Consider the following 1,153,433-nt stretch of genomic DNA (forward strand, 5'->3'; position numbering starts at 1 on the left):
GGCACCATATCTGCACTGGCACTATCGGTATTACAGAAGGGGCCACACAAACGTCTGAGGCCACCTCTTGAATACCAAGTGCCCCAGGTGCGCAAAGTAGGCGCAAACATCCGTAGCACCCACGGGGTATTTTGTGGAATACGGCCCTAGAAGTGGAAATGGCACTGCTCAGGCCTGTCTCTAGAAAGACGACAGCGATAGCGGATCTGTGGTACCGCACTTTTAATTTAATATGTTGGCCCCCTTTGATGCTTTTATGATGGGAAGCTCACTGAAGTCCCCTCCTGAAGCCTCTTGTGAGGGTCACGCCTCAAACATTCCTCCCACTGCCCATATTCGTGACTACGGTTTACAATTTTACATGGTAATAGGTGTCACATGACCAAGGATCAGTGCTTAATTTGAGCCAGTGTTTTCCGGTGCTCAGCACCGGCACTTAATCACCAACACCAGCACTTATGACAGCGTGGCACAAGGCGCTGCTTGTTTGATTTTGTAATGAACACAACAATACTTATTTAATTAATAATGCTATATACATTACAGATGACTAATACTTGCCACCCAAAGCTATACGAATATGTTGATTGGCTGGTATTAGTCACTTTTAAAGTATACAAATTCTGAATTGTCATTACTAACGCTGACAGATACAGTGGGTGGTGCCGGCTATACTGGTCTCCTGACAAGGGCCCCGGCACTTATTTTTATTTACAAATGAAGGACTGCTAAGGAATGGAAAATGTCCCCACATCATGCCCCAGTCAGTAGGTGCAGGCGATAAACCTACTGAGCTATGTCACCCGCTAGCTTCTCAGTCATCCTCCGAGCTCCCTCTGCCCCCTCCCCCCCCCCCCACCAACCCCGCACTGGTCGCTTGTCAGGCCCGCGTGACGGCATTCTGTTTTGATTGGAATCGGGTCATCCCATGAATATTTATTGAGCTTGATTTCATATAATGAATTAGAAATGTGAACAGTCAGACGAACTGCGTCAGTCAATCAATCGCTTCTCATACCTCATCAAATCTTATTTACCCCCTGCTTCTCCGGTGTCTGGGAGAGAGGTGTCTCCACGGGGCACAACAGAATACAACAACCAATCAGGCACTGCAGTCCGCAGATTATGCTGCTTGTCAAAATTTAAGAAAAATATGCTTTTAATCTGTTTGGAATATTCAGACTTCCCTGCGCAAGTTCCTCCCTGTAGGTCATGCACTTAAGTACATACTATGGCGAGAGAGAGGGTTGGTGTCTCTCTGGCTCCAAAGCCGTCATTCAGTGCCTGAATGCACCACACGGGTAAAAGTTGACAGACAACCACAATGGCACACAGGGTCAGAGTTATCAAACTTTCACGCGGCACATCGCAGCAAGCCACCGTGTTGCACTGCGTGACATCATACTTTAACATCATACAGTGCATTCCTGTCCTTTCCTTGTGCTTTCGCACTTTTGGCTGCTAGTGCCAATGTATGGTGCAATGGTGCCTGTGTTGTAAGCAGGATTGGTTTTGTGCAGGAAGGGACTCCTGAGAGACATTTTCCTCCTTCTATGTGTGCTAGTTAATGCTCACACATAGAAAGAGGAAAAAAAATGATGAGAAATAAAGATATTTCTCCGCGTTACGCCTCTCATGTGGAGGCGTAGCATTTTGACACATTTCCAGGTCTACCACTAATGGTAAGTCTGGGAATGTGCCGAAATCTGTGGGTGGATGTGGGGAACACGCACGATCCACCCCTGGAAGGCGTCCTGGGGGCAGAGCAACCTAAGGCAGAGATTTGTGCTGCCTTGTGTTACTCTAGATTTATCAAGCCGTGCAGGGCAATGTATTTTGGCACATTCCCAGATTTACCATTAGTGGTCGGGAAAAATATGTTACTATGTTTATTTCTCAAGGTTTTATCTCTTTCTACGTGTGCTGCACACATAGAAAGAGGAAAATGCCTCAAAGGATTGTTTTTTGTGCACAAAGGTGTTCCCTCCTGCACAGAAACAATCCCACCTACAATGCAGGCCCCCTTTGTTAGAAATGGGGTCTTTGGTTGGCAGTCAGGTTACCCCCTGTCCAAGCAAGGACCCTCACTCTAGTCATGGTAAGTCACACACAATCCAAATTATCCTGTGCCCACCCTCTGGTAGCTTGGCACTGAGCAGCCAGGCAATGTGTAAAGTATTTGTGCAATAAATCATACAATACCACCATATAGCACCACAAAATACACCACACAGTGTTTAGAAAAATATATAATATTTATCTGGATAAATACAGGTCAAAACGATCAAAGATGCAATAAGATCCATCTCCCACCTCGCCGCCAAAACTTGGAACTCCCTCCCCACCAACCTACGCAAGACCCAGGACCTCCTAACCTTCAGAAAGCACCTAAAAACATGGCTTTTCGAGCAGTAAACCTCCCCCCCCAGTGCCTTGAGACCCTACTGGGTGAGTAGTGCGGTTAAGATTTTTTTGATTGAATGATTGATTGATAGAGATATCACTGAAAAGTGATATAGTGTCACGTCTTTTAAAAGCAAACAAAGTCTCTTTCAAGCACAAAGTACCTGGTTCGCGTGAAAAATCTCTGCAAAGGGCCGCAGAGGAGGAGAAGCGTGGAAACAAAGGGGTGTGCGTCGATTTCTCGGGCCGCACACAGCGATGCGTTGTTTAGTTTCCATGCAGGGACGGCTGTGCGTCGATTTCCGGCGCTTGGTCGTGGATCCTCTTCAGGTTGCGGGGCTTTCAGACACCCTGGGGACAGTGTGTGGATTTCCTGCGCTGGCAGGACGAAGTCACAAGAGCTGCGTCGATCCGGTGGGCGTTGCGTCGAATTTTCTACTGCACGGCAGGCGCTGTGTCGGTTCCTCTCTGGAAGTCGGGCTGCGTCGTTCCGGCTCGGCTATGCGTCGATCCAGTGGGCCGTACGTTGACTTTCCGGTTGCTACGTTAGTGCTGCGTCGATCTTCTCGTTGGGAAGTTGGGCTGTGTTGTTCCGGTTCGGCATGCAGTGAAATTTTCACTGCGGTGCAGGCTGTGCATCGTTTCTGGCAGGCTGTGTGTCGAATTTCGCCACACGAGGAGTCCTTCTCGAAGAGATTAAGGGGGTCATTTTGACCCTGGCGGTACGAGACCGCCAGGGATAAAATGACGGAAGCACCGCCAAAAGGCTGGCGGTGCTTCCAGGCGGATTACGACCGCCGGGGTCGGCAGTATTACGCCACTTTTGCCCCGGCGGTGATAATCCGCCAGGGCACCGCTGCTTGCAGCGCTGCCCAGGGGATTACGAGTCCCCGACCACCAGCCTGTTCCGGTTCGGCATGCAGTGAAATTTTCACTGCGGTGCAGGCTGTGCATCGTTTCTGGCAGGCTGTGTGTCGAATTTCGCCACACGAGGAGTCCTTCTCGAAGAGATTAAGGGGGTCATTTTGACCCTGGCGGTACGAGACCGCCAGGGATAAAATGACGGAAGCACCGCCAAAAGGCTGGCGGTGCTTCCAGGCGGATTACGACCGCCGGGGTCGGCAGTATTACGCCACTTTTGCCCCGGCGGTGATAATCCGCCAGGGCACCGCTGCTTGCAGCGCTGCCCAGGGGATTACGAGTCCCCGACCACCAGCCTTTTTCTGGCGGTTTGCACCGCCAGGAAAAGGCTGGCGGAACGGGGAGTCGTGGGGCCCCTGGGGGCCCCTGCACTGCCCATGCCGCTGGCATGGGCAGTGCAGGGGCCCCCTGACAGGGCCCCATGCACCTTTTCACTGTCTGCTATGCAGACAGTGAAAAGCGTGACGGGTGCAACTGCACCTGTCGCACGCCTGCAACACCGCCGGCTCCATTTGGAGCCGGCTCCTATGTTGCGGCCGTGATCCCCGCTGGGCCGGCGGGCGGAAACCAGATTTCCGCCCGCCGGCCCAGCGGGGATCTCCAAATGGCCGTGGCGGGGGTGCGGTTGCACTGGCGGCCGCACGGCGGTCAGATCTTGGCGGGCGGCTGATGCCGCCCGCCCAGGTCGTAATGACCCCCTAAGTCTTTTTGGTCCTGAGTCTTCAGGGAACAGGAGGAAAGCTCTATCCAAGCCCTTGGAGAGCACTTCTTCACCTCAGCCAGAGAGCAGCAAGGCGGCAGGGCAACAGCAAGGCAGCAGTCCTTCACAGAAAGCAGTCAGGTGAGTCCTTTGGGCAGCCAGGCAGTTCTTCCTGGCAGGATGCTGGTTCTGGTCACAAGTTTCTTCTCCAGGAAGTGTCTGAGTTGGTAGGGGCAGAGGCCGTGTTTATATACCCAAATGTGCCTTTGAAGTGGGGGAGACTTCAAAGAGTGGCTTAGAAGTGCACCAGGTCCCCTTTCAGTTCAATCCTGTCTGACAGGGTCCCAGTAGGGGGTCTGGCAGTCCTTTGTGTGAGAGCAGGCCGTCCACCCTCCCAGCCCAGGAAGACCCATTCAAAATGCAGATGTATGCAAGTGAGGCTGAGTATCCTGTGTTTGGGGTGTGTCTGAGTGAATGCACAAGGAGCTGTCAACTAATCCCAGCCAGACGTGGATTGTAAGGCACAGAAAACAGAAACATTTAAGTGCAGAGAAATGCTCACTTTCTAAAAGTGGCATTTCTAAAATAGTAATATTGAATCCAACTTCACCAGTCAGCAGGATTTAGGCCCGTATTTATACTTTTTGATGCAAACCAGCGCCGGCGCTGGTTTGCGTCAAAACATTTACTGCCAGCTAACGCCATTCCTACGCGCCATGCGGGTGCCTTATTTAAGGATTGACGTTAGCCGGCGCTGTGGGCTGGTCAGAGTAAAAAAAAATGACTCAAACCAGGCAGCGTAGGGGAAAATGGGGGTTGTGCGTCAAAAAATGGTGCAAGTCAGGTTTGAGTCAAAAATCATGGCTCAAACCGGACTTGCGCCATTTATTGACGCACAACCCCCATTGGAATGACTCCTGTCTTAGCAAAGACAGGAGTCATGCCCCAGTGCACAATGGCCATGCCCAGGGGACTTCTGTCCCCTGGGCAAGGCCATTGGGCACAGTGGCATGTAGTGGCAAAATAAAAAAATAATACTTACCTCAACTTACCTTTCCTTACCTGGGATGGGTCCCCCATCCATGGGTGTCCTCCTGGGGTGGGCGAGGGTGGCAGGGGGTGTCCCTGGGGGCAGGGAAGGGCACCTCTGGACTGCTTCCATGGTCTGAGACCATGGAAGTGAGCCCACAGGTCCCTTAACGAATGCCCTCACCCAGGCGTTAAAAAAAGGTCCGCCCCCTCCTGTGCGTCAAAATGACACAGGAGTAAAAATAAGGCGCACAGGCCTTAAAGTCGTTTTTTGGACGGGAACGCCTACCTTGCATGTCATTAACGCAAGGCGGTTTCCCGCATCCAAAAAATGACGCAAAGGGAGGTTGTTTGACGTCCGCGGGGTCGGGCGTCATAGTTTAAATATGGGGCAAGGTTTGCGCCAAATGTGCGTCAAAATTTTTGATGCACATTTGGCGCAAACAGAGTATACATATGCCCCTCAATGTCACCATTCTGGCCATACTAAATATGACCTCCCTACTCCTTTCAGATCAACAGCAACCACTCAAACAATGTATGAGGACAGCCCCAATGTTGGCCTATGAAGGGGCAGGCCTCACAGCAGTGTAAAAACAAATTTAGGAGTTTTACACTACCAGGACATGTAAACTACATAGGTACATGTCCTGCCTTTTGCCTACACGGCACCCTGCTCTATGGGTTATCTAGTGCATACTTTAGGGGTGTCTTATATATAGAAAAAGGGGAGTTTTAGGCTTGGCAAGTACTTTTAAAAGCCAAATCGGATTGGCAGTGAAACTGCACACACTGGCCTTGCAATGGCAGGCCTGAGACAAGGTTAAGGGGCTACTGAAGTGGGTGGCACAATCAGTGCTGCAGGCCCACTAGTAGCATTTAATCTACAGGCCCTGGGCACACATAGTGCACTCTACTAGGGACTTACCGCAGAAGGCCTGGAGGTAAAGACCGCTATATCACAAGTACTGGGAAGGCACCTGTAGAACACAGCCAAGTTACCATTCGGCCCTCCACAGTGGAGGGGCTAGCGCGGCTGGCGGCAGCCATCGCCAGGCCTGCGGTCAGGCAGTATCCCACGACCACATTAAGAGGTTGCATACCGACAGGATTACCGGGGCGGATCCACCGCCACCAAAAGCCTGGCAGAAACGAAGAATATAAAAGGGAACACCCACCTTCAGGAACACAGGCACGTCCGTAGGCGCCATGGCACGCGAATTGCAACTCCTCCGAATGCTCTACCTGGCCATGCAACTCCCGGACTAAGATACCAACAGTAAATACACCAGCCTAGCACACACACACGACATGAGAAGACACGCCCACACGCAAACAAACTCCTGTACCAACACACACATACACACACGCATATATGCTAATACCCACAACCACCACACATACATGTGGAAGGAAAGCAAGGACTAGTAGGTACCATCGACACGAACAGTTTTGTGCCGCTTATCTATTATAAATTTTAAAATAATTAATAAAACTATGAACACACAGGCCCAAGGGCCAGTCCAAAAGTCCCACAGTGCCCCGAGTATACTGGGCACAAGGTGACGCCCCAACTTGACTCTTGACTGTAAACTGCAGGCCTCCACAGGGCAGGGGCATCAGTGTGGTATGCAGACACCTCAGGGGTGGGGCAAGGTGATCTTTAGGCTTGGAGGGGGGGTCCCTTGGTCTGGGCTTGGAGGGGGGGGGGTCCTTGCACTTCCCCTTGGAAGGGTGAAGGGTTGGTTTGGCTTGTCCTTAGAACTGGAGGGAGTGGGCTTGGCCTTGGAAGTGGAGGGAGTGGGCTTGGGCTTGGAACTGGATGGAGTGGACTTGGCCTTGGAAGTTGGAAATGGATGCAGCGGGCATGGGCTTGGGTTTGGCAGGAGGAGCAGTGGATGTGACAGGGGTGAAAGTGGCAGGTGGTGGAGGGGAGGGGCAGTGGTGGACTGAGAGGCGGAAGGCGGGGGCTCGGAAGGGTAGCAGGGCGCTGGGGGAACAGGGACTGGGGCAGTGGTGGGGAACAGGGAAAACTCTCTGAGGAAACTTTTTTGGGGGGCACAAGGGAGGTCAAGGTAAGGACGTCTGGGAGTGGAGGGAGTGGGTATGGTTGTGAGGTGTGTACGTGGAGGTACCTTGGATGCAGGTGCATGAGTGTGATGAAATGTGTATGCTGGGGGACTGTTGGGTGGGTGAGTGCAGGTGTTTAGATGTACTGGGAGGAGATGCAAGGGGATGGCAGGGGGGACGTGAGAGTGCCTGTTGGGGTGGTGTCTGCAGTTAGGGTGGATGTGCTGCATGTGGGTGTATTGACAGTAGTATCTGCGCCAGTGGTGTAAGGGGTGCATGGGGGGCATGAATGGGGGTCAGATAATGTGGTGGTGGTGGCAGTGAGGGCACATGTGGCAGGATCAGTGACTGCGGTCTTCCGGGGCCAGTGTCTCAGGTTCTCCCACCGCTTTCTGCAGTGGGTGCTCCGCCGGGCATGGAGTATCAGGGTCTGCACTTGCTTGGCGATGGCATGCCAAATCCCCTTCTTCTAACCTGGACGCTGACCTGCATGGGAGACATAGACAGAAGGACACAGTCATGCAGAGTGGCATTCCTGCGACAGCAGTGGACAGCACACATCACACTTCCACACACACACACACTGTCCACCAATGCAGCCTTAGGCCCCTCACCCATGTCTATGCTTCAGACATGCTGCCACCCGCCAAGGCCCCCATCCCCATGCGCACAACTTACATAGGGACAGTGACATTGGGCTCACCTGCTGCTCTGGTGCCCCATACAACTGTCCATACAGGGGCAGGACCCATCCATGAGCTGCTCAAACTCTTCCTGGGTGAAGGCTGGGGCTCTGTCTCCTGCAGGATGTGGCATCTTGGCTACCAGAGTCAGAACACAGCAGCACACACAGTGGAGGTCTTCAGGGCACGAGGGTCAGGAGTCAAGTGAGCATGAGCACATGAAATGGCAGTCATGGACGCCGCGGACATCACCGTCATTTCCGGCAGCGATCACCCTTGTCTCCTGACTCTCCTAGGCAACACTATTAACCAATGGTGAGTTGCACGGCAGTCGTGACCACCTACCTCCATGACGTGTTACGCCGGCGGGATGAGCTCACTTCCACATGTCCCATGCAGGCAGGACAGGCGGCTGCCATTTTACATGTCCAATGTGTGTTGTAGTTGAAATGTTAGTGCGTCATGGGTGACATTTGGTGACCTATGGCCACATCAACACCGTATACACAGTCTATGGTGCACAACATAATACCCACTCTCTCCTGTTCCCAGGTACGATGTAAGGTTGAGGATGAAGAATGCACCGGTGTACAGACCCCTAGTCGACCTTGCCACCCTGGAGGATCGACACGTCATCCAGACCTATTACCTGAACCATGAGGCCATCATGGAACTGGTAGCCCAGTTGGAGCAGGATCTGTTACCTACCATTCGCCATACAAATGCCATCCCTCCCACTGTGCAGGTGTTGCCAGCCACCCACTACCTTGCCTCACGCTCCTTCCAGGTCACAGTGAGCCTGGCAGCAGGGATGTTGCAGCCCATGTTTAACAACGTCCTGAGGGATGTACTATGTGCGTTGCTCAAACATCTGGCCAGCTACATCCGGTTCCCCCAACGTGCAGAATTGCCCACTGTCAAGGCTGCATTCTACGTAGTGGTACACATCCCTCATGTCATTGGGGCCATTGATGGCACCCACATTGCCCTGGTGCCACCCAGGAGAAGTGAACAGGTCTATAGGAACAGCAAAATCTTTAATTTGGTTAACGTGTAGGTGGTGTGTTTCGCAGACCAATAAATCTCCCAGGTGACGGCCAGGTTCCCAGGCTCTGTGCATGATTCCTTCATCCTGCGAATACAGCATCGTCCTACACATGATGGCACCACTTACGAGCGACCGGGCCTGGCTCATCGGTATGTACCCATGCATATGTGCGCCCCTTAGCTCTCCGCACTCTTGTGTCCCTGCCATATCGTCCTACCGGTCTTGACATGCCTCTACCTCTGTGCACACAGGAGACTCTGGCTATCCCAACATCCCCTGGCTCCTGACACCCGTGAGGCATCCAACTACAGATGCAGAGGACCGTTACAATGAGGCCCATGGTCGTACCAGAGATGCTTCGGCCTACTGCAGGCCAGATTCCAGTGTCTGCATATCTCCTGGGCTGCCCTGCTCTACAACCCACAGAAGTAGTGCCAGATCACTATGGCCTGCTGCACAATCTGGCCCTGAGGTGTCACATCCCATTGTGGGATGCAGAGAAGGGGGTAGCTGTACCAGTGGCTGATGAAGGGGACATGGGAAGTGATGAAGAGGAGGATGATAAGGATGCAGCTGATTCCAGGGCAGAGCTGATCCAACAGTACTTCCAATGAGATGCAGGTATGTGTCAACTGTCTGGTATGTGTCCTCTACAACTGCCTGCCTTGTCCCTGCTACCACCTGTTGTCTGCGACCACTGACGGTATTGGTTTCAGCTTGACCTCTGGCTAGTTTGGGGGGGTGTCACATGTGCCCATAACTTAGGTAGTCACAGTGTACAGGTCAGGCCTATAGTCAGGGAGCAGTTGTGCAGCTGCACTAGTGCCATCAATGTGTATGTACAATGTTCCCTGAGCTGCCACTTCAAGTGCTATGTGTGTGCCACACAGGGTTGTTGCATCTGTGCAGCATCTATCCTGGGAGTCGACATTGGGTGGCAGTGCTGCATTGTTGTTGGTGTCAGTCGTTATGGGGTCAGGTCTTGGGCCGGGTGCAGTGAGGGTAGTACCATAGGGTTGGTATGTGTTGTGTTTGTGTGTTGGTACTGGCCATATGCTTGTGGACTTGACTGCCATAACTTCCTTGGATACCTGTCCCTACAGTGAATTTGTGAATTTGTGTTGACTTGGCATCTGTGGCTCCTACAGTGATTTTTGTCCCTGTATTGCTCTACTTTCAGGACATTGTAGTGGTTTACTCTGGTCCCTACCTGGCCTGTTGCCTCCCTTGACACATATCTCCAGCCACTGGCTGCTCCACGATCAACCTCCCGGCATTTTGCTCCCCCCTCTGTCACCCTCCCATGCATGTGCTGGGCGATGGGTTGCCAGTTGCACATGTATTGGCAGTTCCATTTGTACTCATGACAAATAAAGACGTAGGCAGTAACCGTGCTCAATGGTGTTTTTTTGGGAGGGACAAGTGCAAGGGGTGATGAGTGGGGTCATGGCGGCTGAGATCATCAGAGTGTTGAGTCCAGCTGTGGGTAGTCCAGGTCCAGTATGCTGGCCATGGGAAAACGGAGACATGACAGTGGATAGGGTGTCTCAGTCACACACAAGGGAGAATGTTCAGAAGAGGGTCACTTCCTGGCAATGGTCGTGGTCTTGGCATCATGTCCAGCTGGATGTCTAGATGGACATCCTCCCTTGCGTGGGGGTTCCTCAGCTACACGGGTAGGGGTGCTGGAGTCCTGCGGGTCCTGTGGCGGGGCCTCCATACCAAGTGGAGGGCTCTGATGAGATGTGGCCAGTGGAAGGGACCTGCTGGTGGGTCGTGGATGCATGATGGTGGTCAGATCCTTGAGCACCCCTGCTATGGTGGCCATGGTGGCATTGTGGGTTTGCCACTGTTGCATGGCCTCCTGATGGTATTCCCCCTGCAGCCTCTGGATCTCCTGCACAGTAGTGAGGATCTGGGCCACTGTGTCCTGGGTCTGCTTGTAGACACCCAGGACTTGGTTGAGGGCCTCCTGGGGAGTCAGTTGGTGTGGTTGACCCGAACCTTGGACCACACCACTACCCCTGGCCCTCTGTGCCTGTGCCCCTGGCACAGCCCACTCCCAGTAGCAGCCGGGCCTTCATTGTCTGGGGTGTGTGCCCTTGACTGTGGCCCCTGTACTATGGGGCACACCTCTGATTTTGAGGTCCCTGGGGCACAGATTTGGGGTTCAGGGGCTGGATGCCATGGGTGCAGGTGCATGAGTGTGATGAAATGTGTATGCTGGGGCACTGTTGAGTGTGTGAGTGCAGGTGTTTAGATGTACTGGGAGGAGATGCAAGGGGATGGCAGGGGGGGCGTGTGAGTGCCTGTTGGGGTGGTGTCTGCAGTTAGGGTGGGTGTGCTGCATGTGGGTGTGTTGACAGTAGTATCTGCGCCAGTGGTGTATGGGGTGCATGGGGGGGCATGAATGGGGGTCAGATAATGTGGTGGTGGTGGCAGTGAGGGCACATGTGGCAGGATCAGTGACTCTGCGGTCTTCCGGGCCCAGTGTCTCAGGTTCTCCCACCGCTTTCTGCAGTGGGTGCTCCGCCGGGCATGGAGTATCAGGGTCCACACTTGCTTGGCGATGGCACACCAAATCCCCTTCTTCTGACCTGGACACTGACCTGCATGGGAGACATAGACAGAAGGACACAGTCATGTAGAGTGGCATCCCTGCGACAGCAGTGGACAGCACACATCACACTTCCACACACACACACTGTCCACCAGTGCAGCCTTAGGCCCCTCACCCATGTCTATGCTTCAGACATGCTGCCACCCGCCAAGGCCCCCATCCCCATGAGCACAACTTACATAGGGACAGTGACATTGGGCTCACCTGCTGCTCTGGTGACCCATACAACTGTCCATACAGGGGCAGGACCCATCCATGAGCTGCTCAAACTCTTCCTGGGTGAAGGCTGGGGCTCTGTCTCCTGCAGGATGAGGCATCTTGGCTACCAGAGTCAGAACACAGCAGCACACACAGTGGAGGTCTTCAGGGCACGAGGGTCAGGAGTCAAGTGAGCATGAGCACATGAAATGGCAGTCATGGCCGCCGCGGACATCACCGTCATTTCCGGCAGTGATCACCCTTCTCTCCTGACTCTCATAGGCAACACTATTAACCAATGGTGAGTTGCACGGCAGTCGTGACCACCTACCTCCATGACGTGTTACGCCGGCGGGATGAGCTCACTTCCACATGTCCCATGCAGGCAGGACAGGCGGCTGCCATTTTACATGTCCAATGTGTGTTGTAGTTGAAATGTTAGTGCGTCATGGGTGACATTTGGTGACGTTTGGCCACATCAACACCGTCTACACAGTCTATGGTGCACAACATAATACCCACTCTCTCCTGTTCCCAGGTACGATGTAAGGTTGAGGATGAAGAATGCACCGGTGTACAGACCCCTAGTCGACCTTGCCACCCTGGAGGATCGTCACGTCATCCAGACCTATTACCTGAACCATGAGACCATCATGGAACTGGTGGTCCAGTTGGAGCAGGATCTGTTACCTACCATTCGCCATACAAATGCCATCCCTCCCACTGTGCAGGTGTTGCCAGCCATCCACTACCTTGCCTCACGCTCCTTCCAGGTCACAGTGGGCCTGGCAGCAGGGATGTTGCAGCCCATGTTTAGCAATGTCCTGAGGGATGTACTATGTGCATTGCTCAAACATCTGGCCAGCTACATCCGGTTCCCCCAACGTGCAGAATTGCCCACTGTCAAGGCTGCATTCTACGTAGTGGTACACATCCCTCATGTCATTGGGGCCATTGATGGCACCCACATTGCCCTGGTGCCACCCAGGAGAAGTGAACAGGTCTATAGGAACAGCAAAATCTTTAATTTGGTTAACGTGTAGGTGGTGTGTTTCGCAGACCAATAAATCTCCCGGGTTACAGCCAGGTTCCCAGGCTCTGTGCATGATTCCTTCATCCTGCGAATACAGCATCGTCCTACACATGATGGCACCACTTACGAGCGACCGGGCCTGGCTCATCGGTATGTACCCATGCATATGTGCGCCCCTTAGCTCTCCGCACTCTTGTGTCCCTGCCATATCGCCCTACTGGTCTTGACATGCCTCTACCTCTGTGCACACAGGAGACTCTGGCTATCCCAACATCCCCTGGCTCCTGACACCCGTGAGGCATCCAACTACAGATGCAGAGGACCGTTACAATGAGGCCCATGGTCGTACCAGACGGGTCATTGAGAGATGCTTTGGCCTACTGCAGGCCAGATTCCAGTGTCTGCATATCTCCTGGGCTGCCCTGCTCTACAACCCACAGAAGTAGTGCCAGATCACTATGGCCTGCTGCACGCTGCACAATCTGGCCCTGAGGTGTCACATCCCATTGTGGGATGCAGAGAAGGGGGTCGCTGTACCAGTGGCTGATGAAGGGGACATGGGAAGTGATGAAGAGGAGGATGATAAGGATGCAGCTGATTCCAGGGCAGAGCTGATCCAACAGTACTTCCAATGAGATGCAGGTATGTGTCAACTGTCTGGTATGTGTCCTCTACTACTGCCTGCCTTGTCCCTGCTACCACCTGTTGTCTGCGACCACTGACGGTATTGGTTTCAGCTCGACCTCTGGCTAGTTTGGGGGGGTGTCACATGTGCCCATAACTTAGGTAGTCACAGTGTACCGGTCAGGCCTATAGTCAGGGAGCAGTTGTGCAGCTGCACTAGTGCCATCAACGTGTATGTACAATGTTCCCTGAGCTGCCACTTCAAGTGCTATGTGTGTGCCACACAGGGTTGTTGCATCTGTGCAGCATCTATCCTGGGATTCGACATTGGGTGGCAGTGCTGCATTGTTGTTGGTGTCAGTCGGTATGGGGTCAGGTCTTGGGCCGGGTGCAGTGAGGGTAGTACCGTAGGGTTGGTATGTGTTGTGTTTGTGTGTTGGTACTGGCCATATGCTTGTGGACTTGACTGCCATAACTTCCTTGGATACCTGTCCCTACAGTGAATTTGTGTTGACTTGGCATCTGTGGCTCCTACAGTGATTTTTGTCCCTGTATTGCTCTACTTTCAGGACATTGTAGTGGTTTACTCTGGTCCCTACCTGGCCTGTTGCCTCCCTTGACACATATCTCCAGCCACTGGCTGCTCCACGATCAACCTCCCAGCATTTTGCTCCCCCCTCTGTCACCCTCCCATGCATGTGCTGGGCGATGGGTTGCCAGTTGCACATGTATTGGCAGTTCCATTTGTACTCTTGACAAATAAAGACGTAGGCAGTAACTGTGCTCAATGGTGTTTTTTTGGGAGGGACAAGTGCAAGGGGTGATGAGTGGGGTCATGGCGGCTGAGATCATCAGAGTGTTGAGTCCAGCTGTGTGTAGTCCAGGTCCAGTATGCTGGCCATGGGAAAAGGGAGACATGACAGTGGACAGGGTGTCTCAGTCACACACAAGGGAGAATGTTCAGAAGAGGGTCACTTCCTGGCAATGGTCGTGGTCTTGGCATCATGTCCAGCTGGATGTCTAGATGGACATCCTCCCTTGCGTGGGGGTTCCTCAGCTACACGGGTAGGGGTGCTGGAGTCCTGCGGGTCCTGTGGCGGGCCTCCATACCAAGTGGAGGGCTCTGATGGGATGTGGCCAGTGGAAGGGACCTGCTGGTGGGTCGTGGATGCATGATGGTGGTCAGATCCTTGAGCACCCCTGCTATGGTGGCCATGGTGGCATTGTGGGTTTGCCACTGTTGCATGGCCTCCTGATGGTATTCCCCCTGCAGCCTCTGGATCTCCTGCACAGTAGTGAGGATCTGGGCCACTGTGTCCTGGGTCTGCTGGTATACACCCAGGACTTGGTTGAGGGCCTCCTGGGGAGTCAGTTGGTGTGGTTGACCCGAACCTTGGACCACAGTTCCCTCCCACTACCCCTGGCCCTCTGTGCCTGTGCCCCTGGCACAGCCCACTTCCAGTAGCAGCCGGGCCTTCATTGTCTGGGGTGTGTGCCCTTGACTGTGGCCCCTGTACTATGGGGCACACCTCTGATTTTGATGTCCCTGGGGCACAGGTATGGGGTTCAGGGGCTGGCTGTGGTGTTGTTGCCACATAGGTGCAGCTGTCTGGTGTGTCCAGGGTTGGTCTGCTGTTGGTGGACTGTCCATTGGCCCCAGATTTTTCAGGCAAGTCATCCCCATCCAGACATCCAGTGGGGCCTTTATCCTGAGGAGGGCTGTCTGAGCCTGGCATCCTCTGCAGGGTAGCAGTGGCACGGGTACCTGTGGATGGTAACAGTAGAGATTAGTTGTGTAACTGTAGTTGTTATGTCCCTGTTGTAATACATGCAGTGGTTCGACATCCCAGTGATGGCAATGACAGGTGCTGCACTGCAGACATTGATTTGGTGCAAGCGTTTGTATCATGGTTTCCATGTGTCATTATTCTATTTTACCCTTACTCATTGTTTTTAACCATGACAGAGGGTTTCGCTTTTTTCAATAAACTGTTTCATTGTAATTTTTCCATCTAGTCATTTTTAACAGCATGTCTTTTTTACCAATCCCCACATAATTGCACTCACACACCAGCAAATATTTGCAATAAAAGATCTCCGCCTTTTGAGGGGCCCGTCGGGCATTGCAGCGCCGGCCCGACAAGGAGCAAAGCCCGATGATGAAGCATGTCACCAATTGGTGAGTGAGGGCTCTTGTTCCAGAGTTTGGGTATTCACAGGGACCGTTTTCCTCTTTCCCTTATTGAGTTTAGCTTTCTCTATATTTTCTGTGGAACTGTGCATCTAGGAGTTTTGTGATTTATATGAGAGTAACATACACAGGACCATTTTTTCGCTTTCTTTAAAATCTCCCACAACTTAGGCCCTTTTTTAGTTTTTGTTGATGGCTATCTATTGCCTGGACGCCATGGAGAGGACCTTCCCCTGAGGTCGTTCCACCTCTTCCTGATGTCCTCCCTTGTGCATGGGTAGGTGCCGACTGCGTTGACCCTGTCAACGAACCTCTGCCACAACTCAGTTTTCCTGCATATAGATGTTTGCTTCACCTGGACTCCCATGAGCTGTGGCTCTACTCTGATGATCTCGTCCACCATTACCTGCAACTCATTGTCGGTGAACCGTGGGTGCTTCTGGCGTGACATGTTGTGAAGTGGGTATGTGGTGTGCGTGTAGGCTGCAGTGCGGGGTGTGTGGTGATGTGGGGGTGTTTGGCTAGGGGTGCTGGTGGGCTATGGTGAAAATGTATACAATGTGTGCAGTATGATTGTCTTTGTTGTGTTTGGGGTGTGCTTCATGTCAAGTGTGTGGTGCTCTAATTTCTCGCTAGGGATTGTGGGTATGTGTGTCGAGGTGTTATATGGTGGCGTGTGTGTGGTATGTGTATGAGTTTCAGGTGGGGGATATTCGAACTGGCCAATGTGGTGTTGGCTACTTTGGGCGGTGCCTTTTCGTACAGCCGCAGTGAGACCTGCCAACAGTTTTCCGCTGTGCATGTACTGCTGTGCTGGAGTTTGCCTCTGAATATGACGGTCGCAGTGGTGTTGGCGTGGCGGGCATGCGATTGTTCAGTCACTCTTTCGCCTTGGGTTGGCCTGGTGGTGTTGGTTTTGTGTATGTTTTTGGGTGGTTTATGTTTTGTGACTCGTGATCTGGCGGTAGCTATACCGCCTCCACTGGCGGTATGGTGGCACCATTTCACACAGTGGACCTGCCCGAAAACCGCCAAACTCATAATAAGAGACAAAACCTGCAAAAATTCACCCCTACCCTTTAACATTTCTCCTTTTCTTGATTTGTCCTTAGTCTGCCTTGATCCACATACAACATACACATTTTCATGTAAGAGGACCACGTGTAGCCCTTTATGGGACTATGATATATTGCTAACATTATATCACCAAAAAGATGTAGAATTTTACAGATTTGAATATGCAAATATATACGCTAAAAGATCACATGACCTTTAACTTCAGATCACAGAAGTCACTACAGGACATATGGCTTGGAACAAACCAATGGAAAAAGAATAGGGTCCCAATTTAGAGTTTTGTGGATGGAGTAAAGACAGTCAGGGTGGGGTTGAATTTACGTCCAACATCCTGCCTTTACTCTGCCCACCAAACCTAGGTCCATGTTTATGGGCTTTTTATGCAGTGCAGCGCAACAAGTCACTTTGTTGCCCTGCCCTGTGTCAGAGGTGAAGGGCAGAAACAGTATGTTCCTGTCCTTTCCCCCTGCTCTGGCACTGTTTTGGCTGCACAGCACCAATGCAGGCACCCTTGCACCATGTTGCAAGGGTGCCTGAATTGTAGACAGGATGCTTTCCTCTTTCTTTCTGAGCTGCAGAATTCAGCAAACAGAAAAAGGAAAAAAAAGGAGAAATAAAGATACTTCTCCTCGTTGCACCTCCTCTGGGGAGGTGTAAGGTTTTGGCACATCCCCATGTTTACAAGGTCTTGTAAAACTGGGGATGTGTCAAATTTCATGGGCGTTGCGGGGAACACCCATTACAGCACCCATGGAACGCCTCCCTTGCGCAGAGTAAGGCACACAACAATTTTCGCTGCCTTGCCCTACTCCATACCTATGAGGCCATTCCAAGCCACACAAATTGGTTTTGCATGGCCTCCAAGATATGAGTTCAATATTTGCAGTGCAATTGCGTCACAAAAAGTAACACCAAGTTGGAGCTAGGGGATCATAACTTTTCCCCTTAGAGTTAACTGCCAGTCCTGTGGTGAACTCTATGAGTTTTATGAACTACTGTCACAGTGATTCAGACAAAGCCATTTAAAAGTTTGGTATGTGTCTGTCATTGGTGACGTACACTTACAAAGCACACACCAAAAAGGGGAAAGAGTAAACCACTCCTTAACCGTCCTCCCAGATACTGACACTAGCATACACAAAATAGGACAAGGAGGAGAGGTGGATACCTCATAAAACTCATCAAAGTTCAGTCTTAGTGGGAAACCATGCTGGATTCTTAAAAATGCCCTCACCCACTAATTGTGGCATGCTTCATCATCGGGCTTTTGCTTCAACATCCCCGCGATAGCCGTCAGGGATGGAGCAAACAAGAGAGGTGTTTAGACAATACACAACATAAAACTAGGGATCTTCTTTGCAGAACATATATACGTCAAACTATCTCATGGGGACCCTGATCTTATTTATTCATGGCTGCCCCGGATAGGGTTAAAAACCTTATATTTCGGTGGTGACACTGGGGAATTATCTCCCATTCACTCCTGTCATCTGCTATTGTGTCAACATGTTTTGGCCCTTCCATTTTGGCCTTATAGGTCTGACGGACTTCATCAGGACATTGGATCCCTCTATCATCACACCGTACCTGATTTTGTAGATTATTTGGCAATGTTATATACTGGACTCATTGGTCCCTTACCAGTACAGACACACACAGAAGTACCAAGTTTCATAGCCCCAGTCTCTAAAATTGGTGTCCCTGTGGGAGTACCTCCCTGTAGTCACACATTCCTCAAGGGACCAGCGGCTCCTCCCCATGCCACTTGCGGCTCAGTGAAGACCAAAACTCTGTACAGATGACGCTGTAGTGCAAAGATCCTATTGTCGCTGCAGACATTCAGGCTTGGGCTTTACAATTCCACTCCCTGCAAGCGGTTGATGCTGTGACGCGAAGGGTCAGGTTGAGGAAACTTCCCTTTGGGGGGCAGTGCGAGTGACAAGGTTTTGGCTCTAACTGGCCTGTTCATAGTTGCAAAGAGTCAAAAAACTTAAATTCCACTCCACTGAGGCCACACCAAGGGACCAGGACCTAAGTGGCACCACTTTGGGGTCAAGTGCATACTTTAGCTGGATATAGGTGCTGGCTCAGGTAGCTGGGAGACAGTTATGTCTCTGTGGCTCTGAATAGGAGACCACCAGACTAGTCCCTGGAGTCACTCTATGAGTACTGGGTTCAGGTGCAGGTCCAAATCCCTCTGACTCAGGCAGGAGGGCACAATCCAGCAAGGCGGCAGTCCAGCAAGGCAGTATCATGGGGTCTTCTTGGGCCCACTTTGCTTCTCCATTTTAGTTCAGTTTAACATCTTACAATTTACACCTTTTAGGCTGACATTGCTTTTAAGCAATGACATTTCACCTACTTTATGTTTGCTCTATATTATTCTGAGAATATGCTGTACATGCTGCTTGTTTTTAGTAAGAACAAGATACATTTGCTTGCGGTGGCCATTTGGAGCTAGTTCCTAAAACCTAGACACATCATTGCATCATAGCTGTACCTCTAACACAGTTTTGATTCTATAAATGGTGCTCTGCCCTGCAGGGGTCAGAGGAGCACTCCAGCCAACCCTTTCCTGAAACAAATCCTGTGTCTGATATGCAGCTCAGCTGATGCTGATCTTCCATCTTGCAGAAGAGAATTGCCAACTTCACTCTAGACCAGCTCCCTGGCACAACTAATCAGGTATGGGTGGGGGTGGGGTTTCAGACTATCTCTTAGATCGGGCAGACGGTACTTCCACTATGCTCTCAGAGTGTAGGTAATGATAGGTAGGGATATATAGAAATTTGATTGTCATGGTTGGAGTATTTATTTTATTCAACATGTCAGTATTGTTGATTATATATTTTTTTCATCTGCCCAATACTCACAGCTCATTCTCTCTGAGAGAATACAATTATTTCAACAAATGTTTGAAAACCTTTATCCGTATCTTTCTTGTGTTTACCCCGGGCATGCATTAGTAAACAACGAAAGGGGTATTATCTGTTTCCAAGATATCCTTGGGAACAGATAGGGTCATGATTAAAGTTCCTGGAATCATCTTCTACGCCGGTAAGGTTGGGGGCTCAGGTGAAGCACTACAAGCTAGCTGGGAGTCGAGCTGACATTTCCTGGTGGTGTAGATGAATTCAGGGGCCCCTTTACAAAAAAGTAGCGCAGGGCAGCGCAGCAAGTCACTTTGCTGCGCTTCACTGAATCACTTGGAAAGGGCAGGAATGCGAAGTATTTAAAGCAATATGGCATATTGCTGTCCTTTCCCCTGCACTGGCACACAATGGGTTGGCTAGCTCCAATGCAGGCATCTTTGCACCATGATGCAACGGTGCCTGAGTTGCATGCAGGATAGTTTTTGGACATATTCCTACACAAAAACAATCCCCATGCTGCAGCACACATAGAAAGAGGAAAAACCGAGGATAAATAAAAATGTTTCTCCTCGTTACACCTCTCCTGGGGAGGCATATCTTATTGGGCGCATTCCCAGGTTTACCACTTCTGGTACATATGGAAATGTGTTGCATGGGAGTTGCGTGGGAACGCCTCCCAATCGCAAAGTAAGGCAATGCAGCAATTTACGCTGCATTACCTTACGCCAGATTTATGGAGCCACTCAAGGCCACACAAAGTGGCTTCATAAATCTGCCTTAAAGTTTGCGTCACTTTTGCACCATGTTGCGTGGTGCAAGAGCGACGCAAAGGGGCTCATAAATATGCCTTTCAGTCCCTACCTCCTAAAGTTCTGATACACAGTCCTACCTTTTAGTGGGAAGTTCTTTCAGAAGCACAGCTGTTCTTCTTCCTGGTGGAGTCTCCACAGGTCTAGAAGTGTACTGTGGAGTTGGTGTCTGAGGTCCATTATTTATACCAGGTGCCTACTTTGAAGTGAGAGAAGCTTCTCCAGGTTTCCATTTCAAATGCAAGGATTTCCTGCCTCCCCTGTCCTGTTTCCAGACTAACTACGGGGAGTATCCAGCCCTTTGTGTGAAGGCAGGACACAGCCTATTCAAATGTAAGTAGGACTGTGCCCACCTCTGTCCTCCCATCCTGCCAGTGATGGCCCATCCAGGTACATCTAAGCCCTCTATTGTGTGTGGCTTTCTAGGAGGAGTACACAAAGCCCAATTGTCAGCTACACCCAGTCATGTGACCCAGAGACTGGCTGCAGGCACTAAGGCCCATATTTATACTTTTTTAGCGCTGCCTTTGCATCATTTTTTGAAGCAAAAAACGGCGCAAACTTGCAAAATACAACTTGTAAATTTGCACCATTTTTGCGTCAAAAAGCAGCGCAAATGCAGCGCTAAAACAGTATAAATATGGGCCTATGGGCCAGATGTAGGAAGCGTTTTGCATGGCGCAACTGCGAAAATCGCAGTTTGCGCCATGCAAAACGCACATCGCGATGCACATTCTCATTTTGCGAGTCGGTTCGCAAAATGGGAATGCGATTCGCAAATAGGAAGGGGTGTTCCCTTCCTATTTGTGACTCGCACCGCGATGCAGAATTGCTTTGTGACCGCGAACGCGGTCGCAAAGCAATTCGCAGTTACCACCAGTGTCACACTGGTGGTAACCCATTCGCAAAAGGGAAGGGGTCCCCATGGGACCCCTTCCCCTTTGTGAATGTCGCCATTAATGTTTTTTCAGAGCAGGCAGTGGTCCAATGGACCACTGCCTACTCTGAAAAACCAAAACCAAATGGTTTCGTTATTTTTTTGTATTGCAACTCGTTTTCTTTAAGGAAAACGGGCTGCAATACAAAAAAAAAACTGCATTATTTAAAAAGCAGTCACAGACATGGAGGTCTGCTGTCTCCAGCAGGCCACCATCCCTGTGAGTGCAGGGAATCTCAATGGGGTCGCAAAATGCGAACCACCTCATTAATATTAATGAGGTGGGTCTTTGCGACCCCATTGAGATTCGCAGACGGTGTCTGAGACACCGTTCTGAATCTGATTTTGCGAATCAGAAATTGCGAGTCGCACCGACTCGCAATTTCCGATTCGCAAAATCGGAGTTTACTATATCTGGACCTAAATGCGTAAGACAGGAAAATGTAAACTTTTCAAAAGTGGCAGTTTCAAAATTGCGATTTACAATCTGACTTTACCACAAAAGAGGATTTTTCAATACACTTCCAAAGGCACCAAACATCAGGAACTGGTTACCAGTTCCCATTTGGAAGTTACATGTTAATAAATACAACAAGGTCACTCCAGTGTTATCCTATGGGAGAGGTAGGGCTTGCAGTAGTGAGAAATGAACTTAAGCATTTTTATTATCAGGACATGTAAAACTTGAAAGTACATGTTCTATTTTTTAAGTACACTGCATCCTACCCCTGTTTACAACAATGAGACACATCATTAAAGTGTACCAAAAATGCTGGGTGTAGACTGTATTTCATGACTGGAAAGTGTACTCCCCTGCTTTTGGCAGCCAGTCATTGATCTTCCTTGCTGGGAGACCAGCCTCTTATCCAGGGACGATCACAGTCCTTGCAGAGAAATCAGGTCAGTGTGCAGTGGTGGTTTCTTTAGACTGCTTCTGAAGTTACCCCGTCTCCTCTCCCTTAATGAGATTTTTAAAGGCTAATTGAGCTCCAGGTACCCAGGCAAGCCTAGTCTCATCTACAGACTTTGCTCCCGCTGCAGACAAAACAGCAGTATACCAGTAGAGTTTACCTGATGCTGACATGGCGTGAATGTGCGGGTATTAAGTTGCTGCACTTCTGCAGTTTGAAAGAGTAGTAACATCTCTTAGCAAGGGATTTACACATTAATTGGACAGTACTCCTCATCAGCGAACATATATTCTGGCATTGGATGTTAAGGTGTCCATGCCTTTCAGCACAATTCATCCTAGCACCACAATGTTGTTCGGTTACTTTAGCTATTACACAGGCACGTTATTTTAGCTTAGGCCTGCAGCTTGTGCTCGTTCACTTCGATACATTCATTTTTACGTGCGAGTGCAAAGCGCTCGGTTCCGTATTGTTATCTCTCTTTGGGCTTCAAACTATGCCCATGTCACGTCAGTGTCTTTCATTGGTTCGTGGGCTTGCCTTTTAAAATCTGCTTGCTTTCATTAGTGGAAGGCACGCATACGTCATGCCTTTTCCGGTGGTTAGCCCTCCTCGAGCGCAGCGACCAAGTACTGAAAACATACGAGTAGTTTGTGGACTACTTTTTCTCTTTTTTCGCAGCGTGATCTCGCTTGGCAGAGGTCGAGCGCTTTGCATGACATTGACCCTATTACATAGTTAATTGCACTTTTGCTGGTTACGTAGATAATTGCACTTTTGCCGTTAGGTTTCACTACGAGTGAACTGTTATTTCCGTTTGTGTGTCTCCTTTGCACTGATGGCGGCCGCCAGCTCGCTTATGTGAAACTTTTACTTTTCAGTTTATATGGCAAGAAAAGGTCCAGTTAGTTATGTGAAACTGTTTTATTTTCATTTTCAATTTATGTGGCAAGAAAAGTCTGGTTAGGAGTTTACAATGCTAATTGCTCGAGCTCAAGCAAAAGCGAGACCGTTTGCATTACAAGTGCTTGTTATTCTAATTATTATTTTAGCAAATGCTTCATTCTAGTAGAGATGTGTTTATTATTTTATCAGTTGTCCTTTTGCACAGAATTCTGTTATTCATTTCTCTGCACAACATTTTCACTCTGTGCTTCACTCAAGGCTGAACTTGATACGTTTATGAGTTATTTCCGGCACAAAGTGTTCATCATGTCCCCAACTCTTATACACAGAAGTATACATGTTGTCACGTCAGGGCAGTTTTCTCAGAACATCAGATGTTTTATTATAAAACACCTCACTGTCCCCTACACAACAGAGGGGGATTCCAGCCAGTTGCCATCATCCTTGCAGTTTCTGCTGAGATTTGACACCTTTTCTGCCCCAATGTGGGAGGCCTCTCAGTACACCAACAGACCTCTTCTTTACCCACAAACACAGGTATTGGGGATGAGTTCCTTCTGGGAGGGGCTGTTGGGAAGATTAGGGCTTACACTGCCATGCTCTTGAATAGAATAATAATAGTGCAGGTAAGAATTCTAGAATCATTAGTGTGACAGTATGGTGGGACTTTTCCTATGTTTCACTTTCCTTGTCACTGATTTGCTTTTATTAGGTTTTATCATCCTTATATTCGTAATATATGCCTTTTTACATAGAACACAGTTCATACAATAAAACTTATTGAACCGAGTCCTGCTTCTGTTTGCCTTTGTATGTATGAGACATATGTGACTGACAGAAAGGGATAAGATCCGTTCCACCATGGTTTTCCCGAGAAATCTAGTTGTCATGCGAAGGGCTGCCAAAAATCACCTTTACTCTTGGGTACTGGTGAGATGCTGCTAGCTGGATGGAAGGATTAGGCCGACAGCTGTCACACGGTGCAGGATCAGACTCAGTCCCCCACGCTCAGTGGAGCTGCCGCCCAAATCCAGCAGTCTTGTTACTAAAACAAGAGTTTCTACGACAACACAGTAGTACACAGATTGAAATAGGGATTTCTGAATACCAGATGAGCTCCTGGGCAGAACCTTAAGTACCAAAGGGAGTTCTGAGAGAACAGTACAGTGAAAACATTAAGGGCCAGATTTACAAGGCCCTAGCACCACCGGAGCAACACTTGTAGTGAACCCCCATTGGCGCTATCCACTGCACCATATTTACAAGGAGCCCTTAAGCCACTTTTTGTATCTTAACACCTCCTTGTAAATATGGGCCCCTCGTATGCAGTTTTCTGCATCAGAGGGGCGTGCAATGGGTGTTGCTGTGGGCGTTCCACCCCAACACCCATTGCTTTTGACGCTGCCCCAGATTTACGAGAAATACAGGGGTGGAGTTAGCATGGCGCAACAATGAGGAATACTTTTATTCCTCCTCGTTTTTGCTTTTTCTGTGTGTGCTACATTCTGCAGCATACATAGAAATAGCAAAAAGACATGAATGATTATTTATGTGCAAACGGTGTCCCTTCCTGCACATAAACAATCATTCAAAAATTATTATTTGGTACGTCTATGTGTGCTGCATTGTGCAGCACACATAGAAGTGCCAAATCGCCATTGTTGATTGTTATGTGCAGGAAGGGACGCCTTCCTGCACATAAAAAATCTAGCTCCTCAACACAGACACTATGCTGCAAGGATGCCTGTGTTGGCGCTGGCAGCCACATTTTGCGCTGGCGTAGGGGGAAACACAGGGGTGAACCATATTTTTGTAAATACGGTGCATCCCTGCGTTTAAAAAGTGGTGCAGCGCAGCTCTGCAGATTTTGTCGCAGCGCTGTGCAGCCCCACTTTTTTGTAAATCTGGGTCAAAGCTTCACTTCTAGGGGCTCACAGAATGGGCATATCTGGTCAGGGAGGCATGCTTAACTGCCTCAGAAGAAAGAATGCCAAGCGCGTACTGCTATCTACAGCATCATTTGTGGGACTGACTGCATCCTCATGTACTTGACTGATGAAACCAACTCCAAAGTACAACAGCCAACAATCAGTGTGAACATTAGAACAGTAAATAGCTAGGTAGGCATACCCCCTCTTTCTCACTGTTCAAGTTCACCTTAGATACCTGCTGACCCAAGAACTCAACCATATTTTACCATGTATGTTTGGTTTCTAAATCAATTTTGGTACAGTATGCAGTGTTTAACTCACTAACCTGGCATATCCTGCTATTAAGGGATCATGTTTATTACATTGATGCTTATGCTTCAGCTATGTACCTTTTATGTAAAGCACTCTGACACCTTAGTTTGGGTTAAGTAGCACCAAGGTTTCTATTGGTTCTGGGGCTTAGGGCTAGGGTTTCTATTGGTTCCTAGGCTAGGGTTTCTATTGGTTCCAGGTCTTAGGGCTCAGGTTTCTACTGGTTTCTAGGGTGAGGGTTTCTATTTGTTGCCTAAAAGTAACATACAGCTTTGTGCTGCTTTGCCTTACTTCGTGGAAGTGAAACCTTCCTTCTAGAAAGCTCAGACTCTCATATCTGGATGATGGTAAGGCCCTGCTTTATGGCCTCTCAGACTCCACACAAGCACCCCTTAAGGGCATCCTAACCTCCACAGCATGTTATCTTGACGGAGGTGCATTGTCTCCAATTGCCAGACAACAATATTTTCAAAACCAGCTGCATTTATTTGTGAAGCCATCATGAGCAAGACAAGCTCGCCCTATCTGGTGGTTCTTGGCACACTCACAGCCGGGCCACCAACAGACTTGAGACTAAAAAGTGTAAAAAAGAATAAATAAGACACTCAGGGGCATATTTATACTCCGTTTGCGCAGAAATTGCGTTGTTTTTTTTGACGCAATTTCGACGCAAAACTAACTCCATATTTATACTTTGGCGTTAGACGCGTCTAGCACCAAAGTCCATTGAGTTAGCGTCATTTTTTAGCGTGGACACCTACTTTGCGTTAATTATATGCAAGGTAGGCGTTCCCGTCTAAAAAATCGACTCCGAGGCATGTGCGTGGGATTTATACTCCCGGGCAAAAATCACGCCCGGGAGTGGGCGGGTCAAAAAAAATGACGTACGGCCGCTTTTGCGCCGTTTTTTAGCGCCTGCAAAAGGCAGGCGTTAAGGGACCTGTGGGCTCTGAAGGAGCCCAGAGGTGCCCCCCCATGCCCCCAGGGACACCCCCTGTCACCCATGCCCACCCCAGGAGGACACCCAAGGCAGGAGGGACCCATCCCAGGGACATTAAGGTAAGTTCAGGTAAGTGTTTTAAAAAAAAAAAAAAATTGGAATAGGGGGGCCTGATTTGTGCCCCCCTACATGCCACTATGCCCAATGACCATGCCCAGGGGACAGAAGTCCCCTGGGCATGGCCATTGGGCAAGGGGGCATGACTCCTGTCTTTGCTAAGACAGGAGTCATTTCAATGGGGGTTGGGAGTGAAAAAAAAATGGCGCAAATCGGGTTGAGGCGATTTTTTTGCCTCAGCCTGACTTGCACCATTTGTGGACGCCCATACGCCATTTTCCCCCTACGCCGGCGCTGCCTGGTGTACGTCGTTTTTTTTCACGCACACCAGACAGCGCCGGCGGCTAACGCCGGCTAACGTCATTCAATAAATATGGCGCCCGCATGGCGCTTCAGAATGGCGTTAGCCGGCGCTAATTTTTTTGATGATATGGGCCTCAGGATACAGAATAACATGTCTGTAATCATAAGGACTTTAGGAAAGAGTTGAAGAACACTACATCACATTGTAGCAATACCCCATTAACCAGCTACCTTTCCCATCACTCGACTGAATGCATGCCTTTGACCTTTATAGCGCTGCACTTTCTTTTAGGCTAGTTTTGCTCTGTACTAGTACCACATACATATATACATACATACATGCATGTATGCATCTACTAACAATGGCAAACGGGGCTGTGTCCCAAGCATTTACACCTCCTTGAGGTAGACGCAAAGTAGTTCTCTAAAAGTTTCAAACTTTGCATGTGTGCTGCACTGTATAGCACACTACAAGTGAGAATAGATGTATTGTTAGTCTAAGCATTTTACCTTGTACTGCAAGAGTGCCCTTTCAGTACAAAACCTATACTGAACTCACATCCACATCTTTGTACTATGGTGTGCAGGTGTGTGCGTGTTGCTCAGCAGCCTAATTGTGAGCCAGTGCTTGGGAAGAGAGCAACAGCCCCCATATCTCTGCAGATATGGCACTTTCCTGCTCTCTGTCTTTCATCAAATGCAGCAGAGCAACTTTGGTTGCTGCCCTGCATTATGTGAAATAATAGTAAATTTGCCCCTCCGAGTCTCCTGCCAAAAAAGCATATTTCAAATAAACCATTCTGAGCAGGACAGTAATTGTGAGGAAAGTCGCACTCGTCTCACCATTAGTCGAACCACAATTTGAAGTTCCTTATCGTATGCACAAAAGGAACAAATCCCATTTAACAACAATACCATAACAGGAGGTAAAGCTTTCCCTCCACAACAAAAAGCTACTCCTTGATCTACTGACAGATATGGAACTAGACATCCTATTTTTCCATAGAAGCCCGGGGCCAAAGTTATGGGCATTTGGTGTAGGGCAGCGCAGCAAGTTATCTTGCGGTGCTGCCCTACGCCAGAGTGAAAGGGCAGCAATGCACCGTATTTATTCAATCACTCCTGTGCTTTCCCCCTGCGCTGGCGCCTTTTTGGCAGCCTAACACCAACGCAGGCACCCTTGCACTATGGTGCAAGGGTGCCTGCTTTGAATGCAGGATTGTTTTTGTGCAGGAAAGGGCACCTTCCTACACAAAAACAATCCTGAGAGGTGCTTTCCTCTTTCTATGTGCACTGTAGAATGTAAAAATATGTCTCCTTGTTACGTCTCACCCCGGGAGTCATAAGGTTTTGACACTTCCTGAGGTTTACGTGATTTTTTAACTCTGGGGCAGTGTCAAAATCCATGGGTGTTTCATGGTAAACCCACAACAAAGCCCATGGAACGCCCCTCTGGCACAGAGTAATGCAAAACAGCGACTTGCGCTGCCTAGCCTTACTCCATATCTATGAGTCTGCCCCGCTGAAGCATAAAAAAAAGTGACTCTCCGGGGCCGCACGGGGCTCATAAATATGACCCTAGGTTGAGAAAATATATAGCTCCAGTACGTCATGAATCTACCCCACCTGGATATTGAGCCACTACCTACAACAGACAAAGAGAGAAAGGAATCAGGTTGGCTCATGTCATTAAGGAGACCATATCACTCACCAAAATGGAAGAGGGTTGTGATGCCCTTGTTACTAGATGCAAACCTAGCCCCGAGTTCACTTGCAATGTCCTCTTGCTCTACAGACCCCAACCCAACAACAGAGCCTTCATGAATGCTTTATTGGACATAGTATCAATTCGATCAACAAAAGTGTCCAATACATATATATTTCAAATATGTCTCAATCCAATGGAATATCAGCACCGAACACATACAACTTACAACAGATAGGCCCAGATTTAAGAGGGACCAGCGCCATATATTTCCAAATAAGCGTAGTGTTTTTACGCTAATGTGGTGATATTATGGCAAAAACGCCATGCCATATTTACTAAGTGGTGCAATGCATGTATTGCACCACTTTGTAACCCTTTGCATCACATTATGCCTCTGCCAGGCATAATGTATGCAATGGAGCATTCCTTGGAGAGGTGCAAAAAATGGCGCAATGAAATCAAAAAGATTTCTTTGTGTCATTTTTAGCACCATTTTTAACGCCTGCACACAGAAGGCGTTAAAAGGGGGCACACCATTGCTTTCAGTGGACCTCAATGCGCTTTGCAGGATTAGCATCAACATTTTTGGTGCTAATCCTGCAAAGCAACAAACTAGTGTCAAACATTTTGACGCAAGTTCCCTAACTACCGCCATGGTGCGCGTATGTTAAATACCGCGCACACATGGTGGCGTTGGGGGGGGGGCGCAAGAAAAGTGGCTCTGCATTGGATCCAGCGCCACTTTTCTTAAATTTGGCCCATAGTGTCTGGGCCCACCCATAGACCAGGCCATTCCTTTGATGTCTTCTTCTCCAACCCGGAATCAAGCTCTCATCAACAAAATTCACGAGTCACATGGACCAATCATCAGATCAAAAACATCATCACCTTTTCAGTGAATATCCAAAATAAAATATTAACTAAATCTCACAACACCACAACAACTTGCAGATAAATAAACCAATTAAACACGCAGGAGCTGGAATCTCACCTACCCATAAACACTCAATTGGAGACAATACACTCAGTAGAAAATCTCTACGAATCGATGACTGGAGCCTATGACATACTAATCCTAAAATGAACATTAAAACAAACCAACAAGAAGAAGGCGGCTCCTTGGATGAATAAAGAGCTGAAAAAGATAGGAAGACAAATCTCAACACTCAAGCCAAAACACATCTACAGAGACACAACCAAATGTATAAATCACATTTAAAGAAGGCCAAAGATCCTCTACTCAAGCAGGATTAACAGTGTCAGGTGTCGAGCACAAGAACTCCATAAACTTCTATCAGAATTTTGCAATCTAGAAAACTGTCAAATCTCAACCTATTTTAACAAGGCTTCTGCAATTAACTAGTGATACATTATTTAACCAAAAATACATACTGGATTCTTATGTAATCATCAAGAGAAAAAAAACTGTTCATCTTATATACAACCAAAATTAATCAAAGAAGAAAAAACAATCTCCATCTATATCATGCATCCAAGAAATTACAATCTCCGAATTTGAAAATCTGGTGAAAGCCAGGAGACGATGTGGCTGCCCTCCATACAGTTTCAAAACATTCTTCTATAAACATCTGCAGCTATCCCAATTAAAAATGTTATCAATGACTCTTTAAACACAGGACGTTTTCCAGAGGTTTTGTAGAAGGCCCATTACGTAAAAAAGAGCAACTTGGACCCACAAAACCTTCTCAACTACAGACCAATCTCAAGTGGACCTTTGATCAAACTTATAGAGCAGAGTTTTGCCAACCCCTGGAATTAATAGAACAAACAAGCTACTCTCAGACTGGCAAATGTGACAACAGCCAGGAAGAAGTACTAAGGGGCATATTTATACTCTGTTTGCGCCGGATTTGCATCATTTTTTTACGCAAATCTGGTGCAAACTTAACTCTATATTTATATTTTGACGCTAGACACGTCTAGCGTCAAAATATTGGAGTCAACGTCATTTTTTTACTGTGAAAACCTACCTTGCATCAATGAGATGCAAGGTAGGCGTTCCCGGGCAAAAAATGACTCTAAGGCCATAGCGCATTATTTATCCTCCCGTACCTATCTTGGGCCCCCCTACATGGCACTGTGCCCAATGGCCATGCCCAGGGGACACAAGTCCCCTGGGCATGGCCATTGGGCAGGGGGGCATGCCTCCTGTCTTTACTAAGACAGGAGTCATGTCCATGGGGGTTGTGCATCAAAAAATGACGGTTAGCCTCATTTTTCTGACTCTAACCTGACTAGCACCATTCTTCGACACACAACCTCCTGTTTCCCCTACACCTCCCCCACCCAGTTAGCATCATTTATTTTGACGCTAACCGGGCCTTACCACCGGCTAGCCTCATTCCTTAAATATGACGCCCGGCTGGCATCCAGGAATGGCGCTAGCCGGCGGTAAACCTTTGGCATGGCCACTGGGCAGGGGGGCATGACTCCTGTCTTTACTAAGACAGGAGTCATGTCCATGGGGGTTGTGCATCAAAAAATGACGCTAGTCAGGTTAGCGTCATTTTTCTGACTCTAACCTGACTAGCACCATTCTTCGACGCACAACCTCCTGTTTCCCCTACGCCTCGCCCACCCAGTTAGCGTCATTTATTTTTACGCTAACCGGACCTTACCGCTGGCGTGCGTCATTATTTAAATATGACGCCCAGCTGGCATCCACGAATGGCACTAGCCGGCGGTAAACTTTTTGACGCAAACCTGCGCTAATGCAGGTTTGCGTCAAAAAGTATAAATCAGGGCCTAAATCTGTCTTAATCACAATTTTATTATGACCTATTAAAACATATTTGACAAAAATGATGTAGCTGCATTACTGCTCCTGGACTGTTCAGCAGTTTTCAGACTCGTCAGAGGTAGTAAGCAATATTTAAATGCAATTACAATAAGTAAAATGTAAAAATTAAATAAATACAAAAGTTTTTAAAAAATAATGATAATTATGACTGACAATTTATTCACATTTGTCACCATTCAAGGGAATTCCATGCTGGTGACTACGGCATGCTTTCACTCATTTATTCACTGCAAGTAACCAGTGATTTTATTATTCTTTTGTAGTGTTATGTTTTTAAGAAAGAAATATAAAAATCTCTGTGCTCACTGATCCTCGTTGTTTCTGTGAGGTGCATGCATGTGGTGGTCGCACATGCGTGTAACAGACTGTTTTCTTTTCATTTCATGCTCTCATGCCTATTTTTAGGTCGCGCGCAAGCGCTCTGACCTGTTGTAATCTATCTATGGCCTTTTAACCATGCCCACCGCACGCCCATCACTATGAATCGTTTGTGGGCTTGCTTTTCAAAAATCCTTTGTTATCATTGGTATATGCTTTACGTTTGTCCCTCCTTGGGGCGGTTTGGGTACCCCCTAGGACAGCGACCCTGTAACATGGGTAAGTGCATGATTGCTGATACGTTTGACTGCAAGCCAACTTCTTTTTCCTTTTGTGTCTCTCCTTGGCGCTCATGCTCATGGCGGCCATGGGCCTTTGAATCGGCTCACTTATGTCAACTGTTTTACTTTTCATTTTCAATTTAATTGGCAAGAAAAGTCCAGTTAGCAATTTACAACGTTAACAGCTCTAACTCGAGAAAACGCGAGACTCATTGTATTACAAATGCTTGTTTAAGTCAGTTACTGATGCCAAGATCAAGAGATTTGTCAGTCAGTGGCACTGTTCTTTCATGTTAAACAGAAGAACGTGTGTAGGCTGTCTCTTACAGATGGCAAAAAAGTGCATTTAAGAAATGTTAATATAGGCTGCACAATGTGTCTATTACACGTTATTGCAAAACATCATCTGTCAAGTATATAAATCTCTGTAATTAATTCATAATAAGATTGTAATGTGGTGCTTTATATTTATATGTAGCATGGCAATTGGCCTTTCCACATTTTATAAATGACAGACATACACACACTTTCCAAAACCCTGACAAGGGCACAAGTAAACAAGGCATATTCATAGCTTGACCTTTTCACAATTTGTATGGCATCAGTGTCATGGCAACAGCACTAGGTGTAGTTTTAAATGTGCTAATGCATTCAAACACAAATGTTTTTATGCATTAGCACAATTAAGCCAGTCCTATTTGGATATGCTAATGCTTCTTTTCTGTTGTTGTCAAGGCTTTGTCTTGGAAGCAGGGCCAGTCAAGCAGGCAGGCGCTTTGCTTGTCTGTTTTTTTTAACAAAACCTTATATTTATGGTTTAGGTATTTGTAAAGCAATAACTACAGAGAAGGGAAACCGTCTATAAGGAATACTGAAGAGAGATTATAGCTATAAAGAACCAGAAAATACTAAAGAAAAGACATACAAATTCACCAAGTTAACTTGAAGTGAAAGGTCTATAGGGCTATCTGAAATGTAAAATGGTTTCTAATTTGATGTCAGTGGAGTGGGATGTTCTTCCACAGATAATAAAAGGATCTCCAAGACTGCTCTACACTGGCTGTTGTAACAAACAAAATGGTTGGTGGACCTCAGGGTTCTCTGTGGCTGACAGTGCTACAAAAGGTCAGACAAGACGGAGGAGTGGAGACTGTAAAGGGATAAGTGAACAAGGCACAAGGTGTGTTTATCTATACTGTGGTGTTTTTCAGTGAAGATATTACCTAGTGGTGGTTGCCACTAGGTAGTTATAGTTAGGACCTAGTTTCTATAGAAAAAAAGCTGTTTTTTGCTTGCCTATATCTTTGGCATCACTTCACAAAATTTTCCAAAGAATTCAACAGTCATGTGAGCCGCTGTCTGGAAAATTTCGGGGTTATCTGGCAAGCGGTGCTGTGATAAACGGGGGGGGGGATGAAATTTAGAGCTTTTCCAATGTTAATTTCCATAGGAAAAATTTAATAGCAATAGCGCAAAAACCACTGGATGGAATTACACTAAATTTGGCAGGAAGGTAGCTCTTGCGCCCAAAAGAGCCCTTTTACTTATTTGGTGTAAATCTGTTCATTAGTTTTTGAAAAATTTAAGAAAATCCAAATTTTTAAATTTAGGGACACTAAGGACTTGTGACCCCCAACGATCTCATGCAGAGCTAAGATTGGCTAATAACACTTCAACAACAAAAGTGTTGTCAACCATCTTGGAAGGTGGTGGTCTTTTAAAAAAAAATATTTGCCCCATGGGGTGGTGATCCCTAGGGCACGGGGGGCAGAGATCCCCGCATATCATTTATTAAACACCTTAGGAAGGTGGTGGTCCCTAGGGCAGCTGGAGGGGGCCAGAAGGCCCCCCTGCATTTCTAAAGAAATGCCCACTGGACTTGGGCCAATAGGGGTCTTCGGTCTTCAGGATAACGAAGCGCTTCCATTTTCTTTTTTTTTTCTTTTACAGCGGATCTGCCACGGATCGGACCGTAAAACAAAAAAAAACATGATTTTTAGCCCGGATGTGGGGGGTGGTGGGTCCCACCACCAGTGCTAAGGGGGTCAGGGTGTTCGTACCCTGGCCCCTTTTGCATTTTTTTTATATTTTTTCCTGAGATGTCATCAGTGATGTCACTGACCATGTCATGAGTTATATAATCTGTGAGGTCATAACAGGTGCTTTAGGAGGGCGCAAGTTATAGTTAGCTAAGGTAACTATAACTGCTGAATTTTGCTTGAAATGCTTGAAATGTGAGCCTAACTATAAAGTCTCTCTAACCTTTGTTTTTTTTCAGCAAATTTATATATATATATATAAATTCACTGGAAAAAAACAACAAAGGTTAGAGAGACATAGTTAGGTTCTGAATTTACTCGTACAAAATCATAGAAATTCACCTGTTATAGTTGGAGTTATCTAAAGTAACTATAATTTGCGCCGTTGCCATGCATTTTTTTCATAAAAAAATGTACTGCATCTGACAGAGACTTCTAGCTGCAGATTCCTTACCTTTGAATTCCCTGGCATTAGCTTTGAATCCAGAATCTTTTTGCAGTGCAATACCCTGCGCGTGCCATTGGGTGACGTCGTTCAGCTCAGCGTGCGTAGTCCGGCTCCGCGTGGCCTCGTCAGCGTTGTTGGAGCCGTCTATCATGTCATGGTTGTCTATATAGAAGCCACCTTGGCGAGCAAACGTCAGTTCTTTTCCTTCTGCGCTGCTTAATCGCAGATCTGGGATCAAGCTACCCTTTGACTTTTTTGGCAAGCCTTTTTTTGATATTTTATCAAAGATTTTTTGTCGTCTGTGCGAGGATGTCCTCTAGGAAGACGGGTTTCAAATCGTGCAGCACATGTCATTGCGCAATGTCGGTTACGGACCCCCACGAGGTATGTCTCTGATGCCTCGACAGGGACCACGACTTAAAGTCGTGCTCCGACTGCCTGGCCATGGCCCCAAAAGCTTTGAAGAAGCGGTCCCTAAAGCTCCTGGTGGCCCGTCAGTCGACTTTGGTCGGTGCGACTCCTCAGAGGCCACGGTCCCGCTCAAGGAGGAGGTCACGGAACCCCGTCAGGAGCCGCAGGTCCTTTTCATCCCATTCAAGGTCCTCGGGGCACCCGGGGAAGAGGCACAAAAAGAAGAAGTCCAAGCGGACTTCGGCTTTAGCACGCCTGTCAGCAAACGAGGCATCTCGGGAACTTCGATGTTCCGAGCACGGTTCCGCTGAACCCTTTCCGGGAGCCAAAGCAACCCCCGCTCAATTAAGAGAATTTTACGGGGCCATGACTTGTCTTTGAGCGGGCTGCACCCTCGGGTGGGTATTTGGGCCCGTGGGGTCAGCAGGGGCCCCAAGGGATTCATGCCGGCAGCTTTGGCCTCTGCACCTTGGGGACCCGAGGATCCGATAGCAGATCCAGACTGGCGCTGTGTTCTCACAGTTGTCCTCCTCCGGTGCCGGGCCCAAAGACGACACTCCCTCCACCACCGGCGCCCACTTTGTGGTAGCCCCATCCTCATTCCGGATGATCCAGAGCCAGAACGACATTGTACGATGCCAATTCCGACTTCGACAGCGCCGATTAGGCCCAGATCAGTGCCCGAGGCTTATTTAGAACAGCCAGGCACAGGTAAGGAGTGGGAGGGGTCTGAGGACCCTTTAGAATACGGATTGCAACATGGGCAGGACTGGTATGAGGATCTAGAGAAAGCCAGTGGACTGGATACTTCTCCAGATGCTAGCATGCTCTCACCTCCCGCTGTGGCTACGGAGGAGGGGGCATCTTATGCCATGGTGATGCGTAGGACAGCTGAGGTCTTGGACCTAGACTTGCCTATGGTGCCAGTCAGGACTAATCTCCTGACAGAGGTGCTTTAGCCAGGGGTTGCTACATCAGAGCTGATGTTACCCTTCAATGAAGCCCTCACAGATGTCCTTCTGGGAACGTGATCCAAACCCAGCACAAGGGCTCCTGTGAATAGGGAAATCGGCCGCTGCCATAGACCAGCTCCAAGCGACCCTAGTTTTCTCACCCAACACCCCACCCTGGAGAGCTTCCCATGGTGCCTTCCCTTCCGCTCCCCCGGATAGGGAATCAAAGAGACTGGACCAACTTGCGAAGAAGATGCTTTCTTCCTCCAGCCTGGCATTAAGGTTGGTAAACACCTCCTTCCTATTGGGCTGTTTATTTTCATACTTTATGGGATACAGTGGCACAAGTGCTGCCCCAGGTCCCGGAGGGCATACGAGACACTCTCACCTAGGCTGTCAAGGATGGGAGAGATGCAGCCAAGTTTACCATCAGGTGTGGCTTGGACATGACCGACTCGTTGGGCAGAGCGATTTCTTCGACTGTGGCCCTCCGACGCCACACCTGGCTACGTACCACTGGCTTTTCGGAGGATGTTCAGTCAAACTTGATGGACATGTCTTTCGATGGCACAAGCCTTTTTGGTGAAAAGGCAGACTCTGCACTTGAGAGATTCAAGGATTCTCGAGCTACGGCCAGATCCTTTGGTCTTTCAGTGCCTGTTCGACAGCAGTCTGTCTATCGCCCCTTTCGAGGCTTCCGGAGGGGCGCGGAACCATGCCAACAACAGGTTAGCCACCGTCCTCCAGCATCACAACATCCAGTGTGAGGACGTGGTTGTGGTACCTTCAGATCCAGAGGGTCTAGCCAGAGGTCGGCCATCACCCAGCCCCACTCTTCCGCAACACCCAAGCCCTCCTATAATGGTTCCGCAAAACCAGGTCCGTCCAGTTGGAGGGAGGATTCAATTTCATCTCCCTCACTGGCAATCTATAACACCGGACAAATGGGTCTTGCAGATCATACAGAAGGGCTATTCCCTCCCCTTCCAGTCTTTCCCTACCTCTATCCCTCCGGTAAAAGAACGGCTGATGGGACATCATTTGATCTTACTCCGTGAAGAAGTTACGGATCTCTTGGCCATGGGAGCCATAGAAAGGATCCCAATATCAGAAGTAGGCAGTGGTTGTTATTCCTGCTACTTTCTGATTCCCAAAAAGAACAAGGGTCTTCACCCTATTTTGTATTTAAGGGATGTCAATATCTTCCTCAAAAAGGAGAAATTCAAGATGCTCACTCTTGCTCAGGTTTTGTCTGCCCTAGACCACGGAGACTGCATGGTAGCGTTGGACTTGCAGGATGCATATTTTCACATCCCTTGGAGATTCCAAGGCGGCAATCGCTCAGCTACGCTTTTTGACGCAAGTAGAATTCAGGCCTCCTATATGCATTTTTGCCCATACCACTTCTGCCCAGAGTTCTCAAGAAGATCAAGAATGACCGGGCCCAAGTCATCTTAGTGGCTCTGGATTGAGCACGGAGAGTTTGGTATACCGAGCTACTCAAAATGAGCATCAATCCTCCAGTCACGCTGCCCCTTCGAGAGGATCTTCTGTCACAGCAGCAGGGGAGGGTTCTCCACCAAACCTGTCAACTCTGCGCCTTCATGCATGCAGTTGATGGCTTATGACCTTCCCCACTAAGGCCCTCATTCCAAGTTTGGCGGGCGGCGGTTGCCGCCCGCCAAGCGGGAACCGGCAATTGGCCGCTCCGTGGTCAAAAGACCGCGGGGGCCATTCTGACTTTCCCGCTGGGCCGGTGGGTGCCCGCCAAGGGAGCGCCCGCCGGCCCAGCGGGAAAGGGCCTGTAACACAGAAGCCGGCTCCGAATGGAGCCGGCTGTGTTGCAGGTGTGCGATGGGTGCAGTTGCACCCGTTGCGCTTTTCACTGTCTGCTAAGCAGACAGTGAAAAGCATACTGGGGCCCTGTTAGGGGGCCCCTGCACTGCTCATGCCAGTGGCATGGGCAGTGCAGGGGCCCCCAGGGTCCCCAGGACACCCATTCCCGCCATCCTGTTTCTGGCGGTGAAAACCGCCAGAAACAGGCTGGCGGGAAGGGGGTCGGAATCCCCATGGCGGCGCTGCTTGCAGCGCCGCCATGGAGGATTCGCCCAGCCGGAGCTAATCCGGCGGGAAAACGCCGGACCCAGTTTTCCGACCGCGGCTGTTGGCGGTGCTTCCATTGCCTGCAGCCCTGGCGGTCTTTGACCGCCAGGGTCGGAATGAGGGCCTAAGTCTGTAAGGTTATTTTGTCAGCCAGGCGTCCCTCTACTAAGACAGTATACGCCTGCCGTTGGAAACGCTTTGTATCATATCGTACAGAGAGGTCTATTGAGCCTCTTTCTGCTTCTCTTTCAGACATTCTTCTTTTCAGTCTGTCTCTAGCCTAGCAGGGTTCTTCCTTAGGGACTCTAAAGGGCTATCTTTCTGCCTTATCGGCATTTCTTCGGCTACCTGACCAGCCTTCCTTGTTCAAATCTCCCATTGTAAATAGATTCCTCAAAGGGCTTGTTCATATGTTTCCCCATACTTGTTTTTTTTTTTTTTTTTAATCTTTTTATTTTATATTCAAACAATGCAGGTCATTCAACTCATGCCCAGTGTGTCAACATACATCAGGTTTCTTGGATCACAAATACCAATTCGTAGCAAAAGCAACAATATTACAGGAACTGTAGCAATGGTATCCCTATTTGTAACTGTTATTGATTAGTGGACATATATTTGTGTCTACACATGACATTTAATGTGATAGTCGCCATCTGTTGAGCAAATCTCATCGCGTACTAGCGCCTCTAGTCGATGTTGGTACATTGCCGGATAGCTAATAACACTTATCATAGAGTAATCCCTGTGCAGCGCTGTGCGGGAATACACCTTAAATGCAGTGTAACTTAACACAAAAGAAAGAACATGCTTGGCTTATATGGGGGGGGGAACATCAGGATCTTCATCTATGTCTACTATAGCTCCTCGGCTTCTGGCCTTTGCTTTCAGTTACCAAGGACGGAGGGGGAGAGGTAGGGGTGAGCGGCTTAGGCTCCATGTTCTCATTTCAAAGGTAGGGCAAATTTGTCATACGTTTGTAGGGCAATCTAATGTTGAGAGCTCGCAATAACCCCAGCTCTCGCTATGGGGTCGGACAGGGTGTTGTCAATATTCGGCGGACGGGAATTGGGGTTAAAGGAAAATAGCTATGGGGTACAGCCCATGTGGACGGGTCACGTGGTGACCGCTTAACGGGGGTGTTCTGGTGTCGTCTCTCTGCCAGTCTCTTTTGCGCTCAATTTATCTTCCAGTTTCGCTAGGTAAGTATCCCAAAGTGTTACCCCTCCATCTCCACCCTCTGCATGCCTATCTCGGTCTAATGCATTAACCTCTGACGTGGTCCAACGCAAAAACCACCCGAAGCCAGGCTTGTACATCCGGGGGGTGTGTAGCCTTCCAAGCCACGGAGATCATTCGCTTAAACAGTGCTAGGGCAAGATCAACAAATTTAATATAATACTTGGATCATTTATTCCGCTTGGTCACCCCCAGTAGGCAAAGGAGTGGGTCCAATGTGAGGGACACGTCTATAATGTCAGATATATGCTGCATGATGTGTCCCCAAGTACTGTGTATCTCAGGACATTCCCAAGTCAAATGCAGGACAGTGGCGTCATCGTGACCACATCGCGGACACCTCGGGTGGCTTCTGTAAACATGCGATGAAGTCTATGTGGGGACAGGTATGTTTGGTGGACATAGTTAAAATGCGTAAATTTCAGTCTAGCATAGGATTTTGTAATCAATATTGAGCATAGAGAGGGGACGATAGGAGCTCACTTCCAGAGGGTCCTTACCCAGCTTAGGAAGCGCCACAATGAGGGCCTCATTCATAGAGGTGGGGAGTCCCCCTCACTGGTATGATGCCTCATATAGGGTCATTAGCTGAGGTGCGAGACGGGTCTCATATGTAGCGTAAAATTCAATAGGCAACCCATCTAAGCCTGGGGTCTTTCCTCTATCCATTTGTTCTATTGCAAATTGCACTTCAACAAGTTGTATGGGCTGCTCCATGTCTTGCTTTTGCTGCTGTGTAAGGGTGGGGAGGGGGAGATCGTGTAGTAGTGGGTGACTGTCAAATAAAGAGGGGGTCGTTTGCCCGTATATAAGGTTTTGTAGTATTGAACAAAGGCCTCATTAATCGCCTCTTGAGTATTGACCACTTCCCCTCTGTCGTTCCAAATCGCACCTAGTACCGTTCGAGGCACCTCAGAGCGCAACAGCCAAGCCAACATACGTCCAGGTTTGTCCCCCTCCCTGTGTTGTCGGGTCAAATATTCTTTGTAGTCTAATTTTCCAAGTCAATTTAATTCCTCTCGATATTGCTTACGCTGAAGTGTCAGTGATCGTCGCGCTGAGGGATCAGTTATAGCTGTTTTCTCCAGCCGACATATTTTCTGTTCCAGGTTCAATATAGTGCGTGTAAGGGCGGTTTTCGCTCCTCAGGAGAAGGTCATACAATGACCTCGTACAACCACCTTCATTGCATCCCTTTCCACTCTAGTGTCGCCCACCGAACCTTTGTTGTGTTGAAAGTATTCCGTAATAGCTGTACATAATTGTATTCTATAAGGCACATCTTGTAGGGCTTCCACTCTCAGTCTCCATGTCGGTGTCTTTGGTCTGGGCCGTCCCCGTTTAAAAACCACCCACAGGGGGTTATGGTCAGATAGGGTTCTACCCAAGTACTCAGAGCTATGGATATTAGGCCACATAAGTGGGTCACAAAAATATAATCCAATCTTGTGTGTATGTGGTAGCCTGGCGCATAGTAAGAATACTCCCTATCTTCAGGATGGTGTAGATGCCAGATATCATGTAGCCGCATAGCTTGCGTCCATTGATGGAAGTGTTCGGTAAGGAGGGAGTCAATAGATCCAAATCTCTATTGTGGATACAATTAAACCCCCCCCCCCCATAAACTAGGAGTGTTCGGATCCTGTAATAAAGACGGGGATAGCCCATTGAAAAAGGATCCTTGCATTGTATTGGGACCATATATGGAGATCAGGAGAATGGGATGACCATCTAAGTGTCCTTCTAGCAGAACATATCTTCCCTCCCGGTCAATATGTATCTTAGTTTTAATGAACAGTACCTCTGGAGCTATCCAGATTAAAGTGCCTCTGGCGTATGCGGAATAAGCGGTGCCATAAATCTGACCCCTCCAGCGACGGGCAAGCTTAGCTAGTGCTCCCTGTATCAAGTGTGTCTCTTGTAAGCAGGCGAAATGTACCCGGCGTCTCCTAAAATAGGAATATATTCTGTACCGCTTAATGGGATTACCCATGCCCCAAATGTTCCAAGTCAACATAGTATATTCAGTAGCCATTATTGCCTAGGTTTAAAATTGTATGCATCTTGTGTCCCCCTCCCTTTCGACCATCAACAACTGACCCAACTGTGGCCTCCTCGATCACCAAGCATTTACATGTATTAACAACAAACAAAACAACTCCCAGAGCCCAAGCTTGATCCGGAACAAGTATCATGCCAAAATCCCACAAACATACTTCTAGGAAGTATAGAACTACAATGTATATATATCCGTTTGGTGAAAGCACGCCACATGGCGTCCCCTGCCTTCGTGGAGGGGGGGGGGCGGGAAGAGCCATGTTGTAGGTGGGAGTCCACACCGTGGACCCATAACATCTCAATGAATCCTCGTCCCGAGCCCCTGGAGATCGCCCCAACAGGCGACACACGGTTCTACATCGTGGGGATCCACAGAATCCAGCAGCCCCCTGTACTCGCAAGATCCCTGCATTCATGGGTCATCTGCTGAACGTGGGGTCAGTGTCGGGCCCTCATCATCCAATGATCCCCGCAAGGGCGGCGGGGTCCCTGTATCAGTGTCGGAGGGAATCTGAGGGTTCTCTGTTAAAGCATAGAAGGAGTTGGTAGATAGTTGAGATGCTTCCTTTATGGCCTCCTCCCGCTCTCTAACTGCTTGGGCTCGTGAAGGTCTTGCTTTGCTAGGTTTTCGCTTGCGTTGCTTCGTACGTGGGGTCAGCCAGGTGGAATCTTCTTGGTGGTCCGGAGTCGTATGCATTAGTCCTTTTGCATGCAGCCAATTCCATGCGTCCTCTTGCGAGTGGAAAAGTCGCGTCGCCTCGCCATCAATCACCCGAAGTTTTGCAGGAAATAGCAGTGGATATTTATAATTCAGTTCTCGTAGTCGTTGTTTCACCTTGGTAAAGGAGTTGCGTTGTGTCTGCACTTCTACAGTGAAATCTGGGTAGGCTGAGACTTCTGCGTTCTCATACCGCCACGGGCCATTAGATCGGGATAGCTGTAGAATTAAGCCCCTGTCTCGGAAGTTTAAGAAGTTTAAAAGTAGAGCTATTATAGGTCGTGGAGGTGCACCTGGCCGGGGGGGGTCTACCTGAGACTCTATGGGCCCTTGCAACAGAAAAGAACTTGGAGGGATTTCCACCCAATACAGTGTTGATCAGCCATTGTTCTACAAATAGTTCCGTATTGGGCGATTCCACTTGTTCGGGGAATCCCACCAGCCTAATGTTATTGCGGCGTGATCTCCCCTCAGGGTCCTCCACTCGTTTATGCAAAGCCGTCAGTTCCAGCTTTACTTGCACCATATGAGTCTGCACGTCCTGCACTGTGGGGCGGATGGCCGCCAATGAGCATTAAGTTCCCTCTACCCGGTCTGTCAGATTTCGATGATCCACGCGAAGTAAGTTGACCTGTGTGGCTATTGCATCAATCCTCGATTCCAGTGACGTTTTTGTATCTAGTATGGCCTGGAGGACTTTATCAAACTGAGTGGAGTGTGACTTAAGCGTGGCATCTAAGTGCACCAGCGTTTCCAACGCTCCTCCTTCCTTCAGGGTGTAGTCCAAATCGGGCCCTGTATTTCTGGAGCTCTTAGATTTGCCCATCATTTCAGAACTACAGGGAGCCCTGATAACGGTGAGAAAATCCTTCAAGGAGTAATCAGGGGGCCTTAAAAAGTATTGTGGGATATCAGACACGTAGTTTTATGGTCCCTGTCTCCTTCTCAGTCTTCCCCAGTTGACTCGCAGATCACTGCTCGTGAACAAATCACTTCCATAGTACAGCAGTCACACACAGTATCTCAGGCCCCTGGGGAAGCAGCGCCATATGGCTCACCTGTGCCATGAGCGGCCATGTAGGCTTATATTTCGGGAGTGTTCCCAGTTAGTCGTCTTATCTGAGGCGGCGGTCTTTATTTGACTGGCGTTCTCCCCATTCGCTTCAGAACTCCGGGGAATGTCAATCACCAGATCTGGGCATTCCTCTTACGTGTGGGCCTTTGGTCGAGTTCCCCCTTCACTGCCACGGGCCCGGTAATCATCAAGTGTCGCTGCCGCCGCTTCGATGTGTCGTGGAGGCAACTTGGGTCTCCGCAGCCCTTCTGACTCAAGCTCCGCCAGCGCCACCGACTGCGCTGTCCCCTGTTTGCTCGCTCCAAGGGCTTCTCTGTGGCTGGGTAGTATATCACGGCCGGTAGTCAGGCCGCACTTCTCCCTTAACCGGCCGTGCGTCTGAGGCTCCGGCTCCCTCTTTCGGCACTCCGATCCCCTCTAGCGCTCTTCAGCGGGCGCTCACCTCTATCTTGGTGACCGGGCTGGTTCAGCATCCACGTCTCCTGCGGATTGCGGCTCCGTCGCGCTCAGCGGCAGCACAGTGCGTCACAGGCGAGGCCCGACTCTGGGGCCTACGGGCTCGTGGCTGCCGCTCCTCCGTCGGGTCGCATTGAGCATCTCCATCGCTCTCACAGGCGTCAGACGTCTCTCCGATGCCTCCACTCAGTTTTTCACTTGATTCCCCCGAGGCTCGGGTAGCGTCTGGTTCTGTATCAGGATATTCTTTCGGGGCCCAAGCGGAGCTCTGATTCAGGTGTCCGCTCCGGCCGCCATCTTGACTCTGCCCCTGTTTCCCCATACTTCATTATGCCTCAATGTGACCTAAATCTTGTCTTCACTTTTCTCATGTGTGCTCCTTTCGAGCCTTTAAACAACTGTCCCCTACAGCCGCTCACCATCAAGACAGCCTTCTTAGTGGCAATAACATCTGCCATGAGGGTGAGTGAGATGCAAGCACTGTCATCAAGGCCGCGTATCTCACTATCCATCCAGATAAAGTAGTTCTCAGAACTCGTGCCTCTTTCCTCCCCAAGGTGGTGACCGCATTCCATCCGGGTTAGAATATCACCCTGCCCACCTTCTTTGCTCCACCGCATCGCTCTAAGGAAGAGGAGCGACTCCATCAACTGGACCCAAAAAAAGCATTGTTGTTCTACCTTGACCGCACAAAAGAGTTCCGGGTGGATGACCAACTCTTTGTGGGGTATGTGGGAGCAAAGAAGGGTCGGGCAGTGCAGAAGCGGACCATTTCACGCTGGGTTGTTCTCTTCATTAAGATATGCTAAGCATTGGCAAGGAAGCAGCCTCGTGAGGGCTTGCGGGCTCATTACACCAGGGCCAAAGCTGCTACCACTGTGCTAGGTTGAGGTGTACCAATCCTGGAGATCTGTCAGGCGGCAACGTGGGCATCCTTGCACACGTTTGGGAAACATTACTGCCTGGACAGTCAGGTACAATGGGATGGGTACTTTGCCCATTCAGTCCTGCAGGACTTTCTAGTGTAAGGAGTGGTATCCGCAGCCCACCGCCAGGAGGTTATGGCTTGGGTATCCATTCAAAGGTAAGGAATCTGCAGCTAGAAGTCTCTATCCGATGAACAAGTTACCTATCTTTGGTAACGCATTATCTGTAGATAGAGTCTCTACCAGATAATGCGTTACCGAAGGTAAGTAACTTGTTCAAATATTACATTGATATAATTAGTGATGTTATCAAAGATGTCATGAGTGCTGTAATTTCTGGTGTAATTAGGAGTGCATGGCAAGGGCGAGAGTTATAGTTACCTTAGGGCAGGAGTTATAGTTACTTTAGACAACTCGGACTATAACAGGTTAATTTCAATGGTTTTGTACGAGTAAATTCAGAACTTAACTATAACGTCCCTGAAACCTTTGTTTTTTTCAGTCAATTTCTATGTTTGTTTTTAATTCTATTTTCTAACTATAACTTCCCTGTAACCTTTGTTTTTTTCTGTGAATTTCTATGGTTTCTAAAAATCTATTTCCTAACTATGATGTCCCTGTAACCTTTGTTTTTTTAGTGAATTGCTAAGGTTTTTTAAATTCTATTTCCTAACTATAACATCAAAGTAACCTTTGTTTTTTTCAATGAATTTCGATGGTTTCTTGAAATCTATTTCCTAAATATAACGTCCCTGTAACCTTTGTTTTTTCAGTGAATTTCAATTGGTTTTTTTAAACCTATAGTATTTTCATTATTATCACTTAATCCAACCACCGCCACGCACAGCCTTTGGCCGTGCGCACCAGGGGTTGCCCACAAGGCCTTGCCTGCAGCCAGTCCCTGCAGCCAACCCCGCCAACTTCCCAACCCTACTCTGCAACAGTCCTTTGGCAGTGCGCTGCAGGAGTTGGCCACAGCCTATCTCTCTAGGTGTGAGAATAGGTGTAAGAGGGTGGACCTGGGGGGTGAGAGTGGCTGTGAGAGTCTCTGTCTGGGTGTGACAGTGTGTACTTAAGTGTCTTAGTGGGTGCGTTAATATCTGTGCAGATCTGTGAGTTGGTAAATGAGGGTGTCAGTGGATCTGTGAGTGGGTGTGTGAGAGTTTGATTGGGACTTTGAGTGGGTGCGTGAGTGTCTGAATGGGTCTGTGAGTGGGTCTGTGAGGGTCTGAGTGGGGCTGTAAGTGGGTGCGTAAGGGTCTGAGTGGGCCTGTGAGTTGAGAAAGAGATTAAAAGAGGGAGAGACAGAGAGTGAGAGGGAGATAGTTTTTTAGGCTTTGATTGATGACATATTTAGAATTAGATATCTCTGCACTATTTAAAAAAATATATATATATTTGTCAATAAAAAACAGAAAGATCATATTTTAGTACGACCCTTTAACATTTGTAGTTGAAAACAAAATGAGGGAAACGAGTCTGACTCGACTCGAACCCTCAATGCTCAGTGTGAAAGCCTGTGACCTTCACACTGAGCTATTTGTTTTATTTTCTACATTTTTCTTTAGACCTTTGTGGGCTATCTGAGACTACCGGGAAGGGCTCCCCCACAGTCCCAACATGTTTTTTTTTAATACATTTTTTAAATTTTATAACAAGCCCTTTACAAACAATCTGGGACCAGGGGGGAAGCCTCAAGCCTCCGTGGTTGCTGAAGCAAACCTTTCATCTCTGTTCCCTGCTCGCATACCTGCGTGCAAGTGAAGGAGATGAAAGCTCCAGTTTCTGACAGCGGGACCTGTTTGACAGGTCCCGCTTTCAGAAACGGGGGTGTTTGCTGTAACTTGTCTGCAGCTTCAAAGCTGCAGCCAAGCCATAGCAAGCAGCTATGTCTCTGGGTGGGAACCCCAGGACATAGCAGAAGCTATGTCCCCTAGGGACTGATGGTCCCCAGGGCCATCAGTGGCTCCTTGAGGGGGGCACTGCAGCCCCCCCTCCAACGTGGAAGAAGCCCGGGGGAAGTGGTGGTCCCCAGGGTTTGGGGGTCCTGAAAGGACCCCCTTTCTAGTTTTAACTATTTGCCCCAGGGAGATGGTGGTCCCCAGGGTTCAGGGGCCCGCCCAGCCCCTGCACATATTTCAGGAATAGCCCCGAGGAGGTGGCGGTCCCCAGGGCTGTAGGGGGGGCCAGAAGGCCCCCCCTGTTAAAAAGAAAAGAGCGTCCCCGGGACCTGGCCCACCTGGGGGCTTTTTTTAAAACAAGTGTGGGAGCCAGCGCTTGTTTTTTAAAAAAAAAAACCTTTTACTGTGGATTTGTGACCCTGTCGCAATTCCACTGTAAAAACAATTAAAAAAAATATTTTTAGCCCTGGGGGGGTCCCTTTAGGACCCCAGCACCAGAGCTAAGGGGTCAAGGTGTTCATACAATGGCCCCTTTTTTATTTTTTATTCTTTTTACCTGGGACTCGGCACAATCAGAGTCCCAAGATGGCTGCCAACACTTCCTGGTTTGAAGTGTTGGCAGCCAATCAGATCTCAGCTCGAGATCTGGAGGTGTCGCAAATCTTTTGCATCCCTAGATAACCAAATTTGGATTTCCTTAAATCTCTCAAAAACTGCTGACCTGATTTACACCAAATAACAAAAAGGGCTCTTTCTGGACCAAGAGCTACCTCTCTGCCAAATTTGTGTAATTCCGTCCAGTGGTTTTAGCGCAATGGCTTTTCATTTTTTCCTATGGGAATTAACTTTGGAAATTTCAACTCCCCCTTATCTTGGCCCCTGCTTGCCAGATCACCCCGAAACTTTCCAGACACGACTGTTGATTTTTTTTTAATTTCGTGAAGATTCATCAAGCAGTGCCACAGATATAGGCAAGCAAAAACAGCTTTTTCTATAGAAACTAGGTCCTAATTATAAGTACCTAGTGGTGACCGCCACAAGAAAATATATATATATGTATATATATAAATATATATACATATATATATATTTCACAAAGAAACACCACAGTATAAAAGTAATGCTTGAGGCTCCAACATGGAAAACCAATTAAATTTGCCAGTTATGTTTTAATACGCACACAATGCATGAAATAAAACATGGTCATCCGCTATGCTGTTCTTGAGTCTACTGGTTTTTGCGTATGTGTGGCTTTGCCAAAGAGGTGTTTTTTTTGCATGGCTAGCGACGACCAAAAGTTGTGTCATGTGTTTTAAAACAGAACTGTCAAATTTCAGTGGTGTTGTGCATATGAGCCTCAAACATAGCTCCCTTTTTATTTTGCATAAAAATAGACATATGGGTAGAGTATAATATGCTCTTTATTGCCATTACTGAGGCACTGCTAAGGCAAGGGAGGGGCGTCATAACTTCATCTGAAGCGTCACCTGTCATGAGCCATGGCCCTTTGCCAGAATCAACAATATTAATAAATAGTATAGTGCATTGTATACATCTACATACGTACTATGGCCCAGATTGTTGGGGATTTGGTGCAGGGCTGGGCAGCATGTCGCCTTGCTGTGCTGCCCTGAATCAAAGTGCAAAGGCAGGAGTGTGCTGTATCTAAGGCATCCAATGCATTCCTGTCCTTTTGCCCTGCGCTGGTATCATTTTGACAGACTATCGCCAACTCATGCACCCTTGCATCATGGTGAAAGTTGCCTGCGTAGAATGCAGGATTGTTCTTGTGAAAGAAGGGGCACATTCCTGCACAAAAACATTCCTGGGAGTCTTCTTCCTCTTTTTATGTGTGCAGCACAATGCAGCACACATAGAAAGATGAAAGAACGAAGAGGGATAAGGATATTTCTCCTCGTTGTGTCTGGAGAGGCATGAGGTTTAGATGCTTCAAAATCCATGGGTTTTGCATGGGAACACCCACCTAAACGCTCATGGAATGCCTCCCTGATGCAGAGTAAGGTCATGCAGTGATTTGCACTGCGTTACCTTACTCCATATCTATGAGGCCATTCAAAGTCACGCAAAGTGGTTTTGCGTGGCCTCATAGATATGGTTGAATGGTTTGCACCGCCGCTGTGTACTAAAAGTGACACAATGGTGGCGCCAGCCTCTCATAAATATGCCCCTATATGTATATATGTGCAACTAGCACCTCAGAAAAAACTAACATCTAAAGGGATGCTTTTAGACACATTTCTCCTAATTAATATGTTTTGAAGGCAACAGCAAACAAGCAGGGGCAGCCCAAGAGTGTTCTATAGTGTGGTCTTTCTTTTTGATCCTCAGTCAGTTTTGACTATATGCAGATACATATTGACATGTTTAATATTATATGCAAGTTCAAATGATAAAGATTGCAATAATTCATAGTGAGTAGCACATCAAGTAAGAGTACCAATGGTTGATTTATAATACCAGCTTGAAGGAGAGTGCTACTTAGATGCTACACACAATGATGGAGCTTGATAATGAGGACAGTAACAAGGGTGAGCCTATTCTTAACATGGCAGATATTGGTAGAGTGTTTGACAAATGTAGTTCCATGGGTTTAAACTCAAAGTCACCTTTTCACATGTTTTATCACATGCTGATATTGATACTTTTCATGACTTTGTAATTCAGAGTCTTAAAAAATTGAGGAGAGACTTAAACAAATACAAAGGAAACCTAAGTCGGGGTATGTTCAAAGCTTTAAAAGCCATTGAATAAGACTCTGTCGTCATTATCAGACCTCTTGATAAGGGTGATAGTTTTGTTATATCATCTAAGGACATGTTTTTAAAGAAGGCCCCAGACAATTGCCCGATGTACAATGTTATGAAGTAATTAGCAAGGATGAGTATGCAGGCACTATTATATGCTACTATGATCTTCCTGTGGACTGGAGAGATCTGGGTTAATTGCAACAGAAAAACTTTGTTTTCTAAAAAGTAATCACTGCACACTCCCTATTCTTTATTTTCTTACTAACACCCATAAGTCTTTGGCCGACCCTCCAAGGAGGCCAATTATCTAATCTAAGGGTAATTTACTAGCTTATAAAAGTATACTGATTTCTTTTCATTTCCCTTTGTTACTACTTTCTCCTCTTACATTAAGGACATTCATGGGCTCCTGATGCACATTAATTGCATCATGTGGGAAGAGGATTTTCTTTTGATGACCTTGGATATAAGCACACTCTTTGCACCACCATTAATCACAAACAAAGGATCACTGCATGCAGGAATTTCTTCAGGGCCAAGATGCTTATTGACATTATCAAGTTCTGCTTGAGGAACAGCATTTTTTCAATACCAAAATCTTCAAGCAAATATAAGGCACTGTCATGGGCACCTACGTTGCCTCCAGTGTTGCTGAATTGTTAATGAGCTAGTGGGAGAAGCAGGTGGCCAGCATGAATAATATTTATGACAATCACTTTGTGATGTGGCTATGTTTGAATTATTAACAATTTTTACCGGGTGGGGTTGTAACAACTGTCAAAGGATTTTGTAAAATGGCTCAACACAATGACTTGATCTTTCATGAGTACCATCAGTATTTCTAGAATTTAGATTTCAAAATTGGTTGGTAATGGTTGCTAGTGACATTCTGTGTACTAGCCTTTACTGCAAATCTATGGCTGTCAGCAGTCTGCTCCATGCTAGAGGAAGTTATCCCAAAAGGTGTATTCTCTATGGGGAATTCCATAACGCTAAGAGAAAATATAGTGATGGGTCTCTATTTGAGTCGAACAGAGAATGATGGTGGAGAGGTTCAAAGAAAGAGGTTATTTCCTACAAGTTCTGGAAACAACCATGAAGATGATTATAGTACAAACCACACAGTGGTTTTGTTGAACTCTAACATACCCCTACGAGTACACTTTAGATTTATAAAGTTTATTTCCTCAATAGTAGGTGCTTAAGAAGGGAAGGTAGCCTCCATTACAGCCTTTTAAAAACAAAAGTTCTACTATGAATAATGCCTCAGTGCACACAATCCTACCAAAATCAATAAACAACAAAGTACATTTATAACTTCTTGTATCTTTTAATTTCAACATTTGCATAGATCCTCTAGCCAATATGTAATTCATTCTAGTGTATTGTATGCCTTTGACTTTCCTCATGGCAGTTCTGAGTATCTCAATTAAACCCTTTTGTAACCCTTTTAGTGTCGCTCTGCTAGCACAAACTACAAAATCATACCCATGAGGCCATGCAAACCCACTTTGTGCGGCTTTGAATGGCCTCATCGATAGGGTGTAAAGCAAGGCAGCACAAATCTCTGTACTGCCTTACTCTGCCCTCTGGAGGCGTTCCATGGGTGTTGCGGTGGTTGTTCCCGAGCAAAACCCATGGGTTTTGGCACATCCCCAGATTTTCAAAACTATGTAAACCTGGGGATATGCCAAAACATTACGCCCCCCAAGGTGAGGCGTAACAAGGAGAAATAACTTTATTTCTCCAATTTGTTCCTCTTCCCATGTGTTCTGCAGCACCCATGAAAGGAGGAAAATGCCTCTCAGGATTGTTTTTGTGCAGGAAGGTGCCCCTTCCTGCACAAAAACAATACTGCCGACAACACAGGCACACTTGCACCATGGATGAAGGGTGCCTGCGTTGGTGCTATGCTTTGAAATGGAGCAAGCGCAGGGGGAAATGACAAGAATGCACTGTATTGGCTAAATAGGGTGCAGTCCTTCCCTTTCACTTTGGCACAGGGTGGCACAGCTAGGTGACTTGCTGCGCTGCCTAACGCCAAATCCCCATGAATGAGGGCCCTGGTTTCTTCAATTATGGGCCCTGATTTATACCTTTTGGTGCAAAACTGCACTAACGCAGTTTTGCAACAAAAAGTTTAGCGCCGGCTTGCACCATTTCTGAACACCAGCCGGGCACCATATTTATGGAATGGTGCAAGCTAGTGCAAAGGGTAGGCTAGCGTAAAAAAAAAAAAATGACGTTAGTTGGGTGGGGCTGGCGATATGGAAGAAGTGAATTTTGCACCAAAAAATGACGTTAGGCAGGTTAGAGTAAAAAAAAAAAATGACTCTAACCAGCCTAGGGTCCTTTTCTGACGCTAAACCATCCATACCACATGACTCCTGTCTTAGAAAAGACAGAAGTCATGCCCATCACCCCAATGGCCAGCACAGGGGACCCGGGTCCCCTGGGCATGGGCATTGTACCCAGTGCCATGTAGGGGGTCCATATCAGGGCCCCCAATGGCACTTTTAAAAAAAACAAAGGGGCATATGTATACTCTGTTTGACCCATCTAGCGCCAAATTTATGGAGTTAAAGTCATTTTTTGGACGTGGAAACCTACCTTGCCTTAATGAGATGCAAAGTAGGCGTTCCCGTGCAAAAAATGACTCTATGGCCCTAACGCCATATTTATACTCTAGTGCAAAAATGGTGCACGGGAGGGAGGAGGGGTCAAAAAATAGTGCAAAGCTTGCTTTGCCCCATTTTTTCACACCTGGTCAGGACAGGCGTTAGGGGACCTGTGGGCCTATTTCCATGCTGGAACACCATGGAATAAGCCCACAGGTGCCCTCCCCAGGCCCCAGGGACACCCACACCAGAGGGACAGCGGAGGATGGGGGACCCCATCCCAGGTAAGTACAGGTAAGTATTTTATTTTTTAAAGTGCCATAGGGGGCTCTTAAAATGGGCCCCCATGCATGGCACAGGGTGCAATGGCCATGCCCAGGGGACCCTGGTCCCCTGTGCTGGCTATTGGGGTGGTGGGCATGACTCCTGTCTTTTCTAAGACATGAGTCATTTGGTATGGATGCTTTTGAGTCAGAAAATGACTCTAGGCAGGTTAGAGTAATTTGTTTTACTCTAACCTGCCTTACGTCATTTTTTGGTGCAAAACCCCCTTCTTCCATACTGACAGCCCCACACGATTAACGTCATTTTTTTTTACACTAGCCTACCCTTTGCACCAGCTTCCACCATTCCATAAATATGGTGCCCAGCTGGTGCACAGAAATGGTGCAAGCTGGTGCAGTTTTGCCCCAAAAAGTATAAATCAGGACCAAAATACCTACCTGTGCTTACCTATACTTACATGGGATGGGGTCCCCATCCTCCGTTGTCCCTCTGGTGTGGGTGCCCCTGGGGAAGGCACCTGTGGGCTTATTCCATGGTGTTCCACCATGGAAATAGGCCCACAGGTCCCCTAACCCCTGCCCTGACCCAGGCGTTAAATAATGGTGCAAAGCAAGCTTTGCACCATTATTTGACCCCTCCTCCCCTCGTGTGTGATTTTTGCACGGGAGGATAAATAAGGCAGTAGGGCCTTAGAGTCATTTTTTGCCCAGGAACGCCTACTTTGCATCTCATTGACGCAAGGTAGTTTTTCGCAGGCAAAAAATGACTTTATCTCCAATATTTTGGCGCTAGACATGTCTAGCTCGAAAATATAAATATGGAGTTAAGTGTGCGCCGGATTTGCGTTAAAACAAAATTACGCAAATCTGGCGCAAACAGAGTATAAATATGCCCCTCTGTGCCTTGTTAATCCCAACTAACATTTTGAGTCATGGCTGCACCAAAGAAGTGGCACAACCACAATGCAAGATGTTATTAAATCTGGGCCTAGGTGCAAGAAGAAAAGCGCTGGCTTGAGTTACTTTGCGTTGGGGTGGCGTTCCATGGGTGGAGTAGCAGCATTCCTGTGCACCCACCCATGGATTTTGATCCAAACCCAGTTTTACTAAGGTGAGTATCCCTGGATCATGCCAAAAAGCTATGCCTCCCTGAAGCTGGCGTAATGAGCCTTTACTTCTCCTTGTTACCTCTTCTTTTTATGCATGTTGCATTCTGCAGCGCACATAGAAAGAGGAAACTGCTTCTAAGGATTGTTCTTGCGTAGGAAGGTATTCCTTCCTGCACAAAAAGAATCCTGCTGTGAGGCAGACGCGAGGGTCCTTGCATCGGTGCCAGGCAGTCCACAGAGCACCACATATCCTCGCAGATATAATGCATGTCTGCTGTCCTCCTTTGCCACAGGTGCAGCGAAGCCACTGTGCGTGCTGCCCCCGTCGTGTGCAGTGTATGTACATCTGCCCCTCCATTCTCATGGTACCCCTTGTTTAGCTGTGATAAACAGCGGACTCGCCGGCTACTGTTAATTTCACAGTTCAGCTGATTTCTTTCTCAGTATTTACGGCAGGAAATGAAATTGGCCAACACTGATGAATTCTTATCAGTGTCATTCAGCAAAATAAAATGTCTCCCTCGACCTCTAGCGCTCTCTGTGGGGGACCTGGAAAGAATCGATCAGGAGGTCGCAGGGCCGACATTTGTTACTCGTCTCCTTAAATCGTCTAAGAAAATTGCCCGATGCCCTTCAGAGTATGGAACATGGGGCCAGATGTAGCAAAGGGTTTGCGCCTCGCAAACGGCGAAAATCGCCGTTTGCGAGGCGCAAAAGCCTCTTTGCTATTCAGAAATGCATATTGAGAGTCGGGACCGACTCGCAATATGCATTTCAGAATCGCAAATAGGAAGGGGTGTTCCCTTCCTATTTGCGATTCGGAGTGGAATGCAATTCCATTTGCGACCGCATATGCGATCGCAGTTACCATCCACTTGAAGTGGATGGTAACCCACTCGCAAATTGGAAGGGGTCCCCAAGGGACCCCTTCCACTTTGTGAATGGACCCAAAAATATTTTTTCAGGGCAGGGAGTGGTCCAAGGGACCACTCCCTGCCCTGAAAAAAACCGAAACTAAAGGTTTCGTTTTTTTTTTAAGTGCAGCTCGTTTTCCTTTAAGGAAAACAGGCTACACTTAAAAAAAAAAAAACTGCTTTATTTAAAGCAGTCACGAACATGGAGGTCTGCTGACGACAGCAGGCCTCCATGTTTGCGAGTGCCTAGACTCGCTTTGGGGCCGCAATTAGCGACCCACCTCATGAATATTAATGAGGTGGGTCATTGCGACCCCATAGCGAGTCGCAGTCGGTGTCTGAGACACCGTACTGCATACCAATTTGCGAGTTGCAAATTGCGAGTCGCAGGGACTCGCAATTTGCAAGCCGCAAATTGGCGTTTTGCTACATCTGGCCCATGGTTCGGTATCATTCACAGTTAGATGCTTCACCGACTCCCGGCTCTAGAAGCGCCTTCTCACGCTGCGGTGCACGTGGCTGGGGCGGCTCTCTGTGCCCTCCCAGTGGTTTTGTTGCACAGCTCACTTCCTGTGTCTGCCATCAAGTTGTAATCCTCTAGCGCAGAGGTCTTCAAACTGGGGGGCGGGCCCCCCTAGGGGGGCCTCAAGTGATCCCAGGGGGGGCCCCAGACTCTGGACAAAATAAACATTATACAGATAACAGGCCTTTGTTTTAAGCAGAAGCATGTTATTGCAGTTTTAAAAAGGTAGCAGTACTTAACTGTAATGTTTAAATAGGTTTAGGCATATTTAAACATTGCCATGTTTATAAAATAATTGTGAAAAATTCTGAGGGGGGCCCAATGATTTTTATTTTTCAATTGGGGGGGGCACGGCATTAAAAAGTTTGGAGACCTCTGCTCTAGCGTGAGCGGGGCACGGCCCAGCGCGACAGAACGGCTGCTGTTATCTTTCTAGGCGGTGGTGTCCGATTTGTGAAACACCCACTTGACATGTGAGGCACTCCTGCTCTACTGGGGCTTTGGGGGTCCTGGTGAGATCTGGGGGGCAGAGAGGAGGCCCCGGCTGTGTGTAGACTTTGATATCACGAAGGAGAGTATTAAGCATCGGTTTGATTGAGACACGTTTGAAGAAAGACTAACCAAGGCCTCCTGGTTAATTAGACAGATAAATATGACTATCTACAAGGACATTGGTGACAGAAATGAGACTATGTTGTTCAAGAGTATACTGTGTCCTGAGAAGGTAAAAAAATACTTTCCTTACATTTGTTCAATTGTGATGTTAAGATATAACATTCAGGCCCAGATTTACCGACAAGTAGCGTGACAATTTGCACGACGCAAAGAGTCACAAAGTCACACATGAAGTTACAATAATGTGCAACAACAGATTTGCAACACATTTACATGCTTGTGTGGTTCTAATCAAATTTGGCGTTGTTTTGTGTGACATTCATGCAAATGTATGCAAATATGTGAGGAAGGGTGTTTCTCCTGCAAAATGAAGATGAAATCAACGCTAACACATTTTACAAAAGTCATGTAAATCCCCTCGAAGTAGCTCATGTGTCATTTTTGCCAGAAAAATAGCGCACTGAGGCCCAGATTTACTACATTCTTATGTAGCGCAGTGGCCAAAAAATCTGCGTTGCGCTGAATGAAAAATAGGGAGAAGGAGAGCGCCATATTTACAAAAATAGGGCACGCTCTTTCCCTCTCCCTAGCGCCGGTGCAGAAATCTACTGCTGTGCGCCCCACACACACATTTGCACCATAGTGCAAGGGTTTGTGCGTGAGTCTAGCACAGGTTTAGTACTGGAACGCTAGCCTTCCAGTACAAAATACTATGCTTGGACTAACGTTAAAACTTCTCCCACCTTACATGTGTGCGCTATAAAGCCAGAAAATAAATGAGAAATGACAGCATTTCTCTGTGATTGCGCCTGGTTGAAGTGGGCGCTGTTTTCTGACGCTAAACCTTGTCTACTTTTTAAGTAAATAGGGCTTAGCACCAGAAACCTTGGGTGGTTGCATGGAAACACTCATGCACCACCCATGGTACGCCCCCTTAGTGCTAAGTAATGCAAAGCAGCGCTACGTTTGAGTGATTTTCCAGCACAAGTTTAGCTCTGAAAAGTAAATTTTAAAAAAAGAAGACTTTGTATCCATTTTTCTTTACTTTTGTGATGCAAACACAGCGCTAAAACTTAGTCAATATACTCCATACAAAGCAGGGGCAAAAGTAGTCTTAACAAAACAAGGTGAGAATGCTAAAGGAACATCATAGAAAGATTTGTCATAAGGAAGCCAAATGGAGATTCTAATTGCAATACATAGGCTTCGTCTAATTGCGCAAGGAGGAAGAAGACAACACAAGGAGAATATTTTCGAACAGATTGTTTGACCAGCATGAGGAAGAAATAATAAAGAAATATAGACTAAGCCGGGACATGACTGTAGGTCTCCTTCACCAAATTGCACCAGCACTTGAACCAGCAACTGCAAAATCACATGCCATACCAGCACACGTGAAACATCTGTGAGCCTCTGGATCCCTCCAGAATACAGTAGCTGCAGTGGCTGGTGTGTCACAGGGTGCCTTGCCTGCCTTCCTGCCCACAGTTCTGGAAGCCATCTTGAGACAAACACCGCAGCACATCAGCTTCCCCAAACCTGGTCCACAACCACAACAAGTAAAGCAAAATTCCATATTTTGCTACAGATTCTGTCATTTCATCATTGTTTCTTTGTGGATCTTGGTTTCCTCCTCTGTGTTCCATTTTGCATTGGTAAATCAGCTTTGCGGTGTCTGTTACACTTGTGCGCTGCCTCATGTCATTTCTTACCGCTAACCTGACACTACATTGTTTTGCGTTGCGTTGCGTCTCAATGCTATTTCTGTGCCTGCGTGCCTTCGCGTTCATTCTGGACTGATGCCGTTAACCAGTGCTAACACGCGCTATTATTTTTGGCACCAAACATCACCAAAATGGATTTTAGTAAATATACTCCTCAGTTAATAGAACAGCGGGGTTATTTGGCATTCATGCAGTGCATATTATTCCATGTACTTCTGTTACAAAATGCACCATGTTTCCCACTGCCTGTGAGGTTCATTAGATTGAAGAACAGTTTGATTGGTAATTCTTACAGAGTGACATGTGTCAAGTACATCTTATTGGTAATGAATGTTTTAGGTTAATAGGTTTTGATGCAAGCTGACTTCCTGCTGTTTGGGAATTGCAGTTTATATGAGTGGGTGTGGTGTGCTGAATGGAAAGTTTAGATTATCCACCTGCAGGTTGTTGTGGGAGTACAGTGTGAGCATTTCCTTTTGACTCCACATGGATCCTAATTATCAGGTTGGTGAGACAGGGTAGTACTCATCTGTGTGTTGTTGTGTAGGTATGTGCTGATTGCGCGAGTCCAAGGGCCATATTTATACTTTTTGACGCACAACTGCGCCAACGCAGTTCTGCGTCAAAAATGTTACCGCCGGCTAACGCCATTCCAACGCACCATGCAGGTGCCTTATTTATGGAATGACGTTAGCCGGTGCTGCGGACTGGTCTGCGTAAAAAATCAATGACTCACACCAGGCAGCCCCGGCGTATGGGAAAATGGGGGTTGTGCGTCAAAAAATGGTGCAAGTCAGGTCTGAGGCAAAAATCAGGCCTCAAACCGGACTTGCACCATTTTTTTTTACGCCCAACCTCCATTGACATGACTCCTGTCTTGGCAAAGACAGGAGTCATGCCCCCTTGCCCAATGGCCATGCCCAGGGGACTTATGTCCCCTGGGCATGGTCATTGGGCATAGTGGCATGTAGGGGGGACCCAAATCAGGCCCCCCTCATGCCATTTAAAAAAAACTGGAAAAAATACTTACCTGAACTTACCTTTACTTCCCTGGGGTGGGTGGCTGGGGGTGTCCCTGGGGGCAGGGGAGGGCACCTCTGGGCTCCTTCCGAGCCCACAGGTCCCTTAACACCTGCCCTGACCCAGGCGTTGAAAAACAGCGCCCATCAGGCTGTGCGCCGTTTTTTAAGGCCCACCCCTTCCTTTGCGTCAAAATGACGCCAGAGAATAAATAAGGCGCACAGGCCTTAAAGTCATTTTTTGGAAGGGAACGCCTACCTTGCATATAATTAACGCAAGGCAGGTTCCCCCTTCCCAAAAATGACGCACATGGTGGGATTTTGATGTCCGCGGGGTCGGGCGTCAAAGTATAAATATGGGGCAGGGTTTGCGCCGAATGTGCGTCAAAATTTTTGACGCACATTCTGCGCAAGCAGAGTATAAATATGCCCCCAAGTATCTTGGATTTGGAGAGGAGTAGTAGTACCCTGTCATCAGCGATACAAGTGTAGTGTGTTGGCACAAATTGGAGAACAAGTGGTACCCTGTTGCTAAAGAGTAATGGGGGAGTACCCCATGCTATGCAAAGTTTAGGAAACGCAGTACCCTGTTGTGAAGAGCTGCATTGGGGTGCATCCCATGGTGTGCTACATTGGGGGAAGGGTACAAGCCTGTCGTGAGAAGTTGCACTGGGGTGCATCCCATGTTGTGCTAAGTTGGGGGAAGGGTACAAGCCTGTCGTGAGAAGGTGCATTGGGGTGCATCCCATGGTGTGCTACATTGGGGGAAGGGTACAAGCCTGTCGTGAGAAGGTGCATTGGGGTGCATCCCATGGTGTGCTAAGTTGGGGGAAGGGTACAAGCCTGTCGTGAAGAGCTGCATTGGCGGGCATCCCATGGTGTGCTAAGTTGGGGCAAGGGTTCAAGCCTGTCGTGAGAAGTTGCATGGCGGAGTGCCAATGGATGTGATGTGGCAGAAGAGAAGGGAAGGGACATCTCGGAAGAGGCTGCAGTAGGAAGTACCCTGTGGAGTGAAAATGTGGGCAAGTGATGGCCTCATGTCGTGGTGGGTAGTGTAAATCCTTAAACACAAATAGTTCCCTAGAATAATTCTCTAAATGCAGTTGTGTCTTTTGTCGACCTACAAGGATAATAATAGCCTGTGAATGTTCAACACTCTGTCAGCAAGGTCCTGGCTGCAGCAACAGAGTACCTCAATTGCCTAACAAGGACACTCTGGACCACAAAATGTCGTATATGAAATCCTGACATGAAGTGAAGTCTCCCTTTAAGTGACGCCAACAATCCGTGACACTGTCAGACATACCTGCTTTCAAATGCATGCACGGCCATGCAGTTGGGAATATTGTGCTGCCACACAAGTCGAGTACAAGGAGGTAAGTGTGTATCAGGGATCATGACAGTGGATTTGAAGTAAGCGCAACACATTTTTGAAGTCTACATCTTGGTATTTGGTGCGCATGGTCTATATACACCATGGCAGTGCATGCCCAACTTTACTGACTCCTTCTTTGAGTTAATATGCAGCCTCGGTACCTCGTATAACCATTAGTTGGTCCTTGGGGATCTAAACGTTTGATGCAAGAACCCTCCCTTAAATTCCAAGGACAAAGAGTTCTTTGACCTGGCGTCACCTTTATTGTTCATGCAGCAGGTCCAATCACCCACCCATGCTAAGGGCCATATCTTGGATTTGGTATGGTCACACCAAACATCTATCAAGAAGTTGTCTGTCCACCCTTGCTTTTGGTCAGATAATCACCTCATTACATTTGAAGCATTTCTAAGAACTGGCACTACCTTGAGTAATGTGTGACCGACTACCTTCCTCAACTCAAGTAGGGGGAATCTCCAGGATATGGCTAAAACCCTCGGTTAAACCTACCCAGGTCCCACCCCCGTCGTTGAACAGACTTCTGTGGGTGTTTTTTTAAACTAGCTGCAGATCGCCCATGATGTATGTGTCCCAGAACATCCTTTAATAATGCACTCAAACACTCTGTGATTCAATGATGAATGGAAGGCGGCAAAGCTCAGACTTCGCCAGCTTGGATGGCTGTGGTGTAGGAGCCGTGGCACTTTGGTAAGAGGATATTTTAGCGAGGGTTTGAGGTAGTATATAAACGTGCTCCTCACTACCAAATCCTCTTTTTATTTTAACCAAATTAATTTAACGACAAATAAAAGGAAACTTTTAAGATATTAAGGCCTATATTTATACTATTTTTGCGCCACATTTGCGTAATTTTTTTTACGCAAAAGTGGCGCAAGCTTACAAATCACAATTATATTTTGTACGTTTGCCCCACTTTTGCCTCAAAAAATGATGCAAATGCAGTGCAAAAAAGTTTAAATATAGGCCTAAGTGAACTCACTTGTCCCAAGCGAGAACTCTGCAATGCACTCAGCTCTTTTTTCTGTGAGAAATCAAATCAATTACGGATAACATTCCGACCACTTCTCTGCCTCAACAACCGGGGGAGAATGTGGACTGTGGCGCCATCAATTCTCACTCCTTGGTTCAGTTTTCCGAGCTCCAGCAGGAGTCTGTCATTTCTCTCATGCATAAGGTCAAATATGGCTCTTGGTTAGATCCTTGGCCTTCTACCACTATGCAAGCTCTGTCTGTCATGCATGCCAACCCTCTGTTAAACCTTCTGAACAAGTCATTTGCTCAGGGCACTGCCCCTGACAGGTTTAATGCTGCGGTGATACTTCCCTTGCTGAAGCGACAATTCTAGGCTGCAGAAAAAGGATCTCTCCATTTCACTTCTCACCTATGCAGCCAAAAGTTTAGAAAGTAACGCTGCTCAGGAGCTACGAAGGTTCCTTTATTCATCCAATTTTCTTCAGCCATTGCATACTGGCTACCGCCAAGCTCACAGTACAGAAGCATTGATGCATTTTGTCCTTGATGATCTACACTGGGCATTGGATTCGGGACATATGTCTGAGCTAATTCTACTAGATCTATTGGCCGCCTTCAATACTGTGGACCACACGATTCTGCTGAATCTCCTGAAGGCAAACGGTCTATCAGGCCAGGCTCTGAGTTGGATATTCTCTACCCTAGGAGGACACACACCGGAAGTATGGTTAGGCCTGCTTTCCTCACATAAGACCCATGTCATCTGTGGAAACTCACACAGTGCCATCATGTGTCACACAATTTTGGCTCCTTTCACATGGTCACTTGGTGAGGAGCCGACATCACACGGTGGCAGGCAAGGCGAGCTGGAAACCACTGCAGAGAGTGGATTTCCAGCTCGTCTTTTGAGGCTGCAGTCGGGCAATGTCCATTAAGTGGTGCGGAAACACACCAGGTATGGTTGTGGATTCTACAACTATACTGATGATTCTCAGCTCATCTTCGAGCGTGAGGCTGCTGCGCAATCCCAACAGAAATGTCAAATACCTTGAATTTAATTTGAGATGAAATGGATAGGCACTAACTCCCCCAAGCTAACTGCTGCTAAGACTGAGCTGGTTATTCTTAATAACAAGATAGATCTCTGGGCCAACACTTACTGGCCCTCCGACCTCAGAACCGCTCCTGTCCCATCTCTCTCTGGCAAGAACCTGGACATCACGTTAGACAATCAACTGACCATGATTCCCTAGATCAAGGCAGTCATGGCGCAGGCCTTTGGCCTATTGAAATCCATTAGGAAGGTCGCCTCTCTTCTGTCACCTAAAGCTTTGCAAGCAGCTGCTGCAGCGGTAATTGTGTCCTGCTTGGAGTTTGCAAACTCCCTGTTTTTGGGTCTCCATGCAACTTCTTTACACAAACTACAAACCATCCCAAGTTGGAGCTGTGAGCATAATCTGTAAATTGCATAGACATGTGCATAGCACTCCTGCCTTAATGAAGCTTCTCTGGCTCTCTGCCAAACAGAGAGCACTTTTTAAAAACAACTTGTATTATTTACAAATCCATTCATGACCAAGCTCCAGCCTTGGTAGCGAGCAGAATTTAAAGTATGTTGCTACTCAAGCTCTCAGATTCGCTCTTGCCAGCCAGTTCTGGATCCCTCGGTTGAAGCCACAGAGAGCAGGGGGCAGGAGCTTCTCTGTCCTGGCCCCCATCTTATGGAACTCTCTCCCCTCCTCCGTCAGTCTGGAACAAAACTTCCTATTATTCAGGAAGCTTTTGAATGCCTGGCTGTTTAAGCAAACTTTTAGCCCTCTCCCCCTTTCCCTCCAGGTTGCTGCAACACCAAGAAACCCTTAGGGGCACATGCACTCTATAGTTTTTTTAACTTAACAGAACAAAATATTTGTTTTCATTACACCTCAGAATTACCAAAAACGTGCTTCATTTGTGCTTTCCTAACTGCTAAAATATTTTTTTAAATGTAGACAGTTCATGTACAGGTATTTAAATGTTGGTGTGTCAGAAAAAAACTGGCATCCTGCAACCTCTTCATTCATACTCCCGGTACCCCAGAAAGATTGTCAGATAGATCAGCATTTCAGTTATAGAAAGATAAACCCATTCTCCATGTTAAAAGAGTAAGCAGCAGTTTGTCAGAAAAGGTAGCCTGATTTTAGACCTCTGTCTTTGAATGCACTAGGAATGTGTCAAAATAAAAAAAGGCCTCTTTAATGCGCATTCACCTTCTGAACTCCAGCAGGGTTATTTTGGTGGTGCTGCTGCACCCTCTGTCCCCCTACCTTCCAGAGCCTATGCATCAGGGGAAAATCACATGGAAGAGGGAAGTGAAGGAAGCAGGTTAAAGGTCATGGAAGAGCCCAATGAAATAACCAAGACCAGTTGGAACGTGCGGAATGGAGTCAGGGAGGGGCAGGAAGGCACCGGGAGAGAGGCTGAGGCAATAGGACAAAATCAAGGAATGAGCAGAAATTAGTTACTGAGAATGAGTGTGTCAAGGACCTGTCACGAACAAGCATGTTCACAGAGGTACCTTCTTTAAAGAGGAGCTTAAAGGCGTGGTTAGCCCAGTGCTTAATTTGAGCCAGTGGCTTCCGGTGCGGGGCACCAGCACTTATTTTTGAGGGCCGGCACTTATTCTTCTGCTTCAAGCATTTACTGCGAGCAAAATACACATATGGGAAAGACGGAGGAAGAGAAAAACGAAAAAGCATAACAAAGGGAGAAAGCGGAAAGCTGCAAGAGTGCGCTGAAAGGCAGGGAGTAGCTGCAAATGAATTAAAGAGGCCCGAGATGGCTTCAGAGCTAGCTGCCTCAGTATTACGTGCTCGCACATTTAAGTGCAGCGAGTTTCAGAGGAGGGCTTTGGGCGCGGCACGTTTTTTTTTACAAATTAAGCACTGGGTTATCCCTAAAGCAGTGGGGCTCACTGTGGTCTGCCCATGTTATCACTGCAGGCAGATAGAAGCAAAACTGAAACAGTCATTTGGAAGAGACAATGAAATAGAATCAGCAGGACAGGATGTCAGATAGGGCCTGATGCCCACACAAAGGATAACTCAAGAAGTAGATCTAGAAACACAAGAGAGTCTAGAATTAGGCAATTAGGGCTTGGCTCAAAAGAGAAGTCCAGTCATCACATCATCCCAGTAGTGAAATCCCTCCACTGCCTTCCAGCAATGCAAAAGACCAAATGAAATAAATAAATAACAGCCCTAAGAAAGGGACAGGGATTCAGTGCCGTCCAGCCGATGCAAGGTGCAGAGACGTGGACCAGTAGGAACCAGTAGTCCTCTGATGCTGCCCAGGTCTTTGCAAGGCTTGAGATGAACATCATCCTGAAGAGTTGGGTTGAGGTTCTTAAGGCCAGATGTACGAAGCATTTTTCCGGGGTCGTTTGTGATCGGAAAAATATATTTTTTGTATGTACCAAAGCAAAATGTAACTTGTTTACCTAATCACATTTTGCTTTTGCAATTCGGTATTAGGAAGGGGCGTGTTTAGGGCGTCCCTTCTTAATACCGAATCACATTGGCATGTAAGATTGTTTTGTGACTGTTAATGTGGTAACAAAACATTCACAGTTACCATCAACTTCAAGTTGGTGGTAATCCATTCGCAAATGGGAAGGGGACCCCCATCCCTTTGTGAACGGAAACCTAAAAAAAATTTCACAGCAGGTAGTGGTCCCACAACCACTGCCTACTCTGAAAAAATGAAAATAAAACTTTTCTGTTTTTTGTTTGAAATACATTGCATCCCGTTTTCCTTTAAGGAAAATGGGCTGCATTTAAAAAAAAAATGCTTTATTTAAAAGCAGTCACAGACATGTTAGTCTGCTGTCCCCAGCAGGCCACCATCCCTGTGAGTGCAGCCATTCCCAATTGGGTTGCAAATTGCAACCTACCTCATGAATATTGATGAGTTAGGTCTTTGTGGCCCCATAGGGAATGACTAAATGTTTCTGAGAAAAATTTGTACATTTCATTTTGCAAGTCTCTAATTGCGACTCGCAAAAATTCACAATTGCAGACTCGCAAAATGAAATGAACATACATCTGGCCCTTAGTTTCTGCTCTGGGATTGACAGTGCTCTCAGGCTTGGATTTATAGTGCTCTCAGGCTGGGATTTACAGAGCTCTCAGGCTGGGATTCACAGTGCTCTCAGGCTTGGATACACACTGCTCCCAGGCAGGGATTCACAGTGCTCTCAAACTGGGATTCACAGTTTGCTCAGGTTTGGATTCACAGTGCTCTCAGGCTGGGATTCATACCCCTTTCAGAGGAATCACAGTGCTCTCAGGCTGGAGTTCATGGTGTTTCAGACTCTTTGGGAATTTGTTTGGATAACATTTTCAATAACGATAATGCATTGGTTGGCCAATCATAGGTTTCTGGCTGGGGTTTACTGCTGAACTGGATTTTGCATGTAGTCAGTCTTTGTGAAAAGATTTTTAATTTGTCCCTCTACTTCACGTTCAATCAGAGGGTACAGTTAGGCATAATCCGCGTAGTAGTTTTACTTAAGATTTAGGCAATGTTTGGGTACCTGTTAATTATTTTCATGGGCCAGCGGTTGACCAGTAGTTGGTTGTGGTTTGTGGTTTTCTTTTTGGTTTCTTAGGGGGTCAGTTATGGAATATGCAGGGACAGCATGAGCAGACTTCCTCTCAGTTCCCGTAGAGAGGAGTCTGATTATGTTGGTGCAAATGCAAAACGTATTGTTTCAGAGCATGGTTCCATCTCCATAACCTTTGTCCTGTCCTGAAGCAGCAGGCGCATTACACACAATAGAGTGCAACTAACTTATCTGAAGACTGGTTACCGGCTGAATTATGGCCCTCATATATAACCCCCCACCTTGGGGTGAGTTATAGAGTATCATGTGTGACTGGCTCATCTTCACGTGCATTACCAAGCGAGTCCTACAGTATCATATATCACCATCTCTGTCTTCACGTGCATTACCATGTGAATTATATAGGATCATATATTTCCATCTGTATCAAGGAGGCATTTTCAGGGGAGCTCTACATTATCATATATATATCATGCTCTGTTCTTGCATACTTCACCAAGTGAAATGAGGCCATCATACGTAAGTGTGTCTACTTCTGAATGTATTACCAGGTAAGCCATATAAGATCCTTGACATTATCCTACATTAGGAGATGAGTTAAATAAATTTTCATGTGAGCCTTCTATCTTGGCACGGTTCAGTGGGTGACTGGAAAACATCTTAGCATCTCCATCCTGGGTGCATTACAGTGATTTACACAACCTCATATTACACCTGCTTCATCCTAGGAAGCCTGGTGTATGAGCTACACCCCATCCTATGAACCTCCTCCCTCTGTCAGTGCAGCCTGGAAGCTCCCTCCTCCTTAATACCAGAGGCATCTCCTGGTGGAGTACTCTCTGATGGCTCGCAGTCGTGCACTCCTGACTGTGGCAAGGCTGTTCTCTGCTGCTAGGAGGCAGGGGCTATTAATAGGCTTTATTTGCCTGGTAAAGTCATAGGCACCTGAGGTCATTCATTATTCATAATCAGAAGATGTAAACAGCTAGGGTGCCTAAATAATAACACTGAATCCCTGGCAAGGTGAAACGATTTTTATCCGGATTATTTGTTTGCTTTTATGCAAGGAGTACAGTATTTTATCTTCCTTCATGTTCGTGTTTTTTAGGGAGGCTCTGTTAACAAAGTTTGTGAGTGTGTGAACAGTTAGGAGGACAGGGCATTTATGCAGCACAGCCTGCTCCTCATTGTGGCACACCCAACACTTCCTGCGCCCCAGTGAAATTCCAAGCACTTCCTGCTCATCTTTGGTAATTTTCGCTACTTTCAATCAAATCAGGAAGTGACTTTCTATCCCAAAATCCTTTTCGCCAACCTTCTCAACTAATTACGTTTCACAGTTGTCCACCAATCCATTCGCGACCCTTCCCACTAACCAACCTATTCCAGTGTGGCTTCAATGACGTCACACTCACACGTACAGTGGCTGACAAAATCTTTCGGCTTGCCCTCCTCAATTTAGATCCGCGCAAAACTAAATGCACTTATTGCGAGCACTAAACAACATCAAACCCCAAATGTGTCTGTTTACTACAGGTAGGGTAACACAGTCGCTTCAGAAATCTTACTGATTTTTCACTGTGGCCTTTTGCTCTAACAGCTACTCTTTCTATGTGAGTTTCCCTGACTCACAAGCAAAATTACAAATTTCACACTCAACTGATCATTGGGTCTGTCCTGGTGCACATAGGACTCGCCAGATCTCAGTTGAAAACCTTTCACTCACTTAAACATGCACTCTCGAGTTTGTCAACCAAGCCCGATTGATCAATAAATACAACAAAAACCAAGTGTCTCCTACACTTATTCAATACTCCTAAGGCTTGGACCACGCAGGGTCCGAATACCAACAACCACTTGGACAATGTAATTTTTGAAGCTCAAAGTGCCACACACGTGAAGTTCGACAACTTCCCTACTCTCACACTTTTTTAGTATGCAAACTCCCTAAACAACTTCATCTGGAGTACGCAGACTCCCTAAACCCTCACAAACATCACAATCCACCTGCGATTTGCTTAAGCTGTGCAAGCGCAAAACCTATTTCATTCACACTGTCACTATAATGCCGAGAATATCCTCAAACAAGCATTGGGAAGCTCCAAGGTTATGGGAAAGTCATGGTAAGTTCTTAGGGAGACATTTTCTCTCCACATTGTATCATCGAATCTGAAGATCTCAACCTTTACCTATTTCTCTTACCCATTCTGTGAACTATTTTTTGCTCTCTTAAGGAGACTACCCATCAGACTCTTACCACTTCTGAGAAAACAGATGCAAGGAACCTTATGATTACCTCATACGGAGACAAACCATCAATATTCTATAACCATTTTCTCTAAACTTTATGATGGCCTCTTAAGGAAACAAACCATTCAGGGGTCTTATGATGGGCTCTTAAGGAGACAAACCATCCTATTCTGCTACCATTTCTGTTAGCACATTGGTTCTTATTTGGTCTCTCATTGTTAATTTATAAGGGGACGCGTTAGAGGTTCGATGGACCTTTTGACTACACTTAGAGTGATTCCCACCATAAATCTAAATTCAACACAATTTCATCAACAACCTCAATAAACAACATCAAATACCTTTGGAGTCAGTAATCTTCACACACCATGACCCATTTGGTCACAAATAACCACACCTTTATGTAAACGTTAGAATGTTTCTTTCCCCATATTAACAATGCTAATGTCACGTAAATTAGTCTCAAAATCAACTGATAAACATATAAGAATAACACTGGTTGACCTAATCTTCTAAAGAATCTCATTTTAACTAATGCATTGGTTACTAAACGTTCAATAGTGACAGTACAAATTAAAAGCAAGAACAATTGTGCAACAGAAATAACATACTTCTAGGTTCAGCAAATGAGCAACATCAATTGTTATTAATAATTTGTGAACATTCTCTGGGTCTCCTAACTCACCTTCGGATAAGAATAGCACGTTTGGGCTTCAAGCAAAACAATTTTAGTCAAAGTTAATTTGAAAAAACATCTAGCTATGGCTCTATCAAAACAACGGTTGGTATCTAGAAACAAAGAACATAACCTACAACAAATACATTAGCATTTTGTTATACCTCTCCTTTTATGGAACAGCAAGCTGCGATTCTCTTTGTCAGTTGAACATCATTTCGGTCAGCAACGGGCAGTGGAAGGAAATGGTTCAGAAAGGGGCTCTAAGCTATCTGAGCCATTTAAGAAACAACATCTAAGGGATCAGCATTCAGCACCAAAGTTAAGCAATAAAGTTAAAGACAGAAATAAATCATCAGGAACCTGTTCAGCTCCTCAGACAGAATAGAATAAGAACTCCCCTCAGGAGGAAATCTAAGTGGATATAGCCTCTCTCCTCTTGGTGCAGTATGGCTAAGTTAGAATCATCTAAAAGACTACTCACGTTGTCATTGGTCAAATAATCATATGTATACTATTAGTCTAATAAGGATAAAACTTCAAATCTAAGAATTTTCTAGCAAGCAGTTCTCATGAGAAAGTCAAAAACATCTGCTAAAGTTTGGTCAATTCAGTGCGAACAATACGTGTATTAATTTCTCTAAACATACATTCCCACGATTGTATTAAACAGTGCAGCTTAACATGAGGCTGTGTAACAAGGCTCCAACCTCGCTAACTTAAGGCCTATTATTAATAAAGCAAATACATAACATGTAATCATTAGTATAACACATCTTTACGTTTTTCTAAATATGAGCACTTCAATTAATATTAACATGCATTTTAATAATGACACTTCATGATTAATGACGGCCACTTAGGTGGGCACATTTTCCAAATCGCACATTATTTTCTATGTTAGTCAAAATTCTATGCAAACTCTTAACTCAAAATACACGAATATTTATTAGTAATCTCGTGAGAAGCACACACACACTTCACGGTAAAGTGCATCCCGTAAGAGACTGTTTTACACTGCTGCTTTTAAAATGGAAGCAGCACAAAAAACTGTAATTTCCTGGTTGCGGGATATGAAGGAGCAGTGGCAGCGATCTTGAGCAGAGGAAAAGACCATGAAAGAGCCTGTCATGCTTCTAGACGGCGCTGCTATTTTGTGGCTTTTTAAATATATTAGTGATTATGAAAGCTGTGCTACCTCGCTTTCAAAATCAATTATATATTTAAAAAGCCACAAAACAGCAGCTCATCTAGAAGCATGACAGGTGCTTTTATGAGGAGGAGTACTTTCAAAAGGCCACACAATCTGCCTCGCAGCCGTGTTCCTGTTAACAAAAGGAATGCAACCAGTTCCAAGTGCAGGAGCCACTTGCTGCTGAACTTAGGTCCTGATTTAGATATTGGCGAAGGGGTTCCTCTGTCACAACGGTGACGGATATCCCGTCCGCTGAAATCTAAATCCCATAGGACATAATGAGATATAGATTTCATCGGACAGGGTATTCGTCACCGTTGTGATGGAGTAACCCATCCGCCAATATCTACATCAGGCCCCTAGTCTGTAAATTGTATTTTTAGCACTTGTGGCACAATAATAAAGTCAGGTCAGAGGTTCTGCCAACAATGCCATGCAGGGTGGACAAGGCCGGACTGGCAGTACCAGGCATCAGGAGTTTTCGGAGACTGGAAGAGTGGGGGCTTTTATTACAGGAGGTGTATAGGGGGGTTGTAGCAGTGCAGCAATGCAGCAGTTTTAAAAGCACTGCAGAGGTCCTGGTATCTCAAACAGTTTTTAGGCAGAAATAAAAGTGCTAATATAACTCTGGTGATTAAAATACCTGCTGGAGAGAGATTGGTGTTTTGTCTAGTGGCAGTTTTGACTCTGCTAAAGCAGCGCAGGGGGTTAATATCCCTGATGCAAAGAATGTGTACTATGCAGATCACAGGACAGTTTTCTATGTGCATAGCTCTGTAGTATACTGCTTTTGTCATAGAGCTCCTTTTGTTACTGTGCAGTTCATCAGTTGCCTTCATAATCTAGCACAGTGAGCTATGAACTGCCATCAAAGAGCTGCAGGCAAACTGCTTGGTACAGGTTAGAAAGTAATGTTTTTTCCCAGGCTTTGATTTTTAATTTTTCTAGAAAGGGTTTGTTTGGGTAGAATTACATTGATATTAGTAAAGTCAACCCTAACCACCTTATTACATTCAGAATCCTGAGTTTATGCTTCCCTGGATCAAGCACTCTTAAAAAATGCCTACCAGTATGGGCGACGTGAATCCCACAACTTGTATTCCCCTTTGTCTTGTATACCATTTTCTGTACACTGATTTGCACGCGTATGATTCATTGTCTCTGTATGTGTATGTGATGTAAATTGCTCTAACACCCTGTGCTGGTAAGAGAGGTGCTGTAAAAACAAATGAAAGACATGTGAGAGTGGGGCTATGGAGAGATGAGAGGCACTGTTAGAGGCTGATGGTGAGGGAATCATTGAAGAAACCCAACAAAGATTGCTGTAGCCTGGTGCACTTTAACGTCATAATTGACTATGCTTTAAAAACAAATAGATTTGAATATATTATCAAAAATGTGTTGTAGAATTCACAGTTTTTGCCATTTGTCTGCACATTTTCCTGAGAGGGGAAATCCCCAAGCCCCACTGCAGTGTTCAGGCTGACTCGCTTTGGTCTGACAAAATTAGCAAGGGCTGCTTTGGGTTCCTAGTCCAGCCCTGAGGATGGGAGGAGAAGGAAAATAAGGGCAGGCAACAACTTCCTTAGCAGTACAACTTTGCAAATAAAAGAGTGAGTGGGGGTGGCAGATAACATGTGTGTATGGAACAGTATTCTTATTTTTGGGGGTTCATCGTTGTTATGATCCCTACCTAATGCATTTTGACAATGTACTGTTTCCACATTATAAGCCTGTCTTGGCAATGGGGAAACCTGCCATTTTAATTCTTCAAAGGCCTGGAGGGGGTGTTTAAGTAAAACTTCATTTGAACTGGCTGTGTTAATTTGTAACAGGACTTTTCGGCTTTTGTTTACTTTTCAGTCGGGGATCATTATGTCTTTTCAAGTTTTTTAAGCAAATGTTTGGAGTGATTGCACTGATATCTGTCGCTGCACTTGCATGGATGGTCGGGGTCTTGGCACACATAGCCTTGGGTGCAGCGCACAGAGACCTTACACTGCCACACACAGAGGAAAAGAATTAGAGGGAACATTGGTGAGGACCAATGTAAAAGATTGTAAAATGGTGGAATATCATCATCTACACTTTTACATTGGTCTTGGATGCAAGAGATAATGTATGCAGTATGGCTATGTGTCACATTACAGTGGGCACAGTCTACACATGTGTATGCAGAGACCTAAGTGTGTGTGACATAGTGAGTGACAGTGTAATGGAAGTGAATATAAGTATATGTTGGAATGTGAACTGGAAATACATGTGTTACCTACCTTATGTGTTTATGTGCACTTGCTCATACGGTGTTCTCAAACATGTGTCCAACCTGCTATTACAGGTTTGTGTGTGCGCAAGGGCACGTATGCCCAGGAAGTGAAGAATACACATGTGTGTTTTCACTACATATGAGAGTTGCTCTGCCCATAGGTTAACATGGGAGAAGTTTACAATTACTCCTGGCTGCAATAGTGGATTACAATCATCCTGACAAATCCCTTCCTATGGGAAAGGTGGTTTTGTGAATAATAACTTAGAAATGCCACTTCTAGAAAGTGGGCATTTCTATGCTCTAAAACGCTTTGTGTGCCTTTTTAAATTCAACTCTAATCCACACTGGAGGATGTGGGAGCACATCTGTGCATTTCCCAGCAACAGCTATAAACCTTGGGCACACAACTGGAATGACAGACCTCCGCCATTTGAGGGCCTGGCTGGATAGATCGGAGGGAGAGGTTTTGATACTTGGCCTCTCTGAGCTAGATCATGGCCCAATAACGATTAAGATCTGCATTTCATGGCCTCATAACAAACAAGACTGAAATTTAGGGGAGACATCTGTGGTTCAAAGGGGAATCCTCTGAACCTCCCCCAACTTCAAAGGCACATTACAGTATAACTATTGGTGCCAGGCTGCAGCAAGCTAGAGATAGACGCAGGACTGGAGTTACTGGACTGCGTGGTGCACACAGCCAGAGGAATCTGTTGTGCACAAGGAGTAATTACTGCCCTTAAAGGAACCGTGCACAGTTCCTGAATGGTGGCTGGTCCAGGCTGATTGTCTGCTGCTGTGTGGCACCCCAAAGTGTGCTCTCCAAGGTCTTGTCAGCTTGCCCCCAGTCCCTTTGAGGTCTCAGGGACATCAAAGACCTCTCGTGAGGGATCTTCACCTTCTACCCTTCTATCTGGAGAACTTTGTCCTCTTAAGTGCCCACATCATCTGTTGGGTCCCATCTAGTAGCAGCGGTGTGAGCGTGGAACCAAGTATTGTGCCTGGAGACCGGTTTGCCTGGTGCAGAGCCCTCGAATTATGCCTGCATTCAAGATGTGTGGCCCTTCATCATGGGGCCTTGACAGGCATAAGCGTCTTGTTGGTGATAAGCAGAGTCACTGGTTGCGAGATCCCGGTTGGCCCACTTCGACGATCGTGCTGTATTTCTCTTGTGTGACCTGCCGACTGCATGTTCATTCAGATTCCATTCAGAGGTTGCGGCCCTCGGAGGTGGGGGCGTAACCGTAGCTGTGCCGCATTCTACCTCATGTGGCACTGCTGAACGTGCGTCTATGTTTGTGACCAGAATTGTCTGGTGCAACTCTAGTCAAAGCACACCAGACATTGTGCCTCATTCCAGGGAGGTACAGAATTGGTAACTCTTCAGGTGTGATCGGAATGGTCTAGTGCGACTCAAGTCATTGCACACCAGATGTTATGCCTTATTCGAGGAGGGTACAGAAATGGTAACACTTCGTGTGTGATCGGAATTGTCTGGTGAAACTCAAGTCATCGCTCACCAGATGTTGTGCCTCATTCCAGGGAGGGACAAATTGGTAACTGTTCGAGTGTGACCAGAATTGTCTGGTGCGACTCAAGTCATCACGTACCGGATGTTGTGCCTGATTCTAGGGAGGTACAGAGCTGGTAACTCTTTGTGTGTGATTGGAATTGTCTGGTGCGACTCAAGTCATCATGCACCAGATGTTGTGCCCCATCCCAGGGGGACATGGAATTGGCAACTCTTCATGTGTGAAGGGAACTGTCTGGTGTGACTCAAGGCATCACCCACCAGATGTAGTGCCCATTTCCAGGGGGGCTCAGAGGAGCAGATTTGTGTACTTGAATGCCTGGCTTGGCTGGGCGATAATGTAAATGGCTTGTGTCTTATGGTGACCCTCTTTGCAGAACAGGGCCCATGCCAGAGACCTTTGAGTGAACTTCCTGAGTATGGACCAAACCTTCATTTGTTGACTGCTGCCTGATCAGCCTGTTATTTATCTCCCCTCCCGCCTAACCCCCTGTCCGTGATCAGCCCAGTACCCAGGGAAAGGTATTTTTCATCTCCAGGCCACGGGGTGGGATAGTAGGGGTTGGATAAAGGGTGAAGCAAGGTTTGGGCCCATGGGGTCTGCAAGTACATTAACAACTGACCTGCCAGATATCAGTGTGCTATATTAGGGTGTTGGTAGAGAGTGTGTGCAAGTGCATGCTTTATGAGACTGTCTGATATCCGTGGTACTGTGTAGCAGTGTGAAGTGAGTGTGTGGGAGTGACTGCCTTGATCAACTGCACCGCACAGTGGTGTTGCCATACATGTTGTTTCCTTTGCTTAAAGATTATAATGGTTGTCATTGGTTTTTACCCATGCGGCCTAGGCCCACGCAACTATTCAAAAGTGCTGTAATTATCTGTGTGTACACATTGCTGCTATTGTTGTGAACCCATGTGCTCCCTAAAACTGTGTGGTATTGAATTTGAATAATTGCTAGGGTGGGTCTCGTGCTGACAACATTTTGCACCGTATGAGGGTGTTGGGAGGGAAAGTAGGATTTTTCCCAAGTGTACAAATGTTTTAACATGGTTGGGTCTAGTACTGGTAGTGTTATTTCCGAACATGATTTATGCCCAGAAGAACATCATGCACTTGTTGTGTTAGTTAATGTGTGTGTTGAATACAAATCTTCCTTACATACACAGCATGTGAAGTCTCTTTTGTGATGCTCAGTGTATTTATTGTATAAGAGTGCTGTGCCAATGCTTTACACATTGCCCCTGTGTTAAGCCTGACTGCTCAATGGCAAGCTGCCCAAGAGTGAGTGAATGTTATGCAGTGAGTGTAATCCCCCCTACCTGGCGGAAGTGGTAGGTACTGCCTGGCTATGGCCTTGCCTCACCCAACCAGAGAGTGCCCCCTTCAACACCAGCAAAGTATTGTATTCTAGCTCTGGAGGTGCAGTGAGTGAAAGAACTGGTTTTAAGCCAGTTCTAGCTCAGGCGGCCTATATTTTACTAAGTTACTTTTCTGTTTAAGTTATCAAAAATCTGATTTCATCTTTAAGGCAGATTTTAAAAACTAAGAAGGAAATATTTTTGAAGCATCTTTCTATCCCTTACCTAAGCAAATGTGGAAAATAAAAATGTCAATCCCAAATAGACCTTTTAGAGTAAGGTTGAGCCAGTCCTATCAAGTGAAATAGCTTTTTGCATTTATTTCACTGTGAGGGCACACTAACACCAATATGTAGCGTGCCCTATTTTATATATTTAGCAGCCTGCCCTGTGGGCTTTGGAGCAGACTTCTTAATATATAAAAATAATAGGCTTTATGTACATGCAGTGACACATTACTTTTTCTGCGATGTGTCACTGCAGTGTATTTAAATGCAGCCTAGCCGCCAGAGTGCAGTGGTTCTCCTGCCAAAAATATATTTTTGTCATGAATGTGGGTGGTGTAAATATATAATGAAGCCCACATATGACATTTAACTTTCCATACTATGTTCATACTTAAGGCACCATTTAGGGCGGACTTATACGAATGTTAAGCAGGTCAACTAGGGAGTTCCAATGTGCAGCACATGATTTAGAAGGGAAGCTCGGGCACTCTACTACTGTTTACCAGTGTTAAAGTGCACAGAGTCTTAACACCAGCAAAAATAGGGTCCAGAAAGAGGCAAACAAATATGGGGTGACCATGCAGAATTTGCTACAATGCACAAGTCACGAGTGTCACTTACCTCCAATGGGGATCATCACCTTCACCTCTGACCTACAAAGAGCAGCACTAGTCCTTCAAGCATCACAAAGCATCAAAGTCCGAATTTAAGTAAGTCATGGTGATTTAGAAATAATTTTTAAAATCACCAAACTTTCCATTCTGCTAGGCTTATAACTTCCTCCAACCCCCAGAGATCAGTGTTCCACATAATTAAAGGACCCTCAGATGAAGCTAGTAGTACTCAGAAAGTTGTCCATCACAAAACCTCTATAATGCATAAAATAACTTCTTGATTGATGGCATCTCACAGATAGGAGTGGAGAAAAAGAATGAACACTCCAAAAGTAACACTGACCTTGATCCAACTACACCCACAATCCCATCTTTTGTGCCTTTTATCTCCAAAGGCCTCTGCGAGGCCCATTTCAAGCTAAATTCTGGAGCTCTCTCCAACTCTTGTCCATAAAACAACTATTAACCCCTTTTAGACACTGCTTAATGCTGCTCTCCAACAAGGATTCGTGATCACAAACACTCTTTCTTAAAAAGTCAGATGCAGATCCCACCATCATGAAAAAATGTCCTGTATCTCTCTAGCCGGCAACTGGCATATGATACTGTTGATCACAGTAGCCCGCAAGAACCTTATCTGCAGCTGGATCTGAGGAAACCACCTCCTTGCAAAGCACAAATGCTTCCACTGAAATCTGCCGTGCTACAGAAGTCAGCTCTACCCCTTCACCTATATGTAAGCCCTCAGGGCAGATTAATTTAGTCAATTGGGATAAAGCTATCTATGTATCTAACTACTAATCTGTTTTGATGGTGGCTCGACTTCACTTCCAGCCTGCTGTTCCAGCAACACAAGGGCTTTGGGGAACTGATGGGAAGTAAGTGGCTTAAACTTAGGGGTAGATTTACTAAAAACTTGCTGCGCTGCATTGTGTGAGAGGGAGGGAGCACGCAAGCATCACATCTTTTAAAATATGGCACTGTCCTCTCTCCCTAGTGCTGGCACTCAATCAGGCTACCTAGTGCCACATACACCCTTTACAGAGAAAGAGAGCAGCAACTGTGCTCATCCTGGGCATCACTGGCTACAAAAGCCACACCTGTACCATGACTGACCGCTTGTTATCTTTTAACTCACCTGAAAAAAGCAGCTTGGTGGATCGTGGAGTAGACGTTTAGGTCTCCTTGCACCATGGTTCATCTTCGGTGACTTCTAGGCTTTGTTTCTTGGAGACCATCAATTCGATGACGGCCTTCCAAACAAAAAAAACAACAAATCAACAAGCATAAAACTATTCTACAGTAACAAAGAAACGCATAAAAAGAGGTAAAATGGAGCACATCTGGAGGAGTCTAAAAAGTTGAATCTGAAAGAGAAGAAAGAGAACCTTGGTTAGATAGTGAATCTCTGAGAAATGAGGGGCATATTTATACCTATAATTTATAGCACCTGTTTGTGCTGAATTAACGTCATTTTTTTTACGCTAATCCAGTGCAAACTCAACGCCAAATTTATATTTTGACGCTAGACACGTCTAGCATCAAAATATTGGTGTTACGTCATTTTTCAGATGCATGAAACCTCCTTGTGTCAATGGGATGGAGGGTAGGCGTTCCCATCCAAAAAAGGACTCAAACATCCTTGTGCCATATTTAACCACCCGGGCAAAAATGGCAAACAGGTGGGAGGTGGACCCAAAAAATTACGTTAACTCCGAATAGCGTCAAACTTTAATGCCTGGGTCAGGACAGGCGTAAAAATTAGGCAAACACATCACTACTTAAGGAGAACACACAGAAGCAACATTACAACCGACAGGAGAAAATGGAGGTGATACTGATACAGCTTGCTAGACTGCGCAGAGGACAGCAACAACTCCTGCACACACCACCACAACAACGCGGCCCACAAAGGCAACGCAGAAATCAGGAGAGGGTCTTCAGAACCAGGACAACATTCCTTGCCCTTAGGGACCTGGACATAATTAGGACCTTCAGACTCAACCGTAAAGCCATACAACACCTACAGCACTACATTGAGCCACAAATTGCAGCCAGCCTCCAAACCCCACACAACATACCACCTATGACAAAGCTGCTTGCTGTCCTGCACATGCTGGCAAGTAGTTCCTTCCAAACAATGGGTGCACTGGTTGCTGGTGTCTCATAGCCGTCGTTCTCTGCATTCCTGCCAAAGGTATTAGATGCTATCATCTCCCTGACACTCCGCCACATCAGCTTCCCCATCACCCAGAAAAAGCAGCAGGAGAACAAACAGGGGTTCAAATCCATGGCTTCTCATATGTGCTAGGTGCAATTGGCTTGTAACACCTGCAGCAACAGAGCACTTATACCCGAATCGCAAGCACACGCATTCCGTTAATGTGCAGGGCATAGTGGACCACTGCGGAATATTTATGAACATATTGGCCAAGTATCCTGGGAGTGTCCATGCTGCTTACATATTTCGGCACAACAGGATCAATGAACAATTCCAGGATGGACAATTTGGAAATGGTATTTGACCTCTGATTTAATCTTTTGCACTTATTTAATAATTCGCCTTCTATTTCTCTTCATCAATTAAAATTTTAGATGTACCTTTTGGCCTGCACAATCATTTTTACTTTAAACAGCATGGTTTGCCCACTTGGTAGGCTGCATACTGTGTGCATATCGGTGCACTATTACTCCATGGTGTTGGGCTCTGTCTCACTCCCCTACTCTTATTCGTTTGTTCATCATTCTCATATTTTGCACTTTTCTCTGTGCATTGCTGTTCACCTGTGGTGCGCATCCCTCTAATTATGCTACGACTCATGAACTTTTCAGACACTTATAATTTCTTTTATGTTAGAATTTTAGTCACACCGGGTTAGTTGGCTTGGCCTTCCCCCGTTTTTTCTAAAATTGAAATTGATGTTGGATATCCAATTATTTAATATCCCATCTCATCTATTTGTATATATTGTTCATCTATTTCACAGCCTTGACAAAGTCTAGGAGATAAAACACGTGTCGGCTGTTTGCTGTTTGGACTTGTGTTTGATGTGGTCATTGACTGGAACAATGACCACTTTTTCTCACCTGTAATAAATATCCAGTGTCACCTTTCATTGGACTTCGACTCAATTCTTGAATTACCACTTGGATCCACCACACAGAGTTTTACTTTGGGTGTGCCCTGGCCTTTTTGTTCACATTGTACAGGCAACCACTCACTGGTTCCAGTGTGTGGTCCTTGACGCCTGAGGTGGCAGGTGCATGGCTAGCCTGGCACCCACAACTAGCTGTTGCTTGAAAAAGACTACTACTGATGGACATTAGATGAAACCTGTGTTGATGTGCGAGCGCCTTTGGCATTCTCCACCTTCTTTCGCTTATATTCTGCAAAAAGGAAGTAGACTGTGCTATGAACTCAGATGAATGTGGCACAAATGCTTGCTGCAAACTGCTGCACACACAGAAAGAGCCAATTGGCCATCAAAAAAGCATATGTACAGGGTGGTGTACCGTCCTGTAGTATCAGGGCACGGCTGCACATGAGCAACTGGCGTAAGGGACAACAAAGGGTTGCCAAGTAACATGTCACACATGGGGTATTCTTGCATAGTCAAAATGTTGCAGGACAGTGCAGCCAATTTTGGAGACATGTAGTGCATTTCACTAACCAATTTCAAAGCTCCTAAGTGTCACACCTCATCTGCAATGACACATGTCAAAAGGGATGGGATGTCCAGGCTCTGTACCACTACCATGTTGCCACCACATCTGACCCCATTGTATTGTGAGGATGTCATGTCCCCTCTGGTGATAGCACACTGATACAAAGGTGCACTACACAACGCATTGTACATACATAATGACTATCAGTGTGGAATCCAAATCATATGTTCCAGGTCCTGAGCCAAACACAAGATTGTCATGTCCAACAACCTAGTGCTGAGGAAATATTACACAAGGATAGTAACCACAAATACATATGAGCCACAATCAGTATCTCAGACCCAGTGTAAGAGTGCAGATGTGTGGCTCTCCCTCACCTAAGTATCAGTCTCATTGTGAGTTTGCAGTGGTGTGTATGTTGCACTGTCTACAACCTGGATAATTATCTAACTCCTCTGAAATAGTACACACTGCAATATGTTGTACACTAGTAGTGACAGTGATATGATACTAACCATGGTTTTCCATCCATATATTTCAGGTAGATCTGCCCCCTACACCATAGCCGAAGTGGCAAGATTTGAGGACCCAGATGTATCCAGTAAGTGTGATTTTGTCTGTCCGGTGTAGTGTTTAAGGGCCAGATGCAGGAAAGGTTTTGAACGTTGCAAACATCGAATTTCGCTGTTTGCGACGTGCAAAATCCACATCGCGATGCCCAATTCCCGTTTTGCGAGTTGGTAACCTGGTTACCGACTCGCAAAACAGGACTGCAAGTCGCAAATAGGAAGGGGTGCTGCATTGCTTTGTGACCGCGAACACGGTCGCAAAGCAATTACAGTTACCACCAGTGTCACACTGGTGGTAACACATTCGCAAAAGGGAGGGGGTCCCCAGGGGACCCCTTCCCCTTCGTGAATGGCCCGGAAAACATTTTTCCAGAGCAGGCTGTGGTCCTATAGACCACTGCCTGCTCTGAAAAAATGAAACTGAAATGTTTCATTTTTTCATTTTGTAATCCATCTCGTTTTCCTTTAAGGAAAACGGGCTGCATTACAAAAAATAAAAAACTGCTTTATTTAAAAGCAGTCACAGACATGGTGGTCTGCTGTCTCCAGCAGGCCACCATCCCTGTGAGTGCTGCGAGTCGCAAATTGCGACCCACCTCATTAATATTAATGAGGTGGGCCTTTGCTACCCCCTTGCGAGTCGCAGATGGTGTCAGGGACACCATCCTGCATCCTGATTTGCGACTCGCAAATTGCAAGTCACTCTGATTCGCAATTTGCAAGTCGCAATTCAGGATTTTCCTACATCTGGCCCTAAGTGTTTTGTGTGAGTGAGTTGAGTGTTGCACCCAATGCTAGAAGTGATGAGCTGTAAAATTATCAGAAATCAAAGTAGGCTGGATGGTGACACTGTGTCACATTTGAGTGGTTCCCCATGTACATGCAGAGAGTCATATCTTGAGAGGCTTGTGGTGCTCAATGGGCAGCATTGTGTAAACAAGGTGATGACAAGCCACATGTAGGCTCATATGTGACCTAGGTGTGCACTGTTGTGAAAATAATGGCACTGGAACATACCGTCATTCTCACAACACAGTGATGCACCATTTTGTAGACAAATTGGTGCATCCACGTATTGTAATGTACATGTAGGACTGGGTGGGCTATTGTCCCCCGCATGGTGCCACTAATTTTGTACTCCACTTACGTGACACTTATATGGAACGTAATAGGCGTGTATGCAGGTGAAGTCCAATCGTGTGCTGGCATGGTTAAGGGTGTGTGAGGAATGGCATTGGCTGATCAGGTATTGATGGGTGTCTACACCTGGACACATAAATGTAGATGTGATAGACCTATGGATACCAGCTTCATATTTGTCATCACCTAACATATGGTCCACTCCCTGACTCCATGTATGGGTAGGCATGCCCTGGTGGATGACCTGGACAGTTGCGATGATGATCTGCATGGCCATAACCCCTGAGGCACATGGGGTGATGCTCACAGTGTAGGTGAGAGTAATTTTGATCAGGCTTTCTTTGTACCTATCAACACTGAACCCTTATGGTTACCAGCTGCATCCCATGCTCCCAATAACAGATACAGGTTCCTAGTGATGTGTGTTTGAAAATGTGACACAGATGATGAGGAATAGAGGCCCTGATCAATGTGAAGTGAATGCTGCCTTTGCATTGTCACACATGGTACACCATCTATGCTGATCTAATTTAGTTTGTTTCATAATCTTGTTGTGTGTGGCTATGGTGTCAAGGAAATGGTGCTAAGGCAGTGCTGTCATTTCATCCATCAGGGCCATTGTATTATCCGGAATGTGAGTAGGAGTGCATGTGCAAATCGATGTAGATAGTAAGCTAATTTTCTGTACCTACTCCACACAATGCTGACACTGATGGTTGCCTGACTCATTTTGACAGCTGCCAACATCAATAACAACGAACTCTGTGCCTTCCAGAAGAGGGCAGTGCACTACCGGCACGTATTGGCAGTGGAATCTGGGTTCAGGAGGATGGCATGCTGCTATCGCTCAGAGCGATCCACTGGTGAGTGGTGGGCATTCAGCCAAGGGGGACCCACACTGCCCACACAGGGTGGACCAAGCACCACAGCTGTGCAGGGGCCCACAGCTGCCAACATCATTTTTGCTCCAGCTGCTGCACCCTCTATTTCTGTCCCACAGCCAACCACACCTGCTGCAATAGACATGAGGGCCATCAGAGACTTACAGAGGGATGTGACACAGGTCCTCAAAAAGTTGGACTCTATAGAAAAGGAGGTGGCTAAGAACACAAAGACCCTCAAGTACATAAAGAGAAAACTCAAAAGGGCCAACCTCTGAATGTCATGATGTCACTCTTCCCAAGTGCAGTCCCCTCCCTCCTCATTTTTTATAGGTTTTTAGTAGGTATTAGGGGGTTAGTTGTAGGTAAGAATAGGTTAGTGGGTTAGTTAAGATAAGTAGGTTTGGGCGGTGGGTTTTCTACTTCTCATGTTTTACTATGTGGGTGGGTGGCTAGCGGGTGATGTTGGGGCTTTTATGTGTTTATTAAAAAAACAATTTAAAACTAAAAAATCAAAGATACCGAAAAAAAATATATTTGTTTAGTAATAGTTAGTAAATGTGTAGTTTAGTTTATGTTGTCCTGCTTGCGTCTTGTGATATAAAGGGGATGCGGGGTGAATGTTTTGAGTGTGTCTTTAAATGTGTCAGGTAAGTGTAACATAGAGTAGTTAGGGTCTGTTGTGGGTTATGTATAGTTAGGATAGGTTAGGTTAGGATAGGTGTTCATAATTATTTTAAGTTTTTTGATTATCAAAATAAATAATTCTGGGTACTCCCTTACTTCATGTGTCATATGCTTGGGTCTCAGGGTCTCCCCATGGGTGCACAGTGAAAATTGTGTGTTGTCCTAGGGACTGCGTCCTGCATCCAGATCCCTCTCTTGACATGCTAATCACCTCCTTATGATTGAACTGTCACATTGGCAGCTACAACACATCTACTTATCTGTGCATCTGCCATCCAGTGTACCCACCACTCAAGGTGACTATGTTGACCATGTATAGGACAGGTAGGTGTGGTAATTCAGCGTTCATTGTATGGGTTTTTTTACAGAATGTTGGGCACTGTGGGACATTTGACAACATTTCATTCCTATCCTGCTAAACTGACCAGTGGCAATAATAGATGAGGTTGAGTCCCTCTGTTTCACACCGATGTGTTCTACTGGTACTCCCAGCCATTCCTGCCATATGTATTGGGTGTGGCATACATGTTTTCAACATGTTTCACATACTCAGTGAATTGCTTGTAGGGGATGAGACCAGCATTGACGTACATCATGTAGGTACCATGTGCATAGATATGTGCCTGCATATTCATGCAGTCTTGTACTGACACTCTGTGATTTGAGGAAAGAGCAACCAGGGCACTCCAAGATAAATGAGTCCAAAGTCGGGTGACTTAGTATATAGTGTTTAATCCTCAGTGTTAGTTAGTTGAATCATACATCAAAGATGTTAAAGTCCACATCTAAAAAAGTAAATGACAAGTTGCAATAGCAGTCTGCCTCCTCAGAGTGAACAGGCAGCGCTATCAGACGCTGCGTGGCAAGGACATACGCCGTCTTTTCTTCTTATTGCTCGGACTCTTTGGGGAGGTACAGGCAGGGTCTACTTAGACCTCTTTTTATCTACATGACCCAGATTTGGGGTCATGCTTCTTGAGTCTTTGAAACCAGTACGCGTAAGGAATACCTGGCTTTGATTTGGAAGGAACGCAGATCCATTACCTTGGATTCTGTTCAATAACAAAAATTCCTTGGTCTACCTCTCCTCACTTGAGATCCTTTCATCATGTGGATAGAAAATTGAACACCGTCAGATATTTTTCTCCAAAAAAATCTTTCTAGAGCCTTGAAAAAGTCCGAGAGGACGAAACACGTGTTGGCTGTTTTGGTTCTCAAGTTTGCCTGTTCACTCTGAGGAGGCAGACTGCTATTGCAACTTGTCATTTACTTTTTTAGATGTGGACTTTAACATCTTTGATGTATGATTCAACTATCGAACACTGAGGATTAAACACTACATACTAAGTCACCCGACTTTGGACTCATTTATCTTGGAGTGCCCTGGTTGCTCTTTCCTCAGAATCTGTAACTTACAGCTCATGACATAGGTGTTTTCTGATATCCACCTGTGTTAGTGTGCACCTCGGAACCCTTGGTGGTTGGGTTTCTTGCACCAGGCTGGCACCCGCCACAAGACTTGTTGTTTATGTACTACTGTGTTCATTTTTGGTAACAGATGTGCATTGCTAAGCATCAACCACCTTGTTTTTAGTGTTATACTCTGTGATTTGAGACATATTACACACATCACAAATCCTAGGCATAGTAGATGTGTCACGAAACACATAAATATGCTGGTTGTGTAGATGGTGTTTAATAACAAGAGTAATAGTGCAATATTTACAATGTCCAGGTCTTTGATCCCATTCGTGGAATCCATCCAATTGTGACACAACACAAGTCCAGGGTTGAGGCACATGCCATGGGACATGTTTGGGTAAAGTGTCTTTCAGTGCAGGGGAACATAAATTAGCAATTGAAAAGTTAGAGATAATAGTAGTCCATTGCAGAAAGGTCAACAGTGTGTTGAAGAAGAGTGCTTATCTGCAACATTGCTAATACTGGCATGATGTCAACTACAGGATAACGGAAAATACTGCTCAAGTGGCATGGGCTGGTGCTACCGGTAACTCCTACGGGTAAAGACGATATGTTCCACATCTTCATCCTCCGATGTGTGTGGTGCCTCCTCTACCCTTGCTGGTGTAAGTGGGGAGGTAGAGGTGGCCACACACACTTCAGTGGTTGGAGATGTGGACTTCCAATTCGCTGCAGCTGCCATCTGCGGCACTACATATGGCATCACTGCAGCAAGGAGGAGCTGCTGATTTTTAAGTATGGCTGCAACATCCCTGTGGTAGGCAGCCATGTCTGCCCTGAGGGAGACCATTTCCCGGTGCATAGGATCCATTTATCCTCAAGCACGCTGATACCAGTTTGGGAGGGCAGATGTTGTGGCCTCTCCCTCATGGCAGCAGCTATGTCCCTCAGACACTCCTGGACTCCATGCATTGGGGAGTGTGTGTGTCGGTTGGCTGCAGTCTGTTCTGTTGCCGTGACCATGCACATCCGCATCCCCTTAAGGCTGGCTGCCATAGTTGCATCCCCATCCGTACCTCCTTGGCCAGCTCCCGCTGAACTCCTACCACTGTCCTCTCAAAGCTGGTGCTTGGGTCCTTGAGTCTTCTGCTGGCTGTTCACACTATTGGGGTGCTAAGTGGGGCCTGTGGAATGTCTGCTACATCAATACTCCTCCTTGCGACTGGAGGTGGTGTCTGCAGGTTTACAAGGATGTCTTGGAGGGTCTCTTGGGTGATAGTTGCCAGCTGGTCATCCATGTCATCAGGGTACTCCGGGACAGGAAGATCCGCAGGAGAGCCATCATCCTCTGCAATGAGATGGTGCAAAATCAGTCTAATTGTGTTGTGGCAGTTGACAAGTCACGTCACTGACTTGATATTTGAGGTTCATTGTCATATTAGGGCCATATTTATGTAAAAGTGGTGCAGCGCCGTGCAAAAAAATTTCAGCGCCACGCTGTATCACTTTGGTAGCACAAGGATGCGCCGTACGTAAGTGAATAAGGGGCACCCCTGTGTTGTCCCCCGCTCTGGTGCAAGATTCAGCTGCAAGGATGTATGCATTGAGGGGTGACTGTTTATGTGCATGAAGGTGTCCCTTCCTGCTTATTAACAATCACTAATGGCACTTTGGCACTTCTGTGTGAGCTGTAGAATGCAACACACACAGAACACCCAAAGCGTCATTTACATATGATTGTTTATGTGCAGGAAGGAACACCTTCAAGCACATATACAATAATTTCTGGCATTGTGCTCTTCCTATGCATGCTGCAGAATGAAGCACACATTGGAAATTCAGAAAAGGAGGAGGTATAAATGTATTCCTCCTAGTTGCACCCTGCTAATGCCATCCCTGGGGCTGGCGTTAGAGTTTTGGCCCTGCCTCAAGTTGGAAAAAATTCAATTTATCTGGGGCAGCATCAACATGCAACACCCACTGCACTACCTTCCGCGCACAGTGATGAACAGGAGGGTCCGTATTTACAAGGTGATATTAAGCCACAAAAAGTGGCTTGATGCTACCTTGTCAATACCGCACAGTGCTTAGCGCCACAGTAGCGTCACTGAAAGTGACGCTCCTATGGCACTAGGGGTCTATGATGCACCCCTTAATTCCAAAGGATTGTTCCAGTACATTATAGCTGCAGTCTACAGCTCTATGCCCCACCTGCATGTCACATGAATGGAAGCCCAGTTGGCACAATTGGCTGCCTCATATCTTCTAAGTGTGTTGTCTATCCTTTTTGTGGCATGACGCCATCTTTTCATTTTCTACCCTCCCTTTGCATCCATTTGCATGGTGAGGCCTTGCAATGGGTGTTGCTGTGCTCATGCCACAGCACCACACATGGCAATTTTCACCTGTCACAGACTTACATGTTTCACATACACCCATACTGTGCTGAGACCTTGCACCACTCCAGGGATGGCATTGCCGGGACACTGTGCTCTTGTTGCCACTGATGGCTCCTCATGTTGTAGTTTGTGTTTGTGTCCTACATTGCATGGCACTCATGGACCTAGCAGAGTCCTGTTTCAACTCCTGTCTGTGTAGGTGTGTTTGCCATACAAAACACCTATGTCCTCCCCCTCAATGCAGCCCTCCTTGCACTATGATACATGAACGCAGCATGATGACAGTACAGCTCATTTGACACAAGCACAATGTTGAACCCAGGGATGGGCAGTATGGGTATGAAATTTCTGCTGTGTACATCATTCTGTATGTGACTGTGCCTGATGGCAACTGTGTCTATGAACATAGCCATTTGACAAGAGTTGTTATTAGGTCAGCGCCTGAAGCAAGTTCTCATTTCATGTGCATCAGTCCAAGGGGCACCTGACTGCCATTGTGTATTTGACCATCCCAACAGCACAAGTGGTAGTGGCAACTGTTGTCAATGTGGAATGCCCCATGGGCCAATGACCTGGACATGGAAGGTTACCAGCTGCTTACAGACTGGCTAGGGCATTTGTTCTATGACACCAGACCAGTGATACCTTCAACACTACCCTCCAGGTCTGTTTCTGCATTTCCACCATCCTTTGCATCGCGGTGTAACACCCATGAAATGGTTGTTGGTGATGTGGTGTGGTGTAGGTTGGCAGGGGCTCCTGTCCTTCCCGGACTCTTCTTTGACTTCTGGACTTGGTCTTCTCTCTTCAGGTCCAGGAATCCATCATTTGTTGCTTACAGTCTTGCTTGGTTCTTGCAAAATCCTTTATCACGACGTGTAGTTTGTCCTGAGGAAACTTCCTGCTTTCCTGGGCTCTGGGGTGGGGTACTTTACTTATCTTTGGTGTCGTCTTACACTCCTAGCACCCCTCTACACACTACACATGCCTAGGGGGGAATCCGACATTCGCATTCCACTATTTTAGTATATGGTTTGTGTTGCCCCTAGGCCCATTGCAATCCATTGTATTTTCTACTGTTTGCACTATTCTATGACTGTTTACTTATCTGATTCTGGTTACTAGTGAATATATTGTGTATAATACTTACCTCCAGAAGGAGTATTGCCTCTAAGATATTTTTGGCCTTGCGTCACTAAAATAAAGTACCTTTTTTTTTTAGTAACACTGAGTATTGTCTTTTATTGTGTATAACTACTGTGTAACTATAGTGGTATTGCAGAAGCGTTACATGTCTCCTAGTTCAGCCTAAGCTGCTCTGCTACAGCTACCACTAGACAGCCTAAGCTGCTAGAGCACTGCCTACATTTCACTAGTAAGGAATAACTGGACCTGGTATAAGGTGTAAGTACCCTAGGTACCTACTACAATCCAGGCCAGCCTCCTTTACCCATTCTCTCTCCCCTGTTGGGTTGACCTCAAGTGACCCTTAGGTGTTGAGCCGGCCTCTGTGAATCCACCTTGCTCCCACAGCATCTCACATAACCAGGTTAGTGTGGAAAACGTTGACAGAGTCTGGCTGCTCTTGAATCTGCAGTGCTGAAAGTCATTCACAGAGCTAGGGAAGGTAACCTTCTTGACATCCAGGGGTGCCCTCACACACAGGTACTCTGCACCCAGCCTTCAAGGTTGGAAGGCCTTACATATAGGTGACTTATAAGTGACCTGGTGCAGTGAAAATGGCTGTGAAAGGGTGTGTGCACTATTTCACGCAGGCTGCAATGGTAGTCCTGTGGAAGCCTTTGCATAGCTTAGCCTGCTTTAGCTCCTCAAAATCCTTCTGACAGCTAGCTGTCCATAATAACCTTTTTAGACATCTTCTTTGAGGTGAGGTCATTAAGAGAGGCAACAATGGAGCCATCATTTGTAAGGAACCTCCTGTAATACCCAGTGAAACCAAGAAAGGCTGTGACCTGGGTCTGTGTTGTAGGGGGAGACCAGTCTAAAATAGTCTGGATCTTTCCTTGTAGTGGTTCGATTTGTTGTCCACCTACCAGGTGTCCCAGATAAACCACCTTCCCATGCCCTATCTGGCACTTTGAAGCCTTGCTAGTGAGGCCTGCCTTTTGCGGGGCCTCCAAAACTTTCCACAGGTGGACCAGGTGGTCATCCCAGGTGAAGCTGAAGACAGCAATATAATCAGGATATGTTGCACCAAAAGCTTCCACACCTTGGAAGACTGTGTTTACCAGCCTCTGAAAAGTGGCAAGTGCATTCTTCAAACCAAAGGGCATAACAGTGAACTGATAATGCCCTCCAATGGTAGAGAAAGCTGTTTTGGGTTTAGCTTCTTCTGATAGCTTGATCTGCCAATACCCTGCAGTCAAGTCAAAAGTGCTGAGATACTTGGCAGATGCCAGTGCATCAATAAGCTCATCTGCCCTGGGAATAGGGTGAGCATCAGTCTTAGTGACTGTGTTGAGCCCTCTGTAATCTACACAGAACCTCATCTCCTTTTTCCCATTTTGAGAATGAGGCTTGTGTACTAGCACCACTGGGCTGGCCCAGGGGCTATCTGAGTGCTCAATCACTCCTAAGTCAAGAATCTTCTGAACCTCAGATTTAATACAGTCTCTGACATGGCCAGGCTGTCTATAAACCTTACTTTTGACAGGTAAACTCTCCCCAGTATCTATGGTGTGTTCACACCAAGTGGTCTGACAATGTGTCAGAGAGAAAAGTTCAGAAAATTGACGTAGGAGGTTCCTGCAATCCTCCTTCTACTCTTCAGAAAGACAGTCTGCAAGAATGACTCCTTCCACTGAGCCATCAGATGCAGTGTTGGAGAAGAGATCAGGGAGAGGGTCACTTTCATCTTCTGGTCCCTCATCAGTGGCCATGAGTAGGGTTAAGTCAGCCCTATCTTAGTAGGGTTTCAGGCGGTTCACATGAAGTACTCTAAGAGGACTTCTGGGAATGCCTAGGTCCACTTAATAAGTGACCTCACCCTTCTTTTCCACTATTAGGTGTGGTCCACTCCATTTGTCCTGGCGTGACCTGGGTGCCAGAGGTTCTAGTACCCACACCTTCTGTCCTTGGTGGTACACTGTCAGGACAGTCTTCTGGTCATGCCATTGTTTCTTGTAACTCCTGGCTTGCCTGAAGGTTTTTAGTTGCCTTTTTCATGTACTCAGCCATTCTAGATCTTAAGCCAAGTACATAGTCCACTATATCTTGTTTAGGGGGCTTCAAGGGTTGCTTCCACCCCTCTTTCACAAGAGCTAATGGACCCCTATCAGGGTGACCAAAAAGGAATTCAAATGGGCTGTAGCCTACTCCCTTCTCGGGTACTTTCCTGTAGGCAACAATGAGGCATGGTAACAGGATATCCCAACTCCTTCTGAGCTTTTCAGGTAGTCCCATAATCGTACCTGTGAGAGTTTTATTAAATCTCTCAAACAACCCATTTGTCTGGGGATGATAAGGTGCAGTGAACTTGTAGGTTACACCACACTCTTTCCAAGGTATGCAGACATGATGTTACTACCGCTGTCTGACACCACATCTTTTGGAAAGCTCACCCTGGAAAATATTTCCAGGTGGGCCTTTGCCACTGCAGGAGCTATAACGGTTCTCTGAGGTATTACTTCTGGATATCTAGTAGCATGGTCCACTACCATCAAGATACACCTATTGCCAGAAGCAGTAGGAGGGTCAAGGGGGCCAACAATGTCAACCCCTACCCTTTCAAAGGGCACCCCAACCACTGGCAGTGGGATCAAGGGGGTCCTTTGGGGTGCCACCAGTCTTACCACTGGCTTGGCAAGTGACACAAGAGCGACAAACCTCTTTTGTGTCTTCTGACATGTGAGGCCAGTGAAAGTGAGGGACCAGTCTGTCCCAGGTCTTGCTTTGCCCCAGAAGTCCAGCAAGAGGAATGTCATGTGCCAAGGTCAAAAGAAACTCTGTATACTGCAAGGGAATGACCAGTCTCCTGGTAGCAACAGGTTTTGGGTCTGTTGCCTTTATGTATAGGAGACTATTTTCCCAGTACACTCTGTGAGTGTCACTGACTTCCCCTTACTGTCTTAAAACCTCAAGTGTGGGGCAGGTTTGCTGAGACATACGTACCTCCTCCTTGGCAGGCCCCCCTGCACCCAAAGGCTCAGCTGTGTCAGCATGAAGCTCCTCTGGTGTAGGTTCTGCACAGGGAGTAGACTCCTCCTCCTCAAAAGGGGAATCTTCAATGGAGGGAGGGGTAGTGGATAACTTTTTAGCCTTTCTACCCCTGCTTTTGGGAAGCTCTTCGTCCACTTTTCCAGGATCCAAGTTTCCCTGTCCTCTTTGCTTTTTGGCCTGAGCCCTTGTTAAAGCAAAGATATGCCCAGGAATGGCCAGCATTGCTGCATGAGCCTCCAACTCCACCTCACCCCAAACTGAAGCCTCCAGATCATTGCCTAGTAGACACTCTACAGGTAAGTCTCTGAATAACACAACTTTCATTGGACCAGTAACCGCCCCCCCCCCCCCCACCAGTTGAGATCAACAACAGCCATGGGGTGGTAACAGTGTTATTATGCACGTCAGTCACTTGGTACTGATGACCAAGTAGGTGTTGCTCAGCGGCTACCAGTTTTTCCATCACCATTGTGACACTGGCACCTGCATCCCTGTAGGCCTCAACCTGAACACCATTTATTAGGGGTTGTTGCTTTTACTTATCCATATTAAGGGAACAAGAGTGGCAAGGTCAATGCCACCATCAGAGACTAAAACAGCCTCAGTGGTTATCCTAACTAAACCAACCCCCACTACATTACCCAGAGTGAGCCTTGATAGACTCTTGGACTGGCTATTTGTAGTGTTGTTTTCCCACCAACACTGCTATTATTAGCTGCACTAGTGGAAGCAGTGGGGGTTGTGGTGGTGGGAACTTTGGTGTTTTTCTTTGGACAAGTACTGTCACTTGCCCAATGGCCTTTGTTTTTACACATATAACACCAAGGCTTTTTATTATCTTGGTTAGAAGAGGATTTAGACCCACCCCTAGAGGATTTTTGTGGGCCTGATGAAGACTCCATGTTTTTATCTTTGTCCCTACCTTTGTCATGTGACTTACCATCCTTCTTCTTGTCTTTGTCACCCCCTGTATGAGCTTTCCTGCTCACCCTTGTTCTGACCCATTTGTCTGCATTCTTTCCCAATTCTTGGGGAGAGGTCAGATCTGAGTCTACCAAGTATTGGTGTAACAAATCAGACACACAGTTACTCAAAATATGCTCTCTCAAAATAAGATGATATACACCCTCATAGTCAGACACTTTGCTGCCATGTAGCCAACCTTCCAAAGCCTTGACAGAACAGTCCACAAAGTCTATCCAATCTTGTGAAGACTCTTTTCTGGTTTCTCCTAACTTAATTCTGTATTGTTCAGTGGTTAAGCCAAATCCATCCAAGAGTGCAGTTTTAAGAACACCATAGTTGTCTGGATCTTCTTCTCTGACAGTGAGAAGTCTATCCCTCCCCTTTTCAGAAAAGGGCAACCACAGAATAGCAGCTCACTGCCTTTGAGGGACCCTCTGAACTTTGCAGGCCCTCTCAAGTGCAGCAAACCACTTGTAAATGTTATCCCCCACTGTGTATGGGGGAACAATCATATGCACGTTTCTAGAGTCAATGGTGTCCTCCCTAAGTCCATAATTCCTGAAACTCCTGCTGCCACCATGTGGAACTAACCTCAACCCCTGCCTTTCCCTCTCCACAGCCAAGGCCTCCCTATCTATGGCTAGCTGTTGCTGCTGCAGCCTCAGCCTGGCCTCCTCCAGTCTCAGTTTCCTGAGTTCCCTGTCGATGGAGTCATCACCTGGAGTTGCACCATGGGATCCCTCAGAATCTGTGGTGATATGGGAATGGGCAGAGGTAGATTTTCCCCTAACTTTACTAACCCTAGTAACCTGACCTCTAGGTGTGAAGGGAGCACTCCCAGAGTGACTACCCCTGCTACTGCCAGCTACACTAGAAGGTTTGCTAGGGGTAAGATCTTTGGAAGAGCCCTCCCCTGAGTCTTCAGGATGATTCTCTGACTCTAAGGGTGTGGAATCTTCCTCCTCCTCCTCATCCTGGTTACCAGTATGTTCCTGGTCATCCTGAATAAGGAGGCTCAGAAGAAAAATTTTGTTAGGGTTCTGCCCTACATCTAAGCTTCTCTCTGAGTACCTTCAGTTCTTTGAAGGCCATGCCCTCATAAGGAGTAACCATGACCTCAGAGCTAGGCCCAGCAGTAGACATGATGTAGTGTGAGTGTTTGTGTAGTATAAGGAGAAACCTTCCCTACCTAACCTCTAGTCTCTTAGAAAGGAAGGTAAGAGACTAGACCCTGTAACTAGGTATATGTATGTATAGCTCTAGGTACAGAGTATTCTTTCCTGTGCAAAGCACCAGTGACAGAGTGATAAGGCAATTGCAAGTACTTATCCCACCGCTGGACCACCACTGTAGGAGGCTGGCCTGGTTTGTAGTGGGTACCTAAGGTACTTACACCTTATACCAGGTCCAGTTATCCCTTATTAGTGAAATGCAGACAGTGTCTAGAAGCCCGGCTCTCTAGGGGTAGTGTGGATGAGCAGCCAAGGCCTAACTAGGAGACATGCAAAGCTCATGCAATACCACTGTACTCACCCAGTACTAACACACATGAAAGAAAATACTCAGTGTTACAAAAATAAAGGTAATTTATTTTGGTGACTCAAATGCCAAAAATACCATTGAGACTATACTCCCTCAGGATGCAGGTAATACACAAATTATACACATTAGTATGCAGAAATAGCTGTAAAAACAGAAAACAATGAAAATAGTGAAAATCACAATAGTTAGAAATGGGCCTAGGGGGAACACAAACCATATACTAAGAAAGTGGAATGCGAAAGTCGGTTTCCCACCTAGGCCAGTGTAGTGTGTAGAGGGGTGCTGGGAGTATTAGAAAAAAACAAAGGTGAGTAATAGAACCCACCCCAGAGCCCAGGAAAGCAGGAGTAAATCACAGTAACTTTCCTAGAACACACAAGAACGCGGGAAAGAAGATTATGCAAGGACCAGAAGAGACTGCAAAACACCAACAATGGATTACTGGACCTGAAGACATGTGGAAGAAGGGGAACAAGTCCAAGAAGCACTGAAGGTTTCAGGGGGAACAGGAGCCCCTGCTAACCCGGATGAAGGTGCAAAAGAGGAACCACCATTGAGAAACAAGTCAGTATTGCACCCAAGAAGAGAGATGTGGGCTCCTGATTGGTGCAGAAGATGTCCCACACCAGATGGATGAATGCAGTCTGGTTTGCGCCTCTTGATTCCGCCAACAAGCCTTGGCACACGCAAAGCACATGGTTAGCGGAAAATAGTGTTGCCCGGGACCAGGAGGGACCTGGTGGACTCTACCCAGGAAAGGAGTCAGAGGGGGCTCTCAGCAACTCAGAGAGCCGTCAGAAGACCAGGCAGTGCGCACAAGAGTCCCACAGCACAGGGACAAAGAAGGTGCAAAAGGAGGCCCACGCAGCACTACAGAAAGGGATCCCACGCTACCGGAGAACCACACAGGAAGCTGTGCATCACAGGAAGGAGTGCTGTGGGTCGGAGCTGCATGGTGCACGAAGAACTTCATGGACGAATGCCAACAAGCCTTGGCAACTGCAAAACACGCAGTGTACGGGGGTACTGTCTTCCGTGGGGAGGCAAGCCACCAAAGTTGGACAGTTGGACGTCTGGACTGTCGGGACCACTTCAGCCCACCACTGTGTTGCTGATCCACACACTTCTTCAGGAGAGGAGACCCAAGCCACTGGTCGTCACTGCAGAGGGATGCCTGCCTAAGCAGGGAAGTGACTCTTTCACTTCAAGGGAGAGTCCTTCGTTCTTCTGGTGCAGGCTGAAAACAGTCAGTCCTCAGAGGATGCACAACCTGGAAACAGTTGCAGTTGCTGGCAGGAGCTGAAGATACAATGTTGCAGAAGTCATCTTTGCTTTTTTGTTGCAGTTTGTAGAGTTCCTGAAGGGTCGAAATGCAGTTTCTTTGGTAAGAAGGTGAAGTAAAGGATGCATAGGAATCCTGCTGGAGTCTTGCAATCCGAATCTGAAGAACCACCCAAGAGAGAGACCCTAAATAGCCCTGAAAGGGGGACTGGTCAGCTAAACAGGTGAGCACCTATCAGGGGAGGCCTCTGACGTCACCTGTTGGCACTGGCCACTCAGATGCTCCCAGAGTGCCCTGCCAACTTGGAATCCAAGATGGCAAAACCCAGGGACACTCTGGAGGAGCTCTGAGAACCACTCCCCTTTCCTTTGTCCAGTTTCACGCCAAAGCAGGGACCGGGGGTCCCTGAAACGGTGTAGACTGGATTATGCAAAGAGGGCACCATCTGTGCACTTCAAAGCATTTCCAGAGGCTCTGGGAGGCTACCTCTCCCATGCCTGAAACACCTATTTCCAAGGGGAGAGAGTGTAACATCCCTCTCCCAAAGGAAATCCTTTATTCTGCCTTCCTGGGATTGAGCTGCTCAAGCAAAAGGAGTGCAGAAACTAGTCTGTGAGGTGGTAGCAGCTGGGGCTGACTGGAAAACCTCAGAAGGCTGTAGTGGCAGTCCTGGGGGTCCTCTCAGGAGCCCCGGAAGTGCATGGAATCCTACAACCAATGCTTGCAAAAGCCTTGGAGTATGATTCCAACATGTTTGATACCAAACATGGCCATATTCAGAGTTACCATTGTGAAGCTGTTCATAGGTAGTGACCTACTTCCAGTGCATGCGTAAAATTGCATCCCTGCACTCACAAAGTCTGGGAAAATGGTCCTGGATGATGTGGGAGCACCTCTGCTAGTGCAGGGGTGCCCTCACACACCTCTGCACCCAGCCCTCAGGGTTGGAAGACCTGACATATAGGTGACTTATAAGTGACCTGGTGCAGTGTAAATGGCAGTGAAAGGGTGCATGCACCATTTCACACAGGCTGCAACGGCAGTCCTGTAGAAGCCTTTGCATCAGCTCCATATGGGTGGCAAAAGAAATGCCACAGCCCATAGGGATCACCTGGAACCCCAATGCCCTGGGTACCTAGGTACCATATAATAGGGAGTTATAAGGGGTGACCAGTATGCCAATTTTGGGTGAAATACTGGGTTACCAGTATGCAGTGACAAAATGTAGAGGAGAGAGAGCATAATCACTGGGGTCCTGGTTAGCAGGACCCCAGTAAACATAGTCAAACACACTGACATCAGGCTGAAAATGGGGGAATGATGCCAAAAAGAGGGTACTTTCTTACAGCGTGCTGTTTCTCCAGCCGCGTTGTGTCGATCTTCCAGCCGCGATGCAGGTGGAGCGTTGATTTCAGCTCTGAAGCCGGCGGCGCGTCATTTATTAGCCGCATCACAGAAGGTGCATCAAAAATGTCCCCGCACAGCGGTCTGTGCATGGATATTCAGTTCTTGTCTGCCAGCTTCACCTTTCAAGGGCCCAGGAACTGGGGAGGACACCACTTGGCAGGGCAGGAGTCTCAGCAGACAGTCCAGGTGCTGGCAGGGGAAGTCTTTGATGGCCCTGAGACTTCAACAACAGGAGGCAAGCTCAGTTCAAGCTCTTGGAGATTCTTCTCAAGCAGAAATGCACAACAAAGTCCAGTCTTTGTCCCCTTTCACAGGCAGAAGCAGCAACTGAAGGATAACCCAACAAAGCACAGTCACAGGCAGGGGCAGCACTTCTCCTCAGCTCTTCCACTTGGCAGAGGTTCCTCTGTCCTCCTAGCACAGATGGCTCATTGGGATATGCAGGCTACACCCCAGCTTCCTTTGTGTCACTGTCTAGAGAGAGGTGCAAACAGCCCAACTGTCAAACTGACCCGCACAGGGAATCCACAAACAGGCAGAGTCACAGAATGGTTTAAGCAAGAAAATGCCTACTTTCTGAAAGTGGCATTTTCATACACACAATCTAAAAACCAACTTCAATAAAAGATGTATTTTTAAATTGTGAGTTCAGAGACCCCGAACTTCACATGTCTACCTGCTCCCAAAGGGAATCTGCACTTTAATAATATCTAAAGGCAGCCTCTATGTTAACCTATGAGAGAGATAGGCCTTGCAACAGTGAAAACCAAATTTGGCAGTATTTCACTGTTTGGACATGTAAAACACATAAGTACATGTCCCACCTTTTACATACACTGCACTGTGCCCATGGGGCTACCTAGAGCCTACCTTAGGGGTGCCTTACATGTATTAAAAGGGAAGGTTTAGGCCTGACAAGTGGGTACACTTGCCAAGTCGAATTGGCAGTTTAAAACTGCACACACAGACACTGCAGTGGCAGGTCTGAGCCATGTTTACAGGGCTGCTAATGTGGGGGCACAACCAGTGCTGCAGGCCCACAAGTAGCATTTGATTTACAGGCCCTGGGTACCTCTATTGCACTGTACTAGGGACTTACTAGTAAATCAAATATGCCAACCATGGAAAGTCAATTACACATACATTGTACGTAGGAGCACTTGCACTTTAGCACTGGATAGCAGTGGTAAAGTGCCCAGAGTTACAAAAACAGCAAAAACAGAGTCCAGCACACATCAACAACCTGGGAAGCAGAGACAAAAAGTTAGGGGAGACCACGCCAAGGATGCCAAGTCTAACAGGGGAGTTTTCCCATTAACCCTCAATTTAATCCCCCTCCCCAGTCCTATCAATTTCCTCACTTCCTTTAAACCCTCACTTGTGCTGCTCTATTTCTCATTTCACCATCTCCCAACAACATCCCTCCCCCTGCCTAGTCCACCCCAAACCATTATTCTCAACACCCATTCCCCTCTTACCTTCCTCTCGCTTTCTTCTTCTTTCTTTCTGTCTCATCTCGTCTTTTTATTTGTTACTTCTGGGTTGCGTAAGATGTAAAAGGAAGAGTACTGCGACCAACAACTTAAAAAAAAAAATCCTATTATAATCTGTCCACAAAAACAAACTATTTTCATGGGAAAGGATTTTTTCCACATTTTCCTAAAATGAAGTTTTGTCAGACTGACTTTGTGAGGCTGATTTTCTTCATTTTAGGAATTCGTCAAAATTACGCAATTTAATGAAAAATATGTAGAGCACAATATTTATGCCAAAGTATATTTCTGCATTATATATTCTGATGTTCAAGCTTCCAACCCATCCGCACATCACTCACACATCGCTATAATGCAATGGATTGCCAAGCCACATCCACACATGGACACACACACATTAATACACATAATACACAGTCACACATGCATGCAATCTGAATAGTGAATCCTAATGAAAGTTCTTATAGTAGTTGGTGACGCTTGCAGCTCAGAAAAGCACACTGCCCACTGCAACACTGAGCCCCCTACATAGTTCACTCAGTTGCGTAAGGAACAACATCACCAGTGCTTAATTCGAGTCAGTGGTTTCCAGTGGGGGGCACCAGTACTTATTTTTGAGGGCCGGCACTTTTTTTTTTTTTTACATCAAGCATTTACTGCGAAGAAAAGACACATATGGGAAAGACGGAGAAAGAGAAAAACTGAAAAGTGACACAAAGGGAGAAAGCTGCAAGAGTGAGTTGAAGGGGTAGAGGGTGGCTGTAAATGTATTAAAGAGGCCCAAGATGGCTTCAGGATTATGCTGCCTCAGTATTCACTGTGTGCACATTTAATCGCAGCAGATGCATGTTTCAGGGGAGAGCTTTGGGCGCAGCACCCTTTTATTTACAAACTAAGCACTGGCACATATGCACAGCCATGGACATTTAAATCCTTCTGGACAAATATTACATTCCCTATAAAAGCAAAACATATCCTAGGATAGCATTGCCTAAAACAAAAACAACCACAAACTTCTGTTTAATGAAATTGTACTGTCCTACATCTGAGGTACAGAAGCCAGCACATGTGTGGAATGTACATTCCATAGATAGTGTAGGGCCTTGCTCATTAGCTTCTTCATGTGTCCCCCCATACAGCAACAATATTTTATTTATTTGCCCTTGTAGCCTAGAAGTGAGAATAATAAGCCTGAGATGATTGCATCAAGTATAGTGGAAGACTCATTGACAAGAGCAGTTTCTTTTCAGTTTCTAAATATATTCAAGTACATTTTCTGTGACCTTTTTAGGATGCATACTTCTCAAGAAGGAAGCAGGTCTCTGACACTCTCACATAGCGAGCTTATCTTGGGTCTGTTGAGACATTGTTCATATTAATGCAGTGCATGTTTCTCTACCAGGCCCTATTCCCCGATTTATTAAGGCGTTGCACCACTTTTTGTAAAGAGGGGGTTACTGGTGTGGACTAGAGCAAACACCCATAGGTTTTGATGCATAGCCCGATTTATTAAATTAGCCAGACCCTCCTTTAAGGCATGCAACATCTTGTAACAGGTAACATCCTGTAGTGTGAGAGGTAGTGTTTTTCAAGAGATGTGTCATTGACTGCTGAAATGCAGAAGTATTTGTGATGTCTAATGGTGATAACTTGCTTTCTGGTCATCTGCTTCTCGCGTTTCTCCAGATCTAGGAACTGATTTAAAGTCTGGTGGATGAGCTTACTCCGTCAAAAACGTGACAGACATCCCATCTGCCGTATTACAATTTCCATAGTATATAGTGGGATCATTATGCGGTGAACGGGATATCTGTCATATTTGTGACAGAGCAACCACATCTGCCAAACTCTAAATCAGGCTTTTGTTTTATGGTGTCCTGACTGGTTAGTTTCTCAGCAAAATATAAAAGGGCATGGTTTTTGAGGGGCTCATTTACAAGAAACCGATGCATCATCATTGATGCATCAGATTTCTTGCACCTGCCACACATCCCATAACGATGCCATGGATGCACTGTATTTACAATACAGAGCTCCATGGCGTACGTTTTTGCTGATGCGTAATTCTGACGCATCTGTTGGTGCTAAAGTGATGCATTGCTGGAGTTGCACTGTGTAGAAAAGTGCCACTGTAGGCATGGTTACCCCTCACTTTTTGCCTAGTGTTGATGCCAACTTTGATTGAAAGTGTGCTGGGATCCTGCTAACCAGGCCCCAGTACCAGTGTTCTTTACCAAAAACTACCTCTGTTTCCACAATTGGCACATAGTTAAGTATCCTGTAAAAGGTACCCATGGGACCAAGGGCCCTGTGGTCAGTGAAGGTCCCTGAGGGCTGCAGCATGTATTATGCTACCCTAGGGGACCCCTCATCAAGCACCTGTACACTGCCTTGCAGCTTGTGTACGCTGGTGGGGAGAAAAAGACAAAGTCAACATGGCACCCCTCTCAAGGTGCCATGCCCACAAACCACTGCCTGTGGCACAGGTACGTCACCCCTCTAGCAGCCTAAGGTAGGGTGTACTATACCACAGGTGAGGACATAGCTGCATGAGCAATATGCCCCCACAGTGTCTAAGTCCATTCTTAGACATTGTAAGTGCAGTGTAGTCATATTGAGTACATGGTCTGGGAGTTTGTCATTACGAACTCCACAGCTCCATAATGGCTTCACTGAATACTGGGAAGTTTGGTATCAAACTTCTCGGCACCATAAACCCACACTGATGCCAGTGTGGGATTTATTGGAAAATGCACATAGAGGGCATCTTAGAGATGCCCCCTACATGTTAGACAAACTGCTAGTGTAGGACTGACCAGTCTGTGCCAGCCTGCCACTTTCAGACAAGTGTTTGACCATATGGGGTGAGTGCCTTTGTGCACTCTGTGGTCAGAAACAAAGCCTGTCCTGGGTGGAGGTGCTTCACACCTCCCCCTAAAAGGAACTGTAAAACCTGGTGATGAGCCTCTAAGGGTCAAGCCTCGGATTACAGTGCCCCAGGGCACTCCAGCTAGTGGAGCTGCCTGCCCCCCAGACAAAGCCGCACTTTTGGTGGCAAGTCCAGCGGAAAAATTAGGGAAAACAGGGAGGCGTGACCACCCCAGCCAGGACCACCCCTAAGGTGCCCCCTTCCTGCAGAATCTTCCATCTTGGTTTGGAGGACAGGGACTAATAGGATTAGATTTGTGTCCCCCTCCCCAAAGGGAGTGGGCACAAGGAGGGTCTAGCCACCCTCAGGGACAGTAGCCTTTGGCTACTGCCCTCTGACCCCTAAAATGCCCCTACATCTAGGATTTAAGGGCCTCCCTGAACCCAGCTCTCCAGATTCCTGGCGACCTACAAGAAGAAGAAGGACTGCTTAGCTGAAACCCCCAGCAGAAAAGAAGGAAGATGAAAACTTCTTTGGCCCCAGCCCTACTGGCCTGTCTCCAGCTTCAAAGAACCTGCAAAAGAACAGCAACGCATCCAGCAGGACCAGTGACCTCTGCCCAGCTCCAGAGGACTGCCCTGCACCCAAAGGACCAAGAACTCCAGAGGACAGCAGCCCTGTCTAAGAAAAAGCAACTACCAAGAACTCCCACCTCACTCCGGATGCATGAGTCCTGACCACTCTGCACCCGATGCCCACGTGGTTCCAAAAATAAATTAAGAAAAGATGTTTTTGCTATATAAAAAACATTGGCCTGGAGTTAAGTCATTGAGTGTGTGCTTCTTCTATTGTCTGTGTGTGTGTGTACAACAAATACTTTGCACTACCTTCTGATAAGCCTAACTGCTCGACCACACTACCACAAAAGAGAACATTAGTATTATGTACTTTAGACCCTGTTAAGCCTCTGGGGAACCCCTGGCTCTGTGCACACTATGGCGGTCATTATGAACATGGCGCGAAACACCGCTTCAAAGAACCGGCAAAAGAACAGCAACGCATCCAGCAGGACTAGTGACCTCTGCCCAGCTCCAGAGGACTGCCCTGCACCCAAAGGACCAAGAACTCCAGAGGACAGCGGCCCTGTCTAAGAAAAAGCAACTACCAAGAACTCCCACCTCACTCTGGATGCGTGAGTCCTGACCACTCTGCACCCGATGCCCACGGCCCATGTCCAGGTGGTCCACCCAGCTAGAGAGAGTCCCTAGGCAATTGTGACTTCACCACCCCTCCACGACGATGCCTGCAGAGGGAATCCAGAGGACCCCTCTGACCGCGTAAGCTCTGGAAGAAGATAACTGATGGCCAAAGACCCACTGCACCCACAGCCCCAAGGCCTTGGAGAACCCGACCGCTGGTGCAACAGTGTTCAGCAGGCGGCCCTTCTCTCTGTCTAGCCTGTGGCCTGCCCGAGACGACCTCCTGGACCTTGCCTGCTGCATCTGAGTGACCCCCGGGGTCCCCTCATAGACCAGTTTTGAAAACCCGACATCCTGTTTGCACCCTGCACCCGGCCGCCCCTGTGCTGCTGAGGATGTGTGTTTGGTGCCTACTTGTGGCCACTTCAGTGCTCTTCTAATCCCCCCTGGTCTGTCCTCAGAGTCGCAGGTACTTACCTGCAGGCAGACCGGATTCTGAGCATCCCCTGTCTCCATAGAAGCCCACGTTAAAATTGCTCATCTTTGATCTCTGCACCCAGCTTGCCCCGTGTTGCTGGTGGTGGGTGTTTGGGGTTAACTTGAACCCCAACCGGTGGACTTCCTAAAACCCAGAGACTGAAACTGTAAGTGTTGTACCTACCTGCAAATCAAACTAACATTTCTTCCCCCCAGGAGCTGTTTCTAAAAAATTGCAAAGTTTCCATTTTAAAAACAGATGTTTGCCCATATTTCAAAAAATGTATAACTTATTGATTTCAAACAAAGTACTGTTGATACATGTGTGAAATACGAATCTATTGAAGTACTTACCTGCAACATGAATCTTGTGGTTCCAAAAATAAATTAAGAAAATATGTTTTTGCTATATAAAAAACATTGGCCTGGAGTTAAGTCATTGAGTGTGTGCTTCTTCTATTGTCTGTGTGTGTGTGTACAACAAATACTTTGCACTACCTTCTGATAAACCTAACTGCTCGACCACACTACCACAAAAGAGAACATTAGTATTATCTACTTTAGCCCCTGTGAAGCCTCTGGGGAACCCACCCCTGGCTCTGTGCACACTATGGCGGTCATTATGAACATGGCGGGAAACACCACCGACCGCCGTGGCAGTGGTGAACAGAATGCTGCCGTTGGCGGTGAATGGAAACCCACCATATAATGAACGAAATTCCCAACCCTGCCAAAAATCACCAGATCACCACTCTCCGCCATAACCCTGTCGGCGGGAATCCCGGACCTCCCCACCCCGCCACCGCCGAGCACACCCACATCCCGCCCTCCAAATAATGATGCACAAATCACCTTGGCGGACAGTGGAGGCCGAACAACCATTGGCGCCTCCGATCGCCACGGACGGCAAGAAGTGCACACATTGGATAAGCGTGTAACCCACACACCTGACACACATCCATAACCCCATAAAACACCCCCAGACATATCCCACAATCCTTTGCAACGAAACCAGGCCTAGAAGACAGAGAGCACCAGAGGCAGACATCGAACACCAGCATACAGGAGACGCACACCAACCCACAGAAGAGCAACCTCACCCCGTTCCCAGCCCCGACACCATTCACCACACTCACCATGTCACCCCCCAAACATCCACGCTTCACCGAAAGGGAGTTAAGGACCATGGTGGATGAGATCCTGAAGGTGGAGCCACAAGTATTCGGGCCGAGGTGCAGCACACACCCATCGCAAGGAAGATGGAGCTATGGCAGACGATTGTGAACAGGGTCCATGCAGTGGGACACCATCCACGCACCAGGGACGACATCCGCAAGAGATGGAACGACCTGTGGGGGAAGGTCAGGGGCATGGCATCAAGGCACCACATCGCAGTGCAGAAGACTGGGGGAGGACCGCCACCAACACCACCAGAATACACAGACTGGGAGGAAAAGGTACTGGCCATCCTGCACCCTGAGGGACTCACTGGAGGAATGGACTCGGGTAAGTCATCAACATATACCCCATATACACCATACCTGTAATGCATGCACCACCCCACCCCACCCCACCCACACCCACCAGGACCAACACCCCACCCAGGCCTCAGCCACTAAATCCACCCCCCCTGCATGACCACAAACCCACTAACAGGCCCACATCCCTCCCCCTGTGCACAGTCACCTAACCCTGCAAGTACCCACAATGGAACGACACCCCCCACCACAATGCAACCCCACAGTCGATGCCAAATGCAGTGTCAACCTCACCAAGGCACCCTGTAAGGCCACTGAAAGTAACCCCAGCACAAAATAGCCCAGTCCTGTTCACCTCAAACGTTCATGCAGCTATAACAGACGTGTCTATGTCCCCCAACAGGCACCACCACCCATGCAACCCTAATGGACGGGACAAGGAGTGCCACTGCCCCCCCAGGGAGACAGAGGCACCTCACAGGACACTGGGGAATGATCCATGGACACTGATGAGCAGGCAGGCCCCTCACACAGTCCTGGACTCTCACCATGCAGCAGCCCCACCAAGGAAACCACTGTCACCCCTACCACCCAGTCAAGACCAGCAGCCCAGGGCAAGCGTCCCCACACCAGTGTATCCAGGCCACAGACTGGTGGAACACAGGTACAGAGGCCACAGTCTCCCACTCCCAACATGCAGCAAGGCGAGGGCCCCAGTACAAGTGGTACTGCCAGACCTGTGCAGGGGACACAGGCACAAGGGGCTAGGGCAAGTGCAAGGTTGGCAGTGGGCCAGGGGAGAGGTCACAGGATGGATGCAGCAGCCCAGGACGTGATATCTGAGATATTGGCATGCCCATAACAGGTTGGCACAGATTGTGTCTACCCTGGATGCAGCAGGAACACCACCAACAGGCCATGGGGCAGTGGAAACAGCACAACGCCACAATGGCCACCATAGCAGGAGCACAGCTGCAGCTGGTCCAAAACCAGTCTGACAACCACAGAGGACAAGAGGACCCCACTACAGCACCAGACACCCACCATGAGATTACACCATCAGCAGAAACATCACAGGAACTACTGTAGGAAGGTAGCCTCTTTCTAGCATTGTTACCCCCACTTTTGGTCTGTTTGTGAGTATATGTCAGGGTGTTTTTACTGTCTCACTCAGATCCTGCTAGCCAGGGCCCAGTGCTCATAGTGAAAACCCTATGTTGTCAGTGTGTTTGATATGTGTCACTGGGATCCTGCTAGCCAGGACCCCAGTGCTCATACGTTTGTGGTTTATATGTGTTCCCTGTGTGGTGCCTAACTGTATCACTGAGGCTCTGCTAACCAGAACCTCAGTGTGTATGCTCTCTCTGCTTTTAAAATTGTCACTACAGGTTAGTGACTAATGTTACCAATTCTCACTGGCACACTGGAACACCCTTATAATTCCCTTGTATATGGTACCTAGATACCCAGGGTATTGGGGTTCCAGGAGATCCCTATGGGCTGCAGCATTTCTTTTGCCACCCATAGGGAGCTCAGACAATTTTTACACAGGACTGCCACTGCAGCCTGAGTGAAATATTGTCCACGTTATTTCACAGCCATTTTTCACTGCACATAAGTAACTTATAAGTCACCTATATGGCTAACCCTCACTTGGTGAAGGTTAGGTGCCAAGTTACTTAGTGTGTGGGCACCCTGGCACTAGCCAAGGTGCTCCCACATTGTTCAGGGCAAACTCCCCGGACTCTGTGAGTGCGGGGACACCATTACACGCGTGCACTACACATAGGTCACTACCTATATGTAGCATCACAATGGTAACTCCGAACATGGCCATGTAACATGTATGAGATCATGGAATTGTCACCCCAATACCATTTTGGTATTGGGGTGACAATTCCATGATCCCCCGGGTCTCTAGCACAGAACCTGGGTACTGCCAAACTGCCTTTCCGGGGTTTCCACTGCAGCTGCTGCCAACCCCTCAGACAGGTTTCTGCCCTCCTGGGGTCCAGGCAGCCCTGGCCCAGGAAGGCAGAACAAAGGATTTCCTCCCTTTGGAAATAGGTGTGAAGGGCTGGGTAGGAGTAGCCTCCCCCAGCCTCTGGAAATGCTTTGATGGGCACAGATGGTGCCCATCTCTGCATAAGCCAGTCTACACCGGTTCAGGGATCCGCCAGCCCTGCTCTGGCACGAAACTGGACAAAGGAAAGGGGAGTGACCACTCCCCTGACCAGTACCTCCCAGGGGAGCTGCCCAGAGGTCCTCCAGTGTGTCCCAGACCTCTGCCATCTTGGATTCAGAGGTGTTGGGGCACAATGGACTGCTCTGAGTGGCGAGTGCCAGCAGGTGACGTCAGAGACCCCTCCTGATAGGTGCTTACCTCTTTCAGTAGCCAAGCCTCCTTTCTTAGTAGCCAAACCTCCTTTTCTGGCTATTTAGAGTCTCTCCTCTGGACTGCTACTCAGATAACGAATGCAAGAGCTCACCAGAGTTCCTCTGCACTCCCCTCTTTGACTTCTGCCAAGGATCGACCGCTGACTGCTCCAAGACGCCGGCAAAACCGCAACAAAGTAGCAAGACGACTACCAGCAACATTGTAGCGCCTCATCCTGCCGGCTTTCTCAACTGTTTCCTGGTGGTGCATGCTCTGAGGGCTGTCTACCTTCACCCTGCACTGGACGCCAAGAAGAAATCTCCTGTGGGTCGACAGAATCTTCCCCCTGCCAACGCAGGCACCAAACTTCTGCATCACCAGTCCTCTGGGTCCCCTCTCATCCTGACGAGCGTGGTCCCTGGAACACAGGAGCTGGGTCCAAGTGTCTCCCACAGTCCAGTGGTCCCTTCTGTCCAAATTTGGTGGAGGTAAGTCCTTGCTTCCCCACGCCAGACAGCAAACCTGTGTACTGCGTGATTTGCAGCTGCTCCGGCTTCTGTGCACTTCTCCAAGGATTCCTTTGTGCACAGCCTATCCTGGGTCCCCAGCACTCCGTCCTGCATTGCCCAACTCGCTGAGTTGGACTCCGACGTCTTGGGACCCTCCTTTTGTGACTCTGAGTTCACAGATCTTCTAAGTGCCTGCTCCGGTACTTCTGTGGGTGCTGCCTGCTTCTGCGTGTGCCTTTTCTTCCTCTGTGGCCTCTCCTCATCTCCTGGACGCTTCCCCTCTGCTTCTCAGGTCTCTCCTCTTCTGCCTGACTCTTCTTCTTGACTCTTCTCTCTTCTCTCTTGACTCTTCTCCTCTTCTTCTTTACTCTTCTTCTTGACTCTTCTCTCCTCTTCTTCTTTACTCTTCTTCTTGACTCTTCTCTCTTCTCTCTGGACTCTTCTCTCTTCTCCTCTTCTGTTCTTCCTGACTCCCCTCCTCCTCTGTAATCCCCCCTCCCCTATCTTTTCTCAACTCCCCTCTACCTGACCCCCCACCCTCCGCTTTCCCGCCGCCACCTCCTGCTCGGCCCCGCCCCCCCTGCTCCCATTCGTCGCCCCCCTCCCGCCCCGCCCCCAGCTGACCCCTCCTCCCCCCTTCTCCCTCTTATGGCGGCCGCTGCGCGGCAGAGTTAGCAACCCTTGACCCGAGGGTAGGTCGCTCCCCCTGCCGCTGCAGCTCCACCAGCCCAGGCTCCTGACACCTGCCTGCAAGACCGGCTAAAACAGTAAGTACTCCCCCCGCCCTGCCCCTCGCCCAGCCCCGCGCCACTCACCTCTCTTTTTCCTGTACCTCTGTCTTCTGCCTTCCGCTCTCTCCTCCAACCTCTCTCCGCACCTCTGCTGTCCATTTCCCTTCTCTCTCTGCTCCTCTTCTGCAGCCCACTTGCTGCGTGTTCTGCTCTTCCTCGGCCCTGCTCCTCTTCCTCTTCGCGTTTCTCTTCCTGCTTTACTCTTCATCTGTGTTCTTCTTCCTCCTCTGCACCTCGACCTGCGTGTTCTTTCTTCTTTCTTCATCTGTGTTCTTCTTCTGTGTTCTTCTTCCTCCCCTGCACCTCGACCTGCGTGTTCTTTCTTCTTTCTTCATCTGTGTTCTTCTTCTGTTTTCTTCATTTCTCCTCTTCCTCACCGCGTTCTCTTCCTACTTTGCTCTTCATCTGTGTTCTTCTTTCTCCGCTGCACTCCGACCTGCGTGTTCTTTTCTTCTTTCTTCATCTGTGTTCTTCTCTGCACCCCGACCTGCTTGTTCTTCTCCTCTTCTGTACTTTTCTCTGCGTGTTCCTTTTCTTCCTCTGTGGCCTCTCCTCATCTTCTGGACGCTTCCCCTCTGCTTCTCAGGTCTCTCCTCTTCTGCCTGACTCTTCTTCTTGACTCTTCTCTCTTCTCTCTTGACTCTTCTCCTCTTCTTCTTTATTCTTCTTCTTGACTCTTCTCTCCTCTTCTTCTTTACTCTTCTTATTGACTCTTCTCTCTTCTCTCTGGACTCTTCTCTCTTCTCCTCTTCTGTTCTTCCTGACTCCCCTCCTCCTCTGTAATCCCCCCTCCCCTATCTTTTCTCCCCTCCCCTCTACCTGACCCCCCCACCCTCTGCTTTCCCGCCGCCACCTCCTGCTCGGCCCGCCCCCCCGCTCCCATTCGTCACCCCCACCCGCCCCCAGCTGACCCCTCCTCCCCCCCTCCTCCCTCTTATGGCGGCCGCTGCGCGGCAGAGTTAGCAACCCTTGACCCGAGGGTAGATCGCTCCCCCTGCCGCTGCAGCTCCACCAGCCCAGGCTCCTGACACCTCCCAGCAAGACCTGCTAAAACAGTAAGTACTCCCCCCGCCCTGCCCCTCGCCCAGCCCCGCGCCACTCACCTCTCTTTTTCCTGTACCTCTGTCTTCTGCCTTCCACTCTCTCCTCCACCCTCTCTCCGCACCTCTGCTGTCCATTTCCCTTCTCTCTCTGCTCCTCTTCTGCAGCCCACTTGCTGCATGTTCTGCTCTTCCTCGGCCCCGCTCCTCTTCCTCTTTGCGTTTCTCTTCCTGCTTTACTCTTCATCTGTGTTCTTCTTCCTCCTCTGCACCTCGCCCTACGTGTTCTTTCTTCTTTCTTCATCTGTGTTCTTCTTCTGTGTTCTTCTTCCTCCTCTGAACCCCGACCTGGGTGTTCTTTCTTCTTTCTTCATCTGTGTTCTTCTTCTGTCTTCTTCATTTCTCCTCTTCCTGACCGCGTTCTCTTCCTGCTTTGATCTTCATCTGTGTTCTTCTTTCTCCTCTGCACTCCGACCTGCGTGTTCTTTTCTTCTTTCTTCATCTGTGCTCTTCTCTGCACCCCGACCTGCGTGTTCTTTCTTCTTTCTTCATCTGTGTTCTTCTTCTGTGATCTTCTTCCTCCCCTGCACCTCGACCTGCGTGTTCTTTCTTCTTTCTTCATCTGTGTTCTTCTTCTGTGTTCTTCATTTCTCCTCTTCCTCACCGCATTCTCTTCCTGCTTTGCTCTTCATCTGTGTTCTTCTTTCTCCTCTGCACTCCGACCTACGTGTTCTTTTCTTCTTTCTTCATCTGTGTTCTTCTCTGCACCCCGACCTGCGTGTTCTTCTCCTCTTCTGTACTTTTCTCTGCGTGTTCCTTTTCTTCCTCTGTGGCCTCTCCTCATCTTCTGGACGCTTCCCCTCTGCTTCTCAGGTCTCTCCTCTTCTGCCTGACTCTTCTTCTTGACTCTTCTCTCTTCTCTCTTGACTCTTCTCCTCTTCTTCTTTACTCTTCTTCTTGACTCTTCTCTCCTCTTCTTCTTTACTCTTCTTCTTGACTCTTCTCTCTTCTCTTTGGACTCTTCTCTCTTCTCCTCTTCTGTTCTTCCTGACTCCCCTCCTCCTCTGTAATCCCCCCTCCCCTATCTTTTCTCAACTCCCCTCTACCTGACCCCCCACCCTCCGCTTTCCCGCCGCCACCTCCTGCTCGGCCCCGCCCCCCCTGCTCCCATTCGTCGCCCCCCTCCCGCCCCGCCCCCAGCTGACCCCTCCTCCCCCCTTCTCCCTCTTATGGCGGCCGCTGCGCGGCAGAGTTAGCAACCCTTGACCCGAGGGTAGGTCGCTCCCCCTGCCGCTGCAGCTCCACCAGCCCAGGCTCCTGACACCTGCCTGCAAGACCGGCTAAAACAGTAAGTACTCCCCCCGCCCTGCCCCTCGCCCAGCCCCGCGCCACTCACCTCTCTTTTTCCTGTACCTCTGTCTTCTGCCTTCCGCTCTCTCCTCCAACCTCTCTCCGCACCTCTGCTGTCCATTTCCCTTCTCTCTCTGCTCCTCTTCTGCAGCCCACTTGCTGCGTGTTCTGCTCTTCCTCGGCCCTGCTCCTCTTCCTCTTCGCGTTTCTCTTCCTGCTTTACTCTTCATCTGTGTTCTTCTTCCTCCTCTGCACCTCGACCTGCGTGTTCTTTCTTCTTTCTTCATCTGTGTTCTTCTTCTGTGTTCTTCTTCCTCCCCTGCACCTCGACCTGCGTGTTCTTTCTTCTTTCTTCATCTGTGTTCTTCTTCTGTTTTCTTCATTTCTCCTCTTCCTCACCGCGTTCTCTTCCTACTTTGCTCTTCATCTGTGTTCTTCTTTCTCCGCTGCACTCCGACCTGCGTGTTCTTTTCTTCTTTCTTCATCTGTGTTCTTCTCTGCACCCCGACCTGCTTGTTCTTCTCCTCTTCTGTACTTTTCTCTGCGTGTTCCTTTTCTTCCTCTGTGGCCTCTCCTCATCTTCTGGACGCTTCCCCTCTGCTTCTCAGGTCTCTCCTCTTCTGCCTGACTCTTCTTCTTGACTCTTCTCTCTTCTCTCTTGACTCTTCTCCTCTTCTTCTTTATTCTTCTTCTTGACTCTTCTCTCCTCTTCTTCTTTACTCTTCTTATTGACTCTTCTCTCTTCTCTCTGGACTCTTCTCTCTTCTCCTCTTCTGTTCTTCCTGACTCCCCTCCTCCTCTGTAATCCCCCCTCCCCTATCTTTTCTCCCCTCCCTTCTACCTGACCCCCCCACCCTCTGCTTTCCCGCCGCCACCTCCTGCTCGGCCCGCCCCCCCGCTCCCATTCGTCACCCCCACCCGCCCCCAGCTGACCCCTCCTCCCCCCCTCCTCCCTCTTATGGCGGCCGCTGCGCGGCAGAGTTAGCAACCCTTGACCCGAGGGTAGATCGCTCCCCCTGCCGCTGCAGCTCCACCAGCCCAGGCTCCTGACACCTCCCAGCAAGACCTGCTAAAACAGTAAGTACTCCCCCCGCCCTGCCCCTCGCCCAGCCCCGCGCCACTCACCTCTCTTTTTCCTGTACCTCTGTCTTCTGCCTTCCACTCTCTCCTCCACCCTCTCTCCGCACCTCTGCTGTCCATTTCCCTTCTCTCTCTGCTCCTCTTCTGCAGCCCACTTGCTGCATGTTCTGCTCTTCCTCGGCCCCGCTCCTCTTCCTCTTTGCGTTTCTCTTCCTGCTTTACTCTTCATCTGTGTTCTTCTTCCTCCTCTGCACCTCGCCCTACGTGTTCTTTCTTCTTTCTTCATCTGTGTTCTTCTTCTGTGTTCTTCTTCCTCCTCTGAACCCCGACCTGGGTGTTCTTTCTTCTTTCTTCATCTGTGTTCTTCTTCTGTCTTCTTCATTTCTCCTCTTCCTGACCGCGTTCTCTTCCTGCTTTGATCTTCATCTGTGTTCTTCTTTCTCCTCTGCACTCCGACCTGCGTGTTCTTTTCTTCTTTCTTCATCTGTGCTCTTCTCTGCACCCCGACCTGCGTGTTCTTTCTTCTTTCTTCATCTGTGTTCTTCTTCTGTGATCTTCTTCCTCCCCTGCACCTCGACCTGCGTGTTCTTTCTTCTTTCTTCATCTGTGTTCTTCTTCTGTGTTCTTCATTTCTCCTCTTCCTCACCGCATTCTCTTCCTGCTTTGCTCTTCATCTGTGTTCTTCTTTCTCCTCTGCACTCCGACCTACGTGTTCTTTTCTTCTTTCTTCATCTGTGTTCTTCTCTGCACCCCGACCTGCGTGTTCTTCTCCTCTTCTGTACTTTTCTCTGCGTGTTCCTTTTCTTCCTCTGTGGCCTCTCCTCATCTTCTGGACGCTTCCCCTCTGCTTCTCAGGTCTCTCCTCTTCTGCCTGACTCTTCTTCTTGACTCTTCTCTCTTCTCTCTTGACTCTTCTCCTCTTCTTCTTTACTCTTCTTCTTGACTCTTCTCTCCTCTTCTTCTTTACTCTTCTTCTTGACTCTTCTCTCTTCTCTTTGGACTCTTCTCTCTTCTCCTCTTCTGTTCTTCCTGACTCCCCTCCTCCTCTGTAATCCCCCCTCCCCTATCTTTTCTCAACTCCCCTCTACCTGACCCCCCACCCTCCGCTTTCCCGCCGCCACCTCCTGCTCGGCCCCGCCCCCCCTGCTCCCATTCGTCGCCCCCCTCCCGCCCCGCCCCCAGCTGACCCCTCCTCCCCCCTTCTCCCTCTTATGGCGGCCGCTGCGCGGCAGAGTTAGCAACCCTTGACCCGAGGGTAGGTCGCTCCCCCTGCCGCTGCAGCTCCACCAGCCCAGGCTCCTGACACCTGCCTGCAAGACCGGCTAAAACAGTAAGTACTCCCCCCGCCCTGCCCCTCGCCCAGCCCCGCGCCACTCACCTCTCTTTTTCCTGTACCTCTGTCTTCTGCCTTCCGCTCTCTCCTCCAACCTCTCTCCGCACCTCTGCTGTCCATTTCCCTTCTCTCTCTGCTCCTCTTCTGCAGCCCACTTGCTGCGTGTTCTGCTCTTCCTCGGCCCTGCTCCTCTTCCTCTTCGCGTTTCTCTTCCTGCTTTACTCTTCATCTGTGTTCTTCTTCCTCCTCTGCACCTCGACCTGCGTGTTCTTTCTTCTTTCTTCATCTGTGTTCTTCTTCTGTGTTCTTCTTCCTCCCCTGCACCTCGACCTGCGTGTTCTTTCTTCTTTCTTCATCTGTGTTCTTCTTCTGTTTTCTTCATTTCTCCTCTTCCTCACCGCGTTCTCTTCCTACTTTGCTCTTCATCTGTGTTCTTCTTTCTCCGCTGCACTCCGACCTGCGTGTTCTTTTCTTCTTTCTTCATCTGTGTTCTTCTCTGCACCCCGACCTGCTTGTTCTTCTCCTCTTCTGTACTTTTCTCTGCGTGTTCCTTTTCTTCCTCTGTGGCCTCTCCTCATCTTCTGGACGCTTCCCCTCTGCTTCTCAGGTCTCTCCTCTTCTGCCTGACTCTTCTTCTTGACTCTTCTCTCTTCTCTCTTGACTCTTCTCCTCTTCTTCTTTATTCTTCTTCTTGACTCTTCTCTCCTCTTCTTCTTTACTCTTCTTATTGACTCTTCTCTCTTCTCTCTGGACTCTTCTCTCTTCTCCTCTTCTGTTCTTCCTGACTCCCCTCCTCCTCTGTAATCCCCCCTCCCCTATCTTTTCTCCCCTCCCTTCTACCTGACCCCCCCACCCTCTGCTTTCCCGCCGCCACCTCCTGCTCGGCCCGCCCCCCCGCTCCCATTCGTCACCCCCACCCGCCCCCAGCTGACCCCTCCTCCCCCCCTCCTCCCTCTTATGGCGGCCGCTGCGCGGCAGAGTTAGCAACCCTTGACCCGAGGGTAGATCGCTCCCCCTGCCGCTGCAGCTCCACCAGCCCAGGCTCCTGACACCTCCCAGCAAGACCTGCTAAAACAGTAAGTACTCCCCCCGCCCTGCCCCTCGCCCAGCCCCGCGCCACTCACCTCTCTTTTTCCTGTACCTCTGTCTTCTGCCTTCCACTCTCTCCTCCACCCTCTCTCCGCACCTCTGCTGTCCATTTCCCTTCTCTCTCTGCTCCTCTTCTGCAGCCCACTTGCTGCATGTTCTGCTCTTCCTCGGCCCCGCTCCTCTTCCTCTTTGCGTTTCTCTTCCTGCTTTACTCTTCATCTGTGTTCTTCTTCCTCCTCTGCACCTCGCCCTACGTGTTCTTTCTTCTTTCTTCATCTGTGTTCTTCTTCTGTGTTCTTCTTCCTCCTCTGAACCCCGACCTGGGTGTTCTTTCTTCTTTCTTCATCTGTGTTCTTCTTCTGTGTTCTTCATTTCTCCTCTTCCTGACCGCGTTCTCTTCCTGCTTTGATCTTCATCTGTGTTCTTCTTTCTCCTCTGCACTCCGACCTGCGTGTTCTTTTCTTCTTTCTTCATCTGTGCTCTTCTCTGCACCCCGACCTGCGTGTTCTTTCTTCTTTCTTCATCTGTGTTCTTCTTCTGTGATCTTCTTCCTCCCCTGCACCTCGACCTGCGTGTTCTTTCTTCTTTCTTCATCTGTGTTCTTCTTCTGTGTTCTTCATTTCTCCTCTTCCTCACCGCATTCTCTTCCTGCTTTGCTCTTCATCTGTGTTCTTCTTTCTCCTCTGCACTCCGACCTACGTGTTCTTTTCTTCTTTCTTCATCTGTGTTCTTCTCTGCACCCCGACCTGCGTGTTCTTCTCCTCTTCTGTACTTTTCTCTGCGTGTTCCTTTTCTTCCTCTGTGGCCTCTCCTCATCTTCTGGACGCTTCCCCTCTGCTTCTCAGGTCTCTCCTCTTCTGCCTGAATCTTCTTCTTGACTCTTCTCTCTTCTCTCTTGACTCTTCTCCTCTTCTTCTTTACTCTTCTTCTTGACTCTTCTCTCCTCTTCTTCTTTACTCTTCTTCTTGACTCTTCTCTCTTCTCTTTGGACTCTTCTCTCTTCTCCTCTTCTGTTCTTCCTGACTCCCCTCCTCCTCTGTAATCCCCCCTTCCCTATCTTTTCTCCCCTCCCCTCTACCTGACCCCCCCCACCCTCTGCTTTCCCACCGCCACCTCCTGCTCGGCCCCGCCCCCCCTGCTCCCATTCGTCGACCCCCTCCCGCCCCCAGCTGACCCCTACTCCCCCCCTCCTCTCTCTTATGGCGGCCGCTGGATCGCCGCAGGCAAGCCCGTCTGTGCCCGTCCGTGCCTGGACCGCGCCCAGCGCCACGACCCCTGGTCCCCAGCACTCCCAAACCCCTCAGCACCGCTACGACCCCAACACTCTCTACGCCCTCAACCCGGGGCGCTCCAGTACCTGCTTCCAAGCCAACCCTAAACGCACCCATGGACCCTTCGCATGCCTCACCTGCAAACTCACCTTCCACCGCGAAACCACCCCGCCCGCCAGCCCACGCGCCAACAACCACCTCAAATGAATCCTGATCAACGCACGCTCCGTCCACAAGCACGCCATTGAACTATGGGACCTCCTGGACTCCACCGCACCGGACGTCGCCTTCATCACTGAGACCTGGGTGAACACCTCTTCGGCCCCCGACATCACCATAGCCATCCCTGACGGCTACAAGATCTCCAGGAGAGACCGCACCAACCAAGTCGGTGGAGGAATCGCCATCGTCTTCAAGGACTCCATCAACGTCACCACCTCCACTGAAGACACCCCCCTCGCCGCCGAACACCTGCACTTCCAGAGCCACACAGACCCCAGGACCACCCTCAGAGGAACTCTCATCTACAGACCCCCTGGACCACGCGCCCTCTTCAGTGACTCTATCACTGACTTCATCTCCCCGCACGCCCTTGCCTCGCCGGACTACATCCTCCTCGGTGACCTCAACTTCCACCTGGAACAGAACAACGACCCCAACACCACCACCCTGCTCGACAACCTCGCCAACCTCGGTCTGAAGCAACTGGTGAACACCCCCACCCACATCGCCGAACACACGCTCGACCCCATTTTCTCCACCAGCAACCACGTATCCTTCAGCCACTCCTCCGTAATACACTGGACCGACCACAGATGTGTCCACTTCACCTTCCGACGCGAGACTCGCCACCTCCGCACACAATCCATCCCACGCAGACATTGGAACAAAATCCCAGCGGAACAGCTTCTCTCCACTCTCAGCGACAGCCAACCCACCTTCTCCACCGACCCCAACGACGCAGCCCTCAGCCTCACGCATTGGATCACCAACTGCGCAGACAACCTCGCACCCCTCAGACGCCTCCCAAGACAGACCAACACCAAGAAACCTCTTTGGTTCACAGACACCCTCAAGGAATCTAAAAAAAACTGCTGCACCCTCGAGAAAGCCTGGCGCAAGGACCACACCGCAGATAACATATCTGCCCTCAAAAACGCCACCCGCGAACACCACCAACTGATCCGCGCCACCAAAAGAAATTCCTTCACAGACAGACTGGACAAGAACACTCACAACAGCAAAGAACTCTTCAACATTGTCAAAGAGCTCTCCAAACCTAACACCAACGCCAACGCCATCACGCCCTCACAAGACCTCTGCAACTCCCTCGCCACCTTCTTCCATCATAAGATCACCGACCTACACGACAGCTTCGGACACCAGACCCAGCCAACCACCACAGAACCTACAACCCCAGCCATCACCCTCAACGCCTGGACTCACATCAGCACGGAAGAGACCAAAGCTACCATGAACTCAATCCACTCCGGTGCCCCCTCTGACCCCAGCCCACACTTCATCTTCAACAAAGCCGACGACATCATCGCCCCGCATCTCCAGACCATCATCAACAGCTCGTTTGCTTCTGCCACCTTCCCCGAGAGCTGGAAACACGCAGAAGTCAACGCCCTACTGAAGAAACCTACGGCGGACCCCAGCAACCTGAAGAACTTCCGCCCCATCTCGCTCCTCCCCTTCCCTGCCAAAGTCATAGAGAAGACCGTCAACAAGCAACTTACCAACTTCCTTGAAGACAACAACCTACTCGACCCCTCTCAGTCTGGATTCCGAGCCAATCACAGCACAGAAACCGCCCTCATCTCAGTCACAGACGACATCAGAACTCTGATGGACAACAGAGAAACAGTCGCCCTCATCCTCCTCGACCTCTCGGCTGCCTTCGACACCGTCTGCCACCGAACCCTAATATCCCGCCTACGCTCCACCGGTATCCAAGGACAGGCCCTGGACTGGATCACCTCCTTCCTCTCCAACCGCTCCCAAAGAGTCTACCTCCCACCTTTCCGCTCAGACCCCACTGAGATCATCTGCGGCGTCCCACAAGGCTCCTCGCTCAGCCCGACTCTCTTCAATGTCTACATGAGCCCCCTCGCCGACATCGTACGCAAACACAACATCACCTCCTACGCCGACCACACGCTGATACTTTCCCTCACCAAGGACCCCACCATCGCCAAGACCAACCTGCAAGATGGAATGAAAGACGTCGCAGAATGGATGAAACTCAGCCGTCTGAAACTGAACTCAGACAAAACGGAAGTCCTCATCCTCGGAAACACCCCGTCCGCCTGGGACGACTCCTGGTGGCCCACGGCCCTTGGCACCGCACCAACCCCCTCAGACCACGCACGCAACCTCGGATTCATCCTGGACCCACTTCTCACCGTGACCAAACAAGTCAACGCCGTATCATCCTCCTGCTTCCTCACCCTCCGCATGCTCCAAAAGATCTTCCGTTGGATCCCCGCCGACACCAGAAAGACCGTGACCCACGCCCTCATCACGAGCCGCCTGGACTACGGCAACACCCTATACGCAGGAACCACCGCTAAACTCCAGAAACGTCTGCAGCGAATTCAAAACGCCTCTGCCCGCCTCGTCCTCGACATACCCCGCAACAGCCACATCTCCGCCCACCTGAGACACCTGCACTGGCTTCCCGTCAACAAAAGGATCACCTTCCGGCTCCTCACCCACGCACACAAAGCCCTCCACAACAAGGGACCCGAATACCTCAACCGTCGCCTCAGTTTCTACACGCCCTCCCATCAACTTCGCTCCGCCAACCTCGCACTCGCCGCCGTCCCTCGCATCCGCCGCACCATGGCAGGTGAGAAATCCTTCTCCTACCTGGCGGCCAAGACATGGAATTCCCTTCTGCAACCTCCAGCACGCAGTGGGACATCTTCCATCCAAAGGAGAAGTTCCTAGTCCTTTTCGTTGTTTCGTTGTTGCAGAGTCTTCGGCTTCTTACACCTGGAGGCAGCCCTTTTGCACCTTCATCTGGGGTTGGTGGGGGGGACATGACCCCCCTGGACACTTTCGTGACTATTGGACTTGGTCCCCTTCCTTTACAGGTCCTCAGGTCCAGGAATCCGTCTTCAGTGCTTTGCTGGTGCTTGGGGTTCTTGCAGAATCCCCTATCACGACTATTGGGTCTTTCTGGGGTAGTAGGGTAACTTTACTCCTACTTTTCAGGGTCTTGGAGTGGGGTATTTTCGACACCCTTACTGTTTTCTCACAGTCCCAGCGACCCTCTACAATCTCCCATAGGTCTGGGGTCCATTCGTGATTCGCATTCCACCTTTGGAGTATATGGTTGTGTTGCCCCTAGACCTATGTCTACCTATTGCATCCTATTGTGATTCTACATTGTTTGCACTACTTTTCTTACTGTTACTTACCTGTTTTGGGTTTGTGTACATATAACTTGTATATATTACTTACCTCCTAAGTGAGGGTATTCTCTGAGATACTTTTGGCATATTGTCACTAAAATAAAGTACCTTTATTTTTAGTAACTCTTAGTATTGTGTTTTCTTTATGATATATGATATAAGTGGTATAGTAGGAGCTTTGCATGTCTCCTAGTTCAGCCTAACCTGCTTTGCCATAGCTACCTCTATCAGCATAAGCTGCTGGAAACACCTCTATTCTACTAATAAGGGATAACTGGACCTGGCACAAGGTGTAAATACCACAAGGTACCCACTATAAGCCAGGCCCGCCTCCTACACTACCCATCACTGTAAATAGCACTATTCACTCACTTCAACCAATAAAACACATATCACACTTGTAACACTGTCCCCTGTGTTAAATTGTGAACAAAGTGAAGTATGGATGCAACTGGCTGATAACTAATTTATTGTCAAATCTGTGCATGAAGGGAGTCCTCTGTGCCTAAATGTTGGCAATAAGTAAATGCTGAAAATGCAGACATGCAGAAGTGGACCATGTTTCAGCTATCATTACCAGCCCCCCCATATGACTGAGAACACTGACAGTATGTGTCACAAACCCCAATGTCAGGCCCAAGTCCCACACAGTTACTGGAAGTAGAGTTGTATCAGTTGGGTCCTGGAATTGACATCTTCCCCTTCCTCATCATCACCATCACTCTCCTCACCTCTCTGAGGTAGCTGGTCAGGACATACAGCACCCTCCACCTCCAAGAGGGGGGATAGAATATCTCACTGCCACGTTGTGCAGCATGCAGTAGGCCACCACTATTCTACACACCTTTTCAGGTCCATAAGCCAGGGAACCCCCAGAAATATGTAGACAACGAAATCTAGCCTTCAGGAGACCTATAGTTCGCTCTATAACCCTCCTAGTACGTCCATGGGCCTCATTGTAATTCCTTTCTGCATCCGGCATGGGATTCCTCACTGGTGTCAGGAGCCAACTCAAGTTTGGATAGCCAGAATCGCCTAGAAAAAGGTGCAATACAGTCGTCAATGTTATGCCCCTTAGTCAGACAGCCTGGCAGTCTGCTATGTGTCAGTTAGTGACAGGCACACTTACCTATGATCCACCCTCTGTCCTCTTGGAGTTGTTCCATCCTGTGTGGCACACTACTGTTCCTTCACACAAAGGAATCATGGACTGAACCTGGGAACATGGCATTCACATGTGAGATGTATTGGTCTACAGTATATACCAATTGGATGTTCATGGAGTGAAAGTTCTTTCTGTTTCTGTACACCTGTTCACTCACTCTTGGGGGGATGATAGGGTATGTGGGTACCATCAATGGCACCTATAACATGGGGTATGTTGGCAAAGGCATAGAATTCCGACTTGATGGCAGGGAGGTCAGTACTTTGGGGAAACCTCACATAGGACTGCAGGTGTCATACAAATGCATTCAGAAATCTTGTCAGTACCATGCTGAACATTGGCTGTGAAAATCCAGCACCCATGCCCACTGTCACTTAAAATGAGCCCGTTGCCAGGAAATGGAGCGTGGAGAGCACCTGCACTTCAGTAGGGATGGCATGCTGATTACGATTTCCCGGAGTTAGTGCAGGATCCAGTAAAGCTCAAAGTTCCTGAATTGTTGCACGTGTGAGTTGGTAATTGATTATGATCTGACGCTCCACCATGGTCCTCATATCCACAAGTGGTCTGTACACCGATGGTGCCCTTCCTCGCCACAACGGTCGGTACCTACGAGGGGTTTCAAAAAGGTGTGATGAAGACACATACATAGGCACACATTTCATCATTTGTGCACTGCATAGTTCATTGTAGTGACTCTACATTAACTGCTTCCTGACAGATCAACATTTACATCACAATGAGGGAACAGAGTATTTCATGTGTGGTATATTATGGAATGGACACATGCTTAGGTGCTTCATGAGGCTAGTAGGGCCTGCATTGTGCAAAGTTTTATTTACAGATGCGTAGGTCCAGCCAAAATGTCTGCCCACTGTAATCCAGGCCTTTCATTGTGGAAGTGACCTCATACCGCTAGCGGTTGACGTTACAGCATAAGGCGGTGTTTACCACCATTCGCACCCTCATTGGTTAACATGGATGCGAATGGGGAATCCTGGCGTATCATGATCGCCGCCGGCGGTGACGGTGCACGCCGCCGTGGAACGTACGCAAATTCGTCATCGATTATTCACTTGACTACCTGATCTCGTGCGGACAGGTACTCCACTGTGTGTACTGCTGTGGCAATAGATGTGACTCGTGTTGCAGGGGAAAGGGCCCCGGCCTGCATCTAGGAGGAACTGGCGAGGCTAGTGGACAGGGTCCTGCCCCTGTACGCAAAACTGTACTGATGGCCAGAGGTACAGGTGAGTCTGGGTTTGGGGGGCACTGTTTGTGTGTAATGGATGGTGTTGAATGGACATATGTGTGCACCTCTGAGCCTGCATGGGCCGTGATGCATGGCATGCTGCGTGCATATGGCCTGTAAGTCTGAGAGTACTGTCCGTCCCATGGTGGAAAATTAGCCAGCTGTACCTATCTTGCAAGTGCCTGACTTCTGTGTTCCATATCTGTGTCACCCTTTTAGGTCAGCGCCCTCCAGGCATAGGCAGCCAGGAGACTGAGTTACAGGTGAGCCATCACATTACTGAAATATGCTACATATGGAAAGTGACAAGTTGGGCAGATTGCTGGCCTGGATGCTACGACAAGAGAGATTGCCCCCACTCATATTATCTTTGAAACTCATGGATGGAACAAAAGTGATGACACAAGACGGTATAAGCAGACTACTGAGAGACCATCTGGCGGGTATGTACGGGGGACTGGGCTCATCACTATCGGAGATACGAAATTATCTAACAGACTTAGATCTCCCATGCCTCACAATGACACAAATTAAAGAGCTAGATGAGGACATCCAGTTGGAGGAAGAGGCGGTCAGGGACATGGCATGCCATAAAGCCCGGGGCCAAGACGGTTGGCCGGCTGAATATTACGAGACCTACGGAGACCTCTTGCTGCCCAAACTCCTTGAAACTCTTCAAGAATCAAGGGACTAGGTGCACGACCTCAGTCAATGCCAGAAGCGCAGATTATCATGCTCCTCAAACCTGGCAGGGATCCAAAGGATCCGGGCTCCTATTGGCTCCTCTCTGTTATGTGATGACGCTGGCGGCTATGGTCATGCTTGATATTGAAAAAGCATTTGATACAGTTGAGTGGGAGTACATGTGGACTGTCCTGGAGAGGATGGGCCCGGGGCATAACTTCCTTGCGTGGATCCGTCTCCTATATACCCACCCGGTGGTACGAGCGTGCATGGTTACGGTGGTCTCTAAAAGCATACCTATATCATGAGGACCCGGGCAGGGATGCCTGCTATCCGCGCCTTTTCGCATTGGTGGCAGAGCCACGGGCACAGAAATTGCAGAGGGAGATGGCGGAAGGGGGAGTAACAGTGGGAGGGTGCACACATGTTGTCTCCCTCTATGCGGACAATATCTGATTTACCTGACAAGCCTAAAACGCTCTAGACCTACGCTGCTGGACATCTTGACAGAGTTTGGTAACGAGTCAGGCTTGAAAGTCAACCGACACAAATCACTCCTATTCCCGATGGTCAGTCTTGTGGGACAGACCGTTGCAGACCACTCTCAGACGCTGTGTACCTGGGAGTGTGATCACATCCGCTACCTGGAGATGTAAATAGCACACTCGGAGGCTGCCAATTATGAATTGAACAAGGGTGCCGCTATGAGATATCTAGAGGATTCAGTCAGTTTTCAGAATATGCTTCCAGTCTCCATTATGGGAGGGCGGCGCTGAGCAGAATGGTCCTGCTCCCCCGCTGCCTCTATATACTATAAACCTCAATATGCCTTATGCCCCAGGGCACCTTTACAAAACTCAACAAACTCCTGGTCTCCCTCATATTGGGAGGTAAAATGAGAAGAGTTAAACTGGAGGTGATAAAACTTGACCCTGAGCTGGGGGGTCTGGGCATCCGGGATCTGCAGTTATACTACTTCACAGGGGTTCTGCTGTACGCCATGCAGTGGTGCAGAGATGAAATTACAGCCTAGAAAAAACAGCTGGGAGATTGGGCAGGGGTGGAAGATCTCCCTGGGTATCTGATGAGGGGTCGGGTGTGCCTGGTAGCGCTCCATTCCTAGTCCGCCAAGTAGCAGAGGTCTGGGAGCGGGCGGTCACAGTTGTGCTCAAGCGTGCCCCATATGGAATGTTATTGCCACTACAATGGCTGCCAAGCTTCCGGCAGACACAAATGGTTATGGACCTAACAAAATGGTATGATGGTAGCTGTACAGCTGTAGGGGACTTATATCAACATGGGACATTCCTCACAATCAATGAGGCTTGGGATAGTTATCGGTTACCCTCAGGCCAGCACCTGCAATATGCAAAAAGTTCTCACATAATTAGGGATCTATAGCCCTCAATCCTGAGGAGCAGGAGGAGTCCCGCGTACTACGGATGCTTCTGAACCCAGGAGTAACTAGAGGTCTGACATCGAGGAGAATATATAAAGGACTAACAGCAGATTGTACAGTGGACATGGCGATGATACGGAACAGATGGAATCCAGATCTGTAGACCCCGCTTGTCGACTTGGAATGGAGGCAGGAGTTTGCGCAGGTCCATGAGGTGGCGAGTAATGCTTGCTTTAGATGAACCCAATTCCAATATTTACATCGTACATACCTCAGCCCCCAAAGACTGCGCCTGGGTGCCCACGATGTGGGTTCACACCGGCCTCCTTTATACATATGACATGGTAATGCCCCTGACTACAACCGTTTTGGGCGATCAACATTGATGATTTGAGAGAAATCACCATAATACAGATTGAACCTTTGCCCAAGCATTGCCTATTAGGCATACTCCCCCTCCCAAAAAAGGGGAAAAAATTAATTGCCTGCTTGCACTGCTAGTGTTGGTTATGGCTAAACACTGTGTTGTAATTCATAGGACACAGGGGAGGCCCCGTAGGCCGGGATAATGGAGGGCCGACCTCTGAGAATGAGGTATTGCGGAAGGGAGGAGACTGAAACTAGTTCGCACTGATGAAAATGCTGAATAAAATTTAGAATTGTGGGGTGACATGTTAGAAGACCTAGACCTCTGGGAATCCCGCCAGCCCACGCGGGAAACACAAACACTGGAATTGGACACAGAGGGATCTCAGGGTGAATTTACAGACTCTGACAGTTAGGGAAGAGAATAGATAATAGTTACAGAGTACTCCCCCTGGTTTTTCACCCTCGCATATAGAGCCTTCATGCAGGGGAATGGTACATATGGGGGCAGATGGGTCGCCCACCGCACCAACATGCACTTCCACTTACCTGATGTCGCAATACGGCACACATAACTCTTTCGATAAGATATGCTGTCACTGATTGACCCACACAATGAATAGACAGTAACTGGTTTTAGCCATGGTTCTTTGTGTTGTTGCTAAATAGTTAATTCAATGATTGACTGCATAATAACTTTCACTGCATATAACCTGCTGTATATAAGGGAAACATGGTAGAAAATGCTACAACGAGATACCTCCCTAGGAGGGTCCCCACTCAACAGAGAGACATGGGGCCGCATGTACGAATGCTTTTTTCTATGTACCAAAGCAAAATGCGACTCAATAACTTATTTACCGAATCGCATTTTGCTTTTGCGATTCGGTTAAAGGAGGGAACATGTTTAGGGTGTCCCTTCCTAATACCCAATCTCACCAACATGTAAGAATGTTTTGCCAACATGAATGCAGTCGCAAAACATTCAAAGTTACCACCAACTTGATCCATTCGCAAAAGGGAAGGAGTACCCAGGGATCCCTTCCCCTTTGTGAATGGAAGTGTAGATATTTTTTCAGAGCAGGTAGTGGTACCACAGACCACTGCCTAGTCTAAATAAAAGAAAAGAAAACTATTCATTTTTTTGTTTGAAATGCATCCCATTTTTCTTTAAGAAAAACGGGCTGCATTAAAATAAAAATGCTTTCCTTAAAAGCAGTCACAGACATGGTGGTCTGCTGTCCCCAGCAGGCCACCATCCCTGTGAGTGTGGCCATTCCCAATGGGGTCGCAAATTGCGACCTACCTCATGAATATTGATGAGGCAGGTCTTTGCAACCCAACTGGGAATCGCTAAATGAATCTGAGAAATATATGTACATTTTATTTTGGGAGTCTCTAATTGTGACTCACAAAAAGTCTCAATTAGAGACTCGCAAAATAAAATGGACATACATCTGGCCCATAGTGCTGCATTGGCTGAATGGTATTATACAATCTGGACTGACCACGATTGACCGGGATGGTTCTTCGTGGAGCACGCGATTTGGGACTTAATATATGTAATGCTCTGATACACACAACGTCCTGCAGTACTCTGTACAATTCAATATGAGATAAAAGGATCTGTGTTCACAAAACTGTCTAAATGCGAATAAAGACAAGTTTTTTTTTAAAAGGTAAAGGAATTTCAAGGCAACTTGTAATCAGTGCTTAATTTGAGCCAGTCGTTGCCTGTTGGGGGGCACCAGCACTCATATTTGATGACTGGCACTTATTTTATCGCATCATACACAGGGGTGGCTCCTGTGCTATGGCGGAGGAGCGTCACCCCGCATGCAAAAGGCAAGAGGAGCTGCAAACCTTTAAAAAAATAAACTAATAATAAACAGTGTTTATTATCATTTTATTTTTAAAGGGGCAGGGCCATGGGGGTCACGAGGAGTGAGGGGAGTGCACAGAGCACTGCCCCCAGTGCGCATGTATGTTTGCCGGCCGGCTCGGGATGGCCAAACACACATGCCCACCAGGGCTCTCTCCAACTTGGCACTATGTTGCTGGATTGGAGAGAGCAAGCCCAGGCTCCCAGACTGCATTGGAGCGCCCAGCCAGGGTGCTCCAGCCAATCATAACGCTGCTCTGAGCAGCGTCATGATTGGTGCAGGGCAGGCTGGAAACCTGTGCCTGGAGTGCGGCGGCGGTATGGCTGCGCGGCGGCGACCTTAAGGTAAGTTTAATTTTTTTTATAATTTTTTTTTTATTTACCGAATCGCATTTTGCTTTTGCGATTCGGTTATAGGAAGGGACATGTTTAGGGTGTCCCTTCCTAATACCCAATCTCACCGACATGTAAGAATGTTCTGCCAACATGAATGCAGTCGCAAAACATTCAAAGTTACCACCAACTTGATCCATTCGCAAAAGGGAAGGAGTACCCAGGGATCCCTTCCCCTTTGTGAATGGAAGTGTAGATATTTTTTCAGAGCAGGCAGTGGTACCACAGACCACTGCCTAGTCTAAATAAAAGAAAAGAAAACTATTCATTTTTTTGTTTGAAATGCATCCCATTTTTCTTTAAGAAAAACGGGCTGCATTAAAATAAAAATGCTTTCCTTAAAAGCAGTCACAGACATGGTGGTCTGCTGTCCCCAGCAGGCCACCATCCCTGTGAGTGTGGCCATTCCCAATGGGGTCGCAAATTGCGACCTACCTCATGAATATTGATGAGGCAGGTCTTTGCAACCCAACTGGGAATCGCTAAATGAATCTGAGACATATATGTACATTTTATTTTGTGAGTCTCTAATTGTGACTCACAAAAAGTCTCAATTAGAGACTCGCAAAATAAAATGGACATACATCTGGCCCATAGTGCTGCATTGGCTGAGTGGTATTATACAATCTGGACTGACCACGATTGACCGGGATGGTTCTTCGTGGAGCACGCGATTTGGGACTTAATATATGTAATGCTCTGATACACACAACGTCATGCAGTACTCTGTACAATTCAATATGAGATAAAAGGATCTGTGTTCACAAAACTGTCTAAATGCGAATAAAGACAAGTTTTTTTTAAAAAGGTAAAGGAATTTCAAGGCAACTTGTAATCAGTGCTTAATTTGAGCCAGTCGTTGCCTGTTGGGGGGCACCAGCACTCATATTTGATGACTGGCACTTATTTTATCGCATCATACACAGGGGTGGCTCCTGTGCTATGGCGGAGGAGCGTCACCCCGCATGCAAAAGGCAAGGGGAGCTGCAAACCTTTAAAAAAATAAACTAATAATAAACAGTGTTTATTATCATTTTATTTTTAAAGGGGCAGGGCCATGGGGGTCACGAGGAGTGAGGGGAGTGCACAGAGCACTGCCCCCAGTGCGCATGTATGTTTGGCGGCCGGCTCGGGACGGCCAAACACACATGCCCACCAGGGCTCTCTCCAACTTGGCACTATGTTGCTGGATTGGAGAGATCAAGCCCAGGCTCCCAGACTGCATTGGAGCGCCCAGCCAGGGTGCTCCAGCCAATCATAATGCTGCTCTGAGCAGCGTCATGATTGGTGCAGGGCAGGCTGGAAACCTGTGCCTGGAGTGCGGCGGCGGTATGGCTGCGCGGCGGAGACCTTAAGGTAAGTTTAATTTTTTTATAATTTTTTTTAAATTTGTGTTTCGTTCCCCGTGCCACTTAGCCCAGTCGCCAGCCACGACTGATCATACATTTGCAGAGCGCAGGAGAGAGAAAAACACATAAAGGGAAAAGAATGAGGATGGGAAAGACAGAAAAAACGCCAAAGGGAGAAACCAGTGACCTGTACAAGTGAAATAAAGGGGCAGGGAGTGCCTGATAGTTGATAAAAGAGGCCTGAGCAGGATTGAAGACTACCTTTTCAGCACTGACATTTAATACCACTGGCCACAGCCTTCAGAGTAGAGCTTCGGGCACCAGCACTTATTCTTGCAGGCATCCATGTATTATATTTCTATTTGAGCAATATTACAATATTTCTTCCAAGCACATTTAACATTTCTGCATACTCAGTTCTTATGTAGCAATGCATGTGTAGAACGTATGAATAAATGATCATTCTGCCTCACCAATTTCTAACATCTGTCTGAGGTGTCAGCATGAAATATATACAGTCAACCATTGAATTATACAACCAGTGGTTTCTTTTATATTGATGTATCTTGGGAGCTGAATTGATGATTGTGCCAGGCATAAGTCTAATTACTTTTCCCTATAGTTTCCATATTAACAGTGTGCAGCTCTGAACAAATGCCTTTCTGTATCATTTTCATCAATGTTACCTCTAACATCAATCAGATAATTATATATGTTTACCGATCGGTGTTTGTAAATATCAATTCTACCCACAGCCACCCCCCACTTCCTTGACCCTGTGCCATTTTGCACTCTTACCCCTGAGTGTGACTTCTTGCCCTGCAGTCCCAGAAGCACCCACAGTTTGAAGGGTGTTTTCTGTGATGTTGTTCCTTATTCTGAGCAGGGGAGACTGATGGTAACTGCCCCATCCAGTCCTAGATTGGATTTTTAAGTCTCAGTCCAATGGCTCAAACAGGTGTCTTGTGGAAGGGATGCACAATTAGACACTGTGCTTGTTCTTGTCTATCAGGCAGTGTTCTGTTGCTGCCTTTAATTATCACTCACCATCCAGTATTATCCTTTGTATTAGACTAACCACACCTATAAGCGTGAAGGAAGCTGTGAGGGAATCCAGCCACAGAGTGAGAGGCCAGAATCCTAATGTGACTGTGGTTTCACACCACATTTTATATAGTTCAAGCAGTACGGTGGTTGTGAAAAATTGCAGCACTGCATTGTACGAACAAGGGAAAGTTGAGCAGTGGCAGTTCTACAAGGCATCATAGACCAATGATGTAATCACTGCCACTTGCGTCTAAAATGCACGTTTTGCATGACACTAAGGGGCAGATTTATGGAAAATGGCGCTACATCGAGTGCAGCACCACTTTCCCTGCGCCCCTTAGCGCCCCCCTACCACCACCATGTGTGCGCCATATTTAAAATCCAGCGCACCATGGCGCAGTGTAAGGGGCAATAGTGTCATTTTACATTACGTTATTGATATACTCTGCAGGAGTAGCGCCACAATATTGGCGCTACTCCTTCAGAGTACATAGGGGCCCATTAAAAATAAAGGAAGCATCCTTTTAATGCCTGCTTTGAGCAGGCGTTAAAAGTGCCGTAAAAATGGCACAAGGAAATCTCACAGATTTCCTTGCGTCATTTTTTCAGCCCCGCCGACGAGGGAATGCCCCTTTTGCATACATTATGCCTAGCACAGGCGCAAAGGGTTACGGAGGGGTGCAATGATAAGATTCAGACTGACCTGATCCTTGGTCAGTTCTCCCTTCATGAAGGTCCGGGGTATTTGTGGATCTAGAGGGTTCTGATGATCTGTAAAAACGGCGCAGGGATTTCGGCCTCGTTGGGCCACATTAATGCCAAAAATGATGACGTTAATGTGGTGCACAGTGGCGCTAGGGGACTATAAATATTATAAACATTATGCTCCAGGAAAATAGAGAGGCAATAGTGTCTACTACAGCTTCCTACACAATGGCAGTAGGCAATGGAGTAAGCCATGTAAAATGTGTACATTTGCCTATATACATGTTTTATATTGTTTTCCTTTGTTTGACACACAATCTTATGAATACTCAGTATAAACAGTCACCATTATTCAATCAGAACAGAAAAAAACAACAGTCAATTTATTCTAAAACTAAAGATGTAGAACCAATATTTTTAAACGTTACCATTTTATTTTGTCCACAATGTATTATTTAGTTTCATTAACAGATGACACAAGAAAATAAATTCCAATGAAATGTGTGCAAAAATCTGAGCAGCATAACTGCATCATCCACAATATCTATTCTCTGCTTTCATCTTAATCGTTGTATCTGGGATAACCTAATTCAAATTAGTTTCTTGGTTACACTAGGACACGTTAAAGCATCACAAAGAGGGAAGGGAGGTCTGCTCCTCTTCTTGTTATTATGTTTGTACCTGGTTTGATTTGGCGTTAGACTTTCTTTCAAAAAACAAATGCTGATATTCTAGTAGGTGCACCGCACAAAGCATTATTCGCTCTGCAGCCACATCATCCTTTGGTGAAACGTTACCATTGTCACTTGCTCCTTTGTGTCCGCGTCGTCCACCAGAGCGTAGCCCCGCGCATTGTCAGGGAGATCCACATTGAAAAAACTATGCTTCTCTAAGAGGATCCTTGCTTCAGTTGTGGTAACTTGGCCAAGGAAACAAGGTAATCTTCCAGACAAATATTTGTGAAGTGAGTGATGTGATAAAACAATTAAACAACAATACAGGTAAAGACATACCTAAATGAAGGATCCACAGAAATTTAAATTTATGTTAAAGGAACACAGCATTTAAAAATAAATCTAAAAAATGGAAGATAAATCGGGGGGATGTTTAATAAAAAATAATTAATATAAGAGGGCAATGCAAAACGTAATTTTAATTCAACATCATAGGCAAAAATCCTGATTAGGCACCTCTTTAGTGAGGTTTACCCATCAGTGCACACAGTTGTATAGATGATGGGACTGTTCCACTCAAGGTTTGCATACTAAAGGAGAGTTTTGCTCAGCGAGCCAGCTTTGAAGTTAGATATATTAGATTTCAGATCTGAGTGAACCATATGCAGACAAAATTAAAAGGTCCAACAGGAAGATGGTGTCCTTGACTGGCTCCAGATGATAAGATTCAGACTGACCTGCTCCTTGGTCAGTTCTCCCTTCATGAAGGTCCGGGGTATTTGTGGATCTAGAGGGTTCTGATGATCTGACAAGGTCTCTAGCAGATTGCCTGCAGCTCAAGCTGGACAGGTTTTACTGAGCTAGGTTTTCTCCTGGAAGGACAGGGTGCTTCTTCTCTCTGATAAGGATGTGTTGCATGGTCTCCTACGTCCTACAATGGAAGTCGTGCTGGTTTTGAAAATAACACCTGAGCCTGCAGCAGAGGTGGTGCCAGATTACTGACATAATATCGATGCATACAATATCGAAAAACACAAAAATAAATACAATTAACAAAATTATTGCCTTCCTATATTTAACTAATAAAACCGCAAATATCAAGAACACAAATATCATTGTTAAAAATATTGCTTTTTACTCATATCGAAAACACAAATATCATAAGCAAAAATATTGCCACCTTTAAATAAACGTATAATATGCCCACAAAGTATCAACTACAATAATATCACCAAAATAATGACATTATCATAAATAAATAAAAAAAGCACTTTTTACTAAAACAATTATTTAAAATAAACCTAAAACACTGTATACACATGTTTGAATTAAAAATAAATATATTACATCGCCAAAATATTTATAATTCCCCAATATATATATATATATTTATATATATATATATATATATATTATATATATATATATATATATATATATACATACATATATATATTATATATATATATATATATATATATATATATATATATATATATATGACCGCCAGTAGGTAGTTATAGTTAGTACCATACCATGTGTCCATTGGAAAAGTGTTTTTTGACTTGCCTATATCTTTGTATCTTTGACAACATTTGACAAATCTTCACAACATTTTCCAAAAGCGTGTTGTGGTGATTCTTGTTGTGCACAAAAAGTTTCAAGGTGATTCGTCAAAGGCGGGCCGAGCAAAAGGGGGCTAAAAAAACAACACGTTTCCCATGGTTATTCCCATAGGATTCTTTAGACACGACTACAGGTGGAACTACTGGACGGAATTACACCAAATTTGGCAGCTAGCTAGCTGTCAGTACGCAGATGATGCTTTTGCTTATTTGGTGTAAATCCGTTCAGTAGTTTTTGTATATATCTGGCAGCAAAGTATTCGCGAACAAAGACAAGCTCGTGCAGGTAAATGCAAAGCTCTGATTGGCTGTCAACACTTCAAACCAGGAAGTATTGGCAGCCATCTTGGGACTCAGCTTGAGCCGAGTCCCAAAGAGTAGAGACACCCCGAGATAAAAAAAAAAGTTTTTTTTAAAAACAAATTCTGCAATTTTGTGATATTCACAAATTTGTGGCACAAAAAGTAAAAAAAAAAAACAGAGGCTCCCACACTTGTTTTTTTATAGGCCCCTGGGTGGGCATTACAAATTTAGTGTGGGGGACCACCACCTCCCCCGGAGTTTTCATTTTTTTCAATGCAGGGGGCCTGTGGTGTCCCCACTGCCCCCCCATGGAACGTCACCTCCCCAGGGATTTCCTTTTAAATATGCAGGAGGGACTGTGGCCTGCCGCTGCCATGGGGACCGCCACCTCCCCAGGGCTTTCATCTTAGAATATGTTGGGGGTCCCACACCCCCTGCTGCCCTGGGCACACCCACCTCCCCAGGGCTTTCCTTTTAAAATATGTGGAGGACCCCTCAGTACCCCCACTGCCCCGGGGACCACCAACCCCTGCGGCAAAAATTTAAAAAAAGAAAGGGTGTCCCAAGGGACCACCACGCCCTGGGGACCACCACCCCCGGGGCTATGTAAACATTGAAGGGGGTCACCTGGCCCTCTCTCGTGGAGCCACTGATGGCCGTGAGGACCGTCACACACCAGGGCCGGCTCCTGCTATTTCCTGGGGTGCCCAACTTCCGCCGTGCATGCACAAAGGGCCTTGCACAGCATCAGGTGGGGTGTTAGGGGGTTGGCTGCAGGGACAGGCCACCCCTTGCGTGCAACCCCTACTGCACACAGGAGAAGGCTGTGCACGGTGCAAGTTTGGGTGCTTATAGTGGGTTGACCTCAGGACGTGGCCGTGCATGGCGGTGGTTGGATTCACGTATAGCAATGAAAATTAGCATACGTTAGAAAAAGCCCTAAATATTTCAATGAAAAAAACAAAGGTTTCCAGGACGTTATAGCTAGGTTCTGAATTTACTCGTACAAAACCACAGAGATTCAGCAGTTATAGTTATAGTTCTTTCAAGTAACTAAAACTCGTGCCTTTGCCATGCACAGCTAATAACTCTACGTTATATCATTGATGACATATTCTATGCCATCTTTAATATTCTCACTGAAACATTTGTAATAACATTATTGATGAGTCAACTGTGTATGGCAAGGGCACAAGTTATAGTTACCTTATGGTGCACGTTTTAGTTACATGAAAGAAAAGAACTCTAACCATAACTGCTGAATTTCTATGGTTTTGTATGAGTTATGCACTAAATATTATTCTAATGCATGCTATGGGAGGGTCACTACAAAATATGATGTTGTAATGAATGTACGAGAGCGCAACCACCCCCCCAAATATGACAGAAATAGAAGTAAGGCAAGCACTAGTTCCCTGGAACCCACAGCCAAAATCCTAAAAGATATGTTCCCTAAAGTCCCCAAACACATCACAGACCAACTAACAGCTATGCCCACTTTAAAACATATAATTGCATGAACTAAAAAAGACACCAGTGATGCTCCTCCTGCCTCTAGAAGATACCATAGAAATACTTCAACATTTAAAAATGACACATAATGGGGAACCTTTCTTGTTATATGACAACCTAAATATTTCCTACAGCAGATAACTTACTAAAACTAAGCCATTGTCAAACCTGGATGATGCATGGGACCTGCAAAATGTGTCCGAAACCATTCACTTAGATATATGCCATAGATGGTGAATATTAAATCACACATATTACTTTTATAAATGTCCTACTACCAAATAAACAAAGCAGCACTTACTACAAACTCTTAAACCACATTAAACATGAAAGAAATTATTACTGCTCTCAAAATATTAACATAATAATAGACTTTGAACAAGCCATGATTTCAAACTATTAAAAATGTTTACCTCCACACAGCCATACAAAGCTGTTGCTACCATTTCAATCAATGCATATGGAGACACGCCCAACAAACAGCACTAAATTCCTCATTACGAGTCAGACTTCCGCAACTCTGGTGGTCCGACCTCCATATTACGAGTTTGGCTATGGGGCCACCAAAAGAATGACATCGGTCCGCTGGCCCGGCCATACTGACTATCAGTCAGTATGGTAGGGACTACGGTGGTCCTTCACCGTGGCAGTCAATGTTAAAGATCCCGGCATCAGGACCACCATGGCTATTACGACCTGCTGGACCGCCAAGTTTTCATGGAAAGCTTGGCTGTCTGGCAGTTAAGGGGCTCAAAATGGGGGGCCCCAAGGGGTACGGCTGCATGGAGGTGGAGGTGGGGGCCCATGTGGGCCCCCCCAAAAGAAATCGAGGTTCGCAGGTGTGCTGTGTCCCATGCATGTCATGGTGCATGGGAAACAGGCTGCCCATTGTGCTGACCGGTAGGAGAGCATGGCCGGCAGTAGCTCCATTGTATTGCCCCATGCCTCCACCGGCCAGTCACTCCAACTCGTAATATGGTGGTCCTAGGACCGTCGACCAGACACTGTTCAGACCGCCAAACTCATAATGGGGCCCTAAGTGTAGAATATGCTAAAAACTGCCAATTTCCTTTGACAAAAACAAAATGATAGCACTAGCCTATGTCCCTGTCACAGAGGAAGCCAAACACTATAGTTTACTAATAGAAAGCCCCTTCTACAAACAAAATGAAAACAAACTAAGCCCCCTAGTGGATTATTTCGAAGACACTTAGGTTGGCACTCTGCATCGCTCCAGACACAAGTGCCAACCCAATTTCCATATACCATGGTGGAATGTCTATGACAGCACCTTGGCATAGGAAGCCAAAACCAACAACACAGTGGAAGAATGGCACAATCCCTTCCAATCCGCACTAGGCAGAATTCAACTTACACTCTATATATTTATAGAAGCATTACCAAAAGAGCAACAACTCCGAATAGCGCAATCTGTTATCCAAATTAGACTTAGGGCATTATGACCACCAGACATGTGGTGGCGGTCGAACCGCCGCATGCCAGGTGGTCCGACCACCTAATTACGACCCTGGAAGTCAGACCTCCAGGGGACTGCCATCCCCGCCAGGAACGTCATTCCAGATGGGGTGACGGTGGTCAAAGTCGTGCTCAGCCACAGTGGCACTGAGTTCGGCGCCGTCGTGCTGATCACAACTTCACTTTCCGACAGTCTTTTCATAGTGGGGACCCTGCCATCAAAAGGCTGGCAAAAAGACAGTGCAGGGGGGCCCCCTGCCCAGCACCCTCAGAATACACACTGTCTGCTACTGGGTGCTGGTAGCATCCACATTGCGACAGCTTTGGCCTTGGCTCCACTGCGGTCTCTTCTCCACGGGGCTGGCAGCCCCTGGTCAGCACAGCAGCCTCAGAATGAGGCCCTAAAACTTGGCAAACAAACCAAAAGAATGCATGCCATGCCACAATGTAAAATCAAAATCTTCCTAAACAAAAAAGGAATAGTTTACTTAAAAATAATAGCCAAAAGCATATTATAAAAATAAATAGTAACCTACAAAATTCCCAAAAAACTGTCACAAAAACTAAACCAACATCACAAATCAAATGTATATAAATAATAAACAATATTTTATTGCATCAGTCTAAACACTAAATAAAAATCCAATGTTAAATAAGATTGAGATAATAAAATAATATATAAATAATTTGCATGAAAAATCTAAACTTCACTAACCAAAAAGCTCAAAGACAAACACAATCCATTATGTCAAATAACTACAACACATAAACCACACATTTCCAAATAACAATCATATAATATTTACACAAACAATACATTACAACATTTCCCACCCATAACAAATAAAATATGACTTACTGTTCTGTATCTGCAGATCTTCCACTGTATTCACATAGTCAAAAATAATAATGCACCAAAAATGGGAAAAAGATTTTCCAAAAAGCTCTCCCCCCAAACAATGCAAAAATAAAATTAATCCAGTAGAGATCCCTTGAAGCAATCCAAAATATCTAGGAACCATAAAAAAAACTGGAAAGGTGTTTCAAAAATAAATACTTCTGGAACCGTAAAAAAGCAAATCAAATTTAAAAATATTGGTTTATTATAAAGCAAAATTGATTTCTGTTAAAAAAAAAACTGTCGCTCCCAATGCCCGTAGGACAACAAGAAAATCCACCTGCAAAAAAACAGTACATTCCCAAAAATACATATAAATTACACTTAGGGCCTCATTATGAGTGTGGAGGTCTGGACCGCCGCCTATGCGGCGATCTGACTGCAACATAAGGGAACCACCAGCTCTGCCAAGATCTTGAACCCCAGCAGCCTGGCGGAGATCCTAATCACATTTACAAAACCCTTTCCACTCTAAAACAATTTGGAGAAGGTGTTGGACACTAGAGGGGTGACATTTACTTTTCTCACTCCAAAGTACACTATTTTGAAGAAAGTGTTGGACACTAGAGGGGTGGCATTTATTATTCCCAATGCAATCTAAAAGAATTTGAGGCAAGTGTAGGTCACTAAAGGGGTGACATTTACTATTCTCATTCCACTTTATACCAGTTTGAGGAAGGTGTTGGACACTGAAAGGGTGACATTCACTATTTGCACTACAGTCCAAATCATTTTATGCAAAGCACTACAAAATAAAAATTTAATATACACAATCAATATTTCATACTTGCACTACTTTGCTATTTCCACTCCAATATATACTAAAGCCAGGAATGTGTTAGACACTAAAGGGGAAACATTTACTGTTCCCACACCAAAGTAAACCAATTTGAGGTAGGTGTTAATCGCTAAAAGGGTGACATTCACTGTTCCCAAACCAAGTTATACCACCTTTGGGAAGATGTTGGACACTAAAGGGGTGGCATATACTATTCCCACTCCAATATATACAAATTTGGGAAAGGTGTTGGACACTAAAAAGGTGACATTTACTATTCCCACTTAAATCCAAACCAATTTTGGGAAGGTGTTGGACACTAAAGGGATGTCATTTACTATTTGCACTACAATCTGAAACAATTTATGCAAGGCACTAGGCACCAAAGATTTAATATAGACATTTAATATTCCATACTAATATATTTATATTTTAGCTATTAAATAAATTAAAATTTACTTCAAAAACACTCTAACCCAAAATACAAACCTATATATTTCTGAATAAACATGTACATATAATAGATTATTCTTGTCACTAATAATAATCGATATATTTTTTAAATATTTACTACCATTCCTAACATTTTAAAGTAAAATAAAAATCATTCTCCAAAATTAACATCATAAAAAAGTAATTTTTTAAAAGAAATGTAAAACAAAATGAAATTTATTAAAAGTTAGAAAATATATTCTCAACAACAGAAAGTATTCAAATATTAAACATGATACAAATCTGATTATTGAGTTTTGTTTACAAAGTTTTTATAAATAAACCAATAACATGGAATACAACACAATATACATTTATCTGTCATAATTAATGCATATTTATATTTGTTTGATATCATAATTAAACACTTCAAAAATGTTTCAAATAAATGTTAATATAATTTTATATAATGTTAATATTGAAATTTGTCAAAAAAAGTTTCTACACTTACATTATAATTTTCAACATAAAAATAATTGTGAATATTTGTATTTCGAAAACAGTTGTATTTGTTAAAACACTTAACCTAAACACTTTATTTAAAAAAAATATTTCACAATACTGAATTCATGTTTGATATATTTTAATTTTTGATAAATATACCATCATTGTATTATTTATTTTAAAATGTACAATTCAATAATATGTTAATATAAATAATATATATTCAAAATTATTATGAACTTTTATTAAAATGTGTTAATGTAACAAAATAAATTTTTTTAATGTACTATATTAATTTGCATATCATTAAAATAATAAACATTATTTAAATTAAACTATCCGCTTTATTTTTGTCCTCATAAGTAAATCCCACCACACTGCAATAGGGTCATCAACCGACATCAAACATGGTAACCCAGTAAACCAGGTTAGAACCCAAGTAGATGCAGCACTTCACCTCTCCCAGGCCCTCCCAATGCTCTTATCCAACCGCAAATCCGTGAGCGAGGAGGAGAAAGCAGAAGGGAAGAGGGGGAAAGGAGGCAGAAATAATCATTGGACTACTTAGTGTGGAAAGAAGGCAAAAATAATCATAGGGCTACATATCAAGAGTAATTCAATTTTGCCGAGCATTTTCCCAAATGGCCCAACATTCATCATTGTTACCCACTGGACCACTACGTTCTAAACAAGAAAAATAATCTAATGAAAACAGCCAATCCAAAACATTCGGAGGTAGAGGGCTGACCCACTTTAGGCATATTTGTCTCCTGGCCAATAGCATCAACAAAAACAATATACCCTTATACGGCCTAGATAACTTCTGTTCCCCTATAGACCCAGGGGAGACACCAAAAAATACTAGAGGGGGGGTCACTTCCATATCAGTACTTATAAATTGCTTAAGGAAACCATTAATCCCCGACCAGAAAATACCTAGATTTGGGCAGTTCCAAAACATATGTACATCGTTTGCATTAGGCTCCCCACATCGCGGACACTTTTTTTCTGACTTCCTCACAGTGGACAGCCTCTGAGGAGACCAATAAACCCTATGCATCGTAAACAGTTGATTTTTTTTTCAAAGCGGCTGATCTAGTTACCGACCATGGCATAGAGCTTGACATTTCCCAAATATGCGCTAAATTCAAATCTGGAAAGACCTCTCCCCATTTCTTCTCAAGAGGCAAAACCGCTGAATCTGACGCATCAAGCAATGCCTGATACCAAACAGAAACTTCTTTATGTGCCAAGATCGAGGATAATTTCTCTTCCCAAGGATTATACACTCCCCCTTTCTCCTGAAGAGATGCCGCCCAACTTGCTAATTGTAAATACTTGAATCTTGAAAGCTTGTGGTCTGTTAATTCCTCCAATCTTGACCAGGGCACCAGCTTTGCATCCTTCAAAAGTTGTCCCCACTTCGTCACCCCCTTTAACACCAAAGCCAGTTTATCTAGAAGAAACTCAGGAGTACCAGGGGAATCCCAGACCGGAGCCCTGGGACTGTAATAGTAAATGTGAAGAACTTGGCATACCAACCACCATACGCTAGCAGCGTCTTTAAGAAGCTTGAATCGGATCTTTTTGAAGAATTTCGGGTGACTGAATTTATATAAGAAAAAACTACCAGCCGCTGAAAACTCTTGAGTCACTGCGCCCCAAAGGAACGTATATTCAGACCTATCCCGTAGCAAGATCCTAAAATCTTTCAAGTGAAAAGCTAAGTAATATTTGTTAAAATTAGGAGCTGCAATCCCCCCCTTCCCCTTAGGCCTACATCCTAGCACCTTTTGAAGACCAAACAAACGAAGTTAAATCGGCTTGCATCTTCTGAAACCATCTCTTCTTGAATTCCAAGGGGATTGTGTTAAACAAGATTGTAAATTTAGGAAGAATAATCATTTTAAGGATATTTACTCTACCTATAAAAGACAGAGGGAGCCCGGCCCAGGTCTTAAGTAAGTTGCGAGTTTCCTTACAGAGCTTATCAAAATTAACCCTAGCCAATTCATTGAGATTAGAAATAACTTGAATACCCAGGTTACTAATCTGTTGCTTAACCTGCGGACTATCAAAGGTAGTATTCCAACACATAATCTCAGTTTTCTCTGGGTTAACAGAATAGCCCGAAACTTCTCCATATTCCTTTAAACGTAATAAAATTCTAGAAAAAAACCTGCGTCAAGTCCCCCGTGTATATCATAAGATCGTCAGCATATAAAGCAATCTTCTTCTTCCAGCCCATACATTGAAAAGGAGGGATCGCTCTATCCGCCCTAATTCTGGCTGCTAACGGTTCGATATATAAATTGAAAAGAAGAGGAGATAGTGGACAACCTTGTCGCGTCCCTCTCTGAATGCTAAATCTGGAAGATAACTTATCATTAATCAAGATACAAGCTGATGGATCTTTGTAAATAACCTGAATTGCCTTAATAAATTTCGGGCCCATCTCAAAGGCCTCCATTACGCGCTGTAGAAAACGCCAATTTACGCGATCAAAAGCTTTAGCTGCATCAAACGTGAGGACTGATAGGGGAACTTTTTCAGAGGTCGCCAGATCAACTGCACCCAGTAAATCATGATTCAATTCATGCAAGTATCTACCTCTGACAAACCCTTTCTGGTCCTCATGAATCAAATCGCAAATCACACTCTGAAGCCTGTTAGACAAAATATGTGTGTAAAGCTTATAATCTGAATTCAGCAAGGAAATTGGCCTATATGAATTACAGAGGGCCGGATCCTTCCCTGGTTTCGAAAGGAGGCTTATGACTGCCTCACCCCAAGACCTGAGCATATCCACCGCCTCCTGTAAAAGTAAATTGAACAATTCTGTCACAATAGTAACCAACTCCTCGCAAAGATTGCCATATAGTTCTTTAGGCAGACCATCTGGACCCAGAGCCTTCCCCTTCTTTAAATTCAAAATCGCTGCTCTCACCTCCCCAGGATCTATTTCTCTCACAAGTTGGTTCTGATTTGATGCTGTTAACTGAGAGAGATGAAGCGCTTCCAGATACTCCTTTACAGACATTTCAAACGTTACAGCAGAGTACTGATCTTCTGTATACAAGTTCTGAAAAAAAAAAACACAAAAACCTCCTCTATCTCGGGATTAGTTATGCATACAGCTCCCGTAATCTCTGACTTGACAAGTGAAATTACATTCTTAGAGCGGTCTTCTGGTTTTCCATGCCAAGAGTTTTCCACAGTCTTCCCCATATTCATAGTGGGCGAACCTACTGCATTCCCATGCCCTTCTCGCTTTCCCCTCTAAGAATAGACCCAGCTCCGATCTGGCAGATTCTAACTGAGCTTTGAAGAACCCCTTCTGTTTTTCCTCCGCCCTTGAGGAAGCTTCCTGCAAGGAAGCCACCTTGAGCTCAAGTTGTTTCAACTGGTCTCTCTCTGCTCTATATCTACAAATGGCCAACCCCGCAAGCCTACCTCTAATAAAGGCTTTGTAAGCATCCCACAATGTCTGCAGTGTGGTGGATCCATAATTCAATTCAAAGCATTCATTAGTGTCTGTCCTCAACCCGTCCACCAATAACTCATCCAAAAACAAGGAACGATTTACTGTCCACCTGGGAATAGAAACTTGACTATTAAGGGAGACTTGCATTATCACTGCTGAGTGATCTGAAAGAGGTGCAGGGGCATGACAAACCGATATTACCATGTCTCTTAACTGATGTTGAATTAAAAAGAAATCTATCCTTGAATGATGACCATACTTCTTATTATTAAATGTGTACCTAAACCCCCCCACCCTTCTGATGCCAAATATCAATTAAACCAAGGTCCAACATTCCTTGTTTTATCCTTGACCGAGTTCTAGGTAAATTAACCGTTGGTCTTGGTGTGGACTTGTCTAAAGAAGGATTCAATAAAATATTAAAATCTCCACCAATTATAATCGGATGTTTAACAACCAGTAGATGGGCAAAAAGATCTTGAAAGGGTGAAGGATCATCAACGTTAGGACCATAATAACCAGCGATCGCAAACCAGGTACCATGTAAGGCGGCTTCCAAAATCAGCCATCTACCCCTAGGATCTTTCTCAATATTGACAACCTTCACTCCTACTGACTTCTTTATCAAAATTGCCACCCCCTTGATCGCGCATGATTGATTAGTGCACGCACAATAACCCACCCAATTCAGATATTTAAGATATGCCTTCCATTCGGACTCTAACAAATGGGTTTCTTGTAAGATAATTACTTCCTCCTCTACCCTTTTTAAAAATTCAAAAATTCTCCTCTTCCTCCCCAGAACCCATAAACCATTTACATTCCATGATAAAAACTTCAAAGGAGCTCCTGTCTGCTTAGCCATTGACAGGTATAGAAAAGTTATCACCGGAAGACCAGAAACTCAACAAAAAGTTAAGGCCCCTCATACAAACACATAGCATACTACTGAGAACATTTTCAAACATTGCATAACTCCCCCCCCCCTGCTGCTCCCCACCCCACCCCCACCTCCCACACCATGTGAAGAAAAAACAAAAAACCTCCTGGCTTGTACCCCAAACACACCCAATACCTCCTCCACCCAAGGGAACCCTCCCTCGTCTTTCAAGGGTGACTATTACCAACCGTGTGAGCTCGAGCCGGTCGGCTCTTCCCAAAAAGAAAAAAAAAGATCAACATCAATTTTTCATTTTCTCAATTAGTGCCTGGACTTCCACGGGTTCCCTAATATTGTTTCATGGTATTATTCCACATAATCTTCAAAAAAGCCAGGAACCTCATCTGAACTGTAGTGCCATGGGACCGGAGATCTTGCATGTACTTCCCCAGTTCCCATTGCCTATCTAAAGTTGTTTTAGAAAGATCCGAACAAATCCGAAATGACAAATCGCCCATTGAAAAACTACCCGCCTTGAGAGCATCAGACAAAATTCTTTCTTTTACAGAGTAAGTGCCAAAATTAACCAGGATCTTCCTGGGGGTCTTCCTCTATCAGGCTTCCTCCTAAAGGGATCCCGATGAACCCTTTGTATATCCTCTTTCAACTTTGTCTGATCCATTGCGGGAAAAACTTTCTCAAGCAGAGTTAGTACAAAGGCCTTGATATCATCTCCTTCCAGCCCCTCAGGTACATTCAGTAGACTAATGTTATTCCTCTGTAAGTTGTTCTCCAAGGACTCTAGCTTTTCCTGGACCATCTTGCCGTCACGTGTCAACTGAGAGATGCCCTGGGTATTGGACAGCACACAGGCTTCCTGCTCTGACACTGCCATTTCCAAATTACTTATCCTCTCAGTCAAAGCATTAAGTTTAGTCTCCAGAGCGGCGCAGCACTCTCTGATTTTCCCTTGGTTATACTCGGATACCTCAAATTTACCTCTGATCTCCTCAGATAAGGAGATCAAAAGGTTCTGTACCGCAGAATCATGAGCAGGTAGACCCGACTCTAGTGCCTTCATACCCAAGGGGCCCTGCGCCCCACCGCAACCCACAGATTGAGTTTGCGCTGACTCATTCTCACCAGCCTGCTTCCCATACCCAGGTGGGGAGGCTGAGGGGATCCAAGAACGAGGGGAGTCCTCTAAGGACTGTGGGAGCTGCATCTCTGCGCAGCGTGAGGTCTTCCTCAAAAAGGGTGCAAGGGGAGAAACGAACTTGTCTTTCTCAGAAAGTAAACCTTGAACGCACAAAGCCTTACTGATTTTGCTAGACTTATTGCTGTGCCTCTTTCTAGGCTCCAAATCAGACAAGGGGGGTACAGACAAACTCTCTTTGTTAGATTTTCCAATCCCCTTCACTTGCACCCTCTTATTTCCGCCCCCCCCCTTGCTAGAAACTTGCAAACAGTTAGTTGCGCTTTTCTGAAGGGCCTCCTCACCCTTCCCAACACTAAAGTAAACTTTCTGGCTTTGCACCAGTAGGGGGGCCCCTAGAAGACGCCCGTATTCTTAATTTAACTGGCGTCATATAAACAGAGCCTCCCAAAATAATAGAAGAATACTTGCTGCGATCAATAGAAGCATTAGTGTCTTCCTCCAGTTCCCTCCTATGAGTACCAAAAGCTGCTCCAAACGTGGCCCCCGGAAGCAGCTATAAAATAGTAAACGTCTCCCTCGATTCAGAAAAAAGGCAGCCTCTGGCCAAAATCCTGAAAGTGGAGCGCCGATCCTTGGAGTCTCCGCGGAAAACAGCAGCCCCTCGTCTCGCCCTGACTCACGCGAAGGGCAGGGGCATGACGCGAGGTTCATCGGGCTTGCGGCGTCGAGGCTTGGTGTTTTGGCGTCAACAAAGTCGAACGCTGGCCGGGAAAGAGCTTGCGACCGCGGTGTTACGCGGCCACCATGTTCCCCAAGTTCAAACTATCGGCTTTTTAATAATTCCACACAACCCATCACCTAAAAATGAAATATCTGGTTGTGAAAAAGAAAAATAGGAATTCATTATTTTTACACATAGAAGCAACTAAAAGTAGTCCTTTCAACACTTTCATAAATAATAAATGATCTTTCTAAAAACACAAATAAAATCAGTTATTAGACATATATTGTCAAGCACACTATAATAAATTACATACAAAATAAAACTTAGAAACTATATAAAATACAATATTTTCAAAATCAATATTGTTTTACAACAATATTAAAAACAATATTTAAAACAATATTCTTGGCTACTATATTCCTGTCGATATTTGACATGATATTTTTGTATTACAATATGTTTAAATCAATATTTTGTCCAAACACCAGTAGTACCAGTACCACCTTGCTAGCCTACTACAGTTTCTTGCATAACAATGGTACCAACAAATCCAGTCTGCTTACACAGCTACAGAGGGATCAACACAAGCGAATATGTGATGGAACAACTAGGTCCTTAACAACTACTTGCCTAAACCACTACTGCTTAGCTACTAAAAAGTCTCTACAACGAAGTACTGAACAACTACAGTTTAAACAATGATTTTGCCTGAATAACGATTGCCTGAACAACGAATTTTGAGGTAATTTTTTTTTTATTTTTTTTTAATGGTTTATTAGTTGTTTAGAATATATATATATATGTTAGTTGTTTAGGACCTAGTTGTTCAGGATGTTTCCCAACACAAGCTGCTACACCATTTGCCAAGAAATTCATTTTCCTATACATACACAGAGAGGAGAATTCTTCTAGTGATTGCAAATTACTCTCTCAATCCTCTTCAGATTTCAAGCACTCACAGACTCGGATGGCAGAAGCAACAGCAGACAAGCAATTTTACTGTGCCTGAGAGTTACAGAGCAGCAAGTAACCTTGCTGCGCTGCACTGATGGCAGAGAATAGGCTGGAATGCACCGTATTTAAGGCATACAGTGTATTCCTGAGTTTTCACCCTGTGCTGGTGCACAAAGGGGCTGCCTAGCTTCAACGCAGGCACCCTTGCACCATGGTGCAAGGGCGTCTGCAATTCAAACAGGATTGTTTTGTGCAGGAAGGGACACCTGCCCGCACAAAAACAATCCTGGGAGGCATATTCCTCTTTCTACATGTGCTGCAGAATTCAGCACACATACATAGAAGAAAAAAACTAGGATAAATAGAGATATTTCTCCTCGTTGCAACTCCTTTTGGGAGGGGTTAGATTTTGACAGATTCCCAGGTTTACAAGTTGTTGTAAATCTGTGGGTGCATCAAAATCCATGGAACAACTCCCGAGAGCAGAGCAAGCACAGCGATTTGTGCTGTCTTCCCTTACTCTAGATTTTTGCAGCCACTCAGAGCCACGCAAAGTGGCTTTAGGTGGCTTCAAAAATCTCTCTTAAGGTTTGTGTCGCTCTTGCACCACGTTGCATGGTGCAAGAGCAATGCAAACCAGGTTATAAATATGGTCCCCTGGTCCCTTCAATCCGGGTGATTCAGCGGAATTGCCCTTGTGCTACCTTTGTGACTGCATATCCCTGTCTGTTGCCGTTAAGACATCTTGTAATGAGGCTCTGCTGCTCATTCAGTGTTGATTGAGTCCATGCACTGAGCTCTCAATGCCCTTCATAAAGAAGGCAACAGCCATCTTTCCTGCTCAGGCAGCTGCGAATCACACCACTGTGGTGTGCAGGGTTGACGGGACTTGAAAGCCCGCCAGGTTGTCACATGGGCACTCCCCTGGCTCGGATCCACACCGGACATGCTTTCTATGCTGACTGTAAGTCAGTTGTGGGTCTCAGACTCCCCACACCATACTCAACAAAGGCTCATGCACAGGGAGCTCTCCCCAACTTCGTGGCATAGCTCTGACAATTCCTAAGATGGCGGCCATCTTGTATTCACCTTGAGGCAGACGTTGAGGGATTTATCATTGGTAATGTCTCCAGTGGAGACCGGTTTCTGTCCTGCTGACCATGCATTGGGGCACTGTGCTTTCCAGTCTCTTATTCAATGTTCAGTGCCTCCTGGGCCCTACCTAGACCGGAGGAATGCAAAGGAGTTATATCGAGTGTCACAGAGTTCAGGAGCTAGCCGCCGCCGCCATATCTCTGGTGGGCTGAATCAGAAAGTGATGGAGGTTGATTTAGACATCCCACACTGCCTACAGCATACATGAGATAAACACGGTTACAGTGGCATAACTCAAGATGATAGGACCGCCTTGCAGAATGTGATGGAGGACACATAGGCACTCATTACAACCCTGGCGGTAAATCCCGCATACCGCCGTGCTGAAGGCCGCCAACACACCGTGGCCGCGGCGGAAATCTGCTACAGGTATTACGACCCACATCTCGTAATCCGCCACAATACAGACACCCACACAAGTCCGCCACACCAATTGTCAGTGATACCAAAACCTACACCGTCACGCAAACAAGAATACGCCCACACTATCACGACCCACGAATCAACGCGGCGGTCTTTCAACCGCGGTAAACCATTGGCGGTACACACCACCGCGCTCAAAATACACACACATTTACAAAACACAACTACATTGGACAATTCGAAATACACACACCTGATACACATACATACACCACACCCACACCACTACAAAACACACACCCACATTACCCACAAACCCTTACCACGACATTTTGATGAAGAAGCACAGAGCGAGAATAGCCAACACTACACCAGCACCCACAAGCACACCACACCATCACTCATACAACATCCACGCACCTCAAACAACACACACCAACACAACATTTCACACATCACAACAAACATCACCTCACACATCACCCACACCACATCATGGCACCTCAAAGGCACCCCAGGTTTTCTGAGGAGGAGCTCAGGGTCATGGTGGGGGAAATCATCCGGGTAGAGCCACAGCTATTCGGATCACAGGTGCAGCACACCTCCATTGCTAGGAAGATGGAGCTATGACGGAGAATCGTCGACAGGGTCAATGCAGGAAGAGGTGGAACAGCCTACGGGGGAAGGTGCGTTCAGTGGTATCCAGACACCAGATTGCTGTACAGAGGACTGGCGGTGGACCCCAACCTCCTCCCCCACAACTAACAACATGGGAGGAGCAAGTCTTGGCAATACTGCATCCTGAGGGACTCGCAGGAGTAGCAGGAGGACTGGACTCTGGTAAGTCAAATCTTAATTACCATATCCCCCCACCCCACCTGCATGCCATCACATACCCCCACCCATCCCCTCACCCCCATCACTCCAACACCTCACATATGCCCCACTATCACAATCCACCCATCCCAATACCAAGGCCTGCATGCAACACCAAAGCATGGACACCCATTGCCAAAGCATGTCCAGTACAGACACCCACACAGACCCCAAAACACTAATCACACAATGGCAAACACAACAAGGCAAGCACAGGAGTAGAGGGTAACTCACCCAATACATAAGATGGCATACACAGATACTAAAACTATGCATTTACACCCCAACAGGACCCATACCCAACGTCACCGGACAGGAGGTTCCAGACATATCCATTCTCCCCACAGAAGAGGCCCACAGTGATGACAGCAGCTCTGCATGTCTGGATCAAGATGACTAACCCGGCCCATCAGGGACCTCTGGACAGTCGGTTCCCCTACCACAGTCACAAGCCACCACAGACCCTCCCCCTCAGGAAACACCACCACAGCACCCACCAAGTGGGCCCATACCACTGTCCCCAGGACACGTTAATCAGCAGTGTGTCCACCACTGCAGGGACCTCAGGCAAACCCACCAACCTAAGACAATCAGGGACCTGGGGTCAGTGGCAGTGGGCACACGATTCAGGGGACAGAGGCACAGGATAACAGGGAAGCTGGGAGGACTGCTGTGTGACAGGGGAAGGACAGGCTCAGAGAGCCCACTCTCCACAAGGCACTTTCCAACATCATTGGAGCATACTACCATTTCCAGGAGACCATGGGCACGGTACTGGCCAAGTTTCAGGAGACCCAGCGGCTGCAGGAGGAACACTACCCGGGGACCAGGGAGGACTTGAAGTCCATCAACACCACCCTGGTCACCATTGCAGGGGTGCTGGCAGACCTGGCCAACACCATGAGGGACACAGTGGCACACAAACGGGCCCCTGACACTAGCCTGGACGATGAACAGCCCTCCACCTCTGCCGGCGCTAGTGGACAGGAGGCCCCGCCACAGGAACAACAGGCCACCAGCACCCCACCCCCTGCAGAAGGAGAACCACCCCGCAAACGGTCCCTGAGATCCAGGAACAAGACAGAGAACATTGTCAAACCCCCACCAGGAAATAAGACCCTCCTGATTGTCACCCTTCTGTCCCACTTTGTCACCCTGTCCACCTTAAACTGCCATTGCTCCCCTTCCTATGCCCCCATGGACAATGCACCTATGAGACCAAGAAACTGAACTCTACCATGGACATTCCTCCACCATCACCCAAGCCCATTGCACACCCCCCTCCACTTATTAGCACAGAAATAAACACCCTTGAATCACAAATCAATCTGGAGTCAGTTTGTACTTTTACAAATGTGTAATAGTAACCTTTTGGAAATCTAGCAATGTCAATGTTCATGTTCACATACCATGGTTACACAGTTGTTGGGCAGCATGAAACATAGCAGAGGGCACAAAGTGGGACCCAGATCTGTGAAATGGAAAGCCAAAGTGACATGTCAGGGTAAAAAGGCAGATTTATGCTATGTCCTACAGTAGTATGAGATGTGAGAAGCAGTGCCATCCTCTTACCTGTGTCTCACTGGAAGTATTGCATGATGATGTTGTTTTGGTTGTCTATATCTTCTTCACAAGACCAGCATCAGGCCCATCCTCCTGCAGAAAAGGCACTTGGCGTCGCAAAGCCAGGTGTGCACATACAGCATGCCATGATTATCTGGCACACCTTCTTCGGTGAGTAGTATAGGGAGCCACCTGTCAGATGGAGGCACCGGAATCTGGTCTTCAGGCCAAAGGTGCACTCTATTATCCTCCTAGTTCGCCCATGTGCCTCATTGTACCGTTCCTCTGACCTTGTCTTGGGATTCCTCACTGGGGTCAGTAGCCATGACAGGTTGGGGTAACCAGAGTCACCTGCAAATATCGAGGGGCAACTGTTAGATATCCTCCAACCATTAGGGACTCTCCCATACCCAGACACCTATTTAAACTGTGTGGGGACCTTGGGCTCACCTATTAGCCACACCCAGTGCCTCTGGAGTTGCCCCATCACATAAGGGATGCTGCTATTCCTCAAAATGTAAGCGTCATGCACTGAGCCAGGATACTTGGCACTCACATGGGAGATGTACTGGTCTGCCAAACACACCATCTGCACATTCATAGAATGGTAGCTTTTCTTACACTTGTTCATTCCTGCGGGGGGTGGACAAATGCCACATGTGTACAATCAATGGCACCAATGATGTTGGGGATATGTCCCAGGGCATAGAAGTCACCTTTCACTGTGGGCAAATCCTCCACCTGAGGGAAAACGATGTAGCTTCGCATGTGTGTCAGCAGGGCAGATAATACTCTGGACAACACGTTAGAGAATATTGGCTGTGACATCCCTGATGCCATGGCCACTGTTGTTTGAAAGGACCCACCTGCCAGGAAAATGAGTACTGACAGGACCTGCACTAGAGGGGGGATTCCTGTGGGGTGGCAGATAGATGACATCAGGTCTGGCTACAATTGGGCACACAGTTCCTGGATTGTGGCATGATCAAGTCTGTAAGTGATAATGATATGTCTGTCTTCCATTGTCGACAGGTCCACCAGGGGTCTGTACACCAGAGGATGCCGCCAACTCATCACTTGCCCCAGCGGACGTGCCCTATGGAGGAGAAGGGTGAGCAGAGGGTCATGCACCACATAGGTTTCACAAGGCTGTTTAGCACAATTGTGAAATAATCTCTGTGTGCCTTTGTCTGTCCGTATTCCTGGCCACAATTGCTGTGATGCAGTTAGTTGGCCTGCCATGTGGCCCCCTGAAATGGCGCCTGCCTGACCTGTAAGGAGAGACAAGGGGAAATGAGGTAACTGCGCTGGCGTTGTGCAGCGTTGCGGTAGGCGGTCAAAGACCGCTGCACAATTCAGCATTGGTTATCATTGGGCCCTATGGGTTCCAGGAGCCAATGACAATGTACGCCGGTGGTGACGGTACGCACCGCCGTAGGCGTGACCGCCAATTTCTATCAGTTCCCTCACTTGATACCTGACCTTCAACAGGAGAGGACCTACACTGCAAGTGCTGCTGTGACCTGCGTCTGGAAGTGACAATGACTACAGCGTCTGTGGAAACGGCCCCTGCCTTCACTGCGGAGGAGTTGGACAAACTGGTGGATGGGGTTCTCCCCAGTACATGCTACTCTACGGTCCTCCAGACAAACAGGTGAGTACACTGTGTGTATGGTGGATGGCACATGATTGTATGGAGTGTCGTGGATGGAAGAGACAGGGGGTGTGACAGGCCAGCATGTGAGGATGGTGAGTGTATGTTTTTCTGGGCCAGGGTGGGAGGTTTGTGGCCAATGTGTGAGAAGAACAGTTGGGGGAGTAACATCCTTTTTTACTTCACTATTCCTCTAGGTCAGCGCCCACCAGAAGAAGGGTATTTGGCGTGCCATCGCCAAGGAAGTGCAGACCCTGGGGGTCTACCATAGACGGCGCACCCACTGCCGTAAAAGATGGGAGGACCTGCACCGCTGGAGCAAGAAGACGGCAGAGGCCCAACTGGGGATGGCCTCCCAACGTGGAAGGGGTGCCCGTTGCACCATGACCCCCCTGGAGTACCAGATCCTGTCGGTGGTATATCCTGAGTTAGATGGGCGCTTGAGGGCATCACAGCAGCCACAAGGGGGTGAGTACAGTCTCATTCAGCTAACTCTGGGCGCTTTATGAGGTGTCTGGCTGGGGGAAGTGGGCTGTGGGTTCCCCTAGGCCACGGCAGATGCGCCAAGGTAGATCCATTGTTTTGCAGGCTCACTGCCACTCCAACCCCAAAGGTGGTAGTTGCCCTCTACACCTAATCAGGCTCCTATGGGTTCCAGATGTGCATGAAATGGGTCTAGACAGAGTCCCCCATGGGCATGTGCTCTTCCCCTGCACTGTTAGTGCATGCGCTAGTGCATAGGGCTGCTCACTGTGTGTTGTGTTCGCCAACGGTAGTGGTGTTGTAGGCATTGACCATGTGTCTCTTCTGTCTTTCCCACCCTTTTTGTTTTGTCACCCTGTCCTTGTGTGCATTAGCATCATCTGGCGGAGGAGCATTGGCGCCGGAGCAGGAGGGGGGTGCAAACCACATGGCCCTGGAGGGTGAATTTATGGAGTCTGAAGGCACGACGGGGACAGGAGCAGACTCCTCCTCTGATGGGAGCTCCCTTGTGGTGGTGGGCACCTCTGTGCCCACCGCAACAACAGGTACAGCCACCAACCCCCCTACCAGCACTGCCCTCCCAGCAGCCCCTCATCGAGTTTCCTGTGCACGCTCACCCAGAAGGGTGGGCATCTCCTTCGCCCGAGGCACCTCAGGCCCTGCCCCAGTGAGCCCTGCTGCCCTCAGTGAGGAGGCTATTGACCTCCTGAGATCACTCACTGTTGGGCAATCAACCATTTTGAATGCCATCCAGGGTGTCGAGAGGCATTTGCAGCAAACAAATGCATACCTGGAGGGCATTCATTCTGGCGTGGCGGCCCAACAGAGAGTATTTCGGCTCTGGCCTCAGGACTGATGGCAGCCATTGTCCCTGTGTCCAGCCTCCCCCCTCCAACTTCCTCTACCCAGACCCAATCCCTGTACTTCAGCCTATCCCAAGCACACCATCAGACACAAGAGTGGACATGGCAAACATCAGCACCACACATCCCACCGGCACTCACACAAGCACCATCCCCATGCAGACACACCAACATCCACTGCCTTCACTGTGTCCCCCTCCTCCACGTCCTCCTCCTCCCTCCCTGTCTTGTCTCCACTCACACCTGCATGCACTACATCTTCATCCACTACCTCCATCACCAGCACGCCCATCACCACACACCGCTCACGTGCAATCACCACCCCCACTACCATTCACACATCCCCTGTGTCCTCTCCCAGTGTTTCTGTGAGCCCTCCTCCCAAAATACACAAACGTAGGCACACACACACCCAACAGCCATCCACCTCAGAACAGCCTCCGGCCCATGCACCTTCACCCAAATTCAGCAGACGTACACCTCCTACAACCACTACCTCTTCCTCCACTCCCAAACCCCCTCCATCTTCCCGTCCTAGTGTGTCTAAGAAACTCTTCCTGGCTAACATTGACCTCTTGCCTACACCTCCCCCCCGTCCTTCCCCTAGGGCCAGAATGTCCAGGTCCTAGCCCAGCACCTCAGCCACAAACTCCTCCAGCACTGTGGTCTCAGCAAGTCCGGTCACATCGCTGGCGGCACCCATCAGGGCTGCCAGTGTGCCACCTAGCGAGGCCAAGGATCATCCCATTCCGCCACCTGCCAAGGTGAAGAAGGTGCCCACATGCCGTAGGGAAAAGCCGCAGCAACCACACAGCAACGGCTCCTCCAAGCCAAAAGGGGACAGTGCCAAGGGACCAGCAGCGTCATCCAAGGTGGGGACGGGACACAAGGTGAAGGGTAAGTCAGAACAGGGCACGGAGCCTCCGGCTGAGGGACCAGAGTCACCCCTTCTGGCAACCAGAACAGCAACCTGTACGGCGGTGGACACCGCCACCTGCACCGCCACCTGCATGTCTGCTGCCCCAGCAACAGTCCCCAGCATCATCCCCAGTGGGCATCCGTCCCAGGCTGCAGGAGACGTCCTGCTGTCTCCCTCCACAGGTGCTGACACATTCACCACCAGCAGCATCTCCGCCACAGACACCGCCGCAACCACCGCCACCAGCCCCGCGACGTGCTCAGACAGTGCCACCACAGCTGACATGGCTAACATCCCCAGTGGGCAGCCGTCCGAGGCTGCAGGAGACGTCCTGGACCCTGCACAGAGTACATGAGGCACCACACCCAGCACTGTTTGTACATGCAGGTGGCAGGCAAAGTCGCAGCAGGGTGGAGTGTGTCTCTGCCTCCATGGAGTATCATGCTACCTGTTTCTAGGCAATCTTGTGGCACACACACCCTGGTGAGGGAATGGGACCTGCCACACTGCATGTGAAGGACTCTGGGCACCAAGCCCCCTCAGAATCAGTGGAGAAAAGCATCCACTCACACAGTCCTTGGCAGGATGAAGCACTCTGGGCACAATGCCCCCTCCATAACCAGTGGAGAAAAGCATCCACTCACACAGTCTTTGGCAGGATGAAGCACTCTGGGCACAATGCCCCCTCCAGAACCAGTGGAGAAAAACATCCACTTGAGAGACTGTGGCTTTGCACTCCCCAGGATAAAGCAGTGGGCAAACCACCCACTTGAGAGACTGTGGCTTTGCACTCCCCAGGATAAAGCAGTGGGCAAACCACCCACTTGTGAGACTTGAGAGACTGTGGCTTTGTACTCCCCAGGACCAAACTGTGGGCATGGAGCCCCCTCGTGGAGCAGTGGTGTCGTCCGTTCATCCGGCTGAGGTGCCCCCCCTCACACTCCTCCTAAGGTGCCTGTTTATTTTCGATCTGATGCCCCAGCAGTGTTCTCTCCGTTTCGAGTCAGGTATCATGTGTGGGCTTTGCCCATGCATTTTGGGACCACTGGACCACTGGTCCACGGACAATGATTGCAATACTATCCGGACTTGTGTAGTTGCTGTACATATTTGTATATACTGATGATTTACATTTTGGACTATCTGATTTTTAAATTTTTACACTCGTTACAATCATTTCATTGTGTCCTTATGTTCTTCCAGAGGGTGACAGGGTGTAAATGTCAAGTTTCTGCATGTGTTTGTGTGTATGTTGTTCTAGGTGAGGTTGGGGGTGGGGGTGGGACTGTTGCATGTGTGTGTGTCACTCTCCTTCCCCCCCCCTCCCCTGTGTGCTAGGTGCAGTACTCATTGTGGTCATCGCCAACATCTTTGCTGCTCCTGGTAGAAGAGGAGGTAAACCAACATGGACAGGACCTGTAGCTCGGGCTCCATGGCATCCTGGTTCCTCGTTGGGTGTCGAGAGGTGAGTGGTTTCCGTTCCAAGTCCTGTGTCGTGCTTTTGATGGCGTTGGAACCGCCCCGGAAAAGGTGGCGGATTGGTGCCTTGTAATACAGTGGGCGGTACATTGTGTTCCGCCTGTCTGTTGGCGGTTACCGCCACAGTGTTTGTTTCTACCGCCGTGGCGGTTGGAATGTTAAAGTGGCTGTCTGTGTTGGCGGTTTCTGCCATAATTGTGATTCAATTTTTTTAACCGCTGGCCTGTTGGCAGTATTACTGCCGCTTTAACACCGACCGCCAGGGTTGTAATCAGGGCCATAGTTTTACCATACCTCATAGATGTTCATTAGATTTGTGCTGAATGGGGCCCCCATGAATTTTGGGGGGCCTTCCTGTATCCCAGGGTTGCATGGGCCTGCGTTACTCCCCTGACCGGTTGTGTCTGGCAAATTCAATTCATAGGACGAAATCCAAGATGGCGCTGTGAGTTCCATGCCGAGAGGGAAGTTGTAAACACCACACAGACAGATAACAGGGCACTTTGAAACTAGGAGGCGACTATTCTGTATATTTAACACTACGCAGCGTGCTTACTTATTTAACAGGTACGATACCCGAGAGTATGTTCCACCAGTGACCAGAACAACCGAGACAGGCGAAAGGAATATATAGGGGATCGGTAACAGTCACAGTAGGCAGTCAATGAAACGATTGCATATGAAATCATAAGGCAACAAAAACAGAAAAAAGACATGCACGCAAAGTGTCCTGTAAAGCACAATGAAGTATACCTGAAACCATAGTTAGAGAATCGCCAGTTGAAGAAAGTGACAAATAAGTAGTAGAATACGCATAAAACCAGTGGTGATGCAAGGGCCCCAGCCCTCGGCTGCCTCCTGGCTTCGGTGTGTATGTAATGATAGATCTATATTGCACAAAGCGCCCCATTGCTGGGAAGCAATGGAGCGTTGCACATTGAGGATTAGGGAACAGTACAAAATGCATGCACACAATTGGGAAAAAAATGATTAACACATTCACAATTTGAGGTACAAGGGCATTACAGGATTTGCCAACCACACATTCAGTCAAGAGCCAAAGCCATGATCAGAACCCAGGTCCAGTGGTTCCAGAGTTAGTAGTTCAACCACGAGACAAACCTCCGCCTTGGTTGATGACTTCTGCACTGAGTTCTGTAGCAGTAACTGACTGGCTGCCTGGTGTCCTGCACTATTACCTTGTGATGCTCATTTGAGAATACTCTCTGTCTCGCCGGTCACACAGAGCACATTTAACATTGATTCAAAGGGGCAGATTTATGAAAAGTGGCGCTGCACCTAGTGCCCCCCTTAGCGCCCCACTAACACCACCATGTGTGCGTCATATTTAAAATAACTAGCATCATCATTTTTTACACTAGTTCGGCGCTTTGCAGGATTAGCGTAAAAAGTTTGATACTAATCCTGCAAAGCACTCAGAGGCCCATTGAAACCAATGGGAACCTTCTTTTAACGCCTGCTCTGAGCAGGCATTAAAAATCCCGGAAAAAATGATGCAAAGAAATCTGTTCAATTTCTCTGCGACATTTTTACGGCCCCTTTATTGGGGGAACGCCCCCTTTGCATTCATTATGCCTGGTGCAGGCATCATGTAGCGCAAAGATTTACAAAGTGGTGCAATGCATGCATTGCGCCACTTTGTAAATATGGCACAGCATTTTTTGCCTTCTAACCCCACATTAGCGAATGGCGCTAGGCCCTCTTAAATCTGGGCCAAGATGTATGACTGATGTTGCTTAGTTGCCCTTTCTGAGTCCCATGGTCGCCTGCCAATAGGGTTGGAATGCTGACCCAACCGGTCTGAATTGCTATTTAGCTAGTGAACTAACCAATAACCTTTTAGACAGTGACTTTGTTAAGCTTTCAAAAAACTTGTTTCTACGTGGACGTGCCCACAGCACAGTATTGTACACGCAGGGTTAGATGTATCATTGTATTGTGTTACCCTTGCGTCATGCATGGTGCTCACAATCTTATGCCACCCCTTCCCCCTTGAGAACTCAACCCTCTCTTCTCGCTTGCTTTCAGGGAACCACTGAAGACACAGTTATTCTGTCAATGGCTTGGTTAACTCCCTGTCTATCAGATATTAACTATGAACAAGTAACTTAATTATTATAAACTATAAAAAGTTGTTTGGTCCCAACCCCTACAATGTGCCTGTACACATAGCTCACATTTCGTAAGAGCAGGTTAAGGAAAACAAGCATGTCAATAGCCTACATGAAAACTAAACATAGATGTGCATATATCAGACCATGCATGACTTTCGAAATGTGTATGTGTAGCAAAAAATGCATTACTCACGTCCATGCAAATGCAAAACATGCACTTTTTCAACCAAACTTTGAAAATGTACCCCTCTGTTTATATGACTTTTCAAAAAACTCGCTGGCCTAAGTCTGCTGAACAGGGGTGTAGAGGGGTTGCCACGGGCCCTAATGCGAGCATGAAAAATACTCCTTCCACGAGCAGAGTTGTAAAAGGCAGCACAGCTGGGTGTAGTAGGGCTCTTAGAATCCAGGGCTAAACTCAGTAGCATAAAAAACTTGGGGGGCCCTCCTGCAAATAACATGAAGGGGCCCCCTTCAAACTAACTCAGGAGCTTTCAGGCCAGGGTACTGTGCTGAGGGGTCCCCTCGTACCGCAGAGGCTGTGGGGCCCTTTGTTACGCCATTGGCTATACTGAGTGCTACGGGTCTGACAGTGAACATGTCAAACAGCTCTTGGTACCATCTTCTGCCCAGCGTGCAGTTTGGCTGCATCCAATCACTCGAAGCCACAGCTTCCTGCAGTACCTATCTCTGCCTGTAGGGGCGCAGCTGTCAGGATGCTGCTCCACCTTCTCCTGGTAGACACCACTGCAGCGGGTCACCTCACACAGCGTCAAACAAGCACAGCACAATCCCTCCAGTGCCAGCGTACACAGGGATTCTCCAGGAGCCATCAAGGTGCAGCTGCAGCCGGAAGAGCAGGAGCCCAGTTAAGTATACAGGATCTGCATCCAGGAGCAGCCTGACAGCTTTACAAGTCCATTAAGTTTAATGAGGCATTTGATTATTGAATTTAATGCCCAACTATTATTAAATCACGGCAATACATTAAGATAATTGATGTCAGTATGGGCAGTCTAGAAAACGAATTGTTGTTGTATATTAATCCACGGGATAAGCATGTTAAGCACAGCTGTGTGCATAATGGTAATGGGCTCCACTCTGGGCCCATTAAGGCACCTTTTACAAAGATGCTCTTCAGAGGGGGAGACATGCACAGAGGAATCTCTGCATCAAGCATCTGCTTGTTTAGAGGCTCGCATTTTGTGCAAAACCATGCAATCGACCTCAAACGAACATGAGGGCCCAGAACTGCGAACGTGTCACCCAACGCAGCACAGCAGCCAAAAATGCACGGCGCTCCACGACAGGGATGGAGTAGGAGCGCGCCACATCGACAGAGATATGACTGTCTCCTGCCCTCTCCCTAATGCCGGTGCAGAAGTTTGCTGCAGAGTGACACACACACACCTTTGCGCCTACTGCAAGGGTGTGTGACTGAGTCTAGCATAGGTTTTGTGCTGGAAGGGTTGTCTTCCATTCCAAAATGCCATGCCTAGCCAACTTTTCCTACTTTGTATGTGTGCTCTACAGTGCAGCACACATGCAAAGTCGGAAAAGAAAGGAAAAATTAAAAAAAGAATCAAACTAACGCCTGCTTTCAAGTGGCATAATTCTTGACGCAAGCCCTGTCTACTATTGTTTGTAGACAGAGTATTGCGTCAAAAAGCATGGGTGGTTGCATGGGAGTGTCATTGTACCACCCCTTGGCGCTAAGTCATGCAAAGCAGTGCATTACTTTTAGGAAACTTTCCAGCTCAATAACAAACAAAAAAACATTTTGCGCTGGTGTACGTCAGTTTTGTGACGCAATTACAGCACAAAATATTTGTAAATCTGGCCAAGGTTTGAATAAGGCTGTTTTAATGCAACAGGTCTGAGCTCTCAAACAAAGCTACTCATGGCTTGACGCCCGACGCAGCTACACTACAGGCAGGGTCCCTGGAAGTTTGCTGCAGGGAGGGCCAGGCTGGGCAGCATTGTTGATTAAATTATGTACTAAAAAAAGGCAAATTACGCAGCACAATGTAACACGTTTGTGACAGCATTACTTCATTATTTTTCATTTTTTTCTAAGTAACACTGAGCAAAGATTGCACCTCATTAATACCTGTTTAACAACCACATGCTACCATAAGAAACTGGAAGATGACTAGTCGACCTTTGCAGAGGGCCTTCTATTGCGTGGGAACACACTGTGCCTCATTTTTTGTAACTTTAGATCTGTTTGAGCTAGAAACAAAATGTATATTTTGTTAAAATTTGCAAATGATGCAGTAGATGATGGATTTTTAGGGCAACGGCAGCAGATCCCTATTTTTGTGTAAAACGCCACAAACATCACCCACAGGTCCAACAGCCTTTCTCCCCTGTATTATGTCAGAGTCTGTACCCTGCTTCCTAATTTCCCTAACCCCTTTTTTATTTCCTATTCCAAGCATACCAGCATGGACGTCATTTAGGGGTCGCATTTACGACCCCTGGGCTCCCTTTTGCGACCCCTGAGACTGTCCTTGCGACCCCCGGTGGCTTCAGAGGCTGCAAGGGCAGCGTCAAAACAAAGCTAGAGAAGGCTCTAGTGAGCCTTGTATGCCTTTCGTGTCCCCCCCGGCTATGTTGTGTGGACGAGGAGGCATTTACACTCAAAGCTGCAGCCAGGCCTCAGCAAACACTCTTGTAAAACAATCATTTAGCTTACAAGTGGATCCGACCCCTGCCAAAGGCATCTAAGTTCCTCCTGCTGCTCCTGAGCAAATGAAGAGGCAAGAATTACAGGAGAGAGAAAGGTTAGAGGGGAACAACTATGAGGGGAAAAATAATGCAAGGAGTAGAGAAAGAGGTCACTTGATACAGGCAGGTGAGAGACAGATAAAGGCAGAGACTTGTGCGAAAGACAGATTAAAGAGAGCGGTGACAGTTTGAGAGGAATATAAACAGATGTGAGCGTGGCGCAGTAAAGGGACAGGTGATAGACACATAGGCATGTGACAAAGAGCTAAAACTTGGAGGGAAAGACCGGTGAGAGGGGATGATAGCATGAGAAATGTGACATAGAGAAAAATAAGAAAGAGATATATACGGGAGATGGAGAGGGGTGTAGGCAGGCTTGAGAAACGTTATAAAGACACAGGGGTGGTAAACAACCTAGAGGCAAAAATGGATGCAGGTGAGACACTGGAAAGATAAAAGCTCAGACGGACAGATAGGAGACAAGAAAGAGGGGAATCAAAAGGGGGAGGGATATGTGAGAGAGAGGTGAGAGGCTAGTGAGAGTGTTCAGAGAGAATGAGAAGGAGATGATGGAGGGTGGAGGGAGGCTTGTGAGAGGTGAGAGAGAAAAGGATGAGAAACAGCACAGAGAAGAGAGGCGTAGGAGAGATACACAATAAAGAGACATGTTACAAAGCTGGGTGAGAGAGATGAGGAGGTACTTAGATGAAAAAGTGACAGCTAAAAGAATTGAGACAGTCAGAAAGTGGTGATAAAGTGATAAAGTAGAATGGGAGAGAGAGAGATTATACAAGTTGGGAAGTGAGACAAAGTGGTGAGAAGGAGACAGATAAATTAGAAGAAGACAGCTGAGGACAGGGTAGTCGGTGAGAAAGAGACAGAGTAAGAGAGGTGGGGGACAAGTGACCGAGACATGTAAAGGAAAGATAAGAATGTTAAGTGAGAGAAATAAGAGTGAAATATGATAAGACCAGTGAAAAAGACTCAGTTGAAACAGAGGAAGAGACGGGGTGAGGAAGAGACAGCAACAGATGAGAGAGATAAACAAAATAGCTGAGAGAAGAGACAGAAGAGGTGAGTGTGAAAGCAGGTCAAAGGTTACTTTCGCTACCTCTAACATTTTGGTGAATCAACACCCATAGATACCAGTTATGCTTCCAAAATTGACTGACGTTCCCAGAACATAAACTGTGGAACTCCCAGTCCTTCTTCATCCCCTTGACCCACAGATCATCTTTAGTCAACCTGGACTGCTCCTGCATCTGTCCCTCAGCCTATCAGCTTTCATGCTATCCTGCATACGCAGACAAGCAGGTATTGCCCCCTTACACCTCAGAGTCCACAATCCACCTCCTCTTTACCTGAGCCTACTAGAGGTCCAGAGCCTCAGCAGCATCCCAGCAGCCCTGCAAGCCTGTCCATCCTGGATGCAAGGCCAACCTTTGCTGTAACCCCTCTTTCAGAAGAACCCAAAACTAATAATTAACTCCTATGAGATCTAGGCAATTCCGGTCACAAAAGATCCCCATCATATGTGGATTTCACCAGTGTTCCACACTGTCTCCTGTCATCTTCACCTTTACATGGAGCCACTTGGTGCTCTACTCACAGATAGCAGTATCCACATTCACCAATCTTAGATGATACACAACTCTTCTTGAGAGTCAACTCTGCTTCAGACATCCAATGCCTCAAACACTGCCTCCACACCATCCAGGCATGGATGTCCAATGCCTACCTGAAGCGCAACGCAACCAAGACAGGATTCCTGTTATTTGGCAAGAACAACAAACAAGATATAGTACAAGCCTGGCTCAATGACATGAACCTTGATGGCTTCGAACCCTAGCTATCACTGAATGCCAAGTCACTTTGATTCCTACTGGACACCAAACTCACTCTCAAAGAACACATTGCCAAAAAAACAAAGCTGGCCTGGTACCACCTCTCCCTTCTAAAGAAAACCAGTCTTGTACAGAAAGCAACTCTATAATTGCAGTTGAAGCCCTAGTACTCTAGCATCTGAATAGTGGCAATGCCTTATTCTATTGCCCTCCAGAGTCCACATGGGAACCCTTTAGGGGCATGCTACACTCTGCCGCTTGTCTCATCCAGGAGCTGAAGAAATATAGTCACATCACCCCATCTTGATGAAACTCCATTGGCTCCTCTTGCAAGTCCGCACCATCTTCAAAACCAGCTGCATCACTTACCATGCCATTACGACCAGCACCCCAGCTTATCTTGCAGACAAGCTCACCATCTTTGGTGCTTTTCGGCATACCAGCTACCAGGACACATCAGACTGCCAACTAAAAAATGTAAAAAAGAAAAAACAAAACAAAGGTCCTTTTCAATCTATGCTCCTCGGATCTGGAACAACATCCCTGTATCCAATGAACCACACTAATGCTGCTCCAGTGTGCAAAATAATTGAAAACTCACTTCTTTAAAGAATGGTACATCACAATGCAATAACTGTTGTGTCATGTGAATATGTATGATGGAACCTTTTTGGATCCTGAAAGCCTCCATAGAGTGATGATGTACGTTTTAGAGTGTAGTGAAGTGAATGCAGGTTTAGACTTTTGAGTTTGCGGGTACACGCTGAAAAATAAAGATGTGTAATACATAGCTCCATGTGTGGCATATTCAATGGCGGGCACCTAGGCTGGGGAGGACGCTACACCGTCCACAAGCTAACTTCCTCTCCATTTACTCTTTGGCTTTATGCTTGTCTTTGACCATTTACAGCACTCCACTGCCTTTTGGTTAGGTTCAGGCTATAGAAATGCCATATTCATACATACATACACATGCAAACATTCTTTAAACAGCATTTTTCAGGAGCATCTCACACCAATCAGTAAATGTCAGTATAAAATAATTAGAGGAAATAGGTCCAATGGGGCGTGGTTAAATGCACTGACAACTAAGGTGTGCTCCAACGATGGTCAGTATCGCCCATTCTAGCATACCTAATTATCCTGGCAGATGGAACCTACAATTAAAGCTGGGCAGCGGGGGATGCCCCGGAGATAACTGACAGAATGCATTTGAAGCAAAGAATTTGTCACTGACTACTGGGTGGTGTCAGATTGTGGGCGTAGGAGTAGACACAATGAAATCAATTGGGGGCCAGGATCTTCCAAATGCTCCATTGAAGCTGGGGATGCAGACGCAGCCGGCTGAGAGTCTGGAAAGGACTTCTTCTTCTGGTAGCTTTCTCCCTCCCACTCAACTCCTGGGTCCTTGATACCCGACGAAGAGGCCCTGGCTCAGATTTATGAGCCACAAATTGGTTTGCAGGAGAATGGAAAAACTGCAGCACCACCTCCCACACCAGGCAGAAAGTTCAGACCACTATGGCATGACTGGCTGAAGGGCTTTGGTGAGGCAAATACTGGGACAAACTGCACCTGGAAGTCACAACCCAAAGATAAATAATTAAGTGGTGAGTGGTGGTGGGAGTGCTCAGCCATAATCTCTATCAGAGCAGCTGGCCTGACATACATATAAATGCGGTGTATGAGAGGACTGGTGACAAGCCAGGGTCAACTTCACTGAGACTCCTGAAACAAGGGACCATCACTGATAATCAATAAGTAGTTTGGGACTAGAAGGAGATAGTGATTCTCTACCTGATTGGTCTTGGAGCACGTAGTGTGCCTCTGCACAGGGACTACTGAGAAGTGCTACAGGGCTCCCTGAAATAAACAGCAAGTATAATCATCTTATTTTGTTGCAGTGAGACACTACAACTCCCAGAAGCTGTAACAAGGGAAGTGGTCATGGTGAAACCAACAGCACTGAAGGGCCACCACGGCAATAAAGTTGCTGATCCAAATATTGACTCTTGAACTGATGTGGAAAGTAGGCTTAGCAGTGTGGAAACAATGTTTGGGCACACAGAAAAGTGTGATGCTATTTTACAGGCTGTACTGCACACGAAAACCATTCTAGAACAAAAAAATGACTCTGTCGCAATAGATATAAATCTGCCTGGGACAGATCACCAAAGGTTTATAGGCAGAGTTACTGAGACTAAATTCAGCCTGGCAGCGCTACATCCTAGTGTAAAGGAGTTTTAAAAAAAGGGGGTTTGAACTACTTCACCCCAGGGTGGAAGATGCAGAAGAGCACTCTAGGCTCCAGAAGATATCCCTGGTGGGGCTTCCTGAGAATGTGGAAGGACAGACACATTTTTGGCTGAAGGAAAATATATACGGAGGAAGTTTCCCAAAAATGTTAGTGGTAGAAAGGGTACACAGAGCGCTGGGATGGTCTCTGTTACACAAAGTGCTCCCATAATCCATAGTGGTCAGGGGCTGGAACTTTAGGGACTGTGACCATATAATACATAGTTTAAGAGAACATGGGCACTAGGATAGAAGAAATAAAAAGATGGATATTTTTTCAGATACACCACACTGGTGTAATACCGAAGAACAACCTTTCTTCAGTTAATCAAGAACTACGAAAAGAGACATTAAGTGGCATATTTATGAGTCCCTTGTGCTGCCTTTGCATCACTTTTTGTGACGCAATGGTGGCGCAAACCTTGAAATTATATCTATGAGGCCACGTAAAGCTGCTTTGCGAGGCTTTGAATTGCCTCATAGATATGGGGTAAAACAAGGCAGCCCAATCACTGTAGTGCCTTACCCTGGGCATTGCGGTGGGTGTCCAATGCAACATCCATAGATTTTGAAGCGTCCCAAGATTTACAAGGACTTGTAAACCTGGCGATGTGCCAAAACCTTACGCCTCCCTAGGGGAGGAATAACAAGGAGAAATATCTTTATTTCCCCTTGTTTTTTTCCTCTTTCTGAGTATGCTACGCTCTGCAGAACAAACAGAGGAAAAAGACACCCAGTATTCTTTTTGTGCAGGAAGAAGCCTAAATTGGCCCTAGGCAGCCCATTGTGCACAAGTGGAGTGAGAAAGGACAGGAATGCACCGTATACTATAGATACAGCGCATTTGTGCCCTTTCCTTTTGATGCAGGGCAGCGCAGCAAGGTGACTTGCTGCGCTGCCCTATGCCAAAAGCGCATAAATATGTGCCTGGGTATACTCTATTATACTCTATCATTTTTAAAATGTAATTACAAAAAAAGCCAAGAAAAAGTAAAATTGCAATGATAGTCAATGCTTGTAGTAGGCAAGAACTCAGGTGCAATTTCAAGCCAACCAAGATGGAGCCTGGGTCAGATAAACTGAGTGGATGTGTCAAAAGTCGAATGGGAATCCAAAAGTTCAAAAAAGTTTCTAAGTCCTAGTGTTCTGGAAGAAAAGTTTTCAAGTTTCCAAATTTTCATCTGGTGCCCACATAACCCTAGGAGGACACTTCTAAAGCCCAGGGGGCCTTAGAGGAATCACTTAGACTCAAAGGATGTCACACAGAGGCCAACGGCAGGGTCCAGTCCAGGTCAATGTGTCACTGGTCAGCTGGGTACTTCCAGAAAAAAGCTTGTTGCAGCTTATTGCGTCCAAGTAGCCACACAGGAGGTCAGCCAACTGACCGGTGGAGTTGATTTCTTTGCATTGGGTACACAAAGAACAGATTCGGGACCAGATGTAATAGAAAATAATGGAGCACGGTGCTGTGCCAAATTTGTCAGCGTTGTGCGCTGTCATTTTCAAAACGCAGGGATTCGCCATATTAACTAGAATACGGCGCACTCCTGCGCAATCTGCTGCTGTGCGCCAACGCAGCCACCCTTGCACCATAGTGCAAGGATGGCTGTGTTGAGGAGGAGATTGTTTTTGTGCAGGAAGGAACAACTTCATGCACACAAAAAAGGCAATTTGCTCTTTCTATGTGTGCTGCAAATTCAGCACACATAGAAAGAGTAAATAAAAGAGGAGAAATTAAAGCATTTCTCCTCGTTGTGCCACTCTAACACCACCCCTGGGGTGGCGGTAGATTTTGGCGCTGCCTCAGGTTTATGAAAACTCATAAATCTGAGGCAGCGTCTAAATGTAATGGGTGTTGCTGCTGCCTGCCTACAGCAACACCCATTGAACGACCGTGCTGTAATTACAAGGTGGCGTTAAGCCACAATAAGTGGCTTAACGCCACCTTATAAATACGGCATAGGGCATAACGCCACCAGAGCATAACGAAGAGTCATTCTCCGGTGGCGCTAGGGGTTCTTAAATATGCCCCTCAGTCCTTCTGAGAATCCTCTCAGATCACAGACAGCAAGTCCAGACCTCTTCTGCAGGTCCAGGAATTGTTCTGCCTAGGTGTCTTGGGGTGCCTGGCACCAGCTATTGGGAAGCAGTGACTCCTGGTCACTCCCTAACCATTGGAGTAAAAGTTCCATGAGGGCTACCCTACCCAATTTTTAAGTAGTTCCTGTTTGCCTTACTGCAAACAGGCCCACAATGTCATGTATCAAGGCATTTTCAAGATGGAGAAAACTTTGGGCACACTAAACTTGGGCTCTGAGGATTGTGGCTGAGTAGGGGAGTGCACTATGATAACCACTAGCATCCTACCACATCTTACACTAAACCCCAATTTGAAGTAGGCACCCTACCCATAACAAATCTTTAAACAGAATTCTGGCAGGCAAAACAGGGGGTCCTTCAGCAACCAGACAGGGGATACACAAAAATTGTCCTGGCATCCCGTTCTCTCCCTTTCAAGTGTGCCAAAGGGTGCATGTGGCTCAACAAGACTGGTCAGGCAGGAATTGACACTGTGTGGTCAATAGAATGCCCACAGCCTCCACCCTGCATATCCTATTGAGCTCAAAGGAGTCATCTCTGGCAAATCAGGGCAGCCTGTTGTGTGCTCCTGGGAGGAATTACACTGCTATCTCACACTTCTTCCTGAGATTAGCACAGGCTAGGAGTTGCTGAAGAGTTAATGCAAATTAGCCTCAAGGAACTTCAATATACAAAAAAGTGAAGGATGGAATGCTTGAATTAATCTCAGCCATTGATAATCACTTTGTGATGCACCCCAGTTCATTTTCTTTTGCACATTATGCAACCTCAGTTTGGACCCAGCCATATGCAAATCAGTCTTGACGCTGCAAACTGCTAGTTAAGGTCAGTCCAAACTGCCAGTTAAGGTCCTCCCTGAAATGGAACACAAGAAACCCAAAACTGGTTTTGCCCAGATTAGGGCTTTTCAGTTGAGAATAGCTTGGTTCCAGGGGCACAGTGAGCATGGGGCCCAAATAAATAAATAACTAAACATATGTGTGTGTGTGTGTGTGCATATATATATATATCTCACAGAAAAAACAAAGGTTACAGGGACGTTATAGTTAGGCTCTGAATTTACTCATACAAAACCATAGAAATTCAGCAGTTATAGTTAGAGATTTTTCAAGTAACTATAACTCCTGCTTTAAGGTAACTATAACTTGCGCCCTTTGCCACACACAGTTTTCTTATCACTAATGTTATTGCAAACATTGCAGTGATATCAAAGATGCCATACAAGATCTCATCAATGACATAATATGTGGAATAATTAGCCGTGCATGACGAAGGAACGAGTTATAGTCACCTTAGGGCGCGTGTTATGGTTACCTTAAACAACAGAAAACCAAATTTGCAAGTTTTTCATTACCAGGACAATTACAACTTAAAAGTACATGTCCAACTTTTTAAGTACAATGCACCCTTCCCTATACTATGTTTAGGGCCTACCGCGGGGATGGCTTAGATGTATTAAGCCTGGGCAAAGGTTTTATATTGCCAAGTCAAATTGGCAGTTTAAAACTGCACACAGGCTGCAATGATAGGCCTGAGACATGGTTAAAAATGCTAATAAAAGGGTGTCACAATAAGTGCTACAGGCCCACTGGTGGCATTTAATGTATACGCCCTTGCTACATGTAGGGAATTACAAGTAAGAGAAATTTGGCAATTGTGTGTAAGCCAATTTTACTGTATTTAAAAGAGAGCACAAGCACTTTAGCACTGGTTGGCAGTGATAACGTGCACAGAGTCCTAAGGCCAACAAAAACGAATCCAGCAAAACATGAGGGGTTAAGCCAAAACGTTTGGGGGTGACCCAGCAGAGAGGGCCAAGTCCAACAACCTTACAATATCGGAGGAGGGGGCAGAACTGGCTCAACCTTTCATGGATAGCTTTGGCAGCTAAATCAGACAGTAGGCCTCCATAACAGTGTAATATTAGCAATGGGCACATGATACCACAGTCATGTGATCGGTTTACTCAACAAAACATTCAGGACATGATAATGACACAGGGGCTGGCAGAGGATGGATGATGTGGCACCCCCAGTTACCTTTTGTTATGGATATGTAATGTTTCCTGTCTCGGACATGACCTTGATTCATGAAGAAGTCATATACTGATATTACTTTTGGTGCTTGTTTTGTATTATTTAAAATAATCAATAAAAAGCAACTTGGGAAAACGTATTCAAAATAAAAACATAAAAATATATGAAATAATACAATGTAATGTAAATAAATTAAAATGTAATAAAAATGAAATTTAAAATAAATACATTTCCCTCTCCAGTATTTAAAAATAACCATGTACATGCCCCCAAAAATAAAACAATAAAAAATAAAACAAAATTAAAATAGTAATTAAATAATACAGCTAACATGAATAATTAATATAACGTACATTTGATGAATATAATAATTACATTCACTTAACAAGAAAAAGGCAATTAATTACCACCAAATAAATCACATAAATTATCAATTTTACAATTTACATGATTAAATACCAAATAAACACATAAGGGAAAAAAATATAATTCAAATTACTTTCTACCCTAGACCCGTATAATCTATACAACCAACACACTACTAAGTTATAAATTTTTATTAGTAATTGAACTATACAGAAAATTAATTACATTTAAAAACACAAAATACCCTTAAAAAATGTAAAGAGAAATCAATCAACTTACATAATTATTTACCATTTAAATATTTTATTAACATAAAAAACTGTTACATTTAAAAAACAATACTTTGTAATTTAAATAACTGCTCACTCTATTCCTCTACAAGGCCAACAACCCAGTACCATATTATAGATTATTACATTATTTATTTAATATTTTAATTACATATTAAAAGTTAAACAGTATATATAAACAAATTTAAAACAATTATGTTAATAATACTAACACCTAAAATTATTATAGCTTCTAATTTAAACTAAATAAACTAAAAAACTAAATAACTACAACTAATTTAAAGTAAATAATACTATAAACAACGATATTGAAAAAACGATATTATAAATATATACAAAAACAATATTCTTACCTTTGATATTCTGATCCACAATATTTTAGTAGTGACAATATTTTGGCACAAAATATAGGCTACACATTATTTTTAATCAATATTTGAGTCATCCACCATGACAAATATTTTAACATATTGAAACAAATAGACGGGTGAAGCTTTTTTGTGACAGTTCAAATTAATAATACAACAGCAACTACAGCCTAGAGCAGAAAAGGTACTATAACTTACACGTATTTCATCACAGAGTATAGTTTCAAGCCTGCGGAGATATAAAAAAGGAAGGGTACAAAAAGTAAAGAATATACATGATGAGCAGCATGTTAAAGCTATACGTCAGATGACCAGAGAAGATCCCAGTGTGCTAAGCAACCAATAGCAGAGTTTCCTGGGGTAATATCAGGCAGTAGAGAAGAGCACCACTATAGCCATAAAAAAGAACAAAAGGTCAATAAGAATTATGCAGAAATTGTGTTAATAATTGTGTTAATAGATGTGACACCATGATGAGATAGTAAGCAGACAGCAAAGTTCAATGCATATAACGCAAAGAAAAGAGAAAATGAAAGAGTAAATAGCATGGTTCAAGTCTTCCAAATCATTTACTCCATTGCAGGAAAAAAATGTAATGTGATCCAATGGTATATCAAAATAATAAAGTGAAGCCCTAGGGGGATATAGTCAATTAGAGCTGATAATGGTAAATACTGACACTGAATAATGCCTAGACATACACTTAGCAATTAATTGAGAGTCTAGGTAATGTTTAACTGAATGGATGTTGTGATTTAATGAAAGAACCTAAAATAAATTAAGAGAGAGAACAGGACGATGGTAAGTGAAGTATTATTTTCCTAGGTAAACAAATATGTATAACAGCTTATAGAGACAATCGGCCTGATTAGGATGACCCGTCCATCTAACTTCTGTCGGGGAGGATGCCGCCATACTGGCTACCTCCCCGCTGGACCCATTACAACTTTCCCGCTGGGCTGACGGGCGGAAACCAAGGTTTACGACCGTCAGCCCAGTGGGAAAGTGGCAGCAGCATTGTCATCAGCTCATAGTCGAGCCGGCAGCAATGCTGCCGCCGCAGGGGGCCCCAACGCCCTTGCAATGCTCACTGTCTGCACAGCAGGCAGTGAGCATTGCGAGGGTGCTGGACAGGAAGAATCCCTGCACTGCCCATGCAAAGAGCATGGGCAGGTCAGGGCCCTCCCTGTGGCACCCTGCACCTGCTTTCCGCCAGTGATACCGCCATGACAAGGGTGATTCAGACCTCTGCCGCTATGAATGTTCATTGATCCCAGTGGAGACGGCAGTACCCTGGCGGCTTGACAATCAGGGTTGTAATGTGGCGGTCAGACTGCCACAGCAGCGGCAATCCTGATTGCCACCGAGAGGCTGACGGTCTCAAGACCACCAGCCTCGTAATGAGGCCCTATATGATAAACTTTGAAAAATATATTTCATGTAGTTTAAAATGTATTTTTCCAATTGGTGCAGTAAAGGTGTGATAATCTGTACCACCTATGAACTTGAAAAAGGGTGAATCCAAGAAGTGCAATGTTGATAAAATGGGACACCCAACAGTGGTAAAAGGTGTCTGTTGGACTTTTGCTTATGCAGGGTCATCCCCAGTCTTTTTCGCCTCCTGCCTCCTATGTTTTTCTGACATGTTGCTGTTGGCTTTTCAACTCTGAGCACTTTACCACTGCTAACCAGTGCTAAAGTGCATATGCTCTCCTGTTTAAATTGTATGTAAGTGGTTTATCCATGATTGGCATATTTGATTTACTAGTAAGTCCCTAGTAAGGTGCACTAGAGGTGCCAGGGCCTGTAAATCAAATGCTACTAGTGGACCTGCAGCACTGGTTGTGCCACCCACATAAGTAGCTCTGTAATCATGTCTCAGACCTGCCACTGCAGTGTCTGTATGTGTATTCTTACACTGTAAATTCGACTTGGCAAGTGTACCCACTTGCCAGGCCTAAACCTTCCCTTTTCTTACATGTAAGGCACCCCTAAGGTAGGCCCTAGGTAGCCCCAAGGGCAGGGTGCAGTGTATGGATAAGGTAGGACATATAGTAATGTGGTTTATATGTCCTGACAGTGAAATACTGCCAATTTCGTTTTCACTGTTGCAAGGTCTGTCTCTCTCTCATAGGATAATATGGGGGCTACCTTTAAATATGATTAAAGTGTAGATTCCCCTAGAGAGTAGATGGACATGTGGAGTTTGGGATCCCTGAACTCACAATTTAAAAATACATCTTTTAGTAAAGTTGATTTTAAGATTGTGCGTTTGGAAATGCCACTTTTAGAAAGTGAGCATTTTCTTGCTTAAACCATTCTGTGACTCTGCCTGGTTTGTGGATTCCCTGTCTGGGTCAGTTTGACAGTTGGGTTGTTTTTCACCTCACACCAGACAGTGACACAAAGGGAGCTGGGGTGTGATCTGCATTTCCTGATTAGCCATCTCTGCTAGGAGGGAGGGGTGGAGTGGTCACTCTCATCTGAAAGGACTGTGCCTGCCTCTGACAATGCTGTCTCCAGCCCCCTGGTGTGTGTCTGAGGCCTTGCCTGGGCAAGGCAGGATTTCACAAGAAGGTGTGAGTCCCCTTTGAAGAAAGGTGACTTCAAAGACTAAAATGGGTATAAGAAGGGCACCCAAACTTACAAACTTTAGAAACACTTCTGGAATCAAGGGGAACCTCTGCCTGGAGAAGAGCTGATCGCTGAGGAACAAGTGCTGCCCTGCCTGTGACTGTGCTTTGTGGAGCTTTCCTGCAGTGCTGCTTCTGCCAGAGTAAGAGGGCAAAGACTGGACTTTGTGTGCCTTCCATCTTGAAGAAGAAATCTCCAAGGGCTTGATGTAGAGCTTGCCTCCTGTTATTGAAGTCTCAGGGATAGCAAAGACTTCTTCCTGCCAGCACCTGGAGTCTCTGGAGAGACCCCTACTCTGCTCTGTGGTGCCCTTCCAGTTCCTGGGACCCTGAAAGGAGAGGCTGGCAGCCTAAGGACAAAAATACACGCACCGAGCGCCGTGCGGAGAAAAGATCGACACGAATCCGATCGCGGCTGAGAAAACGACGCGACGCCGGCTCCGCAGCTGAGAAACGACGCCGCAGGAAACGCGACCGGAGAATCGACGCCCGGAGCAGGAGAAACGACGCGCAGCATCGCTGACGAAGGCTGAGAGATCGCAACCAACGCCGCGGGACTTTCGGACCGTCGCATGGCTGGCTTTTTCGACGCGCCTCGCCGTGCCGAGCTGTTTTCGACGCATATACCCGTGCAGGGTTATTTTCGACGCACACCGCCCGTGCGGGGTTATTTTTGCCGCAAACCAGGTACATTTACACGCTAGCAGCGCTAGTGTGGTGTTACAACTACCTAAAGACTCTTTTTATTTTAAACCTTTAAAAAATCATAACTTGACTTGTGTATGTTGGATTTTTGTCGTTTTGGTCTTGTTTTGTCTAGATAAATATTTCCTATTTTTCTAAACTGGTGTTGTGTCATTTTGTAGTGTTTTCATTAAGTTACTGTGTGTGTTGGTACAAATACTTTACACCTAGCACTCTGAGGTTAAGCCTACTGCTCTGCCAAGCTACCAAGGGGGTAAGCAGGGGTTAGCTGAGGGTGATTCTCTTTTATCCTAACTAGAGTGAGGGTCCTTGCTTGAACAGGGGGTAACCTGACTGTCAACCAGAGACCCCATTTCTAACATTGGTGACCAGCGGTCGGGATTGGACTTGTATTTGTACTTGACATACAGTAATTAAGTGTACACTACTGTTTTGAGTTCAGACCACTACGTGACCACATACTACTTGTCTTGTGATTCTGCTTTTTGTTCTCTGATGTCCTCCTGGAAGTATTGCTAATATTTTTGGACTTTGTTTTTTGGTTGTGAAGCCTTTGCAGAATGGAAGTCCATTTCTGGCACCTATTTATGTATAAAAAGTGGCAGCTTAAAGCATTCTGCATGGAAAGGGGACTGGCTGTGAACAGGAAATCCAGAAGGGAGGATCTTGAGTCAGCCCTGTTTCAGTATGAATTGAAACGTTGTCAGGCAACACCACCAAATGAGTCTGAGGAGGATAACTACTCTGAGGAGGAGGACTACTCCAAAGAGGAGGGCAGTGGCCCTGAGGAGGGAACAGAAAGAGATGATTGGCTCCTAGCTCTAATCCGGAGTCTGGAAGAGCTAGATGCAGAGCTTGAGAGGGCTGAGGAGAAGAGAGCCTTAGTCCTGGAAAAAGAAAGGATTGCAGCTCAAGAGCTGAGCTGTGAAGAGCTGAAGCTGGAGGCCATGAGGGCTGAGTCCAGTTCAGATGGTGGCAGCAAAAATCTTGTATCCAGTACTGCTGAAGAAGTGCACATGCCCAGAGATGTGGTGCCCTACTTGAAGGAGGGAGTTAACACACGCCAGGAGGTTCAGGGGTATGAGGTAGCTCCAGTGATGCACAGGGTCCCTGAGGTGGATTGGGGAACTGGCATGGGGAGTCATATTCCTACTGGTGGGAGGGACACTCTACTGACTCTAGTTGAGAGTGACAGGGAGAGGGGTTCCCCCCAGGTAGAAGTCCTGGTTATGGAGTGTGAAAACATCCCAGAAGAGTGTGGGTTGAGTGTCAGGGACAGTCAGGTACTGTCTCACCAGTCTCAGGAGGGTGATGTGGGGTGCTTTGTCAAAGCAGAGTCACTGGATGGTTGGGTGAAGGGTACTTTGGTTAATTCATGTGAGGGGCTGAGTGATGTAATTGCTGGAGAGCATATGTCTAGTCCTTATTTTCCAGAGCTATGCCAACACCAGGTGGAGTGTGAGTTCTCTGACCCCAGGGAGCTTACAATGGAGGCAGACTTCTGGGTGAGTACCAGAGAGTCTGAAGAGGCATTTGGGGGTGCTCCTGAGAGGAGTGGTCTAGGTAGTTCCCAACCAGGTGAGGTAGGGAAGGATTGTAGTGTCCCAGGTAGGTCCCAGTGTAGTGGGATGGGTGAGGGACCCCATGTCCAGTCTCAGAGGAGAGGGAATGGGGATGGGTTGAGGCCCAAGGTGCCCGAGATCCGGTCCCAGGTCCTGGAGGGTTCCCTGCGGGAACACCAGGAGGGGAGCCTAGCCTGTACCATAGGGCCATCTGTTGAGGGAGACCCCACAGTGTCAGGAGAACTTGGGGGGGCGGCTGTAGCCAGCGTCCCACCAGTTCTGGTGTCTGGCAGTACCACTCCTAGTGAGGGGTTGCAGAAGTCCAGACAGAGGGTTGAGAGGGGGTTGCGGACCCCAGTGGAGAACCTGGAGGGTCAGGGGTCAGCTCTGAGAGCAGAGCCCCCCATGAATGACCTTGGTGAGACCATTTCTGGGTTGGGGGGAATCCAGACTCTGTCAGATGGGCAGAGGTCAGGAGACCTGCGCCAGCCAGACTCTTGTGTGGCCCTTCGGGACAGTGTGTCCCTTGAGGGGGGTAAGTGTGCCCCCCTGGAAGTCCTGGTGTGCCAGGCAATGGTTCAACCGCAGGGTGGTGACTCTGGGTTGAATGATCAGGTTCAGGGGGTAAACTCTGACTTGATGGGGGGTAAGTGTGCTCCCAAGGAAGTCCTGGTGTGCCAGGCAATGGTTCAACCGCAGGGTGGTGACTCTGGGTTGAATGATCAGGTTCAGGGGGTAAACTCTGACCTGATGGGGGGTAAGTGTGCTCCCAAGGAAGTCCTGGTGTGCCAGGCAGTGGTTCAACCGCAGGGTGGTGACCCTGGGTTGGATGACCAGGTTCAGAGGGTAAACTCTGACCTGGTAGGGGGTAGGTATGCCCCCCAAGAAGTCCTGGTTTGCCAGGCAGTGATCCAGTCTGTGGGTACAGGCCCTGGATTGGGAGGCCAGGTTAAGGGTGTCCCCCCTGACCTGGAGGAAGGGGCTACTGCTAACAGTGCCCCTACCATGTTGTCTTCTGGGGGGGCCGCTCCTAGTTGGGTGGTTCAGGACCCCAGAAGAGAGGGCAGGGGGAGGGAAGCCTCACCCCTGGCCCTGGTCCAACCTGAAGGTACAGACCCCAGGTTGGAGGATCAGTTGCAGGTTAACATCCCTGCACTGATGGAAGAATTGTGCAGGACTGCTTCTACAAGCACCCTGACAGTTTTTGACTCTGGGGGTGCCGCTTCTGCGGAGAGGGTACAGAGCCCCAGAGGGGAGGGCCAGGGTCAGGTTAACATCCCTGACCTGGTGGAAGAGAGAGTGGTCAAAGGGTGCCAGGCACCTGGGGCTACCACCCCCCATTCTCCACAGTCACAGTGGTTAGAGAGGCCTGAGGTCGGGCTCTCATCCCTGACAGTTGTCTGGGGCCACTGTGGCTTGCTGTCCTGGTGGACAGAGTTGCCCCTGGGGGGGGGAGGACGAGAGTCACACCCCGGGGGTGGAGTGGGCAACACCACTGTGTTGGCCCTGGTGGTACTATCTGCCCACTGCAATACATCTGTGAGCAAAGTAAAGTTAGGTGTTGCACAGATGGTGTCTGTAGATGTGGAGAAGGGTTCCCCATGGGTTTGCTTAGTGGGCCCCGAGAGTATGGACAGAGGGATCCAACTGGAGTCAGGAAGGCGTAGAACTGGAACATGCCCCTGCTGTTGTGGGCCTGGGTCCCTGTTCTATCGCCCCAATCAGGGAAGTACATCAAGGTATTGATTGTTCTCCCCTGGCTTTAGGCTGGTAGGGGGTCGTGTTGGACTTTTGCTTATGCAGGGTCATCCCCAGTCTTTTTCGCCTCCTGCCTCCTATGTTTTTCTGACATGTTGCTGTTGGCTTTTCAACTCTGAGCACTTTACCACTGCTAACCAGTGCTAAAGTGCATATGCTCTCCTGTTTAAATTGTATGTAAGTGGTTTATCCATGATTGGCATATTTGATTTACTAGTAAGTCCCTAGTAAGGTGCACTAGAGGTGCCAGGGCCTGTAAATCAAATGCTACTAGTGGACCTGCAGCACTGGTTGTGCCACCCACATAAGTAGCTCTGTAATCATGTCTCAGACCTGCCACTGCAGTGTCTGTATGTGTATTCTTACACTGTAAATTCGACTTGGCAAGTGTACCCACTTGCCAGGCCTAAACCTTCCCTTTTCTTACATGTAAGGCACCCCTAAGGTAGGCCCTAGGTAGCCCCAAGGGCAGGGTGCAGTGTATGGATAAGGTAGGACATATAGTAATGTGGTTTATATGTCCTGACAGTGAAATACTGCCAATTTCGTTTTCACTGTTGCAAGGTCTGTCTCTCTCTCATAGGATAATATGGGGGCTACCTTTAAATATGATTAAAGTGTAGATTCCCCTAGAGAGTAGATGGACATGTGGAGTTTGGGATCCCTGAACTCACAATTTAAAAATACATCTTTTAGTAAAGTTGATTTTAAGATTGTGCGTTTGGAAATGCCACTTTTAGAAAGTGAGCATTTTCTTGCTTAAACCATTCTGTGACTCTGCCTGGTTTGTGGATTCCCTGTCTGGGTCAGTTTGACAGTTGGGTTGTTTTTCACCTCACACCAGACAGTGACACAAAGGGAGCTGGGGTGTGATCTGCATTTCCTGATTAGCCATCTCTGCTAGGAGGGAGGGGTGGAGTGGTCACTCTCATCTGAAAGGACTGTGCCTGCCTCTGACAATGCTGTCTCCAGCCCCCTGGTGTGTGTCTGAGGCCTTGCCTGGGCAAGGCAGGATTTCACAAGAAGGTGTGAGTCCCCTTTGAAGAAAGGTGACTTCAAAGACTAAAATGGGTATAAGAAGGGCACCCAAACTTACAAACTTTAGAAACACTTCTGGAATCAAGGGGAACCTCTGCCTGGAGAAGAGCTGATCGCTGAGGAACAAGTGCTGCCCTGCCTGTGACTGTGCTTTGTGGAGCTTTCCTGCAGTGCTGCTTCTGCCAGAGTAAGAGGGCAAAGACTGGACTTTGTGTGCCTTCCATCTTGAAGAAGAAATCTCCAAGGGCTTGATGTAGAGCTTGCCTCCTGTTATTGAAGTCTCAGGGATAGCAAAGACTTCTTCCTGCCAGCACCTGGAGTCTCTGGAGAGACCCCTACTCTGCTCTGTGGTGCCCTTCCAGTTCCTGGGACCCTGAAAGGAGAGGCTGGCAGCCTAAGGACAAAAATACACGCACCGAGCGCCGTGCGGAGAAAAGATCGACGCGAATCCGATCGCGGCTGAGAAAACGACGCGACGCCGGCTCCGCAGCTGAGAAACGACGCCGCAGGAAACGCGACCGGAGAATCGACGCCCGGAGCAGGAGAAACGACGCGCAGCATCGCTGACGAAGGCTGAGAGATCGCAACCAACGCCGCGGGACTTTCGGACCGTCGCGTGGCTGGCTTTTTCGACGCGCCTCGCCGTGCCGAGCTGTTTTCGACGCATATACCCGTGCAGGGTTATTTTCGACGCACACCGCCCGTGCGGGGTTATTTTTGCCGCAAACCAGGTACATTTACACGCTAGCAGCGCTAGTGTGGTGTTACAACTACCTAAAGACTCTTTTTATTTTAAACCTTTAAAAAATCATAACTTGACTTGTGTATGTTGGATTTTTGTCGTTTTGGTCTTGTTTTGTCTAGATAAATATTTCCTATTTTTCTAAACTGGTGTTGTGTCATTTTGTAGTGTTTTCATTAAGTTACTGTGTGTGTTGGTACAAATACTTTACACCTAGCACTCTGAGGTTAAGCCTACTGCTCTGCCAAGCTACCAAGGGGGTAAGCAGGGGTTAGCTGAGGGTGATTCTCTTTTATCCTAACTAGAGTGAGGGTCCTTGCTTGAACAGGGGGTAACCTGACTGTCAACCAGAGACCCCATTTCTAACAGTGTCCATCTAAGATTTTGTTAAAAGTAGAATGCTACATTGTTAAGATATCTCTAGTAACATGACTAGAAATACATAAGGCTATACTTGACCCGTAAAGTCATGGATAACGTTCACTGAAATTAGGCAATCTCAAAGATTCAGAACTGTTAGGTTTTTGTTCAAAATCTTGCAAGAATGATTAGTCATAAAAATATTGAAATTTCACTATCAAAAATAAAAATATAGGTGGAAGCCCAACAGGGTCCTGTAAATACAGCTAAAGCCGAAACAATTGGGGCAATATTGCATGTAGGTTAGATGTATTGAGCCTGATTTAGACCTCAGTGGACGGGTTACTCCATAGAAGATACCGGGATTTAGATTTCAGCAGACATCATCGTGACGGAGTAACCCTTCCGCCGAGGTCTAAATCAGGCCTTTAGTTGACGAAAAGTAAAATTTATACTCTGCGTATAATTTTGCTTATGATTGCAATTTAATCTTCTCATCTGTGGCTACGTGTCCAGTGTCACCTGACCTTTTGCTTTGTCAAGAAGCGAGAGATCTACTGGCCTCTTTCACGTGAAGTATATCTGCTGTCTGAGCTGCTATCTTCCTGTTTCAGATAGGATGCAGTTTAGCCTTGAACAACCCAACCCTTGGGATACCAACTGTATGGACCACTCGGCTGTTTCCTAGTAAATGCAGCAAGATAAATGTCATTTGGCACACACCTGTGGACCAAACCACTGGCCTGGACAGAACATGCTTACAGCTACAAATATCCAGGTCTCACCGTACGCCCAGGATCCCCAGGAGGTGTAGTCGGTGGAGCTGTTGATATGTGACCTACTGGGAGTGAGGCTAATGCTTGAAGGTGCTGATGAGTGTGAGTTCCAAAGCCAACTGGGTGAAGCGGCCCATGTGAGAAACATGTATGTGCCTGGATGGTAGCAAGGCAGAATGCTATACTTGAATTCTATCTAGTCTTTTTCCTAACCGGATGCTTTCATTTCTCACTGTTCAGGTTTCTCCGTAAGAAATGGACTTGTTTTTTACAAACAGCAGCATCTTGCCTAAAATCACCATCTGATGACAAAGTGAACACGGACATCACATCCTGTGAAGGATCGGATTGCTATGCTGATGTTAGATTGTGAATGTTCAAATGATATATATATATATTTGTCCAGTAGAAGGCGTTCTGCCGAAACGCGTTGACATCTTATTTCAGGACTCTGTGTTACCCCTATAAGAAATAAATTCAATGAACTGAATTGGCTCTTGCTCCATACGATGTTGTTTCAATAATTGGGATCTGACTCACGGGATTGGTGCAGCCGTCAGATGGTTATTGTTCCATCTGTTGAAGATTTTATATATATATATATATATATATATATATATATATATATATATATATATATATATATATTTTGTCTAGAATATTGTTTGCAAAAATATAATCTCATTGGGTGTAGGTGTTCTATTTTTAACTAGCAAGTGTGGTATTTTTGTAAACAATATTTAGGACACAGTACTTTTATCTAATGATATTTAGTGCACAATATTCTGGTGTCATACCTGGATGCACCCACAAGCAGGGGAGAACCTTGTACACCTCGTTTAGGCTAAATCTTGTGGAGAAACACTGAGGGGCATATTTTTAAGTCCCTTACACCGCTGGTGTGTCACTTTTTGTGATGCTTCGGCAGCGCAAAATGCAGATCCATATCTACGAGGCTACGCAAAGCCACTTTGGCCCATATTTACAAGCGTACTGCGCTGCCAGTGCATCACTTTTTGTGGCGCACCGGCAGCGCAGGCTGCTGACCTATATCTACAAGGCTACGCAAAGCCACTTTGCGTGACTTTACATAGCCTTGTAGATACGGAGTAAGGTACCGCAGCGTAAGGCGCTGCATTCCCTTACTTTGCGCCAGGGAGGAGTTTCCATGGGTGTTCCCGTGCAGCATCCATGGATTTTGATGCATTCCCAAATTTACAAGGTTTTGTAAACCTGGGACTGCATCAAAAGCCTGTGTCACCCCAGGGGTGGCGTAAGAGTGGCGCAACAAAGATAAATATCTTTATTTTGCCCTGTTTTTTCCTCTATGCGTGCTGCATTTTGCAGCACACATAGAAAGAGGGAATCACATCTATTGACTGTTTTTGGGCAGGAAGGTGTTCCTTCCTGCCTAAAAACAATCACCCCCACAACACAGGCACCCTTGCACCATGATGCAAGGGTGCCTGCATTGGCGCATGGCAGCAACTGGTGTGCCAGTGCAGGGGGAGAGAACAGAAATTTGCCGTATCTTGTAGATACAACGGAATTCTGCTTTTTCCCGGTGGTGCAGGGTGGCACAGCAAGGCACTTGCTGCGCCATCCTGCACCATGGACCGTGTAAATATGGCCCTTTGTGTGGCTTTTCATGGCCTTGTAGATATGGTGTAAAGCAATGCAGCGCAAGTCGCTGCATTGCCTTACACTGAGTCAGGGATGTGTACCATGGACGTTGCTGTCGGTGTCCGCACCAACACCCATGGATTTTGACGCATTCAGAGATTTACAAGAAGCTATAAACCTGGGAATGCATCAAAACTGTACACATCCTCAGGGCAGGCTCAACAAAGAGAAATATCACGCAGCGTTGTATGCCACTGGATCTAATGCCACTGCACTCTATGCCGGTATACTCTGCAACACTCTACACCAATGCACTCTACACCAGTCCACTCTAATCTATGTCACTCCAGTGAATGCCATTCTACATGACTCCACCCTATGCCACTCCAATACACAAACCTCCATGCCACTCCACTCTACAACAAGGTACTCCACTCTTCGCCATTCCACTCTGATACTCCAAGACATCTCCTCTAATCCACAAACACTTAGCCATGGTGAACAGCAGCCACGGTGGTGTACCACCTGGCTAAACCACATTAACAATGCCAATAGCTCTTGCATAGGTGAGAACCAGGGCTGGCTCTAGGGCGGTGTGATGGGTGCTGCTGCACCGGGTGCTGACTTTGGGGGGGGGGGCATGTTTGCAGGCATATTATAGTTTTATATGCCCCTGCTGGAGCATTACTTGCCTCCAGCAGTTTTCAGACAACAATAGAAATGTCAAGATAACTCTAGTGACTAGTGTCCTGCCTCGAGAGAGTTCGAGTTTTCTCTTGTGGAAATGTTAAGGTAGCAGAGGGGGTTGATATGCCTCCTGCAATGAGCACGTACCAGGCAGATCGCGAAGTGCGTATAACGCAAATGGAACAATGGGTTACTGCTTTTGAAAGAGAGGTCCTTTTGTTACCTAAAGTTTATAAATTAAAATCCTAATATAGAACAGTAAGTTATTAACTGTCATCAAAGAACTGCATGCATTCCGCAAGGTATAGATTAGTGCCATTATTTTTTCCCCAGTCTTTCATTATCCTAATGTTGCAAAAACGGTTAATTTGGGCATAAATCAATTCTCATTATTAAAGAGAACCCCCCCACCATGGTGTTACATTTTAAATTCTGAGCCTGTGCTTCTCCGGACTAGGCACTTTGAAACTATACACCCTACCAGTGTGGATGACAAGCGTCTCCTGCATCGTTTGGTGCTCTGCTTATGTAACATTTCTTTTACACTGATGTACACACGTATGATTGATTATGTGTAATGCGTGTACCATGTAAAGTGCTCTGACACCCTACACTGAAATAAATTGGGCTGCAAAGCTAATTAAATGCTTCTGAGAGAGCGTGGTTCTGGAGACTTGAGGGGCACTGTTAAAGGGTGATAGTGAGGGAAGATGTGGCGGAGATGGTCATTTAGGGGCGCCAACAAACATTGTCGCACAGGGCGCCACCAGCGCTAAGGCTGGCCATGCAGATACCTATTGGCTTTACCAGTGTTTGTTTTAAAAGCTACTGTTGGGTGAACCACGCCTCTGTCCTGTCTCGGATCCCTTGATATGCTGCTGCTTTATTTTGGGGTACTGCCCCCGATTATGAAATCATTTCTACGGGCTCCAGTAGCTTGGGTGACATTGCCCATGTGAAAAGGCTCAATTTGACGCACATGAAAACAGACAATTGCCCATATTTATACTTTGTTAGCGACGTATTTGCGCCACTTACAATATACAATTGTATTTTGTAAGTTTGCGCCGCTTTTTGCGACAAAAAATGACGCAAATGCGGCGCTAACAAAGTATAAATATGGACCAATGTTTGCTAAAGCTGTCTCGCCTTTAATCCACCCCAGTGAGCCTTCTTTTATCCGGTCCCAAAATGTGTCACATTTATTAAACTTTCTATAATTTATTTTATTCCGAACCCGATATCCTTTCCCTGCAGAAGCATATATACAATCACACTGCAATAAAACCTGAAACTTGAACCTGAAATTCCATTTTCTAAAATAGCAGGTGGAACAGCTCGCTGTGTAAAACAGATTAAACACCAGGGAAGAGTCCGCTCGGCGCACACTGGCATTACCTAACTGGAATGACATACTATTCATAGAAAATATAGGTATTTAAAAAAAAAATATATATATATATATATATATATATATATATATATATTTATATATTCATTAGGTTGGGAAGGGGGGGCTTGATGGATTTTACCGTGTGTACCAGATTAGCATAACATTGACATTGTTTTCTGCAGGTTTCCGTTTAAAAAAAAGATAGTGTTTTGCTGCCACCTACTGTCCATGAATGGACGACCAAAACCAGGCACACTCTGAGTCACTCATGCTGCAGGGTTATCCAGCGCTGCTAAAGTCAACGGGTTTGGCCTTTGACCTGTGGATGCGGACAGCTATATCACATGATGCACATTGCAACACAGATGACATGTACATGTGGACATACCGGTTCCTGTTCAAACGCACCACGAAAGGAAGAGAGAGGGAGAGTGGAGAGAGTGGCTTGGTGTGTGTGTGAGTGAATAGAGGATGTGTGCATGTGTGTGTATGTATGTGTGAATGTATGAAAAAGTGCACGGAGGACAAAAGGCATACAGTTCTCTGCCTACGCGGGCAAGCACAAACAGGCGTTCAGGTAGCTTTGGACCCAGACCAACAAACTTACAGACCTCTATGAACACAAACCAAGAGACAACCGCACGCCCCGCACAAAGTGAAACACTAAGGGCCAGATTTAAATTTAAAGAAAAGTGACGCAGCGTGGTGCTGTGCCAAAATTGGCAGCGCCCCGCCACGTCACTTTAGAAACGCAGGGATGCACGGTATTTAAGAGAATACAGATCACCCCTGCATTTCCCCCTGCACTGGCGCTAAATTCAGCTGCCAGCGCCAATGCAGGCATCCTTGCACCATCGTGCAAGGATGCCTGTGTTGAGGGGTGTGATTGTTTATGTGCGGTAAGCTGTACCTTCCTGCACATAAACTATCACTAATGGCGCTTTGGCACTTGTCTGTGTGCTGCAAAAAGCAGCACACACAGAAGTGCCAACACGTCATTTTCAAATGATTGTTTATGTGCAGGAAGGAACACCTTCCCGCACATAAACAATCATTTCTGGCATTTTGCTTTTTCTATGCGTGCGGCAGGATGCAGCACGCATAGAAAAAGCAAAAAATTAGGAGGAATAAAAGTATTCCTCCTCGTTGCGCCCTGCTAACTCCATCCCTGGGGGTGGCGTTAGATTTTGGCGCTGCCTCAGGTTTACGAAATTTCATAAATCTGAGTCAGCGTCAAAATGCAATGGGTGTTGCTGTGGCACGCCCACAGCAGCACACATTGCACGCCCCTTCCACGCACAGTGCTGTGTGGGAAGGGGCCATATTTACAAGGTGGAGTTAAGCCACAAAAATACTATAAGTGACGCTCCTGTGGCGCTAGGGGCCTATAAATACAGCCCCCAGTCTTTTCCCAAAGTGGGCTTTGGCTGACAGGATTCAAGGCTGGCACTGTGGGCCTCAAGGTCGAGATGAAACATCAACTTCTGAATCCTTCAGCAAGCAGAGTAGTATCCTTACCTATCCTGGACGGATAAGATGGACAGCGCTCATTCAATGGACAGACAAGAGCCTCTGAGGATCTCCTGGCGCGAGCTTGGCTCATAGAATTTTGTAAAGACTGTTCATTTTCTCAAATTTATTCTAAACCACTACCAGATGATAATAGTTATCGACAATCTTTCAACTAGAATAATAAGATTTTGTCAGGTGACCAAGATGGCGGAATGGTCTCTTCCGCTCCAATCTTCGATTTAGCAAAGGAGTGTCCCTCCACATACCCGGAGGTCCACCTCAGAAGACATCAGGGATGGGGTCCCACTACCACCGGGAGCCGAAAGAGGTCGCCGGCTGGTATGCATTCCTGCTAGGTGGCAGGGCTGCTGGCTCGGGCGTCGGTCACTCACAAAATGGCAGCTGTGCCCATATGAAGGCCAACCAGTGGTAGAAGTGGGCGGGATCGAAGGGGCACGATGTGCCCTACTTTTTTAATTTATGAAAACACGTTCCCCTACTTCTTATTAAAAGACAAGTGTACCGGGACAGTAAACTCCGACCCTGCAAATGCTTCAGCTTAAGTTTCATTCAGGGAGTCTCGTGTGCTGTGAGACCAAGGAAGGGGCAGGCAGCTTAGCAATAAACAGGCCTTCTTGCCAGGGTGCCTCCTCACCCAAAGAAATGCAAATACACATCTACAAATGTAAAGGGGACTTGGGGGTAGGTACTTTGGGGCATATTTATACTCTGTTTGCGCCGGATTTGCATCGGTTTTTTTGACGCAAATCCGCCGCAAAACTAACTCCATATTTATACTTTGGCGTTAGACCCGTCTAGCGCCAAAGATCTTGGAGTTTGCGTCATTTTTTAGCGTGGACACCTTCCTTGCGTTAATGATATGCAAGGTAGGCGTTCCCTTCTAAAAAATGACTCCGAGGCATGTGCGCCATATTTATACTCCCGGGCAAAAATGACGCCCGGGAGTGGGCGGGTCAAAAAAAATGACGTCCAGCCGCTTTTGCGTCATTTCTTAACGCCTGGTCAGGGCAGGCGTTAAGGGACCTGTGGGCTCGGAAGGAGCCCAGAGGTGCCCTCCCATGCCCCCAGGGACACCCCCTGCTACCCTTGCCCACCCCAGGAGGACGCCCAAGGATGGAGGGACCCATCACAGGGAACTTAAGGTAAGTTCAGGTAAGTATTTTTTTTTTTTTTTGTGGCATAGGGGGGCCTGATTTGTGCCCCCCTACATGCCACTATGCCCAATGACCATGCCCAGGGGACATAAGTCCCCTGGGCATGGCCATTGGGCAAGGGGGCATGACTCCTGTCTGTGCTAAGACAGGAGTCATTTCAATGGGGGTTGGGAGTAAAAAAAAATGGCGCAAATCGGGTTGAGGACAAAATTTTGCCTCAGCCTGACTTGCCCCATTTTTTGACGCCCAAGCTCCATTTTCCCCTACGCCGGCGCTGCCTGGTGTAAGTCATTTTTTTTGACGCACACCAGTCAGCTCCGCCGGCTAACGTCATTCCATAAATAAGGCACCCGCATGGCGCAGTTGTGCGCCAAAAAGTATAAATACGGCCCTAAGTTTAACTGATCAAATCACATTCTTTTGGACTGGTAGTGCCAGGGAGTTACCAGCTGAGCTGTTCAGTGTGTGCTTTTCAGGGCAGTTAAATAAAAATAAACCATTACCTACAGTCTGGGTATTATTAAAACCTATATTTTGGAAGCACCCTTTTATCTGAAACCTTTTTGCACCTTTGGTAGCAGTCTGTCGTATACTGTGTGTAATGCTAATTTAACATGATGACTTACATTTTCTTAGTGCTTCCTGTCACAGGCTGGGCACTCGGAGCACTAACAACACACAAGCCACACTTCTCCACTGCACCAACCAAGATTGCGTTCTTTGGCTTTCTGGTTACACACACACCTCTCAGTGCATTAACTAACAGAGGTTTCATAATACACGAAAGAAAAAAGTTATTGAAACATCTTTTTGTCTCTATGCAGATCCGTTCTTGCAGACAGGCGGTGATTAGTTGGCTAAACAGAAAATCAATCCCCTTCGTTTGTAAAGGAGTGAAATTTTTAAAACCGCTTTTAAAAGAGTTAAGACTGAGACTGGGCAATTTATTACCCGACTAAGCATCACCAGTGGAGCAGTAGAGAGCCCCAGATTTAAAATTTGAGCTGACTTATGCTGCAACGATATGATGGTCCCATTATTTCAGCCCGGCGTAATCTGGAGAGAGCTGCTTGTTTTGATATTACGTACTGCTATTACGCGTACTGCTATTACGCGTACTGCTATTACGTTTCATACGCACTTTATACTTGTCAACTTACATGCCACGCCTGACTCCTTGCTGCACAGTAGTGCACTTTAACATGAGTTTCTCATAACTATTAGCCTGTTTTTATTGTCAGCAGCTTGTTCTGACATGAAATCACATACAGTTAGTACGTTTCATAAGCACTTTATATCTGCTAACTTACCTGCTGCACTTGACTTCTTGCCCTTAAGTATCATGATTTAATGTGAGATTTTTATAATTGTTAGTCTGTTTTTATTGTGTTTTTTTTTCAATATTGTAATGGTTTTATTTAACTGCATACAATAAACATCATCAAGCAGTAGTGGGTATGGATGATGAGTGGCCTCAATTGAATTAAGAACAGCTCCAACCTTTCCATTAACCATTTTTTTTTTTAAATGTATTTATTTGTGAATTAGATCAATTATTTCTTCATTTGTATATTTGACTGATGAATGTTTGTGTATTTTTTCTCTCTAGTTTTGTGGTTCAAATGATCAAAAATGGTAGTTTTGTGGTTCAAATGATCACAAATGGTAGACTGGGGGTCCCCAGCCTCTAGTAATGGCTCGGTGGGGGCCCCCAGATTCCAGTAATGACTTGGTGGGGGTCCCTGGGTTCCAATAGTGGTTAAGTGTGGTCCACATAATTCCAAAGGTGAAGAACCATTCCCCCAGAGGACAGCAAGCATTCCCCAAAGGAGCCCTGAGGGGTCGGGCTGGGTTCTGCTGGGAAGGAGGAGCCCGGTGCACAAAGAAGGGCACGCGCGGTGAAAGGCCTCTCGGTTGCATTCAGCCAAAGGTCAGTGCGCTGGGCCTGGTTCCAAAACGAGAGGCCTCCTAGCTTGTGACAAGCATTTCTGCTTAAACAACTATGATGCTGCCTCAGAGACAGGTGGGGATTAAACCAGATGCCCCCTTGGGCTGCATTGGCACCGGGGGCTAGTGCATTGCTTTAAGTTGTGAAGTGAGAATCATTCACGAATTACAACAATTATTTTCTGAAGAACTCTAACAGTGAGAAGTTGGGGTCCCACAGCAGGGGTGCATGCAAAGTGAGAGCTCACCCTGCTAGGAACAGCTTTCTTGCATAAGTAAATAAGAGATTGCCCAAGAGGACAGGGGTGAGTAAAAAGAGATCCCTTCCAGACTGCATCAGCAGAGGGGGGCTGTGCCTTATTTCTGGGGATTCCCCCTGATCCCTAGAGGGGGCACTCCTCTGCTGGACCGGGACTGGCTCTGAGGAGTGCCCCGGGGGGACTGTTGGAGACTCAGCACGGAGTGCAGTCAAGGTGAACAAAATAGAGACTATGCGTCAGTGACGCGAGACGCGATAATACAGCCCAGTCAATAGTAAAGCGAAAGTCACCCTCAGATGACGACAAGCAGAGCTCGAGACAGCCTGTCGAGCAGGGGCCAGCGTACCGGGGCACTGAATCTTTGTGGCAAAGCTAAACCTACAACAGCGATCCAGAGTGAGGGCCCGCAGGTGCAGCAGAGACCTCGGCATATCGATCAGACGTGGCTTCCAGCAAATCCAAAAAACACCACACTAAAGGGCCTGCCATCCAAGAATACTGTAAAGAAAGCTGATACCTCCTCAGAGTAACATGAAAGTGGGGGCAAAGCTCAGGCTCTTCAACAGCCAATGCAGGAAGATACAGAGGCCTCCATCACCTGCTTCTTCTTGGTGGGCTTCTTCTTTGGCAAACCTAAATACAATATATCGGCCTCAAAGGACGAGTTAGAGGAGGAGTTCAGGGAGGAGAAGCAGGACCTGTTCGAGCTTAGGCAGCATATCTTTACACTGTGAGACACCAGGGAGGAGGAGATGCAGTCCTTGCAGCAAGAGATGAGCACACTCAAAGAACAGAATATACACCTACATAGACATCTAGAGGGCCTTGAAGCAGATCCGGAAGGTCTAGCAATAGAATTAGTAGCGCCCAACAGGACACTGAGAAAGGCGACATTGAAGAATATGTGCAACAGTTGTTCAGACAGATGCAGCTGGAGCTGCAAGAATGAGATATCCAACTAAACAGAACAAATCAAGTGGGCCTGGTCTCTAAAGCCACAGAGGTAGCCCCGGAGATTCCACCCTGTGTGCATTACTACAGATAGAAGGAAGATCCTGGTACTGGCACAAGATGCAGGCGCACTAACCTTTGAGGGGGGCCAAGCTGTGGCTGTACTAGGACTTGTCTTCAATCATCTTGCAGAAACACTTCCTTCTCCACTCGGTGGCTAGCTTTTTCAGGTGCTGATCTGGGGGACAGAGGCATCCTCCTGGGGTGAGTTGTGATACAGCCTATAATTAAACTGACAAGTAACTGGAATGAAGTAAACACAATTCTTAGATAACAGGGGGGGAAGTATGGCGCATTAGTATAATTGATATGCTCAGAGCAGGGCCACTGGAATTATGCGATTGTGTGGCAATTTTCGCATAATTATAGATGTGTCACAATATCCATCACCTGCCACATAAATTAACAAAAAAATGTGTTTCTAGCTCAAAAGGTTTAAATGTTACAGAAAATGCAGGTTTCATGGGCTCTAGTGCAAGGAAGGAAATGGGCTCATGGAGAAAACATTGAGGCTCAGTGGGCCCCTCAGGCTTCTGGGCCCTGGTGCCGCTGCACCTGCTGCACCAAATAACACTGCACCCCAGGAAAGCAGAAAAGGGTAGACCTGCAAAAACAAGTAAAGAACTTGGAGGTAATTGTTGTGACTTGAATTGCTGCTTTGCATTATCTCCTTAGTTACCAGTTCTCTGCTGCTCAGCCAGTGTGCGTGTGTGAGGTCACAGAATGTTGATCAGTGCCTAGTTGGTGTGAATGGTCAGTTGGGGAGAGTGGGCTAAGCAGCAAGAATGCTGCTCCTGATGGGGTGTTACATGTAATCTGTAACTAGGTTGACTAAACCTACATTTTATAATCTACAAAGGATCAATCTTTAATTACAACACTGGCGACGACTGGAGAAGGAATCTACGCGTTGGAAGAAATTGAAGAGAAACTGAACCTACAGAAGAAACTAAAAGGAAGAGTAAGAGAAAAGGAAATTTAAGCCTGAAGTGAATAAAACGCCCTGGAAGCCTGTAGCATTTCTGATGTGAAGTTAACCAGCATCAGCCACTTGAGGAACTAAAGTGCAGCTTTATTGACATATGCTGTGAGTATGAACCAGCATAGAGCCAGCATTTGATAAAACATCACAGCGATGGTGTTTTGGGAGGATTTAACTCGATTACGGCGAGAGCTCATGCTGTTGTGCGGGAGTTATTTTTCAAGAAATGTACTTAAATAGCATGTGTAATTAAGGTGCGCGCTATTGAATTAAGGAGGACTTGCTTAACGGTCACTGAGGCTCAAGCTACAAGTAAAGGCCTCTGTGAATGAGGGCCAGCTTCTCCTTCACCCCTTCTGTGCCGGGGACGTAATGGTTACGTCCACCGGCACAGTGCTCCTGTGCTGAGGACGTAACCATTATGTCCTCGGCCATGAGCTCGGAGGGAGCGCTAGTGTTCCCTCCGTGGCTTCCCTCCCACCCCCCCCCAAGGCAGGAATGGAAGGGGAAGCCCTTCCCCTTCCACCCCTGACACCCCAACCCCCCTGACACCCCCAGTGACGTTTGATGACGGCGCGCGATCGCGCGCTGACCTCATCAGAGGCCACCTCCCCATCACGCTGGAATCTCAGCATTTCTCTTCCAATCATGTGATGGGGGCCTGAGAGGCTTCAAAGGGAAGGAAAGGAATTTCCTTCCCTTTGAAGTCTCTAAGAGCATTTCAAAAGCTGGATCGTGAAGTGAAATGCCCACAAGACACCAGGGATTTATGTAGCAATAGAAATTGGCATAAGGGGAGCGACCCCGGGGGGTAATTTATTTCAAGGCTTTTTCTGCACCCCCCCCCCGGGGAAAATCGGCCTATTGTTATTAGGCCGATCTGCCCCCGGGTGGGTAGAAACCTCTAGGCGCCAGGGATCATTTTTGTTTATTTTTTTTTATTTTTTAGAGGTAGGGAGTGACCCATTAGGGGGGGGATTTATTTTAGGGCATTTCTGCCCCCCCCCCGGGGCAGTTCAGCCTATTGTTATTAGGCCGATCTGCCCCCCGGTGGGTAGAAATTTCTAGGCGCCAGGGATCATTTTTGTTTATTTGTTTTTGTTTTTTAGAGGTAGGGAGTGACCCATTAGGCAAGGGTCGCTCTCCTAGAGGGCAAATGTCCCTTAGGAACAGATTTTTATGAGGCCAATCTGCACCCAAGGGGGGCAGAAACCACTAGACACCAGGCAGGTTTTTTTTAAGGCAAATTCACGCACGGGGAGGGACCCCTTAGGCAAGGGTCACTCCCTGGGAGGGGGGGAGGAATTTATTTTAGGGCATTTCTGCTCCCCGGGGGCAGATCAGCCTATTGTTATTAGGCCGATCTGTCCCCAGGGGGGGGCAGAAAACTCTAGGCGCCGGTGATCTTTTTTTTGTTTGTTTTTTCTTTTTTTTTCTTTTTTTTCTTTTTGTTTGGTTTTTAGAGGTAGGGAGCAGCCCCTTAGGCAAGGGTCGCTCCTGTACTTCATTTACAGCTGTAGAAATGAGTCAAGGAGCGAGGCGGCAGTATTAGTGATTCATAAAGCCGGGAAAAGCCAGACTGGCTGTGCCTCATACAAACCCTCCTCATTATGGAACATGGATGCCAGAATCTTCTCTGGGCTATTAGCTAAGAGACTGGGACCATACATGCTAGGGCTAATTATCCTAGATCTATACAGGTTTATACTTGAGAGGGGTTCTGAAGAACACACTAAATAGGTTCTAAAAATCTTGAACAAAAAAAAACACACCTGCAATGCGATCGACACAGAGAAAACCTTTGACAGGGTGCGCTGGCCATTTCTGACAAGAATTTTAGATATGATAGACCGAGGCTTCAGATTTAGGGATTGGGTGTTGAGTGGATATGCTAGGCCCACATCTAATGTAAGGGTAAATGAGGTGACTTTGAAACTTTTTGTGTTGGTGAGGTGTATAAAACGGTTGCCCCTTGTCACAGCTTCTCTTCACACTATGGCCTAGATTATCAAAGCTGTCAGGCTGCGCAGCGCAGCACCCAAAGATGTTGCACTGCGTTGCGTGACAGTGAGAGAGCAGGAAAGTGACATATTCCCATCGATATGGCTCTCTCGTCCCCTCTCCCTAGCGCTGGCGCTGATTTCAGCTGCCATGCACCACACACACACCCTAGCGCCATAGTTCTAGGGTGCGTGGCTGAGTCTACCATAGGCTTTGTAAAGGAAGGGTACCCCTCCTGTACAAAATTCTAAGGCTAGACAAGTGAAAAACCTTTCCCTACTTTGTGTGTGTGCTGTACAGTGCAGCACACATGCAAAATCAGAACAGTAAAGAGAAATGAAAACATTTAACGCCTGCTTTCAAAAGGCGTTAATTTTTGGTGCAAAACCTTGTCTACTAATGTTAGTAGATAGGGCTTAGCGTCAAAAAGCATAGGTGGTTGCATTGGAACGCCAATGTACCACCCATGTCATACCCCATTGACGCAAAGTAATGCAATGTATTGGTGCTGCTTTGCGTTACATTTCCATACAAACCAATGTAAATACTAATTTGTGTTGATTTGTTAACCCCAAAAAAGGTTTAGCATCAGTTTAGCATTAAACATGTAACGCTAACCTGGCGCTAAACCTTTGTGAATCTGGCCCTATATATGAAACCCATAGCAGAACAAGTACAAAACAACCTAGACATTTAGGGACCAGGAATGGGCTCATAGGCCCACAACGTAGCGCTCTATGCTGATGATACTTACAGATTCCCTGCTATTGATATCTGCCCTCCGGTCAGTGCTTGGAGCTTTTGGATCAGCCTCGGGCTTTAAAACAAACATAGAGAAATCTCAGATCTTCTATCCCCAGCTGAGCAGCAAAAGTGCTGCAGGTAAACTTCACACTGGCATAGGCCACATACAACACCCAGGTGTCAAAATGAGGTCCTCACTAGATAAAAAAGCAGCCATTAATTGTACAGCATTCCTGACCATGATCCAAAAAGACCTGCAGACCCGGCAAGCGAGTGAGGAGACTAGAAACAATTCAAACAACTCTCTTCTCAAGAATGAAGAATACTATATGTAATGCAGACACTTCCACTGCAACCTCCCTCACCACACCAGTAATAGGTAAATTACAGAGATTAATAGAAAGATGTATTTGGGAAAGCAAGAACCTCATGCCTCAAAGGAATATGCTTAGCTACCACCTGCTGGGGAGGGTTTTGGGTCCCAAAACTAATGAACTAATGAATTACTGTCAGGTGGCTCAGCTCTGTTTAATAGCACAATGGAATAAGAAATAGTCTGAAAAACATTGGTGTTCCATGGAGCAGACAATAGGTGGAACTCATATCTGAAAAGGGGCCTAGCTGCCACAAAGGCATAGACCATGGGGCATGTACATTTCCCCGGATACCAGAGCAGCCCTGGCCACCTGTGAAGGGGAGGACAATCCTGAAGGAGCTCTCTACGGTCCCCTGTCTGCTAACACTTATCATAGGTAACCAGGATTTCTCTCCAGCCACAACATAATGTTGCACTGTAAGACCTCTTAAAATTCACATTCAAGAACACTGTAGAGCAGAAGTCTTCAGTCTGTGGGGCGCAACCCCCAGGGGGACCATGGAGTCATGGGAATGAGGGTGCGCATTCCCCAGCCCTCACTTCTGCCTGGAATCCAAAGCCTTTGCTCTTCGTTTTGGAAAAAGACAACCATCACAGGACGGGTAGTTCCGATAGTTAAAACGCTTCAGCTGGCGTGTCATTCAGGGAGTGCCCTGTGCTATGGTACCGTAGCCGGTCAGACAGCTAAACAAGGCTTCCTGCCAGGGTGTCTGCTTGCCTGAAAGAAATGCAAATGTGGGCTACAAGTTAATCTGCCATTGTAAAGAGTAATCTGCAAATGTAAAGGATGATTGAGAGCCAGTACTGGCTTTAATTGATCAATTCACTAAAAGCTTTGTGATAAGAAAAATTTAGAGCCAGATTTAAGAAAAGTGGCGCTGCACCCAGTACAGTGCGACTTTTCTTGGGCCCCTTAGCGCCCTCTTAACGCCACCAGTTGTGCACCGTATCTAAGATACAGAGCATCATGGTGGTAGTTAGGGAACTAGCGTCAAAAAATGTTATGCTGGTGCGGAGCGTTGCAGGATTAGCATAAACAATTTTTACGATAATCCTGCAAAGCCCATTGAGGCCCATTATGAATAATGGTGTGCCTCCTTTTAACGCCTTCTCTGAGCAGGCGTTAAAAGTGCCAAAAAAAACAAGCATTTGAAATGCAACGGGTCTCACGTTTGCTCGTGTTAGAGCTGATAGCGTTGTAAACTCCTAACCCGGCTTTTCACCTATCGGCAAAAGTACATTTATGTACGTAACCCGAAAAAGTGCAATTAACTGTGTAAAGCGCTCGACTTCTGCCAGGCAAGATCGCTCTGGGAAAATAGAGAAAAAGTAGTCCACGAGTCGGACAGAAAACAGCAAGCCTCGCATGTTTTCTGTACTTGGTCGATGCGCTCGAGGAGGGCTATCCACCGGAAAAGGCATGACATGTGCATGCTTTCCACTAATGAAATCAAGCAGGTTCTAACAGGCAAGCCCACAAGCCAGTGAGAAACACTGACGTGACGTGGACAGGGCTCCAAGCCCTTTTTAATTACTAAAGTGCCTCGCATAGCGAAACGCATGCGACGCAGGCTCGACCCTAATGACGCTAAGAAATCTCTTAGATTTCTTTGCGCCATTTTTTTCGGTCCCCCTAACAGGGGAACACCCCCTTTGCATAAATTATGCATTGCGTGTGCATGATATAGCGCGAAGGGTTGCAAAGTGGCACAATGCAAGCATTGTAATTCTGGTGCAGGGTTTTTGGCCATCTAACGCCACATTAGCGTAAAATAATTACGCTAATGTGTCGCTAGATTGTGCAAGGGGCTCCTAAATCTGCATCTTATTCTTTTTGAGTGATAGTGCAAATAGCTAATAACTGAGCTATGAAATGCGTTCTTTTAATTGTAATTGTATTTACATAGAGTTTACTAATCTTGAGGAGGCGTTGAAGGGACATTTATGTAAATAAATTGTTTATTACATACGGTCTGGGTATTACTAAAATCTATATTTTGGAAGCACCATTTTATCATAAAATGTTTTGCACATTTTGTAGCAGTCTATCTTATACTGTGTGTAATGCAAGTATAAATTAATGACTTACATATTGACATTGCTTTCTGTCACAGGCTGTGACCTCGTAGCACTAAAAATACACAAGTCACTATTCTTCACTCCCCCACCCAAGATTTAATTCTGTGGCTGTGTGTTTATATACGGACCTCTGCAGTGTATTAACTAATAGAGGTTTCATTATTTAGTCAGCGGCGGCTCCCCCGCTAAGGTGGAGTCACCTACTTGGACCTTACAGTTAACTGCTTTATGAAGTGGACGAAAGTGAAAAATAAAATGATATAAACGTAATGTTATTATCATTTTATTTTTCCTCTGGGAGCCAGGTTAGGGCAGAGCAGGGCTAGAGGAGGAGGAGGGCTGGAGGCAGGGTGGTGAGTGCACATAAGTGCGCATGACGCTTTGGCCGGTCGTGTTCGTCTGGCCAAACAGTCATGCGCACTTTGCGTTTCTCCACCCGGCTGTATTGAACAGCCGGGAGGAGAAAGTGCACAGAGCCCTACTCCCTGTCCAAGTGCTGAAACAGGACACTCAGACAATGAGGATGCTGGTCTCATGCTGTTGACAGCAGCGTCATGATTGGAGGGGAGTCTGGAAGCCGGGTGCTTCCAGGAGTCCGAGGAGGATGGAGGGAGAGACCGAACCGTCTCTCCCAACATAGAGGTAAGTTGGTTTTTTAAAGTTTTTTTTTTAATACCCCCCCCCCCCCCGGCCCTGCCACACCCATTGACAATTGGCCGCTACTGAATTTACTATAGTTTATTTCCCAACAAGTATCATATGTTTTATTTATTTTTCATTTAAGCTGCTATTTTATATGTAACTACCTGATGGTAAAAGGCCTCAAAACTGAAGCCAACAACAGCAGCAAACTAATAAAACAGGAGTCAGATTTTGCTAAAATAGAAGCGTCTATTTAAATAAATAAAAACCTTTTTAGAAAAAAACAGGGTGAAAGAAGATTAAGGGACCACTTCCTCCCCTGAAATCACAGAAAGCATCCTACTTGGACCTTACAGTTAATCATTAATGACTGTAAACGGTATGTTTTAATTATGATGAATGACATTCAGCAACCGCCAGTTCCATGCAGCTGTAAAAGCCAAGCCATCAGAATCCCATGAAATATAGTATAGTTCTCCTCAGATGCCGTGTACTAAAGTTTCAGCCCATGCATTACAGCCATTATACCCAGGACCACTGGAATTATGTGATTGTGTGGCCACAGCGATTTTTGCATAGTTATAGATTTGCCACATCATCGGCTGATTTTAACAAAAAAAATGTGTTTATAGCTCAAACAGTTCAAAAGTTACTAAAAAGCAGCGACATGTATTGCTACGCAGTAGAAGGCCCTTTGCAAAGCTGGACTGGCCACCTTTTTGTTGCTTTTTGCTATATTTGGGAGTTAAACTGGCACTAATGAGGTGGAACCACAGATTGACCATCCCTCTGTAGGAAAACAGACACACCGATCTCATTAGTTCAGAAAGGTGTTTTCATCCAAATAAGTTTTGTCAAATTATGTTTTGTTTGTGAAAAATAAAGTACCATTGTGCATTGCTGGCTAATTCTTTTTGGAGACTTTTTGTTTGCGCTGTGTGATAAGTCTCGGACACTGAACCACAGTCGGGGACTAACCTTTAGTTTGCTAAAAACTCTTTATTAATATTTCCCCACCGTAAAAAGGATTTACAGTGGGAATTGGGGGCGTTTATGGTTGGCGATGGTTGGTGATGATGAGGAGCACCAGTTTCTATGTTTTTTTGCCAGGAGGGGGTCCTTACACCTAAAATATTTTGACATGCTAATTGGCACTTTTTTCGAGAGCCTGAGGGTGAGTGATACACGGATGTTAACTTGTGAGTATGAATCTAGGTAAATGAATATTGAGTTTGTTTATTGTATTGGTTAATGTATGGTGAGTTCTCTAGATGTTGATCATGACACGATGGCGACCATTTTTGCAGACACAAATGTGATGTAGGGTCCACGGTAACTCCTGCTCATTGGTTTCAATTGGTCATTTGAATCAATAGGTGGTTTGCTCGGCACCCTGAGGGTGGGTGATACACAGGTGGTAACTTTTGAGTAGGAATGTAGGTAAAAAAATATTGAGTTTGTTTTTTGTAATAGTAAAAGTAGGATGAGTTGTCTAGATGTGGACGAGGATAGGATGGCAACCATTTTTGCAGACACGAATGTGATGCGGGTCCATCTTCTGCTCTCACTCACTGGCTTGCAGTGGTTACGTGGCGCATTCCCTTTGATTATTTAAAATCTAGGCGTGCTAACTGGCAACTTACTTCATAGCTCGAAGGGAGTAGTTACACATGTTTGTAAAGGTGTTGTTTACTTCAGGTAAAGAACCTTAGACGTATACTTATAAAGAAAAGATGGCACACTTTGAAGTTAGTGATTATTTTTTACATCTGGATGTGAGAATGATTCATGTTAAAAGGTGGTTCATGTCTGGCTTGAGGTGACAAAATTTTTATGAAACTGCTACAGTAAGTCTGGATTTGTATTTGTCTGTTAATTTATGTTGGTGTATTTATACGAATTGTGTGGATGACTATGGTAACTACGCAATGTGGTGACTTTGGCCTGGAGTGATGTTTGACTATTGGTATGAGGAGAGTCTCGCCCTGCCCAAGCAGGCGCTGATATTCTTGTGATCTGTGATTTGAGTTTAAAGTTGGGATTCAGACATGAAGCAGACTTGCGCTGTCCGAGATAGTGTTGGCTCCTTGTGTCTAGATGTCCAAAGTACATGGCAATGAGCAGTTGGGGTTGGCTTTAAGACGGACTGATAGTGGTTTCTATTGTTTCTAATACAGGTCACGCATGAATGGCACATCGCAACAACATAACAAAGATGGAATAGGAGGATGGATTTTCATTTGATTGCCTTATGATTAATATGATATAAGGTTCTGCCATCATTAATTATGAATTATACTGTGTAAGTCATGATTGTTAAAACAGTTTTTAGGCAAGCAAGAGGACTGATACTGTAATGTTATGAATTTGTACATTATCATTACAGAGTGTTTTCTGATTAGGAGATGGCCTGTGCAACAAAATTAACTGTTGTGCAATATTATGAATTACTAGTATGAATATGAAAAATGTTACTCAGGTCCTGTGTATTTAGGAATTAACAAAAAGATTAAGATGCATATGTATAGCGGAACAATTAGAAGACAATTTAAGTATAGCAGAATATGAACTGTAATAATGAATTGCTAAATATTTAGGAGTAGCAATGACGAAATCCAAAGGGAACAGATGTTAGTGACATGAACAGATATTTTAGTTGAGGCTATCTGATGTTACAAAAACTGTACATTTGTTTTTAGTGCTTCGAATTGTAGGGTATATTTTCAATGGTGTTTGTGGTGTACATATGGTTTCTTTCAGCCCTGATGAAGTCCTAGGTTAGATGAAACGCATTGGCGGGGCTGGTTGTCCTGCATTTGTTTCAGAAGGAATGAGAATGAACAATAAATAATTTGCTTCCTACATAAAAGATTGAAGCTGTTTTCTTTGGATGAAGTTGGGAGAATGTACTATGAAAGAATCATAAAACAATTTGTAATTAAAAGTATTGGACTCAAGAAAGGGTCACATGGACTACTTTACAATTCAACGCATTTAGAACCTAAGCTATGTTAGAGCACAGCATATTAAGCTCTGATTCTGCCCTTCGAGGTTCCCCCTTGGAAGACATCATCCCTCATACCTGAGCAAGAGGCCTGTAGTCTACATTAGCAGCTGCAGCGAAGCACTTAGCGATCAGCCTAAAGTCGTGGTCATCTGGCTGGAATCTCCCTCTAACATACATGAGTCAAAGTAGTGTTTTTATAATAAAACAGCTGACGTTCCAAGAAAGAATCCCCACGTAAGAGTGTGTATGTTTCTGTGAACAGTGGAGACAAAGCGTTCCACTTTTGCCAGCAACCTATCTCACTGCAGCCTTGAGAAGGTACAGAGTGAAAGAAATGTCTTTATTGAAGAACGCAGTGCTGACCTAGGCGAGGAGCAACTAGATAGAGAAAATAAAACAAGACCGCAAATGTGGCTGTTATTAAAATAATATAAAGAAGCTAGAATAAAAACATTTCTTGGTTAAAGTGGACAATGGCAGGCCTAGTTTGCTAAAATAACATGTATGAAGCTGTAGCTAAAAAGGCTACACAACACCCTCCCCTTGCTGGTTCAAAGGTGGTTCAAAACCTAATTATGTATGTAAAAGTTACTAACATGGCATCCTAAGGCATATGTATGGGAATGTCAATAATTACAAGTCGAAAGACACATGAGCATGTAATAAAGGGACAATTTAAAATTTGTGGTGTCAAAAAGCCGAATTTTAAAAGTCAGAGTCATTTTTAAAGTCGCCAATTGAATCCTGTATTATTGAAGACAGGAAATCCTCCACTTCGGCAGGTGGTAAAATAGGAAGATCATTGCCAAGGAAAACCAAGGAGAATTAGTGTTCCAAAGCCTGAGCTCCAGCCGAGGCAGCAGCATTCCGTTGTGTGCCCAACAATGAGTTTAGAGCTGCATAATCCACAAAGGGCAACTCATAAATGGCTTCCCATAGCAAACGCACCCTCAACGCGCATGTCTGGTAATAAGTCCTCAGCGAGAACATCAACAGATCAGCATCCAATGAAAGCAAACACTGCGTAGAAAGACAAACTTTCAGTGCACATTCAAAAGTGCAGCAGAGGCACCGAAACACGGCTGCACACAATGCAAAATCAGTCTGAATGACAGAGATCAGTCATACTCCAATCGTTCCCGGAGTGAGGCTCCAAAGTACTGCATCATGCGTTCACGACACAGCTGCGCTGGTGGAAGCGCTTTCAATCCTCCTTGTTGTAAAGGGACAGCCACTGCGCAGAAAAAGTAGTGACAGCAAGATGCCACCTAATATAGCCAAAGTTATCGAAAATCCCCCGAAAATATTGGAGAATAATGAGTGGATGGCTGAAGGTATTAAGCTGAATATAGAGGAGAAGGTGTGAATGAAACCAGAACCAACAGCCTTAAAGAAATTAGCGATTCCAGTAGTACTGGACACATTAAATATCCGTCCCACTAGTTCAGTGTCTCGGAAAGTTAGTTCTTAAAAGGGACTGTATCTCTTCGGATGACCTCGCAACCTCAAGCGCATAGGTCTCGCATGCAGATGTAAGCACTACATGTTTTTGAAACAATAAAGCCTTGAGTCTGCTCAACTTGTCAAAATTCACATTTGAAGTAGTGATATGAGGCCAAATCTCAGGTACTTTCCTCTGTCGCGTAGGAGTAAAAAGTACATTCCCGCAGCATGTATCAATTTTGGAGACCAAAACGATGTAAAATATTCCTGCTCACATCCCACAACAGCTCTCGCAATTAAGGAGCACATAGCTGCCATTCAAGAGCACCTGGAATGCAGGTCTAATCCAGGGGACTGGGACTCCCTTCAGATAACAAGCCAAGTTTGCTGCAAAGCGTTACATGACCTGTGCAAGGACAGCTGTTTACAAATCACTGAATGGCTGACAGAAGTCTTACATTCAGTACGGCTAAGAAAGACCTCTTTCATGCCACTGAGTCATTTGTATGAGAAGGGTAGCTCCTAGACCTCATGGATGTAACTATCTCCGAGCCTTTCATATCTGCCCACTGGAATGTGTTTTAAGCAGGATGTGAATTGAAGTGTTGTAATAGGCAGATTAATGACCCCGTGTATTAACCACTCAGCAGATAGTATTTCAGCCACAGTAAAAGGCAACTTTTCTAATTTCTCAATATTTAACATGACATAAGTCGCTTCTTTTTTAGCCATTAGTAGTTGTTGTCGAGTTAAATTAAATGTGGAAAATCTGTCCCTTGCGCTAACGTGTTGCCAGGGAACGCGACCTGCCTTTAGCGTTTGTAGTGTCCAACTCAACTGCATAATGGACCTTAGTTGACTTCGTCCGTGGTGTAAAGAGGACATGTCGCTTTGTATTATGTCTATTGCAGAAGAAACAATGTTGTTTAAGGTGTACATCCGGTCGAACAGGGTATTACTCCCATTATCTACAACAGATAATGCCTTCTGTACGTTTTCCTGATCTATTTGCCTTAACCGGGTGGCTGCTTCTTGTTGAGAAAGCTTCCAAATTTCATTATAGACTGCATATAAGAAGCACTTTCTGCATTGTTTTATGGGGCCTAACAGGGAATCTTGTACGTCAGTGTTATTAAACAGGAGACTGGGGTGTTCTCTAACAGCATCTAGTGAGGAACTCTTCAACCAGTGCTGGCATAGTTTCCCTACACTGTATGTTGTTACTATACCTGCATGTTCAGATGACACATAGTGAGGGTCTGGTCTACTTGTTCTAAAACCCCACATGGAGTTTATGACACCCATTGTTATTTATTGACTACAATAACCACCCACCAGGACGTGAAAGTGAAGCATCAAACGTGCCATTCTGGAGCCATTAATGGAGCTGATCTTCAGTTGCATTTATATACGTTTGCCATTTGTAAAATTTTGCAGGAACACTGTGCGCTTTCAAATCCTTAATTTGCTAAGCCTAAACATCTTGTCTGTTGTACAGTTTCATTTGAACAGGTATCAGGCATGCTCTAAACAAAGCTTCCTTCCCCCTTATTTGCCAATGTTTTTGTTGCCCACACACTTTTTAAGTCAATCGACTTTAACCAATATTCATAGCCTTCTATAGCTAACTGGGAAACCAAATAATCTGAATAAATGAACTTTGTATCTGTCAATAATATATGTATATTTTCCACCAATGGCAATTAAAAATAATATGACTCCGCATTTTTAACATTGTGCCCAGAAAAATATGCAAATTTTTCAGAACATGGTTTAGAACTCTGTTGTGGTGGAGTTGGACAATGTTCTCATTGTGTGTAATTAAAAATAGTCTTTGGGGTACTTGCTCTGTGAATGAAATGATGTCCATAATAATTATAGCAGAACATGTCACCGTAAGTTTCTTTGGATTGATAAACATCCTCAGTTTCAAATACAGTAAAATACTGCAATTCAGTCATCATAGAATCAACTGTTTTTACATCCCAGTCATCAGAAACAGCTCCGGGTATTACTACATCATTCATAGAAAGTTTAAACACTATGGCATTTGAATGACCTCCGTACAGCCGTATATATCAAATATGACTTTATCCCAAACAATACCATCAAGAAATGGTATAGCTGAAATGTTCACGAAAGACAAGTCTCTGCGGACCTTGTGAGAAAAGAAATGGGGTTTTAGGACCTCATCCACCAGTTGCCCTGTTGGTGGTTCAGGAAGGTAATGACCATGTATTAATAGAAAGAAAGTAATAACAAAGCCAATCCAAAGGAGGAAAGCTAATACAGTCAAGAAAAGCCACAGATAGTTCCATGGGAAAATGAAGCAATTTGTTTTAAGCCAAGTTATCAGCTTACATGTTTTTGGCAGTTCAGGCGTAGAAGAGGCAAATGAGTCTGAAAAGGTGTCATTGATGTCGGCAAAGTATCCAGAAGCAGTTCATACAAAAACTGGAGCCGTATTTGAAGGAGGCGAACTGGTAGGGGTCTCCTGTGGTGGTTCACTGTAAATGACGCCATCTGTTAGTGTCGAAATCGAGTCAAATCGATCCGCAATTTCCATGTTGTTTGTTGTAATAGATGTTAGTGGAACTAATGCAAAATCATTTTCCATCCTCCCCAAGCTCAGAGAGATGTCAGGGTTGCTGCTCAAAACTTGTAGAGGGACATACTGACCAGTAGTGAGAGGGATTCAGGAACTACTGGTTGTTCCTCTTGGTCTGCTGTGCATGATCTGCAACATGGTGTAACTTGACATTGTCGATGGACACAAAGCGGAACCAGGCAGCGGTGGTAGAATAACTGTTCTGGTACCGTGTATTCCCAGGACTGGGATCGGTGCACGATAGGAGGGACCAAACTCCTTTTTCAGAGCAACTTTTTCATGTACTAGATCTCCAACCTTTGAAAGCCAGACGATAGGTGTTATTGGTACATCCTTAATTCCTAAGGAGGCAGCACTGGCAGAAGCATTGTCACGGAACTGTTGTAATTCCTGCAAGACAGTGACACGTTCATTTATGTCAAAAGGTGTTTCTGCCTCCTCCAAGCCGGGACCGTCAATATCTGGAACATACATTTGAGTTCCAAACAGGCAGTCGTATGAAGTACGACCCCCCCAGGGACATTCTAGGAAGATTATTAAGTGCTCTTTGGACTACATACAGGTGGTTAAGCCAAATACGACCCGTACCTAGTACTCTGGCTGTTAAGGATTGCTTTAAATCTCAGTTTCGTCACTCCACAACACTATTTCCCTCTCGATGAAATGGAGACAAGTAATGGAGTAGGACCCCTAATGAAGACATGGCATCCCTGAATGCCCTGGAGGTGAAAGCAGGGCCATGGTCCGAGTGGAAAGCCGCAACTGCATATGTACCGATAAAGACTTGCAAATCTTTAATAACAGTCCAAGCATCAGCCGAGCGTTGTGGCCACACTCATAGAAATCTGGAGCAGGAGTCAACAGCGACTAAGATGTATTTGTATGCACTGTCTGGTGTTAGGGGACCGCAATGGTCCAAGTACACACATTGTAATGGTTTGTTTAAAATTAGGAGGGGTGTGTGCGGTGGGCGTTTGACGGTGGACCCATTAATTTGTTGTCAGATGTCACAACAAAGGACATACTGCTACGTCTGTTTGTATAGACCTGGCCACCAAAAACGAGCCTGTAATAATGATATTGTAGCCGCCACTCCAGCATGGGCAGAAGCAACTCCCTCATACGGTGCTTTAATCAACTCTGGTCTTAGTTCTTTATTGGGAATTACTCGCACTCCAACGCCTGGTATTGCTACTTCTGCATTAAGGAAGCCTCCCATCCAGTAGGAATATTTATCAGGGAATGATTTTGGTAACAGTGTGTCTTCAGCCGTGGCTATAACAGCAGCCCATATGTCATCGCCCGGTTTCGTTCTAGAACGAGTTACTGCAGCAATAGAAGCCGTAACTGTGAGAAAGTAGCCTCTTTCTAGCCTTGTTACCCCCACTTTTGGCCTGTTTGTGAGTGTATGTCAGGGTGTTTTCACTGTCTCACTGGGATCCTGCCAGCCAGGGCCCAGTGCTCATAGTGAAAACCCTATGTTTTCAGTATGTTTGTTATGTGTCACTGGGACCCTGCTAGCCAGGACCCCAGTGCTCATAAGTTTGTGACCTATATGTATGTGTTCCCTGTGTGGTGCCTAACTGTCTCACTGAGGCTCTGCTAACCAGAACCTCAGTGGTTATGCTCTCTCATTTCTTTCCAAATTGTCACTAACAGGCTAGTGACCAATTTCACCAATTTACATTGGCATACTGGAACACCCTTATAATTCCCTAGTATATGGTACTGAGGTACCCAGGGTATTGGGGTTCCAGGAGATCCCTATGGGCTGCAGCATTTCCTGTGCCACCCATAGGGAGATCTGACAATTCTTACACAGGTCTGCCAGTGCAATAATGGCACGTTATTTCACAGCCATTTACCACTGCACTTAAGTAACTTATAAGTCACCTATATGTCTAACCTTTACCTGGTAAAGGTTGGGTGCTAAGTTACTTAGTGTGTGGGCACCCTGGCACTAACCAAGGTGCCCCCACATTGTTCAGGGCAAATTCCCCGGACTTTGTGAGTGCGGGGACACCATTACACGCGTGCACTATACATATGTCACGACATATGTATAGCGTCACAATGGTAACTCCGAACATGGCCATGTAACATGTCTAAGATCATGGAATTGTCACCCCAATGCCATTCTGGCATTGGGGAGACAATTCCATGATCCCCTGAGTCTCTAGCTCAGACCCGGGTACTGCCAAACTACCTTTCCCGGGGTTTCACTGCTGCTGCTGCCAACCCCTCAGACAGGTTTCTGCCCTCCTGGGGTCCAGCCAGGCCTGGCCTAGGAAGGCAGAACAAAGGACTTCCTCAGAGAGAGGGTGTTACACCCTCTCCCTTTGGAAAAAGGTGTCAGGGCTGGGGAGGAGCAGCCTCCCCCAGCCTCTGGAAATGCTTTGATGGGCACAGATGGTGCCCATCTCTGCATAAGCCAGTCTACACCGGTTCAGGGATCTCTCAGCCCTGCTCTGGCGTGAAACTGGACAAAGGAAAGGGGAGTGACCACTCCCCTGACCTGCACCTCCCCTGGGAGGTGCCCAGAGCTCCTCCAGTGTGCTCCAGACCTCTGCCATCTTGGAAACAGAGGTACTGCTGGCACACTGGACTGCTCTGAGTGGCCAGTGCCAGCAGGTGACGTCAGAGACTCCTTCTGATAGGCTCCTTCAGGTGTTGCTAGCCTATCCTCTCTCCTAAGTAGCCAAACCTCCTTTTCTGGCTATTTAGGGTCTCTGCTTTGGGGAATTCCTTAGATAACGAATGCAAGAGCTCATCAGAGTTCCTCTGCATCTCTCTCTTCACCTTCTGCCAAGGAATCGACTGCTGACCGTTCTGGAAGCCTGCAAAACTGCAACAAAGTAGCAAAGACGACTACTGCGACCTTGTAACGCTGATCCTGCCGCCTTCTCGACTGTTTTCCTGGTGGTGCATGCTGTGGGGGTAGTCTGCCTCCTCTCTGCACTAGAAGCTCTGAAGAAATCTCCAGTGGGTCGACGGAATCTTCCCCCTGCAACCGCAGGCACCAAAGAACTGCATCACTGGTCCTCTGGGTCTCCTCTCAGCACGACGAGCGAGGTCCCTTGAACTCAGCAACTCTGTCCAAGTGACTCCCATAGTCCAGTGACTCTTCAGTCCAAGTTTGGTGGAGGTAAGTCCTTGCCTCCCCACGCTAGACTGCATTGCTGGGAACAGCATGTTTTGCAGCTACTCCGGCTCCTGTGCACTCTTCCAGGATTTCCTTTGTGCACAGCCAAGCCTGGGTCCCCGGCACTCTAACCTGCATTGCACAACCTCCTGAGTTGTCCTCCGGCTTCGTGGGACCCTCTTGTGCAACTTCGGGTGAGCTCCGGTTCACTCCACTTTGTAGTGCCTGTTCCGGCACTTCTGTGGGTGCTGCTTGCTTCTGAGTGGGCTCTTTGTCTTGCTGGATGCACCCTTTGTCTCCTCACGCAATTGGCGACATCCTTGCCCCTCCTGGGCCACAGCAGCATCCAAAAACCCTAACTGCGACCCTTGCAGCTAGCAAGGCTTGTTTGCGTTTTTTCTGCACGAAAACACTTTTGCACGACTCTTCACGACGTGGGACATCCATCCTCCAATGGGGAAGTTTCTAGCCCTTGTCGTTCTTGCAGAATCCAGAGCTTCTACCATCCGGTGGCAGCTTCTTTGCACCCACAGCTGGCATTTCCTGGGCATCTGCCCACTCCCGACTTGATCGTGACTCTTGGACTTGGTCCCCTTGTTCCACAGGTACTCTCGTCAGGAAATCCATTGTTGTTGCATTTCTGGTGTTGTTGTTTCTGGCAGAATTCCCCTATCACGACTTCTGTGCTCTTTGGGGAACTTAGGTGCACTTTGCACCCACTTTTCAGGGTCTTGGGGTGGGCTATTTTTCTAACCCTCACTGTTTTCTTACAGTCCCAGCGACCCTCTACAAGGTCACATAGGTTTGGGGTCCATTCGTGGTTTGCATTCCACTTCTAGAGTATATGGTTTGTGTTGCCCCTTTCCCTATGTGCCCCCATTGCATTCTATTGTGACTATACATTGTTTGCACTGTTTTCTATTGCTATTACTGCATATTTTGGTATTGTGTACGTATATCTTGTGTATATTTGCTATCCTCATACTGAGGGTACTCACTGAGATACTTTGGCATATTGTCATAAAAATAAAGTACCTTTATTTTTAGTATATCTGTGTATTGTGTTTTCTTGTGATATTGTGCATATGACACCAGTGGTACTGTAGGAGCTTCACTCGTCTCCTAGTTCAGCCTAAGCTGCTCTGCTAAGCTACCTTTTCTATCAGCCTAAGCTGCTAGACACCCCTCTACACTAATAAGGGATACCTGGTCCTGGTGCAAGGTGTAAGTACCCCTTGGTACTCACTACAAGCCAGTCCAGCCTCCTACATTGGATGTGCAGCGGTGGGATAAGTACTTTGCAACTACTTACCACTTTTGTCAATGTACTTTTCATAAGAGAAAAATATACAAAACAGGTTCAGTGTATGTACACCTAACCAAAAAGTTTTGCTTTTCTTCTCTTACTCTTTTTCTAAGTGCTGAAAAGTACCTCTAAAAACTTTCAAAAAGTTCTTTAAAAGTTTTAAAGGTTTTTTTCTGTTCTTTAAAAAGTTCTGAAACTTTTTCTTTCTTTTTCTGTCCCTTAAACCTTTTCTGTCATGTCTGGTACAGGCCAAACTCTTGATCTGGCCAGCATAGCTTATGACAACCTTAGCTGGAAGGAAGCAAGGAGTCTCTGCATAGATAGAGGTTTAGGGGTAGGGAAGAATCCCTCAAGACAACTGTTGGTTAATATGCTCATTGAACAAGATAAGATCTTAGTTGGCACTTCTGGTGAGAAATTAGCTGATGGTTCCCACTCTGATTCTGGGGCACCCCTAGCAAAAGATTTGGGAGTGAATCTTTCCAACCTGCCCCTTAGCAGGCCACCTAGCATAGCTGGTACTGATGTGAATTCACATCACACTAATAGTGATGTTTCTAATCACAGTAGAAGTGTTACTTCTGTAGGCCAGAATGTTAGTGTGCCATCTGTTAGGGCCAGGTCTCCCTCTGTTCATTCACACCATTCTTCTGTTTCAAGGCATGCCCAACCCACCCACCCTGATGACAGAGTGTTAGAAAGGGAGCTCGATAGATTGAGAGTGGAACAATCCAGGCTGAAGCTCAAGAAGCAACAGCTGGATTTAGATAGGCAGTCCTTTGATTTAGAAAAAGAAAGGCAGAGGTTGGGGTTAGGACCCCATGGTGGCAGCAGCAGTATTCCAAATAGTCATCCTGCAAAAGAGCATGATTCTAGGAATCTGCACAAGATAGTTCCCTCTTACAAGGAGGGGGATGACATTAACAAGTGGTTTGCTGCACTTGAGAGGGCCTGTGTTGTACAGGATGTCCCTCAAAGGCAGTGGGCTGCTATCCTATAGCTATCTTTCAGTGGAAAGGGTAGGGAAAGGCTCCTTACTGTTAAAGAAAGTGATGCCAATAATTTTACAGTTCTTAAGAATGCACTCCTAGATGGTTATGGCTTAACCACTGAACAGTACAGGATGAAGTTCAGAGAAACCAAAAAGGAGTCTTCACAAGACTGGGTGGACTTTGTTGACCATTCAGTGAAGGCCTTGGAGGGGTGGTTACATGGCAGTAAAGTTTCTGACTATGAAAGCCTGTATAACTTAATCCTGAGAGAGCATATTCTTAATAATTGTGTGTCTGATTTGTTGCACCAGTATCTAGTGGACTCAGATCTGACCTCTCCCAAAGAATTGGGAAAGAAGGCAGACAAATGGGTCAGAACAAGAGTGAACAGAAAAGTTCATAAAGGTGGTGACAAGGATGGCAAGAAGAAAGATGGTGAGAAATCTCAAGATAAGCATGGGGATAAGGGTAAAACCAAAGATCCCACTTCAAATCTTAAACACTCTTCAGGGGATGGGGATAAAACAAATTCTTCCTCTTCTTCTCAACCTACACAATTTAAAAAGCCTTGGTGCTTTGTGTGTAAAAACAGAGGCCAAAGGCCAGGGGATAAGTCCTGTCCAGGTAAACCCCCTGAGCCTACCACCACTAATACATCAAGCTCTAGTGCCCCTAGCAGTAGTGGTACTAGTGGCGGGACTGCTGGCAACAGTCAAGTTAAGGGTGTAGTTGGGTTCACTTATGGGTCCATAATAGAAACTGGGGTAGTCAGTCCCAAGACAGTTTCTGTTACACCTAGTGGCATTGGCCTTGCCACACTAGCTGCTTGTCCCCTTACAATGGATAAGTACAGGCAGACAGTTTCAATAAATGGTGTTGAGGCCTTGGCCTACAGGGACACAGGTGCCAGTATCACTTTGGTGACTGAAAACCTAGTGCATCCTGAACAACACATCATTGGACAACAGTATAAGATTATTGATGTCCATAACTCCACTAAGTTTCTTCCCTTAGCTATAATTCAGTTTAGTTGGGGTGGAGTTACTGGCCCTAAGCAGGTGGTAGTATCACCTAGCTTACCTGTAGACTGTCTCTTAGGTAATGACCTAGAGGCCTCAGGTTGGGCTGATGTAGAGTTTTATGCCCATGCAGCCATGCTGGGCATCCCAGAGGAATTGTTCCCTCTCATTTCTACTGAAATGAAAAAGCAAAGGAGAGAAGGCCTGAAAACTCAGGATCCCTCTCCAACAACAGGTAAAAAGGGTATCACAATATCCCCTAACCACCCTGCCAATCAGGATATCATTCCTGTGGTGGGAGAAACCTCTCCTGGGGTGGCACCTGTTCCAAGGGAATCATCAGCTGGCAAAGCTGTACTCCCTGAGGTAGAAGTACCTCTCTGTGGGATAACTAACATTGGTGACAAAAAGAGCACCATTTTAGTTAACATGGAGCATCCCTCCAACCCTCCCAGAGAAACTTTAGTGAGAAACCCTGCACCGCCTCACAACACTTAGGACAGCATCCCTGCCCTAGTGTGGAGCTCATAGGACAGCATCCCTGCCCTGCTCCAAATCAAGAGAAACAGCATCCCTGTTCTCTCTTTCAGCCATATGGACAAAGTTTTTGCCCAGCTATGGCTTTATTGAGACAGTATCCCTGTCTGGCATTTTCATCACTACAAATAGGTTCAGTGGACAATTCCCACTGCTCTAAACTAAAACTTATTGATAGAAACTCTGAAAATATATCTTCACATTGTTGCATAGCTAAAAAACTTCAAACAGGGTGGTTTACATCCCCACATGGAAGTAACCATATAGTGGATGATAAAGGGAGTAACCAGTCTATTGCAGAGCTACTCTCTACTTATCACCACTTAGACAATAAAGTCTCAACTGGCCAAGGTTAGCCTTATTGTCCTTCGTTGGGGGGGGGGGAGGTTGTGTGAGAAAGTAGCCTCTTTCTAGCCTTGTTACCCCCACTTTTGGCCTGTTTGTGAGTGTATGTCAGGGTGTTTTCACTGTCTCACTGGGATCCTGCCAGCCAGGGCCCAGTGCTCATAGTGAAAACCCTATGTTTTCAGTATGTTTGTTATGTGTCACTGGGACCCTGCTAGCCAGGACCCCAGTGCTCATAAGTTTGTGACCTATATGTATGTGTTCCCTGTGTGGTGCCTAACTGTCTCACTGAGGCTCTGCTAACCAGAACCTCAGTGGTTATGCTCTCTCATTTCTTTCCAAATTGTCACTAACAGGCTAGTGACCAATTTCACCAATTTACATTGGCATACTGGAACACCCTTATAATTCCCTAGTATATGGTACTGAGGTACCCAGGGTATTGGGGTTCCAGGAGATCCCTATGGGCTGCAGCATTTCTTGTGCCACCCATAGGGAGATCTGACAATTCTTACACAGGTCTGCCAGTGCAGCCTGAGTGAAATAACGTACACGTTATTTCACAGCCATTTACCACTGCACACAAGTAACTTATAAGTCACCTATATGTCTAACCTTTACCTTGTAAAGGTTGGGTGCTAAGTTACTTAGTGTGTGGGCACCCTGGCACTAACCAAGGTGCTCCCACATTGTTCAGGGCAAATACCCCGGACTTTGTGAGTGCGGGGACACCATTACACGCGTGCACTATACATATGTCACAACATATGTATAGCGTCACAATGGTAACTCTGAACATGGCCATGTAACATGTCTAAGATCATGGAATTGTCACCCCAACGCCATCCTGGCATTGGGGAGACAATTCCATGATCCCCCGAGTCTCTAGCTCAGACCCGGGTACTGCCAAACCACCTTTCCCGGGGTTTCACTGCAGCTGCTGCTGCTGCCAACCCCTCAGACAGGTTTCTGCCCTCCTGGGGTCCAGCCAGGCCTGGCCCAGGTAGGCAGAACAAAGGACTTCCTCAGAGAGAGGGTGTTACACCCTCTCCCTTTGGAAAAAGGTGTCAGGGCTGGGGAGGAGCAGCCTCCCCCAGCCTCTGGAAATGCTTTGATGGGCACAGATGGTGCCCATCTCTACATAAGCCAGTCTACACCGGTTCAGGGATCCCTCAGCCCTGCTCTGGCACGAAACTGGACAAAGGAAAGGGGAGTGACCACTCCCCTGACCTGCACCTCCCCTGGGAGGTGCCCAGAGCTCCTCCAGTGTGCTCCAGACCTCTGCCATCTTGGAAACAGAGGTGCTGCTGGCACAGTGGACTGCTCTGAGTGGCCAGTGCCAGCAGGTGACATCAGAGACTCCTTCTGATAGGCTCCTTCAGGTGTTGCTAGCCTATCTTCTCTCCTAAGTAGCCAAACCTCCTTTTCTGGCTATTTAGGGTCTCTGCTTTGGGGAATTCCTTAGATAACGAATGCAAGAGCTCATCAGAGTTCCTCTGCATCTCTCTCTTCACCTTCTGCCAAGGAATCGACTGCTGACCGCGCTGGAAGCCTACAAAGCTGCAACAAAGTAGCAAAGACGACTACTGCGACCTTGTAACGCTGATCCTGCCACCTTCTCGACTGTTTTCCTGGTGGTGCATGCTGTGGGGGTAGTCTGCCTCCTCTCTGCACTAGAAGCTCCGAAAAAATCTCCCGTGGGTCGATGGAATCTTCCCCCTGCAACCGCAGGCACCAAAGAACTGCATCACCGGTCCTCTGGGTCTCCTCTCAGCACGACGAGCGAGGTCCCTTGAACTCAGCAACTCTGACCATGTGACTCCCACAGTCCAGTGACTCTTCAGTCCAAGTTTGGTGGAGGTAAGTCCTTGCCTCCCCACGCTAGACTGCATTGCTGGGAACTGCGTGTTTTGCAGCTACTCCGGCTCCTGTGCTCTCTTCCAGGATTTCCTTTGTGCACAGCCAAGCCTGGGTCCCCGGCACTCTAACCTGCATTGCACAACCTCCTGAGTCGTCCTCCGGCTTCGTGGGACCCTCTTGTGCAACTTCGGGTGAGCTCCCGTTCACTCCAATTCGTAGTGCCTGTTCCGGCACTTTTGCGGGTGCTGCTTGCTTTTGAGTGGGCTCTTTGTCTTGCTCGATGCCCCCTCTGTCTCCTCATGCAATTGGCGACATCCTGGTCCCTCCTGGGCCACAGCAGCATCCAAAAACCCTAACCGCGACCCTTGCAGCTAGCACGGTTTGTTTGCGGTCTTTCTGCACAAAAACACTTCTGCACGACTCTTCACGACGTGGGACATCTATCCTCCAAAGGGGAAGTTTCTAGCCCTTGTCGTTCTTGCAGAATCCAGAGCTTCTACCATCCGGTAGCAGCTTCTTTGCACCCACAGCTGGCATTTCCTGGGCATCTGCCCACTCCTGACTTGATCGTGACTCTTGGACTTGGTCCCCTTGTTCCACAGGTACTCTCGTCAGGAAATCCATCGTTGTTGCATTGCTGGTGTTGTTGTTTCTGGCAGAATTCCCCTATCACGACTTCTGTGCTCTTTGGGGAACTTAGGTGCACTTTGCACCCACTTTTCAGGGTCTTGGGGTGGGCTATTTTTCTAACCCTCACTGTTTTCTTACAGTCCCAGCGACCCTCTACAAGGTCACATAGGTTTGGGGTCCATTCGTGGTTCGCATTCCACTTCTAGAGTATATGGTTTGTGTTGCCCCTATCCCTATGTGCCCCCATTGCATTCTATTGTGACTATACATTGTTTGCACTGTTTTCTATTGCTATTACTGCATATTTTGGTATTGTGTACGTATATCTTGTGTATATTTGCTATCCTCATACTGAGGGTACTCACTGAGATACTTTGGCACATTGTCATAAAAATAAAGTACCTTTATTTTTAGTATATCTGTGTATTGTGTTTTCTTGTGATATTGTGCATATGACACTAGTGGTACTGTAGGAGCTTCACTCGTCTCCTAGTTCAGCCTAAGCTGCTCTGCTAAGCTACCTTTTCTATCAGCCTAAGCTGCTAGACACCCCTCTACACTAATAAGGGATACCTGGTGCAAGGTGTAAGTACCCCTTGGTACTCACTACAAGCCAGTCCATCCTCCTACAGTAACTACTGCTGATTTGGCTGCTTCATCAGCCAGTCTATTTCCAGCAACGTGTATTCCAACGCGCTGGTGTCCAAATGTATGTGCACCATGGACATTTGGTAGGGTTTCATTTAGATCCGCTACTTTTCCCCACAGAAGTCTGTCTTTGATGGGTGTTACCTTTGGAATCTCTGAACCCATTCTGGCGCCAGTAATGCAGATATTCATTGAAGGACTGGACACAACAGTATGAATCACAGACAATCAGCGTTAGCTGGTCAGGATCCATATGTTCCAGTGCCATCACCAGAGCCTTTAGCTCTGCTAGTTGTACAGTATAATCCCCTAAGGTTTGCGTGAAAGATTGTTGTGGATAGAATTTACTACCCTCCATATAGCCGCTTATGTCTCCGCAAGCAGCGGAGTATTGATGCTTAGTGCCTATAGCAGGTTGTGCTGAGCCATCAATGTACATGGCTCTTTGATATTGATCAATAGGGAGTGTATCTGCCGGAACTGGGTATTCAAGTTCATATTGCAAAAACTCTTGAGTTTGTAACTTTGGGTCGAAGATATAGTCAACATCAGTGGCTGTCAGAGACACTGCTCATTGGATCCAACGTGGATGTAATGCTTTAGCGTTTGGAACGCTATCTTTGGTAACAGCCTCAAGGGCTGGGATTTGAGATACAACAATAATGCGTTTCCCCTGGGCTAGTGGTCTTTCTTTAATGACAGCCATCTGAACAGCAGTGAGGATTTTCTCGGTGGGAGCAAAGAGTTGTTCTGCTGCTGAATACAAATGTGATTTGTATCCAATCAGGATCGTCTCACCCTCATTGAATGTTATATAGGTGAAACCAATGGCACCAGGAATTACTCTGATGACCAGATGTTTTTTATTGTCCCTTGTGTGTAGATGTTGTGTTGCAAGCATGTCTGTTTGCAAAACTCTGAGAATGTGTGTGTGTTCAACTGTCCAGAATTTACTGGAAAAGTCAGGATGCATTAAGTCATATAAAGGTTTTAAGCATGATATATAATCAGGAATGTAAATTCTGCCAAAATTTGGGAAATCCAGTAGGGATTGGAGTTTTGTTTAATCGTATTTGGAGGTTGTAACTGTACGCATTTTTCTAAGAATTGTGGCGCTAAGCTCTTTCCTTCACTTGATAATTCGTATCCCAGAAACAGGACACTAAGGAAGGCTATTTTTGTTTTCTTGAAGTTGGACTTATAGCCGAGTTCGGCAAATCCTACAACAATGCGGGCTACCCATCTTAGATGTTTCAGTAGTTCATCATCCGTAAGATAGATATCATCTACATAGGACAATGCTTCAGGGTCAATGTCGTGCAATATTGAAGTCACATGAGTCGCAAACAGACCTGGACTGTTCTTGAATCCCTGTGGTGAATGACAGAATTGTTTCTGAGAGCCTAGTGCGCTGAAACTTGTTAGGTCTCTACTCTCAGGTGCTACGTTTTGGCAGAAGAAACCGTTGGAAATGTCCAGTGTTGTTTTGTATTTTTTTGTGCACTATGTTGCTCATGAGTGCTGAGCTATGAGAGTTTTGTATAGCATATGTGTGTGTATGACTGTTTAAGTGTCTGTAGTCTAAGACTATTCTATATGAATGGTCCGGTTTAGCTACTGGGAATAAAGGATTATTCATCGGTGAGACACAGGGTTTGATTACACCCTGGTACTCTAGTTGTGTGAGGATTTCCCTCACGTGTGCTTTAGCATCATGTCTTATTGGATACTGGGGTTGAGGATGGGGTTGATTCTTAATTGGAATTACATGATAGGGGGAATCTTTATCTCACCCTACGTGGTTGCGATATAACGCGGGTGAATGCGCCAATGCCCAATCAATGGCGTAGGACTCTGCGAGCCCATCGGGAACAAGGGGCAAGAAAAAAGGTTTGATAACCTTTTCCCATATTGGCAGGTACGGACAAATTCAGGTGGCCAATCCTTTTCGGCCAGTAGAAAATCATATATGTTTACGACGCGGTCCCAAATGACCAAACATTGGTGGCACCATATCGCGTAGGCTCTCATTATCGTAATGAGACAACTGGATTTGTGTGGCAGAATTGCCTGGACTGTTGGGGAGTCTGAACCTGCTCCAGGTGACACCTGTCAACCTAATCCAGGTTTGTTCCGGCTAGCTAGCAGTGACTCATCTCTACCCAAGAGCAGGGATGATTTGGACAACCAGGCGCATGACATAAATGCCTCCTCAGGGGAATCCTGGTCACTCAGATCTCATCCGTTTCTCTCAGTTACATTAGTCTCACATATGCAAGGACAATCAGAGGCAGAGTAAAGTTCAATAGGGTTTTATTGCAGCAACTGCATCTTGGATATTAAAGCATGTATTGCAATACCTAGGACGATGAAGCACAACAGGATTTAGAAAGTGACAAGGAGAGTAAAACACAAGAATAATGCTACCATATTGTCACTAGGGTTTGTATAGATAGTCCCTACCTAGGCTATGTTAGAACACAGCATGTTAAGCTCTAATTCTGCTCTTTGGGTTCCCCCTGGGAAGACATCATCCCGCATACTTGAGCCAGAGGCCTGTAGTCTACATAAGCAGCTGCAGCGAAGCACTCAGCAATCAGCATACAGTCGTGGTCATCTGGCCGGAATCTCCCTCTAACATACCTGGGTCAAAGCAGTGTCTTTATAATAAAACAGCTGATGTTCCAAGAAAGGATCCCCACATAAGAGTGTGTATGTTTCTGTGAACAGTGGTGACAAAGTGAACACTTTTGCAGGCAACCTATCTCACTGCAGCCTTGAGAAAGTACAGTGTGAAAGAAATGTATTTATTTAAGAACGCAGTGCTGACCTAGGTGAGGAGCAACTAGATAGAGAAAATAAAACAAGACCGCAAATGTGGCTGTTATTAAAATAATGTAGCGAAGCTAGAATAAAAACATATCTAGGTTAAAGTGCACAACGGCAGGCCTAGTTTGCAAAAATTCCCCTGCTATGTCTCTTTTGATTCTTAAACATTGCAAGTGAACAGGTAAATACATGTGCTGGACACTGCTTCATGCTCCCCAGCTACATGATGACTTCTCTGAACCCAGGGATGTTTGTTATCAAACATCTCGTATTAATAAACCCTCACTGATTCAAGGGTATGGGAGGGAGGCAGGGACACCTCCTCCAGGCAAAATGGACATTCCAGGGCAGGAAGCTTCAAATGCCTAGCTGCCTTTGTAATGCAACCCAGGTGTCTCCAGATGGCAGAGATGACCAACCCCCCGTCCTGACCACACTTCTTGGCAGCATTACAGGTGGGAAAATTATTTACATTATTAGGTGTGCCCACTTCATGCCAGACCCACCCCTAAGGTGGATGCGCTAAAGTAGACACCACTTTTTAAACTCCTCCATCTTGTTGTGGGTGGAATCAGATCTCTAGGGTTAGGATTATGCCTACTTCCCAACAGAAGTGGTAATAGAAAGGGTATAACCCATTGGCTGTCACCTGGCACTCCCTGTACTGCCCCTAAACTGAGTATTTATGTGGCACCCCTAAGCCCAACAACTCAGACCCTGATGACCTAAGAAGCCCAAGGACACAGAAGAGTCGCACCAGCAGAAGAGGAGAAAAAGAAGCAGCTGACCTGGTACAAACCCCGCCGGCCTGTCTAGAACCCTCAACCGACTCTGCACCAAAAGATGACTCTTCCTGCAGCTGAGCCTCCAGAAACCCAGGAGGAATACTTGCTTTCAAAAAAGTCTCAAGACTTCTGTGAACAATGGACCTGCTCCCCAACAAACTCTAAAGAAAGGACTCTGCAGCCTCCGGAACCGCAAAGACCGACACCTGAAGTCACCTCTGCACCCTCCGTCACCGACCCAAGTTGGAGTGGACCACCGGTGCCAACAAGGTACTCCAGCTCCCCAGAGTCCAAGTCCATTGTGGTTTCACCCCTCACATACCCCCCAAAATCGCCTGCAGCCTCTGTATGCAGGCCTCCTCTCCCGCAGCCTTTATGGTGAGAGAAACCCGTCCCCTAAAACAACCACTGTACTCATCACACATGGCCCGATCTGAATATTTTTAAAGATGTCCCCCAGCTCACCTGAGCTCAAGTTCACTGTGGTTGCTCCCCTCCTGCACTCCAGAACGACACCTGCAGCTTCAGACCACAGGACCGCTCAACAGCGAGTGCTCCCAGACATGGAAATCCAACATCAAAGGACATACCTGCATCTGTCACCCCTGGGCCTTGGAGAAGAGGACCAATGGTGCACCTACGTCCCTGAGCACCCCATGTTCGTTGCGTTCCTGTTGGTTGTCCCCATCTGGCTTCCTAGCCAGAGCCAGCAGCCTTTTTCTATGATGACCAATCCCCTTTGAATTACAATTGGCACCCAATGACACACTACACCTCTGCACCCGGCCGCCCCAGTGCTGCCTGGTGTGACCTGTTGCTGTGGTCCTGACCCTTTCCCAATACTTAGCTCAAGTGTCTGAGATTGGTCTTGTAAGTCGTTGTTAAGTGCATGTTTGATGAATATTGTTTTCTTCCCATAGGTTAACATTGAAAAACTTGAAAATTTCACTGTATCCACTTTTGCAAATTAAATGTATTTATGCTTAAAAACGTGCTTTCATTGTAACAAAGTTCTTGGGGCCAGATTTACAAGGCCCTGGTGCCTCCTTGTGCCACACTAGTGTCATTTAGTTTTAAGTTAATGTGGCTCAAGGAGGCATTTTTCGCTGCGCCATATTTACACAGTGGCGCAATGCCTGCATTGCGCCACTCTGCGACCCCTTGTGCCACATTATGTCTACGTCAGACATAATGTATGCAAGGGGGGGTGTTCTGGCATTAGGAGGACCGCAAAAGTGGTGCAGTGAAATCTACAAGATTTCACTGCGTCATTTTTGCCACCATTTTTAACCCCTGCTCAAAGCAGGCGTTAAATTAATACACCCATTTTAATCAATGGGCCTCCTTGCACTTTGCTGCACTAGTGTGAACATTTTTTGATGCTAGTGCAGCAAAGAGCCACAATAGCACCAAAAATGTTGACGCTTTTGACCTAACGTGTGCCATTGTGTGCCGTATTGTAAATACAGCACACCCATGGCGTCAGTAGGTGGGGCAGGGCCAACACAAGAAAATTGGCACACCAGCACTGATGCACCAGTTTCTTGTAAATATCTCCCTTAGTTTCTAAATACATATAAAAAGAAGTGCATTTCTCTAAATTGGTCTCTGATTTATTCTTTGAGTGTGTGTCTCATTTATTGCCTCTGAGTACAAAAAATGCTTAGCACTACCCTCTGATAAGCCTAACTGCTTGCTCACACTACCACAAAATAGAGTGTTAGTACTATCTTCTTTTGCGTCAGCAAACCAATTAGGGATCCACTGAATTCTCTGCACAGTGTACTTTTTTTAGGGCACCATTTAAAGAGCCAGCTTCCGACAGGGAGTTTGAAGCATGTGTAGCATACCTATACTTAAACCTTTTGAAAGGCAGGACGTAATGGGACTGGGGGTGTAGAGGAGTAGGGTGGGGTGTATGTTACACGTTGTTTCCCAACCAGCCACTGGTTGTATGTGATTTAAATTACACGCTCCGAATAAAAAAGAACTGAACAATAAACATAAAATGTATGGATGTGTATTACTGAACTAAATGAGTGTAAATATTATTTTAAAGATGCTGTACTTCAAAAGAAAGGGGACGCTTATGACAGGTAAATATATAGACAGGTATGCATATTTTGGGGGTTCATGTAGCAAAAACTATTCAACAGAGCACTGCTCATCAACAGTGTTAGAAATGGGGTCTTTTGTTGGCAGTCAGGTTACCCTCTGTCCAAGCAAGGACCCTCACTCTAGTTAGGGTAAAGGAGAATCACCCTCAGTTAATCCCAGCTCACCTCCTTGGTAGCTTGGAACAAGCAGCGAGGCTTAACTTCAGAAGCAATGTGTAAAGTATTTGTACCAACACACACAGTAACTCAGTGAAAACACTACAAAATGACACAACAATAGGTAATATTTATCTAAACAAAACAAGACCAAAACGACAAAAATCACACATACACAAGTCAAGTTATGAATTTTTAAACAATAAGGCCCGTATTTATACTTTTTTAGCGCCGCATTTGCGCCGCTATTTGACGCAAAAGCGGCGCAAATGCGGCGCTAAAAAAGTATAAATACGGGCCTAAGAGTCTTAAAGCCTTTAGAAAACAGTGGGGACACTGTTAGCGTGAAAAAGTACCTGGGTTGCGTCAAAATAACACAGCATGGGCGAGTGTGCGTCGGAAAAGGCCAGCGATGCGTCCATTTTTCAGTCGCAAGCGACACCGTGCAGCATTCCTCCTCTGGTCGGGTCAACGTGCACAGTTTTTCCTCTCTGCAGGACAGTGATATGTCAATCCGGACAGACACCCTCGGGTCCAGACAGGCTTTGCGTTGTTTTTCCTCGCTCAGTGAAGTTGCGTCGAAAATCCGGTAGAACGGTATCACAAAAACGCGATGCGTGGGGTTTGCATCGTTATCAGCTTCTATTAGCGGGTGTTGTGCATCGTTTCTCCAGCCACGTTGCGTTGATCTTCCAGCGCGTCGTTTCTCAGCCACATCTCGGAAGGTGTGCCGAACATTTCCCCGCATGGTGGTCTGTGCATGGATTTTCAGGCTTGGACTGCCAGCTTCACCTTTCGAGGGCCCAGGGACTGGATAGGGCACCACTTGGCAGGAGTCTCAGCAGAGAGTCCAGGTGCTGGCAGGTGAAGTCTTTGATGGCCCTGACACTTCAACAACAGGAGGAAAGCTCAGGTCAAGCCCTTGGAGATTTCTTCACAAGCAGGAATGCACAACAAAGTCCAGTTTGTATCCCCTTTCACAGGCAGAAGCAGCAACTGCAGGATAGCTCCACAAAGCACAGTCACAGGCAGGGCAGCACTTCTCCTCAGCTCTTCAGCTCTTCTCCTTGGCAGAGGTTCCTCTTGATTTCCAGAAGTGATCTAATTTTCAGGGGTTTGGGTGCTCTTCTTATACCCATTTCTGCATTTGAAGTAGTCCTACTTCAAAGGAAAGTCTCTCTTGTTTGTGAGATCCTGCCTTGGCCAGGCCAGGCCCCAGACACACACCAGGGGGTTGGAGACTGCATTGTGTGAGGGCAGGCACAGCCCTTTCAGGTGTTAGTGACCACTCCTCCCCTCCCTTCTAGCACAGATGGCTTATCAGGATATGTAGGCTACACCCCAGCACCCTTTGTGTCACTGTCTAGAGAGAGGTGCAAACAGCCCAACTGTCAAACTAACCCAGACAGGAAATCCACAAACAGGCAGGGTCACAGAATGGTTTAAGCAGGAAAATGCCTACTTTCTAAAAGTGGCATTTTCAAATTCACAATCTCAAAACCAACCTTATTAAAAGATGTATTTTTTTATTGTGAGTTCAGAGACCCCAAACTCCACATGTCCATCTGCTCCCAAAGGGAATCTACACTTTAATTATATTTAAAGGCAGCCCCCATGTTAACCTATGAGAGGGATAGGCTTGCAACAGGTGAAAACGAATTTGGCAGTATTTCACTGTCAGGGCATATAAAACACATTAGTATATGTCCTACCTTAAACATACATTGCACCCTGCCCTTGGGGCTACTTAGGGCCTACCTTAGGGGTGTCTTACATGTGAGAAAAGGGAATTGAATTGGCATTTTAAAACTGCACACACAGACACTGCAGTGGTAGGTCTGAGCCATGTTTACAGGGCTAATAATGTGGGTGGCACAACCAGTGCTGCAGGCCCACTAGTAGCATTATATTTACAGGCCCTGGGCACCTCTAGTGCACTGTACTAGTGAATAACCAGTAAATCAAATATGACGATCGTGGAAAGCCAATTACACATACAGTTTACATAGGAGCACTTGCACTTTAGCACTGGATAGCAGTGGTAAAGTGCTTAGAGTAATAAAAACAGCAAAAGCAGAGTCCAGCACAGCAACCTGGGAAACAGAGGCAAAAAATTAGGGGAGACCACACCAAGGATGTCAAGTCTAACAAACGGGGGAAGCGCAATGATACTATGTTAAGTACATCAAGTGTGGTTTGCCATATTGTTATTACACATTTTTATATGCACAGCTTTATAGTTTGAGACACAGAAAGATTAGGTTAATTACCCAGAATCACACGATTTTTGATTAAGTGCAGAAGTCAGGATTATGAACAGTGAGCCATTTACAAGCTGGTTTGCTTCGCTCTTGCACCACGCAACGCGGTGCTAAAGCGATGGCAACCTTAAGTCAGATTTATGAAGGCTCGCAAGGTCACTTTGTGTGGTATTGGGTGACTCCATAAATCTGGGGTAAGGCAACGCAGTGCAGATTGCTGTGTTGCCTTACTCTGCTCTGGGAAGGCATTCCATGGGTGCCGTGTGGGTGTTCCTGTGCAACTCCCAAGGTTTTTGATGCATTCCCAGATTTACTAGAACTGGTAAACCAGGGAATGTCCCAAAAAGAAATGCCTCTCAGGAGAGGCGTAACAAGGACAAATATCTTTATTTCTCCTCGTTACTTCCTCTTTCTATGTTTGCTGCATCCTGCAGCAGACATAGATAGAGGAATATCATTCATGCACAAAAACAGTCCTGCATGCAACACCATTGTGCAAAAGTGCCTGTGTTGGCATTAGGGTGCCAAAAGGGCACCAGTGCAGATGAAAAGCCAGGAATGCGTTGGGTTGGAAGGCGATTTGCTGTGCTGCACTGCGTGACGTTTTCATAAACAGGCACCATAGTTCTCAAGGTCAGAAAGTCAGAAATGCCACTGTACCACATCTCCTCCTACTGGAAAGAATAACTAAGTGCGGGAAGCAGCCTGAACCACAACTCCCAAACAACAAAGTAGTGGACAACGAAAGCGGAACAGCGCTTTTGTTAACCACGACTTCCTTGTTCGGTGCCTTAACCACGCATGTGCTGAAACACGCACATGCGTGGTTACGGCACAGAAGAAGGAAGTCGGCTGAGGAGGAGGACGTGATCAGGTAAGTGGGTCTGGGACTGGGGCTATTTTAGGGGTGGAGTCAGGGTATTTTTAGTTTTAGGGGTGGGGGTCGGGGTGGTTTATATTTAGGGGCGGGGGAGGGAGGGTCGGGGCATTTTTAATATTAGGGGCGGGGTGGGGAGTTGGGGTATTTTTAGTTTTTGGGGGTGGGGGTTGGGGTAGTTTAGGTTTAGGGGCGGGGGGGGTCAGGCATTTTTAGTTTTAGGGGTGGGGGGTTGGGATATTTTTAGGTTTAGGGGTGGGGGCCCGGGGTATTTTTAGGGGTTGCGTCAAAATAACACAGCATGGGCGAGTGTGAGTCGGAAAAGGCCAGCGATGCGTCCATTTTTCAGTCGCAAGCGACACCGTGCAGCATTCCTCCTCTGGTCGGGTCAACGTGCACAGTTTTTCCTCTCTGCAGGACAGTGATATGTCAATCCGGACAGACACCCTCGGGTCCAGACAGGCTTTGCGTTGTTTTTCCTCGCTCAGTGAAGTTGCGTCGAAAATCCGGTAGAACGGTATCACAAAAACGCAATGCGTCGGGTTTGCATCATTATCAGCTTCTATTAGCGGGTGTTGTGCATCGTTTCTCCAGCCACGTTGCGTTGATCTTCCAGCGCGTCGTTTCTCAGCCACATCTCGGAAGGTGTGCCGAACATTTCCCCGCATGGTGGTCTGTGCATGGATTTTCAGGCTTGGACTGCCAGCTTCACCTTTCGAGGGCCCAGGGACTGGATAGGGCACCACTTGGCAGGAGTCTCAGCAGAGAGTCCAGGTGCTGGCAGGTGAAGTCTTTGATGGCCCTGACACTTCAACAACAGGAGGAAAGCTCAGGTCAAGCCCTTGGAGATTTCTTCACAAGCAGGAATGCACAACAAAGTCCAGTTTGTATCCCCTTTCACAGGCAGAAGCAGCAACTGCAGGATAGCTCCACAAAGCACAGTCACAGGCAGGGCAGCACTTCTCCTCAGCTCTTCAGCTCTTCTCCTTGGCAGAGGTTCCTCTTGATTTCCAGAAGTGATCTAATTTTCAGGGGTTTGGGTGCTCTTCTTATACCCATTTCTGCATTTGAAGTAGTCCTACTTCAAAGGAAAGTCTCTCTTGTTTGTGAGATCCTGCCTTGGCCAGGCCAGGCCCCAGACACACACCAGGGGGTTGGAGACTGCATTGTGTGAGGGCAGGCACAGCCCTTTCAGGTGTTAGTGACCACTCCTCCCCTCCCTTCTAGCACAGATGGCTTATCAGGATATGTAGGCTACACCCCAGCACCCTTTGTGTCACTGTCTAGAGAGAGGTGCAAACAGCCCAACTGTCAAACTAACCCAGACAGGAAATCCACAAACAGGCAGGGTCACAGAATGGTTTAAGCAGGAAAATGCCTACTTTCTAAAAGTGGCATTTTCAAATTCACAATCTCAAAACCAACCTTATTAAAAGATGTATTTTTTTATTGTGAGTTCAGAGACCCCAAACTCCACATGTCCATCTGCTCCCAAAGGGAATCTACACTTTAATTATATTTAAAGGCAGCCCCCATGTTAACCTATGAGAGGGATAGGCTTGCAACAGGTGAAAACGAATTTGGCAGTATTTCACTGTCAGGGCATATAAAACACATTAGTATATGTCCTACCTTAAACATACATTGCACCCTGCCCTTGGGGCTACTTAGGGCCTACCTTAGGGGTGTCTTACATGTGAGAAAAGGGAATTGAATTGGCATTTTAAAACTGCACACACAGACACTGCAGTGGTAGGTCTGAGCCATGTTTACAGGGCTAATAATGTGGGTGGCACAACCAGTGCTGCAGGCCCACTAGTAGCATTATATTTACAGGCCCTGGGCACCTCTAGTGCACTGTACTAGTGAATAACCAGTAAATCAAATATGACGATCGTGGAAAGCCAAGTACACATACAGTTTACATAGGAGCACTTGCACTTTAGCACTGGATAGCAGTGGTAAAGTGCTTAGAGTAATAAAAACAGCAAAAGCAGAGTCCAGCACAGCAACCTGGGAAACAGAGGCAAAAAATTAGGGGAGACCACACCAAGGATGTCAAGTCTAACAAACGGGGGAAGCGCAATGATACTATGTTAAGTACATCAAGTGTGGTTTGCCATATTGTTATTACACATTTTTATATGCACAGCTTTATAGTTTGAGACACAGAAAGATTAGGTTAATTACCCAGAATCACACGATTTTTGATTAAGTGCAGAAGTCAGGATTATGAACAGTGAGCCATTTACAAGCTGGTTTGCTTCGCTCTTGCACCACGCAACGCGGTGCTAAAGCAATGGCAACCTTAAGTCAGATTTATGAAGGCTCGCAAGGTCACTTTGTGTGGTATTGGGTGACTCCATAAATCTGGGGTAAGGCAACGCAGTGCAGATTGCTGTGTTGCCTTACTCTGCTCTGGGAAGGCATTCCATGGGTGCCGTGTGGGTGTTCCTGTGCAACTCCCAAGGTTTTTGATGCATTCCCAGATTTACTAGAACTGGTAAACCAGGGAATGTCCCAAAAAGAAATGCCTCTCAGGAGAGGCGTAACAAGGACAAATATCTTTATTTCTCCTCGTTACTTCCTCTTTCTATGTTTGCTGCATCCTGCAGCAGACATAGATAGAGGAATATCATTCATGCACAAAAACAGTCCTGCATGCAACACCATTGTGCAAAAGTGCCTGTGTTGGCATTAGGGTGCCAAAAGGGCACCAGTGCAGATGAAAAGCCAGGAATGCGTTGGGTTGGAAGGCGATTTGCTGTGCTGCACTGCGTGACGTTTTCATAAACAGGCACCATAGTTCTCAAGGTCAGAAAGTCAGAAATGCCACTGTACCACATCTCCTCCTACTGGAAAGAATAACTAAGTGCGGGAAGCAGCCTGAACCACAACTCCCAAACAACGAAGTAGTGGACAACGAAAGCGGAACAGCGCTTTTGTTAACCACGACTTCCTTGTTCGGTGCCTTAACCACGCATGTGCTGAAACACGCACATGCGTGGTTACGGCACAGAAGAAGGAAGTCGGCTGAGGAGGAGGACGTGATCAGGTAAGTGGGTCTGGGACTGGGGCTATTTTAGGGGTGGAGTCAGGGTATTTTTAGTTTTAGGGGTGGGGGTCGGGGTGGTTTATATTTAGGGGCGGGGGAGGGAGGGTCGGGGCATTTTTAATATTAGGGGCGGGGTGGGGAGTTGGGGTATTTTTAGTTTTTGGGGGTGGGGGTTGGGGTAGTTTAGGTTTAGGGGCGGGGGGGTCAGGCATTTTTAGTTTTAGGGGTGGGGGGTTGGGATATTTTTAGGTTTAGGGGTGGGGGCCCGGGGTATTTTTAGGGGTGGGGGATTGGGGTGGTTTTAGGGGTGGGGGTGGGGGGTTGGGGTAGTTTAGGTTTTAGGGACGGGGTGGGGGTTGGGGTGGTTTTATTGGGGGTGGGGAGTTGGGGTAGTTTAGGTTTTGGGGGGCGGGGTGGGGGGATTGGGGTGGTTTTAGGGGTGGGGAGTCACGGTAATTTCGGGATGGGGTGGTAGTTGGGGTGGTTTTAGGGGTGGGGTGGGGGTCACTGTAATTTTAGGGGCGGGGTGGGGTAGTTTTAGGGGCAGGTGTGAGGGAGTGGGGTGGTTTTAGGTTTTAGGGGCAGGGTTGGGGGGTCGCGGTAATTTTTAGGTGTGGGGGATCAAGGGGGGCTCGCATGTTGGAACCATGCATGCCGTTCACTAATGCCTTTACAATGAAAAATCGTTGTTAAGGCATTTGTGGTAAAGGCATTGGTGGTAACAAAACGGTTGTTGCTCCGACCGCATTGTTCAGGCTTGCGTGGTTCCAGCATGCGTTGTTCTCACATACATTCACTACGTGCATGTAAATTGTACAAAATGTTAATCGTGGAATGACGGATAGGTTTGTCTAAGGTTATGGGGTCATTTGCATAAGAGTGCACATTGGAGAATAAGAGGATTATTGAGGAGGTCAGCGGTGCAAGGTTGACTTGATGGGCCTAACCGCATATAAAAAGTGGCCCATTGTGCGGATGCGCCACGGGCGTGCCAAAGGCATGCAAAAGGCAAGCCCATCTGTGCCTGTCTGCACCTGGAAGGTGTCAGGGACCGGGGAGGCTGCCTGTTGCACCACAGAGGGTAAGTCATATGTTTACTCTAGGACAGAATTATTGGGGTGGCAGCCGGAAGGGGGGAAAGAGGATTGTGAATTGGTAAATCCTGATCATATGGAATATGCAAGATGCTCGCATTGTGACTGGGACCCAAAGACTGCTTTGAATCTTGGTGGTTCTACATACAACTTTAAGAAATACCAGCGAGTGACGGCTGAGATGACTCAAGGGGGTATTAAATGTGCTTTGGTAAATGCCAGGTCCATGGTTAAACATAGCCTTGCAATAGATTCATTGACTGAGTGGTATAAAATGGTTGCCTATTTGTTTCTGAATCTTGGGCTAAGGAAGATTCAGGGTCAGAGCTATTAGTTGCTACCACTTCTAGGTACTCAATTACTACAGTAGATTGTCTCTCCTCGAGAGGAGGGGGACTGGTGATAATCTTGAAAAATTATCTCAATTGTACCCTGAAATCCACTGGGACGGAGTTAGCTGATACCTGTGAAATAGCACATTTTAGATTAAAAGACAATTGGAGAGTCCTTCTCTCTGTGCTCCTTATATAACATCCCCCCTTCCCCGATCCCCGTACCCAGTAAATTGCAACATGGGATCAAATTATTGAACCTTTTATTGCCAGCCACAATTTACAATATTGGGCAACATCAACCTCCATCTGGAAGACAAGGAATGCAAAGATGTTGCCACATTCCTCGCACTTATGAATGATTTTGGATTCACTCAGTTGGTAAATGCCCCCACACATAAAGCTGGACAAACTCTTGACAACTTACAAACTCCCCAGACTTGTAGATTGGAGACCGTACCAAGGATGCCAAGTCTACCACCCACGGAGGAAGGGCATTTGTATGCGTGCATTCGCGTAACGTGCTTAGAGACCAAAAACCTAGCTGGAAAGCACGAAGCGCCGTACAGAAGGCAGGCGCCCAGAACCATTCAGAGTTGTTTACAAGGGCAGGTACTAGGTGAATTCTACTGTGGAGGATGGTGGTGCTTCTTGAAGAGATGTGTCTTCAGTTTCTTTCCGAGCTGTAGGGGCTTCAATGCTCAACTTTTTTTTATTTTTTTTGTGTTGTATTTTTTTATTATTAATTTCACAATCTTACACAGTTTACAGAAAATATTCTGTTCCATTCCTATTTCCAATCGTATCTTCTCTTAGCGCGAGCTACAGTTACAAGTATAAGTTCTGTGGTTCAGTATTAATATACATGTCCTCTTTTTTTAAACAGTGCGTGCAGGTATTTACATTTCCAAATCTCAATTATCTTCATCCATGTTATTTGCCAAAGCAGAGACAGTTCTCGTATAACAATACAAATACAAACAGGAATTCGTTTGGCGTTTCATTATAACAATCTTGTCAAAGAAAAAAAGACAAGAACCCAGTCACTCCATGATGTTCTCTTTATATAACCCCATTGTAGTAGCAGTCGGAGTCAATACTAGTCAGATGACCTAATAGTCTTCTCCTCGAGTCTCTCAAAGGTGTACTGCTAGTGGTTGAGGAATGTAAGTCGCAATGTTTTGTAATAAAGATGGGAAGTGGTCAAGGGTGGGGAGAGAACAGTATGAATTCACTGAGAAATATAAGGAAGGGCCATGGTTAGGATGAGGTACAAAAATAAAAATAGAAAGAGGGGGTGTGGGGACAGGAATATAAATCAGGGAGGGGATGGGGGAGGGAAAAGGGAAAGAAAACAGAGAGAAAAAAAGTAAAAGAGAAAGACCTGCATATGGATTATGTTAATATCCATGACAACAAATAAATAAAAAGAACCATAATAAAATAACAACAATAATAATAATAATAATAATAATAGTGACTGAGGGGGGAGTCATATATATTTAGAAAGAGAATTATTGTGATGACAGTGTCAGCATGAGGGAGATAGAGCAAAGTTACAGGGTATTGTAGGGCATGGAGGCAGGGGGGCGGGACGGCGAGATGGGCGATGGCAATATGTCGCTAAGGATTGGAATGAAGATAGAGATATGAGTTACAGCGAAAGGCCAGTGTATAATGGATTTACCGTGAGTTACGTGGTAGTTTGCTACCGGGGAGCTCACCTGAGTTCTGGAAGAAAGGCGTGATAAGTATTGGAGGGGATGGCTGCGTAAGGCATGGTATCGGGGATGACATATTCCCGCCGTGTGGTGTGGTGTAGAATTCTTTGAGGGGGATCTAGTCCTGGGGTCCCGAGAGAAAGGGTGACCAGGTCTGAAGAAACACCTCTGTCCTATGCTGTAAACTATAAATAAGTCGCTCATGTGTGGCTGCTTGGTACATTGCTACCAGCCATTCGTCATGGGAGGGAACGGTCGCTGCACGTCAATGTCTAAGGACCCATAGTTTGGCCGTTGCTAGCGCGGTGTGTAGCAGTCTGCTTTGTGTTTGAGAAACCTTGTAGAGTTCTCCAGTATCATCTAGCAATAGGAGAGATGGGGTAAGAAGTGGTGGGAGAGGTAGAGCTTCCCAGAGGGTATTTCCCACTGACCGCCAGAAAGGTTGTATGGCCGGGCAATCATGTAGAATGTGAAGTAAGTCGCAGTGCGAGTGAGGGCATCTCTGGCAGTTTGCATGGGGGAGAAGTCTTGCCGTATGTAGTTTCTGTGGGGTCCAGTACCAGTCTTGTAGGGTCTTAAAGAGACAGAATTTTAGGCGAGCCTCACGTGTTCCGCGATCTCTGGCTTCGATCAAATCAGCCCAGTCCTCTAGGTCATAGTCGGTCCATAGGCGCGTCTGCCATTTATTCTTAATGGAGGTCAGGAGTGGGAGTGAGAAAAGATGACGACTCAACAATGCCTGAAGTCCCGATACCGCCCCTTTCACTTGCCCCTAAATTTCCAGATAATTTAATACAGGAAAGAGTGGGAGTTGTCGGGATTGGGAACCTAATCTTTGTCTCAGACAATGTCGGAGTTGGAGATAGCGCCATGAATAGCATTCCGGGAGACTGAATTCCACCTGGAGATCCCTGAATGTTTTCCAGGTATCCCCTGATATGAGTTGGTCTATTCGCATGATACCTTGTTGATACCAGTCCTTCCAGATAATGGTTTTCCCCCCAATCTGGAACCCTTTGTTGCCCCATAGTGGGGCTCTGTTATGTAGATGAGGGTCTATTTTGAGGAATCGTGTACCCGTTGCCAGGTTTTCCTCATGGCTCCTATCATGGGGTTAGTGGTTCGGGGGTGCCTCTGGCCCGTATCGTAGAGTATCTGGAGGCCATTGGGGGCTCCTGTAAGTGCTCGTTCTACGTCCACCCACAGCGGCGGATCTCTTGCATTCTGGAGTAGGAGGACCATTTGTGAGAGGTGTAGTGCGTAAGCATAATGTTTGACCGAGGGGAGATCTAGTCCGCAGCACTCACGTCGGGCTAATAGGGTGGTTCTGGGTAGTCGCGGGCACATGGATCCCCAGGCAAAGGCGCGGATACAGTGGTCTATCTCTCGTAGCACAGGTAAGGGGACCTGCAAAGGGATCATACCTAGGACATATAGAAACCTTGGTAAGGTCACCATCCGCACCACTTGTACCCTGCCCCACATGGAAAGCCCTAGTTGGCTTCACTTCTCAAAATCCTGTTTCATAGCACTGAGCAGTGGGTCTAGGTTATCTGTTACTACGTTAACTAGCCCTGTATTTATTTCAATACCTAGGTATCGTAGTCGGGATTGTTTCCATTTGACCGGTAGTCCTTGTATGGATGAGCTAACTGTGACTGGGGAAAGTGGTAGAGCTTCACTTTTATCCCAATTGATCCGGTATCCTGATATGTGTTCAAATTCCGTTAGAATCTCTCTTAAAGCTGTAATGGAGTTGGGTAAATTGGGGAGGGTAAGTAGGATGTCATCCGCATATAGGTATATGGCAGAGTTTCCGCCTGGCAGCGGAATTCCTAATATAAGGTTGGAACTACGGATGACCGCTGCTAAGGGTTCCAGCGCAAGCAGAAATAGGAGAGGGGACAACGGGCATCCCTGGCAGGTCCCTCTACAAATCAGGAAAATGCCCGAAAGGAACCCTCCACAGTTTACCTGGGCCGTTGGGGAGTCATATAATAGGCGCACTTTATTAATGAAACCGTCTCCTAGCCCGAAACGTTTTAAGATTTCAAAAGGTACCACCACTCTATTCGGACGAATGCTTTCTCTGCATCTAACGAAAGGGCCAAGGCTTCCTCTCGTGGATCACGTGCTGCCCAGATAGCATGAAACAGTGTGCGGAGATGATTCCTGGAGGAGCGGCCCGGAACAAAGCCTACTTGGGTGTGGTGGATTAGAGAGGGGATAACTTTTTTGAGACAAGTAGCCAGTATTCCCGCCAGTATTTTAATATCTCCATTCAAGAGGGAGATAGGACGGTAGCTTCCGCTGAGAAGTGGGTCTTTTCTGGGTTTTGGCAAGACTGTGATGGTGGCTTTATTAGATATAGGGTGTAGGAAACCCTCCTTCTCTGCCCCTTGGAACGCCTCGTATAAGGCATCCACTGTGTCGGTTTCCGTCCATTTATAGAATTCAGATGTGAACCCATCTTCGCCCGGCGCTTTGTGATATGATAAGTTGGCTATTGCCTGTTGTATCTCTACCTGCCTCCTTCTAAAAGTGCTCAGCCCTCATCTGAGAGGCGGGTATTTGTGTCCTCTGTAGGAAGGCGTCTAGTCGGGTAGTATCCTCAGATGTTCCTGAAGTGTACAGGGCTTGGTAGTACCAACTGAATTCCTCCGCGATCTCCTGGGGGTGCGTGATGAGCGTGTTATCTTGGGTGCACAGGGCCGGTATGGCCAGCGCTGTTTCTCGTTGACGTAGTTGGGCAGCTAACAAGCAGCCTGCTTTCTCTCCGTGCTCATAGTGTCGTCCCTTCAGCCTTTGTAGGGCATATTCTGCCTGTGAGGTATTTTGGCCTGTTCCAGGTAACGGCGGTTGGGGGGAGTAGTTACTGAGCCCCTATTATCATTCAGGTATGTGGCAATATGAGTCTTGAGTTGTTCCTTCCCTTTTGGGGATCGGTATCTGGGGTTAGGGAAGCGCCAGGGTTTGCGGCCAGGCGTAATCATCCCGAGTTCAAGGGTTATTAATACCGTAGAATGATCTGATAGTGCGGCCACCAGTATTTCTGCTGATCTAAACAATTGTATCATTCTGTGGTTAAGTAAGAAATAGTCTAGCCGTGATTGAGTCCCGTGGACAGAGGAGACAAAGTTATATTCCTTATTGGAGGGATGGAAGAGGCGCCAGCAGTCTATTAAACTATGGTCTGAGAGGATGTCTTTTAGCACGGCTCTATCTGTGTTGTTGCCCGTATCAAGACCACTTGATCGGTCTAAGATAGCATCTTGGACTATGTTCCAATCCCCCCGAGAATATATTGTGAGGCGCCTATCTGTGTCAGTAAGCGATTAAGAGAGAGGACGAAGGAGCGCTTGGAGCCAGTGGGGGAGTATATTGAGCCTACACAAATTGTGGAGGATCCTACCACTAGCTTGGCTAGGACGTAGCGGCCCTCCATCCCTCCGGGTCATGCCATGTCTTAATTAATCGGAATTGCAGTGAGCGACGGAGAAGTATTGCCACTCCACATCTACTCCCCGTTCCCTGTGTACCTTCCAGTGTGGGTGGTGTTCCGCTGTATAATGTCTTCCCTACCCAGTCCCTGTGCAGCTTCTCTGATTACGCCGGGGAGAGATGTGTTTCCTGTAATAGGGCGATGTCGGCGTGTTTGGAGCGGAGATAAGACAGTATCTTTTGTCGTTTAATATAGTGGGTCATACCGTGCACATTCCAGGAAAGGACTGTGAGTGGGGTTGTCGATCCCATAGATGCAGGGTGTGTCATGGTTTACGGTGTATTAAATGTGTTAAGGTCCATGAGATAGGTCTAAGGAGTGGATGAGGGCAAGCCTGAGATGCGAGCAATGAAGGATTCTGTTTAAATATGTCGTGGAAGGGGGATGGAGGAGGGGGTGATGTAGAAATAATACTGAAAAGGACCCCCTCGGTCACGAGGAGAGGGATATTAAAGAGAGAGAGGAGGAAGGTAAGGGGGGTAGAGTAAAGTGCTTAGGAAAGCGAACAGTGATTACTACGTGGATGTAGAGGCGGAAATAAAGCGGGTCTAGAAACCGCAATAAAAACAAGGGAGTAAATAATAATAATAATAATAAATGAATAAAAAGGATAAGAGGGGGGTATTGGTCGAGGTGAGTAAACACTCAGTACTTAAAGCCTTTTAACCTGCGGGTCTTAACCTGTAAGGCCCGCGCGCCGGGGAGGTATTATATCATTGGGACGTAATGAGGGAGCACATGCTTTGTTCATAGTTTCGTAAGACCTCCTACGGGGCCCCCCAGCCGTGTGGGCGTGTACGTGGGTGTATAAAGAGTTGAGGGGTCCGAGTACGGGCACGGGGCAAGCATTGGGGCCTTAAAGGGGGGGGGGCCAGGGGCGGCGAGTCATGGGATATCTTGTAATACGTATTCCGTGCATGCTAGTTGTTAAATTATTGTGTAGAAACTTGCAGTATACTATGATATATGGTGCTGCGTTCCGTGTGATTGTCCGTGAGTACGTTCCGTTGGGCTGTCCCAGAGCTGCCACAAACGGGGGCGCATGGGCGCGGGCCTGTGGGGCTATGATAATCTTATTACTCCCTTCAAGATGCTTAGTATGTGGGGGGGGGATTTGCTGTGATGTTCGACGGGCGTGCCTTCAGTGGTTTGCCCTCAGTAGTGTTAGGGGCGTGGTGCTATCTGTTAGAGTCGTCTGCAGGCTCTCCTGGGGAGGTGGGGGGTTTCGCCTGGGAGGTGTTATTAGTACTGATGAGCGTGGGATGCTTGGGCAAAGGGTACTGAATGTTCTGCCAATCCGCTCTTGGTATGGGAAGGGGGGGGGGGGGCAGTAGCTAGTAGTAGAGTGACTTCCCCTGTGGATTGTATGTATGATATATAGTATTCGGGACGATACGGTGCGGGGGCGCAATGCATGTTTTCACGTTTATGTGCGCCTGCCTTAGGGGGACACTCAAATGGTTTAGATATGGCTATGTTGGGAACCCCCTGTCATGGAGGTTGGGAATCATGTTGTGCGTTACCCAATGAACAGAGACGTTGTTCTTAGTATGTTTTTTTTTTCTCCCCCCATTTCTATTCTTTCCCTGTTTTTTTTTTTTTATAAAAACCCCTCTGTTCTCCCCCATCCTCCCCTTCTCCTCCCAGCCCTGCACCAGGACCCGGGTTGACCTGGCTACAGTGGTGGAGCTGGCAGTCAATTAATGTGTTTTTTCCTGTATGCTACGTTGCGTTAAGCGGCATTTAGTGGGCATATTTCTGGCAGTTCCCCTCCCTCTTCTAAACAATCAACAGGTAGAGCAGGTGAGCTCGTCACTTAGCTGTCCGAAGGTAGAGGATAACTGGTCTAGGAGCAGGTTTGGGTCTCCGATTCGTCTGTTCCGCTATGGCATTAGTGTTCTGCATGGTGATCATCTGGTAAGGGTTTCAAGGGGGAGCGGGATTTATCTCTGTCCGCATCCTGTGTGTGATCAATTACTGCTTGGAGGATGTGTTCACAAGCTTCTTCTGACTTTGGGGGTCCGTCATACATCCGGCCTCTTTTTTGTGAAGAGGGACGCTGAGACTGAGGCCATGGAGATGGTGGGCTGAGAGCAGTCTCTGTATGTGGCGATGTGGATTCCAGATGTCCGCGGGTGGTGTCCATAGATTGCAAGGTCAAGTTGTTCAAGTAAGCGCTGAGGTCATCGGGGTCAGTGAAGTCTCTGGATGCGCGGTGATATATGATCCACATACGTGCCGGCTCAAACAGGCCATACTTGATGTCCATGGATCTTAGTTGTGGGCGAAGAGCAAGAAATGCTCTTCTCCTGTCATTCATTATCCTCGAGAAGTCTGCCGCCACTCTAATTTCATGTCCATCCAGTGATACCAGTCTTTGCATTTTGGTTGTGGAGTTAACCTGGCGGGCTTGTTCATGGCGCAAGAAACATGCAACAATAGGATGTGGTTTATTTGCAGACGCTTTATGCGGGGGTCAATTCTGTGCACCCTCTGGAATTCTGAAGGCGGTGAGAACTCTATGCAGAAGTGGTCAGTCAGAAGCGAGCTGAGGAAAGCTTTGATGTCGGATCCTTCTCTTTGTTCAGGGATGCCAAAAAAGCGTACATTGTCTCTACGACTTCGGTCCTCCAGGTCAGTGAGTTTTGCTCTGAGTGACCTTAGTTCCTCTTCCTGATCTGGATTGCCGCTACATGGTCTTCCGATGTCGATAAACGTTGGTCCAGGTTGGTTACTGTCTCTCTGAAGACAGCTATGTCAGCGTGGATTGAGGAAGAGGCCAAAGTAAGATCTGTTATTTTTCGGTCCATTACCTCTAGACGCCGTCCAACCGAGGCGATCTCTTGCAGTATGCGATCTGTGGCTTCTAGCGGGGGTGAGTCTACCAGGGGTAATACGTGCCCCTGTGGCGCCGTTTGTGCCGTCATGGTTTTGGGTTGTGCAATGGCTTCCGAGAACAGCAGTTGGCGGGAATGTTTGCCTGCGGTCTTATCGTTGGGCATTGCTCTCGTTGAGTGGAGGTTAGATAGGAGATACTTTTAAGAAGCACACGTAAGATGGTTCCAGGGCATGTTGCTTGTATGAGTCTGTTCAGACCCACGAGTGGTTTCCTCGTCTGCCGAGGGTGGGTTGATCGTTGGGTTGTAGGGTCCGTGGGTAAGGTTCCCACTCGGTTCTCTAGCCTGTTGGAACCCGCGTTGGTCTCAGAGCGTGAGCTATCGAAGACAGCCTATAGCAGTGGTGTCCAAACTTTTTAATGCTGCGCCCCCCAGTTGAAAAATCAAAATCATTGGGCCCCCCCTTCAGAATTTTTCACAAATATTTTATAAAGATGGCAATGTTTAAATATTTCTAGATATATTTAAACATTGCAGTTAAGTACTGTTGCCGTTTTTAAAATGCAATAACATGTTTATGCTTAAAACAAAACACTGTTATATGTGAAATGCTTCTTTTGGCCAGAGCCTGGTGCCCCCCCCGGGATCACTTGAGGCCCCCCTAGGTGGGCTCGCCCCCCCAGTTTGAAGACCCCTGGCCTATAGCATGATCAGTTTCCGAGAATCCGCCAGTGGATGATAAAAACTGGTGAAGCATGGGGGAGAAATATGGTCACTGACAGAGGGCTAACGGGAGGGAGAGGTGTCTGCGGGTTCGGGTAAGTTGCGGCGTATACCAGTGGGGAATTTCTCATCTATGCATTGTCTTAGAAGGGTCCCCTGTTTCATTGCCCAGTACTGTGGTCTCTTTGGGGGCAATTGAGGTAGGAGCCGGGTTAGTTAACGGAGAGAGTTCCGTTTGGGGTCCTGTTCCCCTCTTTGCTTGTTCTGTCCTTCTCTCTCCTTCTTATTCCGACCTTCCTCTCCTCTCTTTTCTCCTTGTTTTATCACTTGTTTCTCCTTTTCAACTTCCATTTCTCTCTGTTGTCCTCTTGTTGTCCCCTCCTTACTTCCCTTCCCTTCTCCCTCGCTCTCCTTCCGGGTGTCGATGGTGTGTTGGCGGTCTTTTTCTTTGCTCCTTCCTCCGTTTGGTAGGTCAAGGAATCGGGGGTCCTGGAGGATGTTCGCTCATAGGGGTGTTCTCTGGGCCAATACTATCATGGGCCCTGGTCCCTCAGTCTTCCGCGTCTTATAAGAACAAAGCTGTAATTTGAGGCTGGGTATGTGGTCTTTTTAACAGGTAGAGCTGGGGGGTCATTTAGGGGAGCGGGGGAGTGGGTGGGTATGCCCCTTATTTTTCACTTGAGGGCTTTCTTGCTGGGTATTAATTATTGGGAGATCTCACCCATGTGGCTCTCTGCTTCTGTATGCCATTATTGGACCCCTGTAGATGTGACTTAGGCCCCCACCGCAGGTCGTATTCTCGCCGGTTCTCAGCAGCGTTGCAGGATCTGCTCCAAGCATCGGCGCCTCGCCACTCCTCAGTTTTTTCCCCCCCGTAGGTCCGGAGGGGGGGGGTTCTGCAGTTCCTGTGGTATAGCTCAGTTCTCCGCCATATGGCGCCTCTTTGCCGATGCGCCGGTTCCAAAGGTTCACAGGTTCAAACTCTAAACTTAGACCAAAAGTGCAAACTTAGACCAAAAGCATAACTTTACTCCGAGTAAAGTTACAAATGAGGTCTAAACTTACACTTTTGGTCTAAACATTGGGCCCGATTCCCAAAGGTAAACTTAGACCAAAAGCCTCAGGCCCAGATTTAAGAGTGCCTAGCGCCACTTTAGCATCATTTTTCTTTACACTAAGGCGGCGCTAAGGTGGCCTTTTCCCAGCGCCAAATTTACAAAGTGGCGCAATGCATGCACTAACCCTTGGCGTGAACCCTGAACAGTACATAAATAGTGTCAGAAATTCTGATGCTATTGCCCCCTACACTGTGCCATGGTGCGCCGTATTTTAAATATGCCGCACACATGGTGACGGTAGGGGGGTGCAAGGGGCCGCAAGGAAAGTACAGTAACATGTATTGTAGCTCCACTTTTCTTAACTCTGGCCCTCAGTTTAGACCAAAAGTTTAAACTTAGACCAAAAGTCTAACTTAACTACGAGAAAAGTTAGGGGCAGATTTATGAAAAGTGTGCTGCAACTAGTAGTGCAGCGCCATTTTTCTTGCAGCCCTTAGAGCCCCCCTAACGCCACTATGCATGCACCATATACCATGGAGGTAGTTAGGGAACTAGCATCAGAATTTTCGACGCTAGCACAGCACTTTGCAGGATTAGCGTCAAAAATTCTGACACTGGTCCTGCAAAGCACCCAGAGCCCACTGAAACCAATGGGAGCCTCCTTAGATTTCTTAGTGCCATTTTTTCAAACCCGCCCTCCCCCCCCCCCAACAGGGCAACGCCCCCTTTGCCTTCATTATGCTTGGTGCAGGTATAATGTAAGGCAAAGGGTTACAAAGTGGTGTAATGCACGCATTGCGCCACTTTGTAAATTTGGTGCTGAGATTTTGGCCTCTTTGGGCCACATTAGCATAAAAAGCTGACGTTAATATGGCGCAAGGAAGCGCAAGGGGCTCTTAAATCAAGTTTACACTTTTAGTCTAAGTCTAAGTCTACATAAGTGAATTGGGTCCAATCTGTTTAATAATTATTCAAGGTCATCCAGGCAAGACTCTCTGCAAACAGAGCCAGCTCTATCAGAGGTCCCTTAAACACTGGGGCCCGAGGCCACACCCCACTTTGCCCATGCCTTAAAACGCCTCTGTTGTTGTTACCCCTTAAATGCATAGTGCGCAGTTTAATGGTAGTGCAAAATAATGTATACATTATATATTATTGATTGGTTGGCATAGCTGTAGCAATTTCCTGATGTAAATATCCGTGTGCGGCCTCCCACATGTTACCTTTTATTTTTTAATTGCTGCCCACAAATCCTTGAGGGAAAGCACCTGACGCCTATTACATTTTGTGAGTTTACAGTAAAAAAGAACGAAAAGTCAGATTGATACTGGATAGTGAAAATTGTATAATACACTGGGACATTTCCCTCGTCATTGACCACACAAGGTAGGAACTGAAAGGTTCTATTGAGAGTCCCAAACCCTACAATGCCCCAGGTTTCCTCCTGCCCCCGGGGCAGTACAGGGAACAGATGGTCACAGCCTCTGGTACATCTGAGATAGAAGGACTACTAAAGGGGAGTGGAGAAGGGTTACCAAGTCATAAATAGAGGTGAATGCTAGGGAGGGGGCAAGGGGATTAGTTGAAGCTGATTTCACTAATGCATTGTTTGATATTTCACTGCAATAATTTCACAGCGGAAAGAGAAAGTGAGTCACAACAACTTACTCTGCGCAAGGGAAGCATTCCATGGGTGTTGCAGTAGGTTTTGCCATGCAACGCCATGGATTTTGACGTTGCCCCAGATTTACCATTATCACATAAACCTGGGGCAATGCCAAAACCTAACAGCTCCTAAGGTGAGGCGTAACGAGGAGAAAGATCTTTATTTCACCTCGTATTTTCCTCATTCTGTGTAAAAGCCCTCTCTGTATTGTTTTTGTGCAGGAAGGCGCCCCTGTCAAGACAATGCATGAAACACAGACACCGTTGCACCAGGGTCCAAGGTTGCCTGCACTGGAGCTAGGCAGTAAATTGTGCACCAGCTCAGGGCGAAAGGAGAGGAATAATGTGCTGTATTTCATAAATACAGTGCATTCCTGCCCTTTCACATTGGCGTAGGGCAGTGCAGCAAGAACACTTGCGGACCTGTCCAACACCAATTCCCCAAAAATATTTGGCCTGGGTGATATATCCTGAAATGCGAAGGGTCTAAATTCTAACACAAGACATACACCACTATTCAAGGCAGTAAAGAAATCTAACGCTGAAGGCTTCCTGCTGCAAGAATCCCACAGCAGGAAAAGAATCTAATAAGCAATTAAGCACAACATGAGCCACAACAGCAGCATCTACCATGCAAACAACATGTATGGGGCATCGCTATGTTAAAAGGCAGCCATATGAAGCTATGAAATTCAAATCTAACATGGAAGATGGGCAAAGATGGAAATGGATGGTACAGAAGCCGTACTGGCTGTCCTCCTCCCCCCACTCTTATTCCACTAGATCCTGTTCCAAAGCAGCTGCACACTACCCACCCTATTCCCTCCATCCACTGTACACTGACTGCTCTATCCCAGCCCTCAACATAGTGAGTACACAGTGCAAAAGGTGAATTATCATGTGTGTCAGGAGAAGAGCAGTACCTACTGATCACCCCCCTGGTCCTAGAAGGGACATCTGATGGGAATGAGACAGGAGGATGGAGGGACACTGGATGAGGTACTGCTGTATACTGACTGCTCCATCTCAGCCCTCAACTAGGTGTGAGTACACAGTGCTGTAGGTGGATAGTCATGTGTGTCAGGAGCTGAGCAGTACCGGCTAGAGCCTCGATGGACCATATGAGGGGAAAGAGATAGGATGGTGGAGGGACTGCTGGACCTTGCACAAAGCCCAGCCATTTGGAGCAGTTTCATCTCCCACCTTTCTAGGACTGTGAGTTAGTTTTAGAATGAAGGACCAGCTGGTACGTACACCTGGGAATGTGTCAAAATACTACGCCTTCCCAGAAAAGGTGCAACAAGGAGAAATATCTTTATTTCCCCTTGTTGTGTCTCAGAGGATTGTTTAGTGCAAGAAAGTGTACCTTCCTGCAGAAAAACAATCCTTCTAGGCTGTAATACCAGTGGTTCAAAACACGCTCCCTCACGCAACGAGAGAACAATCATTTCACCTTAGAATTTTTACTACACTAGGATCTTGCTGTGGCTTTTGGGCTGGTTTAGGTCATAATGTGGCTTAGCAGTTCCTTCTCCAAGACTTCATATTATGCCTGGTCATTGCCTGGATCCTGGAGTTGGAGCAAGGCAATGGATTCAAGGCCCCTTTTACAGATTATTTATTTTCTTGCCTTTACTTCTTATTTTGGGCATGTATTGTTCTTTATCATGATTTGCAAACATGAAACCAATTTCGGTATTCCGTGGCTTCGCTCTCTGCTCTTCAGCTTGTATGTGTTGTATGTGAAATCGCAGTCTCTGAGTTTTTAAGCATAAGTTTTGCCCATGGTAAGAGGGGGCCGAATAAAGGTACCCGCAATTACTGGTGCACTCAAATCTCACTACACAAATACATTTTCAGAGCACGGAAAACACAAAGAAGAATCCCTCATACGCCCTACCAAGTAACCATGCCCTTCTTTACCCGCCGCCTTGCACTCAGGCTTCTTTAACCATGAGAGTATGTGATGTCTGCATCATGTAGAGCAGTGATTCCCAACCTGTGGTCTGGGGACCCCTCCTCAGTGGGTCCACGACTGCTTAGAAACTTAAATAATATTAACAGATTACGGGCAGAGCTTTGAGTATTGACTCAGTGGGGGGTCCCCAGATTCCACTAATGATTGAGTGGTGGTCCCGGGTTCCAGTAATGATAAAGTGGGTGTCCACAGAAGTCAAAAGGTTAGGAACCACTGATGTAGAGATATAGGGGGATCTGCCTGGGTGATGCATGGAAGGCTCTGCTGAACATTTTAAATGTAAAGCTTTTGTTATGAAAAAAAAACCTGTTTTCTGGAAAGTAGATGCGCCTCATACTTCGTTGTGGGGCCACAAGGCACATTACTGCAGCTTCTTGCATTGGGTGTGATCCTATGTGGTAAGCGGTTTTTGTGTTGAGCATGAGTCCCCAGGGAGCTGCTCTTAGATTGCATCACCTCGCAGCGTGATGGGAGCAAAGGTGTGAGAGATAGATGTGGAAATCATAATTGTAATCAGCTGGAGGCAGCTCTCAAGAAACAGCATTTGGATTGTTCGGTTCTGATGGCTACTACTTGATGGTACATAGTTTGTAGAGTTTAGTATGACAAGTCTTTTGTAGTTACTCAGCCCTCTGACCTTTCTTTTTACTGAACTAGACTCCAGATACACAGAAGTACCATGAAGTGGGAGTCCGTGGCACAGTAACAATTTTCAGAGAGGAGGTGCTGCATTAGGAGTACATCACTGAAGTCACAGAGATTATGAAACATTCAAGCATCACACAAAGCACAAGTGTAGCAAATGAGGCACAGCATCCTGAAGGAGAGTGGTGAGGGTGTGGTAGGTAGTGGGTGGTGCCTTTTGGAGCACATTGTCGCAAGTCAATTTCTAAAGCATTGTGTGGGAGTTCACTGTCATTGACACACAGCACATCTTCCATTGGAATGGCCACTAAATTTGCACAGGTGCAGTTTTGCTGATAAGACTACATAGCACACAAACAATAATGTGTGGTAATCAGGTTTCATCAAATATCTATCATTTGTGCATCCCCAAGTTTAGGGTCTTGATTGTTTTGATCTAATTAAAATCTATCAAAAAAGTGTTCCATATGTATTTTCCTTACTGCTAATATATTTTGAAATATTTGTACAGATGATTTACAGCAATATTAGCACACAGCTAACTTTACAAAATACACTTACTGCAGGAGGCTGGCTCGGCTTATAGTGGGTACCTCGTGGTACTTACACCCTGTACCAGGTCCAGTTATCCCTTATTAGTAGAATAGAGGTGTTTCTAGCAGCTTAGACTGATAGAAGGTAGCTATGGCAAAGCTTAGGCTGAACTAGGAGACATGCAAAGCTCCTACTATACCACTTATATCATATAGCACTATATCATAAGAATCACAATACTCAGAGTTACTAAAAATAAAGGTACTTTATTTTTATGACAATATGCCACAAGTATCTCAGTGAGTACCCTCAGTAAGAAAGTATATAATATACACAAGTTGTATGTACACACCCCCAAAACAGGTAAGTAAGAGTAAGAAAAGTAATGCAAACAGTGTAGATTTACAATAGGATGCAATAGGTGAACATAGGTCTAGGGGCAACACAAACCATATACTCCAAAAGTGGAATGCGAATCACGAATGGACCCCAGACCTATGGGAACTTGTAGAGGGTCACTGGGACTGTAAGAAAACAGTCAGGGTGTCCAAGATACCCCACCCCAAGACCCTGAAAAGTAGGAGTAAAGTACCCCTACCACCCCAATAGGACACAATAGTCGTGATAGGGGGATTCTGCAAGAACCACAAACACCAGCAAAGCACTGAAGATGGATTCCTGGACCTGAGGACCTGCAAGGCAAGGGGACCAAGTCCAAGAGTCGCGATAGTGTCCAGGAGGGGCAGGAGCCCAGAAAACCCCTGATGAAGGTGCAAGGAAGCTGCCTCCTGATGGAAGAAGCTTAGGATTCTGCAACAACGAAGAGAGCTAGGAACTTCTCCTTTGGATGGAAGATGTCCCACGGTGTGCTAAAGGTTGCAGAAGGGTTCCCATGCAGAAATACCGCAAACAAGCCTTGCTAGCTGCAAGGGTCGCAGTAGAGGTTTTTGGGTGCTGCTGGGACCCAGGAAGAACCAGGATGTAGCCCCTTAGAGGAGGAGACAGAGACGGCACTCAGCAACTCAGAGGGCCCCCACAGAAGCAGGCAGCACCCACAGAAGTACCCGAACAGGCACTTAGAAGATTTGTGAACCGGGGCTGGCTCAGATTCACAAAGGAGGGTCCCACGACGTCGGAGGCCAACTCAGAGGGTTGAGCACTGCAGGACGGAGTGCTGGGGACCCAGGCTAGGCTGTACACAAAGGAAATCCTGGAGGAGTGCACAGGAGCCGGAACAGCTGCAAATCATGCAGTACACAGGTTTGCAGTCTAGCGTGGGGAGGCAAGGACTTACCTCCGGCAAACTTGGACTGAAGGATCACTGGACTGTGGGAGTCACTTGGATAGAGTTCCTGTGTTCCAGGGACCACGCTCGTCAGGATGAGAGGGGACCCAGAGGACCGGTGATGCAGTCTTTTGGTGCCTGTGTTAGCAGGGGGAAGAAACCGTCGGCCCACGGGAGATTTCGTCTTGGCTTCCAGTGCAGGGTGAAGGCAGGTGACCCACAGAGCATGCACCACCAGTAAACAGTCGAGAAAGCCAGCAGGATTAGGCGCTACAATGTTGCTGGTAGTCGTCTTGCTACTTTGTTGCGGTTTTGCAGGCGTCATGAAGCAGTCAGCGGTCGATCCTTGGCAGAAGTCCAAGAGGGAAGTGCAGAGGAACTCTGGTGAGCTCTTGCATTCGTTACTGAAGAATACCCCAGAGGAGAGACGCTAAATAGCCAGAAAAGGAGGTTTGGCTACCAAGAAAGGAGGATTGGCTACCAAGAAAGGTAAGAGACTATCAGGGGGGGTCTCTGATGTCACCTGCTGGCACTGGCCACTCAGAGCAGTCCAGTGTGCCCCCAACACCTCTGTTTCCAAGATGGCAGAGGTCTGGGACACACTGGAGGAGCTCTGGGCACCTCCCCTGGGAGGTACTGGTCAGGGGAGTGGTCACTCCCCTTTTCTTTGTCCAGTTTTGAGCCAGAGCAGGGCTGGGGGATCCCTGAATCGGTGTGGACTGGCTTATGCAGAGATGGGCACCATCTGTGCCCATCAAAGCGTTTCCAGAGGCTGGGGGAGGCTACTCCTCCCCAGCCCTTCACACCTAGTTACAAAGGCAGAGGGTGTAACACCCTCTCTGAGAGAAAATCCTTTGTTCTGCCTTCCTGGGCCAGGGCTGCCTGGACCCCAGGAGGGCAGAATCCTGTCTGAGGGGTTGGCAGCAGCAGCAGCTACATTCGAAACCCCGGAAAGGCAGTTTGGCAGCACCCAGGTTCTGTGCTAGAGACCTGGGGGATCATGGAATTGTCCCCCCAATATCAGAATGGTATTGGGGTGACAATTCCATGATCTTAGACATGTTACATGGCCATGTTTGGAGTTACCATTGTGACGCTATACATAGGTAGTGACCTATGTATAGTGCACGCATGTAATGGTGTCCCCGCACTCACAAAGTCCGGGGAATTTGCCCTGAACAATGTGGGGGCACCTTGGCTAGTGCCAGGGTGCCCTCACACTAAGTAACTTGGCATCCAACCTTCACCAGGTGAAGGTTAGACATATAGGTGACTTATAAGTTACTTATGTGCAGTGTAAAATGGCTGTGAAATAACGTGGACGTTATTTCACTCAGGCTGCAGTGCCAGGCCTGTGTAAGAATTGTCTGAGCTCCCTCTCCCTATGGGTGGCAAAAGAAATGCTGCAGCCCATAGGGATCTCCTGGAACCCAAATCCCCTGGGTACCTAAGTACCATATACAAGGGAATTATATGGGTGTACCAGTGTGCCAATGAGAATTGGTAAATTTAGTCACTAGCCTGCAGTGACAATTTTAAAAGCAGAGAGAGCATAAACACTGAGGTTCTGGTTAGCAGAGCCTCAGTGATACAGTTAGGCACCACACAGGGAACACATACAGGGTACATACTATGAGCACTGGGGTGCTGCCTAGCAGGATCCCAGTGACACAGGGGCTAAAACATACATACATACATACAGTGAAAATGGGGGTAACATGCCAGGCAAGATGGTACTTTCCTACACTTACTTTGCAGTCAGAGAAAGAAAAGTAAACCTCAGTCTGCATGTTACTGCATGTAAAAGAATAAGCAGCAATTTGTCAGAAGACATAGGCTCAAATTTAAGAAAAGTGTGCTGCATTATATGCAGAGCCTCTTTTCTTGCGCCCCTTAACACCCCCCTAACGGCACTACGTGTGCGCCATATTTAACATACGGTGCACCATGGCGCAGGTTAGGGACAATAGCGTCAAGATTTTTTACGATATTGTTGTATTTTGCAGTACTAGCACCAAAAATATTGGCGCTAATCCTGCAAAGTACATGGAGGCCCATTATAAATGATGGTGTGCCTCCTTTGAAGGCCTGCTCTGTGCAGGCTTTAAAAAAGGCCGCAAAAAATAGCCCAGTGAAATCTCGTAGATTCCACTGCGCCATTTTTGTGGTTCCTCTAACGGGAGAATGCCCCCCTTGCATACAATATGTCTGGCGCAGGCATAATGTGGCGCAGAGGGTTACAAAGTGGTGCAATGCATGCATTGCGCCACTTCGTGAATATGGCGCGGCAGATTTGCTTCGTTGAGCCACATTAGCATCATAAAGAATTATGCTTATGTGGCGCAAGGAGGCGATAGGTCCTCTTAAATTTGGGCCATAGTCTGGCATTTGACCTCTGTCTTTGAAGGCACAGTAAATGTAACAATATAAAAGTAAAAGGCTTTGTTATTGCTTATTCACCTTTTAATATCCAACATGGTTATTGTGGAGGTGCATTAGCCAGAGATGTTTTAAGGCATGGGCAAAGTGGGCTCTGGCCCTGGGCCCGAACCTTGCAAGGGGCCCCATGATAGACCCAGCTCGATTCTGCAGTGTGTCCTCCCCTGATGACCTTGAATAATTCTTAAACAGATTGCTTTAAATACCATTTTCCTTTAATGTATTTTAAATGTGGATGATGTATGAAAGTCTATTACAGACATTTTGCAGAGAAATGTTGTTTCATGCAACATCCATAAAAAGTTTCTTTTAGATCAAAAGAGGACCTCACATATGAAAAATGGGAGACTGTATAGAGATTATTTGTAGTAACGTTAGTGAGCTCCTGTGTTACAACATTGAAAACACACATCAATTCCTGAATCTTAGATGTAAACACATGACCTGGTCAAATAGGACAGGATAGAGCTGAAATTGGATCATAAATTCACAGCTGCTCCAAACAAAGGCCCCAGAAAAATGTTTGGCCCAGGGCCCCAAAAATCCTTAAGATGTCCCTGGATGTAGCACCCCGCACCCCTACTTCCAGCACATATGGTGGAAGTACCGAGAGGAATAGTGCCAGCTGGGAGCCCCTTTGTAATCCAGGGGCCCTCCTCAGGCTGGCTCTCAGCAAAATACTAACCAGAGAATTGCCAACTAGGAGTTTCAGGAATGCCTGAATTTTTGGTAGCCGTAGACCCTGACACTGACCCATGTTTTCCCGCTTTGCCTCACTGCTTACTGGTTGCTACTCCCAGGAAAGACCCTCCTGAGTTCCTGATGGGGAGGGCAGAGGTTGCCGTGGTGCTGAAACGAAGATCAAAAACATTATTAAGATACCTCAGTCTGGTAAGAGAGCCACCAGATGGAGAACTCTGACTGAGATCTGTCCCCATGTGTGATTCAGCTATCCAGATCGGCTGTTGATGTTATATCAGCTGTTCCTGGAGCCAGCTAGATGGCTTATGAGCCCCCTCTTCCCTTTATTAAATAAAGACCAGAGTACAGCACCCAGCCTCCCAAGGGTAAGTTTTCACAGGCTGCATAAACTTGGGCTCTGGATCTGATACCTTGTGCAACAGTCTTTAACCATTTGAGTTCTTCCCACTTAATCATTACAGGAATCCGGGGACCCCACTGAGTCATTATTGGAAGACGCAGACTTCTGATCTAAACAATTTCTATGATTTGAATTTTGCTTATTTGTATATACTTAATTCATTTTCATTTTTTTATATTATTTAATTTTGTTAAACAGTGGCGGACCCCCTGAGTAGGCCTTGTTGTCCTCCAGGGGTGCTTGGACCACAGGTTAAAGACCACTGCCTTAGCAGGAGAATGAGTACATAGTGAGTCAAGCTATAAATTGGCACAGTTATGCCAGCCAGGTATACACAGGAAGGTACCCTGGCCCAACACGTTTCCAACAACACTCCGAACTAGAAACAGGAGGGGGGGCACTCCTAAAGGAGAAATAAGGGCTATGTTCTGGAAAATAATGCTGTGGTGACGCCCGACATCTGAGCATACACGGAGAGACAACAAGGACAAACGGTAATCAGAGATTATGACAAGCCACACAGTGGGCCTGATTCACAAAGGCGGATTTCCGGTCGCCCCACTGATGCTGCCACCACGGGCTGCATCCCAGCTGCCCGCCCTTGCCCCCTTCCCGGGTTAAGCAGTGTTTGTCAGCATCAGAGGCAAACATTGCGCGTGTATCTCGCGCCGCCAGCTATCTCCGCGCGCGCCGCATTAGCATGTTTGATAGGCCGCAAATGAACTCGGCACCTTGACTTGTAATGAGTCGCGTCTAATGGGCGCTGTCAGGACTCCAGTCCCGGGTGTTAGTTCAGCTGTGGACGGGAGATAAGGCAGGTGCTAAGACAGAGCCAAGTGCAGCTGAATAATTCATGCCGCTTGGGTTCGCCTCCACTTCCTGCATATTTCTCGGAGATTCTCATTTGTCCTGAACAGCACGGGCTTATTTGTGAGCCCAGAAAGCAGTGGCAATGCCACCCTGTGATTTAAGTCTGGATACATGGAGTTAGCTGGTCTCATAATGCTATCACATTTTTCTGAGCCCGGTTAAGGTTTATTGCTTATTATTTACTGAACTAGGTAAAGAAAATGGATTAATCTAAAGCTTCGTTCTCTGAGCCTGGGCTGTGCAGGGCGAGAAGTTTGAATGATACAGAATGCGGGAGTTTGAGAAGGGAAAGCAGAATGTGTGCAGTGAAGAGGTTTGAACTGGAGTCACGTGGAAGACGGCTTCCTGGCTGCTGGGCCTGTGCTTGTTTTCTTTTAGCATAAAACATAGAGCCCACCTGATAGGTTGGGGGAGAGGGGACTCCTTCGCACCGGTAACAGAGTACCCACTCTGTTAACATAGAACTTAGGGCCTGATTTAGATCTTAGCGGATTTTGTCCCGCCGTCTCTTTTCCGTCAGCATATCCATCCGCCTACTAGGCGGTCTACCCGCGTTATTTAGATGCTGGTGGGTCTATGGACAATAGTTCATCCGCGTCCCGCCGTCTCTGCCAGATTTTTCCATCCGCGTCATAGGCAAAAGTAGCTGTCGGAGGGAGTACAGCCGGTTTGTCCACTAGGCCAGTCACGATGTGCCTTCCCCCTGATGAAACTGAGGTGGGAAACTGCCACACCTGAGTTGGCCGATTCAAAGGGACATAAGGCGGAAACTTGCCTTTTTTCCCTTCTGCACTTCCGTTTCCGTCATGAACCTGATCATCCAGGTCCTTCCTGTGCTACTGCTGCTTGGCCACAAAGCAAATCAACCCCGTTGTCACCGAAATAGAAGGTGAGCTTCTCATTTTACTTGTTTCCTGTTGAATTGTCTGCTAACATTTGCTCTAGACCCGTGAATTTCCAAATATGTCCTACAACTACATTTTTATTACTTGTGAAATGCATATGTGTGATACTGTTGTTTGGGAAATGAAAGACACCTGTATTAAAATTTAAACATAAATATATCTATTGTATTTTTTGGTGTAAGTGTTCATTACCCTGATGAATGCTTGCACCAAATTTTCAAAGTCTATTACAATTGAAATTATTGCTAATGTTTGGACTTTACAAATATGACATTTCAAAAATATTTTGTATTTACTGTTATGAATGTGAGTAAGAATATGTATCTCACATTTACATCAATAACATTCAAAAACAAAAGATTTCTAAATGAAAAATCAAGTCAGGCAAACTTTGTGAAAGTAAACCTTTTAATCATCCATTAAATACTTCTCCCAGGTATATTAATTTGGCAATGTAACACCAATATGACAGTAAATAATGTTTGGAATAAACAATTTCTTCTGGCTTTGTGTAGTGAAAATAAGTATGTTTGACCATTGACTTTGTGTTTCACAACTGTACATATTAGTTGTTCAATGTTCACCAGTTGCACATTACATTTTGTATTCAGTTTAGCTGCCTATTGGCTTTATCGTGGTGTTAGACATTACATTTTGTATTCAATTTAGCTGCCTATTGGCTTTATCGTGGGGTTAGACATTGCAGTTGAGACATTGCATATGAGCTGTGTTTTTCCACTTGGTAAACTAAGCTTGTGTTTTTCATATTTTCCCTTACCGAAGACGATAGCATGATAAGGAAGCGCATATTTTGTGTTTTTCTTTAGTGCAGGGAAGAACTCGGCCTTGGGAGAGAGAGCCTTGAAAACTTGGCCAACTTTCAACGTTGTTTCTTCCAACTCTGGCCTACAGTAGCCAGCATGTTTTGAATATTCACATCTGAGAGGGAAGGGCCTTTCTGAAGGCTTTTTCACATGATTATTTAATCTATAAAAGGTGTCCCTGGGCAGCAGCAAGGGGAATTTTCCGAGACTTAAGTCCCGTGAGGGTGGAAAATCTCTTTCTCACAGTTGAACAGGGGTCATCAACTTGCTGGCATGAGAAAGATGAAGAGCAGTGACAGGCCCTATGGTGATGAATTTTGACTTTATTCTTTGCTTTGCAGTTATGCTATAATATAATCACATATATTTGCTGTGTACACTGCAGTTGAGAATGACTTTGCTATATTTTCCTTTCATTGCTGTGGCTATTTTTATACGTGTGGCTCCAACCTACCAAATTTCTTCTCTCAGGAACCTCGTGGTGAAGTAATAATAAATGTCTTCTTTAAACTAAGAAGTGCATTCCAGAGATTTTTGTCAGCTCGGTCATTAGTGAAAGCAAAACACTCTGGGGCATATTTATACTCTGTTTGCGCCGGAATTGCGTCGTTTTTTTTGACGCAATTCCGACGCAAAACTAACTCCATATTTATACTTTGGCGTTAGACGCGTCTAGCGCCAAAGTCCATGGAGTTTGCGTCATTTTTTAGCGTGGACACCTACTTTGCGTTAATGATATGCAAGGTAGGCGTTCCCGTCTAAAAAAGTGACTCCGAGGCATGTGCGCCGTATTTACACTCCCGGGCAAAAATAACGCCCGGGAGTGGGCGGGTCAAAAAAAATGACGTCCAGCCGCTTTTGCGTCGTTTTTTAGCGCCTGGTCAGGGCAGGCGTTAAGGGGCCTGTGGGCTCGGAAGGAGCCCAGAGGTGCCCTCCCATGCCCCCAGGGACCCCCACTGTCACCCTTGCCCACCCCAGGAGGACGCCTAAGGATGGAGGGACCCATCCCAGGGAACATAAGGTAAGTTCAGGTAAGTTTTTTTTTTTTTTTTTTGTGGCATAGGGGGGCCTGATTTGTGCCCCCCTACATGCCACTATTCCCAATGACCATGCCCAGGGGACAGAAGTCCCCTGTGCATGGCCATTGGGCAAGGGGGCATGACTCCTGTCTTTGCTAAGACAGGAGTCATTTAAATGGGGGTTGGGAGTCGAAAAAAATGGCGCAAATCGGGTTGAGGCGAAAATTTTGCCTCAGCCTGACTTGCCCCATTTTTGGCGCCCAATCTCCATATTCCCCTACGCCGGCGCTGCCTGGTGTACGTCATTTTTTTTTACGCACACCAGGCAGCTCCGCCGGCTAACGCCGGCTAACGTCATTGAATAAATACGGCGCCCGCATGGCCCTTCAGAATGGCGTTAGCCGGCGTTAGATTTTTTGACGCACAACTGCGTTGGCGCAGTTGTGCGTCGAAAAGTATAAATATGGCCCTCTGTTGCCCATTACTTGCATCCTGCATACAGTCCAGGGGTAACCGCCTCAGGAAGGGGCATCTGTCGGGTACATATCAGGCACCACAAGACTTTTTCTTGGGAGGGGTGGGTTTAGGTGTGGTTGGGGTCAAGTTAAGATAAGATTTGGGTGGTAGGAGTAAGGGTAGGAGGGGTGGGAGTGGATTGGTTGGTTGAGGTAGAGGGAGCTGGAGTGGGTGATGTACTTGTGTCTGTATATTTGGCAGTTGCTTTGTTAGTCTGCTTGTGTGTCGGTATATTTGGCATTTGCTTGAGTGTCTCATGTATATGTTTGTATGTGTGTTGTTTTGCTGGTGTGTGATATTTATGTGATATTTATGTGAATGTGAACATTTGGTTCTGGCTGGTGTTGTTTTGTGTGATGTGCTTTTGTGTGAGTGTTTTGGTTTAGATGAGTGTGGTGTTGTGGTGGTTGGGGTGTTTGTGGGTGTTGTTCTTGTGGTGTATGTGGGTATAATGTCAATAATGTGTGTATGTCGTTTGTGTGTTTTCGGCTGTAAAATGTGCTGTGCTGGAATGGCAAAGGATCATGACTGGTGTGTGTTTTATAGCGTGGGATGCAGGTGAAAACAACTGGCCAAAAGACATCAGGGGCCCGATTCACAAAGGTAAACTTAGCCCAAAAGTCTAGGTTTAGACCAAAAGTGTAAACTTAGACCAAAAGTCTAACTTTGTTCATATTATAGTTAGACTTTTGGTCTAAGTTTACACTTTTAGTCTAAACTTAGACTAAAAGTGTAAACTTAGACCAAAATTCTAACTTTACTACGGTTATATTGATTTAATATATTTATGTTTCTCACCTTTATTTGACTTGTTTCCCACAAAATAGAAGGAGCAGTTACATGTGTGCAGTACATAAGCCTCTCCCTTGGCATTACATTAGCCCGTTTGTAATATTGCGTGCCGTAGGGGTGTTCCCCTACACATCCATCGCGTTGTGTGCCATTGATGGTTTCTGCCTGAGGTCACATGACCTCGAGATATAGATAAACGGAAGAGAGCCGCAGAGCGACAGAACCACACCAATACCATTCTACGTGTGGTTGTCCTTTTCTGCGCGTAAGAGCCTGCACGTACATAAAAGGGCCGACACAACAACTGGCGACAAGGACGGCTTTCTCCTCACACTGCCACGCCCCTCGTATCGGCAGCATGTTGGTCTCCGCACTGTCACCTCTAGAGCTCTTCCTCCACGCTCGTCAGCGTGACGCCTGGGGTGTCGGGTGCCTCCCAGCTCCTTGGCAGGAGAAGGGCCGCAGTGGTGTGCCCACATCATCAAATGGTCTGCACAGCAGTGGGTCTGCCGTGACCTGGCACCGCTGCAGCAGCAGTGCTGCCTCGGTTTGGGTGCATCTCCTAGAGGCCTGCACACAGGTGTGTTGGCCGCGATCCGGCCTCGAGCCAGGAGCAGGGCCGCTTTTTGGGTGCCCTAATGTGCAACAAGGGTTGTGAGGCCCCATAGTGAGAGTGCCCACGCGCGGGCAGCCAAGGTGCAGCATCGTGGGAGGAGGAGGTCTCAGATGTTTAAGTCAAGGTCTGTTGTCGTACTTTTGGCCAAGACGGTGAGCCATGTTTTGTTAGTTTGGCTGCATGTTTGTCTGCCTACGCTGGGAATCAAGGTGCTGGGGAGTGCCTCCGGAAGAGACATGTTGAGGAGGTGACATGGCATTTCACCACATTGACAGAGTTGCCTCTGACCACAGCATCACCGCAGCTGTGTTCCAGTGCCAGAGCAGTGGTGACTAAGGAGGCAACATGTTGTCTCGTCCTGCCATTGAGCCATTTGTCATCTCAGGTGCCCCTTGCATGCAAGCAGCAAAATTAGCCACATGGGGGGACCACCTGGAGACAGTTTGCACCCTTGGGACTAGAAGGCAGACAGACGCAGCTTCTAGGCAGAGCTCATATACATGAACTGTTGAAGTTTGTGGCTGAGGCTGGTCTGCCTTTTACATATGCTACACTCAAGGATGCATTGACAGCGCATTTTGCTCTTTTGGCCAACCTGGATTATGAGCGATTCCTGTACTGAAAGGCCTGCCAGAAACCTGAGAAATCGTTGGATGAGTTCAGTGTGAGACTCGGAGAACTTGCAAGCACCTGCACCTTCACCAATGAACTTGATGAGATCCGGGCACAGTTCATTTGAGGTTGCTCCTTGGTCAAGTTACAGGAGCGAATTCCACTGGTCCCGGGCATGAGCATGGCAGACATCCTCACTTTCTCACTTTGGGCACGTCAAAGGAACTGTCGAAAGCTTGTGCGGCTGATGTCGAGACTGCGCTCCAATGCATCATCAAGACGGAGCCGGCAATCGAGTGAGTAGCGATGCCAAGGCAGATGCCAGCATGCGTGAGTGCCTGAAGTCCTCCCAGCCCTGTTGGCCGTGTCGGTGGTGATGGGGTGCTACCCCACATGCTGGTGAGTGCCCAGCCAATGGGAGAAAATGCTCAGCATGCAGTAAGATGATACATTATGCCAAAGTATGTTGGTCAACCCTGTAGGAAAGTACAATCTTGACTGGCATGTTACCCCCATATTTCACTGTATGTATGTTGTTTTAGCCCTTGTGTCACTGGGATCCTGCCAGGCAGGACCCCAGTGCTCATAGTATGTGCCCTGTATGTGTTCCCTGTGTGGTGCCTAACTGTATCACTGAGGCTCTGCTAACCAGAACCTCAGTGTTTATGCTCTCTCTGCTTTCCAAATTTGTCACTGCAGGCTAGTGACTAAAATTTACCAATTCACATTGGCATACTGGTACACCCATATAATTCCCTTGTATATGGTACTGAGGTACCCAGGGTATTGGGGTACCAGGAGATCCCTATGGGCTGCAGCATTTCTTTGGCCACCCATAGGGAGCTCTGACAATTCTTACACAGGCCTGCCACTGCAGCCTGCAGCCTGAGTGAAATAACGTCCATGTTATTTCACAGCCATTTACCACTGCACATAAGTAACTTATAAGTCACCTATATGTCTAACCTTCACTTAGGGAAGGTTGAGTGCCAAGTTACTTAGTGTGTGGGCACCCTGGCACTAGCCAAGGTGCCCCCACATCGTTCAGGGCAAATTCATTGTGAGTGCGGGGACACCATTACACGCGTGCACTATACATAGGTCACTACCTATGTATAGCGTCACAATGGTAACTCCGAACATGGGCATGTAACATGTCTAAGATCATGGAATTGTCACCCCAATACCATTCCTTGCACCTTCATCCGGGGTTTCCTGTGCTCCTGCCCCCCTGGACACTGTCGCCACTATTGGACTTGGTCCCCTTGCTTTGCAGGTCCTCAGGTCCGGAAATCCGTTGTCAGTGCACTGCTGGTGTTTGTTGTTCTTGCAGAATCCCCCTATCACGACTATTGTGCTCTCTTGGGGTAGTAGGTGTACTTTACTCCTACTTTTCAGGGTCTTGGGGTGGGGTATCTTGGACACCCTGACTGTTTTCTTACAGTCCCAGCGACCCTCTACAAGCTCCCATAGGTCTGGGGTCCATTCGTGATTCGCATTCCACTTTTGGAGTATATGGTTTGTGTTGCCCCTAGACCTTTGTTCACCTATTGCAACACATTGTAATTCTACACTGTTCGCATTACTTTTCTGACTCTTACTTACCTATTTGTGGTTTGTGTACATATAACTTGTGTATATTACTTACCTTCTTACTGAGGGTACTCACTGAGATACTTGTGCCATATTGTCATAAAAATAAAGTACCTTTATTTTTAGTAACTCTGTGTTTTGTGTTTTCTTATGATATTGTGCATATGATATAAGTGGTATAGTAGGAGCTTTGCATGTCTCCTAGTTCAGCCTAAGCTGCTTTGTGTAGCTACCTTCTATCAGTCTAAGCTGCTAGAAACACCTCTATTCTACTAATAAGGGATAACTGGACCTGGCACAAGGTGTAAGTACCTTTGGTACCCACTACAAGCCAGGCCAGCCTCCTACAAACCCCCATAGAGAAAACTCCAGTAAAGAATGCAGCTACCCTTGTGAAGACAGAGTCGGTGAGGGCTGATGATGATGAAGATGGCATGGATGATAAAGCCACAGAAGACACAGTGCATGCGATACATGTTGTAGGACGACCACAGGGGCGAAGCCCACATTGGCCATGTTGCTGGGTCCAGGTAGTGGGTCAGTATATCACAGCATTAGTGGACAAAGGAGCCGCCATCAATATTTTGCTATGGCCATTACTACAAGCTATGCCCAGGCCTGCAACTCTTCGATCCACAACCACCCAAGTGTATGCATTTGGCACTACCACCTCTCCCACACTTGCAGGAGTCTTCACATCGGTCACTGAGCATTAAAGCTGAGCCACCAAAGCCATGGTCAACATCACAGAAAGGGGTACCAACATGCTTCTCAGCAGTTAGTTACCCTGTGGAACGACTCCAGTTAGCACCTTTCATTTTTGGCTTCCACGTCAGTGCCGTGGACTCTCTTGGAAAGTTTGAATCTTTATTCAGGGGGATTGGCTGCCCAAAGCACCATGTGGTGCACCTGCATATCAATCAGTTTGTGCAGTCAGTTGCCCTGGCTCACAGAAAGACTGCTTTCCGCCTTCGTCCCAAGGTCAAGGTCGAGCTTCAAAAGTTGGAAGCAGAAGACATAATTGAAAAGGTGGAAGGGCCAACCACTTGGGTCTTCCCGATTGTTTTCACACAAAAGCTGAAACAACCGGAGGAAGTGCTGATATGTGCAGATATGTGCCTCTCCAATACAGCCATAACAGTCGAGAGACATAAAAAGCCAATAGTCAACAACATTGTGGGTGATGCTGTTGGGATCCAGATTGTTCTCAAAGATGGATTTCTGGTTGGGCTACCACCAGATCCTTTTGGCACCCGAGTCACATCACATAACAACGTTCTTGACCACACTGGGCTACAGTGCTATAAACGCCACTGTTTCGGCATTTACAGTGCAGCGAAAGTGTTTCAAGACATAATTTGAACAGTAGTGGCAGGGATCGAAGGGGTGTTAAATGTCAGTGATGACATCCTCGTACATGCCACTACCATGCATGAGCATCTCTGTAGACTGAGGGTGGTGTTCAAGAGCATTCAAGAAAGTGGGCTCACTCTCCACTGTGAAAAGTGTGAGTTCCACAAGGAGGATATCTTTTTCTTTGGCTATCATCTTTCAGCGCATGGTGTCACACCTGAGCCAGCCAAGGTCCAGGACATTCAAGTAGCGCCTACTCCTACTACAGTCACTAGTATTTGACGTTTTTTGGGGATGGTGCAGTACTGTGGTTGCTTCATGCAGAACCTCTCACATCTCACAGAACCACTCCGGGCAACTCAACAAAGCCCCAGTCTTTCGACTGTGGGGTGTGGAGCAGAAACAGGCATTTGTTGCCACGAAACAAGCACTATCTGATGACACTACATTGTCATACTTTGATCCAGCTAAAGTCACTGAACTTTTTGTGGTTGCTAGCCCCACGGGTCTAGGTGCGGTTCTCGCTCAGAAAAAACTGTGTGGAGAATGCCTTCCTTGGCCTATTCCAGCAGGGCGCTCCTCCTGAACGAGCAGAGGTATTTACATATAGTAAAGAGGCCAGCGCCATCCACGGGTGGTGCCATTGTTTTCATGTATAGTTGTATGAACAGCTGCTTAAAATACACACTGACCACATTTCACTATTTATTCGCTACACATTTCATTTCACTATTCAAAATGTTGGCAACAAAACCTCCTCCAAGGATTGAGAAGTGGATCCTCCAGTTGCAGGAATATAATTTCTCTGTGTATTATAAACCAGAGTCCCACAATCCAGCAGACTATTTATCAAAACATGCTTGACCTGTCACTCCACAGGAAGCTTGAGATGCTCTGGATACGGAGGAGTATTTAGGACGGATGAAGCATGCTGGACCTGTTCCGTCCTCTTTGGCCGAAATCATTAAGGCGTCAGGGACTGATGACTGTCTTCAGGCTGCAATTGCTGGCATCCGCACTGGGAAATGAGACAAACTTCTTGCCAACCTGCCCAGCAACATATTGGAGGCCCGACACAACTTATAATCTCTGTACAATGTGCCGGGTTACTTTTCCCCTCGTGAAAGATGGATGTCCACTCCAAGGACCTCGTCTGGTAATAACTTCATATCTGCCGCAGCAGATGGTTGATCTTGCCCATGGGTCACACCAAAGAATGGACTGAACCAAGAGTAGGTTGCGATGCAAGGTGTGGTTTTCTTGCCTCGATAATGTGGTGAAATGCATAGTCAGGCAATATGAATTGTAGCAAGCAGCAGGAGGTCCAGATCCTCCCCTGCTAATAGTCACTGAGCCAAACCCAGACACCACTGGCACAGTGCAAGTGGGGATTTTGGCAGTATCCCGGATGGGTGTTACTTGTTAGTCATCATAAATGATTTTTCAAAATATCCTGAAATGGAGTTTGTGCCATCCACCTCCGCCGAGGAGACTATCCCAAAGTTTGAAAAGGTAATGGCTACCCATGGTCCCATAAAATAATTACACACGGACAATAGTCCCCCATTTAATAGCCAGGATGTTGCCAGCTATTTGCTGTCAAGAAATACCAAGCATCTCAAATTAACTCCTCATTGTCCCCAAGCAAATGTAGAGAGGAGAACTCTAAACAAGGTGGTCAGGATTGCTCAAGCCGAACAGCAGAGAGTGGAGACTACTGTCTATAGGTTTCTAAAGAACTACTGGCTCACATCTCACCCTACAACTTGGTTAGCCTCCAGTATCCTCTGTTTTGGAAGGAAAATGGAGGACGTAATACCACATCATCCTTTCTGAGAGGAAGCCCCTGTTGGCATTAGCCTGGCCACAACAAGGAGGCAGTCCCAAAATCACAGGATGTCCCAGCGTTGACGGGCAGTTGTCCTTACAATCCAAGTCTCCAATAATATGCTGGTACGTGATTGTCATCCTGGCAGCAAATTCTGCCTGCCATTTTAGAGTTCCCCTTGGCGAGTCACAACCGTAAAAGGGACAATGGTGATGGCTACCAGGGGCATGAAAGGGTGATGAGAAATGTGTCATATTTCAAAAAATTACTATGAAGACTTGGTCAATCCATCAGTATAAGAAGGGTACTCCTTCTGGGTGTCTGCAGACCATAACACACCCTGAGGATGAAGACAACATTGGGGAAGTAGGGGATCTGCCTTTACCTATTAAGGAAGTGCCACAGGCTTTATGCCTGAGCCCCAGTTCACAGACACCAATCTCCCCCACAGTTGAGGTCTGGGTGCAGTCTACCTCGCTATAACCTCAGACGCAATCCCACTCCCTCAAAGCATTTTCAGGTCTATATAGTGGGTTGACTGTGTTGCATGAAGCCAAACAACACCCTAGAGTTTTCTGTCATGTTGGAGTGGCTACGCAATGGAGCCCGGAACATTTGCTAGACACCAGTTTTTTGTTTTGTTAAAGTACTGTTTTGACATCATGGTTGTGTGTTCATCTCAAGTTAAGGAGATATGTGATGTCACAGGAGCAGTAAGAGTGTTTCCCAACGCACCCCTTACGTTGTGTACCATTGATGGCTTTGCCCTGAGGTCACATGACTTTGAGATATAAACAAATGGGGCGGAGCCATGGAGCGGCAGATCCGCACCCAGCTCCATTCCTACACACAAGGAAAGTAGGAAAGCAAAGTAGGTTACTGTGGATGGAAAGGACCCTGCCAGAGCTCCCATATTTCACAGTGTTTCTGTGGGCAACTACAAGTTTCACAGAAGGGTTTCCCTAAGAGCATGTATCCACTCAACCAAGCTGAGGGAAGTGTCTGCACTCTACTGTTGGGCAACATCTTGTTAAGGTAACAACAGCCCGGGGAGTGTGGCCACAATGTTGTCCAAGATGGTCGCCTAGCGCACAGATCCAGGACCAAACCTGCTGCTTCTGCTAATAAACGGGGCAATCCAACCCCATCTTTGCCCATGAAGGTGGGCACCACTCCTCTGTATCCTGAAGTTCCTGTGTTGGCCCCATTGGAGCGCGCTGGTCTGATCGGCACTCACGGACAGAAATCCGCAACCATAGGCCCTACGGTGACAGGGGCCGCAGGTGAGCCCGGGGCCCTGTCCACGGGTCTCCTGCTGTGCTAGGGGGGTTGGTGCTGCTCAGGAGTCTGCGCCCAAAGGGTACTGGGGAGCCTTACTGTGGATGTGCCTCTCGCTGAGCGGCGTGTGGCCCGAGTGTGACCTTGATATCAGCTGTGCGGGGTCGCTGGCTGTCGAGCTCTGGGCCTCCTGTTTGGAATTTGTTGTTGCCACCCCACCCTGCCCGAGCAGATGCCCGCTGCGCAGAGGGGGCATTCCTTACCACCTGAATACAGCCGTGAGGCGAGAGTGGTCACGCACAGTGGCTTTGAGGTGAGACGCTGGTGCCCCCTTGTTCATAGACAGCGGGCCTACTCCACGTGGAAATGCAACTACGTGAACCTGTGACTTTGGTACATTGCTGCTACTAGGTATGATTTGCTTCCTGTTGTCGGCGCTGTCATGTGGATGGATGAGCATTGCTAAACCCTTAGACTTAATGTCCATACCTGGTACAAACCCGCTGATTTACCCATGTTGGACACACTACCCTGAGCACCTCTTGCCCACGGATGGTGGGGCTGACCCAGCGATTGTGTTGAACTGCAGGCAGTGCCCATCCCGGTCTGCAAAACCTGCTCCCTTTCTACCAAGCTGCTGCCAACTTGCTATTTTGACCCCCACCAGACACAGAAGCAGCTCATGGCCTTAGGGATAGGGGACCTTAAAAAGTCTGCTCGCAAATCCATGCATGACTCTGGTGCTGAAGAGGGGACCGCTGAGACCCCGGTCCATGGGGCTGTAGATACTTTCCTGGTGGAACTGCATGGTAGCATGCAATCCATTGGCAGTAAATCAGACCCCTTGGCTACTGGGATCGATAAACTAGCAGAGACAGAACAGACAGGCAAGTATTGATAGTGCAGGGTGTCGGATCTGGAGGAGGGCAATGCCACTCATGCTACCCATTGAAACAAATTGGAAAAGCAGCTCTCCCAGGCAATGACTAATAACAAGGATTTAGTGGCTTGATCCTTCTTCAAAAGCATACGCATATCTGAGATAGCTCAGACCACGGCTATTGTTCACCCAGATAGGTTTGTGGATCAGCTGCTATTGGGTCTGTGCAGTGCCTTAGAGTTTGCCTCAGTATTTTTAGTTGAACATGCCCATACGTCTTTGGGGCAGAGGCTGCCACCAGGAGCTTCACTCCACCCTCTCATAGCCCAATTATTGAACTACCGTGACTGGGACATGGTGCTCTGCTTGGCGAGAGAGAAGGGTTCACTTCACTTACAGGGGACTGTGATATCCACCTTCCCAGAAGTCACCCAGGCAATGCAAGACCCCCACAGGAAGTTCACGGATGTGAAGAAACTGGCACAGAAAGAGATTTGGTATGGCATGCTGTACCCAGCTCAGCTGTGGACTTACGTTCATGGCAAGACGCACATCTTCAGTAACCCTGTGGACATGGATTTGTTCTGCAAAAAGCATCTTAAAGAAAAAAAGCCAGAGCACCCGCTCGGAGACAGATATGGGATCCGACCCCAGGGAGAATAGTGGATAGTAAGTGGCCACTTGTCACCAAAACACTTATGCCCTGATTAAAGAAAAGTAGTGCACCCCTTAGCGACCCCCCTAACGCCACAATGTGTGCGCCGTATCTAAAATACAGGTGCACCATGGCGGTAGTTAGGGGAACTAGCGTCAAAATTTTTGATGCTGGTTTGGAGCTTTGTAGGATTAGCGTCAAAAATGTTGATGCTAACGCTAATCCTGCAAAGCCCAATGAGGCCCATTGTAAACAATGGTGTGCCTCCTTTTAATGCCTGCTCTGAGTTGGCGTTAAAAGTGCTAAAATAAATTACGCAAAGAAACCTTTTTGATTTCTTTGCTCCATGTTTTCGGCCCCCCTAATGGTGGAATGCCCCCCTTGCATACATTATGCCTGGCGCAGGCATAATGTAGCGCAAAGGGTTACAAAGGGTCACAATGTATGCATTGTACCGCTTTGTAAATTTGGCACAGCGACTTTAGCTTCATTTGGCCACAAAAAGACACTAATGTGGCTAGGGGCTCTTAAATCTGCCCCTTAGCCTGCTACATCACAGTTAACCTCTTAAAATATTTTGGGGCTGGACTCTAATTAAAGAGCTTTAGTCATCTTATCATATGCTCTTTTTTGTTTGACAATGTTTCTATTAAACTGCCGAGTGGGAATGGTTTTACGTAACATGGCCTTCGCCCATGGTGTGTACCACCTACTTGATATTTTGGGATACTAACAGGCAATTGTTACTGAAAGTTGGGGTTGTCAGTGTGGGAGTGGGGAGGTGGGTTGGGTTTTTGGTTTGCCAAATTGGTTTCTTTGCTTTATTTAGTTTACAACAGGGTCATGTAAAAAAGCCATTCTCACAGAGAGCAGCACAGACTAGTCAAACGGCACATTACTCATTTCTCCCTCACACATGACTGCCAGGGCAGTTGATATCTAGTGCAGTTATCCTGGAACATCCGTGGCATAAACAACCCGCATAAAGGGAAGCTGGTATTGGCATATTTGGAACGACATGGAATAGGTATTGGTTTTCTGCCTGGAAGGATGTCCATGTTCGTTGTCAAATGGGGATCCCATTAATTCTACTCATCATACAGTACTGACACGTGTGGTGTCTGCATCTTTGTTCACAAGTGCATCAATTTTGTTATGAACAAAGTACACACAGACCCACAAGGGCACAATGTTCTGCTTTAGGGTGCACTTGAAGGCCAGAAGGTAGTGATGCACCTGAATTTTTGCAGTCCCTTTAATGGTCCCTAGAAAGCGTTGATGCTGCCCCAATAATATGGGGGGGACATCTCAATTATAGTCCTCGACTCTGACAAAGACTGCACGGGGACCCGATTCATTGGGAAACCTCATTCCGTTAGAGCGTTGATAGAAATTATGGACTTACTGGACCTGATGGATGCACGGAGACTCAAACATTCCACTACTCCCTATGCACATTTCATTGAGCCCCTCATGGGACTCAGTCGCGCATTGACTGTTGGCTAGTCACTCGATCAATCACTTTTGAGGATCAAAGACGTCACCTATCAGTTGCGTACACTGTCTGACCATTCCCCTGCGAAAATGGTTCTCCAAATTCCTGATCGAGGGCATCACTACCCTCCCCCCCCCCCCCCAATGCCCCCACCAAGCCCCAGCGGTTCCCGAGTGGGTCCCTCAAGGACAAGCTCTTTCGGGAAGAGCTTTGAGGCAATAGAAGACTATTTCTGACTTAAAGAGGGGACGGTGACCACTCATTCCTCACTGTATGAGGCCTTTAAGGTTTATATTGGATGTATCACTGCATCTAAACATACAGGAGTGTTGAAATCTATACGTACCCAGATCACTAAACTTGAACAAGACCTATTGGGGTTGAACACAACTGCTGCAACCCCTCCCTTTCTGCTCCGCACCTACATGATCAACATCACTTGCTCTGGCAGTACAGATAATTTGTCCGTAATGAGGTAGCGCTCTTGGGTAAGCACACCCGTGCCCGGAAATATGGAGCAGATGACTGGCCGAGTAGGATATTAGCTCAACTATTGCCAGGCTACTAGCATAGAGCACACATAACCCATACATGCAATGAGGCTGGAGACACTAAATTCACCAAAGAAGAAATGTAAACTGAATTTACCCGCTACTGCAGCAACCTATACAGGACTCAAATAGTTGAATCGTCCACCCCTATCCAAAACTTAGTCAATGATACTCCACTGGTGAGGTTGGAATGGGTGCATCAACAATTCCTAAGTGCCCCCATCACTGTGGATCAAATAGTGTCAGCTATTGAATCCGTGCCTGGGTTTCAGTAGCCTGGGCTGGATGGACTGAATGGAGAATTCTACAAGGCCTTTAAGCAAATTCTGCCCTCTACTCCCGTCTGCTAGAGGTTTGTGCCAAAGCGGTGCACACTGGGACCCTCCTTCCCACTCTCCACAAGGCTGTGATCACACTATTGCCTAAACCCAGTAAATATCCTGCATACTGCGCCTCATACAGACCACTGTCGCTTATAAATCTTGATAATAAAATCTTAGCAAAAATACTTGCAGCACGAGTATCCTTGCTAATAGAACACCTGAACTAGTCCATTTGCTCTAGCTTTGCTCCCCATAGGTCCAAATCCATCAACCTGTACCCTGTTTTTGCAGGACTTGATAAGATCTCCCTACCGATTCCTTCAGCGGTGATCTTTTTAGACCTGGAGAAGGCATTTGATTCGTTGACGTGGCCAATCCTGTTCCAGGTGCTAATGAAGGTGGGCATTCCCAATGGGCTTTACTGCACTCACCAGATTACATAAATACGACAGCCCCTATCCTAGTTAATGGCTCTCAGATTGACTCTAAACCAATATCTAGATGTACCAGGCAGGGGTGTCCCCTATCACCTTTGTTGTTCATGCTGGCTAAGGACGCTATGACCGGCCAGTTGCAGGAACACCATTCCCAAAGGGGCCTCGTCTTTCGCGCATGGCCCCTCCTCCTGTCTATGTATGCAGACAATATTTTGCTGTTCGTTTGTGACCCTATGTCCCATCTTTCTGCCATTATCGGTGAGATTAAATAGTTAGGTTGTTATTCTAGCCTAGCTAGCTATTAGGCAAAATCTGCAATTTTTTCACTTATAGACTGCACCTTACAGGTACCTCTTGAATACCCCATTCGTTGGGTAGACAACACAGTGAAGTATTTGGGGTAATATTACATCAATACAAAAAGATGATTGCACAACAAAATTATGGCCCTGCGCTTGAACGACTTCAGGCACAGATGGAGCTGTGGGTCAAGGTGCCTTTAGCCATGGCCGGCAAAATTGTCATTAAGATGGTGGATCCTCCCCTGTTTTCTCTCTCTCTTTATCAACATCCTCAGCTCACTCCTTTGAACCTTTTTCAACATGTTCCATAGGATTCTACTGAAAATGATATGGACTGGTTAGCAATCATGCATTAGTTGGCACACTCTCACAGTAGCATATGAGAAGGGTGGGCTAGAGGTTCTGGATCTGGAGCTTTATTATCTAATGGCACAATGTCATTATTATTGTCCCGATGCCAGACTCCCTTACTTGCAACCGGAGCATGACCAAGCCGGTAGCATAGTCCTTCCAACGCTCCTCCCGGTGGGCTTACCTAGGGACACACAAACAGTGAAGACCACTGTGACGACTTGTTGGGCCTGGAAAAGACTTAGCTGATGACTAGGCCACCCTAGCTAATATACTCCAACCATACCTATCACCAGCAACCCACTAGGGCCACCCAAGACCGACAAACTGCTACAGTGTGTATTGACAAAATGGGAGGTGAGGGAACAGGGAGACTTTTACCCCCCCAAATAACTTCACAACATTGGAGTAACTTACCAGTGGAGATACTCTCCTTCCGCTAGATCGTTTCCTGTACCTTAGGGTGCAGCATGCTGCCCAGGTGCGTTTGCCCAGCTTTCCTGATGAGCCCCCAGACTTTGCCCCCTTGACCATGATTATCCGCTTTACCAAAGACGCCAAATGGGTATCCCGCCTTTACAAAACCCGCTCCACTGCATGACCAACCACCCCTGGATGGCTGCAGAGCTGCATGGAGCAGGGACTCAGGAAATGACATAATTAGTTGCCAATGGACATACTGCTACATGCAAATTTGACTAATGTCACTGAACCACAACCTCATACACTTCAAATATTTGCATTGCTTCTATTCCACGCCTGCCGGAATAGACCCCTCCTGATCGCATTGCTGTCGGCGGTGCTCTCATGATCATGCAGACTTTCTCCACCTGGTGTGGGGCTGTCCTGACATAACGGCCTTTTGGGAAGAGGTGGTGGACGTGATAACAGATATGACTGAGTTCTGATTGAAGCTTACACCCCTGGATTCCCTGCTGGGCTTTGTGAAACAGATCCCAAAGGCAGTGCATACATTCATTGCGATAGCTCTGCTGTTGCTCAAGAGACGTATAGCGATGGGCTGGGGGAGTCTTGAGACTGCCGCACAGACGGGACTGGATAGGAGATTTGGTGCATTGCAATACCAATACCTATTTTTAACTTTATGCACAGCTACAGCTCCTGACTTCTCGGCCAAGAGACATCTGGGAACCCCTGACAACTTATTTGGCTTGAAATAGGGACTCGGATACCCACCCAACTAAACAAAAGATGAGGAGGAGTTGACCCCTTGCTCACCCTCAGATCCACATAAGTGATTTTGCTGGTGTGGGCACCATTGCAGAATGCCTAAACTTTTGCTCTTTGCATGTTTCCCTATCCCTATTTATCCTGAAAGGAGGGCTGCTTCTAGACTAACAGCACTGTATTACTTCCATATGTGTACTCATGTCTCCTAATCATTCCACAGCATGTTAAAATGTGACCCAAATATACTGCAGTACGTTCTTGTACCTGTTTGTAAACACAATAAAAACTTATAAATAAAGGAAAAGGGTAACAGCCAATTGTGTAAGAAGGCCTTCATATACTGGTTCACCTCCAGATCCTCAGGTAGATGTAACAAAGCTAGCTTGGAAGATGGTGGGATCAGCAAACAGTCAATCACCTTCCCCTGGAATACCTGAAAGATCAGGCAACCCCAAGTCATGTGAAAAAAAGTACTGTTCTCAGAGTGACACCTCAGATTTAGCGGGAAAGAGTCACTGCCCTTTTTCCATAACCCTACACAGGTATAGCACACCCCGGGAAGAGACTTAAATTGTATCAGTTGATAATGAGTGCTAACATCAACATCTCTATGGGACATAAGGACATCACACAAATCTTCCTAGGCAGATCCCTCCAACCATCCATTTATATCTACCAGGCCTCCCGCAGGGACGGGCAAGGTATTTGAGGAACTCTTGACCAGTGACCTATAGAGCCAGAAAACCTTTTTCTTTCAAATGGACCCCTTAATATGTTTGGCCTTCAAGGGGGTTGAAGTCAACAATGTGGCCAGAATCTCTCAGATAGGGTGAGATGGCATGTCTCAGTAAGACGGTAGACATGTTCTTAGGGGACTACCATTTCCTTGTGACCTTTTTCTTTTGCGGAGCTCTGCTTAGTTAATATTAAAATATCTCTTCTTCTGATAATACATTTCTGGTCTATTGCGAACTGCACAGCCCAGACAATTATCTTTTTTGTGTTTTTGGATCCAACTTCCCAATATATTAAGGTAATTCAACCTATGGTTGGAGGAGCCTTCCAAATCAGGGCCAAGATTCTAAATGATGTCACGGAACGCAGCGCAGCAGCCACAAAAGCTGCTCTGCATTGCGCGACACGGAGAGCAGGAGAGAGACATATTCACATAGTTATGGCTCTGTCCGCCCCTCTCCCTAGCACTGGCACTGATTTCAGCTGTTGTGCACCACACACACACACCTTAGCACCATAGTGCTAGGGTGTGTGCATGAATCTAGCTTCTAGGTATCCTTCCTGTACAAAATACTATGCTTAGACAAGTGAAAAACATTTTCCTATTTTGAATGTTTGCTGTACGGTGCAGTACACATGCAAATTCGGAAATGCATGGAGAAATGAAAACATTTCCCAGTTTAACTTCTGCTTTTCAGCCACGTTAGTACTAAACCCTGTCCACTTATGTTAGTGAATAGGGATTTGCGTATAAAAGCAAGGGTGGTTGCGTGGGACCATCCATGTTCCACCCATGTAATGCCCCATAGACGCAAAGTAATGCAAAACAGCGTTTCGCGCTGCTTTGCGTTACTTTACGTAAATAAACCAACACAAATACCAATTTGTGTTGGTTTGTTAATCCCCAAAAAGTTTTAGCGCCAGTTTAGCATTAAAAAGGTGATGCTAACCTGATGCAAAACCTCTGTGAATCTGGCACCGAGTGTCTTACCAATTTCTGACATACGAAGGTCCTGGTACAGCTGATCTCAGCACCGAAATATAGTTCTCAACACATCTAGACCTGCTTTTCCGGACAAATACTTCCAACAAGTTCATCAAAGCTTTACTTGTCCCAGGACACATTCACATTGAAGTCAATAATATCAATCAGCACGTACATCGACACCACAATATTAACTAATTATATATTTCCAAGATATGCTTATATATGGAAGTGCAGATTTAATATTATACTTTTACATCTACTTATCTATGTTATGTAGTGGTAGGTGATACCCTGGAGTCCATATACGTGCATGTTGATATTAAAACTTTGCTATTGTGAGACCCTACTGGCAGGACAATGGGCACTTTGGCTCAGCCGCTTGATTAAGCGTCAGTGTCTCACCGAACCCCCTAGTGCCTTTCCTTGTTGCATATTGTCCAAGGCTGTAGGAAAGTACCATCTTGTCTGGCATGTTACCCCCATTTTTCACATGTATGTAAGTTTGTTTTTGCCTGTCTCACTGGGATCCAGCTAGCCAGGACCCCAGTGCTCATAGTTTGTTTGCCTGAATGTGTGTATCTGTGTAGTGACTAACTGTGTCACTGAGGCTCTGCTAACCAGAACCTCAGTGCTTATGCTCTATCTGCCTTTAAAATTGTCACTAACAGGCTAGTGACCATTTTCACCAATTCTGATTGGCACACTGGAACACCCTTATAATTCCCTAGTATGTGGTACCTAGGTACCCAGGGTATTGGGGTTCCAGGAGAACCCTATGGGCTGCAGCATTTCTTTTGCCACCCATAGGGAGCTCAGACAATCCTTACACAGGACTGCCACTGCAGCCTGAGTGAAATAACGTCCACATTATTTCACAGCCATTTTACACTGCACTTAAGTAACTTATAAGGTTAGGTGCAAAGTACTAAGTGTGAGGGCACCCTGGCACTAGCCAAGGTGCCCCCACATAGTTCAGGGCAATTTCCGAGGACTTTGTGAGTGCCAACCCACAGACAGGGTTCTGCCCTCCTGGGGTCTGGGCAGCCCAGTCCCAGGAAGGCAGAACAAAGGATTTCCTCTGAGAGAGGGTGTCACACCCTCTCCCTTTGGAAATAGGTGATAAGGGCTGGGGAGGAGTAGCCTCTCCCAGCCTCTGGAAATGCTTTGAAGGGCACAGATGGTGCCCTCCTTGCATAAGCCAGTCTACACCGGTTCAGGGAACCCCCAGCCCCTGCTCTGGTGCGAAACTGGACAAAGGAAAGGGGAGTGACCACTCCCCTGTCCATCACCACCCCAGGGGTGGTGCCCAGAGCTCCTCCAGTGTGTCCCAGATCTCTGCCATCTTGAATCCAGAGGTGTGAGGCCACAGTGGAGGCCTCTGAGTGGCCGGTGCCAGCAGGTGACGTCAGAGACCCCTCCTGATAGATGCTTACCTCACTAGGTGGCCAATTCTCCTCTGAGAGCTATTTAGGGTCTCTCCTGTGGGCTTTTCCTCAGATAACGACTTGCAAGAATTCACCAGAGTTCCTCTGCATCTCCCTCTTCGACATCTGCCAAGGATCGAACGCTGACTGCTCCAGGACACCTGCAAAATTGCAACAAAGTAGCAAGAAGACTATCAGCGACATTGTAGCACCTAATCCTGCCAGCTTTCTCGACTGTTTCCTAGTGGTGCATGCTCTGGGGGCTGCCTGCCTTCATCCTGCACTGGAAGCCAAGAAGAAATCTCCAGTGGGTCGACGGAATCTTCCCCCTGCTCCAGCAGGCACCAAACTTCAGCGTCACCGGTACTCTGGGACCCCTCTCATCCTGATGAGCGTTGGCCCTGGAACACAGGTGGTGGACCCAAGTGACCCACACTGTCCAGTGGTCCAACTGTCCGAATTTGGAGGAGGTAAGTCCTTGCCACCCCTCTCCAGACAGTAATCCTGTGTACTGCGTGATCTGCAGCTGCTAGGGCTTCTGTGCACCTTTGCAAGGAATCCTTCATGCACAGCATAGCCCAAGTCCCCAGCACTCCGTCCTGCATTGCTGAACTTGCTGAGTTGACCACCGGCTTCGTGGGACCCTATTTTGTAGTGTTGAGACGACCGCCGTGCTCAGTTTTCTTGAACCCATGTTCAAGTACTTCTGCGGGTGCTGCCTTCTTGGGCGTGGGCTCTCTGTGTTGCTGAGGGCCCCCTCTGTCTCCTCTACCAAGTGGCGACCTCTTGGTCCTTCCTGGGCCCGGGCAGCACCCTTTTTCTTCAACCGCGACCTTTGCAACTAGCAAGGCTCGTTTGCGGTCTTTCTACAAATAAACAGCTCTGCATCCTCCAGCACTCCGTGGGACATCTTCTGCACAAAGGAGAAGTTCCTGGCACCTTTCGTTGTTGCAGAATCTTCAGCTTCTTCCACCGGGAGGGAGCCATTTTGCACCTTCGTCTGGGGTTTAGTGGGCTCCTGCCCCCCCCGGACACTTTCGTGACTTTTGAACTGGGTCCCCTACCTTCACAGGTCCTCAGGTCCCAGAATCCGTCTTCAGTGCTTTGCAGTCTGTTGTGATCTTTGCAGAATCTCCTATCACGAGTTTAGTGTGTTTCTGGGAAAGTAGTATCACTTTACTCCTACTTTTCAGGGTCTTTGGGTGGGGTATCTTCAACACCCTTAGTGTTTTCTTACACTCCCAACGACCCTCTACACACTACACTAGGCCAGGGGGCCCTAAGTGGTTCGCATTCAACTTTCTTAGTATATGGTTTGTGTTGCCCCTAGGCCTATTGCATCCTATTGTATTCTACAGTGTTTGCACTACTTTTCTAACTGTTTACTTACCTGATTTTGGTTTGTGTGTATATTTTGTGTATTTTACTTACCTCCTAAGGGAGTATATCCTCTGAGATATTTTTGGCACATTGTCAATAAGTACCTTTATTTTTATTAACTCTGAGTATTGTGATTCTTATGATATAGTGGTATATGATATAAGTGGTATAGTAGGAGCTTTGTCTGTCTCCTAGTTCAGCCTAAGCTGCTCTGCTATAGCTATCTCTATCAGCTTAAGCTGCTAGAACACTACTAATCTACTAATAAGGGATAACTGGACCTGGCACAAGGTGTAAGTACCCTCTGGTACCCACTATAAGCTAGGCCAGCCTCCTACAAAGGCCTCTTCATGATGCCTCTGCCTTCCCCCTGTAATTGAAGGGATGCTGAGACCTGTTCTGCTAACCTTATGTCCAGGATCACTGAGGCTTTAGACAGCTTTACTTGAAACTCAGCAAATTAAAAGTGCCAGTCAGGGCGGGCCAATTTCACAGTGTTTAAGGGAAAGAGCAAACACACTTTACCTCTGGTGTGCAGGGGTAAAGTGCACAGAGTCCTAATGCCAACAAAAATGAGTTCAGCTACAGAAGGCAAAAATCTGGGACAATACCAAGCAAAATATGGTAATTTCCAACAATCACTTTCACTGAAGAACGTAAATCCTGGATGTTCCCCACTTGGGCTTCCAACCCTCTCACTGGACTAAGGCAGTACTGGTCTCCATCCTCAAAGATCTTTGTGGCTTGTATGACAGCAGAGAGGCCATACATGCCATTTTATACCCTTGGCAGCCTCTTATTCTGAATCCATGTCATCTTCCAAAAACACTGAGAAGAAAAAGGGCTATGAGATCAGTCCTTGTCTTAGTTTGCATCCTTCTTGGCTAATCACGCTCAAGCATCTTCATCTTTGCTTTTCAGGAGGAGCCCACCACAATTTTAATATCAGGAACCTAAGTGCAAAATGCTTTATGAAACCAGCACAATGCCTAGAACTGGATTCTTTAGGCTACTGGAAGCTGATGACATGAGGACAGGACTGCTGAGGCCCTTAAACAAAGCACAGTATAAACACTTTTGAGCAAAGGCATTTACAGCTGCTATCAGAAACTGAATACACCTGAAGCTCTACGGAGAGAGCACTGTCTAGAAGAGAGAGCACTGTCTAGGATGATTCTCATACTTTTGACCATGTGATCTCAGAGGGGGCAATAGCTCCTAGAATTTGGTGACAGCTTCTGTTGGACCTGGCCCTTTTTACAGGGTCCAGAGCCCTAGCTAGTCCTATAGGCAGGGCACTGTGTACATAAAAGGTAGGATATATGTCTTTATATACTACATGGCCTAGTAGTGACAAACAGCCTATTCAGTTTCTAACTACTGTGAGCGCTGGTCCTCTCATAGGATTGCATGGGAAACGCCCCGACATATGCCTAAGTGGTATTGTCTGATCCATGAGGGGTGGCGTAGCCATGTTTGGTGTAGTTGGAATGGTAGTGAGACATGCTGCTTACTGGTGTAGGTGGATGTTTTATTACCATTATAGAAATGCTACTTTTATAAAGTGGGCATTCCTCTGTGCAGTTAACTCTGGTGTTTTGCACCTTGACTCCAATCCACGTCTGGGGCAGAGTGACAGCTGGGCTTTGTGCATACTTCTCAGACACCTGTACACAGGGAGGTTTGAGGCATAACAAGAGTACATCTGCTTACTCAATGGTCTTCCTGGGCTGGGAGAGGTAGAGATGGGGCACACATGCATCTGTATAGGCTTCACCCTGGTTTCAGACAAAAGGGCTTATTTACCCCCTGCTGATGTCTGGAGCCAGTGCTGAAAGAGAAAGAGGACATTCCTGGAACCGGTTGCTGGTGGTTGGAGCCCCCTCTCTCCCTTTTGTGAAAGATGTGTGAAATGAGTATAAGTACAGAGGGCTGTCCCCCTCATTTGGAGACACTGAAGAACACTTTATGGACTGTACACTGGATGTTGTTGGAGGGACTTGCCAAGAAACACCTTGGTACTGCCCTACTGTTGGATTGACCTGTGACCTGCTAGGTCACTATCGGGACTGCCACTGCTCTCTTCTGGACCCTTGTGCTGGCCTGCTTGCCTGGGCCCTGCAGCTTTGTGCCCCAACAGCTGTATCCAGGAGCTGCCCCCCACGCTTTCCTGCATTTCGGGTGCTCTGGTGCTGTTACCTTTTGCTGGGCATGAGTAGAGTGCCACCTGGCTATTGTGGAGAGCGTTCTGAGGACCCCAGCGCGAGAAGAGCACTTTACCCCTTTTTCCTTGGCCAGCCGTGAAGAGATCTCCAACCTTTTCCTTCTACAGCACATGAAGAGCATGTTTTTCTTTTATTAGCAGGGGTGTGGAATTTAATAAAATATCTACTTGCCCATGGGACAGGTTGTTTCTTAAATCTACTTGTCCTGTAAAAAAATATACTTGCCCCTTTGGTGCCATGTAGTGCGGCGACAAATTATGGCAGTAGTCTCATTATGTAAGAGCTATGATAATAGCCTCTCTGATTATGCAAGGGCTACTACTATAGTAGGGCTTGAATACTTGCAGTTTCAGTCCCTACTATAACAATTTTCTTATTTTGCTACCATTCCGCAGATCTATATACTGGGCCTGGAGGAAGCAGTAAGCAATAGTTCCAGGGCTGGAATGCCTTTGAGTCTGCAAACATACTAGCTTGTATGTATTAAGGATTTTCACCAGCTCTTCTCTAATCTCTTCCCAAAATGAGAAAGGTTGGAAATGTACTCCTGACAATGGCAGAAGTAGAACTTCTTCCAGGGCTGAGAAAAAAGTGGTTGAAGGGAACATGAACTTGTAAACGCTCAATAGATTTTCACATGGGCAAATCTACACATGCATATTTGCTCATGCTAAAATATGCTTCACAAATATTTTCTAGGAGTACGATTTCCTCGTCTACTTCTGTAAGTTCTTGTGAATTCATGAAAGCCACTTATTCAAAGACATATACCATGGGTGTGCTTTTAGACTTTCTTTGAGAATTGGGTCCCTAATTAGGTCTGGCCTTAACAAAGACACTTTGGGACATATTTATATTCTGTTTGCGCCATTTGTGCATCTTACGCATAAATGGTGCAAACTTAACTCCATATATATATTTTGAATCTAGACCCATCTAGCATCAAAATATTGGAGTTTGCGTCATTTCTTGGATGCGTGAACCCAACTTGCGTCAATGAGATGCAAGGTAGGCGTTCCAATCCAAAAAATAACACTAGCCCCATAGCACCATATTTATCCCCTGTGCTAAAATGACGCACGCATGGGAGGCAGACCCAAATAATGGTGTTAAGCTTGCTTCGTGCCATCATTTGTACACCTGGTTAGACCAGGCGTTAGGGGACCCATTTCCATGGCTAAATGCCATGGAATGAGCCCAGAGGTGCCCACCCCAAGCACCAGGAACACCCACACCCACACCAGAGGATGGGGGACCCCATCCCAGAAAAGTAGGGTAAGTATAGGTAAGCATTTGTTAGTAAAATTTTAAGTGCCATTGGGGGCCCTGACATGGGGTCCCCTGCATGGCACTGAGGGCAGTGGCCATGCCCAGGGTCACCGGTTCCCCTGTGCTGGCCATTGGGGTTGTGGGTACTACTCCTGTCTTTTATAGGACAGGAGTCATGTGTTTATGGATGGTTGTGGGTCAGGAAATTACACTAAGCTGGTTACCGGCATTTGCTTTGCCTCTAACCAGCCTAGCGTCATTGTTTGACGCTCAACCTCCATCTCCTCTACCGCCACGCCCACATGGCTAGCATCTGTTATTTTGACGCTAGCCCAAGCTTAGCGCCGGCTTGCACCATTCCATTAATATGGCACCCGGCTGACGCTGTAGAATGGCGCAAGCTGGCGCTAAACATCTTGATGCAAAACTGGGTTAGCGCAGTTTTGCATCAAAAAGTATGTGAGAAAACAGGGCTGATTGCACTGGCCCCCTAACTTTTTGCCCCCATTTTCCACTTTTTGCTGGTGTTTTCCTGACTCTGATGGTGCCCTGGGTACTGCTAACCAGTCCCAGGGCCTGTGCTCTGTGTAAAATGGATATGCAAATTAGGCTAATTATAATTGGCTAAGTTACCCTACCTATAAGTCCCTAGTATATGGTAGGGCATGTAGGTTTAGGGACCACAGCATAGGTAGTGCACCCATTGGTGCACTGCTGAGGTGACCAGTGTCATTTTAAAGACAGGCCTGCCTTGCTGGCTGCTTTTAAATTAAAGTTATATGCAAATTCGACTTTGGAATTAAAAGTAGTTCTAAAGTCTTAAACTACCTTATTTGTACATTTAAGTCACCCCTAAGGTGTGCACTATGTGCCCCTAGGGCTGGGTGCCAGGTAACTATAAGCAGGGACTTTATAAAAATAGTTTTGTAAGCCCTGGTGGGGTAAAAACAGCCAAATTCGTTTTTACCTCATTGTAGTGAATGGCCTTCCTAGGCTAGAATGGGGAGACTTTATTTTAACTTTTAAAGTCTCCTTAAATGATGCATACCAAGAATTTGGTATCACATTAATTGTTGTAATAAATCCCACAACTTCCAGTTGTGGGATTTAATATAACTTGTTCAGGTAAAGAGTTTTAAACTTTACCTGAAAAGTTGCCAATTTCAGCCCTGCATTGTTTTTGATGCTGTGCTCTGATTGGCCAGCCTTTAGCAGTCTGGCCAGGCTGCCTTGATGAGGTGTGAAGTGGCCTGGCTTCACACAAAGGAATGTGCCTGTGGGAGGGAATCTCCCCTCAGCAGATGGGGAGGCAGGAAGGGGGAGGGCTGCCAAACTGGTCTTCAAAGGCAGAGAAGGACATTTGGAGCAACCAGCAACACCCCCACATCCTGCAACCCCAGACAACTAGGTGCCTCCTTGATTAGATTAGGAGAGGGCAGGAGAGGGGTGTGTTTATGATTTTTAGCCACAGCAGTGGGTGGGCTCAGCCAGATGTAACCTCCAAAAATCAGATTCAGCCATGATGGATTTTTGGAGAATGTTGCCTCCTGGGATTGATTTTTGCCACACTTCCCAGGAAGTGGTCATCACACGGGGAAGGACCCTGCACCTGATTGGTGAACCAGGACCCCCCTGCATTTCACCCAGGTGCAAGGATAAAACTGGCAGACCTGCACCCACACCTCAGTTCCCTACCACATCCAACAAGGAAGAACAACAGAAGAAGAAGGACTGCTCTGCTGGACCCCTGGCCTGCACCTGGAACCTGCACTCAGAAGGACTGCACCAGCTGCACACTTGGGCTTCACCACAAGAAGGACTTTGCCTGGCTTCAACTGGTTCAAGGAGGGACTCCCTGTTTGCTACAGGTGAAAAATTGCTATCCAGAGTCCCCTGCACCAACTCCTTAAGAAAGCGACCAGCTGACCACTGTCCAGTAGCCAAAAAGGAGTGTGCGCCAGGTGCATTCTGGGAGTTGTAGTCCGCACCCCCCAAGGACCATCTCAGAACTTCTGGACCCTTGGGGTGAGCTGTGGACCCCAAAAGAACCTTAAAAGGACATCTGGGAGAAGCCCAAGAAGTTTGGACAACTTTTGTAAAAAAAGCTCCATAGAGGGACCGACCCGCCGCGGCAACTCTAGCCGGCTTGCCTCAACCACGACCCGGCCTGATTTGCTGGTTCGTCCCGGTAAAGAAAATCTCTGAAAAAGAGACTAAGTCCGAAGGTAAAAAGTTGACCGGGACCTCCCAGCCAGCGTATCGAGGAGGGCTCCATGGACGTCGGATCCAGATCCAGGTTTACCCCGGTCGAAGGATTTTCACCTCGAAAAAACGACTAAGTCCAAAGGTAAAAATCTCCACCGAGGATTCCAGCATCGCGTATCCGGAGAAGGGCTCCAGGAGGTCGGATTGGACTGGCAGGTTTGTCCCGCTGAAGAAAATCTTCGAAAAAGAGACTAAGTGTGAAGGTAAACTTTTAACCGAGGCCTCCCGCGGCCTGTAGCCAAGCAGGGCTCCATCGCGGTCGGCCTGAAACTTTGACTTTGTCCCGGTTGAGGTACAACCAGATGACCCGATTGGCACTTTTTGTTTCTAGTCGCTAAAAAAATAATAATTCTTTAAAAATTCATATCTCCGGTTCCCCTTATCTGATTTTATTCGTTTTGGTGTCATTTTAAAGATAAAAATATAATCTATTTTTATAAATTGGTTTTGGATTTTTAAACTGTTTCCTGTGTTTTATTTAATTACTGTTTTGTGATATTTGAATGCTTTACACTCTGTCTCCTAAGTTAGGCCTTGACGCTCGTTGCCAAGCTACCAAGGGTTGAGCTGGGTTTAATTTACTGAGACCTAACTGGACCTTAGTTGAGGTTAGTGGCCTATTGCTAAGTGTAGGTACCTACCTGCCCTTACCAATAGCCCATTTTCCAACAAAGTATAAATATGCCCTTTTGTTTTTATTAAACTTCTATTTTATGTCTCTATCTATCAGTTGGCTTTACTGTGAGTGATCACTTCTGCTCTTCCACAAGGGGCATATTGGCATACACAGTAGTTTTGTTCAATGCCAGGAACTACTGTAATAATCAGATGCGTAAGGAAACTGGAGGGGGGGGGCCCTTGAAAAGAACATGGAGGGGTCCCCCCTCCGGACTCAGGGCAGGTGCTGTGCTGAGGGGGCCCTTTAAGGGGGGCAGTGGGGCCTTTGTTACACCACTGGTGGCAACGTGTGCTTTTTGAGACCAAAAACATTTTTTTCTTTTTGCCAGTGTTTGGGACAGTGGCGAGGGCCTGTCAGCTCCCACAACAATAAAATGTTACAAAAGCCATGTCAAAACAAGACACACACTGATGAAACCAAAAGACTCACAAAAAATGTAAGATCGGTTGGCTTTGCCAGTGCTTGTTTATTTTCCTACTTCCTATAAATCATGTTGGAAATGGTTACACTGATTTTCCATTAGGAATATTTTTGGGGAATTCTAGCATGCATCAACACATTTTACTAAATGATTTCAAAGAAATAGCACCTAAAGTTTGATACTAGCGAAAAAAAAAAAATCCTACTTGCATTTGTTTTCTGAATTTTTTTTTTTAAAACAAAGAATATAGGGCCCTAACTATTTTCTGCTATTTCTTACCAATGCTTGTTTTTTTTCTGAAAACATTTGCATCTAATCAGAGAGCATTCTGTGAGTATTATACTTAGCCTCATATTGTTAAACTTTTCAAACGTGTGTACACTTTTTTTTTTTTTTACTGGAACCACTGTCAGTAGTGCAGTGTGACCTTAATTTACAGCACCCACCCCAATAATGAAGGCTTTTCATTAGTGAACCATAAATACAAGTTTGAACAGCATTAACACATGGACACAAATATTACCTCAACTGCAGACCCTCTCAGTAAACTGGCAGACAAAGGGTTTGTGCTGCCCGGGGTTGGGCCTATTTGTCCCAACGACAGTATTAAGAATTCCACATCCCTGCTGAATTAAAGTACCCGGGTCAAATTGTGTGTACCACTATCAGGGTCTCTGGTTACAACAAATCATTTTGCAGGAATTGCTATATCAGGGATTTATTATTCTCAGAATCATCCATAGGTGGCATATCAAGGACCTTCAGTTGTGCCACTCTGACCACTTGTTCGGCATCTCCAGTTCTATCTCTAAGTGAACCACAGCAGGAATTGCACAGTTTTTTAATTGATTCTGCTGCCTTGGGGCTTTACTGTGTTCAGCCTCATAAGACTCTAGCTTCTAGCCTCTGGCTCAGCCATCCGAGTTTAGTTTACGCTTGTGCCGCCTTCTCTTTCAGATTCTCCATACCCCATACAGTAGAGGGCAGTTTTTTTAACAAAACATCTAGTCATAGCCTTTAACTTATTCACTAATCCTCAGGGACTCCCCTTGATCATACCAATGGAATGGGAATGTTTGACCATCTTCCACCAGGCCTTGCGCGAGTGCCATGTACACACAAAAGACTCAGGGGGACATTTATACTCCTTTTTTTTTTATTTACGCAAAATCGACGCAAAACTGACTCCATATTTCTATTTTGATTTTAGACATGTCTAACGTCAAATATTTTGGCGTTTGTACCATTTTTAGATGCATGAACCTACCTTGCATTAATGAGATGCAAGGTAGGCGTTCCCATCTAAAAAATGGTGCCATCCCCATAGCCCCATATTTATCCCCCGTGCTGAAATGACGCAAGGGTGGGAGGAGGGGCCAAATAATGGAGCAAAGCTTGCTTTGCACCATTATTTAATGCCTGGGTCAGACCAGGCGTTAGAGGACCTGTGGACCCATTTCCATGGTCAGACAACATGGAATGGGTCCACAGGTGCCCTCCCCAAGCCCCAGGAACACCCCCACCACCACCAGAGGGATACCAGAGGATGGGGGACCCCATCCCAGGTACGTAGAGGTAAGTATTTTTAAAACCTTTTTTAAAGTGCCATTGGGGGCCCTGAAATGGCCCCCCTACATGGCACATGATGCAATGTCCATGCCCAGGAGACCCTTGTCCCCTGTGCTGGCCATTGGGGTGGTGGGCATGACTCCTGTCTTTTGTAAGACATGAGTCATGTGGTATGGATGGTTTTGCATCAGGAAATGATGCTAGGCTGGTTAAAGGCATTTTTTTTGCCTCTAACCAGCCTTGCGTCATTTTTTGGTGCAAAACCCACTTCCCCCATGCCGCCACCCCCACCCGGCTAATGTCATTTTTCCCAGATGCTAGCCTACCCTTTGCGCCGGCTTGTGGGATTCCATAATTTTGGCGCCCGGCTGGCGCTCTGAAATGACGCAAGCCAGCGCTATACTTTTTTAAACAAAACTGCGTTTGTGAAGTTTTGTGTCAAAAAGCATTAATATGGGCCTCACTCTTCTCCCTAGTTCCTGTATTCCTGCAGTGCTTGTCCTTGAGCAGGATGTTAATTAGAAGTGGCCTTCCCCCAAAGACCAGATTTTCACCTCTGTCTGGAGTATCAGGCTTCAGAAGGTGGCACTATATGGGCTGACACCCTATATTCATTCAAAATTTACATGCAAAATCAGGGGTAACTGGACAGTTGGACTTGAACCGCCTGTGCCATACAGGTTCATGCACTTAAGGGAGAAGAATTGTTCAAGACTACTATTTCCCTGCTACCGTGATGTGGAAGTTTGCTGGAGCTCCACAATGATGTAGAAGTTGCACTGAAGCCCCATACAGGAACGTTCCCCCAGGTGTGTTACTGCCCCTCAAACAACTCAATTCTGAGGTCGACCACCACAGTCAGTGATTCCAGAACAGGTCCTGGTACCACCTGGTCTGTCGGCTCTGTTTCCAAGATGTCCTTCTCTTGCCTTCTATCTCACTGAAGCTAAAGGAGACTTGCTGGTCTGATACATTAGAACACTCCCAGAACTGGGATTCAACACTTCACTGATTTCCCAGGCAGATGCAGCAAACCATTATAGGCCTTCCTCCCACAAGGACCCTATTTGATATCAGCATGCCAAATATCTAGATCTGTGCCATTCTACCTGCTGTTCCAGTCCCCCTCACATTCCAGATATTTGTCAGTGCACGGCGTGCAACAAGCTTCCTCCCCCTTCCTGCCAGCAGATCAAGCCTATTGTTCTCAATCAGGAAAGTTATTTCACATCCCATCAAAAAATTACTGCCACTGGAGAAGGGAGAGCCTGGTCTACACGGCATTAACTTCTGGCCAGGCTTTCAGGAAGGGAAAAGCAAATGTTCAAAAAATCAATCTTACAGCATTTTTAACAAAAAGCTAAGGGCCTGATTTAGAGTTTGGCGGAGAGGGTTACGCCGTCACAAATGTGACGGATATTCTGTCCGCCATATCATGATCCCATTATAGCCTATAGGAATCACAATACGGCGGACGGGATATCTGTCACATTTGTGACGGAGGAGCCTGTCCGCCAAACTCTAAATCAGGCCCTAACTTTAAAACTGAATCAAATTTCTGGTAAATATTACAATAGTGCATGAATGATTTCTGTAGTTGTTTCCTCACCTGACTTATGAAAACTATGACTTAAGTTTACAGACAGAGTTTTAGCATAGGTGAAACATTACAACAGTCTACGTGTTTTTTTATCCTGTCACTGTAGACACATATCGATCTAAATATCAGGCACATGTTACCTTTAAATGTTATTCTCTCACACCTTGCAGGAATCAAGGCACTGCTTATAGGTGACTTACCTAATACCAAAATATACTTTAAGATATGACAAAAGCAGTTCTTTTTGACGCCTGCTTGCTGCAGAAGTCCACACTGCATGCCAGGCCTGAGTCAGACTTTTAAAGTCGCTTATTAGGTTAGTGTAAGCCAACATTGTGGCCATCTCTCTGCCACTGTTGCGCTTCCTGACCCTTATTACTGTGGCCTTCAGGAAATGATAAATATGGCATTTAGGAATAGTCAAGCTTGCAGTATCTGTAGGGGTCGGAGAAGACGCACTTGAAACTGTTTACCAGTCTCCTAGCGCACAGTCCAAACATGCCAGTAGGTCAAGTCCCATATAACAGCAAATAACTTGTGGAGCCCCCCTGAAAAGGCATTTCCCCTGTCACAGAGGAAGACTAATTAATTCCTTGGCAGAGTTCCTTGTACATGGCACAACTCCAACTTGGCAGGCTTAACTATTAACAAAACAAGGGTTCCTTTGGAAACAGTAATTATTAAAACCTTGTAGTTCATGGAGGACATGAGGTCCACACTTATGTGCATCTGAAGTGTGTAGGGATCTAGAATCGTCTGGTGATCAAGTTCACAAAACTCACAACCAATTTAGGATTGAAAACAGCCACGGCCAAAAGTGATTACTCAGGCAACAAATATGTTGTATTGTTGTTACGCTTTCAAAGACGCTGCAAGTAGGGTTGTGGGAGGTGCAGCAGCACCCACAAAAATAACCAGGCTGGAGTTCAGAAGGTGGAGGAGCCATTAGGAGGCCTTCAGCTTTTGTGTTTATCACATTTGCTGCGCGTTCAAAGACAAACGTCAAATGTCAGGCTATGTCTTACTTTTATTTGTCTAACTGAAAAGTGAGGGGATTTTTGTAAAAGTGCCCTAGGTAACAAATTTGGCAAGTGAACAGAAAGACTGTAGGATGTCAGGTTTTGTTTAACACAAAACAACGTTTAATTACCTGTAAATGAACTATAGATGTATTCCAAACTATACATCAGTGTAGTATAGTGCCACTGTTGGCATAATTTAGCCCCCCACACCTTTTGCCTTTTGATGATGCCAACTTTGACTGAAAGTGTGCTGGGATCCTGCTAACCAGGCCCCAGCACCAGTGTTCTTTCCCAAAATCTGTACCTTTATTTTCACAATCGGCACACTCATGGCACACAGTTAAGTCCCTTGTAAATGGTACCCCTGGTACCACGGGCCCTTTGGCCAGGGAAGGTCCCCAAGGTCTGCAGCATGTATTATGCTACCCTGGGGGAGCCCCTCGCCAAGCACATGCACACTGCCTCACAGCTTGGGTGTGCTGGTAGAGAGAAAAAGGCAAAGTCGACATGGCACCCCTCTCAGGGTGCCATGCCCACAGACCACTGCCTGTGGCATAGGTAAGTCACCGCTCTAGCAGACCTTACAAGTCCTAAGGCAGGGTGTACTATACCACGGGTGAGGGCATAGCTACATGAGCAATATTCCCCTATAGTGTCTAAGTCCATTCTTAGACATTATAATTGCAGTTTAGCCATATTGAGTATATGGTCTGGAAGTTTGTCATTACGAACTCCACAGCTCCATAATGACTTTGCTGAATAGTGGGAAGTTTGGTATCAAACTTCTCAGCACAATAAACCCACACTGACTTAGAGATGCCCCCTGTATTTTATCCAAACTGCTAGTACAGGACTGACCAGTTTGTGCCAGCCTGCCACTTCCAGACGAGTTTCTGACCACATGGGTTGAGAGCCTTTGTGCTCTCTGTGGCCAGAAACAAAGCCTGTCCTGGGTGGAGGTGCTTTTCGCCTCCCCTCTGCAAGAACTGTAACACCTGGCGGTGAGCCTCAAAGGCTCAAGCCTTGTGTTACAGTGCCCCAGGGCACTCCAGCTAGTGGAGTTGCCCACTCCCCAGACAAAGCCCCACTTTTGGTGGCAAGTCCGGTGGGGAAATTAGGAAAACAGGGAGGAGTGACCACCCCAGCTGGGACCACCCCTAAGGTGTCCAGAGCTGAGGTGACCCCCTCCCTGCAGAATCCTCCATCTTGGTTTGGAGGACAGGGACCAATAGGGTTAGGTTTGTGCCCCCCTCCCGAAAGGGAGTGGGCACAGGAAGGGTGTAGCAACCCTCAGGGACAGTAGCCATTGGACTACTGCTCTCTGACCCCTGTAGCGCCCCTAAATCTTGTATTTAGGGGCTTCCCTGAATCCAGTTCACCAGATTCCTGGCAACCTGACAAGAAAGAAGGATGGACTGCTTAGCTGAACCCCCAGCAGAGAAGCAGGAAGACGATAACTGACTTTGCCCCAGCCCTACCGGCCTGTCCCCTGCTTCAATGAACCTGCACAAGAACAGCGACGCATCCAGCGGGATAAGTGACCGCTACCAAGCTCCAGAAGACTGCCCTGCACCTAAAAGAACCAAGAACTCCCATTGACAGCGGCCCTGCCAAGAAGAAACAAAAATCAAGGACTCCAGCACCACTATAAATGTTTGAGTCCTGACCACTCAGCACCCGGTGCCCACGGCCCATGTCCAGGTAGCCCAACTGACCAGAGAGGGTCCTTAGGCGATTGCAAGCCAGTGCACACCCTGGGTTGACCTCTCCACCCCTCCACGATGACGCTTGCAGAGGGAATCCCGAGGACCGCCCTGACTGTGAAAGCTCTGCACCAAGATATCCGATGCCTAAAGACCCACTGCACCCGCAGCCCCCAGGCCTTGGAGAACCCGACCTCCGGTGCAGCTACGTTCAGCTGGCAGCCCTCCTCCCTGTCCAGCCTGTGGTTTGCCCGAGACAGCCCCCTGGACCTCGCCTGCAGCATCTGAGTGACCCCAGGGGTCCCTTCATAGAGAACCATTGGAAACCGACACCTTTTTTACACTCCGCACCCGGCCGCCCCAGGGCCACTGAAGGTGCGTGTTTGGTGCCTACTTGTGACCACCCCCAGTGGTCCTCTTAACCCCCCCGAGGTCTCCCCTCTGAAACACGGGTACCGACCTGCCTGCAGATCTGATTCCGAGTGTCCCTTGTTTCCATAGGACCATTGTCTTCCTACAATCAGCAATTAGGAATGCAGAAATGAAGCACAATTCTTTTTAAATCTGAAGTGTGATAGAAACAACAATTGTAATAGGAACAAAGCAAATCAACATGTTACTTGGTGTTGAGCAAATGATAAAATTTACTGAAACCAATTACCACATGTGAGAAAGTAGCCACTTTCTAGCATGGTTACCCCCATTTTTGGCCTGCTTGTCAGTATGTTTAACTGTGTCACTGGGATCCTGCTAACCAGGAACCTAGTGCTTATGCTCTCTCCCTTTAAATGTGGTTGTTGGATACTGTTAACACAGTATTCCACTCATAATTGGCATACTGGTGCCCCCTTATAAGTCCCTAGTATATGGTACCTAGGTACCCAGGGCATTGAGGCTCCAGGGGATTCCTATGGGCTGCAGCATTTCTTTTTCTACCCAGAGAGAACCCATACAAAGGCTTCTACAGGACTGCCATTGCAACCTTTGTGAAATGGTGCATGCACCCTTTCACTGCCATTTACACTGCACCAGGTCACTTATAAGTCACCCATATGTCAGACCATCCAACCCTGAAGGCTGGGTGCCGAGTACCTTTGTGTGAGGGCACCCCTGCACTAGAAGAGGTGCCCCCAGGTAATCCAGGACCATTTTCCCAGACTGCATGAGTGTGGGACGCCATTTTACGTGTGCACTGTACACAGGTCACTATGTACAGCTTCATAATGGTAACTCCGAATATGGCCTTGTTTGGTATCAAACATGTTGGAATCTTACCCCAAGGCTTTTGCAAGCATTGGTTGTATGATTCCATGCACTGTGGGGGGTGCTGGGGGCTGTACTGCCATTACAGCCTTCTGAGGTTTTCCAGGCAGCCCCAGCTGCAGCCACCTCACAGACAGGTTTCTGCTCTCCTGCTCTCCTGTTGCTTGAGCAGCTCAAAGCCAGGAAAACAGAACAAAGGATTTCCTTTGGGAGAGGGATGTTACACCCTCTCCCTTTGGAAATAGGTGTTACAGTCATGGGAGGGGTAGCCTCCCAGAACCTCTGGGAATGCTTTGAAGGGTACAGATGGGCCCTCCTTGCATAATCCAGTCTACATTGGTTCAGGGACCCCCAGTCCCTGCTCTGGCACATAACTGGACAAAGGAAAGGGGAGTGATCACTCCCCTGTCCATCACCACTCGAGGGGTGGTGCCCAGAGCTCCTCTAGAGTGTCCCTGGGATGTGCCATCTTGGATTCCAAGTTGGCAGGGCACCCTGGGGGCATCTGAGTGGCCAGTGCAAGCAGGTGACGTCGGAGCCCTCCCCTGATAGGTGCTTACCTGTGTAGCTGTCCAATCCCCCTTTCAGGGCTATTTAGGGTCCCTCTCTTGGGTGGTTCTTCAGATTGGGATTGCAAGAGTCCAGCAGGAATCCACTGCATCCTTTACTTCACCTTCTTACCGACGGAACTGCATCTGGACCCTCAAGGAACTCTACAAACTGCAACAAAGAAGCAAAGACAACTTCTGCAACATTGTATCTTCAGCTCCTGCCAGAAACTGCAACTGTTTCCAGGTTGTGCATCCTCCGAGGACTGCCTGTCTTCAGCCTGCACCAGAAGAACGAAGGAATCTCCCTTGAAGTGAAGGAGTCACTTCCCTGCTTCAGCAAGCACCTCTCTCTGCAGCGACGACCGGTGGCATAGGTCTCCTCTCCTGAAGATGTGTGTGGATCCAGCAACATGAGTGGTGGAATGAAGTGGTCCTGACTGTTCAGACGTCCAACTGTCCAACTTTGGTGGAGGTAAGGACTTGCCTCCCCATGCAAGACAGTACCCACATGCACCGCATGTTTTGCAGTTGGCATGGCTTGCTGGCATCCTTCCATGAAATTCTTTGTGCACCATGCAGCTCAGGCCCTCAGCACTCCATCCTGCAAGCACAGCTTCCTGCGTGGTTCTCCGGCTGCATGGGATCCTTTGTGTAGTGCTGCGTGGACCTCCTTTTGCACCTACTTTGTCCCTGTGCTGTGGGACTCTTGTGCACGCTGCCTGGTCTTCTGAGGGCTCTCTGAGTTGCTGAGAGTCCCCTCTGTCTCCCCCTCCTGGGTAGAGGTCACCAGCCCTTCTCCTGGTCCCAGGCAGCACCATTTTCCGATAACCGTGAGCTTTGCGTGTGCCAAGGCTTGTTGGCGGAATCCATCAACGCAAACCAGACTGCAATCATCCATCCATCGTGGGACATCATCTGCACCCACCAGGAACCTGCATCCATCTTCTTGGGTGCAGTACTGACTGTTGTTTTTCACCGGTGGTTCTTCTTTTGCACCTTCATCCGGGTTAGCAGGGGCTCCTGTTATCCCTGGACTCTTCTGTGCTTCTTGGACTTGGTCCCCTTTTTCAACAGGTCTTCAGGTCCAGGAATCCATTGTTGGTGTCTTGCAGTCTCTTCTGGTTCTTGCAAAATCTTCTCTCACTTGTTCTTGTGTGTTCTAGGAAAGTTACTGTGATTTACTCCTGCTTTCCTGGGCTCTCGGGTGGGTTCTATTACTTACCTTTGGTGTTTTCTAACTCTCCCAGCGCCCCTCTACACACTACACTCGCTTAGGTGGGAAACTCATTTTCACATTCCACTATTTTAGTATATGGTTTGTGTTCCCCCTAGGCCCATTTCTAACTATTGTGATTTTCACTATTTGCATTCATTTCTAACTGTTTTACAGCTATTTCTGTATTCTAGTGTATATACTGTGTATATTACTTACCTCCTAAGGGAGTATAGTCTCTAAGGTATGTTTGGCAATTGTGTCACCAAAATAAAGTACCTTTATTTTTGTAACACTGAGTATTTTCTTTCATATGTGTGAGTACTGTGTGACTACAGTGGTATCGCATGAGCTTTGCAAGTCTCCTAGTTAGGCCTTGGCTGCTCATCCACACTACCTCTAGAGAGCCTGGCTTCTAGACACTGACTGCATTTCACTAATAAGGGATAACTGGACCTGGTATAAGGTGTAAGTACCTTAGGTACCCCCTACAAACCAGGCCAGCCTCCTACACCATACATTATTGTGTTTGCGCTCTATGGTTCTACCAGTAAAATTGTAGGTCTATGCAAATTTAGTGCAATTTCAAACCAAAATGGGCTGTCTGTAAATTACCGTACTCTACCTCACCAGTGCCCCAAAATGCACCACCGGCTATATACTACATCCTTACCACTCCCCTGCTGAATGGGTGTGGTACAGACTTGCTACACTTGGTTTTTTTTGTGACACTTGGATTTTTCACAATCCCTACGACTTCAGTGATATACCATTAATGACAGCACCACACTCTGAAAATTCTTCCAAGACCACTGTATGCTTTAATTTTCATCCACAGCAATCCAAAGAATAAGTTATTACAAAAGTGCTTCAAGTGCACAAACTATGCAGTGCAACACAAACTGTTTGTAACAACAAATAAGGTCCAGATTTAAGAGGGCCTAGTGCCACTTTAGCGCCGCCTTCAGTGTCTTTTTTTTACTAAGGCGGCGCTAGGGTGGCCTTTTCCCTGTGCCAAATTTACAAAGTAGCACAATGCATGCATTGCGCCACTTTGTAAACCTTTGCGCTACATTATGCATGCCCCATGCGTTCCCTCATTAGGGGGGATGAAAAAATGGAGCAAAGAAATCTAAGATGGACAGGCTTGTAATTCAAATCGAATATATTATAGTATATCGAGAAGTGAGGGCCTCATTTACTAGATCGTACCGGTGGCGCAGTGTGCCAGACCATATTTACAAGGCCACGCAAAGCCACCTTGCCTGGCTTTAGATGTCCTTGTAAATATAGGCCCCTTACACACATAAAACTGCGTAAAAGGGGCGCTCCATGGGTGTTGCTGTGGGTGTTCCCATGCAACACCCATGTAATGCTAAAGAATTTGACGCATTCCCAGATTTACACATTTGGGAATGCGTCAGATTTGTACGCCACCTCAGAGGTGGCATAGAAGTGATGCAACGGGGAGAAATATCTTTCTTTCTGCCCGTTTTTCCTCTTTCTATGTGTGCAGCATCCTGTGATGTTCATCCTGTGAGCTGGCCAGCCCCAAGCAGGTCAGTTCTGAAGAATGGGTATCATTCTTTTGCAGTAAGGAGGCCATTTTAGCTGGGGCTTAATCCAGCTGACTAATATGAAATGTAAGTGTTGTCGTTTTATTTTGTGAACTGTAGTAACCACCCTCTGTTAAGGGCAGTGCTGCTGTTTCCAACACTTCGAGCGCCATAAACTGTTCCTGTAGAGGGGCAGGTATCGGTGCACCTTGGTAATTGCTAGAAACAGACTTGAGAGATGAGCTCGCCGCTTACTGATGGCTGATCTGCCATCTTTGTCACTGGGTGGCTCCAATAGCCCAGGGACTGTAAAGAAGAATGAACCAAAATTAGAATGACACTTTCAGCAAAGTAATCACTTAAGAAGCCAAATCCACTGCCCACTTTAAACATGCAGGTCTGGGGTCTGCTCAAGATGTGAATGCCACTTTCAGGACACAGTGGCTAGCAAAAGTTCACTCTTAATTCCTTGCTGTAGTTTAGTAGCATTATAATGCATGAAGGGCTGCAATGGTTGGATAAAAGCAAGTCTCAAATGTCCTCATTATGGGTGAATTGTAACATCTCTAGCCACCTGTAATAACGCAATGAGGTACATCTTCGAATGTAACAATTTATTACAGTATAGTTATGACATCATAATATCTTGTGGCAGCAGCCGAGTTCAAAAGCAGGTCATAGAGCATGATTAGAGATGCAGTTTAAATAAATTGAGAACTGTTTTGCCTTCTTCTGATCGGTTTTTCAAAACTGAACACTGATGAGCAGAAAGGAGATATTTTTGACAACATGTTTATTTTTTGCACACAATGGGGTCATTACAGGAAATAAAGAATCTCTCTGCATGTTTCTACACATTTTGAGCTACGGGTTTTAAAAAAAATCTCACTTGCATTAGCGGATTAACCACTACTTGGTGTGTTTAGTCCGGAAGTACAGATTTCGCTTTTACTCTTCATGTCTGCAACCACACTATTTTATATGAAAGAGCAGAACACCAAGAATGTAAGCAGTTTCTGGACAGGTTGATTGTGTGACCATGAATTATAAGGAATAAATTATTTTTGCATAACTTAAGGCAGCAGATACTTTACCCCATATTTATGTATTTTTTTTTTATTACAAAAAGTTCTGGAAAACAGCTAAAGCTGATTGAAGCCAAGAGCTTAAAAAGAAGGCAGAGGATGTCAATGTGCGTCTCCTCAGCACTGATGACACAAGCAGGCTGGAGTCCTGCACAATTAATCATGTGAGACCCAAGCAGGTTTCCTTGCCTTTGGTTGTTAGATCTTGTTAAAGCTGGGAAGGAACTCCCCTGTGAGGCTGTAATGCTGCAGAATCCTCTAAATCCGCTCCAGCACTATAGAAGCTCAGGGCCCGTGAAGGAGGAAAGCGTCTGATCACCCCGCCGCTACAGCTCGGTGGCCAAGGCCTACGCTGCTGCCAAGCAAAGCGCAATGCTTCCTCTACAAGTGCTGCTAATCTCTACAACCACCCTGAAGCTCAGTAGGACCTCTGAATGGAGGTCTAGCTGCTTCATGGAGGCTACATTTAAGCTGGTTTTAATCACCCTTCTGCATACAAATGAACTGAACGAGCTGAATGATGTCCGTGGAGGAGCGTCCGTTGAGTACTGCGCATGATGCTGATCCGCCCTGGCACATCACTGAGCAAGCCTACCCCGACTGCATCAGAGCATCATCTCTCTTCAGGACCAAACACATTTAACCACATTTTCTGCTTATGATTTCCTACAGAGGGAACTTGGCCATGCAGGGTGGGCTGGACTGTTCCTACTGGCGCACAACTGAGGCCACTTTACCTATGGTGTATCCTTGTCTGTAGTGGCAAGAGAGAAAAGAATAAGAGAGACTAAGGGGCATACTTACAAAAAAGTGGTGCATCGGTCCTGATGCGCCACTTTTCTTGCGTCACCCCTGCCCCACCTAACGACACCATGGTTGCTCCTTATTTACAATGTGGTGCACCATGGCAGTCGTTAGGACAATAGGGTCAGCATTTTTGATGCTACTGTGCCACTTTGTTGCAGTAGCGTAAAAAAATTTACACTAGTGCAGCAAAGCACAGGGAGGCCCATCGATTAAAATGGCTGCATCATTTTAACGCCTGCTTTGAACAGGCGTTAATAATGACAGAAAAAATGGCACAGTAAAATGTTGTAAATTTCATTGCGCCATTGTTTCGGGCCTCTCTGCATCGTAACGCCCCCACCTTGTATACATTACGCCTGGCACGGGCACAAGGTGGAGCAAGGGTTTACAAAGTGACGAAATACAAGGATTGCGTCAATTTGTAAGTACAGTGCAGGGGAAAGCCCTCCTTAACGGCGTCTTAGTGTAAAAAGGTGGCGCCAGGTGCTTGTAAATTGCCCCTAAATGTGGACCCAGTGACTAACAGTGCCAGAGACTAATGCAGGAATTCCACTTTTCTCATTGACGCTTTTCACTTCACCTGTTACTGTCATTTACCGATGTATTGTTGAATTAACATTCTTTTATAGTGCACCGAACATCTTAAGCAACAAAGAAACATAAAAACATTTACCTTTGTCCGGGGACCTGCACCCTGACAGAGCTCCACGCGTTTGGGCTAGGTTTGTGCTTTAGATATAGTGCGCACATACATGCAAATATCTATAAATACTTACATATGTACGTACATACACATATAAATACAAAGTAATGCAAATTAAACAATTTCAGGCAAGGGAATGGCTTGGATCAAAGGCTTCGAATGAGATCCAGAATTAGAGTGCTAAACTGACATTGGTCACATGCAAATGAACTTACAAACAGACCGGGATGGAGTTGGCATTTAAATAAAATCACGGGATGCCTACTACATGCCCTTTTACTGAATGTGGTCCTTGGAGAGCTTCTGACAGGTAGCACATTGGAGATCACTTCTAACAGGACACAAAAATATGGAGCGGCTCAAAGACCAGCGCTAAAGGTTTTTTCTTTTCTTTTTTTTTTTTTTTTTTTTTTTTTAAAGAGTATGTCTGGTTTTAAGATTTTTTTGTTTTGTTAGGAATTGTGTAAGCTGATGATGTTCAGAGGATCCCTTCACTCCTCCAGATGCATCAAAGGTTGGAGATGTGCTTCTAGTACTGTCCCGATTAGACTAGGGTGATGTAGTTTATACTGACACTCTGAAGAAGGAAGTACATAAGTAGCTGAGAGTTCAGAACTGGTAGTTGGTCTCTGCCCAGATATAAAAGAATGACCATATTTTGTCAGCCCTGCAAGAATTTCACTGGCTTCCAGTGGAACAGAGAGAAAATTTACATTTCCTGTGCTGCTTACAAATGTGACAGATGTACAGGCCTGTGTACACGACACCTCAGACTTGGTGGCACCAGTCGCACTACCACTTATGCATATTGTGGTACCTCACCACTCGCCATTACTAGTGTGGTCATTACCAGCGTTACTATAGAGGGAAAATTCTTTGACACTCAAACTAATGAAAGTACTCTGTTCCAAAGCTACTGACAGCTTATCACATTCGCTTTTGGGATCATGTTTTGTGAGTTTGAAGGCACACTGGACATATTTTAAGCTCCCTTCCAAGCTATAAGCTGCCTGAAAGGTAAAAATGCAGCAAGCTACATATTGGCTCATTAGAACACACATTAGTTCTGCGTATTAGGATATTTCTGTACAATGTGAGCTGTCATGTTAAGGCAAAACTTGAAAAACTGAAGCTCACAGAAATATGGAAGAGGTGGATGGGTGCACTTCTTGGGCTACACCAACAGTTATTACAGGGAATCCTAAGCAGATGGGGAAGTTTGTATACGCAGGGATATGTGAAGCCGAGACATCAGAAGGAAGAGGCACATCGGGTCCACCATGGAGGTCCTGAAGTGGAAGGTCAACTGGTCCAGATAACCCCAAGCCTCCCCGAAAGTCCTCTAGGTGATTCACCACCTTCTCAACCTGAGTAGGACTCTGGTGGAACAAAAGCATCAATTATGGCATCTCATATGCTAGTAACCAGTTTCAAATGTAATTAAAAATGCACACTTGCAACTGCTGTGTTCAATGAACTTCTGGACCGGCATGTCAGTTCAACTTGACTGAACAACATCATGACCATTGGTGGACTGTCCTCAAGAGATTCTATGACAAAGCATCACAGCGGGTGCAAGTTTCTAAAATCAGTAAAAACATTTTTTAGATATCAGTTCTCCATAGAACAGGTTGCTACTGGTCTTACATAAGTTCACAATGTCAGGACAGCAGCTTGTCCTTTCATCAGAGGTTCATAGTTTTAGGGGGATTTTAAGGTCATATCATAGAGAATTTAAGGTCAATAACAAAATGGATAGAGACTTCCTAAAATCAGAAGCCATGTAAGGATGGATAGATAAAGCAGCTCCATTCCAGACCAGTCAAAACACATGGTCAACTGACAAGCATTAAATGTGACCGAGCAAGGGGGCGTGTCCAAGACGGCGGCCGGAGCGGACGCTTCCTAAGAGCTCTATAATTCTTCCTCCCTGACCTGCCCCAATGCCCGGTGCCTCAACAGAACTGGCGGCTCCGGGGTGGGGGTGGGGGGGGTGGGGGGGAGGGTGCGACGATCAGCTGTTCGGCGGACCTCCAGCTGCACGACGAGTGGTAATCGACTCCGGGCCAAGCGGAGCGCTGAGTGGCGGTGACGCTGGGCCGGCGATAGCGGTGTCCCCGCCGAAGATGCAATGATGACCCGGAGCTGGGCTGTGTGATCGCCTTCGGAGACGTGGGGGTTTGATGGGCAGTGAGGTGCGGAGGGAATGGATCGACAGGACCCTCCGGTTGAGAAAGTAACGGTCCGCGGATCTGACAGATGAAACCACGCAGCAGGCTCATAAAAGCGTGGAGCTTCCCGCGCTCTGTTGGGATCGCCCCGTGGGACCTGATATTGGTGTCTGAGTACTTAGAACCCAAACTGGTTCCACACACAAATACTTAACTGAATCAGCACAGTTCCAACTCCATTGTGTGGGGAAGCGCCGCTGCGCTCTAATGTTTCCTTTGCTGGGCCCAGCGATCGGCAGATCGCGGACTGATGCATAGGGGCCAGCGGAAGACGGCGACTCTCTTGATGCTGCCTGCCGGAGAGCGTGAGCGCCTAGGTGAACACAGGGCACTAGCAGGTTTGGCAGATGGAAGCAGGGGGCCATTGCGTGAAGCAGATGAACGTACCATGAACAGTGAGTGAACACAAGGCCAAGTTAGAAGTCAGAGCTATCACCATTTATCAGCCGGGCTGACCACGAAGCGGGACGGTTGCCCTACATAATTACGCAGTTCTCCCTGCCGTCTATGAGCAGGCTGCCTCAAGGGGCCTAGCGCTACTGCCCATACAGGAGGTAACCACTGTGGAAATCGCCATTTTCTGGGGACTGTGCAGAGAGTGGGCGTTCAACAAATATGCAGCAAACTGGCCTGAGAGAGCGCTGCTTGGCACAGCAGGCCGGCAGAGCTACAACCTTGGCGCTTCTCAACAGCGCACGAAGTAAGACAACTAGGCTGGCACAGTCAGGATCAAACTTTTGTGAATAATGAACACACAGTGACCAATAGAGCTGGAAAACGAGCTGCTACTTTATACTGTAACCTTACCTATGACACTGGCACAAGGGGTTTAAAAGGCAATTCTTAGCACTACTTCTATGGTTGCCTCATTCCGCAGCTGGATTGATTATTTGCTAGACGGTTCAGTGGGTCTCGGACCAGTTGACGTCATTGGCCACGGCAAACATCCGGTGCAACCACAGTCAAGCCAAAACCGCCTAGGCAGCAGCCAACAGCTGAAATGGATGAGCAGACACCGGTCGGACCGGCAGAAACACAAGCAGCTGCGCTGCAACAAACGAATCTAACGCTTCAAGCGCACTCAGCACAATTCGACAAATTACTACAAGCAGTATTAGACACGAAAACTACCTTGGAAGGGAAGGTAGCTGAAGTGAATTTGCTAAGAGCAGACCAACGCAAACTAGCAGACAGGGTCACTGATAATGAACGGTCTCTCAAGGAAGCGTTACCAGACAAAAAGGAGTAACGAGATCAGGTGCAACGCATGGACACAGAGGTCATCCACCTGCAGATACGGGTAGAGGGACGCTCGAGGAGAAACAACATAAGATTCATGGGGTTCCCGGAACAAACTGAATCACCATATGCTGAAATATTCCTGGAGAAATGGCTCCTAGATAAGGTGATAACTACCAGTGCATCACCCATGTTCGCGGTGGAGCGTGCTCATTGGATCCTGAGTGAATAGCCACGCACAGGAGTCCCCCCACGACCCCTGATTGGGCACTTGCTAAACTTCCATGATAGAGACCTGATCCTCCAAAGTTTTAGGACACAAGGCCCGATACAGATAGACAACAATGTAATAACGGCCTACCCAGATTACACAGTTGAGGTACAGCGCAGACGTGCGTCCTTCACTAGAGTGAAACAATTATTGCGAGAAAATAATTTTTCTTACTCCCTGTTATTTCCCGCACGACTCCGGGTGATAGATGGGGAAAAGATCCACATCTTCCCATCCCCAGAAGACGCTTGGACCTGGCTTCATGCCAAGGGGCTCGCCCAACTTAAAAATGATGACTCTAAACAGGGAACGTGGCTTACCCCACAGCCTCGCTGAAGAAGAAAGAAATCAAAGACTGGCACACGCCCATCCAAGGAACAAGTGGCTGAGAGTCAAAAGCAAGCTTTAAAGGAAGCCAATTGGTTTGCTTCACCGTAGAACCGGATCAACCCGGTCGCTGGGAACGCGGCATTAGATCACTCGATGGATCATTCCAGAGGCTCTACTTCTCTGTCGATGTTCGGCCCAGAACTCACGCCACGTATGGCGGATGACATTTAGCGCAGAATAAGAATGTACACCAAAGTACCACAGAATACGATTTAACCGAACGATCCATTGGAACTTATGATGGATCGACGCTTCCCTGCTAGCCGACCCCCTTGGAGATCTCTTCTTGGAAGGGGACATATACGTCAAGGGACATGAGAGTGGTGGGGAGGGGGGTGGGAGCGGGTAGTGTCAAAATCTGGCAAGGGCTGTCATAACTGGACCTCCCATCCCCGACTCTCACGCACCCCCACGCCCTACTGGGTCACCTAATGGACTATACCATGTTGTTTACCACGAGTGCCACCAGTTGTGCCACCGGGTCCCAAATTGGCTACCGTCACAGGAGCCCTTTGTTTGTTTATCTTCCTTTTTTCTTGATATCCTTTTTCATACGCACTAGACGGTGAGAGCCCGGGACGAGGAATAGGGAGGGGAGCAGGGAGCCAGGTTTATGCAGCACAGCACTTTCACACCAGGTGGACACATATTGCTATACTGCAGGAAACCCATCTCACACAAGACGAACTGCACAGTCTCACAAACAGATGGCGTGGCTTGGTTTTTGGTACCGTGACATCTGCATATGCCAAAGGAGTATTAGTATGGATTGCTCCAGAAGTACCCTACACAATAGAACACCAAAAAATTGACATAGATGGATGGTTTGTACAGCTGGTGGGATTCCTGGATGGTAGGCCGCTCACCATAAGCAGGTTTATACGCTCCCAATTAAAAGCAAGGAGACTTTCTCCTATCGCTCACACCCCGGCTGTTTCAAGACCCTACAACTAATTACATTTGAGGTGGCGACTGGAACTGAGTGCCGGACATATACAAAGATAGGTCACGCCCCCCCATTGGATGGCGCTCTCAGTAGGAAAACCTTACAGTTGTTTCAGACCTGGATCTCAGAGTGCAGACTTGTAGATGTGTGGCGTACACTATATCCCCACGACAGGGAATATTCCTTTTTCTCCCCGGTCCACCACCTTCACACCCGCATAGACTTGCTACTTTGTTCTACTGAGCTTATTTGTAGCTTTTCAGAGGCTTTCTACCTAGCTAAAACTATATCGGACCACTGCCCACTATTGGATGTCCTTGGCTGGGGAAGAGCGCTGACGCGCATTCCTACCTGGTGACTGCAACCGACTTTGCTGTTAGACCCACCATTTCATCAAGAGCAGATAGAACACATCACCGACTATTTGACTATTTCAAACTCAATAATGGAACGGTGTCATCGCGGGCCATGGAGTGGGACGCCCACAAGTTGGTGATCAGAGGCCAATATATGTCGGCAGCAGGGGGGGCACGTCGAGCGCTGACGAATGAGCTGGTGAGGGCGGAGGCTGTGCTCCGTGATGCGGAGCGCGGATCTGTGACAGGCGCGTGACCCCAGAAGCACGTGTGCGTACGAGCGAGTTTAATACTCGCTTGCGGAGATTTGACTACCGTCGTTATGTAGCCAGAACAGATTCTGAGGGGGATCGCTCGGGTAGACTGTTGGCCTGGCTGTTGCGAGGAGAACAACAGCGCAGTCCAATAGGGGCAATAAAACTAGATTTGGGCGAAGTGGTCAACTCCCAAGCAGAAATAAACAATACACAATACAATACAATATTACAGCACCTTATACGCGCCCCCAACCACTGCCAGAGCAGCTAGGAGAATTTTTTCAGGTACTCCCCCAGGCCCGTCTTTCTGCAGCGCAGCAAAGCGGGTTGGACAAAATAATAGAGGTAGAGGAAATACAGATAGCACTACAGCAATTAGCCAGCAACATAGCGCCAGGCAGTGACGGTCTCCCAGTAGAGTACTACCGTACATGCTCTGGGCAACTAATCAAGCCGTACATAGAAATGTTACATGAAGCATTCGAGAAGGGCAGGGTCTCGGGGTCACAGCGAGAGGCGGTGATAGTTGTTCTCCCGAAACTGGGACGAGACCCCCTAGATGTGCGTTCATACCGACCCCTCTCCCTTCTGAACCTGGATTGCAAGCTTATAGGTAAGATCCTGGTGAACCGCCTACTGCCACTGATGCCCTTGTTGGTACACGACAACCAATCGGGCTTTATCCCAGGTCGTAACACTTCATAAATATTAGGTGTCTATTACAGCTCATACATGATGCACCTATGTTCGACCACGACCGAGTAGCGGTCTCCCTAGATATTGAGAAGGCGTTTGATACGGTGGGTTGGCCCTTCTTGATGGAGACGTTACATCAAATGGGGTTTGGACCGATATTCACAAAATGGATTAGCATCCTGTATGCCGACCCGGTTGCTCGTGTTAAAACAGGCGGGATAATTTCTGATGGGTTTCCTACTGGGAGGGGTACGAGGCAAGGATGCCCATTATCCCCGCTCCTGTTCGCTCTAGCGATCGAACCATTGGCTGCACAACTCAGAAAAAGAGCTCAGGACTAGGGCATCATGCATGGCACCAGCCACCAGATTGTTTCATTATATGCGGATGATGCGCTGATATAGCTGTGTAACTGCACAGCTGCACACCCGGGTCTGCTGCAACTACTAAGCCAATTTGGAGACCTATCGGGTCTGCGGGTTAATTGGTTAAAGTCCTGCCTGTTTCCCCTAGCACCATCTCCAGAGGGGCTTCGCTCTGTTGCCCCGATACACGCACTCCTGGGGTCTTATACCACCTTTAAATATTTAGGCACTCAAATATATCATGGTATTGATGACCTGAGGGAAGGCAATCTGGGACGCGCACTACGATCAATCAAAGGATCTTTGCCTTCCTGGAGATCACTTCAGCTCTCGCCCATGGGTAGGGTGGTGATCGCCAAAATGATTTCCCTCGCTTGCTGTACCATTTCAGTGCTCTCCCAGTACTAATCCCTTGTGATTTTTTCAAATTATTGAGTGGCCTCACGACGGAGTTGATTTGGGGGGAGGGCCGCCGGCACGTAGCACTTACTTCCATGCATCTGCCGCTTGAAATGGGTGGATTAGGCACCCCGCACTATGTATTATGCTGCTGCCCAGATACAGTGGGTGTGGTGTTGGATGCAGACTCCCCCGAATTCAGAGGCAAAATCAGTACACGCCAATCTGGGAGATATGGGGGTGTTACAATGGCTGATGGATCGTAATGATCTGACTGGTCAGCGTCATATCCTGATGCATGTAGTCCACAGGTGTTGGCGCAGGTACATAACTGGTGGCAATCAGAACCCTCCATTCTCACCCCAAATCATGCTGCTTTCCATTCCATGGATCTCCAAATTAACTAGACAACATAGGTTATCTCAGTGGTCCACGAAGGGAATACTAACGATTGGGGACATATTTACAGAAGACCGCATGATGACATATGCATAACTCGTGTCCGCATATGAGGTGGACATGGGATGGTTCCTGACTTATTGCACACTACAACAACTTACGCGCCAGACATGGTAATGTGGAGACAAGGAACTCCAGACATCTCCTATACCGCACGAATTATTAGCTGGCCCAGGAGGTCATTGCAGCATATCTCACATATACAAAGCCTTATTGGGTAATCCAGAGGTAGCCCAGCTCCATGCGAAGATAAGATAACACCAGGTACTACCTGCTCCGCTAACTCAACAAGAATGGAGCACTGCGCTCAATCTAACATGCACAGTATCTCGCAACCCCAGATTCCACTTCACGCAATTTAATTATCTGCACCAGACTGATCTGTCTCCGGGTAGGCTGAAGCGCATGTTTCCTAAGTCTGTCCAGGAGTGCCCCAGATGTGGTGATTCCCACGGCACTTTTTACCACATGATATGGGAATGCCCACAGATACATAGGGCCTGGTAGGACATCACTGCGTTGATAGTTGAACTGATTGGGCGCCGGCTTTCTCCCACGCCGGCATCCTGTTTATTGGGCCCAAAATTGAAAGGAAAGAAACAAGTACAAAGATGCATCGAATTGGCATTTATACTATTCAAACGCTTAATAGCGATGCAATGGAAAGCCCCAAATGCGCTGGATGCCCGTCAGTGGACGAGGGATATGCTGAAGTGGGCGAGAGCGGAAGCACAGGTGCTGCACTCGCTCAGGGATAGAGGGGTGCTGAATAAAGAACTAGATATATGGGACACACTAGTCATATCATTCGAAACCAAAGATGACACGCGTCCACCTTGAATCTGGGGGCGGCCCTAGTTCACACATAATTGTCTTAGTCATGTGACTAGCTCACAAGATGACTTGAAGCTCTTGACGCTGTAATGACAGTAAACTGGACAGGGAGCGCCAAACACATACATAGACCCTGAATCAAACAACATTTGCGACACACCACATGATATTTATTGTACAAGCAACGCATAAGAGACACTATGGAATGGGTGAGGAGGCCTTGTCTAGAAGTGGACTCAACCGTGATGTGTCGGTGGGAGGAGTTGGCGAGGGAATTTCACGACGACTGACAGGTGTAAATGATCAGCACTGGTATCCTCTTTAATTGCCCCCCCCATAATGTAATATATTAAAGTCACATATACAATTACTAAGGAGACGCTCTCCTTCCTTCAGTGCTGCAACTCCTTATTCTGTCCCCTCGTGCCTCTCCCTCCCCTTCTTTCACCATAATCCACGAAGTTCACCCCACGGTTCATGGTGCCGTCAATGATCAGTTGGCTGGCTCGCTCCCCACCGCCCGACCTTAGTAAGCCTTTCAGACCCTCGCACACCATCACCGCCCCCTAGTATGTTCCGGATTGATACATTTTTTCCTTTTCTTTTTCTTCTTAATTCTTCTTGTTTTGGATCATTGGACAATACATTGTCATGTCATTTTGGTAGTGCCAAGGCGCTTGATTGTATATGATAATTGTGGTTATTTCATTCAATAAAGAGATTCCAAAAAAAATGTGACCGAGCAAAATCTACTGAGCTACCCGTCAGTGTCAGCCCATCCAGGTTGTACACTGTCCTTCTTCAACAACAACAGAACTGTGGGCACAAATTAATTCTGCTCTCAACAACAACAAAAAGGTATTCTCATATAGAGGAAAAAGCACACCAAACTTCTGGTACTGTTGCCATTCTCGTACATATATCTGTAAGGCAATGCCTTCCAGGTGTGTACTAACCAACAATATGTATATTTTATAGCTCCAATAGTACCCTTTTTAAATGATTTACAGGTTTGAAGCAGGCAATCCAACTACCTGGTGCATCAACTAAGAGATGGCACACTTCAAGAGAACAGCCAGGCAACTGAAACTGATGAGTGCGCGCAGACTGCGCCGGGCACTCGGGCTGCACCACTTACCTCCAAAACAACACATTGCTGCAGGACAGCGAACAAGGAATCCCCACTACTGTCTCAACAGTTAAAGGGGAACATAAATGTCTACAAATTGAACAAAGTAAAAGCAAAATGTAAAGTGAGTGTTGAGAGCGACCACGGCTGCAGAGCGGTTGCACTGTGGACTGGACAACGGAAAGGTCTGTGAAGTGTCCTTGTTGACTGCCCGAAAGAGCCCAACTCCACCCTCCAGCCACAGGGCCCTGCGGAATCCTACACACCGCCTGTGCGAGAAGCGCATGGTCTTCTCTTGAATTCTTGACATTTCTGGTACGCTCTTTCCACAGATGTACGATTGACACATCTGGGTCACCAGGGGGTGGTAAAAACAAAGACGTGGATGGTCTGGTTACATAACATTGACCAACAAACGGAAAATCTCAGATGTCACTGTTTTATGTGCTGACTGGCTGGACTAAAGTGGCTGCCACCACAGAGGACATTTTTGTCTCCATGGTCTTGCATCTGCGTCAACTTTGCTTGCCTATCCAGCAGGAGCAGATTGTGCAAGAAGTGATAACAAAACTGTAGAAGACCAGAATTCAGACAACTGTCCACCCTCTAAAGGAAAGCGTTTATTTCCTACCTTACATCCCTCAGAATTCATCATTGAAAATCACTCCTTGATGAGTCCATGCTAATAGGAAGCACAGAGATTTATGAGAACTTTGAACAATGTTCTGAGTATTGCAGGAATGAAACAAGATAAAAGAGAGTAGGACATTTAAAAAAACAAGCATTTGCAATGCAATGGGTCTTGCGTTTGTGAGAGTTAGAGCTATTGACGTTGGAAATGGCAATGCCTTTTACACATGTGTTTTGGTTTGGAGAGGAGTGGATGTATGTGGTGTGGAGTGGAATTATGTGGGCTGAATTGGAATTGTTAGTTGTGTGATTGTGTATGTTAGAATTGTGCGGTGTGGAGTGGATTTGTGTAGTGGAATTGTGTGGCACTGTGTACAGTGGAATTATGTGGATAGTAATTATGTGGTATTGATTTTACTGGAATTGTCAGGAAGTGTAATTATGTAGAATGGTATTTTGTGTTGTGGAGTGGTATGTAGTAGATTTTAATTATGGGGTGCGATGTTGAATTTTGTGCCCTGATGTGGAATTCTGTGGTGTGGTTTGGATGTATGTAGTGTGTTGTGTGATTGTGTTGTTGAGTTGAATTATGTGGTTTGTTGTCAAATTATGTGGTCTGGAATGGAAATTTGTAGAGTTGAATTGTGTGGCGTGGAAATGTGTGGCGTTGAGTGAAATTATGTTAATTGGAATTATGTGGTATTGTGTGGAGTGTAATTGTGTGGATTGAGCTACCAAGTTTAAAAACAAGGAAAACAGATCAGAACAACGTGCTTTCACAAACATAGCTCTTGCATTCTGGCAAAACAGCGAAATGTATCCTAATTATTTGCATTCACGATGCAGCCACACAGGAAATCCATAATTACCCTTAAAATGCACTAACTCGACATATGCTTTGAGGACGATACTTTAATTTCTTGCTTTGCGATGTTCACTACAAACTGAAACATTCTGGGCATGTTTCCGATCAGGCTCAAATCTTTAAAACTGTAATGGGTTTTACTGCATTGATTGCGCCCTACACAAAAACACAAAGCCACCCTCAAAATAAGTAGTTAGGGGCCATTGCTCTCAAACATCGATAGATTACTAGCACCACCCCAGCCTCTCCACACACATCACATTTTGCCCGCAAGTATTCAGTAATACGCAAAATAGCTAGTGACTTGCACTGATACTGTCTTTTCCTGCTGTCCCTTCCCGCTCATAAGTGCAGGTACCCAGACACCTTGCAGTGCCGGCCCAGTCAAAGCACTGGCCACCCTTCAAGGCAAAGTATCAAAGGAACATACTGCCGCAGTCACTACTGGGAGGGACGGGCAGACGAGCCGTGCAAACACAAGACTTCTTTATTCTGCGGTGCTCCCTGTTCCATCCCTGATGTTTGTACACTAGGCTGCATATTCACTGAGCTCGAGTATAGTGAATTCATGCTGTCCAAAGGCCAGCTGTGACTCCAGGGTGACCAAGTGAAGGCGGCGCAGTGCATTAGACCTTCAGGGTTTCAACTTACAGTTAATATAGTTGTAATGAAAGAAAAAAAAAAAGGCCAGAGCTAAAATGCCAAATGACGAAAAGGAGACAATACTGTGATGCTCATTGTAGAAGGACACGTCATGGATAGGAACAGTGTAACAGGAAAGCTCATCGAGGTCATACTGAGCAAGCAACGACGTGGGAAGGGTGGTGGGGACGGGCAGACATGAACAGGAAACTCAGGGACAGGCGGAAGGTGTTGGGGGATGGCAGTGCGAGCCGATTCAAAGAGCCAGGGTCGCCATAAACGCGAAGGAGAGGGACAAAAGAAAAGATAAGTATTTCACTCACAGTAAAACATACCGCCAATCGTGCAATTTTCTATGTAACTGGATCAGTCTGGAAGGCAGTAACTAACCAGCCTCAAGGCCGGACAAACATGAGGCATTAACCAACAACATCAAGGTATTTTTGAAAGGCAAGCCCAAGAACGAATGAAAGTGATGGGCGTGAGGTGGGCTTGGTTAAAGTCCAAAGATGGATAACAACACGTCGAAAAGCAGCGCTTGTGCGTTGCTACGCTCGACCGAAAAAATGTGAAGCAGCGTTACAATACCCGTTTCTACTTGCATTACCCAACCACTGACTGATCGGCTGCACCATCTTCACTCATTGTGTTTGGCCTCCCGCTGTCAACCATTCTGATGCAGTTTAAGGTAAGCGCTGTAAGAGAGGGAGACAAGAATGTTCCTGCATGACCATTTCCATGGAAGGAAGTTCAGGATCCCCAAATGCCAGCAACCAAGGAGTGTTGCCTCTCCTAATGGAATAATGGTGTCTGCTGAATGAAGAGACGCAAGGGTGCCACGAAATACGTCACATTTAAAAAAAAAAACTCAGGGCCTGATTCACAAACTGCACATTGTAGTATATTTTGTAGTACTACAAAGAGCTTTTCACAAACTGTACTACTGTACAAATGTAATGCTTTTGAGTATCTGTGGACTGTTTGCAGTAGGTCCGAGCCTCTGGTAATTGCCCTGGAAACATTCTAGTCCACCATTTTTCTCCCACTATCCCACTCCAGACACAGACCACATATATGTAATTCATCCATGGTCCTGCTCTGGTGGAACACTTCATCCCAAACTGCCAGGCCAGGCCCCTTTGAACAGGAACACATACAACCCCAGACCTGTTTCGGCGAAGCCTTGCCAGTGCGACACAGCTTCACGAGTTGCAGGGACCCGGCTGAGATCAAGGGTGTTTAGCTCCAGAGTGGTCTTGTCTGACGTGATGTCACATACTTAATAAAAGGGTTAACTGCACCACAAACACAAGTGCCCTCTTGCACTTCAGTACCTGTGGTTTATGAGTGGTGTAACAAAGGGCCACGCAGCCCCCGTGGTGCCGGGGCCCCCTCAGCACATTACTTGGGCCTGACCGCTCCTGCATAAGTCTGGAGGGGCTGCCCTCAAGTTTTGTTATGCCACTAGCTCGTGTATTGGTATTTCGTCAGTACTCTGATAGCATGTGTTGCCCCAACACAGGAACAGAACCAGAGCTTTAAATGGAAATACTTAAGTGCTGTACTCACTGTCCAGAGTGTCCGGCTCCTCCTGAGAAGTGCTTGTACTCACTGTCCAGAGTGTCTGGCTCCTCCAGAGAAGTGCTTTTACTCACTGTCCAGTACTCACTGTCCAGAGTGTCTGGCTCCTCCGGAGAAGTGCTGGTACTCACTGTCCAGAGTGTCCGGCTCCTCCAGAGAAGTTCTGGTACTCACTGTCCAGTGTGTCTGTCTCCGCCACAGAAGTGCACCAGCACTGTACAGTGTCTGGCTCCTCCTGAGAAGTGCTTGTACTCACAGTCCAGTACTCACTGTCCAGAGTGGCTGGCTCCACCAGAGAAGTGCTGGGACTCACTGTCCAGAGTGTCTGTCTCCTCCTGAGAAGGACTGGTACCTACTGTCCAGTGTGTCTGTCTCCGCCACAGAAGTGCTGGCACTCACTGTCCAGTGTCTGGCTCCTCTAGAGAAGTGCTGGTACTCACTGTCCAGAGTGTCCATCTCCTCCAGAGAAGAGCTGGGACTCACTGTCCAGTGTCTGGCTCCTCCAGAGAAGAGCTGGGACTCACTGTCCAGTGTCTGGCTCCTCCAGAGAAGAGCTGGTACTCACTGTCCAGAGTGTCCATCTACTCCAGAGAAGAGCTGGGACTCACTGTCCAGTGTCTGGCTCCTCCAGAGAAGAGCTGTGACTCACTGTCCAGTGTCTGGCTCCTCCAGAGAAGAGCTGGTACTCACTGTCCAGAGTGTCCATCTCCTCCAGAGAAGAGCTGGGACTCACTGTCCAGTGTCTGGCTCCTCCAGAGAAGAGCTGGGACTCACTGTCCAGTGTCTGGCTCCTCCAGAGAAGAGCTGGGACTCACTGTCCAGAGTGTCCATCTCCTCCAGAGAAGAGCTGGGACTCGCTGTCCAGTGTCTGGCTCCTCCAGAGAAGAGCTGGCACTCACTGTCCAGTGTCTGGCTCCTCCAAAGAAGAGCTGGGACTCACTGTCCAGTGTCTGGCTCCGCCAGAGAAGTGCTGGCACTCACTGTACAGTGTCTGGCTCCTCTAGAGAAGTGCTGGTACTCACTGTCCAGAGTGTCCATCTCCTCCAGAGAAGAGCTGGGACTCACTGTCCAGTGTCTGGCTCCTCCAGAGAAGTGCTGGGACTCACTGTCCAGAGTGTCCATCTCCTCCAGAGAAGAGCTGGGACTCGCTGTCCAGTGTCTGGCTCCTCCAGAGAAGAGCTGGCACTCACTGTCCAGTGTCTGGCTCCTCCAAAGAAGAGCTGGGACTCACTGTCCAGTGTCTGGCTCCGCCAGAGAAGAGCTGGCACTCACTGTACAGTGTCTGGCTCCTCTAGAGAAGTGCTGGTACTCACTGTCCAGAGTGTCCATCTCCTCCAGAGAAGAGCTGGGACTCACTGTCCAGTGTCTGGCTCCTCCAGAGAAGTGCTGGGACTCACTGTCCAGTGTCTGGCTGCTCCTGAGAGGTGCTGGCACTTACGCATTAAATGTATAGGAGCAGTGCTGAGAAGTACAGGTACTCTCCCTTTCAAATTAAAGTGCTAGTTCTCAGAACCTGCCCATTTAAAGCACTGAGTAGAACACGCTTTTCGATAAAAACCACGAAGAACGGCATCACGAGTTAAGCTCACATGTATTTTACTTTATTCCCTAATGATCTGGGTCCCGTGGACAAAAAAAACAACAGAACCCTAAGTAGCCGATTTGTGTCAAGCAATGTCTAGCAAACATTAAATCATTCTCCCACTCCAACAGAAATGGCCGAAAGAAGGCCCACGCGACCAAGGAGATAGTTAATGGGACTGGGTGGAAGTGACATCGATAAGAGCCGGAGTCCGCCCGGCTCGCGCCGCGCTGCATCTTAATGGGTTCCGGCGCTAATGAGGATGGAGGTGGGCTCGCGGCGGCGCGAGGCTAACCAGCTGCGATTGATTGCTGGCGCCGCGCGCGCAGCCCCCGCTTCCCGCCAGCTGCGCGCGCTCCCTGGCGGTGCGAGCGCCTCGAGCACGCCCACGCCAGGCCCCGATTAGGACGCCTCCCTACAATTTAAATGGAAGGCGAAGCCTGGGTTTAACAAAACTCTCGGGAGTGGAGGAGACCCACGGAGACTTACTGCTCCCGGTGCAGCAGACCAGTCTGCTTACTGCACCGTCCTCAGGGGCGCGGCTTGGTCAATAAGCTCAGGGGGCCGTGAGCTTCAGATTTCCCAACTACCACGCTGGCATATGTTAAAACACATCACACGACAGGGGCTTAAGGGGCACTGGAAAGGGAGAGGGATGCGAATTGGTAGGAACACTTAAGTGAGAGAAAACAATATTTTTAAAAATGACCAATTTTTTTCAGGAGTTTCAAAACAGGGAGAGCAAGTGTGCGTTTTTTTGTCTGTTTATGTAAAAATTCCTGGTGAAATCCGACAGGCAGCTCACCATACCCGACTGAAAGCACCGGTACCCAAATATTTATCAGAAAAGGCACTGATTAGAGCAGTGGTTCCCAACCTGTGGTCCGGGGAACCCTGGGGGTCCGTGAAGCCTTCTCAGGGGGTCCGCGAATGCTTAGAAAATGTAATAATATTAACAGATTAGGGGCCAGATGTACCAAAGGATTTTACCCATTCTGTGTCTATGGGAAAAAGCTTTCGTACATATGGCCCTAGGTCCCCTGCTTTCAGTAATGACTTAGTAGGGGGTCCCTGGATTCCAATAACGATTCAGTGGGGGTCCCCGGGCTCCAGTTATGATGAAGTGGGGGTCCACAGAAGTGAAAAGGTTGGGAACCACTGGATTAGGGGGTGCAACAGCCCAAACACCCCTTTTGAAACTACGCCCCTGACTGTCCTGAGCTGGTCCTTGGGCACAGATGCTCAGGGAAGGTCGGCTAGTGTTGCTAAACAGACGGGGGCGGCGCACTTGACACAAAACGATCGCCGACCCCGGGTCTTCCAGACCTGGTCACGCCCACGGGGGTATTTGGTGTTTCCTTCCCGTTACTCCGGCCGGAAGTCATATCTAATAAATAGGAGCGGTGAGCGTGGGAACGGGGCTATTGCAGAGTCCCGATCGCACTGACTGCATCGCAAATGCTAATTGGTCCAACAGTTTATTGGTCCTCAGCCTAGCCCTAGCGTGCGGTGCACCCCAACACCCCCCGTTACAATCCTGTTGAGAGGCCAACACACATTTTCATTTATAAGTCTTTCTGCCCTTTTAATTTCAAGATCTAGTATTCTTGCATGCTGTGGTCAGTCTGTGTGGTCTTGTTTTTTCTCTTAAGCGATCATGTCTCAAGTCTGCCTACAAAGCAGTGGGTTTCAGTATTAAGTCTTATGTGAATGACAAACCAAGGCCTGTGTCATTTAATAACCGCCCTACATCCCCCAAGGTGTGGGTATGTATGCTTCCTCTGTGCATTATGGTAATGGCTGAGACGATTTAATAAAGGGATGAAGACAGACTGTATAAGCTACTCACCAATGGACCTAGGAAACCTGGGCACTCTACAGCACAAACCCTGCTGTACCTCACCCCCGGCTTCAGCGTGTGCCCTGCTGCACCACTTCCATGGGGAGCGAAGACACTGCAGGGAGAGGGGTATGCCCACCTTGATACAGCTTCAGTCCCTCATTTAAGGGGATTTGGCATAGGGCAGAGCAGCAACTCACCTATTTCTCCATTGCAATGCATTCCTGTCCTTTCCCCCTGCGCTGGTGCCGTTTCAGCAGCCTAGCGCCAATGCAGACACCCTTACACCTTGGTGCAAGGGTGCCTGTGTTGACGGCAAGATTGTTTTTATGCAGGAAGGGGCACCTTCCCGCTTAAAACAATCCTGAGAGGCATTTTCTTCTTTAAATAACAGGTATATATAAAGCGCAGCTGTCACTCCAAGAAGCATCCTGGCGCTATGTTTAAAGTAATTACTACAGATCCAGAAAGAAATAACAAATGCACTTAAATGAGTAATACAAGGAATCTGGGGCATGAAATAACTAAGGTCCTCATTATGACTGGCGTGAGTAATAAAGTGGCGGTAATTACCGCCAAATTATGACCATGGCAGTGCTAACTCCCATAGACAGCCAATGTACCCCACCAACCGACAGGGCTGAAACAACACTCACCACGGCGGTAGCAGTCAACAGCCAGGTGGAGACAAAGTACCGTCCACCATATTTTGACACATCAATCCGCCATGTTTTCTGGGGCGGTACCAACGCCATCAAAAGCTTGGTGGGAACGCATCACAGAAGAGAAAGGACTCACCATCGGAAACACAGGGAAGAACAACGCCTCCAAGGAACTGGAACTGCAAGTCTTCCAGATTCTCATCTATGTTATGCTCCACCTGGAACACCAACGCAGACGAAGACAACGGTCAGTATAGCCGCCTAGCACACAAGAGAGGGAGGGAGGAAAATGAGAGTGACACACACACGTGCGACACACACCTGCCACACACACACACAATACACACAACTAGCTGCACACAAAAAACAATGGCACAAGATACACAGCACAATAATGCAAGGACAACAAGATTACACTAATGAGAATGTATCGATATTAACAGCTACTAAATAATCCAATTGTACGTGAAACAGATATGTACAAATGTGTACAAATGTACACAAAGGGCCACTGCCCAGTCCAAAGTACTAAGGGCCCACATGGCCACAGGGCACAGTCCAAGGCCCAACTCGAATCCTGACTTAATCCGGATAGAACTCTGCAGGGGCATCAGTTTGCAAGTGGGCAGGCACCTCAGGGGGATGGGGGCGGGGGCACCTCAGCCGAATACGGGAACAAGCCCACTGGTTTTGGAGGGGGCTCCATGCCCAAATCTCTGTGCTGTGGAGTGCAAGGCCACAATCTCTGGAGTGGGTGACTTTCCCACTGGTTCTGGAGGGGGCGCCATGCCAATTTGTCAGTGCTGGGGAGTGCAAGGCACAGTCTCTGGTGTGGGTGACTTTCCCACTAGTTCTGCAGGGGGATCCATACCCATTTCTCTTTGCTGGGGAGTGCAAGGCCACAGTCTCTGGAGTGGGTGACTTTCCCACTGGTTCTGAAGGGGGCTCTGTGCCCATTTGTCAGTGCTGGGGAGTGCAAGGCCACAGTCTCTGGAGTGGGTGACTTTACCACTCGTTCTGGAGGGGGCTCCATGCCCATTTCTCTTTGCTGGGGAGTGCAAGGCCACAGCCTCTGGAGTGGGTGACTTTCCCACTGGTTCTGGGGGGGGCTCCATCCCCATTTCTCTTTGCTGGGGAGTGCAAGGCCACAGTCTCTGGTGTGGGTGACTTTCCCACTGGTTCTGGAGGGGTCTCCATCCCCGTTTCTGTTTGCTGGGGAGTGCAAGGCCACAGTCTCTGGAGTGGGTGACTTTCCCACTGGTTCTGGAGGGGGTTCCATGCCCATTTGTCAGTGCTGGGAGGTGCAAGGCCACAGTCTCTGGAGCAGGTGACTTTCCCACTGATTCTGGAGGGGGCTCCATGCCTATTTTTCTTTGCTGGGGAGTGCAAGGCCACAGTCTCTCAGGTGGGGAACATGCCCACTGCTCCTGGAGGGGGCCCCTCGTACAGCAGCCCGTGGAGTGTGGCCTACATGCCCTCCGCTGGTGGTGATGGCTGCACTGTGGTGGCCAGTGGAGGTGCCTCCTGGGCAGCCTCTGCTGGTGGTGAGGGCTGAACTGTGGTGGCAGGTGAAGGTACCTCCTGGACAGCCTCTGCTGGTGGTGAGGGATGCACTTCCTCAGCTGGCAGTGGGGGCCCTGTGACCACTGGAGGTGGTTGAGGTGTCACCCGGACAGCCTCTGCTGGTGTCGGGGGCTTCTTCCCCTTCATGGCATGAGGCGTGGGATCTTTACCCTTCCTGGCAGGGGTTGAGGGCTTCTTCCCCTTCATGGAAGGTTGTGCATGTTCCTGAGCCTTCCGGGCAGGAGTCAAGGGTTTCTTCCCCTTCTTGGCAGGAGGTGCAGGCTCCTTCCCCTTCATGGCAGAAGGTGTGGGATCCTTCACCTTCTTGGATGGTGGAGTGGGATCCTTCACTGACTTGCCACCACGACTAGGTGGTGCCACCACTCCATGTGGACTGTTTGGCTGATGTGCTGGGCTGGGTCGTTGCGACCCTGTTTTTACTGGCAGGATGGGAGGGATGGGGGAGGGACGATGTCAAGTTGGGCAAGGAAAACTTAGGGACGGTGGGGCGAGAGCGGGGATGGGAGGGGAGGTTGAGGGAGTGGTTGTAGGAGGTGTATGTCTACTGGATTTGGGTACAGGTGCATGGGCAATATGCTGATGTGAGGTGGATGGCTGTTGGGTGTGTCAGTGCTTGCGTCTGTGTCCTTTGGGGGGGGACAGACAGGGTGGGAGAGGACACTGGGGACATGTGCATGGATTATGTGGGGGTGTATGCTAGTGAGGTGTGTGTGCTGCTTGGTGTGGTGATGCTGGTGGTGGATGCTGATGCAGTGCATGCAGGTGTGAGTGTGGATGTGACTGTCAGGGAGGTGGTGGAGGGGGAGACAGTGGTGGCAGTGGATGTGGTTGTGTCTGCAACTGTCTGGTGTTTGCGTAAGTGCTTGTGGGATGAAGTGTGGTGCCTGTGTTTGCCTCTGCCACTCTTGGGTGTTGTCTTGTGTGCATGCTCGTCTGTATGTGTACATGGGATGGGTTGGGGTTGAGGAGACTGGGACTGGGAAGTGGTAGTTGGAGGGGAGGGCAGTAGGAACAGGGACAGTGGCTGCCATCAGAGAGGAGCCCAGAGCCTGAATCGATCTCTGTTGGGCCGCCAATCCACTGTGGATGCCCTCCAGGAATGTATTGCATTGCTGCATCTGGGATGCCAGCCCCTGGATGGCATTCACAATAGTTGACTGCCCTACAGAGATGGATCTCAGGAAGTCAATAGCCTCCTCACTCAGGGCAGCAGGGCTCACTGGGGCAGGGCCTGCAGTGCCTGGGGCGAAGGAGATGCCCACCGTCCTGGGTGAGCGGGCACGGCCAACTCACTGAGGGGCTACTGAGAGGGTGGCGCTGGTACGGGGTTGGCGGGTGTACCTGCAGCTGGGTTGGTCACAGAGATATCCGCCACTACCAGGGAGCTTCCATCGGAGGAGGTATCTGAGCCTTTGTTGTTACCTCCTGTCTCCGCCTTGGTGCTCCACTCGCCTTCCGTCCCACTGGTTCCCTCGATGTCGGTGGACTCTGCCTCCTGGATCCTGTGGGATGCAGCTCCCTCTGTCGCCGGTGCCCCTGCTCCTCCGCCAGATGATGCTGATGCACACATGGACAGGATTACAGAAGAAAAAAGGGGGGGAGATAGAAAAAGGAAAAACTGGGTCAATTACTTCACCAGCACCACAGTTGGCATACACATCACAGTCACACACAGGGATCAGGCTTCAGCACTATGTATTGCACTGCCAGTGATTTGGGTAGATGCCACGGCAAGATGAGGGCCACACACCACCAACTGCACCCCTCCTGGGACCCACAAAGCCCTAACTGACATGGAATTCTAACAAGCTAGGTTACCTGCATTTGCCATACACCCAATACCCTAGAGTTGACTCATGCTGCAATGTCTGGCCTGGCCTTAGGGGCACCCACTAACTCACATCCACCACCCCGATCCCATGCTACATGCCAAATTTTTTTATAATGCCCACTGTACTCACCTCCTTGTGGCTGCTGTGATTTCCTCAAGCGCCCATCCAGCTCTGGGTTGGCCACCGCCAGTATGCGGGCCATCAGGGGGGGTCAGCCTAGATTAGCACATACCTCGCCATTCACACTGTCCCATCACATAAATGCACTATGTACACTGAAGTTGTGGTTCCATTGTTCAAATTGTGACAGCCTACTCACTCTTGTGTCCCTTAGACACCTACCGCTGCGGAGGAATAGGAGGTGGAGACATACCCCATGTACAGACCGCTTGTGGACTTGGCTACAATGGAAGACAGGCACATTATACTCACCTATAGACTGGGCAGGGCCACAATAACTGAGCTGTGTGCCCAACTGGAGCCCGACCTGATATCTGCTATCCGTCATCCCAGTGGGATCCCCCCTCAGTGCTATCAGTGCTCCATTTCCTGGCAACAGGTTCTTTCCAAGTGACAGTGGGCTTGGCAGCAGGAATGTCACAGCCAGTGTTCTCAATTGTGCTGGCAAGAGTGTTGTCTGCCCTGATAAAACACATGTGCAGCTACATTTCTTTCCCCTGGGGGGAAGATTTGGCCACAGGGAAGGCCGGATTCTGTGCAATGGGACATATCCCCAATATTATTGGGGTGATTAACGGAACAAATTGCGTTTGTACCCCCGTAAGAATGAACAGGTGTTCAGGAATCGGAAGAGTTTCGACTCACTGAATGTGCAACTGGTGTGCCTGGCGGATCAGTACATCTCCCACGTCAATGCTAAGTATCCTGGGTCGGTGCATGACGCCTTTGTTCTGAGGAATAGCAGCATCCCAAATGTGATTGCCCAACTACAGAGTCACACAGTGTGGCTAATAGGTGAGCCATGGTCCCCACCCATTGTATGCTAGTGTATGCCTTCAGGTATCATCCCTATAGCATTGTGTGAGGCTAAATGTTGCTCCTCAGTAGTCGCAGGTGACTGTGGCTACCCAAACCTATCGTGGCAGCTAACCCCTGTGAGGAATGCCAGGAGAGGGACAGAGGAACATCATAATGAGGCACATGGGCAAACCAGAAGGATCATCGAGAAGACCTTCGGCCTCCTGAAGGCCAGGTTCAGGTGCCTCCATCTGACAGGTGGATCCCTGTGCTTCTCACCCGGGAAGGTCTGCCAGATAGTAGTGGCATGCTGCATGTTGCACAACCTGGCCCTCAGAAGGAATGTACCCTTTCTGCAGGAGGAACAGACTAGAGATGCCCCTGTGGCAGCAGTAGATCCTGAGGACATGGAGGATGAAGAGGCTGAGGATGAGGACAACAGAACATCAGTTATCCGCCAATACTTCCAATGACTCACAGGTGAGACAGTGCAACTGACCATTCCTCTGACTATTGGTGTATTCTGTGTGGCTGTTGCATGATGACATTAACTTCCTTTGCATCTCAACTTACTGTCACCTATGGCTTGTCATTTTACAGATGTTGGTGATATAACAACTGTGTACTGATGTGCTGACAACAGACAGCTACAGGTCATTTCTATGCTCTCACTGTGTTCAGATAATTTGCACTAGATGTGACTTTTTCCATAAATGCACATTTTCAAAACATAAAATACTAGTAGTCAAGTTGTGTTCAAGGGTGTTTATTGTAGTGCTATGAAACTGAGGGAAAAGTGCAATGGAATGGGGTGATGATGGAGGAATGTCCAGGGTATTGTTCCAGTCTGTTTGTGGCACAGGTGCAGTGTCCAAGGAACCATAGGAAGGGGAGAAAAGGCAGTTCAAAGTGGACAAGGTGACAGGATGGGACACAAGGGGGACAATCAGGAGAGTGTCATTTCCTGGCAGTGGTCTTGGCAAGTGTAGGAGGCTGGCCTGGCTTTTAGTGGGTACCAGGGGGTACCTACACTCTGTACCAGGTCCAGTTATCCCTTATTAGTGTAGATGAGTTGTTTCTAGCAGCTTAGGCTGATAGGAGGTAGATATAGCAGAGAAGCTTAGGCTGAACTAGGAGACATGCAAAGCTCCTACTATACCACTGGTGTCATATGTACAATATCATAAGAAAACACAATACACAGATATACTAAAAATAAAGGTACATTATTTTTATGACAATATGCCAAAAGTATCTCAGTGAGTACCCTCAGTATGAGGATGCCAAATATACACAAGATATATGTACACAATACCAAAAATATGCAGTAATAGCAAAAGGAAGTAATGCAAGCAATGTAAAGTTTCAGTAGGTTGCAATAGGAGCACATAGGTATAGGGGCAACACAAACCATATACTCCAAAAGTGGAATGCGAACCACAAATGGACCCCAACCTATGTGAGCTTGTAGAGGGTCGCTGGGACTGTAAGAAAACAGTGAGGGTTAGAAAAATAGCCCACCCCAAGACCCTGAAAAGTAGGTGTAAAGTGCACCTATAACCCCCATAGAGCACAGAAGTCGTGATAGGGGGTTTCTGCAAGGAAGACCAACACCAGCAAAGCAACCAAAGTGGATTTCCGGACCTGAGTACCTGTGAAACAAGGGGACCAAGTCCAAGAGTTGCGACAATGTCGAGAGTGGGCAGATGCCCAGGAAATGCCAGCTGAGGGTGCAAAGAAGCTGCAACCGGATGGTAGAAGCTGTGGATTCTGTAAGAACGAAGAGGGCTAGAAACTACCCCTTAGGAGGATGGATGTCCCATGTCGTGAAGAAGCTTGCAGAGGTGTTCCCACGCAGAAAGACCGCAAACAAGCCTTGCTAGCTGCAAGGGTTGCGGTTAGGGTTTTTGGGTGCTGCTGTGGCCCAGGAGGGACCAGGATGTCACCACTTGGATGAGGAGACAGAGGGGGCGCCCAGCAAGTCAGGGACCCCTCACAGAAGCAGGCAGCACCAGCAGAAGTACCGGAACAGGCACTAGGAAGAGGAGTGAACCAGAGTCCACCCGAAGTCAGAAAAGGGAGTCCCACGACGCCGGAGGACAACTCAGAAGGTTGTGCACTGCAGGTTAGAGTGTCGGGGACCCAGGCTTGGCTGTGCACGAAGGAAATCCTGGAAGAGTGCACAGGAGCCGGAGCAGCTGCAAATCACGCGGTACCCAGCAATGCAGTCTAGCGTGGGGAGGCAAGGACTTACCTCCACCAAACTTGGACTGAAGAGTCACTGGACTGTGGGAGTCACTTGGACAGAGTTGATGAGTTCCAGGGACCACGCTCGTCGTGCTGAGAGGGGACCCAGATGACCAGTGATGCAGTCTTTTCGTTGCCTGCGGTTGCAGGGGGAAGATTCTGTCGTCCCACTGGAGATTTCTTCAGAGCTCCTGGTGCCGAAAGGAGGCAGGCTACCCCCAGAGCATGCACCACCAGGAAACAGTCGAGAAGGTGGCAGGAGAAGCGATAGATGGTTGCACTAGTCGTCTTTGCTACTTTGTTGCGGTTTTGCAGGCATCCTGAGCAGTCAGCGGTCGATCCTTTGGCAGAAGGTGAAGAGAGAGATGCAGAGGAACTCGGATGAGCACTTGCATTCGTTATCTAAAGAATTCCCCAAAGCAGAGACCCTAAATAGCCAGAAAAGGAGGTTTGGCTACTTAGGAAGGAGGATAGGCTAGTAACACAGGTAAGAGCCTATCAGAAGGAGTCTCTGACGTCACCTGATGGCACTGGTCACTCAGAGCAGTCCAGTGTGCCAGCAACACCTCTGTTTCCAAGATGGCAGAGGTCTGGAGCACACTGGAGGAGCTCTGGGCACCTCCCCTGGGAGGTGCAGATCAGGGGAGTGGTCACTCCCCTTTCCTTTGTCCAGTTTCGCGCCAGAGCAGGGCTGGGGGATCCCTGAACCAGTGTAGACTGGCTTATGCAGAGATGGGCACCATCTGTGCCCATCAAAGCATTTCCAGAGGCTGGGGGAGGCTACTCCTCCCCAGCCCTCACACCTTTTTCCAAAGGGAGAGGGTGTAACACCCTCTCTCAGAGGAAATCCTTTGTTCTGCCTTCCTGGGCCAGGCCTGGCTGGACCCCAGGAGGGCAGAAACCTGTCTGAGGGGTTGGCAGCAGCTGCAGTGAAACCCCGGGAAAGGCAGTTTGGCAGTACCCGGATCTGTGCTAGAGACTCGGGGGATCATGGAATTGTCTCCCCAATGCCAGAATGGCATTGGGGGTGACAATTCCATGATTTTAGACATGTTACATGGCCATGTTCGGAGTTACCATTGTGACGCTATACATAGGTAGTGACCTATGTATAGTGCACACGTGAAATGGTGTCCCCGCACTCACAAAGTCCGGGGAATTTGCCCTGAACGATGTGGGAGCACCTTGGCTAGTGCCAGGGTGCCCACACACTAAGTAACTTAGCACCCAACCTTCACCAGGTGAAGGTTAGACATATAGGTGACTTATAAGTTACTTAAGTGCAATGGTAAATGGCTGTGAAATAACGTGGACGTTATTTCACTCCGGCTGCACTGGCAGGCCTGTGTAAGAATTGTCAGAGCTCCCTATGGGTGGCAAAAGAAATGCTGCAGCCCATAGGGATCTCCTGGAACCCCAATACCCTGGGTACCTCAGTACCATATACTAGGGAATTATAAGGGTGTTCCAGTATGCCAATGTGAATTGGTAAAATTGGTCACTAGCCTGTTAGTGACAATTTGTAAAGCAGAGAGAGCATAACCACGGAGGTTCTGGTTAGCAGAGCCTCAGTGAGACAGGCATCACACAGGGAACACATACATATAGGCCACAAACTTATGAGCACTGGGGTCCTGGCTAGCAGGGTCCCAGTGACACATAACAAACATACTGACAACATAGGGATTTCACTATGAGCACTGGGCCCTGGCTAGCAGGATCCCAGTGAGACAGTGAAAACACCCTGACATATACTCACAAACAGGCCAAAAGTGGGGGTAACAAGGCTAGAAAGAGGCTACTTTCTCACAGCAAGTGTCTCTGGCTTCTGTCTGGTTCGCAGGAAACATTTGTGGGGTGGTTCACCTTCTGCAGGGGGTGGCCTGTGGGTCCTGTGGCGGGCCCTCCTGCCCGCTAGCTGCAGTGGAGGGTTGGTCAATGGACTGGCTAGTGGTAGGGGCCCGCTGCTGTGCTGTTGCCTCCCTCATGATGTTGGCCATGTCTGCCAGCACCCCTGCTATGGAGATCAAGATGGTGTTAATGGCCTGCATGTCCTCCCTGATCCCCTGATACTGTCCCTCCTGCAGCCACCTGTTCTCCTGCACATTGTCAAGGATCTGGCCCATCGTGTCCTGGGAATGTTGGTAGGCTCCCAGGATCTCAGGGAGTGCCTCCTGGAGAGTCAGTTCCCTAGGCCTCTCCTTCCCCCTGGCACACAGCAGTGCTTTCAGTGTTCCTGTTGGCCTGTGCCTCTGTCCCCTGAACGGTGTACTGCTACTGATCCCAGGTCTCCTATTGTCCTGGGTGTGTGGTGTGGACTGGGGTCCCTGTACAGGTGGGCACACTGCTGATTGACGTGTCCTGGGGACAGAGGTGTGGGTACGCTGGGTGGGTGCTGTGGTGTTGGATATTGATGCAGGAGGCTCTGTGGTGGACTGTGAGTGGGCTGGGGTGACCACCTGTCCAGTGGTCCCTGATGGGCCAGGTTGCTGGTCCAGATCCTGAAGTCCAGAGTTACTGTCATCACTGGGGGCATCTTCTGTTGGGGGACTGGTTTGTCGTGGCACTTCCTCTCCACCGACATTGGCTGGGGCACCTGTGGGGATGTAAGTGATGTATTATGCTTCATGTCTGTGATATATTGTACATCCCTGGATTCCCCTCTATCGTTGCTGTTGCCCTGCCATCTTTCGCTTGTGTATGGTGATGTATTGTATGATTGTTAGTTTCCCTATGCTGTGCATGCTTTGGTGATGGGTGTCCATGCAGGGCTGGGAGGGGTGTCCATGCATTGGTATGGCATGCAGGGCTTGGTATTGTGGTTAGTCATATGTGTAGGTGCAGTGTGTGGGATGGAGTGGAGTGGTGGGAGTGAGAGTTAGGGTGTGAGATGGCATGCAGGTATGGGGGCTGCTAAGTAGTAAATGTTGACTTACCAGTGTCCAGTCCTCCGGCTACTCCAGCGAGTCTTACAGGATGCAGTATTGCCAAGACTTGCTCCTCCCATGCTGTGAGCTGTGGGGGAGGAGTTGGGGGTCCACCGCCAGTCCTATGTATGGCAAGCTGGTGCCTTGCTGCTATGGAATGTACCTTTCCCTGTAGGTCGTTCAACCTCTTCCTGATGTCGTCCCTTGTTCTTGGGTGCTCTCCTACGGCGTTCGCCCTGTCCAGAATTCTCCGCCATAGCTCCATCTTCCTTGCAATAGATATTTGCTGTACCTGTGCTCCAATCATCTGTGGCTCTATCCTTACAATTTCCTCCACCATGACCCTTAACTCCTCATCAGTCAAACGGGGGTGCCTTAGTGGGGATATGGGTGTTGTGTGTTGGTGAGAGTGTGTTGAGTAATGTGGTGGGGTGTGTGATGTGGGGTATGTGGGGTGCATGAGGGATGTATGGGTGTAAGTGGTGTGTGTGTCTAGTTGTCTCTGTGCTGTTCTTGTCAATCTCCTGGCAGTAACTGTTGTTTGTAAAGGGTTGTGGGTAGTGTGGGTGTGTGTTTTATAGTGCTGTTGTGGTGTGTGTATGAGTGTCAGGTGTGTGTTTTTCGTATTGGCCAATGTAGTGTTGTTTTGTATGTGGGTGTCCATTGTGAGCACGGCGGTGTGTACCGCCGTTGAATGTCCGCCGCGGTGATTCGTGGGTCATAATGTGGTGGGCGCTGTTTTGTTGGCGTAACGGTGTGGGTGTTAGGACCACCACTTTATCACTGACCTTTGGGCTGGCGGATTTGTATATGTGGCAGTATTCTGTCGGATTGGTGTGTGTGTGTGTGTGTGTGATAATATGGCAAACAGATATTCGCCACCGCGGCGGTAAGCGGGATTTACCGCCAATGTCATAATGAGGGCCTACGTTTTAAAATCCTTTTCCAACTTGGCTTCAGCTTCAATATATCACAAGTTATGAGGATGGAGGTTCCATGCTTTTGTGCCTAGAGCGGCAAAAGACTTTCTGCCTCTAGATTTTAGACGGAAAGGGGGAGGAAGCAGAAGGTTCTCAGAGTCTGACCTTAGATCCCGCTGGGGAACATATTGGGTAAACCGTACACTGAGGTACTTGGGGACAATTTTTTTGAAGCTCTGTAAAACGGGGAAAAGTATTTTAAAAAAGACCTTTTTATGAACTGGGAGCTAATGCAGGGTATACAGCACCTGAAGCAGAACTCCGACTAGTAAGAAAAACCACCAGTGTTGCAGTTGCATTCTGTATCATTTGCAATTTATGGCTAAGATGTTTAGCACTGCCGGCATAGAGGCTATTACAATAATCTAGCCTTGACGAAATCAAAGCAAAAGCCACCGTTTTCCTGGCCGCTAGAGGTAAAAAAATATAAGCATTTTCTCCGAGAGTTTATAAGGCTGAAACACCTCCCTGCCACAGCCGAAGCCTGTGGCAGGAAGGAAAGATCGGACTCAAATTTAACCCCTAATTGTTTTGCAACACTTACCATGGAAGGAGGAGGAGGGGCAGTAGTTGGCCACTACTATGATGGGGAAAAACTATTATAGGACCTCCACAAATCTAAGCAAAGCTGCAGAAGACTCGAAAGAAAGTGGCGCCAAGATCAGACTCTGGATAATCTCACAGGCCTCAAAAATGCCATCTGCAGACACCACCAACTCATCTGAGCCGCCAAGAGAACCGCCTTCAAAGACTGAATCAACAACAACGCACACAGCCACAAGGAGCTCTTCAACGTCGTGAAGGAACTCTCCAACCCCAGCTCCAACGCCAACAACATTCCGCCATCCCAAGACCTCTGCAATTCCCTAGCCTCCTACTCCCACCACAAGATTGCAGACATCTACGACAGCTTCAGCATCCAGACCCCCCCGGCAACCACCAACACCACAGATTCACCTCCGACCAACCTCCTGCTCTCCTGGATCCCCGACAACAACACCATTGAAATCATGAACACCATCCACTCCGGCTCTCCATCTGACCCCTGCCGTTACCACATCCCCCACAAAGCAAGCTCAGTCATCGCACCCCAACTACGGAAGATCATCAACAGCTCCTTCGGGTCCGCCACCTTCCTGCAGAGCTGGAAACACACGGAGATCAACGCTTTCCTCAAAAAACCCAAGGCGGACCCATAGGACCTCAAGAACTTCCGGCCTATCTCCCTGCTCCCCTTCCCGGTAAAAACTATTGAGAAGGCTGTCAACAGACAACTAACCTGCTTCCTCGAGGAGGACCACACCCTGGACACTTCCCAATCTGGGGTCGGAAACAACCACAGCACCAAAACCACCCTCATCGTTGCCACCGACTGTAGGAGGCTGGACTGGCTTGTAGTGAGTACCAAGGGGTACTTACACCTTGCACCAGGCCCAGGTATCCCTTATTAGTGCATAGGGTGTCTAGCAGCTTAGGCTGATAGATAATGGTAGCTTAGCAGAGCAGCTTAGGCTGAACTAGGAGACGAGTGAAGCTCCTACAGTACCACTAGTGTCACTTGCACAATATCATAAGAAAACACAATACACAGATATACTAAAAATAAAGGTACTTTATTTTTATGACAATATGCCAAAGTATCTCAGTGAGTACCCTCAGTATGAGGATAGCAAATATACACAAGATATATGTACACAATACCAAAAATATGCAGTATAGTCTTAGAAAACAGTGCAAACAATGTATAGTTACAATAGGATGCAATGGAGACACAAAGGGATAGGGGCAACACAAACCATATACTCCAAAAGTGGAATGCGAACCACGAATGGACCCCAAACCTATGTGACCTTGTAGAGGGTCGCTGGGACTGTAAGAAAACAGTGAGGGTTAGAAAAATAGCCCACCCCAAGACCCTGAAAAGTGAGTGCAAAGTGCACTAAAGTTCCCCAAAGAGCACAGAAGTCGTGATAGGGGAATTCTGCAGGAAAGACACAAACCAGCAATGCAACAACAATGGATTTCCAAACTAGGGTACCTGTGGAACAAGGGGACCAAGTCCAAAAGTCACAAGCAAGTCGGAGATGGGCAGATGCCCAGGAAATGCCAGCTGTGGGTGCAAAGGAGCTGCTACTAGGCAGTAGAAGCTGAGGATTCTGCAGGAACGACAAGGGCTAGAAACTTCCCCTTTGGAGGATGGATGTCCCACGTCGTGAAGAGTCGTGCAGAAGTGTTTTCCCGCCGAAAGACCGCCAACAAGCCTTGCTAGCTGCAAATCGTGCAGTTAGGGTTTTTGGATGCTGCTGTGACCCAGGAGGGACCAGGATGTCGCCAATTGCGTCAGAGGACAGAGGGGGCGCCCAGCAAGACAAGGAGCCCTCTCAGAAGCAGGCAGCACCCGCAGAAGTGCCGGAACAGGCACTACGAAGAGGAGTGAAACGGTGCTCACCCGAAGTTGCACAAACGAGTCCCACGCCGCCGGAGGACAACTTAGAAAGTCGTGCAATGCAGGTTAGAGTGCCGTGGACCCAGGCTTGGCTGTGCACAAAGGATTTCCGCCGGAAGTGCACAGAGGCCGGAGTAGCTGCAAAAGACGCGGTTCCCAGCAATGCAGTCTGGCGTGGGGAGGCAAGGACTTACCTCCACCAAACTTGGACTGAAGAGTCACTGGACTGTGGGAGTCACTTGGACAGAGTTGCTGGATTCAAGGGACCTCGCTCGTCGTGCTGAGAGGAGACCCAGGGGACCGGTGATGCAGTTCTTTGATGCCTGCGGTAGCAGGGGGAAGATTCCGTCGACCCACAGGAGATTTCTTCGGAGCTTCTAGTGCAGAGAAGAGGCAGACTACCCCCACAGCATGCACCACCAGGAAAACAGTCGAGAAGGCAGCAGGATCAGCATTACAGAGTTGCAGTAGTCGTCTTTGCTACTTTGTTGCAGTTTTGCAGGCTTCCAGTGCGGTCAGCAGTCGATTCCTTGGCAGAAGGTGAAGAGAGAGATGCAAAGGAACTCTGATGAGCTCTTGCATTCGTTAACTAAGGAATTCCCCAAAGCAGAGACCCTAAATAGCCAGAAAAGAGGGTTTGGCTACTTAGGAGAGAGGATAGGCTAGCAACACTTGAAGGAGCCTATCAGAAGGAGTCTCTGACGTCACCTGCTGGCCCTGGCCACTCAGAGCAGTCCAGTGTGCCAGCAGCACCTCTGTTTCCAAGATGGCAGAGGTCTGGAGCACACTGGAGGAGCTCTGGGCACCTCCCAGGGGAGGTGCAGGTCAGGAGAGTGGTCACTCCCCTTTCCTTTGTCCAGTTTCGCACCAGAGCAGGGCTGAGGGGTCCCTGAACCGGTGTAGACTGGCTTATGCAGAAATGGGCACCATCTGTGCCCATGAAAGCATTTCCAGAGGCTGGGGGAGGCTACTCCTCCCCTGCCTTAACACCTTTTTCCAAAGGGAGAGGGTGTAACACCCTCTCTCTGAGGAAGTCCTTTGTTCTGCCATCCTGGGCCAAGCCTGGCTGGACCCCAGGAGGGCAGAAACCTGTCTGAGGGGTTGGCAGCAGCAGCAGCTGCAGTGAAACCCCTGAAAAGGCAGATTGGCAGTATCAGGGTCTGTGCTACAGACCCGTGGGATCATGGGATTGTGCCAACAATGCCAGGATGGCATAGAGGGGGCAATTCCATGATCTTAGACATGTTACATGGCCATATTCGGAGTTACCATTGTGAAGCTACACATAGGTAGTGACCTATGTGTAGTGCACGCGTGTAATGGTGTCCCCGCACTCACAAAGTCCGGGGAATTTGCCCTGAACTATGTGGGAGCACCTTGGCTAGTGCCAGGGTGCCCACACACTAAGTAACTTTGCACCTAACCTTTACCAGGTAAAGGTTAGACATATAGGTGACTTATAAGTTACTTAAGTGCAGTGGAAATGGCTGTGAAATAATGTGTGCATTATTTCACTCAGGCTGCAGTGGCAGGCCTGTGTAAGAATTGTCAGAGCTCCCTATGGGTGGCAAAAGAAATGCTGCAGCCCATAGAGATCTCCTGGAACCCCAATACCCTGGGTACCTCAGTACCATATACTAGGGATTTATAAGGGTGTACCAGTATGCCAATGTGAATTGGTAAATTTAGTCACTAGCCTGTTAGTGACAAGTTTGGAAAGCAGAGAGAGCATAACCACTGAGGCTCTGGTTAGCAGAGCCTCAGTGAGACAGTTAGGCATCACACAGGGAACACATACAGGGCACATACTTATGAGCACTGGGGCCCTGCCTGGCAGGGTCCCAGTGACACATAGACTAAAACAACATATGTACAGTGAAATATGGGGGTAACATGCCAGGCAAGATGGTACTTTCCTACAACCTCTCACTATCCATGACCCAGCAAGTCAACGCCATCTCCTCCTCCTGCTTCAACACCCTCCGCATTCTCCGAAAGATCTACAAATGGATACTCACCGAAACCAGAAGAAGTCACCCAAGCCCTCGTAAGCAGCAAACAGGACTACGGCAATGCCCTCTACGCAGGAACCACAGCCAAACTCCAGAAGAGGCTGCAACGCATCCAGAACGCCTCCGCATGCCTCATCCTGGACATCCCCCGCCACTGCCCCATCACAGACCACGTGAAAAACCTGCACTGGCTCACAGTCAACAGAAGAATCACCTTCAAACTCCTCACCCTCGCTCACAAAGCACTGCACAACACCGGACCAGAATACCTCAACAGACGACTCTCCGTCATCTCCATTCCGCCGACCTCACCCTCGCAACCATCCCACGCGTCCGCAGAACTACAACCAGTGGTAGATCATTCTCGCCCCTCGCCGCCAAAACGTGGAACACTCTTCCCACTCTTCGCTGTTCGAGCAGTAGCAGCATCAATCCCCCACTTCTCCCCCCTCCTCTCCTCAGCAGCCTGAGACCCTCACGGGTGAGTAGTGTGCTTTACAAATACCTGATTGATAGATTGATTGATTAGACTTCCCAAACAAGTGGGCATCTTCTGTTGGGGGACTGGTTTGTCGTGGCACCTCCTCTTCATTGACATTGGCTGGGGCACTCATTTATCATTTGAATTTTATTTATATATTTAATTTTATTGATTTTTATTTCATTTTTTTTGTACAGTAGGATTAGAGTAATAAATAAATAGATATGGGAATACATGTTCAAGGAATATAATGGGTATAATAATATGAGAAGAAAAGTAGTATTGTATAAACACAGACTTTCAGGATTTGTAATATTTGAAATTAATTAATAAGTGTACCTTTCTAGCATTTATTTATCTTTCCTCAATTTTTGAATTCTGGAATGCTTATGATAATAAAACATGTGATCAGTGTGATATAAAAAAGAGAGCAGGGATTCATAAGTATTGAATATAACAACTTACCTATGAGCTATACAATGACCTATGAACATGTTAAGCATAGAATAACATACACACACAGATACATACAGACATGCATACACACACACATATATTATTCGTACACAGATCCCGGAATGCAGGTGCTCCACACAGCGGTCCAGGGTGGGCTCCGAGAGGCCCAAATATAACCTTCAACGCTCCCTTCAATATCAGGAGAACCAGGACACCTCCAATATGAAAATTCATTTTATTTCAGCACAGATATCCAACGCGTTGCGGCAACAGAAATATACATCTGTTAAACAGGTTTAAAGAGTATGTGTGTAATTTATTGTTATGACATAGTAGCAATACATATTTCCTAAAGAACTATACATATCTAGAATATATACATAATGAGATTAAAAATATTTAGCAACAAAGGCATATGCAGTCCATTGCTGTTTGAATATGGTGGTTATGAAGGAAAGAGCCAACTCTTGACTAGTCTTCTGAAAACAAGATAGTTAACCGTGGATCTTATATTTGGGGGTAATGAATTCCATAGTTTGGCTGCTTGAACGGAGAAGGATGTACCACCTATAGTCTTTTTCTTGTATGGTGGTGTTCTAAGGCGGGTGCCAATCTTGAACAGAGGTTTCTTTGTTGAATGTATTTGGTTATTTTGTTTCTGATAAAAAGTGGTCCTGTTCCATGTATAGCTTTGTGGGTGAGACAAAGCAGCTTGAAGGTGAATCTCCTGGCAACGGGTAACCAGTGTAGTGCTGTCAAGGCAGGGGAGATGTGGGCTTGTGGCTTTATATGGAATAGTAGCCTGGCAGGGGAGTTCTGAATACGTTGTAGTTTTCTCATAATAGATAGAGATGATCCATTGTAGAGGCCATTGGCATAATCCAGTTTGGATAGTACAAGAGAGATAGTAGCCTGCACCTTGTGTGGAAATCCGAGGTGAGGGAAAATGCATTGCAGAGTCTTCAAGGTGATGAAGCTTGTTCGTGCTAATTTGTCCACTTGGGCATTCATTGTTAACTTGGAGTCCATGGTAATTCTAAGGTTTTTAACTTCCTCAGATAATTGAGGAGGTGGTCCGAGATCATCAGGCCAGGCACACAGTGGGTCATAATTTTTTCCAGTCACCACATGTGAGTCTTTCTGTTTTGGAAGAATTTAGTTTGAGATGGCTCCAAGTCATCCGCTGACCAACGGCTCGGAGGCAACTGAAGATTTGTGAGTTTTCAATGTCTTTGGGGAATTCCAATTTAAGTAATATTTGTGTGTCATCTGCATAGTTGTAGGATGTGAGTTGAAAATCATTGATCAGTTCTGGTAATATCACGTAGATGTTGAAAAGCAAAGGTAAGATGATTGATCCTTGGGGGACCCTTGTTTTTGTGAGGTACGGTTTGGATGAGAAGGGGAGCGAATAGATAGTATTAGTTCTGTTTTGAAGGTAGGATGTAATCCAGTCAAGAGCAGTCCTTTCTATGGCGGCTTCGTGGAGTCTTTGAATGAGGGTGTCATGGTCAACCGTATCAAAGGCAGCCGAGAGGTCCACTGTGTCTTTAAGATCATCCCAGATTGCTATGAGTGCTGTTACAGTGCCTCTTCCTGGGCAGAATCCAGTTTGGTAGTCTGAAAGTATGGAAATGTCTTCAATGAATTGTGACATCTGGGCGAATGCTGCTCTTTCTATCAGTTTGCCCAGGAAAGGTCCATTTGTGATTGGTCTGTAGTTGTTGGGGTCCTGTGGGACTAGGTTTGTTTTCTTTAATAACAGACATATGTATGCCTTTTCCAGGTCTTCAGGAAAAGTTCTTGTATTTAAAGAGTTGTTGATGATTCTTCTTACACGTGTGGCAGCAGAAGTAGATAAAAGACTTTTCTTGAAGATGTGTGGTGCACAAGCTTCAGAAGGGCAACCGTAAGGCCTTCTAGCTTTGACCAAATCCATAAATTCACCTTGTGATATTTGTTTGAAGGACTGTGGATTGCTGTTCAGCCTGGCTAAAAGGTATGGGCAAAGCTAATTTTAAACAATCGCATTCAACTTTCTCTGTAATAATGGAATGTTTTTGATTTCATCAAGGGATAAAGTAAAAGTCATTATGAGGAAATTTAAGGGAAGGACAAAGAAGGATCAAGTGACAGGCAGAAGAAAGAGAAACTTTATTAGAGTAAAATGGTGAGGATAATTTTATAGGAGACAGTGCACCAAAGATGGGAAGGGAGGCACAATTATGTTGAAAGGAGAGAGGAAGAGCAAGAGTACTAACTGGAATACACACAAACCTCTGCTTAAAAAGTAAATCGCAGTCGGTGCACTGGCAGCCACCTCACCATAGAGGATAAGCATTCACCGACTAGGAGGTCCAAACTTCATGCGCTGGCCTGTAGACCAAGTCTGATGCCCACCTGACAGCAGTTCAAGGAGCTGGTAGTCGGTGGTTAGAACGAGGAGACCGACATTGAAGTTAAAAATGAATGCAATGGCCTGTAGAACAATCTGATGCACACCTGACAGCAGTGCAAGGAGTTGGTGGTAGGTGGTTAAAACAAGGAAACCGACTATAAGGTTCAAATTTCATGCGCTGGCCTGTAGAACAGTCTGATGTACGAGGGCAGTGCAAGGAGCTGGTGGACGGTGGTTAGAGCAAGACTGACTGTGAGGTTCAAGCTTCATGCGCTGGCCTGTAGAACAGTCTGATGCACACCTCACGGCAGAGCAGGAAACTGGTGGTTAGTGGTTAGAGCAAGGAGACCGACAATGAGATTAAAACTTCTAGCGCTGGCCTGTACTCCAAGTCTGATGCACACTTGACAACCATGCAGGAAACTGATGGTCGGTGGTTAGAGCAAGGAGACAGACTATTAGGTTCAAACTTAATGCACCGGTCTGTAGAATAGTCTAATACACACCTAACAGCAGTGCAAGGAGCTGGTGGACAGTGCTTAGAGGAAGGAGATGACTAAGGTTCAAGCTTCACACGCTGGCCTGTAGAACAGTCTGAAGCACACCCGACATCAGTACAAGGAAATGGTGGTCATTGGTTAGAACAAGGAGACAAACTATGAGGCTCAAACTTCACATGCTGGACCGTAGCACAATGTGATACACACCCAACAGCAGTGCAGGGAGTTGGTGGTCGGTGGTTAGACAAGCAGACTGACTATGAGGTTCAAGCTTCACGCACTGGCTTGTAGAACAGTCTGATGTACACCTGACAGCACTGCAGGGAACTAGTGGTCGGTGGTTAAAGCAAGGAAGCGGGGCGTGGCCAGAATGGTGGTGTGAGCGGACGTGTTCCATCCTTGCTCCGCCGCCCGGGCCTTAAAAATAGCGTTGCGGCCCCAGAGGGGGTGAAGCCGGGGGTCCGACGGAGCGTGTCGGACGCCCCAGGCGGTGAGGAGCCCCGGAGGGCTCGGGACGCCTGCGCTTTCCCCGAGAGAGATGGCGGAGCCGCGGGGCCTGTGCTGACGTACGGAGCAGGCGGGTGTGGCCTGTGGTGGCTCGGGCTGCGCAGCGGCCTTTGAGCCTTGCAGCTCCATGACCAGGGAGCGGTGAGGTAGCGTCCCAGGAGGGCGCGGTGCCGCTGGTGCCCTGGCGGGGCCGTTTTTAGCACCTGAGGGGACCAGAGAACTGGTGCCTGGGACGGTGGGAGCTGGGCCCACGGCGGGAGACACAGGTCGGCTCCCGCTGAACTAGGCATCTGGTTTGGGGCAACGAGCAGCCCTTGAGGAGGTGGGGCCCCGGGCCCGTGCATCGGCGGTGCAGGCGGCCGCGGGTGATCTTACCGGCACCATGATTTGAGGAGCGGCCGGGCAGTGAGGTGAGCCACCATTGTGCAGTGGTGATTGGTGGCGAAGCTGGATCAGGCATCTAGTTCATAAGCGATGGGCAGCCCCTTGTGAGATGGGACCCGGAGCCCATGGATCGTCAGGGCGGGTGGCCCATGGAGGTCCCTATTGGCGCCAGGAAATAAGGAGCGGCTGAGAGGTGAAGTGCATCGCCACTTTGAGAGGAGGTGTGGTGGTTGGCCCCTTCGTTGTGCCTGAGGTGATCCGCGGGCGTATTTCTGAGAAGGCTTAGATTGACCTTGACACCCGACACGACAAGGGTGCTGGAGCGATGGCGTCTACTAAGGGCAAGAGAGAGCGGACGGTGAGAGATATGCTCACGGGGGCCCGTCCGGTGCCGGGCGGGGCTCCGGAGAAGCCACCTGCTGAGAGGGTTCCGGAGGAGAGGGGCGAGGTGGAGGACGACGAGGGGGCCCCGGTCACAAGGGGTTTTCTTGCCTCCCTGTTCGACTCGCTCAGGAGCGATCTTCAGGAGCTTCGTCAGGATATCTCCCATGAGCTGAAAGAACTGAGAGCAGAAGTCACCTCCCTCGGTGAGCGGGTGGCACAGGTGAAAGATGGTGAAATCTCCCGGGGAGAGGAGGTGGCGGATCTCCAACAAGAATGCATCTGCTTGCAGGAGCAACAGGATCTCCTCCAGATTACGGTGGAGGACCTAGAGAATCGCTCACGCCGGCATAATATCCGCATTAGGGGAGCACCGACTGGAGCGGAGAAGGGCGACATTGGAGAGTTTGTGGTGGAACTATTTCGCTCAGTTCTTGGCCTAGAGGAGACCCGAGAGATCACGCTGGATAGAGAGCACCGGGTGGGTCGGGCTCGGGGTGAGGGAGATCGCCCTCCGGACATTCTGGGTTGTGTCCACAATTATGGGCTTAAGGACAGTATACTGCAACGGGCACACAATCTGCCGCAGATCCAATTCAGAGGGCTTCAGCTTCAATTATTTCAGGACCTTTTGGTGCTCTGCAGAGGCGTCATGAATTTAAACCTATTACGGAACATTTGCGAGCTCAGGACGTGTCATATTCTTGGGGCCACCTGTTCCGCCTTATCTTTCGCTGGGAGGGACAGCTCCATCAGGTGAAATCCATATCGGAAGCAAACCGGATCCTGGGCCTGGCGGAGGGTGGTCAGGACTTGAGCGTGCAACCGGGCCCGAGTGGAGAGGTCCGACCGAGTTGGAGGAGAAAGGAGAAAAGGAGGAAGCGACAGAGACCTACCGCGTCGGAGCAGTTATCGGAGCGGAAGTCGGCAGTTAATAATGTGGCAGCTGGGACTAATTTCTGAGTCTGGGGCGTCTGGTGACAACTGCTTAGCATGGGGTTGCTTACTTGTTTGCCTATGGGATGTCAGGGAGGGGCCTGGGTGGCGGGGTGGACGGGCTTGGCAGGTGAACTGAGGGGGACCCACGGCCCAGCGGAGACTTTTTCCTCTTTGGAGAAGAGTATGAGAGGACTATATGGTTATGAGCACCTGTTGTGCGCAATGGTTGTTTGTTGTTGTGCTTCCCTGGGAGTCCGGTCTAGGAGTAATCGTGGATGTGCACCCTTGTGTCCCCTTGCTTTTGGGTGACCTACCCTCGGTGACGACATGACAGGTAAATGTATAAGTTTGAATGTTCGGGGGTTGAACAAATCAACCAAACGGCTAGCGATTCTGTCAAGTCTAGAGAAGTTGGGGGGGTCACATTTGCCTATTACAAGAGACTCACTAGTTACATAAAGATACGTTCCGCATGCGCTCACGATGGTTCCCTAGGCAGCTTTGGTCCTCAACTACTACGAAACATGCAGGGGTGGCGATACTGCTTTCGAGGACGTTCCCCGGGGAAATAGTTGGAAATATACATGAAATTCCAGGTAGGCTCTTGGCCATCAGAATGCGGCTTGGGGCGTTTTTCTTTACAGTTGCTTCCCTTTATGCCCGAACGCCCAGCAGGAGGCCTTTTTGAGACGGTCAATCTCCCCTGTCCTTAGCTCGCCAGATAGCGCCATTTTAATAGGGGGGGGATTTCAATCTTGTAATGGACAATGAGCTTGATCGCTCGGGCCAACGCTTTGGACAGTCTGGGGCAGTGTCGTAGATGGGGCGTCAATGGTTGGCAGAGTGTGGGCTTGAGGATGTCTGGGGGAAGTCCCATTCGACTCTGCGAGATTATTCTTTCTATTCTGCGGCGACCAAGACCTATGCCCGGCTTGATCTTTTCTTGGCTTCGCAAGAGTTCATGTCCCGGGTTAGAGAGGCTACGATGGAGCCCAGGGCCTTGACTGATCATGCCCCTATTACTGTTGAGCTGGCTATGGAGGTAGGTCACGGCGGCACACCGAACTGGCGCATTAAGGACTCCTTGCTCCAGAGTGAGTCAGCAGTGGAGTCGCTTCGTTGTGCGGTTGTGGACTATATTGCTTTTAATTATGACGGCAGCACCTCTATGGAGATTGTTTGGGAGGCACTGAAGGCAGTGGTGTGGGGAGAGGTTATGGCACTGTCAGTGAGGGATAATAGAGCGAGGAGAGAAGTGAGAGAAAGGCTAGAGCAGAGAGTGGCTGTCCTAGAGCGTTCCCACAATTTGACTGGTGCGCCTAGAATTTGGCGAGAGCTAGAGAAGGCGAGACAGCAGCTGAAGCGATTAGACTGGGATAGGGCAGAGTACGCAATAGCACGTCTTAAGCACAAGTATTATATTGGGAGTAATAGATGTGGAAAGTTGTTAGCGCACCGGTTGCGAGCACAGCGCGCTGCGTCCACAGTTAAGCTGATTCGTTCCCCCTCTGGTCATGTGGCCTGTGTGAGTGATCAGATTCCGGAGTCCTTTGCAGGGTTTTACCGGGGCTTGTATGCGGGGGATGCGCGGGACGAGGTGGCTCTGGATTCTTATCTGGAGGGGGTGGCGGTCGCCCCTCTTGTGGAAAGGGAGGCGATGTCTCTAGACCAGGAGATAAGGCTAGAAGAGGTGGTATCAGCGATTTCCCGTCTGAAGAAAGGGAAGTCCTCCGGCCCAGATGGGTTCACGGCGTTGTTTTACAAGACCTTTTGTTTTGAACTTGCCCCGCTACTCACCCGACTTTTTAATTCCTTTCGGACGACAGGGACCCTAGCGCCTAGTATGCTGGACGCCACTATTACTGTTATACATAAAACGGGTAAGGACCCAGAGGATTGTGCTTCGTATAGGCCGATCTCGCTTCTGAACATAGATGCCAAATTATTTACGGGGATGTGAGAAGGTAGCCTCTTTCTAGCCTTGTTACCCCCACTTTTGGCCTGTTTGTGAGTGTATGTCAGGATGTTTGTCACTGTTTTCCCTGTCTCACTGGGATCCTGATAGCCAGGCCTCAGTGCTCATAGTGAAAACACTATGTTTTCAGTATGGTTGTTATGTGTCACTGGGATCCTGCTGGTCAGGACCCCAGTGCTCATAGGTTTGTGGCCTATATGTATGTGTCACTGGGACCCTGTCACACAGGGCCCCAGTGCTCATAGGTGTGCATGTATATGTTCCCTGTGTGGTGCCTAACTGTCTCACTGAGGCTCTGCTAACCAGAACCTCAGTGGTTATGCTCTCTCATTACTTTCAAATTGTCACTAACAGGCTAGTGACCAATTTTACCAATTTACATTGGCTTACTGGAACACCCTTATAATTCCCTAGTATATGGTACTGAGGTACCCAGGGTATTGGGGTTCCAGGAGATCCCTATGGGCTGCAGCATTTCTTGTGCCACCCATAGGGAGCTCTGACAATTCTTACACAGGCCTGCCACTGCAGCCTGAGTGAAATAACGTCCACGTTATTTCACAGCCATTTTACACTGCACTTAAGTAACTTATAAGTCACCTATATGTCTAACCTTTACCTGGTAAAGGTTAGGTGCAAAGTTACTTAGTGTGAGGGCACCCTGGCACTAGCCAAGGTGCCCCCACATTGTTCAGAGCCAAGTCACTGAACTTTGTGAGTGCGGGGACACCATTACACGCGTGCACTACATATAGGTCACTACCTACATGTAGCTTCACCATGGTAACTCCGAATATGGCCATGTAACATGTCTATGATCATGGAATTGCCCCCTCTATGCCATCCTGGCATTGTTGGTACAATTCCATGATCCCAGTGGTCTGTAGCACAGACCCTGGTACTGCCAGACTGCCCTTCCTGGGGTTTCTCTGCAGCTGCTGCTGCTGCCAACCCCTCAGACAGGCAGCTGCCCTCCTGGGGTCCAGCCAGGCCTGGCCCAGGATGGCAGAACAAAGAACTTCCTCTGAGAGAGGGTGTGACACCCTCTCCCTTTGGAAAATGGTGTGAAGGCAGGGGAGGAGTAGCCTCCCCCAGCCTCTGGAAATGCTTTGTTGGGCACAGATGTGCCCAATTCTGCATAAGCCAGTCTACACCGGTTCAGGGACCCCTTAGCCCCTGCTCTGGCGCGAAACTGGACAAAGGAAAGGGGAGTGACCACTCCCCTGACCTGCACCTCCCCTGGGAGGTGTCCAGAGCTCCTCCAGTGTGCTCCAGACCTCTGCCATCTTGGAAACAGAGGTGCTGCTGGCACACTGGACTGCTCTGAGTGGCCAGTGCCACCAGGTGACGTCAGAGACTCCTGCTGATAGGCTCCTTCAGGTGTTAGTAGCCTTTCCTCTCTCCTAGGTAGCCAAACCCTCTTTTCTGGCTATTTAGGGTCTCTGTCTCTGGGGAAACTTGAGATAACGAATGCATGAGCTCAGCCGAGTTCCTCTGCATCTCCCTCTTCACCTTCTGATAAGGAATCGACCGCTGACCGCGCTGGAAGCCTGCAAACCTGCAACATAGTAGCAAAGACGACTACTGCAACTCTGTAACGCTGATCCTGCCGCCTTCTCGACTGTTTTCCTGCTTGTGCATGCTGTGGGGGTAGTCTGCCTCCTCTCTGCACCAGAAGCTCCGAAGAAATCTCCCGTGGGTCGACGGAATCTTCCCCCTGCAACCGCAGGCACCAAAAAGCTGCATTACCGGTCCCTTGGGTCTCCTCTCAGCACGACGAGCGAGGTCCCTCGAATCCAGCGACACCGTCCAAGTGACCCCCACAGTCCAGTGACTCTTCAGCCCAAGTTTGGTGGAGGTAAGTCCTTGCCTCACCTCGCTGGGCTGCATTGCTGGGAACCGCGACTTTGCAAGCTACTCCGGCCCCTGTGCACTTCCGGCGGAAATCCTTCGTGCACAGCCAAGCCTGGGTCCACGGCACTCTAACCTGCATTGCACGACTTTCTAAGTTGGTCTCCGGCGACATGGGACTCCTTTGTGCAACTTCGGCAAGCACCGTTTCACGCATCCTCGTAGTGCCTGTTTCTGGCACTTCTCCGGGTGCTACCTGCTTCAGTGAGGGCTCTTTGTCTTGCTCGACGTCCCCTCTCTCTGCAGGTCCAATTTGCGACCTCCTGGTCCCTCCTGGGCCCCAGTAGCGTCCAAAAACGCCAAACGCACGATTTGCGTGTAGCAAGGCTTGTTGGCGTCCATCCGGCGGGAAAACACTTCTGCACGACTCTCCAAGGCGTGGGGGATCCATCCTCCAAAGGGGAAGTCTCTAGCCCTTGTCGTTCCTGCAGTATTCACAGTTCTTCAGCCTAGTAAGAGCTTCTTTGCACCAACCGCTGGCATTTCTTGGGCATCTGCCCATCTCCGAGCTGCTTGTGACTTTTGGACTTGGTCCCCTTGTTCCACAGGTACCCTCAGTCAGGAATCCATCGTTGTTGCATTGCTGATTTGTGTTTTCCTTGCATTTTCCCTCTAACACGACTATTTTGTCCTTAGGGGAACTTTGGTGCACTTTGCACTCACTTTTCAGGGTCTTGGGGAGGGTTATTTTTCTAACTCTCACTATTTTCTAATAGTCCCAGCGACCCTCTACAAGGTCACATAGGTTTGGGGTCCATTCGTGGTTCGCATTCCACTTTTGGAGTATATGGTTTGTGTTGCCCCTATCCCTATGTTTCCCCATTGCATCCTATTGTAACTATACATTGTTTGCACTGTTTTCTAAGACTATACTGCATATTTTTGCAATTGTGTATATATATCTTGTGTATATTTCCTATCCTCTCACTGAGGGTACACTCTAAGATACTTTGGCATATTGTCATAAAAATAAAGTACCTTTATTTTGAGTATAACTGTGTATTGTGTTTTCTTATGATATTGTGCATATGACACTAAGTGGTACTGTAGTAGCTTCACACGTCTCCTAGTTCAGCCTAAGCTGCTCTGCTAAGCTACCATTATCTATCAGCCTAAGCTGCTAGACACCCTATACACTAATAAGGGATAACTGGGCCTGGTGCAAGGTGCAAGTACCCCTTGGTACTCACTACAAGCCAGTCCAGCCTCCTACATTGGTTGTGCAGCGGTGGGATAAGTGCTTTGAGACTACTTACCACTCTTGTCATTGTACTTTTCATAAGAGAAAAATATACAAAACAAGGTCAGTGTATATACACATAGCCAAAAAGTTTTGCATTTCCTCTTTTCACTCTTTTCTAAGTGCTGAAAAGTACTTCTAAACTTTCAAAAAGTTCTTAAAAGTTTAAAAAGTTTTTTCTGTCTTTCCAAAAAGTTCTGAAAACTTTTTTCTCTTTGTCTATCACTTTAACTCTCTCTAAAAATGTCTGGCACAGGCCAAAAAGTTGAACTGTCCAAACTTGCATATGATCACCTTAGCTGGAAAGGAGCAAGGAGTCTCTGCATAGAGAGAGGTTTGAGTGTAGGGAAGAATCCTTCCTTAGAACTGTTAATTAATATGCTTAGAGTACAGGATAAGGCCATAAGTGCCCAATCTGTAGAAAAAGTAGCTAATGGTTCTCAATCTGATCCAGGGACTCCCCCAGGAAAAGGTTCAGGAAAGAAACTTCTCAGCCTGCCCATTACTAGACAGTCTAGCATAGTTGGTACAGAGGTTGAATCACATCATACTGATGATGTGCTCTCACATTATGCTGGTAGCCAAGCTGTTAGGGTGCCCCTTGTAAGGGACAGGTCTCCTTCTGTTCATTCCCATCATACCTCTGTATCTAGAAATGTCCCTCCCACCCACCCTGATGACAGATTGTTAGAAAGGGAGTTCAATAGATTGAGAGTGGAGCAAACCAGACTGAAGCTCAAGAAGCAACAGCTGGATTTGGATAGACAGTCTTTAGAAATAGAGAGGGAAAGACAGAAGTTGGGTTTAGAAACCCATGGTGGCAGCAGCAGTATTCCCCATAGTCATCCTGCAAAAGAGCATGATTCCAGGAATCTGCACAAGATAGTTCCCCCTTATAAGGAGGGGGATGACATTAACAAGTGGTTTGCTGCACTTGAGAGGGCCTGTGTTGTACAGGATGTCCCTCAAAGGCAGTGGGCTGCTATCCTATGGCTATCATTTAGTGGAAAAGGTAGGGATAGGCTCCTTACTGTGAAAGAAAATGATGCCAATAACTTTACAGTTCTTAAGAATGCACTCCTGGATGGTTATGGCTTAACCACTGAACAGTACAGGATAAAGTTCAGAGAGACCAAAAAGGAGTCTTCACAAGACTGGGTTGATTTCATTGACCATTCAGTGAAGGCCTTGGAGGGGTGGTTACATGGCAGTAAAGTTACTGATTATGAAAGCCTGTATAACACAATCCTGAGAGAGCATATACTTAATAATTGTGTGTCTGATTTGTTGCACCAGTACCTGGTAGACTCTGATCTGACCTCTCCCCAAGAATTGGGAAAGAAGGCAGACAAATGGGTCAGAACAAGGGTGAACAGAAAAGTTCATACAGGGGGTGACAAAGATGGCAATAAGAAGAAAGATGGTGAAAAATCTCAAGATAAGCATGGGGATAAGGGTAAAACCAAAGATCCCACTTCGAATCTTAAACACTCTTCAGAGGGTGGGGATAAAACAAATTCTTCCTCTTCTTCCCAACCTGCACACATTAAAAAGCCTTGGTGCTTTGTGTGTAAAAACAGAGGCCATAGGCCAGGGGATAAGTCCTGTCCAGGTAAACCCCCTGAGCCTACCACCACTAATACATCAAGCTCTAGTGCCCCTAGCAGTAGTGGTACTAGTGGTGGGACTGCTGGCAACAGTCAAGCAAAGGGTGTAGTTGGGTTCACTTATGGGTCCATAGTGGAAACTGATGTAATCAGTCCCAAGACAGTTTCTGTCACACCTAGTGGCACTGGCCTTGCCACACTGGCTGCTTGTCCCCTTACAATGGATAAGTACAGGCAGACAGTTTCAATAAATGGTGTTGAGGCCTTGGCCTACAGGGACACAGGTGCCAGTTTCACTTTGGTGACTGAAAACCTAGTGCACCCTGATCAACACATCATTGGACAACAGTATAAGATTATTGATGTCCATAACTCCACTAAGTTTCTTCCCTTAGCTATAATTCAGTTTAGTTGGGGTGGAGTTACTGGCCCTAAGCAGGTGGTGGTATCACCTAGCTTGCCTGTAGACTGTCTCTTAGGTAATGACCTAGAGGCCTCAGGTTGGGCTGATGTAGAGTTTTATGCCCATGCAGCCATGCTGGGCATCCCTGAGGAATTGTTCCCTCTCATTTCTACTGAAATGAAAAAGCAAAGGAGAGAAGGCCTGAAAACTCAGGATCCCTCTCCATCAACAGGTAAAAAGGGTATCACAGTATCCCCTAACCACCCTACCATTCAGGATACCATTCCTGTGGTGGGAGAAACCTCTCCTGGGGTGGCACCTGTTCCAAGGGAATCATCAGCTGGCAAAGCTGGACTCCCTGAGGTAGAAGTACCTCTCTGTGGGATAACTAACATTGGTGACAAAATGAGCACCATTTTAGTTAACATGGAGCATCCCTCCAACCCTCCCAGAGAAACTTTAGTGCAGAAACCCTGCACTGCCTCACAACACTTAGGACAGCATCCCTGCCCTAGTGTGGAGCTCATAGGACAGCATCCCTGCCCTGCTCCAACTCAAGAGAAACAGCATCCCTGTTCTCTCTTCCAGCCAAATGGACAAAGTTTTTGCCCAGCTATGGCTTTATTGAGACAGCATCCCTGTCTGGCATTTCCATCACTACAAATAGGTTCAGTGGACAATTCCCACTGCTCTAAACTAAAACTTACTGATAGAAACTCTGAAAATACATCTTCACATTGTTGCTTAGCTAAAAAACTTCAAACAGGGTGGTTTACATCCCCACAGGGAAGTAACCATATAGTGGATGATAAAGGGAGTAACCAGTCTATTGCAGAGCTACTCTATACTTTTCACCACTTAGACAATAAAGTCTCAACTGGCCAAGGTTAGCCTTATTGTCCTTCGTTTGGGGGGGGGGTTGTGTGAGAAGGTAGCCTCTTTCTAGCCTTGTTACCCCCACTTTTGGCCTGTTTGTGAGTGTATGTCAGGATGTTTGTCACTGTTTTCGCTGTCTCACTGGGATCCTGATAGCCAGGCCTCAGTGCTCATAGTGAAAACACCATGTTTTCAGTATGGTTGTTATGTGTCACTGGGATCCTGCTGGTCAGGACCCCAGTGCTCATAGGTTTGTGGCCTATATGTATGTGTCACTGGGACCCTGTCACACAGGGCCCCAGTGCTCATAGGTGTGCATGTATATGTTCCCTGTGTGGTGCCTAACTGTCTCACTGAGGCTCTGCTAACCAGAACCTCAGTGGTTATGCTCTCTCATTACTTTCAAATTGTCACTAACAGGCTAGTGACCAATTTTACCAATTTACATTGGCTTACTGGAACACCCTTATAATTCCCTAGTATATGGTACTGAGGTACCCAGGGTATTGGGGTTCCAGGAGATCCCTATGGGCTGCAGCATTTCTTGTGCCACCCATAGGGAGCTCTGACAATTCTTACACAGGCCTGCCACTGCAGCCTGAGTGAAATAACGTCCACGTTATTTCACAGCCATTTTACACTGCACTTAAGTAACTTATAAGTCACCTATATGTCTAACCTTTACCTGGTAAAGGTTAGGTGCAAAGTTACTTAGTGTGAGGGCACCCTGGCACTAGCCAAGGTGCCCCCACATTGTTCAGAGCCAAGTCACTGAACTTTGTGAGTGCGGGGACACCATTACACGCGTGCACTACATATAGGTCACTACCTACATGTAGCTTCACCATGGTAACTCCGAATATGGCCATGTAACATGTCTATGATCATGGAATTGCCCCCTCTATGCCATCCTGGCATTGTTGGTACAATTCCATGATCCCAGTGGTCTGTAGCACAGACCCTGGTACTGCCAGACTGCCCTTCCTGGGGTTTCTCTGCAGCTGCTGCTGCTGCCAACCCCTCAGACAGGCAGCTGCCCTCCTGGGGTCCAGCCAGGCCTGGCCCAGGATGGCAGAACAAAGAACTTCCTCTGAGAGAGGGTGTGACACCCTCTCCCTTTGGAAAATGGTGTGAAGGCAGGGGAGGAGTAGCCTCCCCCAGCCTCTGGAAATGCTTTGTTGGGCACAGATGTGCCCAATTCTGCATAAGCCAGTCTACACCGGTTCAGGGACCCCTAAGCCCCTGCTCTGGCGCGAAACTGGACAAAGGAAAGGGGAGTGACCACTCCCCTGACCTGCACCTCCCCTGGGAGGTGTCCAGAGCTCCTCCAGTGTGCTCCAGACCTCTGCCATCTTGGAAACAGAGGTGCTGCTGGCACACTGGACTGCTCTGAGTGGCCAGTGCCACCAGGTGACGTCAGAGACTCCTGCTGATAGGCTCCTTCAGGTGTTAGTAGCCTTTCCTCTCTCCTAGGTAGCCAAACCCTCTTTTCTGGCTATTTAGGGTCTCTGTCTCTGGGGAAACTTGAGATAACGAATGCATGAGCTCAGCCGAGTTCCTCTGCATCTCCCTCTTCACCTTCTGATAAGGAATCGACCGCTGACCGCGCTGGAAGCCTGCAAACCTGCAACATAGTAGCAAAGACGACTACTGCAACTCTGTAACGCTGATCCTGCCGCCTTCTCGACTGTTTTCCTGCTTGTGCATGCTGTGGGGGTAGTCTGCCTCCTCTCTGCACCAGAAGCTCCGAAGAAATCTCCCATGGGTTGACGGAATCTTCCCCCTGCAACCGCAGGCACCAAAAAGCTGCATTACCGGTCCCTTGGCTCTCCTCTCAGCACGACGAGCGAGGTCCCTCGAATCCAGCGACACCGTCCAAGTGACCCCCACAGTCCAGTGACTCTTCAGCCCAAGTTTGGTGGAGGTAAGTCCTTGCCTCACCTCGCTGGGCTGCATTGCTGGGAACCGCGACTTTGCAAGCTACTCCGGCCCCTGTGCACTTCCGGCGGAAATCCTTCGTGCACAGCCAAGCCTGGGTCCACGGCACTCTAACCTGCATTGCACGACTTTCTAAGTTGGTCTCCGGCGACGTGGGACTCCTTTGTGCAACTTCGGCGAGCACCGTTTCACGCATCCTCGTAGTGCCTGTTTCTGGCACTTCTCCGGGTGCTACCTGCTTCAGTGAGGGCTCTTTGTCTTGCTCGACGTCCCCTCTCTCTGCAGGTCCAATTTGCGACCTCCTGGTCCCTCCTGGGCCCCAGTAGCGTCCAAAAACGCCAAACGCACGATTTGCGTGTAGCAAGGCTTGTTGGCGTCCATCCGGCGGGAAAACACTTCTGCACGACTCTCCAAGGCGTGGGGGATCCATCCTCCAAAGGGGAAGTCTCTAGCCCTTGTCGTTCCTGCAGTATTCACAGTTCTTCAGCCTAGTAAGAGCTTCTTTGCACCAACCGCTGGCATTTCTTGGGCATCTGCCCATCTCCGAGCTGCTTGTGACTTTTGGACTTGGTCCCCTTGTTCCACAGGTACCCTCAGTCAGGAATCCATCGTTGTTGCATTGCTGATTTGTGTTTTCCTTGCATTTTCCCTCTAACACGACTATTTTGTCCTTAGGGGAACTTTGGTGCACTTTGCACTCACTTTTCAGGGTCTTGGGGAGGGTTATTTTTCTAACTCTCACTATTTTCTAATAGTCCCAGCGACCCTCTACAAGGTCACATAGGTTTGGGGTCCATTCGTGGTTCGCATTCCACTTTTGGAGTATATGGTTTGTGTTGCCCCTATCCCTATGTTTCCCCATTGCATCCTATTGTAACTATACATTGTTTGCACTGTTTTCTAAGACTATACTGCATATTTTTGCAATTGTGTATATATATCTTGTGTATATTTCCTATCCTCTCACTGAGGGTACACTCTAAGATACTTTGGCATATTGTCATAAAAATAAAGTACCTTTATTTTGAGTATAACTGTGTATTGTGTTTTCTTATGATATTGTGCATATGACACTAAGTGGTACTGTAGTAGCTTCACACGTCTCCTAGTTCAGCCTAAGCTGCTCTGCTAAGCTACCATTATCTATCAGCCTAAGCTGCTAGACACCCTATACACTAATAAGGGATAACTGGGCCTGGTGCAAGGTGCAAGTACCCCTTGGTACTCACTACAAGCCAGTCCAGCCTCCTACATTGGTTGTGCAGCGGTGGGATAAGTGCTTTGAGACTACTTACCACTCTTGTCATTGTACTTTTCATAAGAGAAAAATATACAAAACAAGGTCAGTGTATATACACATAGCCAAAAAGTTTTGCATTTCCTCTTTTCACTCTTTTCTAAGTGCTGAAAAGTACTTCTAAACTTTCAAAAAGTTCTTAAAAGTTTAAAAAGTTTTTTCTGTCTTTCCAAAAAGTTCTGAAAACTTTTTTCTCTTTGTCTATCACTTTAACTCTCTCTAAAAATGTCTGGCACAGGCCAAAAAGTTGAACTGTCCAAACTTGCATATGATCACCTTAGCTGGAAAGGAGCAAGGAGTCTCTGCATAGAGAGAGGTTTGAGTGTAGGGAAGAATCCTTCCTTAGAACTGTTAATTAATATGCTTAGAGTACAGGATAAGGCCATAAGTGCCCAATCTGTAGAAAAAGTAGCTAATGGTTCTCAATCTGATCCAGGGACTCCCCCAGGAAAAGGTTCAGGAAAGAAACTTCTCAGCCTGCCCATTACTAGACAGTCTAGCATAGTTGGTACAGAGGTTGAATCACATCATACTGATGATGTGCTCTCACATTATGCTGGTAGCCAAGCTGTTAGGGTGCCCCTTGTAAGGGACAGGTCTCCTTCTGTTCATTCCCATCATACCTCTGTATCTAGAAATGTCCCTCCCACCCACCCTGATGACAGATTGTTAGAAAGGGAGTTCAATAGATTGAGAGTGGAGCAAACCAGACTGAAGCTCAAGAAGCAACAGCTGGATTTGGATAGACAGTCTTTAGAAATAGAGAGGGAAAGACAGAAGTTGGGTTTAGAAACCCATGGTGGCAGCAGCAGTATTCCCCATAGTCATCCTGCAAAAGAGCATGATTCCAGGAATCTGCACAAGATAGTTCCCCCTTATAAGGAGGGGGATGACATTAACAAGTGGTTTGCTGCACTTGAGAGGGCCTGTGTTGTACAGGATGTCCCTCAAAGGCAGTGGGCTGCTATCCTATGGCTATCATTTAGTGGAAAAGGTAGGGATAGGCTCCTTACTGTGAAAGAAAATGATGCCAATAACTTTACAGTTCTTAAGAATGCACTCCTGGATGGTTATGGCTTAACCACTGAACAGTACAGGATAAAGTTCAGAGAGACCAAAAAGGAGTCTTCACAAGACTGGGTTGATTTCATTGACCATTCAGTGAAGGCCTTGGAGGGGTGGTTACATGGCAGTAAAGTTACTGATTATGAAAGCCTGTATAACACAATCCTGAGAGAGCATATACTTAATAATTGTGTGTCTGATTTGTTGCACCAGTACCTGGTAGACTCTGATCTGACCTCTCCCCAAGAATTGGGAAAGAAGGCAGACAAATGGGTCAGAACAAGGGTGAACAGAAAAGTTCATACAGGGGGTGACAAAGATGGCAATAAGAAGAAAGATGGTGAAAAATCTCAAGATAAGCATGGGGATAAGGGTAAAACCAAAGATCCCACTTCGAATCTTAAACACTCTTCAGAGGGTGGGGATAAAACAAATTCTTCCTCTTCTTCCCAACCTGCACACATTAAAAAGCCTTGGTGCTTTGTGTGTAAAAACAGAGGCCATAGGCCAGGGGATAAGTCCTGTCCAGGTAAACCCCCTGAGCCTACCACCACTAATACATCAAGCTCTAGTGCCCCTAGCAGTAGTGGTACTAGTGGTGGGACTGCTGGCAACAGTCAAGCAAAGGGTGTAGTTGGGTTCACTTATGGGTCCATAGTGGAAACTGATGTAATCAGTCCCAAGACAGTTTCTGTCACACCTAGTGGCACTGGCCTTGCCACACTGGCTGCTTGTCCCCTTACAATGGATAAGTACAGGCAGACAGTTTCAATAAATGGTGTTGAGGCCTTGGCCTACAGGGACACAGGTGCCAGTTTCACTTTGGTGACTGAAAACCTAGTGCACCCTGATCAACACATCATTGGACAACAGTATAAGATTATTGATGTCCATAACTCCACTAAGTTTCTTCCCTTAGCTATAATTCAGTTTAGTTGGGGTGGAGTTACTGGCCCTAAGCAGGTGGTGGTATCACCTAGCTTGCCTGTAGACTGTCTCTTAGGTAATGACCTAGAGGCCTCAGGTTGGGCTGATGTAGAGTTTTATGCCCATGCAGCCATGCTGGGCATCCCTGAGGAATTGTTCCCTCTCATTTCTACTGAAATGAAAAAGCAAAGGAGAGAAGGCCTGAAAACTCAGGATCCCTCTCCATCAACAGGTAAAAAGGGTATCACAGTATCCCCTAACCACCCTACCATTCAGGATACCATTCCTGTGGTGGGAGAAACCTCTCCTGGGGTGGCACCTGTTCCAAGGGAATCATCAGCTGGCAAAGCTGGACTCCCTGAGGTAGAAGTACCTCTCTGTGGGATAACTAACATTGGTGACAAAATGAGCACCATTTTAGTTAACATGGAGCATCCCTCCAACCCTCCCAGAGAAACTTTAGTGCAGAAACCCTGCACTGCCTCACAACACTTAGGACAGCATCCCTGCCCTAGTGTGGAGCTCATAGGACAGCATCCCTGCCCTGCTCCAACTCAAGAGAAACAGCATCCCTGTTCTCTCTTCCAGCCAAATGGACAAAGTTTTTGCCCAGCTATGGCTTTATTGAGACAGCATCCCTGTCTGGCATTTCCATCACTACAAATAGGTTCAGTGGACAATTCCCACTGCTCTAAACTAAAACTTACTGATAGAAACTCTGAAAATACATCTTCACATTGTTGCTTAGCTAAAAAACTTCAAACAGGGTGGTTTACATCCCCACAGGGAAGTAACCATATAGTGGATGATAAAGGGAGTAACCAGTCTATTGCAGAGCTACTCTATACTTTTCACCACTTAGACAATAAAGTCTCAACTGGCCAAGGTTAGCCTTATTGTCCTTCGTTTGGGGGGGGGGTTGTGTGAGAAGGTAGCCTCTTTCTAGCCTTGTTACCCCCACTTTTGGCCTGTTTGTGAGTGTATGTCAGGATGTTTGTCACTGTTTTCGCTGTCTCACTGGGATCCTGATAGCCAGGCCTCAGTGCTCATAGTGAAAACACCATGTTTTCAGTATGGTTGTTATGTGTCACTGGGATCCTGCTGGTCAGGACCCCAGTGCTCATAGGTTTGTGGCCTATATGTATGTGTCACTGGGACCCTGTCACACAGGGCCCCAGTGCTCATAGGTGTGCATGTATATGTTCCCTGTGTGGTGCCTAACTGTCTCACTGAGGCTCTGCTAACCAGAACCTCAGTGGTTATGCTCTCTCATTACTTTCAAATTGTCACTAACAGGCTAGTGACCAATTTTACCAATTTACATTGGCTTACTGGAACACCCTTATAATTCCCTAGTATATGGTACTGAGGTACCCAGGGTATTGGGGTTCCAGGAGATCCCTATGGGCTGCAGCATTTCTTGTGCCACCCATAGGGAGCTCTGACAATTCTTACACAGGCCTGCCACTGCAGCCTGAGTGAAATAACGTCCACGTTATTTCACAGCCATTTTACACTGCACTTAAGTAACTTATAAGTCACCTATATGTCTAACCTTTACCTGGTAAAGGTTAGGTGCAAAGTTACTTAGTGTGAGGGCACCCTGGCACTAGCCAAGGTGCCCCCACATTGTTCAGAGCCAAGTCACTGAACTTTGTGAGTGCGGGGACACCATTACACGCGTGCACTACATATAGGTCACTACCTACATGTAGCTTCACCATGGTAACTCCGAATATGGCCATGTAACATGTCTATGATCATGGAATTGCCCCCTCTATGCCATCCTGGCATTGTTGGTACAATTCCATGATCCCAGTGGTCTGTAGCACAGACCCTGGTACTGCCAGACTGCCCTTCCTGGGGTTTCTCTGCAGCTGCTGCTGCTGCCAACCCCTCAGACAGGCAGCTGCCCTCCTGGGGTCCAGCCAGGCCTGGCCCAGGATGGCAGAACAAAGAACTTCCTCTGAGAGAGGGTGTGACACCCTCTCCCTTTGGAAAATGGTGTGAAGGCAGGGGAGGAGTAGCCTCCCCCAGCCTCTGGAAATGCTTTGTTGGGCACAGATGTGCCCAATTCTGCATAAGCCAGTCTACACCGGTTCAGGGACCCCTAAGCCCCTGCTCTGGCGCGAAACTGGACAAAGGAAAGGGGAGTGACCACTCCCCTGACCTGCACCTCCCCTGGGAGGTGTCCAGAGCTCCTCCAGTGTGCTCCAGACCTCTGCCATCTTGGAAACAGAGGTGCTGCTGGCACACTGGACTGCTCTGAGTGGCCAGTGCCACCAGGTGACGTCAGAGACTCCTGCTGATAGGCTCCTTCAGGTGTTAGTAGCCTTTCCTCTCTCCTAGGTAGCCAAACCCTCTTTTCTGGCTATTTAGGGTCTCTGTCTCTGGGGAAACTTGAGATAACGAATGCATGAGCTCAGCCGAGTTCCTCTGCATCTCCCTCTTCACCTTCTGATAAGGAATCGACCGCTGACCGCGCTGGAAGCCTGCAAACCTGCAACATAGTAGCAAAGACGACTACTGCAACTCTGTAACGCTGATCCTGCCGCCTTCTCGACTGTTTTCCTGCTTGTGCATGCTGTGGGGGTAGTCTGCCTCCTCTCTGCACCAGAAGCTCCGAAGAAATCTCCCATGGGTTGACGGAATCTTCCCCCTGCAACCGCAGGCACCAAAAAGCTGCATTACCGGTCCCTTGGCTCTCCTCTCAGCACGACGAGCGAGGTCCCTCGAATCCAGCGACACCGTCCAAGTGACCCCCACAGTCCAGTGACTCTTCAGCCCAAGTTTGGTGGAGGTAAGTCCTTGCCTCACCTCGCTGGGCTGCATTGCTGGGAACCGCGACTTTGCAAGCTACTCCGGCCCCTGTGCACTTCCGGCGGAAATCCTTCGTGCACAGCCAAGCCTGGGTCCACGGCACTCTAACCTGCATTGCACGACTTTCTAAGTTGGTCTCCGGCGACGTGGGACTCCTTTGTGCAACTTCGGCGAGCACCGTTTCACGCATCCTCGTAGTGCCTGTTTCTGGCACTTCTCCGGGTGCTACCTGCTTCAGTGAGGGCTCTTTGTCTTGCTCGACGTCCCCTCTCTCTGCAGGTCCAATTTGCGACCTCCTGGTCCCTCCTGGGCCCCAGTAGCGTCCAAAAACGCCAAACGCACGATTTGCGTGTAGCAAGGCTTGTTGGCGTCCATCCGGCGGGAAAACACTTCTGCACGACTCTCCAAGGCGTGGGGGATCCATCCTCCAAAGGGGAAGTCTCTAGCCCTTGTCGTTCCTGCAGTATTCACAGTTCTTCAGCCTAGTAAGAGCTTCTTTGCACCAACCGCTGGCATTTCTTGGGCATCTGCCCATCTCCGAGCTGCTTGTGACTTTTGGACTTGGTCCCCTTGTTCCACAGGTACCCTCAGTCAGGAATCCATCGTTGTTGCATTGCTGATTTGTGTTTTCCTTGCATTTTCCCTCTAACACGACTATTTTGTCCTTAGGGGAACTTTGGTGCACTTTGCACTCACTTTTCAGGGTCTTGGGGAGGGTTATTTTTCTAACTCTCACTATGTTCTAATAGTCCCAGCGACCCTCTACAAGGTCACATAGGTTTGGGGTCCATTTGTGGTTCGCATTCCACTTTTGGAGTATATGGTTTGTGTTGCCCCTATCCCTATGTTTCCCCATTGCATCCTATTGTAACTATACATTGTTTGCACTGTTTTCTAAGACTATACTGCATATTTTTGCTATTGTGTATATATATCTTGTGTATATTTCCTATCCTCTCACTGAGGGTACACTCTAAGATACTTTGGCATATTGTCATAAAAATAAAGTACCTTTATTTTGAGTATAACTGTGTATTGTGTTTTCTTATGATATTGTGCATATGACACTAAGTGGTACTGTAGTAGCTTCACACATCTCCTAGTTCAGCCTAAGCTGCTCTGCTAAGCTACCATTATCTATCAGCCTAAGCTGCTAGACACCCTATACACTAATAAGGGATAACTGGGCCTGGTGCAAGGTGCAAGTACCCCCTGGTACTCACTACAAGCCAGTCCAGCCTCCTACAGGGGATACTTACCTTCCGCCTAAATCCTTATATGCCGGGCCTCATTGATCCAGATCAGTCAGGTTTCATTCCAAATCGACAATGCAGTGATAATACGAAACGGCTTTTACATCTGATAGACAAAATGGATAGATCTAGTAGAGAGGCGCTTTTTCTCTCAATTGACTCTGAAAAGGCGTTCATTAGGGTCCATTGGCCATATCTGTTCTCGGTCTTGAAGCGTTTCAGCCTGGGTCCGGGATTTCGATCTTGGATCCAATGTGCTTATCGTTCTCCTAGGGCGGCGGTTCGAGTCAACAGTGTGCTCTCTGCGTCATTTCCAGTTGAGCGTGGGACTAGACAGGGATGCCCACTTTCCCCCCTATTATTTGCGCTATACATGGAGCCCTTTGCACAGCACTTGCGAGATAGCCCCCTGGTTTCTGGCATGAAATTTGGTGGAGATCACCACCTTATTACTTTATATGCAGACGATGTGATTCTCACCCTTGCGGAACATGCAACCTCTTTGCCTGCGCTTATGGAGTTGTTGGGTGAGTTTAGCTGGGTTTCGGGATTTAAAGTGAATATGCAGAAGTCCCAGGTTCTTAGTCTGTTTTTGAGCACGGATCATGAGGAAGATCTGCGAGCGCGGTACCCCTTTATTTGGTCGTCTTCGCATCTTTCCTATCTGGGGTTTGAGTTAGCGACATCTGCTGCAAAAAAACGGTGGCCCTAAATTACAAGAAACTGGTACGAGATATGCAGCGGGATCTGGAGGCATGGGGGAAACACAAGCTATCTTGGTTGGGAAGGGTGGCCACGGTTAAGACGACAGTATTGCCACGAATATTATATATATTTCAGGTACTCCCGTTGACCCCGCCCCCGGGACGATTGCTACCCTCCAATCTGCGGTTTTGAGATTCATATGGGAGGGTCACCCGCCGCGCTTAGCGCAGCAGGTTCTATACCATCCCAAGAGCAGTGGGGAGCTGGCGGTCCCGTGCCTCCTGAGATATTTCCAGGCTGCCCAACTCCGCTTTCTTGTAGAGTGGAGTCGCCCACTTACAGAGAAACATTGGTGTTTTATGGACCAGGCGGTGGCTGGCTCTCATATTTGGAAGGAGCCTTGGCTCCGGCGTAGGCATAGGGCTAGAGGTCTCTATACACCCCCGATTACTGGGACAACGCTGCGAGTGTGGGATGCAGTGGCTTGTCACTCGGAGCTGACTTCTTTTCCCTCCCCGATGACCCCCATAGGTGCGAATCCTGATTTTGAGCCTGGACTGTGCCATGGAAAGCCTTAAACGTTGGTATCAAGGGGGCTGTAGGAGAGTGGGAAGTCTCTTTGACGAACATGGGGTTTTGTCCTTTGACCAGATGAGAGAGTCCTATGGCTTAGTTGAGGCGGATAGGCTAATGTATTACCAGGTTCGGCACTGGGCGCTCTTGCCGGCAAACAGCGTTGATGGATAGGCCTCTCACGCCATTTAAGAAATGGCTGTTCTTAAAGAAGGATGATAAGAGAATTATCTTGGAGCTCTATCGCCTTCTACAAGGAGCGAGCCGTCCGCTGAAGTCAAAGAGCCAGTTGAGGTGGGAGAGGGAGCTAAAGAGGGATCTCTCGGACGAGGAATGGGACAGCATATTCTATAGAACACACCATACAGCCTATAGCGCGGCAGGGACAGAGACATCATATAAGATCGCCTCCTACTGGTACTATACTCCGGCACGAGTGCATGCATGGGATCATGCTAGGACAGACCTTTGCTGGAGAGGCTGTGGAGCTACGGGCACACTGGTACATTTGCTTTGGCATTGCCCCAAGTTACATCGTTATTGGTAAAGTATTATAGATGAGATAGATGTGGGGGGGGACAGATGGACGACACGGTCTCTTTGGGAGGTACTGTTGTAATTTTTTGTTGTTTTATTTATGTTTGTGTGGTTCTTAATTGCGGGGCTGATATTATTGGGGTCTATTGGTTATTGCCATCGGATATACGACTTAGTAAGGAGGGGACCCTCCGGAGGTCCATATTAGCATGGTTTGGGGATTTTAGAGAGGATCCTTTATATGAAACTATGATGTGTCATTGTGCTGATGTATATCATTTCGGCCCTGTGCTGTGCGATGTTTTGTATGTTTTGGTTTTTCTATAAAACATAATAAAAAGATTTGATCCTAAAGCAAGGATGCAGACTATGAGGTTCAAACTTCATGTGCTGACCTGTAGACCAAGTCTGATGCACACCTGACAGCAGTGCAAGGAGATGGTGGTCGGTGGTTAGAGCAAGGAGACCGGCTATGAGGTTCAAGCATCATGCCCTGGCCTGTAGAACAGTCACATGCACACCTGAGGGCAGAACACACATGGTCCCGTACAGCATCAACAAGTGCCAGACATCATGCGCCGTGGACCTAGTTTGATGCACACCTGAGGGCAGTGCAAGGGCCGGTGCGGGGGGATGGGGGGAAGACGGTCAAGAAGATCTACTGTGAGGGCCAAGATTCAGATACTGGCCTGTAGCGGAAGCACACCTCAGGGCGGTGCAAGGTGCTAGTAAGTGGATGGAGATGCTAGTAGACAGTGCGATCAGATAGTGCTGTGGGGGAGGGGTCAGTGCAAGGAGTCGGTACTAAGCCCAGTGCAAGCAGCAGGGGCAGGGCAGCCATTGCGAGACACTAGACGCTAGTATGAGGAGCCAGTGCTGGGCAGTCAGCACGAAGGGCCAGTCCTGGTCAGTAAGTACGAAGAGCGAATGCTGGGCATTCAATGGAAGAACCCCAGGGGCCAAACTTCACACAATGGAGACAATGCTGGGCAGTTAGTGTGAGGGGCTGGTGCCAGCGAGGGGGAGGTCAGTGTGAAGAGGTGGTACTCTGTGTCTGGTGGGGTAGCAGGGGTCAGAGTGAAGAGCCACTGCTGCTGGCTCACAGGAAGGAGTCACTGCTGGGAAGCAAGTTGAGAAGCCAGGTGTGGGGCGGTCAGTGTAAGAGCTAGAGCTGGGCAGCTGGTGTGTGAGAAGACAGATTGTAAGGGGCCAATTTCGCACAATGTCTTGTGGTCAACTTTGATGCATACTTAGGTTTTGCAAAGAGCGGGGTGCTGGGTGGTTAGCGTGAGGTGTTGGTGCGAAGCGGTGCATGCAAGTAGTAAATGGCATTGGCTGTCAGTGTGAAGAGTGAGCTCTGGTGGACAGTCCAGTCTAAAAGTCTGTAGTAACGGCTCATTCACCCTGGCACAAAGTGGTGAGCGCCTTGATAACCTGCCACAGATTGGTAATGTGAGGGGCTGGTACTGGTCACGGTTTTGAATGGTCTTCACACCAATATTCAACAAGACCCTTTGCTCAAAAGTTCTTTATCACGTTTTTAGGTCTGGCTTTTGAGACAACTTAATATACAATATATATGTAGAGGGGCTACCAGTCAGCAGTCTTCACCCATAGGTCAGATAAACTGCCATTCACATCTTGCTTACACACACCATAGTCAAAGGACTACCTACATAACACCATACTCAGGACACAAATTTACAGCATAGGCATCTTGTACATAAACGTATAATTTGATTTTATATATATATATATATTTTTTTTTTTATATATAAATATATAATCTACTTATAGTTATTTAGATATTCCTATAGGTCTGCTTAAAAATGTACGTCACTCATGGTTAAAAAAACATATATACTATTTTATGCTTAACGTGTATACAGATCACTGAATAGTTTATATGTAAGTTATTTGATTATTATCTTTAAGGGTCTCTGTTTTATTTTATGTATCACAATTTGTAAATATGATCATAACAATTGCATCTATAAGGGTTTCACCACTGAAATATCAGGGAAAACGTAAAATAAAAATACATTAAAAAAATAAAACTAAACAAAAATTATAAAAATAAAGTAGCTTTATGTACAGCAATACCTGAAAGTCTGAGTTTCTAAATAAGTAGCCAATCAGGTACATATTGTATAATACAACTTTATATCTCTTATTTTCCATAAGCGTGTTTACCTTTTTATGTAGTTATGTAGCTAAATATGTATTACTTTACTCGCACTGTAGAAAAAGACCTTCAATTCTCTCCAACTCAGTACTCTATGACTCATCTGACATTTCTTTCAATATCTTCTACCTCCACTCTGTGACTCATCCCAAACCTCATTTTACTACTATAATCTCTCTAATAACCCTTTCGACACTCTTCCTTCTCCTTTCCCTTCTTTGACTCACACCAAACCTCATTTTACTGCTATGATCTCCCAAATAACATATTCTAGACTCTTTCCTCCTTTACCCTTTACCCTATTTAATCCAACGAAGAGACTCACATGTCCACCACCCCACTTAACAGCTTACAATTCACCATACTATTCCACTTTGGGTTCAAGAGTAGCGTGCTACTTGCCGAAAAGCTCTTCAGCGTCTCATCAGGAGTAGTAAGCGCTATATAAATACAGATATAATAGCATGTGTATTTGAGAAATAGGTCAGCCTACCTTCGGCCATTGTCTTCCCTCGATATGAGTGGCCGCATTGTGGTTGTGCACTTCTGGCATCAAAGTTGTTCCATTCAGGGTGTGTTAGGTCAGTGTGGTCTTTTTATAATACATTATTTTTACTTTTGTAAACATTAATTAACCTTTTTTTCTTCTTTCCACTAGGGCCCACCTGCTCCCTTCCCAACGCTGTACGATTCTTAAATTGTTGAATGAACTCTTCGCTAGGGATAACTGACAAATAATTTCTTAATCTTTGCCCTGGCCGGAGCATCCTTATGTGTACCTCTCAGGGGATGTTTTTATACAACGCGAATGTTAAAAAAAATGTTTAGGGTTGTGAGTGAAGACTATGCCTGGGAAGAACTCGCAGAGTTTAACTTCTTGGAATTCCACAAAGTTAGCAAAAAACTCCATAAGAGTCTAAAGAATTATGTAAATGGACAGAAAAAGGCATGTCGCACCGCTCCTGCTGTGATTTAGTGCCAGGAGCTCGTTCTGCACTGGAAAAAATCAGCGCAAACAACGGCACACCAGACGGCGCAGCTTCGCGAGTTGATTTTGTTACTGCTTGAGTAGCTTTCTGTCTGTGAATAGTCATAACCTCCCGCGACTGCCCACGTTGGAGAAATCTCCCTCGGTGTCCTCTGAACAACTGATAATGGCACTTGGGGAGGCCAAATCTCACGAGTTGTACGCTAGATAAAACTCCACCATGCGGTGGTTGGCGGAATTTGGCTGGAACTCCGCCTTACAAGCATAAATGTGGAGTGGCCAAAACTCCGCCATCTCTGTCACTGGAGGGGAATTTATCGTCCACCCGCCGCAAAGACAAGACTCGAGCCTGGTTCCCAGATGCAGCGTCTGCAGATGCGCTGCTAAGGCACATCTCCTCCAAACACAGAGTTCCTCCAACAAATAATTTATTTATGGTGGCATGAACACCGAGCAGTTTTAAAAGCCAATATTTATTTCTCAAGATGTAAAACGTCAGCCACTTAAATAAATTCCATTCGGGTTAAAATGCTCATGTAATATTTTAAATACATTTCTATTTCTTGCCATCTTAGCGCCAAAGATCAGATGCAATTCCACAATTATTTAATTATGTGTTGCTCTGATAGTGCTTATCTGTTTATAACTGTCAGAACCTCAGATGAACTCTAGTTTCACTCAAGAGTTGTATGACCCTCAAACATATGGCACTTTAGTCCTATTTTCCTTCAAGGCGCTTGCTCTGGCACTGGAGTGGCACAGGCATGCCAGCTGCAGGACGGTGTGCGGCTGTCCTCGCAGAGCATGGTTGGAAAGGTGGAGTCCCGAGGGCCTCTGGGGTTGTTTTCTGGTGTGAAAGGTGGAGTCCCGAGGGCCTCTGTGGATGTTTTCCGGTGTGAAAGGTGGAGTCCCGGGGGCCTCTGTGGATGTTTTCCGGTGTGAAAGGTGGAGTCCCGGGGGCCTCTGTGGATGTTTTCCGGTGTGAAAGGTGGAGTCCCGACGGCCTCTGTGGATGTTTTCCGGTGTGAAAGGTGGAGTCCCGACGGCCTCTGTGGATGTTTTCCGGTGTGAAAGGTGGAGTCCCGAGGGCCTCTGTGGATGTTTTCTGGTGTGAAAGGTGGAGTCCTAAGAGCCTCTGTGGTTGTTTTCCGGTGTGAAAGGTGGAGTCCCGACGGCCTCTCTGGATGTTTTCCGGTGTGAAAGGTGGAGTCCCGAGGGCCTCTCTGGATGTTTTCCGGTGTGAAAGGTGGAGCACTAAGGGCCTCTGTGGATGTTTTCTGGTGTGAAAGGTGGAGTCCTAAGAGCCTCTGTGGTTGTTTTCCGGTGTGAAAGGTGGAGTCCTAAGAGCCTCTGTGGATGTTTTCCGGTGTGAAAGGTGGAGTCCCGACGGCCTCTGTGGATGTTTTCCGGTGTGAAAGGTGGAGTCCTAAGAGCCTCTGTGGTTGTTTTCCGGTGTGAAAGGTGGAGTCCCGACGGCCTCTATGGATGTTTTCCGGTGTGAAAGGTGGAGTCCCGACGGCCTCTGTGGTTGTTTTCCGGTGTGAAAGGTGGAGTCCTAAGAGCCTCTGTGGTTGTTTTCCGGTGTGAAAGGTGGAGTCCCGACGGCCTCTCTGGATGTTTTCCGGTGTGAAAGGTGGAGTCCCGAGGGCCTCTGTGGTTGTTTTCCGGTGTGAAAGGTGGAGCACTAAGGGCCTCTATGGATGTTTTCCGGTGTGAAAGGTGGAGTCCCGAGGGCCTCTGTGGATGTTTTCTGGTGTGAAAGGTGGAGTCCCGAGGGCCTCTGTGGTTGTTTTCCGGTGTGAAAGGTGGAGTCCTAAGAGCCTCTGTGGTTGTTTTCCGGTGTGAAAGGTGGAGTCCCGAGGGCCTCTCTGGATGTTTTCCGGTGTGAAAGGTGGAGCACTAAGGGCCTCTCTGGATGTTTTCCGGTGTGAAAGGTTGAGTCCCGAGGGCCTCTGTGGATGTCTTCCGGTGTGAAAGGTGGAGTCCCGACGGCCTCTGTGGATGTTTTCCGGTGTGAAAGGTGGAGTCCCGACGGCCTCTGTGGATGTTTTCCGGTGTGAAAGATGGAGTCCAGACGGCCTCTGTGGATGTTTTCCGGTGTGAAAGGTGGAGTCCCGAGGGCCTCTGTGGATGTTTGCTGATGTGAAAGGTGGAGCACTAAGGGCCTCTCTGGATGTTTTCCGGTGTGAAAGGTGGAGTCCCGACGGCCTCTGTGGATGTTTTCCGGTGTGAAAGGTGGAGTCCCGAGGGCCTCTGTGGATGTTTTCCGGTGTGAAAGGTGGAGTCCCGAGGGCCTCTGGGGTTGTTTTCTGGTGTGAAAGGTGGAGTCCCGAGGGCCTCTGTGGATGTTTTCCGGTGTGAAAGGTGGAGTCCCGACGGCCTCTGTGGATGTTTTCCGGTGTGAAAGGTGGAGTCCCGACGGCCTCTGTGGATGTTTTCCGGTGTGAAAGGTGGAGTCCCGAGGGCCTCTCTGGATGTTTGCTGATGTGAAAGGTGGAGTCCCGAGGGCCTCTGTGGATGTCTTCCGGTGTGAAAGGTGGAGCACTAAGGGCCTCTGTGGATGTTTTCCGGTGTGTAACTGTGTAGGCGCATGCTGTGACACCTTGTACTCTACACCACAGAAATGATCCCTCGTTTTACCAATCCCAGCGTTGCTGCTGCCGCTCATCTGATCTTGGCGAGAGAGTAGCAGCTGCAGATGCTGCCTACGGAGCTCAACAGTGACCTCACGTCCGATGCCAGCTCTTTTGCTTTCTTAATTTTCTCTTTTCTGTGAACGGCAAAACTCCCTTTGTCGGCTGCAACTGGAGAAATTATGGGTCTGAAACCCACCTCAAGAAAAACGTATTTTGTTTCCTGGACTAAGTGGAACATGCATGAAAGAGGTAATTTGTCTTCCCAGATAACGCTACTAGTTGATCAGAACTGCAGTGATGTTAAGGCCTGTAAGTGAACTCACCTTTTTGTGAAATTATTTTTCTCTTAATTTCAGTGCATTTACGTATGGCGCTGTCTCCGTTCTTATGACCATTAATGTTCCTCTTTTTGCTTTTTATACGCATAATGTTGTGCTGTCTTGACCCCCGACGTGGCTGGGCTTTCAGTCCTAAAGGTATCCACGCAGCCTCTTGAGAGTGGCCCTAACAAGAGTGCAGTGGACAACAGCACGCACTTCACACTGCTTACTTCAACCTTACTGGAAACCTACATTGCTTCTGCCTGTGGCAGTACTTTCTTTTGTACGCAGGGCTTGCTCTACTGTCACCCATGCACCCTTTACAGTTAAAGCAAGCTTAACCTGTGATTGCCAGCAATGTATGGTCTCAACAAAACCAGCGGTTCCCTTTGGTGGAAGCTAGCGTTCTTCTTGTGCGGCCAAAATGCACTCCACTGTCTCTCCTGGGTCCAGCAGGCTTGGATGCAAATTTTAAGTGTCATGGCTCAGTCTCCGGGGCTGCCCATCGGCAACCAGTGGTTAAGCGATTGTGGGTACTCACTTGCCATGGCAGGTTACTTTAGCTATTGTGGCCGTGCAGGTGTAACTGGAAGTCAGCCAATTGACTCTTGGAGTTCACCTCTTCTGTCTGGAGCTTGGGGACAACTTTTCCTTAAACAGGGAGGCACAGTCCTCTATTTGCTAGCCTAGAAGCAGCAGGTCCAGACCAGTCTTTGGTGAAGCCTCTCTTTACCAGGACCAGGGAACAGCAGAGCAATCCTTCTTTGGTCCTCTCACCAGAAAGTGCCCTGGGGGATACGGCGGTCACTAGGTAATGGGCTACGAGATCCCTTCCTACCTGATACAGACTGCCTGCGATGTGTGCCAGTTAGCTATCCCAGAGTACAGCATTCTGTCCACTCCAAAGATGGTAGAACCCTTCTCTCGGTGAGTTGAGCTTGATAGCACATCCTAGAGGTGTGGCTAACTGAGGGCTACATGCCCACAAGAATTTTTTTGGGCAACTGTTTTCCCCTCTCTGTACCAGTTGCCAACCTGTCAACCAGAACAAAAGAGCAGCCCCTCTTGTGTGTGTCTATCATTTGCCTTTCAAAGATGGCTTCTACTCTGAAGCTTGCAGTTTGAGCTCACAGCCTTAGTGGTCTCCTGCCAGGGAGAGGTGACACCTTTTCCAATGGTAGGCCTCTATTGTTTACTTTATTGGGAGTCATTCACACTTCTCCCCAGGAGGGCAGAAGGCTGTCTTGTGGCCAGCATCTTTGAACGGCCATTGGAAAACCTAAGCAACAGAGTGGCAACTTTTTAAAGTTGGTGTTCACCTAAAAATATGTTTATTGGATTTAGGCATCCAAGCTGGTTAAAGGTAAAAAGTATGTTGATCCCTTGAAGTACCAACTTTAATAGTCTCATTCAGAAATTATCACAGCTGAGGTGTAAGTGTGCCACCCTGCACTCGCCAATGGGGCTACTAGCCCTTCACCAGCAAAAATAACAATGTGGGGGTTTTTCTGTTAGGACGTACAAAAATATATGTCCTATCTTTTAGTATACAGCACCATGCTTTAGGACTCGATAGGTCTACTGTAGGGGTGATATATGTAATCAAAAAGGGAGGTCTGGAACTTTGTCATTAGCCTAGATGGCGAGTTAGCAGTGGCGGGCAGATAGACATGTTTTACTTTGTCATGGTCAGGGTGGCACAACAAGTGCTGCAGCCATGAGGGACAGCTAAATTTGCATGCCCTGGGTACCCCTCGTACGATATACTAGGGACATATAAGTAAGTTAGCTCATTCCAATTTGGTATAGCCAATCAACCAGACACTTTTAAGGGTCAAAGCACTGGCATCGAAGTTTGGTTAGAAGGCTGCACTGCACTCTCTCAGTCAAAAAACCAGCAGCATCAGTCCAAAACTTTGGGGTGATCATGCAAAATGAGGCATTTACTTACAGCGGCCATCTTGGAATGGTTTTTGCCATAAATTGTGGTAAATGCAAACAAGCACTGGCAAAGCCAGTATCTCTGTGGTCAAATATTACAGGCCAGGCCTACTGGCTTTCCCAGTGGTTGCTTATGAACCCTGTCGTCCTCAACGTAATTGGTATCTGCATCGCTAAATACTGCCTAATTCACCCCCTTTCTTCTAAGCCTCATCTGTGATAATATATTGTATGTATAATGAGTTGCTTAGACTCTACTGATGGTACTGGTCTCTATGGTGAGAAAAAGTTCATTTGAAATGAAAAATACTGCAGATTCTAGAATATGATACTAGATGCTCTTTCATCATGCACTGGGCTGATTTACACACCAGAATCTATGGACACTTTGTGAGGAAACACAGCTTATGTGCCCTAGAGGGCAATGTGTAATCAGGCCCCCATCGCCATGAGAACACGTCTCATTCATCTGCCTCACTTGGCACAGCAACTATCCAAATATGCTGCTGCTCTGACAGAGGCAGAAATCCTGGGAAAGCAGCTGGACTTGTACAGAGGTCAGGACAATGTTCACACACTCTGGGCTCCGAACAACCACCGCAAAAGGCTGGAAAGGGCAGTTTGATTAATGCCACTTCTAATTAAATTCATGGATCCCCTCCTGTTCCTTACAGTTTCCCTCTTGGTAGAGTTTGCTGCTGATTCAAAGGATTTATCTTAGTTGTGGTAAATAGTGTGAATCCTGGCTCAGCCTTCAACTGCCCTTGAAACAAAAACCTAACGTACAATTCTTTGAACCAACCACTTTCAGGTACGCTGAGGTTGTACACTCTCTCAGTCATTAGTGGATAGGATTCACAAACACATGTGATCCAGGCCACAGCATGGGCAGAAGGAGGCCACAAGTGGTCAAAGTAATGAGTTACCAATATGCCTGGTCAAAGCTTCAGATTTTCATACATCATACCTCCATACTGATAACTCAACCCAACTCTTCAATGCATATAAGATCCCTCTGGCCAATGTCATCTGCACACACAACATCCTCTCCTACGCATATGACATGCAACTCATTCTTTCCCTTTCGGACAAGTCCCCGAACTCAAGAAACAAGTTCAGAGCCTGTATGACCAAAGTCACTAACTGGATGAAAGCTAATTGTCTCAAGTTCAGCACTCACACAACAGAAGTGGTGATGTTCGGAAAGAGCATCTCACCATAAGGCTCTGACTAGTGGTCAGCCAAACTCAGTCTGACACACCCAAAACCCACACCGGAAATCTCAGAATAAACATCAATAACAAACTGGTCACGGCCACACAAGCAATGGCATCACTGCCTCCTGCTTCCACACACCCTGAACATGCACAAGAAGATCTCCAAATGTCTCCTTACCAACACTAGAAAAACTGTCACCCAGGCCCTAGACACCAGCAAGCCCCTACACCGGGATTGCCAAGCAACTCATTAAAAGTCTACAAACCATCCAGTGCTCTGCAGCCAGACTCATCGTCAACCTCCCACAAAGAACTCACATCACACCTCACTTCAGGGCTACACTACACTGGCTCCCGTTACACAAACATGCTCAATTCAAACCCCCTACACACACACAGTTCAGGCACTACACAAATTAGGCCCCACCTACATGAATGTTCACATCTCCTTCCACCAACGACCCAGGCACCCCTGCTGACACCTGCCACACATTCACAAAACTGATGCAGGAGGAGGGGCGTTCTCTTCCATCGCTCCTAAAGCACAGAAGGACCTCCCACTCCACATCACAGCCTCTTCCTCTCTTCTTGAATTCTGTAAGAAGCTGAAGACATGGCTTTTTAATTAATCATTCTACCATAGGCAGGGGTAGGCACACCCACCTGCTCAGCACTAGAGTGAATGTGCACTTTACAAACACACAACGTATCATCCGAGCCTGCTCCAAATATAGCATTTAATAGATGTTCTCTAGTGCCCATGATCCGGTCATTGGAGGCCAGATGGGATCCAGGCTGAGCTGCTTGTTCGTTCGTGAAGAGGCTTCTTTACACAAGGTGCAGGAACATGTATACACTGCTGATGTGACTGATATATGGTATGCTGGGTGTGGGCTCTCAGGCAGGAACCACTGGGGGTGAATGTAAGTGGAGGAAAACCCAGGGAGAGCAGGCAATGAGAAATGCAGGGAGTGTGAGAACTGGCAAAGGAAATGAGGGAAACCAAGAACTGATAACGGCAAAGGGAAGATAAAGAGGGGGTTATGGGAGAGAAAGTAGGAAAGCAGAACTCATGGAAGGAAGGAGACCTCGAGGACTGTTAGAGGACGTAGGCCAGTACTGCCAGAGTACTTCATAGGTGGCTTCAACAGCACAGCCAGCAGCAGTGCAAGCTTTCTTCATGAAAACGCCAGGTACAAGCTGAGTGCCGCAGGTGTAACCTTACCATCAATACAGACCTGGATCAGTATAACCAGTAGCAGCGCAAGCTTCGCAAAGATACAGACCACAGGTACAACAGACCCACAAGCACTGCAATCTGAAGACATACAGAAAGCATAAAGTACAAATATAATCAGCGCAATCTTCTTGTAAGGACATTTAATAAGAACAGCACAGCCAGCAGCAGTGCAAGATTGCTTCACTGAAACGCCAGGTACACCTTGGGAATCAGCGGTGCAGGGTTGCCATACTTACAGAACAGGATCAGTACAGCCAGATGCAGATCAAGCTTCACAAACAGACACAGCAAAGCACAGCAGGCTGAAACCATAGAGAAAAGATGCAGTACACCCACAGCCAGTGGAAGCTTCTCAAGGGCACATAAAACAAGATCAGTACAGCCAGCAGCAGTGCAAGCTTCACAAACAGACAGCAAAGCACAGCAGGCTGGAGCCATAGAGAAAAGATGCAGTACACCCAGAGCCAGTGGAAGCTCCTCAAGAGCACATAAAATGAGATCAGTACAGCCAGCAGCAGTGCAGGCTTCACAAACAGACACAGCAAAGCACAGCACAGCAGGCTGGAGCCATAGAGAAAAGATGCAGTACACCCACAGCCAGTGGAAGCTTCTCAAGGGCACATAAAACGAGATCAGTACAGCCAGATGCAGATCAAGCTTCACAAACAGACAGCAAAGCACAGCACAGCAGGCTGGAGCCATAGAGAAAAGATGCAGTACACCCACAGCCAGTGGAAGCTCCTCAAGAGCACATAAAACAAGATCAGTACAGCCAGCAGCAGTGCAAGCTTCATGACACAACTGAAACCACTGCAACACAACTGAAACCACTGCAAGCACCAGACACATGGGAGAGGTACAGTACAACCAGAAGTAGGACAAACTCCACACAAGTACACAACAGGTACGGTAGAGCCAGCAGCAGTGCTGCTCAGACACAGGCAGCAACAACTGCAGTGTTCCCTCACACATAGCACAATTACAGCAGAGGTAACAGCAATACAAGCATCCCTCAGAGGACACAACATACACCACAGACTGCTGAGGGCTGAAACAACCGAGGACAGGAGCAACATTTGTACAACACAGAGAAAAAGGACACAGACAAGCAGGCAAACGTCCCTCACCCAAAAACAAGCAACAGCCTTGACGACAGTGGTTGTGGTACCCATAGGTGTGCATCCTGATCCAAACTGATGGTATGCTCTGGCAAGATGCCATGCTATGCTATACACAGCAGTGATGCCCATAGCAGGACTATTCTTCAGGAGGGCAGGACATCCGGGAGAAAGGACATCAGGTCCCTTGTGTCTCCCCGCTGTCATACACAGCAACAGTATGTCACTAGATGCCAATATATAAAAAACAACAGGAGCAAAACCTGCAAAGGACACAGCTTTGCTCAACTGTGGAAGTCAGAGGGAAACACAGTATGTTTTCAGGAAATGTTAAGGAGAAAGCATAGAGCCGAGTAGCAGAAATGCAAGGAAAGAATAGAGAAAAACGGGGGTAAAGCAATGGATCAGGGGCAGAAAGTGGGAAATAAAAAATAAAAGGAGCTGCAGAGAGACGAATAGCAAGTGGAAATGAGAAAGAACACGTAAGGACACACTGGGTGGGCAGAGGTGCTGATGGAGAGCAGGAGCTCCTGAGGACACAATCGAATGAGAGGCGGAGCACGACACGATTTCTTGATGATATAACATGAGCAGGAAGGGCAGTAACAGCCGAGGACACAGTGGGATGAGATTGAGAGCAGGATTTCTTGAGGGTAGAGCATGGGTAGGAGGGGTAGTAACAGCCGAGGACACAGTGGGATGAGATGGGGAGCAGGATTTCTTGAGGGTAGAGCATGGGCAGGAAGGGTAGTAACAGCTGAGGACACAGTGGGATGAGATGGGGAGCAGGATTTCTTGAGGACAGAACATGCAGGGGAAGGGCAGTAACAGCCGAGGACACAGTGCTCATGGGCAGGAAGGGCAGTAATACCTGAGGACACAGTGGGATGAGATGGAGAGCAGGATTTCTTGAGGGTAGAGCATGGGCAGGAAGGGTAGTAACAGCCGAGGACTCAGTGCTCATGGGTAGGAAGGGCAGTAATACCTGAGGACACAGTGGGATGAGTATGGGGAGCAGGATTTCTTGAGGGTAGAGCATGGGCAGGAAGGGTAGTAACAGCTGAGGACACAGTGGGATGAGATGGAGAGCAGGACTTCTTGGGGGTAGAGCATGGGCAGGAAGGGCAGTACCAGCTGAGGACAAAGTGGGATGAGATGGAGAGCAGGTTTTCTTGAGGGTAGAGCATGGGCAGGAAGGGTATTAACAGCTGAGGACACAGCGGGATGAGATGGGGAGCAGGATTTCTTGAGGGTAGAGCATGGGCAGGAAGGGTAGTATCAGCCAGGTAGGTCCATCCATCCATCCATCTATACTTCTAACAGTCCATGCCTCCATCCATCCATCCATCCTTCTAACCGTCCATGCCTCCATCCATCCTTCCTTCCTTCTAACCGTCCACACCTTCATCCATCTATCAATCCTTCTAACCGTCCATGCCTTCATCCATCTATCCTTCTAACCGTCCATGCCTTCATCCATCCATCCATCTATCCTTCTGTCTATCCTTCTAACCGTCCATCCATCCACCTATCCTTCTAACTGTCCATGCCTCATCCATCCATCTATGTATCCTTCTAACCGTCCATGCCTTCATCCATCCTTCTAACCGTCCATGCCTTCATCCATCCTTCTAACCGTCCATGCCTCCATCCATCCATCCATCTAACCGTCCATGCCTTCATCCATCTATCTAACCGTCCACGCCTTCATCCATCTATCCATGTATCCTTCTAACTGTCCATGCCTTCATCCATCCTTCTAACATCCATGCCTTCATCCATCCATCCATCTAACCGTCCATGCCTTCATCCATCCATCTATCCTTATAACCGTCTATGCCTTCATCCATCTATCCTTCTAACGTCCATGCCTTCATCCATCCATCCATCTATCCTTCTAACGTCCATGTCTCCATCCATCCATCCAACCGTCCATGCCTTCATCCATCCATCCTTCTAACCGTCTATGCCTTCATCCGTCTATGCTTCTAACCGTCCATGCCTTCATCCATCCATCCTTCTAACCGTCCATTCATTCATCCATCCATCATCTATCCTTCTAATGTCCATGCCTTCATCCATCCATCTATCGTTCTACCCGTCCATGCCTCCATCCATCCATCTATCCTTCTAACCGTCCATGCCTTCATCCATCCATCCATCTATCCTTCTAACCTTCCATGCCTCCATCCATCCATCCTTCTAACCGTCCATGCCTTCATCCATCTATCCTTCTAACCTTCCATGCCCCTCTATTCCGCTCTCTATTCCGCTCTGCATCCAACGTTACCCCATCAATACATCCCCAGCTGTGCATTTAGCCATTCTTCTACTCCACCCATCCTTCTCTCCATCCCTCCTTCCACTGCGAGGGGTCTGGGCTTCTTGTAGACCAGGGTCTCCATCACTGAAATGCTCCATATTTACAGAAGCATCCTCTGACAGCCTCCCTGCCCTCGCTGCTGAAGTGGGGGTCACTGACAACCCGGGTCAGAGAGGCAGAGAGACTAGCAGGGAGGCCAGGCCTGACGAGGAAGAGGAGCGCGAACTAATCAGGGCAGACAGTGCAGTGGGAGAAGGTGCTGATAACAGGAAGAAGAGCCGAGGCCAGCCAGCAGAGACGGGGAGACAGAGAAGCGGAAGGGGCGGGGGCTGAGAAGAACTTTGGCGAACAGGAACTAGACATGCCAGAGTGGACAGAGATGAAGGGCAGATCCTGCGAGAATAGCAGGGAGACGGGGATTAGACCGTGGGTGTGTGGGGGAGTGGGGGTTTACGAGCGGAGACAGAGGCAGACAGCAAATACTGATGAGCAGAAAGGGGGCATGAACTGATAAAGACAGGTGATCTGGAGCAGAAAGGGGGCATGAACTGATAAAGACAGGTGACCGAGAGCAGAAAGGGGGCATGGACTGATAAAGACAGGCAAACAAAGCAGAAGGGGGAGAAAGAACTGTCAATGATAAGCGGATAAACAGAAAATAGAAGGGGAGCATGAACAGATTGTGACAGATAGGTACAAAAAGAACAGGAAGCGTAAAAACCGACAGACAGAGAAAGACAGGGATAGGAAGGGCAGCGAGAACCAATGAGCACAGAAACTGACTCCAATAATAGAGGGATCGAGAACTGATTAGGGTAGACGGAGAAAAGAAAGGGAAGCAGAATTCAATAAGGACTGAAACAGACGGATCAGGTGAGCTGGAAATCATCAGGACGGAAGTAGGAATAGGGCAGAATGAGAACACAGCTTGATATAGACAGAAGTGAACGAGAATTCATAATGACACAGACAATTCTGATACAACAGGGGGCAGAGACCGAAGAGGGAACAGGCGTGGAGTAGGGCAGAGTGAGGTAGGATGAATGGGCTACTGAGGCCATACTTCTAGATCTGGCTGAGATGTTCAATGGCGTTCAAGGAGGTAACCCCCGTTGAATGGGTTGGACACCTGGATTCATGTATCGGTGATGTGCCTGCTAAAGACGAAATTTCACAACGATCTACAGAAACCAATATTTTTTTAAATATCACATTTTCATGACTGTCGAGGCAGTAAAACTGCTATTAGTAACAGGGAAAGTCAAGGCAACAGGGTAGAGTCGCTCATCAAGGGTTCTTCAGCAGATACTGACCCAGGCTTCGGGGACAGTCGCAGCACGGCGTGCCTCGCTCGATCTGCCTTCAACAGACCTACAGCCGCGTCACAAACAGGTTCACAAGACGTAAAGCATGATGCGTCAAACAACTTTTTATTTCCCATGTAGGATCTGAATCCAAACAAAAGTAGCTTAAATAAATCCAGCGTTGCATGTGGCTGAAAGAAGCAGCACTACAAAAATGTATGTGTCTAGCAGGCATGGAAATGTGATCTTCAATCAGTCTTAACCAGACCGAAGCATCTGTACCCACAATAAGTTCCTCTACGTCGCGACTGGCGCAAAGTCCTCAGGCACCAGACTGGGCTCCACAGGGCGAGTACCTTCTGAGAAGAAAGCTCTCTGGAGATCTGGCAAGACACTGCTACCTAGTCTCAAGTGTCATATTCAGTAAATACAATTCTGGCTCTTGGAACAAAAGGTCTAATGGGTCAACATTAGGTACAAAAATAGGCCAGAGCCAAGTTCTAGCAGTTACGTGGAATGCCAGCTTGTGGTCCACATGCAAAGCTCCACAACGGAGTGGTTGTGTTTTATTTTTAACACTCATACCTTCCTGGTGTGATACTTCTGGGTGGATTTGTTTTTAATGTAAACTTCTAGGTTTACAAGGGTGAAAAGGGGAAAGCCTATGGCTCAGGAGCTCTGTATCTCTTCTTCACACACAGCACAAGACTGTTTACTTTTTAACAATATAAATCTCTGTACCCTATTCAATCCTGTTTTTGAGGCATTGGACCACACTCCTTATAAGCTTCTCATCTACTGGGCACCAGTGTCTTGAACCACACTGGGAGCGGCAAGGCTAGCGGACTATAAGCCCGGCATTAAACATCCACCAGGCATTACACTTGACAGGCAGCTCCTTTGGAGTGTTCCTCATGTCTGTGTCCTGCTGATAAAGAGGCTATGCTGGCTAAAGGTCAGTACTGTGATTCTTCATTAGGTAATGCGTGGGGCGCAGTAGGCCGCACACACCGTCATTAAATCCACGGCGGTATTAGAGAGACTTATGAGTCAATGCCACCCTACAGCCCTGAAAGGTGACATCTAACCAGAAATGTACCCAACCAGGAGGCCGAGTGGGACGGCTGGATTAGGACTGAGTTAGTGATCAGCTTCTATGCAGGAACCCACGAGTGAGAGACTCTGGAGACTACCGAGGTGGGTACTAAATGATGTTTCAAGCCCTCAGGGCCAGAAATGGAGGGGCACATTCCCTTACTGCGGAGTAAACTTGAGACAAATCAAAAGGACAACATGAGGTGGATACGGCTCCAATTCTGCTGCAGTCAACAATGGCCTGGAAAATGCCACTCTCCAGCAGTTATTAGAGAGATTTATGGAAAACAAATTGCTTTTTCGAGGCTTAAATGAGGACCATGTGTCATTATTTACTTGCCGTCCTTTGCAACTTTAAAGACGGCCTCCCACTTAGGAGGAGCTCAGGAAATGACGGACAAAGCGCTCTGCTTGCAAAGCCACAGCGGCGACTCAGCAATTGCTTCAGCGCTGCTGAAGGTACAGCGGCCATTATGTGTGGGTCCTCCATGGGTGATCTGCTTCTCGCGGAGTCCAATCAGCGTAGAGGGCCTAATGAGCAACGACAGAGCAGCAGAACAGATCCAGGAACATGACAAACAGCAGCATAAGAACAAATCTGCAAATGCACACATTATAACTTAAGAAAAAGGTCAAATAGTAGGACAGCGCCACATAAACGTGAACATTTCCGCAGCAAATCCTGCCCCAAGGATTGATGTAAAGTACGGAGTGCCTCCGACTGTCTCACTTAATTTGTCCATTTGTGTGGCTTGTATTTGTATTCCAACCCTGGTCTGCCAATTACAATCCCTTGCGCCCCTTTGCCTTGTTGCGATTAGGGAGGTAAGGTATTAATGGACAACTTGATGAAGATTGAAGACCAATTTTCTCCCACCACTGGCCGGGCTGATTTGCACTGATTGAGGAGGGTGTCGCAGCCTTCTGGTGTCCTTGAGAAGCCTTTCCAACTCCAACAGCTCTTGCCAGGCTCCAAAGTACTGTGAACGTCAGAAAGGGCCTTCAGCGGAGGGATCACAAGACTGCGCACTCCATCCTCACCAGGTTCAGGCCCGCTCTGGACCCATGCATCACTGCTGCTGACCTTGTGATCGAGACATTGAATTTGCAGACAAAAGCAAGGCAGCTATGCCTTGCTGACCACCAGAAAGCTGCTCAGCCAAAGCCCCCTGTTCACTCTTCTCCTCCTTCGGCGACGGGGTGGGGGCGGATATCTGGGCAGGACACTCAAAGTGCACGCAGTGAAACACCTGGATAATGAAAGAACAGGAGAAAAATTTAGATCCTGGATCTTGGACAGAGGCTTAGGCTGCTACATGCTGGCATCTTTCTTGGTAATCACACCTTCAAAACAAAACAAGCTCAAACTATGGAACTTCTTCCACTTATATCTACTCTACTAGACAAGCTAATGTTCATCAATGCACTGCTGAATCTTGCAGCAAGAAATACTGGAAAAATACACACAGCAGTCAAACTTGGGAATTCATACAGTATGTGGAAGATGCAGTCAGCTCTATAGCAGGGGCAGTGATGGATGCTATAACGTCCACATAATGCCTTACACCATCAGGCAAGACTATGGAATGCAGATGGCAGTGCCCAGGAGAAGGCATAGTTTAAACATCTTCCAAGGATGTAGAAAATATGCGCGGAGGTAGCGGGGAAGAGCGCCACTAGCATTGTATTGCATATGGGAATGTAACAGGGTCCGAGACGAGCATAAGTGAGGGAATGGAGCTAGCCAATGGAAACCCCAAAATTTCCGAGGTATTTGTTCGGTTGTGCAGTCGCCCTTTTCAAGTGCCATTTTTGGCTGGTGTGTTTGTGGCACCAGATTAGTAACAGCAAACAGATCAGCTTAAGGGGGGGGGGGGGGGGGGGGGGGGGGGGGGAGGGGGCTCTACTGGTCAGAAAGGGAAGAAGGCAATTCCCCATGAGAAAAAAAATCTAGTACTTGATAGAGTGAAAGGCGGCAACCTCAATGTCCTCATGGAAACTGCAGCCTAGGCCAAGCTAAAGGGAGAACTAGGTTAGCAAACTAAATAACGAAGCAGGTACTGAAACCTGGTAGTGTTCAACCCAGTGTGGTCTGATACTGCGACTGGGTGCAGGGGGTGTGGGGATCTTAATTGAATCCAGTGAGCCCTTTAAATTATCATTTATTTGTTGGAAATAACTTGATGCCAGCTCTTAGGTACACATTCTGAGACACCTTTCTAAAAAGTGACCATTCTTTGAGGTTATATTCCTGCAGGAAGAGCTTTACAACAATAATAGCATGCAGAAGTGTGGCTGCCTACACAAAAGCGGAATGCCAATGCTTGCCTGAGAGGCAGCACCAAACTGCATGCCTGCACTTCATGGCTTCTACACTGCATGGCTGGTGTGAAAAAACAGGGCTGATTGCAGAGGCCCCCTAACTTTTTCCCCCCATTTTCCACTTGTGACTGGTGTTTTCCTGACTCTGATGGTGTCCTGGGTACGGCTAACCAGTCGCAGGGCCTGTGCTCTGTGTAAAATCAATATGCCCATTAGGCTAATTATAATTGGCTAAGTCAACCTACCTATAAGTCCCTAGTATATGGTAGGGCATGTAGGTTTAGGGACCACAGCATAGGTAGTTGTAGGAAAGTACCATCTTGCCTGGCATGTTACCCCCATATTTCAATGTATATATGTTGTTTTAGTCTATGTGTCACTGGGACCCTGCCAGACAGGGCCCCAGTGCTCATAAGTGTGCCCTGTATGTGTTCCCTGTGTGATGCCTAACTGTCTCACTGAGGCTCTGCTAACCAGAACCTCAGTGGTTATGCTCTCTCTGCTTTCCAAATTTGTCACTAACAGGCTAGTGACTAAATTTACCAATTCACATTGGCATACTAATACACCCATATAATTCCCTAGTATATGGTACTGAGGTACCCAGGCTATTGGGGTTCCAGGAAATCCCTATGGGCTGCAGCATTTCTTTTGCCACCCATAGGGAGCTCTGACAATTCTTACACAGGCCTGCCAGTGCAGCCTGAGTGAAATAACGTCCACGTTATTTCACAGCCATTTACCACTGCACTTAAGGAACTTGTAAGTCACCTATATGTCTAACCTTCACCTGGTGAAGGTTGGGTGCAAAGTTACTTAGTGTGTGGGCACCCTGGCACTAGCCAAGGTGCCCCCACATTGCTCAGGGCAAATTCCCCGGACTTTGTGAGAGCGGGGCACCATTACACGCGTGCACTATACATAGCTCACTACATATGTATAGCGTCACAATGGTAACTCCGAACATGGCCATGTAACATGTCTAAGATCATGGAATTGTCACCCCAATGCCATCCTGGTATTAGGGGGACAATTCCATGATCCCCTGCGTCTCTAGCACAGTACCCGGGTACTGCCAAACTGCCTTTCCGGGGTCTCCACTGCAGCTGCTGCCAAACCCTCAGACAGGTTTCTGCCCTCCTGAGGTCCAGGCAGCCCTGGCCCAGGAAGGCAGAACAAAGGATTTTCTCTGAGAGAGGGTGTTACACCCTCTCCCTTTGGAAATAGGTGTGAAGGGCTGGGGAGGAGTAGCCTCCCCCAGCCTCTGGAAATGCTTTGATGGGCACAGATGGTGCCCATCTCTGCATAAGCCAGTCTACACCGGTTCAGGGATTCCCCAGCCCTGCTCTGGCGCAAAACTGGACAAAGGAAAGGGAGTGACCACTCCCCTGACCTGTACCTCCCAGGGGAGGTTCCCAGCGCTCCTCCAGTGTGTCCCAGACCTCTGCCATCTTGGACACAGAGGGGTTGGGGGCACACTGGACTGCTCTGAGTGGCCAGTGCCAGCAGGTGACGTCAGAGGCTCCTTCTGATAGGCTCTTACCTCTCTTGGTAGCCAATCCACCTTCCTTGGTAGCCAAACCTCATTTTCTGGCTATTTAAGGTCTCTGCTTTGGGGAATTCTTCAGATAATGAACACAAGAGCTCACCAGAGTTCCTCTGCATCTCCCTCTTCACCTTCTACCTAAGGATCGACCACTGACTGCTCCAGGACGCCGGCAAAACCGCAACAAAGTAGCAAGACGACTACCAGCAACATTGTAGCGCCTAAGCCTGCCGGTTTTGTCAACTGTTTCCAGGTGGTGCATTCTCTGGGGGTAGCCTGCCTTCACCCTGCACCAGAAGCTCCAAAGAAATCTCCCGTGGGTCGATGGAATCTTCCCCCTGCTAACGCAGGCACCAAAAGACTACAACACTGGTCCTCTGGGTCCCCTCTCATCCTGACGGACATGGTCCCTGGAACACAGCAACACTGTCCAAGTGACTTCCACCGTCCAGTGACACTTCAGTCCAAGTTTGGTGGAAGTGAGTCCTTGCCTCCCCACGCTAGACTGCAAAGCTGTGTACCGCGTGATTTGCAGCTGCTCCGGCTCCTATGCACTCTTCCAGGATTTCCTTTGTGCACAGCCAAGCCTGGGTCCCCGGCACTCCATCCTGCAGTGCACAACCTTCTGAGTTGTCCTCCAGCATCGTGGCACTCCCTCTTGTGACTTAGCGTGGACGGCGCTTCACTTTTCTTCTAAGTGCCTCTTGGGGTACTTCTGCGGGTGCTGCCTGCTTCTGTGAGGGCTCCCTGAGTTGCTGGGGGCCCCCTATATCTCCTCCTCCAAGTAGCGACATCCTGATCCCTCCTGGGCAACAGCCGCACCCAAAAACCTCTACCGCGACCCTTGCAGCTAGCAAGGCTTGTGTGCGGTCTTTCTGTGTGGGAACACCTCTGCAAGCTTCATCGCGACGTGGGACATCCAGCCTCCAAAGGAGAAGTTCCTAGTCCTCTTCTTTCTTGCAGAACTCCAAGCTTCTTCCAACCAGTGGCAGCTTCCTTGCACCCTCAGTTGGCATTTCCTGGGCTCCTGCCCACTCTCAACACTGTTGCGACTATTGGACTTGGTCCCCTTGTCTTACGGGTACTCAGGTCCAGAAATCCACTGTTGTTGCATTGCTGGTGTTTGTTCTTCCTGCAGAATCCCACTATCACAACTTCTGTGCTCTCTGGGGGTAGTAGGTGCACTTTACACCTACCTTACAGGGTCTTGGGGTGGGCTATTTTTCTAACCCTCACTGTTTTCTTACAGTTCCAGCTACCCTCTACAAGCTCACATAGGTTTGGGGTCCATTCGTGGTTCACATTCCACTTTTGGAGTATATGGTTTGTGTTGCCCCTATACCTATGTGCTCCTATTGCAATCTATTGTAATTCTACACTGTTTTCATTACTTTTCTTGCTATTACTTACCTAATTTTGGTTTGTGTACATAACTTATCCTCATACTGAGGGTACTCACTGAAATACTTTTGGCATATTGTCAAAAAAATAAAGTACCTTTATTTTTAGTAACTCTGTGTATTGGGTTTTCTTATGATATTGTGCATATGACACCAGTGGTATAGTAGGAGCTTTGCATGTCTCCTAGTTCAGCCTAAGCTGCTTTACCATAGCTACCTTCTATCAGTCTAAGCTGCTAGAAAGACCTCTTCTACACTAATAATGGATAACTGGACCTGGCACAAGGTGTAAGTACCTCTGGTACCCACTACATGCCAGGCCAGCTTCCTACAGTAGTGCACCCATAGGTGCACTGCTGAGGTGCCCTGTGTCATTTTAAAGGCAGGCCTGCCTTGCTGGCTGCTTTTAAATTAAAGTTATATGCAAATTCGACTTTGGAATTAAAAGTAGTTCCAAAGTATTAAACAACATTGTTTTTACATATAGGTCACCCCTAAGGTGTGCCCTATGTGCCCCTAAGGCTGGGTGCCATTAACTATAAGTAGGGACCTTATAAAAATATTTTTATAAGCCCTGGTGAGGTAAAAACAGCCAAAGTTGTTTTTCCCTCATTGTAGTGAATGGCCTTCATAGGCTAGAATGGGGAGACTTTATTTTAATTTTACAAGTCCCCTTAAATGACAGATACTAAGAGTTTGGTATCAAATTAATTGTTATAATAAATCCCACAACCTCCAGTTGGTGGATTTAATGTGACTTGTTCAGGTAAAGAGTTTTAAAATATACCTGAAAAGTTGCAATTTCAGCCCTGCATTTTTTTGCTGCTGTGCTCTGATTGGCCAGCCTTTGGCAGCCTGGCCAGGCAGCCTTGATGAGGTGTGAAGTGGCCTGGCTTCACACAAAGAGATTTGCCTGTGGGAGGAAATCTCCCCTCAGCAGATGGTGAAGCAGGAAGGGGGAGGGCTGCCAAACTGGTCTTCAAAGGCAGAGAAGGACATTTGGAGCAACCCAGCAACACCCCCACATCCTGCAACCCCAGACAACTAGGTGCCCCCTTGATTAAATTAGGGGAGGGCAGGAGAGGGGTGTGTTTATGATTTTTAGTCACACCAGTGGGTGGGCTCAGCCAGATGTAACCTCCAAAAATCACTTTCAGCCATGATGGATTTTTGAGGAATGTTGCCTCCTGGGACTGATTTTTGCCACACTTTCCAGGAAGTGATCATCACAGGGGGTAGGACCCTGGCCATGATTGGAGAACCAGGACCCCCTTGTTTTTCACACAGGAGCAAGGATAAAACTGACAGACCTGCACCCACACCTCAGTTCCCTACCACATCCCTACCAGGAAGAATTACAGAAGAAGAAGGACTGCCCTGCTGGACCCCTGGCCTGCACCTGGAACCTGCACTCAGAAGGACTGCACCAGCTGCACACTTGGGATTCACCACAAGGACTTTGCCTGGCTTCAACTGGTTCAAGGAGGAACTCCCTGTTTGCTACAGGTGAAAAATTGCTAACCTGAGTCCCCTGCACCAACTCCTGAAGACATCAACCAGCTGACCACTGCCCAGTGGGCAAAAAGGAGTTTGCGCCAGGTGCATTCTGAGAGTTGTAGTCCACACCCCCCAAGGATCATCTCAGAGCTTCTGGACCCTTGGGGTGAGCTGTGGACCCCAAAAGAACCTTAAAAGAATATCTGGGAGAAGACCCAGAAGTTTGGAGAACTTTTGAAAAAAAGCTCCATAGAGGGACCGTCCCGCCGCAGCAACTCTAGCTGGCTTGCCTCAACCGCGACCGTGCCTGATTTGCAGGTTCGTCCCAGTGAAGAAAATCTCCAAAAAAGAAACTAAGTCCGAACGTACAAAGTTGACCGGGACCTCCCAGCCAACGTATCCGAGGAGGGCTCCAAGGACGTCGGATCAAGATCCAGGTATACCCCGGTCAAAGGATTTTCACCTCAAAAAAAAACGACTAAGTCCGACTGTAAAAATCTCCACCGAGGATTCCCGCGACGTGTATTCGGAGAAGAGTTCCAGGTGGTTGGATTGGACTGGCAGGTTCGTCCCGCTGTAGAAAATCTTCAGAAAAACGACTAAGTGCGAACGTAAACTTTTGACCGAGGCCTCCCGCGGCCTGTAACAGAGCCGGGCTCCATCGCAGTCGGCCTTAAACTTTGACTTTTCCCCGGTCGAGGTGCAACCAGATGACCCGATTGGCACTTTTTGTTTCTAGGCACTAAAAAAACAATAATTCTTTAAAAATTCATATCTCTGGTTCCCCTTATCCAATTTTATTAGTTTTTGTGTCATTTTAAAGATAAAAATATAATCTATTGTTATAAATTGGTTTTGGATTTTTAAACTGTTTCCTGTGTATTATTTAATTACTGTTTTGTGATATTTGAATGCTTTGAACTCTGTCTCCTAAGTTAAGCCTTGACGCTCGTTGCCAAGCTACAAGGGTTGAGCTGGGTTTAATTTACTGAGACCTAACTGGACCTAAGTGGAGGTTAGTGGCCTATTGCTAAGTGTAGGTACCAACCTGCCCTTACCAATAACCCATTTTCCAACAACTGGTCAACATGACAAGCCGCGGTATGGTTCAAGGAAAACAGGAAAGGGATATTACATTGAGTTTAAGATTCATCCCCCATAGACCTCTGCTCCTTCCAGTCACATGCAATGTCAAGCACCTTCTCTTCCAGGTCCATGAGAGGGGAAGTCATGTGAGGCTGCAAAACAATACTTACAATGAAAAAGCTCAAACGTGTGGAAAACTCTTGCCCTATGCCGAGGAAGACTGTCTTAGAACCTTGCCTCCTGGTTGAACATTTTGAGGTTTCACCCAGCATTAGGCAAGAGCACAATCAAAGATGAATTCAGAGTGAACGTGTCCTCAGCATGTCAAAGCAATTCTTTACCCACAGGGGAGAACATGGGAAACTTTGGGCCTGATTTAGCTCTTGGAGGAGGGGATTATTCCCTCATGAATGTGACGTATTTCCCATCCGTCTTATTACGATCCCATGATAGGCAGATGGGATATCCGTCACATTTGTGACAGACTATTTTCTCCGCCAAGATCTAAATCAGGCCCTTTGTCACAGCTGTATGCACTTCGGAGAGATTCACCTTGGACTGGCTTTAAATATTTGATTTTATTCTGGAGAATCTTCCAACAAATACAGTTTTTAAAAAAAAATTCAAACTGAATGCCATCCAAGGATGTTAGATCCACAGTGGTAAAATCGTACATGTTGAAAAACATCTGCAGACCCCCTTTTTACCAGATGACAGATCGCTTGTTTCCCTGTTAGGCAAGGAAAGCCACTGCATCCTGCACTGATCTCCTCCGTGTACATTTCTTGCCTTTGCATCACCTGTGGGCGGAGAAATCTCGTCCCTCCACTCTTTCTCTCTTCCACTCTTCATCCAGCTTTCTACAACCAAGTCAGGTCCTCCACCTTTCTTCACTGTCTTTTTGTCTCTATCCTATTCTACCACATATTCCATCATCTGCTGCATAATCTGCAGATTTGAATTAAAAAGAAAATGTTCTTTCTAAGTAAAATGGTTTACAAGTTGCTAGAAGTGCACCAACACGTGTTTCCACACGGTGAAAGGCCCTTTGCAAAGCTGGACTCGTCACTTTTTGTCACTTATTGCTATATTTGGGTCTTAAAATGGTAGCAATGAGACACATCCAATGCCCTGACAGTGTTACCAAGTTAAAAAATTAAGTAATACTATTACAAAATGTGCCGCATCATGCCACATAATTTGCCTTTACTTGCTGCATAATTTACTTTAAACTGCTGCATAATTTACTCAACACTGCTGCATAATTTACTCAACACTGCTGCATAATTTACTCAACACTGCTGCATAATTTACTCAACACTGCTGCATAATTTACTCAACACTGCTGCATAAATTACTCAACACTGCTGCATAATTTGGCCCTCTCCTGACACATAATTCCTGTGGCCCTGCTTATGCTTCATTCATACTAGGATGCTATACAAATGAGTATGGAAAGTGATACACCTATACGAAGAATACTCTTCATGCGCTTCTAGGCAGTGGTGGCTCCTCCGCAGTGGCGGAGAAGAATCGCTCCCTTGACGAACAGCCAGCAGCCAAAAAATAAACAATACTTTATTATTTTATTTTTCTGCTAATGGCTTAGTCAGCATGTGAAGGGAGGGGCGGGCCTGGGCCATGGGAGGGGGGGAGAAGGAATGGAGTGCACTAAGTGTGCATGTGTGCCATCTTAGGCCAGCCAAACACACATGCGCACTTAGGTTTCTCCAACCTGGCTGTGATGAATAGCTGAGCTGTACAAACTGCACAGGCCCCAGGGCAGTGTATGAGCAGAAGTCCAAGCCACTTAGACCAATCCTGAGGCTGCTCTCATGCTAGGTTTAGCACAAGAGCAGCGCCACAATTGCTGGAGAGCCTGTGCTGGTGTCCCAGTGAATGCTGGGACACCAGAATAGCAGAGGAGCGAGGCAGCAGGAGATGGCTGTGGGAAGGATAAGTCTTTTTATTATTATTATTATTTGTCCTCGCTGTCCCTCCCCTGGACATTTGCGGCGGCCTCCGCTGCTTCTAGAATTCCTCTAAAGGTCCGCAGTGGGGCTATAGTGAAGCAAGAGAGGTCACCTGAGGCCCAAAGAACCACAGAAACCAGGTTAGGAAATCCAAGTGGCTCAGCAATGGAAGGATCATTCAATGTGGAGTGTGGACTTTGTGCTGCATTTACTAGCCCGAAGGACGACATTTCGCCACCTGCACTGCAGTACTTAATTACACAGCGCTGAGTTTGTAGGGAGCAAAATGACAGTGGACAGGCAGGGTGGGGAGGGCGGCAGGGGTAAGGGGCACACCAGCTAAAAACAAGCATTTGCAATGCAACATGTCTGGCGTTTGCTCATGTTAGAGCTGATTGCGCTGTAAACTCCTAACCCGACTCAGCAAAAGTGCTTTTATGTACGTAACCCGAAAAAGTTAAATTAACTGTGTTAAGCGCTCGACTTCTGCTAAGCGAAACGCTAGTAAAATAGATAAAAAAGTAGTCCACGAGCCGGACAGAAAACAGCGAGCCTCGCAAGTTTTCTGTGCTTGGTCGATGCGCTCGAGGAGGGCTAGCCACTGGAAAAGGCATGACGTGACCATGCCTTTGACTAATGAAAGCAAGCGGATTTTAATAGTCAAGCCCATGAACCAATGGTTAGCACTGATGTGATGTCGACAGGGCTCCGAGCCCTTTTCTAATAACTAAAGCGTCTCGCTGCGATACGCATGCGCAAGCGCATGCAACGCAGACTCGACCCTAAAAAACCAAAAGAACAAAAACAACGCTATTATTGCGGGGCAAACACCAGCGTTGAGAGCAGAGATGGCCTCAGCTAAGCTACCACTCTGGACGGTGAGAACTTTGGCGCCCTTGCGAATAATAGTGAATGAAATGAGGCAGCAGGCGCTCCTTTTGTGTTTGCCAGTACCTGGATGAGCAGCGACTAGTCCCTGAACACAAACATCCCAGGACCTTCCCCAGCTCACCAACATCACCCATAGCTCTGCAGCCTCACGCGGACGATGGATTTGTTGGCGTGGGCTAAGGGGGTGTTAAAAACGTCACCGGCGGTATGATAATGAAGGACTAAAACCACATTAAACTGGCAAAGCACACAGAAACGAACAGACCGGGAAAAGGCTAGAGGGTGCTGCTGTTGGCATAACCTTAACGCACACAGCTCCGGGCGCCCTTCAGAATACTGTGCCCTGGGCCGGGTCCAGCGCGCCCATGCTACAGGCCGGCCCTGGTGGAGAGTGTGTCAGTGTTTGTCCCATGGTGAAACGTCTTCGATCAGCATCATACGCGAGCCCGCTGCGTGCGCCATCACACCTTATGAAGGGGAGGCAGACACAGGAGGCGGACCAGTGGCCAAAAGGGCCTTATCCGCAAGATTCCCTAAAGAGACTCTGCAAGTTAGTGGCGCATCCACACATCTCAGGAAACATTTCTACTAGCGGACAAGATGTCATTATCAAGTAAGACTAAATGGAATGATGCCGTGTGCTTCCTGTCAAATATTTCTTATGAAATATTTTTTACAGTTAGTCTGGATATAGAGTTGAAGACTGTTTTGCCTCAATCCTCAAAGTTTTTCCCGCAGTTATCACCTGAAACATACATAATTCTCAGGTAACCTAAATGTTATTTCTCGGGCACTTCTCAGCTTCGTCAAGAGGAAACGCTGCATATTAAGGGAAAGGTGCTGTAAAAAAAATCACGAAATACACAAACGATAATAAAACAAAAAGATATTTTTTGTAATCACTTCGTCCAGAATAAAATAGGTCACATATTGTTTTAAAAAGGAACAAAAACAGAGCAGAGGCAAAATAATAAAATGAGATATAACGAACAGGAACACAGCAATGATGGGTAGAAAAGCAACATTTTCCTCTTAATGAAATGCTTGTAAAGGAATGCTGTTTTATGATCATTTTCTTCTCAGTGCCTCAGTTTGGTCGGTCAGCAGTTTTATGCTGAAATGAGCAACACTGACAATGTACCCTGCAATAACTGCTAGCATAGTCGCCCCCCCCCCCCCCGTCCCCTTTTCCACATTGCTATGGGGGCACCAACAGGCACATAAACAAATTCGTGCATTGCAATTTACTGCGAAATGGCGCTGGTGTGAGGCTGTAAATGATATTTAATGTAAAATTGCTCAGATATGCTGGGAATCAGCTATTTTCTGCAAGGGTCGCACATAATGAGAGGAACTTAGCTCAACATGCCATCACACCTTAGTTGCAGGGAATTGAACGTCTGTAATAAGATGGTACTGAAATGAGCAGAAGAGAGCCTGGCCGAGCACTGTTGAAGTTATGGCCTTATGCGCAAAAACGACCAGAAATCTGACATCCAACCCTCTTTAGTTACTGACTCCTGGGATGTGATGGCGGGGCAGCAAACCCAGCAGGTGATGGTAGCATGGGCCAGGCCACCTATAGGGGGAATAGATAACAAAGACACCTTAAGGGTGCAAAGAGGGTTGCGTTCCCAGAATGCAGTGGGATTGCCCACATGATCCTCACACTGATCGCAGAAACAATCCTCGGACAAGTTACAAGGTTCCCTTTATGTAGTGTACTCGTCAGACAACATCTAAGCGATGGGGGACCTCTAGTGTGCTGTGGGAGTGATACACACTTGCTCAATATATAAAAACCTCTCAAGAAAGTGCCTCGATTCCTCAATAAGATCAATCGAAAACCTTAGCCCATATCTAACTCAGAGGATACAAATGATCCTCTGCCCTGGAGAAACGTGACATACGAAGACTACATAGAGTAACACCTTTGTGTGTAAAGATGGAAATCTGAAATCACTGTTGATGTCTCTTTTCAGTTGTCTGCTGATGTCTGTTTCTAATTGTCTGTTTTAAGACTATGTCCGTACCACCCTGAATGCGCCCAGTCTCATCTGTTTTAAGTGCTTTCTTTTGGACTTGATCATAGGTTTGTTGGCACACCTGAAAGGAGCAATTGAAAAGAGGGCCTTAGTCTGCCAATGGCAGATTCTCCAGCATAAGTCAATTTTAGAGCCTACTGAAAACGTGGATCCCTCTCAGGAGGAAACAGATGTTGGAGTCCATCATGATGTGCAACCACAATGACGTTGGATCCAGGGAAATAGCCCTCACGGCTGGTAAAGTGAGCAGCTGGTGAATATTTCCTGCTGGTCCCACTTGGGCTACTATTTGAGCCGGAGAGTAAACAATGTGCATCGACCAAAACACAAGTAAGGGGAAGTACAAAACCAGTGGAGTCTTTCCTACCAAACATCAAGACAGAGTCAGGTGCATGATTGCCAGTTTTTAAAGAACAAGGTATTTATATCTCGGAATAAACACAAGTGATGGACCTTTTACCTCAGGACAAGAGTTTGAATTAATGTGGAAAAGTATAAGATTCTGTTTCTCCCTATGGAGAGAATAAAATAACTTGATCTAATCTCCCCAGTTGGGGATCTCAGAATGACTGCGGAGACCTTATGGCCTTTTCAAAATACGAATGTATGTTCTTGGAAATGTCGGCAAGTTATATCCTTGCTCCCCAAAATGTCCTGCAGAGTTACTGAACCCCAACTCTTGCCTCTTCAGGATGAACTCTGCTAACACCTGAGATATTTCTGAGACCAAAGAGGTTGTCTTGAATGCGATGGCAGAAGCTTCAGATCCACCATGATGCACAGACAATCTGTATCAATTTGAATCCATGTGAATAAAATATGACTGCTTCCTGATTCCTCTTGCCTCCTACTTTGTACTGTAATATTGGCTGTCGTACAGGTGACCTTCCATAGCGCCACATAACTATATGTCATCATTAACCTCTTTAATAATGTCTCCGCTTCATGAGTAAATAATGCCAAACTGTAATTGGTCTGTTCGCATAAGTGATAAACTTGCATGATCTCAGGATCCTCCCAGGGTGAGCTCATTTGCAACTGAGATCTAAACGGGTGTGCAAAATGATGGCCATGAATGATGTTTCAGTCTGTGAAAATGGGCCTTCCAAGAATGAAAATACTGTTCTACCCACACTGCAAATTCCATTATGAGTTAGTGGAGTTACTCTCCTCAGCAGAGGGCATGAACAGTAAGCATGGTGAGGGTTCTTGACCCCAAGCTGGGTTAGTAAAGAGGAATATTAACAAACACTGAGAAAGGCCAGCAGAGTAAAAAAAGGCTGTAACCAGTGAACACATCACTATTGAGCCAGTGAAGCCTCATCTGCAAAATAATAAGATCAACTGTAGGCAGTCCAAAGATATGTGACCAAATGGTGATTACGTAAAGTTCAAAACAGACATGGATTGGGGCCAAGAATCAATATGGATATAAAGGAAGAACAGAGGAATAAGACAGCAAAATTGAAATTCCTGACAGAAGCCTAGTACAAGAGGTCACACTTTCAGCAAACTCCTAGAGATATCATTCATGACAGCTGATCAGGCGATGAGTATAATGAAAACATGCTTTTGACTGAGCTGATGGTGAATACATGAAACAATCTCCCAACAGAGAGTACATACAAATGCAGTAAAAGACTTGAGTCTTGGAACAAGAACATGGGCACAACAGTAACTAGAAGGCAGTGCTCAGGCTGGAGACCATGTCGCATCTGTATGCTAAAAGTGGATTTGAAATAACACACTGGATGGAATATTCTATATTTCCAATAAAAGAACTCCCACATGTGGATATCTCAGAGAGGGATACAGAAAATTAAATACCTTATCTAAAGAACAAGGTTTCTGAAATGTCTGTCTACCTACTTGGCAATCAGATTTGCAAACAGTATGAAGGCAATCATATTAAGAGAAGGTAAGCATTGACCTCTATGTAGCGGATTTGTAAATGCTATGAAACATGACCACGAGTGCCCTTGTGATAGAATTGCCATGAATACTACTGGTTGTTAAGCTACCGAGAACTACACTGTCATCCTTCTTAAAGTGAAAACTGATGCAAACTACAATTCATCTAGAAATCACTCAACTAAAACCTCCCCAGCCGGCTAATCAAAAAAAAAAAACACTGGTAGCATGATGAACTGATTACTATGAAATTCAGAGACTACTAAGAGAACAAGTGAGGAGTGTTCTGGGCACAACAAATAAGGAGAGTTCTGGGCAAAATGTATTTGAAAAATAGCGAGATACTGATGTCCCTAAGCTAGAAAGCAAATATACAGCAACATTTGAAGTAGAAGGTAAAACTATTGTAGGGGCCAATACCTAAAAGGGTATTACTCATAAATGTTGACTACACTACATTAAAATCTAAAAAACAAAGATGTTTCCCATACGTTTCCATGTTTGTGATGAGAGATTACTAGCTGCAAATGATAAAACTGTTATGATATTGATGTTTACTGCTTCAGATATCTGAATTTGTGACAGCTCTGAGCATGAAAGGCAGTGTCAGAAAAAGGGAGAGAAAATGGTTAGTGCATTTAAACAAAAAAGTGTAACCCAATAAGCCACATACTGCAAACACTTATGAAACGTGGGTATTCCGGGTCTTCTTTGGCAGCAATTCCATTTATATAAATAGTCCACCACAACAAATATATTTGTGGCTACTCCTTGCTCCTCTGCGAGCTCCAGAAGTCTTTCTGATTAGGGTATTTCATTTTCTAGCCTGTGAGAGTCGATGCCCCACAATTATTTTTTTATAAAAAGCAATGCTCCCTGCTGCAAATATGATTGCCAGGTTGCCTATTTCAATTTGAACATTCCTGTTTTGAAGACCAAAAGATAATGGCTGACGACTCAGTCTAATGGCTCTCTTTTCAAGAACAGTAGTGTGTAGACTTCCTCAGTCCACCTGCACACTGAGTCAGATTTCCCCGACGTGAGCCTTTAAGATCAGAGTGAAGCACTCAGCCCTATCTTCTATGGATGAGGAATATCCTCTCTGAGTGGCAGATTCATCATCAAGATATTTTGCAACTATAGCAGAGAAAAGAATGTAGCATGTGACACTTTTTTCCTGAAATAATCTTGCTGTTAAAATGAAATCTGAGCTTAACAAAGGAATAAGCAATCCTACCGTATCTTTGGCTTATTGTGGCTTATATACATGACTGAAAATAACTTGAACTGAACTGATCAAACAATTTCTCAATGCTGAGCAATGGACAGACAAGGTTGATCTCAAACTGAATGAAATTGTAAATGTGACTCCATAATGATCAAAGTGTGGCCCCACTGGTGTAATCTAGCAGTCCTCAAACACTCTGCCTATGATGGTGCTGAGAGATTGAGTCATACAGGAGTGATGCAGGGACCACAAGAATCCGATTATCATCCTATCAGGTGACCGATGCATCCTATGTTCTGTATCCATAACTAAACCTGGATGTATGATGGAAGGCTGGCCAGGAGCACACATTGAGGTGGACACTGCAGCCAATTCACCTTTAACTATTGCAATTGCTAGATCCTACTGGGAAAGAACCAGATACATTGCAGGAAGTGAGAAAGATGGGACTAAAAAGGAATTAGGCCTTCCAACTTGCATCACTTAGTACATTTGTTGCTGCGACCCACAAGAATAGTTTTCATGGGATGTTTCCTGTCAGCCGAGGTAATATCGGCTGATTCAGACAGAAGGCAAGCGGATTATCGCTGGAAATGCTCAATTTCTACATGTGCAGTGGCACAGTTCAGGGAATGCAGTGGAGGTCCTGGAAATCCATCTGCCAAAACAGGTCTACTCTGTACTTGGGAAAAAAAGAGGCTGAGAGTGTCTTTTTTTATCCAACTTGGAGCAACACGGATCAGTTGTGCTTGATCCTCCCACACCTTTGGCAGGACCTATGACAGAATCAAATCAGTGGAAACACGTACATGCCCTGAGACCAGCTGATCTGTAAAGCATTCCCCAGGGAACCATTCAAAGAGAATTATATGGCACATAGCTAAAGACACTTTCTATTCTGGCCTGTGGCAAAAGATCCACATATGCACATCTCAATTTGGACAAGATCCTCTCCTTCACATCTGGACGTGGTCCTGCAGTGGGAAGGACTGAGAGCATTCACTTTCATGTTGAGGGAACCTGCAAAGTGAGCTGCTACTGGAAAACTCCCTATCACGTTACATACTGCCACAAGGGAATTGCTTCCCAACACAGTTTCCACAATCTCGCACCACTCTGTTGATATGCTGGACAGGGGTGGTGCCAGAATGATGTGCCCTGAAATAGAAGGAAGCAGTGCCTTCATGGGAAGATGGACCTTTTCCAGCTCCATCGCGTTTATGTGCAGATGCTGTACGACAAGGACCAAAAACCTCACATTATCCTTTCACTCAGATAGGCACCTGAGCCCAGCTAGGAGACATCCATGATCATGGAAACCTAAGCTTGCAGAGGATTGAAAGGATGACTAAGTAAACGGTTTGGATGTTCCATTCACCACTACAGATAAACTAATTGGAAGACCTGCTCCTGAGATGGGAGGCTCCTAAGTTTTGGAACCAATGTTCCCTCAGGAACCACTGAAGGGCTTTCATCCACCACCCTGCATGGAACACCAACAAGAAACACAAGTTCATGAGACTGAGCAGATGTTACATCTGTGGACATGGAGAACTAGCAGATAGAAGTAGAAGGTATGGAAGTTTAGAGACACCAACCAATTCCCTGTATTAACGGCTAACAGAACTTGGTGCAGGGACAGCATCTTGAACCTGCCCTGCTGAGTTAAAATTTTCAAGAGGTTTCAGACCTTTTTGGGGGAAGAGGAAGTAAGGAGAATAAAATCCCATGTCTTTCTTCAAGAGACGCTCCCTCTTTGGCTCATATGTTCCAAAGGAAGCAGCCGTTCACCTCTAAAATCAAAGCATGTCCTGCAGAGCAGATCCTAGAAAAGCAAGTGCAGTCTGGAGGGGAGGAAATAAAGTAAACCTTGTGAAATGGTGTAACCCTTGTGGGTTTTTTGGATGACCCAGCAATCTGTAGCGTACTGATGTAGGATGTGTATTCCAATTGGTCGAAATGTGTATGACCCTCACCCCCACTGGAAGATAATGGCGTAATGAGGTGAGTCAAGGACTTGTATATTTGTTGTGTCATCCAGATCAGTTAACAGCGTTGTCTCTGCCGGGATTGTTATGCCCGGGATTAGCCTAGAAATTGTCGGTACTGCATGTGCAATGGGCTTGATGGAGATACTAATAGGATAAGTGAGTGACCAGATTCTCTCCAGTTCTTGAAGAGATACAGGGAGGAGTCAACATTATTTCCGAGCAGCCACTCACAATCAAAAAGGGCGCCCATGCAGGTTGCCTGGATATTTCTTGAGAAGCCAGAGGAAAGCATTCTTGTGTGAGGGGCTGTAAGAAACTAGGTTGGTGGTTGAGGGGGTTATGAGTCCTTCTCAAACAACAGCCAACATCTTTGTCAGGGTGAACCACAAAGAGTCACTAAATGAACCTGTGCTTAACCCTCTGGTAGCTTGCCGCAAAAGCAGTCAGAGCTTAACTTAGTCTCAATGTGTAAAATATGTATGCAGCGCTTAAACAATAAAAGTGAAAACACAACACTAGAAAAAGCCTACACAAGTTTAGAAAAACTTTAATGCATTATTTGACATCAAATACGACAAAAATCCAATCCGTAGAACCACAGATATGCAATGTCAAAAAATTAAGGTAAGTATAGCGCCTAAAAGCACAAAGCGCAACTCGTGTTTATCAGCTTGGGTGAGACTGGATGAAAATCTAAAGTTCAGGCCGACCACGATGTATTGCAGGCCAGATCCATGGACCAGGTCAGTCCTGCTTAATAAGTTACCTTCTAGAGTCCAGCGTGAAGAGTACTGCTTGCGGTGGAGGATGACGGGAGGAGCAGGGACAGTGTCATGGAAAGTCATTTCTGCAGCGCGAAGAGCAGGCTGGGTTTCGCAGATGGTCGTCACTTTAGCATGAAGAGCCTGTTGTGTGTGGCGTACAGTCGTTGCTGTTGATTCATGTTGGCATTCACCGCTGGCTGTCAATGTTGTAGCGTGAACTGCAGATCTCATGTTGCTGGTCGTCGCCAGCTGTCGCTGTAGTGCAAAGAGTAAGGTTGTGCTTTGCGTTAGTGGTTGGCAAGATCTAGTCGCGAAAGGGTCCGCTTGCGGTCGCAAAGAGACCAAAACTTCGGAATTTCTTCTAGAAAGAGCTTAACTGTTGCCAGAACAAGAGTCCAGGACCTGGTAGGCACTTCTTGGGGATCATGGACTCACTCCAGCAGAGGCAAGCAGGTCCAGTGTACCAGGTCAGCTGGGCAGTTGCAGAAAGGCCTCTGAAGCTTTTCGTATCTCTGTAGCTTGGAACAGGACGTCAGCCTGGGCTAAAGGGTGCTCCAAGTCAGCAGGGCAGGCCTCAAGCACAAGGGTAGTCCTTCTTTTGTAGTATTCACATGTTCTGGAGTGTACTGAAGTGCTGCCGAGTGAGTCTGAGGGCCCCATCTTTATAACTGGTGCCCACTTTGAAGTGAAAGAGACTTGTGGAGTCTTCTCCCTACATAAGTGTCTGGAATTTCCTACCTCGTTGCCCTGGTCCCAGTCTGTCTTCAGGCACACTAGACTAGTGTGAAGTTCTTTGCGAGTCAGCTGAGACAGTGTCTTTGAATTGCAAGGGTGACATCTCAGCCCCTCTCATCAAGTCAGTATGGCCCTTTCTGCCACCACCCAGACTCTTTATTGTGTGGCTGTGTGAGAGGAATACATCATGTGACCCAGTAAACAAGAATGCAGACACAAAGTGGTTAGGACAAGAAAATGCCAACTTTCCAAAGGTGGCATTTTCAGAATTGTGACTTAAAATCTGACTTTACCTTTAAAGAGGGCTTTAAATTACTATTCCTCAGACACCAAACATGATATTCCTACCAGTTCCCAAACAAACGTTATCACATATTAAATGTAGTGAAGCAACTTCATTATCCTATGGGGAAGGTAGGCCTTGCAACAATAAAAAATGAACTTGAGAGCTCTTCACTTCCACAACATGTAAGACTTAAAAGTACATGTCCATCATTTTAAATACAACGCACTGTGCCCTTTTGAGAAATTCATAAATCGATTCTAGCAGTGACATGTATTAAAAAGAAAGGTTTAGGCCTGGTACCACAGGGAAGGCATTTGGGTTCTGTCTTCAGCAAGACTGGACCACTAGGCTTTTCGGTGAAAGAAGTGTGGGATCGTGGATCTCCCAGGACAGGGGCCAGATCTATTCCAGAGCCACAGGATTTGCCAAGCTCAAAGGATCAGTCTCGCTCTTGGGGAAGGTCCAGAGGATAACAAACCATCCTGAATAAATCCAGCATTTTGAGATGGAAGGGCTCAACCTGTGCACAGTTTTCTGATGGACATGGGAACTCTAGTCTCATTTTCTTCAAATTAGGATTTTCTCACATGAGGAGAAGCATGGCACTGAGACTCGGAATGAAGCTGAAATATTTTCCTAAGGAAGGAAATAATTTCTCTTTCCTGTGCTGCTTTTTGAGCTTATTGTGTGAAGATCTTAGAGACATACCAGACTGGAAAGGGGAAAGCTCAGGCATATGCCTGCTGGCTTTTGCCAAAAACAATTTGCCCACCCATTCCCTCATGGCTTTAGGATACACAGATGCACAGGAGTCGCAGGTCATGGTGCAGTGTTGTGAGCTCAAACAGCACATACCAATATTATGTGGCTCTTCTTGCAGATCCTACAGCAGAGCTCAACCCTGAAATGTTTGACACTGTTGCAATGCTGAGGAATTTCAGTGATGAAGCACAGAGAGAGCACAGAACCTGTGCCAGTGATCTGCAGAAAAGCATGAATTGATGCTAGCATGCCTCCTGGCAGCTAATATACTATGCAGCTATCAAATCTGATGGGAGCAGTTGCAGTTGAAGGTGCATGGCGACATCTGGTGAGCTGCAGAGCTTTTGCTGGAAAAGAGTTTTCAGACCAATCTGGCACCTATAGGATATTAGGCTGAGCAATTTGTGGGAAATATCCAATAGATGCGTGACAGCAGGACTTTTGATCAACACAAACTTGAAAAGCTTAACGAGTAGATCATAGTGAACAAGAAAAAGGAGAATAGAACTTAGTTCCAAATGGTGGCAGAGTGCTTAAAGTAACTCAATGCTTAGGTGCCTATACTTGGAGGTTATAGAACCTTGAACGAAAATTTGCAAATTACATTTCTGATTTATGATAGTCACAATTTATATGTTTAACATTTATAATGGCTGAAAATTTCACATTCTTTCTATATAAGATGTTTGCACTTGTGACCTCCATATATTTTATGTTTCCTGATATGCTTCCTTAATAAGCAAAAAACATGAACATACATGCGTATTAGCTTCTCCCATGAACACCTTCAGTAATGTCTTCATATGTGGGTCTTCCCAAGAATAAGAGAATTACTTGAGAATATCATAGGCAGGAGACTTGAAGATCAGGACATTACCGTGAGGGATCAAGAACAGGGAGCCACCCAGCTAAAGATGTTACACCAGGAGATCAAGGGCAGAGGGGCTAACACATACGTTTTTTCTTCTGTACATTTGTCGAAGTAAGACCCACATATGTGGACAATGGGCAAGCAGTGTAATGACAAGGAGACCCACAGACGAGGAAGTTAGCTGAGGAGATTAAGGACAGGGAGACCCCTAGATGAAGGAACTACTCAATGGCATTGTGAGCACGGAGACTTAGAAATGAGCATCAAAGGCAGAGAGATCTACAGATAACAAAAATTCTTTTTTTTAAAACAAGAACAGAGACACACATGATGAAACTACTCAACAATATCAAAGGGAGGGGGAATGAGAGATGATGGAAGCACTCAAGGGGACATGTGCAGGAAGAGAAACATATGAGGGAATCACTCATCAGGTTTAAGGTACGAGTCACACAGATGAGGGCATTACACAAAAGAGCAAGGGATGGGAGTCTCACAAATGGAGACATTACCAACAGCAGGAAGACACACAAAACAGAGGAGACTCAGGGAAGGGATTTACAAAGATGATAATGTTAATTAAGAAGAACAAGGGCAGACGAACACGAAACATCTGTCAGGGAGGGTAATTATTTATTTGTAAAAAAGATGCATCAGAGTCTGTGGTGTCTTCAGGGCCATTGACGTCAGACTGGAAGCTGCAAGTTGAGCGATTGGGAACACAAAAACATTTGATTTGTCTCATTCAACCAGCAATAAGCCATCCCTCATCTAAGAGAAAGAACTCGGCTAGGAGTAATAAAAACTAGAGAGTAAATATGTCTAGATCATCACTTTGCTCAATATCATCTGCAAGATGATGGCATATTATTGAAGCATACTATTTTTACATTTTTTAATGAAAAATGCTGTTTACCGGTAAAGCGTATGAGGCTATGTTCCACACCCATGGTTCATGAACTGTGAAAAGCGATACAGCAAGATAGTCGTGATCTGCCTTCGCCCATCCTCTGCTGACTGTATATCTGAAGGCTGATGAGCTTGCCGCTTAGGTGCTTCAGTATTCGTCCACATGACTATCCCTATTCCAGCTAAACGATATGGCTCTTCATAAAATCGCTTAATATTTGCTTTGCTTCTAGTTGTGCGTACATCCGCGATTAGATCTATATTTCATCTACTGCTTTCAAATTATGCCCCTCCAAAGGGAGCGTGATGAGACTGAAAGCTTTTAGGAAAGCAATAACAGAGCAGAAAGGCTGATACCTCACAGGCATGGCCGCCACGTGATGCAGAGCTGTCACTCTCCTCCTTGGCAGCCTGACAACAAATTCATTGGCAATGTATAGAAAGTTTTGGGATGCATCCTCTTCATCTAGAATCGGATCTAAATTCAATTTTCTAGAAAGCAGCGGTCACCGCTTTCCAAGTGTCTCCTCTCATCCTCACAGAGTGTTGCAAAGCGATGAAATCAATACAGATGTAGCGCGGGTCCAGGTGTTAATAGCTGGGATATCGCAGTAAAACCACAATTTTCAACAAGCAGTTCTCCCAAAGAAACATAACTCAATAGAAGCCAGCAGCTCCATAATGGAGATGCCGTGGACTCAACCTTCCCAAGAGCTATACTTCAAGCTGCGATGTCCAAGGGACTCCCAACACCTTTTCCTCCCTCATTCTTTTTTCTTGATGTCCTGAACTAATGATTTCTTCTGCTATTCAATCTTTCCTTGACGGGACAACACAGAGGGCTAGTTGGCTGTTGCTGACAATCCCTGAAGGGAAGCAGTGGATGTCCTTTTTTATGTCAGTATTCAGTGGACTGGAGAAGCAGCAAGGAGTAGATCTGGGCAAATCTCAGGCGGGGGCGCAGATTAACACTGATTCTCTCTCTGTACTCCTTCAGTCAAACTAACAGGGCATCAACCAAAAAGCGATTGTAAATCAAAGACACCAAATGAGACAAAGTCAACGGATGCAAAAACACGAGTTCCCATTATGCTGCCATATTTAGGGGCACTATAAGAACAGCGAGTTCCACTATGCTGGCGCATATAGGAGCACTATAGGGACAGCCGAGTTTCTGCCCCACAGAAACAGCAGAGTTCCCACTATGACACTATATATAAAAGCACTATAAGAACAGCGAGTTTCACTATGCTGCCACATATAGGAGCACCACAGGGACAGCTGGGTTCCCACTATGCTGCCACATTCAGGAGCACCATAGGAACAGCTCTTCCTATGCATGTTCTACTGTCTGTATGTGGACATCAGCTGAAGGTGCTTTAGGTGTGAGGCTTCCTCCTCTCCACCTCAGTTGCCTTTAGTTACAACTCAGGGGAGAATTCTGGGGCCCGTCAACTAACAGGATGTAGTAAGAACAGGATGCACAAAGACCTGTGGACTCACCATTTGTCAACTGTCCAGAATGAGCCGCAGTTTGTCTCTGCCCAGCCTCTTCAAGTACCTGCAATGTAATCGGCTTGATGCATCCGCATCTAAGCACAATCTGTTGATGGCCTCTGGCTCGTGAATACCACTTAACACAAATACCTTTTGCCCTTCTGAGAGGCAGAAATCGAGAGACAGATGTTCTCACTCCTTTATCAGTAGTCATATTTTTTTTTTTTTTTTTTTAGAAATCTTGTTTATTGATTTTTTTTTTCTAAACCATACAATACAACAAATTACTGTTACACATCCAAAAAAATACGATGAAAGCAGCGAGAGCGTACATGATACAGTGGTAGACATCGCAGGACTCATTATCCATAGCTGATCCATTACATAACAGTAGTCTTGAACCTGACAGCCGTGGTGTGGTTTTCCTCCTAACGTTTTTGCCTTACACCCCCCTGGTTTGCGGACTTCGTTATTTGCTGGCCTTAGGACTCTGCACGCTTTACCACTGTCAACTAGTGCTAAATTGCTTGTGCTCTCTCCTTAAACCATGGTAGAATGGGCTTATACCCAATTGGCCTATTTAATTTACTTCTAAGTCCCTAGTAAAGTGGCACTACACCTTCACAGGAACTGTAAATTAAATGCTATTAGTGGGCTTGCAGCACTGATGGTGCCATCCACTTAAGTAGCACTTTAAACTTATCTCAGGTCTGCCACTGCAGGCTGTGTGCAGTTCTAGATTGCCATTTCGACCTGGCAAAAATAAACCTTTTGCCAGGCCCAAACCTTCCTTTTTAATACATATAAGACACCCCTAAGGTAGGCCCTGGACAGTCCAGAGGGCATGGTACAATATATTTAAAAATTTGGACATGTACTTTTAAGGTTTACATGTTCTGCTGGTGAAACCCTCAAATTCATTTATTTTACAACTGCAAGGGATAACTCTCTCTCACAGGATAACATCTGAGTTACCTTATTATATTTAATAAGCTTTAACTTCCAAATGGGAACAGGTAACCAGTTCATGTGTGGTGTCTTTGAAATTGTAATGAAAAATACTCTCTTATTGTGAAGCCAGGTTTTAAATTACAATTTTCAAAAAGCCACCTTTAGAAAGTTGTTATTTTCCTGCTTTAGTCATTTAGTGCCTGCAGCCTGTCTCCGGGTCACATGACTGTGGTAGCTGACAGTTTGGCTTTGTGTATTCCTCCTAGACAACTACACACAATAGAGAGCTTAGGTTTGTCTGGATGGGCATCACTGTAGGGCGGGAGGATGGAGGCAGAAAAAATGTGCAATTCAAAGGGAAACATCTAGAAGCTTCTCTCACTTCATAGAAGGCACATGGTATAAATACTGGACATCAAACACCAACTCTTCAGTACACTTCTGGACCTGTGAAGAGACTGCCTGGAAGAAGGACTTCTGTGCTGCTGAAAGGACTGGCCAATCTAGCTTATTACTAGAAAGAACCCTCACCCACCTTTAGGTGGCATGTTTCATCATTGGACCTTTTCCTCGTCTGGCTGGCACTGCAATGACCGACAGGCCCCGCAAGGGGACTTTTTGCTGGAGATATTCTAGATGGGCGCTAAAAAAAACTGGAAGTTCAAAATGTGCCCCAATGTATAATGTAGTGAAAGACTGGTAAATGTGTGAGGTAAAATTAGCTATAGGTACTAGAATTGCAATTTTACTGTGAACGTTGGTACCTATGTCAAACCAACAAGGAGCAGGCCAGATGATGAAGCATGCCACCTAAAGGTGGGTGAGGGCTCTTGCTCCTAATAAGCAAATGCCTCAGGTGTCTGTTCCTCCTCTACTTGGTAATGGGAAGTATCTACCATGGAACAGTGTACTCATATGTTTTTGAAGGTTAAGAACACACAGACCTCCAAACTACAGTGCTTTTTTTTAACAAACAAACAACTGGACAACCAAACATTTTTTTTTTTTTTTTAATGGAACACTACCACTAATGGCATAATTTCATTTTTTTGCAGTCTTGCCACAGACAACTTCAGCTGTCTGTCACAGAGAGCGGTGTATACAATACTACAATGGGCTTGGGTCATCTCCTTGCTCATGCCTGGATGGCCTTCTTGTGCATCTCAGTTGCCTGCTTCTAATCCAATGCATTTTCTCTATATTCTTGTGTTTGTGCCACTCCAAGTGTTTCTTATTTACTCTCACTTTTGACTGGCTGAGTGATACTCTTTCAATACTGACATCATGGAACTATTTTCCTTTCTTTTTTTGCCACATTCCATTTCCTATTTTAGCTCTCTGTTGGAGGCCATGTTCAGCTCCTTCCTGTGCTCTGTGCACTTAGAGCAGCTTTGCTATCTTTACCTACTACTCCGAACGTTCCCAGCCCTGTCTCTCCCTTCTGTATACTGCATTGACTGCACCCTCCTCTGCCTCTCTTTTCCCTTCCCCACTCGAGGATGACCTTGAGCACCCCGCAGATCTCCTTGAAGATGAGGCTGGAGATGCACTGGACTCCTCTAGGATGTGGCAGACACCAGATGGCTGGCTTGGTGATGACGTGGATGTTGTCCTACACTACTGTCATATGTTTGCTGGCATTTATTTTCACAGTATTCTCTTGCTCCCCCATAGTCCCTTCCATTTCCATTTCCATGCCATAACACAACAGCCATCTTGAAGAATAGAAACAGTGTCCTTCTTTCAGATGGCCACCACATTGCTTGATGAAATGTAGCAGCCTTCTTGAAAGTATGAAAACCTTACTTTTCATACTTTTGAGATGGCTGCTATGTCACACCACATTGCATCCACAATGTACTAGCCATCTCGATCTTTAAGAAACAGACTTTCAATAAGTCTAATTGTCACATTAGGCAGTGAATCCCTAATGCTGTTTTTGTAAAACGAAACAAGTACCAAATCTAATCCCATTTATCATTCAAAGTCTTTAACATTGGTGAAGAACGTATAATGTCTACAAAATACACCTTTCAACAAGATGTGGAAGACAGTTTCAGATTTGAATTTACAAACATGTTAAACATTGGGTTTCTGGCAAAAACAATCATAAGACTACAAGAACTAATGGGGGCGTGGCTAAATTGGCAACCGGAGCAGGCACAATGTAGCAAAGCTCCAAACACTGAGCCAGCCTGACACTATCCTGACGGCTCCTGGGCTCTGCAGTGGGTGCCGGAGTGCCCAGGACTCTCACAAGTGGGTCAGTCTTGCTGCAGCACCACTGAATGCACTCCCGCCTGCAACACAGCTGCCTGTGAGCTGCAGTTCATCTGGGCCCGAAGTGTCAGTATCTCCTGCTCGAGCCACCCATACTGTGTGGGACTGGCGTGGGGAGCATATGCTGCTAGTCACACTTTGATGACGTCCTTGACTTGTGACTGGGCCTATAGTGGAGTGCCCCCCAAATTAAGGAACACGGGCTGTATTCTGTGCAAGGTTGGGCAGAGGGGGGCCACCCTGCAGGCAGAGGCTGTAACCAAGGGCCTCCTGAAGTACGCTCTATGCTGCATGTGCCAGAGCGCTGTTGGCTCAGGGGCTTCTCTAACCTCCACACCACAGCCCGTTAACAAGGCGGAAGGGGGTTTGGGAGGCTGCCCGGCTCATGGGGAATCAACAGTTTATTGCGCCTGGCTTACAGTGCCCATAATAGGAACTGCTAGGGGTGACCTCTGCAAGACTTCATCTGCTGGTGTAGAGGGCTTTCGCACTGCCTGAGGAAAACCATGGCCTCAGACATTGGCCCAAATGCACGCTGGACTGTGAGCACAGCCCTGGCAGGCACTGTGCCTATTGTGTCCCATTAGAAAAATTCAGTCTCAGGCTACCTGATACAGGTGATGTGTGGGCTCCAGGCAGAGGCTACCGGGGACACGCTAAAGTGCAGAGTGTGACTGTTTAGAGGGGAACTTGAGGAGTCCACCTATAGACCTCTCTCCAACCCTGCAATGATCAGTGACATAGCAATGGCACCCCATGATGGAGAACTGGTAGAGAGCACAGGCCAGCGGCATCCGCAGAGGACGATTAGAACCTGGGTATAGCGCCTGGGTCCCCCCTTTTGGCCCGGCTCCAGCAGCCTCCTTTCTACATGCTTGTACCTATGCAAAAATGGTGAAACTGCAACTCGCAAGAGTGACAGGGAGGTGCTCTTGCCTGCATTTCCCCTATTCCCCCCCCACCCCTACAACACACACACACCCACCACAGGGCCGTGGCTAGATGCCATCCTGCCGGCTCCACAACAGCAAGGTGAGAGCTTTGATGAACTCTTGAGGGCCATTAAGGATGTGAAAACTGCCCTGGAACCTAAGCTGGACACAGTGGTGGTTCATGTGGACCTACTCAGGGCCGACCAAGCTAAGCTCAGAGACAGGTTGGAGGCAAATTAATCTACATTAGCTGGGAAGCATCCGTCACTAGTGGAGATGCAGTCCCATATTAAAGCGCTCCAATCAGAAGTTTCTCATTTGCGAGACAGGGTCGAGAATGCAGAAGGCTGGTCGTGCTGGAACAACATTCGACTAGTGGGCCTCCTGGAGGAGGCTGAGGAACCCAACAAGTAACTGCTTCTTGAGGACTGACTCCTGCAGACATCGCTGTGTGAAGAAAGCTGAGGGACTGTAGGGTCCCGGGCAGAGGCTGTCTGACTCTGGGGGCACCACTCCGGGGCATGAACGAGCCCTTGCAACAGAGGACATCCCAGCAGAGCTGCGATCAGTACCTGTCTCACCCTGATGAAAGTGGAGCAATTGATGTGACCACTGATACAGTATGAGGCCTGTTGGTGCCCAATCTGCCAGGGTGTTGGAGCAAAGAGTTCTGCCCCCCCCCCCCCCCTTGCCCTGAGGGAGGGAGGGTATATGTACTCATAAATGGGCTTCGGCTCCATGCACCGCTATTTTGTTACTGAGGCTCATCCTGAATCCAGAAGTAACACACTATTTAAAACCTAGTTTTGGTTTGTAATTGGTTGCAGGTTAGTTGTGGCCCTGACCACGGAGTGGGAGTTGGGGATCCTGAGTTGAGGTTAGGTTCACTAGAGCAGCAGCACATAATTCTACATTTCAACAGTGGGAAGCAGCTGGATCGGAAGGGGAGGACTGACATATGGGACTGGTAAGGGGTGGCTTGGGAACACATCACCATGGCAACTCACCTGCACATGCAACTGTCTACATATAATGTTATTACTTGCAATGGCTAGGGGATGACGACCCCTAGGCGGAGTCACCTGATATATTCCTACCTCAAGTGCAGGCAAGTCAACATTGTGTACTTGCAGGAAGGAAACACACGACCACAACGGAAGCTCCGTAAACTACAGAGGTCAAATAATTGGCACTACCAATTCGGACTACGCAAGGGGATCATCATCTGGGTGGCTCTGGGGGTACAACTACAAATGGACCACACGATGGGGGCCCTAATGGCAGATATGAGATGAGCAGGGGGTCTTGGACTGAGCCCTACTGGCAATTTATGAACTAACACTAACCAGCAGCAGTTTTTAATCTAATGGTACCTAATATATTGTGTTTCGGAGTTTAATGTTGTGCACGGCATCACTTTAGACAGGGGCTTCCCTCCTCTACAGGGAATGCTAGCAATAAGGACGGCAAACGCCCCGCAAGACTGGCTCACACATGGGCAAATGCATGACAACTGACAATCTATGCATCTAGACACAAAGAAATACTAATTTGTCTCCCTACTCCACCAACTACCGTCCAGAATAGATCTTTTCCTCTGCAACTTTCACATGGCACCCAAGGTGGAGACCTCTGAATACCTCAGCTGTGCACCTTTCAACCACAATCCTCTCTAACTGACACTGCAACGGGGCAGACGGATGGCATCGGTACCCACCTGGTAACTGCATACTCTGGCACTGAAGGGCAGAGTTTTTAGCGGCACTGTGGGAACACATGTCACTACTTCACTGAAAATGAGGGAACTGCCACCAACACGGGCATCGAATAGGATGTCTTTAAGGTGGTTACACAGGGCTTGATCATTAAACTTCATGGGGGTAAAACACACTGTGGACTAGAATTGTTGAGCTTGAATGAGATATATGGATGGCAGAGGTAGAGGTGAGGACAGACGCAGGGAACAAAGAGACCCCCCCCCTCCTATGTGGAACATGTGGCATGGCAACACGTAGAGAGAGAAGACTGGGCGAGGACTGGGGTGGCTCCTGAAGTAAGAGACACCGAGGACTCACATGAGTGCTATCAGGTCCCGACGTGGTGGGTGCTGAATACGCAGCCCGAAGTTAATTAAGCCTTTTTTCAATTATTACACCTCACTATACAGAGCGGAGGAAGATCAGACAGGTTCCACCCCACAGGAATTCCTAGATGGCGTACCTGTCCCACACCATGACCATTTACCGTAGCACACATTTGAGGGGGCCCTGCCTGTGGACAGGATCTGACTCACAATTGGTCAATTAACACATAACAAGCCCCACATCGAGATAGATGGATTCCCAGTGGAATTCTGTTCAGCATAGTGTGTGACCCTAACGCCAAAACAACACAAAATGTTCCTATGGCTGAGAGATAAGGGAGCCCTCCCAGTATCTCTGCGAGAAGCATTGATCGTGGTTCTGCCAAAACCAGGCAAAAACACACTGAAGTTGCGATCGTACAGACCGCTTTCACTCCTCAACTCGGACTACAAGGTGCTGGGGAAGGTTACTGCAAATAGATTACTACCATGACTCTCCACATTGGTTCACCAAGAACAGAATGGTTTCATCCCTGGGAGAAACACATTCCTAAATCTAAGACGCCTCTTCCGATTGATGGAAGAAAATCTGCAGGTAACCCAAACTCTTACAGCTCTTTCTCTAGACATCAAGGCGGCATATGACACTGTGAGGGGTTTGGGGGGGGGGCGCTACTGGATGGAAGTAATGAATAGAATGGGACGGGGCACAGAGATAATGCAGTGGATATTGCTACTCTACACTCTCCTAGTGGCCCAGCTGTGAATGGACGGTGAGCTCACCGTCACATTTGCAGTTCACAGGGATAGAAGACGGGGGTGCCCAATATCGCCGATCATCTTTGCACTGGCTGTGGAGTCCCTTGAGTGCCTTTTTCGCCTGTGGAGCCCACAGTGGAGGGTTCCAAGAGGCACCTCCTGGGAGATCATCTCACTGTACACAGATGACACATTATTGTACCTCAGAGGGATGTGGGCAGGGACATTCTGAGAGTGATGTACAAGTTACTTACCTTCGGTAACAAAATATCTGGTAGAGACATATTCTAGTTGCAGATTCCTTACCTTAGAATTTCCCACAGGCATCAGACTGGATCAGGAGATTTTTCTTCGAGCAATACCCTTGCGCGCCGGCAGGTGGCGTCGGTCGACTCTGCTGGCGTCGTTGGCGTTGTGGTCGCCGTGATGATGTCGGGAGTAGTATATAGATGCCGCCCTTGCGCAGTGACATCAGTGTCTTTTAATGACTTTCCACGCCAAAGCGCAGAGCCACTAAGAACACTGAGATTGGTGCACCAGAGCTAAGGACCTGAAAGGGGGAATCCCTGTCCCTAGACATCAGTTTTTTAAGTGGGGAGGATGGGTGGGCGGTAAGGAATCTGCAACTAGAATATGTCTCTACCAGATATTTAGTTACAGAAGGTAAGTAACTTGTACATCTGATAGAGACTTCTAGTTGCAGATTTCTTACCTTAGAATAGATACCCAACCAATGCCATCCTCAGTGGTGGGCTACGAACCAAGATCATACTAGGAAGTCCTGCAGGACTGAACGACCAAAGTAGCCATCCCGACGGACCTGACTGTCCAGGCAGTAGTTGTAAGGAAATGCCTCCTTGGCATAGTTACCCTTTAACATTTGCCTTTGCTGATGCTAAGTTATGATTTGAAAGTGTGCTGGGACCCTGCTAACCAGGCCCCAGCACCAGTGTTCTTTCCCTAAACTGTACCTTTGTCTCCACAACTGGCACAACCCTGGCACTCAGGTAAGTCCCTTGTAACTGGTACCCCTGATACCAAGGGCCCTGATGCCAGGGAAGGTCTCTAAGGGCTGCAGCATGTCTTATGCCACCCTGGGGACCCCTCACTCAGCACATGCACACTGCCTCACAGCTTGTGTGTGCTGGTGGGGAGAAAATGACTACGTCGCCATGCCAACCTCACATTGCCTGTGGCATAGGTAAGTCACCCCTCTAGCAGGCCTTACAGCCCTAAGGCAGGGTGCACTATACCCCAGGTGAGGGCATATGTACATGAGCACTATGCCCCTACAGTGTCTAACCCCCATCTTGGGTTTGGAGGATTCCCCCAATAGGATTAGGGATGTGCCCCCCTCCCCACTGGGAGGAAGCACAAAGAGGGTGTAGCCACCCTCAAGGACAGTAGCCATTGGCTACTGCCCTCCCAGACCTAAACACACCCCTAAATTCAGTATTTAGGGCCTCACCAGATCCCAGGAAATCAGAATCCTGCAACCTGAAGAAACAAGAAGGACTGCTGACCTACAAGCCCGCAGAGAAGGAGGAAGACGACAACTGCTTTGGCCCCAGCCCTACCTGCCTGTCTCCAACTTCGAAAACCTGCTCCAGCGATGCATCCAACAGGGACCAGCGACCTCTGAAGCCTCAGAGGACCTCCCTGGACTAAAGGACCAAGAAACTCCAGTGAACAGCGGCCCAGTTCAAAACCAGCTACTTCTTTGCAACAAAGAAGCAACTTTCAAAGACTGCACGTTTCCCGACGGAAGTGTGAGACTTCACACTCTGCACCCGACGCCTTCGGCTCGAGATACAGAGAACAAACACCTCAGGGAGGACACCCCGGCGACTGCGAGCCTGTGAGTAACCAGAGACGACCCCCCTGAGCCACCACAGCGACGCCTGCAGAGAGAATCCAGAGGCTCCCCCTGACCGCAACTGCCTTTAACAAGGGACCTGACGCCTGGAACCAACACTGCACACAGCCCCCAGGAGCTGAAGGAACCGAACTTCAGGTGTCCCGAGAAGCCCCCGTGCCTGCCTGCGCCGCCAGAGTAACCCCCGGGTCCCTCCATTGTTTCCTACCTGAAACCCCGACGCCTGCTTTGCACACTGCATCCGGCCGCTCCTGTGCCTCTGAGGGTGTGTTTTGTGTGCCTACTTGTGTCCCCCCCAGTGCTCTACAAACCCCCCCTGGTCTGCCCCCCGAGGACACAGGTACTTACCTGCTGGCAGACTGGAACCGGAGCTCCCCTCTTTCTCCATAGGCGCCTATGTGTTTTGGGCACCTCTTTGACCTCTGCGCCTGACCGGCCCTGAGTTGCTGGTGTGGTAACTTTGGGGTTGCCTTGAACCCTCAACGGTGGGCTGCCTATGCCCCAGAACTGAGACTTGTAAGTGTTTTACTTACCTCCTAATCTAACCTTCACTTACCTCCATGAACTGTTGATTTTTGCAGTGTGTCCACTTTGAAAATAGCTTATTGCCATTTTTACAAAGACTGTACATGATATTGCTTTCATTCAAAGTTCCTAAAGTATCTATGTGAAGTACCTTACATTAAAGTGTTAAATGTAAATCTTGAACCTGTGGTTCTTAAAATAAACTAAGAAAATATATTTTTCAATATAAAAACCGATTGGCCTGGAGTAAGTCTTCAAGTGTGTGTTCCTCATTTATTGCCTGTGTGTGTATAACAAATGCTTAACACTACCCTCTGATAAGCCTACTACTCGAACACACTACCACAAAATAGAGCATTAGAATTTGCTACTTTTGCCACTATCTTAACTCTAAGGGGAACCCTTGGACTCTGTGCACACTATTTCTTACTTTGAAATAGTATATACAGAGCCAACTTTCTACAGTAGTGCTTAGCAAACGTGTGCAGGGACGCCCACGTAGCTGCCTGGCAGATATCCAGGACAGGAACTCCGCGTGCTAATGCAGTGGAAGCAGCAGTTGCTCTGGTGGAATGAGCACGTAAGCCTTGAGGAGGTTGCTTCTTGGCCAAAGCGTAGTACATTTTGATGCAAAGAAGCACCCATCTAGAGATGGTACGCTTTTGCACCGCCTTCCCTTTTTTCGCACCCACATACCCAACGAAGAGTTGATCGTTCACCCAGAAATCTCTAGTACGATTGAGGTAGAACGCCAACGCTCTTTTTGGGTCCAGACGGTGGAGTCTCTCCTCCTCCTTGGAAGGATGTGGGGGGGTGTAGAAATTAGGCAGAGTGATGGACTGGCCTACAAGAAAGGGTGTAATCACCTTAGGAAGGAAGGAAGCCCTAGTGTGCAACACTACTTTGTCAGGGTGCACAGACAAGTATGGAGGTTTAGAGGAAAGGGTCTGATGCTCACTCTCCCTGCGAGCAGAGGTGATAGCAACCAGAAAGACAGTTTTGAAGGTGAGGAGCCGCAAGGGACAATTATGCATTGGCTCAAAGGGGGTACACATCAAATAAGTAAGTACAAAACTAAGATCCCACTAAGGCATGATAAATGGAGTAGGAGGAAATAAAAGGGTGAGCCCTTTTAGGAATCTACTCACAATAGGAGATTTAAATAGTGAGGGCTGATCAGGAAGCCTAAGAAATGCCAAAATGGCAGATAAATACCCTTTAAGGGTGCCCAAAGCATAGCCCTGCTGGGCCAAAGAAAGAATTAATAGAAGAACCTCGGATAGAGGGGCAGAGAGGGGATCAACAGATTTGTTGGTACACCATGCCACAAATTTATTCCAACGACAGACGTATACAGTTTTGGTTGATGGACACCTGGCTGCTAAGATAACATTGCAGACTTCGAGTGGAAGGGCAAAACCAGTCAACTGTCGCTGCTCAATCTCCACACATGAAGTCGGAGGTTGGACAGGTTCGGGTGAAGAACCGTCCCCTGGTGCTGCGACAGAAGATCCGCCAGAAGGGGCAGTCTGAGTGAAGGATCGATGGACATGCTAAATAGCTCTGGATACCAGACCCTAAGTGCCCAGTCCGGAGCCACCAAGATGACTTGGGCCCGGTTATTCCTGATTTTCTTGAGAACTCTGGGCAGAAGAGGTATAGGCGTAAAGGAGGCCGAAGTTCCACTCAAGACGAAAAGCGTCTCCGACCGAGTGCAGCCTTGGAAACGCATTAAACAGCTGACATTGCGCGTTCTCTGCAGAGGCGAACAGATCTAACCAAGGCTCTCCCCACTGCTGAAAGAGACCTTGCACCACCTTCGGATGGAGACGCCAGTCGTGATCGGCTGTGCATCGACGGCTGAGTTTGTCTGCTCTGGCGTTGAGGAAACCCCCCCAGATGTTGAACCATCAGGGTAATGCTCTGATGTTCCAGCCATTTCCAGAGATGTAGTGCCTCCCGATAAAGGGTCCAGGACCCTACTCTGCCGTTGCAGTACCACATGGCGGTAGTATTGTCCGTGAACACCTGCACCACCTTCCCTTGGAGAAAGGGAAGGAATGCTTTCAACACAAGCCTGATCGCCCAGAGCTCCAGCAGATTGATACAGAGCCCAGACTCTGCTGGAGACCAGAGTCCTCTGATCCCCGCCTCTCTCATGTGGCCACCCCAACCCACAAGTGATGCACTATAGAGAGATCTTGGTTGGGGAAGGGAGAGGGATCTGCCATGGACCCAAAGCGGATTTGAAAGCCAACACTGCAGGTCTTTCGCAGTCCCCTCTGAGATCTGGACCAGGTCGGAGAGATTCCCCTGATGCTGTGCCCACTGGAACTTCAGGTCCCACTGCAGAGCCCGCATACGCCATCTGGCATGTGTTACTAGCAGGATGCAGGAGGACATGAGGCCCAGCAGCCTCAGTCAGTCTCACTGAAACCCAAGACAGAGGTCGAAAGATCGGAATCATAGCCTGAATGTCTTGGACTCGCTTTTCAGGAGGATAAGCCCGAAATTGCACTGTGTCAAGAACCGCTCCAACGAAAGGGAGCGACTGAGAGGGGGTCAGATGCGACTTCGGCACGTTTATAGTGAACCCCAGCATGCGCAGGAGGTTCGCCGTTGTCTGAAGGTGGGAGACAACGTTCAGGGGACAGTCCGCCTTCAACAGTCAGTCGTCGAGGTAAGGGAAGACTGAGACCCCTAACCTGCGCAGATGAGCTGCAACCACCACCATCACTTTTGTGAACACCCGAGGGGCGCTGGCAAGGCCGAAGGCGAGCACGGAAAACTTAAAGTGCTCGTGACCTACCACGAATTGTAGGTAACATCTGTGGGCAGGCAGGATGGGGATGTGGAAATAAGCGTCCTGTACGCTCAACGCTACCATCCAGTCTCCTGGGTCTAAGGCAGACAGAACTTGAGCAAGGGTGAGCATTTTGAATTTCTCCTTCTTGAGGAAGTAGTTTAGGCCCCGAAGGTCTAGGATAGGATGCAAGCCCTTGTCTTTTTTTGGCATCAGAAAGTAGCGGGAATAAAAACCACGACCTACTTCTGGCACAGGGACCTTTTCTATAGCTCCTTTGGCCAAGAGGGCTGCGATTTCCTGGCGGAGAAGTGCCAAATGATCCTCTGGAAGGTGATTGAAGGATGGTGGCATGGTTGGTGGAGCACATTTGAAATGGAGCGAGTAGCCCTTTTGAACGATCTGCAAAACCCACCTGTCCATGGTGATATTTTCCCAATGGGGCAGGTGATGGCGAATCCTGCCACCAACTGGACGGGAGTGAGGGGACGGACTAGGAGGGTCTGGAGGCTGCAGTGGGGGGCAGAGGTGGACTGGGCAGACCGCTGGTTCCCTGTCCCACGGCCACGCAGGATTCCACGTCCCTGGACACGCAGAGGCTGACCAGCATGCGCGGCATGGTGGCTGGGTGTAGGACGCGACAGGGAGCCCATTCCATGGCCACGAAAGGGGCAAAAAGCGGACTGTGGTTGGCGAGGGGCAAAGGAAAGACCGAGGGACCGAGCCGTAGCCAGGAATCCTTGAATCTCTCCAAGGCGAGTCAGGTTTGTCTCCATAGAGACGGGAGCCATCAAAGGGCATGTCCACGAGTAACTGTTGGACATCCCCAGAAAAACCAAAATTACGTAACCAGGCGTGGCGTCGTAAGGCCACCGTCGTAGCAACCGATCTTCCCAGAGAGTCTGTTGTGTCCAGCCCACAACGGATTGTGAACTTTGCCACATCACTCCCATCGGTCACAACTTGGGAGACGATAGCACGGGCCTCCTCCGGTATCTGCGGCAGGACTTGTGCAACCGTATCCCACAAAGAGTGGGTATAGTGGCCCAAAAGGCATGTGGTGTTGACAGACCACAGCGTGAGACTGGAGGAAGAAAACAACTTCTTGCCAAACTGTTCCAGTCTTTTGGATTCCCTATACGGGGGTGCGGAAGGGAATGCGCCTGAGAAAGAGGAAACCTGGATAACAAGACTCTCAGGTGTAGGGTGTTGGGAAAGGAATTTAGGGTAATTCGGAGTGGGCCGATGGCGGCGTGCGATAGTCCTATTCACAGGAGCCCCTGTGTTGGGTTTGGACCAGGTACCAAAAAGGACATCGGTGAGGGCTTCATTAAATGGTAAAAGGGGTTCTGAAGTAGAAGCCCCAGGCTGAAGCACCTCCGTCAGGAGATTAGACTTGACCTCAACAGTGGGAAGCTGGAGACCAAGGACCTCAGCTGCCCTACTGACCACCATACTATAAGTTGCTCCCTCCGCCGTAGCCATGGTAGGAGGAGACAGCATGCCAGCGTCTGGAAAAGTATCCAGACCAAGACCAGTGGCTTTGCCAGATTCCTGAGCCCAGTCCTTAGAAGGGTCTTCCTGGTATTCATAAGGGTCCAGGGACCCCTCCAATCCCTCCCCATGTTCGTACCCATAAGAAAAAAGGTCCCAATCCGACCTGGGGCGAAAAGGCCCTATTGAAGTCGAAGGCAGCGGTGGTCTACGCCGGTACGACTGAGTCGTCGGGGATAAGAATTGGGTTGATGTCGATAGTGGGCACTACCGACGTCGGGAGCGACGACAATCGACCCATTGCCAGGGAAGGTCTCAAAGGTGCAACCGGCACCGGTGTGGATCCGGAGGTGACCTCGGCGGCCGGAGCCGAAGCCGCAGAACCCAAAGGTCCCTCAGCCGAACCCTTTGGGCCCGAAGGCACCGTATCGGGGTCGGACCGCCCAAAGATGAGATGCATGGCCGCATAAAACTAAGTTGGGCGGGGGTCGCTCTGGCTCCGGGAAACTCAAGGAAGCGCGAAGCTGACCCAGACGCAGGCACCGAGGACGGAGGGCGAAGTCAGAGAGCGATGGGATTTCTTCGACTTCTTCTTACCTTGACCTGAGGATTTTGAAGAAGACAAGTGGTGATGACTCCGCGACCGATCTCGAGACCTTCCTCTCGAGCGAGACTGGGACCTACGCGGAGTCGAGTGCCGGGCCGCCATAAGCTTTAGGTACCGCTCCCTCAAAGCCTTCTGGTGCATGGCCTGGCACTCGGAGCACAACTTCGGGTCGTGGTCGCGCTCGAGACACCACAAACAAAACCGATAAGGATCTGTCACCGACATCATACGATGACAGTCCTCGCATGGCTTGAACCCGGTCTTCAGGACGTCCTCGACGCACCAAAGTTTCACAGAAAAACTCGACAAAACTGTTGAATTCGGCTAAAAAATAGCCAAGGTCGCTCTCTCCGGATCAGCGTATGGTGTGGAAAGAAAAGAACTGACGTCACTGCGCGATGGCGGCGTCTATATACTACTCCCGACGTCATAACAGCGACCACGATGCCCGCGGAGTCAACTGACGCAACCTGCCGACGCGCGTGGGTATTGCTCGAAGAAAAATCTCAGGATCCAGTCTGATGCCTGGGGGAAATTCTAAGGTAAGGTCTGCAACTAGAAGTCTCTATCAGATAGAGGCACTAGACTTTGGAAGACCCTCAAGGCCTATGGCTAAACAGGGCAAAATCCAGCCTATTCCCCATGCGGTCTCTCACTCAAAGGAAAGGAAAGGAAAGAACTACCTACCTTGGCGAAGGCCTGGCATACGAGCAAGTTCTGGTATCTGGTTGTGAACATATAACATTCAGATAGCGACCTCATGCATGGGAACTTGGTGGTAGTTGTAGTGAGTATGCACAACTCTTTGGTGTTCTGAAATTCCCTGCTGCTGTCAACAATGTGTAGGGTGGCGATAGCTAAGATGCTGGTGCTGCCTAGATTACTGTATTATTTTGCAGCTTCCCCCAGCTAGTCCTTCGTGGCACTTCATGGAAATGGACGCTATTGTTTCTGATTTAGTTTGGGGGTCCGGCCGAAAGAGTGGCGCTGCACAAAATATATGCCCCCATGGAGCAAGGCAAGCACGGTGAACCAAATTATGAGCTATACTATGCGACAGTCCAGCTGCAGTGGCCGATGCACTGGCTTTCAGACACTCGCAGCCCTGGGCAGGCGGTCGTGAAGAGGGGGCAGGGGGAATACATGATTATAGGCTGGTTGATGGATACTTGGGCAGCTCCACTGCGCCTTGGCTGGTTGCCCACAACTACCAAGTGCTACTGGCACAGATATGTTCAGCTTAAGCACTGCCCTACTTACTGAACTTACTGATATGTGTACAGCCGACTCTCGGTGGAATGATTTCACACCATAATGTCGGACCATGGAGGGACACTGGCCTTACTGCGATGAGAGACCTTTATGTTCATAAAACCCTTCTCACCTTCCGAGAACTTTAGAAACAATATCCTTGTGGGGGGGCAATTCCTGTCCTACTGTGTGTTTTTGGCTGCTAGAGGGCACCTCTGCCAACCCAAGTGCCTGGAATCCGACCCCGCTGGGCCTCTGCACACCCTGCTCATTCATGGGACTGCCGAATGAGTAATTATGGTGTTGTACAGGGCACTATTAGAGACCTGCATCGTTGATTTACTACGCTTAGAAACAAACGTGCAACTGTAATGGACCAGGCCCTCACAGACAGGCATAGGACCATAGTGCTCGAGCAGGTGTGCATTGTCTAGAAACCCTTGGCTGAAGTCAACACAATTTAACTGCCTGCACCAGACTTAATTAACACCCATGCGCATCCACTGCATGTTTCCGACTGCAGCCCCTGGGCGCCCCTGCATATAGTATGGTCTTGCCCCATTACTGGATGCTTCTGGAGGATAGTAGTGGATACACTGTTGGACCTTATGGAACGGACATTACCTGCTGACCCTTTGCGGTGCATACTGAGGATCTCCATGCACACGTGCAAGATTAAGTATTACTAGAAATGTATAGGTCTAGCATATATGTTGGCAAAACTCTGCATTGCCATGGCCTGGAAGTCTACAGAAGCTTCACCCATGCAATAATGGCTGCAGGACCTGCTTAAGTGGGCGACGAAGGAAGTCTTGATGTGGCACTCATTGCCGAGACAGCAGGGGAATCTTCTGCAATGGGACGCCTGGGACACATACTAGGAGAAGCTGGTGGCCAAGACAGACGATAGGCCTCCATGAGAAAAACTATAATCACCCGGTTTCACAAACTGACTATATCACAGGGTTCCCTCAGCCCCCCAAATATAACACATAAGGGTCGTATATCCCATGATTCTTGCTGCCCTTTGCTCCCCCCCGCCTGACCCGTTAGATCCTTGCCCCTGAAGACATCCTCAAACTGGCCATAACATCTTACCCCTCCCAAATCTATCCAACCCCTCATTAACTGCAGTATCGTCGCTAGCACTCCACAAGCTGTCAGGCTGCCTCCACTGAAACATGGTTTGAAAATGTACACCCCGGTTGGGCGTGTCTTTCTTTTTTGCACCCTCTCACCACATGAGGTTCTAGAGAACAGATGCTGGTGGACTCTGCCATGAAGCAGGATAACAAGAGTGGCACAGGGCATGTAACATGCAGCGTGACTATGTAGTGTTGCTATGATGGTGTCAAAGACATACATGTCACTTCCAGGTCATTTAATGGTAGTGTCCTCCGGTTTTCTGGCCCCTATGCGCTCTTTGTCCATCTCATTTGTATTGTTTATCAGCGTAAAATGTGGTGTAAAGGTCCAATGATTAGGCGCCTCTCCAGGGCACGTGGTGACACATCAGGACATCTACACAAAAGAACACCAAAGAGTAGGTGGAACACTTAGTTCTGCTTAGTCATCAGTTTACTCTCTTGCTGTGGTCATTCAGGTTTCCTAGGAATTTACTGTCCACAGTGTGTGCCACGCAGTAAATACCTGCCTGTAGAAATCATGACAAAGGAGCTCACTCTGAAAAGCTCTGCCAATGTTTTTACTGCCTTAAAAAACGCACGGTTGTGACATGAAGTGGAAATAGTGAATGAATTTAATGATATCAGTATTGAAATGAATGTGTTACTTTAACTATATTTTCAAAGATTCCAAGCCCAAAATGTCAGTAGAACCAGGGCATCCAGGACTCACAACCTCTGACCACAGGCTACTTAAAGACACTCCACCTCTATAGAGGGCTGTGCTTCATGCTACTGTCAGGCTCCTGACCCGCCAATCAACAACTACTACACTTGATATTCCTTCCAGCAATACCCGAACGATTCTAGTGGTGAAGAAAGAAGGAGGAGCATAGGTGGCAGGTACACGTGTTTTGTAAAGCAAAGACTATGAACTGGTCTTTCTCTGGAGCCAACATCACTGAATGGAACTCGTGTCCCAATACCTGAAGGACCAACTCATGAGTGTGTAGATGAAGGGAATAATTTAAGATTTCCGAGAGGTCCTAACAACTACCATGCAATTAAGATATTCAGGTTTACAGGACTACGAGTCAGGCAGCTTAGATGGCATTTGCTTTACAGGTCTGTCAAGTCACCAAGTCCGCCACTTGTCACATGATGTCAACTCTCTTCACCCGGTCACCTGGTGACAAGTCGGTATCACACAATGAACAGGAGGTGTGCAGGGGACCCCTCCGTACAGAAGGCTTCCAGCTTGTTTGTGGAGGCTCATCACCTCTATTAAAAACCTTACAGGGTTTTAAACTTCCCCAGGAAGCGGGAGGGGTTCAAAAGCCTGTACTTATGTATGTTGGGGAGGGAGAAGACACTACTCAAGCCCCGTCGCCTCCAGGCCCAAACCCCTCTCTCACAGGGATAAAGGTTGTTGTGGATGGCAGGTCTGCCTTTGCATTATCTCATGGTTGTCCATACCTGTTCATTACCATGATGTGCTTTTCCTTTTGTGACTTGCGAGTTCAGCAGTGAACACAGTGCTCCACCCCAGATGAATGTAGTGGTATAAGCTGTAAGCCACCCAAACTCTGTACATCCAGGCACACAAAAGAAGTCTGTGCAGAACAGTGTATTGGACTTGTTAATGTTGGCTTCAGGCAAATTCCTCCAGCCAGGTAAGGAAAGGACTTCCATGTTCCTGAGAGCACAGCACTCAGCCAAAATCTCACTCGCTTTCGGCTATTAGTTAAGTAGGATTATGGAAGGTCAACACATCCAGCAGGGTACACTTGATGAGGCAGGTGGTGTTTGTATGGCAGCACAACCAGTGTTAGGACAAGGCAAACACTTCATGTCCCCTTCCATGAACCAGCCCTGAAGGCTGAGGGTCGAGTATGCGGCTCTCTAATGTATCATGCTTAAGTCACTGCATAAGAGTTAAACATAGATCGATCTTTATCACATACCTCATTTGCTGTGTTATTAGTACCAACAATCCTGATGAATGATGCAGGTTTTCTGTCAAAAGTGACTGTCTGCCAAGATCTACAAAAAAAAAGGCATAGAGAGATTCAGAACTACCAAGAAAGGGTGATAAATGGAAAAAACATAACCACCGTTTTGTGACCACAAGAAGAAAAAGCACCACTTCTAACATTTAACACGGATTCATATTTGAAAAGAGAAAAGGTATTACCTGAAATCACGTTTAAACTATTACCTCAGTTTCTGTGAATGTTTCATATTCAGAAATCATATTCTCTCTTTTGGTTACAATTAAATGTGACCTGCCCATCACCTGTCTGGACAAACAATTTTGTTCTGCTGTGATGATAAAAATAGAGAAACTGTACCATCCAGAGTCCATTTCTTTTTTAATCAGCCATAAAGAGGGACCATGTCCCCAGCAGATCCAACGCATTTACAAAAGTTCCAAATTAACTCAGACTTGGATGTGGAAAGGATAGTTATTCAAGATTAAGGGTCCTATTTAAAGGAAGATATACCAAAGAAATAACATCAGGCTCACTTACCAAGAAACCCAAGAATTCTGGAAACACATTTGAAATAAAATGCCGTAAATACCAAGGATTGAAAAGAGAAGAGCCGTACTCCAGTCAAAGGCCTCTTCAGCCCCAGCAGTGCCCAGAAAGCAACAGAAGAAGATGGAGCACCCTGCAAGATTCTATCCAGGAAACTGCTATGGGTCCTGGGTGATCTGCTCCAACAGAGGACTAGCTGCTTCTTCCTGGAGACCATGCACCCCAACCTGCTGGTCGTAGAGGAAGAGGCCTACAGGTCACACCTAACGGCTGTAAATTGCATCTACAGGTCTCGCTTTTGCAAAGCGTTTGCAGACTAGCAGAGGTAAAGGAATACTGTTCTGGTGACGTCCTGGTGATGGGGAAGAGTGTCAGCAGAGTGAGGGAAATGGCACTTACAGCACAACCTCTTGTTCCTGATGGAATACAGAACTCACTTTCAGTAAAACTCCAGGATCCAATGGTGGTGCTGGTGTGCCTGGATAGATACTCAAATTTGGGGGTCTTGGAGAGAGAGACCTCCAACTCCCACGGCTTGCAAGATGACATGACGACCATCGAAATGAAATCTTAGTAAAATAAAGAAGCAGTTCCTCTAACTGCTTCCAAAGAGCCGCAGCTCCTTCTATTGGGAGAACCAGTTACTTCTGACCCTTTCCAAAGACACTGACCCAGCGCTGCTGCTACTGACTGTCCCAATGAATAAAACAAGGTCCTTTCTCCGAGGCGGCGGGTAGAGATGCACTGTGACTGGCTACCTCTGCTGAGATGTGAGGGGAGCGGGTGGGAGGGAAAAGGAGACTCCCAATAGATGAAGGGATTCTGCTACTATCCAACTGTTACTCACTGCTGCATTGTGAAATGTCATGTCATGATACTGTGTTTTATTTGCATTAAAAAGTTTTTGTTTTTTTAAAGAAATAAGGTTCTGTCAATCAGATTTCATTATCTATAAATCACAGTATGTGAATCAGATTAATGTTGTAAGCAAGTTGTAATGTTGCAATGCGGGCAACTTATTGTTCATGCGCTGGACACTTACACTAAGGGATCGGACTGTCAAGGACAACGCCATCAACTGTGAAGCGCCTAACAGAGTTTGGACACGAGGGTTGGGGATTAAGTTCACCTTGCTCGAGATCTCATACATTCTGAACAACCCATCTACAAGCCACCACGGCTAGGGAGGCCCTAGTGCGTGGTAAGCACCAGATCTTACCAGGAGTGGTGGGTCTGTCTGGGCTGCACCCAGATAAGGAAGGGGTCAGGCTGTCTATCAATGAGGACCACCATCAGAGCCGAAGCCCTGCGGGCCTGTCTGGGCTGCAGCCAGCTAAGATACGAGTCAGGGGGTCTGTGAATGAGGACCACCATCAGAGCCGAAGCCCTGCGGGCCTGTCTGGCTAGATACGAGCCAGGGGGTCTGTAAATGAGGACCACCATTAGAGCCAAAAGCCCTGCTAGCCTGTCTGGGCTGCACCAAGCTAAGATACGAGTCAGGGGGTCTGTGAATGAGGACCACCATCAGAGCCGAAGCCCTGCGGGCCTGTCTGGGCTGCACCAAGCTAAGATACGAGCAAGGGGGTCTGTGAATGAGGACCACCATCAGAGCCGAAGCGCTGCGGGCCTGTCTGGGCTGCAGCCAGCTAAGATACGAGCCAGGGGGTCTGTGAATGAGTACCACCATCAGAGCCAAAGCCCTGCGGGCCTGTCTGGGCTGCAGCCAGCTGAGATACGATCCAGGGGGTCTGTGAATGAGGACCACCATCAGTGCCGAAGCCCTGCGGGCCTGTCTGGGCTGCACCAAGCTGAGATACGAGTCAGGGGGTCTGTGAATGAGGACCACCATCAGAGCCAAAAGCCCTGCGGGCGTGTCTGGGCTGCACCCAGCTGAGATACGAGCCAGGGGGTCTGTGAATGAGGACCACCATCACAGCCGAAGCCCTGCGGGTCTGTGAATGAGGACCACAATCAGAGCCGAAGCCCTGCGGGCCTGTCTGGGCTGCACCCAGCTGAGATACGATCCAGGGGGTCTGTGAATGAGGACCACCATCAGTGCCGAAGCCCTGCGGGCCTGTCTGGGCTGCACCAAGCTGAGATACGAGCCAGGGGGTCTGTGAATGAGGACCACCATCAGAGCCAAAGCCCTGCGGGCCTGTCTGGGCTGCAGCCAGCTAAGATACGAGTCAGGGGGTCTGTGAATGAGGACCACCATCAGAGCCAAAAGCCCTGCAGGCCTGTCTGGCTAGATACGAGCCAGGGGGTCTGTGAATGAGGACCATCATCAGAGCCGAAGCCTTGCGGGCCTGTTTAGCTAGATACGAGCCAGGGGGTCTGTGAATGAGGACCATCATCAGAGCCGAAGCCTTGCGGGCCTGTCTGGCTAGATACGAGCCAGGGGGTCTGTGAATGAGGACCACCATCAGAGCCAAAAGCCCTGCGGGCCTGTCGGGCTGCACCAAGCTAAGATACGAGTCAGGGGGTCTGTGAATGAGGACCACCATCAGAGCCGAAGCCCTGCGGGCCTCTCTGGGCTGCACCGAACTAAGATACGAGCCAGGGGGTCTGTGAATGGGGACCACCATCAGAGCCAAAGCCCTGCGGGCCTGTCTGGCTAGATACGAGCCAGGGGGTCTGTGAATGAGGACCACCATCAGAGCCGAAGCCCTGCAGGCGTGTCTGGGCTGCAGCCAGCTAAGATACGAGTCAGGGGGTCTGTGAATGAGGACCACAATCAGAGCCGAAGCCCTGCGGGCCTCTTTGGGCTCCACCCAGCTAAGATACAAGTCAGGGGGTCTGTGAATGAGGACCATCATCATAGCCGAAGGCCTGCGGGCCTGTCTGGCTAGATACGAGCCAGGGGGTCTGTGAATGAGGAATACCATCAGAGCCAAAAGCCCTGCGGGCCTCTCTGGGCTCCACCCAGCTAAGATAAGAGCCAGGGGGTCTGTGAATGAGGACCACCATCAGAGCCGAAGCCCTGCAGGCCTCTCTGGGCTGCACCCAGCTAAGATACGATTCAGGGGGTCTGTGAATGAGGCCCACCATCACAGCCGAAGCCCTGCGGGTCTGTGAATGAGGACCACAATCAGAGCCGAAGCCCTGCGGGCCTGTCTGGGCTGCACCCAGCTAAGATACGAGTCAGGGGGTCTGTGAATGAGGACCACCATCAGAGCCGAAGCCATGCGGGCGTGTCTGGCTAGATATGAGCCAGGGGGTCTGTGAATGAGGACCACCATCACAGCCGAAGACCTGCGGGCCTGTCCGGCTAGATACGAGCCAGGGGGTCTGTGAATGAGGACCACCATCACAGCCGAAGCCCTGCGGGTCTGTGAATGAGGACCACCATCACAGCCGAAGCCCTGCAGGCCTGTCTGGGCTGCACCCAGCTGAGATACGAGCCAGGGGGTCTGTAAATGAGGACCACCATCAGTGCCGAAGCCCTGCGGGCCTGTCTGGGCTGCACCAAGCTGAGATACGAGTCAGGGGGTCTGTGAATGAGGACCACCATCAGAGCCAAAAGCCCTGCGGGCGTGTCTGGGCTGCACCCAGCTGAGATACGAGCCAGGGGGTCTGTGAATGAGGACCACCATCACAGCCGAAGCCCTGCGGGTCTGTGAATGAGGACCACAATCAGAGCCGAAGCCCTGCGGGCCTGTCTGGGCTGCACCCAGCTGAGATACGATCCAGGGGGTCTGTGAATGAGGACCACCATCAGTGCCGAAGCCCTGCGGGCCTGTCTGGGCTGCACCAAGCTGAGATACGAGTCAGGGGGTCTGTGAATGAGGACCACCATCAGAGCCAAAGCCCTGCGGGCCTGTCTGGCTAGATACGAGCCAGGGGGTCTGTGAATGAAGACCATCATCAGAGCCGAAGCCTTGCGGGCCGGTCTGGCTAGATACGAGCCAGGGGGTCTGTGAATGAGGACCACCATCAGAGCCGAAGCCTTGCAGGCCTGTCTGGGCTGCACCCAGCTGAGATACGAGTCAGGGGGTCTGTGAATGAGGACCACCATCAGAGCCAAAAGCCCTGCGGGCCTGTCTGGGCTGCACCCAGCTGAGATACGAGCCAGGGGGTCTGTGAATGAGGACCACCATCAGAGCTGAAGCCCTGCGGGCCTGTCCGGGCTGCACCCAGCTGAGATACGAGCCAGGGGTCTATGAATGAGGACCACCATCAGAGCCGAAGCCCTGCTAAAGCAAGTGCCCACACCAAATCAACAGCGAAGAAACGTCGTAGCAAGGGTGCCATGGCCCCTCATCACAGTCGGACAATAGGAACCCCTATTCTGCTGCTGGAAAGTAAAAACCTTCAATAACTAGGGCGCAGGGGGCCCGTCACAGCTCTGTGACTGTACCTGACACCTACTGATCACTATGTCCCTAAGGAGTCAGTCAACTGAGCGGGACACTGAGTAGAAGGGGGTTAGGTAAAAAGAGGAATCCTCACTATACACACCTTGGTCACGCATGTCAAATGCTTTCTACACACCCCATGTTGGACTAGTATGATGCAGTTGTTGGTTGGCGCATCGGTTGGCATCGGAGAGCACAAGGTTCACTTGGCATGGGATGCCATATATCTTTGCATTCATTTATTTCTTCTTGCAATGCAAATACAATTACTAACATGAATTTGAAAAAAAAGATATGAAGGAACACTGAAAGTGAACTTCCCCAAGAATGGGCACCCTGCAACAGAGGTACCTTACCAGGGAAAGGCTGGCATGGACAGGCTACCTTGGAGCTTCAAGCCACTTCTTAAATTAAGGCAAATACACTTTTTAGAGCAGAGGTTCCTAACCTGCGGTCCGGGGGCCCTTGGGGGTACGCAAAGCCTTCTCACGGGGTCACGACTGCTTAGAAAATTAAATAATATTAACAGATTAGGTTCCCAGCTTTCAGCAATGACTCAGTGGGGTGTCCCCAGACTCCAATAAGGAGTCAGTGGGGGCCCCTGGCTGGACATAATGATAAAATGGGGGTTCTCAGAAGTCAAAAGGTTAAGAACCAATGTTTTAGTGCACATGCCACTTCCACAGAAAGTCCCTGAACACTTTATATCTTCATAAGGAAATTATTTTCAGCGAATTCCTTCATGCATGTGAGGGTTGCTTCATAGATACGAAAATATACATATGTTACAGTACAGTTTTGACATCACTAATGGCCTGTAATAAGAAAGGCAGTACGATGCTAGGCCGCAGTAACTTATGCTAGAGGTCAAAGGTAGTTGCTTGCACCATTCCGTTCCCAAAACATTAGCCCCCGCTTGCTGACGGCATGTACGTCAGCATGGAGTAGGGTGAAACAATAGCAAGAGAAAACCAAAAGATGTGCACATTAGGGGTGAGGGGGCTGTATATGGTGCTATGAACTGCAAAGTGCTTCATTCATAGCCCCAGTTGTGCAGAACTATCCTACCACAGTGCCAGTGAAGCCTCATCCCTGAGAACATGCACAGCCACACAACACACACGTTTTACTCTCAGCCTGTGAATATCAAACATCTTGTAGCGTGCACTGAGTGGTATTGTGCCACTATGGTCTATAATGGATAAATTAACCTCAACAAAGTATGTGTTCAGTACGCTGCCCGTCCTTATAAAGACACTCCTGGCAGTCTCTGTGGGACTCCTTAAAGTCCTGTGACTAGAAACCTCCTGCTTGAGTATAACGGGGATGTTATATCTGTATATATATTATCAGAGAATTAGAAATCTATAGTTTGAGTAACTACTGCGGGATCGAAGATGCAAGCATGTGAGTATCAACAGCAAAGAGTAAACGTGATAACTAGTAATGCCATGGTCGGACCATCATGCATTGCACAGACATGCAGAACTATTGAAGTTTCGCACTATATTAATATTATATTTGTCTAAAACAGAATCTAATGTCCGTACAAACTATAATTACAGGCAAGTTACAACACAACAAGATAATAAATTAGTAAAACCCGAAACTAATATTGCTGCTTAATATAACACTTTTTAATTAAATCCCAATCCATCTTGCAATATTTATTTCAGACACGTAAAATAACCAGCATTAGCAAAGCCAATATGACCCACCTTTAGGACCTATTGTGCTTTCCAGATGCTTTTAGTGAAGCTATGTAGCATCCCCAGTGCTATCCATCATGGCTAAGGAGAAGGGAAACAAGTAGCCTACTGTGCGGCCAGGCGCGTCACTATGAAGGCATGCACACCACACATGCCTACAAAGTGATAATCAGAGTTAGATCAGAGCAACATGGACCACATGGGCGACAAAGCCATTTGGAAGCAGTGAAGCACACAGGCAAGAAAGCAATGCGGAGGGAAGATGCACATGAGGGTAACCACAATGCAGAATGTAGCAGGGAAGAAGCAACTGGGCGAGAGAAAGCAACATGGAGTGTGGAAAGTGGAAGAGAGTAAAAGGAGGGAGACTGCTGGTAAACACATGCACTCTCATGGAGTGCTTAACCAAAAAAGAAAAAGTAGTGCTTGAAAAGTAAGCAATGAAAAGACACAAGAAATGAAGCCATGCTCCAAGGGAAGGACAAACAAAAGAAGAAGAAAACCCGCCCACACTAATGAATAAAAAGCAAACAAGACTGACATTAGAGCCAACCAATGGTAAGCAGTGGACTCTAAGCCCACTGTAAGCTAGCAATAGGGTTTTCACAAACAGAGAGCTTGCGCTTTCTGGTAGGTGAGATCTAAAAAGGTTACTGCTTTGTCTATATCGCAAAATTATAGCTATAAAAACAGATAATATTAAATGGATGCAGTTACAGATCTATACTGATGCCTCAGAACAAGGCCTAATCTGGCCATCAGTCAAAAACAACAAGTTCACTTACTGGGCACTAAACTGAAATTCTTGTCACAGCTCACATTTGGCTAAGCGGGTGCATTATTACATTCATAGTTTGTTTTTATTCTAAACCAATATAGCTAAAGCCACAGGTTAAGGAACACATTTGCCCATAAGATCATGGATTTCTTTCTTTCATACTTTTTGTACGTAGGTTTGACGTGCGAGCCCAGTCAGGATAAGGGTCATTTATGTAGTATCAGAAAATACTATGAAGGAATATGACCAGGGACAGGACCTGAATTTTAGCACAACACTGCACAAGCCAGATTACCATAAAATGGGGCTCCAGAAGCCACATTAACATGCATCCTGCTACGTATATTTTAGTGAACAAATGAAAGCAGCACTTACGAAGTACATTTAGATCAAAGCAGGGGTAAAAATACAGACCTTTTGGGTTCTACAATGAGGAGACTTTAGAGAACAAAGGTGATAAAGTGGCAGCCAACTTAGGAATACTATAGGAGAGTGTTATTTCAGGGGTTGGCTGTATGGGTGTGTGTGGTATTTATGTAGTAGAAACCTAGGCCAAAGGCAGTGGAGCGCTGTACTGAGGCCAAGGCAAAGACAGGGCCAACGTGCGATTGGAAGGATCGCAGGTTACGAAGACCAAAAGTGGATAGTTGCTGCATCATGATGAAGTTTTCGTAAAAGTACATGGGAGCAGGGTTGGGGGACCCCCTGATGGATATGGGGATGTTGTTCCAAACCCACTGCACAGATGGTAAAGTGCTCTTTGATGGCCAGGCCAATCCGAAAGGCCTGAAGTCGTGGTTTGAATCCAGCCAGGTTAATTTCATTGATCTATGTCCGGAATATACCATGCTTGTTGTTCCTGGCAAACATCAGGACTTCTTAGAGTTAAGCTTCCGTTTGGTGCAAGACATCCAGGTCTTTACACTAGCAGCTTACTTCTGGGACAGAGCAGATACAGGGAAATAACTGGTCCAGACAAATCCAGTTTTGATGCCAAACAAAGGTTATCTGCAAATCAAACCCCCATTACCTGCACAAGACAGAGGCTGCAAAGCGTCACCTTGAGATTTCAGACCAGGGGTGACGACTTACACCCTTTTCTGGACGAAGGGCTTATTATTTCAGATGACCACACTGGTCCATCACACCTCAGATATGTTGGGGCGACAGTCTCAGCAGTGGGCGGTTCGGACACTGGCAAGCGATACTATGGGTTAGAAATCGCTGCGATCCTTTCCAGCAGCAGGAGTATAAAACTGAGCGTAAAAATAAATTGCCTTCTCGCTCTGTTCTGAACTCGAAATAAGATGCTTTCCTTCAGGAGTAAATCAGCATGATTAACAGTAGATAGGAAGCATTAACTGTGGAAACCTCTCTCCCTCCCGACTCCAAGCAAGAGCGCTCCCAGGTCCACCCTCTGAATGCATGATGGATCTCATTAGGGTGGAATAAATGTCCCCTTCTTCTGTCATCGTGTCTCACTTTCTCTCGCTCCATTTACGCGGCCAGCAGAGGACGTGTGCCTAGGCCTGGCTCTGACGGGGCCTTGCACTGAGCGGGTTTATTTGATGGACGCGGCCAGCAGAGGACGTGTGCCTAGGCCTGGCTCTGACGGGGCCTTGCACTGAGCGGGTTTATTTGATGGACGCGGCCAGCAGAGGACGTGTGCCTAGGCCTGGCTCTGACGGGGCCTTGCACTGAGCGGGTTTATTTGATGGACGCGGCCAGCAGAGGACGTGTGCCTAGGCCTGGCCCTGACGGGGCCTTGCACTGGGCGGGTTTATTTGATGGACGCGGCCAGCAGAGGACGTGTGCCTAGGCCTGGCTCTGACGGGGCCTTGCACTGGGCGGGTTTATTTGATGGACGCGGCCAGCAGAGGACGTGTGCCTAGGCCTGGCCCTGACGGGGCCTTGCACTGGGCGGGTTTATTTGATGGACGCGGCCAGCAGAGGACGTGTGCCTAGGCCTGGCCCTGACGGGGCCTTGCACTGGGCGGGTTTATTTGATGGACGCGGCCAGCAGAGGACGTGTGCCTAGGCCTGGCCCTGACGGGGCCTTGCACTGGGCGGGTTTATTTGATGGACGCGGCCAGCAGAGGACGTGTGCCTAGGCCTGGCCCTGACGGGGCCTTGCACTGGGCGGGTTTATTTGATGGACGCGGCCAGCAGAGGACGTGTGCCTAGGCCTGGCCCTGACGGGGCCTTGCACTGGGCGGGTTTATTTGATGGACGCGGCCAGCAGAGGACGTGTGCCTAGGCCTGGCTCTGACGGGGCCTTGCACTGGGCGGGTTCATTTGATGGACGCGGCCAGCAGAGGACGTGTGCCTAGGCCTGGCCCTGACGGGGCCTTGCACTGGGCGGGTTCATTTGATGGACGCGGCCAGCAGAGGACGTGTGCCTAGGCCTGGCCCTGACGGGGCCTTGCACTGGGCGGGTTCATTTGATGGACGCGGCCAGCAGAGGACGTGTGCCTAGGCCTGGCCCTGACGGGGCCTTGCACTGGGCGGGTTTATTTGATAGACGCGGCCAGCAGAGGACGTGTGCCTAGGCCTGGCCCTGACGGGGCCTTGCACTGAGCGGGTTTATTTGATGGACGCGGCCAGCAGAGGACGTGTGCCTAGGCCTGGCTCTGACGGGGCCTTGCACTAGGCTGGTTTATTTGATGGACGCGGCCAGCAGAGGACGTGTGTCTAGGCCTGGCTCTGACGGGCCTTGCACTGAGCGGGTTTATTTGATGGACGCGGCCAGCAGAGGACGTGTGTCTAGGCCTGGCTCTGACGGGGCCTTGCACTAGGCTGGTTTATTTGATGGACGCGGCCAGCAGAGGACGTGTGCCTAGGACTGGCTCTGACGGGGCCTTGCACTGAGCGGGTTTATTTGATGGACGCGGCCAGCAGAGGACGTGTGTCTAGGCCTGGCTCTGACGGGGCCTTGCACTAGGCTGGTTTATTTGATGGACGCGGCCAGCAGAGGACGTGTGTCTAGGCCTGGCTCTGACGGGGCCTTGCACCGAGCGGGTTTATTTGATGGACGCGGCCAGCAGAGGACGTGTGCCTAGGCCTGGCTCTGACGGGGCCTTGCACTGAGCGGGTTTATTTGATGGACGCGGCCAGCAGAGGACGTGTGCCTAGGCCTGGCTCTGACGGGGCCTTGCACTGAGCGGGTTTATTTGATGGACGCGGCCAGCAGAGGACGTGTGTCTAGGCCTGGCTCTGACGGGGCCTTGCACTGACTCTGACGGGGCCTTGCACTGAGCGGGTTTATTTGATGGACGCGGCCAGCATGTTAATCGGAGCCAGCAGTATTTCTCGCTGACTCCCCTTCCAAGCAGGGAGCCTGCGTCTCGTTTACTCCACCCGAAGATGTCCCACGGTAAATTTGTTTGTCATCGCTTGCCAGCCCCGGCGGGAAAGTTGCTGATGTGCGTTTCAGCAAACCTTAAAATTGGAAATCATACTACAATTTACGGCCTCCAGTGTGTCGAACACCTGAATAACGAAATCCATTTCGGAACGCAGCAGAAACGGACACCCTAAAAGGTTTAACACGCAGTGGGAGCTGCTATCGCGTTTAATGCTCAGTTCGGCGCAACAACATTTACTACATTTCTTGACTAAAAGGACTGAAACGTTCACACAGATTCAATTGACAAATGTCGCTAAAATTACACTGAGGCTTACATTTACACCCATGAAAAGAGGACAAACTGATGTCATCGCCAGCAGCATCCAAGAATCAGCGCCAGGAAACCCCCGTGGGTGATAGAGCGCTTTACAAATATAGACCACATCACTGAGCATCACACGCCTGCCAAGGGACCTCAGACCTCTCGCATCCCAAGGTATTACTGGCGGCCACCAGACGGTATACTTACAATATTATAGTGCCTGGGCGCCACTCTCGAGTTTCACGGTTCTTGTGACTGAGACTGCAAGATACCCAAGATCCTCTGCAGCTGGAGGCGACTGGAAGACGCAGGACAGACGCCCGCCCCCTGCAGGCGCTACACGCCCTAATACATGTATTTTCCGATGAATAGTTGGGTACGGGTGCGCCCAGCCGGGTGTGGAGAGGCCTCTGTTGGATTCACCTGGGATTTGTACATAAACGCAGACACCAACCCACACACACTCTCCTTCTCTGCTTCAAAGACTTGAAAATGTTGTTTATTTTACAGAATATCGGCTTTTCTCTCTCAGTGCTGCTACCAATCTGTATTCTTCTCCCTTTCCACTGCCCCCTGGGCCCCTCTCACGCGCCCTGCTTGTTTTATTAAGTGTTTTAACATTATATGACTCCGACTGTCGGAAAACCGGAAGCTTACACCCCCTCTCCCCCAAACATCTTAGACACCAAGGTACGCCCCTGGGACTGTTTATTTTAACTTTAGTCCTCAACATACATCGGCGACCAAAATTCAAACTTGTGTGTAAGTCCAGCCGCGACGAGCTGATCAGCTACTCACTTCTGGCACATAAGTGCCCCACGCCGAGCAGATCACACGTGAAACAAGCCACATCTAGGCGCACAGACGGTACATGGATGTAGAAACACACGGACTACAGGCTCCTCCATCCAAGGCTGCTACCCCACAGCTCACAGCAGAGCTCAGACCCTCGGAGATTAAACACAGCAACATCAATTAAGGAATTAATCAGGTCTTTTGGGGTTTTCAAAAATCAGGCATGTCTCAAAAGCTCTGAGAAGAAAATGTACAGCTTGAAGGCGGCGGGGGTGGGGGGGGTGGGGAGGGAAGGTAGGAAAGTGAAATATTTGACACTAGATTGACGCTGTCCTACCCTTGAATTCCTGGAGAATGCAGATGACCACAGAGGCCTGCAGTCTGTGGAAGCATCTTTAATAAACATCCATGCAGGCCTCGGGGTCCAGCTCGGTAAGATACTGAGGCTAGCCTCGGTGCATCACCTAAGTACCATCCATATGAGAAGAAACAAATTATACTCCATATGGAAGAAGTTCACAAACTCTCCTTATGGGAAAGGCACCACAGGCCAGGGGTAGAAGGACCGTCCCCCTCCAGCACCACAACGTGGGCAGCTGTCCGGTAGTGTCTCGTGCAATGAAAGTCTTTGGGAGATACATAGGTCCTGTGCAGGAAATCATCGCGCACCAGCTTAAAGCAGGCGTTGCAAGAGACTGTGCGAGAAAATTCACAGACGCACCCAGTCCCAATCTTCCAGCGGGGTTTCTAGGTCAGCGTGCTACACGTGCCCGCGCTTGCCTTCCCGCTGCATCAGTCCGCATAGCTTTATATAATAATGTGATAAGATCCATACCTGTCGCACATCACATCAGGATCCCCAGTGAGTCGGTTGTCCCGGGCGCGTCATGGTAGGAGACTTGGCTATCTCGGCCAAGCTTGCGTGGCGTAGGAAGTGCCCTGGTCTCAGAGTAAACTCTGCGCAAGACTCCTCAAATGTGATAAAATTCTCTCCGGGGTACATGTCCCCAAGTAAGGCACTATCGCCCTCCTTTCATGTTTAGAAGGACATATTGCCCATCATTTGCCTTATCGACGTAGCATCCGAACCAGGAGTTCTCGGTGGAATGGGGCACATTTCAGCACTGCTTCAACAAAGCATTGTCATATTCTCGCTGTCTGTCAACCTACATCTGTCTTTTGAGACCCTCGCACCCTCCATTAACCTATTTTTCATATTTACTTCTCTTAACTCCACACTTTGTGGTCACTGTGATGACGTTGCGGTCGTATACAGGGACCACCCTGGAGCGCTGACGTCAGTTTCTTTTCACGACTTTCCACGCCAGTAGCGCGGAGCCATGAAGATCACTGAGAATGGTGCGCCAAAGCTAGGACCCTTAGAGGGAAGTACCTATCCCCAGAAATCAGTTTGCAGTCCAGGGAGGATGGACGGGTCGGTAAGGAATCTGCAACTAGAATATGTCTCTACCAGATAGATTGTTATCGAAGGTAAGTAACTTGTACATCTGAGAGAGACTTCTAGTTGCAGATTCCTTACCTGAGAATAGATACCCCAGCAATACCATCCCCAGTGGTGGGCTGTGAACTAAGATCACACCAAAATGTCTTGCAGGACCGAACAGCCAAATTAGCCGTCCCTGCGGACTGACTGTTCCTGCAGTAATGGTTGGTGAATGTATGTAAGGACGTCCATGTTGCGGCCTGGCAGATATCCAGGACTAGAACTACGCATGCTAACGCTGTGGTACCAGCAGTTGCTCTGGTTGAATAACTGTGCAAACCCTCAGGGGATTGCTTTTTCACTAAAGCGCAGCACATCTTGATGCAGAGGACTACCCATCGTGAGATGGTCCTCTTCTGCACCGCCTTCCCTTTTTTAGCACCCACATATTCCAGAAAGAATTGATTGTCCACCCGGAAATCTTTGGTATGATCTAGCTAGAACACCAACGCTTTTTTTGGATCCAGATGGAGTATCTCATCCTCATAAGAGGGATGTGGGGGTACGTAAAAAGTAGGCAAAGTGATAGATTGGCCTACATGGAAGGGCTTTACCACTTTGGGCAGAAAGGAAGCCCTGGTAAGAAGCACCACTTTGTCAGGATGCACTGCTAGGAATGGTGGCTTCGAAGAAAGAGCCTGAAGCTCACTTATTCTGCGAGCAGAGGTGATGGCTATCAAAATAGCTGTTTTAAGGGTTAGGAGCCGTAGAGGACAGTTGTGGAGCGGCTCAAAAGGGGAACACATGAGGTATGTGAGGACCAAGTTCAAATCCCACTAGGGCATGATGAATGGGATGGGAGGAAACATACAAGTAATGCCTTTCAGAAACCTCCCAACAATGGGAGATTTGAAAGGAGAAGGTTGGTCTGGTAGCCTTAAGAAGGCAGAAATGGCAGACAAATATCCTTTGAGGGTGCCCAGAGCAGAGCCCTGCTGGGCAAGAGAGAGAATAAAGAGGAGAACCTCTGAGAGAGGGGATCAACAGATCTGTTGATCCACCATGCCACAAATTTATTCCAATGGCAGGTGTATACAGTTTTGGTGGAGGGATGCCTGGCTGTCAAGATGACATCACAGACTTCGGGTGAAAGGTCAAAAGCCGTCAACTGTCACCGCTTTATCTCCACGCAAGGAGGCAGAGACTGGACAGGTTTGGGTGGATAACCGTCCCCTGCTGCTGCGACAGAAGATCCTCCCGAAGGGGCAGTCTGATTGGAGGATCGATGACCATGCTCAGTAGCTTGGGATACCAGACACTTCGTGCCCAGTCCGGTGCCACCAGGAATACTTGGGCCCGGTCTTGCCTGATCTTCTTCAGAACCCTGGGCAGAAGTGATATTGGCGGGAAGGTATACAGGAGGCCTGAGTTCCACTTGTGACTAAAAGAGTCGCCAAGCGACTGCCGCCTTGGAAACTCCAACGCGCAAAACTGCTGACATTGTGCGTTCGCTGCGGAGGCAAACAGATCTAACCAAGGTTCTCCCCACGGCTGAAAGAGACCTTGCACCACCTCCTGATAGAGACGCCATTCGTGATCGACAAAGCATCAACGTCTGAGTTAGTCTGCTCTGACGTTCAGAGAGCCCGCCAGATGTGGAACCACCAGGGAAATGCCCTGGCGTTCCAGCCATGTCCAGAGGTGAAGAGCCTCTTGACGAAGGGTCCACAACCCCACTCCGCCCTGCTTGTTGCAATATCACACGGAGGTGGTGTTGTTGGTGAACACCTGCACCACTTTCCCTTTGAGAGAGGGAAGGAATGCTTTCAATGCAAGTCGCTTCGCCCGGAACTTCAAAAGGTTGATGTGGAGTCCGGAATCCGCTGGAGACCAGAAGCCTCTGATCTCTGCCTCTCCCGTATGACTGCCCCATCCCAGGAGTGATGCATGTCACTACTGTGAGATCTGGTTCGGGAAGGAAGAGAGATCTGCTGTTGACCCAATTTGGATTCGACAACCACCACTGCAGGTCTTTCGCAGATCCCTCCGAGATCTGAACCATGTTGGAGAGATTCCCCTCATGCTGCGCCCACTGGAGCTTCAGGTCCCACTGCAGAGCCTGCCTATGCCATCTGGCATGTTGGACAAATAGGGTGCAGGAGGCCACGAGGCATTCAAGTAAGATCAGCTTCGTTCTGCAAGGACGGTCTGATTGGTGAGATAGGAACATGCCCTATGTGCATCAGTAGCGTCCCACGGCTTGCATGACCTGAGCTATGGACAATTATTACAAGTTCAGTTTTATGAAACCATATGAGAGGATTCATCTCCCAGGTCAGGCCTCAGGCTACCCACAGACTTAGTACCTGGGACTCCCAAGGATCTGTCTCCATGTGTAAGCTATTTTAAAAACCCCAGCTCCTTTGGTGATGAGAAGCGCTGCGGTAGAGGGAGAGCTTCTGGTTGGGAAGTAGGAGGGCTAAAGACAGTAGGTGTTTTGGAACTTTCTGCAGCAAGGGCTGTGGACTGGATTCCAAAACTGAACTAATTCATAAGAAAAGTTTATTAAGAAATGTACACGTCCCACTAGATCGGCATTCTTGCAATGGTTTAAGCGGTGCTACAGGAAACCCCCCAAAATGAAAGAAGCTCCACATGGAAATGAAAAGAAAGCATGACCCAGTCTGAAGCCCAGCATTATTATATCAACAGCACCAACTGAAACACAACTCAAGAGCCTGAAAGGATGCCTTTGAACAGGCTTACTAGTCATCCAGATCGGCTAAGAAGCCAAAGAATCAAATCTGTTTATTACAGTAAATTAATAACACGGATTGCAGGATCCCCACGTAAAAGCCTTGAAGCCACAGAGAGTTAGTTATATCTACAGTAAAAGTTTCCACAGACATAGTACGGCTCATTGTGCATGATCAGCTGATGCTGGTCAGATGATACTGCACCGGCTCACAGAAGCCTCCGAGGTCTTCAAGCATCACTGCAGGTGCTTAGCTAACCGAAGTTCCTCGCCACAGGATCTTCACCTTGCGAAAGGGAATAATCTCAGTTTCACCCTTGGGAGCTTTTTGAATACCCAACAAGCACCTCTTACCCGCCTAGGCTACATCCTTGTGCACAGCTACCCAAGGGAGATGCAGTAATTGAAGATTAGGATGCAAAAGCCACAATTACATTCTAAGCCGGTCATATCTAATTACGTTTTAACTATATTAATTTCCATAAGAGCACGAAGTTAATTTAGATGCTATCTCCCACTATCTTCATTTCTAGCTGTTAGTTATAAGAATCTTCTTGTAACAAACAATTCATTCTCGGTTCAAATACAGGACCAGACACTTGGGCCAAGTGATTACCTTTATCCCTCTAACTTACACACTTGTCACTCGCCAGCGCTTGCAAAGCATTTTCATTTTTATTTCTCCAACTTTTCTATGTGCCAAGTCCGCAAGCTGGAGTAAACAAATGATTATGAGATGGTGGCCAAGCATCAAGAGATCTGGGGGTACCACCCATGCAATCTGATTACAAATAGGTGTCTGTGTGAACGATAGGCTCTACACGGATGCTCTCCATCGGAGTATACCATACGGGCATGACTGCTGACAAATGTGAAAGTCCAATATGGACATATGTTAAGAGCATAAAAGTGACACTGTCACAATCGCCTGTAAGCAGGGAGAAGCGATAGCTCAAGCAGCTAAAGATATGCGAGCATCTGCAAGATTACTATTAACAAGACCTTTCACTGCTTCAAACTCAAAAAAGAGTACACAGAATTGGGATAATATACAGGATAAAACTCCCCTTATTGTACTCCATAAAACTTTTGCAAGCCAAAAAGGAGTTGTTTTTGTGGTTGGAGATATTCCTGCTCTAGATGTTCACCCGGTGAGTATAATTTTTAGGTCTGGCCTTTCAGATAGCTTTAGCGGTTTTGATAGACTATACCTGTTGTAAAATATTCATACATAGTACACAAAGATACAGAGAGTGGCTTTTGGTCAGTAGGCTCCATCTTCTCATCTGTTAGTCTTGTTCACATTATGGTTTCACCATCCAAAGCACGTGGTGAGGAGTAAAGGATCAGCCCACTTTTCAGATTTTGGCTTGTGCACATTGGTCACATGAGCCTAAAAGTAGTTTCCTTCTCTTCACTGACATAGCTGTTGAAATAGTGCCTCATTATTTCATTTTTATCTTTAAATAACGACTATTTATTTTGCCTGCACTTTGGGTGCCCAGTTGGATGGTGATTTATTTTCCGTCTCCTTTTTAAAACTGCTGATATGAAGTGTGTAATAACACATGGCACAATTGAAATTCTTGTTGATTAAAAAACACACTACTAATAAGGGCACATCAGTGAATGTTTAATTTGACTTTGTATTGCCAAAATATAGCAGCCATATTTAGGTGGCAGCACGTATTTTATTTTTGTTGAAACAAAACAATAACATTAATAATAATTGCACCAGCTAGCCAAGGAACATCCTTTTGGCTTTGCACAGTTTATCATTCATGGACCTAAAACTATGGTTTGACCGTCCTTTTATGCTAAAATTCGGTTTAACAACATTTAATACAAGTGGGATTCAATCACGCATACAGGTTCAGTGTAATCATATTGCTAACACCACATTCAAGTTTCCACTTACACCCACCACAAACCAGACAAACTGATGTCAACGCCACTACCGTCCAAGAATCCCCGCGCATGAAAGGTTCTGCTCAGTGACCATCAGAGTACCGCATGTTTTAAAGCCTTTGTGGAAGAATCCCAAGTCGGGGTTGGGACAGCCGTATCTCCCTAGATGCTGCCTTGTTAGGCGGAGCCTGCCGGCATGCGCGGTTGCATGCCGACCTAAGGTCTACCACAAATCCTCCTAAAGAGGGCTTTTAGCATCATTATCACTCTTCTTTGCTGCCTTCTAATTCGGTAGCGAGAGCCCCTTTCTGCGTCACTTCCTCTTCTCTCTGTGGCGCTTGGACCAAGTACACATTAATAAGGCTTAAGTGCGTCTACATTCGCTCTGCGACTGAGGTACTATTTCTTTCACTGCAGCCACCTGGCTCCATCTCCTTTATCGACAACCTGTATGATGTATGTTGCTTCCTCGCTCACTAATTTGACATGACTTGGTTCGGAATTACCTACGTAAAGAAATCGCTGATTTGCCTCCTATCCATGACTCAAGATAAGATGCAGATCAGCTAAGAGAGCACCGTCGTTATCCATAAATCTGATTTTAAATCGCGGCGGTGCTTTTCCCGCTGGCTGTATTGCTGTATAATCGTATATGATCGGCACCACTTCCTTTACATTTCCGTTGCGGTCTCAAATGCAGTGCTCGCATATCCCCGTTTCTTGGCTATGCTAGCAGATTTCTGAGAATATGCGTTTTCCTGTTTGCATACCATCGCATAAGATGGCAGCACAAATGTGTTTGCGTTCTGCTTCCCCTCTCCCCCAGTTTGTAGTGTTGATAGGATTATGCGGAGCTCCAGACTTGATAATGCCTTCATTTAAGGTTCTCCTGCACACCGCTTGCACTTTGCTTGTGAAATCTATGGTATTTATTATAAATCTTAAAAGGGGCTTACATCTCGCCCTTACTTTTCATTTGTTTGTGTGCTTGCCACTTACTTTTCCTCCATTTCTATTGGTTGTAGCATGCGGTTTCCTGTTGTCCTTCGTGTGGAGATTGGCCCATCCACTCTTTTGCATCCACTTTTGTCGAACTACTTTATTATCTGTGAGCAAGCATGTTTGGTGGCTGCATATGATTTAACTTTTGTCCTCTGCCATTCACCTAATCTCCCCGATTGCTGTCTGTCACACTCCCTTGTATTTTTACCAACCACCTCCTGCTGTTCATTCTTTTATTTTATCAATTTAAGATAGTGTGAAGGAATTGGAGAGCTTTAGATGAGCACCAGTTGAATTATGAGATTTGCCCAGAATTACAGGATGTTGGGCCTGTTCCCTAGCATCAAGGTCAGCGCTCTAGCCTTACGCTACATTCTCTGCTAGAATCAAGATGATAAGGATTTAAGACGGCTGGCACTCCTTAGGCACGCACAATTAAAATGCATTCTTATTATGCTTTCCAAAGCAGTGCATAGACATATTTCTTTCTTTTGTTTTTGTTTTTTTGGTCACGCTTGTTTTATATCTGGCCACCCTACCTCTGCTCAGCCAGCTCCTGGCGCCTTAGAAAGCCTCACACAAGGAAAGAAGGTATTTTCAATTGCACAGGTTTGAAGTAACTTTGCCATAAACTGACCCACTGTTTTCAGAGGCCACTTTTTGTTTTAAGTCTAAAAGCGCCCAGGCCACAGCTTCTGTTCAGGGTTTGAATCTAAGGATGGAGTTCTTCACCGCAGCTTTTGGAGTTATGTAATATGATTACATGTTGCTCTGATGAATGTTCTTTTACTGTGTTTGTTTGGGAGACAACATGCCCTTCTCTCTGTGCTTTTCGTGGCACAGATGCTTTTTGTTGGCTGTTACACTACCACGTACTGTGTTGCTAGAGGTGGGCGGGCCGCCCAGAGCTCGAGCCAGGCTCGACGTTCAAGCGTGGATGTGGCTCAGCGGAAGGTCCCGTTCAAACATGGAGCACATAACAAAACGAGCTTCCATGTGGCTTCTGCCTGCCACCCTCGCTCTGCCCTCATGCAGAGAGTCAAAAACAAAGCATTAAGATATGAGGTAGAAGGAGAGACAAACAGATACCAATTTAGGTGCTAAATCGCAGCTTCCTCTGTTGATCAAATTGAGTGATCTTGTGCAAATATTTTATTTTACCAGTCCCCTTTTTTCTTTACTATCTACATGATTCACAGCAGTCGAGCTTGGAGTAAAAAAAAAAAAAAAAAGCGTTCTGATGTGGCCAGCACTGACTGCATCCTATTGCTTTTTTTCTTTAAGACATGCTGCGCAGAAGATCAACTGTTGTGCAACATGTAAAACAAGCACTTGCAATGCAATGGGTCTTGCATTTGATTGAGTTAGAGCTATTGGCATTGTAAATTCATAACTGGACTTTTCTGGCCACATAAATTGGTCAAGCCTGTCTCATAATTTGGTATTTTCCTGCCACATCATTCAAGAGGCCCTACATATAATTACATCACTTCCATTTACCTATTGCCTCTAACTGCAGCCCAAAATGAAAATATTGCAATTTAGCATCCTAATTTAAATCTGCCAGGTGAATTCCAACAGAATGACACTTTCCCCACCTGAATAAGAATAATAATGAGAGAAGACACTGCTACAAGACTGTAAAGGCAACAGGCGCGACCGGCAGGGCTGCTGCTCAGTGCTGTGTTTGCACAGTATCTGCAGTGTGACGGCCACTTGTTAGAGTTTTACCTCATGTACTAATCTAGAGCAATATACAGAAGCAGTTTACAAGGATTTGCAGAAATTCTATTTAATTCATATTCAAGAGGCAGAATTCCTCTAAAAATCCTTGCCGATGGGGGAGACTGAAGCGATGGAGCAAGCGCCTTGAGACCCCACTGGTGATAAGCCGTGCTCTACAAGTACTGACTGACAAGCAGCTCTAGCTGCTGTGTAGCATGGTTTTAAAAAATGAAAGTGTTCCAGTGTAATGTAAAAGCACCCCAAAAATTAACCAAATAAAAAAAGTTACAATAACATGTTAACATTTAATTAATTGTTGTGGCGCTTTAATATAAAACAAACTCAACACGAAGGTACTGACATGCTTTACATGAGCCCCACTTACATTACATGGGAACACATTCATTTTTAAAAACATGTGTGGCTTAAAGTAAAAAGAAAAAACCCTATAACACGGTCAACGCTGGCCGCGTCATAGCGCTTTCATTAAAAAAAACTTTAAGCCATGTTGTACAGCAACTTGTGCTGCTGTCTAACAAGTCTAACTAGACATTGCCAAAACCAATAGAATTCTCAAAGGCAAACCCTATTGGCTTTGCCACTGCTTGTTATTTCAATGTGGCACTTCTTTGTTGCCCTGAGGGATTTCCTGAAGCACTGATCAAACCACTGCAATAATGCCCATTTAGAGGGACACGTGCGTTTCTTAATGCATTTTACTTATGAGTTACTTTAGTTTTGGAATGAAGGCCATACAATTAAAAAAATACTTATCTGCAGGCACCAGATGTTTTTGCACAACCAGTTTTTGAACATCTACAAAATGTCACCATGACACTGTGTAGAGCACTATCGCTGCCCGAGTGATGCGTGCAAGTACGAGTGGACATTCGTTCCCTGGAAACCTGAGTGCTGCTGCTGCTGTCAACATGGATGATAAACACACTGACTAAGTCTATAGAACTCTTATAGATGAGACCCAGGGCTTTGCCAATGCTTGTTTCTTCTAAACTTCTACTTGCTAACTCAGTGGGGGCTGGTTTGACAATTGCTGATCATTCACTTTGGATATATACTGCGCCACATGTTCATACTTTCAGTAAGTTAAACAAATGCAACAGCTTATATTAATGATGTGCAACAACAGACACAATGCAAGTTTTCATCAACATTTGGAGGCGGCGTTGGTATCCTTTACGTTCTGCTACTTTTGGGCCGGGGATTGTCAGGACACAGATGCAGGGTTTGACAAAGGTCGGGGATCACTTTGTCCTAGCAGGCCACGATGTTCCTCACCTAGGGAGAGAGGCGGTGAGGGACGAATGTCCATGTCAGCAAACTGTGCCACACGACCACCAGTTTCTGCAGATATGAGCACCACAGGATGGCAGAAAGCACCTCTGATACAGGGGCATCTTGGGACACAGTTGCAAGGTTTGGCAAAGGTCGGGGATCCCTCCTTCCTAGCAGGCCACGATGTTCCTCACCTAGGGAGAGGTGTGGTGAGGGACGAATGTCCATGTCAGTACACTGTGCCATACGACCACCAGTTTCTGCAGATATGAGCACCTCAGGATGGCAGAAAGCACCTCTGATACAGGGGCTCCTTGGGACACAGTTGCAAGGTTTGGCAAAGGTCGGGGATCCCTCCTTCCTAGCAGGCCACGATGTTCCTCACCTAGGGAGAGGTGTGGTGAGGGACGAATGTCCATGTCAGTACACTGTGCCATACGACCACCAGTTTCTGCAGATATGAGCACCTCCGGATGGCAGAAAGCACCTCTGATACAGGGGCTCCTTGGGACACAGTTGCAAGGTTTGGCAAAGGTCGGGGATCCCTCCTTCCTAGCAGGCCACGATGTTCCTCACCTAGGGAGAGGTGTGGTGAGGGACGAATGTCCATGTCAGTAAACTGTGCCACACGACCACCAGTTTCTGCAGATATGAGCACCACAGGATGGCAGAAAGCCAGTACCTCTGTGTACAAGGAATCCACGGAGGGGTCGGTATCGTGGGTACGGCCTTGACGTTTATTACTGAGGTGCCGTCAACAAATAAACACATACTGATGTTCCACAGAGAATAGTAACAAACAAAACAACAAAGGAGAGCTACGTTTTCGTCTGTGTATAGTTTACAGTTGTTATGTGGTCCGTTTTCTGTTCCCTTTTCCTTCCTTTTCTTATGCGCTGTTTCTTTTCCCAGTTAAAGGAATTTCAATGGTCCTCCAAGGTCCTCGTCACCCGGGATCATGGGGAAAAAAAAGAAAATAAAGGCCCTGACCCAGGTAAGTGTTATCTAGATTTCTTCTTCTATTTATATCTTTTCTTATGGGCGCGCAATAAAAGGGGTTCCGTTGGGATGGGGAGGAATTTCGTTAGGATGAGAAGGGGATAATAGAGTGCAATATACCCGGGTGTCGTATGTCACAGATAAAAGCAAGCAACTATTGGATCACCTTAGTGACAACTTCTCAACTACAAGACAACATATACATATGTGGAGAATTAGAATAGTGCCTGGTATATCTCTAAGTACCTACCTCTTCCCCGCTTCTCCCCTCCCTCTGTGCCCAACCCTGAATCCGACCGCGTAAGTGATCGCATACCTGTAGCAGCCATGCCACTCCTGGGACGTGGCGGGCCTCAGCGTTCCTCCCGGGGATTCTGGGTCTGCGGACGTCTCCGATCCTGCTTCCTTTGTCCTTCAAAGGTGCTGCGTCTGATGCCGTTCCTTCTGGTTGGCTCTCCTTGGGTCTTAGTCTCCTCTCTCCTTGGGTCTTCGTCTCCTCTCTCCTTGGGTCTTCGTCTCCTCTCTCCTTGGGTCTTCGTCTCCTCTCTCCTTGGGTCTTCGTCTCCTCTCTCCTTGGGTCTCCGTCTCCTCTCTCCTTGGGTCTCCGTCTCCTCTCTCCTTGGGTCTCCGTCTCCTCTCTCCTTGGGTCTCCGTCTCCTCTCTCCTTGGGTCTCCGTCTCCTCTCTCCTTGGGTCTCCGTCTCCTCTCTCCTTGGGTCTCCGTCTCCTCTCTCCTTGGGTCTCCGTCTCCTCTCTCCTTGGGTCTCCGTCTCCTCTCTCCTTGGGTCTCAGTCTCCTCTCTCCTTGGGTCTCAGTCTCCTCTCTCCTTGGGTCTTAGTCTCCTCTCTCCTTGGGTCTTAGTCTCCTCTCTCCTTGGGTCTTAGTCTCCTCTCTCCTCTCTCCTTGGGTCTTAGTCTCCTCTCTCCTCGGGTCTTAGTCTCCTCTCTCCTCTCTCCTTGGGTCTTAGTCTCCTCTCTCCTTGGGTCTCCGTCTCCTCTCTCCTTGGGTCTCCGTCTCCTCTCTCCTTGGGTCTCCGTCTCCTCTCTCCTCGGGTCTCCGTCTCCTCTCTCCTCGGGTCTCCGTCTCCTCTCTCCTCGGGTCTCCGTCTCCTCTCTCCTCGGGTCTCCGTCTCCTCTCTCCTCGGGTCTCCGTCTCCTCTCTCCTCGGGTCTCCGTCTCCTCTCTCCTCGGGTCTCCGTCTCCTCTCTCCTCGGGTCTCCGTCTCCTCTCTCCTCGGGTCTTCGTCTCCTCTCTCCTTGGGTCTCCGTCTCCTCTCTCCTTGGGTCTTAGTCTCCTCTCTCCTCGGGTCTCCGTCTCCTCTCTCCTTGGGTCTCCGTCTCCTCTCTCCTTGGGTCTCCGTCTCCTCTCTCCTTGGGTCTCCGTCTCCTCTCTCCTCGGGTCTCCGTCTCCTCTCTCCTCGGGTCTCCGTCTCCTCTCTCCTCGGGTCTCCGTCTCCTCTCTCCTTGGGTCTCCGTCTCCTCTCTCCTTGGGTCTCCGTCTCCTCTCTCCTAGGGTCTCCGTCTCCTCTCTCCTCGGGTCACCACCTCCTCTCTCCAGTACGTTTTATCATGCGTACTGATGTAACCCATCTTATCGTGCCCCCGGAGTATGGGTCCCGCAGACCCAGGTCTTCCAGGCTTATATCGCTTGTCCCCGGTACGGCCACCATGTTACACTATGGTAAAGGGGATTCCAGGAGGCGGACGCTTGCATTAGTGCTCCACATCATTACTTGCCCAACTGGGGAATCAAATTTATATTTTTTTTGAGGGAGTTGAGGGGGTGTCGTATGCTGCTGCGGGTGCAGCAATCCCTTATATGTGTGAGCATTCTAAAAGGAACAAACTGACAAACATTTCATAGCAGTCAGTGTGCGCCTGGACACCCATAAGGTAGGACTGGTTGAACGAAAATGGCTTCAACTCTGGGTCAATGGGGGATTCGATTGGCACCTGAAGTCTGGGTTGAGCAAGCTGCAGGCACCTGGGCGTTTACAGAAGAGGTACCCGTGGGGCACCGGTGGAGAGGAGGTTAGGCTTGCATAGCATCATTCAATATTCTCAATCATGAAGCATGGTGCGGCCCCCCTTTGCACTAGTTGAGTGGTGTGGTTCTTTCTGGAGATCTAAATAAAGGAAAAAAGTAGTGCCGTACAATGGTTAGAGCAGCAGACCCTGCTGCAGAGATCTGGCCTGGGACCAGGGTTCAATTCCCGCCTTGGCGGGTCTTGGGCTCAATTCCCTTGGACCAGATAATTCTCGCCTTGGTGCCTAATCTAATTAATGGGTCCCACTATGTAACTCTGGGCAATAGCTTGCCTAATCTCCACAACGGCCCCAACAGCGCTTGGATGCCTGCTTCACCCTGGGGGTTGCCCAGGAGTGGGCGCCTCACAGGGAACAGCCAGGAGGGGTTCCACAGCTGTATGCGTACAGCGCCTTGAGACCCTAACGGGTGAGTAGTGCGCTATACAAGTGTGAAGTTTAAGGTTTTAAGGTTTAAGGCTTGGGACGAAGGCGTCCCAGGGTATGCAGAGCACGGGTAATGGTTTCTTTAGGTTTTCTGTGTTTGTTTGCTTGGACATGCAGCCTGGATGCCCTGCAGGTTCACAAGATATCAAGGAACTTATGGTGACTATTAACTCATTAGTGGCCTTCCTGCTGGACGCGTGCAACTGTGGTGGCAATGGATGGGGTTTCAGGCAGTGCAGCAGAGAGCAAGACGACACTGGGAGCTTCCTGAATAGGGTTCCCATTTTAATAGAGCAGAGTTCCCAGTTTTAAAGGACTAGACTTCACTCAGAGGATCCTGCCATCTTTTGTTGCATCTCTCTGCTGATGACTATGGCAAAGCTGCTTGAATATGTGGTTTTATTGCAGACTCAGAACTTCCTAGCATTTCTGTGTGCTGGATGATTTCCGCATTAACCGGCACCCTCCCCTGGGTCACAAAAGTGTACTGGATGACCTGGATCAGGCTGTGAACGGCAATGTATGACACCATCAACCACAATATCCTAGATTGGTTTATCAAGCCCACACAAGGCCAAGACTCTGCTCTTCACAGTTTTTCCACACAAAGATATCTAGCTGGCTTTCGTACCCACCACAACTCTGGTGCCCAACATTTATGAAGTTTTCCACAAGGTCATCCCTGTTGCCTGTTCAACGCATACATGAGTGGTCTTCAAAATGTTTAAGCTCCCCCGCACCCCCAGCAAAAAATGAAATAAATCATCAGGTGCCACCGCAGCCAGAATTTTTCACAATTATTTTATTCAATTGGCAATGTTTGAACATGTCTAAACATGTTTAACCATTATAGTTCTGTTACCCCTTTGAAAAATGTAATCAAATACTTGACTGCCAAACATACTATTGTGGTCTGCCAGGCCTTACTAAAATATAATTGTACCCACAGTGTGACTATCAGTAGTGGTGGTGGTGGTGGTGGGGGGGGGGGGGGGGGGGGGGGGGGTGGGGGGGGTAGTACTGTTTGTGGAATATTTCTTCAACTGAAAATAAAACACTCAGCAACATGATTCTTGTCTTAGAGCCTGCACCGCACCCCCCCCCCCCGGGGGCCCACACCCCGACTTTGAAGACCTATGACATACATCGAGGGGGGCACATCGCTTATCCGGGCCCTGCCCTTCCTCCTGTAAGCCGCTCACGCTTCCAGGTCGTTCAGGAGTTGCGTGTAGTTTACATACATGTGCACAACACAAATCTGAACCAATAACATGCATCGAGTTCTCAGAAGAGTCTTTCCATCAGCTGGCCTGGAACAGTGACGGAGCATGGGCAGACAGGAAGCGGCCAAAGGAAAACTGATGACGAAAGCCAAGGATTCCAGCGCGACCCGGTCACGAAAATATCTGCAAAAAGATGGAAGGCGCTGGAAATGCAGAGTTTGCGTGTAGACAAATCTTTTAATGAACAAGAAAACGGCGAGAAGACAGATGTGGGGCGAGGTCCGAAATGCGGCTTCCAATGCTGACGAAGAAGGAAGCTTGTTTTCGCTGCCGCACCCTCAGGCAGCCCCCTGCTCACGCACACACTCCGGGCAGAAGCCTGGTTACCTCTGGAGACGCGCAGGCGCACGAGGGGCCTCGGACATCAAGTAAGCACCATATACACACATACATGCACTTGGCCAAAAAACGGGCCCGAGGGCCTGACCAAGAGAAGATAACTGCATTTCCACTTACACGCATCGTAACCACGAAGTGAAATCTTTTCTATCTTAGATAAACAGCCCGCGCCCTCTCACAGCTGACCGTAGGCACAACCTGTTCAGCGGTATCAAGGGCATCACACAGGCCGCAAGGAAAGTCCCCCTGCATAGCACTAGGATCTAATCAGTGGCCTTGGGAAGTTCTTACAGAGCACCTCGACCCTGACAAACAACACGTTGACTCCCCATCGAGGTCTGTAACCTCTTCAAGAACAGCAGCAAGGGCAACAGAACAGTACTGGTGTATACCCGACCAAGAAAATAGCTGCAAGGGGACAGTATCAAACTTGAAGATGGGACTCCAGCAGATTAAAATAAAAAAATGTAAAAAAAAAAACACAAAAAACAACCCAGAAGACTGACTAGGCTCAGAGATTCTGGAACATCCCTGTCAGTATCCGTCAGAATGGTCCCAGACTTTGAAGAGTTCAGGAAGGACCTGAAAATGCACTTCTTCAAAGAACAATACATCCCCGGATGAAAGGAATACCTCCAAGTATATGCTACGTATCATAAATGATCCTTCATCATATTCTACGGCTCTCACCTACATAGCAGTTATCAGGCACTACAGCTATAGGTTTGCGCCTTACACATAAATGTATACCCTCCCATAGTCTGTTTTCTGGTGCACGGCTCTCATTGGTGCACATCATCACAATGAGATCTGGAACAAGGGAGGAGGGTGCACACCATCACAATGAGATCTGGAACAAGGGAGGAGGGTGCACACCATCACAATGAGATCTGGAACAAGGAAGGAGGGTGCACACCATCACAATGAGATCTGGAACAAGGGAGGAGGGTGCACACAGAAACAACACCGATGCTGCTGATCACTTGGAGTAATCCTAGGGCCCATCATACTCCGCTAATCAGAAGGTTTCACGTTTTTTGGTGAAAAACTAACAACAAGCAAATGGTTGTGACAAATTATTTTTGCCTAACCGTTCTTTACAAAAAGTTTATTTACCAATGGTTTTCATCAGGCTTACAAAACCCATTTTTTAAGATTATTTGTTTCTTCATGTTAGTCTTAATTTTGAGTCTTTTAGGACCCTCCCCAAACCTTGTCCTTTTTTCAGGGTTTGAGAGGTCTCCCTTTCCGTCCTTGATTCACCTTTGCACCTATCTTAAATAATCCTACTGCTTCTTGCCCTACGACTTTAACATCCGATTAAAAAATATATATTTAATCTCTCTTAACAACTCCTCCCACCCTTTTCCCACAAAAACATGTTTTTGTGGATAATGTATTTTGTCATTTCGGCATTTATTCAAAAAATGTTTTGTCTGCCTGATTTTATCAGACTAGCTTTCTTCATTTTTGAAATTCGTCAAAATGATGAAATTTCAGTCAGAAAAAGCTTATTAGCTCAAATCCTCCTCGGTCATCAGCAATGCCAATGGATGAAAAGCGCGCTTGATTAGAAAAAGTTAAACCGGGGCCCCAGGAGAGAATATGTTAATCCATCACCTTAAGAGTTTAATAAAAGGGTGTTAATGATCTTTTAGGTAAGAAGCAAATATACTTCCCGCTATGTATAAAACCATCAATAGTTGGAATTCATGTGTGTATTAACTCAGAAATAAACACAGAAATCTTTCTGAACTAAGGATCGGAATAAGCAAGACAGAGACCGGTTATAGTTAGAGACTTCAGGAGAGGACACGGATAACATGAAGTAGACTTAGGAATCTAATAATTAATGAAACAGTTTAATTTAGCAAATTCATAATTCTGTTAGATCCAAGAAAGCAAGATCAAATAGCACTCTGAAGTAACAGCAAATCCTCAAATGTCACTGGCAGGGTGGATAACACCTGGTTAATACACTTGGGTTAACTAAGTGAAGAACAAACACAAGGCGCTGTTGGTTCCAAGTGAGGAGACACCAAACCATAACGCAGTAGTGCGAGGATTAATACGTAGTGGGCTGCCTCCCAGACAGGCCCAGACTCGTACTTTGATTCTAACACTTATCAATTGAATACAAACAAAATCTTGAGTAGAGCGATCCACGTTCTTCTTTACAAACCAGTTGATGCCAGAAGAATTCCCCCTTCTGCAGAAGTTGGTGAGATCCTGACGACTGATGCCACCTATCTGGATCTAGCATGAGTATCACTGCACCACTGACATCTTTAGGCCTTATTCCTGCACCCAAGGGCTCATATGCCAGTGAGTGATGTTGGTCATCAAAAGACTGGCTGACATTAGATCACTTAAAATTCTTTAGCCGTTGAGGGAGAAACTTAGCAATCATTCAAAAGGATATGTGGACAGAAAGATATTAAATGCCACAAAGATGAAACCGGCACGGTGCCCAAGCGGTTTTCGCCTCAGTTTTTTCATAACTCCCAGATTCATCTCCTGGGAAATTGAATTTAGTCTGTTAAATGTTTCATGTGCTTCTTTGGGAATCAAGAAAGGGGAAAGAAGGGTTCGTTGAAGGTCATCACACATCCAGTATGTTCAATAAATAAGCGAGTAACCGACTCAGACTGAAGCTGCGCCAACCCTCATCCACCAACACAGCATCTGAATGATCTGACCTTTTAGACAATTAGAACAGAAGGTGGGATTGGCCAGACACAAATAATGTTTCAGGGTAGGAGATACAATCACGCGCCATATCAATCCGATCCATTGCTGGTGTGCAGAGGTGCCATGATATTTATCGCTCCTCCTTGTTACATTCCCTTGGGGTGTCATTTCACGGCCTGCCCGTAAAAACATCACATTTACAGTGACTGCCCCTCTATTACTGTCGATAACATCTAATTGATATGTCAACCCTCCAAGGGATGCAGTAAATTGTAGCACCACCAGCAGTGGAAATAAACTGCATGGGAAGTAAATCAGTCCCAGCTTCCCTGTAAAGACTGCTCAATGCAGCACAACCGCTGCAAAAAGGGAAGGCACACATTTCCACTTGACTGTTGCAAACAGCCTCATACATATGATACTAAACACAAAATCTAGAATCTACTATGTGCTCAATGTCTACTTCCCTCACAGCAGCCAGCAGTGCATTCTTGTGATGGAAACTGGACAACTGGGGCGCAGCGGCTGCAACTGAATAAAAGGGCCAGCGAGCTCCTGCATAGACGTGACACTAGCGTGTGCACTGTATGCAACCTAGCATCAGTCTGAAACAACATAGTTCAACGGCACTTTCTAGCGCCAACCACACCCCTTATGCCAAAGGGCACTGCATTTTTAAATTCAAGCTTCAGTCCACCAAAATCTCATAGACTACTATTGACGGTTGCCAAGCCCCGCGTATCGTGCGTGGATTCAGCCTGGCGCTGCAAGTTTGGATTCCAGTGCCTGTACATCACCAACACCTCAATCCCTTATATCCAGATATATGCCACAGCAACTACCTTCAATAGCTTCTTAGAGGAAGGTGAGCGTTAACATGCAATCGGGTTGATTTACAGGAGCAAAAGAATGGTTTGGATTTTTAAAATGTAATTTATTACTCTTAAGAACAAATGTACTGTTGAACCCTCACCGCAGTGCGCTGACTCCCATGGTAAGCAGCAGATATTTGTAAAACTCCATTTTTGGCTTCCACAATGGGATGACTGCTACGAGGCGAGGCAGCTTCAACAACGCTCACCCAACGAGGAATGGATATTGGCTTGGAATGGCACAAAATGTGCACTGACCAAACTGCTGGGTCCAGGGAACGAGGGCTTGAGATCTTCCATGGAGCATCGTGGTTCATAACATCTCCTTAAAGTGCTGGACAATGCTGACGGGAAACAGTAGATAACCCTTAACACGGATCTGCATGTTTACAGGGGACTGCGGCCAATTACTCCATTCAAACACTGAGAATAGGTGCAGGCCTCCTCAGGAATGATTGGGCATACAGATAAGGTAGAAAAGCCATAATATGGTTATGCTAAGGAAAAACAGAGGGGACACACTGCTATAATTCAAAGTATAGAGATTGGGCCATCAGCTGAATGTAACTGACTGCTTTAGCACCAGAAATATCATCGCCCGGCCAACCTGAAGGTAACACTGAGGACTTGCTGTTGAATCGAACTTTAGTCTCAACATCTGCATGGTCACACTCACTGGGCTCACTGCTCAATCGAGTCACCAAGGTGTGGAGCTTAGGGAAAGTGATTCACATCAGCCCTTCCTTGCTGTACCGTGATATGGTTGAAGGATGCTGAGACAGCTTTTTTCATTTGTTTCCTGCTCCTAGTCTCTACCAGACGACAACATTAAATAGTAGGAGGCAATGTTGTCTATGCCTGGGCTCCTCATATGGAATTTGAAGAATGAGCTGGAGGCTGAGGCCATGCAGCGAGATGAACATCCTTGACATGAAAGGGACAACCACACCCAGAGGTAAAATCATGCCAATAGTGGACACGGACTTTGTGCGGAGACTTTGAAGACCTTGTGCTATGCCTACGATGTTCTATGGTGAACCGCTATTTTATTCAATCGACATTCGTCCTCCTATCAATCTTCAGCATGGCTGAGACTCAAAGCTCCTGGAACACGGAGCAACAAGACCTGGGTTTAGGCACCTTTCCTTGAGGGATGCCACAGTGCGGAACACACAGGCGCTGAAAAGACCAATAGTGCAACCACCTCAAATTGAATCAATCAAGCCACTCCATCAGTTCCATCCTCTTTACTTAAAAATACTACCAGGGCTATGAATATTGTTTTTATTTTCCACCACACGTAAGGCTTTTATTTGCTGAAACTGTAAATGCAAATAGTGATGCATATAAATCTTTTTATACTTTTTGCATTTGCAGTATTCACGGATTACAATTCTGGGAGAATTCTGTGCTACATCATCAAATATCCTCCCTGAAAAGAGCATGCAGATCCAGGAGCTTGTTAGCCCTGCACATGCAGCCAATAAACTGCGTCTTCAGACACCTCCTCCTCCAATGAGAAACCGCAGCTGGCGGCTCAGAAGCTTTACCACCAGAAGCCTATAGCTTCGTCTTTATCTACACTTTATTATGCATCTAGAAACCTACAGCAGTAAAACCCATACTTTCTGTAAGGGGGCGCCAGCGGTTAGCATAGTCTGCACTGCTTGATCATCCGAGGAGAAATTGCAGCTTTCCAGGGTGAAATGAAATCAGAAGCTGGATCCAGAATTAATTAAGACAATCTCTGAGCAGAGAGCAGAAAGACACACAGCCCACGATGCATTAACCCCGGACATCCCCTTGTTAACTCAGAATGCTGCAAGGCTTCCTGATCACTTCCAGCGCCCCCTGCAGCAAATGGAGCCTCCAAGCTCTGGTAGGAGAAGTAAATGGCAAGAGTAACAGCAGATGTGGCCAAGAGACTGAGGTCCTGGGCTCGAATCCTGGCTTCAGCACTTGAGCTGAGCAAAATACCTAATCAACCCTCAGCGAAGCAGAACATACCCTGAACTAACCTATTATTTTCATAAGCGTTAATGGGCACCTAAAACCTGACTGCATCAGGGTACCTCATAAATAGATACTACCAGCAGACCAAATGTGAGCCAGTGTACCTCATACATAGATACTGCCACCTGGCCAAGTGTGGGCCTGTGTACCTCATAGATAGATACTGCCACCAGGCCAAGTGTGGGCCAGTGTACCTCATAGATAGATACTGCCAACTGGCCAAGTGTGGGCCAGTGTACCTCACAGATATATACTGCCAACTGGCCAAGTGTGAGCCAGTGTACCTCACAGATATATACTGCCAACTGGCCAAGTGTGGGCCAGTGTACCTCACAGATAGATACTGCCAACTGGCCAAGTGTGGGCCAGTGTACCTCACAGATAGATACTGCCACCTGGCCAAGTGTGGGCCAGTGTACCTCATAGATAGATACTGCCAGCTGACCAAATGTGAGCCAGTGTACCTCATACATAGATACTGCCACCTGGCCAAGTGTGGGCCAGTGTACCTCATAGATAGATACTGCCAGCTGACCAAATGTGAGCCAGTGTACCTCATACATAGATACTGCCACCAGGCCAAGTGTGGGCCAGTGTACCTCACAGATAGATACTGCCACCAGGCCAAGTGTGGGCCAGTGTACCTCATAGATAGATACTGCCACCTGCCAAGTGTGGGCCAGTGTACCTCACAGATATATACTGCCAACTGGCCAAGTGTGGGCCAGTGTACCTCACAGATAGATACTGCCACCTGGCCAAGTGTGGGCCTGTGTACCTCACAGATATATACTGCCACCAGGCCAAGTGTGGGCCAGTGTACCTCACAGATAGATACTGCCACCTGCCAAGTGTGGGCCAGTGTACCTCACAGATATATACTGCCAACTGGCCAAGTGTGGGCCAGTGTACCTCACAGATAGATACTGCCACCTGGCCAAGTGTGGGCTTGTGTACCTCACAGATATATACTGCCACCAGGCCAAGTGTGGGCCAGTGTACCTCACAGATATATACTGCCAACTGGCCAAGTGTGGGCCAGTGTACCTCACAGATAGATACTGCCACCTGGCCAAGTGTGGGCCTGTGTACCTCATAGATATATACTGCCACCAGGCCAAGTGTGGGCCAGTGTACCTCACAGATATATACTGCCACCTGGCCAAGTGTGGGCCAGTGTACCTCACAGATAGATACTGCCACCTGGCCAAGTGTGGGCCTGTGTACCTCATAGATATATACTGCCACCAGGCCAAGTGTGGGCCAGTGTACCTCACAGATATATACTGCCAACTGGCCAAGTGTGGGCCAGTGTACCTCACAGATAGATACTGCCACCTGGCCAAGTGTGGGCCTGTGTACCTCATAGATAGATACTGCCAGCTGACCAAATGTGAGCCAGTGTACCTCATACATAGATACTGCCACCAGGCCAAGTGTGGGCCAGTGTACCTCACAGATATATACTGCCACCAGGCCAAGTGTGGGCCAGTGTACCTCACAGATATATACTGCCAAGTATGGGCCAGTGTACCTCATAGATAGATACTGCCAACTGGCCAAGTGTGGGCCAGTGTACCTCACAGATAGATACTGCCACCTCGCCAAGTGTGGGCCAGTGTACCTCACAGATATATACTGCCAAGTATGGGCCAGTGTACCTCACAGATGTATACTGCCACCTGGCCAAGTTTGGGCCAGTGTACCTCACAGATATATACTTCCACCAGGCCAAGTGTGGGCCAGTGTACCTCACAGATATATACTGCCAACTGGCCAAGTGTGGGCCAGTGTACCTCACAGATAGATACTGCCAACTGGCCAAGTGTGGGCCAGTGTACCTCATGGATAGATACTGCCACCTGGCCAAGTGTGAGCCAGTGTACCTCAAAGATAGATACTGCCACCAGGCCAAGTGTGAGCCAGTGTACCTCACAGATGTATACTGCCACCTGGCCAAGTGTGGGCCAGTGTACCTCACAGATATATACTGCCACCTGGCCAAGTGTGGGCCAGTGTACCTCACAGATAGATACTGCCACCCGAGCCTGTGATAGGTGGGGCCTAAATTAAACCCAACTTACTACCTGACCAAAACCACTATATCGGGCTCTATGTTCATGTCCTTAACTTTACAGGTAAAAACAAACTACAAAAATCCTTACGGTAATTCACCTCAGCGATGCAATTCCTCTTTACATTTCACATGTTTAACTTCATCTTGCATTCTGTGAGAATATTTGCTTTTCTATAAGATGTGTTTCTGTGTGTTTCCATGTAACATATGACCCTTGCATAGTGCATACTGTGAGCTGAGTCACCACTGGTGTCAGAGGGAGCTGAGGTTTTGGGTGGGGGTTTCTGGCGATGCACGACTGAGAGCATGGAAGTTGAAACTCAGGGCAGTGTGAGCTTCTCATAGGCCAGTGCTTGTCAGTGGGCTGCAGAGGTGAGCAGACTACATCCACATCCAGTCCTCAGCCTCTCTGCAGAGTGCACAGAGCTGTGGTCGCATATGGCCCATTGTGGGAAAGAGTGAGAGATGCAGATGGTGAACATCAGAATGCGCGGGTGGGAATGCTGTAGGTGTCTAACACATGAGAGACTGTAGACAAAAGGGGGTGACGGGGAGAACAGAAGTGATTAAGACACTGAGAAGACCACTAACCCTTCCACTGACCTTAGTAATGTCTAATTCAATGTGTCATATTTTCTTAATGGAAACATTTATTTTTTCAATCTAATTATTTACAACGAAGTCATTATTGTTATTCATATTTTTGATACTGATATCAAGCCCAGTCAACAAGTCTGGCTTATTTTACGTATGTTTTGGTTGTTGTGTGATACCTTGACACAATAACAGAAAGCCCATGGAGACACACTCGGATACTAAGGTGGCACTGTTCGTGAAGCACAGGATGTTATTTCACACAGTTTAAGCCATGTCCTTAATGACACAGGCCATGCGTCTTGGAAAGGCTTTCTAGTTATGCTTCTCTGGCCAAGCACCTTTTTGGAGACCATCCATCATTTTCATCCCACTTAAAGCTCTGACTCTGTCAGTATCCTCCCCCTTCCACCTGTGCTGCACTGGATCAACTCAGAGAACCACGTTGAGTCACATCCCAACTGCAGAGATCACGGTCCATCTCAGCGTTGGCCTAAAGAGTGGGACCCACATCACCCCCCTACAACCATACTGTAGAGATTCCTAAATTTAACTTTAAAGCATTAAAAAAATTGTGCGGGCAAGCCCCCTACTACTTGATTAAGGGCTTTATTTAGGTCTTGACAGAGAGAATACTCCGTCACAAACGTGATGGATAGCCCGTCCATCGTATTACGATCCCCACAGGATATAAAAGGATCGTAATATGGCAGAAGGGATACCAGTCACATTTGTGACAGAGTATTTCCCTCTGCTAAGACCTAAATAAGGCCCTAAATGTTTCTCACCTTACCAACTGACAAGTATTTAAGATCATCCTCCCAAAACAAACTGCACCTTTAATGTGTAAGGGTCAAATGTACAGGTGAAGATATCTGCATGTAGGAGGCCCCAACCAAGACACCTCTGAATTGAATTAGAGCTTGTGCTGTTTAAGCAAGAACAAAAGGCCCCCCAGTTCAGATTCACCTACCACATATAAGTACACCAATCCCTGCCCCCACAGTCACTCAAAATTCCTGTTCAGATGCACCTACTTTATGTAATCACACAACTCGCACCTCCTGCTCAGATCCACCCACTGTGTACTATCGCGTCACTCAGTGCCTCCACAGCCTTCACCTTCAGCAAGTAATCACATCCCTCACTGCCCAAAGCCACTCAAACCTACTTCTCAGACCCACATATGGTACATAACCACAGCTCTCACTGTCCCCAGCCACTCAGACCTCCTGTTCAGATCCACCTACTTTATGTAAACACATCTCTCACTGCCCCACAGCCACTCAGACCTCCTGCTCAGATCCACCTACTTTATGTAAACACATCCCTCACTGCCCCACAGCCACTAAAACTTCCTGTTCAGATCCACCTACTTTATGTAAACACATCTCTCACTGCCCCACAGCCACTCAAACCTCCTGCTCAGATCCACCTACTTTATGTAAACACATCCCTCACTGCCCCACAGCCACTCAAACCTCCTGTTCAGATCCACCTACTTTACGTAAACACATCCCTCACTGCCCCACAGCCACTCAAACCTCCTGTTCAGATCCACCTACTTTAGGTAAACACACCTCTCACTGCCCCACAGCCACTCAAACCTCCTGTTCAGATCCACCTACTTTATGTAAACACATCCTTTACTGCCCCACAGCCACTCAAACCTACTTCTAAGATCCACATATGGTACATAATCACAGCTCTCATTACCCACAGCCACTCAAACCTCCTGTTCAGATCCACCTACTTTATGTAAACACATCCCTCACTGCCCCACAGCCACTCAGACCTCCTGTTCAGATCCACCTACTTTACGTAAACACATCTCTCACTGCCCCACAGCCACTCAAACCTCCTGTTCAGATCCACCTACTTTATGTAAACACATCCCTCACTGCCCCACAGCCACTCAAACCTACTTCTAAGACCCACCTATGCCCACAGCCACGCGAGCTTGTGTTCCGATCCACTCGCTGTACATACAAAGACCTCATACAAGGCTTTCAAGAGGGAGATGAAAGTGCTCTTGCTAAACGCTGCTAACGATAACAAAGGGAGAATCTTCCTGACATGAAGTATGAAAGAAGGAGTATCTTAGTATGACTGAGGATCACACGTCAATAGAATGATATGAAAAACAAGATGGGCAAAACCTACCTATGGTTCGTTACAACACTGTTACTTCTTCCTCCGAGGATACCGAAAGACACTCACAGTTTATGGAAACGTGAACGATTCTCATTGTTTGTGTATATTTATCTCAATCTTGTATGCCCTTTATATAAATCTGATTGCAATTCTATATTTTTGGAAATAATTATATCTTCTTAGAATGAATCTCTCTGATTATCATCATTATAACACATGGAAGCTGCTAATTTTTACTTTCAATCTTATTTTGATATGTTGTCATGAGTGATGTGGGCCACACTATATATTACTTTTAAAATAAATAAATCAAACACATAAATGGCCCTCAGCCACTCAAACCCCACTAAATCAGAGTAGACTATAGTATTTAATCACATCCCTCACTGCCCCATAAAACTATGCCATGTATGGTATTTAGGTACACTCCTCAGTGACCCGCAGCCAGTTACACAGAGATGCTGGTCTGGCCATCATCACCAGTCTTTGCAGATTCGGATGATGCTCTGTGAAAGACTGTCCTAACCTTTTAGTCTAATTTCTTTCTGGCAACTTCCTGCCCTTCCCCGCGGGTCTCGCAAAAACATTTTCAAGTAGCTTAAGCGTTGTTGGGATGGGAGGTCACCCTGTATTGTAACAGACGTGTGTCCCCGTCCTGCGTTTCTGGCTGCATGTAAAAGTGCTAGATTGACTTTTATTTTGGCCCTGGGTCACAACATAGAGGCTTAAGCTGTTCATGAAAATGCAAGGTCCAGGACCTGTCTTGTGACCCGGAGAGGTGCACCAAGCATCGACTAAGGCAGTGGACTATCCTTTTCCAGTGCTTAGCAAGTAAGGCGGTAACAGCATTGCGTTTTGTGATGAATTGTTTGACCAGACCTTTTTTCTCTGTCAGTTTTGTCCCGGACCCCCCTTGGGTTAAGTTCCACAATGATGTGAAACCCAGAACCTTGCAATGACACCCCATGTGCATGCGTCTCGGTGTGCAGTGAGCATGTGATACCTGTATCCTAGCAGGGTTGTGCGTATGTTTGTGTGGGAGTCGGAGAATGAACACTAGAGAGATTCATCTTGGATGGGGCTTGTTTGGCATAAGACGGAGGATGTGGACAGCTTCCCCAGACATTGGACATATACTGCCTGCATTCCTGTGAAAAAGGGCTGAAATACAGACACTGAAGTGAGGATTATGGAGACAGGGCTACCTTTAGAAGTTCCATGACGACTTTGTAAGTAAGGGGCTTCTGAATGTTTCTTCCTGTTCACTGCCATTTGGTTGACGGTAGTGGTAAGCCGTGGGACTTCTGTTTCTGTTCGAGGGAGCGCCTAAGGAGGGCCTGTACTTATGACTATCTTTGAGTAATGCTTCAGGAAGACTGATGTCAGCCAGGTGCAGAGATCTTACACTGCACTGAGCCTTTGTTTTGAATACTCCTACTTAAAGCCAACACTATTGCTACCTGCTGTAAGAGCCATCACCCAGCAGAAAAGGGGAGTCTGAGGAACAGTCTGCCAAGGGCATAGAGAAGTTTGCCTGCTGAGAGAGGAAAGGAATTCGCCTGATCAGGAGAGACACTAGAGGAGAAGAAGCCAAAAGTGCCCACTGTGGGGAACACCCAGAGAAAGCAGGCTATTTGAGAGAGTAAAACCAGAAGTGACTAGAGGTGTAACAGAGAACGACTGCAGGCTGTGGTGCGAGCCCCACCCCAACAACTCAATTCCCTCGGTCCTAGTGCGGGAGGACCCCCTCAGCCCTAGTGCGGGAGGGCCCCCTCAGCCCTAGTGCGGGAGGGCCCCCTCAGCCCTAGTGCGAGAGGGCCCCCTCAGCCCTAGTGCGGGAGGGCCCCCTCAGCCCTAGTGCGGGAGGGCCCCCTCAGCCCTAGTGCGGGAGGGCCCCCTCAGCCCTAGTGCGGGAGGGCCCCCTCAGCCCTAGTGCGGGAGGCCCCCTCAGCCCTAGTGCGGGAGGCCCCCTCAGCCCTAGTGCGGGAGGCCCCCTCAGCCCTAGTGCGGGAGGCCCCCCTCAGCAAAACAACAAGTTCTTGTTTCAATCTGGCCATGGTCAAGTAGAGGTCGAGGCCTGCTCATTTCAGGAGTGGGTGTGGGGAAATATAGGTTTGCTGTTGAGTGAGTAAATCTGGCCCCTGGGTCAGTGTTTGCCTGTAGAGATGGCTAAAAGCAAGGGTCGGTGCTTGGATTTCGTGTCCTGTCTCTGGTTTACTGAACAGCAGCAGCTCTCTCCTAGTTAATGATGGCCTTGATGTATGGGACGGGGCAGCTGATGAACAGGTAAGCACATTGTAGACCATTTCTTCCTGGCTATCACCTTGTTTCACCCGCAACTGCAAATTAAAGGGAGCCCCGGCTGGCACTAGCATGGGGAGAACACTTTGTGCTGCGTGGGGTGGGTGGGCGGGGTTGCTTTAGTGGTGTAGCTAGTGCTTCATGAGTCCTATTGCATGGAAGTAAATGGCTCCTCGGCGATTGTTTGAACTGTGGACTACAGCTACAATCAGGGCTCAGTGGGCCCCTATGGCCTCTGTTCCTTGGTGCCACTGTACCTGCTGCACCAATGGAAGCTCCACCCCTGGAGGGCGTCAGAAAGTAGGAATATTTATGTACAATTTAACAAAATAGTTTTCCCAACGCCAGAGTCAGGTTAGGCATTGGGCTTCTGCTCATCAAACATTCTTCCAGATTATAATTCGGAGGGGTGGGGAGCTGAAATTGAGCACTAAGGCAACCTATTGTTTGTGGAACCCCCTCTACAGACGTTGGGATATCCCACTTGCAGGACAGGCACAATAAAAATCATACCTTTTGGTCATATGTTTCATCTCAACAAACACCGTTCCTACAGGCATTTGGTTAGTTAAACAGCACAGCTGGCTCTTGACTGGCCAGGAACTATCCACTGCAGAGGCGTGCTTCAGGCTACACAGCAGTTACAGGTTCAGGGCCTGACTCCCAAAGGTAAGTTACACTTCTGAGTAAGTTTACATTTTATAGTAAGTTTACTACTTTTGGTGTTCACAAACTCTGAGAGTAAACTTACTATAAAAGTGTAATGTCTCCACCCACAGAATAATGCACTTGGCTAACCCGTGTCGGTGGGTGACATCCTGTCCTAAACCCCTCCCTGACCTCCATGCACCCTGTACTTCTCCCCAATACTATCCCCTTCAGTAGTAAGTCTCCTCCTTTTCCTACCCATTCCCCCGTGTCCCTCCCACGTTTCCTCTATGGAGACTCTGCAGATGGGTCAGAGGATTGCGCACATAGAAGTATGGGCAAAGCTCACACTTTGTAGCACTACAAAGTGCAGTTTGATAATCAGGCCCTCAGAGTTTAGAAAGCAGAGCCTCAGACAGATGTGCTACCTCACAGACTACACTACTCCATGCACTGACTGATTAAACACAGCATGCCTCAACCAAGAAAGAGGCTCAAGATCCCATGGAAGCTCAGCAGGGAACTGGAAACTCCTCACTTGAAGCTCAGCGCCCGACTTGCTGGTCTCTCATACGCGTGACAGACCTATGATGGGTGATCTGTCCCAGATTATTTCTATTGAGAGATTCACTTGGGGATGAATACCTCCTCTCTGCACAGGAAAACGCTGCCAATTAGAAGGAGCTTTACACTCAGGGAAACTGCAGTGGTCAAGTTTCTACTTGTTATTGCCCGCCTTTGTAATATCACAATTACTGATTGTGCTAACACAATTATCAGCATTCTCAAATTCCCAAAAATGGCCTTACGATCTCTGAAAAAGTCCATAACTGTTTATGCACTGTCTCTCTCAACCTGATCATTTTTCTCACATCTTTATCTTTCACTCGTTATTTTTTGCAGACACTCTCCTTGGCCTGCCTCACTGATCCTAGCACCATGTTGGAAAAAAGACAGTTTCTTTACCCTGGGCACACGCCTATCCCAGGACAGAATTATGCCTGATCATGACCTGGTTGCAAATCCTGTTTTGAATACACATTCCTATTTGCAACCATAAAAGCCAGCTACCGGCTAATCCAACTAAAAGTCCTCCATAGGACATGGTACACCAGAACACGGATCCACAAAACTGGGAGGGTGGTCCATGCTCTGTGCCTCAGAAAGTGTAGCTTGGAGGGTACATTTATTCACACATAGAGGATCTGCCCTAGGATACACCACTTCTGGGAACAGATAGTAAAATCCCTTGAGGGTGCAGATGAGGCTAGCATGACCTGACGCCCCAGATGGCGCTGCTGGTATATGGAACCCTCACAAGATACCAGAAGATCCTAGTAAATATGGGATTTATGGCAGTGAAACAAGATATTACCCAGAATTGGGATGTGAGTCACCCCCACTGCTTATAGACTGGGAAACTGGGATGGAATGCTGTAAAATTCTAGAACAAAAGGTATACAGGGACAGAGGATGTGAGGAACAATTTGAGAAGATCTGGGGGTCTTGGACCACAGTGGAAGCATGTTAGATACCGTGGGGACAGAAGGGTACGACATCGGGTGAAGTCAAGGGTGGACACACGGAGAGAGTTCACAGAGAGTAAGGGCAGGATTTGTCTGTCATGAATAATCACATTTTGGGAATTAAGGTAGTGATGTAGGGATGGGTGATTGGAGGGGGAAGAGATCTCTAATGTCCAATTGGTACTGTGGAGTTGCGGCAGTATGGTCTTAATGTACTTGTTGTTTCACAATAACTGAAAAAAAAATGAAAAAAAACTGGTGTGGAAATCGCGTGTCACGCTCCTGTGATTTGTGCCATATGAAATCTTGTACAAATGGAGGGAACAAAAAGCACAAAGGTGCTGTTTGCACAAGTGCTTATGGGTATAAAATACACCATTCATTCCTGTAGTAACTGGTGAACCAGTGCACTCTTTGCTCTGGTTTTAGTGGCTCGGTGGTGACTGAGCGAGAAGTGGAAAGGAGAGAGTTAGAGACACTGTAGGGCTGCGGGAATCACCCAGGCTTTGTCATGATAAAAAGCCAATGAGCACAGATTGGCAAGTATATATATTGCTAAGTGAGTATTTTTGCTATTGCTACCAGGCGCTTTAAAATCCAGACATACAGAGGAAATATGAAATCAAAAGACGACGAAAATTATTTGGGATGCGTATCAAAATCCTGATTGGGCAGTCAAAGGATTAGTTTACGCTGCTTAATGAAACACGCATCTTAATGTGTTCAATGTACAGTGTTTTCACAAATGGGAGCTGTGGGGAGCTCTGAAGATCTACAGTTGCACCTTCCTACCACTCCAGGAGCACTATCCACCCATTTCTACAACCATGCTGGAATCCATGCCCAGCCCTGGCACTATGCCACACCCTTCAACTGCAGCAGCGTAGCCCCCTCTGCTCTGCAGGGCCTGGATCCGTTCAGATACTGGTGGGATCCTCATGAAGCGCTACAATGTATCCGTCCTGGCCATCAGCCCTGCAGTGCTGCCCCCTCCTGAAATCCAAAGGAAGCGCTCTCGGTGCACCCTTGTGCTGTCACCAGTGAGATCCACGCTCAGCCCTCACCTCCTCAGAGGTGGGGCACTTTGTGGTGTGTCATTTCCTATCATTTGAAAATGCCCATGTTGTATCTGCATGGCGCACAACAACGCTGGTGTTAAAGAAGAAGTTACTTACCTTCGGTAACACATTACCCGGTGGAGCCCCTACCTAGCCGCAGACCCCTCCCCGGGGGTAATTCCAGGGTCAGGAATCTGTGGTTAGAGGCCTCTGTCACATTGTGAACAAGTGGGTGCATCAACACACCGACGGAGAAGCTGAAGCGACTTGAGTCCGGATCACACGTATTTGAGGGTGAACGCTGGAAAAGGGGGACCGGCAGAGGGGGGGGGGGGCGGTATTCATCGGGACAGGAGGGTTAGGAAACAGTAACTCTGCAGCAGAGAAGCTTTAGAGGCAACTCTTTCTGCCACGACATGTGGCACAGCAGCTCTCCACGGCAGTCGCTGGAATTTTGGGGGGCACTTAATTGCTAGCCCAGACCTTCTGCAGTGTAATTGTACAATCATAAAAAATGCAATTAATGCTGCTGTGCCAAAGGATACACGCACTGTCATTTTTCAGAGAATGTCAGAATATGTTCATTAGAGTTGCTGTAACCGAGAGTTATTTTCCTTGAAATGGTAATTAGTCTTATAATTTTTAAGTTACATTTTTTTTTGCCACCGTAAGTGACAGTAGTAATTCATTATAGGAATGATTTCTGTGATGGCTCAATGTTTTAATTAAGCACTCATTTTTCTATGTCACAGCTATTTTCTGCTGGACACATTGTGGCAAACATGCTTGCATGATCCTTTTCCATGCACAGTAACACACGCAGAAGTGTGCACGCCTCCCCCCCCCTCCCCCAGAAAGGCTAGAAATCATAGTTGGCCACAACGAAGTTCAAACCTGCAACCTTCAAAGCACACAATGCACTGAGGGGGAACTAGACACATTCTGGTACCAGCCTCTATTCTTAAACTGAAACCATAATCCTTTCAGCTCTGGTGCCACGACCAGGGCACATGCACCGCTGCTTGGATATTCAGGAATTCTGTGTTCAGTATATGCTCCTTCCCCTCCCAGAATGGCTACAATGCCCATCAGTGATGCCTCTTGTCCAAGGAGCTCCTGGACCTGCAGGCAGCGTTGGTTGTTAGAGCTTCGCTGGATTCTCACACGTTGTTTCCAGATCCAGCAATTCAATCTGGCAACGAAGAACACACTTCAGAAATTATTAATCGATGAATTGAGATAGGAAAGTGATTTCTGACTCACAAAAGTTCCATATTTATGTGAACGGTCGGCGTGTCTGTGTGTGAATTTACAGTCATAACTATCGACCTAGGATACAACTTTTTAAATATAACACTTCAGATTAGACTTCTGCCGCTTCTAAGCCGCATTCTTAGTAGGTGCCACTATACCCACGTAAAGGAGTATTAGTAACCCCACTACACTGGCTAAGGTAACTCACTGAACTTCTTGGCCAGGAATGAGACTTGTCAGCAGTGGGGTTGAGCAGGATCTCCACAGTAACCCCTTAAGCAGTCTTGCACATAACACTAATAATATGAGACCTAGAGATGACGCTGTGCTTTAGGAACATTGACCTGCTACGTGTTCTGTGTGATTCAGATCTGTCACCTGAGATCACACTGAAGGAAGTGCACTGACACCTGATCATTCTTACCAGTGTTCTACCCTGAGACTTGCAGAATTCACAGATGCACCTGGAGCAGCTTCACGAACTCCTAAACTATCTTACATGCAACATTCGTCACAAATGAAGTCAGGCTCAACAGCTTCACTATCACATTTTCTTTCTCAATTTGCTTATGGGAGGAGAATGTACAAGTAACACACTTGCTGATGAACCATACCTCTCCTTATGTTCATGGTGCCGCCCCCTCGTGACTCTGCCCCATTTTGTCACACATCTCTGCCTCAGTCCAATTATGAGACTCCAAAGTAAGAGTTTCCCCTTCCCACATTGGTCCACGAAGCGCTAGCACAGGCTAGATCTTCTGACAAAGTGCATCCACCAGACATGTAGCTCAGTGGGTTAGGGTGCATGCACAGGTGTGTGTGAGTGTGTGTGACCAGCTTGTCCCAGAATCTAATGCCAGTAAGGCACATCAGGTGGTTAGAGTGTTTGCAGTAGATATCTATGAGTAACCTGCACGTCACACTTTTATAAAAATAATGCTAATAAAATATCTCAGAATGTTATTGGACAATTACTTATGACCTGTAGGTCACAAGTATGAATCCGAATAAGAAGGGTAAGCAGGGAAGACGAAGATAATAAGGCAAGGGGGTGTGGGGTGCGACGCTGGTAGCACTGGGATGGGTTCTGCGGATGTTTTGTTAAGCCCCCGGGAGTGACCGGTAGTGAGAGGCGGTCTCCTGGTCTCGTTACGTGGTTCCTGGTGAGAACAACACCGAAATGACTGCAGACATGAATTCAACCACCACGTCCACCCTATGAACAAGACTCGTTGCTATGGAGGCTGGTCATACAGTCTGAGCGCTTAGACCTTTCTTTGAGGGACCGTGAATGATGGTCCCTGGCACACAAATGATGGCTCATCTGTGTGCTACTGTGTGCACAGTGACATTACTAGCCTTTTTATTATGAACCTTGTGATGAGCGAGCAAGCGGCTGCAAAGACTCGACTCAACCACAGCAAACAACCCGAGCCATCAAGAGTTTTTAATAAAGGTTGAAAACTCTGATCAGAACCAGATCCCATGTCTTGTTTCCTTCAGGAACTGAAATATCTCCCGCCTTCCCGTGCAGAAAGACGTCTGAGTTTAACTCACTTCTTAAAGTGTTTGTCTTACAGACTTATGTGCACAGTCACCAGATCAAGGCAATGCTGCGCATCATCACAGACACCATACAAATGTGCACGTGGGGTTCATCTATACAGGGTTCGACAAGAACAACTGATGGTTTATGGAAGTCCCGTCCACTAAAAGGCAGAATATAGTTTTCAAACAAACAGGGCCCCACCCCATAAAGAACCGCTAGAGCTAGTCTTTAGCAGGGCAATAGCTTCAGTGGGGTGTTTGGGGTGTGGCACCCTTCTAAGAAATAGATTCTAGGCTTGGTAGTTGGGTCTGGGGGCCCCGAGTAGGGTTTTCTATGTCTATGTCGGTTTTTCTTGTAATTCCGATTTTACTAAGAGGTTTTAATTTTTTTATTTTTGGATCAGGAACTTAAATATATTTAAATATATTTAGGCCTGGATTTACAAATATTTAGTTTGAGAGGCTGTATCACTTTTTTTTTTACGCAGCCCATTTGCAAAACCTATTTGGTATTTACAAAGCCAGGCAATTGTCTGGTTCTGTAGTTTTGTATGAAAACGTGATGCAACAGACTGGATTGTGCGCCTTGCATTAGTTTACGTCAGGTAGGAATTCTGGGAGTGGTGCAGGGGGTGTTCCTGTGCATCCACCCATAGATCTTTATCCCCCCCCCATATTTACCATGTGACATGGATCTGTGCTTAAATGATGTGCCGCTGTAAGGATGGCGTACAAGGAGAAATAACTTTGTTTCTTCTGGTTATTTCTTCTGTAAGAAAATTAGCTGTTGGTTGACTTGGGTGTGATCCAAGCAGCAACCACAATCCTTGTCAGAGTAAGGCACAAGCAACCCCCAAATGAACCTGTGTTCAACTCCCTGGTAGCTTAGCACAGAGCAGGCGGGCTTAACTTAGAGACAATGTGTGAAAACACAACACAAAAAGATTCCACAACAGGTTAGAAATATAGAGCGTAATTTAATAAATAAAACACAATGAAAACAACAAAAATCCAATCAGTAGAATAAAATTTATGAATTTTCAAAGAATAAACTGCAATATAGTGCCTAAAAGCATAACCCGCTAACTGCAGCAATCTGGTCGCACTTGACAGGGTCAAAGTCAAAAGTTCAGGCTGACCGCTGTAGGAGGCTGGACTGGCTTGTAGTGAGTACCAAGGGGTACTTGCACCTTGCACCAGGCCCAGTTATCCCTTATTAGTGTATAGGGTGTCTAGCAGCTTAGGCTGATAGATAATGGTCGCTTAGCAGAGCAGCTTAGGCTGAACTAGGAGACGTGTGAAGCTACTACAGTACCACTTAGTGTCATATGCACAATATCATAAGAAAACACAATACACAGTTATACTAAAAATAAAGGTACTTTATTTTTATGACAATATGCCAAAATATCTTAGAGTGTACCCTCAGTGAGAGGATAGGAAATATACACAAGATATATATACACAATAGCAAAAATATGCAGTATAGTCTTAGAAAACAGTGCAAACAATGTATAGTTACAATAGGATGCAATGGGGAAACATAGGGATAGGGGCAACACAAACCATATACTCCAAAAGTGGAATGCGAACCACGAATGGACCCCAAACCTATGTGACCTTGTAGAGGGTCGCTGGGACTATTAGAAAATAGTGAGAGTTAGGAAAATAACCCTCCCCAAGACCCTGAAAAGTGAGTGCAAAGTGCACTAAAGTTCCCCTAAGGACAAAAGAGTTGTGTTAGAGGAATAATGCAGGAAAGACACAAACCAGCAATGCAACAACTGTGGATTTCCAATCTAGGGTACCTGTGGAACAAGGGGACCAAGTCCAAAAGTCACAAGCAAGTCGGAGATGGGCAGATGCCCAGGAAATGCCAGCTGCGGGTGCAAAGAAGCTTCGACTGGACAGAAGAAGCTGAGGTTTCTGCAGGAACGAAAAGGGCTAGAGACTTCCCCTTTGGTGGACGGATCCCACTCGCCTTGGAGAGTCGTGCAGAAGTGTTTTCCCGCTGAAAGGACGCCAACAAGCCTTGCTAGCCGCAAATCGTGCGTTTGGCGTTTTTGGACGCTGTCGGGGCCCAGGAGGGACCAGGAGGTCGCAAATTGGACCTGAAGAGAGAGGGGGCGTCGAGCAAGACAAAGAGCCCTCACTGAAGCAGGTAGCACCCGGAGAAGTGCCAGAAACAGGCACTACGAGGATGCGTGAAACGGTGCTCGCCGAAGTTGCACAAAGGAGTCCCACGTCGCCGGAGACCAACTTAGAAAGTCGTGCAATGCAGGTTAGAGTGCCGTGGACCCAGGCTTGGCTGTGCACGAAGGATTTCCGCCGGAAGTGCACAGGGGCTGGAGTAGCTGCAAAGTCGCGGTTCCCAGCAATGCAGCCCAGCGAGGTGAGGCAAGGACTTACCTCCACCAAACTTGGGCTGAAGAGTCACTGGACTGTGGGGGTCACTTGGACAGAGTTGCTGGATTCGAGGGACCTCGCTCGTCGTGCTGAGAGGAGACCCAAGGGACCGGTAATGCAGCTTTTTGGTGCCTGCGGTTGCAGGGGGAAGATTCCGTCGACCCACGGGAGATTTCTTCGGAGCTTCTGGTGCAGAGAGGAGGCAGACTACCCCCACAGCATGCACAAGCAGGAAAACAGTCGAGAAGGCGGCAGGATCAGCGTTACAGAGTTGCAGTAGTCGTCTTTGCTACTATGTTGCAGGTTTGCAGGCTTCCAGCGCGGTCAGCAGTCGTTTCCTTATCAGAAGGTGAAGAGAGAGATGCAGAGGAACTCGGATGAGCTCTTGCATTCGTTATCTAAAGTTTCCCCAGAGACCGAGACCCTAAATAGCCAGAAAAGAGGGTTTGGCTACTTAGGAGAGAGGATAGGCTACTAACACCTGAAGGAGCCTATCAGCAGGAGTCTCTGACGTCACCTGGTGGCACTGGCCACTCAGAGCAGTCCAGTGTGCCAGCAGCACCTCTGTTTCCAAGATGGCAGAGGTCTGGAGCACACTGGAGGAGCTCTGGACACCTCCCAGGGGAGGTGCAGGTCAGGGGAGTGGTCACTCCCCTTTCCTTTGTCCAGTTTCGCGCCAGAGCAGGGGCTAAGGGGTCCCTGAACCGGTGTAGACTGGCTTATGCAGAATTGGGCACCTCTGTGCCCAACAAAGCATTTCCAGAGGCTGGGGGAGGCTACTCCTCCCCTGCCTTCACACCATTTTCCAAAGGGAGAGGGTGTCACACCCGCTCTCAGAGGAAGTTCTTTGTTCTGCCATCCTGGGCCAGGCCTGGCTGGACCCCAGGAGGGCAGATGCCTGTCTGAGGGGTTGGCAGCAGCAGCAGCTGCAGTGAAACCCCAGGAAGGGCAGTTTGGCAGTACCAAGGTCTGTGCTACAGACCACTGGGATCATGGGATTGTGCCAACTATGCCAGGATGGCATAGAGGGGGCAATTCCATGATCATAGACATGTTACATGGCCATATTCGGAGTTACCATTGTGAAGCTACATATAGGTAGTGACCTATATGTAGTGCACGCGTGTAATGGTGTCCCCGCACTCACAAAGTTCAGGGAATTGGCTCTGAACAATGTGGGGGCACCTTGGCTAGTGCCAGGGTGCCCTCACACTAAGTAACTTTGCACCTAACCTTTACCAGGTAAAGGTTAGACATATAGGTGACTTATAAGTTACTTAAGTGCAGTGTAAAATGGCTGTGAAATAACGTGGACGTTATTTCACTCAGGCTGCAGTGGCAGGCCTGTGTAAGATTTGTCAGAGCTCCCTATGGGTGGCAAAAGAAATGCTGCAGCCCATAGGGATCTCCTGGAACCCCAATACCCTGGGTACCTCAGTACCATATACTAGGGAATTATAAGGGTGTTCCAGTAAGCCAATGTAAATTGGTAAAAATGGTCACTAGCCTGTCAGTGACAATTTAAAAGTAATGAGAGAGCATAACCACTGAGGTTCTGGTTAGCAGAGCCTCAGTGAGACAGTTAGGCACCACACAGGGAACATATACATGCACACCTATGAGCACTGGGGCCCTGTGTGACAGGGTCCCAGTGACACATACATATAGGCCACAAACCTATGAGCACTGGGGTCCTGACCAGCAGGATCCCAGTGACACATAACAACCATACTGAAAACATAGTGTTTTCACTATGAGCACTGAGGCCTGGCTATCAGGATCCCAGTGAGACAGTGAAAACAGTGACAAACACCCTGACATACACTCACAAACAGGCCAAAAGTGGGGGTAACAAGGCTAGAAAGAGGCTACCTTCTCACAACCGCGATAGAGCCCGGGTTGGATACAGTCCCAGATTAGTATAACTGAAGATTTACTTTCCCAAATTTTGTGCAAAGAGTCCTCTTTTGGGCGGTCCTCCGCGGGCAATCGATGTTTGCTCCGCAAGGAAAGCGTCACAGTTCCAGTTTGAACTGGCCTGTTTGCTAGTGCAAAAAACCCAAAAGCTTGATTTAAGAGTCCACTGAGCCACACTAAGGGCCAGGACCTGAAAGGCCCCACTTGCTGCAGCTGGGTCCGGGAGCTGGTTGGTGAGCCTTTTTGGGTCCCTGCGGCTCAGATCAGGAGGCCAGCAGACTAGACCTTGGAGTCCCTCTGAGGCGCTGGGTTAAAAATGAAGTTGCAGGTCCAATTCTTCGTCCCCAGGCAAGAGGGAAGGAGGCAGCAGGTCAGCAGTTTCTTTAGAGCAACAGTCTAGCAGAGTGCCAGTCCTTGTACCAGCACATCAGTTCTTTGGCTTGGCAGTAACTGCAGGTCAAGAATTGTACTGGATGTTGGTGTGTGAGGTCCAGTATTTATAGACAGGTGTGCTTTGAAGTGGAGGAGAAGCTTCTAGAGGTTTTTGAATGAAGTCCCAAGGAATCCAGCCTTCCTTGTCCTGGGTCCTGACTAACTACAGGGGGTATGCAGCCCTTTGTGTGGAGGCAGGCCACAGCCTGTTCAAGTGTAAGTAGGGCCATGCCCAGCTCCTCCCTCCCAGCCTGCCACTGATGGCCCGTTTAGGCACACTCAAGCTTCCTATTGTGTGTGACTGTCTAGGAGGAATACACATTCTCAACTGTCAGCTATGCCCAGTCACGTAACAGGCTACAGGCACTAAATGGTTACGGCAAGAAAATGCCAACTTTCTAAAAGTGGCATTTTGAGAATTGCAATTTAAAATCTGACTTCACCACATTAGGATTTTAAAATGTGACTCCAGAGACACCAAACATGACCGATAATCCCTTCCCATTTGGAAATGACACTTATAAAATGTAATAAGGCAACTCCAATGTTATCCTATGGGAGAGATAGGCCTTGCAGTACCAAAAAACAAATGTAAGAGTTTTTCACTACTAGGGCATCTAAAACCTTAAAGTACACGTCCTGGTTTTTAATACATTGCACTCTGCCATCTTGACTGTCCAGGTCCTACCCAAGGGGTGGCATGTATATTAAAAAGAGAAGTTTGGGCTATGTTTATTTTGTCAGGTCAAAATGGCAGTTTAAAGCTGCACAAGCAGGCTGCAGTAGCCGACCCGAGACCTGTTTTTCAAGGGCTACGTAAGCGGGTGGAACACAACATTTAATTTAAAGTCCCTGGGGACATGTAGTACCACCTTACTGGGGACTTAAAAGTAAGCTAAATATGCCAAATGGTTATAAGCCAATATTACTATGTTTAGAGGCCAGAGCACAGGCACTTCAGCAACAGTTAGCAGTGGCAAAGTGCACAGAGTCCTAAGGCCAACAAAAACAAATTCAGCAAAAAGTGGAGGGTAAGGCAAAACGTTTGGGGATGACCCTGCAGAAAGGGCCAAGTCTAGCTTCCTCTTTCCACATGTTCTATGTTCTGCAGCAACAAAGAGGCAAAGGTTTACAAATATAAATTGTGTGCAGGAAAGAACTCCTTCCTGCACAAAAACTATCCTGAGCATAAAGTAGACACCCTTGCACCATGGCACAAGGCAGCCATAAGTGCTCCAGCAAGTGAAGAGAGAAGACGACCTGCACCATTTCTTTGAAGGGATGCCACAGTTCTACTCTCTTTGGGTGACTCAACAGCAACATAGCTTGCTGTGCTGCGTCGTTTCTTTGTAAATATTCCCCGTAGTAACTGGTTTACAAAAAAAGTAGCAAATAAGCAACCATAGAAATACTCCTTAAATGGATGCAAATGTACTACTTTTTAAAATCCACAAACGCTGGCAGTAGTAGGCTTGGAAAGCTACACCTGTTGAAGGTTTCCAGGGATACTACTGGCAATCAAACACCCAAACTATGGTGGGAGGAATGCTTGCAAATAGACTTAAGCACTGGCAATGCCTGGGGTAGCATTTCAAAACATTGTTTTTCGCCTACTGTGTGACTCTATATACATATAGCACAACTAATAAGACAGTTGTAATGACTTGTGTGACAGCAGCAGTCCATAGAAGACACGTCACTTTAAAAGACACTCAGTGATTCCTTTTACAACATGCTGGGAAGATGTATTTCAATTACTGAATTTACAGCACTGCCATCTTAGGCTAGTGAACTTGTCTGCAATTGGCCTTGCTCAAATTATTACTGTATGAGAATCACAATTGTACATTTCTGTAGCAGTCTTCTAACCCTTATGACTTAGTGACATATTTATTAAATATGTGTGATGTATTATGTATGGATGGTAGAAAGTTTACAGTCTCTTCAAAGTGTTTTCAAACGAAGTATCAAAGTCAGACTACAAAATATGCCTTCTATAAGAATTCACTCACATCATTTTGAATAATGTTATACACGTGAACACATAAATGACCATGCTTCTCTTTTGAAAAAGAGGTTTAAGATAATTTCCTTCCAAAGTGCTCGGCTGAGGTTCTCATAATGTTCAGATGCCATCACAATTGGGGCCAATGAAAATTGCCTGCTGTAACAATGTGTGTTTTTTTACAGGTAACTGGTCTAACCTCAGCTTTATATCCTTAAGAGGGCTACAAAATGAGTACTACTTAATTGGCTAATAAGTACATAAGTTAACAGCAATGTCACTCTGTGGCTGCAATGTTTAACAAGCCGTATTTACACAACAGAATACACGTTTACTTGTCTGATCCGAGTCCAAAGTAAAAAGAGTTTAGTTTATGGCTGGGTTTCTGATGTCTGGGACGCTCTACGACAAGGTCTCTTACCTCCTGCACCTCTGATAAGCTGCCATGAAATATCATATGCAGATTAACCCTCACTCAGTTCTCTCTTACAAAGGCACACAAAGGACACCAAAGGGCTTGACAATAATCAAGCACTCTGCACTCCTCATTCAGCCTAATGACACATTTCTGTGTTTGGACCCTGGGCAAACTACCCACAGAACATCCAAGGCATGTGGGTGACACCACCCACTCAAAATCCTAATTGCAACTGTCAGTTTCAAGATGCAAGACACTAAAGATACATTCTTACCACTAAGGATCATCCATGGGTGCCTCTGCCACTGGGCACTAGCAGTTCCCATGGAGAACAATTCACTAGGGCAACCAGCTGTAAGCCCCAACTAGTCTTATGCATCTGCGTCCAGAATCCCAGACTCCACACTTCATCCTCCACTTCCAAATGTCATACCACTAAAATGCATGACATTGGGAATAAGCCCTGGGCTCACTAATTACATATGTAGTGACCTAGGCAGGATTCATGTTCTTTTGGGGTGACGGAAGACTGTTTTGCGGATTCTCTGTAGCCTGAACTCAATCCACTGACAACTTGCACCCATAGGCACAGAGAGATGTATCATAGTAAATGAATTCGGTCTTGCACCTCTGGCCCACGGAGTGTTACTGGTAAACAGCTTAGCCCCAGGAGTTGCTCAGGCATTCTGTTACCTATCGCTTTTGATAATACATTGTTACACAGAAATAAAAGATCCATCAACATATGTATAAAATGTTTAAGCTGAAAAAATATAGGACAGTAGAAAGCTTTTAAGCACATAATTTAACATTGATTTAATGACTTCTGAAGGGTCCATCACTTTTTTCACCTGTGCACATCTGCCTTAGGCCCTTCTTTACTTCAGTCATAAATCTTATGACTCACAAATTTTGTTTGTCACTGTGCTCAGAGGATGTTGCGCAGTGGTCAGAGTGACCGGCTTGTGAGCCGGAGACCCGGGTTCAATCCTTGGCGTAACGTCCGCTGATTCTGGGCAAATCACTTAATTTCCCTGTGCCCGTTGACAACACCTTGAGACCCTCACGGGCGATAAGCGGCACTATATAAATCTTCATTTTACTCAAACATACCCGAAAATCACTTTTACATGGTTTAACAACATGGTCAGCGGCCTCAGCATGGATCAACCCAATCCCACAGACAACCTCAACAAGGACATCGCCAACTTCAACAATTGGATTAAGAACTGCAAGGACTCTCTTGCACCGATCAAACCTAAAAAGCAAAGAACATCCAAGAAGCAGACCATCAGGTACAGAGAGGACCTTCAAGTAAACAAACAGCACTGTAAAGAGGTAGAGAGGAAGTGGAAAGCCAGCCACAAAACCATTGATAGAAACATCTACAAGGCTGCACTCATACGCTACTACCAGCAACTAAGAAACACAAAGAAAAAAGCACTAGCTGATCACATCAATGGAAGCTGCAAGGCAATCTTTTTGATCGTAAACCGCTTCACCACACCCTCACAAGAACTCTGCGACAACGTATCAAACTTCTTCCTCAGCAAAATCGCAAACATCTACTACGCACACCAACCTGACCCTAGCAAACTCATCGCCAACCAAAAAGGACATCAACCCAATAGATAACCCTCACCAGAGACGAAACAGCAGCAATCGTGTGGACCACCCACTCAGGGGCCAGAGTGGATCCATGTCCCCATCACATCTACAACCTGGGAGCACCACCAAACAGCACCACTCTCACTCATATCATCAACACCTCCATCACGTCCCCCATATTCCAGGATGACTGGAAACATGCCTACGAGTCAACCCTCTCCTTAAGAACCCATCAGCTGACTAGAACCAACTAAGCAACTTCTGACCCATCTCCCTTCTCCTGTACCCAGCCAAAGTGATTGAGAAGGCCATTAATAAGCAACTCTCAACCCACCTCGAGATCCACCATTGGCTGGGCAACACCCAATCAGGGATCAGAAAAAAACACAGCACTCATCACAGCCACCAAGACATCAGACCATTCTGGACACAAGAGAAATAATGGCCCTCATCGTGCTCGACCTCTCCGTGGCTTTAGACACTGTCACTCTGCTCCGATGACTCCAAGAGATGGGCATCCAAGTATCCACACTTAACTGGATCTGCTCCTTCCTCTCTAGGAAAGTACCCAAAGGGAAAGATTGACACCCTTCACATCAGAGACCTAGAACCTGATCTGTGGGGGCCCCGCAGGGATCATCCCTCAGCCCCACCATGACACCGCTTGCCAACATCATCAAATGCCAACGACACCCAATCTCCCTGACAGAAGACAACCACCACCAGAAGCAACCTCATCAACTGCGTGACCATGGTAGCTGAGAGGATGAGTACCAACTGCTTGAAGCTATATTTCGACAAGATGGAAGTACTGGTCTTCAGAAATAAGACCTTCCCACGAGACTCCATTTGGTGGTTGTCGGAGCTAGGACCAACACCCACCTACCATGCAAGAAATCTGGAGATCATTGTAGACAACAAGCTCATCAGGACGGTACAAGTCAATGCAGTGAGCAACTCATGTTTCTACATCCTACACATGCTACGCAAGATCTTCAAGTGGGTGTGACAGAACACCAGATGGAACGTCGCACAAACACTCATCACAAGCAAGCTTGACTACAGCAACAAACAGTATGCCAGAATTTCCAAGCAACTCCTAAACAGACATCAGAACAGCGCTGCAAGACTCATATTCAATCTCCTACATTAAACCCACATCGCACCACACCTCAAGGAGCTTCACTTTCACAAGTGCAGCCAATTTAAACTTCTCACGCACACATACAAAGTCTTAACACTGGACCAGCATACCCAAACAGCCACATGCACTTTCACCAGTCTGCCAGATACCTATGCTCTGGCTCGCACTCATTCGCACACACCAGCCGCTTTCACAAAAGTAGAGCAGGTCATCGCTCATTCTCCTACATCACACCCAAACCATGGAGCAAGCTTTCTCAACACGTAAGAACCTTCTCCTCACTTGCGTTCCGCAAGAGGGTGAAGACCTGGATCTGGAAGGACTACAGACTTGCTCAAGCACCTGGATACCCTCATGGGATTTAAGTGCAAGAAACAAATTGTCATAAATAGCAAATAGGTAGATGCTTTGTGCAAGATATTGTGATGACATATTTTAAGGATTGTATTTCCAAATGGCACAAACAACAAATTTTATTTAAATATACTACACTTTTTTTCAATGGTCCAAATACACCAACAGGTCCATTTGGGGGAATCAAACTTTTACAAAATAATTAATGTGTCATATTAAACTGGAAGTTTATGGCCAAAGGGATAGTGAACAAGAACTAGTGACTAACGGTGTTCACTTTAGAAATCTTTTCTTAACCTATGCTTTTGACACTTTGTTAGATCAGAATCATATATATATATATATATTTATACTGTAGCTTATAGCTTTTCTTTTAAAAAAAAAATAAGTCTGCAAATGTAATTTAAATCTCCTGGACAAATTTACCTCCTTTTTTTTTTATATTAAAGGGTGTTATTAGTGCTATTTCGTAGCTGACTCCAATGCAGATGTATCCCCTTGTCTGCTCTTTTTCAGTTAGGTGGAATTTGTAGCTCTCTTCGCATAGGACCATGTTGCGTCAAAGGACAGATATTAAATAGATTAAATAATTTACGAAGCCCCTTACCTACAAACCCATCCAATAGATCTTTGCTTTTAAAACACGATCAATACAGCAGAACAACAACACGGAGACACCTGTGCTTCAAACACTTTCATGGATGCTAAGTTTGACCGATTCACAGGGTGTGAAAATGGCCAAATGGTTAAAACATGTAGCCACGCTAACAGAAAGATCCTTCGGATGGTTCCCAATGTAGAGAATAATTATGAGCAACCTCTAAATACATACTGAGTGAACAGTGCAAGTTTATCACCATATGCAAACCAGGAAAACTTATTTTTTATCGCCTGTAAGTCATAACGTTCATTTTCATATTATTAGCAGGTTTATTACTTTTACTGTAGTCCGTTACGGGGCTCATAAGCCTTTCAAGTAACAGGACCTCTGGTCCATTGAAAGTAGATCACCTACCTACCCTCATAGATATCTGAACATTACCCACAGGAAAAGACAATTTATCTTAATTAAGTGTTCAGTTGAATTGGCCATGTAGAGATTAAAAAGGCAGGCAGCAAGAAGGTGCCCTGCTTGAGACTCTCACTGTTTTTAATTAGGTGGCCCTCATGTTGGTCTGTACTTGAAGCCATGTCTCGCAATGCAGGGCTAATATTGAACAGAAGCCGAGGATGTCCATACCCATGTTTTCCAGCTTGCCCTACAACCACGGCCACTCCATCTTATCAAGAACTGCATTGCAGTCAATAATACAACAGTGCAGCCTCCTTTCGTCAGCCATCGCAGCCGAGGCAGCCACGGGCAGTGCTGTAATATTAGCAGCCACAGACGGCTCCATCCAAAGGCCAGGCCGCACATTGGGAGTCAGACTTTTCCCCTTAATCTAGTCTTCCAGATCGAGTAGAAGAGCGTTTCCAATCAAACTGCTTTCAACGTTACAAGGGGCAAGTAATCTGTAGTGAGCAGTTACTGGCCCATCACCTGTCTTATGAACGGCACCATTATACAGCCCGCAAAGAGGGGGCAGTTAAGGGTTGTGAAACCACCCTTATGAGAGGCAATAATCAATGCACATCAAAAATAGGGTTACTATTCTGTTAAAGCACTAGGAATCCTGTTTGGTGCAAGTGCCCTGGACGCTTTGGATTTAATCATACAATTCTAAATAACTTTAACAGTTCAAGTATGTTCCAGACCAGTAGGAAGTCACCTCTTTTTATTCAGCATCAACTGCAGTGGCATATAGCAGGGACACTCCAAGTGCGGCTCTACTGCCCTTTAGTTGCGGCCCGACTGCTGTTCACTTGAGAGAACAGGAACATTCAGAAAGCTGTGAAACGGGCATAGCTTATTTACACCTTAACTAAAGTAAGAGTAAAGAAGCAAAGAAGGTGGCCTAGCCAACCTGTCTCTAGGAACACCTTTAGTCTGCAGAGATTTATTTTATTAACATACATGAGCGTTTTACCTTAGTAGATAAGGTTATATCACTACATTTAGAGGCATTTAATAGCAGTTGTGTTTTCAAACATGATCTTAGAAACATTCATGCCTCTCCCGTTCAGAAAACAATGCCATTAGTAAACCAAGAGGCAAGTCGTTTGTCAGGTGCACCTTCTGTGTAGCTTTGGTTTTTATATAATTGAAACAACAGTATAGTTTATTAAATAAAACACAAGAGAAGATTTTGTACAGTACACATCCTGAACCCGTGTATTTCAAGGGGCTCTCATATGTGGTAATGAAGAAAAAGGAGGCAAAGTGAAATTAACCAATTGTCTATGATCACACAACTTGGTCAAGTGGGAAAGCCAAGAATGATACCGTGTATCTCTTTCCCTGTCATGTTTTACATTAGAAGTTAATGCTTTGACTTTAATTCTTGGTGAATGAGAATAGAGCATTGGTGGCAGGCAGAATTCACAGAAGGTTCGGTTTGTTGTCTACATCTGCTTCGCGTCTCCCTAGGCCCACCTTTCATCACCCTGACCCTCGCCCTGCTGCAGATGCTGCCCTCGGGCATTCCACAGACAGGACTTTGTGCCCCCAGGGAAATGTTCGCGAGTACCCATGCCATATAGTGTGGAGATATGAAAATGAAAGCTTTGCACACTAATGCTGTATCCCATCTTATTTGCTCCACTCCTAAACTTTACAATGAACATAGTTTCCAACTACTAGTTTATAGTGTTGAGCGTGCAAGCGCTCTAGCCTGCTGTAATCGGCCATCACTTTAGTTTGTTCGTGGGCTTTCCTTTTAAAAATCGCTTGATTTTATTTGTGAAAGGCATGCATACGTCATGCCTTTTCCTGTGTTTAGCCCTCCTCAAGCGCACCGGCCAACTACTGAAAACCAGAGCCGGCTCCTCTATTAGAGCGGAGGAGTGTCATCCCCGCAGCAGTAGCAGCAGCTGCAAAACCTTTTCAAGTAAACAATAATAAATGGTGTTTTTTATCGTTTTCTTGAAAAGGGCCAGGGCATTGTGGTGACAGGCACTTGAGGGGAGTGCACAGAGCACTACCCTCGAAGTGCATGTATGTTTGGCTGTAAATATGTATACCTTCTTTAAGCTCCACACTCTATAGTATAAATATTTTGTCAATAAATGACTGGCAGCCTTTCGTAAAGACCCCTTTAAACTTTGAAGCCCTAACATGATCACTTTCTTTTAAAAGAGGCTTCTTTACCTTTGCAGCGAAACGGCTCCCAGACACTGTTCTCCACACAGCTAAGGAATTATTGGTCATTATCTATGCGGGAGATATTTTGATGGTTCAGTTATAACTGGTATTAAAAGCATCTATAAACCCCTGTAGAACATCCACATCTTGGTAGGTTGAGAAATATTTCCACATCTTAGATTTTAAAGTTCTGTTAAAATGGTCTATAACAGCAGCTTTTACCTTTGTGTGTGTTACAAAATGATGAGCAGTGCGCCGCTTTAACAATTTCTGAAACTAACTTGTTTTTGTGTCCTTTTGCAGTTTTTGAGGGATTCGCCTTTTCCTGAAGATGGCTTTAAAGGCTGTGGCAACGCTGTTACCAGTGTTATCGATTAGCGCTACCGTTAATATATATCGAGCTCCCTTATTTTGCTCGGCTAGATCTTGAAGAATGATTATTTCTGATTGCCACTGATAATCTAGCTGAGCATTATTGATGGTCAGTCTCCTCTTAGAGCACTTCCTGGGTGGTTTGTGGAGTGAAAATGCCTCTTCCCCAGCTAACCAGGTCTTCACCTGCGCTCTGTTTACTGGCTAATTTTTTAGCTAAAGCCAAACACACATGCGCAGAGGGCTCTCTCCAGCCCAGCAACACAGTTGCTGGGCTGGACAGAGCCTCCACAGGCTCCCAGTCTGCCTGGGAGTGCCCTGGCTGGGTGCTTCCAGCCAATCCTGATGCTGCTTTGAGCAGCGTCAGGATTGGCCGCAAGACAGGCTGGGAGCCTGTGTCTGCATGGCCTGGAGACGAAGCAGAGGAGCAGCATGGCGCAGCAGAGAAGGTAAGTGGTTTATTTAATTTTTTTTAATATAATGTTATGTGTCCCCCCCCCGCATGCATTCCCGCCCCTTTTGCGAGCCACGACTGCTGAAAACATATGAGGCGCCATGTTTTCAGCATGGTTTCTGGACTACTTTTTTGACTGCAAACGAACTTCTGTTTCATTTTATGTGCTCCTTCACACTCATGGCGTGACACTCTAAATCGGCTTGCTTATGTAAAAATGTATTACTTTTCTTTTTCATTTTATGTGGTAATAAAAGTCTGGTTAGGACTTTACAATGCTAATGGCTCTAAGTCAAGCAAATGCAAGACCCACTGCACTGCAAAGGCTTGTTTTAGTTGCTTCCCACATGAGGTACCAAAGTTGTTCAGAAAAAGATATTCTTACATCAGAGATCGCACCTTGTTTCTCCATCTGCCAATTTTTATCACCATCTTATTTTATGACCGAGATCTAAAAAATCAATCCGGTATACTTACCTAAACATAACTAACCCACTGATGGGCCGTGCTACTGAAGTTTAATGTCCACTTGATCATCTTATGTGCAAATAGGGGTGAAACTGGCAACAGTGTGAAGAGTATTGATATAACTAAAGGATGCAGCGGTACACTGTAAGTGATCACTTGAATAACAATTCAATACACAGAATTCAGGTGCAAGATCAAGCGAGTCACTATAGTAAAATGCAACCAAGGACTTCAGTTATCCCACAGCATGCTGTGTGGGTTGGAAACTGGGGGAGCCGTTAAGATATCTACCATTCAGTTTCCTAAATTGCATAGTGCAACACCTCTTGTATAGAATTTTGTTGTTATTGATTTGAGTACTGAAGTAGGCGGGAGTATATCCCAGAAAGAGTTACGAATAATGAACCATGGGTCCACTGGATCTTCCATAAATACATCTGCATTCAAGTCCCCAGCGATAATAACTGGCATATTGGGAAACCTATTGATTGAGCAAGTTTGCCCTGTCACAAACCCCTAGTAAATCTGGCCCTAAGTTTCTGCTAGGCATGCTTGGCTTCAAGTTAGGAAAAAAAGTTGTTTTTTATGATCAACATTGTTATCACAGGAATTTTAACTATCCAATTTACGTTACCAGTTGGCCCCTTGCAAAATGGGGGCCCTGGGCAATTGCCCACTTTGCCAATGCCTTAAAACATCTTTGTATATCATCTGTCTGCTTTGTGGTGCCAGTCCAGGTTTTGGTGCCCTGCTAGGAGCAGAGGATGATGATGATGTGGTAGGTGGATGAGACAACAATGGAAGATATTAAAAAGGTAAAAGAAAGTATAATTATATAATAGTGTAATTTCAAGGTTATATTTGACTTCAATTAACAGCCAGTCCAAAACACACTGCCAAATACAGTGTTACGGTTTAACAAAACAAATGACAAATCATCTACGGCGTGTTGGTCAGACTGTTAACATAAGGACACACCTATGTGTGTGGGTGGGATGCATTCAAAGTCCTGCTGCACTTGCAACGACTCCTGCCCCAGCTGACACAACCAACAGTGTGCTATTGAGTGGCTATACGGAAAGTATACAAAATAAATAAATCTTAACACAATGTGTAGGAATGTTTTTAGGTTGTTGAAGGGAATGGGGTCAGGTGTGTATGCTTTCTTTCAGGTGCATATAATTCGCCTATCCACTGCCATGTGCGCCGTGCCCCCCCTCCACTGCCACGCGAGCAGAGGCCCTGCAAAGTGTACTGAACGCAAAATACAGTCTGCCCTAAGTTACGTTTAATTTGACTCCACCTGTCTATACTGAAGGGTGAAGACTTGTAAATCTGCCCTTTGTAGCTAATTTACACTCTGAAATGGTAAATAGCCAAAAGCAGCATATTTACTACAAAGTGTAAGAGTGAACGCACACATTAAAAGTCACTTGTGTATGTTTACCTTTGTGAATACCTCTCAAGGTGTGTTTTGGTCTTCGCTACAGGCAGCATTAGCTGTGTGCTGGCAACCCTACTGTTACCAATACATACCTTGTACTTGGAGTGGACTTTGGGAAGTCCTTGCTCATGACGGGATGGCACTGCAGTCTATTGCAGGTGTCTGCTCTTGATTCAGTGGCTTTCCTCCCTATTCTTGGGTATGTCCTGCCCAAGAGCATTTCAGTCCCCCAGTGACCTGACTGGATGAGTTGTATCCTTCCACTGCTGACTTGAGGACTCTTCAGCAGTGGACTCCATGTGAGTGAACCAGTTTCCACTTTCTCCAACCGGCTTCTCTGCCTTTCTCACTATGTGCTCTTTTTAATCTCCACCCCTGTTTTCTGGTTCTCTCTAACCTGTTCCCCATTTTAAACATAACATTTTTGTTGTATTTTTTAACAATGGACTAGAAGCTGACAAACAATTAGCTTCTTTTCATGCATACACTTGTTTATCCCTTTTTTGAAAAATTTAAATTGACTGTCCAACATGGCAGCTTGTCATGTTGGAACAATAAATAAAAAATGCTCCCCATGCATCAGGATACATGCGCATACATCGCGACGCCTGTGTATTCACTGATGGTCATCACGGAATGGATTTTCCTTAATGGCTTAATAGGGAACCCAATACAAGATGGCCAGCAAGGTGTTTGCATTTGAACACGAGTTCACATGTGCGTGCCAATGTAAAAAGCATTGGCAAAGTCAACAGCTCAGTCGTTTAGAACTGAGACCCATTGGCTTTGCCAATAAGTATTTTTGAGCATGTGTAGGGAATCTGTCCATTAACTCTGCAGAGTGCATTACTGTCATACTGCAAAAAAGAACACCGCTCCACAAGAGGACTGTTTATCAGGGCCCTTTAGTACATAGGTTGGGCACCCCTAACGTAGCTTAGTTCTCCGGTTTGTGCCTTTTACACGCATACACCTTTTATTCATATTTTTTATTAAGCCTGCTTTTAACAATTGTTTTATATATTTTATCAGCTACCTCTTCTAGGAAGGCAGAGTTCATGCAGCACATTTTATCAGCCATTGTACGACGTGTAATCTGTAACTTTGTCCAAGGATGCCAAATACAGTATTTGATATGCTAAGTTGTATTGCCAGCTCAGGAGCCCGTTTCTATCCTCGAGAGACAGCATTACATCAGGCCTGTTGTCTGAACACTGTATGGGTTGTTATAGAAACAACAGATAGGCCCAAGGGGGACAGAGGGCATTCCGATCATGACCCACAGCTTTGCTAATCCTGGCGCTGACCCTTCAGCTCCCCGAGAAGAATACAATCCGGACAACAGGCAGAGCCCTGCTACTGTGGTCAAGTATGGGGCTGGGGCGGTGCTGCTGTCCTGAACACACAGTCTTATTACCAACATAGGAACCGCATCACAGGACTAGGGGAAAAACAAAGTGTTTTCACACTTTGTACTCAAAGCAGACAATGTAGCCCACCCTCTTGACTGCACCTGATAGACTTATTAAATCCTGGTTTATACTAAACAGGATCCTATAGTATTTAAGCGAACGGACTGTGACATGAGGGGAAAGGAATACTTTTTCTTTTAGATTAAAAGTGTCTGTACAGTATGTGTGTGCTCGTGAGCGAGCGTTTCTGGCTGAAAGGATTAATATATGCGCTTGTCAGGTTGGTAAAATGAATACAGTAGCCACTAAATCTCTCAAGAAGGAATCCTCAGAGGTCTGAAAGAGTGAACTATCTTCTCGCTCGACCCGCAGAGCACCGGCTCATTTGTACTTCAAATGGAACCTCTTGTAGGAAATTAAACAACAATAGCGTGACAGCAGCTGCTTTCATCCTCCGAGCTGGATGGTAAACTCTCAGATGAGTGTCTCACGAGAGAGGGGGCCAGAGGCAACCGCAGAAGAAGCACTTCATTATACCAGAGCCATGTAACACTGAGATTCTTTAGAAGAAAGTCTTATGTGCGAACCAACACTTTCACCTTCAGAGAATCACTCAACTAAACACAATGCATCAGAGCATGCAGAACACCACAGCAGTAGCACACACTGTACGGCCAAGACCCTGCGGCCAACAGGTGCTCCTCAGAGGACCCCAGGTACAGTGAAATGGTAACGGACAGTTCATGCATGAGCTGCAACAGGTGCTCTTCAGAGGACCCCAGGTACAGTGAAATGGTAACGGACAGTTCATGCATGAGCTGCAACAGGTGCTCCTCAGAGGACCCCAGGTACAGTGAAATGGTAACGGACAGTTCATGCATGAGCTGCAACAGGTGCTCTTCAGAGGACCCCAGGTACAGTGAAATGGTAACGGACAGTTCATGCATGAGCTGCAACAGGTGCTCCTCAGAGGACCCCAGGTACAGTGAAATGGTAACGGACAGTTCACGCATGAGGGCCAACAGGTGCTCCTCAGAGGACCCCAGGTACAGTGAAATGGTAACGAAGAGATCATGCATGAGGACCAACAGGTGCTCCTCAGAGGACCCCAGGTACAGTGAAATGGTAACGAAGAGATCATGCATGAGGGCCAACAGGTGCTCTTCAGAGGACCCCAGGTACAGTGAAATGGTAACGGACAGTTCATGCATGAGGGCCAACAAGTGCTCTTCAGAGGACCCCAGGTACAGTGAAATGGTAACGGACAGTTCATGCATGAGCTGCAACAGGTGCTCTTCAGAGGACCCCAGGTACAGTGAAATGGTAACGGACAGTTCATGCATGAGCTGCAACAGGTGCTCCTCAGAGGACCCCAGGTACAGTGAAATGGTAACGGACAGTTCATGCATGAGCTGCAACAGGTGCTCTTCAGAGGACCCCAGGTACAGTGAAATGGTAACGGACAGTTCATGCATGAGGGCCAACAGGTGCTCCTCAGAGGACCCCAGGTACAGTGAAATGGTAACGGACAGTTCATGCATGAGGACCAACAGGTGCTCTTCAGAGGACCCCAGGTACAGTGAAATGGTAACGGACAGTTCATGCATGAGCTGCAACAGGTGCTCTTCAGAGGACCCCAGGTACAGTGAAATGGTAACGGACAGTTCATGCATGAGGGCCAACGAATGCTCTTCAGAGGACCCCAGGTACAGTGAAATGGTAACGGACAGTTCATGCATGAGCTGCAACAGGTGCTCTTCAGAGGACCCCAGGTACAGTGAAATGGTAACGGACAGTTCATGCATGAGGGCCAACAGGTGCTCCTCAGAGGACCCCAGGTACAGTGAAATGGTAACGGACAGTTCATGCATGAGCTGCAACAGGTGCTCTTCAGAGGACCCCAGGTACAGTGAAATGGTAACGGACAGTTCATGCATGAGGGCCAACAGGTGCTCTTCAGAGGACCCCAGGTACAGTGAAATGGTAACGGAGAGATCATGCATGAGGGCCAACAGGTGCTCTTCAGAGGACCCCAGGTACAGTGAAATGGTAATCCAGTGAAATGGTAATGGACAGTTCATGCACGAGGACCAACAGGGGCTCTTCAGAGGACCCCAGGAACAGTGAAATGGTAACGGACAGTTCATACACGAGGGCCAACAGGTGCTCTTCAGAGGGCCCCAGGTACTGTGAAATGGTAACGGACAGTTCATATATGTTCATGCATGAGGGCCAACAGGTGCTCTTCAGAGGACCCCAGGAACAGTGAAATGGTAACGGACAGTTCATACACGAGGGCCAACAGGTGCTCTTCAGAGGGCCCCAGGTACTGTGAAATGGTAACGGACAGTTCATATACAGGGAGTGCAGAATTATTAGGCAAATGAGTATTTTGACCACATCATCCTCTTTATGCATGTTGTCTTACTCCAAGCTGTATAGGCTCGAAAGCCTACTACCAATTAAGCATATTAGGTGATGTGCATCTCTGTAATGAGAAGGGGTGTGGTCTAATGACATCACCACCCTATATCAGGTGTGCATAATTATTAGGCAACTTCCTTTCCTTTGGCAAAATGGGTCAAAAGAAGGACTTGACAGGCTCAGAAAAGTCAAAAATAGTGAGATATCTTGCAGAGGGATGCAGCACTCTTAAAATTGCAAAGCTTCTGAAGCGTGATCATCGAACAATCAAGCGTTTCATTCAAAATAGTCAACAGGGTCGCAAGAAGCGTGTGGAAAAACCAAGGCGCAAAATAACTGCCCATGAACTGAGAAAAGTCAAGCGTGCAGCTGCCACGATGCCACTTGCCACCAGTTTGGCCATATTTCAGAGCTGCAACATCACTGGAGTGCCCAAAAGCACAAGGTGTGCAATACTCAGACATGGCCAAGGTAAGAAAGGCTGAAAGACGACCACCACTGAACAAGACACACAAGCTAAAACGTCAAGACTGGGCCAAGAAATATCTCAAGACTGATTTTCTAAGGTTTTATGGACTGATGAAATGAGAGTGAGTCTTGATGGGCCAGATGGATGGGCCCGTGGCTGGATTGGTAAAGGGCAGAGAGCTCCAGTCCGACTCAGACGCCAGCAAGGTGGAGGTGGAGTACTGGTTTGGGCTGGTATCATCAAAGATGAGCTTGTGGGGCCTTTTCGGGTTGAGGATGGAGTCAAGCTCAACTCCCAGTCCTACTGCCAGTTCCTGGTAGACACCTTCTTCAAGCAGTGGTACAGGAAGAAGTCTGCATCCTTCAAGAAAAACATGATTTTCATGCAGGACAATGCTCCATTACACACGTCCAAGTACTCCACAGCGTGGCTGGCAAGAAAGGGTATAAAAGAAGGAAATCTAATGACATGGCCTCCTTGTTCACCTGATCTGAACCCCATTGAGAACCTGTGGTCCATCATCAAATGTGAGATTTACAAGGAGGGAAAACAGTACACCACTCTGAACAGTGTCTGGGAGGCTGTGGTTGCTGCTGCACGCAATGTTGATGGTGAACAGATCAAAACACTGACAGAATCCATGGATGGCAGGCTTTTGAGTGTCCTTGTAAAGAAAGGTGGCTATATTGGTCACTGATTTGTTTTTGTTTTGTTTTTGAATGTCAGACATGTATATTTGTGAATGTTGAGATGTTATATTGGTTTCACTGGTAATAATAAATAATTGAAATGGGTATATATTTGTTTTTTGTTAAGTTGCCTAATAATTATGCACAGTAATAGTAACCTGCACACACAGATATCCCCCTAACATAGCTAAAACTAAAAACAAACTAAAAACTACTTCCAAAAATATTCAGCTTTGATATTAATGAGTTTTTTGGGTTCATTGAGAACATGGTTGTTGTTCAATAATAAAATTAATCCTCAAAAATACAACTTGCCTAATAATTCTGCACTCCCTGTATGTTCATGCATGAGGGCCAACAGGTGCTCTTCAGAGGACCCCAGGTACAGTGAAATGGAAACGGACAGTTCATGCATGAGGGCCAACAGGTGCTCTTCAGAGGACCCCAGGTACAGTGAAATGGTAACGGACAGTTCATGCATGAGGACCAACGAGTGCTCTTCAGAGGACCCCAGGTACAGTGAAATGGTAACGGACAGTTCATGCACGAGGGCCAACAGGTGCTCTTCAGAGGACCCCAGGTACAGTGAAATGGTAACGGACAGTTCATGCACGAGGACCAACACGTGCTCTTCAGAGGACCCCAGGTACAGTGAAATGGTAACGGACAGTTCATGCACGAGGGCCAACAAGTGTTCTTCAGAGGACCCCAGGTACAGTGAAATGATAACGAACAATTCATGCATGAGGACCAACGAGTGCTCTTCAGAGGACCCCAGGTACAGTGAAATGGTAACGGACAGTTCATACACGAGGGCCAACAGGTGCTCTTCAGAGGACCCCAGGTACAGTGAAATGGTAATCCAGTGAAATGGTAATGGACAGTTCATGCACGAGGACCAACAGGGGCTCTTCAGAGGACCCCAGGTACAGTGAAATGGTAACGGACAGTTCATGCACGAGGACCAACAGGTGCTCTTCAGAGGACCCCAGGTACAGTGAAATGGTAACGGACAGTTCATGCACGAGGACCAACAGGTGCTGTTCAGAGGACCCCAGGTACAGTGAAATGGTAACGAAGAGATCATGCACGAGGACCAACGAATGCTCTTCAGAGGACCCCAGGTACAGTGAAATGGTAACGAACAGTTCATGCACGAGGGCCAACGAATGCTCTTCAGAGGACCCCAGGTACAGTGAAATGGTAACGGACAGTTCACGCATGAGGTGCAACAGGTGCTCTTCAGAGGACCCCAGGTACAGTGAAATGGTAACGGACAGTTCACGCATGAGGGCCAACAGGTGCTCTTCAGAGGACCCCAAGTACAGTGAAATGGTAACGGACAGTTCACGCATGAGGTGCAACAGGTGCTCTTCAGAGGACCCCAAGTACAGTGAAATGGTAACGGACAGTTCACGCATGAGGGCCAACAGGTGCTCTTCAGAGGACCCCAAGTACAGTGAAATGGTAACGGACAGTTCACGCATGAGGTGCAACAGGTGCTCTTCAGAGGACCCCAGGTACAGTGAAATGCCAACGGACAGTTCATGCATGAGGGCCAACAGGTGCTCTTCAGAGGACTCCAGGTACAGTGAAATGGTAACGAAGAGATCATGCATGAGGACCAACGAATGCTCTTCAGAGGACTCCAGGTACAGTGAAATGGGAACGAAGAGATCATGCATGAGGAGCAACACGTGCTCTTCAGAGGACCCCAGGTACAGTGAAATGGTAACGGACAGTTCATGCACGAGGGCCAACAGGTGCTCTTCAGAGGACCCCAGGTACAGTGAAATGGTAACGAACAGTTCATGCATGAGGACCAACAGGTGCTCTTCTGAGGACCCCAAGTACAGTGAAATGATAACGGACAGTTCATGCATGAGGACCAACAGGTGCTCTTCAGAGGACCCCAGGTACAGTGAAATGGTAACGGACAGTTCATGCATGAGGACCAACGAGTGCTCTTCAGAGGACCCCAGGTACAGTGAAATGGTAACGGACAGTTCATGCATGAGGACCAACAGGTGCTCTTCAGAGGACCCCAGGAACAGTGAAATGGTAACGGACAGTTCATGCATGAGGTGCAACAAGTGCTCTTCAGAGGACCCCAGGTACAGTGAAATTGTAACGGACAGTTCACGCATGAGGGCCAACAGGTGCTCTTCAGAGGACCCCAGGTACAGGACCCCAGGTACAGTGAAATGGTAACGGACAGTTCATGCACGAGGACCAACAGGTGCTCTTCAGAGGACCCCAGGTACAGTGAAATGGTAACGGACAGTTCATGCATGAGCTGCAACAGGTGCTCTTCAGAGGACCCCAGGTACAGTGAAATGGTAACGAAGAGATCATGCATGAGGACCAACAGGTGCTCTTCAGAGGACCCCAGGTACAGTGAAATGGTAACGGACAGTTCATGCACGAGGACCAACAGGTGCTCTTCAGAGGACCCCAGGTACAGTGAAATGGTAACGGACAGTTCATGCATGAGCTGCAACAGGTGCTCTTCAGAGGACCCCAGGTACAGTGAAATGGTAACGACAGTTCATGCATGAGCTGCAACAGGTGCTCTTCAGAGGACCCCAGGTACAGTGAAATGGTAACGGACAGTTCATGCATGAGGGCCAACAGGTGCTCTTCAGAGGACCCCAGGTACAGTGAAATGGTAACGAACAGTTCATGCAAGAGGGCCAACAGGTGCTCTTCTGAGGACCCCAAGTACAGTGAAATGGTAACGGACAGTTCATGCACGAGGACCAACAGGTGCTCTTCAGAGGACCCCAGGTACAGTGAAATGGTAACGGACAGTTCGTGCATGAGGGCCAACGAGTGCTCTTCAGAGGACCCCAGGTACAGTGAAATGGTAATGGACAGTTCATATATGTTCATGCATGAGGGCCAACAAGTGCTCTTCAGAGGCCCCAGGTACAGTGAAATGGTAACGGACAGTTCACGCATGAGGGCCAACAGGTGCTCTTCAGAGGACCCCAGGTACAGTGAAATGGTAACGGACAGTTCATACACGAGGGCCAACAAGTGCTCTTCAGAGGACCCCAGGTACCGTGAAATGGTAACGGACAGTTCATATATGTTCATGCATGAGGGCCAACAGGTGCTCTTCAGAGGACCCCAGGTACAGTGAAATGGTAACGGACAGTTCATGCATGAGGACCAACACGTGCTCTTCAGAGGACCCCAGGTACAGTGAAATGGTAACGGACAGTTCATGCATGAGGGCCAACAAGTGCTCTTCAGAGGCCCCAGGTACAGTGAAATGGTAACGAACAGTTCATGCATGAGGACCGACGAGTGCTCTTCAGAGGACCCCAGGTACAGTGAAATGGTAACGGACAGTTCATGCACGAGGGCCAACAGGTGCTCTTCAGAGGACCCCAGGTACAGTGAAATGGTAACGGACAGTTCATGCATGAGGACCAACACGTGCTCTTCAGAGGACCCCAGGTACAGTGAAATTGTAACGGACAGTTCATGCATGAGGGCCAACGAGTGTTCTTCAGAGGACCCCAGGTACAGTGAAATGATAACGAACAGTTCATGCATGAGGACCAACGAGTGCTCTTCAGAGGACCCCAGGTACAGTGAAATGGTAACGGACAGTTCATGCATGAGGGCCAACAGGTGCTCTTCAGAGGGCCCCAGGTACAGTGAAATGGTAACGGACAGTTCATGCATGAGGGCCAACAAGTGCTCTTCAGAGGACCCCAGGTACAGTGAAATGGTAACAAACAGTTCATGCATGAGGACCAACGAATGCTCTTCAGAGGACCCCAGGTACAGTGAAATGGTAACGGACAGTTCATGCATGAGGGCCAACAAGTGCTCTTCAGTGGACCCCAGGTACAGTGAAATGGTAACGAACAGTTCATGCATGAGGTGCACCACGGCTATCAGAAGCGCCTCATTTTCAAGCTTCTCATCACAGGTGCCAAAGACACGCTGCCACAACGGGTTGCAAATAGAGGCATTAACCAGTGTGGTAGCTCCTCCATTATAAAATGACACCCATGTACATGCCTAGCTTCTACTGCATGTACATGCCCGCCAACATGGCACTGGTTCATATCAACTTAGCAGCTGCATGCTCTACCTCGTATGTAAAGCAATACATTTGCCTTCACATGCCTGCCAGCAAGTTGGTTTCCTGTAGACCTCTGGCTGCTCATTGCACTTCCTGGTTCCTATGGCTGGGAAACTGTCTCCTGTGTGTCGGTTAGACCCTCTCCTGCTTGCCTGTGACAGCAGCTACACTCCCTGAGGTATGGCAGCGGCTCTGTGACTCTACTGCAAGCGTGTGGCAAACCAACTCTATCCCGCAGGTTAGTAGCAACTATACTCTCTACTGCAGCAGCAGCACTCTACCCCATGCCCATGGCAGTGGAACCTCTTACCTTAAGCCTGTGACAGCTCCATTTTCTACAGCATGCCTTTAGCAGCTGGACTGTCTACTGCATGCCTGTGCAGATTAACTCTCTATCGCTTGCCTTTGGCAGAGGGACTCTCTACCAAATGCCCGAGGCATGAGTGATAGCTAGGCTCTTGACCGCAGATCTGCGGCAGTTAGACAGCCAGCTGCATGTCTTTGATAACATGTCAGTGGTGGTAAACTGTTCCACACATCTGTGACAGCTAGGAAATTGTCTATGCCTGTTTGTGTCTTCAAAATTCTCCTTGCTGAGGAGGAACTGGTATGGCTAGTTTTTTTGACATTGGAAGGGAATTGGGGGTCAGGTGTTGTTAGACCTGGCATCCTTAAGGTGTTCTTACCACAGACCTTTTGCCTTCACCTCCTGTTTTACTGTGGTAACTTTTTGTTGGCCTTAGGACTGCTAATCATTGCTGAAGAGCATAGGCTTCTCCCCCAAACCTGGTAACATTGGTGTATCCACAATTGGCATATTTATTTTATATGTAAGTCCCTTGCAAAGTGGTATACCATATACTCAGGGCCTGTAAAGTAAATGCTACAAGTGGGCCTGCAGCACTGATTGTGTCACCCACTAAAGTAGCTCTGCAAACATGTCTCAGGCCTGCCAATGCAGAATCTGTGTGTTCAGTTTCACTGCCACCTCGACTTGGCATTCTAAACCACTTGCCATGCCTTAAACTACCCGTTTCTTGCACATACATCAAACCTAATGTAGGCCCTAGGGAGTCCATAGGGCACGTTGCCATGTCTAAGTAAAAGGCAGGACATGTATTTTATAGTTTTACATGTCCTGGTAATAAAAAAACTACTAAAGTCATTTTCATTACTGTCAGGCCTGCGCCTCTCATAAGACAGCATCAGGAATTATACTTTTAAGCTGGGAGGGAGTTGGGAGTCGGGGCTGCATAAGTATGGAGCTCCCGCTGAAGCGGGCAGAGTGAGTGGCAGTATTACATCTATTCCCTATCCCTAACCATCAAAAGGTATGTGAGACATTGATGGGAGGCAGCGATACACGACAGCATGGCAGATGGCCGAAATAAAGCCCCCAAACCCTTACATTTGGCTGGTGGACATCGTGGACAGCACTGCCTCGGAGGCCCCACGGTGACAGAGGCCGCGGGTGAGCCGGAGGACGGGACTATTGAGTCCTGCGCTGCTCGTCTGATCCCGCCCTTCCTTCCTCCTGGGACTCGCCTCCTATCTGCTGTGGAGCCATGGGGATGGCCTGAAACCGGTCCCACATCAACGACTTCACCGCCGGACCCGGAGGTACATGCTGGGCCTGCTGGGGAGAAGCGTGAGCTAAAGCATGGCCCTCTCTCCTCTCCCTCTTTGCCCGAGCTGTTGCAGGGGGACTGCTGTGCGGGCCTTGCTAGGCCATGACTGGCAGCCTGTAACTACTGCTGCCTATTTCTGGCCTGCCCACCTCTGCTGCTGTCACCGCTTGGCACTCCATCCTCCAATCTGAACATGGCCTTCGGAATGCGCCGGACCTCCAGAGCCTGTAAATACTTTCCTGCCTAAAGGTCCTGCACACAAGGCGCTTTCAGGGACGATCAAGGAATTTCCACGCCGCAGGCGTCCCTTTCCGCATCAGTAGTTGGGGTGAAACTGGCTCGCATTCGCTCCGTTGGTTTGGCTCTACTGGTATTCACAACATAATTAACTTGAGGGACATCTGCAATTTTTAACCTTCTGAGTAACTGCAGCATTTCACAAGCTTGTGAGGAGAACCTGGGAAGCTAACAATCCCATACATTTACTGGATCACCCATATCTTACCCCTTGAACACACCTGGATGACTCTAACTAGGCGCCAACCATCATCCTCTGCAACACCTTACTCATGTCCATCATACATGCTATGCAAGATGGGCCGCAGAGATCCAAAGCAGCCCAAATTACTTTCTATACAACCTTGCTCCCATAAACACCCGGACACTCACTCTGACACAGAGGAACCAGTGGATACTAGCGCAGCCTTAGATATTTCCACAAGAGCTGTTGTTATAATGGCTGAACTGTGTTCCAGGTTCTGGTCCATAGACGCCTGGTTTGACGTTCTCAGCAATCACTTTGACAATGTTGGTGAGCACCTGGAGCACCAATCCTCCAGACTGGATGAAGCACAGGAAAGGATTTCAGGCCTGGAAGATGACCCTGGTGCCATGAAAAGGCACTTTGAGCGAATCCTGAAATCGGATCGTATCCTGAAATCGGTGGCACAAAGAACAAAGATTTGGAGGCGTGCTCGTGCCAAAATAAAATACTTATCAAGGGTGTCGTGGAGACAACCAATATGGGCCGCCAAGAGACCTTTGTGGAACAGCTCCTTATGGAACTCTTTGATCACTGCAATTTCACTTCCACGTTCTTGATGGTGTGCCCATAGATCACTGGGACTGAAACTTCCTGTAGGAGCGCCGCCTCACCCACTCATAGCACACCTGCTTAATTATAGGGATAGAGACACTGCATTGTGATCAGCCCGTGAACATGGCCCACTACAGTACCAGGGCTCCTATGTCGCTATTTATCTGGATTTTACAGCTACCGTACAGGAAGCACTTCGCAAATACACCAACACTAAGGGCCTGATTACGACCTTGGCGGACGGGATACTCTGTCACAAACATGACAGATATCCTGTCCGCAATATTATAAATTTCATTATATCATATGGAACTTGTAAAACGATGGGCAGGAGTATCCCATCCGCCAAAGTCCATCCGCCAAAGTCGTAACCAGGCCCAACATCTGCTCTGCGTAAACTTGGCCTCAAATATGCTATGTTATGCCCCGTTAGACTGCTGGTGGTGGCCAGCAGTTGCACCCAGATTTTTGATGCACCTGCTGACATCAATCTTTTGCAAACAACACACCGCTATTGGAGGTTCCCCTCGCCACAATACCTCTTCACAGGTCCCATTCGCTATCATCGCTGCAACAATCAGTGACCTGAGAAATGGCTTCCTCTTTTAGCCTCCTGTTGTGTCTCTGACCTTAAAGTCCTGAACACTCCTCATAAACAGTTTTTTCCCTCCTCCTTTACCCCTTTAAGGCTCGAGAACTGGGAAATTTTGTGACTTGCCTAACCTTAACTCCGTATGCCCTCTACGGAGCTTTTGTTTTTTGCGCTTCAAGTTGTAGTTCTGCTATCTTACCTTAATTAGTATTAACGTACAGATGTCCTGCACTGCCGGAGCGTTGCCTCCCCCGATGGTGTACATCACTCTGTTACCTTTTGGATAGTTTATATTTGTGTTGGAGGTGATTTGTATGAGGGCTGTGGGTTCACCGGACGCTCTGACATCCTGTGTGGGTAGGGTTGATCATTGTTTGATAACTGTTCGTTTACACCCATGAGCACTGCATATTACCTGTACCAGACAGTTTCCTTCTTATTATCCTCACAGATTACCTCAAGCAGCAATAGACACAACCAGGCAGACATCACCTCCCTTACTTGGAATATTCGTGGTCTCAACAACCCCTGTAAGAGAAAACAGGTCCTTTCCTACCTCTCCCACCAATTAAAGTGGCCTTCCTTCAAGAGACACACGTCCCTCCTCGCCCTTCTCTCACATTAACTGCCTCCTGGGGAGTTCACCGCTGCTTCTCTTGTTAGAACTCTTGTTCTCGGGGGGCAGCACTCTCATTCACAAAAGTGTACCATTCTCTCTCACCACTAGCTTCCTAGATCCTGAGGGCCGCTATGTCCATTCTCTCTCACCACTAGCTTCCTAGATCCTGAGGGCCGCTATGTCCATTCTCTCTCACCACTAGCTTCCTAGATCCTGAGGGCCGCTATGTCCATTCTCTCTCACCACTAGCTCATAGATCCTGAGGACCGCTATGTCCATTCTCTCTCACCACTAGCTTCATAGATCCTAAGGACCGCTATGTCCATTCTCTCTCACCACTAGCTCATAGATCCTGAGGACCGCTATGTCCATTCTCTCTCACCACTAGCTTCCTAGATCCTGAGGGCCGCTATGTCCATTCTCTCTCACCACTAGCTTCATAGATCCTGAGGGCCGCTATGTCCTGCTGTTCCAGTGCTGGGGGGCTCCCACCTCCTTTTAGGTAACATGTACAGCCCAAATGTAGACATGCCTGATTTCTACCAATTCATACATTCCCTTATGGGCCTGTGCAGATGTCATCGTTATGGGAGGAGACTTTAATATGATACAACGCCCCCACATAGATACTACCAGGTCTCACATGCCCAGTAAAACCCAGTCTCGATCTGCCCTCCTGGATATTATAGAGACATACGCTACATGACGCGTGCCGTATACAACATCCGATGACAGCGGAATACACGTTTTATTCCTCACCACATAACATCTGGATGCGACTGGATTACTGGCTACTTTCTGCCAGGTCTCGGAGAGCATACACTTACCCACTGCCCGGGCTGATTGGCAAATGCGATTTCCATACGGGAGGAGTGGCATGAACAAGGCGATTCCCGAACGAGGCGCTACATGAACCACTGTTCCGCTCTGAACTCCATGCCGCGGTACAAGAATACTTTTCCTTTAATGTGGGGACTGTAGACATGCAGGCCACCCTTTGAGAAGCTTTTAAAGTGTATATTCACGGAGTCTGTATTCCCAAACAAGCTGGAATCTTACGTGATATTATATCACAATTAACACAACTTAAGTCAGAATTGAGAGACTTTGACTGTGAGGACACTGAGCATAAAAACGTCCCCAGCTGTATTGCTGAGCATCCCTTATGACGGACTTTAAGGAGCTTGCAGGAAGAGAGGTGAAATATTTGGGTAGGCACGCCACGGCTAGATGTTACAGTGAAGGTGAACGTCCCCGCCGTACACTGGCACGGCTACTACACCCTAAGCGTTCTAGTCGACACATTGCTCAGTTGCGATCCCCTCTGGGGATCCCCTCTCCACTAAGATTGAAATAATAGCTGAACTCCTGCACTACTACACACAGTTCTACTTCTCTTGTGCCTCAGCAGACCCGGAGGTACGTGCAAACTACTTGGAGGAAGCAGTTATGGTCTGGCTCACTACTGGCCAGCAGACATTTCTTAGTAAGTCCATCCCACATGATGAAAGTCTTCAGACTATTGACTGATTGCTGGGAGTAAACCCCCTGGATTAGATGGCCTTACAGGAGAATTCTATAAGGCCCATAAACAACTACTGGTGCCCCATCTTCTTAAATCGTACAACGAATCCCTCGAAACCGGGATAGTTTACGTGAAGTGGTCATCACGCTTCTCCCCAAACCTGGCAAAGACCCCTGCCCATGTTCCCAGGGGCATAGGAGACACTACATTTCTGGGGGGGGGGACAGGGACACCCTTGAGGTGGGCCCCCTGCACAAAGTTTGCACCCAGAAGGGTTGCCGTGGTGGGGGGAGATGGGAAAGGAGGTCGCTTCCAGTTGAATCCTGTGTGGCCTGCAATTCCCTGTCTGCTGGGCCCTTTGCTGCTTGTAAGGCAGCGACAGGCTCTGTGATGCTGTTCGCCTGTGTGAAGTCCTAAGAGGCCTGTACTGCCTGCTGGGCGCAGTGCTTCCTGTCGATTCCTGTGCTGCCTGCCATGCACTGTGCTGCCTGTTGGGAGCTTTCTTACTAGTCAGGCTGTGTCAGTCTCTGGGCCTCCGCCTGCCTATGAAGGCCAGTGAGGCCTATGATTGCTGCTAGGTCCTTGTCTGACTGTCAAGTGGCAGTCTCTGTGCTGCCGCGTTCCTGTGAACTGCTGTGCTGTCTGATAGGGCCGGCCTTAGTGCTGGTGGCGCCCTGTGCGACATTGTTTGTTGGTGCCGTCTAGTGACCACCTCTGCCACGGATTCCCTCACTACTATCCATCACCACTCTCTCTCAGATGCATTTCATTCGTTTTATAGCACCACTCATACCGGGAAATATCCCTTACAACGCAATCAATGCAATGCAATGCATTGACCACGCTGCCATTACCACAAATATGGGTCTAGCACGCATGCCTTTACCACACATATCTTTACCACACATATGCGTGGTTACAGCATAGAGAGCGGTCTAGCTGTCCGGGTGGAACAGGAAGAAGCAGAGGAGAGAGAGGTAAGTAGGGCTGTGGCCGGGTTTAGAGTGGGAGGTTGGAGTCATTTTTAGGGCAGGGTAGGGTCGGGTAGTTTTTAGGACAGGGTGGGGTAGGTTTTAGGGGTCAGGAGTAGTGCATGGAGTTCAAGTAGTTTTAGGACAGTGTGGGGTAGGTTTTAGGGTACAGGGTGGGGGTCATGTAGTATTTAGGACAGAGCGGGTAGGTTTTAGGGTTCAGGGTGGGGGCAGGGGCATCAAGGTAGTTTGTAGAGCAGTTCAGGGTAGGTTTTAGGGTTCAGAGTGGAGGTCGGGGTAGTTTTTAGGACAGGGCAGGGTTACTTTTAGGGCTCAGGGCAGGGGGGTTTAGGGCTCAGGGCTGGGGCAGTTTTAAGTGCTTGGATGGGTGGAGTATGGTATCAGGTGTAAGGGGGCAGGGTAGGGAGAATTTACCACGCATGTTCCTTTACCAAACATGCTTTTACAATGAAATTCGTTGTAAAGGCATGCGTAGTAAAGACACGGTCATTGTTGAGACCGCGATGTTAAGGGATGCACGATATACGCATGTGTTGTTCCATCATTCATCCCTCATACCAGTCTAGGGTGTCAAAGCACTTTACATCACACAGACATTACGCAGAGGCAATCATCATATATGTGTAAATCAGTGTATATGAAATGTTACATAAGACAGAGGACTACAAGGTGTAGGTGTCACAGGTCATCCATACTGGTAGCAGGTATAATTTTAGAGTGCTTTATCTGGAGAAGCGCAAACTCAGAATTTAAAACATAACACCATGGTTGGGGGCTCTCTTTAATAATGAGAACTGATTTGCGCTCAAATCAACTTGTTTTGCAACATTAAGTTAATCAAAAAGTGGGGGGAAATCATGACGCTCTAATCTATACCTTGATGTTTGCATGCAGCTCTTTGATGAGTTCATTGCTCACTGTTCTATATTCAGTTTTCATTTATAAATTGCAGGGGACAAAAAAGGAGCTCTGGTGTAGGAAGCTGGCCTGGTGTGTGGTGAGTACCTATGGTATTATCACCTTATACCAGGTCCAGGTATCCCCTTATTAGTGAAGTGTAGGCAGCGTCTAGAAGCCAGGCTCTCTAGAGGTAGCTGTGGATGAGCAACCAAGACATTAATATAGGACACATGCAAAGATCATGCAATACCACTGTAGTCACACAGCACTTACACGCATGAAAGAAACACGTGTTACGAAAATAAAGGTTCCTTTTTACAGTAACACAAACACTAGATAGGCAATACTCCAATAGGATGTAAGTAACACACTATTATATGTACAGCAGCAATCACAAATTGGGATAAAAAGCAATAGAAAACAGTGAAAAGCAATAGGCAATACTGAAGGCCTAGTGGGGACCAGACCATATACTAAGAAAGTGAAATGCGAAAGCTGGGTCCCCACCCAAGGAAGTGAAAATGGTAGAGGGGAGCTGGAGGAACTAGGAAATCCCAAAGGTAAGTACCAGAGTGCCCCCCAGCGACCAGGAGAAAAGAGGTAAGTTACTGTTTTTTCCCTGACCCACCAAAAGGACTACAGAGAAGGATATTGCAAAACGCAGACAAGACTGCAAGAAACTAGAGGTGGATCCTGGAAGAGTAAGACCTGGAAAAGAAGGGCACCAAGTCCAGTTTACGTAGGATGGTCCGGTCGTGGCAGGAGCCACTACCCACCCATCTGTGGATGCAGGAGTTGGTCGAAGGGGAGATGAAGATGGTCAGCAATGCAGCACTGGAGCAGATGAAGAGTTCCTAGGTGATGCAGTCGAAGTCCCATGCCAGATGAAGAATTGCAGTCAGTCTGTGGTGTGGAAAACCCACCAACAAGCCTTGGCAAAAGCAAATGTCGCAGTAGGAGAAAAGTGGAGCTGCTGGGGACCAGCAAGGTCCAGGGGGACTCAACCCATGGAGGGGAGTCCCAGGTGACCATCAGCAAGGCAGAGAGTCTGGAGGAGGAGAGACAGCCCCCACAGAAGACCTACAGGGAAGGAGCCCAGGAGCTGTAGAGAGGCCCACAGCACACCTGAAGAGAGGTCCCACTTCACAGATGAAGCACGTTGAGGGCTGTGCTTCACAGAGAAGAGTGCCAGGGGCTGAGGCTACACGGAGCCTGAAGATCCCTTGGAGGAGATAACAACAAGCCTTGGTATCTGCAAGAGACGCAGTGCATGGGGGTACTGTCCTGCATAGGAAGGCAAAGACCTACCTACTCCAAAGTTGGGCAGCTGGTAGAGAGGACCGAGGAGACCACTCCAGACTACCACCCCTGATGCAGGATCCACACAGCTCAGGAGGAGAGGACATCCACGCAGCCGGTTGTTGTTGCAGTTGGTGCCTGCGGATGCAGGTAAGTGACTCCTTCACTCCAAGGTATTTTCCTTCTTTCTTCTCATGCAGACTGAAGACTTGCTGCCCTCAGAGGAAGCACAGCTGGGCAAATGTTGCAGTTGCTGGAAGGAGTCGGAGAAACAATGTTGCGTGGCGAAGTCGTCGCTGGAGCTGCAGATTGTAGGTTCCTGTGAAGTCCAATTGCGGTTCCGGTGGCCAGAAGTCAAAGTAAACATTGCAGAGGAGTCCTGCTGGAATCTTGCACGTCAAATCTGAGGACCCACCCAAGAGGGAAACCCAAAATAGCCCAGAAAGGGGGATTGGTCACCTAGCCGGGTGACCACCTAGGAGGGGGCTGTGATGTCACCTCCCTGACCTGACCACTCAGATTCTCACAGAGGCCTCTGCCAACCTTGGATTCAAGATGGAAGAATCAAGTGGCCACCTGGAGGAGCTCTGGGCACCACCCCTGGGGTGGTGATGGACAGGGGAGTGGTTACGCCATTTCCATTGTCCAGTTTCACGCCAGAGTAGGGGCTGAGGTCCCTGAACTGGTACAGACTGGTTTATGCAAGGAGGGCACCAAATGTGCCCTTCAGAGCATACTAGTAGCTCGGCGAGGCTACCCCTCCCAAGCCTTGTAACGGAGAGGGTGTTGCCTTCCTCTTCCAAAGGAAATCCTTTGTTCTGCCTTCCTGGGCATGATCTGCTCAAGCAGCAGAAGGAGGGCAGAAATCTGTCTGAGGGGTGGGAGCAGCGTGGGCTGTCCGGAAGATCCCTTAAAGCTGGTAGGAGCAATGCTGGGGATCCTCTAAGGAGCCCCCAAAGTGCATGGAATCATACAATCAATACTGACAATAGTATTGGGGTATGATTCTGACATGTTTGTTACCAAACATGCCCAGGTTCGGAGTTACCATTATGTAGCTGGACATAGGTAGTGACCTATGTCCAGTACAAGCGTAAAATTGCGTCCCCGCACTCACGAGGTCCAGGAAAATGGAGCTGGAGTTCGTGGGGGCACCTCTGCTTCTGCAGAGGTGCCCTCACACACAGGTACTTGCACCCTGCCCTCTGGGCTAGGAGGGCCTACCATAGGGGTGACTTACAGTGACCTGGTGCAGTGACCTGAAGTGAAAGGGTGCATGCACCTTTTCACACAGGCTGCAATTGCAGGCCTGCAGACACAGTTTACATGGGCTCCTATGGATGGCATAATACATAATAAATGCTGCAGCCCATGGGGAACCTCTGATCCCCAATGCCCTGGGTACCATTTACTAGGGACATATAAGGGGCACCAGTATGCCAAGTGTGGGGTGTGTGTGGTCCAAGTAACCAAATTTAATGGGAGAGAGCACTGGGGTCCTGGTTAGCAGGATCCCAGTGAACAAAGTCAAAACATACTGACAACAGGCAAAAAGTGGGGTAACCATGCCAAAAAGAGGGTACTTTTCTGCATCTGACAAAAGCAGTAACCCACTGACCTATTCACATTATATACACTTTGTGATCTGCATGTAGACGGCCTTTGTAGCAGGCATAGTAACCCTGTACGGTATGATGAGTCAAAACTTCCACTAGACAAAACTTCAATCTCTCTCCAGAATGACCATTAATCACCGGAATTATCTTAAGATTTTTATTGTTGCCTGAAAACTGTTGGTGGCAAGGAACATCCAGCAGGTGCTTTTAAAGTCACAATATACTTGCAAACACAGCACCCCCATCCTAAGTCCGCACCCAGTGCGGCAGCACCGGTTGCATCACCCTAGCTGCCTTACCTAGCCCTGTCCATCTCTCAGGCCATCTGGTTCTTCCTGGGACCCATGCTGTGTGCTGGTCTCTCCGCTGTCTATCCAGCAGTGCCAGACTCTGTTCCACCACAGCCTGTGAAGTCCTGTAAAGCCTGTGAGCTGCACAGTGCTGGCTTCGCATCCACAGGCCATTGGCAGGAAATTAGGTTTACAGACAGCCCTTGGCCTTCAGAGCGGGCTTTCACAAATACCAGGAAGGCTGAGGGAGAGACAGGGGACCGAAATGTTGGGGGGGGCAGGATGTCAACTTAGGGGACAATAATTAGCACTGGGGCAGGCAAGCTGGAGACAGAGGAGGGAAGAGAGTGAGAGAGAGGCAACAGAAAGGGGAGCCCTAACAAACATTGGCGCACAGGGTGCCACTAGCACGCTAAAGCCTGCCCTGCTCATATCTAACAGTAACTCAACAATACTGTTTTTAGAAAGGGAGATACTCTGCAACACAGCGCTGTATTTAAAAAGAAAGGGAGTTACTTGGCAATACTTTATTTAATTACCCAAACCTCGTTACCTTCTTCAAATCTTGCTGCTGTCTTCAGGGTTCGATCTTCAAGGGACAGGAAGGGTCAGGCTCAGGAGGGACGGGATGCAGACAGCAATCAACAAAGGGCCTCTCGTCTCCCTTTGTTCTCAGAAGTGCAGACTGCTGAGGGGCAAGGTGAGAAAGAATCCCTTGTGTGCTGCAGCACAACAAAAGTGCAGAGGGCGAGTGTCCTGGAGCCAGGTCACAGGTCAAGTGCAGGGCCAGTATAGGTAGCGTTTTCATGCGCTAATGGCCCTGCGAATTACAGGAGAAGGGAAAATTCTCCTGTCCCCTCGTCCCCCCCACTCCAAAATCTGGGGGGGGACATATCCCCTGCGTCCCCCACACTTCCTACGCCCATGCGTGTTCCTCCTATCGCCCTCTCTCCCTACTCAATTTCAACAACAAAATATTAGCCAATGTCATTGCTACCCGCTTGTCCTTGTTAATGCAACACCTTATTTTGCCTGTCCAATCCGGATTTGTTCCCCATAGGTCCACCTGGATCAAACTGCTGCTGTCTACGGCTGGCTGAATAACCATTTTAAAAATAGTCATTCTCCCTCGCCTGCTTTATTTGTTTCTTAATACTCCCCTTCCCTTGACGCAGCATTTCTTCGCCACATTCCGTGGTCTAATTCTAAGGCTATTATGGACTGATGGACAGCCCCGCACTCGCTGGGAAATCTTCTCTCCCCTATGAGCGAGGGGGCTACGGGGTTCCCCAACCATTGTTTTATTATCTTGCTGCACAATGCCAATATACATACCGCTGGTATCTCGATGCCCAGATCCCCCTACCTTAAACTTGAAAGATTCCAGACTGCTTCCAGGATGGACAGCTTCTTATTTACCTGCTCACACTATACTCTGTGTTCCAAAGTACCCTCCTACTCATTGGCACCTGACAATTTCCCACCTTTGACACAGCTTGTTACCGACGCTGATGGCAACCATTTAGTTTCTCAGCAATATCGTCCTGCATCACTATCACCCCCAACACCATCACTAGAACACAGACGGCAAGGGAAATCGACCTGGGGGCTCCCATCTCGGACAATCTTTGGTCTTATTGCTGCTCCCAAACCAAGTTAATCTCCATAAATTATTACATTTTAAATTCTTACACCGTGCATACAAACCGCCTAAACAACTTCCACGCATTGATCCAACACGTACATCCGAATGTCCAAAAAGTTAGATGGTGGATGCTGACTTCGTCCACCTCACTTGGACGTGCTCATTCCTTAATCCTTAATCAGTATTGAACCATCATTTTTTCCCTTGTGTCGATCATGGTAGGTGTTACCTTAGAACCTATCCCATTGCTGGCCCTCTTGGGGTACATGCAGGACATCCCTCCTGGTATACAGCAATTTGTGTTATTGCTCTGCTGCTCGTAATAGCTCTATACTGAGGCAGCAATATTGTACCTAAGAGTTCTGCTTGGCTTCCACATATGTCCAGCTGCAAAAAAATCAGCGATGACTATGCACAACTCCAACCACAGAGACGTACCGTCCAAAAGATGTCTGGTCTCCCCTATGAAACTACCTCCTTTCCTTGGAACCAGAAGTAGCGGACTGAAAGTTGTATTACCTGCAATTGTGATCTGCCTTATTGATGCTGTATCCAACAAAACCAATTAGTGCCTATATTGTAATAAATGTGAAATGCCGCCACACCCATATTTTATCTTTTGACTTTTTTTTGTTTTTTGCATTGTTGACTGTTCTAAAACCTTAAATAAAATTTGCAAAAAAATAATAATACTTTTAAGGTGTAATTCCTGATCAGATAGGAATCCCTGCATCATGTTTAGTATCATTGGATTGGTAACAATAAATCCTCTTTACTAGTAAAGCTGGATTTATTATTACTATTTTAGAAATGCCACTTTTAGATAGTGGGCATTTCTCTGCCCTTACTGTTCTCTGTGCCTACAGCCTGTCTCCAGTACATGTCTGGCCTGGGCTACGTGACAGCTACACTTATGCATTCCCTGTAGACACCCACAACACAGGGTACTTAGTGCATCTGCATACTGATGGGTCTTTCTGGGGAGGAGGTTGGGAAGGGCTCCCACTTCCTTCTCAAAGGGTAGTGGCCAGAGCCCACACAAAGGGGCTGATCATCCCCACTGACAGCCTGGAGCGCGTGCTCAGCTGAAAGGGGGGCCTGTGCACTTCATAAAAACCTTTTGAAGTCAACGCCCTCATCAAAGGCACTTTTAAATATAAGTCCTGGGTCCATGACTCACATCTCGCATCCGCCTGAGACCCCCTTTTGCTGTCTTGCCTTGTCTACCTTCATATGGTTTCTTCCCTTGTTTTTCTCTCCCTGAACCTTAGAGTCTGACTATAAGGGGACGCTCCCTCTCCAGGATACCAGAGGCCATTAGCCTCTTTTGTTAGGGTAAGAATTACTTTCCCTTACTTGTTGTCCTCCACGTATCTGCGCGCAAAACCAGTAATTATGCGATTTTGCGCATAATACAACGAGAACTTCTGTGTCCTGCATGTATTACATCACGTGTGCTGTGGTTTGCTGTGAATTGCCTTATCACTGTTACCCTCATTACTGGTCTGTTTTATTCCATTTCCTGTAGGTCCTCCCCAGGTATTTCCTTGGCAAAGGTAGGCCCACCCCCCACCCATTTAATTGCTAATTGTTATTATTTATACAGAGCTCACTGAGCATGTGTAGCAGGGATCCAACGCCCTGATGAATGCCCAGAGACTTTCCAGAGCTCATTTTTAAGGGCAGAAACATGTCGGCTTCTTCCTTTAGATAGGTGACCTTGTGAGTCATTGCTCTCTATTGGTTTCCCAGTCTTCTTTTTAATCACACCAAACGGAACCTTCTATTAAAAACTCACATGGGTATCTGTTTAGGTGTTTTTATTTCCTAGTTTAGCTGGATCCCTTTTCCAGAAACAAGAATTAATTTACGCACTCCCTCCTGTTCCTTTAACAGTGAGGTTGAGTCCGCCCAGGTGGCACTGTCCTACCTGGGTGGGGCTAGGTGGTCATATGATGAAGCATGACACTATATAGTGTGTGAGACCACCTAGTCTGTAAAGGAAATTTCCCCTCCCAGACCCCACACCACACCACAGTTCACCCACACTTCGCCTCTAGTTGAGGTTCACGAATGGTCCAGTGTTACAATTGATACACTACTGACCCGCCTTCGTTACAAGAACCCCGTACTCTCAGTTGTGATTTTGTATTGATTTCGGCAGTCGAGTACGGTTGTGTTCTTCTTCTGTCCCCCTCATCTCCCATATACTCTCTCTTAGTGTGTTGTCACTAAAGACAGTACGCTTCTGGACTGAAGAAACCTGCTGGTGTGAAAACTGCTGTCTGCCAGGGTCGCCATTTTGCCAGGACTGACTGTTTCCAGGAATTGCTGCTCTGTGTGCTGCCTGCTGATCTCTGCCCTGTGGCCAAAGACTCAAATGCTCAGCCCCAGAGTGACTCCAAGGGCTTGCTGACTTGACTCAGGTTCTACTAAGGGTCTCTGGGACATCAAAGACCCGAGCCATTTCTTTGCAAACTACCGCCCGCTTTTATCAAAAACTCAGAGCGACTTCCGTGCAGCCCGCTTTGTCAAGGATCAGAGAACGGCTTCCCTGCAAATCGTGCGCTTTATCAAGGATCGCAGAGCAGCTTTCCTGTCGGCCGATAGCAGAGCGGCTTCCCACTGCCAATTAGAGACCCAATTTCTAACAGGTGTGTATGATTTCTTTCAGTTGTATGTAATTCGCCTATCCACTTGCATGCTGCCCCTCTCGCCCCTCTTCCTGAGTGAGGAAGGGGCATTGTACGGAATGTAAAATGTAGTCTGTCATAAACTACGTTTAATCTCACTCCAACCCTATACGTAGGGGGTGGAGATATGTAAGTACGCACTTTAATAGCCAACCGTAGTCCATCAAATTGACAGTCCTAACATGGCCCCTAGCCATGTTAGAACAATACATTTTTTTTTTAAATGGCCTCTGTGCATCACGATGCATGCTCGTGCATTGTGACGCCTGTGTATTCATGGATGATCACCTTTGGATGGATTTTTCTTAATGGAAAAACCAATGCAAGATGGCCAGCTATGTGTACTCGTGAGTTCACATGTGAGTGCCAATGGAAAAAAAGCAATGGCTTAGCCTTTTAGAACAAGCATTGGTAAATCGAATATGCCCTGGCTCTAAGAGGCAGAGCAATCAGCTTTGGACAGGCATGCATTTGGCAAGGCATGCATAAGCATGCATGACTGGAAATCTTAAAATTGGCTTTGTACTACAGAAAACCTAAGGTAGTGTCCATGCACATGCATGCACATGTGCCCCTGACTCATGTGTTGAGATGCAAGCGTCAAGATGCATGGTAGCCATTTTAATCAGGGGTATAGCATTTGTTAGAACAGTACATCAAAATCCTAAAAAATATGAAAAATTGTGCCCAAAGTGCAAACAAATTAAGTGAACGGTCCATCAGGAATTTGAAGCTGTTGCATCCTGTAAAACTAAAAATGAACAATTGAAATACAAGGAGCAGAATGAGGTGGTGGGGGAGGGGGGGGGGGAGGGTGATAACAGAGTGCAACAAGGAGAGCTTAAAACTACATTTAATAAATGTGCCCCCTCAAGAACGCACTTGAAGGCTAAAACTCAATCTGTCTGAACACTGCATGACAGAAATAATCCTGGGTCGGACAAACACAGGAATGGGGAAAAGTAATCGAACCAAGAGTAGAGTTCTGAGATTGACAGCAAAGACATCCAATGACGATGAAAGGGCAGACCCAAAGATCACGCTAAGTGTATGTTATGTACTGGAAACAACAGGTCTGCCAACAAACAGTCAACTCTGCCTGTAGAAAATGCCTAGGAGGTCTTCCTTCTTATGTCTTTTCTTTTCGCATTATGAAGCACTTTCACATCCTTTCCCTCTTTTTATCTCTTCACAGGCAGACGCAACCACTCTAGTTAGTGGTGCTAGTTCCTGTGTGGAGGTTTGTGTAAGTCACACTAGGTAACCTTCCCTTGACAGGGAATTTACTAGCCAGGGGTACATGGTATACCACTTTGCTAGGGACTGATAAGAAGTGAAATGTGCCAATCAGATGTAATCTAACTTTATCGTGTTTAGGGAGTGATTGGTTAACAGTGGTAAAGTGCAAAGGTCCTAAGGTCAACAAAAACAAATTCAGAAAAATAGGAGAGGAGAAGGATAAATTAAGTTCTGCTGGCGGAGTTTTGGCCACTCTGCATTATGATTGTAATGCGGAGTTCTGGCCAAATTCTGCCAACTGCCGCATGGCAGACTTTTTAATCACTTGCTGCACGCCAACGCTAAGTTGGCGAGCGAGAATTGGCGTCCCATAGCTGAGACTTTTGGGTGCTAGTCGGGCACTCAGTGAGATTTTCCCAACGCGTGCGTTTGTGGGAAGTCCCGTTCGCGGACTCTTGCGGAGTTTTCATGTAACTCTGTGGATTTTTGAAGAGTAAAACTCCACGAGTTCCGCCCACCTCTAGTATTTATCAAGCTGGATCTCGTTATTTTTTCTGGGAGTCATAATACAAACTTGCTTGGGCAGGAGTGCCAGGGATTCACAGAGTATATCAAAATGATGAATAAAGGTAATCCATTTGCAGAGATTGATCAAGAACGTGTAGAGTCTCCTCAGGTTTTTAAGGTTTCATCAGAGTGATGCACTTTGGAACATTACCATACAGTCCGGGATCCTATAAGGACGCTTCGGTTTGCTTTTACTTCATCAAGAAGCAGATTTTTTTCAATTTGGTAGATTTCAATAAGTGTGTCGAGATCAATAATAGTGGATACTAAGTGTTGTAGTGATCTATAAGTATCAATTTCTATAACTTATAGAGCATCTATATTGTTGTCAATACTTTTACTTAAATGTTGTCATATTCAGAGTTACATTTGTGTCCTATGACATTACAGTGTCAACACGTCTTACTTACAATACATCAGTCCTTAATCTAGCGTCCACTGGGACAACAACCTTTTCCTTATGATTGGTAGCCCAGAACTAAGTACTGTATTTGCCGTAAGGGCAGACACAATCACCTCTGAACATACAGTGCTTCAGGCAGGTGTGAGTGTGCTGGTGTATCCAAGCGGAGTTCGCCTCACCTTTGTGACGGGGATGTTCGGTCTGTGTACTGCTGTCAGTGCTTTGGTGCACCGGTTTCCCCACAATGGGTACCAACAGTCCTTCAGGTTATTCAGCGAAGGCAGTGTTACAACGCATCACGTCTTTAATATCATCTGCACAGAATGGAGCCTTTGGGTTCATCCATGTTCTTGCAATTGTCCTTTTTCAAATCATCATGGCAATGGTCATACATTTGCTGTATGTTTTAGGTACATCTGCCATGTATCCTAGCAATACATCTAGTGTAACCAGGTCACGTAAGTGGAACCACAACACACATGATTTCCTGCTCCAAGACACTGCACCGGCCACTCTACTCTTGATATAGATTTATATACATGCGCGCTACTTGAACTGCTTTCTGCACCAATCACAGATTCATGGGGATACTGGGACAAAGTTAAACACTTGCCTTGATACATGTTCACCATAAGGATAGCTCTGTGCCACAGCTAGCAGAGGGTTGAGCTCAGCTTCATTTAGTGGCTTTGAAAGTTCACTGTGACGTGCGTTATTATTTCTTGAGGTGGGTAGTCCTCCAACCAAATAATACAACTTCTTACATTGTTTATCAGATTAAAAGCAAGCTCTATTTGCTTTGCAATGCTGGGGGGAAATGCAGGGGGCGCTCAGAAGTCAAAATGCTGTTTGGCCCAGAGTGCTAAAAATCCCTTAAGTCCTGAACGCATCTTTTGTACAGCAATTTATTTCTAATAGAGTTTGTCTTAATGAAGAGTTTTGTTCAGAACACAGTTCTGCAAAATAAAAAGCGGCTCTTGGGGGGGAAGGGGCGGGCAGAGAGTCGGCGTGCAAGATGGCCGCACTTCTGTGATTGGCAGCATTTTGAGCCCTAATTCGGCACTCACTGGTGTGTCCTGATCTGCTGATACCCTGCAACCAGAGATGTGAAGGCGGAGAACGAAAGAACACTTGTGAGCCTGAAACTAGCAGAACTCACCAGTGGTCTGAAAGATGGCAGCCGGCATGTGATGTGATCAGAGGAGAAGCTAGAAGTTGTGAGCGGGCGGAGAGGTCGGGCGATGCTCCGTCGCCCATGTGCAGGATCTAGGGAGTGCTGCGGCCTGCAGAAGGAGGTGTCTGCCGACCCCAAGAGCGGAGAGGCCGAGGTGCGGTGGGTGAGCCTCCGGGGATGCAGGCAGGATGGGGGCAGCCGCGGGTGCGGGGCCACCCTGGGGTGCTGGCGGGGTGAGAGCTCTCGGTGCCCGGGTGGAGCCGCGCCGACCGCTGGGCCTGGGCTGGGAGACCGCGGAAGGAGACATGTATGAGCTCACCTTGACAGGCATGACGCCCACATGGCCCCATTACAGGTGACGCACTTTGCACCAAAGCAGAAGACCCATATGTAGGCAGTTCTCTGTATTCCTCTTATGCTTGAGGGGTGGTTGTAGTTATCCGTAGAGGGGTACCATTCCGACTCCCGGGGTCACTCAGTAATGATCAAGGCCAATACACTATAATCTGAGGCCGGCCGCGATCTCATGCAGTCATGCGTCCCGGCCCCAGCACAGACGACCATGCTGTCTATGACAGGCTGTGGGCGCTGACTGCGGACATTCGTACTTATACTGTGGAGAGGAGACTTTACTCTGGCCCTAAATGCAACAGTGGACAGATCGGGCCGACTCCGTGCGTAAGCAGGGAGGCTGCAAAACATGTTCTTGCTATCATGGAGGAAAATATTTGAATAGTTGCATGGAGGCTGACTAAACTTGATGTCCGAGAGGGCACATACTACTCAAGCGTACATAATAGCTGGTCACGCATTGATTACTGGCTGCTCTCCAGAGGGGAGCACTGTCATCTCACGAGAACGTACACTGATCATTCGCCTGTGCTGCTGGTACTGGATGTGCCCAATGCGGGAAGCGCCAACACATAGAGACTCATCTCGCGAGAACGTACACTGATCATTCGCCTGTATTGCTGGTACTGGATGTGCCCAATGCGGGAAGCGCCAACACATGGAGACTCATCTCGCGAGAACGTACACTGATCATTCGCCTGTGCCGCTGGTACTGGATGTGCCCAATGCGGGAAGCGCCAACACATGGAGACTCATCTCGCGAGAACGTACACTGATCATTCGCCTGTACTGCTGGTACTGGATGTGCCCAATGCGGGAAGCGCCAACACATGGAGGCTCAATTCAGAGATATTTCTGGATGTACCTTTCCGTCAGGAACTACAAGAAGAAATCACAGACTGAGTAGAAATGTTGATTCTGTCCCCAATATTAGCACAGTTTGGGAAGCTTTAAAGGTTACTATTAGAGGTGTCTGTCTTGTCAAGAGCTGTAGAGTTCGTGCTCTGTGTGCTGAGCTTAGGAACTTGGAGGCAAAGATAAGAGCCTTGAGCCTCTCCGGGGAGACCTGGTGGATCCTGCAGCGATGGCCGCCTTCGGGAGACTCTACTGGAGTATAAAGAGGTCACGGAGAGGGAGTGTCTATATCGAGGTAAATATGCCAGGGCTCGGGGCCTGTGGGGAAGGTGAAAGACCACGCCATGTCCTGGCTACTCTAACTCGCAAAACCCAGCAGGACATGATATTCTAGAAATTAAAACATCAGAGGGCGATATACACAGAGACATGGCAAATATACTTTCCAGTGTGGTGCGCTTTGTTGCTGAGCTTTATGGTTCGCGCAGGGAGGCCCAACTAGACTTCAATCGCCACTTTGATAACGTTGTACTATGTTGGATAAGCGACGCTCAACGTGAATTCCTAACTGCACACTTCACTGCGCATGAAATCTGAGAAGCAGCTAGAGGCGGGGAAGGACCTGGATCCAGAAGGCCTACCGGCAGACTTCTATAAGGCTTATGCAGAGTTATTAATACCTGTATTAAATAAGGTATACAATGAATGTAAGGAATTAGGCCAGCTTCCCTCTACCATGCGGGAGGCCCTGATCAGTGCATTGCTGAAGCCCGCAAGCCCTCGGACGCATGTGACTTTTATAGAATGCACTCTCCGGTCGACTGCGATACCACAATATTAGCAAAAATGCTTGCAAATTGCCTCTCCCTGCTCCTCCCATTCCTGGTTAGACCACAGCAGTCTGCGTTTCTTTCGGGGAGATCCACCTCGCACAATTTGAGAACTTTGTTTGCAGTTATGCAGTATAGCGCTTGCGGTCTTTTTAGACGCAACCAAGGCTTTTGACTCCTAGGAATGGGATTACCTGTTGGCAGTGCTACACCGCATGGCTTTCTGGCACGAATAGGCCTTTTATACACTGAGCATACATTGGGAGTGCGCATAAATTGTGCACTGTCGGACTCAATACGCATCTCTAGGGGCACCAGGAAGGGGTGTCTGCTGTTGCCGCTACTCTTTGCGTTGGCAGTGGAGCCTCTGGCTGCTAAACTCCGGCAAAATCACAGAGACTGTGCTCTCCATTACCTTTTGGTGTCCCTCTATGCGGATATGACCTTGTAGCTGAGGGAACCTCGGATCAGCCTGAATGGACTGCTCCGGGAGTTTGTCCATTTTGGGGCCTTCTCTGGCAGACAGATTAATTGGGGGGAGTCACATATTTTCCCACTGACACCATAAATGAAGCCCTTCAATCCTGACTACCTCCTACAATGGTGCGACACAGAGTTTAAGTATCTGGGAGTAAAAATAACACTGGATAAGGATGAGGCCCTTAGGGCTAACTATGGGGTGGCAATCTCAGCTATTACGGATTGCGTCACTAGATGGATATCCTAACTGTTGTCATTGGCGGGCCGGATAGGCCTAATGAAGATGGTTGTACTGCCCAAACTACTCTACTTCTTTTTAAACATACCATACCAACCCAGGCCGGCCGTGTGCGTCTGACATGGGGAGTGGGGTAGGCGCAAATTGGTTGGGACACACTTAGCCTTCCCTTCAGCCAGGTTGGATCTGAGGCCCCAAACGCTGAATTATATTATAGCTGCACACAAGCCCATTATGCTATACACTGGTTTAGGCCCACCCCATTTATGCCACACTTGACCATGGAAGAGGGGTACCATAATCTCCAGATTCAGCGGACTCAACGGTGGCATGCATTTCTGCAGCATGGCACAGCCCTGCGTGACACGCAGGAGCACCAGTAGTACACTCTCTACTAGTCCATTACCTTACAATCCTATGTTGCCAGTCACCCATGACGGGGCCTGCCGAGCGCTCCTAACGAGGGCGGGCAGTGCATGTTGGGGCGCCTTGTAAATACAGGGCTCATTTAAAACAAAGGAGCAACTTTTTATGGAGGGTGAGCTACTCCACTAGATCCATTCCTGTATATCAGGATTAGGCACAACACTAAAGCGGTCACCCCTGACTTCCCAGTGGAACCACGAACTTGGAACACTTTACATGTCTTATTGCAGGCAGAAAGTCACGTCGCCTGGTTTCTGCCCTGTAGAGTGCCATACAAGAAGAGTCCACCCGAGATACGTCCGGGCTCGAGCCAGGTGGAATTGACAGATGCCATCTGGTCGGCATGTTGCGCACACGCTGTTGAGGTAGCCTCCAGCAGCTGACTTCGCATAATACACTAAGTATCTACGCAGGGCTCACTATACACCATGCAGATTATATAGATGTGGGCTAAGAGATAATGACAGATGTCACCACTGCTATGCGGGAGGGGCTGATTTCCTCCACTTGGCATGGGAATGTGGCTGTATCCGGGAGTACTGACATGACATGGAGAAAGCATTGAGAGAAATGACAGACCCAGTGCTCACGGTCAACCCCACAAACCTCCCCCACATGCCCTACTGGGATACACAAAACAAATTGAGTTCTGCTACGGGAGTTCATGGGACTGGCGTTACTGCTAGCGAAGTGGAGAAATGCATGTAGATGGGGAAGAGGGCAAGCACCTAAATTTAAGGAATGGCTGACTGATCTTGTCTACCGTAATGATCAAACGACACTGTTTACGGACACCCTGCCTCGGAACTCTAGGCCCGGGGATATCTGGGAATCCCTGTGCGCCTATCTGCTGTCACATCCTGATGACCATTGTCCTGATCGACCAGTCAGCCACTGAGCTACGAGCACTCCTCCAAGGAACCTCCCACAAACGACTGGCGCGGTGGGGTGGGTTGTGCCCAGAGATGATGCAGAGGCCAGGTAAGCAGAAATCTAATGCGAGTCTCTGCTTGTCTGCTACTTGTATGATCAAATAAATGATGGACATTGAGCTTGTAGAGCGCATAGTGAGCGATATGTTGCGCAACAGGGGTAGCACTGTATTTGAGTTTGTGAACTTTCCTTGTGGCCAATTTATGTATATAGTGTCCAGGCTGTTACAGTTGCCCTCTCAATGAAGGGCCTTAACTCGATGTACCTAATTTTGCTTTGTTTTCTTCTTCTTTAAAAATCAATAAATATTGGAGAAAAAAAAAAAAAAGGTTATTGCTCCTCCATCTTAAGGAACCAAGTACAACAGAGAACTTAGATTAATGAAATCCCCAGTGGTCTTGCCAAGGGTGGTGTTAAGGTTTGGTAGAGGGGGCACGGAAAGAGTGTTGTATACTTGTAGTACAGTTCATCTGGCTGTGATTGTGGAGCTCCCAGGGATAAGCTATTCCAAAGGTATAGATGGGAGACTCCACTTTCCAGGAGTGTGGACTGGGTTTGTCCAGGGGTGGGGTAACTTGGTGTTGAGTGATTTTCTTACCTCAGGCCACAGACACAAGGGTTAGCAGCAGTTCTGTGTCTACTAACCGTGATCTGTCTGCCTGTTTGGAGTACAGAGGAAGAAAAATGTGTGAAAATTAAGAGCGACAAAATATTTCCTACGTTCTTCCTTTTACACAATGTGCTTCTTCCTCAGGACCAGGGTCTCCAGCTTCCTTAGGGCCTCGCTCATGGTCTCGCTCCTGGTGGCCCATGTGCTGCGTTTAGTGAGGAGGTGGGGGCGGTAGTGAAGATCAGTACTCTGTGGGTTGGCCCAGAAGCAGATGTGTGGAGAGAGCTAGGGTGGGAGACAGTGCATTAGCTGCGCTAGGGGCCCTATGGTGCGGCCACCGCCACCAGGCCCAGAGAGCTGGGCGTGGCTTAAGATCATGGTCTCGCTGCTGGTGGCCCATGTGCTGCTTTTAGTGAGGAGGTGGGGGCGGTAGTGAAGATCAGTACTCTCTGGGTTGGCCCAGAAGGAGATGTGTGGAGAGAGCTAGGGTGGGAGACGGTGCATTAGCTGCGCGAGGGGCCCTATCGTGTGGCACCGCCACCGGCCCCAGAGAGCTGGGTGTGGCTTAAGATCACGGTGTCGCTTCTTGCTGCTGCTTCGCTCCCTATCACCTTTAAGGTGGCCACTTCCAGAAGAAAGGGGGAAGCGGCTCTCACCAGCAGCTGGGCACTGACTGTGTCCTGTCTTTAAACCCCCCATACACGGTTTCCACAGTGCTGTGCATCCAGCACGGCTAAGCCAGCACTGTGCGCTACACTGTGGTCGTGCACATAGTTGGAAGTGGGCTGCGTATTTACAGATCCCCTCAAAATAATGGAGCTCGTTTGACACAGTCTCTTGGTCAGGGATAAACATAAATCACAGAGAACCAGAAATCATGCAAGCAACACCATGTAGCACCCAACATCCAATGCAATGCACATCTGCCACTGGCTGCGGATGCAAACTGTCACGTGCACCCTAGATGTGACCTATGTTTGGGATCCAGATGCAGCACAATTGCAGCCAGCTTTTGTTCCTGTACAGCGGATATCCTGAATTGATGTATTTGAAGGTGTTCTTAATAGTGATGATAAAGGAAAAAAGAAGCGAAGTGAAATATGGTAATTGCCTTGGATGACACAATTTGGTCAAGTTTCACCCCAGGGTCCTGCTTGCACAGTTCGGTCACTGGGTGGGTATTTCGTCATCCTGTTTTACATCAAAGATTAAGGCTTTGCTTTTAATTCTCTGAGGAGCTACAAAACTACATTGTATTTTATTGCATTTTTCTAGTGCTTACTACTCTGGAAGAGTTGATGAAGCACTTGGCCAAACGCTGGCGAGCCCCCGTCAGAAGACCCCAACAGAAGCCCTGAAGGCCCCTCCCTCGTGTCTGCCGTGGGCTCCTCCTTCATCCGTGTGTAGCGTGAAGAGCCCCCTTCACAGCCAATCTTGACTTTGACCAGCAGAAAATAAGAAGACAGAAGTGCCCTCTGCATCGCGAGGGTGCTTAATGAGCTCTATGATTAAGAAGTAATTCTGCAGGATGGACGGCTGTGCGCCGCTCTCAGGGCCTGTCACGGAGCTAGGGACGGTTCACAGGCTTTATGTACCATAAATGTGCGATGAATTGTGTAATTACCACTGCGGAAACCAAAAGCAAACAGAAACACGATCATAAATACGCCGGAGTTTTTGGCATTGACAGTGCGGGGCTAATTACTTAGAATATAGAGCACTACAACCTGCCTAATAGATGACTGGCACTGCGAGGTCTGCCAGGAGCGAACCCTGTCCACCGAGAGGGCGGGGTTCAGGGTCATAAGGGGGCGGCACTTCAATATCATTCGCCATCACTGGAAGAAAGGATGTGACTGCTCTTAAATAACAAATGCAAATGGGAGAGATGCTGAATAAATCAAACATTCACCCTCAGTAACAGATCTGGGTTAAATCCATTGTTTTATTGCGTGCCACGCCACCCCAGTTTGGACCCAACGGTATGCAAATCAGTCTTCACCCCGCTCCTCTTTGGGAACAGTCCAGCCTCAACTGCCAGGGCAGGTCCTCCCTGGACCGGAAACAAGCATGCTAGGACCATAGGGAGCCGGGTCAAGACTGATTTGCATGAGGCTGGGTCCAAACTAGGGTGGCATGGTGTGTGAAAGAATGATGGATTTAACCCAGATCAGCAACTGGGGGGACTGCTTGAAAGTTTCATCACTCACTCCATCATTCTTTGTGTGTTGCTATGATTGCCCTAAGTGGTCAGGGTATGCCCAGGCGTGGGTACCTTTGCTTGCTGTGCCACTGTATTAAAGCTAGCCTGGCTGATGAGGTAATAACCCAAAACCAGTCTCAGGATGCTTGATTCTGGTCCAGGGAGGACCTGGCCTGGCAGATCGAGCTGGACTGTTTCTATGAGGAACAGGGTTGAGACTGATTTGCATATGGCTGGGTCCAAAATGGGGTGGCATGGTGAGCAAAAGAACAATGGATTAAACTCAGATCTGTGACGGGGGATGTGCTTGAAAAGTTTCAGCACTCCGTCCATCATCTCTTTGGGTGTTGCTATGCTCTTAAATAACATACACCGCCATGGCGATGGTAGCGGCTAAACGAAGCCCACAGCTCTGCTTAAATATCATATGCTGTCACTCACACGGCACTCGCTAAGTGGCAGGCTGTAACCGTGGTTGAATATCATACGTAATCATATGGGGTGAAAAATCACTAAACGTAAGCCAGTACCTCGTTCAAAGATCATACATCACTCGACAGTACTCGCGAAATGGCAGTCTAACTGTACTTAATGTCACTCACAGTGGCGGTACTAGTTACACGTAACCTGTTCTTGTCCTCAAGTAATGTTAACCTGTATCCGTTTTAAACAGCTTACATCTTCACAGTCAAAACTATGGTGACGCCAGAAAAACAGTGACTATTAAAACATTGTACGGTATTGTATGGTGAAAGAAAAAAACGCAAAACTAAACGGTCTTGCATTTAAGGCAAACCTTTCTGCAAAAATCAGATGGCATGCACGGGTGCAGAAGGTAATCTCCCTCCCCCCCCCCCAATAGAAGGATCACCTGCCATGGAGACAAATTCTGCACTGTAGGTGTAAAACTTCAGGACAAAGGGTCAAAATTCCGGCAAAAAATCAGGACAAAGGGTCAGTTTGAATGGACACATTAGTGGAATTCACACAATATTATGCTAAGTAAGTAAATAGACTCCTAAGATTTGAAAATTTAAAAACTAGCAAACATGCACACTAGTCATAATTATCTGAGGTCACCTAAGAGGTCATCCCCCGTGGGGGCGGGGGGGAGAAATTAACCCGATCTGATTAATTAACAATGAAGGAAAACATATCCATGAGGTGTAGAAAGTTGGAACTTTGATGAAAGAGTGCTTGAGGGTTTGATTCACCACTCCAAACTAGAGCTCACTCACAGCCAAAGGACAAATCAGGACTCTGACAATATTTGGCATATTTAACTTGTGCTAATTAATCAAATCTGGTCCATTTATCTCACCCCACAGAGAATGAAATTCCACAGGCCCTCCAGATTTTGCAAATGCAATTTGTCCTGAGGATGGTCTCACTTACTTAACACTATAGAGACCGAAACATCAGCACAGTTCTACTACTCTTCTGTAATCTACTTACCATTAGAATTAATTCTACAGCTCGCGGATATGTTCATTTTATTTGTTTTTTCAGAGTGGAATCGACATACATTTGTCTCACACAAATTCACTGTAATGTGAAGCTTTGATTTTTACACTCTCACTCACTCATAATTTTCCACTTTCTGGATCCCTGATTTATCACCCCCTGGGGTGCGTTGGAAAGTGGTGTACCTACTTACCCAACTTATTGGCTCCTCATATTCTGAGAACTGCAAATTTCATTTTACTTGGGGATATTCATCTCCACCTTGATAATGTGCAAAATAATTTGAACACATCCTTCATTGAGGATTTGAGTGCACTTAATAAGGCACTCCTCAAATCTGCACCCACTCATGTGGCGGGGCATCTCTTGGACCCAATTTTTTCCAACATAAAGGATCTGATAATAGGCCTTCCTCTCCCACTCTGCTGGTCTGATCACCTTGCTCTGCCTTTCAAGCTTAAAGTTTACCCTCATCATTCTACACACACGGTCTAACTCCAAAGTGAATATTAGTAACTGGTCCAAACTTAACATCTCAGCACTCAATGAACAGTTGTTTAGAGCTCAGCCTACTGGACAACATCAGGTCGATCTGGACCAGGCTATGAACCATCACTAGCTCAACAAGGCTATTGATGTCACCTTGCTAATTACTGCCGAACGCGCTGCCAGAATTCACCCTCATGCTTCCTGGTTTACTGATGCACCTAAATTAGAAAACGCTGCAAAGCGTTAGAAAGACTCTGGAGGAAATCATATACAGGCAAGGCCAAGATTAAATATAGGGAGTCTTTCAAAGTCTACCACGCCTTTTTAAGTCTGCTCATGCTACATTTTACACCGAAAAAATGACTAACGCCCATAATTGCCCGCAGACACATTTTAAGGTGGTGAAAGAACTAGCAGATGCTAGTAATGTTTCCCGTTTTAGCCAGTGTGATGAGCTAGCTTCTTTCTTCACTCCAAAGGTTGAAAACACTCACAGTTGGCTAGAGACTCTTTGAAAATAGATTCCGACTTTGTCATGAACGTGCTGAATTACCTGTCATAGCAGACAAGATGCGGCATTAAATGAAGGAACTGGCCTCTTCTCGATTTCACATCCTTCTTAGCTGTCCTGAAATCCATTAAATCTGGATCCATGCTGGATCTTTTACCCCCCCAAATTATTTATACATCATAAGGCAACATAGGTGAAAGCAAAAAAACTATTTATTCATATAAATATACATATATTCATTTATTTACATATACAGGGAGTGCAGAATTATTAGGCAAATGTGTATTTTGACCACATCATCCTCTTTATGCATGTTGTCTTACTCCAAGCTGTATAGGCTCGAAAGCCTACTACCAATTAAGCATATTAGGTGATGTGCATCTCTGTAATGAGAAGGAGTGTGGTCTAATGACATCAACACCCTATATCAGGTGTGCATAATTATTAGGCAACTTCCTTTCCTTTGGCAAAATGGGTCAAAAGAAGGACTTGACAGGCTCAGAAAAGTAAAAAATAGTGAGATATCTTGCAGAGGGATGCAGCACTCTTAAAATTGCAAAGCTTCTGAAGCGTGATCATCGAACAATCAAGCGTTTCATTCAAAATAGTCAACAGGGTCGCAAGAAGCGTGTGGAAAAACCAAGGCGCAAAATAACTGCCCATGAACTGAGAAAAGTCAAGCGTGCAGCTGCCACGATGCCACTTGCCACCAGTTTGGCCATATTTCAGAGCTGCAACATCACTGGAGTGCCCAAAAGCACAAGGTGTGCAATACTCAGAGACATGGCCAAGGTAAGAAAGGCTGAAAGACGACCACCACTGAACAAGACACACAAGCTGAAACGTCAAGACTGGGCCAATAAATATCTCAAGACTGATTTTTCTAAGGTTTTATGGACTGATGAAATGAGAGTGAGTCTTGATGGGCCAGATGGATGGGCCCGTGGCTGGATTGGTAAAGGGCAGAGAGCTCCAGTCCGACTCAGACGCCAGCAAGGTGGAGGTGGAGTACTGGTTTGGGCTGGTATCATCAAAGATGAGCTTGTGGGGCCTTTTCGGGTTGAGGATGGAGTCAAGCTCAACTCCCAGTCTTACTGCCAGTTCCTGGAAGACACCTTCTTCAAGCAGTGGTACAGGAAGAAGTCTGCATCCTTCAAGAAAAACATGATTTTCATGCAGGACAATGCTCCATCACACGCGTCCAAGTACTCCACAGCGTGGCTGGCAAGAAAGGGTATAAAAGAAGGAAATCTAATGACATGGCCTCCTTGTTCACCTGATCTGAACCCCATTGAGAACCTGTGGTCCATCATCAAATGTGAGATTTACAAGGAGGGAAAATATTACACCTCTCTGAACAGTGTCTGGGAGGCTGTGGTTGCTGCTGCACGCAATGTTGATGGTGAACAGATCAAAACACTGACAGAATCCATGGATGGCAGGCTTTTGAGTGTCCTTGCAAAGAAAGGTGGCTATATTGGTCACTGATTTGTTTTTGTTTTGTTTTTGAATGTCAGAAATGTATATTTGTGAATGTTGAGATGTTATATTGGTTTCACTGGTAATGATAAATAATTGAAATGGGTATATATTTTTTTTTGTTAAGTTGCCTAATAATTATGCACAGTGATAGTCACCTGCACACACAGATATCCCCCTAACATAGCTAAAACTAAAAACAAACTAAAAACTACTTCCAAAAATATTCAGTTTTGATATTAATTAGTTTTTTGGGTTCATTGAGAACATGGTTGTTGTTCAATAATAAAATTAATCCTCAAAAATACAACTTGCCTAATAATTCTGCACTCCCTGTACATAAATATCAATTTAATATATTCATCCTATATGGACAGCCCATCTACTAAAACAACACACGGAAGGACAGATAGTGTGAGGAAAAAGTGCTTGTGATCGATAAAAAGAATAATAATACATATTCCAGTGAATCAAAAACCTATATAAAAAAAACATTGTATGTAATGATTATCTTCTACCCAGCCAGGTCGGGTTTTTGGGTTACCCTCTGTGGTTCATAAGGATCTTTTACCCCCTGCAAGCTCTGGTTATTGGAGAGGCCTTGTCTAACTATGTTATTGTGTTACAGACTGTATGTTTCAGGTCTTTTTGGCTGATGCAAAATCTAAGCCACAAGCCCTGACTTGGAGTTCAAGGCTCCATCTTGAGCCCACTGCTATTTAACATCTATGTCCGCCCTTTGGCAGACACAGAGAGTTGCAGGCCCACCCTCTTCTCATACGCTGATGACCCCTCGTCCTCTTCTCATACACCAATGACACACAGATAAATTATTCCCCTGTCATCGGATCAGAACACGGACCCATTGACCTTGAACCTGTGTTTGAGTACTATCTCTGGATGGATGAATAAAAACTCTCTCAAGCTCAATGGGGATAAAACAGAGGTCATGGATCTGGGCAAGAAGGCCTTTCTCTGGGGCCCTAGACATTGCCCAGAATTTCTAGGGACCCTGCACACCGCGCCCCCAAAGGTGAAAAACCTGGGCTTTCTTGTTGATGATAAGCGGTCTATGAACCGGCAGGTGACTAAAGTCCCTGCCACCTGCTTTACCGTTCTTAGATGGCTAAAAAAGATCATCTGGTTAATTACTCCTGCAGCCCAGAGAACCGTACTCTAAGCTCTGATTATATCTAGACTGGATTACTAAAAACATGCTCTACTTAGGTGCTAATAAGTCAACGGTTCACTGTTTACAGATAATCCAAAACGCTGCCGCCAGGAAGCTCTTTCGTTTACTCAGATCGGCCTCAGTATCTCATCTGTTACAGGAACTACACTGGCTCAGGATCATGAAGCAAACTGCGTCCAAGGCACTTAACTACATGTCCAAGCCCACACAGGGCAGAGGAAAATGTTACTTTCAGAAATTGGTGAGACCCTATCGGCCCATACGCTCTTAAAAGATCCTCAAACTAAACTGCTTGAAGCTCCGAGATTTCGTCTAACTCATATGAAAGGAAGTCCTTTTTTGTACCTAGGACCCAACTTCCGGAAGCTCTAAGGAACTGTAATTCATTACTGACATTTCGCAAAAGCCTGAAGACCTGGTTATTCTAAATAACTATCTACCTGCACCCAGCATGCACCGGGAAACACTTCTGGGGAGCTGTGCGCATTAGGACACTAAAAATAACAACAACAAACTACACACTGGACGTGTGTGTCTAACTGCTTTTCTCTGTTCCCTGTTATTGCATGTTACCTTCTAATATACATAAAGTAAATAAAATAGTGTTATTTTTCTTTGCCTGTTTTCCATTTATTTTTTCATAAATTGTGTTATCCGTGATTGGTTTTGTTTATCCAATGTAACTGTTTTGTGTATTTCCTTTAGTACGTTGAAACACATGATTGCATTTCATTCTAATGGTTTGATTCAATCTGACATGTGTCATAGATGCCTAAATATCTGCACTAAGTATACTCTGGTTTGTGAATCACCTCCTTGTTGGCCACTGACTTCAGTTGATTCTGTTATCCAAGCTTGCAAGAGGCTATGGGTTGGCCTTCCTTTCTAGCATGTGCTATTGAGAGATCCACACCTTCTCTGAGAAAAACTTCATGTTCATGCCTACTGCTTGGCAATAATGTTTGCTTTTCAGAAACAAACCCCCAAACATCCTGATGCGAAGGGACTTTTCCTCACATGGGGGCCACTGCTTGTTATTCCTGCCTAGGACGGCAATTACAGTCCTGGGATTCACAATTATATATTGAGAGGACAATTCCAAGCAGGGCAGACTCACCAATTCATTTACAGACAGCAACTGTGATGTTTTACTGCTTTATAGGAGATGGTCCTGCTTACCGCCGAGGCACCAGGGCTGAGTTTCTGGATTCTAGGACTTTAGAAGTCAAGCTGCTATGTTCACTGATGCCAATAACAATTATAGTCTAGAAGACACCAGAGGAAAGTATGGCTGAGCTGGAAAACAACATCTGCCATGACTCAAATGTTCAAACCTGCCCCACACTGAAGAAGGCTGCAATGAGAATGAAGCTTTCATGCTTGGGTCATGGCAACTCACCCAGCTCTGAAACCAGCCCTCTGGGCTGCAGACCGTCAGATAATGCCCGCCCGGTAGAATGGTAGACCATGCATCCTTCGCGCAGATTTGATTTTTTATTCTTCTACTCCTAATCCCCCAAATACCTGATGGTCACAAGATATTTCAGCCCCAACTGACATCCCTTCACGGGCATCAGTCAACCTACCGTAGTCTTGAGCATCTGACTGTGCTGGTACTTCTGTCATACATTGGACAAGGTCACGATCTTACTTTCATGCTCATTCAGCCTTGTCATCCCTTTGCTGTAGATCTTTCATGGCCTGATCAAGTTTTAGATCTGGTGGTGCCCAGTACGACAATCATCTTGACCTCCTCCTTGGATTCTCTCACCACCACCAGGCAAAAGTGTCTCTCATCTCTCCCTCTCTCAAAAACATCTCATTTTTTTGAAAAACACTGGTAAAGGCTGGCTTTACTAATAAGGATGTATACCCACCCAAACGAACCCATTTTAGCAACATTAGGAATAGATAACAAAAGACTGGGGGGAAAAACATAACGTCCCAACCTATTTTATGCAGCTTGCCTGCAGCTCTTTGATGATTGTAACAGTCACTGTTCTATATGAGGGATATCTTATGAACTGAAGTAACAAAAGAATCTGTGTGACAAGAGCAGTAATCCAATCAGTTGCCCACATAAAATACAGATCTGCACGGTACACGTTCTTTGCAGCAGGCATATTCACCCTCTGCACTACTTTATAGAGAGTCAGACTTGCCACTAGACAAAGCTTCAATCTCTCTCCAGCAGCAGCGTTGATCATAAAAGTTACCTTAACATTTTTATTGCTATCTGAAAGCTGGAAGCACAAGGAACTCTGCAGCAGGTATTTTTAAACTAAGTTATTGCTGTGGTCAGCGCCCAGTGCGGCTGCACCAGTCGCGCTGCCCTAAAGCTGGCCCTGCGGTGACGGTAGCCTTGCTTGGCTCCCCCACCATAGCAGTGTTCAGTGTGGTAGTGTAAGAGGTGGCTGTTCTCTGCCCAGAGGCCCACAACCCTTCACTTGTGGCATCTCCAATGGTACCAATACTTGTCTTTCACTGGACCCTTTCGCGCACTCCTATCAAGCACAACCCTGGGACGGTGCGCGTCCGGCCCTCAAATGCTGCTCCTCCGTGTGAGCTGGAGTTTGTGCGTCTCTCTCTTTAACGAGGACGCTGCAGGAGCCGCTGTTCAAGATCACAGGCTCAGGGACAAGCTTGCCCTTTCAAAGGGAGACGAAACCAACATCACTGCTTTAATTACTGTCACCCACTGAAGGGAAAACTTGCACCAAGTCAGATGTAGGAGAAATGGGACCGTTTGTGGCCACTTAAAAATGACAATTACATAAGCTTGCAGTTAATTGGGCTTTGGTGCAGAAGTGGGAGCGCTGGTGCTCCGTGAGGATAACAAACAGCCTGTCCGGGTCTTGTCCTGAGAGGGAAGAGGTGGGTGTAGGAATTGAAAAAATGCCTGTCGAGTCAAACAGTGAATTATTAATGCTGAAGACTCCTGGAGCCTTGACAAGCAGTCACATAGCAGGTATTCATACTTTTTATATCACCAGAAAACTTTAATCAGCAGTGAGCTGACCGGCCTGGCCGCTGTCCTGTTTGAGATATGCGCTTACGACACACTGCCGCCCTTTGGTAGGATGTACCTGGTTACAAGCTGAAGAACAGCGACACATGGAGCACGATAACGTTCACAAATAGCAATTTGCTACACTTGAGGCGACAAAAGGCATTTCGGTGTATGGATTGCACCAGACGTAGGAGTCTGGACGTGATAAAATCCTTGGCTCCTGATATATTTATATAGATCTATCTATCTATCTATATATACCAATATCTATGTAGCTATATCAATATCTATATATATATATATATATATCTTTATCTACATATATACCTACCCACTGGAAAAACAAAGGTTAGAGGGACACTATAGTTAGGTGAAAATGTCAGTTAAAACTTGAAATGTAAAACAAAAAAAACACTGAAATTCATCTGCCCCCCGTTATACTTTACTGAACTAACTAGAACTTGTGCTCCCACCATGTCCACTGATGTCACTGAACATGTCAGAAGTGATGCAATCTGAGGCCATACACTATAGTGGAGGCACAAGTTCTAGTTAGCTTAGTAATCTAGAACTGGTGAATGCCAGTGTTTTTTGTTTAGATAAAATGTTACACTTTAACTAACATTTTCACCTATAACATCAATTTAACCTTTGTTTTTTTTCAGCGAACTTGTACCTTTTTTTTGTTTAAAAACTTGGATGTTATTACCATAACTAACTATACCATCACCGTAACCTTTGTTTTCTTCAGTGAATTCCTAGGGCTTCTTTAATGTAAATTAAGCTCTTTTTACCATACCCAAGCTCCAGAGGCCCTTCAAAGCCCCATCGAGCAAGGCCTCCATAAAATCCCGCCCTTCCATCCCCTAAACAAGCTCAGGGGTCAGGTTATACCCAAAATGCCACTTTATTTCCGATTTCAAAAACCATTTAAGGACCTGGGATCATGTCCCGGAGTCCTGTGATGGCCACTGCAACATTTCTTCTCATGTTGGGATCAGCTATTCAGAAGGCTCTGTCTCAAAAAGCACCTTCAGCCAACCAAAAGCTTCAACACAGTCCAAATATCTATACATTTTGAACTTTAATGAAGTTCCTTCACATACTGAATACAGACAATAAATATTGGTGCACTCAAATGAATGATATAAGCCATTCAGTCAAGTGAATTTACCAATACAGTATCCGAAAATTACAGACGGACATCCGTGTGAGGTCAGTCCTGAAAACCCCCAGCTTGCTCCTCATAGGCTGGTCGAAGCAGAAAGGAAGCAGCACATGACAGCAACGCCAAAACAACAAGGCAGGCATGAAATAAGCAAGAGAAAGTGTGTAAACAGTACATATATAAAAACGAAATAACTCTAATGTAGGGGAGTCAGGAGTTATTAGTGAACTTGTGATGTTTTTTTAATCTTAAGGCAATCTTAGGGAGTAAAATCAAAATCAAAGCTAACAATATGAACAAGTATATTTGTATTGTAAGCGCAACAGACACTGGAGGTATCCTGGCCCTGGTGAAGCTGATAAGAAAGGAAGAGAACACGAACAAGAACCTTCTCAAAAGGAGTTTACATCAGATGCAAAGAAGAATTAATACTCTGAGCGAACAGATCATGCTTCAGTTTTCAGTCAAATGCTGTGTGATCTGAAAGTGGACGGCGAGTCCAGGCTTTAGAAGCTAAAACAGAGACCGGTAAGCCTCCGAATCAAGCTCACTTGGCGTGGAGTGCTAGTTATAACCTGAGATGCAGAAGGATGAGAGCTGGATGGGAGGCATCTGGTTCCTTCAAGCCTGAGCCGCAGGAACCCTGATGCAATATAAGGCTCGATGGACCAGACACAACAACTTAAACCAAGTTCCTTGCTCTGCTGCCACTCAAGGTAGTTTAAACTAAGCATCAAAAACATGTGGAATTCAGGCAGATGAAACGCCAGTCTCATGGCCATGTCCTGAAGCGATAGCAATCTAGAAAGGAACTGTGCTGGAAGGGCAGAATGAGCTTTGAACAGGCACAACCAGCTTAAACCTTGTTATTCTTGAGGAATAACCATTACACTTTTGCTCAAATGCTTCAGTTTATTGAGGCATGCTGATACCGAATAATGTACTTGTGCTTCGAGCAGAAGCTCCTTGTCCCACGGGAACCCAAGACTCCACCAAAGCCCCGGTGTATTGTATCCCACAGGCAGCATTGCACAGGCAGCGAGGCCCAGCAGCTGCGCCCGAGTCTGCCAGTGTTCGGTTTTAGCATGTGTCTGCTCGTCTAAGATTTGATAACTAGGAGGTATGTGTAAAGACTGAAACGGAATCCGGCAAGTAAGTAAACTTGTTTAAATGTATTTGTTGTTAAGAAACCACCCTGAAGACATACAATCTGGAAGCTCCTTCTCCGCAGCTTCCTTCAAACGCCCCGTTTTTTTCCGACCGTTTTTCCGCTCTCGGAACGTTCCGATACCGAAATTAGCAATGAACACAAAATAAATGCGAGAAATGAATGCATGGCGATGAGTTTTAAAACTGGTTAATGCCTCCTTTACAGATCATTGAAACACAAACCGACATCACAGGAAAGGATTCGGTTTCATCTTGGATTGGGAATGTCATGCCGAAATCTCTGAACTGACCACCATCTTGTAAAAACCTAATTCATCAGGATGAACCACGCCAGGATGCCCGGCCGCACGGCGGGGACTGTGTCCTGCAACACGCTGCCTGCCTGCGCGCTGCCACTAAAGGTTTGCAGCCCTGGTAAGATCTTGATGTGTTTGTAACAATACAGCAGTTTAATTGCAAAAAAATAAAAATTAGGTTTATGGAAGGGCACATACAACTGGGATATGTTTGGCAAGCTAAACTGGGCAGGGGCCAAAATACTACAAAGTCCAAATAATATCAAATTACAAAACATAGGGATCTATGACAAAAGATATTAGTTTCCAAAAATACTAAATATGGATTTATCTACATCTATGTGCTAATGAAGAAAGTGTCACTGAGTGTTGAAAGAGGGATATGGAACTCAGAGACCAAATTAGTCAAGATGCTCAGATGCATTTGGAGAAGTGGTTTATAACTTGGGTCACTGTCGCTCTTGTGAATTAAAGATATTAGGGTGAATTACATATTTCTCGCTGATAGCATGGCAATAGATTACTCTTCCAGTTTCAGATTTCCTATCACGCATTTACACCTGCCATGAGCCAGGATAAGATAATTGCAGTATATGAGTGGTCTGCAATCTATTCGATTGACAGACCGTTTCTTTTAACCCCAATATATATATATATATATTTTTAAAGAGAGACTCGCGCAACACAAGCATTAGACGATGGTAGACTAGCCACACGTTGCACACCCCACTAACCCAACACCCCCTCCCACGGTCTGAGCAGGCCTGTGAGACTAGCCCAGTGGAGGTCTCCCTCTGGTTCCGACTGGGTTGTGCTGTATTTGCGCTACATAAACGGCTGCCCAGAGATACATTTCGCCCAGACAGGAAAAAAGCAGAACACGGATGGAGCACGTGATTCGTTGGAAACACCCAACATGGCGCCCACAGCCTCACGAGCTGAAGTCTTTTTGTGAACGCTCCAAGGATATTTATTACCCTGATTCTGACCTATCCCTATAGAAGCAACTGCCATGAAATGTGCTTTACTTCACTCTAAATGTCTGAAAGAAGTTTTTCCTTTATGTGTTCAAAAGGAGTTCATGTAGCTTAGCCCAGGGCTGGGTTGGGTACGTGGCCCTTCATAATATGGTCCCTAAGGCCTAACCGAGCTCCTCATTTCCTAATCCCAGTCGCTGAAACAAACTTACTGGCTTCAATTAACAAGCCATGTGAGTGACGTACAAAACAATTCACTGATCTGATAGCCAATGTCTTCCAGAAAAGGTCCACCAACAAAGGCCCATTTGGAGAGCTCATGTTTACAATTAGCCGAGCCCTGGAAGGCACTGCCCATTTTAGGCCTGAAATACTCTGCTAACTGCACCATGCCGTGGTCTCATTATACCTGCCCATGATGAATCATCTTCAAAATCAGCGTAAGTGCGAGGTATGCTGCCACAGAGCACTGTACGAATGAAAACACCAGCACAATCCAGGCAGCAGCAGTGCAAGCTTCCCTCTCAGACAGTAACAGAACAAGTGCCATCCTACGTGAGCGACAAGGACCTGACTGCTTTCATGCTATCCTCATATATTCTAGGTATGGCTGGACTGTCACAGTGGCTAGCTCTTAACAGTTCCATTATCAGATGGGCAAAGTGGCCCACCTCCTTTGTCTTTCAGTGTAGCTGAGGATGCTCAATTGTGGGGTGACTTCTCTTACGTCTTCCTACCAAGCTTGGGACCAGTCTGCGTCCTGGCAGGGTGAGTGGCCGAAAGGCAAACAACCCCTGCACCATGAACTTTATCCCTCTCCCAGTATCAATGCTCTGAATTCAGACCCCTGTTGAGACCGAGATGGGAAAGGTGATTCTAGTCTTCTAACCATCAACCCCCTACACTAGCTTCTACAGCGCACGCATGCAGATTTGTCTAATTACAACAGGCTCCCCCACAGTGTCTGTAAGCAAGGGGAAGAGAAGGGCTGGACATGATAGGCTGCCCGCTAAGCAAATCACGAAGTAGTAAATACAACAGAGCGCCAATGTCTCTAGGTTTCTGCCTTTCATTTGGTGCTGAAGCAGAGGAGAGAAAAGCCTACCCACCTCTTCCCCAACAGGTACCTATGATTCCCTGCAGGGGTCCTAGAAAGCGGTCTGATGCCACAAAACCACAGAACCCAACTAATCTTGTGGGTGTGGCTTCAGATGGCAAAGGATGTGAGACACCTACCCAGAGTTTGATGGTGACAAATGGAAATGTGGGCTCCCACGGGGGTGTTGCTCTTCCACTGTCCTGCAAATAGTGAGCCATCCTAGCAAATGCTAAGAACAGCAGAGCTTACAACAAAGCTCCAGTTAACTTCAGCCAGCCCCCTGGACACAGGATAAAATGCATAAAATAGGAATCGCGCACCATGTTCAAATCAGTACCAACTAAACAATGGATGTATTTTTTAGCTAAGGCAAAAACTGTAAATCATAATGTTAGGTATGGCTTCAGATCACGCTGCTGCACAGAGACTACCATCTTACACATCACAGATGATCCCCTCATGACTACAGAATAAGATTACCCGCCTCCTCTAATTGCTGGACCTCTCCATCTGCTTCCAACACAGTTGACCATCCCACCCTCATACACATTAACCAGTAGCGAATGTGAATCACTGGCTATGTCCTTCAAGAGTTCTCCTCATACCTCTCCAACCAAAACCCCGTTTGTTCACATGGGCACCTCCAGCTCACACAAGAACCCTATCACATGTGGAGTCCCCGAGAGTTCTATACAATATTCTGTCACCTTCAACCTTTACATGGAGCCGCTTGATGCCCTACATACAGATAACAGCGTCACGACTCACCAATATGCTGATGGTACACAACTCTACTTAAGTCTCTTCTGCTTCAGACATCCAGCGCCTCAAACACTGCTTGCACATCATCGAGACCTGGATGTCCAGTGGCTACCTGAAGATCTGCCCAACCAAGACAGCATTCCTGCTATTTGCCAAGAAAAATAAACAAGATGTAGTTCAAATCTTGCTTAATGAGATGAGCCTTGACAGCTTTGAACACAAACTCTCACTGAACGCTAAATCACTTGGATTCACCCTGGACCTCAAGGAACCCATTGCCAAAAAAGAACGACCTGGTACTAGCTCTCTCTTTTAAAGAAAGACAAACCATTTGTAATAGACAGCTACTTCAGACCTTTTGTTCAAGCAATTGTACTCTCTCATCTGGATGGTGGTAATACCCTACTACATGGCCTCCCAGCCTCCACAATGGCCCCCCTTAGGAGCACCCACGTTTCATCCACAGCCTGAAGAAATATGATCACATCACCACCACCCTGATGATGGAACTCCACTGGCTCCTCTTGTCAACCTGCACCATCTTCCAAACCAGCTGTATCAATTACAAAGATATCCCAACCAGCACTTCAGTTGATCTTGCATACAAGCTCACCACTTCTGGTAGTTCTCTGCACATGGGTAACCAGGGCACCATCAGACTGCAGATTAAAAAGCATAACAAAAATACAAGGCAGCAGGCCTCTTCCATCTGTGCACCTAGGATCTCGAACAACCTAGTGTTCACCAAGACTGCCCCAGCGCTGCTCCAATTGAGAAAAGAATTGAAGACTCACCTCTTTAAAGAACACATGCATCACCTCTGCCTAACTCAGCTCCCACTCATATCACTCAGTGAATTTAAGCTTGCTTTTGACCATTTGCAGTGCTCTGCTGCCTTTTTGCAACGTCCAAGCTACAGAAATACTCTATAGATACATACACACACACAGTGGAAACGAAACAAGAAAGTTTTGATTTAATTGGCATTTGGTCACTAGGGGAAGCACTGCAGCGGCCAAACCAAAGCAAGAGAATGGAGGGTGATGGTTTTCCCATCCACCTACCTTCTCACTCCTCTCTCGGGTCTGCAGACCAAAGAGTGGTTGAAGAATGCTTTCCTGCACCAACGCTGACGGGGGATGTCATGCTCTCAGACCATGCCTTCAGCTGGGCATGGGGAAGGAGCAGCATAGGGTGATGTGGGAGGTTGGTACAATGTTGGGTATTTTTTCTTTTTGACACTGTATTGGTGCTTTCGAGGGTAGCAGGGCTCTGAGTGATGGGTTATTAAATACTGGGGTGGGGGAGGCAAGGTGTTATTAGGGTAGTGCAGGACACTGACTAGGGCGGTGGGGGTTACAAGATAGGAGGTTAATGCTGTTATTAAAGCACAGTATGTGAGGGGCTGATGGAGGTGAGTCATGGCTTCCCCTTTACTCATATTCACATCAGCAGCTAATCCACAGTGACAAGTGTTCAGGGGAAGAAAACTGGGTGAAGCAAAGATGAAAATGGTAAATGTGCAGCTTTCAATAATGGGTCTGGCTTCAAGCTCGAGACTGCAAGCAGCATCACTGGATGTCAAATGGAACCCACTGGTGGAAAACAACCCTAATATTGGCAGCTACCCGCTTATACCTGTGCACGGTGTTACTTCTCTTGAGCTTCAGTTTTTAATACCTCTGAAAAAGGTCACCCCTAGTAAGGAACCATCACAGCCAAAAATAAAAACATGGGAACTATTTTTACCCACCATAGAAACAAATCTTGAAATGGTATGTGAACGTCAGGATTGGCGGATAAACGTGCACTGGGATACATACACTATTGTCAGAAAAGTTGCAGTTTTGCTGTATTGAATAGAGATTCCTGGCCTGAAAGAACAAAACCGAAGATTGGTGTAAATCTGCGGTAATACTGGGAACTCACTTGCAGGACACCTTGGTTCGGTCTACCACCATGAGCCACTGCTGCTGATTGGTGGAAACCTCGATGTAGTAGCTGTAGCTTCGGTCATCACAGTCCCACAACAACAACCTGTAGAGAGGAGAGAAAATCAAAAAGAAGCCAGTGTGTAAGGGACCCCTCAAGAATCAGCCACTTGTAATCTGCGCCCACATCAGATGCTGCTGAAACTCTCCCACACGCGGCTGCCGAGCTCAGACATGCAACCTTCCAAGAACTGCCCAACACCTTCTCTCTTATTACCAAGACCCAAGAAACTTGTTGTTGCAGAGGAAGTGTTTATTGAAAGATGTCATCATCTGCAACATGCATTTCAGAACTAATGAGTTTCTTCCAAGACGTCTGTCGCCTGGACAAGCTGAGGCTGGTCCTCAGACCTCATGATGAGACCGAGGATGCAGTTTCAAGCCGCCCTTCTTGATGAACAGAAACCTCCTCCACGAGGTCACTGGTGTGTATTTTAAAGATGACATCCTCCTCTCTGTAGACATCTGACAGTATCGGAGGCTGCCATGTCCCCCATGCTTATCTTTACACAGGCATCATTCCCACTGCCAGGCATGGCATTCTCTCATCAGATTCAGAATCCCACCTGCCCTGGGTTCCATGGAAGAAGCCGCCTTGAAATCTACTTAGCAAAAAGGTGCATCGTGTTTTAACCTAAGGGAGGGGGTTGTTTATGGCCACAACATCTCTGCATTTTTACTAATTTTAGAGAGAACAAACCCAGAGATTCACACTAAAATGAAGAAAGTTACGTATATTGATGAATTAGAGGTCAAGCCTGGAAATATGAAGATACTGTGGCTACTGTACTACCAGTGGGGAAAGGTGATGCTCTCATTGGGACATGAATACTTGGATAACCACTTGTATGACTTGCTGATTCCATTCCATGTATGAGTCGAGGCATCCCTGTGCTGTCCTCCGTCCGTGTATGACGCTTATGAGAGGAGCACAGCGAACGGAGTCCACTGTTCCCGGGGGCCCCAACGTGATCAGCGATGAGGAGTTTAATGTAGAAAGTGAGAGAAACAGGCATAAGCATGCAAACTCTTGCTATTGGTGATCGAGCAACTAGGAGGAGAGTATGCATTTCATTTCATAGCTGCAAATCATGGACAGTATTTAAGACACCGTTTCATAACTGTCATGGATGCTTCGTATATTCTGTTGACATTAGAGCCTTGACAAAGCGGTACTGATGCTGCGAAACAGGGGTCATCTGTTGCTGTGGAGATTACAACTGAGAGGATTTCAGTAATCCAGAGGGGCCCCTATGTCATATGTGGCAGCTTCTCTGGGAATGGGTGCACCTAAGCCAGGAATCAAGTAGGTCATAGATTTTTGGCATCTTCTTAACTTGGCGCATTTAGGGAAACATATAAACACCCTTCCTGCAAACAGCACTGGTTTTTCCATATTCCATGATGATAGAAGATTTTAATATTTGTTTAAATATGAATCCAAGGGAAAGGTATATTCTCACCCGACAGAATGACAGTCTACAGCGTAACACTTGTGAGATAAACTCCAGTGGGCTCGATGGGTATTCCCAAATGCCTGGTATATGTAAACAAGATGTTTGTAGGTTTCCCTGAGTGCAGAAGTACATTGCCTGAACTCCGTAAAACAAATGTGTACAGTAGGTCACATTAGCATGGTTGCCTTTGGGCCTTATGGTTCTTTCCATATAGACAGCCACATAAGGGATATCATTGGGGAAAGAATCAATGCAGAATGTGCAACTACCCAGAGCAGAAATATTAACACAGATCTTCAGAAATGTGTAAAGGGAAAGAATGGGGGTTCTTATGGCAGGGACTGCTAACACGTGGTCATGCTGATGGTGAGACCAATGGATTTCCTTTGAAGACCACTTTCAGCCATGGTTGACACCTGTATATACCCGTGAGGAAAGGACGACCCTGAATGAGGATCTGTAAACAGGGGTGTGGTTTTCCTATTGCGCGACGGCCAGGACATAGCGCTTGGAGTCAAGGACTTCAAGTTTGATGTTTACTTTGTACTTTTCATAAGGCCCAACCCTCTGCAGCATAAACCAATTGGCTGCCAGTTCACAGTAGCACATTTACCCATATGTGAAACAGCAGACTGAGGTGGAGGTAAGATTTGTATTCAGTGTTCATGCTGTTAGAACTCGCTACCAGAATGCTCTGTGATTAAGTGAAAATGCTCGCAGAAGCCTGAAAGCAAGACAAGATTGACGATTCTTGGATTTGATAATGAAATGTAAACACAAAATAGCAACTAGAAGAAAAATGTTTTGCCAAGCTGTGCAATTTTGAGTAACATTTCTCTGAGGCATCCTTTAGTAAAATGTGTTTGATACATGATACCATTAAAAAATATATATTAATAGTAGAAAATTAGTGTAAAACCAGTTTGGCAAGGTTATAGGAAACAGGGAAATAAACAAGCAGTGGTAAAGACAATTGTTTGGGCGGTGGGTACCAGCTTTTTGCTTTTGTCAATGTGTGTTTTATTTTTACACAGTTTTTGTAAAATGCTATTGTTGTTAGAGCTGCCAGGGCAACACCAATGTGAAAAAAGCATTGGCTATAAGCAAAAATATTTTTGGTCTAAAAATGCACATATTGCTGCAGTAGAGCCTGGAAGTGAAGGAAATGACTGTGTACTGATATGGATACATATACAAAGTTAATAAAAACAAAAGGCCTTGGCTTATGCCAGATGTAATTATGTCCCAAAATATTAAAGAAAGCCACAAAAGTGCACCCATGGTATATGCCTTCGCATTCGTGCAGATTTATGACTTTCATGAATTCACAAATATTTACTGAAGTAGGCATAGAAACTGTACTCCTTTGTGAACTGCATTTGTGCGGGAAGAAATATACGTGTAAGTCTGCTCAGGCAAGAATCTGCCGAGCGTTCGCAAGTTCACTTTCCTTACAAACCCTTTTTCCCCCCAATGCTGCATAAAGTTTTACTTCTGTCCTTGCCAGGAGTACATCTCTATCATGCCACATTGTGGGAAGCAATTACATTTGTAAAAGCCCTTAAACATGCAGGTTTGCAGAGACTCGAGGATATTCTATATCCCTGGAAGTACTACGTCTCGCTACTTCCAGCTTCAATATGTAGAGGTGGTAAAACCAGCCGACTGCTAGAACACAAATCCTGCTATAATACGAGTTCTGGCATCATCAAAGAGGCTATTGTTAGAGCCGTGATTCAGTGTGAATGCTGCCATCATCTGTCACCTTACTGCATAGCCCCAAAGGGACAGTGGATTTTTTGCAGGACAAGTAGATTTATGAGGCATCCCATCTCATGGAAGCAGAAAATTTAGAAAATTCCACACCCTTGTGCAAACATCTCATTAATGGGATTAGAAGAAACAATATGTATCAAAACCACACTAGGCGTGGCTCAGGTTCTCTGGACATATGCGTAGCTACAATAACATGCACAAGGTTAAGTGTAAGAATAGTCAGCACAACAGACAAAAAAAATCCAGGGTGCTGATTACAATTGCTAAATATATACTAACAAAGTCGGAATAATACATCTGTTCGAGCCCCTAGGTGGAAAACCGAAACATTGGGGCAATGCAATCTGAATATAAAATAGGCAGAGAAGGATAACCCAAGTATTCATGAGACTGAGCATCCAGGAGGGTCTTAGTGCACAGCATAGATTCATCTGCTCACACAAGCTTCTGTAAAGTTACACCTCAAGAGCCTGGAGTGAAATAACCCAGTGGACTGGCACATGTCTGATGCCAGGAAGCACAGGCAGAGATCAGGGCACCGAAATATTGGCGCACATGAGTCAATGCGCTAAACTGAAGCCCAGATGTTTTTAAGGCTCCATTGCCTTCCTCACTCGCTCCTCAGGAAGAAGGTTCCTTAATATGTCTTAACTTTGAGCATCTAAATTAAACCGTATGATCAGCAATATCTTCCTTATTCTAAAACTATTCTGGTGGTATGTAAGAGTTACATTTGTATGTATGTGTGCACAACCATATTTTTACAAAGCAGGACAAACAGAGCATTGTGAACATTCTCCGTTTTTAAGAGGGTAGATGCTCTCTGTCCCTCGGAACTCACAAACTTGTCTACTTTTCTGAGATGGAATAATTCTTCTGGTGCTTCTGAGAACGTTTCCTTGGACACCTGAATGGTTTGGTACCACCTAGCCGGGCCGTCTTCCATCAAACACGCCCACACATGTAGGTGTGTGATAATAATAGCTCTTTTAAAATTTGTCAGTTAATGTTGTAGTTTTTTCCTCAGTAAGAGATTTTAAGAAATAGAAGCTGCCACTATCAACAGATATACTGCTATTCAACTGATCAGCCTCGGAGGAAGGAAATTAGGATTGGGATTGTGAAACTCAAAGGTGTGACCGGCAGTCTATGCACATTACAGCAGACAGTGCTGAGCTGGTTGAGCTGTCTTGGGAGTACAACAAACCCAACTCCCCAACACTCAGTTAAAGTTCTACGATGAGTGCTGAGGAGTGAGGAGCTGTCAGATATGGACTGTGATCCATGGCTCTTTCCCAGCCTGCTGCTCCAGGACACGTACCAAGAAGCCCTGCCGAGAGCTGGCAATGGGTCGGCACCGCTTCTGCAGCACGCCGAGCTCTCGCCTCCAATTCTGTAGAATTGATTTGCACTTTGATGCTCCCAAACACTCCGGCAGGCCGGCTCCCACTGATCAGCACGGCTTCACTTTACAGCAGCTAATTGCTCTCCTCGGCCGGACCGCTCAAATATTCAATAGCAAAATGCAATCTGAACCTTCTCCTGCGCAGGAGCGCCTGGAGGCGAAACCAGCGGATTGTGCTGCCCCTTCTTTAAAATAATTGCCATCTCATCAGTCTGCGAACAAAGCTCCTAAATGGTGCCACTCTAATTGGAAGGCTTGCATTATGCATGCCATGACAAAGTGGGTTGCGCTCAATTAGACTGTTATCCCCAGCTTCCTCGCACGGGGGATTATTTCAGTACCAGAGCGCATCGCTTCACCCCTTAAAAATATACAACAAAAATAGGCTTTTATGAAGCACTGCCTGGCTGAGGAGCCTGGATCACCAGAGACCTCCGCTGGACGCAAGGAGGAATTCAAAGCCAGTCTGGGGCTACCAATGAAACGATGCGAAGAGGTGATCTTAAGAAACATTTAAGGGGAGAGAGACAGAGACCGGGAGAGAGACAGAGACAGAGACAGACAGAGACAGAGACAGAGAGAGAGTGTGTAGTTATAGTTAGGACCATGTTGTCACAGAAAAAAGCGTTTTATGACTTGCCTATATCTTTGGCACAGTTTGACGAATCTTCACAACATTTTTTTTTTTTTTAAAGTGGCCTGGTGATTCTTGTTGCGCACGGGAAGTTTCGGGGTGATCTGATGAGCAGGGGCCGAGAAAAGGGGTGGGCTCAAGAAACATTATGTTTTCCATGTGAATTCCCATAGGACCTGTCAACACGTCTACAGCTCAAACCACTGGACGGAATTACACCAAATTTGCCGGTACACAGATTATGCTTTTTGTTATTTGGTGTAAATCCGTTTAGTAGTTTAGGAGATATTTAAGGGCAAATTCATTTTTCTATCTCTGGCCATGATTAATCGCTGCTAAATTCCCAAATTTGCTGGAATACACGTGCAAAAAGAAGTGCTGCAATTGGCTGACCGCAACCTGATTAGAAAGTTGCAACCACCATTTAATTTCACAGGACACGGTCCACGGGGTGAAAATTTTAATTGAAAGTGGCATAAGGGGTCAGCGTAAAGGTACTCTGACCACAGCGGGGGTGATTTAGGTGTGGTTTAGGGGCAAATTATAGGTTTATTATAATTTTGCATCACTGCTCATGATATTCGTGAAAATGTTTACATTTTTGCAATTTATTTGCAGTATATTCATGATTATGGAAAAATGTGAAGAAAAATAACAGACTCATTCATACACTAATTCATTCACTCATACATGCACTCAGAGGGTCATGTGCCCACTCACACACGCCCCTCAGACAATCATGCACCTACTAAGACCCCCTGATAGACTCACACACCCACTTTCAGACCCACTCAGACATTCATGCATCCACTCCAACATCCACTGACAGAGACAGGCCCTGTGGACAACCTGCACTGCACACGGCCAAAGGCCATGCGTGGTGCTGGGCTTGGTGGTTAGAAGGGCTTGGCCCGTGTGCGTCGGAAGTTGGAATAACGTATAGTAATTAAAATTACTATAGATTAAAAAAACATGGAAATTGAATGAAAAAAAACAAAGGTTACAGGGACGTTATAGTGAGGTTCTGAATTTACTCGTAGAAAACCATAGAAATTCAGCAGTTACAGCTAAGAGTTCTTTAAAGTGACTGTAACTCGCGCCCTAAGGTAACTATAACTCGCGCCTTCTCAGGAGATTTTAATATTTCATTAGGCAGGATGTGCTACCAGGGAAAACTTTCTTGAATCGTCAGTATTAACTATTTGTTGCATCACTGCTGAAATAGGACACTGTGCATGGTTTCTATTTGCACATTCTTGTTTTTTTCTCATGATACTTCATATACATCTAAGTGACACACTGATGTAAATGTCAAGTGTATTCTTCATTTTCTGATTAAAGCTCAATTTAAATTGGGGGTCAGACCAACCTAACTGATTCTGGCATACAGCTATACTGGACTTGATGCTAATTCCCTGCAGAGAAAATGTTTTGTTATTGCACATTTTGTCTATTTTTTGTACTAAAACATTTTCGGCAGATATGCAATTAGAGAATTTGCCTGCTGTGCTCCTGTAACGTGAGCATTTTTGCCTTTGTGATATTGCAAATTCGCCTCTAGAGCTGAACGTTAAACCTACTGGATTCACTGGCTCATCATGCCCCCTCCTTATCATACCAAGGAAGGTGTCCTTACATTTTGGTGTGGATGCACATATTAAACTATTCTGCCATTATATACGTATGTTGACTGGCAGCCATCCTTGATTAAGACAGAAGTGCTCACTGCCAGAAGATACTCTTCGAACCGCAGGTTTACACAAATGCAGGTATTGTTTATTTTCCAGAAGTCTAACCTGTGTATTGCTAACTTTGGCTTAGCGTTCACCCTTCTCTGATAACTGTTAGAGAACACTGGACAGAATACCCCAAAAAAGGAGCTCAAACAAGATAATCCCCAAATCTTTCTTTGTTATAATCTGTGTTAGTAAAAGTCACGCCAAGAGGAAAAAACCCAGCAACTAGTGGTCTACTGCCATTGCTGACCTTTGTCTTATCATGAAGTCACGTTGCAGGACAAGAAAATTAGTTACTTAGCTGTAACTGTGGTTACCCAGTATTAGTATCTTTCATAGATTCACATGCTTGAGTCATCCTTTTCGTCACAGTGAGAGTCCCACAGTACCTTTAATAAAGCAGTAGGTGAACTACTATAGGCCATAATGGCAATGGAAAGTCACTGCCTTAGCGCATTATGTCCTTTTTAAAAAAGAACCAAACTTGAAGTACAGCCAGTCAGGCGACAGCATCCTCTAGAATACTCCCAGCAGAGGTGGGGCGCCCTCCGATTTGCTAGTATGAGTGTGAAATAATTACTCATATGTCTGAGGGGAGCCTGTAAGGGGAGGAGGGCGAATCACATGTGGATCTATTAAAGATACCAATACTGGAGAACCACAGTTACAGGTAACTAGTTTTCTTCTCCAATATTGGATCTTTCAGAGAATCAGAATAACAAGCAACACTGAAAATAATAATCTTAATAATAACAATAATAATAATAATAATAATATCTATCATGATAAATGTGTCATTGTAGCACACATTTAGTGGATGGTGGGGGAAAAAATGATAGAGGTTCACCTTAATGAAACAGATGTGTTAGCACTGCTTGTATAACTGCTGTATCAGCCTTTTGCGTCTCATTCGGACAATAAGGCTTCATAAACGTGTCTACTGGGCTACGTTGCTGCACAGCAGATATGCTGGATAGGTATCCCAGCAAAAAGAGCTGTAGGTGTCAAAACAGCCCTAGTGGAAAGGGTTTAACTTTGTCCTGTCACAGCTTCCCAGCTTGCAAGTGGCAAAATTGTATAGTTAGTCCAATCCATCTAGCAATGGACTGTTTGGAGACAGGAAAACATTTCCTGACACCACCATATGCTATAAACAGTTTATCTGCTTTCCGGATGTCATGGGTCCTGTTTAAGTAAAATTTCAGGCATCTTTTGACTTCCAGAGAATGTAGAGATTTTTCTGCAACTATTTGTGGATTTGGAAAAAGAATTCACAAGACCACAGGTTCATTCAGATGGCAGTCTGATGGAAGGATAAATTTAGGATTAGTTCGAAGTATAAAGCTGCTTGATGTAAATTGAAGAAAAGGTTCTTTGATGAATGGCACTTTCTCTCATGGTGGATGTGAGAGCCACTAAAAGCGATATTTTCCAAGTAAGGTAGTTTATTTCTGCTTTGTGAATGGGCTCAAATAGTGGTTTCATGAGCTGCCTCAATTCTACATTGAGGTACCACAATGGTGGAGGCTTTCGTACCAGAGGGAAACTCTACAGAGGCCTTTGAGGAATTGTTTCACAATGTGACTAGACCATAAAGAAGATGCATCTTTGGAAAGTCTGAACCTGGAAATTGCCGCCAGGTGCACTCTTACGAATGAATGAGATAATCTACATTTAGCCAGGTGAAGCAGATATGGGACTATGTGTTCCGGTGGTGATGTGAGGGTGGATTTTTGAATGTATACACCACAGGCAGAAACAGTTCCACTTACACTTGTAAGGTTTTGTTGGTTGTATCTGCTCTCGCTTTGACAAGTATTTCTCTACGCTCTATTGGAATGTCTAATTTGGAGAATTCATTGAATTCAGAAGTGAGGCCGATAAGTGTAGAGATGTCGGGTCCGGATGTCTGACCTGCCTTGGTTCGTGGTCAGTAAAGCTGGTGTCTGTTTGAGTTGGACGTGTGGTTGTTCTGATACAAGGAACAGTTCCTGGGAACCAGAATTGTCTGGGCCGTCCGGGGGCTGTGAGAAGGAGGCTTTTTTTTTTTGCCTTCACTTTGTTGAGAACTCTGAAGATCAACAGGATCAAGGGAAAAGCGTAAGCATAAATTCCTAACCATCTAATTGAAAACGCATTCCCCCACGATTCTTTTTGAGGATGTCAGCTTTCATAGAATAGGAATTTTTTGTTCTCCTTATTGGCCAACAGATCTAACTTCGCCCTGCCCCATCTTAGGAAGAGTCAGTCGAGAACTTGTTGGTCGTAATACGGAATGCTTGTTCTGCTTAGTGAGTATGCTAGGAGGTTGGACACTCCCAGAACATGTTCTGCTTTGAGAGAAATTTGATTTTGTAGAGCCCAATTCCAAATGCGCTGTGCCTGATGAGACAGTGCTAGTGTTCCTCACTGTTTGTTGAGATATAACATACTGGTGGTATTATCTGTTTGAGGACTGCTGATTTCTGTATCTTGGGTAAAAAAAAAAAAAGCTTTGAGTGCAGCTCTAGTCGATTTATGTGACGCTTCATTTCTCTTGGACCCCACTTGCCACTGATTTGCAAATCACGAAGGTGGGCACCCCAACTGTCCAGGAAAGCGTCTGTCGTTATGATGAAGTTTGGGATTTGTCGCAGATACGAGAGCCCCTTTGATAGATTTGACTGTACTGTCCACCAAGACACGGCTGTTTTCATCTTTGATGTTATCGGAATGCTATCCTCGAAGGAGCTGTGCGCTTGGAGCTACTGTTTGTCACCTTCTTCTTGAGGTGGACATATCTGTAGATGGCAATTTTGGATAAGAGGAATGCAGATAGAAATCGTTTCCATGAATGACTTGTAGGTCAAAAGAAATGCACTTTCTTATAGAGAGCTTGTAAGCTGTCTCTCCTGGGAAGAAAATGCTTTGTTTTGTATCGTATCCAGAACCAACCCCAAGAACATCAACTTTGTTGTGGGGTGGAAATGAAATTTCTGATAGTTGATCGTGGAGCCCAGGTTTTCGACAGTGAGCGGCAGATGGACGTGTCCGTTGCTGCTTGTTGGTGTGCTGAAGCCTTTATAAGCCAATTGTCCAAGTATGGAAAATCTTGGATTCCTAGCTGTCTTAGATGAGCCGCAACTCGGACCAGCATTTTGGTAAATATTCTGGGGGCTGATTTTAGTCCAAATGGCAGGAGCTTTAATTGCAGATGGCTAACTGGAAGCGAAGAAATGTGCGATGGTTAATGATGTATTGGAATATGGAAATGTGAGTCTTGGAGGTCCAGCGATGTCATTCAAGAGGTGTAATATATCTTAAAGTGCTACCAAATGGAATGTTTGGTTCTTTAGGTCGGTGTTTAATGTTCGCAAAACTAGAATGGGACGAAAACTCTCCAATGGTTTCCATACTAGCAAGAAACAGCAGTAGAACCCCAGACCCTTCTGAAGTGGTGGAACAACGTTTAATGCTTATTTTTTCTTTTTTTTTTTGCATGCTGGATACCTCCTTGAGGAGTTCTATTAACCGTGGGGGGTGACGGATGGTCTGACGTAGGGGTATTTGGAGGTTTCTGGAAGAATTCCAGGGTGTGCCCTCTGGATATCATATCTAGAACTCAGTTGCCCGATGTTATTGTGAACCGCTGATGGAAGTGGTTTGCAATGCAGCCTCCAATTCTGGTTATGGGAGAGGGGAGGGTAGTCGGTGCAATCGTGTGGTCATCGCTTTCTATTTGCATCTCTGGTGCGGGTAGAACGTTTTCCTCTTGTGGAGTATTTGTACGCTGCTGGCTGTGGTAGCCTGTACTATTGTCGTTGCACGTATGGGGGGTGATAGGATGTCTGACCTGATTTAAATTGCTGCCTGTAGGGTTGATAGCCACCTCAAAATGAGTAAAATCCTCTCCCTCTAACTCTTCGTGCCAGGAGAGTTTGCTGTATATGTGTCCACCTTGGTGGACATTAAGGCCTCATCCACATGTTTACTAAAGAGAAATTCCCAATGAATGACATATACAATATTTAGCTTTGTATCACTGGTCGGAAAGAGGTAGACTTTAACCATCCCTGCCTACGGAGAACTTCCGCCCCTGCAAGTTTTCTGAAGCCCATTGTTGAGATATCTTTGGCACAGCAATTATTTCTGCCACAATCCGTTTCTCTTCCTGGAGTATCTTTCTAGCCTCCAATTTGGCTTCTTCAGGACTATGTATGTGGAGATATCAGACCACATTTGGCGGCTGTAGCGGCCCAATATGGCCAGAGAATTTGCTGCCTTAACAGTCATGGCTGCCATAGTCGAACATTTTTTACCAATGTTGTCGAGTCGACATCCATCTCTAGCGGGGAAAGGAAATTGGTGTGGAGGGATTCTTTGAGCGACGTTGCGCCGCTTCTGACACCACGGAGTCTAGTTTAAGGTGTCCGATGACACAAGTTGGGAAATCTTCTGGAGCTTTATATTTTTCTACAAATGTGGAATCTGTGCGGATACTGTAGCTGGAGTTTTCATGGCTTTAAGTCCCTCCTGCCATCTGAAGTCTATAATCGGGATAGCTCTCACCGATTTCTTAGCTGTCTCTTTAAAGACGTAAAGAAAACAGTTTATTTCTTTAGTAAGGAGTGGTAATTCAAAACGCTTTGCAGCTCTCTCCATTAAATTGTGGAACCCGCCTATGGCTTCTGGCTGAGAATCCACTGGCGACGCTACCAGTGGGGATAGGGTGGATCCCCCTCATTAAATAATCGGCCCACTCATTAGCTTGTGAGGTGATATCATGTATCTCTCACTCCTACCTGTCGTCATCTGTAGAGTGAGGATCATCTTGTGGAGGTTGGGCTAAGGGAGGAGATAGTAGAGTGAGGATCATCTTGTGGAGGTTGGGCTAAGGGAGGAGATAGTAGAGTGAGGATCATCTTGTGGAGGTTGGGCTAAGGGAGGAGATACCTTTGGTACAGGGGCAGCTGCCATGTCCATAACACCTAATTGTACAGATGTAGAGGTTTGAAGTAGTCTTACCGGCCTAGGTGTTTAAGTCATAGGCGCTGCAAGAGTGGAGGGTGGAAAGCTACAATAATAATCCTAAGCATATTTTCAAAGTTTCTCATAAAAGACACTGGTACTGGGACAGAGGAATCTTGTTCAATACATTGGGGATGAAAAGGCTCTGCATGCTCCCTCGCAAAGTAATATTCATCCGGATACTGATCCTTGTTATCTAAATCTTGGCATTTAACTTGAAGCGGAGATGAACTGCTGGCCACTCCAAAAGGACCCTTGTCCTCAGAATCCCCATCGTCCTCCTCATCTAAGAGGTGTGCAGAAGGGTATGCTAATACCTTACTTGGAGAGGTATGGATTGGTAATATTTTTGATATAGACTTTCCCTTTAGTGGAATCAAAGATAATGAAGGAAACCTGATCTTTTCCAATTTTCTTTCTTCTGCAGATGGTTTCTTCGTCGATTTTAAAGACATCGTTAACGGCATCGTCAACGGTAGTGTCGTCGACAGTATCATCAGTGATGCCGTCAACGTTGTTGTTGTTGCCGGTGTCACCTTCAACAAATACATCATCAACAGGTTTAAGATCGTCAACAGATCCATCGGCGGCAGCACCTGGGAGTACGTGGACAATACTTGCATCATCAACGAAGATTTTTCTGCCGATGGAGAGTCCAGAAGGATGGCCGCCGACTGATTTTTTAATAGATTTTTTATGAGATGATCATCATCGATAATAGTGGCACGAAGTAATTATCGTGGGAAATACTTCTGGGATGAAGGTCAACGTAGATGTAGACGCGGTCGTCGAAGGTGCCTTTGTCAACAATGTTATTTCAATTAATTCTAGTGGGAGTTTTCTCACCTTTGTTGATGACGGTATAGAATGTGAGGCACTTTTTGGAGATTCCTTCTTTAGGGAAGGAGAAGTAGGGTCAGAGCGATCTTTTCTGAGGCAACAGAATGCTTTTTTGAAGATGAAGGAAGGTCTTCATGCCTCTTTTCATGCCCAGCTGAAGTGTGCTTGGATTTTTTTTTTTTAACAACCTTTGCAAGTGGTTCTGATGCGATCTCTTTTGTTGCAGTTCTCTTAAGGGAATCCCTGTGAAGAGGCATCACTACCCTCAGAAGAGAGACACTCTCCGGAAGGAGGCAATATATACATTTCTTGTGTGGGTCATCAGTATGAAGTCTTTTCTTCCCACAGGTGTCACAGGTTCTGAAAGTCCTTTTTTGGTGAGTTAGGAAATATTGTTCAGTCAAAATCTGTAGGTACTGAAAAATGGTAACTCATTTGGTGCCAGATTACTGAGAAAAAAGTAGACATCTGAGCAGAGCTCAGAGAGATGGCACATCACATGCCGTAGAAAATCTGAGTGATTCAGCCTCTTCTGGGAGTATTCTAGAGGGTGCTGTTGCCGGAATAGTTGTACTTCAAGTTTGGTTCTTTTTTTTTAAAAGGACAGAGATAGGCTATGGCAGTGACTTTCCATTGCCGTTAGGCCTATAGCAGTTCACCTACTGCTTTATTAAAGATACCGTGGGACTCCCACTGTGACGAATGGGATGATTCAAGCATGTGAAACTATGAAAAATCCTATACTGGAGAACTGTTTCCAAGTTATCAAAATAACGACAGATTTACCTCAAAGTTGGGAGAAGACACTACGGCTCAAAACACTAGCATGCCAGATTGGCTGAGCATCACCCTTTATTTATTTGTACCTTCATATTTCTTCAGTCCTGATGAAAGTGGTAGACACAATGTTTAACTGGGGGCTTGAAACTAGTCATTTTTGAGTCACTAACAAAATAGATAATGGCAGAAGTGACCACAAGTTTGTAAAACTGTGCCATTTAGTATAGATGAATAAAACTGAACTTGTCAGACCCTGTTCAAGGAGCCACGGGCGGACAGGGGCTCCTGGGACCCATCCATGGTGTTTGAGGTCATTTGCCACTGGTGTCTTGAGGTCTGTCATGCTACAGCTCTGCAAACTGGTCCCAGTGCACCCTTTCCAAACTGGATTCTCAAGGTAGCGAGGGTGAAAAGTCAAAGACTTCTGAGGGACATATTGTGAGTGGAAAAAGTTCCCAACTCAATAGTCAACTAACAGATACAATAAGATACTGTGCAGTCCAGTACTTGTCTTTAAATTAAAAGAAAGAAATTTACTTAAACAGCATTACATAATACTACACAATGCAATTAGGGGAATCAGATGATATGTGATCCTAACTGTGATCTTCCTACAGGTGCTACATGCTGCGGTACCCTCCCCGGCCAAGTGGGTTCTCCTGCCTATAATCCCTGGCATATAACTCAGCCAAGACACTGATTAGGCAGTCCCAACGCTCTAATACAGAAACCGCACTGCTGCCTCTACATAACAAATTTTCTCAGGTTAGCCACGAGTACATAAGAAATATTGCAGCTGTGGCCTCGCCCATATTCCAACACACCTTAGAGTGCTTGTCCGCCTCACCATCTGGAACATTTGGCACAGGCACCAGTAGGTTCCTCCTCAGAGTCTGCATTTGCTTTTTACTATGAACTATCCTGTTCCATTATTCTATCTGTTATAGCGGAATCGCTACCACACTATGAGGTTGATAATCAGCATGTACCTTGATAAGCACAGCTGAGGTCTTCTAGGTATTATCCATAGCATCTACGTTACGCTCTATAGCACCCTTACTGTTGCCAACCCCAACGAAAATACCAAACACAAAATAAGGATCCACAAAGATAACCAGAACTCTCATGCTCCTTCCAAGCCATAGATCTGACCCTAAATGTTACTGAAGTGTTTGTTGCGCTTAAATTTCTCCTTTCCTTGGCATCTATGGTTAATGTTAATCTATGGAGATGTTCATGGTCACGTCCGGGTTTCACAAGAACAATATAAACTAATTTTGTAAGCACATGACTAATAAATAGACTATTGCCTATTTGCTTGAATGGGGGACAGTTTACACTCTGGTTTTTATTCATGGCCGACGAGTCAAAAATGCAGTGCACAACCTCGGATTCTCACTATGTACAGTTTGACGCAGCCACTATTCAGCCACCGATCAATTTGATACACTTCGGCCAGAAATGTGTATGTGTTTATTCTGCTGAAACGTGCCACTGCTCAAAATCACAATGGTTTTAAAAGTTTCAGTACATCTACTACAAAACAGCCCAGGGTCAAAGCAATGCTCACAAGCCCGCCTCAAGCCTAGAAGATTAGAGAATCGCTAAAGAGCCATAGGGGCACTATCCACTGCATGACCAGAGTCTATGGGAGTTCAATAGGCCGAAGGGTACTGAGGTGAGTACAGCTGATTTTTATGTGACTATACCAAATACCCTTGCTGAGAGCACATATATTTCACTTGATCACAGCTGAGTGCTAATATGTTTCACTCAACCGCAGCTGTGATGCATCTGTTGGGATGACAGCATTTGGGCTGGATGTTTTGAGTAATTTGGCCTTCAGCATGTCACCACTGTTCTACCACTATAATAAATTTTGTACCTTGTTTGCTAGAACCACTAGATCCTCTCAGTTCTCACCTACTTGAGACCACTGACTACTCATCTATCCTTGAATTTGTCTCATATGAAGTGTTGCATTTCGGTATAAAAATGAATATGTAAAGACATAGGCCCTCAGTACAACCTTGGCAGGCGGCAGAGGCCGCACGCCAAGGTTGAACCGCCGCAAACCCGCTGGCTGCATTACAACATCCACCCACCGGCCCAGTGGGGATGTCGGCCGTAACATTGCAGCAGGCGCCTGGTGTTGCGGCGGTGCGACTGGTGCAGCTGCACCCGAAGCGCTTGTCACTGTCTACTGTGCAGACAGTGAAAAGCAGGGTGGGCCAAGTGCATGGGCAGTGCAGGGACCCCCAGGGGCCCCGCGACTCTTCTTCCTGCCAGCCTGCCATGGACAGGCTGGAGGGGAGGGGAGTCATAATCCCCAGGGCAGTGGTGCCCTGGCAGTTTGAAACCGCCGGGACAACGATGACGGAAAACCACCGGTCGTGGCGGTGCGACCGCAGCACTAACGGCGCAGTCAAAATATTGCGATTTGTACCGCCATACTGTTGGCGGTATGATCGCCAAAACAACCCTGGCGGTCTTTGACCGCCAGGGTTGTAATGAGGGCCATAATTCCTAATCTTCATTACTGTTCTAACGGTCAGAAACTGAATCTTCTGGCATAGACAAGTTTCTTCCTGCAGTGCCAACACTTTTTAATGAATGAGGTTTACCAGTGTCACTTATGTATTGATGGTGGCGCCAGAAAAGAAAATATGTTCTTAAGGAAATGGTGTTGACCTTTTTCAAATTGACTGTGAACTCCAAATTATATTGATCTTCTAATATCTGGAGAGTTTGTTGATACGGATGGAACATCCAACTAGAGGTGCACGCGAATGCCTCTGCTTCTGAGATGAGCTGCAACCAACACCAGTGTCTTGTAAAGACTCTTGGGGCAGATTTTATCCCAAAGTGTCTAACCGTGAACTGGCAAAGAGGAACCTTTACTTTGAATCTAAGAAACATCCAGTAAATTAGATGCATTTAATATACTGAAATAAGTGTCTTTCAGATTTGCGGTGGCCAAATAATCATTTGTGATAAGGCCTCCTGTAAAGTAGTCATTTGAAATTGTGACTTGATTAATTTGTTACCCACTCCTAGGTTTAGTATTTACATTGATGTCAAGTCACTTGTCTAAAGAACTGGCACCTCTATTGGTTTGTCCTTGAGGAAATTGACTGTCTGCCCTGGTTGTTTTATCGTCATTATGACTGACCTTGGAAATTTGTCTTTAAGGCACTCTATTTTAAGGTAATTTACCCTGTACCTTTCTTGGCAATGAGTGTCCTATTTGTTAAAAACTCCTCATCTGTAAAGCTCCAACTGCTTTTACCTATTCATTTGCTCTATATTCAGATCAACTGCTGAACCAAATAAATGCTCCCAGTAAACGGTGTGCCTATCACATTTGCTTGAATGTCACACTTTTGAAAGCTGACATTCTTAGACAGGAATGCCTTTCTAAAACAGCACCTGTGCATATATTTACCTACTGGCTGCATCTGCTGTGTCTAGAACCAACTTTAAGCATTTGTTGCAATTATTCCTGCCCTCTTTCACTTTTTATAGTGTTCTGGAAGGTTTTCAAGTATAACCTCCATATCTTTCCAGTGTTAGTCATTATGTTTATTCAACGGGGCACTGAGTTTGCTACTAGACACTGTATAGCTGCTTTTTTCTACTTGCTGATACCAGAGGTTTGCTTTCATCAGGTGGAACCCGTGTCTGTGTATGGTGCTTTCTATGTCAGGAGTTTCTTTTTCTGATTTCAACTGCTTTATTAACTCTATCATGTATGTTGAGGTTGATAACCTTGGTGACACTCATCAGTCTTTCAAGATCATCAGCTTTTGTTTCTTATGTTTATCTTTCAAAGTCCAGGGCCTCAGAGTTTATTTTCCTTCTTTCCAAGTAGACAGTCTCAGCTTTTCTTCATTGGTGGTACTATAATCAAAACTCCCTACCTACAACAAGGGGTTTCCATTTATGCAATGTGAAAATTCTTCGACGACTCATGTGATCTTTCCAACGGTTCCTTGATCCCTGTATTTGAGGCACTATAGGGTCTCAGTCCTTTGTTTTAGGAGTCTACAAACGCTTTCATGGACAGACTGTGCTTTGGCACAAAAAGTGCCTACTTCCGTAAGGTCTGAATCTGGCCGATGTTCTCACTGAGTCCCCTCTGCTTTGAGATCTTCTTCCTCTGAAGCTAACTCCATCTCCACCATGGTTGGAGCCAGTCTCTTTTGGCTGCAGCGTGTGGATTCTCCAGACTGCTCTATTTTAGCCAAGAATTCCAAAATAATGTTGTATTTATGTACGTATTTAGCTTGAAGAAAGAATAGATATCAGTCTTCAGATGCAGTCTTGAAAAAGAAAGAGCAAGCATACTGTGTGTTCTACCACAGGAAGCAAACTTACGGCTGCAGTTCGGACAAAACTTGAATGAAGTAGTGGTGCTATGAAATGGTGTTGAGGATACTCAAAGTAATGAGCTACCCTGAAATACATCTTCAGACTTAGACGAAGTGTCCGCAATGTCAAACTGTCTTCCTCTGGCAATTGGAGATTCACAGTGAAAAGCTGACACCTTCCAGCTCTCTCCTACATCGTCACACCCACTGGTGGCAAAAAACTTCACATTTTTGCGAATTTAACGTTTATCGGCATAGTGAGTCCTATGTTCTACCTTAAGTTAATGACCACCTTATTAGTTTCAAATACTTCCTTACCTAACCACTAGATTGTGGAATAATGAATGTGTGAATCAAAGACATATCAGGCTGCAAACTAGACATATGCATCTAAAACCTATACATTTTTATGTGGCAGACAATCTGCTTTATCCCCCTCTCCCCCAAAACAAGATCTATGAGTAGCAATATAGAATATGTTCTCACAGAGATTAGACAATATTTGTTAAAACACCAACAGCGGATCAAAGCACGGATGCACCTGTTGACCACTGAATACTAACTAAAGATATTTGGTCTCTTTGAGGACACGCCTTGGGGTTCCCTACTCGCGGTATGAGGAAAATCCTGATTTATGATAATCAGTTTATTTCAAAGGTCACAGAAAAAAAGGAAATTACATTTTGAACCAGGTCATTCCATAGCAGCAAGAGGGCCAAGCTACAAGTCTACTTGATATGGATTGAAAAACAAAAGGAAAGAAGACCGAGATAAAGGAAGTGCTGGCTAATAAACCCTATGGAGCACTGCAAGGTACAAATTCACAATATGCAGCACGGTACCAACTCCACACAATACCTTTGTGATACATGGTGTCTTACCTTATTGATCCAATCATATAAGGCTGTGCAAGCTGCACCACAATGGCTCCACTGCCCAGCTGATGGCATGTGTACCCGGAGTCCCAGTCGTAGTTCTTGGTGTCTCCATTCAGTAAAGCGTTCCGGCTGCGACTCACCCCTTCGATAACACTGGCACAGTCAGCAATCGTCGCAACATTCTCTTGCGGAACTGATTTGATGAAGGAGAAATAGAATGCCATTACAAAGACGCATCAGAAGGACTTCCATCGAACAATAAACATAACATGTAGTCTGGGTTGGAGCAGAAAGTCGCACACGTACATGGGGACAATCTCTGGTGTGTGGCAACTTTGCAGGCTTTTTGGTTATCTGGATTTCGACAATTCACTTGTGCTATCTATGAGGATACAGTTAGCGCATTGCTGCTCTCACCGACTCACTGTTCCACGGCTGTCAGCCTGCCTGACCCACCTGTTACACTTGGACTTTCCTACTTATTATTCATGTCCACCTTCTCTTGCCTGTTCACTTCCTGCCAATTCCACAATAGGTGGCTGTGTTTGGTAACTGAAGAATGATGGTGATGAGCCATCGTATGTTTCACCACTAGCAGCAGGCAGATGAAATCTACACACACAATGCCTGGGTTGACCACATACATCAAGCTACTGCTGCTGGGGGCTGGTTACTGGAACGATATTGCTACTTTGAAGCTAATTACAGACTAATTAAAGTGACAATCTTTCTGCATTATGAGCGCCTCTGGCCAGTTTGAAGAGAAGTGCATATACTTCCACATGAACCGAGAGAACACAATGTTAAGTATGCAGGAGTAGCATGTATTTCAGTGCTCAAACCATGCCGCATTATGGTTTGCTATGGGATATTTGGAATGTCAGTGGTGAATTAGTTCTTTCTGAGCACCGCTGTTTGGTAGATGGTAGGTATGAGGGATGGGACTGCAGTTTCTGTTGTTCAAGTCAAGGACGTTCCTGGACAGGGCTTGTCCTTTTGTCTTGATACTGTTCCAGGAAGGCTGATAGCAGCCGGATGCCGAGATCTCACACCTCACTGTGCCTTTGTTTTGTATGCTTCTGCTTGGAGACAGCAACAATGCTACTTGCTCTGAGAGTCAACACCTAGCACAAAACCTGTGTCTGATGTGCAGCCAGAAAATTACATTTGTGATAGATCCAACCCTAAACCGTTCTAAAATTTTGCTCCATTTCCAAGTTCCTCATGACTAAGAAAGGGGGTGCTCTGCAGAGTCACAGAAGGTTTGATAGCCAGACACTCATAGGTGAGGGGACATCACCTGAAATCTGCACGTTCTGCTGGAGGAACAGAGGGCCTGCCCAGAGTCTAGAAGCCTGCCTGCTCTGCATGAGGAGAGACTGTCCAGTAGGAGAAGCCCATAATGTTGCCTACATGGAGAAATAGCCTGAGAGAGCAAGCAACTGGAAGGGACAAAGCCTAAGGAGACCCTTGTGTGGAAGGAGTTCCCAAGACTCCTGAGACGTGCCTGGTTTTTAACCCTATCAAGAATTCTGCAAAACTCAAGTAAGAAGTCTGAGCTGCATCCCACTGTGACTGAGTGGTACTGCCCCTACCAACATCAGAGTCACAATGCTCTGTCAACAACATGATGGGAAACCTCATTGGCCAGAAACGGCAACTGCCAAAGTCATCCAGATGCTTGAGATTAGCATGAAGGGCACGCCTGGCACACAAGCACCCCGTCTGCACCTGGCCTAGGAGGGTTAGAAGTACTGAAGACGAACACTGCCTTCAACGTCACTGAGCTTCCTGCAAAGCCAACATCATGGCTGAGAAGCCACCGCTGAATCTACTGCGCGACCACCCTGACCTATGTGCTAAGGCTGTTTCTGATGGTATGTGCATGTATGCTGAAATGTATCTATAGAATAAAAATCCACAAATCTTAAACGTGTTTATTTCTAGGCAGAAAGTGATATATTTGTTTGAATCTGTTGACGAGTATACTGAAAAAAGTTATTCAAGATGGGAAAGCAACCATTCCACTCAAATCAGTACAGGGAACAGAGAGTTGGCAGTGTCAAGGGTCATATACATTAGTATCATCATGTCATTTCCAGAATACCTTACATTTGTGAATGAAACAGTTTCGCAAATATTGTGCAGTTTTCACTGATGTAAATGAATTAGTAATAACTTCGAAGCTAGAGAAATCATCATTTCTCAAACTGGAAATGGGAAAGAGCACTGAATGACATGACATGTAAACACTGATTAATAATGATACCTCGGTATCTAGTAAAGGTATCTCCAGGATCGAGGAAAACTTGTAGATGAAATGTACAAAGTAATCAATGTTATGATGGATTTGAGAAGGAGTAACGGGCCCATTCGCTAATGAACCAGATCCTAGGTATAGCAAAGTATGTCTTGGCGAACGAAGTATTGGTGAGCTACGTCAGGAGTTGGTAAATGACTCTTCATTGGAAACTATAAGTCAACACGTAGCATGGAAATGTTAATGTTTATGGTCCAGAGCAACAGAGAATAATAAAACAAGATTCACCTGGAAAAATGGTTCTTCCTAGAACCCACCGCGAGAATGCACTCGTCTCACGAAGCAATCAAGTGCTTCTGAGCACGCGTTATCTTTCTGTAAGTACATGACGGCTGAAACTAAGCGCTACCCTCCCTACCCACTGAGAAGGAATCCTGGAATAAAATGGCCTGTGGCACTGAGCATCACTGCCAGCCCAGGGAGCTAGTCTCTTGCTCATCACCCCGATTCTAATACCATATACACAGATTACATACGCACAGTGAGGATTACAGGATTAGATCAATTAGAACGTCTCAATAATTTTAACAAAATGCTTGTCAATAAGTATTTTTTAAAAACCATACAAGAAGGGGTTATGTATGGATCGCCGCACAAGATGGGGTGACGTTTATGTTAAGGCTATTTCTGATTACATGCATGTAACATGCTATTCAGGTCTTATTCTAGGACATGGGTACTCACAAACTTTTTCTCAGGGGCCAAAATTGCAGTATGGGTTGCGGCCAAGGGCCGCACTGAAGTGACAGCGGGGGGCGGGGCTTAGAGGGGGAACAACCACCCCACCCCATTTTTCAAAACAATGCCCCTACCCCAGTAACACACACAGCGCGCACACATACAGCGCCATCTGCTCTCACCCCTACCCCAGTAACACACACAGCGCGCACACATACAGCGCCATCTGCTCTCACCCCTACCCCAGTAACACACACAGCGCGCACACATACAGCGCCATCTGCTCTCACCCCTACCCCAGTAACACACACAGCGCGCACACACACAGCGCCATCTGCTCTCACCCCTACCCCAGTAACACACACAGCGCCATCTGCTCTCACCCCTACCCCAGTAACACACACTGCGCCATCTGCACACAGCGCCATCTGCTCCCACCCCTACCCCAGTAACACACACTGCGCCATCTGCTCTCACCCCTACCCCAGTAACACACACTGCGCCATCTGCACACAGCGCCATCTGCTCTCACCCCTACCCCAGTAACACACACAGCGCCATCTGCTCTCACCCCTACCCCAGTAACACACACAGCGCCATCTGCATACAGCGCCATCTGCTCTCACCCCTACCCCAGTAACACACACTGCGCCATCTGCACACAGCGCCATCTGCTCTCACCCCTACCCCAGTAACACACACAGCGCCATCTGCACACAGCGCCATCTGCTCTCACCCCTACCCCAGTAACACACACAGCGCCATCTGCTCTCACCCCTACCCCAGTAACACACACTGCGCCATCTGCACACAGCGCCATCTGCTCCCGCCCCTACCCCAGTAACACACACAGCGCCATCTGCACACAGCGCCATCTGCTCTCACCCCTACCCCAGTAACACACACAGCGCCATCTGCTCTCACCCCTACCCCAGTAACACACACAGCGCCATCTGCATACAGCGCCATCTGCTCTCACCCCTACCCCAGTAACACACACAGCGCCATCTGCACACAGCGCCATCTGCTCTCACCCCTACCCCAGTAACACACACAGCGCCATCTGCTCTCACCCCTACCCCAGTAACACACACAGCGCCATCTGCATACAGCGCCATCTGCTCTCACCCCTACCCCAGTAACACACACAGCGCCATCTGCACACAGCGCCATCTGCTCTCACCCCTACCCCAGTAACACACACAGCGCCATCTGCACACAGCGCCATCTGCTCTCACCCCTACCCCAGTAACACACACAGCGCCATCTGCTCTCACCCCTACCCCAGTAACACACACAGCGCCATCTGCATACAGCGCCATCTGCTCTCACCCCTACCCCAGTAACACACACAGCGTCATCTGCACACAGCGCCATCTGCTCTCACCCCTACCCCAGTAACACACACAGCGCCATCTGCTCTCACCCCTACCCCAGTAACACACACTGCGCCATCTGCACACAGCGCCATCTGCTCTCACCCCACCCCAGTAACACACACACACACACACAGCACACACACAGCGCCATCTGCTCTCACCCCTACCCCAGTAACACACACACACAGCGCACACACACAGCGCAATCTGCTCTCACGCCTACCCCAGTAACACACACTACATTAAAAACAAATAAATAAATAACCAAAGAGCCTTACCTGACTCAAAGCACTGTAAAGATGCCACAAATGTGGAACAGCAGGCAGGCAGGCGGGCATGCTCCCGCGGCCCTCTTCTATGTTTACATACTGCTGCCATTATGATATGGCGTTTGGTGTGCGTCTCGCGGGCCGCCAAGCTAGGTCCGTGGGGCCGCTGGCGGCCCGCGGGCCGTACTTTGAGTACCGTTGTTCTAGGACAACATTTACAGCACTAATCTTTATATTGTGTATGTAAGCGGCTTAGGGCCAAGAAAACCGGATATAGTGGCTTGTGAAAACAGCTAACAGGGTGTGTGAGACTGCCACATCATCTCACAAGGAGGCTGACTGACTAGCACTAACAGAAATAACAGAAATGCGGGAAATACATTCTTTCTGCGACATTTAGGACGCTATTGAGGTGAGCAGAGCACGGAGCACACGTGGAATGAAAGATGTCTATCTCAGGCAGCGCCCTTGCAGTGATGGGGATGCGAGGAGCCGAGCGGCGCCCTGCAGTGATGGGGATGCGAGGAGCCGAGCGGCGCCCTGCAGTGATGGGGATGCGAGGAGCCGAGCGGCGCCCTGCAGTGATGGGGATGGGAGGAGCCGAGCGGCGCCCTGCAGTGATGGGGATGCGAGGAGCCGAGCGGCGCCCTGCAGTGATGGGGATGCGAGGAGCCGAGCGGCGCCCTGCAGTGATGGGGATGCGAGGAGCCGAGCGGCGCCCTGCAGTGATGGGGATGCGAGGAGCCGAGCGGCGCCCTGCAGTGATGGGGATGCGAGGAGCCGAGCGGCGCCCTGCAGTGATGGGGATGCGAGGAGCCGAGCGGCGCCCTGCATTGATGGGGATGCGAGGAGCCGAGCGGCGCCCATGCAGTGATGGGGATGCGAGGAGCCGAGCGGCGCCCATGCAGTGATGGGGATGCGAGGAGCCGAGCGGCGCCCATGCAGTGATGGGGATGCGAGGAGCCGAGCGGCGCCCATGCAGTGATGGGGATGGGAGGAGCCGAGCGTTGCCCTGCAGTGATGGGGATGCGAGGAGCCGAGCGGCGCCCTGCAGTGATGGGGATGCGAGGAGCAGAGCGGCGCCCATGCAGTGATGGGGATGCGAGGAGCCGAGCGGCACCCATGCAGTGATGGGGATGCGAGGAGCCGAGCGGCGCCCATGCAGTGATGGGGATGCGAGGAGCCGAGCAGCCCCCGCCCCCTCTCCACCAAGAGTAACTGGGAGGAAAGCTAGAAAGAAACCCAACACGCTGGAAGGGGCAGGCACTGGGTGTGCGGGAGAATACTGGGGAGACCCTCTCCGATGACACGCCTGAAGGCTTCTTAGAGCTATGATGGCTTGGCGAAGAGTAAGGCGGGAAGATAGTAATCATTCAGCAGCAAGAAAGCTAGGAGACTAATTACAGACATACAAGTGACGCAGAGGTAGATCCATCCTTAAAGTCAGCAGTGATATGCTTTGGGTTCTACAAGATGCACCTGGTTTCATATTATGACTGCTGAAGTACCAATTACAGCTCGTATGGTTCTGACACACAGCTTTTGTGCTAACTGTACACTATACTGGTTGTATGATGTTAAAACATATACCTTTACCACACATTCTTTACTGGGTAATAACTTTACAACGCAAAGTAATTACAACGCAAAAGCCTTATTACAGATATGCCTTTTCAATGCAAGGTGTGTGTGTATATTTATTTATATATAGGTGAGTGTATACATAAATATATATATATATATATATATATATGTGTGTTTAATATATAGCGATTCCTGTACAAACTTCCATCTCTAATTTCTTTATAATCGGCAACTGGCAATGCGCACAGTCGCCAAGGGAGTGCGCAGTTTCTAGCTCTATGGAGGTTCTCTTTCATCAACGCCTCCAACTTTCCCGAGTTGAACCAAACAAACGCATCTTACAGGCGCACACCTATCCAGGGATTGCTCAGGGAAGCTGATCTTTGCTGTCCTAAACCAATGTAGGCTGGTTACGCTGTCTAAGGTAGGTGAGGGATAGCTCTGCCGTCTGCGCTGACTGAGATCTCAGCCAGCAGAGGAAAGCACTGATCTGCCTAAGGTGAGGGATAGTTGTGCCATCTGCACTGAGCGAGATCTCAGCCAGCAAAGGAAAGCACAGATCAGCCAAAGGTGAGAGATAGCTGTCCTGTCGGCACTGACTGAGATCTCAGCCACCACAGGAAGGCACAGATCTGCCTAAGGTGAGGGACAGCTGTGCTGTCTGCGCTGAGTGATATCTCAGCCACCACAGGAAGGCACAGATCTGCCTAAGGTTAGGGATAGATGTGCTGTCCGCTCTGAGTGAGATCTCAGCCACCACAGGAAGGCACAAATCTGCCTAGGTGAGGGATAGCTGTCTGCACTGAGTGAGATCTCAGCCACCACAGGAAGGCACAGATCTGCCTAAGGTGAGGGATAGCTGTGCTGTCTGCGCTGAGTGAGATCTCAGCCACCACAGGAAGGCACAGATCTGCCTAAGGTGAGGGACAGCTGTGCCGTCTGCGCCGAGTGAGATCTCAGCCACCACAGGAAAGCCCAGATCTGCCTAAGGTGAGGGATAGCTGACTGCACTGACAGATCTCAGCCACCACAGGAAGGCACGGATCTGCCTAAGGTGAGGGATAGCTGTGCCGTCTGCGCTGAGTGAGATCTCAGCCACCACAGGAAAGCCCAGATCTGCCTAAGGTGAGGGACAGCTGTGCCGTCTGCGCTGACTGAGATCTCAGCCACCACAGGAAGGCACGGATCTGCCTAAGGTTAGGGACAGCTGTGCCGTCTGCGGTGAGTGAGATCTCAGCCACCACAGGAAGGCACGGATCTGCCTAAGGTTAGGGATAGATGTGCTGACTGAGATCTCAGCCACCACAGGAAGGCACAGATCTGCCTAAGGTGAGGGATAGCTGTGCAGTCTGCGCTGAGTGAGATCTCAGCCACCACAGGAAAGCCGAGATCTGCCTAAGGTGAGGGATAGCCGACTGCACTGACTGAGATCTCAGCCACCACAGGAAGGCACGGATCTGCCTAAGGTTAGGGATAGATGTGCCGTCTGCGCTGACTGAGATCTCAGCCACCATAGGAAGACACGGATCTGCCTAAGGTTAGGGACAGCTGTGCCGTCTGCGGTGAGTGAGATCTCAGCCACCACAGGAAGGCACAGATCTGCCTAAGGTTAGGGATAGATGTGCTGTCCGCTCTGAGTGAGATCTCAGCCACCACAGGAAGGCACGGATCTGCCTAAGGTTAGGGATAGATGTGCTGACTGAGATCTCAGCCACCACAGGAAGGCACAGATCTGCCTAAGGTTAGGGATAGATGTGCTGTCCGCTCTGAGTGAGATCTCAGCCACCACAGGAAGGCACGGATCTGCCTAAGGTGAGGGATAGCTGTGCCGTCCGCGCTGAGTGAGATCTCAGCCACCACAGGAAGGCACAGATCTGCCTAAGGTGAGGGTTAGCTGTGCCGTCTGCGCTGAGTGAGATCTCAGCCACCACAGGAAAGCCCAGATCTGCCTAAGGTGAGGGATAGCTGACTGCACTGACAGATCTCAGCCACCACAGGAAGGCACGGATCTGCCTAAGGTGAGGGATAGCTGTGCCGTCTGCGCTGAGTGAGATCTCAGCCACCACAGGAAGGCACGGATCTGCCTAAGGTGAGGGACAGCTGACTGCACTGACTGAGATCTCAGCCACCACAGGAAGGCACGGATCTGCCTAAGGTGAGGGATAGCTGTGCCGTCTGCGCTGAGTGAGATCTCAGCCACCACAGGAAGGCACGGATCTGCCTAAGGTGAGGGACAGCTGACTGCACTGACTGAGATCTCAGCCACCACAGGAAGGCACAGATCTGCCTAAGGTGAGGGATAGCTGTGCCGTCTGCGCTGAGTGAGATCTCAGCCACCACAGGAAGGCACGGATCTGCCTAAGGTTAGGGATAGATGTGCTGTCCGCTCTGAGTGAGATCTCAGCCACCACAGGAAGGCACAGATCTGCCTAAGGTGAGGGATAGCTGTGCCGTCTGCGCTGAGTGAGATCTCAGCCACCACAGGAAGGCACGGATCTGCCTAAGGTGAGGGATAGCTGTGCCGTCTGCGCTGAGTGAGATCTCAGCCACCACAGGAAGGCACGGACCTGCCTAAGGTGAGGGACAGCTGACTGCACTGACTGAGATCTCAGCCACCACAGGAAGGCACGGATCTGCCTAAGGTGAGGGACAGCTGTGCTGGGTGAGGAGCTGGACTCGCGGATCACGTCCTGAACCAGCTGCTGGTGTGTGCTCAGAGCTCTGCCAACGAGGACTCCAGACGGGTCCAGCTTCGCACCGGAGGCGTCCTTGCTCCTTCAGCCAGCTGACAGATGTAACCGTGGAGGCCGAGTTCAGGAGCCTGAGCTATGGATGCCGTCACCCAGAGAGGTGCAGGCGTCAGCCAGCTTCCATCCAGGAGTTCTGCCTCACACTGACTATAATAAATAAATGAGTAACACTGTTATTTCTCACAACAGTTCCCTTAGTTTGGTTTTAGCATTTTCTCTTAGGTGCACACTCTGCCGATGAGTAAGGCAGCTTCTGCCACGGCCAGTTCAGGCGGTGCAGAGAAGTGTGCTTTGAAGCTCAGTAGGCGTTATCCAAGCGCTGTCTGTTCTGTTTCTTCACAGGCAGGAGAGAGCCTCTAATTGTATCAGACAGGAGCAGCCGTGCTGCCCCTCCTCTTCCCCTCCAGGGGGCGCTGGCCACTCCCCCGTTTGAAGTTCATTACCATCGCTCATACCAACTTGATGCATTTATTAAACGCGCCATCTGGCAGGGCCCGGCTCGGAGCGCTTTCTGTCTTCCCGCTCTCTCTTTCCCAGGGGAGGGGGGGCTTCCATTTGTGACATTCTGTTTGCAAAAACGGTGCCAGGACCAACAGTGGCTGGTTTTTCCCATCGCGAGTACATTTTCTGTTCCTGTGAACTGTCCAAATATTAGAGAAGTGAGAAGCAGGACAAACAAACAGCATCTCGGGGCGGACGTGGCACAGAGCGCGCCCCAAAGAGTTTACAGTGAACAGAGGCAGGCGAGTCCCGGACCGGAGGGGCTCACGGACGAGAGCAGCCCCCGAGAGCTGGGAACACGCCACACTCAGTTCTACATATCTATAATTTACTCCACGTACTATAAATATTAAAGAAGATCTCTGTACCCCCGAGAGCCGGGGGACTTAAGGCGCGCCTAGAGGTCGGGTTGGCTGCCAAGAGCCAAGCGCACAGGGATGGCACCACAGAGTGGGAACACGCAAATGCCATCTCCGTTGGACCACTCAAACTAGAAAGAATCGGAAATTCCTTTCAGTATTTTATTCAGATGTTTTATACATACAAATAAACTTCATATAGTTTGCGCAGAAAGGGGCAAGGCCTCTGGGAACATCTAGCCAATCCCTCACAGGGCACTGCAGTGAACAATCTCATGGTTTCTTACCTCCAGCAATGGGTTTCCAACATTAACTTAGATATTACAAATACTCTTCTACAGATCTATCGCAAGGTGGTGGGGGGGGGGGTGGGGGGGGGGGGGTGGGAGGGGGCAGAAGTCAGAGGGGCTTGAGCCCCCCCCACCCGCTCCTGGTACACGGTCTATTCATTCAATGTAAACACTGAGGCAGCCTGCATGGCACTGCCACCAGGCACTACTGCTGCCACGCCTTCTCTTTTCATGGACGACACCTTTTATACTTAGAATGATGCGCTTATAGCGCCTAAAACACAGAAGCGACCAATTGGCCCCACTTCAGGTTTTGGACCCAAATTGCACATTAATGTATGATAAACCAGCTCCCTTATAAAGCCGCCATCCAAAATATTTAGCATTTTAACACTTGATCCTTCAAACTTTGATGGAACTTTTTCAATGAGGGTGTGTGAAATTAAAGGGGAGCGAGAGGCCAAAAGCAGACTCTTACTAAAGAATATGTGTAAAACTATGAAGCAAAAACCTCTTAACAGATTTGAACTATTCTGGACCAAGATATAGCATATATTCCAAAGCTTCATTTAGTGTTGATCCATTGGGTAATTTTTGAGAAAATGAAAAAACTAAAACAATGCAAAATTTACTAATAACTAGATCATTTAGTTTGTGACCCGCAATTTTGAACGAAAATCAAATCTGACTGCATCAGTAGAGTTTATTCTATTTGAAATCTTGTGCTCCACAAAACAAAACGTCCAAAGCGTAAACCTGAAGCAATCTGATTGGTTGAGAAGGCCTTGCCTACCAAGCACACGCAAGCTGCTGGATTGTGAAAGAGCCTTGTGGGCTTCCAGCCCGCCCTCTGCTTACCTTTGGGCTGACGTTCTTGTTGCTTTCTGATATGCTTACTTCTTATTCGATGTCTTGCCTTCCTCCCCTTCCATTGGTCCCGACTGTGTAGCACAGCATCTTTACCATCTTTTTAATTGGCTGACTTGTATCCGTCCACAGCTCAGTATTAGGGAACTACTTTTTCTTTAGCACCTCCATGATCCTTTTAGGTTGAAGCTGTAAACGGCTGCCAGGCTAGGTGCCTTCCAAAAAAAGTCCTTTTACGCTACTCCAGTTTCATGGTTTTGTTTTTATTTACCAATCCCTCTTGCATTTCAGAGGCACATACGTGCATGCATGGTGACACATGTCGGGGCCTGTGTCACGACGCACAAGTCACCATGCATGTGCACGCTGAAGAAATTAAGCAGCCGAATCAAAGCACATGCTATTTAATTATTTATGGATATATTTTGTTTTGGGTGATGCTGCACAACATCAGCAAACAATGCCAGGTACCGATGCTATGCAGTATTGCCAAAAAAACACTGGCAAAGCCAATACGTCCCAATAGGTCACAAACCAATTAACTTTGCTAATGCTTGTTGTCTTGACTGTTATTACAAGGTGGACAAACCGGCTCACCTCATTCATAAAACTGGAGAATTTCCTGTCTGGGTCGCATGGGGGTGAGGTGAAAAAACAAACACTTTGCCTTGAAAAACAAGTGCGCTCTACGGCGGAAGCACGGCTTGTGAATCAGTCTGCAGATCCAGGAATCAATATGCTTAGTTTGGTGCCATTTGCTCACTGTTGAACCTACAGGTCGAGCCAGCTAGACGATGCGTTAGATCTGTTTATAGTGAACCAATGACTCCCAAACTCGCCCATGCGTCAGTGTCGGTAAAGGAGTGCGCAGTTTCTACTGGGAAGATGAATGTCTGACCGCCCCTGCTCAGCGCTATGGTCACACCTCGACTTAAGAGTGGACATAAGAGGTGCCCTCACCAGCCTATGGCTACTAAGGACCCGCTTCAGAGACCTAAAGTTATCTTGATCCTTGGGTCTACAGATACCTCGGCTAAGGTGATAACTAGTTATTTCACTAGTCCATGAACAGGTCAATATGTACAAGGAGCCCGTGCGCTGGAGGCTTCAAAACCAACCAATCAGGAAGATGAGGGATGCCAGGAATGAACTGGGAACACTTAGCAGATGATGGAGCAGGCAGTAAGCGGGAAACAGCTCCCTTCCGATGGTGCTGCTGGGATCACGGCCTCATCGAAGAGGTCGAGTCTAGCATCAAGGTTGTGAGGATGTCGGCGAGGGAGGTAAGTCACCAAGATAGGACTCAAGAGGATCTGTTAAACCAAACACTGCGGCCCTCTCTCTGGCAGAGCTGCTTTAGTGTCCGAAGCGACACATGGCACCTACAGGATCACTAATGGCACTGGAAACTGGAATGATAGTTAAGGCGTCGCAGACCGAAAGGTCAGTTTTACCCCTGCTTTTTACAGACGTTCGCTTTAAATACGTGACTAGTTCCAAGGATATTCATGTAATTTTATAACTAAAATGTGAAACGTGGTGTTACATGGAGAATGCAGGTGTACTGATGTAGGCACAAAGAACGTAAAATCCTTGGACCTATCATAAGGATTGATTTACACAGTTCAACGAGAACTGGTACTCTTAAAAAGCTTACACATGGGTGGGTAGGTAGAAAGAGCCTTTAAGGCATGTGAAGGCCAGAGAGTATATACTGAGAGAGACGCACCCAGGAACAGATCAGCGGGAGGCGGGGGAGTATGGTGGAGGGGGGAGGGCAGACACATATTTGCACTGTTTCCAAAAACTGCTCATAATTTGAGACCTGCATGGAAAATTGGAACTGAACTCTCAATCAATCAGGATTTATAAAGCGTGGCAAATCACACGTGAAGGTCTCAAGGTGCTGTAGTTTCTAGCTGCTTCGTGGTGCTCTGATCATTAGAACACCAATGTCTTGAGTCTTTTTCTGAATTTCCGGAGTGATACAGCATTCCTGACGTGCAGGGAGTGTCATTCCAGGCTTTGGTCACCAAGTGCGAGGAATAGGGGGGCAAGGGTGGGGGATGGGGGAGGGGATTTGGAGGAGATGGGCAGGGGTGGGGGGAGGTGTTGTCTGCAAGGAAAAGGGATAAAGGGAAGCAGATCACAGATGTCTGGTCGGTTGGTGGAATATCATTCATCTGTCGATGTATGCTGGTCCTTCATTGTGCTGGGCTTTGTATGCAGGCAGCATCTTGAACCTGCATCTCTTCAGAACAAGAGCCAGTGTAGCTGCTTGCGGTGCAGGTGATGTGAGTTTGTCTGGAGAGGTCAAGGATGAGTTTTGTACTGTCTGTAGTCTGTGCAGTGATTCATATGTAGAGTGTTACTGTAGTCCAGGCTGGTGGTGATGAGGGCTTGAGTGACGGTCTTTCTGATGTCCACTGGGAGCCACCTGAAGATCTTACGGAGCTCTGTACTGATATGTCAGTGTACTAAGTTCCCACTCAGAGTTATGCAGAAGGATTGAAACTGCTAAAATAAATGGGAAGGTAGGTTTGGATTGCAATGTGAAGTCTTTCTACGAACGGTTGAGTTTGAAAGCTTATACAATTAAGATATTAACGGGAGGGACAGAGAATGGATTATAAAATGAAGTTTTCTATAAGCAGATATGCTTGAGAGCTGCAGAGCTTAGAACATGAGGCTATGAATGGGAGGGGCAGAGAACAACAGAGGCGTGTGGGATTGTTGTGATGGGGTGAAAGAGAAGTGCCTGTGAGAAATGGGAAGTGGCTGCCCTGGAGGGGGGCAGAAGGGAGGTAATTGGGCCTCATGCACTTAATTGTATGTATTGTTTGGAAGATAGCACTTTAGACTCTGAATAGGTACATCTCTCCTGAGCCTTAAATAATAGTGGCGCTCACTGAGCTCTAAGCAATTACGGGTACATTGTAAAGGGAATGAGGCTAGGGATGAAACACTTGGGAACTTTGAAAACCCTCCTTTTTGGGTTCTTTTGTGTCTTTTTCCACAGAAAGAATGTGTTCATAAGAGGACTCACAATTTTGATAACAGGACTAGATTGAATGAGACCTGACACGGCTTTCGGATAATTTGCTGTTTCAGTGAGGTGGGTGTGATAACTGTCAGAGATGAAAGCAGAAATATGACCCATGGGGATAGAGACATCTTAAGGAATACAAACACATATGGAGTAGGGGGTCACAAAACAATGTGGTGCAACAGGACATCTGTTGAACTAAAAATCATGATACCATGAGAACTTATAATGTTTGAATAATGTTTCTGCTATAGCTCGGAAAGCGTGGACTTCTTTATCTTGAATAAGTCTAATTGAGGATTGATCCAATGTTGTGTCCAAACCGAATGGAGGCGGGTTATAAAAGATAGAGGAAAAATGATTGCAAATGTAGGTTCCTTGAAGAGAGAGCTTTGGATCATATCTAATATTGTGGATGGACTGATTCCCATGCTGTATTTTATTCTTCTGTTTCCAGCCTTGAAGAAGTGGCACTCAAAGCTACGAAACACGTGTTGGCTGGAAGTTTCAGTTTCCCTGTCTAGAATCAACCGTGGTTTTCAGAATAAGGCTTGAGGCACTTGTAGTAAGCATATGCAAAGACAGCACATGCACAGGAAGCTATTTACGTGGAATTGTAGTATGTATGAATGATGCAGAATTGCGAACCCCCATTTAAGATAACAAGGTTTTTGTTGCTAATAAGTGTATCTTTTTGCACTTTGGCAATAAATGTGTTGATGAATTGAAACATACTCAAGTGTATATGCTCTCCACGAAATTTGTGTTTGTTTTGTATATATCAAGTGGGTGGGCACCGTCGAATAGGGCAGCCTGTGCAGAGCCACTATTATCTTCCCTCATACTTTAATGCGCTTCAAAATATTCAGTCACATTATTTTACATTTGTGTTAGGAAAGACCCATATTTGCTCCATAAATGCTTGGTGTTTTTGGATAGTTCAACTCTAAAGGCTGGATCCCATAACTAGTAAAGTTTAGCCTGAAAACAGGTTTTGTTATCCATTGTTCAAAAAACTCAGAACCTCAGCGAAAATGGGTTATTTGCAACTGGGAAGGAACATGATATTGGGGTACAATCAGATCAGCCACAGCATCATTTGGTTAGAGTACTCAAGAGACCTGCAGGTCACACACAGATGTCAGCAGAGAGTGTTCAACTTTCCAAGGCATTCTTTTGCCTCAACCAGACTAAGGGAACTGTCAACATTTCCATACACTAGCATTATTGTATTGCTTCACTATTGTGAGCCTGGTCTCAGATCATTCTGTAGCACTTTCTGTGAGAGTTCACTGTCTAACAGTCCTCTGCTGTGGTGCTGCTTCTGTTAACTCATTAGAATACAGTGTAATTAGAAGCCAAATCCTGAGTCCGAGAACACTTTCTTAACCTGCTTCATGTGCAGTACTTATGTGTTTATTAAAAATCGATCTAGACTAATGGTAAGATGAGTCCTAACAGTTTAAAGCCTGCAGCTAAATGTATACAGTAATCACAGCATTCTTTATTTGATATTTGGCAGTCACGTGGCCAGGCAGATTTTACACTTAGGCCCCCTAATATGGGTTTTCGTCACAATTAATTTACAGGGTGTCTAGTGTTAGTCACCACTGTCAACAATGTTCCCAAAATAGGATGAATTAAAGCCATGAGTTTAGCAGCGAGAGAGAGAGGCACAGCCAGAACTTTACGCATACACACAATACTCAGCCATTAATCCTCATGCATACCAGTGCGCACCTGCACACAAATTCACTTTTTGAATACTTCCGAGCACTTAAGATTCATGGCTCCACTTGGGTGGCAAGGGCTGGCTCCAATGAAGGGCTCAGAGTAAGCTAGGCATTATAATTTCATTATTGATTTTGTATTTAAGTAACGCATGGCAGCTTTCAAGGGAAACACAGCGGAACAAGAATTAGGAAGGAGACAATGAGCCTGCTAGGTAACAAAAACAGTCAAGTAATTCAAGATTCCTGCGTCAGAAGCCACTGGTCGACAGCGGAAGAAGCTAGGTGCGCTTGTGCTCCTCACGGCGTCCACCAGAGCGTTCTGTGAAGCGGTTCCTGTCCTACCTACACTTGGGTTGCGGGAAGGCAGTGGGCTGTTGTTATTTGCCCTGTCGGGTGGAGAGCAGGTTGGAGCTCTGGCGTGAGGCGTTTAGTGAGAAGGAGGCCCTGGTGCATCTTGCAATCTCACCTTTGCTGGCGGTTTAGTACAGAGAGTGGGCCGAAGACAGAAGATCATTGGCCTGGATCAATGGCCGTGACAGCAGGCAGAGAACAGGGATCCAGGTGCTGAAGACCGGGGCGTCAATACTAATCAGTGCTGAGCAAAACAGGAGCAAAGTGGGGGCCAAGAAAGTAAAGGTATTTATTTTACTAACAAAGATGCAAAGCATAAGAACAAAATATATTATTGTGTGCTGAATCTGTGTTCTGCGTAACTGCATGCAGCCGCTGTGACTGCTGTTTTCTCGACTACCTTAAGCCTTCTGATAAAGTTTCCTCACAACAAAACAATTTCATCTTCATCGAGCTACCTCAGCCAGCCCCTAATTAATGAAACTGAGCTATACGCCGCAAATTGTAAAATTGCGTTGATACATTAGCTAGCATTAAGTTACTGCGGTGGCCTCAGGTCCGAGCCCTTCTCTGGTCCTCTGCAGTGTCGTGGGCCAGAACCTGCTGGCTCTTGCTTCAAGTCAGCAGGACCCACCCCACAAGATCAACACCATGAAGAGTCTAAACCTGGCCTAAGCAGGACCGGTGGAAGGCCGGGGCCAACCTCTAACACTGTACGAAGAAGTGCTGGTAAAGCAGGTCTCGCACATCAACACTGACAAAGATTCACCACCTCTTGAGTGGAAGCAGTGCCTTATGCTTCATGGTCCTTCTCCCTAACCGTGGGGTGAAGCCCAAACCATCACAGTCAAATAAAATAACTTACTTTAAAAGTGGGAAACAGTCTGGTAAAATTGCAGACTCAATGAGTACTGAACCAGCAAAAGGTAAAACCGATATCCCCGGCAAATCGTAGTGCTTTAAAACAAATCCTTTACAACAAATAGATGATGAACCAAAAAGGATGCATGAAAATGTAAATCAGTCAGTGGAGTTCCACAATGATAAGATGCGCTTCAGTAGCTAAACCAACAGCAAGTGACATAGTCACAGCTGAAACACAACAGGCAGTTTTAAATCACTTTCTTACCTCTTTGCTAAACATTGCCCCCACCTAAACCGGAAAGGGAAAATGTGAGCGTTACCCATGCTACTGTCCTCTGGTTGAAGGATTTACTAAAGGAGGAGATCAAGGGGACAAGCAATGTAGATGACTCGTTCCATATGAACGAGGATGATATGGCCATGACGGACACTTCACTTCTCCCTGGAGTACTCCCTCCATCATTAACATCATCAACAAAACTCTGAATTGTTTTGACAACACCGGCAACATCAAAGGATAAATGAATACAAGAAAACTGGACCTCACAATACCTAAAACCTCACTGGCCCAACCAGTTCTCTCAATAATTGAGAGCATGCGCAGAACTCTGGATATAAAATCAGGAGCATTGAACTCCCAGACAATGAAGCTAGATGCAGAAATCGAGGTCATGCAAGAAGGGGCTTTCTATATTCCTGCCAGTGATAGGAGAATGGAAATAATGGAAGGGGTGGTGACCAACACTAAAAAACCAACTCATCAAAAGCGAAACCTGTAATTGCTCAGCAATCCTCTCTAAGCTAGGAGAAGTGCCAGAGACCATCCAATCAATACTAGGAGACTGCAAGAAGACTATACCAAGTCACTGAAAAACACCAGGCAAGTCAACTATTAATAAAAATGATAAGAGCATCTCTTTTATGCCAAATCCACCAATAATAACGACTTAGGTCGACCAGAATCGGTCACTACTGAAACAATGGAAGTAGACACTGAAGAAGCCTTAGAAGTCAAGCCGGCCAAGCAGGATTTAAAGATATTACAAAACTGCGAATTCAAAAAAGGACTGAAAAACACCAGGAGAAGACTATATAAGAAAGTTAAGAAAAAGCAGTAAGATGTTATTGAATCACAATTCTCCTTTCTCAGCAAGAGCGCTTGGTACTGGAGTACAGGGTGTTTGGGAACACCAATCCCGGGCTGCTATCAAACATAAGTAGCCGGATGCGCATTCATATACAGGAAATTCTGATTGGCAGCTCTAAGGGATGAAGCCTGAGAGGGTAAATCACCTACATCAACTAAATCACACTCAGTTGATATCGGGTATGAATTTTGTTCAACATCGAAGGTAAATTCTGTATACAGGAAGAACCTTAGGATCATGGAAGATACAGCACTCTACAACAGCTCAACTAATCCACTCCTGGGATATTGCCCCAAATCAGTGGTACTGCTAGAGACAATGAGTAGTGCATCATCATCCTGCCTAAATGCTAATGCAGAATCTTATCACAAGCATAACAAATTAAATGAATATGGGTCTCCCAATTAGGAAACAAGAAGGATTCATGAATTACATCACAATCAAAACACAGAAAACATTTCCAAAGAGAGCTCGCTAGTGTCAAATAAAAAAAACAGTCACACAGATTAGTGACTATACCAAATAATGGAAACATTGGTCAGAGCAACAACTGAAACCACATCATCATTTGGGAAAGAGACAATGACAGTGACGTACAAGTTACTTACCTTTGGTAACAAAATATCTGGTTAAAGACATATTCTAGTTGCAGATTTCTTACCTTAGAATTTCCCCCAGGCGTCAGACTGGATCCGCAGATTTTTCTTCGAGCAATACCCTTGCACGTCGGTAGGTGGCGTCGGTCGACTCCGTGGGCGTCGTAGTCTCATATGGACGCTGCCCTCGCGCAGTGACGTCAGTTTCTTTTAACGACTTTCCACGCCAAAGCGCAGAGCGCTAAGAACACTGAGATTGGTGCGCCGGAGCTAAGGGCCTGAAAGGGGGAATCCCTGTCCCTAGAAATCAGTTTGCAAGCGGGGAGGATGGGTGGGCGGTAAGGAATCTGCAACTAGAATATGTCTCTACCAGATATTTCATTACTGAAGGTAAGTAACTTGTACATCTGATAGAGACTTCTAGTTGCAGATTCCTTACCTTAGAATAGATACCCAAGCAATGCCATCCGCGGTGGTGGGCTGCGAACCAAGATCATACCAGGAAGTCCTGCAGGACCGAACGACCAAGACGGACCTGACTGTCCAGACAGTAGTGTTTAGCAAACGTGTGCAGGGATGCCCACGTAGCTGCCTGGCAGATATCCAGGACAGGAACTCGCATGCTAACTCAGTGGAAGCAGCAGTTGCTCTAGTGGAATGAGCACGCAAGCCCTCAGGAGGTTGCTTCCTGGCCCCAACGTAGCACATTTTGATGCAAAGAAGCACCCATTGAGAGATGGTAACGCTTTTCCACCACATTCTCTTTTTTCACACCCACATACCCAACGAAGAGTGGATCGTCCGCCCGGAAATCTTTAGTAGGATTGAGGTAGAACGCCAACGCTTTTTTTGGGTCCAGGCGGTGAAGTCTCTCCTCCTCATGGGAAGGACGTGGGGGTGCGTAGTAAGTAGGCAGAGTGATGGACTGGCCTACATGAAAGGGTGTAACCACCTTAGGAAGAAAGGAAGCCTTAGTGCACAACACTACTTTGTCAGGGTGCACAGAAAAGTATGGAGGTTTTGAGGAAAGGGCTTGAAGCTCACTCACCCTGCGAGCAGAGGTGATTGCAACAAGAAAGACAGTTTTAAAGGTGAGGAGCCGCAAGGGACAATTATGCATTGGCTGAAAGGGAGTACACATCAATAAGTAAGTACAAGATTAAAGTCACACTGAGGCATGATAAATGGAGTTAGAGGAAGTAAATGGGTGAGTCCTTTTAGGATTCTACTCACAATAGGAGATTTAAAGAGTGAGGGCTAATCAGGTAGCCTAAGAAAGGTTGAAATGGCAGATAAATACCCTCCAAGGTTGCCCAAAGCAGAGCCCTGCTGGGCCAAAGAAAGAATGAACAGAAGAACCTCGGATAGAGTGGCAGAAAGGGGATCCACAGAATTGTTGGCACACCATGCCACAAATTTATTCCAACGACAGGCGTATACAGTTTTGGTTGATGGATGCCTGGCAGCCAAGATAACATCGCAGACTTCGGGTGGAAGTGCAAAAATGGTCAACTGTCGCCGCTCAATCTCGACGCATGAAGGCGGAGGTTGGACAGGTTCGGGTGAAGAACCGTACCCTGGTGCTGCGACAGAAGATCCGCCCGATGAGGCAGTCTGAGTGGAGGACGATGGACATGCTCAATAGCTCTGGGTACCATACTCTCTGTGCCCAGTCCGGAGCCGTCAAAATGAATAGGGCCCTGTCGTTCCTGATTTTCTTGAGAACTCTGGGGAGAAGAGCTATAGGCAGAAAGGCATAAAGGAGGCCAGAGTTCCACTCGAGACAAAAAAGCGTCTCCGAGCGAGTGCCGCCTTGGAAACTCCAACACTCAAAACAGCTGACATTGCGCGTTCTCTGCAGATGCGAACAGATCTAACCAAGGCTCTGCCCACTGCTAAAAGAGACCTTGCGCCAACTCCGGATGGAAACACCATACGTGATCGGCTGCGCATCAACGGCTGAGTTCGTCCGCTCTGGTGTTGAGTGAACCCACCAGATGTTGAACCATCAGGGTAATGCCTTGAAGTTCCAGCCATGTCCAGAGGCGTAGTGCCTCCTGACAATGGGTCCAGGACCCTACTCCACCCTGTATGTTGCAGTACCACATGGCAGTAGTATTGTCCGTGAACACCTGCATCACTTTCCTTTGAGAGAGGGAAGGAATGCTTTAAACGCAAGCCTGATCGCCCTGAGCTCCAGAAGAATGATATGGAGCCCATACTCCACTGCAGGTCTTTCACATTACCCTCCAGGATCTGGAACATGTAGGAGAGATTCCCCTGATGCTGCGCCCACTGGAACTTCAGGTCCCACTGCAGAGTCCGCATATGCCATCTGGCATGTGTTACTAGCAGGATTCAGGAGGCCATGAGGCCCAGCAGCCTCAGAGTCAGTCTCACCGAAACCCAAGACCGAGGCCGAGAGATCGGAATCATAGCCTGAATACCTTGAACTCACCTTTCGAGAGGATAAGCCAGAAACTGCACTGTGTCCAGAACAGCTCTGATGAAAGGGAGCATCTGAGAGGGAGTCAGGTGTGACTTCGACACGTTTATAGTGAACCCCAGCGTGTGCAAGAGGTTTGCTGTAGTCTGAAGGTGGGAGACGACTTTCTGGGCCAAGTCCGCTGTCAACAGCCAGTCATCGAGGTAGGGGAAGAGTGAGACCCTTAACCTGGGCAGATGAGCTGCAAACACCGCTATCACTTTTGTCAACACCCGAGGGGCACTGTTAAGGCTGAAGAGGAGCACAGTAAATTGAAAGTGCTCGTGACCTACTACGAATCGTAGGTAACGTCTGTGGGCAGGCAGGATGGGGATGTGGAATTAAGCATCCTGCAAGTCCAACGCTACCATCCAGTCTTCTGGGTCCAAGGCAGACAGAACCTGAGCCAGGGTGAGCATCCTGAATTTCTCCTTCTTGAGGAATTAGTTTAGGTCCCGAAGGTCTGGATAGGACGTAAGCACTTGTCTTTTTTTGGTATAAGGAAGTAGCAGGATTAACAACAACAACCTACTTCGGGCACAGGGACCTTTTCTATAGCTCCCTTGGCCAAGAGAGCTGGGACTTCCTGGCGGAGAAGCGCCAAATGATCCTCTGGAAGGGGACTGAAGGATGGAGGCATGGTTGGTGGAGCAGATTCGAAAGGGAGGGAGTAGCCATTTCGAATTATCTGCAAAACCCACCTGTCCTTGGTGATGTTTTCCCAGTGGGGCAGGTGATGGCGAATCCCGACACCAACTGGACAGGAGTGAGGGGAAGGACTAGGAGGGTTTGGAGGCTGCAGCGTGGGGAGCGGTGGACTGGGAAGACCTCTGGTTCCCTGCCACACGGCCACGTGGGATTTCGCACCCCCCAGCCACACAGAGGCTGAACAGCATGGGTGGCACGGTGGCTGGATGGAGGACGTGACAGGGAGCCCCTTCCAGTGGGGCGAAAAGCAGACTGTGGGGGGGGGGGGGGGGGGGGGGGGGGGGGGGTCGAGGGGCAGAGAAAAGGCCAAGGGACCGAGCTGTAGCCCGGGAATCCTTGAATCTCTCCAAGGTCGAGACCGCTTTGTCTCCAAAGAGACGTGAGCCATCAAAGGGCATGTCCATGAGTGACTTTTGGACACCCCCAGAAAAACCAGAAGTACGCAACCAGGCGTGGCACCTCAAGGTGGTCGTTGCAACCGATCTGCGCAGAGAGTCGGACTATGAACTTTGCCGTATCTCTCCCATCGTTTACAGCTTGAGAGACGATAGCACTGGCATCCTCCGGTATCTGCAGCAGGACTTGCGCAACCGTATCCCACAAAGAGTGGGTGAAGCGGCCCAAAAGGCATGTGGTGTTCACAGACCGCAGCGCGAAACTGGAGGAAGAAAATAGCTTCTTGCCAAACTGTTCCAGCCTTTTGGATTCCTTGTCCAGGGGTGCGGAAGGGAATGCACCTGAAGAAGAGGAAGCCTGGATAACAAGACTCTCAGGCGTAGGGTGTTGAGACAGGAATTTAGGGTCGTTCAGAGTGGGCCGATGGCAGTGTGCGATAGTCCTATTCACAGGAGCCCCTGTGTTGGGTTTGGACCAGGTACCCAAAAGGACATCGGTGAGGGCTTCATAAACAGCAAAAGTGGTTCTGAAGTAGAAGCCCCAGCTGAAGCACCTCCGTCAGGAGATTAGACCTGACCTCAACAGTGGGAAGCTCAAGGCCAAGGACCCCAGCTGTCCTACTGACCACCATAACATAAGTCGCACCCTCTGCAGCCACGGTAGGAGGAGACAGCATCCCAGCATCAGGAGAAGTATCCAGATCACTGGCTCGCCCAATTCCTGAGCCCAGTCCATAGAAGGGTCATCCTGGTATTCATAAGGGTCCAGGGATCCCTCCCCATATTCGTACCCATAAGAAATCCGACCTGGGGCGAATAGGTCCCATCGAAGCAAAGGCGGCATCGGCTGACGCCGCTCCGAATCCGAGTCATCGGGGATAAGAATCGGGTTGATGACGATAGTGGCCACTACCAACGTTGGGAGCGTCGACAATCAACCTGGTGCCGGAGAAGGTCTCAAGGGTGCGACCGGCGCGGATCCGGAGGTGACCTCGGCGCGGTACCCGAAAGTCCCTCATCCGAACCCCTTGAGCCCGAAGGCGCCGTATCGGGGTCGGACCACCCAAAGATGAGGCGCATGGCCTCATAAAACTCTTTAAGCTAGGCGGGGCTCGCTCCGGCTCTGGGAAACTTGGGCAAGCGCGGAGCCGACCCAGACGCAGACTCCGAGGATGGAGGCCTTGTGCATGGACACACCTCCCACGTCAGCCGAACGACGGGGCGAAGTCGGAGAGCGATGGGATCTCTTAGACTTCTTCTTTTTCTTCTTACCTTGACCCGAGGACTTGGAAGAAGACGAGTGGTGATGGCTCCACGACCGCTCCTCTCGATCGAGACCTACGCGGAGTCAAGTGCTGGGCCACCATGAGCTTTAGGGACCGCTCCCTCAAAGCCTTCAGGTGCATGGCCCGGCACTCGGAGCACAACTTCGGGTCGTGGTCGCGCTCGAGACACCACAGACAAACCTGATAAGGATCCATCACCGACATCGTATGATGACTGTTCTCACACGGTTTGAAACCGGTCTTCGGAGACATCCTCGACGTACCAAAGTTCTCACCCAAATTCGACAAAATGGTCGAAGTCGGACAAAAAGAGACCAGGGTAGCTCTTCACTCAGCGTGTGGTGCGGGAAGAAAAGAACTGACGTCACTGCGCGAGGGCGGCGTCTATATACTACTCCCAACGTCATCACGGCGACTACGACGCCAACAACGCCCACAGAGTCGACTGACGCCACATACCGACGCGCAAGGGTATTGCTCGAAGAAAAATCTCTGGATCCAGTCTGATGCCTGAGGGAAATTCTAAGGTAAGGAATCTGCAAATAGAAGTCTATCAGATATCAATAAACCATGCAGGGCTGCAGATGTCTTAAGTGCCCACATGGCTAGACCAAACATCATCCTTTTTACACCAATGTACTCCAGTGTACATACTGGAAATACTTAAATCTCCTCCAGGCCTGCAGTATATATCTTCTAATGACTTGTTAAAAGTAGGTTTCGTGGCTAACAGTTTGAAAGACGGAACAGTCAAACATGACTTTGTGGACCAACCAGACTCAGGCAGAAACAATTTTGATATACAATGAAACACTAGCGAATTAGGATATAAAAATATCCGCAAGCAGAGGCACACCTCACCAAGAATCCTAGAAGATCTTGAGGGGCAAAAACAAACCACCAACATTACTTGCAGATCTTTATGTTTCCCCATTACCAATTAACTAGCGTGCAATGGCCTAACTAATTTGAAGATTACTGTTCATCAGCAAAATGGAGAAAAGGAAATATTAGATTTACAAATAGGTAACACAATATATACTTTAGATAAATAAAGAACTAAAAAACTGCTGCTGGTTAACAGCAGTTTTATTTAAGTCATGAAAAATCAGCCATTGAGTATGCTTTCCACTCAGCCTGGACCAACACTGTATTATAGAAGACAAAATAAGGAAAAGGCTGTGTTTCTTCATAAATGTTTTATAGTATATGCTGCTTTCATGAAACCTGACAATGAAAGACATCCTATTGGATGCTTATGTACAACTCTGTGAATAAACAACTAATTCAACAAAGACCAGATACAAAGGTGAACTAAATACCTGGGCCTCTACATCCATTGCTCATATTACTGTTTAAGTATGTGATGTTATTAGTAACAATTTACAGTATATATCGTTAAAAAGTGACATAATGACTACTGATATTTGTATATCTTCCTCCTGGAGCTATTGGCAACAAATGCACACTACTAAACAACCTAGAATCTGTGATAAGACAAAACATGCATCAACAGAGCACAGAAGGGAAACAAAAAGGCAAACCAAAAAAATTATAATACAGGCCTGTGGCGATTTTAATAACAAACAGCAACCAATGATGCAAGAGCCAGAATTAAGCAATGAGGTGACCATACGGGGTATGCGGAATCTTGTGTAAGAATATTTTAGAAGCACAGGACAAGATCATTACTTCACTACACTACACTGATGGAAGCATGTGCTCTCTGCATTCTCATTGGACGTACTCCATTGGATGCACTAGCAAAGATTTTTTTTAGGGTTGGTAGAATTAGGTTGTAAATAAGATCTAGAAGTGTAAATGCTAGGAAATACTTAATTAAAGTGATGCTCCTAAAAATGGGAGCAATCCATTTATGAGGAATTTAAGATAATCTTAGTTTGGTTTATCAAGAGTCTCTCAGCCATAAAATCTACAAACACAGAGATATTTACTCTAGCTTGGGATGACAACAAATGTCTAAAACAGAAACAAGATTTAATGAATGGACTACAAATTAAGAACTAAAGCCCAAGGAAATGTTAAACATGGCTAATTTAATAAAACAGATCCAAATGAAGGCCTCTGGTGTACTTAAAACGTCTTTAAACACTAATAACCAAGGAAATTTTAGGAGCTGGTTAGATGGGGTAATGAAGGACATCCCCTAAACTAGATGAAGGAAGTCAGCCCGGCTGAGCGAATAAAGCATTTTTCTTCACTGACAAACAATACCTCTGCTACAGAATCTGAAGTGGGAATCCACAGATATGATTATTCAGTCTGAATAAGAAACGAAACCTTGGTTTTAGAATTTACCAAAAAGGAAGTTACTGAAGCAATAAACACCGTAAGACTCAGCCAGTCACTATATCCAAAGCACTCTTCAATCCATGTTTAGAAAGGAGGCCAAATATGCACCCCCAACCCTTGTTTTTTAGCACTCCTCCCCTTGCAATTATATAATGCTTTCTAAATATTACACATACTCATCAATCAAGACGACCATTGTTGTATTGTGCGTGGCTCACTATCCTTCCATGCAGTTCCATTAAAAGACTCCCCACAGCCCTGGAGATGAGCATAAAATAAAGCTGCCCCACAGCCCCCACAAGAGAAGTGTCAACTCCCAATAGTACCATGGCTGAGTTTAGATGAACAATCCTTCCAAAAATCCTATTCCAATAATCCTCAATACCCTTTCTTAGAGGAATTAACTTCACACAGTCATAAAACATATTTTCCATATCAGCAGGCTTATTCCTACACCAATGGCATTTGTCGTCAGCCCTTTTACCCGTATTCAAAAACTTGGCCTGTGTATAGTATAACCTAAAAATTGTATCATAATGTTGGGTTTTCAGGCTTGCAGTCAACTACACTTTCCTTTCTACTGAGTTCCGAATATCTAGGTCCTGAATCCCCAATTTCTCGGCCTACTTAGCTTCTTGAAGCTCATGATCATCCACCGCCATAGTATTTAGCAGTGTATAAATCTGTCCGATCTTAGTTCACTGGCATGACAACATATCCAGAAGGGGAATTTTTCCAAGTGGGAACTGATCACTCACCTATTTATTTAATTAATCTCGGAGCTGCAGAAATGTATAAAAAAGACTCTTTTGCCAATCCAAAATCCAGCTGCAGATCTAAAAAAAAAAAAAAGAGCACAACTGTTCTTGAGAATACAGATTTCTCACCTGGGTGATCCCCGCCTTTTCTCATCTCCTACATATCCCATCACGAAACACCACTGGAAATAGAGAAGAGTGCCATAAAGAAGTGTGGCGACTGTACTTAGTAATTCCAATTCTTTTTTTTTTTTTTTTTTTTTTTAGCCTTCCCCAGATCTACATTCCTGGTCCAATTACCTTAAACTTAACCTTTTTTTTTTATAGTAACTGGACTCGAATTGTCTTAAAAAAAACACACCCCAGTTTCCCTACCTAAGGCTAGCTTGTAAATACTTGGTGCAAATCAACTGTGTTTTCTCCTTATTAAGATGGTACCCTGATAGAGCTCAAAATTTCTCCGCCAGTCTTTCCACCGCCAAGAGAACTGCCTGAGGATCTGGAGTGAGCAGCGCTATATCATCTGTGTATGCGAATACTCAGGTTTCAAAGCCATTAACCTTAAATGAGTAAATCATCTGGTCACTTACCATCTGCCTTATTAAGGGATCAATATACAAAGCAAACAAAATGAGAGAGCAGTGGCACCCCTACCGAGTGTCCCATCAAATCTGGATCTCTGCTGATTCTTGACCCATAATTTGGAATTGGGCATAAGGAGGATAATATAATGCATTCAAAGCCTGACCCAGCCCAAACCCCTTATACTCAAGAGCCCTCCAAAGATACTTCCAGGCCACTCAATCAAAGGCATTCTCTGCAATAAAAAGGATTATAACTATGGGGGCCCCCATAGTTGAAGCAATGTCAAATAGAGGATAGCTCGCCTCACATGATCTGCTGTGCCCCTGCCCGGGATAAATCTGTGCTGCCAAGGCGAGACTAGCTGGTCTATATTCCTCCCCATGAGGGTGGCCAAGATCTCTGAGTACACCTTATTGCCTGAATTAATCAAAGATATTGGTATATATGACCCAAGCTTTGCCGGTGGCTTTCCTTTTTTTCTAATAACTATATTAGTTCCCTGCCAAGAGCACAGTAGAACCCCTTCCTGCTGAACCCCACAGAACTGCTCCCAGAGGTCCTTAGCCAATGCAGGGAAGAATGCTTTATAGAATTCTAAAGGAATATGGTCCGGGCCTGCAGCTTTCCCAGGAGCCAGAGCGTTCCCTAGCTACTCCATCGCTATAGCTGAGAATACCTCAGACTACCCTATATCTAAGGAATCATTATCACCTAGCTCAAAAATGTCTTTTAGCTGCCCCTTGGAAGGATATCTATCCTCAAAAAAATTAACAATATCTTTCTGGCATAGTGGCCTCTCTCCAATCCTGCCCTTCAATCACTTTGATCGCTCTGGCCACCTCGTACTGTCAAATGCGAAAGGCCAATAATCTACAGCTGACTCACTATATTCGTAGGCCTCAGCCCTATGGACCTGAAACGTCTCCGCAAATGTTCTTGAGTAGTAGCTGTTAATCATAACCTTTTTTTTATTTTTATAACAACCGCCTGCTGAATCTCGACCCCATCCTGACCTGCCTGTGCTGGACCCATATGCTGTAGCTCCTGATGTGCCAAGTACGCATTTAATTCCCTAATCTCCTTATCTCACTGCTTCAGGGAATAGGCTACAAAGCTAATCGTCTCTCCTCTCACTCCTGCCCTAAATAAATCCTATACCACACCTCTAGAAGCGCTATGCCTATTAATTTCCAAAAACTCTACTATGCATTTTTTCATACTGTCTACATAATTCTCATTTAAGATTTTCTATCAAATAACCATTTACCAGGAGACTTATCCATACCCTGCCCTGTAAGATCCAGAACTAGAGGACTATGATCAGAGAAAATCCTCAGCAGAAAGTAGTCCAAACGGACCTACTTTCGATGCTGAATGTGAAAAGTATGTGTAGCCAGCGTCCTGGCATTCTTTCTTTCCCAGATATCTGTTAACCCATGGGTTTTCCTAAACTGAGGTAGTGCACTTGCTACCACTAATATCAACTTTCAAATGTATATTAAAATCACCAGAAACTATCAGGGGTGTCGGCCATGCAGCTAGCTCTACCATCAGCTCTTCCAAAACTAAAGCCTCTTCCAAATTAGATCCAAAAACAGAGCAGACTGTAAGTACAGTTCCTGCAGCGACTAAATGTATCCACCAGCTTCCGTTTAGATACAGTAAGGCCTCTTCTTATCAATACTGCAACCCCCCTAGTTGATAAACTTGTGAAGTGCAAGCTACAAGGGAATACCCCCTGATTTGTAACATCTCCCTCTTTACCCAGGGGATGCGAGACTCCTGCTCGCAGATGACATCTGGCCCCCACATTTTCAATAGTTTGGCCACCCTCTGACTCTTATTCCTATCATTCAGCCCACAGACATTTACTGAGCATATACTTAATTTATCCAAACGCATTGATAAACGCCTGAGTATACCTTATCCTGAGTAACCTCAAACAGCCTAGACCACGATTATCACTCGTATCTCAAAAGCTGAATCACCTCCAAATTCCACCTGGATATGCTCATTTTTTCCTTTCTCCACCCACCTTCAACCACCCCAATTCACTTTCTGTCCCCACCACACCTAACCCTCCCCCCCCCCAACACCCACACTCTACCTCCCCCCCCCCCAGGTGAGACAACCAGACCAGCCGTGGCCTGTTAGTGATGGCTGAGTTTCCCAATGTCCAGTCCCCAGAGCCAAAGGAGCCATAATCCGCCATTGCCGCACATATCAGGATCTGGTGCCATCTCACTCCACTACTTTGCTCATACTGTGTATTTGATGTATCTTAACAGAAACATGAAAAAACAAAAACCACCACCACATTCAATGTTCACCCTACATCGATCCATTAGCTTAAATAGTCTGTCCAGCCCCTCATTGCGCCTTCACACTTCTAATCACCACAGGCCGTCTGCAGACATAGAAATCAGGCTAATACTGACCCTTACTGGTTCTTGATTTCCAAAAATTCATTAGCCTTGATCTCAGACGTAAATACCTGTGTCTTAGTATTCCAAATACTTTTTAATATTGCTGGATGAACCTGACACCGGAAACTGAATTACCTTCTAAACATAGGTCAGGTCACATCTGGTTGGATAACTTAAGGACTGCAGGTAGCTATATATAAAAGCTGTGGAGAATTTCAATGAGGTACATTTTTCACTTAATCCACAGAATGCGTTCTGGTACTGATCCTGAAAGAAGTAGTCAAGACCACTGCCCTATTTTTCCTTCACTGTAACACTTTTGACAAAGAATAATAGGGTCCTAAAAAATTAAAGCAGTTAAATGGATTGTATTACTGGCTGAAGATGCTACTGGTATATATTGACGCTTTGCTGAAACAAAGAAAGCTTTGTCCATTGTACACATTCAGATGAAATTCCTGATTCAGACAACAGTGGTTAAAGAGGTTAGACTCGCCACAGGTCTCAAGGTAGATTTTTTGCATACGTAAAATAAATCGCTTTTTTCCACATCAATATATAGCACCTACTATACACATCAAACTAATTTGCACAAATTGTGCCTTTGAGCTTCCATTTATAAACTATTGCAGGTTGAGTGAAAAACGTTTTAATGATTAATTATCTCAATGGGTAGAGTTTATTTTACAAACCTTGAGATCTAAAAAGACGTAATTAATGGAAGGTATTTACTTCAAATAAATATGTGGGATTTCTATTTGTGCCTGCAGAAACTTGAATCCGGGCTTGGTAGAATGTCTACTGCCAATTTATTTTACAATTACTTATCATTTAAATCTGTTCCAGACCTTTACTTCATCACAAACTTTGTTCTGATAAACATTCTCTCTTTAGAGGGAAGGAGATACTTAAATATGCAGTCAGACATTTGGGAGTTGCTAGATTTAATATTAGAGGAGAGGGGAATGGCCTGGGTGTTATTCAAATTAATAATCAGACTCGAAACGTTGGCACCCATATTTATTTAATGAATTAGAGGTTTGGAACGGATATGAATGCTTTATAAAGCCACGTGGCAATGATCAGCATAAACTGAGAGTCGATGCTGCGTCCCTGCCATAGCTACCGAAGTTGCAGACAACTCGGAATAACAGGAGCTAATAGTCCTTCAACTCAACACGATAACTGGGGTGAATGAGTGCAGCACTGGGGAGCATCCTGCTGAAGTATAATCCAATCAGATGAGGTTCTCTCAGTATACATGCTTTCTGAGGGTAAAGTCTGCAGAGATTAAGAAATTGTATCTCCGATTCGCAACTGGGTTCGAGTCGTCACTAATTTTAGAGCACGGTAGTTTGTATTTGTCCAGAGGTAAGTACAAATACCTCATGTACTTACTACTGGACGAATTCCTATGCCCCTATACCGACCACTAAATGCCTGTTCTTGAAGAAAAAGTCCTACGCCTGAGAACTGTGGCTAACCCATGCATGTTACATAGTTTTCCAAAGATCCTGTCATCATGGCTACACACAGAAGGCGTAGGTAGGTGTGACCTGTTGTCTGTTTCCCAGGAGGACACACAAATAATTTGGGTCAGCTTGTGTAAACTTCTTAGAACACTGAAAGCCAAACTATTCCAGCTACACTCAATGCTGAAAATCGTAATCAGGATAACTTCTCAACACGGAGTCATCGAATTATTTTTCCCAACTGGCCAGGTCTGTGGCTTAAAAATATGCATCACTCTGTGGGATCTTCACAGAGCAGGAAAGGTCACCAAACGTGGTTTCCTGGAGCGTGAGTGAACGAACCACAACATGAATATTTACAAATTTAACAAATCAGTAAATCTCTGAGGAAACAAAGATGATCTGAAACCAGTCCTGAAGTGAAATTGCTCTGTACACACTTTAGTTAAAGGGAAAGGCATTATAACTGTTACTAGTACAGGAAAAAGGCCACTCTCCTGCTAAAGGTGAACGGACTATATGGATTTTTGTGTTGAGAAAATCTAAATATATTGCCCAAACAAGCAGTCTTTCTTTTATAGGCTAGCAGGTGGATCGTAGATACATATGCACAAATCCACTAACAGATCGGTTAGGGGACACATGTGTGACACATGCTCCTGTGAGTTCCCAATTAATGTTCGGTGGGAGGACAAAGCAGATAATTTTGGCTAAGTCATGCTGAGACAGAAGAAGCCATATTACTGTTTCCGCTTGGTGCGCATGAATTAACAACTGAAATATTATCTTTAAGCTGTGTAAACCAAAGATCTGAAGCTCCACAAGGATGTATAAATCATGCATCTGTCACAAACGAGGGGGAGGTGCACCAGCCACCACAATCTCCATTCTGGACAGTACCCACCCTTTCACCAGTAAATAGCCTTCAAGGTTGGAAACCTAATTTGGATAGAGAAGGCATCTGTGGGGGGTAAGGCTACTGCCTAGGACCTAGCCATAATAAACCATCTCAGCCATAATGTTTTAAATTCAGAGAAAATTGTGTACAGTGGGAACAGGGAAATAGCAAAGTGTTACTGTTAAGAGCTCATGCAGCTGTACAATAAGATTAGGAATTAAAACCAATTATTGGTGAAAAGAGATACAGCAGAGGAATATTCTTGTCACTCACCAACAAGGCCCTTCTCCAGAGTGAAGGTTTTGTGAGTGAACGTGCATTCAAAAGCCACGAGGTGGAAAACCTTGTTCACGGTGTTATGCGTCCCAACAATTCGTATGTACCTATGGAGGAAAGAAAATAAGTATTTAGGGGTGATATGGAGTAATCCATCAAAGAATAAGCTAGACCTAAAGATAATAAAAACAAGACAGAATGAAGAAAATGCATGGTTTTATACAGTGCCGAAAGGTTCAGTTTTTGAGGTTGCTTCAGCTAGCAAACAGTAGGTGTTACTACAGTCCCTCTTCTACTACAGCGTGGATGTCCTTAAACAGTGCCTTGGCAGTTTGAAAGCCAGGGGAGCGTCAGCTAGGCCTGAAGCTCCCCCCCTCCCCCCCCAGGGCCCCTCCCACTCCCACCTGTCATCTCTTGGTTAAGTCACTCCTTAGCTACGATCCATTTATCCATTTACTCTGGAAGCTTTTAACCGTGAAGCCAGTGTTTAATTTTTGAAAGAGTGCAGAGTTCCACCACCTTTCAGCTCCTGTTTTCATATCTCTCTCTCGCAGGTTCCTTACCATTCAATTTTTCACCTTTTTGTCACCATTTTCATGTAGTTCTCTCCCTTCCCTTTCCTCCTTTTTTCCCTCTTCCTCTGGGACAAAGTCTGATTAAGAAAAATATGCCCCAGTCCCCAAAAATGAGAGCTGGTACCATCGACACAATGGATTTAGCATTCAATCACTCGTCCACTAAATGAAAAGTAGCCATATCTGAGGTGAAAAATCAAGAGTGCCTTAGGAGTGAGTTACTACTGATCAGTAACTCAGTGCCCCTATGGGCAGCCCTCTTCCATTCACACCTCGCGGCTGCCAGGTACTCAGCAGCGGTTCTGATGATAACAGTGCCAGCCGCACTGGTAGACCTGCCAACTTGAATACAAATCTCACCATATGAGGAGGGATAGGGCCTTGGAGGGGATGGGGGGGGGGGGGGGGAACGAGGGGGGCTTGTGCTGAGAAGTACCAAAGCAGAACTTTTGTCCGCACCCCCCCCCCCTCCAATTTTTTTTAAAAAAAAGCTTGCTGAGGCTGCTGCCGATATCCTGGGGTGTTTTCACACCCATTTATAAATATCGCTAATGCAAAGACTCTGAAAACCACTGATAACAGTAGTTTTCATCTTGTTTCTCTGCCACTGTGTGATATCGGCTCCTCGCCGTGTGCTGGGAGCGGATACAGCATGTCACACATATGGCACTGTGAGTTGGCAGGTCTGCACTGGGCTTTCACAAACTATAGAGGCGTAAGTGGAAAAAGCTCTTCACTGTATCTACACTGGAGTTTTAGGTCAACAATCATACAGTATATGTGGGTATTAACAGGATAAATTGTTAACGGGCTGTGTGGTAAAGAGTCCCGTGGTGGAAGACGACATTGTGAGTGGTAACAAGTTCCGTGGTGGAAGACTACATTGTGTGTGGTAACGAGCCCCGTGGTGGAAGACTACATTGTGTGTGGTAACGAGTCCCGTGGTGGAAGACTACATTGTGTGTGGTAAAGAGTCCCGTGGTGGAAGACGACATTGTGAGTGGTAACAAGTTCCGTGGTGGAAGACTACATTGTGTGTGGTAACGAGTCTCGTGGTGGAAGACTACATTGTGAGTGGTAACAAGTTCCGTGGTGGAAGACTACGTTGTGAGTGGTGACTGGGTATCCTGATGCATGAAGTGCGCAATAATTTGTTGATTCACAGAGCAAGCCACATCACTGAATGAAAACTTACGTAGGTTAGGACTCCATTGGGGTTCCTACACATGAACACAGGTCCTTAAGATCTACAACCCATTATGGTTGGTGCCTGCAGTATTTATTTAAAGTGTCCTAACGGCCACCATAGTGAAGCATCTTCTAGAACATGATTGCGGCCCTGAGCGGGTCTGGCCATTCATGGTGAATGAATAGCACAATGCTAGAGAGCATGTTCTGAAAGAAAATAAACTGAATGGGATCGCTGTGTTCTTTAAATCCAATGGTTCCCACAGTCCTCGTGGTGGCTAATTCCCTACAGATCATGAAGCAGCTTGTCAGTAATATTTTTGTCCAAAATCAATCATGATAAACTTTTTTTCAGGATCTGAAGTATACAATATGGTACATCCTTGGGGTCAGTAGAGTTGATTGCCTAGGACATGAGCAAAACTACAGCATTATCAAGAATAAATTGCTTGCTATGTTCGATGTGTTGTACATTATTAATGAGCACCTTCTGGTGAGTGTGTTTGGTTTAGTCCCCCGCTTCCCCCCATGGAGCGGTGACAGTTGTCGTTTCAGAGCTGCTGCTCGAAGGATCGCGCAGGAGGGGTGAAGGCACACATCCACCCAAACACACGAAGCGTGGGCTGGACTTCAGAAGGCTCTTGTGGCTTCACTCACAACTCCACTATTCAGTGTCAAACCAATAAGGTGCCGTGTGATGCCTCATTCAACTATACTAGCACCAGAAATGAAACACTTTTGGCGACCGTAAATACATTTATGTACTTCCTTTCATCCACGTTAGAAGTGCATTCCTCTCTTTCCGACTGATGTAAAACTACATTAATATATTTCCTCTCTGACCCTGCCCCCCCAGCTAACTCTTCAGTAAGGCTCTGGCTCAGCTTGTAGACTCCATTCAACCTACAGCAGCAGTCCTGTTTGAAGAGGATGTTATATTGCACCTCATGACCTGTATCTTCCCGAAGGCTGCAGCAGCAGTGAAGATAAAAGTTACTTAACTGTAATTGTAGTTCTCCAGAATTCACATGCTTGAATCACCTCAGTCATCGAGCTGGGAACCCACGTTAGTTCAATGTTAATGCAACATAAGGATGAAACAAAGAGACTTTTTAGTAGCCTTCTCATATCAGGCCTCGAAAAATCCTAAAAATGTTACTGGACTGTCAGGTCGAGTAGCTTGAATAATCTACTCGACCTAACTGTAATGTACTTGACCTAGAAACTGGTCTCAAATTGTGTAATCCTAGGCAAATATTGTATTTTACAGTCGCTTTTTTTCTTCATTCTCACATATGAGTGCACCTTCAAATGTGTGAGTTCAGCATTTCTGCTGTAAATAATCCTCTTTTGTTTGATTAAATACACTAAAGGTTTGCTCTATGTATAATAATAGTAGCCCGCATACAGGGTACACACGATCCATGCATAACTTGCCTCTTAGTTTACTAACATCTTTGCCATCAAGGCAGGAGTGTTTCTCAGTGTATGTTTAAACAATCACTTTCAACAAATATATTACTAAAGCATGACCCTGGAACTCTACAGTCACAAGGAAAAGTACTTGCATTGCAAGAAGACTGACTTTTGAACTGTCTCTGAACACAGATCAAATGTGACAACAATATGATTTAAAGGCATCTTAATTGCTAATTCAGTTTCTAACTGGACAGAACACCTGTACTTTGTCCACTCCGAAGGGTCCAGTGGAATCTAAAAATGGATGGACCTCATAAAATAAAACTCGCTATAGAGTGTGTGGGGTAGATTTTCCGAGCTCTGCATTTCATTCGTAAAGAGCCAAACTACAACCAATGATGACCACACCTAGAGACTACCATCCTTCAGACTTCATTTAGACCTAGAGTTAAGTAATATCAGCACTAGGCGAGCCTCCAAAGATGAGGCAGTTACGCTGCATGTGAATCTATGAAAGATACCAATTCTGGAGGACTACAGTTACAAGTAACTTTTTAACTTCTCCAGAATTTAATCTTTCATGAATCCACATGCTTCAATTAGAGTAGGAAGCACTTATATAAAATAGTAACCCATGCATGCGGAAGGTGGGAAAGCAATTTACAGAAGGCTCACCTTATTGAAACTAATGGCACAGAGCCAGTTATCTAACCACAGCACCTTTTTGCAATGTTGACTTAAGGCAATAATGCTGAATAAATGTGTTTTCTTCCAAGTTGTGACATGATGGGCAGAAATGCTGGTGGACATATCTGATACCCCAAACAATAGACTGAACATCATTTTTAGGATGCACACCAGGGTGGAAAGCTTCATGATAGGGCTATGCTCCTCATAGGAAGGGTGCTGTAAAGTCCAATGGGCCCTGCGAAGGGGCTCTTTGCCAGAGATTTGTTTCCATCATTGCATCAGAAAGTCCTGAGCAAAGTGATGTTTGCCCTTACATCCTATATGGACAAAATAAAAGTAGATCGGATGGAACAATAATCAAATAAAAATTAACTAAGGCTATATGCATTATTTTTATGTCAGATGGATGCTTTTGTTCAGGTTAAAAACAATGAGTAGGAACTCTTCTGGAGGTAATAATCCCAGAGTTTACTTAAAGGTCAACATGTTTCTTGTCTAGGTGTGCCTACCTGGGATAAGTATGAGTAAAGAACAGTGGCCCCAAGATCATAGATATCACAATCAATGTACAAATACATCAGATGATCAATGTATGGCATTTCATTTAAAAATCCTTAAAGCAATGTGAAAGCACAGTGGGTGTGTGGTGAGAAACTTGCTTGGTGCTTTTATACGTGTGGTACAAACTTGTGATAATATGTAATCAAGAGGGTGCATCAAGTATGAAAAACACAGCCATTTTATTCTTATGCACAATCAAATTGGGTCTGTAGAACTAGTTGACAACGTTTCAATCCTTTAGACAGATAGAAGGATCATCATCAGGACTCTAAGAATACATGAGCCCGAGTAAAATAGAGTGTGGGAATTAATCAAACATTGCTGAATGCACCAATCAGCTCAATTCAGCTACACCTGTGCAAGAATTGTATAGACTCCCAAAGTCATTGCCAGTGTAGTTCAGATGAGATGCAGGCGGATCTGGTAATGTGAGCGAGCCAAAGTGGGCCGCTTCTAGAATGTAAATGGGCCCCCAGAGGAGTACTGCAGTATCTTCCCGTATAGCAGACAATACTGCATGCAAGGAGAGCTGAGTGAAGTTGGCTGGGTGTGCTCCAAAAGAAGGCTGCTTCTACCTGGGATCAGTGACAATTCAGGACTGAACAGTAGTATTCTTGTCCTACCGTTATGAGCGCTCTCTAATGTTTTAATGGTGCTCACCTTAAATTTCCTTCTTATTTTAGGATGCATGTTTTATTTAGGAAAAATATTTGTTTACTTGAATGAAAATTAGATTCTGAAATTATTACTTTTAAAAAAAAAAAATTAACGCTTGTGTCCCAAAACCGTAGTTGGTCTGGCCCCCTAGGTAAACTTGGAGGAGGGATTCCACTTTGCCCATTTGCCGATAATGGAGAGTCCATAATACACCTACCTGCATCCACGATCCTGGAGCACTGCCTAATTATGAAGCATGCCACCTTTATGGGTGAGGGCTTGTGCACCCTATAAGGGATCGCTTAGTCCTACATTTGATCATTAGGAACTACCTCTCGAAACTATACACCATTTGGATTATTAGATACTGTCCAGGAAGGGTACGTGCAGGACTGTTATTTCCTTTCAACCTCCCCTTGTTTTGTCTACCTCAAATAATAGACCGCCTTGAGTGGAAAGTCAGGGTTGTTGGGTAAGGATGGAGATTCAAAACCCTAGGAATGGATGATGATGTTTGCTTTGGAGGGATGACTTTAAAATTCTCTGTATTGTACATTTTGTAGGCAATCCAGCATCCTTTTGAATCTTTGTGACAATGTGTTAGGATATATGTTTAAATTTTTTTTATAAAAGAATTTGAAAAAAAGGTGCAGAATTGTATATGTCCAATAATGACACCCCAGTGAAAAAAGCTGATGAAGTTAACACAATTCTGGTCAAATGCGCTGAGATTCTTGCTGGTAAAAGGTGACCAGCCTTATTGAAACAGTACATAATGGCAGCAGACACCTAGCGAGCTATAGCCTGTTTTGATACCAAGTTTCCACTTCTAGGGACAATGAAGGTTGTAAGTAGTTGAGCAGACTGCCTGAACTTGCTTGTTCTGTTGATATAAAATGTTAGACATTGTCTAACATCTATGGCATGAAGCACTCTTTCTCCTGCTGTGTTTGAATTTTGTAAAGACATTTTAAATTATTATAGGTTAATTTAAATGGAAATCTGATGGAACTTGAGGAATAAAGCAAGGATTAGTCCTTAAAATGACTATTCTCATGGAATTGTAGGTAAGCTTCTCTTACTTTAAAGGCTTGCATTTCACTTCATCTTTTCGCAGAGGTCAGTGCTAGGAGAAGTGCAAGTTTCCATGATACACATTTTACGTCTGTTTTATGTTTTTATGTATGGTTTCAAACTGACTTTCATAAGTTGAGAAAGTACATTATTAAATTACCAAGGAACTGGCAGTTGTTTGAATGGTGGGAAAACTCTGATAAGCCCTTTAACCCCTTCGCTGCCAGGCCTTTTCCCCTCCTGTGCCAAGCCTTTATTTTGTGGCTATTTAGGGCAGTTCGCGGTTAGGCCCTCATAACTTTTTGTTCACATAAGCGACCCACGCCAAATTTGTGTCCTTTTTGTCCAACATCCTAGGGATTCTTGAGGTACCCAGACTTTGTGGGTTCCCCTGAAGGAGACCAAGAAATTAGCCAAAATACAGTGAATTTTTATTTTATTTTTATTTTTTATTTTTTTTAAATGGGAAAAAAGGTCTGCAGAAGGCGGTTAGTGGTTTTTTCCCTGAAAATTGCATCAACAAAGGGTTTGCGGTGGCAAGATCACCATCTTCCCAGCTTTCAGGAATAGGCAGACTTGAATTAGAAAACCCAATTTTTCAATACAATTTTGATATTTTACTGGGACATACCCCATTTTTACTATTTTTTGTGCTTTCAGCCTCCTTCCAGTTAGTGACCAAAATGGGTGAGTAACCAATGCTGGATCCCAGAAAGCTAAACACTACTGAAAAGTAGACAAAAATCTGAATTCAGCAAGGGGTCATTTGTGTAGATCCTACAAGTGTTTCCTACAGAAAATAACAGCTGAAATAAAAATATATTGAAATTGAGGTAAAAAAACCTGCCATTTTTCTCCACGTTTTACTCTAACTTTTTCCTGCCATGTCAGATGTTTGAAAGCAATATACCGTTACGTCCGCTGGACTCTTCTGGTTGCGGGGATATATAGGGCTTGTAGGTTTATCAAGAACCCTAGGTACCCAGAGCCAATAAATGAGCTGCACCTTGCAATGGGTTTTTATTCTATACCGGGTATACAGCAATCCATTTGCTGAAATATAAAAAGTGAAAAATAGGTATCAAGAAAACCTTTGTATTTCCAAAATGGCCACAAGATAAGGTGTTGAGAAGCAGTGGTTATTTGCACATCTCTGAATTCCGGGGTGCCCATACTAGCATGTAAATTACAGGGCATTTCTCAAATAGATGTCTTTTTTACACACGGTCTTACATTTGGAAGGACAAAATGTAGAGAAAGACAAGGGGCAATAACACTTGTTTTGCTATTCTGTGTTCCCCCACATCTCCTGATACAAATGGTACCTCACTTGCGTGGATAGGCCTAGCACCTGCAACAGGAAATGCCCCAAAACACAACGTGGACACATCACATTTTCACAAAGAAAACAGAGCTGTTTTTTGCAAAGTGCCTAGCTGTGGATTCTGGCCTCTAGCTCAGCCGGCACCTGGGGAAACCTAGCAAACCAGCACATTTTTGAAAACTAGACACCTAGGGGAATCCAAGATGGGGTGACTTGTGGGGATCTGACCAGGTTCTGTTACCCAGAATCCTTTGCAAACCTCAAGATTTGGCCAAAAAAAAACACTTTTTCCTCTCATTCCGGTGACAGAAAGTTCTGAAATCTGAGAGGAGCCACAAATTTCCTTCCACCCAGCGTTCCCCAAAGTCTCCCGATAAAAATGGTACCTCACTTGTGTGGGTAGGCCTAGCGCCCACGAAAGGAAAGGGCCCAAAACACAACGTGGACACATCAAATTTTTTCACAGAAAACAGAGGTGTTTTTTTACAAAGTGCCTACCTGTGGATTGTGGCCTCTAGCTCAGCCGGCACCTGGGGAAATCTAGCAAACCAGCGCATTTTTGAAAACTAGACACCTAGGGGAATCCAAAATGGAGTGACTTGTGGGGCTCTGACTAGGTTCTGTTACCCAGAATCCTTTGCAAACCTCAAAATGTGGCCAAAAAAAACACTTTTTCCTCTAATTTCGGTGAAAGAAAGTTCTGGAATCAGGGAGGAGCCACAAATTTCCTTCCACCCAGCGTTCCCCCAAGTCTCCTGATAAAAATGGTACCTCACTTTTGTGGGTGGGCCAACTGCCCACGAAAGGAAATGTCCCAAAACGCTATCTGGACACATCAAAATTATCAAATACAAAACTACCTGTTTTTGCAGGGGGGCACCTGCGTTTTTGGCCCTGGGCTCAGCAGCCTTCTAGGGAAACCTACCAAACCCAGACATTTCTGAAAACTAGACACCCGAGGGAGTCCAGTGAGGTGTGACTTGCGTGGATCCCCCAATATTTTCTTACCAGAATCCTCAGCAAACCTCAAATTTAGCTAAAAAAAAAAAAATCACATTTTCCCACCTTTCTGTGTGAGATCACTGCACTGGGACACATTTCATACCACCCAATGTTCCCCTCAGTCTCCTGGTAAAAATGATACCTCATTTGTGTCGGTGGGCCAAGTGCTTGTGGAAGGGAAGAGCCAAAAACATGTTGATATTGAGGGGGAGCAAAGGGGGTCCAAAAGGGCAGTTTGCAAAAAAACATTTTTTAGGCTGACAAGTGCAGCAGAATTTTTATCGGTATAGATGAGGCAATGCTGGGTGGTAGAATTTTGTGGATTCCTGCAGAATCCAGAAGGTTCTATCACAAAAACGTGGGAAAAATGTGTGATTTCCAGCAAAGTTGGAGGTTTGCAGGGGATTGTGGGTAAAAAAATGGTGCGGGTGCATGTGAAACACACCACCCTGGAATCACCCAGATGTTTAGTTTTCAGATGTGGCTAGGTCTTGTGGATTTTTCTACATGGCAGCATCCCAAAGTCCATAAAGTGCGGCCCTCACCATTCCAAGTGGGACGATTTTGAGAGTAAGCCAAGCTCTCATGGCCCAAATGTAAAACTAAAACCCAAAATAATCAAATGTCTTCTTGCTTGCTGTGGGATAAGATGTTTTAGAGTGCGGGGGAGAGCTGAAAGACTGCTACCCCCTTCAGTTGAGATGGGGGCGTAACCAGGCCCATACTGGTTGGTAGCCACCACCCCAATATTTTTATTTTTATTCCCTGGCATCTAGTAGACTTTCTGCCCCCGGGGGTGGATCAGGGGTAATTGCCCCATCAGCCCACTGGTGGGTAGAACAACTTTGGCCCCATTTATTTGGGGTGGGGGTATGGCCATACCCCCACCCTCTTATTTTTGAAAAAAACAAAACTTCCCTGGCCTCTGGTGGGCTTTCTGTCCCCCCTTGGGGGCAGATGGCCCTTCCAAAAATAGGCCCATCTGCCCCCAATGGGGGGCAGATATGGCCAACAATAATGTGCCCCCATGGGGAGCGACCCTTACCCAAGGGGCTGCCCCCCTAAAGAAAACACATGCATATACACACACACCAATCCCTGGTGCCTAAGTGGTTTCTGCCCCCATGGGGGCAGATTGGCCTAACAAAAATCGTCCGATCTGCCCCCAAGGGGGGCAGAAATGGTCTAAATACAATTTGCCCCCAGGGGAGCGACCCTTGACAGACGGGTCGCTCCCCACCTCTATAAAACAAAACAAAAACATATATATATATTTTTTTTATCCCTGGCGCCTAGAGGTTTCTGCCACACCTGGGGGCAGAAAAGGCCTAAAATAAATGTACCCCCCCCCCCTCCCCCGGGAAGCGACCCTTGCCTAAGGGGTTGCTCCCCACCTCTAAAAAACAAAACAACAAAAAAAATCCTAATTTTCTTTTATCCCTGGCGCCTAGAGGGTTCTGCTAATAACAATAGGCCGATCTGCCCTCGGGGGGGGGGCAGAAATGGCCTAAAATATATTTGCCACCCTCACCCCCCACCCCCCCCAGGGAGCGACCCTTGCCTACGGGGTCGCTTCCCTTGCGTGACATTGGCGCAAAAAAAAAGATCCCCAGTGCCTAGTGGTTTCTGCCCCCCTTGGGGGCAGATTGACCTAAAATCAGCCGATCTGCCCCCGAAGGGGGCAGAAATGGTCTAAATACAATTTGCCCCCTAGGGGAGCGAACCTTGCCTAATGGGTTGCTCCCCATCTTTAAAAAAAAAAAAAAAAAAAAACACAAGAAAAAATTAGCCCTGGCGCCTAGAGGTTTCTGCCCCCCCTGGGGGCAGATCGGCCTAATATCAATAGGCCGATCAGGCGCCAGGGGGGGCAGAAATAGCCTAAAATAAATTTGCCCCCCCCAGGGGAACGACCCTTGCCTAAATGGTCGCTCCCCTTGCGTGAAATTCACGAAGGAAAAAAAAAATCCCTGGTGTTTAGTGGTTTCTGTCCCCCTTGGGGGCAGATTGGCCTCATAAAAATAGGCCAATCTGCCCCCAAGGGAGTCAGAAATGGCCTAAATATAATTTGCCCCTGGGGGAGAGACCCTTGCCCTAAGGGGTCGCTCCCCACCTCTTAAAAAAAAAAAAAAAAAAAGATCCCTGGTGCCTAGAGGTTTCTGCCACCCCTGGGGGCAGAAAAGGCCTTTAAAAAAATGCCCCCCTGGGGAGCGACCCATGCCCAAGGGGTCTCTCCCCTCATGCTTGTAATGAATAAATCCCTGGTGTCTAGTGGGCATTTCAAAAGGCTTTTGAAATGCTCTGAAAGACTTCAAAGGGAAGGAAATTCCTTTCCTTCCCTTTGAAGCCTCTCAGGCCTCCTCTACGTGATCGGAAGAGAAATGCTGAGCATTCCCCTTCCATCTCTGCCTTGGGGGGTGAGGGGGAACCCCACAGAGGGAGCGCTAATGCTCCCTCTGGGCTCTGTGCCCAGGACGTAATGGTTACGTCCTGAGCACTGTGCCGCAGGACGTAACCATTACGTCCTGGCCACAGAAGGGGTTTAGGAGATAGCTGCAAAGAGGACTCTCACTGATGAATGAGACCTGCATGGGACAAATGTAAAGGGTGCAGAATGAGTTGATATGGAGCAGAGGAAATTAGGCGTACATTTTTTTCTTTGTCTTTTTTTTTTTTTTGAGTACACCAAATGCAGAAATGTTTCTAATTGTATGACATATTTGTGGAAATGGTTCTAGCTTTAGCTAAAATGTCTCTACAGACACCTAAGAATTTCTAAGTGATGAAATTAATTGTGGTCAAGAGCCATGCTGATAATCCTGGAGACAATGGGTCAGGATGAAGTACTTGGCTGCTGTTGCAGGATAGAAGATTCAGTAGGGGTGAGAACTGTATATGCAGTTGTTCGAACAGAAGGAGAAGCAGCTATGTGAACCAATACTATCTTGACCAACATGGGGCTATTAGTTTCATCCAGCATGGTTCCCTCTTTATTGCACTTAGGAGAAGCAGGACAAAACTGTAAGCTCCCTAACCAAGCTCCAGAAAACACATTCCCCCACGATCCTGGCAGAGCATGCCTGCTGGCATATTAACTGCATTTCCTGTTCCGAACTGTAACAAACAGGCCCAGGTTTGGTTTACTCCAGCACTTGGAGAGCTTGTTCAACTGGATCCTATGTAGTTCCCCATTCGTGGCATTCTTTGCATGTTCTGCTTAGGGTAGTGGTTCCCAACCTTTTGACTTCTGTGGACCCTCACTTAATCATTACTGGAACCCAGGCACCCTCAATGAATTATTAATGGAATCTGGGGGCCCTCACTTAGTCATTATTGGAGGGTGGAGATCCCGGCTAAGCATTTTCAACGATTTGAACTGCAAAACACTGCACAAAATCCAGCATTCATCAAATACACAAATGATGAAGTGTTTTATTTAATTCACAAACAAAGAGTGTAATAAAAAGTTGATAATATTTAATTTACAGACCCCCTGGAAAGGCTGCATCCGCCTCTGTGTGGTCTACTCCCCAAACATCTTCAGCTGTTAATTGGATGCGGTCCTTGATAGCCCAATCATATATCTTTTGGGCTTCTTATGATAGGGGAAGAGATCGAGTATCTCCCTTGTTTACTTAGGGAATACAATGATATTGTATTATCTGCATTGATCAATATGAAGCTTCTTTTTATTCTTCGGAGGAAAGATTGCAAATCCAAAGCAATGGTTCTTATTTCTACAATGTTAATTTGAAGGTGGGTGTCGCCTGCTGACCACACACCGCTCACTGCCAGATGTTGAAGATGTGCCCCAACCATCTAAACATGCATCTATTGTAATGACAAAAGTCAAACTTATGTCGAAGGAAAGTCAATCAAGTGTGGTGATTTGTGTTGAAACCACCATGGCAGGTGCTGCTTTACCCTTGGTATCAGATAGATGAAGTCATTAAAAAAAAAACTGAGTTTGTAACCAGAGTTTGTCTAACGCTTCCGGAAATTGACGTATGTTTAGGTAGCAGCTCGAAATTAAACTAATGCAGGAAAACATCATTCCTAAAATTGATTTGTGCGTTCTCATGGTTATTTTGTTTCTTTTTTGCAATTATGTTAGCTTGGTTGCATGTGCTATTCTCTCTTGGGATGGGAAAGCTTTCCCTGAACCTCTATCCAAGATTGCTTTGAGGAACTGAATTTTCATGCACTAATATTGTTGAGTGTTGGACCTTATTCTTGGATAAGTTGCAGAGTAGACTTCCCAGAGGTTTTTCCCACCTTGAAAGTTTTTCCCTTGACTTCCCAATCACCAAGGTAGGGAAAACACATGATGTCCCGGTTTCCCCTGTTATGCTCACACTGGAGCCATAGAGTTTGTGAAGATTCTTTGAGTCGATTTGAGGCCAAATGGCAGTACTTTGAACTGATATTTGCACCCTGCCACTTCAAAGCATAGATACTTAGTGTGTTTGGGATGGATAGGTATATGCAAGTATGCATCCTGTAGATTTAGAGTGGACACAAAATCTGCTTCCTGTAACAGCTGGAAGAATTCTAGTAGCAAAACCTGTGCAGACAGTGAAAAGCACGACAGGTGCTAGTAAACCCTACGGTCTGCAACATTGCCGCCGGCTCAATTATGAGCCGGCATCAATGTTGTGGGTTGTTGCCCACTCGTAATGGGGCCCACAGGAAGGGGGTTGCACTGGCGGTAACCTGACCCCGGTAGTTTGGCGGATGGCCTTTTTGGTCCGCCAAACTCTTAATGACTCCCCTATGTGTTGGCAGGATGGGCCATCCAACCAGGATGGGGGAAGGGGGGAGCAGAGCTGTGCACAGGCCCACTTGCACTTGAAAGACTCTGCCTCAGCACACACACAATAGGCTAGATCACAAAGGCAGCCAGACTGGGACCATGGCAGGAAGGTACGAAATTCCTGGCTCTTCTGTGTTGAGAAAACTCCAAAAGCTTCTTCTACTTCAAAGTTGGCACCAAACGTAAAATCAGGCCCCTCAAACTCATTCTTTAGTTACATTTTGGACCTATGGAAGGACTCTAAGAGGAGTGTCCTGTTGCATGAAGCTTGCTTTGTGCCCTCAGAGGACTGCCCTACTCGTTGGGACTTGCTTTCGTGCTTGAACCCAAGAATTCCACAGTGACTATAATGGCTAGTTGTCTGGCCTCCTGATCAGAGCCTCAGGAAAAGAAAAGGCTCCAGCCATCTTGAACCCACACCTGGACCCTGGAGTGAGTCCTGACCCTCCAAGCAGTGCCCATCCAGTTCTGGACCGCTAGAGTGGTGCCCAAATAGCCCAAATCAAAAACTTGGGGAACATTTGCTTCCAAAAAGTGTTCAGAGAATCAAGAAGAGACCGGGAGACCAGGACCCTGATCACCAATCCACCCAAGGTGCACTGCCAATCGGCCTGCCTTTGCAACAGCTTCTGCCATGTTTTTCTTCACAGCTGCAAATCTAGTTAATGGCTCTGGCCTTTTAGCGCAGTTGGTTACAGCCTGCAGCTTTGTCCCACTGGAGATTTTTGAATACATTTTTTTTTTTTTTTAAAGTGTGTCCGAACACAGAAATCTTAACACAACTTCATTCAGCAGTTCCCTGATGACAACGCCTCATCCTCGGACACCTTTGGCCGCCTTGCTGAATTTTCCCTTTTCAGACATTTTCCTTCAAAATTGCTTTTCAAGTCCTAAGGTAAGCAGAGACAGGGCCCAATCCACTTTGTGTATTCTACCATCGCGGTCAGCCATAACTTTTGACTCTTTCCCAGTCTCGTGCAACTAGATGTTCGTACTTGCCGCTTCGATCTTGTAGGAACTATTTCACACTATAAACTTTAAGAATTCATCACTCCAGTTCTACTAATTGGATTTTTGTGTCAAATAATTTATTAAAATTAGTGTGGAATTCTCGTGTTGTGTTTTCACTCCATTATTGCTCAAGTGCTACATAAATACTTTACACATTGCCTTCTAGTTAACCCTGACTGCTTTTGTGCCTACCTACCAGAGGGTTAAGCACACTTTGATTTAGAGAACTTTTTGTGGTTCACCCTGACAAGGACTGTCAGTGTGGCTTTAGGAGGGTTTCTCAAAGTGTTCAACAAACAGGGATCTGAGATTAGTCTCCATTATCCTGAAATATCTTTATTAAAAAGAAAAGCAGTCTCTATTTTGCTGCAATGCGGGGACCTTTCTTTATCATATTTCTGCTTGAAACATTTGTAGATATTAATGCGGTTTCTTAGATAGTAATGACGGAGGAGGCATCTTGTATGAGTCCATTGTGTGTCCCAGATTTATGAGATCAAGGATCCATTGGTCTGATGTTATCAGTGGCTGTTATAAGAAAAGATTTTTCCACCTAACCGAGATAAGATTTTTTTGGTGGCCAGGCAGCTATCACTGAGGTCCAGGTCTTCCGCAGGAACAGTTTATTTGGAGAAATGCTAGTGGTAGTCTACACTGTGAATTGTATGGTAGGTGATATCTATGGCTGTTGATGTGCCTGATGGGGGTGGGAGGGTTAAACCTATATTCCATCCCTAAAAGTAAACGGTCTTCCACATCTAGCTGCTCAAAAGGAGTGTTCTTCACAGCTGTAACAATACCTGAGATCGTACTGTGTCCATGACTGTCTTTATTACTTAAGGGGAAGCATCATAAGGCTTGCTAAACAGTGAGTCGGGCATGTCTAACATTTGACTCTGCTCTTCAGGTCGAAAAGATGTTGCTTTTAACCATCCTTGCCTTCTTAATACTGCTGTACCAGTCAATTGCCTAAAGTCAGTTGTGGCAATGTCTACTCAGGCATCAATCACTAAGAAAGATATCTTTTCTCTCGTGTAAGATAGCTTTATCTCCAGATCTTTTATTTTCAGGTAGCATTTCCAAGTATGGTGCTTTATCAGACAACATTTGCCTATTGTAGCGAGGCAAAATTGCTTACACACTCTTAAAGTAGTGCCCGTCATTTTTAAAAAACTCTTGCAAATGTTATCTAAAATTTTCAATTGATATCCGGAGGGAGAGAACATGGTGTCTTTGGTGTGTGAGATCTTCCCTGAGCCACTTGCATTATTACTGAATCTGCCAGTGGATAGGCCAGAGTATCATCGGGGGCTTTATGCTTTTTATCCAGCCTTGGAACAACAGCTAGTCCTGTTGCTGGATTCTTCATTGTTTTGATGCCCTCTCACCATATGTGGTATTGTTGGAATTGCTTTGATCATCTTCTTGGTTAGCTCTGTGAAATCATACAAAAACAATCTGTTTCTTTAGCTGTTAGGGCAAAGTAATATTTTTTAATGCTTTTCCTGTGAGGCTGTGGAAACCACTTATGTCATAAGAAGCAGGGGATATATGGTTGAGTTGGTGCAGCATCTCCAGTCATCCTATTCGGTGCCAGTACCGACAAAGGATAGAGGTGAAAGCTCCTCTTCCTCTTGTACATTATCTGTGTAGCCATCATCAACTGAGGTTGGGCTGGCTGTAAAACAAGCGAGACCGTGTATGCAGCCTGAATGATATTCCTGAATGTGATCTAGAAGTTTTGGTTTGGTCGGTGCAGCGTAGCTGGCAGAAGAACTTGTTTTCTTTGAACCAGTAGTGCAGGTCCAGGTAATCGTGAGTAACAGTTGGCCAACATTAAACATATGTTTTTTACAAGACGCATTATGGAACCTGCATCATAGGTTGATAAGAGACCTGTGTGCAACTTTTAAAAGGCTCTACTCTGCAGAGCCATTCTTGCTCTTGGTATTCTCAAAACGTTTGGTAAGGAATTCTGTGCGCAGGGGTTTCTGTCGGTCTATCATATAAATACTGAGAACGCATTATTACCATAACCGTCGTCATCCGGGTCCTGACATTTTACGTTCAGTTCAAGTGGGGCTATAAACTGACCCAAACAATTTCCCATCTTCAGAGTCCCCAGGCATCCTGCCCACCTGAGTGATTCATGCACTCTAGTTCCAGTTATGAGCACTTCCCATGGAATACACTCATTGGGTCTACATCCTTGCTTTAATGTTACAGAGTCAAAAAAATAAATTATGAATGTGGTGAAAAACAATGCCAAACTGGAAACAGAAAATGTCAAGAAAGAAAAACAGAAGGAAGACCTTCTACAGCTATGCTCCCAGGATCTGAAACTATGTCACCGTAAACAGCACAAATACCACAACACTTTTCCGAGTGAATCGGTTCTGAAGAATCCCTTCTAAGAACATTACAACACTACATTATATGAAGAACCAGCCACAAATACTTTGCCTCTTGTAAACAATCCTGAATCATATCTCTGGGATTCTGACCCTGTTTAAGTGCTCCCTTGCTCATTGCATTACACAAACTGGAAATATATAATAAGCGAACAATACTAGATAAAACACTATGGGCCATATGTATGAACACAGTTTCCCAGAGACACAGAATGGGTAAAATCTTTTTGTACATCTGGCCCTATGTCTATAATTAAGAGTAGTGAAATAATGCCTACACACTAGTTTCAGCCAGATGCTGGCAGCACTGAAACTTGGAAATATTTCAGAGAGCAAGTGCATTTTACATGGATATCGATCGTATTGAATGATAACGTGAAAAGAAAAAACAAAACAAACACAACATACCAATAATGCTCAGGTACTCGCCTTAAAACAAAGCTAAGATGTTGGTGTAATATCTGCCCCCCAACTTAGCAACTGCTAAATAAACCAGATTTGTGATTCTCTTACAGCATGATAGACAGTGGGAAAAGTAAGAACGTTTACTTATCAGGTCTGCAGCACGACTGCTTCGTAGCACAACCCGACCTTTTGTGGGCACCTTCCTACAGCGCCAGACCTTTTATTCATTGGCATCGCTGTGGATACTTGCTTGCCAGGCAGAGCATGAACCCTGAAGCGAGGATCCAGAGATTTCTACTCAGAGACCTTGAAGTTCACAGGTTTATCAGAAGACAAATTCACTCTCTGGGTCTATTGTGAATCCTAACTGGGGAATGACTATTTCGGTTTTCTTGGGTCTGAAAAGTTACAAGTGAAACTGCTTGAATTCCTGATAAGGCTTTTGCAAATATGAATTATGTAGATGACCAGTGCATATATTTCATTAAACAACAAAACAAAGCTTAGGCAACTTTGAAGATTTTTCCACTTCTCTAAACAAAAACAAAGGGAGTTATTACAACTTTGGAGGAGGTGTTAATCTGTCCCAAAAGTGACAGTAAAGTGACGGATATACCACCAGCCGTATTACGAGTCCATTATATCCTATGGAACTCTTAATACGGCTGGTGGTATATCCGTCACTTTACCGTCACTTTTGGGACAGATTAACACCTCCTCCAAAGTTGTAATAACCCCCAAAGTGTTTAATGCGATGTCTGGAGTGATCCACGCTCTGCATTGCATTCATCACAAACAATGAACAATACACTACAACTGATGAAGTAGTTGAACATTACTGATACTAGACCCATTTGTGGCCAAACTCTAAATGGTTAATTAAAAAAATTGTGATATACACATGAGCTATTCTTAAGTGTCTTTGCAGCTAGTTGGTACAGTGAATTGATAAATATGAGCACACTGTGCAATATGATGTGTGTGTGTACGCACTTTTAAAGACTGTTGAGACCCTTTACCATCCTTTGGACATGAAAAACGTACAACCTACTGACCGCAGAGATGACGAGATGGTGAACAACTCTGGATCACACCCTTTACCAGGACTTCCTCTTTTGTTGGACCAATAGGCCTAACACCACTCACTTCTGATGACAAATCAGATTAAAACTTTGACTGGATCCAATAGGAACATGATATGAACTATCTTTTGTGCCCTGGAGCCTTGAAAAAGCCTCAGGCCTAGGTTCCACACGAGGTGAAACATGCGCTGGTTGGTTTTCTTTGTGTACTTCACAAGAAATACCATCAATGAAAAAATAAGAAAAAATAAGAAATAAGCCACAGACAAGAAGATTCTGTATACTTAGATTGCTTTTCTGTATCCGTATGAATTTTCTGTGTGTGGATACAGTTTAAAGTATCTTGATCAATATATGTCTACTATAGTATTTATAATAAAAACAATGGCAAAAAGAAAAATGGAAATCCTGAACATCAAACCTTGATGAATTTATGGACTTAAACCCAATACCTATGAGGGATAAGCACTGTGTAAACCAATTCCCACATTTCATCATCATCATAAGGGATTATTGTTTCTTGGGCACGCTACATTACGTGAGTTTTCTTTTAAGCTCTTCTGCACTCAAAGGGTTTATTGGTACTGGTGCATTTCTGCGTTTGTGTTGTAGGATGCGACACCTGATTGGATCTAGGTTTCAACACGTCAGGTCAGTGTAGGTTGGAGTTTGAGAGTTCTGCTTGGCTTTTTTTACTGCTCCATAAGCTTCCTTATGCTACTGACGTGTGGTCCGGGGTGTAGCCATCAGTGGTGCAGGAGGTGCAGCGGCACTGAAGTGTGATGGGGCCCAGCTTGTCATACCCTGGCTGTAGTTATTTTAGAGGACGCCCGCTCAAATGTACTTTAACAAAGAGCCTGCCCGGTACCTGCCTTCATGTTTGTGTACAGTGGAGAATAATGGAGAAATGCAGGAGAGATAGGAAAGGGAAAGAAGAAAAGGGCGAGCAAGGAAAAAGGAAGCAAGGGGGGCAGAAATAAGGATGTTAGAGAGGAAAGAGAAGTATGTGTGAGAGATTGAGGCAGTGAAGAGAGAGGCTTAGGAAGGGGAAGAGAGTGAAAAGAAGGAAGGAGGTGAATGGAGAGAGGGTAGGAGAGAGTGAGGAGAGAAGACAAGTCTTTGAGATCTGTAAGAAGAGTTTCAGGCATTTCATGCAGCAAGTGCAGTTACATCATTATTAAAGAGCATGAGGAGCCCAGGGCACCCCAATTAGGTTTGTATTTTAATACAGACCAGTGGTGAGGAGGCTTGAGGGGTCCAATTTTTCGTGCTTGCATTAAGTTCCAGGACATCCAGGTTACACCACTGGTTGCAGCAGGTTTCACTCATATATCTGGAAGACGTGGGAAGGAAATGGTGGCCACAGGCTTATGTTACCACCAAGGACTTTACACAAAAGGTCTGGGTCATTTTGACAGACATATCCATATCAGAAACTGAGTAAAGACTACAGAGAAATAATAATACACACAGGTGTATTCAGCCAGAAAGCAAGGCATCATTCTCTCCTTAACACACCACACAGTCACAATTAAGACACACAACTCCAAGGCATATATTTTCCAAAGAGCTGGTTGGTATGATGTTGAGTTCAGGAGCCTGATTGCTTCTATTTGACTCTCAATCAGCTCCAATCTAAACTTCTTAATGAGAAACTCATCAGGAGGCAGTCCTTGCTTAGTCCTCCTACAGTGATCTGGTGCCAGATGGAGGCTCATTAATATAAAGGAGGGCAGAGAACGGCAGACCCAGGACGCATTGGCCATCTCGGACCTGCATGAATGCTGCTCAGCTGATCAAACCAACCATACTGTTTCATAAATTATCAATAAGAATCTTGATTCTACTCATACAAACATTTTCTTACAGAGTAATATGCAAACAATACAGACTCCAGAGGATTATCCGAAGAGGATCCCAGTGCATGACTCCAAGACACATAGAAACCATTATACATTAGTCAATGAAACTGGCAATAAAGAATCTTCCTCAAGCACAGACTCTACTGATCCAAATCTATCTCGTTTGAGGTATGTTGTATGTGACATTTCGTGTGGCTTCTATCATATTATCCAATAAACCCTGGAATAAAACTTCTTATTCTATGCATAAATAATTTTAGCCCACTTAAGTTGTCCAGTTACAGTTCCCTTGTCATAAACACATATTATGAAGGGGTAATCTACTTAAATATACCTAATTGTCCTGGAAACAATAGTTTAACCTGGCCATTGTAAGAGACATTAGGCAGCTATAATGGCAATAACGGAAACCTGCGGATATCTGTAGCACATATTACCAAAGCATTCACTTTGTGTCTGGGGCATTTTATGGCAGTTACAGGAACACGAGGAGACAGTTCAGGAGCATTATGGCAATGACTGGTCTGTGGTCCGTGCTTGAGGCAAACCATGGAATTAACAGACTGACCAATAGGCGTTTATCTAAAGCCCATTGTGGCAATGAGTCACTTATGCAACACTGCTGGGGCATCTCATATTTAAGCAGTATTATCCAAAGGGGAGGGCATTCCCAGGTAGTTACTGACTGTGGTGCAGTAAGACTACCCTAGGCCAAGCAGAGGGCCATCACTCCACCCAGTCAGTAACTTCCTAGGATTGCCCTTCCTCTAGGCTAATACTGTCATATTTTGAAACTGTGTGCTAAAAGTCACAAAACTTTGTTAGATTGTACATATTTAATGGCACCATTTAGGTGGAAGGTTACAGGAAACGTACCTGTTTGATTGGTCTGGTGTTAAGTTTGTCATTTTCGTTCTTTCGTAATGTAGTGAAATCAATGGCTGTTTTTAAGAGTCACAAAAAGGAGCATAGATAAAGTGTGATAAGAGATTTTAGTCCAGATCTAAGTCCTTTATTGGTGGTGCCAAACTAATTTCTAAAATTGTGGCAGGTTCCGAGTTGATTTCGCCTTCTGAAAAAAGATGCTCCTTTGCTTTGATTTGTTTAACTCTTTTTTAAAGGGAACAATTATTCTCATAACTTTCTCATGGAAATTATGATTAGTGCCCCAGAAACTAAAATGAGGATACAATTTTTATTTATTTATGTAAGAATATCTTCCTTATCGAGGTAAGAAAAAAGTCTTTAGTTGCTATGTAAAAAATCTACTTCCAACAGCAGTAGCAGCCCTTCAGTTGATTCCCCAGTGATCTACTGTGGCTTCACCACACCGATCTAACAAACAACTAGTGTGGCAATATTCTACATTTAAGACAAATGCAAGGCATTCCTGAACACCATATTGGTGAAATCTCATCTGCAGAATTAAAAGAATTTCCTGTTGGCAAGAGTCTTTTGGTCCTTCTGGAGGGTCATCACAGATTTTGTTTTGCTGAACTCTAGTTTTTCCGTTACGGCTATAGAACTCTATGCGTGTAACCCCTGCTAACCAGAGGTAAAGTGCTTGGACTCCACCTTTCAACATGGTACAGAGCAGAGAGGCTTAACTTAAGGCAATGTGTAAAGTATTTATGCAATACCAAAATGATGATAATGTCTAAATTCCAAACAATAAAAATCCCAAATCGAATTAGAAAAATAGAGTACACAAAAAGACACCAAAATTACAAAAATCCAATACAGAGGAACCAGAGACATGAGTAGTAATAACACCAGGAAGTACAAAGTGCCAATGGTAGACTATATCGAGGTAGATAAGAATGTAGGAACAATTTGGCGCTGACCACGATGGAGCAGGATCCGAGGAGAGGCCAACAGCAGGTTCCAGACCAGGTCAAGTTGGTACAGGTCGGCTCGACAGCTGCAGGAAAGGCCTCTTTTAGCTTGCTGTAGCCTTATGGTCCTTGGAGTCCAATTTGTTTGTCCAGGGAACGAGAAGGAGCAGGTCAAGCCCTTCAGGGCTCCTCTCAGGTCAAAGACAGGGGGTCGTGTCCTCTTCTATTTCTCCTCAAGTCCACAAACTGTTCTGAAGTGGGCACCTGGAGATGCCACATTTACGACTGACACAAGTTAATGGGTTAGAATGACTCCTAGGCACACCCTAACCAATGGGGTAAAAGTTGCGAGGACCAACACTACTTACTTAGAGCACTTTTAAGATGGCAAAAGTCTTCAGCCACATGAAACTTGGGCTCTAAGGGCTGTGGAAGTGTGTGTGGAGTCGAATATGGTAATGTTAATGTCCCTCCACATCTAACACTAAAATCTAGTTTGAGGCAGCCACTTTGACCATAATAAACCCAGAGACAGAAGGCTGGTAGAACAAATTTAGGATTTTCTAGCTACCAGACAGTGGATACACAAAAACTGTCTTGGCATTCTAGTTCTCTTTCTTTCAAGAGTGCCCCAGTGTTATATGTAAACCCCAGAGACAAACATCTGGTAGGACCAGAGAGCAGCTAGACAAGAACTGCCTTAGCCACCTGTTCCCTGACTTTCAAGTGCGCCCCAGAGTGTTATATGTAAATGTAGCGGATCCGTCAAGCAGGATTTGATACTATAATGTCAAAAAGAATGCTCCCAGTCCCCACTCTGCATATTCTATGATGTTCAGAGGAGTCATCTTAGCCCATTCTGTTACGTCTATTGTTTGCTCCTTCAAGGCATTTCACATCTTTTGCACATCTATTCAAATGCTAATTACTGGCTCAGAGAAGTTGAAGAGCAATTGCAAAGTTAGTTTCCCGGAACTTCAGACAGAAAAAGGGTTACCTTTCTAAAAGTTACTTTTCCTTGATATGTATTAAAGATCAGTACTCACCAATTATTTGTTTATTTTAATAACTATTACAAATAGTTGTTTCATTATTTTCCTGCTAGCCCAATTCCTGAGACACAGCATTGGGATTTTAATGTGTACTCTGGGTTTTGTATGTAGGACAGTTCGGCCTACCACAGTGAAAAACAGCTTTTGGGCACTAGTCACTGTAAGGACATATTAACATTACATTTCTATATGACTTTGTAAGAAAGTCCCCCTTTCTGGCATGGTTACCCTGACTTTTTGCCTGCTGTTAGTGTACTTCGACTGCTTCACTGGATTCTGCTAACCAGGACCCCAGTGATTGTTTCCTCTCCTCTAAATTTGGTTGTCTTGGTACTCTTTACACCCCACAATTGACATACTGGTGTACCCCTGTAAATCCCTAGCATACGATACTTAGGTACCCTGGGCACTGGTACACCAGGGGCCCCCCATGGCTGCAGCAGGTATTATGTCACCTGTGGGAGCCCACGCAAACTGCGTCTGCAGGCCTGCCATTTGCAGCCTGCGTGAAAAGGTACATGCACCCTTTCACTGCTTGTCACTACACCATTTCACTGTAAATTACCCCTATGGTAGGCCCTTCCAGCCCAAAGGGCAGGGTGCAGGTCCCTGTGTGTGTGTAGTCACCCCTGCATGAGCAGGGGTGCCCCTACGAACCCCAGTTCCAATTCCCTGAACTTCATAAGTGCAGGGAAGCCATTTTACCTATGTACTGGCCACAGATCACTCTATATAATGGTAACTCTGAAGGCAGGCATGTTTGGTATCAAACATGTCAGAATCATACCCCAATACTGATGCCAGTATTGGTGGAATGATTCTATGCACTCTGGGAGCTCCTTAGAGGACCCCCAGGTATTGTTCCTACCAGTCTTCCAGGAGCCCATGCTGCTGCAGCCTCTCAGACAGGATTCTGCCCTCCTGCTGCCTGCCAGCTCAAACACGGGAAGGCAGAACAAAGGATTTCCAGTGGGACAGGGGGATGCACCCTTCTCTCCCTTGGAAATAGGTGTCACTGGGCTGGGCAGGGGTAGCCTCCCCAGGCCAATAGACTGCGTTGAAGGGCACATTTGGTGCCCTCCTTGCATAATACAGTTTGCACCAGTTCAGGGACCCACGGTCCCTGCTCTGGTGCGAAACTGCACAAAGGAAAGGGGAGTGACCATTCCCCTGTCCATCACCTCCTCATGGGTGATGCTTAGAGCTCCTCAAGGTAGCCACTTGATTTTGCCATCTTGAAACCAAGATGTGCAGAGGCCCCTGGGAGCATCTGACTGGTCAGGTTAGGCAGGTGACGTCAGTGACACTCTCTGATAGGTGGTCACCTCAAAGTGTGACCAAGCTACTTTTTGGGCTATTTAGGGACTCCCTTGAGGGTGGGTCCCCAGATTTGTTCTGCAAGACTCCACCAGGACTTCTCTGCAACAACCTCTTTTGCTCCTGGCCACCGGAACCGCTGCTGGACTTCATAGGAACCAAACAAGAATGCAACACTGAGACGACCTCTCCTTGCAACATTGTTTCTGTGGCTCCTGTCAGCAACTTGCAACATTTCCACGGCTGTGCATCCTTTGCGGCAAGACTTCAGCTACACCAAAGAAGCAATCTCCCTTGGAGTGAAGGAGTCACACCCCTGCATCTGTAGGCACTTAAGGCAATGACGTCCGGCTGCTGGTATCTGTTGTCCTCTGGACCCGCAAAGTTTCTACAACACAGGTAATGGTTATGATGGGTCCTCTGCGTCCTCTCTGCTTTCTGTCCAACTTAGGAGACAGTAAGCCCTTGCCTCTTGCTCCAGAACAGCATCCCTGTGTCCTGCGACTGTTGCAGCAACAAAGGCTTGTTGACACCTACTCCGAGGGATCTTCAGCCTCCAAGTAGCCCTGGCCCCCCGCACTCTACCTGGCCCCCTGACTCTACCCCTGCAAGGACAGTCTCCTCTCTGCTGCTCCAGTGACATGGGACTCCGACTGCCTCTGCTGGCTTTCCCGTCTTCTGAGAGTCAACCCAGACTTCCCTCCAAGGGTCGAGTGCCCAGGACCTTGCTCGTCCTCTTCAGCTCTGCAAACCTCCAACAGTTCCAGTTGCATTTGCTTGTGCTTGTTGGTGGTCCTCCTGACCCGTGTGCGATCCGGCGACCGTTGAAGGACAGCTCACAAGCGACTTCAGGGACTCATCTGCAGCTCCTAGACCCCACAGCTGGACCTCATCCATCACTGTAGACCCCGATCTTAACCCACAGAAGGGTGGGCACTGCCTCCTGCCCCGCCTTGACAGCCCTGCATGGACTGGCCTCTGCCCCACTCTTTTGCAGGTCCGCTTCTTCCAGAATCCACTGTTGGGTTCCACTGGCCTGTGCTGGCAATATTCCAATTATAAGTCTCCTTGTTAACCTATGGGACGACCAGGTAACTTACCTCGCCTCTTCTGGTTGCTGAGGATCTTCTAGATACTTATCTTTTGGGGTTCCACTCTCTCCCACGCCTTGGCTAACTACTCCATATCCTCTGGTGGGGGACCCATTCTCGCATCCCACTTTTTTAGTATATGGTTTGGCACCCTCATAGGACCCTTGCTATTTTATGCTATTTCCTAATACTTATCTGTGTATATTTTGTGTGTACTTACTTACAGGAGGGTGTTTGCCTATAGTGATCTAGTTTGGTGTTCCTGTAATAGAGTACCTTTATTCTTGCAACACTATATGGTTCCTTTCAGGTGTGACAAGTTACTGTGCGACTACTGGGGTATTGCAAGTGCTTCACATTTATCCTGGATAAGTCTTGGCTGTTTACCACAGCTACCACTAGAGAGCCCTGGCTATCTGGACACTGTAACACTATCTAATAAGGGTTGCCTGGACCTGGTATAAGGTGTAAAACCATAGGTGTCCACCACACACTGGGCCAGCCTCCTACAGACCTACTTTTAAAAACCATGCACCTTGCCTTGTGGTCTTCAGGTCTACACAGCACTGCCTTAGTCATATTTAAAAGGGAGAGTGTTGCCTGTCAAAAGGGCTAATTTTGACAGGTCAAACTCCAGTGTTTTAACTGGCACATTCAGGCCACAATATTAGGTCTGAAACCATGCTTTATTCTGTCACTGTAGCAGATGGTATAATAGGTGCTGAGGTCCAAAAGTGGCATTTAATTTACAAGCCCTGGGTATTTTGTTTTACCAGATACTAGGGACCTATAGATAAGTAACACGTACCAATAAGGTATATGTAGAGTCAACTGTTTTAAAGAGAGAGCACGGGCACTTTACTGCTGGTTAGCAGGGGTACAGTGTACAGAGTTCTAAGGCTATCAAAAATATGGGGTCTAGCAAAAGATAGAAATCATGGGTGACCATGCACAAAAGGCGGATTTTCCACAGATAAGAATTTAATTAGCAAAAGTGCCTTAAAATTAACAAACTCTTATAAAGGGACCACATGTTATAGTGAACAATAGTAAATGTTACTGGGACACATTACCTTTAGAAAAGGAGAAAAAACAAACCAAGCAATGTTTTGGGTTTGGATCTCACATATGACCACGAGGGCCCACAGAAAGAATGCAATGCACTCACCAGATGGGGTCTAGGAGAGAAAGCATTTTAAAAAGGGCCTATCGAAAAGTGAGCACTCCTGCTTCTTCTAACACAACATCAAGAAGGAAAAAGTGAAGTTTCAGGTAACACAACCACTGCAGCTTATTTAAGATTTATCTTTATATTTGGGTTTCCATGTCAATGTTATGAAGGTGATTTTAGAATGCATTAACAAATCCTGCTTGGACAAAATTGAAAATGTCACTTACCCAGTGTACATCTGTTCGTGGCATTAGTCGCTGCAGATTCACATGTTTGGCACAGTCCGCTGCCTGGTGTTGGGCTCGGAGTATTACAAGTTGTTTTTCTTCGAAGAAGTCTTTTTGGTCACGGGACCGAAGGACTCCTCCCTCCTCGGCTCCATTGCGCATGGGCGTCGACTCCATCTTAGATTGTTTTCCCCGCAGAGGGTGAGGATGGAGTTGTTTGGTATAAATAGTGCCCATGCAATGGAGTGAATATGTATGTACGTTAAGAGTTTCTAATAATTATTTACAAATGTTCAGATGATAAAGATTTATGATCTACTTCTAAACGGCTACAGGCTTCCCGGGGAGGTGGGAGGGTACATGTGAATCTGCAGCGACTAATGCCACGAACAGATGTACACTGGGTAAGTGACATTTTCAGTTCGATGGCATATGTTGCTGCAGATACACATGTTTGGCATAGACTATAAAGCAGTTACCTCCCCTAAAAGCGGTGGTTTAGCCTGTAGGAGTTGAAGTAGTTTGGAATAATGTTCTTAGTACAGCTTGGCCCACTGTAGCTTGTTGTGCATTTAGTACGTCTACACAGTAGTGTTTAGTAAACGTATGAGGCGTAGACCAGGTTGCAGCCTTACATATTTCGCTCATAGGAATGTTTCCTAGAAAGGCCATTGTAGCACCTTTCTTTCTGGTTGAGTGTGCCTTTGGTGTAATAGGCAATTCTCTTTTGGCTTTAAGATAGCATGTTTGAATGCATCTGACTATCCATCTAGCAATGCCTTGTTTAGAGATTGGATTTCCTATGTGTGGTTTTTGAAAAGCTATGAACAGTTGTTTTGTTTTCCTGATTAGCTTTGTTCTGTCAATGTAATACATTAATGCTCTTTTGATGTCTAATGTATGTAGTGCCCTTTCAGCCACAGAATTTGGTTGTGGGAAGAACACTGGCAATTCTACTGTTTGATTTAAATGGAATGGTGAGATTACTTTTGGCAGAAATTTTGGATTTGTTCTGAGAACTATTTTATTGTTGTGTATTTGAATAAATGGTTCTTGTATGGTAAATGCCTGTATTTCACTTACTCTTCTGAGGGATGTGATTGCAATGAGAAATGCGACCTTCCAGGTTAGATATTGCATTTCACAGGAATGCATGGGTTCGAAAGGTGGACCCATGAGTCTTGTTAAGACGATGTTAAGATTCCATGAAGGAACTGGTGGTGTTCTTGGTGGTATAATTCTTTTTAGCCCTTCCATGAATGCTTTAATAACTGGTATTCTAAATAGAGACGATGAATGAGTAGTTTGTAGGTAAGCAGATATTGCTGCGAGGTGTATTTTTATAGATGAAAAAGCGAGATTTGCTTTTTGCAAATGTAGTAAGTATCCTACTATGTCTTTAGTAGAGGCATGTAATGGTTGTATTTGATTGGCATGGCAGTAGTAAACAAATCTTTTCCACTTAGATGCATAGCAGTGTCTAGTGGAAGGTTTTCTAGCTTGTTTTATGACCTCCATGCATTCTTGTGTGAGGTCTAAGTGTCCGAATTCTAGGATTTCAGGAGCCAAATTGCCAGATTCAATGATGCTGGGTTTGGATGCCTGATCTGTTGTTTGTGTTGTGTTAACAGATCTGGCCTGTTGGGTAGTTTGACATGCGGTACTAGTGAAAGGTCTAGTAGAGTTGTATACCAAGGTTGTCTTGCCCATGTGGGTGCTATTAGTATGAGTTTGAGTTGGTTTTGACTCAACTTGTTTACTAGATATGGAAGGAGAGGGAGAGGGGGAAAAGCGTACGCAAATATCCCTGACCAACTCATCCATAGAGCATTGCCTTGTGATTCGCGGTGTGGGTACCTGGATGCGAAGTTTTGGCATTTTGATTTTTCTTTTGTTGCGAACAAATCTATCTGGGGTGTTCCCCAAATTTGAAAGTACTTGTTCAGAACTTGGGGGTGAATTTCCCATTCGTGGACTTGTTGGTGGTCTCGTGAAAGGTTGTCTGCTAGTTGGTTTTGTATTCCTGGGATAAATTGTGCTATTAGGCGAATGTTGTTGTGAATCGCCCACTGCCAAATATTTTGTGTTAGGAGGCACAATTGTGTTGAGTGTGTTCCTCCTTGTTTGTTTAAATAATACATTGTTGTCATGTTGTCTGTTTTGACAAGAATGTATTTGTGTGTTATTATGGGTTGGAAGGCTTTTAACGCTAGAAATACTGCTAACAGTTCTAGGTAATTGATATGAAATTTTGTTTCGTGTATATCCCATTGTCCTTGAATGCTGTGGTGATTGAGGTGTGCTCCCCACCCTGTCATGGAAGCATCTGTTGTTATAACGTATTGAGGCACTGGGTCTTGAAATGTCCGCCCTTTGTTTAAATTTTTGCTGTTCCACCATAGAAGCGAGAGGTATGTTTGGCGGTCTACCAACACCAGATTTTGAAGTTGACCCTGTGCCTGTGACCATTGTGATGCTAGACACTGTTGTAAGGGTCGCATGTGTAGTCTTGCGTTTGGGACAATGGCTATGCATGATGACATCATGCCTAGAAGTTTTAGCACATGTTTTGCTTGTATCTTTTGGTTTGGAAACATAGCACTTATTACCTTGTGGAATGCCTGCACTCTTTGTGGACTTGGAGTGGCAATTCCTTTTGATGTGTTGATGGTTGCTCCTAGATATTGTTGTGTTTGACACGGTTCTAGGTGTGATTTTGTATAGTTGATGGAAAACCCCAGTTTGTGAAGGGTTTGTATGACAAATGTGGTGTCGTTTGCGCATTTTTTTACTGTGTTGGTCTTGATTAGCCAATCGTCTAGGTAAGGGAACACATGTATCTGTTGTCTCCTGATGTGTGCTGCTACTACTGCTAGACATTTTGTGAACACTCTTGGTGCAGTTGTTATTCCGAATGGCAACACCTTGAATTGGTAATGTATTCCTTTGAATACGAACCGTAGGTACTTTCTGTGAGAAGGGTGTATTGGTATATGAAAGTACGCATCCTTTAGGTCTAATGTGGTCATGTAATCTTGCTGTTTGAGCAGTGGAATGATGTCTTGTAGTGTGACCATGTGAAAATGGTCCGATATGATGTAGGTATTTAGTGTCCTGAGATCTAATATTGGTCTTAATGATTTGTCTTTTTTTTGGAATTAGAAAGTACAGGGAGTAAACTCCTGTGTTTTTTTGTTGTACTGGTACTAACTCTATTGCATCCTTTTGCAGTAGTGCTTGAACTTCTAGTCCTAAAAGTTCTAAATGTTGTGGTGACATTTTGCGTGTTTTGGGGGGGATGTTTGGTGGGAAGTTGTGGAATTCTATGCAATAGCCATGTTGGATTATTGCTAATACCCAATTGTCTGTTGTAATCTGTTGCCAAGATTGGTAGAATTGGCTTAGTCTTCCCCCCACTGGTGTTGAGTGAAGGGGTTGCGTGACTTGAAAGTCACTGTTTAGGTGGAGGTGTTTTTGGAGTCTGGAATCTTCCCCTACTCCTTGGGAATTGACCCCCCCGATATCCCCTGAAACCTCCCCTTAGGAAGGAACCCTGATATGGTGTGGTTCTTGTTTGTTGGCTGGTGGTGTCTGTGGGTTGGCCACGAAACCCCCCTCTAAATGGAGTTTTTCTGAAAGAGCCTCTGCTCTGCGGGGAGTAGAGTGCGCCCATGGCCTTGGCCGTGTCTGTGTCCTTTTTAAGTTTTTCAATGGCTGTATCCACTTCAGAGCCAAAAAGTTGTTTCTCGTTGAAGGGCATATTAAGGACAGCCTGCTGGATTTCAGGTTTGAAGCCTGAAGTGCGTAGCCAAGCGTGTCTCCTTATGGTGACAGCAGTGTTGACTGTTCTTGCTGCAGTATCGGCTGCGTCTAGTGAAGAGCGGATTTGATTGTTTGAGATCGTTTGTCCCTCTTCCACTATTTGCTGCGCCCTTTTTTGGTATTCCTCGGGAAGATGGTCTACGAGAAGTTGCATCTCGTCCCAGTGTGCGCGGTCATATCTGGCCAGCAGCGCTTGTGAATTTGCGATGCGCCACTGGTTGGCTGCCTGTGATGCTACTCTTTTCCCTGCCGCATCAAATTTTCGGCTTTCTTTGTCCGGAGGTGGGGCGTCGCCAGATGTATGTGAATTTGCTCTCTTGCGAGCTGCCCCTACTACCACGGAGTCAGGTGGTAACTGCGAAGTAATAAACACTGGGTCTGTGGGTGGTGGTTTGTATTTCTTATCCACCCTTGGGGTGATGGCTCTTGATTTTACGGGCTCTTCAAAAATTTGTTTTGCGTGCCGTAACATCCCTGGTAGCATTGGGAGACATTGATATTGGCTGTGTGTAGCCGAGAGGGTGTTAAATAAAAAATCATCCTCTATAGGATCGGAATGCAGTTGGACATTGTGGAATTCTGCTGCCCTAGCCACCAGTTGCGAGTATGAGGTACTGTCCTCTGGCGGTGACGGCTTTGTGGGGTATGACTCGGGATCATTGTCCGGCACTGGGGTGTCATACAGGTCCCAAGCGTCTTGATCCTGATCGTCATGACTTATGGTAGTTTGCGCTGGTGAGTGCATTTGTGGCGGTGTTTGTGCCGGCGATGCCTGTGGTGGAGAGGGCGGAGGCGTGACTTTTTTAACCACTTTGGCTTGTGGTTGTGCGTCATCCTTTGGAAGTCCGATCCTTCTTTTCCTCATGATTGGGGGAAGGGTTGATATCTTCCCTGTGTCGTGCTGGATGTACAGTCTCTTTTGTGTGTAGTCCGATTCTACACTTTGGAGCTCTTGTCCAAATCTGTGCATTTGGCCACTTATTCCTTGTTCCTCTGAGTAGGATGAAGGTGTGGTATTTTTCGGCGCCGAGAGAGAATCTTTTTTCGGTTTCGGCACCGACAGAATTTTTGTTCCTTTCGGCATGGATTCTCGGTGCCGATGTTTTTCGGTGCCGGTATCTTGTTTTTGTCTCTCGGAGCCGCTTTCTCGGCTCCGAGGTTGCTCCATGGCGGTCCCTCGACCGGAGTCGGGTGTCTTCGCTATGGGCGTGCCCTTTTTCGGCGCCTTCGACGGGTCGCCTGTTTTATGGGTCGAGCCATGGCCTGTTGGCAGTGGCGTCCCCTGGGCTTTCGGTTTGTCGATGGATTTACTTTTCGACGTCTTACTCACAGTTTGTTGCTGTTGTTCGACGTCGGAGTCTCCGGATTCTGATTCCGGAACCGAGAATGTTTCCTCTTCCTCGTCGAAACGTTGTTTTGTCGACGTGGACGCCATTTGTTGACGCCTGGCTCTTCGGTCCCGGAGTGTTTTTCTGGACCGGAAGGCTCGACAGGCTTCACAGGTATCCTCCTTGTGCTCGGGGGACAAGCACAAGTTACAGACCAAGTGCTGATCTGTATAAGGATACTTACTGTGACATTTTGGGCAGAAACGAAACGGGGTCCGTTCCATCGGCTTCGATGTCGCACGCGGTCGGGCCGACCAGGCCCCGATGGGGGATCGAAACTACCCCAAAGTCTTCGAATGATCGGTGTCGATGTACCTAACTATCCTGATACCGAACGGAACAATACCGACGCTTTCTTCCGAGATTCTGACTAACTTTCCGAACCGAAACACGGAGCGAAAAGGAATACGTCCGAACCCGACAGCGGAAAAAAACAATCTAAGATGGAGTCGACGCCCATGCGCAATGGAGCCGAGGAGGGAGGAGTCCTTCGGTCCCGTGACCAAAAAGACTTCTTCGAAGAAAAACAACTTGTAATACTCCGAGCCCAACACCAGGCAGCGGACTGTGCCAAACATGTGTATCTGCAGCAACATATGCCATCGAACACATATTTCTGTTTCTAAACTGCACACGGTCCATCCAGCCAGGGCTACAGAGCGGGTTACAATGCAGGCACTCTGTGTGTCCTGGGCTTGTTGGTGCAGGGTTTGAAGGCCTGAGGCTGTGCAGGAATTTCCACATCAGAGGCCATGGAGCCAGTTTTTTGGGGGTCCGTGAATGGCATATAAGGTTACATTAGAGCTGGGCAGGGAAAACGGGTGCAGGAAACAGCTCGGGCATTCAGGAGGTACTTTCAGGCCCTGCTACACATACCCCTATATGGACCTATTCATCCCTACATGACAATGTATGCTTTTAAGCTAACACTCTGAATTCAGCTATGTCCACAAGAACCGAAAATAGGTGAAAATAAAATGTGCAAACTACAGCGTATACAGATGTGGGCAACATTTGCAAGTGTTCCGGGGTGTCTTCTTCTAAAGCTTGGAAGTCCTGTCAGAATGTCTCCCAGCCCCTGGCACCGGGTGGGAGTAAAAGCAGCAGGCATGGAGCCGTGTGTCAGAAGACTGGAAGGGAATGACAGAAAAAGCAGCGAGTTAACAAAGTACTGTCACTGCTAGGCAGGGCCCAATTACAACTACGTTTTCTAGATAGGCGCGCGTGAGACATATAGGCTCCTAGGGGGGGAGAGAGAACACACGCACACAGAGACAAAGAGAGCTAGTGAGAAAGAGGTGTGCTATATACAAACACACACATATGTAGTATGCTACTCGCCGAAAAGCTTTTAACACCTCGCCAGGGTTAGAAGTGCTATATAAAGAGAGAGAGAAAGAGTGCGCAAGAGCAAGCAAGGGGGGGGGGGGGGGGTGGATTTACACAACACACACACACACACACACACACACACATATATATATATATATACACATACACACACACAGCGAGTGGAGGGTGGTTTTACACATAGACAGCGAGTGAGGGAGAGGTGTTTTATACAGAGACAGAAGAGAGGAGGTGGTTTAAACACACACACATATGTATATACACACATGGAGAGACAGCGAGTGAGAGAGTGGAGAAAGAGAGAGAAGCGGTGGTTTAACGCACATACATTTACATACATATAGAGACAGTGAGACAGAGATATGTGTTTCATACATATAGAGAGAGATCGCAGGGAAGAGACAGCATGCACCCGCACAGAAGGCGGGAAAGCTGCCACGCTGCGCGGGAGTTGAGAGAGAAATCTCCCAAGACAATACAGGAAAGGAACGTATAAAGTGAGTCACGCTCCGATGTCACGCATGCTCATGAATGAGCTTGGAAGAGCACCCAGCTCGCCTCCTTCATGCAGGTGCGAGAAACAAAGTTCTCTTTAATTGAAGTTGTCTTGAAGGACAAACGCCCGAAATGATATCTGCGATTTTAAAAAGCGGGGTGAGGCGTTCAGGGCAGTCGTCTTGCTACAACACACCCTGCGGTGTGAAGGAGGCAGGGGCGAAACGTCCAGAGAATACGGCCATTATGGACACTTGCATTATCCAATGAAATGCAAACACCACCATTCACCTCTGACCTCAGTGTGGCGGGTAAATAAGAGGGATGAGCACCCACCTCAGGCACGTTTTAAGGCCTGGGCCCAGGACCCCAGCCTTTCAGGCGTCCCTCTGAGAGAGCCAGCTCTGTCCTGCAGAGTCTTGCCCTGATGAACTTGAAAAATTCTTAAATACCGTTTTCATTTAATTTAGTTTTAATGTGGGTGATATGTGAGAGTGTATTACAGACATTTCCCAGAGAAATGTTGTGTTTATGTTTTATGCAACATCCATAAAAAGTTTCTTTTAAATCAAAACGAGCCCTCACGTATAAGAAATGGGAGGGTGTCACAGAGATTATTTGTAGTAATATTAGTGAGCTGCTGTTATGTTACAATATCGAAAGCCCTTCATTATCCCTGAATATTAGATGTAAGTAAACACATTTGGAATTTAGACCTGTGTGCCTGTGCACTGTCAGTGACCTGGCCAAAGGCGGCATGAAAGAGATGGATCTGGATCATAAATTCAAAGCTGCTCCCAACAGAAGCTCCCACAATAGGCTTGGGCACAGACCCCAAAATCCTTAAATCGTCCCAGATCCACCAGTACCATTACTGAATACGTTGTTTACTGATACGCTTGATGCCATTCGTGCTCTACCAACCCTGGCTCATGAGGAAAGACAAGTCCTGCCTCACACACACCTTCAGGTTGGTCTGCATCACCAGGGGATAAGGCTTTAAGAGAATAAGACGAACAACACAAAGCATGCATCTGGATTAAGGGATGAAGACTTGGTTCTGATGGAACTTATATGGCATCCGAACTCTTATGGTACATACACACAGATACACACGTGTGTGGATGCATATACATGCATGCATGCCCATAAGTACGTTCATGCACACAAACAAGACAATACGTGACCTCCGTAAAACAACCCACTGATCACAAAACTGATATTATTCGGACCACATGTGCACTGCGGGTGACAAGACACCTACAAATGACCCGGAACAACTATCAAACCTTCCACACACAGAGGCTTTGCCAAATGTTACAAGTGTCAAGTCCCTCTAAGCACAAAAATTCTGTAGAAGGCTGCACACCATATTCCACCCCACGTTTCAACAGCCAACACTAATATTATTCACACTACACAGACTGACTGAATCCATAAGTACTGGAAAGAAGAAAGACTGACTGACTGAGCCCATCAGTACTGGAAAGAAGAAAGACTGCAAGGCGATAAAGCCTACTGAGCATGCTCTAAAGATTAAATGTACTAACCACCAGGTAACAGCTACCGCCAATGCGCTTAACAGCGCCACAAAACAAGCAATTAGTCAAAATTGTGCTGTACAAAAAGTGCATACTGTGTGAGAGCTGAAGAGACTTATACACAGGTCAAGATGCAGAATAAATCAATCTGGCTACAAGATATCTCATAGCGTGGAGGAGGACATCCATCCACTTGACAAACATCCTTTCATTAGCACAGAGGAAGAACTTCTCATCTTTCTCGGTCCATTAAAATAGTGGCCTTGGGTTTGTTTGGAATAACGATTCTGGGGGTCTGATTTTGTGGGATGCTAAGGCTTATTTACTTCTCAAAACAGATGAGAAAGGTTACATTAGGGGCGAAAGCTACGCTGAAGGGCAGCACAAAAACCAACTGTCATAGAGTGGCAGAAATATTGCAAGGCATCTAGGATGGTGTGGTCATAGTTTCCCAAAAGGCCAGAAAAAAAAAAAAAAGTTGTCCTCCTAATGCTGAAAACTAATGCATAACATTAAGGGAGATCACACCCCCAAGCCAGGACAGGATTGAGAGAACATTACTTTCTATCAACTTCTATTCCCATCACCCATTGCAAACTCCCTTCACGTTGATGCCCTGGTTCCCGTGCTCAATATTCACAAGACTCCCTCTGTCAAGAAACCTCCGGAGACACTCTCAAGACATAACAAACCCACCCTCAATCTGAAGAAATAACCCTGACCCATATGATCTTGCCAAATTCCACCACATCACCGTCATACTCTTCTTCCAAAAACTAATTTAGACAGATGTCTCTAGCCAGCTACTGGAGCAAATCAATAAGGCCTATCTTCTACAAGACTACCAATTCCGCTTCAAACGATGCTGGAGCACAGAAACAGCAACTACTCAAGTTGTCAATAACACTCTGCACATCAAATTAACAACAATCACCTTTGATACTCCTGAATATCTCTGCAACTTTCTATATTTGACTATCAAGCAGTTACACACCCCCCCAATACACTCATGGATTTATCCAACACAGTCCAGAGATAGGCCCCTTCCTACACCATGCAAAACTGTCACCAGCTCATACAGCTTTACAATTCAAGAAGCCAGAAACTCCATGTATCCTGCAAGGCTCCATCATATCCCCATCATAAACTTCTACATGTAACTCCCAGGATCCTCACTTACTGACAATTCAAGTGAGATCCATCAGTATGTTTTTTAAAAAATAATTTTGTCATTTAACATACAACAATATTGGTGATGCTCCATCATACATTTAAACAACAACATTGCAATTGTCATTGTAGTCCAACAGCTAAGGCACAGCGTAGCAAAATGCAGAGCATATCAAATCAAGTAATAATGTGCAATAAGATCCATCAGTATGTTGTGAAATTGAAATGTAGCTCAAAATACCTTCAACTAACCACATTTAACCGCTCAAGTCACATGCTGAACATATCTACAAATAGATGTAAAGTAACTGGCTTAGTGTAGGTTTGCATTATACAAACACTATTGCTTAGAAAGGTTGACCCTTCCGATACAATGTACATGCTCTCAGGATAATGGAAGCTTCTGGTGACTTGCCCACTTAAGGAATTGCAGCCCTTCACTCATTGCCCTACAAGCAGTGTTTGCTAATACTATATTGACTAGGCCTTTGCTCATAACATTGCATCTCCTGTAGTGTTTAGTACATTCCCCTTCTGGCTACGGGATCTCCCTGGCTACTGGGCTCAAGTCCTTTCTTCTAACGACTAAAAGCGTGCCTGGATACTGACAATCTATGAAGATGATGAGGTCCCAGTCTCCCTGACCCAGAGTGTGCTGCAGAGGTGCTCTATCATATTTGCCTAGTAATACCTACTGAAAAAGTGCATGAAGGCTAAGTGATTTTTCAAGCAATACCTCCTCGATGGTGCACCAGATACATTGTCCCCTCTACACCACCAACTCCTGACAGACCAGCCACTTTCGAGATACAAGCCTCTGAAGTTGTGTCCTTTGGTGCCAACCTTTGATGCTACTGCATCTCAACATGCTTAGCACCATGAGCACTGACATTCATCTAGTCACCATAAAAATGTGGCACCCCTCTGAAGAACCTGGGGCGTTATATCAAGCATTCCCTCTTGAATTAGCTTCCAGCACCCTCTGCTAAATTTCTTTTAGAAATGTTTCATTTTCAGTTTGTGCACTTGGGGACTGATGCTGAAGGGATCACCACATCCGGCATTAACGTGAGCAGATGTAAAGATGGCATAAGATACAATGTTTCTCAATCTTGAGGAGACGGTCCAGGCTGGCACCCCAGGAGTGCGGGGGGGGGGGGGGCAGGTGCACCCGGTCCCGTTGGAGGGGGAGGAGAGTCCCCCGTGGAGATTCGGCGGAGGATGTACGGCCGGACCGGGCCCCCGCTGGAGGAGGGGATGTGCCAGATGGCCCTGAGGAGAAGAGGCCGATTCGAGATGTGGAGGGGGAGCACCTGAGCCAATCTCCCTTGCTCTCCTGTCTGATTCCTGGTGCTGTGAGTATTTGGGAGAGTCCGGGTGAGCGCTCCCCCCGGAGGCGAGGGACCGTGCCTGGCCGCATTGCAGAACTCCGACTCAAATTGAGGGGTCCACCATTCCACGTTCACTGTAGATATTCTGTATCTACTGGTTGGGGCGACAGATGCTTCTGGGGTGGAAGTATGGGGAGGGTGGCAGTTGTGGGGGGGGGGGTGGGGGGGTGGAGTTCAGGGGTTGTTTAGCGGGTTTTTGCTAAGGTTGCCTCAGTGTTTCCTTTTTCAGGGTTGGCTTGATAGGTCACAATGGAGGCATCTGGTGAGCACATGGGATGCACTATTCTTGTTTTTTGCTTATGTCTGAGTCTGCTAAACAAGTATTATCCTGGAACGTAAACGGCCTCCTGGATAAAATCAATCAAACGGTCAGCGGTGTTTAGCACCCTCCGTCGTTTTGCACCGCCTGTGGTCCTGTTGCAGGAGACTCACCTACTTGGCACTCGATGGCCCATGCTGCTGAGAGGGGGGTAGGACAGGGTATATGATGCAGGCTTTTCCAGGGGCTTACGGGGGACGGCCATTTTATTGCACCGTTCTTTATCCATGGTGGTGGCTACCTCTCACTCGGACCCGCAGGGCCAGTACGTGGTGATTACTGCACTGGTGGGAGGTCACCCTATCAACATCCTTAGTGTTTATGCCTGTTTCCCCCCCCCTGCCCCGGGGGGGCTGTTGAACTTTCTTATGACCCTTAGGGAGGTGGTGGCGGGGCTCCCCCCGGGACTGACTATTTTGGGAGGAGACTTCAACTCGGCACTGAACCCAGAATTAAGACATTATGGGGCCCTTGTTCTCGAGTCGGGCTGCCAGAGCGTCGGTGCTGCTTAACTGGGTGGAAGGTCTTGGTCTCTGCGATGTCTGGCGGACGTGGCGTCCCTGTTTGCGGCGGTACACCCACACATCGGCAGCGCACCACACGCACGCCAGGAATGACCTTTTTCTTGTTCCGGCCCTCGACATACCCTCTACTATATGATGTGTCCTTTCCGAAGATTTCGGTGGCCAACAGACGTGACATGCTGGGTGTTGAGGAAATTGGAGCCGCTATCTCCGAGTTAGCGGCGGGTAAGACTCCAGGTCTTGACGGTTTCCCAGCTGAGCTCTATAGTAAGTTTCGAGATGTGCTCACCCCACACTTGCTAGCTATGTTTGAGGAGGCAGAAAGGACTGGGGGGGGTTCCCGTCGGGGCTTGACCAGGCAACTATTGTAGTCATTCCCAAGACGAAGCCTCCATCGTGGAGCTGTTCGGAGTATCGACCCATCTCACTTCTTAACACAGAGATTACGATTTTTTCTACAGTACTGGTGGCCAGGTTGCAAAAAGTGTTGCCCTCGCTAATACACTCTGACCAGTGTGGTTTTATGCCGAGTAGGAGTACTAGGCATTGTATCAGGCGGCTGCACGTAGCTCTGGCTAACCGGGCCCTCTTGGCCCCCCCACTGGCACGCCTTCTCGTGAATTTCGAGAAGGCGTTCGATACAGTGAATTGGTTCTATCTCCAGAGGGTGTTGGAGAGGGCCGGGTTTGGCCCACGATTTCGGGCGTTGGTGAGGCTCCTCTACTGTAACCCAGCCCAAGAGCAGGTGAATAGGGTGGTGTCGGAGTTGTTCCCCATCCGGAGGGGGACTCGTCAGGGCTGCCCTCTCTCTCTGCTTTTATTCGCACTAGCGAAGGAGTTGTTGGCGAAGCTGATAAGGGAGGATCCCTTGATTGAGGGGTGGGCCCGGCCCACTGGGCAGGAAAATCGCATTACGCGGATGATGTACTGGTGTTTTTAGCAAACCCAGCTAGTAGCGGGCCGTGGGTGTTACAGCTCCTAGGCCTGTTTGCGGGTGCGTCGGGTCTGGTAGTAAATCCTGGGAAGTCTTTCCTGATCCCGCTGAGCCCGGCCAGGGATAGCTATGATTGGCAGCATGATATTCCCCTCTTCTGTAATAGCTTCCGGTACCTTGGGATACATGTGGCACTCTTGCCAGAGTTGGCGTGGTCCCTCAATGTGACACCCTTGACTCGGAGAGTCAAGGAGGTCCTTCAGCGCTGGCGGTTGCTCCCCCTCAACATTCTGGGCCGAATTGCGCTGTATAAATTGATGGTGCTTCCCTGGCTCCTCTACGTGCTTAAAAATTTTCAGCACCAAATTCCCAGGAAGTGGTTTAGCGAGATGGAGGCGATGGCCTGGCGGTTCCTATGGCATGGTTCGCGCCCTCGACTAGCGCTCGGTACCTGTCAAGGGGATGTTTATGAAGGGGGATTGGGAATGTCCAACCTCTATCTATACTACTTAGCTATGCACTTATTGGTCATCCACGACTGGCTGGGAGAGGGCTGGTCGGATCCGGCGTATCAGCTAGAACTCTTGAGCATGGGCTTCCCTAGCGTACTTGGGAGGTTGTACAGTGACCCCCTGCCGCGTAATATTTAGGATCTGACTCGGTGGTGTTGGCGGGGCGGAGGGCTGCACAGCGAACTACTGGGTGGTGGTGCAGCCTCACCCAGCAGACGCCGCTGTGGCAGGGACAGTGGCTGGGGGAGGTCTCCGCGCTCGGGCATTCCACAAATGGGACCTCATAGGTATCTCCCAGCTGGGTGATGTCTGGACCGGCTCCCGCATGAGATCATTTCAGGAGCTCCAGGAGCAATTTGAGCTGCACAAGTCCCAATTTCATAAGTTTCTGCAGCTTAGGCACACATTCAGTTGAGGACAGAACTACCGGAATTCAGCCCCGTAAAGGCCAAAATTATGATGGGAGCTCTAGGCAGAGGAGGAGTGTCATGCATCTACCGCTCATTAGTCAGTAACACCACCCAGACACTTGACAAGCTCAGAGAGCGATGGGAGCAGTGGGTGGGCTCGATCGATGATGGAGACTGGAGGGAAGCGTTGATGGCTCCACGGTCTCTAATTATGACCTCCCGCCTCGAAGTGGTGCAGGTATATTTTCTTCACGCAGCATACCTCACACCTGACCGGTTGTATAGAGCAGGCCTGCGGCCCCAAGCTGACTGTCCTCGTTGTGCAAGCCCCAATGCAGACTTCTTTGAGTGCTTGATGGGGTGGGTTCCAGCAGAGCTAAGCGGACATTTGTGGCGTTGGCCTGCTTGGTGGCCAAAAAGAACATTGCAGCAAGGCCGAGGCCGCTCCCACAATCGTAAAATGGCATCAGGAGGTGGACTGGTGTGCACAGCAGGAGAAGGTGGTCTTCGAAGTGCGAGGGCGCCCAGCCAAATACACAAAGGTATGGGGAAGTTGGGATGGGGCAAGAAGTCTGGTTTCGCCGTAAGGGGATGTGTGCTAACTGACAAATGGGGCAGTGGTTCCTGTGTGTGCATTAGTGTATCATGCGTTGGATCTATATGGTGTACTACTTTACCTGTGCTGATTGTACTAATGAAATGGTTTATCAAAAAAAAAAAAAGATACAATGTTTCTACATCACACTATAGAGTGCCTCAAGAAATGAACTGCAAATAGGGGTGCCAGAAATGAAGTCCTGTTTAACTTTTAGGAGACGTTGTTCAGTCAGCTAAGCATCTGCTATAATGTTCCATTTGATGGGATCCATAAGACGCTTGGTATCTCCCTCCATGGCAGTAAGAATTAAAGCAGTAGGGGCAAAGAGAGACAGTACTGTTTTGTCCTGGTAAGGGAGAAATCTATTTCTGTACCCTTGGGAAGACGAACCACCGTATCCTAGTCTCTTTGTGACTTAACTTTTATTTGCAATGTCTAAATATCAGGCATGAGACTAATCCAACCATAAGCTGATAGTGGTGCAACTGAGGACAGCTTTTCACTTGGCAGGAATGAAAGCTCTTACACAGGTACCAGTAAACCATACTTGTTCACCACATTATTAACTCGAACCCAATGGAAAGAAAAAAATCAAAATAAAGCAAATTTTTCAGACTGGAGTTGTGAATGAGGGCTGAGATGGAAGAGTTTGTTCAATTTAACAGGAGCCCAAAAAACACTAAGGAGGTCATTACAAAATTGGCGATAAAAGCCGCTTACCGCCGTGAAGACCGCCAACACACCGCAGTGGCCGCTGAATTCCGCCACGGTCATTATGAACCGCTGCTCGGAATCCACCAAAATTCAGACTCCCACACAAGTCCGCCACACCAAAGCTCAGTGATAAACTGGCGAAAACAAAACCTCCACCGTCACGCCAACAGAAATACGCCCACACTATCACGACACACGAATCCACGCGGCGGTCTTTCAACCGCGGTATTCCATTGGCCATACACACCGCCGCGCTCAAAATATACACACTCTTACAAAACACAGCCACATTGGACAATTTGAAATACACACACCACTCCCACACACCCAATACAATATAAAACACACCCCCACATCACCCACAAACCCCTACGACCAAAAATCACGAACGAAGGCCAGAGAGAGACACCACCATCAACAAACTAGCATCCACAGGCACACAACACCATCACCCACACAACTTCCACGCAACTCACATAACACACCACTACATATCACCACACACACCACCCCACACATCACCTACACCACTCCATGGCACGACAAAGACAGCCCAGGTTCTCGGAGGAGGAGCTCAGGGTCACGTCACCAGACAGGAGGGTCCAGACATGTCCACTCCACCCACAGAAGAGGCCCACAGTGATGACAGCACCTCTGTCCAACTGGATCCAGATGACCAGCCCGGACCATCATGGGCCTCGGGACAGTCGGTTCCCCTCACACAGGCACAGGCCACCACAGACCTTCCCCCCTCTGGAAACACCAGCACAGCACCCACCCAGCGGGCCCATACCTCCGTCCCCAGGACACATCAATCATCTGTGTGTCCACCACTACAGGGAACCCAGGATAACCCACCACCCCAACAACAACAGTGACCTGGGGGCAGTGGCAGTAGGCACACGGTCCAGGGGACGGAGGCCTAGGAACTCAGGGGAACTGTGAGGGCTGCCGTGCGACAGGGAGCGGACAGGCCAAGGGAACCCACTCTCCATGAGGCCCTCTCCTCCATCATGGGAGCATACCACTACTCCCAGGAGACAATGGCAACGGTCCTGGCCAAGTTTCAGGAGGCCCAGCGCATGCAGGAAGAACAGTATTTGGGCTTCAGGGAGGAACTCAGAACCATCAGCTCCACCCTGGGCACCATCGTAGGGGTGCTGAAGGAAGTACTCAACACCAGGAGGGACACTGTGGCACTACAAGGGGCCCCTGACGCTAGCATGAACGATGAACTGCCCACCACCTCCGCTAGTGGACAGGACGCCCCGCCACAGGACCACCACACCAGCACCCCACCCCCTGCAGACGGAGAACCACCCCGCAAACCGTCCCTGAGATCCAGGAACAAGACAGAGCACGATGCCAAGACACCCGCCAAGAAAGGAGACCACCCTGATTGTCATCCAACTGTCCCACTTTGTCACCCTGTCCATATTTAAACTGCCCCTGCTCCACTTCCTATGCCCATATGGGCAATGCACCTGTGAGACTAATAGACTGGACTCTGCCATGGACACTCCTCCGCCATCACCCCTCACCATTTAACTTCCCGATCCAATATTTTGCATTTAAATAAACACACCTAAAGCACAAAAAGATCTGGAGTCTGTCTGTGATTTCAAAATAGTGTATTTGCAATTACAGTGACAAAATGTTCTTGAAATAGTAATGTCAACATACCTATGTCACACAGCTCTAGTCCATGAGGAATCTAAGCAGATGACACACGTTGGGACCCACATCTGTGAAACCGTAAGGGAAAGTGACAACTCAGTGACCATACACTGGGTGAAAACGACAGACATGATAGAGGAAGTAGTGTAAAAGTACATGTAGTAGGCAGGAATGTATTCTCACCTGTGTTTCACTGGAAATAGTGCTGGATCACTGAGTCCCTGTTCTGCATGTCTTCTTCCTCTGCTTCATCCTCATCACTGTCCACAGGCTCCACAGCTGCCACAACACCACCATCTGGACCATCCTCCTGCAGAAAAGGCACCTGTCGTCGCAAAGCCAAGTTGTGAAGCATACAGCAGGCCACGATGATCTGGCACACCTTCTTTGGTGAGTAGAATAGGGATCCACCTGTCATATGCAGGCACCTGAACCTGGCCTTCAGGAGGCCGAAGATCCGCTCGATCACCCTCCTAGTTCGCCCATGGGCCTCATTGTAGCGTTCCTCTGCCCTGGTCCTGGGATTCCTCACTGGGGTCAGTAGCCATGACAGGTTGGGGTACCCAGAGTCACCTGCAAATGGCGAGGGACAACTGTTAGACACACACTAACCTGTAGGGACAACCCCAGACAACCATTCCCACTGTCTTGCTTCCAGGGGCTCACCTAATAGCCACACACGGTGCCTCTGGAGTTGACCCATCACATAAGGGATGCTGCTATTCCGCAGGATGTAGGTGTCATGCACTGAGCCAGGGAACATGGCATTCACATGGGAGATGTACTGGTCTGCCAGACATACCATCTGTACATTCATGGAATGATAACTCTTCCGGTTTCTGTACACCTGTTCACTCCTGTGGGGGGGGGGGGGAACCAAAGCCACATGGGTCCCATCAATGGCACCTATGATGTTGGGGATATATCCAAGGGCATAGAAGTCACCTTTCACTGTAGGCAAATCCTCCACTTGAGGGAAAACGATGTAGCTCCACATGTGTTTCAGCAGGGCAGACAACACTCTGGGCAATACGTTTGAAAACATAGGCTGGGACATCCCTGATGCCATGGCCACAGTTGTTTGAAAAGACCCACTTGCAAGGAAATGGAGCACTGACAGCACCTGCACTTGAGGGGGGATTCCTGTGGGATGGCGGATTGCTGACATCAGGTCTAGCTCCAACTGGGTACACAGTTCCTGGATTGTGGCACGGTCAAACCTGTAGGTGATTATCAAATGTCTTTCCTCCATTGTCGACAGGTCCACCAGCGGTCGGTACACCGGAGGATTCCGCCATCTCCTCACATGTCCCAGCGGACGGTGCCTATGAATGACAACAGCGACCACAGAGTCAAACAACTCAGAGGTACGTACCCACAGTTTACACAGAACACCAATCATACACAAAATGTGGCCTGTATGTGTGTTGAGACTAGGCCTAGGTATGTGTGACGCAGTTTGAAATTAGGCCATGTGGGCCCCTGAAATGGCGGCTGCCTGACCTCTAAAGTGGGACAATGGGATGTGAGGTAACTGCGCTGGCGTTGTACACCATTGCGGTAGGTGGTCGGAGACCGCGGCGCAATGCTGCATTGGTTAAGATTGGACCCTATGGGTCCCAGGAGCCAATGACGATGTACGCCGGCGGTGATGGTACGCATCGCCGTGGACGTGACCGCCATTTTCTATCTGTTTAATCACTCGATACCTGATCTTCGACAGGAGAGGACCTACACTGCAAGTGCTGCTGTGACCTCGGTCTGGAAGAGACAATGGCTCTAGTGTCTGGGGAAAGGGCCCCTGCCTTCACATCGGAGGAGTTGGAGAAGCTCGTCAATGGGTTCCTACCCCAGTACATGCTACTCTACGGTCCTCCAGACAAACAGGTAAGTACACAGGGAGCATGTTGTATGGGCTATGCCTGTGTGGAGAGGGCTGGATGTAAGAAGGAAGGGGGCAGAGTTCTGCGTGCATGAAAGACGGTGGGTGCATGTGCCACATGGCAAGGGTAGGGATGGGGGCCACTCACTTTGACGGTGTAGTTGGTAATGACTTCTCTTCTTCCCCTGTACATTTCATGTAGGTCAGCGCCCACCAGAAGAAAGATATTTGGCGTGCCATCGCCAAGGACGTCAGGACCCTGGGGGTCTACCACAGACGGAGAACCCACTGCCGGAAAAGATGGGAGGACATTCGCCGCTGGAGCAAGAAGACGGCGGAGGCTGAGCTGGGGATGGCCTCCCAACGTGGGAGGGGTGCCCGTCGAACCATGACCCCCCTGATGTTCAGGATCCTGGCGGTGGCCTAACCGGAGTTGGATGGGCGTTTGAGGGCATCACAGCAGCCACAAGGGGGTGAGTACACTCTCATTCTGCTGACTTTGCGCGCAGTAGAGTTGTCTGGGTGGGGAAGGAGGGCTGTGGGTTTCCCTAGGCCAGGGCGAGTTCCGTAGGCTAGGCCCCTCCATAAGGCATGGCCCTGAAGCCCCCCACCTCTGTAGAGTGCCAAGTCCAGCTATTCAGGCCTCTGTGTCATCTATGTGTGCAGATGTCGTCCATAGCCTTGTAGGTCATTTCCCAGGAATTGCACTGTAGAGCCCAAGAGCGCGGCGTAGTGCAGGCGGCTTCTGTGTCTGTCTTGTCCGCCAACGGTAGCGGTAATCCATGCACTCAACATGTCTTTCTTCTGTTCCCTCCCCCCCCCCCTTTCTGTGGTCTCCCTGTTCTTGTGTGCATTAGCATCATCAGGCGGAGGAGCAGTGGCACCGGAGCACGAGGGAGCTGCATCCCACATGGCCATGGAGGGCCACACTACGGACTGAGAATTCACCAGTGGGACGGAGGGCGACGGGAGCTCCACGGCGGGGAAAGGAGCTGAGACCAGCGACACGGACTCGTCCTCTGATGGGAGCTCCCTTGTGGTGGCGGCAACATCTGTGCCCCCCGCATCTACATGTACAGCCGCCACCCCCCCTACCAGCACCGCCCTCCCAGCAGCCCCTCAGCCATTGCCCCGTACCCGCTCACCTAGGAGGGTGGGCATCACCTTCGCCCCAGGCACCTCAGGCCCTGCCCCAGTCACCCCAGCTGCCCTCAGTGGGGATGCCATTGACCTCCTCAGGTCACTCACTGTTGGACAGTCTACCATTTTGAATGCCATCCAAGGTGTAGAAAGGCAGTTGCAACAAACAAATGCATTCCTGGAGGGCATTCATTCTGGTCAGGCGGCCCTTCACCGAGCCTTTCAAACTCTGGCCTCAGCACTGATGGCAGCCATTGTCCCTGTGTCTAGCCTCCCCCTCCAACTTCCTCCACCCAGACCCAATCCCCTGTACCTCTGCCTATCCCAAGCACACCATCAGATCAGCCGGCACACACTTCACCACACAAGGGAAGCTCAGGCAAACATAAGCACCACACATCACACAGGCACTCACGCAAGCATCACACACATGCAGACACACCAACATCCACTGCCTCCACTGTGTCCCCCTCGTCATCATCTCCCTCCTCCCTCCCAGTCTCGTCTACCCATACACCTGCATGCACTACCTCTACAGCCACTACGTCCCTCACCAGCACACCCACCACCACACCCCGCTCACGTGCATTCACACGTCCCCTGTGTCCTCTCCCAGTGTGTCTATGACTCCCCCTCCCAAGAAACACAAACGCAGGCACACACCCACACAACAGCCATCCACCTCACGACAGCCTCCAGCGCATGCACCTTCACCCAAAGTCACCAAATGTACACCACCAAATGTACACCACCTACTACCACCAACTCTTCCTCCACTCCCAAAACGCCACCAGCTACCCGTCCCAGTGTGTCCCAAAAACTTTTCCTGTCCAGCCTTGACCTTTTTCCAACACCTCCCCCCCCGTCCATCTCACAGGTCCCGAACTAGCACCTCAGCCACAACATCTCCGGGACCAGTGGTGCCTGTAGTCACAGGTATGTGGAGTGCACCGGCCACCAGGACAGCCAGTGTGGCACAGAGCCACAGCACAGCCAGTCCCCCCCCCGTGAAGCAACAGAAGTTGGCCAGTGCTCGGCGGGAGAGGGGTAAGACTCCAGCCACCCAAGCCGCTCCCAGGGGTCCCGGTGGGAGTGTGGACTCAGCTGTGACACCTCCCAAGGTGGGGAAGGGCCACAAGAAACCCGGCAAGTCTGGGAAGAGCAGCACGGCGGAGAAGACCGCCATCATCCCCGCTGCCCAGGAGGGCCCCGCCAGTCCCATCCCCGCTGCCCAGGAGGCCACCGCCAGCCCTGCTGCCCAGGAGGGGCCCGTCAGCCACAGCCCAGCTGCCCAGGAGGCCACCGCCAGCCACAGCCCAGCTGCCCAGGAGGCCACCGCCAGCCACAGCCCAGCTGCCCAGGAGGCCACCGCCAGACCCAGCCCAGCTGCCCAGGAGGGGCCCGCCAGCCACAGCCCAGCTGCCCAGGAGGCCACCGCCAGCCCCAGCCCAGCTGCCCAGGAGGCCACCGTCAGCCCCAGCCCAGCTGCCCAGGAGGGGCCCGCCAGCCACAGCCCAGCTGCCCAGGAGGCCACTGCCAGCCCCAGCCCAGCTGCCCAGGAAGTGCCCGCCAGCCACAGCACAGCTGCCCAGGAGGCCACCGCCAGCCCCAGCCCAGCTGCCAAGGAGGGCCCCGCCAGCCACAGCCCAGCTGGGCCATGAAGGACCGCCAGCCCCAGCCCAGCTGCCCAGGAGGGCCCCGCCAGCCACAGCCCAGCTGGGCCATGAAGGACCGCCAGCCCCAGCCCAGCTGGGCTATGAAGGACCGCCAGCCCCAGCCCAGCTGGGCTATGAAGGACCGCCAACTCAAGCACCGCTGGGCCATGAAGGACCGCCAACTCAAACACCGCTGAACAGGGCACCGCCAACTCAAGCACCGCAGAACAGGGCACCGCCAACTCAAGCAACGCTGAACAGGGCACCGCCAACTCAAGCAACGCTGAACAGGGCACCGCCAACTCAAGCACCGCTAGCCCATAAGCGACAGGGGCACTGACGCAACTGGGACCGTCACGGGGTGAGTGATGCACTCTGGGCACCAGTCCCCCTCCAGAACCAGTGGAGACATGCATCCACTACCTCTGTCCTTCACAGGATGAAGCACTCTGGGCACCAGTCCCCCTCCAGAACCAGTGGAGACTGTTATCCACTTGAGAGACTGTGGCTTTGCACTCCCCAGGATGCAGCAGTGGGCAAACCACCCACTGTAGAGACTTGAGAGACTGTGGCTTTGCACTCTCCAGGATACAGCAGTGGGCATGGAGCCCCCTCGTGGATCTGGCGTCGTGCACTCACCCGGCTGAGGTGCCCCCCCTTCCCTTCCCCCTGAGGTGCCTGTTGTATTTCTCTCTGATGCCCCTGCAGTGTTCTCTCTGTTTTGATCTGGTATCGAGTGTGGGCCTCGCCAATGCATTTTGGGCCCAGTGGTCCACGGACTATGAATGGTGCAATACCTGGACTACTATTCTTGGTGTATATATGTATATTTTTGCGTACTGCATTTTAATATATTACAATGGTTACACTCATTTCCTTTTGTCTTTGCATTCTTCCGGGGGGGTTGAGGGGTGTAACTATAATGTATAGATATGTATTAGTGTGTGTGTTGTAGTGGGTGAGGGTGGGGGTGTTGCATGTGTGTGTCCCTGTTTTTTGCCTCCCCCCTCCCCTGTGTCGTAGGTGCAGTACTCACTGTGGTCTTCGCCACCGGCGTTCGTGCTCCTGGTACAGAAGCAGGAAGACTATTGCAGGTAGGATTTGGAGTTCCGGGTCCATGGTGTCCTCCTTCCTCGTGGAGTGTGTAGAGGTGAGCGTTTTCCCTTCGAAATTCCTGTTTCTGCCATGTTTTTATCCGCGGTGAATCCGCCCCGGAAAAGGTGGCGGATTGGCCTATCATAATAGTGTGGGCGGTACATTGTCCTCCGCCTGTCTGTTGGCGGTGACCGCCGCGCTGTTTGTTTGTACCGCCGTGGCGGTCGGAGTGTTAAAGTGGCTGTCTTTGTTGGCGGTTTCCGCCAAGGTCTTAATTCCAAAAATTTTACCGCTGGCCTGTTGGCGGTCTTACCGCCGCTTTAACATCGTCCGCCAGGGTTGTAATGACCACCTAAGTTCTGTTATGGTTCCTTTGAGTAGAGACCGACTGATTATCCATGTAGGATTCACTGCCAGGACAGCAGGAATTGGGGCCTCAAATTTAACCTCCCCACTACGTATTTTAACTAAACTCTGGGTGTTACAGCCTTGAAAGGATAGTTAGCCCGTACTCAGAGGTGAGATTCCTAAATAGCTACAAATAAACACTGAAAATGCAGAAGATAACAGGAGCTCAGTGACATGTTGATCAATGTTCGAACAATCATAAACGAGAGATCATTTTTACCACCTGCTTTTCCCCTCTAAGAAAAGACCTAAAGGGTCCCTCAGATGACACAGTACTACGTACCAAAAGCCCATGATCTACTGTGTCAAAAGATGCGGACGGATCCCACAAGACAAGCAGTCACAATCTACAGTATTCAGCTCCATGAGACAAGGCGCCAATGATTGTTTTGTATCCAACTAGTAAATGAATCCAAGCTGGTGCACAGCTGACTGGTGGACACATTCTCAAGAATTTACTTAGGTGAAAAGTTATGCATTAGACCAATAGGTGACTGGAGTAGTTGGGCCAGACATCTTTTTTTTCTTTTTAAAAGCAAGGGGTTAATCAGGTCAAATTTAAATTCAGGAGAAAAAAATCCACCTCTAAAGGATAGGCTGACCTTCACATGTGGAGCAAAAATGACCAATGCCAGTGAAGGAACGGTTCCCCTAACTAGTAACACAATACACGTTTTCCTATGAATTGGAAAAGGCATCTGCCTTGACAAAGGTGCTTGGGACTCTACATGGGCCAGTCATTAAGAGAACTGTGGTTTTGTACTTCTGAATGGGAAGAAATTAAAATGTTCCTACATATATGAAAGGCTGAGTTGGGTTAAAATGCAGTCCTCGTGATGCTGTTTTACACAGGACAGAGAAAAATAAGCAAGACAAGGTCACTAAAATATTCCAACATTTACAGGAAAGGTGTCATGAAACACAGCGGGCTTAGTCAAAATCATGGTAATACCAGAAGGTTTGTTCAGTGCTACTGTTCTGTAAAGCCCTCGTTGCATCCCCATCAAAGGTGTGGGCTGCCATTATTTCCATTTTATGCTTGTGGCGACTCTACAGATTTGGAATCTCTACTACTAGTTATTTTAACCTGTGAATTGTAGCTACTGAGGGACCAGTTACTGGCGTTCTATTATATGTTGATGGTATAATTCTGATGCAATATTGATCTATAAATCGATGACTGTCTTTAATTAGGCTGTGAATGAATTATGCTGTCAACGAATTAAGGGTCAGATGTATGAAAGGATTTTACCCATTCTGTGTCTATGGGAAAAAGCTTTTGTACATATGGCCCTAAATGTATTATGTTCTGACGAAAACGTGATAATCCATACTATTTATGTATACGAATAATAAATCTGAGATCTGGCATTCAAATAAACTGTATGTGAAGAATTACTGTGGGGTGCCTCCTTCATTAAGACATGTTTGTTGTTTATACTTCTGACCATAGATGGCAGCTCTCATCTTGGGGTGTACATTCACGCTGGACAGATCATCCCTATCACTTGCCCAGATTGAGAGAAATAATTGCTAAAGTCTCACAATGTAACAGTCATAACAGAAAGAAACTGATTTTTGAGCGCCAGCCACTGAGTGAATGCACAATGAGCGGTAACAGCAGGTCCTGAGAGCAGATATTAATAGAATTACGGGAGTGCCGACTTTGTATTTTGCGAAGAAGGCCCTCTGCAAAGTCCTTGCTGGCATCTCACGTCGTCAGCATGATCAGGCGCGTCTGCTGGGTAACGATGTGTTGTTGGCCGCCACCAAGGTGGGAAAAGAGCAGCTTTACCCACGAGTGTAATAAAGACATCCTTGGAATAAATTTAAATTTAGCGTGGCTTGCCACAGTAGAGCTCTCACAAAAATGCCCTCCACGCTCCCTTACGCAAGCAGTTCATTACCTTCAAACCCATCTGTTTCTAGGTGCACTCAGGACATCCACTGACATATATGGCAACAATTCCACACAGGAAAGAGGGGAACCGAGCACAAAAAAAACAACAACAAAAAAACAGTGGAATGCATTCTCTCATTGGCTAACATTGAAACAGAGACAATTATGGGAGGGAGACAGCTAAAATAAAACCATTTTTTAGCTTTAAAAATCAGGGGTCTCCAGCTTGAATTGGGTGTGTTGGTAGGTAAGCACTGAATGAATTAACTTCATCAGTGACTCCTTCCAATAAGTTGCTTTTGAAATGTTGAATTTGCGCTGGTGTCGTGGTCACTGACCCAGTCCAGCCTGAGCAAAGGTGCCCGCAAACATGTCCCTTCTCCAACGAGACTGGAAGCAGGACAGTCCATGCAGTGATCCTTGACACTTCAGGGTATCAGCAGCCCTTCTTCTGTGTCCGCGAACTACGGCAGAAAGTGAAGTAGGACTACTGTTCTCCCTCTTGGCTAGTGCCACACTGCTGGCCAAGCAAGCGGACCGTTCAGCTGCGGTGTTGCCACATTGGGCTATTTCCCGCATAAATAGGCAATTTTTTACCCATTTGTGCAGGAAATAACTCTCGGGGCGGGGTGCACAAATTTGGGCTATAGTTGGCCCTGTGTGTGCAAAATCACCGGATGCGGCGGTGCCCCCAATCAAAATACTGCTCAGCTACTGGTGTCAGCAGAGCGTCAATCATTCATAGCGTGAAAGCGCTACCTATGACGGCCTGCTAAATACTGTTGGCCTGCCCCCACAGGACCAATGTGGGCACCCGAGGCATGCCTGTTATTATTATTATTTTTTTCTTTATGAATTTCCTCGTGAATGTGGGCAGGCCCTGGCTGTCTCTGCTAAATGCTACGCTGAGAGGATGTGCCCCATGATTTCCAAGGGTTAAAAATAAGGTAAGATAACTTGTGGTTAAGTATCTAGCCAGAGAGCTATATTTTCTCTAGTCACAGCCTAGACATAAAATAGCGCAGAGCACCACTTTCCACCTTTCCCAGGGGAAAAGACTGGCTATTTTCAGGTTTGAAGATTCTGTAAAGGACTCGACGTGATCCTTAAATGTAAGTTTAAATGAAATCCCTTGCATTAATTTTCAGCAGGAGGAAAAATACTGGCTTAAATTAGGCGATTTTGTAAATTTTTCTACTGATTGGAACACTAAAATACTGGTCATGCCGGTTCAAATTCACCAGGTGCCAATCTTACTTGTAACATGCATCTCCCAAAATTGTATTGTATAAAGCTCAGTGAGTTACCGCGTTTGTCAGAGATACTTAGTTACTAGCAGTAAATATGTTAACATCCTTATAATATAGCACAGTGAGCAATGAACGGACATCAAGGAGCTGTATGCGAACTGAAAGGCACTGCTTTGGACCTTTTTTCCCCCTTAAGCATTCATTAGTCTAAGGTTGCTAAAAGGGGTTATTTTGGGGTTATAATCAAGTGTTATCAGTATAGACAACCACTGCAAAACTGCAGACTTTTGGGGCTCGTTTACGAGCCCCTAGAGCCACCAGAGCATCAGTTTCTGTGACGCTCCGGTGTTGCTGTGCCATTTTCCATATTTATGAGGCGGCGCTAAGCCACATTTCGTGGCTTAGCACTGCCTTGTAAATATGGGCCTCTCCGGTGCAGTTTTCTGCGGCAGAGGGGTATGCAATAGGTGTTGCTGTGGGCGTTCCACCACAACACCCATCTGCTTTTGACGCTGCCCCAGATTTACAAGAAATCTTAAACCTGAGGCACCGCCAAATACTAACGCCACCCCATGGCGATACGAGGATAAATACTTTTATTTCTCCTAGGTTTTTGCTCTTTCTCTGTGTGCTGTATTCTGTAGCACACATAGAAGGATCAAATCACCATTAAAGATTGTTTTTGTGCAGGAAGGTGTTACTTCCTGCACAAAAACAATCTCCCCTGAAACACCGCCATCCTTGCACCGTGGAGAAAGGGTGGCTGCATTGGTGCTAGGCAGCTAATTTAGTGCCGGCGCAGGGGGAATCACAGGGATGCCCCGTATACTTTTAAATATGGCTCACCCCTGTGTTTTGGAAATGTTGGAACGCAGCGCTACCAAATTTGGTGCAGTGCAGCGCTCTGACATTTTCTAGTAAATGAGGCCCTTTGTGTTGCTCCAGACCAAGTATTCGTAACCTATAATGTCTACCAGTATGGATGACATGTGACTCCTACACCTTATAGCACTCATTACCTTATGGAGAAACCCTACGTACATTGATTTACACACTTGTATGATTTATTGTCTATGTAAATGTTTGTATGTAGTAAAGTGGTTTGATACTATACATTAGGATTTATAGCCTATAAAAGAATTTGAATAAAAAATAAATTAGTAAGTGGTGTTTACATCACTGGTGTAATTACTCATACAAACATACATTTGCTATTCTTACATTGTTCACATCTTTATAAGAGACATGGATGCAAAGTCAAAAACCTGCCTCCAAATCATAGTGTTGCTTAAGCTCTTGTGAAGTGATGAGCTGGGTGTCTTTGCTTCCATCCATTGCATAGATATGTAAGTGTAAGGCTCCAGAATCCTGACCCAAGATGGGATTCCGACAGAAGGCTCTTTAACTGAGACCTTTGTATGGAGTCCAGATGGAAGTGAGAATAAAAGCCCTCTACAGGTTTTTTTTCTGAAAGTAAAACAGTCATTGTGCGGCTGTTGCTGAAAGAGTCATGGTGTCAGCAAATGACACAGGGACAAATTCAGCTTATTTTACAGATGCTGTCCCCTATACCAGATACAGTTCAATAATAATTGGCAGACCCCCCCTCACTTCCTGCACTGATTACATTAAATAAGTACAGAAGGAGAAAGTGGAAACTGGTAATAAAGGGGTAAGAAATGGCATGTGAGGTATGGAAATTGAGTATTTCAGAAAGATGTGGGGTTAAAAGGGGATCTACAAGCCTAGCCTCACCTTGATGACAAGGGCTTTCAAAATTGGTAATGACCTAGCATTCTGGTGCACACACGTAGTGCTGCTTTCTTTTGTAATTTACAAATATGTGACCACCGATTTGTGTGCTCTGCAGAGAGGCGAAGGATTACATGTGCATTTAGTCTGAACTCATTAATGACATACTGGAAAGCACTGTGAGAATCCTGTACCACTTTCAGCCTTAGGGCTCTTTGTCATGCCCATCAGGAACACTAACCCACAATCTGAACTCATCCAGACACCAGGAGGCAACTCAGTTCATAGTAAGTACTATACATTAGTCATATGTTGTATGACAATAAAACTACAGAAACATCATCTAGAAAAGCAAATACTCTGCCAAGATTGGGAGTTTTAGTCTAGTTTTGGCCGCAACATGAAGGCAACTACACAGGTACTGTATTACTTTCAGTGCCAGATTATATGGTCATGGTGAAGAACTTTGGAGTGGAGGGCAGAGAAGGGAATAGCTCAGAGTAAGTGACTATCTATTTTCTGGCCTCTTCATGACATTTTAAGTGAAGGGTGTAAGCCCTTCATCTTACTGTGGTGACCCTCGCAGCTGTCAAACAAAACTCCTCTCCTTCGAGTCTTTTGTGCTTTCACACCATCACATCATATTTAAGCTCATTTGATAATTATCTGTAGCAATGTTTATTTTTATTTCTGTCCCATATTGTGATGAATGCCTTATAAAAGAGGCTTTCTTGTTCAAATTTCTTCAGGCAAATCAATAGAATGAAAACCTTGCCAGACACGTCCTACTGGAATTACTTTAGCACAAGGGTTTGTTTAATTAAACACATATCATTGTATGGTGTTACTTCTGCAGGATCCATTCTATGTTTTTTTTTTAGCCACACTGCTGAAATAGCTTTGAAGTTCTAGTTCTTAGATTTCGTTAAGGTTGATTATAATCTGCTCTTGTAGAGTTAATTCATGAATGCCAGACTTGAGTGTGGATTTGTGGTTACAGAAATGCCAATTAGAAGATCAACATGGGGACTGATCTTCAACATGAGTGTTTTAATAGAATTTGGACATGATTGCAGAAGTCCATTGGTGCCCATTGTACCTCCTTCAACCATGTGTATGTTGAAAAGACTTTAGGATTATCCTTAAAATATTTTCTGAAGGTATTTGCATAATTTCAGAGTTGCATATTTAGGCTGGTGTGGGCTGATACTACTCTATGCTGGGCTGAATTTAGGCTTGTACTTGGACAGCTTTGGGCTTCAGACAGGTCTCATAATCTGCCAACACCGATCAGCTGACAACAGGGCCACTAGCAGAGGTTCTCACAGAAGTGGCGGCGGAGCTGCTGTTAAGGCCTGCCTCGCAATTTTGAGGACCATGGCTTATTCATTTTTATGTATTTATTTACAAATGACGCAAGGTGTGGTCGTAACCATAAGCTCATTTAATCTTACCAGATTTTGTGCAGGTTCTGTTAAAAGAGCTTTTGAACTAGGGGTTATGGCCATGAGCCTGAGAGAAAGGAACCAGCACACAATTCCTGGCTGTCTTTTTGAAGAGCTGCTAAAGGTATTTTTATGAGGTGCTGATCAAATCGAGTTACTATATCACCATAATATGTTGTTCCTCAATCACATTCTGTCAGTCATCTTATGAATCCTTCCAAATCTACAGTGACCTGGATAGGGTACAAAATGAAATGTTCCTATATTGGAAAAAAACATACTCTTCAATGACTGGTGTTCCTAGTAACAGAGGAATTTGAGAACTCAATGAGAACAGGACTGTTCGTTGTTTCCAAGAGTGACAAACAGTAAAGTGAGCATTGTGAGTGATAGGCATAAATAACTGAGCTACCCGGTCTTCACACAGGTACCTATCACATGGAATTTAAAATAATTATTTTTCCGCAGCATGTATATCGCATTTCAAGAGGTCAGCTACTATTTTTAATTCATTTCTTAAGTGCGTGATTACCCTTGAGGCATCCTAGCAATAAAAGCCTGCTCTGCGGATCTGCCACATGTTCTAAGGAATAAAAGCCAAGTGTTGACTAACTCATTTGTAGCTGTACACAGTTTCAGAGACAGGGAGTTACAAACCCTAGCCTATTAAAAAGACACATCCACCATGGCGCATCTTTCTGACCTTGGACTAGAATGTGTATTATTTCCTTGCAGTAATGGAGTCCTACGAATCGTCCAGCATCATTCGATATGCTAAACTGGGAAAAAAAAGAGCACAAAAACTCCATCCTAAAGATGGAAGAATCACAAAGCAGGTCGTCTTAATAGAGGTGTGATTGGTGTCATATGAGACACTAACTTAGCCGTATTAATGGCAGTGCAAACAGGGCCTACACTCACGGGCGATATTTTGAGGACAGGTATCAGTCTAAGATGATGTCATGTTCAATGGTCTCTGGAAAACCATGGCTAGGACAGATGACGAAAATCATTGACAGCTACACTCCACCACCATGGGTACTACACAAGAACACTAGCTCCACTTAAAACTTACTATTCTGCATGTTTAAGTTTCCAACATAAGTGCCTGTAAGATGTTGGGGTTATTGGTTGACAGGGGTGGAAGCCCCACCCAGGCAATAACTGCAGTCCTTGTTAGTGTGAATCACAAAAGTCACTAAATTAACTTGTGCTTAACTCTCTGGCAGCCTGGCACAATGGCAGTTATCTTAGAGGCAAAGTGTAAATATTTATGCAGCACACAAACAGTAATAGAGTGAAAACACAAAAATAATCGCAAACCAATTTAAATAACAGGGTACATTTTAATAAATACAATTATACCAGAATGACAAAAATCCAATTGGTAGAACTGGAGATATTAAATTTTAAAGTTTTTAGTGAAAATAACATAAAAAAGCACAAAACCCCACTAGACAGGAGAAAGTCACAAGTTCAGGCAGATCATGCTCCAGCGGGGTCAGATACACAGGCTACCTTCTGAGTCCAGCACAAAAAGTTAAGTTCACAGTGGAGGAAGCTGTGAGGAAGGGGCTGGGCATGTGGGCAGTCGTCACTGTACTGCGAAAAGCAGGTTGGGTGTCACTATAACGCGAAGAGCTGGTTGAGCGGTCCCAGTTGCCGGGGACAGTATTTATCGGCACAAAGAGTTAGGCTCACTGGTACTTCATGTTGGGGATCTTCACAGGCGAAAGAGTTTTGGCATGAACAGGACCGTTCACTTTTGTGAGGAGCTCAAACTTCAGGATTTTCACTTTTATTTCAGGAGGAGTAGACTGATGCCAGCCAAGAGTCATGACCTGGGGGGTACCTCTTGGGGATCAAGGCCTCACTTCAGCAGGGATCAGGTAGGTCCAGTTACACATCAACCTGCAGCAGGTCAGCAAGGCAGTTGAGGCTGGTACTTGTGGTGTCCCTGTGACTCGCACAGGTCAACTGACTTACTCTGGGAGTCACTCTGGTTAGCCTAGGATGAAAGCCAGGTGGTCCAGTCTTCCTTCTCAGACATTATGTGCTTCAAGCAGCAGAGCAGACTTCTGGCAGCAGGGCAGTCCTTCTGCTGTAACTTCCCCAGGTTCATGAGTGTTTGTTCTTATAAGTGGCGCTCGAGGTACCAGCCTTTGTGTAGGGGACTCCCTGTCTTCCCACCCTTCCCTTCCCCCCACCCCAATCTGGTTCTGGAAAGTTCTTCCCTTTCCTCTATCAAGGCACCAACCGGTCTGGGGTGAAAGAAGGCAGGCCAGGCCTGGTGTAAGGTTAATTTGTGTGTGCAGGATGCAAGGCCCTTAGGAGTTTAAGCGGGCTGGTTCCAGAGCCATCCTGTCAAGATGACGCATCCTAGCCACATCCAAACCCCTGTCGTATCACTGCCTGGAAGGAATACACAAACCTCAACATCGGGGCCATTCACGGTCATGTGACCCAGGGCAGAGGCACAAATAGTTGGGACAAGAAAATACCAATGAACTAAAAGTGGCATTTTCAGATTTGGGGCCTAAAATCCAACATTACAATTACCTCTATCTGCTCCCAATCCAAAGATATAACTTCTTTTTTAAATGTAATAAGGTAACCAAGTGTTAGTCAATTGGATAGGTAGGCCTTACAGCCATGACAAATGAATTTTGGAGTTTTTCACTGCCAGGACAGGTGAATCTAAAGTACATGTCCTACTTTTTAATTACAGTGCATCCTTCCTCATGAGACAATAAGGCATACCTTAGGTGTGACTTATAGGTATTAAAAAGGAAGATTTAGACATGGCAAAAGTTTTATTTTGCCAGGTTGAAATGGCAGTTTAAAAATACATTATAGACTGCATTGGCAGACCTGAGACATGTTTTACAGTTCTACTTTAGTAGGTGGCACAATGAGTGCCACACTCCCTCTAGCAGCCTTTAACTCGCAGGCCCTGATTACATTAAGTTCCATTTAATAGGAACTTACTAGTATGTTAAATGTTCCAATCAGGTGTAGGGCAATTGTAATATGTTTAAAGGTGAGAGCACAAGCATCTAACACTGGTTAGCAGTGGCAAAGTGCACAGAGCCCTAAAGCCAACAAACACTAATTCAGCCAAATAGAAGGAGTGAAGGTATAAGGTTTGTGCGAATACTACACTGATGTCAGGTCTAACAGTGCTCTTACAAATGGTCAGATAAAGCAATACATATGCATGAGACATCCAAACAGGACCTTAAACAAGCCATACCAATAGCCGAAAGGCTGGGAATCAAACTCTTGTTGAACTATAGAGTGGATACTTGCATCTTTGATTCCACATATAATGACATACAATTACCCGAACAAGACTGTAAATGTCACCTCCAAGAAGCCTATTTTATTGGCAAACCAAATTCTCTCTGGAGGGGTTAACACAGAAGAGATGTGTGCTGCCTGAAAGGGACAGGATACTAAGCTTCTAGAAAACTGCTCACTAAAAGACTCTTTTGAACACAGCTGCCTCCAGAACTGATCTGGGATTTAAGTTAACTTTGGAAAAACAATACTGAGCAGAAGTGAGTACTCTGGTGGCGGCATCAGAATTTTCTGCCTATCAATTTGAGTTAACTTGTCCTAAAGCAACCCCATTGGCTATAATCTTAAAAAACATTTACAGTGCTCTAGGCAGCCCATAGGCTAAACATGGTGGTAACACGCAAAGGATCACACCAGCTCACTGTTTACAACAGGCATTGTGCCTAAAAAATCTAATAAACAGAGCCCATACACGACCCTAGAAAACATTGTCCTTACCCTAAAGCTATCTTCCATTGATATATCTCTAACAACTAAAGTTAGAACCATGAGAATTTCTGCATTTACGAGTGTATGTGTGCATGCTTGATACATGCTTTTTTTCTGTATCATACTCGATGCTCACCCCACTATCTAAGGATACAAGCTTTTCATCTTAGTACCCAGAATCCTGGTCAGCAGGAAACACATGCATTCTCACCTTTGACATAGCTAGGTGGTAACTAAAACCTCTGGATCGTGCAAGACCTCACAGTAAGATTATAACATGGGAGCTGGAATAAGGTTTGTGGCAACAATAAGAGCAGAGCGGCGTGAGGCTGGAAAAGAAAAGGAGGAATAGGAGTGATTCATTTTTACATGCCTTCACTTTCTTTATTTGGCAATCTGTACAGGTAGTTCAGTTTGCATTTTATGTAATACAACATGGAACATTCACTTACAGTAACTAGCACCATCACCTCAGCAGCGTGGCAAGAACATGCAGGTGACTACTTAAATTTGCTTTTCCTGCAAGTCAGTGCATCGAATGCACTACAAACCTGCAATACACGTCAGAGACGTTTAGCGTTACGGTGTGGATGGTCATTCAAGTAGAAGCGTTCCTACCTTCCTCAAGTCTAGTCACATCTCCTAGATGACCTCCAGGGTGCAGCTCCAGATACTTAGTTTCATTTCTTGTGCTTGACTGTTGAGAGGACGCTCTTTCAGCGCCTTTCTTGTACATGATCAGCCAGTCTGGCGGGACACAGCCATGACTGCAGGGCTAGCATTAGCTTGCTTCCATTGAACTGTGTTTTTTCTTGCCTCTTTCCAACAGAGAAGTGGTAAGTCTTATTCCGTTCAAACTCTGTCCCAATTTTGCCGTCCTCATACAGCTGCATTTAATTGCTTCGGCAATGCCAGAAGAGTGTCTGATTCTAATAGGTCAGCATTGATCGCTCCAAGCCAATTGGTCCCTTCATTAGGGAGAAAATTAAGTGTAAAAAAAAGGCAGGTAGCCATGTAAGGCAGCATCTCATACAGTGCGTCTTCCTCATTAATGAACACGTCGATCGATGGGAAACCTGTTCAGACCCAACAAAAACTATTTATCTCTCCTGTCATGCGGATCTAGGATCCTGGTAGGAGCGCAGGGCGGGCAGCGGTAGGCCGGCTCCTTGTCCTCTCCCATTGTGGAGGATCAGGTGTCATTTATAAGGAAAGTACCTGTGCATTCGCACAGAGCTCAGCTCTTCCCAGTCATAAAAGGCTGGTCCCATAATTAAGGCTACTGAATTTTGATCTTTCCTCATCTAATTGTTCACACTACAAGAGTCCAGGTATGACACAGCGAGGACTAGCTCCACACATCAATCCTTTAAAGACTGAGCATTAATAACCGATATCTGAGTTCAGTCAAGCAGGTGGTCTGGTGCAGATCACGTGCTTTCACACCCCTGCAGATTTAGACACACTAATAATGTAAAGATGCACGTTTATCCATCACAATGCTTGTTCTTTGCCAAAATTACAAACACTTTTAGTTACACTTATCACCAATAGAGGGCAAATACATTTGAACGACCGCCACAATATTTGAAACAATTTTAACTTCTTACTGAGAGCAATAAAATCACTAGATTTTTGGTGTAATTAATGTGTGTGTGTGTCTCTCTCCAACACCGGTGGCAGCCTAGCTCTCATTAGGAGTACATGATTTCAATACACAGAGTGGGTGTGTTCCTGGAGCTCAATGTGTTTCATAGTTCTGGTACTAAGAAGTACTCAGGGGAATGCTGTGCAACAAGGGCCGGTGTCTGCCTGACAGCCAGTCTGCCAGGAGAGAGGGCATCACCTGAAGTCTGGTTTATCTGCTGGGGGAGCTATGTACCTGCCTGAAGAAGCCTGCATGCTGATAGGAAGAAGCCTTTGTGGCACCGCAGGAGGAGGTGACTTTCCAGGAAAAAGCGAGATCCATTGTGTCCCAAGCCCCAGGAAGAATTAGAATGCACATGGTCAATTTGGAAGGACTCTGATGCCTGTTGGCCCCCTAAGGTCTTGGTCCAGTAGCTCACAGGAACTGCTCCTGTCAGTGCTTCGATGTTTTGACACATGGTAAGGGCTGCATCTGTGGAATACAATAGGCCTAGACAATATTTGCAATTGCAATTTGCTGAAGGCCTAGTCAAGCAGCACTTGCCTTCGGTCCAGTCAGATGCCTTCATGACTGCCTATGCCCTGAACCACTAGCTGCACCTCTTTCAGCAAAGTCACACCCTCAGAACCACAGCAGCTGAATATGAAACCTTATTCCTACAGGACCTGAAACTAACCTCTGAAGAAGAGTTTGGGTGTTCATGCTACTGAACACATCCTCTGAACAGCTTTGAGGAACTTGGACGAGGAATTCCCAATTCACTGTGCCTCTTTTGAATGTGCAGGAGTCGCTGTGTGTGCATGGCAGCTACAGAAAGGTCTTGTGAGAGCTCATCTATTCCAAGAAACTGGTAAGTGCTGAGCTGGACAAAAACTTTATTGTGTCTGTTGGCTGATTGATGAGTTTTGATCTCAAAAGATGGGTACTGTATACCAAATGCCCTCATCCCCCACAGTTCATGTCCAGTAACCCCGGCCTGCCCTTTGCCTCTCAACATGGGGTGTGACAGGGACACTATCAATTTAAACCTCACTGTTTTAGTAATGACAAACAGGAGAATGATATTTCACATATTAATATGGATCCATTGCTACTGCACGATTGCTGCATTATACAATGTGATCTCAAGATAGAGTTGGCAGCAAAGTGGGGCTCAGATAGAAGAATTCAATGCAATGAAAGTGTCTACTCAATGACACAGTCTTCTTTCCAGGGTCTAGTTTTACTAAGAATACTTGTAAACGCATTCTCACGAACTCAGTCATCTGCAACGCCTTGAGACAATACTAATCAGGGATCACAGACTAATCACCTGTGAAAAGAAAATAAGTGCTTTCGGGTGCTGTAGAGAACGCAGAAGTTAATATGCTTATCTCCTTTCTTAACAACAATCTTATCTAACACCATCATAAACCTACTCATGCCAAAGATTCAACTCTTCATCTAACTATTTAAAAAAGAAATAGAGTATTTTACTGTTAGAGACTCCATTAGTGTGAATCAGTCAGACTATTTCTTGTTTGCATTTTTAAATCTGTTCACGAATACTAAGGCCATCGGTCAACTTGAAAAAGAGATAACTTTCTTCTATGGTGCTACAAACATTGATCTCAATACTTTTGCAAGCACAGCGTCTATGGCTCAAGATATGAATTACCTCACATCTTAATACAATGTATACAAATGAGAACTGTTAGATGAAGTACCTTCAGTAAACAAAAGCAAAAGAAACAAATTCTCAACTCAATAGTCCTCAAATAACCTGACTGAAGAGGGAACATATAAACTCTCAGAACATCAAGACCAGAAAACCCTATGAAACATGTTCAATGTTCTTCTCTACCTTACTCCACTAAATATGTGATCCATGTGCCTTCAAATTGAGAGACATGCCCTTACGGAGTTGGCCCTGATCCTTCTCACCATCTGTGAATGTCTGAAACAATCATATCATCAAAAGAGGCCCCCTGGAAAGAGCAGCCAACTAGGGAAAACAACATGAAAAACCACCAAAGCCAATAGCTGCCTCGAATTTCTTTAAATGTGTAGACATATATTACCATATGTTAGTAATGAACCTACTGGAGTAATATTATTAATATGCAGAGGCAAACATTGATTAAAAACAGTTTTATTTAATACTTTTTTTCATTACGTTAATCAAAATGTGTAGTACATAAATGATATACAATCAATTTAGACTAAATATTTATATGTATTCTGGGTCACAGTCAGCTCTCACTACCAACAACTAAGCACACAATCACTCAAACTCAATCATACTACATGTAGTATCCAATTATACAACAGAATGTGCCAAACAAGCTAAAAATGGTGTATTAAAAGGTCACCCCTCACAAACATTGTACTAAGTAAATTCATCTAATTAATGTGTACATATACATTTAAACAAATTCATTAGCCTCTAATACATTCCATAAGTATCAAAACTATCCTCTGAACAAGAAATAAACGTGCATTGTCATCGGGATCAAACGTTCTTGTGATATGTCATAGGGTATAGATTGCAATGCCCACTACATTAATAGTGATCCTTTGGAGCCCCCGTATGTCTCCACATTTGAAGAAATTCTAGGCAGCTAATGGCTTCAGTGATGTCTGAGACAGTGACATAGATGGAGAACAGTTAGTAGTGCTCTGTGGAGTGTTTTTTCTGTAATTAAGGCTCTTCGCTTCAGTGACCTCCGAACAGTTAGGAAAGAAAATGGTATGCATATTGGGAAAAATAATCTCTTCAAATGTAGCTTTACATTAGATACCAGTCTTGCATGAAGGTGGCATGCCATGATGAAGGGCTGGTTGTTTTGACCGGATTTATTGACCTAAACACACTTCAAGGCCCTCCTACAATACGGCCTGCTCAATATAAAACTGATTTTGATCCAGTCTTATCTATCGTTTGTATCCTCACGTTTTTGTGATGGATCCCCGTCATCGTTAGCTCTTTCCTCTGGCTATTTTAGGATGTTTGTGGTGTTGTGGCCCTGTTAGACCTGAACCAGCAGATGAAAAGGGTAGGAAGTCAGTTGGTTCATATCAGTGTTATTCTTCCTCAGGTATTAAAAGACATTTTTCAAAGCTGAACCTTCTTGTGTTTCGGGGCAGGTTTCCGGAAACCCTAGGTGACAGGAGTCAATACTTAATGTGAGTCCGCTTGGCCCTTTTTGAATGTGACTTATATTTTGAGTACCTCTCTTTTGATGGCGTTGGTTTTCCAACCTAAGGTGGCGCCTTGGCAGTTATGCAGTTTTGTTCTGTCTCACAACAAGTTCCGATATTTGGACAAATTCTTGTTCTGATTCCTTCTCATCCGAAAATCGTGTTTTCTATTCCAGGTTCATTTCTCCTGATGGAATATATGAGTTTTTGTTGTTATTGTGTCCTCATATGCCTCTGATACAACTGCATCTTGACTCCATGATGGTGTAGCAATCCCACCTTAGTTACCGACAGTCAGTTTACTCTTAGAATGCTGAAGTAGCTTACATCATCATGATGTTGAGAAAGGCACAGATCACAAACTTGATACCATTCTGATTGCCTCGTTAAGACATCAAGGACATATTGGAAATGACTTATTTTCAGTCACCAACTGCCAAAGAGTCATTCTCATATGACCTGAAAGGGGAATACACAACTCGTCAGTCAATGATTCAGTGTTTTTATGGCACCTGTCGCCCTGTAGAAGTCTTTAACGCTATTCGGTACTGACAGTTCTTCGCTTTCATGATTCAAACACAGTTTTCAGGTCGCAGTGGAAGTCCAAAAAAATACAGTTTTAAAGCTTTGAACCAGATGTTGAAAAGAAAAAAAAATACAGGAGAGAGTGCGTGCTGATGCATTGTGGGTTTTAGCTCCATGATCACAAGTCAGTCTCAAAACCAACCTTGAAAGAAACAACTTGCACGATTCCAAACTCAACAATACACACAGGATGGGGACCAGCATGTGATCTACCATACAAGTTCTAAACATACATCTGCTTCTATTCGGCTCCAGAGGCAGAAGGCCAAGGATATCTTTGAGGCGCCACCGCCAACCAAATGTGGCTTTCACTACAATGTCAAACCCAGTTCACCCATTCAACATTCCAGTCCTGAAAGCAGGCAGCTGATAAAGATGGGGCGCCCGACTTTACCAAATTATTTTCTGACTTCAGAACTCTCCAAATGTAGAATTATGTCGGGCAAGGGCTTGTCTGCTTTTATTTTTAGTGAATGGCAGATAAAAGGTAACATAACTGTAAAACATATACCACTGTTTACATGGAATATAGCAGCAGAATTTCATCTGACATAGATGTCACATCAGAAATTCTATCTACAAAAAAAAAAGATGTCTACAAAGGTGCACCTAGACTATATCGAGGATACAAAATGTAAGCGAGGCGATATTTGCAATAAACAACCTTCTGACACACACCCTTCCATGGCTGCTCTAGTTCACATTCATTCCATCACACTATATCGTATTGCAAATAACGGAGGTCAATTTACACCCGCCACAAATGTATCTAATGACTGTATTTACTTTCAGAAAACATACGTCTCAAGCGCAGATGCTACTTAAGTTGCTTCCAACTGCTTTATCATCATCAGCAGGTCAATCGACAATCATGTAATTTCTAAGCTGGATAGGGGATGACTTGTATTCCATAAATTGTATTAGGTACGAAACCACCTGGTCGCCCCAAAAGGTAATAATCTCCCCAAAAATATTCTGAATAGTTCCTCAAAGAATCAATAGTGGCTTGCTGCACGTTAAAGGGACGGCACAGAAGGGGGACCAAAAACATTCAATTAAAAAAAAACAAAAAAACGTACCTTCTCTGCCGCGCCGCTCCTCCATCCCCTCAGCAGGCACAGGCTCCCAGCCTGCCCTGCGGTCAATTCTGACGCTGCTTAGAGCAGCATCAAGACTGACTAGGAGCCCCCAGCTAGGGCGCTCCCAGGCAGACTGGGAGCCTGTGACTGCTCTCTCCAGCCCAGCAACACAGTGCCGGGCTGGAGAGAGCCTACTGCGCATGTGTGTTTGGGCGGCCCGTGATGGCCAGCCAAACATACATGCGCACTGAGGGGAGTGCAATCTGCACTCCCCTCGTCCCCATCATCCCCCAAGGCCCCGCTCCTTTAACGACAAAAAGATAATAAACACAGTTTACTGCTCGTGGGGGGAGGGGCAATGTTCCTCCACCATAGCGGAGGAGCCGCTGCTGCAAAGAATACAAACAAGACACCTTCATTGAATCGTGATGTGACAAAACAGAGGAGCCTGAAAGCAACCCCGGCTCCATGAGCAAACCATCGCTTCTTAGAGGGCAGAAATATTTAATGACTGATTGTATCCACTGCTTGCATAATTTAATTCCATTTTTGTGCCTATAATCGTTAAAACGATACCTTTAAACGCAAAGGCTGCGTAATAGAGGCCAAGACATGCTATCTCACATTTTTATAATGGACCATTTATCCTTCCTTTTTAGAAATGTATTCTTCCTTTTTAGAAATGTTCATCAAACACCGGTTCAGGATACAAACGGGCACAGTACAGGCACGTGTCGACGGTGCACACAATGAGATAATCATACAATTATTTCATGGCGGGGATCGGAATCTATGGTTTGTGAGTAACGAGTTTCTTTGTAGCTTCCCTGGATTTCTCACTAGACCTGCAGAGACGCCTGTTATCTTTCAATCCTCAGCCCTGTTAAAAAGTTATATAATTAAAATGTTGATGAATAGTGCTGTGACCAAACATTTTTTATTTTCGGATAAGAAAATCAGTCCAGCCTTTCTTCTTCAAGGTATGGGTTACAATATTTTTAATGGTTATGAATAATGAATATAGTTTATAAACAGAGTCCCTAATTTAGAATGTTCTGAATCAATTTTGCCAAGGAAGGATCTGTCAGTAGAAGCCAGAGCCATGCAGAAAAGACCCCTGAATCAAAGATTAAAACGCCTGCGGTGTCCTGTCAATGTTCAGCTTCCGCTTTCTTTATCATTTTTTGGGGCTCTGCGTGCCCGTGGAGTTTGTTCAGACATTGATGGAAGCCAGAGTGCTGGACTCTTGAAAATCTTCTATGATGTTCATTCGGTATTGCTGGAATCAAGGTCCTTGTAACACGGATTACGGAGGGCCAGTCGAGGAGTCTATGCCCATGTCCTTATGTTGTTTCCTGGACAAGCTGTCAGCTTAATGTTAACCGTCATCATTGTCAAAGAAGTCTGATATTCAAAGCTCTCTTGTTCTACCAGTCCTTGGTGAGACCACGGAATGACAAACAGATGGAATATTGGACAGTGCCCATCAGACTGCCCCCGAAGCTCAATCAAAGAACAAAAGATCTAAGATCATGTGCAAGGGTGTATGGGGGAAATGTTCAGTATCACCATACCAATTATGTGCTGTTCTTCCTTACAGTGTGCATTACAGCATAATCTAGAAAGAACAGGAGAAAGAGTCCCAAGGTCCTCACCCACTCATCTTCACTCTCCGTGGTATGACACAAATAAGTTCTTGCTTCAGGCATTCTTTTCTAGAAATCTGAACCATCAAGGCAGGGACACGGCTTGTCCAGAAACAGCTACGCCCTGCCTGGTCAAAATGACTAGTAAGCGAACAGCATCCAGCAAAGTTGGAGCAATACAAGAAATGCCCAGGACTCAACTGTCATCACCATGAACTTTGAAGGGAGCAAGGAGAGAACTGCACTAACAGTTTGTACAGATTTGTCAGGAGATAGCATCACAAAACTGCAGTGTCAAGGACTGCATCTAGGTCACCAACAAGAGTTTATGCAGGATTAACAGCAGAAGGTGGTGTCAGGTCAGGAGAATGGAGCCAGAAAGATCAACAGTATTTGCAAAGGGTCAGGCATACCGTCTGCAGCTGGGGTCACTAACAGTGTTTGTACAGGTTTATCGTCTGAAGGCAGATTCAGCAAATGGATGCAGCTAGAGTCACCAACGGTGTTTGTACAGGTTTATTATCTGAAGGCAGATTCAGCGAATGGACTGCAGCTAGAGTTACCAGCGGTGTTTGTACAGGTTTAACAGTAGAAAGCAATATGAGGCATACATTCTGCAGCTGGGTCACCAACAGTGTTTGTACAGGTTTACTATCTGAAGGTAGATTAAGCAAATGGATGCAGCTAGAGTCACCAACGGTGTTTGTACAGGTTTAACAGCAGAAGGCAATATGAGGCATATATTCTGCAGCTGGGTCACAGAAATGTTTGTACAGGTTTATGATCTGAAGGTAGAGCCAGCACATGGGCTGCAGTGAGGGTCATCAACAGTGTTTGTACAGGTTTAGCAGAAGAAGTTGATATCAGGCCCACCGTCTGCAGCTGGGTCACTAACAGCGTTTGAAGAGGTTTATCATCCTAAGTTAGTCATCAAATGGATAGCAGCAACAGTCACCATCAGTGTTTGTAGAGATTTAACCAAAAAAGGTGATAACGGGCACGCAGTCTGAATTTGGGTCACCCGCTTTGTTTGGACAGGTTTAGCAGAAGAAGGTGATACTGAGTACACAGTTTGCAGCTGGGTCATTGCAGTGTTTGTACAGGTTTAACAGAAGAAGGTGATATGAGGCACACAGTCTGAGGTTGGGTCACCAAGAGCGTGTGCTGCTGTTTTGCAGAATAAGGTAGGGTCAGGCACAGGAAAGCATCTAGGGACACCAACAGTGTCTGCACAGGTTTGACAGCAGAAGGTGGTGTCACGTCGGCAGATCAGTCAGAAACACCAACAGATAGTTATCAGAAGAAAGCGAAAGAAGGCACACAGATCACCCCAAGGGGAAGCAACAGTTTGAACAAATATATCCGAAGAAGTTAGAGTAGTTTTACGGCTGTATCAGTGAAGGTAGCTTCAGTCAGACTGCCCTTTCAGGTGAGACCACTTCTACCATTCCTTACTTTTCAGAAGACAGTGTGAACCTACATCCTTGTCAAAAACGCCTTAAATACTGCGGACGCTTGGCAGAATGAGCCAGACACAGCTATACCACAATTGTTCAGATTAGAATTTTCAAATAGAAGATGGAACTTTAAGGGTGCCAGGTGCCCACACAGCATAAGCACCTATCAAAAAATATCAGAGGGACATCAGAAAGATCCAATAGGAAGGGCATTCTGGACCTCCACCTCCAGAACTGGCAGACCTGTAATAGCCACATCATGCAAAGAATCTGCAAGGAACTATCTCAACAGTTGCCGATTACGAATACATTTAGTAGGTTGAATAAACTGGGTATGTTACTCAGGCATATATTAAGCTATACAGATTGATGCATGCAAATAGAGATGAGACCTGCTGGTTGACAGCAGTTTCAATATTGACTCTTCCCTTTTCAGGGGTATTAAGGTCTCTCACCTTGCAAGGACATTGAAGAACGTTATGCTCATTTTCTTCTTAACCAGTCAGTACTGCAATCTGTTTTACCTGCTGCTTCAAGAAGTTCTCTATTGAGACTGGCCTACAACTGAGGACAACTACTGCACTGTCACCCCCAAGAACCCTGTTGGTGTTGCCCAGTGACAAGTTGGCAGTGTCAAACCCTCTGAAGGCTCTAACAAGAACAAAACGGCTACAGCCATCCCCAAGATGTCATAGGGTTTTTGCTTTTATCCTTGTTGCATTCTAGCAGGCCACAACACCAGGACCCAAAAGTGCCTGCATACACCTGAGTCAGGGTGTGGTTGCTTGTAATGTCATAAGACGCATATGTCTCCAGTTGGGGCATTTTCACTTTCTGTAATTCTTTAACAAAGGATGGAAGAAAAACTCAACCGTGCAATGAGAATAACGTGACAGCCAGCGGCCCCCTTGAGAAGACAGCGACTGCTGCCACTGGCACACAGTAATTTCTCTCCTGTACGCCAGCCTTCCATTCCACAGAGACATCAAGGGTCCCCGTACAGATGGAATGAGCCTCCAGATGTATACGCTATACAGGGACCAACCAGGGGCCAGTACAGCTCTGGTACTCGGGAAAGCTTCTCCGCAGGCAGCGGAAAGAGAGCAGTGAAAAATAATTCACCAGACGCACCTATCATAACTGCAGCTACCACAGCCAAGGCAGTGTGTAATGGGCTATAAAAGGAGAGGGGGCTTTGGTGACAGCAGTGACACTGGTGGCAGCTAGCAGCACTCAATGAACAGAAATCAGGCCTCCGGACCATGTTCTTCCCATGCTATTGCTCGGACTCCTATCCACAACAGGACAGGAATATAATGTCAGAGGTTCTTCCCCACCATAACACCTGACTTTCTGAAGCCACATATTTTTTTCAAACCATGTGGATGGAGGCGTGTTAAAGAATGTACTAGGGAGGGTGGTATAGAAAGTAGTGTAGGAGTAGAGAAAAAAAAAATTTATTCTTTACCGGTCGGTGGGTAGAATGCCTCTCTTGGGAGGACAATGTCATTTTATAAATATTTGGGTGGATGAGAGTTCGCCAGAGGAGATGGATGGATGGAAGGGCACAAGGTACATATTTTTAAAATAAAGCTGGGAAACAATGGAGCTGTGCTATGCATGGCTAGCCGCACACAACTGTTCAATGAAACCAGCTGAAAATTGGTAGGGGATTAAGGGAGGTATTCACAGTGATGGTTTCTACCTTGGGGTCCAAGTGATGCCACTAGGAAACCCTCAGTTGAAGGCAACTGCTCTAAAGATAACTACACTTATAATTCTATACACACACAGTGTATTGTGTCTCTTCCTTTAACCTGGAAAGTGAGTTTCAATAGAGAAACTTCTCTTCTTAGCTTGTTTTTTTTTTTTTTTTACTGTTAAGTGTGTTACTGGTGTATTCCACTTCCAGGAACACTTCCAGGAGAAACTGCTCTATAAATTGTTATCTGTGGCATTGAGCACCCAGACCTCGAAGTACTAGATGTAGTGTCTGCCTCCAAACGGACCACACCACAGATAGAACCCCCTCCTCCGTCCCAAGCGTTAAGGGCGGGAGTTGTTTGCCACTAGTTCCCATCCTACTATGGCTCTGCAAACTGGGCCAAGTACAACCCTTCCAGCACTTGACTCTCAGGGTAATGCGGACGAGCAGTCAAAGTCCTCTCAGGAAGATAGTGTGGAGCGCAACAACACAGAGCTCCTGAGTCAACCAACAGGCACAATAACAACATTGTGGAGCCCAGCGCTTATCTTAGTAAAAAGAAAGAACTTTACTATCACAGCAAAATGTAATAAAACAAAATTCAGTGGGGTGCAGATACAATTGCAACTATGATGCTTAGTAACACGGCATACCTGCTATGGTGCCTTCTCCCTGTTCTAGTAGTTAGTGTAGTATCTTTAGCTCTTTAGGTTTAGTCATAAGCATGATTGCAGCTCACTAGGTCTTTATTCGCTCAGAGCAGTTCACAGTTTAAGAGTTTGAACATAAATTAAAGGTACTTTTTAGACAACAGTCACCTTTCCCACTGCAGGACACAGGCCATGCATGTGATTCAATCTCTCATGTGAGGCCCATCACCTACTGAAGTTGTCACAGTCAGCTGGCACTTCTCGGACTGGCACTCTACACAGCATCTACCCTGACATTGGGATACAGCAACAGTTTCATCTAAGGCAGGAGCCACGGTGAGGGAGTAGTATGTTAAGACTGCTCAGTGGGTGGACATCCAAGCAGATGAGGGATCTAGGCCAAGATTCGACAGGTGCTCATTGTACAGTTGCAGCCTCTGGCGAGGTTCACAAAGATGTTGTGCTTTTTCAGGCAGTTGTGGCTTCCAGGGCAGGATCTCCTTCTGCTTCAGTGTTGATGTGAGTTCCTTCTTGGGATTTGCAAGGGTCGGACAACAGCAGCACGAACCCTTTGTGCTTGACAGCCCAGGATGACTATTTGGCTTGATTTCTGTAGGCGGTTCACTTCAAGACCAGCAATGGGATACAACAAGACCACTTGTGACTCTGGTTAGCTCGGCTTCGCTCCCAAGAGCAGTCAGCTTCTTCTGGGCTTTTCTTATGTCAAGAACAGAGGTGGCAGGAGAAATCTCTCCTGAAGCACCATGTACTATACCTCTCTCTCCAGGCAGGCTGATGCATGTTAGGCTGACTTTCAGCTCCACCAGCAAGCTTAGATCGAGTCCCCTTACATCTGTTAGACCTGGTGTCATGCAGACACCAATCCTACTCTGACAACAGTCCTTTGAGTACTCAACAGAGCACTCCTTTCCTAAATCATGAAGAACTTGCAACCTGAACAAAATGGGGTGGTGAACCTAACTTTTATAGGCATTTTTCATGTAGAGATTGTGGATCTGAAGATCCATTCTCTAAAGTTTCAGAACCGGTTTGGGGTGCTTCTCTTTCTAATGTCATCTTCTCCCTTTTTTTTCTTAGACACAGTTTTTGTTTAATGTAAGGATTTTACAGCTGGTGTCAATGGGCAGGCTCCAAGCAGGAGAATCCAGACACTGGCACAATGAAGTGTGAGATCTCTGTACCTGGCTCTCATTAGCCTTCCGGAGACAGCAACCAGAAACGGGCAAAAAGGCAGGCACTGCCTACAAACCTCTTCAGACGGAATAGTTAAAACTACAGTCCGGCTCCTCAATCTAACATCTACCAAATAGCAGAGCGGTTCTTTGCTAACAAGCTTCTCATTGAATTTCTAGGGGAAGCACCGTCTTCATCCTACTCACTTTAGTGTCTTGATATCCATCCTCCGGCCAAGTGAATGCAGGCAATACAACCCCACTGTCTGGGGGAATCTATCCTCCATCTCCACCATGTGACATGCTAAACCAGGGCCGTCCAAAGGGGGTCACATTGATCTCAGGTCTCAAACTCATGCTACACACAGAGTCCTGCTACCATACTAGTAAATGTGGTACAGATGCACTGCATACACAACACTCAACCTGCACACGGGCTGCCAGTGCAAGTTTTTGTGGTTTCATAAAACAGCAGATCTTTACATGAGAGAAGTCAGTAGTCAGTGCTCTTTCTGACTCTGGATGTTTTGTGCTAGAAAGCAAAGGATGCAAGTATAAAGTTGCTGAGGCAAATGCACTAAGACCAAGTTCAGACCGTGACAACAACCTTAAAACACGGGGCCTACCACCTTGGGCAGGCCATAATTTATCCGGCCAGAAACCCGAGTGCGACTCCTCAACGCCTTGTACAACGCTGCCACTCCTAGTCAATACCCCTTGAACCCTGTGCTGACTGAGAGCCCCAACCTGCTGATAAGCACAAACCAACCTGGGCATCATTCATGCCAGAACCTTTTTTTATTTAGATGACATCACTGCACTGACGTTTGATAAAAGTAATAGCTATTACACATTACCTTTTCCCCACCGCAAGTTCCCTCACAACACTGCCATGAGTGGACCATTTGCTCACAGTGGAGGCGGGGTTTGAACACTGGTCTCTGGGGACAAAGTGTGCATTTCAGTCACTGGATAAATATCCCGCCTCTGTACTCTAATTGTACTGCAAAACGACAATACTCTGTGTTCAATTATTTCAAAACCTACATTAGTACAGTATGTTTAATAAATATAACATGTTAATTCGCTGTGAAACAACATATGAATAAAATGTCAAATGCCACTCTTGGTAAAAATGATAAATATACGAGTAAGGGAGGGCAGGAGATTATTTTTGGGGTTCATGTTACTGCTTTAAAAAAGAAACATGCGTCAGACGTCCTGCAGAGTATGCTCTTAGAGACAAAGGCCAACGGATTTTGGTTTTTAAAAAAGGCAGTGGGAAGGAAAGAAAGAAATGTACTTGTTGATGCATTTTATAAGGCGCAAACATGAGCTTTCTATTCAAAAGGTAGTCTTGTCTCTATCCTAACTTCAGAATATGGATTGCTACCGTTGGGCCACACAAAAATGTCTTTGTGTGAGGGCTGGGGGGAGGGGGTATGGCAGGGCCGCATGCCGAGAAGTCCCTAAAAGGCACTTTAGCCCCCGCACAGCCCACAAACACCCTCAAAAAAGGGAAAAAAAAAGCTTGCTGAGGCTGGTGCTAGGGTGTTTCAAACCCCCTGATGTACGTCTGCAGTTCAAAGCCTCCGGAAATAAGCGTGAAATAGACTGTTTTCAGTGGTTTTAAGGTTTCGCCAGCACTTCGCTCGCGCTGTCCTTGGGAAGTTTTATGCTACTAAAAAAAATCTTTAATGGGATTTAGAACCCATCCCCTCCTTCACCCCTTAACTGACCTGAACTTCCCGTTTGTTCATTCAAAACTTTGCTTGAATTTACTTGCTTTTTATTGGCTAGCAGGTCACTTCCTACTCTTCTGTTCTGCTTTTATCATCGCGTGGAGCATGGCTTAAGTACACCTTCCAGTTTTTGGTGACTGGTTACTTGTTAGTGTTTGTAGCAAAAAGATCAACTCAACACAAGTCAATTTGCATTTAAATGTGTGTAAATATGTCGGCCATCTTGTAGTGGAGTATCAACTGCAGATGTAAAGCAAGTAGCAAGTGGGCTCATGTTGTGTTTTTGATTTCTTAATAATTATATTTCTGATGAATAACAGTTGTAAAAATTTTAAATTATTTGTTTGTTCGCTTCTTAAATTACCACTCACTCATTTTTTAAGAAAAAAGTTATTTGTATAATTGGGCAACGTCTTATTTTGAACTGTTATTCTCTCAGTGACTTATTAACAGTGACAGTGACTTATTAAAGTGCCATTATCTTCCAGGCACCAGGGTCAAGATTTGAATGGTGCAGCAGGTGTAGTGGCACTGTGGCCAAAAGCGGTCAGAACTCCTCTAAACACCAGATACTGCTACTTTACTACTAAACAGGCAGTCACAAGTGAAGTTACCTTGCAAGCATCAGGGTAAAGATGTGAATGATTCAGCAGGCGCAGTGGCACCGGGGCCACAGGGTGTTATAACCCCTCTAAACACAGATTATTGCACAATTTTACTACTAAACATGCTGACAGAAGTGCAGTTATGTAGCAGACTCTACGGTCATGGTTCAAATTGTGCAGCAGGGAACAACGGCTGTAGACACCCCACTAAACATTTATCATTGCTTTTTTTTTTTACAGCTAATCAGCAGCCACAGTGTAGTTATTTTGCAGGCACTAGCGTGATGATTTGAATGGTGCAGCAGATTCAGTGGCACCAGGGCCAAAAAATGTCATAACTCTTCTAAACATCAAAGATTGCAATATGTTACTACTAAACAGGCAGTCACAACTGTGGTTACCTTGCAGGTAAAAGGGGCATGGTTTGAATGGTGCAGCAGATGCAGTGGCATTTTACTAACTACACATTCCTATACTCTAATACAATGTCGTATTTAACAAGGTAGAAATTACAAGTTTGGAACCCTGGGATATTAATTCAACATACAGCTCAACATGAAGAACGGTTTATCAAATTAAAGCAAACATTATTATAACCTTTTACTAATATTTATAATGCAGTTAGTAAGATAGAATGCAGACGAAAAAACAAAGGTGAAACCTACTGCCCTTGCCAATGCTTGTTAGCTTTTTTCTCTGCCACTGTGATATCGGCGCCTCATTGGGTGAGCGTGTGAAGGAAGCGGATATCATGTGTCACACGATGGCACCATGGGAGTTGGCAAGTCTGATTTCCACTGTCGGGGGATGCTCTTTCACCCTCGCATCTAGTCTAGTGCCACACTAAACCAGAGGCATTCAAGATGGGACCCCACTGGCTTCACTCCACACAAACACCCCCCAAACACGCACATGGGATATCAACACAGGATTCTTGGTTTTGAATAACTACGGATTTGTACATAGAGGGGTCAGAAGACCATTTATGCGTTGACAAAGAGAATAAGGGCTGCTGAAAGTATAAATTACAAAAAACAGTATTCTGCCACCACTGCCTTACGATACACCTAAGAGACACAAAGTGTAGTCCACTGTTTCTATCAGAATACGCTGGGGGTGCCCCAACCAATTTAAGAAACCGATTTATAAGAATGGGGATGAAATATCTTCAAATGGCAAATTCTACTCTGAACTTTTGTGAAGAGATAGCTGGCTTTTTTTTTTCTCCAAAAAACATTACAAATAGGCGAAAAATTTCAAACAAATTCCTAGCAATGCCTTTCCACATTTAAGGAAAGAGTTTTGAGCTTCAGAAGCCAGTCACTATGTAAATCTGGCCCACTCTCTGCATTATTTCTATCGGTTTCCTCCTCCTATGGTCAAAGACATTCTGCTACATCCTCTACTCGAAGTCTTGAATGCGGCCTTATCCTACAGTCTTGCCCCTTTTTGAGTTAAGATTAGAACAGCACTTTCGCTCCTAAAAAAAGCTGAACCTCACTTACCATTACCACTCTTTATTAACCAAATACCATTCTCCCACAGCTGCTAAAATCCTAGAATCCAACGTGGCCAAACTACGCAGAACACGGCAATGCCCAATAAGGATTTGAATAGGTACCATAGGTGTTCTGGATGACCTCCACATGGATGAGTGTAATGCCTCGATTTTACTCCCGCCTTCTGCAGTGCTTGACAGTGCCAACCACACACTCTCTATAAACTCACTGGTGGGTAGAGCTGTGCCAACGTGGTTCTCTTTCTTTGTTCCTGGCAGATCTCAGAAGGTTGCACGTTGATGACTTCTTTTACTAGACTCACCTGTGGTGGTGCACGGGCCACTGACCTTTCACCCTATATATTTCACCTTATGGTAGACTCCTCCCAGCACGCATGCTCTGATGACCTGCTACTGTATACCTATGCTGATGACAATTGTTTTTAAGACTAGTTGGTCTCCCCAAAAAAGAACTCACTCTTAAGAACTGCCTATCAGAAGTCAGAAAATGCATCGTGTGACGTTGTTTGAAGATGAACAGCGAGAACACTGACATTCCGAGAACTGGAGGAAGCTTTACCTACAGCACGATTGGTTGAAGCCAATGGGTAAAGCTTGATTCCTCTCTCCAAATGAAAACATCTGTTACACCCGTCATTTCTTCCTGTAGATTGTCCGGTTCTTCTGAAAATGGTTGGCGGGGTCACCACTGTCCTTGACTGGCTTCAGACTAGATTACTGCGATGGCCCTTACTCAGGCATCACGCAGTTTCTCATTCAACACTTTCAATTTATTCAACATCAGTAGGCCATTGTGTTACTTCAGCATCTCAAGCTTTGCAGAACCTCTCCAATTTGAAAACCCTTGCACTAGATACCTGTACTAGTCAGAACCTTGTTTTAAGTACTTTGCGTTATTCGTCACTATACATATGGGACAGTGACAAGTATAATCTCACCCAGACATCCCAAAATATAGAATACTACTGATGGAGGTCCTTCCTTCTCTGTAACTGACACACACTCTGGAATGAGTTACCTCTCAATATGAGATATATGCGATTCTACCTGAGTTTTAAAAAAGAAACGAAAATCCTTATGTTGACTCAACACTTCTCATAATGTTGGACTTTCTTAATAGTTGTTCTCTCTTTTGTTCTTGTCTGAGCACAAAGAGGGTGGGATAAGCGATTCCGTCTTTTACAAAGTCTAAATAATGTAACAACGAAAATTCACGTCCTAGTATGCTCAGGTTGGGCAGGTGAGTCATTGTGCGGTGGCTGCACTTACGTAGCTCAGTTTAGAGATTTACCTAGTAGCATAACAGAGGATGAGTATTTGGGCGTTCTCCTAAAGCTTGTCCCAAGTGGAGTTACCACAAAAGATCTGAGGAAGAGGTTGTGCCAACAGTAGATCACTGGAATGTTGATGCTTAGGGAGGACGCGTAGTGTGCTTAGTCTTTGTGCTGTGGATATCAGTCTGTTTAAGAGGGGTTTGTTTGTTCTGATGTTTTTAAGTATGACCTTTTGCTTGTGATGCAAGCCCTCTTGAGTTTCACCATATGAGGTGTATTAAATTCTGCTTCGGTGATTATCTACTCCAAGTGGCAATATCACGTACACACTGGACCCAGGCTTTCTGCATTACTTTCCTCTGCTAAGAAGGTTATCAGTGGCCTGGGGGCAGATCATAATGTCTGAAGTGAAACTTTACATAAAATGGCAGAAAGAGAGCAAGAGAGTGGGGTGGTGTAAATATGTTTTACAAAGCACTGATCTAGGGCAATGGAATATAACAAACAAATCAGCAATGAAGAAGTGCAGATTTACAACAGCTGTGGATCAGTACAGCGTCCAGGACATGTATGTACAACAGTGCACCATGAAGCCCACCAAAGGGACCTTCAGCAACAGCACAACCAGCCCCCACTGGGTGAAGGAGGGGATTATAGGACTTTGGAATATTGTGTATATTTCATTTCTATCAGCTGAACATTCACTGTGCATTAGTCTATTTACAATACCCTTATGGCTGACCAGCAGTGGTCTTATAAAGGGGTAATAAGCACAATATTCCTGTATTATTAAAATAACTTCCACACACACACACACAAATTAAAAATAATAGAAGATGATGAAAAGTCACAACAGCACAGTGCATGAAAAATGAGCCTAAAGAGGCGAATACAGCCGAAGCAGCGGGCGGAATTCGATCTCATACAATGGAAACCTTAACTGCTAATAAAGCTGGGAGAAAAATGAACTCATCAGCAAGTGTCAATGCGAGACTTCTATCAATGGCTGCGGTAACCACCTAGTGTAGGCAACGAGCTGAAATAAACTAAATTTCCTTCCTGAAGAAAAATCAATACCTGCAACGAAAACACAGCAGCTTACCATTTCCACAGCAAAGGACATCTGTTTAATGAAATAAGGGCTCTGTGGCCCATTCATTACCGAGCAGGATGCAGGACACCCCGTTTATTACAACTCCGATGTCAATAAGTGGATCAGAGAGATGGGTTAGAACCAAGAAGCAACTCAATCCAAATGCAAAACAACAAATTCAGGCCAAACAAACTGCAAAAGAGAGTTCTAACTAGGGCAAGATGGACGGCTGCAGGACACGTGTGTGCATCTCAGTCTAGGGACATGAGGGCAGGAGACCAGCTGCCTCACTCCAGCACATAACGACCTAGAAGAACACAAAGAAATCATCAACGAGGCACTAGTTGATGGTAGTTGGCAACTAAAGACGGTGGTTGGGCCTTTTGGTTAAATGCTGACTCAGAGGTACTTCCAGCTGGGCATTTCTCTGGGGTCACCAGATCCAGGTTGTTCTCAAAAGTCTCTGTTTTTTTATTGTTTTTTTAAGAGGGGGTGGAAAGTTCCAGAGTGTAGGAACATCTGCCCAAAGCTAGGGTGACACGTCACCACTCCACCTCTGCCCCAATATGGGAATTTTCAAGATGGTAGTGACAAGTGGTCTGTTGAAAGACTTTCTCTGAAAGCCTGAGCTGCCCCTTCCTCTAGAACTTTAAAGGGCAATCCCTCCTGTGGCTCACTACATAGGTCTGGCTACCCTCCTTTGTTTCTGTGGGATTGAACCTTCCCAGGCAAGATGCAGTGTGAAAAGTAATTAACACATGTGCATTTTGTCCTCACCCTCTCCTCTCCCAGGTCATACAAACTAAAGGTTTCCCAGCAGGGATACAATCTTTCAGTCAATAATAATACAGTTTATTACTGGACATGCAATATTCTTTTGGCACCACAAAATTACAGAATTGCACATAATTTACACAGATACATTCTCAATTTTTTTTAAAAATGTACGCAAATACAGCCTGTTTTAAGGGTATATTTAATGACCAGGGAATTGAACCAGTTTTCCCTAACACAATAATACTGCATCGATCAGTACTCCATTAGACTCGGGATTATTTAAGCACACATTGTCCCTGTTTAATATTTTAAAGAAGACAACCACCATGCATCATTAATCTGCGGTCCAGTCGTGGAGATAAGGTGAAAAGCCTCCCATTGTCCTTTGCAACCATTCAAATCTGCTGTTGGGCTCCTTAGTAAACAAGGACACCAGGTTGGTGCTTTTTGGCCAAAGTCTTTATGGCGTTCTCAGGACACAAGGTCAAGTGGCAAATAATTCACGCCCGGATTGATAGACCTCATAAGGCGCCTCCAGCAGGGTTCCCTCCAACGCAATAGTGGCAACACACATTGCTGTGCTGTTAGGACAATCAAACCAAACAACACGAAAGACTGTCCAAATAACATCTATTCCTAGGCGCTCCAACGAGTCGCATGGGGCTCATCCTACAGAGACTGTGGCCGACCGCTGGTCAGGATGAGTCTTAGGAGCAGACTTAATTACTGGCTAATGGCCCTATTGTGTGGAGCAGCCTATGATGCTCGAGCTGGCCAGCAGGGTAATTAAGTTGCCCCAGCCGGGCGAGTCAAAGGCCTGAATCTAATTAGTAGCTGAGTCAAAGAAAAATGTTCAACTTTGAAATGCCACAAGGAATGTAGATATGTATAAATGAATGTCCGATCTGCATTCGCTATCCTGATTTACCATAATATTGATATGTCACACTTGTATATGGACCGAAGTATGAAAAAACTGTAGCGTGGTGCCGATTTTACCCATAATATATAATAATACAGAAAAGCACTCCAAATAAACATCCTCATACTAAATACCACTCATAAGCCAGCACAGGTCAGCACCAATCCCTGAAGAGTCCATACTGAGAAAACCTACTGATGCACAGAAAATGGGCTGAACATACTCAGCCCACACGTGTGCACATATTCCCTAACTAACACCAACGATGTGTTCCTATGCGACTTTAACCTGCACTGGATTAACACAGAATATGCCAGAGTCCGCTACCTAATAAACCTTCTTGAAATCAACGACCTCAAGCAACTTTGCAATGAACAGACTGACAATTAAGGCTCTACTCTAGATGCAGTAATTACCAGAAGTGAGCTTGTCTCTATATGATCCATCATTCCCATCGAATGGTCTGACCACCCACTCAAACTGTTCAATCTCAAGGTCGCCGCCATGCCATACCCTACCAAGCCCTCTCCAACAAAATCACGCACTGGGCAAGGAACATCAAACAAATTCCACTTAAAGAGTTGGAATCTAGGATCAGTGCCCAATTGCATGCGCTCTCCTCTCCTTCACATTGTTGATGACCTCACTGTCCATTATAGTTTAGCGAAGACAGATGTCCTTGACTAAGTTGCACTGCTCAAACTAAAGCAATCTAGAAAAATCCAATAGAGATCATGGTTCAACTCAGACCTTATTGACAACAGAACACAATTAAGACAGACTGAAAGGTTATGGAGACAGAACTCCTCACTGGCAAATCTCACACTCCTAAGATCCACACAGCTCTCGGACAAGAAACACATCTTTGCAGAAAAAGCCACCTTCTTTTGTAATCAACTTGACTGTGCAAAGAACAACAAACTACCCTTACCACCCAACATGAAACAACAGTCACCAATGAAAATTGGGAAGAACTAGCCAACTTCCTCATTAAAAAAAGTTACAAAAATTAAACAATCTCTTATCCATGACTGTAGTCTGACATCCTAGCCCACGGGCTCGTATGACATACAAATCACCACAGAAACCTCCACCCAAGACTTAATTATAGACCAGAGCGACCCCAGACAGACTTCAAACCCATGACAAAAGAAGTCTTCAAAAAAATCACTAACATGAAGCCCACCTCCCACACATCCGATCCCCTACCCTCCACTTCTTCTGAGTACAGAGCCTCAACCATATCATCTCCCCGTTCTGGACCAACATTTTCAACGCCTGTCAACAGGCTGTGTACCCGACCCCCTCCAACTAGACCAAGTCGCACACATTTTCAAAAAACCAGGGGCGGGCCCTAACGACCTTAATAACCTCAGACTCACTGCCCTTCCCTTCCTAGCAAAAACACTGGAGAAGTGTGTCCTGCTACAACTCAAACATCACATTGAGGAATTCAACTTTGTTAGAAATGGGGTCTCTAGTTGGCAGTCATTTGCATCATGTCAGGGTAAAGAAGTTCCTGTTGGGAACTTGTACTTTCGTGGTGTTTTCACTCTGTTAAACAGCCAATATTTATTTGTGTAAAACAAGATAACAAACATCCAACATACACAAGCAAAGTGTGAGAAAGTAGCCTCTTTCTAGCCTTGTTACCCCCACTTTTGGCCTGTTTGTGAGTGTATGTCAGGGTGTTTTCACTGTCTCACTGGGATCCTGCTAGCCAGGGCCCAGTGCTCATAGTGAAAACCCTATGTTTTCAGTAGGTTTGTTATGTGTCACTGGGACCCTGCTAGTCAGGACCCCAGTGCTCATAAGTTTGTGGCCTATATGTATGTGTTCCCTGTGTGGTGCCTAACTGTCTCACTGAGGCTCTGCTAACCAGAACCTCAGTGGTTATGCTCTCTCATTTCTTTCCAAATAGTCACTAACAGGCTAGTGACCATTTTTACCAATTTACATTGGCTTACTGGAACACCCTTATAATTCCCTAGTATATGGTACTAAGGTACCCAGGGTATTGGGGTTCCAGGAGATCCCTATGGGCTGCAGCATTTCTTTTGCCACCCATAGGGAGCTCTGACAATTCTTACACAGGCCTGCCACTGCAGCCTGAGTGAAATAACGTCCACGTTATTTCACAGCCATTTTACACTGCACTTAAGTAACTTATAAGTCACCTATATGTCTAACCTTTACCTGGTAAAGGTTAGGTGCAAAGTTACTTAGTGTGAGGGCACCCTGGCACTAGCCAAGGTGCCCCCACATTGTTCAGAGCCAATTCCCTGAACTTTGTGAGTGCGGGGACACCATTACACGCGTGCACTACATATAGGTCACTACCTATATGTAGCTTCACAATGGTAACTCCGAATATGGCCATGTAACATGTCTATGATCATGGAATCGCCCCCTCTATGCCATCCTGGCATAGTTGGCACAATCATATGATCCCAGTGGTCTGTAGCACAGACCCTGGTACTGCCAAACTGCCCTTCCTGGGGTTTCACTGCAGCTGCTGCTGCTGCCAACCCCTCAGACAGGCATCTGCCCTCCTGGGGTTCAGCCAGGCCTGGCCCAGGATGGCAGAACAAAGAACTTCCTCTGAGAGAGGGTGTGACACCCTCTCCCTTTGGAAAATGGTGTGAAGGCAGGGGAGGAGTAGCCTCCCCCAGCCTCTGGAAATGCTTTGTTGGGCACAGATGTGCCCAATTCTGCATAAGCCAGTCTACACCGGTTCAGGGGACCCCTTAGCCCTGCTCTGGCACGAAACTGGACAAAGGAAAGGGGAGTGACCACTCCCCTGACCTGCACCTCCCCTGGGAGGTGTCCAGAGCTCCTCCAGTGTGCTCCAGACCTCTGCCATCTTGGAAACAGAGGTGCTGCTGGCACACTGGACTGCTCTGAGTGGCCAGTGCCACCAGGTGACGTCAGAGACTCCTTGTGATAGGCTCCTTCAGGTGTTGCTAGCCTATCCTCTCTCCTAGGTAGCCAAACCCTCTTTTCTGGCTATTTAGGGTCTCTGTCTCTGGGGAAACTTTAGATAACGAATGCAAGAGCTCAGCCGAGTTCCTCTGCATCTCTCTCTTCACCTTCTGCCAAGGAATCGACTGCTGACCACGCTGGAAGCCTGCAACACTGCAACAAAGTAGCAAAGACGACTACTGCAACTCTGTAACGCTGATCCTGCCGCCTTCTCGACTGTTTTCCTGCTTGTGCATGCTGTGGGGGTAGTCTGCCTCCTCTCTGCACCAGAAGCTCCGAAGAAATCTCCCGTGGGTCGACGGAATCTTCCCCCTGCAACCGCAGGCACCAAAAAGCTGCATTACCGGTCCCTTGGGTCTCCTCTCAGCACGACGAGCGAGGTCCCTCGAATCCAGCAACTCTGTCCAAGTGACTCCCACAGTCCAGTGACTCTTCAGTCCAAGTTTGGTGGAGGTAAGTCCTTGCCTCACCTCGCTAGACTGCATTGCTGGGAACCGCGACTTTTGCAGCTACTCCGGCCTCCGTGCACTTCCGGCGGAAATCCTTTGTGCACAGTCCAGCCTGGGTCCACGGCACTCTAACCTGCATTGCACGACTTTCTAAGTTGGTCTCCGGCGACGTGGGACTCCTTTGTGTAACTTCGGGTGAGCACCGTTTCACGCATCCTCGTAGTGCCTGTTTCTGGCACTTCTCCGGGTGCTACCTGCTGCTGAGAGGGCTCCTTGTCTTGCTCGACGTCCCCTCTCTCTCCTGGTCCAATTTGCGACCCCCTGGTCCCTCCAGGGCCACAGCAGCGTCCAAAAACGCTAACCGCACGATTTTCAGCTAGCAAGGCTTGTTGGCGTTCTTTCGGCGGGAAAACACTTCTGCACGACTCTCCACGGCGAGAGGGATCCGTCCACCAAAGGGGAAGTCTCTAGCCCTTTTCGTTCCTGCAGAAACCTCAGCTTCTTCTGTCCAGTAGAAGCTTCTTTGCACCCGCAGCTGGCATTTCCTGGGCATCAGCCCATCTCCGACTAGCTTGTGACTTTTGGACTTGGTCCCCTTGTACCACAGGTACCCTAGATTGGAAATCCACAGTTGTTGCATTGTTGGTTTGTGTCTTTCCTGCATTATTCCTCTAACACGACTTCTTTGTCCTTAGGGGAACTTTAGTGCACTTTGCACTCACTTTTCAGGGTCTTGGGGAGGGTTATTTTTCTAACTCTCACTATTTTCTAATAGTCCCAGCGACCCTCTACAAGGTCACATAGGTTTGGGGTCCATTCGTGGTTCGCATTCCACTTTTGGAGTATATGGTTTGTGTTGCCCCTATCCCTATGTTTCCCCATTGCATCCTATTGTAACTATACATTGTTTGCACTGTTTTCTAAGACTATACTGCATATTTTTGCTATTGTGTGTATATATCTTGTGTATATTTCCTATCCTCTCACTGAGGGTACACTCTAAGATACTTTGGCATATTGTCATAAAAATAAAGTACCTTTATTTTTAGTATAACTGTGTATTGTGTTTTCTTATGATATTGTGCATATGACACTAGGTGGTACTGTAGTAGCTTCACACGTCTCCTAGTTCAGCCTAAGCTGCTCTGCTAAGCTACCATTATCTATCAGCCTAAGCTGCTAGACACCCTATACACTAATAAGGGATAACTGGGCCTGGTGCAAGGTGCAAGTACCCCTTGGTACTCACTACAAGCCAGTCCAGCCTCCTACACAAAGATACACATTTTTAAAGATTAAACTGCAGTATTGCGCTTAGAAACACAATAGCTCCATCTGGTGCTATCACAGCGTTGTGACGGAGTCGTTCTCAACAGTCAAAGCCAATCGCAAGGGAGTGCAGCGCCGGTCAGAGTCGTACAGACCCCATTCCCAGTACCTTAGAAATGTGAAAAAGGAAGACATTGCATGGAGTTGGCAAGGTGACACATCGCTGGAGCTGGTTCAGTGTCGGCTCCTTACTGCTACCAGAAGAGGAGGCATTGGTTCCTTATTGCAAGGCTGGGGAGGTGAGGTGTTGGTTCCTTGAGGTTGCAGGGGAGGTGATGCGGCATCGGGGTAAGGCATTGGTTCCTTACAATCCGGCGGGGTCAATGAGTCCAGCAGATCAAGACGCGATGAGGTGACTTCATAGGGTCGCAGTCACGTAACAGGGCCACAGGCACCGCGGTGGAGTTGGATGTCATGGATGTCGGTGACACGGACCTCAGGACTCACAATGTTGTGGGACTTCAGAGGTGCTGCAGCACCTGGCCTGGGGTGTTGGGCGTGGTCATTGCACTTCAGCGGGGACCACTGCTTCGGGTGCAGGCTCCGGCACAAAGTCGGGCAGTGGCACCGGTTCTAGAGTCCTCCGGAGTCGATGTGTCTGGTTCTTCTTGTTTTAGGCCAGCTTTCACCCCCAGGGGCCAAGGAACTGAGTGGGCACCACTCCTCAGCAAGAGAACCCAGGAGCTGGCAAGTGAATTCTTTGATGTCCTTGAATCTTCTTATCAGGAGGCAAGCTCAGTCCAAGCACTGGAGCAACTTCACAAGCAGGATACACAGCAAAGTCCAGTCTTTGTCCTCTCCAAAGCAGAAGCAGCAACTGCAGGCCAACCCAGCAAAGCACACACAGCAAAGGACCACTACTCCTCACAGCTCTTCAGCTTTTCTCCTTGGCAGATTCTCCTCTTGATCCAGAAGTATTCTAAAGCTGTGGGGTAAGCAGCCCAATACCTATACTCATATATGCCTCTAAATTTGGCAAACGTCAAAGGAAAGTCTTTGTAGTGACCCCAGACACTCCAGGGAGTTGGAGACTGCATTGTATGAGGACAGGCACAGCCCTATTCAGATGCAGGTGTCAGCTCCTCTATCATAGGAAGACCCATCAGGATATGAAGGGCACACCTCAGCTCCCTTTGTGTTACTGTCTAGAGTGAATTCACAAACAGCTCAACTGGCATCCTGACCCAGAGGTGTATTCCAGCAGACAGGCAGAGGCACAGAATGATTAAGAAAGGAAATGCCCACTTTCTAAAAGTGGCATTTTCAAATTTACAATCTAAAACCCAAATTCACCAAAAGATGTATTTTTAAATTGTACGTCCAAAGACCTCAAATGCCAAATCTCTGTCTGCTCCCAATGGGAAATTAAACTTAAAATATATTTCAAGGCAAACCCCATGTTAACCCCAGTAGTGAGAACCAAATTTAGCAGTATTTCACTATCAGGACATGTAAAACACACCTGTACATGCCCTACGTTTTAAATACACTGCACCATGCCCATGGGGCTGCCTATGGCCTACCTTAGGGGTGCCTTACATGTACTAAAAGGGAAGGTTTGGGGCCTATAAGTGGGTGCACTTGCCAGGTTGTGCACGCAGCCACTGTAATGGCAGGTCTGACATACGCTTACAGGGCTATTGATGTGGGTGGCAGAATCAATGCTGCAGGCCCACTAGTAGCATACTTGGGAGGTGTGTGCCCCATTTGCCAATGAGACAACTTTTTATAAAACGAGAGACCTTTGTGTCAGTGATCAAACGCTATTTCTATTATTCCTTGGGGCAGCAAAGTTAATTTGCATGCACAGTGCTTCAGTTGTGCAAATGGCATTTCCTAAATGCAGTTTGAAATATTCCATTAAATAATTTAACCACAGTAAAACAGTATAAGAGCCTATTTTTCCCCAATGTAGCAACAACTGAAGTGCTAATTGCTCACAATTTACTGCTTCATATCCCCACACTCTCCAACAGAGCACTTCATTCATGTTAAACTGACAGCTGAAAAGTCTTACCGAGGGACTCTTTGAAGCCAGGTCTCTGTAATTGTTGCTTTCTGCAAACATGGTGTTCTTAAGAGGCACATCTTAGCTTAAAAGTTGGAAAAACACAAGCAGAGCCACGAAAGAGAAGCAACAAGTTAAATCGTCCACATTCTACAAAATGAAGAATTAACAAGTCGACCACTGTTTTGCACAAAGGTGGAAAGAGGCCTGGGAGAAAGGTCTGCAGGGGCCAGTCGGACCCATGTCCTGAGGGTCACATCCTGTCAGTCTGGTGTTTAAACCAACAACACTGCGTGCTCTACTCGGCCGCCGGATAAGAAGTTTTGAGTAGACGAGACCCTCATGTCGTGGCATCTGTGACTGTACATAGCAAGGGAGCGAGCCTCACAATGGACAATAAATTCTCTCTGTCTCTCGATGCTGGAATCTTCTAAGTGTTTGTACCTCAGAATGGGGTTCAGTCCCTATAAAGCTAAGGGCGGCTAGATCCTGTGAGACCGAGCACAACATGAAGCACACCCTATGGGTGAGCACTGCGGGACGCAGCGAAGCATGGGAGCGTACAACTAAAAGACCACTGCGGATGTAGACGCCACGAAACCCTCAACGGAAGCAACAGGACAAGGACCACAAAACACTGGTCCCTCGTCACACGCTTCCCCATTTCAGAGTAACAGAAAAATTACAGAGCATGGATCGATCAAGGGATGCCAGGTACTCATCATGGCAGTACACGAAGCAACAGTCCTAATACGTACTTTTGTATGCCAAGCCAACCCTACAGGTGAGACAAACTGGACCAAAGGCAGTAACCATTTTACAAGGATGGGGATTCATTGTTTATTTTTTATTTTTTTAAATCTAATCAAATCAAGCTCCCTGTGAACAGGGATACCCAAGAACTCATATTCTGCAATGTATTTATTGCCATTATGTGACAAGTCAGTGAAGCCAGAGAATTATCAGGATTGTTACAGTTCCTGTGGTATGCCATTGTGGGTTTTACTTTGAGCAATCGTTAAGACATGATAAACATATAAATCAGTCTCCAGACCAGCGGATCGTGAACAGCAAGCAGTCAGTTCTATTAACAACCGAAGCCCACCTGTGCCGATTTACACTGGATTCGTTTTCATGCCCCAAGACAGATCTCGTGACGGTGAGATCTGAAGACTCTACCTCATTTATATGTTCTATGGTCACTTCTCAAATTGCAATAGAGAAAGTCCGGAGTCGTCATCTCAAACCTGCCCCTGATGCCCCAGACCAATCACATCAACAAGAATGTGTTCTACCTTTGTTGGGTCCTCCATAGAATCCTGCCTCCAGTGCTCACAATGGTCTTCTCCCACTTGGACAACAGCGATGAGAAGTACCTCGGACTGCAGGCATTGGTGGTGTCCAAAAATACCATAAGTCTGAAATCATGCACCCACTTCATGCTAGGCCTGAAACCCAGAAGACATACTTCCCTTTGTGCTGCTGGACCTCTATATACTCCAGGTCAAGTCAAGCATCTGCCTTATGATCCTTCTTCCAGAGGTTGACTTCTCTGCACTCTACTAGAACAGCTGCTCATAGTAGAAGACTCCTATTCCTTCCTCTATGCAAAACTCTCATGTAAAGTCGCTGTAAAATTGACCTTGCGCTTCGTTGAGAGCTAAGTTTATTATGTGAGCATGCAACAAGTGTGTTGTTTCCACATTGTCTATCCATGCCCCTCACCAGTTTACTCCAGACTACAAACCGAGTGGAGCACAACCAGTGGATATTCTTGATGGAGATAAAGATTTCCATCTGTTCTCACATTAACCAAGGTGAACGTGGCTTGTCTCTCTTCTTAAAACAGAAGTTAACCATCAACTAGGGCATATAAGAAAACATACAGAAATTTAAAAGGAACCCTCTATTTCACAAGGCTCAATCCTCCCATAACCATCTAATGCCATATTCAGATTTCCCCAAGTCTTTCACTGGTTGCCGCGTAATACCTTTCGGAAGGGCCTGCTCTTGGTTTCTTTCTATCTTCGAGGATCATGAGGTCTGCTAGAGTAACAAAGAGGCAGACATGACACAGGTGGGGGGAGTTTCTTAGCAAAAGTTATGGAATGCTGCTGGATCACTATATAATTTAATATGACAAGGACCACACAGGCTTAAAGGTCCATTTCTGTTAGTCTTCCACAAACAGACTGCGTTAAAAGTTTCATTCACTCACAAAACATCAGAAAGGGAATGCCATGTACTGAAGAGTGCAGACAGAGAGCTGTGGTCATGAAGTTTGACTGTACAATCGGAAAGGGTTTTCAACAAAATGAGCAGGCCTAAGTTTACAACACTGCGACTCTCTGCCTGGAAGATGGTACTGTATCTACTACAAGCTTCGCCCCTACTTGACCTATGCCCGACTAGGCCCTTGCTCCAAGTACTCCCAAAAACCTTGGCCAAGAATCCCTTCCCCTCTGGGAGGGATGGATATGTGCTGCTCCCCTTCCCTTCACTAGACACCCCAAAAAAACTACATCTGAAATTATCTCTCAACACTGGAGGAACCATGAACGTTTTTTTCAGCCTACAGACTTTTTAATTTGAAGCTTACCAGCCAGTACAGCTGTCTGGTTGCTAAAGACATCTTGGGGACATCCTAAAAGCTTCCCTGGAAATGCATTCCTCCCATTGCTTACCATTGGCTTTGTAACTCACAATTGTTTGCTTTCTATTTGCTGGTTTTATTTGTTTTACGCTGTCCAGCTTGAGTTAGTCCCCCCAATGGAGCATAGTCTGCTTACTGTTTTTTCACTGCAACTGCTCACTTTCTGTATAATGCTTTTACATTGTATTCTTAGCTTGTCACATTTGCTGTGCACTCAAAGCCAGAGGTCAAATGTCAGGTGCAGTTTCTTCCAGGGAGCTGGTGTTTACTTTTTCTTCTCTGACTTCAAAGTAAGAGGAATTATTTGACAATCTGCCGTTGTGAAAGGAATGTAATTTTTCTAGCACATAAAGCGTAAATGGCTGTAAATTAACTGTGCAGATATTTCAAATCAGTATAAGGAAAGCACAATGAGGGCCACTTTTGGTAATTTTGAAGTGAAGTGGAAACAAATATTTTAATACAATCAGAACAAATCAATACACTAAGTGATGCCATTTCCACACATTGTTTGTGTGCTGTATAGTTTTATCAGTAAAACTCTGTCTGTGCAAATGCAATCATAATTTCAATTGAAAATGTGTTCTCTTTCATGGCTGTGTGCTACCACACCATCCATACTTCACACTTAGCCACTCCACTCTACAACAATCTAAGTCACTCTATGCCCCTCCATGTCCCTTTACTCCCCCCAGACAACCTCCACTCTAAGACACTCTGCCACTCTACAATACACCAACGGTCTGTGCAACTCCCTCTATGCCCCACCACTCTACAACACTCTAAGCAACTCTCTGTACGCCACTCAACTCTACGACACTCTACACCCCTCCACTCTATGCCCTTTCACTCTACACCATTCTACTCCCTCCATGACACTCAACATCACTCCATGACAGTCCACTCTACTTTACACTACTCCACGGCTCCAACTTTAAACGGTGTTGAATAGCAGCCACGCTGGTGTACAACATGGCTAAACCACATTGACAAAGGCAAAAGCTCTTGTATAGGCTAGACCAACTGGTTTTGCCAATACATCTCTATATCAAACTAAAAACACTGACCTTGCCAGTTGTCACAGCTGGCCATCACTGTACATCTACAGCAGCCTTGAAGTCTGCTCTGCTCAAGCCTAGAAGTGTGTTACAAAGATAAGGCCTGGGCAGGCAGAAGTAGTCCATTTTCTTCAAATGCACCGCACTCAATGGTACTAGACATAACTTTAATGAAATGCCCTTACAGTACATTGTTAGTCCTACAAAACCAGGTCAAACAGGAACAAAAAATGGAAACATGAATTTTAATCCCTCTTGCTCGTCTGTGACCTTGGAAGCAGTCTGTTACATTTCCTTCTTACAGTCCCTAGGACATGCAGGTAGGAGCAACTGTTATTCTCTAGGAGGTCTGAAAAGTAATGGATAAGATTCCCAGGGCAGTAGTTATTTTTCCTTAAGGAAAAGAAAAAACATTAACTGCATTTGTATGCCTACTTCCTCAGCAGAGATGAGCATTGGCAAAGGCACTAGGTCTGTTTTTTTTTAAAAAAAGTATCCAACAATAGTTGGGAGATATATATATATATTTTTTTAAATTTCTTTTTAGCATTTTAAGTAGCATGACAGTTTGCACCTTATAATGACGCTTATTACAATATTGAATAGTAGTCTTTGGCTCCTGCCCGCACATCGGTAGTAGGTTACAGCACACCAACTGTTAAAACACAATAGTGCTACATTAGTGCTGCAGTTTTCCTCAGGGGTTCCAACAGCGCTTGCGTCATACAGCCCAAGAAAAGCAGATTTTCTGCCACCCTCGCATCCCAGAGGGTCTTTCTCATGTGTTCATCCTCTGCCGCGGCCCATGCCAGCAGATCATTCTTCCATTCCCTTTGCAAGGGGGTCTAGCACTTAGTCAGCTAATTGCAATGCATCTCTTAGCTCCACCAACACAGAGGACAACAACACCCTGGACATCTCTCAATCAGGATTCAGAACTAACCACAGCACCGAGAATGCCTGCTTGCTGCCACAAATGACATCCACTCCCTCTTCGACCGCGGCCAAACAGCAACACTCATCGTACTATATCTTACAGCCGCCTTCGATACAGTGTCCCACCGCACCCTATGCACCAGACTCCACACAGCAGGCATACGTGGCAAGGCCCTTCGATGGATACTCTCCTTCCTGACAGGCAGAACACAAAGTCATGCTCTCGCCACACCTGTCAGAACCTATGGAAATCAGCTGTGGAGTACCCCAAGGATCCTCATTGAACCCCACGCTGTTCAACATCCACATGACCCCGCTCGCCCCAGTCGTCAGGAACTACAGTATGAACATCGTCTCCTAGGCTGACGACACCCAGCTGATCATCTCCCTGACCGAAAACCCCTCAACAGCCAAGAAGAATTTCAAAGACCGGATAGAAGCAGTCATCACCTAGATGAAGGAGAGCTGCCTCAAGCTGAACTCCGACAAGACCAAGATCCTCATCCTGGGACCTTCCTCCTCAGCCTGGGTGACTCCTGGTGGCCTTCAACACTTGGCAGCCCACCCACCCCCCACAGACCATGCACAAAACCTCGGTGTTGTCCTCGACTCAGTGCTCATCATCACTAGATAGGTCAACTCTGTCGCATCCACCTGCTTTGAAACCCTACGGAAGATCTTCAGGTGCATAACAACTGACTGCCGAACGACCGCGATACCCGCCCTGATCACGAGCAGACTTAACTACAGCAACGCCCTCTATGCCAGAACCTCCAAGGAGAACCTGAGCAAGCTGCAACAAATCCAGAACGCTGCCACCAGACTCATCCTAGACATCCCCCCTCCCCTGAGAACACATCACAAGACACCTGAGAGACCTCCACTGGCGAGAAGAGGATCAACTTCAAACTCCTCGTACATGCCTACAGAGCCCTCCACAACATCGGACCTGACTACCTCAACCACCGCCTCACCTAGTACTCCCCTTCCAGACCTCTCCGCTCCTCCCAGGAGTTGCTCGCCAATGTCCCCGCATAAAGAAGTCCTCAGCTGGAGGAAGATCTTTCACCTACCTGGCAACTAAAGGTTGGAACACCTTACCTCTTCACCAGAGACAGTCGCCATTGCTACCTCAATTCAGGAAGGACCTCAAGACCTTGCTCTTCGACTGAACCCTTAGGACATACCCCACAGCGTCTTGAGACCCTATGGGGTGAGTATCGCACTCTAGAAATAACTGATTGATTGATACTGGGCGTCCCAGTGCCTTGTATTGTCTACTTAATGTTTTCTTATGATTGTCAGGGAGCAGGCCCAACACATGCTGTTTAATCATATGTGGTACATCCTACCATGGTACATGTTTGATTTGGGCAAAAATTCCCATCTAGTAGATCACAATGATTGGGCAGTGCCCTATGACGTGCATCTAGTGCCTTTCCTGATGGAAGCTGCGAGTACAGTGCCTTTCCTGACGGAAGCTGTGAACACAGTGCCTTTCCAGACAGAATGTGCGAGTAGAGAGTCTTTCCTGATGGAAGCTGTGAGTAGAGTGCCTTTGATGATGGATGCTGTGAGTACAGCCTTTCCAGACAGAATCTGTGAGTACAGAGTCTTTCCTGATGGACGCCGTGAGTAGGGTGCCTTTCCTGATGAAGGAGTGAGTAGAGGAATCTGTAAGTAGAGTGCCTTTCCTGAACAGGCTACATTAGCAGTTTTAAGCTGTGCGTTCAAAGATGAGTGTTTTGAAAGGGAGCAAGAAGATGAAGCTTGGGTTGTAAGTGGCGAAATTAAAATGCATAAATAAAATAGAAAAATAGAAAAAATAGACAAAGGGCCAGAATGTTTGTTGCATCATTATGAAAGCCAATGTGCGTGCACATCTATGAGGTAAAAAAGTTGTAAATACAACAGCAAAATATCATGAGAGCAAAGTAAACCAAATGGCCACAAAACAGCGATTAATGAATAGCACTGACTCTTTACGACAGACTCTTGCATCCAAGCCATCACTTCTGAAGCAAAATAAAACATTTACAAATACAATAAGTAAAATGTTGGGTCAGAAGTGTGTTTTGGCTGGAGTGGAGTGAACTACAGAAGGATACAAGATTCCATATACCAGGAGTTGGTGGTCTATACAACTGACTGACTGGTGGTGGCACAATGGTTAGAGCGGCAGACCCTGATGCAGAGATCTGGTCCGCGACCAGGGTTCGATTCCCACCTCGGTGGGTCTTGAGCTCAATTTCCTTGGACCAGATAATTCTCCCCTCGGTGCCTAATCTAATTAATGGGTCCCACTCATAACTCTGGGCAATAGCTTGCTTAATCTCCACAACGGCCCTCACAGCGCTTGGATGCTTGGCTTCACCCTGGGGCTGTCCAGGAGTGGATCCCTCACAGGGAAAAGCCAGGAGGGGTTCCACAGGGGTATGTGTACAGCGACTTGAGACCCTAACGGGTGAGTAGTGTGCTATACAAGTGCAAAGTTTACAGTTTACCACCATAGGCACCTCACATCCGATCAGTGGATGTGGTCCGGCTTACTTGGCATGGTCACCCAAGTACCATCAGTACCATGTCATGAAGACACCCACAGCCCGTGGTAGGAAGCTTCCTCTGTGCCAGGCACACAACCGCCTGGTCACGAACTATGCCATTCTACACTGTGAAATTAAAGGCAAGAAAAGAGGACCTTCTGTTTCAACATTCAAACGGAATCATAAAGTGACTGAACAGAAGTTAGAGGAAACAAAAACTGGAAATCCAGCTCTTCCAAGTATGTGGCCTTTACACAGAGATCCATTCGGTTGGAAGCCTGTTTACGCCTTCCTGTCCACGGCTGTAGTCTAGGCTAGAGTAATCCCAATGAAAAGGGCTAACCCGGTTTCTGTAGAAACCCATCAAATGGGGCCCAACCAGGACAGTCCTTGCAAAGCAGGGGTCACATGTGCCCAGCTCCTGTTACCCAGCAGGGCTGGCTGTCAAGAGAATCTTTCATGGCCGAGTGGACCTTCAAGCGCTCATGCTACATGATGAGCATCACTCCACCTCACTTCATGAGACCTTGACAGGTAAGTCACAATCTTGTGAAGTCTCGACCTCCCCACCCCACGCATCGCACTACTACAGCCCTTATTGCTTATCGCCAAATCAAATGGTGGTCTGAACTGTACAAAACAGCGCAATTCTATCAGCAAAATGAAAGTTTACAAAGACACAAAAAAAGCATATCATGGGAACTGTGTTGCTGTAGCTTTGTAGCCCTCCAAACCCCCATTTGTTCCTGTCGGTTTTGCTGGTATTTGTACTCTGTGCACTCTGACGCAGTCATTTAATATCACTGCATGTTTATTCCCCTTAACATGTACTGTAAGATTGGTTTAATCAAGAAGCCGTGGTAAATTGGCATGGGAAATGTATCAGTGGCGTGGAAGTTAAATGTCATATGCGGAGTCTTCTGCTCGACTCTAAATAAATGTTAATAAAGCACTGTTCATGAGTGGCTTTACCAAGGTGGCAGCTAGTTTACCAACTAACAAGAAAAGAACACGTGTAGGGGTCAGCCGCCCTGGCGCAAGGGAACGCTTCATCACAAATGTATGTTACTCATACTACAACTTACTCGGCTGCACAAAGAAACCCACTGAGTGAAGTGTGGAGAATGAGGAGCTATCAGAGGCAGGCTGTAAGTACCACCACCGTGCTGCTGGCCTCAGATGCTGCAGCATGGTCACCAAGGATCTCTGCGGCCACACAGTAATGCGGAGTATCCCTTTCCCCTCATCCTTTCACCTTGGGGTGTGGTGGCAGCTCATTGTGGTTAAGGAACAGCAGAACTAGTAGTAGTCGGGGAATAGTAGAACAGCAGAAGTAGTAGGAGGAATTGGTATTAGACCGCTCTCAGCTCAGGAGGCAGTCCTTGGTACTTTTTGAGCAAAGGATACAGTGAAGCCATCACATTAGAACTACTACCACGTCGAGGAGATAAGCCATGCTTCCAGATCCTTTCTGAAGTGATCAGACCCCTATATCCCTGGTGCAGCCTGAATTGAAGAGCGAGGCTGACAGCTGGAGCCAGGACCAATAAGGCTACCAGGCTGTGGAACCAGGGACTTGTGAGAGTACAGTGAGATGAGAAGCTCAGCTCAGGACATACTCTTACCAGGGAGGAAGCTGGGCGCGTTCCCACACATGGACTTCAACATTACACAGAGTGCTTGGAAATGAACTCTATGGGCTATCAGGGGCCAACGCTGCAGCTTCCACAACAGAGGAGTGCAAGTCTAGGTCTAAGGACTCCCATGAAGAGATGAAAGCAATCTGGTGGCAAAGCCGACCTACAGAGCACTGCCAAACTCCAACACGGATCCGACTGCTGAGGTCTCAACATCTGACTCAATGTAGCTAAATCTGTACCGTCAGGTGGAAAAATACTAAACAATTGTAGTGACCTGGAAACGGAGATACAGGGAGAGATCAGATTCCATTTGAAAGCCAATTGTATTTACAACTTTAGTTTGACGAGAGAAGGAGCCAATAACCTGGTTTCAGGGAACTTCTTTACTGTACATCATCTTTTGAATTTGAGCCTCTGGCCAGACATGTAATCCAGCAAGGATTTGAAGAATGGTGCAGATCCATGAACGCAGTGGGTATCATCGACAGAAATATAAATGCAAAGAGCAACAGACACACGCCAGCGGCTCAACATTAATGTTAAATGGAAGACAGATGGAGAGGAGTCCTGTGGTACTCCACGAGCTAAGGGGCATGACTGGGGCACAAGACGAAACAAATGACTGCCAGAAAGTATCAAATCAGCTGAACCACCAGACAACACAGACCAGTGAAACTAAAACAAAAGAGAAATACTTTGTGGCCAACAGTGTCAAACTCCTCAACATATTCACTAGAATAATGGCCACGGTACTGACACCATCTGCCGTAAACCACTACTGTCAGCAGCAGGCCTTGTAACTGGCATTGTATCTTTACTTTGCCCAATGTCATTTCTTTGCACTTTAGTTACCTGCCCCCCTTCCTCCTGATTTTGTTTTATTTCATTATTTTAATTTACGTTCAAGGGTGCGCCAATACTTTCATTAATTTTACTCTTCATTGCATTGCATTTCTTCCTTTTCATCTTGGAAATTCTTTCGCCAAAACCTGAGGCAAGGCAGTGGAAGGCTCTGGTCTCCCATTTTCGTTCATTTTCTGCTCGCTGCCACCTTTGATTCTTTCGAGTTGGTCAATGCTTAGGTTTTACCCAGAAATGGGGTTACCCACAACCCACTAAAAAACACCTTTAAGAACAATGCATGGACAACTGCAAGCCTGTCTGCCTGAGGCTGTGGCCAGAGCCTAGTCTCTTCCTTTGTTGTCACCTTGCATCTGCTACGGAAGGGTGCACATCCTTCAACTTAACCTGCCTTATTGCTAGACACCTTTTGGTTCCCATCATCCGTCTGCAGCTGCTGTACGCTGGCACGGTCTTAAAGGGAGAACCGCACTTCGAAGTTGTGCCTTATTTTCTTACTTTATTCCAATAGCGAACTCATGGCAAACAATGTCAGGAATCCCCTGACGCGTTTCAGTCTCACCAGACCTTGTTCACAGGTACTTCCTGAGCATTCTCTTGGCGCTTAAATGTACAAACAATAATTCACACAATACTCATTCAAGCGATCCATTTAAAAAAAGCTCACTACTGTCTCGGGTTGTGTGAAACCTGAATTGAAATACATAAACCTCTGCTAAATAATATATAAACTTTCAACATTTTACCAGGATAACTCTCCTTTTGTTCATACTCATGCAATGACTTCTGGGAGATGTAGTTATCAATTCTTTCTATTCAATCAAATGATTTTATAAAGCAGAGCTAGAAGTATATTCTCACGTTCAAATCACCTTACATCTCAAATGATTTTTAGTTTAATTTAAATCCTGAGTAGACAAATTTTATTGTGTCAAATCCAAAGGTATATATAATTACGCTGCAGCCTCCAGCAATTCTTACGTAATCTTTCTCCCGTATTTCAGTATTTATGTGTCTAAACCTTTTTCCTAGTATGTTATATGAACAGCACTTTTACTTACTAGACGTTAGTGAATTAATGCAAGCTTTACATTTTTGGACATTTTTTTTATATTACTGTGATTATCAGCTCTGCTTGAAATTGTTTAAGGGTGTTTTGTCCTAATATTTTCAATCTGAGCGAAGACGAGCCTAAGAAGCCGTATTCACGCTGGATGTAGTGCTGTGTGATTCCATCTTGGGATGGGAATATACTCCTTCCTCAAAACTTTGTCTCACAATACAACTGTTTCTGGGAGAAACCATCCCCTTCCCCTTGCTGAACTTATCTTGTAAGAGTTGGGGTCCCTTGTCCAGCGCGCTCTATTACAGCATTTGACTTTATTTTTTCTGCCCCACCATTTTCATATTTCGCCAGCTGTCACTGCCATCTATCAAATCAAATCAAATCATTAACATTTATAAAGCGCGCTACTCACCCGTGCGGGTCTCAAGGCGCTAGGGGGGAAAGGGGGGGTTATCGCTGCTCGAACAGCCAAGTCTTTAGGAGTCTCCGGAAAGCGGAGTGGTCCTGGGTGGTCCTGAGGCTGGTGGGGAGGGAGTTCCAGGTCTTGGCCGCCAGGAAGGAGAAAGATCTCCCACCCGCAGTGGAGCGGCGGGTGCGAGGGACGGCAGCAAGTGCGAGGCCAGCGGAGCGGAGGGGGCGGGTGGGGACGTAGAAGCTGAGGCGTCTGTTGAGGTATTCCGGTCCCTTGTTGTGGAGGGCTTTGTGTGCGTGGGTGAGAAGACGGAAGGTGATCCTTTTGCTGACTGGGAGCCAATGCAGGTGTCTCAGGTGTGCGGAGATGTGGCTGTTGCGGGGTACGTCGAGGATGAGGCGGGCCGAGGCGTTTTGGATGCGTTGCAGGCGGTTTTGGAGTTTGGCGGTGGTCCCGGCGTAGAGGGTGTTGCCGTAGTCCAGGCGACTCGTGACTCTATTACTACCATCTTCTCCCTGTCACTTATGTGTGCTTCCTACCTCAGCACTGGCCTTCTTCTCCGTCAGCATTAAGAGATCCCTTCTGTCACAGAGCAATGGTTCTGGACCCCCACAACTCCCTAGCCATCTAACATGGCTTCTGGTTCTCGTCAAGTCTTGGCTACTACTCTGCACAATCCTTCTCCGTTCACTGTCCTGTCCCTCCATGCCGTGGTATACAGAGGAGCTGCCATCTCAAACTGATGCAAAGCTCTGGAGCACGAATGGGCTTCCAACTCCTGCTCTTCTGCTAAAAACATTTACCCTCTGGGACACCAAAATTATCAATCAATGCAGGTGCTGCTTGTTACTCAGCCTCCATCTCTAGTGCTAGCAACTCACCCAAAAAACACTCAAAACAGTTTAAGAGCTTTCTAGCTCTTTGCGCTGCAATACCGCTATCTGACCATCACCTGAGCTCGAAAGCGCCCTCTGAACTTGGTCTCACTATTTCGGACTCTCCTACCACGAATACCTCCTCGCTCCCTCATGCCGTTCTTCTACGCCCTACTGTAGAAGTTGCTTCTTCTCTGTCCATCACTCTGGCTCTTGTATTGACAGCTATTATAGCCACATTCTTGCTCTTGCAGATCTTGGCAACTCCGGTTGAGCATTTACAGAAAGAAAAAAAACACTTCTGCAGACACCGCTTGTCTCTTGCAATTTTCAGTCACAACCTCCCCCCGTCCCCTTTTCCTTCCAAGGAAAGAAAGAACCCACCAGATCTCGGATTTCACCGAGCACTACAACTTGTTGGGTCCGGTCCAGTCCAGATTTAGAACCCTTTACAGTACTGGATCCACGCTGGTCGCAGCATTAGATTCATTCGGACTGGTGACAGATAAAGGTGGCCGTGATCTATAGCTCTGCACAGAAGGCTCCGGAATGTCTGCAGGCATGGTCTTCTGCACAAGAGGCTCCAGGCACATTGGTGTTATCAGGTCCCAACACTCCAGCAAATGATGGTGTGCTGACCTTACATCCTCTTTTCAGTCTGATGAGGCACGCTTCGCAGAAGACTCCTGTATTCTGTAGATCTATGTGGGTGCAGGATACTTAAATTCTATAAGCAACTTCAACAAGATTTAGAATGACATAGGTCGTTTTATAACTATTTACAGCTGAGACCTGCCTCGACAGCAGACCTAAAGGTAAGCCGAGAGGTCGTGGTCAACCCTCTGGAGAATTAAGATTTTAGGTGAAAGGTTAGATTCTAAGCATATGTATGAGCATTACGTACACTAAACAGACTCTAAGAAACGGTAAGAGTACGAATTAGGGCCCCTACAGGACATTAATGGTCAGTGTGAAATTTTGCCTGATATATTTCAGATATCTGCATACAGCATCTTCTACTAAGGAAGTTTGGGTGGGGAAGTTCACCTGACTGTAGAGAGTTCAAGACAGAAGGGGCAAATGCACTCACATGACAAAGAACTGTCTGCAAATCTGGAACGAAATAGCGGACTTATTTTCCAAAGTAATGGCACGGTCCTCAAGAGTTAGGACCCAAGCAAGCCCAGCCATGGACACATGGAGCAGTTGGAGATCCTGTGATCTGGCTCGTGTTCATCAGAGCAAATAGAGGTATTGTATGTGAAAGAATATGTCATGATCTATTGAAATCTGCACTGAGGGTTGGGACATTTATAAAAATAAATTATGTGGAATAAAAAAGCATATACGCGGTTAGAGAGTTACTCCACAAGCAGGGCAGAATTTGGGGTTATGTTTGGAGTAAAACTATGTAAACCAAAGGAAATGTAAGATGATATTAAAGTTACAAGAGGTGAAGAGAGGTCAAGCACCAAGTATAGATGACAAAGGAATGAGATTAATGTCTCGGTTATGGAATTTTAGGGTTAATCCTGACATGTCTGGTAAATTACTGATGAATGAGTAAGATGAAAATGCAAGTTCAATATTTATAAAAACATACTTGGATTGTCTTTAGATAACTATTTACAATACTGATAGAATGCAAGAAGATGTAAAACTGCTGAACAGTTCTGTATCATAAATATTTATTCGCTAGCAGAATTTCCTAAGGCATCGAGAACCTTTTAAGATTTCCTAAATCAAGGTGAATGCATTTGCAATTCAAATTCTGCATAAAGCTGCAAAGATCACACAGACAGAATGGGAACACAACACTTGTACTGAAATGAAACAGCATATTGCATTATTTCACTCAGTAGTCAGACTATAGAAAATGTTGTATAGAGCACTTTTATAGTGCTTACAGACCAGCTAAATGCTCTGCAACCAGGAGCAGACGTCCCATGCCAACCATCAATCACAACCAATTCCAATGTAATACAGAGTGTCAGCTTTATGGATCTAAAAATCCTCATCACCTGCTCATCGGCAGTACACAGAAACATATGTAGGGATACAAGTAGTCTGCTCTGGTATAACAAGACTGATTTTAAGTTGTCCAGTTACAGGGTCTTTTCGACTGGGACAATACGAGCACAAAAGCCTTTCGGTTGGTCAGAACAAACATCAGTTTGATGCTACCTAGATGAAATGACAAACAATTTCTACTACCAAGTGCATTAACCATGGGGAAGCTCCTGAGTCTTGAAGAAAAGGCATTGATACAAAGGTGTGACCTCGTCTTGGGCATTGCACAGTATCCCTACAAAACAACCAACATCAAACTGCCTAATCTCTAATTAAAGTCATCACAGATTAAAATGTGACGGTGTTCAGAAAATCCACTTATGTGAAACTGGGGCACCTGGGTTTCTGTCAAGAACATAGCTCCTGTCCTCCTCCTTCATACCAAATTATATCTGGCCACAAATGTATTCTACAGAACTTGTCATCTTCTGCCCCTCCTCGTTCTTGGCTTACACTATCAGCACATATGGCATTACACACAGAGATACTATTTTTGCACTGGAAAGAAGGCCTAAGACAACACAGACTATCCCTATGTGAATAATGAATCCTGTCTCCTTCCTGTCCTGGCCCGTCCTCTTGAGGAACTGCAGGGTTAGTCCAGGATTTTGAGGATTAACATAAAATTGGTTGTTAAACCAATTAGCGAAGAAATCGGTATGATGTTCTGCACGGGGAAGAAACCTCTTCCCAACTTTTAAGAGAATCCCTTTCTTGCATGGCTGAAGATAATGATAACAGTGCGAGCCAGATGAACTTTCTCTACAGTGGAGCCTGCAATCTCACCAATCCTCCCTGTAGGAGGCTGGCCTGGCTTGTAGTGGGTACCAGAGGTACTTACACCTTGTGCCAGGTCCAGTTATCCCTTATTAGGGTAGAAGAGGTGTTTCTAGAAGCTTAGGCTGATAGAAGGTAGCTATGGCAAAAGAGCTTAGGCTGAACTAGGAGACATGTAAAGCTCCTACTAAACCACTGGTGTCATATGCACAATATCATAAGAAAACACAACACACAGAAGTACTAAAAATAAAGGTACTTTATTTTTATGACAATACGCCAAAAGTATCTCAGTGAGTACCCTCAGTATGAGGATAAGTTATATACACAAGATATATGTACACAAACCAAAATTAGGCAAGTAATAGCAAGAAAAGTAATGCGAACAGTGTAGAATTACATTAGATTGCAATAGGAGGGCATAGGTATAGGGGCAACACAAACCATATACTCCAAAAGTGGAATGCGAACCACGAATGGACTCCAAATCTAAGTGAGCTTGTAGAGGGTCGCTGGGACTGTAAGAAAACAGTGAGGGTTAGAAAAATAGCCCACCCCAAGACCCTGAAAGGTAGGTGTAAAGTGCACCTACTACCCCCAGAGAGTACAGAAGACGTGATAGGGGGATTCTGCAGGAAGAACAAACACCAGCAATGCAACAACAGTGGATTTCTGGACCTGAGTACCTGTAAGACAAGGGGACCAAGTCCAATAGTTGCGACAGTGTCGAGAGTGGGCAAGAGCCCAGGAAATGCCAGCTGAGGGTGCAAGGAAGCTGCCACCGGATGGAAGAAGCTTGGAGTTCTGCAAGAAAGAAGAGAGCTAGGGACTTCTCCTTTGGAAGACGGATGTCCCACATCGCAATGAAGCTTGCAGAGGTGTTCCTACGCAGAAAGACCGCAAACAAGCCTTGCTAGCTGCAAGGGTCGCAGTAGAGGTTTTTGGGTGCTGCTGTGGCCCAAGAGGGACCAGGATGTCGCCACTCAGAGGAGGAAACAGAGGGGGTGCCCAGCAACTCAGGGAGCCCTCACAGAAGCAGGCAGCACCTGCAAAAGTACCAGAACAGGGACTTGGGAGGAAAGTGAACCGGAGTCCACGCGAAGTCACAAAAGGGAGTCACACGACGCCGGAGGACAACTCAAAAGGTTGTGCACTGCAGGAAGGAGTGTCGGGACCCAGGCTTGGGTGTGCACGAAGGAAATCCTGGAAGAGTGCACAGGAGCCAGAGTAGCTGCAAAACACGCGGTACCCAGCAATGCAGTCTAGCGTGGGGAGGTAAGGACTTACCTCCACCAAACTTGGACTGAAGAGTCACTGGACTGTGGGAGTCACTTGGACAGAGTTGCTGAGTTCCAGGGACCACGCTTGCCAGGATGAGAGGGGACCCAGAGGACCAGTGTTGCAGTCTTTTGGTGCCTGCGTTAGCAGGGGGAAGATTCTGTCGACCCACAGGAGATTTCTTCGGAGCTTCTGGTGCAGGGAGGAGGCAGGCTACCCCCAGAGCATGCACCACCTGGAAACAGTCGAGAAAGCCGTCAGGATGAGGCGATACAAGGTTGCTAGTAGTCGTCTTGCTACTTTGTTGCGGTTTTGCAGGCATCCTGAGCAGTCAGCAGTCGATCCTTTGGCAGAAGGTGAAGAGGGAGATGCAGAGGAACTCTGGTGAACTCTTGCATTCATTATCTGAAGAATTCCCCAAAGCAGAGACCCTAAATAGCCAGAAAAGGAGGTTTGGCTACCAAGGAAGGAGGCTTGGCTACCAAGAGAGGTAAGAGCCTATGAGAAGGAGCCCCTGACGTCACCTGCTGGCACTGGCCACTCAGAGCAGTCCAGTGTGCCACAAACACCTCTGTTTCCAAGATGGCAGAGGTCTGGGACACACTGGAGGAGATCTGGGCACCTCCCCTGGGAGGTGCAGGTCAGGGGAGTGGTCACTCCCCTTTCCTTTGTCCAGTTTTGCACCAGAGCAGGGCTGGGGGATCCCTAAACCGGTGTAGACTGGCTTATGCAGAGATGGGCACCATCTGTGCCCATAAAAGCATTTCCAGAGGCTGGGGGAGGCTACTCCTCCCCAGCCCTTCACACCTATTTCCAAAGGGAGAGGGTGTTACATCCTCTCTCAGAGGAAATCCTTTGTTCTGCCTTCCTGGGCCAGGGCTGCCTGGACCCCAGAAGGGCAGAAACCTGTCTGAGGGGTTGGCAGCAGCTGCAGTGGAGACTCCGGAAAGGTAGTTTGGCAGTACCTGGGTACTATGCTGGAGACCCGGGGGATCATGGAATTGTCATCCCCAATGCCAGGATGGCATTGGGGTGACAATTCCATGATCTTAGACATGTTACATGGCCATGTTTGGAGTTACCATTGTGATGCTATACATAGGTAGTGACCTATGTATAGCGCACGCGTGTAATGGTGTCCCCACACTCACAAAGTCTGGGGAATTTGCCTTGAACGATGTGGGGGCACCTTGGCTACTGTCTTCCAGATGTGTAAAATCGTGCTGTTCCTTCTGGCTTATGTGCTTGGTATCTATACTGTTAGGTATGATTTATTGCTTTGACTGTGCTTTATACACCAGCGAGTAAATGCCTGCCAGTTCAGTCGGGGAGAGACGAGCAGACATTAAACAGGGAAAGTTGTGCACCACACTAAGTGAACTGCATACAATTACAACTTTCGATTTCCCAAAGTACTAAAGTAAAAACCCACCTTCTGGTCATCAAAATAGGCCTCAATGAAAGATGGTCCTTTTCCCAATCGTTGTGAATGTGTTCCTGAAAATGAACAATGTACAGCACCCTTGAATGCTCCCATATTCTGCCTGGCTCTCCTCCAGGCAGGCACACAGAGGACGGGGTAGACCCGTAATTGCAAGAGACATGCAGAAGGCTTATGTTTAAACAATCCTGGCCTTTCATCCACTGAAGGATATCAAGGTGCATCCGCCACGGATATTAATACAAACCATCCCCGTTTATACATTATTCACCGGCTCTCTGCACATAAAGTATGCAAACAATGTCAGCTTCCATTACTGTGCAGAGACGTATTCCAGGGTTGATGCTGCGGTGCAAGGGGGCCGGGGCCCGCGCGTGGATGGACTTGTTGCCAGTGTGGGCTCGACCGCAGCGTCTTCTGGGAATAGCTGATGACTCAAGCGCCAGTCGGTTGAATCCTTTCTTCGCTAAAATGAGTCATCTACTGAAGAAAGGGAAATCGTTTTCGGAGAGGTTTATTCATCCGAGTATTCAGTGCTAAAGGGCTTGGCGAGGGCAGGACGCAGAAGGGGCACTTGTACTCCCTTTCGGACAGGATATGACGCAGCCACGCAGACTGACACTTTTTGGACAGGCCAAGACTAATTTAAGTAATGCTGGTCTCTGACGTAAACCGAACTAAGCAGCAATAGGATGGACATGAGGGCACCCAACGTACTTGGGAGTGGCTGAAATGAATTAAATCGTTTTTGTTCTGCCAACAGACTCAAAATGTCCACTCCATTCCAGGCAAAAGCGGCCATCTGAGAGGAGAAACAGCTCGGCAGCTTACCGACTCCGTTTGTGCGTCCTAGACAGAGTCTGCTTCATAAAACACAAATTGTGCAGGATTTATATGACAGGAAAAAAGAATACTAAACCAGCCTGTCAGAGAGGAACTGTTTAGATTTGAACTATAAATATATTTTTATTAAATGCTTTGATAAAGTAGATCACCCAAATATGCAAGAACAACTCATGGCAACGAAAGAAGAAACACGATGTCAAGAGCAGTAGTCACAATCACCAAGAGCGCTTGAAGTGATGTTACATGTATTTGTAAAGTACACTATCACCCAATGCGGGTACTTAGAAGCTGAGCAGGTGTGTGCCTGGCCTTGCCTAGGGTATGTTGGTTAATTGAAGCCAGGTCTTCAGCTTCTTGCGGCCGGTCCCTGGGTCACATGACAAGGTGCAGCTGGCCATGTGGATTGCCCCTGAGACAAAGGGAAGGTAGGTGTGGGCAGGACGGGCCCTTCTGGCTTAATGAGGGGGAAGAGATGTGACATACCACGCCTGACCATCACATAGGATCTGCTTGAACACATTCCCAAAGGGCATGGCAAGTAGTCTTGTGTACCTAGACAAGGTAGGATAGGCCTGACATCTGGCAGAGTGGGTGTAGAAACCTACAGAACTTTATCTTACTTTAAATGGGCACTAGATATAAATGTTGCCCACAGACCCCAACTCTTCAGTACACATCTGGAGCTGTGGAAGATTGAGAAGGAGGACTGCTGTACTGCTCTGCTGCATGGACTGCCACTTTGCAACCTTCCTGTGCTGCCCTGCGGCACTCTTGCTGAGCAAGAATGACTGGACCAGCATCTTCAACCCTGGACCACCAGAGTTACTCCAATAGCTAGTTGGCTGGCCTCCTGATCAGAAGCCTCAGGGACAGAACAGACTTCCTCCATCTAAAGCTAAGCACCTTCACTCTGTCAGCCGGGAGTACTGGACCCTTGGAAGTGAGCCTGATAGTGCTCTGCACAAACGATGCATCCGGACGTATCGCCTCCCTAAAACCAGCTCACGAAACTCTGAATCGGGACCTGTGTGTGACGCCTACCCGCCGCAAGATTTTGCATCACCGCTCACAGCCTCCCAGGAACCGCCCATCAGCGATGCATCCTCGACGCAAGTCTTTGCAGGCCGCTCGTCGACAACTTCCTTGATGACACAGGACCTCACTTTGCAGCTCCCTGGGACCGTTGCTGCATGATGCATCACCATTCTAAGAACTCATATCGCCTAGCCAGTGGTTCCCAACCTGTGGTCCGGGGATCCCTGGGGGTCTGCTAAGCCGCCTCAGGGGGTCTGCAACTGCTTAGAAAATTAAATAATGTTAACAGATTAGGTCCCTACCTTTCAGTAATGACTCAGTGGGTGGGTCCCCAGATTCTAATAATGATGATTCAGTGGGGGGTCCCGGGATTCCAATAATCATTCAGTGGGGGTCCACGGGTTCCAGTAATGATAAAGTGAGGGTCCACAGAAGGCAGAAGGTTGGGAACCACTGGCCTAGGCTGCACAATGCATCCTCCACGTGGGATCTCGAAATACTTCACAATCAGGATTTAAGGTACTCTTGTTCAGCAGGCCTTAACTGGTCCCTGTATCCAGCCAGTACTCCATCATGGTTGGCCTGAAATTGTGTCTCTATTCCAGTGCGACCAGATAACCACAGTCGACGCTTTGTGCTTTTAGGCGCTATTTTCACTTACGTTTTTAAAAATGCATACAAGTCCGGTTGTACTGATAGGGTTATTGTTGTTTTGGTCTTAAATTATTTGTTAAATTTTGTTATATTTTTCTAAATGGCTGTGGGATTTTTCTGTGTCACTTTATTTCTATGTTAATTACTGCATAAGTACTTGACACATTGCCTCTAAATTAAGCCAGAGTGCTCTGTGCTAAGTTACCACAGGGTTGAGCAGAGGTTAAGTAGGGGTTGCTTGTGACTTCACATTGACAAGGACTGTGATTACTGCTTAATTAGGGTCTCACCTCCCTCAACCAGTAACCCAGTTTCTTACAACGGGCCTAAATTGTGTGGTGCCTGGAAAGTGTGTGTGAGGAGTTTGAAAACAGCGCGTGTGTATTGGGAGCCAGTTGTATGGTGTGAGGTGGGTTCTGTGTGGGAGGTTGAGGATTAGTTTGGCTGCCGAGCTGTGGATCGTTTGCAATGTGTTGTTGAGTTGTTTGATGATCCTTTGAATAGAAGGTGTTCCCGTACTCAAACCTGCTGGTGACTTGGGCATGAGTGACAATTTTTCTGGTGTTGCTTAGGACCCATTTGAAGATTTTCCTCAGCATCTTAAGGGTGTGGATGCAGGATGCTGTGAAGGCCTTCATCTGTGCTAATGTGTCCAGTTTGCGGTCAATTATATTTTTAAGTTACTACCGTGGGTGCTGGGTGTGGGTCTGAGTTCGGCTGGCCACCATTTGAAGTCCCAAGGTGAGATGTTCTTGCTGAAGATCAGTACTTCTGCCTTGTTGGCGTTGAGCTTGAGACAGTTCACAAAGTCTTTCTGCAAAAGCTCAGTTCAACCCCCTCTAGATGCCCCACCAGAATTCCAAGTTGTTGGGGCTCAACAAAGAATTCAGGGAGTACTCTGGAAATCTAAAACCACAGTATATTAACATGACTACTGCAACTTCACAAAATGTACTCCAACAGATGTTCAGTCATGAAATTGCCACAAACTGCATAAACAACTGGAGCTTGTTTTTTCTATTACACACATACAATTTCTACAGTGATGTTCCCTTTCCTTCCCTCCCCCTGCCTCTGTCAGAGCAGTTCTACATGTGTTTTTATAGTGTTACACTACATGTCAGGTTCCCTATCCCTGAATCTGTAACAAGGAAACTATTCCCAACTAAAAGCCGTTCCACTTTCATAGGTGAAATTTGCATTCAGAATATTCCTTAAGTAGCACTTCTGGGGATCAGGACGAGGCATTTACTATTGGACATTTTTTTTTGTACACAAAGTTTGATGATCGGGCCTCTTTATAAAGGGGCTCACAAGTTTCCTTGTGAAGTTCATATTTAATGTATAAACAACAGCAAATGAATGAAGCAACTGTGTGCACAGGAAGCAGGAAGAGATGGTCAGTTTCACTCAGAATGATTTGACATAGGAGCACCCCTCTAGCAAACTCTCAAAAAATTCATCCATTAAAAAACACAAACTGGAAGAGAAACAGGGTACAGGAGTTGAAAGCCAAATACCTGAATTAAGGAGTTTACAGAAATCATATTTCATGTGTTTGCCAATGTGTAGCTTCTTCTACTCCCCAGCGATGGCCACAACAAAACCAGTGTCACCTTAAACAGTAAGCGTTGGCTAAACCAACAGGTCTGACTGAAAGCACCTGGATGCTTCCAACCGTGCAGTCACTCATTAATCCGTCCATGGCCCGAATGCCCGTGAGCTCATGCATCTATCTATTCATCCTCCAACTGACTGACTCATTCATCCCACTCGAGCTCCCACAATACCACCCAGCACACACCTCCACCCCCGGCTACACCTGAACAGATCACTTACCTCCACATCATGCTCATAACTTGTGAGTATGTTGGCATCAACAATCACCATCTACACCAGGGAAGACCGTCACGGATTACAATCAGCGACAGAGCAGGATTATATGATCCACCCAGTATCACATAATTCTAGGTTCTGTGCCAAAGGCAGGATATTCTGATTTTCCAAGGTCCGTAGAGTCAATACACATTACCTGTTTTTATTTAATTTCTAATCTTTTGTATTTAATAATGAATGCTTGTTTGGAAATGATTTTAATTAGTCGGTCAAAGAATCAATAAAAACCTTCATACACCAAATGCCCTTCGTAAGACTGTGATAAAAACAGCAGAGCGCAACCAAACAGCTGAGAGTTTGAGTCTGCTCCTATTCCTAGCCCTACCTGGGAGTCTAGGATGAGCCACTGGAATTCAGGTGTTGGCTGTCCCTTACTTATCACAATAGATGCTAAACCTACCAGCAAACATTTACCTCAGTGTAAATAATCGGATCTGGGGTCAGTTGTTTCCATGGTGTGTCTGCACTACACACAAACTAATGCCAAGACCCCCTTCCCCACAAAACAACAGTTTGTGGAGAAGTGAAAAATAACAGAGGTTTCAAATAATCTAGCAGCAGTGTGGCTGCAGCCTGTTAGAGACATTACATAACTACAGGCCTCAAAGTCAAGCAAAGCACTCTGCTTAAAAAACTAACCTAGGCTGCACCACAATCAAGGGGTGAGGGGAAGAGGTCCTAAACACTTGAAGGCTCCACTCTCACCCTACGCTCGGGGCTTGAACCTGAGACCCAGCACGGCAAACCTGACCACACAAGCCAGAGTCAACCTGAAGAAGTGCAAAGGAGACTGGTCTAGATGCTCAGAGAATCCTCCAAGTCTGGCAGTGTTCAAGGCAAATCCCCAAACTTGCATTTTCAAGGAGGAATTCTCAACCTGCCTCAAAACGACTGGGCCGAACGCCAAACTCAACAAACATTGGCAACAGCTCTTGCTTACGAAAGGTACTGGGTTTAGTGGCATAATGCAAAATGATGGCCACCCCGCAGAACGTCAAAAGGGTCCCTGTGTCTCCCACATGTTAGTGATGTTCCTTGACCCTGTGCTGGATGGGGCCCCCCCAAAGGCATATGGGGGCCTTTGAAGGATTGATTTGCCCCTCTTTCTCTCCCCGGCATCACAACAGCTGCACAGGGCTCCGTTGCGCCCCTGTTGTTCTTTGCCAGTGTTTTGCAGCCATGCAGTACAGCAGCAGAGCTAGAAATAATTGTAAAAGTGACATGATGTGGCCAGCCCTAAAGCATTTTAAAATTTTTTTTTTAAAAAACAGAGCATTAGCGCTGGCTGCATCAAAACACTTTTTATTTTAAGCCACGTGCTCCCCAAGACAACAGGGAGGGAGGGAGGGAGAGAAGGAGAGGGGATGGGAGTGCATACAAGCAAAGAAGCATAGGTGGAGGGCAGGCAGGCGGCCAACGGAGGGTGGGTGGTGGGGTCAGGCAGACGGCCAACGGAGGGTAGGCGGTGGGGTCAGGCAGACGGCCAACGGAGGGTAGGCGGTGGGGTCAGGCAGACGGCCAACGGAGGGTAGGCGGTGAGGTCAGGCAGACGGCCAACGGAGGGTAGGCGGTGAGGTCAGGCAGACGGCCAACGGAGGGTAGGCGGTGAGGTCAGGCAGACGGCCAACGGAGGGTTGGAGGCTTCAAGCATGTGGACTAAGGAGGGCAGACAGGGGCTCAAGAGGACAGACAATGCGGAGTCTGCAGGGGCAATCAACCTGACAACAGTTGAAGCAGATGGACAAAAGGGTGGGCGGGGGACAAGCACATGGGCAATGGGATGTCTGCAGAGCAGGCTGGAGCAAGCACGCTGACAACTGTGAGTTGGTGGGAGCAACTACAAGGACAATGGCAGGAGGAGCTGGGGGTAAGCAGACAGGCAACAGTTTTGAGGCAAGTATACAGGAGAAACAGCCGAGAAACACATGCACCCTCATAGAATACTTACACAAAAGTAGTACCTGAAAAATAAAGCAATAGAAAGAAAACACACGAAGACTAAAGACGCCTATGGAAGCTGACAAATAAGAAGCAAACAAATGAGTGACAAAGAAGCCTCCCAAAAGTAAGCAATAAGCGGCCTCTAAGACCCTGTAAGGTAACACAAGGTCTCACAAAAGACCTAAAAAGCATTAGCAAGGCCAACAGATCTGGCCATTAATGGTTGTTCACATATATGGGATTTACCATTCTCTATCGTTAATAAAGTATTTAACACACTACTAAAAGATGGCCACCTGTGCTCACAGCGGTGCTCATCTCAGAACATTTTTGAAAACGTTATCATTCTTTTCTTTTTCTAGATGGACAACATGTTGCAAGCGCAACAGCTATTGTGGAACAGTAAATAATTGAATCTTTGGGTTCTGAATAATTTATTAATAACAGAGATGGTCACTATAGCAATACCTGCGTGGCAGCGGGGGGCATAGAAGTAGCATGTGAGAGCTGCTGGGCCATCACAAAAGTTATTAAAAGAAAAAAAAAAAAGTTGTAGAAAGAAATATAAAATGAGATTGCATGATGGCCATGAGTGTTGGCACTGAAGGGGACTGTTGTTACGGAAGATGAGCACAAGAGAAATGGTGAAAATCACAGAAAGAGGAGGTAATGACTGAAGCGGGATGACCCACTGCCACAAGCTATATGCTGTGGTCGCTGGAACCAAAATGTGAATGGCAACGAAACAATGATGAAGACTTGTGACCCAGAGTCAATTTACGACACATATGTATACATAGATTTCATTTACAATGTTACTAAAACGTGAGTCTGGCGAGACATCCATGCAGTCTCCGAGGACAGACCTATAACATGACAGATTTTAAGGTCAGAATGACTTCTAGAGGAAAACAAGTCTTAAATTAACCAAAAAGTGATACCTGACCCCACCATCTAGTAGTTTCCATCAGATGCCAGCTCTTTACAAAACAAATCACAATTAATCAAACATGTTATTCTTAGACTCAATTTGTCGTTTGTGGTTTTTAGAATCCATCTTATGTTTAACTGAAACACATTAGAATACAACAGAACTGCGATGCCATGACAATACTCAATACTTCAGATGAGACTGAGTCATACAGGTGGACGCAGTGGTGATGGGTAAGGGTACTCAAATCACTCCCCATATCACGTGGTGTTCGACGTGTGCAACACCACGACCTCTAGTGGAGGATTACAGGGATGGGCCTTACTTTAGGACCAAGGTCCCTTCTTGTAGGTGGTGTTGAGGACAAGCTGTGGGGTAAAAGGATATGCTTCCAACAGCGGCAGGGCTCCACATGCATACTGTGTGTAATACACGTGTATCTGATCCTACTATGCACGTAAGCATCGGTCTCAGTTGGCCTTGGTGCTGTGGGTGACACTGAACTGCCTTACAGATGTCTACCTTTCCTTACGAGGCACTGATTTCAAAATAAAGGTTGCACTGCCCTTTGGAGAAATGTCTCCTAAAACAACAGGTCGTTAAAATTAAGAGAGGCTGTAGGATGAACTTAACCCGATGATCCTAGGAAAGTTCAACAGCTTGACTGAAACTACAAATTCATCAACACTAAGAAGTGTGGCAAACAAAGGTGTGGGGAAAAAAAAAAAAAGAGTTACATTATTTTAAAGGCAGTAACATATTTAAATCAAAGCCTGAAAGTAAGCAACCACGTTTGGAGAGTCAGGGTTTTCTTCTTCATGTTGTTGTTGCTCAAGAGAAGGGCTGGGCCTGACAACACCAGAATAATATCTCCCTCAAAAGGCCTCATCCTCATCAGCTTGACATCAAATGCTGGTTCTGTGTGTGACGACTGGAATCAGGGGTAGAAAGACAGAGCTTGGGGAGAGTATTAACGATTTACAGGCTGTTCATGTGAGAAGATGGGGACCACATGCTTCTTCCACTAAAGCCATGAATGCTATGAGGATAGTGGCCAATCCACTCGTGTGTCCGGTGTCCAGAGTCCCCATCTCTCCTAAAGCAAGAAGATGGTGTCATCTGCATAAGACCTTTTTGGTAATTCATTTAACAAATCATGCAAGCCATGCTCTTGAGAACTGACACTTCAGAACTGGCCCTTGTGTCTTTACCTCACCTTACCACAGTAGTCCTGTATGGAATCTGTCCATGTCTTTTAGCTAAAACAGTAATGTAATCCTTACGCTCCTACGCATTGACTATGAAGTGGAGTTAATGACAGCCCTAGTGATGCACGCACTGACCTCTACAACACTTTGGAAACCTCAAAGCAATTCGGAGATTGGCTTTAAAAGACTTTGTAACCAGGAGGCCACGATAAACCTAAACCTGCAAAGTCAAACATATCAAACCCACTCTGAAAGCACTATATAAGCTCCAAGAAGAAGCAAGGATCAAACGTCCTCTCCCTTCTCAACACGCCCTACTGGGGAAAAAACACCCAGATACCTGGAAAAACCTGCCCTCCCTTAGGCCCCCAACAGAATCTTGTACTCAGCAGTGACAAGATGGATGGGTCAGAACTGTCTGTAGCTCGATGGCGGCAAGACTAAGTTGTAGGTGGTGAGGAATTAGCACTCCCCTCCTTTGGGCCCAGGCCTAGTAGCCTAATGACCTCAGCCCTTTCCCTCTGCTGAAATCAGCAGTAAGGAATTTGGGTTTTTGGATGAATGACAAACCCACCTTGGATCTGCAGATCAAAAAGTTGTCTGGCTGCTACTTTGGGCACCTTAAATGCCTTATAAATATAATCTGGGCCCTCTCGGACTCACTCAAAACACTGTTGTGCAAGAGATTGTCACATCTTGTATGGACTATGGGAATGTTCTGTATTACGGTGCTTCATAGACTTCCATCAAATGTCTGCAAATGGTGTAGAACGCAGCTTCCCATCTGTTTCATGTCCTGAAATGTTATCAGTATCTCCCTGCTCATCCTGCTGCCCTCCACTGGTTTCCTGTAGAGAAGTATCAAATCCAAAGCTTTATGTGTCGCCTTTCAGGCTTTCACTAGTCCAGGCCCTATATTTCTTTGTCATCTCTTCCAGCCCCATGCTCCGGCTAGGCCTCTGAGGTCTTCCAGTCAAAGACAAGCACTGTGTCTGGGTTAAGAAGAGCTAGGCAAGGAGGTCGGTCCTCTCAATTCCACGCCTCCAAACTTTGGAACTCTCTTCCGTGTAAGCTTTGTCAGTGCCCGAGAAACAGCATGTAGGAAACTGTTCAAGACTTGGCTCTTCAAAGTCTGGGTCAGGCCAATATACATGGGCGTCAAATGCGCTGGGAAGCTCTCGTTTGACAACCATGCGCAGTAAAAAATTCCTAACATAATGTGACAGCACTCAGCAATGCCAAATCTCATTACCACAATGACCCTTCAAACTACTGAAAGAGGGAGAAGATCAGCTGAGTTTGGGACCCCTCCAGGCCTAGGAAAGCACATGTGCTTCAGAGAAGGCCACAAAAACGAACTGGTTCCCGTCCATCAAGAAACAGGGATAGTAATATAAGAGCCTCGGATCATGCTACTATAGGGCGACCCTTGAAGACCTCAGACGATGGCACCACTCAGTATTTCTTGGTTGGGTTGTGACAATGTGGTCAAAATGAATATACTGCACAGACTCCTCTATTTATTCCAGTCCCTCCCCACACCTATCCCAACAGAGGGCATTAAACCCTGCAAGGAGACCTGTGCACCTTCACCTGGAAAGGGAAACAACCCTGCATTTCCAATGCCTTACTCATGCTCCCTAGGAAACGAGGCGGCCCGGCATTCCCTAACCTCCAAGATTACTACTAATTGCCCACCTCTGCTTCATCTCGAAATGGGTAGTTCGAGAAAGCGAGAAAAATCAGGTACACATGAACATATCCGTGGTCTGTAGGCCGCTATGGGATCTGGCTTGCCTCCTGAGATACCTACGCCCACAGAGCGCCTACATAGATAGCCTGTCTCTGACGGTCTTGGAGATATGGGATAGGCTTGCAATAAGAAAAAATCTAACCACTTTCCCTTCCCTGAACAACACCATTGCATGTAACCCTGAATGTATGCATGCGCTACCCCAGGATTCATTCCCGGCCTGAATTAAGGGCAATTGCAAAATACTGCAAGACCTCTTTAAGAGGTTAGACTATTAAATCCTTCAAGCAATGTAAAATTGAATTCCGACTCCCTGACATCACAAGGCACTAATATTTTCAATTGTGCCACTGGGCACCCCCCAAAATGCTTCGGAGGCATTACGGGGAAATAGTGGGTTCTTTTGTGGTGCGACATCCCAAAGAGCCATAGTAGCATCCCCCAGCAAGAAACTACCTATAAGGTTATGGTACATGTTCATATGTTGGGCAGATTGCCCCACCGCCTTTTTCCTTTTCTTTCTCCCCCCAAGGCATAGCAGTGCAAGATCCCTTTCCTCCTCCTCCTCCTCCTCTCTCACCCTGGGATCACCTGCCTTTCATCCAGGCCTAGGGTAGTAACAGCACCAGACCTTTCTCCCCTCCCACGTGGCGGGAGCTATAACAGCCAGTCATCTTCTCACGCCATCCTCCAATATGTTCAATGGTAACATATAATGTCCATTGGTCTCAATCGCTTCAGCACGTGATTTTACCGACACGCTTCTCCTGTATTATTATTGATTATTCTGTCTGGCTTTTCCACCCTGGCCGTGGCATTGGCCCATTGTATGTGTTTGCTATGTAGTTGGACTGTTTAGTGAAAACCTAATAAAACCGATTTTGAGCACAAAAAAAAGTAATAGCCTCAGATGGGAATAGACTGGTAGCGGCCAACCTCCCCATCAGTACAACATCCTGGCTCCACCAGCAGCGCTCTACAGTAACTTAATGCCCACGCGCTGTGATATGGAAAGCTCTAAAATGAATAAATCTTTCATTAAAAATGATGCACCAAAGGAGAGGGAAATGTATGTGGAAATGAAGAAGGAACCTTACAACGTGGATGTTTCTTAAGGAGAGTGCAGGGTGAGGGGGTGAAGCTAGCAGTCCCCTACCCATTCCCCCCTCCACTGATCTGACAAGATCCATCAGGTTTCAGACATAAATAGCCGTGTGCTGTCATGTGAAACAGTCTAAATGCTAAATGCAATTGCCTTCTTTGCAGGCCGGTCTTCATGTTAATACGTTTTTTATTGGTGTCTTTAATATACAGGGCCTTATTTGGAAAAAGGGCTGATGCTACAGCTGACAGGTCTGTGAGCAAACATAAATCGGAGGTGGGTCTGATTACCAGAGGATGACGGGCGAGCGGGAAGGTCATGACGGGAGGCACTAAAGCGTCACGATAACTGGGGATTTTTACAAGTTTACTCACTTGACTATCAAAGTCACGCCAATGTGCCCATATATTACCAAGCAATAGCACATTGTAATCCTACCGATATTTTTTACCACCCCGGGGTCTAATTCATTCGTGGATTTCTGCAATGAGTAGAGCAGAAAGAAGCCTTTCCCAAGTACGACCCTTTTTAACTACACACTCTTTCTCATTTCAGCTCATGTTAAATTGTCTGAGACATAAAATGTCCCCAGGAAATATTAAGTCCTTATTTATAGGCTCATTTAGTCTTGAGTGCCTCTTTAATAGCCTGCTTTTTACAATGCTGGGCCACCATCCTCAGACCATTTCTGCCTCTGAAAGTACCAATTCAACAACAGCACCTGTTTATTCCTCTTCGGTTGGGTTCTGTCCCTTGAACATAAAGTTCAGGAAACAGCTGAGCTTACAAACTCATCTTTAGGTGAGAGAGGAAATATTGGAGAAACCCTGGTTCAGAAACACTTCAGTGAATCCCTTAGAAAGGTAGACATTTAATGGCCATGTTGCGCTAGGTGAAGGCTTATAAAGTATACCTGTCCTGCTGTCTCTTCAGTAACCAGTTTTGCCAGTTCCATTCTCTTGGACGTGATTTCATGAGACTGACTCTTTAAATAAAGATTATTTCTGCAGTTCATTCAACAGTCTTACATAGCAGTGAACACTGAAATGCAATGCTGAAGGTCCCCAACCATGCTAGTTTACTAACTACACTTTTGGTGCCCTCAGTCCAGGACTGGGTTAGTGGTCCCACTTGGGGAGGAACACAATAAACAAACTAATGCTAACTTTTATCTTAAAGCAGTGTTTCATGTAATACGATGGTTTAAGTTAGTCCACACCACAAAGTGAAGCACTGTTGTCCACGCAGAGGCTGAGTATACAACATAAAGTAGGGCTTTGAAAACAACCAAGGCCTTGGAATGGATGTGGTAATCGTGACCAACAACAACGTTCATCCAACTCAGTTAACTTCCGGGCTAGCACACGAACACCATCCTAAGATGAAAGCATGTGTGTTGTACACAAGCAGGAGGGGAAGCATAAAAGGCATCTTTGTCAGGGGCCCTTCACTGTCTGTCTTTCAGTGAAGCCCCCTCACCATCCGTACAATTTGTTTTCCAATAGTTAGATTCTGAATCAATGATGCCCAGACTTCGGTGGGGAATCGTGTATGACATACGTAGTGTCAAAGGTGTGAAAGCCAGAATATAAACTCAATACAGGAAATCAGAGGGTGAAAAGTGGGCACCAGCACAGCAGTTGCAAGACAGACTGATAATCATGGTCAGAACAGAAGTGTAATACCTTCTTCTTGAATAAATTGCGAATGGCTTCCTCAGCAGATCTCGACTGCGTTTTTATGAAAGCTGCTGAAGGAACTCATTCCTCTTTCAATAAGCTGATGGAAAGGCTGGATCAACACAGAGAGATGTAGGGCGATCTGCACTAGACAGATAGGTTTCTTAAGGAAACAGGTTATGCACGACCCTAAAGATTTGCTAGCCCCTCTAACCAATTTAAAACGAGAATTAAAGTCCTTGGCTGTGTTACTAAGAATTGAGATAATAATTATTTGGAAAGTAAGAGTTCTATTTCTTTGATCTATCGTTCTTGGGACATCTCGGAAAAGTTTCATACATAATGTCTCAAGACAAGAGATTCAAAATTTTAGAACAGAAAAAAATCTGTTTATGCTACACCATCTGCGGCTTTCAGGCTTAAAAGGAATGCTTTGCAGAGCACACACTGTTAGACCTAATGTTACTTCCAAAACTAAAACCCTACAATTACCTGAACCTGGCAGCACTGAGTTCCTTCCAAATAGTGCTATATATTCAGACAAAGCTTCTGCCTTACAGCAGCACCTCTGACACACAGGGCTGACTCGCGCCCCATCTGAGCAGGACTGATGGCAAGATATTCACTCCTTAGTTCACTTTTTGGTGGGGCCAGACGTACTTACAGTTGCAAAACCACAAGGGCACTGACCCAAAACGTGGAAGGATTTCAGAAACTGCATCATATGCTAAGAGCTTTTAGCCAATATATTACTGAAAAATGCAGTGTACAAAATCAGTTTGGAACCACAGTCTAAGAACTGAACCTCAGAAAACCTGAGAGATAGCTCTGCTGCCCTGGATTCGATCAGGTAAGGTATGCAGAACCTGAGCTATAGCTCTGCAGTGTGAAGGCTTCCAAGAGCCGTGTAGGCTAAGGGATAGATCTGCTGTCTAATGTAAGCTTCTGAATGTGTTATCTTGAGGGGTGGCTGGAGTGGCCGAGCCTGAACGCCCCACTGCAGGATCACAGAACTGTCTAACCGAGAGCCTGTGGGATATTTCTGCTGTGTGAGGCCTGTCCTGACCCTGGCCCCTCACATCATTCATTGACAGATATAATACGGGGGACACAACCCCCTCCCCTATAGTGCGATCTCTCAAACACACTGTTAGCTTTGCATCAGAACACCGGCCCCTTAAAAAATCGAGGACGCCTATGTTGGAAAAGTAAAGATTCTGTCAACGACCTTTGATAAGCAATTACCACGCTGCAGTTTTAAATCAATAAATATATTGCATTTCCAAAGGAGAGGGTCTGCGAAATCTATCAAATTACATGAACACAACTGCTTACGTCAACTTACAAAATAAGTGACACATAGTAAAACATTAAAATACCAAGCAGAGAAAACCGAAACCTCGGAAGCTCAGCTGCATTTCTAGGAGTGATGTCGGCCGGCCCCCGTGGCCCCGGCTTTATCTCAAGAGCACAGACACAGAAGCCGGCTGTGTGTGGCCCCTAGGGGCCACTCCGACCCGCTGATGCCCCGCTAGGTAATGCACACGCCCTCCTAGCACGGGTCCCACAACACGAGCACTGCCAGGGACAGTTCACCCACAGTGGAAACCACAACACTTAACATTCCGTTTTTGGGTACGTCCGAGTTGTCAAGTACCCTTGCCGCGGTGGCTGCCAGATTTTAAACCGATCTATTACACATCGCGACCCTTAAGCTGTGCATTACCGCTCACCCCACCCCGCATCTCCCCGTCAGAGGCCGAAACCCGCCCCCTTAAAAGCGAACACTGACTGTCAACGAGGAGGGCGGCACTGATTTCAGGACTTTAATATCCGCCTTCATTTCACGCTGAAAAACAGTGTCCATGAGCGCCATTGTGTTAAACAAAGGATGGTGCACAATTAAGTAAATTACACAACATTAACTCTGAAATGGCTTCGAAAGTGTTTCTACAGTTTAAAGCTGCCGATTTAGAATGAACTAACCTAATTTTGCCACCACTTCTCCTGAGTCAAGCTTTGAGTCATTGACGAGAGGACGCGATTAGTAAGAGCACAGTGCCCTCTAGCGGGGCGAACCAAGTTAGCATCAGAATTAAAAACAAGGCAGGCGAGGTCCGAGTTACAATTTGTTTAGGTCTTGGGTTTCGACTAAAGAGACCTGCGGTGACAGAAGACGGCCCAGACCTGTGTTTCGATATATAGCTTTCACTTAGGGTAGGCTTTGAGTCAGTCTTCTATCTCATGGAGGAACTGTTTTATTGCCTAACTCAGTTGCGTGTTCCTAATTTGGCTGCAAACAGATTACTTTTCTCAGCTCTCTACTTGAGCCAAGGAGCTGACGAGCTCACCTGGGATGCACCTGTCAGCCGGTGGAGTGGTAGTGTGACCTGTGAAGACTTAGGCAGTATTTCAGCAAACTAAGATGACTTTGCTCTTCATTTGTGCTCTTTACTGACGAAGAGCTACACCCAGAAACACATGTCTAGAGATAACAGCACTTCCTGCACCAATTTAGGCAAAAAACTACAGCAACTCTGAAGTACGTGTACTTCATTTACCAGGATGCAATTGGGTGAACTGTCCAGGGATGAGAGGCAGTGTGCTCCCTCCCCTCAAGTATATTCTCTGAGTGGGCTTTGGGACAGCCTCTTCCTCATCGATGAATTGTTTTATTGTCTAACTCAGTTGTGGGTTCCTAATTTGATTGCATTCTACCTGAATCTTGTGCTTGTCCTGCCCAGAAGCATTTGTGTCTCAGTGTTCTGATTGGGTGAGTGATGTTCTTTCACTGTTTAGTTCTGGGAACTCTTTAGTTTACTTTCAGTACTGCATCAGTGAAGGTTTCCTTGCCCCCCCTCCCCTGGTCCCTCCTCACCCACACCTTTTGTGTGCTCTTCATTCTCCTTTTTCCTGCTCGCCCAAGCCAAGACCTACTGACGTTGCCAATGCTTGCTTATGAGTAGGTCTGATATAGTCCAGAATTTCCTGGAGTAAGACACACTTACCTATGTACGTCAGAGCGGGAAGTGACACGCATTACTATTTAAAGCTGGTAAGCAGTGTTCGGTGTGGGTCTTTCAAAAAAGTGGTTTCACCAGCGCCTTGACAAGAGGCACTTGAAATTGAACCTAGACTGAACAGATGTACACTGGCTTTGCTGAAAGTATGCACTCAGCATGAACAGATGTGAACAGGCTTTGCTGAAAGTGTACACTGCATGAACAGGACTAGCTAAAAACTATGGCCCTCATTTTGACAGTGGTGGTAAAAACCACCTACCGTCGCGGTGACGGCCGCCAAAAGACCGGCTACCAGCAGTCTGCCGTATTATGACCACAGCCGGATTTCAGCCAGAAGGATGGTGGAAATCCAGCTGTGGCCATGCCAGAGGATGGCTGTAAGGTGGCGCTGCTGCCACCAGCAGCGCCACGCCAGTAGTCCGACGCCAGCCGTATTATGACCCATAATACGGCCTGGCAGTGTTCTGCTAGCGGACGCTGCTGGTGGCAGCAGCGCCTCATCCAGTCTCCTGCCGGAGGACCTCCTGGATCCAGATAAGTCGGGTCTCCAACAGGGGAGGGGGAGCGGGCGGGGGTGTTTGTGTGTGTGTTTGTGCGTGGATGCAGGTTTGTGTTGCGTGCTGGATGCAAGTATGCATGTATGGAGGTGTGAGTGCGTGTATGTTGTGTTTTGTGACTGTGTGTGTGTGTGTGTGTGTGCGCATGTTTGCAAGTGTGTGCAGGTGTGTGAGTGGATGTATGCACGCGTGGATGTTTGTGGGGAAAAGGGTGTGTGTGTGTGTGTGTGTGTGTGTGTGTGTGTGTGTGTGTGTGTGTGTGTGTGTGTGTGTGTGTGTGTGTGTGTGTGTTAAGGGGGGCTTGAATGTAAGGGGGGTGGGGGGCCTTGGAAAGGCAGGAGGGGTAGGGGGTAACTGGAGAGAGGGGGGAAGACCCATATCAGTGACAGGGAATGAATTCCCTATAACGGATAGTGCCTACCGCCATGGTTTTCGTGGGGGTAAGGAAGCCACGAAAACCATGGTGGTAGGCGGGGTCATAATCCCGCAGGTGGAACAGTGACGGCCGCCGGGCTGGAGATGGATATCTCTAGCCCTGCGGTTGTTTGCACCGTGGAGGTCGGAGTTGTACATTGGCGGGTTGGCTTCAGCCAACCCGCAAATATCATAATATGGCGGAAAGTACCACCAGCCTGTTGGCAGTACTTACTGCCATGTTACTGCCGACCGCCGGGGTCATAATGGCCCCCTATATGTTGAACGATGGGCTGAAGAACTCAAACTGGCAAATCAATACCTTCAAAATCCACTTTAAGGTTGGCATTAAGATGGCAAATTCAACCCAATGAATGTCCGTACAGGGGATTTGGGTTATTTTTCCCTTCCTACTCCCGGGCTGGGGTGGGGTTGCATGTGCATCTCGCTCGCTCTTCAGGGACACCTACATGCACCCATTTACCTTGCACCATGCTCCAGCTGCCACTTCTCTAGTTTTTAAGCTTTTTCTCTTAACTTTTTGAAAATACTTTTTGTTCAGCCCTTTAACTCCCTATCCAGCCATTCAAATCTTCCATCACAACCTACCGTTGCCGCCACTATCCAGTTTTCTTTTTTTGAAAAAAATTCCAATTACTTATTACTTTCAAGCCGCTTCCACTTCTCATCCAACATATGGTCCAATATTTTTTTTATTATTTGAACAGAATCCATCAAGCTTTGCACTAGGATTAGTTTTTGTCATGTTTAGTTTTTAAGTGTGGTAGATTGGGCAGCTTGGACATCTCTAAACGTGTTTGTTCTGTTAGTTTTTGAGGCCTTGTCCTGAGGTCAGATGTCACCTAAGTACAGGGCAAAGCAAGCTACTTGTCACTGGAACAGTGTTTCCTTATGAATAATATCGCATCATACCATCAGTTACATTTATATCACCTCTCCCAAGAGGCTCAGACAAACTAGCAGAGTTAGATAAATTAGTTTTTTTTATTAAAATCACTAGTAAAAAGTACAGTTGTTACAGAGGAGGAGTTGCATGGCGGAGATGAATCCACGGATAAGTAGAGTGCACGTAAGGGATCCATTTTCCTTCTGATTCCTAATCTGCTTGAAGAGTTCTCCAGCAGTCATCCAGAGAATAAGATGGGCCTCAGAAAACAGCCAGCAGCACACGAGCCTACTGTAAAACTAAATTGTTCAATAACAGCAGATCCAAAGCAGGCTGCCTTCCTGGAGGCAATGCCCACAACGTACTGCTTGGGGAATGGATGCACAGAGGTTCAAGCCTCAGCCCAGCAGACAAGAGGATGGTACACCCCTTACGCCCAGTTGTTAAAGCTCCATCCCTTCTGTGCAGATCCCCACGTTAGTAGCAAAGTCGACTCCAGAACATACTCCTGCCAAAGATAGTCTGAACTTTTTTCTACTTTCCTGGCCCAGACAAACTAACAAATACTGTTTGAGCATCCAGTATTACTGTTTTCAAGTCAGAAAAAACACCCGGTCCCTCTCCGGGTCCGGTTTAGTCATTCTGCCAATTTGAAAGGAGGAGACAGAAATGGGGAATGCAATCTTAAGGATCAGGCATAATTTTAAAATGACCTTCCTCAGAAACAAAGGCTGGATGGACTCTCTAGCTTGCCAGACAGAATGGAGGTAAACAAGGAGGGGCTGGAGGAAATCATTTGAAGCTTCCCAACACAAAAAAAGAAAGCTAATGTAACAAGGAACATCATCTGGATTTGCGTGTCTTTAAAGAGAAAGAATGCACATGCTAAATGAGTCCCAGCAAATTAAGAGACTGATTCAGAGTTTGGCAGAGAGGGTACTCTGCTGCAAGTTTAAAAGTAAAAAGTATTGTGTCAGCCTGCGCAAATAAGAGGCTGTTTGAGGTAAGCCATCCCACCGTCTGCACTTTTTATAGAGGGCGGTGGGATGGATTTTATTTTTTTATTTTTTTCTGACCATCAGTATCAGGTATAACTTGGTGGCAAGTTAAAAAACTGAAAAAAATACCCCGACACCATGGGGAAAAAAACCCATTGTCTGGGGGTCATTCGTTTTTTGTTTTTTTTTTCCAGATACAAACTCCCACATAGAGTTTTTCAAAATAAAAAACGTTGGGAATGTTCGACAGCCTGCTGTCCTGTTTGACAGAGCCATCCATGAAACCTTTCCTACAGGTATAAGAACTGCTGTGATGGTGGATTCTGGTTTTAGAGGGTGGTACTGCCACAAGGACAGCTCAGCATGGACCTGGATCAAGGTAGGAGCAGTCCGTGATCAACAGGAAGGATACTGTTGACACAGGGTGGTACCCCCATAGGGACAGCTCAATGGCGGTCTGGGGGTCACAGGAGAAGCTGTCCATCATTACGATAGGATACTGTAGTTTAAGGCAGGACTGTTTCAAGGACAGCTCACACCATCCTGAATCATGAAAGAAGTGGTCCCTGATCATTAGTACAGGACACTGATGGTAAAGATGGCACAGCTGTCTCAAGGACAAGACATTTCTGGCCAAATCAAAGAAGCAACCGTCCTTGATAATTAGGACAGTTTACTGCTGAATTCAGAGGCTGGTAGACTGATGCAAGACACAGACCCCCAATTAAGGTTCAAAACTATAAGAACAAAATGGGTCTAAGTGAAGAAACAGCGCATCCGCAATTTCTCTCTTAATAGTTTCAAAAGCATTCATCTGTCTTTCAGAACAATTGTACTCCACTCCCTTCCTCGTCAGTTCCCTCAGAGGTTCCATTTTGGTGGCAAAATTCTCTATGAACTTGCTGTGATACTCACACAAGCCTGTGAATGATAACAATTTATCACAACTATCTGGGGCTGGAACCTTAATAGCATCAACAAGAGAACGCTTGGATATCACACCCTCACTTGAAATAGTGTGTCCCAAATACTCCACAGATTTGGCAAAAAATTGTCATTTCTTAATTTTTAGCATTAGTCGATTCTTGCCGAGAACTTCACATTCTTAGCATATGATCTTTGTGGTCCTCCACATTCTTTGAGTAAACCAAAACATCATCCTGAAAACACTTTACAAAAGTGTCAATTTCTTTAAAAAGTATGAACATAGCTCTCTGGAACACAGATGCCGCAGAGGCGAGACCAAATGGCACACGTTTGAAATGGAATATCTGCTGCTGTGTGATGAAAGCAGTGAGATGCCTGGAAGCCTCAGTAAGCTCAATCTGATGGTACGGAGATCTCAAATCCAATGTAGAGAAGATTTTAGCACCATCCAACATACTAACGACCTCATTAATACTAGGCAATAGATGACAATTGACAATGATGTTTGCATTGAGAGCCCTGAGGTCAACACACAATCTTAAAGACTTGTCTGATTTACGAGCTAAGACAATGGGAGAAACCCACTCAGAGGACTCTATTTCCTCAATAACATCATCCTTGACCATTCCAGCAAAAATTGTCTTCATCTCATCACGCTCACCAATTGGGACATTCCTCAACTTTTGTACAACCGGCCTTGCACCACTTTTAAGTTTGATTTTGTGGCTATAATTCTTCAATTCCCCCAACACATCTGTAGATACTTGTGGGAATTTTAACACAATAGCATCCATCTCATTACTCTCTTCAATCATCAGCACCGGCTCACAATCTCTGGGATTGAGAATAATACCCAATTTGGCTTGGTCCCTCCAACCTAGCACATTGACGCCCTTTTCAGCCACATACAATTTAATATTAGCCAACCTACCCTTAAACTCAATTTCAGTATCTACAAAACCTTTGATATCAATATCCGTTCCATCAAAACCTTCTGCAATTATATCAGGAAAAACCAAATCGGACATCCTCCACACATCTTTGAACTTCTGTTTAAAATAATCAGTAGTAATAATGGTCCAGGGTGACCCTGAGTCAGCCATAACCTCAAGCTCCTGACCCTCAATAAGTACCAAACACTTGGGTTGTCTCACAGAACCATTGCAGTCCCCATTGTTTTTAAGTGATAACACAACACCCTTTCCTCCATCATCGTTCACATATGAAACTTTTCCCTTATTGTTGCGCCTGTTAACCTCCTTACACACCCTAGCAAAATATCCTATTTTGCTGCACTTCTTACATTCTTTACCTATGGCTGGACACTGCTGGGAGTTTGCCAGATGATTCTGACTCCCACAACGATAGCAAGATAAACAATCATTTTTCACATTTTTGTCTACCCTCTTATTCCATACAACAGGCTTGGTAGGAGCATTACTATACTAAGCATTACCCCCCCCCCCCCCAGCTCCTATTACATCCTGGAGAGAGTTCTTGTCCTTTGACGATTCCTGGACAGATTTCATCCATTTCTCAAATTGTTCCAAAGCTTTGACGGTATTAATAACATCTTGCAATTTCGGGTCTCCCATAACCCACAACTGTTCCTGAATCCTCCTGCTCCTGACGTGAACAATGATTTGATCCCTAATCATCTCATCTGTCGTAGGTCCAAAGTTGCAATGCACAGACAAGCTTCTCAGCGCCGTGAGAAACTCATCAAAAGTTTCCTCCACTTGTTGAGTCCTAGTGTAAAATATGAACCTGTTCAAAGCAATGCTTGTTGTGGGTTTAAATCTGTTCCCAAGTTTCATTAATGCATCCTTAAATACATAAAAATCCTCATCCTGTATAGATACTTGCGGCAAGGTCCTAAAAACCATTTGACAATTTGACATTCAGATCCCAGACAATGCAGCAATATATTTTTATTCCTTTCTTGTGACGTTCCATCCTCATCAATAGCCCTTAAATATGTAAAAAATTCTTCCTTCCATCTAGCCCATGGCATGGGTGGATCCCCTTTGTTCTGTAAAAATTTGGCAGGTGGTTCAAATTGCATCTTCACTCTCCCAGATGCAAAAAAAACGAATAATAAATGTACAGATGTTGTTATAAAATATAGAATGTTCCAAGAATTGTAATACAATAATCTTTTTTATTTTTCCAAAAGCAGAAACATGGAAAACAAGGAGCAAAAATTAGTAGAATCATTGAAGAAACATGCCAAGTGCGTTGGCGATCAGCAGGAACACGCTGAGACCCCCGCCGTACACGAAGAAGGCCCCACTCGATCTCACACCATCCAGAAGAGAAAGCAGCACCACCCCTTCGCTGCCGAACGTGCCGTAAGTGTGCTTTCGCCAGAATCTCGTCGCCAAATTTGTTGTGTTTAAAAGAAAAGTGAACGACATATAGCTGTAGAGTTTATTAGAAACAGCGCAGAGCTGCTAGCCAAGAGGCTCCTTCAGCAACAACTGACTCTTCCCACATTCCAAAGTTCCCCACATTCCATGTTCCAACAACATCCCCTAGGCAACCCCACAATTCTAAAGATAAGAATCCCACATGCTAACTAACTGCCTGTCAATGTTCCCGGTGCGCTCACCTCAATGAGAGTCTTTTTCCCCACGGTTTGACTCCTTATTCTGTGACCAGCTGCTTATAATCCATCCGTCTTCCCCTCCCCCGAGTGTCCGGGTCAGCAGGAGACAAGGAAACTTAACAGGATCCACTGCGGCATCGCACGTTGCCACCTTCCAGATTTACACATGAGTACTGGACTTTGTGCATGGGAGTACAAGATGTCAGATGAAAGTTTAAATAAAGAAAAAATGTCCGTGCATATTGATGGGAATGTGTCTCAAAGTGTCATAAAATCATTAGGGCGAGGCAGAGTTCGGACTGTTCTCCACACGGTCACACCAGTTGCTCCATCTCTACCAAGCTCGGCTGCGAATGGGGCGGCCATCTTTGAAGGTGCAAGGTTTCTGCTTTGTGCTCATGATTCCCACCTTCGTTTAACATAGTTATGTTCGGTGCTGCTGCATCTTCAGAGGCATCAATGGAGTTTCCAATTCAGAAAGAAACATACAGTTCAGCCCAAACAGGAGAGCTGATGTAGCAGGGAAGTGCACAACTACTGAATGAACAGGAGACGGCAAAGCAGGAAGGTGAAGATAACTATATTTCCAAAAGAGACCCTGTGATGTGAGGCTAAGTAACTGGGCTTGGTCTTCAGCAAGAGAGCTCAATGTCCAACACGCACTATATGACAAGGGGATTGGAAAGCTTGCCTTTAAACAAGTGATCAAACAGCGGCTCATAATGTCATGCATAATGAGAGTGTACAGCTGTACAAGAGCAGGGACAATGAATCACTGTCTTACAGAGGGTGGTCATGAGCACTGTATAACCTTCATGAAATTCAGCTTTACAACACACAGCTCTCCTTGTCAGCCAGCTACTCAGGAATGATACAAGACCTCTGACAATAACAGACCCACCTGCAACATACTGCAGGGCTCCATACTATTTTCCATGTGCATCAATCTATATATGGTAAATACAATTATGCTTGGTTTACAAACAAATGTCAGTTCGGTATGATTGTGCTAATGAATCTTCATCCTTGACAGTGCAAGTGTATAACGTATGAGATATCGAATACATTTATAGTTGGATCTAGATGATAATTGTAATACATAAAACATTTATTTAACCTCATGTGTATATCTGTGAAATACAAGGCGTGCTTAGGAGAACATAAGCTAATGCATTTCCGAGTTCCTCTACATGCATGAGAAAATATGTCTGACAACCATGTGTCGGCAAGAGAGTTTCAACGGTGAGGTTGAGTCCGCCCAGGTGGTACTATCCTACCTGGGTGGGGCTGGGTGGTCAAATGATGAAGCATGACGGTATCTAGTGTGTGAGACCACCTAGTCCATAAAAGGAAATCCCCCCCTTCCCTCACTCACCCTACACAGCACCCACACTGCGCATTTTCTACACCCAGCAAGGTCTAGGAGCCCACAGATAATCTCTCGTGAACATAGCTCCATACTAAACATTTTATATTGACACTCATATCAAAAAATGTCAAACCATCAAACTTTCAATCACATCTGCTTAGGAAAATCAACCCCGTATTGCAGGTTACAGCACTAGTCAAACCCCTGAGCAACTGGGTAAATAAACATTATACTCACAGGGTATCAGCTTCACCAGCTCAAAAAAAACACATCAATTCAGTATTTAAGGAACTGCTCTGTGCCACTGGGCGCTGGAATGTAATTGAAATGGCCCATTTTATAAATCAAAATCCTCAACCCGCTGCTAATCTAACAGAATCTAAACATCTCTGGAGACACAAGGGCGTCTAAGAAGCCAAGGCTACTGGTCAGTGTCAAATTCACAAGTAGGCTACTCCTCTGTCAATCTTTCACAGGTTGTGCCTCCTTTATTTTAAAGTTTCTCCCACTAGAAACTCAGCCTCAATCCACTCTGCACTCCTTCCAAAAGGAAGAAAGATATTCATTTTCTTTGCCTTTTACTGTACATGAGCCTTTGAAACCATCAAGCTCATTCCGTTGTTGACCTGCCTACTGCCTCGTTTCTCCGCTTCCATCACTCCTTCTCCAGCAGGAGAATACAACCGCAGACTGTTCCAAGGATATGGAGCTGTTCATTGTAACAAACATTGGACACCATTTCCCCTGGTTCCGCTGTCGATCTAGCCAAAGCGCCTCTGGTGCACATCAAGGTCTTGCACTCACTATCTGCAAAGTACTGAAGAATCTCCTGTGCAGGTGGAGCAAATACTGTTCAAAACCAATAAAACTAAATAAATAAGCCTTTCACATCCAACAGACAGTCTTCTGTGTAGGGTGAACGCTGTGCTTTCTTCGAAGCAGAATAATGCTTGCCCCCATGACAAGGACAACTCACCGCAGTCTTGGGTGCCATGAGAGTAATTACCACAGCCCAAAACAATATGTTCTCTGGTTACAAAGTGATTGTGTTACTGTTCAAGGTAGCATCTAATGGAGACACACATTACCTTATAATAGAGCTGTAAACAGAGAAACATATCTAAATAAACAGTCTAAGAGAAACTACTTTTAGCCAAAGGCCCCCAAATGTATTTCCAAGTGACAATGCAGATTACGTGAAGTCAGCAGAAACCAGAAGAGTGTCGGAGAGAGGGAGTAGGACCCGTTCCAAAGTTCTAATGAGGTCTCAAGAGCCACAGGCAAACCAAAAGCAAACTGTACTTTCCGAATGCCGGAGAAATAAGGACAGAGAAACCGAGAAGAAAGCCTGCAGCTTGTCATCTGAAATTAATTGAATTTAGCCATGCCAAGAAAATATTGGTAATAAACTCTCCTCATTGAAATTAAGGGTTTTATACCAGGAGGAAAAAAAATCTAAATTTATGACAGTAATTTCATCTGGCTGTTTCCTAAAGTGGCAGCTGAATTTCTTACATTCGTGGAACAATCCCAGAGGGCTAATGCAAGAAGCAATAAGGCAGACTTCTGAAAAAGTGTTGTTTAATGTCCCTCGCCTCCCTCTGTACTATTACTGCACTTGTGCATTCAGTTGACGTGCACCACAAGCAAGGAATGGTAACAACCCCAGGGACAGCAGAAGTATACGGATAAGGTGAAACTCCCTGCAAGCAGACCGGCCCACGGCTCACTCAACAAGCAGAGCAGTCACTCATGCATGCAGAAGTCCCTCTCCCCATGAAACCTAGTGGGTGTTTAAAGGGAGAGGGACCACTGCAAATGAGAAGAATTTCTGCAAACTCCTAACTGCACCATCATTCGCAATGTTTTTCTCACACTCATCTATACTTCGGAGCTTACATTCCACATGCCCGATTCACAAAGGTAAAGTTAGACCACAAGTCTAACTGAGACCACAAGCCTCAAGTCTAACTGAGACCAAAAGTCTAACTGAGACCACAAGCCTCAAGTCTAACTGAGACCAAAAGTCTAACTGAGACCAAAAGTCTAACTGAGACCAAAAGTCTAACTGAGACCAAAAGTCTAACTGAGACCAAAAGTCTAACTTTACTACTTTTCAGTATTCACAAAGGTAAGTTACTACTTGCACTTTTACAGCTAGCAAAAATTGACCTTTTGTTTAACTCCACCTTTGTGAGTACTGAAAAGTAATAAAGTTGGACTTTTGGTCTAAGTTAAACTTTTGGTCTAACTTTACCTTTGTGAACCAGGCCCCACATGTTTACTTAGTACTGCGAAGAACCGCAGGCAGAGTTTTGCACTAGACATGATAAGGTAAGTGAAAGGGCACCATTGGCAGGGAGATCTTTCATTCCCCATCATCTAAATTATGCAAAAAGTTAGATTATAGACTCCTTAATCCCTATATGGTTTGACGTTACCAAATCACTTGAAAATGCAATGCCAATTTTAAACAACCCATTGTTTCTGAAGACTTCAAACTCCTGTATTACCAAACATTAGGACAGCTATTAACCAAAAATCAGAGAAATTAAAAGTGAGACACAAAGCAAACTTTGCAAGAAGTTCTTTTGTAAGCAATCCATTTCTCTATTGTTCAGTAAACTGTGGCACAGCCTACTTCTGAAGATGCCTTAGACTAGGCCTAGACATTTCATATGGGGCAAGCTATAACACTCATCTTTTTACCTTCCTCCCTATCCTTCAGAGGAGGAGGAAAGACTTCATCGCCTAGATCCAAAAAGGGATCTGATTTTTTTACATTGAAAGGACAAAAGACTTTCGTACTGATGATCAACTCTTCATTGGATATGTGGGCAAGATGAAGGGCAAAGCCATCCACAAGAGAACCCTATTCAGGTAGGTCATTCTTTGCATAAAGATTTGTTATTCACTGGCAAAGACGGTTCCTCCTGAAGGTATTAGGGCCCATTCCACCCGGGTTAAGTCTGCCACTTCAGCCTTGGCTAGAGGTGCACCAGTTGTGAATATTTGTAAGGCAGCAACTTGGGCTTCCCTCCAGACTTTAGCAAAGCATTATTGCTTGGATTCGGAAGTTTTGGAGAACCAGCCATTTTGCACGTTCTGTGTTGCAGGATTTCTTGGTTTGACCAGTCAGGCACCCACCTCCGAGTGAGGGATTGCTTTGGAAATCTATTCATAAGGTGAGGAATCCACAAGTAGTTGTATCCATCAGAAGAACAAGTTACTTACCTTCAGCTTTTTCTGGTGGGTACAGTAGATACCTGTGGATTTCTCACAGTCCCACGCGCCTCCCCGTTGCATGTCTCTTCATACCAAGACTTCCTTTGCTATAAATGTATATACGTTTTTGGTGTTTTTTTATATAAACAAATATTGTGATTTATATTTTTATTTGGATTGGTATATATATATATATATATATATGTTGTTCTTGTGAAGTAGGTATTCATCTGTTCGCCTCGAAGGCACGTAAACAATGGTGAAACTGACATCAGCACGCCGGCGACGACTTCTTATTGCCACGATGACGTTGGATGGAGTCGCGTGTGGAGCCGGACAATTGTGACGTCCTCGTTGACGTGAAGAGCTGGGAAGAGAGTTTCCGTTGAATGCTGGCGCATTGGCAGAATTCATAAGGTGAGGAATCCACAGGTAGTTGTATCCATCAGAAATTAAATTCACTTGATTCATGCAAACTCAAACTATAACATATTGAATAGGACAACGAAGGACACAGCCAGTAGTACACAAAGACTTGTATAAATGATCAGAGTGCACCAAGCCATGGCTCATATCGTCAATAGATCCGGCAGAGCTGCAATGAGGTCGGGGGGTGGCTGTGGGTCGTACCTTACAAAGAATTATCAAACATGGAGCTCGGTGATCCTTGTAAAATTTACTGACTTTTGTTTTCTCCTCTCCCAGAAAGTACAATACCTGGTCTAATTCAGTATTGCTGTTACCTTTACCAAACTGTTAACGTGGCACTTTTATCGAACATCTGATAACTTTGCATTTAGAATTTCATATTACACTTGAGCAGATTTGAAGCAATGTAAATACCCACTTCAATGTTACTTCCAGTTACCGATCTCAAGAGTGGAGGTGACCTGCAGGTCTCTGAATGCAGATCCGTGACTAGTACTGAACTCACCGAGCTGTCTTGTCGGATCAAGCTTAGGAGGCAGAATGGTGCTTTTTGGTAATCAAAAGTGAATTTATATTGGTTAGTTTACTTATGGCATATTATGTAATCTTAATAATAGTTATGTTGCCTATAACTAATTATAATTGTAGCCACACCTAAGTCAGAAAGAAATGTATTGGGGCGAGAAAGGCGGATTCAAAGAGTGATACCGCTTAAGATAAATTCAGAACAAGAAATCAAATGACATATCTATAACTAAGAGAATATGGTTACAATTAGTGGGGGCAAACGTTTTACAGTTGTTAAAATAAATCATGTCAATATACTGGAGGAGATGCACTTCTGTAAAAGGCAGGGTCTGGTGTGGTTGGAGGAGATTCTGTCAATAGGAACTGGCGCGGGTGCCACCAGGGCATTTGATAAATGTCCATGTGCACAGCACTGGAGGGACAGGAGTATACACTAGTCCAACTACCACAAATCCTGCCAACCTGGAGCTAAGATATCTGCCTACTTCTCTGCGTGTTGGACCTTTCTTCCCTAATGATACTTAAATTAATGAATCATACTTATATTATGAGAAATACATTTAAGTGTGGACACTGAAAATAAATGTTTATGCGCGCTTAATACAGTGTTTCATTTGTGGAAAAAGTGCCAGGGCCTTCTCAGGCAGCCACACGGCCCTGCCAGCACTAGTACTGGCACAACTACTTGCCATCATGATCCTACAAATAGAACAAGTCAGTCTATTCCTACCCCCCAAAGCTAGGAGGAGGCCTGGGCAGCAGGTCACTGTAACCTACACTGAATTAATAAACAGCTGCTGCTGTGCTCACCTCTAAATAAACAAGCAGCACCACCATGGGGCAAACTGGCATACTGCCAGTGCAGAGCACCAGAAACCACTGGCTCAAATTAAGCGCTGGTTTAATGTATGAAGTGAGTAGCCAATCCATTTATAGATTTATCCTTCACAGCTTGGTCAATAATCCACCCTTTGCTTTCCTTTCAGACACGCTCCGTGCTGCACGTTATTGAGCAGTGAGTTGTGCAATCCTGTTACAAGTCAGGATTACAGGATCACTGTAGAGGCTGTTTTACTCTGGGACAAAGTCCTCTTCCATCTTGATTTCAAGAGGATTTGGCCTAGGAGAATTTGGCAAAAACAAGCTTCACAATAAATACACTACATCATTATCTTGGAAAAGGCAAAGTGGTGCACATGAACCATAGCCAGGGACAAGGCTTACCTAGCAAGGACATCCTGGCCTGTCTCACCACAGGGTCCCTGTCCCACAGGTTAGACCTGCAGAAAAGGGGAGGGTGAAGAATAGCTGCATCAGCTGCAGGAGGCAATGCCAGAACACAAGACACAACCTCACCTTGAACTCCAGTCTAGGACTTGTCCAGCCAGCTTCCTTTAGTCTCCTCAATAAAGACTCAGTCACACTGAGCCTGGGACCGCAACACATTCTCTTAGCCAAAGCCTGAGTTACAACACACCCCACAATAGTGCGGTCCACAAACTTTTGGCCCTATCTAAAGCTAATAAATCATGCTGCCTTATAACCCCTTACCACTGGATAGGTGTGGCATGGGGAATGGCATGTCCTGAGCTCTCCCCGACACTCATTGATCTGCTGAACCCTTCCGGGCCTGTGGCAAGGTTACTGGGGTATAGCTGCATGCCATGGTGCTACCACTACTAAAACAAACAACTTGGAGGTTTCCGACTGGACTAATGACCATCCTTTTTCTCTTTTACCTCTTTACACAAGATTCTTGAAAAGCACATTAACAGCCAGCTCTCCGCACTCCATCTTTCTGGGTCTGGATTTCGTACAGAGAACAGTACTGAAACAGCACTACTAGGCGTCTCTTATCGTCTCTGAGAGATGTTGGATAGAGAGGAACTGCAGCCCTGATTCGCTTGGATTTAAGGGACACGGTTTCACACGGGGTACTCCTTAAGAGACTGGCATACGTTGGGGTCCAGGGGCCAGATCTCTCCTGGTTCAGTCATTCCTGGGAGGCCGTGCATTTCAGGTAACCACAAAACCACCCAGATGTGCAATGCACAGCCTGCCCCCGGGAGTCCCCCGAGGCTCCTGCCGGAGTCCTATACTAATATATGCGAGCCGTCAGCAGATATAGTGGAAAGCATCACTTATCCGTTCACTCCTGTGCGGATGACACACACATTGTGATATTGCTCTCCGCAATGCACAACAGCCCCCTCCCAGCGTGGCTTGCTGCCTAAGGAACCAGCCCACTGAATGTGGCCCAACTGTCTAAAATTAAATGGTAGCAAAACAGAGGGGCTAATATTAGGCAATCAGTCCAGTTGTTGGGTGCTCACTGCTGGTCAAAGGAGCTAGGTTCCTTTCTTATTCCTAGTCAGAGGGTTTAGGGTTCTGGCTGGATGACAGCCGGACTATGGATTAGCAGATTACCAGGGTAGTGCCATGCTGTTTTGGTTTGCTTAGATGCCCAAGCAAGTTCCTATGGTTTATACCTTTGAATACTCCAAATATACTGTGCGGAGCCTAACAATCTCTAGAGTGGATTGTGGCATCGAGGTACAGCTGGGTGCCACGGAGTGCCAGCCAAAGCAGCTGGTGACTGGTCAGAATGCTGCGGCTCGCTTATGATGCCAGGCTCCTCGCCATGCAGCAGTCTCCCAACATCGTCACCAACTGCACGGGCTTCCTGTGTCTCGTACCAAGTTCAAGGCGCTATGCTATGCACCAGGTTGGCCATTTAAAGTCTTTCTGATCCAGCCTTATACTTCTAAGCGGCAGTGGCGGCTGGTGACATTTGAAAGTGGTGGGGCGTAAAAGTTCTGGATGAGTGCCAGGTGGCGAGCGAGCATAGTGAGCGAGCCTGACCGTGATAAGGTGGGTTCGGGGGGTTCTTCCCCACAAACATTTTGTAACAAGAGTGGGCAAACAGTACATTTTCAAGCAAATTTGAGAAAGCCAGAAATCTACTGAGGAAATACACGTCATTGAGATTTGTCAGACTGGATACAATGAGACAGCAAGGAATAAACATTCCATTGCCTGCATTTCTGAAAGCGTCTGCAGCAAACCAGTTTACGTAGGCTGCAATGCCTGCTGCAAAGAACAGATCTGTATGCTGTATGAATAGCTGAGTGGGTTGGTAAAGCAAGCCTTTACCAGTGCTTTAAAACAAATTAAATGCTTGTGGTAGAGGGGTTACGGAGAGATGAGGGGCACTTTTGGCAGGATGAGGTGAGGTAATCTACGGAGGTGGTCATGGTTGCACCAAAGAAGACCGTCGCACCGGGCGCCAGTAGTGCTAAAGCCGGCCCTGACTGCAAGCCATTTGTCACTAGGCCATAAAGACACACAACTGTCTGAGGGCTCAGGAGTCAGATGGGCTAAACTATTGCTGGAGAACTAAGAAAATCGACAATAGCCCGAGTCCATTTTGAAAATGTTTTTTACATTGCATCATGAGAGGAGGCGGCGAGCCTTCTGGCATTATCCTCTTACGGAGATAAATCTGTGTGACCTGCTGCTGCAATTGGGTGCTTAAATAAAAATGATATGCAGTCACTTATCCACCATCTTACTCCTTGGCCCACTGTTCTCATTTAGTCCCCCGCCCCTCACCGGAACCTCTGCAAGGCTGAACCAAAGTTACCTCAAATAGCCTCCTAGGTTTGCAGCACGGCTCTCTGATCCGTGAATATTGCTTTCAAAAGTTAAAAACAATGCTAGAATGTGGGGCCAATGAAACCACCAACCTACGTCTTGCACTATGATGTCTGCGGAAGAGATGCAGTGCCTAGGAGCAATTAAATTATGCAATGTGTGAGCTACTAATAAGCAAAAAACAAACATAGGCATGTGAAATGGGGCCACGTGGCAGCTTTGGAATTGTAATACTTGTTTATAAATAACAGTTCTATGTAATTAAAGAAATAAATCAAAATCCAGGATTTGTAAAGGGCAGCAGACGATCTGTGACGGTTTTATGGCGCTGAATTGTAGACTCTGGAGATTTGCCGAGAATCACATGATGATGATACCAACACGGAGACTTGAACCTGCATCCCACTGGCTCCGAGGTCAGCAGCTCAGACCATTACACCACAGCCTCTCCCAAATTTAGAATGAAAGTTACACAGTAAACAAATAACATTACATTTCCCCCTACCCTGTTAAGCTGCACAATAGTGCTGTAATGATTTCGGACTATAAATTACACTGTAAACAAATAACATTTCCCCCTACCTCTTCAGCTTCACAATAGTGCCGTAACGCCAAATAATGCCTCTCCCCTCCCTGCAGAGCGTGACAAGGGGCCACTAATGCTCCCATATTCTCACAAATATTCACGGAGAGGGCCGCGTGTCATGGTGCTGCAATTGGATGCTTTAATAAAAATGATATGCAATCAATGCACATACCCACCATTGTTGAACACCACACGAACGTCCTGTCCTGAGTTCGAGCCAGGCTGAACTGTTGTTGACGAACTAAGGAAATCGACAACAGCCTGAGTCCATTTTGAAAATGTGTTTTACAGTACATATATCATGCGAGCAGACGGCGAGCCTGCTGGCATTATCGTCCTATGGAGAGAGGGCCGAGTGACTTGGTGCTGCAACTTGGTGGTTAAAAATAACATGCAGTACAAATGGTAATAACGAAAATTAACACAGACACAAACTCGGGCCTAAACTATAACTTACAGGTGGAAGGCTGAAGCTCAGCACGTTTCAAATGCATGCCGTACTGCAAATCTCAAAGGGAGAGGCGGGCGAGTGGAGGGACAGAGGGGTTAGGAGGGTTAGGGGGGGGATGGAGCGAGGCAGGGGATGGGGGGGGATAACATTTTTTTTTTTAATGTCAAATACTTACCTTTTGCCGTCGCCGCTGCATGCAGATCACTTCGTGGTCAGCCAGCCTCGTGTACACCGCAATCTTTTACCAGCTACTCCCGGAATGAGGTGGGACCATGGAGGCTTTTTCCCACCCACCCAGTGACGAAGGGCTGCAGTGCTACACAGCCTTGCTGATTGACAGCCAGCTTTGGAAACCCAGGGCTTATGCTAAAGCGCCCAGGCTGTTTTCTTTTTCTGAGGCTTCAGTGCGTCATAAGAGGCAGTACCTTACAGTGATGTAGGCTGCCGGAGGCCAGGGCTGAGATCAGGCAAGCCCTATAAATCCTGCGACGGCCAGCACATGCGCTGCAGCACGTGTCTTTCAAAAGTGCCTGGTTTTGCCTGACCCTCGCGCAGAGCGAGGGTCACACTGTTTGAACTTTAAATGTATGAAACATTTTTTTTAATGCAGAAATTGAAGCTGGGGAAGAAAACATTTTGATGCAAAATTGAAGCTGGGGCGGAGCCCTGGCGCCCTAATGAAGAAACCGCCACTGCTAAGCGGGAACTCCGATCACACGTGCCAACCTGGCTATCACACCTAAAATTAGACTGGCAGAACACGGGGTTCGGTCCTTTGCTTTTCCGGGGCTGGGGCCATGGAAGGCCCTCGCCCCCAGTCTGCGTCTATGGAACTCATGCGCGGTTTCGAAAGATGCTCAAGAGCTGCCTCGTAATCTTAGTTCGTCTTCCTCTGGTTCTTGACCCTCTAGCGCCGGGAAACCCTGTTGGGGTAGCCAGGCGCTTTACCAGCTGAACTGACCACACAAGAATATAATGTATGTATGTTATAATGGGTGTATGCTTGAAATAAATGGCTTGGTGAACTGGTTGATCTGAGACAACCCACCCCATGCACATGAAAGCTTCCCACACTGGGTAATGCTGCGGTTTTGCAGGTGCTCCTGAAAGTTGTCTGAACGATTGATTCGCTTTGGCTCAGAACACATGAACGTAAACTGTTGAATTGATCAGATCCATAGCCTTTCCTCCCACCTGAGTTCAAAGAAGTGATTCAACGAGCGGGTTCTCCCACTGAAGTAATTTCACATGTTCCCGGACCCGGCATGAATATGTGCAGAAGCCCCCGGCCGAGAGTTTAGCGCCTCATTTAAAGATGAGACGGCCCGGCGATCTGTCGAGGAGCACACGGAGAAGCACAAAGAGGCGCCGCCGAGAATCAGCGCCTTCTGCAGGCTCCGGTGGGAGGAGGAGGGCGGGGCCGCTGCTCTTCGGGTCTGACGAGTGTTACATCAGTCCTGGAAATTACACTCCCGAGCTGCTGGATTAGTTGTAAGTAATAACACGAATGAAGTACAACTACAAGAACAATAATCAGGGCCACTTGGAATTATGCGATTGTGCGCCTGGGGCGATTTCCGTATAATTACAGATGTGCCACATTTGCCACATAATCCATCATATGCTGCATAGTATCCAGATTAAAAAATTAAAAAAGAGTTTCTAGCTCAACCGGTTCAAACGTGACTAACAGTGCAACAAACGTGTTGCTGCGCAGTGGAAGGCCCTTTGCAGAGCTGGATTGGTCAACTTTCTCTTGCTTATTGCTAAATTTGGGAGTTAAACTGGTACTAACGAGGCGCAACCAATGCCCAGAGAGCATCAGCAGGTTTAAAAATGACCAAATAATACTGTTACAAAATGGGTCACTTTATGCCACTTAATTTGTCTTTTGCTCACCCATAATCTGCTCAACCCTGCCGCATAATTTGACCCCCTCCTGCTGCATAATTCAGTGGCCCTGACAATAACATACATGTTTATCAATCATTACCGGTGGGACTCTGAAACCCTTCGTAGCACGCTCAGCGTAATGACATACTTCTCTGAAGGAACTAGGCTGTAGTGATACAGGTGGCATCGCACCGTAAGAGCCCTGCCAGTGTGCACATGTCTACCTGTGCGTCTGTGGGCAGCTCCAAGCCACATCAGCCTGTCCTTTCGAAGTCCTCCATCGCCTCGGACTAGGCTTCCACTTGGCCATGCTCGGTGGATCCGCAGTGTTCTTCACGCACAACCTCGGTCCCTCCTCCGTCACCCACGGGTGACACCTGCCACACCACAGATGTCACTATTCGTGTCTTGCAGTAAGAGCTGCGCTGTGTTCAAGGGGAGGTGCACTGTACACAGATCTCTGGTGGTCCTCACCGGCCTTCATCAGGGAAGAACCACTCCCTACTCTCCAAGGTGAAGCTTCAAGCCAGCACACGCGGCCCTGCAGGCGGTGCCCGGGTGTATCTGAGCTGGCACTGGCAGCCGGGTCTCTGTGCCAACCACCTGCAAGTCACTTCCACTGACTCTTATTCCTTCCCTTGTCTTTTCAGCCCTGCATTAAAGACTGAACTCTTCACTTCTCATAAACTGCAGCATCTGCGTGGAGATACCCAACTGCGGCCCTTGGACCCAAGGATCCTGGTGGTGTATGCAGCTCTATAAAAGCTTTAGAACATAACGAGTGACTGAGTAACCGGAGAATGATTTATGGAGAGGTGGCAGAATGTCAGGCCAATGCTGTACCCCTTTGTTGATGCCCACGTGCCAAGAAGCAGCTGCACAGCCTTTTCACCCGGATTATGACACAACATGGTGCCTGTCCCGCTGCCAATCCAGCACCCAAGTCTTGGACTGGCCTGTATTTTCCTCAAACTAAGGAATGGATTTATTCAGCTGAGCTGTTGCCCTAGAGTATTTGGTGAAACACTTGCTGGACACCACTTTGGCACAAGTGCTGAATTGGCTGTGGTTGTGCACCTTCAGCAGGGGCAGTCAATGGTGCTGGAACAACTTTTCAGAGTAGGGGTGATGCCATCAATGTTACATCACTGAAGTCCTAGGGACTGTGAAAAATCCAAGGGTCACACAAAGAAGCACCGACCAGGGCTACTGTAAAGCTGCAAATAGTCTTACAGCACTCATCTATCAACTCAAACAGCGTAAACTCTTTTCATTCACAAATCAGTTTATGGTGAGAAAAGTGCTCAAATCTCTGTCAAGTCAACTTAACTTTGCTTGCAGACTGGAGATTGGCTACCCTACGACCATCGTCATCCCAAAATTAAAGTATTTCATACCTAGATGATGGCCCCTAATGAAAATACCGTCTCTGCTACAGCTAGTCTGTGCATTTTGTTTTATTGATTACAAAATAAAACATTGGATTGGTTCTTGTAAGAACCAATAAAAACTCGCCAAGTTTTTCCACCGTGATCCGTCAAAGAACCTTGGCAATCTTCAGTGATGAGCTGCTGCACCCTGCAGTCAAACCCAGCACTTCAATGCATTCCTTTGGCAAATCGATCCACGACAAGAAGTGCGCCCTTCAGCGCGTCCACCAGCAGACAAAATGAGCAGATAATTCATCAAGAACGCATTAGATCGACCTCCACTGGGATGGACGACAACAAGTCACGGAGAGCCACCATAAAGGGATCTCATCTCAAGGTCTCCTTCCTCAAATGTGGAAGCCAGCTCCTAGGACAGAACAGCTCATTGGGTTTGTGATGGGGCGTGGCTATGAAAGTAAAGGTCAACTCTTTTGATACCACCAAGAACTTCTCTTAATACAGGTTGCAAACTGCTGCAAATTCTCCAAAGATGGAAGAGCTACTGAAAAAGCTGACTACCAGTGATCTGCTCGAATCTGATAAACTAAAACAAAATGAATTAACAATAAGGCATCCTCACCAAGTTTGTAGACAAAATCCTTGAAAGAAGGAAGGTGCAGACCACAGAGAGACCCTGCAGGTGTCACAGCGTGAGGGTGGCTGCACAGGGAGCTGCAGCCCTGTAGTCAGGGCTCCACCGTGGCCTGCGGGTGACCACACACAGGGACTGGAGCTCATCAGCCAACGCCTACCAACCCCGCTGCAACCGGCCAATAATAGAACATAAGCATTTTGAGAGCAGCCATGCTGTGCAACTTCCCAAGCGCAGCATGAGGCAAATTAAAGGCGCTTCAGAAAAGGTATTAATAAACAGCGATACGTTTGCAGGGATCGTGGCTTTGAGTAACAGCCCATACAGAGAAGCTGCAGGGATGCTTCCTATGTAACGAGTGCAGGTCAGAGCATGAGCCTCACAAGGTGGAGCATGCCCGCTGTGCTCACAAACAGCAGTCAATACTGATTCAGAGTGGGAGAGGGTACTGGGGTACCATAAAGGGGTCCCTAGTAATGCCAGGTTCCGCCTGCTGAAATGTAACCTTCTCCATTGAGACTACTTGACCCCGTGCAGCCTCAATAAATCCTGCCCGACGCAAACAGGAGGGTGCCCCGGATGCAGTCGGGTTGCAGCGGACCTTCATCGTATGACCTGCTCATGTCTGGGAATAGGGGACTATTGCGGGGTGGAAACTCAGGCCTTCTCTGCAATACCATCTTGAAGGTTTATTGTTCCTTGAGAAACTGTATATTGGGCCTACATCTTAATCTCAAAAAGGGGAAATCCGGAGTCCATTTCCATCCCTGGTGGTCTGTTAGCCGGACGTCCAGAGATATAGCTGTGGTGTAAGGATGACGCAGAATAGTTGCTGAACAATGGATTATGTCCCGGATGGTGTGTATGGATGCGAGAGCTTCTGAGGACAATCCATGTAAGCGTACAACGGCGGATACACTCTTGGAGGAGGAGTATTCCCCGCCTCTGGCGCGCCCCCTCAGTGCGTACACCCTTCAGGGCGCTCCTCTGACTCAGCCTCTTGCTGAGGGATTCCAGAGTGTGTTATGGTATTATTTTTCAGGGTGGATGAGGTGGGTACGATGGGTAGTACTGCTTGGCTGATATTCTGCACTGGCCCTTTCTTGGATGGGCGCTCTTATTTATTTTTTGTTGTTGTTTTTATGACAAAAAATGAATTAAAAAAAAAATATATTTTTTTTTTTAAAGAATCCGTCAGGATTGCTCAAACGATATATTTATTGTGTATATGATTTCCACTTTTACTTTTTCTACAAACAGTTGTGCTTTTGTTTAGTATTTTTAGCCCTTGCGTGCTTCCGTCATGAGGTCACAGTCTTTCAGAATATGTACTTTGGAAATGTTACTTTTCCTACTGTGTGGAGGTAGAAGGATAGGATAGGTTTACATCTTTAAATGTTATACACAACTTACATATCACTGTTAATAGGAATTTACAAAGCACTGAGTTATCTCCCACTTTAAGTGAACAACATTCAATGAACATCTGCCGATGCCAAGTGTAGGTATGTAGAGAGAGAGCAAACCAACAATGCAGGCAGCGCCTCCAAAATGCCACAGGTTGGGTTAAGGGAATTTGTTTCGTACTATTTATAATGTATGAAAACAAGTTCTGTTTTTTGGGGAATAACTAAAGTGGAAAATATTAAGATAATAAATAAAGATGGTCTTTAAGAAAATATGTAGAGTCTCCAGTGAAGATCACTGCATGCTAGCGGAGCAGCGCGTGGTGGATATTTGGTGGGCGTGGAGCATGTCAGGTAAAACTACTTCAGTCCAATGACATATAACCCTAGAAACAAACATAGGAGCCTGCCTGATTCTGATGGTGCTTCTGTATACATCATTAATCGTTTCATCCTTTCTCCCTGGACACACCTGGAAGCTCCCCGGGACCCAGAAGCCTAGTGGCCAGGCCCCCCCATCACTTGGTACGGTCTGAGATGTTTTCAACCCTTTCCAGCCTGGAAGGTGAATCGTGACATCATGAAGGATCCAGGACACTGGTGAGGCACATGATCTTTGGAAGAATGCAGTACTTTTTAAACTCCTGCAGCCAGTGGTACACCGAGAATCAGAACATTCAAAGTCACACCTACACCATGCAATCTTTAAAAAATACACAAAAAAACGATTTAAAAATAGACTCAAGATGAAGGGAGTGAAGGAAAATAATCTTGAAATAACATTTTAAAAAAAAAACACTACTGAGTGCACTGAGCTTGCAATCATAAGAACCTCACAGCAGCCCTGAGCATACTTGCCAAAGTCAAACTCTGAAGTGGACAAACTAAATACTGAACAAAACGTCTGGCTATTGCTTACAACAAACACTAGAAAAGCCAACAGGTCCCAGCTCTGGAGGGCCAAGCTACTGGCTTTGCCAATGCCTTTTCTGCAGTCGTATGCATACGAATGCGTCAAGAAGTACACACATGCATGGCTGGCACTTTTGGAACGGATTATCTATGAAAGAAAACCCTTTCTAAGATGGTCACAGAAGCAAGTGCATGTGTCGTGAAGAAGGCAACTATTTTTAATGTACTGACCTCACATCGCAAACGGTCATGTAGGTGAGTAATTTTTTTAAAAGTGTAAACTAGTTGTGCAAAAAAAAGGAAAAGTGGTGTGATAGCACTTTGCAGCTGCCCGCACCTTGTGAAAAATAATAATAATTTTAATAATTTTAACAGGGGAAGTGGATGAGCTGAGGAATAGCGAGTGAGCTGCATCAGGAAGCAGCGACACGGGGGGGGGGGGGGGGGGGGAGTAGGTTGATCCCATTCAGCACTAAGTATTTAAACAACAAAAAAAGTCCCCCCCAGATATGCAGTGAAAGAATACACATTATCCAATCCATACAGTACAAGTCCAAGATGCTCCGGGGCGGAACAAACACAAGCATAGGGAGGGAGGCCATCTAATCAGGTGCAGGGAAAAGTAAGACAGACAACGAAGTCATCGAATGAGCAGCGAGGGGCTGACCCAAAGCGCGCCCTATACGCGTGTGATGTGCTGGAATCAACAACTGTCCGTAGCCAGGATCTAAAAAGCCTTTGTATCTCCTGCAGCAATCAATGGCTCTAGAGTCCTTTCGGCCGACAAACAGTGGACAGCAGGGGCCTCAGATCGGTGTTATTTTGTGTCTCAATGCACAAGTTACTACAGTTCGTGCTCGCACAGCAGTACCTATGGGTTCGTCTCCTCAGACGACGACGCGTGCATGGGCAGGAAGGGGGAACGGGCACTGCAATTCTGATTTAGGATGAATAAATCACTCAGATGAAAAAATACACAGAATCAGTACTGCAGCTCAATGTACCTATCCCCGTTTGGTGGCTCTCTGCAGAACCTTTCTATTTTCACACAAGTTGTTTCCATGCAGTCAGACCTGAAGGAAATAACTGCTGTCAGGGCAGGTTGGATTTGGGAAACAGAAGAATTAATCAGCATCAATGAATTCTGTTGTCTTCAAGTAAGTTGTGAATTTTCATATGAATAACGAGACGGTAGCTCATTATCGCGTTGCACTTTGGGTGTGAAAGAGAGCGATGCCTGCGTGTTTCCAACCTGTGCCATTAATTCAAAGACTAAGCCTGTGGCATGTAAAACCGCTGCACCCCATAACAACAAGGACCAAAATAACAGGCAATGCAGCTCCAGCAAGGACCAGCGTGCACCGAGTCCCACCACGCGGCCCGCGGCTTGCAGTCAGTCAATGGTGCTAGGTCACAAGAAGGGCTATTGCTGTAAGAGCCCTATCCGCGCAAAACAGCTCGCTTTGTAGGGTTGCTTCCAGTGGCTGTCTTAATCAGACTATCAGAATTAGTCAGGAATATCATAGGATCTGTCAACACACTGCATGACGAGCGACATACTGAATTGATCGGATTGTAGACAGGGAGAAACAAACAAGATTTGGTCCTTCACTGGCACCAACAGTCTCTTAACTTTGGCAATGATTTCCAAAAGGACAACGCTGGAGGAAAGGGGGGGCAGAATCTGAGCGCTGCAGAACTGCACAGCGCTTTACCCAGGGAGAGCAAGCATATGGTTAATAACGCAACCAATTCAGCGGAAGGAGAGAGTCCCATGTTCCCAGCAAAAGTGAAAACTGTGGGAACATCATGTTGGCCTGAGAAGCTAAGAGGGGACATCTGGTCTCTAAGAGGCTCAGATTCATAGCACAAGTAGAAGGAGCTCTGTGGACCTCCACCAGGCGAAGGCACAACAAAAGGATTGGATAATGAAAGAGTTGTCCAAGAGCTGAGTCCACGACTAGACAATCTGCATCAGACTTCCCTCATTTGTGGCCTAACACACCAAAGGCAGTTCAACATCAAGCATGACAAAGACATTCGGAGGCAATTGTGGCTCATTACAGTAAACGGATGAACTACTTAAAGACACAACCCCTCTCCTGAGGTGGAAGGACTTCCCTTTCAGAGGTCCAGCACAGCACTGGTGAACTCAAGCCTGCACACAGGAACCAGCTCTGGGAAGAAGAGGCCACAGGAGAGGGAGGTGTCCTTCAGCTGTCCAGGTACAGAAAGGAGGGTTGTTCTCTCCATGGCCAAAGCTCCTCCATGTGGAACTCTCTCTCTTTCCAACTGAGAGTGGAAACGTATTGCTTCAAATTCAAGAAAGCTTGCCTCCTCACAGCATATGGACAATCATATCTTCTCCACAACAGTCTTCTTCAGCTGTAACCTATGTCCTGTCGGCCTGCATTTTCATCCAAGCACTCAGGGCTCTTTCAGTGAAGGTTTGTCATCTTGACGGAGTGACATTTCACTGCGCCCTCCATGTAAATGCCCATGAGCCCAGAATATATACAGCTTCCCCATCACATTTTCAACAATTGTATTATCAAGCTACAGACCTCTCCTTCTTCTATCCATCCTGACCCAGAGGCACTGAGAGGCCACCACAGGATACTACGCAGAACTTACAAAAAAGTAACACATTTAAATATGCTTTAACTGAACAAACAACTTTTTTGTTCAAGACGCTTAATGCCAGGTCCAAGATTCAGAATCAGGCTAGATATGGTAATGTGGTCACGAGGTCAACATGGGGGGGTTGCATTCTTTGGAAAATTAGGTGGAGTTGTGTTCCCTACCAGCACGATAGCCCATCTTCTGTGCGTATGTACATGGACGTCATACAATGTTCACAAAGATGCTAGACGATATGTGCACGCACTTATCTGTTAGAGCAATTTTCAGCTAACTGGGTAAATAAAATCATAAAACAGGCCCTAATGCCAAGTGGATCATATGAACCAACCAGAATGACCTTAGGTGTATAAGGACTTTTTAACTTAATGTATGGATAAGCATGTCTCTCCAAAAGGGCTTGGTTGTGGGCATGGGTATGGTTTTTGTGTATTCTTGGCAGGCCTTCTATGTTGTAGACCACAGTCATTGCACCCCCTTGCCCCCAACCTCTGGGAGATGAACCTGTCTGGTTTTCAACGAAGGCCAAGGAAGGAGTGTTCTGAAAGGCCATTGTTGGGTTGCACGGTGTACCTACATTCACCCAGATTATATTCAAAGTGTGCGTGAGTTGGGATATGTGGTTATTACAGTGTCTCAAACTCACAACATGATGACTATGGGATTCCACAATGTTTGAAATGTGCACCACGTACACAACCAAAAAGCTACTGCAATGTCCCACCACTTCGATATTGCAAGAATCCACACTGTCAACACTAGATAAACTGAAGGTGAGAGGAGTGAGTGAATGTTGATGTGATGCAGTACAGATATGTTTGGGGATACACCCAAATTCATACAGTGCAAGATTCTATATCAGGACCAGACACGAGGATTAGGCTTTAGTTTTCTTCATTATTTTGTAAGCAGGCATGTAAAAAAAAACATAACACCAGAAAAACATCATAAAATAACCACATTTCCCAACAGGCCATTAGAAACCAACATGTCTAATTGGAAGTTGAGTGCCCCCTACAGAATCTCCCAGGAAAAGAAACACCTCCTCTTTCTCAGATGCTCAGCAACCAGACAAGTGCATTCTTCTCCCAAGTGTCTCCCAAGTCTCCGGCTCCGCTCCCCCAGGCACTCCAATTGCTTCTGGTTGACTTTGCTACATTGTGTGACATATACAGGCGTACTTTAATTGCAGTGTCTTTTGTGAGGGTCAACACTGGTCCGTCTGAGGGTCGCAAGTGTCTTTCTTGGGTTTTCTCTCTCCAGGTTTCAAGGAAACATTGGTCGCGAGTGGCAGTGTGGGCTGCACACCACCAGATGGAAATGCTCAAGCACTCTTGTGTGATGGGCTGGTACCAACTCAAGGTCGGTGTCAGGGACAGATCCATTCATCACGTCTGGGAGGCACTGCGTGGTGAATCTGCAGCAGTGTTTGCGCAGCTTGCCGGGCAGGCAAGCGTTACATCACTGCACTAAGCTTGTCCCATGCAGGACTACTCTCAGTGTCTCTCCAGGAAAGCTCTCCCTCCAAGACTCCAACCTTCTGCTGCAGGTTTTTTCTGTACAGCCAGGCGATTAACTGTACTGTTTTCCTGGGGGCAGTGAGTGGTCACTCCAGAACTCGAGAGGTCACAAAACGTAGTGCTTTCTTGTGGCCAGTATTGTTTGCTTGTCAGAGCCTGTCATCAGTAAAATGACTGGTTTGTTTGAGCTCACCTGCAGGTTGATATAGGCTGGTCTGCGCTGTAAACCTGCACCAGTGCCTAGAAGCCGGCCAGGAAGAAGAGCAGCAGGACGCTGTGGATGAGGAGGAAGCCTAATCTTTCATAGGGGTGTGACCTTCCGGAAACCCTTAACACATCTGTGCACAGAGCGGTGAAGAAGGCCCTGAAGCCCCTGGGTAGTCAATTGCTTTGTTGACTGTGGAGCAACCAGAATCGCTCCCACAGAGGGAAAGACAATTGGCAGGTAATGATGTTTGCAGACCCCGAGTGCAGCAGTAAAGAGAAAGAGGAATCCGGTGGGTGACCAAGACACCTCAGTCTAGCTGTAGGAGGCTTTCCTGAACAATGCAAAATCCTTGCATTCCATAAACCCCATCTGGAAATCTGTGCTCCCCGGTGTACCTGGCAATTCAAATGTCTCTTGACGTGATCTCCCTTTTAAGGAACCCCCTGTGACTGGCAAGGGGACCAATGATGATACTTCCTGGACATATCAACTCTGGGCCCAGTAGACCTTCGTGCCCAGGTTTAAATTCCAAATGCTATCATGGTGAGGCTCCTGATGGAACGTCTCCATCTAACATTTTTGAAATGAACAATTTGTACAACCCCAGGTCGGAGTGGATCCTGGCCACCAATGTCGCCTCCTATGTGGGTAGCAAGAAAAGGAAATCCATTGACCAGGTCAGTACTTTTCTGCGGGTGATGTGGCCTCACTCCTGAGATTAACATGAGGATAACCATTTCCTGGCTAAAGTCATCAGATTTTACAAGAAGGGGATCAAGAGGTTCCTGGGAAGCATGCAGAAAAAGACTCCTGGACGTACTGGGGGCCCTGACTATGATCCTAGATATGACTGAGGAGGCCAATAAATTGGGGAGCCTATTAGCACCAGACATCTTTTCAGGATGGGCTCAAAGAGTAATAGGTTTGCTTGAGAAAGTAAACTGTGTGTTGTCTGCAAACACCAATGCTCGCTACCGATTAAGGTCGACCCCTAAATTGGGGACTTGGCACAGTCACAAGCAGGTCCATTGGCTCATAGTTGTCTTTTCAGGGACCTATTCCTAAAAGAACTGGACAAGCTTGTGGCCACTTTCACGTCTCTTGACAAAGCCTTCTATCTATGATAAAGTCCTCCGACAGCAAGGTTTTTGCAGGTGCCAGTTGAGGTACGGGCTGCTCAACCAGCCTGTTTGCCAATCTAGACTCCCAAAGAAATGAGTGCAACAGGAGAGGCAACCTCTAGCAAGATCTAAAACGATTCAGAGGATTCTTCCAAGTAAAAGGCACAGGCCAAGGAGAAGGCAGCAGAGGAGGATCCTGTGATGGCAACACAAAAGGAGGCTTTCGACTTAAGATGGCCCCATATTTCCTTCTGAAGAATGGGAGGGAGACTTGCCCACAAATGGTGGCAGCAGTTGGGGGATCTGTGGGTGCTTCAAATGGTGGAGTACCACCACCTCTGTGTTTCCCATTGGAAGAACAGTTCTATATAGCCCAGAAATGGGTGACATGCTTCAGAAAGGTGCAAATGTAAAGATGGCTCTCCACCTAAAGGTCTTCTTGAGCAACAACATCTTGGTGGAGAAAAAAAGACAATCAACCCACTGGTGATGAACCTCTGAGAATTCAAGAAGTGGTTTCTCTATCACTGTTTCATAATGGAGGGCATTAACCTCCTCTGAAACTTGCTGATAGCAAATGACTGGATAATGTCTCTGGACCTCGAGGATGAATACCCATCTCTGCCGTACCTTGCAGTTCCTCAATTTCTATTACAGGGCCCAAGTGCACAGTCTTCTGTTCAGGCTGTCCTCTGCACTGAGGTGCTTCAAAAAATGTTTTGAACTATGATAGAGTTCCTGTAGTCCTGGGGGGTATGACTAATAGTTTACCTGGATGACATCCTTCTGAAGGACAGCACAAGCAAAGCCTCTAGCGACATGCAGAAATAACAATATCCTTTTTTTGCATGATTTGTGCTTTATGATAAATCGGGAGATGTAAGAAATATGGCCCAATCAGACAATTACTTCTATGAGAGATTAAATGCTGGCAACTTTACCGCTGTTTGCAAAAAAGGTCTAAGTGTTCAAGAAGGGACCAGGGAGAGCCTTGATCAAGAAGCACTTTATACTCCAACAACTAGCCAGGGTGGTGGGACTGCAGGCGTCATATTTAAGTGATTTCTCCAAGACCTCTACATTACATGGCCCTCCAGAGACTCAAACCCTATCTTCATAAGGGGGTTGGTGTACTCGGAGCTAGTGTCTGCCTGAGAAAGCCAGAATGGAAATACTATGGTGAATGGAAATACCATGGTAGATGGAAATACCATTGTAGATGGAGATACCACGGTAGATTGATCACATGGAGTAATGGATTGGTGAGGACATTTTTGGCGTGTCCCTGGAATTGGTGATCAAGTCAGACACCAGCCGAAGGGTGGGAAGGACATTTTTGGTGTGTGCCTGGAACTGGTGATCAAGTCAGACACCAGCCGAAGGGGTTGGGTTGTCCAATATGGACTGCTGTCCGTCAGAGAAAGACGGTCCAACAACAAGTCGAGCTTCCACATCAACTGCTTGGATCTCCTGGTGGGTTTCTTTGACCACAGAAAAAGCTACCTTTGGAGCCCCCGATACGGGGGTCGTGAAGGCAGCGGGAGGAACAGTAAGTAAGACAGAGTTCGAGCTCCTGCTTGCCTTCTGTGGACCCCAGTGACAGGAGGCTGTCGGGTGGGCCAAGGTATCAACCCTGGGAAGTGATGTCCATGGTGTAGAGTACCAAGTGCTGCGGACGGACGTGGTTCACACGGAAGTCACCCGCACACGTGCTGCCTGAGTGCAGGAACACTGATCATGGCCCGTGCCAGGTGAACGCATGTGCACTTCCCTCCAAGAACCCTCGTGCACAGTAAGAACGGTGAGCACTGGCGTGGCCGCGAAGACGGTACCACACCACAGGGCCACAAATGTTCTGCAGAGCCCTGGCTCCTGGCGTCCATTCAATGTGTCAATACTACGGCCCACCGCTTCCGCTGCGAATTAAATATCAAGTACCGAAAATAAGGAACGGGTGCGTTAAAGCGCAAAGACACCTCAGAGCGGGACCCAGAAACGGCGCGTTGAAGAAAGCCATCCGATAAAAGCAACATTCACGGTGAGACACCACACTTAGCAAACGTTACAACTTCCTGTCAACCAATAGTGTAGCTCTAGTGACACCATGTGGCCGACTCTTGTTTTGCATTATTTTTTCTTAAAATCCGTTCGTTTTAGGATGAGCTCGCTGGTTGTTCCAGGTGCTACTAGTGGACCATCAACGGCAGAGGTGTCCAACTTACACCACATTTTAAGAGAACTGCAGACTTCCTTACAACAGTTTTCAGGCAACAATAAAAGTGCAAAGATAACTGTGGTGGTTAATGCACATGCTGGAGAGAGCTCAGAGTTCTTTCTGGTGGCAGTTTTAACTCATCTAGGGTAGCGCAGAGGGTTAATACGCCTGCTGCAAAGAATGTGTACTATGCAGATCACAGAACAGTATTTTACTGTGGGATACTGACTGCTTTTGTCACACAGATCCTTTTATTACTGTGCAGATCAGTAAAGTGAGTTATGAACTGCCTGCAAACTACATGGTATAGGTTAGACAGTAATGTTTTTTTATTTTTTTATTATCCTAATTTTACTAAAAAGGTTTTAAACGGGCAGAAATAAATTGTTATTAGTAAAGTCAACCCTAACCACTATGTTACGTTCTGAATCCAGAGTTTTTGCTTCCCCGGATCAAGCACTCTTAAAAAATGCCTACCAGTGAGGATGACATGTGAATACTACAACTTGTAGTCCTCTTTGTTGAATGCAATATTTTCTATGCACTGATTTACACATGTATGATTAATTGTATGTGTGTGTGAGACACAAAGTGCCCCAACACCCTACACTTGTAAGAGGCGAAATAAAGCAAATTAAATGCATGTGAGAGGGCTATCGAGAGATGAGAGGGACTGTCAGAGGGTGATGGTGAGGGAATCATTGAAGAGCCCCAGTAAAAATTGCATTAGCCTGGTGCACTGTAAGGTCATCATTTACTGTGCTTTAAAAATTAACATATTTAAATACAAAAACACAAATGTGTTGTAGGACACAGTTTTTGCCATTTGTTTTTGCAAATGCTGTTGTGGGGGAGACACCCTTGGCGCTGCAGCCTATGGGTGATGGTTTGCAAGAGATGCTGGACACTACAAGGAGTGCAGCGGGCAGGAGCTCCGGACACACTTCACTCAGTGCAGCGGAAAAGCGCATGGGGGTAACATGTCTGCTCTTTTCACGGCGGGCACCACGCTCCACGCATCAGGTCACCCTGCTTCCAGGCCTCGGCTCTGTGTGACAGGTCACTGCTATCAGACGCGCCAACCCCATGACCTATCACCCCTCCGGGACCGGAAACATGGTGTCCGATTCCAGTGAATCTAAACCCAGGCACGTCATCAGGACTAACCATTATCTTCCCAGGGGTGACTGTACCAAGGAGTCCTATGATAACCAAGAGATAAAGAAAGCTGGGGGCTCAGATAGCCACGTGTAAGTAATCATCGCCCTTTGTTATTCATCATTTTATCATCAGTAACACTGTAGTGCTCTAAAACGTTAAGCTCTCAACAAAAGCTATTATAAGAACGATAAATAAATAATCATGCCCTCTAGCATGGTTGGGAGTCTCTGCGAAGGAGCCCCGTATTGAATGGGTGCAAGCTCGGCCCCTCCGGCTGCTCTCTCACGGGCCGGGCCGTGGCACACTGCTGCCGCTCCCAGTTTTATATACAAGGAATCAGTGCTTGAAATGGAACAACATTAGTGCTTATTCCTGAGAAGTGCCGGTACTCTCCAATTAAAAGTATTACGTTTTTTTTTAATAAAGTGCAGATACTCTCCCTCTCAAAATAAAAAAAAGTGCTGGTACTCCGTACCGGAGAGTACCAGCCCATTTAAAGCACAGCATGGAATCTTGGAACAACTCAGTTTTCACTGGTTCTTAACGGATACTAGTAAAAAAGCTTTTGCTGCTTCAAGTATAGATATCAATGGCAAAATAATGGTTTCCACTACAGGGCAGACTGGTGTGGACTGAGCAACAGGTTAAATGCAGCGGTCGAAGTGCATTAAAACAGGAAGGATGGGAACTGTGATACTGACTTCAATGGCGACGGGCAAAGGTGTGGCTAAAAAAACAACATTTTTTGGGAAGTTCTTTGGACTTTCAGGTAACGGATCTAAAATAACATGAAGCTTAAATGAAAAATAAATACATGTTAGTAAATCAGTGGGGAATGCACTAGACTGCATTAAGAAAGCTCTATTAGTTAATGCACCGCAGAGGTTTGTGTGTGTAACCAGACAGCGACAAAATGGAATCCTGGTTGGTGCAGTGGAGAATAGTGCCTTGTGTATGTTTAGTGCTACCAGCTCCCAGGCTGGGACAGAAAGCTCTGTGAATATGCAAGTCATTGTTTTAAAGCTGAATTACACACAATATGATAGGCTGCTACAAAACTGTTGAAGATCAGTGCTTTCAAAATATAGGTTTTAGTAATGCGCAGTGTATTTTAAAAAAATATAACTGTCCCTTAAAAGTACGCACTTCACAGCTGAGTGCGTAACTCCCATGCACTACCACTCAATAGAATAAATGTCATCAGGAAGTTTCAAGTGATTCTATCAATTAAAGTCAATACTGGGTTCCAGGCAGCCTTCACATGTGTAGATCAACCGCTTGCACACATGTACATTTCCTTCAGGCAGCAGGCGCCCTGCAGGAAGGCTTGTTTGGCTGTCTGCCGGCGTCGGTTTCACAGCACAGGAGACTCGCTGCTTTTAACTTCAGCCCAAGCGTTCAAACTAGAACGAAACTCCCAGGGACGGTGGTCTTTCCAGATAAATCAGGAGAACTGTTTTTTTCATAAATTAAAAAATAAAGAGGATGTTATGCCTCTCCCATCCCACCCACTTCGAAGTCTGGTTAAATGAAATCTGGCGGAAACATATATTGAAAAAGGCTGTATGACCGCACAGGTACAAGGAAAGAGCTTCGGGGCAGCACGAACGGCATCAGAAACCACAAGCAACAGGCAGAGCGGGGCAGAGATGTCCAAACTGATGAGAAGGATAGAAATGGTCCGAATCAGACAGACACAGTCCACAACCTGGACAGGACGTCATCAGTGACAGCCACGTCACACGTCAGACTCCTGGGAGAGACAGACATCGGGACTGGGCCAATGTACGCACACGAAGACCCCCCTCGGGTTTAAAGAGAGAACTAAATGCGCTCTGTGCTGGCACTGTTTAATTTATATTACGTTAAACTGAACTCCGAGCAGGCACGCATCCCCTGTCATGCTTTCGTTTAGGTATTGTTGGAAATAGCTGGGATGCAGCCAGTGATTTTGAGAAACATGTATTTAAATTAAAAATGCCAAACAGTACAAGCTTTGTAAACGTCTCTGAGAATGGATGCAACAGTCGCACAAAGCACTATCTGCACGAATGAGACAGGCAACAGAGGACCCCATCTTTCATATAAAGGGGCTCGATGAGCCTGATCTCGGACATCAGCGAGAGAAGGAAGGACTTAGGGACGGCGTCTCATTTATATAAAGATAAGAATAAGGGCCCAGTGTATTTCGCAGACGTCTAAGCGGCTGGCACCACCCGCAGCTTCAGTCGTCCAGCATTACCCGCTGCCGACCCCGCTCGAGTGGGCATGCGGGACTGTTTAACATCATCTCACTCCGGAGGGGTTGCCTGGACGGCTTAGCTTGATTCTTTAAAAAAAGTGATAAAGTAGGTAAACTCTCCACCGAGGCGCTCGTCTAAAGACACAGCCCGCAGCGCCACCGTGTGGTGACTCTTACAACATGAAGCCCTGGATACTCTGAGGAGGAAGAGCCGGCCCGCGGCAGCCGGGGTCCGACGCTCGCCCCGGTGCCCGCGGCCTCTGCGGACGCCACAGGCGGGGCCGCTCCGCGCACCGCCGCGCAGGCCAAGCCAGTCCGTCTATTATACCACCCTGTGGCCTGGGTCAATCCGCCCCGCGGACGCGGCCCGCTGGCGGGCGGGACCCCGACACCCCCGAGCGCCCGGGGCTCGGACACGTCACGCGCCTGTCACGCGCCTGTCACGCTTGGACGTGCTGCGGTGGGGAGGGGCGGGGCCCGGGTTAGTGGTTCAGGATATAAATACGGGCACTGGAGCCGTGAGGGAGATTCACGCTGACAGGGAGCCTAACGGAAGCATCACGGGGAAGCCGCCCAGGGTTTTGGTGCCACACTACAAGTGGATGAGCTGGGCGCGAAATCTAACGGGGCATCCGCGTGTAATCCAAAAACCGGAGCAGCGCAAACGGGAGCTTTGTGTAGGCTTCCAAGCGCTCCGACGGGCTCTGAATGAGACGGACTGAGGACGTGTGGCCGCTCCCTGCCGCAGGTCACACCGCTCACGGTAAACAGCGCCGGGAGCCCACACGAGCACTGCTCGGACATAGCACCAAGAAGCACTCCTCGCGGAGGGCTGCGGCGCACCGCGAAGCGAGCGGCTGACAGTCTCCCACACCACTGCAGCCAGGTCTATCAGACTCCACCCTAATACCGTCTGCCTCTTCAGAGGGCCACCGCTCAAAGGTGGCGCTCCCCTTCCCTGAACAGTGTTGCCAGGTTTTGGGCTTGAACTTGGACAGCCCAATGCTGTTCAAGCCCAAACTCAGCCCAACGCAGACCAGTTTCAGCCCAAAAAACAGCCTAAAATTGCAACCTTCAATTTATGCAAGGACAGCCTTCAGGAAACATTTTAAGCATAAGCCTAATTTCTATTCAATATGTGTACAATGGGAACCTAAGCACTTCTATACTCATGTTCCAATTCTAATAGTAACTAGTGATTTTCAAGATCAGTCCCCATTACAATCTAACTGTTACTTTGGTCACAATAAATTCAAACAAGGGAGAGGATGTGGTGTAATGGCCAGAGCTGCTGGTAAGGAGAGTTAGTATCAGGTTCGACTGTTGGCGTCGCATCAACATCCTATGACTGTCGGCAAACCACTTAAACTCCCCATCCCTCCCAAAAGAGAGCTCTAGATTTCAATGACAGATTTCAATGCAATGGAGGGAAACAGGGTGTTGTTTACAAGACCCTTGGGCCACAGGTGCATCACATTTTATGACGCACTGGCGGAGCAGAGTGCAGACCCATATCTATGAGGCCACGCGAAGCCACTTTGCGTGGCTTTTCATAGTCTCTTAGATATTGTAGGAGGCTGGACTGGCTTGTAGTGAGTACCAAGGGGTACTTGCACCTTGCACCAGGCCCAGTTATCCCTTATTAGTGTATAGGGTGTCTAGCAGCTTAGGCTGATAGATAATGGTAGCTTAGCAGAGCAGCTTAGGCTGAACTAGGAGACGTGTGAAGCTACTACAGTACCACTTAGTGTCATATGCACAATATCATAAGAAAACACAATACACAGTTATACTAAAAATAAAGGTACTTTATTTTTATGACAATATGCCAAAGTATCTTAGAGTGTACCCTCGGTGAGAGGATAGGAAATATACACAAGATATATATACACAATACCAGAAATATGCAGTATAGTCTTAGAAAACAGTGCAAACAATGTATAGTTACAATAGGATGCAATGGAGACACATAGGGATAGGGGCAACACAAACCATATACTCCAGAAGTGGAATGCGAACCACGAATGGACCCCAAACCTATGTGACCTTGTAGAGGGTCGCTGGGACTATTAGAAAATAGTGAGAGTTAGAAAAATAACCCTCCCCAAGACCCTGAAAAGTGAGTGCAAAGTGCACTAAAGTTCCCCTAAAGACAAAGAAGTCGTGTTAGAGGAATAATGCAGGAAAGACACAAACCAACAATGCAACAACGCTGGATTTCCAATCTGGGGTACCTGTGGAACAAGGGGACCAAGCCCAAAAGTCACAAGCAAGTCGGAGATGGGCAGATGCCCAGGAAATGCCAGCTGCGGGTGCAAAGAAGCTTCGACTGGACTGAAGAAGCTGCGGTTTCTGCAGGAACGCAAAGGGCTAGAGACTTCCCCTTTGGAGGACGGATCCCTCTCGCCTTGTAGAGTCGTGCAGAAGTGTTTTCCCGCCGAAAGAACGCCAACAAGCCTTGCTAGCTGCAAATCGTGCGGTTAGCGTTTTTGGACGCTGCTGTGGCCCAGGAGGGACCAGGAGGTCGCAAATTGGACCAGGAGGTAGAGGGAACGTCGAGCAAGACAAGGAGCCCTCTTAGCAGCAGGTAGCACCCGGAGAAGTGCCAGAAACAGGCACTACGAGGATGCGTGAAACGGTGCTCACCCGAAGTTACACAAAGGAGTCCCACGTCGCCGGAGACCAACTTAGAAAGTCGTGCAATGCAGGTCAGAGTGCCGTGGACCCAGGCTTGGCTGTGCACAAAGGATTTCCGCCGGAAGTGCACAGGGGCCGGAGTAGCTGCAAAAGTCGCGGTTCCCAGCAATGCAGCCCAGCGAGGTGAGGCAAGGACTTACCTCCACCAAACTTGGACTGAAGAGTCACTGGACTGTGGGAGTCACTTGGACAGAGTTGCTGGATTCGAGGGACCTCGCTCGTCGTGCTGAGAGGAGACCCAAGGGACCGGTAATGCAGCTTTTTGGTGCCTGCGGTTGCAGGGGGAAGATTCTGTCGACCCACGGGAGATTTATTTGGAGCTTCTAGTGCAGAGAGGAGGCAGACTACCCCCACAGCATGCACCACCAGGAAAACAGTCGAGAAGGCGGCAGGATCAGCGTTACAGAGTTGCAGTAGTCGTCATTGCTACTTTGTTGCAGTGTTGCAGGCTTCCACCGCGGTCAGCAGTCGATTCCTTGGCAGAAGGTGAAGAGAGAGATGCAGAGGAACTCGGATGAGCTCTTGCATTCGTTATCTAAGGAATCCCAAGAGACAGAGACCCTAAATAGCCAGAAAAGAGGGTTTGGCTACCTAGGAGAGAGGATAGGCTAGCAACACCTGAAGGAGCCTATCACAAGGAGTCTCTGACGTCACCTGGTGGCACTGGCCACTCAGAGCAGTCCAGTGTGCCAGCAGCACCTCTGTTTCCAAGATGGCAGAGGTCTGGAGCAGACTGGAGGAGCCCTGGGCACCTCCCAGGGGAGGTACAGGTCAGGGGAGTGGTCACTCCCCTTTCCTTTGTCCAGTTTCGCACCAGAGCAGGGCTAAGGGGTCCCTGAACCGGTGTAGACTGGCTTATGCAGAATTGGGCACATCTGTGCCCAACAAAGCATTTCCAGAGGCTGGGGGAGGCTACTCCTCCCCTGCCTTCACACCATTTTCCAAAGGGAGAGGGTGTAACACCCTCTCTCAGAGGAAGTCCTTTGTTCTGCCATCCTGGGCCAGGCCTGGCTGGACCCCAGGAGGGCAGCTGCCTGTCTGAGGGGCTGGCAGCAGTAGCAGCTGCAGTGAAACCCCAGGAAGGGCAGTTTGGCAGTACCAGGGTCTGTGCTACAGACCACTGGGATCATGGGATTGTGCCAACTATGCCAGGATGGTATAGAGGGGGCAATTCCATGATCATAGACATGTTACATGGCCATATTCGGAGTTACCATTGTGAAGCTACATATAGGTAGTGACCTATATGTAGTGCACACGTGTAATGGTGTCCCCGCACTCACAAAGTTCAGGGAATTGGCTCTGAACAATGTGGGGGCACCTTGGCTAGTGCCAGGGTGCCCTCACACTAAGTAACTTTGCACCTAACCTTTACCAGGTAAAGGTTAGACATATAGGTGACTTATAAGTTACTTAAGTGCAGTGTAAAATGGCTGTGAAATAACGTGGACGTTATTTCACTCAGGCTGCAGTGGCAGGCCTGTGTAAGAATTGTCAGAGCTCCCTATGGGTGGCAAAAGAAATGCTGCAGCCCATAGGGATCTCCTGGAACCCCAATACCCTGGGTACCTCAGTACCATATATTAGGGAATTATAAGGGTGTTCCAGTAAGCCAATGTAAATTGGTAAAATTGGTCACTAGCCTGTCAGTGACAATTTGAAAGAAATGAGAGAGCATAACCACTGAGGTTCTGATTAGCAGAGCCTCAGTGAGACAGTTAGTCACTACACAGGTAACACATTCAGGCACACTTATGAGCACTGGGCCCTGGTGAACAGTGTCCCAGTGACACATACAACTAAAACAACATATATACAGTGAAAAATGGGGGTAACATGCCAGGCAAGATGGTACTTTCCTACAGATATGGTGTAAGACAATGCAGCACAAGTCGTTGTGTTGCCTCACACTGCGTCATGGGGGCGTTGGAGTAGGTTTTCCCACGCAACACCCATAGGTCTTGCGCATTTCCAGATTTACAAGGATCTGTAAACCTGAGAATTCTTCAAAACTGTATGGCTCCCAGGGGAAGCGTAACAAGGAGAAAAAAAACTCTATTTTCTGCAGAAGAAATGCCAAAAGGAAAAAGCCCCTGTGGATTGTTTTTGTACAGGAAGGTGCCCCTCGCTGCACAGAAACAATCCTGCGAACAATGCAGACACCCTTGCACTATGGTACAAGGGCGCTATGATTTGGAGCAAGGTTTTGACTTTGTTTAACCTATTCACGTAAGAGATATGCAAGTACTGTAAGAAACTCAGATCTGTAGAAGTAATGACCGTAAGGATGAAATAGCACTTACTAATTGTCTTTTCTTTTATAGCTCTAGTCCTCACGTCAGAGTAGGAGTATGTAGGATGTCAGAGTAGTTTACATCGCAAACATATTTCTATCCAAAGGAACCCTGACTGTGCTATATTAGGATTGTGACTAAGTAACACAAATATCTCTGGGTTAAAAATGCAATCCACTGAGTGATCTAAATAGAAAACTACAGAGGAAGACAAGCCAAAAAATACAACAGTGGTAGCCAAGCCAGAGCCTAGCCAAGGGTTGTCTCTGGCTGCAAGAGCCCATACTCGAGTAGAGCCCTGAACATATTTGGAAAGCACATCCTACAACAAAAAATGTGTTAGAAGACAAGACATCTTCACAATTCAAAAAAGTGTATTAACACATGGACGTATTTTACTTTAGCACATCACATTATACCACCCTATTTAGAAGAATTCATTACAAGGGGAGAGTTTCACACATAAATTTAGAAGCACTCCTGCCCTGTCCATGATGTTTATGACAATGCTATTAGCGTGCTAAGAGGCAAGTCAGGTGTCATGTACCCTAAATGTGACCTAGATTCTTACAATAGATGGCACAATCATATAGACTATTAAATCAAACACAAGAAAGGTTTTTTGTAGAGCGTGCATCCTGTACTAACATATTCAAAGGTGTTCTCATACATGACGAACAACAAAAAAAAGGAGGCTGGCTGAAATAGTGTTTGTCTACAATCACACAATTTGGTCAAGCAGGGAAGCTGGCATTAATCCCACATTTCCAATTTCAGACTGCTATCCAGCCACTAGATGGTATCTCTTTGTAATAACAAATGTTAATATGTTGCTATTAACTCTTGAAGAACATTAGAACCCACATTTTATGTATGGCAGTTTTACATAGCATGAACCATGCCTCAGGACACAAGAGTGTTTCACAATAAACAGACACTAAATTACAAAACAGATATCTCCAGCAGGATAATTAATATATTAGCTAACCTGAAAACTGCTGGGAACACAAGGGCTCACAGACTCAGGCTGCTGGACATGCCAACCACCTTTGATTCCCCTCAACATCTCCCCTCGCAAGGTCTGGACTATGTCCACGAGCGCTACTTCCAGAGCAATTTGAGCTCAGCTTGCATCGAGTGACAGTATCATGAGTGCTCAGCGAATCACAAGATCAAGCCACGGCTGGTGGGCTGGCAACTCTGATTGGCTTCCATGATGATAGTGCCGCCAACAATGCCCAGTGAGTGACTGCACTTCACCAATAACGAGCCAAGGCCAGGAGTGCTGCTGATGTTGCTAAGGCGCCACCCAGGCTTCAATAAATGCGCAAAAAGGGCTAATATTTGCCCAAAAAGTAGGCAACTGCCATTTGGGTTTTTTCTCGCACAAATGGGAAAAAATAGCCCAATCCGGCAACACTGTCCCAGACCCTTCGCAAGGCCACACCATCCAACCCACAGGCGCAGTGCTTTGAATTGGCAGGTACTGTCCAGGACAGAGTATCTGCACTTCTTGAGAGAGGGGAAAGGAGAGAGAGAAACTACACCTCCCTGCAGTGATCCAACACAATTAATGAAAGTACCAGCACTTCTCAGGAGCAAACAGCAAGGGGCGTAGCTTGGTCAGTAAGACTGGGACGGTGTGAGCTTCAGATTTCCCAACAATCATGCTGGTTAAAATACATTACAAGTGAAGCAGGGCAGGAGTAGGGCTTAAGGAGCAGTAGAAAGGGAAAGAACAGCAGATTGTCAGGGGTGCTTAAAACTCAGTAGTTCGTAAAATAACCATTTTAAAGACCTTTAAAACAAAAATGAGTGTGTGTGTGTTCTACGTCTGCATGTGTTTGTAAAAATACCTTGTGAAATCCGACAAACACCTCAACATACCCGACTAAAAGCACCTGTACCCAACTACTTACTAAAGAATACATTTATTAAGGGGGTGTAACACCCTAAACACCTCTCCACCCCACAAAACTTCGGCCCAGCAAAGAGCTGCTCTAAAGAGTGAGTAATTGTACTTCTACATTTCCATTTAAAGCACTGCACAGGGGTGACTTAGAGAATCACCAGCAAACTTGAGCACATGCCCTTCCACTCAAAACAACCTGAGTCAGCCACCAGCAGCACAAGATGCTTTACACATACAATACATACTGTGGGACGGGTTACTAGACCTAGTCATGTCGCCTACACGTAGGTCAGGCTGACCAAGCATGAGCGTACAGGGAGCCATGATACAAGAGCCAAATCGAGGCATAAACCAGTGGGTCACAAATGCAAGCACATTACTACTCCCAGGCTGCCCCTGATGGCAGTGAGGTGTTTACTGAAGACAGAGTGAGAGTGGAGAACTGCACTCACCGGCAGACGCGGGCAGGGAAGTAGAGCTTCTGCCAGGAACGACAGAGGTACTTGGAGTGGTCAATGACTCGGACCCAGTCCAGCTCATCCATGGACACCTCAATGTAGTAGGAGTAGGACCTGAGGAGAAATGATACATCGCATGGCCGTCAGAGGAGGGCACCACAGAGGTGCTAGACTCAACAACACCAACAGTGCGCCATATATCGGCACCACTGGGCTTTACTGCACCCATGAACACTGCAGCTTTTGTTTATTTTATTGTATGCACTGATTATCTCATCGAAAGGCTTCTACACTACTCAGTATCAGTTGAGTTGTTGTGAGAAGGTAGCCTCTTTCTAGCCTTGTTACCCCCACTTTTGGCCTGTTTGTGAGTGTATGTCAGGGTGTTTGTCACTGTTTTCACTGTCTCACTGGGATCCTGATAGCCAGGCCTCAGTGCTCATAGTGAAAACACCATGATTTCAGTATGGTTGTTATGTGTCACTGGGATCCTGCTAGTCAGGACCCCAGTGCTCATAGGTTTGTGGCCTATATGTATGTGTCACTGGGACCCTGTCACACAGGGCCCCAGTGCTCATAGGTGTGCATGTATATGTTCCCTGTGTGGTGTCTAACTGTCTCACTGAGGCTCTGCTAACCAGAACCTCAGTGGTTATGCTCTCTCATTACTTTTAAATTGTCACTAACAGGCTAGTGACCATTTTTACCAATTTACATTGGCTTACTGGAACACCCTTATAATTCCCTAGTATATGGTACTGAGGTACCCAGGGTATTGGGGTTCCAGGAGACCCCTATGGGCTGCAGCATTTCTTTTGCCACCCATAGGGAGCTCTGACAATTCTTACACAGGCCTGCCACTGCAGCCTGAGTGAAATAACGTCCACGGTATTTCACAGCCATTTTACACTGCACTTAAGTAACTTATAAGTCACCTATATGTCTAACCTTTACCTGGTAAAGGTTAGGTGCAAAGTTACTTAGTGTGAGGGCACCCTGGCACTAGCCAAGGTGCCCCCACATTGTTCAGAGCCAATTCCCTGAACTTTGTGAGTGCGGGGACACCATTACACGCGTGCACTACATATAGGTCACTACCTATATGTAGCTTCACCATGGTAACTCCGAATATGGCCATGTAACATGTCTATGATCATGGAATTGCCCCCTCTATACCATCCTGGCATAGTTGGCACAATCCCATGATCCCAGTGGTCTGTAGCACAGACCCTGGTACTGCCAAACTGCCCTTCCTGGGGTTTCACTGCAGCTGCTGCTGCTGCCAACCCCTCAGACAGGCAGCTGCCCTCCTGGGGTCCAGCCAGGCCTGGCCCAGGATGGCAGAACAAAGAACTTCCTCTGAGAGAGGGTGTGACACCCTCTCCCTTTGGAAAATGGTGTGAAGGCAGGGGAGGAGGAGCCTCCCCCAGCCTCTGGAAATGCTTTGTTGGGCACAGATGTGCCCAATTCTGCATAAGCCAGTCTACACCGGTTCAGGGACCCCTTAGCCCCTGCTCTGGCGCGAAACTGGACAAAGGAAAGGGGAGTGACCACTCCCCTGACCTGCACCTCCCCTGGGAGGTGTCCAGAGCTCCTCCAGTGTGCTCCAGACCTCTGCCATCTTGGAAACAGAGGTGCTGCTGGCACACTGGACTGCTCTGAGTGGCCAGTGCCACCAGGTGACGTCAGAGACTCCTGCTGATAGGCTCCTTCAGGTGTTAGTAGCCTTTCCTCTCTCCTAGGTAGCCAAACCCTCTTTTCTGGCTATTTAGGGTCTCTGTCTCTGGGGAAACTTTAGATAACGAATGCATGAGCTCAGCCGAGTTCCTCTGCATCTCCCTCTTCACCTTCTGATAAGGAATCGACCGCTGACCGCGCTGGAAGCCTGCAAACCTGCAACATAGTAGCAAAGATGACTACTGCAACTCTGTAACGCTGATCCTGCCGCCTTCTCGACTGTTTTCCTGCTTGTGCATGCTGTGGGGGTAGTCTGCCTCCTCTCTGCACCAGAAGCTCCGAAGAAATCTCCCGTGGGTCGACGGAATCTTCCCCCTGCAACCGCAGGCACCAAAAAGCTGCATTTCCGGTCCCTTGGGTCTCCTCTCAGCACGACGAGCGAGGTCCCTCGAATCCAGCGACACCGTCCAAGTGACCCCCACAGTCCAGTGACTCTTCAGCCCAAATTTGGTGGAGGTAAGTCCTTGCCTCACCTCGCTGGGCTGCATTGCTGGGAACCGCGACTTTGCAAGCTACTCCGGCCCCTGTGCACTTCCGGCGGAAATCCTTCGTGCACAGCCAAGCCTGGGTCCACGGCACTCTAACCTGCATTGCACGACTTTCTAAGTTGGTCTCCGGCGACGTGGGACTCCTTTGTGCAACTTCGGCGAGCACCGTTTCACGCATCCTCGTAGTGCCTATTTCTGGCACTTCTCCGGGTGCTACCTGCTTCAGTGAGGGCTCTTTGTCTTGCTCGACGTCCCCTCTCTCTTCAGGTCCAATTTGCGACCTCCTGGTCCCTCCTGGGCCCCAGCAGCGTCCAAAAACGCCAAACGCACGATTTGCGTGTAGCAAGGCTTGTTGGCGTCCATCCGGCGGAAAAACACTTCTGCACGACTCTCCAAGGCGTGGGGGATCCATCCTCCAAAGGGGAAGTCTCTAGCCCTTGTCGTTCCTGCAGTATTCACAGTTCTTCAGCCTAGTAAGAGCTTCTTTGCACCAACCGCTGGCATTTCTTGGGCATCTGCCCATCTCCGAGTTGCTTGTGACTTTTGGACTTGGTCCCCTTGTTCCACAGGTACCCTCAGTCAGGAATCCATCGTTGTTGCATTGCTGATTTGTGTTTTCCTTGCATTTTCCCTCTAACACGACTATTTTGTCCTTAGGGGAACTTTGGTGCACTTTGCACTCACTTTTCAGGGTCTTGGGGAGGGTTATTTTGCTAACTCTCACTATTTTCTAATAGTCCCAGCGACCCTCTACAAGGTCACATAGGTTTGGGGTCCATTCGTGGTTCGCATTCCACTTCTGGAGTATATGGTTTGTGTTGCCCCTATCCCTATGTTTCCCCATTGCATCCTATTGTAACTATACATTGTTTGCACTGTTTTCTAAGACTATACTGCATATTTTTGCTATTGTGTATATATATCTTGTGTATATTTCCTATCCTCTCACTGAGGGTACACTCTAAGATACTTTGGCATATTGTCATAAAAATAAAGTACCTTTATTTTTAGTATAACTGTGTATTGTGTTTTCTTATGATATTGTGCATATGACACTAGGTGGTACTGTAGTAGCTTCACACGTCTCCTAGTTCAGCCTGAGCTGCTTTGCTAAGCTACCATTATCTATCAGCCTAAGCTGCTAGACACCCTATACACTAATAAGGGATAACTGGGCCTGGTGCAAGGTGTAAGTACCCCTTGGTACTCACTACAAGCCAGTCCAGCCTCCTACATTGGTTGTGCAGCGGTGGGATAAGTGCTTGAGACTACTTACCACTCTTGTCATTGTACTTTTCATAAGAGAAAAATATACAAAACAAGGTCAGTGTATATACACATAGCCAAAAAGTTTTGCATTTCCTCTTTTCACTCTTTTCTAAGTGCTGAAAAGTACTTCTAAACTTACAAAAAGTTCTTAAAAGTTTAAAAAGTTTTTTCTGTCTTTCCAAAAAGTTCTGAAAACTTTTTTCTCTTTGTCTATCACTTTAACTCTCTCTAAAAATGTCTGGCACAGGCCAAAAAGTTGAACTGTCCAAACTTGCATATGATCACCTTAGCTGGAAAGGAGCAAGGAGTCTCTGCATAGAGAGAGGTTTGAGTGTAGGGAAGAATCCTTCCTTAGAACTGTTAATTAATATGCTTAGAGTACAGGATAAGGCCATAAGTGCCCAATCTGTAGAAAAAGTAGCTAATGGTTCTCAATCTGATCCAGGGACTCCCCCAGGAAAAGGTTCAGGAAAGAAACTTCTCAGCCTGCCCATTACTAGACAGTCTAGCATAGTTGGTACAGAGGTTGAATCACACCATACTGATGGTGTGCTCTCACATTATGCTGGTAGCCAAGCTGTTAGGGTGCCCTCTGTAAGGGACAGGTCTCCTTCTGTTCATTCCCATCATACCTCTGTATCTAGAAATGTCCCTCCCACCCACCCTGATGACAGATTGTTAGAAAGGGAGCTCAATAGATTGAGAGTGGAACAAACCAGACTGAAGCTCAAGAAGCAACAGCTGGATTTGGATAGACAGTCTTTAGAAATAGAGAGGGAAAGACAGAAGTTGGGTTTAGATACCCATGGTGGCAGCAGCAGTATTCCCCATAGTCATCCTGCAAAAGAGCATGATTCCAGGAATCTGCACAAGATAGTTCCCCCTTATAAGGAGGGGGATGACATTAACAAGTGGTTTGCTGCACTTGAGAGGGCCTGTGCTGTACAGGATGTCCCTCAAAAGCAGTGGGCTGCTATCCTATGGCTATCATTTAGTGGAAAGGGTAGGGATAGACTCCTTACTGTGAAAGAAAGTGATGCCAATAATTTTACAGTTCTTAAGAATGCACTCCTGGATGGTTATGGCTTAACCACTGAACAATACAGGATAAAGTTCAGAGAGACCAAAAAGGAGTCTTCACAAGACTGGGTTGATTTCATTGACCATTCAGTGAAGGCCTTGGAGGGGTGGTTACATGGCAGTAAAGTTACTGATTATGAAAGCCTGTATAACACAATCCTGAGAGAGCATATACTTAATAATTGTGTGTCTGATTTGTTGCACCAGTACCTGGTAGACTCTGATCTGACCTCTCCCCAAGAATTGGGAAAGAAGGCAGACAAATGGGTCAGAACAAGGGTGAACAGAAAAGTTCATACAGGGGGTGACAAAGATGGCAATAAGAAGAAAGATGGTGAAAAATCTCAAGATAAGCATGGGGATAAGGGTAAAACCAAAGATCCCACTTCAAATCTTAAACACTCTTCAGAGGGTGGGGATAAAACAAATTCTTCCTCTTCTTCCCAACCTGCACACATTAAAAAGCCTTGGTGCTTTGTGTGTAAAAACAGAGGCCATAGGCCAGGGGATAAGTCCTGTCCAGGTAGACCTCCTGAGCCTACCACCACTAATACATCAAGCTCTAGTGCCCCTAGCAGTAGTGGTACTAGTGGTGGGACTGCTGGCAACAGTCAAGCAAAGGGTGTAGTTGGGTTCACTTATGGGTCCATAGTGGAAACTGATGTAATCAGTCCCAAGACAGTTTCTGTCACACCTAGTGGCATTGGCCTTGCCACACTGGCTGCTTGTCCCCTTACAATGGATAAGTACAGGCAGACAGTTTCAATAAATGGTGTTGAGGCCTTGGCCTACAGGGACACAGGTGCCAGTTTCACTTTGGTGACTGAAAACCTAGTGCCTCCTGAACAACACATCATTGGACAACAGTATAATATTATTGATGTCCATAACTCCACTAAGTTTCTTCCCTTAGCTATCATTCAGTTTAGTTGGGGTGGAGTTACTGGCCCTAAGCAGGTGGTGGTATCACCTAGCTTACCTGTAGACTGTCTCTTAGGTAATGACCTAGAGGCCTCAGGTTGGGCTGATGTAGAGTTTTATGCCCATGCAGCCATGCTGGGCATCCCTGAGGAATTGTTCCCTCTCATTTCAAGTGAAATGAAAAAGCAAAGGAGAGAAGGCCTGAAAACTCAGGATCCCTCTCCATCAACAGGTAAAAAGGGTATCACAGTATCCCCTAACCACGCTACCATTCAGGATACTATTCCTGTGGTGGGAGAAACCTCTCCTGGGGTGGCACCTGTTCCAAGGGAATCATCAGCTGGCAAAGCTGGACTCCCTGAGGTGGAAGTACCTCTCTGTGGGATAACTAACATTGGTGAGAAAAAGAGCACCATTTTAGTTAACATGGAGCATCCCTCCAACCCTCCCAGAGAAACTTTAGTGCAGAAACTCTGCACTGCCTCACAACACTTAGGACAGCATCCCTGCCCTAGTGTGGAGCTGATAGGACAGCATCCCTGCCCTGCTCCAACCCAAGAGAAACAGCATCCCTGTTCTCTCTTCCAGCCATATGGACAAAGTTTTTGCCCAGCTATGGCTTTTCTGAGACAGCATCCCTGTCTGGCATTTCCATCACTACAAATAGGTTCAGTGGACAATTCCCACTGCTCTAAACTAAAACTTACTGATAGAAACTCTGAAAATACATCTTCACATTGTTGCTTAGCTAAAAAACTTCAAACAGGGGGGTTTACATCCCCACAGGGAAGTAACCATATAGTGGATGATAAAGGGAGTAACCAGTCTATTGCAGAGCTACTCTCTACTTATCACCACTTAGACAATAAAGTCTCAACTGGCCAAGGTTAGCCTTATTGTCCTTCGTTTGGGGGGGGGTTGTGTGAGAAGGTAGCCTCTTTCTAGCCTTGTTACCCCCACTTTTGGCCTGTTTGTGAGTGTATGTCAGGGTGTTTGTCACTGTTTTCACTGTCTCACTGGGATCCTGATAGCCAGGCCTCAGTGCTCATAGTGAAAACACCATGATTTCAGTATGGTTGTTATGTGTCACTGGGATCCTGCTAGTCAGGACCCCAGTGCTCATAGGTTTGTGGCCTATATGTATGTGTCACTGGGACCCTGTCACACAGGGCCCCAGTGCTCATAGGTGTGCATGTATATGTTCCCTGTGTGGTGTCTAACTGTCTCACTGAGGCTCTGCTAACCAGAACCTCAGTGGTTATGCTCTCTCATTACTTTTAAATTGTCACTAACAGGCTAGTGACCATTTTTACCAATTTACATTGGCTTACTGGAACACCCTTATAATTCCCTAGTATATGGTACTGAGGTACCCAGGGTATTGGGGTTCCAGGAGACCCCTATGGGCTGCAGCATTTCTTTTGCCACCCATAGGGAGCTCTGACAATTCTTACACAGGCCTGCCACTGCAGCCTGAGTGAAATAACGTCCACGGTATTTCACAGCCATTTTACACTGCACTTAAGTAACTTATAAGTCACCTATATGTCTAACCTTTACCTGGTAAAGGTTAGGTGCAAAGTTACTTAGTGTGAGGGCACCCTGGCACTAGCCAAGGTGCCCCCACATTGTTCAGAGCCAATTCCCTGAACTTTGTGAGTGCGGGGACACCATTACACGCGTGCACTACATATAGGTCACTACCTATATGTAGCTTCACCATGGTAACTCCGAATATGGCCATGTAACATGTCTATGATCATGGAATTGCCCCCTCTATACCATCCTGGCATAGTTGGCACAATCCCATGATCCCAGTGGTCTGTAGCACAGACCCTGGTACTGCCAAACTGCCCTTCCTGGGGTTTCACTGCAGCTGCTGCTGCTGCCAACCCCTCAGACAGGCAGCTGCCCTCCTGGGGTCCAGCCAGGCCTGGCCCAGGATGGCAGAACAAAGAACTTCCTCTGAGAGAGGGTGTGACACCCTCTCCCTTTGGAAAATGGTGTGAAGGCAGGGGAGGAGGAGCCTCCCCCAGCCTCTGGAAATGCTTTGTTGGGCACAGATGTGCCCAATTCTGCATAAGCCAGTCTACACCGGTTCAGGGACCCCTTAGCCCCTGCTCTGGCGCGAAACTGGACAAAGGAAAGGGGAGTGACCACTCCCCTGACCTGCACCTCCCCTGGGAGGTGTCCAGAGCTCCTCCAGTGTGCTCCAGACCTCTGCCATCTTGGAAACAGAGGTGCTGCTGGCACACTGGACTGCTCTGAGTGGCCAGTGCCACCAGGTGACGTCAGAGACTCCTGCTGATAGGCTCCTTCAGGTGTTAGTAGCCTTTCCTCTCTCCTAGGTAGCCAAACCCTCTTTTCTGGCTATTTAGGGTCTCTGTCTCTGGGGAAACTTTAGATAACGAATGCATGAGCTCAGCCGAGTTCCTCTGCATCTCCCTCTTCACCTTCTGATAAGGAATCGACCGCTGACCGCGCTGGAAGCCTGCAAACCTGCAACATAGTAGCAAAGATGACTACTGCAACTCTGTAACGCTGATCCTGCCGCCTTCTCGACTGTTTTCCTGCTTGTGCATGCTGTGGGGGTAGTCTGCCTCCTCTCTGCACCAGAAGCTCCGAAGAAATCTCCCGTGGGTCGACGGAATCTTCCCCCTGCAACCGCAGGCACCAAAAAGCTGCATTTCCGGTCCCTTGGGTCTCCTCTCAGCACGACGAGCGAGGTCCCTCGAATCCAGCGACACCGTCCAAGTGACCCCCACAGTCCAGTGACTCTTCAGCCCAAATTTGGTGGAGGTAAGTCCTTGCCTCACCTCGCTGGGCTGCATTGCTGGGAACCGCGACTTTGCAAGCTACTCCGGCCCCTGTGCACTTCCGGCGGAAATCCTTCGTGCACAGCCAAGCCTGGGTCCACGGCACTCTAACCTGCATTGCACGACTTTCTAAGTTGGTCTCCGGCGACGTGGGACTCCTTTGTGCAACTTCGGCGAGCACCGTTTCACGCATCCTCGTAGTGCCTATTTCTGGCACTTCTCCGGGTGCTACCTGCTTCAGTGAGGGCTCTTTGTCTTGCTCGACGTCCCCTCTCTCTTCAGGTCCAATTTGCGACCTCCTGGTCCCTCCTGGGCCCCAGCAGCGTCCAAAAACGCCAAACGCACGATTTGCGTGTAGCAAGGCTTGTTGGCGTCCATCCGGCGGAAAAACACTTCTGCACGACTCTCCAAGGCGTGGGGGATCCATCCTCCAAAGGGGAAGTCTCTAGCCCTTGTCGTTCCTGCAGTATTCACAGTTCTTCAGCCTAGTAAGAGCTTCTTTGCACCAACCGCTGGCATTTCTTGGGCATCTGCCCATCTCCGAGTTGCTTGTGACTTTTGGACTTGGTCCCCTTGTTCCACAGGTACCCTCAGTCAGGAATCCATCGTTGTTGCATTGCTGATTTGTGTTTTCCTTGCATTTTCCCTCTAACACGACTATTTTGTCCTTAGGGGAACTTTGGTGCACTTTGCACTCACTTTTCAGGGTCTTGGGGAGGGTTATTTTGCTAACTCTCACTATTTTCTAATAGTCCCAGCGACCCTCTACAAGGTCACATAGGTTTGGGGTCCATTCGTGGTTCGCATTCCACTTCTGGAGTATATGGTTTGTGTTGCCCCTATCCCTATGTTTCCCCATTGCATTCTATTGTAACTATACATTGTTTGCACTGTTTTCTAAGACTATACTGCATATTTTTGCTATTGTGTATATATATCTTGTGTATATTTCCTATCCTCTCACTGAGGGTACACTCTAAGATACTTTGGCATATTGTCATAAAAATAAAGTACCTTTATTTTTAGTATAACTGTGTATTGTGTTTTCTTATGATATTGTGCATATGACACTAGGTGGTACTGTAGTAGCTTCACACGTCTCCTAGTTCAGCCTGAGCTGCTTTGCTAAGCTACCATTATCTATCAGCCTAAGCTGCTAGACACCCTATACACTAATAAGGGATAACTGGGCCTGGTGCAAGGTGCAAGTACCCCTTGGTACTCACTACAAGCCAGTCCAGCCTCCTACAGTTGTGTCTTAATGGAAATAGTATAACATTCTCTGATTTAGTTAATCTAAAGAAGAAAAACAGCTGTTCGCATTCATGCCACCATTAAACTTAGCAAAACGCATGACTATGCCAAACTTACCCATGTTACAAAAATCAATACTAGTAAACCAAGCATTTGCAATGCAATGGGTCTCACATTTGCTTGATTTAGAGCTATTGGCATTGTAAATTCATAACTGGACATTTCTTGCCACATAAATTAGACAACCCTGCCTAATAATTTGGTATTTTCCTGCCACATAATTCCAGTGGCCTTGCATATAACTGAAGCACTTCCATTTACCTTCTTCCTCTATCTGCAGCCAAAAATGAAAATGTTGCTATTTTGCATCCTAATTTAAAACTGCCATGCTAATTCCCATAGAATACCACCTTCACCACTCCAACCACATCTCCCAAAACAACACAGCCACGGAGGATTAACAAGAGAAATAAACTTAGAATGGTCATCCAAACATATCAGGAGTATTCAAACAGTAATAGTGTAATAAAAATGTTAAGTTGGCCTGAATCATGGTCATAATTGCAATAAGGAGAGATGAATATAACATATACAATTAAAATATAACCAAATAAAAATCTTTATCAGAAATAAACATATGGCATTAGGCTGTAATGCTCAGAGCAGCCCCCAGAGGACACCACAATGAAAACAGCATTTGTAAGAAACATGGTCATGTTACTATATACTTAGCCCCAAGAGGGCAGAACCGTATAAAAAGAAAATTACCAAAAGTATTGCAATGTAAACATATATTTAAACCCTAGAGGGCATAACCACATGAAAAGAAAATGGCCTAAAGTAATGCAGCATAATCATATATTTAGCCCAGAGAGTGCATAGTGCATTACACATTTTCAGGGCTAGCAGGCCTACTGCAATGATATTACAAACAAGACCCTTGAAACACAAACTACTCTCAACTGTAAAACAAAAGATCAAGTCATGAGAGAGGTTTAAAAAAACACCGAACATAGGGAGGGGTTATTAGTTTGGGGTCCCCCACTAACCTAGTGTGGGGCGCCCAGGGATGATCTAGACAGAAAGAGCACATTGTGGTGAAAGTTTTGAAGGTGGTCTCATTGTCCTAGGACCACCACAGGCTGAGTTATGCGCATACATGTTTAGAAAAAGAATGCTTGCAAAGTATTATGGGGCAACGTTTCCAGAGTGCAGTGAATACTGTAGTATCGGCTCTCCTGCTGTACCAGGAGAGCCCCGTTGCAGATTACTGTGTTTTTTATGTAAAGCATTTATCAAATAAGTGTTTTTGGGAAAGCTATGGAGCATGAATGGGAGAGCCAAAAGAATTAACTCTGATTAGGTAACAGTGTGAAGAACGTGACCAATGCTCCAATACTGCCAATGGAGTTTGCGCTGTTCACGCTGTGAGGGCTCTGGCTGCCATGGGTCACAAAGGGGAGGGACAAAAGAAAATAATAGTTCACCCATGCTGAAATATATCAGCAATCATGCAACTATCCATGTAATTGAGTCAGTTTGCAAGGCAGTAACATCCCCCCGCAAGGCAGGACAAACGTAAAGCAATTACCAATGACATAAAGGGATGTTTTAAAGGTAAACTCACAAATGAGTGAAAGTGATGGGCATGATGTGGGCGTGTTTAAAAGTCCACAATATTTACAACAGGTCAAAGCGCCAGCACACTCGACCTAATAAAAACGAAGACACATGAAATGTCAGTTAGAATACTAAAGGCAGGCAGAGAGAGAAACCTCAGACTTATTTCATTCTCAGACTGAATCAGATGTCCTTAGGACACCAGACTGGACTGAACCCTAGACGAGGGGTCTCCAAACTGGGGGGCGAGCACCCCTAGGGGGGCCTCAAGTGACCCTGTAAGGGGGCGCCAGGCTCTGGTCAAAAGAAGCATTACACAGATAAGTGTTTTGTTTTTTTTAAGCAGGAACATGCTATTGTATTTTTAAAAAGGTAACAGTACTTAACTGCAATGTTATAATATGTCTAGCCCTATTTATACATTGCCATCTTTAAATAATATTGGTGAAAAACTGTAAGAGGGGCCCAGTGATTTTTATTTTTCAACTGGGGGGGTGTATCATTAAAAAGTTTGGAGACCACTGCCCTAGACACAGGGAGCAAACACTATTCTGTGGAGACCAGCACTACCTAGGGCCTTATTTCAGAGTGGCCTTGTGGCGCAACGGGCATATGTGCCCTCCCAGGCACTTAGATATTAGAGAAGGGGCCGCAGACAGCTAGTGCGAACCCTTCTGTAATACAAACATCGGTGGCGCACACGTAGTGCCAACACCATCATTAGAGGGTGTTTTCCAATTTGCATGGATGCGTAGCCCCATGTAAATCAGGGAATCAATTTGCCTCTGCGCCCGTGCCATATTATGGATGTGGGCGCAGAGGCAAACATGCCTTTAGGAGGCAAACTAAAAGTATGCCACAAAAAGGTGGCACACTTTCAATGCACCTCCTAAAGGCAGCCCACTGAAGGTGTGAAGAGGGCCCATGAACACCCCCCAGATATCACCCTGCAGGTGTGTGCAGTCATTCACTGCAGAGGGATCCCTCGCTCCACCTGAAAGAGGAACACGGAGTGGCTTTGAAGCAGTCGCTACGTATTTCACTTGAATGTGCTGACCCAGCGCGACACAAGTTTGTGGCTGCCCTTGGGCAGCATATTTACACAAATACAGTGCACTTTCCCTGTTTGCACTCCAGTGCACTATTAAATAGGCACGCTGCGCGCAAACAGGGAAAATGCGTAGTATATGCAATACCGCCTCTGCAGTCTAACTACCGGCCTTATACTGCAACACTATACCACCTACATTCCTGTGGGTTCCCCTCGCTTACTTCCTGGTGGCCTTTGTAACGTATACATTTTTAATTCTCTCTCTGGGGGAAGACAGAACTCTTCGCACACCTCTTCAGAAAGGAACATTGGTAAAGCAAACAGGGCTCTGATTTAAAGGGCTGTCAATCCTTGTAGGCACATAATGCAAATACAGTGTCAAGGCTCATGCATACGCATGTTCGGCAATCTTAGGATGAGCTTTCCTCCTATAGGAATCCCACTCAAAGATGGCTGCCATGCATTATGATCTATGTTCCCCCCCTAGGTGTGCGCTTGAGTGCACTTTGTTTCTAAGTGCATCCCCCCACTCTGTGTGGGAACACTCACGCTGCTCCACACACCAGCAGTAAGACCATGACAGATGATAGTCATGTCAAAATATGAGCAAATCAAAAGCTTGTCCTTCTCTTGGTGGGAGGCTTAGAAACCAGTGAGGAATGGAGACAGATGTCAAAGGCATGAAAAGGGAGCAGACAACCCTTGCTAAAGCTTCATGCTGCCCAATTACCCTAGTGGGACTTCTCTTGCCTACCGACAAACATTGATCAAGAGATAGACTGCCCAAGAGGTGCTCCTTTCTGGAGTTCAGTCTCATGTGCTGCGAACATGAGACATGGAGACATGCATTCAGAACTTTAGTTTACAGGGAGGAGTGAGAGGGCAAAGGGGCAACACACATTTATTAAGAATGCATGGTCAAAATAAGCATAAGTGCTCTACCAGTTGTCAGCAGGGCTGTAATTACAAACTACCACTGAAATATGTCCCTACAGGACATTATATTTAAGGGCTTCACTTTATAAGCAAATACCTAAGGTATTCGAAGTCAGTGATCCAGTACCTATTTACATTTCACTCATTTTAGTTCCTGTTTCATGATACGTATCCCTAACCCTTGAGTACTTCATTTCCTATGACGTTGGGTTTCTATAATTTTGCTTTTCGTGCATGAGTATTAATTATACAGGGCGTACTGAGAATGAGTCGCCTCTAGATGCATGGTTGAGTCCAGAGTGTGGATTACTGTTCAGGATGGGCTATGGCTGAGGGATATGGAGTTGAGGATGAAAGCAGTGCTTGTTTTTTCAATGGGCCAGTGTAGGAAAGTACCATCTTGCCTGGCATGTTACCCCCATATTTCACTGTATGTATGTTGTTTTAGCCCTTGTGTCACTGGGATCCTGCTAGGCAGGACCCCCAGTGCTCATAGTGTATGCCCTGTATGTGTTCCCTGTGCTGTGCCTAACTGCATCACTGAGGCTCTGCTAACCAGAACCTCCGTGTTTATGCTCTCTCTGCTTTCTAAAATTGTCACTGCAGGCTAGTGACTAATTTTACCAATTCTCATTGGCACACTGGTACACCCATATAATTCCCTTGTATATGGTACCTAGGTACCAAAGGTATTGCGGTTCCAGGAGATCCCTATGGGCTGCAGCTTTTCTTTTGCCACCCATATGGAGCTCAGCCAATTCTTACACAGGACTGCCACTGCAGCCTGAGTGAAATAACGTCCATGTTATTTCACAGCCAATTTTCACTGCACATAAGTAACTTATAAGTCACCTATATGTCTAACCCTCACTTGGTGAAGGTTAGGTGGCAAGTTACTTAGTATGTGGGCACCCTGGCACTAGCCAAGGTGCCCCCACATTGTTTAGGGCAAATTCCCCGAACTCTGTGAGTGCGGGGTCACCATTACATGTATTCACTACACATAGGTCACTACCTATGTGTAGCATCACAATGGTAACTCCGAACATGGCCATGTAACATTTCTAAGATCATAGAATTGTCACCCCAATACCGTTCTGGTACTGGGGGGACAATTCCATGATCCCCGGGTCTCTAGCACAGAACCCGGGTACTGCCAAACTGCCTTTCCGGGGTTTCCACTGCAGCTGCTGCCAACCCCTCAGACAGGTTTCTGCCCTCCTGGGGTCTCGTCAGCCTTGTCCCAGGAAGGCAGAACAAAGGATGTCCTCTGGGAAAGGGTGTTACACCCTCTCCCTCTGGAAATAGGTGTGAAGGGCTGGGGAGGAGTAGCCTCCCCCAGCCTCTGGAAATGCTTTGATGGGCACAGATGGTGCCCATCTCTGCATAAGCCAGTCTACACCGGTTCAGGGATTCTCCCAGGCCTGCTCTGGCACGAAACTGGACAAAGGAAAGGGGAGTGACCACTCCCCTGATCTGCACCTCCCAGGGGAGGTGCCCACAGCTCCTCCAGTGTGTCCCAGACCTCTGCCATCTTGGATTCAGAGGTGTTGGGGCACAATGGACTACTCTGAGTGGCCAGTGCTAGCAGGTGACGTCAGAGACCCCTCCTGATAGGTGCTTACCTCTCTTGGTAGCCAAACCTCCTTTCTTGGTAGTCAAACCTCCTTTTCTGGCTATTTAGGGTCTCTCCTCTGGGCAGTTCCTCAGATAACGAATGCAAGAGCTCACCAGAGTTCCTCTGCACTTCCCTCTTCGACTTCTGCCAAGGATCGACTGCTGACTGCTCCAGGACGCCTGCAAAACTGCAACAAAGTAGCAAGACAACTACCAGCAACATTGTAGCGCCTCATCCTGCCGGCTGTCTCGACTGTTTCCTGGTAGTGCATGCTCTGAGGGCTGCCTGCCTTCACCCTGCACTGGAAGCCAAGAAGAAATCTCCTGTGGGTCGACGGAATCTTCCCCCTGCTAACGCAGGCACCAAACTTCTGCATCACCGGTCCCCTCTCATCCTGACAAGCGTGGTCCCTGGAACACAGGAGCTGGGTCCAAGTGTCTCCCACAGTCCAGTGGCCCTTCTGTCCAAATTTGGTGGAGGTAAGTCCTTGCCTCCCCACGCCAGACAGCAAACCTGTGTACTGCGTGATTTGTAGCTGCTCCTGGCTTCTGTGCACTTCTCCAAGGATTCCTTTGTGCACAGCCTAGCCTGGGTCCCCAGCACTCCGTCCTGCAGTGTTCAACCCGCTGAGTTGGACTCCAACATCGTGGGACCCTCCTTTTGTGACTCTGAGTTCACAGATCTCCTAAGGGCCTGTTCCGGTACTTCTGCGGGTGCTGCCTGCTCCTGCGGGGGCTGTCCGAGTTGCTGAGCGCCCCCTCTGTCTCCTCCTCCAAGGGGCGACATTCTGGTCCTTCCTGGTCCCCAGCAGCACCCAAAATCCTCAACCGCGACTCTTGCAGCTAGCAAGGCTTGTTTGCGGTATTTCTGCCTGGAAACACTTCTGCAACATCCAGCACGCCGTGGGACATCTTCCATCCAAAAGGCGAAGTTCCTAGCCCTTTTCGCTGTTGCAGAATCTTCAAGCTTCTTCCACCCAGAGGCAGCCCTTTTGCACCTTCATCCGGGGTTTAGTGGGCATCTGCCCCCCCCTCCGAACACTTTCGTGACTCTTGGACTTGGTCCCCTTCCTTTACAGGTCCTCAGGTCCAGGAATCCGTCTTCAGTGTTTTGCTGGTGCTTTGTGGTTCTTGCAGAATCCCCTATCACGACTATTGTGTCTTTCTGGGGTAGTAGGGTAACTTTACTCCTACTTTTCAGGGTCTTGGGGTGGGGTATTTTGGACACCCTTACTGTTTTCTCACAGTCCCAGCGACCCTCTACAATCTCCCATAAGTCTTGGGTCCATTTGTGATTCGCTATCCACTTTTGGAGTATATGGTTTGTGTTGCCCCTAGACCTATGTTCACCTATTGAATCCTATTGTGATTCTACATTGTTTGCACTACTTTTCTTACTGTTACTTACCTGTTTTGGGTTTCTGTATATATAATTTGTGTATATTACTTACCTCCTAAGTGAGGGTATCCACCAAGATAGTTTTGCCATATTGTCACTAAAATAAAGTACCTTTATTTTTAGTAACTCGGAGTATACCAGTGGTATAGTAGGAGCTTTGCATGTCTCCTAGTTCAGCCTAAGCTGCTTTGCCATAGCTACCTTCTATCAGCCCAAGCTGCTAGAAACACCTGTATTCTACTAATAAGCGATAACTGGACCTGGCACAGGGTGTGAGTACCACAAGGTACCCACTATAAGCCAGGCCAGCCTTCTACAGCCAGAAAGCTGTTCAGACTAGATGCTCATTCAGTTCTTGAACTCTCTACAGAGCGTGACACAATGGTAATATATGTTCTAACTGTAACTAGTATTCGATACTTAAGTGTGAGAAGGAGTTACACAACGGTCCACATATTTACAAAGCCAAATGAAAAGAAACTGCATTGTTTACATATGAAGCATGTGCGTGTGAAAGAGAAAGGGGAGCTAAAGAAAAGGAGACAACAAAAAGAATGTACATGCAGAACGAGAGAGTAAAAAGACAGCAACCCTGACATATGCAAGGCAGAAGCTTGGAAACCATTACATACATTTTCTAGTCATTACTGCCACAGACGCAAAATCTATACAAATGATATATCCATCTTCATCTAGACGTATCCTCTGATTACATGTTGTCATTTACTTTACCCGCTTCCCAGCAGCCACTTTCTATACCTTCCCGCAGCTCTATGACTATCAGTGAAGATCCCACGATGCAGGAGAAAAGGTTACTTACTTGCAGTTCTGTATCACAGGGATCTTCACTGAAGACATAAGCGATCCCCAGGCTGGGCAGCGCTGCGCATCAGAATCCACTTGTAACAGACATTTTTTTCAATAAAAAAAGAACTGGCTCTGCGAAGCAACTGCCAGCACAAGGCATCGTGGGCAGGGGAAGCTCCTAGAATCTTAAAAGGGACTGGACGCCTTTTGTCTCAGTTCTTAATGGAGGTCTATCAGGATGTGTCTTTTCCTTCCCATTATACACTTTCAAATCCTTTTGCAACTTCAATGCTGCAGATGTAAAATAGGATATTTACAATCACACACACTATACGGGGGGGAGGAATCACCCTTGATAGGCTCCTCAAGGTAGCTACTGATCATTGGCACACTAGCGCCCTGTGTTATAGTTCTGGAAAATGCATGTAAGGAAAAGTGACCTGGGGTCCAGACATGAAGCACAGAAATATTCAAGCGTCTAGGACTTCAATAAAGGTTCTTACAATGTAGCACTATTTGGGTTGCACAGAAAAGGTCTTTTTACAACAGACAACTGAAGAGGTCTATGTGCAAGACTTAATCATTGTGGTGAGGCGTCTTCATTCTTGTACTGCACTTGGTTGAATTGCAGACACTTCAGAGCGCGCACACAGATATGTTTGTATTTACATAGGTCCCCAACCCTTGTTAGGCACTGGGGGCCCCATCCCCAGGGCCAGTTCTAAAAATAAAGGGAAGAGGAGCCACACAGCCCCTCTCCCTCAGCCCTTATCAGCCCTGGGGAGCCCATCCCTGGGGCCACTTGTTTAACCAAGGGGGAATGAGGGTTGTGGGGTACCCCTCTCCAGGCCTTAACGGCCACGTCTAAAAAAAAAAGGGGAGGGGAGCCATCTGCCCTCCCCTTCTGAGCAGTTATCGGCCCCTGGCACCCCATCTCCGGGGCTACTTATTAAAATAAAGGGGAAGGGGGGCGTGTGGCTGGGAGAAGACGAGCCAGTGGTGTATTTTTCAAGCTGGGTTGTAGAAGAACATATCTAAATGTTTGACAACAATGTCCATACAAAAGGGAAAGCATGAGCAAAGATAGGTTCTAAGAATGGAAACCCCCAAATCGAAAAGAATTTATAGATGCCCCAAAAGCATCTTAGCAAGGCTCCTCTGTGGTTGGGGCTTATAAGAATGAAAAACGTCAATTTGAGCACCTGAGGGCCCTTGTTATAAAGACTGTAATAGAGTCTGTCAACATTCAGGGAGGACTTCAGGAGAGAAGTGGGATGGAAGATTACCCGTTTGTGCAAGAAAGAACAGGAGGGACAATGTATTCTTTATTTCTATGAAACACTTTCCAGAGTGCTTCACAGAAGAGGGCTGTAGCCGGTTGATCAAGATTGCCGGCTTCCTTGTCTGCCATTTCACATTGTCGGACGCTGTGAGAGAAAAAACAGGGACGCGTAACTGGGGGATACATATGGAGCTGCTTAGAATATATTCCCACTACCTCCTATTCAGAATATAAAAAAGATGAATCCTTCAACTTTGCAAATGAAGAGAAACTGTTTTTTCTCTAAATATTTTTTCATAAATGCACCTGATCACTACACTACGAAGTATTATTCTGTTTATTGTAGCAGTGTTAAAGTTGCCTGCAGAAATTAAAGGCTTCTGCTAATGGGAAAGCTTTCATGTCACGTCTGCAGGAGTCATACAAGTTGGGGCGATAAAAAGACCATGTGGTAATTTGTGACTATGGATCGAAGTCAGATCTACACTTCTGGCCTTGTCTTTATATGTCAAATAAGTCTCCCAAGAGACATGCCATGAACATTCTTGTCTTCCCAGAACTCACTGCCGACTCCGACTATTAGCTCTGCGTACTGCAGCATCTCGTAAATATAAACACTTCCTACTCTTGAGTAAAGCCCCATTCGATGAAGAGATTTCCTGGAGATCCTCGAAGGCCGCAGAGCCATCCCCAGTGGAAGGTGAATGTCACAATGGCCATCTACATATATTGATTATTTCCTGCAAAAGAAAGTAAAAGACAAACAAACATCTGACTGATTCTAACCCATAACTAAGAGATGCAAATAATGCAAGGGTTGCAGATAATGCTCCTAGCTCTGCAGCCGCTGGAAGAGATAAGATAGTTCAGCTGGCGGAAAGTGACGAAAAGAACATTTGTCAGCTCCGCTTTGACAGAGAATGGGTGGCTGCATGAGAGTTCAATAATGAGAAGTGAGGCCAAACAAAGCACGACTCTCTGGTGTACTACGCAGACAGGTGGAGGATACTCCGGGAAGCCAGACAGAGCTGAAATGAAGGTACAATGAGTATGTAATGGCTACACCGAGGCAGAGTAGAAGTGGTCCCCAGTGCGCAACACAAGGGTGCAAACAACACCAGTGTGTTTCCGATAAACACCTACAGAATAAAGACAAACCACTTCCAGAAACAGAAGCAATGAAGTCAACTACTTCCACAGGAAGCATGTCTGCAACATCACTTCCAAATGTGCAGCCCCAGATGTATTCATAACTTCTGAGATGCAGAGTTTTTGCACTCACTGCCCAAGTCAGGATTTGGAGTCCTACAGATCCAAGTGGCTGCCATGGCTCTGAGACCTAAAGAAAACAAAAATAAGGAGCTTTCTGCTTGCCAAAGACCCCAAGTACCTCCAAGTGACTGTCATGGCAGTCACTCCTTTCACAAATGTTATAAATGGATCCATATTAACACCTAAAATGCAATTACTTAAATTTTCAGGAATGGGTCCCAATAACTTCATCTTCCAAAAACTTAATGAAAGGTGAAGGTGTTGAGGGTCCCTGGAAAAAAGAACCGAAATAGCTTTACATTAATATGTTACCCGTAATATTTAAAACAATTTCATAGCATTTCTATTAATTTATTTGGGACTCCTGGAGAAAACCCCAAGGCAACTACAGATATTCATGCGTACATTCTGAAAACATTGATGAAATGGGGAGAGCGGCGACTTACCGACTGTCTCGATCCCAGAGGAGCAGTCGTATGTGGTTGATTATCGAGGGCTGGCCGAGTTTTACTTCTATGCCAGAGCGGCAGTCGTCATCGATGGGGTGCCGAGAGAAGCCATGGTCCAAGTCGTAATTCTGCGTGTCGCCATCGAGTAGGGCCGACTTCAGCTCTCCCTTGACAACCTGGGCCCCATGCTTCATGGTTGCAATGTTCTCCTCTGGGACTAGAAGACATTAAGCAGGTTTATCTCTTTGTCAATATACCTTTAAAAGCATAAACAGGACTTCTCTTCAAATGAACATTAATAACTGTTGTTAACAAGGATTCTACGAGCGAAGAATGGCTACATTGTAGGGAAATTGGCCAACCCGCGTGCCGAACACTGGAAATGTAAGGGTTCTCGTCAAATAACTTAAAAGGAGACTGGTATGTTGGTCCTTTGATTAGTTTATCAGTTTGGTTAATTTCTACTTTATCTTTGCTCTATACTTCCAAATCTCAGGTGTATTGTCACTATTACCATAGTAAAAAAAACTATTCAGGTGTGGGATAGGCACAGGAAGCGAATTCCTGTATACACCACCCTAAAAAATAAAGTGACAAAGGTTCTGCAAATAGAGTGCTTCAGACCACACAACAGAGATTGTCTTTGATTTTACGAACATTAGCAACTCCCAAATCTGCTGCACGGGTAATGAATTTAGAGGTAGTTTGGAAGCCTGCTCAAATCTGAATACCATGTTCGTACTTTAAATTAGCACATGGCTTCTTGTCTGATCCAGCTTTTAGCTAATAGAAAATACAGCCATTGCCTTTTAATGCTGTCCCGAGACCCCCCTACTATATGTCAGTTCTACTTGAAAGTACAGCAAACTGAAGCAGAAAGGGAAGTAAGCAGGTCTCTGTTCTGGTGTTCTGAGTGGCACACACGCATGCAGACAGAGTACACTTGGCAAGGCTGTGGGTAACGTTTGCATCTGCCCAAGAGACATCCATGTTCTTAGTACCACTAGTTTGTACATACAGCTGGACAGAAGGGACCCAACTAATGAACAAGATCAGAATTGAAGCCAATGAGCAGACTCGGTTTATTCCAGCCCCATGCAAACCAGGAGCGAGACAATGAAAAGTTGCACAATGTCCAATTTGCTAAAGAAACTGGCAATCAAATTATTCCCTCGAGTCTTTAGATCAGACTTCCAGTTAGACCTGGCTAACGCACATGGATGTATGAGAGGATGTGATCTGTTAGTGACCACTAAACAGTAGTATTTTTTTTTTTTTTGCCAAATGGCTATAGGTCGTAACAAGGCATGAACTATTAAGAAACACCAACTGTCAAAAGCCTTAAGCCTGCACCAGAAGGGTACAGGGACATCCGAATCCCTGGCGTCCTCGGAAAGGCTTCAATTGACAGTGTGTGCTCAGGCGCCAGAAGGCAAAGCGTAGCTCTCAGCCAATCCGAAGGCAGCAGTTTTCAAGGCTCTAGATTAGAAAGTGCCAAGCTGAGCAGACGGGGGCCCTGAGAGGACCACACTGTGAGTTCAGGCTCGTTTCCATGATGAGGGTTACATTTTAGCACACAATCTTAAATCTACAGCAAACAATGTATTTGGGAATGTTCATATTAGTTGACATGATTTTTTAAACTTTTCTGGAAGGTTCTCTTTGCCGTGTTGATAATTTTTTCTAAACTGGCATCGTGCGGCCTGAGAGCTGGCGTTGCTATTTCAGCCTAGAAGCACTCAACGGCCCAAAGGACTCTGTTCCAAACGAACGAGTTACTTACCTTCAGTAACGACTTTTCTGGTGGATACATTAGCTACCTGTGGATTCCTCACCTAATGAATACTCCCATGGCGCCAGCATTCGACGGAAATCTTCTTCCTAGTCTCTGCACGTCGACGAGGACGTCACTCTAGCCCTTGCGACGCCGTCTGACGTCATACAGGCAATAAGAGGTCCTCGACGACGTGCCGACGTCAGTACCAACATTTTTTACGTGCATGAGAACAACAACCCAATGCAATGAAAGAGCAAGGCAACATCCCATAACCTTGTAAAATACACAATATTGCAATGAATAGCTGTAAATTTAATATAACTCTCTCTTTTTTTTTTTAAACGAACAAATATATGCAAATCATGTATATACACAAAGATATATACATATATATATACAGATAAATATACACAAGTATCCATATATACAACATCTATTGCAACCTTGAAGACCAAGAGGAGCGCACTCAAGGATTACTTGGTAAGACCAGAAAGGCAACGGGGAGGCGGGTGGGACCGTGAGGAATCCACAGGTAGCTAATGTATCCACCAGAAAAGTCGTTACCGAAGGTAAGTAACTCGTTCTTCTGATGGATACAACTACTTGTGGATTCCTCACCTAATGAATAGAGTCCCAAAGCAGTACCACGCCCGGTGGCGGGTGCCTAAATGGTCAAACCAAGAAATCCTGCAGCACTGACCGTGCAAAATGGCCGTCCCTTCTGACCTCCGAGTCCAAACAGTAATGTTTCGCAAAAGTGTGAAGGGACGACCAAGTTGCGGCCTTGCAGATGTCGACCACAGGAACACCTCTGGCCAAGGCCGAAGTGGCCGACTTAGCTCTGGTAGAATGAGCTCTAATGCCCTCAGGAGGATCCTTCTTTGCCAAAGAGTAACAGATTTTAATGCAAAGAACAACCCACCTGGAGAGTGTTCTCTTGTGGACTGCCTTTCCTCTCCTCTTGCCCACGTACCCGATGAACAGCTGATCCTCCAGCCTGAAATCCTTTGTTTTATCAATAAAGAAGCTCAACGCCCTCTTTGGGTCCAGACGGTGCAGTCTTTCTTCCTCTTTAGAAGGATGAGGCGGAGGATAGAACGTGGACAAAGTAATTGTCTGAGCCAAATGGAACGGTGAAACAACCTTCGGGAGGAAAGCAGCCTTGGTCCTCAACACCACCTTATCACCATAAAAAGTTGTATAAGGGGGCTTTACCGATAAGGCCTGCAACTCACTCACTCTCCTTGCAGATGTTATAGCTACCAGGAAAACTGTTTTTATAACCAAATACCTTAAGGGGCAAGAATGCATAGGCTCAAAAGGGGACCCCATAAGGAAAGTCAGGACCAAGGACAAATCCCATTGCGGCATAACGAATGGTTTTGGAGGATATTTATTTAGAAGACCTTTCAAGAATCTGATAACAATAGGGGATTTAAATAACGATGGTTGGTCTGGAAGACAGATGAAGGCTGACAAGGCCGACAAATAACCCTTAATGGTAGCCACTGCACAACCTTTCTGCGCTAGAGACAGAGCAAAAGACAAAACGTCCGATAGATGAGCATGTAAGGAATCAATCTGCCTCTCTCCACACCACGCAACAAATTTAGACCACCTATTAGCGTAGATAGATTTAGTGGAGTGTCGCCTGGCCGCTAATATAACATCCACTACATCAGGCGGAAGAGAGAAGGAACTCAGGTTGCCCCGTTCAATCTCCAGGCATGTAGGTGCAGACTCTGGAGGTTGGGGTGTAAAACCTGCCCCTGCGAGAGGAGGTCTGCCCTGAAAGGGAGACGGAGCGGAGGGCACATTGAGAGTTGGAGAAGGTCAGAGTACCACACCCTCCTTGGCCAATCCGGAGCTATTAAGATGACTAGCGCCCGGTCTTGGTGAATCTTCCTCAATACTCGAGGAATCAAGGGTATGGGAGGAAACGCGTAAAGCAACTGGCCGCACCAGGTTATTTGAAACGCGTCCCCCAACGCTCCCTGCATCGGATACTGGAGGCTGCAGAATAACAGACAATGCGCGTTCTCCAGAGTGGCAAACAGATCTACCCGAGGAAACCCCCACCTTTGGAAGATCAAACGGGCTTGATCTGGATGGAGACGCCACTCGTGGTCTGCCGAGAATTGGCGACTGAGACCGTCCGCACGTACATTCAAGACCCCGGCCAGATGATTTGCTACCAAGCAAATCTGATGGTCCTTTGCCCAGGACCATAGTCGAAGAGCTTCTCTGCAGAGAAGGTACGACCCTACTCCTCCCTGTTTGTTTATGTACCACATCGTGGTAGTATTGTCCGTCAGGACCTGTACCGACTGACCACGAAGGGAAGGGAGGAAGGCCTTGAGAGCCAGACGTACAGCCCGTAACTCTAACAGATTGATATGAAACATCTGTTCCTCTGGAGACCAAAGGCCTTTGATCTCCAGATCCCCCAGATGAGCTCCCCACCCTAGAGTGGAAGCATCCGTTATGACCGTGGCCACTGGTGGCGACTGCACGAACTGCTTTCCTTGTGAAAGATTGTTGCTCGCAATCCACCACTTCAAGTCCACAGCAGCATCTCTGGAGATCTTGACAGCACCTTCTAGATCTCCTTTGTGTTGAGACCACTGCCTTCGGAGGCACCACTGAAGAGCCCTCATGTGCCAGCGAGCATGCGTGACCAACAGAATGCAGGAGGCAAACAGACCGAGCAGACGAAGGACCTTGAGGACTGGAACTACCGCTCCACTTCGAAACATTGGAACCAATTCCTGAATATCTTGAATCCGCTGAGGCGGAGGAAAGGCTCGACTCAATGTTGTATCCAGTACTGCCCCTATGAACAGGAGGCGCTGAGAGGGCTCCAGGTGAGATTTGGGCTCGTTCACCGAAAAGCCCAGGTCGAACAACAACTGAGTCGTTGACTGCAGATGATGCAACACAAGCTCCGGAGACTTGGCTTTGATCAACCAGTCATCCAAGTAAGGGAATACTGCTATCCCCTTCCTTCTGAGCTCTGCCGCAACCACCGACATCACCTTCGTGAAGACACTAGGCTAGGTGCTGAAGTTAGACCAAACGGAAGGACCGCAAACTGATAGTGCTGCGATCCTACCACAAACCGGAGATACTTCCTGTGTGACTTGAGTATCGGGATATGAAAGTAAGCATCCTGCAAGTCGACAGACACCATCCAATCTTCCTTGTTCAACGCCAAAAGCACCTGAGCTAGGGTCAGCATCTTGAACTTTTCCTGTTTGAGGAACCAATTCAAGATCCTCAGATCCAGGATTGGTCTCAACCGACCATCCTTCTTGGGAATCAGGAAATACCTTGAGTAACAACCTCGACCCCTTTCCTGCTCTGGGACCAACTCCACCGCGCCCTTTGAAAGGAGGACATGTACCTCCTGTTCTAGCAACAAGAGGTGTTCTTCTGAACAATAAGATGGGCGAGGCGGGATGGGGGGCGGGAACTCCCGAAAGGGAAGGGTGTAGCCTTTTCCCACAATACTGAGAACCCAAGTGTCCGTTGTAATAGTCTTCCACTTGCGGAGAAAATGCCGTAATCTTCCCCCTACAGGAGAGGAGTGAGTGGGAAATGGTGGAAGCCTAAGGTTGCTTTCCCTGCTGCACCCCTCCAGAGGACGAGGAAGAGGCAGAGTGCTGCTGAGAGGCTCCTCTGGTGCGGGCCCTACCTCTCCCTCTAAAAGATCTATAGGGATGGGAAGAGGCAGGTTGCTGGAATCTCCCCCGAAAGGAAGAGGAGGAAGAGCCACGCCCAAATCCACGAAACCTCCTGAAAAATCTGGAAGAGGCAGAGGAAGAAGGAGCTTGGAGCCCTAACGATTTGGCTGTGGCCCTGCTCTCCTTAAATCGCTCCAAGGCCGAATCTGCCTTGGCCCCAAACAGTTTGTCCCCATCAAACGGGAGGTCCAATAGGGTTGACTGCACATCCGCAGAAAACCCCGAATTACGGAGCCAGGCCTGTCTCCTTGCCACCACAGCCGTGCCCATTGCCCTAGCCACCGAGTCGGTCGTGTCCAGCCCAGACTGAATAATCTGGGTCGCGGCAGCCTGGGCGCCCGAAACAACATCCAAAAGACCCTGGGGAAGCTCCGTAAATGATGACGAAATGTCATCCATAAGAGCATGGATGTATCTCCCCAGAATGCAAGTTGCGTTGGTGGCCTTCAACGCCAGACTGCAGGATGAAAAAAAATTCTTGGACTGCGCATCCAGCTTTTTCGAGTCCCTGTCTCCAGGCACCGTCGGGAAAGATCCAGGCACTGATTTTGATGAACAGGAGGCTTGCACCACCAAGCTCTCCGGTGTAGGGTGTCTAGAAAGAAAGCCAGGGTCAGATGGCGCAGCTCGATACCTCCTGGCCACAGCCCTATGAACCGCTGAGGAAGATACTGGCCTCTTCCACACCTCTAGCACCGGATCAAGCAAAGCCTCATTAAACGGCAAGAGAGGCTCCGCTGCAGCAGAGGCCGGATGTAGCACCTCCGTTAGAAGATTCTGCTTCGCCTCTGCCACCGGCAAAGGCAGGTCCAGAAAGTTAGCTGCCTTCCGTACTACAGCATGAAAGGAAGCCGCCTCCTCCGTATATTCCCCTGGAGACGAAAGATCCCACTCAGGGGAAGTTTCCAGCCCACTGGCTGTATCCAGACCATGCAGTCCATCACCAGAGTCCTCCAGTTCTCCTTCCTCCAGGACTCGTTGGTACTCCTGCTCTTCCAATAGACGAAGAGCCCGTCTCCTCGAATGTAGCCTCTGCTCGATACGCGGAGTCGACATGGCCTCCGCCGAAGTCGAAGATCGGCGCCGATCCCCAGAAGCAACCGACGCCGCGTCCGGCGCCACAGGCAACTTCGACGCCGATGAAAGAGCAGGACGAAGAGAACTTGTAGCATATGGACCCACCGGAGTCACAGGGCGAAATCCCGACGTCGACGGGATGGAAATCTCCGGGGCCAATCCCTCTGAAGCCACCGGAGTGGCCACCGGCGCCGAGCCCACGTTCCCAAAAGGGAGAAAGGGCATAAAGGGTGCCGGCCGTAGAGGTGCAGGATCACCCAATGAAAAGGCCAAAGGACCAGCCGGAGCACCCCCTGGAGCCATCTGTTGGAAGATGGTATACATTGCATTTAGGAATGCGGTACTATCGGCTCCAGGGGTGGGAAAAGCCGGATACTGGGGTGCCTGTATCGAAGGCGACCCCAACGCCGGCCTCGACGTCTGCGACGCCGGAGACAACACAAGAGGCTGCATCACCTCAATCACCGACGCCTGCCCAGGTGAAGTCGGTGACGCCGGAGAGGGCAACGGCGTCGACGGATGCGGCGTGACCGTGGGACTGACCTCCCAAGTCCTCCGGCGCCGATCCGAAGGCGACCTGGAACGAGTCTCCTTGCTTGAATGGCGCCGTGAATCTCTACGGCGCCGGAAGTCTCGATGACGCCGATGCCTTGGCGAAGAAGACTTCTTGTGATGCTTTTCTTTCTTCGACTTCGCCATAAACAACTTAGCCTCACGTTCCTTGAGGGCCTTCGGATTCATGTGCTGGCATGAATCGCAAGTTGAGACGTCGTGGTCGGAGCTCAAACACCAAAGGCAGTCTGAGTGAGGATCTGTAACTGACATCTTGCCCCCACACTCTCGACAAGGCTTGAAACCCGACTTTCTCTGCAACATTATTACTGCAGAGAAGGACTACGCAGCAAAAAATACACTGTAACCACAAAAGTAACAGTTGCTCCCTCGAAGATAACCGTTTCGAATGCACGGAAAAAAGGGAACTGACGTCGGCACGTCGTCGAGGACCTCTTATTGCCTGTATGACATCAGACGGCATCGCGTGGGCTAGAGTGACGTCCTCGTCGACGTGCAGAGACTAGGAAGAAGATTTCCGTCGAATGCTGGCGCCATGGGAGTATTCATTAGGTGAGGAATCCACAGGTAGTTGTATCCATCAGAAATGCCTGCCACTTTCTTTCATGATCCATACACTTTTATACGTATTTTATAGCGCAGTGATAGAGCACATTTGGTTGCCGGGCTATAATTCTGTGACAGCGGAATCCGAATGTCTGAATAATAACGGAATTGTTCCTAAATCCAGAAGCACAGCGAAGTATGAAGAGCCAAATGTACCCCACTAGTGCGCTCCACCACCGCAGGCTGCTGGCGCGCTCCACCACCGCAGGCTCCTGGCGCACTCCACACACTCCACCACCGCAGGCTCCTGGCGCACTCCACCACCGCAGGCTCCTGGCGCACTCCACCACCGCAGGCTCCTGGCGCACTCCACCACCGCAGGCTGCTGGCGCACTCCACCACCGCAGGCTGCTGGCGCACTCCACCACCGCAGGCTGCTGGCGCACTCCACCACCGCAGGCTGCTGGCGCACTCCACCACCGCAGGCTGCTGGCGCACTCCACCACCGCAGGCTGCTGGCGCACTCCACCACCGCAGGCTGCTGGCGCACTCCACCACCGCAGGCTGCTGGAGCACTCCACCACCGCAGGCTGCTGGAGCACTCCACCACCGCAGGCTGCTGGAGCACTCCACCACCGCAGGTTGTTGGCACACCTCTCCACAATCTCAGGCTATGGGCGCACTCCACCATCCCAGGCTGCTGGGGCCCTCCACCACTGCGGGCTGTTGGCACACTCCACTACCATATTCCTGTAACACACTAGTGGCGTAGTGGGAGCTCTCTGCTGTCATGCCCCACAGCTTCACAAAGGTAACCCACATCATAAAATCCATTTGCTTCACCTCATGGGTCTTCCACATTTGCACAGAGCCAAAAAAAGGCTTTAGGCAGAGCATTTAGAAATAAACAGAGCACTTCAATAAAATGATGCAAGGCCGGATCTCTCTTGCATTTAAGGTACCAAATGTAGGTACCAGAAATATCTACAATCCTTCATTAAACCTGGCTCTGATGCATGAAGTGTCTGGCATTTCCCATGCACCGGGAGATCTTGGCTGCCTCTCACTCTGCACTACAGAGGATGCACTCTGGATGACAGGCAGTGTTTAACATTTAAATGAAGCTCACTTCTGGCTGCCTCTGCCTGACACATACTGCCCTCCGAGGGCTGGAAGTACTGCCCGATCCACCCCAAGCATGCAGCTTGGATATATGCCTGGATTTAACGACTCCAGGGAAATGCTGCCAGAAGCTGGAACCTGCTAATAGTTGTTTATTTCAAGCCCAGAAACAGTCCTAGGACTCGGGGAAAACCCTGCTTGCTGTCACAGGTGTCGCACGTTTTTGGGTTCATTCTACTGAGTACTCGGGCTAACAGGCTCAAACCTACGGAGTTATCCAAACTCGAAGAAAGGACATATACCTGAACCCCTGCATCATTGTGTCTGCCTGCTCCAGCCACTGGCAGGAGAGAACATACTGTAGGGATGAGCTGATAAGGGTAAACCGAGATCAGGCTCCAGGCCTAGAAGGTAAAAATGTCATCGGGATCCAAGGGCAGTTTGTAACCGGTCACCTCACATGAAGCTGCGCTGGGAGCATTTCTAAAAAAACTTATTTCAACCAAACTTAACTCAACTACATTAGAAAAGTCTAAATTGATTGCATGTGCTTACAAAAAGCATTACGACAAACACTTCACAGAAAACCAGGCATTGGCAGGCGAGCACAGCCAGTACCGGAACCCTTCACCACAGAAGTATAAGGGCCACAAAGACCACGCTCCTTTTAGTATAGCGCCTTATCCTCCAAGTGCTACAATTGTACTCATGCCCATACCCAGGCCTAAAATCTGCAGGTAACATATTTTTTTTTTTTTAAAGTTTAATCTGGGTTCAACTTGGCTACCCTTTTAACAATGCATATTAAGGTATTTACCTTTTTAAGATTTAGCTGGTTGGACATGACATTTATGGAGTGTATCCAAGCTCCAAGCACTACCACCCCCTAGGACAAGCCTTAAATGCTCAGCTCACTAGTCTTAAAGAGCCAAATGTTCTAAGAGATTGCCCTGGTTATCCAACTGGAGAGCAATAGTTTCGAAGGTGCGGTGACCCAGGTGGTGGTCAGTAGCATCTTCCATGGATACTTAGTTCACAGCAGCATCAAACTGCCTCAGGACCTGGAGAAAAGGCCTCACAGCGTCATCTTATCACCACCAACCAAGAGCAGGGACAAACATGTAGACTGGACAGCGGGTGAACCATTCAGTAACCACTGCCACGGAGCACAAGAACAGGCACCAAGAAGGAACTTGGCCTCCTTGACATGTTCCTTAGCACCAGGACCTCATGAAGAACTGCAGTAAGAGCACTGGTCCCTTGACTGAGGCACACAAGTCCTTACCCTGCAGTGGACAAAAGTGTTCAGCTATTAAGGGGTTCACGTGCCTTATTCACCAACTGCCCTTCATAAGCATCAGGTCTTTGAGATCAAATTGTGGCCACCATTTTATTTTTGGGTGAAATTTCAAATGCAGAAAGAAGGGGAGTCTGTTATTAACATCCCCTTCTGCATTAGCTTCAATTCTTTAACAAGGGACGTCTCCTCCTCATCTTCAAAGGGTGGAAACAGCAGAGGAGCCTAATAAACCCAAATTTGCGAGATAGTTAACGTAAGCTGACAAGGGAAGTGGCACATTCCACAGTCGTGCCACATTAAAGTGTCACTCCATCTGGTTGCACAGCCAGTGCGATTCCCCCACCATAAGTAGCCACGCCTCGGACCATAACACTTGTAAAATGTTTCCTAGCTCCCATCTCGTGATTGGGTTACTTAAATAATAAGGAAATGGCACAGTGTCTACTGGAATCACTGCTCTCAGCTCTACTAAGTCAGTCATAAATTCAAGGCCCTTGCCAATGAACACATTTATCTGTAAATTCACTATATGGCTAGATCTTCCACTGGACTTGAAGGACTGGCAAACAGATCACAAAGGTTTTAGAAAATAATAGTTTGAGCTTGATACAAGTGCTACAGGGTATTCATTGAAAATTGGGAGATGTAAAAATAAGAACATTTGATTGGAATAGCAGCAGAGTAAATTCTACCGATAATGTATACAGCATGAAAAAAACAACATTCTTGTAAAGAAGGAAGCTGGTGATGACTGACTGGCCCAATACAAGACAAAGCGACAAAGAGTCCCACATAGGCGCTAGCTGAGGTTTTCTTGTCCTTACTCTTCTAGATAGTAAAGTAGCCAGCAAATCAATGTTATAATGCAATGCTAGCAAGCATGATTCCATATCATTTCACTCCAAAGCCTGCTTGGAGGGCTTCGGTCAGTACCTGGGTAGATGTTTCAAAATGCTGTGTTTCTGCTGTTACAATTCACTTAGAAAATTATGTAGCTGGTCAGGGTTCATGCAAATATGCTGGCGGTTTTAAGTGTAACAATTGTATTTGTTCTTAGGACATATCATTTCTGAAATCCCAGTCCCCAAGAGAAGAAAAGGCTCTAGTGGCTCACTTAGCATGCCCCTGTAGTTGAGGTCCATGTCACGGCTTTCGGAGCGGACTTTGATGGCATCCAAGATGGAGTCTGGTGTCAAGAGTCCAGAGGGCCTCACAACGTTCAGCAGCTCGGTCAGGCTCATCAGGGGCAAGCGCACAGCCTGCATAATCTCTGCATGGTTCTCCTTCGAATTGTGTTCGCACCAGTTTATAAGGGCCTGGAAGATATTCTTCTCAGGGGCCGCAAAGGAGTCCCTTGACACGATATTCAGGAGGGCAGCCTGCAGAACAGAAGAAAAGTCAAGATGAGGGAAAAATAGAAAGGGAAAAAGAAGTCTTACCAGACACGCCAGTGCAACAATTAATAAACTTTTAAACCAAAATCAACTAAACAATAGTAGAGTAGGTGTGTGTCAGAAGCACACCACAATAAGACTGGGTTAAATGAAGAAACAGATGACACCAGAGGAAAGTATGGAAGGCACACTTCTGATTAAACAACTAAAAATCAGCAGAAGTCAGAGGATGTGTTCACGGTCATAGGAGGTAGTCTGTGCTTTGCTACTAGGGTCCTACTAACCCACACTCCAGGTCGTCTCCACACCGTGTGGTCCCGGGATATACACTGCCCAATCAGTGGGTCTACTGCACGCTACCGAACTACTAGTTGCGAGCATCATTCAGGGAGAGGTGACGGTCAGCATTAACTCAACAAGGACAACCAGCTGCTCTACAAGGGCACCTTTCCCCTAACAGACTCATCGTCTCTTGCTCTCCTTGCTTCCTTTCCAGAATCTTTGGAAGATTTGATCCCACTTCATCTCAACATCTGCTTGGTCACACAGATTTACCAGATTCCTAAAGTCTTGCATCGAGTCTGAAAGCACACCAGTTCTCCCAAGTACGTGAAATAATGGCTACTCAGTAGTAATGCTATTTCTGCATCTTCGGCATTGATGTTAAACTATACAGTACAATATTACCATTTACATGCAGGGATTGTGGAACACTTTTTCCATATATAAATCATTTCCCAATAGAATAAATATGTCATTTTACAAATACAGGAAAATAGTTCGCTTTCTATCGAAGGACGCCTTTTCTGAATTTTCTAAATGTTTTCTCATCCACCTAACAGAAAAAGAAAACACAAATCCCCATTGCAGCACATACTGTAAACCTGCTGCTTAAGGACATGGTATAAACTATGCAGGAATAAAGGTAACGCAATCACATAAGAAGCATCCATTAAGAAGTGAAAAAACAAACACTGCTTCTTCAGGAAGCCGGCAGCTTCCTGTCTCAGCATGCCTTGTACTGGCAGTTGCGGCCCATCTTCAGTTTTTAGATCAGCGTATTGGATCCTTACTGAACGTCTTAGCACCACACTGGTGATTTGCAAAGAAGGTGGGCGGGTGTTTAAGATTCAATGTAGGTATCTATGATGCAGAATTAAGATTACAAGTAAGTGACTTTTCTTTCTCCATCACAGGATTTTCAGTGATGGTCATGAACGGTACAACAGATAGCAGGGAAGTCCCGCTGCCACACAGCATCAATACAGAGAATGACACAACCAGGGAGAAATCGACAGCAGTAACTCATTATTCAAATATGTTCTTCAGGGTCACGACCATTTAGCATCAACATCTAGACAATAGTGCTTTATGAATGTGTGAAGAGAGCTCCATGTAGCAGCTTTGCACATATCATTCAGAGGCACATTTCTCCAACATGCATCAGTAGCTACGGTTCCTCTAGTCGAATGGGCCTTTGCTCTATCATCAACTCCTAAATAGCTGCTTGATAACCTAAAACTATACAATTTACAATCCACCTGTTTAAAGATACTTTTAAGGTAGGAAACTATGTTCGTATCACACCATAAATAACAAAGGGGTGATTAAACTTCCCCCATATTTGATCAGAGTAAATCCTTCCTTATAGCTAGTATATATCAAAAGACCTCCTACAGACCTGGAAGGGTTACTGAAGAATACTGGATAGGAAGTAGTCAATTAACATGAAGCCATGCTTAGCGATGTGGTCAGAAGCTGTTTTGTGTGTGATGCTGCAAATAAAAATTCAAGAACAAGAAAATCGAACAAAGTAGTTGTGGAATTAAGAGAAATGTTTTGGAGGAAAAAAAGAGTGGGGATCTGATTTTTGCAGCCATTTTAAGATTTGTCACATTATTTACACGATGCCATTGTTTTGACTGATTAAATATTTAAATGGATGTAAGTGAAAGTTGCGAGGATAGCGGAAACCAATGGTTAGTCCATTCCTGATTGATATCTTTTCTAAGGGGTAGATTGCAACTGAAAATGGAGTCCAGCTTTTTTCATGAGAACTGTAACATTTTGAGAGGAAATGGGAGATGAACGTACGACTTGTAGTTTATATCTTCCACAAGGGGATACAGTAGTGGAGAGAGCGAAAGGATGTTTTGGTAATTGTGCATGGATTGCTGTAGCGAATGGATTGTCTTCTGTGGAATTACCCAGAGAGGTGTTGTGGGCTTATAGGTGCACAACACATGGGAAGGTCTCCGTCTGAAGCTCCGAGGGCCAAAAGCAGCGAACTGTCTTGATATGGGTGTTTACACAGAACTTAACAAATACATGAACCTTCCTGTTGTAGTGAGAGGAAGGCGAGGAAGGATTAAATAAATCATGTCAGGCATCATGGATCTAAAGTTAGGATAGACTGAGACTGAGGCTGAAAGTACTTACTTGAGTCAGGAATGGAGATTTCAGATATGGCAAAGAGCAAAATGTTTTTAAACTTTCAAGGCCGTGCTAGGCTTAAATTTGCTCATTTTTGTGTGTTAACACTGCACTTATCTGGCACCTATGTAAAATGTATCCGACCCGGATAGATGCAGAGAAGAGGGGGCTGGGTTTGCAGCTGCACTTGAAATAATACTGGGGAGAAACTGTTCAATGAGTGACCAGACGGCTGGCATTAGATTGGAGGTTACTATAAAACACTGCTTGCTCGGGGTAGATTATTAGGGTTGCTATTGGCCAAAAGAAGGACGGCTACTAGATGGATGTGCGCAACAGGTCCCGCGCCACAGGTGCAGATCAGAGATATGTCTGAATGAGCATTAGCAGAGGAAAGGAGCATCCAGGAGGTTAGAGCGGATAAGCACATGGAGGAAGACTGACAAGAATGGGCTGAAATGCTGCAGAATGTGTTGTCTTCAAGGGAGATAAATTCCTCTCCTGAGGGATGGGTGTGGGCCGGAGACAGGCGTTTTAACTCTGCACGAGGGTCAGGACACGTACACTGAGCAAGCTCATGGAATTATGGTGAAGCTGATGAAGTGCATGTCTGCCTCTGCCACGTCATAAAACAAACAGGGGAGGCGGTTAGCATAAATCAACAGAGTATACTGTGGAGTACAAGCACGATGATGGGGGAGCAACACGTAATGTAGCATCAGCAACACTAAAAAAAGGACCCAAAATAAATAACTAAATCAAATGACAGGATATTATTGATGTTCAGACGAGGCCCGTCCTTTAAGGCGGAGGAGCCCCCCCCCCACCTTTTGACCCTCATGAAGAGTACTGGTCAGCCTGAACAAAGGTCAGCCTCACAGACAATCTTCATGTTCAGGTCAGGCACCCAGGAGCAGACATGCACGATTTGATTTGCGCAGACTCCTGGCTGCCTGAGCTGAACTTTGCTGGGCTGAAGAGGTCACAGCTTCTGTGGACGTGACCTCCTCGGCTCAGCGAAGGGGCCTCGAGGCCCTCCTCTGGGTGACGAGGGAAGCACCACCCATTGACTTTCACCTGGGCACTTCAGGTTTAAGACCTGTAGCGCCCAGGGCGAGTGTCAATCAGTGACACCTCGTCACAGAGTGGGGTGGGGTCAGCAGTCTCACTGAACCCATCCCACTCTGTGACAAAGTTGGGGCTGCTGCCTTCCCTCACTGGCTGACCAGGGAAGGCAGCAGTCCCAGCCCTTCCCGCCCGCCCCCCCCCTCCTAAAATTGCTGGCCGCCACTGTTGATGTTCACTGTATGTTTCTAGCATTCTTGATGGATGTTGCAGTTGTTTATGAGAAAACATTCAAAAATAAAAATTGAAAACAAAGTTTCAAGGTCGGGTGTATGCCTTCAGTCAGGGAAATTGTGGAATGTTGAAAGGGTGGCTAAGTGGTTTTGAAGGATGAATTAGGGTCCAGATGGGAGACTGAGCGCTCTGGATCTTGTCCTCCTCTTATGACAGACCGCACCGTGAGCAATAGCATTGAGTTCATGAGAGTTGTTCCCAGCACCGTTTCCCACAAATCTATCCTGGAGAAGAGAAAAAGACACCTTACTTGTGGCAAGATTACATAATAATTTTATTCTGTTTATTGTTGTTGAATTAAGTAGTGAGAAAGGTGAAGGATCCCCCAAGGCGTCTGACCCTCGGGACGTGCAGGTACCTACAGGAACTGGACCTCAGGGATCGATCCTGACAATAGACTTTGAGTATTCATCTCAAGTACTGAGGTCCGTTCTGCTCAAAACTCTGTAGGTTTAGGCGAAGATTAGAGCTTTGAATTTGATATGGCTGATTACAGGAAACCAGCGAGGCTGGCAGAGATGAGCAGACACCGACTTCTGTATCTGGACCTTGTAAATAAGGCAGTAGTATTCTGGGCCATCTGCAGCCGCTGCAGAAGATAGGCTGGCGAACCCCAATAAAGACTGCTGGCGTAGTACAATTTTGAGGTGACTAGGGCATGGACAAAAATGTCACAGGAACCATATGTAACATCTTTCTCGCAACTTTAGAGTGGCAAAGCAGCTGGCAGAACCCCACTGACCTCGGTTCACAAGATAGAGATGAGTCGAATTTGACACCCAGATACCTTACAGAGGAAGAGGGGGAGGGAGGAGCCCCAACTCAGTTGACCATCAGCTGAGAGAGTCGGGGATCATGGTAGTGCAAAAAAAAAAAAAAAAGGATTTCCATTTTGTAGGAATTAAGTTTGAGGCAGCTTTCACCCATCCGGACGCCCATTGCTTCAGAGAAGTTCTTGAAGGAATCAGATTCCTCATCCTGGAATCTGAGCAGAAGCTACGTGTATCTGTGTGAAGTTTGGTCTTTGTGTTTTCAAAGACGGGAGATGTGCTGTACCCTTTGTATTGTATGACAAGTCTAATGTTTTGCGCTGTATCAGTTGTGGATGATTTTGTCATGCGATCAGGGTCTCCCACATTAGATAGTGCTATCCGGGTCACTGATAATGGCAGATTACAGGAGATGCTCATCGATACCAGGCACTTTGAGCCAGGCTACCCTGTGCATCCAAAGAGCTTGGTCGGAGAATACAGTGAATTGGTATTGCTCTGCTTGGCGATGATAGTCAAGTTGGTATGTGGCAGCTGGTCTGGATGCCCTGGGTGCAGAAGTTGACAATATTTTGAAAATCATTTTGAAGTTGACTGAACCAGGTTAGCATAGAGGGTGGGCAACACTTTCGGATCGTCCATCTGCGTGGGGCACAAATCTATTTGCAAAATGCCCAATGGTGAGCACCTGATGGTTTCCAAACGTACTCAGGTATAAGGCTCTCTATTTCCCCAGAGCTCTGATACTCTAATTGAGGGGACATCAATTGGAAATTAAATTTCTTGTTGACATGGCTTCAGAAGAAATACGTTCCTCCAAAGGGACTTCTGGCTAAGCTGGCCAAACTCTTGTGTATAGTATTTTCTTGTATGACGTCAGATGTGCAAGCCTTGCATATCTCAAGCAGGATATTTACTTTGGAAGTGATAAACAGTTTCAATTTCGTAGAGCACACGAATACCCAATAGCGTCCTGGCACCAAGTTCACTGCTGCCAAGACAATCAAATCCAATTCTGAGTCCACCTCTTGGATGACAACAGGCTATGCATGGTCAGATGCATGCAAGCATGAGGACATGACTGCCAACGTTTATGCTTTTGGGATGAAACAATAATTATTTGTCATTAAGAAACCATTCAGGAGGCGAATGTAGCAGTCTCTGCTTCAGCAGCTCATTCTATTCAGGACCATGCCTTCCAAAGCTATTGTCTTTGGAAAAAGTCAGGGGAATAAAATAAGAGCTGCAGGACTGATCATCCAAATCCACCATTACTTCAAACTGGTTCAGGACATGACCACACCGCGTTGGATACTCATAACCCTCTCTCCTGACACAGAATATTAAAAGAATTCTAGCTAGTGTGAAGGAAAATTTCAGTTCTAGTAAGGACACAGAAGAGAGGATTATCAAGTCTGGCAAACCAAAAACAATGCTGCCTTACCCCCACCCAGAAAACAACTTTTCAATAAGGTATAAGGATCTGAAGTAATTAACTGACTCGGACATGGGGAGTATATGTTGATTTTACAGTCTGAGTACTGACGTGTGATTTGTAATTGTTAGTTGCACTGAATGCATAACTAAAATAGTGCAGCTTATGTGTTTGCTGCAGGTGCGGATCAAAAGCAGAAATGACACGCAGTGGATCCTATGTGGCGGCTAAAACCTTTGCATGGAGGAGGAGGTGCTTTCTTCCCCCGAGGAAATGTGTAGTAAACCCTTGGTTTCGGTTTGAACATACAGTTCCTCTTTCTGAACTCATTGTAGTTATAGCCCTAAAAACCTTTACTGTTCTTTCTGTTGGTTTACAGGGCTATTGAGAAACGTACAAGACAGAATGCACAATGCTCACCTCCAAGTAATTAACAGAAATGAAACTGAGAACATTTTACCAACTAAATCCAATGGTCCATGTGGCTTTATATTTAGTCTTTATAAGTAACAAAAACAGCCTAACACTACAACCAAGTTACTCCAGTGGAGTGGGAATGTCGGTGTAATGCACAACTGAAGTGCAAGTACTGGAATTCTCCATGTTCTTAGCTACCAACATGAAAAACTGTTACATAAATTTGTCAGACTCGGAGAAGAAAAAAGAAGAAAATAATACAGATGGAAAGATTTCATGGTAACTAGCATCTCTAATTTTTCAGACACTATTTTGACCCGCAAGGGCATAAGTTATAGCTACCTTAGGCCACAAGCTATAGTTACTTAAAATAACTAACTTTAACTGCTAATTATCCATGGTTTTGTGTGAGTAAATTCAGAACCTAACTATAACGTCCCTATAACCTTTGGTTTTTTTCAGTGAATTTCTATGGTTTTTTTTAACGTAAAGTAATTTTCATTACTATACGTTACTCTAACCACTGTGGTGGCGGTTGGCAGCAGGCCACACAGCTTTTGTCCTTTCCGGAAGTGGAGCTTCAACTGGGGCACCAGCTCTGTTTACATTTGTCCATCTAGGCCAGAACGGCCTAGCTTTTTAATAATTTTTCTTGGGGAAGTGGGGAGGTGGGAGTAGGGGTGTGTTTTCCAGCCCTTTATTATTATTTTTTTTTTTGGAGGAGGGGGGCTGCGCAAACCCCACCCTTGGCCGATTGACACAGAGGACCCCATCCCCCCGGACCGAGCCTTTTATTAAGGCTATTTTGTGGGAGGTGGGCGCTAATGCCCACGTGGTCCTGGTCAGCTCCCTGCCTCTTGTGGGAGCCATAATTGCTCTCACAGACATGGAGCTGCTAAACATGCAGCTCCCAGTCTCTGAGAGCAATTGTTCCCTCTGTTTCTCGGCTCACATGTCTGTGGGCAGCGATATAGAGGAAGCCTCCGCTCACAGCACGCAAGAGCTGTTTGACAGCTCTCGCTTGCTGGGGGCGGATTTGTGTTTGCTCTGACTTGGCGAGAGCTCCTGCCATGTCAGAGCAAACAGCGATGTCGCGGGGGTGGGCACCCCAGAACATAGCAGGAGCTGGCCCTTGGGGGTGGCAGTTCCTTGTGGAAGTGTTGGCTGCCAATCAGCTCTCAGCACAAGATTGGGAGGGTCCGCTGAACCTTCGCGTCCCTATTCATACCAATTTGAATTTTCTTTAGTATCTCAAAATTTACTGAACGATTTACACCAATTAGCAAAAAGAGCACTTTCTGGGCCAAGAGCTACCTTTCTGCCAAATTTGGTGTAATTCTGTCCAGCGGTTCGGAGTTGAGGAGATATATCTCAAAAAGATGCTGTCCTGACATTACTCCGATCGCATCCACCTACCGGGAGTCGGTGTCAAGCAGTGGGCACAGGACCCACTCACTAATCCAAAAACAATGCTGTGCCTCAATAAACACAGTAAACTCGCACTCCAAGGGATGATTAGTTTCGAAGTGGTTTCTTCGGCTGGCCTGTTTTGACGAGATGGTCTTTGCCAAAGCTAAAATACTACACATTTAATTGAATCTTAAAACAATTAGATATAAAAAATAAATATTTCAATAACAATTTAAAAATAAAAAGCTTTTTTATGAAACACCTAAATTAATTCTCTACATAATATTTAGGTTTTGTTTTTTTAACATAAGCAAATCATTTACTTTTGGTGGGATTTTTTGAATACTTTTTTAATTATTATTTTAATTTAGTATATTTCAATTAAATAATACTAGTAACTTTTCACATGGAGGCACAGTGCTCCACCACTGAGGTGGAGACCTCCCTGTGGTAAAGTACAGGAAAAATATAAAAAGTTTATTGACAAAAAAACTAATTTTTTTTTAAATGTCAAATATGTTTTTTAAAAATATAATAATTCTTTATTTGGTTTTTGGACATCAAACCATAAGAATTTACATGGTAAATGTTATAATTATAATGGATAGTGTTAAACGTTTTTGTTTCACAATAACGCTCATACTGTTTTCTAAATCTGCTACATTTTTATCATTGCAGAATTATAACCCAGGAAATGATCTTACTGAAAAAACATCTGTAATTCTAAAATATTCAAAAACTAATAAATGCCACGGCAGGCAGAGAGAGAACTACAATGCTCTCTCACATCACACAGTCATCCCAATAAAGACAGAATCTGATACAAATTGCAGCCAATGACACTTGAGGAAATCAACTTTTTTAACTTCCCAAACACAGCGAGGAATCAAGCCTAGTGGCAGGTGTTCAATTTATGTGTAGTCACAATTAAAACATCATCCATTAACCATTACGCTCATAAGAAACCTACACAGAGGTCTCTAACCAGACATGGCTTCAAGTTCTAACAGTATCACATGCCCCAACCCTCATGCTGCAAGGGTTTCCTCATCATCCGCTGTTGCATACGAATTGTTGCCACCTCTCCTGCAGTTGGTTATGTTATATTTTAATGCAAGCTAATTTTACATATTTAGTTTATTTATTCTAGATGTAGTACAAAATAAAAAAGTGCAACACCACTATTAACTTTGCTTCATATGTCATCCTCCATTCTCCCACTCAGATTGATACCCTCCTCACAGTCCTTGATAGTCCTTTTTGACATTTTTTGACAGTTTGGAAAGCAAACCACACAAAGTGCACAAGTGCACAAGAGATACTATCTGGTTTCCTCCACAATTGTTTTTGGCAAAAACAATTAAAAGTAAGAAAGATGTCAAGTGAAAACAAAAAGAGAAAGGACTTTTTCAGTCACATTCAGGGATTTTCAATGAAAGAATTGTTTCAGGCTGCTTCTCTTATAAGCCGGATAAAAGAACTGGTGCTCTGAAACAACCACCAGTGAAGGCCTGACAGGATTGGGAAACTACTGACTTCATAAACAAGCAGTGTCTCAATTTTGAGTCTTTTAGAGATTTGCCTACCTGACTGTTTTTCGCATCTTTTCACATGATTTTAGGGCTAAGGTGGCAGCAAATGATGGTGCTGCTGCAAGGATGTGTTTTGTATTGATTTTCTTTTAATTTGTTGAAAGAAAAAACATTCAAAATCTTGTAAACTCTGATAAAGCATTTAGATTTGTAAGATTTTTACCATTTAATGTAATTTATTTTTGGTGGTAAAAGTGTCATCGGTTCTTTCCTGTGTATGACCATCAGTGAAGAGCTAATGATGCAGAAGCATTGATTTTTTTCAGGCACGTGGGCCTCTACCTGAAAGAAGTGAGGGAACTGCGCTGCTATTGAGGGTGTGTGCGAGTTGCACAAGGAACTTTCTGATGTTGCCAAGTGTCAAGCCTTCCGTAAACACCGTAAGTTCCAAGCTTCATTTTGACTTGGAAGGCAGCAGTAATGAAGGCTAAACTTGGTAATATCATGGCCATTTGCTGAACACATTCTGCTGCAGTACATATATATTATCCTTTGAGCTTTTCCAATGTTAATTTCCATAGGAAAAAGTGAACAGTGATAGCACAAAATCCACTGGACAGAATTACACCAAATTTGGCAGAAAGGTAGCTCTTGATCCAGAAAAATGTTATTTGGTGCAAATCTGTTCAGCAGTTGTTGAGAAATTTAAGAAAATCCAAATTTGTATATATAGGGGCTTGAAAGATTCATAACCCCTAACAATCTTGTGCAGAGATCTGATTGGCTGATAACACTTCAACAACAGGTGTTGCCAACCACCTTAGGACTCTGCTTCAGCCGAGTTCCAGAAAAAAAAAAGGGCCTATGGTACCACCACCTCAGGGCTAAAAAGTATTTTTTAAATATATTTTATGGTCCAATCCATGCTTTGTGATCATGAAGAACAAGTTACTTACCTTCGGTAATGCTTTTTCTGGTGGATACACTAGCTACCTGTGGATTCCTCACCTTATGAATTCGTCCTTGCGCCAGCATCCGACGGAAAGTCTTCTTCCTAGCTGTCCACGTCGACGAGGACGTCATAATGGCACGGCTCCACGTGACTCCGTCTGACGTCACTGTGCCAAAAAGAGGTCCTCGTCGGCGTGCTGACGTCAGTTTCACCTCATTTTTTTCGTGCCTTTGAGGCGAACAGGTGAGAACCGACCCATAAAAAAAAATAAAGAAAAATACATATACACAAGAACACTTCCCATTAACGCATTTATTCACATGAAAAATCAGAATATTAGAATATTAAATTACATCCATATATATATATATATATATATATATATATATATATATATATAAAAATACATAAACAAATATAAACCATTTACAAGATAACCGTGAAATCAGGAAGGCAACGGGGAGGGACTGTGAGGAATCCACAGGTAGCTAGTGTATCCACCAGAAAAAGCGTTACCGAAGGTAAGTAACTTGTTCTTCTGATGGATACAACTACCTGTGGATTCCTCACCTTATGAATAGAGTCCCAAAGCCGTACCGCACTCGGTGGTGGGTGCCCGCCTGATTACACCAAGAAATCTTGCAATACCGAGCGAGCAAAATGACCGTCCCTCCTCACCTCAGAATCCAAACAATAATGTTTTGTGAAGGTATGGAGGGATGCCCAAGTTGCCGCTTTACAAATGTCCACTAATAGAACCCCTCTCGCTAGAGCCGAAGTGGCCGACTTAGCCCTAGTAGAATGGGCCCTGATACCCTCCGGGGGAACTTTCTTCGCCAGAGAGTAACACATTTTTATACACAGGATGACCCACCTGGAGATTGTTCGTTTCTGGACTGCTCTGCCCTTCCGCTGTCCAACATACCCTACGAACAGCTGGTCCTCCAGGCGAAAGTCTTTTGTTCTCTCCAGGTAGAAACTCAGAGCCCTCTTAGGGTCCAACCAATGGGGCCTCTCTTCATCCTTAGAGGGGTGGGGAGGAGGGTAGAACGAGGGAAGGGTAATAGTCTGTCCCATATGAAAAGGAGTGACAACTTTTGGCAGAAAAGTTGCCCTGGTTTTCAATACCACTTTATCAGGGAAAAACATGGTAAATGGAGGTTTAACAGAAAGGGTCTGAAGTTCCCCGACCCTTCTAGCAGAAGTAATCGCAATCAAGAAAACAGTCTTTAGGACTAAATATCTCAACGGGCATGAATGCATGGGCTCAAAAGGCGAACCCTTCAGAAATGTCAGTACCAGATTCAGGTGCCATTGAGGCATGTGAAAGGACGTGGGAGGAAACCTATTAACTAAACCCTTAATGAACCTATTTACAATCGGAGATTTAAATAAAGAAGGCTGGTCCGGAAGGCAAAGAAAAGCCGACAGAGGCGCCAAATAGCCTTTAACTGTAGCTACCGCACAGCCTTTCTTTGCTAAATCAAGAGCAAACAAAACAACATGTGAAAGGTGGGCCTTTAAGGGATCTTTTTGATTCTCTCCACACCAAACCACAAATTTGGCCCACCTACAGGCATAAATGGATTTAGTGGAGTGTCGCCTGCATGATAGAATAACATCCACTACATCCGGTGGGAGAGAAAAGGAACTCAGGTTGCCCCGTTCAATCTCCAGGCATGAAGGTGCAGGCTCTGGAGGTGGGGGTGTAAAACCTGCCCCTGCGACTGTGAGAGGAGATCTGCCCTGAATGGGAGACGGAGCGGAGGGCACTGAGAGAGTTGAAGCAGGTCTGTATACCATACCCTTCTCGGCCAGTCCGGTGCTACCAAGATGACTTGGGCCCGGTCTTGACAAACCTTCTTCAGAACCCAAGGAATCAAGGGTATGGGGGGGGGGGGGGAACGCGTAAAGCAATTGGCCGCTCCAGGACATCTGAAACGCATCCCCCAACGCTCCTTGCAACGGATACTGGAGGCTGCAGAACAACAGACAGTGTGCGTTCTCCCAAGTGGCGAATAGATCCACCCACCCCACAACCTGAAGATGTAGAGGACCAGGTCCGGAAGGAGACGCCACTTGTGATCAAATGAGAAGTGATGACTGAGAATGTCCGCACGTACATTCAGTGCTCCGGCCAAATGATTTGCTATTAAGCAAATCTGATGGTCCTGAGCCCAGGACCAGAGTCGCAGAGCCTCTCTGCAGAGAAGGTACAACCCTACTCCTCCCTGCTTGTTTATATACACCACATCGCGGTAGTGTTGTCCATCAGGACCTGAACCGACCGACCACGAAGGGAAGGGAGGAAGGCCTTGAGTGCCAAACGTATCGCCCGCAACTCCAACAGATTGATATGCAACATCTGTTCCGCTGGAGACCAACAACCCTTGATCTCCAGGTCCCCCAGATGAGCTCCCCACCCTAGAGTGGAAGCATCCGATATTACCGTGGCCACAGGCGGTGGTATTGAAAACGGTTTTCCTTGGGAAAGGTTGCCGTCCACCAAAGAAGGTCCGCTGCAGCGTCCCTGGAGATCTTTATTGAATCCCCAAGATCTCCTTTGTGCTGGAACCACTGCCTGCGGAGGCACCACTGAAGAGCCCTCATATGCCAGCGTGCGTGAGTGACCAACAGAATGCAAGAAGCAAACAGACCTAGCAGGCGTAAGACCTTGAGGACTGGAACTGCTGCTCCAATCTGAAACATTAGAATCAGCGCCTGAATGTCCCGAACCTGCGGAGGCGGGGGGTAGGCCCGAAACAATGTTGTGTCCAGTACTGCCCCTATGAACAGGAGGCGTTGAGAGGGCTCCAGGTGAGATTTGGGTACGTTTACCGAAAAGCCCAGATCGAACAACAACTGGGTTGTCATTCGCAGGTGAGACAACACAAGCTCCGGAGACTTGGCTTTGATTAACCAATCGTCCAGGTAGGGAAAAAACGCTACTTCCCTCCTTCTGAGATGCGCTGCAACAACTGCCATCACCTTCGTAAAAACTTGAGGTGCTTAAGTAAGTCCAAACGGAAGGACCGCAAACTGGTAGCGTCCCAACCACAAACCGGAGATACTTCCTGTGCGACTTGATTATCGGAATATGAAAGTACGCATCCTGCAAGTCGACAGACACCATCCAGTCTCCTTCGTTCAACGCCAATAGTACCTGCGCTAGGGTCAGCATTTTTAATTTCTCCTGTTTGAAGAACAAATTCAAAATTCTCAAGTCCAGGATCGGTCTTAGACGACCATCCGCTTTGGGAATCAGGAAATATCTTGAATAACACCCCTGACCCCTTTCCTGCACCGGCACCAACTCTATTGCGCCCTTTGACAACATGGTCATAATCTCCTGTTGTAACAACTGAGGATGGTCTTCTGAACAAAATGAGGGACGGGGGGAAGGGAGGAGGGGACTCCTGAAGGGGGAGAGCATAACCTTTTTCCACAATTCTTAACACCCACGAGTCCGTTGTAATCGACTCCCACTTGCGGAAAAAAAGACTCAACCTTCCTCCTACAGGAGAAGTGTGAACGATAAAGTGGGGAAAACTAGGGCTGCTTCTGCTGTTGTCCACCGGAGGAGGAGGATGAAGATGAAGGCTGCTGGACTGGCCCTCTAGCTCGAGCTCTGCCTCTACCCCGCCCTCTAAAGGCACGATAGGGAGGATTGGCAGGTTGCTGGGCCAAGTATTGGGACCTCCGAAAGGCAGAACTAGTGTAAATCCCCTGAACCTGCGAAAAGGTCTATAAGATGCAGCAGTTGCAGTTTGTAAGCCCAAAGACTTAGCTGTTGCCCGACTGTCCTTAAACCTTTCAAGGGCAGAATCCGCCTTCTCTCCAAACAGCTTTTCCCCATTGAATGGCAGATCTAATAAGGTGGCTTGAACGTCCGATGAAAATCCAGAGGACCTTAACCAGGGGTGCCTCCTAGCAGCCACAGATGTCCCCATGGCCCTGGCTACCGAATCAGACATGTCCAGGCCAGACTGTATAATCTGTTGTGCAGCCACCTGCGCATCCGTAAAAAGAGACCCAAAGGACCTTTGTACCTCCTGCGGCAGATCTTTGGCCATTTCTTTAGCTGAGTCCATAAGGGCGTGGACATACCTGCCCAGCACACAGGTAGAATTAGTAGCCTTGAGCGCCATGCTACAGGATGAAAAGATCTTCTTCGAAGACTGCTCCATCCTCTTGGACTCCCTATCAGTTGGAACTCCAGGGAATGTTCCAGGAGCAGACTACGCGGAGCAAGACGCCTGGACTACTAAACTTTCAGGAGTCGGATGACGTGACAGAAAAAACGGATCTCCTGGTGCGCCTCTATGCCTCCTCACTACTGCCCTGTTCACTGCAGGAGTCGTAACTGGCTTCCTCCACAAATCCAATATAGGCTCAGTTAAAGCCTCATTGAAGGGCAACAAAGGATCAGCGCTGGACGCAGAAGGATGCAACACCTCCGTGAGCAGGTTAGTTTTCACCTCCGCCACAGACAATGGCAAGTCCAGAAACTCTGCTGCCTTCCTGACCACCATATGGAAGGATGCGGCCTCCTCTGTAAACTCCCCCGGAGATGCAATGTCACACCCGGGGAAGTATCCAGTCTGCTTGCAGTGGCCAGACCTTGGTATTCATCAGAGGGCTCAATTTCACCTTCCTCCAACTGTCTGTACTCTTCCTCCTCCAAAAGTCGTAAAGCCTTTCTACGAGACCGAAGGTATGGCTCCAAAGTCGGCGTCGATAATGAATCCATCGACGCCGAAGACTTCGAATCCCGGAAAGGCACAGGAAGAGACGGGTGACTCTTAGCATCACCCGGCGCCGGCACGGACTCCAATGATGACCTCCGCAGAGTCGGTTGGCAGGAAGGCGATGGAGCCGGCCTGGAAGGAGACATCATCGACGTCGAATGGCGTGGCGATGGCGTCGGCTGACGTGATGGTGGAACTACCGTCACAGGTGGTGATCTCCCACAAGGAGATATCCTCGGCGCCAATCCGACACTCTCCGCCGAACAAAAAGGCATGAATGGAGCCGCTTTATACGGCACCGGGGAACCCAAGTCAAATGCCAATGGCCCCGCGGGACCCGCTGGTGCACCCGCAGGGGCCATGGACTGAAAAACGGCATACATTGCATTAAAAAATGCAGGCAGATCCGCCCCTGGAGCCGGGAAAGCAGGATATTGCCGAGTAGATGACTGCTGCGACACCAGTGATAACTCCGGACTCCTGGGCTGAGGCGTCACAGTAGGGCTCATCTCCCATGTCTTTTGGCATCGAGAAGAAGGAGACCTCGATCGGCTCCGCTCAGACCGGCGCTGAGAGTCATGACGGCGCTGTGAATCATGATGACGCCGCTTCTTATGCTTCTTTGGTGAAGCATGGGAGGAATCCCTCTTATGGCCCTTCTGCTTTGCTTTCGCCAGAAAAAGCTTTGCCTCACGCTCTTTTAGAGCCTTAGGGTTCATACTCTGGCACGACGAACATCCTTTAACATCGTGCTCAGAACTAAGGCACCAAATACAATCCAAATGTGGATCGGTCACTGACATCTGACCTCCACATTCTCTACACGGCTTAAAACCAGACTTCTTTGGAGGCGACATTGTAACCACCAAAAACGCAACAGTAATCAACGAGCCAGGAAGAAAAAACTTTGGGGTCGAAGGCACGGAAAAAGGAAAACTGACGTCAGCACGCCGACGAGGACCTCTTATTGGCACGGAGACGTCAGACGGAGTCAAGTGGAGCCATGCCATTATGACGTCCTCATCGACGTGGACAGCTAGGAAGAAGACTTTCCGTCGGATGCTGGCGCAAGGACGAGTTCATAAGGTGAGGAATCCACAGGTAGTTGTATCCATCAGAAACCCCCGGTTAGGCCAAGTCCCAGCTGTATTGTTTTAGAAATGCGGGGGACCTATGGCACACCTGCACCCCAGTGACCACAACCCTCCTACCCCCACCTCCATCTCCTTTCCAGGGCAAATATATAAAATGAAAAACAATTTTTTTTTAAAGGGTGTCCCTTCGGGACCTCCCCATTAGCCCCAGGGGCTACTACCCCCATGGCTATACAGAATTATGAGCAGGAGGGTCCGTGCAGCCCTCCTGCACCCCAAGGACCCCCACCCCCAGGGCAAATCTTAAAAAAAAAGAAAAAGTGGGCCCCAAGCCCTGGGGACCACCATCTCCTGGGGCTTCTATATAGTTATATGCAAGGGGGCCCATTGCTCCCCATGCTCCAAGGACCACCACACCTGGGGGAAAACAGAAAATAATTTGAAGGGGGTCAGTTTCAGACCCCCCCCCCCCCCATTTACCCCAAGGACCACCACCCCCGGGGCTTTCTTCACGCTGGAGGGGGCCGCATGAAGCTGCTGATGGCCCCAGGGGACCTCCACCCCACCAGGGCCAGCTCCTGCTATGTACCGGGGAGTGCTCACCCCCAGGACATAGATGTTTGTTGTGGCTTGGCTGCAGTGCTGCAGCAAGCCACAGCAAACACTTTGGGTCTTCACAGAGGACCTTGAAAGCAGGTCCCGCTGTCAAAATCCAAAGCTTAATCTCTGTCCCCTGCACACATGCAGGGGACAGAGATGAAATGCTTCAGCAAGCAGGGAGCTGCTTGCAAAGGAGTTCCGTGCTTGGTGAAGCAATGGCACTGTAAGGGAAGCGTTAAAGCTTCCCCTGCAGTCCCAGATTGCCCATAAAGGGCTTGATTTTTAATAATATATTAAAAAATAAATAAACAAAATACAGGTACTCTCCCATGGGCACAGCAGGAACATCTATCATAGTAAAGCTTATAGAAGTGAGGGCTGCACTTACACTGTTTTGACACCAGTGCATTCTACTTTCCACAGAAAAGCAAATATTCCTTTTGGTGGTGTTTTATCGGTCATAATCAGTCTTGACTGAAAACTAGAAACCATAGACATAACCACAAATCTCTCAATGTGTTAAGTAAATACAATGGAAAAAGAAAACCATGATAGGAAAAAAATGTACCTTAGAGAGCGATAAGAAACCCTCACTGGAAAGTACTTCTGGGGCGTTTCGGTCGATGAACATACAACAAGTGCAGGCAAGTTTTGATAGTGAGTAGAGACTCGCCACATCGTAAATCATACACACATTCTGTATGTTTAGGATGGTACAAAGGTACTCCGAGGATGAGTCCTCCAGTTCAGGGAAGCCATACTTATGAGCAAGGCTGAGAAAGTCCAGTAACACCTCCTCCTTCTCATCACGCAGAGTGGCACGTCCCGTATAGATGTACTTCATCAGCATTGTGAATGCATCAGCTGTGGTGTCATGAAGAGTGATCTCTGCCTCAGGCTGAGATTCTCGCATTCCACCATATAATAACGCCCTGAATGAAAAGAGGAAAGCACATGTGAAAAGGCGGGCTTCATGGAGCATAAGAGAATACATAAATGAAAGATTAAACCTGGGAGCGGACATTTAATCACCTAAAAACACCTGAGTATCAGACACTCATCTACCAAAACATGACACTGATTCAATACCTGTAAAACTGACATAAAACCCAAGTCAAATAGATAGCAGCCATAAAGTTGGACTAAAGAAATTCTCCTAGTTGTTGGTAGGAGAATCCAGGCAAGGAATGAGGAAGTTGTAGCCGGCTGTAGTCCCACAGAAAGACTGAGGAGGTTTAACTAGAATTATGTGAGGCTACCAGACCCTAGGCAAAAGGTCTTTGGTCCAGGGGTAGTCCAGACAACTATACTAGCTCATCTGCAGGGAAAGAATGAATTACCTTCTTCAAGTATTCAGGACTGTAATACGAAGAGCTGCTCTAGCACTGTGTTCTAAATTATTAGCTAAAGTGTGATTAGAGGGTACTAATTAATCAATCCTTAGCTGTTGCTATGGTGTCTTTGTTCAGCCCAAATTCTTTAAGGCTTTTTGTCTAGTTAAGGAAACCTCACAGGCCATACTGTTTCCCCAATAATAATTGAAGAGGTAACAACTGTAGGGAAAGACCACTCCCTAGTTAATATACCAATCATAGATCTTTAAAAAAAAAAAACTACTTCCAAAAACAACACCTCTCAGGAAATCTACATCAGTGCAGACTTAAGTGGTAATATCAGACCTCGCCATTTAACTCTAGAGACTCTAGAGAATCGCCTTTTGCATGTGTCCTGAATTTGGCTAAACTGCTAATACCCAGTACAACAGAGGGTGCCCAAAGGAGGTCACTTGCATTAATAAATCAGGTTAATCAAGCCCCTTTTGTGAAGAAGCTTTTATAATTAATTGACTACCTAGCTGACCACAGCTGCCTCCATTCAGACTTAATTACAAACGTAATATCACATTTTGTATTCAGACCCTGGAATGTTTTTTACCCATCTACCATGTTTCTGTATTTTACCTTTATATCATGAAACAAGAGATAATGACAATGGATATAATTACTCAGCGGGATATGAAATAACAATATAATTAAACAGTGATAAAAGTCACAGACACTAGCCTCATATGACAAGTACATATTACATGGCCTCATAGGCACAGTAATTCTACAGCTGCCTGGTTGTTAACAGTTCTCACTACACAGTGGCAGCCCGCTGACGTGCCTAATGTCACCAATGTCCCATTTTAACAGTGGCTTCAATGGAGGAGGGGGGAAAGCTATGTTAAATAAGCATATATGAATGCAGGTCTATTCAGGAAGCTAACAAAACCAAGTGAGTCAAAAAGCAAATGGTTTAGGGTACACCACTTGCAGATAATGTGCATTACACATTAACTGAGTGCTTGTTAGCCCAAAGTAGGTTACCTACCCCAAGGCTATATTTACAGCATCGTAACTGCAGAAGAACACCCAGGCACAACACCCTTTCAGCATACAGTATTGCCACCGCGGCCTACATTTCCATTCTCACTCCAAATAGTGCTTTGTTATGTTTTAGTCACTTAATTGCGGATTCTCTAATGATAGGAGCTACTTCCACGTTTTAATGCTTCATCATAACACTGAAGTAGCTAACGGGTTTAGATAGCAGCCTGGTGCTTATAACTTAAGCTTGTTCAGGACAAGAGATTTACATTAATCCAACCAGCATAGTACAGCTGCAGTCTCAGCCTGTCCTTCATTGCTGCTTCCTCTTGGCAGGTGATGCAAGTTAGCCTTAGCGTCACATATTAGAACAACATATATGTAATTTATCATACAAGTCACGGTTGGCAGCACATAGGTCCATATCTAAGAAGGATAGTGTGACAGTTCCCCTCAGTGACGCCTTCATCAGTTTGTGTCTGGTTTTGCGCCAGGCTAACTAAGTAAGCGCACATCCAGCCCTATACACAGCAGCATGCGATCTGGCTTCACCAAGTTTGATTTATAGACTAGAGTAGAGTCAATGAGATTTGTTCCACGTTTACATCATACATTCAGGTGCTACTTTAGACAGAGATGCCTAATGAAGACAAACTATGTCCTCATGCTGACGGGTTTGACAAGGATGATGTAGCAAATTAGTAGCTTCTTTAAAGGTATTACTTGCCCTTTTCATATCCTAACCCAAGTCCTCTGAGGACCCGGCATAAATATACATACCTTTCTAAAGCAGCACATAAATGCCCACTCATGTTATTCTCCCACAATTCTCTATTTAATCGAGTCCCTGCACAGAAAAAGTTATAGGAGTTATCCAATCAGGCTTAAAACTCCATGTTCACAGTTTAGGAAGGTGTTTCCACTCTGGGCTCCATAATTATTTGGTAAAAAAATCAGACAAACTGAGCCTTCCTGAGTCTTCTGGGCTCAAATACATTTCTTTAACAAAAGTATTCTATACAATTCTATACAATTGAAGGAATTTGTCAATTCAAATAATTTTAAAACTTCAACGTCATGGTTATCACTTTCATGGGCCTTTAACAGGTTACTGTGAATCTGTCCTTGGAAATATCCAGTATTAATATCACAATAACCCAAGTGTGTCCTATGGAACTGTGAGAAAGTAGCCTCTTTCTAGCCTTGTTACCCCCACTTTTGGCCTGTTTGTGAGTGTATGTCAGGGTGTTTTCACTGTCTCACTGGGATCCTGCTAGCCAGGGCCCAGTGCTCATAGTGAAAACCCTATGTTTTCAGTATGTTTGTTATGTGTCACTGGGACCCTGCCAGCCAGGACCCCAGTGCTCATAAGTTTGTGGCCTATATGTATGTGTTCCCTGTGTGATGCCTAACTGTCTCACTGAGGCTCTGCTAACCAGAACCTCAGTGGTTATGCTCACTCTGCTTTCCAAATTTGTCACTAACAGACTAGTGACTAAATTTACCAATTCACATTGGCATACTGGTACACCCATATAATTCCCTAGTATATGGTACTGAGGTACCCAGGGTATTGGGGTTCCAGGAGATCCCTATGGGCTGCAGCATTTCTTTTGCCACCCATAGGGAGCTCTGACAATTCTTACACAGGCCTGCCAGTGCAGCCTGAGTGAAATAACGTCCATTTTATTTCACAGCCATTTACCACTGCACTTAAGTAACTTATAAGTGACCTATATGTCTAACCTTCACCTGGTGAAGGTTGGGTGCAAAGTTACTTAGTGTGTGGGCACCCTGGCACTAGCCAAGGTGCCCCCACATCGTTCAGGGCAAATTCCCCGGACTTTGTGAGTGCGGGGACACCATTACACATGTGCACTGTACATAGGTCACTACCTATGTAAAGTCAAAATGGTAACTCAGAAAATGGCCATGTAACATGTCTAAGATCATGGAATTGTCACCCCAATGCCATTCTGGCATTGGGGGGGGACAATTCCATGAGCCCCCGGGTCTCTAGCACAGAACCCGGGTACTACCAAACTGCCTTTCCGGGGTTTCCACTGCAGCTGCTGCCGCTGCCAACCCCTCAGACAGGTTTCTGCCCTCCTGGGGACCAGGCAGCCCTGGCCCAGGAAGGCAGAACAAAGGACTTCCTATGAGAGAGGGTGTAACACCCTCTCCCTTTGGAAATAGGTGTCAGGGCTGGGGAGGAGTAGCCTCCCCCAGCCTCTGGAAATGCTTTGATGAGTACAGATGGTGCCCATCTCTGCATAAGCCAGTCTACACCGGTTCAGGGATCCCCCAGCCCTGCTCTGGCGCGAAACTGGTCAAAGGAAAGGGGAGTGACCACTCCCCTGACCTGCACCTCCCAGGGGAGGTGCCCAGAGCTCCTCCAGTGTGCCCCAGACCTCTGCCATCTTGGATTCAGAGGTATTGCTGGCACACTGGACTGCTCTGAATGGCCAGGGCCAGCAGGTGACGTCAGAGACTCCTTCTGATAGGCTCTTACCTCTCTTAGTAGCCAATCCTCCTTCCTAGGTAGCCAAACCTCCTTTTCTGGCTATTTAGGGTCTCTGCTTTGGGGAATTCTGTAGATAACGAATGCAAGAGCTCACCAGAGTTCCTCTGCATCTCCCTCTTCACCTTCTGCCAAAGGATCGACCGCTGACTGCTCAGGAAGCCTGCAAAACCGCAATTAAGTAGCCAGATGACTACTAGCAACCTTGTATCGCTTCATCCTGCTGGCTTTCTCGACTGTTTCCAGGTGGTGCATGCTCTGGGGGTAGCCTGCCTCCTTCTTGCACCAGGAGCTCTGAAGAAATCTCCTGTGGGTCGACGGAATCTTCCCCTGCAACCGTAGGCAACAAAAGACTGCATCACCGGTCCTCTGGGTCCCCTCTCAGCTCGACAAGCGTGGACCCTGGAACTCAGCAACTTTGTCCAAGTGACTCCCACAGTCCAGTGACTCTTCAGTCCAAGTTTGGTGGAGGTAAGTCCTTGCCTCCCCACGCTAGACTGCATTGCTGGGTACCAACGCGTGATTTGCAGCTTCTCCGGCTCCTGTGCACTCTTCCAGGATTTCCTTCGTGCACAGCCAAGCCTGGGTTCCCGACACTCTAACCTGCAGTGCACAACCTTCTGAGTTGTCCTCCGGCGTCCTGGGACTCCCTTTTGTGACTTCGGGTGGACTCCGGTTCACTCCTCTTCCAAGTGCCTGTTCCGGTACTTCTGCGGGTGCTGCCTGCTTCTGTGAGGGCTCCCTGACATGCTGGACGCCCCCTCTGTCTCCTCAGCCAAGTGGCGATATCCTGGTCCCTCCTGGGCCACAGCAGCATCCAAAAACCCTAAACACGCCCCTTGCAGCTAGCAAGGCTTGTTTGCGGTCTTTCTGCGTGGGAACACCTCTGCAAGCTTCTTCACGACGTGGGACATCCATCCTCCAAAGGGGAAGTTCCTAGTTCTCTTCGTTCTTGCAAAACACCAAGCTTCTTCCATCCGGTGGCAGCTTCCTTGCACCCTCAGGTGGCATTTCCTGGGCTCCTGCCCACTCTCGACACTGTCGCGACTCTTGGACTTGGTCCCCTTGTCTTACAGGTACTCAGGTCCGGAAATCCACTGTTGTTGCATTGCTGGTGTTGGTTTTCCTTGCAGAATCCCCCTATCACGACTTCTGTGCTCTCTGGGGGTGGTAGGTGCACTTTACACCTACCTTACAGGGTCTTGGGGTGGGCTATTTTTCTATCCCTCACCGTTTTCTTACAGTCCCAGCAACCCTCTACAAGCTCACATAGGTTTGGGGTCCATTCGTGGTTTGCATTCCACTTTTGGAGTATATGGTTTGTGTTGCCCCTATACCTATGTGCTCCTATTGCAATCTATTGTAACTTTACACTGCTTGCATTACTTCCTTTTGCTATTACTTGCATAATTTTGGTCTGTGTACATATATCTTGTGTATATTTCTCATACTGAGGGTACTCACAGACACTTTTGGCATATTGTCATAAAAGTAAAGTACCTTTATTTTTTGTATATCTGTGTATTGTGTTTTATGATATTATGCATATGACACCAGTGGTATAGTAGGAGCTTTACATGTCTCCTAGTTCAGCCTAAGCTGCTTTGCCATAGATACCTTCTATCAGCCTAAGCTGCTAGAAACACCTCTTCTACACTAATAAGGGATAACTGGACCTGGCACAAGGTGTAAGTACCTCTGGTACCCACTACAAGCCAGACCAGCCTCCTACAGGAACCTGTTCTATTCTTGAATATCTCCTGGGACAATAAGTGGCTATTGACCATTATCATAAGTGGATTTGGAGGTTCCCTGCTGGTGTCATGGGACCACTGATGCAAATAACCATGTTATTTCCTATGAGCACTCAACATTCTAGGGTGGTAAAGTCACTGCTTACTCTCAGTCTTAAGCATACACCATGATCCAGTAAATAATACACATAGTTAACATTCGGTTTGTGCTTTACGCTCTTTAATAAAAAAGAAAAAAAAGAAAAGATAGTTAAAAAGTTAGTTAAAAAAGGGCAATTAAAACCCTAGGATGACTACCTGTCCATGATTTGACTGTCAGAAAATAGGCCCGGCCACCAAAATAAAAGTGTCCCCCATTAGTGAATTATATAGCTAAAATAATTGGCCCAGATTTACAAATCGGGCCAATTTTGAACTTGTAAAGACATACTGTATAAATATTTTGCGAGGAATGAAGAACTGCATGGATCCAAGCTTGGTGCAGGCAATGTTACTTTTAATATCCGAGACATCAACAGAAAAAAGTCCACCAGACCATAAAACATACCCCTAAACTGTTAAAAAAATAAAAAAAAACTGCCCAGCACACTGACCTATCACAGCATACTTTCGAGCACTGCCTGATTGTTCTAAGTGCAGGTCCCACCATGTCCCTAAACATTGATCTCTAGGAAACTATTCAGCTGTGGAGTTTGTTCTAATAGATCTGGATTCAGGGCAATCTACTGGGCACCCAATACATGATCTAAATTAACCAGGCTGAAGGGATAATGTGTGTCCATTTGGACTTGGAAGGTTTTATATATGGGTAATTGAAGGCAGAAGGGTGGTCAGGAATTATTCAGGTTCACCACAAATTTTGTCCCAGAAAACACGTTTGCAGCTTCTCTACCCATGGTCGTAACTGGTAATTTGGTTGATTATAATGACTAGTATTGGACTAGTGGATTGCAAGATTCACATGACTCCTATGAGACCGGCTACTCTTCAAACAACAGGGTTGTTTCATTGGAGGCACAGGCTGGAAGTCAAAGCAAACCTTGGAGCCAGTTTTCTTTTTTTTGATAAACAACTTTTATTGATTTTTCAAATGTAAGGACAGAAAATGAAATGGCACACCTAGCCTCGGGGGCCAGTACATTATCACCAGCATGAGGGCACTCCACAGTAAAGTTCAACCAGACACACAAAAAACTAAAAAAAAAAAAAAAAAGACTGCAACAGCAGCAGTACAACACCCAAATGAACTTTCCTGACATTTAGCCCAACCATTTACACCCATACTTTAGCATGTTTTCAGGGGCAGCCCGAGCTTCATAAACTGCCTTTTCTTGTCACGCACATCAGTCCACTCCCCCCGCCTCCATCTCGACAGGGTTAGCGGTGTAGTTGCTTTGTAGGTCTTTAAAGGAACCAATGTGCGTTCCCATCCACACATCCCCCAAACTGGGAGATACTCAACTGATCCCATTCATCTAAACCTTTCAGAGCTGCTGATTCAAGTAGCCAGGCACCCGTCAAATGGGAGTCTGTTGGGTCAGGGTATTTATCCACCAAATATGCCACAGTGCTGCTCGCCATGCTGTGAAAACCATCTTGGTCCACAGAGCCATCTTACTGGGGATCGGAGAGCCATAGACTAGGCCTAGTATTTAAGGAAAGCTAAGGAATGTAAGTTCAAGTTGATATGTCGGGTCCGACCACCTCCCTTTGAACCAGACATGTAGTACAAGGAGCTGAGTCGCCAAGTAGTAAAGATAAAGATTAGTAATTTCCAACCCACCATCGTGTTGGCCTCTTTGACAATGTTGTAATGCAATTCGATGTCTGGTGCCATGCCAGAAGAACGATGTTATGCTTTTGTCCAAGGCATGGAAACAGGGACGCAGCAGTGGAAATGGTAAGTTCTGAAAAATGTACAGAAACCGTGGGAGAATCATCATCTTAAAGAGTCCCATAACATTTCATGGGAGGGACTTCCAGCTCACCAGATGTGCAGTAGATTGCTGTGTCAATGGCTCTAAATTCAGAGACCAGGCCAGGTCAGGGAGCGTGCCACCCAGATATCTGAAGCTTAGGTGCTGAATGGGCACTTTCTCTTGCCACGCAAAACAGTCTTGTGACTGTGTCAGGGGTACCAATATCGATTCTGAAGGTCTCATCCAGAGTTCTGATGCCTCTTCAAAGCATCGTAGAATGTGGAGACTACAAGGTCCGCACGTGACTGGGTCATCCGCATAGAGTGTTATCCGGTCCTCATAGTTCCAGTTCAATCTCCAGCCCTTAAGGAGAGAATCGCTCTTGACCAATTGTGCGAATGACTCAACTGCCAAGGCGAAAAGGAGAGGGGGTGGGGGGAAGCAGTCCTGAAGGGGTCCACATCGGATGGGAATGTTGTGGGAAAGGGTACCATTAATCTGGACAGCAACAGTGGGATTGACACATAAAGCTTGCACCAATCTGAGAATACGAGGTCCCATTCCGGCCCAGCTGCAAATACTTCCAATCCACCGTATCGAATGCCTTATCAAAGTCCAAAAAAAAAAGTAGTGCAAAATCTGAAGGCAGTCTATGATGGTGGGCCATCATCCCATTGAAGCCAAAAGACACAGTGTTGCAAGCCACGGTTTGCCATAAACCCACACTGGTCAGTGTGAATTAGGAGTGACAGCACTCGTCTAAGATGGGTTACCAAAATTGTGGCATAGATTTTTACATCTCCGTTAATAAACGAGATTGGGGCAGTAGTCAGCGCAGGCCCGGGAGGGTGGATGGGTCTTCAGGATAACCATGATAATGGCTGCGTCCAACTCGGCCAGTTTTCTTTGATTGTCTGTTTCTTCTTTAAAAAAAAACATTTCCACAATTATGAATATGATGACCTTATTTCTTTGTCCTCTATTTTAGGCTGATAGTAGTTTGGTAACAATCGGTAAAGATATGATGTGGATTTCGGCACAGTAGTGCCACGAGCCCACATGAGCTTCAGTACTGGGGTGGGCTTTCCCACAGCAAAGAGCAGGAAGGATGCTGCATCCCCTAAGAGGAAGGAAAGCCTATGGCGAAACCACCATCTTGTGCAACTCGCATACAGTGCCCAAAAGGAACACCGGCCATCCTGTACATGTTCTCCTTGGGCTTTCTGCTTGTCAACAGTTAAAAAAATTAAAGTGTGATCCTTCCTAGGGAAAAACTGAACAAACCTGGACATCATTGGTCCTTAATTTGTTACATGACAGTATTTCTGGCCAAGAAATATTATAGGTAGTATACGTTTTCATTGTTCTGAGGTAATTAATATCATCAAGGACCACTTTCTCAAATTCGAGAATTTCAGGAGGCGTTGCTGCTTTAGGAGGAATGAAGGTAGATGCTGGCCTGAGTAAAGAAGCTGAGTGAGAGGGGAAAATCACTTCTTATCTGAGAAAAAGTATTTCAGTCTGGTTCTTCTAAAGAATCTACGAAGTTCAGATTGTGCTCTGAATAAGTCTGTTTTCTCTGTTGTAACAAATGATAACACTTAGTTTAACAGGGTAATTTCTTCTGATGAAAGTGCATTATTAGACAAGTTCAAAATAGGAATACACTGTGGGGATGCAGAGTTAGAAGGGAGGGCTGTGGAAACCCTTGCCCAATGGTCAATGTATTCAGGGCTAACAGATTCCCTACCGTTCAGATTTTCTTGTCTCACTATCCCTCCGCGCACCACTTGTAATATCTCCTGCCTGTTTGCTGATCTCTCTGGTACTGATTCCATGGTCTTGACTGATTCCCTCTGCTCCCTCTGCCTCTCTGGGTGACCCCTAAAAAACTATTTGAGCCTTGATAATCGGTACTGCTGCTACTGCCTTCATCTGGGTCCTCTGAGCTCTCGAATTCCCCAGAAGACTCAGAGAAGGTCACCCATCTTTGGTCCTTGTACCTACCCCAAGTATTAGACCTACAAGAGGTTTGGGTCTGGGTATATTAATTGTCTTGTAAGTATAGGTACGCTTTCTCTCTGCTAAGGTTCTTAATGTCTTTCTAGACTTTGTCTGCCTTTTTCTTGAGCTCAATTGTGGTGAATTCAGCAATACTCTTATCGAGTTTGTCCAAAACTAATTTGGCTTCTTCTAGGTTGTCACAACCTAGAAGTACTTTCTCTATGTCAGCTATTTCTTTGAGCAAATCTTTGCTGTGTTCAAGTACTGTCTCAAATCCCAAGACCATCCAGTGCCTGGAGTATGGTTGTTATATGGCTGAATCCTCTTTTGAATATTTTGTCCTCTCTGGAATGTTCAGACCTGTAAACCTAGGGGTATAGATATTCTGTGAGCAACCAAACATGTAGCTCAGTCCTACCATGCTTACTTTTAGCTTTCTCAAGCTTTTCTAAAATTATTTGTCTGGGGCTTGGTAAGGGTGTTAATGGACTAGAGAAGAAAAGTGATGGTCCACCAATGACTTTGGCTATATATTCTGCTGTGTCAATGGGTGCCTCTCTGTCTGACACTATACACAACAGAAATAAACAACAGCGATAGTAGAAAATTGAGTCAGGCCCAGAGAAACCAGAGGCCCAAGCGACATTGGGGTGAAATTCCACATTCTATAGGACAAACGTGAAATTTTATAGGTGGCTTGACCAAAAGGCATGACAACCTAACAATGAATGTTCCTTACATCAAGATATAGCCCCGGCTGTGCTGATGAGAAGACAGAAGTTCAACCCCTTTACAGAGAAAAGAACAAATCTGTTACCAATGGACATACCTATTCAGCCATCTCATTTGACTACAACAAGAAACCTTACTATTTTACACACAAACTGCTGCGCATGCCTTGGGTATTCAGCTCGGCACCAATCAACTTATACTAATGAGGGCACATTAGAGATGGTAATGGAGAAAGATACTGTACAGAGGCAATAGACTAATTCTAAAGCCCAACTTAGATGAGAGGAGTCAAGCAAACAAAACTAAAAGAAGTACAAAGAAATCTCCAAGCATGAACCCTTCTGTTCGACTATTGAATCTTGGAATAATGTGGGGGAAGGGGAGGGAAATAGTGAATTGGAACCTTGCTCAGGGTGCTTTTTTACTTTATGGACTCTATTCGCTAATACAGGCTGATTCTTTTCTGTTACTTAGTTCTTTAAAATACACACTAAACAGAGGGAGCAGGAGAGAGGCAGGAAAGCCGGGAACCGGCACTACACCAAAAATAATAGTGGTCTGCAAAGGTTGGCTCCACCAAAAATGCTCTAGTAATGGGGTTGTTCACATTAAGTATGGATGGTACAACTGACTACTTAGTATACACACTGTTGGAAGTTAGAAATTGTATACTGTAGGAAAGTACTCTCTTTTTGGCATGGTTACCCTAACTTTTTGCCTGCTCTCAGTGTGTTTTTGATGTGTTCAGTGGGATACTGCTAACCAGGACCCCAGTGACTGAGCAATCTCCCTCTAAATTTAGTTATCCCTTACTTTCTGCACCCACAATTGGCATACTGGTGCCCCCATATAAGTCCCTAGTATATGGTACCTAGGTACCCAGGGCATTGGGGCTCCAACCGCTCCCCATGGGCTGCAGCATTTATTATGGCACCCATTGGAGCCCATGCAAAATGTGTCTGCAGGTCTGCCATTGCAGCCTGCGTGAAAAGGTGCATGCACCCTTTCACTACAGGTCACTGCACCAGGTCACTGTAAGTCACTTCTATGGCAGGCCCTCCTAGCCCAGAGGGCAGGGTGCAGGTACCTGTGTGTGAGGGCACCCCTGCAGGAGCAGAGGTTCCCCCACGAACTCTAGCTTCATTTTCCTGGACTTTGTGAGTGCGGGAAGCCAATTTAGCCATGTACTGGACATAGGTCACAACCTATTTCTAGATACATAATGTTAACTCTGAAACTAGGCATGTTTAGTATCAAACATGTCAGAATCATCATACCCCAGTACTGGCTCATCATTCCATGCACTCTGGGGGCTCCTTAGAGGACCCCCAGCTTTGCTCCTACCAGTTTGCAGCATTTTACCCGGCAGCCCGTGCTGCTGCCATCCTACAGACGGGTTTCCGCCCTTCTGCTGCTTGAACAGCTCAAGCCCAGGAAGGAAGAACACAGGATTACCTTTGGGAGAAGCAGGCAACACCCTTTCCCTTTGGAAATAGGAGTTACAAGCTTTGGGAGTGGTAGCCTCCCCAAGGCACTGGTATGCTCTGAAGGGCACATTTGATGCCCTCCTTGCATAAACCAGTCTACACCAGTTCAGGGATCTCCAGTCCCTGCTCTGACACGAAACTACACAATGGGAAGGGGAGTAACCACTCCTCTGTCCATCATCACCCCATGAGTGGTGCCCAGCAGTCCTCCAGGTGGCCACTTGATTCTGCCGTCTTTGAAAACAAGATGAGCAGAGGCCCATGGGAGCATCTGGTTGGTCAGAACAGGTGGCTGATGCCAGTGACCCCCCTCTGATAGGCGGTCACCCTGCAGAGTGACCAAGCCCCACTGTTAATGCTATTTAGGGACCCGCTTGTGGTTGGGTCCCCAGATTTAGTGTACAAGACTCCACAAGGACTCCTATGCATCACCCTCTTCTGTTCCTGGCCACCGGGACAGCTGCTGGACTCTTCAGGAACCAAACAAACAAGCCTGCAACTCCCGAGACTACCTCGTCTTGCAACATTCTTTTACCAGCTCCTTCCAGCATTTGCAACATTTCCACTGCTGTGCATCCTCTGGGTCGGCGAGACTTCAGGTGCACCACAGTAGCAAGAAGGAGTCACTCCCCTGCTTCCGCAGGCACCGAAGACGTCTGGCCGCTGGGATCATCTGCCTCTAACAGGTGGATCCTGCACCACAGGTGGTGGTTCGGAGTGATCCTCTTGGTTCTCTTTGCCCTCTGTCCAACATGGGAGAGTCCTTACCTCTCCTTGCAGGACAGTACCCCTGTGCACCGCGACTCTTGCAGCAACCAAGGCATGCTCCAATGGATCTTCAGGCTCCAAGTAACCCCTGCCTCCAGCACTTCATCCTTGCAAAGATTGTCTCTACTCTGCTGCTCCAGTGACGTGGGACTCCTCTTCAGACGTGCTGACTGGGCCTCACTGCAATATACTGTGCCTGCTGCTTGTTGGTTGCCTATGGGAGCTGCGGCTGCTTCTGCAGGCTCTCCCAACTGCTGAGGGTCAGCCTGGACTCCCCTCCAAGGGTCAAGTCTCCTTGACCTTGCTGGTCCTCTTCAGCGCTGCAAATCCTCTTCACCCCAGATTTGCATTTGCCAAGGCTTGTTGGTGCTCCTCCTGACCACTGCCCATCTGCGAACCGGCAACTGACATGGGACATCATCTGCACGACTCCAAGAACCTCTCTGCAGCTCCTGTACTCCACAACTGATCATCTTTCCTCGTCGATCTGGATCTTCATCCACAGAAGGGTGGGCATTTTCTCCTGCCCCACCAGGACACTCCTGTGTGGGCTGGACTCTGTCCCCTTAATTCAGGTCCTCTTCTTTGGGAATCCACTATAGGGTTCCACTGGACTGGTCCTTGTCTTCCAATCTTCCTTGTCCAAGTTCCCTTGTTCGTTTTTGGGAAGACCAGGTAACTTACCTCTGCTCTCCTGGTCACTGGGGGTCACCTACGTATTCACTTCTTGGGGTCTCGAGTTCTCCTAGCTCCCCCTAACTACTCCACATCCTTGGGTGGGGGACCTCACTTCGCATTCCACTATTTCAGTATATAGTCTGGCCCCCCTTATAGGCCCCTACCTATTTTCTACTATTCCTTGCCAATGTGTGTTGTTTCTATATGCTAATTCCTAAGATTTACTGTGTATATATAGTGTATACTTACCTCCAGTTGGGGGGGTGGGGCTGCCTATAGTAATCTGGTTCAATGTTACTGTAATAAAGTACCTTTATTTTTGCAACACTGTGTGGTTCCTTTCTTGTGAGATAATTTACAGTATGACTAACGTAGTAATGTAAGTGCTTTGCTTGACTCCTAGGTAAGTCTTGGCTGCTTACCACAGCAACCACTAGAGAGCCCTGGCTTCCTAGACACTGTCTCGCTAACTAATTAGGGGTTGCCTGCACCTGGTATAAGATGCAAACACCACAGGTGTCCACCACACACCAGGCCAGCCTCCCTACATAAGAGTTACCACATAGCCTCTTTAGAACCCCTCCTATGCTTTCCTCTTATTCATTTACTACTTTTTCTGCAGTGTTCTGTTCTTGTTTCTGTTAATTTCTTCTAGCATCCACACCTTCTGTACCCTCTTTCCCGACATAGGCATCTCCCTCACTTTGACTCCCAACTCCTGTGTTCCTTCCTTGTTCTGTTTCTTCATAGGGAAGACCATACACCTTCAGTTTCTTAAGACTTGTCAGGGCAGCTATACTTTCCCCCCATATTACCACCTTAAAGGCGGCCCAGTGGTATAGGGTCACTGCCTCCCCAGAGTCATTCATTTGAAACTATTATTCTGTTTGGGCTTGTAGATCTGTCTGGAAAATAGGATCACTTATGATGACTGGATGTAGCATCCACCTCCCCAAGCAGTGTGTGATAGTGTTCTAGTGTACAGTAATCTTTTCTGGGGCATGGCCTGAGAGTGCAATGGAGTGTATATTGGGATCCTGTACACCCACTGTACGTTTACTGTTGAGTAATACGTAGGCAGATCTAGAACACATATCCTGTATGTATGTGATATGTGTTAGAAAAATATGTAATCTTTTTGGTCAGCATGACTCTCAGCACGAGTCACGAAGGCCTCGCTCCTTAGTGGTCTTTTTGAGTTTCTTAGAGAGGCCTTCAGGTGAGTGGATCTTCCAATCGCTCTCTTCACGTCCCAGATTAAACTGGAGCCTCCTGTTACTATTATATTCCATTCAACACATTCTGCCAGGGTGTTGAAGAACAATACTAGAAATCAGCCTTGTCCTGCATTGGAAGTGTTGACAGTGTCTATTGTGTTTATTGGGTTTTTACTTCAAACCTTTCGATACCCTACTCTCCTTATTTTTCTTGCTGTATATGGATGTAAATCCCAGTTATTTGTAAAGGAAAATAGCTATGTAGTTGAGTGTTGTTGGGACTGATGATCGAAAGGTAACAGGATAATGTTTATACCCAAGGCAGATTTTGTCCTGTGTTAGATAATTTTTTTTAACGTTTTATTAGATAACAGCTTTCCTACCATGGTGAGCGCCACACCTTTATTTTGCTTTGTTTAGTCATTTGGTGTGCAAAGACAACATTTTAACTATTCTTGTCAGTTAGGTTTCTTTAAGTAAAATTGCCCAGTGAGAGGCTGGGAGGATCTCCTCCTAATGGGCTTCTTTAGACTAAGGGGGTTATTCTAACTTTGGAGGAGGTGTTAATCCGTCCCAAAAGTGACGGAAAAGTGACGGATTTACCACCAGGCGTATTACGAGTCCATTATATCCTATGGAACTCGTAATACGGCTGGTGGTATATCCGTCACTTTACCGTCACTTTTGGGACGGATTAACACTCCTCCAAAGTTAGAATAACCCCCTATGTGTTTACTGGCAGTCTGTGCCTATTCCTCTGGGGCTGTGCTTGCTTATTCCCGCCCCCCACCCCTTACCCGTATTTTACACTAAAGTAGTAGTAAATGTAGGAAGCTGGCCTGGTGTGTGGTGAGCACCTATGGTGTTTTCACCCTCTACGAGGTCCAAGTATACCCTCTTAGTGAAATGTAGTCAGTGAGTAGAAGCCAGGCTCTCTAGGGGTAGCTGTGGATGAGCAGCCAAGGCTTATCTAGGAGACATGCAGAGCTCATGCAATACCACTGATAGTCACACAACTCTTACACACATGAAAGAACTACACAGTGTTACAAAAATAAAGGTACTTTATTTTAGTGACACAAATACTAAAATACTATAGAGGCAATACTCGACTAGCGGGTGAGTAAACACACTATGATATACACTTTAGTGATCAGGAATGGGCATAGAAAGCAATAGTAAACAGTGAAATAACAGTAAACAACAGATACCCTAGTGGGAGACCAAACCATATACTTAAAAAATGGAAAGCAAAGGTCAGACCCCACCCAGGTAAGGGAAACCTGTAGAGGGGAGCTGAAGAAACAAGGGGGTTCCTGATCTGGTGCAAATCAGATTATGCAAGGAGGGCACCAAATGAGACCTTCAAAGCAATCTGGTGGCGTGGGGAGGCTTCCCCTCCCAGCCTTGTAACACATATTTCCAAGGGAGAGGGTGTTGCATCCCCTCTCCCACAGGAATCCCTTTGTTCTGCCTTCTGGTGCCTGAGCTGGTCAAGCAGCAGGAGGGCAGAAACCTGACTGAGGAGCTTCAGCAGCGTGGGCTGCTTGCAAAACCCTGAAAGACTGGTAGGAGCAATACTGGGGGCGGGGGGTCCCCGGAGGAGCCCCCAGAGTGTACGGAATCATGCCATCAATACTGGCATTAGTATTGGGGTATGATTCCGACATGCTTGATACCAAACATGCCTAGGCTCGGAATTACTATTATGCAGCTGGACCACAGGCTGTGACCTGTGGCCAGAACACGAGTAAAAAGGCTTCCCCGCACTTACTGAGTCCAGCGCTTTGGCACTGGGGTTCGTAGGGGCATCTCTGCTCCTTCAGGGGTGCCCTCACACACAGGTACCTGCACCTTGCCCTTTGGGCTGGAAAGGCCTACCATAAGGGTGACTTACAGTGACCTGGTGTAGTGACCTGTGGTGAAAGGGTGCATGCACCTTTTCACGCAGGCTGCAATGGCAGGCCTGCAGACACATTTTACATGGCTCCCATGGGGGGCATAATACATGCTACGGTCCATGGGGGACCCCTGATGTCCCAATCCCCTTGATACCTAAGTATCATATACTAGGGACTCAAGAGGGGACACAGGTATGCCAATTGTGGAGTGCACAAAGGTCCAGGGTCTACATTCTGAGGGAGAGAGTACAATCACTGGGGTCCTGGTTAGCCGGATCCCAGTTACCATGCCAAAAAGAAGGTACTTTACTACAACTTACCCTTGCTGTGAGAAATAAGGAAAAGGCAGACAACAGTGGAAAGTCGAGTCTTACCACATAAAGGACTATTAGAATACGTTTTAAAAACCTTGCATAAAGTGGAATAAATGTACAAAGCAGTCACCTTCATGTATCTGTGACAAGATGGCTAAAAGAAATTATCTCAAACTTTGAACGTACAACTGAGATAAGATTCCCATACTGGACTTGTTGCTGAAGCTACATGTGAAGGATGCCAACCTGGCATTGTCTGCATTTCCTCCACGTTACAGATTAACACAATTCTCCTGGGCAGGCCAAGGTAATTTGCTAGCATGTTCTTTGGTCTGTCTTTCACCACATAGTGTTTAACCAAATTGCTCAGATTACTGGCAACAATACTGCTAGGCGGGGCATTTATGATTGTCTTCTGTCTAGGTAACACAGTCATTTTGACACAGGAAACACAGAAGACCACCCCAAGTTGCTAAACTATATGTCAAATTGGCTAACAAGAGTACTTTAGGACTTGAGTTACACAAAACTTTTACTCCAACAATCATACTTTCTTACCAGGAAATATATTTATTGATTTAAGGCATATATAAAGCACACTACCACTTAGCGGGGATCCTGTCACTGATAAGCTTGTGTAAGGACAAGTGCACAGTGTGTTTGTATTTTATTACGGTGGTTGCTGTAGACCTGGTGTTGTATCAGGAAAGGCCAAATTTTCCGGCCCTTCCTAAATTGAAGCAACTCTGAAGAGGCCCTTAGGCTGGCCAGGAACTTGTTCCAAAGTTGGACTGCTCTGATCATAAATGTTCGGCTGCCCTATCTTTTCTTGCTGAATTTTGCAACACATTAAGTTTGCCACTGCTGGCCGGAAACACCTTCCTGGGACATATCTTAAGTCTATGTTGTAAGGGTAATGGACCTTTATCTTGGAGTGCTTTGAAAACTATACAGTGCCTAACTGGAAGCCAGTGCAATTCTCTCAAGACACTAGAGGCAGATGATGTTCTTGGATAATTCAAAGCCAGTTTTGCTGCTGAAACTTAAATTTGCTGCAGCCTTTTTTTAATAAGAACCCTGGAGCTCAGAGTAGCAGTGCACAGCAGTAGTCAAGCCTGCTAAGTATTACAGTTCTCTCAATTGGAGTCTTTGCGTGCAGTGGTAGCAGCGGTAGGAGTTTCCTTATTCCACGGAGCAGGCCAAAACAGGTGCCCGCCACTTTATTGACATGGTGTTCCAAGAGAAGCTTAATGTAAAAAATGACTACTAAATTGCAGACCATCTCTGGTTGTTCAACTTCAATTTCCTTGTACAAAGGCTAGAAATTCGATGGGAGTTTCATGGGGATTTTTGTGGCTAAGCAACATAGAAATTCGGTTTTGTCCCCATTTAATTTTAAAGATTTACATTCCAGTCATCTTGTGATATCGTTAATGCAGTTGTAAAAAGCATTCAGTTTGTTACTTTCGATGGACAGGATCAATTGGGTGTCATCTGCGTAATTGACCAGTTTGATGCTATGTGGCTAGATGAGAGTTATCAAGGGTCTCATGCAGATGTTAAAGAGAACTGGACTAAGAGCCGATCCTGGTGGAACTCCATGCTCGATGATTTTAGAGTCAGAGCAGTAGGGAGACACTGAGACCGCTTGAGAACATTCTAACAAATAAGAACTCATCCAGTCAAATACTGTCCCACTGATCCCATTCTTGGCCAGTCTTGCCAGTGGAGTCTTGTGATTCACTGTGTCAAAAGCGGCTGATAAGGCAAGCGTTATCAGCATCACTGGCCACGGTCCACCCTCATCTGGAGGTCATCCAAAGCCAGGAGAAAAGCAGATTCCGTACAATGCCCTGGTTGGAAACCAAATTGCTCCTCCTCCATGAGATTTTGCAAGATAGCTTCTTGCTCACAAAGTGATACAGGATTTTTTTTATTGTAAAGGGCAATAGTGATATGGGCCTATAATTACGAAGGACCAGAGGGTCCACAGGGGATTTTTCCAGCAGCAGAGTCACAACAGCCTTTCTCCAGGCTCGAGGAACCAACCTAGATTCCAGAGACTGACTGCATACTTTCAATAGAGGAGGAAATAGTTTGTCTGCCATATTCTTCCAAATACTCCATTGTAACAGGTATAAGGGTGACCCAGACGTAGTAAACAGCGCTTAAGACTCTGAATTTTCCATTGGTCAGTGGTTCAACAGATTCCAGCTTACCGGTGTAGCTGTATAGTGTAGGCAGAATGGAGTTCATGACTGTAGTTACACGATATGTGGTGTGATGGATTGGATCGATGCAGCTGGCAAAGTGTCCACTGGTATAGAGTGATCTTGAAAAGTTGTGGCCCTGTGTGTTATACAATGAGTTATGGTGTGCTAGAAAGCAGTATGTATTTGCATGTTTTGTTGTAATGGACTGTTAGGGTGAAGATGCAGGGTAAAGTCCATGTATGGAGTAGATGAATAAGTTATTTACCTTCGGTAACGCTTTTTCTGGTGGATACATTAACTACCTGTGGAGCCTCATTGAAGGGCAAGAGAGGCTCCGCCACCACCGAAGCCGGATGCAGCACTTCTGTCAAAAGGTTCCTTTTCACCTCAGCAGCCGGAAGAGGAAGATCTAAAAAGTCTGCAGCCTTCCTTATTACTGCATGAAAAGATGCAGCCTCTTCGGTATACTCCCCAGGGGAAGCCAAATCCCATTCAGGGGAAGTATCAATACCGCTTGCAGTGTCCAGATCCTGAAAATCACCAGAAGGCTCCAAGATTTCACCTTCCTCCAGATGTTGCCTGCTATATTTGTGAGAAGGTAGCCTCTTTCTAGCCTTGTTACCCCCACTTTTGGCCTGTTTGTGAGTGTATGTCAGGGTGTTTGTCACTGTTTTCACTGTCTCACTGGGATCCTGATAGCCAGGCCTCAGTGCTCATAGTGAAAACACCATGTTTTCAGTATGGTTGTTATGTGTCACTGGGATCCTGCTGGTCAGGACCCCAGTGCTCATAGGTTTGTGGCCTATATGTATGTGTCACTGGGACCCTGTCACACAGGGCCCCAGTGCTCATAGGTGTGCATGTGTATGTTCCCTGTGTGGTGCCTAACTGTCTCACTGAGGCTCTGCTAACCAGAACCTCAGTGGTTATGCTCTCTCATTTCTTTCCAAATTGTCACTGACAGGCTAGTGACCATTTTTACCAATTTACATTGGCTTACTGGAACACCCTTATAATTCCCTAGTATATGGTACTGAGGTACCCAGGGTATTGGGGTTCCAGGAGATCCCTATGGGCTGCAGCATTTCTTTTGCCACCCATAGGGAGCTCTGACAATTCTTACACAGGCCTGCCACTGCAGCCTGAGTGAAATAACGTCCACGTTATTTCACAGCCATTTTACACTGCACTTAAGTAACTTATAAGTCACCTATATGTCTAACCTTTACCTGGTAAAGGTTAGGTGCAAAGTTACTTAGTGTGAGGGCACCCTGGCACTAGCCAAGGTGCCCCCACATTGTTCAGAGCCAATTCCCTGAACTTTGTGAGTGCGGGGACACCATTACACGCGTGCACTACATATAGGTCACTACCTATATGTAGCTTCACCATGGTAACTCCGAATATGGCCATGTAACATGTCTATGATCATGGAATTGCCCCCTCTATGCCATCCTGGCATTGTTGGTACAATTCCATGATCCCAGTGGTCTGTAGCACAGACCCTGGTACTGCCAAACTGCCCTTCCTGGGGTTTCACTGCAGCTGCTGCTGCTGCCAACCCCTCAGACAGGCATCTGCCCTCCTGGGGTCCAGCCAGGCCTGGCCCAGGATGGCAGAACAAAGAACTTCCTCTGAGAGAGGGTGTGACACCCTCTCCCTTTGGAAAATGGTGTGAAGGCAGGGGAGGAGTAGCCTCCCCCAGCCTCTGGAAATGCTTTGTTGGGCACAGAGGTGCCCAATTCTGCATAAGCCAGTCTACACCGGTTCAGGGACCCCTTAGCCCCTGCTCTGGCGCGAAACTGGACAAAGGAAAGGGGAGTGACCACTCCCCTGACCTGCACCTCCCCTGGGAGGTGTCCAGAGCTCCTCCAGTGTGCTCCAGACCTCTGCCATCTTGGAAACAGAGGTGCTGCTGGCACACTGGACTGCTCTGAGTGGCCAGTGCCACCAGGTGACGTCAGAGACTCCTGCTGATAGGCTCCTTCAGGTGTTAGTAGCCTTTCCTCTCTCCTAGGTAGCCTAACCCTCTTTTCTGGCTATTTAGGGTCTCTGTCTCTGGGGAAACTTTAGATAACGAATGCATGAGCTCAGCCGAGTTCCTCTGCATCTCCCTCTTCACCTTCTGATAAGGAATCGACCGCTGACCGCGCTGGAAGCCTGCAAACCTGCAACATAGTAGCAAAGACGACTACTGCAACTCTGTAACGCTGATCCTGCCGCCTTCTCGACTGTTTTCCTGCTTGTGCATGCTGTGGGGGTAGTCTGCCTCCTCTCTGCACCAGAAGATCCGAAGAAATCTCCCGTGGGTCGACGGAATCTTCCCCCTGCAACCGCAGGCACCAAAAAGCTGCATCTCCGGTCCCTTGGGTCTCCTCTCAGCACGACGAGCGAGGTCCCTCGAATCCAGCGACACCGTCCAAGTGACCCCCACAGTCCAGTGACTCTTCAGCCCAAGTTTGGTGGAGGTAAGTCCTTGCCTCACCTCGCTGGGCTGCATTGCTGGGAACCGCGACTTTGCAAGCTTCTCCGGCCCCTGTGCACTTCCGGCGGAAATCCTGTGTGCACAGCCAAGCCTGGGTCCACGGCACTCTAACCTGCATTGCACGACTTTCTAAGTTGGTCTCCGGCGACGTGGGACTCCTTTGTGCAACTTCGGCGAGCACCGTTTCACGCATCCTCGTAGTGCCTGTTTCTGGCACTTCTCCGGGTGCTACCTGCTTCAGTGAGGGCTCTTTGTCTTGCTCGACGTCCCCTCTCTCTGCAGGTCCAATTTGCGACCTCCTGGTCCCTCCTGGGCCCCAGCAGCGTCCAAAAACGCCAAACGCACGATTTGCGTGTAGCAAGGCTTGTTGGCGTCCATCCGGCGGGAAAACACTTCTGCACGACTCTCCAAGGCGTGGGGGATCCATCCTCCAAAGGGGAAGTCTCTAGCCCTTGTCGTTCCTGCAGTATTCACAGTTCTTCAGCCTAGTAAGAGCTTCTTTGCACCAACCGCTGGCATTTCTTGGGCATCTGCCCATCTCCGAGCTGCTTGTGACTTTTGGACTTGGTCCCCTTGTTCCACAGGTACCTGCAGACAGGAATCCATCGTTGTTGCATTGCTGATTTGTGTTTTCCTTGCATTCTCCCTCTAACACGACTATTTTGTCCTTAGGGGAACTTTGGTGCACTTTGCACTCACTTTTCAGGGTCTTGGGGTGGGTTATTTTGCTAACTCTCACTATTTTCTAATAGTCCCAGCGACCCTCTACAAGGTCACATAGGTTTGGGGTCCATTCGTGGTTCGCATTCCACTTCTGGAGTATATGGTTTGTGTTGCCCCTATCCCTATGTTTCCCCATTGCATCCTATTGTAACTATACATTGTTTGCACTGTTTTCTAAGACTATACTGCATATTTTTGCTATTGTGTATATATATCTTGTGTATATTTCCTATCCTCTCACTGAGGGTACACTCTAAGATACTTTGGCATATTGTCATAAAAATAAAGTACCTTTATTTTTAGTATAACTGTGTATTGTGTTTTCTTATGATATTGTGCATATGACACTAAGTGGTACTGTAGTAGCTTCACACGTCTCCTAGTTCAGCCTGAGCTGCTTTGCTAAGCTACCATTATCTATCAGCCTAAGCTGCTAGACACCCTATACACTAATAAGGGATAACTGGGCCTGGTGCAAGGTGCAAGTACCCCTTGGTACTCACTACAAGCCAGTCCAGCCTCCTACAATATTCCTCTTTCTCCAGGAGGCGCAAAGCTAGACGTCTGGACCGGAGTCTGGATTCGAGACCCGGCGTCGATAAGGCGTCGGCCAACGCCGAAAATCTTCGCCGGCGACCTGGACAGTGGACTGGATCCGTGGAAAATCCGCCGGAGTCGCAGACGTTGTAGGCGTCACTGGCCTCCTTGGCGACGCAAGGGCATCGGCGCTGCAGCGGCTCCAGACGGCAAAAATGGCATGAAGGGCGTCAGCTTGTAAGGAGCCGGAGCACCCAAATTAAAAGCTAAAGGGCCGAACAGACCCGCATGCCCTCCACCAGGCTCCATGGTGGAAAAGATAGTGAACATGGCATTTAAAAATGCCGCAGGATCCGTACCCGGCGCCGGGAAAGCTGGGTATGTTTGCGGTGTCGGCGCCGGCATAGAAGCCGATTATGGGCCAGGCAACTCCTGCTCCGGAGAAGTCGCCGGTTCTTGAGGAGGCTTGACTTCAAACACCGACATAGGTGAAGTCGGAGTCGTAGGAGGCGGAGGAGTGATGGTCGGGCTAATCTCCCACGTCGGACGGCGCCGAGCTGATGGAGATGCAGATCTGGACCTGGACCGACCTCTACTCGAATGGCGCCGGGAGGCGTGAAGGCGCCGAGAGTCTCCATGACGACGATGAGTCCTCGAAGATTTTGAAGAGGACTCTCTCCAATGCCGCCTTTCCTTCCTCTTCTTGGAACGGGCCAGGAACAATTTAGCCTCTCTTTCCTTAAGCGCCTTAGGGTTCATGCCCTGGCAGTAACTGCATGACTTGACCTCATAGTCGGAACCAAGGCACCAGATACAATTTTCATGGGGGTCAGTGACCGACATCCGACCCCCACACTGGTTACAAGGCTTAAAGCCAGATTTTCTTGGCTGCGACATTGTAACTACAGATGCGCAACTGTAGCTCCCTGTTAGCCTCGAAGAAAAACCGTTATTCTAAGGCATGGAAAAAAGGGAACTGACGTCTGCACGTCGACGAGGGCTTCTTATTGCCTAGATTGCGTAATACAGCGTCGCATGGAGTCGGGCTACTGTGATGTCATCGTCGACGTGCAGAGCTAGAAGAAATTTCCGTCGAAGCTGGCGCGAGGGGAGAATTCTTTAGGTGATGAATCCACAGGTAGGTGTATCCATCAGAAATTTAATTTGGTGTAGGGTTGCATGGAGCAACAGTTATCGCTGGTATGTAAGGTTTTGGGTTTAGTGTGGTGTCTCTGTTCTATTCCAGTACAGTCTACTTGCAGAGGTGTGGTGTTGGCTGATGTAACAGTTTGGTGTGGCAAGTAAGAAATAGGCTAGTGAAAAACAATGAGTTGGAATGCTGCCCGGAGAGATCACCAGAGGGGAGACTATTTGCAAGCAATCCTCCAATAGCCTTTTGTTCATTCATCATAAAGAATAAATCAATGTTACAAGTTTCTGATCAACACTTGGCCAATTGATGACTGAAGAGTGACCACGTACAGGGTCGTCCTGTCCTCAGTGTTATGTCCATGTGTCTATGTATCCATGTCTCTGTCCACTTGCCCTCATCTTCATTTTGCTACAGGTCTGCTTAAGCTGCTCTAGAATTGCTTGGAGTGTAATTGTAGTTCCTCACCTGCTGAAGTAATTTATGGTTCCTATTTTATATGACTATAGTTGGATTAATGGTGTATGAGGGAACAGTGTTACAGAAGGTAATACATGAGATCTGGATGCTCAAGGCTGCATATGATTAGCTATGTCTGTTAGGTGAGAAGAAGTAGGCAGCAGAACCATAAGGTATTCCGTCCAATGGGATCCCATACTGTGTTTGGGTAGGAGATCTTGGCATTCACGGTTTGATGGGAATGGCCAGCTGTGCCCAGTGAACAGAGGTTTAGAATAGACAGCTGATACATCTTGGAAGCGTTTGGGTGTCATCTTGGGGACTGCTTTCTTTTAATGCCCTGTACTGAGATCAGGCAACGAGAACAACATTTCAAACGTCTGCTGCAAGGACTTGAATCTGTGTAGTTGAGTTTTAATTTTGTTTTGAAGCAGGTAAGGTGACTGTCAGATTTGCTTGACCTCCACAGAATTGGCCGTTGGCCCGTAGAAATTCAGCTCTTTTTTTTTTTTTTTTTTTTTAAGAGCTATGCTCTGATGGGGGATGGGCAGGGGGAGAATACAACGAGCCGTGAATGTTATTGGTTTTGCGTACTTAAGTCAGCTATCAAAGGATTTATCTTTGGGCATATATAAAAGAACATTAAAGTTCTTATGTTATGCAGATGTTGTAGTCTTTCTGAAGGCATCTCTGAAGTTCTCAGCGTGTTGAGTATATGCTGTCTGTTCAGGAAAGAAAATGCAACATAGTAACCTTAAGTCTTTGGGCAAATGACTGTGTTGTATGGCATGCTGTTGGATCGATGATCGATGTAGAAGACGATGTACTAGACATGGTGCCATAAATATTTAGGAGCATGTTCTAAAACAAGGAAACATACAACTCACATAGACAGGCATAAGGACTGTACCTGAAATAATGACACCGAGCTGCCAGCACGACCCTGTGTGCAGGGAATCGCTTCTTCTCCACGATGAATGTGACATCGCTGTACTCCGCGCCGCTCATCAGGGCCCCCACGTTCTCGGACAGAATGTGCACATGGTCGATCTCCCCCACCGCGGTGTAGGGGCGCAGGGGGTGGCTGTTACTCATGTTGGCGCGTCAGTGTTACCGAGAGCTCTGAAAAAGCAAAGATTAAAGAGACGTTAGTACTGTGACTCTTTCTTTCAATGACAACATATTGATCAGATTCCGAGGCTACACAACTTCCGCTGATACAACCCATCAGCCACCGCATCACATGTACCGACATGTTTGCAGATGGATTGCTCGGAGATGCTCGAAGCAGGCTGATATGCTACGGATAATTTCCTTTTGGTTGTGGCGAAGAGCACCTTTAAAGTGCCATGCTGCCCGCGTGCGACGGGTTAGTCTTCTCCTCTGAACTAAACTGTCATCTTGCCATAATGGTGGCAAAGGTGATGAGTGGAATGCTTGTACGAAACCTCAGCAACTGGTAATCATCACTCGACATATTTAAGTCCCTTGTTTTTTGGCAATTGTGCAACTTCAGACGGAGACCAGCCGTATTCAAATCAGCACTGTTTCGAAAAAACTTTGAAGTGGAATGTTGATTGCGGGTAGCAGAGACATTTTCAAGCATTCCACCCATCACCTTTGTGTCTCCTCACTGTAACGGGTGTGCACAGACCTGCCTGTGCTCGCTGTGCCACAGGCCTCAAGCGATACATCGCTGATGGGCTATTACTAGACAGAAACTGGACTGAGGTTGCTTGTGGTCCTGTTTAGAGGAGACTTGGCTTGGCAGTTCGAAAAACAAACGAAGGACTGTAATGCATCCCGAACAACTGCCAGTGATTTAGCAAGCATTCCACACACCAGGTTTGTGTTTTCCTCAGTGCAACACCTTAAGTGCAACAGGCATGCTCAGTCGTGGATCCTGTGGTCATTATACACAAGAGTTAAGCTATACCTCACTGAGCAGCGTAAACAGGCCAAAACCAGCCTAGGTGTGATTGTGGTGCCTGTTCAGAGGGGACCTAGCTTGGCAGCTCAGTCTGGACTCTTCCTGTTGAAGTAGGACCAAGTCTGATTTGCTCATAGCCGATCTTTGTCTGGAGACAATACCCTGGATGGTGATGCCAAGCGACCGCCAGTGGCCGAGACTATTTACAAGCATTCCACACATCACTTTTGTGTTTAGCAACTTACATTAAGAGTCATTTGCCTACAATGAAAGTGCAACATACTTGCAAAGTGAAAGAAACTATTCCTGTTGCTTCCAATGGGGACAAGCAAGCTGATAGGTGGAAACGTATTCTATCTGGGTTGTGGACTACTTGTGGTGGCAGCTGCTGACTAGCAGTGGGGGCTCTTCACAGGATGCCTGCACTAGTGTTCTCGTTAGTGAGTTGCCCAGCATCCAAAAAGGTCCCGATTCCTGTGGTGATGAAGCCTTCAAAGAAGCAAGGCCGACAACATAAGTGATGGAAAACAGCTAAAGTTCTAACTACAGGAAACAACTGCCCAAGGTGGCATGACAACATTGTCTCTTCTGGAGAACACTGACCAGCACAGTTAGGACCCCCCTAATGACTGGTGGAGCCCCAGTCATCTGTGCCGACCTGACAAAGCCAAATGATGTGTAAAGTCTGTAGGGTATGCTTTTGTGGGGATTAGGGCATAGTCACTGGTGCATATGCTTAACCCATGCATTGCCACTGCACTGCTGATGCCCATCTGGCACATGTTCTTTAAGGGGTGGAAAGGATACACTTTTTTGTAAACTACTTGTATTAGTTTTTAATTAAAGTAAACCAGCTGAAACAGTATGATAGTTAATCATATACAAAAATTCACTCAAAACACTTAGTGCACCAGGCATGTCACCCAGCAGTTCATGTGATATCGATAGGGTTCTGAAATTTTACGGTGTGTAGCAAATCATCCTTGTACGAAAAGAGCCACTAATGATGCCCAACTTGATGCCTGTCCTTTCATGGTGGGGAAAGCATGCAGTGCCGCTGTGTGTGGAGGAAATCTGTACGCGACGCTGCTTCCCCCCTGCCACCCACCCAGTCCTTGTGGATGTAGTTTAGTTGATAGCTCATTCACATACAATTCACATGTGGGGATGGGCCCCAGTGCAAGATTCCCTAAAAATAACAAAAAAACGCAGAAAAGTTACAGCACAGCTGGCAGAAGAGTATGCTTCCGCTCTCAATGAACAGTTGCACTATGCGCTGCAAAAAGGCAAGTCTCCACACATTTGTTGGAAATAAGCACTCGCTACTGGTATCCATGAGCTCCTTAACATATGCATCACTGAAGAGTGCGAACGTTTTTCAGTATACAAAAACCAAACCAAATGCCACTGCAGATGGTAGATTCTACTACTTGTCCTCTCGGACAATGAACAAACAATCCAATTACTAAAATGTATTGCACTGTGAAGTGCTGTTAATTGTGTGCTTGCCCATAAAAAGTACTTAAAACTATAGCAGACCTTTTCATTCCAAATAATTGCTGGAAGGATCCGAAGGAACGTTACAATATGCTAACATGTTTGTGAATGACTACTAAATCAATGTATGAAATGTTTGTGAATGACTAATAAATCAATGTATGAAATTGGGTGAGCAACAGCCACACCACAATTCTTGTCAGGGTGAACCACAAAAGTCACGGAATTCACCTGTGTTTAAACCTCCAGTAACTTAGCACAAAGCAGCGAGGTCTAAATTAGGAGTAATGTGTAAAGTGTTTATGTGGCTCGCAAGCAGTAATAAAATGAAAACACAACACAAGAAAAACTGCAAACCAATTTGGAAACCTAGAGTAAATTGTAATATATAAAACGAAACCAGAAGAACAAAAATCCAATCAGGAGAAACAGAGATATTGAATTTTAAAGTTAAGTGAAATTAGTGCCTAAAAGCAGAAAGCACCAGCTGAGGTTATCTAGTTGCGCTCGATCAGGGCAACGTCACAAGTTCAGGCTAACCATGATGGAACACAGGCCGGGCATAAGACCAAGTCCGGGCCGCTGGGAGTTAAAACGTATGTCCTTGGTGTAAGGTCTGAGTGGCGTTGCTTTGGGGCGCTTCATGTCACTTGGCATCTGTTCCAATGAGGCTTGCAGCTGTGCTGCGAGGCTGTGCAGCTTATGTGTCGCTCTGCCTCATTTCTGATGAAGCTTGCAGCAAGGCTTTGCGGGACCTGCGTCGCTTGGAGTCAGTTCTGATGCAGCTTTAAGCTGAATGGCAAAGCTTTGCATTGCTCGATTCAGTCGTTTTTTGATGAAGCTCAACTGTGCCACAAGGCTTCGTAGGACTTCACACCAGTTTTGATGGAACTTTCAGTTAGGCAAAGAGGAGTTCCCTCTGATGCTAGCAAAGTGTCCAGTACCTGAGGGGGCATCTCTTGAGGATCAGGGACTCATTCAAGCAGAGGCCAGAAAGGCTCGGGTATGACCGTGGCGCTTCCAGGCAGGTCCAGTGCAGCAGGTCAGCTAGGTAGTTGCAGAAAGGTTTTTAGAAGCTTGCTCTGTTGCCTGTAGATCACACAGGAGGTCAGCCAACTGACCCTTGAACTCACTCTGGTTAGCCTGGGATGAAGGTAAGCAGGTCCAGTGTTCTTCAGTAGCAAGGCAGTCCTCTGCTAGAATGGCAATCCATCTTCTGTAACTTCCAGAGGCCCAGGAGAGGTCTGTAGAGTGGCTCTATAGGTCCAATATTTACAAATGATGCCAGGTTTTGTGAGTGAGGGGGAACCCCTGTCCTACCCACACACATGGCTTGGGAAAGTTCTTCCATTCCCCTATCAAGGCTCCAGTTTGTCTAGAGGTGACAAAAGGCAAGCAGGCCTAAAGTATAAATAATTGATGTGTGTGAGGCAGAGTCTCGATGTGCAAGTGAGGCTGGGTTCAGTTACTCACAGTCATCCCACCACTTGTCCACACCTGAGCCCCTTTGTGTCAGTGTCTGGACGGAATACACAAACCTCCAATGGCAGAGCCATTCACAGCCATTTTACCCATGATACTGGCAGAAGGCACAAATGGTTAGGACCAGAAACTGCCAACTTTCTAAAATCAATTGCATTTTCAGAATTGGAACTTAAAAGAGATTTTGTAAACAGATTATCTCTACCTGCTCCCAATCCAAAGTTACCCCTTACTAAATGTAGTAAGGTAACCCAGTGTAAGAAATGAGAGATAGAAAGGCTTTGGAAAAAGTGAAGAAAAAAAAACACTTCAGGAGTTTATCACTGTTAGGGCATGTAAAACTTAAATCCACATGTCCTGCTCTATAAGCCTTTATGTCCTACCCTGCTGGTGACATATGAATTAAAAAGGAAGGTATAGGCCTGGCAAAAGATTTATTTGACCAGATCAAAATGGCAGCTTAAAACAGCACTAAAGGTTGCAGTAGCAGGCCTGAGATAATGTTTTAAAAAGTCACTTTAGTGGATGGCCCAATGAGGGCTGCGGCATCACTAGTAGCACTTACAGTCCTTCAGTACAGTGAGTAACATTTACTAGGGACTTACAAGTGAATTAAAGGTGTCAAATAGGGAGATGCCAATTGTACCATGTTTTATGGCGAGAGCAGAAGCACTTTAACATTGCTTAGCAGGGGTAAAGTGCACAAAGTCCTAATGCCAATAAAAACAAATTCAGCAAAACAGAAGGAGTGTAGACAAAGTCTGTGGGAATACAGGTCTACAATCAACTTTTGTTTAAAAATTAACAAACCACTCAACATTTTTTTGACTTGTGATTCTAACACATCTATATGTGTGGAGTGCCTAAAAGTGCATTGTTCAGTTCACTGCTCAGCCCCATCCTCTTTAACCCATACATGATCCCTCACCCGTCATATACACACATTAAATCAACATCCTCTCCTATACTGACAACACACAACTCAGACTCTCCCTGTAAAACAAGACCTCAACAGAAGAAACAAGTACATCGCCTGCATTACAGATATTGCTAACTGGATGAAAGCTAACTGGCTGAATCTCAACACCAATAAGACAAAAGTAGTGGTTGTCGGCAAGAACATCTTACCATGGGACTCCAAATGGTGGTCAGCCAAACTCAGACCCACACTCACACCCAGCACCCACAGCAGGAACCTCAGAATCAACACTGACAGCAAACTAGACATGACCATGCAAGTCAACGTCATCATTGCATCCACACCCTAAAGATTCTAAGGAAGATCTTCAAATGAGTCCCAAGCAACACCAGGAAAAATGTCACTCCCACCCTAGTCACCAGCAAGAGGAACTACAGGAACACCCTCTACACTGGCATAACAAAGCAACTCACCAGAAGACCAAAGACTTTCCAGAACTCGGCAGCCAGACTCATCCTCAAATAGAACTCACATTACATCTCAGGGGGTTCCACTGGCTCCCAATACACAAATGCTCTCATATAAAAGTCTTCTCACACACATTCAAGTCACTACTCAGCTTAAGCCCCACCTACATCTTCCACCAACCACCCAGACACCTGCACTCCGCACAACTCCAAATGGCACACATCCCACGCATACACAGAACCAGTTCAGGAGGATGGGCATTCTCTTACAACACTCCCAAAGTGTGTATTGCCCTCCAAATGAGAGCCTCCATCTCCTCTTCTTGAGCTCCTCAAGAAGCTGAAGCCCTGGATTTTCAATTAACTAACCTGCCCTAGGCAGGGCTAGAGACACAGACAGACAGACAGACAGACAGACAGACAGACAGACACAGACACACACACACACACACACACACCACATCCCCACCCACCCTCCAAATCCCCTTCAGCACTGGGATAACCTTACAGGTGATGGTGTGCTTTACAAAATACACGACATACCACTAGTTCTACCCCTTGCATGTCCATAATGACCAGCAACCCCACTTATCTTGCAGACAAGCTTGCCATCTCTGGTGGCTCTCAGCACCATGCAACCAGGGAGGCCATCACACTAGAGATTAAGAAGTGCAACAAAGGAAAAAAACAAGGCAGCAGCCTTTTCCATTTATGCACCCTTGATCTGAAACAACACCCCAATCACCATAAAGACTGCCTAACGCTGCTCCAATTTAGGGGAACTGATGGCATACCTTTTTAAAGAACTGTACAGCACAATGAACGCAGCAGCAATCTATTAATCAGCTACTTCTCCTATCACTCATTGATCATATGCTTGCCTTTCTCTCTGCTGCTTTTTGGGTTGGTTTACACTACCACATACATACATTTATAGATCACTGAAAGGGGAGAAGGATTATGCACATGTGAATCTGTGTGCATTACCAGGTGACTTAAGTAACATGACTCAGATATCCTGCATGAAGCCTCCAATCACTTTACAGTCCGGCTAAGCTATAACTATTATTTAAGTTAGGTCAATTCTAATTGTCACAATCAAAAGACATATAAATTTGAGTGTGGGGGTGGGGATGTTGTAACATAAATGTAGCAAGTCATGACCATAAAAGGCTTCACATACAAAAGGGAAAACAATGGCCAGGTCAACATTATTGTTCACTACATGAACAATTGATAATTAAATCTTTAAAAATAATTGGAAAATTGATGCATCTCTAAATCCAACATCCCTGTATCGATTTCCTGCACAATCATGAGAAACATTCTGTTTGGTGGATCTAATTATTAACAAAGTCATGTAAGAAATGTCAAACTGATTATGTTGTGTACTAGGACCAAGAATAGTACAACAAGAGTTTGAAAAGAATCCAGCTTGCAAGTTCTGGAACAGGTGACGTAATATATAAGATTAACTCTATCTAAGGAAGTGCCATGATACTGCAGTTCCTTTTTGCATGAATACAGTTTACCCCTTACACTCCTGAACTTGATGAGAAGCAAAAGATGATTGCTTGCTTTGTAAACATGGACCTTCAACCACGCCCATCAGGTGCTGCTGTGGGAAAAATGTAAGCCACCTTCCAATGTTCATGTTCATGCAATACTGAATGAAATAATTTAGGCTAAATGGATAAACTAGCTCCTCCATATTAAAGAAAAAATATATATACTTCCAGAGTAAATGTCTTTCAAAGAAAATAAATACAACATAAAAAGTCCAGACACATGCTCAGATGGTACTTAGAAACAATCACACTGCAGGGAATCATCAATGATGTGCAACATATTGCTGAAAATACTAAAATGCACCTCTTACCTGCCTGCGCCTGACAGACTAAGAGACCATTTCTGTTCTTTTTCAGAAACATTTGTTTATTTATGGGCTCTGTGCTGATTTCAAGCTCCAGCAATAAGTTAAGGTTCTAGAAACAGACCAGATTAAACAAAGTCATCCATGAACAACTAAAGATGAAAAGTGCTGTGAAAAACTATATATTTGTCCAGAGACCAGCAACACTGCATTTTGATGTCATGTCTGACGGTTTCAGAATTTTCTTAAATAATATGAAGTGTGACGTCCCATTAAACATTAACATGAAGTACTTCTAGGTCAGCAGACATACACATGCTCAGTAATGTACAAAGAAGTACAAAATGAAGATACTATCATTGCGGGTGTGAAGATTTATGATCATTTCACCAAGGACGCAAAAATGAACTAGATGTATTCTAAGTTGCAAATTTTAGCAGAGGATATTTATAATCTCTGTAAATGAAAGTGAGTGTTAAGACAGCCAGCTTCCCATAACTTCAGCACTATATTAAAGTCAAACAATAAAATTGGGTTTAATACAACAGTGAAAAATGGAGCCACGAGCCCTGATTCACAAAGGTAACTCACACGTTAGAGTAAGTTTACACTTTTGAGGAAAAAAGCACTTCCTTAGTAAGTTACACTGTTACAGTAATTCCAATACTACTGTGAAGTCTAATAAAGCAGAATACAGTGACAGTAGATTTTTGTAGTTTATTATTAATAACAAACACATAATCCCAAGCGACCCACGAAGAGAAGGCAGGAGCTCATGGTGACAGCTGCATCCAGTAGGTGAAAACAACTGCTGAGTCCGCGCCAAACACAGCTGACACCGTGACAACAGAACCTACCAGCAATAAGTTTAAAGCCAAACTATACGAAGAAATGTGCCTTATTAAACAGCAGTTAACGTGCAACCTAAATACCTTCATGAAACAAAATGAAGAAAAAAACAAATACATGTAATAATCCTTACATTTTAAAGGCATAACAACTTTCCTTTCTCATGAGCATCTGAAAAACATGCATCACTCTCAACATGCATCATATCATTTAAAGTGTTATCAATTTCAAAACGTTCATTGCTGTTGCCAATATGTGCACCATATTCTAAACAATCACTTAATAGCTTATCCTTGCCCAGGTCCCAAATGACAGAATCATTATTCATCTCTTTATATTTCTAATTTTCAATTATCTCCTTCTGAAATGTTTTTATATTTACTACAGAACCTTTATTCCACCAACCACGATTTTTCAGTACAACAGCGGAAGGCATGACTGACAATCTGTGTAGGATACAAAAAATTTACAAACCCCTTTGATTGCCTTACTGGGTTTCTTAAATCAAGACCCATTCATCTACTTTAAAATCTTTAGCATGAGATTTGTTGTCATTACTCGATTCATCATGACCAGATTTATAACTGCATGCAAAATTATCTCTTACACACTCATCAATACTGGAATATTTCTATGTTTCAACAATAACTTTTTGTTTCTGTACCATGTCATTACTCCAACTTGGAGTAAGACTGTTTCTGGAATCCCTTCCTATTAATAGGAAAAAATGTGAAAATCCAGTTGTTGAATGAGGTGTATTTAAGTAACTCCATACTTTGTCACGCAAATACCTTCGAACATCTAGGTTAGATGCCACTGCAGTTTGGATCCCTTCTTTAAAAAAATGTATTATATCTTTCCACTGAGCCATTAGCTACTGGAAAATACAGAGGTGCCTTCTGATGTTTAATGCCATATTTTTTAAGGAATGCAGTCATTTAGTTGGAGACAAAATGAGTGCCATTATCAGATACTAAAATATTAAGACTTCCTTCACTAGCAAAAATGTTTTTTAAGAATTCGATAACTACATCAGTAGTGGGCATAGCTACAAAATCATAATATATCCACTTGGAGTAGTAATCTATTAAAACAATGATAAATCTCATATTTTTAGGTAGTATATTGTATGGTCCTGAAAAATCTATGGCCAATCTAAACCATGGTCTTTCTGGTATAGGATTAGTACTCAATGTTACTTTCTCAACCTTCCAATGTTGGTCTGAGACCAAAAATTCAGGATACTTGTTAACAACATATTCTACCATACAATCCATACCTGGCCACCAATAATATTTTCTCAACAACTTTTTGGTACAAGACATTCCAGGGTGTCCTTTATGAACAATTCAAATCAACTTATCTCTCACACTTTCTGGAGGAGTAAACAGTCCTTTTCTAGTAATCAACCCATTCTCCAGTGATAATTTGTGACAGGACTTGTTGATAGGGTACTAACATCTTATTCAAATTTGTAACAGATGGCCATCATTCAACATGTGTTCTTTAACAAGAACAAGCAAGGGATCTTTACCAATGGCTAACAGCCACTCCTGTTCACTAACATAACCTGAGGAATGCATGAAGGCATCGATAGTTGAAACACACTTTTGATCTTGACTTGAGCCACATTAATTTTCTTTTTTGATAGGCAATCAGGACAAGCAATCAGTTCTGTAATTATTTCCTCCAGATATACATTTTATTTTAAAATTATATGCTTGCAATTTAGACAATAATCTTACCAATCTGGTGATAGCCGTACCTGTGCCATTACCATTCAAAAGGAAAAATAAGTGGTTTATGATCTGTAAGCAAATCAAACTCCTGACCCCACAAATATGATTTCACATTTTCGACAGCCCAGGTACAAGCAAATGCTTCCTTTTCTATGGTACTGTAATGTGATTCAGCTTTAGACAATGATCTTGAGTTAAAAGCAATAGTACGTTCTTTACCAAAATGGCATTGTGTATGTATGGCGCCAAGACCAATGGAGCTGGCATCCACTATTACAGCACATCATTCACTCGTGCAGAAAGGATGTAGAGCAGGTGCTGTTATTATTAGTTTTTTAACTGATATGAATGATTTATCATGTTCTTCAGTCAAAATGACTTTCTCTTTCTTTCTTAATAGACATCTTAAAGGTTCTACATCAACAGCATTTCCTTGCACAAAACGGGAATAATATTCACTAAGGCCTAAGAATGATCTCAGGTAATCTTTGTCTTTAGGTGCAGGAGCATAAATGATGGCATCGATCAAATCTTGTTTTGGTTTAATGCCATCCGCAGTAATTGTATGTCCCAAGTAATCTATTTCTTTGACTAAAAATGTACATTCCTTTATCATCGAGCACTTCTCCAGAATGTCATTATGTTCAGTAATTCTCCTACCATACACAAGAATGTCATCCTGAAAAGTTTGCACACCCATGATGCCTTCAAACAGGGAATCCATAAGTTTTTGGAAGACACTAGCGACAGACACTAGTCGGAAGGGTAAACATAAAAACTTGAAGGCTCCAAAGGGTGTGACAAATGTGGTGAGATCCTGCGAATGTGGTCACAATGTAATTTGATGATATGGCGATTTAAGATCAATTGTGGAAAAATATTGAGCATCCCCAACTACCATCAACAAGTCTTGTATCTTAGGCAAAGGATGGCAATCCACAAGAATATTACTGTCGAGAGATCGTAAATCGGCACATAAACGCAATTTGCCATTTTTCTTTTTGGCCAAAACAATTGCTGAAACACACTCAGAAGAGTCAGTGAGTTCAATTATGCCATCATACATAAATATTCCAAGAGTTTTTTTAATTCATCCCTTACACTCATAGGAACTGGTCTAATTTTGTGTTTGACCTGAATGGCTTTACTCTTTAATTTGATATCATGAATTACACCTTTTACACATCCCACTTTGTTACTAAAAACATTCGGATATCTATCAATGATCGTTTTCAAATCATCCAGGAGATTATCACCATTCACTTCTGTGGAAAGAGGAATGTCGCCTAATAAAATAGGAGTATCACTTCCTGGTTTTAATATTCTTCCCATTCTTCCCAGATCTTTCCATCCAACAATATTTTGCTTTAGGGGGTGAACTTCTGATTCAATAAGATCTTTGCTGAATTCTTTTGATTGAAATGTAACATCAGATATAATGGTGATTGGTGAGCCAGAATCAGCCATAACCTCCACAGTTTTATCTCCAACCTGTGCAGATCCTAATGGAGCTTTAAACGATATTGACCCTAATTCGTCATCTATGGTTAGTACTAAATTGTTGACTATGTCTTCCTGAACTTCATCGATAGATTCCTCCACTGAGTTGACTCTAATAGATGTAGATTGTTTAGTGTTAGATCTACAAACACTTTGAAAGTGACCATTCTTCTTGCAGACATTGCACTTTTTATTTATTGAAGGACAGTTAGGGTTATTTCCCAAATGTTGTTTAGAGCCACATCTATAACAGATTATCTTTCTTGTGGTACTTGAAACGTACTTTGCTTTACTATTATCTTGTTGCCAAGTTTTTCTAGACATAGCACAAACAGAATCAGTATTTGTTTCACTTCCATTAATAGCTTTGCTTGAAATTGAAGAGGGTTTGATGCTTTTAGCTATGTTAATGACCTCATTCAGAGTAGGATTCCAACACGCAAGTAACCTTTCTTGTACATTTTTACTAAATCAATAAAAAACAAATGGGTCTCAAGTAAATATCCAAATTTTCACCAAATTAACATTTCGATGCTAAAATCCTTAAAGTGGTAATATAGTCTTCAATGGTTTAATCCGACAACTGTTTGCGTTTGAAAAATCCATGCCGTTCAATCATTATGTTAGGCTGTTCAAAAAACCTTTTTTCCAGTCTTTTTACTGCCTCTGTATAAACATCCCACAAGTCTTCTTGCCCTGTAGGTGCTGTAATTCTAGGCAAATTATCAAAGATCTCTTGGACAGCATCTCCCAGTAATCCAAATAGTAATGCTTTTTCCTTTCATTTGAATAATTTATCTATTGCTACCAAGAAGTTTTCAAATGCCCTGTACCATTGTTGTCATTTAATGGATGGTTTTCCATGAAGCTGCAGGAAAGGGTTAGCTTGAACTGGATGTATTTGGCTTGCCATGTTTGTACAATAGTTAAAAATATCACAACAAAATGTATATATTGGAAATGTTTGAAACAAAAATCCAATTACAACGCTTACTTGTAACTTGCAAAAAGCTTGAAATGCGAAATCATGCGAGTTGCTCACCCAAAAAAAAATCACTTCCTGGATGTGCGGACCCACAATCCTTTGTAAATTACATTCCAGCACGCCCCATAATCCTTCACACTCAGACAGAAACAACAGTAGTCATGTGCGTGACATGATTATGCTTGTCCAGATTACGTTTTCCGTAGTGACAATGCTTTACTTACTGTGCTCAAACAAATATACTGTCTCTAGAGCAGATAGCTGCTACGATTAGAAAGTTATTAGGTAAACTAGAACAGTTGTCAGAAGAAAATGATAAGAATTTTACCATTTTGATTTTGTTTAATAAACTGTTCATCCATGAATTTCTCTGAGCATTTTTCTTGTAAGAAATGCTGAGTTCTTGTTTCAATTTTAAGTGCCCAGTTTCATAGCCATATAGCACCATCTAGTGTTCAAAGTATATGTTGAAATTAATAATAAATCCAATCGTAATCATCGGTGGGTCGCAGAAAACAAATAGCTTTTCCCTCATCGTCAAATTGTGCAGTCTAATGAAGCAGAATACGGTGGAAGTAGATTTTTGTAGTTTATTATTAATAACAAACACGTAATCCCAAGCGACCAACGAAGAGAAGGCATGAGCTCAAGGTGACAGCTGTATCCAGTCCGTGTAAACAACTGCCAAGTCCGTGACGAACACAGCTGACACTGTGACAACAGAACCTACCGGCAAGAAGTTTAAAGCCAAATAATAAGAAGAAGAAATGCGCCTTATTAAGCAAAAGAACAAGCAACCTAACTACAACTACACATGGCCAACCACTGGTACTGCAACGCCCTTCCATAAAAAATAATGAAAGCTGGCCTACTACAAAAGTGTAAGTTAATACAAAAGTGTAATTTACTACAAAAGTGCAGTTCGTGAATGGCATTTTGTAGTACTACTGCCGAAACACAAAACGTACTAAAGGAGCAGTAAGTGAATCAGGCCCAGAGAACTTATGCAACAAACACACTCAAGAAGTACAAAATGGAGATAATGTACTTTTACAAGATTATACTTTCAGATTTGAGCGTTTTTCTCCACGTATGACTACCTTCACTAATATATTGTCAACACTGACGGCACAATATTGTTTTTCTTCTATCAGAGATGACACAGACATTGGGGCTCGAAGCATCCTAAATGAAGCTATTTAAAATCTAGACAAAGCACAATTGGTTAGACCTTAATGCCACCAAAAATAAGTTTATGTTGGTTGGGTCTTAGCAGGACAATTGAAGTTTGATCCTTTATATGATCAATTGTGCATCGGATGATTGGCTATCACACGATCTAATAAATAAATATAATATCCTTGTAAGCTTTTTTTTTTTACTATAGAAGAATAGATCCTCTGAGAAGAGAACTGTAGATTTTTCATCAATGTCTTGGCAGTACATTTCTCTATGGAGCAAGAACAATGAGCTACAATTGATCCAGCTATAGTGAGATCTCACACTGATTACTTTAGCAGCTTGTACCTGTCGAATGGCAACCTGAATATGTTGGAGCCACAAACTTGAGGATCTCAGACATGGGTAGATCATACTTTCATGTACTCAATTATGCACACTTTACATTGTTAATACATTAAGGGATGTGTTGTCCCACCATGGGAAGAGTTGGCAGGTAGCCCTCTCATTTCACCAGGGGTGCAGGAAAAATATCTACACCTCCGAACTAAAAACATCAGCCACCTTAAATGGTCACCCTCTTCACAGCCTGTGCTGGTTAGGAGGGTAAGTACAGTTCCCCAAAAAGGGTGGGGATACAACTAGGGCTTATCGCTTCTCCAGCACACTAACTCCCTGCTGGGGATCAGCAGTATCAATACATATAAAGTACCTCATGTTGATGGTGGAGGTAAAACATTCAGATACACCATCTGCCCTGAATCCCCTTAGCTCCTCCCCACGCCCCACAACTGTGCCCCACACACATATAAAACAAGGGGAAAAGAGTGCCACAGAGCGGAAGCTTGAAATGCATTTCAACGTGAAGAATATGGAGAACGAGGTCATGAACAGAGTTGACAAACTGGAAACCAGAGTTAGAAAAAACAGTCACTCAACCTTCAACAAAGGCTATTAGATTAGAAAACAACCCCAACACAGTAAACCTAGGAATTCTATGGTCTATAGTGCCAGAGCCAAAAGACAAACCAGAAGGAAACATGGAGGCAAGTCCCTTTGAGTTAAGATATGGTGTCTAAAACGGCTTTGGAATAAAGTATGAGGATTAACTGAGAAGTTTTTCCACATTTGTTGCAGTGGCATAACAATAGCCCCGCAGCCCCCGAGGTGAAGGGAGGGGGGCCGAGCTCCAAGGGGCCCCCTCCGGCACTGTGCACGGGTGGTGGCCCCTGGCCTGAGAGCTCCTGATTGGGTCCAGAACGTGGGGCCCACTCCATGAATTTTGCAGGGTTGCCCCTTCAGGTTTAGTTACGCCCCTGACTTGTTGAATAACGAAGATCCCTTTGTCTCTCCATTTCTCTGCATCCTCAAATGGAGCCAAGAGCTTTGAAAGTATGGGGCCAAATAGTAATTTAAACAAAACAAGTGATGCGGATAAGCATTTAAATAACTGATGTTATGAAGAATGCTAAATGCAAATATGCAATTTTAATGGCTGAATGATATTTTCTATTTTAGTGTACTCTAAATAAGACAAAACAACCTCCATGCATGTCACTTTCCTTCTTGAGCTAACATACCTCACCATTCCCTGTCATTTACTGTCATTTTACTACAGAAGTGAAACTAAAAGCAGCCCTCACAGCTGCAATGCTGATTTTGTGATTGGTCATCAAGCATCACCAGCTGGACAGTACAAAGTGCAAATATTGATTTAACAAAGCAGGAGACAATGTTATAAAACAACACTGGTGATTTTTAGGGGAAAGTCATGCAATATGCATACAGAGCTAACTTTACAGCTACCCTTAAGAGGTATTATTTGGCAACTTTTCTGGCAGAGTAAGTAGTGGGGCCAAGGAGTGAATGGTTCGGGAGTCTGAATTATTCAATATGGGTCTTAGGCAGTTAGTGAGCACAAAAGACATCTGAAACTTACAGCTAGCAAAAGCAAGTCATAGTGTATGCTGCTGTACTAACCAGCAGAAGCAGCCAAGGAGTCAGCCAAGGATATCACAAAACGCCGCTAACGCAAGACTCAAGTAAATGGTCGGTAATACTGTACAGTGGGCAGATCTGGCATCAAAAGGAAGGTAGAGTTAGAAAGAAGGTTACCTCGGAGTTGTTTGGGCCTTTCTCTGAGGCAGCAGCAGTAACTACAATCAGCACAGCCCAGAGTCCTGTGGCACTTTTTAAATGTGAGAATCTCACAGTGTCAATGGCCGAGGGCTGCAGAGAGCCGCTGGTAACATTCAGTCATGGCACAGGCGCTGCTCTTCCAACCACTGAAACTATGGGAACACTAAAGAGGAGCACCTTACAACACAGTACAAGTCGTGCAATGCACTCTGCCGCAAATTCAAATGTTTTCTCTGTTCAGGGTACAGGCACTTTCTGTTCAGTACATACATGCAGAGTTTCACAAACAGCTGCTGGGTGGAAAGTAGCTACTGGTCACTATTTCTAGACAGACAACACTGATTCACTGGCCACGGGTGTCAGAAAACTACTTGGTAATGCCCAATGCAGAAAACAAGGCACTAAGAGACAAACCTTTTTTTAAACAAATCTTTTTATTGAAGTTTATAGTATATTGGAGTGCAGCAACAATTGAGGAGGAGAAAAAAAAAACAAAATCATCAGAAACCACCACAATTACATCCGCATCACTATTATGGCATTTGTGAGAGAATCAAGGGGGTTGGGGGCGGGACTTTGAGGGATGCCGCAGGTTAGTGGTGATGGCCAATGTACCAACACACCACTGTTCTACACATTATATCACGATTTCATCAATAAACATGAAAATATCTTATACAATTTGTAAAACGAGGAGTCTCTGATAGCGTGTATAATCAAGTGTATCTGTAATGCGGTAATGGCTCAACCTGTCTCGGGCGCTTTAGAGACCGTATATGAATCGTTGGGAGTACAGTTATGTATGAGCCGGAACCATGGCGCCAATCGATCCATGTTGCGGGAAGCCCCCCTGTGCGGAAAGTTTTCCTCAGTGTAATACCGCAGGAAGGAGAGTACAGCTTTACGGGTCTGCACGGGGGCACTGGCTAGGTGTGCTTCTAGGTGCAGCAGAGACCCTACAGGGAGTGCAGAATTATTAGGCAAGTTGTATTTTTGAGGATTAATATTATTATTGAACAACAACCATGTTCTCAATGAACCCAAAAAACTCATTAATATCAAAGCTGAATATTTTTGGAAGTAGTTTTTAGTTTGTTTTTAGTTTTAGCTATGTTAGGGGGATATCTGTGTGTGCAGGTGACTATTACTGTGCATAATTATTAGGCAACTTAACAAAAAAAAAATATATACCCATTTCAATTATTTATTATTACCAGTGAAACCAATATAACATCTCAACATTCACAAATATACATTTCTGACATTCAAAAACAAAACAAAAACAAATCAGTGACCAATATAGCCACCTTTCTTTGCAAGGACACTCAAAAGCCTGCCATCCATGGATTCTGTCAGTGTTTTGATCTGCTCACCATCAACATTGCGTGCAGCAGCAACCACAGCCTCCCAGACACTGTTCAGAGAGGTGTACTGTTTTCCCTCCTTGTAAATCTCACATTTGATGATGGACCACAGGTTCTCAATGGGGTTCAGATCAGGTGAACAAGGAGGCCATGTCATTAGATTTCCTTCTTTTATACCCTTTCTTGCCAGCCACGCTGTGGAGTACTTGGACGCGTGTGATGGAGCATTGTCCTGCATGAAAACCATGTTTTTCTTGAAGGATGCAGACTTCTTCCTGTACCACTGCTTAAGGAAGGTGTCTTCCAGGAACTGGCAGTAGGACTGGGAGTTGAGCTTGACTCCATCCTCAACCCGAAAAGGCCCCACAAGCTCATCTTTGATGATACCAGCCCAAACCAGTACTCCACCTCCACCTTGCTGGCGACTGAGTCGGACTGGAGCTCTCTGCCCTTTACCAATCCAGCCACGGGCCCATCCATCTGGCCCATCAAGACTCACTCTCATTTCATCAGTCCATAAAACCTTAGAAAAATCAGTCTTGAGATATTTCTTGGCCCAGTCTTGACGTTTCAGCTTGTGTGTCTTGTTCAGTGGTGGTCGTCTTTCAGCCTTTCTTACCTTGGCCATGTCTCTGAGTATTGCACACCTTGTGCTTTTGGGCACTCCAGTGATGTTGCAGCTCTGAAATATGGCCAAACTGGTGGCAAGTGGCATCGTGGCAGCTGCACGCTTGACTTTTCTCAGTTCATGGGCAGTTATTTTGCGCCTTGGTTTTTCCACACGCTTCTTGCAACCCTGTTGACTATTTTGAATGAAACGCTTGATTGTTCGATGATCACGCTTCAGAAGCTTTGCAATTTTAAGAGTGCTGCATCCCTCTGCAAGATATCTCACTATTTTTGACTTTTCTGAGCCTGTCAAGTCCTTCTTTTGACCCATTTTGCCAAAGGAAAGGAAGTTGCCTAATAATTATGCACACCTGATATAGGGTGTTGATGTCATTAGACCCCACCCCTTCTCATTACAGAGATGCACATCACCTAATATGCTTAATTGGTAGTAGGCTTTCGAGCCTATACAGCTTGGAGTAAGACAACATGCATAAAGAGGATGATGTGGTCAAAATACTCATTTGCCTAATAATTCTGCACTCCCTGTATCTCATACAGATGTGGGTATAGTAGTATGTTTTGTTCATGGATGTCAAGTGTGGTTTTTGGCTTCTAGTTTGATGATTAATGTGATCCATATATCGCTACCCCCTACTGCTAGGCCCCTGTGCAACAGTAGTCTTAGTACTTACGCCTCCACTCGTGCCAGCTGCAGCAGGAAGTGTAGCCATCGGGTAAGGTCCGGGGACGAGGGTGCTTTCCGACAGATGGCGATGAGGCGTTTAAAGGTGGTAAACGCCATGTCTATAAATCTGTAGAGATGTTTATCTAAATGTTTTCTGTGGCTTCGCCCCCATTAACAGGATTCGGTGTGGGTGTTAAAACGTGGTCTGTTATCTCAGCTGTGGTCTCCAACACCTAATGCCAGGTCGTCTGCGACAGGGGGCATTACCATACCATATGATAAAAGTTAGCCTCACTCAGACTGCATCTTGGACACTTATGGTCAGACATCAGGAACATACGTTTAATGCAGGAAGGGGATAAATAGGCTTGGTGAAAGTAATTGAATTGTGTGAAACGGAGCCTGGGGTTGAGTGATACCCCTTTAATTCTGGACAATGCAGACGTCCATGAGCCTTGGTGCAGGGGATGGAAGAGTGCCTCATCCCATCAGGCACGGGCGTTCTCCAACCCCGGACAATGTGTTGTGTTTAAGGCACTGTACAATGTGGAAATTGCTTTACGGGTCCCTGGGTAAGACAATATCAATGTGAGTGTTTGCGATGTTGTTGGTTTCGAATCGTCATTCCTCCATGTATTGAGTATGAGTCATTGTAGGAGGCTGGACTGGCTTGTAGTGAGTACCAAGGGGTACTTACACCTTGCACCAGGCCCAGGTATCCCTTATTAGTGTATAGGGTGTCTAGCAGCTTAGGCGGATAGATAATGGTAGCTTAGCAGAGCAGCTTAGACTGAACTAGGAGACGAGTGAAGCTCCTACAGTACCACTAGTGTCATATGCACAATATCATAAGAAAATACAATACACAGATATACTAAAAATAAAAGGTACTTTATTTTTATGACAATATGCCAAAAGTATCTCAGTGAGTACCCTCAGTATGAGGATAGCAAATATACACAAGATATATGTACACAATACCAAAAATATGCAATATAGTATTAGAAAACAGTGCAAACAATGTATAGTTACAATAGGATGCAATGGGGACACATAGGGATAGGGGCAACACAAACCATATACTCCAAAAGTAGAATGCGAACCACGAATGGACCCCAAACCTATGTGACCTTGTAGAGGGTCGCTGGGACTGTAAGAAAACAGTGAGGGTTAGAAAAATAGCCCACCCCAAGACCCCGAAAAGTGAGTGCAAAGTGAACTAAAGTTCCCCAAAGGACATAGAAGTCGTGATAGGGGAATTCTGCAGGAAAGACACAAACCAGCAATGCAACAACGGTGGATTTCCAATCTAGGGTACCTGTGGAACAAGGGGACCAAGTCCAAAAGTCACAAGCAAGTCGGAGATGGGCAGATGCCCAGGAAATGCGAGCTGTGGATGCAAAGAAGCTGCTACTGGACAGTAGAAGCTGAGGTTTCTGCAGGAACGAAAAGGGCTAGGAACTTCCCCTTTGGAAGACGGATCCCTCACGCCGTGGAGAGTCGTGCAGAAGTGTTTTCCTGAAGAAAGACCGCCAACAAGCCTTGCTAGCTGCAAGTCGTGTGGTTAGCGTTTTTGGATGCTGCTGTGGCCCAGGAGGGATCAGGATGTCGCCAATTACGTCTGGGGACAGAGGGGGCGTCGAGCAAGACAAGGATCCCTCTCAGAAGCAGGCAGCACGCGCAGAAGTGCCAGAACAGGCACTACGAAGATGCGTGAAACGGTGCTCACCCAAAGTCGCACAAAGGAGTCCCACGTCGCCGGAGGACAACTTAGGAGGTCGTGCAATGCAGGTTAGAGTGCCGTGGACCCAGGCTGGACTGTGCACAAAGGATTTCCGCCGGAAGTGCACGGAGGCCGGAGTAGCTGCAAAAGTCGCGGTTCCCAGCAATGCAGTCTGGCGTGAGGAGGCAAGGACTTACCTCCACCAAACTTGGACTGAAGAGTCACTGGACTGTGGGAGTCACTTGGACAGAGTTGCTGGATTCAAGGGACCTCGCTCGTCGTGCTGAGAGGAGACCCAGGGTACCGGTGATGCAGTTCTTTGGTGCCTGCGGTTGCAGGGTGACGATTCCGTCGACCCACGGGAGATTTCTTCGGAGCTTCTAGTGCAGAGAGGAGGCAGACTACCCCCACAGCATGCACCACCAGGAAAACAGTCGAGAAGGCGGCAGGATCAGGGTTACAGAGTTGCAGTAGTCGTCTTCGCTACTTTGTTGCAGTTTTGCAGGCTTCCAGCGCGGTCAGCAGTCGATTCCTTGGCAGAAGGTGAAGAGAGAGATGCAGAGGAACTCGGATGAGCTCTTGCATTCGTTATCTAAGGAATCCCCAAACACAGAGACCCTAAATAGCCAGAAAAGAGGGTTTGGCTACTTAGGAGAGAAGATAGGCTCATTCAGGTGTTGCTAGCCTATCAGAAGGAGTCTCTGACGTCACCTGCTGGCACTGGCCACTCAGAGCAGTCCAGTGTGCCAGCAGCACCTCTGTTTCCAAGATGGCAGAGGTCTGGAGCACACTGGAGGAGCTCTGGGCACCTCCCAGGGGAGGTGCAGGTCAGGGGAGTGGTCACTCCCCTTTCCTTTGTCCAGTTTCACGCCAGAGCAGGGCTGAGGGGTCCCTGAACCGGTGTAGACTGGCTTATGCAGAAATGGGCACCATGTGTGCCCATGAAAGCATTTCCAGAGGCTGGGGGGGCTACTCCTCCCCTGCCTTCACACCATTTTCCAAAGGGAGAGGGTGTAACATCCTCTCTCAGAGGAAATCCTTTGTTCTGCCTTCCTGGGCCAGGCCTGGCTGGAGCCCAGGAGGGCAGAAGCCTGTCTGAGGGGTTGGCAGCAGCAGCTGCAGTGAAACCCCGGGAAAGGCAGTTTGGCAGTACCCAGGTCCCAGGTCTGAGCTACAGACCTGTGGGATCATGGGATTGTGCCAACTATGCCAGGATGGTATAGAGGGGGCAATTCCATGATCATAGACATGTTACATGGCCATATTCGGAGTTACCATTGTGAAGCTACATATAGGTAGTGACCTATATGTAGTGCACGCATGTAATGGTGTCCCCGCACTCACAAAGTCCGGGGAATTGGCCCGGAACAATGTGGGGGCAACTTGGCTAGTGCCAGGGTGCCCTCACACTAAGTAACTTAGCACCCAACCTTTACCAGGTAAAGGTTAGACATATAGGTGACTTATAAGTTACTTAAGTGCAGTGTAAAATGGCTGTGAAATAACGTGGACGTTATTTCACTCAGGCTGCAGTGGCAGGCCTGTGTAAGAATTGTCAGAGCTCCCTATGGGTGGCACAAGAAATGCTGCAGCCCATAGGGCTCTCCTGGAACCCCAATACCCTGGGTACCTCAGTACCATATACTAGGGAATTATAAGGGTGTTCCAGTAAGCCAATGTAAATTGGTAAAATTGGTCACTAGCCTGTTAGTGACAATTTAAAAGAAATGAGAGAGCATAACCACTGAGGTTCTGGTTAGCAGAGCCTCAGAGAGACAGTTAGTCATAACACAGGTAACACATTCAGGCACACTTATGAGCACTGGGGCCCTGACTAGCAGGGTCCCAGTGACACATACAACTAAAACAACATATATACAGTGAAAAATGGGGGTAACATCCCAGGCAAGATGGTACTTTCCTACACAACCCCCCCCCAAACGAAGGACAATAAGACTAGCCATGACCTGATGACTCTTCATTGTCTAAGTGGAAATATCTGGAGAGTCCATCTGCATTGGAGTGGCTACTCACAGGTCTATGTTCCACTGTATAGTCCATTCCCTGTAGGGATATGGACCACCTCAATAATTTAGGATTTTCACCTTTCATTTGTTTTAGCCAAAGTAGAGGTTTGTGGTCTGTCTTAACAATGAAGTGAATGCCAAACAGGTATGGCCTCAACTTCTTCAGTGCCCAGACCACAGCAAAGGCCTCCCTCTCAATGGCAGACCAACACTTTTCTCTAGGGGTCAACCTTCTACTAATAAAAGCAACAGGTTGATCCTGCCCCTCAGAATTAAGTTGTGATAGCACTGCCCCTACTCCTAATTTAGATGCATCAGTTTGGACATAGAATTTTTTAGAGTAACAAGGGCTTTTCAGGACAGGTGCCGAGCACATGGCCTGCTTCAGCTCCTCAAAAGCTTTCTGACAGCTAGCTGTCCACAATACCTTTTTAGGCATTTTCTTGGATGTCAGGTCATTAAGAGGGGCTGCAATGGAGCCATAGTTCTTAATGAACCTCCTGTAATACCCAGTGAGGCCTAAAAAGGCTCTCACCTGGGTCTGAGTGGTAGGGGGAACCCAATCTATAATAGCTTGGATTTTCCCCTGAAGTGGTGCAATCTGTTCCCCACCAACAAGGTGTCCCAGATAAACCACCTTCCCCTGCCCTATCTGGCACTTTGAAGCCTTGATAGTGAGGCCTGCCTTTTGCAGGGCCGCCAAAACTTTCCATAGGTGGACCAGGTGATCATCCCAACTGGAGCTAAAGACAGCTATATCGTCCAGATATGCTGCACTAAAAGCTTCCAGCCCTTGCAGGACTGTATTCACCAACCTCTGAAAAGTGGCAGGTGCATTTTTCAATCCAAAAGGCATTACTGTGAATTGGTAATGGCCTCCAATGGTTGAAAATGCAGTTTTTGCTTTTGCATCTTCTGATAATTTGATCTGCCAATACCCTGCAGTCAAGTCAAAAGTGCTTAGATACTTGGCAGATGCCAGTGTATCTATGAGCTCATCTGCCCTGGGTATAGGGTGAGCATCAGTTTTGGTTACCTGTTTGAGACCTCTATTGTCAACACAAAACCGCATTTCCTTCTTTCCATTTTTGGAATGAGGTTTTGGTACAAGTACCACAGGAGAAGCCCATGGACTTTCAGAGTGCTCAACCATTCCTAGTTCTAACATTTTCTGCACCTCTTGCTTTATGCAGTCTCTGACATGGTCAGGCTGCCTATAGATTTTACTTTTGACAGGCAAGCTGTCTCCAGTATCTATAGTGGGCTCACACCAAGAAGTGGTACCTGGCACAGTAGAGAAGAGTTCAGAAAACTGACCCAGGAGATTTATGCAATGGTCTCTCTGCTCAGCAGTGAGACAATCAGCCAAAACTACACCTTCCACTAGAGCATCTTGCTCTGTGGAAGAGAAGAGCTCAGGGAGAAGGTCACTCTCTTCTTCCTGTCCCTCATCAGTTGCCATGAGCAGGCTGAGATCAGCCCTGTCATAGTAGGGTTTAAGGCGATTGACATGGAGCACCCTAAGGGGACTCCTGGCAGTGCCTAAGTCAACTAAGTAGGTGACTTCATCCTTCTTTTCAACAATTATGTGGGGTCCACTCCATTTATCTTGGAGTGCTCTTGGGGCCACAGGCTCCAAGACCCACACTTTCTGCCCTGGTTGGTACTGAACCAAAACAGCCTTCTGGTCATGCCATTGCTTTTGGAGCTCTTGGCTGGCCTGAAGGTTTTTACTGGCCTTTTTCATGTACTCAGCCATCCTTGATCTGAGGCCAAGTACATAATCCACTATATCTTGCTTTGGATTTTTTAAAGGTTGTTCCCAACCCTCCTTGACAAGTGTTAGTGGACCCCTCACAGGGTGTCCAAAGAGGAGTTCAGAGGGGCTGAAGCCCACTCCTTTCTGGGGTACCTCCCTGTAGGCAAAAAGGAGGCATGGTAAAAGGATGTCCCATCTCCTGCGGAGTTTTTCAGGGAGTCCCATAATCATGCCTTTGAGAGTTTTGTTAAATCTCTCCACCAGTCCATTTGTTTGTGGATGATAGGGTGTAGTGAACTTGTAGGTCACCCCACACTCCTTCCACATGGGCTTTAAGTAAGCAGACACGAAATTACTTCCTCTGTCTGATACTACCTCTTTTGGGAAGCCCACCCTGGAAAATATTCCCAGGAGGGCCTTTGCCACTGCAGGTGCTGTAGTGGTCCTTAGAGGAATAGCTTCAGGATATCTTGTGGCATGGTCCACTACCACTAAGATAAACCTATTGCCTGAAGCAGTAGGAGGGTCAAGGGGGCCAACTATGTCAACCCCTACCCTTTCAAAGGGAACCCCAACCACAGGCAGTGGAATAAGGGGTGCCTTTGGAGTGCCACCTGTCTTGCCACTGGCTTGACAGGTTTCACAGGACTTGCAAAATTCTTTTGTGTCCGCTGACATTCTAGGCCAATGAAACAAGGGAACAAGTCTGTCCCAAGTTTTCATTTGTCCCAAATGTCCAGCTAGGGGAATGTCGTGGGCTAGAGTTAGGAGGAACTTTCCGTACTCCTGAGGAATCACTAACCTCCTGGCAGTTCCAGGCTTAGGATCCCTTGCTTCAGTGTACAAGAGGTTGTCCTCCCAGTAAACTCTGTGAGAGTCACTGACATCCCCATTAGCTTGTTTGACAGCTTGCTGTCTTAGACCCTCTAGTGTGGGACAGGTATGCTGTGCCACACTCAGCTCCTCCCTGGCAGGCCCCCCTTCACCCAAAAGCTCTGCAGTGTCTGCTTCCAGCTCCTCTGGTGTAGGTTCTGCACAGGGTGGAAATTCTTCTTCCTCAGAAGTAGAATCCACTGTAGAGGGAGGGATAATAGGTAGTGCTTTATTTCTACTAGCCCTAGCTTTAGGGAGCACTTGGTCCATTGTTCCAGGATCCAAGTCACCCTGTCCTTTTTGCTTTTTGGCTTGAGCCCTGGTTAAAGCAAAAATATGCCCTGGGATGCCCAGCATTGCTGCATGGGCCTCCAACTCCACATCTGACCAAGCTGATGTCTCCAAATCATTTCCTAATAGACAGTCTACAGGTAAATCTGAGGCTACCACAATTTTCTTTGGACCAGTAACCCCCCCCCCCCCCAGTTGAGATTTACAACAGCCATGGGGTGGCTAAGTGTGTTGTTGTGAGCATCGGTTACTTGGTACTGGTGACCAAGTAGGTGTTGTTCAGGGTGGACCAGTTTCTCTATTACCATTGTAACACTGGCACCAGTGTCCCTATAGGCCTGAACCTCAACACCATTTATTAGGGGTAGCTGCTTGTACTTATCCATGTTAAGGGGACAAGCAACTAAGGTGGCTAAATCAATAGCCCCCTCAGAGACTAACACAGCCTCTGTGGTCTCCCTAATCAGACCAACTCCAACTAAGTTACCAAAAGTGAGCCCAGCTACTCCCTTGGATTGGCTATTAGTAGGTTTGCTCCCACCACCATTGCTATTAGTAGGGACACTAGGTGTAGCAGTAGGGGTTGTAGTGGTAGGAGGCTTGGTGCTTTTCTTTGGACAACTGGGATCTGTTGTCCAATGGCCTTTTATTTTACATAAATAGCACCATGGTTTCTTTTCTTTGTTTTGATTAGAAGAGGATTTGGGCCCACCACCCCCACCAGAGTGTTTTTGTGGGCCTGATGAAGACTCATTTTTAGATTTGTCCCCACCCTTGTCAGAAGACTTACCATCCTTCTTCTTGTTGCCATCTTTGTCACCCCCTGTATGAACTTTTCTGTTCACCCTTGTTCTGACCCATTTGTCTGCCTTCTTTCCCAATTCTTGGGGAGAGGTCAGATCAGAGTCCACCAGGTACTGGTGCAACAAATCAGACACACAGTTATTAAGTATATGCTCTCTCAGGATCAAGTTATACAGGCTTTCATAATCAGTAACTTTACTGCCATGTAACCACCCCTCCAAGGCCTTCACTGAATGGTCAATGAAATCAACCCAGTCTTGTGAAGACTCCTTTTTGGTCTCTCTGATCTTCATCCTGTACTATTCAGTGGTTAAGCCATAACCATCCAGGAGTGCATTCTTAAGAACTGCAAAATTATTGGCATCACTTTCTTTTACAGTAAGGAGCCTATCCCTACCCTTTCCACTAAATGATAGCCATAGGATAGCAGCCCACTGCCTTTGAGGGACATCCTGTACAACACAGGCCCTCTCAAGTGCAGCAAACCACTTGTTAATGTCATCCCCCTCCTTATAAGGGGGAACTATCTTGTGCAGATTCCTGGAATCATGCTCTTTTGCAGGATGACTATGGGGAATACTGCTGCTGCCACCATGGGTTTCAAAACCCAGCTTCTGTCTTTCCTTCTCTAGTTCTAAGGAATGTCTATCCAAATCCAGCTGTTGCTTCTTGAGCTTCAGTCTGGTTTGTTCCACTCTCAATCTACTGAGCTCCCTTTCTAACAATCTGTCATCAGGGTGGGTGGGAGGGACATGTCTAGAAACAGAAGTATGATGTGAAAGGACAGAAGGAGACCTGTCCCTAACAGAAGGCACCCTAACAGCTTGGCTCACAGAGACATCACTTCTACTATGGTGAGAAGCAACATTACTGAGATGTGAGACCACACTATCTGTATGATGTGACTCAACATTAGTTCCAACTATGCTAGGTTGTCTGCTAGGGGGCAGGCTTGGAAGTTTCCCTCCCACCTCTTTAGCTAGGGGTGCCCCAGAATCAGAGTGGGAACCATCAGCTAACTTTTCAACAGTTGTGCCAGCTTTGGCCTTATCCTGTTCAATAAGCATATTCACTAACAGTTCTCTAGAAGGATTCTTCCTTACACTTAAAACCTCTATCTATGCAGAGACTCCTTGCTTCTTTCCAGCTAAGGTTATAATAGGCAAGTTTGGACAGATCAACAGTTTGGCCTGTGCCAGACATTTTAGACAGTGTTTAAGTGATAGAAAAAGTGAAGAAAAAGTTTTTCAGAACTTTTAGAAAGACAGAAAAAAACTTTTTAAACTTTTAAAGAACTTTTTAGAAAGTTAGAGGTACTTTTCAGCACTTTAGAAAAGAAGTGAGAAAAGAAATGCAAAACTTTTTGGTTAGGTGTACATACACTGAACTTGTTTTGAATATTTTTCTCTTATGAAAAGTACAATGACAAAAGTGGTAAGTAGTTACAGAGCACTTATCCCACCACTGCACAACCAATGTAGGAGGCTGGACTGGCTTGTAGTGAGTACCAAGGGGTACTTACACCTTGCACCAGGCCCAGGTATCCCTTATTAGTGTATAGGGTGTCTAGCAGCTTAGGCTGATTGCTAAGCTACCTTTTCTGAGCAGCTTAGGCTGAACTAGGAGACGAGTGAAGCTCCTACAGTACCACTAGTGTCATATGCACAATATCGTAAGAAAACACAATACACAGATATACTAAAAATAAAGGTACTTTATTTTTATGACAATATGCCAAAAGTATCTCAGTGAGTACCCTCAGTATGAGGATAGCAAATATACACAAGATATATGTACACAATACCAAAAATATGCAGTATAGTATTAGAAAACAGTGCAAACAATGTATAGTTACAATAGGATGCAATGGGGACACATAGGGATAGGGGCAACACAAACCATATACTCCAAAAGTGGAATGCGAACCACGAATGGACCCCAAACCTATGTGACCTTGTAGAGGGTCGCTGGGACTGTAACAAAACAGTGAGGGTTAGAAAAATAGCCCACCCCAAGACCCTGAAAAGTGAGTGCAAAGTGCACTGAAGTTCCCCAAAGAGCACAGAAGTCGTGATAGGGGAATTCTGCAGGAAAGACCAACACCAGCAATGCAACAACTATGTATTTCCAGACGAGGGTACCTGTGGAACAAGGGGACCAAGTCCAAAAGTCACAAGCAAGTCGGAGATGGGCAGATGCCCAGGAAATGTCAGCTGTGGATGCAAAGAAGCTGCTACTGGACAGTAGAAGCTGAGGTTTCTGCAGGAATGACAAGGGCTAGGAACTTCCCCTTTGGAGGAAGGATCCCCCACGCCGTGGAGAGTCGTGCAGAAGTGTTTTCCTGAAGAAAGACCGCCAACAAGCCTTGCTAGCTGCAAGTCGTGCGGTTAGCGTTTTTGGATGCTGCTGTGGCCCAGGAGGGACCAGGATGTCGCCAATTGCGTCTGGGGACAGAGGGGGCGTCGAGCAAGACAAGGAGCCCTCTCAGAAGCAGGCAGCACCCGCAGAAGTGCCAGAACAGGCACTACGAAGATGCGTGAAACGGTGCTCACCCGAAGTTGCACAAAGGAGTCGCCGGAGGACAACTTAGGAGGTCGTGCAATGCAGGTTAGAGTGCCGTGGACCCAGGCTGGACTGTGCACAAAGGATTTCCGCCGGAAGTGCACGGAGGCCGGAGTAGCTGCAAAAGTCGCGGTTCCCAGCAATGCAGTCTGGCGTGGGGAGGCAAGGACTTACCTCCACCAAACTTGGACTGTGGGAGTCACTTGGACAGAGTTGCTGGATTCAAGGGACCTCGCTCGTCGTGCTGAGAGGAGACCCAGGTTACCGGTGATGCAGTTCTTTGGTGCCTGCGGTTGCAGGGGGACGATTCCGTCGACCCACGGGAGATTTCTTCGGAGCTTCTAGTGCAGAGAGGAGGCAGACTATCCCCACAGCATGCACCACCAGGAAAACAGTAGAGAAGGCGGCAGGATCAGAGTTACAGAGTTGCAGTAGTCGTCTTTGCTACTTTGTTGCAGATTTGCAGGCTTCCAGCGCGGTCAGCAGACGATTCCTTGGCAGAAGGTGAAGAGAGATATGCAGAGGAACTCGGATGAGCTCTTGCATTCGTTATCTAAAGAATCCCCAAAGACAGAGACCCTAAATAGCCAGAAAAGAGGGTTTGGCTACTTAGGAGAGAAGATAGGCTAGCAACACCTGAAGGAGCCTATCAGAAGGAGTCTCTGACGTCACCTGCTGGCACTGGCCACTCAGAGCAGTCCAGTGTGCCAGCAGCACCTCTGTTTACAAGATGGCAGAGGTCTGGAGCACACTGGAGGAGCTCTGGGCACCTCCCAGGGGAGGTGCAGGTCAGGGGAGTGGTCACTCCCCTTTCCTTTGTCCAGTTTCGTGCCACAGCAGGGCTGAGGGGTCCCTGAACCGGTGTAGACTGGCTTATGCAGAAAAGGGCACCATGTGTGCCCATGAAAGCATTTCCAGAGGCTGGGGGAGGCTACTCCTCCCCTGCCTTCACACCATTTTCCAAAGGGAGAGGGTGTAACACCCTCTCTCAGAGGAAGTCCTTTGTTCTGCCATCCTGGGCCAGGCCTGGCTGGACCCCAGGAGGGCAGAAGCCTGTCTGAGGGGTTGGCAGCAGCAGCAGCTGCAGTGAAACCCCGGGAAAGGCAGTTTGGCAGTACCCAGGTCTGAGCTACAGACCTGTGGGATCATGGGATTGTGCCAACTATGCCAGGATGGTATAGAGGGGGCAATTCCATGATCATAGACATGTTACATGGCCATATTCGGAGTTACCATTGTGAAGCTACATATAGGTAGTGACCTATATGTAGTGCACGCGTGTAATGGTGTCCCCTGTAGGAAAGTACCATCTTGCCTGGCATGTTACCCCCATTTTTCACTGTATATATGTTGTTTTAGTTGTATGTGTCACTGGGACCCTGCTAGTCAGGGCCCCAGTGCTCATAAGTGTGCCTGAATGTGTTACCTGTGTTATGACTAACTGTCTCACTGAGGCTCTGCTAACCAGAACCTCAGTGGTTATGCTCTCTCATTTCTTTCAAATTGTCACTAACAGGCTAGTGACCAATTTTACCAATTTACATTGGCTTACTGGAACACCCTTATAATTCCCTAGTATATGGTACTGAGGTACCCAGGGTATTGGGGTTCCAGGAGATCCCTATGGGCTGCAGTATTTCTTTTGCCACCCATAGGGAGCTCTGACAATTCTTACACAGGCCTGCCACTGCAGCCTGAGGGAAATAATGTCCACGTTATTTCACAGCCATTTTACACTGCACTTAAGTAACTTATAAGTCACCTATATGTCTAACCTTTACCTGGTAAAGGTTGGGTGCTAAGTTACTTAGTGTGAGGGCACCCTGGCACTAGCCAAGGTGCCCCCACATTGTTCAGGGCCAATTCCCCGGACTTTGTGAGTGCGGGGACACCATTACACGCGTGCACTACATATAGGTCACTTCCTATATGTAGCTTCACAATGGTAACTCCGAATATGGCCATGTAATATGTCTATGATCATGGAATTGCCCCCTCTATACCATCCTGGCATAGTTGGCACAATCCCATGATCCCAGTGGTCTGTAGCACAGACCCTGGTACTGCCAAACTGCCTTTCCCGGGGTTTCACTGCAGCTGCTGCCAACCCCTCAGACAGGCATCTGCCCTCCTGGGGTCCAGCCAGGCCTGGCCCAGGATGGCAGAACAAAGGACTTCCTCTGAGAGAGGGTGTTACACCCTCTCCCTTTGGAAAATGGAGTGAAGGCAGGGGAGGAGTAGCCTCCCCCAGCCTCTGGAAATGCTTTCATGGGCACATTTGGTGCCCATTTCTGCATAAGCCAGTCTACACCGGTTCAGGGACCCCTTAGCCCTGCTCTGGCGCGAAACTGGACAAAGGAAAGGGGAGTGACCACTCCCCTGACCTGTACCTCCCCTGGGAGGTGCCCAGAGCTCCTCCAGTGTGCTCTAGACCTCAGCCATCTTGGAAACAGAGGTGCTGCTGGCACACTGGACTGCTCTGAGTGGCCAGTGCCATCAGGTGACGTCAGAGACTCCTCCTGATAGGCTCCTTCAGGTGTTGCTAGCCTATCCTCTCTCCTAGGTAGCCAAACCCTCTTTTCTTGCTATTTAGGGTCTCTGTCTCTTGGGATTCCTTAGATAACGAATGCAAGAGCTCATCCGAGTTCCTCTGCATCTCTCTCTTCACCTTCTGCCAAGGAATCGACTGCTGACCGCGCTGGAAGCCTGCAAAACTGCAACATAGTAACGAAGACGACTACTGCAACTCTGTAACGCTGATCCTGCCGCCTTCTCGACTGTTTTCCTGGTGGTGCATGCTGTGGGGGTAGTCTGCCTCCTCTCTGCACTAGAAGCTCCGAAGAAATCTCCCGTGGGTCGACGGAATCATCCCCCTGCAACCGCAGGCACCAAAGAACTGCATCACCGGTACCTTGGGTCTCCTCTCAGCACGACGAGCGAGGTCCCTTGAATCCAGCAACTCTGTCCAAGTGACTCCCACAGTCCAGTGACTCTTCAGTCCAAGTTTGGTGGAGGTAAGTCCTTGCCTCCCCACGCCAGACTGCATTGTTGGAAACCGCGACTTTTGCAGCTACTCCGGCCTCCGTGCACTTCCGGCGGAAATCCTTTGTGCACAGTCCATCCTGGGTCCACGGCACTCTAACCTGCATTGCACGACCTCCTAAGTTGTTCTCCGGCGACGTGGGACTCCTTTGTGCGACTTCGGGTGAGCACCGTTTCACGCATCCTCGTAGTGCCTGTTTCTGGCACTTCTCCAGGTGCTGCCTGCTGCTGAGAGGGCTCCTTGTCTTGCTCGACGTCCCCTCTGTCCCCTGACGCAATTTGCGACATCCTGGTCCCTCCTGGGCCACAGCAGCATCCAAAAACCCTTACCGCACGATTTGCAGCTAGCAAGGCTTGTTGGCGGTCTTTCGGTGGGAAAGCACTTATGCACGACTCTCCACGGCGTGAGGGATCCGTCCTCCAAAGGGGAAGTCTCTAGCCCTTGTCGTTCTTGCAGAAACCTACGCTTCTACTGTCCAGTAGCAGCTCCTTTGCACCCACAGCTGGCATTTCCTGGGCATCTGCCCATCTCCGACTTGCTTGTGACTTTTGGACTTGGTCCCCTTGTTCCACAGGTACCCTCGACTGGAAATCCATTGTTGTTGCATTGTTGGTTTGTGTCTTTCCTGCAGAATTCCCCTATCACGACTTCTATGTCCTTTGGGGAACTTTAGTGCACTTTTGCACTCACTTTTCAGGGTCTTGGGGTGGGCTATTTTTCTAACCCTTACTATTTTCTAATAGTCCCAGCGACCCTCTACAAGGTCACATAGGTTTGGGGTCCATTCATGGTTCGCATTCCACTTTTGGAGTATATGGTTTGTGTTGCCCCTATCCCTATGTGTCTCCATTGCATCCTATTGTAACTATACATTGTTTGCACTGTTTTCTAATACTATTACTGCATATTTTGGTATTGTGTACATATATCTTGTGTATATTTGCTATCCTCATACTGAGGGTACTCACTGAGATACTTTTGGCATATTGTCATAAAAATAAAGTACCTTTATTTTTAGTATATCTGTGTATTGTGTTTTCTTATGATATTGTGCATATGACACTAAGTGGTACTGTAGGAGCTTCACTCGTCTCCTAGTTCAGCCTAAGCAGCTCTGCTAAGCTACCATTATCTATCAGCCTATGCTGCTAGACACCCTATACACTAATAAAGGATAACTGGGCCTGGTGCAAGGTGCAAGTACCCCTAGGTACTCACTACAAGCCAGTCCAGCCTCCTACATCCCCGCACTCACAAAGTCCGGGGAATTGGCCCTGAACAATGTGGGGGCACCTTGGCTAGTGCCAGGGTGCCCTCACACTAATTAACTTAGCACCCAACCTTTACCAGGTAAAGGTTAGACATATAGGTGACTTATAAGTTACTTAAGTGCAGTGTAAAATGGCTTTGAAATAACGTGGACGTTATTTCACTCAGGCTGCAGTGGCAGGCCTGTGTAAGAATTGTCAGAGCTCCCTATGGGTGGCAAAAGAAATGCTGCAGCCCATAGGGATCTCCTGGAACCCCAATACCCTGGGTACCTCAGTACCATATACTAGGGAATTATAAGGGAGTTCCAGTAAGCCAATGTAAATTGGTAAAATTCGTCACTAGCCTGTTAGTGACAATTTGAAAGAAATGAGAGAGCATAACCACTGAGGTTCTGGTTAGCAGAGCCTCAGTGAGACAGTTAGTCATAACACAGGTAACACATTCAGGCACACTTATGAGCACTGGGGCCCTGACTAGCAGGGTCCCAGTGACACATACAACTAAAACAACATATATACAGTGAAAAATGGGGGTAACATGCCAGGCAAGATGGTACTTTCCTACAGTCGTCTGATCACACAGTATGACAGAAATAATCCTGCGTGTAGGTCACTGGATTCTCTGAGTTCGTCGAACGTCTGTAGTGTACCTTCTGCAAAAAAGTCACCCAACATCATTAGCCTAGTAGTTGTCCACGGGGCCATGTCATGGTGTTGCAGCAGGACACCAGCGGCTGGCAGCCGCGCTATAGGTATTAATGGTGAGTACGGTATGTTTACAGAAGTGCTGTGTATATATCTATGACAGCAGGCTCTAGCCGTATTCAGCAGTAGAGATTCGCGCACGTCCTATCCGTTAACCAAGTATACACTGGGGTTCATATCAAGAAAGTCGGTCACATATGTTTTGTCTGGACTCTGGGACTCGCCGAGCCACCACAACGGCCACTGTAACTGTGCCACGGCGTAAAAGAGCTCAATATTAGGCACGCCAAGGCCTCCCTTGTCGAGGGGACGTTGCGTCATAGTCAGGGCTACCCGGCATCTACCCTTCCCCCAGATTAGTTCAGTTAGTAAGCTATTTAACGTTCAAAAAAGGAGTTGCGGAAGAACGATTGGTAATGCCGCGAAATCGTACAACAGTCTAGGGAGAACAAGAATATTAGCTATGGCCACTCTTCCCATTGGTGAAAGCGGCAGCGAGCACCAGAAGGGGAGCGAGCCACAAATGCTTCTTACCGCCCAATCCAGATTACCCTCTCTCAAGTCTTGCAGATAGTGGTATACCTGCACTCTGAGATATCTACACATAGTGTGACACCACCATAGTCGATAGTGGGGGAGAGTCTGTTGGGCGTCCAGGGGGACAGGTGACATGGGGAAAAGGCATGATTGGGACCAATTGACCTTTAGTCCCGATACTGTTCCGAAAGTGTCCAGGAAGGACATTACTCCGGGGACAGCCGTTGCATGGTTGTGTATGTAAATGAAGGTGTCATCTGCATAAAGTGATATGATGTGAAAGATGCGCGACTCTTGTTTCCCCCAAACTTTCCACTTTCTGTCTCAGGCGAGACACTAGTGGTTCCATCACTAATGCAAACAATAATGGAGAAAGTGGGAATCCCTATGGAGTACCCCTGGGGATAGGGAAACTGTCCAAGATTATGTTGCCTGTTTTGACTCGAGCTGACTGGTCACGGTACATGACATTCACTCACCTCAAAAATCCGGTCCTGAATCCCATGTGACTAAGAGTTGTAAATAAATAATCCCAACTAAGCGTATCAAATGCTTTTTCAATATCAAGCGAAACAGCCACCCCCCCACCGCTGCCACTATGGGGGCTGACGTGGAGAAGTCGGAGTAGTCTCGTGATATTTAAAAACGTGTCGCATCCTGGAATAAAGCCCAACTGATCCTTGTGTATCAGGCCAGGCATTAACGGGAGGAGTCTGTTTGCCAGGAGTTTCCCCAGGATTTTACAATCCAAGTTTAGTAAGGAAAAAGGTCTGTAGAATCTCACGTCAAGGGGGTCGCGGCCGAGTTTTGGCAAGACTACTATGAGGGCTTCACGTAGTGTCTGCGGTAGTTTTCCCGTCGAGTACACCTCAGTGAACATCTGGCGCATAGGTGGTAGGAAATGAGGTGTATGCCGAGTGGTACTCGACCGGAAAACCGTCGGTGCCAAGTGCTTTATTATGGGCTAATTGTATTATCGCAAAGCAAATTTCCTCAATCCTGATTGGTGCATCCAGCTCCTTTTTGTGTGGCGTGCGTATTTGGGGTAGGGAGATAGTATTAAAAAAAAAGCAGATAACTGTGTTGGTGTCAGTGGTTTGGCCTCCGCATATAGTGATAGGTAATAATTTTTTAATGATAAATTAATATCAGCCTATATATTGATCATGTCGCCAGCCTCCAGTCAGATTGCCCCGATGGGAGTGTGTCGAGGAGACTCCCTTACTAGCCACGCCAATAGGTGGCCCGATCAGTCACCTTCGGCATATTGTCGTGTCATGTAGTGTCGATAGTCATGCTTGCACAATCTCGTATCGGCCTCTTTATGCTTCACACATGAGCCACGGAGGAGGTCCAGATTGGTCGTTTGATTGGCTACGGCTATTTCAGCCTCGCTGAGCTTAACCTCCAGTGTGGCTACTTCACATTGTATCTCATGGCGAACACCCAGGGACGCAGCAAGACACTGCTCTCGCACCACCATTTTGTATGCGTCCTATTCGGGAGCCTAGAGAATTGTGGATTTGTGGTTTTGTGTAAAGTACGTGGAAATACACGTAGCTAGTTCTTGGTGAAAAGGAGGATCCGTCAATGCCTCAACCTGCAATCGCCATGCCGGTACCCTTGTGAGTGTTCTTCCCCCCCAATGTAGAGTCACCCTCAGTGAGCAGTGATCAGCTATGAAGTAAGCTAAATATTCTGAGCCCCCCATCCTCTGCGTCAGAGCTGTGGGGCTTAGGAATAGATCTATTCTGGTGTGTAAGTCATGGACAGTGGAGTAAAAAAAGAGTACTTTCTATTCAATGGGTGGCCCACTCACCATAAGTCGTGGAGTCCCCTTTCCATACGCTAAGATTTGAACACTTGTGAAGTCCTCCTGCACAGTGTCCCCTGTAATGGTGGGTGCGATCTATCCACAATAATGTCGGGAACACAGTTAAAATCCCGCCCCCAAAGAGCCACTGATGGGTCCCGAATCAGGCCAGGTATGATCCTATTCAGAAATTCCCCATGATTGCAATTGGGGTCATATATTCCCACCAGGGTCAACAGTGTTCCATCTAACAGATCTGCTGTGATCACATACCTACCATTAGGATCTCTGAGTGCGCTCCACCATGTACAGAGTGCCCAGTGCCACCAATATTAGCACCCCCCTGGCAAATGTAGAGACAGTAGTGCCATACATCTGCCCTTTCCAACTGCTATTGAGCTTAGTGAGTTCAGTCTCCGTAAGGTGTGTCTCCTGGAGCATTGCTATATGTGCCTTCTGACACTTTAGATATGACTGTATGCAATGTCTCTTGGATGAGGATGCCATACCTTGTACATTTCATGTGATGATATTATAATTAGGGAGAGATGGCGTAGTTTGGATACTCATGTGGGATCGTGCCACTTGGGTGGGGAAATAACCGAAGTCTCTACCCTGCTGTCTGTGTCTGTGTTAAATGTGTATGTACTGTGTATCCAAACACCCCGCCCTGTGTGTCTCCTCTCCCTCGCGCCCCCCCTCCCTCAGCATTGTGCGGTCTTGTACATATATCAACAATAAGTGAAACAAACAGGAGTGGCAACGTGCCTAAACGGAACTCATTGTGGCAGCCAGCATCCACCAATCCACATCGGCGATGCAAACAATGAACACATGAGGTAGAACAGGTCCATATGGTGAGTTTCATGTGGGGGCACCAAAGTCCAGTTCGAGTCTCATACCCAGCCTGCATGATATAGCGTGTGCCCAGCAGTCTTCTTCAGCTGCAAAAGTAATATATGTTCAATCCTGGTCCCTAGCTACTAATAGGGACTCCAAGCTGGAGGCCGAGTCGCTGGGTAAGAGATGCAAACCAATAATAAGTAGGTAATTCTCATGACGGGGGAACATCAACTTGGTCCACATAACGTCTACATTTCCGAGCATTACGCCCATGCAAGGTGCATCACAGGTGCAATGCGCGTCCCTGGGAATCTGCGCTCTGATTATAGTCATTCATTCACTCCTGTTGGACATGATCATAGCTATAAATTGTCAGCCGAACGGGGGTAATAATTGGGTTATTGCAGGTATCAGTCGAATCACTGCGATCCCTCTGTTCAGAGTTAGAGTCTGATGGCGTTTGAAACACAGCAAAGGGATTTGACGTGAGCCGAGTGGCCTCGAACAGTACCCTCACCCGCTATTCCGCGGCTTGTGCCCTGGTGGGACCAGGCCTGGAGCCCGTGCAGCGCTTACGTTTGGGCCTCGGGATAACGATTGCGTCGCTGGCTCTTCCTTGTTAGAGGGCTGAGCTAGGCCCTTAGCATCAAACCATGTCCAAACGTCTTCCGGGGTACCTAAGATGTGGGTTTTCACATCAATCACGCAAAGCCTTGCTGGGAAGAGCAATGCGTATTTTATTTTGTGGACGTGGAGTCGTTGTTTGACACGCGAAAAAAAGAATCCAATTTTTTCTGAACCTCCGCTGTGAAGTCTGGATAGGCGGTAATGTTCACATCGTCAAATTTCCACTGTCCATGAATGCGAAAGCGTTGGAGTATTGAGTCTCTATCACAATAATTGAGGAGGTGGGCTATCATTGGCCGAGGGAGGCACCCTGTGGTGATGGCCTTCCTGGAATTCTGTAGGCACGCTCTATCTAAAAGAATTTCGTGATTTTGATCTTGGAGCACTGTAGACGCTAGCCATTGTTCCAGGAACAGCTCTGCACCAGGGTCCTCTACTCTCTCCGGGAACCTAATGAAGCGGATGTTGTTGCGCCTACAGTGCCTTTCTGCGTCTTCCACCCTTCGTTGTAATGTTGCCACTTCCGTAGTTAGCTGATTCATTTGAGATTGGAGGTCTTGTACAGATGGGTGTAGTGTCGCTGTGTCAGATTCTGTTCCCCCGACTGTCAGATCATTTACGATGATCCGCCCAGAGTAAGTTGACATCCTGCACGCATCAATCCTGGATTCCAGAGACGTTATAGTGTCTAGTATGGCCTGCAGTATTTTCTCAAATTAGGAAGAGTGTTTGTGAAGGGTAGCATCCAGTTATTGCAAGGCGTGAGCAGTGTCGTTTGATGCCGACTGAGCCACCGAGCTGTCTGTCGCTAGGCCGGACGGCCTTGCGGTTTTAGGCTTCCCCATCTGGCCTCCTGCGTGTGTGGCGTTCACGCTAGTGTGAAGGAGAGACATTCACTTCTGTGGCTCCAGCAGGAGGGCGAGGACCCAGGTCTAGAATTCTGAGCAGCGCACTCTCTGGAGGTGAACTCACCACTGCATGTGCCCAGACTGATCAGGCACTTGTCCCCCAAAAGATGCACACCGGCAAAAATGACTTCAAATGGCCCTAGAAGCATGGACCTCTCAGATAGTAACAGAGCTGCAGTGGTGTGATGTCTTAGTGTGGGCATGGGTGGTGCACTGCAAGATTAGCTTCCGACATTAGGCAACATGAGGTAATGATGCGCACCGTGAGCTTGTGCATTTGTGCGAGAACGATGAATGGATCCAGGGCTGCGGCCATGACGGTGCCTCCAGAATAAACAAGCCAACACCGCGTCAGGCAGCCACTTTATCACCACAGCCTGGCCCTTGAGGTTAGTGGTCCCTCCTGCACACAGTCCAGAAGCGGACCCCGTTTAGTAACGTGCACCCATGCAGTAAGTAACTCTGCCCACCTTCTGAGCGCTCAGTTCCATGCGCCTTGTGCAGCGCTGACTCACCCGCTGGCTCTCAGACTTAGCTCCGCAGGGGGCTCTGATCACGGATGTTAGGTCTCCTCCGCAATGTCATTCGCTCCGCGTGGGCACAGGGTAAGGGTCTCGTCCACGCCGTTGAGCACCTGTAACTAGGCCGAGTCTCCACTTGGGATTGGGGGGTGTCCCGCAAGCCGCCAGCTCAGCCGCGTCACCCCCTCCATCTCATCCATACTCAGGCCCCCGTCGGGGCCGTCAATGGCAGCAATAATGGTCCCAGTGTCAGGGACCACGTAGAATCTCCCCAGCCGTGATGTGGCACAGGGCGGTGTCCCTCTCCGCCCCGCACGCTCTCCTTCTGCAGCTGGAGCACCACTCGAGCCCGTGTAAAGCCCCTAGAAGGCTCACGCCCGTCCGCCCGCCGACGGGCTACTCTGGTGCTCACGGGGAGCAAGCAGGGCAGGCTCCGCTCCACGTCCCTTCCTCTGGGCCCGATCGGCCACAGGTGAGCCTCCGCGGCTCGGCGGCCCTCGTCGTCCTCCGCTTCTCGGAGCTACCCAGGCGGCAGGAAGCGGATCGAGGATGCCGGTTGCTGCCTTTAAAACGAATAATCGGACGGACAGGTGCGGAGCTCCAATCTAGGCTCCTGCTCCGGTCATTATCTTGGACACGCCACACTAAGAGACAAACCTACGTGGAAAATCTTTAGCTCTTTCGTGGTGGTGTTACCCTGGAATGGTGAACAAGGCTGTGAGGCTTGTACCCGCTACGTGATGCGGGGGATGGCAGGGGGGAGTACAAGAATGCCTGACGTGGGATTCAAACCCCCCCCCCCCCCCCCCCCCCCCCCGCCGCCGCCAAACCCTCAAAGAGATGGTTATCAGTAGCCATATACGTATAAGCAGCCTTGCAACCACAGGGAGGATATAAAAAAAAAAAAAGGGGGGGGGGGGGGGGGAGAAGGGATCTTAGTACACTGCAGCAAGCTGAAGAACACAACTAAAGAGTAAATGCAGAAAAAGCCAAAAAAACATCAATATTATGTTCAGGACAGAGATTTAGGGACGTCTTTAGAATATGGTCACCCCCTCACCTTTTCCCATGGGTCTAACTGTAAAGGTTCCACCTCAAAAGCTAAACAGAAAAAGCGCACAAAGTTTTATACAGTCTACAGGTAATCTGCACCTCAATGCAATCCAGACTTGCAGGCACAGTAGCACACAGTAGGTGGGGAGAAGCCAGCAGGCATCTGAAGATGTGGAGTTAGAGGCCACAAAGAAACCTCCAGACTGTCCACTTCATCTCAGGTAGCATGAGCTAGTACACCATGCCAAACCTATCCCTACAAATAAACAGAAAAATAACATTTCTTCCTCTCTGGAAAAAAGCCCTCAGCCAGCCATTCAAACCAAGTAAATAAAAGGCAAGAGATAGCACTGTCTAAACGTTTTAAATAAATGAACATACTCTCTTCAAGAAGACTGCCTACCAAGTACAGCATAAACCAGGTTGCTCGGACAACTCCCTACTGAGCACCATTCCCACTCTGTGAAGTGTGCCAGATAATTTCAGACTTCATCAAAACTATCTTCACGTCAAGGGTTGTGTTACAAAGACAAGGTTCACTGCCCTATTACAGTTAATCTAAAGCTGCAAACTTGTGAAGGAAAGATTAATTGTTTGAAGCCACCTGCCCACCTTCCATTCTGCAAATGGCAATGCAACCTGGATATGAAAGGGGAGTAAAGATCCCACTGCAGGTGGGGGTCTGTTTTTGCCTGCCAGTAGGTGACTAGTGACGTCCCTGGGACTCCTTTCCCTCTTCTTCCAAGGAACATGCGGACTGCCTTCCTGACAGCTCCTTTGACTCTACAGTCACATATCTAGTAAGGAATGCACCCTTGAGACTGCAGCAGTTCTGTATGTCCACCAACATGATCTATATTACAGAAGGAATCACATTAGCATCTGCAGCTCCGTCTGTAACAACAAAGTGCCCCAAGAATGCAAATGTGGGTGAACACATCCATTCCTCCACCAGAAAACTTAGTGTAATACACCTGGGCCATATTATGCATAGGGAGCTGCACGGGCTATGCTGTAGAGCACCTTTAACAGGACAATGTGCCTATTACTACAGTAAATACTCTATCCCAAGTGCAGCCCTAGTGAAAGACAGACCAGCTGTTTGAAATTACTGGTCCACCTTTCACGCTGCAGGGGGCAATGCACCGTACATTTCAAAGGGGGCAGAGATACCCCTGCGGGCGGGTGCAGTGGGTGACTGCAAGGGAAGTCTATGGGTGGCTGGGCATTGACTGTACGAAACCTCAATGTGAGACACAGACAGTGGGCCCCCTGATATCTTTGCCTCTGTGCCTGCATCTGTAATATAATTGCTAGCACCATCCAGGTCAGAACACCTACTGTTGGTGACCACTCACTTCTTCCAAGAAAATTAAAGTTCTGTAGAATCACATATTACTCTGTACAAACCCTTCAATTTAGTTAAGTCAGTTATTCAGAGTCAGGTAATATCCATAAAGATGTAAGCAGTGACAACAGTTCCCAGAAAGTTAAAGATTTAGAAGTAGCAATACTAACAGTTCAAAGGGATTTAGTTATGGCCACAGATTAATGGAGTTGGATGACCATGGGGCTTCTTCAGAATAAATGTAAGGAAGCAGTGTCAGATGAGTACAGGAGAGGTTGTACAAAACGGTCCTGAGCTCGCCCCCCACGACCACAGCACCAACCTGCTGCCTCCTGCCTCTGTCCCCGGACCACGCTGCTGTTTGCGTGTTCGAGGCCCTCCTCCACCCGCAGGCATCCTCATGCGCCTCATCCCTGGGGTCTAGTGGGCTCTGACTAGCTTCACTTGACCCGTGTGCCGCTTTCCGCCGTAAGTGTTTTTCGTTTTTTTCACTTTTTTCAGCGCCTCGCCGCCGGCGCTTCTGCCCCCTTTGTGCCCCCCTGATTGCTGTCTCCCCGATCGTATATTGTGCCATTTTGTTTTTCTGATTGTGTGCTTTTCTTATTGTAACTGCTTGTATTTTGCTAGTTTTCAGTGTTTTGCCCCTTGTGCGCTCCCCGTTCCCTGCCGCTGCCTCCCTGCGGCCCCGCCCCCCTCGCGCCCCCATTTGCCGCTCCCTCCCGCCTCCTGCCTCCCAGCTGCTCCTCCCTCCCCCCCTCCCTTCTTAATGGCTGGCGCTGCGCGTCGCGAGTGAGCGACCTCTGACCTGTTTCAGGTCCTGAGCTCGCCCCCCACGACCGCAGCACCAACCTGCTGCCTCCTGCCTCTGTCCCCGGACCACGCTGCTGTTTGCGTGTTCGAGGCCCTCCTCCACCCGCAGGCATCCTCCTGCGCCTCATCCCTGGGGTCTACTGGGCTCTGACTAGCTTCACTTGACCCGTGTGCCGCTTTCCGCCGTCCCGTAAGTGTTTTTCGTTTTTTCGCTTTTTTCAGCGCCTCGCCGCCGGCGCTTCTGCCCCCTTTGTGCCCCCCTGATTGCTGTCTCCCCGATCGTATATTGTGCCATTTTGTTTTTCTGATTGTGTGCTTTTCTTATTGTAACTGCTTGTATTTTGCTCGTTTTCAGTGTCTTGCCCCTTGTGCGCTCCCCGTTCCCTGCCGCTGCCTCCCTGCGGCCCGCCCCCCTCGCGCCCCCATTTGCCGCTCCCTCCCGCCTCCCGCCTCCCAGCTGCTCCTCCCTCCCCCCTCCCTTCTTAATGGCTGGCGCTGCGCGTCGCGAGTGAGCGACCTCTGACCTGTTTCAGGTCCTGAGCTCGCCCCCCACGACCGCAGCACCAACCTGCTGCCTCCTGCCTCTGTCCCCGGACCACGCTGCTGTTTGCGTGTTCGAGGCCCTCCTCCACCCGCAGGCATCCTCCTGCGCCTCATCCCTGGGGTCTAGTGGGCTCTGACTAGCTTCACTTGACCCGTGTGCCACTTTCCGCCGTCCCGTAAGTGTTTTTCGTTTTTTTCGCTTTTTTCAGCGCCTCGCCGCCGGCGCTTCTGCCCCCTTTGTGCCCCCCTGATTGCTGTCTCCCCGATCGTATATTGTGCCATTTTGTTTTTCTGATTGTGTGCTTTTCTTATTGTAACTGCTTGTATTTTGCTCGTTTTCAGTGTTTTGCCCCTTGTGCGCTCCCCGTTCCCTGCCGCTGCCTCCCTGCGGCCCCGCCCCCCTCGCGTCCCCATTTGCCGCTCCCTCCCGCCTCCCGCCTCCCAGCTGCTCCTCCCTCCTCCCTCCATTCTTAATGGCTGGTGCTGCGCGTCGCGAGTGAGCGACCTCTGACCTGTTTCAGGTCCTGAGCTCGCCCCCCACGACCGCAGCACCAACCTGCTGCCTCCTGCCTCTGTCCCCGGACCACGCTGCTGTTTGCGTGTTCGAGGCCCTCCTCCACCCGCAGGCATCCTCCTGCGCCTCATCCCTGGGGTCTAGTGGGCTCTGACTAGCTTCACTTGACCCGTGTGCCGCTTTCCGCCGTCCCGTAAGTGTTTTTCGTTTTTTTCGCTTTTTTCAGCGCCTCGCCGCCGGCGCTTCTGCCCCCTTTGTGCCCCCCCGATTGCTGTCTCCCCGATCGTATATTGTGCCATTTTGTTTTTCTGATTGTGTGCTTTTCTTATTGTAACTGCTTGTATTTTGCTCGTTTTCAGTGTTTTGCCCCTTGTGCGCTCCCCGTTCCCTGCCGCTGCCTCCCTGCGGCCCCGCCCCCCTCACGCCCCCATTTGCCGCTCCCTCCCGCCTCCCAGCTGCTCCTCCCTCCCCCCTCCCTTCTTAATGGCTGGCGCTGCGCGTCGCGAGTGAGCGACCTCTGACCTGTTTCAGGTCCTGAGCTCGCCCCCCACGACCGCAGCACCAACCTGCTGCCTCCTGCCTCTGTCCCCGGACCACGCTGCTGTTTGCGTGTTCGAGGCCCTCCTCCACCCGCAGGCATCCTCCTGCGCCTCATCCCTGGGGTCTAGTGGGCTCTGACTAGCTTCACTTGACCCGTGTGCCGCTTTCCGCCGTCCCGTAAGTGTTTTTCGTTTTTTTCGCTTTTTTCAGCGCCTCGCCGCCGGCGCTTCTGCCCCCTTTGTGCCCCCCTGATTGCTGTCTCCCCGATCGTATATTGTGCCATTTTGTTTTTCTGATTGTGTGCTTTTCTTATTGTAACTGCTTGTATTTTGCTCGTTTTCAGTGTTTTGCCCCTTGTGCGCTCCCCGTTCCCTGCCTCCCTGCGGCCCCGCCCCCCTCGCGCCCCCATTTGCCGCTCCCTCCCGCTGCTCCTCCCTCCCCCCTCCCTTCTTAATGGCTGGCGCTGCGCGTCGCGAGTGAGCGACCTCTGACCTGTTTCAGGTCCTGTGCTCGCCCCCCACGACCGCAGCACCAACCTGCTGCCTCCTGCCTCTGTCCCCAGACCACGCTGCTGTTTGCGTGTTCGAGGCCCTCCTCCACCCGCAGGCATCCTCCTGCGCCTCATCCCTGGGGTCTAGTGGGCTTTGACTAGCTTCACTTGACCCGTGTGCCGCTTTCCGCCGTCCCGTAAGTGTTTTTCGTTTTTTTCGCTTTTTTTCAGCGCCTCGCCGCCGGCGCTTCTGCCCCCTTTGTGCCCCCCTGATTGCTGTCTCCCCGATCGTATATTGTGCCATTTTGTTTTTCTGATTGTGTGCTTTTCTTATTGTAACTGCTTGTATTTTGCTCGTTTTCAGTGTTTTGCCCCTTGTGCGCTCCCCGTTCCCTGCCGCTGCCTCCCTGCGGCCCCGCCCCCCTCGCGCCCCCATTTGCCGCTCCCTCCCGCCTCCCGCCTCCCAGCTGCTCCTCCCTCCCCCCTCCCTTCTTAATGGCTGGCGCTGCGCGTCGCGAGTGAGCGACCTCTGACCTGTTTCAGGTCCTGAGCTCGCCCCCCACGACCGCAGCACCAACCTGCTGCCTCCTGCCTCTGTCCCCGGACCACGCTGCTGTTTGCGTGTTCGAGGCCATCCTCCACCCGCAGGCATCCTCCTGCGCCTCATCCCTGGGGTCTAGTGGGCTCTGACTAGCTTCACTTGACCCGTGTGCCGCTTTCCGCCATCCCGTAAGTGTTTTTAGTTTTTTTCGCTTTTTTCAGCGCCTCGCCGCCGGCGCTTCTGCCCCCTTTGTGCCCCCCTGATTGCTGTCTCCCCGATCGTATATTGTGCCATTTTGTTTTTCTGATTGTGTGCTTTTCTTATTGTAACTGCTTGTATTTTGCTTGTTTTCAGTGTTTTGCCCCTTGTGCGCTCCCCGTTCCCTGCCGCTGCCTCCCTGCGGCCCCGCCCCCCTCGCGCCCCCATTTGCCGCTCCCTCCCGCCTCCCGCCTCCCAGCTGCTCCTCCCTCCCCCCTCCCTTCTTAATGGCTGGCGCTGCGCGTCGCGAGTGAGCGACCTCTGACCTGTTTCAGGTCCTGAGCTCGCCCCCCACGACCGCAGCACCAACCTGCTGCCTCCTGCCTCTGTCCCCGGACCACGCTGCTGTTTGCGTGTTCGAGGCCCTCCTCCACCCGCAGGCATCCTCCTGCGCCTCATCCCTGGGGTCTAGTGGGCTCTGACTAGCTTCACTTGACCTGTGTGCGCTCCCCGTTCCCTGCCGCTGCCTCCCTGCGGCCCCGCCCCCCTCGCGCCCCCATTTGCCGCTCCCTCCCGCCTCCCAGCTGCTCCTCCCTCCCCCCTCCCCCCTCCCTTCTTAATGGCTGGGGCTGCGCGTCCGCGCCGCTGGCGCGCCGGAGGCGCGCCAGAGGCAAGCCCGTCTGCGCCCGTCCGCGTCTGGACCGCGCCCAGCACCACACCCCCTGGCCCTCGCGCCCCCCGCATCCGCTACTCGATCAACGAACTCCGCGCCTTCAACCCCGGCCCCTCCACTGAATGCTACCGGGCATCTCCGAAGCACACTAAAGGACCTTTTTCCTGCCGTACCTGCAACTTCTCCTGCATCAGAACGACCAATCCAACTACGAAAACATCCAACCCCAACCACCTGAACTGCATCCTCATCAACACCCGCTCCGCACGGAAACACGCCATCGAGCTCTGGGATTTGCTCGACACCACTGCTCCTGACGTGGCTTTCCTGACCGAAACCTGGTGGAACGACTCCTCGTCTCCGGACATCGCCATCGCCATACCGGACGACTACAAAATCACCAGAAGAGATCGAACCAACGGAATCGGCGGCGGAATAGCCATCGCTCACAAAGCTACCCTCAAAATCCACACCCACTCGGACGACACCCTCAGGACAGCCGAACACCTCCACTTCCAGATCCACACGGACCCCAACACGACCCTCAGAGGAACCCTCATTTACCGCCCTCCAGGACCAAGAGCCCCCTTCAACGACACCATCGCTGACCTTGCAAGCACCCACGCCCTCGCTTTCCCGGATTACATCCTCCTGGGAGATCTGAACTACCATCTGGAAAATGCCAACAACGTCAACACCGCGTCACTGACCTCCAACCTCCTCAACCTCGGTCTCCGCCAGCTAGTCAACACACCTACCCACATCGCCGGTCACACCCTTGACCCTCTCTTCACCTCTAGCAACCACATTTCCTTCAGCCACACCTCCGAACTCCACTGGACTGACCATCACTGTGTCCATTTCACCTATAAGAAAACCACAGAGCAACACCGCATCCAGCTACCTCCCCACCGCCGCTGGGGCAAAGTCACCCAAGAACAACTGACCAGCACCCTCATCAACAACCTTCCACCCGACGCAATCGACCCGAGCACAGCCGCCATCAACCTCCATCAATGGATCCTCGACTGCGCCAACACCCTTGCCCCTCTCAAGAAACCCACCACCATCCAAGGAAAGAAAAAACCAGCCTGGTTCACAGACGATCTCACCACCTCCAAAAGCAACTGCCAGAAACTCAAAAAGAAATGGATCCAAGAACGCACACCCGACAACCTCGCCGCCCTCAAAAACGCCAACCGCGAACACCACCAACGGATCCGCACCGCCAAGCGCGCCCACTTCACCGAACGCATCAACAACAACGCCCACGACTGCAAAGAACTCTTCGGCATCGTGAAGGAACTCTCCAATCCGAAAGCCAACTCCAACGACATCCCGCCCTCCCAGAAACTCTGCGACGACCTCTCCACCTTCTTCCACCAGAAAATCACCACCATCCACGACAGCTTCATCACTGGTCCACCGCCAGACCCCACCCCCGACGTCTCCTCCCGCGACTGCTGCCTCACCGCCTGGACCCACGTGGACGAGGCAGAAACCATAGCAACCATGAACACCATCCACTCAGGCTCCGCCACGGACCCCTGCCCCCATCATGTTTTCAACTCAGCCAACGCCACCATCGCCCCCGAACTCCGCAAGATCATCAACCTCTCCTTCACTTCTGCCACCTTCCCGGACAGCTGGAAACACGCAGAAATCCAACCCCTCCTCAAAAAACCCAAGGCTGACCCCAACGACCTCAAAAACTTCCGTCCGATCTCTCTCCTCCCTTTTCCAGCGAAAGTCATCGAGAAGATCGTCAACACTCAGCTCACCCACTTCCTCGAAGACAATTCCATCCTGGACCCCTCACAATCCGGATTCAGACGAAACCACAGCACTGAGACCGCCCTCCTCGCCGCCACAGATGACATCAGACATCAAATGGACAACGGCGAAACCTCAGCCCTCATCCTCCTCGACCTATCAGCCGCTTTTGACACCGTCTGCCACCGCACCCTACTGACCCGCCTCCAGGAAGCCGGCATCCAAGATAAAGCCCTCCACTGGATCTCATCCTTCCTCTCCGACAGAACGCAGAGAGTCCGTCTCTCCCCTTTCCGCTCCAAAGCCACCAACCTCATCTGCGGCGTCCCCCAGGGATCCTCCCTCAGCCCCACGTTGTTCAACGTCTACATGGCCCCCCTCGCTCAACTGGCCCGCCAACATCATCTCAGCATCATCTCCTACGCCGACGATACCCAGCTCGTCCTCTCCCTGACCAAAGACCCGCTCACCGCCAAAACAAACCTCCACAAGGGACTAAAATCCATCGCCGATTGGATGAACAACAGTCGCCTGAAACTCAACTCCGACAAGACGGAAGTCCTCATCCTCGGACGCACTCCCTCAGCCTGGAACGACTCATGGTGGCCCTCCGTCCTCGGACCCCCACCCACCCCTGCCAGCCACGCAAGAAACCTCGGCTTCATCCTGGACTCCGCCCTAACCATGTCCAAACAGGTCAGCGCCGTCTCCTCCTCCTGTTTCAACACCCTTCGAATGCTCCGCAGAATCTTCAAGTGGATTCCAACAGAAACCAGAAAGACGGTGACCCAGGCCCTCGTCAGCAGCAGACTTGACTACGGCAACGCACTCTACACAGGCATCCCAACCAAAGACATCAAACGCCTCCAACGTATCCAAAATGCCTCCGCCCGACTGATCCTCAACATACCCCGCCGAAGTCACATCTCCCCTCACCTAAAGGAACTCCACTGGCTCCCGGTCGACAAGAGGATCACCTTCAAACTCCTGACCCACGCTCACAAGGCACTTCACAACACCGGACCCTCCTACCTCAACACCAGACTCAACTTCTACACTCCAACACGTCAACTCCGATCCGCCAACCTCGCCCTCGCCATCGTACCCCGAATCCAGCGCAAGACATCCGGCGGCAGATCCTTCTCCTTCCTTGCCGCCAAGACCTGGAACTCTCTCCCCACATCTCTTCGCCAGACCCAGGACCTCCTCGCATTCAGAAGGCTCCTCAAGACCTGGCTCTTCGACCGCTAAACCAGCAGCGCTCCCCCCCCCCCCTCAGCGCCTCGAAACCCTGACGGGTACATAGCGCGCTTTATAAATACTATGATTGATTGATTGATTGATTGGTAATCAACAGCATGGCTGAACCAACATAAAGAGCCATCTAGAAGGACAGGTTCAGTGGAAGGCCACCCAAGGGTGTGACTGTGAGGGACAAGGATAAAACAGCTTCAGAGATTATGGAATACTATGGAGAGTTGTAGTCCACCCATCTAGATAATGATGGTAGTTATTAGATCCGTTCCTAAATTAACTCTAATTTCCCCATTTGGCCAGACAAATTAAGCTTGGAAGACAGTTTTACAGTGAGCGAGATGAACACTGCAGTTGCATGTCTGCTGCTGTCATATAAACTCACTGCCCCGTCACGTGCTGTGGAGTTATTTAGATGTTTATCCAATCTGACTGTTAGCATTTTGCTACTATAACTATGGGTACAATTGGATGGTATCCCTTATCAATAGATAATAAAAATGTTTACAGTTCTAGTTTACCAACGACCTAGCTAATATACTGAAGAGGTCTCTTATATCCCTGATCCACTGCAACTAGTGGGGATTTATGCAACATATAGATACAGGTTTGAATTTTTAAGGCTTGTATGCACAACCTGGGGGTACAGACGGTGCCAAGACACCTCAGGGTAACCGTGCACTTTATAAATTCTTTTAACATAATATTATATTATATACATATATATATATATACATATACATATATATATATATACACATATATATATATATATATATATATATATACATACATACACATACACAAAACTTTGTCCCTTTCATCACATGTAAAAGAACACTCATCATCCTGCTTCTCCACAAGAATGGTATACAAAAGCCTCCCTTTTCAACCTGGTCATTATTGCCCGCTAACAGTGTAAGATCCATTCTGAACAGACTTGATTAATGGAACACTCTGCTCTCTGGTGCTCCAGAATATCAGCTTAACCATCTGTATAGGATTCAAGCTGCAGCAGCCAAGCTGGCTTTTTATCTTCCTAGGTCTTTTCTACTAGAGCATTGGCAGTGAGGATGGGATATCACTTTCTGATAAGTCCTGGGATTTTTGGCAGTTTCCTGGTCTACATCATCTACATTGTCATGGTTTCTGAATACCTACAAATACACTCTGGGGGTCACAATGACCCCAGCGGTGAGTGGTAACGTGGCGGCAATACCGCCAACCGGCTGGCAGTACATACCGCCACATTATGAGATTGGTGGGTTGGCTGCAGCCAACCTGCCACTTCTCCACTCATGAGTGGATGTCCATCTCCAGCCCGGCGACCAGCATAGTACTGCCGGCGGCATTATGAGCCTGTCTACCAGCATGGTTTCTGTGGAGTTAGCAACGCCGCGAAAACCATGTCAGTATGCCCCACTGGTGACAGGGAATTCTTTCCCTGTCACCGGTAGATGGCTCCCCCACCCCCAACACTCACTTGACACCCCCCCTCCATCCAAATTCCCCCCACACCCTCCGATCCTCACACACACACCCCATACACGAACACCCCCGTAGACACGCACCATGCATACACCCAATCACTCACACTGGCACACATGTTCTTACAACCATCACACTGACATGCAGACACGCACTCACTTCACCATTCTTACACGCATTCACACACACACTCACACAATCATGCACACACTCAGATACACACACACACACACAACACCCTCCTCCCCTGTCGAAGCCCGACTTACCTTGGTCGAGGAGGTCTTCCGGCAGGGAACAGGAAGGGGCACTTCTACCGCATGCAGAACAACACCAGGCCATATTACTGGACATAATATGGCTGGCGGTGTTCTACTGGCGTGGCAATGCTGGTGGTAGCAGTGCCAGCTTACCACCTTCCGCCAGTATAATCACTGCCAGATGTCCGCCCTGCTTGTGGTGGAAGTCAGGCAGTGCTCATAATATGTTGGAAGGATGGTAGCCACAGTGACGGTATGTTAGCAGCCGTTACTGCGGCGGTAGGCCTTTTTTACTGTCAATGTTATAATGACGGCCTCTGTCTCTAGTACATTGCTCATTTATTGACCCACATGCAGAATGGGATAGGGAACCATTAGTGAACAATAACCGGGCTATTGCTCATTGCACCCGAACCAGTGTCAACTGTGCAAATGCCCAAACAAATATAGCAAACCTCATTAATTTACTAAATCTTTTAGCTTATGCCATTAAAACTCTCTGTGAACCAAATCAAAGTGCACATCTATATCAACAAAGTTGGTTGAAAATTTTCCCTGGTGCAAGCAGGGGATAGAGTACCAAATCTCAAGATGGCTGACTTTCATGAGGCTCTTATGCCTTGAACAACAATCTGGCATCATCCAAGACTACGTGTGCAGTAAGAGGAAGGGTTTTGACTTCTGAAAGCCTCCTCACCATGGTGGCACAAGAGGAACCAAAGCCTAATGGACACACACAAAAAAATATCAGAAATAAGAGTAACACCCATATATCGTGGCCTATCCATGATAGCAGGTGCTCGCAATGGCTGAGAGACAGTGAACATGCGGAGGGCACTGCCTGTGAAAAACAAGTTTTGTTCATTCAGCAAAAACACACTGCAGACTGAATAGAAACAATGTAAATCGCTGGCTATGTGACAGGGTCGATGTCAATATTAGGATGATTTCGCTTATTACAATGAATGTGCTCCTGAAGGTTATGTTCCTCTTTTGTAATATCCCAGACATGCTGGGATTTTTTTTATTTTAGTTCTTGCCTACCAAACAGCTCAACATCAACTTACAGTGGACTTAAAGCCCACCCGTTGTCTACCATTGGTTGAATTTATCATAATTCTCACTTGATTGCTTTTTATCCAGCAGCTTTTGTGGGCTTTACTTTCTCTTCTCCAGTTTGTTCCTCTCCCAGAGCATGGACACATTACTTATGTTCTTCCACTACTCAGTCTTGAAGTACTACTTTATTTTTCTTTTTGATTAAGCACCCCAAGAGAGTGCATGTGTTTTCCAGCTGTCTCATCTTGTCTTCTTGTGTACTGGTTTTCCCCTCTTTGCTACACTCAGTGTTTCGCTCTCTCTCTCTCTGACCTGTGTGCATCTCTCCTAACTTTGTGAGAAAGTAGCCTCTTTCTAGCCTTGTTACCCCCACTTTGGGCCTGTTTGTGAGTGTATGTCAGGGTGTTTTCACTGTCTCGCTGGTATCCTGCTTGCCAGGGCCCAGTGCTCATAGTGAAAACCCTATGTTTTCAGTATGTTTGTTATGTGTCACTGGGACCCTGCTAGTCAGGACCCCAGTGCTCATAAGTTTGTGACCTATAGGTCTGTGTTCCCTGTGTGATGCCTAACTGTCTCACTGAGGCTCTGCTAACCAGAACCTCAGTGGTTATGCTCTCTCTTTACAAATTGTCACTAACAGGCTAGTGACCAATTTTACCAATTTACATTGGCTTACTGGAACACCCTTATAATTCCCTAGTATATGGTACTGAGGTACCCAGGGTATTGGGGTTCCAGGAGATCCCTATGGGCTGCAGCATTTCTTTTGCCACCCATAGGGAGCTCTGACAATTCTTACACAGGCCTGCCACTGCAGCCTGAGTGAAATAACGTCCACGTTATTTCACAGCCATTTTACACTGCACTTAAGTAACTTATAAGTCACCTATATGTCTAACCTTTACCTGGTAAAGGTTGGGTGCTAAGTTACTTAGTGTGAGGGCACCCTGGCACTAGCCAAGGAGCCCCCACATTGTTGAGGGCCAATTCCCCGGACTTTGTGAGTGCGGGGACACCATTACACGCGTGCACTACATATAGGTCACATATAGCTTCACAATGGTAACTCCGAATATGGCCATGTAACATGTTTATGATCATGGAATTGCCCCCTCTATGCCATCCTGTAGCACAGACCCTGGTACTGCCAAACTGCCCTTCCTGGGGTTTCACTGCAGCTGCTGCTGCTGCCAACCCCTCAGACAGGCATCTGCCCTCCTGGGGTCCGGCCAGGCCTGGCCCAGGATGGCAGAACAAAGGACTTCCTCTGAGAGAGGGTGTTACACCCTCTCCCTTTGGAAAATGCAGGGGAGGAGTAGCCTCCCCCAGCCTCTGGAAATGCTTTCTTGGGCACAGATGTGCCCATTTCTGCATAAGCCAGTCTACACCGGTTCAGGGGACCCCTTAGCCCTGCTCTGGCGCGAAACTGGACAAAGGAACTAACCACTCCCCTGACCTGCACCTCCCCTGGGAGGTGTCCAGAGCTCCTCCAGTGTGCTCCAGACCTCTGCCATCTTGGAAACAGAGGTGCTGCTGGCACACTGGACTGCTCTGAGTGGCCAGTGCCACCAGGTGACGTCAGAGACTCCTTCTGATAGGCTCCTTCAGGTGTTGCTAGCCTATCCTCTCTCCTAGGTAGCCAAACCCTCTTTTCTGGCTATTTAGGGTCTCTGTCTCTTGGGATTCTTTAGATAACGAATGCAAGAGCTCATCCGAGTTCCTCTGCATCTCTCTCTTCACCTTCTGCCAAGGAATCGACTGCTGACCGCGCTGGAAGCCTGCAAACCTGCAACATAGTAGCAAAGACGACTACTGCAACTCTGTAACGCTGATCCTGCCGCCTTCTCGACTGTTTTCCTGGTGGTGCATGCTGTGGGGGTAGTCTGCCTCCTCTCTGCACTAGAAGCTCCGAAGAAATCTCCCGTGGGTCGACGGAATCGTCCCCCTGCAAACGCAGGCACCAAAAAGCTGCATTACCGGTCCCTTGGGTCTCCTCTCAGCACGACGAGCGAGGTCCCTCGAATCCAGCAACTCTGTCCAAGTGACTCCCACAGTCCAGTGACTCTTCAGTCCAAGTTTGGTGGAGGTAAGTCCTTGCCTCACCTCGCTAGACTGCATTGCTGGGAACCGCGACTTTTGCAGCTATTCCGGCCCCTGTGCACTTCCGGCGGAAATCCTTCGTGCACAGCCAAGCCTGGGTCCACGGCACTCTAACCTGCATTGCACGACTTTCTAAGTTGGTCTCCGGCGACGTGGGACTCCTTTGTGTAACTTCAGGTGAGCACCGTTTCACGCATCCTCGTAGTGCCTGTTTCTGGCACTTCTCCGGGTGCTACCTGCTGCTAAGAGGGCTCCTTGTCTTGCTCGACGTCCCCTCTACCTCCTGGTCCAATTTGCGACCTCCTGGTCCCTCCTGGGCCACAGCAGCATCCAAAAACGCTAACCGCACGATTTGCAGCTAGCAAGGCTTGTTGGCGTTCTTTCAGCGGGAAAACACTTCTGCACGACTCTACAAGGCGAGAGGGATCCGTCCTCCAAAGGGGAAGTCTCTAGCCCTTTGCGTTCCTGCAGAAACCGCAGCTTCTTCTGTCCAGTAGAAGCTTCTGTGCGCCCGCAGCTGGCATTTCCTGGGCATCTGCCCATCTCCGACTTGCTTGTGACTTTTGGACTTGGTCCCCTTGTTCCACAGGTACCCCAGATTGGAAATCCAGCGTTGTTGCATTGTTGGTTTGTGTCTTTCCTGCCTTATTCCTCTAACACGACTTCTTTGTCCTTAGGGGAACTTTAGTGCACTTTGCACTCACTTTTCAGGGTCTTGGGGTGGGCTATTTTTCTAACCCTCACTATTTTCTAATAGTCCCAGCGACCCTCTACAAGGTCACATAAGTTTGGGGTCCATTCGTGGTTCACATTCCACTTTTGGAGTATATGGTTTGTGTTGCCCCTATCCCTATGTGTCCCCATTGCATCCTATTGTAACTATACATTGTTTGCACTGTTTTCTAAGACTATACTGCATATTTTTGATATTGTGTATATATATCTTGTGTATATTTCCTATCCTCTCTCTGAGGGTACACTCTGAGATACTTTGGCATATTGTCATAAAAATAAAGTACCTTTATTTTTAGTAGAACTGTGTATTGTGTTTTCTTATGATATTGTGCATATGACACTAAGTGGTACTGTAGTAGCTTCACACGTTTCCTAGTTCAGCCTAAGCTGCTCTGCTAAGCTACCATTATCTATCAGCCTATGCTGCTAGACACCCTATACACTAATAAGGGCTAACTGGGCCTGGTGCAAGGTGCAAGTACCCCTAGGTACTCACTACAAGCCAGTCCAGCCTCCTACAAACTTCCTCTGTGTTGTGCTCGCCCTCATGTGGGTCTCCCCATCATGTTGCTTTCTCGCCCACAAGATCCTTCCAAACAGCTTCACATATCTGTCTCTAGCCTGTGTTGCTTTCCCCATACTGCTTCTGCCAGCCACGTTCTTGATGTTGCTTCCCTCCCCACACGCACCCTCCATGTTGCTTCCCCCCACCTGAAATATGACAGAGCCCCAACAGAAGGGAGTTTTTATTGTTTGCTATTTGTACTGTAAAATGTCTCCCACAATAAGATCATAGTGTAAAACCTGCCACAGAGAGTTAGTGAAGTTTCTAGGCACATAGCTAGTGGCAACAATCTCGACAGTCTGCAAGAGAGACAGAAGTCATATTTCTTTTAATCATACTTCAGAAGTATAGCACAGACTTTACTTATTTACATTTCAGGGCACATTATAACATATCGGATAACATGGAGATTCCAGAAACACAATTCAGCTGGGTAGACACAGGCCTGACAAAAGTGTAGAACATGACATTTGAGGGAACAACATTTGCAAGATTTTACTTATGAGGGTTTCAAAACACTGTGCGTCATTTGGATAAAGATAGAGGTAATTATATTTAAAACTGTATATTTGACACGTATAAACAGATTAAACAGAATATGTAATCCAAATTTGTGAGGCGGACAGAAGTATCTAGATTGTTAGATATACAGGAAGAAGAATAGAGCAGTTGCTCAATAACCATAATTTTCTAGAAGCAAAAAGTGCAGAATTGTTCCCTGTGGGTTACATATCACTGAGCAGCATCAAGAAACCTCCAGTGGAAGAAAAAATAAATGCAAGGCAAAAAGAAAATGCAAGTCTAGGGAAACCGGTGTATAAGGATATGATAAGGGGAGGATATGCAGGAAGTTTAATCCACTAAATTCATATTTTTGTGTGTTTCCGGTGTTGCGAACAAGAGGGTTGTTGAACCGTAAATTGCTCTTGCTATAATGCAGTCAAGATTCATCTAAGATTCTGAGTCTCATAATTAAAATCATTAAGAAGTGCATGCCAGACATGCTAAGCATCTTGGCTCAATGGGTAAGCACTTGGGAACTGGAAGAGCGAGGGGAAGTGCTCTGTTAGGTCTTGCTGCAGACGCCTCTAGCTGTCTGGTGTGGGAGTTACTGCCATCAATTCATGAACAAATGTACAAAAAGGATCAGAAGAAGTATATAAAGTGAGAGAGCTTTCGATCAGCACCTGTCATTAATTCGCTGTTGTTGATGTACATTTGGTATCCAATGCAATTAACTGGATGGACTTCTCACTACATTTTACAGGCAGTTACATTTTTCCAATAATTTAAGTAGTTATTTTCTTTCAAACAGAGTTTGAGTTGACAATACAATATCTTGATTTGCGTCATCTCCTCTCAGCCTTTTTTAGGGTCAAGCCTACACACGCGAGACGCTTTAGTAGTTAGAAAAGGACTCGGAGCCCCGTCCATTTCATGTCAGTGTCTGTCATTGGTTCGTGGGCTTGCCTTTTAAAATCTGCTTGCTTTCATTAGTGGAAGGCATGCATACGTCATGCCTTTTACGGTGGTGGTAAGCTCTCCTCGAGCGCAGCGACCAACATACAAGGCTCACTGTTTTCCATCCGGTTTGTGAACTATTTTTTTTTTTTTGCAGCGCGATCTCGCTTGGCAGAAGTCGAGCGCTTTGCATGACATCGACCCCGTTACATAGTTAATTACACTTTTGCCGGTTACATGGATAATTGCATTTTTGCCAATAGGTTTCACTATGAGTGAACTGTAGCAGCGCAATCACGCTCTTTTTTTCTATTTAATGTGGCAAGAAAAGTCAGGTTGGGAGTTTACAACTGCTAATAGCTCTAACTCGGAGAAATGCGAGACCCGTTGCATTGCAAATGCTTGTTATTTAAATATTGCTGCTGCTTGTTGCTGCACTGGTGCTTTGAGTAGGAGAGAGGCTAATGACCACAAGGGCTCACCCCACCAGGTGGCTCCACAGCGTGGCTGGGAACGCTCTGGGCCTGATTCACAAAGGTAAGTTACACTTCTAAGTTTACACTTTATAGTAAGTTTAGTACTTTCAGTGTTCACAAACTCTGAGTGTAAGCCTACTACAAAAGTGTAAGTTACATATCTACACCCCCACGGTACTGAAATTGGCTAACTCTTGTGTGGGTGACACCCCTCCCTAAACCACTACTTGACCCTCCCTACATCCCGCTTACTCCTCCCTAATCCCATCCTCTTACCAGTAAGTCTGACCCTTTTCCCACTCACGGTCATGCCAACTTTTACTATTAAAACTATATTGACTTGTGCTAAGACTCCACAATCGAGGCAAAAAACTTCATACATCTAAAGTATAAGCAGAAGTTACATTTTGTGGTATATTTCACAAGGCGTACTACATACAGGTGCAGTCTGAAAATCCGTCCCTGTCAGTTCAGAGCTCAGCACACGTGTTTCTGCATCTGCCTGCCCGGCTACTCCTCAGCTCTCTCATTTCGCAGAGCTCCTTTCGAAGACACCTTTAGAGTAACTCCCATGGATTGTACCAAACATGGCGTACCAAGCATGCAGGTTTTAAGATTACTTTCAAGTACTGACTACACACTTCATAATTTATGATAAAGCATGTGCAAGTCTTCAAAGGTGACTGTGAATGCGTTGGAAATTAAAAGAACACTGCTTTTTTCAACAATAGCATTTACCCTTTACTGACAGGGTGCTTTTTCAGTGAATAGTTTTTCTAAAGTATGAAATGCCCGTGGAAGTAAAACATATTCGTTTTTTTTCTTCACATAAAGCAAGGACAGAACTTAGTTGCATAACATGACTGCTGTGTCTGTGACACAGTAAAGCTTCCTAGAGCAGTGTTTAGTTTAACCTTCCGAGGGGGCTATTTTAAACATGTTATCACTCTTTAAATACGCATGGACAGAAAGTTTTCTTAGATAACTGCATATTTTGGTCTGGAGTACCCAAGTCCAGTTTTTTTCCTGTGCCCCATGTCCCAACAGTGCTGAACACCAGAATGTAAACATGTTGAGCAATGAAAAGCTAATGTTGCCAATAGCCTTATCTTTGCTGGCGTGCTTTTATTTAGTTCTAATAGAAAATATTAATTTGTTCAATGGTTAAGTATAACGCAAGGAAAACACATGCCTCAAAATTACTGTAGCCGACGTCAGTATCCTAGTGAGCAACCAGCAACTCTTTTTTTCCTCTTTGGTAAGAGTGTATTGAAATTTTATAGAGTGAAAAAAAGAATAAACATGATCCAGTTTATAGATTCTGATGCTCGATTGAGAATGAAAAATAGTATAATCATTACACATTAAGTTTGAATAAAATCACTTATAACGTACTATGGAAATGTGTAATGTTACAAATAGCACAGAGTAAACCCTTTGTTAAAGGTAGAAGAGATTAACAAATTTGATCTTTGAAAGTAGATATTGCATTCAATACAAACAAATACCAGTGCACTGGAAAATAATAAGGTGGTCAGAGAGTAGGAAAGGATGTGCTCAATAAAAGCAAAGAGGGCAGACACCATGTGTTAAGATTAAGAGATAAGATTGTAAAGATGGGATAACTACTCTAATAGTATTAATTTTGGCCTTTGTATAAAATTCTCTAGTGTGCTCCAAAAGGTTCTGGGCAATATTAGGGTGGTGTGGAAGTTTAATTTGGTAACAGCAAGTACTTCCAAGATGTGCAACCCAGGCCCACCATGTGTGAAAGGAGAGGTGGTTAGCAAACTTCCAGTCTATGAGATTAACTTTGATCACAATCCGTGTTAGAGTCCCTTTAAGGCAAAGTCTGTATCCGACTGGGTTAAGATGGAAGTGGCAGCTTGAGGCCCTAAAACTATTGTTGGGAAACCTAAAACGAATTTTGTGTTATAGATGGTTGGTTATCTGTTCCCATAGCAGTGTGGTCCATTTACATTTGAAGAACATATGCTCTAAGTCCCCTCAAACGTCTCTGCAAGTCCAGCATAGGCTTGTATCAATTAGTTTTAATTCTAAAGGATGTATCTGGAGTCCAATATAATAGCTGTATTGCAAAGAGTTTGGTTTCAGTAAGCGATGGAATAGTCTTATGAGTCTGTGATTGAAAGCTAAAATGTGTCCAAGTAACTGTTGAGGGGGATCTCTTTCTAGATCCTCAAAGTAATTGGCACATTTAGTTTGGATGGGAAGAGAGGTTTTGCTATTTCCTTTCCCTATATAGGTATATTTATATGTGTCAAGCAGTTTGGCCATCTGAAAGCCATTATGTAAACATGTCACCAGGGTTGTATTCTTCGGCGGGCCAAAATATAAAGAGTTTCATAGTTGTAAAAATCCAAGTTGGATAATGAAAAGTTAGACTGCAAGGTGGCAAAGGTTAGGGGATCGGAGTCTTGATGCAAATCTTTAGCAAGACATACCTTTCTTGGCCCAATATCTTCAACAGAAGGCAGGTTTATTAGTTTGTTTTTTGTTGTTCCTTAGAGATAAAACACTAGATTTGTACATGGGAGAAGACAGTTTTTGTCAACATGTCTTGGCACTCTAGGTGTACATTACAATCTGCTCCCAGTGGGTAACATAGTATTGGTCCATAGTTAAAATTGTCAAAATAGGAAAAGAAGAAGAGCAGAGGTTAATTTGGATCTACGGAAGGGGTTTCATTGGATTATCAGAAACCAACGAGCTCCTTGGGTAACAAAATATGCTGTCTGGTAATTAACCCAATCGGAGAGTCTGCATCTATCATCACAATAATCGAGATAGAGTCTTCCGAGTGAACTTACGGCTCTCTTATTATTTGTAAAACTTCAGAGGTGATCTTATCAAACGAGGAAAGAAATGACTGAGAAAGGTGTATCAGGAGCGTACAGGTGAGATAGTTATGTAGGGGGGGGGAGGGTAATTGTAGGAGGCTGGACTGGCTTGTAGTGAGTACCAAGGGGTACTTACACCTTGCACCAGGCCCAGTTATCCCTTATTAGTGTATAGGGTGTCTAGCAGCTTAGGCTGATAGATAATGGTAGCTTAGCAGAGCAGCTTAGGCTGAACTAGGAGACGAGTGAAGCTCCTACAGTACCACTAGTGTCATATGCACAATATCATAAGAAAACACAATACACAGATATACTAAAAATAAAGGTACTTTATTTTTATGACAATATGCCAAAAGTATCTCAGTGAGTACCCTCAGTATGAGGATAGCAAATATACACAAGATATATGTACACAATGCCAAAATATGCAGTAATAGTATTAGAAAACAGTGCAAACAATGTATAGTTACAATAGGATGCAATGGGGACACATAGGGATAGGGGCAACACAAACCATATACTCCAAAAGTGGAATGCGAACATCGAATGGACCCCAAACCTATGTGACCTTGTAGAGGGTCGCTGGGACTGTAAGAAAACAGTTAGGGTTAGAAAAATAGCCCACCCCAAGACCCTAAAAAGTGAGTGCAAAGTGCACTAAAGTTCCCCAAAGGACATAGAAGTCGTGATAGGGGAATTCTGCAGGAAAGACACAAATCAGCAATGCAACAACGATGGATTTCCAAACGAGGGTACCTGTGGAACAAGGGGACCAAGTCCAAAAGTCACAAGCAAGTCGGAGATGGGCAGGTGCCCAGGAAATGCCAGCTGTGGGTGCAAAGAAGCTGCTACTGGACAGTAGAAGCTGAAGATTCTGCAGAAACGACAAGGGCTAGGAACTTCCCCTTTGGAGGACGGATCCCTCACGCCGTGGAGAGTCGTGCAGAAGTGTTTTCCTGAAGAAAGACTGCCAACAAGCCTTGCTAGCTGCAAATCGTGCGGTTTGGGTTTCTGGATGCTGCTGTGGCCCAGGAGGGACCAGGATGTCGCCAATTGCGTCTGGGGACAGAGGGGGCGTCGAGCAAGACAAGGAGCCCTCTCAGAAGCAGGCAGCACCCGCAGAAGTGCCGGAACAGGCACTACGAAGTGGAGTGAAATGGTGCTCACCCGAAGTCGCACAAAGGAGTCCCACGTCGCCGGAGAACAACTTAGGAGGTCGTGCAATGCAGGTTAGAGTGCCGTGGACCCAGGCTGGACTGTGCACAAAGGATTTCCGCCGGAAGTGCACGGAGGCCGGAGTAGCTGCAAAAGTCGCGGTTCCCAGCAATGCAGTCTGGCGTGGGGAGGCAAGGACTTACCTCCACCAAACTTGGACTGAAGAGTCACTGGACTGTGGGAGTCACTTGGACTGAGTTGCTGGATTCAAGGGACCTCGCTCGTCGTGCTGAGAGGAGACCCAGGGTACCAGTGATGCAGTTCTTTGGTGCCTGCGGTTGCAGGGGGACGATTCCGTCGACCCACAGGAGATTTCTTCGGAGCTTCTAGTGCAGAGAGGAGGCAGACTACCCCCACAGCATGTACACACCAGGAAAGCAGTCGAGAAGGTGGCAGGATCAGCATTACAGAGTTGCAGTAGTCGTCTTTGCTACTTTGTTGCAGTTTTGCAGGCTTCCAGCGCGGTCAGCAGTTGATTCCTTGGCAGAAGGTGAAGAGAGAGATGCAGAGGAACTCGGATGAGCTCTTGCATTCGTTATCTAAGGAATCCCCAAAGACAGAGACCCTAAATAGCCAGAAAAGAGGGGTTGGCTACTTAGGAGAGAGGATAGGCTAGCAACACCTGAAGGAGCCTATCACAAGGAGTCTCTGACGTCACCTGCTGGCACTGGCCACTCAGAGCAGTCCAGTGTGCCAGCAGCACCTCTGTTTCCAAGATGGCAGAGGTATGGAGCACACTGGAGGAGCTCTGGGCACCTCCCAGGGGAGGTGCTGGTCAGGGGAGTGGTCACTCCCCTTTCCTTTGTCCAGTTTCGCGCCAGAGCAGGGGCTAAGGGGTCCCTGAACCGGTGTAGACTGGCTTATGCAGAAATGGGCACCATCTGTGCCCATGAAAGCATTTCCAGAGGCTGGGGGAGGCTACTCCTCCCCAGCCCTAACACCATTTTCCAAAGGGAGAGGGTGTAACACCCTCTCTCTGAGGAAGTCCTTTGTTCTGCCTTCCTGGGCCAGGCCTGGCTGGACCCCAGGAGGGCAGAAACCTGTCTGAGGGGTTAGCAGCAGCTGCAGTGAAACCCCGGGAAAGGCAGTTTGGCAGTGCCAGGGTCTGTGCTAGAGACCCGTGGGATCATGGGATTGTGCCAACTATGCCAGGATGGTATAGAGGGGGCAATTCCATGATCATAGACATGTTACATGGCCATATTCGGAGTTACCATTGTGAAGCTACATATAGGTAGTGACCTATATGTAGTGAACGTGTGTAATGGTGTCCCCGCACTCACAAAGTCCGGGGAATTGGCCCTGAACAATGTGGGGGCACCTTGGCTAGTGCCAGGGTGCCCACACACTAAGTAACTTAGCACCCAACCTTTACCAGGTAAAGGTTAGACATATAGGTGACTTATAAGTTACTTAAGTGCAGTGTAAAACGGCTGTGAAATAACGTGGACGTTATTTCACTCAGGCTGCAGTGGCAGGCCTGTGTAAGAATTGTCAGAGCTCCCTATGGGTGGCAAAAGAAATGCTGCACCCATAGGGATCTCCTGGAACCCCAATACCCTGGGTACCTCAGTACCATATACTAGGGAATTATAAGGGTGTTCCAGTATGCTAATGTAAATTGGTAAAATTGGTCACTAGCCTGTTAGTGACAATTTGAAAGAAATGAGAGAGCATAACCACTGAGGTTCTGATTAGCAGAGCCTCAGTGAGACAGTTAGTCATAACACAGGTAACACATTCAGGCACACTTATGAGCATTGGGGCCCTGGCTGGCAGGGTCCCAGTGACACATACAACTAAAACAACATATATACAGTGAAAATGGGGGTAACATGCCAGGCAAGATGGTACTTTCCTACAGTAATCATCTCTTTTACAGTATCTAAACTGCCCCCTCAAGAGATAAATGTGGGAAACAATGAAGAAAGCTACTCTAAAAGCCTCTCAGTGAGAGTTACTCAACGCAAGTGTGCCTCATTAGCTGTTTGAATGTCGCCCTGTCTGCACTATGCAGTTGTGATGGCTGGCACAATCTGAACCCTTGCAGCACCTTATAGGTGGCTGTATCTTCCAGCCTATCTGCTCCTCACTGTTACTGTCACTCACAGCCACGTCAAAATGGTGCAAATTACTGGCACACTGTGGGCATCCTTGCCAAGTAATGTGATGAATGGCAGCAGTCAGGGACGAGAGGGCCTATATGTATGTTGAGGATTTAATAGGAAAAATAAGAGCCGTCAGCATACCAGTCACGTGGTTTGTTATTTTCATGTGATACAGAAAATGCAGCAAATAAGTTACATCATACAATGCAGCTTCTGCAGGAGATGCTAAAGTGAATGCTGTTAGTAAAAAAAATAAAAAAAAATAATCCCTATTGGCTTTACCAGTGCTTGATATTTAGCATTGCTAGGAAAATGGATGCTGCATGGAAAACAGCTATTAGCACAGCAAGGAATTCTTCAAGCCACACACAAGTCTGCCCTCAACGTCTTGTGCTGGCTAAGGTTTGTGGATTAGAACTAAAGAAAAATGCCTTAAAGAGCAACACCAAGGTCCATCTATGAGCATACACCATGTTCAATGACAGAATGAGATTTTTTTACTCAAAAGTATCAATTGCAAAATACAAATTTGACCGGTCACTTCAGGAACATATTAGCGTTGAAGATTAGGCCATGTTCTTAATTACTTGATTGATGGGATGCTTTTGCCCACAGGGACCGAGGAAATGATCAGGGTAAGAGCAGAAGAGCCTTTAAGGCCAAGTAATGAAGTACATTTTTGTTTCAGTTAACTGAGCTCATCTCAAGTCCATAATTACCTACACAAAATTGAACAAATGACAACAGAATATAAAATGCTGGGCTAAGATGCGACTTTAAATGGATATCAATGGTGTGGGATTGACAAGTCAGAAGAAAGATAGTCAGAAAGTAAAAAAGGGTGCCAGATATTCATTAAATAGGAGAGGGGATTAGGGAGACCACCACATTATGACACAATTATTTCCTCTTTGGAGATGAATGGACCAAGGCTAACCACCTGAGAACACCCTTCCAAAATGTAATCAAACCAGGCCACAGAGAAAGTGGATATGTCAGCATTCAAAGACATTATGCAAGAGTGTGATGGTAAATGGTGTGAGCTGCAACCAATGAGGCAAGCACTACGTGCAGGACATGGCTGCCATATCTATTTTCAGGATATAATCATAAAAGACCAAGCTGGTTGTCTCTGTGCCATGTGGTAGTATATCGGGGAAAGGATAGTGGCTGGAACTTAGCCTGAAGTCAAGCTTCTACCCCTGTAGGAAGGTAGCCTCTTTCTAGCATTGTTACCCCCACTTCTGGCATATTTGTGAGTATATGTCAGGGTGTTTTTACTGTCTCACTGGGATCCTGCTAGCCAGGACCCCAGTGCTTATAGTGAAAACCCTATTTGTCAGTGTGCTTTATATGTCTCACTGGGACCCTGCTAGCCAGGACCCCAGTGCTCATAAGTTTGTGGCCTATATGTGTTCCCTGTGAAGTGCCTAACTGGGTCACTGAGGCTCTGCTAATCAGAACCTCAGTGCTTATGCTCTCTCTGACTTTAAAATTGTCACTGCAGGCTAGTGACCATTTGTTTACCAATTCTGATTGGCACACTGGAACACCCTTATAATTCCCTAGTATATGGTACCTAGGCACCCAGGGTACTGGGGTTCCAGGAGATCCCTATGGGCTGCAGCATTGCTTTCTCCACCCATAGGGAGCTCGGACCATTCTTACACAGGACTGTCACTGCAGCCTGAGTGAAATAACGTCCACATTATTTCACAGCCATTTTTCACTGCACATAAGAAACTTATAAGCCACCTATATGTCTAACCCTCACTTGGTGAAGGTTGGGTGCGAAGTTACTAAGTTTGAGGGCACCCTGGCACTAGCCAAGGTGCCCCGACATTGTTCAGGGCAAATTCCCCGGACTTTGTGAGTGCGGGGTCACCATTACATGCGTGCACTACATATAGGTCAATACCTATGTGTAGCTTGACAATGGTAACTCTGAATATGGCCATGTAACATGTCTAAGATCATGGAATTGTCCCCCATGCCAAATCTGGGATTGGGGTGCCAATCCCATGCATCCCCAGGGCTCCAGCATGGACCCCGGGTACTGCCAAACCAGCTCTCTGGGGTTTTCACTGCAGCTACCGGTGCTGCCAACCCACAGACAGGCTTCTGGGGTCTGGGCAGCCCACTCCCAGGAAGGCAGAACAAAGGATTTCTTCTGAGAGAGGGTGTTACACCCTCTCCCTTTGGAAATAGGTGTTAAGGGCCTGAGAGGAGTAGCTTCTCCTGGCCTCTGAGAATGCTTTGAAGGGCACAGATGTTGCCCTCCTTGCATAAGACAGTCTACACCGGTTCAGGGATCCCCCAGCCCTGCTCTGGCGCAAAACTGAACAAAGGAAAGGGGAGTGACCACTCCCCTGTCCATCACCACCCCAGGGATGGTGCCCAGAGCTCCTCCAGTGTGCCCCAGACCTCTGCCATCTTGAACACAGAGGTGTGAGGGCACAATGGAGACCTCCAAGTGGCCAGTGCCAACAGGTGACTCAGAGACTCCTCCTGATAGATGCTTACCTGACTATGTGGCCAATCCTCCTCAGGGCTATTTAGGGTCTCTCATCAGATAACGAATGCAAGAGCTCACCAGAGTTCCTCTGCACTCCCTCTTCGGCTTCTGCCAAAGATCAACCGCTGACTGCTCCACGACGCCTGCAAAACTGCAACAAAGTAGCAAGACGACTGTAGGAAAGTACCATCTTGCCTGGCATGTTAACCCCCATATTTCACTGTATATATGTTGTTTTAGTCTATGTGTCACTGGGACCCTGCCAGGCAGGGCCCCAGTGCTCATAAGTATGGCCCTGTATGTGTTCCCTGTGTGATGACTAACTGTCTCACTGAGGCTCTGCTAACCAGAACCTCAGTGGTTATGCTCTCTCTGCTTTCCAAATTGTCACTAACAGGCTAGTGACCAATTTCACCAATTCACATTGGCATAGTGGTACACCCATATAATTCCCTAGTATATGGTACTGAGGTACCCAGGGTATTGGGGTTCCAGGAGATCCCTATGGGCTGCAGCATTTCTTTTACCACCCATAGGGAGATCTGACAATTCTTACACAGGCCTGCCAGTGCAAACTGAGTGAAATAACGTCCACGTTATTTCACAGCCATTTACCACTGCACTTAATTAACTTATTAGTCACCTATATGTCTAACCTTCACCTGGTGAAGGTTGGGTGCAAAGTTACTTAGTGTGAGGGCACCCTGGCACTAGCCAAGGTGCCCCCACATCGTCAAGGGCAAATTCCCCGAACTTTGTGAGTGCTGGGACACCATTACACGCGTGCACTATACATAGGTCACTACCTATGTATAGCGTCACAATGGTAACTCCGAACATTGCCATGTAACATGTCTAAGATCATGGAATTATCACCCCAATGCCATTCTGGCATTGGGGAGACAATTCCATGATCCCACAGGTCTCTAGCACAGAACCCGAGTACTGCTAAATTGCCTTTCCAGGGTTTCCACTGCAGCTGCTGCTGCTGCTGCTGACAACCCCTCAGACTGGTTTCTGCCATCCTGGGGTCCAGGCAGCCCTGGCCCAGGAAGGCAGAACAAAGGATTTCCTCTGAGAGAGGGTGTAACACCCTCTCCCTTTGGAAATAGGTGTGGAGGCTGGGGAGGAGTAGCCTCCCCCAGCCTCTGGAAATGCTTTGATGGGCACAGATGGTGCCCATCTCTGCATAAGCCAGTCTACACCGGTTCAGGGATCCCCCAGCCCTGCTCTGGCACGAAACTGGACAAAGGAAAGGGGAGTGACCACTCCCCTGACCTGCACCTCCCAGGCGAGTTGCCCAGAGCTCCTCCAGTGTGCCCCAGACCTCTGCCATCTTGGATTCAGAGGTGTTGCTGGCACACTGGACTGCTCTGAGTGGCCAGTGACAGCAGGTGACGTCAGAGACTCCTTCTGATAGGCTCTTATCTCTGTTAGTAGCCAATCCTCCTTCCTAGGTAGCCAAACCTCCTTTTCTGGCTATTTAGGGTCTCTGCTTTGGGGAATTCTTCAGATAACGAATGCAAGAGCTCACCAGAGTTCCTCTGCATCTCCCTCTTCACCTTATGCCAATGGATCGACCGCTGACTGCTCAGGACGCCTGCAAAACCGCAACAAAGTAGCAAGAAGACTACTAGCAACCTTGTATCGCTTCATCCTGCCGGCTTTCTCAGCTGTTTCCAGGTGGTGCATGCTCTGGGGGTAGCCTGCCTCCTCTCTGCACCAGGAGCTCTGAAGAAATCTCCAGTGGGTCGACGGAATCTTCCCCCTGCAACCGCAGGCCACAAAAGACTGCAGCACCGGTCCTCTGGGTCTCCTCTCAGCACGACAAGCGTGGTCCCTGGAACTCAGCAACTCTGTCTAAGTGACTCCCACAGTCCACTGACTCCTCAGTCCAACTTTGGTGGAGGTAAGTCCTTGCCTCCCCACACAAGGCTGCATTGCTGGGTACCGCATGATTTGCAGCTGCTCCGGCTCCTGTGCACTCTTCCAGGATTTCCTTCGTGCACAGCCAAGCCTGGGTCCCCGACACTCTAACCTGCAGTGCACAACCTTCTGAGTTGTCCTCCGGCGTCGTGGGACTCCCTTTTGTGACTTCGCGTGGACTCCGGTTCACTCTTCTTCCAAGTGCCTGTTCAGGTACTTCTGCGGGTGCTGTCTGCTTCTGTGAGGGCTCCCTGACTTGCTGGGAGCCCCCTCTGTCTCCTCATCCAAGTGGCGACATCCTGGTCCCTCCTGGGCCACAGCAGCATCCAAAAACCCTAACCGTGACCCTTGCAGCTAGCAAGGCTTGTTTGCAGTCTTTCTGCGTGGGAACACCTCTGCAAGCTTCTTCACAACGTGGGACATCCATCCTCCAAAGGGGAAGCTCCTAGTCCTCTTCGTTCTTGCAGAACACCAAGCTTCTTCCATCCAGTGGCAGCTTCCTTGCACCCTCAGCTGACCTTTCCTGGGCTCCTGCCCACTCTCAACACTGTTGCGACTCTTGGACTTGGTCCCCTTGTCTTACAGGTACTCAGGTCCGGAAATCCACTGTTGTTGCATTGCTGGTGTTTGTTCTTCCTGCAGAATCCCCCTATCACGACTTCTGTGCTCTCTGGGGGTTGTAGGTGCACTTTACACCTACCTTTCAGGGTCTTGGGGTGGGCTATTTTTCTAACCCCCACTGTTTTCTTACAGTCCCAGTGACCCTCTACAAGCTCACATAGGTTTGGGGTCCATTCGTGGTTCGCATTCCACTTTTGGAGTATATGGTTTGTGTTGCCCCTATACCTATGTGCACCTATTGCAATCTACTGTAACTTTACATTGCTTGCATTACTTCCTTTTACTATTACTTGCATAATTTTGGTTTGTGTACATATATCTTGGGTATATTTCTCATCCTCATACTGAGGGTACTCACTGAGATACTTTTGGCATATTGTCATAAAAATAAAGTACCTTTATTTTTAGTATATCTGTATATTGTGTTTTCTTATGATATTGTGCATATGACACCAGTGGTATAGTAGGAGCTTTACATGTCTCCTAGTTCAGCCTAAGCTGCTTTGCCATAGCTACCTTCTATCAGCCTAAGCTGCTAGAAACACCTCTTCTACACTAATAACGGATAACTGGACCTGGCACAAGGTGTAAGTTCCTCTGGTACCCACTACAAGCCAGGCCAGCCTCCTACAACGACTATCAGCGACATTGTAGCGCCTAATCCTACCGGCCTTCTTGACTGTTTCCTGATGGTGCATGCTCTGAGGGCTGTCCGCCTTCACCCTGCACTGGAAGCCAAGAAGAAATCTCCTGTGGGTCGACGGAATCTTCCCCCTGCTAACGCAGGCACCAAACTTCTGCTTCACCGTTCCTCTGGGCCCCCTCTCACCTTGACGTGCATGGTCCCTGGAGCACAGGAGCTGGATCCACGTGACCTCGACAGTCCAGTGGTCCATCTGTCCAAATTTGGTGGAGGTAAGTACTTGCCTCCCCACGCCAGACAGTAATTCTGTGTATTGCGTGAACTGCAGCTGCTAGGGCTTCTGTGCACTTTTGCAAGGAATCCTTCGTGCACAACACAGCACAGCCCAGGTCCCCAGCACTCCGTCCTGCACTGCTCAACTCGCTGAGTTGACCACCGGCTTCGTGGGACCCTCCTTTGTAGTGTTGAGATGACCGCCGTGCTCAGATTTCTTAAAACCTGTGCTCAAGTTCTTCTGCGGGTGCTGCCTGCTTCTGCGGGGGATCTTTGTGTTGCTGAGCACCCCCTCTGTCTCCTCCTCCAAGGGGCAACCTCCTGGTCCTTCCTGGGCCGCACCCATTTTCTTCAACCGTGACCTTTGCAGCTAGCAAGGCTTGTTTGTGGTCTTTCTGCGTGGAAACAACTCTGCATCCTCCAGCTGCCATGGGACATCATCCGTGCAAAGGAGAAGTTCCTGGCATCTTCCGTTTTTGCAGAATCTTCAGCTTCTTCCACCCAGAGGCAGCCATTTTGCACCTTCATCCGGGGTTTAGTGGGCTCCTGCCCCCCCCCGGGCACTTTTGTGACTCTTGGAATTGGTCCCCTTCCTTTGCAGGTCCTCAGTCTTCAGGGCAGTCCATCTTCAGTGCTTTGCAGTCAGTTGTGGTCTCTGCAGAATCTCCTATCACAACTTTAGTGTGTTTCTGGAGAAGTAGGGTCACTTTACTCCTACATTTCAGGGTCTTGGGGTGGGGTATCTTGGACACCCTTAGTGTTTTCTTACACTGCCAGCGACCCTCTACACCATGGGTACTCGCAAACATTTCTCCGGGGGCCACAAAATACCGTCTGTGGCATGCCCGAGGGCCTTACTGATGCCAGCAGGCCGAGAGTCGGGGTGATGAAAACTGGGCATAGGAAGTGGGTGGGGGGGTGAAGCAGATACATGATATGAATAACAAACAGAGAAAAAGATACTCATCTGGTAGCTGAATTGCAAAATGTGATACCAGAAAACTAAGCATCAGTCCCTGCTTCCTCATTTGACCTAACTGTGATCCTAGGCAATTGGTTGATTTCATGTGCCTCCTTTTACTTCAATACCACATGAGAGCCCCTTGAAATACACAGGTTTAGGATGTGTGCTATACAAAAAAAAGTCTCTTGTGTTTTATTTCATAAACTATAATGTTGTTCCAATTCTCTAACAACCAAGGATACACACAAGGTGCACCTGACAAATTACTTGCCTCTGGGTTCACTGGTGGCATTGTTTTCAGAATGGGGGCAGCCTGGATGTTTCCAAGATCATGTTTGAAAGTATTACTTCTAATAAATGCATCAATGCAGCGATATAATCTGATTCTAGTAAGGTAAAACACTCATGTGTTTTAATAAAATGCACTTTTGAAGTTTCCAGACAGTTTACCACATTTTTACTTTTAGTGCAAGATACTTTTAAAACTAAACGTGTTCCTACAAATAAGTTGTCTAGGCCACTTAATGTGTAAATAAAGTAGGCCCATTTCAGAATTTTTCTGCTTTGTCAAGTGAACAGAAGCCAAGTGCTGCTGTTCACCAGGGGGCCACAATTAGAGGCCAGCAGGGCTGCATGCGGCCCCCGGGACGTACTTTGAGTATCAATGCTCTACACACTACACTAGGCCTGGGGTCCCTAAGTGGTACGCATTCCACTTTCTTAGTATATGGTTTGTGTTGCCTCTAGGCCTATTGCATCCTTTTGTATTCTACAGTGTTTGCACTACTTTTCTAACTGTTTACTTACCTGATTTTGGTTTGTGTGTATATTTTGTGTATTTTACTTACCTCCTAAGGGAGTATATCCTCTGAGATACTTTCTGACATATTGTCACTAAAATAAAGTACCTTTTTTTTATTAACTCTGAGTATTGTGTTTTCTTATGATATAGTGCTAAGTGATATAAGAGGTATAGTAGGAGCTTTGCATGTCTCCTAGTTCAGCCTAAGCTGCTCTGCTATAGCTACCTCTAACAGCCTAAGCTGCTAGAACACTAGTAATCTACTAAAAAGGGATAACTGGACCTGGCACAAGATGTAAGTACCATCAGGTACCCACTATAAGCCAGGCCAGCCTCCTACAACCACCACTTCATAATTGGGGTAAGTTATGGAAGTGATTTGATAAGGCAGACGTGACCAAGATTTCAGACATTTTAACAAAAGGCAACTACTCTTCGGTGAAGGCAGTAGGAAACGGCAATCTTTATTTTTCTAGACCAAAGTATAAGTTGTCTCACCTCAAACAATATCCAACACGCTCTCCTAAAGAGAAATCGATTTTTGCCACCACTGGATACACCTAGCCTTAGTGAAGTTCAGAAGCCGAAACAAAGTTGTAACTTTTTCCTTGCATCGATAGGTGCATTACATTTACATTGATTCACCATGATGCACCGTGCAATATGATGAAATGTATTCTGTTTGCATCTTAATTATTTTTATTTAGAAATATACTAGTTAAGGTAATTAAAATACTGTTTAAGGGAGGGCACAAAATTGTGAGCGGTACTCTCTTGTTCAAACCTGCCAATACAAATTTAAAACAAAACATTATAGGAGCAAGGTGAGAGAAAACTGAAGGTCTGACTTTTCAATGAAAACACAAATAGGGTTTAAATGTCCAATATTTCACCTGGGGCACTCGGCACTCACATTGAGGCATGGCAATTGGGAGATACGCTATGATAATTTAAACAAGCACCTCCATTTGTTGTTCCATTCACTACGTGTCCTGTCTCCTGGTTTGTACCATCTCCTTGCTCATAAACAGCTTGTCACCAATAGCACCTACCAACACATCTCAAGTTCACATGCGACACATTCATTATCTACCAGGGGATCCTAGGTACAGTTGCTCAAGATTGTATTTGCAAACCAGGGAGATTTTAGTTTCCCTAAAACTGATTAGTATCCACGACCCTCTGCTTGAGCACGGTCACGATCCACTTCCCATTAAAAAGGAGACAGTTTTCAAAAATACTAAACAAGCATACCCTTGGAAGCCTAGAATGAGAATATTGTAACAAGATCCTGAGAACCTTGGAAAAAGTAAAGGCTTACAAACAGCGCAGTGGCTCACAAAAGCTTCCTAACAGGAAGGGCTGTGCAGCATGTGTTCTAGGTACAAATGTCCAAGAAGCAGCATCTGAAAATTTAATGAAAGCAAAGGAGATGCAGGAAGCTAGAGAGAGGTTACGCCTCCTAGGGTATTATAAGTACCGAAGGCCACTCCTTAAGTCTAGGGAAAATCACAAACCAGGACAAGTAATTCAAAGAGAATCATGTTTTAAAACGTTTGCTTAAGTTTTGTAAAACAAAGTCAAAAAAAGTACTCTCTAGTTCTGGACAGGTATCAGGAAAGATGAAGTTTCTTTAATACAGTTTAAAAATAAAAACAAAGACCGATGTAGATAGGCATTAGCAATCAAGTCCAATCTCGGAATAAATGTACTACTGTCAGATTGCATATCCTATTTTTGCACATCTGCAATGAGAACGAAAAATATTTTGCTCTGCAATAGATGTACTGGCTTCCACTGTTCAAAAATGACATTTAGTAGAACACAGTGAACTCTAGCCACATTGATTTTACCAGCGTGCGAATCACTCTGCAGGTCTTTAAAAAAACAGTGATGGAGGCCTGCAAGGGACAGCAGACCTCCGTTCATTGCATTGATGTGTTCAAGTGTCAAAAAAGCAGACTGACTGTTTTATAAGGACAAGGGCTGCAATAAAAAAAATAGAATTATTGGCAGAGACACAGAGGGCATTTGGCCTTTTACCCATCCCCTTAACCACTGCTCTCCCTAATGCTGGCTGGTTTGATTTGACAAGTAGGAGAAGTCTCTTAGGGACAGCATCCCCTTTGCAAACAGATCCTGTGTCCTTTGAGTTTCTGGTATCTCGTTAATCATTTGTGACCTTGACAGTGGTTAGAAACCACTGAAGCATGCCATTGTGAATCACAAGAAAGGGAGGTAGGGGCACCCATCTCACCCACCCTTTCCCTACTGCTAAGTATAATGTCATAGTTTGGAAGTTGCAAATCAGAAATCCATTCGTAACTAGTCATTTTCCTTTTGAACACTGCTAACGGCTTTACTACATTGGCAAAACCTGCTTTTTGAGACCAAGAGGCTTAACAAGTCCAAGAAGACTTCAGACTTTAGACCCCTAGTTTGGATGTTTAGGTACAGACGCCTAGATGCTTATATAGGAAGTTGGCTTTGTGGGCCTTTGTAAGGGTTCTATACTGGGTTGTATAAAGAAAAATGTACTTATGGAAACCTGATCTAAAAACACATCTCCACTGATCAGTTTCCTCAGATTTTCAAGATGAATGGCTTTCTGAGGATGTCATCTATCCTTGTAAACCCATTTCATGCAGATTTGTTTTTTTACGGGATCACAAAGATGTCTTGTTTTCTTTTTACAGCAGAGGGAAGAGTGTGCCAATCTGCTGCCCTATTTCGTTTCTTCCTACCTAGACCTCTATTTTGCTAGGAAATCCCTGCAACACTCACTTTTGCAGGGAGTTCTCCTCCTTTACTACTGCCCTCTTCTCATATCTTTTTTCTTTTAATCTACTTCATTTCTTTATTTTGGATAGCATTACAAAAATAAAAAACAATACCAAACAGAAGGGCAGACCTTGGTCAGAATCACAGAAGCTATTCACAGTGCTCAGAATGCATAGGTATACGTAATTTTAAGCAATACTATTCAGGCACACCTATATACTGTATAGTGCAGCATCATAATAAAGGCTTGCATCGGACATTGGTCTGGGGTGGTCGACAACAGACATACATAGCGATTGAGGGACTTTTCGCAGTCCTGAGTACACATTATACATTTCTCAAATCACTTGCAGTATTTCACAATAGTGTTTTTGACAAACATCACATCAGTAGCTCATACAGAATGCTCAGGTATCTGTACTCTTGCCTGCGGAGTGTCTAGTGGGTGTATAATCAAATATGTGCGCAGGGGGTCCCGGATATCTTTGGGTCTAGACTGCGACTGTAGCATTTCCGCATATACCTCTAGTTGAGCAGTATATTTGGTCAGACAGTCATTCTTCAAATTTAGGCGCCCTTCCTCTGCAAGCAATCGTAAGCTTCACCAGTAACAATTCGAGGGCAACAGATCGTCTACAGCATAGTTCAACTTGCTCAGTATATCCTAACAACGCCAGTAGAGGAGTGAGTGCGAGGGCGTCAGTGGTCATTTCTCACAGTGCAGCTTCCACCATATCCCAATATGAGCAGATGTGCCCCCTCAAGATGTAGAACGTCCGCCCCCTCCATATTGCACCGCATACATTTACCATCATCACGCAGACCGTAGCGATATGGCTGCGCTGGGGTATAATACACTCTCTGGAGAATCTATGGTGTATAACACACAGCCGGCTGCTGGGAGCAACTCTCCCCGTGTGTGAGCCGCAGTCGCCCCACACTTTGTCTGTAAGGTCAACGTATACGTCAGTTTGCCTGCCAGCTCGTGCTTGTTCCGCACCAGGAGCTGTCCCCATCTTCGCAGTGATATTAAAGAGAGAAATCAGGTGTTGTGGTGTCTCAGCTTGAAGCAGTGTGTGTAGTACATTCCGTCTTGGGGGCTCCTCAGGGAAAGATGCACAGCTGATTTTAAGTTATGTCGAATTCTGACATACATTTTATTTTGGTGACACAAATTTCAAAAATACCTTAGAGACTATACTCCCTTAGGATGTAAGTAATATAAAAACAGTATATACACACTAGAATGCAGAAATAACTGTAAAAACAGTTAGAAAACAGTGCAAATAGTGAAAATCACAATAGGTTGCAATGGGCGTAAGGGGAACACAAACCATATACTAAAATAGTGGAATGCGAAAGTCGGTTTCCCACCTAGGCAAGTGTAGTGTGTAAAGGGGTGCTGGGAGTGTAAGAAAAGACAAAGGGAAGTCATAGAACCCTCCCCAAAGCACAGGCAAACAGGAGTAAATCACAGTAAGTTTCCTAGAACGCATAAGAAGTCATGACAGAAGATTATGGAAGAACCAGAAGAGACTGCAAAACACCAATGATGGATTCCTCGACCTGAAAACCTGTGGGAGAAAGGGGCAGAATATTCCTGTTGGAGTCTTGTGATCCGAATCTGAGGAAACACCCACAGGAGAGACCCTAAATAGCCTTGAAAGGGGGATCGGTCAGCTACACAGGTAAGCACCTCTCAGGGGAGGGATCTGACATCCCCTGCTGGCACTGGTCACTCAGCTGCTCCCAGAGTGCCCCACCACCTTGGAATCCAAGATGGCAAAATCCAGGGACCCTCTGGAGGAGCTCTGGGCACCACCCCTGGGGTGGTGATGGACAGGGGAGTAGTCACTCCCCTGTCCTTTGTCCAGTTTCGTGCCAGAGCCAGGGCTGAGGGATCCCTGAACTGATGTAAACTGGATTATGCAAGGAGGGCACCATCTGTGCCCTTCAAAGCATTTCCAGAGGCTCTGGGAGGCTACCCCTCCCATGCCTGTAATACCTATTTCCAAAGGGAGAGGGTGTAACACCCCTCTCCCAAATGAAATGCTTTGTTCTGCCTTCCTGGGCATGAGCTGCTCAAGCAACAGGAGGACAGAAACCTGTCTGTGAGGTGGCAGCAGCTGGGGCTCCCTGGAAAACCTCAGAAGGCTGTATGGCAGTACTGGGGGTTCACTGTGGAGCCCCCAGAGTGCATGAAATTGTAAAACCAATACTAGAATCAGTATTGGGGTACAATTCCCAGATGTGAGACACCTTACATGGCCATATTCAGAGTTACCATTATGAAGCTGGACATAGGTATTAACCTATGTCCAGTGCACACGTAAAATGGTGTCACAGCACTCACGAAGTCCGAAAAAATGGTCCTGGACGACATGGGGGAAACTTCTGCTAATGCAGGGGTGCCCTCATACACAGGTACTTTGCACCCAGCCTTCAGGGTTGGAAGGCCTGACATATGGGTGACTCATGAGTGACCTGGTGCAGTGTAAATGGCTGTGAAATGGTGCATGCACGACTTCACACAGGCTGCAATGGCAGTCCTGTAGAAGCCGTTGCATGGGCTCCCTATGGGTGGAAAAAGTAATGCTGCAGCCCATAGGGATCCCTTAGAAACCCAATGCCCTGGGTACCATATACTAGGGACTTATAAGGGGGCACCAGTATGCCAATTTGGGATGAAACACTGGGTTACCAGTATGTAGTTATAAATCTGGGAAAAGAGAGGGCATAAGCACTGGGATCCTGGTTAGCAGGATCCCACTGACACAGTCAAGCATACTGACAAACAGTCAAACACACTGACAAACAGATCAGAAATGGGGGTAACCATGCTAGACAGAGGCTACTTTCTCACAGTAGTCAGAGGCAAAGGGTCGCATAGTAGCTGTCAAAGGGAAGATATGGGATTTCCCCCAGTTAACCTGTATGCCATACAGCTCGCCAAAATGCACTAACTCCTGCGATATCCTGTTAAGGCTGTCCTGCAGATTTCTAAGGTATAGGGTGATATTGTTTGCTTAAAGCGATACAAGGATACTTCTAGATGGGTATCCAAAAGCATATTCCCAGTGCCACTGGCGCAATCTTGCAGCTAAGGGCTCCACCACTAGCGCAAATAGCAACGGAAACAGCAGGCAGCCCTGCTTCATGCCTCTGGAAATCTGTACAGAGTCAGAAGTTAGGCCATTAATGTGCACCCTCACACCAGTTGAGTGTACAATACAACAACCCAGGCCAAATAAGAGCGTGGAATCCCCATTGGCCGGAGTATAGCCATTAAAAAAAATCCCACTCAAGAGAGCTGAAAGCTTTGGTGGTGTCAAGAAAGACCGAAACTGCAGCCAGATCTGGGTCGATTTCTTGCAGAACAGCAAACAGGGTTCTCAAATTACGTGATGTTGATCTTCCTGGAACAAAGCCTGATTGATCAGGTCTCACTGGGAATGGCACGAGCAGCGACAGTCGATTGGCAAGAATTTTTGCCAATATCTGAACGTCACAGTTGATCAGCAATAGGGGTTTGAATGAATCACAATGATCAGGTGGCTTGCCAGGTTTAAGTAGAGCCAGAATCCTAGCCTCGTGCATTTTGGGAGGCAGCATACCAACTTCCTTGCCTCTTGATAGACTGCCTTTAATATTGGCATTAGTAGGTCCACATACGTTTTATATAAGTTAGCAGGCAGACCATCGTGCCACGGGCCTTGGGAAAGTGACTTTTTTTCTTTTTAAAAAGAGTTCCAGAAAATCTGCCCTTGTTTTCTTTAAGTGTACAAGCAGTAGGAAATGTTAAACTAATACTTATTGTAATATTGTTTGACATAACAGTTCATTCATTTATCTTTTTTGATTAACTCAATCCCAGCCCCATTTTCTTCCCAGTTTCACAAAGATCTTGTTTCTCCCTAAAGAATCTAATCATAACAAGTATGGGAAGTCCTTATGACATGCGTGTACTCGCAACAAATCACAAATACGGAAGCATTTATTAGTGGTTGGCAACTGTTGCGACATAGAATTAGATTAGAAAGATCGTGTCAGACGTGTATTAGCACCGATACCCACAAGACAGCATGTGCCCACCTACAATAATTGGTCCGGCAGCAGTGAAGTGTGCACAGAGATACTGATACTTTACTGTGTGACAGACCAAGTGAGGACAGAGAGCACTTCGTAGTGTTCCAACCAGTGATGGACAGCGGCACCTGATAAAGTGACAGCAACAGAAGGTACAGAAGAGCATGAAAGCTAGAAAGAAGCAGTGGGACACAAGGAGCAACAGAGAAAGTGAACAGTGTACTACAACAAAGAGGAAAAATAATTCAAGCCAGGTTAGGAGAGCACTGCATGTGAATGAATACCAACCAGAGGGCCCACGTGATTGACTACTATGCAAGGTGAAGTAGTGTTTTCAATGGAAATTTGCAAGTGGAGGTAGTTACAGCCCCAAAGTACCTAACTGCTAATGAGAAGTGTAGGTACCCTCACATTAAAAATATTACACTTTTGCTGAGAAGTGGTGATACTATTTCAGTTTTTAAAATACTGCATGTACTAAATATCAACAGTATCTACCAATTTAAAACTACTGACTAGTTTAGATTATCACCCACAGTGGGGCAAAGAAAGTGCAAGCTAGAAAGGAGCTGCGGCAACACACTGTGGTGAACCAACAAATTAGCAGGGAGAGCCGAGCCAACCTAAGGGTCTAGCTGGGCTCTAAGAGCTTGTGCACGCACAAAAGTAGTTGGCATCTAAACCATGCAACAAACATGAAGTGAAAATATGATAGTGTCTTTAACATTTGAAAATGTATCTCTGTAACATAAAGAAGCTTTTCACCTTAATACATCTGATACTTTTTGTACAGCGCACATCCTGAACTCACGTATCGGAAGGCGCTCTCATGCATGATAGCAAGGAGCTGGAAATATGATGGATACCCTTGAGTTCTCATTGTCCCGAAAAAACTCTATGCTGTCAGTCAGCACTATCTGTGCATCTCCATTTCTGAGCCGACTCATGCAAAGTGAAGGACTCTAGCGCTGAACCTTGAGACCCATATCCAATGCGCACTTCCCACTGTGGGCTGATTGAAGCCCCCTATGGATATCCAGCATATTTCGAGTTCAGGCCATTGACAGCCACCCTGACCTTGAAGATTGTCACAAGGCCCCCCCCCCTCTCCTTTAGCAACTGCATTACATTTCATAATCTCTCTCTCTGGCTCTTTGTAACCTCTATAGTCCTGATGAGGATCTCACTATTTTTATTGGGATCTAAACGTCAACTTTAAAAACACAGACTTTGTATGACTGTTGAGAACTTGCTGTATTGGGCGGTTTTTTTCTTGTGTTTATTGATACAATTATTGATCAAAATGTATCACTTGAGTGTATCACCTCAAAAGAGATCACTGAGCACATTTGTTTTGCACCAATATTCACTGTACCACTATGTGCCTTAAAGTGATTTTTCATAAACTCCTTTAAACAAATTTTATTTGCCATATAGCTCCAGACAGGCAGTCGAGAACAGGTTAATAATCAGCGTGCCCAGTCCTCAGGTTGCAACTGCTAACCATATATACAAAAAAGTCAATCAAAAGGAGAGCCCGTCACTTATCCTAGATCACTTGTCGATCCATTTATATGCTCTATGTTGAGCTATTACAATTTATCACATCATTTGAGGATGTTACTCCTTTGGAAATGACTCACACAATACTTCACTAATTCTGTCAATGTTCTCCTTTATTTGTATTTCATTTCAAGCAGACCCAGCCAACGCGTCTCGTTCCTCACTAGGAACTTCATCAGTGCATGTTATGCAGTGATCTTTCATATCTGGTGAGAAACAGTTTCACGAGTCTTAAGCACATATCTGCTCTTGTCGAGGCACATCCTCAAGCAAAAAGATAGGAGGCACCGATCTAATGTGCCTCAAGTCAATTCTGAGGTGAGGTTGTCAGTGAAAGTAAGCAAGGTTGTCAGTGATAGGAGTGAGGCTGTCAATGATAGGTGTGACAGACACATAGCGGCACAGTAAATACTGGTGCAAAGCATATGTGCTTGGTGCTCTCTTTAGAGGTGATACACTCAAGTGATAAATCTTGATCAATAACTGTTTCAACAAACACAAGAACAGCACGGTCCATTACAACAAGAAGGGAGGGGATACTGTCAGGAGGAGAGGCTGCCGGGAGGAGAGGCTGTCAGTGATAAGGGGCGAGCCTCTGAGCAGGAGGGTTAGGTTTGAGTCTCTCAGAAAGAGGGAGGCGAGACGAAAGGGTGTCAGGTTAAAGGGGGGGTTGGAGTCTGTACATGAGGGGAAGCAGGTGTGAGGCAACAGACCCAAGAGGGGTATGTTAAAAGCTGCAGGATATGCGGACAGAACCGTGTCTCACCAGCTCGTCTCCAGCCTGCTGTCCGCCAGTCTCTCCATCGCCTCTAGTCGCAAGGAGCGGCCGGTTCACCCGCAGCTCCTGTGCCCCGCTGAGACCGTGACGCCGACCCCGAACCCAGGGAGGCAGCGGCCCGGCTCCTGCTAGCCCTGGACAGCTGACCCGGTATAACTCCCAGCGCCCAGGCCGGCTCGGTGTTGTGCTACGGTATCCCGGAAGGGCCAGGCCACGCCCACCCGGCCTCTACTGAAGTCGGAGGGACGCCATCTTACGAGGGGGGCAGACGTGACGAACCCGGAGAGTAACGGGTCAGGATAGAATAACAAGCCCAGCCAGCTATACATTAGGGGCGACAATAGCTATAGGCAACACTCACAGTATCTGCCACATCCATAGTTGAACCAGCTAAGTCGCTGTTATAGGTAGTCTGTGACCGTGAAAACAGAAAAGGGACAGCAGCAGTAAGTACCTCGGCTTCTAATCGTGGCGGCCATGATGGACTGGTCATATTTCCCGAACTTGGTACTGCAGTAGGAGGAGGCCTGAACACTAACACCAGCAGAGCTCTTAGTCATGCCATTATACCACAGGGAACTATCGGAATTCGGGAACGTAAACGAAACCAGGGCCAATTTAATCTGGGGAGTTAATTTGCTGAACCATAAAGGCTCTTCCAAATCCAATTAACGTTTTCAACGTCATATGCATGCATATGGTGACCACCTGGCATTGAGGCAAATTCTGAACAGGACTGTAAAGAATTCAGGACAAAAGGTCAAAATTCAGGACAAAAATTCAAGAACAAACTTGACAGACACACCCAAGAGAGGCCATACCCCATTGTATTATCAGTGTATTTATTTGCTCTTTTTTTTTTAACACAGCACTATTTATTCACTGTGGTCCTTTTGTGATTGCCTCCAAGTATTCTACATTCAGGTGTCACATTACATCCTTGTTCAGTAGTAAATTAATGCCCTTCAGAACTGTGTCAAGGCCATCACCCCACCAAATCTACCCAATCTTTCTTGAGAAAGTAACAACAAAATTTTGATTATGTTTCCGAACATTTTAAAGTCTCTGACAAACAGTTTGGGAAACATTAAGGTAAGTAACCTTATGCTAATTTAAACAAATTGAACAAAAACATCTGTCTTACCCCAACCGCCCATGGACTTTCAACCTAATTTGTTTTTAATGAGGCAGGGCAGAGGGTGTGGGTGACAGTCTCACACCTAATGTCAGGATGTGAGGTACCTACAACTTGTATGTAGTCTCACAGCACTAGAATGTATGCGTGAGAATCTACATTTATCTCAGAACTGGGAGCCTGGACTACCAATCAGAGATAATAAAAGAGGATGAAATTGAGATCAAATGGGAGGTTGTTGCTAAGAACCGGATAAATAAGGAAGAGAAGAACAAGGTGTGACAATTCCTAAAATCAGACAAGATGGGCCCACCAAGACTATGACAAGGTATTGGGTACCTGGACAGTTGTCTCTGCAGAGAGGAGAGAAACAGAAGAGGCAATGTCAAGTGTTTGAACAAGCAGCACCCACCCACCTTGGCAAACTCTTCTGGTGCAATGGTCCGCTGTTCGTGCTTGTGAAGGGTGAGCAGGGGCCAGACCCCTTGCAAGATTGTGCAAGGCAATTGCCCACTTTGTCCATGCTTTAATATGGTTTTGAAATTGAGCAAAAGCCAAACTAGTGATCTGGGTTATCCCCAAGTGTCAAGTATACAGAATCTTCAAAATATTTGGGATGTAAATTGCACAAACAAAATGTAAGATTTTTAGAATATAATCAGTGTTTCTTAAACACATGGCACTGGTTTCCCCTTTATATAAAAGTAGACCTCAGATTGAACTGGGAACCTAGTGATTAATATCTACCATTCTCCCACTGATTTGCAGGATGGAAATCTCAGCAGAGTGTCACAGTCCCTCCGAGCCCAGTTTGCCTTTTGGTCTTCTCTTCTGCTTTCTGTAGTGGGCCACGTGTGTAGGAGGCTGGACTGGCTTGTAGTGAGTACCAAGGGGTACTTGCACCTTGCACCAGGCCCAGTTATCCCTTATTAGTGTATAGGGTGTCTAGCAGCTTAGGCTGATAGATAATGGTAGCTTAGCAGAGCAGCTTAGGCTGAACTAGGAGACGTGTGAAGCTACTACAGTACCACTTAGTGTCATATGCACAATATCATAAGAAAACACAATACACAGTTATACTAAAAATAAAGGTACTTTATTTTTATGACAATATGCCAAAGTATCTTAGAGTGTACCCTCAGTGAGAGGATAGGAAATATACACAAGATATATATACACAATAGCAAAAATATGCAGTATAGTCTTAGAAAACAGTGCAAACAATGTATAGTTACAATAGGATGCAATGGGGAAACATAGGGATAGGGGCAACACAAACCATATACTCCAGAAGTGGAATGCGAACCACGAATGGACCCCAAACCTATGTGACCTTGTAGAGGGTCGCTGGGACTATTAGAAAATAGTGAGACTTAGAAAAATAACCCTCCCCAAGACCCTGAAAAGTGAGTGCAAAGTGCACTAAAGTTCCCCTAAGGACAAAATAGTCGTGTTAGAGGGAAAATGCAAGGAAAACACAAATCAGCAATGCAACAACGATGGATTCCTGTCTGAGGGTACCTGTGGAACAAGGGGACCAAGTCCAAAAGTCACAAGCAGCTCGGAGATGGGCAGATGCCCAAGAAATGCCAGCGGTTGGTGCAAAGAAGCTCTTACTAGGCTGAAGAACTGTGAATACTGCAGGAACGACAAGGGCTAGAGACTTCCCCTTTGGAGGATGGATCCCCCACGCCTTGGAGAGTCGTGCAGAAGTGTTTTCCCGCCGGATGGACGCCAACAAGCCTTGCTACACGCAAATCGTGCGTTTGGCGTTTTTGGACGCTGCTGGGGCCCAGGAGGGACCAGGAGGTCGCAAATTGGACCTGCAGAGAGAGGGGACGTCGAGCAAGACAAAGAGCCCTCACTGAAGCAGGTAGCACCTGGAGAAGTGCCCGAAACAGGCACTACGAGGATGCGTGAAACGGTGCTCGCCGAAGTTGCACAAAGGAGTCCCACGTCGCCGGAGACCAACTTAGAAAGTCGTGCAATGCAGGTTAGAGTGCCGTGGACCCAGGCTTGGCTGTGCACAAAGGATTTCCGCCGGAAGTGCACAGGGGCCGGAGTAGCTTGCAAAGTCGCGGTTCCCAGCAATGCAGCCCAGCGAGGTGAGGCAAGGACTTACCTCCACCAAACTTGGGCTGAAGAGTCACTGGACTGTGGGGGTCACTTGGACGGTGTCGCTGGATTCGAGGGACCTCGCTCGTCGTGCTGAGAGGAGACCCAAGGGACCGGTAATGCAGCTTTTTGGTGCCTGCGGTTGCAGGGGGAAGATTCAGTCGACCCACAGGAGATTTCTTCGGAGCTTCTGGTGCAGAGAGGAGGCAGACTACCCCCACAGCATGCACAAGCAGGAAAACAGTCGAGAAGGCGGCAGGATCAGCGTTACAGAGTTGCAGTAGTCGTCTTTGCTACTATGTTGCAGGTTTGCAGGCTTCCAGCGCGGTCAGCGGTCGATTCCTTATCAGAAGGTGAAGAGGGAGATGCAGAGGAACTCGGCTGAGCTCATGCATTCGTTATCTAAAGTTTCCCCAGAGACAGAGACCCTAAATAGCCAGAAAAGAGGGTTTGGCTACCTAGGAGAGAGGAAAGGCTACTAACACCTGAAGGAGCCTATCAGCAGGAGTCTCTGACGTCACCTGGTGGCACTGGCCACTCAGAGCAGTCCAGTGTGCCAGCAGCACCTCTGTTTCCAAGATGGCAGAGGTCTGGAGCACACTGGAGGAGCTCTGGACACCTCCCAGGGGAGGTGCAGGTCAGGGGAGTGGTCACTCCCCTTTCCTTTGTCCAGTTTCGCGCCAGAGCAGGGGCTAAGGGGTCCCTGAACCGGTGTAGACTGGCTTATGCAGAATTGGGCACATCTGTGCCCAACAAAGCATTTCCAGAGGCTGGGGGAGGCTACTCCTCCCCTGCCTTCACACCATTTTCCAAAGGGAGAGGGTGTCACACCCTCTCTCAGAGGAAGTTCTTTGTTCTGCCATCCTGGGCCAGGCCTGGCTGGACCCCAGGAGGGCAGCTGCCTGTCTGAGGGGTTGGCAGCAGCAGCAGCTGCAGTGAAACCCCAGGAAGGGCAGTCTGGCAGTACCAGGGTCTGTGCTACAGACCACTGGGATCATGGAATTGTACCAACAATGCCAGGATGGCATAGAGGGGGCAATTCCATGATCATAGACATGTTACATGGCCATATTCGGAGTTACCATGGTGAAGCTACATATAGGTAGTGACCTATATGTAGTGCACGCGTGTAATGGTGTCCCCGCACTCACAAAGTTCAGTGAATTGGCTCTGAACAATGTGGGGGCACCTTGGCTAGTGCCAGGGTGCCCTCACACTAAGTAACTTTGCACCTAACCTTTACCAGGTAAAGGTTAGACATATAGGTGACTTATAAGTTACTTAAGTGCAGTGTAAAATGGCTGTGAAATAACGTGGACGTTATTTCACTCAGGCTGCAGTGGCAGGCCTGTGTAAGAATTGTCAGAGTTCCCTATGGGTGGCAAAAGAAATGCTGCAGCCCATAGGGATCTCCTGGAACCCCAATACCCTGGGTACCTCAGTACCATATACTAGGGAATTATAAGGGTGTTCCAGTAAGCCAATGTAAATTGGTAAAAATGGTCACTAGCCTGTCAGTGACAATTTGGAAAGAAATGAGAGAGCATAACCACTGAGGTTCTGATTAGCAGAGCCTCAGTGAGACAGTTAGTCACTACACAGGTAACACATTCAGGCACACTTATGAGCACTGGGGCCCTGGGTTACCAGGGTCCCAGTGACACATACAACTAAAACAACATATATACAGTGAAAAATGGGGGTAACATGCCAGGCAAAATGGTACTTTCCTACACAACCCCCCCCCCAAACGAAGGACAATAAGACTAGCCATTACCTGATGAGTCTTCATTGTCTAAGTGGAAATATCTGGAGAGTCCATCTGCATTGGAGTGGCTACTCCCAGGTCTATGTTCCACTGTATAGTCCATTCCCTGTAGGGATATGGACCACCTCAACAATTTAGGATTTTCACCTTTCATTTGTTTTAGCCAAAGTAGGGGTTTGTGGTCTGTCTGAACAATGAAGTGAGTGCCAAACAGGTATGGCCTCAACTTCTTCAGAGCCCAGACCACAGCAAAGGCCTCCCTCTCAATGGCAGACCAACGCTTTTCTCTAGGGGTCAACCTTCTACTAATAAAAGCAACAGGTTGATCCTGGCCCTCAGAATTAAGTTGTGATAGGACTGCCCCTACTCCTAATTCAGATGCATCAGTTTGGACATAGAATTTTTTAGAGTAACAAGGGCTTTTCAGGACAGGTGCAGAGCACCTGGCCTGCTTCAGCTCCTCAAAAGCTTTCTGATAGTTTGCTGTCCATAATACCTTTTTAGGCATTTTCTTGGATGTGAGGTCATTAAGAGGGGCTGCAATGGAGCCATAGTTCTTAATGAACCTCCTGTAATACCCAGTGAGGCCTAGGAAGGCTCTCACCTGAGTCTGAGTGGTAGGGGGAACCCAATCAATAATAGTTTGGATTTTCCCCTGAAGTGGTGCAATCTGTTCCCCACCAACAAGGTGTCCCAGATAAACCACCTTACCCTGCCCTATCTGGCACTTTGAAGCCTTGATAGTGAGGCCTGCCTTTTGCAGGGCCTCCAAAACTTTCCAAAGGTGGACCAGGTGATCATCCCAGCTGGAGCTAAAGACAGCTATATCATCCAAATATGCTGCACTGAAAGCTTCCAGCCCTTGCAGGACTGTGTTCACCAACCTCTGAAAAGTGGCAGGTGCATTTTTCAGACCAAAAGGCATTACAGTAAACTGGTAATGTCCTCCAATGGTAGAAAATGCAGTCTTAGATTTAGCATCTTCTGACAATTTGATCTGCCAATACCCTGCAGTCAAATCAAAAGTGCTTAGATACTTGGCAGATGCCAGTGTATCTATGAGCTCATCTGCCCTGGGTATAGGGTGAGCATCAGTTTTGGTTACCAAGTTGAGACCTCTATAGTCGACACAAAACCTCATTTCCTTCTTTCCATCTTTAGAATTGGGTTTTGGTACCAGTACCACAGGAGAAGCCCATGGACTGTCAGAGTGCTCAACCACTCCTAGTTCCAACATCTTCTGAACTTCTTGCTTTATGCAGTCCCTGACATGGTCAGGCTGCCTATAGATCTTACTTTTGACAGGTAAACTGTCTCCAGTATCTATAGTGTGCTCACACCAAGAAGTGGTGCCTGGCACAATGGAGAAGAGTTCTGAAAATTGTCCTAGGAGATTTTTGCAATTATCTTTCTGCTCAGCAGTAAGACAATCAGCCAAAACTACACCTTCCACAAGAGCATCTTGTTCTGTGGAAGAGAAGAGATCAGGTAGAGGATCACTGTCTTCTTCCTGTCCCTCATCTGTTGCCATGAGCAGGGTGAGATCAGCCCTGTCATAGTAGGGTTTCAGGCGGTTGACATGGAGCACCCTAAGGGGACTCCTGGCAGTGCCTAAGTCAACCAAGTAGGTGACTTCACCCTTCTTTTCAACAATTGTGTGTGGACCACTCCATTTATCTTGGAGTGCTCTTGGGGCCACAGGCTCCAAGACCCACACTTTCTGCCCTGGTTGGTACTGAACCAAAACAGCCTTCTGATCATGCCATTGCTTCTGGAGCTCTTGGCTGGCCTGAAGGTTTTTACTGGCCTTTTTCATGTACTCAGCCATCCTTGATCTGAGGCCAAGTACATAATCCACAATATCCTGCTTAGGAGCTTTTAAAGGTTGTTCCCAACCCTCCTTTACAAGTGTGAGTGGACCCCTAACAGGGTGTCCAAAAAGAAGTTCAAAGGGGCTGAAGCCCACTCCTTTCTGGGGTACCTCCCTGTAGGCAAAAAGGAGGCATGGTAGAAGGATATCCCATCTCCTGCGGAGTTTTTCAGGGAGTCCCATAATCATGCCTTTGAGAGTTTTATTAAATCTCTCCACCAGTCCATTTGTTTGTGGATGATAGGGTGTTGTGAACTTGTAAGTTACACCACACTCCTTCCACATGGCCTTTAAGTATGCAGACATGAACTTGCTTCCTCTGTCTGATACTACTTCCTTTGGGAAGCCCACCCTGGAAAATATTCCCAGGAGGGCCTTTGCCACTGCAGGAGCTGTAGTGGTCCTTAAAGGAATAGCTTCAGGATATCTTGTGGCATGGTCCACTACCACTAAGATAAACCTATTGCCTGAAGCAGTAGGAGGGTCAAGGGGGCCAACTATGTCAACCCCTACCCTTTCAAAGGGAACCCCAACCACAGGCAGTGGGATAAGGGGTGCCTTTGGAGTGCCACCTGTCTTGCCACTGGCTTGACAGGTTTCACAGGACTTACAAAATTCTTTTGTGTCCTCAGACATCCTAGGCCAATGAAACAATGGTACCAATCTGTCCCAAGTTTTCATTTGACCCAGGTGCCCAGCTAAGGGAATGTCATGTGCCAGTGTTAGGAGGAACTTTCTGTACTCCTGAGGAATCACTAATCTCCTGGCAGCTCCAGGTTTAGGATCCCTATGCTCAGTGTACAAGAGGTTGTCCTCCCAGTAAACTCTGTGTGAGTCACTGACATCCCCATTAGCCTGTTTGACAGCTTGCTGTCTGAGACCCTCTAATGTGGGACAGGTTTGCTGTGCCACACTCAGCTCCTCTCTGGCAGGCCCCCCTTCACCCAAAAGCTCAGCAGTGTCTGCTTCCAGCTCCTCTGGTGTAGGTTCTGCACAGGGAGGGAATTCTTCTTCCTCAGAAGTAGAATCCACTGTAGAGGGATGGATAGTAGGAAGTGGTTTGCTTCTACTAGCCCTAGCTTTAGGGAGCACTTGGTCCATTGTTCCAGGATCCAAGCTTCCCTGTCCTTTTTGCTTTTTGGCCTGAGCCCTTGTCAAAGCAAAAATATGCCCTGGGATGCCCAGCATTGCTGCATGGGCCTCCAACTCCACATCTGACCAAGCTGATGTCTCCAAATCATTCCCTAATAGACAGTCTACAGGTAAATCTGAAGCTACCACAACTTTCTTTGGACCAGATACCCCCCCCCAGTTGAGATTTACAACAGCCATGGGGTGGCTTTGTGTTATGTTGTGAGCATCGGTTACTTGGTACTGGTGTCCAAAGTATGTGTTGTTCAGGGTGCACCAGTTTCTCAATCACCATTGTGACACTGGCACCTGTGTCCCTGTAGGCCTGGACCTCAACACCATTTATTAGGGTTAGTTGCTTGTACTTCTCCAAGTTATGGGGGCAAGCAACCAAAGTGGCTAAGTCAATAGCCCCTTCAGAGACTAAAGTAGCCTCTGTGGTCTCCCTAATCAGACCAACCCCAACTAAATTACCAAAAGTGAGCCCAGCTACTCCCTTGGATTGGCTATTAGTAGGTTTGCTCCCACCACCACTGCTATTAGTAGGGACACTAGGTGTAGCAGTAGGGGTTGTAGTGGTAGGAGCTGTGGTGCCTTTCTTTGGACAACTGGGATCTGTTGTCCAATGGCCTTTTATTTTACATAAATAGCACCATGGTTTCTTTTCCTTGTTCTGATTAAAGGAGGATTTGGGCCCACCACCCCCACCAGAGTGTTTTTGTGGGCCTGATGAAGACTCATTTTTAGATTTGTCCCCACCCTTGTCAGAAGACTTACCATCCTTCTTTTTGTTGCCATCTTTGTCACCCCCTGTATGAACTTTTCTGTTCACTCTTGTTCTGACCCATTTGTCTGCCTTCTTTCCCAATTCTTGGGGAGAGGTCAGATCAGAGTCCACCAAGTACTGGTGCAACAAATCAGACACACAATTATTAAGAATATGCTCTCTCAGGATCAAGTTATACAGGCTGTCATAATCAGTAACTTTACTGCCATGTAACCACCCCTCCAAGGCCTTCACTGCCTGGTCAATGAAATCAACCCAGTCTTGTGAAGACTCCTTTTTGGTATCTCTGAACTTTATCCTGTACTGTTCAGTGGTTAAGCCATAACCATCCAGGAGTGCATTCTTAAGAACTTGGAAATTGTTAGCATCATTTTCTTTTACAGTAAGGAGCCTATCCCCACCTTTTCCAGTAAATGATAGCCATAGGATAGCAGCCCACTGCTTTTGAGGGACATCCTGTACAGCACAGGCCCTCTCAAGTGCAGCAAACCACTTGTTAATGTCATCCCCCTCCTTATAAGGGGGAACTATCTTGTGCAGATTCCTTGAATCATGCTCTTTTGCAGGATGACTATGGGGAATAGTGCTGCTGCCACCATGGGTATCTAAACCCATCTTCTGTCTTTCCCTCTCTATTTCTAAAGACTGTCTATCCAAATCCAGCTGTTGCTTCTTGAGCTTCAGTCTGGTTTGCTCCACTCTCAATCTATTGAGCTCCCTTTCTAACAATCTGTCATCAGGGTGGGTGGGAGGGACATTTCTAGATACAGAGGTATGATGGGAATGAACAGAAGGAGACCTGTCCCTTACAAAGGGCACCCTAACAGCTTGGCTACCAGCATAATGTGAGAGCACATCATCAGTATGATGTGATTCAACCTCTGTACCAACTATGCTAGACTGTCTAGTAATGGGCAGGCTGAGAAGTTTCTTTCCTGAACCTTTTCCTGGGGGAGTCCCTGGATCAGATTGAGAACCATTAGCTACTTTTTCTACAGATTGGGCACTTATGGCCTTATCCTGTACTCTAAGCATATTAATTAACAGTTCTAAGGAAGGATTCTTCCCTACACTCAAACCTCTCTCTATGCAGAGACTCCTTGCTCCTTTCCAGCTAAGGTGATCATATGCAAGTTTGGACAGTTCAACATTTTTTCCTGTGCCAGACATTTTTTAGAGAGAGTTAAAGTGATAGCAAAAGAGAAAAAAGTTTTCAGAACTTTTTGGAAAGACAGAAAAAAACTTTTTAAACTTTTAAGAACTTTTTGAAAGTTTAGAAGTACTTTTCAGCACTTAGAAAAGAGTGAAAAGAGGAAATGCAAAACTTTTTGGCTATGTGTATATACACTGACCTTGTTTTGTATATTTTTCTCTTATGAAAAGTACAATGACAAGAGTGGTAAGTAGTCTCAAAGCACTTATCCCACCGCTGCACAACCAATGTAGGAGGCTGGACTGGCTTGTAGTGAGTACCAAGGGGTACTTGCACCTTGCACCAGGCCCAGTTATCCCTTATTAGTGTATAGGGTGTCTAGCAGCTTAGGCTGATAGATAATGGTAGCTTAGCAGAGCAGCTTAGGCTGAACTAGGAGACGTGTGAAGCTACTACAGTACCACTTAGTGTCATATGCACAATATCATAAGAAAACACAATACACAGTTATACTAAAAATAAAGGTACTTTATTTTTATGACAATATGCCAAAGTATCTTAGAGTGTACCCTCAGTGAGAGGATAGGAAATATACACAAGATATATATACACAATAGCAAAAATATGCAGTATAGTCTTAGAAAACAGTGCAAACAATGTATAGTTACAATAGGATGCAATGGGGAAACATAGGGATAGGGGCAACACAAACCATATACTCCAGAAGTGGAATGCGAACCACGAATGGACCCCAAACCTATGTGACCTTGTAGAGGGTCGCTGGGACTATTAGAAAATAGTGAGAGTTAGAAAAATAACCCTCCCCAAGACCCTGAAAAGTGAGTGCAAAGTGCACTAAAGTTCCCCTAAGGACAAAATAGTCGTGTTAGAGGGAAAATGCAAGGAAAACACAAATCAGCAATGCAACAACGATGGATTCCTGTCTGAGGGTACCTGTGGAACAAGGGGACCAAGTCCAAAAGTCACAAGCAGCTCGGAGATGGGCAGATGCCCAAGAAATGCCAGCGGTTGGTGCAAAGAAGCTCTTACTAGGCTGAAGAACTGTGAATACTGCAGGAACGACAAGGGTTAGAGACTTCCCCTTTGGAGGATGGATCCGCCACGCCTTGGAGAGTTGTGCAGAAATGTTTTCCCGCCGGATGGACGCCAACAAGCCTTGCTACACGCAAATCGTGCGTTTGGCATTTTTGGACGCTGCTGGGGCCCAGGAGGGACCAGGAGGTTGCAAATTGGACCTGCAGAGAGAGGGGACATCGAGCAAGACAAAGAGCCCTCACTGAAGCAGGTAGCTCCCGGAGAAGTGCCAGAAACAGGCACTACGAGGATGCGTGAAACGGTGCTCGCCGAAGTTGCACAAAGGAGTCCCACGTCGCCGGAGACCAACTTAGAAAGTCGTGCAATGCAGGTTAGAGTGCCGTGGACCCAGGCTTGGCTGTGCACAAAGGATTTCCGCCGGAAGTGCACAGGGGCCGGAGTAGCTTGCAAAGTCGCGGTTCCCAGCAATGCAGCCCAGCGAGGTGAGGCAAGGACTTACCTCCACCAAACTTGGGCTGAAGAGTCACTGGACTGTGGGGGTCACTTGGACGGTGTCGCTGGATTCGAGGGACCTCGCTCGTCGTGCTGAGAGGAGACCCAAGGGACCGGTAATGCAGCTTTTTGGTGCCTGCGGTTGCAGGGGGAAGATTCCGTCGACCCACGGGAGATTTCTTCGGAGCTTCTGGTGCAGAGAGGAGGCAGACTACCCCCACAGCATGCACAAGCAGGAAAACAGTCGAGAAGGCGGCAGGATCAGCGTTACAGAGTTGCAGTAGTCGTCTTTGCTACTATGTTGCAGGTTTGCAGGCTTCCAGCGCGGTCAGCGGTCGATTCCTTATCAGAAGGTGAAGAGGGAGATGCAGAGGAACTCGGCTGAGCTCATGCATTCGTTATCTAAAGTTTCCCCAGAGACAGAGACCCTAAATAGCCAGAAAAGAGGGTTTGGCTACCTAGGAGAGAGGAAAGGCTACTAACACCTGAAGGAGCCTATCAGCAGGAGTCTCTGACGTCACCTGGTGGCACTGGCCACTCAGAGCAGTCCAGTGTGCCAGCAGCACCTCTGTTTCCAAGATGGCAGAGGTCTGGAGCACACTGGAGGAGCTCTGGACACCTCCCAGGGGAGGTGCAGGTCAGGGGAGTGGTCACTCCCCTTTCCTTTGTCCAGTTTCGCGCCAGAGCAGGGGCTAAGGGGTCCCTGAACCGGTGTAGACTGGCTTATGCAGAATTGGGCACATCTGTGCCCAACAAAGCATTTCCAGAGGCTGGGGGAGGCTACTCCTCCCCTGCCTTCACACCATTTTCCAAAGGGAGAGGGTGTCACACCCTCTCTCAGAGGAAGTTCTTTGTTCTGCCATCCTGGGCCAGGCCTGGCTGGACCCCAGGAGGGCAGCTGCCTGTCTGAGGGGTTGGCAGCAGCAGCAGCTGCAGTGAAACCCCAGGAAGGGCAGTCTGGCAGTACCAGGGTCTGTGCTACAGACCACTGGGATCATGGAATTGTACCAACAATGCCAGGATGGCATAGAGGGGGCAATTCCATGATCATAGACATGTTACATGGCCATATTCGGAGTTACCATGGTGAAGCTACATATAGGTAGTGACCTATATGTAGTGCACGCGTGTAATGGTGTCCCCGCACTCACAAAGTTCAGTGAATTGGCTCTGAACAATGTGGGGGCACCTTGGCTAGTGCCAGGGTGCCCTCACACTAAGTAACTTTGCACCTAACCTTTACCAGGTAAAGGTTAGACATATAGGTGACTTATAAGTTACTTAAGTGCAGTGTAAAATGGCTGTGAAATAACGTGGACGTTATTTCACTCAGGCTGCAGTGGCAGGCCTGTGTAAGAATTGTCAGAGTTCCCTATGGGTGGCAAAAGAAATGCTGCAGCCCATAGGGATCTCCTGGAACCCCAATACCCTGGGTACCTCAGTACCATATACTAGGGAATTATAAGGGTGTTCCAGTAAGCCAATGTAAATTGGTAAAAATGGTCACTAGCCTGTCAGTGACAATTTGGAAAGAAATGAGAGAGCATAACCACTGAGGTTCTGATTAGCAGAGCCTCAGTGAGACAGTTAGTCACTACACAGGTAACACATTCTGGCACACTTATGAGCACTGGGGCCCTGGGTTACCAGGGTCCCAGTGACACATACAACTAAAACAACATATATACAGTGAAAAATGGGGGTAACATGCCAGGCAAAATGGTACTTTCCTACAACGTGCCACTAGTGAAGATGGAGTGCTACTCCGATTATAGTATTATTTTGCAAACCTTCCCCTGCTCATCCTTCTTTCCTTCTTCAGACATGCCACACATCTGATTTGGTAGTTGGTGGGCCGTCGGGTAGCTCTTTCCACTCTAAAGCTACCCGGGACTGCAGGTGGATTAGGCCTTCTGGACTTAGAACGCTATTATTCTGCACAGGTCCAATGGGTGGCTCACTGGCTTTCTGTCCGCTCCCTGCATGAGATGGGGTTATCCGTCAAGACTTTTAAGGAGGGCTTACTGCACTGCTCATTATTTCCTACTGACCATTCTATGGATCACCATCCAGGGTTATCATGCACAGCTTTCTCTTGCCTTGCTAGCACCTGTAAACTCACTGACACAAAGAAACCCTGTGTAGGAGGCTGGACTGGCTTGTAGTGAGTACCTAGGGGTACTTGCACCTTGCACCAGGCCCAGTTATCCCTTATTAGTGTATAGGGTGTCTAGCAGCTTAGGCTGATAGATAATGGTAGCTTAGCAGAGCAGCTTAGGCTGAACTAGGAGACGTGTGAAGCTACTACAGTACCACTTAGGCCCATATTTATACTTTTTGACGCTAAACTGCGCTAACGCAGTTTAGCGTCAAAAAGTTTTGCGCCGTCTAACGCCATTCTGAAGCGCCATGCGGGCGCCGTATTTATGGAATGGCGTTAGACGGCGCAATCAGACCGGCGCTGCCTGGTTTGCGTGGGAAAAAACCACGTAGACCAGACAGCGCCGGCGTAGGGGGAAAATGGCGTATGGGCGTCTTAAAATGGGGCAAGTCAGGTTACGTCGAAAAAATCGTCTTAACCCGACTTGCGCCATTTTTTAACGACGCCCATCCCCCATCAACATGACTCCTATCATTGTAAAGATAGGAGTCATGCCCCCTTGCCCAATGGCCATGCCCAGGGGACTTCTGTCCCCTGGGCATGGTCATTGGGCATAGTGGCATGTAGGGGGGCACAAATCTGGCCCCCCTATGCCAAAAAAAATTATTAAAAAAATAAAAAAAAATACTTACCTGAACTTACCTGAATGTCCCTGGGGTGGGTCCCTCCAGCCTTGGGTGTCCTCCTGGGGTGGGCAAGGGTGGCAGGGGGGGTCCCTGGGGGCAGGGGAGGGCACTCTGGGCTCATTTTGAGCCCACTTGTCCCTTAACACCATGCCTGACCCAGGCGTTAAAAAGCGGCGCAAATGCGCCGTTTTTAGCCACGCCCACTCCCGGGCGTCTCTTTTGCCCGGGAGTATAAATACCACGTAAAGGCCTGGGAGTCATTTTTTAGACGGGAACGCCTCCCTTGCATATCATTAACGCAAGGAAGGGGTTCACGCTAAAAAATGACGCACATTCCGGGAACTTTGGCGCTATTCGCCTCTAACGCCATAGTATAAATATGGCGTTAGTTGGCGTTAGTTTTGCGTCGAAATTGCGTAAAAAAAAACGACGCAATTTCGGCGCAAACGGAGTATAAATATGCCCCTTAGTGTCATATGCACAATATCATAAGAAAACACAATACACAGTTATACTAAAAATAAAGGTACTTTATTTTTATGACAATATGCCAAAGTATCTCAGAGTGTACCCTCAGTGAGAGGATAGGAAATATACACAAGATATATATACACAATACCAAAATATGCAGTAATAGTCTTAGAAAACAGTGCAAACAATGTATAGTTACAATAGGATGCAATGGGGACACATAGGGATAGGGGCAACACAAACCATATACTCCAAAAGTGGAATGCGAACCACGAATGGACCCCACACCTATGTGACCTTGTAGAGGGTCGCTGGGACTATTAGAAAATAGTGAGGGTTAGAAAAATAGCCCACCCCAAGACCCTGAAAAGTGAGTGCAAAGTGCACCAAAGTTCCCCAAAGGACAAAGAAGTCGTGATAGGGGAATAAGGCAGGAAAGACACAAACCAACAATGCAACAACGCTGGATTTCCAATCTGGGGTACCTGTGGAACAAGGGGACCAAGTCCAAAGTCACAAGCAAGTCGGAGATGGGCAGATGCCCAGGAAATGCCAGCTGCGGGTGCAAAGAAGCTTCTACTGGACAGAAGAAGCTGCGGTTTCTGCAGGAACGCAAAGGGCTAGAGACTTCCCCTTTGGAGGACGGATCCCTCTCGCCTTGTAGAGTCGTGCAGAAGTGTTTTCCCGCCGAAAGAATGCCAACAAGCCTTGCTAGCTGCAAATCGTGCGGTTAGCGTTTGTGGACGCTGCTGTGGCCCAGGAGGGACCAAGAGGTCGCAAATTGGACCAGGAGGTAGAGGGGACATCGAGCAAGACAAGGAGCCCTCTTAGCAGCAGGTAGCACCCGGAGAAGTGCCAGAAACAGGCACTACGAGGATGCGTGAAACAGTGCTCACCCGAAGTTACGCAAGGGAGTCCCACGTCGCCGGAGACCAACTTAGAAAGTCGTGCAATGCAGGTTAGAGTGCCGTGGACCCAGGCTTGGCTGTGCAAAAAGGATTTCCGCCGGAAGTGCACAGGGGCCGGAGTAGCTGCAAAAGTCGCGGTTCCCAGCAATGCAGTCTAGCGAGGTGAGGCAAGCACTTACCCCCACCAAACTTGGACTGAAGAGTCACTGGACTGTGGGAGTCACTTGGACAGAGTTGCTGGATTCGAGGGACCTCGCTCGTCGTGCTGAGAGGAGACCCAAGGAACCGGTAATGCAGCTTTTTGGTGCCTGCGGTTGCAGGGGGACGATTCCGTCGACCCACGGGAGATTTCTTCGGAGCTTCTAGTGCAGAGAGGAGGCAGACTACCCCCACAGCATGCACCACCAGGAAAACAGTCGAGAAGGCGGCAGGATCAGCGTTACAGAGTTGCAATAGTCGTCTTAGCTACTGTGTTGCAGTTTTGCAGGCTTCCAGCGCGGTCAGCAGTCGATTCCTTGGCAGAAGGTGAAGAGAGAGATGCAGAGGAACTCGGATGAGCTCTTGCATTCGTTATCTAAGGAATCCCAAGAGACAGAGACCCTAAATAGCCAGAAAAGACGGTTTGGCTACCTAGGAGAGAGGATAGGCTAGCAACACCTGAAGGAGCCTATCACAAGGAGTCTCTGACGTCACCTGGTGGCACTGGCCACTCAGAGCAGTCCAGTGTGCCAGCGCGGTCAGCAGTCAATTCCTTGGCAGAAGGTGAAGAGAGAGATGCAGAGGAACTCGGATGAGCTCTTGCATTCGTTATCTAAGGAATCCCAAGAGACAGAGACCCTAAATAGCCAGAAAAGAGGGTTTGGCTACCTAGGAGAGAGGATAGGCTAGCAACACCTGAAGGAGCCTATCAGGAGGAGTCTCTGACGTCACCTGGTGGCACTGGCCACTCAGAGCAGTCCAGTGTGCCAGCAGCACCTCTGTTTCCAAGATGGCAGAGGTCTGGAGCACACTGGAGGAGCTCTGGGCACCTCCCAGGGGAGGTACAGGTCAGGGGAGTGGTCACTCCCCTTTCCTTTGTCCAGTTTCGCGCCAGAGCAGGGCTAAGGGGTCCCTGAACCGGTGTAGACTGACTTATGCAGAAATTGGCACCAAATGTGCCCATGAAAGCATTTCCAGAGGCTGGGGGAGGCTACTCCTCCCCTGCCTTCACACCATTTTCCAAAGGGAGAGGGTGTAACACCCTCTCTCAGAGGAAGTCCTTTGTTCTGCCATCCTGGGCCAGGCCTGGCTGGACCCCAGGAGGGCAGATGCCTGTCTGAGGGGTTGGCAGCAGCAGCAGCTGCAGTGAAACCCCGGGAAAGGCAGTTTGGCAGTACCAGGGTCTGTGCTACAGACCACTGGGATCATGGGATTGTGCCAACTATGCCAGGATGGTATAGAGGGGGCAATTCCATGATCATAGACATATTACATGGCCATATTCGGAGTTACCATTGTGAAGCTACATATAGGTAGTGACCTATATGTAGTGCACGCATGTAATGGTGTCCCCGCACTCACAAAGTCCGAGGAATTGGCCCTGAACAATGTGGGGGCACCTTGGCTAGTGCCAGGGTGCCCACACACTAAGTAACTTAGCACCCAACCTTTACTAGGTAAAGGTTAGACATATAGGTGACTTATAAGTTACTTAAGTGCAGTGTAAAATGGCTGTGAAATAACGTGGACGTTATTTCACTCAGGCTGCAGTGGCAGGCCTGTGTAAGGTTTGTCAGAGCTCCCTATGGGTGGCAAAAGAAATGCTGCAGCCCATAGGGATCTCCTGGAACCCCAATACCCTGTTTACCTCAGTACCATATACTAGGGAATTATAAGGGTGTTCCAGTAAGCCAATGTAAATTGGTAAAATTGGTCACTAGCCTGTCAGTGACAATTTGAAAGAAATGAGAGAGCATAACCACTGAGGTTCTGATTAGCAGAGCCTCAGTGAGACAGTTAGTCACTACACAGGTAACACATTCAGGCACACTTAAGAGCCCTGGGGCCCTGGAGAACAGGGTCCCAGTGACACATACAACTAAAACAACATATATACAGTGAAAAATGGGGGTAACATGCCAGGCAAGATGGTACTTTCCTACACAACCCCCCCCCAAACGAAGGACAATAAGACTAGCCATGACCTGATGAGTCTTCATTGTCTAAGTGGAAATATCTGGAGAGTCCATCTGCATTGGAGTGGCTACTCCCAGGTCTATGTTCCACTGTATAGTCCATTCCCTGTAGGGATATGGACCACCTCAACAATTTAGGATTTTCACCTTTCATTTGTTTTAGCCAAAGTAGAGGTTTGTGGTCTGTCTGAACAATGAAGTGAGTGCCAAACAGGTATGGCCTCAACTTCTTCAGAGCCCAGACCACAGCAAAGGCCTCCCTCTCAATGGCAGACCAACGCTTTTCTCTAGGGGTCAACCTCCTACTAATAAAAGCAACAGGTTGATCCTGGCCCTCAGAATTAAGTTGTGATAGGACTGCCCCTACTCCTAATTCAGATGCATCAGTTTGGACATAGAATTTTTTAGAGTAACAAGGGCTTTTCAGGACAGGTGCAGAGCACATGGCCTGCTTCAGCTCCTCAAAAGCATTCTGACAGCTAGCTGTCCACAATACCTTTTTAGGCATTTTCTTGGATGTGAGGTCATTAAGAGGGGCTGCTATGGAGCCATAGTTCTTAATGAACCTCCTGTAATACCCAGTGAGGCCTAGGAAGGCTCTCACCTGAGTCTGAGTGGTAGGGGGAACCCAATCAATAATTGTTTGGATTTTCCCCTGAAGTGGTGCAATCTGTTTCCCACCAACAAGGTGTCCCAGATAAACCACCTTACCCTGCCCTATCTGGCACTTTGAAGCCTGCCTTTTGCAGGGCCTCTAAAACTTTCCATAGGTGGACCAGGTGATCATCCCAGCTGGAGCTAAAGACAGCTATATCGTCCAAATATGTTGCACTGAAAGCCTCCAGCCCTTGCAGGACTGTGTTCACCAACCTTTGAAAAGTGGCAGGTGCATTTTTCAAACCAAAAGGCATTACTGTAAATTGGTAATGGCCTCCAATGGTTGAAAATGCAGTTTTAGGTTTAGCATCTTCTGATAATTTGATCTGCCAATACCCTGCAGTCAAATCAAAAGTGCTTAGATACTTGGCAGATGCCAGTGTATCTATGAGCTCATCTGCCCTGGGAATAGGGTGAGCATCAGTTTTGGTTACCAGGTTGAGACCTCTATAGTCTACACAAAACCGCATTTCCTTCTTTCCATCTTTGGAATGGGGTTTTGGTACAAGTACCACAGGAGAAGCCCATGGACTTTCAGAGTGCTCAACCACTCCTAGTTCTAACATTTTCTGCACCTCTTGCTTTATGCAGTCCCTGACATGGTTAGGCTGCCTATAGATCTTACTTTTGACAGGTAAACTGTCTCCAGTATCTATAGTGTGCTCACACCAAGAAGTGGTACCTGGCACAGTAGAGAAGAGTTCAGAGAATTGATCTAGGAGATTTATGCAATGGTCTTTCTGCTCAGCAGTAAGACAATCTGCCAAAACTACACCTTCCACAAGAGCATCTTGTTCTGTGGAAGAGAAGAGATCAGGTAGAGGATCACTGTCTTCTTCCTGTCCCTCATCAGTTGCCATGAGCAGGGTGAGATCAGCCCTGTCATAGTAGGGTTTTAGGCGGTTTACATGGAGTACCCTAAGGGGACTTCTTGCAGTGCCTAAGTCAACTAAATAGGTGACTTCACCCTTTTTCTCAACAATTGTGTGGGGTCCACTCCATTTATCTTGGAGTGCTCTTGGGGCCACAGGCTCCAAGACCCACACTTTCTGCCCTGGTTTGTACTGAACCAAAACAGCCTTCTGATCATGCCATTGCTTCTGGAGCTCTTGGCTGTCCTGAAGGTTTTTACTGGCCTTTTTCATATACTCAGCCATCCTTGATCTGAGGCCAAGTACATAATCCACAATATCTTGTTTAGGAGCTTTTAAAGGTTGTTCCCAACCCTCCTTTACAAGTGTGAGTGGACCCCTAACAGGGTGTCCAAAAAGAAGTTCAAAGGGGCTGAAGCCCACTCCTTTCTGGGGTACCTCCCTGTAGGCAAAAAGGAGGCATGGTAACAGGATATCCCATCTCCTGCGGAGTTTTTCAGGGAGACCCATAATCATGCCTTTGAGAGTTTTATTAAATCCCTCCACCAGTCCATTTGTTTGTGGATGATAGGGTGTAGTGAACTTGTAAGTTACACCACACTCCTTCCACATCGCCTTTAAGTATGCAGACATGAAATTGCTTCCACTGTCTGATACTACTTCCTTTGGGAAGCTCACTCTGGAAAATATTACCAGGAGGGCCTTTGCCACTGCAGGTGCTGTAGTGGTCCTTAAAGGAATTGCTTCAGGATATCTTGTGGCATGGTCCGCTACTACCAAGATAAACCTATTGCCTGAAGCAGTAGGAGGGTCAAGGGGGCCAACTATGTCAACCCCTACCCTTTCAAAGGGAACCCCAACCACAGGCAGTGGAATAAGGGGTGCCTTTGGAGTGCCACCTGTCTTGCCACTGGCTTGACAGGTTTCACAGGACTTACAAATATCTTTTGTGTCCTCAGACATTCTAGGCCAATGAAACAAGGGAACAAGTCTGTCCCAAGTTTTCATTTGTCACAGATGCCCAGCTAGGGGAATGTCGTGTGCAAGAGTTAGGAGGAACTTTCTGTACTCCTGAGGAATCACTAATCTCCTGTTAGTTCCAGGTTTAGGATCCCTTGCCTCAGTGTACAAGAGGTTGTCCTCCCAGTAAACTCTGTGAGAGTCACTGACATCCCCATTAGCCTGTTTGACAGCTTGCTGTCTTAGACCCTCTAATGTGGGACAGGTTTGCTGTGCCACACTCAGCTCCTCCCTGGCAGGCCCCCCTTCACCCAAAAGCTCAGCAGTGTCTGCTTGAAGCTCCTCTGGTGTAGGTTCTGCACAGGGAGGGAATTATTCTTCCTCAGAAGTAGAATCCACTGTAGAGGGAGGGATATTAGGAAGTGGTTTGCTTCTACTAGTCCTAGCTTTAGGGAGCACTTGGTCCATTGTTCCAGGATCCAAGCTTCCCTGTCCTTTTTGCTTTTTGGCCTGAGCCCTTGTCAAAGCAAAAATATGCCCTGGGATGCCCAGCATTGCTGCATGGGCCTCCAACTCCACATCTGACCAAGCTGATGTCTCCAAATCATTCCCTAATAGACAGTCTACAGGTAAATCTGAAGCTACCACAACTTTCTTTGGACCAGCAACCCCCCCCCAGTTGAGATTTACAACAGCCATGGGGTGGCTAAGTGTGTTGTTGTGAGCATCGGTTACTTGGTACTGGTGACCAAGTAGGTGTTGTTCAGGGTGGACCAGTTTCTCTATGACCATAGTTACACTGGCTCCAGTGTCCCTGTAGGCCTGAACCTCAACACCATTTATTAGGGGTAGCTGCTTGTATTTATCCATATTAAGGGGACAAGCAACTAAGGTGGCTAAATCAATAGCCCCCTCAGAGACTAATATAGCCTCTGTGGTCTCCCTAACAAGACCAACCCCAACTAAGTTACCAATAGTGAGCCCAGCTACTCCCTTGGATTGGCTATTAGTAGGTTTGCTCCCACCACCACTGCTATTAGTAGGGCCAATAGGTGTAGCAGTAGGGGTTGTAGTGGTAGGAGGCTTGGTGCTTTTCTTTGGACAACTGGGATCTGTTGTCCAATGGCCTTTTATTTTACATAAATAGCACCATGGTTTCTTTTCCTTGTTTTGATTAGAAGAGGATTTGGGCCCACCACCCCCAACAGAGTGTTTTTGTGGGCCTGATGAAGACTCATTTTTAGATTTGTCCCCACCCTTGTCAGAAGACTTACCATCCTTCTTCTTTTTGCCATCTTTGTCACCCCCTGTATGAACTTTTTTGTTCACCCTTGTTCTGACCCATTTGTCTGCCTTCTTTCCCAATTCTTGGGGAGAGGTCAGATCAGAGTCCACCAAGTACTGGTGCAACAAATCAGACACACAATTATTAAGAATATGCTCTCTCAGGATCAAGTTATACAGGCTGTCATAATCAGTAACTTTACTGCCATGTAACCACCCCTCCAAGGACTTCACTGAATGGTCAATGAAATCAACCCAGTCTTGTGAAGACTCCTTTTTGGTCTCTCTGAACTTTATCCTGTATTGTTCAGTGGTTAAGCCATAACCATCCAGGAGTGCATTCTTAAGAACTTTGTAATCATTAGCTTCATTTTCTTTTACAGTAAGGAGCCTATCCCTACCTTTTCCACTAAATGATAGCCATAGGATTGCAGCCCACTGCCTTTGAGGGACATCCTGTACAACACAGGCCCTCTCAAGTGCAGCAAACCACTTGTTAATGTCATCCCCCTCCTTATAAGGGGGAACTATCTTGTGCAGATTCCTAGAATCATGCTCTTTTGCAGGATGACTATTGGGAATACTGCTGCTGCCACCATGGGTTTCTAAACCCAGTTTCTGTCTCTCCTTCTCTACTTCTAAAGTCTGTCTATCCAAATCCAGCTGTTGCTTCTTGAGCTTCAGTCTGGTTTGTTCCACTCTCAATCTATTGAGTTCCCTTTCTAACAACCTGTCATCAGGGTGGGTGGGAGGGACATGCCTTGAAACAGAAGTATGGTGAGAATGGACAGAAGGAGACCTGTCCCTTACAGAAGGCACCCTAACAGCTTGGCTAACAGAAACATCAGTACCACTGTGGTGAGAATAAATGCTTTTGCTATGATGTGAGACAACACTATTTGTATGGTGTGGCTCTTCATCATTACCAACTATGCTAGACTGTCTAGTAATGGGCAGGCTAGGAAGTTTCTTTCCTGAATCTTTTCCTGGGGGAGTCCCTGGATCAGATTGGGAACCATTAGCTACTTTTTCTACAGATGGGGCACTTCTAGCCTTATCCTGTTCTCTAAGCATGTTAAGTAACAGTTCCAAGGAAGGATTCTTCCCTACACTCAAACCTCTCTCTATGCAGAGACTCCTTGCTCCTTTCCAGCTAAGGTGATCATATGCAAGTTTGGACAGATCAACATTTTGGCCTGTGCCAGACATTTTTAGAGAGAGTTAAAGTGATAGAAAAAGAGAAAAAAGTTTGTCAGAGCTTTTAGAAAGACAGAGAAAAAACCTTTTAAAACTTTTTAGAACTTTTTAGAAAGCTAGAAGTACTTTTCAGCACTTAGAAAAGAGTGAAAAGAGGAAATGCAAAACTTTTTGGTTATGTGTATATACACTGAACTTGTTTTGTATATTTTTCTCTTATGAAAAGTACAATGACAAGAGTGGTAAGTAGTCTCAAAGCACTTATCCCACCGCTGCACAACCAATGTAGGAGGCTGGACTGGCTTGTAGTGAGTACCTAGGGGTACTTGCACCTTGCACCAGGCCCAGTTATCCCTTATTAGTGTATAGGGTGTCTAGCAGCTTAGGCTGATAGATAATGGTAGCTTAGCAGAGCAGCTTAGGCTGAACTAGGAGACGTGTGAAGCTACTACAGTACCACTTAGTGTCATATGCACAATATCATAAGAAAACACAATACACAGTTATACTAAAAATAAAGGTACTTTATTTTTATGACAATATCCCAAAGTATCTCAGAGTGTACCCTCAGTGAGAGGATAGGAAATATACACAAGATATATATACACAATACCAAAATATGCAGTAATAGTCTTAGAAAACAGTGCAAACAATGTATAGTTACAATAGGATGAAATGGGGACACATAGGGATAGGGGCAACACAAACCATATACTCCAAAAATGGAATGCGAACCACGAATGGACCCCAAACCTATGTGACCTTGTAGAGGGTCGCTGGGACTATTAGAAAATAGTGAGGGTTAGAAAAATAGCCCACCCCAAGACCCTGAAAAGTGAGTGCAAAGTGCACCAAAGTTCCCCAAAGGACAAAGAAGTCGTGATAGGGAAATAAGGCAGGAAAGACACAAACCAACAATGCAACAACGCTGGATTTCCAATCTGGGGTACCTGTGGAACAAGGGGACCAAGTCCAAAAGTCACAAGCAAGTCGGAGATGGGCAAATGCCCAGGAAATGCCAGCTGCGGGTGCAAAGAAGCTTCTACTGGACAGAAGAAGCTGCGGTTTCTGCAGGAACGCAAAGGGCTAGAGACTTCCCCTTTGGAGGACGGATCCCACTCGCCTTGCAGAGTCGTGCAGAAGTGTTTTCCCGCCGAAAGAACGCCAACAAGCCTTGCTAGCTGCAAATCGTGCAGTTAGCGTTTTTGGACGCTGCTGTGGCCCAGGAGGGACCAGGAGGTCGCAAATTGGACCAGGAGGTAGAGGGGACGTCGAGCAAGACAAGGAGCCCTCTTAGCAGCAGGTAGCACCCGGAAAAGTGCCAGAAACAGGCACTACGAGAATGCATGAAACAGTGCTCACCCGAAGTTACACAAAGGAGTCCCAGGTCGCCGGAGACCAACTTAGAAAGTCATGCAATGCAGGTTAGAGTGCCGTGGACCCAGGCTTGGCTGTGCACAAAGGATTTCCGCCGGAAGTGCACAGGGGCCGGAGTAGCTGCAAAAGTCGCAGTTCCCAGCAATGCAGTCTAGCGAGGTGAGGCAAGGACTTACCTCCACCAAACTTGGACTGAAGAGTCACTGGACTGTGGGAGTCACTTGGACAGAGTTGCTGGATTCGAGGGACCTCGCTCGTCGTGCTGAGAGGAGACCCAAGGGACCTGTAATGCAGCTTTTTGGTGCCTGCGGTTGCAGGGGGACGATTCCGTCGACCCACGGGAGATTTCTTCGGAGCTTCTAGTGCAGAGAGAAGGCAGACTACCCCCACAGCATGCACCACCAGGAAAACAGTCGAGAAGGCGGCAGGATCAGCGTTACAGAGTTGCAGTAGTCGTCTTAGCTACTATGTTGCAGTTTTGCAGGCTTCCAGCGCGGTCAGCAGTCGATTCCTTGGCAGAAGGTGAAGAGAGAGATGCAGAGGAACTCGGATGAGCTCTTGCATTCGTTATCTAAGGAATCCCAAGAGACAGAGACCCTAAATAGCCAGAAAAGAGGGTTTGGCTACCTAGGAGAGAGGATAGGCTAGCAACACCTGAAGGAGCCTATCACAAGGAGTCTCTGACGTCACCTGGTGGCACTGGCCACTCAGAGCAGTCCAGTGTGCCAGCAGCACCTCTGTTTCCAAGATGGCATAGGTCTGGAGCACACTGGAGGAGCTCTGGGCACCTCCCAGGGGAGGTACAGGTCAGGGGAGTGGTCACTCCCCTTTCCTTTGTCCAGTTTCACGCCAGAGCAGGGCTAAGGGGTCCCTGAACCGGTGTAGACTGGCTTATGCAGAAATTGGCACCAAATGTGCCCATGAAAGCATTTCCAGAGGCTGGGGGAGGCTACTCCTCCCCTGCCTTCACACCATTTTCCAAAGGGAGAGGGTGTAACACCCTCTCTCAGAGGAAGTCCTTTGTTCTGCCACCCTGGGCCAGGCCTGGCTGGACCCCAGGAGGGCAGATGCCTGTCTGAGGGGTTGGCAGCAGCAGCAGCTGCAGTGAAACCCCGGGAAAGGCAGTTTGGTAGTACCAGGGTCTGTGCTACAGACCACTGGGATCACGGGATTGTGCCAACTATGCCAGGATGGTATATAGGGGGCAATTCCATGATCATAGACATATTACATGGCCATATTCGGAGTTACCATTGTGAAGCTACATATAGGTAGTGACCTATATGTAGTGCACGCGTGTAATGGTGTCCCCACACTCACAAAGTCCGCGGAATTTGCCCTGAACAATGTGGGGGCACCTTGGCTAGTGCCAGGGTGCCCACACACTAAGTAACTTAGCACCCAACCTTTACTAGGTAAAGGTTAGACATATAGGTGACTTATAAGTTACTTAAGTGCAGTGTAAAATGGCTGTGAAATAACATGGACGTTATTTCACTCAGGCTGCAGTGGCAGGGCTGTGTAAGGTTTGTCAGAGCTCCCTATGGGTGGCAAAAGAAATGCTGCAGCCCATAGGGATCTCCTGGAACCCCAATACCCTGGGTACCTCAGTACCATATACTAGGGAATGATAAGGGTGTTCCAGTAAGCCAATGTAAATTGGTAAAATTGGTCACTAGCCTGTCAGTGACAATTTGAAAGAAATGAGAGAGCATAACCACTGAGGTTCTGATTAGCAGAGCCTCAGTGAGACAGTTAGTCACTACACAGGTAACACATTCAGGCACACTTATGAGCACTGGGGCCCTGGAGAACAGGGTTCCAGTGACACATACAACTAAAACAACATATATACAGTGACAAATGGGGGTAACATGCCAGGCAAGATGGTACTTTCCTACACCCTGTGCTCCTGCACTACCTTTGCTAAGCCTTCCCACTCGCACAGGACGGCTGGGCTCAGAGTAACTCCATCAGTGACATGCTGCAGGTGTCTTAAATTGAAGGATTTGTTTCTGGACGGCGAGCTACTAAATTTCTAAACCCTTGAGGCAGACTACTATCTTCATCCCGGTCAACTCCTTACTTACAAACACCTTAAACAATCATTAAATGCCCTATTTCATGTCTGCTACCTAACACTAACCCTACATGAGGTGTGTCAGAAGCTCTACACCATAGGGACTGGTGGCAAACTGATCGAATGGGTGTACAGACCTCTCTTGCAACATTGAGACCACTCCAGGTCTTCACGTCTTACTGTAGGAAAGTACCATCTTGCCTGGCATGTTACCCCCATTTTTCACTGTATATATGTTGTTTTAGTTGTACGTGTCACTGGGACCCTGGTAACCCAGGGCCCCAGTGCTCATAAGTGTGCCTGAATGTGTTACCTGTGTAGTGACTAACTGTCTCACTGAGGCTCTGCTAATCAGAACCTCAGTGGTTATGCTCTCTCATTTCTTTCCAAATTGTCACTAACAGGCTAGTGACCATTTTTACCAATTTACATTGGCTTACTGGAACACCCTTATAATTCCCTAGTATATGGTACTGAGGTACCCAGGGTATTGGGGTTCCAGGAGATCCCTATGGGCTGCAGCATTTCTTTTGCCACCCATAGGGAGCTCTGACAATTCTTACACAGGCCTGCCACTGCAGCCTGAGTGAAATAACGTCCACGTTATTTCACAGCCATTTTACACTGCACTTAAGTAACTTATAAGTCACCTATATGTCTAACCTTTACCTGGTAAAGGTTAGGTGCAAAGTTACTTAGTGTGAGGGCACCCTGGCACTAGCCAAGGTGCCCCCACATTGTTCAGAGCCAATTCCCTGAACTTTGTGAGTGCGGGGACACCATTACACGCGTGCACTACATATAGGTCACTACCTATATGTAGCTTCACAATGGTAACTCCGAATATGGCCATGTAACATGTCTATGATCATGGAATTGCCCCCTCTATGCCATCCTGGCATAGTTGGCACAATCCCATGATCCCAGTGGTCTGTAGCACAGACCCTGGTACTGCCAAACTGCCCTTCCTGGGGTTTCACTGCAGCTGCTGCTGCTGCCAACCCCTCAGACAGGCATCTGCCCTCCTGGGGTCCAGCCAGGCCTGGCCCAGGATGGCAGAACAAAGAACTTCCTCTGAGAGAGGGTGTTACACCCTCTCCCTTTGGAAAATGGTGTGAAGGCAGGGGAGGAGTAGCCTCCCCCAGCCTCTGGAAATGCTTTGTTGGGCACAGATGTGCCCAATTCTGCATAAGCCAGTCTACACCGGTTCAGGGGACCCTTAGCCCTGCTCTGGCGCGAAACTGGACAAAGGAAAGGGGAGTGACCACTCCCATGACCTGCACCTCCCCTGGGAGGTGTCCAGAGCTCCTCCAGTGTGCTCCAGACCTCTGCCATCTTGGAAACAGAGGTGCTGCTGGCACACTGGACTGCTCTGAGTGGCCAGTGCCACCAGGTGACGTCAGAGACTCCTTGTGATAGTCTCCTTCAGGTGTTGCTAGCCTATCCTCTCTCCTAGGTAGCCAAACCCTCTTTTCTGGCTATTTAGGGTCTCTGTCTCTGGGGAAACTTTAGATAACGAATGCATGAGCCCAGCCGAGTTCCTCTGCATCTCTCTCTTCACCTTCTGATAAGGAATCGACTGCTGACCGCGCTGGAAGCCTGCAAACCTGCAACATAGTAGCAAAGACGACTACTGCAACTCTGTAACGCTGATCCTGCCGCCTTCTCGACTGTTTTCCTGCTTGTGCATGCTGTGGGGGTAGTCTGCCTCCTCTCTGCACCAGAAGCTCCGAAGAAATCTCCCGTGGGTCGACAGAATCTTCCCCCTGCAACCGCAGGCACCAAAAAGCTGCATTACCGGTCCCTTGGGTCTCCTCTCAGCACGACGAGCGAGGTCCCTCGAATCCAGCGACTCTGTCCAAGTGACCCCCACAGTCCAGTGACTCTTCAGTCCAAGTTTGGTGGAGGTAAGTCCTTGCCTCACCTCGCTGGGCTGCATTGCTGGGAACCGCGACTTTGCAGCTACTCCGGCCCCTGTGCACTTCCGGCGGAAATCCTTTGTGCACAGCCAAGCCTGGGTCCACGGCACTCTAACCTGCATTGCACGACTTTCTAAGTTGGTCTCCGGCGACGTGGGACTCCTTTGTGCAACTTCGGCGAGCACCGTTTCACGCATCCTCGTAGTGCCTGTTTCTGGCACTTTTCCGGATGCTACCTGCTTCAGAGAGGCCTCCTTGTCTTGCTCGACATCCCCTCTCTCTGCTGGTCCAATTTGCGACCTCCTGGTCCCTCCTGGGCCTCAGCAGCGTCCAAAAACGCAAACCGCACGATTTGCAGCTAGCAAGACTTGTTGGCGTTCTTTCGGCGGGAAAATACTTCTGAACGACTCTCCACGGCAAGAGGGATCTGTCCACCAAAGGGGAAGTCTCTAGCCCTTTTCGTTCCTGCAGAAACCTCAGCTTCTTCTGTCCAGTAGAAGCTTCTTTGCACCCGCAGCTGGCATTTCCTGGGCATCTGCCCATCTCCGACTTGCTTGTGACTTTTGGACTTGGTCCCCTTGTTCCACAGGTACCCTAGATTGGAAATCCACAGTTGTTGCATTGCTGGTTTGTGTCTTTCCTGCATTATTCCTCTAACACGACTTCTTTGTCCTTAGGGGAACTTTAGTGCACTTTGCACTCACTTTTCAGGGTCTTGGGGAGGGTTATTTTTCTAACTCTCACTATTTTCTAATAGTCCCAGCGACCCTCTACAAGGTCACATAGGTTTGGGGTCCATTCGTGGTTCACATTCCACTTTTGGAGTATATGGTTTGTGTTGCCCCTATCCCTATGTTTCCCCATTGCATCCTATTGTAACTATACATTGTTTGCACTGTTTTCTAAGACTATACTGCATATTTTTGCTATTGTGTATATATATCTTGTGTATATTTCCTATCCTCTCACTGAGAGTACACTCTAAGATACTTTGGCATATTGTCATAAAAATAAAGTACCTTTATTTTTAGTATAACTGTGTATTGTGTTTTCTTATGATATCGTGCATATGACACTAAGTGGTACTGTAGTAGCTTCACACGTCTCCTAGTTCAGCCTAAGCTGCTCTGCTAAGCTACCATTATCTATCAGCCTAAGCTGCTAGACACCCTATACACTAATAAGGGATAACTGGGCCTGGTGCAAGGTGCAAGTACCCCTTGGTACTCACTACAAGCCAGTCCAGCCTCCTACATTGGTTGTGCAGCGGTGGGATAGGTGCTTTGAGACTACTTACCACTCTTGTCATTGTACTTTTCATAAGAGAAAAATATACAAAACAAGGTCAGTGTATATACACATAGCCAAAAAGTTTTGCATTTCCTCTTTTCACTCTTTTCTAAGTGCTGAAAAGTACTTCTAACTTTCTAAAAAGTTCTAAAAAGTTTAAAAAGTTTTTTTTCTCTGTCTTTCTAAAAGCTCTGACAAACTTTTTATCTTTTACTATCACTTTAACTCTCTCTAAAAAATGTCTGGCACAGGCCAAAGTGTTGATCTGTCCAAACTTGCATATGATCACCTTAGCTGGAAAGGAGCAAGGAATCTCTGCATAGAGAGAGGTTTGAGTGTAGGGAAGAATCCTTCCTTACAACTGTTAATTAACATGCTTAGAGTACAGGATAAGGCCATAAGTGCCCAATCTGTTGAAAAAGTAGCTAATGGTTCTCAATCTGATCCAGGGACTCCCCCAGGAAAAGATTCAGGAAAGAAACTTCCTAGCCTGCCCATTACTAGACAGTCTAGCATAGTTGGTAATGATGATGAGCCACACCATATAAATAGTGTTGTCTCACATCATAGCAAAAGCATTTATTCTCACCATACTGGTAGTGATGTTTCTGTTAGCCAAGCTGTTAGGGTGGCTTCTGTAAGGGACAGGTCTCCTTCTGTCCATTCTCACCATACTTCTGTTTCAAGGCATGTCCCTCCCACCCACCCTGATGACAGATTGTTAGAAAGGGAGCTTAATAGATTGAGAGTGGAACAAACCAGACTGAAGCTCAAGAAGCAACAGCTGGATTTGGATAGACAGACTTTAGAAGTAGAGAAGGAGAGACAGAAACTGGGTTTAGAAACCCATGGTGGCAGCAGCAGTATTCCCCATAGTCATCCTGCAAAAGAGCATGATTCCAGGAATCTGCATAAGATAGTTCCCCCTTACAAGGAGGGGGATGACATTAACAAGTGGTTTGCTGCACTTGAGAGGGCCTGTGTTGTACAGGATGTCCCTCAAAGGCAGTGGGCTGCTATCCTATGGCTATCATTTAGTGGAAAAGGTAGGGATAGGCTCCTTACTGTGAAAGAAAATGATGCTAATAATTTCCAAGTTCTTAAGAATGCACTCCTGGATGGTTATGGCTTAACCACTGGACAGTACAGGATAAAGTCAGAGAGACCAAAAAGGAGTCTTCACAAGACTGGGTTGATTTCATTGACCATTCAGTGAAGGCCTTGGAGGGGTGGTTACATGGCAGTAAAGTTACTGATTATGACAGCCTGTATAACTTGATCCTGAGAGAGCATATTCTTAATAATTGTGTGTCTGATTTGTTGCACCAGTACTTGGTGGACTCTGATCTGACCTCTCCCCAAGAATTGGGAAAGAAGGCAGACAAATGGGTCAGAACAAGAGTGAACAGAAAAGTTCATACAGGGGGTGACAAAGATGGCAACAAAAAGAAGGATGGTAAGTCTTCTGACAAGGGTGGGGACAAATCTAAAAATGAGTCTTCATCAGGCCCACAAAAACACTTTGGTGGGGGTGGTGGGCCCAAATCCTCTTTTAATCAGAACAAGGAAAAGAAACCATGGTGCTATTTATGTAAAATAAAAGGCCATTGGACAACAGATCCCAGTTGTCCAAAGAAAGGCACCAAGCCTCCTACCACTACAACTCCTACTGCTACACCTAGTGTCCCTACTAATAGCAGTGGTGGTGGGAGCAAACCTACTAATAGCCAATCCAAGGGAGTAGCTGGGCTCACTATTGGTAACTTAGTTGGGGTTGGCCTTGTTAGGGAGGCCACAGAGGCTGTGTTAGTCTCTGAGGGGGCTATTGATTTAGCCACCTTAGTTGCTTGTCCCCTTAATATGGATAAGTACAACCAGCTACCCCTAATAAATGGTGTTGAGGTTCAGGCCTACAGGAACACTGGTGCCAGTGTGACTATGGTCATAGAGAAACTGGTCCACCCTGAACAACACCTACTTGGTCACCAGTACCAAGTAACCGATGCTCACAACAACACACTTAGCCACCCCATGGCTGTTGTTAATCTCAACTGGGGGGGGGTTACTGGTCCAAAGAAAGTTGTGGTAGCTTCAGATTTACCTGTAGACTGTCTATTAGGGAATGATTTGGAGACATCAGCTTGGTCAGATGTGGAGTTGGAGGCCCATGCAGCAATGCTGGGCATCCCAGGGCATATTTTTGCTTTGACAAGGGCTCAGGCCAAAAAGCAAAAAGGACAGGGAAGCTTGGATCCTGGAACAATGGACCAAGTGCTCCCTAAAGCTAGGGCTAGTAGAAGCAAACCACTTCCTACTATCCCTCCCTCTACAGTGGATTCAACTTCTGAGGAAGAAGAATTCCCTCCCTGTGCAGAACCTACACCAGAGGAGCTGGAAGCAGACACTGCTGAGCTTTTGGGTGAAGGGGGGCCTGCCAGAGAGGAGCTGAGTGTGGCACAGCAAACCTGTCCCACATTAGAGGGTCTCAGACAGCAAGCTGTCAAACAGGCTAATGGGGATGTCAGTGACTCTCACAGAGTTTACTGGGAGGACAACCTCTTGTACACTGAGCATAGGGATCCTAAACCTGGAGCTGCCAGGAGATTAGTGATTCCTCAGGAGTACAGAAAGTTCCTCCTAACACTGGCACATGACATTCCCCTAGCTGGGCACCTGGGTCAAATGAAAACTTGGGACAGACTGGTTCCATTGTTTCATTGGCCTAGGATGTCTGAGGACACAAAGGAATTTTGTAAGTCCTGTGAAACCTGTCAAGCCAGTGGCAAGACAGGTGGCACCCCAAAGGCACCCCTTATTCCACTGCCTGTGGTTGGGGTTCCCTTTGAAAGGGTAGGGGTTGACATAGTTGGCCCCCTTGACCCTCCTACTGCTTCAGGCAATAGATTTATCTTGGTGGTAGTGGACCATGCCACAAGATATCCTGAAGCTATTCCTTTAAGGACCACTACAGCACCTGCAGTGGCAAAGGCCCTCCTGGGAATATTTTCCAGGGTGGGCTTCCCAAAGGAAGTAGTATCAGACAGGGGAAGCAATTTCATGTCTGCATACTTAAAGGCCATGTGGAAGGAGTGTGGTGTAACTTATAAGTTCACAACACCCTATCATCCACAAACAAATGGACTGGTGGAGAGATTTAACAAAACTCTCAAAGGCATGATTATGGGTCTCCCTGAAAAACTCCGCAGGAGATGGGATATCCTACTACCATGCCTCCTTTTTGCCTACAGGGAGGTACCCCAGAAAGGAGTGGGCTTCAGCCCCTTTGAACTTCTTTTTGGACACCCTGTTAGGGGTCCACTCACACTTGTAAAGGAGGGTTGGGAACAACCTTTAAAAGCTCCTAAGCAGGATATTGTGGATTATGTACTTGGCCTCAGATCAAGGATGGCTGAGTACATGAAAAAGGCCAGTAAAAACCTTCAGGCCAGCCAAGAGCTCCAGAAGCAATGGCATGATCAGAAGGCTGTTTTGGTTCAGTACCAACCAGGGCAGAAAGTGTGGGTCTTGGAGCCTGTGGCCCCAAGAGCACTCCAAGATAAATGGAGTGGACCCCACACAATTGTTGAAAAGAAGGGAGAAGTCACCTATTTAGTTGACTTAGGCACTGCCAGGAGTCCCCTTAGGGTGCTCCATGTCAACCGCCTGAAACCCTACTATGACAGGGCTGATCTCACCCTGCTCATGGCAACTGATGAGGGACAGGAAGAAGACAGTGATCCTCTACCTGATCTCTTCTCTTCCACAGAACAAGATGCTCTTGTGGAAGGTGTAGTTTTGGCTGATTGTCTTACTGCTGAGCAGAAAGATAATTGCATAAATCTCCTAGATCAATTCTCTGAACTCTTCTCTACTGTGCCAGGTACCACTTCTTGGTGTGAGCACACTATAGATACTGGAGACAGTTTACCTGTCAAAAGTAAGATCTATAGGCAGCCTGACCATGTCAGGGACTGCATAAAGCAAGAGGTCCAGAAAATGTTAGAACTAGGAGTAGTTGAGCACTCTGACAGTCCATGGGCTTCTCCTGTGGTACTGGTACCAAAACCCCATTCCAAAGATGGAAAGAAGGAAATGCGGTTTTGTGTAGACTATAGAGGTCTCAACTTGGTAACCAAAACTGATGCTCACCCTATACCCAGGGCAGATGAGCTCATAGATACACTGGCATCTGCCAAGTATCTAAGCACTTTTGATTTGACTGCAGGGTATTGGCAGATCAAATTATCAGAAGATGCTAAACCTAAGACTGCATTTTCTACCATTGGAGGACATTACCAGTTTACTGTAATGCCTTTTGGTTTGAAAAATGCACCTGCCACTTTTCAGAGGTTGGTGAACACAGTCCTGCAAGGGCTGGAAGCTTTCAGTGCAGCATATTTGGACGATATAGCTGTCTTTAGCTCCAGCTGGGATGATCACCTGGTCCACCTATGGAAAGTTTTGGAGGCCCTGCAAAAGGCAGGCCTCACTATCAAGGCTTCAAAGTGCCAGATAGGGCAGGGTAAGGTGGTTTATCTGGGACACCTTGTTGGTGGGGAACAGATTGCACCACTTCAGGGGAAAATCCAAACAATTATTGATTGGGTTCCCCCTACCACTCAGACTCAGGTGAGAGCCTTCCTAGGCCTCACTGGGTATTACAGGAGGTTCATTAAGAACTATGGCTCCATTGCAGCCCCTCTTAATGACCTCACATCCAAGAAAATGCCTAAAAAGGTATTATGGACAGCAAACTGTCAGAAAGCTTTTGAGGAGCTGAAGCAGGCCATGTGCTCTGCACCTGTCCTGAAAAGCCCTTGTTACTCTAAAAAATTCTATGTCCAAACTGATGCATCTGAATTAGGAGTAGGGGCAGTCCTATCACAACTTAATTCTGAGGGCCAGGATCAACCTGTTGCTTTTATTAGTAGGAGGTTGACCCCTAGAGAAAAGCGTTGGTCTGCCATTGAGAGGGAGGCTTTTGCTGTGGTCTGGGCTCTGAAGAAGTTGAGGCCATACCTGTTTGGCACTCACTTCATTGTTCAGACAGACCACAAACCTCTACTTTGGCTAAAACAAATGAAAGGTGAAAATCCTAAATTGTTGAGGTGGTCCATATCCCTACAGGGAATGGACTATACAGTGGAACATAGACCTGGGAGTAGCCACTCCAATGCAGATGGACTCTCCAGATATTTCCACTTAGACAATGAAGACTCATCAGGTCATGGCTAGTCTTATTGTCCTTCGTTTGGGGGGGGGGTTGTGTAGGAAAGTACCATCTTGCCTGGCATGTTACCCCCATTTTTCACTGTATATATGTTGTTTTAGTTGTATGTGTCACTGGGACCCTGGTAACCCAGGGCCCCAGTGCTCATAAGTGTGCCTGAATGTGTTACCTGTGTAGTGACTAACTGTCTCACTTAGGCTCTGCTAATCAGAACCTCAGTGGTTATGCTCTCTCATTTCTTTCCAAATTGTCACTAACAGGCTAGTGACCATTTTTACCAATTTACATTGGCTTACTGGAACACCCTTATAATTCCCTAGTATATGGTACTGAGGTACCCAGGGTATTGGGGTTCCAGGAGATCCCAATGGGCTGCAGCATTTCTTTTGCCACCCATAGGGAGCTCTGACAATTCTTACACAGGCCTGCCACTGCAGCCTGAGTGAAATAACGTCCACGTTATTTCACAGCCATTTTACAGTGCACTTAAGTAACTTATAAGTCACCTATATGTCTAACCTTTACCTGGTAAAGGTTAGGTGCAAAGTTAATTAGGCCCGGATTTATACTTTTTTAGCGCCGCATTTGCGTCGTTTTTTGACGCAAAAACGGCGCAAACTTGCAAAATACCATTGTATTTTGTAGGTTTGCGCCGTTTTGCGTCAAAAAGCGGCGCAAATGCGGCGCTAAAAAAAGTATAAATACGGGCCTTAGTGTGAGGGCACCCTGGCACTAGCCAAGGTGCCCCCACATTGTTCAGAGCCAATTCCCTGAACTTTGTGAGTGCGGGGACACCATTACACGCGTGCACTACATATAGGTCACTACCTATATGTAGCTTCACAATGGTAACTCCGAATATGGCCATGTAACATGTCTATGATCATGGAATTGCCCTCTCTATGCCATCCTGGCATAGTTGGCACAATCCCATGATCCCAGTGGTCTGTAGCACAGACCCTGGTACTGCCAAACTGCCCTTCCTGGGGTTTCACTGCAGCTGCTGCTGCTGCCAACCCCTCAGACAGGCATCTGCCCTCCTGGGGTCCAGCCAGGCCTGGCCCAGGATGGCAGAACAAAGAACTTCCTCTGAGAGAGGGTGTTACACCCTCTCCCTTTGGAAAATGGTGTGAAGGCAGGGGAGGAGTAGCCTCCCCCAGCCTCTGGAAATGCTTTGTTGGGCACAGATGTGCCCAATTCTGCATAAGCCAGTCTACACCGGTTCAGGGGACCCCTTAGCCCTGCTCTGGTGCGAAACTGGACAAAGGAAAGGGGAGTGACCACTCCCCTGACCTGCACCTCCCCTGGGAGGTGTCCAGAGCTCCTCCAGTGTGCTCCAGACCTCTGCCATCTTGGAAACAGAGGTGCTGCTGGCACACTGGACTGCTCTGAGTGGCCAGTGCCACCAGGTGACATCAGAGACTCCTTGTGATAGGGTCCTTCAGGTGTTGCTAGCCTATCCTCTCTCCTAGGTAGCCAAACCCTCTTTTCTGGCTATTTATGGTCTCTGTCTCTGGGGAAACTTTAGATAACGAATGCATGAGCCCAGCTGAGTTCCTCTGCATCTCTCTCTTCACCTTCTGATAAGGAATCGACTGCTGACCGCGCTGGAAGCCTGCAAACCTGCAACATAGTAGCAAAGACGACTACTGCAACTCTGTAACGCTGATCCTGCCGCCTTCTCGACTGTTTTCCTGCTTGTGCATGCTGTGGGGGTAGTCTGCCTCCTCTCTGCACCAGAAGCTCCGAAGAAATCTCCCGTGGGTCGACGGAATCTTCCCCCTGCAACCGCAGGCACCAAAAAGCTGCATTACCGGTCTCTTGGGTCTCCTCTCAGCACGACGAGCGAGGTCCCTCGAATCCAGCGACTCTGTCCAAGTGACCCCCATAGTCCAGTGACTCTTCAGTCCAAGTTTGGTGGAGGTAAGTCCTTGCCTCACCTCGCTGGGCTGCATTGCTGGGAACCGCGACTTTGCAGCTACTCCGGCCCCTGTGCACTTCTGGCGGAAATCCTTTGTGCACAGCCAAGCCTGGGTCCACGGCACTCTAACCTGCATTGCACGACTTTCTAAGTTGGTCTCCGGCGACGTGGGACTCCTTTGTGCAACTTCGGCGAGCACCGTTTCACGCATCCTCGTAGTGCCTGTTTCTGGCACTTGTCCGGGTGCTACCTGCTTCAGAGAGGGCTCCTTGTCTTGCTCGACATCCCCTCTCTCTGCTGGTCCAATTTGCAACCTCCTGGTCCCTCCTGGGCCTCAGCAGCGTCCAAAAACGGTAACCGCACGATTTGCAGCTAGCAAGGCTTGTTGGCGTTCTTTCGGCGGGAAAACACTTCTGCACAACTCTCCCCAGCGAGCGGGATCCGTCCACCAAAGGGGAAGTCTCTAGCCCTTTTCGTTCCTGCAGAAACCTCAGCTTCTTCTGTCCAGTAGAAGCTTCTTTGCACCCGCAGCTGGCATTTCCTGGGCATCTGCCCATCTCCGACTTGCTTGTGACTTTTGGACTTGGTCCCCTTGTTCCACAGGTACCCTAGATTGGAAATCCACAGTTGTTGCATTGCTGGTTTGTGTCTTTCCTGCATTATTCCTCTAACACGACTTCTTTGTCCTTAGGGGAACTTTAGTGCACTTTGCACTCACTTTTCAGGGTCTTGGGGAGGGTTATTTTTCTAACTCTCACTATTTTCTAATAGTCCCAGCGACCCTCTACAAGGTCACATAGGTTTGGGGTCCATTCGTGGTTCACATTCCACTTTTGGAGCATATGGTTTGTGTTGCCCCTATCCCTATGTTTCCCCATTGCATCCTATTGTAACTATACATTGTTTGCACTGTTTTCTAAGACTATACTGCATATTTTTGCTATTGTGTATATATATCTTGTGTATATTTCCTATCCTCTCACTGAGGGTACACTCTAAGATACTTTGGCATATTGTCATAAAAATAAAGTACCTTTATTTTTAGTATAACTGTGTATTGTGTTTTCTTATGATATTGTGCATATGACACTAAGTGGTACTGTAGTAGCTTCACACGTCTCCTAGTTCAGCCTAAGCTGCTCTGCTAAGCTACCATTATCTATCAGCCTAAGCTGCTAGACACCCTATACACTAATAAGGGATAACTGGGCCTGGTGCAAGGTGCAAGTACCCCTTGGTACTCACTACAAGCCAGTCCAGCCTCCTACACTTACTACCTGGGTGACTGATATGGCCAAACCTTTGCAAGGTACAGATTGGACTAAAATACTGGACATTCCCCACAAAGTATCCCACTGCTGTCGTATTAAGTACATTCATAGAGCTTCCTTGGGACTGCATTCCGCCCCTTGCTTGCCATTTGCTTTGTTGTTTGTAACTCACATTTCATGCTTTCACTTTGCTGGCTTTATTTGTTTTAGGCTATGCAGCTTGAGTTTGTTCCTTCCCTTGCCCAAACCTTATTTACAGTATCCTTCTGAGTGCTCTCTTTCTCTAAACAGGCCTAGAAATCTTGTTCTTATCTCATCACATTTGCTGTGCATTCAAAGAACAAGGTCAATGTCAGGCTCTGTCTTTGGTGGGAACTTAGGGCCTGATTCTAACTTTGGAGGACGGTGTTAAACTGTCCCAAAAGTGGCGGATATACCACCTACCGTATTACGAGTTCCATAGGATATAATGGACTCGTAATACGGTAGGTGGTATATCCGCCACTTTTGGGACGGTTTAACACCGTCCTCCAAAGTTAGAATCAGGCCCTTAGTGTTTACTTTTCTTTCTCTGACTTCAAAGTGAGAGGATTTATGTGACAATCTTGCTGGATACTGGGGTTAGGAAACAGCTTTTTCTATTCCATGACAACATGTAAATAAACTTCAGAATATATCAGAATTAGGAGTACAAATTAAGCACATTTTTTCTAATTCTGAACTGTGCTGGAAACAAATACCTTTATATGATTAAAACTATTCATTGCGTTAGGTGATGCAATTTCCACACATCATCGTCTGTGCACTGTATAGTTTTATTTGAAAAACTGTATGTCTGTGCAATGTAATGGTCATTTCAATCAAAAACATGTTGTCTGTAATGGCAATGTGTTACCGCACCATGCATACTCCACTCCACTCTGCTCTGCACCACACCACTGCACCCTACTCTGCATCATTCTGCTTTACACCATTCTATGCCACTGCACTGTGGGACACTTCACTATTCCCCACTCTTATCCACTCCACTCTATGGGACTGCACTCTATGCTACTTCACACTCTGCCTCTCTATTCTACTGTGTACCACTCTACTCTATGCCAATGCACTTTACGCCTCTCTACACCATTGCTCTCTGCGCCTCTGCACGCTATAACACTCCAATATAGGCAACACTAATCTAGTCCGCACAACTCCACTCTATGCCTCTCTGCAACACTACACCGTACTCCACTGCACTCTGTTAATACACTCTATGCTAGTGCACTCTGTAACACTCAACTCAATGCACCTGCACTCTACATCAATACACTGTACATCACTCTAATCTACTCTATGCCACAGCAGTGTACACCACTTTACTCTATGCCATCACACTCTATGCCACTCTATGCAACTCCACTCTACCCTGTACCTCTCCACTCTACGCCGCTTCACTCTACTGTGAAACAATCTACCTTACGCCACTGCACTCTGCGCCACTGCATTCTATGCCACTGCACTCTACCCTACACCTCTCTACTCCATGTCACTACACTCTACTCTGAAACAATCTACTCTGCACCACTGCACTCTACGCCACTCTGCTCCACTGCGCTCAAAACCACTGCACTCCACTTCAGTGCACTCTGACACTCTGCTCTGCAACACTGCACTGGCCACCACTATACTCTACACCACTATACTCTGTACTACTGCATTCTGCACCAATACAATCTATTCCACTGCACTCTATACCACTCTACTCTGCATAACTCCACTCTACGTCACTGCACTTTACAACACTATACTCTGCACTGCACCATGTTAAATACTCCACTCTGCACCACTCTACATGACTGCACTCTATGCCACTCGGGTCTACTATGCACTCTGTCCTTGCACCACTCTACACTGCTGCACTCTCTGCCACTCAATTCTACCACACCACTGCTCTCTGTACCACCCTACGCCACTCTACACCAGTGCACTGACACTCTACTCTGCAACATTGCATTCTTCGCCACTGTACTCATCACACTACTCTGTACTACTGAACTCTGCATTACTCCCTTCCATGCCACTGCACTCTACAGCACTATACTCTACTCTGCACCATTCCACACTACACCACTCTGCACCACTCTACACCACCTGTCTCCATGCCATGCGAGTCTACTCTGCACTCTATGCCACTGTACCACTCTACACTACTGCACTCTCTGGCACTCTAGTCCACTGCACTCTATGCCACTCTACTCTGCCCCACACCACTCCATGCCTCTGCATTCTACACCAATGCACTCTAAACAACTGCACTGTACCCAGTGCACTCTACTCTGCACCACTGTGCTCTATGCCACTGCTCCTATGCCACTCCACTCTACACCTCTATGCCACTAACTTTTAGCCAGGCTGAACAGCAGCTACTCTGGTGTTTAACATGGCTAAAACACATTGGCAAAGCCAATAACTCTTGCGTAGACGAGACCTATTGGCTTTGCCAATATTTGTTAGTACTATGAGGTACCGAGGTCCTTGAAAGAACTGTGAACGTGTAAGTCCTTATTTTAAACATGCATTACACACATCACAATATAGGCTGCTACAAATGTGCAAATACATTTCTGTTAAAAGAAAACGTTCTTCCAAAATACAGATTTGAATAATATACAGTTTATACCTAGTACTAAAATTTTTTATAACATTCCAATAAACCCACACATTCCGCAGCTGTAGGAAAGTACCATCTTCCTTGGCATGTTACCCCCATTTTTACCTGTATGTCAGTATGTTTTTGCCTGTCTCGCTGGGATCCTGCTCGTCAACCTTGATCTGAGAAAAGGCAGCACAAAACACCCTAACAGAACATGCACATATGTAAAGCTTGAAACCCTGGGTTTGCGCTGCCTGACGCCTCTCCCTGAGGACGCCTCATCCGCACAAGTAACCTTTTCAAGTGGCACAAAAAAATCCAACATCGACTTTACATTAATAAATGAAACCGCATTGCCACTGGTTTCAGCATATAGGATCCAACAACGCACAGAAAGCGATCACTTTCCACAACTTATTAAGATCCGGAATGAATGGAATCGGCTCCCCACTGCCAATATCATAATTTCAGCCCCAGTGACTTATGATACTAAAAAACTGAAATGGAAGGGGCCGGGCCTCGACAAAGTAATGGAAGAAGTGTACCGCAGTGCAGGCACAACTAAAGAGCTCAAAGAATCACTAAGAGCGCAGGAACTAGAAGACCACCATCAAGGAGAACTAGTGATCGCTTGGATGTACTTGTGTGATTCTTTAATAAATAAATTTTCCATCAAAAAACGTCTCCCAATTTCTGTCATAGAGTCAAAAAACAAAGTCAAGAGTCGCAAAGAAGAAAAGCCATGGTTCAACACGACATTGTGCAATCTGAAAAATCAAGTCTCTAGAGAATCAAAAAAAGTCCTAAAGGACGTACACTGGGGGAGGAAATCTGATGACACAAGGCTCTCTGAATTAAGAGCCAAATATAAGAAAAACTGCTGGATGGCAAAACAGAGTTATCACGAGGATCTGTGGACCAAGCTGCTCATGTCCAACAAACAGAAAAATAACAAAAAGTTCTGGGAACTAATAAACAGGGACAAAATCAACACACAAATGCAGGTATTGATGCAGCCACATGGGAAGCCCACATACAGACAATGTTCTCACTCCCAGAGCACCATGCGAAGGAGGAGGCCTCACAGATAGCCAATGACTCAAGTAAGATACATTTTGGCTTCAGAGTGACAACGCAAACAGACTTAAATCTAAACGGAAACAAAGGAAAGCATGCAATAATGACCATTGACATAGAAATGCTGACAAGCCTTAATAAGAAACAAAAAATGGAAGGGGCAGCTGGTCAGAACGGCATTCCATATGCCTTGTTTAGAGGAGACCCTTCATTCTGGGCATATTATTTGGCACTGCTTTTTAACGAGCTCCGAGGCACTACGGGTCTCCCAGATGCATGGAAAGGCAGCATTATTCACCCTACATACAAAACAGGTAACCCTGCAAATCCTTCAAACTACAGGCTAATAGCATTGATAGACGTGGAAGCAAAACTCTACGCATCCTGACTACTGCAACAACTAGCAGAATGGATTCATGACAGACAGTTAATTCCACAATGCCAGACAGGTTTCATAGCTGGTATGGGTGCTTCCACCAACCTGGTAACACTGGCCCTGCTGGGAAACAAAGCCAGGCTTAAGAAAAAAAGGCTATTTGCATGCTTTATTGATCTAAAGGCAGCTTTTGGTTGCGTACTAAGAACCCGCCTTGGGAGAAACTGAAAGGGTGGGGCTTACCATGCAGCCTTCTTAGCGCAATGATGGACTTGTACACAGGTACTTGGGCGCAAGTAAAAATTGGAGAGGGCAGCCACCTCACCAACAGAATATTAACAGCAAAAGGACTTAAACAAGGGTGTGTATTGGCTCCCACGCTGTTCAACTTATATCTTGCAGACCTAGCCAAGGCTCTAGCCCCCGTAAATAGCCACCCGCTAGTATTGGCCAAGAAAGGAATTGCATGGCTACAGTACGCAGACGACATAGTTCTACTCAGCTAAATACCTGTTGGGCTACAGCAGTGGTTCCCAAACTGTGCGCCGCAGCTCCCTGGTGCGCCGTCAAAACTAGCCAGGGGCGCCGCACACAGTCTGGAAACCACTCGGAGGTGCTTTAAATCGGTAGCTTTTCATCGTGGTATTGGAAATAAAACCCCCTGCATTAATTATTGTGACCAGCGGAGGGCGCCAAAGTACCATTAATAATATCCCTATGACAAAAGAACAAAAATAGTTTCCAATAAATGGTTTTCAGGAGAGAATAAAGAAGACAAACTGTAAATAGTGTAGGTACAGGTACAGGCTGGGATTACGTTCCCCCACCCGCCCCAAAAAAGTAACATAATGGGGAGCCGTGGCCAACACGGCCAATAGGTCAAAGGAGCCGGGGATCGAAAAAGTTTGGGAACCACTGGGCTACAGCATAGCATAGATGCATTTTATACATACATCACAATGCAAGGCCTAGAATTGAATTTGAGTAAAACTAAGGTTGTCCGCCTAGTTGACAGGAAGATTAAATCTGCTTCATGGTTCATAAACGGATCCCGGGTGGAGGTTGCACCCACATATAAGTACTTGGGATTCACTATGGACCGCCTCCTGACTTTCAAGCCGCAGCTTGCTGTCGCTCAAGCAAAAGCCCTCTCATTGACCTATGGTTTTAAAGTTCTAAAACAAAAACTGAGTTGCCCTTCATACACTCACCTGCTTTCTGTCATTGCAGCGCGGCTAATGCCCACCATCACTTATGGCGCCGAAATTATGCTGGGGAAGGAGGCAGTTTTTTCAATCAAGTCCAGACGAAGGCCTACAAAACAGTTTTTCAGATCCCACAACCAGCATCTCCAGCTCAGGTTCGTTTAGAATTGGGTCTGAAAAACTATGAATTTCAGAGTAGATGTGCCTTCATTAAACTATGCTGGAGGATGTGTGCAGCTGAGACTGGTACTCTAAACAACCTATGTTGGATGGAAATTGAGGAGCAACAGCGAAACAATGATAAAAGCACCTGGGGTCATCACTTAAATAACTGCATTAAAGCATTAGGTTTGCTAGAAGCCTGGGACCAGAACCCGGACAAAAAGGAGTTTCACTGCACTTAAGTAACTTAGAAGTCAGCTATATGCCTAACCTTCACTTGCTGAAGGTTAGGTGCAAAGTTACTAAGTGTGAGGGCACCCTTGCACTAGCAAAGGTGCCCCCACATAGTTCAGGGCCATTTCCCGGGACTTTGTGAGTGCGGAGACGCCATTACACATGTGCACTACATATAGGTCACTACCTAAATGTAGCTTCACAATGGTAACTCAGAACATGACCATGTAACATGTCTAAAATCATGGAATTGTCCCTCCATTCCAAATATGGTATTGGGGAGTCAATTCCATGCATCCTGGGGACTCCACCATGGACCCCTAGTACTGCCAAACCAGCTCTCTGAGGCTTGCACTGCAGCTACAGCTGCTGCCACCTCACAGACAGGCTTCTGCCCTCCTGGGGTCTGGGCAGCCCAGTCCCAGGAAGACAGAACAAAGCACTTCCTCTGAGAGCAGGGTGTTACACGCTCTCCCTTTGGAAATAGGTGTTACAGGCTGGGGAGGGGTAGCCTCCCCCCAGCCTCTGGAAATGCTTTGAAGGGCAGAGATGGTGCCCTCCTTGCATAAGCCAGTCTACACCGGTTCAGGGACCCTTTGTCCCCTGCTCTGGACCACTCCCCTGTCCATCACCACCCTGGGGTGGTGCCCTGAGCTCCTCCAGTGTGTCCCAGACTTCAGCCATCTTGCTTTGCAAGGTGTGGGGGTACTCTGGAGGGCTCTGAGTGGCCAGTGCCAACAGAGGATGTCAGAGACCCCTCCTGATTGATCCATACCTGATAAGGTAGCTAATCCCCCTCTCAAGGCTATTTAGGGTCTCTCCTGTGGGTTCTCTTCAGGTTTTGCTTGCAAGTTTCCTTCAGGAATCCTCTGGAACTACTTCATCATCCTCTGACCTCGGATCAACCGCAGCCTGCTCCAGTAACCGCTGCAACAGCAACAAAGTATCCACAAGGGATACCTTTCCTCTGCAACTTCAGCTCCAGCCAACACCTGCAACAGTTTCCACAGTGTGCACGCTCTGAGGACTCCCTGTCTTCACCTTGCACCAGAAGGACTGAAGAAATCTCCCATGGGGTGATGGAGTCACTCCCCTGCTCAAGCAGGCACCTTTTAAGACGACGACTGGTACCCTTGGGCTCCTCTCACAGCGACGAGCGTGCTCCTAAGTACACAGAGGTTGGACCCCTTCGACATGGACTGTCCTGAGGTCCTGCTGACGCAATTTGGAGGAGGTAAGACCTTGCCTTCCCTGAGAGCGACTGTACCCCTGTGTACTGCGTCTTCTTCACCTCCTGAGGCCTCTGTGCACTATTTGCTAAATTCCTTCGTGCACAGCATGGCCCAGGTCCCCAGCACTCCATCCTGCGATGCTCAACTCGCTGAGTTGTTCTCCGGCGGCGTGGGAACTTCCGTTGTTGTGATGCATCAACCGCGTTTTGCACCTCCTTTGTTCCCGTGTCCTGGGACTGCCGTGGGTGCTGCCTGGCATCCTGAGGGCTCTCTAAAGTGCTGAGAGCCCCCTCTTCCTCCTCACACAGAGTTGAGGCCCCCAGGTCCTCCTGGGTCCAGCCAGCGCCATTTTGACGCAAAACGCTCTTTTGTCATAACAAAGGCTTGTTGGTGCCTTCCAACACAAAATCACGTCTGCATCCATCTTCCCGTCATGGGATATCCTTTGCATCATGCAGGAACCCATTGGCATCTTCCTAGGGTGCATTTCTGCAGGCTTCGACTAACCATGGACTCTTCTTTTGCACTCTCTTCTGGGTTGGCAGGGGCTCCTGTCCTTCCTGGAACTTCTTTCGACTTCTGGACTTGGTCCCCTTCTTTTGCAGGTCTTCAGGTCTAGGAATCCAGCAGTTGTTGTTTGCAAACTTGGTTGGTTACTGCATAATCCCAATCACAAGGTGTAGTGTGTCCTAAGGAAACTTGCAGTACTTTACTCCTGCTTTTCTGGGCTCTGTGGTGGGGTAATTTACTTACCTTTACTGTATTCTTACTCTCTCAGCGATTCTGCACACACTACACTTGTCTATGGGGGAATTTGTGATTCGCATTCCACTTTCTTAGTATTATGGTTTGTGTTGCCCCTAGACCTATTTTCTCTCATTGCATTCTATAGCATTTCCTATTGTTTGCATTGTTCTATGACTATTTACTTGTCTAATTTTGGTGTCCAGTGTATATATTGTGTATAATACTTACCTCCAGAAGTAGTATTGTCTCTAAGACATTTTTGGTACTGTGTCACCCAAATAAATACCTTTATTTCTGGTAACACTGAGTACTGTCATTACTTGTGTATAAGTACTGTGTAACTATAAGTGATATTGCATGAGCTTTGCATGTCTCCTAGTTCACCCTAAGCTGCTCTGCTATAGCTAACTCTATCCGACTAAGCTGCTAGAACACTACTACATTTCACTAATAAGGGATAACTGGACCTGGTATAAGGTGTAAGTACCCAGGGTACCCACTACAAACCAGGCCAGCCTCCTACAACAGCTCACCTTGGAACACCCTTACAGTGCCTCTCTAAAAGAAAATATAGTTGCATCAGAAAGCTTCAAGTGACTTCTTAGATTGCATGCAATGAAGTCAATGCAGGTTTCCATGCCCCTTTACATTTACATATTTACCAGTTGTGCACATTTGCATTTCTCTAGGGAAGGAGAAACCCTGGCAAAAGGCCTTTTCTTATCTGTCTGCCCCTTCCTCTCTCAGAGCAGAGGAGACCCCCTGCCTTTCAATCCAGCTGGGGAAACTGATCTGTCCCAATTACATTTGGTCCTTTAGGTGAAAGGCAAAAATTATGGACAAATGCTGTCAGTTACGCCTTTCACCACAGACAACGGACGGCAGGGCGAAATTACGGGCAGACCGTGAAAATTACGGACGGGTGGTCACCCTATGTATGCATCCAAGTCCAGTCTAACCAACATCTGCCACCAGACAAACGATGGAGCGGTTTTATCCTGGTTTTCAGTCTTATACATTACCGATTAACCAGGACAGTTATTAACCACCAAGGAATTTTTTGCTTCACAACTGAAATAGATAAACAAGTAAATCAAATAACATTTCAAAATGAAATGTGAAGTATAAGCTTCATGATAAAGACGGACAAGTATTATAATGCAAACCATGAAAGTTTATTAAAGGGTTATATCATTACTGATAAATAGCAAAGTCAGTTAGTTATTTGTCATCATAAAACACCAAAACAGAGTATAGTGCAGCTCAGTAAATTCAGAGATCAGACCAACAGAGTGTTGGCTTCTAAAGATCAGAGAAGAGTGAACCCAACACCCTCAAGGTAAAGCTAATTTCATATGGCAAAATGCAATAGGTTTTAGAGGTTTAATAAGAATGTGCAAAGGCCCAAACATCCCACCCAATCATATTACATATTACATATGTAATCATATTACATAAAGAACAATACATTTTAAAAACATTTGTCAGCACTGTCCCACCAATTCATATAATGTAGTTCTCATCCCCGGACCTCCTGTAACACCTTAGGTGAGTATAATTCATGATACAAACAAGGTTAGATTCCCATGAGAAACATATCGAGGCCCCCATAGGTGAGACTTTGGAGAAACATTCACTTTGCTAATACGGCATGAGAATGAAGCTTGAGAACAAACTATAATGTACATGAGAGAATTACATTGTGTTCAATACATAATTTTAGAAGTGAACAGTGGTGTGCTGAGTACATGGTGGGGAAATGAGAGTTGACTATGTTTAAAGGAAGATGGTGACAGGTAGCAATAACCATTTTGAAATCGAGGTCTACATTATCAGTGTTAAATAAACACAGCGTCTAAGAAAAATATCTCAAATTCATCAGGTTACCCACACCATGTTAACACGATTATGCGTTTTCATTAAATTACTTTACCAACAGCAGTAATGAAGAGCCAAGTAGTAAGCGCAAGAAGAGGTTCACTAAAGATGAATTGGGCATTTTGATGTATGAGGTTGTAGTGTACCATCTGGCCACTACATAGATGTGTGATACGGTCTGTGTACACCCAAAGGACAATGACAGCCAAGGGGTTAAGTAAGTGGAGGTGGACCACTAAGTGTAAATCTTGGCATTATAGGTACTGTATGAGTGTTATTGTCCCCAGCTCAGTGATGCTGATCGAAGATTTGTGGTGGGTTGGTGGATGTGAAGCTGGTGATTTAGGTATGCAGTTCAGTGTGTAGTGACTTGAATACGTGTGAGAAGTTTGAACTGGCAGTGCTTCTAGATGGGGAGCCAGTGGCGCTCTCTGAGAAGTAATGCTGGTGTGAGTTGGACATGGTAGGTCAAGGACGAGTCTGGTAGAGATGTTATTGATGGTTAGAAGTCTTTGAAGGAGATGGGTTTGCACGGCAGTGTAGAGTGCATTGGCAGCTGGCAGAAGTCTCCCTTGGTTGTTCATATTAGACTATTCCAACCATTTGTGCAGAATCTGAGCAGAATCGCTCAATATCATTGACATTGCTTGTCGCTGAAGAAGTTAATGGGACTAATGAAAGATAATTTTCCACCCTCCCCAACCTCAAAAAGGTGTCAGCGTTGCTGCTCAAAATCTGTAGATGAACATCCTTGTATGTAGTGATAGGGATTCGGGTACTACCCAGGAGCCCTCTAGGTCTGCTGTGCAGGATCTTCCATATGGTGTAACATTGTTATGGAGAAAAAGCGATTTTCTTTAGAAGCAGGCAGCAGTGGTAGAATGACAGTTCTGGTACAGTGTATTCCCAGGAGTGGAACCAGTGCACAGTAGGAAGAACCAAACTCCTTTTTCACAGCAATCTTTTCACGCACTAGATCCCCAACTTTTAAAATCCAGCTGGTAGCTGTAGAAGGCTGGCCTGGTTTGTAGTGGGTACCTATGGTACTTGCACCTTATATCAGGTCCAATTATCCCTTCTTAGTGAAATGTAGGCAGTGTCTAGAAGCCAGGCTCTCTAGAGGTAACTGTGGATGAGCAGCCACGGCTTATGTAGGAGACATGCAAAGCTCATGCAATACCACTGTAATCACACAGTACTCACACACATGAAAGAAAATACTCAGACCCTAATTTTGAGAATGGCGGTAAAAACCGCCTACCACCGAGGCGACGGCCGCCAAAAGACAGTCGACGCAGCTACCATCTGTCCACCATATTATGGCCACAGCTGGATTTCCACCACAAAAAGGGCTGAAATCCGGCTGTGGCCATTCTGGCAGATGGCGGTAAGGTGGCGCTGCTACCACCAGCAGCACCACGCCAGTAGACCGCTGCCAGCCGTATTATGTGAAATAATACGGCCTGGTGGTGTTCTGCTGGCGGTAGCAGCGCCCCGACCCGTCCCCTGCCGAAAGACCCCCTGGATTTAGGTAAGTTGGGTTTCCGATAGGAGAGGGGGTGGGGGGTGATGTGTGTGTGTGTGGTGGTGTGTGCATTTATGTGTGAGTGTGTGCGTGAATGCGAGTGTGTGTGTACTGTTTGCGTGCATGTATGAATGTGTGTGAGTGCGTGCATGAAGGTGTGTGAGTGCCTGTATGTATGGAAATGTGAACGCGTGTCTGCGTGTATGTTTTGCTGTGTGTGCGGATGTGTGCGTGAATGAATGTATGCATGCGTGTATGTATGTGTGTCTGCGTGTGTGTGTGTGTTTTGGGGGTGGGGCGTGGATGTAGTGGGCCTCCTATCAGTGACAGGGAAGGAATTCCCTGTCACTGATAGGGCCTACCGCCATGGTTTTTGTGGCATTACTAATGCCACAAAAACCATGGCGGTAGGCAGGGACATAATATCGTCGGTGGCACAACAGCTGCCGCCGGGCTGGAGATTCTCATCTCCAGCCTGGTGGCTGCTACCGCCATGGCAGTCGGAGTGGTACATTGGCGGGTTGGCTTCAGCCAACCTGCCAATGTAATAATGTGGCGATAAGTACCGCCAGCCTGTTGGCGGTACAACTGCCACATTAGCTCCGACTGCTGGGGTCATAATGACCCCGTCAGTGTAACAAAAATAAAGGTACTCTTTTTTAGTGGCACAGATGCCAAAAAAATACCATAGAGACTATACTCCCTTAGGAGGTAAGTAATACACAAATTATATACACTAGTATGCAAAAACAAGTGTAAAACAGTTAGAAAAAAATGCAATTAGTAAAAATCACAATAGTTAGAAATGGGCCTGGGGGAACACAAAGCATATACTAAGAAAGTGGAATGCGAATGTCAGTTTTCTACCTAGGCAAGTTCAGTGTGTAGAGGGTTGCTGGAAGTGCTAGAAAACCGCATGGTTAGGTACTAGAACACACCCCAGTGCCCAGGAAAGCAGGAGTAAAACACAGTAACTTTCCCAGAACACACACAAACATGAGAAATAAGTTTGTGCAAGAACCAGAAGAGACTGCAAACACAAACAATGGATTCCTGGACCTGAAGACCTGTGGAACAAGGGGACCATGTCCAAGAAGCACAGAAGAGTCCAGGGAGAACAGGAGCCCCTGTTAACCTGGATGAAGGTGCAAAAGAAGAACCACCAGTGAAGAAGAACAGTCAGTATTGCACCCAAGAAGACGGAGTCGGGTTCCTGGTTGTTGCAAGTGATGTCCTACGCTGGATGGAGGATTGCAGTCTGGTTTTCATTGCTGGAGTCCGCCAACAAGCCTTGGCACATGCAAAGCTTGCTGCTAACGGAAAATGGCGCTGCCCGGGACCAGGAAGGGCCAGGTGGACTCTACCCAGGAGGCAGAGTCTTAGGGAACTCTCAGCAACTCAGAGAGCCCACAGAAGAACAGGCAGCTCACAGAGGAGTCCCACAGCACGGGGACGAAGAAGGTGTAGAAGAGGCCCACGCAGAATGACGACAAAGGCTCTCACACCTCTGGAGAGCCACCCAGGAAGCTGTGCTTCGCAGGATAGAGTGCTGGGGGCCGGAGCTGCAAAATGCACAAAGAACTTTGTGAAAGGATGCCAACAAGCCTTGGCAACTGCAAAACACGCGGTGCACAGAGGTACTGTCTTGTGTGGGGAGGCAAGCTGTTACCTCCACCAAAGTTGGTCAGTAGGACTTCAGGACTGTCGGGACCATGTCAGTCCACCACCCATGATGCAGGATCCACACAGCTCAGCAGGAGAGGGGATCCACGCAGCCGGTCGTCGTTGTAGAAGGTGCCTACAGAAGCAGGGGAGTGACTCCTTCACCTCACGGGAGATTCCTTCACTCTTCTGGTGCAGACTGAAGATGGGCTGTCCTCAGAGGATGCGTGACCGGGAAACAGTTGCAGTTGCTTGCAGGATCTTAAGATACAATGTTGCAGAAGGTGTCTTCCTTCTTTGTTGCCATTTGTTGAGTTCCTGGAGGGTCCAGATGCAGTTTATTCGGTGAGAAGTTGAAGTGGAGGATGCAGAGGATTCCTGCTAGAGTCTTGCAATCGGAATCTGAAGAACCACCCAAAGGAGAGACCCTAAATAGCCCTGAAAGGGGGATTGGTTACCTAACCAGGTAAGCACCTATCAGGGGAGGGCTCTGACGTCACCTGCTGGCACTGGTCACTCATATGCTCCCAGAGTACCCTGCCAACTTGGAATCCAAGATGGCAAAACCCAGGGACCCTCTGGAGGACCTCTGAGCACCACCCCTGGGGTGGTAATGGACAGGGGAGTGGTCACTCCCCTTTCATTTGTCCAGTTTCGGGCCAGAGCAGGGACTGGGGGTATCTGAACCGGTGTAGACTGTATTATGCAAGGAAGGAACCAAATGTGCCCTTCAAAGCATTTCCAGTGCTTGGGGAGGCTACCCCTCCCATGCCTGTAACACCTATTTCCAAAGGGAGAGGGTGTAATACCCCTCTCCCAAAGGAACTCCTTTGTTCTGCCTTCCTGGGCTTGAGCTGCTCAAGCAACAGGAGGGCAGAAACCTGTCTGGGAGGTGGCAGCAGCTGGGGCTGCCTGGAAAACCTCAAAAGGCTTTAATGGCAGTACTGGGGGCATCTAAGGAGCCCCTAGAGTGCATGGGATCATACAAATAATGCTTGCAGAAGCATGGGGGGTATGATTCATACATGTTTGATATCAAAGATGCCTATGTTCGGAGTTAACATTATGTAGCTGGACATAGGTAGTGACCTATGTCCAGTACACGGGTACAATGGCGTCCCCGCACTCACGAAGTCTGGGAGAATGGTCTTGGAGGTCATGGAGTCACCTCTGCTAGTGCAGGGGTCCGCTCACACACAGGTACTTTGCACCCTGCCCTCAGGGCTGGAGGGCCTGCCATAGGGGTGACTTTAAAGTGACCTGGTGCAGTGTAAATGGCAGTGAAAGGGTGCCTGCACCTTTTCACGCAGGCTGCAAATGCAGTCCTGCAGAAGACTTTGCATGGGCTCCCTATGCGTGGCAAAAGATATGCTGCAGCCCATAGGGAACCCCTGGAACCCCAATGCCCTGTGTACTTAGGTACCATATACTAGGGACTTATAAGGGGGCACCAGTATGCCAATTGTGGGTGAAATAATCTGTTAACAGTATTGAACAACCAATTTTAAGGAAGAGAGCATAACTGGTTAGAAGGATCCCAGTAGACACAGTCAAATCCACCGACAAACAGGCCAAAAATGGGGGTAACCAAGCTAGAAAGAGGCTACTTTCCTACAGTAGGTGTTATTGGTGCAACCTCCATTCCCAAAGAGGCGGCACTGGCAGATGTATTGTCATCATGGAACTGTTGTAAGTCCTGCAAGACAGTGACACGTTCATTTATGTCAAAAGGTTTATCAGCTGCCTCTGCACCAGGGCCATCAAGATCTGGAACATACATTTGTGTTCCGGACAGACATTCATATGATGTACACCTCCCCCCAGGGTCCTTCTGGGCAGATTATTAATCTCCACAACACTATTTCCCTGGGGATACAATGGAGGCAAATAATACAGTTGGACCCCAAATGAATCCATGGTGTTCCTGAATGCCCTTGAGGCAAAAGCAGGGCCCTGGTCTGAGTGGAAAGCTGCAACTGCATGTGTGCTGATAAAGACTTGCAAATCTTTAATAACATTTCAAGCGTCAGCTGAGCATTGTGGCCAAACCCATAGAAATCTGGAGCATGAGTCAACAGCGACTAAGATGTATTTGTATGCACTATCAGGTGTTAGGAGGCCACAATGGTCCAAGTACCCACATTCCAGTCATTTTTTGGGATTGAAGAGCAGTGGACCCTTTTCTTTGCTGACAGATGTCACAACAAAGGGCATACTTCTTGGTCTGTTTGTATACACCTGTCCACCAATAATGTGCTTGTAACAGTGAAATAGTAGCCGCCACACCAACATGGGCAGAAGCAACTCCCTCATGCGCTGCTTTTATCAACTCTAGTCTTTGATATTGGTTGGAGATCACACGATCACCCACCTCTGGTATTGTTACTAGGGCAGTATTGAGACTAGATATGCAGTAGGAATATTTGGCAGGATATGCCTTTGGCATGGGCTTGCCTTCAGCCGAAGCTTTTACGGCAGCTAGTGTTTCATCATCGAACCTCGTCCGTGAACGAGTTATTGCAGCAAAATAAGCCTTACCTACTGCTGACTTAGCCGCTTCATCAGGCAGGGTATTGCCAGTAACATGTATTCCAACACGTTGATGTCCCAGTGTATGTACTACATGGGCATTGGGTAGCATTTCTTTCAGATCTGCTACTTTCCCTTACAGGAGTCTATGTTTAATGGTGTTGCTTTTGAATCTCTGAACCCATTCTGGCACTAGTAATGCAGATATTCATTGAAGGACTGGACACAGTAATATGAATCACAGGCAATTAATGTTAACTGTTCTGGATCAATGTGTTCCATCACCAGAGCCTTGGACTCTGCTAATTGTGCAGTGCAGTCCCCTAAGGTTTGCGTTTAAGTGTGTTGTGGATGGAATTCACCATCTTTCATGTAGCCACTCAGGACCGTGAAAGTGGCGGAGTATTGATGTTTATTGCCTATTGCGGGCTGGGCTGAGCCATAAGTGTACATTATTATTTGATATTGTTCAATAGGCACTGTGTTTGCTGGAACTGGATATTCAAGTTCATATTGTAGGAATTCTTGAGTTTGTATTTTTGGGTCAAAAACATAGTCAACATCAGTGGACGTTAGAGACGTTGCCCATTGAATCCAATGTGGATGTAGTGCCTTAGCAATAGGAATGCTGGCTTTGGTGTCAGCCTCAAGGGCTGGGATCGTAGATACAACAATGATGTGTTTTCCCTGGGCCAGAGGTCGCTCTATAATGACAGCCATCTGAACAGCAGTCAGACTTTTTCCTGTGGGAGCAAAGCGTTGTTCAGCTGTGGAATACAAATGTGATTTGAATGCAGTTTGGGACAGTCTCACCCTCATTGAATGATGCATAGGTGGAACCAATGGCACCAGCAATTACTCTGATGACCAAATGTGTTTTGATGTCCCTTGTACGTAAGTGTTTAGCTGCAAGCATGTCTTGCTGCAATGCTCTAAGAATGCGTGACTGTCCAATGTTTGCTTGAAAAGTCGGGGCGTATTACGTTGTATAATGGTTTCATGCGTTGTGCATAATCTGGAATGTAAGTTCTGCCAAAGTTTAAAAAGCCCAACAGTGTTGGTGGTTATAGTTGTGTGCATTTTTCTAAAAAATGGGGTGCAAGGCTCTTGCCTTCAGCTGTGAGATCATAACCAAAAAATAGGACACTAAGGAAGGCTATTTTTGTAAATTTAATTTGCAACCCAATTCGGCAAATCCCACAACAATGCGGGCCACCCGTCTTACATGTTGTATGAGATCATCATACGTAAGGTAGATATCATCTACGTAGGGCAATGCCTTAGGGTCAATGTCGTGAAAAATAGAAGTAACACAAGCTGAAAACAATACTGACTGTTTTTATACCCTTGTGGGAGACGGCAATATTTTTCTGAGAGCCTATGGTGCTAAAACGTGTTAATTCCCTACTTTCAGGCGCTATATTGTGGCAGAAAAATCATTGGAAAAATCCATTGTATTTTGTGCACACTATATTGTTAATGAGTGCAGTGCTGTGTGCATTTTGCATGGCAAACTTTCGTGTGTGACTATTTAAATGTCTGTAGTCTTAGACTATTCTATTTGAATGGTCTGGTTTGGCTCAAAAGGTGCTCTTGTCCGGCTTTTTCTAATAAAGAGGGAAAATCCTCATAATCCGTACCGAGGATTATGTCCTCATCGAGTGTGGAGAGTACCCCTACCCAGAGGTTCTCGTTTCGATCTCTCCATTTCAACCTTATAGTGGCAATGGGATAATACCGTTGATCACCATGTACACAGGTGATGAGGACCTGGGTTTCTGTATCTTCCTGCCTTGGCAATACTAAATCTCCCCTGATCACGCTCTGGCTACAACCAGAATCAATTAGGGCCATTCTTTCCACGTCATTGACGACGATAGGGAGGGTATATTTAGGTTTCTCTCCTCGAGTCCAGAATACTCTTCCCTTGGTCAGACCTATCTCCATGGGTTCCTCTGCCTCTTTCTTAAGTGGGAAATACCGGGCAATATGCCCCCACTCTGAGCAGTTGTAACACTGGAGACCAGGGCCTGAGTATCCGGAGGGTCCCAGGCCTGCTGGTTGAGATCGGTCAGGCCCGTGATTTAATATCGGTCGATGTGGATTTATTCTAGGTATGGCCGGTCTGACAGGAGGTGGAGGAGCCCGACTAATGGTAGCCCGGAAGTCTGAGCCTCTATGATAAGCACAGGCAAGATCTACGTCCGTCTCATTAGTGAGTGCGGGATATTGTCGTACACAATTCCGGGTGGTAAGGCATCCAAGTACTGTTCTAAGACTATGACGTCAAACATGTCTTCTCTTGGTTTCTCCGTGGGATGTAACCACCTCCCGGCTGCATGTTGGACTCTATAATATAAGGTACAGGGGTTCTCCTGATGCTGCCATTTCATTTGTCTAAACCTGGTGCGGTAACTCTCGCTATCCAAACCCACTCTTTCTAAAATGTTTTTTTTAATGTCCTTGTATGGAAGGGTACCACTCGGATTAATAGCTTGGTATGTTGTTTGTAAGTGACCAGTGAGAAGGGGGGCGACATACTAACCCCATTTGTCCTCAGGCCAATTAGCGGTACTGGCCACTCTTTCAAAGTTTGTGAAGAAAGAACCTGGGTCTTCCTGTTCCTGATAACGTTGCAACATGCTACTTGGTACAGTGGGGTGTACTTTTGTATGGGTGATGGTGTCGGTAAGCTTGCCCAGTGCTGTTTCATGTACCAGTTGGTTATTGGCCATAATCGTTGCCTGGCTCTTGAGCGCAGTTTGCAACGCCTCCCGTTCTTCTTTGGCTTCTTTTTTATTTGTTGTTCCCATATCAACTGGAGATGCCGTTGCCCTTCGGCCAACTGGGCGATTACATCTGCCATTGTTGCCTTCTCTTCCATGGTGGCGGTTTCTCCACAAATCCCAATTCTGACACCACTTATAACCGTATGGGTGTGGATGAATCACTCTGGACCACGTTATAGTCGGGAAAAAGGAATGTTATTGGTGATATTGAATGTGGTATTGATCAGGTGAGTATACTCCAGTCTTCGGTTGCTGGGGATAGGGTGGTGGGATGTTCTTGAGGTTTGTTCTTCACTCTCCTCTGTCTGTCTCCCTGGTTCACAGGTTGTCCCCGGGAAGCGCATGTGGAGAGAAGAGAATAATAGCGGTAAGTGAACAGGATAATTGTATCTATTTTGTTTCCTTATGCTTTCTTATTTTCTTTTCCTGTCTCACTGTTCTTTCAGGGTTACGTTTCTCAGACTGGTTCTTGTTAGTATGTGCTTTCTTCCGCCTGTTTATTATAGATCTAACTCTTGTGCTTTCTGTCTCGTTATTTTTCTTCAGTGCTCATACGTTCCTGTGCGTGGTGTCTTAGATGGTCTATTTTGGTTACTGTGCTCTACGGTGCCCGGTGGTAAGTATTTATATCTCTCCCGATTTGTTCTATCCCTCGTCCTTGTCCTTCTCTCTTCCCCTCCCCGTGCTCGTGCCTTTTTATTTTTCCCTTGTTGTCCTTCCCCCTCCTTTTTCTCCTTTTCCCCCTCCCCTCTTTTCTCTCTCTCTCTCACTCTCGTTCAGGGATGTGGTCCCACGCACCTGAATGGCCACGCTTCTCCTGAAGCGTGGTGAGATGCTGCGTTTCATCCTCCCGGTTGCCTGGAACAGGGTTTTCCATCACGCGTCTTCCGCCTTCTCCTCCAGTGTTTGGCTGCAATAGATTGTTCGTTGGTGAGACACAGGGTTAAATTACGCCCTGGTACTCTAGCTGTGTGAGGATTTCCCTCAAAGGTGCTTCAGCTTCATGTTTTATTGGATATTGGTGTTGAGGTTGGGATCTAATTGGTATTATATGGTAACAGGAATCTTTATCCCACCCTAGGGGGTTGCAATATGATCCGGGCACCTGTGCCAATGTCCAATCAATGTCGTAAGCTTCCCTGAGCTCTCTTGGAACAAGGGACCTATCAGGTGTGGAGGCGAGCCTGTCTGTAGTCTTGACTTGTAGGAAATCATCAGTTGCTTTCACCTGCAGAAGCTCTTTAAGATTCTGGTGAACTATTGTGAGCTCTGCCATGCTGTCTAGCAGCACCAGCGCCCACTTCCTGTTCTTCAGTAAAGCTCTGATCCTGAGTGGCACTTCGTATAGCAATTGCTGCCATTTTTTTCTTTTTGAAATGAGGTTTGTTGTTGCGGAAGTTTCTCTTCTTTTTTAACAGAAACTTCAGCCGAGCGTTGTGAGTCCTTTCTCAGTTTCATGTACTCTGTTCGTTGCTCTGACCGCTCACCTCTCTCACTGCGTTTATCCGGTGAGTCCTGAAAGGAACGAGATTGGCTTGAATCAGTATACTGATATCTATCAGGCATTTTTAAATTATCTCTATTTCTAAGATTACAGCTATTTTGAGGGGTCTCCAAATGTGGAGATTCTCCCCTTTCTTTTTTAAATATTTGTTTTTGTTTATCCGAGCATTCTTTAGAACCCTCAGGTGCTTGCTTGGTATAATCCTTATTGGATTTACCCTGTAATTGTAGTTTAATAGGTCTGGCTCCCAGACTATCTCGACCAATACTAGAGTATGTCTCGGCGATAATCTTTGGCAGCCCGCGTTCTTGATCCTGTACAGGAACGTCCCGCAGCCACAAGCTCACTGCTAGTGCAACTGCTTCACCTTTAACGTTACTTAATATTATTGAAAATACAGTGGCACAATTGCCCATTAATTGCATCTCCAAATCCGGGGCCTACCCGTATTTATCTCAAATTTGTTTTAACACTTCCAGAAGATTGGCAAGTGTCGGTGTACTGTGTGCGGTAGTATACAGCGTGGCAAATACCATGCCCCAAGTATTGCAGTTACCTACTGTGGGAACCACCCCAAATGGCATGCACATAGTGAGTATTCTATGTTTATCCTGAGGTCCCATATGGGGAAAAACTGCTTCCAGCTAATTTTTTTATTTTTTGAGCTAACCAAAATGGAATCTCCTACCGTTTGGCGGACACTTTACCCATGATCAAATGTACGGTTGCAGGGTTAATGCCTGGCGTGACTGCATGTAGTTGCGCTGGGGCAGCGCATGCTGGGTTAGTATTTAGAGTCTGTTTTACGAACTGTACTAACAGTATGTATATTGCTGTAAGCTCAATGTATAAGCGGCGAACCTCAGCAACCACCAAGGTTGCTGCATCAGGATGCAGTGAATATGTGGCCAATAAAGGCTAGGTAGGACCATCATTGCACAGAGGACCTAACCTAATGTGTAGTATTGTGTGTGGTAGGGTGCCATAAAGCCAGTTGTTATAGTCTTGAAAAGATAAAGGTATCTCTAAGTACACATAAGCTCTGTATTGTGCAGGTATATTAACAGGTGTGTAGTGATGAAGTGTATTAGTTTTCCCATCAACTGCTGGAAAAGTGACCCACGAGTAGAATGTTTCTGTTCTGTAGGCTGGATGAGCCTCATCTACAAATGTTACAAGACCCTCCTGGGCTGTGAGGACATTTCCTAACAAATGAGCAGTAAGGGGAGGTTGCATGTTTATTGCAATTGCTACCCGTTGAGTGTTTGCCAGGATAGATATACCTGTTCAGAGATAAGGACACCAAATGGGGATTGATCCTTTTAAGGTTCAAGCTTGAACAACCTACAGCATTGTATAAGTAGCACCTACCTAGCTGAGGGGGAAATCCTCAATACCACGGACGTCTCCATATATAGTATTGAGGTGCCTTCAGCACGCAGTGAGACAGAGATACTCAGTGTAGGAAAGTACCATCTTGCCTGGCATGTTACCCCCATTTTTCACTGTATATATGTTGCTTTAGTTGTATGTGTCACTGGGACCCTGCTAGTCAGGGCCCCAGTGCTCATAAGTGTGCCTGAATGTGTTACCTGTGTTATGACTAACTGTCTCACTGAGGCTCTGCTAACCAGAACCTCAGTGGTTATGCTCTCTCATTACTTTCAAATTGTCACTAACAGGCTAGTGAACAATTTTACCAATTTACATTGGCTTACTGGAACACCCTTATAATTCCCTAGTATATGGTACTGAGGTACCCAGGGTATTGGGGTTCCAGGAGATCCCTATGGGCTGCAGCATTTCTTTTGCCACCCATAGGGAGCTCTGACAATTCTTACACAGGCCTGCCACTGCAGCCTGAGTGAAATAACGTCCACGTTATTTCACAGCCATTTTACACTGCACTTAAGTAACTTATAAGTCACCTATATGTCTAACCTTTACCTGGTAAAGGTTGGGTGCTAAGTTACTTAGTGTGAGGGCACCCTGGCACTAGCCAAGGTGCCCCCACATTGTTCAGGGCCAATTCCCCGGACTTTGTGAGTGCGGGGACACCATTACACGCGTGCACTACATATTGGTCACTACCTATATGTAGCTTCACAATGGTAACTCCGAATATGGCCATGTAATATGTCTATGATCATGGAATTGCCACCTCTATACCATCCTGGCATAGTTGGCACAATCCCATGATCCCAGTGCTCTGTAGCACAGACCCTGGTACTGCCAAACTGCCTTTCCCGGGGTTTCACTGCAGCTGCTGCTGCCAACCCCTCAGACGGGCAGCTGCCCTCCTGGGGTCCAGCCAGGCCTGGCCCAGGATGGCAGAACAAAGGACTTCCTCTGAGAGAGGGTGTTACACCCTCTCCCTTTGGAAAATGGTGTGAAGGCAGGGGAGGAGTAGCCTCCCCCAGCCTCTGGAAATGCTTTCATGGGCACATTTGGTGCCCATTTCTGCATAAGCCAGTCTACACCGGTTCAGGGACCCCTTAGCCCTGCTCTGGCGCGAAACTGGACAAAGGAAAGGGGAGTGACCACTCCCCTGACCTGTACCTCCCCTGGGAGGTGCCCAGAGCTCCTCCAGTGTGCTCCAGACCTCTGCCATCTTGGAAACAGAGGTGCTGCTGGCACACTGGACTGCTCTGAGTGGCCAGTGCCATCAGGTGACGTCAGAGACTCCTCCTGATAGGCTCCTTCAGGTGTTGCTAGCCTATCCTCTCTCCTAGGTAGCCAAACCCTCTTTTCTGGCTATTTAGGGTCTCTGTCTCTCGGGATTCCTTAGATAACGAATGCAAGAGCTCATCCGAGTTCCTCTGCATCTCTCTCTTCGCCTTCTGCCAAGGAATCGACTGCTGACCGCGCTGGAAGCCTGAAAAACTGCAACAAAGTAGCAAAGACGACTACTGCAACTCTGTAATGCTGATCCTGCCGCCTTCTCGACTGTTTTCCTGGTGGTGCATGCTGTGGGGGTAGTCTGCCTCCTCTCTGCACTAGAAGCTCCGAAGAAATCTCCCGTGGGTCGACGGAATCGTCCCCCTGCAACCGCAGGCACCAAAGAACTGCATCACCGGTACCTTGGGTCTCCTCTCAGCACGACGAGCGAGGTCCCTTGAATCCAGCAACTCTGTCCAAGTGAGTCCCACAGTCCAGTGACTCTTCAGTCCAAGTTTGGTGGAGGTAAGTCCTTGCCTCCCCACGCCAGACTGCATTGTTGGAAACCGCGACTTTTGCAGCTACTCCGGCCTCCGTGCACTTCCGGCGGAAATCCTTTGTGCACAGTCCAGCCTGGGTCCACGGCACTCTAACCTGCATTGCACGACCTCCTAAGTTGTTCTCCGGCGACATGGGACTCCTTTGTGCGACTTCGGGTGAGCACCATTTCACGCATCCTCGTAGTGCCTGTTTCTGGCACTTCTCCGGGTGCTACCTGCTGCTGAGAGGGCTCCTTGTGTTGCTCGACGTCCTCTCTGTCTCCTGACGCAATTTCCGACATCCTGGTCCCTCCTGGGCCACAGCAGCATCCAAAAACGCTTACCACACAATTTGCAGCTAGCAAGGCTTGTTCGCGGTCTTTCGGCGGGAAAACACTTCTGCACGACTCTCCACGGCGTGAGGGATTCATCCTCCAAAGGGGAAGTCTCTAGCCCTTGTCGTTCCTGCAGAAACCTCAGCTTCTTCTGTCCAGTAGAAGCTTCTTTGCACCCACAGCTGGCATTTCCTGGGCATCTGCCCATCTCCGACTTGCTTGTGACTTTTGGACTTGGTCCCCTTGTTCCACAGGTACCCTCGACTGGAAATCCATCGTTGTTGCATTGCTGGTTTGTGTCTTTCCTGCAGAATTCCCCTATCACGACATCTATGTCCTTTGGGGAACTTTAGTGCACTTTGCACTCACTTTTCAGGGTCTTGGGGTGGGCTATTTTTCTAACCCTTACTATTTTCTAATAGTCCCAGCGACCCTCTACAAGGTCACATAGGTTTGGGGTCCATTCGTGGTTCGCATTCCACTTTTGGAGTATATGGTTTGTGTTGCCCCTATCCCTATGTGTTCCCATTGCATCCTATTGTAACTATACATTGTTTGCACTGTTTTCTAATACTATTACTGCATATTTTGGTATTGTGTACATATATCTTGCATATATTTGCTATCCTCATACTGAGGGTACTCACTGAGATACTTTTGGCATATTGTCATAAAAATAAAGTACCTTTATTTTTAGTATAACTGTGTATTGTGTTTTCTTATGATATTGTGCATATGACACTAAGTGGTACTGTAGGAGCTTCACTCGTCTCCTAGTTCAGCCTAAGCTGCTCTGCTAAGCTACCATTATCTATCAGCCTATGCTGCTAGACACCCTATACACTAATAAGGGATAACTGGGCCTGGTGCAAGGTGCAAGTACCCCTAGGTACTCACTACAAGCCAGTCCAGCCTCCTACATTGGTTGTGCAGCGGTGGGATAAGTGCTTTGAGACTACTTACCACTCTTGTCATTGTACTTTTCATAAGAGAAAAATATACAAAACAAGTTCAGTGTGTGTACACATAACTAAAAAGTTTTGCATTTCCTCTTTTCACTCTTTTCTAAAGTGCTGAAAAGTACTTCTAAACTTTCAAAAAGTTCTAAAAAGTTTTAAAAGTTTTTTCTCTGTCTTTCTAAAAGCTCTGACAAACTTATTTTTCTCTTCTTCTATCACTTTAACTCTCTCTGAAAATGTCTGGCACAGGCCAAAATGTTGATCTGTCCAAACTTGCATATGATCACCTTAGCTGGAAAGGAGCAAGGAGTCTCTGCATAGAGAGAGGTTTGAGTGTAGGGAAGAATCCTTCCTTGGAATTGTTACTTAACATGCTTAGAGAACAAGATAAGGCTAAAAGTGCCCCATCTGTTGAAAAAGTAGCTAATGGTTCCCAATCTGATCCAGGGACTCCCCCAGGAAAAGATTCAGGAAAGAAACTTCTTAGCCTGCCCATTACTAGACAGTCTAGCATAGTTGGTACTGAGGTGGAGTCACATCATACAGATGGTGTGCTCTCGCATTACACTGTCAGCCAAGCTGTTAGGGTGCCCTCTGTAAGGGACAGGTCTCCTTCTGTTCATTCTCATCATACTTCAGTGTCTAGGAATGTCCCTCCCACCCACCCTGATGACAGATTGTTAGAAAGGGAGCTCAATAGATTGAGAGTGGAACAAACCAGACTGAAGCTCAAGAAGCAACAGCTGGATTTGGATAGACAGTCCTTAGAAGTAGAGAAGGAGAGACAGAAACTGGGTTTAGAAACCCATGGTGGCAGCAGCAGTATTCCCAATAGTCATCCTGCAAAAGAGCATGATTCTAGGAATCTGCACAAGATAGTTCCCCCTTATAAGGAGGGGGATGACATTAACAAGTGGTTTGCTGCACTTGAGAGGGCCTGTGTTGTACAGGATGTCCCTCAAAGGCAGTGGGCTGCTATCATTTAGTGGAAAAGATAGGGATAGGCTCCTTACTGTGAAAGAAAATGAAGCTAATGATTACAAAGTTCTTAAGAATGCACTCCTGGATGGTTATGGCTTAACCACTGAACAATACAGGATAAAGTTCAGAGAGACCAAAAAGGAGTCTTCACAAGACTGGATTGATTTCATTGACCATTCAGTGAAGGCCTTGGAGGGGTGGTTACATGGCAGTAAAGTTACTGATTATGACAGCCAGTATAACTTGATCCTGAGAGAGCACATTCTTAATAATTGTGTGTCTGATTTGTTGCACCAGTACTTGGTGGACTCTGATCTGACCTCTCCCCAAGAATTGGGAAAGAAGGCAGACAAATGGGTCAGAACAAGGGTGAACAGAAAAGTTCATACAGGGGGTGACAAAGATGGCAACAAGAAGAAGGATGGTAAGTCTTCTAACAAGGGTGGGGACAAATCTAAAAATGAGTCTTCATCAGGCCCACAAAAACACTCTGATGGGGGTGGTGGGCCCAAATCCTCTTCTAATCAAAACAAAGAAAATAAACCATGGTGCTATTTATGTAAAATAAAAGGCCATTGGACAACAGATCCCAGTTGTCCAAAGAAAAGCACCAAGCCTCCTACCACTACAACCCCTACTGCTACACCTAGTGTCCCTACTAATAGCAGTGGTGGTGGGAGCAAACCTACTAATAGCCAATCCAAGGGAGTAGCTGGGCTCACTTTTGGTAACTTAGTTGGGGTTGGTCTTGCTAGGGAGACCACAGAGGCTGTGTTAGTCTCTGAGGGGGCTATTGATTTAGCCACCTTAGTTGCTTGTCCCCTTAATATGGATAAGTACAAGCAACTACCCCGAATAAATGGTGTTGAGGTTCAGGCCTACAGGGGCACTGGAGCCAGTGTGACTATGGTCATAGAGAAACTGGTCCACCCTGAACAACACCTACTTGGTCACCAGTACCAAGTAACCGATGCTCACAACAACACACTTAGCCACCCCATGGCTGTTGTAAATCTCAACTGGGGGGGGGGGGGTTACTGGTCCAAAGAAGGTTGTGGTAGCCACAGATTTACCTGTAGACTGTCTACTAGGAAATGATTTGGAGACATCAGCTTGGTCAGATGTGGAGTTGGAGGCCCATGCAGCAATGCTGGGCATCCCAGGGCATATTTTTGCTTTAACCAGGGCTCAGGCCAAAAAGCAAAAAGGACAGGGTGACTTGGATCCTGGAACAATGGACCAAGTGCTCCCTAAAGCTAGGGCTAGTAGAAGTAAAGCACTTCCTACTATCCCTCCCTCTACAGTGGATTCTACTTCTGAGGAAGAAGAATTTCCACCCTGTGCAGAACCTACACCAGAGGAGCTGGAAGCAGACACTGCTGAGCTTTTGGGTGAAGGGGGGCCTGCCAGGGAGGAGCTGAGTGTGGCACAGCATACCTGTCCCACACTAGAGGGTCTAAGACAGCAAGCTGTCAAGCAAGCTAATGGGGATGTCAGTGACTCTCACAGAGTTTACTGGGAGGACAACCTCTTTTACACTGAAGCAAGGGATCCTAAACCTGGAACTGCGAGGAGGTTAGTGATTCCTCAGGAGTACAGAAAGTTCCTCCTAACTCTAGCCCACGACATTCCCCTAGCTGGACATCTGGGACAAATGAAAACTTGGGACAGGCTTGTTCCCTTGTTTCATTGGCCTAGAATGTCTGAGGACACAAAAGAATTTTGTAAGTCCTGTGAAACCTGTCAAGCCAGTGGCAAGACAGGTGGCACCCCAAAGGCACCCCTTATTCCACTGCCTGTGGTTGGGGTTCCCTTTGAAAGGGTAGGGGTTGACATAGTTGGCCCCCTTGACCCTCCTACTGCTTCAGGCAATAGGTTTATCTTGGTGGTAGTGGACCATGCCACAAGATATCCTGAAGGAATTCCTTTAAGGACCACTACAGCACCTGCAGTGGCAAAGGCCCTCCTGGGAATATTTTCCAGGGTGGGCTTCCCAAAGGAAGTAGTATCAGACAGGGGAAGCAATTTCATGTCTGCTTACTTAAAGGCCATGTGGAAGGAGTGTGGTGTAACTTACAAGTTCACTACACCCTATCATCCACAAACAAATGGACTGGTAGAGAGATTTAACAAAACTCTCAAAGGCATGATTATGGGACTCCCTGAAAAACTCCGCAGGAGATGGGATATCCTTTTACCATGCCTCCTTTTTGCCTACAGGGAGGTACCCCAGAAAGGAGTGGGCTTCAGCCCCTTTGAACTCCTCTTTGGACACCCTGTTAGGGGTCCACTAACACTTGTCAAGGAGGGTTGGGAACAACCTTTAAAAGCTCCAAAGCAAGATATTGTGGATTATGTACTTGGCCTCAGATCAAGGATGGCTGAGTATATGAAAAAGGGCAGTAAAAACCTTCAGGCCAGCCAAGAGCTCCAGAAGCAATGGCATGATCAGAAGGCTGTTTTGGTTCAGTACCAACCAGGGCAGAAAGTGTGGGTCTTGGAGCCTGTGGCCCCAAGAGCACTCCAAGATAAATGGAGTGGACCCCACATAATTGTTGAAAAGAAGGGTGAAGTCACCTACTTAGTTGACTTAGGCACTGCCAGGAGTCCCCTTAGGGTGCTCCATGTCAATCGCCTGAAACCCTACTATGACAGGGCTGATCTCACCCTGCTCATGGCAGCTGATGAGGGACAGGAAGAAGACAGTGATCCTCTACCTGATCTCTTCTCTTCCACAGAACAAGATGCTCTTGTGGAAGGTGTAGTTTTGGCTGATTGTCTTACTGCTGAGCAGAAAGACCATTGCATAAATCTCCTGGGGCAGTTTTCTGAACTCTTCTCTACTGTGCCAGGTACCACTTCTTGGTGTGAGCACACTATAGATACTGGAGACAGCTTGCCTGTCAAAAGTAAGATCTATAGGCAGCCTGACCATGTCAGAGACTGCATAAAGCAAGAGGTGCAGAAAATGTTAGAACTGGGAGTGGTTGAGCACTCTGAAAGTCCATGGGCCTCTCCTGTGGTACTTGTACCAAAACCTAATTCCAAGGATGGAAAGAAGGAAATGCGGTTTTGTGTAGATTATAGAGGTCTCAACCAGGTAACCAAAACTGATGCTCACCCTATACCCAGGGCAGATGAGCTCATAGATACACTGGCATCTGCCAAGTATCTAAGCACTTTTGATTTGACTGCAGGGTATTGGCAGATCAAATTATCAGAAGATGCTAAACCTAAAACTGCATTTTCAACCATTGGAGGACATTACCAATTCACAGTAATGCCTTTTGGATTGAAAAATGCACCTGCCACTTTTCAAAGGTTGGTGAACACAGTCCTGCAAGGGCTGGAAGCTTTTAGTGCAGCATATTTGGACGATATAGCTGTCTTTAGCTCCAGTTGGGATGATCACCTGGTCCACCTATGGAAAGTTTTAGAGGCCCTGCAAAAGGCAGGCCTCACTATCAAGGCTTCAAAGTGCCAGATAGGGCAGGGGAAGGTGGTTTATCTGGGACACCTTGTTGGTGGGGAACAGATTGCACCACTACAGGGGAAAATCCAAACTATTGTAGATTGGGTTCCCCCTACTACTCAGACTCAGGTGAGAGCCTTCCTAGGCCTCACTGGGTATTACAGGAGGTTCATTAAGAACTATGGCTCCATTGCAGCCCCTCTTAATGACCTCACATCCAAAAAGATGCCTAAAAAGGTATTGTGGATAGCTAGCTGTCAGAAAGCTTTTGAGGAGCTGAAGCAGGCCATGTACTCTGCACCTGTCCTGAAAAGCCCTTGTTACTCTAACAAATTCTATGTCCAAACTGATGCATCTGAATTAGGAGTAGGGGCAGTCCTATCACAACTTAATTCTGAGGGCCAGGATCAACCTGTTGCTTTTATTAGTAGGAGGTTGACCCCTAGAGAAAAGCGTTGGTCTGCCATTGAGAGGGAGGCCTTTGCTGTGGTCTGGGCACTGAAGAAGTTGAGGCCATACTTGTTTGGCACTCACTTCATTGTTCAGACAGACCACAAACCTGTACTTTGGCTAAAACAAATGAAAGGTGAAAATCCTAAATTATTGAGGTGGTTCATATCCCTACAGGGAATGGACTATACAGTGGAACATAGACCTGGGAGTAGCCACTCCAATGCAGATGGACTCTCCAGATATTTCCACTTAGACAATGAAGACTCATCAGGTCATGGCTAGTCTTATTGTCCTTCGTTTGGGGGGGGGGGGAGGGTTGTGTAGGAAAGTACCATCTTGCCTGGCATGTTACCCCCATTTTTCACTGTATATATGTTGCTTTAGTTGTATGTGTCACTGGGACCCTGCTAGTCAGGGCCCCAGTGCTCATAAGTGTGCCTGAATGTGTTACCTGTGTTATGACTAACTGTCTCACTGAGGCTCTGCTAACGAGAACCTCAGTGGTTATGCTCTCTCATTACTTTCAAATTGTCACTAACAGGCTAGTGAACAATTTTACCAATTTACATTGGCTTACTGGAACACCCTTATAATTCCCTAGTATATGGTACTGAGGTACCCAGGGTATTGGGGTTCCAGGAGATCCCTATGGGCTGCAGCATTTCTTTTGCCACCCATAGGGAGCTCTGACAATTCTTACACAGGCCTGCCACTGCAGCCTGAGTGAAATAACGTCCACGTTATTTCACAGCCATTTTACACTGCACTTAAGTAACTTATAAGTCACCTATATGTCTAACCTTTACCTGGTAAAGGTTGGGTGCTAAGTTACTTAGTGTGAGGGCACCCTGGCACTAGCCAAGGTGCCCCCACATTGTTCAGGGCCAATTCCCCGGACTTTGTGAGTGCGGGGACACCATTACACGCGTGCACTACATATAGGTCACTACCTATATGTAGCTTCACAATGGTAACTCCGAATATGGCCATGTAATATGTCTATGATCATGGAATTGCCCCCTCTATACCATCCTGGCATAGTTGGCACAATCCCATGATCCCAGTGGTCTGTAGCACAGACCCTGGTACTGCCAAACTGCCTTTCCCGGGGTTTCACTGCAGCTGCTGCTGCTGCCAACCCCTCAGACAGGCAGCTGCCCTCCTGGGGTCCAGCCAGGCCTGGCCCAGGATGGCAGAACAAAGGACTTCCTCTGAGAGAGGGTGTTACACCCTCTCCCTTTGGAAAATGGTGTGAAGGCAGGGGAGGAGTAGCCTCCCCCAGCCTCTGGAAATGCTTTCATGGGCACATTTGGTGCCCATTTCTGCATAAGCCAGTCTACACCGGTTCAGGGACCCCTGAGCCCTGCTCTGGCGCGAAACTGGACAAAGGAAAGGGGAGTGACCACTCCCCTGACCTGTACCTCCCCTGGGAGGTGCCCAGAGCTCCTCCAGTATGCTCCAGACCTCTGCCATCTTGGAAACAGAGGTGCTGCTGGCACACTGGACTGCTCTGAGTGGCCAGTGCCATCAGGTGACGTCAGAGACTCCTCCTGATAGGCTCCTTCAGGTGTTGCTAGCCTATCCTCTCTCCTAGGTAGCCAAACCCTCTTTTCTGGCTATTTAGGGTCTCTGTCTCTTGGGATTCCTTAGATAACGAATGCAAGAGCTCATCCGAGTTCCTCTGCATCTCTCTCTTCACCTTCTGCCAAGGAATCGACTGCTGACCGCGCTGGAAGACTGCAAAACTGCAACATAGTATCAAAGACGACTACTGCAACTCTGTAACGCTGATCCTGCCGCCTTCTCGACTGTTTTCCTGGTGGTGCATGCTGTGGTGGTAGTCTGCCTCCTCTCTGCACTAGAAGCTCCGAAGAAATCTCCCGTGGGTCGACGGAATCGTCCCCCTGCAACCGCAGGCACCAAAGAACTGCATCACCGGTACCTTGGGTCTCTTCTCAGCACGACGAGCGAGGTCCCTTGAATCCAGCAACTCTGTCCAAGTGACTCCCACAGTCCAGTGACTCTTCAGTCCAAGTTTGGTGGAGGTAAGTCCTTGCCTCCCCACGCCAGACTGCATTGTTGGAAACCGCAACTTTTGCAGCTACTCCGGCCTCCGTGCACTTCCGGCGGAAATCCTTTGTGCACAGTCCAGCCTGGGTCCACAGCACTCTAACCTGCATTGCACGACCTCCTAAGTTGTTCTCTGGCGACGTGGGACTCCTTTGTGCGACTTCGGGTGAGCACTGTTTCACACATCCTCGTAGTGCCTGTTTCTGGCACTTCTCCGGGTGCTACCTGCTGCTGAGAGGGCTCCTTGTCTTGCTCCACGTCCCCTCTGTCTCCTGACGCAATTTGCGACATCCTAGTCCCTCCTGGGCCACAGCAGCATCCAAAAACGCTTAACGCACGATTTGCAGCTAGCAAGGCTTGTTGGCGGTCTTTCGGCGGGAAAACACTTCTGCACGACTCTCCACGGCGTGAGGGATCCGTCCTCCAAAGGGGAAGTCTCTAGCCCTTGTCGTTCCTGCAGAAACCTCAGCTTCTTCTGTCCAGTAGAAGCTTCTTTGCACCCACATCTGGCATTTCCTGGGCATCTGCCCATCTCCGACTTGCTTGTGACTTTTGGACTTGGTCCCCTTGTTCCACAGGTACCCTCGACTGGAAATCCATCGTTGTTGCATTGCTGGTTTGTGTCTTTCCTGCAGAATTCCCCTATCACGACTTCTATGTCCTTTGGGGAACTTTAGTGCACTTTGCACTCACTTTTCAGGATCTTGGGGTGGGCTATTTTTCTAACCCTTACTATTTTCTAATAGTCCCAGCGACCCTCTACAAGGTCACATAGGTTTGGGGCCCATTCGTGGTTCGCATTCCACTTTTGGAGTATATGGTTTGTGTTGCCCCTATCCCTATGTGTTCCCATTGCATCCTATTGTAACTATACATTGTTTGCACTGTTTTCTAATACTATTACTGCATATTTTGGTATTGTGTACATATATCTTGTGTATATTTGCTATCCTCATACTGAGGGTACTCACTGAGATACTTTTGGCATATTGTCATAAAAATAAATTACCTTTATTTTTAGTATAACTGTGTATTGTGTTTTCTTATGATATTGTGCATATGACACTAAGTGGTACTGTAGGAGCTTCACTCGTCTCCTAGTTCAGCCTAAGCTGCTCTGCTAAGCTACCATTATCTATCAGCCTATGCTGCTATACACCCTATACACTAATAAAGGATAACTGGGCCTGGTGCAAGGTGCAAGTACCCCTAGGTACTCACTACAAGCCAGTCCAGCCTCCTACACTCAGGAGGAACGGAAAATCAGTGCCTGCCCAAACGTTAGGTCCCATGTCGCCTGGGCTCTCATTATCCTAATGAGGATGCTGGATTTGGGTGGCAGCATCACCTGAATTGTGGTGAACTAGGTTGAATCCCACACCATGTGACAACTGTCAGCCTAAACCATTTCCGACCAACTAGCAGTACCTCACCTGCGCCCAAGAGTAGGAATGATTTGTGGTAACCGAGGGAACGACAAGAATGACTTCTCAGGGAAATCGTGGTTTATCAGATTTCTCTCAGTTACATTAGTCTTATACATGCAAAGACAAACAAAGACAGAAAATGGTTCAATAAGATTTATTGTGTCACGGTTTCGGGCGGGTCTGATTAGGACTCTGGTTGGGACACCCCTTGAGGTCACCGAATATCCTAAAGAGGTAGTGTACTGGGGCAGAAGAGCAGCTAAAGGCATACACGGAAAGGACAGCTATGGACAGACACAGGAAACAGGAAAGTAAAAGCAGAGCAACCCTTGTGTGAACAAATAGGAAACGGATTACTAGTGGACAAACACGCTGGCGTTGTACACAGAGAAAGGGGCAGAACCTCCCACAGTGACAGGGAATCTCAATGCCTCTGTGCAGTTTGCTCTTACAGATAGTCACAATGCCAGCCCCATAGAAAGGAGGCAGCAGAAGTGATTCTGTCTCTGGACCCTAGAGCACAAACAAGGATAGTACTTACATACACAGGACACGCTCTTGTGGGTCCAGCTGGAAACACAGTGGTGATTCCTGAGAAAACAGCAATAGCACACTGTCACTGATAGGCACGAAAGACAAGGTATAACACTAGACAAGGATGGGGGCTGGAATTGCCTCCTGGAAACCAGGAGCCAACCCCAGTACAAAGTAGGACACTTATACACTGGTGAAGACTGATAGAACACTTACCAGACACAAAGAACCAAGAAGAAACAGAAACAGAATGGAACAAACAAAGAGGCAGAGGCAAGAACTGGGAACAGGCTCAGGCTGAAGTAAAGGCAGGACTAGGACTTGAAAACAGGGTGCAAACGTCTGGCTGGAACAAACAGAGATAGGACTGGGAAACTGAGAGCAGGCTCTGGCTGGAACAGGCAAGGACAGGACTGGAATACAGGGAGTAGGAATGAGTAGTAAACAGGACTGGGAAACAGAGAGCAGGTTCAGGCTGAAACAAGGCAGGAGCAGGGCAGAGAAACAGGGAGCAGGCTCTGGAAGAAACAAACAGGTACAAGGCTAAGAGATAGGGGCAGACTCTGGCTGGAACAATCAGGAGCAGGGCAGGGAAACAGGCAACAGGATCAAGCTGGAACAGCATAGGAACAAAACTGGAAAACCATCCGACAAAGGGTCTGTAACACAAAGGAATCAAACTCCAATGCACGACGGGGATCTTGAGGAAATGGCTGCTTATAAGCAGTTCCAAGCTGGGCTGCACAGGAGAGGTTTCAAGTGTGTGTAATTTCAGATACTTGCAAGTCCTGGAGGAGAGGATCCAGTGAAAAGGAGCAACTGGACTTCTCCCATAGAAAACAATGGGAAACAGAATCCGGGCTTTCCTGACTACCAGGCTGTGCATTATGGAATTTGCAGTCCCAGGAAGCAAATGTAGTACTACACAAGTGTACCATGGAGAAAAGAGAAACAAACAGGAGTCAGCAAGGGACTCTAGATAGGTGTTCAAGGTGATCCACAGGCTTCCGAGAGTCCCCTTACAGCGCCCCCTGGAAATGGGACGACAGAGTCGTAACATATTGAAGCAACGTAGTCTTAGATAAAATGGCATGAATTACAATAATTAGATTGATAAAACACGCTAGAAGCAAAATGGTGACAAGAAAAGTGAAACACAAGAAAAGCCCCACCATACTGTCACTATGCGTAATGTATGTGGTTCCTACCTAGGCCATGATAGAGCACAGCATGATAAGCCCTAATCCGCCCTTCAGGATTCCCCCGGGAAGACATCATCCCCCATACCTGAGCAAGGAAGCCTGTTGTCTAGAGAGTGACCAACCCCATGTAGGACAGGGAACTGGTGGTCTCAGAAACCAGCTGTAGCAAAATCAATCTGCATGCGGTTGTGGTCATCTGGCTGGAATCTCCCTCAGGCATGGGATAGAGAAGTGTTTTTATAACAAAACAGCTGATGTTCTGAGAAAATTTCCTTGCATAAGTATGTGTATGTTTCTGTGAATGTTGGAGACGCAGTGTACCACTTTGCCGGCAATCCTATCTCGCTGCAGCCTTGAGGAAAGCACAAAGTGAAAAGAATGTCTTGCTAAGAAATAAATGCCTTCCTAGGTGAAAGAATAACTAGATAAAGAAAATAAAACAGCACCATGCACAACTGTGCTGAAATAATAAAAATGAAGCAGAATAAAATGTAACTGGGCTAAAGGGCACAAGCAGCAGGCCTTGGCGCTAAAATAATGTGCCTAGAGATTACTAAAATGGCTATACAACAAAGGATGAAGTCCAGGATAAAGCAGGTGGACAGGCAATGCAGCTGGTAGATCCACCCCATATTGGAGTGACCCTCAGACCGAGAGGCCTTGAGGACATCTGGTCAATACCTCAGTAGTGTCCCCCCTGCTCATCAGTGACCTCACAGACAGAGGCAACAGCAACACGGAGATTGAAAGGTATAGGTGAGCAGACTAAACAGTTACTTGTGACCCACCCAAGAAACAGATGGCGGCGGAAAGCACTCATTACTGCTAAACATCTAGGGGTAGAAGGTCTTCAAACGTTTTGAGAACCTGCCCTACAAAGGAAACAATGACTACTGCGATAATACAGTGATACTGAACACCCATTTTGACCCACAACTCAACCCACACCACAAAAGGTTTAAGCTCCACCAAGTGCACAACATTAAGGCAGTCAACAGACTGCTTCACTGCACAGCTCCTAAAAATTGCCAGCATATGCAGGTTGGTGACTCATCCAAGGAACCAGGGCCAAAATAAGTCAATGGTGCAGGTTGCTCAGAAGATTAGTACTCATTAGCACTCCACAAATAGTGATGAAGGTGGATGCTGTAGGAAGCTGGCCAGGTGTGTGGTGGACACCTATGGTGTTGGCACCTTATACCAAGTCCAGGCAACCCCTATTTGTGAATGAAGACAGTGCCTAGGGAGCCAGGGCTCTCTAGAGGTAGCTGTGGATGAGCAGGCAAGACCTATCTAGGAGACGTGCAAAGCATATGCAATACCACAATAGTCACACAAGCAACTTCTTACACATGAAAGGAACCACACAGTGTTACAAAAATAAAGGTACTTTATTACAGTAACACTAGTACCACTACACTAGGGGCCAGATGTAGCAAAGGTTTTTACCCATTCTATGTCTATGGGAAAAGTGTTCATACATATGGTCCTAGATTACTTATAGGCAGTCCCCCCAACCGGTGGTAAGTATATATATATATATATATATATATATATATATATATATATATATATATACACACAATAGCAAGAAAGTAGCATAGAAACAATAAGCATTGGCAAGAATTGTAGAAAAAAGGGCCCTAGAGGAGGGCCAAACCATATACTAAAATGGTGGAATGCAAAGTGAAGTCCCCCACCCAAAGGTATGAAGTAGTTAGAGGGGAGTTGGAGGAACTCAGAACCCCAAGAGGTGAGTACTTAAGTGACACCCAGTGACCAGGAGAGCAACGCTAAGTACTTGGTTTTCCCAAGAACTAAAAAGAGGACTTAGAAAATGGATTGTGCAAGAACAGGACCAGACCATAGGGAACCAAAGGTGGATTCTGGAAGAAGAGGACCTGCAAAAGAAGATGACAGAGTCCAGTCCACAATGAAGTGTCCAGTTGGGTCAGGAGCCACTACCCACTCTACTGTGGATGACGATCCAGGTCGACAGGGGAAGAAGAAGACCAGCTGTAGAGTCCAGGAGCTGCAGAGGAGTCCTTGGAGTGGTGCAGATGGTGTCGCTGATGGTGTCCCACATGGGTCGTCAGTTCGCAGATGGACAGTGGTGTAGAAGAACCACCAACAAGCTTTGGCAAATGCAAGAGGAGCAAAAGAAAGTTGCATGGCTGAAGAGGACTAGCAAGGTTCAGGTGACTCAACCCTTTGAGGGGAGTCCAGACTGACCCCCAGCAACTGGAGGAGCCAACAGAAGCAGTTGCAGCCCCCACAGGCAAACCACTGGCAGCAGACACAGTAAGTTGCAGTGAGGCCCAATCAGCACACGTGGAGAGGAGTCCCAGGTTGCTGAAGCAGCAGAGGAGAGACTGTCCTTGCAAGGATGAAGTGCTGGGGGCCGGGGCTACTTGGAGCCTGAAGATCCCTTGGAACAGGAGACAACAAGCGTTGGTTGCTGCAAGAGTCAATCGTGCACAGGGCTACTGTCCTGCAAGGAGAGGCAAGGGCTCACCATGTCCCAACTTCGACAGCAGGCAGAGAGGAACAAGGGGACCACTACAGACCCCCAGCTGTGATGGAGGATCCACGCAGTTCCAGAGGAGAGCAGATCCACGCAGCCGGACATCGTTGCTGTAGGTGCCTGCAGATGCAGGGGAGTGACTCCTTCACTCCAAATGAGATTCCTTTTTGCTTCTTGGTGCGGCTGAAGTCTTACCAACCCCAGAGGGTCCAGTTGTGGTTCCAGTGGCCAGAAGTAGAAGTAAATGATGCAGAGGAGTCCTGGTGAAGTTTTGCATGTTGAATCTGGGGACCCACCCTAAAGGGAGTCCCTAAATAGCCCTAAAAGGGGATTTGGGCACCCGGTAAGGTGACCACCTATCAGGAGGGGTCTCTGATGTCACCTGCTTGGCCTGGCCACTCAGATTCTCCCAGGGGCCTCTGCACATCTTGGTTTCAAGATGGCAGAATCGAGTGGCCACCGGGAGGAGCTCTGGGAACCACCCTGGGGTGGTGATGGACAGGGGAATGGTCACTCCCTTTTCCTTTGCCCAGCTTTGTGCCAGGGCAAGAACCAGGGGTCCCTGGGCTGGTACAAACCAGTTTATGCAAGGAGGGCACCAAATGTGCCCTTCAAAGCAAACCGCTGGCTTGGGGGGCTACTCCTCCCAAGCCGTTTATGTAGGAAAGTACCATCTTGCCTGGCATGTTACCCCCAATTTTACTGTATGTATGTTTGTTTTTGCCTATGTGTCACTGGGATCCTGCTAGCCAGGACCCCAGTGCTCATAAAGTATGCCCTGTATGTGTTCCCTGTGTGGTGCCTCACTCTATCACTGAGGCTCTGCTAACCAGAACCTCAGTGTTTATGCTCTCTCTGCTTTTAAAATTATCACTGCAGGCTAGTGACTCATTTTACCAATTCTCATTGGCACACTGGAACACCCTTATAGTTCCCTTGTATATGGTACCTAGGTACCCAGGGTATTGGGGTTCCAGGAGATCCCTATGGGCTGCAGCATTTCTTTTGCACCCATAGGGAGCTCAGACAATTCTTACACAGGACTGCCACTGCAGCCTGAGTGAAATAACGTCCACGTTATTTCACAGCCACTTTACCACTGCACTTAAGTAACTTATAAGTCACCCATATGACCAACCCTCACTTGGTGAAGGTTAGGTGCAACGTTACTTAGTGTGTGGGCACCCTGGCACTAGCCAAGGTGCCCCCACATTGTTTAGAGCAAATTCCCCGGACTTTGTGAGTGCGGGGACACCATTACACATGTGCACTACATAAAGGTCAATACCTATATGTAGCGTCACAATGGTAACTCCGAACATGGCCATGTAACATGTCTAGGATCATGGAATTGTGACCCAAATACCATTCTGGTATTGGGGGGACAATTCCATTCATCCCCGGGTCTCCAGCATAGAGCCCGGGTACTGCCAAACTAACTTTCTGGGGTCTCCTCTGCAGCTACCGCTGCTGCCAACCCCTCAGACAGGTTTCTGCCCCCTGGGGCCTGGGCAGCCCAGTCCCAGAAATGCAGAACAAAGGATTTCATTTCCTCTGAGAGAGGGTGTTACACCCTCTCCCTTTGGAAATAGGTGTGAAGGGCCTGGGAGGAGTAGCCTCTCCTGGCCTCTGGAAATGCTTTCAAGGGCACAGATGGTGCCCTCCTTGCATAAGCCAGTCTACACCGGTTCAGGGATCCCCCCAGCCCTGCGCTGGCGCGAACCTGGACAAAGGAAAGGAGAGTGACCACTCCCCTGACCAGCACCTCCCAGGGTAGGTGCCCAGAGCTCCTCCAGTGTGTCCCAGACCTCTGCCATCTTGGATGCAGAGGTGTGAGGGCACAATGGACAGCTCTGAGTGACCAGTGCCTGCAGGTGACGTCAGAGACCCCTCCTGATAGGTGCTTACCTTTCTCTGTAGTGAATCCTAGTTCGTTTTAATGGGATAACAGGAGTTAGCTCAGCCTCCGGCTTGAAGACTTGTGCCCCGTCACCTAGTGACTTTTAACCTACTTAGCTTGCTCTGTCTTAGCCCATTCAACTATTTAATTCTTCTAAGATGGCTGCCTTGTTTATAGTTAGGCCACTTGTTATGAGTTACATTATCAGTGTCACTGCGCTAAGGTGTCAAGATCAAGCAACAAAGACAAACAAACAGTAGGAGTTCACACTTAGGGATTTTCCCTCTTTATACTTTTGAGGGATTGTTTATATTAATTGCCGTCCCAAGCATGACTGTGATCTATTGTTTGGGAACACACCTACGTCAGGGGTCCTTGTAGATCTGTATAAATATATCACACTTTAGCCAGATAATCAGAGGGCATCGCCACCATTGCTGATATTGATGCTGCAATCGTCTTGATGCTGACCCAGCCTTCATGTCCCTGCGGAGTCTGAGATAGAGACCTCATTCCAAGGTAACGAGGATTGGGGGCTCCTCTCATGGACATGGCATTGGCAAATTAGGTTTAACAAACCCAGCTCTCCTTTAGGTAGGAGGTTAGGCCTTTCACATTAGGGTATTAGGGCATGTTACATCTTGTATGTCTCTTCTATGCATTGCAAGATAGTGGGGGTCTTTGTAATAATGACTCTCGTCTTCACAATTCTGTTCCCTGCATTATGCATTATCCTAATCATTGCAGCCCATGCAACTTATCGCAAATTGCAGTTATGTTAAATAAAAACAATTGAAACTTTACTGCATCTTTGTCATTGCCTGTGTTTGTATGAGACATGAAATTTCTGTGAGAAAGGGGTTATCTCCGTTTAACCACAACACTCCCTGAGATGTCTTATTCTCGAGTCCATGTGTAACGGCTGCCATAAATCACCTTTTACTATTGTGTTTCTGGTGAGGTGCTGCTAGTGAGCCGGTAAGGTTGGGACAACAGTTGCGACTTGTTGTAGGAAAGGCGTAGTCGCCTACAAGCAAAAGTACTGTCATCCTTTAACCAGCAGTCTTGCCCAGAGCAAGAGTCCAAACTACGACATGGCGCCACCAACAATGGCGTTTAGGCACTAATTTACGGATACCCTGACTATCACTGTCTCACAGACAATAGGTACCCTAAGTACCATTATACGGAGACGTCCGTGGTCTTTGGGAAAATCCTCCTCAGCCGAAAAGGTAACACCTGATTAAGCTGTAGGTTGTTTGAGCTCGAACTCATAAAAGGACTTTTACTCCCCATTTTTGATGTTCAGTTTTCTAAACAAATATGGCTAACGCCATTGACATTCCTGAAAATGCTAGACAAGCACTAACACAACATTTACTAATGCATGGCCTTACAGATGAGGGCGGGGATGTTACTCTTATAATAGAAGCTAATGAAGCATACCAAACAGAAACATTTTACTGTTGGGTCACCTTTCCTGAGGTGGACCAGAGAACACATACGTTCCACACATATTAAATTGCAAACGTACCTGCACAGTACCGAGCGTACCAGTATCATGAAATATCGCTCACATACCAAGAGCATCAGAATTGGTTCGAAGGCGCCCTATTACATGTACTACAAAGAGTGAGGTTAGGTCCCTTAAGTAATGACGGACCTACATGGCCTATGTTTGCCACATACACACCTCATCCAGGCATACAGAATATGCAAATAGCAGATCTGCGAGATTTATATAATGAATTAGTGGCATTATATAAACGATTAGTTCAGTTCGTAATGCGAACATTGAACACAACACCAGCGTGTCCAGCACCGCCAGCACCTGGTGGTTATCAATTGGCTACTGGGATTAATCCACAAACAGTACATACTATTATGGGTAAAGTGCCCGCGGAACGGGAAAAAATACCGTTCTGGATTGCCCAGAAAACCAATCAGCAGGAAGCTGTGTTCCCCCATACGGGACCACAGGAAAAACATAGACTGCTCACTATGTGCTTGCCTTTTGGGATGGGGCCTCGGTGGATGACTGTGCCACATGGGGTACAGACTTCGCTGCCATATAAACTATCACACATGGTACCTCGACACTTGCCAATTTACCGGAAGTGTTAAAACAAATACAAAATGAGCATGGGGTTGCACCAGCCCTGGATTTGGGGATGAAATTAATGTGTAACTTTGACGCTGTATCTTCAATAATACTCAGTAATATTAAAGGGGAAGCAGTAGCACTGGCAATTCGCCAGCGTCTCCGGGAAACTCCACACCAGGAACAAGAGAGACAGCTACCGAAAATTATTTCCGATACCTATATTAATATAGGACGGGATAGTTTGGGAGCCAAACCAAAGCAATTGGAGTTACAAGGTACTGCCCATAAGGAGGGTACAAAGCAGGCACAAGAGGGCTCTAAGAATCGCTGGGACAAACAAAAAGATTTCAAAGAAAGAAGAAATAAGAGAGCTGATTCTCCACACCCGGAGAACTCCGAAAGGAGACATAATCTCAGAAATAGGGAGAACATTAAAACTCCAGACAGATATACTGATTCCCGTCCCTCTCGTTCCTTGCAGGACGCACTGGATAGACGTAGCGAGAGAGGGGGCCGTCAAGATCGACGTCCTGAATACGTGAAAGAAAAGAAAGACTTGCCGCAGTCTACCATTAAAAAAGAAGAAAAGACCCTTCAGCAAAAGCCACAGTTTAAAAAGAAGAAGGTGGCAGCATTGACAGCTAAAAATGCCAGTTTACTTGAGAACACTGTTGAGGAACAAGACGTGGGCAGTGACTCTGTTAGACAGCGCAGCAGAGGTCACGATATGTCGCCAGAGTCTGAAAGATCATCTGGATGCGACAGCAACTAGCGATTTCATCGCAGTTGAAACAGCGGATGGCCGCGTTCTCCCACCCGATAAGGTTTACGATTTAAAAATTCAGATAGAGGAAGACGTGGACGCACTATTAGTGTGATATTTTGGGATTAACTTACTAGTGATATCCTATGAGCCAAAAAAGACTGGCCACCTGAATACGTCCGAAAGCTCCCACATGGAGAAGATGTAATTTTGCCTTCTTTCTCCGATCTCGTTCCGGAAGCAGACAAAGAAGCCTATGCTTCTGAATGGGCTTTAGCGCAGGCACCTGCGTTATATCGCAATAATGTAGGTTGGGACAAGGAGTCTCCTTGTCATGTTATTCCCGTTAGGTCTACACCCCAACCGCAGCCACAATATCCTGTTAAACATGAAGCAAAAGCTCCGGTGAGAGAGATTCTCGCCCAACTTGAGTACCAGGGAGTGATTGAGCCCTCTACATCTGCAATGAATAATCCGTTATTCCCCGTTGCAAAGCCAGACCATTCATATAGAATAGTCATTGATTATAGACACTTAAATAGTCATACACGCACATATGCCATACAAAATTCACACAGCACGGCACTAATAAACAATATAGGGCCAGATGTAGCAAGCAGTTTTGCCCATTCTGTGTCTATGAGAAAATGTATTCGTACATATGGCCCACAGTGCGTAAAAAATATAAAACAACATTAAACATTTCTAATGGATTCTTCTGCCACAATTTAGCACATGAAAGTCGGGACATCAGTGCATTCTCATTTGGCACTCAGAACGCTTTTGTCGTTTACCTCAGGGCTAAAAAATTGCCCAGGGCTATTTTCAGCCCGTGTAACATCAATATTACACGATATTGATTCCGAGGCGTTATCCTATGTGGATGACACATATCTCACAGACGACGTCCTCGACATTCATCTTGCAGGGGTCGATCGGATCATTTTGGGATTTGCAGACCAAGGTTACAAATTCAATTTCAAGAAAAGCAAGATAGCCTTTCTTAGTGTATTATTCCTGGGATATGAGCTATCAAACGAGGGGAAGAGCCTGGCCCGCACTGAAAAATTTGCTCAACTGCACCCTCCAAACACACTTAAGAAACTCCAGTCATTACTAGGTTTCTTTAATTTTGGCAGAACATACATTCCAGAAAATGCACAACGGATCAAGCCGCTTTATGACTTGGTTCAGCCCAATTTGTCTAGCAGACACTGGATAATTGAACACACATGCATCCTTAGGGAAATGCAACAGGAAATGCTAGAAGCTAAACACTTGCACACATGTGACAATAAAACAAATTTGGTCATCAGAATAATTGCTGGTGCCATTGGATTTACTTATGTCACCTTCAATAAGGGTGACACGATACCAATAGCGTATAAATCACATTTATATTCAAATGCTGAACAGCGTTTTGCACCTACAGAAAAGATTCTGACGGCAGTTCAGATGGCCGTCATAAAAGAGAGGCCACTTGCCCAGGGGAAACGTATTATTGTTGTCTCCCCGGTGCCGGCCTTAGAGGCTGTCACCAAAGCAAGCGTTCCTAATGCTAAAGCATTACATCCACGTTGGATTCAATGGGCAACGTCTCTGACCGCCACTGATGTCGATTATATATTCGATCCAAAACTTCAGACACAAGAGTTTCTTCAGTACGAACAAGAGTACCCAGCTCCTCTAAATATCTTGCCACTAGACAACTACCATACTGTCATATACAGTGATGGTTCAGCACAACTTGCTGTAGGTACTAAACATCAATACTCAGCAGCTTGCGCAGCTGTGAGCGGAGTGATGGAAGATGGAGTTTTCCACCCTCACAATACCTACAAGCAGACCTTAGGGGACGGCACAGCCCAGTTGGCTGAGCTTAAAGCTCTTATTTTAGCACTTGAACATACTGAGCCGGGATGCCAGACTTTAATAGTCTGTGACTCTTATTACTGCGTCCAGTCATACAATGACTATCTCAATCATTCGAAACTGAACGGGTTTAGAGATTCCAAAGGGAACACCATTAAGCACAAAATACTGTGGGGGAGGGTGGCTGATCTTGGGGATAAGCTGCTGTGTGTCCATATAGTCCATACATTGGGGCACCAACGTGTGGGAGTACACATTACCGGTAATACATTGGCTGATGAAGCAGTAAAAGCAGCAGTAGCTACGGCTTCTGTGGCTGCAGTGACTCGTTCTCAGACGAGATTGGATAATGAAATATTGACTGCCATTAAAGCTTTGGCTGCAGGCAAGCCCCTTCTGAAAGGATGCACTACAAACTATACTTACCATATCAGTGCACAGAATGTTGCTTACACAACAATTCCTGGGGTTGAAGATCGAGTGAAAGCTTTTGAAAGTGATGATGTATATGAACATACAATGAATTATGGGGAAATGTTCTGCTATAACAATTGGGGACATTACTACCTACACCGTGCCACTAGATACAGGCCAGTATTAAACTACACACAGTGGGAACACTGTTCTACACCACTGGTGGGGAGCCCATAGTACTATAGTGATAAATTTACATACTTTTCTGGGCATGACACAAGAAAAGCAGTTGTATTATTTTAAAATACCTCCGGCACAAATTAGGAAAATTTTGCTAACTGATACAAAACTGATTTATTCCAAGCCCTTTGTTTCCCGGCTCACAGTTGAAGGCTACGAATACTGGAAGAGCACTATTGATTTGAAAAGTGTACGGGGAACGCAAGATTGGCAGATAGAGGGTAGGGAGGCTTTATTTCGAGCATGCCTGATTCCTGTGCAAATGATTTTCTTAAATGAAACTATTCAGCAGACATCCTGTCTGGGGTTAGCAAAAATTAAAGACTTGAACACGCACAGTATCCCCACCCCGGCAAGGTTTAAAGATTGGCAATACTTCCTGAATATCACAGAGGACAAGCTAGATGCAATGGTTAAGGCTGGTACTTATAATTCTTCACTTGCTAGTCCCGGCGGGTGGTTAATCTTGCCTACTGACACTAATGAGTGTCAGGCGCGTTTTTTTTAAACTCTTCTGGGGGTTTCTCAATTAACAGACCAGACCCTCACTTTGTATCGGGTCAACATACAGGTATAGTTACGACATACAGTGTGGGTAAGCTGTGCCAGCAGTGGGTACAGACCAACACGTTAGCCGCAGTTTAGGAACACCTGAATACTCTTTCTGAAGATTTAGACTTGCAGGATTTTCTGCTGGGTCCTAGGAAACAGCGCTCAAAAAGGTTTTTATATGCTATGTACAATGAAATTTGGAAACTTTCCAAGATTGAGGCTGCTGCACGATTAAGGCAATTGGATAAAGATAATTTAGAAAAGGCATTAGCTGTTGTCGACAACGGCATGAATACACTGTCCAACAGGATTTATTCACTATCAAATATAGTGTTGTCTGCTATTGATATCACTCAGACAGACTTGTCCTGGTTATATCATGGGCAAATACAGCTAGGTTCCATCATGCAGCTGGGTTGGACTTTACAGACACTGAAAAATGGCCACATTCCATGGAAGTATATTAATGGGAGTGAATTCTTCACTGCTTTTAATTTTTCCAAGGAACAACAGACAATGGCTAAAAGGGAGGCTAGTTTCACCATGCTTCGCGTAGAAAAATTAGATAAGTTGGCCTTCACGGTAGCAGAGAGCCCTTCAACTATCTGGCTCTTACATGGCATAATTAATTTACCGATTTCGACCTTTCGTTTCTCGAGCTGCCTGAGACATCTTGCAATGGGAAGGTACGAGCAACTACGAGATAGCTATATTAAGGAAGAGTGGGAGTTGCCCTTTGACTACAAATGTCTGAACGGCGAAACAGAGGTCTTTCTTAGCGGAAGCGAATGTGAGACTGCTGTTCGTCATTCCATGATATGCAAGCAGGTGTCTCTTCACCGTCTTTGCAACGTGGGGGTCGCAAATTTGGCCTGTATGTTGAAGGGTACTACCGTCCCTTTGATTCGTCCGGTATTTCATGTACTTTCCAATGGAAGTTATGTGGTACGGAAGGATCAAAGTTGTTGTGCCATGCAACCAGGAATTGCCTATGCAATCTTGGTCTCGAAGGTCGTTACGTGTTGTGGACATGTTTTGTTTCCCCCCACACGAGAGATAAAAGTATCTGACATGTGGCCCCACATAGATACTATTAATGTGAACTATGACAAGCTGAGCAGGCTAAAGGCGCTATTGTTTCAAAAACAGGTCGCCTTGACTTCCGCAAAAGAGACGTATGCTCTCTAGATTGCGAGATCATCAGCCGAGTTACAATCCCTATTAAATACCAACTTCCCCAAGCACTTTGGAGAGCTGGTATCCAGAATATTCAATGCTTCGAGCACCACTGGGATTGTTCACTTCTTTAAGGCTGTCGGGTCTGGTTTCATATCCATCTTCTGGACTGTCTTCGGAGTCATCCCGTCAGCCATCCATTCGCTCTTTTCAAGTGTGTTTGGTGACTTTCCAATTATTTTGGCTTTCATTGGCGGACTACTACTGTTATTTCTTCTGATTAGCAGTGGTTGTTTCTTTCCAGCTACACAGAGCAATGGAGCCGCTCCTACCAATTCCACTGTGCTGTGAGCGCATGCTTCGGATCTTCGGTGCACCCTTGCTGGTGGAATTGGAGCATGACTGGTCGTTGTCATTTCGGCCCCTTCTCTGGTGTGTACAACCAGTCTTCCGCTGCATATGGTGTCTCTTTGAACATCTGCCTATGGTCTGTCTTGCTGTTGCACCGACATCTCCTGTGGACCATGATCTGCTGATGTTCCGATGAGGGTTCATACACGGTCATGCCCCTTGAGACTGAGGTTGCTCCGCGAGGCCACCTATGAGCCTTCCGTTTTGAGATCCACCGCAGATGAGGACACTGCAACGGATAACGTTACACTAGGAAATACTGCTCACTACTGCTCTGTGGATCCGTTTCTCCGCCCAGCACTCGATTTGACATCAGATGATGTTGACTCATTTTTGAGGTTCTTGGTTGGTGACTTTGATGACACTCTTCAAGATCATGTGTACAGCAAATAATTTGATGAATTGACTTGCCATTCCCGATTCAAAATTATGCATTTGCATTAATTTGCATTGGCACGCTGTGCTTGTCATGGTTGACATTAACATCTCTGAATGTGTTTTAGCAGATTCGTTTTTAATATCTTTTAACATATTTTAAATACTTTTTAGCCTGTTTTTATGCTTTTAGCTTTTAGTTCAGAGCAATTTTAGCGTTTGGGTTCCTGTACCTTCATCATACCTGTTACGGCAATGGGGAGGGTGTAGTGAATCCTAGTTCCTTTTAATGGGATAACAGGAGTTAGCTTAGCCTCTGGCTTGCAAACTCGTGCCTCCATCACCTAGTGACCTTTAACCTACTTAGCTTGCTCTGTCTTAGCCCATTTAATTATTTAATTCTTCTAAGATGGCTGCCTTGTTTATAGTTAGGCCACTTGTTATGAGATACAGTATCAGTGTCACCGCACTCAAGCAACAAACACAAACAAACAGTAGGTGTTCACACTTAAGGATTTTCCCTCTCTATACTTTCGAGGGATTGTTTATATTAATTGCCGTCCCAAGCATGACTGTTATCTATTGTTTGGGAACACACCTACGTCAGGGGTCCTTGTAGATCTGTATAAATATATCACACTTTAGACAGATAATCAGAGGGATACCAACCAGAGGGCATCGCCACCATCGCTGATATCGATGCTGCAGTCGTCTTGACACTGACCCAGTCTTCGTGTCCCTGCGGAGTCTGAGATAGAGACCTCATTCCAAGGTAACGAGGGTTGGGGGCTCCTCTCATGGACATGGCATTGGCAGATTAGGTTTAACAAACCCAGCTCTCCTTTAGGTAGGAGGTTAGGCCTTTCACATTAGGGTATTAGGGCATGTTACATCTCGTATGTCTCGTCTATACATTGCAAGATGGTGGGGGTCTTTGTAATAATGACTCTCGTCTTCACAATTCTGTTCCTTGCATTATTCATTATCCTAATCATTGCAGCCCATGCAACTTATCGCAAATTGCAGTTATGTTAAATAAAAACTATTGAAACTTTACTGCATCTTTGTCATTGCCTGTGTTTGTATGAGACATGATATATCTATGAGAAAGGGGTTATCTCCGTTTAACCACGACACTCCCTGTGATGTCTTATTCTCGAGTCCATGCGTAAAGGCTGCCACAAATCACCTTTTACTATTGTGTTTCTGGTGAGGTGCTGCTAGTGAGCCGGTAAGGTTGGGACAACAGTTACGACTTGTTGTAGGAAAGGCGTAGTCACCTACAAGCAAAAGTACTGTCATCCTTTAATCAGCAATCTTGCCCGGAGCAAGAGTCCAAACTACGACATCTCTGAAGCCAATCCTCCTTTGTAGGCTATTTAGGGTCTCTCCTGTGGGCATCTCACCAGATAACAAATGCAAGAGCTCACCAGAGTTCCTCTGCACTTCCCTCTTTGACTTCTGCCAAGAATCGACCGCTGACTGCTCCAGGACGCCTGCATGACCGCAACAAAGTAGCAAGAAGACTACCAGCAACATTGTAGCGCCTCATTCTGCCGGCTTTCTCGACATTTTCCTGGTGGTGCATGCTATGAGGACTGTCTGCCTTCAGCCTGCACTGGAAGCCAAGAAGAAATCTCCAGTGGGTCGACGGAATCTTCCCCCTGCCAACGCAGGCACCGAACTTCTGCATCACCGGTCCTCTGGGTCCCCTCTCATCCTGACAAGCGTGGTCCCTGGAACACAGGAGCTGGGTACAAGTGTCTTTGACAGTCCAGTGGCCCTCTCTGTCCAAAATTGGTGGAGGTAAGTCCTTGCCTCCCCACGCCAGACAGTAATCCTGTGTACTGCAGCTGCTCGGGCTTCTGTGCACTTTTGCAAGACTTCCTTTGTGCACAGCTTAGCCCAGGTCCCCAGCACTCCGTCCTGCATTGCCCAAGCAGATTTTAGGTTCCTGTGGAGTGCAGTTGCAGTTCCACTTACCAGAAGTTGAAATAAACATTGCAGAGGAGTCCTGCTGGAATCTTGCACGTCGAATCTGAGGACCTACCCAAGAGGGAGACCCTAAATAGCCCAGGAAGGGGGATTGGTCACCTAGAATGGTGACCACCTATCAGGAGGAGGCTGTGATGTCACCTACCTGACCTGGCCAGTCGGATGTTGCCAGGGGCCTCTGCCCACATTGGATTCAAGATGGCAGGATCAAGTGGGCCCCTGGAGGAACGCTGGGCACCACCACTGGGGTGTTTATGCACAGGGGATTGGTCACTCCCCTTTCCATTGTCCAGTTTCATGCCAGAGCAGGGACTGGGGGTTCCTGGACTGGTCCAAGCCGATTTATGCAAGGAGGGCACCAAACGTGCCCTTCAAAGCAAACCAATGGAGAAGGTGTTGCCTCCCCTCTCCCACAGGAAATCCTTTATTCTGCCTTCCCCTGTGTGAGTTGATCAAGTAGCAGGAGGGCAGAAACCTGTCTTAAGGGCTGCAGCATCGCGGGCTGCCTGGAAAGCCTTGGAAGACTGCTAGGAGCAAAACTGGGTGGGGAGGGGTCCTCCAAGGAGTCCCCAGATTGCACAGAATCATGTAACCAATACTGGCCACAGTATTGGGTTATGATTCCGACATGTTTAATACCAAATAGGCCCGGGTTTGGAGTTATCATTATGTAGCTGGACACCTGTGTCCAATACATGGGTAAAATGGCTTCCCCACAATTATGAAGTCCGGTACAATGGACCTGGAGTTCGTAGGGGCACCTCTGGCCTAGGAGGGCCTACCATAGGGGTTACTTACAGTGACCTGATGTAGTGATCTGTGGTGAAAGGTTGCATGCGCCTCTTCATGCAGGCTGCAATGGCATGCCTGCAGACACATTTTGCATGGGCTCCCATGGGTGGCATAATACATGCTGCAGCCCATGGGAGATCACTGGTGTCCCAATGCCCTGGGTACTTAAGTACCTTATACTAGGGCATTATAAGGGGACACCAGTATGCCAATTGTGGAGTGCACAAAGGTCCTACATAACCAACTTTGAAGGGAGAGAGCACAATCAGTGGGGTCCTGATTAACAGGATCCCAGTGAAAACAGTCTAAGCACACTGATAGCAGGCAAAAAAGTGGGGGTAATTATGCCAAAAAGAGGGTGCTTTCCTACATTGAGTTTGTTTCACCATAAAAGATTGCAACTCAATGCACTTCTCCCTACACACCCATCCCGCGAATATAGGTATCTCTACACTGTTCATTATGAGTTAGTAGAATACGAGTCAGAAGTCAAATCCATGTGCTTTCCTAAGCTATCAGGAACAATATGGTCACGATACCAAAGAATATACAGCCACTGGATTATTGCATACACCCTGCCCCCACGCCACTCCCCACTCCCACAAAGTGACCATATGGATCTACAATAGAGGCATATTGAATAACCATGGATGAAAGCACTTCCGTTTGAGTCTTAGGTATAGCATATATCTTACAGAGCATTATCCCCATTTAATATTGCGTTGAGACTTCATGCTAAATGTCTGAAGTTGTGATGGTAGTTCATAAGGGTGTCTATGAAGCAGAGGTAAGGGAGTCTTTCCCTAGTCTGGAGTCTGGATGCCATTCAGCAACAGCTATAGGGGAAAAGTCTCAGACAAAGGGCGTTATAGAACCTGATGAGTTATCTTCCTGTATTTAAAAGGAGTGAGAATATGATTTTCGATGCCCCATGTGTACCACTCCACAAGGGTTAATGCGCAGATAACTTTGTTATGCTTATTCAGGACTTCTTGGGTACGAGTTGCTACAAGATGTACCATTCAGATGGAAGTCTGCGAGACGCACTCCCACAGCTCTTTTCTACAAATGTCCTTTGCAATTGACGTCAGTAACACAAGCCAGTGCAACCTTCCCCCTAAATTATCAAGGCAATTGTGAACTGAATATAGTGTCTCTGATGAGTTGAGCCAAGTCAACGCTCTCTGGTGACTACTGTGACCCCACCCGCACTCAAAGATAGCAGTAGCTGAGCCTTGGGTCCCAGCAATCAGACATTGAGAGCCTGTTGTCTTGGCACAATCTGCCAGGTCCTTGTACAAATATCACCTACACCTTTAACTTGGGTGGCTCAAATTACATCAGCATTGCAAACTGGCAGTATACCCTTCCCTTGAACATACAGTTCTCTTGGAATGATTGAACCAAACTGGTCATCCCCTGATGAATAAACTGACAGCTTCAGTGTGGTAGGCCATCCTGTGGGGGCTTGTAACACACGACAATGGGAAAGGTTGTGCAGTGTTGGCTACCATAGAACCTGTACTCTCCAAGAGCTTTGATGCAGCTCTACCACTGTTGGAAGGCTCATACGAAGCCGTTTACATCTTTGATTTACTGGCAATTCACTGCTGTACCCGTCTACACGGTTTTGGAATAGTCCTGCTGTCTTGCAGTGGGGATGTCAGGACGTAGAGTACAGCCTCACATCTAAATGTGCTTTTGGTCTGGAGCAGTCACACTGGTGTCGGTGTAACACGCTTGGCATCACCACTGAACAGTATTAAGAAAAACTGCAAAAACAGTGTCCATGGCTGCACTCAAACCAGCTTTGAATTCATTTCCAAAGTGTGTGCTTTCTAATTGGGCTAAAGCTGGTGGTGCTTAACTCACCTTTTACCTTACATACCACATTTATGTATGCAATTTAATCATTATAAGGTAAAGAAAAAGAACCCACTTTTGCTTTAAAAGTGTCCTTTAAAAAGCTTCCTCTTTGTCTTTTATTTCTTCCCAAAGAGCAAGTACTCTATCTTTGCCTTTTGGCTGTTTATCTGTTTTTTTTTTAACTATTTTTATCTTTGTTTCCTGCTCATGTTACTGTTTGCCTGTGTTCAGCTTCGGCGCCCGCAGTTGCTTGCAATTTAATGCAGCGTTCGTCCCTACCACCTCCTCCCAAGTTGCTGCACGGCAGCCCCCACCAATCCCCGCGTTACATCAATATTCTGGACTTTGAATTATAAGTAATGTTTCCAAATGTGTTTCGAAAAGCGACCAAAGTTGCTCATTGATAGTTCATCCTCTCTGCCTTTCTGTTGCTTAAGCAAGCTATAGCTTTGCTGTAACAGACACATTGACATTTCAAAATGCTGTCCACACCGCAGGTGAATCATTTTATTACAACACTAATCATTCAGTTACAGAAGACCCCAGAGCGCCAACTCCCAGCCTTGCAGCCAAGGATACACTTTTGAGGTCTGCAGCATTCTGGAGTGGAGCCCCTTGGGGCCAGCAGCAGTTCATCCTTGCCATGGCTGCTGCGCACTGCCCCTACTATGAAGGCTGCAACTTCTTCAGCAAGAAGATAATGCTGCCCACCCTGAGCGGAAAGCCTGTAAAGATTCACCATCTGGGCTAAAGAGGAGAGCCTGGGCTTCCTAGGTACTACAGCAGTGGCTGTGCCGCGGACACACGTGCTCAACAGGCATTTACGTGTGCTGATGAGGGCACGGAGGGAGGTTCCACATCTATCCATTTTAGGAGTTTGGGCTGTGTTAGAGTTGTTTATCAGTGGTAATTAATATATCATGTGCAGTGTTTTGCATGTAATGAGTTACTGGCTACTAGAAACCTAATGGAACAAGCAGATAAACATGTTGCAGGTGAGAAGGTGGCAGCCTGTTCTTTTTGCACTCATACCACTTAAATATAAATGTTGGTTGTGTGTAATGCAACTGGTCTGCCGCTGTACTCTGGCATAAAAGGAGCCTGCACAGGCAGTAATTTACCACACTGTACAGTGCTGTTCTTGTTGGGCCCCCTTTGTCCACGTTCCATTGCGGACACACTAAAGTTTCTCTTCCAACTGTAAACAAGGGCATGTTTCCTAGTTGCCCAGCTATACTGGGTGTTGGAAATGGCCCTTTTTGCAGGGTCATCACCAAACGTTTTGCCTCCTTCCTCCTATTTTTTCTGACCTGTTTTTGTTGGCTTTAGGACTCTGGGCACTTTACCACTGCTAACCAGTGCTAAAGTGCATATGCTCTTTGTGTAAATTGTATTCTTGATTGGTTTATCCATGATTGGCATATTTTTTTTACTAGTAAGTCCCTAGTGGAGTGCACTAGACGTGCCCAGGACCTGTAATTCAAATGCTACTAGTGAATCTGCAGCGCTGAGTGTGCCACCCACATTAGTAGTCTTGTAAACATGGCTCAGACCTGCCACTGCAGTGTCTGTGTGTGCAGTTTTAAACTGCCAATTCGACCTGGCAAGTGCACTCACTTGCCAGGCCCAAACCTTCTGTTTTTATATATGTAAGGCACCCCTAAGGTAGGCCCTAGGTAGCCCCATGGGCAAAGTGCAGTGTATGGTAAAGGTGGGACATGTACTGACATATTTTACATGTCCTAACAGTGAAATACTGCCATATTTGGTTTTCAGGCCTATCTCTCTCATAGGTTAACATGGGGGGATGCCTTTAAATATTATTAAAGTGTAGATTCCCTTTGACAGCAGACAGAGATTAGGAGTTTGGGGTCTCTGAACTCACAATTTAAAAATACATCTTTTAGCGAAGTTGGTTTTTCGATTGTCAGCTTGAAAATGCCACTTTTAGAAAGTAGGCACTTTCTTGCTTAAACCATTCTGTGACTCTGAATGCTTGTGGATTCCCCTTCTGGGTCAGTTTGACAGTTGGGCTGTTGCGAATTCCCTCTAGACAGTGAGACAAAGGGGTTCAGGGTGTAGTTTGCATATCCTGATGATCCATCTGAGCAAGAGAAGAGGGAGGAGTGGTCACTCACACCTGAAAGGGGCTGTGCCTGCCCTCACACAATGCAGACTCCAACTCCTTGGTGTGTGTCTGGGGCCTGGCCTGGACCAGGAAGGATCTTGAGGCTTTGCTTTGAAGTTTGCCAACTTCTAAGACAGAAAGGGGTATAAGTATTGCACCCAAAACCCTAGGCTTTTAGAATCTTTCTGGATGAAGAGGAACCTCTGCCAAGAAGAAGAGGTAGAGGAGGAGTACTGCCCCTTTGCTGTATTGCTTTACTGGGTTGGCCTGCAGTTGCTGCTTCTGCCTTAAAAGAGAGCAAAGGGTGAACTTTGATGTGTATCCTGCTTGAGAAAGTTCCCCAAGGGCTTGGAGCAGAGCGTGCCTCCTGCTGGAAGTCTCAGGGACACCAAAGACTTTACTTTCCTCAACCCGCAGCATTGGGAACTGTGTGTTCTGTACTGTGGAAGAAGAAAAACCGCTGCAATGCTGTCAACAATACCGCTGGCCTGCACCGTGACCTGCCGCCGCCGCACGGAGCCGCTTTGCACCAGACCCTGGTCTCACCAATGCAATCATCAGACGACTTCACCGAGCCGCTGCTTGCACGGGACGCGAGGGCCCCGCACTTCGGCATCACCTGCTCACTCCGCAGCCTGGGCCTCCCAGACGACAACACTCCTGCTGACACAGACACCACTGCCTGCACCATGGCCTGTGGACACAGCTCGTGAGGAGGACGAAGCACCGTCCCGTCACGCACTGCAGCCCCGGTCCACCGACGCCAGCACCATTGACTCCAATGTTGTCAACGGACATCCCTGTCTGCACCGCGACCTGTAGATGCCGTCCTGCTCCACATTGCCGACTTGGGCCTACCGACAACAGTGCTTTTGCAATGACGAGGACGCTGGCTGCATCATGACCTGGTGACACCACACATCACACCACCCTGCTTCACACCGCAGTCCTGGTCTCACTAACGCCGCTTGACGACCTACGAGGCGCTACCTGCACCATGACCTGTGAGCACCGCACGTTGGATCGTTCCGCTTCGCACCACAGCCCCGACGCCATCCACGCCAGCGCTGCTGACTTCATCAGCCCAGAGTTCTATCCACAACACCTGTGACTTCTAGGGCCCAACAACTCTCACACAGACTCCGGAATCGAAACCAGCAACACCATTCCCCAGAGCTCACCATGAGGATCACCAGACCCTGCAAATCCAAGGTACTGTTTTTGCAGGTCTTCCCGACACCGCAGCTGGCCCGCGACGACGCAGCCAGCCTGAACTATTGGTTTTCCAGGTGGAGCTATTGGCTTCAAGGAACTGTATTTTTAGGGGAAATCTTGCAAAATGTATATCTTTATTACTGTATGTCGGATGTCTATCATTTTGGTCTTGTGGTACACAAATAAATATTGGCTATTTTTTAAAAACTGGTGTAGTGTCCTTTTGTAGTGTTGTCACTGTATTACTGTGTGTTATGTGCAAATGCTTTACACATTGCTTCTGAGATAAGCCTGACTGCTCGTGCCAAGCTACCAAGGGGGTGAGCAGGGGTTATCTGAGCAGGTATCTCCCTTATCCTGACCAGAGCGAGGGTCCCTACTTGGACAGGGTGCAAACTGACTGCCAACTAGAGACTCTAACACTGGACACTTCACAAACTGGTATTTTTACATGCCATTGATGGCGTTTCCTGTCAAACCTACATGTTATTGTTTGCAGAATTGGGTAACCGATTCCAGGGTTTACTCATGTATTAAAGTTACTTATTCCTATATTCGCCCAGAGGACTTAGGTTTAAAATTGCATAAGGTTGCCATCTTTGGGAGCAGCCCCTGCTGGCTCAGCTCCATAGTATGTGTTTACCTTACCATAAGGACTCGGAGGTCAATGTGGGTCGCATAATAAAATGATTAGCTACATCATATGTCACAAATAAATTCCTAAATGTTACTTTTTTTGCGAGGCACTTTCTGCTTTCAGTACTCTGTCAACCAAATGTTTTAGCAGAGTCATATTACGGAGCTACAAGATATTTGGCCAGCATTTTAATTAGGAGTATACAAGGTTCTGTTCTGACCGAGTAAACAGTTTTTTCCCCAACTGCAAAAATAAGCAGGATGCTTCTGTCATAGGACCCTCATGTGAAGTTTGCAAAACCGTGCCAAGAATGGAAACAGTTTAAACTTCAGGCAAGCTTATTTGTTCAGTGACAATGTTAAGTGCATTTCTATAGTGCCTACTCTCCATGACAGGGCATTGAAGCGCTTCTGCAGTAAGCTATAATTGTACTTTGCCTTTAGGGAAATGTATGTCTTAGATGGATGTTCTTGGACCTTGGGATTAAAAAGAAAAAAACCATAAGCATCTCTGTTCATGTGGCTTAACATTTAATTCATTTTAAAGAATACCAGCATTTGGGTTCGATTGTACGGTGCTGCAACGGTAGCATTAATATGTTTTCATAACTATTTTTAGTGTTTTTTCCTTCTTAGAGGTACAGACGGTTGTTATAAATATTTGAGGACGCAACTTTTGACAATGAAACGGTGATGTTCGCTATGCTTTTAAGCCTCCCGTTAAATGTGTTTTTAATCATCACGGGCCAAGAAGCTGCACTTGAGGCGGAGCAGGACTGATTTACTCCTTCCAAGATCTTTTAAAGCTTTGATTGATTCGGCTTCGCATCTTTCTAGAGACATTTTGCAAGCCCTGGCGTCACCGCAGGGGTTAGAAAGGCTGCACTGAGGTGCATTGCTAGGATATGCCTGCTAGATCCATTCCTAGCCCCAACCCCCCACACCAGAGCCTCTTACCAGGAACCTCTCGTGTGTCCTGAAGGAGGGCTTCAGCTAACTGGAGCGCAAGTGCTGTTTGAAGTGTCCTGAAGAAGCTCGGACTGGGAGTGTTGCTCTTTTTTTGTGCCCCGTACATAAGTCTGGGAGGGGAGGGAGAAAAGGTCATTCGAAGCCCTATTGCTTTAAAGACCACACAACACAAACCCTTGAGGCACACTTACCCTTTAAAATGTTTCTTAATCCTGGCTATTGGTTCCCTTAAAAATATTCTTTACACATTACATTGCAACTTGAGTTTTGCATACATCACTACCTCTGCATGTCTCATGTGCTACTCCTTCCTATTGTGCTCTGTCCCATGTCCTTCTCTCATGCCCTTGTCCCTTTCACGTACTATCCCCAGTGCCCGCCCCCTTTACTCTACCCAGTGGTGCCCAAACATTTTCGACCCGCAGCTCCCTTCACCTATTGGCCATTGGCTGCAGCTCCCCATTAACTTACGTTTTTTTTGGCTGAGAGAGGGGGGATGTAAGCCTGGCCTAAGGAGTACTTACATTTTTCTCCCTGAAAATAATTGGGATGAAGCCGATGAATGTATTGTAATTATAGATATAACAAAATAAAAATATAACAGTTGTGTAGGAGGCTGGCCTGGCTTGGCTTGTAGTGGGTACCAGAGGTACTTACACCTTGTGCCAGGTCCAGTTATCCCTTATTAGTGTAGAAGAGGTGTTTCTAGAAGCTTAGGCTGATAGAAGGTAGCTATGGCAAAGCAGCTTAGGCTGAACTAGGAGACATGTAAAGCTCCTACTATACCACTGGTGTCATATGCACAATATCATAAGAAAACACAATACACAGAAGTACTAAAAATAAAGGTACTTTATTTTGATGACAATATGCCAAAAGTATCTCTGAGCACCCTCAGTATGAGGATAAGATATATACACAAGATATATGCACACAAACCAAAATTAGGTAAGTAATAGCAAGAAAAGTAATGCATGCAGTGTAGAATTACAGTAGATTGCAATAGGAGCACATAGGTATAGGGGCAACACAAACCATATACTCCAATGCGAACCACGAATGGACCCCAAACCTATGTGAGCTTGTAGAGGGTCGCTGGGACTGTAAGAAAACAGTGAGGGTTAGAAAAATAGCCCCCCCAAGACCCTGAAAAGTAGCTGTAAAGTGCACCTACTACCCCCAGAGAGCACAGAAGTCGTGATAGGGGGATTCTGCAGGAAGAACAAACACCAGCAATGCAACAACAGTGGATTTCTGGACCCGAGTACCTGTAAGACAAGGGGACCAAGTCCAATAGTTGCGACAGTGTCGAGAGTGGGCAGGAGCCCAGGAAATGCCAGCTGAGGGTGCAAGGAAGCTGCCACCTGTTGGAAGAAGCTTGGAGTTCTGCAAGAAATAAGAGGACTAGGAACTTCCCCTTTGGAGGATGGATGTCCCACGTCGCGATGAAGCTTGCAGAGGTGTTCCCACGCAGAAAGACTGCAAACAAGCCTTGCTAGCTGCAAGGGTCACAGTTAGGGTTTTTGGATGCTGCTGTGGCCCAGGAGGGACCAGGATGTCGCCACTTGGATGAGGAGACAGAGGGGGCTCCCAGCAAGTCAGGGAGCCCTCACAGAAGCAGACAGCACCCGCAGAAGTACCTGAACAGGCACTTGGAAGAAAAGTAAACCGGAGTCCACCCAAAGTCACAAAAGGGAGTCCCACAACGCCAGAGAACAACTCAGAAGGCTGTGCACTGCAGGTTAGAGTGTCGGGGACCCAGGCTTGGCTGTGCACAAAGGAAATCCTGGAAGAGTGCACAGGAGCCGGAGCAGCTGCAAATCACCCGGTACCCAGCAATGCAGTCTAGCGTGGGGAAGCAAGGACTTACCTCCACCAAACTTGGACTGAAGAATCACTGGACTGTGGGAGTCACTTGGACAGAGTTGCTGAGTTCCAGGGACCACGCTCCTCGTGCTGAGAGGGGACCCAGAGGACCGGTGATGCAGTCTTTTGTTGCCTGCGGTTGCAGGGGGAAGATTCCGTTGACCCATGGGAGATTTCTTGAGAGCTCCTGGTGCAGAGAGGAGGCAGGCTACCCCCAGAGCATGCACCACCTGGAAACAGTCGAGAAAGCCAACAGGATGAAGTGATACAAGGTTGCTAGTAGTCATCTTGCTACTTTGTTGCGGTTTTGCAGGCGTCCTGAGCAGTCAGCGGTCGATCCTTTGGCAGAAGGTGCAGAGGAACTCTGGTGAGCTCTTGCATCCGTTATCTGGTGAGATCCCCAAAGCAGAGATCCTAAATAGCCAGAAAAGGAGGTTTGGCTCCTAGGAAGGAGGATTGGCTACCAAGAGAGGTAAGAGCCTATCAGAAGGAGCCTCTGACGTCACCTGCTGGCACTGGCCACTCAGAGCAGTCCAGTGTGCCACAAACACCTCTGATTCCAAGATGGCAGAGGTCTGGGACACACTGGAGGAGCTCTGGGCACCTCCCCTGGGAGGTACTGGGCAGGGGAGTGGTCACTCCCCTTTCCTTTGTCCAGTTTCGCGCCAGAGCAGGGCTGGGGGATCCCTGAACCGGTGTAGACTGGCTTATGCAGAGATGGGCACCATCTGAGCCCATCAAATCATTTCCAGAGGCTGGAGGAGGCTACTCCTCCCCAGCCATCACACCTATTTCCAAAGGGAGAGGGTGTTACACCCTCTCTCAGAGGAAGTCCTTTGTTCTGCCTTCCTGGGCCAGGGCTGCCTGGACCCCAGGAGGGCAGAAACCTGTCTGACGGGTTGGCAGCAGCAGCAGCTGCAGTGGAGACCCTGGAAAGGCAGTTTGGCAGTACCCGGGTTCTGTGCTAGAGACCTGGGGGATCATGGAATTATCCCCCCAATTCCAGAATGGCATTGTGGTGACAATTCCATGATCTTAGACATGTTACATGGCCATGTTCGGAGTTACCATTGTGACGCTGTACATAGGTAGTGACCTATGTACAGTGCACGCATGTAATGGTGTCCCCGCACTCACAAAGTCCGGGGAATTTGCCCTGAACGATGTGGGGGCACCTTGGTTAGTGCCAGGGTGCCCACACACTAAGTAACTTTGCACCCAACCTTCACCAGGTGAAGGTTAGACATATAGGTGACTTATAAGTTACTTAAGTGCAGTGGTAAATGGCTGTGAAATAATGTGGACTTTATTTCACTCAGGCTGCCTGTGTAAGAATTGTCAGAGCTCCCTATGGGTGGCAAAAGAAATGCTGCAGCCCATAGGGATCTCCTGGAACCCCAATACCCTGGGTACCTCAGTACCATATACTAGGGAATTATATGGGTGTACCAGTATGCCAATGTGAATTGGTAAATTTAGTCACTAGCCTGTTAGTGACAAATTTGGAAAGCAGAGAGAGCATAACCACTGAGGTTCTGGTTAGCAGAGCCTCAGTGAGACAGTTAGGCATCACACAGGGAACACATACAGGGCACATACTTATGAGCACTGGGGCCCTGCCTGGCAGGGTCCCAGTGACACATAGACTAAAACAACATATATACAGTGAAATGTGGGGGTAACATGCCAGGCAAGATGGTACTTTCCTACAAGTTGTTTAACAGAAAACTAATTGGTTGAGTCAGAAACAATACTCTTCAGCACCAGGGTCTGCTTGCTATATGGAATTCTTTAAACTATTTTTTGTTTAAAAAAAAAAAAATTACTTTTGGTGCACCCCGGTGTACGTAATTTGAAGAAGACATCCCATCCCCACCCTCTGTTACTATGTTGTATCAAAGCATAGTCTGCTATGTTGTGTTTCTGTAGTAAATACTAAAAAAATAAATGATTGGAGAAGCCACTCTTTTCTTTCACTTTGAAGATTGTTTAAGTCATTTATTGCCACCATTTTCTTTTCTGTTTTGCCACCACTATTGCTTCTAAGTAAACAAGATACCTAGGTTCAGACAGTCTTACTGGAATTTGACAAGCAGGGGCTCACCACTCAAGGAGCATCTGTGGTAGATAATGTTTAAAGGACTTAAGCACCCGCAGTGTGCTGTATGGCACTGCACAGTTCAGGATCCGTGCTATGATTGCGCTCTATGCCCATGTTAAAAGTTTGGAGAAGGCTTAGGTTTACTACATCTCCTAGTACTCATCTGGTTCATAATCCTGGCACAGTTAACAAATGTTTAAGACTTTATCCATTTAAAAAAAAACTTTAACCTTTATCCCACACTCATGCCTCTTTCATCCACCACCAGTCACTCTGTGCCACTATCTCACTCCTGCAGGTTGCCACTTTCTCCCTTTGTCGTAGTTATTTTAATCTTTCGCTTCCTCCTTTCTCCCTTGTGTGTTTTCTCTATTCCCTCTCTTGCTGTTGGTCAAAGTCTCATGAGGAAAATAAATGCCATTGGGCCCCACCTCTAACCACTCAAATGAATAGCTGCCAAGCGAGCTACAAAGGGCAAATCAAGAGAGTTGCATGTTCTGGCATCTGCTCTGCATTGTGTTACTTGTGGTTACCTATTTTATTAGGCAGCACCCAAAGCGCAAACATTAAGAAATGTCAGGTGTGCAATGGGCTATCAGTTTACGTCATGTTGCACGTTAGTAAACGTAGACGTAAATTAATAAGAAGAAAATGTAAAAAATACAGCTGTATAGCCGGACCAGCTGATGGACAATTACACCATCAACCAGAGAAGCTTGGGACAGTCCCCCACATGCCAAAGGACGACTGGCAACAACAGTTAACACAACAAAAACATTTACTCCTGCATATGCATACCTATACCAGTGCCTCGTTTTGGATAATGCGTCAGGTGCATCGTTCACTTTGGAGTGATGATGGCCTAAGCAATTAAGTGGCCAGGTTGGAAACGGCAGGATAAACCTTAACTTTATACCAATATTTTTTTTTTTTCAAAGTTTATACTGCATTAAATTAAACAGAAACGTGCTTCTATTGCCTCTGTACCGTAGCAATCCATGACCTGTCCAAGGCTCCCCACCACCTGCCTCCTTCATGATCATTGACAGCCTGCATCTTCTTTGGGTAGTAAGCTTCCAGATCCACACCGACCCCAGGACCACCCTCAGAGGAACTCTCATCTACAGACCCCCTGGACCACGCGCCCTCTTCAGCGACTATCACTGACTTCATCTCCCCGCACGCCCTTGCCTCGCCGGACTACATCCTCCTCAGTGACCTCAACTTCCACCTGGAACAGAACAACGACCCCAACACCACCGCCCTGCTCGACAACCTCGGTCTCAAGCAACTGGTGAACACCCCCATCCACATCGCCGGACACACGCTCGACCCCATCTTCTCCGCCAGCAACCACGTATCCTTCAGCCACTCCTCCGCTATACACTGGACCGACCACAGATGTGTCCACTTCACCTTCCGACGCGAGACTCGCCACCTCCGCACACTACCCATCCCACGCCGACATTGGAACAAAATCCCCGCGGAACAGCTTCTCTCCACTCTCAGCGACAACCAACCCACCTTCTCCACCGACCCCAACGACGCAGCCCTCAGCCTCACGTATTGGATCACCAACTGCGCAGACAACCTCGCTCCCCTCAGACGCCTCCCAAGACAGACCAACACCAAAAAACCTCTCTGGTTCACTGATACCCTCAAGGAATAAAAAAAAAAAACTGCCGCACCCTCAAGAAAGCCTGGCGCAAGGACCACACCGCAGATAACATGACTGCCCTCAAGAACGCCACCCACAAACACCACCAACTGATCCGCGCCACCAAAAGAAATTCCTTCAGAGACAGACTGGACAAAAACACTCACAACAGCAAAGAACTCTTCAACATCGTCAAAGAGCTCTCCAACCCTAACGCCAATGCCATCACGCCCTCACAAGACCTCTGCAACTCCCTCCCACCTTCTTCCATCGTAAGATCACCGACCTACACGACAGCTTCGGACACCAGACCCAGCCAACCACCACAGAACCTACAACCCCAGCCATCACCCTCAATGCCTGGACTCACATCAACACGGAAGAGACCAAAGCCACCATGAACTCCATCCACTCCCGTGCCCCCTCGGATCCCTGCCCACACTTCATCTTCAACAAAGCCGACGACATCATCGCCCCGCATCTCCAGACCATTATCAACAGCTCGTTTTCTTCTGCCACCTTCCCCGAGAGCTGGAAACACGCTGAAGTCAACGCCCTACTGAAGAAACCTACGGCGGACCCAAGCGACCTGAAGAACTTCCGCCCCATCTCGCTCCTCCCCTTCCCTGCCAAAGTCATAGAGAAGACCGTCAACAAGCAACTTACCAACTTCCTTGAAGACAACAACCTACTCGACCCCTCTCAGTCCGGATTCCGAGCAAATCACAGCACAGCAACCGCCCTCATCTCGGTCACAGACGACATCAGAACTCTGATGGACAACGGAGAAACAGTCGCCCTCATCCTCCTCGACCTCTCGGCTGCCTTCAACACCGTCTGCCACCGAATCCTAATATCCCGCCTCCGCTCCACCGGGATCCAAGGACGGGCCGTGGACTGGATCACCTCCTTCCTCTCCAACCGCTCCCAATGAGTCTACCTCCCACCTTTCTGCTCAGACCCCACCGAGATCATCTGTGGCGTCCCACAAGGCTCCTCGCTCAGCCCGACTCTCTTCAACGTCTACATGAGCCTCCTCGCCGACATCGTATGCAAACACAGCATCATCATCATCACCTCCTACGCCGACGACACTCAGCTGATACTTTCCCTCACCAAGGACCCCACCAGCGCCAAGATCAACCTGCAAGATGGAATGAAAGACGTCGCAGATTGGATGAAACTCAGCCGTCTGAAACTGAACTCAGACAAAACGGAAGTCCTCATCCTCGGAAAAACCCCGACCGCCTGGGACGACTCCTGGTGGCCCACGGCCCTTGGCACCGCACCAACCCCCTCAGACCATGCATGCAACCTGGGTTTCATCCTGGACCCACTTCTCACCATGACCAAACAAGTCAACGCCGTATCATCCTCCTGCTTCCTCACCCTCCGCATGCTCCGAAAGATCTTCCGTTGGATCCCCGCCGACACCAGAAAGACCGTGACCCACGCCCTCGTCACGAGCCGCCTGGACTACGGCAACACCCTATACGCAGGAACCACCGCTAAACTCCAGAAACGTCTGCAACGAATTCAAAACGCCTCCGCCCGCCTCATCCTCGACATACCCCGCAACAGCCACATCTCCGCCCACCTGAGACACCTGCACTGGCTTCCCGTCAACAAAAGGATCACCTTCCGACTCCTCACCCACGCACACAAAGCCCTCCACAACAAGGGACCCGAATACCTCAACCGCCGCCTCAGTTTCTACACGCCCACCCGCCAACTTCGCTCCGCCAACCTCGCTCTCGCCGCCGTCCCTCGCATCCGCCGCACCACGGCAGGTGGGAAATCCTTCTCCTACCTGGCGGCCAAGAGATGGAATTCCCTCCCCACCAACCTCAGGACCACCCAGGACCACTCAGAATTCCAGAGGCAACTCAAGACCTGGCTCTTCGAGCAGCAGTAACCCCATCCCCCTAGCGCCTTGAGACCCGCACGGATGAGTAGCGCGCTTTATAAATGTTTATGATTTGATTTGAAGCTTTGCTACATTTGGTCTCACTGTGTAATCTTGTGTTATTAATTGGTCAGGTCTACAACATAAATATTACCTAGAAATAAAGGGCCCTGGAGTTCACCAGTGCTCTAAAACGTTTCCTACACCATTAGCAGGGCCACTGGAATTGTGGGAATATACAGTCACAAAGTACAACATGGCCAAAACATATTGGCAAAGCCACTGGCGAGACCTTCCGGATATGCAATTTAACTTCATTTAAATATTCCCATTTAAATTAATCATAATTGACCTCTCCCCATATTCTTAACTCTCCCAGTCTGCGGGTTTAGATGCCAATATTTTTTACCTCATGTAATTGCGTCACCTATAAGCCTTCTTACATCTACGAGGATTCTTTACCTCTCAGCCATCTTACAGATACACCATCAACATAATTTCCACCTTTTAAGTCTTTCACTTTTCTTGCGCCAAGACTGGTGAGGATGGCGAGGACTCAGTTCTGTACTCCAAATGGAGAGGGATGGCAAACACATCTTCATCCTTTTCAGCAAAATATGTGTTCTCATTCTCCTGTATTGCTTCCCTGTGAAATTCTACTTTCGCTTGAATTCTTCTGTTAGGTTCACAGACCAGGATGACTCTTTTCATCAGATTAGTTTCTGATAATGTGCTTGTTTAATATTTCCAGTTGTACAACTTAACGACATCGTGAGGCTTTGATACATTAGTACCACATTATTCATTCTTTGACATATTTAAAGCATACAACAAATTGTACCCGATCATAAAGAAACAAAAAAAAAAATGAATGCCTTAGTTGTTTTTTTATTGTGAATGTTTTTTATTTACTACTCTGTGGCTCTGCTCTTCTCGTTAAGCATTCTGTCATTAATGCTACAATTAGTGCGATTCCTGCTTGGCAACACATCTGTCCATCTGTATGTACTCTCCAGTGCGGCTTAACTCAGATTTAACATATTACAGCATCAAAAAGCCCGAGAACAACTTCCACCAATTGAGTTTTGGACTGAAAAGAGGCCACAAACTAGAGAAAACAATGCTTTATCCCGACATAAGACTAGTTCTGCTTCAATGTTAGGCAACATTCAGAATGGGTTGGTGACTGAGGTGCCACGATGAACTGTATGCTGTAATGAAGTAATATTCACAACACCACCATGTGGAAACAGGTTTGTTTTTTTATATCTTACTTTTCTACAAAATGTTAGAAAAATATGGTAACACCAGGTTCCAGAGGTTGTAAAATACCTGAACACTCGGCTACTTTTTTAGCAGAATGGCCTATACAAGATGTTCACATCCCTAAAGGAAGATGATAAATTGACAAAATCCCAACAGTAGAGAAAAACACAAGCAGAGAAAATGCTGAGTTGGGCTTTTAAAAAATGTTATGTAAAGTACAACAAAGATAGAGAATTCCAATATTGCCAACAGTTCGTGTCTTTATTCTACATTGTTGATTTGCATTCTGCTGGAGCAATCTCTTCACAAATTTGACGGCAAGGACCCAAAAATTCTTTATATTATATTTAACATGTTGTTAGGACTAAGAATTTCAATCCAGTACCCGTCAGGATCCTGTATAAAAGCAAGTCCTTTCATTTTACCTGAAAAGCAAACACACAGCAAGTCAGAGGTCAGCACTGAAACACGGTTTCCTTTTTGAAGCTGTAGATTAAATTGCCTGGTGAACTTTGCTGAAGTTAATCAAGTGCTGCCGTAATCTTTACTTTTATCAACATGTCTCTCAAAGCCATGGGGCATCTCAACATCGCCCTATTAATTAATCCCTGGTGCAGTTACATGCTTACTACCTCTGGTTAAATTAATCCATGATCATTCTCTTTACTAACAAAGACAGAAAACTACTTTTCTTGTGAAATGTGAAATCTTCTAGCTGGCCACGTGCATCTCAAACGCCCCCGCCCAAGATTACAGTGCACAGGAAAGTTTGTGCCCACCCACCTCACTCTGACAAGTGATTCGGTCAAGAGCTATAAATTAGAAAGAGACCATCTGGGAAGCAGGGACAGACAGGAGCAGCTAATGCTCGCAGTCTGATTAGACAATGACTCCTTTCCAAGATGGAAAGCAAATGTTTGTACTTTCAACAGTACTGAAGACTTGCGAAGGGTTGGCTACCTGATGAAGTGCAAATTTCAGCAGTAACAAAGCACAAGAGAAAATTTACTTTTTCCAACCTGGGGAACTTGGCCATTTTCTAACGAGGACTACCAACACTTCGATAAACTGAAACATGCTCCCTTTTAAGGGAGTATCTTATTTTGAACAGAGCCAGGTAGTACTATAAACTTTCTAGAGTTTTCCGATAAGGGACCCTGCTTCTTAAAGAGGATATCTTGTATTACCAGAAGCCTTCAGACCAACTAACCTAGGAGCTTTCCCTTGAGGTTTTGCAGTAAACATTAAGCCATCCAGTGGATGACATATACTTTGGTTGTCTAATAAACAGAGAAACTGAGAAAAACATATTAATAAAGTCAAGGTTTTATTAACAGTGAAACTATAAGATATTCATATTGTGCTGTAACTATCTTGTGCGTGAGACGTGGAGAATGCTGCAAACGAGCACCGAATACAAGTGCATATGTATGATTTATGCCATGCCGACTACAAGTTATCACTAAGTGTTTTAGTACCAGCATATAACCAACATCAGAAGTCCTGGAGCACAATTAAAATTTCACGGTAGATACCAAAGCCTCAAACATTTAGGGAGATTCTTAATGAAGCTGCATATTGTAGAAAACTAAACAAATCTTTGAAGAGGACAACCAATACTTCTGACGGGCTCGTCTCACAGAGACAGTTTTGTGTTAAATATAAAAACACATTTTAAAGTATAAGAAAAAAATGGGTTCTGGAAAAATAACTTGCCATCATCTGGTTTCTTCACAAATGTTACTCCTAGCTCGTCAAATCTCTTACAAGCTGCGTAGACATCTGGGACTGCAATGCCGATGTGACCTAGAACAACAGAACAATGAGTAAGCCTCACACAGCACCATTGCTACTGGGTTATTGCCATTACAAGGTATAACAGAGACAATATAAAAAAAAAAAACACTGTACAAAATAAAGATTCAGAAAACCCCGACTAATCAAACTGCTTAGATTCCTTTACCACTGGCCTGCTTTCTTGAGTGTAGAATGAAAAATTAAGGTGCATCATGATGATGGCATCGCAGGTCGGGTTGCATTGGCTCATACAATAGTCTCCTGGCTATCAGGGCTATGACAAGCCTGAGATTAACCACAGCATAGAAGGCAATGTGGTGGGACATTCTGAAGGGGTTTGTCTTAAAGTTTGTCAAGAGGATGGAAGCTGGGAAGCATACTAGGCAACCTACCAGGGTCTACTGCCATATGCAAGTTCAACACTTCTACATCCAGAGACATGTAATAGCATGGTGGATTAAAAAGTCTGAGGATGGCTTGGATTTGGCCTGTTTACTTTCTTGAGGACCTCAGTAAAGAATGAGTGAAGAGCCTGAGGGGGATAAAGTCGAGGTCAACCACAATAAAACTGTTGATGGCCGTACTTACAAATACACTAGGCGTAGAAGATTGGTAACTAAGCACAATCACATCAACTCAGACTTGCAGTATAGAAACATTGCTCTTGATAGTAGTAAGTAATAGCCACAAGTTACTGGCAATAGAACATTAAATTGAAGGATGAATCAGCTCTGGAATTCCAGCTTCTAACCTGCAGGTTACATACACACATGCCTCAGGAGAGAGCGACAGACACACTGTGCTATTTTACAGGCTGATGCTAAGATTCCTATCAAGAGTCAAAGTACATCAGTACTCTTCAGTGGGCGAGATCTAATCATCATTGCCTTTTCTGCTGTATTTCCCGCAGGAACAGAACAAAAGATGACCAGGTAGGTTCAGTTGTGTTGATTAAGGTGCACACCTGTAGTATGTCCTTTCAATACTGCTATCATCGGTCCTGTTGGACAAGCTTAACGTTATGCCGCTTGTATAGACAAATAATATCTTGGTGTTGCAGAGTGAATCAAGTGACACAAGAGGATCTAGAACTTATGGATAATAATAACATTTCTTATGACCAAAGCAGAGACAGGGAATTGTGCAGTCTGATTCTTGGTCTACTTTTATTCTCCTGGACTAAGGCCCTGATTACGACCTTAGCCGATGGGATACTCCATCACAAAGGTGAATGATATCCCACCTACTTTTTTACAAATTCCATAGGATATAATGCAGGGGTCTCCAACCTTTTCTGCAATGAGAGCTACTTCTAATCAGTGAAAATCGTCATGAGCTACTAAAGGCCAAGTAACTCAAGCATTTGTCCAAGAGCGCCCCATGCCCAGCTTCATTGACTTTAATCCAAATTTCTTTGGAACCCATACTGTGGTTAGAACAAAATACTTAAGAGTTCCCTAGAAACACCGATAGGAATACCTTTAGATTTGTGTTGTCACCATACTTCAAGACCTTTCAATTAATAGCTGCCACTGAAATAATCATTTTTTTTAGAATATATTTTTATTAACATTTTGCTATTACAACGTTACATATTTATTCATTTCACATGCACTTTTATATCTGCTTCTTATTTTGTACTTTTTCGCTTATTGCTCAATCTTTATTAACAGTCGTTTTATTTCTCTTTATTCAACCAGTTACTCTTTTACTTATTCAATCACTTTTCTTTGTTACAGCTCTTTGTTCTGCATAAGCAATAGTCAAGCAACAGGTTTAAACCCCTTCTTCCTTGTAACTTGGAATAATGATATAGAGGGTTAGGTGCCACCCAGTTGGGTGTGGGAGGAAGGAGGAAGAGGCGGGAATAAAAAAAGAACAGGCCACACAGGGCCAACCATGCGGCTATGTGCAAATGATTTTTATAGTTGTTGAACTGAAGGTGCTATGTCAGATCCACTTTTTATTTTAATTTTAAGCAGGGGGTGATATCGACCCAGGGCGCAGGGACGCGCCGTGTAGGCGGAGGGGCACGCACACTGCCTATCATGTTCGATGGCGAGGTGGGGATCCACGGCCCAGCTGTCTTCAGGCCTCTACACTTAATGAAAGCCACGTGGAGGTCGGGTTTGTTCTGGGCGCCTATCTATGTGCTACAATCGCCTGGCTCCGACCTCGGCGTGGGTTGGGAGTCGCTGGTTTCTCTTGCTGGGTTCACCAATCTCCTAGTTATACTCTCCCAATTCGTCACTAAGTTCTCCCACCCCGGAGCTATGGGAACCCGGCGGATACTCCTGGCTTCTTCTGCTTTTAGGACCTGTAATTCAGCTCTAGCCCACGTTAATGTATCATTCTCCCAGACAGTCAGTAGAGGACAACCCGCAGCTTTCCAGCCCCTCGAGATTAGTCTCTTATATAGTGCCAGGGTGAGGTCCAAAAAGCGCCCCTTCACTTTTCCACGGAGTGCCGTTGGTCCAAGGCCCAGTAAGCACATCTCGGGGCTGGGTCTTAACTCAACCTCAAGCAATTCAGTTAAGGTAGTCAACATTTCCTTCCAGCCAGTCTGGATCACCGGGCAAGTCCAAACCATGTGGTCGAAATTCGCCCCACCCCCCCCGCACCTCGGGCAGGTCGCTGGAGATCCACCGTATATACGGAACAGCCTGTGGGGTGTGAGGTATGTTCTATGCAGGTAATTATATTGAAGGTACCTTAAGCGTGTATTACGGGACACCATCCGGGGGTAAGCCAGTATCTTTTTCCACTCTGAGTCTGTGAGTTCTCGACCAACCGTGCCCTCCCAGCCTCCTCTCAGTGAACGTAGGGGGTCTAAAGCTGCCTCAACCTGGGACCGATATATCTTGGTGATGAGACGTGTTTCCTTACCTAATGTCATCAGTGAGTGCAAGACCCCGTGTGTGTCAGGTTCCGCATTTGCCGTGTCCCAGTGAGCCCTAAGGGTATGTACCAGTCTCCCGTACAGTAGAAACTGTCCACCGGGAACACCCTCTTCCATCAAGTCAACAAATCCCCTCAGGACTCCCTCTTTGAAGAGTCCTCCCACTACTTCTATTCCCGCTGCTAGCCAATGACTGAGTCCCATACTTCCCGGCCCCCTCCCCCTGGGTTCTATAGCAAGTACTGCCAGCGGCAGAGCTGGAGAATACGGGTGACCAACTCCTACTCTTTTCGTGCATCTTTTCCAACATCCTATTGCCACTTTTATCATTATGTTGTTCCCAGGGAGAGTTATCTTCCTGTTTGCCATGTTTGCCGCAATCCACGCCGTATCAATCACTCCCTGGGCCGTATATAAATCCAATTGGCCCCGACCCGTAAGCCACCCGGCTATCCACTGCAATTGGGATGCAAGGTAATATGCCTCAAAGTCAGGTGCCCCCAGGCCTCCCGCTTGGGGAGGCCTGCAGATGGTCACGAGAGTGGTACGTCTTCGCCCACTATCCCAAATTAGTTCTCTAAGCAATGTGTTCAGATCACGGAACCATGCCCGGGGTATTAGCAGCGGTAAATTGGCAAAGTAATAGAGCAGTCGGGGGAGCATGATAATTTTGGATAGCGCCACTCTAGCCATCACTGACAATTTTAAAGAGCGCCAGAATGTTACTGATGATCTCAGCGAACGAAGCACTCCACCTAGGTTACCCTCTCTTAGGTCAGCCATACCATGGTAGATCTGGATCCCCAAGTATCTAAATGTACGCGGAGCCCATTTCAGGTCCACCGGGCACGCTATGGGGCGACCATATCCAGACGTCAGGGGGAACACATATGTTTTATTACGGTTAAGTCTTAATCCTGATACTAAACCAAATTCCTCAAGTACGTTCAGGGCCCAGGGGAGTCCACTCGCCCCGTCTCTAAGGTATATCAAAATGTCGTCTGCATATAGCGAGATAATGTGATCCCCTGGTCCCCACCGAATCCCTCTGCCCGCTCCTTCACCTCGCACCCACGCCGCTAAGGGTTCCATCGCCAACGCGAACAACAATGGGGACAGGGGGCATCCCTGTCTAGTTCCCCGATGCACTGGGTAAGCAGCTGAGACCGTCCTACCCGTCTTGACCCTTGCCAATGGGGACGAATATAACAGGTCCACCCAGGCAACCCAGCCACCACCCAGGCCCATTTTTAACATTGTCGCCCTCAAGTAATCCCATCTGATCGAGTCGAAGGCCTTTTCAAAGTCCACAGCTAGCAAGGTCCCGGCTGGTGGCTTCGCCTCATCAGGCATATGCATTATAGAGAAAATCCGCCTAAGATTCAAGGAGGTGCTGCGACCAGGAATAAAACCATTCTGGTCAGGGTGCACCAGGGTCGGCATAAGGGGCAGTAACCGATTAGCTAGTATCTTACTCAAGATCTTAAAGTCGCTATTTAGCATTGATAGTGGTCTAAATTCTGTTACCGATGGATCACTAATGTTTGTTTTTGGGAGCGGCACAACCAATGCTTCACGGAGCGTGGAAGGGAGCACCCCATTCTTTACCGCCTCCATATACATTTCCTTCAGTCTGGGAGTTAATAAGGATTTATACTTTTTATAAAAATCCATCGGAAGACCATCTGTGCCCGGGGTCTTCCCAGGAGCCAGCTGCTTGATTGCTTCGTTTATCTCTTCTGCAGTCACTGGACCCCCCAGGCCGGCCCCGTCCTCCGGGCTCAAAGCCGGCAGAGACATCCGAGTTAGGAAACCATCAAGGATCCCCACCTCCAAGTCTGTGGGCTTCCTATACAAGTACGTATAATAATCTTTGAATGCGTCGTTAATGGATTCTGGATTAATTCTGCGTGTCCCACCCCTGTCCAATACACTTGCAATAGGACCACTATCACCATTCGGGCGCACTAGCCATGCCAAAAGTCTACCGGATCTCCCCTCCTCTGATTGCATGGATACCAAGTATCTTTGCACACTGTGGCATCTAAGACGCTCTTCTATTCGGGAGTGCTCCCTACGCGCACTCTCGTACTCTTCATCCGCTTGTCTTGTGGGGCCCTGTCTCAACTCCCCCTCGTGGATGACCTTCTCCAGTGCGTTTAATTCTCTCTCAAGTGTACGTTTTATCCCCACTGACTGTCCCAGACAATGACCCCGCGTCCCCACCTTGAGTGTCTCCCACTCTATGCCTCTGGAGGAAGTGGATCCCCGGTTATCCTCTATGTGTTCCTCTAAGTAGCTTTGTACCCCCTCCCTGTACGCTTGGTCCTCCAAGGCCGACGGAAGCATTCTCCATGCCGGTATAGGAGGTCTGTCCCGAGATACATTCAATGTCATCAATAGAGGATTATGATCAGATATTGTGCGGGCAAGGTACTCCGCGTGGGTCATATTTCGGGCTAGCCCTGCTGTGCAAACTATTCTGTCGATTCTAGTATGTACCTGGTGGAGGCCCGAGTAAAACGAATAATCCCTGGCAACAGGGTGTTGTAGCCGCCAAGCATCCACCAGTCCCCAGGCGTCCAGCCACTCTGCTAGTTTTTTTGCTGCTTTAATTGATGTTGCTCCCTGCAGTGGGGGGTTAGACCTATCTAGGTCGATATCAAGCACTGCGTTAAAGTCTCCTCCTATTAGTACTTCCCCCGTGCATTGACGAGTGAGATGCCCAGACAGGCCCATCATGAATAATGCTTGTTCCTGGTTGGGGGCGTATATACAACTCAGGGTCAACTGGAGCCCCTGTAGCTTCCCTTCTAGAATGACAAATCTTCCCTCCCTGTCTATGTTGGAGGAATCTAGCACAAATGGAACTCCCGCTCTAATCCAAATTAGGGTTCCTCTTGCGTAAGCTGAATATTCTGTGGCAAATACCTGACCCCTCCATCTCCTCCGTAATTTCTCCCCCTCTCCGGGCGCGAGGTGAGTCTCCTGTAGCATAGCTATATGCACCCCTCTTCTTTTTAAAAAGGAAAGAATTCTATGTCGCTTACTCGGAGTGCCCATCCCCCTAACGTTCCAGGTCATAGTGTTGTAGCCCCCCATCGTATTCTTAGAACCCGTTGTACATGGAGTCTACGCGCCCCCGGCCCCGGCCAAGCCCCCCAGAAGCTTGCACCTTCATTATGATCAGCCCACATCGCACATATAGCCGGTATAACTAATAACAAAAAAAACCAACTCCCCTTCCCCAGGGCGCCTCCAAAACTGTAGGCTGCCCAGTAAGTCCTACAACACTGCAGATCACACAAACACATCAAGTCAATACTCGCCGGTCAGGGTTGACAGGCGAGAAACAGGTCCGGGGGGGCGGCCAGGTCCGGAGGGGCCACCGTACTTCTTATCTTGACTCGCCTTGCAGCGCCGGTGCGGGTTCTGTTTAGATCAGTTCATCAGCCGTTTGTGGGGTTACCTCCGGCGCACTAGTCGATCCCCCAGAGCCCTCGGGCGAGGACACCACTATGTCTTCTGATTCCTCTTCAGAGACCGCCGGCGGAGACGATTCCACTCCCATCTTGGCTGCCGCTTTTAGGGCTTCTCTCTTTCCAGTCTCCCTTTGTGCCTGCGTGGGTGCTAGCCGTCTGCCGCCCCCTGGCCTTCTCCCTCTCAGGGCCCGCCGGGACCCCCCCCCACCGCGGCCCCCCGGCGCAGGCCGCACCGGGCCCGACCCCGAGCTCTCAAGCCACTCCCATGCCTCCTCCGGAGTCTGGAGGAAAGTGGTTTTCCCCTCCACAATCACTCGTAGTCTTGCTGGATAGAGCAATGAGTACTGTATCCCTTCTTCTCGTAAAGTTATTTTAACGGCCAGGAAGGAGGCACGCTTGTTTTGGACCTCCAAGGTGAAGTCAGGGAACAGTGTTGCTTCGCCATTGGCCACTTTAAACGGACCCAATTCCCTGGCTTTCTGCAGGAGGATGTCTCTGTCACTATAGTGCAGGAGTTTAGCAATTACAGCCCGGGGCGGTCTGCCAGGGGCAAACGGTCTAGCCGGCACCCGGTGTGCACGTTCCAATGAATAAAAGGGGGTCAGGCATCCTGGTGCCACAACCGTACTTAGCCATTTCTCCAGAAACTCCACCATGTTAGTCCCCTCGACCCCCTCAGGGAGACCCACCACGCGAATATTGTTTCTCCTGTTTCTGCCCTCTGCGTCCTCAGCTCGCCGTTCGAGCTTCGCCACTCTGTCTGCCAGAGAGGTCACCTCCGCTGATACTTCTGCTTGTTTTGGAACAACTTCCTCTAGTGTTGCTTCTGCCTCCTTTACTCTGTCGGCCAATTTGTGGTGGTCGGCTCTCAATAGCCCAACCTCTATCGCCACCTGATTAATGTCACGCTGTAGAGTGGATTTGGTGTCCTCAATGGCACCCAGTATCTTGTCCAGGGTGTCCTGAACCTTGGTTTGTGACTGGCTCTGTGTGGTCAGCTCGTTGTCCGCCATTGGTATCAGTGTCATGGGTTCCATGGCTTTGTTCTTGTGTCTGCCCTTGGAGGGCATTGGATATGCAGAGGAGGGCGTCTCAGCGAGGCCGGCGAGCTGCGCAGGTAATTATGCTGCCTGCTGTTGGCCTGCTCGTTCACCCAATCTGTTGCCGTCAAGATCTCAGGTTCTGGTCGCTCTAGGAGGAGTCTCAGCCACCAAGCCAGTCATCTCCAGCTCGTTGGGCCACAGTAAGCAGGTGCGCCCAGGATCCTCGATGTCGCCGTGTAGCTCGCCTCCGCCGAGCGTCCCCACCAGCGGCGCAGTCGGTAACAAGGTGGTTTGGATCGGGTCGGGGGTGGCGCCTCCCCCAAGACCGCGCCGCCCTGCGCGGGAGGGGCAGCCGCGGCAGGCCCCCAAGGCCGCGCCGTCTCCAGCAGCCAGGAGGGACCCCAACCCCGGGCAACAATGGTGCGCAGTCTCAAATTTCGGATGATAACAGCAATCAGCACGGGGCGGACCCTCGCCGCCACACCCCGCGACGGGCGATCAGCGTCCAACTTGAACCGTCCTAGGCTCAGGGGGCCCCCCCGCCACCATACAGGGGGCACCCGGGCAACGGCAGTCGTACGGCCCCCAGGGGGCACAGGAGAAGCGGGCTCCCTATCAGTCCTCCTCGGGGCGCCTCTTGTCCCCTTGTCTCCTCACCGTCCGTGCCCCCGCAGCCGGGAAGCACCAGGCCCCGTCTCCCGGGTGGGAGGCCAATTTCACTCCGTCCGGCGTCCCCACTCGGCACTCCGATCTGCCCCTCACACCTCGGGGCGGGCCCGCGCACAGCCTCCGCGCCCGGCGCGGCACGCCGCACGTCCCAGGACCGCGGCCGCAGCCCGCCAGCAGGCCCCCGGGCACGATCCCCGCCGGGCCACACGAATCCGCAGGGGGCCACCCCCGGGGCAACGGCCCCTCGCCAGTGGCCCCACCCGCAATCGCCGCTCACCTCCTCCTTCGCTCCGAGCCAGCGGCACCTCAATTCAGCTCGGGGCGGCCCCGCCCGTCAGCTAGGCTGCAGCCGCTCCGCAGCCCCGATCGGCCCCGGGAACCCAGGCGCTCACCCCGGGGGCCAAGCCGCGCCGCCACCGTCTCCCCACGTCTTCAGCAGTCGTTCCGCTCCACTTTGAGCGCGACACTGCCCGCCCCAGCGCGTCTAGGCATACGTTTGAAGTCGGCCCCTCCGGAGCCGAGCGGTTAAGCGTGCGCCATGCTCAGCTCCGTGGCCACGCCCCCGCCACTGAAATAATCATTATATTGCAGCTCAATTGCCAAACATAAAAGAGAATAATTCTTACCTTTGATGTGGCACTGTGTGATGTCCTTTAATACTGTGTAATCTGGGCACCTGAGTGGGCAATTCTGAAGAAGTCATTATTTATGTGTAGGCAGATGTAAAGTGCACTGGCAGACGAGGTTAAAAATCAAAGGTCCTTGGCTGCACTGGGCCACTTTCACTGACTACACACCGCGCTTTAGATCTGCCTTTGTGTAGGTCAGTGAAAGCGGCTCGGTGCATGCAAGGTTCATTGATTTTAACTTTGGCTGCCACCACGCTATACTATAAAAGCAAGGGCCTTGCATGCACCGAGCCGCTTTCACTGACTTACACAATGGCAAATATTATGCGCAGTGTAGTCAGTGCAAGTGGCCCAGTGCAGGCAAGGACCTTGGAATTTAACGTTGGCTGCCACAGCGCTTTATTATTAAAGGGGATGTAAAGCGCGGTAGCAGCTGAGTGCATGCAAGGACTTTTGTTTTTAACCTCGGCTGCCACCGCACTTTACTATGGAAGGCAGATGTAAAGCGCAGTGGTAGCCGAGGATAAAATCAAGGGTCCTTGCCTGCACTGGGCTGCTTTCACCGGCTTCACAAAGGCAGATATAATGCTTGGTGTAGTCAGTGAAAGGGGCCCAGTGCAGTGCTTAATTTGAGCCGGTGGGGGCACCAGTACTTATTTTTGAGGGTCAGCATGTATTTTACTGCTTCAGGCAATTACTGCAAGCAAATTACACATATTAGAAAGCCGGGGGAAAGCAAGACTTAAAAGCGTCACAAAGGGAGAAAGCACAAAGCTGCAAGAGTGAGCTGAAGGGACAAGGAGTGGCTGAGTGCCAAATGGATTTAAGAGGCCCGAGAGGGCTATTGGATTACGCTGCCTCAGTATTCTGTGCTTGCACCTTTAAATGCAGCAGCCCCGTGTTCCAGAGAGGAGGGTTTTGAGCACCAGCACGTTTGTATGTACAAATTATTAACCACTGGGTGGCATCAAAGGGTCTTGCCTGCACTGGGCCACTTTCACTGACTACGCCCTGAGCTTCATATCTGCCTTTGTGTAAGTCATTGAAAGCGGCTCGGTGCATGCAAGGTTCATTGATTTTAACTTTGGCTGCCACCACGCTATACTATAAAAGCAAGGGCCTTGCATGCACCGAGCCGCTTTCACTGACTTACACAGAGGCAGATATAAAGCATGGTGTGTAGTCCGTGAAAGTGGCCCAGTGCAAGAAAGGACCTTGGATTTTAACGTTGGCTGCCACAGCGCTCTATTATTGAAGGGGATGTAAAGCGCGGTAGCGGCTGAGTGCATGCAAGGGCTTTTGATTTTAACCTCGGCTGGCACAGTGTTGTACTATGGAAGGCAGATGTAAAGCGCAGTGGCAGCGGAGGTTAAAATCATAGGTCCTTGCATGCACTGAGCCGCTTTCACTGACTACTATGCGAATGCTAATATAAAGCGCAATGTAGCCAGTCAGTGAAAGAGGCCCAGTGCAGCCAAAGACCTTGGATTTTACTGCGCCATGCTTTACTATGGAAGACTATGTAAAGCGCTGTAGCGGCCCAGTGCAGGCAAAGACCTTGGATTTTACTGCACCATGCTTTACTATGGAAGACTATGTAAAGCGCTGTAGCGGCCCAGTGCAGGCAAAGACCTTGGATTTTACTGCGCCATGCTTTACTATGGAAGACTATGTAAAGCGCTGTAGCGGCCCAGTGCAGGCAAAGACCTTGGATTTTACTGCGCCATGCTTTACTATGGAAGACTATGTAAAGCGCTGTAGCGGCCCAGTGCAGGCAAGGACCTTGGATTTTACTGCGCCATGCTTTACTATGGAAGACTATGTAAAGCGCTGTAGCGGCCCAGTGCAGGCAAAGACCTTGGATTTTACTGCACCATGCTTTACTATGGAAGACTATGTAAAGCGCTGTAGCGGCCCAGTGCAGGCAAAGACCTTGGATTTTACTGCGCCATGCTTTACTATGGAAGACTATGTAAAGCGCTGTAGCGGCCCAGTGCAGGCAAAGACCTTGGATTTTACTGCGCCATGCTTTACTATGGAAGACTATGTAAAGCGCTGTAGCGGCCCAGTGCAGGCAAGGACCTTGGATTTTACTGCGCCATGCTTTACTATGGAAGACTATGTAAAGCGCTGTAGCGGCCCAGTGCAGGCAAGGACGTTGGAATTTAATGTCAACTGCCACCGCGCTTTATTATTGAAGGCCGATGTAAAGCGCGGTGGCAGCAGAAGTTAAAATCAAAGGGCCTTGCCTGCACTGAGCTGCTTTAACTGAATATGCAGCTACTAGTCCAGGAACTCGCTTACCTACAAAAGGATCGAACCGTATATATGGAGAGCAGCGCCACTCTGAAAAAGGCAGGTGGTGCGCGACCGTGCCAGAGCTCAAGAAGAACATCATGTTCTTCAGCCCGCCCCGCCCCAGCTAAGCTCTGTCCAGCCAATCTGAGAAGCTGGTTTGGGTGAGGGCAGGCAAGTGCTGATAGAAGCTCTGGCACGTGTAATACGGCAGACGGGATATCTCTCACGTTTGTGACTGAGGATCCCATCTGCCAAGGTCGTAATCAGGCCCTAAAAGTCTTTACAAGATGCACAATTACAGTATTTAAAGTGGTCCGTAGATTTGATAAGCTTTTTTCTTTTGGATTCTGGGTATAAAAAGGGTCTACTGTGGTCTGTAATTTGAATTCTGGCAGGGTCAAGCTCCTTTAAAATGGATAATGTACCAGAGGATTTTAACTTGGGTAAGAACCCTGAACAGTAAATCAGAGCTGGACACTGAAATAACATTTTGTGAATTGTGAGTAGGCAGCCATGCAGCCTTACAACAGGATATAACCGAACAGTGCGATGTTCATCTGTTTTCTCTGAGGACTCCATCTTGGCAGAAAGTCGTCTAATCGTTTATTGACAACTGTATACAACTCATTATCTAATATTCAAGGCTTGATCAGACTAGATCGCTCTTACGTGGTTTCCAAAAGCTACATCAGATGGTTTAGGCTGATTTATGGAGCACGATACCCATTCTGGTATATACACAAATCTTTAAAATTAAAAAAAACATCCTGCAAAAAACCTTACAAAGCCACTGGTGTCTCCTAGGAGCCACGTGTTGCCTGCTCTGAGCCTGATCTCCAACGATTCCCCCCACTTTAAAGATTGTATGCAGCTTCAGCCATGGACTCCCTAAAAATCTCTGAAGGCCTGCTGTGCAGTTAGCTCCTTCCAAGAGTGTGCCGGGGCTTTCACTTCATTTTCTTGTGCCCAATTTGAAGGTTCGTTCCTGCTACTGGATGGTCATGGCTTCCACAGCTTGCTTGCCACCGGTACCCACCTGAACCAAATGCACATCATAATTTTTTAACCTTTCCAGTGAGGAATGCATACAGTTACTCCTACACTGACTGCCCTGACTAACTGGTGGTTCGAAGCTTGTTTATTGAGGTGGAGTCTATGTCCCAGTGCATGGGAAGCGTGATCTCAAGTTATTTAATGCACTCCTGAAACCAAAACTAAAGATTTCCGAAGAAAAACAAGCTGTAATATTGCCAAACCTACCAGACAGCTGGAGAGTACACAACATGTGAATCTACAACACATTTTCTGCAAAGTTCCCTACTTCTCTCTATGCCATTCATTGGTGCTCCATTGATTGAAAGTTAGCCAGAGCCCCAAGTATATTCACAGTGCCCAATATCATCCACAGGTGAGGGTATCCAACAATCCCTATCCTGTAGCCTGTTACCCTGTCAGTAAGGCTGCTTCCTCCTGCAGATGGGCCGACAAGAGGTGTGGCTTCTACTAGGAAGGACTACAGGTTGACTGCTCTAGATGAAGAAATCCCATACCCGAAGAATGATGCTAATGCATCAAGCTTCATCCTGGGACCTTTTGAAAATATTAGAGTGCAAACCTTAATCATGTTAGGGAAGATGGTTCTATGCTACAACTGCTATAAAAGTACAAATAGCTCAGGTGAAAATGCACCCTGATACTCTGCATGAAATATTCTGACCCTGTCCATTGGGCCAGTAACTTAACTATCAATTTTTAAACTACATTTAATAGGATTGCGTTGGGACGCAAGTCTCTCACGAGGTAGTGGATGTGTACTCCTGCCCTGAGTGCCCAAGCTGCAGTGCTATCTGGATCCTTGGTGACAATTTTTTAGCCATAGGAGAACATAGATCATGCGTGGCGCCGTAACCTAGGCTCATGTATTGCGCCCAAAGCTTTACCACCTCGGGTGGTGGAAGACTACTGCCTTCACCTGGAGTTAAACAGCACGAGCGCGGGGGGAAGCATATTGTGTTTTCAGTCATTGTGATCAGTAGAATGAACAGGCCTTTTTACCAGTGACACTGGAGTGGCTCCTTCCTGGCCACATGTGTAAAGATCTTCTGCTTTGTACTTAACGCTTGGTCTCCACAATGGATTGTATGCAGTGCCGGACAGTGTGTGCGGCACTGCCTGGTGCCAGCAGCCAAGGTGGAAGGCAAGTTAGGTCACAGAGTAGCTGTTTAAAGCAACGAAAATGAAACAGTGACAAGCAGATTGAACATGTTAATTTTCTGTACTCCTTAGACGTTTATAGAAAAGAAAGAACATTTCTGTATGTTTCTACACATTCCGAGCATCTGCAGCCTTTTTTTTTTTATTTAAAAAATAAAAAAATAAACTGACATAATGAAGTTCCTCTAATATCGTTTGAAACAACTATTTAACAGGTTTTTGATATTCTTAATTTTTTACTATAGGTCTCATTTTTATTCTTCATGTTTACAAACATGCTCTCTCCATGTGAAAGAGCTACTTCACCAAGTTTTTAAGTGGTTTGTGGGAAAGGTGATGGTGTGACCATGTATTATATGGGATTAAGTACCCCCTGTCGTACAGGATAAGGATATTGCACATCACCTTGGAGTCACATAACTTTATAAAGGAACTCTGCTTTTGACCTCATCCTCTATATGGTTATAGAACTCCTTGGTGACTTGCAATATCCTTATAATGTACGGCAGGGGCTACTTTTTCCCTTAAATAAAGAACAGTGCTGGGGGTCTTCAGTAACCCTTTAATACACATCACTGAAGCGGACATCCAGGTACGATCCTCTAGACACTCCCATGGCCTGTGTTTGGGGCTATCAGGTTTGGAGACACTCCTGTTGTGATAGGCAGATCTCTTAAGAAAGGGTAAGACATATGAAAGGGGCACTTCAAAGTGTGTAACCCCCAGAACATGAAATTCAGATAGTAAATCACATTTATGTCTGGAAAAGGATTGTAAGAAGGGGGATTGGGACTCCCAAATTGTCAAACTGAAACTTTAAACTGTGTGGAAAACCCCAGCACAAGTTCTGCCAGTTGTGACCAGGACTGGGGAATAAGGGTCTGACATGGTCTGCCATGCTTGGTGAGGGAACATTACCTAGGAGAATTAATAACACACTCCTGGAGCAGCAGCTCCTGCTGGACATAGGATCAGAGGTCCCTGTGACGAGAAGGAGATTGCCTTTGAGGGAGCGCAGTCCAGTGGGGAGTGTGAGATTCAGGTCTGTTGGGGCTGCTGCACTTATTGGGCCATTCGCCCGTGTGCATTGTTCACGACCCACGTATGCCAAGTGGGGGCTGCCATAAATCTTAAGGGCCATCACCCTAGTGCAGCACTGTGGTGAAGATAGGCCCATTGCCTTGTGGAGTTGTGCCTTGAAGAAGGATGCTGCCTTACGTGTGTGGCGCCCGCCCTCGGTATGCCAGGTGGGGGCACAGTGAAGTTTAAGTGCTGTTGCCCTGCTACAGTACTATGGTGAATATAGGGCATCATCCTCTGCAGTGTTGGGACTTGAAGAGCGTCGCCATCAAATACGACCCCCTTGTGTCTGGTGGGAGCCACAGAGGAAGCCAAGGGTGGGTGCTCATAGAGTGTGCAAATATGCAAACTTTGAGCTTTGTCATCAGAACTCAAGTAGCAACTCGGCTCTACAACTGGAGATAGATTGTACTTACCACAACAACAGAGGAGCGCCGTGGAGGTTCAGACGCAGTGCTGAGTCTACTGCTCTTCGCTAGCACCAGCCTAGTCTTCCTCTATACGGGGCTGCTGAACGTTCCCGGGTCTTCCATCTCATCTTCAGTGGGAGAGGGTATGACTGCACCTCGAGTAGCCCTACCCCCCAAAGGGACAGGGGTGCAGCAGGGACAATCTGCTCTGACTGAAATGCCAAAGGTGCTGGGACACCTGACTTTGAACAGTCACTGTGAGACTTCTAAGACTCTTACTCTCTAGTGGGACTAACCTGGATGATGCCTCAAGTAAATGGGGAACACCGCAATTCGTAGCTAGAACCGAGAGACTTGGTGCCTGCATGGACAATCCGAGAATACAGACCTTATAAAGAGTGTGTTATTATTTAGTGAGCACCGTATTTCATAAATACTACTGTTTAGTATTTGGCTAGAGATTAATTTATTGAGATTGCTAAACATACATGGAGTTGTGAGCCTATTGTCCCCATTCACCTACCGCCTCTCCGAGAAACCTTGGGCTACTCGACTTGTGCCATCAAAGAGTCAAGTACAGAAGGGGTACTTGGGCCAGTTACTCAGAGCCCACAGTAGGCCGGGCCCCGGGAGATCTGGACTAAAAGTAAATTAAGTGTTTGAGTCCAGTAGCTCCTGCTTGTCCAGTGGCCCTTTGAAGGAGGGTCTGACAGAGTACTGTTGTTAGATACACACACTCAGAAAAGAAGTCCAAACAATCACTTTTTTGAGTCAAACAGAGTTTACGGTCTTTCCACCTACCACACTTTCACACTCTTCCAGTAGAGAGACTCTCCAGTACAGAATGCATATTGTGCACCTTTGAAAACAATGACTCAACATTTAACTACTTGCGAAGTTAAAAACTTTTTCCTGACACTATTGCGTAAGCTCACACCTTTCAAATACTGGCCCATGTCATTGTTAGAAGCTGTTTCCGTAGGACCCACTTAAACATGATTAGAAACAAATGGAAATGCGGCAAATCTAGCAAATGCCTTTAACCACAATATTTCAGTGATATTTTGATAAATATCCCATGTAACAAAGAGCATGTTATGGGCTTTATACAAATACTATATTTAGTTTTGTCTGGTGTTAAAATTCTTTCTTATAGTTACTTAATAAAGCGGAGTCCATTTGCTCAGATTACTTCCAGTGGGAGTTAAAACACAGTGTTACTCCTCATTTAATCAGTTCTTAACACGTGCTTAGAATGAGGACTTGGACAGGCTGAGCCCCTTCTTGAAGGCCCATGGATGGGCCATGCCCCTTCTTTAGAGGGAATGGTGTAGGTGGTCTTGAAGTTAGAGTATATATCCTAGACCTCCTCGAATAGCTGCATCTCCAGGGCTCTCTTGAAGATTGGAGATTAAGTAGTTTACTCAGGTTTGTGAGTAAGCTGCATCCTAATCCAATATATTATCCATATCCCTTGCTTGGATGGCCACCTTAGCCCTTCCTTGTATTATGGTGCAGCTGGAAATATCTTAATGGCACATTCCTGGTATTTCCTTTGTGGGCCTTGTAGACTGTACAAGTACTTTATATCCTTTCTTTCCTTCTCTTTGAGCCAGTGGAAGTTGTAGTGCTGGATTATAGGGTCTGACCTCTTGATGTTCAGGTCTAGTCTACCACATGGACTTGGTTCCCCTGGAGTTTGTCTCTTCATTTTTGGTGCCCATTTGTAGTCTAACCCGTGATAGTACTGGTTGTGCATGACATAACAAATGGAGAAGTAGAAGGACGTTAATAAGTATAATTGCCCGAGAGTTTCTGTTTTTACGTATGACTCCAATCAGCTGCAAGAAACCAATGTCCAAGTGAATCAGGAGCAACCTGACCCCTTGATTAATTTTTTTTTTTTTACTGTGTGTCAGGGTGGCCCCCGTGAGGGATGTTAGTTTCCACGTTTTCCGTTTACCATGCAGACACAAGTAATTATTCCTCCTGAAATGAAGATGTCTTACATATCTTAATCTACGATATCAAACCTGAAAGGAAAGATAAACTATACCAGAGATCATTTTCTGAGCAAGTGCATAAATATCTCCTGGTCCAGATGTCAGATACAGCAGTTGAAGAAAAATCAGCCAGTCTTCGCTGATGCCGGCCAACATCTGCTTGGTATCTCCAAAGCGGCCTCAGTACCGGTGGGCCTACCTTGACTAAGCTTTTTTCAGTGCGATTATGACATGAACAGACAAGGTTGCTGCCTTAATATTTGTTGAAAAGGTGCTACTCACTCCACCATCTTCACTAACTATAACCTCTGAGACCCTTGGCAAGCCTGCCAATCAAACGGTTCATATATCAGCTTAACATTTTCAAGAATAAAGAGGTATGTTTCTGAGAGATTGCGTCTGTGAACCTTCACAATGTGTAAACTTCTTGGAAAAGGTTCCTACTCAAAGAGGATAGGTTCACCTAGGGTCTTGGAGATGTACATGTAAAAAGGGGGATTATCCAGAATGTGAGGACTGGCATCCTATATTTTAACTATCTTTACTTCAAATGACTGAGGAAAAGACTTAAGCGCTACTTTTTTTTATTACTTATGATTTTGTTACATCACTAACTACTTGAAACAAATCACTGGTCTATTCTGGCATCTGGTCGATTAGCAAAAAAAATATTTATATTCTATGGCCTTGAAGATGCCTCATGTCAGTCTCTCATATGCGAGATTCACTGCGATCTGTCAACTGCATTTAAATTGGACTCCTGATTGAGTCCTATGCTTTTCAATATAGCCAGTTTTGGGCTGAACATTTTATGGAATGACTTAGAAGATGGTTTTATTTACTTCATGTGAACAGAGAAACTGTATCTGTTAATATGAAGAAAATGTGTTCTACGTCTCTAGCATCTGTTATAAGCTAGAGAGTACCAAAGGATGGGGCTGCAGTGTTTGTGACCTCCTGGAACACAGTAGGTGATCACTTTAGGAATCTACATGGGAACAGGAAAAATGGATTGGTTTCCTTTGGGTCCATCCATACAAACCAAGAAACCAAAGCATTACTGGACCAGGATTTGTGCTCAACCACCAGGTTTGAAGTTTCCGCACCTCAGTAAAACCTCAAGAGTCAAGGCTGTTGCTAATATCAAGGGAGCTGCCAGTACATGTGTGTATCATATGGTAAGAGTAAGAATGTGTGTAATTAGTAGTAAAGGATGTGGGTCCTTCACAAGTAATAAGTCTGCAACCTCCCTTCTACTGAGGACCAAGTCCACGGTTGTAGCACTCTCAAGGTAGAGCAGAGTCCAAGGCCTACTCAGGGGAGGTGGTGTGGGCTAGAACCCCATTCTGCCTGCATGCAACAAACACCCAATAAATTAGGTGCTGTTGGTGCTTTTACCTATAAAAACCCCTGCATTACGCACCACTACCCAACACTGCACATTAATTCACAAACATATATGTGATGACAGTTGGGAAGACCTTCCACTTCTCGAGAGGGAGAAGCTGAGACTATAAGCACTTCTTTTAGACCAACAAAGGTGGTATAACGTGATCAAAATCTTTGAGGGGTTTTGTGGCACAAAAGTCAATATAGGGAAATCTGCTATTCAATAGCAATAGTGTTCATTAGCTGTTCAACGTTTGGAGGTGCAGCCAAACTGGGAAACATTATTTTTCAAGTAAAGAACCTCCCTCACCTAAGACTCGTACCATGCCATGGTCTTATGAAAAATGACAGAGTGAGATGCATATCCTCATATTATGAGGCAATACTTTTCTGCCTTGAATGACATACGAAGTTGCTCATATCCTACAAGTTAATGACCCTGATAATAAAAAGTAAGAAAGACATGTAGAAGTGTGCTACAGTTTTCAAAATGTCAGCTTTACACATGAAGAATAAAAATGATTCAATCCTAATTTACTAAGATTATAAAATCCACATTTTCAGAAGGCAACCCTGGGCAACATACCAAATCCTCGAGGGTCCGAGTTTCCGTTATGATAACTCTTCTCTTCACTTCCCCAATTACTATTGAAGTGGAAGAATAAAAAAAAAAAAGAGAAAATTAGAGAGAAATGCATTCTCAACCATAACTTTACACCTTAAGGTATCTGTAATGCAAGAATTTGTATGCCACTCGACACTGGATAACTCACTCAAAACAATGCACTGTCCTCACGGTCGAGGGGTTTGGTTTGCCTGCGTTAACTAATCATAATTTCTGAGCATCGGAAAACAGCAAACTTCTCTTTAAAGTAGCAGGACCTCTGTTCATCTCGTCCCTGCATGCATGACCTCTTATTTATGCAAATTAAAGGATGCCAAGATCCGAGCATTTACTTTCATTAGTTCCAGAAATTAACTGAGTATTTTTTTTTTTTTAAATGAGTAGGGCTAACCCCAGCGGGTGAAGTGTCAAGGGAAGTCCACTAGGAAGGAGCCTCCAGGTTGGCACACACAGCGCTAAGGAGACATTTATTTTTTGTAGTTTAATATTGCGCAAACTCAACCCAAAGGTATTGGAGCACCTTACATGAGCACCAGTTATATTATACAAGGACACATTATTTTTTGGGAAGGCACAGGAGATTAAGTGATTTGTCCAGAATCACAGGGTGTTCAGCTGACGCCGAGACTTGAACCTGGTCCCCCAGTCAGTAGTTCTGGCAGTTAGACTGCATCCTCTCTCAAGGGGATGCAAGTAGTGATCACTAATAAACGATTAAAAGGCCCCCAAATCGCCTGCCATGTGACCTGGACGCCCTAATGCACAGCCGTAAAGCAGCAGCAGCATCACATGAAACTACACCCAAACGATTAGTTGACTTCGTTTGACTCGAAGGTCTGTTTTTCCTGCAGAACTCTCAGCTGAGGTGATTCAGAGAGCTCAAAGAACACTTTCACACAGAAGGCATCCTAAAAACAGTTAAGGTGCTTTGAAGTGGCTAAAAAAATAACTTTTCTCCAAGGCAGGGGGTGACAAGAGACCACACAGCCTAAGTATTTCACATCAAAGTATGTGTCCTATGGAATAGGACAAGGCCTGTTTGGGCCAACAGAACCACGAGTCAACAGGTCCTGTGAGCTACAGAACTTAAATACCTCAGGCATCTCGTTTTTTAGTAAGATTAATCTATTTCAAATGGCATTTTCTCTCGGCATAGCTAAAAGCATTAAGAAAAGAGCGAGATTCAGCAATGTGTCTTATAAGTCCTTTGCCTATGGGGAGAACAGTGTATTTAAGGAAACACTGAGCATTTCATAATTAGCTTGGTTAACCCCAGCCAACCATTTCAGAGATCAGAACAAATCCCGCTGATCTAAGCATACAGCACCTCACAGAAGCACAAAACTCCACTGCAGCCACACTTATGCATACATCAAGCACCGCTGAGCTGAGAACACACCACCGTTAGGCCAGGGTAAAGCCCTAACAGAATTACATGATCATGTTCTTATCTACTGTCGTGGAGAAGTGTGGCACAATGGTTGGAGCGGCAGACCCTGATGCAGAGATCTGGCCCGGGACCAGGGTTCAATTCCCGCCTCGGCGGGTCTTGGGCTCAATTCCCTTGGACCAGATAATTCTCGCCTCGGTGCCTAATTTAATTAATGGGTCCCACTCTGTAACTCTGGGCAATAGCTTGCTTAATCTCCACAATGGCCCTGACAGTGCTTGGATGCCTAACTTCACCCTGGGGGTGCCCAGGAGTGGGGGCCTCACAGGATAAAGCCAGGAGGGGTTCAACAGGGGTATGCATACAGCGCCTTGAGACCCTAACGGGTGAGTAGTGCGCTATACAAGTGCAAAATTACAGTTTTTTTTTTGTCACTCACCCTGTCGTAGGACCCATGTTATTGGCTCGAGACTGCTGGATTCAGATGGAAGAACCACCGCGTGTGGGTAACCCGTGGCAATCCCACACCGGTTGGCAGCTGTGGGCCTAACCCTTTCGGCTAGCTAACACCTCACCCAAAACTAGAAAGTAAAGGTGATTTGTGGCAGCCTGACACAGGACACTCAGTGACCTCTCAGGAAGTCATGGTAGACAAATTGTCACCTCTTTCTCTCATTAACAAAAGGTCTCAGACACATACGTAGGCAAAAGAAAGAAATGCAGGACTGTTTGCAATATATTTGTAGAAAAGACTGCAATCTACAATAAAATATATGAGCTGCAATTATTAGGGCAATGAGACATAGCAAGATTAGGATTGTTACGATCAGTGAAAAGAAAAAGAAACAACCCAAGCATATTGGAATAACAGGTGCATAGGTATCCTACCCAACACCTAGCCTCTAGTGAGAGCATAGCGCTGATAGCCACACTGCCCATACTTAGTCCACGAGAGGAGCACCCACCCCCATTACCTTAGAACAGGGGCCTGCCTGCCGTCTCCTTGACTGGTTGTAGAGACAAGGCTGTGGTCTACAATGAAACAGCATACAGCATGGATGGGTATCCTGGCCATAATGACCTCTCTGCCCTTCTCTAGCTGCATGATGGTTTTATAACAAAATGTGTTTGCGTTCTGTGAAACTAGTCTGATGTGAGCATGTGCCTAAGTGTCGGCTGTCTGCACACTCTTGTGGCGGCAATACTACATAGACTATAATGGACTGTTCTTGTCGCCCTTGGGCAGAAGTACACTGTCAAATGTTGTGCACATAAAATAATAACGTTTTTGCAGAATAATAGCTGCTTAGAAAAATACAACATCTCGGCTGAAAAGCAGGCTAAAATGAATAAAAATAATAAATGAAATCAGAACATATATCCAGATAAAAAGAGCACAGGCCGTAGGCCTAAGCTTAGCTAAAATACGTGTGCCCAAGCAACATGAGAGCCCACAATCATTAACTTGTCCCATATACAGAAAGACTGACTGTCTCTACCCATGCATAACAGCCAAGGTCTCAGAATCCACATACTAACAAAAACACCAACTCAGAGATAAACCTGCAGGCCAGATCCTCTAAAAACGAATCAATATCCATACGCAAATGCATTTTTAAACACAATTGAGACTTCCTAGCCCTTGCAGAAAGAAAGATTTGCACTATGCCAGGGACCAACTTGCACAAACTACTGTAAAGCAACTGTCCCAGATGAGGAGCCACATTAGATTGTAAAGACCACTTAACCAACAAAAAAAATGACAAAAGACAAAATACTTCTATAACAGATGTAATTGTATATTAATTTACTGTAAAACCTCTCCTCTAGACCAGCTCCGCAATTCTTAACCAACCTTGTATGCTCTGCCTGATGGAATAATCTGGGTTGAGACTACCACACCTGAATGCAGGACACAGAGATACTCTCAGCTACAAGATAACTGAGCTCTATACAACCGGTCTCAACTGAACAAAGGTCTCATGAACCACACCGCCTGGCCAAGACAATCCCATCTGAGTTGATGCTGGCCCATTAACGCAAGTGCAACAATGCCCTAAAAGCCACCAAAATCCTCCCTATCCCCTCACTTGCCCCAAAGAACAAAGGTGTTTGCTTTGCCACTATGATATCCACAAATACCAAGACCACAACATCAACCACCTTACTTCCTTAGAAAAACAAAAGGTAATATATGATAAGGTGACTCCCAGAGCAAAGGGCTAGACTCAGACTCCTCAAACAATGGTAAGTACATTCACTTCATGTGCGCAATAGACTTGGGTATAAAGAGGAAATGGCACAAGTCACAGCACAATCCACAGGAAAACAGAGTGAAACGTACACTTAAAGACCTTTAAAAGAACAGAAGTCACTGCCATCATAAGACTCAAAGAAGCACCAAGCAAGACTTACAAACCTTTCAATTCTGATCTAAAATCTCCAAAGCTCTGGCAAATCCCTCTCAGAGATCACTATATCACTAGCACCAATATCCATATTTATTCTTCTAAGAAAACATATCTCCACATTTTCACCCCAGACAAAAATAATCAGGTATAAAGCACCTACTACTAGTGACCACACAAACCCTTGACAATTTTGCTATCAAGTCTGGACAAAGCCAACCCCAGACGTATCCACAGAACAAGCTTTGCCACCAACTCACTAAACTCAATAACACCTCTCAATAAGATGGCACGGTCAAATGCCGCATAAAAGATTTCTTAGCGACCTTTGTATAAAAGAAGAAATGGCAGCAGGCTCAAAAGATCACTCCGTAGACAGATATGTATTGTGTCCAGTCACCACAATCAACAGCACACAAATACAGATTGACAACGGAAAAAATAATTGGTGTTGCTCGACCACGGCTCTGCCCCACACATGAAACGGAATCTATTCTGCCATGCAAACAGCCTATGGAGAGGGAGGCTGCATCTACTGATCACTAACAATTATATAGGGACACTGGATACAACAGGTCACATCCTAAAGCCACTCCACAGGTTAATGCCTGTAGCCTGAGCATCCAATGCTACAATCAAATGGCTCATTTTAATTCTCTCAATCAGTCTATGGTAAGTAGCACCCTTCCCAGCGCATCGGTCAGTCTCTCTCAATAGCTACATGTGCTAAAAAAAATCATTCAAAGAATCATTTGAAGCAATGCGGCCCAGATGGATCCGAAAGAAGGGCTAAAAGACACCTCTACAGCATCTAAACTGTCAATATTTCGGAAACCCAGTTTATCAACTGTGAAATCATACCTACAGCCCAAGTTGTTATCTTTACAGAGCAGTGTTGACAACTTTGGCTCAAAATATAGTCTAACATTTGATATGTACATGCTGTGGACAGAATCGTTTTGCAAATTTCAGGCATTACAATTACCTTTTTAAAACAAAACAAACTGGACTTATTAAATGCATTACAATTGTAATGGTTTGGTATTAACACAGGATTCATTATAATCTCAACCCTCCCCCCTCACACCGATTTAATGGGCTCCTGCATGAAAAAGAGGAGGCACTTTTTTTTTTTTTTAATGAATCAGGGCTCCGCATACTATAGAACTGTTACTATATCACAGTTAAGAGTTGATAAAGTCAAGATCACACACTTAAGAGGAAAACATGCTTATGCTGGTTGTTTCGTGTGCTGGAGCCCAATGGGGAAGGTGGGGGACAGTACTTACTGTGTCAGTTCTATTGTGGCCTTCCTGGAAAAAGTCCACGCTGTTCGTTCCTTTGTATCGCTGGGGATCTCCTTTTTGTCCTCGTAACCCATGAAATAAAGTGAAAATTTCATAGATGGAAAATCGAATTTCTGCAAAAGTCTGCAAGCAAACAGACAAAATTATATGTCATCTTTTACTGCTTAGTGAGAATTATATGAGGAACGAAGGACGCATTATTATCATCTTCATCAACAATTAACTAAGTAAATAATAAAAGCGTTTGTTTAAAAACATTAAAGAACAGCAGGTCCCAGATTATCCAAGCTATCAATTAAGTTCCTAAAGTGATCATTTACAAATAGCCACCTTCTCCCTCTCTTTAGCCTTCACCTCTAGATAAAATCTGCAATGTTATATTAGGAAATTGGATTACTGGTTGAGGTTGGAGAAACCCTTCTCAAGCAGCAACAACAATCTGTCAGGGTGACTTGGCACAAAGCAGGCAGGCTTAACATAGAGGCAAAGTTTAAAAGTATTTATGCAGCTCTTCAAACAGTAATAAAATGAGAAAACAACATAAGAAACATCCCACAAAAATTTGGAACATAAAGTAAAGTTTAATAAATTATCTGAGACCAAAACGACAAGAATTCAAATCAGTAGAACTGGAGATATGCAATTATAAAGATTTGAGTGAAAATAGTGCCTAAGCAAAAAGAACTAAGAGTACAGTGTTCCTAGAGGAATTATTCCGTATTGCTTTGGTTACACAATCAAACCAAAACATCACCAAACACCAATGAAGATGAACAAAACACTGCAGACTTTGTATTGGTTTATAAACCTCGATATATTACATCAAATCAATACAGTCAACACTCGAGAAGCATCTTCAGTAATCAACACTGCTGCCCCTCAAAGTAATGATCCATCACAAGCATTATTTCACTGGTAGGAGTCCAGGGATCGTCAAAAGGCATCAACTTCTTTTAACAGATAATACATTGATCAATCCAAACACGTAAGCCCCTAAAGTAGGTCTCCAAAAAATGTCAGGGACACATCAGCAATATGATGCGGTCAGTGGCATCAGATTCGTCGATGATATTGTATTACGACGTGTTCTGGATTATATGCAGCCCCCCAGAGGTCATCGCATTTGACATCTTTCCAAGAGTGAGCCAGTAGTTGGAGGGGTATCTTGCGAGGCACAGTGTGCTCCTGGAATAGTTCTGTCGACCTTTTTTATTTTTGTTTTTTTGGACTTTTTTGTGAATTAGTGTGTCTGTTGTAGACGGTGTCTTCATTAACAGGTTGAATGATGGGATGCTGGCAGTGTTGTAGACGGAGTGGTCACTGGTGAAGCAGGTGACGGGGCTGGCATGGACGATGGGACAGTTGTCACTGCGCTCGAGGTTGGAGGAGCTATGGTTGACGAAGGGTGTGACTGATATCACAGTCGACAAAGCCCGTTTTATCTATTTTTCACTTGAGGAGATAGAGGTATAATTTAAGTTGGCTTATTTCCCCCTTTACCGGAGAGGATGACCTTCCTGATTTTTGATGATCTTTTTATGCAGTTGGTCTTGGGATTCATAGGAGGATGGGAATGACTCCTGGAGGAAGTTTATATTTTGAAGCCTTAGAGGTTGCCACATCTCACTTTTTTCTACATGGTTAGCTGATAACTTGATCTACGCTTATTACCTGAGGAGTGATTCTCTGCAGGCTTATTAGTTTATAGCTACTTCAGAAAGTATCCCTCATTTTTATGCTGAAAAATTCTTGCAAATCCTGCAGTACTTTGTCTTAAAATCTGGGTATAGGCAACGTAGGAAGACAGCTCTGTATATACTATCACAAAGTAAGGTATAGTGTGCACAGAGTCCAGTGGACCCCCAGAGACTAAAAAGTGTAAAAGTTTGAGTAACCTTTCTGAATGAGGCCTAAGAGGCCAGTTAAAAAAACATACACCATTTGCAACTAAATATCCCAACACTTCCTAGAGGTAACGGCCAAACTACATTTTAGGGAGGTCTTTGCAGCGGACACTGCAGCTATCTACGTGAAATACCACGCAGGAGCAGCTTTCTTGCAAAGGATGTACTGCGTATGATGCTGCCTTCAAGACAGGATAAAATGCACAGTGTAGAGCGAGGTTCCAGTACCCGCTGCCAGCGAGTATCCCGAGCCATGCGATAGGGTCTGCAAATAGTCACGACTGAAATAGCGACCCCATCCGCTATCTAAGGCGGACCATGACCAACGCTGTTTGGCAGGCCAAATAGCATTTGAACCGTTTTTATCATGGAAAGCACAGCTCCACCGTCTCAAACTGCTCTACTACACATGCACACACTACGGTATTGTAGCAAGCAGAAGACAGCTTGTTGCATTATAAAATACAACGTCCCAAGCAGGCCTAGCCTCGTGTTTACGAGGCTGATGTTGCAATACAGGGCTGCCAAACATTAGTAGAAAGACACACCCAGTAGCAACAATGCTTTCTACGGTGACACCTGATGAGCCCTGAATATAGGTCAGTACTGGCAGAAGGTTAACCTTCTAATTTTAAGCACGCCTGTCAGGGTACCCTCGTTCACCGTGCCCTCCTAGGATCTGACAAGAAGGATAAACTTGGATTGGAAAAATAGCACTTAAGACAAATAATGCTAAAAACGTAAGTCAGTGTGGGAAAAATAATAAGTTGAACACATTTGGTTTAAAATGAGAATGATTGCTTACGGATAACACAGACAGCACATGCACCCCAGTAAGTATACAGGCGCACCCAGTGTGTTGAACAATGCCAGCAATGACTGTCACTGCTGCCAGAGGGAATGTCAAACACGTCAAGGGCACCTTCCTGCCTAGGCTATTCACAGAGGGAATATTACTTTATGTGTACTTTGTGAAGATAAACTCCTATTTCCTGCAGGATATAGCTCAAGAATAGTTTAAAATTAATCTCACCACCGTTGCCCACCAAGGCCTTATTACACTCTTTGGCATTTGCCCTCACTGCAGGTAACAACTTTCCTGGCTCTAGCTCGTAAGTTGGCATTGACCCTATACTCACAGAGGGTTTAGAAAACATACATTTCTGGCTGAATTTCGTATGGAATTACAAAAAACCTATTACTTGAAAAGGAAACCCAGGTTTTCTAAATAATCTATTGGAGAAGCCGCAGTGAACAGTAACTGGGTTTCTGAAACTGAACTTCTAAATGACAAATGATGAAAAAAGCATTAGCATTGTATGCTGCAGGGAGTGCAAGCAACTATTTACAAGGCTCGACAAACAAGGGGATAGTGACACTGGGCACTGGATGGTGACAGGATGTGCATAATACCCTGGCTTCTTTCGCATTGCAGGAAGGCGTGGCTTACCACCTTAGAATCAGCAAGCGAATGGATGCAATACTTCAAACCCGCTAGTTACAAGTCCATTTTAGAGAAGGAAAGGCTGACAGCCTGCACAGAGTGTTGTTGCTGGCAGGTGCAAATCTTTACATTTGTGAAGAGCACATTACCTGATGGTGTCCCAACAAACTACATTTCTCATTCAATCCAATCAGCTTTGGTAAAGCACAACTACTCACCCGTGAGGGTCTCAATGCGCTGGTGGTGGGTCAGGGCCTCGTTCGAAGAGCCATGTTTTGAGGTTCTTCCTGAAGATGGCGAGAGATGGGCTTTGTCTGAGGAGCGTGGGCAGGTTGTTCCAGCTTTTAGCTGCAAGGTATGCAAAAGACCTTCCTCCAGCAGTGGTTTTCCAGATGGGTGGGATGGTAGCTAGCACCTGCTGGGTGGAGCAGACGGATCTGGCAGGGTTATGGAAGGAAATGCAATGGTTCAGGTAGGGCGGTCCAATGTTGTGCAGCGCCTTGTAGGTGTGAGCGAGTAGTTTGAAGTTGATTTGCTTCTCTATTGGGAGCCAATGAAGGGTCTTCAGATTTTGGGAGAAGTGTTCTTGGCGGGAAGGTTCAGAACGAGTCTTGCGGGGGCATTTTGGATGAGTTGTAGTTTCTTGATGTTCTTTGTTGTGGGGCCGGCGTAGAGTGCTAGTGATTACGGCGTGGGTGATTGTTTTGTGGCAGTCAACCGGAATCCATTTGAAGATTTTGTGGAGTTTGCGGATGGTGTGCAAGCAAGAAGAGGGGATTGTGTTTACCTGTCGGGTCATTGATATGGAGGAATCAAGGATGATTCCTAGGTTGCGGGCGTGGTCAGTCAGAGTAGGTGGTGCACTAAGCGATGTGGCTCACCAGGAGTCCTCTCAGGTTGAGGTAGTGTAGGAAAGTACCATCTTGCCTGGCATGTTACCCCCATTTTCACTGTATGTATGTTTGTTTTTGCCCATGTGTCACTGGAATCCTGCCAGGCAGGACCCCAGTGCTCATAATGTATGCCCTGTATGTGTTCCCTGTGTGGTGCCTAACTGTATCACTGAGGCTCTGCTAACCAGAACCTCAGTGTTTATGCTCTCTCTGCTTTTCATAATGGTCACTGCAGGCTAGTGACTTTCTTCACCAATTCTCATTGGCACACTGGAACACCCTTATAATTCCCTAGTATATGATACCTAGGTACCCAGGGTATTGGGGTTCCAGGAGATCCCTATGGGCTGCAGCATTTCTTTTGCCACCCATAGGGAGCTCAGACAATTCTTACACAGGACTGCCACTGCAGCCTGAGTGAAATAACGTCCACATTATTTCACAACCATTTTTCACTGCACATAAGTAACTCATAAGTCACCTATATGTCTAACCCTCACTTAGTGAAGGTTAGGTGCCACGTTACTTAGTGTGTGGGCACCCTGGCACTAGCCAAGGTGCCCCCACATTGTTCAGGGCATATTCCGCGAACTTTGTGAGTGCCGGGACACCATTACATGCATGCACTACATATAGGTCACTACATATATGTGGTGTCACAATAGTAACTCTGAACATGGCCATGTAACATGTCTAGGATCATTGAATGGTCACCCCAATACCATTCTGGTATTGGGGGGACAATTCCATGCATCCCCGGGTCTCTAGCACAAAACCCGGGTACTGCCAAAATGCCTTTCCGGGGTCTCCACTGCAACTGCTGCCAACCCCTCAGACAGGTTTCTGCACCCCCTGGGGTCTGGGCAGCCCAGTCCCAGGAAGGCAGAATAAAGGATTTCCTCTGAGAGAGGGTGTTACATCCTCTCCCTTTGGAAATAGGTGTGAAGGGCTGGGGAGGAGTAGCCTCCCCCAGCCTCTGGAAATGCTTTGATGGGCACAGATGGTGCCCATCTCTGCATAAGCCAGTCTACAAAGGTTCAAGGATCCCCCAGCCCTGCTCTGGCGCGAAACTGGACAAAGGAAAGGGGAGTGACCACTGCCCTGACCAGTACCTCCCAGGGGAGGTGCCCAGAGCTCCTCCAGTGTGCCCCAGACCTCTGCCATCTTGGATTCAGAGGTGTTGGGGCACAATGGACTGCTTTGAGTGGCCAGTGCCAGCAGGTGACGTCAGAGACCCCTCCTGATAGGTGCTTACCTCTTTCAGTAGCCAAGTCTCCTTTCTCAGTAGCCAAACCTCATTTTCTGGCTATTTAGGGTCTCTCCTCTGGGCTATTCCTCAGATAACGAATGCAAGAGCTCACCAGAGTTCCTCTACACTTCCCTCTTCGACTTCTGCCAAGGATCGACCGCTGACTGCTCCAGGACGCCTGCAAAACCGCAACAAAGTAGCAAGACTACTACCAGCAACATTGTAGCGCCTCAACCTGCCGGCTTTCTCGACTGTTTCCTGGTGGTGCATGCTCTGAGGGCTGTCTGCCTTCACCCTGCACTGGAAGCCAAGAAGAAATCTCCCGTGGGTCAACGGAATCTTCCCCCTGCTAACGCAGGCACCAAAAGACTGCATCACCGGTCCTCTGGGTCCCCTCTCATCCTGACGAGCGTGGTCCCTGGAACACAGGAGCTGGGTCCAAGTGTCTCCCACAGTCCAGTGGCCCTTCTGTCCAAATTTGGTGGAGGTAAGTCTTTGCCTCCCCACACCAGACAGCAAACCTGTGTACTGCGTGATTTGCAGCTGCTCCGGCTTCTGTGCACTTTTCCAGGACTTCCTTTGTGCACAGCCTAACTTGGGTCCCCAGCACTCCGTCCTGCATTGCCCAACTCACTGAGTTGTACTCCGACGTCGTGGGACCCTCCTTTGTGACTCTGAGTCAACCACTGTCCTCAGATCTTCTAAGTGCCTGTTCCGGTACGGTACTTCGGCGGGTGCTACCTGCTTCTGTGGGGGCCCTCTGAGTTGCTGAGCGCCCCCTCTGTCTCCTCCGCTAAGGGGCGACATCCTGGTCCTTCCTGGTCCCCAGCAGCACCCAAAATACTCAACCGCCACTCTTGCAGCTAGCAAGGCTTGTTTGCGGTATTTCTACGTGGGAACACTTCTGCAACCTCCAGAACGCCATGGGACATCTTCTCACCAAAGGGGAAGTTCCTGGGTCCTTTCGTTGTTGCAGAATCTTCGGCTCCTTCCACCCGGAGGCAGCCCTTTTGCACCTTCATCAGGGGTTTAGTGCCCCCCCCCAGACACTTTCGTGACTCTTGGACTTGGTCCGCTGCCTTTACAGGTCCAGGAATCAGTCTTCAGTGTTTTGCTGGTGCTTGTGGTTCTTGCAGAATCCCCTATCACGACTATTCTGTCTTTCTGGGGTAGTAGGGTAACTTTACTTCTACTTTTCAGGGTCTTGGGGTGGGCTATTTTTCTAACCCTCACTGTTTTCTTACAGTCCCAGCGACCCTCTACAACTTCCCATAGGCCTGGGGGTCCATTCGTGATTCGCATTCCACTCTTGGAGTATATGGTTTGTGTTGCCCATAGGCCTATGTCTACCTATTGCATCCTATTGTGATTCTACATTGTTTGCACTACTTTTCTTACTGTTACTTACCTGTTTTGGGCTTGTGTACATATAATTTGTGTATATTACTTACCTCCTAAGTGAGGGTATCCTCTGAGATACGTTTGGCATATTGTCACTAAAATAAAGTACAGTTATTTTTAGTAACTCTGTGTATTGCATTTTCTTATGATATTGTGCTATATGATATAAGTGGTATAGTAGGAGCTTTGCATGTCTCCTAGCTCAGCCTAAGCTGCTTTGCCATAGCTACCTCCAACAGCCTAAGCTGCTAGAAACACCTCTATTCTACTAATAAGGGATAACTGGACCTGGCACAAGGTGTAAGTACCACAAGGTACCCACTATAAGCCAGGCCAGCCTCCTACAGGTGGAGTTTCCGAAGATGAGGAGCTTGGCCTTGTCCAAGCTGAGCTTGAGGCAGCTCTGCTTCATCCAGGCGGCGACAGCTTTCAGCCCGGTGTGAAAGTTCCTCTTAACTTTGTCTGGGTCTTCAGTGAGGGATATGATGTGTTGTTGGTCATCGGCGTATGACAATGTTCATTTCGTGCCTCTGACGATGGCTGCGAGCGGGCCATGTATATGTTGAAGAGCGTTGGGCTCAGGGAGGAATCCTGAGGGACTCTGCAGCTGACTTCTGTTGGTTTGGATATAAAGGGTGGGAGCCTGACTGTGTGTTCTTCCGGTGAGGAAGGAGTGGATCCATTGCCAGGATTTTCCGCGGATTCCTGCGTTGTGGAGTCTGGTGCATAAGGTGCAGTGGGAAACCGTGTTGAAGGCTGCTGAGAGGTCAAGCAGTATGAGGGCTGCAGTACTTCTGCAACTCCTTGACCACGGACACATCAGTGGCTGCAAGAAGAGCTGTCTCCATGCTGTGGTTGCTGCGGAATCCAGACAGAGGTATCCAGAGAGCTGTCATCCTTGGAGAACTGTTGCAGCTGCGAGTTTATGACTTTCCAGGACTTTAGCTGGGTAGGATAGCACTGAGACGGGTCTGAAGTTCTTGAGTTCTGATGGGTCGGCTGTGGGTTTCTTCAGTGGGTGGAGGACTTCGGCCTGTTTCCAATCTTTGGGGAAGGTGGCTGTTGTGATGGAGCAGTTCGTCTTGCAGAGTTCGGGGGCAATGGATGCACTGGCTCTGTTGTAGATGTGGTGAGGACATGGGTCTGTTGGAGCTCCGTAGTGAATGCTGTTCATGATGATTTTAGTCTCTTCTGTGGTGAGCATGGACCAGCTGTGGATAGTTTGGGTGGGTTCTGTGGGGCTGGGTAGGTCACAGGTTTGGACGCTGGGTGGGTTCTGCGGGAGGAAGTTGTCATAGATGTCCTTAATCTTGCGGTAGAAGAATTTGGCCAGTTTGTCACAGAGGTCTTGCAATTGTGGGGGGGTGGGGGGGGGGGGGCGGGCAGGAGGGAAGAGGGGGGGAATGTTGGTGGCTTTAGAGGGAGGAGTTCTCTTGTGTTGTGCGGGGAGGTGTTGATGCAGTCACGGAGTGCAGAGTTGTTTTTACATTCTTGATGAGTTGGTGATGGGTTGCAAAGGCGGCTCTGAAAGAGGCGAGGACTTCGCTGGTTTCGCCGTTTCTTCCGTAGGCACCTGTAAGTGCATTTGGATTCTTGGAGAACTGTGGTGAACCAGCTGGCCTTTTTTGGAACATGCCTGACCGAAGTTGAACAGAAGGGGGCTAAGGAGTTGGCACATTAGGTGATCCAGGAGTTCAGGTTGCTTGCTGCGGCGTAGGTGTCATCAGTGAGGGGCAGGGGTGATTCGGCGAGGGTCGTGGTGAGTTGCTTGTCGGTGATTCCGTTCCATTTCCTCTGGGGGCTCTGGAGAAGTGGACGAGGCTGTTGGGTGCGGTAATGGCAAATTGTATTCGGTGATGAACCTTGAGTTCTTGTTTGGGGATTACAGTGTCCATCTTTGTAGGAGGCTGGACTGGCTTGTAGCGAGTACCAAGGGGTACTTACACCTTGCACCAGGCCCAGGTATCCCTTATTAGTGTAGAGGGGTGTCTAGCAGCTTAGGCTGATAGAAAATGGTAGCTTAGCAGAGCAGCTTAGGCTGAACTAGGAGACGAGTGAAGCTCCTACAGTACCACTAGTGTCACTTGCACAATATCATAAGAAAACACAATACACAGATATACTAAAAATAAAGGTACTTTATTTTTATGACAATATGCCAAAGTATCTCAGTGAGTACCCTCAGTATGAGGATAGAAAATATACACAAGATATATGTACACAATACCAAAATATGCAGTAATAGCAATAGAAAACAGTGCAAACAATGTATAGTCACAATAGAATGCAATGGGGGCACATAGGGATAGGGGCAACACAAACCATATACTCTAGAAGTGGAATGCGAACCACAAATGGACCCCAAACCTATGTGACCTTGTAGAGGGTCGCTGGGACTGTAAGAAAACAGTGAGGGTTAGAAAAATAGCCCACCCCAAGACCCCGAAAAGTGGGTGCAAAGTGCACCTAAGTTCCCCAAAGAGCACAGAAGTCGTGATAGGGGAATTCTGCAGGAAAGACCAACACCAGCAATGCAACAACGATGGATTTCCAGACAAGAGTACCTGTGGAACAAGGGGACCAAGTCCAAAAGTAACGAGCAAGTCGGGAGTGGGCAGATGCCCAGGAAATGCCAGCTGTGGGTGCAAAGAAGCTGCCACCGGATGGTAGAAGCTGAGGATTCTGCAAGAACGACAAGGGCTAGAAACTTCCCCTTTGGAGGATGGATGTCCCACGTCGCAAAGAGTCGTGCAGAAGTGTTTTCCCACAGAAAGATCGCAAACAAGCCTTGCTAGCTGCAAAGCTCGCGGTTAGGGTTTTTGGATGCTGCTATGGACCAGGATGTCACCAATTGGGTGAGGAGACAGAGGGGGCGTCCAGCAAGACAAAGAGCCCACTCCGAAGCAAGCAGCACCCGCAGAAGTGCCGGAACAGGCACTACGAAGTGGAGTGAATCGGTGCTCACCCGAAGTTGCACAAGAGAGTCCCACGACGCCGGAGGACAACTCAGGAGGTTGTGCAATGCAGGTTAGAGTGCCGGGGACCCAGGCTTGGCTGTGCACAAAGGAAATCCTCGAAGAGTGCACAGGAGCCGGAATAGCTGCAAAACACGCGGTTCCCAGCAATGCAGTCTAGCGTGGGGAGGCAAGGACTTACCTCCACCAAACTTGGACTGAAGAGTCACTGGACTGTGGGAGTCACTTGGACAGAGTTGCTGAGTTCAAGGGACCTCGCTCGTCGTGCTGAGAGGAGACCCAGAGGACCGGTGATGCAGTTCTTTGGTGCCTGCGGTTGCAAGGGGAAGATTCCGTCGACCCACGGGAGATTTCTTCGGAGCTTCTAGTGCAGAGAGGAGGCAGACTACCCCCACAGCATGCACCACCAGGAAAACAGTCGAGAAGGCGGCAGGATCAGCGTTACAAGGTCGCAGTAGTCGTCTTTGCTACTTTGTTGCAGTTTTGCAGGCTTCCAGCGCGGTCAGCAGTCGATTCCTTGGCAGAAGGTGAAGAGAGAGATGCAGAGGAACTCTGTTGAGCTCTTGCATTCGTTATCTAAGGAATTCCCCAAAGCAGAGACCCTAAATAGCCAGAAAAGGAGGTTTGGTTACTTAGGAGAGAGGATAGGCTAGCAACAACTGAAGGAGCCTATCAGAAGGAGTCTCTGATGTCACCTCTGTTTCCAAGATGGCAGAGGTCTGGAGCACACTGGAGGAGCTCTGGGCACCTCCCAGGGGAGGTGCAGGTCAGGGGAGTGGTCACTCCCCTTTGTCCAGTTTCGCGCCATAGCAGGGCTGAGGGATCCCTGAACCGGTGCAGACTGGCTTATGCAGAGATGGGCACCATCTGTGCCCTTCAAAGCATTTCCAGAGGCTGGGGGAGGCTACTCCTCCCCAGCCCGGACACCTTTTTCCAAAGGGAGAGGGTGTAACACCCTCTCTCTGAAGAAGTCCTTTGTTCTGCCTTCCTGGGCCAAGCCTGGCTGGACCCCAGGAGGGCAGAAACTTGTCTGAGGGGTTGGCAGCAGCAGCAGCTGCTGTGAAACCCCGGGAAAGGTAGTTTGGCAGTACCCGGGTCTGAGCTAGAGACTCGGGGATCATGGAATTGTCTCCCCAATGCCAGAATGGGGTGACAATTCCATGATCCTAGACATGTTACATGGCCATGTTCGGAGTTACCATTGTGATGCTATACATATGTCGTGACATATATATAGTGCACGCGTGTAATGGTGTCCCCGCACTCACAAAGTCCGGGGAATTTGCCCTGAACAATGTGGGAGCACCTTGGCTAGTGCCAGGGCGCCCACACACTAAGTAACTTAGCACCCAACCTTTACCAGGTAAAGGGTAGACATATAGGTGACTTATAAGTTACTTAAGTGCAGTGGTAAATGGCTGTGAAATAACGTGGAAGTTATTTCACTCAGGCTGCACTGGCAGGCCTGTGTAAGAATTGTCAGATCTTCCTATGGGTGGCACAAGAAATGCTGCAGCCCATAGGGATCTCCTGGAACCCCAATACCCAGGGTACCTCAGTACCATATACTAGGGAATTATAAGGGTGTTCCAGTATGCCAATGTTAATTTAGTGAAATTGGTCACTAGCCTGTTAGTGACAATTTGGAAAGAAGATGAGAGAGCATAACCACTGAGGTTCTGGATAGCAGAGCCTCAGTGAGACAGTTAGTCATAACACAGGTAACACATACAGGGCACACTTATGAGCACTGGGGCCCTGGCTGACAGGGTCCCAGTGACACATACAACTAAAACAACATATATACAGTGAAATATGGGGGTAACATGCCAGGCAAGATGGTACTTTCCTACAATCTTGGACTACTGAGTATATCTTTTCTAGTGTTTCATAGAGTCCTTGCTACACAATCAAACTATAAAGTTTCTGCAGCCAGATCTGGCTACTTTATTAAGGATTTGCTTTGGCAAAGAACAGTTGCTTCCTTGAGAGTTTGCTAGAGGACAGCTGTGAATACAAGGAGCATTCTTAACATTACGCAGTTTGAGGAAACTAGCTTAGAATTATTTTGAATATTTGGTTTTGTGCACTGCTAAACACTTTAGGGATTGCTGCACTTTAACATGGGATTTGATTCTGTGATGGAACAGGAGGAATTCTCATGTCAAGATACTGTTGCATATGATACGTATCTATGATTGTGGTTAAAGTACTACGAGTTTTTAACAAGTGATACATGAACTGCTAATGGTAGGAACCAGAGCATATTAAGGTCCCTTAATTACGTTTTCCTTAATAGTCAATTAGAAACTAAGTTATCTTCGTCAGAAAACACATAGAACAAAGCTTAAGGTACTTTTCTTACCAATGAGAAAGGAGAAATGCTGATGAACAAATATAAAAAGTTACTTCTCTTGTTATGCTTCAGTATCGGAATACTAAACTTCAAATCAGAAGACAAAGCTAGTTACATAGAGATTGAGTTAAGGTGTGCCCTTTCTACTGTTACTGCAAGATGCAGGACTTCCACATCAGAATACCAAATGATCTCCTCCTGCCTTTAGCTCCCACTTCGACCAGCAGATGTCCATGCTTAGGAGAAGCGAGGAGTCAGAGAGACACAGTCTTGAGTCTGTTTTCTTTCTCACCCCATTACCTCTTCCTAGTTTTTACTGCTGGCTCTCATTCTCTCATTGTAGGAGGTCAACTGTGGAGGTGGAAGAGGACATTACTTCTTTTGGATCCATAGTATGAGAATGGTGTTTTGTGACACTTCTGTTCTTACAACTAATTAAGTCACTACAATACTCACTAGCTGAGAACAGATGAGGGCCTGTTGTGGAACCTACAGATTTGGTTCAAATTGTTTAAATCATGTAAAGTCAGGAAGCTTTGAACACAAGTCAGAAGGGCAAGAGAACACTGAAAGTACAGCTGCAGCTTCGACAAGGAATGCGCCTGTTGGGAGGTACAGTGATGGAGGGTGGCAAAGGTACATACAGACAAAAGATCCATGGCTCAAAATACATACTAGTGTAATTACACCAAGTAACTGGTTAAAATAAGCAGAAATTATGGGGTGTCTTTTACTCACGTCATTCCAAGAACTTTAGTGTAAAATTCTATTGACTTCTTAGGATCTTTTATCCTAAGCATAGTTTGCTGCATTAAGAAATCCTGAAAAATAAACCAGACATTACAGTTAGGCAAATTGTGTTCTATTTTAACTGACCATCACCTCTTTATAAAAAGCACATCTACAGTAAAGTGCAATACATAAATTATTAATTTGAGAATTTAAAAAAAACCTACAAATTTACACATGCGAGCAAAAATAAAATTACAGCGTAAGAAAAACGGCAAATCTCTAGTTACGGTTGAGTATGACATGCACTGCGTTTCTGGTTATTTCACCTGTTACAATTCCGTACATTAGAATGTTTAACTGCATTACCAATTATTGAAAATAATATATATTTTTTGACTAACTTATCCCCACTTGAAGTGCCTTAAACATGCTACCATGAGATCTCAGCTTGTCATGCGTATGTAATGTATAATACAGCTTTTGCACGTGGACCAAAATTGTCTATTAAACCATGTGTGAGGTTGTTCTATAGCAGTCAACTTGTACTAAATTTTTTCAAGTCAGTCTCAAGTTTGATGGTCAATTAGGTTGATGCAGTCGCAGTCTGAAACAACATCCCGGATACTCGGAGGGAGGGTATACCAATTTAGAAATGGGATCTTGGGGGTGGATATATACAAATGTGTTAAAGTACTCACATTGTGCAAAGCAATTGTTTTATTAAGATATAAACTGCCAGTAAACTATTTTTATTAAAAAAAAAAAATAGGCGGATGCACATTTAAATAAATTAATCTGCACAGGAGAGCAGCCAAGCTACTTTGTCAGTCAGTTTCACACTCCCCACTTTGCAGTCCCTCCCTCAACCTTCGAGAGTTGAACCAAGCCAAAATTCCCTTGAAGCCTGATCTGTATCTGCACAATGTTTTAACATGTAAATGCTGGTGTAAAGTGCTCCCTTAGATACAGGCATTAGATTCACTGGAATCACTTAATATGAGCCATGACCAGGGCTTTCAAGCAAGTTCTCCTTCATTTAGATATTACAGAGTACCTGATGACGGTGTCATGCTACCTGTACCATTTCTGGTACAGGCGTATGAGAGGGACGGTCAAAGGATCTTATCACATTCATAGTTGGGATACAATAAAAATACAAAATGGGACCACTAGAAATGTAGAATTGTATTAGAGCTGATGACTAAACCTATGACTCAAACCATACTAGAAAAAGGAATTAAGAGAACTGCAGTTCAATGACCCATTGGACTGCTCACCTTCTGCATTAGTCCACCTTTGAATGCTATGTGCCATCACCTAATTAATTGTTATCTAGTTAATGCACAACATTCGTATGTTTCTTTTTCCACATCTCTTCTTGAGCAAGATTTCAAGGAGTTAGAAAAAGAACTTCCATTGAGAGAAAGAAGTCACAGAGACTTGCAGCTCTAGACCCAATAATTACCACCTCCCTATACCTCCGACCAATCAAAGGGGTTCCATGTGTTCGATCTTACAGTGCTTTAAATAGTCTTGTTCGGCACAGACGTCCTGCACGAATTTGAAAGGTAAAGTACCCACACTTCTTAGCAGTGCTGCAAAACATTTATTGGTAAAGGATTGGCACTTCTCAGGAGTAAACAGGTACTCTTATATTTCCATTTAGAGCACGATGTGTGACAGCAGGATGTATTTTTTGGAACAAACCAAATAAAGAGATATTGCTAAGATTAAATTAAATGCTCACTGGCCACTCAAAGGTATACCCGGATGGCTCTGAGGACATGAAAGGTTCAGACAGTCGGGCTAGAGAAGTGCCATATATGATGAACAGTAATGGCCTGCAACCCCATGACACACAGTCCACTAGTATTCAAAATTGTGGGCAAGCTTTTCACACGACGCAAAGGATAGATTCCTTGTAGATGTATATGACATTTAATCTGAATATCAAGCAACTCGTCTTGTAGCGCCTTCACAGCGGATGACTAAAAGCAAGCATGCCCAAGCTGTAGCTGGACATGCCCATACACTACCAAGATGGCGTTTGTAGGAACCTCTTTATGCGCCACCAGCAGGAAGGCAAGGCATTGGTCCTCTCTGGGGACTAGAGAAAACAAACCTCTCACGCAGCACCTCACCATGAAGATTTTTTAAACCTGCGGTCACTTGTTGCTTAGCTGTAGGTGATGAGGTCAATGGTAATGATGAACAGTGCATTGGGGGATTTACAGTTTATGTACCTGTAATATATTGTTATGTTAATATAGTTATATGTGTAGTGCTAAACACCTGTAAGGGTGTCAATGCCCCTTCGTAGGTGGGAAGGCAGCTGGCGGCTGGACAGTTCATCAAAGAGCCAGGTTTTCAGCTTCTGGTAGGACTCGAAGAGCAAAGCGGAGGTGCTGATGTGGTGTGGAGGTCGTTCCATGCTTTGTAGGAGAGATAGCAGAAGGCACAGCTGTTGTATGGCCCACGTCTGCATTGTAGATTTCAGCTTTAGCTTGACATTTTTTCTAAATGGTACTTTTTCACATATTTTCCACTAACACGAGAATGTGCTGTATATGTATTTATTCCTGGAAGGCATTGTCACCCTGTAGTCTGCACATTCAGCCGAGGGACATTCAATCAGAACATGATGAGTTTTTGTTTTCTGTGCTCATTAGGAGACAGCCCACTTGTGCTAGATGAACCACGGTAGCAGTCCTGCACCTCCGTCACAGTGTGATAAGAGTGTTTTATTATATAAACAGCATCCATGTTATACTGATTGAGAGGAGCAATTCATGCAGGTTGATCATGGAACCGATATGATCTGCAACTGAGATAGAGTCCTGCTGACTCCGACTTCCATCCTGCAAGGCAAGATGACCTCTACACTAAGACAGCTTTCTGACACCTAAGACCAAGGTATGGGGGTTAGACAATCCCAACTGATCTGTGCTCTCTTACGTGTAGTATAAAATACAGATAGGAGTTAGGGAACATTCACAACAATTAACATGGTTAAACTGCTGATATTGTTTACCATTCTAACAAAGCGGATTACTTTAATATGTCTCACTTTCTAAGAATCGCAGCTCATGCTTTTTATGCAAGAATACAATCATTTTAATAAATGTTTTGCAAATGCATTTTTGGATCTTTCTTGTGTTTACCTTGGGCAGTCCAAACGAAAGGTTAGATCTGTTTCCATGGATTCCTTGGGAATCAGAGTAGCATGTTTGAGGGTACCAATAACATCTATTTACCCTTGTCAGTATGGGGTTTGGGTGCGGTACTGTGAGGTAGCCAAAATCAAACCTACAACTACGGATTACATAGACTCTATATTCTGAAGTTCTTGCTGTATTATACACAGTTCTACTAACCTCGTAGGAACCATATAACGCAGCCTCTGCTGTGGCCTTGCAGCTGCACAGTATTTTTGCTAGTGGAAGAACAGCTGAGCAGAGATGTTTAGGAGGTTTGTAGAAGTGTATGCGACTGTTCAGGAAGGCAGGGAAAGTTTTGTGTAGTGCTTTGTGAGTGTATGTGTGCGTAGTTTGAATTGGGTGCGTTTGTGGATTGGGAGCCAGTGTAGTTCCTGGAGGTGTGGAGTGATGTGTGTGCGGCGATGGAGTATGAGCCTTGAAGCAGTGTTTTAATGGTTTGGAGCTGGCTGACCAGCTTCTTTGTGATTCTTGCGTAGAGGGTGTTGCCGTAATCGAGTCTGCTAGTGATCAAGGCCTGACTGTTTTCTTGGTGTTCTCTGGAGGCTATCTGAAGATTCTTCAAGACCACAGACCCTCATAAATGATCTTGCCACAAAAAAGCGCTGCACTCCTGAAGGTTTTTTTCTTTGCAATTATCATTTATTTGTTTAATGTCATCCAAACAGACTCCACAACGCGTTTTGACTCTTTGTCTATGGGCCAGATTGAGGACTACGTGTAACAGGATGTGTTTGTAGAAATAACTACAAGTCTCATAATGCTGTTGTCTTAATATTATTCATGTGTGGAAACAAAGTGAGGAAACTGACTTAGCCTACTTCAAAAAGACAGAGTCGAAACGCGTTGTGGGGTATGTTTGGATGACCTGTCAAGCAGGGGCCAAGAAAAAAAAAGAGTGGGGTCCTGAAACACTTTTTCCCCATTCTGTGTCTATGGGAAGTTTGCATTCTTTAGACATGGCTACAGCTCAAACTGCTGAAAGGAATTACACCAAATTAGTCAGGAAGCTAGATGTTGGTCTGTAGATTGTGCTTTGTGTGATTTGGTGCAAATCCATTCAATAGATTCAGAGTTATTTAAGTTTTAAGATATAGATATATATAGGGATGCAGATCCCCCACTGATCCATCCGCAGTGGATCTGCAGATCCAAGAGAAAAGCAAGGCCCCTGTCTGGCTGGCCGCAACCTGACAGAAGAGTTGCAGCCACCATTTTGTTTGTCGCATCGGCTGGGAGTGAGGAACAAAACAGTGCAAAAACACATATAGGGTAAGGATACAGATAGCCTGACCCCATAGGACACATAGGGGTTCTCTTAGGGGCCCCTCATGGGTAAAACAATTACCCAATTATCTTTTTTTTCATCCGATCTGCTGATCCTCCATGGGGCTCAGCACAGCCCTTTGTGTATATCTGCAGTGGATCTGCAGATCCAGAGAAAAACCACTTGAAAAACTTGAAAGAAAAAAAAAAAAAACACCCATTGCATCCAACCAAGTGTGCAGCTTGGGTTTGGGTGCACGCAGTAGGGTTGGCCAGCCCCCACCAAGCATGGCTGAAGGCCGTGCGTCGCACTGGTGATATTAACATGCGTGGTTAAAAAAAAAAAAAAAAAAAAAAAAGGGTTTTTATTCATCTGAAGAAACTATAACTTGTGCCGGAAAGTAATTTTAGGCAAACAGTGATAGTTTCTTAACATAAGTTTAACTAGAACTGCTGAATTTTTATGGTTTTGTATGGGTAAAACGTCAACTCAGCTATAACGTCCCTGTAACCTTTGTTTTTTTCAGTAAATATATATTTCTCTAGGTGAGTGTTAGTAAGTGATTGAGTCTGAATTGGGTTCAGCAAACGTGTGTGTGTGTGTGTGTGTGTGTGTGTGTGTGAGAGAGAGTGTCAGTGAAAGTGAGTATGAGGGAGTGAGTGAAGTAGTATAAGTGCGTTAGAACAAGTGATTAATTGGAGGTTGTGAAAGGAAGTGGAGGTGAGTGAAGGGTGTAGCTATTAATGGTGCAGCAGGAGCAACCGCACTGGGAGGGTGGGGGTTAGGGTGTCTGTGTGTGGGTGTGTGTGTGCTTATGTGCAATTGTGTGAAATGAGTACAAGTACATTTGTGTGTACGTAACAGTGAGTGAGAGTAAGTATAAGTGAGAATGAGCAAGTGAAAATAGGAGTTAGAGTAAGTGAGGGCAAAGTCACTAAGGCCCATATTATCATAAAACGTTCACACAACACAGCGTACTGTGTAGAGGGAGTGAGCGGGAAAGAGTCATATCTTCAAAGATTTGCCCTATTCTGACCTCCTCCTACCGGTGGCGCACAATTAGGTTGCCGAGTGCCAAGCACACACCTTCACGCCATAGTACAAAGGCATCTGCGTCAGTGTGTCATAGGTTTTGTGCTGGAAGGGTGCCACTCAGGTACAAAATGCTGTGCCTTAACTTTAAAAAACCTTGTTCTACTATGGATGTGTGCAGCACACATGCAAAGTGGGAAAGGTTAGGAGAAATAATAGCATTTCTCCTTTTTAGGTCGAGCACGAAAGCACCTGGCCTGTTGCAAGAATTGTGGGCTTTTAACCACACCCAATGAACGCCCATCACTTTCACTCGTTCCTGGACTAGTCTTTCAAAAATCCTTTGTCATCATTGGTAAATGCTTTACGTTTGTCCGTCTTTGGGACAGTTTTGTTACTGCCTTGCAGACTGCCCCTGTTACATAGATAATTGCACGATTGCTGATATGTTTGACTGAGCAAACTATTTTATTTTTTGTGTCTCTCCATTACACTCACGTTCATGGCGACCACGGCGCACTGAATCGGCTCGCTTATGTCAACTGTTTAAGGTTTTATTTTCAATTTAAGTTGCAAGAAAAATCCAGTTAGGAAATTACAACGCTAATAGCTCTAACTGGAGTAAACACGAGACCTATTGCATTGTAAATGCTTGTTTATATCTGCTCTCAAGTGGCTTTCTGGAGCAAAATCCTGTCTACTATTGTTAGTGGATCCAGTTTTGCATCAAACAAAAAAAAAAAATGGTGGTTGCATGGGAAAGTCTATGTACCACCCATGGACGCCCCCATGACACAGAGCAACTCCTCTGCATTACTTTCAGGAAACTGACACAAGTTTATCGCTGAAAAGTAAATAAAAAAACATTTTGATCAGGTTGGCATCACTTTTGTGACACAAACCCAGCACCAAACATTTGTTAATCTGGGCTTAAATGTGAGAGGGAGTACAAGTGTGGCAAATCTCCAAAAAATGGAGTAAACTCCTTGCGGGTATTAACCCCATCACTTTCAAAGATCACCAGCAGCCACCGGTCTCAAATCATGAAATACAACAACAGATATTTCGGGAGGCGTGCTCGGGTTGGAGACAATATATATCTGACTAATATACCCCAGTGTTCTAATAATATTGTCAAGGATGACAATACCGCTGGCGGGGATTGTCTAGACTTGGGAAGAGTACAAATGGCCTAGCATTACTATCTCAAGCCACAGTGGCAGGATCACAGTGGCATCTGTCTCATTTAAGAATGCAGAGGTATTTACGTTCAGGACATAAGAACCTCACCCACCCTTAGGTAGCATACTTCATCATACAGTTCGGCTTCACACCAACACTATGATAAAGCTACTGTTGACAACCCTCGAGATGTAGTTCTGAGAGTGCAGTTTCTTGAGTCTATGGACTGACAAGCAATCAGTTTTCTCACTTGTGTTTTTTTTAAGAAGTGAGATGTAACATTTTCTACCAGATTCACCCACCAGCAGTTACTCTAGTTCACTCATTGCTGTTCTAAGGGATTTGAATATTTTTTGCGAGCAGTCAAGTTTATGCTGACATTCGAGTTGGTGGATTCGAGTTACACACATTTTCCCACCTGGCCAATTTAGCAATAAATGCATAATAGTGAACTGAGTTCTCCTCTGATAACTGCCTTAGCAGCATCCCAGGCAATACCCTACGTCACCTCTTTTCAGCATTTACAAAGCCCTCTTTCAGTACTCCAAGAAGCATACACCGTCATCAAGCAAGTGGCATCACCCTTCCATCTCCTCCAGCGCCAACGTAAATAAGGCCTTCATCGACTTCAGCCGCTGCCTCTCACCACGTTGCGGACTCTCCCTTGCTCACTCCACAGCCAAGAGAGTGGCAGGGAAGCTCCGCTAGGCTACATTGCAGAGTTGCTGGATGAGTCTTGGGCATTCCTTCTTATAGGATTAGGCCCTAGGTGAAATCCGAGCACAAACAGGGACCGTTGCTTGGAGAGAAGCCCTACAGTGCAGGACTTTTGCTTTGTAATCTGCGGAGTGGCACCAAAATTGAACAGTAAATCTCACAACTTGCACTTTATTTTTGGGCATTTATTTTATTCACCCTGGTGTCCTCCATTTCTCACTGATAACGATAAGTTAGAATACAGTGATTTGTTGTCTGAATAACGTGTAATTCCCTGGTGGGGGCTTCTGTGCTATAACTCAGCTGAGGCATGTCCTGATAGGCTCCTGCTCCAGTTTTGCCTTATGAAGCACAATTTAAAATACTTTACTTTTCCCAACATTATGGATGTTAAATCTGCTATAAGTAATACCCATCACAGAATAGCATATCTTATATGTATGTAGGAAAAGCCATCTTTTGCATGATTGCGACACCTTGTTTTTTAAACTATGACAAGCATAATTGGACGTCTAGCTAGTTACAGGCTGCATACTAACAGCTCACTGCATGTTTTCTTTCCTTAAAACCTGGTACCTCAGTGGGTAACTGCCTTATTTGACTCAAAAGTCAATAAAAAAAAAAACTGCTCGATAACTTTCCAATGTGACTTGCAATATGGTTATCACACCACCCAAATGTGGGGTTAAAAACCTAGCAAAACATCAGACAAGTGTCCTAGGGTACTGCAGTCAGGTCTGCAGCACCAACATGTCAAATTAAACCTTTTTGTCATACCTAAAGCTAGTTCTGACAGCAAATAAGCAAACTCTGAAGTGTGCCTTAAGGCCCACAGATGCTTACCAACTAGAACCTGATCATCAAAGTTATGCCAGCTTGGACATATTAGCAGAAAAAAAGAACTCTAAACTTAAAGCTATAAGCTTTATTCTTGAAACCTTTTAATAATTAGTGAAAACCTAATTCATTGATTAATATAGGCTTTTAGTACAAGTGTTGCACAAATTATTATTTTGTGTCTCTCTTTGTGTAGACCAAAACTAGCTTTGCCTCTGCAGGAATGTCCTTCAGTGCCTAGAATTAGATTTCTGCCAGGCCACTAGCAGAAAGGTGTGAAATGCTGCATAATTTATCGCCTGCCCGAAGGTGCCAGGACTTTTGGTTCAGTGGCTACTACTATTAAAACATTACCAGCAAGACAAATAGATAAATTTACGGGATTTGACATTGCCAAGGCCTCTGCTGTCCAGATACCCACCTAAAATACATGTACAAATGGTTCTCTCCGTCTCCCCAGCACTCCAAATTAATAAACAAAAACAAAAAACTAAGTGGTTACTTGAAAAGAAATGGTTGCGTTTTCCCTCTACTGCCGGCCTTATGGCCCAGGAATGGCACAGAAAATGTGGTAACCGGCTAGTGGGATGACACCCTAAGTTACAAAGATGATCGGACATACCGGACCCAGCTGCTTTATCCGATATTGTGAACCTCAAAAGTTTACTATGTAGACTGGTCCACTACTCGAGTAACTGAACTCTTTTTAGGAGTACGATTTCCTGGTCTACTTCTGTAAATTCTTGTGAATTCATGAAAGCCACTAATGCAAAGACATTTACCCTGGGTGTACTTTTGTGACTTTCTTTACAAATTGGGCACCCAGTTAGGTTTGGCGTTAACCAAGACATTTAGATTTTATTCAAATTCTATTTCTCTATCGACTGGCTTTACTGTGAGTGATAGCATTCTGCTCTCCCACAAGGAGCATATTGGCACACTAAGTAGTTTTTCTCAGTGCTAGGAACTACTGTGGCAATGTGTGCTTTTTAAACGCAAAAAACATTTTTTGCTTTTTGCCAATGTTTGTTACTATGGTGAGGGCCTGGCAGTTCCCACAACAATAAAGTGTTACAAAAGTCATATCAAAACAAGCCACGCATTGACAAAACAAAAAGACTGACAACCACTATCGGATCAGTTGGTTTGCCAGTGCCTGTTCAGTTTCCCATAATCTTTCTGACATTTTTTTTACACTGATTTCCATTATGAATATATTTTTTAAAATACTAGCATGCATCAACACATTTTACTAAATGATGCTTCAAAGAAATAGTATCTAAACTTTCACAGTAGGAACATTTTGTTGTCCTACTTGCATTTTTTTAAAGAATCATCACTCCTGCTCAGAAGCTTCTGCAAACATTTGCATCTAATCAAGTAACATTCTGGAAGAATTATACATAGCCTCATATTGTAAAAAATTTCAAACTTGTACACACTTTATTTTACTGGAACCACTGTCCGTAGTGCAGTGTAAGCTTAAAACATGTATTTAAAGCACTCACCCTAATAACAAAGGCTTTGCATTAATGAACCATAAATACAAGTTCAAACAACATTAACATATGAACACACATATTACCTCAATTGCAGACAGTTCCCTTCCCTTTAAGCTGGCAGTTGAAGGATTTGTGCTGCAGGGGGTTGGGCCTACTTGTCCCAAGGACAAAATAAACAAGAAAACTTGTTGTCCTTGACCCCAAACAGTATGTCCTGGGCATAGAACTATAGGAATGCCACACCCTTGATAACCCCAGCTACCACTAGCTAGTCTTTGAAGGCAACTTTCACGTAATGTGCCGTACTTTATTTCTTCACTTCTGACAGAATTTCTGTACAACAGGGCACTTCCAAATGAGGTGTTGGAAATCAGCACCCTGCACTTGCGTTGCTTCTACCTTTAAATCTTACCCTGTACCAGCCCATATACCGGCCCACCATCTGCCTTCTTTTAGTCCCTTCACTTACATAGCCAGGACCACAGCTAGTCACCACTGGCCTTTCAATACTTATCTAATAAGCCCTCCTAATTTTTGACAGTCAGTTCTTCTCCCCCAGGCCATGTCATAGGGCCTTCCTCCACCCAGAGCTCATTCTGCTCCACCGAAATTCCACACTTTAGGAGCAGGCTCATTTGTTAATCATCAAAGGTCATTGCTCCCTAAAACACCTTTATATAAGAACATTACCAACAATTCTGTAAACCCTACCCAAATGTAAGACCCACTTGAGGAAACACCAAATTAACCATTATACTATCTTCAAAATTACATTACATCCAGAGAAACATTACCTTAAGATACATATTATTATATGTGTGTTTATTGATTTTGATTTTATCTTTAATTATTTTACTTTTGAGTATAAATTTCGAGGATGGGGGCAATTATCTCCCATGAGTAAATTGTTCTTATGTATTAAAACACAGGCTCTTTTTCCAATTTAAGATTAGAGGCAAACCTCCCCAAACCAACTTTTTATAAATATATTTATACATATTCACTGAAAAAGAAACAAATGTTAAAGTGACATTATAGGTCATTGTTAAAATAGGATAAAACCGTATGCTTGAAAAAAAAAAAAAAAAAAAAAACCTGAGCTATTACTAATTTGCACTGCTAATGACCTCACATATCACTCCGGGTATGTTAAATTAAATCAGTGATGACACGATAATCATATACAGTATGGAGTCCCTGAGTGTACATGTGTGGGGACATAGCATGGAAATAACTTACACCTTGTGGCAAGTGTAACTGTGCATGCTTAAAGTTATATGGTGCACCGTTTACAAGTTACTAAAGTTCTGGACACAAGCATCACTCCATGTTAAACAAGGTAAAAGCTAAGTGCACCTGATGTGCGTTGGAGAGATGTTTCACAGCAGGTTGTGGCTTAAAAACAAAACCTATTCCCAAAAAACAAAAAAAACAAAAAAAAAAAAAAACAACAACATCTCTAAAAAGGCCAAAGCTTCTGTCGGCAATAGATTATCCACCAATGGTTGTCTGAACACAAGCCCATGTTAAATATTTGGGACCGAAGGTGTGGGTGTTTAGTTCCACAAGATTGCTGAAGATTTTGGGGCACTGGAAGTGCCATGGACAAGAATGAGGCAGATTTCATTTCGTTCTAATCCACTCAAACATAACTACGCACTGTCATGGATCCTCTGCTTCAGCTTGGATTCAGAACCAGCAGCAGACTGGTGATGATCGGGATCCACAGCTTTTATCTATGCTGGGAGTCTCTTCCTGCAGGGTTGGCTCACTTCTTCCCCTCAGAGAGATCACTTCCAGATGTTCCATAACAGTGAGACAGTTCTTCCTTCAGATCAAACTCCAGTTGATACCCCCTCACCTCTAGGAAGCCGACTGAGGCAGACAACAGCTCTCCTTCTGCAGTAATCCTCTGAGAACTGTGTAGAGACTTTAGAACTGCAAAACAAAGTGGGTCAAACTCCCACTTTTATACAAGTAAAGATATGGAAATGCAGATGAAGAGCATTATCTCCTTTTTTGCGACTTCAGTGTACTGTTTCAGTTTCAGGAATGTCATTAATACCCTTCCACCGTCTGCAAAAGAAACCCTCGCCTCGATCTTGTGCACATGAACAGGCCAGAGGTTTCTAAAATTAAACCAACAGGCTTCCTTCACTCTGATTCCTTTAGACACTGATGCTCTATGTATTAGATGAACTACACACATATGCACGAGCTGATGACATCATCATAAGGATCCAGGTCAAACTTGTAGACACACATAATAAAGGTGCAGTCACAATGATAATTCAAACATTGTATGTTGCCACCAACGCTCAACCGCCTAAAGTCAGAGACAGGGACACCAGTCAGCTTTTCCTAAAGAAAGTGCACTTGGTACACCACTCCAGGTCTAGGAACACACTTGAATCAAGGAACAGGCCTTTGTACACACTAGACTAGTGTGAGGCTGGGGGCCACAAATCCAAAAGTCAGATTACCAGGTGCTCACATTTGGGCACGCCAGGCAGTGAACACAACTGTACACCATGAAGTGGACATTCTTGTCTCAACACATGCCTACGTACACACACACACACACACATTACACAGACGATAATAGTGCTGGTGTAGTTATAGGTAGATCAGAGATCCACTGAGAATGCTTCCTTGTGTTCTTAAAGTTTTATTTTTTATTTTTGTGTTAAACATGGAAGTGACATTTCCCATATGAATATTTGTTCTCTGATGCAGAACGAACGGCTGAAAGAATTACACCAAACTTGGCATTACACAAGAATTTTAGTCAAAGAAGTGACTTTACTCACTTTGAAATAGATAAGACCAGATATTTAGAAACTAATGTATAAAAACAGATTCGGTCTGGGCTTAAAAGGGTTAAAGAGCTATCCGGACCATTCATTTGCCGAGGTCCAGGAATGCAGTTTTGCAAACCTCTACTGATCAAAAATTTTAAAGGTAATCAAATCTGATTTGACAAAAGTGTTTTTTTATCATCATCCAAACTGGGTCAGCAAACACACCAGAGACTGAATGTGAAGTGATCCGACTGGCTTTTCACAAGCTGAAGAAAAATGTTATGGCCACCACTAAAGGACAGGGATTATGGGCCTGAGGTACGTAGATGCAATTTTGCATTTCCCTGGCAACTCCAAAGAAATCACTATTTCAGAAATGCAAAATATGTATCAAAATACAGATTTCCCGCAAAGTAGGAAATCGCAATTAAGAAATCCCATGCCATTTACAATGGGCCAGTTTTGCATTTCCAAAATAGCGATTTTCTATTGTGAAAAACGCAAAACCAAGGATGGCTATGGGCAAAAGACACCCCCCGTAACGCACCCCAAGAATAGGTGCACATGTAGAGCAAACATATGCCCTAGGGGCATGTGTGTGCTCTACTACACTTTAAAAAAATACATCTTTGGGTGTTTTTTTAAATTGCAGATGGTTACCATCGACTTGGGGTCGATGATAAGTGCATTTCCTAAACACTCAATTTGCATTTCAGAAATGCGTTGTACATCTTACTAGGAATCGCAAATAGGTGATCTCCTATTTAGGGGATCACAAACTGCGATTTCTACTGGGTAGAAATCGAAATTTGTGGTTGCCCAAAGGGCTTTGTACATCTGAAAGGCTATTTAGCATTTCTTAACGGCCCGAAATTGCAATTTGGACCGTTAAGAAAAGCTAAATGGCTTTGAACATCTGGCCCTATATTCCCTGCATCCAAAAAAAGAAGAAAAAAAACCACAATAGACGTAAGTTGTACAGGGTGGTGTGGGGGCAGTTTGAGGTATCTAAAGGGACTTCCCTGTATCAACAAAAAGCAAAATAAAAATACTCATTTTGTGATGGGCTTTGTGGACCTCTGAGCTGGGTTTGTATCCCCAGCCGGCCACCCAAGATCTGCAAGTCCTAGCCAGGTTTTGCAAACCCATGGCAAACTTTACAGCCAGTTACCAATCATCCATGGTAAACTTCATGAGCTTGTTCTGTATTTTTTTTTGTTTTGTTTTAGATTTGCAGACCCAAATTGGGTTCACAAGCCCACAGAAGGCTGATGAATATTGCTCTGTATTGGTCCCAGGTCGTGAAGCTTAATGTGGGTTAGTGAACTCTATGGGACACAAACCATAAAAGAGGACTTGGGTACAACTTGGTGTCTAGCCGCATGATAGGCACTGTAGCCATCACCCTGCTGCGCGCTAACTACCAGAGGCAAGCAGCAGCAGGGGTTGGCAGCCACAGGCAGATTGGGCACAGGGCCTAGCCACAGGCAAGCACACACGGCCAAACACCATGGAGCAGGAGGTTAGACCTAGGGCTTGGCCCAGCAGCCCGGCTCCGCTTCGCATGGGCCATTAAGAAGACTCAAAAGAAAAAACTGTATTTAAAATACATACTCAAACCAATTATAGTACTACACCTCTAGTAGTCTCTGTGTGTTGAGGTTAATATGACAGCTAATCTCACAATTAAGATTATTTATGGTACGTGTATCTGCACATTAAGTGCGAAGTTACGAGTATTGCTTTTGGTGTGCAAGATATAGTTTGCATATCTGTTGCGCGAGTTATGAACTGCAGTTCTAACCATAACTTGCTTAGTTCAGTGGGTTTTCTGTTTTAATTTTTAACAGCAACTCAATTTTTTGGGATTGTATTAAGAAAACAAATTCAGAGACGTACAATCAAGAAAAGGAAGGAATGGAGAACACAAAAAGAATAGAGTGTAAAAAAGAATAGAGTGTAAAATAGATTTCCATTAGACTTATTCACCGGTTATCGGCAGCTGACTCACCCCCCACTCCATCACAGGATTTTAATTCCAGATCACAGAGTTAGTCAGCTGCAGTCAACAAAAAGATTTTGGGGCAAGTGGGGCAGATATTCCTGGGCCTAGATGATGGGGGAAGCATTGTGGCACATTGTTTATTACAGTAAATTAATGATCGAATCCAGTAATTATACTTCGGCGTGCCAAAGCCGTGTATCGCTGATCGGATACCAGAATGTCCCACACCCACCCTAGCACAGCAACCCTTGGATCTCTGGGTACCTCAGAGGAAATCACAGTAGAGAGTGCAGTCAGACCCTCATCCAGTACTCCCAGAGATAGGCGCATGAGCCTGTCGAATGGAGGAGGTTTGCCTCTGATGTGCTACTTATGGCATCCTTTGGAGAGATAGTGGAGTGCGACAGGCCAGATGCAATATACTATATTTTATACTGCATTTTATAAAATCTGTTGCGCGGTGATATCATTCCATTCTAGGCACAGCAAAATCCCCACATTTTTCTGACATCTCAAGACCCATCTCCTCCTCCCATTTAATGCCTGTGGATTGCGGCGGCGCATCCTCAGCTCTATATAACTTAGATATCAATTGAATCATGCAGATGGCTGCCAGGCGTATATCTACCCATGCCCTGCACGGCACCGGCTCAGCCGGAAACATAGGCACCAGCGCACTCCTAAGTCGATAATAAAATAAAATATCCAAGGGTGTGCCGTGGACGGCGTTCGTGAAATCGCCTAAACTCGGAAACGTTTTATTGATGCAGAGATCTCCCCATGTCCCTATCCCATTCCTCTATATCCTTACTGTACAGCTGGGCTTGTGTCTTCAGTGGCCAATAAATGTGGATGACGGCAGACGTAGGGGTGGGGGGGGCGGGGGGGGTATAGATCCTCCAATCCTGCTCATTTATCCAGTTCAGTCCAGGCATTCAACATGCAGCTCGCTGCAGACTTGCGTAGAGAGGATTTTAGTGAGGAACTGCCCTTAAGTGCTCTTAATGAATTGGGCGCCATTGCATCGGTTTCAACAGCTATGTGGGAGACGAGCGAGTCCAGTCCATGCAAGTAATGCGCAAAACGCACTTGAGCATAGAGGCAGTCTACTCCGGGTCAGAAGCCTCAAAGCCTTCCCCGCATCAGTTAAATGGCAATGTGTGCCCCGCCTCAGTCATGGTTGCTCATTAGCCACGCTAATTTTACAAACTGTGTATGTATCGGACGGAACCAACCTTTAGTGAGTGGTAGCGGGATATTGATAAATAGGTAGAGTAACTTGGGCACTAGTACCATTTAATAAACCCTATTCTATTTTAGTGATCCAGTGGGACACCACATCTGTGATTTTACTCATTCGGCCATAGTTACCCCTGATTACCGTGTCCCTGTTCCTGCATCATCCAAGGGTGGAGCACCGTGCCCCATCAATGAGAGGAAAAATTAGGGACTTGCCCCAGTTGATTTTGACCCAGGGCAGTAGTCCGAATCTGGTACATTTTCTTAGGATCGTGTTGAGGCAGGTGCCACGGTTACATAGATAAAGAGTCGTGTCCTCTACATATAATGATATCAGGATGGGACGTGTTCTGTAGCAAGGGGTGTGTGCTGCGTAGTTTTAGCATCATTTAAGCACCAGGGGATCCAGGGCTAGCTGAATCAAGATTGACAACAGGGGGCAACACTGCCTTGTACCGCTCCTGATTGGAGAGGCAGTTACTGATGCATATTTGTGTTGCTGGGAGTGGTAAGGAAGGCAGATCCAAGCCAAGAAGGTGTGGTAAGGAAGGCAGATCCAAGCCAAGAAGGTGTTTGATATGCCCATTCTCAAGAGAATTGGGGTGATGGGGGAATTGGCATGTCGGGGGAAGAACTTGAAGGTGTCATCTATAACCCCCCACTTTATCGAGTCAAATGCGCTAGAGCCGTCCAAAAACAATGCAGTGGTATCCAGCTCTGCATCAAGGTCCTGGATCAGGGCCAAAAGTGTATGGAGATTGTGTGCTGTAAACCATTACAGAATTAATCCAGATTTATCAGGTCTGATCATGTTAGGAAGAAGGTGGTTTAATCCGCTGACTATTAACTTGGCCAGATTTTTAGGATCACAGTTTATGACAAGGGGCGACAGGTTTCAAGACAGTCCCCACTACAGCTTCTCATGGGGAAGGAGATAGTATCTGGCGTGTTCAGTACTCCTCTAACACATTCAAGAGATGTGGGATCAGGAGGTCCCAATAGAGCTTATAAAAATCGACAGGTAGTCCATCTGATCCTGAGGTTTTCCACGTGGGCAGTCTATTACTTGTCGCACCTCACTGGGGGTGAAGGGCTGCATTAAAAATGGTCACTGGGCATCGCCCAGCCATGCCAGTGCTGTCTCATCCAGTTAGGTGCTGATGTGTTCAAGGTACTGCAATCCCCCAGAGAAGTAGAGCCCCAAATAACAGAAATAGAATACATGTAGGATTTAGTGGGCAGTCTTGTATTCCACACCATTCTCATCTATTATAGATATGATATTTGTTATCCACGGTTGTTTAATCATGCTCGCCAATGAGCGTCCTGGACGCTCCCCCTTCCCAAACGCATGGGTTAGGGCATATTTATCCAGTATTTGACTTATTTATCAGCTGCCTCTGTATACTACGTCATTTTATTCTTTGTGCTTGCCTGAAGCTGGGCAATATTTCCTGCTTGCAATTGTCCTTCCATGGCCTCAAGCTTGGTCTCCAGCTTATGTGGGACTTCAAGTCTTAATGAAGGCCACCCAACTTGGAGATACAGACTTCCTGTACAGTAGCTTTGAAGGCCTCCCACAGAGTTCACATCTCTTCCACTGACCCAAAGTTCAATGCATAATACTCTGATATAGTGTGAGGAGCTCATTCGCAAGAGCTTGTTCTAGAAGGGCCTCTGTATTTGACTGTCACTGTGCTGCACCAACCATCAATCCCAGGGTCAGCAGCATGGGGTCAGTGATCAGACAGTATGGGTGCCAGCTAGCTAACCTCCACTATCCATGTGTCAACATCCCACGTGGAATGACAGTAGTCCAGTCTGGACCACAAGCCATGCATGGCAGAATAGGGTGTACCCTACTGTTGTTGGGGGTTGTGCTGTCTCCACACATCCTCTGATGCAGGATCGTCTGTAATAGCGCAGACATAGGGCCTAGATACGGCTGTCTCCACACAACCACTGGTGAAGGATCATCTGTAATAGCACAAATGTGCCTAAAGGCCTGCTTACCACCCCATCCACCAAGGGAGTTGCATGAAATTTATCTACGCAGTCATGGAGAGTGCAATTAAAGTCTCCATCCCATAGTAGGGAGCCAGGGCTACTGGCCACCACCCTGTTCCATAATGTGGTAAAAAACCCTGGCTCATCGATATCTGAGCCATAGCAGTTAATGATAATGTAGGAAGGGCCCCATATCCCCCACAATATGACTTATCATCCCTGGTCGCCACCATATGATCCAATCAGAGCGAAGGGACTGCCTCTTTCGATGAGAATGGCCACACACCTGACATAAGGAATAAAAGGATATCCAGGTATATGTCGACCATCGCTTAGCAAAGGCCAGGACCAAGTGTGGATCAAAGCGTGTCTCTTGCAACAGCCTCCAAGTCTCTCTAAATAAGCAAGTACCTGCCATTTCTTGACAGAGCTGCCCAGCACTCTTACATTTCATGTCAGGCACAAGAAAGTAGCTGCTCGCTCAATGTCTGTGATTGGCATATCAGGCGAAGAACCTGAAGGTGTCATCTGTAACATATGTGTGTGTTTGTGACTTTACTGATGGCCCATTAGAGAGAGAGTGACTGATGCTTCCTTTTTTTAAAATCTTAAAATAAAGCACTGGTGTCAGCATAATGCTTCTTTTGACCAGAGCCTGGCGCCACCCCCTTGGATTGGTTAAGGTCCCCCCCTCCAGTTTTTAGACTCCTGCTCTAAATCTTCTTTCTTGGCTGCAATTATGTGGAGTACTTTTTTCATACTGTGCAGCATCTCGTCCTTTATCGTATCTCAACCTCTGCTGTCGATATTCCACAAGACGACCCTCATGCTTATCCAGCTTTGTGGTGGCAGAGCTCATTTAGGCATTTAGTGTATCCATTTTAAAGGCAATGGAAGTCAGACTCGCCTGCATTGCATTTAGCACATCCTTCATCTCAGCCCCCTCTGCAGCAGGGTCCGGCGCTGGAAGATCATCCTGCGTCCTATCACGTGAAGGCAGCCAGGTGCCCCTGAGAGGCTCAATAGGGAGCCGGGATTGTTTATTCTCTGATTTACCCATGATGTCTCACCTTCCCAGACTATCCTGGTTGCTGCTGCAGGGGGCATCAAGCAGGGCACAAGACAGGGATTCTACAAAGACAGCGTGTGAGGGACAATGCAGTACTTAGGGGCCTCGCAGTGGCTCCGCGGATCCCGCCTTTACCTCTGGCACCACAACTTTCCTCTTGGGAGAGGGCACAAGCAGATCGAGGGTCCACGCCTGTTACTTTTGCACAGTCAATACCCGAGTGATGTAAGGGCCATTTAACAACTTCTGTTTCAGAGGCCCCTCTCTGTTGGCACAAGGTCTCACAGATGGAGAACCACATCCCTCGCCTCTTTTGTGTGAGCGCACTGCTGTCACCTCTTCTAGGCACAGCCCAGATTTTCTACTCACCCCCAGTTGGGCCCTCTAACCATGGGGGAAAGGTCAAGACAAGCCAAGCAGCCAGAGACCTCCTTGACTACATGTAGGGAGCTGGCCTGGCTTGTAGTGGGTACCAGAGGTACTTACACCTTGTGCCAGGTTCAGTTATCCCTTATTAGTTTAAAGAGGTGCTTTTAGCAGCTTAGGCTGATAGAAGGTACCTATGGCAAAGCAGCTTAGGCTGAACTAAGAGACATGTAAAGCTCCTGCTATACCACTGGTGTCATATGCACAATATCATAAGAAAACACAATATACAGAAGTACTAAAAATAAAGGTACTTTATTTTTATGACAATATGCCAAAAGTATCTCAGTGAGTACCCTCAGTATGAGGATGCCAAATATACACAAGATATATGTACACAAACCAAAATTATGCAGATAATAGCAAAAGGAAGTAATGCAAGCAATGTAAAATTACAGGAGATTACAATAGGAGTACATAGATATAGATATAGAGGCAACACAAACCATATACTCCAAAAGTGGAATGCGAACCACGAATGGACCCCAAACCTATGTGAGCTTGTAGAGGGTCGCTGGGACTGTAAGAAAACAGTGAGGGTTAGAAAAATAGCCCACCCCAAGACCCTGAAAGGTAGGTGTAAAGTGTACCTACTACGCCGAGAGAGCACAGAAGTCGTGATAGGGGGATTCTGCAGGAACAACAAACACCAGCAATGCAACAACAGTGGATTTCCAGACCTGAGTACCTGTAAGACAAGGGGACCAAGTCCAATAGTCATGAAAGTGTCGAGAGTGGGCAGGAGCCCAGGAAATGCCAGCTGAGGGTGCAAGGAAGCTGCCACCTGTTGGAAGAAGCTTGGAGTTCTGCAAGAAAGAAGAGGACTAGGAACTTCCCCTTTGGAGGACGGATCTCCCACGTCGTGAAGAAATTTGCAGAGGTGTTCCCACGCAGAAAGACCGCAAAAAAAACCTTGCTAGCTGCAAGGGTCGCGGTTAGGGTTTTTGGGTGCTGCTGTGGCCCAGGAGGGACCAGGATGTCGCCACTTGGATGAGGAGACAGAGGGGGGGGGGCAGAAACATAGAGAGCCCTCACAGAAGCAGGCAGCACCCGCAGAAATACCTGAACAGGCACCTGGAAGAAGAGTGAACCGGAGTCCACGTGAAGTCACAAAAGGGAGCCCCACGACGCCGGAGTACAACTCAGAAGGTTGTGCACTGCAGGTTAGAGTGTCGGGGACCCAGGCTTGGCTGTGCACAAAGGAAATCCTGGAAGAGTGCACAGTAGCCGGAGCAGCTGCAAATCACGCGGTACCCAGCAATGCAGTCTAGCGTGGGGAGGCAAGGACTTACCTCCACCAAACTTGGACTGAAGAGTCACTGGACTTTGGGAGTCACTTGGACAGAGTTGCTGAGTTCCAGGGACCACGCTCGTCGTGCTGAGAGGGGACCCAGAGGACCGGTGATGCAGTCGTTTGTTGCCTGCGGTTGCAGGGGGAAGATTCCGTCGACCCACAGTAGATTTCTTCAGAGCTCCTGGTGCAGAGAGGAGGCAGGCTACCCCCAGAGCATGCACCACCTGGAAACAGTCGAGAAAGCCGGCAGGATGAAGAGATACAAGGTTGCTAGTAGTCGTCTTGCTACTTTGTTGCGGTTTTGCAGGCGTCCTGAGCAGTCAGCGGTCGATCCTTTGTCAGAAGGTGAAGAGGGAGATGCAGAGGAACTCTGATGAGCTCTTGCATTTGTTATCTGGTGAGATCCCCAAAGCAGAGACCCTAAATAGCCAGAAAAGGAGGGTTGGCTAGCTAGGAAGGAGGATTGGCTACCAAGAGAGGTAGGAATCTATCAGAAGGAGCCTCTGACATCACCTGCTGGCACTGGCCACTCAGAGCAGTCCAGTGTGCCACAAACACCTCTGTTTCCAAGATGGCAGAGGTCTGGGACACACTGGAGGAGCTCTGGGCACCTCCCCTGGGAGGTGCAGGTCAGGGGAGTGGTCACTCCCCTTTCCTTTGTCCAGTTTCGCGCCAGAGCAGGGCTGGGGGATCCCTGAACCGGTGCAGACTGGCTTATTCAGAGATGGGCACCATCTGTGCCCATCACAGCATTTCCAGAGGCTGGGGGAGGCTACTCCTCCCCAGCCTTCACACCTATTTCCAAAGGGAGAGGGTGTTACACCCTCTCTCTGAGGAAGTCCTTTGTGCTGCCTTCCTGGGCCAGGGCTGCCTGGACCCCTGGAGGGCAGAAACCTGTCTAAGGGGTTGGCAGCAGCTGCAGTGGAGACCCCGGAAAGGCAGAATGGCATTGGGGGTGACAATTCCATGATCTTAGACATGTTACATGGCCATGTTCGGAGTTACCATTGTGACGCTGTACATAGGTGGTGACCTATGTACAGTGCACGCGTGTAGTGGTGTCCCCGCACTCACAAAGTCCTGGGAATTTGCCCTGAACGATGTGGGGGCACCTTGGCTAGTGCCAGGGTGCCCTCACACTAAGTAACTTTGCACCAAACCTTCACCAGGTGAAGGTTAGACATATAGGTGACTTATAAGTTACTTAAGTGCAGTGTAAAATGGCTGTGAAATAACGTGGACGTTATTTCACTCAGGCTGCACTGGCAGGCCTGTGTAAGAATTGTCAGAGCTCCCTATGGGTGGCAAAAGAAATGCTACAGCCCATAGGGATCTCCTGGAACCCCAATACCCTGGGTACCTCAGTACCATATACTAGGGAATTATATGGGTGTACCAGTATGCCAATGTGAATTGGTAAATTTAGTCATTAGCCTGTTAGTGACAAATTTGGAAAGCAGAGAGAGCATAACCACTGAGGTTCTGGTTAGCAGAGCCTCAGTGAGATAGTTAGACATCACACAGGGAACACATACAGGGCACATACTTATGAGCACTGGGGCCCTGCCTGGCAGGGTCCTAGTGACACAGACTAAAACAACATATATACAGTGAAATATGGGGGTAACATGCCAGGCAAGATGGTACTTTCCTACACAACAGTCTGCGCCCTAGCCAGCTCAGGCCTCCTCTCCTAGGCCGGAATGCACAAGAGGCCCAACCCACTCACCAAGAATCTCTATCTCCAATTGTGCACCAAATGTGGCAGCCCATGCACCAACCTACTCCTCTGCTGTGCTGGCTGCACTTCCCGCACTTTCACCAGATGCGGCCCTGCCTTCCACATGCCCCTCTGTTATATTCTAAGTGATTCTCGCAGTGCTCTTTTATGGAAGGTTGCTCTCCGAGAGTTCCGATGCCCGAGGCGTGGCGTTCCATAGTTGGCAGTTGAGGGGCTGTTTTCCTTGATACTGAGGACATCGGTGTTGATTTCATCCAATAAATCATAATTTCAAGACAGCATATTGTCTGAGGTTTATCTGTACTCTACGTAGGATAACACATGATTAGGCGATGAGCTTCTATCAACACTTTCTGTTCACAAACCTACGTATTTCAAGTTTTCAGATAAGGTCCTCACAGCGTATTTTTTAGTTTCATCCTTCCCAGCAAGCCGACTTTCCCTATTAAATACGAACGGCAATCTTTCAACTGTGTTTCAGAACGACGGAACTTGTTTGACGGCAGCGTGTGTGGCTTTTCATACATTAACAATCTTATTTGTTAACTGGCTCAGTTTCAAAGCCAACGTTGCTGTGGTTACGCGTCATTGCACGAATCACATCCTCGCATAGCTCACTTCTTACTGGGCCTAACTGAGAAGTACTATCAGACCCTGCGCTGTCATAATAAATAGAGCTACCTGGAGGCATAGCTGATTATATCGGACCGGGAAACTTTATCCATGCCGTAATTTGGAATATGACACTTGATCTGTCAGCGATTACTTCTGCCGTTTGAAATCAACGTTGCTATGGCAACGCATGTTTGCCTATCTCATTGCTCTTGGGTCTGAACAAGGTAGTTTTTCAAAGATGTTTTACCGATTTTGACTCAGTGTATACCTGTCATTGTGAACTCCATTGCGACAGTGACTCGCACACTTGAGCTGCCACCGATTACTTCTGCCGTTTGAAATCAACGTTGCTATGGCAACGCATGTTTGCATACCTCATTGCTCTTGTGTCTGAACAAGATAGTTTTTCAAAGCCGTTTTACTGATTTTGACTCAGTGTATACCTGTTATTTTGAACTCCATTGCGACAGTGATACGCACACTTGAGATGCCAGCGAATTTCAATTGTGGAAGAACACATTGCACTGGAAATTACAGTAACTTATGACATTTGATCTTTTCGCACAAATTGGTGGAAGGGTTCGTTAGCGAGTTGATTTGACAGTGACTTGCACACTCCGTGCAACGTATATTCTACATATAGTACATTTAGTAGTCAAAATGTTATTGTAGTAGAATTGCATGTAGTAGTTACTTAGGTTATATTGGTTAATGTAGTATAGGAGTATGTTTTTGTTTTTATTTTAAGTGTTTGTTGCGTGATTTCATTTAGCATGCAACCTGCATGAACCAGGCGTTCCTACAGGTAAATGGCATCATTGGTAATAATCTTTTGAAAGCTATTTGGTAGCTATTGATGGGTTGAATTTTTCAGCCATTAGGTAGAAAGCTATTTTATACAATTGCCTGGGAACAGAAGGACAAAGAATTTTTGACCACCAACCTCAAGCACAACCTTTGTCAGCTGATCAATGGGATGTTTTTACAGAGGCGATTAACAGACTTGAAAACCATTTAAAGGATGATCTTAGTATTATTAGATCATTGGAAGTTGGCAGCTCCATTGAAAACAATGGAGTGCTGCGGGCTTTTACTGGCCGGTAAAAGCCCGCAGCACCAACATTCCAATGTTCGCTTTGTTCACAGCAGCAGCTGTGAACAAAGCCTCACGGAGCCTTCGGCTCAGGCATTTAACGCGGGAGCGGGCCTTTAATAGCCGGTAGAGCCCGCTACAGCGGGTTCTAAGGCTATATTGTTGAAAGGCACACATTTTTCACTCTGAAACAGTTTCAACATGAGTAAATTGACAATATTTTAGCAGAGCTTAGAGTATTAGCTTCTACTTGTGGGTTCTTAGGTCCACTGGACCAATATCTTAGGGATTAATTAGTGGTTAATTGTTATGACTCAAGAATTCAAGAAACAAATCTTTGTTGTAGAAACCCTACATTGAATGAAACTTTAGAAATAGCCAGAGGTATTGAACAGTCTAATTGCATCAAAAGAGTTGAGCAAAACTAAAATAAATCTGGTAGGGAATGCGAGCATGGTGTTGCCTAAAAGTAAAGTATCTATGTCTGCTCTGCCTCATACAAAGAAAAGCATTATAAAAAGTATGTCATGTTTTAGATGTGGTTCTAGGTCACATGTAGCTAATGCGACTAATTATCCTGCAATTGGAAAAGTTTGCATGAAGTGCAAGAAAGCTGGTCATTTTGCACGAGTATGTAAGCAGTCTCAAAAGGTTATGTTAGTGGAGCAGCAGGAAACTTTATGGCAGGCAAATGATGATGAAGTTGATTCGATGAGAAGGTGTGTTTTAGTTGTGGACGCTGTTTCTAATCTTCACACTGTTGACAAATCTTCAAAAGATCCAGTTTGTGAAATTAAAATTGGGGATCTCTTATTAGGGGTGAACGTGGATTCCGGCACACCTATAACCATAGTTTCAGATGAGAATTATTATCTCAATTGGAAGAAGTTTGCGTTACAACCGCCAGACAAAGACGGTTGCGTTTGATGGTCAGGAAATAGACATGATGGGTTATTTTAATGAGAAGATCGAATACCAACATAGAACCATTTATACTAAAATATATGTTGCTGAGAGGGGTTACAATCTTTGGGGTGGAGAGATCAAGGGCAGTTTGGAATGGTAGTTAAGCCGGGCACAGACCACCCAATTACCTTAGTTGAAGGGGTTGATGTAAAATTGTGTTCTCTGCAAGATGTTCTAGACAAACATGACGCCATCTTCAAAGACAAATTGTGTTCGATTAAAGGGTATGAGCATAAAATCTTGCTTAAACCTGATGCTGCTTCTGTTGTACATAAGGTGCGTAATGTGCCGTTGAGCATTAGAGGGAAACTGAAGGAAAACTTGCATGAATTGTGTGTTGAAGGGGTCTTTGAGCCGATTGATTCATCTCAATGAGTTTCACCTACTGCCGTGGCAATTAAGAAGACAGAAGATTGGAGATTATGCATGGATTTGAGATACTTAAACAAGAACAATTTGGTGGACTGTTTTCCCTTGCCCAAGATTCAGGATATGCTGGCAGAGTTGGGGGGGTATGAAAGTATTTTCTTCAATTGATCTCAAGTTAGCATATCACCAAGTTGAGCTGAGCAAAGAACCTCGTCCTCTCACGACTTTTGTCATGCCTTTTGGTGCTTACCGTTTCCTACGTATGCCGTTTGGTATGGCTTCAGCGGTACCCGTTTTCCAGAAGCTCATGTATCAACTTCTTGGTGACGAGTGCGGTGTCTTGGCTTATCAAGATGATATTCTGATTGATTCTGAGTCAGCTCAAGAGCATGTGCAGAAACTTGACAAGGTGTTAGGAATTTTGGAGGATCATGGGATTACAGTCAAGAAAGAAAAGTGTAAATGTATGGTTCAGTCTTTAGATTATTTGGGGCACAGAATTTCAGCCCAGGGAATTCTACCCAAGATAGATCTACTAAGTGCAATTGAAAATTCACCTTCTCCAAAAGATAAGGACCAATTGAGATCATTTTTGGGTCTCTGTGAATATTACTCACGGTTTGTGCAGAATTTTGCTTATCAGACTGAACCTATGCGAAGACATTTGAGGTTTGAGGAGTGGGGCAAAGTTTGAATGGTAAGAAGAGCAGGTGTAAGCATTTTCTACACTCAAAGCTCTTATAATGGACGCTCCGGCTCTTCAATCCTTCAGAGATGATGTACCTTCCATCATTACAGTGGATGCCAGTGGTATAGGTTTAGGTGCTGTACTGAGCCAGACAGTTGAAGGCAGGGAACATATTATTGCATTTACATGTAGACGTCTTTCTAAGGCTGAAAAGAATTACAGCACAATAGAGAGCGAGGCTTTGGCTTGTGTATGGGGTTCGAACCATTTTTTGAAACATGCGTGGGGGAGAGAGTTTACAGTAGTCACAGATCACAAGCCTTAAGTGTACTTGTGGAATGACAGTTTTTAATAAAAACCAGTCCCAGGTTGACCAGATTGTTGGCTAGATTATATGAACTCAATATGAAAATGAAACATATAGCTGGGGGAAAAAATTACAGGGCAGATTTTCTTTCTAGGTGTCCGGTAATACCATTGAAGAGGATGAAGCAGAGGAGGAGGATGCTGTTGTAGGGATGATTGATGGAGTCTTTGTTTCAGAAGGGGTTATTTCCAGAAAGTCCTGGAAGGAAGCGGTAAGCAGGGATAATTCTCTTTCAACTGTTAAAAAGTATGTTTGTGAAGGTTGGCCTGGAGAACGTTGTGTATCTGAGGAGATTAAACCTTTTTGGAAGATAAAGGATGAGTTGAATGTGGAAGATAATCTGGTGATGAGAGGGGAGCATTTGGTTCCGCCTAGTGAGTTAAGAAACAGATTTATTAAATTGGCCCATAAGGGATATGTAGGGATTACCGGCACAAGGAAACGTTTGTGTTTGTATTGCTGGTGGTCAGGCATGGATTCTGAGGTGGAGATGACAGTCAAGAACTGTAGTGAGTGCAAGGGGGCTAACAAGAGCTTGCATACGAGGGAGGTGCAGTTAAGTCCAGTACATTATCCTGATAGGCCTTGGGAAAAACTAGGTTTAGACTTAATTGGTCCTATCAGGGGTCAGAATGAGGGCAAAAGGTATGTGCTGGTTGCTGTGGACTATCATTCTAAATGGATTTCTTACACATTTTTTAAAGCGCTGAACACAATTATTGTAATTGAGTTCCTGAAAGAGATCTTTTGTTGTGTGGGAATTCCTAAGTGTCTGGTTACAGACCATGGTGTCCAATTCGTGTTGCATCGTATGATTGAACTTTTGAAGGGGCACAACATTGAGCATTTAACTACTGCTTTATATAGTCTGCAAGGCAATAGTCTGGTGGGGAGAGTGAATAGAATTTTCAAAGAAACTATACAATTGGCCATTCGTGCAGGGAGGTGTGTTCAAGAGTTAGTGGCTGAAAGGATTTGGTGTTATCACAACACTCCACATGCTACGACAGGCGTTGCCCCTTTCGTTTTATTAAAGGGTAGACACTCTTGCAATGAGTTGGCTCCTGGGTGGGTTGTGCAGGAATTGATGAAGGATGCGTCTATTTCAAACATTGATCAAGTTAAAGATAGGGTGGAGAAGTTGCAAGCTAGAAGTAAAATAAGATACAACAGTCTTAAAAGGGTTTAGGAAGTGCAATTTTGTGTGGGGGGAAGTGAGAGTGAGGAGGCCTCAAGGCAGAGGTTATTGGGGGGGGAGGTGGGTCAAGATTTTATCCGACTTCTAAGGTGGTCAGTCTCTAAACATGCCATAATGTTAGAAAATGGGAAGTGGTGGCACAAAAGAAATGTGGTGAAAGTCACTGGGGAACCTGATGTGGTTTCAGACAATCCCCATGCAGGTGTTCATACTGGAAGTGAGTACAGTTTCAGTGATTATTGTGGAAGGGGTGAGAGTGGTGAAGGGCAGGGTTTTACCATGAGTGTAGGTAACAATGCTTGTAATATGGGTTTGGGTGAGAGTGTTCGGGGAAATGATGAGCAGGGTGACAGAGGACAGCTGGATGAGAGACAAGACCAGGAGGCAAGTGCTCACAGGCCCAAAAGGAACATTGTTAGACCCAAACATTTAAGTCAGTATGTAATATATTAAATTGTTTCTTGTTGGGCAATATATATTGTTACCTTATGTTGTTTCATTTTTGCTGTATTTGTTAAGGGGGAAGATGTGTGTTATATTCTAAGTGATTCTTGCAGTGCACTTTTATGGAAGGTTGCTCTCTGCGAGTTCCGATGCCAGAGGCGTGGCGTGGTGTGGTGTTCCATGGTTGGCAGCTGAGAGGCTGTTTTCCTTGGGACGGCTGCTGAGGACATCAGTGTTGATTTCATCCAATAAATCAGAATTTCAAGACAGCATATTGTCTGTGGTTCATCTGTACTCTATGTAGGATACCACACCCCCAAGGCTCAAACACCAATAGGGAAGGGTCATGACGAACCCGGCAGCCCAGGATAGTCTCTCAGGCGTGCACATTCAGGGAAGCCCCCACTCCTGCTTATCAGTCCAGGCCGGCCACCGTATGACAAATTTTCTCCCTCAAACCCCTCCCTGTAGCTGGAGTCTCACAAGAATGCAGCCATCTTGCATGCGGGCTCTCTGCCCCCCACTGTAACTCTATTTTAACTGTGATTTTTTTTTTCCCACTGAACTTCAGTGATAATATCAATATTTTTTTCCTCAATGGAGTAAATCCACCGCCAAACCTGGGATATAGTAGGGGTACACAACATTTTAAAAAATAGATTTAAAAAAGTAGCAATAGATGGTGAAAAGAGACAACACTAAAAGGTGGACAGGTAAGGCAGAAAGAGGAAGCCTTGTTCTGCATGACAAACCCATTACCCAACCCTCACCAATCTGTGGGGATTCCTGTGAAATTACATTTTACAAGTATTAGTGGATGTACATGGTAGATCCAGATTTGAATGCTGTGGGTTCTCACATTGATTCTGTGCACATTTATTCTTTTTTATTTATTTTTTTAAATATATTTTTATTGCAAACTAGACATACAAGCGATCCCCACCCACCCCCAACACAAGAGCAGTCATAGATCAAATAAGAAGTTGTAAACAGTGCAAAAAAAACAAAACAAGAAAAATAAAAAATAAACACATCTTTCATGTCAACATATCCACATATTCCAACATTCATTGCAATAAAATGAAGAGAGCAGCTACCGCCCCTTAAAGTTGCATCATCCAAAATGTAATTGAGCTAAGGGTTACACATTCAAAAAAAGTAAACACCCAACCAGGGACCCCTGCCTACTGCTCCTTATGGGCCAGGATCCAATCGGAAAAAGGGGCCCAAATCCCGAGTCCCTTTTCTTTGCCTTTTTACCCTTCCGCTGGTACAAAGCACTCTCAAGCTTGTATACATTCTAGTAAGCCATTGCTCAAAACAAGGAGTTTTGGGATCGAGCCAAGCCGAGGCAATACAGAGCTGAAATTGTGGTGAGGCCATAAACAAAAGTGAACGTACCCCTTTAGAGAAATCTTCTTCCTGAATTCCAAGCAGTATCAGCTGAGGGGTTAGATAAACTCCCAGGATAAGCTTCCCTTTAAGAAACTCTGAGATTTCGGCAATGGTTTTAGAAAGCCCTGGACAGGCGGCAAACATGAGAATTAAATCTGCCCCATAAAGACGGCATCTTGGGCACAGCGATCCCTTGTCTTCGCCCCACTGCGCAACCTTCCCTGGTGTGTTATACAAATTAAAATATGTTTTATAATGTTGAGGTAACAAATTAGCAGGGAGGAAGACCGAGCGAGGCAAAATGATTCCAAAAGAGTAGAGTTAGGGATGGAGAGTTTCTCCTGTTATGTCTCAGGATGCTTATTCAAATCATCTTTTATAAGCTGATTCAACAAACCATATGTTTCCCAAATTGGACGAGGTCTTGCACTTAAGAGTAAGTCCACTAGATCCACCCTGAGAAATTCAGTAGGGCCATCTCCCTTCCAGCTGAGGTAATCTCTAATTTGCAGAAATTTAAATAATTACTTGTGCCCAATCAAGTAATCCCTAACAAGATCCTCGAAAGACACTAAACCGAAGTAAGAAAATAATTTCCCTAGCCTAGTAAGTTTGAGTCCTTTCCAGCGGGAGACATAAGGATCCTGGAATATGTCTGGTAATAAAGGAATATTAAACATAGGTGTATAGTGATTAAGTCAGCCAATGCCAAGATGTTTACGCACGGCTGCTCATACCTTAAAAGTACCCCTCAGAGGCTTAAATCGAACCCTTTTAAAATACCCAAGTTCAACTTGCCTCCAGAGGCAACCCCAGGCCTCTTTCCTGAGTATGAGTACAAACGGCGAGGGATCATTACCAGTCACCTCCAACTCTGGGTTCTCTTCCTGAAACAGGATTTGACATTGTTGAAGAGTGTTCGCCCAGTAATATAGTTTGAGATTTGGCATCGCCAAGTCTCCTCTCTCCCACGGGAGCATCAAGAACCTAAGCGCTCTCCTAGTTCGACCGTAGGACCATAAAAATCTTGTCCTCCAGCCTTCTAATCCAAAGATTCTCAACCTCTAATGGAATAGCTCAAATTAAGTATAAGATTTTTGGAAGAAGCAGCATTTTTAAAACGTTACATTCACTGACTAAAGAGATGAAAATTATTCATCTGGGCAAAGTCCTTGCCGGCTCTAGCTATTAGGGTCCCAGGTTAGAACCTATAAATATGGTCAACATTGGAAGACATATTAACCCTTAGATATATTGCACTGTCCACCATGCGAGCATCACTCAGCAAGGCATAGCTATTGACACCCACTTGTGTCTTATCATTGAGCACAGCTGAGTAGCCTGGACCGAGTAGCCTCTCTTCCGATTTCTTCTAAAGTGGTCTTGGAGTCCGGAGAAACCAATGCAATATCGTTGCCATATGCCAAGGTCTCAGTATTCCATCCGTTAAACTGCATTGGCATAATCATGGGGTTAACATTGAGTCTCCAAATAAACAGATCGATTTAGATGGCAAAGAGTAAAGAGGAACAAGAATATCCCTGCCTTGTCCCAGTTTGTATCTTAACTGGATCCAAATAACCTTCCTTTACAAACACCCTTGCCATGTGGTCCTGATATAGAGCACCTTAATGAATCCTGACACGAAACCCACTTTTCACACAGCATCCCACAGGTACTGCCAGGAGATTCTATCAAACACTTTCTCAGCATCCCGTAGAATTAAAGCCATAGGGTCCCTGGCTGCCCCTGCAGCATTGAAAAGCGATATCACACAGCGAGTATGGTTAGTCGCCCCCTCCCATGGATGAAACCGTGTTGCCTAGGGGACACAATCTTCCTGATAATTCTAGACAGACGTGCTGCCCTAACTTTAGAATAGATTTTAGAATCCCCGTTATTCAGCATAATTAGGCTGTATGAGCCCAATTCCTGTACTGGTTTACGCTTTTTAGGAAAAACCACAATGTTGGCCATTGACCACGACTTCAGGGGGCAGCGCCATTATTAATATGTATAAAAAGATGAAGTAGGTGCTCTTTAATAACGCAGGAGAAATATTGTCAAGTCCAACCACCTTCTCCGGAGGTAGACTGGAAATGGCCAGGAGAATTTCCTTCCATGTAATGGGGCTTCCAGTGATTCCTGATCCAATTCATCTAAGACATTTAAACAAGGTTTCCTCCAAGAACTTCTGAACCTCTTTGTCTTCCCAGACCAAATTTTCCAATATACAAGGTCCAGTAAAACCTCTGGAAGGCAGCGCGAATATGCAAGAGTTCTGAAACTAACCCAAATATAGGGTCCCTATCTCTCCCTGCACTTGCCTTTAACGCAGACGAACAGCGAGAAGATGACCTACACATTTACTGAACTCATAAATACCTAACCTGAAAAGAGAAATCTTATCAGCTGCTTTTTGTATATCCCCCACCCCTTGGTGACCGCAGATACTAGCCTACTTTCCGTTACCGCCAATGCCTTATGTAGTTCAGTCATAAAGAGTTTCTCCTCCTTTTGGCAATTCAAACTGAAATGCATAGTTCTCCGCAAATGCCAGCTTTGAATGCGTCCCACACAACCCTAAGCGGGCACTCATGATGTTTTCTTCCATAAAGATAGGTATCCATGTTTTGATTGTATAAATAAAATCTTTATCAAATAAAAGAGCAGGTTCAAAGCTCCATTTCGGGACCTGTCTTTCCCAGCCTTTAGGTGTAACTTCTAGCACAAGAGGGTTATGGTCAAACACATAACAGGGAAACTTATCAATTCTACAGTCCCAGATAAAAGAACTTGAGACCAAGAAATAATCAAGGTGTACGTATTTTTGGTGTGGGGCAGAATAATATGTATATCCAGGGTCAGGTGGCATTTTAACCACCCCCCCAAATATCTACCAACCCATGGTTATGAACCAAATCACACAAAGAGCTAAAGACCCTGGGCTTCTGGTCAAGGTATTTCATACCACCACCCTTACCAATCACCTGTAATACTTATATCGAAGTCCCCACAAACAATAATTGGTGATGGCCATAAGGCCAATTCAGTGTCGAGCAACTCTAACACCACTGGATCATCAAAGACAATTAAGTACATTGAACAAAGTGTAAATACCCCGTTTGGAAGAGGGCATTCATTTATGACCCATCCCAGGCTATCAACTTGTGTGCGTTTAAAGGTGAAAAGCTGCCTTCTTGCAAGGACAGCAACACCTCTCGTCCATGCCCTGAACAAAGTGCCATCAATAGCATGGAATTCAAGGGATTCAAGGATCTCTTGACTAAAGCCCTCTAGGTGGGTCTCTGGAGACAGACAATATCTGCCTTTAACAAATGTAGCTCTATAGAAATCGTTTAGTGTTTCTTTACATCGTTTAACCGACAGATATGAACTGTAGCTATTCAAATATTGTTAATGTGAGCCAAAGAGGAAAAATTGCAAAGCACAGCACTCCCTGACAAGAGTTGGAGATATGCAATAGATATACCTAAGGAATCTGTCTAAAAGAAAGAAAAAAAACCCTCTTGCTCTTGTGTTAAGACATCTCCCACCCCCCCAAACTCATGTCACCCAACCAATCACCCAAACCCCACCAGACTACTCCCCAACCGAAGCCATCCCCCATGTCCCCCCACCACCCAAGCAGAGCAATCAGGTCACCACATGGTATGTGCCACCCAATAGTATTCCCACTGGTGCCCCCACCCTACAGACGATGATGACTACATAAAGTGAAAGAAAAAGGGGGAATGGAGAAAAAAGACAAACCGGGAGCCTCAAATTCCCCAAAAACCCTACATGCCTACTAAATAACCTTGAAGACAAAAGTCCAAAGAGGCCAGCCCAATCATAACTAGTCACCAACAGCTTACAACACGTGTCGCCAAGGCAAGGAAAGAAAACAGAAAGAGAGAAAAAGGCAACCGCAACTCAGGCCACTAGCTCTTTTAAATATTTCTCAGCTTTGATTTCTGACAGGAAAGTTTGAGTTTTCCCCCTAATTATTACTTTAAGATGACCAGGTTCAACACGAAGACTTCTCCTCCCAACTTGTCAAAAAGATTAAAGAGCAGCCAAAAGCGCCAGCATCGTTCAACCGTAGAATGGCAAAAGTCAGCTCTGACAAAGAAAGTGTCCATCAAACTTTAGATTGTGCTCTTGCATATATAGCTTCCCTCAAAAGAAAATTTCCAAAGTACACTAAGATGGCCATCAGTTTTTCTACATCTGTCTCCCAATGTTTCTTATGAGTCATAGGAAAGTGATGCACCCGCTGAAGCTCTGAATCCCAGTTCCATTGTATAAACTCAGCTAACGCTCCTTTCAGAAGTGTCAACATGTAAGAGCGAATATCATTACACACCACTCATTCCGCAATCCCTAGGAAGCGAAGATTGTTCCTTCATTGACGATTTTCAAATTCCTCGAGCTTCCACATAACATCAGTTATCAGAGATTCTTGTGATCCTTGTCTGGCCTTTATCGAGCCCATCTCAGAATCAAGCAGCTCGGAGCATTTTTCCTCAGCATAAATTTGCTCGCCAATTTCAGAACAAGTTCTATTAACTTTCTTGATGGCGGCTTAAGGTTTTTTGGAGGCAAGACGCATGCGGTTGTTCTCAATCCAAACATCCTCTTGCAATTGCTTTATAGATTGAAGGATGAGTGAAAGGGAGGTTTCCTTAACCTCGACAGTATCTCTTGCGACACCAACCAGAGATTGCCTCGACTCTGATTGCACTGGGCTGCATAGGCCCTCTGGGTATACCTGATGTGCAGCCAAGTAATACCATTTGAGTTTACTGGCCACATTCTCCTCAGAAGCCCATCCTGTGCCCCCATGAAGGCCCCTTTTTTCTTTGAGCACCTCCACAACTGGCGCGTTTGTTGCCGCTGGTTCATCCGTTAGAGAAAATAACTTGTCCCCAATATCATGAAATCCAGTGGCACTTTGCAACTAAGCCTTTCCTGCGCATGGCGGGGGCACCTCAGAACTAGCTAAAACTTGCGACTAGGGATGATTTGAGGCAACACCACCCATGAGAGAGCTCTCAGCAGGCCCTTCTTCAGACAAGGGATCATATTTGTTTAGGTGACCTTGCTAGAAGACACTCTTCATCAGAAACCCCCATACCTGGTAACGTAATGTCCAAAGGGTCAGTAGTGACAACTTCACTAGGGATAACTGGTCCTTCCTGTTTGCCTTCAATACCCTCCACGGACTGCGCAGGGACCCTGCTGCCACTGTCTCCCTCGAGAATCAGGGACACCCTTGATGGTGCATGTTACACGTTCAATGTCAAGGAAGGAGCTGTGGAAGAAGGAGCTGTGGAAGAACGAGCAGAAAACATATCTGTGACAGAGGGCTGTGAGGCCTTACTAGCTGAAAGGGAGGGCCCCCGATCAGTCTTCTGCGGTTGCTTCTTCAGAACCAGGGCCTGTGTCACAGCAGGGGCACTGAGCATCACAGTACAAAAGTAGCCTCTTTCTAGCTTAGTTACCCCCACTTTTGACCTGTTTGTCAGTGTGTTTGACTGTCTACTGGGATCCTGCTAATCAGGACCCCATTAGTTCCGCTCTCTCTCTTAAATTATGGTTGTTACATACTGGTAACCCAGTATTTCACCCACAATTGGCATACTGGAGCCCCCTTAAAAGTCCCTAGTATATAGTACTTAGGTACCAGGTCACTTATAAGTCAGCCCTATAGCAGGCCCTCCAGCCCTGAGGGCAGGGTGAAGAGTACCTGTGTGTGAGGGCACCCCTGCAGTAGCAGAGGTGCCCCTACAACCTCAGGACCATTTTTCCAGACCTCGTGAGTGCGAGGACGCCATTTTATGCATGTACTGGACATAGGTCACTACCTATGTCCAGCTACATAATGGTAACTCCGAACATAGGTAGGCATGTTTGGTATCAAACATGGAGGAATCATACCCCCATGCTTTTGCAAGCATTGGTTCTATGATCCCATGCACTCTGGGGCTCCTTAGAGGACACCCAGTACTGCCATTACAGCCTTCTGAGGTTTTCCAGGCTGCCCCAGCTGCTGCCACCTCACAGACAGGTTTCTACCCTCCTGTTCCTTGAGCAGCTTAAGCGCAGGCAGAGAGAACAAAGGATTTCCTTTGGGAGAGGGGTGTTACACCCTCTCCCTTTGGAAATAGTTGTTACAAGCTTGGAAGGGGTAGCCTCCCCAAGCCACTGGAAATTATTTAAAGGGCACATTTGGTGCCCTCCTTGCATAATCTAGTCCACACCAGTTCAGGGACCCCCAGACCCTGCTCTGGCGCGAAACTGACCACTCCGCAGTCCATAGCCACCGTAGTGGTGATATTCAGAGCTCCTTCAGAAGGTCCCTGGGTTTTGACATTTTGGATTCCAAGTTGGCAGGGTACTCTGGGAGCATCTGACGATGTCAGAGCCCTTTCCCAATAGGTGCTTACCTGTTTAGCTGACCAATCCCTCTTTCAGGGCTACTTAGGGTATCTCCTTTGGGTGGTTCTTCAGATTCAGATTGCAAGACTCCAGCAGGAATCCTCTGCATCCTCCACTTCGACTTCTGAAGAAACTGCATCTGGACCCTCCAGGAACTCTACAAACTGCAAAAAAGAAGCAAAAACGACTTCTGCAGCATTGTATCTTCAGCTCCTGCCAGCAACTGCAACTGTTTCCTGGTTGTGCATCCTCAGAGGCCAGGCTGTCTTCAGCCTGTACCAGAAGAGCGAAGGAATCTCCCTTGGAGTGAAGGAGTCACTCCCCTGTTCAGCACACACCTCAGTGCATCGACGATCGGCTGCGAGGATCTCCTTTACTGACGAGCTGCATGGATCCTGCCCCATGGGTGGTGGACTGAAGTGGTCCCAATGTCCTACTGTCCAACTTTGGTAGAGGTAAAAGCTTGCCTCCCCACACACAACAGTACCCCCTTGCACTGCGTACTTTGCAGTTGCCAAGGCTTGCTGGCATCTTTCCATGAAGTTCTTTGTGCCTGTGCAGCTCCGGCCCCCAGCACTCTGTCCCGTGACGCACATCTTCCTGAGTGGTTCTCCGGCAGCTTGGGAGCCTTTGTTGTAGTGCTGTGTGGGCCTACTTTTGCACCTCGTTTGTCCCCGTGCTGTGGGACTCCTGTGTGCGCTACCTGGTCTTCTGTGAGCTATCTGAGTTGCTGAGGGCCCCTTTGATTCCCCCTCCTGCGTAGAGTCCACCTGGCCCTTCCTGGTCCCAGGCAGCGCCATTTTCAGCTAACCGCAAGCTTTGCATGTGCCAAGGCTTGTTGGAAGACTCCAGCAAGGCAAACCAGACTGCAATCATCCATCCGGCGTGGGACATCACTTGCACCAACTAAGAACCTGAATCCATCTTCTTGGGTGCAGTACTGACTTATTCTTCACCAGTGGTTCTTCTTTTGCACCTTTATCCAAGTCAGCAGTGGCTCCTGTTCTCCCTGGACTCTTCCGTGCTTCTTGGACTTGGTCCCCTTTTTCCACAGGTCTTCAGGTCCAGGAATCCACTGTTGGTGTCTTGCAGTCTCTTCTGGTTCATGCATAATCTTCTTTTTCATGTTTCTGTGTGTTCTAGGAAAGTAACTGTGTTTTACTTCTGCTTTTCTTGGACTCTGAGGTGGGTTCTATAAAACTTACCTTTGGTATTTTCTAATACTCCCAGCACCCCTCTAGACACTACACTTGCCTAGGTGGGAAACCGACTTTCGCATTCCACTTTCTTAGCATATGGTTTGTGTTCCCCCTAGGCCCATTTCTAACTATTGTGATTTTCACTAATTGCACTGTTTTTACAACTGTTTTTGCATATTAGTGAATATAATTTGTGTATTACTTATCTCCTAAGGGAGTGTAGTCTCTATAGTATGCGTCACCAAAATAAACTACATTTATTTATTTTTGTAACACTGAGTATTTTCTTTCATGTGTGCGAGTAATGTGTGACTACAGTGGTATTGCATGAGCTTTGCATGTCTCCTAGATAAGCCTTGGCTGCTCAGCTATATCTAGAGAGCCTGGCTTCTAGACACTGCCTACATTTCACTAATAAGGGATAACTGGACCTGGTATAAGGTACAAGTACCATAGGCACCCACTACAAACCAGACTAGCCTCCTACAGTCGCCTCCTCCCCTTTCTGAGATGATTGTCCAGTGCCTCGTTGAGAAGGTGCTGAGCCAGCCACAGCGCGACTCTGTGCCTTTGACCCCCCCCCCTCAAGTGCCTTTGCCTTCTCTGTCGGGCATAATCTGTGCTCTGCCAAATGCCACAAGCCATCAGAAAAGAAGAGAGCCAGTCACCCGCAGAACACAGTGCACCAGAAACAAAGCGCAGGCAGTGCTCAGCAGTACCACAGCGTTCCTCAGAGGGGCCCAGGGGAGAATGGTGTGCCAGCTCCAGCACCGTGTCCCAAGCACTCTGATAATACCACAGGCCAGACGCACTATAAGACAGTGCCAGTCAGTAATCTAAAAAGGCATTTGGGATACCACCATCCTCTCCTGTAAGTCGGCGTCTTCAGGCTGAGAAGATGGCGGGGGGGGGGGGAAGCAGTGAGCTGGCCTACTACATTGCCATCATCTTGCTATTCATCTTTTATTCCTATGTAAAAATATGAGTGCTCAATTCACATTTGATGTAAGAGATTGAATGAGATGTGTTGCACATTTTCTACTTTGACTTTTGCGTATACTGATTTGTCAGGGCTGCATTAAGCAAAAAGAATGAGGAAGCATTGAAAAGGCTGCTTAGCAAAAAACATCATTACATTAACTTGCTTCCTCTTTGTCTTATATGTTACGTCCGACACTCCTTCCCATGGTTTGCTGGGACTTGAATTGTTAAGATATGAACCAGGAAGTGGAAGGCGTTCATGGAAATATAAATAGGTTGCTTGTGTCGCTGAGATCAAGACAAGTGTGGCTGTTTCAAAATGCAGCATGCCTCGTGTTCTTAAGTACTGCGACAAGGAAGAGAAGGCTAGTAATGACAATTAGTAATCAATGTACTACTGTGAAATTAAGAAAGAACTCGGGATGCAAATTAATTTGAAGAACTGACTGCAATACAAAGAAAGTGTTTGTATAAACCAAAAAAGAGATTTTTTTGTTTTGTTCTCAACAAATGTCAAATTAACATACTGATTTGGGCAGCAGCACCAGAAAAATCAGATTCACAAGACTGTAACTTGGGATACTCCCTGGGTTGCACAACCCAGGGGATAATAGACAAGTCAGCCTTATGGTGATCTGCCCCTAAACGTTTTTGCTTTTATCCTTTATATTTTTCCTGAATGTGTTTCTGGTGGATGTATCACTTTACCACTGCTAACCAGTGCTAAAGTCCTTATCCACACTTCTCGAAACATGTTGCAATTGGCTTACACCTTATTATCACATTTAATCTAATTTTAAGACCCTGGTAAAGCAGTATACCATACACCCAAGAAGAGTAAATTGCATGCTACTAGTGGGCCAGCAGCACTTATTGTGTCAACCTCTTAAGTAGCCCTTAAAACATGTCCGAGGTCTGCTATTACAGTCTCTCAGCAGTTTTAAACTGCCAATTCACCTTGGCAAAAAAAAAACACTCTTGCTAAGCATTAAACTCTCTTTATATTACATACACGTCTCCCATAAATTAAGCCCTAGACAGCTCATAGGGCAGGTTGCATTGTAATTAAAAATGTGAAGATGTTCTTTACATATCCTGGTGTGAAAAACTCAAATTCATTTTTCACTACTGTGAGGCTTACCTCTCCCATAGGACAGCATTGGGTTACCTTATTACATTTAATAAGTGATAACTTTTGATTTGAAGCAGTTTGTAAAGTAGTTTTTTAGGGCAAGGAGTTAATTTTAAATCCTATTTAATGGTAAAGTCTGATTGTAAGTGACAATTTTGAAAATGCCCCTTTTAGAAAGTTTTATTTTCTTGCTATAACCATTTGGTGCCTGCACCCTATTCATGAGTCACATGACTGGGTTTTGCAGTCAGCCTTTCAGTATTTCTACCAGACAGGCACACAACAGAGGGACTAGGTGTGCCTGGATGGGTCATCTCAGGCAGGATGGGGGAGACGGAGCTGTGTTTAGTCCCACTTGTACTTCAAAAGACTGCCCTTCTCTCACCCAAAGAACTTCAGACAAGCCTGCATACAGATCTGAACAAGGGGGGGGGAGGTAGGAAATTCCAAACATTTCTATAAAGGAGAGCCTCTAGAAGATTCTCACACTTTAAAAGAGGCACCAGATATAAAAACAGGACCCTCATACCCTCTCTTCAGTTCCCTTTTTAAACCCCCGAAAGGACTCTCAGGGGATGTCTGTGCTGGGACCTGCTGTGTACTTCAGAAAGAATGATCTGCTGCCTGAAGCTTGCTCTGAGCCTCCAGAGGTCTGCTCTGCTTTTCTACTTGAACCTAGGATTTCCAGAGTGACTTTATGGGCTATTTGGTTGGGCTCCTGATCACAGTCTCATGAAGAAAAAAAAAATAAAAAATAAATAAAAAAAAATAAAAAGGCTCCAACCATTGTGAAACCACACCTGTACCATGCCTGAGTGAATCCTAAATCTCCAAGTGGTGCCTCTCCAGTCCTGGACTATTGGATGTGGTGCAAAAGGTGCCCTGATGGCCCAAATCCAAAACCTGGGATGGAAAGAAAAACACATTTGACCAAAAAGTGCTCTGAGAACTGAGATGAGACTAGGACCTACCTGCTTGCCGATCTACCTAAGGTGTATCCTGACACTGTGAGCCTGACTGTGATAATTCCCGCTACGCTCGTCTCCTCTGCAGTAAATCCTGTTCAGGGGGTTCCTCACAGAGGGGGTATCCGGCCTCGTGTTGCACTCGTCTGCCACAGCCTGCAGTTTTGTCCTGTGGGAGATGTTTGACTTCCACAAAAATAAAAATAAACTGTCCAAGCGTAGGAATCCTCACCACAACTTTGCCCAGCAGCTCCCTGACGATGACACCTCTTCCGACACTGCCAGCTGTGTTTCCCCGTTGAACTTTACCTTCTCAGACATTTTCTTCCAAGTCCGCAGGTAAGAGGAGACCAGGCCCAATCCACTTAGCGTATCTGACACGGGCTCCATCACAGCTGGCCATAACTTTTGACTTTGCCCTGGTCCGTGGTTAGCGCTGATATTTTAGGCACTATTTTCCACTTTAAAAATTCATAACTCCGATTTTACTGATTGGATTTTTGTGTCAAATTTTTTTTACCAAAAAGTACTCTTTTTTTCTAAATTGGAGTGGAATTTTTCTTGTGTTGTGTTTTCACTTTATTACCCTTTAAATGCTGCATAAATAATTTACACATTGCTTCTAAATTAAGCCTGCTTTTGTGCTAAATTGACAAAGGGATAAGCGCAGGCTAGTTTAGTCACTCTTTGTGGTTCATACTGACAGGGATTGTAGCTGTTGTTTAAGGAGGGTTCACAGCTCCCTCATCCAACAACCCAATTTCTCACAGCAGTTTTCACCACGAAACTTCTAATGGAGGCCAAGGTGTCATTACCAGGTTGGAGAAAAGGCACTGTGCTCCCAACTAAGGAAAGGCAGTGTGTGTGCAGAGCTGCAGCATTTAAATAAGCAAATCCAAGTCAACCCGGTTAGTGAGTTTCCTCAAGAGGACAGTCAAAAATCATCAAAGTTAGGAAATATAAAATACCCCAGAAAGCAATGTTTGCAAACAGTGAGCAAGTGCTGAGTAGAGGTTACTTTTCAGCAATGAGTCAAATAATTCTTAAAAAATTACAGCTCAATTAAATTAAATATAGCTCACTTCGAATTAGGCCTTTTAGCACCCTGTCATTTGGTGTTGTCAGAAATTACACGTACAATTCTACTGTTGAAGTCCTGCAAAAACGAAGAAATTCTAAGAATTGTTCTGTCATTAACATGCTCAAAAACATTACAACTGGGTACAAGTCGGGCAGGAAGGGACATGAAAGCTCAGAGGAGCGCGGCCTGCCCGAGTAAGGCACACTCAGGGAATCCACTGGTGAGCACTGTCAGACAAGTCACCACTCTCCACGCGAATACACCTGGGCCTCCGAAATTGCAAGTCATTCCCTCTGAACCTCTCTGGTGCGAACCTCCACACCCCCTCCCTCCGCGCGTGTCTGCTCGGGCGAGACCACCCTGCAGCCGCCACTTCTGTCAGTCACGCGGCAACCCGCGCGGCCCCTCTCCTCGCGCTCACCTTAGTACTGGGGTCTGGGTCGGTGCACGCGCTTGCTGCGTCCTCGTCGGACAGGCCGTGCAGCACGGGCACCGGGACCTCGGACATGCTGTGGCGGAAAGGGATTCGGACGGGAAGAGAGAAAACCTGTCCCTGGGACTGAACTAGGAGGCGAGGCGGGAGCTTGGCCCGCCTCCTACCGGGCGGGACTGTGGGCGGACCGGGAGCGTCACCGGACCGCGCATTGCTGAGCCCTCGGCCCTCAAGAAGAGTCGCTGTCAAATACCCCTCAGGAGGAAAACACGCCCATAGCAGTGCATTTTGTGCTCCTCTGAATTCCCTGTCCTTATGCAATTGAAGGACTGTTAATTTGCAATATACAGAACAGGCCTTTAAGAGTGAAGATGGGCTGTGGTGAATAAGCACAACAGGGGTTAACTTTTGAAAAGAGAGAATCGGTACGTCGGAGTCGAATGTCACCATTTAGGATGGCAATCTTTTTAAGCCCGTTAAAAGGCCTAAGGACATTCTTCACATTTCTATCATACTTTTAAACAAGACCGGCAGCTTTAAATCTCGCTTGGCTCGTTGGCAAGTAGGGACACGAACTGCGGTGGAAGTGCATGGGAGGGATGATCCTGGGTGCAACGAGGGCGGGTTTTCAGAGATGGCTGAAAATAAAAGAATCTGCAGGTAGTTTATTGGCTGTTCACATTCAAGTAAATGCACGTTGTAGGAAGTTGGCTCTGTATACACTATTTCAAAGCAAGAAATAGTGTGCACAGAGTCCAAGGGTTCCCCTTAGAGGTAAGATAGTGGCAAAAGTAAATAATTCTAATGCTCTATTTTGTGGTAGTGCTTATCAAATTGTAGTGTTAAGCATTTGTTGTACACACACAGGCAATAAATGAGGAACACACACTCAAAGACTAACTCCAGGCCAATAGGTATTATAAATTGAAAAATAGCTTTTCTTAGTTTATTTTAAAACCACAGGTTCAAGATTTACATTAAACACTTTAAATGTAAGGTACTTCACTTAGATACTTTAGGAACTTTGAATGAAAACAATATCATGTACAATCTTGGTAAAAATGGCAATAAGCTATTTTCAAAGTGGACACTGCAAAAATCAACAGTTCCTGGGGGAGGTAAGTAAAGGTTAGATTAGGAGGTAAGTAAAACACTTAAAAGTCTCAGTTCTGTGGCATAGGCAGCCCACCGTTGGGGGTTCAAGGCAACCCCAAAGTTACCACACCAGCAGCTCAGGGCCGGTCAGGTGCAGAGGTCAAAGAGGTGCCCAAAACACATGGGCACCTTTAGACAACCGGGGTGCTCCGGGTCCAGTCTGCCAGCAGGTAAGTACCTGCGTCCTCGGGGGGCAGACCAGGGGGGGTTTGCAGAGCACTGGGGGGGGGACACAAGTAGGCACACAAAACACACCCTCAGCAGCACAGGGGCGGCCGGGTGCAGTGTGCAAAGCAGGCGTCGGGTTTCAGATAGAAAACAATGGAGGGACCCAGGAGTCACTCTAGCGGTGCAGGCAGGCACAGGGTGGCCTTCTTGGGACAGCCACCACCTGGGCAAGGCAGAGGGTCACCTGAGGGTCACTCCTGTGCTGAGGTTCGGTTCCTTCAGGTCCTGGGGGTTGCAGGTGCAGTGTAGGTTCCAGGCGTCGGGTCCCTTGTTACAGGCAGTTGCGGTCAGGGGGAGCCTCTGGATTCTCTCTGCAGGCGTCACTGTGGGGACTCGGGGGTCGTCTGTAGCTACTCACCGGCTCGCAGTTGCCGGGGAGTCCTCCCTGAGGTGTTTGTTCTCTGGATCTCGACCCCGGGGCATCGGGTGCAGTGTGTGAAGTCTCACGCTTCCGGCGGGAAACATGCACTCTTTGAAAGTTGCTTCTTTGTTGCAAAGAAGTAGCTGGTTTTGAACAGGGCCGCTATTTACTGTAGTTTCTTGGTCCTTTAGTCCAGGGCAGTCCTCTGAGGCTTCAGTGGTTGCTGGTCCCTGTCTGATACGTTGCTGGAGCAGGTTTTCGAAGTTGGAGACAGGCCGGTAGGGCTGGGGCCAAAGCAGTTGTCGTCTTCCTCCTTCTCTGCAAGTTTGTAGGTCAGCAGTCCTTCTTGTTTCTTCAGGTTGCAGGAATCTGCTTTCCTGGGATCTGGGGAGCCCCTATATACTGAATTTAAGGGTGTGTTTAGGTCTGGCAGGACTGTAGCCAATGGTCCAAACTCAAGATGGAGGACTTCTCAAGGCAGGGGTCACTTCAGCCCAGGACACCTTAGGGGCTGTCCTGACTGGTGGGTGACTCCTCCTTGTTTTTCTCATTATCTCCTCCAGCCTTGCTGCCAAAAGTGGGGGCAGTGGCCGGAGGGGCGGGCATCTCCACTAGCTGGGATGCCCTGGGGTGCTGTAACAAAAGGGGGTGAGTCTTTGAGGCTCACCGCCAGGTGTTACAGTTCCTGCAGGGGGAGGTGAGAAGCACCTCCACCCAGTACAGGCTTTGTTCCTGGCCACAGAGTGACAAAGGCACTCTCCCCATGTGGCCAGCAACATGTCTGGTCTGTGGCAGGCTGGCAGAAACTGGTCAGCCTACACAAGAAGTCGGGTAGGTATTCAGGGGGCATCTCTAAGATGCCCTCTGGGTATATGTTACAATAAATTGCACACTGGCATCAGTGTGCATTTATTGTGCTGAGAAGTTTGATACCAAACTTCCCAGTTTTCAGTGTAGCCATTATGGAACTGTGGAGTTTGTGTTTGACAAACTCCCAGACCAAATACTCTTATGGCTACCCTGCACTTACAATGTTTAAGGTTTTGCTTAGACACTGTAGGGGTATAGTGCTCATGCACATATGCCCTCACCTGTGGTGTAGTGCACCCTGCCTTAGGGCTGTAACTCCTGCTAGAGGGGTGACTTACGTATGCCACAGGCAGTGTGAGGTTGGCATGGCACTCTGAGGGGAGTTAGTCATTTTCTCCCCACCAGCACACACAAACTGTGAAGCAGTGTGCATGTGCTGAGTGAGGGGTCCCTAGGGTGACATAAGACATGCTGCAGCCCTTAGAGACCTTCCCTGGCATCAGGGCCCTTGGTACCAGTGTCCCCATGTAGGAAAGTACCATCTTGCCTGGCATGTTACCCCCATATTTCACTGTATATATGTTGTTTTAGTCTATGTGTCACTGGGACCCTGCCAGGCAGGGCCCAAGTGCTCATAAGTATGTGCCCTGTATGTGTTCCCTGTGTGATGACTAACTGTCTCACTGAGGCTCTGCTAACCAGAACCTCAGTGATTATGCTCTCTCTGCTTTCCAAATTGTCACTAACAGGCTAGTGACCAATTTCACCAATTCACATTGGCATACTGGAACACCCATATAATTCCCTAGTATATGGTACTGAGGTACCCAGGGTATTGGGGTTCCAGGAGATCCCTATGGGCTGCAGCATTTCTTTTGCCACACATAGAGAGATCTGACAATTCTTACACAGGCCTGCCAGTGCAGCCTGAGTGAAATACCGTCCACGTTATTTCACAGCCATTTACTACTGCACTTAAGTAACTTATAAGTCACCTATATGTCTAACCTTCACCTGGTGCAAAGGTACTTAGTGTGTGGGCACCCTGGTACTAGCCAGGTGCCCCCACATTGTTCAGGGCAAATTCCCCAGACTTTGTGAGTGCGGGGACACCAAGTACCTTTATTTTTAATATATCTGTGTATTGTGTTTTCTTATGATATTGTGCATATGACACCAGTGGTATAGTAGGAGCTTTACATGTCTCCTAGTTCAGCCTAAGCTGCTAGAAACACCTCTTCTACACTAATAAGGAATAACTGGACCTGGCACAAGGTGTAAGTAGCTCTGGTACACTACAAGCCAGGCCAGCCTCCTACACCCCAACCTTGTCAGAAGACTTTACCATCCTTCTTCTTGGCATCATTTTTTGACCACCTGTATGAGCTTTTCTGCTCACTGTTGTTCTCACCCATTTGGCTGCCTTCCTCCCCAATTCTTGGGGAGAGGTCAGATCGGAGTCTACCAAGTACTGATGTAACAAATCAGACACAATTATTCAAATTATGCTCTCTCAAAATAAGATTATATAGGCTTTCATTTTCAGTCTCCTTACTGCCATGTAACCATCCCTCCAAGGCCTTCACTGAACAGTCTACAAAGTCTGTCCAATCTTGAGAGGACACTTTTCTGGTGTCTCTGAACTTTAATTTTATCCTCTATTGTTCAGTGGTTAAGCCAAACCCATCTAAGATTGCATATTTCAAAACTTTGTAGTTGTTGGCATCACTCTCCCTGACAGTAAGGCGTCTGTCCCTACCTTTGCCAGTGAAAGATAGCCACAAGATAGCAGCCCACTGCCTTTGATGGACCAACTGTACCATACAGGCCCTCTAAAGTGCAGAAAACCACTTGTTTATGTCATCCCTCTCCTTGTAAGGGGGTACAATCTTATCTGTTTCTCTCACAGGATGACTATCAAGAATACTGCTGCTGCCACCTTGGGAAACTAACCCCAACCTCTGTATTTCCCCCTCTACATCTAGAGACTCCCTGTCTAAGGCCAACTGCTGCTGTCTCAGCTTCAGTCTGGCCTCTTCCATCCTCAGCTTTCTGAGTTCCCTGTCTAAGGTGTTATCCTCAGGGTGGGAGGTTTGGGAATTCTCTGACACAGAGGTGATGTGGGAATGGGCAGAAGTGGACCTTTCTCTAACTACCTGAACTCTAGTTACCTGGCCTTTTGTAGTGAAAGGTGCCCTACTAGTGTGTGATCCCCTCCCACTACCAGCTTCACTAGATGGCCTGTTAGCTGAAAGGTCTTTGGAAGTACCCTCCCCAGAGTCCTCAGGACCCTCCCCTGATTCTACGTGGGTACCCTCCTCCTCTTCCTCCCAATCCTGGGTTTGACTAGTCTGGTTCTGGTCACTTTCAAGGAGAAGGCTAAGGAGAAGATCTTTGATAGGGTTCTTGGCAATCCCTAAACTCCTTTCTAAACAGAGTCCCCTCAAACTTTTAAAGTTTAAATTGTCATAAGTTGTCTGCACGACTTTGGGAGTGGCCTCTACTACAGACATAGTTGAAAGAAAGAGTTTAGGGGAGAGAGAAAAGGTTTAGCAAACTTTTAAAGAAAAGAGAAAATATTTTAAAAACTTTTCTGAAACTTTTTAGAAAGTTTTTCCAAAGAATGTTAGACTGTTTAGGTTAACTGTGAATATTTTTAAGTATTTAGAATATGGGTTTCTCATGAAAAGCACCGATGACAAAGTGGTAAAGCAGTTACAAGTACTTATACCACCACTGCCACCAATGTAGGAGGCTGGCCTGGCCTATATTGGGTACCTGATGGTACTTACACCTTGTGCCAGGTCCAGTTATCCCTTATTAGTAGATTAGTAGTGTTCTAGCAGCATAGGCTGATAGAGGTAGCTATAGCAGAGCAGCTTAGGCTGAACTAGGAGACATGCAAAGCTCCTACTATACCACTTATATCATATAGGTACTACATCATAAGAAACACAATATTCAGGGTTACTAAAAATAAAGGCACTTTATTTTAGTGACAATGTGCCAAAAATATCTCAGAGGATATACTCCCTTAGGAGGTAAGTAAAATACACAAAATATACACACAAACCAAAATCAGGTAAGTAAAACAGTCGGAAAGTAGTGTAAACACTGTAGAATACAATAGGATGCGATAGGCCTAGGGGCAACACCAACCATATACTAAAAAAGTGGAATGCAAACCACGACTGAACCCCTAGGCTAGTGTAGTGTGTAGAGGGTCGCTGGGAGTGTAAGAAAACACTAAAGGAGTCCAAGATACCCCACCCCAAGACCCTGGAAAGTAGGAGTAAAGTACTACTAGTTCCCCAGAAACACACTAAAGTCGTGATAGAGGATTTTGCAAAGACCACAACAGACTACAAAGCACTGAAGATCAATTCCTGGACCTGAGGACTGCAAAGGAAGGGGAACAAGTCCAAGAGTCACAAAAGTGTCCAGGGAGGCAGGAGGCCACTAAACCCTGGATGAAGGTGCAAAATGGCTGCCTCCGAATGGAAAAAGCTGCAGATTCTGCAACAAGGAAAGGTGCTATGAACTTCTCCTTCATGCAGAAGATGTCCCACGGAGTGCTGGAGGATGCAGAGTTGTTTCTTTGGCAAAAGACCCCAAACAAGCCTTGCTAGCTGCAAGAGTCGCGGTTGAAGAAAAAGGGTGCTGCCCAGGCTCAGGAAGGACCAGGATGTTGCCACTTGTGAGAGGAGACAGAGTGTCCCTCAGCAACATAGCGACCTCATGCACAACAAGGTAGCACCTGCAGAAGTCCTTGAACATGGGTTCAAGACGTTTGAACACAGTGGTCATCTCAACACTGCAAAAAATGGTCCCACGATGCCGGTGATCAACTCAGGGAGCTGAGCAATGCAGGACAGAGTGCTGGGGACCTAGGCTTGGCTATGCATGAAGGATTTTGTGGAAATGTGCACAGAAGCCCTAGCAGCTGCAGTTCACACAATGCACAGGATTACTGTCTGGAGAGGGGAGGCAAGGACTTACCTCCTCCAAATTTGGACAGTTGAACCACTGGACAGTCTGGATCACTTGGGTCCACCACCTGTGTTCCAGGGGCCATGCTAGTCAGGGAGAGGGGTCCCAGATTACCAGTAACGCTGAAGTTTGGTGCCTGCTGAAGCAGGGGGGAGATTCAGTCGACCCACAGGAGATTACTTCGTGGCTTCCAGTGCAGGATGAAGGCAGACAGCCCCCAAAGCATGCACCACCAGGAAACAGTTGAGAAAGCCGGCAGGATTAGGTGCTACAATATCGCTGGTAGTCTTCTTGCTACTTAGTTGCAGTTTTGCAGGCGTCCTGGAGCAGTTAGCGGTCAATCCTTGGCAGAAGTCAAAGAGAGAGGTGCAGAGGAACTCTGATGAATTCTTGCAAGTCGTTATCTGAGTAAAAGCCCACTTGAGAGACCCTAAATAGCCCTCAGAGGAGGATTGGCCACCTAGTCAGGTAAGCACCTATCAGGAGTGGTCTCTGACGTCACCTGCTGGCACTGGCCACTCAGAGCTGTCCATTGTGCCCTCACACCTCTGCATCCAAGATGGCAGAGGTCTGGGACACACTGGAGGAGCTCTGGGCACCACCCCTGGGGTGGTGATGGACAGGGGAGTGGTCACTTCCCTTTCCTTTGTCCAGTTTCACGCCAGACCAGGTACTAGGGGTTCCCTAAACCGGTGTAGACTGGCGTATGCAAGGAGGGCACCATCTGTGCCCTTCAAAGCATTTCCAGAGGCTGAGAGAGGCTACCCCCCCAGCCTTTAACACCTATTTCCAAATGGAGAGGGTGTAACACCCTCTCTCAGAGGAAATTCTTTTTTCTGCCTTTCTGGGACTGGGCTGCCCAGACCCCAGGAGGGCAGATCCCTGTCTGTGGGGTGGTAGCAGCGGTAGCTGCAGAGAAAACCCCAGAGAGCTGGTTTGGCAGTTCCCAGGATCCATAGTGGAGCCCCGAGGATGCATGGGATTGGCACCCCAATACCAGATTTGGCATGGGGGGCAATTCCATGATCTTACATGGCCATATTCGGAGCTACCATTGTGAAGCTACATTTAGGTATTGACCTCGTGAAGAAGCTTGCAGAGGTGTTCCCTCGCAGAAAGACCGCAAACAAGCCTTGCTAGTTGCAAGGGTCACGGTTAGGGTGCTGCTGTGGCCCAAGAGGGACCAGGATGTCGCCACTTGGATGAGGAGACAGAGGGGGCACCCAGCAAGTCAGGGAGCCCTCACAGAAGCAGGCAGCACCCGCAGAAGTACCGAACAGGCACTTAGAAGAGGAGTAAACCGGAGTCCACCCGAAGTCAGAAAAGGGAGTCCCACGACGCCGGAGGACAACTCAGAAGGTTGTGCACTGCAGGTTAGAGTGTCGGGGACCCAGGCTTGGCTGTGCACGAAGGAAATCCTGGAAGAGTGCACAGGAGCCGGAGCAGCTGCAAATCACACGGTACTCAGCAATGCAGTCTAGCTTGGGGAGGCAAGGACTTACCTCCACCAAACTTGGACTAAAGAGTCACTGGACTGTGGGAGTCACTTGGACAGAGTTGCTGAGTTCCAGGGACCACGCTCGTCGTGCTGAGAAGGGACCCAGAGGACCGGTAATGCAGTTTTTTGTTGCCTGCGGTTGCAGGGGCAAGATTCCGTCGACCCACGGGAGATTTCTTCAGAGCTCCTGGTGCAGGAAGGAGGCAGGCTACCCCCAGAGCATGCACCACCAGGAAACAGTCGGGAAGGCGGCAGGATCAGCGATACAAGGTTGCAGTAGTCGTCTTTGCTACTTTGTTGCGGTTTTGCAGGCGTCCTGAGCAGTCAGCGGTCGATTCTTTGGCAGAAGGTGAAGAGAGAGATGCAGAGGAACTCTGATGAGCTCTTGCATTCGGTATCTGAAGAATTCCCCAAAGCAGAGACCCTAAATAGCCAGAAAAGGAGGTTTGGCTACCTAGGAAGAAGGATAGGCTAGTACCACAGGTAAGAGCCTATCAGAAGGAGTCTCTGACGTCACCTTCTGGCCCTGGCCACTCAGAGCAGTCCAGTGTGCCAGCACACCTCTGAATCCAAGATGGCAGAGGTCTGGGGCACGCTGGAGGAGCTCTTGGCACCTCCCCTAGGAGGTGCAGGTCAGGGGAGTGGTCACTCCCCTTTCCTTTGTCCAGTTTCGCACCAGAGCAGGGCTGGGGGATCCCTGAACCGGTGTAGACTGGCTTATGCAGAGATGGGCACCATCTGTGCCAATCAAAGCATTTCCAGAGGCTGGGGGAGGCTACTCCTTCCCAGCCCTGACACCTATTTCCAAAGGGAGAGGGTGTAACACCCTCTCTCTGAGGAAGTCCTTTGTTCTGCCTTCCTGGGCCAGGCCTGGCTGGACCCCAGGAGGGCAGAAACCTGTCTGAGGGGTTGGCAGCAGCTGCAGTGAAACCCCGGGAAAGGCAGTTTGGCAGTATCCGGGTCTGTGCTAGATACTCGGGGGATCATGGAATTGTCTCCCCAATGCCAGAATGGCATTGGGGTGACAATTCCATGATCTTAGACATGTTACATGGCCATGTTCGGAGTTACCATTGTGACGCTATACATAGGTAGTGACCTATGTATAGTGCACGCGTGTAATGGTGTCCCCGCACTCACAAAGTCCAGGGAATTTGCCCTGAACAATGTGGGGGCACCTTGGCTAGTGCCAGGGTGCCCACACACTAAGTAACTTTGCACCCAACCTTCACCAGGTGAAGTTTAGACATATAGGTGACTTATAAGTTACTTAAGTGCAGTGGTAAATGGCTGTGACATAACGTGGACGTTATTTCACTCAGGCTGCAGTGGCAGGCCTGTGTAAGAATTGTCAGAGCTCCCTATGGGTGGCAAAAGAAATGCTGCAGCCCATAGGGATCTCCTGGAACCCCAATACCCTGGGTACCTCAGTACCATATACTAGGGAATTATAAGGGTGTTCCAGTATTCCAATGTGAATTGGTGAAATTGGTCACTAGCCTGTTAGTGACAATTTAGAAAGCAGAGAGAGCATAACCACTGAGGTTCTGGTTAGCAGAGCCTCAGTGGGACAGTTAGTCATCACACAGGGAACACATACAGGGCGCTCTTATGAGCACTGGGGCCCTGGCTGGAAGGTTCCCAGTGACACATACACTAAAACAACATATATACAGTGAAATATGGGGGTAACATGCCAGGCAAGATGATACTTTCCTACAAGTAGTTGCAGAGGATTCCTGAAGGAAACTTGCAAGCAGAGTCTGAAGAGAACCCACAGGAGAGACCCTAAATAGCCCTGAGAGGGGCATTGGCTACCTTATCAGGTATGGACCTATCAGGAGGGGTCTCTGAAGTCACCTGCTGGCAAAGCAAGATGGCTGAAGTCTGGGAGACACTGGAGGAGCTCTGGGCACCACCCTTAGGGTGGTGATGGACTGGGGAGTGGTTACTCCCATTTCCTTTGTCCAGTTTCACGCCAGAGCAGGGGACAAGGGGTCCCTGAACCAGTGTAGACTGGCTTATGCAAGGAGGGCACCATCTGTGCCCTTCAAGGCATTTCCATAGGCTCTAGGTAGATACCCCTCCCAAGATTGTAACACCTATTTCCAAAGGGAGAGGGTGTAACACCCTGCTCCCGGAGGAAATGCTTTGTTCTGCCTTCCTGGGACTGGGCTGCCTAGACCCCAGGAGGGCAGAACCCTGTCTGTGAGGTTGCAGCAACTGTAGCTTCAGTGCAAGCCTCAGAGAGCTGGTTTGGCAGTACTGGAGGTCCATGGTGAAGCCCCCAGGATGCATGGAATTGGCTCCCCAATACCAGATTTGGAATGGGGGGACAATTCCATGAACTTAGCCATGTTACATGGCCATATTCGGAGTTACCATTGTGAAGCTACACATAGGTATTGACCTATATGTAGTGCACACGTGTAATGGCATCCCCGCACCACAAAGTCCCAGGAAATGGCCCTGAACTATGTGGGGGCACGTTTGCTAGTGCAAAGGTGCCCTCACACTTAGTAACTTTGCACCTAACCTTCAGCAAGTAAAGGTTATTCATATAGGTGACTTATAAATTACTTAGGTGCAGTGAGAATGGCTGTGAAATAACGTGCGTTATTTCACTCAGGCTGCAATGTCAGGCCTGTGCAAGGGTTTGTCTGAGCGCCCTATGGGTGGCAAAAGAAATGCTGCAGCCCATATAAATCTCCTGGAACCCCAATGCCCTAGGTACCTAGGTACCATATACTAGGGACTTATAAGGAGTGTCCAGTGTGCCAATTGAAACTAGTAAATGAAGTCACTAGCCTACAGTGACAAATTTAAAAGCAGAGAGAGCATAAGCACTGAGGTTCTGATTAGCAGTGCCTCAGTGACACAGTAAAGCACTATACAGACACACACATTAGGCCATAAACTATGAGCACTGGGGTCCTGACTAGCAAGATCCCAGTGAGACAGGCAAAAACATACTGACATACAGGTAAAAATGGGGGTAACATGCTAAGGAAGATGCTACTCTCCTACTGGCTTGTATAATCTTCTATTGAGAGAGCATATTCTGAATAACTGTGTGTCAGATTTGTTACACCAATATCTAGTGGACTCAGATCTGACCTCTCCCCAAGAATTGGGAAAGAAGGCAGACAAATGGGTCAGAACAAGAGTGAACAGAAAAGTTCATACAGGGGGTGACAAGGATGGCAAGAAGAAAGATGGTGAGAAATCTCAGGATAAGCAGGGTAAAACCAAAGATCCTTCTTCAAATCCCAAACACTCTTCAGGGGGTGGGGATAAATCAAATTCTTCCTCTTCTTCACAACATACACACATTAAAAAGCCTTGGTGCTTTGTGTGTAAAAATAAAGGTCATAGGCCAGGGGATAAGTCCTGTCCAGGTAAACCCCCTGAGCCTACCACCACTAATACATCAAACTCTGGTGCCCCTAGCAGTAGTGGTAATAGTGATGGGACTGCTGGCAACAGTCAAACTAAGGGTGTAGTTGGGTTCACTTATGGGTCCATCATAGAAACTGGGGTAGTCAGTCCCAAGACAGTTTCTGTCACACTTAGTGGCATTGGCCTTGTCACACAGGCTGCTTGTCCCCTTACAATGGATAAGTACAGGCAGACAGTTTCAATAAATGGTGTTGAGGCCCAGGCCTACAGGGACACAGGTGCAAGTATCACTTTGGTGACTGAAAACCTAGTGCCTCCTGAACAACACATCATTGGACAACAGTACAAGATTATTGATGTCCATAACTCCACTAAGTTTCTTCCCTTAGCTATAGTTCAGCTTAGTTGGGGTGGAGTTACTGGCCCTAAGCAGGTGGTAGTGTCACCTAGCTTACCTGTAGATTGTCTCCTAGGAAATGACCTAGAGGCCTCAGGTTGGGCTGAAGTAGAGTTTAGGACCCATGCATCCATGCTGGGTATCCCCAATTAATTGCTTCCTTTAATCTCAGGTGAGATGAAAAATCAAAGAAGAGAAGGAAAACTGAAGCCTCTGGATCCTCCTCGCCCCACAGGTAAAAAGGGTATCAAACTATCCCTTGCCCACCCTACCACTAAGGATACCATTCCTGTGGTGGGGTATACCTCTCCTAGCATGGAACCTGTACCAAAGGAGTCAACAGCTACTGCAGTTGAAATCTCAGAAGTAAAAGCCCCTCTCTGTGGGAACACTAAAACAGACAAACATACCTGCCCTGTCTTAGTATATTTGGAGCAACCATCCAGCCCTCCCAGTGAAACTTTAGTGCAGCGCCCCTGCACTAACTGTCACAAACTACTCGTTGCCTATGTGTAGGAGGCTGGACAGGCTTGTAGTGAGTACCAAGGGGTACTTACACCTTGCACCAGGCCCAGGTATCCCTTATTAGTGTAGAGGGGTGTCTAGCAGCTTAGGCTGATAGAAAAGGTAGCTTAGCAGAGCAGCTTAGGCTGAACTAGGAGACGAGTGAAGCTCCTACAGTACCACTAGTGTCACATGCACAATATCATAAGAAAACACAATACACAGATATACTAAAAATAAAGGTACTTTATTTTTATGACAATATGCCAAAGTATCTCAGTGAGTACCCTCAGTATGAGGATAGCAAATATACACAAGATATATGTACAAAATACCAAAATATGCAGTAATAGCAATAGAAAACAGTGCAAACAATGTATAGTCACAATAGAATGCAATGGGGGCACATAGGGATAGGGGCAACACAAACCATATACTCTAGAAGTGAAATGCGAACCACGAATGGACCCCAAACCTATGTGACCTTGTAGAGGGTCGCTGGGACTGTAAGGAAACAGTGAGGGTTAGAAAAATAGCCCACCCCAAGACCCTGAAAAGTGGGTGCAAAGTGCACCTAAGTTCCCCAAAGAGCACAGAAGTCGTGATAAGGGAATTCTGCAAGGAAGACCAACACCAGCAATGCAACAACGATGGATTTCCGGACGAGAGAACCTGTGGAACAAGGGGACCAAGTCCAAGAGTCACGATCAAGTCGGAGTGGGCAGATGCCCAGGAAATGCCAGCTGTGGGTGCAAAGAAGCTGCCACCGGATGGTAGAAGCTGTGGATTATGCAAGACCGAAGAGGACTAGGAACTTCCCCTTCGGAGGATGGATGTCCCACGTCGTAAAGAAGCTTGCAGAGGTGTTTCCGTGCAGAAAGACCGCAAACAAGCCTTGCTAGCTGCAAGGGTCGCGGTTAGGGTTTTCTGATGCTGCTGGGGCCCAGGAGGGACCAGGATGTCGCCAATTGCGTGAGGAGACAGAGGGGGCGTCCAGCAAGACAAAGAGCCCACTCAGAAGCAAGCAGCACCCGCAGAAGTGCAGGAACAGGCATTATGAAGTGGAGTGAACCGGAGCTCACCCGAAGTTGCACAAGAGGGTCCCACGAAGCCGGAGGACAACTCAGGAGGTCGTGCAATGCAGGTTAAAGTGCCGGGGACCCAGGCTTGGCTGTGCACAAAGGAAATCCTGGAAGAGTGCACAGGAGCCGGAGTAGCTGCAAAAGACGCGGTTCCCAGCAATGCAGTCTAGCGTGGGGAGGCAAGGACTTACCTCCACCAAACTTGGACTGAAGAGTCACTGGACTGTGGGAGTCACTTGGACAGAGTTGCTGAGTTCAAGGGACCTCGCTCGTTGTGCTGAGAGGAGACCCAGAGGACCCGTGATGCAGTTCTTTGGTGCCTGCGGTTGCAGGGGGAAGATTCTGTCGACCCACAGGAGATTTCTTCAGAGCTTCTAGTGCGGAGAGGAGGCAGACTACCCCCACAGCATGCACCACCAGGAAAACAGTCGAGAAGGTGGCAGGATCAGCGTTACAAGGTCGCAGTAGTCGTCTTTGCTACTTTGTTGCAGTTTTGCAGGCTTCCAGCGCGGTCAGCAGTCTATTGCTTGGCAGAAGGTGAAGAGAGAGATGCAGAGGAACTCTGATGAGCTCTTGCATTCGTTATCTACGGAATTCCCCAAAGCAGAGACCCTAAATAGCCAGAAAAGGAGGTTTGGCTACCTAGGAGAGAGGATAGGCTAGCAACACCTGAAGGAGCCTATCAGAAGGAGTCTCTGACGTCACCTGCTGGCACTGGCCACTCAGAGCAGTCCAGTGTGCCAGCAGCACCTCTGTTTCCAAGATGGCAGAGGTCTGGAGCACACTGGAGGAGCTCTGGGCACCTCCCAGGGGAGGTGCAGGTCAGGGGAGTGGTCACTCCCCTTTCCTTTGTCCAGTTTCGCGCCAGAGCAGGGCTGAGGGATTCCTGAACCTGTGCAGACTGGCTTATGCAGAGATGGGCACCATCTGTGCCCATCAAAGCATTTCCAGAGGCTGGGGAGGCTACTCCTCCCCAGCCCTGACACCTTTTTCCAAAGTGAGAGGGTGTAACACCCTCTCTCTGAGGAAGTCCTTTGTTCTGCCTTCCTGGGCCAAGCCTGGCTGGACCCCAGGAGGGCAGAAACCTGTCTGAGGGGTTGGCAGCAGCAGCAGCAGCAGCTGCAGTGAATTCCCGGGAAAGGTAGTTTGGCAGTACCCGGGTCTGAGCTAGAGACACGGGGGATCATGGAATTGTCTCCCCAATGCCAGAATGGCATTGGGGTGACAATTCCATGATCCTAGACATGTTACATGGCCATGTTCGGAGTTACCATTGTGACGGTATACATATGTTGTGACATATGTGTAGTGCACGTGTGTAATGGTGTCCCCGCACTCACAAAGTCCGGGGAATTTGCCCTGAACAATGTGGGAGCACCTTGGCTAGTGCCAGGGTGCCCACACACTAAGGGGGTCATTCTGACCCTGGCGGCCGGTGACCGCCAGGGTCACCGACCACGGGAGCACCGCCAACATGGCATGGGCACTGCAGGGGACCCCGTAAGAGGGCCCCACAAAGTATTTCAGTGTCTGCAATGCAGACACCGAAATACGCGACGGGTGCAAACTGCACCCGTCGCACATAGCCACTCCGCTGGCTCCATTCGGAGCCGGCTTCCTCGTGGGGAGGGGTTTCCCGCTGGGCTGGCGGGCGGCCTCCTGGCGGTCGCCCGCCAGCCCAGCGGGAAAGCCTGAATGGCCTCCGCGGTCTTTCGACCGCGGAGCGGCCATATGGCGGTTCCCGCCACGCGGGCGGCAACTGCCGCCCGCCGGCCTCGGAATCAGGCCCTAAGTAACTTAGCACCCAACCTTTACCAGATAAAGGTTAGTCATATAGGTGACTTATAAGTTGCTTAAGTGCAGTGGTAAATGGCTGTGAAATAACGTGGACGTTATTTCACTCAGGCTGCACTGGCAGGCCTGTGTAAGAATTGTCAGATCTCCCTATGGGTGGCACAAGGAATGCTGCAGCCCATAGGGATCTCCTGGAACTCCAATACCCTGGGTACCTCAGTACCATATACTAGGGAATTATAAGGGTGTTCCAGTATGCCAATGTAAATTGGTGAAATTGGTCACTAGCCTGTTAGTGACAATTTGGAAAGACATGAGAGAGCATAACCACTGAGGTTCTGGTTAGCAGAGCCTCAGTGAGACAGTTAGGCATCACACAGGGAACACATACATATAGGTCACAAACATATGAGCACTGGGGTCCTGAATAGCAGGGTCCCAGTGACACATAACAAACATACTGTAAACATAGGATTTTCACTACGAGCACTGGGCCCTGGCTAGCAGGATCCCAGTGAGACAGTGAAAACACCCTGACATACACTCACAAACAGGCCAAAAGCGGGGGTAACAAGGCTAGAAAGAGGCTACCTTCCTACACAACCCCCCCCCCCCAAACGAAGGACAATAAGGCTAACCTTGGCCAGTTGAGTCTTTATTGTCTAAGTGGTGATGAGTGGAGAGTAGCTTTGCAATAGATTGATTACTCATTTATCATCCACTATATGGTTACTTCCCTGTGGGGATGTAAACCACCCTGTTTGAAGTTTTTTAGTTAGCCAACAATGTGAAGTTATATTCTCAGAGTTCCTATTAGTATGTTCAAGTTTAGAGCAGTGGGAATTGTCCGCTGGACCTATATCAAGTGATGAGAATGCCAGACAGGGATGCTGTCTCAGTAAAGCCATAACTGGACAAAAACTTTGTCCATATACATCTTCCTTCCTTTGTAGTGCTGCACCAACTGCATTTTGCACCTCCTTTGTCCCTGTGTCCTGGGACTCCCGTGGGTGCTATTTGGTGCTCTGAGGGTTCTCTGAAGTGCTGAGAGCCCCCTCTTCCTCCTCGCACACAGTTGAGGCCCCCAGGTGCCTCCTGGGTCCAGATAGTGCCTACTTGACCCAAAACGCAACTTTGCCGGAACCAAGGCTTGTTGGAGGAATCCAGCACCAAAACTCGCCTGCATCCAACTTCACGACGTGGGACATCCAGTGCATCATGCAGGAACCCACTGACATCTTCCTTGGGTGCATTTCTGCCGACTTCGTCCAACCGGGGACTCTTCTTTTTCACTCTCTTCTGGGTTGGCAGGGGCTCCTGTCCTTCCTGGAACTTCTTTCTACTTCTGGACTTGGTCTCCTTCCTTTGCAGGTCTTCAGGTCCAGGAATCCACCAGTTGTTGTTTGTAGACGTGGTTGGTTAATGCAATAACTTTAATCACGACTTGCAGTGTGTCCTAAGGAAACTTGCAGTACTTTAAGCCTGCTTTTCTGGGCTCTGGAGTGGGGTAATTTACTTACCTTTACTGTATTCTTACTCTCCCAGTGATTCTGCACACACTACACTTGTCTAGGGGGGAATTCATGATTTGCATTCCACTTTCGACTGCTGACTGCTCCAGGACGCCTGCAAAACCACAACAAAGTAGCAAGACGACTACCAGCAACATTGTAGCGCCTCATCCTGCCGGCTTTCTCAACTGTTTCCTGCTGGTGCATGCTCTGGGGGCTGTCTGCCTTCACCCTGCACTGGAAGCCAAGAAGAAATCTCCTGTGGGTCGACGGAATCTTCCCCCTGCTAACGCAGGCACCAAAAGACTGCATCACCGGTCCTCTGGGTCCCCTCTCATCCTGACGAGCATGGTCCCCAGAACACAGGAGCTATTTCCAAGTGACCCCCACAGTCCAGTGATCCTTCAGTCCAAGTTTGGTGGAGGTAAGTCCTTGCCTCCCCACGCTAGACTGCAAAGCTGTGTACTGCATGATTTGCAGCTGCTCCGGCTTCTGTGCACTTCTCCAAAGATTCCTTTGTGCACAGCCTAGCCTGGGTCCCCAGCACTCTGTCCTGCAGTGCTCAACCCTCTGAGTGGAACTCTGACGTCATGGGACCCTCCTTTGTGACTCTGAGTCATCTCCAGTTCACAAATCTTCTAAGTGCCTGTTCCGGTACTTCTGCGGGTGCTGCCTGCTTCTGTGGGGGCTCTCTGAGTTGCTGAGCACCTCCTCTGTCTCCTCCTCCAAGGGGCGATACCCTGGTCCTTCCTGGTCTCCAACAGCACCCAAAAACCTCTACTGCAACCCTTGCAGCTAGCAAGGCTTGTTTGCGGTATTTCTGCGTGGAAACACTTCAGCAACCTCCAGCACGCCGTGGGACATCTTCTATCCAAAGGAGAAGTTCCTAGCTCTCTTCGTTGTTGCAGAATCCTAGGCTTCTTCCATCCAGAGGCAGCATTCTTGCACCTTCATCCGGGGTTTCATGGGCTCCTGCCCCCCCCGGACATTATTGCGACTCTTGGACTTGGTCCCCTTGCCTTGCAGGTCCTCAGGTCCAGGAATCTGTCTGCAGTGTTTTGCTGGTGTTTGTGGTTCTTGCAGAATCTCCCTATCACGACTATTGTGTCCTTTTGGGGTAGTAGGGGTACTTTACTCCTACTTTTCAGGGTCTTGGGGTGGGGTATCTTGGACACCCTGACTGTTTCTTACAGTCCCAGTGACCCTCTACAAGCTCCCATAAGTCTGGGGCCCATTCATGATTCACATTCCACTTTTGGAGTATATGGTTTGTGTTGCCCCTAGACCTATGTTTACCTATTGCATCCTATTGTGATTCTACATTGTTTGCACTACTTTTCTTACTGTTACTTACCTGTTTGGGTTTGTGTACATATGACTTGTGTATATTACTTACCTTCTAACTGAGGGTACTCACTGAGATACTTTTGGCATATTGTCATAAAAATAAAGTACCTTTATTTTTAGTAACTCAGAGTATTGTGTTTTCTTAAGATATTGTGCTACATGATATAAGTGGTATAGTAGGAGCTTTGCATGTCTCCTAGCTCAGCCTAAGCTGCTTTGCCATAGCTACCTTCTATTAGCCTAAGCTGCTAGAAACACCTCTATTCTACTAATAAGGGATAACTGGACCTTGCACAGGGTGTAAGTACCACAAGGTACCCACTATAAGCCAGGCCAGCCTCCTACAGGGAAACAAAAAAAGACATCCGTTTTCATCTATTGTCTATAAGCTGTCCCAGTTTTGGTAAATGCAGGCCTATCAATTTCTGCACACAGTCCCTAATTGAATCTAGGCCCGTTCCAGTGGTTCAGCAGTCCAATTAGCGGTGAAGCGTTTCGGTGGTCATGTGACAATTCTTCCACCACCTTCTTCAGGACAAATAAATATACTCCCAACTTATATCGTTCAAATCTGAATCCAGCATAAATCAGACAGATCACTGCTCCCAAATCATCACAAATCCATATTCTTATTCAAATCTTTGCCTTACGCTCAATAATATTCAGAACAGTAAAATAATTTTTTCATGGAGTCTTCATGTTTTTTTAAAAACATTTTTAATGATATGAAGAATCCAATATTCTCCAATTAGGAATCCGAGTTACAGGGCAGCGTGCTCCTCCGTTCTGTTCTTGACCGAGAGACTGCGGAGGGCTTCCATAAACTAGAATCTGCTGTGTTTGGCCCGATGCGAACGAGCAGGAGGTGACACTAGCAACGGAACATCGGCGCAAGACAAAGCGTGCAGCAGAAGGGTAATGAGGGCATTAGAGGCAGCACGCAGAAGTCCGGAGAGGGTGCTGGCACGATACTGAGCAGCGGAATCTGAGGCCTTCCCCTTGAGTTGAGCTGCAGTGGCCACTCGTGCAGGAAGCACCCGGGGCACAGGTATTACTGGGCAAAGAATAACTGAGCCCACCATCAACGCAAGTATATAAAGAGCCGGGAAGATTGCCCCACAAAACGCCAGCATGACAGGGGAATCTCCCTACAACATCACTGACGTGAAGATGTTCCACGAACCAGCTAAGACGTGAGCCGTGGGCAAAAACAACAAAAAACAAACTAAATTGCACTTTGACCAACGCAAAACCCAGAAAACCACAGGGGAGCGAGTGGCGACAACACCACCTGAAAGAGAGGCAATGACACAGGAAGAACCAGAGCTGAAGCAGATACTAGCTGCAGTGCAGCACAGCCTCACTCAAATTGACAGTAATATTGACTATCTATCATTTATAATGGATAGGATGACAGAAAGGCTGGGCAAACATGCAGAACAAATAGACCAGTCAGAGAGACGCATTTTCAGACATAGAGGATAGCCAGTCAACCATGATCTCCAAACAGACAAATGAGAGTAAAACAATGGTGGCTTTACAGACGAAAGTAGATGATTTAGAAGCCAGATCACGAGAAATAACCTCCGCATAGTGGGCATAGTGGAGTCCACAGATATCGACAACATGGAAGGATACATAGAATGTCCACTTGCTCAACTGTTGGGACACAACACGTTTTCCAATATATTTGTGGTCGAGAGAGCACACCGTTCTATGGCGACCCGGCCGCCCCCGGGTGCCCCACCGAGGCCCATAATAGCCAAATTTCTGAACTACAGAGACTGAGATGCTGCGTTGCGGTGAGCAAGAGAATTTAAAAAACTTCAACATGAAGGAATGACAATATCGCTTTATCCAGACTTTACACAACAAGTGCAAGAGGCAAGAAGATAATTCCTACCAGGGAAACAACAGCTGCGAGATCTACATATGGGGTACCGCATGCTATACACGGCCAAACTACGCATGATGGTGGAAGGCAAGCCACTCCTCTTCACAGACCATAAACTACTCACCCAATTCCTGAAGCGACGGATGGCCGGGGGGAGGGAGAACCAGAAATGGCAGACCCCCCCCCCATGAGACTGTTGTGACCAGAATATTCAGAGACCACAGTTTGAGGTTGCGAGACTGAGCCTGCGGTTGCTGGGGGAGGGTCTCATGGGGATGACAATAATGCCATGGGGACAAATAACAGTATGCTTTGGAAAGTCTAACCTGCACATTAAACTCTGGCAGTTGAAAGGGGAAGCTAGATAAAAACGTACTATTAGGGGTATTACAGAATAGGACATGCAGAGACAAAATACTAGGCCAAATAGATAAGGCAGGTGGCCAGCTCAAGGCGGAAGATAGGGACCAGCCGTACAACATCTACCCTAGCTTGTGGAGCACTTACTGAATCGAGGGGAAGTTACTTGTTCAATGGGCAGGTAGGGGGGGTGGGACACACAATTGAGGACGGGCGAATTGGGGTAATACCTGCCGTGGGTGGGGGGGAGGGGACATACAAGGAGTTACCAGTTGGGATTGTTGCATTAGTAGAGAGATTGCAGGCTCACACACAAAACCAAGGCAGAAACAATAGCATATACACCAAGTGGCAAATGACAGATTATAATTCGGAATCAGAAATCGGTAAGGGTTCAGACAATGTGAGAATGATAACATGGAACGTTAGAGATTTAAACGACTCCAGAAAAGGGAGGAAGGTAGTGGCCTACCTTCAAAGGCATAAAGTGGACCTAGCTGTATTAGAGGAAACACACCTGACGTCAGATAGCGCCATGCTCACCCCCAGAAGAATGCAGGGACAGATTCTAGCAGCAGGGTTCACGTCCCATTTCAGGGGGGTACTGATATGGGCAGCAAAACACTCTGGAGCTCGCAACAGACCCCAGCGGCAGGTATATAGAGGCACGCTGCAGCAAAGTGGACCTCATGATTGGGATCTATAACCCCAATTTCGATAACCCCCAATTTTATTATGACCTAGCTACCAGGGTGGACACCTGGCGAGGCCTTCCGCAGATATGGGAGGTGATTTCAATTGCACCTTAGACCCACTACACAACAGATTGGGGGGTACCCACAGAAGACCAGCCTCTGCAGCCAAGGCGGTGAACAGAATAGCGGCAGAGTTGGGATTAGTGGATATATATGCGACATAGACACCCCACTGGGGGGGGTTCACCCACTACTCGACAGAACATGATTTACATACACAAACTGACCTCTGGCTGGTCTCTAGGAGCATCACCAACCGCACACAGGAGATAGACACCTGGCCAAAAACATACTCAGATCATGCACCAGTCCCAATAGAGATAGCTGTGAGCCCAAAAACAATTCCCCCGTTCACCTGGAGGCTTCCCCATATTCATTATTAGACTCCGTATTTTGCTACGAAAGATTTTTTTCAGGTAAATGTCGGCTCCGTAGACAGTATGGGAAACATTCAAAGTGTACATCAGAGGGATTACCATAGCAAAACATACATGGGTCCTGAAATCATTCAGCGGGTGCTTGGCCCATCCGGAGAAAGAAATTGCGCAGCTAGAGGAGGAACACTTGCTCACGGCAGACAGACACCTCCTAGGCCATATACACAACAAGATAGTAGAATTTCAAGACACAGCACTCACGGAGGTACAACACTTGGAGAAACATGCGACAGTCCGTATCTATAGGGAGGAAGAGAGACCGGGTACGGTACTAGCGGGCATAACACGACCTAGTAGAGAGAAAGCCACGATTACAGCAATATAGGATGAGGATGGTAACATGATCACGGATCAGGAGCTAATTGCGAGTAGGTTTCGCCAGTATTATGCGGCCCTCTATACATCTAAAATTGCCCCAAATCCAGACATCACATCAGATTACCTGATTCGCATCAAAATGCCATGGTTGTCGGATGCAGATAGGGAGTCCCTTATTGCGCCTTTGACCATTGCGTAGGTGCACAGGGCCCTCACAGGTATGTCAGAGCGGAAGGTCCCAGGGCAGATGGGCTAACAGTAAATTTTTATAAAGCCTTCCAGGAGCTATTACTTCCACATCTGAAGGCAGTGTATGAAGAGATGGCAGGAGCCAGGGTGATGCCCCCCTCAATGGGAGTAGCAATGCTCATTGCATTCCTGAAGCCTGGCAAATCTCCATTCCAATGTTCATCCTATAGGCCATTATCATTAATTAATGTTGATACCAAAATCTACTCTAAAATTCTAGTGGACCGGTTGGCCACACTTATACCCAAATTAATCAAACCAGAGCAATCAGGGTTTATCCTAGGTTGCATTCTCACAAATCTCCCCACGGTGTTCGGCGCCATGCAGAACTTGAACCCTAAGATGAGAGCTGTGGCGATATTCCTGGACGCAGAGAAGGCCTTCGATTCTGTAGAGTGGCATTTTTTTACGGCGGTCCTCAGGCGCTTGGGGGTGGGAGACGTCTTCTTTCAATTAGTGCACACCTTATACGAAAAGCCATTGGCTAGGATCAGAATGAATGGTTCAGTATCGGATCCACTACACATTACCAGAGGTACAACAAAGGGGTGTTCGTTGCCGCCCCTGCTGTACGTGATTGTCGCAGAAACCACTCGCATGTGCATTACAGGAGTACTATAGACATCGTGGCCTCAGATTCCAGAGATACAACTTAGTGATCTCCACATATGCAGATGATACTTATTATATATCCAAGACCCGAATCACAACCTAGCACCGATATTGTGAGAGATTATAAAGTATGGTGCCCTCTCAGGTCTGTGGATCAACTGGAACAAATCCATTGTGTTCCTGTCAGAGTCACCAGATCCTCGGGGTCTGTGCACATTCCCAACACTTCCACCACAAGACAGCTCCAATACTCTGATTAGAATTATCACCGAGTCTAAGAGAGTCCAAGTGGGGAAAAGGGGAATAGGAAGGGAATAGCTGGGAAGGAGACCTGTAGGAAGCAAAAGGTTAAAACACACAATATCAAGATTATATCATATGAATCAGTACTAGATTATAACTCTAAGCATTGTCGTTCTGAAATCATAGACAACCTATGAATGGACTTAAACAACTAGGCTTCAAGATTACTTGATACCTGAGAGGAAATCAAGAAATGGTTAAATGCAATGTTCAGATTCAAACATTATCTTTTGCATGAGGATCAAGGAAAGAAAAACATTATATATACACCTACACTACATCACTTCTAGAACTCTAGCATTTTGTTCTCTCAAAAACTGTAGGAAACATGAATTGTGCACATTGTATACTTTCACAAAGGTTGTAAATACCATAGAATGATTGTGCACCATGAATAACATAAGTTAGACTCAAGAAATAAATCATGCATCTTGCTGGCTAGAAAACCACCTCGTAAATGCCATGAAGAGGTAGCACATTATGAACGCTGTGATATCAAACACAAGAAAAGAATCGCGCTTCCTGCCGATTCAAACGTCACCAAGAAAATGGCAGAAAAAGTTAGCGCACAATGAATAACATGAATTAAACACCAGAATGAAATCGCGCGTCTCGACGATTTGAATGCCACCATGTAAATACCAGGAAATGGTAACGCACAATGAACTGCATGAATTACACACGAGAAATGAATCGCGCGTCTCGCCGATTCGAATGCCACCATGTAAATGCCAGAAAATGGTAGCGCACAATGAACAGCATGAGTTACACATGAGAAATGAATTGCGTGTTTTGCCGATTCGAATGCCACCATGTAAATGCCAGGAAATGGTAGCGCACAATGAACAACATGAGTTATAGAAGAGAAATGAATCGCGTGTCTCGCCGATTCGAATGCCTCCATGTAAATGGCAGGAAATGGTAGCACACCATGAATAGCAAGGTTTAAAACACGAGGAACAAATCGCACTTTTTGCCGATTCGAATGTCACCATATGAATGCCTGGAAATGGTGACTCACAATGAATATCAAGGGTTAAAGCACGAGGAAAGAATTGTGCGTCTTGCCGATTCAAATGTCACCATATGGATGCCTGGAAATGGTAACGCACAATGAATATCAAGGGTTAAAGCACGAGGAAAGAATCGCGCGTCTTGCCGATTCGAATGTCACCATATGAATGCCTGGAAATGGTAACGCACAATGAATAACATGAATTAAGCTTGAGTAAGGAATCGCGCGTCTAGCCGATTCGAATGTCAGCATGTATATACCCAATAAACATCAAGCACACTTTCACACGCACAAGAGTCAAAAGATTTTATCATGATAATTAGGCCCAAGAACTCGAACTCCTTCGAGAACGGGATCGGGGGCCCAGCCTGATCAAGAATCACCAAGCGCAGTGAAAGGGCGAGGTCTGGAAGATCCAAGTAGGCCTCCGGAACAGGAGCTCAGGAAGTTGCTGCTGCTCTGCACCGGGACCTCTGAATAGTGTGCACGTGGAGCTGGGCTGGCTCCCTTTTATAGAGTTTTAGCCCAGCCCACCAACCACACCTAAGCATGCTGCAGGGAAGCTTCTAGAAGTCCTTGGAACGGGACCACACCCTGACACAGTCTGAAAGCCTGCAGCAGTACATTACATGTGGACAGAATTTATATGCATGCTGAACATAAGTCTTCAGGATGAAACTCTGCAATGCAAAAGGTTAAACAACATTACATCAGCACAATGCATAAATTATGTTAGCTTGAAATCGTTAGGTTTTTGCATTTTGGTCGCTCGTAGAGCGTGCACTGCCCTGATGTTGACAGTACTCCCCTCTCCCAGTCGCGCTCTAGGGCCTGGTTTGTCTGGATTGAGACAATGAAAACACCTCACAAGTACTGGAGCATGGATATCAGATGCGGAGATCCATGAGTTACTTTCAGGGCCATAACCTTTCCATGAGATTAAGTACCATAGGTTACGCCTTCTCAATTTACAATCTAACACTTTCTTGACTTCGTATTCTACTTCCCTTTGTACTTGAAATGGAGCTGGATGAGGGCGGACCTTCTGGACTGCTTTCTCCAAGAGGGAAGTGTGGAACACTGGATGAATCCGTAATGACCTTGGCAATTGCAGTTTGTAGGTCACAGGATTAATATGCTGAAGAACAGTGTAAGGACCTATGAATTAGGGGTGAACATGTGCTTCTTCTTGAAGTCTATGGGGGTCATTCTGACCCCGGCGGTCATGGACCGCCGGGGCCAGGGTTGGCGGGAGCACCGCCAACAGGCTGGCGGTGCCCTGCAGGGCATTCTGACCGCGGCGGTTTTGCCGCGGTCAGAAGTGGAAAACCGGCGGTCTCCCGCCGGTTTTCCGCTGCCCTTAAGAATCCTCCATGGCGGCGCAGCTCGCTGCGCCGCCATGGGGATTCTGACAGCCCATACCGCATCCTGTTCCTGGCGGTTTGCCCGCCAGGAACAGGATGGCGGTATGGTTTGTCGTGGGGCCCCTGGGGGCCCCACTTTGTATTTCAGTGTCTGCTTTGCAGACACTGAAATACGCGACGGGTGCCACTGCACCCGTCGCACCTTCCCACTCCGCCGGCTCAATTCTGAGCCGGCGTCCTTGTGGGAAGGTGTTTTGCACTGGGCTGGCGGGCGGCCTTTTGGCGGTCGCCCGCCAGCCCAGTGCAAAACCCAAAATACCCTCAGCGGTCTTTCGACTGCGGAGCGGTATTTTGGAGGGGGGAACTCTGGCGGGCGGCCTCCGCCGCCCGCCAGGGTGAGAATCACCCCCTATATGTTTTGTGAAAAGCCACACTTTATTACCTGGTTGATACTGCGGTCCCTCACAATGTTTCTTGTCATAATGCTTTTTGTATTTTTGTTTGGATTTTTCTAAATGCTGTTGAATCAATATCTGGGTTTGATGCAGATGTTGAATGGTTTCTGACACAGCTGGAGTAAGGGAACTTTCTTGAGGGATAGTGATAGGCAAGGTGTCAGGGTGATAGCCAAACAAGCCAAAAAAAGGTGTGACACCAGTAGAAGTGTGGAAAGAGTTATTGTAGGCTAGTTCAGCTAACTAGAGTATTGATGTCCAAGAATGAAGTGCTTTTTCAGCGTAAGCACGCAGGTACTGCTTCAAAGTCTGATTTAGGCGGTGATTCCAATTTTGGCGGGCCAAGCAGGAACCGCCAGAAGACCGTACCGCAGTCAAGAGACCGCGGCGGTCATTCTGAGTTTCCCGCTGGGCTGGCGGGCGACTGCCAGAAGGCCGCCCGCCCGCCCAGCGGGAAACCCCCTTCCACGTGGAAGGGGTGCGACGGGTGCAGTTGCACCCGTCGCGATTTTCAGTGTCTGCCAAGCAGACACTGAAAATCAATGTGGGGCCCCCAGGGGCCCCACGACACCCGTTACCGCCATCCTGTTCCTGGCGGTGAAAACCGCCAGGAACAGGATGGCGGTAAGGGGGTCGGAATCCCCATGGCAGCTCTGCTTGCAGCGCCGCCATGGAGGATTCCCTGGGGCAGCGGGAAACCGGCGGGACACCGCCGGTTGACCGCGGCTTTACCGCCGCGGTCAGAATGCCCCCGGAAGCACCGCCAGCCTGTTGGCGGTGCTTCCTCCGTCACCTACCCTGGCGGTCTATGACCGCCAGGGTAGGAATGACCCCCTTAATCTCTTGGTTTGACCATCTGTTGAGGATGGTGGCTAGTAGATAGTGTAGATGTCACTTGAAGTGTTTTACACCATGTCTTCCAGAAATTGGAGGCAAATTGCGACCCTCGATCGGAGAGGATCATTTTAGGCAGTCCATGATAACGAACCACCCTATTCAATAAAATAGTTGCCAGTTCACTGGAAGTGGGCAATTTCTTACAGGCAATAAAATGTCCATATTTCGTGAGACTATCTACTACCACCAGGATTACTGAATGTTGTTGAACCACCGGTAGACCTGTAATAAAATCTAAGGAAATGTGCTCCCAAGGACGACTTGGAGTTGGGAGTGGATGCAACAACCCTTTCGGTTTTGAATGACTTGTTTTTGTGCGAGCACGGACTTCGCAGTTGTTTACCATTGTTTTTACATCTTTTGTTCAGGTAGGCAACCAAAAGTAGTGTTGGATTAATTCAAGAGTTTTAGGAGTACCTGGTTGACCTGCCATAGGTATAACATGCACCCAATGAAACACTATCTTGCGAAGTTCGGAAGTGGGCACAAACAAACGAGCGTCATGAAAAGGTAATCCTTGCTTGATTGACCTTTTGGGATTTGCTTGGGTCCATGTTTGCCATTTCTCAACAGTGAAAGAATTGTGGATGTCTTCAAAGAAATCTTCAGTCCTTATGATACATTGGACTTTGTCTGGAGCAATGATAGCTCTGGAGGTTTGAACTGTAGGCAACGTGGTAGACTCTTGGCGGGACAAGGCGTCAGCCTTGCGATTGTCTTTACCAGGCCGGAAAGTTACCACAAAATCAAATTCGTCAAAAAACAGCATCCAGTGTAATTGCCGAGGAGTCAAAAGTCTGGAGGAACTCATGAACTGAAGATTGCGATGATCAATATATACTGTGACTGTGTATTTGGCACCCAACAAATGATGTCTCCATTCTTTAAAGGCGTCACAAATCACCAGAAGATCCTTTTCAGCAATGACATAGTTCTGTTCGGCTTCATTCAACTTCCGAGACATGTAAGCTACAGGATGAAGTTGACCAATGTCCTTGTTTCGTTGCGACAAGACTGCTCCTATTGGCACATCTGAAGCATCAGCTTCCCCTATGAAGGGTCGATCCGCGTCAGGATGAGTCAAGACTGGGGCAGTGGAGAAAGCTTCTTTCAAAGTTGAAGAGGCTCAGTCAGCTTCTGGGGACCATACAAATGTCTCCTTCTTTCTTAATAACTTAGTGATTGGAGCCACTGTCTGGAAGAAATGATTTATGAACCTCCGGTAAAAATTTGCAAACCCCAGGAAACATTGTACATCACGAACAGTCTTTGGGGTGGGCCAATCAGATACAGCCTTTACTTTCTTTTCTGCCATCACCATGCCTTGAGGGGTAAGGATAACCCCCAAAAACTCAACTGTGGTAACATGAAACTCACACTTGGTTAGTTTGCAATATAAATGGTGCTTTCGAAGGGCTGCAAGGATTTTCTGAGTAGATCAAAATGTCATCGATGTAGACTATGGCAAATATGTCAAGGTACTCTCTAAGAACGTCATTCAAGAAAAATTGAAATGCTGCTGGAGCCAAAAGGCATGACGGTGTATTAAAAAAGGCCACCCTCTCTCATTCTGACCAAATGATAAGCACCTCGGAGATCAAGCTTTGTGTAGATTTTTGCTTTCTTTATTTGCTCCAGTAAGACCGGAATCAGGGGCAAAGGATATTTATTCTTGATGGTGACTTTGTTCAGACCTCTATAGTCGATACAAGTTCGAAGTTCTCCATTCGCCTTCGGAACAAAAAACAAAAGAGAAGTTGGAGGAGACTTAGAAGGGCGAATGAAACAATTCTCCAAGAATTGATCTAGATATTTTCGTAAATGTTGATTTTCATGTTCTGACAGGGCATATACACGACAATTGGGAAGTATCGCACTTGGGACTAGATCAATTTGACAGTCATAAGATCTATGAGGAGGTAGGTTCTCTGTTTCTTTTTCATCGAATACATCCTCGTAAGATAAATACTGTTTGGGCAGTTGAATTTCTTTCTCCGTGGCAGTAGCTATGTAAGAGTTGCAAACTTTTGATACTGGAATCTTTTGGAGGCATTGTTCTTTACATAGCGCAGATGAGAACACGACCTTTCGTTCTGCCCAATTAATTTCTGGATTGTGATGAGTTAACCATGGTAAGCCAAGGATTATTCCATGTTGGGGAGCATGGATCACGTCAAGGATAAGTTTCTCTTTATGTTTCTTTCTTTGATTCTTATCCTCACAAATCACCAACAAGGGGACAGTCTGAAGAGTTACTGGACCTCCAGTCAAGAGTTTTCCATCGACTGCCTGGATGATTTCTGGGGTCGACTAGAGCCTTCTTGAAATAGGTATTTTTCTTAACCTGAACTCTTATTCCCAGTTTGAGATGTCTGGATTGTGAAGGGTTCACAGTGATACCCAAGAGCAACCCTTCTCTGCATCTTGGGTGCTTTAGTTTTCCGACTCGACTTGTGCATTGGCTGCAACCTTCTGAACTGGACCTCGTTTGCTCTTTGGTTTGATTGGACAATCTTTGGCAAAATGACCCTTGAGTCCACAATAGAGACATTGTCCATTCTTTCTATGTAAGTCTTTTTCATCTTTGGTCAACGGTCTCCTGATGGTTCCAATTTCCATTGGTTCCAGCGTTCTTTCTTTCGGAGTTCTTGAGTATCTATTATCGTGAGCATGCCAGAAATATTTTTCAGTCTTTTTGCATGTTCCTTTTCGTTCTGATAAACGATGATCAAGCCTCAAGACAAGGTTTATCAATTCTTGACAGTCCGTAGGTTGTGGGTCGATTTAAGTTAGGATATCTTTCAACTCCTCTTTGAGCACCTTATTGAACAAGGCTGCTTGTTTTTCTTCTGGCCAGGATGTCTCAGCGACCAGCCGATTAAAGTTGGCTAAATATGACACTAAGGTGGTCATTAGAACCCTGGCGGACAGTGTTAAAGCGACGGTAAGACCGCCAACAGGCCGGCGGGAAAAACATTGAATCACGACCGTGGCGGAAACCGCCAACAAAGACAGCCACTTTAACACTCCGACCGCCAAGGCAGTACAAACAAACAGCGCGGCGGTCACAACCAACAGACAGGCGGGAGACAATGTACCGCCTACAGTATCACAAACTACCAATCTGCCACCTTTTCTGGGGCGGATTCACCGCAAACAAAAACACGTCGGAAACAGGACTATGAAGGGAAAACGCTCACCTCTACACACCCCATGAGGAACCAGGATGCCATGGAACCAGAGCTTCACATTTTCCCTGCCCTTATCATCTTGCTCCTCTACCAGGAGCACGAACGCCGGCGGCGAAGACCACGGTGAGTACTGCACCTACGACACAGGGGAGGGGAGAGGGAAAAACCAGGGACACAGACACGCCACACCCCCAATCCCACCCCCACCCACTACAACACATACACTAATACATGTTGATACATTACAGTTACATCCCCCAAGCCCCCCGGAAGAATGCAAAGGCAAAAGGAAATGAGTGTAACCATAGTAATATATTAAAATCCAGTATGCAAAAATATATATATACACTATAAAAAAATACAAGAATAGTACTCTAGGTATTGCTCCATTGAGGTCCGTGGAACACTGGGCCCACACTGCATGGGCTAGACCCACACTCAATACCCGAACATGACGGAGAGAACACTGCAGGGGCATCAGAGAGCAATAAAACAGGCACCTCAGGGGGAAGGGAAAGGGGGGGCACCTCAGCCAGTTGAGTGCACAATGCCAAATCCATGAGGGGGCCCCACGCCCACTGTTCAATCCTGGGGAGTGCAAAGCCACAGCCTCACAAGTCTCTACAGTGGGTGATTTGCCCACTGTTCAATCCTGGGGAGTGCAAACCCACAGTCTCTCAAGTCACTACAGTGGGTGGGTTGCCCATTGTTCAATCCTGGGGAGTGCAAAGCCACAGTCTCTCAAGTCTCTACAGTGGGTGGTTTGCCCACTGTTCAATCCTGGGGAGTGCAAAGCCACAGTCTCTCAAGTCTCTACAGTGGGTGGTTTGCCCACTGTTCAATCCTGGGGAGTGCAAAGCCACAGTCTCAGAAGTGGATGACAGTTTCCACTGGTTCTGGAGGGGGCTTTGTGCCCAGAGTGCTTCATCCTGCCAAGGACTGTGTGAGTGGATGTATCTCTCCACTGGTTCTGGAGGGCGCTTTGTGCCCAGAGTGCTTCATCCTGCCAAGGACTGAGGTAGTGGATGCCTTTCTCCACTGGTTCTGGATGGGCTTTGTGCCCAGAGTGCTTCATCCTGCCAAGGACTGTGTGAGTGGATGTATCTCTCCACTGGTTCTGGAGGGGGCTTTGTGCCCAGAGTGCTTCATCCTGCCAAGGACTGAGGTAGTGGATGCCTTTCTCCACTGGTTCTGGAGGGGGCTTTGTGCCCAGAGTGCTTCATCCTGCCAAGGACAGAGGTAGTGGATGTATCTCTCCACTGGTTCTGGAGGGGGCTTTGTGCCCAGAGTGCTTCATCCTCCTTGTGGCGGACTCAGTAGCATCAGTGCCCTTGGTGCTCATGGGCCAGCGGTGCTTGTGGCGGAGGTGTCCTGTTCAACGGTGCTTGTGGCGGCGGTGTCCTTGGCAGCGGTACCTGTGGCGGAGGTGTCCTGTTCAGCGGTGCTTGTTGTGGCGCGGTCCTTGGCAGTGACTCAGCTGCTGGCGGTCTTGTCTGGCACAGCGGGGATGGTGCTGGCGGTTCAGCGGTGCTTGTGGCGGCGGTGTACTGTTCAGCGGTGCTTGTGGCGGAGGTGTATTGTTCAGCGGTGCTTGTGGTGGCAGTGTCCTTGGCAGCGGTGCTTGTGGCGGAGGTGTCCTGTTCAACGGTGCTTGTGGCGGCGGTGTCCTTGGCAGCGGTACCTGTGGCGGAGGTGTCCTGTTCAGCGGTGCTTGTTGTGGCGCGGTCCTTGGCAGTGACTCAGCTGCTGGCGGTCCTGTCTGGCCCAGCGGGGCTGGTGCTGGCGATCCTGTCTGGCCCAGCGGGGCTGATGATGGTGGTCCTGTCTGGCCCAGCGGGGCTGGTGCTGGCGGTGCTGTGTGGCCCAGCGGGGCTGGTGCTGGCGGTCCTGTCTGGCCCAGCGGGGCTGGTGCTGGCGGTGCTGTGTGGCCCAGCGTGGCTGGTGCTGGCGGTGCTGTGTGGCCCAGCGGGGCTGGTGCTGGAGGTCCTGTCTGGCCCAGCGGGGATGGTGTTGGCGGTGGCCTCCTGGCCAACGGGGCTGATGGCGCTCTTCTCCACCATGCTGCTCTTCCCAGACTTGCCGGGTTTCTTGTGCCCCTTCCCCACCTTGGAAGGTGTCGCAGCTGACTCCACACTCCCACCTGTACCCCTGGGAGCGGCTTTGGTGGCTGGAGTCTTCCCCCTCTCCCGCCGGGCACTGGCCAACTTTTGATGCTTGACAGGTGAGGGACTGTCTGTGCTGTGGCTCCTTTCCACACTGGCTGCCCTGCTGCCTGGTGCACTCCAGAATCCGGTGACTACTGGCACCACTGGTCCCGGAGATGTTGTGTCTGAGGTGCTAGGTTGGGACCTGGAGAGTCGGGCCCTAGGAGACTGACGGGGTGGGGGAGGTGAGGGAAAGAGGTCAAGGGTGGATAGGAAAAGTTTCTTGGGAACACTGGGACAGGTAGCTGGAGGGGGTTTGGGAGTGGAGAAAGAGGTTGTGGTAGTAGGAGGTGTAAGTTTGGTGACTTTGGCTGAAGGTGCATTGTGCTGGAGGCTGTTGTGAGGTGGATGGCTGTTGGGTGGGTGTGTGCCTGCGTTTGTGTATCTTCGGAGGTGGCGTCACAGACACACTGGGAGAGGACACAGGGGACATGTGAATGGTAGTGGGGGTGGTGACTGCACGTGAGCGGTGTGTGGTGGTGTGTGTGCTGGTGATGGAAGTAGTGGCTGTAGATGTAGTGCATGCAGGTGTGAGTGGAGACGAGACTGGGAGGGAGACGAGGTGGAGGGGGACACAGTGGAGGCAGTGGATGTTGGTGTGTCTGCATGTGTGTGATGCTTGCGTGAGTGCCTGTGGGATGAGTGGTGCTTATGTTTGCCAGAGCTTCCCTTGTGTGTTGAGGTGTGTGCATGCTGGTCTGATGGTGTGCTTGGGATAGGCTGAGGTACAGGGGATTGGGTCTGGGTGGAGGAGGTTGGAGGGGGGAGGCTAGAGACAGGGACAATAGCTGCCATCAGTGCTGAGGCCAGAGTCTGAAAAGCTCGCTGAAGGGCTGCCTGACCAGAATGAATGCCCTCCAGGAATGCATTTGTTTGTTGCAACTGCCTCTCTACACCCTGGATGGCATTCAAAATGGTAGACTGCCCAACAGTGAGGGACCTGAGGAGGTCAATGGCCTCCTCACTGAGGGCAGTAGGGGTGACTGGGGCAGGGCCTGAGGTGCCTGGGGCGAAGGTGATGCCCACCCTCCTGGGTGAGCGGGCAAGTGGCAAAGGCTGAGGGGCTGCTGTGGGGGTGGTGCTGGTAGGGGGGGGTGGCGGCTGTAGATGCGGGGGGCACAGATGTGTCCGCCACCACAAGGGAGCACCCATCAAAGGATGAGTCCGTATCACTGGTGTCAGCTCCTGTCCCCGCCGTGGAGCTCCCCTCGCCCTCGGTCCCACTGGTGAATTCCGAGTCCGTAGTCTCGCCTTCCAGGGCCATGTGGGATGCAGCTCCCTCCTGCTCCGGTGCCACTGCTTCTCCGCCTGGTGAAGCTAATGCACACAAGAACAGGGAGACCACAAAAAGGGGGGGGAACAGAAGAAGGACGTGTTGAGTGCATGCATTACCGCTACCGTTGGCGGACACGACAGACACAGAAGCCCCCTGCACTACGCCACGCACTTGGGGTCCACTGTTCAATCCCTGGGACATTGCCTACAAGGCTATGGCCGACATCTGCACACATGGATGTCACAGGAGCCTGACTAGGTGTAGTTGGCACTGTACACAGGTGGGGTGGGGTGACACAGGGTCTGCCAGAACAAGGGGGCCTACCTAGCACACTCGCCCTGGCCTAGGGAAACCCACAGCCCACCTCCCCCACCCAGACACCTCTACTGCGCGCAGAAACAGCTGAATGAGAGTGTACTCACCCCCTTGTGGCTGCTGTGATGCCCTCAAGCTCCCATCCAACTCCGGGTACGCCACCGCCAGGATCCTGAACATCAGGGGGATCATGGTGCGACGGGCACCCCTCCCACGTGGGAGGCCATCCCCAGCTGGGCCTCCGCCGTCTTCTTGCTCCAGCGGCGAATGTCCTCCCATCTCTTATGGCAGTGGGTGCTCCGTCTGTGATAGACCCCCAGGGTCCAGACGTCCTTGGCGATGGCACGCCAGATGTCCTTCTTCTGGTGGGCGCTGACCTACATGAATTGTACAGGGGAAAAAGAAAAGTTATTACCAACTGCACCGTCACAGTCATTGGCCCCCATCCCTACCCTTGCCATGTGGCACATGCACTCACCGTCGTTTCATGCACGCCTCTATCTCACCCCCTCCATCTTTCATCCACCCACTCCACACAGGCATAGCCCATACAGCATGCTCCTAGTGTACTTACCTGTTTGTCTGGAGGACCGTAGAGTAGCCTGTACTGGGGGAGGACCCCATCCACGAGTTTCTCCAACTCCTCCGATGTGAAGGCAGGGGCCCTTTCCCCAGACACACGAGCCATTGTCTCTTCCAGACTGAGGTCACAGCAGCACTTGCAGGACTTGCAGGTCCTCTCCCGTCGAAGATCAGGTATCGAGTGATTGAACAGATAGAAAATGGCGGTCACGTCCGCGGTGGTGCATACTGTCACCGCTGGCGTACATCGTCATTGGCTCCTGGGACCCATAGGGTCCAATGTTAACCAATGGAGAATTGCGCCGCGGTCTTCGACCGCCTACCACGACGGTGTACAACGCCAGCGCAGTTACCTCACATCCCATTGTCCCACTTTACAGGTCAGGCAGCCGCCATTTCAGGGGCCCACATGGCTTAATTTTTAACTGCGTCACACATACCTAGGCCTTGCCTCAACACTCATACATGCAAAGTTCGGATTATGAATCGTGTTCTGTGTAAGCTGTGGGTACGTACCGCTGAGTTGGTTGACTCTGTGCTCGCTGTTGTCCTTCATAGTCACCGTCCGCTGGGACATGTGAGGAGATGGTGGCATCCTCCAGTGTACAGACCACTGGTGGACCTGTCGACAATGGAGGAAAGACATGTGATCATCACCTACAGGCTTGATCGTGCCACAATCCTGGAACTGTGTGCCCCGTTGGAGCCAGACCTGATGATGTCAGCTATCCGCCATCCCACAGGAATCCTCCCTCTAGTGCAGGTCCTGCCAGTACTCCATTTCCTGGCAAGTGGGTCATTTGAAACAACAGTGGCCATAGCATCAGGGATGTCCCAGCCTATGTTTTCCAACGTGTTGTCCAGAGTGTTGTCTGCCCTGCTGAAACACATGCGGAGCTACATTGTTTTCCCGGATTTGCCTACAGTGAAAGGTGATTTCTGTGCCCGGGGACATATCCCTAACATCCCCGAACAGGTGTACAGAAACCGGAAGAATTATCATTCGATGAATGTGCAGATGGTGTGTTTGGCCGACCAGTACATCTCCCATGTGAATGCCAAATTCCGTGGCTCAGTGCATTACGCTTACATCCGGCGGAATAGCAGAATCCCTTATGTGATGGGCCAACTCCAGAGGCACCGTGTGTGGCTGTTAGGTGAGCACCTGGAAGCAAGTCAGTGGGAATAGTTGTCTGGGTCTGAGGATATCCCTATAGGTTAGTGTGTGTCTAACAGTTGTCCCTTGCCATTTGCAGGTGACTCTGGTTACCCCAACCTATCATGGCTACTGACCCCAAGACAATGGCAGAGGAATGCTACAATGAGGCCCATGGGTGAACTCGGAGGATTATAGAGCACACCTTCGGCCTCCTGAAGGCCAGGTTCAGGTGCCTCCATATGACAGGTGGATCCCTATTCTACTCACCAAAGAAGGTGTGCCTGATCATCGTGGCCTGCTGTATGCTTCACAACTTAGCTTTGCGACGACAGGTGCCTTTTCTGCAGGAGGATGGTCCAGATGGAGGTGTTGTGGCAGCTGTGGAGCCTGTGGACAGTGAAGAAGAGGAAGCAGAAGAAGAGGACATCGACAACAGGAACTCGGTGATCCTGCAATACTTCCAGTGAGACACATGTAAGAATACAAACCTGCCTACTACATGTACTTTAACACTACTACCTCTCTACTGTCTGTCGATTTCACCCAGTGTATGGTCACTGAGTTGTCACTTTCCCTTACGATTTCACACTGATTGTCCCACTGTGTGACATCTGCTTTGTTTCCTCATGGACTAGAGATGTGTGACATAGGTATGTTGACATTACAATTGAAAGAGCATTTTGACACTGTAATTGCTAATACACTAATTCGAAATCACAGACAGACTCCATATTGTTTTGTGCTTTAAGGGTGTTTATTTAAGTGCTCAATATTGGAGGGTGCTGTAAAATGGTGAGGGTGGAGGAATGTCCATGGCAGAGTCCAGTCTATTAGTCTCACAGATGCATTGCCCGAATGGGCATAGGAAGTGGAGCTGGGGCAGTTGGAGGATGGACAGGATGACAAGGTGGGACAAAAGGATGACATTCAGGGCGGTCTCATTTCTTGGCAGGGGTCTTGGCATCGTTCTCTGTGTTTGTCCTGGATCTCAGGGACCGTTTGCGGGGTGGATCTCCCTCTGCAGGGGGTGGGGTGCTGGTGTGGTGGTCCTGTGGCGGTGCCTCCTGTCCACTAGCGCCGGCGGAGGTGGTGGGCAGTTCATCGTCCAGGCTAGTGTCAGGGGCCCCTTGTTCTGCACAGTGTCCCTCCTGGTGTTGAGGACTTCCTTCAGCACCCCTACGATGGTGCCCAGGGTGGAATTGATGGATCTGAGTTCCTCCCTGAAGCCCAAATACTGTTCCTCCTGCAGCCGCTGGGTCTCCTGAAACTTGGCCAGTACTGTTGCCATCGTCTCCTGGGAATGGTGGTAGGCTCCCATGATGTTGGAGAGGGCCTTGTGGAGAGCGGGTTCCCTGGGCCTGTTCTCCCCCTGTCACACAGCAGCCCTCCCAGTTCCCCTGTGCTCCTGGGCCTCTGTCCCCTGGACCGTGTGCCCACTGCCACTGCCCCCAGGTCCCTGTTGTTGTTGGGGTGGTGAGGTAGCCTGGGTTCCCTGTAGTGGTGGACATACTGCTGATTGACGTGTCCTGGGGACAGAGGTATGGGCCCGCTGGGTGGGTGCTGTGCTGGTGTTTCCAGAGGGGGGAAGCTCTGTGGTGGCCTGTGACTGTGTCAGGGGAACCGACTGTCCTGTGGTCCCAGATGGGCCGGGCTGGTCACCTAGATCCAGTTGGACAGAGCTGCTGTCATCACCGTGGGCCTCTTCTGTTGGTGGTGTGGACATGTGTGGACCCTCCTGTCTGGTGAAGTTGGGTAGGGGTCCTGCAGGGGTATAAAAGGATGTTTATTGCACCTGTGTGTGCCATGGTGTGCAATGGGTGGGTGACCGTGTACCCCAGTGCTTGCATTCCTGTGTGGGACCTTGTGTGATGGTGGTTTAGGGGGGTGTATGGGTATGTGCAGTGGCCATGCTTTGGTGATGGGTGTCCATGCTTTGTTGTTGCATGCAGGGCTTGGTGTTGGGATGTGTGGTTTGTGATATTGGGTTATTTGTGAGGAGTTGGAGTGATGGGGGTGATGGTGAGGGTGGGGGTATGTGATAGCATGTAGGTAGGGAGGGGGATGTAATAGTTAAGATTTGACTTACCAGAGTCCATTCCTCCATCTACTCCTGCGAGGCCCTCGGGATGCAGAATCGCCAAGACTTGCTCCTCCCATGTTGTTAGTTGTGGAGGAGGAGGTGGGGGTCCGCCACCAGTCTGCTGAACCGCAAGGTGGTTTCTTGAGACCACGGAACGCACCTTCCCCCATAGGTCGTTCCACCTCTTCCTGATGTCATCCCTATTTCTTGGGTGCTGTCCCACTGCGTTGACCCTGTCCACTATTCTTCGCCATACCTCCATCTTCCTAGCTATGGAGGTGTGCTGTACCTGTGATCCGAATAGCTGTGGCTCTACCCGGATGATTTCCTCCACCATGACCCTGAGCTCCTCCTCAGAGAACCTGGGGTGTCTTTGCCGTGCCATGGGGTGGTGTGGGTGATGTGTGGGGTGGTGTGTGTAGTGATAAGTGGGGTGATATTGAGTAGTGTGTTGTGTGAGGTGCGTGGAAGTTATGTGGGTGATGGTATTGTGTGCCTGTGGATGCTTGGTAGTAGTTTGTAGTGTCTCTCTCTGGCCTTCTTTCAGTATTTTCATCGTAGGGGTTTGTGGGTGTGTGTTTTATATTGTAATGGGTGTGTGGGAGTGGTGTGTGTATGTGTATCAGGTGTGTGTATTTTGATTTGTCCAATGTGGCTGTGTTTTGTAAGAGTGTGTGTATTGTGAGCGCAGCACTTTGTGTACAGCCAATGGAATACCGCAGTTGAAAGACCTCCGTGTGGATTCGTGGGTCGTGATAGTGTGGGCATATTTCTGTTGGCGTGACGGTGGAGGTTTTGTTTTCGCCAGTTTATCATTGACCTTTGATGTGGCGGACTTGTGTGGGTGTCTCAATTTTGGCGGATTCCGAGCAGTGGGTCATAATGACCGTGGCGGAATTCCGCTGCCGCGCCGGTGTGTTGGCGGTCTTCTGCATGGCGGTAAGTGGCTTTTACCGCCAATGTTGTAATGCGGGCCTAAATCCTGATTCCCTTGGCGTAAGTCTAATAATTCACAATCTGCTGACAGTGTTACAGTTCTACGATCAAAAACTCGCTCAAACTCTCAAACAAAATTTCTCCAGTTGTACAACAGAGGACTATCTTTACGCACAAGAGGAATAGCCCAGGTAGCTGCATCTCCAGTCAGATATTATAACAACTGGGCATCACGGAAAGTCTGTGGTCTGCAGGTAAAGTGTAGTTCCACTTGAACCAGGAAAGATTGCGCTTTCAAGGGGTTGCCTGAGAAACATTTGGGGGGAGCTAAAGGAATGGCTGAAGGGACATTGAGGAAAATGTTTGTCGGATTACATCCAGAAGTTTGAGAAGAAGGACCTGGCCAAGACACACCTGTGGGATGTTGTTCCTTCTTCTCTACCTTATCCTGTAACTGACTCACTCTCTCAGCTAGGCTAGATGCCAAATCCTTTGATGATACCACCTCGGCTTGGAGCTGAGTGATAGCCTTGACTAGCTCGTCCAGTGTTGCCATGCTGAGAACATACACAAACCAGGAGGATAATAATTTGTGGGCTCACTATTCTGTCAGAGTCACCAGATCCTCTGGGTCTGTGCACGTTCCCAACACTTCCACCACAAGACAGCTCCAATACTCTGATTAGAATTATCACAGAGTCTAAGAGAGTCCAAGTGGGGAAAAGGGGATTAGGAAGGGAACAGCTGGGAAGGAGAACTGTAGGAAGCAAAAGGTTAAAACACACAATATCAAGATTATATCATATGAATCAGTACTAGATTATAACTGTAAGCATTGTCGTTCTGAAATCATAGACAACCTATGAATGGACTTAAACAACTATGCTTCAAGATTACTGGATACCTGAGAGGAAATCAAGAAATGGTTAAATGCAATGTTCAGATTCAAACATTATCTTTTGCATGAGGATCAAGGAAAGAAAAACATTATTATATACACACTACATCACATCTAGAACTCTAGCATTTTGTTCGCTCAAAAACTGTAGGAAACATGAATTGTGCACATTGTATACTTTCACAAAGGTTGTAAATACCATAGAATGATTGTGCACCATAAATAACACAAGTTAGACTCGAGAAATAAATCACGCGTCTTGCAGGATGGAAAACCACCTTGTAAATGCCATGAAGAGGTAGCACATTATGAACACTGTGATATCAAACACAAGAAAAGAATCGCGCTTCCTGCCGATTCAAACGTCACCATGAAAATGGAAGAAAAAGTTAGCGCACAATGAATAACATGAATTACACACGAGAATGAAATCGTGCGTCTCTCCGATTTAAATGCCACCATGTAAATGCCAGGAAATGGTAACAGACAATGAACTGCATGAATTACACATGAGAAATGAATCGCGTGTCTCGCCGATTCGAATGCCACCATGTAAATGCCAGAAAATGGTAGCGCACAATGAACAGCATGAGTTACACACGAGAAATGAATCGCGCGTTTGGCCGATTCGAATGCCACCATGTAAATGCCAGGAAATGGTAGCGCACAATGAACAACATGAGTTACATACGAGAAATGAAATGTGCGTCTCGCCGATTCGAATGCCACCATGTAAATGCCAGGAAATGGTAGCACACCATGAATATCAAGATTTAAAACACGAGGAATGGATTGCCCGTTTTGCCGATTAGAATGTCACCATATGAATGCCTGGAAATGTTAATGCACAATGAATATCAAGGGTTAAAACACGAGGAAAGAATTGCGTGTCTTGCCGATTCGAATGTCACCATATGTAGTGCTTTCCTCTTATCTAGTTTCTAAGCACTAACATAACACAACAGAAATGCACTTCTGAGGTCAAAGAAGACTTTTATTGTTGTTAATTCTTCCCCAACCCCAATATTTTATGTATGACGAATTAGTAGCTTTCAAGTCCGCGTTAATCAAACAAAATATATCAGTTTGCAATATACACAGCAGGTTATATTTATAAGATATTGAATGCAAAGCAAAACAAATACTTCACCGTGTGGGAATTATTTACAGCTTCATCTTTCTAAGGTCTGCAAGCTGATGACCCCTGTCAGCCGCGAGAAAGAGAGATTCATCTACCCACACGGGATTGCTGGCAGCCTGCGCCAAGCTCCAGCACAAGGTCCGGCAGATTCGAATCTGACCCTCTGCAGCCTGTTACATTCGTTACAAAGGTGTGCCCCCTCCTCTCAGACCTGGGAAACTGAGCAAGCCTTTTGGAGACTGGCCAGGTCTCCAAGACTACTCCTGTTCCCAAGCTCAAGCGAAGAAAAAACAACACCCATGTACTCTCTCTTATCATGTCTAGTCTACTGTGAGAAAAACATCTTGGTTCTCTGGTGCAAAAACACAGCTTGGAAAAATACAGCTTGGATTCTCAACTGCAATGTCTAACTCCACGTTAAAGGCAATAGGCAGCTAACCTAAATATCAAATGCAATGTCATGTTAAAGGCAATAGGCAGCTAACCTAAATATCAAATGCAATGTCTAGTGTCATGTCAAAGCCAATAGGCAGCTGAGCTGAATATAAAATGCAATGTATAATATCATGTCAAAGCCCATAGGCAGCTGAGCTGAATACAAAATGCAATGTCTAATATCATGTCAAAGCCAATAGGCAGCTGAGCTGAATACAAAATGCAATATGTGATATCATGTCAAAGCCAATAGGCAGCGGAGCTGAATACAAAATGTAATATATGATATCATGTCAAAGCCAATAGGCAGAATATCTAATAGCATGTCAAAGTCAATAGGCAGCTAAACTGAATACATCATGTCAAAGTCAATAGGCATGCAATGTCAAAGCCAATAGGCGGCTAGACTGGATACAGCATGTCAAAGCCAATAGGCAGAATACAGAATGTAATGGCTAATGCAATGTCAAAGCCCATAGGCGGCTAAACTGAATACAGAAAGTAATGGCTAATGCCATGTCAAAGCCAATAGGCAGAATACAGAATGTAATGACTAATGCAATGTCAAAGCCCATAGGCGGCTAAACTGAACAAAACATACCATGTGCTACTGGTGAACATTGAGCAACTAATATGCGCAGTGGTGAAACACAAAGTCATTGGTCAAAACAAAATTTAACAAATGGCAGTACACCATATGAATGCCTGGAAATGGTAACGCACAATGAATATCAAGGGTTAACGCACGAGGAAAGAATCGTGCGTCTTGCCGATTCGAATGTCACCATATGAATGCCTGGAAATGGTAAAGCACAATGAATAACATGAATTAAGCACGAGTAAGGAATCGCGCGTCTAGCCGATTCGAATGTCAGCATGTAAATACCCAATAAACATCAAGCACACTTTCACACGCACAAGAGTCAAAAGATTTTATCATGATAATTAGGCCCAAGAACTCAAACTCTGAGAACGGGATCGGGGGCCCAGCCTGATCAAGAATCACCAAGTGCAGTGAATGGGCGAGGTCTGGAAGATCCAAGTAGGCCTCCGGAACAGGAGCTCAGGAAGTTGCTGCTGCTCTGCACCGGGACCTCTGAATAGTTAGCACGTGGAGCTGGGCTGGCTCCCTTTTATAGAGTTTTAGCCCAGCCCACCAACCACACCTAGGCATGCTGCAGGGAAGCTTCTAGAAGGCCCTGGAAGGGGACCACACCCTGACACAGTCTGAAAGCCTGCAGCAGTACATTACATGTGGACAGTATTTATATGCATGCTGAACATAAGTCTTCAGGATGAAACTCTGCAATGCAAAAGGTTAAACAACATTACATCAGCACAATGCATAAATTATGTTAGCTTGAAATCGTTAGGTTTTTGTATTCTGGTCGCCCGTAGAGCGCGCACTGCCCTGATGTTGACAGTTCCCCCTGACGCCAGCCACAACTCCCATAGAGATGGATTTTCCCCTTAAGTGGGAAACAGGATCAGTTAGATATTTAGGAATCCGAATCCACACAGACCCCAAGATAGTAATGACGGATAACTATGATGCGGCAATTAAAAAGCTGACAAGAGATGTGGAGAGATGGATCAGATCGACGCTCTCATTGATAGGACGAATAGCCCTCATGAAAATGGTGGTGCTCCCGAGATGTCTATTCTTCTTCCAAAATATCCCTATGCTATTGCCGAGGGCAGTTTTTGCAACCTTGCGGACCCTGCTCATAAGACTAGCCTGTGCAGGAAAGAAGCCGAGAGTGCAGTGGGGGGTGTTGACCCTGCCGTACAAGTTGGGTGGACTCAATGCACCTGATCTAGAGATGTATTATAAGGTAACCCATGCCATTTTTGCCCACACCTGGATACATGGCTCCCAGGAATTGCCATATCTAAAAATAGAACGTGAGATGGCTGCCCCACACTCCTTGCCCAATAGGATATTTCAACGCCCGTCCCGCCGGTACGGGGAGATTGCTTCCTTAAACACTACAATACATGCCTGGCATGGTCTAATGACCAAACAGGGGCTTTCCCTGTTGTACTCCCCTCACGTGCCTCTGGAGTGGTATGCGTTGGGTGTTGACAAAAAAGCAGTGGCGACAATGCACAAATTAAATGTTACGAGGATGGGAGATTTTTTCTATGAGGGCAGTATGCGCACCTGGACAATGATAACAGAGCAGGTGCAGGCACCAACCCCACTTACGCAATATCACTATTATACAGCCAGACACAAAATGGGTTCTATTTTAGGCGAGAAGCTGCAAGAACCACCAGACATGCAATCTCTCTCTATGATTATTACAGATGCGCAACCCAGGCAGTTAGTTGGTCATTATGACATTGGCAGTGAATGTTAAAGTGGCAGTAATACCACCAACAGGCTGGCGGTAACTACCGCCAAATTAAGATCATGGCGGTGAGAACTCCCATAGACAGCCAATGTATCACACCAACCGCCAGGGCGTTTACACCATGCACCACTGCGGTAGCCATCAACAGCCAGGCATAAGACAAGGTACTGCCCACCATATCCTGACACTGCAAACCGTCACGATTTCCAGGGCGGTACCAACACCATCAAAAGCCTGGCAGAAACACATCACAGAAGACCAAAGACTCACCAGCAGAGACACAGAGAAGATCAACGCCGCCATGGAACCTGAACCTCAAGTCTTCCAGATGCTCTTCTATGCCATACTCCACCTGGAACACCAATGCCGACGAAGACGACGACGGTGAGTACAGCCGCCTAGCACACAAGGGAGGGAGGGAGGAAAAGGAGAGTGACACACACGCATAGCACATACCATACACACAACCAGCTGCAGATGTAAATCAATGGCACAGGACACACGGCATAATAATACAAGGTCTACAGGTCGTCAGTACTGAAATTGTAATTGCATGGCAACAGCAACCATATGAACCAATTTTAGAACAAATATACATGAAAATTGTGCAGAAAGGGCCAATACCCAGTCCAAAGTACATAAGGCCCACATGGCCACAGGGCACAGTCCAAGCCCCAACTTGGTCATGTCTAACTCCTCACAAAACTGTTCAGGGGCAACATCTCGGAAGTGGGAGGCACCTCAGGGGGAAGGGAGGTGGGGGGCACCTCAGCTGAAGTCAGGAACTTACCCACTGCTTCGGGAGGGGGCTCCATGGCCATTTCCCAATGCTGGTGAGTGCAAGGTCACAGTCTCTGAGGTGGGGAACTTGCCCACTGCTTCTGGAGGGGGCTCCTAGTACAACAGTCCCTGCTCTGCTGGAGGTGAGGGCTGCTGTGTCTCTGCTGGGGGAGGTGTCTCCTGGGCAGCCTCTGCTGGAGGTGAGGGCTGCATCGTCTCTGCTGGAGAGGTGTCTCCTGGGCAGCCTGTGCTGGAGGTGAGGGCTGCTGTGTCTCAGCTGGGGGAGGTGTCTCCTGGGCAACTTCTGCTGGAGGTGAGGGCTGAATTGTCTCTGCTGGGGGAGGTATCTGCGGGGCAGCCTCTGCTGGAGGTGAGGGCTGCATTGTCTCTACTGGGGGTGGTGTCTCCTGGACAGCTTCTGCTGGATGTGAGGGTTGCTGTGTCTCAGCTGGAGGTGAGGGCTTCTTGCCTTTCATTGGTGATTGAGTGGGAACCATTACTGTCATTGGTGGTTGAGTGGGACCCGCTGCTGTCATTGGTGGTTGAGAGGGAATCTTTTCTGTCATTTGTGGTTGAGTGGGAACCTTACCCCTCCTGGCTGGTGGAGTGGGAAACTTCCCTTTCCTGGCTGGTGGAGTAGGATCCTTCCGTGGAGTGGGATTCTTCATTGTCTTGCCTCCACTGTCCCCGTGGACTGTTTGGCTGAGGTGCTTGGCTGGGTTGTTAGGACCCTGCTCTTACAAGCAGGATGGGGGGAGGGAAGAGGTCAAGTTGGGCAAGGAAAAGCTTCTTAGGGAAGTTGGGGCAGGATGAGGGAGGAGGGATGGGAGTGGAGGTTGAGGAAGTGGTTGTTGGAGGAGTTTGTCTGCTGGACTTGGGAGCAGGTGCATGGGCAGTGTGCTGATGTGAGGTGGATGGCTGTTGGGTGTCTGAGTGCCTGCGTTTGTGTCCTTTAGGAGGGGGGAAAGACAGGGTGGGAAAAGACACAGGGGATGCATGGATGGATGTTGTGGAGGTGTCTGCTAGTGAGGTGTGTGTGCTGCTTGGTGTGGTGATGCTGGTGGTGGCTGTTGAAGCAGTGTATGCAGGTGTGAGTGCAGATGTGATTGTGAGGGAGGTGGAGGAGGAGGAGGGGGAGACAGTGGAGGCAGTGGAAGTGGATGTGTGTGCCACTGTCTGTTGTTTGTGTGAGTGCTTGTGGACTAAAGTGTGGTGCCTGTGTTTGGAGGTGCCACTCTTGTGTGATGTCTTGTGTGCATGCTCACCTGTATGTGTGCATGGGATGGATTGGAGTTGAGGAGACTGGGACTGGGAAGTGGTAGTTGGCAGGGGGACGGTAAAAACAGGGACAATCGCTGCCATCAGAGAGGAGGTCAGAGCCTGAATCGATCTCTGTTCCCTCCAGGAATGCATTGCATTGCTGCATCTGAGATGCCAGCCCCTGGATGGCATTCACAATGGTTGACTGCCCTACAGAGATGGATCTCAGGAGGTCAATAGCCTCCTCACTCAGGGCAGCAGGGCTCACTGGGACAGGGCCTGAGGTGCCTGGGACGAAGGAGATGCCCACCCTCCTAGGTGAGCGGGCACGGGCAACTTGCTGAGACACCAGGGAGCTTCCATCGGAGGAGGAAGCAGAGTCTGTGTAGTCACCTCCTGTCTCCAATGTGGTGCCCCCCTCACCCTCCGTCCCATTGGTTCCCTCAGTTTCGGTGGACTCTGCCTTCTGGGTCCTGTGGGATGCAGCTCCATCTGTCGCCGGTGCTCCTGCTACTCCGCCAGATGATGCTAATGCACACATGAACAGGATGACAGAAGGAGAAAGTGAGGGAGGGAGATAAAGGGAGCACTGGGTCAATTACAGCACCAACATCACAGTTGGCATACACAGTACGGTCACACACAGGGATCAGGATTGAGCACTATGCATTGCACTGGCATTCAAATGGCTAGATGCCACAGCAAGATGAGGGCCAACCACCGCCAACTGCACCCCTCTTGGGACCCACAAAGCCCTGACTGACATGGAATGCAACCAAGTTAGGTAACCTGCATTTGCTATACACCCATTACCCTTGAGCTGGATCACGCTGCAATGTCTGTCCTGACATAAAGTGGCACCCACAAACTCACACCCACCACCTGGATCCCATGCCACTTACAAATTATTGTAGTAATGCCCACTGTACTCATCCCCCTGTCACTGCTGTGATACCCTCAAGTGCCCATCCAGCTCTGGGTAGGCCACCACTAGTATGCGGGCCATCAGGGGGGTCAGGTTCCGATCTGCACCCCTTCCTCGTTGGGAGGCCATCCTCAAGTGGGCCTCCGTGGTCTTCCGTGCCCAGTGTCTCAGGTCCTCCCACCGTTTCCTGCAGTGGGTGCTCCGCCTGCTGTAGACCCCCAGGGTCCGCACGCCATTGGCGATGGCACACCACAATCTTTTCTTTGATGGGCGCTGACCTGCAAAGGTAATACAGACTACCACCAGACATCCCCCTCACAAATGACACGATGTCTGCACACACATCTCCATGCATCCCTCCTACATGCATTGTGACCAAGGTGTACTCACCTGTTGGTCTGGAGGCCCACACAGCTGTCCAAACTGGGGCAGGACCCCATCCACCATGCGCTCCAACTCCATCAAAGTGAAAGCAGGGGCCATTTCCCTGCTCACACGGGCCATAGTAGGTTCCAGACACAGGTCACAGCAGCACACGCAGTGTAGATGTTGTCCTGTGGAAAGTCAGGAATCAAGTGAGGTTATAGACAAAAAATGGCAGTCACGTCCGCAGCGGTGTACACCGTACCGCCGCCGCTGATCCCCATTGGCCACTGTACTCCAGAGAGCCCCATATTAGCTAATGAGGAATTGCACGGCGGTGCAAGACTGCCTTCCGCCACAAAGCCCAACGTGAGTTACCTTACTTCCACCTGTCTCTAGATACAGGACAGGCGGTCGCCATTTCATGGTGGTAGACTACATTCAGATCTTCCATAACTGCGTCATTGCCAAAAATTGCACATACATTGCCGTTCCCACTGTCCCATCATATTAATGCTGTATTGACTACTTAATGTGCCCTACAGCTACTTTTTATTATTTAATTTTTAGCCATTTTTGACAAAACTAGATGTTATTCATATTTTACATCTACTTTTTCTCATTCGGTCTCACAATATTAACCTTGTATTTCGCTGTCATTAACTATATTTAGTGTCACCTTGAGTCCCTGAAACGTACCACCCAAGGAACCTGATCTCGACTAGGGGTCGGTAAGCATGATTTGACATGTGGTGTCCCATGTCTCGTTTTTTCGACCTAATATATTTGAAATCTCGACATGTGTTCTATGTACTTTTGTTTTGTGTTTTCGAGGGTACCTGTGTTAACCAGTTAACTTTAATGTAAGTGACCGGTATCTATATATTTTTGTCTGTGATACCCATTTTGAAGAGGTCTGACTATTTAGTTGTATAGGTCCTGATGAAGCGTCAATGGATCCGGCTGGACCAATAGACGCGAAACATGTCGACCAGAGAATAGAGGTCCTTTTAATGTTAAGGACTCTCTACTAGATTTATCACCTTTGAAAGACCTTGAGCATAATCCTCAATTTTTCTTTCAAGCTTTTCTATTTTTAACCTTGGTCTTCATCCTTGTTATATCAGATTGATTAAATGATGGTGCTTAGTGGATGAATAACCAATTTTAACCTCTCTATCACATTTTGGTGGTGACTTTTAGCACTACGATTGGATAGTTGAACGTACCAGTCACTATCACAACAGTTCGGCTGAGAGCCCCCCATACTGGGGTGCCCACTAGGCATTGCAGCGCCAGCCTGGTGAGGAGCATTTCCCAATGATGATGCTAGCCATCCAATGTGATGCTTGAGGGTTCCAGCTCCTGAGATCACAGGTCTCCTAGTGGTAGGGGCCCACTGGTGTGCTGTCAATTCCCTCATGATGGTGGCCATGTCTGCCAGCACCTCTGCTATGGAAGTCATGGTGGTGTTGAGAGCCTGCAAGTCCTCCCTGATCTCCGGATGGTGTTCCTCCTGCAGCCGCTTCTTCTCCTGCATGTTGGTAAGGATCTGGCCCAACGTGTCCTGGGATTGTTGGTAGGCCCACAGGATCTTGGTGAGTGCCTCCTGGAGAGTCGTTCCCTGGGCCTGTCCTCCCCCTGGTGCACAGCGGTCCTCCCAGTGTCCCTGTTGCCCTGTTCCTGTGTCCCCTGAACGGTGTGCCCACTGCCACTAGGCCCAGGTCCCTGATTGTCTTCGAGGCGAGTTGTGGACTGGTGTCCCTGTACAGGTGGGCACACTGCTGATTGACGTGTCCTGGGGGCAGAGGTGTGGGGATGCTGGGTGGGTGCTGTGGTGTTGGATACTGATGGGGGAGGGTCTGTGGTTGACTGGGAGTAGGCTGGGGTGACCGACTGACCAGTTGTCCCTGATGGGCCAGGTAGTTCATCCAGATCCAGAAGTCCAGAGTTACTGTCATCACTGGGGGAATCTTCTGATGGGGGACTGGTTTGTCGTGCCTGAGATGGCATGCAGATATTGGTGGGTGATAAGTAGTAAATGTTGACTCACCAGTGTCCAGTCCTCTGTCAACTCCAGTGAGTCCCTCAGGATTGCCAAGACTTGCTCTTCCCATGCTGTGAGCTGTTGGGGAGGAGGTGGGGCCCCACCGCCAGTCCTCTGTATGGCGAGCTGGTGTCTTGCTGCCACAGAACGCACCTTCCCCCATAGGTCGTTCCACCTCTTCCTGATGTGGTCCCTTGTTCTTGGATGCTGTCCCACGGCGTTCATCCTGTCCACGATTCTCCACCATAGCTCCATCTTCCTGGCAATGGATAGTTGGTGGACCTGTGCTCCAAACAGCTGTGGCTCTACCCTGACTATTTCCTCCACCATGACCTGCAACTCCTCATCTGTGAAACGGGGGTGCCTTAGTGGGGACATGGGTGTTGTGTGGTGTGTGTAGGTGTGAGGGTGTTGGGTAATATGGTTGGGTGCGTGACGTGGGGTGCGTGAGGGATGTATGGGTGTAAGAGGTGTGTGTGTCTAGTTGTCGCAGTGGTCTTGGTGTCAGTCTGGTGGCAATAATTTGAATTCGTAAAGGATTGTGGGTGATGTAGGTGTGTGTTTTATAGTGCTGTGGGTGTGGTGTGTGAATTAGTGTTAGGTGTGTGTTTTTGGTATTGGCCACTGTTGGGAAAGGACCCAGAATGCAACATAGACAGATAACATTTTTCCACTCAAAACCAACCTTTTTTTTGCAATGTGGGTAGCGGTGGCTTTTGGGCCTGGCCTCTACCACCACCTAGGGAAACCTATCAAACCCAAACATTTCAGAAAACTAGACACCTGGAGGAGACCAGAGTGATATGACTTTAGTGGATCTTCTAAGTTGTTTTTTTTAATCATAAGCCTTTGCAAACCTCACTTTGCCTAAAAATACACATTTTCCTCACATTTCTGTGAGGGAAAGTTCCAGAATCTGCAGGGATCCACAAAATGTGTGACTTAGGCCCTCATTATGAACATAGCGGGAAAGACCTCACCGCCGGCGCTAACTACCGCTAACGGTCAGGCGGTCTGGGCCGCCAAATAATGAAGCACATGTAAAACAGGCAGCCTGAAAACCACTCACCGCCAGCAGAGGAGTGCTGACAACGACAGAAGAGGCCCCCCACAGGCCGACCGAAAGACCCTACCCGACCAACAAATAATGAAACACTAGACCGCCGTCAGTTCTGGGGCGGGAACCACCGCCACGCAAAGCCAGGTGGAAACTAATCAAATAAAAGGAAACACTCACCTGAGGCTCACACAACACGCCAAAGCAGACATGGTGAGAGAGTTGCAAATCATGCCAGTCCTGCTCCTTGCCAAATACCTCCACGATGGAGACCGCCGACGAAGACGACGACGGTAAGTACCTCAACCTACGAAACAAGGGAAGAAAGGGCACAGTTACATACCCACTCACCCCGCAACACACCCACAACCCCTCACAACAGTACAATCCATACACACCTGAACAAGAGGTACTTACCCGACACAAGGCCAACACAACCTGCCCAAAGTACACACATGTGCACAACACCCCCCCACAATAAAACGAGGAACCACGGATCCAAAGTGTGCCAACACCAACACTGGCCACACAAACTTTAATAAAGCTCCAGGTGCAACAGAATGTCCACATTAGGCCAATGGCTAAAAGGTTGATCGGCCCAAATGGCCCCAACTTGACTCCCACATGTGCACATGGTACTCCACCATAAAGGGACATCAATGGGACAGCCAGGCACCTCAGGGAACAGGGGTAGGGGGTGGCGGGGATGGGGACTTACATCTGGGAGGGGGAGGCCTGGGCTTACGTTTGGGAGGTGGAGGGGGTTTGGGTTTTGCCTTGGAAGATGGGGGAGCGGGCTTGGACTGGGGTGCGGCAGATGTACCTGGGCCAGCATGGGGTCTCTTGCTCACAGGGGAAGGTGCACAGGAATGGGAAGGGTGGACAGGGGCGGACTTGGACGTGGGAGGAGTGGACAGGGTAAGGAATTGGGCACTTTGAGGGACGAGACGGGGTGGGCCAGTGGGTTCAAAAAGGTCTACACGGGATAGGAAAAGTTTCTTAGGGACAGTCGGGGTAGACCTGGAGGAAGGTGTGGGAGTGGAGGTAGAGGGAGTGGTCGTAACAGGTGTAGGTGTGCGTGACGTGGATGTAGGTGACTGTACAGTATCCTGAGGTGTGGTGGATGTGTGTTGGGTGGGTGACTGGGAACGTTTGAGTGTCTTGGGAGGAGGAGGAGTGGACACAGTAGGACAAGACAGGCTGCCAGTGTAAATGGATGTTGTCTGGGTGTCTGCAAGTTTGGTGAGTGTTCTGCAAGTAGAACTCAGAGACGTTGTGGTGAGTGCAGGTGTGGTGTCTGGGGTGCATGACTGGATGTCAGATGTTGTGGTGACTGCAAGAATGGGGCCAGAAAGAGTGAATGAAGGTACAGTGCCTGAGAGTGTGCATGTAGAGGTGACAGACAGGGAGGCGGAAGAGGAGGACACCCTGGGGGGAAGTGGATGTTGTTGTGTGTGCCTTTGTATGTTGGCTGTGTGTATGCCTGTGGTGGGAAGTGTGGTGCTTGTGTTTCTCTGTGTGCTTCTTGTGTGTTGAGGTATGTGCATGGCTGTCAGAATGTGTGCTTGGGACTGGTGAAGGGAGTGGGGTGCTGGAAGGAGTAGAGGTGGTTGGAGTGGGGATAGAAAGACCAGGGACACTGGCTGCCATCAAAGAGGAGGCCAGAGTCTGAAAAGATCTCTGTGGGCCAGACATGGCACCGTGAATGCCATCCAGGTATGCATTGGTCTGCTGTACCTGGGATGCTAGCCCCTGGTTGACATTCACTATGGTTGCCTGCCCTACAGAGATGGTCCTCAGGAAGTCAATAGCCTCCTCCGTGAGGGCAGTCCTGGTCCTTGCCACCACCTGACTGGGGCAGGGGATGAGGTGCCTGGGGTGAAGGAGACGCCCACCCTTCTGGGTGAGCGGGCACAAGCAACTGGGTGGGGAGCAACTGGGAGGGCGGTGATGGGATGCGGGTGGCAGAAGATGACAATGATTGGGTGGGCCCACTAGGGTCTGCCACCACCAGGGAGCTCCCATCGGAGGAAGTGTCAGAATCACTACCTCCAGTGGTAGTTGCCTCCCCCGTGGTACTCCCCTAACCCTCCAACCCACTGGTCCCCTTGGCGTCGCTCGACTCTGCTCCTTGGAACCGTGGGCAGCTGCATACCCACTCACCGGTGCCACTGCTCCCTCGCCAGATCATGCTGATGTACACAGACAACAAAAGTGAAAAGGGATGGAGAGACAAAACAGGAGAGACATTTGTAAATAGCTGAATGGATGTACATAACTGGTTCATACATACTCCCACCCAGCAAATATACCACCATGCAGCACCTACAGCTATACTCATGGCTGTGCCCCTGACTAGTGGCCACAATCCTGGTATACATCCATCTCCAACATCACAGAAGGCCCTGAAGAACTGCAGACCTGCCCCTTATCCTCTAACTGCCCATGGGGGCCAATATGGTAAATTACATCTGTCAGAGTCCCTGCCACTATACAGCATACAAACTACAGCACCCTCAGACATCCATCAAGGAGGCATACAATGGTCTTGGTACTCACCCCCTTGTGTCAGCGGTGCAGCCTTCAAGACGCCCATCCAATTCTGGATGTGCCACCGTCAGAATGTGGTGCATTAGCGGGGTCAGGGCCCAACGGGCACCCCTTCCTCATTGGGAGGATTTCCCCAGCTGGGCCTCGCAAGTCTTCCTCGCCCCCCTGGGTCCACACCTCCCTGGCGATGGCGTGCCAGAGTCCCCTCTTCTGATGGGCGCTGACCTGTAGTAGACACACATCAAAGAAATACTGAGGTCAGAATACGCATATGTGATACCGCTGGCCATACATCCCCTGTGGGATACACACTCTAAACTGCATTACAGCACCTCACTCACACAGATTGTCATGCATCAAACGGCTGTGCATTTACAAATCGAGCACACATTTCTACAGGCATCCACCACCATAACACACATCCATGCACCCCAATCCGCCTACTCACCTGCACCTCTGGTCGACAGTATAGCTTGCCATACAGGGGTAGGACCCCGTCCACCAGCTTGTCCAGCTCCTCCGTGGTGAAGGCCGAGGACCTTTCCCCTGTGAATCATGTCATTTTCAGGACCAGGCTCAGGACACAGCAGCACACTCAGTGGAGTACTTGCATGCACGGAATCCGGGATTCAAGTGAAGCTGGGGTGACGAAATGGCATACGCTCCGCAGTGGTGTGCACTGTCACCGCCGGCGGAGATCATGATAGGCCCATATTCCCTATTGACGAACATGTTAACAAATGAATGGGTGCACGATGGTGAACATCGCCTTACGCCATTACGACAACCGCTAGCGTTATGAGGTCACTTCCACTGCTACATATCTGGATGACAGGGGGCTGACATTTTGAAAACTACTACGCAGTTATTATTTGGTCATTGGCCCCATGCTGGCCCTATGGACCCCAGCCCTAAAACGCATGCCCAATAACAGATTTACTCACCACAACAGTCCAGATGTATCATTTAGGACATGTCATTACAGTTTAACGTCCTACAATGCGTGTCACCTATTTGTATAATGGCCGTGTCATAAACACAACATGTTGTGCAAATTAAATTGTGTACCTCACATGCGTTCTCCACTCCTCCTAGGTACAGACCCTTGTGGCGAGGGAGGGCCCCATCTGTGTACAGATCACTTGTTGATTTGGAGACCATGGTGGAACGTCACATCATTATCAATTACAGACTCACTCATGCTACCACTCATGAACTTTGGGCATTACAGGATCCAGCACAGAGACCGGCTAATCGAAATCAGCATGCCATCCCTACTGAAGTACAAGTGCTCTCTGTAGGAAAGTACCATCTTGCCTGGCATGTTACCCCCATTTTTCACTGTATATATGTTGTTTTAGTTGTATGTGTCACTGGGACCCTGCCAGCCAGGGCCCCAGTGCTCATAAGTGTGCCCTGTATGTGTTACCTGTGTTATGACTAACTGTCTCACTGAGGCTCTGCTATCCAGAACCTCAGTGGTTATGCTCTCTCATTTCTTTCCAAATTGTCACTAACAGGCTAGTGACCAATTTCACCAATTTACATTGGCACCCTTATAATCCCCTAGTATATGGTACTGAGGTACCCAGGGTATTGGGGTTCCAGGAGATCCCTATGGGCTGCAGCATTTCTTTTGCCACCCATAGGGAGCTCTGACAATTCTTACACAGGCCTGCCACTGCAGCCTGAGTGAAATAATGCACACATTATTTCACAGCCATTTTTCACTGCACTTAAGTAACTTATAAGTCACCTATATGTCTAACCTTTACCTAGTAAAGGTTGGCTGCTAAGTTACTTAGTGTGTGGGCACCCTGGCACTAGCCAAGGTGCACCCACATGGTTCAGGGCAAATTCCCCGGACTTTGTGAGTGCGGGGACACCATTACACGCGTGCACTACACATAGGTCACTACCTATGTGTAGCTTCACAATGGTAACTCCGAATATGGCCATGTAACATGTCTATGATCATGGAATTGCCCCCTCTATGCCATCCTGGCATAGTTGGCACAATCCCATGATCCCACGGGTCTGTAGCACAGACCCTGGTACTGCCAAACTGCCTTTTCAGGGGTTTCACTGCAGCTGCTGCTGCTGCCAACCCCTCAGACAGGTTTCTGCCCTCCTGGGGTCCAGCCAGGCTTGGCCCAGGATGGCAGAACAAAGGACTTCCTCAGAGAGAGGGTGTTACACCCTCTCCCTTTGGAAAAAGGTGTTAAGGCAGGGGAGGAGTAGCCTCCCCCAGCCTCTGGAAATGCTTTCATGGGCACAGATGGTGCCCATTTCTGCATAAGCCAGTCTACACCGGTTCAGGGACCCCTCAGCCCTGCTCTGGCACGAAACTGGACAAAGGAAAGGGGAGTGACCACTCTCCTGACCTGCACCTCCCCTGGGAGGTGCCCAGAGGTCCTCTAGTGTGCTCCAGACCTCTGCCATCTTGGAAACAGAGGTGCTGCTGGCACACTGGACTGCTCTGAGTGGCCAGGGCCAGCAGGTGACGTCAGAGACTCCTTCTGATAGGCTCCTTCAGGTGTTGCTAGCCTATCCTCTCTCCTAAGTAGCCAAACCCTCTTTTCTGGCTATTTAGGGTCTCTGCTTTGGGGAATTCCTTAGATAACGAATGCAAGAGCTCATCAGAGTTCCTCTGCATCTCTCTCTTCACCTTCTGCCAAGGAATCGACTGCTGACCGCGCTGGAAGCCTGCAAAACTGCAACAAAGTAGAGAAGACGACTACTGCCACTCTGTAACGCTGATCCTGCCGCCTTCTCGACTGTTTTCCTGGTGGTGCATGCTGTGGGGGTAGTCTGCCTCCTCTCTGCACTAGAAGCTCCGAAGAACTCTCCCGTGGGTCGACGGAATCTTCCCCCTGCAACCGCAGGCACCAAAGAACTGCATCACCGGTCCCCTGGGTCACCTCTCAGCACAACGAGCGAGGTCCCTTGAATCCAGCAACTCTGTCCAAGTGACTCCCACAGTCCAGTGACTCTTCGGTCCAAGTTTGGTGGAGGTAAATCCTTGCCTCCCCACGCCAGACTGCATTGCTGGGAACCGCGTCTTTTGCAGCTACTCCGGCTCCTGTGCACTTTTCCAGGATTTCCTTCGTGCACAGCCAAGCCTGGATCCACAGCACTCTAACCTGCATTGCACGACCTCCTGAGTTGTCCTCCGGCGGCGTGGGACTCTCTTGTGCAACTTTGGGTGAGCACTGTTTCACTCCACTTTGTAGTGCCTGTTCCGGCACTTCTCTGGGTGCTGCCTACTTTGGAGAGGGCTCCTTGTCTTGCTGGATGCCCCCTCTGTCCCCTCACGCAATTGGTGACATCCTGGTCCCTCCTGGGCCACAGCAGCATCCAAAAACCCTAACCGCACAATTTGCAGCTAGCAAGGCTTGTTTGCGGTCTTTCTTCAGGAAAACACTTCTGCACGACTCTTCACGACGTGGGACATCCATCCTCTAAAGGGGAAGTTTCTAGCCCTTGTCGTTCCTGCAGAATCCTCAGCTTCTACTGCCTAGTAGCAGCTTCCTTGCACCCACAGCTGGCATTTCCTGGGCATCTGCCCACTCTCGACTTGATCGTGACTTTTGGACTTGGTCCCCTTGTTCCACAGGTACTTTAGTCTGGAAATCCATCGTTGTTACATTGCTGGGGTTGGTCTTTCCTGCAGAATTCCCCTATCACGACTTCTGTGCTCTTTGGGGAACTTTAGTGCACTTTGCACTCACTTTTCATGGTCTTGGGGTGAGCCATTTTTCTAACCCACACTGTTTTCTTACAGTCCCAGCGACCCTCTACAAGGTCACATAGGTTTGGGGTCCATTCGTGGTTCGCATTCCACTTTTGGAGTATATGGTTTGTGTTGCCCCTATCCCTATGTTCCCCCATTGCATCCTATTGTAACTATACATTGTTTGCACTGTTTTCTAATACTATACTGCATATTTTTGGTATTGTGTACATATATCTTGTGTATATTTGCTATCCTCATACTGAGGGTACTCACTGAGGTACTTTGGCATATTGTCATAAAAATAAAGTACCTTTATTTTTAGTATATCTGTGTATTGTGTTTTCTTATGATATTGTGCATATGACACTTAGTGGTACTGTAGTAGCTTCACCCGTCTCCTAGTTCAGCCTAAGCTGCTCTGCTAAGCTACCATTATCTATCAGCCTAAGCTGCTAGACACCCTATACACTAATAAGGGATAACTGGGCCTGGTGCAAGGTGCAAGTACCCCTTGGTACTCACTACAAGCCAGTCCAGCCTCCTACATTGGTTGTGCAGTGGTGGGATAAGTGCTTTGAGACTACTTACCACTCTTGTCATTGTACTTTTCATAAAAGAAAAATATACAAAACAAGGTCAGTGTATATACACATAGCCAAAAAGTTTTGCATTTCCTCTTTTCACTCTTTTCTAAGTGCTGAAAAGTACTTCTAAACTTTCAAAAAGTTCTTAAAAGTTTAAAAAGTTTTTTCTGTCTTTCTAAAAAGTTCTGAAAACTTTTTTCTCTTTTTCTATCACTTTAACTCTCTCTAAAAATGTCTGGCACAGGCCAAAATGTTGATCTGTCCAAACTTGCATATGATCACCTTAGCTGGAAAGGAGCAAGGAGTCTGCATAGAGAGAGGTTTGAGTGTAGGGAAGAATCCTTCCTTGGAACTGTTACTTAATATGCTTAGAGAACAAGATAAGGCTAAAAGTGCCCCATCTGTTGAAAAAGTAGCTAATGGTTCTCAATCTGATCCAGGGACTCCCCCAGGAAAAGGTTCAGGAAAGAAACTTCCTAGCCTGCCCATTACTAGACAGTCTAGCATAGTTGGTAATGATGATGAGCCACACCATACAAATAGTGTTGTCTCACATCATAGCAAAAGCATTTATTCTCACCATACTGGTAGTGATGTTTCTGTTAGCCAAGCTGTTAGGGGGGGGTTACTGGCCCAAAGAAAGTTGTGGTTGCCTCAGATTTACCTGTAGACTGTCTATTAGGGAATGATTTAAAGACATCAGCTTGGGCAGAAGTGGAGTTGGAGGCTCATGCAGCAATGCTGGGCATTCCAGGGCATATTTTTGCTTTGACCAGGGCTCAGGCCAAAAAGCAAAAAGGACAGGGTGACTTGGATCCTGGAAGAATGGACCAAGTGCTCCCTAAAGCTAGGGTTAGTAAAGGTAAAACACTACCTACTATCCTTTCCTCTACAGTGGATTCAACTTCTGAGGAAGAAGAATTTCCACCCTGTGCAGAACCTACACCAGAGGAGCTGGAAGCAGACACTGCTGAGCTTTTAGGTGAAGGGGGCCCTGCCAGGGTGGAGCTGAGTGTGGCACAGCATACCTGTCCCACACTAGAGGGTCTAAGGCAGCAAGCTGTCAAACAAGCAAATGGGGATGTCAGTGACTCTCACAGAGTTTACTGGGAGGACAACCTCTTGTACACTGAAGCAACGGATCCAAAACCTGGAGCTGCCAGGAGATTGGTGATTCCTCAGGAGTACAGAAAGTTCCTCCTAACTCTAGCCCACAACATTCCCTTAGCTGGACATTTGGGGCAAATGAAAACTTGGGACAGGCTTGTTCCCTTGTTTCATTGGCCTAGAATGTCAGAGGACACAAAGGAATTTTGTAAGTCCTGTGAAACCTGTCAAGCTAGGGGCAAGACAGGTGGCACCCCAAAGGCACGCCTTATTCCACTGCCTGTGGTTGGGGTTCCCTTTGAAAGGGTAGGGATTGACATAGTTGGCCCCCTTGACCCTCCTACTGCTTCAGGCAATAGGTTTATCTTGGTGGTTGTGGACCATGCCACCAGATATCCTGAAGCAATTCCTCTAAGGACCACTACAGCTCCTGCAGTGGCAAAGGCCCTCCTGGGAATATTTTCCAGGGTGGGCTTCCCAAAAGAGGTGGTATCAGACAGGGGAAACAATTTCATGTCTGCTTACTTAAAGGCCATGTGAAAGGAGTGTGGTGTTACATACAAGTTCACCACACCCTATCATCCACAAACAAATGGACTGGTGGAGAGATTTAACAAAACTCTCAAAGGCATGATTATGGGACTCCCTGAAAAACTCAGCAGGAGATGGGATATCCTGTTACCTTGCCTCCTTTTTGCTTATAGGGAGGTACCCCAGAAAGGAGTGGGCTTCAGCCCCTTTGAACTCCTATTTGGTCACCCTGTGAGAGGTCCTCTAACACTTGTTAAGGAGGGTTGGGAACAACATTTAAAAGCTCCAAAGCAAGACATAGTGGACTATGTACTTGGCCTAAGATCAAGGATGGCTGAGTACATGAAAAAGGCCAGTAAAAACATCCAGGCCAGCCAAGAGCTCCAAAAGCAATGGCATGACCAGAAGGCTCTTTTGGTTCAGTACCAACCAGGGCAGAAAGTGTGGGTCTTGGAGCCTGTGGCCCCAAGAGCACTCCAAGATAAATGGAGTGGACCCCACATAATTGTTGAAAAGAAGGGTGAAGTCACCTACTTAGTTGACTTAGGCACTGCCAGGAGTCCCCTTAGGGTGCTCCATGTCAATCGCCTGAAACCCTACTATGACAGGGCTGATCTCACCCTGCTCATGGCAACTGATGAGGGACAGGAAGAAGAGAGTGACCCTCTCCCTGATCTCTTCTCTTCCACAGAACAAGATGCTCTAGTGGAAGGTGTAGTACTGGCAGATTGTCTTACTGCTGAGCAGAAAGACCACTGCATAAATCTCCTGGGTCAGTTTTCTGAACTCTTCTCTACTGTGCCAGGTACCACTTCTTGGTGTGAGCACACTATAGATACTGGAGACAGCTTGCCTGTCAAAAGTAAGATCTATAGGCAGCCTGACTATGTCAGAGACTGCATAAAGCAAGAGGTGCAGAAAATGCTTGAACTGGGAGTGGTTGAGCACTCTGAAAGTCCATGGGCCTCTCCTGTGGTACTTGTACCAAAACCTCATTCCAAGGATGGAAAGAAGGAAATGCGTTTTTGTGTAGACTACAGAGGTCTCAACCAGGTAACTAAAACTGATGCTCACCCTATACCCAGGGCAGATGAGCTAATAGATACACTGGCATCTGCCAAGTATCTAAGCACTTTTGATTTGACTGCAGGGTATTGGCAGATCAAATTATCAGAAGATGCAAAAGCAAAAACTGCATTTTCAACCATTGGAGGCCATTACCAATTCACAGTAATGCCTTTTGGATTGAAAAATGCACCTGCCACTTTTCAAAGGTTGGTGAATACAGTCCTGCAAGGGCTGGAAGCTTTTAGTGCAGCATATCTAGATGATATAGCTGTCTTTAGCTCCAGCTGGGATGATCACCTGGTCCACCTATGGAAAGTTTTGGAGGCCCTGCAAAAGGCAGGCCTCACTATCAAGGCTTCAAAATGCCAGATAGGGCAGGGGAAGGTGGTTTATCTGGGACACCTGGTAGGTGGAGAACAGATTGCACCACTTCAGGGGAAGATCCAAACTATTATAGATTGGGTTCCCCCTAGTACTCAAACTCAAGTGAGAGCCTTCTTAGGCCTCACTGGGTATTACAGGAGGTCATTAAGAACTATGGCTCCATTGCAGCACCTCTTAATGACCTCACATCAAAGAAAATGCCTAAGAAGGTATTATGGACAGCAAACTGTCAGAAAGCTTTTGAGGAGCTGAAGCAGGCCATGTGCTCTGCACCTGTCCTGAAAAGCCCCTGTTACTCCAAGAAATTCATTGTCCAAACTGATGCATCTGAATTAGGGGTAGGGGCAGTCTTATCACAACTTAATTCTGAGGGCCAGGATCAACCTGTTGCTTTTATCAGCAGGAGGTTGACCCCTAGAGAAAAGCGTTGGTCTGCCATAGAGAGGGAGGCCTTTGCTGTGGTCTGGGCACTGAAGAAGTTGAGGCCATACCTGTTTGGCACTCACTTCATTGTTCAGACAGACCACAAACCTCTACTTTGGCTAAAACAAATGAAAGGTGAAAATCCTAAATTGTTGAGGTGGTCCATATCCCTACAGGGAATGGACTATACAGTGGAACATAGACCTGGGAGTACCCACTCCAATGCAGATGGACTCTCCAGATATTTCCACTTAGACAATGAAGACCCATCAGATAATGACTAGTCTTATTGTCCTTCGTTTGGGGGGGGGTTGTGTAGGAAAGTGCCATCTTGCCTGGCATGTTACCCCCATTTTTCACTGTATATATGTTGTTTTAGTTGTATGTGTCACTGGGACCCTGCCAGCCAGGGCCCCAGTGCTCATAAGTGTGCCCTGTATGTGTTACCTGTGTTATGACTAACTGTCTCACTGAGGCTCTGCTATCCAGAACCTCAGTGGTTATGCTCTCTCATTTCTTTCCAAATTGTCACTAACAGGCTAGTGACCAATTTCACCAATTTACATTGGCACACTGGAACACCCTTATAATCCCCTAGTATATGGTACTGAGGTACCCAGGGTATTGGGGTTCCAGGAGATCCCTATGGGCTGCAGCATTTCTTTTGCCACCCATAGGGAGCTCTGACAATTCTTACACAGGCCTGCTACTGCAGCCTGAGTGAAATAATGCACACATTATTTCACAGCCATTTTTCACTGCACTTAAGAAACTTATAAGTCACCTATATGTCTAACCTTTACCTAGTAAAGGTTGGGTGCTAAGTTACTTAGTGTGTGGGCACCCTGGCACTAGCCAAGGTGCACCCACATGGTTCAGGGCAAAATCCCTGGACTTTGTGAGTGCGGGGACACCATTACACGTGTGCACTACACATAGGTCACTACCTATGTGTAGCTTCACAATGGTAACTCCGAATATGGCCATGTAACATGTCTAAGATCATGGAATTGCCCCCTCTATGCCATCCTGGCATTGTTGACACAATCCCATGATCCCACGGGTCTCTAGCACAGACGCGTGTACAGCCAAACTGCCTTTTCAGGGGTTTCACTGCAGCTGCTGCTGCTGCCAACCCCTCAGACAGGTTGCTGCCCTCCTGGGGTCCAGCCAGGCTTGGCACAGGAAGGCAGAACAAAGGACTTCCTCAGAGAGAGGGTGTTACACCCTCTCCCTTTGGAAAAAGGTGTTAAGGCAGGGGAGGAGTAGCCTCCCCCAGCCTCTGGAAATGCTTTCATGGGCACAGATGTGCCCATTTCTGCATAAGCCAGTCTACACCGGTTCAGGGACCCCTCAGCCCTGCTCTGGCGCGAAACTGGACAAAGGAAAGGGGAGTGACCACTCCCCTGACCTGCACCTCCCCCGGGAGGTGCCCAGAGCTCCTCCAGTGTGCTCCAGACCTCTGCCATCTTGGAAACAGAGGTGCTGCTGGCACACTGGACTGCTCTGAGTGGCCAGGGCCAGCAGGTGACGTCAGAGACTCCTTCTGATAGGCTCCTTCAGGTGTTGCTGGCCTATCCTCCCTCCTAAGTAGCCAAACCCTCTTTTCTGGCTATTTAGGGTCTCTGCTTTGGGGAATTCCTTAGATAACGAATGCAAGAGCTCATCCGAGTTCCTCTGCATCTCTCTCTTCACCTTCTGCCAAGGAATCGACTGCTGACCGCGCTGGAAGCCTGCAACACTGCAACAAAGTAGCAAAGACGACTACTGCAACTCTGTAACGCTGATCCTGCCGCCTTCTCTAATGTTTTCCTGGTGGTGCATGCTGTGGGGGTAGTCTGCCTCCTCTCTGCACTAGAAGCTCCGAAGAAATCTCCCGTGGGTCGACGGAATCTTCCCCCTGCAACCGCAGGCACCAAAAAGCTGCATTACCGGTCCCTTGGGTCTCCTCTCAGCACGACGAGCGAGGTCCCTCGAATCCAGCAACTCTGTCCAAGTGGCCCCCACAGTCCAGTGACTCTTCAGTCCAAGTTTGGTGGAGGTAAGTCCTTGCCTCACCTCGCTAGACTGCATTGCTGGGAACCGTGACTTTTGCAGCTACTCCGGCCTCCGTGCACTTCCGGCGGAAATCCTTTGTGCACAGTCCAGCCTGGGTCCACGGCACTCTAACCTGTATTGCACGACCTCCTAAGTTGTTCTCCGGCGACGTGGGACTTCTTTGTGCGACTTCGGGTGAGCACCGTTTCACGCATACTTGTAGTGCCTGTTTCTGGCACTTCTCCAGGCGCTACCTGCTGCTAAGAGGGCTCCTTGTCTTTTTCGACGTCCCCTCTACCTCCTGGTCCAATTTGCGACCTCCTGGTCCCTCCTGGGCCACAGCAACATCCAAAAACGCTAACCGTACGATTTGCAGCTAGCAAGGCTTGTTGGCGTTCTTTCGGCGGGAAAACACTTCTGCACGACTCTACAAGGCGAGCGGGATCCGTCCTCCAAAGGGGAAGTCTCTAGACCTTTGCGTTCCTGCAGAAACCGCAGCTTCTTCTGTCCAGTAGAAGCTTCTTTGCACCCGCAGCTGGCATTTCCTGGGCATCTGCCCATCTCCGACTTGCTTGTGACTTTTGGACTTGGTCCCCTTGTTTCACAGGTACCCCAGATTGGAAATCCACAGTTGTTGCATTGTTGGTTTGTGTCTTTCCTGCATTATTCCTCTAACACGACTTCTTTGTCCTTAGGGGAACTTTAGTGCACTTTGCACTCACTTTTCAGGGTCTTGGGGAGGGTTATTTTTCTAACTCTCACTATTTTCTAATAGTCCCAGCGACCCTCTACAAGGTCACATAGGTTTGGGGTCCATTTGTGGTTCGCATTCCACTTTTGGAGTATATGGTTTGTGTTGCCCCTATCCCTATGTTTCCCCATTGCATCCTATTGTAACTATACATTGTTTGCACTGTTTTCTAAGACTATACTGCATATTTTTGCTATTGTGTACATATATCTTGTGTATATTTCCTATCCTCTCACTGAGGGTACACTCTTAGATACTTTGGCATATTGTCATAAAAATAAAGTACCTTTATTTTTAGTATAACTGTGTATTGTGTTTTCTTATGATATTGTGCATATGACACTAAGTGGTACTGTAGTAGCTTCACCCGTCTCCTAGTTCAGCCTAAGCTGCTCTGCTAAGCTACCATTATCTATCAGCCTAAGCTGCTAGACACCCTATACACTAATAAGGGATAACTGGGCCTGGTGCAAGGTGCAAGTACCCCTTGGAACTCACTACAAGCCAGTCCAGCCTCCTACATTGGTTGTGCAGTGGTGGGATAAGTGCTTTGAGACTACTTACCACTCTTGTCATTGTACTTTTCATAAGAGAAAAATATACAAAACAAGGTCAGTGTATATACACATAGCCAAAAAGTTTTGCATTTCCTCTTTTCACTCTTTTCTAAGTGCTGAAAAGTACTTCTAAACTTTCAAAAAGTTCTTAAAAGTTTAAAAAGTTTTTTCTGTCTTTCTAAAAAGTTCTGAAAACTTTTTTCTCTTTTTCTATCACTTTAACTCTCTCTAAAAATGTCTGGCACAGGCCAAAATGTTGATCTGTCCAAACTTGCATATGATCACCTTAGCTGGAAAGGAGCAAGGAGTCTCTGCATAGAGAGATGTTTGAGTGTAGGGAAGAATGCTTCCTTGGAACTGTTACTTAATATGCTTAGAGAACAAGATAAGGCTAAAAGTGCCCCATCTGTTGAAAAAGTAGCTAATGGTTCTCAATCTGATCCAGGGACTCCCCCAGGAAAAGGTTCAGGAAAGAAACTTCCTAGCCTGCCCATTACTAGACAGTCTAGCATAGTTGGTAATGATGATGAGCCACACCATACAAATAGTGTTGTCTCACATCATAGCAAAAGCATTTATTCTCACCATACTGGTAGTGATGTTTCTGTTAGCCAAGCTGTTAGGGGGGGGTTACTGGCCCAAAGAAAGTTGTGGTTGCCTCAGATTTACCTGTAGACTGTCTATTAGGGAATGATTTAAAGACATCAGCTTGGGCAGAAGTGGAGTTGGAGGCTCATGCAGCAATGCTGGGCATTCCAGGGCATATTTTTGCTTTGACCAGGGCTCAGGCCAAAAAGCAAAAAGGACAGGGTGACTTGGATCCTGGAAGAATGGACCAAGTGCTCCCTAAAGCTAGGGTTAGTAAAAATAAAACACTACCTACTATCCCTCCCTCTACAGTGGATTCAACTTCTGAGGAAGAAGAATTTCCACCCTGTGCAGAACCTACACCAGAGGAGCTGGAAGCAGACACTGCTGAGCTTTTAGGTGAAGGGGGGCCTGCCAGGGAGGAGCTGAGTGTGGCACAGCATACCTGTCCCACACTAGAGGGTCTAAGGCAGCAAGCTGTCAAACAAGCAAATGGGGATGTCAGTGACTCTCACAGAGTTTACTGGGAGGACAACCTCTTGTACACTGAAGCAAGGGATCCAAAACCTGGAGCTGCCAGGAGATTATTGATTCCTCAGGAGTACAGAAAGTTCCTCCTAACTCTAGCCCACGACATTCCCTTAGCTGGACATTTGGGGCAAATGAAAACTTGGGACAGGCTTGTTCCCTTGTTTCATTGGCCTAGAATGTCAGAGGACACAAAGGAATTTTGTAAGTCCTGTGAAACCTGTCAAGCCAGTGGCAAGACAGGTGGCACCCCAAAGGCATGCCTTATTCCACTGCCTGTGGTTGGGGTTCCCTTTGAAAGGGTAGGGATTGACATAGTTGGCCCCCTTGACCCTCCTACTGCTTCAGGCAATAGGTTTATCTTGGTGGTTGTGGACCATGCCACCAGATATCCTGAAGCAATTCCTCTAAGGACCACTACAGCTCCTGCAGTGGCAAAGGCCCTCCTGGGAATATTTTCCAGGGTGGGCTTCCCAAAAGAGGTGGTATCAGACAGGGCAAACAATTTCATGTCTGCTTACTTAAAGGCCATGTGGAAGGAGTGTGGTGTTACATACAAGTTCACCACACCCTATCATCCACAAACAAATGGACTGGTGGAGAGATTTAACAAAACTCTCAAAGGCATGATTATGGGACTCCCTGAAAAACTCAGCAGGAGATGGGATATCCTGTTACCTTGCCTCCTTTTTGCTTATAGGGAGGTACCCCAGAAAGGAGTGGACTTCAGCCCCTTTGAACTCCTATTTGGTCACCCTGTGAGAGGTCCTCTAACACTTGTTAAGGAGGGTTGGGAACAACCTTTAAAAGCTCCAAAGCAAGACATAGTGGACTATGTACTTGGCCTAAGATCAAGGATGGCTGAGTACATGAAAAAGGCCAGTAAAAACCTCCAGGCCAGCCAAGAGCTCCAAAAGCAATGGCATGACCAGAAGGCTCTTTTGGTTCAGTACCAACCAGGGCAGAAAGTGTGGGTCTTGGAGCCTGTGGCCCCAAGAGCACTCTAAGATAAATGGAGTGGACCCCACATAATTGTTGAAAAGAAGGGTGAAGTCACCTACTTAGTTGACTTAGGCACTGCCAGGAGTCCCCTTAGGGTGTTCCATGTCAATCGCCTGAAACCCTACTATGACAGGGCTGATCTCACCCTGCTCATGGCAACTGATGAGGGACAGGAAGAAGAGAGTGACCCTCTCCCTGATCTCTTCTCTTCCACAGAACAAGATGCTCTAGTGGAAGGTGTAGTACTGGCAGATTGTCTTACTGCTGAGCAGAAAGACCACTGCATAAATCTCCTGGGTCAGTTTTCTGAACTCTTCTCTACTGTGCCAGGTACCACTTCTTGGTGTGAGCACACTATAGATACTGGAGACAGCTTGCCTGTCAAAAGTAAGATCTATAGGCAGCCTGACTATGTCAGAGACTGCATAAAGCAAGAGGTGCAGAAAATGCTTGAACTGGGAGTGGTTGAGCACTCTGAAAGTCCATGGGCCTCTCCTGTGGTACTTGTACCAAAACCTCATTCCAAGGATGGAAAGAAGGAAATGCGTTTTTGTGTAGACTACAGAGGTCTCAACCAGGTAACTAAAACTGATGCTCACCCTATACCCAGGGCAGATGAGCTAATAGATACACTGGCATCTGCCAAGTATCTAAGCACTTTTGATTTGACTGCAGGGTATTGGCAGATCAAATTATCAGAAGATGCAAAAGCAAAAACTGCATTTTCAACCATTGGAGGCCATTACCAATTCACAGTAATGCCTTTTGGATTGAAAAATGCACCTGCCACTTTTCAAAGGTTGGTGAATACAGTCCTGCAAGGGCTGGAAGCTTTTAGTGCAGCATATCTAGATGATATAGCTGTCTTTAGCTCCAGCTGGGAGGATCACCTGGTCCACCTATGGAAAGTTTTGGAGGCCCTGCAAAAGGCAGGCCTCACTATCAAGGCTTCAAAATGCCAGATAGGGCAGGGGAAGGTGGTTTATCTGGGACACCTGGTAGGTGGAGAACAGATTGCACCACTTCAGGGGAAGATCCAAACTATTATAGATTGGGTTCCCCCTACTACTCAAACTCAAGTGAGAGCCTTCTTAGGCCTCACTGGGTATTACAGGAGGTCATTAAGAACTATGGCTCCATTGCAGCACCTCTTAATGACCTCACATCAAAGAAAATGCCTAAGAAGGTATTATGGACAGCAAACTGTCAGAAAGCTTTTGAGGAGCTGAAGCAGGCCATGTGCTCTGCACCTGTCCTGAAAAGCCCCTGTTACTCCAAGAAAGTCATTGTCCAAACTGATGCATCTGAATTAGGGGTAGGGGCAGTCTTATCACAACTTAATTCTGAGGGCCAGGATCAACCTGTTGCTTTTATCAGCAGGAGGTTGACCCCTAGAGAAAAGTGTTGGTCTGCCATAGAGAGGGAGGCCTTTGCTGTGGTCTGGGCACTGAAGAAGTTGAGGCCATACCTGTTTGGCACTCACTTCATTGTTCAGACAGACCACAAACCTCTACTTTGGCTAAAACAAATGAAAGGTGAAAATCCTAAATTGTTGAGGTGGTCCATATCCCTACAGGGAATGGACTATACAGTGGAACATAGACCTGGGAGTACCCACTCCAATGCAGATGGACTCTCCAGATATTTCCACTTAGACAATGACTAGTCTTATTGTCCTTCGTTTGGGGGGGGGGGGTTTGTAGGAAAGTACCATCTTGCCTGGCATGTTACCCCCATTTTTCACTGTATATATGTTGTTTTAGTTGTATGTGTCACTGGGACCCTGCCAGCCAGGGCCCCAGTGCTCATAAGTGTGCCCTGTATGTGTTACCTGTGTTATGACTAACTGTCTCACTGAGGCTCTGCTATCCAGAACCTCAGTGGTTATGCTCTCTCATTTCTTTCCAAATTGTCACTAAGAGGCTAGTGACCAATTTCACCAATTTACATTGGCACACTGGAACACACTTATAATACCCTAGTATATGGTACTGAGGTACCCAGGGTATTGGGGTTCCAGGAGATCCCTATGGGCTGCAGCATTTCTTTTGCCACCCATAGGGAGCTCTGACAATTCTTACACAGGCCTGCCACTGCAGCCTGAGTGAAATAATGCACACATTATTTCACAGCCATTTTTCACTGCACTTAAGAAACTTATAAGTCACCTATATGTCTAACCTTTACCTAGTAAAGGTTGGGTGCTAAGTTACTTAGTGTGTGGGCACCCTGGCACTAGCCAAGGTGCACCCACATGGTTCAGGGCAAAATCCCTGGACTTTGTGAGTGCGGGGACACCATTACACGTGTGCACTACACATAGGTCACTACCTATGTGTAGCTTCACAATGGTAACTCCGAATATGGCCATGTAACATGTCTAAGATCATGGAATTGCCCCCTCTATGCCATCCTGGCATTGTTGACACAATCCCATGATCCCACGGGTCTCTAGCACAGACCCGGGTACTGCCAAACTGCCTTTTCAGGGGTTTCACTGCAGCTGCTGCTGCTGCCAACCCCTCAGACAGGTTGCTGCCCTCCTGGGGTCCAGCCAGGCTTGGCACAGGAAGGCAGAACAAAGGACTTCCTCAGAGAGAGGGTGTTACACCCTCTCCCTTTGGAAAAAGGTGTTAAGGCAGGGGAGGAGTAGCCTCCCCCAGCCTCTGGAAATGCTTTCATGGGCACAGATGTGCCCATTTCTGCATAAGCCAGTCTACACCGGTTCAGGGACCCCTCAGCCCTGCTCTGGCGCGAAACTGGACAAAGGAAAGGGGAGTGACCACTCCCCTGACCTGCACCTCCCCCGGGAGGTGCCCAGAGCTCCTCCAGTGTGCTCCAGACCTCTGCCATCTTGGAAACAGAGGTGCTGCTGGCACACTGGACTGCTCTGAGTGGCCAGGGCCAGCAGGTGACGTCAGAGACTCCTTCTGATAGGCTCCTTCAGGTGTTGCTGGCCTATCCTCTCTCCTAAGTAGCCAAACCCTCTTTTCTGGCTATTTAGGGTCTCTGCTTTGGGGAATTCCTTAGATAACGAATGCAAGAGCTCATCCGAGTTCCTCTGCATCTCTCTCTTCACCTTCTGCCAAGGAATCGACTGCTGACCGCGCTGGAAGCCTGCAACACTGCAACAAAGTAGCAAAGACGACTACTGCAACTCTGTAACGCTGATCCTGCCGCCTTCTCGAATGTTTTCCTGGTGGTGCATGCTGTGGGGGTAGTCTGCCTCCTCTCTGCACTAGAAGCTCCGAAGAAATCTCCCGTGGGTCGACGGAATCTTCCCCCTGCAACCGCAGGCACCAAAAAGCTGCATTACCGGTCCCTTGGGTCTCCTCTCAGCACGACGAGCGAGGTCCCTTGAATCCAGCAACTCTGTCCAAGTGGCCCCCACAGTCCAGTGACTCTTCAGTCCAAGTTTGGTGGAGGTAAGTCCTTGCCTCACCTCGCTAGACTGCATTGCTGGGAACCGCGACTTTTGCAGCTTCTCCGGCCTCCGTGCACTTCCGGCGGAAATCCTTTGTGCACAGTCCAGCCTGGGTCCACGGCACTCTAACCTGTATTGCACGACCTCCTAAGTTGTTCTCCGGCGACGTGGGACTTCTTTGTGCGACTTCGGGTGAGCACCGTTTCACACATACTTGTAGTGCCTGTTTCTGGCACTTCGCCGGGAGCTATCTGCTGCTAAGAGGGCTCCTTGTCTTGCTCGACGTCCCCTCTACCTCCTGGTCCAATTTGCGACCTCCTGGTCCCTCCTGGGCCACAGCAGCATCCAAAAACGCTAACTGTACGATTTGCAGCTAGCAAGGCTTGTTGGCGTTCTTTCGGCGGGAAAACACTTCTGTACGACTCTACAAGGCAAGAGGGATCCGTCCTCCAAAGGGGAAGTCTCTAGCCCTTTGCGTTCCTGCAGAAACCGCAGCTTCTTCTGTCCAGTAGAAGCTTCTTTGCACCCGCAGCTGGCATTTCCTGGGCATCTGCCCATCTCCGACTTGCTTGTGACTTTTGGACTTGGTCCCCTTGTTTCACAGGTACCCCAGATTGGAAATCCACAGTTGTTGCATTGTTGGTTTGTGTCTTTCCTGCATTATTCCTCTAACACGACTTCTTTGTCCTTAGGGGAACTTTAGTGCACTTTGCACTCACTTTTCAGGGTCTTGGGGAGGGTTATTTTTCTAACTCTCACTATTTTCTAATAGTCCCAGCGACCCTCTACAAGGTCACATAGGTTTGGGGTCCATTCGTGGTTCGCATTCCACTTTTGGAGTATATGGTTTGTGTTGCCCCTATCCCTATGTTTCCCCATTGCATCCTATTGTAACTATACATTGTTTGCACTGTTTTCTAAGACTATACTGCATATTTTTGCTATTGTGTACATATATCTTGTGTATATTTCCTATCCTCTCACTGAGGGTACACTCTTAGATACTTTGGCATATTGTCATAAAAATAAAGTACCTTTATTTTTAGTATAACTGTGTATTGTGTTTTCTTATGATATTGTGCATATGACACTAAGTGGTACTGTAGTAGCTTCACCCGTCTCCTAGTTCAGCCTAAGCTGCTCTGCTAAGCTACCATTATCTATCAGCCTAAGCTGCTAGACACCCTATACACTAATAAGGGATAACTGGGCCTGGTGCAAGGTGCAAGTACCCCTTGGAACTCACTACAAGCCAGTCCAGCCTCCTACATTGGTTGTGCAGTGGTGGGATAAGTGCTTTGAGACTACTTACCACTCTTGTCATTGTACTTTTCATAAGAGAAAAATATACAAAACAAGGTCAGTGTATATACACATAGCCAAAAAGTTTTGCATTTCCTCTTTTCACTCTTTTCTAAGTGCTGAAAAGTACTTCTAAACTTTCAAAAAGTTCTTAAAAGTTTAAAAAGTTTTTTCTGTCTTTCTAAAAAGTTCTGAAAACTTTTTTCTCTTTTTCTATCACTTTAACTCTCTCTAAAAATGTCTGGCACAGGCCAAAATGTTGATCTGTCCAAACTTGCATATGATCACCTTAGCTGGAAAGGAGCAAGGAGTCTCTGCATAGAGAGAGGTTTGAGTGTAGGGAAGAATGCTTCCTTGGAACTGTTACTTAATATGCTTAGAGAACAAGATAAGGCTAAAAGTGCCCCATCTGTTGAAAAAGTAGCTAATGGTTCTCAATCTGATCCAGGGACTCCCCCAGGAAAAGGTTCAGGAAAGAAACTTCCTAGCCTGCCCATTACTAGACAGTCTAGCATAGTTGGTAATGATGATGAGCCACACCATACAAATAGTGTTGTCTCACATCATAGCAAAAGCATTTATTCTCACCATACTGGTAGTGATGTTTCTGTTAGCCAAGCTGTTAGGTGGGGGGTTACTGGCCCAAAGAAAGTTGTGGTTGCCTCAGATTTACCTGTAGACTGTCTATTAGGGAATGATTTAAAGACATCAGCTTGGGCAGAAGTGGAGTTGGAGGCTCATGCAGCAATGCTGGGCATTCCAGGGCATATTTTTGCTTTGACCAGGGCTCAGGCCAAAAAGCAAAAAGGACAGGGTGACTTGGATCCTGGAAGAATGGACCAAGTGCTCCCTAAAGCTAGGGTTAGTAAAAATAAAACACTACCTACTATCCCTCCCTCTACAGTGGATTCAACTTCTGAGGAAGAAGAATTTCCACCCTGTGCAGAACCTACACCAGAGGAGCTGGAAGCAGACACTGCTGAGCTTTTAGGTGAAGGGGGGCCTGCCAGGGAGGAGCTGAGTGTGGCACAGCATACCTGTCCCACACTAGAGGGTCTAAGGCAGCAAGCTGTCAAACAAGCAAATGGGGATGTCAGTGACTCTCACAGAGTTTACTGGGAGGACAACCTCTTGTACACTGAAGCAAGGGATCCAAAACCTGGAGCTGCCAGGAGATTGGTGATTCCTCAGGAGTACAGAAAGTTCCTCCTAACTCTAGCCCACGACATTCCCTTAGCTGGACATTTGGGGCAAATGAAAACTTGGGACAGGCTTGTTCCCTTGTTTCATTGGCCTAGAATGTCAGAGGACACAAAGGAATTTTGTAAGTCCTGTGAAACCTGTCAAGCCAGTGGCAAGACAGGTGGCACCCCAAAGGCATGCCTTATTCCACTGCCTGTGGTTGGGGTTCCCTTTGAAAGGGTAGGGATTGACATAGTTGGCCCCCTTGACCCTCCTACTGCTTCAGGCAATAGGTTTATCTTGGTGGTTGTGGACCATGCCACCAGATATCCTGAAGCAATTCCTCTAAGGACCACTACAGCTCCTGCAGTGGCAAAGGCCCTCCTGGGAATATTTTCCAGGGTGGGCTTCCCAAAAGAGGTGGTATCAGACAGGGGAAACAATTTCATGTCTGCTTACTTAAAGGCCATGTGGAAGGAGTGTGGTGTTACATACAAGTTCACCACACCCTATCATCCACAAACAAATGGACTGGTGGAGAGATTTAACAAAACTCTCAAAGGCATGATTATGGGACTCCCTGAAAAACTCAGCAGGAGATGGGATATCCTGTTACCTTGCCTCCTTTTTGCTTATAGGGAGGTACCCCAGAAAGGAGTGGACTTCAGCCCCTTTGAACTCCTATTTGGTCACCCTGTGAGAGGTCCTCTAACACTTGTTAAGGAGGGTTGGGAACAACCTTTAAAAGCTCCAAAGCAAGACATAGTGGACTATGTACTTGGCCTAAGATCAAGGATGGCTGAGTACATGAAAAAGGCCAGTAAAAACCTCCAGGCCAGCCAAGAGCTCCAAAAGCAATGGCATGACCAGAAGGCTCTTTTGGTTCATTACCAACCAGGGCAGAAAGTGTGGGTCTTGGAGCCTGTGGCCCCAAGAGCACTCTAAGATAAATGGAGTGGACCCCACATAATTGTTGAAAAGAAGGGTGAAGTCACCTACTTAGTTGACTTAGGCACTGCCAGGAGTCCCCTTAGGGTGTTCCATGTCAATCGCCTGAAACCCTACTATGACAGGGCTGATCTCACCCTGCTCATGGCAACTGATGAGGGACAGGAAGAAGAGAGTGACCCTCTCCCTGATCTCTTCTCTTCCACAGAACAAGATGCTCTAGTGGAAGGTGTAGTACTGGCAGATTGTCTTACTGCTGAGCAGAAAGACCACTGCATAAATCTCCTGGGTCAGTTTTCTGAACTCTTCTCTACTGTGCCAGGTACCACTTCTTGGTGTGAGCACACTATAGATACTGGAGACAGCTTGCCTGTCAAAAGTAAGATCTATAGGCAGCCTGACTATGTCAGAGACTGCATAAAGCAAGAGGTGCAGAAAATGCTTGAACTGGGAGTGGTTGAGCACTCTGAAAGTCCATGGGCCTCTCCTGTGGTACTTGTACCAAAACCTCATTCCAAGGATGGAAAGAAGGAAATGCGTTTTTGTGTAGACTACAGAGGTCTCAACCAGGTAACTAAAACTGATGCTCACCCTATACCCAGGGCAGATGAGCTAATAGATACACTGGCATCTGCCAAGTATCTAAGCACTTTTGATTTGACTGCAGGGTATTGGCAGATCAAATTATCAGAAGATGCAAAAGCAAAAACTGCATTTTCAACCATTGGAGGCCATTACCAATTCACAGTAATGCCTTTTGGATTGAAAAATGCACCTGCCACTTTTCAAAGGTTGGTGAATACAGTCCTGCAAGGGCTGGAAGCTTTTAGTGCAGCATATCTAGATGATATAGCTGTCTTTAGCTCCAGCTGGGATGATCACCTGGTCCACCTATGGAAAGTTTTGGAGTCCCTGCAAAAGGCAGGCCTCACTATCAAGGCTTCAAAATGCCAGATAGGGCAGGGGAAGGTGGTTTATCTGGGACACCTGGTAGGTGGAGAACAGATTGCACCACTTCAGGGGAAGATCCAAACTATTATAGATTGGGTTCCCCCTACTACTCAAACTCAAGTGAGAGCCTTCTTAGGCCTCACTGGGTATTACAGGAGGTCATTAAGAACTATGGCTCCATTGCAGCACCTCTTAATGACCTCACATCAAAGAAAATGCCTAAGAAGGTATTATGGACAGCAAACTGTCAGAAAGCTTTTGAGGAGCTGAAGCAGGCCATGTGCTCTGCACCTGTCCTGAAAAGCCCCTGTTACTCTGAGAAATTCATTGTCCAAACTGATGCATCTGAATTAGGGGTAGGGGCAGTCTTATCACAACTTAATTCTGAGGGCCAGGATCAACCTGTTGCTTTTATCAGCAGGAGGTTGACCCCTAGAGAAAAGTGTTGGTCTGCCATAGAGAGGGAGGCCTTTGCTGTGGTCTGGGCACTGAAGAAGTTGAGGCCATACCTGTTTGGCACTCACTTCATTGTTCAGACAGACCACAAACCTCTACTTTGGCTAAAACAAATGAAAGGTGAAAATCCTAAATTGTTGAGGTGGTCCATATCCCTACAGGGAATGGACTATACAGTGGAACATAGACCTGGGAGTACCCACTCCAATGCAGATGGACTCTCCAGATATTTCCACTTAGACAATGAAGACCCATCAGATAATGACTAGTCTTATTGTCCTTCGTTTGGGGGGGGGGTTTGTAGGAAAGTACCATCTTGCCTGGCATGTTACCCCCATTTTTCACTGTATATATGTTGTTTTAGTTGTATGTGTCACTGGGACCCTGCCAGCCAGGGCCCCAGTGCTCATAAGTGTGCCCTGTATGTGTTACCTGTGTTATGACTAACTGTCTCACTGAGGCTCTGCTATCCAGAACCTCAGTGGTTATGCTCTCTCATTTCTTTCCAAATTGTCACTAACAGGCTAGTGACCAATTTCACCAATTTACATTGGCACACTGGAACACACTTATAATCCCCTAGTATATGGTACTGAGGTACCCAGGGTATTGGGGTTCCAGGAGATCCCTATGGGCTGCAGCATTTCTTTTGCCACCCATAGGGAGCTCTGACAATTCTTACACAGGCCTGCCACTGCAGCCTGAGTGAAATAATGCACACATTATTTCACAGCCATTTTTCACTGCACTTAAGAAACTTATAAGTCACCTATATGTCTAACCTTTACCTAGTAAAGGTTGGGTGCTAAGTTACTTAGTGTGTGGGCACCCTGGCACTAGCCAAGGTGCACCCACATGGTTCAGGGCAAATTCCCTGGACTTTGTGAGTGCGGGGACACCATTACACGCGTGCACTACACATAGGTCACTACCTATGTGTAGCTTCACAATGGTAACTCCGAATATGGCCATGTAACATGTCTAAGACCATGGAATTGCCCCCTCTATGCCATCCTGGCATTGTTGACACAATCCCATGATCCCACGGGTCTCTAGCACAGACCCGGGTACTGCCAAACTGCCTTTTCAGGGGTTTCACTGCAGCTGCTGCTGCTGCCAACCCCTCAGACAGGTTGCTGCCCTCCTGGGGTCCAGCCAGGCTTGGCCCAGGAAGGCAGAACAAAGGACTTCCTCAGAGTGTTACACCCTCTCCCTTTGGAAAAAGGTGTTAAGGCAGGGGAGGAGTAGCCTCCCCCAGCCTCTGGAAATGCTTTCATGGGCACAGATGTGCCCATTTCTGCATAAGCCAGTCTACACCGGTTCAGGGACCCCTCAGCCCTGCTCTGGCGCGAAACTGGACAAAGGAAAGGGGAGTGACCACTCCCCTGACCTGCACCTCCCCTGGGAGATGCCCAGAGCTCCTCCAGTGTGCTCCAGACCTCTGCCATCTTGGAAACAGAGGTGCTGCTGGCACACTGGACTGCTCTGAGTGGCCAGGGCCAGCAGGTGACGTCAGAGACTCCTTCTGATAGGCTCCTTCAGGTGTCGCTGGCCTATCCTCTCTCCTAAGTAGCCAAACCCTCTTTTCTGGCTGTTTAGGGTCTCTGCTTTGGGGAATTCCTTAGATAACGAATGCAAGAGCTCATCAGAGTTCCTCTGCATCTCTCTCTTCACCTTCTGCCAAGGAATCGACTGCTGACCGCGCTGGAAGCCTGCAAAACTGCAACAAAGTAGCGAAGACGACTACTGAAACTCTGTAACGCTGATCCTGCCGCCTTCTCGACTGTTTTCCTGGTGGTGCATGCTGTGGGGGTAGTCTGCCTCCTCTCTGCACTAGAAGCTCCGAAGAAATCTCCCGTGGGTCGACGGAATCTTCCCCCTGCAACCGCAGGCACCAAAGAACTGCATCACCGGTCCCCTGGGTCTCCTCTCAGCACGACGAGCGAGGTCCCTTGAATCCAGCAACTCTGTCCAAGTGACTCCCACAGTCCAGTGACTCTTCGGTCCAAGTTTGGTGGAGGTAAGTCCTTGCCTCCCCACGCCAGACTGCATTGCTGGGAACCGCGTGTTTTGCAGCTACTCCGGCTCCTGTGCACTTTTCCAGGATTTCCTTTGTGCACAGCCAAGCCTGGGTCCACGGCACTCTAACCTGCATTGCACGACCTCCTGAGTTGTCCTCCGGCAGCGTGGGACTCTCTTGTGCAACTTCGGATGAGCACCATTTCACTCCACTTTGTAGTGCCTGTTCCAGCACTTCTCTGGGTGCTGCCTGCTTCTGAGAGGGCTCCTTGTCTTGCTGGACGCCCCCTCTGTCCCCTCACGCAAGTGGTGACATCCTGGTCCCTCCTGGGCCACAGCAGCATCCAAAAACCCTAACCGCACGATTTGCAGCTAGCAAGGCTTGTTTGCGGTTTTAATTCAGGAAAGCACTTCTGCACAACTCTTCACGACGTGGGACATCCATCCTCCAAAGGGGAAGTTTCTAGCCCTTGTCGTTCCTGCAGAATCCTCAGCTTCTACTGCCTAGTAGCAGCTTCTTTGCACCCACAGCTGGCATTTCCTGGGCATCTGCCCACTCTCGACTTGAGCGTGACTTTCGGACTTGTTCCACAGGTACTATAGTCTGGAAATCCATTGTTGTTGCATTGCTGGGGTTGGTCTTTCCTGCAGAATTCCCCTATCACGACTTCTGTGCTCTTTGGGGAACTTTAGTGCACTTTGCACTCACTTTTCAGGGTCTTGGGGTGGGCTATTTTTCTAACCCTCACTGTTTTCTTACAGTCCCAGCGACCCTCTACAAGGTCACATAGGTTTGGGGTCCATTTGTGGTTCGCATTCCACTTTTGGAGTATATAGTTTGTGTTGCCCCTATGTGCCCCCATTGCATCCTATTGTAACTATACATTGTTTGCACTGTTTTCTAATACTATACTGCATATTTTTGGTATTGTGTACATATATCTTGTGTATATTTGCTATCCTCATACTGAGGGTACTCACTGAGATACTTTGGCATATTGTCATAAAAATAAAGTACCTTTATTTTTAGTATATCTGTGTATTGTGTTTTCCTATGATATTGTGCAAGTGACACTATTGGTACTGTAGGAGCTTCACTCGTCTCCTAGTTCAGCCTAAGCTGCTCTGCTAAGCTACCATTATCTATCAGCCTAAGCTGCTAGTCACCCTATACAGTAATAAGGGATACCTGGGCCTGGTGCAAGGTGTAAGTACCCCTTGGTTCTCACTACAAGCCAGTCCAGCCTCCTACACTCTCTCTACTTCATTTCCTGGCCACGGGCTCATTTTAGGTGACTCTGGGCATGGGTGCAGGCTTTTCACAGCCAGTGTTTTGCATCATTCTGTCTAGATTCCTGGATGCATTTGTTCAACCCCTGCAGTCATATGTGATGTTTCCCCAAAGTGCTGACCTACCTGCCATCAAATCAGACTTCTATGCCTTTGCCAACATTCGCCATGTGATAAGTGCCATCAATGGCACCCACATAGCGATCATCCACCCAAGAGTGAGTGAATAGGTGTACAGAAACAGAAAGAACTTTCACTCAATGAACATTCAATTGGTGTGTACTGCAGACAAGTATATCTCACATGTGAATGTCATGTTCCCTGGATTAGTCCATGATTCATTTGTGCTGAGGAACAGCAGTGTGCCAGACATGATGGAACAACTACAAGGGGACAGAGGATGGATCATAGGTGAGTGTGGCTAACCATTTTGTTGTAGATTGCTGACAGCCAGGCTGTCTGCAAATGAGGGTAAGTTAGTTACAGTCATGTTTTCCCACTTTTCAGGAGATTCTGGCTACCCCAACATGCATTGGCTACTGACACCAGTGAGGAATCCTAGAATTGATGCTGAGAGGAATTACAATGAGGCCCATGGACGTATTAGGAGGGTGATTGAGCGTACTATAGGTCTCCTGAAGGTGAGATTCTGTTGCCTCCATGTCTCTGAGGGTTCCCTGTGCTGTGGTGCTGAGAAGGTGTGTAGAATAGTGGTGGCATGCTGCATGTTGCACAACGTGGCTGTAAGGAAATATATTCCCATCTTGGAGGAGGAGTGTAAGGAAATGCCTCCTTGGCATGGTTGCCCCCTGACTTTTTGCCTTTGCTGATGCTATGTTTACAATTGAAAGTGTGCTGAGGCCTGCTAACCAGGCCCCAGCACCAGTGTTCTTTCCCTAACCTGTACTTTTGTATCCACAATTGGCAGACCCTGGCATCCAGATAAGTCCCTTGTAACTGGTACTTCTAGTACCAAGGGCCCTGATGCCAAGGAAGGTCTCTAAGGGCTGCAGCATGTCTTATGCCACCCTGGAGACCTCTCACTCAGCACAGACACCCTGCTTGCCAGCTTGTGTGTGCTAGTGAGGACAAAACGAGTAAGTCGACATGGCACTCCCCTCAGGGTGCCATGCCAGCCTCTCACTGCCTATGCAGTATAGGTAAGACACCCCTCTAGCAGGCCTTACAGCCCTAAGGCAGGGTGCACTATACCATAGGTGAGGGTACCAGTGCATGAGCATGGTACCCCTACAGTGTCTAAACAAAACCTTAGACATTGTAAGTGCAGGGTAGCCATAAGAGTATATGGTCTGGGAGTTTGTCAAACACGAACTCCACAGCACCATAATGGCTACACTGAAAACTGGGAAGTTTGGTATCAAACTTCTCAGCACAATAAATGCACACTGATGCCAGTGTACATTTTATTGTCAAATACACCCCAGAGGGCACCTTAGAGGTGCCCCCTGAAACTTAACCGACTATCTGTGTAGGCTGACTAGTTTTAGCAGCCTGCCACAAACCGAGACATGTTGCTGGCCCCATGGGGAGAGTGCCTTTGTCACTCTGAGGCCAGTAACAAAGCCTGCACTGGGTGGAGATGCTAACACCTCCCCCAGGCAGGAATTGTCACACCTGGCGGTGAGCCTCAAAGGCTCACCTCCTTTGTGCCAACCCAGCAGGACACTCCAGCTAGTGGAGTTGCCCGCCCCCTCCGGCCAGGCCCCACTTTTGGCGGCAAGGCCGGAGAAAATAATGAGAAAAACAAGGAGGAGTCACTGGCCAGTCAGGACAGCCCCTAAGGTGTCCTGAGCTGAAGTGACTCTAACTTTTAGAAATCCTCCATCTTGCAGATGGAGGATTCCCCCAATAGGGTTAGGATTGTGACCCCCTCCCCTTGGGAGGAGGCACAAAGAGGGTGTACCCACCCTCAGGGCTAGTAGCCATTGGCTACTAACCCCCCAGACCTAAACACGCCCTTAAATTTAGTATTTAAGGGCTACCCTGAACCCTAGAAAATTAGATTCCTGCAACTACAAGAAGAAGGACTGCCTAGCTGAAAACCCCTGCAGAGGAAGACCAGAAGACGACAACTGCCTTGGCTCCAGAAACTCACCGGCCTGTCTCCTGCCTTCCAAAGATCCTGCTCCAGCGACGCCTTCCAAAGGGACCAGCGACCTCGACATCCTCTGAGGACTGCCCCTGCTTCGAAAAGACAAGAAACTCCCGAGGACAGCGGACCTGCTCCAAGAAAGGCTGCAACTTTGTTTCCAGCAGCTTTGAAAGAACCCTGCAAGCTCCCCGCAAGAAGCGTGAGACTTGCAACACTGCACCCGGCGACCCCGACTCGGCTGGTGGAGATCCAACCCCTCAGGAGGGACCCCAGGACTACTCTGATACTGTGAGTACCAAAACCTGTCCCCCCTGAGCCCCCACAGCGCCGCCTGCAGAGGGAATCCCGAGGCTTCCCCTGACCGCGACTCTTTGAATCCAAAGTCCCGACGCCTGGGAGAGACCCTGCACCCGCAGCCCCCAGGACCTGAAGGACCGGACTTTCACTGGAGAAGTGACCCCCAGGAGTCCCTCTCCCTTACCCAAGTGGAGGTTTCCCCGAGGAATCCCCCCCTTGCCTGCCTGCAGCGCTGAAGAGATCCCGAGATCTCTCATAGACTAACATTGCGAACCCGACGCTTGTTTCTACACTGCACCCGGCCGCCCCCGCGCTGCTGAGGGTGACATTTCTGTGTGGGCTTGTGTCCCCCCCGGTGCCCTACAAAACCCCCCTGGTCTGCCCTCCGAAGACGCGGGTACTTACCTGCAAGCAGACCGGAACCGGGGCACCCCCTTCTCTCCATTCTAGCCTATGTGTTTTGGGCACCACTTTGAACTCTGCACCTGACCGGCCCTGAGCTGCTGGTGTGGTGACTTTGGGGTTGCTCTGAACCCCCAACGGTGGGCTACCTTGGACCAAGAACTGAACCCTGTAAGTGTCTTACTTACCTGGTAAAACTAACAAAAACTTACCTCCCCCAGGAACTGTGAAAATTGCACTGTGTCCACTTTTAAAACAGCTATTTGTCAATAACTTGTAAAGTATACATGCAATTTTTATGATTTGAAGTTCCTAAAGTACTTACCTGCAATACCTTTCGAATGAGATATTACATGTAGAATTTGAACCTGTGGTTCTTAAAATAAACTAAGAAAAGATATTTTTCTATATAAAAACCTATTGGCTGGATTTGTCTCTGAGTGTGTGTACCTCATTTATTGTCTATGTGTATGTACAACAAATGCTTAACACTACTCCTTGGATAAGCCTACTGCTCGACCACACTACCACAAAATAGAGCATTAGTATTATCTCTTTTTGCCACTATCTTACCTCTAAGGGGAACCCTTGGACTCTGTGCATACTATTCCTTACTTTGAAATAGTGCATACAGAGCCAACTTCCTACATTGGTGGATCAGCGGTGGGGTACAAGACTTTGCATTTGCTGGACTACTCAGCCAATACCTGATCACACGACAAATTCCAAAATTGTCATTAGAAATTCATTTTTGCAATTTGAAATTTTTCTAAATTCTTAAAAGTCCTGCTAGGGCCTTGTGTGTTAAGTCCCTGTTTAGCATTGTCTTTTAGAGTTTAAAAGTTTGTTAAAAGTTTGAAATTAGATTCTAGAAACAGTTTTAGATTCTTTAAAAAGTCTTCCAACTCTTAGCAAAATAATGTCTGATACAGAGATGAATGTGGTGGAACTCGACACCACACCTTACCTCCATCTTAAGATGAGGGAGCTAAGGTCTCTCTGTAATATCAAAAAAATAACCATTGGCTCCAGACCTACCAAAATGCAGCTCCAGGAGCTGTTGGCAGAGTTTGAAAAAGCCAACCCCTCTGATGATGACATCACAGAGGAAGAAATTAGTGACTTGGAGGCCAATGTCCCTCCTCCAGTCCTAAATAGGGAGAACAGGACCCCTCAAGTCCTGTCTCCAACTGTGTTAGTCAGAAATAGTGAGTCCCTCACAGGAGGGTCCCACATTTCTGAAATCACTGAGGATGCTCTCAGTGAAGATGACCTCCTGTTAGCCAGGATGGCCAAAAGATTGGCTTTAGAGAGACAGCTCCTAGCCATAGAAAGGGAAAGACAAGAGATGGGCCTAGGACCCATCAATGGTGGCAGCAATATAAATAGGGTCAGAGATTCTCCTGACATGTTAAAAATCCCCAAAGGGATTGTGACAAAATTTGAAGATGGTGATGACATCACCAAATGGTTCACAGCTTTTGAGAGGGCTTGTGTAACCAGAAAAGTGAACAGGTCTCACTGGGGTGCTCTCCTTTGGGAAATGTTCACTGGAAAGTGTAGGGATAGACTCCTCACACTCTCTGGAAAAGATGCAGAATCTTATGACCTCATGAAGGGTACCCTGATTGAGGGCTTTGGATTCTCCACTGAGGAGTACAGGATTAGGTTCAGGGGGGCTCAAAAATCCTCGAGCCAGACCTGGGTTGACTTTGTTGACTACTCAGTGAAAACACTAGATGGTTGGATTCAAGGCAGTGGTGTAAGTAATTATGATGGGCTGTACAATTTATTTGTGAAAGAACACCTGTTAAGTAATTGTTTCAATGATAAACTGCATCAGCATCTGGTAGACCTAGGACCAATTTCTCCCCAAGAATTGGGAAAGAAGGCGGACCATTGGGTCAAGACAAGGGTGTCCAAGACTTCAACAGGGGGTGACCAAAAGAAAGGGGTCACAAAGACTCCCCAGGGGAAGGGTGATGAGACAACCAAAACTAAAAATAGTAAAGAGTCTTCTACAGGCCCCCAAAAACCTGCACAGGAGGGTGGGCCCAGAGCCTCTTCACAAAACAATGGGTACAAGGGTAAAAACTTTGATCCCAAAAAGGCCTGGTGTCATAGCTGTAAACAGCATGGACACCAAACTGGAGACAAGGCCTGTCCCAAGAAAGGTTCCACTCCAAACTCCCATCCAGGTAACACTGGTATGGCTAGTCTCCAAGTGGGATCAACAGTGTGCCCAGAGCAAATCAGGGTCCACACTGAAGCTACTCTAGTTTCTGAGGGTGGGGTGGATTTAGCCACACTAGCTGTCTGGCCGCCTAACATGCAAAAATACAGACAGCAACTCTTAATTAATGGGACTAGAATAGAGGGCCTGAGGGATACAGGTGCCAGTGTCACCATGGTGACAGAGAAACTGGTTTCCCCTGGCCAATACCTGACTGGAAAAACTTACACAGTCACCAACGCTGACAATCAGAGAAAAGTACATCCCATGGCAATGGTTACTTTAGAATGGGGAGGGGTCAATGGCCTGAAACAGGTGGTGGTCTCCTCAAATATCCCAGTGGACTGTCTGCTTGGAAATGACCTGGAGTCCTCAGCATGGGCTGAGGTAGAACTAAAAACCCATGCAGCAATGCTGGGTATCCCTGAACTGGTGTGTGTGAAAACAAGAGCACAATGCAAGGCACAGGGTGAACAAGTAGAGCTGGAGTCTGGAAGAATGGCCCAGCCTACCAAGAGAACAGGAAAGTCAGTTGGGAAACCAACTGCAACACAGCAAAAGAAAGGGAACCTCTCTTCTCAGGAAGAAGTTCTGCCCTCTGAAGGAACTGAGCCTTTGGAGCTTGAACCTTACCAGGTTGAGCTCTTAGGCCCAGGGGGACCCTCAAGGGAGGAGCTGTGTAAGGGACAAGAAACCTGTCCCTCTCTTGAAGGCCTTAGGCAGCAAGCTGCTGAAGAGTCCAAAGGCAAGAAAAATGGAACGCATAGGGTCTATTGGGAAGATGGACTCCTGTACACTGAGGCCAGAGACCCCAAACCTGGTGCCACTAGGAGAGTGGTAGTGCCTCAGCTGTTCAGGAAGTTCATCCTAACATTGGCCCATGACATTCCCCTTGCTGGACATTTGGGACAAACCAAGACGTGGGAGAGGTTAGTCAACCACTTCTACTGGCCCAATATGTCCAACATGGTTAAGGAGTTTTGCCTCTCCTGCCCCACCTGTCAAGCCAGTGGTAAGACAGGTGGGCATCCAAAGGCCCCCCTCATTCCACTTCCAGTGGTGGGGGTGCCCTTTGAAAGAGTGGGTGTGGACATAGTTGGTCCACTAGAACCTCCCACAGCCTCAGGAAATATGTATATCCTGGTAGTAGTGGATCATGCTACCAGGTATCCTGAAGCTATTCCCCTTAGGTCGACTACTGCCCCTGCAGTAGCCAAGGCCCTCATTGGTATCTTTACCAGAGTGGGTTTCCCTAAGGAGGTGGTGTCTGACAGAGGTACCAACTTCATGTCAACATACCTAAAGCACATGTGGAATGAGTGTGGAGTGACTTATAAATTCACTACACCATACCATCCACAAACTAATGGCTTGGTTGAGAGATTCAACAAGACATTAAAAGGCATGATCATGGGGCTCCCAGAAAAGCTCAAAAGGAGATGGGATGTCCTCTTGCCATGTCTGCTTTTCGCTTACAGAGAGGTGCCACAGAAGGGAGTAGGATTCTCACCCTTTGAACTTCTGTTTGGTCATCCTGTAAGGGGACCACTTGCCCTTGTTAAAGAAGGCTGGGAGAGACCTCTCCATGAGCCTAAACAGGACATAGTGGACTATGTACTTGGCCTTCGCTCTAGAATGGCAGAGTACATGGAAAAGGCAACCAAAAACCTTGAGGCCAGCCAACAGCTCCAGAAGTTTTGGTATGACCAAAAGGCTGCACTGGTTGAGTTCCAACCAGGGCAGAAAGTCTGGGTTCTGGAGCCTGTGGCTCCCAGGGCACTCCAGGACAAATGGAGTGGCCCTTACCCAGTGCTAGAAAGGAAGAGTCAGGTCACCTACCTGGTGGACCTGGGCACAAGCAGGAGCCCCAAGAGGGTGATCCATGTGAACCGCCTTAAACTCTTCCATGACAGGGCTGATGTGAATCTGTTGATGGTAACAGATGAGGATCAGGAGGCAGAGAGTGAACCTCTCCCTGATCTTCTGTCATCAGACCCAAAAGATGGCACAGTAGATGGAGTGATCTACTCAGACACCCTCTCTGGCCAACAGCAAGCTGATTGTAGGAGAGTCCTACAACAGTTTCCTGAACTCTTCTCCTTAACCCCTGGTCAGACACACCTGTGTACCCATGATGTGGACACAGGAGACAGCATGCCTGTCAAAAACAAAATCTTTAGACAGTCTGACCATGTTAAGGAAAGCATCAAGGTGGAAGTCCACAAGATGCTGGAATTGGGAGTAATTGAGCGCTCTGACAGCCCCTGGGCTAGCCCAGTGGTCTTAGTCCCCAAACCTCACACCAAAGATGGAAAGAAAGAGATGAGGTTTTGTGTGGACTACAGAGGGCTCAATTCTGTCACCAAGACAGATGCTCATCCAATTCCAAGAGCTGATGAGCTCATAGACAAATTAGGTGCTGCCAAATTCTTAAGTACCTTTGACTTGACAGCAGGGTACTGGCAAATAAAAATGGCACCTGGAGCAAAAGAGAAAACAGCATTCTCCACACCTGATGGGCATTATCAGTTTACTGTTATGCCCTTTGGTTTAAAGAATGCCCCTGCCACCTTCCAAAGGTTGGTGAATCAAGTCCTTGCTGGCTTGGAGTCCTTTAGCACAGCTTATCTTGATGATATTGCTGTCTTTAGCTCCACCTGGCAGGATCACCTGGTCCACCTGAAGAAGGTTTTGAAGGCTCTGCAATCTGCAGGCCTCTCTATCAAGGCATCCAAATGCCAGATAGGGCAGGGAACTGTGGTTTACTTGGGACACCTTGTAGGTGGAGGCCAAGTTCAGCCACTCCAACCCAAGATCCAGACTATTCTGGACTGGGTAGCTCCAAAAACCCAGACTCAAGTCAGGGCATTCCTTGGCTTGACTGGGTATTACAGGAGGTTTGTGAAGGGATATGGATCCATTGTGACAGCCCTCACTGAACTCACCTCCAAGAAAATGCCCAAGAAAGTGAACTGGACTGTGGAATGCCAACAGGCCTTTGACACCCTGAGACAGGCAATGTGCTCAGCACCAGTTCTAAAAGCTCCAGATTATTCTAAGCAGTTCATTGTGCAGACTGATGCCTCTGAACATGGGATAGGGGCAGTTTTGTCCCAAACAAATGATGATGGCCTTGACCAGCCTGTTGCTTTCATTAGCAGGAGGTTACTCCCCAGGGAGCAGCGTTGGAGTGCCATTGAGAGGGAGGCCTTTGCTGTGGTTTGGTCCCTGAAGAAGCTGAGACCATACCTCTTTGGGACTCACTTCCTAGTTCAAACTGACCACAGACCTCTCAAATGGCTGATGCAAATGAAAGGTGAAAATCCTAAACTGTTGAGGTGGTCCATCTCCCTACAGGGAATGGACTTTATAGTGGAACACAGACCTGGGACTGCCCATGCCAATGCAGATGGCCTTTCCAGGTTCTTCCACTTAGAAAATGAAGACTCTCTTGGGAAAGGTTAGTCTCATCCTCTTTCGTTTGGGGGGGGGTTGTGTAAGGAAATGCCTCCTTGGCATGGTTGCCCCCTGACTTTTTGCCTTTGCTGATGCTATGTTTACAATTGAAAGTGTGCTGAGGCCTGCTAACCAGGCCCCAGCACCAGTGTTCTTTCCCTAACCTGTACTTTTGTATCCACAATTGGCAGACCCTGGCATCCAGATAAGTCCCTTGTAACTGGTACTTCTAGTACCAAGGGCCCTGATGCCAAGGAAGGTCTCTAAGGGCTGCAGCATGTCTTATGCCACCCTGGAGACCTCTCACTCAGCACAGACACCCTGCTTGCCAGCTTGTGTGTGCTAGTGAGGACAAAACGAGTAAGTCGACATGGCACTCCCCTCAGGGTGCCATGCCAGCCTCTCACTGCCTATGCAGTATAGGTAAGACACCCCTCTAGCAGGCCTTACAGCCCTAAGGCAGGGTGCACTATACCATAGGTGAGGGTACCAGTGCATGAGCATGGTACCCCTACAGTGTCTAAACAAAACCTTAGACATTGTAAGTGCAGGGTAGCCATAAGAGTATATGGTCTGGGAGTTTGTCAAACACGAACTCCACAGCACCATAATGGCTACACTGAAAACTGGGAAGTTTGGTATCAAACTTCTCAGCACAATAAATGCACACTGATGCCAGTGTACATTTTATTGTCAAATACACCCCAGAGGGCACCTTAGAGGTGCCCCCTGAAACTTAACCGACTATCTGTGTAGGCTGACTAGTTTTAGCAGCCTGCCACAAACCGAGACATGTTGCTGGCCCCATGGGGAGAGTGCCTTTGTCACTCTGAGGCCAGTAACAAAGCCTGCACTGGGTGGAGATGCTAACACCTCCCCCAGGCAGGAATTGTCACACCTGGCGGTGAGCCTCAAAGGCTCACCTCCTTTGTGCCAACCCAGCAGGACACTCCAGCTAGTGGAGTTGCCCGCCCCCTCCGGCCAGGCCCCACTTTTGGCGGCAAGGCCGGAGAAAATAATGAGAAAAACAAGGAGGAGTCACTGGCCAGTCAGGACAGCCCCTAAGGTGTCCTGAGCTGAAGTGACTCTAACTTTTAGAAATCCTCCATCTTGCAGATGGAGGATTCCCCCAATAGGGTTAGGATTGTGACCCCCTCCCCTTGGGAGGAGGCACAAAGAGGGTGTACCCACCCTCAGGGCTAGTAGCCATTGGCTACTAACCCCCCAGACCTAAACACGCCCTTAAATTTAGTATTTAAGGGCTACCCTGAACCCTAGAAAATTAGATTCCTGCAACTACAAGAAGAAGGACTGCCTAGCTGAAAACCCCTGCAGAGGAAGACCAGAAGACGACAACTGCCTTGGCTCCAGAAACTCACCGGCCTGTCTCCTGCCTTCCAAAGATCCTGCTCCAGCGACGCCTTCCAAAGGGACCAGCGACCTCGACATCCTCTGAGGACTGCCCCTGCTTCGAAAAGACAAGAAACTCCCGAGGACAGCGGACCTGCTCCAAGAAAGGCTGCAACTTTGTTTCCAGCAGCTTTGAAAGAACCCTGCAAGCTCCCCGCAAGAAGCGTGAGACTTGCAACACTGCACCCGGCGACCCCGACTCGGCTGGTGGAGATCCAACCCCTCAGGAGGGACCCCAGGACTACTCTGATACTGTGAGTATCAAAACCTGTCCCCCCTGAGCCCCCACAGCGCCGCCTGCAGAGGGAATCCCGAGGCTTCCCCTGACCGCGACTCTTTGAATCCAAAGTCCCGACGCCTGGGAGAGACCCTGCACCCGCAGCCCCCAGGACCTGAAGGACCGGACTTTCACTGGAGAAGTGACCCCCAGGAGTCCCTCTCCCTTACCCAAGTGGAGGTTTCCCCGAGGAATCCCCCCCTTGCCTGCCTGCAGCGCTGAAGAGATCCCGAGATCTCTCATAGACTAACATTGCGAACCCGACGCTTGTTTCTACACTGCACCCGGCCGCCCCCGCGCTGCTGAGGGTGAAATTTCTGTGTGGGCTTGTGTCCCCCCCGGTGCCCTACAAAACCCCCCTGGTCTGCCCTCCGAAGACGCGGGTACTTACCTGCAAGCAGACCGGAACCGGGGCACCCCCTTCTCTCCATTCTAGCCTATGTGTTTTGGGCACCACTTTGAACTCTGCACCTGACCGGCCCTGAGCTGCTGGTGTGGTGACTTTGGGGTTGCTCTGAACCCCCAACGGTGGGCTACCTTGGACCAAGAACTGAACCCTGTAAGTGTCTTACTTACCTGGTAAAACTAACAAAAACTTACCTCCCCCAGGAACTGTGAAAATTGCACTAAGTGTCCACTTTTAAAACAGCTATTTGTCAATAACTTGTAAAGTATACATGCAATTTTTATGATTTGAAGTTCCTAAAGTACTTACCTGCAATACCTTTCGAATGAGATATTACATGTAGAATTTGAACCTGTGGTTCTTAAAATAAACTAAGAAAATATATTTTTCTATATAAAAACCTATTGGCTGGATTTGTCTCTGAGTGTGTGTACCTCATTTATTGTCTATGTGTATGTACAACAAATGCTTAACACTACTCCTTGGATAAGCCTACTGCTCGACCACACTACCACAAAATAGAGCATTAGTATTATCTCTTTTTGCCACTATCTTACCTCTAAGGGGAACCCTTGGACTCTGTGCATACTATTCCTTACTTTGAAATAGTGCATACAGAGCCAACTTCCTACAAGGAGGATGCTGTATATCCAGACCAGCTTCCTCTGAGAGGGGATGGGAGCAATGGTGATGAGGAGGAGGGGGAAAAAGTCCACTCCAGGGACCAACTGATCCAACTATACTTCCAATGTCTAAGAGGTACTGTTTGCTGATATTGTTGCCTGTACTGCATACTGTCTGTCTGACTTATTCTCTAGGGGGTGTTGGGTTTGCAGACATTTACACTGTAACAAGGTATTCAAGTGCCATGTGACATGATGTACAACTAGTTGACATTTTGTTTACTCCACACCATATTGTGCGTGGGGTGCCATTCCTGCAATAAAGGTCTGAATGTTGGATCTCATTGGCA

At 46.9% G+C, this 1,153,433-nt stretch overlaps 2 protein-coding genes across 3 annotated transcripts; both read right to left on the reverse strand.

Moving 5' to 3' along the window:
* Positions 1-358,158: 358,158 nt before the first annotated feature.
* BTBD9 (BTB domain containing 9) lies at positions 358,159-882,002 on the reverse strand. Of its 2 annotated transcripts, XM_069236324.1 has the most exons (11): positions 881,577-882,002; positions 801,958-802,169; positions 776,385-776,748; positions 758,787-759,051; positions 747,532-747,751; positions 727,531-727,650; positions 564,734-564,843; positions 532,403-532,592; positions 513,455-513,562; positions 401,512-401,590; positions 358,159-360,398 (listed from the first exon to the last, which is right to left on the reverse strand). In XM_069236324.1, exons 2-11 carry the CDS (start codon positions 802,140-802,142, stop codon positions 360,219-360,221), a joined length of 1,821 nt encoding a protein of 606 aa, XP_069092425.1. In that variant the 5' UTR covers positions 802,143-802,169; positions 881,577-882,002; the 3' UTR covers positions 358,159-360,218. The 2 variants fall into 2 exon arrangements, with proteins under 2 accessions (XP_069092425.1, XP_069092426.1); XM_069236325.1 differs by lacking the exon at positions 727,531-727,650.
* Positions 882,003-984,020: 102,018 nt separating this feature from the next.
* On the reverse strand, positions 984,021-1,064,919 carry GLO1 (glyoxalase I). Its single transcript, XM_069236326.1, has 6 exons — positions 1,064,696-1,064,919; positions 1,023,010-1,023,092; positions 1,010,032-1,010,172; positions 1,004,906-1,004,964; positions 986,123-986,212; positions 984,021-984,831 (listed from the first exon to the last, which is right to left on the reverse strand). Exons 1-6 carry the CDS (start codon positions 1,064,780-1,064,782, stop codon positions 984,743-984,745), a joined length of 549 nt encoding a protein of 182 aa, XP_069092427.1. The 5' UTR covers positions 1,064,783-1,064,919; the 3' UTR covers positions 984,021-984,742.
* Positions 1,064,920-1,153,433: the final 88,514 nt, after the last annotated feature.

Source organism: Pleurodeles waltl, chromosome 5 (assembly GCF_031143425.1).
Source record: "Pleurodeles waltl isolate 20211129_DDA chromosome 5, aPleWal1.hap1.20221129, whole genome shotgun sequence".
In the NCBI taxonomy this organism is placed as follows: domain Eukaryota; kingdom Metazoa; phylum Chordata; class Amphibia; order Caudata; family Salamandridae; genus Pleurodeles; species Pleurodeles waltl.

Bases quoted from the DNA above. Each gene is read 5' to 3' on its own strand.
- GLO1 (XM_069236326.1), bottom strand. From the start codon at position 1,064,782: ATGTCCGAGGTCCCGGTGCCCGTGCTGCACGGCCTGTCCGACGAGGAC. The intron at 1,010,173-1,023,009 runs GTGAGTAAAAGA...GTTTGCTTGCAG, and splicing joins ACTAAAGTTCTTGGAATGAC to ACTTTTGCAGAAATTCGATT. The intron at 986,213-1,004,905 runs GTATGTTGCCCA...CTGTTGTTCTAG, and splicing joins CTCGGACCCTCGAGGATTTG to GTCACATCGGCATTGCAGTC.
- BTBD9 (XM_069236324.1), bottom strand. From the start codon at position 802,142: ATGAGTAACAGCCACCCCCTGCGCCCCTACACCGCGGTGGGGGAGATC. The intron at 747,752-758,786 runs GTGAGCCACTAG...AATGTCTTCTAG, and splicing joins CAACTACAGGGGCATGCTAA to TCCCAGAGGAGAACATTGCA. The intron at 401,591-513,454 runs GTGAGTTCCCAG...TTTTTTTTGTAG, and splicing joins CGAACCAAGGTGTCCTGCAA to ATCTTGGCAGACAGTCACTT.